The sequence below is a fragment of the Lepidochelys olivacea genome, assembly GCF_965140295.1.
Source record: "Lepidochelys olivacea isolate rLepOli2 genome assembly, chromosome: 2".
NCBI lineage: Eukaryota > Metazoa > Chordata > Testudines > Cheloniidae > Lepidochelys > Lepidochelys olivacea.
Window position 1 is genome coordinate 177,940,589 of NC_140412.1, and position 1,100,072 is coordinate 179,040,660.

General features: G+C 41.3%; 6 protein-coding genes and 2 long non-coding RNA genes across 16 annotated transcripts; 4 read left to right on the forward strand and 4 right to left on the reverse strand.

Moving 5' to 3' along the window:
- Nucleotides 1-310,505: 310,505 nt before the first annotated feature.
- SUGCT (succinyl-CoA:glutarate-CoA transferase) lies at nt 310,506-795,670 on the reverse strand. Of its 5 annotated transcripts, none has more exons than XM_084621188.1 (14): nt 795,305-795,670; nt 782,718-782,769; nt 782,549-782,622; nt 776,818-776,903; nt 776,289-776,339; nt 768,982-769,102; nt 734,837-734,928; nt 713,707-713,850; nt 689,943-690,038; nt 596,754-596,825; nt 586,407-586,504; nt 557,213-557,315; nt 376,339-376,402; nt 310,506-312,551 (listed from the first exon to the last, which is right to left on the reverse strand). In XM_084621188.1, the coding sequence occupies exons 1-14, from the start codon at nt 795,390-795,392 to the stop codon at nt 312,388-312,390; spliced, it is 1,305 nt and encodes a 434-aa protein (XP_084477314.1). In that variant the 5' UTR covers nt 795,393-795,670; the 3' UTR covers nt 310,506-312,387. The 5 variants fall into 5 exon arrangements, with proteins under 5 accessions (XP_084477314.1, XP_084477316.1, XP_084477313.1 ...); XM_084621190.1 differs by lacking the exon at nt 795,305-795,670 and adding an exon at nt 794,977-795,073; XM_084621187.1 differs by lacking the exon at nt 795,305-795,670 and adding an exon at nt 790,691-791,034.
- On the forward strand, nt 520,037-540,187 carry LOC311516843. Its single transcript, XR_014710511.1, has 3 exons — nt 520,037-520,218; nt 523,725-523,776; nt 540,091-540,187. It is a non-coding gene; the product is annotated as an uncharacterized lncRNA (long non-coding RNA).
- Nucleotides 795,671-795,807: 137 nt separating the features above from the next.
- Nucleotides 795,808-848,310, forward strand: MPLKIP (M-phase specific PLK1 interacting protein). 3 transcript variants are annotated; one of them, XR_014710509.1, is made up of 3 exons: nt 795,808-796,298; nt 847,227-847,367; nt 848,128-848,310. XR_014710509.1 is itself a non-coding variant. In XM_084621193.1 (2 exons), exons 1-2 carry the CDS (start codon nt 795,924-795,926, stop codon nt 801,495-801,497), a joined length of 579 nt encoding a protein of 192 aa, XP_084477319.1. In that variant the 5' UTR covers nt 795,808-795,923; the 3' UTR covers nt 801,498-803,947. The 3 variants fall into 3 exon arrangements, 1 of the variants encoding a protein (XP_084477319.1); XR_014710510.1 differs by having other exon boundaries at nt 847,227-847,627; nt 848,128-848,206; XM_084621193.1 differs by lacking the exons at nt 847,227-847,367; nt 848,128-848,310 and adding an exon at nt 801,294-803,947.
- On the forward strand, nt 816,938-824,037 carry LOC311516844. The gene is made up of 2 exons (XR_014710512.1): nt 816,938-817,876; nt 822,257-824,037. It is a non-coding gene; the product is annotated as an uncharacterized lncRNA (long non-coding RNA).
- Nucleotides 836,604-892,270, reverse strand: CDK13 (cyclin dependent kinase 13). 2 transcript variants are annotated; one of them, XM_084621184.1, is made up of 15 exons: nt 890,945-892,270; nt 878,801-879,421; nt 874,205-874,375; nt 872,836-872,975; nt 871,452-871,622; nt 855,881-855,925; nt 853,694-853,883; nt 851,718-851,774; nt 848,122-848,223; nt 847,932-848,009; nt 845,113-845,229; nt 844,151-844,282; nt 843,272-843,477; nt 839,374-839,919; nt 836,604-838,015 (listed from the first exon to the last, which is right to left on the reverse strand). In XM_084621184.1, the coding sequence occupies exons 1-15, from the start codon at nt 892,132-892,134 to the stop codon at nt 837,168-837,170; spliced, it is 4,614 nt and encodes a 1,537-aa protein (XP_084477310.1). In that variant the 5' UTR covers nt 892,135-892,270; the 3' UTR covers nt 836,604-837,167. The 2 variants fall into 2 exon arrangements, with proteins under 2 accessions (XP_084477310.1, XP_084477311.1); XM_084621185.1 differs by lacking the exon at nt 855,881-855,925 and having other exon boundaries at nt 836,605-838,015.
- A 34,599-nt stretch (nt 892,271-926,869) lies between these two features.
- On the reverse strand, nt 926,870-978,016 carry RALA (RAS like proto-oncogene A). The gene is made up of 5 exons (XM_084621192.1): nt 977,784-978,016; nt 939,236-939,386; nt 937,399-937,607; nt 932,240-932,414; nt 926,870-928,798 (listed from the first exon to the last, which is right to left on the reverse strand). Exons 2-5 carry the CDS (start codon nt 939,347-939,349, stop codon nt 928,676-928,678), a joined length of 621 nt encoding a protein of 206 aa, XP_084477318.1. The 5' UTR covers nt 939,350-939,386; nt 977,784-978,016; the 3' UTR covers nt 926,870-928,675.
- A 13,809-nt stretch (nt 978,017-991,825) lies between these two features.
- Nucleotides 991,826-1,021,486, forward strand: LOC311516839 (mediator of RNA polymerase II transcription subunit 1-like). Its single transcript, XM_084621186.1, has 17 exons — nt 991,826-991,971; nt 993,933-994,036; nt 995,499-995,583; nt 996,014-996,068; nt 996,632-996,764; nt 998,113-998,141; nt 1,000,375-1,000,446; nt 1,000,522-1,000,596; nt 1,008,127-1,008,197; nt 1,009,132-1,009,197; nt 1,009,997-1,010,102; nt 1,011,379-1,011,503; nt 1,012,008-1,012,120; nt 1,015,689-1,015,884; nt 1,016,256-1,016,351; nt 1,016,863-1,016,971; nt 1,020,567-1,021,486. Exons 1-17 carry the CDS (start codon nt 991,953-991,955, stop codon nt 1,020,808-1,020,810), a joined length of 1,698 nt encoding a protein of 565 aa, XP_084477312.1. The 5' UTR covers nt 991,826-991,952; the 3' UTR covers nt 1,020,811-1,021,486.
- A 3,478-nt stretch (nt 1,021,487-1,024,964) lies between these two features.
- YAE1 (YAE1 maturation factor of ABCE1) lies at nt 1,024,965-1,033,798 on the reverse strand. Of its 2 annotated transcripts, none has more exons than XM_084621023.1 (4): nt 1,033,668-1,033,798; nt 1,030,760-1,031,047; nt 1,027,948-1,028,069; nt 1,024,965-1,025,576 (listed from the first exon to the last, which is right to left on the reverse strand). In XM_084621023.1, exons 2-4 carry the CDS (start codon nt 1,030,946-1,030,948, stop codon nt 1,025,138-1,025,140), a joined length of 750 nt encoding a protein of 249 aa, XP_084477149.1. In that variant the 5' UTR covers nt 1,030,949-1,031,047; nt 1,033,668-1,033,798; the 3' UTR covers nt 1,024,965-1,025,137. The 2 variants fall into 2 exon arrangements, with proteins under 2 accessions (XP_084477149.1, XP_084477150.1); XM_084621024.1 differs by lacking the exon at nt 1,033,668-1,033,798 and adding an exon at nt 1,033,339-1,033,362.
- Nucleotides 1,033,799-1,100,072: the final 66,274 nt, after the last annotated feature.

Consider the following 1,100,072-nt stretch of genomic DNA (forward strand, 5'->3'; position numbering starts at 1 on the left):
TGCATATTAATGGCTTTTTTCTAGAACTCTGAACTAATAAATAGGTCCTCCTCCCCTAGCTTCTGAGAGGCCCCCCTTACTGGAATAACATTGCTTCCCAAAGCATGAAATAGAAGTAAAATTCCCATTAGAACTCACTGAGACACAATATTTAGAGATCATGACAAGTCTCCTCCTTCTAGAAGATCAAAGGAAAAAAGGAAGGCATAGGTATATGTTCCAATACAAAGCTTTCTAGGCAACATTTCACCTTTTACATTTCAGTCAGGGGTGCTGGAACAATTTGTGTAGTGGGGGTTCTGAGAACCATTGAACTAAACTGTGAACCCTGTATATGAAGGAAACCACTTCAAGCTAGGGGATGCGGCAGCATCCCTAGTTCTAGCACCTATGATTTCAGCTGCCTCCACCAAATAAGGAGAATTCATCTGAATTACTTTTTCTATTCCAGGGATCTCAAACTCAAATCACCACGAGGGCCACATGAGGACTAGCACATTGGCCTGAGAATCACATCACTGACACTCCTCCCCTGCTGCCCCGGCCCTGCCCCCACCCCACCCCTTCCATGAGGCCCTGCCCCTGCCCCACTTCTTTCCACACTTTCCCCGCCCCCATTCCAAACCCTTCCCCAAAGTCCCCACCCCAACTCCGCTCCCACCCTGCCCCTATTCCAACCCCTTCCCCAAATCCCCGCCCCTGCCTTGCCTCTTCTCCACCTCCTCCCCTGAGCATGTGGCTCTCCGCTCCTCCCCCATCCCTCCTGGAAAGCGCTAAGTGCTGCCAAACAGCTGTTTGGCAGCAGGGAGTGCCTGGAGGTAGGCAGAAGAGTGGGGACACGGCGTGCTGGGGGAGGGTGAGAGGGAGTGGGGGGGAGGGGAGGTTGGCAGCCCACAGGAAATAACTCCGGGGAGGCGGCGGAGGGCACGGGGAGCTTGGCAGGCCTCATGAAATAACCCCGCAGGTCGCATGTTTGAGACCCCTGCTCTATTCTATGATATATTCAAAGATCATGCTGATGCTCATTAAATAAGTACTGAAAATCTTGTCCTTTAATAACCCTTTCAACTGATATAGCTACTTTCATCCAAAGATACCAAATCAGTTGCAGGCAACCTGCGGCCCATGGGCCACATGCAGCCCGTCAGAGTAATCCGTTGGCAGGCTGCGAGACAGTTTGTTTACATTGACCGTCTGCAGCCACGGCTGCCCGCAGCTCCCAGTGGCCACGGTTCACCATTCCCGGCCAATGAGAGCTGCAGAAAGTGGTGTCCAGCACGTCACTGTGGCCTGCGCTGCTTCCTGAAGCTCCCATTGGCCGGGAACAGCGAACTGTAGCCACTGGGTGCTGCAGGCAGCCGTGCCTGCCGACGGTCAATGTAAACGAAGTGTCTCACGATCCACCAGCGGATTACCCTGACGGGCGGCATGTGTCCCGCGGGCTGCAGGTTGCCCACCAAATACTTTACAAATGCAAGTACTATCCTTCCAATTTTACAGCTGGACAAACTGAGGCACAGAGACCTCAAAGCAAAAATTTTCAGGAGTGTTCCTTTATTTTGTGTATCTCAAGGCTTGGATACCTATCTGGTGCCAATTTTTGCAGAAGTGATGAGGAGTCATGATTCTTATTAGTGGTAAATAACTTGCACAAAGTCATGCAGTGAGTCATTGGTACAAAAGATTCTTCTTCGAATAAATGCAGATGTGTATTCCACTTAGGTGTGTGTACGCGCAGCGTGCCAGAGCTGAATATTTTGCCTAGCAGTACCAATAATGGGAAGGTCAGAAACAGTGTACCGCCAACTCTGTTTCCAGTCTCCAGGCATCCATTGAACCTGATACCAATGAGGGAGCTACTGGTACTGGCTGTGTCCACATCGTCAGCATACCAGATAGCCACAGACCTCCTCTGCCTTTCAGTCCTGACCTCACCATTGCTCCAGGACTTTTCCAGGGTTGCTCCATTTACAGCCCCTCTAACGGGGAAGCTACTGAACCCTCATACCTGTCGGCATCGCATCCCCTTCTAGTAGTGGGGGGAAGAGTCAGTATTAGGGACTGAGGTCAGAGCTGCAAGCCTCACTCCATATGAATGTGCTGGAGCTTCAGGCCATCCACAATGCATGCCATGTCTTCTAGGACTGCAACAGGACACTCACTGGTTCACATACTCACTGACAATACCACCACAATGTGTGGTGTGTACTCTGTACTATGTGAACAAACAAGGGGGAGCACACTCCAGGTTGCTCTGCCTAGAAGTGATCTATCTGTGGCAGTTTTGCTTTGAGGAGGACACTACTCTGATAGCTGTCCATTTACCTAGGATGCAAAATCATCTCATGGACCACCTCACCAGATAGTTTTGTCTGAGTGATGAGTGGTCCCTGAAGATGAGTGTCCTCTGAGTCGTCTTGACAGTGTGTGGCATTCTTGCAATTGACCTGTTTGCCACAAAGGGAAACACCTTTTCTCCTCTAAGGGGACACTCAGTCCAGGCTCCCACTCCAAGATCTTTCACAGCAGCTGGCAATTGACTCTCCTGTATGCCTTTCTCCCAATCCCGATCATTCTTCAAGTCATCCTCAAGCTCAAGGCGGATTGAGACAAGCTTATCCTCATAGCCCCAGCATGGCCAAGACAGTGCTAGTTCTCCAACCTTCTACCACTAACAATTCAGCCTCCCCTCTCACTTCCTCCCCATCCTGACCTGCTCACTCAGAACCACAGCCACATTCACCATCCCATGCTCAACTCCCTGCACCTCATGGACTGGCTGATGCATGGTTGAATGAAGAAGAAGAGCCGCGTTCAGCAGCTGTCCAACAAGTCCTACTCAACAGTAGGAAGTCCTCTATCAGAATGGCGTATTTAGTGAAATGGAAGAGGTTTTCACTATGGCCTGTGGGTTCGAACTGACACAGACTGCTATTCAGGATATCTTGGAGTACCTGCTACACCTTCAGAAATCTGGACTTGTGCTCAGTTCACTAAGATTGCATCTGGCCACAATATCAGCGTTTCATCCTCCTATTCAGGTAAAAATCAGTCTTTGCCAGTGCTATGGTGATGAGATTTCTAAAAGGGCACCTCTATTTATACCCTCCAGTTTAAGAACTGGTCCCCTTGAGGGACCTAAACTCTGTTTTGTCGGGCCTTGATTTGAGCCCCAAGTGTCCTGTCCACTGCCCTTATTAGGTCAGAAAACCACTTTCCTCATTGCCATTACATCTGCAAGGAGGGTATGTGAGGGCTTGTCTTCACTACTGGGGAGACCGATGCTGCTGCAAATGATGCAGCGGGACTTGATTTAGAAGTCTAGTGAAGACCCGCTAAATCAACAGCAGAGCGCTCTCCAGTCAACTCCAGTACACTCCTTCTTTGAGAAGAGTAAGGGAAGTCAACCAGAGAGCATCTCCCTTCGACGCAGCACAGTGAATACACCGCGGCAAGTCAATCTAAGCTGCATTGACTCCAGCTACGTTATTCATGTAGCTGGAGTAACATAACGTAGGTTGACTTACCCTGGTAGTGAAGACAAGGCCTTATTTGTAGGCTCTGATGATGAGGCCTCCTTACACACAGTTCTCCAAAAACAAAGTAACTTTATGTCCACATCCAAAAAGGTCTCTCAGTTTCATGTGAACTAGGCAGTGTATTTACCTATGTTATTCCCTAAGCCACCTTCATCCCCAGAGGAACAGTGCCTCCATATTTTGGATGTCAGGCGATGTCTAGCCTTTTATCTGGACTGAACTGTTTCGTGCTTCGCCTGTTTATGTCACATGCAGACCGCATGAAGGGGCAAGCACTGGGCAAGTCTCTGCACAGACCATCTCTGGATGGATAACAGCCTGTATCAAGACTGCATATGAGATAGCTTTGGCTACGTCTCCTCCAGATACAAGATCATTCGACAAGAGCGCAAGAAATGCCAATAGTGTTCTTCAGTGACATTTCCACATTAGACCTTTGCAGGGTGGCCTCGTGTTAATCCATCCATCCATTTACAGACCATTACACTAGTGCCACATCTTCCAGAGTGGATGCAGGTCTCAGAAGGGGGAGTCCTGTGATCCCTATTTTGATAGACTGCAAGTCCCCCCACTTTGTTCCTGCCTGGAGTACTGCTTGTGAGTCACCTAAGTGGGATACATGTCTGCATCTACTTGAAGAAGAAGAAACAGTTACTTATTGTAAATGTAGTTCTTTGAAATGTGATGCAGATGTGTATTCCACGATCCACCCTCTGTCCCCTCTGTATCAGAGTCTGCTCCATGGATGTTAGGTGCAAAGGATCGAAGGGGGGTTGGGACAGCACTACCTCATATAGCCAGGGGAGGGGCCACAGCCACCCCTCTACAGGTACTGCTAGGCAAAATCTCCATGTCTGGCACACTGGGTGTGCACACATTTAAGTGGAATACACATCTGCATCACATCTTGAAGAACCACACTTGCAGTAATTAACCATTTCATCCAGGTCTCCCAACTGCCAGAACCTTGCTCTAACCATTAGACATTAGACCTCTTCTTTATGGATTGAAAACAGAAAATTATTGCTATAAAAAGTAACAAAAAGTATCCTTTTTCACAGATGGAGGATTCTGGTTATTTGTTAACAAATCTATTTACGTAAATGTGCCGAAGTAATAGTGAGATAGAATTTAAGATAAGCATTCCAGAACATCATAGATGGCGGGTATAATAGGCCAGTGGAGACTAAGCCTCCACAGCGCAGCCACTGCAGACCCAATGCTGGACACCTGGGCCTCTTTCTGTCCCTGCTCCACCCCTTTCCCAAGGTCCCCACCACCGCCTGGCTGAATCCCTCCCCTCCTCCACTCCACCCCGACTCTCCGGAGGTCCCCGCTGATTGCCGCATCTCTCCTCTCCTCCCCTCCCCCACAAGGCCCTCTCTGCCCACCACTTACCTCGTTCCTGTGGGCAGGGCTCACAGGAGAGGGAGGAAGAGAGGAGGGACGTGGTGCGTAGCAGAAGAGGGCCACGCAGGGACAAGGCCTGGGGCGGAGGACTGTGGGCAGAAGAGGTGGGACAGGAAGCTAGCCGCCCCCAGGGGAAGCTTCACCCACTGCCTATGCAGAAGATATTATTTAGGAATGGCATGGGCAGCATGGTGTTTTATGCACTGTATTGCCTTTGTATCAGTAATGATCTGTATAGGGAGTGATCTGTAATTATGCAATTACAACTGTCAAACTCATGTGAACACACAAGGTTTGAATAAACACGATACAATCATGCTCTACACAACAAAAACAGAACACCACTGCATTAAAATAGGTCTGCAGGGTTGAGGGTGACATATATACTCCATAGGAAATGGTCCCGGAAATGACACTGCTTTTTCTCCCTGCAAATTGCAATCCAATATCCTAGTCATTTCACATAAGGATTAGTGATAAGTGAACGTCAAAAGGCTTGGAATTCAAGTTTAATCTAGAAAAAACATCCCAAAGATTTGTATACTTATCAGGAGTTAATTTGCACATCCTGATTCCGCAACATTCAGCAAAAATCTCACAGGTATCAGTTCTTTTAGGAGGTTTCTGGCGATTCTGCTTCTAGCTGTGATTGGATATACCTGTCTACATTTTCAAAAGTGACTAGTAATTTTGAGTGCCGAATATGAGACACCTTGGAGGATTTGCAGAGGGTAAAATACTCAGAACTTTCTGAAAATTAGCCCCCTCCAGGATGTTTTGAATTGGGCACCTGAACACTGAACCCCCAGAAATCACAAGTGCCTTTAGAAAATGTAGGCCACTTTCTCATAGTATTTTGGAACTTTAAGGTTTTTGTCTTAGACTAAAAGTGGAATTTAAAAAAAAATACACATACAACACAGCATCTTAAAAAAAAGATTTGGTTCAAGTAATGAATAATGGTTCAGTTGGGGTAGGAAATTTCTTATTTTCTCCAAACTTGGTCACTCATCCCTAATAAAGATGGATTTGGAAGGGCAACAGGAGATAATTTCAAATGTTTAAAAAAAGTTAATATTTTTCATGTTGTGAAACACCAAGTGATGTGCAAACCTAAAAAACAATTAATTTTAAATGGCATTTATTCTGCAAGACAACGAGATAGGAAAGAATAAGATATCTATCTCACAGCTACTAGTAAAAGAGGGAAAGTTCTGAAAAATCCTCATCTATCACAACGAACTGAGGAGCATATTGTAAACTCCTTGCTCACACTGGTGACAAGTTTCTCACCCAGGTTGTCTCATTCAGTCCAATAGGATTAGTCAGATGAGTAACTGCTCACCAGTATAAGTGAGGTATTCACAGACTGGCAATTAATTTTTTTAGGATCAGACCTCCAGTGGGTGTAAAATAGGCATAACTCCATTGACTTCATGGGAACACCAGTTTATAGCAGCTGAGGATCTGGACCAAAGCTGTTCCCCGTATTGTAGGGAGGGTTCATTAGCCATTGCTAGGTGCCAATACAAAAAGTGAATGAATTTTGATTGAATTTTGACACCAGAATAATGTATTTCAATATTACTTTGAGAAAGAAGGCTGGATTTTTCCCCCCACTTGTTACTGAGAAACCACTACAGATACAGTTTTAGGGAAGGAATATTAATCAGGGCGTAGTCAACTGATGTCATGATTATCATGAGAGATGGGGTCTGGTAAAATAGTTAATTGGAGCTCATTGTGGAACTGAGGCAGGATCTGGAGTCTCACTGCAATCATTTCAAGTCCATTTGTGCATATGCACGTGAAACTTCTGATGACTGAGTTTCTTTGGGACGCGTCCCTTTCATCAGTATAAGACACTGTGCAGAAATCAATTAAAGCGCATTGTGTAGGTCACCAGAGATAAAATTCTGGCATATAAACCCCTCTAGGCTCTCTTAAAAAATCTGGGACCAGTACTCCATTTGCCTATTAGGTTCATGTCAGGCTTTCCTTCCGACGTAAACATCCTCTGTGGTGTGCTTACTAAGCCAATAAAAAAAAAATCCAGCTTTCTTGCATGATCATTGGGAGCATTGAGCATGGGGCTGTTGGAAAGGAGGGGGGAAAAAACTGAGGGTATGAAGAGAGTGTGAGGGAGGTGTGGCCAAACAAGAACAACATCAAATTTACCAGATGGTGGCAGAAGCAGAGTGACGAGGGAGGAGAATAGGAAAAAATATTCCCCAAAGCGGCTCTCCTGAAGATCTCATATTGTTGCTAAGAAGAGAACTGCAAAGTTCCAGGAGATGTTTACTCCAGTACTCATGCTGTTCCTGCCAGCAGAAATGTGTGTGTGTTTGTGCACACATACGGTGCACATCTTTTGGTATAGCTGCAGGTGTTATGCAAATAACGATAACCATGTAAGAGATTTTAAAGAAACACTGTTACATCTGCAATACCGTCTTCCCTTCCAAAGAAATGTTAAAATGAGAAAGCAAAAAACATTATCTTACTGACAAGAACACTAAAGATGCTTCTAAAACCAGCAATTTATTTATACTGTATTTTGTTTGTACACAGCAGCTGGGTTGCAGGACTGTCATGTGGCAGTGACTGCTAACTTCAGAATTTTACAATTTTTCTAAAAAAACAAAAATTCAAACTTTTTAATTTAAAATCCAAGGAGAAAGACTTTTTTTTTTATTGGCCCCTGTACAACTTAGCTGCTGCTCACTGTTCTTAAAATCACTGGCTCCATTGTCAGTGATAATAAGGCCGGGGGAGAGACCCCAGGAGGTAAACCACACATTTATTTGGTCTTTAAGCTTTATTAGTCTGTTGGCTGCTATGTGATCTTTGTGAAACTCAGAGATGCAAAGTGTGGTTTGTTTATGAAAGCTACTGCCAGTGGCTGAGATTAGGCTTTTCCCAATGGCACCCCAGGGAATTGGGACACTTCATGTAGTCAAGTGTCTGTCCACTTGTCCTGCAATTCTCTGACTATTTTTATGCTCAGCCTCAAGGCTTGTTTTCTTAATCTGGATTCAATGTAGCACAGCTGTGGTACTGAGCGGGTTGCCAGATATGTTTAAGGCAGCATGTTGAACCCCAGTGCAGAATGGCCACAAGTTGGTCGAACCTCGTTGTACACAGAAGAGTATGCCAGGTAACCACAAGACAAACTTTTGGCTATTGCAGGGATAATCCTCTGAGGAAAAGATGCTTGTTGTGGGACTATCCTGTCCGCTCTATGGTCTTAAGTTAATTACTTACTTGGTTTAGTCAGTGAGACTGCAGAACTTTGAACGGAGTCCTGTTGACATAGTAATGCATCTATAACCTTTCCCTCCTTCCCAGTGTTGCTATCTCGGCCAGACTGCAATGAATGCACTGCTTGTAGCTAAACAGCACAAGAGTGATCAGATGGATTTCAGAGCTGCCAGCATTCACGCTTGGCTTGCAAACACGGACACAGCCTATAGGATGTTGCCTATATCTCGGGGAGAAAAAATTACACATATCAGATACTCCTGGCTGTGCCATAGATATTATGTGTAACCTTGGACAAGTCATTTAATTCCTGAGTGATTGTGGACAAGTCACTCAATTTCTCTGTGCCCCAGTTTCCTCCTCAGTAAAATAGGGATGTTATTACTTACCAACTTCACTGGGATATCGTGAGGCTTAATCCAGTAATGCTGGTAAGATCTGAGATCCTCAAATAGTAGGCTTTAGAGAGAAGGAAAGTCCTGCAGTTAAAGTCACAGAAGTCACCTCTTGCTTTTAGTCACTAATAGCTTTCTGAAACTGTTACCCCTTTTCTACATTTTGTAGGCCTCATCTCTGCCTGAAGGAGATTTTTTTTTAAAGTTTGATCCAGTACAGATAATACATTGTGAAGTACAAGGAAAGTGAGAGGAAAAATTCCACGTGAGAAAATTCTTGCAATGTCTTGTGACAGCCCTAGCTCCAGGAATGCTATAGAAAGAGAGTAGAAATTTGGCATGGAGTGGACACAGCCTTATACAAAAAGTACTGTGGTCAGTGACATTTCATTTTGATTTCACCTAATTATGCAGTGCAATTGGTATGATTTTAAGCCCTTTTCAGCAATATTTTGAGTCCAGGTAATCTGTGATTCATGCACAGGTAACTTAGCAGCACTGTGAAAAATGCAGTCAAGAGACAGGGTAAAGGAGGCAGGAGTTAGGAATTATTTTATGTACCAATATGGTGCCTTGAGAGCATCTCTTTTTCACTAGTCAGCGTCTCAATTCCAACTCCACGCTGCAGAAACGTACCCGCCCCCTGAGAAGAACAACTGTTGAGATGTCAGGTGTGTTTGTTTGGGGCCATCCCTAATTAAAACTGATTTCTTCTAACCTTTGTAAAAATGCAGGAAAGAATGAAACAACAAAAATGGCCAAATAATTGTATATAAAAGTGCTCTCACACGCATGTAATCTGAAAATAGAACAGTCCAACAGATACAGCAAAAATGTGTAAGGTCAGTTTTGAATAAAAAACAAAATTGCGAAGTTGAGACTGCTCAGCGACTGGTATGGTTTCATGATTGCTTCAACATCCGACAGTATTTTATAGTCAATGTGTTGTAACGAAAAGTTCAAATATCTATATAGTGCACTTTTAACAAAGGCTAGGCCTGCCAAATTTTGGATAATGATCCACATTCCAAACAATCCATAGTTTAGAAGCTCTGAGACTGAGCCTTTTTTACTTCTTGAGAAAGACAAGAGCCAATCAGAAAACTACAGTAGTTCAAAATCCTGATCTGGATACTGAAAATGCTACAAAGTTATTTGGTACTCACATGTAGTAACTTTTCGGTATGAGAACATACTTATGGATATTACATTAAGGCAAAACAGAAAGCTCTCAATTCCACAGACGTTAATAATCATACAAAATAATAGACTGTCGTGTGTATACTAGTCACATGATACAGTATTTTCCATTGGGACCTCCATCACAGGAAGAACAAGTGCAAATGAAATATTGTAAGAAGGAACACATGGAAACTGAAGAACAATAATTTCTAAAGCCAGAAAGATGAAAGCCAATTATATTAACCAACATTGCTAGTTAGTTATTCCCCTTTTCCCCACATAAAATACTAATTGGTAAACCAATGAAATGTCAATATGGGAAAAACTTATTTGAATCCCATCACCTAAAAGGATATAAGGCTGGATTCAGAAGGAAGCCTAAGATAGCTTAAGTAAGCCTAAAGATTGTTCCAGCTCTTCCACATGTTGAACTTCACCAACCTACATTCCCTTGGAAATTTACTGAGATGTATCTTAAACCCTCCCACACACCATCTCTGAATGTGGCCCATAGTCCCTACATATTGTGATACAGGAGGGCCAGGGAGCAGTGGTACAGTGTTAGAGGGGAAATATATAAGCCCTTGGCTAATTAAGGCGTGGTTTCCTGTAGACTAGGGAGGGTTGCTACAGACTAATTGGAGCACCTGTTGTCAATTAAGGCCCTGTCAGGAACCTAATAAACCCACCTGCTTCAGGCAGTCAGAGGAGGAGGAGAGAGAGGACTGGAACTTGGAGGTGTATTTTGAAAAACCAGAGAACCGAAGTTGGGGAGACCCTGCCCCAGCAGGGGAGGGAGACTCCCTTCCCCAGCGTCTAAGGACCAAAGGTACCCCATCCAAGGGGGAAGAGGGTAAGAACCCACAGGGGTTGAGAGGGGTTGGGGCTCAGAGTGAGGAGCAAACCCAGACCCCTCCCCTGCTTTCCTCCTCTACCACCTTCCTGGGCCACTAGAGGGGCCCTCAATGCCCCAAGAGCAGGGATAAGGGGTGGCATCATAGCCCCTCACCAAGAAAAGCGCAGGACCCACCATACTAATATCAGCCATCTTGTCACACATGGTGTTAGCAGTGGGATTTCTGCACGGTGAACATAATCCAGGGTGGGTCATGACCACCCTGCCCCAAGATGGAGGACATGGTCAAAGCACTGGTGCAAGCCACTGCTGCCCAGCAGGAGGCTACCCAGGTCCAGGCAGCTGCCCAACAGGAGGCCACGTGGCTGCAGCAAGAGACCAATCACCTGCTGATGACCCAGGCCACCCAAGATTGGGCCATGCTGCAGGAACTAGTGAACCAGGCAAAGGCCCTTACAGAGATGAGAAGCGGGTATGGCGGGACGCGGACCATATGGGCCAGCTACTGTTTACAGAAAATGACCTAGGAGGATGATGTGGAAGTGTACCTCCTGGCCTTTGAGAGAACAGCCCTGTGGGAGGCCTGGTCAGGCATCCTCACCCCATTTTTGTGCGGGGGGGGGCAGAAGGCCTACTATGATATGACTGCAGAGGAGGCGGCAGATTACCCCCGACTGAAGGCGGAGATCCTGGCCAAGGCAGGGTAATGACGGCCTTGCGAGCCCAGAGGTTCCATGAACGGCAGTCGTATTGCGAACCCAGGAAGTGGGCAGGCACAAGCCCACCCACTTCTAAAGGCCCCTTCCCCCAGCCTAGCGGGAGGGACCACTGGACCCATGAATAGCAGTATTGCGAGGACAAGACACTGCGGTCACAAATGTTTGACCTAATCCACCTAGCCCAGAAGTGGTTACGCCCAGAGGCTCTCAGCTCAGAGAAAATGATAGAGCTCCTGGTGCTGGACTGCTATACGAGGGGACTACCCTCAGGCCTCTAAGCTTGGGTAGGCCAGAATGACCCCTCCACCTATGATGAACTGGTTACCCTTGTAGAGAGACAACTGGCAGCCCGTGAACTGTTTGAAATCCCGGGAGGTGAAACACAGCGTTCCAGGAAACCAGCCCTGACCCCGAGACCCTGGATAATCGAGAACTCCGGGAAAGCCATAGCTGGAAGAACAGGCACCAAGGAGAGGCCTGAGGCCCAAAGGGACCTGGAGGTCTGGGGGAGCAGGTCAGAGGACCCAAGACAGAGGGCAACCGCTGGGATAAGATATCGCTGTTATGAGTGTGAGAAGTTGGAGCATATGACAGCCCAGTGCCCCAACAGGGAGGAGCCCATGGGACCAATGTGGCCTAATCAGCCTGGTGGAGGGCGCGACAGCCCCACATGAGTATACCAGGCCAGTGAAGATGAACGGCATCCAGACCATAGCTTTGGTGGAGTCTGGGAGTGCTGTCACATTGGTCTCAGGGAAGTTAGTGGGACAAGACCAGCTGAGCCGGGCCAAGAGCACCAGAGTGACATGTGTTGATGGCACAGTAAATGTTTACCCCACAATTCCAATATGGATAGAGATCCAGGGAAACACTATCAAGATGACTGCAGGGGTGGTCTCCAAGCTCCCCTACCCGGTCTTAATTGGCAGGGACTTTTCTGGGTTCAAGAGCTTACTCCACCCAACCCCCCATCAAGTTAGGGGAGGGAAGTAAACCCAGAGCAGAGTTCGAGGCGCCCATGGATAGCCCTACCACAATTTTTGCTGGGTTTTCTCCAGAGTTATTTTCACCCCCTGGGAAGTCCCGGAAATCTAGATGGGAAAGGAGGGCAGATAAAAAATTAGGAACCAGGATTTTGGTGGAAAACCAGAGAGCTGCCTTGGTTGGGAGGAGGCCCTGTCAGGGAAACTGCAAGGTAATACGGACCAGCAAAGACTCAGAGATGGCTCCCAGCACAGGCAGAAGCACCCCAAGAGAAGGAGGGGAGCCCAATCCAATGGAATCAGGTCAGATTGGTCCCACACGTGAGTGTTTTGGGCAGGACCAAGCCGATGACTCACTATATGCAAACGTGAGGGAGGAGGTAGTAGAGGTAAATGGCATGCCAGTAGAAGGGAAAACCAAAGGCTCAGGGTCATACTATGGAATCAAATAGGAACTTTTGTACCGGGTAATGCCAATATGAGGGGAAGTAGTAGAACAGCTCTTGGTGCCCCGGAAGCACACAAGGGCCATATTACAGTTAGCTCACAGTCATCTGTTTGGGGGACATTTAGGAGCAGACAAGACCCTGGATAGAGTCCTAAGGAGGTTCTACTGGCTGGGGGTACAGGCAGAAGTCCAGCGCTATTGCACCTCCTGCCCAGAGTTCCAGCTGCATAGCCCCCGACCTCAGTTAAGGGTCCCATTGGTACCCTTGCATATAACTGAAGTTCCTTTTGAAAGGGTAACAATGGATCTAGTGGGCCCATTAGAAAGAATGGCCCAGGGACACTGAAGCATATTCGTCATCCTGGACTACACTACCCAGTACCCCAAAGTCATTCCTTTAAGAAACCCCATGTCCAAGCTGATCGCAAAAGAACTGGTGCAGTTTTTTGCTAGGGTAGGCATCCCTAAGGATCCCTAAGGTCTATCATCCCCAACAGATGGTCTAGTTGAGCGATTTAACCGCACTCTCAAGAGCATGACCCGAAAGGTGGTGGCCCAAGATGGAAAAGACTGGTATACCCTCCTACCATACCTGATGTTTGCAATATGAGAAGTTCCCCAAGCAGCTACTGGATTCTCCCCCTTTGAGCTACTGTATGGATGCCACCCACATGGCATATTAGACATCGAGGAGGAATGGGAGGAACAACCCAATCTGGGGACAAATGTCATTCCACACATGGCCGAGATGAAAGAACGAATAGCCCAAGTGACCCCCATAGTACCAGAGCATTTGGAGAAAGCACAAGAGGCCCAACGAACCTACTATAATTGTTGGGCAAAAACAAGGAAATTTCAACCAGGAGAACGGGTGCTGGTGGTGGTACCAACAACAGACAGCAAGCTCCTGGCCAGTTGGCATGGACCCTATGAGATTGTAGAAGCTGTTGGGGAGGTGAATTATAAGGTGAAGCAGCCAGACCCCCGAAGGCCAGAGCAGATATACTACATCAACTTACTGAAACCCTGGCTCGATCAGGAGATGTGCCTGACTGTCCTGCCAGCTCCATCCCAGCCAGATGGCCCACAAGGGCCGGTAAAGATATCCCCCAAATTAGCCGCAGAACAGTGACCAGAGGTTGTTGAAATGATCCAGTGGAACCAAGACGTGTTCTCCACACAACCAGGCCGTACAATGCTGATCCAACACCACATAATCACCAGTCCCGGAGCAAGGGTGACAATAAAACCATATCACCTACCAGAGGCAAAAAGAGAAGAAATTAGGCAAGAAGTGAGGAAGATGCTGGAACTTGGGGTGATTAAGGAATCACACAGCCAGTGATCCAGCCCTATTGTCTTGGTCCCCAAGCCTGATGGCAGCCTAAGGTTTTGTAATGACTTCTGGAAGTTAAACAAGGTATCCCCATTCGATGCCTACCCTATACCACGTATTGATGAGCTGGTGGATCAGTTAGGCAAGGCCTGATACTTGACCACCTTGGACTTGACAAAAGGCTACTGGCAGATCCCCCTGGCTGAGGATGCCAAGGAAAAAACCACTTTCTCTATACCTGATGGCCTCTTCCAATATACCGTCCTCCCTTTTGGGCTCCATGGGGCCCCCACGACATTCCAATGATTGATGGACAGATTACTTTGACCCCATGCAAAATATGCTGCCGCCTATTTAGATGATGTGGTAATCCATAGCCCGGACTGGGAATCGCACCTGGGGAAAGTGGAAACAGTACTAGATGCTCTTAGACAGGCTGGCCTCACCGCTAACCCATCCAAATGTGCAAAAGGGTTAGCCGAAGCCAGATATCTTGGGTATGTAGTCAGAAGGGGACTGGTGAAGCCCCAGTGGAACAAAGTGAAGGCAATACAGGAATGGCCCCACCTGATCCGCAAGAAGCAAGTCAGAGCATTCTTAGGGATAGTAGGGTACTATCGCCAGTTCATCCCTCACTTCACCACAATGGCAGTACCTCTGACAGACCTGATAAGAGCTCGGGGCCCAGAGATAGTTAAGTGGAGCGAGGCGGCAGAAAAAGCTTTCACAGACCTAAGGATGGCCCTCTGCAGCCATCCAGTGCTCATAGCCCCAGATTTCAAAAAGGACTTGATCCTACAAACAGATGCCTTGGAGGTAGGACTTGGAGCTGTGCTTTCACAGATGGTGGGGATGAGGAGCACCCGATCCTTTACCTTAGCCGAAAGCTCCTGCCCAGGGAGCAATGGTACACCATAGTGGAAAAGGAATGCCTAGCAGTTAAATGGGCCATGGAGATTCTATGGTAGTACCTGCTTGGGCAGCAGTTACACCCTTGTGACAGACCATGCCTACTTCAATGGATGTACACTAACAAGGAGAGGAATGCATGAGTGATTAGATGCTTCCTATCCCAACAACCTTTCCACTTCTGGATACAGCATAGAGCTGGAAGCCAACACGGCAACGCAGACAGCCTGTTACGACAACACTGTCTCTCGTTGCAAGTAGCCCAACCCTATGGTGTTGGGCGGTGGGGGGATATGTAATACAGGAGGGCCAGGAGGTACAGTGTTAGAGGGGAAATATATAAGCCCTAGGCTAATTAAGGCGTGGTTTCCTGTAGACTAGGGAGGGTTGCTACAGGTTAATTGGAGCACCTGTTGTCAATTAAGGCCCTGTCAGGAACCGAATAAAACCCCCTGCTTCAGGCAGTCAGAGGAGGAGGAGGAAGAAGGAGAGAGGACTGGAACTTGGAGATGTGTTTTGAAAAACCAGAGAACCAAAGTTGGGGAGACTCTGCCCCAGCAGGGGAGGGAGACTCCCTTCCTTAGCGTCTAAGGACCGAAGGTACCCCACCCAAGGAGGAAGAGGGTAAGAACCCACAGAGGTTGAGAGGGGTTGGGGCTCAGAGTGAGGAGCAAACCCAGACTCCTCCCCTGCTTCCCTCCTCTACTACCTTCCCGGGCCACTAGCGGGGCCCTCGGTGCCCCAAGAGCAGGGGCAAGGGATGGCATCTTAGCCCCCCGTCAAGAAAAGCGCAGGACCCAACATACTAACATCGACCATCTTGTCACAATATGTGAGGGACCAAATTCTTACCTGGCATCTTTAAATGCATACTTCCATACAGAGGACCAATACATTCCAGAAAGGAGTACATCTCCTGAACTTCAGAGATGTGATCCTACTCAGACGAGGACAACACAATGAATACTCATACTTTTATGTTATCTGCAACTCAGGAGTGCAGGGACAAAAAGAGACATGGAAAATGAGTGTGAAAAAACCCATTGGGAAGCTCCTGCTCACACTTTTACAGCAATGGACTTAGTGCTAATGTCATGACATTAAGATCTACTCACTGCCGTTGGAGCAGCCTGGAGAGGGACAAAAGGAAAAGAGAATCTCATCTCTCTCTTATGACAGACATAACACAAGCAATAAAAATTAACAGATGATTTTGAGCCTTTTGTTTACATTAGTATTTATGATTCTTTTGGTGATATTTTTCCACCTAATACCATGCATTAACCTTTAGTTCCTCATTGCTCTCTAATGTTCATCAACCTTCATTTAACAAACCAGAGAGATCTAAGTTTCAGCTGTATTTTTTTTTTTTTAGGATGGGTTTGCCCTCTTTTTTTTGGATCATTTCTCTTTGAACTGGTTTTAAGTGTGGTTATAATCTGAAAATATCATTCTGTAAAAATGCCAGTGTCAGTTTTCATGTTTATTGTCTCAATGATTTCCAGATCAAATTTGCTCAGTTTACAAGCAAAATTTTGTTGTTGTTGTTGTTTTAATATTTACCAGGGCTATATACTCAGCCTGGGTACTGAAAGCCAAACTGGCTCATATCTCATCCTCATCTCCAATAAAAAGATTCTGCAACTGGAATTTAGTTAACAATTCTGTTTATGATGTGTGAGACAGTATAGAATCCAGCTTGCTTTTCCATAACTGCATTGGCTGTCTAGCGCTAAAAGGAGAAAAAAATGAAAATCTTGTTTTTGTGAGTAAGATACACATATAAAATTGGTCATACACACAGAGAACAGAGATGTTGACTAAGAACATGCCATTTTCACACAGTCACTTTTCTGACCATAACCACACTTTAAACTCTGGGAATGGTTTTATTTTTCTCTCCTGTGGCACACCAGATGTGATACATGTTAATTTTTTTTTAACAGGACCCAACTTAAGGCCACATGACAAAAACCTGACACCATAATCCTTAAATTTATATGCCTGATATTTTGAAAGTCCTGTGTCAGAGTCAAAATCCTAGTAAATCAAACTCCTCACACTAAAAATCTCCGTTCATCTGAGGTTAAATGGGACAAAATGTCTCCATGAAGTACTCTTATGAACAACAGAAGGTTCTAAGATGTAATTGTGAAAAGTCTCTTAGGTCTCCAGCTGTAGTTGCCCACCACAACATACTAGAGATGGCTGATATAGTGATTTGCTTCTATGAACTCTCAGCTGCCTCATTGTTGGGTCTGCATGTGTCACACATTTCACTTCAGTCTTTGGTTCAAAGACTGGTGGCTACCTCCCTTTGAAGGTGCTGTGCAATATGGGATGTCATAGAAGGAGGCAGTGAATTATGTGATACTTCAAAAGGGAGGATACCACCTGCCTATAGCAAAGAATCCAAGAAAGTGGGAGGAAGAAACCAGTAAGCGGGACAAACTGCAGAAGACCTCTGTGTCTGTTACATTAAAAGACAAAGACTCCTTTAAAGACTCCATTTCTTTTTTACCTAGCCAGGAGATGACAGGCAGGCATCACAAGCATCCTTGGTCAATTGCATATGACAGCTCTTATTTTTCAAAGGTAATAATCCAGGAATCAAATTTTATAATACACCTTTGAGGCATGAAATGGAAGTCAAACCATCCAGATTTTGCAATTGTTACTTGGCACGTTGCATATGTGTAATTAAAAATCTTGTAATGGAAATCGCTGCCATAATTTGCAAGCTTTCTTTAATCCAGCTATAGTATATGCAGCACCTGCAGGCACCTGTTCTATTCTCATAATACAACACGTCTGAAGATGATGGGAACTTAGAAAGGAATGCCAGCTTGAAAACTTGGCTGGTGCTTGGCTCTTTTGTTTACGTATCTAGACATCCCCTGACCAAGAAATATCCCATGGACCAATGAGTTTTCTTTTGGAACAGAGTCCTGGCCAAGTGGCACTAAAGTATTTTATCACAAAAATAAATTTAAACAAAAACAATTTAATTATATACATGGCCTTTAGATACTGAGTATACTGTATATACTGAGTTGCAACAACAGCAATATAATGAAGTAGCATGAGATTTATTAATGAATTAAGAAACCTGCTTTTTGCCAAAGCAAGTGTAAAACTTCCTTAAATATTTTGAAACCGCAGACTTGAAATGATCGATTATTAACAGACAGCTGCAAGTGTTCTTGTGAAACTCATCCTAAAGGTGTTATGTTTGGACTGAGCTAATTGCTGTTTGTCGGGTTCCAACTGTGAGGACCCAAAATGTTACTTTCTAGTTTTCATGTTCCCAATCACATTCCCTTGGCCCAATTTTTCTTCTCCCTATTACTCAGGCAGCTTCCCTAGAAGAGGAAAGCAGACACTCTCCCTCAAAAGTAATTGTGTTCTTCAACTTTCCAAAGTGGGAGAAATCCACAGAGCAATGTCTCTCTGAACAGGAGAAACCGTTCGTTCCCTGTGCATTGAAAACAGAGACTCTTTAACCCATTCCAGAGGAGAAAGTATATTGCCATGAATCCTGGATTTGCTGTACTGACCATAAAGCATTTGAATAGCTTGTCATTTCATTGGAGGAAAAAAATTACCAGTTGCCTATAGAAAGGAACAAACACATATATGTTCATGTTTTTCATAGTGTTTGTTGATCTTCAACACGTAGTGAAATACTCAGTGAGGGCTAATTCAGAACTAGCTAAAGTCAATGGGAGCCCTTCAATTGACTTCAGTGGGCATTGACTCAGATGCCTAATTACCCTAGTTTTTGGGGTTTTTTTTTACTTTTTGGATAAGGGCAACAACACATATGTTGTACTTTGTAGAGCACCTTTCACTGTAGAATTTCAGATGCTTTACAACTAACTACTGGAGCTGAGTTAACAATTGATTTTGGGGTTTGGTGGCCAAACCAAAAAAATCCCCTCCTCTCCCCACCCATTCTGTTTGTTTTGAACTAAAACCAATTTGTTTTCAGTTTTTATTTCTGGAATGAAAAACCAAAAAAAAAAACCTCCATTGGATTCGATTACAATTGACATTTTTCAAATGGAATGTTGATTCAAAATGACATTTAAAAACAAAATAGTTTGTTCAGAAATAAAATGCCAACTTTCAAAAAAAAAAGTTTCCTCATTTTTTATTTGGCCAAACCTATGTGCTGAATTCTACCCCAATTCACTAAAAGTTTTGCTTGCCCTCAAACTGCATTTTTCAGTGAATTTACTATTTGCCACACACACACACACACACACACAATCGGCAGATCTATTAACTGCTAATTCTGTTAATCCCCAGGAATGTGTCAAATGTTGTTTTTAACTTCATTTTTCAGGTTGGTAAACTGATGCACATGGTAAAGTGATTTGACAATGTTTAAACAACGAAAGGCAGGACCAGAATCGGAACTCTCATGTTAGGCCCCTGTTCAAGAAAAAAAAAATCACTTATCTCTGACTGCAGCCCCTTTACTTCTGCAGTGATGCCAGCCTCACTACCTTATTTGGTCCCATCTCCAACTCTTATTTCAGTAGGGTTTTTTCCATGCTGCCTCAGGGATGGAACAATTTCTCAACCTTAGTGTGTTAGGACTGATTTGAATTAGAATATGGTAGGGCCTAAAATTCACTTCTTCAATAAGACTTACAAACAGCTAACCAAGTCATTCAATGACAAGTCAACCTTGTTCACCTCAACATTTTATAGGAGTGGGTAAATGGAAAACTAAGCATACTGTAAAGTTTACACCTTCTTTGAATCTCCTGTTTTTTAGGGGATATCTATCTTTTTTACCACACCATACACATCGCTAGCACTTAAGCAAAACTGGTAACAAACTTGATATTAATAGCTTCAGAGGTTACATACAATCTTTAACCTCCCATTTCAGGAAAGGTAACTTTGAAAGTGGTATTGGTTCAGCTTCTATTTTATACGTATTATCTGGATTTAATTCCTATCATTCTGAGTTAAAATGTGGGTAAAGCATGAAAACAATACTGTTTTCTATGGTTGTCAGTCCCCTCATGGTAATGGTTATGGGTAAAACCATAGAATCATAGAACCGCAGGGTTAGAAGGGACCACAAGGATCGTCTAAGCTAACCCCCTGCCAAGATGCAGGATTTGTTATGTCTAAATCCTCCAAGACAAATGGCTACCTAACTTCTTTTTGAAAACCTCCAGGGAAGGAGCTTCCTTGACTTCCCTAGGCAGTTTGTTCCATTGTTCTACTGTTCTTACAGTGAGGAAGTTTTTCCTGAGATTTAATCTAAATCTGCCATGATGCAGTTTGAACCCATTGATTTGTCCTGCCCTCTGTGGCAGGAGAGAACAACTTTTCTCCATCTTTTTTATGGAAACCTTTCAAGTATTTGAAGATTGCTATTATGTCCTCCATTAATCTCCTCTTTTCCAAACTAATCATATCCAGTACCTTTAGCCTTTGCTCATATGGCTTGCATTCCATCTTCCATGGTCTCTTCACTCAGATTTGGACCTTGCCACTGTCACCCAGAAGTTTGCCCTGCCAGCTATATTGCTTCAGATTTTGGTTATCCTTGAAGGAGCGTCTCAAGGTTTGAGCAGGCTGAGAAAGCAGCAGCTCACCTCCTGAGTGAGTTGGGTGGCTATGAGCACCCCTTATTTTTCTGATCTACTTTTTGACAGTTACGCTTTTGCTTCTATACTCAAGGTTTTGGTTGCAATTTCTGAAACCCTGAATTGTCTGGGATCCTGTTACACGAGAGATTACCTTTCTCCTCATATCTCACTTTGCCAGCTCAGATCTGCTGGGTTGCTCTTGCTGATGTTCCCTTGAGTTTCCTCATCTTGGACTCGAACCACAGTATTCTCAGATGAGGACTTGTGCCCTAGTTGCCTGTGAAACTGGCTATATCTGGCTATGCACCAAAGCTCAAATTTGATTAGCACCAGAGCACAAGACAAGGTGTTTATACAGGCCTTTAGGTAAGCAGCATGGAAGTCCAACAGTTAAATAATTAAAATTGATAGCCTCTAATAGAGACTGTTTTATGTTTGTTTTAATTGTTGTAACTGTGCCCAGACCTTACTGCAATGTATACCACATGAAAATAAACTTCTGACTCTCCATTCATCCGCTCAAACTAGGAGACAACGCTCCCACCGCATTTTAAGTGAAGGGTATGATGTGTAGCAGAATGGCTGGCAATTGTTACTCCCTATTGTAGAACATATTGTTTAAATTATGTAAATACTCCCAGCAGGTGTGGCAATGTGAGCCTAATAATGACAGGATAAATAAAACTTTAAAAAATATATACCAAGAAGTCAACTACTACGAATGTTAGAGTTTCCCTAACTGAAAAATGGTTGGGGGAGGAGGGGCTTTCTTTAACCACCAGACTGTCAAAGTTTGAGGGCACTAATGGAAATTGTGTATTAAGTTATCATTGCATGTTTCTTCGACGGTAATTGGTATACCCCCTGAAGCGAGGTCTGCAATCCTTGCATTCTTCAATTATGATGCTTTACATCTCTTTGTTTGAACTAGGGGCATGTGAATTCATCATGCTTGTTTTTGAAAATGCTCAGACATTGCTTGCTGAAATAAAATATTATTAGTTTCTTGTCCTGATCAGGAGAATGTATAAAAAATAGGATCATGGAGACAGGCCCGAGAGAGAGAAAGGCAAACAGAATGGCAAATGAAGAAGAGTGGGTAGCATGTAAAAGAAATACAGAGAGACTGTAAAATCAGAGCAGAGAAGGAAAGAGGGAACAATTATTTTGTGATATTAAAAGCAAGGAGTCTCTGCTGTTCTCGTTTAAACGAAACATAATGGAACTAATTATTCGTTTCACAATTTATTCATGTAATTACTCTGACAGTAGTGCATGCTGCCCATGTATGTTCTTTTCACAGCCATTATTATGGGCCCTTCTGGCCTTAACTGTGTGAAGCCTCATACTAACACAAGTTTAAAAGAAATTGCTGTACCTGACTGATGTTCATTTCGGGCAAATCTATACTCTCCATCGTATTTACAAAGAACAGGACCTGTGAGCATGTGGCTTTATCCTAAGGGCCACCTCCCTCTCACTCTAACATGGGAGGAGTTGAGCGAATTGTCAGTGGTTTCTCGTGTTTCTTCTTCATGCATCACAGTTAGCATACTGTGACCAAAAAGTTGGGGGCACAGGGTGGTTTGCTTGAGAGATTTGCACACTATGAAAGCTATAGTAGCAGAAGCACTACTCCACTTTGGTGAAAGGGAGAGGTCTGGCTTAGAAGTAGGAGCAAATATCAAGAGGATATAGACAGATGTGAGAGGGCAGCCTTAACATCAGTCCATGGTGCCATCATCATTAGGAACCCCCCCAGGGCAATAATGCTGTTTGCAGGATAGCCCATAGCAGTGCTGTGAACAATTAATGGCAAATATCTCAACAGTAATTTGACTGCGACAGAAAAGTAGTGTGGTTGGGTTCACCTTACCATGGCCATGTTCTAGTACATAAACAGAAGACACCACATAGGTCAAGTCGTGACACCCACAAAACAACAGTAAGGGGCAAGAAGACAACTAGCAAGAAGAGCCTGTATGGTGGATCTTCAGGTCAGGTGGTGCTGAAGCAGCATGGAGGGACCGGATTGATAGATCCAGGGCTGGCTCCAGGCACCAGCTTTCCAAGCAGGTGCTTGGGCGGCATTCAGAATGGGACAGCAGTCCGTGTCCTGTGGCGGCAGCTCTGCCGCTCTTCCAGGCGTGGCGGCAATTCGGGGTGGCAAAATTGGTAGAGCCGCCCCTGGATAGATTACAAGAATTCAGCTTTAAAGTGAATGTGAAGCAATAGCACAAGGTACGACGATGTAACGGAAGCGTCTCTTGCGATCATGTTATCTGTGATCATCTTCTCCATGCATTTGGAAATTCAGTAGTTAAACAGATTCTAACAACACTGGAAGTGGCCTATATGCTGTCATTTTTATGTGATCCAGCCATAAGGGAAACTGTGACCATAAACTCGTTTCACATATGAATCAGCAAAGATTTAAAAAAAAAAAAACTGATGCTTCTAACTAAAAGTTTGAAAGAAAAAGTGAAAAATTGTCCTATTTTCTAGATTGAATACTGACTAAAAAGGTATATTTTATTAAACCTCTGGATTTAGAAGTCCAAGATTTCATCTACTGGGGTTTTTCTTTGTGTTTGTGTGTGTGTTTCATATACAGTATACTGTGTTTTGTTCATTGTTGCAGATTTTACCCATGTGTAATTAGAAAAAAATTCAATACACAGACTATGTACAAAACTCCACAGTCCATGCTCCCTTTCCTCTCCCTATCTCCCCCATCATTTCATCCAACAATTAGTTTTAACTTACAAAGGGCCATTATATGGTTAAGTTTTCATATGAATCAACACAGATGAATGCAATAGAGTACATTGACATAACCATGTAAAAAAGACTGTATGGACCAACATTTGAAATGAAAAAGCAATATTTTCTTGTCCTGGGTAAAGACTAAAATTTGTAACGGACATAAAAGGTGATTTTTTTTTAAAGACTTATTTTCTTTGCCCTGGTCCCAGTTATTACTGCTGTATTTGAGACTCCACAGACACTGCATTTCTTCTACTGGCTGGACATTTCTGAAATAGTACCACTATCAGGTAGATCAGATTGTTGGCAAAAGCTTTGGCACCACAGAGACTCAACAAATAAATTTCATCACACTGACCCTGTACTAAACAGCAACTTTATGTGGATAACCTCATGGGAATGGAAGTTGAGAAAGAGCTATTTCAAGGCCTCCAATAACTTAATCTCTGGCCAGTTCACAATGCAAAGCCATTTCTGCTTCCTTTGCTCTCAGTGCTAGAGTGTTTCTGGAATACTGTAATCCTGAGACGGTGGGGAGGGTGACATGGGGGGGGGGTAGGGTTTGAGAGAGGAGGAGGAGATCCCACTCTAATTATGCGCTACTTTAAAAAAAAAAAAAGGCAGGAGCCAACGTTTTTTTCATCTTGGAAATTCTCACAGCCTCAGTTACGTGAGTGCAAAAAGTAACTTTTATTTGAAGAACCAACACTCACTTCTTTGTTAAGAAAACGTAAGGCACCACCCAGCAGACTTGAAGGCTCCTATATTATCAGCTAACTATTTCCTGGGTATATGTTCACCCTTTCCATGCAGCTTGCCTACTTTTTTAATCAAGGAAGAATATAAAATGTGGGGCAAACAAATTCTGTAAAGCAGTTGAAGTATCTGTGATTTGCTACAGTTACTTTTTTTAAGTAATGGAAATTTCAGAAGTGTCCAGCTTTGCAGAAGCAAAACTGGAAAGAGTCCAAGGGGAGCCCTAGTACAACACTATATGTTCTTTCCAAGGTAAAGGGATTCTGCTTAGCATTGCTTGCCATCATTTCAGAATGAGCCAGAAGAGACAGGGACAGTGTGTGTGGTTGAAAGAAACTGCCAGAGTGGGAAAGGGTTTGTATTAGTGAGAGTGTTAATGAATCACTAATGAACTATTTATGCATGGAATATTTAACCAGTTTCTCAAGATTTATTATAACTTCAAATCTATTTTTCCATTACTGGATTTTTTTCACCAGAAATGTCACAGCATACTACTGCACTAGTCTACTACACTGCAGTTTAGAACAGTGTTTTCAACTGTGCTGAACTATTACTGTAGAAAACTGTAGCCATTTGTTTAAGGCTGTCTCTGAATTCCCCATATATAACTCTCAATATGTATGTGTCGTGGAATTCAGGCAATCCAATTTCCAGTCCGCTCCAGAGAAGTAGTTCATGTTGCTATCTCTGATCCCAAAGGGCTTGTTTTCTTGGTCCCAAAAGCGCAGGCACCAGTTTCTTCAAAGCCTACTATGCAATAGAGATGGGATCAAATCAACCCCCAGAACTGAGCCATCCCTGAACTTCTGTGAAATTCAAATCTGGATCAGATTATTGTGGGGGAAGCCAGGGGCCTCCCTGCCAGAAGAGCTTGGTCTGAATGCTCCAGTCTGCTCAACATTTTAGATCCAAATCTGACTTTGGGGGTTGGTTTCGTCTCTGTCCCTAAAACACACAGGGACAGACTGTGCCTGACCTTAGCATGGGGGTGCAAAGTGTTTTTCCCGTCCCTTACTTGTACTCCCTGTGCAATGGCTCGGCCTGACAGCAGACAGAAACTGCTCTTTATGGAGTCCTGGGAGATGCTAGTCGTTTCAAACAGTGCTGGGAGTTTGGGGCAGGAGGAGATAAGCAGGGCCAGGATTCTGACCACAGAGCTGGTTGACCATACAAGATGAAGCAGGCCGCATGGTCCAAAAGGCTGGTGCAACATGCCTGTTACCTGTGCATCAAGGAGTTATAATGCCTCCTAGAGCATTACCCCCCGCCCCACCCCAGCAAACATGGGTCAATGCCTAAAGAACACAATCTGTCCCATTCTGTATAATGCAACAACTTCAGACACGCTCATATGCATGTGCCTTATTATTCCTAGGCAGGCTAAGAATAAACAGACCATAAATTATCAATGAAACACTGAAATATTCTTCTTTGTTGTCTTCAATTTTCCTTCTGTATGCAGAGAACTCAGGCCTCATCCAGCAACAAGAAGTTTTGCAAAGCTATTGTGGTCTCACAGTTACAGAGCAACATTAATACTAATATAATAAACAGGAGGTGCTTTAGGTTTTTTTCAGTTATGCTGGTTGAGAGTTGTTTTTTTTTAATAAAGGAAAAAGAAAAATGAAGACATCCCCCTTCTCGCCTGCTTCTTTGACCATAAATCTTCAGCACAAACATTTTATTCCTTTTTAAATACAATGCATCTTTTCATGAGGCAGCTCTTGGAAGCTAGCCTTACTGCATGTTACTGTATATATCAAGGTAGAGTAGTTTACAGTGTATGCTAGTTTCAGTGGGATTGGGAGGGGAGATGAAGTAGTCTTATGAGAGGAAGCTTTATTAACTCGAGGTTTAGTCTATGGATTTCACAGATTTTACTGGCTTCAGCTAGCCATGGCAATTCTATTTCATCGTGCCTGAGTTTTAAACACGACTTTGCATTTCATTTCACCTTGTCCTTGAGAAAGACAGGTGTCCATGGATAGTGTATCCGGACACTAAACCAGATACCCAGTCCAAATTCAGGAACGACAAAAGGCTACTGTGATGGAATAAATGCTTCCTTCTCGGGCCAAAATTTACAGTTTCACCTTCTTTGTCTTCCAGTTCATTGCCCTGGTAAGGTGTCTAGCAGCCGACAAACAGAGCCTAAAATTTAAGACGTCTGCAAAGGTCAAGTTAGCTTTACTTGCACGTTTAGTGAAAGGAGAGCCTAGGCATCTTGCCTTGGTTGAGTAAAGTAACACAGCAAAACAAAAGAGAAAGTTTAAGAATTTATCTTCTGGAAGTCTTTTGCATCCTTAACAATGCCTTTGTATTTCAGGGCTTTTCAGCTGGCCTTGTCACACTGGAAAGATCTCTGCACAGTCAAGAAAATCCTCCACACAGTTTGATCTCAGAAGACCCTGAGATATGATAAGGTTGCAAATCCAAAGCTTTAAAGAAACAGTGACAATGAAAGGGCAAAAACCAAAACAAGTAAAAGGGCAGGGAGTGGGGTTACAAAAGGAACAACAGGATAAGTTTACAATGTATCGCTTTTTTAATATGAGGATAAACATTCCTTTGCCAGCTTGATTTTCAAGTTTACCTCTTTAGCACTAATACTTTCCCCCACTTCACCAAAGAAACCAAATTCAATTTTCTTTCTGCCTTTGGCTTCCCATGCTTGTGACTTTCCCCCCCAAATTGTTTACTCATTTACTCTATTTTTCAGTAAAATGTCAGCAAACAATTGTCATTTGCTATCTGTAAAAGATAAGTATAGGTGGAAAGGGGAATAGAGAAATCTAACACCTCCCTGCAAATACTACTGTACTATCTGCAACAGAAATTTATCTGTGGGTAACCTGACCTTCTAAATACACCCAACAGTATTCTGAAGAGTGAATGCCAGACCCAACACTTGGGTAGGGTAGCAATGGGTCCCTCTTTTAAAAGACACAGGTAGTCTGGAGAGTCTGACCCGACTTTCTAATGTCATCCAAAGGGACTCTATCCATTGATTTCAATGGGAGCTGGATCACATGCTAGGGAAGTTGTAATGCGTCCTGCTTTTGAATGTCAGGTATGGTTTACTCCTTTCTAACCATGCACTTTTGCATTTTTCAGCTGGCACATCACGCATGCAGTAAAATGATCAGTTTGGAGGAACTGAATCACACTAGGTCATTCCAAATTTGAAAAAACAATAAAGTATCAACAAAACTGTAGTTAGAAACCCGTAGTTTTGAGATTAATGTGGTATTTAACACCACAAACAAACAGGAAAATAAAGAACAAATCCCACTTATTCAAAATCTGGGGAAAAGAGCCAAAAATACTGGAAAGTCATCAGTGTCATGTGCAAAATACCTAATTGCTGTAATTTTACAATGTGTGCTCACATTGTATGTGACTGTTCTGGCAGATCACCTGATATTGGCTTTTTTCACTTAATGATCAGACATTTTTATGAAAAATTGGGGGAGGGAGTCTTTACAACTAGAGCTGGGCAAAATTTTCTGGAGGAAACATTTTTTCACTGAAAAATGCATCTTCAGATTGATCAAAAAAATCCAAAAACCTCAAAACATTTCAACATTTTCAAAATGAACTGATTCAATTTTTTTTGTTTCAAAATAACTTTTCACTTTGATTTTTGCTTAAAATTTATTTTTTCCAAAAAACTAAAAACCCTAAAAAAATGAAGCATTTTGTTTCAGGCAAGAACAAAACATTGATTAGATCCAAAATGAAATGCTGGTCTTTTATGTTTCATCAAAAATTTTAAAAATTTGCATTTGTTTATTTGTTTTGGGTCGACCCAAAACTATTTTTTTCCAAGTGTTTGGTTCAGCCACCAAACTGAAAAACGAGTCATTCATACAGCTCTATTTACAATCCGAGTGCAGAGTCTCCCCACTTTTACTCATGAAGAAAGTCCCAGTGGCACGTTAATTGAATCTTATAAAACCATAGAAATATAGGGTTGGAAGGGACCTTCAGAGGCACTGAGGCAGGACCACATATACCTAGACCATTCCTGGCAGGTATTTGTCTAAGCTGTTCTTTAAGAACTCTAGTAGTGGCGATTCCACAACCTCCCTTCGTAACCTATTCCCTCATGAGGAAGGGTTTCAGGTGGACCCTAACAAAATTCGGTATTATCCAAAAATAACGGATATCTACCCAGGACCACATCTTGCTCACCTTATTCACATGAATAGTCTCTCTGAAGTCAACTATTTGTCTGAGTAAAGCAAGCATGATTTATCCCATGCGAGCTTATTTTTCACTAACATAAACCATTTAAATTTTTAATTAATTCATATAAACAACACCCTCAAACATAAAATACCATGAAACAGAATTTTACCACGTTTCTCTGTACTTGTAAGCAGTATGCTCGAAAGAACACTCACACATTGCCACACTATCTTCGCTGTCATTCTGTCAACCTCTCACAACTTAACCTTTACTTACATAAGATGACCACCAAGGAACCCTACAACACTACTGTGAGTATTCTTCCTTTGATTGGTTTCAGAGTAACAGCCGTGTTAGTCTGTATTCGCAAAAAGAAAAGGAGTACTTGTGGCACCTTAGAGACTAACCAATTTATTTGAGCATGAGCTTTCGTGAGCTTTTGGGAGGGGGGTGGGGGGGTGAGAGAACCTGGATTTGTGCAGGAAATGGCCCAACTTGATTGTCATGCACATTGTGTGGAGAGTTGTCACTTTGGATGGGCTATCACCAGCAGGAGAGTGAATTTGTGTGGGGGGGTGGAGGGCGAGAAAACCTGGATTTGTGCTGGAAATGGCCCAACTTGATGATCACTTTAGATAAGCTATTACCAGCAGGACAGTGGGGTGGGAGGAGGTATTGTTTCATATTCTCTGTGTGTATATAAAGTCTGCTGCCGTTTCCACGGTATGCATCCGATGAAGTGAGCTGTAGCTCATGAAAGCTCATGCTCAAATAAATTGGTTAGTCTCTAAGGTGCCACAAGTACTCCTTTTCTTCTTCCTTTGATTGTGTCCTAACATATCTTTTGCATGAGATGTACAATTAGGGTCTTAACCTAAACAGTTGTAGATCTTTTTGCAAAAACAATTATGGTGGCCTAATGTCTTGGTTAAATTCCAATTTTGACATTTACATGCTTCCCATGTAAATTCTACACCCTCAGTTGAGTGCAGAACTTTCGTTTTTGTCTGAAATGGTTGGGTGGTGTTGCCATGTATTGTTTAATGGATGCTGTGTTCCACCTCAGATGTGAGTGAATTCAGCGGTTTTGAATGATTACTGTACAATATGTACATTTTGTAAGGTACTGTAGCAACTTTTGGGATGAAAGCTGCTGTACGAATTTAAGTTATTGTTCCAGGGGTTAAATAGAGTGAAGGCATACTAATTTAGACACACAGATTTGAAAAGATTTCCAGTTAATCTTAGGCAATATATAATTTTTAACTTAAGACATGAACGGCCATCATATTAAAGTTGGCATTGCCAACCCAAATGTTCAAAAAATCATGAATCACAACATCCAAATTAATTTCTAAAGACAATGTTTTGCAATATTGAATCGCTCCACCAATTACTCCAGGAACCTTACACTATATACATTTATATGTCTATTTTTTCACCACTACATAGGGTCAGATTGACCTTACTTTAAAGATAATTCCAGACAATACCATGCAGTACATAGGAATGAGCCATACATGTGACAGGAAATTCTGAAAGGTCCCATCTGAAAGGAACTTCCTCTGCAGAGGTTCTCCCCCCTCAGAGAAAACAGAGTTCAACCCACAGATTCTTCAGCTATTCTCCGGACAGTGGCCTGGTAACTCTTCAGTTCCTCGGGGGACCATCTCACCTCCAATGGGGCCAAGCTGCCATGGACTTCCCCCCGATTGTTACAGCAGATACCTCCCTCTGGGGTGGAGGATTCCACATCAAGGAGAGGGAAAATACTAACATTAATACTGTGTTACTGTCTTTGTTGGTTTTAATTTAAGTGGGGAATGACAATGGGATTAATGAAGGGTTGGGGGTGAGAGAAACAATACACAGAAAATGCCTACCCCTCAGATTCTCCTTTTCCACCCCATCTTATTCCCTCTCCACATATGGATCCCCAACACCGAGGAGTAGCTAGTGTAGGGAAAGGGATGGGAATGATGCTGCAAGGTTGCTGCATTCTCTCCCCTTTAACGTTCCCAGAGGGCATCTGCCAAATTTTTAATCCTCTTTTGTCTGAAGAGTAGAAGAGATCATATGGAGCTAAATTGGTGTTCCCGTTTTTTAATATTTTTATTTATGTTCTGTAACTAAAAAATAGCTTGTGGAAATCCCAGTTATGTGTTTCTTTCTTGACAGTTAAAGAAAAAATGTATTCAGAGAATCAGCAAATCCTCTATCAACAAACACTCTACCCAAGCTGCACAAGTCAAAAGAAAAGTAATATGGAACCATGCTTACACAGGGTGACCAGATGCCCTGGATTACTCAAGGCAGTGCTGGAATTAGGCCCACCGTCTGTCCCTATTTAGAAGGAAATATAGAGCCTGCTCCCATTTCCCTCAGGGTGAATGAGAAGTTTTCTATTGATTTCAACGGGAGATTCAGGGTACTCAGCGTTTTTGAAAATCAGGCCTCTTTATTAGGTGCTTTAATATATGGACTTTGAAGCCTAACTTTGGCACCCATTTTTCAAAAAAATCTTGGGCCTGTCTTTGTATGAAAATGTTAAGTTCTGTCCTCTAAGACCTATAATATCTGCAGTGCTACTGTGAACATTCTCTCTCACACACATACACACACACAGACCCGCTGCAGAAATCCTTAAGTGCAGAATTCCTGAAAGTCTACCACTATCAGATAAGCAGCCACATTAGTCTGTATTCGCAAAAAGAAAAGGAGTACTTGTGGCACCTTAGAGACTAACCAATTTATTTGAGCACAAGTTTTCGTGAGCTCGATCCCAGGGACAGAGGGGTCTTGAATAACAACAAGTAGCTACCACATTGCAATCAGGGAGAGATGATGGTTCTATACTGAAAGCCAGAAAGCCGGCCTAGCAAAGCAGCAGCAGTAATTTAGGACTTTGAAATACCAGATGATTTAGGGCTACAGTCAGGTCTAAAAGTACTACCATTATTGCAAGGGACATAAGCAGCTCTTAGTGCCTCCTGCTTCCTTTCAAGCTCTTTTATTCGTCATCTGTGTAACTAGCACTGGACCCAAAAATATAATGGGTTAAATACTTATACTGTTTCCCAACTCCAACATTATTTTAGGAAGTATTCTTTTAAAAAAAGATTATTGCTGTTCATTTGCAAGTTAAAAAACACACAGTATGCTAGGATATTTGTTAATCTGGAACTCTGGCAATATTTCATATTATTGCCAAAATATAAAAATCTGATGTATGTATTTCAATGCTGTGATGAGGGTTCTGATGTAAAATCCATTGCAAACAATAGAAGTAAGTCCTTATTGGTAACAGTGTAAATATTTTATTGCAAGGGCTTGATAAGAGTGATCTCATATAGCAATAGATCCAGCACAGGTTTGAGAGAACAGCGTCAACAACCTAGCAGTAACGTTGTATTGCTATAGAAAGTTGTCACTGAGATATGACAATAATCATTTGTGGATGGAAGTGATGCTGTAATATATCTGTGGTATTTAGTGATTCACTGTATGAGCATTTTCCCAATTCTATTTTAGAAAAATGTGGAGATGGCTCAAAGAATGCCAGATCTCCATTATTTTTTAGACACACAGATTTGAAAAGATTTCCAGTTAATCTTAGGCAATATATAATTTTTAACTTAAGACATGAACGGCCATCATATTAAAGTTGGCATTGCCAACCCAAATGTTCAAAAAATCATGAATCACAACATCCAAATTAATTTCTAAAGACAATGTTTTGCAATATTGAATCGCTCCACCAATTACTCCAGGAACCTTACACTATATACATTTATATGTCTATTTTTTCACCACTACCTAACCCCTATTTTTTTCTTCTGTCCCCCCAGTTCTCTCCTTCTCCCCCTCCCTATTCATGAATGGTTTCTCCTATTTTATTACTGTTACCCCCACCCTAAAAGGTTATGCTTATGGGGTACTGTCTGGTTTTGCAGTTTTGACCAGTTGTGAAATTGCATAATTCCATAATTCTGCTGGAGATCCTGTAAAGCATGAGGTGTCTAGAAACAGATACAAGCTGTAAGTCATTTACCTTTTGTACTTTTAATTGTCTATTTATTTAAGAAAATCAATAAAAATTAAAGGGTAAAAGTCTGTCAATGATGCAATAAGCCACAGTGAAAAAAATGTCATATGAAAAAAATACTATTGTACCTCCATATCGCCCAGCCCTGTGATTTTGCCACATCTTACAAGCTCAAATCTGCTGGCTATTGCAAAGCAAATGTCCTCTAACTATCCATTAATCCACACAGGGTGACACACCATAATACTCCAATGTACCACCTGAAGATGGTGTTATCTCTGCAAATAGAATCTACAGAGTTACCCACCCCTTGCTTATGATGCCATCTAGTATTGCAAAAAGTAAAGACTTATTTGGTGGTACTTCTAGGAATGTCACAACAAATGCTGTTAGACTATGTTTTTTACATAGGTCTTTCCCATAGTTGCAAGACTGATGGGCATGGGGTTGTATTTGTCCTTGGAAGGAGTTAATTTTTTATATCAGTAACACAATACAGTATGATCTTCCTGTGACGTTGCAGCCCATAATGCTTCATGGGAATTTGCTTATGAATGTATATATGACATAACTGGAATATGTTTTATGCTACACATGCCATGTAACATACTTCTGTAAAGGTTATGATCTACTGAATACATTCCTCCTATTTGGAATCATGTATCATTTTTGTATTCAAAGTTATGAATGTTGGTCATGTATTTGTTTAATTTTAAATAGCCTCAGTGAAGCAGTTGGCCAGCTTCCTGAGAAAAGACCATCCTCAATAACTGCCCAATCAAGAAAACCTTAAGCCAACAATGAACTTGGAGATGCCAATCCACATCTGAGCTTTCCCAGGAATGTGGCTTGGCTGGTAAGGAACTCAGTCATGCATGGACATGTGACTTGCCCAGGTGACTCCAAAACTCCATCTTGTAGCTGGGATTCTACACGGTGGGAGGGAGGAGTGTCCACCAACAAGAGAAAGTCTATTTAAATCCCTCGGAGACCCCTCCATTTCGTCTTCAGCTGGCTCAAGAGATAGCCTCTCCACCCCAAAGAATACCTGAAAGAAACTGTGTCATAACCATAAGGGTAGCCTAAAATTCCTCCTTACCTATAAGGGGTTAAGAAGCTCAAATAACCTGGTTGGCACCTGACCAAAGGAACCAATGGGGACAAAAGATACTTTCAAATCTGGGGGCGGGGGAGAGGGTTTGTTTTGGGTTCTTTGTTTCTGTGGCCGTTCTCTCCTGGGACTGAGAGGGTCCAGACAGAAATCCATCTTCTCCCACCCATCCTAATCCAAGTCTCCAATATAGCAACCAGTATAGGTATGCCAGGCAAGGCGGATTAGTTCATCTTTTGTTTTGCTGGTGAATTTCCCCTGTGCTAAGAGGGAGGTTCATTCCTGTTTTCTGTAACTTTAAGGTTTTGCCCAGAGGGGAATCCTCTGTGTTTTGAATCTGAATACCCTGTAAAGTATTTTCCATCCTGATTTTACAGAGATGATTTTTACCTTTCTTTTTTCTTTTTCTTTTTTTTTTAATAAAAATCTTTCTTTTAAGAACCTGACTGATTTTTCCATTGTTCCAATTCCCAGGGGGTTGGGTCTTTAATCATTTTGTAACCAATTGGTTAGGATATTATTCTCAAGCCTCCCAAGGAAAGGGGGTGTAAGGGCTTGGGGGGACTGCTGGGGGAAGAGGAACTCCAAGTGGTCCTTTTCCCTGGTTCTTTGTTAAATCACTTGATGGTGGCAGCATACAGCATACCTCAGTTCAAGGACAAATAGAGATTTGTGTCTTGGGGAAGTTTTTAACCTAAACTGGTAGAAATAAGCTTGGGGGTCTTTCATGCAGGTCTCCACAACTGTACCCTAAAGTTCAGAGCGGGGAGGGAACCCTGACAAACTGGAACAAAGAATAGTAACCACAGTGATTGCTGGACCCAGGCTAGAAGGTGACTAGTCTGTAAAAGGAAGTTTACTGGAACACCTCTGAGGGTGAGGTTTTTATCTGTATTCAGTTTTATTACTCTATTAGGCATAGACTTGCATGTTCTATTTTATTTTGGTTGGTAATTCACTTTGTTCTGTCTGTTATTACTTGGAACCACTTAAATCCTACTCTTTGTATTTAATAAAATCACTTTTTACTTATTAATTATCCCAGAGTATGTATTAATACCTGGGATGGGGGGGGGCAAACAGCTGTGCATATCTCTCTATCAGTGGTATAGAAGGGCGAACAATTTATGAGTTTACCCTGCATAAGCTTTATACAGGGTAAAACAGATTTATTTGGGTTTGGACCACATTGTGAGTTGTGCATCTGAGTGTTAGAGACAGGAACACTTCTTAAGCTGTTTTTAGTTAAGCCTGCAGCTTTTGGGGGACATGGTTCAGACCTGGGTCTGTGTTTGCAGTGGGCAAGCATGTCTGGCTCAAAGAAGGCAAGTTTCTGGAGTCCCAAGCTAGCAGGGAAAACGGGTTAGAAATAGTCTCAGCACATCAGTTGGCAGTTCCCAAGGGGTTTTCTGTGATCCAACCCGTCACACTTCCATCTCTGAAATCAAGGAGGCTACTTGCAAAGAGTGAAGACTACTTGAATAAGTCAAGGTTGCAAGGTCAAGCCTTTAACTTGTACTCAATGGAACTATTCCAGAACACACTTACTTGTGTGAATATTCCTTACTCCTATGAGTTGTCATAGTATTCAGTGAGATTATTTTCATCAGTAAGAACAACTCATGTGAGCACGGGCTTCAGAATTAGGTCTAATATCTGCATTTCAATTCTGCATATATTCAGAGGCTTGAAATGAAAGCATTTTATAAATAAGTGAATAAATAATACATTAAATAAACATAGCAGTATCAAAAGTGGATAGTTAGTGGTGAAACTAGTCAAATATCTACTCCCGCTTTTGGCAGCCTGATACTTCCCGGCATATCTACCTGTGTTACAAGAGGTATCCTGAATTTCTTGCCAATTTGCTCTAACCATCTCCACTTGTAAAAAGAATTTAAATAGTCCTGGTTGCCCCCTGCCGCTGCTGAAAATATTACATCAGAAAATGTCTACTCTGACTTTTTGTTTACACGGTTCTGCAGACTGAAACATTGGAGAATTCAGTGCAGGGAACAATCCTGTGTTGGCAGAAAAATTGACAAGATGACCTAATAGGTCTTTTCCATCTCTAATTTCCATGATTCTACTATTCCTAGAGGGGAAAATAACTTGTCAGCAAAGTTATTATAGAAGAAAATATAACAGTAAAAATAGCTACAGAAAATAGCCTACCATTTCCTCGCTCTAACATATGAATGCAGTTATTCATGTGACAGTTCCTTGTTCCTAACAAGTGAGAAAAGCATGATCCAAGATTCAATACAGTGGTCAACTGGAAAACCCTCTTGAACTGTCAAAGGCTCAGAAATCCTGAATGGCAGTGGAAAATGAGCAAGGAAGTTAATAAGTAACTCAGAATATATGAAAAATGTAAGTGGAGTCTCTCTATTCATTTATTGAACTTATACAGTAGAGTTTGGGAACCTGTCTAAAAACTGTTAATTTTTTAGAAATATGAATTTAAGAAAAAAGAAATATAAAACCCCCTGTTGCTTTTTCTAGCCAAAACCTTGTTAGAATGATATATCATCAAGTGTTGTCACCAATTCTTGCCTAAGCATAGGTTAGGGACTTCTAGCTGTCAGCACTGGTATCTCAATCACTTCCTCAGGCACCAAATTCACAGGATAGAAAAAAAATATGAATGGTAGGAAGATCCTTCAAAAAATGGCCCAATTCAGGCAAGCATTTAAGCATATGAAGGGCCCCACTGAAGTGTGCTTTAACTACCTTCCAGAATCAGTATCTAAGTTAAATGAGTGAATTTGAAACTTGCATCCCACGAGAATCTCTCACCAAAAGACTGAGAGTTACACTCATCATTTGATCCTGTTCCTTAATTAATCTGGCAACCTACTGTGCGCTTTGTTTGCAAAAATGAAAACAGGGGAGAATCTGTTGATAATTAGTAAATGATCTCACCTAAACTTTAGTTATATTAATAGAGCATTGACAATTCCACAAATTCCTCATCAGATTAATTCCTGTGTAACACTAACAATCAGCACTGTTCTTCTGATCTGACTGGCTCAAGATACTACTTTAACACGTTCCATTCTTGGACAGCCACAGCCCACTTGGCTGAAAAAAGGCCATGTGACCTACAGCAGTTTTGGAACTTGACCCCGTGACCAAAATTAAAGAAGCCTTTAGCCAACCAAACTAAGATCCAGATCTCTCCTGAGGTCTGACCTAAGCAGCTGAGGCCCACACTGAACAACAACAACAACAAAATCCTTGGAATTTAATTTACTGGGGAAATTACAACAATCCTTTGGATTGAAAAGGTGCCTTCAGTAAAATGCATTTTTAGACATTATATCCCATATTCTTAGTCAGTCTTCCAACTTGCAGTGGAGGAGAAGGTGAATATTATCTATTATAAATCTCAGCTTCAGTCAATTAATGTTCTCTAAGCACATACAAAATACCCCAAAAAAAAGTATATGTATATTTAACTGTGGTGGAATCATGAGATTTTACATTGGTAGGCTTACAAAGGCCTGCCACACAAGTTGTTGTCTGAGGTGAAGTGAATATTCATAGCCATTTCTCAGCATTTAAAAAAACTTCCTTATGGTTTCTAGCATCCTGAATACATGTAAATGATAGAGAAATATGCCATTGTCAGCTAACAACAAGATTCATATTTCATGTGTTTTTATTGGAGGGCTATATTTCATGGCTACAGTAGTCTATCTGTGTATATCCCATTACTGAGGAAATACCAGAAACAGTATATCAAAGATGAAACAACCACGGGTGACTTATAAAAATATAGCCTTTATTGCACAACAAAAATCATAGAGCTGTAATAAATTCCATATATACAACAGGCATGCGTTTTTAGTTAGATATGATTATAATAGCGAGGAGGTAAAATTATATATATTCAGACTAACATATAAATGCTTAGGATCATATCTGGCTTTCCGAACCATCAACACAACTCATATTTACTTCAGTAGAATTGCAAGCATATCCCCAAAGGACATATACTGTGTTATTTGTCCAATATTCTTTAAAGTTTCAGAGGAGTCATTATGGACTGTTGTATAAATTAATATTCTGGTACATATAAAAACATTCATGTGGTTTGGGTATAGAGAAAATATCCTAATGATTGTAGGTATAAAATGTGAATAAAATAATTACTACAAATGTAAGTCTCACTCTGAAAAGTTGATTATCTTGGCTATTCCATTTTAAAACAAAAATATGTTTCCAACACCTAATCACTAATCAGAACAATCACTTCCTGAATCCCATTATTTAAATCAAAGTCATATTTGTTGTATTGCATGCAAGATGCCAAGATTAAAACAAATACAAAACCCCACCAATAATATGATCTGTAACGTCATGGAAAACTAAGTTATTGTTTTTAACTTTAAAATATGTAAATGATTTTTTACAGCTGAATTATAAACACCTGAAAATAGGATTTCGTAATGGATGTGTGTATACAAGTAGGGACCGATGTTCTAGTTCAGAAAAATAAGTACCAAGCCAAACTTCAGCTCAAATGTTGAACTGGATCAAACTTAACCCACTTCCCTGAAGATGGTTCATGGATCAATGGAAACAGATCAACCCCATAAACAGTGATCCCTGTGAGGAGTCTTGATGGGATGAAGAGAGTGGTCCTCCCCTGAAGATCTGGAAGAGGGCTAGCTACACTTTTGAAGACATTGGGATGGGAGTAAAGTTAAAGGCCCTGTTGTGGCCTGAAGAAAGCGTGCAATTAAGAGGAGTGAAAAGCATGCATTCTGGAGGAAAATGGCTTATGGGAAACGTATTTTGCAGAGAAACATGTTCCAAGTGGGAAACAGTTGTACAGTCTATTGGGGAGAAAGGGGTTTGTGTGGAGGGAAGGGAATTTCCTGGACTAGTGGTAACCTAAGTCTTCTCTGATGTATGCCACACTACAGTGAGTTTGTGGTTGATTTAGAAGTCCTAGTTATTAGTAAAAGAGTCAAGGAATGTTTTTAATCTGTGATATTTATCCTGACAGCGTTCCCATAACTTGTTCCTGCTCCCATTGAAGTCAATGGCAAAACTCCAATGGATTTTAATGATGCAGGATCAGCTCCACTAAGCTCCAGCCTCTCATGAAAAATGAGAGAATCATGGCATGAGGCAATGAAGCCCCTTTTCCTTCCTGTAACAATTTTTTTTATAAAAAAACTAGAACCATGGAGTAAAATATTCCATCATAAGACATCGTCTCCCTACACTGCTTTCAATATCTGCCAATTAGGAAACACAAGATCGTATAGAAAAAGGAAAAACATATTTAAATAGGTTTTTAAAGGAAGAAGTGGAGTCCAGTAATTTAGGGAAGCCCCTAGTAAAGTACACTCCAGTTCAGATATGAGTAATGGGACTTTTGTAACTTACATTCACCACATGTGAGTTATAGAATTTAGCTTCACCGAAGGGAATTAAATATTAACCATTGCCCACCAGTGAGCATTCCAGATATATATTTAAAAATATATTCACCTCAGCAGAACCGCATATGGAGTGTTGGTTATTTAGTTAGATCAGTTCATGGAGAGACCACATTTGATCTCCACTGGCCACTGCTGATAAAAGCAAATCATTAAGAATAGTTTTGCCGTTGCACTGGAGCAGGAATATTTTTCTGCTGGCGCAGAGGGTTGCTTTCCAGACAAAAATCAACCTAAATTGATTCCTGAACCTCTGGCCAAAGACCAAGGATTCAAGTACATTGTACGGAGGAATCTCCAGTGCATCTTCTTAAAGTGATACTTGAAGGACTAACAAAATAATGATTCAATATTTCTACACTGACTGAAAACAATGATCCTCTCACCTATTAAAGAAAAATACAACAGGATCTTCCACATAGGTCTCCAGGTCCATGGCATGCCATGGCAACATGTGTGGCCTCACGAGCTAATAGCTAACAAAGAATGCAGAGCCAGAATATTCCTCCTTAGCATGCATGTGGGGTCGAAGGAGGGACTCAATCAGCACCACACCACCGTCTCGCCCACCTTGGTACTCACAGAGGGCTCTCCACATACCTGAGTACCTACACATATGAAGGGAAAGGATGGAGGCAAGTCCAGGGGCACACACGTTGTCCCCCCACAGCCACAAGCAGTAAATCTGCCATAAATTAATCATGCCTGAAACTGCATTTCACTTCAGTGCTGAGACCCCTTTGTGCTAGGGAACTCCAGCCGCAGCAAGGCAGACCCTAGCAACATAGCTATATTATTATTTCTTCAGACAGGTAATATGAAATAGGTGGCCACCCTATGCTCTGGCGATTTCAATATGGGACACCCTACAAAGATGTCAGGGTGCGTGTTTGGTAAATCCATCCCTTTAAAATGAACTCTGCTCCACATTGTCTTCTGGAAACACCCCCTTCTGTCTGCAGCCACACAACATTCCCAAACCACTGGCCTAGTTAGATCAGTGATTTTAATATATTAAAGATGGATTCCTAACAAATGTTCTTATTGTTTCCTAATTATTTGCAGTGGATTTCAAACCAGCAATGGCACAATTAAAAAGAAAATGAAAACTTCTGTAACCCTTAGAGAAAACGACTTCCATTCTATGTATCACATCTCATGTTCATTTGAAACTCCAGCTGCATGAGACGGCTGTATATTTTTCCCTTCTTAGAATAATTTCGTTTAAAAAAGAAAGTTATGTTTGGAGGGGCCAGAATAAGTTATGAAAGAAGGTGTCAAAAAAAGAAAAGCACAGGAAAAAATTTTGTATAAGAACCAGCAGGTAAAGGCCACCTTAATCTGAGGAAGATGACTTATATTAGTATAACAAATGTTAATCACTGCATAATAAGGATTGATTGGTATCAATGCTGGTGAATCAGGGCATCAGCTTATATGGAATGCTGTCCCATCAGCTTATATGGAATGCTGTCCTTTCTAATGTAGTGCAAAGAGCCAGCAGGTCATATGACCTAAACCATGTACAAATTAAACCCATATAGTTTGCAACAATGAAAAAAACTGAGAAAATAGTCCAAATTGGATGGAGGGGGAAAAGGTATTAAGGGAGGGTGAAAGAGGGGGAGAAGGAGGAAGAGAGTCTACCCATTGAGGAGGAGGAGGAGAAGGAATGGCGTCCACCCACTGAGGAGCCAACAGTACATACACAAAATCAAACAACTATGATGCTGCCATTCAAATGGGGCCAGGTTTGCCATTCACCAATGAGAGGGAAGCTTGAGAGAGCCCCTGAGAGTCCCATCTTTAATTCCAGATGTAACTTAAAAAAAATATCATACATGCCTCTTGTTTCTGCTGTGTGAGCTCAACTCCCTGTTGGGTTATTGGATTCACTCGGTCCCTGTTATCACTGCTGCCAACCTAAAACTTCCTTTCATGTCCCCTGCTTCCTGCCCCTAGCATCCTTGATGATTTTCCTGTTCCGTTTCCCTTGCTTTCTCCTCTCAAGTATCCTTCCATCTCCATTTCGGCCTCTCCTCTCCATGCTGCTGGACAGGTTTTCCCTTAGTGCGCCAGTGACTTTTGGGTGCAGAGAAGACTGCTGGCAGACTCTTGGCTATCCCACAGATTGTCCAAAGTGCTGGTGATGGTTTCATTGTTAAAGATGATGGATTTTCTTAATTCACAGGTGGGAGTAATTCCCGTGATCTACAAGCTTTGTTTTGCACTGATTGCAATGTTCCATGTATGACATCTAATACAGAAATAACATGGATAACTAAAAAATAACACGGATGTGTTAAAACTAAAGGTTCAAACTTGAACCCAAAATTTAGCTGAAAGGAAAATGGGGGAGAGGGGGGTTGAGAGGAGGGAAGGCATCTGAGTTCTTGATAGGCCTGTTTTATTTGGAGGGAAATTTTGTTCTACACCAACCAATTGACCTGGGGACTGCAGATAAAACAGACTGAAGCATGAGCTAAAGTTCCTGGATGTGATTCTTAATTCACTTACAGCAAAATAACACCACTGCAGTTGATATAGGTACTGGGCCCAATAGTCCAATAATGTAAGACTGAGGAACAAATCGCATGTGCGGGATTTTCAAAAAACACTCAGTAGTGGGCTAACTGCTTCTATTTATTTCAATGGAATTCAGTCACAGCAGAGACAGACCAGTGCTGAATGTTTTCAAAATCCCACCCTGTAAGTACAGAATGTTCAGTGTGGATGAGTTAACAACCTGTGCTCCCTAAGGCACTAGTAGAGGGAAACTTACCTTGGTCAATCTTTTCTGTACAGATGTAGCAGCAAAAATGACCTGCAGGTTAGATTAAATGCAAATGTTTGTTTATTGTTGTGGGATTGTACGTAACATGGCTAGGGGAGAGACATGCCTGAAGTAAACCCTGAGAAGTTTTGTGAGCTTCAGAGGATGATTTGAAACAATGTGCCAGACAGAAATAATTTTAAAGTTAAGTGGGTGTCCCACAAAATCTCTAGAGCAATGGTGGGGAACCTGCGGCTGGTGGGCCACATGCAGCCCATCAGGGTAATCCACTGGCAGGCCTCCAGACAGTTTATTTACAATTGTATGGCTGCCCACAGCTCCCAGTGGCCGCGATTCACTGTTCCTGGCCAATGGGAGTTGCGGGAAGTGGCAGACAGCATATCCCTGTGGCCCACACCACTTCGCGCAGCTCCCATTGGCCGGGAACGGCAAACCGTGGCCACTGGGAGCTGTGGGTAGCTGTACAAATGTAAACAAACTGTCTGGCAACTCACCAGCGGATTATCCTGATGGGCTGCATGCAGCCCACAGGCTGGAGGTTGCCCACCACTGCTCTACGGGGAGATGTATGAAAGAACTTTGGTCATGCCAGATCTCAGCCTTTGGAAGCTCTGCCCTGAGAAGGGGTCCTTTATCTGCTGATCACCTATTACATGAAGAAAAGATCAGAGGCTCAAGCCAGATAAAGGACTAAGTCTCAGATTCATGGGTGTGCATGTTCTGAGCCAAGTGGTTAATGACTTGTAATCACAGAAAAACCTCTTTATGGGGTTTGAAGGACTGACTCCTAACAAAGCCCTTGTTGGAGTTGGGCGGTGATCTCTGGTAAGCTTATTAGCATGTGTGTAGGTTCTTTTATTGTTTTAATATGTTTTCTCCATAATGCTTTCCTCTTAAGAATAAATGTGCTTGCTTAGGGAAAGCTGGGTGTTCCCTTATAACTGTGGGAATTACACTGTTCCTAGCCTCTGAGACAAAAAGCAAAGCAAGCTGCATAGGCAGTTTGAATTGCTGGGGAATTCACAGTGTAGGCAGGGAACCGTGCAGCCTGGAAATACCCCCGTCAGGAGGGAGTCAGACACGTGTCTCCACCCAAGAGAAGTGATGGCTGGGGAACCAGAAACCTGAGAGCAGATGCCCTAGAGAGAGAATATAGGTGCAGTTGCCATGAACTGTGATGGTAGCCATAAAAGTCATTCAATTCAGCTAACTGAGCTCTGAACTTTAAGAAGGTGAGGCTCTTCAAACACTTCAAAGCCTTTGAACCTTGCCAGTTTTGTTCCAGACTTTAAGCCTGTCGAGTTTACAGACTTCAAGACCCGTTTAGAAAGTTATAAACTGCAAGGCAACACAGTTCTTAAGTTTGAACTGATCACAGTAAGTAGCCACCAGAGTTAACCAATAATCAGTGTTAAATCACCAACCTTCCAAAAATACCCAAAGATCTTCAATGAGAATAAATAAAATACACAATGTTTGAAGACACTTTTTAAAAGTAGAAGTTGTCTTCAAACGTTCAAAAATCAGTCTCTCTAAAACACCTTGTCTGATTGACCTTAAACTTTTCATAAACATTTTCCCCTTTCAGGAAATGAAACTTGCAAATTTTCATATGAAATGGATTTTTTTGAGGAAGTTAGGAATGGCAAAAAATAGAGTTTCTGGAGCTGCAAACATTGCTCCACAAAAATATAATGATAGGAACTTAAAAGGAATACAGAACTTATTCATGATAGTGCCAAGTTCTTGTCATGGAAGAAATAAAGTGTAAAGTTATTTTAATTGTCTTCTGTTGCACTTGCACTGAAATGTTTACTTTAGATATGATAGCATAGATAAGAATGCGAGAAACAAGCTGACCACTACTGCAGACTACTGCTCCATCTTTGGGGACTATACTCTTTGGCTTGCTGCTATTTCCTCTTCCCATTTTTATAGGCAGGTCAAGTGCCAGGTTGCATTCAGGAGCAGAAAGACTATGAGAGGCTGAAATTTGAAAACAGGAGCTGGAGCTGGATTCTATGCTGTTTTCAAGCCTGGAAGCAGATTTTTATGAATCCAGGACTGTGAATGTGATAGCTTGTGGCAGGCCTGTTTCAATTCCACAACAGGATCTCTTTTTAACAATAGTATATTTTATTCAATGCTATGCTGTATTAAAATAACTTCTTGAAATGTTTTCTTTTTTTTGCCTTTTCTGATGATTGTTCTGTTACAAACATAATTTAAACCAGCCATAGTCTCCCCAGCAACAGTTCTATCCCCAGATGAGCAGTATTTATACACACTGACTGTAAAGAATAATTTATTTGATCGTTTAGCCTCTTTTTCTGTTAATCAATTGTATTCAAGTGGCTTATGAATCCATTCAAAACTATTCACTAGTGGTGAAATCATTCATATATTTTAGTGAGTCTCAAGTGTTATATTGGCCCACTGGCACAGGAGTGAATTCCATTCTGAATAATTTGATAAGCTGTAGATTGTTTGCAAGCAGTTTGTTGCAGGTGTTTCCTCGTATTCCCTGTCTGTCTGTTGCATCCACCTGTTGTCTCTTGTCTTGGACTTCAAGTTCTTTGGGGGCAGGGACCATCTTTTTCTATGTGTTTGTACCATGCCTAGCACAATACAGTTTTGGTCCAGGATCTCCTAGGCCCCACCTCAAATAAAATAAAATAATTAGTATTCTAAATTTGAGCTGTGTTGGGTAGTTATGACTGAACATATAAGGAACATGGTATTCTGTTTCCCAATTGAACAAAGGTAACTTTTTGAAACAGATTTTTTATTATTAGCAGTTCTGAAATTTGCTCCCTCCCTCCAAATATTCTGTGGGAAAACTCATTTGCTAGAACATATGTAGACAGTGAATTTAAAAGAGGTGAAGGTAGTGACATTTCTGAGTGAATGCTTGCAGAAAATGTATAGATATTTGTCCAACTCTGGCACTGTTGAAACACCCTTTTCCCTCAGCTTCCTAGAGTTCAATGCCATTAATAAACTAGAGCTGAGGTAAACCATTTATCCACTTTAGAGAAAACTTAGCCCCAAGCTTGCTTTGAGACAGGGAGATAAGATAAAAAGGGAGCTTTCATTAAGCACCGAAACAAAGCCTGTTCATTCCCCGCCCGCCACCCCTCATGTATTATGTAGATTAGTGGAGAATGACAGGTAGGGATGTCAGGAATTGAGAGACATGATTTTTACACAACAAATACCTGACAGCACTACGCACAGGCAAATCTTTTGCCATTAATGATTTATTTAACAAGTGTACTCTCATCTGCTGTTAACGTTAACAAAGAAGTTGTGGAAGACACCGCTCTTATAAACACGACAGTTTAGGTTGCATGCTACAAATCACACAGACGCAGCCCAGAGGGAACAGGGCAAAGATGTTTTAAGCCACCTTTGCACACTCCCAATTCTGGGCAAGTAGGGAGTCAAAGCAACCAAACAGCCAAACTCCCATTGACTCCAGTGAGGCCAGTATTTCAACCAGGAGCCTTATTTTTCCCCATGGAGGATATGAGTCTCTCTCACTGATTTATGCTCTCTATCAAGAAAAAAAAGACCACAGATCTTTTAAAATTCTCCTGTCCCAAAGGAGATTTCCCACCTTACAAGTTTAACTCCTTTGAATAACACTGAGATCCTGTCTTAAAAAAAAAAAAAACAAAAAAACAGAAAAACTCTGAAGAATTTCATGAACTGATTATATCTGTTCATTGGGATGGTACAAGCAGATGCAGTTCCACTGAAATTAACAAAGCTGCACCTGTTGACACTGGAATTTAATTTGGCTTATGGTATCTGGCTACCATTTGCTGATTACAGCAATCGGCAATGAGGGCATGAATCGCCTCCCATATGCAGCCTTGACAATGGAAAGAAAATATTACATACTGTACAGTGCTGAATGTGAGTGTGATTTCCAGCTGAGAGACACTCAGCACAACTTCTACTGAGTCAGCCAGTAGGAAGTTTCCCTTCAGTCAGCTTGGCTGGGAGTTACAGGGCTTCCTGTTGAAGTTTCTGCTATTGTAACATTCAAGCCACTGTCTCCAAAGGCTATATCAGGGAGAGACTCTGGCCACCTCTCAGCCATTGTGACTTCTTTCCCAGACACATCAATATCGCCTCTAGTCCTTACTCACACAAAACAGTTTAATATTCTAAGTAAGGGACCACAAACATTATACCCCTGTGGTACAGTCTTTCTAGTTTGTTTTGGAATGAAAAATTGTTTCCCTAGGTCTGCAGTCTAAACATTCTCCTGTCTGTGAAGCAAATGGGTTCAACACTCTAGTCACAGGGAACAGGTTCTCTGTTGGGTAATACAGCTCAGAGAGAATACCTTTAAATATTATGCATTCTGAGAACATTATAAGTACTTCACATGAAATATAATGAAATGTACAGAAGCCGCTGTTTTATTAAAAAGCCATCAAATGGATTTGCTCGTGCTACTAGAAAGCTTTTTTGCAAGTAAAAATGGATTTGATAGATGGAGCAGAACCTACACCAAAGCACCTGCCCTCAGACAGCATGGCCCGACTTCTGTCTCAGCAGCAGATGTGCATTTTGACACAGTATTACAGAGAAGAATCGTCTCCTTTGGGCTGACCTGCTTCCTCTGGAGGAATGGGGGGAGAGGAGGAGAAAGTTAATTGTATCACTGTCCAGCCATTCCAGTTTGTTCACCTCATCCTTTGTGCACATGCAAGTTTATATGAGAGAGCCCAATGGCTCAGACCAGGTAAGAACACAGGATGATGGTAGCTAATCTCATTGAATACGATTGTTTCTCTCACTTTGCACAACATCCTCTCCTTGTGAGGATGTTAATCATCACTACTTATTGTTTCACCTTTCTTGGGTGCTTCTGAGACATCATATATAGAGCCATGATTAACAAGATTACCAAAAAAAACCCCACTAGGCTTGGGCAATTAAGACTTAGGCCTGGTCTACATTACACAGATAGGTTGATGCAATGCAGGTTATGCTGACCTAAGGCTTGTCTACACTACCAGCCAGATCGATGGGCAGCAATCGATCCAGTGGGGGGTTGATTTATCGTGTCTAGTTTAGACACGATAAATCAACCGCCGATCGCTCTAGCATTGACTCCGATTCTTGCGATTCTACCTCAATGAGAAGCGCAAGAGGAATCGACGGGAGAGTGTCTCATATTAACACAATGCAGTGAAGACACTGCTGTAAGCAGATCTAAGTATGTCGACTTCAGGTACGTTATTCACGTAGCTGAAGTTGTGTAACTTAGATCGATCCCCTCCCCCTGCCCCCCATAGTGTAGACCAGCCCCTAGTTGTGGATGTGTCTAAATTTAAATTTTACTCCCGCTGATGTAACTGCCCTGCCATGCCGAATTAACACCACCAACTCCCTGAGCGGTGTAGAGTCAGGGTCAATATAGTTAGGTCAATGCAGTGTCAGTGTAGACACTGCGTTACTTACATCAACTGTTACTGGTCTCCAAGAGCTGTCCCACAATGCTCCACCCTGACTGCTCTGGTCACCCTTGTGAACTCTGCTGTCCAGTGGACAGGAAGCTGTCCCTCCCCTTTAAAGCACTATGAATTTTTGAAATTCCCTTTCCTGGTTGCCTGGCTTGGCAAGCACACCTAGCAGTTCTCAATTGTTGAGTGCAACTGCCCAGCCTACCATGCCAACTACACGCTGCAGACACCCTCCTGCCTGTAGTTCTCGGGAGATGGTGGAGCTACTGGGTCTGTGGGGAGAAGAGGCTGTGCAGGTACAGGTCTAATCCAGCCATAGAAAGGTGGCCATCTGTGAGCAGATTACTCAGGGCCTGGAGGAGAAGGATTACAGCAGGAACCAGCAGCAGTGCTACGTGAAATTTAAGGAGCTGCAGCAGGCATGCCAGAAGGTAAACAAAGCCAGCAATCAATCTGATGCGGAGCTGCAGACCTGCTACTTTTAAAAGAGCTGCATGCCATTCTCGGAGGAGACACCATCACTCCCAAGAGCCCTGTGGATACCTCAGAGGAGCCTGAGTCACAGGCCTCAGTCATGAGGAGGAGAAGATATATGAGGAAGAGGAGTAGAACTATGGGGGACACAGGACAGGGGGAATCCAGCTGTGCAGTAAGCCAGGACATAGTTCTGATTCTGCTGCAGTCCAGCCAGCCAAGCACGGGCGAGCCTGATGCAGGGAAAGGTGTTGGATCATATTCAAGAAGTTCTGTATTAAAATCACAAATGAGTTTGATTCCCCATAGTTTAAATTCCAGGGTATTACTAATTAAGAGGTCTCTTGGGTTTTGGTACTGTTTCTCTCCCTCTGTGTGTGAAACGTGCAAGCTGCTAATTGTGTTAGTACATTCTAAGACAGAGTCTGTTCTCAAAGCAATTCTTTGTAACAACAACTACTCACACAGAGAGAGACTCAAAGCAATACTCTGTAATAACAGAAACAACACCCAGAGACTCCTCGCCCTTTTGTTGTATTCATCTCGCTTTGTTAACAATTGTGATTAAAATAGAGATAGAGGATGTATGTGGATGGATGCTTGGTGTGGATAATAACTGAATGATCAGGGAGGTGCCAGCCTAAGAATCCAGTGTCTATCGGCTGAAGAAGGCATCAAGTGGAAATAACCAGAGGACCCCCAGAGGGCAGACTGGAATCCACCCAACAGCCTCAAGAATGGGAGAACCAAAGAACAAGATAACATCTGGCAGCACGGAGCCATCAGGAATGTGCCATCTGCTCATTGATTCAGCAACAGCATGATGAAGCAATTCCCACAGATTGGCATAGGAATAAATTCCTATAAAAATGGACTCTAGAAAGTGAGAACTTTGGGGTCTGATTCTGCAAACCAACTTCCAGGAGCATCAGATGAGCATCTGACAAGGCGCTGCTCCCTCCTCATGTCCAGGCTACCTGGCCAGTGGCTTGGCATGAGCAACTCTGAGGCTGGTGACTATGATAACAACCTTGCAGAACCTGTGTGTGTGTGTATGAATGGATGCGTGAATAAATATGAAATTGAATAGCATGTTATAGCTATAACTAACTGCTTATTATGATTCTTTCTGTATTCACAATAAATGTGGCATTTTGCCTTTTCCCCTTTAAGAAGATCCTGCTGGTTTTTATTTTATTGATATAACATTTTGGTGGAGAATTGCAAAAGGGGAAATATTGGTAAGTTATTGTAAATATTGGTGTGCACACCGCCAGCTCTATTGAGCTAGGCATTTCTATTAGGTTAACCAGACCTGCTGGCCTCCGGGAAGCTAGCAGGGGAAAGCAGGTTAACCAGACCTGCTGGCCTCCGGGAAGGTAGCAGGGGAAAGCATATAGATTAAGCTACAATTACTAAACCTAAGTCCTATTGTTCACGGAGGTATCAGGGCAGCAAGAAGGCCTAAGGGCCAGGCTAAGCTACTCGCTAGAATAAAGAGTAGCAGGTTCAGAGAATCTAGGCTGTGTCACTCACTGACCTGTGCCAGGTGTGACGAGGAAATTTGATAAGCTATGATTTCAGAATCTAGGCTGTGTCACTTGCTAAGTAATACCAGGAGTGACAAAGAGATTGAAATATCTGTGTTAAGATGTTTAAAAGAAAACAGGGTAAGCCAGTACCAGAGGGAGGAATGGAGTCAGAAGGAACTCCAACCTCACCTTTTGTTAAAAAAATTACAGCTTTTAAACAAATCCTTCAAAAATTTGGGCACAATCCTTGGATTAAACAAGCCCTAGCTGATGTCTGCACTATTTCGGACCTAGAGGATAGATTGGCTCAGTATATCCTCAAAAACAAACCTTTTAGTGCTGCCAAAAGAGATGCAGCAGCAATTTGGTTGTTGTGGGAGGCATGTAAGGATTCTTACCTCCACTTGTCTTCATGTAAAGAGGAAAAGGCACAAACAGAAAAGGGAGCAGACAATTGGAAGGTGCTGGCTACAAATACCCAAAGTCAGCTGAAAATAGTGAAAGAGGCACTCCAGGAATGCAAAAAGAGAGAAAGATTCCTGGAAGACCAAGCTAAAGCCTCTGAGAAAACTGAAAGAGAGAATTATGTGCTCCGAGGTATGGTAAAGAAATTAACCTTGAAGCAGGGCAGAGCACCTGCAAATCATAGTCATTGTGAATCACTATTTAAGAGTCTGAGACAAAAATTGGGCTTTACCTCTAAACAGGTAGCAGCCATTACAGCAGGTGAAGGGGGAGAAGGTCTATGTAGGGCATCCCCAGACTTAACTACAAAGAGAAAAGAGAGTGAAAAAGTTAACTCTGCAGAGGCTGGAGGGAATTAAGCAGTTAAACATTGTGAAAATGTTAAAAAGGGAAAGTGTTAGAGAAAGAGCATTCTTGGTTTCTTTGCAACCATTCTGAAGGAAAAATGGGCCCTTTTCCAAAGGAATTGTCTGTAAATTAGCCAGGCAAAAATAAACTATCTGATTAAAATCATTTGACTGGACAATTTAGTCAAATTTGCTAAAAGAACATAAGGGTGTTCTATTGGAACTTAACTGCCTCAAATGTATAAAGGGAATGTAAGATGTAAAAAACAGAGCAGTGTGGAAGGGATGTTAAGGAAAAGAAAACGTGTATGTATCTATCTCTGTGTGTGTGTAAATATGTAAAGTTCTATGGACCAATTAGTTTTGGTTTTGTTTTAAATAATGCCACTAAAAATCCATTTGACTCTTTAATTCAAAGTTGCAAAACTGACAGACCTTTTTGCTAGACACAGGTAATTAGAGTTGTTTGGCTTTGGGATTTGGCATTTAACCCTTAAAAGGTAACTCAATACTTTACAAAATTTAAAATGTTTTTAAGTTGTGCTGTAGCAGGGCAGTCAAAATCAGGAGAATAGAAAAAAAATTCTGGATTCTTTTTGTTTGGTTGGTTTTTGTTTGTTTGTTTTTGTAACAAAATAGCAGATGAGAGCTGTAGTAAAAAATAAATAAATGAGAAATTAAAAAAAGACAGTGCCCCTCTGAAGCAACAGGAGGGGTGAGGTGCACAAAACAAAAAGATACAATGTTAGAAACACTGAGTGTTAAAATGGCTCTGAGTAATCAGACTGTCACTTTGATAAAGGTACATGAAAACTCTGTAAGCAAAAAAAAAAAAAAAAAAGAAATAGTTACACCTTATGTAAAAATGGATATGGATAATGTTATAGAAGTTAAACTATGGAAGGAATGTGCATTTGCCCCAGAACATGTGCAAGCTATATTGTAGAAGGGGCAAAAGAAATGCAAACATACCATGTTACTTAATTAAAATGCTATTAGGGCTCCAAAGGCAGCCACAATAGGTTGGGTTTTCTTTTTCAGATTGCTGTGTGTTTTGGAAGCAGAAGTTTAAAAAGTGATCAAAACTCTGGTGAAAGTTGATTGTGTTCCTTTTAAGATAGAGTCTCTGAGCTGCTGATGGTTTTAAATCCAAAAGCAAGAAGCGTCTGTGAAAATGCAAATGACCTAAATGATAAAGGAAGGAAAGAACTAGCAGCACAAATAAAGGACACACCTGGTCAGCAAACAAATTTGTCTAAATAAAAGGCATGGGACAACAAGAGAATTTTAATAAATTTAATGATAATAAGTACCCCTGTAACAATGTATAGTGTGCATGATTTTTGGAAAAATCCTTTAAGGTTGTATGGTAATGATGCTTCTCAGTTATTACCGGTAAATAAACTTAAAGCTTAACACAGCAGGAAAAACATTATAAACTTGGTCTGCTGTATAAGAAGGAAAACTGAGGTACCCCACCTCATGGATTTAATGACTAAACAGTGGGATAATTTCCCCATAACCCGTAAAAGATAGAAGCCACTGAAAACTGGCCTGCCTATAGAACAAAAACAGGAGTATATGGGGGTAATTCCTCTCTTTTGCCTGCAATCAGCAAGGGTATTTGTAAAAGAAATATTTTAAGCAATAATCTGCCACCCCAAAAAGGGGTATAAACATGTTCTTTTGTCTTTCAGAAAATCAGGAAAAGCTGATGCCAGCTGAAGAGCAACCCAATACCATGAATCTACTGTCACAATAGAAATTGTGTACTTGTGGCACCTTAGAGACTAACCAATTTATTTGAGCATAAGCTTTCGTGAGCTACAGCTCACTTCATCGGATGCATACTGTGGAAAATGTAGAAGATCTTTTTATACACACAAAGCATGAAAAAATACATCCCCCCACCCCACTCTCCTGCTGGTAATAGCTTATCTAAAGGTTTCAGAGTAACAGCCGTGTTAGTCTGTATTCGCAAAAAGAAAAGGAGTACTTGTGGCACCTTAGGGACTAACCAATTTATTTGAGCATAAACTTTCGCGAGCTACAGGTCACTTCATCGGATGCATACTGTGGAAAGTTTAGAAGATCTTATTCTATACACACAAAGCATGAAAAAATACCTCCTCCCACCCCACTCTCCTGCTGGTAATAGCTTATCTAAAGTGATCACTCTCCTTACAATGTGTATGATAATCAAGTTGGGCCATTTCCAGCACAAATCCAGGGTTTAAGAAGAACGTCTGGGGTGGGGGGGGGAGGAAAAAACAAGGGGAAATAGGTTACCTTGCATAATGACTTAGCCACTCCCAGTCTCTATTCAAGCCTAAGTTAATTGTATCCAATTTGCAAATGAATTCCAATTCAGCAGTCTCTCGCTGGAGTCTGGATTTGAAGTTTTTTTGTTGTAATATCGCAACTCTCATGTCTGTAATCACGTGACCAGAGAGATTGAAGTGTTCTCCGACTGGTTTATGAATGTTATAATTCTTGACATCTGATTTGTGTCCATTTATTCTTTTACGTAGAGACTGTCCAGTTTGCCCAATGTATATGGCAGAGGGGCATTGCTGGCACATGATGGCATATATCACATTGGTGGATGTGCAGGTGAACAAGTCTCTGATAGTGTGGCTGATGTTATTAGGCCCTGTGATGGTGTCCCCTGAATAGATATGTGGGCACAGTTGGCAACGGGCTTTGTTGCAAGGATAGGTTCCTGGGTTAGTGGTTCTGTTGTGTGGTATGTGGTTGCTGGTGAGTATTTGCTTCAGGTTGGGGGGCTGTCTGTAAGCAAGGACTGGCCTGTCTCTCAAGATTTGTGAGAGTGTTGGGTCATCCTTCAGGATAGGTTGTAGATCCCTAATAATGTGTTGGAGGGGTTTTAGTTGGGGGCTGAAGGTGACGGCTAGTAGCGTTCTGTTATTTTCTTTGTTAGGCCTGTCCTGTAGTAGGTGACTTCTGGGAACTCTTCTGGCTCTATCAATCTGTTTCTTCACTTCCACAGGTCGGTATTGTAGTTGTAAGAATGCTTGATAGAGATCTTTGTAGAGATCTACAGACTAGGGACCGAATGGCTAGGCAGCAGTTCTGCGAAAAAGGACCTGGGGTGACAGTGGACGAGAAGCTGGATATGAGTCAGCAGCGTGCCCTTGTTGCCAAGAAGGCCAATGGCATTTTGGGATGTATAAGTAGGGGCATAGCGAGCAGATCGAGGGACGTGATCGTCCCCCTCTATTCGACATTGGTGAGGCCTCATCTGGAGTACTGTGTCCAGTTTTGAGCCCCACACTACAAGAAGGATGTGGATAAATTGGAGAGAGTCCAGCGAAGGGCAACAGAAATGATTAGGGGTCTGGAACACATGACTTATGAGGAGAGGCTGAGGGAACTGGGATTGTTTAGTCTGCAGAAGAGAAGAATGAGGGGGGATTTGATAGCTGTTTTCAGCTACCTGAGAGGTGGTTCCAGAGAGGATGGTTCTAGATTATTCTCAGTGGTAGAAGAGGACAGGACAAGGAGTAATGGTCTCAAGTTGCAGTGGGGGAGGTTTAGGTTGGATATTAGGAAAAACTTTTTCACTAGGAGGGTGGTGAAACACTGGAATGCGTTACCTAGGGAGGTGGTAGAATCTCCTTCCTTAGAAGTTTTTAAGGTCAAGCTTGACAAAGCCCTGGCTGGGATGATTTAATTGGGGATTGGTCCTGCTTTGAGCAGGGGGTTGGACTAGATGACCTCCTGAGGTCCCTTCCAACCCTGATATTCTACGATTCTATGATTCTTGTAGGTGTTTGTCTCTATCTGAGGGGTTGGAGCAAATGCGGTTGTATCGCAGAGCTTGGCTGTAGACAATGGATCGTGTGGTGTGGTCAGGGTGAAAGCTGGAGGCACGTAGGTAGGAATAGCGGTCAGTAGGTTTCCCGTATAGGGTGGTGTTTATGTGACCATCGTTTATTAGCACTGTAGTGTCCAGGAAGTGGATCTCTTGTGTGGACTGGACCAGGCTGAGGTTAATGGTGGGATGGAAATTGTTGAAATCATGGTGGAATTCCTCAAGGGCTTCTTTTCCAGGGGTCCAGATGATGAAGATGTCATCAATATAGCGCAAGTAGAGTAGGGGCGTTAGGGGACGAGAGCTGAGGAAGCGTTGTTCTAAGTCAGCCATAAAAATGTTGGCATACTGTGGGGCCATGCGGGTACCCATAGCAGTGCCGCTGATTTGAAGGTATACATTGTCCCCAAATGTAAAATAATTATGGGTAAGGACAAAGTCACAAAGTTCAGCCACCAGGTTAGCCGTGACATTATCGGGGATAGTGTTCTTGATGGCTTGTAGTCCATCTTTGTGTGGAATGTTGGTGTAGAGGGCTTCTACATCCTTAGTAGCCAGGATGGTGTTATCAGGAAGATCACCGATGGATTGTAGTTTCCTTGGGAAGTCAGTGGTGTCTCGAAGGTAGCTGCGAGTGCTGGTAGCGTAGGGCCTGAGGAGGGAGTCTACATACCACACAGACTATGCTGACAGCTTGTGCCACACGCTCTCAAAGAAACTGCGGAACCACCTGATCAACATCCTCTACAGCAAACAGGGAAAGATAAAGAATGAGCTCTCAAAAATGGATACTCTCATAAAAAAGCAACCTTCCACACAAACTTCCTCGTGGCTGGACTTTACTACAACTAGACAAGCCATTTACAACACACACTTTGCTTCTCTTATGAAAGAAAAAGGACACTAAACTTTCTAAACTACTACATGCCACAAGGGGCCACAGCAATGGTTACCTCAACCCACCCAGCAATATTGTTAACCTATCCAACTATACTCTTAGGCCAGCAGAAGCAGCTGTCCTATCTCGGGGCCTCTCCTTCTGCCCCTCCACCCCCACGAACATGATACAGTTCTGTGGTGACCTAGAATCCTATTTTCGACGTCTCCGACTCAAGGAATATTTCCAACATACCTCTGAACAACATACTAATCCACAGAGACCTTCCTACCAACACTACAAAAAGAAGGATTCTAGGTTTACTCCTCCTGAAGGTCGAGACAGCAGACTGGACTTCTACATAGAGTGCTTCCGCCGATGTGCCTGGGCTGAAATTGTGGAAAAGCAGCATCACTCGCCCCATAACCTCAGCCGTGCAGAACACAATGCAATTCACAGCCTCAGAAACAACTCTGACATCATAATCAAAAAGGCTGACAAAGGAGGTGCTGTTGTCATCATGAATAGGTCGGAATATGAACAGGAGGCTGCTCGGCAGCTCTCCAACACCACTTTCTACAAGCCATTACTCTCTGATCCCACTGAGAGTTACCAAAAGAAACTACAGCATTTGATCAAGAAACTCCCTAAAAAAGCACAAGATCAAATCCGCACAGACACACCCCTGGAACCCCGACCTGGGATATTCTATCTACTACCCAAGATCCATAAACCTGGAAATCCTGGGCGCCCTATCATCTCAGGCATTGGCACCCTGACAGCAGGATTGTCTGGCTATGTCGACTCCCTCCTCAGGCCCTACGCTACCAGCACTCCCAGCTACCTTCGAGACACCACTGACTTCCCAAGGAAACTACAATCCATCGGTGATCTTCCTGATAACACCATCCTGGCTACTAAGGATGTAGAAGCCCTCTACACCAACATTCCACACAAAGATGGACTACAAGCCATCAAGAACACTATCCCCGATAATGTCACGGCTAACCTGGTGGCTGAACTTTGTGACTTTGTCCTTACCCATAATTATTTTACATTTGGGGACAATGTATACCTTCAAATCAGCGGCACTGCTATGGGTACCCGCATGGCCCCACAGTATGCCAACATTTTTATGGCTGACTTAGAACAACGCTTCCTCAGCTCTCATCCCCTAATGCCCCTACTCTACTTGCGCTATATTGATGACATCTTCATCATCTGGACCCCTGGAAAAGAAGCCCTTGAGGAATTCCACCATGATTTCAACAATTTCCATCCCACCATCAACCTCAGCCTGGTCCAGTCCACACAAGAGATCCACTTCCTGGACACTACAGTGCTAATAAACGATGGTCACATAAACACCACCCTATACGGGAAACCTACTGACCGCTATTCCTACCTACGTGCCTCCAGCTTTCACCCTGACCACACCACACGATCGTTGTCTACAGCCAAGCTCTGCGAAACAACCGCATTTGCTCCAACCCCTCAGACAGAGACAAACAGCTACAAAATCTCTATCAAGCATTCTTACAACTACAATACCCACCTGTGGAAGTGAAGAAACAGATTGATAGAGCCAGAAGAGTTCCCAGAAGTCACCTACTACAGGACAGGCCTAACAAAGAAAATAACAGAACGCTACTAGCCGTCACCTTCAGCCCCCAACTAAAACCCCTCCAACACATTATTAGGGATCTACAACCTATCCTGAAGGATGACCCAACACTCTCACAAATCTTGAGAGACAGGCCAGTCCTTGCCTACAGACAGCCCCCCAACCTGAAGCAAATACTCACCAGCAACGACATACCACACAACAGAACCACTAACCCAGGATCCTATCCTTGCAACAAAGCCCGTTGCCAACTGTGCCCACATATCTATTCAGGGGACACCATCACAGGGCCTAATAACATCAGCCACACTATCAGAGGCTTGTTCACCTGCACATCCACCAATGTGATATATGCCATCATGTGCCAGCAATGCCCCTCTGCCATATACATTGGGCAAACTGGACAGTCTCTACGTAAAAGAATAAATGGACACAAATCAAATGTCAAGAATTATAACATTCATAAACCGGTCGGAGAACACTTCAATCTCTCTGGTCACGCGATTACAGACATGAAAGTTGCGATATTACAACAAAAAAACTTCAAATCCAGACTCCAGCGAAAGACTGCTGAATTGGAATTCATTTGCAAATTGGATACAATTAACTTAGGCTTGAATAGAGACTGGGAGTGGCTAAGTCATTCTGCAAGGTAACCTATTTCCCCTTGTTTTTTTCCTACCCCCCCCCCCGTCACCGCCCAGACGTTCTTCTTAAACCCTGGATTTGTGCTGGAATTGGCTCACCTTGATTATCGTACACATTGTAAGGAGAGTGATCACTTCAGATAAGCTATTACCAGCAGGAGAGTGGGGTGGGAGGAGGTATTTTTTCATGCTTTGTGTCTATAAAAAGATCTTCTACACTTTCCACAGTATGCATCCGGTGAAGTGAGCTGTAGCTCACGAAAGCTTATGCTCAAATAAATTGGTTAGTCTCTAAGGTGCCACAAGTACTCCTTTTCTTTTTGCGAATACAGACTAACACGGCTGTTACTCTGAAACCTGACAATAGAAGTTGTGTTTTATGTTCTATGTTTTGTCTTGTCTTGTTGCTAGCACTGTTATGTGTTTAAAAAAAAATTACTGCAGACCTGCAGGTAATTAAAAATAAATTAAGCTCTCTGTCCCAGCTACAGGACAGCCTGATGCAAAAACAAGTACATGCCAATGTAGACTTGGTCCAAATTGGTCTCGGTAACCTAAAAGCCCGATGGAATCTTTGGCAATGGCTTAATACTACCACATGGCTTATGCATAAGAAAAAATTTAGAAATAGGAAACTACTCAGCCATAGCTATGGGATGCACTGAAATGCAGATACTTGCTTGCCCTAGCTACTTTGGAACATGAAATATTCTGGGTCATATTGGGAAATATTAAGGGATTGATGCATTTGTTAAAACAAAGAAAGAGATCATTGTTTGACACTTATCAATATGAATGCATGCAATACGTTTTCAGTATTGTAAAACCAGACTTGCTAATGGGAGAAATTTTTGTCAAAATTGCACATCAACAGTCCCTGGAGGCAAAGGTATTGAAGGTTCACCCACTCCCCATATTACACATGGGATCCGTCTGGCTATTCTGGACCTCGAGCCAGTGGGCTGGAGAGGGAGGGAAACTACTGGACACTAGAGGTTGTATCGAATGGACTCCTCAAAAGTGGGTGTGCCTCACCTTGCCTGTTGCCCCAGAACCTTGTAGTAAAGAAACATCACTAGGATCATGTATGTGGGATGAATTGGAATCACAAACTCAAATTGCCTCACAGTACCTTCTCTTGAATAGGCTACATAGATTATAAATCTTAGTGTCAAAAGGGGGATTATGTTGGATCATATTAAAGAAGTTCTGTATTAAAATCACAAATGAGTTTGATTCCCCATAGTTTAAATTCCAGGGTATTACTAATTAAGAGGTCTCTTGGGTTTTGGTACTGTTTCTCTCCCTCTATGTGTGAAACGTGCAAGCTGCTAATTGTGTTAGTACATTCTAAGACAGAGTCTGTTCTCAAAGCAATTCTTTGTAACAACAGCTACTCACACAGAGAGAGACTCAAAGCAATACTCTGTAATAACAGAAACAACACCCAGAGACTCCTCGCCCTTTTGTTGTATTCATCTCGCTTTGTTAACAATTGTGATTAAAATAGAGATAGAGGATGTATGTGGATGGATGCTTGGTGTGGATAATAACTGAATGATCAGGGAGGTGCCAGCCTAAGAATCCAGTGTCTATCGGCTGAAGAAGGCATCAAGTGGAAATAACCAGAGGACCCCCAGAGGGCAGACTGGAATCCACCCAACAGCCTCAAGAATGGGAGAACCAAAGAACAAGATAACATCTGGCAGCACGGAGCCATCAGGAATGTGCCATCTGCTCATTGATTCAGCAACAGCATGATGAAGCAATTCCCACAGATTGGCATAGGAATAAATTCCTATAAAAATGGACTCTAGAAAGTGAGAACTTTGGGGTCTGATTCTGCAAACCAACTTCCAGGAGCATCAGATGAGCATCTGACAAGGCGCTGCTCCCTCCTCATGTCCAGGCTACCTGGCCAGTGGCTTGGCATGAGCAACTCTGAGGCTGGTAACTATGATAACAACCTTGCAGAACCTGTGTGTGTGTGTGTATGAATGAATGTGTGAATAAATATGAAATTGAATAGCATGTTATAGCTATAACTAACTGCTTATTATGATTCTTTCTGTATTCACAATAAATGTGGCATTTTGCCTTTTCCCCTTTAATAAGATCCTGCTGGTTTTTATTTTATTGGTATAACTAAGGAACCTCTGGTAAGTATGCAGTTTGCTTTGAAATTACAGGGATGGAACCCCCAAAGGGGGTAGAGTTGCTATCTGCTTTACATTCCCCTTTGGAGTTAGGCAGAGGGGACCATGCAGAGCAGATTATGTGCACCGGGATGTCCCACAAATCCTCTGTAGAGATCTCGATGAGACTTCCATAGAGGTACTCTGCAATCCTCTGCTGAAGGTTTCTGGGGATGGCTGTCTTATTTCTTCAACCGCAGTAGGACACTCTCCCATGCCGTTCAGTGATAACTTCAGCAGTACACATTTCAGTACACAGGCTAGCCGCATATGGGCCCTCAGGAGTGACATATCAGCTAAAGTCATCACTGCCTATGGAAGATGTTGCCAGAATTCAGTTTCATTGCCCTGTACAAATATATTCATGCCTGTGAGCTATTCCACCCTCTATTCCCTCCCCATCCCGCTGAGGGCCATACTCATCATGGCTGGTGCTGTGACTGGAACCATACTGTATCAATCCCAAGGAGAAGTGAGATTGTAGTGCTTACAACTTTTGGGGCTTACAGGGCGTGAATTCAGTATTCTAAGCTTTCATTTCTGTTGTGAATACACTGACAACGATACTGTCTGTCTTGTGTCTGCAGCTGCTGCCATTGTGGCATTCTGGGTCTCCCCCTCCACACCCGCAGAACACCTGAGCCAGATAAGGAGGAGAAAGAAGAGGACTCGGAAGGACATGTTCCAGGATATGCTGCAAACCTGTGCTGCATCAGAGAACAAGACCAGGGCCTGGAAGATAACCTTTGCAGACAGCATGGAGAAGGAAAGAGCGGAGAGGAGAAAGGCCTGGGAGTACAAGCAGGAAAAGGAGAGGGAGATGCACCAAGACACAATGCAGCTTCTCAGGCAGCAAACACAGATGCTGCAGACTCTGGTTGACCTGCAGGTTCAACAATCCCGTGCTTGCCTCCCTCTGCAGCCCATTGAGAACTCAATGTTGGGACCTCTACTCCCCCCCAACATCCCACATGGCAGCTGGGGTCACTGCACTATCCCTACCACCCTGTTGGGGACACTGGGGCATGGCCACTAGGTAACTCGAGGGGATGGAAGACCACGAGTGTCAATGAAGCCCCCTTGCACTAGGCCCAGGTGTCCTTCCCCCCTCCCCCTCCCAGCCTGGAGGCACTCGCAGCAGTTATGTGCACTAGGCCCAAGTGTCCTTGGCCCCACCGCCTGGAGGCCCTCGCAGCAGTTATGCTGAGGATCTGCAACAATATGTTGCAGAGTCAGACTGCCTGAAACTAAACAAGGCCAAACAGGGCAGATATAAAAAAACAATGCTGAATAAAGTAGCTTTATGTATACTTTAACAAATGATACAAAAAACAAGGGAACTAGCTGGTAACTAAATTGGCTGGCTATATGGATACTTTGGGCAGCTTGCTATTAAATAAGTATGCTAAAAAAATGTATAAAAGCCTGTGTAACTTCCTGCTCTGTGCACAGGATTTGAGATTCTAATCTCCCTGTACCTTTTTGAAGCTTCAAATAAACTTTTCTGCTTCTCCACCCCGTTCTGATTATTAAGTAAAGCACACCAGGTAACGAACCCCTGCTGTTGTTTTGCCTCTTGGCACTGGGTACCGGCAACAACCCCACCCCAGAGAACATTAAAGACATCTACAGCTGCACATACTGAGCTGTGAAAGACAGAGTTAGTGTATGCATAGCTAAAATGGAAATGACTATTCTTTTCCCTTCATAAGTTCTGTTCCTTTAACTTATTAAGTTTTATTAAGTTTGAAATGTTTTTTATTTGCCTGGTTCATGTTATAGAACACAATTCTATTGTTTGGAACATAATTCATCTTTATTAGTTCACAACAGATGCTGGCTGGTGATGAGCAGGTCTTACAGAGATCAATTTCCTGTTGCTGCACTCTGTCAGAGAACTCATAACATCATTCACAAACAATATTAATAGATGCATTGAAAATGTTAGATTCCTACATACACAGCATTCACTACAAGAATCATACTGGGCTGCAAAAGATCAAGGCCAGGCACAGCACACAACAGAAACACACCCTACTCTGGCCTTTCAAAGCCCCTCTGAGCCATATAGCTCCATGCTGAGCTCCTCTACTAGCCCTTGTCTCTGACTGTTCAAATTCAGCAGCGAGTTGTTCCACCTCCACCCTCTGTCCTGGCAGAAACTTCCCCCCCCTTGCTTCACAGATGTTATGCAGGACACAGCAGGCAGCTATAGCCATTGGGATATTCTTTGCCCTGAGGTCCAATCTCATAAACAAACAATGCTAGTGTCCCTTCACATTGCCAAAAGCACATTCAACTGTCAATCTGCACCCGCTGAGCCTGTTGAAGCGCTCCTCGGTGCTGTCAAGGTGGCAAGTGTACAGCTTCATGAGACCTGGGAGACCCAGCCTACCCCTTGCTCCCACGATCACTACTGGCATTTCAATATTCCCCTCAGAAATTTGCTGGTCTGGAAAGAAGGTCCCTGCTTGCCCCTTTCTGAATAGTCCTGTATTCTTAAAGATGCACACATCACGCATTTTCTCTGACCAGCCTGCACTGATGTCTGTAAAGCGTCCCTGGTGAATCACCAGCACTTGCCTCACCATAGAAAAGTAGCCCTTTCTGTTGATATACTCTGTGCCCAGGTGGTCAGGAGCTAAAATAGGGATATATGTGCCAGCTATTATCCCCCAACAGTTCGGGAAGCCCATTGCTGCAAAACCATCCACTATGTCCTACACATTGCCCAGAGTCACAGTCCTGTGTAGCAGGAGGCGATTAATGGCCCCGCACACTTGCATGACACCCCTCCAGTGGATTTCCCAACTCCAAATTGATTCCCAACTGACTGGGAGCAATGTGACATTGAAAGTTTCCACAGTGCAATCATCACTCACTTCTCAACTGTCAGCGTGACTCTCACTCTGGTGTCCCTACATAGGAGGGCTGGGACGGGTCAGCACACAGATCCAGGAATGTGGCCCTTACATATCCAAAAGTTCCAGTCACTGCTCCTCATCCTAAACCCGCACTATGATGTGACTATGGGAGGGAGAATACTCCCCTGCATGACCTGTTTCAGCCCCAGGAGGCATTGCAAAAACGTCCCAAAACAGCCTGCGCTGGATGGTGGCGAGTAGCACAGTGGGATATCTACTCATGGTGCACTGCACTCTGCATCGATACAAGTGCTCCTGGTGAGGACATGCACCGCTGACGCAAGAAGGGTAGTTAGTGTACACACACACAAGGGATGTAATAACTGTGACAGCTGTATGCCAGCGTAATTTAGGTCCACATAATTTGTAGTGTAAACATGGACTTACACACTTTCCCATCTCCCTGCATGAACAATATGAAGGCACAGACTGAACCCCACAGAACCACTTGAACCCTAATAGTCAAGTGGAAACCATTTTTTATGGGGTAGTTAATTCAAGATCTACCCTTTCTAGTCCCAGACTCCTATGAATTTCAGTCTGCTTAGTTCTCAAACAAACATATAAAAAAACCAAAATACAAGACCTAGAACAATCCCATCACCTAAGTGAAAGTCTTGATAATATACTGGCACATGAAGGGTTACTCTACAAAATGTCTTTTTTGCTTTGAACAAGTAACAGCCAGAAAGTGAAATCAAGATCTTGCACAGTAACTGTAAAATTATACCTAACTTGTTTTGAATGTGGGTAGTAATGTGTTCAGAAAAACTTGCTCTTTATCATATTTTATTGGGAGGTTATCCAGTATTTGCTCCATTGTGAACATATCAGAGCCCTGACATTGCTCAGAAGGACAGTTAAATAAATGACTCTACCAGTCAAGCCACTGAACAATTGTATCCCTGCCAGCTCACTTCTGGATCCCCTGCACCAATGGATTGTGGCGACAGCAGTTATGTCAACAGTAAAATCAAGAAGCTGAGAGTATTTATGCCAGCTCTCAAAATTGCTTATTTGTCCGTCCTATGGCTGTCACTTCTGTTCACTATGATCATTACCACGTTTGCAGAGAGTGAATTCGCAATAACACACACAGATGCTGTGAAAACATGAGAGAAGTTAAACTGTCCCTGAGAGATCATCTTCCTCCTTTGCTTCCAAGTATGTGCTTCTCAAATTGTTCTGGGACTAGATGAGGAGTCTTTTTTCATAGGATCACGCTTAAGCGATAAATAGTGAAAAATGAACCTACAAAACAATCCACCATGTGCAAATGCTTTAATCTCATCTGTAATGCTCTGCTGTCTGACAACAGCATAAAAATAACATAGGTTGATTTGTGCCCTTCATAGGGTGCCTGGGTGTATTCTTTTTCATGAGAATATTTGGATAATAAAAGCCATTTGGTGCATTCTGGTGCTTTTCCAAAGGCAAGGCATTGCTATCCAAACTGACCTTTATTTACCTGGGACAAAAGTAATCCCTGATGGGGATGCTTTTGCAGTATTCTCAAGATAAACTGTACTCGAGGCAAGGAACACCCAACCCACTGTTCATCTTTGAACACTTCAGCACCACAAGATACCACACAAAAGAGCAACCACAATCTAGTTCATGGGCCATATCCTCAACTGATACAAACTGGGAGGGATCCACTGAACTCACTGGAGCTATGATGATTCACACCAGCTGAGGAAGTGGCTCTATGTCTCTATGGTAAGTTTCTTGGGGCAGGGATAATCTTTTGTTCTATGTTTGTATAATGCCTAGCACAATGGGGCTCTTAGTCTAGGATTCCTCCTAGGCACTACAGCAATACAAATTCATAATATTGACTCTGAGGTTTTACAAGTGAATCACCACCTTGCAAGAAGAGAATTAGATCATTTTCATGATTTTATCACTCAGTGGACCCTTTGGAAGTCGAATTTTGTTATGGGTGAATTTCTCTCCCATACTACAATAGCAGCTCAGCCTTCTTGCGATGTATTGAAAACTGTGTGAAAATTACAAGCTATCACTTTAAGTTCTAAGGGGTTTCCTGATCCTGCTTACAGGCTAGGGGGCTCTGAGGGAAGCATGTGATCTGGCTTCTCTTCTCTTCTCAGCAGTCAGTCTGCAAAAGGGCCAGTCTTGAGCAAGATGAGTTGTGCCACTCTGCCTTTGGTAGCAGTCTGCACAGGGCTGGATTACCCAATAGGCAGACTAAGCAAGTGCTTAGGGCACCAGCAAAGCAGGGGGCACAGAAAAAAATGAGATTTTTTTGTGAAAAAATTGATATTTGATATTTTTAAAAAAAGCATTGAAGTAGTCATCATGGGAAAAATCAGAACTTTCTTAGACTTCCTTAGACTCCACTACACACACTTCTCCCGTTTTTCTGTTCTTGTTGTTACTTATCCCCACCTAAACCAGGGGGATGTCCTACTAATGTAAAATGCAAGGAAATCAGATCCTGTCATGTATTACAATACATTTGTTTTATTATTGATATATTCTTCTGAGTTATACGTACTTGATTCATTTTCTTTCTTATATATATATTATATACACAAAAATAGTGTACATTGTGTAATTTCGCGTAGCTACTTACTATGCTATAATTGATACACTTGAAGCTCATATGAAGAGGAGAGGTGAAGTGTACAAAGAAGTATCAAGTAGATTTTCTTTTCTAAACGATATGGACTTATCTGACGAACAATATTCACAAGGTTCCCAAAAGCTAGATGACTCGTACCCTATTGACCTGAACATGAATCTCTGTGGAGAAGTATGGCAATTCCACTGTTATATGCACGCAAAGTTTAATGAAACAGGAAAAATGAAATTCAGTCACATTGATCTTCATGACACAATACAATGACACAAGACGGAATACAATGTGCATTTCCAAATGTAGAGATCGCACTACATATTTTTCTAACATTGATGATTACTAACTGCTCCGCAGAATGCTCTTTTTCTCCGCTGAAAAGAATAAAAAATCCCTCAGAGAACAATAATGTGTCGGGACCGACTTGATTCACTTTCCCTATTGTGTATGGAAGCGGACATGCTTCGTCGAGTCAGCTTCGATTAACTTAACCAGAATTTTGCAATCAGAAAATCTAGAAAGAAGCTATTTTAATTTCAGCATACGTGTAAGTTTTGTGTCATTTCGAAAAATAAAATTTTATTTTACGGTATAGTATTGTTTTTATTTTGAAATACATAATGGGGGGCACCACAATCTTTTCGGTCCTTAGGGCCTCTAAAGGTCTTAATCCAGCCCTGGGTCTGCATGCTATGTCCCTCTGGATTTAGTGGTTGTGCATTAAATTTTTGGAGTCTAAGACACAAAGTAGTGTTATGCTGCAACCTTTCAGGAAGAGTGCTTATGCTTTGTTTCTAACTCTTTGGCTATAGTTATACTGCATGCTTCTTTCAACTGTGTGTACAGCATGTACTCAGGTAGCCCGTGTTGCACTGCTACGTAAAGCCATGCTAACAGGGAGCTACAGTTTAGGCGAGTACAGTACAGTCATGCCCAAAGGGTGTGGGTATGTCCCTGACCACACAGCTCTCTACTTGCACAAGCCATGCCTCCCCATCTACTCTACTATTTTAGCTGGGTAGCCTCTTGCTGCCTCCCAGCTACTGGAGCCTTTCCCCATGCCAGAGAATGACTCCAGCATTGGGGAGGCAACAGGGAAAGGCTCTGCCAGCTCCCCGCTGCTAGAGCTTTTTCCCGCCAGAGGGAAAGATTCTGGCAGCTCCCTGCTCCGGGAGCCTTTCCCCGCCGCTGGTAAGGTCCCTGGCAGCAGGGAAAAGGTTCCAGCAGCAGGAAAAGACTGAGCCTTTCTCTGCTGCCTCCCCCCTGACAAAGCCTTTCACTCTCCACTCTCCTCTGTGGAGGCAGCCTGCTTTTCACTGTGGCGTTTAGCTACATTCCGCTGAAAGAGGTGTGTAGTGTAGAAGTAGTCTGTGTGTGTATGCTGTGAACACACCATCTTCCTACTGCCACGCCCAACTCACCGCTGACTTCTAAAAGCGTTGGAACGGTGTTACCCTCATTACTGTGTTGCTCCAAAAGGGCTTGATATCATTAAAAAAAAAATCTACTGTGTTCATGTAACCAATTCATGGAGGAAACTGCTCCACAGCGAGACCCTAAAGGAGCTGGGAAAGAAAAGAGGGAGATTCAATACAATGCTGTGATGTCTTTCCAGTTGCACCCCACATTATCATTTGAATAAATACCAGTCAGATCCAGCTTGAAACTACTGTAGCTCTGTTATCAGAGGTGTCATATCAAAATTGAAACATTCTACAGGAAACTGTCAACTCAGATAAATCTTCCAATGGGAACCAAACAAGACAGCTCATTTTGCCTCCTTTACCGCAGTGGCATAATCCTGTAGGTGTTGTCTGTGACACGGGCAGAGGGATTCAGAAAGTTCTTGGGCCACTGGTGCTCTTTCTGCCTGTGGGCTTCCAGTGCTAAAAGGCCAGACCCTGTAAGGTGCTGGGAAGGGGGAGGGGGCTCTTGGAATCTGATATTAGGTCCTTAGAACCCTGCTAACTACTGCTTAGAGATAGTGTCAGGTCCAACTCCTTAACTCCAATCAGAAGTTAAAATGGTTGGAATGTGTCTCTTGGATGCAGAGAGAACTAAGAGTTAGGAAAGAGAAGGTAAGCAGGGAAACCCAAGGAACAGCTTTAGTTACAGAAAATGCTTAGGCTGAAGTTTATTTTATGTTATTTCAGCTACCAATAGAGCTATGAAAAATTTGGCCATGTCCTAGACTTCAGCTGAGCAGCAAAGAGAACAGGTTACAGGGCAGGAGAGTGCAAATGGCGTAAAGCTCACCTCAGTGCACTACTGATCCAGGGCTGCTATGCACAACGCTAGTTCCCAAGCTTAAGGTGGACTAGGCAAGGTAGCTGCTAATAGTCCTGAAGATTGGCACAGGGGTTTCCCAAGACCCATTCCCTTTCCTCTAGCCACACCCTCAGGGAAAGTCACTTTCCATGTTGTCCACAATTCTGGAGGATCCTTGCACTGCAGTGATCCTGCCTGGGCCTGGTATATACACTGGCTTTACAGGTAGAATTTGTTAGCAGTGTGGCACAAAGCAGTCACCTGCCCCACAAAAGGATCAGGTTCCTCTTTTAAAAAAATAAAATTAAAAAGAGCTCCAATTGTGCAGCTGATGAGGCTATTAGAGAAGTTCTAATATAATGTACTGATGTGTATTGGCTCAGCCTGATGTTTGCATACCACCAAAACAATGGTCATGCTTCTTGGAGCACAAGGACTGCTCATTTCAGTTAATTTCATACATTTCTCATGCAGTCTAGGTAGGCTGGAGTGAAATTGAGAAGAGAAGAGTGTCTATGCATGCATCAATGACTGTTAGACAGGAGGACAATCTGTTTTATGTTTGGAGTAAAGCAGAATTGTGTCTAGAACCTAATTAAAAATCTAAGCACCGGGTTTATTAAAAGATTAATTCAAGCTACTCCATCAAGATACAGTGCAACCACTCCGAAACTGAAATATAAATAATTCTGAAGCCCGTTACATTATTCTCATAGAATTGCATAATAAATTGCATCATACTGTATCTATTTTGTTCCCTTACGCTATGCTATGTTGACAGCTGAGCTGCGGTAAATGTTCCAAAGAACCCAGTGGCAGTGGAAAAAAGGAGTGTGTCCAGAAGTCACAGGAAGGATTTTGAAATCTAAAAGTTATTGAAAAGGTAGAAAGGAATGTGAAATTTTTAGGGATCTCAAAGTTTGGGGATGTTTGGATCTGAGGTTTTGGTTCAGCCTCATTAGTAGCTTTGGATAGAAAAACAAAAAACACAAAATTTTCCTGTGAGAAAGTTTGAGCAAAAATCTTTGTTTGAAATGTGTCGATCACACAATTTTGGTTTTCCTGTGGCAAGTTTTGTACTGATTTCAAACAAAAACCTTTTGTTCTTAATTGACATTTCAACTTAAAATGTAATTTGATTTCAGTTTCTTTAAACCAAAAAAACTAAACAAAATGAAAAATGTTATTATGAAATTTCCTGCAGAAAACACACAATATATTGTCTAAATATACATTTGCTTTAAAAAAATGTTGGTGTTAATGAAACCATATTTCTGGTGGGACAACTTTCTGCACAAATAATTTTGACCAGCTCTATCAATTACAGAGATTGGGGTAAGGCAGAGTTCTGATCTTGGTCCCAATTTTCCCCAAATACATGCTTGCTGGACTTCAGGGCTTTGATGCAGACACATTGCTATTGGCTATTTTTAGATATCTGTAGTTTGGCAAATCTTACTTAAATGATAATAGAGTCTAAAGTTTAATTAAAGATAGGGGGGGAAAAAGAACCCTGCCTATATCTAAATTGCTGTAGAAAAAACACCTTCAGATCTTGAAGGTCTAAAAGAATTTTCTCAGAATATCATCAAAATGACTCAAAGGAGTTCTATATCAATGCGTATGGTCCTAGGCCTAGGGATTAGGTGTTGCACTGATCAGTGTTGCAAAACCTATGATTTAGACAGCTAAATCCCATTTTCAAAAGTGATGTGGACACTCAGGGCCTGGATCCATTGAAATCCATAGGAGTTAGACTCCTAAGACTAGATCCTCAAAGGTATTTAGGCATCTAAATCCTACTGACTTTCAAAGAGTCTTAGGTGCCTAGCTGCCTAAGACAAAGAGACTTAAGTGCCTAAGTCTCTTTGAAAGTCAATAGGATTTAGACTCCTAAGGCTAGATCCTCAAAGACCCTTAGGCACCTAAGTCACTTCTGAAAATGTGTCTTAGACCATCCAATGCTGAGGAGCAATGCCTAAATACCTTTAAAATCTGGGCCTTAGAGTTTTCCACCCTGCTATAATCAGATATTTCTAAGGTACCTATCATCATGATGCCTAAGTACCAGTAAATTTATTAGACCAAATTCATCCCTGTTTTAACTCTGTTAAAGTCTATGGAGTTCTGCTAGAGATAAACTTTGGACACTGTGTAACAGATACATATAAACTATATAATCAGGAGAGAAAACTGAATGAACAGGATTTATAAAGTCATTTGGATTATGTCAGTGATCTGACTGGCTGACGGGGATTCTACCCAGAGTAATTATCTCCTAATGAATGCACACTCAGGGACTATATGTACTATGAGACAGAGGGAATGTGTTTTTCCCCAAAAGATCTTTGTTCCCAAACAAGAAATCCCTTAAGTATTCCCCAAAAGAGGACTTGAGGAATTATATGTGACCCACACGCTTTGGAGGTGAAAGGCAACACACACCACTGTGTCACCTGGAATCCTGACACTCTTGCCATTTGCACTTAATCAGCATCGGTCCTGATAAATTATTTACCCTGGAGGAATGCAACAGGACGCCAGTTTGTCTGTGCATACTCTCTTATATTCTACTAGACTAAATAAGCAGTGCTGAGGGTTGAGAAAAGAGCCCTGATTACTGTCAATGGTACCCTTTTTACACTCAATTGGCTCTGCTGTATGCACTGCACCCTGCCTACTGTGACACAATACATGTTTCGATGCACCCTTGACATGAGTTTCCTTAAAAGAGAAGTTCAGTGTAGTGTTCTGCATCAGAGTACATTAGACACAATAGGGCTTAGAAACAATAAACTATTGTGTAGGAGGTTGATAGAGAAATGATATCTTAGGCGTAAGATACTATTATTTATGCTATTTAGCATCAAGAGGAAAACAAGATCAGAGATACCATAGCTAATATCAACTTTGTTAACCATATTTTAAGGGCCTGGTTTAAAGCCACAAAAGCCAGTGTTCATGGTAAAATTCCACAATATTATATAATACATTATCCTTAAATCACTGTTGTGTCTAAACTAGCTACTGTGCTAAAAAGGTCTGAGAACAGTGCACAAGGTTCCATATCCTTCAGTACTTGCTAGGTAAAAGAGTGGGGAATCAGTGCTGGAGTCTCTGTATGGAGCCTCAACCTAACTTTGAATTGCTTGCTTTTGTAGATAAGTGGGTGGGTCACACCTTTAAAAATATGATTTCATTTCTGGAGACCTTCCAACCTGGAGGTACCTTGGAGTGTATCTGATTTGAATAGATTTGACAGGAGATCAGATACCACAGTAATGGAAATGGAAAAAATGAAAAAGTAAAGTACACTTAGATAGTGTCACTCACTGAGCCATAAGGAAAGGGAGTGAGCAAATTCTAGGTTTTGTGATTCAAGGTTTCCTTTGTTTGTTTAAGATTTTCATTGGCTTTACACAAGCCCCAGAGAGCCATTTATAGGACAGAATAATCTTTCCTTCTTATGGCACTAGTGTTCCAGAAAGGTGGAAATACCATGAAAAGACCACATCTGACCCTGGTCATTGTTGCTAGAAGTGAAAATACTCACGAAAGCTACCCACAACTAAAAACACTGGTTATTTTGGTTTCCCTGGAATTCCAATGTTCAGCCTTTACCTCAGGCCTGTTAGGAGCAGAAGCCTACCAAAGATCTAATAGAGTGCAGGCTAGTTAAAGAAATGGAAATATCAATGATATGCTGGAGAGGGGTCTTTGAGGGTACAAGAATCTTAAAATTTTGCAACCAAACTAAAGGGAGCATTAGAGTGCTCTGGCGAATTCAAGCCCACAACCAAGATACTGCTAACTAATCCATGGGGCTAATAAAAGCAGCATTTTTTTTTTGCCTTTAAAATATACCAGATTACAAAAAATGGATCGCAAATGCATTTAACACAGGATTGTTTCCCTGGTACTTGGTTATCAGAGCACTTTTTTCTTTAAATGGACAAAGAAATCCAAAGGTTCCTTACTCCTCTTCACTGTGAGCCAGCATACAGGCTTATCACAGGCTAACACCTGGTTTACACTTAAAATTTAGGTTGACATGGCTACAGTGCTCAAGGGTGTGAAAAATCCACCCTCTGAGGTTAGCTATGCCAACCTAACCCCTGGTGCAGACACAGCTGGGGTGTCTGAAGAGTGCTTCCATCATCTTAGCTATGATGCTATAGCACCAATAAAATAGACATGGCATGAAAGGACAATTTTTGTGGAAGCCCCTTTTTAAAATATTGGTAGCACATCACTGGAGTGGTTAAGGACTGGGATAGGGAGAGAAGATCTGATTGCACTGTGGAAAGGAAATGAGATGAATGGGAGAACAAACAGAGATGAGGTCAGCTAAGTCTCTGTCTTTCCCAGGGCTCTGAATTTAGCAGGCTGGATCCCCTTGTTTAGCTGGGCTGGGCTCAGCGTAAGACTCGAGTGGGGAAGAAAAGATAGCTCTAAGTCACCTCTCTGTTCCCCCAATTCTGGAACAGACTCGAGGCTGAACTGTGCCCAGCCTGTTCAGACATCCCTCCTACACTTGGGTGAAGGAAGCATAGAGTATGTATCTGGCTATACTGGATTTATGACATCTAGGGATCCCCTAACACTAGCAGAATTCCTGGCTGCCCTTGTAGTTCCCCAGAGTAATGCAAAGAAGGCAGAACAAGGGACCAGAATCTCTCCCCATATTTTTGAGCAGGCTTATGAAGCAATTTTGCTCTCCTCACTCTGCCTCGTGTGTACACAGACTCCTGTACACTGCTCTCACCACAATACACAAGGACATCCTCAGCATTAGGGTAGAATTGGTGAGCTGATTGTCTGGGACATTCCTCAAATTCATTACACTCATTTTATACAAATAATATGGAAGGGTGGTGACCAGGACCCCACCAGCCTCCTGCTGGGGGGTCTGTGTAGAGTTACCAATATCTAAAAGAGTTTTGCAAAGGACACTTATCCAAATAAATTGAGGGCGTACAGGCTACTAGGCCCCTAAGCCACAGCAGGATTTTGTATGTGTTCTGGTGTATTTTTGCCTACATACCATGTTTTACAAATAACTAGCTATCACAACATGCCTCTGAACGAGGCCTGTAGTATTATCCCCCATTTACAGATAGGTTAAAAAAGAGAGTAGGATTAAGTGACGCTAAAACCACATAGGGAGCCTGTGTCAGAGACAGGATTAAACTGTGGAAGTCTCCTGGTTCCAAATCAATGCTTAGTCCACTACACCATGATGCCTCTCACATCTAACTCCTCTTCTTGTGATCAAAGACCGTGCTGGCTGTCCAGCAGAGGAGCCTGCTCAGGTGCAGGCAGTTATCTGGGAAGGAGTTAATGAAGGCTTTCATCCCATCAGGCTCAATTTAGAGGATACTGCTCCCCACAACCACATACTGGTTTCAGGCCTTTTCCAAAATGGAGGAACTTGTGTCTTGAACCCAAATTAGCAATGAACATTCAGCTCTAGCGAGCAGTTGATTTTTAGGGCTACTTTCTACAAAGAAAACTAACTTTTGCAATAAAGGAGGAAGCTGAAACTAGCCCTGATTTTACTAGGACCCCAAAACTTGGGGCAGCTTGTGACAGTGACCTTCACAGGCCTCCAAGGCTACCTCTGCCATGGTTTATCTGAAATGAATCCCTGAGCATATAAAGAAATGTTCACTAATCAAAGCCCTTTCATGCTCTAATCAACTCCACTAGCTCCCATTTGTCCATCACATCAAATTTAATCTTCTTGTCTCTACATTCCAAGCCCTACATAACTCTCTCCTTTCCTATTTTCTTAACTTGCGTCTTGTCTGTACTTGAATTACCCCTGCTTCAGTCTCTGATGCCACTGTTCTTGTGCCAACCTATCCTACTGTGGATAAGGAAAGCTGTGATTTGCCTTGGTGGAGCTTACCTCAATTTCAAGCTGGGGAAAGTTTTACCAGTGCAAATCATGACTTCCCTTGTCTATATTAGGGGACTGCACCTGGGAACCTACCCTGACAGGTGAAATTAGCACTAAATCCAAATGCAGACAAGGTCCTTGTTTCTTACGTTGTTCCAGCATAATTCAATTCTGCCAAGGATGCCAGACTTGCAGCCCCTTTTTCCATTTCTTTCACAAATGTGTCTATATTTATCAGCTTATTGCCCCTCTGCAAGGAGAGCCCTCATACCTCTGACTGACAAACCACTATCTTCTCCTCATTAAAATCACTCCTACAATCTCCCTTCCAGAGTGCCCAATATAAATGAGTCAAGAATATTAACCAACTTTATCTTCTTTATTTTTAAAACATGTTTTTATAATAACTCATAAATTGAAACACTATGATGTGCATATGCCAAACTGAGTATCCAAATGAATATATTGCTGTAACCTCCTATCCTCGCACAATATTCATCGTGTCAAATCTAAAATTTGAATGATAAATTCTTTAGGGCAGGGACCATTTCTCTCTTTGTCTTCTGTGAAACACCTTGCAAACCACTGGGTGCTCAAAAATTATAATATATAAGTGGAAGTTTATATGTATAGCTTAGTTACCTGTGTATTATAGTTTTCATATATATATATATACACACACACACACACATACCTTTTAAAACAAAGGATGCTGATGTATAGCTTAGTGCTGGGATGTGTGTGAATATATGCAACCTTTGTTTGTAGTACCATAACTACTAACAAAGAGGTTCCTTTGGAATGCATTTGAGGCCCACATTTGTCACAATTTACCATGTACAAGTTCCTGTTGAAACTTCAGATATATTCCAAAACCAAAAACTTTGTTTCAAAACTAGTTACAGTTGCTAAGTGACAACAACATACTTACCTATTGCGTTATTATTTACAAAATACAAACACATAAAAGTAAGGAAACCAAAAGCTAAGGATTTCATAAATCTTACACTTCCTCCAGGATAATCATAAATACACTGTCCTCATCAAGATGACACAGATTTAATCACAAGACAAAAAACATTAACTCTGATTTTTATGGATTACTTTTTCTATCTTGATTTTAGTACCTAAATATTTTCTTTTAAGGGATATTGCTTGGAATGATCAGTTAGTATCAATTGACAGTGAAATATTTTGGTAAAGTATTTATAATTGTGGTTTCTTGATAATAACTGTCTATATTCAGTTTAAATGGGTTAATTCTGAGGCACGCAAAGACAGATTCAAAGAAAGACGTTTAAAACAGAGTGAATGTACACACACACACAATCTAAAGTTTTTAAATCATATGATCTTAATAAGCCAAATAGATACAGTATATTTTATAAATGCAGACTAGTAGGTTGAAAAGTAGGAATAGCATTCCATCAGAATATCAAGTATAAAACTGGTTAAAAATAACAAAGATTTTTCATGAAAATTTTTAGTTTCACAAGGTTATCTGAAATTTTTCAGGAATGATTTTTTAAAGGTTTTCATAGTTTTATTGCACCTACTCCCCCACTGTCCCTTAATTTTAATCATTTCCCACCCCTTTCCTGCATTTTATTTTTCTTATTTTCATTTTGCCACTTGGGGGGAAAAAAGGAGGAAGAGTAAAACACAACAAAATTTTGGTTTTTAGTCAAACAGAAAATATTTAAAAGAAAACATTTTCATAAACATTTTTGTTCTTAAAAAAGCTATTTTGACAAAAAATTAATTCCATAAACTTCTGACAGTTTTAATCAAGTTGAAAAAGCATTTAACTCAAGGTAAAATAATAATAATAATTGGTGGCTAGTCTCCTACTAAAAGCACAGTTTTTAGTGGCCATTACGTTAAGACTACCATGCCGTTGACCCATAGGGGAATCTCCTAGGAACCACAGATTTTGGGGGAAGAACCCTTTTCTTCATAGGAGTGAACCTTCCCCAGCTCCCCAATGGAACGGAAACTCTGGAGTTTCCACTCCATTATGCAGATTATTTGTGCAAAGAGCGAGAACGGTGCACCAAAGTTGAAGTGATATTTTTACTTCCTTTCATATTGTGGATTCTCTCGCTCTCTTTTTAGAGATAGCAGAGAACACTAATATATAGTGTGGTGATGCACATCTCACTCACTCCCGACTGGGGTATTTCCAGGTTGCACAGTTCCCTGCCTACAGTGTGCATTCACCAGTAAGTAAGACTGCCTACGCAGATCTGCTTTACTTTATTCCTCAGAGGCTATCCCTAAGCAAGCAGATTTATTCTTAAGGTGAAAGCATTATAGAAAAAAAACATTAAAAGAACCTCCATGCATGCTAATAAGCTTACCAGAGATCACCCCCAATTTCAACAAGGGCTAAAATAGGAGTTAGTCCTTCACACCCAAAGAAGAGGTTTTTCTGTGGTTACAAGTTCTTAACTGCCTTGGCTCAGAACAAGCACACCCCTGAACCTGAGTGTCAGTCCTTTATCCTGCTTGGGCCTCTCATCTTGTCCTCACGTAACAGATGATCAATGGACAAAGGTCCCATCTTTGGGATGGAACTTCAAAAGGCTGAGTTCTTGCATAACTAGAGGGAATTATTTGCATATACCTCCCCCTAAAGATTTTGTGGGAAACCCACTTAACTTTAAAGTTCATTCTGTCTGGTATATTTTTTCATATATCCCTTTGAAGCTCATAACACTGGTCATGTCTCTCCCCTAGAGATGTTACATATAATCCCACAATAACACAAACATTTTCATTTTTAATACAATGAACTCTTAAAATATGTAAAGTTAATTCAATAAGGTTTATACAGGGTACTGCAAGAAAATGCTATATCTATCTCAGCCAGAACATACGTTTTGGTGTTATGTCATCTGTATTTCTTTGTACTTGTTAAGAAAAGTGTATTTTGTAAACCACAAAACTTTCATCTTCCCGCACTTCTTCTTTACATTAAAAATATACTAAATTAAAACATCAGAATAAAGGTTTTTGTGTTACAGTGTAAGATCAGTTATGTGCTTAATTGTTGATTACCTTACTTTTAGGTGTTTGACCCTTGTAAATAATTATATGAAAGGTGAGTATATATACAGGTATCAGAGCAACCCTGTGTGTTGTTTTGAAACTAAGGCTGTTTTTTCCTTTTGGAATATATTCAAATTTACACAGGAACCTGTTACCTATGAAGATGTGACAGCTTTTAGGGCCTCTAATCTGACCCCATGATATCCTTGGTAAGATACTGTGTCACTTAAAAGTAAGGCTGCATGTTGGTCCACAAAGAACTTACCACTGGTCTGCAGGCTGGTCACATGGCGCTGGCTCTCCTTGTTTCCAGCTATGAGAAATAGAACAGATGGGAGATAGAGAAACTGAAATGAAGAATAAAAAAACTATTGGACTAAAGACAGCTGTAAAACCCATTAAAATACTCTCCTAATGTGACTTTTCCATGTAAACAATTTCTGTAGTTGTCATAGGGATGTTATGTGATTGTGAATGGGTGGGGTGGGCCGCATGATCTCAAACAGGAAGGAAGCTGGTCCATGACAAAATATCTCTATTAGAAACCCTTGATCTGAAGTCTGGGATGTTATAAGTCTGCACCAAAATAGAAACACTAAAGTGATACAGAGACGGACAGACTACAGGCCACCAGATAGGAAAAAATACGATATCTTAATGTGAGGCCCCACATGCAGGAAAGAAGATCTGGACAATGTAACAAAGAGAGAGAGGAGAGAGAGACTAGAAATATATACACAATGTTATGACCAAAAGCAATATTACCAACCAGAATGTTGTAGTGTAAATTTACCTTTGTACCAAAGATAAACCCAGAAGAATGTTAATTACCTGCAGCATACCACATATCTACCCATGTACCTGTCTATGTGCTTACACATATCAGTATAATGTTCTGTGAACCTGCTCCAAAGTTCCACTGCCCGGAGTGGGTTTCACACAGCATTACAGAATCAGATCCTCTCTCTTTTAACTGTTCCAATTACCTACCTGTCTACAAACTATATTAATAAAAACAGACTGTGTAAGAATGCATTCCCTATTCTTTAGTCCGTTTTTTGCACACCATCCTGTACTCTTTGTTAATATCTTTTTTAAAAATTGCTATTAAATTAAATAACCTCATCATTTAACTTATTAGTAACTGGACTGTACCATAAAATCTATTGTTGTTGATAGAAAATAATGTTTTTCTGCTGTTGCTACTAAAATTTCATGGTCAATATATAACAGAAGGTGCTAATGTCATACTTCATCTGATTGTACATTGGCAGCCTCCCAAACGCGTACCTTATCTAGGTGCTTGCACATTCCTAATCACCATAATATTTGTGGGTGCCTCCCAAAATTCAAGCAGCATTAATAGGTGCCTCTCCACCATCTCTGCAGGAGGGTATGCTGTTTAGAGTAGCTTCTCCTCTCATCCCCAGCCCCATTCCTCCAAACCTAGTGTATTTCACTCCCCACAGAGTTGCAAAGGAGGTCCATGGATGGGAAAGAATGATATTATGATGATATCTCCTCCTCTGTGCCTTCCCAGCGAGACTGGGTCACCTTCAGTTACAGAAATAGAGGGCCAAATTTAAATATTCATATGAGGGGAAAAGGCCAGATTCTGGTATCTCACTGGTGTAAAGTCCCTTGAAGTCAATGAAGTTATATCAGTGTATGTCCAGTAAGAGACTGTAACCTGGCTCAGTGTCTCAGTTGGATCTATCCTGTTTAGCACTGCACACCCTTTGTGAGAAAGTGTTTGGTCTCTGAGAAGTTTAGTAAAATTTACAACTTTCACCATGAGAGACAAGGTGGGTGAGGTAACATCTTTTTATTGGACCAACTTTTGTTGGTGAGAGACAAGCTTTCCAGCTTACACAGAGCTCTTCTTCAGAAGCGGTGTGAAAGCTCGTGTCTCTTACCAACAGAAATTGGTCCTGGGACCAACACAAATACAACAAACACTGCACACAGTTTTCACCAAGACATGCAAACCATGAGTGAATCTTTGAACTGATATTTTGCTCATATTCTGGCAGCTGCCATCCATAATTGCGAATAGAATTTCATTAGCAACATTTCACAATGCCACCCTCATGAACAAATAAAGATAATCCAGATGCTCTGGATTTATTTTGCCTTAGAGATGGAGATTCTCAAAATTACACACAAAGATGGACTACAAGCCGTCAAGAACACTATCCCCGATAATGTCACAGCTCACCTGGTGGCTGAACTTTGTGACTTTGTCCTTACCCATAACTATTTTACATTTGGGGAAAATGTATACTTTCAAATCAGCGGCACTGCTATGGGTACCCGCATGGCCCCACAGTATGCCAACATTTTTATGGCTGACTTAGAACTACGCTTCCTCAGCTCTCGTCCCCTAATACCACTACTCTACTTGCGCTCTATTGATGACATCTTCATCATCTGGACCCATGGAAAAGAAGCCCTTGAGGAATTCCACAATGATTTCAACAATTTCCATCCCACCATCAACCTCAGCCTGGTCCAGTCCACACAAGAGATCCACTTCCTGGACACTACAGTGCTAATAAAACGATGGTCACATAAACACCACCCTATACCGGAAACCTACTGACCGCTATTCCTACCTACATGCCTCCAGCTTTCACCCTGACCACACCACACGATCCATTGTCTACAGCCAAGCTCTGCGATACAACTGCACTTGCTCCAACCCCTCAGACAGAGACAAACACCTACAAGGTCTCTATCAAGCATTCTTAAAACTACAATACCCACCCGCGGAAGTGAAGAAACTGATTGATAGAGACAGAAGAGTTCCCAGAAGTCATCTACTACAGGACAGGCCTAACAAAGAAAATAACAGAACGCCACTAGCCGTCACCTTCAGCCCCCAACTAAAACCCCTCCAATGCATTATTAAGGATCTGCAACCTGTCCTGAAGGATGATCCAACACTCTCACAAATCTTGAGACAGGCCAGTCCTTGCCTACAGACAGCCCCCCAACCTGAAGCAAATACTCACCAGCAACCACATACCACACAACAGAACCACTAACCCAGGATCCTATCCTTGCAACAAAGCCCGTTGCCAACTGTGCCCACATATCTATTCAGGGGACACCATCACAGGGCCTAATAACATCAGCCACACTATCAGAGGCTCGTTCACCTGCACATCCACCAATGTGATATATGCCATCATGTGCCAGCAATGCCCCTCTGCCATGTACATTGGGCAAACTGGACAGTCTCTACGTAAAAGGATAAATGGACACAAATCAGATGTCAAGAATTGTAACATTCATAAACCAGTCGGAGAACACTTCAGTCTCTCTGGTCACACGATTACAGACATGAAAGTTGCAATATTACAACAAAAAAACTTCAAATCCAGACTCCAGCGAGAGACTGCTGAATTGGAATTCATTTGCAAATTGGATACAATTAACTTAGGCTTGAATAGAGACTGGGAGTGGCTAAGTCATTATGCAAGGTAACCTATTTCCCCTTGTTTTTTTCCTACCCCCCCTCCCCCGATGTTCTTGTTAAACCCTGGATTTGTGCTGGAAATGGCCCACCTTGATTATCATACGCATTGTAAGTAGAGTGATCACTTTAGATAAGCTATTACCAGCAGGAGAGTGGGGTGGGGGGAGGTATTTTTTCATGCTTTGTGTGTATAAAAAGATCTTCTACACTTTCCACAGTATGCATCCAATGAAGTGAGCTGTAGCTCACGAAAGCTTATGCTCAGATAAATTGGTTAGTCTCTAAGGTGCCACTAGTACTCCTTTTCTTTTATTGTAAGGAGAGTGATCACTTTACATAAGCTATTACCAACAGGAGAGTGGGGTGGAAAGAGAGAAAACCTTTTGTAGTGATAATCACCCATTTTTTCATGGTTTGTGTGTATAAAAACGTCTTCTGTACTTTTCACATTATGCATCCGACGAAGTGAGCTGTAGCTCACGAAAGCTTATGCTCAAATAAATTGGTTAGTCTCTAAGGTGCCACAAGTACTCCTTTTCTTTATTCAAATTTGTTCAACATATTTGCAATTTTTTTAACTCTGTGAATGAAGTGATAACCATTTTCTGCCATAGTTGATAACTATAATGTGAACAGTGTTTGTTAGTTGTGACTAGTTAAATTCATTACATTGTTGTCAGTTTGCTACCAGGAGGAATGCAAAGACATTTTCATCACTGGTACTCTCGCATGCTTCTTCAGATATTCATGACAGATAAACATGATCTTCCTAAAAATGGCAAGAAGCAAACTCAAAGGATGGCCAAATAAAATTAATGAAAGCATTCAACCAAAAATTCACTGATTTTTTTCTCTAATATTCACACAACTCAATTGATTAGCGAATGCTTGTATACTGCTTAGAAGATGAAAAATACTACACTAAGGTAGAGATGGACATAAACCAAAGCCTGGAAAAGAACAACCTAAAACTCTAGAAAGCCTAAATTTTTCTGCCTAGGCCCATCTCTGATATAAACAACACATTTTACCCACACAAACAGTTTCATGAACACAAGAGAGAATTCAGAATTTGGACCATAAAGTCCTGTTTTTCATGTAATGGACAACTGTAATTTGAGAATTTGCATTATTGGATAAGTAAAAGCAGAAAGAAGGATGCTTCCAATCTTCTGAAATGTGCTTTTATGATTTTTTTTAAACAATATAGGTTTTTGTTGTCTTCATATCCATAAATCTTAAGCAAAACAAACCAATAATACACATTTCCAAGATACTTTCAGCTTGTGAATTAATCTTGGATGGCTAGTTTTATTTTGAAGACAACTTTTACTTTTAGATAATGTTCATGTTTTACTTCGCCCACTGGCAATACATTTTATGCAAGCCTCAGAGGTGAACAACAGGCCACATTGAGAGGTGAGTCTAAAACAGTCTAAAAAAGTTTAGAGAGCTGAAATTGGTTTAAGTTACACTTTCATCCTGTCCTCTCAAACACATATGTTATGCCAAATGGCTTGCCTTAATGAGACACTCAGACTCACAAGGCCAAATGCAAAGATAATTTGCAAATCAGATCCCCTTACACTAGTTTTGACTCCTTTAAGGAAAGACTCCCATTGACTTGTGTCTCCTTGGCACACAAGCTACACCAACATGCTCTACCTTAAATGCTGGGAAACTAATGAAAGTAACCCTAAGGGAATCTGAGTATAAAACCAATCTACTTTTCACAGGACCGTCCATGGGCGAAGCAGACCACTCAGACGCTACATGTTTCAGGATTGGAGCCACTGATATTATGGAAGTGGTTCTAATATAAAAGGTAAATACCATTTTTAGGCTGCCTAGAAAGAAGTATTATTTTCTATATTATATCCCTTGCCAAGAGATATTCAGTTTATTACATATATGCACTATGTGGTATTTGTGTTTTATTTAGAATGTGGAGGTTTTTCTTCCCTTTATTTCTCCATTTGATGTTTCAGTGGGTGAAGGAATTTTTTTATATCTTAGGTTTTTTTAGTTTTTCCACTTCCTGTTTAGTTTTAGAGCTTAGTTGATTTATGGTTATGTTTTTATTGTTTGTCTGTGTAGTTTGGTTGAGGTGAAGATGTCTTTTTTTTATTGGTTCATTTAATTGGTTGTTCCTATAGTAACCTTTCCCCCGCTCTCAGGTCTGAAGGATGCTTTGAGGCTTTTCTCTGGTGGTCTGCTAATCTTCATCAGACTGCAACAATTCTTTATGCCTTTCTCCCCTCCCCAGGTTTGCATGTCTTAGCTTCTTAACCCTTTGCTGCTCACATGGACTTAGCTGGACTTCTGCACTGTCATTCTTCAATGGACATTCAGGGGAAAGAAATAGAACATCAGGATGTATAACGTGCATATGGAAAACAGACACGCAGAGGATGCTCTTAGTACAGACATGTTTATTATTTAGCATATAGTTATATAGCATAACAATTACAAACTGACATTCACTTGAACACGTTCTGACATTTTCTGCTGTACAGGAGGGCAATAGTACACATGTACATACTGTTGCCAACATTAAATTCTGTAAAATGAATTAAGTAAATGATTATTTAGCCTCAGCTAAGCTTTGAAGGGCAAACACTCTTTTCTTAATTATGCATGATGGATCTACTTCCTATATTCAGTTCTCTTTACATGTTAGAACTCCAGTTTATGAGTTTGCTGATCTCTCTGGGAGTTTTACCCACTTTGAAAGAGGAGAAAATTGGAGTTGAGATCGATAGATGTAGGAGGGAAGAAAATGTATAGTAAGTTTTAAGAGTCTTTTAGATACCTGCTGATCAGTGGACCAAGTACAAGCTTCATATGGCACAAAGACTCGAGTGTGCTTTGTCTCAGAAAGATATGTATCATATAAGTGAATTTTTTGTATGTGTACAGTTTGTATTTAATAATATTTTTTCTGGAAATCTGAAAATTTAGCTCCACATCAACAATGGACAACCAACAATGTTGTGTGAGTGGCATAAGCCTATTTTCTTAACAAGTAACCTTTAACCCAAAGTGCAGCTCTAACTCCTCCTAGCACAGTTGTAATAATATTTACAAAGACACAGTAAAATGTCAGGAGCTTGGTTGCTGGGTTTTGAGTTTTTGTTGGTTTTTTTTTTTTTTTTTTAGGAGGAGGAGAAGATGGCAAGGGTTGTGGACTAGGGAAGCGATGATTAGGGTGAACATAAGTAGTTAATAAACTTGGACTTACTACTCTAATAACAGTTTGCTTCCTGATAGACAGAGAGGCTTTTGTTTGCCAACATGATCTGCATCTGTATGTGACCATGGCTATCTGAATGTTCAGAAGAGAAAATAAGTGAAAATCTTTCATTTTTGGCACAAAAAAATACATTATGTATCTAATCCTGAAGTAAAAATCCCTGCAACAGATGGTCTTTTTATTCAATATCCAATATAACTTGCAATACCTCATCAGAGTTCAAAGGAAGATGGCATTATTCAGTTCCCTCCCGCCCCCCACCTTTTGGCACATCTATCTTGTTTTAATCTCACAATTATATTTGTCCCATCACAAAATTAACATCCTCCCCTTACTTTAGCTATGTGTATTTACCTAGTGATGGGGAAAGAGGTCTTCTTCATGGTTGAGGAAGACTGCACAAAAAGCACAAATTCTGCTGACTTGTAGGAACTCTAATATATTACGTAGAATTGCAAGCTGACATCGTGGAAAAGACAAAAGATGAAATACCGGGGCACTGAAGGGAAAACAAAGAAGGAAATGTAGTATATGTTCTGGGCAGTGCACTGAAAAGAGCCAAATTAAGTTCATCCACTTTCACTTTTAGAGCTCATTTTCGAATAATGTCCTTATTATGCTAGTCTACTCATGAATTATAAATTTCATAACAGGAAGAATCAAAGATGTACTAACAAGAATCTGGAGCTTCCCCATCTGCTGGTGGAAGAGAAGTAAAGAAGCAAGTGTGTCAGTCAGTATGCATCTACTAAGGTCCAAGGTCACAGAGATCAAATTATCTCATTGCTCAGTGTCTCCTGTAGAGTCCTTCCTGCACTGCCTGATTGGTGGACTGTATGCAGAGAGGGTGGGGAGTGACTTTCTTTTCTAGAACAAAACAAGCCATTCACCCCACCCCAACTTTCCACTCATCGAAAGCAAACTGGGTTAACAACCTAACTTGTTAGCTCCTATAGAAACAATTTATGTGCATAAGATGGTATATGCAATGACGGAAATACCGTATGGTGATGGGAACTTGTAAGTAAGGAGTTCTGCTAAGTCTATGTAGTGGATACCTCACACACACAGAAGAATGACACTTTTGTGTCATTTATTTCAATAAGAAAAATTCGGACTTACATCAGAACATCTGACTTGTTATGTAGGTTCTTGGTTAGCATTCTCTCATGCATAACATTACCATGAGCTGAATATATTGGTTCAATTTTGCCTTCCAGGTACACCTGTGCAGCCCCATTGACTTCATAAGAGAAAGCAAGCCAAGGGAGAATGACTGTATGTTTGTATGTGCATGCATGTACTATGCTTAAACTAGGCAAATTGAGATGCCAAAATGTAAAGCTCTGGCTGACAATAGTAGAGCACGATACAGAATGCAGCCAAATAGCTTTTCTCCTGACTACAGGATATGTCCCAGCGTGCAGGTAAAGAAGTTAAAAAAACCAGGAATAATTAGAATGAGTGGGGAAAACAGGACGGCTGTGCTCACAGAGAATGAAATTATCCCTTGCCACATTCAACACCATTCCAGAGGTATCCAAAATTCCAAAGGTACCCCTTCAGTGTCACCTTCATTTGCTCTCAAAAGTAAAATTGCCTGTTAATGGGTCAAATACTGCCAAAAATTGTACCAAGATAACTTCACAGGCAACTTTGAGCCTTTTGCCAAGGAAAATCTATCAGAGTTGAGAGGAGGATAGCATTCTGATATTTTAGAAGGCTTCTGGAATTGACAATTATTTTTCTTTGCATAATAATCACAGTGACACTCTTCCCATCCAATCTTATTTTTCCTACAGAGCTCTAAGATGGGGCCAGTTCTTTAGTCAAGAGAGGCTACAAGATTAATCCTACAAATACTACCACTCATTTCCCCATAGTCAAAAAAGGGTACTGTTACATCTTGTATCTAACTGATCGTTGGACTAGAACTGGATATTTAGACATTTCAGAAAGAATTTAGTACACTTCAGTTAAAGTATAACACACTGACCACACACACACATGCAATTTCCTTCCCACTCCCTTACATTTCTTTCTAGCTCTCATAGGAAACAAACTAAAATACATACCACACAGACACAAGATAAACAAAAGTCAAGTCCACAAGACTAAGCCACCAGGACACTGGTTAAAATATTTTCCCATGCAACAAAAGGAAAGCAGGCATTTGTCTATATATCTGCTTTCATCCCCCAAAGCTTTAAAAGTTAATTCATAGTTTCATAACTACAACAAAGTAACTATGTAGAGATTAAAATCGGGGCCTCTTTTTATTTGGATATCAACAGCATGAATCCCACCCAGTCTTTCTAAAAATGGCTTTGGCTGACTCTCTGAAATGCTTCCTCAAGTTCCTCTCCAGCCAAATAAGCAGCGGTCTGGAAAGGATTCATCCATTTAGCAGACACAGAAGAGCCTCATCTTGGATCTATAAAACGAGTCTTTAAATTCCACTGTAATGACTCCACAGATATAAATAGAACAGATACTATTTGTGGCATCCCAGCTGGCTTTTTAGACAAGGTGCACCCATCTTCAAACAGTGGTTTCATGTAGTGAGTAGGAACAATGGCAGGTGCCTGGATAGGATAATTTGTGGAGTCCAAAAAGGCGCATTTCAGAATGTTTTTAGTATGTGAATATACCTACAAAGAACTTTTCTATATAGAGTACTTGTTGTTCAGAAACTGCCTTTGTATCTTGAAAGGTGCTATGTTTCCAATGAATACTTTCAATGAAGATGGACTTGGTGCTAAGTAAAGCTCTGATGTACAGTAAAACTCATTGAAGTTCTTGAATAAACAAAAAATAATAATAGCTCTGCATCTTTAAATTGAACTCTTCACTACTAACTTTTTTTTAAAGTGTTATGCCTTCTCCTGATGAAGACTACCTTGAAAACATATGTTGTTTGCTAGGGGGGAACACTGCTTATTTTTTTACTTAAAATTACAAATGTTTGTGGTCTCTCCTACATCAAGGGCTGAGCATTGAGGATGCATTCTGTAAGTAAAATGGCCATAATTTTGCAGGTGGGTTCAGCAGTTCCATGCAGGGTGCAACAACTTATTGCATGAGGCCTGCCACAGGTTCTCTTCTATCTAACCTGCCTGCCTGCGAGTTGCCTCTTCTGCGGAACAGCCAAAGATCTCTGGCCACCAGGAAGAGCATGAGAGGCAGCGAGGGCTAGCGGACTACGGGTAGGATGGATATCAAAGGGCTCCTTCAGCATAACCTGACTCTCTTGGCCAGATTTGCAAAGATATTTAGACTCCTAGCAGGATTTTCAAAATAATCTAGGCACCTAACAACATTTTGATGTGAGACTGTGATGATTAATTGGGAGAGACTGTGATATCTCTACTCATGAATTGTAGAAAACTCCATGTGAGGTCCTACTGAAATCAGTGGAACTCTCTGTGGAAAGAGGTACTACCAAACGTAGTAAAGGTGCCATAATGCGGCATTAATCTTTGCCTGGTATTATGTAGACAGTATGAAAACCCACAGAACCCTTCAGTTGCTTTTGGACAATTGTATCTAGCAAAACATTTTGCTATGTTGCCAACTATACACAAATCAAGGCACAAGCAGGTGAGCTGGGGAGAGAAGTGACTAATGACACACACAGAATGAGTCCCCATAGTTTGGGTTGTACACCAAGCAATCATCCTCACTAGCCCTCCCTAGTCTCTCCTGACTCACTGGCCTATGGTGTGAAGATAGACAAGAGACACTTACATTTTGGGGATGAGTGGAGGGGTATGGCAAAAAACTGGCTCTCAGGCCTGTGCATAAAAATGCTAAGGGCTCTCTGGGAGGAAAATACAGCTGGTTTTACAATGCACAGGCATCTTTCAGCAACCTACAAAACTGGCAATCCTCGGATGTGATCAAGAAATTTAATGAGGTTTCAGAATGTCATATTAATAGGGCTAAATCAGAGATTCCAATATCTGTCAGTGACGTTATCTTACTAATTTCTCACCCTTGAAATATAAATGGGTTCTGAAGAACATGACTTATCTGAGCATTAAGCTGAACAGGGGTTTAAATAATGTAATTAAGGATAATATGGATCCAGTTGTGTTAAATATGCTGGAAAACTTCAGACACGGGAATACATTCAGTGTTAATCTCTGGGGAAGGGAGTAGCATGATAAAGATGACAACAGAGCCGCAATTTAACTTTGTCCATGCAGATGCTCCCTGCAGACACTGCAGAGGAATATTTTTCTGAAGTAGCAAGTCCCAATTCATTTGGAAGCATGTAACTCCAAATCTAATTAAAATTAAAATTATATCCAGCTTTGTGAAAATAGAGGGATAAACCTGCTAAATGTAAAATGGTGTCAAATTGCATTCAGTCTCACACAAGTTAATAAGTTATGGATTCCTGACACCAATCCTAATGCCCTGGGTGCCAATGGACAGCCAATGCACTGACTCAGTCAATCACAAATCATATCTACCATAATGCCCTCAATAACAGACAGATGAATATAACCTGTTGAAAAACTGACAACGAACAATGGGGTAACATGACATTTTTGTTACGCTGGTAAGCAAAATCTTACGTATTAAGAATGTCTCAAAACTCACTTAGGAGAAGTAGACTGAGGATATTAAAGGTTTCAGGACATATTAAGGTTTGAAGATATAGTCAAAGCAGATAGTGTTTCCTTAATGGATCTGAAAAAAATGAGACTTGTCTGTCAAATGCTTGGTAACACTTGCTATTAAGAGAAATCTTGCAAGAATTGTTGGGCCTTACCATGAGAAAAATTACCTGCTGGAGAACCAGCAAGATTTTTAGAGAAAATCAAATACAACCACCAGCAAGCATACTCACCTTAAATCAGTTTTATCACAAATTGATGGGTCTTTTCCTACTTCCACAAGGGATAGTAAGAGAATAGGGCCCCGAAACAGACAACTCCTATAGATTGCCAAAAGCAGTTCAAGGTGAAGGACGCTGGGGAAAATATACTGATAAGCAATAGACAAACTCTGGAAAGGGAATTATATAAATATGAAAGAGGAACAGGCTAAAATTACAAAATAATTCCAACCACCAGAATGCTTAACCCTTTAGTTACATAATTTGAGGATAACAGATTCTAATTTACACAAAAAACTGAGTTGAAGTGTAACACGTATGTTTTTAAGTCATGATAATGTGACTTTGAGGAGAAAACAATCAAAGCTATAAAATAGTGCCCTCGATTCAGGTATATAGATAGATAGATATAGCCTCACTTCAGTCCCTGGAAAAATCACGGAGCAGGTCCTCAAGGAATCAATTCTGAAGCACTTAGAGGAAAGGAAAGTGATCAGGAACAGTCAGCATGGATTCACCAAGGGCAAGTCATGCCTGACTAATCTAATTGCCTTCTATGACAAGATAACTGGTTCTGTGGATGAAGGGAAAGCAGTGGACTTGTTGTTCCTTGACTTTAGCAAAGCTTTTGACACGATCTCCCACAGTATTCTTGCCAGCAAGTTAAAGAATTATGGGCTGGATGAATGGACTATCAGGTGGATAGAAAGTTGGCTAGATTGTCGGGCTCAACGGGTAGTGATCAATGGCTCCATGTCTAGTTGGCAGCCGGTATCAAGTGGAGCGCCCCAAGGGTCGGTCCTGGGGCCGGTTTTGTTCAATATCTTCATAAATGATCTGGAGGATGGTGTGGATTGCACCCTCAGCAAGTTTGTAGATGACACTAAACTGGGAGGAGAGGTAGATACGCTGGAGGGTAGGGATAGGATACAGAGGGACCTAGACAAATTGGAGGATTGGGACAAAAGAAATCTGATGAGGTTCAACAAGGACAAGTGCAGAGTCCTGCACTTAGAACGGAAGAATCCAATGCACCGCTACAGACTAGGGACTGAATGGCTCGGCAGCAGTTCTGCAGAAAAGGACCTAGGGGTGACAATGGACGATATGAGCTGGATATGAGTCAACAGTGTGCCCTTGTTGCCAAGAAGGCCAATGGCATTTTGGGATGTATAAGTAGGGGCATTGCCAGCAGATCGAGGGACGTGATCGTTCCCCTCTATTCGACATTGGTGAGGCCTCATCTGGAGTACTGTGTCCAGTTTTGGGCCCCACACTACAAGAAGGATGTGGAAAAATGGGAAAGAGTCCAGCGGAGGGCAACAAAAATGATTAGGGGAGTGGAACACATGACTTATGAGGAGAGGCTGAGGGAACTGGGGATGTTTAGTCTAGGGAAGAGAAGAATGAGGGGGGATTTGATAGCTGCTTTCAACTACCTGAAAGGGGGTTCCAAAGAGGATGGATCTAGACTGTTCTCAGTGGTAGCAGATGACAGAACAAGGAGTAATGGTCTCAAGTTGCAGTGGGGGAGATTTAGGTTGGATATTAGGAAAAACTTTTTCACTAGGAGGGTGGTGAAACACTGGAATGCGTTACCTAGGGAGGTGGTAGAATCTCCTTCCTTAGAAGTTTTTAAGGTCAGGCTTGACAAAGCCCTGGCTGGGATGATTTAATTGGGGATTGGTCCTGCTTTGAGCAGGGGGTTGGACTAGATGACCTCCTGAGGTACCTTCAAACCCTGATATTCTATGATTCTATTCTATACCATGGGTCTGATCCTGCACCATTGAAGCCTATGGGAGCAGAATCAAAATGGGCATAAAAAATACCATGATTGAATGAGGGATTTGCATGTTTGTTCATTTCTTAATTACACACAGTACTTAACTGTTTTTGCTGAAAGACTAAAAAAGCCCCAAATAACCATAAAATCTCTGGTCAAAGACCAAGACTGAAAGTTTCATTCCAAATAGAATTTGTTTGTGAAAATTATGAGTAATTCAACCTTCATTTTAAACTATGGAACCACTGCCACCATACTATTGTAGTTGTACTGTGCTAAGCTAGAGTAATTGGTTTATATGTAGAGCTGGGTGGGTAACTCATTTTTCAGTTTGCTGGTTGCTCTGAAAAAAATTTGAAAAGATTCAGCTTGTGTTCAACCAAATCCAAAAATTGCAAAACCTTTTGGCAAAACAATCCATTTCAGGTCAAACAAAACAGGACTTGTTTGACCCAATGTGGATTTTTTTCTGGCACTGCTGGATTCCCTTATAACCGTTAGGCCAGCGGTTAGAACACTCACCCAGGATGTGGCACACCAGTTCCCCTTTCTACCTGATGTGGAAAAGGGATTTGAACTTGGTCTCCAACATTTCAGGGACTGCCATAGCCACGGGGATGTTCTAGGGCAGGTCTCACTCAATTTCTCCTTTTGAAACTGTTCACACTCTGTAAAAATAATTCAACAGTCATTGGAGTGGAGAGCATGGACGTTCCCTGTGAAAGGGGTAGGTGTGGGCTGAGGGATATAACGGGGAGCACTGGGGAGCTATTGAGACTCAGGGTTTGAGGAGGGCAGCTGGATAGGGTAATCCCAATAATTTCTACTGCCATTCCAATGGCAGCTGGTGCCTGGGGCCCTGTGCTTCCACTCCCTCCACCTTGGCAGCTCGCACCCTATATGCCCCCTTCCAGGTGCCAGAGTCCTGTCCTGTCTCCAATCCCAGTATCTGAGGCACATGCTTTTGCCCATCCCCTGGGCTGGGTGTCTCTGCCACGACTTGCAGTGGCTGGAAGGCAGGACTGGGCTGGGCTAGGGATCTGCTCCCCAGCACCACTCCAATCTCCAGTCCCTCCTCGAGGTCCCACTCTCGGCTCCAAAGTATATGGTGAGGGCAGAAAACATTGGGAGGGAAGAAACACAGATCCTGCTCCCAGATATTTCACTGAGCTCCCCCCTGCTGGTTCCGCCACCCCTGTCTGGAGCAAAGACAGGGACTAGGTGAGTGCCCTAACCGTCAGGCTACAGAGTCACTCATTCTTTCCCTGACCCAATGACTATTCATTGTCATTCAAAGTACCAACTCATAGTCAAGTCCTTCAAAAAAATTGGCTGAAACTATTTGGTGAATTCTTGTCAAATTCATAAAAAATTTTGGGTGGATTGAAACTGCATTTTTCGTCACACAAAAATAATCCCAGCTCTATTTATATGTACTGTGATAAATCAGAAAATGAAAGATCTCCATCTCACTAAATTATGCTAGATAAACATAGCTAGGTCAAAAGACATAATGGGGGGGGAAGTGAGGGGAGGGAAATAACCAGACTAGTTTTGATAACACTAGAGTTAAAAAAAATAAAATGAAAATATACCATTCCCTAAAAGAACTATTTAAATATAATTTACAAGGCCTTTGCATAATTTCCAGAAAATCTTTCACAACAAATATGTGGTTTTACATTGTAAAGGGCCCTTTGTTTTATGAAATAAAAGTTATTGATAGAAATCAGCTATACCATTAGTACAATTTACCTAGGATTATAATGTAGCTAACTAACACAGACATTATTCTTCGCTATTAATGAGAGAGTAGCAGGTTTCCTTTCATCTGGTATTTAAACTATAGTGTATATGCTGTACAGCATATCACAGTGCTAGGAAAGAAAAACATTCCCTAGCAATTTTTCTAGAGAACAATAGGAGATTGTAAAATTAATGTTGGTGTTGGGATTATTGGAAATTCTATCTTCCCCTTACTTCTGAGATGGAGTGGGAAAGTTTCAGTGTCGTCATGAGGTTACCAGAAATGGGTGCAATGAACTTGGTTGAACTTGTCTTCAGCGGGTGACTGCTGCCTTGTGGTCATTACTTGGGAATGGCTCTGGATTACTTTCTTATTTTTATTGGCTCTAATGTAACAGACACCTTCTTCAGTTGGTTGAAAATAATGCTGCTTCTTTAGTTCTAACAGCAGCAGCCTAGGGCTGGAATGTTCTAAAGAAACCCAAGCTTTTGTAAAATGATGTCATATGCCAACTGTGCCAGGCAAATGTGTAGTAATAGCTAAAGCATTCTATAATTAAAACAAGTCCTTGTTAAAAGAGACTGACAGTGATCAAAGCTCTTTTGTCTGTTGGTAGATGTGAAAGAGTTTTGCTTACATTGAAGGTGTTGTGGTTTCTCTCTGTCTCCATCTTAAGTGACAACAGAGTATATCCTCAAGAATCCCAATCTGCAAAGAAAGCAATAAAAAAGTGCAGCAAAACAAATACTGCAAAATGGCTTTTAATTGGAAGGAAGTGATATACTCAAATTCAGCCTAGTGCAATGGTTTCACCCACCTTTGTAATGCATGTAGCTCAGTATCTAATTATCTGTTGAATGTTTGGAAGTCATACTTCGCAGTGGTTTTGTCAAATCATGCTAAGGGAAACAGCTTGGTCCTGGTCACTTAACTTATAATATGTGATCTTTAACTGTCCAGTTGTGTTCATTCAAAATATTGTTTTATCAGTAAGCCTGCACTTCTGAAACATTTCATGCAGTAGCTGTGAACAAATCTTTGTCAGCAAAGTCTTTTATTCATTGAAATACTGGTAACATACAGCAGTGGTTCTCAACCAGGGGTATGCATACCTCTGAGGGTATGCAAAGGTCTCGCAGGGGGTACATCAACTCATCTAGATATTTGCCTAGTTTTACAACAGGCTACATAAAAAGCACTAGCAAAGTCAGTACAAACTAAATTTCCGATAGACAACTTGTTTATACTGCTCTATACACTATACAGTGAAATGTAAGTACAATATTTATATTCCAATTGATGTATTTTATAATTGTATGGTAAAAATACAATGAGAAAGTAAGCAATTTTTCAGTAATAGTGTACTGTGACACTTGTACTTTTACGTCTGATTTTATAAGCAAGTAGTTTTTAAGTGAGGTGAAACTTGGGGTACACAAGACAAATCAGACTCCCAAAAAGGGTACAGTAGTCTGGAAAGGTTGAGAGCCACTGACTTATAGCACGCTTTGGGCCTGGAGATGATCATCTGCCCTGTGTACAGAATTGCCCTGGAGTGCCATGGCACAGATACAGAATTAGACCATGTCTAGTGGCTTCCTATGTAATTATGCAAAATTACCCTTCTCACCTGTCCTTACCTTTCTTGATTTCATCCTGTAAAAGCATTTAATTTTGTAGAAAGACAAAAATACCATAAGTCTGTTCTAACAATATTTCTAGCCCAATCTGAAAGAGAAAGTATTTTAGATCTTGAAAGAAAGCCTGCTCTCATGAGTTTTCCATTCTAACACGTAGGCCAAAGAGATGAGTTAATAATACAGGTGCTTCTCTGAGCCTAAATATTTAACTGACCTGAATCTCCAAACCTTAGGGGCACTGATTTCAAGCTTCTTGAAATTCGTGCATTCTTGAGTCAAAGTGTCACAACAGTAACTGCAACTGGATGGTAGGGAGGCAGCTGATGCAGAGACAATGGCATATGATCGTTGAAAAACTACAGTAGAGGCCAAATACAGCTCAGCATAACAGCCAAATAAAAAGAGAACCACAGGCTGAAAATTCGGTGTTCAGGCCTAAACCAAATACTTGTCACCCTTGAAATGTGGTGCTCCAACAGAGAGACTTACATGACTAGAAGCCTATTTCTTAAATGGGGTTTATTGGTACTTCAAAAATACATATGTACTAAAATAGGCTTGAGCATGTAAGGGCACACATATGTGAGTAGTTCCATTAACTTCAGTACTGATGAATAAACTACAGAAATAAAGTTAACCGTAATACACAACACAATGCTGTTTCAGATCCAGGCTCCATAGGTTGGGCTCCATCTCTAATACTTGTCTTTGATTTTACACTACACTTAACACTATTATATCTGAGCCTCTTACAAGCTTTCATTTAATTTTTTAAAACAATATTACATATTGAGTTTTATTCCCTCTCCCTCCCATAGCATTTTTGTTTGTTTGGTTTGGTTTGGGTTTTGCAGGAAAGCTAAATAAAATATTTACAACGTTTTCCACCATCATTTCAAATGATGTCCCCTCAAATTTCAATCCTGTCTCCTCAAGGGCGAGCAAAAAAAAAAAAAAAAAAAAAGAGATTCATGTAATGAGAACAAGAATTTCCCTGTTGGGAACCTCTGATATTGAATTACTTGTGTGTCATCTGCAGACTGTAAATCATTCAAGTTAAAAACCCCAAGACAGATTTTTAGGCTTCTCTCATTTTCCTCTTCCCTGACCTTTCTGCACTGTATATCCTTTCACACTACACTTGGCCCATGATCACTTAACCAATTCCTTCTCCATTCTAGATGATGTCTTCTTTTGATGGGCATGCTAATCTGACACATAAACCTAAGCTAAAAGTATTGTGTCAATAACTCTGAAATGCAATCATGAGAGATTATGTTTATCCTTCACTCCTCTGGTCTGTGTGTTACTTTGAAAAACAAAAACCAACCCAATTAATAGAGACAAGATTTAGCCCTCATGAAAGAGGCTGTTTAAGTTTTTATTAGCACATAACATATTACTCCAGATGTTTCATGGTCTCTAATTTGATTTACACCAGGAATGAATTTGACCCAGTGTCTATAAGTAATTTCACCATAAATTTAGACTTAGTGGTCTCTAGCTTCCTGGCTCTTTTCTACATAGGTTTTCATAGTATGTCTACTCTCTGGGTATGTCTACACTACGGAATAAGGTCGAATTTATAGAAGTCGGTTTTTTAGAAATCGGTTTTATATATTCGAGTGTGTGTGTCCCCACAGAAAATGCTCTAAGTGCATTAACTCGGCGGAGTGCTTCCACAGTACCGAGGCTAAAGAGTCGACTTCCGGAGCATTGCACTGTGGGTAGCGATCCCACAGTTCCCGCAGTCGCCACTGCCCATTGGAATTCTGGGTTGAGATCCCAATGACTGGTGGGGCTAAAACATTGTTGCGGGTGGTTCTGGGTACATATCGTCAGGCCCCCGTTCCCTCCCTCCCTCCCTCCCTCCGTGAAAGCAAGGGCAGACAATCGTTTCGCGCCTTTTTTCCTGAGTTACCTGTGCAGACGCCATACCACGGCAAGCATGGAGCCCGCTCAGGTAACCGTCACCGTATGTCTCCTGGGTGCTGGCAGATGCAGCACGGTACAATACGACTGGTAGCCGTCATCGTCATGTCCGAGGTGCTCCTGGCCACGTCGGCTGGGAGCTCCTGGGCAGACATGGGCGCAGGGACTAAATTTGGAGTGACTTGACCAGGTAATTCTCTTTAGTCCTGCAGTCAAGTCCTATTGAACCGTCTTATGGTGAGCAGGCAGGCAATACAGATTGCTAGCAGTCGTACTGTACCATCTTCTGCCGGGCAGGCAAGAGATGACGATGGCTAGCAGTCGTATTGTACCATCTTCTGCCGGGCAGGCAAGAGATGTGGATGGCATGCAGTCCTTCTGCACTGTCTGCTGCCAGCCAAAGATGTAAAAGATAGATGGAGTGGATCAAAACAAGAAATAGACCAGATTTGTTTTGTACTCATTTGCCTCCTCCCCCATCTAGGGGACTCATTCCTCTAGGTCACACTGCAGTCACTCACAGAGAAGGTGAAGCGAGGTAAATCTAGCCATGTATCAATCAGAGGCCAGGCTAACCTCCTTGTTCCAATAAGAACAATAACTTAGGTGCACCATTTCTTATTGGAACCCTCCGTGAAGTCCTGCCTGAAATACTCCTTGATGTAAAGCCACCCCTTTGTTGATTTTAGCTCCCTGAAGCCAACCCTGTAAGCCGTGCCATCAGTCGCCCCTCCCTCCGTCAGAGCAACGGCAGACAATCATTCCGCGCCTTTTTTCTGTGCGGGTTCCATGGCGGGACGCCATACCAAGGCAAGCATGGAGGCCGCTCAGCTCACTTTGGCAATTAGGAGCACATTAAACACCACACACATTATCCAGCAGTATATGCAGCACCAGAACCTGGCAAAGCGATACCAGGCGAGGAGGAGACGTCAGCGCGGTCACGTGAGTGATCAGGACATGGACACAGATTTCTCTGAAAGCATGGGCCCTGCCAATGCATGCATCATGGTGCTAATGGGGCAGGTTCATGCTGTGGAACGCCGATTCTGGGCTCGGGAAACAAGCACAGACTGGTAGGACCGCATAGTGTTGCAGGTCTGGGACAATTCCCAGTGGCTGCGAAACTTTCGCATGCGTAAGGGCACTTTCATGAAACTTTGTGACTTGCTTTCCCCTGCCCTGAAGTGCATGAATACCAAGATGAGAGCAGCCCTCACAGTCGAGAAGCGAGTGGCGATATCCCTGTGGAAGCTTGCAACACCAGACAGCTACCGGTCAGTTGGGAATCAATTTGGAGTGGGCAAATCTACTGTTGGGGCTGCTGTGATGCAAGTAGCCCATGCAATCAAAGATCGGCTGATATCAAAGGTAGTGAACCTGGGAAATGTGCAGGTCATAGTGGATGGCTTTGCTGCAATGGGATTCCCTAACTGTGGTGGGGCCATAGACGGAACCCATATCCCTATCTTGGCACCGGAGCACCAAGCCGCCGAGTACATAAACCGCAAGGGGTACTTTTCAATAGTGCTGCAAGCTCTGGTGAATCACAAGGGACGTTTCACCAACATCAACGTGGGATGGCCGGGAAAGGTACATGACGCTCGCATCTTCAGGAACTCTGGTCTGTTTCAAAAGCTGCAGGAAGGGACTTTATTCCCAGACCAGAAAATAACTGTTGGGGATGTTGAAATGCCTATATGTATCCTTGGGGACCCAGCCTACCCCTTAATGCCATGGCTCATGAAGCCGTACACAGGCAGCCTGAACAGTAGTCAGGAGCTATTCAACTACAGGCTGAGCAAGTACAGAATGGTGGTAGAATGTGCATTTGGACGTTTAAAGGCGCGCTGGCGCAGTTTACTGACTCGCTTAGACCTCAGCGAAACCAATATTCCCACTGTTATTACTGCTTGCTGTGTGCTCCACAATATCTGTGAGAGTAAGGGGGAGACGTTTATGGTGGGGTGGGAGGTTGAGGCAAATTGCCTGGCTGCTGGTTACGCGCAGCCAGACACCAAGGCGGTTAGAAGAGCACAGGAGGGCGTGGTACGCATCAGAGAAGCCTTGAAAACCAGTTTCATGACTGGCCAGGCTATGGTGTGAAAGTTATGTTTGTTTCTCCTTGATGAAACCCCCTGCCCCTTGGTTCACTCTACTTCCCTGTAAGCTAACCACCCTGCCCTCCTCCCTTCGATCACCGCTTGCAGAGGCAATAAAGTCATTGTTGCTTCACATTCATGCATTCATCACACAAATAGGGGGATGACTACCAAGGTAGCCCAGGACGGGTGGTGGAGGAGGGAAAGAAAATGCCACACAGCATTTTAAAAGTTTACAACTTTAAAATTTATTGAATGCCAGCCTTCTTTTTTTTGGGCAATCCTCTGTGGCGGAGTGGCTGGCTGGCCGGTGGCCCCCCCACCGCATTCTTGGGCGTCTGGGTGTGAAGGCTATGGAACTTGGGGAGGAGAGCGGTTGGTTACACAGGGGATGTAGTGGCAGTCTGTGCTTCAGCTGCCTTTGCTGCAGCTCAACCATACACTGGAGCATACTGGTTTGGTTCTCCAGCAGCCTCAGCATTGAATCCTGCCTCCTCTCATCACGCTGCCGCCACATTTGAGCTTCAGCCCTCTCTTCAGCCTGCCACTTATTCTCTTCAGCCCGCCACCTCTCCTCCCAGTCATTTTGTGCTTTCCTCTGACATTATTTGCCTCCAAGCATTCGTCTATGCTCTGTCAGTGTGGGAGGACAGCATGAGCTCGGAGAACATTTCATCTCGAGTGCGTTTTTTTTTCTTTCTAATCTTCACTAGCCTCTGGGAAGGAGAAGATCCTGTGATCATTGAAACACATGCAGCTGGTGGAGAAAAAAAAGGGACAGCAGTATTTAAAAAGACACATTTTATAAAACAGTGGCTACACTCTTTCAGGGTAAACCTTGCTGTTAACATTACATACATAGCACATGTGCTTTCATTACAAGGTCTCACTTTGCCTCCCCCCACCGCGTGGCTACCCCCTCAACCCTCCCCCCTCCCTGTGGTTAACAGCGGGGAACATTTCTGTTTAGCCACAGGCAAACAGCCCAGCAGGAATGGGCTCCTCTGAGTGTCCCCTGAAGAAAAGCACTCTATTTCAACCAGGTGACCATGAATTATATCTCACTCTCCTGAGGATAACACAGAGAGATAAAGAACGGATGTTGTTTGAATGCCAGCAAACATACACTGCAATGCTTTGTTGTACAATGATTCCCGAGTACGTGTTACTGGCCTGGAGTGGTAAAGTGTCCTACCATGAAGGACGCAATAAGGCTGCCCTACCCAGAAACCTTTTGCAAAGGCTTTGGGAGTATATCCAGGAGAGCCGCGAATGCCAGGGCAAAGCAACCCTTTCACATGCTTGCTTTTAAACCATGTATAGTATTTTAAAAGGTACACTCACCGGAGGTCCCTTCTCCGCCTGCCGGGTCCAGGAGGCAGCCTTGGGTGGGTTCGGGGGGTACTGGCTCCAGGTCTAGGGTGAGAAACAGTTCCTGGCTGTCGGGAAAACCGGTTTCTCCGCTTGCTTGCTGTGAGCTATCTACAACCTCATCATCATCATCATCTTCTTCTTCTTCGTCCCCAAAACCTGCTTCTGTATTGCCTCCATCTCCATTGAAGGAGTCAAACAACACAGCTGGGGTAGTGGTGGCTGAACCCCCTAAAATGGCATGCAGCTCATCATAGAAGCGGCATGTTTGGGGCTCTGACTCAGAGCGGCTGTTCGCCTCTCTGGTTTTCTGGTAGGCTTGCCTCAGCTCCTTCAGTTTCATGCGGCACTGCTTCGGGTCCCTGTTATGGCCTCTCTCCTTCATGCCCTGGGAGATTTTGACAAAGGTTTTGGCATTTCGAAAACTGGAACGGAGTTCTGATAGCACAGATTCCTCTCCCCATACAGTGATCAGATCCCGTATCTCCCGTTCGGTCCATGCTGGAGCTCTTTTGCGATTCTGGGACTCCATCATGGTCACCTCTGCTGATGAGCTCTGCATGGTCACCTGCAGCTTGCCATGCTGGCCAAACAGGAAATGAGATTCAAAAGTTCGCGGTTCTTTTCCTGTCTACCTGGCCAGTGCATCTGAGTTGAGAGTGCTGTCCAGAGCGGTCAAAATGGAGCACTCTCCAGAGCACAAAATGGAGCTCCCGGAGGCCAATACCGTCGAATTGTGTCCACAGTACCCCAAATTTGAGCCGGCAAGGCCGACTTAAGCGCTAATCCACTTGTCAGGGGTGGAGTAAGGAAATCGATTTTAAGAGCCCTTTAAGTTGAAATAAAGGGCTTCATCGTGTGGACGGGTGCAGGTTTACATCGATTTAATGCTGCTAAATTCGACCTAAAGTCCTAGTGTAGACCAGGGCTCTGTATCTATCTTAAAATGGGGTTTATGTTTTTTTTCTGAATAGCCCTTCAGAATTGCATGTCTATCCAAGAAATGTTTAACATTATCCAACTCATGCCTTCTCTTTGGGATTCAATAATGTAATTTATTCAGGTTTGGATTTTTGTTGGCCAACCGTATTTATATGCAACTTATTTTGAGTGTCTCAATCATTGCCTTACACCAACCCTTCCAATATGGGACCTTTCCCTTCCCTTTTATAAAGTTGGGAATGGAACAAAACCAGAATTAAATCAGAATATACTGGATGTGGGCACTTTAGTAATGTACAAGTCATGTCCCACAGCATATGTAATGGAGGTTGCAGAGTCTACCAATTAGCCCAGGTACACGACTTCTATTGACACTCCAGCATTTTTGCCACCCTGCTGACCAAAACTGCTATGATGGTACAATGGCAAGTTGATGTAATAAAATATTTTTAAAATGTTTCTGGGAAATGACTTCCATACTTATGAATATACTCCATAAATAAGAGTTAACCTCATTAGCCAACACAATGAATTCCCAGCAAAGTTGCATTTGGTGCCTGACTAGAAAAACAATCCAAGTTTAAGCGGCGGAATAGTCCCACTATTGTGGGGAACTTTCCTGGCTTCTGCACCACCCCGGTGAAGTGGGCTAGCGAAAGGATCTGAGTCCTCGCTCCTACTTCCTTTACCCAGTGGCCTCCCTGCCCTTGAGGACTCCCCTTCCACTCTCCTGTCTGGCAGAGTCCTTGTAACCCCAACAAGGCTGGGCCCAGGATTCCTGGGGGCTTGAAACACAACCCAGCTGTGTTACCATTACATACAAGTTAAAGCAAATGCAAGTTATTTAATCAACAATTAATTTTAAAAAGAGTAAGGAAAAATGGGAAAGGTTAAAGGAAACACATCACCCTGCTCTGTGGCAGGGAACATCACAAACAGTGTCTCTGGAAGGTCAGGGCAGTTCACAGTCTGTTCCTTGTAAGTCCCAGGCCTTCTTCTCAGGCCCTGGCTGTGCTGCAGGGATGCTGTGGGTTGGCCACTTGCTCTGGTGGTGACCACACGCTCTCAGGCTCTAAGTGGTAGGACCCTTCCTCCCAGTGTCGCCCCCGCCCTGTCGGGGTTACGATCCAAGCCTGGCCTGCAGAGCCTCCTGGCTGAGGCGTCTCCCTGGGCTGGGCCCACTGCCCAGGGTCCCCCCTCGCTCTCCCCAGCTGCTCACCGCACCCAGCTCCGGACTGCTCCAGCCCCAGCTCCACCACTCTGTCTCTGCACTGCTGCTGCTCTGCCTCCAGCTCCCTGGGCTAATTCTCTGGCCCCTCTGGCTCTGGTTGCTGCAGCTCTGCTCCCAGGACAGGTCTGCTCTGCAGGCTGCTTCTGTGACTCTGCTCCCAGCACTGACCTGCTTCCTGGGTTGCTTTTCTGGTCCCTCTGGATCTGGCCCAGCTCTGCTCCCCAGCTCAGCTTGGACCCCTACTTTCTCCTTAGCTCGGCCCCAGTCTGTCTGATCCAAGCAATTCCAGCTCACACGGAGGACGGGACCTCCATGGCCTCCTGACTCCCTGATTAGCCTGCTCACCCTGTCATTCAGGCTGACCTGGAGCATTGGCCTCTCCCCATTGTTCCTGGGGGCTGTCAGTCTCAGGCTCCTGATTCCTCATCGACCCTTCCCCCTTTTTAGTACTGGGAGCTAGCAACTAAAACACCCCCGCTGAATGTTAGTAAGGGGCAAGAGTCCTCTTACACAAGCATTATCAAGAATGAATGTAATTCACTATAGATTAAAAACACTTTAGGCTGATGTTTTAAACATTAACAACTTTGGGAAGCCATTCGTGTTTGTTAAATGTTAAGTTTTGGGTCAAATTAGTACCTTAAAACTCTAGTCAATTATTTGCATTATAATTACTAAGGTTTTGTCTACACACAGTTTTTAAACTGAAATAACTATTTTGCTAAGACGTGCATGGTTTTAAAAAAAAGCAACGCAATAGTTATACCAGTACAATACACTTTATGAGCATAGAGTCATAGATTTCAAAGCCAGAAGGGACCATTATGATCATATAGCCTGATCTGCTATATAACACAGGCCATAGACCAGTGGTGGGCAACCTGCAGCCCGCACGCAGCCTGTCAGGGTAATCCACTGGCAGGCCCCAAGACAGTTTGTTTAAATTGTCCGTCCGCGGGCATGGCCGCCCGCAGCTCCGAGTGGCCGCGGTTCACCATTCTTGGCCACTGGGAGCTGCGGGAAGCGGCACGGGCCACAGGGATGTGCTGGCCACTGCTTCCCACCGCTCCCATTGTTCGGGAACGGCAAACCACAGCCACTGGGAGCTGCGGGTGGCCATGCCTGCGGATGGTCAATGTAAACAAACTGTCTTGGGGCCTGCCAGTGGATTACCCTGATGGGCCACATGAGGTTGTCCACCACTGCCACAGAGCTTGCTCAAATAATTACTTTTGAACTAAAGCATTTCTTTTTTTAAAAGAAATCCTTCTTGATTTAAAGATTGCCAATTATGGAGAATTTACCACAACCTTTGGCAAATTGTTCCAATGGTTAATTACCCTCACTGCTAAAAATTTACACCTTATTTTCAGTCTGAATTTGTCTAGCTTCAACTTCCAGCCACTGGACCTTGCTATAGCTTTTTCTGCTAGATTGAAGAGACAGTCATCACATATTTGCTCCCCATGTAAGTACTAATGGACTGTGGTCAAGTCACCCCTTAACCTTCTCTTTGTTTAGTTAAATAGATTGAGCTACTTGAGTCTATCACTATAAGGCATGTTCTCTAATCCCTTAATCATTCTCATAGCTCTTCTCTGATCCTTTGCAATTTATCAAAATCCTCCTTTTATCAGTATCCCACCAGTGGTCAGACCAGGGCTATATACCGAGGAAAAATAACCTCACTACTCCTACTTGAGATTCCCCTGTTTATGCATCCAGTGATTACAATAGCCCTTTTGCCACAGGGTCACACAGGATCTCATGTTCAGCTGATTCCTTAATTGCCTTATACTGGTATAACCTATTCCCCTTCCTGGATGGGAAAAAGCTATGTTGGTTATTGCACTGTTATAGTAGTAACAGTAGGACCCAGCAGTGGCAAGCATCAGGAAGTGACCTGAATGAAGTTGACTGTCGTGCAAGCAGTGTGATCTTGCTGGGGAAGCTGCTACAAAGATCTGTTTATTTGATCATCCTGGGAGATGTGTCTGTGGCAGTTGCTTCTCTGTTCAGTGCTAAATCAGGGAACATTATATTTATGTACCTAATTCTCATGTAGACTGGCCACCGGTATTTTAACCACTGTGTTGTCTAATCCTGCTCAGAGCAGATCAGACAATAGGCAGGGACCATCTTTTTGTTCTGTGTTTGTACGTAACAATGGCACCCTGTTCCATAATGAGGGCTACTAGGTGCTGTTGCAGAAGAAATAATAAATAGTAAAAAAATAATAGGTTGACTGAAGCACTCGCAGCCATTAGTGCTTCGCAGACTTAGCACACTTAGGGCTTGTCTACACTACCCGGTGGATTGACGGGCAGCGATCGATCCAGTGGGGGTCGATTTATCACATCTAGACTAGGTGTGATAAACCGACATCCGAGCGCGCTCCCGTCGACCCCAGGACTCCACCAGGGCGAGAGGCGCAGGTGGAGTCGACGGGAGAGCGTCAGCCGTCGACTTGCCGCAGTGAAGACACCGCGGTAAGTAGATCTAAGTACGTTGACTTCAGCTACATTATTCACGTAGCTGAAGCTGCGTAACTGAGATCGATCCCCCTCTGCCCCCTCAGTGTAGACCAGGCCTTACATGTACTACCACCAGTGGAAAGGAATTTGTGGCAGCAAATGTTGGACATTTTAGGAAACTAAATATAATGTAGACATGCTGATAAAGCCTGCCACCCTACTATACTGTCTTCCTTTTAAAGAATGGCTTTGTCAGGTTCCATTTTTATTGTCCATCAATGGCCTCCAGATCATTTCTTCAGTTCACAAATAGATAGATGAAGAACAAGGAGGAGTTTGGAAGAGATTATATGTGAAAAGTCATGAAGAACTGGAAAAATACCAGAGGATTTAAAAACACAACTTGGTATCACATTTTGAAATGGGAAAGCAGAGCAATCCTGACAAGAACTATTAATTTATGATAACATATGTCATGTATTGAAAACTGTTAAAATTGCAATGACTACTTTAAATTCTCAGGGGGTTTCCTGGTCCTAGTTGCAGGCTAGGGGGCTCTGTAGGGAAGCATGTGAGCTGGGTCTTCAGCAGGCAATCTGTAGAATGTCACCCTAGAACAATGTCTTGTGCCATTCTGCCTTCGGGAGCAGCCTGTTTTCTCTTTGGTCTGTGTGTGTTATTCTTAATTTTAAGGAATAAAGTAGTGTTACATTGCAATCTTCCAGACATTTTTATCGGGCTTCGCTGTGTGTATGCTGTGAACATATAGAATCATAGAATATCAGGGTTGGAAGGGACCCCAGAAGGTCATCTAGTCCAACCCCCTGCTCGAAGCAGGACCAATTCCCAGTTAAATCATCCCAGCCAGGGCTTTGTCAAGCCTGACCTTAAAAACCTCTAAGGAAGGAGATTCTACCACCTCCCTAGGTAACGCATTCCAGTGTTTCACCACCCTCATAGTGAAAAAGTTTTTCCTAATATCCAATCTAAACCTCCCCCACTGCAACTTGAGACCATTACTCCTCATTCTGTCATCTGCTACCATTGAGAACAGTCTAGAGCCATCCTCTTTGGAACCTCCTTTCAGGTAGTTGAAAGCAGCTATCAAATCCCCCCTCATTCTTCTCTTCTGCAGACTAAACAATCGAAGCTCCCTCAGCCTCTCCTCATAAGTCATGTGTTCTAGACCCCTAATCATTTTTGTTGCCCTTCACTGGACTCTCTCCAATTTTTCCACATCCTTCTTGTAGTGTGGGGCCCAAAACTGGACACAGTACTCCAGATGAGGCCTCACCAATGTCGAATAGAGGGGAACGATCACGTCCCTCGATCTGCTCGCTATGCCCCTACTTATACATCCCAAAATGCCATTGGCCTTCTTGGCAACAAGGGCACACTGCTGACTTATATCCAGTTTCTCATCCACTGTCACCCCTAGGTCCTTTTCCCTAGAACTGCTGCCTAGCCATTGGCCCAATCCTCCAATTTGTCTAGGTCCTTCTGTATCCTATCCCTGCCCTCCAGCGTATCTACCACTCCTCCCAGTTTAGTATCATCCGCAAATTTGCTGAGAGTGCAATCTACACCATCCTCCAGATCATTTATGAAGATATTGAACAAAACCGGCCCCAGGACCGACCCCTGGGGCACTCCACTGGACACCGGCTGCCAACTAGACATGGAGCCATTGATCACTACCCGTTGAGCCCGACAATCTAGCCAGCTTTCTACCCACCTTATAGTGCATTCATCCAGCCCATACTTCCTTAACTTGCTGACAAGAATACTGTGGGAGACCGTGTCAAAAGCTTTGCTAAAGTCAAGGAACAACAAGTCCACTGCTTTCCCTTCATCCACAGAACCAGTAATCTCACCATAAAAGGCGATTAGATTAGTCAGGCATGACCTTCCCTTGGTGAATCCATGCTGGCTGTTCCTGATCACTTTCCTCTCATGCAAGTGCTTCAGGATTGATTCTTTGAGGACCTGCTCCATGATTTTTCCAGAGACTGAGGTGAGGCTGACTGGCCTGTAGTTCCCAGGATCCTCCTTCTTCCCTTTTTTAAAGATTGGCACTACATTAGCCTTTTTCCAGTCATCCGGGACTTCCCCCGTTCGCCACGAGTTTTCAAAGATAATGGCCAATGGCTCTGCAATCACAGCTGCCAATTCCTTCAGCACTCTCGGATGCAACTCGTCCGGCCCCATGGACTTGTGCACGTCCAGTTTTTCTAAATAGTCCCTAACCACCTCTATCTCCACAGAGGGCTGGCCATCTCTTCCCCATTTTGTGATGCCCAGCGCAGTAGTCTGGCAGCTGACCTTGTTCGTGAAGACAGAGGCAAAAAAAGCATTGAGTACATTAGCTTTTTCCACATCCTCTGTCACTAGGTTGCCTCCCTCATTCAGTAAGGGGCCCACACTTTCCTTGGCTTTCTTCTTGTTGCCAACATACCTGAAGAAACCCTTCTTGTTACTCTTGACATCTCTTGCTAGCTGCAGCTCCAGGTGCGATATCATCCACAGCTAAACATTTTGTGGGGAAAATAATCCAAAACGTTATGGCAACTCCCATTGTCTACTAAAAACAGTACTCAACCGTTCAAGAAAAACAAAAATGATTTGCTTTGTAGCTGTAGGACCAAAATTCTATCATTATGGAACTGATGGAATGTTCATAGCTCAGAGATTTTAACTACAGGTTGAACAAAATTATGTTAGAAACTACAGGAGGGTGCTTGAGTATTTGCTTTGGACAAGGTATTGTCTATCGGGGTGGTCCTCAGTGCAGGCTTTGCTGTCCCTTCGAACATTCACAGCCAAAGCTTTAAAAAAAGTGAGAAAACATAGTTAGCTCACCAGAGTCCCTATCCAAAACAAAGCTTTAATTGAAAAGGAAGGGTAATTGTGTCTTGTCAATTTTACTGGACTAGATTATATGTTTTCATGTAAATTAACTTGCTCTTTTAGCTGACACTTGCTCAAAAAATTAAGGTAATAAACTATGCAACATTCATTCTGCATGCAACTCATCCAGAATTCATGACTTGGAACAATGAATGCAGAATGAGGAACTTGGAACGCAAAAATATAGAATGTACAACATGGTATTACTCATAACCTGGCAAAGAGGTCTCACAGAAAGCAAATACAGTTGGCATTCTTCGTAATTACAAGTGACACAACATTCTCACACAGCTCCACATTTTGGAAATGCACATAAATCAATATGGAATGTTTTTGTTCGTGATCTATAACTAGAATCCCTGACAGTTTTCCAAGTGCCGTGATATGTACTGAATATGCTGTAGGCTGGTGGCAAGTTGTGCTGAGAGATACACAAATACACCTGGCATCCCATTAAAAAATTATTAAAGGCCCTTTACATATTACCGCCCAGTCACTGTTGCATGAGGAACTGACATATTAATGAGGTATCAAACACATTTTACCTTAATTATTTTAGTGCAAGTATCATCATAGTACTTTCAAATGGGGTCTGTGGAGTAACATCATTATAAAACTAGAACAACAGTCAGAAAAAAATCAGGCCCATATTTTTTTCCATTGGGCCCCAATTCTATATTGCCTTTCACCTTTTGTACCCATTTACATCAGTGCAAATTAAGAGCAACATGGAGCACTATCAAATCAGAATGCTGGCTCATTCCCCTCTTCCCACAGCATTGTGTGTGGAATTATGCATGTTCTATGAAATTGGGCCCCATAAGCAAGACAGGTGGGTCAACATCTACTTTTAGCTGGTTTGAGGATCCTACTGGGGCTTAGACACGAGATAGGTGTCCAGATGCCTGCGTGAGGCAGCAGTGTGCATGTCCAGAGGCAGAAACTTAGGCACCTAGAGAACTTCAATGGTGGAAATGTAGGCATCAAGGGGATTTTAGGTGTCTACAAGGTTGGGGAAGAGGAGGCAATGGCAGCCTCCCTTATAACTTTGGGGTAGTGGTTAGGGATGTGGGGGAGCCTGGATCTGTTTCCTCCCACTGTCTGATGAGTAGAAGGGATTTGAACAGGGGTTTCACACCTCTCAGGGCATGTCTACACTTGCCTCCGGAGAAATCGATCCAGCGGGGGTCAATTTATCGCGTCTAGTGAAGATGTGATAAATCGACCACTGCGTGCTCTCCTGTTGACTCCAGTACTCCACCGGAGTGAGAAGCACAGGCGGAGTTGACAGGGGAGCATCAGCAGTCAACCTACTGCAGTTAATACACCACGGTAAGTAGATCTAAGTACATCAAATTCAGCTACGTTATTCACGTAGCGGACGTTGCGTAACTTAGATCGATCTCTCCCCCGCCCCCAGTGTAGACCAGGCCTCAGTGAGTGCCACAACCACTGAATTATAGGCTATTCTGATGCAAGGCTCTCTCTGTCTCTCCTGTTGAAGTTGTTCTACTTGGATTCAATACGTAGTGGACCAGAGTGTGAGTGACTCTATAGTCCAGTAGTTAGAGCACTTATCTGAGAGGTGGCAAATCCACGTTTAATTCCCTTTTCCACATCAGGCAAAGGGAGGAACTCCCACATATAACCCAAAGGTTATAAGGGAATCTTCTCTTACCACGTCCCCCTAGCCATTGTGTGCGGAGTTAGGTGTGCACTACCACTGTTCTTGCACGAAACAGCTTAGGCACCTGACCCCAAGAGAGGGCTCTCTGCTGTGGATTGCAAGGATCAATAGGCACTGAAACTCCCTGGGAGGCTTAGCACATCATCTGACTTTGCTATTGGCTAGCTTAGGCAGCTCCCTGCCTAGTGTTCTGTCTTTTGTGTGGCCCATTCTCAGATGCCTCTGTCCCCATGCATTGTATAGGGAGCCTAGGCACCTAACCAAGGGTTTGGGGATTCCCGCTGGTGGCTAGGACCTAAAAGTTAGGCACTGCAACACCTAGCAATGCAACGCCTAAGCCCCTTTGGGGATCTGGCCCTAGGGTAAATAAGGAAATATACTTCTTTACTCTAAGTTTTTCCATTAAGCGAAACCCAGATCCTTCTAAATCAAGCAACCATAACTCTGTGTGTGCATGCACGGTGGGAGCAGGGCATGGGGAGAAGAGAGAGGCCCGGGAAGGGCTTTCTTTTTCCAATTTAACTGAACAGCATCCCTCTGTAACCAGAAAATGACACATAAGTCTCAAGTTATTCAGCGGGTAAGTCCACTTTCACAGGAAGGCCTCAAAGTACAACCAAAGGCTCTACAGTCAATGGAACTAATGTGCTTAAAAGTTAAGTATGTGCTTAAGTACTTTGCTGGATAGGGGCCAGAATCAGGACCACAGATAGTCCTGTAAATGTCACTGGATTAATGGACAAAAGTAACAATAAGACAGAAGACTATATGAGGTTCACAAATATAGACAGAGTGTAACAAACTTAAAACAGAAAAAGTATAAATTAAAAGACTATCATACATTTTCAGATAAATAAGACATTTTCCAACTGTGTAAGGAACATAATGTGACTGGGGACAAGAGGACCTCTGACAGAGAGACGAAGGTAATTTATTGACTGAAAAGACAGAGATTGCTAAAAAAGATAAATTAATTCTTTGTCTTATTGTTTCAAAAAAAAGGGATAAGATGACAGAACCAGGCAGACATTTCCCAGGAGAGGAAGGAGAAGACACACAAAGAAATTATGATTACCCTAAAACAGGTGATCAAGAAATTAGAGCATCTGAACTTGTTACTGACAAGACTCTAGGGCCTAAGAGAGAATGATCCCTGCTCTCAGCATTCTGAAGGCAAATGGCAAGAGAGACCTTTACCGGATATATTCATTTAAAACTTCCTCCAAAGCACTGGGAATATCGATGACCTTGAGTAAAGTAAATGGAACTCCTAGAGTATTTATTTAGGATGTAAGGAAGATGTAAAACTCCACAGACCTATCAGCAGTAAGCAAGCTACTAGAAACACTTTCTCACTATGCTCAGGGGCACAACAGGGGAGTACAGTGTTTCTTGTAGACAAGGTAATTACTGGAAAACAAGAAGGCAAGAATGATTGGATTTAGGAAACAGCTGTACCTGATTTACATGGGGCCTGTCAAGGCTTTGTTTTGAATGCATACTAAAGTTCTACGGGAGGTACAGTGAATTATCAATAAAAAGGTTTCTTGAAAAAAGAAAACAGGCAGGAGTGAGAAGGCAGCTTATGAAAAATATAGAAGTTTGTTAACAGATGTTCTCAAACCAGAAGCTTAATTTATGTAATGAGGATTTCTTTATTTACAGTATCATTCCCCAGTCCACACCTTCTTCCAGAACTCCCCAAGCCATATTTCTTTCAGCTTTCTCTGCTTGCTCCTCAGAAACATAGGAATTTCCAAACTGGATGAGACTAATAGTCCATATAGCCCAGTATCCTGTCTCCAGGCAGCTAGTGGGCAGTCCTAGCTGATCCACAGGCAGCTAAAACAAAACCTATAGTAAGTGGTAATGAGATAACCTGCTACCAAGGAAAATTTCCTCCTGCCCCCAAATAATTAGAGGTTGGCTTGTGCCCCAAGCAGAAGGGTTTATATCCCTTCCAGAGATCTTATACATGTATTTATTTGCTATTTACCATACCTCTGGATATTCTTGTTATCCCAGTGGTCCCTGAACTGTGGTGCATGGAGGAATGTTCAGGAGGACGCATGGCAGGGCCTAGGCCAGCCCATTCGGAAGGTTGGGGAGGGAATGCCACCCAATGCAGCTCTGACCCTGCCGGCTGGCCCCTGCTCCACCCCAGCTCTGCCTCTAGACCTAGCTTCTTCACTGTCGCCACTTAAGCCCCCAACTCCACCTTCAGCCCAAGCTCCTCTGCTGTGCCGTAATAGAGGGATGTGTGGACAGATTCCATTGTTGGTAAAGGAGGGGGTGTGACAGGGAAAGTTTAGGCACCACTATGTTCTCCATCTAAATGTCCAATATTTTTTTTTAATCTTACTAAACTCTTGGCCTCGATGACATCTTGTAACAATGAATTGCACAGGATGCTTGTACATTGTATGAAAAGAAATATTTCCATTTGTTGGTTTTAAATTTGCCCACTTTAAATTTACTTTGTTTGTCACTGTGTTTTTGTGTTATGACACAGGGAAAATAGAAGTTGCTGATCTTCTTTCTCTATTACAGCAGTGCAAATAACAGATTTTTTGGTTTGGCGGCCATTCTAGAAATCCTGAAATGTTTTGATTTCAGTTGATCCAAAACAATATTTTTTCTAGTTTTTTGGCAAATTGAAAAGTCAGGAAAAAATTGGTTTGAGGTTGAACAAAACATTATTATTTCAGACATCTTTAACTGTTTTTGTAAGTAAAAGCAAAGGAAATTTGGAAGTGAAGGGCTAAATTCACAAGGGGACTTAGGTCCCCCTCATAATAACCAAGGAGGTGATTCAGGTGTTAATAGCCCAGTGGTTACAGAGCTCATCTGAGAGCTATGAGATGTGTGTTCAAGTCCCTGCCCCAGACTAGGAATTTGAACCTGAGTCTCGCACATCCCTGGTGAGTGGGGTATTAAGTATAGGGGAGGGTCAGAAACACCACCACTGCCATTTTCTGAATGGTGGCCGGGGCCCAAACCATTTGACAAAATAGACATAATTTCACAAAATATTTCAGTCAACCCAGATCTGTATTTTTCAGCAAAAAAGAAATCCCGCTCTTAATGTGCCTAGTTCTGGTCTCTATATCACCCATTATTCTGTATGCTTTTAACATATTGCCTCATTCATCTCCTCTCTAAGGCAGTCAGTAGAGCTGGCTGGAAAACAAGAAATTAATGAAAAATGTACAGAGTTCAGAATTTAAAATTTGCCAGTTACACCCACGAATAGCCAATAATTTAGTGTACACAATTAAATATTCATGGGGGGGGGAGGGAAGAGAGACAGACTATAGCCCAGTAGTGAGGCACTCACATGGGATGTGGGAGAGTTAGGTGCACGCCTGATTTGGAGCAGGGACTGTAACCTGAGTTGTTCACACTCCAAGTGATTGGGCTATTTCTGAGGTCTTCCCCAACACACAGCAAAATTCCATTTTGGACCCGAGACGCCTTCCTGATTAAAATTTAGTCAAAAATTATATGATTCCAGACCAAAAAAAGTATTTGTTTTAATGAATCAGAGTTTTCCAACTAAAAACGTTTTCTTGAAAAGTTCCGGACTATAGTAGTTGGTCCAAATCTTGTCACACTCTCCGCACATGAATCTTTCCCCATGTTCTTAGTCATTCTTGTTGCTTGTTTTTCAGTCCCCATTATTTCTGCTAATTTCTTTTTTGAAATGGGTAGACTGAACACAGTATATACACATGAAGGTGTAACACTTATTTATATAATGTCATTATAACTTCTGTAATTTTGTGCAACCCATAATTTATACATCATAATGTATTGTTGCTTTTTTACTGATGCTACACATTGAGCTGAGGTCTTCTTTGATTACCCTCAATGATGCTCATGTCATTTTCCTGAGTCAATAAAATTAAATTAGAACCTAGTAAGGTGTATGAGTAGTTCAAACTATTACCTCCAGTGTTCATTACTTTTCATTTGTTGACACTGAACTTTATCTGCCATAGTGTTGTCCATTCACCTAACATGATTAAATCCCTCTGAAGAGCCTCACAATCTTCTCCAGTCTTGAATAATGCACATAATTTAGTGTCAACTGCAAATTCTGCTATCCCACCGCTCCCCCCATCTCCATTAATATATATTAGGGGTATCACACGATTAAAAAAATTAATCACAATTAATCACACTATTAAACAATAATAGAATACCATTTATTTAAATATTTTGGATGTTTTCTACATTTTCAAATATATTGATTTTAATTACAACACAGAACATAAAGTGTACAGTGCTCACTTTATATTTATTTTTATTACAAGTATTTGCACTGTAAAAAATCAAATACACCTAATACAAGTACTGTAGTAAAATTTCTTTATCATGAAAGTCGAACTTACAAATGTAGAATTATGTACAAAAAAACCTGCATTCAAAAATAAAACAATGTAAAATGTTAGAGCCAGCAAGTCCACTCAGTCATACTTCTTGTTCAGCCAATCGCTCAGACAAACATTTTCAGGAGATAAATGCTGCCCGCTTCTTGTTTACAACGTCACCTGAAAGTGAGAACAGTCATTCTCATGGCCCTGTTGTACCCGACATAGCAAGATATTTACATGCCAGATGAGCTAAAGATTCATATGTCCCTTCATGCTTCAACCGCCATTCCAGGGGACATGCGTCCATGCTGATGATGGGTTCTGCTCAATAACAGTCCAAAGCAGAGTGAACCGACACATGTTCATTTTCATTATCTGAGTCAGATGCCACCAGCAGAAGGTTGATTTTCTTTTCTGGTGCTTTGGGTTCTGTAGTTTCCACATCAGAGTGTTGCCCTTTTAAGACTTCTGAAAGCATGTTCCACACCTCGTCCTTCTCAGATTTTGGAAGGCACTTCAGATTCTTAAACCTTGGGTCGATTGCTGTAGCTATCTTTAAAAATCTCACATTGGTACCTTCTTTGTGTTTTGTCAAATCTGCAGTAAAAGTGTTCTTAAAATGAACATGTGCTGAGTCATCATCCGAGACTGCTATAACATGAAATATATGGCAGAATGCAGGTAAAACAGACCAGGGGACATACAATTCTCTCCCAAGGAGTTCAATCACAAATGTAACTAACACTATTTTTTTAACGAGTGTCATCAGCATGGAAGCATGCCCTCTGGAATAGTGGCCGAAGCATGAAGGGGCATACAAACATTTAGCATATTTGGCACGTAAATACCTTGCAATGCCAGCTACAAAAGTGCCATGCAAATGCCTGTTCTCACTTTCTGGTGGCACTGTAAATAAGAAGAGGGCAGCATTATCTCCTGTAAATGTAAACAAACCTGTTTGTCTTAGCAATTGGCTGAACACGAAGTAGGACTGAGTGGACTTGTAGGCTCAGTTATGTAACCAAAACAACTACATTTGTAAGTTGCACTTTCACGACAAAGAGATTACATTACAGTAGTTGTATGAGGTGAATTGAAAAATACTATTTCTTTTGTTTATCATTTTTCTGTGCAAACATTATAATCAAAAATATACACTGATTTCAATTACAACACAGAATACAATATATATATATGAAAATGTAGAAAAACATCCAAAATATTTAACAAATTTCAATTGGTATTCTATTGTTTAACAGTGCGATTAAAACTGTGATTAATCACTACTAATTTTTTTGAGTTAATCGAATGAGTTAACTGCGATTAATCGACAGCCCTAATATAGATAATCTCACCGGTCCTAAAGGCACCCCACCCTGGATGATATTTTGTTTCTCACATCATAACTACTTAGTTTCTTCAGTAACTTCTTGTTAGTGATTTGTCAAAGGCCTTATGAAAGCCCAAATGCTCTTACTGTAGTAGGTGTCCTAAAGGGACAAATATTGCAAATCCTTATTCAGGCAATCCTGCAATTGATTTCAGTGGGCTTGATCCAATGTCCATTAAAATCAATGGGAGTCTTTCCATTGACTTCACGAGGCACTGGGTCAGGCCTTTAGTAAGGGCTGCATGATTCATTCCAAATGCCTTACTATGGGAGGTCAGCATTGTACACACAGGCCACATAGCCACCCTCACATAACTCTAACTTTTTGATAAACCTAATTAGAAAAAAATAGATATGACTGATTTGCTTTACTGAAATATGCCTTACCTATCTGTAAAATGAGATACTACTGCCCTGCCTACTTCACAAGGATGTTTTGACACTTACTAAATTAATATTTACATAACTCTTTGGCACTCCCTCAAATGCCCACATAAAAATGTTATTCCCATGTCACAGTTCAGGAAGCAGTAACACACTTCAATCTACAAACAGTAAATTCTTGAGACTGAGGTGTTGGCAGTGGCGTGCTCCTACTAGGAATGGGTGAACCACTTCAGATAAAAGATCTTACTAAAACCACATTGCATCTGAAGATTTATTTTGCTAATCCATAAAGTGGCTAGCTTTCTCTCTCAATTATAAAAAAGCCATATATTTCTACAGCCTGGAAATAACTTTAAATTCAAAAGTTTAACTGGGTTAGTTTTGGGGGTGAAATGGTGATACTTTCCGTTTTATGCCAGCAGACTGGAAAGGCAATAGGACGGCTTGATTTCTCTGTCACACAGTAGAATGTAAAATCTACATAGAAGCTAAAGTGTCAGTTAATTTAGAATCCTAACCTGAAGCATGCAAGGCCAGAATGAGAAAGCCAGACAACCCATGCAACACTAAGATTCCTTTAGACCAGCATTTAAAAAAGCAAAGTGTATGCTCAATGAGTGTCTGAAAGAGTTCCAGACCATGAAGGTTCAGGGGACACAGACTAAAAAGGATATTGCTGTCCAAGAAACTAGCACATTTGAGATTACTTCTCCTGCGTACTGTATACATGCCAATAAGAAAGCTATTTCTGCAGCAGAAAACCCACATTACCAACAAAAAAAAGTGTAAGAAAGATTTTAAACATGACAAAGCTAAAACACCCTATTAATTCAACCATTTCAGGAAAATAATTCCAGGTCCGAATAGGAAACAGCAATCCCCTACCCAGGCCCTAAAGTAATGGCATAATATGTATGGGAAACTGTAAAATACTTAGCCAGACACTCTAGAAATTACCTGGAGGAAGGAGAAACCCTTCAGCCAGAAGTAATCAGGTTAAAAAAATACAGAAGACTGAGAGAAATGGTACTGGATGAACATACGGAAACATATCCACGATAGACTGGAAGACTCAGACCACCAAATCCGATGGCTGAGGAGAATAGGCCATTCATACATCTCAGTAAAACCTAGCTGTTAACTTAAACCTCAAATTAATTATAAAAAGAAAGAAAATTACTTACCACCCTTATAATGAAATCCACAAAACTTTAGTGCAGTCACCTGAAAAAGAGAAAGCGGTAAATAATCTTTAGCTAGCTGTAAAAGTCTACATCTGAAGAGTAGATTGCAAGCTTCATTCTTGATGCAAAATAAAGTAATCCTTATTTGATTAGCCATGGCCTTGAATCCTTTAGTGTTCCTGTTTCTAGCACCAATAATATAAAATAGCACACAGGCAGGCTTATTTTTAAAAGTATGTTGGAGATTTTACGTTAGAATCTTTGGACAATCTGCTACTCAGCTCTATTAAGTCTGAAATGTGAAACTCCGGTCAGCTGGCAAAACTTAGCTGTTTTGTGTGACATGGTGATGGCTAGGAATACCACAAGTAAATGGTACAGAGTTTGACTTCCTTATGTATTGGGCTATTTTGAGTATGTGCTCTAGTGACTGACCCTAGAGCGCTCCTGCACTATGTCACAAACCTTCAACTCCACTCATGTCCCATAGATATTGGAGGCCAGAGGTACGACCACGCATGAGCTGCTTACCATCTCACAGGACCCTCACTCATTCACTGAGGGACTGATTTGGTAAACGCGGTGTACCCTCAATTCCAAATGAAGTCTGGGGTTTGAAAGCACTGGGCACATCATAGAATTAAGCCCATAAAGCCTACAGTTCAAATCCATGCAGGTTTTGACATTCACTTCACTGGGAACAGCACAGATCCCTTCAGCACCGCTTAACCCTGTCTAATATTGGTCGTCATTGAAGTATCCTGGCCATGCCAAAACCAAGTAGCCCTGGAAATCACAGAATATTAGAAATTCTACCTTTTTAAAGTTTATCCTAACCTTTGAGATGTTTTACTGAACATCTGGAAGGGCCTAATTCAAAGACCATTCAAGTAAATGGCACTACTCCCATTTACTTCCATGAGGTTCAGACAAGGCCCTTACGAAGGCAGAAAATCAAGAGGTACTCTACCTACCAAGGTCCAGTTTAGCTTTGGTTAACTTGGACCTGTTCCTTCTTCCATTTAATTAATGTCAGAACTTCCATCAACTTGAATGGGACTAGGATCAGACCCCTGATTTGCATGGCCCTTTCTGAAGCTTTACAGGCAATGTAATTCGATACAGTCCTCAATATTTTATTACAATTCTGCTTTTCAAGTTTGATCTACAGTATATTGTGCTAATAATTTCCAACTCTTATTTACCTTTCAAGACGAAAACCAATCAAAATTAAAAATATATTTTTCCAAACTGCTTTTGTTGTTATATCAAGTGCAATAATTCAAATGGGTTCAAACTGTTGGAGATGGATGAAAGTAAGCATTTGCCCAGGGACAGTAAACTTATGATGAATTCAACACACTCCCTCTTATTCCTGTTTCAGATTAGTGCAAAGATGACCTGTGGAATTAAATTTTCTTTTCTTTTAATCAGACACTTTTTTTAAAGAAGGAAAAGTTACTACATAATTAAGTCCATGGTTGTGTCCTTCTGACTTCTCTATTTAGCTGCCAGCTAGTGGGATTTACATATTCTTGAATAAAGGCCAAAAAAAAAAAAGTGATTGAGTAAAACCACTTATATGCAGATCTGCTAAAGAGCCCTGTGAAAAGCTTTTATTAAGCAAGATTAAAATTGCTCATTATCCTAAAATAACTTCAGCCCATGTGATGTTGTTTAAAAAAATACTGTAGTCGATATGACATTTTTGGAATTTCAAAAGGTAATTAGACACTCATTCTTGCAATAAAAAAACAAAAGCCCTGCTATTGTGAATATTATCGAGGAACTATAGAATGATCTCCCCTTCAATCTGAGATCAACTAGAAAACTAAGTTCATGTAACAACATGTAGGGAGATGTTGTTTTAATAGGCCAGTTGGAGAGCTACATAAAGTAATTCCTTATCATAACCCACATGGGAGGATGAATGAAGAATCAGAAAAAAGTAAGGGATTTTGTTCAGTTTGTGAAATAGTCAAATTATAAATTTTAACTTCAAAAGAAAAGACTGGCTTTCCCCAGCACTCACCAGAGGGATATGAAGAGAATACATTTGGAGAGTAGATTGGGATTTCATTCCCAGGCCTAAGAGTAAAAAGAAAAGGAGTACTTGTGGCACCTTAGAGACTAACCAATTTATTTGAGCATGAGCTTTCGTGAGCTACAGCTCACTTCATCGGATGCATACCATGGAAACTGCAGCAGACTTTATATATACACAGAGAATATGAAACAATACCTCCTCCCACCCGGTATTGGAGGTATTGTTTCATATTCTCTGTGTATATATAAAGTCTGCTGCAGTTTCCACGGTATGCATCCGATGAAGTGAGCTGTAGCTCACGAAAGCTCATGCTCAAATAAATTGGTTAGTCTCTAAGGTGCCACAAGTACTCCTTTTCTTTTTGCGAATACAGACTAACACGGCTGTTACTCTGAGGCCTAAGAGTGACATTGTCCAAACAGCAGATGAATCTTACACTATGCCACCTAAAAAGATCTAATAGCAGCATTAAAAAGTAAAGGTACAACAGTGCTGAACTGATAGGACTGCATCTGCTATTCTGATATCCTGTTCCTGCCTCCCCCTCTTGCCTTACTCACCCAAGTAGTTCTCCTGAGTTCAGTAGTTTTTCCCCTGTGTCTCAGTATACAATAATGAACTTCAGATAAGACCAAAGAAAAAAGCCCAACACTGAAAACCTTAACTCTTTTCCACAACCAGGCCAAACTACATTGGAAGTTTTGAAGTGTATTTTTAACAGTTTTCCCTTTTTAAAAAAAAAAATTCTGCCCTTTCGACTTCCAGCCTACCCAAAAATCACCAAGAAGCCTATTTGTAAAATTATCAGACAAATTCTGCACACAAAAATCCAGGAAGTTTGGATACATATTTGAACTTCTGGATATTTGGGCCTTAATGCTTGCAAAGACTTTGTAGGTGCTTAATTTAATGCACTGTAAATAGTCCAATCGACTTCAAAGAAACTATTCACAATGGTAGAGATAAACATCTGCATAAATCCTTGCAAGAGTGGGACCTTAGATTCTAAATTCTTTGGGACAGGGACTACACATCACCCATGTGAGCAAGTGTTTAAAGATTCATTGACAGATCCACAGGGCTGGCCATTCGGTGGGCAAAGTGGCTTGAGCAGGGAGGGTGCCACAAAGGTTGCTCCCTGAACCTGAGGATTGTTCTAAATTGCACCAGCTGCAACAGTCTCAGAGAGTCAATTCCAGTAGCCAAGTGCTGAGCACTCCGGATAAGTCCCATTTTCCCCTATTCCGTGGGCCGTAAGTGTGACGAGGGCTTGGAGCCAGTATAGCCAGCTCCGCACCACTGGAGGATTCCTCTGGAACAGCCAGGGGAATTCTCAGCTAGCCACTTCAGCTGGCCCTGAATCACAATCAAAGCAGCACAAAATAAATTGATGGGGTTAAGCCAGTAATCTTTTAACCCAACCTGATTATCTGATCTCAAAGATCTAAACAGCACACTACCTGCCCTGAAAGAGCTGAGTCGGGGTTATGACGACAGCACATGTAGAAAGGATGAATCAATAGTTAAGCAAATTTTAAGCAAAAATGTAGCAAACAAGGCCAAGTGTGCCTATTAAAAACTACTCGGAAGAGCAATGGACTTTGTGTGCTATGCTGGAGGACATTAAATAGATTTTTTTTAAGTTTATATTGGAAGACAGAGCATGTAGCAATAAGGTCAAGGCAGATGTACACCAGGTAGCCCTTGGCTAGGGCTGTATGCAGTGCATACACTATGAACAGACACAAGTATCTCCGTTGCCAAGTAAAACTCCACATCTGTGCCTTTTTCTTAGCGTGTTTGTTTTACTTCAGCCTTGGTACAGTTTGCACAAGAACATCTAGGCAAACTTATATGATATTTCCATTGCTATCACTTGTACATTATTAAAACTCTTCTCTGCTCCAGGGAATAAATCCTCATAAATATCATTCTTTTCAATAGGTTTGCTCTGCCAAGACAGAGGAAGCAACATTATAACATATAGCATTATAATTTGCAATTCTTCAAAACACAACTAGCCAAGAACTTTGTCAGACCTCCTTCAACGCATTTTTTAGGCCAGATCTTCAGCTGGAGTAAAATTACATCACTTCAGTGAAGTCAGTGGAGCTGCACCAATTTATACCAGTTGAGGATCTAGCCCAGTATATACAATAGTTGTGTATACTGAAATTCTCTTCCAAGTTTAAACAACCAGTCAATTGTTAGAGACCAACATGAAGGCAGAGCAACGACTGTCCAGAGAAACATAAATACCAGAGGCCAAGGGGGGGGGGAAAGGTTCATATTACAACAGACAGGAAGTGACATAATGTTCTTTAACTTCTGAAAGACTAAAAATATCCTACACTAAATGATGTGGTATGCTGGGGTAGGCATCTCCTAAAAAACACACATGTAAAAAACCACTCAATATTTCCAAGCATTTCAAGGTGGGAGGCATAGAAAGCCAATCATTGTTTGGAAAACAGTGTAGCATTTGTGATACCTAAACTAACTTTGTTTTCATGCAGCTAGGGCAGCAATCCAAATCTACTGAACTGTGACCACAAACCTATGATTACAACACATCTAAGAGATTATGTCAGAACACAAGTCTATTTTTGCATAAAGTATGTCCAGTATCTAAGGGAACATAATTATCCTTTGTATTTAGTAAGCTAGTATCATTTTATGGGTTACTAGACGCCTACAGGTATCTCAGACAAGAATGCAATGGTCCCATTCACGTCAGACAATCTACTGCACCTTCACAACAATCACATTTTCTGACTGAGTTCATACCAGGAACAAACTGAGTAAGATAATGGATTCTTTCAGACTCTCCAATCCTTACATCATTCCCAAAGCAAGGCCTTTCTGATGTACAATGTTCTAAACTTCTGACTTTCAAACCTGGTTTTTGTTTTCCCCTTTAACATTGAAGTTCCCAACTTTCTAACATTTTAGTCTAGTAATGTTATTTTAAACTAAGACTGAGTTTTTTAATAAGTGGTAGCTTACAATTAGTTAGCTGCCTACATCTGAATTCAGGGGCCTAAGACACCTGATTTTGAAAAGTGTTAAGCACCCAACAGCTCCCACTGACTTCAGACTCAGAACTTTTGAAAATCTGGCCTTTTAAGACAACTAAGTATGAGTTTGGGATCCTAACGTTTTGGGAGCTCCCACTTTACAAAATTTTGATCTAGTTAAAATCCTTAACTATCTTGTGATGTTTTTTCTTTGGGGATTTTCTTAGTATCCAAAGAGAGCTTTTCCCCCCACATCTCTACATAAACACTGATGTGAGAGCACCAAACAGAGATGAACTCTCTATAGTGTGTTTCAGGGAGTGCAAGCCGGGAGTGCAACACCAGCAGTTTATAAATGGCACAGATTCCCTACAGAGTTTGTAATAGTGCATTAGGCCATGGCTCAAAACATACAGAAACCCTGGAAAGTCTCCCATTGAATTCAATGGACTTTGGATCAGGCCCCAAATGAACATTCTACATTGGAGCTCTATCTTACAGATCACTTGTCCTATGCCAGATCCGCCCTCTCTTTCCTGTTCTTCAAAGCTCTTTTTAAACCCAACCTACCCACCCCATATGCCAGTCACATGTGACCCTCTTATATATGTCAGGTCTCAATAAGGTTTGAATGTCATGGGAGCTGTAACATCAGAACCCCAGAGGATTGAGTGAATGGAGCAAAACCAGTAGACTCAAGTTCCCAGCTATGGGATAATACAGCTCAAGAGCAGATGCGGCCATGGGACAATGTAAGAGCGTGTTGGGATGCTTTAATGAGCCTACACACATTGGGCATGGTTTGTCAAAATGCAGGACATTTGATAGTTATGAACTTCAGCACAGAGCACTTTGTCCTTTCAAATGGAAACCACCTCCACCCTTTCTGCTTGCAGACAGAGATCATAAACACAGGCTTGGCACTGGCTGGAAGAGCATGTAAACTTGATATGATGGGACAGAACAATGTAAAACTGTATGGAAGCCAGAGATCCTATATCCTAGTACCATACTGATCACAATGGAAATAATGCAATTAAAGCTGTGTCTCAAAAATGTATTACTCCCTCACTAATCCAGCAAGCTGACTTTCCACTTGCCCTCTCCAAGTTATAATGAGTTGCCACCCTCTTGTTACTAGAATTCATGGAGCAATAAAGCTGGACAAGAAATACATTACAAAGGCATGCACTCTGTGCTCCCGCCAAATATTTACAGGCTGCTTAACACTGCAAACCAAAACTTAGTGAAAACATGCAAAAAATAAGAGGGAAGAAGAGATGTGATTACAGGGGAAAGAAAGAGGAATGGAAGGTGAATGGAGAAATGAAAGGATGAAGAGGATTTCAAACAGCAAGGAGATGTGGGAAAAGAAGCAATGGTGGAAGTGAACTGAGAAGCAGGGGAAATAGAAGCTAGAAAAGGAAAAAAAAAAAGAAGGCAGGGAAAGGGAAGGAATGCTTTTTCTAGTCTCATTGTCCTCTAAAGATGGATACATATTGAAGGGGACCAACCTAATGCTGCACCATCTCCAGAGCTTCTTGCAAGATCCCAGGCTACCAAGAAGTTGGAACCTTTCCAACCCACAGGCCTCTAAAGAAAGAGCAGTGTATTTCATGTGTCTAAATCTGACTTTTATGGAGAAAAGGGACAGTCTTACAAGTTAATTCCTCCTGAGTCTAACTTTTCCCATATAAACATTTGATAAATGCACCAGACTCAAAGATTACTGTTGATGCAGGCTGTGTGATAAGATGTGCAGAGGATACCCAGATTCTTGATACGATGGGTAAAATCTTGACTTCACTGCCAAGTCAATGGGAGTTTTCACCCTATGTCTCAACTAGTCTTCTACCCTCATTCAAAGCTAGAGTATTACTCTCATTTGCTATTAATTATTTTACCACTGAATATCTGACCTTTTCTTACATAGTTGATAATGGGCTCAAAATTGTAATGATGTCCGTTTCCTTAGTACCTGTGGCTAGTTTGTATTATTCCCCAAATTCCTTGCTATTCACCGAGTAGGCACATTTGTCACTAGTAACATGATGCTATTTTATAACCTGGAGGAATAGAAAAAGACAAAAGAAACTAAACCCAGAAAACAAGACTTATATGGGTTGTGGTAAGTGTTCTATTGCATTGTCCACTGGATGCCTTGCTAATATTGTCCTCCATGCTTGAGATCTGATCCAAAGCCCAATTAATTCAATGGAATGACTTCCATTAACTGTGCTCTTCCTACCACCTTTATGCCTACCTGCTGACTGCCTGGCAATTCTTTCCTGTTACCATGTTGAATTAACTGTATTGTGTAAATTAAATTATGTCACATGCAGACTCATAATGGATGAGAAACTTGGCACCCTGGAAAGCATGCTTCTCTCTCCTGCAGTTCTGGAGGATGCCTACCTGTGCCATAAAGGCAGGATTTGCAATTCAATTATCTGTTTATATGACTGGGATTTTAAAATTTACATGTGGAAATTAAACTAAGGACTCTTCCAATACATACTTGATGTATAGCTCATTTTCTTGCCAAAATTAAGGTACATTAGACACAGGAATTAGAGATCAAAACTGATGACTAGTCACAAATTCAAAAGAAGATAAAGTACTATTCCTAAGTCTTTATGTAAAATGTAAATAATGACAATTTTCTAATTGTTTCATGAATCCAGCCTGGTGATTCTAGGAATTGTAAGTCTTTCAAAAAGAAGGACTTGTGCAACAAATTCAACACCACTCCTGGCTGCTCAGCTAGGATCATATGGTTGGAATAGTTAGAAGTGAATTTATTTGATTATCTAGTCTGTCTCCCTGCCAGAGCAGGATATAACCCTCGATGAAGGTCATATTAGATATTCTGTTGATGATACACCCAATCTTAGCCAAAAGACCTAGAACATTGGCGTCTTCCTACATCCTGTGAAGGTCCCAGTTCATGCCTTGGCTATAGTTATGTGTTTGACACACCAGCAAGTTCAACCACTGGATGATGGACTCCACTAATTGTTTAACTCCATACTAATATGTGGCCACTGGTCGGCAGACAAAAAGGAGGAGGATGTGATGGAATCCCATGGGCAGCATTCTAAACTGAGTGAGATAGTGAGAGTTACATCAGTTATGCCAGTATTCTCTTGAGCTTTGTTTCAGAAGTGATTTTTGTAGTGGTTGTAAAGAACACAGATACGAACTGACTGGCTTTAGGCTAACCACAGCCTATAGCCCTTATGGCTCTTGCTGCTGATCTCACTCTAGAGTATGCAGAGTACACTGCTCTGGAAATGCTGCAGGCAGGGGTTCCCCCACTCCCTCTTTACAATAAGGAAATACAGCTGATAAAAGTTAGCTCAGTTTTGGCTAGGTAATACATATTAATCCCATGGCTTGCAAGTAGTGATCTCACTAGAAAACACAACAATAATTTATCCCTGAGCGTGCAGCCAAAACTGCACATGTTCTTACTAAATGTTCTTTGGAACAAGAAGAAAAATGTAAAAGATAAAATGATTATGGCCTTTCATTGTCATAAAGTAAAAAAATACATTTGAGTTTTTTTAAAGAAACAATGGTATTTTAAAAGGCTTGTGCTGTCATTGCTGAACCGGAAGGTCAAAAGTTTGCTTCTTCTCTGAGCATTTTCTCAGACTCCTATCGAACTGAGAGACTCAGACAGCAAGTGTTGCTGGGTTGCATGAGACATCAATTAAATGTTTAACCAAGACAAAGCTCTTCTTTTGGACCCAATGGCTCTTTTGCAAGATGTGTAAGAGTGTGAACAAGGAGGATGAAATCCTGGTGCCATTGATTTCACCAGAGATAGGATTTCATCCCAAGCATCCTTAGCAAATCCCTCCCCTTCCCCCAGTATAAATAATAACTTCTTCCTCCCTCTGTCTTGGACCAGCTCCCCAAAGACTGTGGTTCAAAATGCACCAGAGAAAACTGAACTAGCCAGTGAGAACCAACTCTGCCATGCTTACTCAGGTGGAATAATTACTTACTGGGATGCTCGCAGTGTAAGATAAGGGTCTACTCAAGAAGTAAGGTGCCACTGAGAGGTGCGGGGCAGAACCTAGCCATAAATAATTAATACTTATTATTTGTACCACAATAACACTGTACCATAATAAGTCGCAAGTCTGATCAGGGTCTCATTGTGCAGGCACTGTACATACATGTAGTAAGAAATAGTTCCTGCCCTAGAGAAGGTATAGTCAAAACAAACAAGACAAAGGGTGCGAGCAAGTGTTATTATCCCCATGTTACAAGTTGGAAACTCAGGCAGAGAGAGTTTAAGGCCTGAATGCACAGGAATTAGTAACTTGTAGGCACCTAGAAAAGCACCATGAGCCACAAAGCCTAGTTAGGCACCTAAGCTCCTATACAATGAATGGGGGAAAAGAGGCAACTCACAAAAGCCAGCATGCAAGGCAAAGAGCTACCTAAGCTATCCAATGGGAGATGCCAATGAGAGGAGTGTGCACTAAACCCAGTCTGTCCCAGAGATAGTCCCGTAAGTCTGGGCTGGGGGGAGGCACCTATTGCTACGTGGGATTCTCAACTGCAAACCTCCTATTGACAGTAGGCGCCTACAGGGTTAGCGAGGACAAGGAGAACTTCCATCACAACTTTTAGCCCAGTGGCTAAGGTACTCACCTGGGATGTGGGAGGGATTTGAACAGTGATCTGCTACCCCCTAAATGAGCACTCTAGCCATTGAACTAGGTGATATTCTGATGTGGGCCTCCCTCAGTCTGACCTGTTGAAGCAGCTGCACTCTGGATAAATAAATAGGCACTGGAGCAGGAGGAGCCATTGGACACAATCTTTGGTCACCCACCTCCCTAAGTGCTCTAACCACCAGCCCACAGAGTTATTCTCGTGCTTGTGCTCTCACACACTGTTTGACGTTTGTGACCGAGCAAGTGCACACACAGAAGCATGAGGATGTCTGGATCAGGCCCCGCACATGACTGAGGCGGACAAACACCCTTCTTCCGAATTGCTGGGGCTTAAATCAAAGATAGGTACCAGGACACCCAGAGGGAGATAGTAGTGTGCATTCCTAGAGACAGAAATGTAAGTGTTGAGGGAACTTTTACTGCCAAAACTCAGGTAAGTTTAGGCACCTAGACAGCTTAGCTGGAGTTGTGTATGTTGCAGTGGTCTCAAAACTGGGACCTTGGCACCTGAAACAGGGCACCTAACTCCTTTTATGCATTTAGGCCTATGTGACACACAGTAAGTCTGTGGCAGAAATGGGAATTTGAACTTTGTTCCAAGTCCAGTGCAGTAACCACAAGACCATCCTTCCTCAAATATACCCATCTATCAATCTAAGTCTTTCTAAGCATTCCAACTTCTTTTCAATTAACTAGTCATTCCTAACAACATTCATATCTGGAATTTTGATCTGTGTCTCTTACATTCTGAATCAATTCACTTAAGAGCATACAGTGCCCAACATCCTTCTCATGGGCAAATTTGTTCAAATTAATAGTGAAATACTTCAAAAGAGTCATGTCCTAAGATTTATTTATTTTTTTTACCATGAGCATGGAATACATTCTCTCAATTCTTACAATGGCCCCTTTTCCTTTCAGTCTGTTTACTGGGGTACATGTATATTTAAAATAGTGTCTTTATGTGTTTTTGATTTAAAGAAACAGTATGTACAGTAAGACAACACAATCACATTAACTGATCAGTTGGGTCCGAGGTATATTTTTCATTCTGTAGACAAATGAGAATGCTGTTAAAAAGAATGAGCATTCAGGTTTACCTAGCAAAAACGAAAGATTCCCTCCCCTCCGTGTATCACAAGGTATCCATTAAGCCCTTACCTGAGGTGATGTGCAAGGATGAAAGAGAATGTAGTTGGGAGTTCTGCATGATACAGGGTGAAGGGTGCACACAGCAGCATGGTGCACAACACTGCATTGATAGTATATCTCCTTCCTTGCTCACTTGAAGCCTGGCCATCCCTTCAATTTGTGGTGGGTATAGATAGGCTTGAAGTGAGCGAGGATATAGACTGTTAGCAGTAACAAGTACTGTCCTGCAGAAGCTCAGCTGTACAAAGTATGCCTGCTCAGATGGGCAACAACATACATGTGCTAAAGTGTCTCACCGAGAGCAAGCCGGGTTTTTCACACCAGTTTGTCTCTTATGCTGGGTATGTAGTTGGCAAAGCATTGATACCCTTATAATACCAGCTGTTTCCAATCAGGGCAGGACTGAACCATAAACTTCTTGCAGAAGAACAGACAGAAGTTAGACTTCACTGTATCTGATTTACTATGACTTAAATAGTATTTATGCTAGTCAGCGTTAAGCACTGGAATAGAAGTAGGAGTCAGGGGAATGTTGCCAGAATATCCATGCATGAAGAAGATGTGTTAAATTAACAATGATGGAATTGTCTTTTTACCAATAATACTATTTATTCACTGAGGTCTGCTCTTACAGTACCAAATGGCAATTCTTAAAGTCAGAAAAGAGATTTTATACCCCCCCAACCACTGAGTTACATTTAAACCCCCACCCTTCCCACACACCTACCTTAAAAAAAAAGCTAAAACTCAATCATATGTTCAAAGAAGAAACTGAAGTTTGCATGTATTAAAATACACAATCATACAAGTAAATACAAAATTTAAATACAGAACCTGACAATTATTTACAAATACTGTAAGCAAAAGAATTACAATAAAACAGTTCCAAAGATATTTTAAAATCCACTATAATTTTTTCCTAATCAATTATTCTTCAATTTTATTGATGTAAATCCTCTGCATAATTAATTTCATTTACCAAGCTGCGTGAAATTCAGACACAGTTTCAAACTCCCAAAGATCTGTGTGGGCCTGGATCCACGCTTTGGGCAATCACAATACATTAACAATAATAAGCTTAATTTCTACAGCAACTTCCACCTGAAGATCTCAAAGGGCTACACAGACAGTAATTAAGCCCCACAATATCCCTATTAGAGAAGCATTATCAACCTCATTTTTCAGATGGGAAACTAAGGAAGGTTGATTAACCTATCCAAGGTCATACAGGAAGTCTGTTGAAGATCCAAGAAACAAAATGCAGACAATCCAACTCCTAGGCCAGAGCTTCGACCACAAAACTGTCTCTCCTTTCTCTATTAAAGTTTTATATAGGGCTAAACTTCACCACACAGAAATGAAGGCAGATGTCAGAAGCAGATAATATTTTACAGGTTCAATACTGAAAAAGCTATGAAATGTGGTGCTTGCTATCAGAATTGTCTTGTGGTTTCTGTACTGGTACTCAGGAGAAACAGGTTAAATTCCCAGCTTGGCAACAGATTTCCTGAGAGACCCCAGGCAACTCACAATCTTTCTATGCCTCAGTATCTCATCTGTAAATTGGACACAGTAAGAATACCCTATCACACCTAATGATGTATTTTCAAACTGTGAATAAATAAAAAACAAATCTTTCAGGACTGTTGAGAGGAAAATATCATGAATGATTGTGAGGAATTGACATATTACAGAGATGGGTCTATATAAGCAGCACATATGTAGATTCACCCACTGACATCAATGGGTCTGTTTACAGTAGTAAGCAACTGAACACAATAGCGTGTGCAGGATGAGGTCCTAAGTTATCTCTGGAGTTCTTTTTGTTAGTGTGGACTAAATTCCTCCAATCATATATCAAGCTTTTCGTCCTCTAACAGAGTTCAGCTATTGGCAATGCCTCAAGTTCTTTAATCAGTTATACTTCATAAACACTAGAACTTAAAGCCAACTCAGATGCTCACTGCAATTTGAAAAATGTTTGCATTGTCATCAGTGTTCTTGTGCCCATCTATGTCAGATATGAATCAGTAATTAGGGCATTAATGAATGTTTATGTTATAATGCAACTGTTACATATTTTCAGTTAACAATAAATTAATCTGAATTCACCAGACATTGCAATTTCCCCACCACACTCCCACTATAAAGGAAAAACTGGACTCACTAAAATATTGATAACCATGCAAGAATGTGCAAAGCAGAGCTACTGTATCCTAGTAGCTGCTATAAAGCCTTGGATAAAACTATGGCAAAGTCCATGGAACTCCTGTCTTATATATCAAGTTACGTATCATTTCCTGATTGCATTAAATCACACAGAGTACTAGATCTCACAGATTTATTACTGGTATTAAAAATGGTATATGCTGTTCACTATATATGGCTTGATCTCAAACTCTGCGGCCTGCCGTTTTGATTCTTCTATTAAACTTTCCATTGGGCAATGTTCCCTAGAAATTTGCTCAAATTTGTACATTTGAAATCTTCAGAAGGACTTCAAGATTTTGAGAACAAAGCCAAAATTTTCAGATTTATGTCTAAAGCTAAGCTCCTAATTCCATACTTAGGTGCTTGAATAGGGTTGCCAACCCTCCTGGTTTCACCAGCAGTCTCCTGGAATCAGGCCCTATCCCCCAGAGGGTATTAAAGCCAATTCGGGAGATTTTAGGCAGGTAGAAGTCCAGCGGCACAGCAGAGCTAAGGCAGGGTCCCTGCCTGTCCTGGTCCCGTGCTGATTCCAGAAGCAACCGGCGCATACCTACGGCCCCTGGCGGGGGAGGGCAGAGGGTCTCCACATGCTACCTCTGCCCCGAGCGGGGATTCCACAGCTCCCATTGACTGGGAGCTGCGGACAATGGGAGCTGCAGGGGCGGTGCCTGTGGGCAGGGGCAGTGCGCAGAGACCCCTGGCCCCCCCATGTAGGAACCGCTGCTAGAGGGATGTGTCAGTCACTTTCCGGAGCCGCCCAAGGTAAGCACCATCCCCCTAATGCCCTCCTGCACCCAAACTCCCTCCCAGAGCTTGCACCCCGTCCTGCACCCTAACCCCTGCCCCAGGCCCAGCCCAGAGCCCCCTCCCACACTCCAAACCCCTCAGCCCCACCCGCCAGGCTAGAGCCCCCTCCCACACGCTAACCCCCTGCCCCAGACCAGAGCCTGGACCCAAACTCCCTCCCAGATCCTGACCCCTCACCCCCTCCTGCACCCAAACTCCCTCTCAGAGGCCTCCCTCCCAAGCCAGACTCCCTCCCAGAGCTCGCACCACCTCCTACACCCCAACCCCCGCCCCAGGCTCAGCCCAGAGCCCTCTCCCACACTCCAAACCCCTCAGCCCCACCCCCCAATTGCAGCGCCTGCACCCCCTTCCGCACCCCAGTGAAAGTGAGTGAGGGTGGGGGAGAGCGAGTGAATGAGGGAGGGAGTGGGGCTGGAGTGAGCAGGGGTTGGACCTTGGAGAAGGGGCAGGGTAGGGGCATGGCCTGGGGAAAGGGTCGGGGCAATGGTATTTGGGTTTTTGTGATTAGACAGTTGGCAACACTATGCTTGAGGCTGAGATTCTCAAAGGATTCTAATGGAGTTAAGGTACCAAAATCCCATTGGAATTCATTGAGAGTTGGACCTAACTTTTAGGCTCCTTTCAATGGTGGGGGATGAACAACTGCATATCCTCCTAGAAGAGAGAGTACTATAGGGACAGAAACTGCTGCTATCGGGCAACTTGCATGAGGCTATTAATATCATTGAAATACCCATAAACAGAACCCGCCAGAAAATCCAAATATAGATCCTGACTAACTAGATATTCTAGTGTAGACCTTGGCACCCTTTCAAAGTACCACTGATGCCAATGAGATTCTGCAGCAGCACAGGCATCTGCACTAGTGCGTCCATTTGCATGACCATAGCCTATTTTTCATTTTTTTTCTATTATAAGGGATCGCTATAAACAGGTGTGCTACTGTTCTGTTAATCTAGTCATATAAGGTAACTCAGGTCAAACAGCAGCAGGAAGGCATGAACTACCCTGTCATGCCCCATGCCATTAACACCTCTCTTACTTTTCAAAAATATTTTATGCCATGGAAAAGGACATTCATAGCTAACCTGTCATTTCTTGAGGAGAAATTTGTTTAAACTTTCTTCATAGAAGAAAATTGTTCCCCTTCTCCCCCCCCCCCAAATGATCTAGGTTAGTCTGTATTCCAGGAATTAAACAGAGAACATTCTGGGAAATAAGGCAGATTCTTATGTACTTCAGGACAGTAGTTATTCGAGGCCACATAAATTCCAGACTTGGAAAAAGATGGATGGCAAAAACTGGGAGAGTGGCAATACACCTTGTTTCTGCCAAATAATGTTTTATTCCTCTATTAAGGAATATGAATTGACCACAGAGAACAGGAATGGCAAACGAGGTAAAAGGAGTTAATGACTGATGGAGGAGGAAGGATTTTGAAGAACAAGCAATAGTTGTTGCCTGTCCCACAGTTAAGAGTATCTGCCCTCCAATTGTTGTGACCGCAGGATGCATAGTCTTAGAATCTTACTTGACCCAGTTCTGTTCCTGGATGCCCAGATGGCACAGTCACTGGAAATGCTTTTGCTCCCCCTTCCCCCATTTTCAGCTAGTACGGGCAGCATGCCCTTTCCTCTAAAATGTGAATTTAGCTACAGTAATTTCATACTCTCATCAGCTCCAGGCTAGACTAATGCCACACACTGTTACCTGGGTGTGTCTGGGAAAAACAACTGGAAACAAAAGTGTTAAAAAACAGCTACCTACTTTCTGGCTAGGGCAGACTAATGACAGCACATTGTTCCTATGCTCTGCAATCAATGCTAATTGTTATTCTAATTCCAAATTGATTTTGAGGTCCTGAAATTTACCTATGAAAATCCACCACATGTTTAACTCGAGCTATTTCAAATACCACCCACCTCTCTCTCTTCTCCCCACAATGTCAACTGAATTTGGTGGGGCAGTTTTATCAAATAGATCAGTTTTGAACTCACAGGGTCTGGATGTACTCAAGACAGACTCCTCACCTTTGGAATCTACGCCCATTGAACATCAGGCTGAGCCACTTTTAAGACATGAAACGAGAGACACCTCTTTGAGCAGGCCTGCTCCCTCCTAATATCTAAATGATAGAGTCACTATAGCTCGTTCTCCAAAAAGCCCAACAGGAATTTAATGCCTCTTAGGAACACAGCTGTCAAAGTGGAAAGGAAGGAAATTTCTATCCTTTTTAATTAAGAAATACAACCCTTTTCCATTATGCAGTAAACCACCAATATATCAGAGTGATGGGTGCCTTCTTAATAATCTGTGATACATAATAGCCAGAGAACATATAACAACAGATTATAGAATATTATCTTGCAACGTCAGTCCTAGAACAGTCCTAGCTGAGAGCAAATCTTAGCAGCTAATGGCTCAATAAGAATAAAGGAAAGAGGGAATCCTACTTTAGTATGCTGGCCCAACGGAATGTATTCTGAGTGTACACCATTTGCCAGCATGTACTAATATACAATGGGTTGGGTTTCAGCATTACTTCTCTGAATTTTCCTTCCTTGTTAAGGATTTCAGTCAAATCCAGATGCTACTTACAAACTAGTTCTTCAGGATTTAATTCTTATTTGAGTTAGTCATTTAAATGAGGCTTGGAGACCAGTGCAGTTTGTAGTTCCAATTTACGGGCACATTATGGAGATTTAGGAGCCATTCGAACTAATGGCAAAATTTTTTTTTCTTAAATTTAAAATTATAGCAGAATCTTGGAAAATCTGTTTTCTTGTTAAAGGGAAAAGAGAAAGGGAAAAACTGGTTTACAAGGCAATGAAATAAAAAACCAAACAGGGTGAAAGAAGAGAAAATTCTATTTTCCAAGATTGCTAGAAGTCTGTTTTAAAGCTAAGTTGTAACAGGAAGGAAGCTTTGATTTCAAACAGTGCTTTAAATGTAAAGATCCATTCCAAATGCTATTACCGAGCAGATCCTATTGTGATGATAATGATATGTTGCGTGGGAAGTAGTGGTTTTACTTGGACCCAAAGTGAAAGAACTATTCCATGATTGATGTACCATATGAGGGTCAAACCGCAAAATCACTAACTCATTCACTGTCCAACTTAGTGGAATTGGGTTACTTAAGTATTTAAGATTTCCAAGCTTTTTTGGAGGGAAAAGGGGGCTTAATGGTGAGAATATTTCACAAATTAAATACATTTTCTCCGGAGGGACTTCCACTAGCATTTGATTTACTTTCTTCTGGTGGCTAACAGTTCCACTAATCCTTCTTAAAGGCCACCACACCACAGTAGAGTTATGGGTGAAGATGACCACCCAAGACACAGTGGTTCAGAATAGTCTCAAGATACTGCACAGCAAAGGAATGTAGAAGACAGCCAATAAGTAAATTCAGAATGATCAGTCACTGATCCTTGTGTTTCACAATTTAGGAATGAGGAGAAATGGTTAGTAATTATTGGCCTAAGCTCTGGTTTTAAAAAGTTTCTGGGAGTATTAATTATCAACTGATTTTTCCTCTAGTTATGTATTCTCTTTTCTCATTTATTCTTTCCCAGATAAGGACATTAAAGGCAGATGAACTCAAGCCCTTAATTGATTGTGTTAATCTATGGTATTAGAATTTGAGCATTCACTGCTAGAGTTAATGGGAGCTCTGCCAGTGATTTCAACTGATGCAGGATCAGGCCTTTAGGCCCCAATTCAACAGTCCATCCCTATTCAGTAAATCACTTAAGCACAAGCAATAAAATCAATGGGACTTAAATACTTCAATATTTTGCTGAATAGGAATAGATAAAGTTAATATTTAAATTCCTTGTTCAGCTGGGGCCTAGTGCACAAAAGACTGTCCCAAAAGACATGCATCATTTATATATACAAATAGCATCCAGAGTACATTGCTTCACTAATGGGATGCCCTTATAAATTTCTGATAAACCGTCAATAACATCCTTTCCTCTACCCCACTAATCATAGGTGAAAATGTAGAACGTGAGAAAGAATGGTGCCACCCACCCCACACCATTTCTATACGGATGTCATCTTTACCAAACAACTGCAGAGTCACAGTATAAAGGAAATACTCAAAGTGGGAAACCTAGAGCAAAGGTAAAACACTTTGAAAGAAAACTCAGCTACTCATCATAAGGAGGAATGCTTGCTGAGTGAATTAAGTGTTGCCTGCTCAATAGACTTGAAGTTAGCTCTTAAGTAAAGTGACATTTTCTTTCTCCATAGTTCTGAGAAGTCCCCAAGAATAACATCCTCTGCTATTCAGGTCTGCATCTGTTTTGAACTTTACCATTAATTCCAGTTTTAAACAAAACAAAGCAGTTCAAACTCATAACAAATCTACATGAAAATAAAAGAGCAAAAATTATTTGAAAAACTAAAAGGTATCTTCTCTTTGATTTTATTTCTTTATGTGAATAGAACAAACTTTATAGTAGTGTGATTGTTATTTTGAATATAAGGAAAGAAAACTACCTGATCGAGGGTTGCTGTTTTTTCTTTAAATCCATCAGCAATTTGTTTTGAATTTGACAAGTCTGAAAAATGATTAATAGCTTAGATGTGTTTCAACTGGTCTATTTCATTTCACTTCTCCCATGCCACTACCTATTTAAAATGAAACATGCTATATTAATCAATGACAGGTTTGGTTATTACTGTTAACATTTTGAGGGTTTTTTTTCCTTGTGTAATTCAATTCACATTTGGTAGAAAATTTCTCTCACAGTTAGATCATATGGTGTTTAAAATCCATTCAATTTTTACAGCTGTTAATGTTTTTCCACAATCAGCATGCTACGTATATGCCAATCTGAGGGAAATATACAGAGATGATCTACAGAGATCCTTAAAAGTGAGCATACAAGATTTTAAACCCTGTATTTTAAAATAATTACCATTTCTAATTTCTCCTACGAAAGTAATTTGGTAACAGCTTTCTTGGTTTGCCTCGTCAATGATCGAATGAACCCTGACCAAATTCATGCAAGTGTGTTTGCCAAACACCACAAAATCAGGCCCCGTCCCTCCTCAAATAATAATCACACAAGGGGTTTTTTTCCGTGGGACTAAATGGTTCATTGGTCTCTAACACTTGGTTCTCTGCCACTGTGGAATTGAATTAAATCTGCCCCAGGTCACAAATAATTGAGTTAGACAGTGTCCTCTCTTGTAGATTGTTAATGGATAGTAGACCACAGAAGAAAACTTCTGCACTACTCACTACCAACAGCCTTTGTTCACAGGAAACCTTAAGTTGGCCACACAATGGAGAAAGAAGGTTCATAGTCATTGGAATTTGATTCTACTTTGGTGGAGATGTGACAGCAACATAATACATCTCATGCAACCACCACGTGTGCTGTTAAATACTACTACTGTATTTCAGTTTGCAGACAACATTTAGATACTTTTATTTTTTTTAAGATTCCTCCTAAAAAATAAGTTAGCATTAATTTCATCAGTACCCCAGAGTTCTGGCTAAGTGGTAGAAAAGACGTAGGGATATTTGGAATTCAACTTCACATAGAAAATCCTAAATTATAACCCAACATGCCAAACCCACGGGGAAAAAATGCAGAAATTGGGCTTGTTTTTGGCTTGTAGCTTTTTTTTTGATTGGCTCCTGACAAGCAGGGATGGGGGGAGAAAGTCAGGGGTGCACAGTGGGCCCACCACAGTCCCAGACTGCACGTTGGGGGGATCTAGTCACATAGAGTGCTGGTGTTCTTAGGGATTGGCTTGTTTTGGCCTTGTTTTGAAATGGGATTAGATTGATTTTTGGCTTATTGTGAAAGTTGGGGTGCTTATTTACTGCGTGAAAGTTGGCAACTGTGGTTATAACAATAATATTTATCACCCACACTTTCAAAGCATCAAATGGTATCATGTTAATAAAACCTGCTCTCTGCTTTGAAATTTAAACCCTATAACCCATTTAATTTAAGTCAATGGCAGTTTTGTCTGGAAAATGAGACAGATCTTATGGGTATGTCTTAAAATCAGGAAATCCAGATTTAAGGCTAAATTTCTTTTCTTAAACTGACCCCCGTGATGGCTATATAGTCATTGAGGTTTTGAGTGGTGAATAATCTTATATCTCATTTGTAGGACCCTACCAAATTTTGGTCAATTTTACAGTCCTAGGATTTAAAAAATAGTAAATTTCATTATTTCAGCTATTTCAATTTGGATTTTCACAGTGTTGTAATTGTAGGGGTCCTGATCCAAAAAGGAGCTGGGGGCGGGGGGGAGGGTAACAAGGTTATTGTAGAGGGGGTTGTAGTATTGCTACCCTTCTTCTGTGCTGCTGCTGACGGCGGCGCTGCCTTCAGAGCTGGGCAGCTGGAGAGTGGCAGCTGCTGGCCGGGAGTCCAGCTCTGAAGGCAGAGCCATCACCAGCAGCAGTGCAGAAGGAAGGCTGGCAGGGTATGGTGTGGCCACCCTTACTTCTGTGTTGCTGCCTGCAGAGCTGGGCCCTCAGTCAGCAGCCGCCATTCTCTGGCCACCCAGCTCCACAGGCATCAGTGCAGAAGTAAGGATGGCCATACCACAACTCCCCTAAAATAACCTTGCAACTCTCCTGCAACTCCCTTTTGGGTCAGGACCCCCAATTTGAGAAATGTTGGTCTCCCCCATGTATAGCATAGGGTAAAATCACACAAAAGACCAAATTTCACAAGGAGAGACCAGATTTCATGATCTGTGACATGTTTTTCATGGCCGTGAATTTGTTAGGGCCCTATTCATTTGGTCTCTGACAGGCAAGCTTTGATTCAGATGATTACCCAAAAGTTTGGATGTGTAGCTGAATCTTATCCAGATCCTTTAAATCTTTTGGGTTTACAAAAATGGGTCTTTTATGAAAAAGAATTTTTGTCACGTTTCCACTATTTCTAGCATCCTATTAGATTGGACATGCCATGAAAACAGCCATTGTGAGGAGTGTTTAATAACTTGCAGTTCAGAGCAGGAATTGCGAAGTAATGAGAAAATGAAAAATGCTCAACCCCTAGAAAACTTTGGTTCAAATTTTGGATCAGAGCGTGGTGTTTTTCTTTCCTATTTGTTTTATCTCAGCCAGGTGATCACCTTTTTCTGTCGGCAGGATCTGGACAAAGAAGGGTTGATAAAGGCTTCATTTCACCCTTTCTCCTGATTTCTATAACTCTGACAACTTTAAGCCCAACACTTAGGGTAAAATCCTGGCCCCACCCTGGCAATATTTCCATTGACTTCAGTAGTGCTTACATTTTGTACTTGGATTTTACCAGTGAGTTTCTACTTCTTTAAAAAAAAAAAGGAGTAATTTTGTGATGTGAGATGATCTATTAGCACAAAGTCCATTGGAAATTGGGTGTTACAGATGGTCAGTAAGGATTAAACCCTTTAAATCTCATTAGCCTAGACAATTCGGACTTCCTTGAACAAGATTAGAGTTAGGAGGTTCATGAGAGAATGAGTTCACATCTCTAGCAACATGAGGGATGGTCACAGCCAAGACAAGCAAGAAAGAACAAACAAGCTCCCACATTTCCTAGCCCATAAGAAGCCTTCATCGCAGTATCACCTGACATATTGAAAATGTAGACAGGGACTGCTTGCCTCCCACAGTGAGCAAATTGCTCAAATGGGGCCGGTCCATAGCCCTGAACTCCTCCATTCTCCTACCCTATACATTTTTACACACACACACACCCAAAGCCAGTTTCACTGTGGGAAGAAATCTGCTCCATGCTAAAGGATGGAGAAAAAGGCAAATGTGTGGAGCAAAGTCTTCATGTGCATGCTGAGCAGCAGCAGGATAGATGCTGCTCTGTTCCTTTTATGCCACATAAAAAGGCCTTGAAAGCTTCATTTCAGGCTGGGATCAAATTCCCCCAGTGGCACCTTCTAGAACCTATTCAAAAGCCCTGGTGTAGGGGCTGTGCCAGGGTGGAAGGAGTGGTAGGAGCAGGTCCACAGCACACACCACTGTGGATATTCTGGGTAGCACTGCAGCCCATGTGGCAGACTCACCAGACTGCCCTAAGCTTAGATAGGCACCCAGGCCTGCCTCAGTTACAGTAGTGGCTACTCCATCCCCTGGGACAGCCCAGGATTAGGAGGGTGCAAAGGTGACTTATAGCCTACTTAGCTGCACTGTCTCAGTCCTATTTAGATGCCATGGATCTATCAATAAGCATTCCCTGGTTAGAAAAGGAGACTACCACCAACACATCAACAAGGGATGGCTATTCTGTTTATCCTAAAATTATACTTAGCAAACCTACTGAGGTCCTTGGTAGCCCTCAATTTTAATTTCCCCATGGCTAATCTCTATGACAGGATTCCAGGCCTCAAGATAATTCAGAAAACACTAACTTGACTAAGAGTTAAACAATGAGATCTACTCTCCTCCATCCTTTTCAGCATTGTACTGTTCTGCAAAGAAAGGGCAGGTGTTGGGATTGAGGATATTTATTTCAGCTTTTGCTGATATAACCTTCCTGAGTGATTCATGTATGTAGTGGTAGGGGAAAATGTCCTCTTCATTTCCCCATGTGGATGGCTTAGAAGTTACACTTCTTCTTTTCATTAAGGGCAATAGATGGAGTGATACCTCATGCCCTTTCCAAAGATATGGGCTCTGCAACCACATGCCTCATCTCATCAACATCTGTGGAAGTTGTCTCTTTCCAAACTAGATACAAATGCCCAACCAAAATGTTTTACAATATATGTATCTCTAGTTTGTAACACTCCCACTGCCACAAAGTGCTAGATATTTAATATAGAAAGTGAGCTGTAGCTCACGAAAGCTTATGCTCAAATAAATTGGTTAGTCTCTAAGGTGCCACAAGTACTCCTTTTCTTTTTGCAAATACAGACTAACATGGCTGCTACTCTGAAACCTGTCAATATAAAAACTCTGAGCCTTAGTCTTTCTTCACACAAATTTTACACAAGTGCAATCTCATGTATATCTAGGGCCCTACCAAATTCATGGTCCATTTTGGTCAATTTTATGGCCAGAGTGTTTTTTAATTGGTCAATTTCACAATTTCTGATATTTACATCTGAAATTTCACAGTGTTGTAACCGTTAGGGGTCCCTACCTAAAAGGGGATCGGGGGGAGGGGAGGGGCGGATGTCACAAAGCTGTTGTAGGTAGGGGACTAGGATTGCCATCATTACTTCTGTGCTGCCTTCATAGTCCCTGATTCAACCTGGCCAAGTGAGGAGACTGGGAACATTTCAAAGTGCCCAACCATCTGCTTTCACTTGTTTGCCATATTTGGGATAACAGAGGCTGGGCTGTAGGTGACTGAGAAAGTTCCCCAAGACATCCCCCTCCCAGAAAGCAGTAAAAGTTGTGACAATATTTCCAAAGAGGAACTTGAAAGATCGTTAATAGGATGGCTGTGCCAGGTCAGGTTCTGCACATACAGGAAGGGATCCCAGGGACTGGGCCCGTGGTGTGGAGGCAGCCACACAGCCCTCCACTCAGTCCCCTTCTCCTCTCATTCGGCTTGAAAGTTGCGGCCAGCAAGGGGGTGGGAAGGAGTCCTCTAGTGTGGCTAGGCAAACTTACCATGCATCTAGTTGATTTGATTATTCTAAGACAATAAACCACATTAAGACGGAGTTAAGTTTGAGAGTACATATCAGTAATTTAAAGGTAAAAACATTACAGCGATGTCTTACTTAGAATCATAGAATCATAGAATATCAGGGTTGGAAGGGACCCCAGAAGGTCATCTAGTCCAACCCCCTGCTTGAAGCAGGACCAATTCCCAGTTAAATCATCCCAGCCAGGGCTTTGTCAAGCCTGACCTTAAAAACCTCTAAGGAAGGAGATTCTACCACCTCCCTAGGTAACGCATTCCAGTGTTTCACCACCCTCTTAGTGAAAAAGTTTTTCCTAATATCCAATCTAAACCTCCCCCACTGCAACTTGAGACCATTACTCCTCGTTCTGTCATCTGCTACCATTGAGAACAGTCTAGAGCCATCCTCTTTGGAACCCCCTTTCAGGTAGTTGAAAGCAGCTATCAAATCCCCCCTCATTCTTCTTTTCTGCAGGCTAAACAATCCCAGCTCCCTCAGCCTCTCCTCATAAGTCATGTGTTCCAGACCCCTAATCATTTTTGTTGCCCTTCGCTGGATTCTCTCCAATTTATCCACATCCTTCTTGTAGTGTGGGGCCCAAAACTGGACACAGTACTCCAGATATGGCCTCACCAATGTCGAATAGAGGGGGACGATCACGCCCCTCGATCTGCTCGCTATGCCCCTACTTATACATCCCAAAATGCCATTGGCCTTCTTGGCAACAAGGGCACACTGCTGACTCATATCCAGCTTCTCGTCCACTGTCACCCCTAGGTCCTTTTCCGCAGAACTGCTGCCTAGCCATTCGGTCCCTAGTCTGTAGCTGTGCATTGGGTTCTTCCGTCCTAAGTGCAGGACCCTGCACTTATCCTTATTGAACCTCATCAGATTTCTTTTGGCCCAATCCTCCAATTTGTCTAGGTCCTTCTGTATCCTATCCCTCCCCTCCAGCGTATCTACCACTCCTCCCAGTTTAGTATCATCCGCAAATTTGCTGAGAGTGCAATCCACACCATCCTCCAGATCATTTATGAAGATATTGAACAAAACCGGCCCCAGGACCGACCCCTGGGGCACTCCACTGGACACCGGCTGCCAACTAGACATGGAGCCATTGATCACTACCAGTTGAGCCCGACAATCTAGCCAGCTTTCTACCCACCTTATAGTGCATTCATCCAGCCCATACTTCCTTAACTTGCTGACAAGAATACTGTGGGAGACCGTGTCAAAAGCTTTGCTAAAGACAAGAAACAATACATCCACTGCTTTCCCTTCATCCACAGAACCAGTAATCTCATCATAAAAGGCGATTAGATTAGTCAGGCATGACCTTCCCTTGGTGAATCCATGCTGGCTGTTCCTGATCACTTTCCTCTCATGCAAGTGTTTCAGGATTGATTCTTTGAGGACCTGCTCCATGATTTTTCCAGGGACTGAGGTGAGGCTGACTGGCCTGTAGTTCCCAGGATCCTCCTTCTTCCCTTTTTTAAAGATTGGCACTACATTAGCCTTTTTCCAGTCATCCGGGACTTCCCCGGTTCGCCACGAGTTTTTAAAGATAATGGCCAATGGCTCTGCAATCACAGCCGCCAATTCCTTCAGCACTCTCGGATGCAACTCGTCCGGCCCCATGGACTTGTGCACATCCAGCTTTTCTAAATAGTCCCTAACCACCTCTATCTCCACAGAGGGCTGGCCATCTCTTCCCCATTTTGTGATGCCCAGCGCAGCAGTCTGGGAGCTGACCTTGTTAGTGAAAACAGAGGCAAAAAAAGCATTGAGTACATTAGCTTTTTCCACATCCTCTGTCACTAGGTTGCCTCCCTCATTCAGTAGTACTTCTGATGATTGATTTGGGATAAACCCAGGAAACTGGGAGATAGGTTTAGATTTAAATCCAAAACACTGTCTTTCATTGCAACTGCAGATCCCTTTAAGCCCATTAGATCCACGACAATAGAAGAGTTTAGATCAGACCCCCAGTTCTTAGAAACTTCAGCACATCAGCTCACTCAGAGCTCAGGATCCCCCTTATGTGAAAAATGTAAACCCAAAATGGTACCTCCATCCCGTATTTCTGATGATAGAACATTCATTAAATATCACTGGATAGTATCAGATGTGATCAATACAAGCTGTGAGTTCTGGGTAGTAGAATTTGCACCAAAATACAGAAAAATAATGGGTCCTTAATCCCTGGTAAGTAAAAATATACTACTATTGGATTTTAATAACTATGTTTATATGTGGCAAATAGAGACAACTCAGACATGCAAACACACACACTTATTTTTAAGCCTGGATCACATGTACCTAAATCCTCTCTCTGTCTAGCGAAATATAAGCTACTACTTTCTTCCTCCTCTAGCAGAAAGAAGATTACCTCAATCTACAAGAACCCAAATTTTAACTAGGTGCAGAATTGCTTTTAAGAATTTAATTTGGACTTTTTCCTCCAAAGGTCAGTTTTCCCTGGGGTTTCCAGATTCCTGGGAAGTGTGTGTTTACCTGTTTTAATATGATACAGGTATGGAAGAAAAGTATCTTGCTTATCTAGTTTTAGGGATGCTCACATACCTTTTTAATATAATTTCTAGATTTCTCTAGTTGGAGATAATACAAAACAAAATAAAAACCTCACATACTTCTTGTGGGCTTTCCAATCTTTCAGAAATGAAGGGTATAAAAAAAAAAGTCAGCCCATGGTGGAAATGTAAATCCTGTTACCCTACCCGCCACAGGATTTTCAGAGATCCATGACCTGATATAAATCTCAAAAAATACCAGAAAGGTCAAATAAAAATGGGTTGACACTCCTCTCATTCGCTCTAGTGTAAATCACAAGGGACTCTTGTGAAGTCAGAGTTACCCTGGTATAAAACTAGTATGAGAGGAGAACCAGGACTGAATGGACCAGACGCTCTGCACTGAACAGGGGAGGGGGCATCAGGGAGCAGGCTGTGGCTCCCTGATTTAGAGGATCAGCCCCAGCACAATGCCACTTAGAGCTGCTGCCAGGCAGCACTAAATGATGCCAGTGGTTTAGGGTCCTTTGGATTTGTGGAGCAGAGCTCAGATCCTCCCTGTCTTTAATGCACACATTATAACCTTCTCTATGCTGATGGAGAAGAAAGGAAGGAAGCAGGTGCAGAGCTCAGAGCCAGTATGTTCGCGCCAGCAGGGAGTTCTATGACAGAGGAACTCTCTGCTGGACCTTTGCAGCCACTTTCCAACTCCTTTGGTCCTCCCTGAGTACTGCAAAGGGGTCAGACCTCAATAAAGAGCCCAACTTGACTTTATTCTCTCAAAACAAACAGCACTATATACTCTTAAAAATCAAAAGAATTCTGCTTCTAACTTCTATGGACTTGATTCTGAGCCAAGGAATAAATGGAAAATGTTCCCATTGACTTCAATGGGCTTTGGATCAGGCTCCATGCTGAATAATTCTGTAGAAATTTGTATTGTGAAGCTTACAACCCTAAAACTGTTTGTTCGTTTTACCAACGTGTTTACAACTCATAAAAGTCAGTACTTTAAAAAAGTAAGTGCTTAGCCAATTAACCTCAAATAACCTGAGTAAGAGTCAGAAAAAACAGCAGAGTCACTGCAGTAAATAGCCTGAACTAGTTATAGAGTACACAACAGAATGTAAAATGAATGGCCTTTGGCATCTGACTTCCAAAGTCACTTCACGTGGAAAAAAAGAAAAAGGAAACAAGAACTGCTGGGCTCAGCTGGGCCTGAGTCAGTGTTTCTCTGCTACCTTGCCTGGGCATCTTTCCGTACTCCATGGAGACCTAGCAACCGCTCTGAATCATCCTAGTACCCCCCAGAGACTATTAGATGAAGAAATAATTAACCCTTAAACTCCTGTTAGCCAGATGAGTGGTAATCTTGCAATAATTTTTATCCTTTCGCATACATCCAGCACCTTCTAGAACAGTGATGGGCTGGCTACCTGCTTCCTGCGGGCCACACACGGCCTGTCAGAGTACTCTGCTGGCGGACTGCAAGACAATTTGTTTACATTGACCATCTGCGGGCACGGCCGCCCGCAGCTCCCAGTGGCTGCGATTCACCATTCCCAGCCAATGGGAGCTGCGGGAAGCAACGCAGGCTGCGGGGACATGCTAGCCGCCACTTCCCACAGCTCCCATTGGCTGGAATGGCAAACCACAGCCACTGGGAGCTGTGGGCGGCTGTGCCTGCGGATAGTCAATGTAAACAAACAGTCTCGCGGCCCGCAAGCAGATTATTCTGATGGGCCACAGGTTGCCTACCACTGTTCTAGAACTATGAAAAAAACTTGTGTACACCCAGACAACTAGGATCATTGTTAGGGTTCAAGCAACCTAAGCTACCCACATCAACATCCACAAAGTGCCAGAAATGACACTCCCTTTCTATAACATAAATACAAATAAATAATACCACCTAGCTCTTAGATACCTATTTTCATCAGTAATATTTTACAAAGAAGGTCAGTAGCATCCCTGTTATACAGATGAGGAAACTGAGGCTCTGAGCAACGAAGCAACTTGCACCAGGTCACCCAGCAGACTAGTGACCAAACTGGGAATAAAATCCAGGGCAGAACTTGCACTGACATTTGAAATGAAAATCCCCTCTGCATGATTGCAATATCAGGAACAGAGTAACTGGCAGAGGAGTGACATTGATCATTCTAGCAGTTAAGCCTCTGAGTCTGCTCAGAGGGAACTAGATGTTTCCAGAAGCCTGAGATGCCTCAGACTGAGCTGCGCCAGTTAATAAAAGTGCTGAGACTTCTCCCTGACAAACCTGACTCCTGAGCACTTCGCTCAGCATTACAGAGCAGAACTTCTATGTGTCAAAAATCCCACAGATATAGGTGCCCCATGAAGATCCTGCCAAGTGGAGCCCAGATCCAGAAACCCTCTCACAGCACAGAGTGGATGCTGCTTTTAAATGCAGCACAGGGAACTGGTTATCATTACAATAACCCTGGAGACTGAGGTCTGCTTAGAACAGGTATATTTCTCCTACATTACACAGGAAACTGCACTTGGGTCTCAGTCTACAGTGTAACTTTGGTTTCTCTATCTCTATCCCAAAGTATAGGAGAGTTTTTCAGATAGGATTTTCAGGGATGTACGAGCCAATGTTTACACAGTGCTCCACTGATCACAGCTTGAGTCTTCTGTTTTGGAACATTGATTTTTACATTTCCCAGACTCATATGATCAGGTGTCCACGACTGCAGTTAGCTCACCTAAATTGCACCCGACTCCTCTTTGTGGAGCAGGCAACTGTGGTTTGCTGACTAAGCTGTTCACTGTTTTTAAATCTGCTTTTGTGAAGGAAAGTGCAGTTCCATAGTTTAGCCTTAAATTGTCATGGATGTCAAGGAAAGGCTCTTTGTTAAAGATCCTCCTTGAATGCAAACTAAACCACCAAACTGCAGCCCTTTCACCAAAAAAAAAACATGATAGAAATAGAATTGAGTTCAGGGAACTACAGTGCTTCACACAGCACTCTCAAGCTAGCTATTTTGCTTTTGCTGTTTACGTATTTATTTATTCATATTGGATTCAGTGCTTATTTATAAATGGAGTAACGAGACTGGAGGCAGCTGCCCTCTGCTTAACCCATGTGCACTGCAGACATGAGCAATGCAGGCTTCCCACACGGCTTTGTTGCTGCATCTCAAGCGTTGAAAGATACAAAGCCTGTGGTATGAAACCAAGCTTCCTTTCAACTTCAGTACCAATCCATTTCTGTTCTGAGATTCCCCAGGGGTATCAGCCTGAGTTCAGGGTGATGATGCCATTCATGCCCACTTAGTGCCTTCTCTTAATAAATAATGTGACATCATTTCTGAGAATTACAGTCTCAGAGAGATGGTGCCTTCAGAATGCTCATTTCTGAGAATTACAGTCTCAGAGAGATGGTGCCTTCAGAATGCTTTGACAAGGTGACAGTAAGGGTGATTAAAAAACCTAAGAGGCAAGATTTTCAAAAAGGGGTGTCTATGGGTTCCTATATGCTGTCTGAATCTGAAATCTTCTCACATCAAACATTGCTTTGGGCATGAACAAGGCTCCAACATGGCTATTTATCCTTTGTGTGTCCTCCACACTAAGTCAAATAAGATCTCTCTCTCTCTAAGTACAGATCAACTGAAGGATTCTTTTGGTCTCTCCCTCTTGCATGGTCCTCCAGCTGCCCAATGGCACACCTTCCATGGTGCACAAACTGACTTCATTCTTAACATAAGTTCCAGACAGTTTCCATCTGACAAGGAACTTATTGAACTTTGACAAATTTTGGCATTTGCTACAAATTCATTCCGTTTAATACCTAGTATTTTTCTAAGGCATTTCAGATTCGGAAGTTTTTGTTCCTCCATGTATATACAGGCACCTAAATAAGTGACCTGATTCAGTGGTAGCTAAGGTTTGCTTAGTATTTTTGAAAGTTGTTCCACTTATTTTATGGGGCTTTAAGAACTTAACTTTAGACACTTAAGTTTGAAATGTTTGACCAAAACATTTAGGGAGAGATTTTCAACAAACACAAAGAGCAATTAGGCACCCAACTCCCGTTGAAAGATGATAGCCAGTAATTGAGCCAAGAAGAGAAACAATGAGTCCTGACCCCTAGTCCCATATCTAACCACTACATGACACTTCCTCCCATCCGATAACCACCCCAAACATACAAATAAATCTATTAACAGTCAGGCACTCAGATAGCACAGAATACACTCTGAGGAGAAAGTCCAGGGTACACACCTTAACATGCTTAAAACTGCCTTCACTAAACAAGGACACTCCACCAAGGAAGTAGATCACATCATAGAATGGGTAACCCAAATACTCCCCGAGAGAACATGCTTCACTATGGGGGGGGAAAAACACTCTGACCACACTTCAGTAATTGTCACCTCCACCCAACACTGGAATCCATACAGTGTATTAAACAATTACAAGTCAAATTCAATTGGGACCACATTCTGAAAGAAAGCTTCCCAAACCCTGTCTTTGGGCTTCAAACAACCCTCAGCCTCACCAAGCTCATCATCAGAAGCAAGCTCCCCACAGAGCAGGACATAGGCACTGACTTCCCCTCTGCCTGGTGGGTGCTCGACCCCCAGCACCATCCCTGGCCATCTTACAACATATGTGTTAACTACTTATGCTAAACAATCTATTCCACTTTCTGTTTAGTTGGGCCACTCTGATTACCTTTCCCAGACCTGAAGAGCTCTGTGTAGCTCAAAAACATGCGTCTCTCACCAACAGAAGTTGGTCCAATAAAAAATTACCTTACCCACCTTGTCTTCTTTACATCTAATAGTTTAAAGCAGTAGTGAGCAAAGAAAATCAATGCTCAATTTAGGCCCTTAAATGCATGGGGAAGTGGGTGTAGCTACCATCTAACCAGCATCTCGTCTCTAAAGCTTAGATTTATGCTTTTTTCCTCCTCCCGCTTCCTTACCATTGAAGCCAATGGACCTGTTCATGTGGTTGAAATTACTTGAGGGCTTATGTGCTTTTCTGGATCAGGGTCTAATTCGTGATGCCACAAGAATGGTCAATGACATGAGTATAGCTTCTGATTAGTTAACAAGTCTATCCACATTCCTGTCCTCACCTTTTCAAAACATACCCCCCTACAGTCTAATAAACAAGAGCACCAAAATTGTTTGGCTGCTTTCAATATATAAAAGGAAAGATTGGACCTTATTGGTAAGGTGTCAAAACATGGGAATTTATTTAAAAACTTGACTTACATTATGCTACTTTTGGAAGTGTCTAGCTAGTATTTCAGTGTATTAATATAATAATAGCACTTACCACTTACTGAACATTTGTGCTGTTTTTGCTTTGTATTAGCACTGTATTTAAATAATCCACTAGAATACCAGCTTGAAAGACCAGCTACATTGCTTGTAAAACAAACATAAATTACAAAATCAAATTCAAATCAATCAAACCTACACATACCATTGTTGTAGGTGTTTATAGAGCAAGTTTGGTCATCACCATTTTGGAAAAAACAAAACCAAACCACACCTTCAGATACAAATCCTAGTATAGATAAATCCTGGGAGGGTAAGTATTAGCTCACAAATTTTAACTAACATCTTTTAAAACCCTAGTGTAGGCCAGACAAGTTGAACCCTATAGTTCCCTCTCAGGTGCACCTTGACCAGCCAAAGCTGTTAAAATACAACTTGACTGGTCTATACCATGGTGTTAAAGCATTTTAATACATTTTAAAATTACTACTTTTCATCCTAGTCTACACAAGATTACATGGGGTTATATGGCACAAGACAGGTTGTAACTATAGCACACAGTCAAACTTACATAAAAGCCCATATATTGGAAGGCTAATGTGACAAGCACAAATCTATACACCTTCCCTGTAAACTATCTTGAATGTATTCGGGATTTTGTAACTAACTGCTGCTAGAATTCGGTGTCTCTATGAATGTGAGATTCATCTCTTTTGTTTTAATCCCAAAAATGGACACTATATTCTAGTATAAAGCATATTAAAGGAGCTTGGCAGGTTCTTTGAACTTAAAATTATTGTATTTTTCTTTATGCAGGATTTTAAACTTGATCTGGAAGAGTGGTAGCCATTTTGCTACTTTCTTCCGACATCTCCTACTCCCCAATACTGAATGCATGGTCGCGACTGTGTGTTTGGAACAATTTGTAACTTCTGGCTACATTAGCCTTTGTGTTCCGTAGGAAAAAGGTGTATTCTTTAATACAAGTTAAACATATTATTCCTAGTGAAGACAAGGCCCTACAGATTTTAGCTTGAGGTTAACACTTTTCTTTTAAGACTAGTCTGAAGAGTCCTTCAAACATTTGTGCTTTACTCCAGGACTTTGAATGGAAAAGTATAAAGCATGAACATTTGTAGCCTAGAACTGACATGTCCAGAGTAGCTTTTATGAATGTGTTAACTGCCTCAAGTTAACTGGCAGTCAATGAACTGAAAGTAAAAAAAAGTAATGTAGACAATCCCTGGTTGTCCAGACTAATAATGAAACTACTTGGAATGACTACTGATTTTTTGTTGTGTTTTGCTGTGTTATAGGCATGTTGGTCCCAGGATATGAAAGAGACAAGGTAGATGAGATAATATTTTTTATTGGACCAACTTCTGTTGGCGGAAGAGACCACAGTGGAACTCAAAAGCTTGTCTTTTTCACCAACGGAAGTTGGTCCAATAAGAGATTGTTATTGGGTTACCTTGCATTTTGGTTTCGTTGACTGTGAAGGACAGATCTGTGGATGGGTAAATTCATGAGAGGGATAACTTGGCTGGGAACCAAAGGACTGAAAGTGAGAAATTTGACACACATTTAATTTGGAAACAGCTCCCAAAGTGAGATTCAAAGGAGAAAGGAAAGAGATGAGAAATAAATGAATTCTTAGACAAAGCTCTTTTAGCGTACAGTTAAAGCTGTAGAGAGAGATCAGTATATCAAGAAAAATGAAAATTACTTGAACCTAGTAGTTATTAAAAGTACAACTGTTTAAAAGCCAGGAAATACTAGTTTAAGGGTAAAGCTTTCATAAAGTAAACAATGGAAAGTCTGGAAATTCAGACTGTCATAACTGGCAAGCACAGTGAGTGACTACATGGGGGATGAAGCTAACTCATTATTACTGGTAAGGACACTTGGGAAGAAAAGAGACTTGGCTAACAAGTGTCACATCTTTGGCAGTCAGCTAGTTGAGCGTGGTGAAATTTTCCGGTTAAACCCTTCCACAAGATTGCAAAAATGGTGCCCATGAGGACATTACCAGGGAGAAGTGTAAGAGGGAGATGTAAAGAAGGTCTTTCATTCTGATTTGGACTGAGCTTCGGAGTGATTCTTTAAATGAAACTATGAACAATAAGCCACTTTGCTTGTTTCTTAACTACTACTTTAAAAAAGGAAAACCATGAAGTATCAGGAAGATTTGAAGGTAAAGCAGATCAGTTATACTGACCCAGCACTATAAACCATTAATTCAAGATTACCATCAGAATATGGAACTGTTTTCTGAAATGTCATCAGTCAATAAGTTAATGGCATTGATCTATTCATTACTACTGGAAACTCTCTCTACTCCGTCAGTGGAAAGTTACATAATAGTTAATCTGTATTTGGCTAGGACAGATTTTTTAAAAAAATCTTGACTTCTGAGTTATGACAGAATATGAGTGGAAACTGAGTGAACACTACACAGAATCAATGAACTGAATGACAAAATAGTCTAAATGAGCAAAGGAGACTTTTTTTGGACACAAAACCAAAATAGAGGTGGTCAAGGTATTGGTCCCAATTTAACCAGATCATCAAAACTTCAAAGGGAATTATTTGGAAGAGAGGACTTTTTTTCCCTCATTGTTATCTTAGGCAAACTATCTCACCCTCTAAGGTACTTAAATGGCCCCATTACCACAGTATCTAAGGCCCCAGATAATCTTTAATGTATACCGGAAGCTGGAGTGTTTTTTGTCAAATCTCAACTCAGTATCAACCAGTTCCTACAATAGTTTCTGAAGTCTCCGTTTAAAATTACCTTTACACACACACAAAGTTAGCCACATTTTACTACTAATGCATTATTTAAACAGCACCAAGTACCTGTGAATCTGTGTTCTGACATTGATATGATTTAGGTGTGGCATTACGGGCAGCTAACTATTTAAAATATAAAATCTTTCCAATGAGAAGATAAGTGATCATGATCAGCTCTAGCACCTGTTTTTCACTGGCTTTTGTGCCATTTTCCTAGCCAAGTTCACTAGGGCACAAAGAGGTCATGCAACTCACAGAAGGTCACACAGCAAGTCAGCCACTGTTAGAACAGAGGGATCTCTTGCCTTTTGTCTTTGCTCTAATCAGTCTGCTTCATGTTCCTTTTGGGATGACTACAGTCGGGTTGAAGGAGTGTGAGTCACACTGTGATCCCTACTGCATAGTGATTCACAGTGTGAGTCTGCTATACAAAGAAGTCTTTGATTAAGGATTTTTTGTTCGGTGCGGGGGGGGGGAGGGAGGAGTTAAATAATTTCCTGCTACTGCATATATTTTTCTAAAGACAAAAAAAAAAACAGAGATAAAGTTTAAAACTAGATGCAAATAAATATTTCATTTCAACATTTATGTTTAGAACAGACTGAGGTATGAAGAACTACAGAGTAACAAACTAGGGCTCTGACCCTGCAAGCTGCTTTATGTCAGCAGATCCCTGTGCCCATATGGAGGACCTATAGTATGGGATCAGGTACGGCACTTTTCAAAACAGATGGGGCCAGATACTTCCCCACAGCCACATGCGGCGGTTATCAGTGGGATTTACACTGGAAGTTGAGGATAGTAGATATGCCCCTTGAGATAAGCTGTTATAAGTGTGACAGAGCATTTAGTCAATATTCATTTTTTTAAATGGATTGTGACTATTAGAGCCACACTGAAATGAGCTCCACTGCCACAGCTGAATCTCTTAATTGACAGCAGCATGTACCACAAATTCCACATTAGGGCATTAAGAAGTGGCTGCTAGCATGAGAAGCCCGTGCAACACCTGTCAGCCCTTTGGACATACAACGAGCATGATTTTCAAATGTATTTCACACACACACACACACACACACACACAGCTACGGAATTTGCCTTTACTGCAGTACTTGCTCTAATTAGAATAGGAAGTACTGAACCACAGTAAATGTGATTACTGTAAATAGTAAATATATAAGGACAGTGACAACCAACTCTACACAGTGGTATCACTTCAAAAGTTGGGCAAATCCATCGAACAGTTACCATACATTGCAATTGTTTTACTGTGTAGGAGATCAGTTATATGAAAGTTGTACCATACAGGGCACTCTTCGTATTCTATTGTTAATACATTGTTTTCAGATTTCACAGTTTAGAAGTACATAGTCCAACATGTAATAATGGCAGAAAAGTTTATTAAAAATGAAAAAGAGACTGTTGTTAGTCACATATTGAATAGTTATCTTCAAAGGGCCACAAAGTCTGGGAGTTTGAAGTCTGTTGTTTTTTGTATAGCTAATAAACTAATTATATTTAAATAATCCTTATGGTTGGCCCAAATGATGGGCCAACACCTCCATTTTACAGATCTCCTTCTGAGAGTATAAACCTACCATCCTTTAATACTTTTATTTAAAAAGAGAACAGGTCATGCTGGTGAGGGAGTGGCATTATATGGGAAAGAAAGCGTAGAATCAAATGAAGTAAAAAACCATAAATGAATCAAACTGTACCATAGAATCTCTATGGATAGAAATTCCATGCTCTAAGAATACAGTGGTAGGGATATATTACCAACCACCTGACCAGGACAGTGATAGTGACTGTGAAACGCTCAGGGAGATTAGAGAGGGTATTAAAATAACAAATCAATAATAATAATGGGGGATTTCAATTATCCCCAGATTGACTGGCTACATGTCACCTCAGGATGGGATGCAGAGATAAAGTTTCTTGACACCTTAAATGACTGCTTAGTGGAGCAGTTGGTCCTGGAATCCACCAGAGGAGAGACAATTCTTGATTTAGTTCTAAGTGGAGCACAGGATCTGGACCAAGAGGTGAATATAGCTGGACCGCTTGGTAATAGTGACCATAATATAATTAAATTTAATATCCCTATGGCAGGAAAAACACCACAGCAGCCCAACACTGTAGCATTTAATTTCAGAAAGGGGAACTACACAAAAATGAGGAGGTTAGTAAAACAGAAATTAAAGGGTACAGAGCCAAAAGTGAAATCTCTGCAAGCTGTGTGGAAATTTTTTAAAGACACCATAATAGAGGCTCAACTTAAATGTATACCTCAAATTAAAAAACATAGTAAGAGAACCAAAAAAGAGCCACCGTGGCTAAATAAAGTAAAAGAAGCAGTGAGAGACAAAAGGCATTCTTTAAAAAGTGGAAGTTAAATCCAAGTGAGGAAAATAGAAAGGAGCATAAACTCTGGCAAATGAAGTGTAAAAATACAATTAGGAATGCCAAAAAAGAATCTGAAGAACAGTTAGCCAAAGACTCAAAAAGTAATAGCAATTTTTTTTTAAGTACATCAGATGCAGGAAGCCTGCTAAACAACCAGTGGGGATACTGAACAATCAAGGTGCTAAAGGAGCACTCAATGATAAGGCCATCGCGGAGAAACTAAAAGAATTCTTTGCATTGGTGTTCACAGCTGAGGATGTGAGGGCAATTCCCAAACCTAAGCCATTCTTTTTCAGTGACAGATCTGAGGAACTGTCCCAGATTGAGGTATCATTAGAGGAGGTTTTGGAACAAATTGATAAATTAAACAGCAATAAGTCACCAAGAAGAGTTCTGAAGGAACTCAAATGTGAAATTGCAGAACTACTAACTATAGTCTGGAACCTATCATTTAAATCAGCTTTTGTACTAGATGACTGGAGGATTGCTAATGTGACGCCAATTTTTTAAAAAGGGCTCCAGAGGTGATCCCGGCAATTACAGGCCTGTAAGCCTGACTTCAGTACCAGGCAAACTGGTTGAAACTATAATAAAAACAATATTGTCAGACATACAGATGTACATAATTTGTTGAGGAAGAGTCAATATGGTTTTTGTAAAGGGAAATTATGCCTTCCCAATCTACTAGAATTCTTTGAGGGGGGTCAACAAGCATGTGGACCAAGGGGATCCAGTGGACATAGTGTACTTAGATTTTCAGAAAGCCTTTGACAAGTTCCTTCACCAAAGGCTTTTACACAAAGTAAGCTGCCACGGGATAAGAGGGAAGGTGCTCTCATGGATGGGTAACTGGTTAAAAGATAGGAAACAAAGGGTAGGTATAAACGGTTAGTTTTCAGAATGGAGAGACGTAAATAGTGGTGTCCCCCAGGGGTCTGTTCTGGGACCAGTCCTATTCAACATATTCATAAATGATCTGGAAAAAGGGGTAAACAATGAGGTGGCAAAATTTGCAGATGACACAAAATTACTAAAGATAGTTAAGTCCAAAACAGACTGCGAAGAGCTACAAAAGGATCTCTCAAAACTGTGTGACTGGGCAACAAAATGTCAGATGAAATTCAGTGTTGATAAATGCAAAGTAATGCACATTGGAAAGCATAATCCCAACTATACATATAAAATGATGGGGTCTAAATTAGACTCAACTATACATATAAAATGATGGGGTCTAAATAAGCTGTTACCACTCAAGAAAGATCTTGGAGTCATTATGGATAGTTCTCTGAAAACATCCACTCAATGTGCAGCCGCAGTCAAAAAAGCGAACAGAATGCTGGGAATAATTAAGAAAGGGATAGATAATAGGACAGAAAATATTATGTTGCCTCTATATAAATCCATGGTACGCCCACATCTTGATTACTGTGGGTAGATGTGGTCTCCCCATCTCAAAAAAGATATAGTGGAATTGGAAAAGGTTAAGAAAAGGACAACAAAAATGATTAGGGGGATGGAACGGCTTCCGTATGAGGAGAGATTAATAAGACTGGGACTTTTCAGCTTGGAAAAGAGATGGCAAAGGGGAGACATGATTGAGGTGTATAAAATTATAACTGATGTAGAGAAAGTAGATAAGGAAGTGTTGTTTACCCCTTCTCAGAACACAAGAACTAGGGGTCACCAAATGAAATGCATAGGCAGCAGGTTTAAAACAAATAAAAGGAAGTATTTCGTCACACAACACACAGTCAACCTGTGGAGCTCCTTACCAGAGGATGTTGTGAAGGCCAAGACCATAACAGGGTTCAAAAAAGAACTAGATAAATTAATGGAGGATATGTCCATCAATGGCTATTACCCAGGATGGGCAGGGATGGTGTCCTTAGGCTCTGTTTGCCAGAAGCTGGCAATGAGTGACAGGGGATGGATCATTTGATGATTACCTGTTCTGTTCATTCCCTCTGGGGCACCTGGCACTGGCCACTGTCGGAAGACAGGATACTGGGCTAGATGGACCCTTGGTCTGACCCAATTTGACCATTTTTATGTTCTAATCAGGTGCCCAAACCAGAAAGACTTGAGAGAGAGAGAGAGAGCAGGCAAGCTACATACCACGGCTATCATGGTATTATGGCATTTCTGATGCGCATTTCTCACAGAGACCTGATACAAGCCACTCAATCTACCAAAGCATAAAAGCAGAATGCAATGAATGACTAATGCAGGATAATAAAAATGTTGCAGGAGTCATTTCTTCAGTGTAATGAACTTTCTACAGTTTCATAATTAATGATTTCTGATGTAAATAAATTTCAGCAATAAGAGTATGGAGTCCCCAAATATGTACGTGCAAAGTAGATAAGTTTGGGTTTAAATTAAGTGACATCCCTCAAAATGAACGACATGGCCTGACCTGTAAAGTACAAAGTATAACAAGTAATTCATTTTTAGAGGGGTGATGCCCATTACAACTAAAGAGCACTGGAAATATGATTGTAGTGAATTCAGGAGATTTCCATTCCATATTCCTGGATGAAGGAGGACCAGATATAGCCAGATAAATTGCAGGCAAAAAAATACACCAACAAAGGTTTCAAGATTTGCTTACCTCTATTTCCCCTTATAAAGTCTCTTTTTTAAAATGCTTTTGCATTGGATTCCTTCTAAAATTTTCACCCGTATCCCTTGTACTATTAAAAGGAAAGTTGACAGCTTTACTTCCAAGTGCCAGATTTGTTTAAAGAAAGGGTTGTTGCCAATGCTGACATTAAAAAAAAAGAAAGAAATAATGTCACTCTGCTGGCTATATTTTGGGTACGTCTTCACTGCAGAGTTAAGTTGGGCTCATATTTGGATGTTTCCCCAACTCCCCTCCTGTCCACTCACATACACACCAAATACAGGTGAGATGGTGTTTTAAACCCAGGCTACCTAGCCTGGCTGTGTGTATAGGCTAGAGCTCAAGTCCACTTTCACTCGGGCTAGTGACTCACCCACTTTGCAGTGAGGATGCAGGTTGAGTCACTTGAGTGCTGATAGTCCTCCAGTGCCTTCCCACAATTCCCCCTATGTGCTCAAAAGGGAAGACAAGTTCTCCAGAATTCACTAGGAAAGAATCACGAAAGCTTAGTAAAGTACTGTTAAAGCTAATAGTGAATGAAGGTGAATAACTAAGTGCAGTGTTTTAAAATAACATTTTGATATAGCATTAGGCTACTGTTCATATGTCCTAGTTTGTTATTTTTAAAACAAAAGCTTAAATAAGCTTTTAATCATGACCACAGGTAATGCCACACCCATCAGAATAAAAAGAGTCCCCCATCAGTCATTTATTACTCAACACTTTATTGTACTTTGAACCACATGTAATCTTTATTTTCACACATTCCCTTACTTAAGGATTAAACCTAATAGTTAGAATTTAGGAACAGCATTAATTCACATGGAAAAATGCCATTAATCATGGGCTGTTATGTTTTCTTCATAATAAATTTAAATATAAATGTAAAATGACTCTTTCAGGATCACTTCCAAATTGCAGTCAGACATACCCACAGAGCATACATTACACCCTCTTAGGTGGCTGAACTTAGGAGTTGACCTTGAAGCAATTTGTGGTATGTCTACACAGCAAAGAAAATCCCATGACTGACCCATGCCAGCTGACTCAGTCTCACAGCACTCAGGCTGTGGGACTGTCTCATTGCTGTGTAGCCTTCTGGGCCTGGGTTGGAGCCCAGGCATGGCCCTGTGAAGTGGAAGGGTCTCAGAGCCCAGGCTCCAGCCCAAGCCCAGAAGTCTACACAGCAATGAAACAGCCCTGCAGCCCGTCCCCCGTGAGCCGAAGTCAGCTGTCACAGGCCAGCCACAGGTGTCTAGTTGCTCTGTAGACATACCTGTAGAGATTTTTGAGTAAGTGTATTGAGTCTTTAAAGAAACGAAGCTCCACCTACCAGAAGGAGCTAAAGCCAATAAAAGTCTACTTTGAGGAACCAGTTTTGCATCCTTTGTAAAATTGTTAAGGGAGTAAAAAGTCATGGTTAGGCAGATGGTGAAGCTTCAGGGGTATCGTTATCCTAGAAATACCCAAAGGTCCCTCAAAGGTACTAAATAGCTTGAGAGTGTGTAAGGGTGACCCATATGTCCACAGTTCTTACAGAACCTGTTCGAGGAGTAAATTTATAAACATGTAGATTTCTGAAGGTAAATACTAGGAAGCCAAAGAGACAACTGAGACGCTTAGTTTTAGTCTCTTAAGTTTAGCCTAAGACTTGAGAAATCACTAAACTAACTATAAGGCAAACTGGGGGACAGCCCATAAAATAAATACAATAGTAACAATTGTTAGATGTTTTGGATCATTGCAGTAGAACAGCATAATATATTTTTAAAAGGCTGATAGAGCTAACATGATTACCATCCAGTCTCCCCTTCAGTTCACTGCACTTGGAACAGGATACTCTCCTTGTTATATTTCAGTTTAACAGTCAGGAAAAATCTACATGCACTTCATGAGCAGTGTCAAACTTATGATGACATAGGAATTCATCCATTAGTTTCAACTTCCTCTCAAATGGAGAAACTGAAGAGCTAGGATATTTTTGCTGAATCTTCTTCCTTAGTGACTCTATTACACATAGGTTTTAGATTAATTTGTTGAGGGAAGATTAAGGCCCGAGTTCTGCAGATCCTTACTTACATACATGCTTCACTTTAAGCACATAAGTAAATACTGTATGTGCAGGACTGGGGGTTTACCCAGCAACACTGTACTCTAATCTCAAACTACCACTTTAAAAAAAAAATCAACACTTTCTAGATCTCTGCAGTCAACCAGCATAAGAAGGATTTGTTTTTTAAGACTATGCACATTTCTCCAGTTCTGTTCAAGCTGGTAGCATAATTATGTTCTGCTGTACTCAATGATTAAGACGCCTTCTGTACAAGATTCCCCCTGTGTCCAGATAAAAAAAAAATTATGATGAATTTAACTTACAAATTACTATGGACAATTGAAATGTCATCTGGCACAACATGAAACTAACCCCCTATCCTCTGCCTCATCTAGACAAAATCCTGACTGAACTAGGAGCGTGGGGGGGACACAGTCTAGTGGCATGAGCCCTGAGTGAAGGCAGGGCTCTAATGCAGTCTCTGATTCTGACCTCCTCTGTGACCTTCATCAAGCCAATCACAGCTTTTCTACGTTTTTTCCCCCTTGATCTGTAAAATGGGGATAACAAATATATTCCCACCTAACTGGGGCGATGGTGATGATTCATATTTGTAAAGAGCTCAAGAAGTACTAAAATTAGAGCTGGTTAAGAATGGAAGCTTTTACCTCTATGGGAAGTCAACTTCTCTCTCTCACTCACTTTTTGTTTTCCGTTTTTTAAAAAGTCTAATTTTCCACAAATCATTCTTTCATTAAAAATCCAGTTTTCCATCAAATGCAGTTTTCACCAAGCCCTATGTAAGCTTCACTAGAAGCACACAAGACATTCTAGAAACCGACAAAATCCTCAAAAGCTGAGGGTCTAGCTTATTAGTGTTCTCCCTTCCCACCCCATTCCAAGTAAATTACCCAAATAAGTATGCATGGACCCCAGCACAAGCAGTTCTACGTGATAGACTTAAAATCTTCCTTTTCCCTATCCCCTGCCTTAGTTAAATGTGATTCAATCAACTCTGAAAAACAACTTAAAATGGCACCTTACTCAGCAGATCTGTTCCATGTCTGTTCTCTGGGTCTGCTGACATATCTACTGATGTCGGTGACTGTAAAAGGGGATACCTGTCCTGTAGCACCCCCAGTTGGCCACGTATGCCTCTGCCTCAGTTCCCCCTCCTCTCGGGGCTCCTTAAGACCACCACACAGGTTAAAAGTATTCTTGCCAGCAAGTGATAAAAGTATGGGCTGGATGAATGGACTATAAGGTGGATAGAAAGCTGGCTAGATCACGGGTAATGATCAACGGCTCCATGTCTAGTTGGAAGCTGGTATCAAGTGGAGTGCCCCAAGGGTCAGTCCTGGGGCTGATTTTGTTCAATATCTTCATTAATGATCTGGAGGATGGAGTGGATTGCACCCTCAGCAAGTTTGCAGATGACACTACACTGGGAGGAGTGGGGATAGGATACAGAGGGACCTAGACAAATTAGAGGATTGGGCCAAAAAAAATCTGATGAGGTTCAACAAGGACAAGTGCAGAGTCCTGCACTTAGGACGGAAGAATCCCATGCACTGCTACAGACTAAGGACCAAGTGGCTAGGCAGCAGTTCTGCAGAAAAGGACCTAGGGGTTACAGTGGACAAGAAGCTGGATATGAGTCAACGGTGTTCCTTTGTTGCCAAGAAGGCTAACGGCATTTTGGGCTGTATAAGTAGGAGCATTACCAGCAGATCGATGGACATGATCATTCCACTCTATTCAGCATTGGTGAGGCCTCAGCTGGAGTACTGTGTCCAGTACTGGGCCCCACACTACAAGAAGGATGTGGAAAAATTGAAGAGACCAGCGGAGGGCAACAAAAATTATTAGCTTTCAGAGTAGCAGCCGTGTTAGTCTGTATTCGCAAAAAGAAAAGGAGTACTTGTGGCACCTTAGAGACTAACAAATTTATTTGAGCATAAGCTTTCGTGAGCTACGTATATAAATCTCCCCACTGTATTTTCCACTGAATGCATCCGATGAAGTGAGCTGTAGCTCACAAAAGCTTATGCTCAAATAAATTTGTTAGTCTCTAAGGTGCCACAAGTACTCCTTTTCTTTTATTGAAAAATTATTAGGGGGCTGGAGCAAATGATTTATGAGGAGAGGCTGAGGGAACTGGGATTATTTAGTCTGCCGAAGAGAAGAATGAGGGGGGATTTGATAGCTGCTTTCAACTACCTGAAAGGGGGTTCCAAAGAGGATGGATCTAGACTGTTGTCAGTGATAGCAGATGACAGAACAATGAGTAATGGTCTCAGGTTGCAGTGGGGAAGGTTTAGGTTGGATATTAGGAAAAAACTTTTTCACTAGGAGGGTGGTGAAGCATTGGAACGGATTACCTGTAGAGGCGGTAGAATCTCCTTCCTTTGAGGTTTTTAAAGTCAGGGTTGACAAAGCCCTAGCTGGGATGATGTAGTTGGGGATTGGTCCTGCTTTGAGCAGGGAGTTGGACTAGATGACATCCTGAGGTCCCTTCCAATCCTGATATTCTATGAAAAGGTATCAGACAAAATTTCCCTGCTGGGGTTCTATTTTATTAAGCCAAATAACCTTGAAATACAGTTTGTGATGTCCAGACTCACAATAAAGTCTCCCTGGCTCATAGTCTCTCCCTTCAGGTTCAGTGTTACTCAGCATTCCTCCTCAGGGCTTGTGTTTCTAAACACGCTCAGCAGCTCTCTACTGAGTCCCTTCCCTCTCCCTGTGTTGAGAGAGGTCCATACGTAGCAGCCCTTCCCTTGCTACTGTGTCCTCTTTTATAGAGACCAGGTGTCTTTCCTTAAGTCCAATTAAACAGCAGGTAATCAGTCACAGGTGCCTCTGGACCCCACTCTCTCCAAAAGTGGCCAGTGACAAGCTAAGCTCATACTGCTTTTTCCTCCTATAAGCTATACACAGCAAATACAACAAAGAGAATGGACTAGGTTCAGTTTCTTCATGTGCATCAACTGTTCTCCAAGTTTCAGTCAACTACAGCTGTGCAACTGAAGGCAGTGGAGATGCCCAGATGTGAGTGAGTGCCTAATTCAGCCTGTAGAACCTCTATTACTGGTGCCTATGTATGATAAGGAAGGAATCCAGCACCACTCTGGGACCCTTGGCTAAGTTTTCAGGGCTGGTCATTAGAAAAAAGCACAATTTTATTTGGGAACTGAGAACATTTCATCTAAATGTGACTAGAAAACAAATGTGGAACCCTCCAATGCCATTTTTACTGTCATTTTACAGAGTAGCATCACACAAAGTTTGGTTTCAGAGTAGCAGCCGTGTTAGTCTGTATCCGCAAAAAGAAAAGGAGTACTTGTGGCACCTTAGAGACTAACAAATTTATTTGAGCATAAGCTTTCTCAGCTAATCAACTCACTGACCTCCCCACCCAAATCCCAAGAACAGCACTGTTTATAATGATACAATCACAGCAAACAGGTCAATTATGTTTTGGGCAAAAGAAGTTTTGTGTGCACACTCAAAAATATAAAACCTGGGTCAGTACTCAACCCATGTATTCTTCTTGCTGTCTGAACACAGGGAGAGGATGGGGACTTGCTACATCTTTTGCATCTGTTTTCATTAGAGTTCTGCTTATTTTACATTCATCATTAGTGGTCTGAACCAGGCAGTGGCTGGACTGGTTAGGCTTAGTGATTGTTGTTATTTTTATTATAGGGGAGTCTGGTAGCACCTCTTAGTATTAAGGTTGCCTGATACTTCACTTAAGACCCTGTTTTCAGTTGCCTATAACTTTATCAACTTTAACCATTCAGCATGAAATTTTCCAAACCACATGTCTACCTCAGACTGAATTTTTCAGGAAAATTTCAGCTAAAACGTGTCTGTCATTTCAGAAAAAGAAGCTAGGGAAAATGTTGTTTGGCCTACGTTAAAAAACTCTGGTGACCTTTTCTTTGACTAGCTTTACCATAAAATCTCAGAGTTGGAAGGGACCTCAGGAGGTCATGTAGTCCAACCTCCTGCTCAAAGGGGGATGAATCCCCAATTTTTACTCCAGATCCTTAAATGGCCCCCTCAAGGATTGAACTCACAACCCTCAATTTAGCAAGCCAATGCTCAAACCACTGAGCTATCCCTCCTCCCAGAAACTTCAAACTTGACAGTTGGATGTCAGGGATGTGCCTGTAGTGGTCCCTGTGAAAATCCATTGAACTTTGGCTAAGTTATATGCCTTGAAAAAAGTTACAGTCCATGAGTTTAGTAGAGACTTTAGATTTTAGCAGCTAAAAACCTCTGAAGAGTCTATCTTCACTGAGCATACTCCAGCCTGGGGCTGAGCAGGATTTTGCCTGAAATTGCTGCTCTTGGCTGCTGTGGGCAGTGCTGGTTCCAGGTCCACACACCCAAACTAAAAGTAGGGAGCCTGTCTCTCCTATGCTCACACACAAAGGCCTCCTCTTTCACCCCTCTGAGCCCAGGAAGACTGGAGGGGGAAGCAGCCTGATTTGAATAAAGAGGGGACAAGAGCTAGACCTCAGTGAGGAAGAAACTGGGACAAAAATTGGATGAGGAGATCCAGTGGAGGGAGATTGGGTTTGGAAGTCAGTGGGCACAAGAAATGCAAGTTGGAGGTGAGTGGGGTGACTGGAGGCTATGGGGAGAAAGATCAGATAAGGAGCTGGGGATTTGGGACTGGCGGAACAACAGGACTGGGAGTGGTGTGGGGAATCTGAAGGGGTGAGACTAGGACCTACATGCAAGGAGACAAGGACAAGTATCCTGGGAGTGGAGACTGGAACTGGATGGATGAAGAGCCAGTCTCACCATTCCTCTGCTGTCAGCAAATATCTGTGAACCCCACTAGTAAAGTGTGTCATCCCCCTCTCATACTGATCCACACGGAGGATGACAACCTACAACTGCTATCAGTTACTCTGATAATTCAAGTGGCAGAGGTCTGTGTGGTGGCTACCCACCAAAGGCAGGTTGGGGAGGCATTGTGCTAGGCACTGTACAAACATAATAAATGACAGCTCCTGTCCTAAAGATGTAATGTGCAATCAAGTAAAAGCATACAGTCCTATCCAGTGTAAGTATTTTAAAGTGTTAGTAAGGCCAGGAAAGATAGATGGGGAATAAGATTTAGGAGTCTCCTGGTTTCCTTCTCTGGGCTTAATCCATTAGGTGGTATAGCTTTTCAGGTTGGTACCCTCCACACACACACACTCAACTAAAGTGAATTTTTGAGCAAAAAGGCCTTTACATTTTTTATTAACATCTTTTGCCCCAAATTTCATAAAATTATTTAAGTCTCAAACATAGGCAAATCTTGATGAAACATTTCCCAGTTCTAGTAAAAGTAATTTTACATTGGGCAAATATATATTGTACATTTTGTATGGGACGAAGTGGCATTGGTGTTTGGCTAAACCAAAAACAGCAATATCAGCCAGTTGTTACTACTGCCAGTTCCAGAGTTGTGCCAGACCAGCTAAACAGCAGTTGCTTGTCTGTCTTCCTTCTTTCACCTGGGTGAGTATGAAGGAAGGGATCCATTTTTTTTCCTTACTGCTTTTTCTATCCAGAGTCATTATAAACAAAATTATATATCATCTGTGACTAAAACTCAGTTTCCACCTTGACAAGTATGCTAACACCCAGCATTATTTCACTGGAATGACCAATGTTTCTATTAGAAGTCTAGCCATCAATAAAAGCAATTTACTGTACACTGGAAAGGCCAGTATTTCTCATGTACTCCCATTTAAGATGCCAAATATTTTGTTAATTAAAAAAAACACACAACTTATTTTGGGTGGGCCTAATTCTGTTTCCATGAAAAAGTTCCCTGTCAAAGTACACCCACTGCAGGCACATCCCCTGTGACACTCCAATTGACTTCAGTGGGAACAGAATTAAGCCAAAGCTGAATACTTTTGAAAATCCTGTCCTTAGTGCATACCATGCTTACTCTGCCTGTCTCACCTCACTGAAAAGTCCTTTCTCTGCCACACACTACACTGTGTGTCGCAATCAGAGTGACTCATTCAGTGAAGCACAAAGATACTTTCACCAGTTAGGGCAGCAATACACTAAAAGGAAAGACACCTTTTTTGGTAGTGGTAGGGGAAATGAGGAGGGATCATGGATGAGTGACACAGCAAGGCTATGAGAACAATGACCTAACCTTGTCCCCACAACCAAACCAGGTGACCCCGTATGATTCAAGCAATGGAAGGTAAATTCCCCACATCTCAGGAATACTCAGATTGAAACATCAACCTTAATTACTATCCTCATTATTTTCTGGGGTTGCATAATTTTTAATCTTGTTTGCAAATCTGAGGGCTTGGGCACACCTGTCATATCCTAGGGAGATCTACTCTGTAGTCCTGAGCAGGATTCTGGAACAATCCATGTAGAGAGAGCCCATAAAGTCTCCATCTCTGATTGGGACATTCCATACAAATTGATATAAGGAAAAAGCTTCTGGTAGCTTGAAGCTCAACAACATTTGTATTGTGTTTGGTTGCCAGCAACTACTCCAATGCAGTGTAAAAGTGAGTAAAAGAAAAATGCTCGCTTATGTATTCTCTGGCAGAACGAAACACAATTTCCTAAATTGAGATCATGTGCAAAAAAAGAATTAACAGCAGATGACAGAACTAACAAAACACCAAAGTAGCTAAAAACTCACTAGCACAATTGTGATTGACCTTTTTAAACAGACAAGAACAGGAAAATTAATATAACCAGGAAGGGAATGCAGGAGTGAAAGGGGACTTATAAAACAGTTAAAAACATTTGGTGAAAATTAGAGATGGGCCTTAACCAAAGTGCTTGATCCAAATACCCCCACATTTTGGCAGACATTCAAAATCTTGCATTGGATCTGAATTCTACAAGCATGCTTTTTAGTATGGGCCTACAGCCAAACCCTGGATCCAAAATTGTAGGAGTTTGAAAATATCCCTGGATCCATGTGCATCTTCTGCCTGTATCTGATGAAAATCTCTCATTAAGATGTTCATTGAAAGACAACTGTACTAACCAGATGTCTATTTTCAGCAGTTCAACCTCCAAAACAGTTCTAGTCTATGTTACTCTAGTGGAAGTAGCGTGAGTTTGACCTGTGCATAACCCGGCCAACTCTGATGTCTTTGTACAACGCACAGAAGCAGGTTTTATTGAAAGCTTCTCCTTCCAACACTTCAGTCCCTCCTACACAGTTCAAGTGACTTGTTAACTTACATATCCAGCCTGAAGCAGTCCCTCTGGCTTCATAATAAAGTCTTTCAAATGAAGAAAATGTACATAAAAATGGACACAGCAGTTCCCAGTTCACTTACTCAACTTCACACTGTCTGCTGGCACAAGGACCCTTGGAAGTCAGCTCAGTTTCCTGTGGCAGTTTCCAGTGCTGGATAGATGTTAGCCACTCACTGCGCGCTCACACCAGCTACCTTTGCTCCCCCTATGGCCAACTAACTGTACCACAATGTTTACAGCTTATTCTCAGCTCCCTGGCAGCTCCTTTATGCAGCTCCCACAAGGAATATCACTTTGGAATCCCTTTACTTGCTATGTGCCTCTATCAGAATCAAACACACTTTCACTTACGCTTAATGGTGACATGTAAATAAAATATATATTTAAATAACAGTAAAAGAGCTGTGCTGATTGCCTCAAAAATCTAGTATAAGTGGAGTTGAGAAAGCCCATCAGCATTCTGCTCCTGACTTACGTCCTGTGCAGCATGACTCTATGAAAGTAAATCAAGTTGTGGATTGCCATTTCCACTGACAACTGCAGCCCGCTTTCAGCTAGCGACATTGGCTTAAAATAACTGGGGTTCTGGAATATACTCTTTTGGAGCAGAGGTACTATTAATAATTTCTAATTAATATTATACAGATCTCTAATAAAAAGCTACATTACATATAACGATGGGTTGGCTAGTGTATACAGACAATGTATACCTCTGCACCCCTAGTGAATGGAATCAGTATTGCCCAAATATGTTTCATACATCCTATAGAGCTAGCAGCTAATGGAGAATCTAATTTAATTCCAGTGGTAGATGCCTACTCTTCTGGAGCAGATGATCAGAGTTCAATTGCCATGGAGTTCTGAGTTGCCATGTTGTACAGCATAGAAATAACCATCCAACCCCAGAGGTCCATGGATTTGTTACAATAATATTAGTGTTGTACATTTTGCAAAGTGTTCATTTCTTTATATGATATTCTATACAAAATATTTAACTTTTTTCAGTTCCCTTTTCTCATACTTCTAGGAATAAAAAGAAGAGGAATTCCCTTAACCTTTCTAGAGAGAGGAGCAGTGGTGAGCTGGAGCCAGTTCGCACCGGTTCGCTAGAACCGGTTCTAAAAGGGCTTCTAAATTTAACAACCGGACAAAAGTGGCGCCTTAGGCACCGACTCCGTGGACTCTGAGTGTGAAGCAAGCGGCGGCTTCACACTCAGGCCCAGGGAGGCAGAGGCGGAGCCGGAGCGGAGGTGAGCTGGGGCAGGGGGGGCGCGAGGAGGGCCGCCTGCGCCGCAGCAGGTAACCCGGGCGGGGGGGGTGTGTGCGCGCGGGGAACCACTCCCCATCCCAGCTCACCTCCGCCTCACTGGGCCTGAGCGCGAAGCCATCGCTTGCTTCTCAGCCCTCCCAGGCTTCCCGCACAAACAGCTGATTCGCAGGAAGCTGGGGGAGGGGGCGAAGAAGCAGAGCGGGGCGGCACATTCAGGGGAGGAGGCGGAGCGGAGGTGAGGTGAGCTGGGGCCAGGCGCGGGGCAGGGAGCTGCCGGTGGGTGCTCTGCACCCACCAAATTTTCCCCATGGGTGCTCCAGCCCTGGAGCACCCACGGAGTCGTCGCCTAAGGCGCCACTTTTGATGTGATCAGTGAGGGCAGCGGCCGCTCCCCCGCTCCTAGGAGCCCGAGGGACCTGCTGGGTGCTTCCTGGGAGCTGCCCAAGGTAAGCACCGCCGGGACTTCCCATCTTGCCCCCTGGCAGGTCCCTCTGGCTCTTAGAGACAGGATGGGCACCCACTACGGTGGCCCGTGAGACCCTCCTGCCCAGTTCTGGGGCCAGTCAGGGGACAGGGGAGGCGGGTAGATGGGGCAGGGGTCCGGGGGGGGCATCAAAGAACACGGGGGGTTGGATGGGGCAGGAGTCCCTGGGGGGGTGGGGGTGGGCCACGACCCCCTCGTGAGGTGAGGAGGGAACCGGTTGTTAAGATTTTGGCAGCTCATCACTGGAGAGGAGGGTTCAAATTCACCTTTGGTGTGATTCCATTTCAGCAAGAATCTGGCGCTTTTATAATGCTTTTTAGTAATCAGAATGTAGTACACCCCTTTTCAGCAGCCAGGAAGAGAGCTCCTTTATTGAGAGAGGGGAGATGTCAAGAAGCCTCTGTCATAGGGTGTTCTGGAAAATGAAGGACAAGCCTAAGGCCTTCAGCACAGGAAAAGAAAAAGAAAATGACCTGAGGAGTGCAGCAAAGGAGCCTACAACATATTACCTAACCTCTTAAATGTTCCCCTCAAAGTAGGTGCTTAATTAATGGTTTTGGTTTAACATTTAGCCTTGGTTAGATCATTAAAGTTGGCATGAAGAGTTTATCTTCCTTTACTCCAATACCCAAAACCTTTGTTTACCTTGTTGGGGGTTGAAGGAGAAACTAGGCCTGTAAGAAACACTGCCAAGGTTAAAGTGTACCAGTCCAAACTCAGTCCAAACAAGAAGGGTGATAAAACCACAAAAAAAAAAATTATATATTTTTGCATTCAACTAATGTATTTATTAAGAAAAAAAGGGGTTTTGTAGATTTTTTTTTATTCCATTCAGAGTAATTTGGGGGGGAAATGTTTTATGAAAACACTAGCAGTAAAGCCAGAATATTTTTTGCCTCTCTGATGAGAATTTTTCTCATGATTCACTATGCAGAATCTGATTCCAAATTATTCCTTTTTTATGTTTAGACATTTTCTTATGTAAGCCAGAATTAATACATTCAAAGCATGGGAAATGTGTTGTACTCATATTTTATTGCATTTATTTTTTCACATATAACATGTCATCTTTAACTCTCAAGGATTTTAAAATAGCCCAAAAAAATCCCCAAATGCAAATAAAGAAAAATACTAAAAGTAGAAAGAAAAACAATATGTGCGCGTTCCCAAAATATTTGAATAATTCAGTACTGATACTTGTTTCTCCCTTCTATTCACTACTTAGGGTACTATTTTCATATTATTCAAATAGCTCTATTACTAATAATAAATAATAATACTTAGCACTTATTTTCAAGGCACTAACCTTAATTAATCAGTCCTCACAAAACCCTGGTAAATGAGATAAATTAGTGTTAGTCTCATTTTAAAAGATGGGGAAATTGAAGCAAAGACACTTTCCCAAGGCCATAGATTGAGTTAGGGAGTAGTCAGGATTGGCATTTAGGATTTCCTGGATCCTATCCTAAAACTCACTCCATTAGATAGATTACATGAGTTCAGAAAGTTGGTGGATCATTTTCCTTTAATGCACAAAAATTAAATGCCTAATTATCATGAGTCTTTGCCCAGAGGTAAACTGATCATCATATTTGTGATAGCATTTTCTAGCAAAAGTAGTGTGCTTTCTGAGAACAATCATGAATTCACCTCGGGCATGCATTTACCCTTTTTGTTGCAAAACCAGCTTTTCACTGTGACCTGGCAGCACGCTAACAAAACTACCAGCACTCTACAAAAAATAAAACAAATGAAAAGTTACACGGTTTGGGTTTTTCTCTTTACTGCAGGTGTTTATTGGGTGACAGAGTAAGTGTGGCACAACCAAACAAAGAAGTGAACTAAAGAAGCAGACTAAACTCAACCTCTTCTTTCAGATTCCTCCTTAAGACTTACTTCTGACACGATGCTTACAGAACACTGCCAGCTGATAAGAGCTAGACAGGTGGTGACTTATATTGCATTGACAATTAGTCTACATGAAATGTGCTCATGTTATTGTTACATCATCCTCTATCTCCCCGAGTCCTACCTGTTTGTAAAACGAGGTTGAAACATTTTGTTATTAATCTAAATAGTAAACTATTTGGGGTAGGGACTGCCTCTTTACTATATGTTTGCACAGCACCTAGCACAATGGTGCCCTGATTCTAGATTTGGGCCTCTGGTGATACCGTAAAATAAATAATCATCATCTAATGCTGGCCCACTCAACATCTAACTGTGGTATTGTGAGTGAGGACAGTCAACAGAAAACTCCTTATCCACATTCTGAAAGATATCTACACTTCATTGTTAGCCTGAACAAAACTTAACTATTCATTCTCTGCACAGCTTTGTCCCTACCATGCTTCTTGGACTTTGGATTGCATCCATCTGCCCTTCTCATTTATGGCATTGGCACTGAGCCTGACTTTGAGAGGTGAGAGAAGATGATGGATGAAAAATCTTTCCAGAGTATGGACCTGATTCAACAGAGCACTCAAGCACATGCTTATGTAGTTTGCTGAACTGGGAACTAGAGTGCTGATTTTGAAGACTAGTGGATGGAGATGATGCTGCGGCTTCCATTTTTGTATCTGCGTCTTCCCCATTTCTGAAGCTGTTAGCAAACGTGAACCAAGATTTTCAAAAGTTACTAATGGTTCTGGATGACCAACATGAGACATTTTGAGTGGGTCTGTCTTTTAAAAGGCAGGTACTCAACACTTTCTAAAAGTCAGGCCTCTAAGATGTCTCAGGTTAGGCAGCCAAAATCACTAGACACTTTTGAAAGTTTTGGCCATGATGCTTTTTGGTTCCTGTTTCTCTTCTTGCCGATGCATATTTCTATTTTGTGAGATTGTTCTCTTATTGTTACTTTACATTTCTTTCCTCTACAACCTTTTAATAAAAACAAAACAAAAAACTAGATATGAACCGAAATTCTATTTATGCTCTTACACCGCCCTCACCACCATAGTCAGCTGAGCACCTTCCAGAAGTATATTAGACAATCTGACTAGCATCTGTCACATTTAATTCTCTCTTTCTCCTGCTGGAATTTGGAAGCTGGAACTTTCCTTCAAGCCTCTTCAATTTTGATGGTTCCGATGAAATTGAACTGGGATCTAAACAACATGTTGTTGTAATCTGAATCAAAACCTGACAAATGAGTTTGCAAAATTAAGACCCCTACAGTTTGCCCCTTTCAGAGGTGGAACACCACCTTTTATTTGAGCCCCCACGAATTCTGTTGCGTCTGATAAAATATAATATAGAACCCACTTACCATAACTCTGGTTCGGCAATACTGAAACCTAACTGATGAGGTTTTATGAACCAAAACTAGAGATAGGCCTAAGCAATCTTCAGATCCTAAGTTCTCCGTAGTGTATGATGTTTGCCCCAGGGTTTTAGTTCAACTCAATACAAATAGAGGACTCAACAATGAAGATCAGATCCAAATGTTCAGGGATGGTAAACTGAGGGGTTCTAATTTGGGGGCATCACATTAATTAAAACCAGAGACTGTCCACACTATCCCCATCAGGCACTGTTTTTATCACAGGAAGAACAAATTTTCTATGAGGAAAATCCTATCCTGTTCTTAAAACTATTGTTCTCTTTTCCATTCATATAGTACATTAAATCTCAACTGTTAACTGTTACAAATAAGTGATCTGTCATTGCCACTTCAATTTTACTTTCTTTTTCATCTCTATGTGTCTCCTAGCAATAAACTAAAGCATGCAATGGCAAAAGAAGCATTAACTCCTTTCAGAAACACCAATAGGAGTTTTCCATATATTCCCTGAATAATTATCCATCATCTCTCTTCACCATAAAGCCTCCCAGCCCCTAAATCTGAACATATCAACCTCTCTGAGCCCTGGGGCCTGGGATACCAATCCTGCTTCCAAACCTCCATTTCCCTTATGCATTAAACCATGATGGTTGTTATTACTGGCCCTAATGCAATTGCACTTATCCATCCTCATTCCATTTATTACAAGACTAAGATAGGTGAAGACAAGCAAGACATCAATACACAGCTACAACTCACTCCAAACTTCAAGAATGAAGTCATTCTTCTTCAGAGCTATTTTTAGTGGGGTTCCTCTCCAGTCAAAGGCAAAGAATGTTATCCAAAAAATAGCTCTACTAATGCTTCACTGGTCACTTCTTGATGCAGAAAGACCTTTGATGTCTCAGAACCCCACAATACAAGACTATAAAAAGTCCTGAGCTCCTTTTCATTCATTTATGGTTAGGTTTTTTTCTTCTTTGGGAGGAGAGACAAGGATCTTACAGAGAGGCACTCTCTTCCATGCTTGTTCCCTCAAATCAAGGCAGTTTAATGAAACAGTAACCTTTGACAAATCTGCTGTTTCCAGCAATTAATGACCAGTGTGTTAATTAATGTCCTGAGGCAAAGTTAATGTAGCATTTCCAAAACAAAAAACACAGCCCATATCCAAAAATATTTTAACAGCTTTGTATTATTTCTCTTAACAAGGACAGATTCTCCAGTCCAAATCAGTGGACTGCAAAGTGCCTATACCGGGAAAAGAAATCGGCTTCATTAAACCAGAAAATAATAATACATTGGTTGTGCTTTTTTTCCTGACCCAAAACATGGCAAGTCCACAGTGCATTCAGGAAACATCAAATAAAATTAAAGAAAAATAAAAGCATCTTCTCTTCCTTTTCAATGAAAACTCCAGTCAATCAGGGAGGTCTTTCCTGACATGCTTTTTCCCTGCCCCAATTAATCAGGAAAATGTCATTTATTAACTACTGAAAACAGCCCAAATAAGCAAGCTTTTTTTCTTGCACATCATAACAGCATAGAATTTGGTTTTTTGCACAAAAAAAAAAATGTTCAAGGTATCAACCTTCAAGCACTTTACCAAGTAATAAGTTGCCTTAATTGCTGTAAAGTCCATGTACTGGCAACTGGAGTAGCCATTATGTATTCAGAAATAGCTTACATTCATATTTGGAAATTAGCTCCTCTTTTATCATTCTGCTCAACCAACAGAGAGAAGCCAAGGGACCTCTTCTCACAGAAATGGCAGCACATCAGGAGCAGTGTCTACCTCTACATTTCATGTCCTACTGGTGCTACAAACAGTGAAGCTCCACCAGTGGAAGAACTAGTGTAGAAGGTCACCATAGAGAGGTACAAATACCCTGCCACATGCAGATTGTACTTGTTTACCTATCTCATGACTGGATTAATTAGCTAATAATAAGGAGTAACACTTACATCAGGCTTTATATTTTTTTCAAGCCTATACCAACTTTGACCGCCCTTGGGAGATCCTGACTTACTAGCCCAGGCAACAGAAAATCCACTAGTAGAAGTTTTACAGTGGAGCAAGTATGTAGTGCAGACACATTTCCTGGCGTGAAGCCGTTTTCCCTCATCCAGGGAGCCTACTGTTGAGCAGCACTGCACCTGAAGTGAGTTGCTCTGGCTGAGAAACAGCTATAGTTATGGTGGATAGGGGAAACATGTTGATTCATTACTTCCTGTAGGCAGCCTCCACCTGCAAAGGTCCAACAGAGTCCACAGATGAGATTGAAGTCGTCTTCCCCAAATGAAAATTCTGACCTCTCCCAGGAGAGTCCCTCTTCTCTCCCAAATTATAATATATTGTCATTTGCACTGCTCTGCGTCAGCAAAAGGGAATCTGGCCCAATATTTAATAGTCACAACAACTCTGTGAGGAAAGCAAAAGCTAATGTTGATGTATAGTCAATGGGTGCAGTGCTCAGGTGTGTAATCAGGCAAAACTGCCATTGACTTCTGCCTCACATAGATGGAAACCACTAAAATATAAAGATACTCAAGGGACATCGGATGTTCTTCTACTCTCCATGAGGCTATCAGTCAAAGTTGAAAGCATCCTGATCTGGCTCCTTCATGTGGCATGCAGACACTAGTACAGAGTCAGACTTGCCAGTTAGAATGACTGGAGGAGAACAGCTCATAGGGAGATTTCTGCAGAAGTGAGAAAGGCTGAACTTTCATGCTACAACAGTTTGTTTCATGACTATTCAGGAAGAGGTGGGCTAGAGCTGGCAACTCTAGACACTAAAACAGTGTGAAGAGCACATTCCCTACACTAAGTGGTGAAGTATTAAGCAAAAGACATTACCTTAGGTATGAAACTCTCTTCATTAATCAGGCTAATTTAGCCTCAAACCTACCATCAGCCAAACATACTAACAGTGGGAATTTATAAATGTCTGCATTCAATAAAATAGTAAAACGTCTTAAAATAATTCACCATCCATGTTAAACCACAGAAAATATACTCAAAGAAGCATCATGCTTAAAAAACTTTACACATTTTTTTTATTGTATAAACTAAATTAACAGTTAATAGCAGCAATGATGCACTTAAGCAAAAAAGAAATTGTGGCTGTAGTGATATCTTTGTACATAACTGTGAACTTAGCCACTTCCTGGTGGTTAAGTGGTCACTTTCCCACATGCATGATGTGTGCTGTTAGAATGTTAACACCACAGAAAGTAATCGACAGATCATGTATTCGGTTAAATCTACTTGACACTGCTGCGGATGGTGCTACATAGGAAAGGAAAGTTGCAAGGACTCTCTCCCCCCCGCACCTTCTCTTCCAGAGAATTGTAAATCATTGTGAAGTTTTGAATGCTGGCTTTATAGTGAATTTAACCCCACTAGGATATCTACACATGGGTACTGTCTATGCATCTGGGAAGAGGGAATATTGCTGTCTTCCTAGAAGACATGAACCTTTGGGCCTGTTAATGTTCCTTTGATTCAGTCCAGATTGCCGTTGACGGGCTCCAGTCACTTAACACTTATTATGTCCCTATAACAGGTAATCGATTTTGTTTTAGAATTCTTATACATTATACTTATGAGTTGCACAGTGAGATTGTGGTCATAGGAGATCTTAAAATTCATCATCCTCAGAAATGAAAGATTCAGTTGTTCTTCAGCCACTTGTGGCCCTGGAGAGGTTTACAGTTTACAGTCTAACTTAGGCAAATATGATGCATGAGGTTCAGCTGCAGCAGGGCGCGGGGTTTATGCCTAACATTATATCTACAGTACTAGACTCTTAATAGATATGTCTGAAGTTTGAAAAGACAACTTAAAATTTAATTTGGTCTTCGACCTGTGTAGATTAGAGGATGCAGCTTCCTGGTAAATTTCCTGTCAGGGGAACTAAGGAATGGGTTTGGAACCTGAACATGGATCACTCACCCAGAAGAACTTTGCATTTCTACTATCCCATATGGCCTCCAAATGGCATTTTAAACTATGTTTTGATGACTAGACAAACTAATAAATAATAGTTTACTTTTATATAGTACATCTCATCCAAAGGTCTTTACAAACTGTTTCACAAACCAATAAAGCTGGCTGGATAATGAAAACATTTATTTGTGAATAATTTTATTTGGCAGTTGACAGAATGATTTTGCCAGGCTCTTCACAAAAATGGTTATATAACCAGCCCTACAAATCAGATGGCCCAAACCAAAATCTTGGATCTGAACACCCTGTCCCCCAACCATGAACTTGGAGAGTGATTAAGAACAGAACAGAGGTCTATAACTGAATTTCACCAATAGCCCCCTTCTTCATAGAATGCTGAACCAACCCCCACCCCTCAACTTGGGGATTCTTGATATTTTGCTGTCTGAATGAGTATTTTAGGACTATCTTTATTAGGGATTCCACCATTAAAATGCTGCCACCTTAAGTGGTGGGATGTGACAGCTGTTCAACAGCACACAACATCACCACAACGTAGTTACAGAAAAATTACTACTGCTAGGAGTTAAAAAAGAAAAGTAAAAAGAAAAAGAAAAAAGATGTTGTAGTTTTTTAAAATAAAATTAAATAAAGGAGAGACATAATATGAAAGAGTATTATACCAATATACTGGAAGTGTGTGACGTAAGCATGAGCACTGAACAACTACACACTGTCTGGGTTCCTCCTTATTCAAAGACAACATACTTTCTAGCTTGACTTTTTAATGCCCCTTGGTCAGGGTCTCACTTTATTATTGTTTGCTAAGGGTGTACAGCAAGCACTTAACTTTCAGTGCAGGGAGAGAAAAAAGTCCTGTTTCACTTTCTGATGTTGTCACCATCTCCTGTTTGTTTATTATCCTGCTGCAGGGGCGAGGGAAAGAATAATATAGCATGAGTGTGTATGCTTATACCTGTGTGACTTATCTGTCAGGAATGAACAATATCTCATACAAAGTCAGTTGTCTATTGTGGTTGCGATGTTGTTTGAGTCATGAGGTAAACGTCTGGATAATGATTCTAGCCCAGTCTATACATCGTTGAAAGGAAGAAAACCCCATTCAACTAAAAAGATATGCTGAAAATGCACGTATATTTATAAGTATACCTGCCTTTACCTGTCCACCCACACAGCTACCTGTCTCAGGAAAGGAGATGAGTAATATTTGCTCCCTCTTGGCGATCTGTTCTATGTTGTGGAATGATTCAGAGACAGAGAAAAATGTGGAGGAATGACTTCTACAGAAAAGTGAAAAACAAATACAAATAATAGTAAAATGCTTTTGAATGGACACATTCTTGGTCTGAAGTAGCAAGGCATGTTCTCCTTTTCCCTCTTCAAAGATTTTTCTGTCACAATCATTATGCAACTCCAGGGACCTGCTATGAAGCTCTACATCACCAGTTTGAATCTGTACTGATCAACAGAGTCACAAAGCAATGACTATCTGGTGGGCTTTTTTCCATTCCAGATGGACAGTTATCTACAACCACAAAATGATGCAACAGTCAGACCCCTTCTCCTTTCACATTGCCAAACAAATAATTATAGTAATTGTGGTGTTACTACAGGAAGCCAGAGGCTCAGCTGCAGCCTCCACCTGGTGAAAAAGATAAGTGCATAGGTCATCAGCAGGGTTTGAACATGGGGCTAGAGAGCTCTACTGCCTAAGCAAAAAGGAATAGCAACATGAACTGGTAGCAGGAATAGAGCAGCCAATGGAGGGGAACAGGGCAGTGTTTTTCAATGTGCTACATAAGCACTTTGCTGAAGTCAGTGGGTAGCAGCTGATTTAAATGTAATGGGGCAGAAGTGAGTTCAACATTTGTTGTAGAAAGCAAATAAACCTAGAGCCTATATACCTTTGTGTGGCTTCTGCTTCGATTTTGTTGGCTTATATGGAGCCACTTTTTATAAGTCACCATAAATCTGCTCCTCCTTGCTCCTATAGGGCCAGATGCTGACACTCTTATTCACATTAAGCACTACCTCACTCCTCAACAATTCACACTGAAATGGATGAACTCCTTGAGGAGTAAGGTACTACTCAGTGTGAGAAAGAGTGGCCCATGCACATTACAGTTCTACTTCTTACATGCTCCATTTATCAAAAGTATTTCTACAGTGCCCATCATCCGAAGGCCCACATTCAGGAAGCCATCCCTAGTCAGAAAGGTTGCTTAAGCACATGCTTACAGCTAAGCATATACTTCAGCACTTTCCTGAACCAGGGCCTAAATGTTGTTCTGTGTCCTTTGCTTTCCTAAAGGTGCTGAGTTCACTAGCACTACTACAGATACTTCAGTTGCTTAATGTGGGTTTCTGTAGTTATTTTAGACAACTCAGTTATGCACTATGGGTATGTTGACTCTGTAGCTAGAAGGTGTAATTTCCAGCTTGAGGAGACAGATGGTGCTAGCTCTGGTTGAGCTAGCATGCTAAAAATAGAAATGTAGCTTTAATAGTGCAAGTGGCAGTAGTGGCTAGGTACCCATTTCCATACCCATGGTTTGGGATGGGATCATACTTGCGGTGGCTAGCCCCTCCCACTGGTGAGCTTCTCTTCTATTTTTAGCATACTAGCTCGATCAGGGCTAATGTTGATATCAAGGTTCTTTCCCCACTCTGAACTCTAGGGTACAGATGTGGGGACCTGCATGAAAACCTCCTAAGTTTACTTTTACCAGCTTAGGTTGAAACTTCCCCAAGGTACAAACTATTTTACCCTTTGCCCTTGGACTTCCACTGCCACCACCAAACTTTATCTGGGTTCCTGAGAAAACGTTGTTTGGAAACGTCTTTCCTCCCAAAATCCTCCCAACCTTTGCACCCCACTTCCTGGGGAAGGTTTGGTAAAAATCCTCACCAATTTGCATAGGTGACCACAGACCCAAACCCTTGGATCTTAGAACAATGAAAAAGCATTCAGTTTCCTTACAAGAAGACTTTTAATAGAAGAAACAGTAAAAAGAATCACCTCTGTAAAATCAGGATGGTAAATACCTTACAGGGTAATCAGATTCAAAACATAGAGAATCCCTCTAGGCAAAACCTTACGTTACAAAAAAAGACAGACAGGAATATTCATTTTATTCAGCACAGCTATTTTCTCAGCCATTTAAAGAAATCATAATCTAACACATACCTAGCCAGATTACTTACTAAGTTTTAAGACTCCATTCCTGTTCTGTCCCCAGCAAAAGCATCACACAGACAGACACAGACCCTCTGTTTTTCTCCCTCCTCCCAGCTTTTGAAAGTATCTTGTCTCCTCTTTGGTCATTTTGGTCAGGTGCCAGCAAGGTTACCTTTAGCTTCTTAACCCTTTACAGGTGAAAGGATTTTTCCTCTCGCCAGGAGGGATTTTAAAGGTGATTACCCTTCCCTTTATATTTACGACAGTTGATATGTCTTCTCAAGCTGGAAATTACACCTTCCAGCTCCAAGGTAGACATACCTATGGTTAACTTTTCAAACTTGGTTATCTATACTTCAGGATCAGATTGCATATGTAGGCACTTAAAGTGGCCTGATTTTCAGAAGTGCTAAGAACCTGCAGAACCCTCTGAAGTAAAAAACTCATTAAAGTCTGTGGGTGCTGAGGACATCTGAAAAAGAAGCCATTTATTCAGATGCCTATGTATGGATTTAGATGCCTAAATTTAGGCACTAAGTTTGAAAAGTTTGTCTCAGCATTTCAAAAGAAAACAGGACTTGGTGCAAGTTCTAATTTATCTCTTTTAAAATACAGTAAAATAACACCATGTCCCTCCTCAGACATGAATCTGATTATCAGCAGCAGGTCTTTTCAGTAAGAGGCGCTGTAATTAATGGGAAAATCCTGCTCTTTTTAAAATGATCTTTCCTTAAATATCCAACTAAATATATACCACTTTCATTTTCTATTCCTCTTTTTTCCCCCCTCTCCTTAAAAATCCTTAAAATCTTGGTAAAATATATTTTTCTGTTTAAAGTAACAATCTGTAGCTTCTCCATTTTTAGTCTTTATGCAAAATTCCTTGCAGGGCTTATTATACACATATGCATACAGATGTTTCAGTCATGAAGTAAAGCTTGTGTGTGTGTGTGCTCAGACGTGTTTAATGTCTTGCAAATTGCAGCTTCTGTTTATAATAAACACCAAAATAGAAAATATGGCAACTGTTGGAGGCCAGTTCCTTTAGAAATATGAAGTCATGTTTGAGAAGGTACATCTTCTGTCTCATTTTATGTCCTGAAATATGGGGCATCCTCCTGTCTCATTTAACCTCAAAAAGCCTACATTAGACATGAGGTCATCTCTTCTCAGGTCTGAACACTTACATTTTTGCATGCATTTAGTTTTTTTCTTATTACCCCCTATTATCGTGATGAAACCCACTGAAGGATATGAACAGCACTGCAAAATTCAAACAGATTGCTTTAATCTAAATAATTTTGGCATCTAAGTGTCTGCAGCATGATAATCTCAGTAGGAACAAGAGATTCCCAATCATGTGAAGTTGAGTATGAGAGAAAGATAAAAGCACTCTCGCTCTCTCTCACGTACTCACACATCCACCCACTTATTTTCTGGGTGATTGGTTTGTTTTCCACAGGAAGGGTGCCCGCTGATCTCATGTCTGATATCTGAAGGAAAAGAAATAAAAAGCTGTCAGCAGTTTAGCTACATAAGGACTAGATCATGTGAGTTGCTGAGTGTGTGCAACTTGAAGAGTTGATGACACTCAGCACCTCACTAGAATAATTTTTTCTGTGTTCCAGCCATTGGATTGTTGTGCTGTATTCATTCCCCAAACACCCCACTGTCATGAGTACATAAGAATGGCCAGACTCTGTCAGACCAATAGTCCAGCTAGCCCCGTAGCCTGTCTTCTGACAGTGGCCAGTGCCTAATGCTTCAGAGGGAACGAACAGGGCAATTTCAAGTGGTCATCCCGTCACCCAGCCCCAGCTTCTGGCAGTTGGATGTTTAATGATATCCAGAGCATGGGGCTGTGTCCCTGACCATCCTGGCTAATAACCACTGGTCAACTTATCTAATTCTCTTTTGAACACAGTTATACTTTTGGTCTTCACAATATCCCTTGGCAATGAGCTGCACAAATTGAGTGTGCACTGTATGAAGAAATGCTTCCTTTTGTTTGTTTTAAACCTGCTGCCTATTATCATCATCAGGTGTCCCTGAGTGAAATTCTGACAGCAGCTGAAACAGTACAGTGCTCAGATAAAGAAAAGAGCAACCCATGCCAGTGATTTTCTTCAACATACCATCAGAAAGACATATATGAGGTAAACAGTGAAAATGTGGGCCTTCTGATACTGTCATTAGGGCTAGCTTGTCCAAGAGTGCATTTCAGTCCCACCATTCAGGGTGTGATCTGCAATAGTGCACCCACAATGAAGTAGAATTAGCTTCAGAAGTACCCAGTGTCTCAGGAAATAAGGAACCCGCCCTACCCACTCTCACATGAGTCAGCATCGGCAACTTTTGTGCCAGCAATTGCACACCAGTGAATCCTTCCTTGCCTCTCAGCAACAAACTGTAATGCCCCATCCAATCTGTGCACGTTTGCCCTCCGTGTTATTGACACTTAGCAGCTCCCTCTACTCAAACAATGACCTAGGTAACCAAAAATAAACATAGTAGAAGCTGAAAGTCCACGTTTGCTGCGGTGGGATAAATCCTGCCACGCCCCACACACGGTGAGAACACAAGGTATGCAGTGGCACTGCCAGAGTGCCAATGTACGGGGCCAGGGGAGGAAAAGCAGGGTGTAATTTCAGAGAGGACCCTCTGCACCACAGTGTTCTACATCAGACATGCTCTCTTTCAGGGAAGTAAAGAGAGAAAACATGGTTGGGAGCAGGCCAGAGCAAGGGCTGGAATCAAATGAGTACCTGGTTTGTGATTATACAGATCCACTAGCCAAAACCATTACGTGGGCAGGTGTGAGAGGCATAGCAGCCATGGCTGCTACTATAGTCAATAGGAGACATGCTGCCACGGAGCTAGGTGAGGAGGCACAGGACCTATGTATGGATGGCTCTGCCCTTCTGGGATCTACCAGATTTGGGGGGTCGGTCCTATGGGTTAACTAAGGGAAGGCAACCCATCCCCAACAGAAGGGGGAAAAAACACATTAGCTCCGTTTCTCAGAAATACTGTGCAAAAGCTAAAGTCTTAACAGCATCTCTAACTCATGTAATTTTGATTCCACCTACAAGCATCAGTGGCATAATGTTCACAAGCATCACAAGATGATGTAGTCACCCCAGACTTGAAAAAACAAAACACGTATGTGATAAATAACAAAAATTAGTTCAGATAAAAATTAGTTAAGATAAGAATTGCAATACCAGAACACATCATCTTATGATGCTTGTGAACATTATGCCACTGATGCTTGTAGGTGGAATCAAAATTACATGAGTTAGACATTAGCATGACAGTAATTATGCTGAGAAATTAGATACACTTGAAGAATTGCAATACCAGAACCTGCAAATGATCTAGCTAGTCTGGTATCCTCTCTCAGCCAGCGGCTTCACTGGATTGTTCAGAGGAAGACATAAAACTCATAACATACCTAGTTGTGATATATTGTGCCATACGGAGAGAGTTCTTCCTGTCCCCAGCTGGTGATCAGCTTATGCCCTGAGGCATGAATATTGATAGCTCTTGTAATTTTATCGTAGCTAATGTAAATGCAGATACTGTTCTTATTTATATTATATACATCAAAGATTCTCAAAAGTTTTTTTTATATAGTGTGGCCCACATCTTAATACAGACAAATTATGGGCATCTCCTCTCGTGTTCAGGATTGCACAGATCACCTTACCTCCCACATAACATCGGTGTGGCAGCTACTACAATTGTCTTATGTGGATAATAAACAATAGAGAAGAATTTACGTGTTATAAAACTGAATTTCAACAAGGAGGAAGAGCCACCACCGGGTGTCCAGCCACTTCTCTACAGCCTACCAGCAAGTGTTCCACAGATTGCTGCTGGTCCACCAGGCACAGTTTACGAATCATTTACTGAAACTTAGTGAAGGCAAGATAGTGCTAAGATTAATAGTACTTTACTCTGCATGTAGTTTAATGAGACTACTCACAGAGTAAGGTACACCTAAGCATGAGAAAGGGGAGCAGAGTCTGGCCCTAAGTTATTTGCTTCATTAATATCCTTTGCTGAGAGTTTCACCGTTTAATTATACATTTGGTAAACAAGTATTTCTTTAAAATTGAATGGCTGCTTGTTCTTGTATTTGGGGAAATGGGATATAGGAACACCCAGTTTGCATTCCTTCCTCATTTATGTTTTTAATTCAGCTTTGGGAGCTGGAGAAATATGCAGGAGGAATGAAGTGAATATGGCCCACCACTTGATAATTGTAGATGTCTCACCCATGATCAGAACTATAATATGGGGAAAAAAACTGAACAGAAATAATAATAATTACTTTGCACTAAAGTAGCACCTTTCATCTGAAGTTGTCAAACCAATGAACAAATATTAATTAATAAAGGCTCGTGCGGCCCAATGAGATACAAGTGTTTTACAGTAAGGCTTAGATTTATATACAAACTACAAAGAGCAAAACTAATCTGATTTCAATCACTTTCCTGTATTTCTTCATTTGTCTGTGTTAGGGTTTTCTATAGTGTCCACCACCATAGTAGCTAAGCACATGAATATACATTTCTTAGAGCTAACCCCAAATCCCACATATGTCTCCAGACATGAAATAAAAAATATATGCATTATTTGTTTCAATGTGTCTATAAAATGGTAATGCTGTTAATTCCCTTGGAATACAGCAGGTGATAAATGCTGCATTCCAATACAATTATCACCTCTTCCTACTTCATTGTTCATCCACAGCAAACAAGTAGAGAAAAAAAGGTGAACTGAGGTTATAGGAGAAGAATGCAGTTAGGAATCCCAGTGGAGGATCTTACAGCTGAGGGTCATGAAGAGATCTTGAGCCAAAATCAGAAGTGATGTCTAGGATGATATTAATTTAGAACTCCTTTACACTAACTTAGACCCTCTTCTGCTCATTTTACATCTGATGTATCTACATGTAAAGGGGTCTAAAACTGGTCTGATTTACATGAGGATGAGCCTGAAGAAGATATAAGAAGGTGTAAGTTAAGGCATGTGCAAGTTAAAGGGACAAACTCTATTTTCTTCTGGTTCCTTAATGTATACATTAGACCAACTTAGACTCCTTTATACCTGGGTTGAATAAGGGTATGTCTACACTGGCCCAAGGCCAGACTAAGTAGGGCTCGCAGGGCTCAGGCTACAGGGCTGTTTAATTGCAGTGTAGACATTTGGGCTCAGGCTGGAGGCCAGCCCCTGAGACCCTCCCACCTTGCAGGGTCCCAAATCCCAGGCTCCAGCCCAAGCCTGAATGTCTACACCACAATTGAACAACTCTGTTCCAGCTGACATGGGACAGCAGCGGATGTTTAGTTGCAATGTAGACATATCCTAAGAGTACGAATGTCAAGGGGAGTCTACACAGGCCCAATATTACACATCACTTTTAAATGTGGGCCCTTGTTCCTAAATCCTGGCATACATTCACATTTTCAAAAAAAAAAAAAAAAAAAAAAGAAATGCATAGAGTTTATGGCCAGAAACATAGATCCATTTAGTCTAACGTTTTCACATTGTTTTTGTTTTTACGTTATTACAAATTGTTTAACCTGTTTTGTTTTGTTTTAATGACTAGGTAGCAATTTCTCTTGTTTATGTCGCATCTACACTGAAGATATCCTACAGTGATTTATGATGTAGTGCATGCTGGTAATACAGAAACCACTTAGACAAATGCTCAGCAATAGCTCACATACCGTCTTAGACATTACTAATATTTTACTGAATGGAGGAGTGTTGGGCCATGACAATTTGTTATCCAATTTTCCTTTCAAGGATTCTTCAAGATCTTTAATTTCCATCTTAAGTGTCAAGAAAAATGGACAGAATTACCTTGGTATGTAAGAATAATTCTCTCCATTGCAGGAAGTACTAGGTAAAAATTATATAGTTTTGTTAATCAAAAGGCATGATTAAGTTATCATAATTGTCCCTTCTGTCCTTAAAAATCTATCAGCATCTCTGACTCTTCAACTGCTGTAACTGAAGGGTCAGCACTGGGTATGAGACCAAACACTGTGTTGGTCTAGAACCCATGTTATTCTTGCCCAGAGGATAGAGTGCCACAGTAACTCAAAATATCATGCTACAATAAATCCGCTGAATAAAATGCAGTTATGCAGGACATTTTAGTTCTGTTTCCAGCCAACTCTAAACCTCCAACTTGAACAAAGAGAGAGTACTGTGTGGTAACGTGCCATATATGCCGGATGAAATCTACATTCCCATGTCATCCTTATTTTAGACAGGTCATAGCAGCCTGTAGTCTGCTAGCTGCATTTGAGATGTCACACTTTCCTTTCACTTTCATCTTCGACATCCAGCAACAGCAGCAGCTGCCACAACACTGTGTGTATATACAGTAGTGTGCTGTATTTCAAATGCTGGCTTGGATGGATGCCCTACACCCCCTGGAAGCATCTGCATTTGAATTTAAAGGGGTGGGTGAATGACAGCAAGGCTGAGTTCTTCTTCTGACAAGGCTTTGGCAGATCATTGGCTGTCATCAAACCTATTGCGTTTCTTGTTCCCTGCCAGAAAGTCCACCTACATGCCTGATGGCAATTAGTCCTTTGTAGGTGCTAATGAATAAAAGCAGCATGCATACTTTACAAGATTAAAAAGAATATCCCAATCCATATATTAACTCCATATATAAACCCACACACGCATACACGTAACCCCCCTCTCCTCATCCACATGCCAGTGTCACCCACACCCAAACTCGTGCTTAGAAAAATGAAAGCAGTACACACTGATGATCCAACTCCATAGAAGTAGGATTTTTTTCATGAATCATTACCTGTTTTTCCATAACCCATACACTGCAAAAGTATTACTTTATGAATGATGAAGGCAGCCTATATTTGGGACAATCAAATGGGTTCAGATAAAATAAGGCCCCGCATCCTTCCCTGCAAACTTGTACTTTTCAGACATTTCATTTAGCTTTTCCTCCCCTACACTACTTTTCATGTTTGCATGCTTCTGAGCTTCCTGGTTTAAGTCAAGATCAGAAGAGCAGGTATCAAAATAGAGTGGGGGAATATGTTCCTAAGCAGAGCTGGTCAAAACATTTTCAACAAAACAATTTTTTGTCAAAAAAGGCAGTTTCATCAAAAATGTGTTGATTTGGTGAAGTCTGACAGGACATTTTTGAAAAGATTATTTTAAACAATATCATTTTCAATTCATTTTGTCTTGACTTTTATATTATATTAAATATTCTGATTACATTACATTTATGCAACATTTAATATTGTAATATAAATGTCAAAGAAGAATGAATCAAAATGATATTATCAAGACATTTTGATAGTCCTCAATTGAAATTTTGGGGGAATATTTTGAAATATCGGCTGTTTGTTCTGAATTTGAATGAAAAAAATAATAAAATATCAGCATTTCTCATGGAACGGAAATTCTGGTTGCGGAGCAGTTCTATTTCTATAATATGTGTGCAAATCCTACTCTGATCCAGACAATCTTCTCACATGACATGGCCAAATTTTGCAGACCTAAAAGATCTTGATAAGCATGAAAAATTCTGGGTGCTGCTGTAAACAAAACATCTAAATGTGTATGGTTCATTCATCACTAAATTTTACCAGCTCTTATGAAATAATAATTGTTTGACATATTAATCTGACAGAGCAGGGGAATTCCATTTTGGTTTAGTGAACACCATGTGGAATTTTCAACCTCCATTTTGAAAGTAACCTACAGGCTACGTCTTCACGGCATGTTACGTGGGATGATCGGCATCTGGGTCTGGGCACCCATCCCTACTGCAAAGCCCTACCCACATTACAGTTGTATCCTCATTGTTGCTCCACTCACCTATATATCTGGGGGTATATCCTATGATTCTTTGTGCTGAGATGCTCTAGCATTCCTTCCCTGTCAATTGTGGAAGAACTTGGTCTGTCCTTCAGGGGGAATTGCGGGAAGGGCATTCACGTACTAATAGCGCTTGAGTGAGTTAGCCTGTATTCTCACTGCAAAGTAGGGTGGCTTCTAGCCAGAATTAAAGCAGAGCATGAGCCCTAACCCAGCTACACCCCCCAGCCAGGTAAACTAGACCATGCTTAAAGCATCTCCAAACTCAGGTCAGAAGTTTTTCTGTATAGAGTTGCAACTAAAACCCAGGAAGGGCCCAGGCTGACTGCAGTGTAGACATACCCTCAGTTTGAGCATTCAGTTTGTACCTAATAGAGATGCTATGTCTGGGGAGGTGTGACAGAGCAATCAAGGGCCATAAACATTGAATGTCTCTACCCTAATGAAATAATGGGTTTGCTATGTGCAGGGCTATTGACTTTGAACAGCTCTCTGCCCAGAAACCAAGGTGGGTGGAGGTTTGGAATCTGGAAATTCCCCCAATGGAAGAGAAGGGGCAGAAAAGAGACAGAGTCCATTTTAAAAGAGGAATGTTCTTTAAGCCGGGGAGACAGGCACTGCCAGAAGCAAACTCCAGAGAGAGTGGCGAAACAATAGCCCCATTGCCTTCGCACCTTCTTTGTCCCCCTTTGGGATATCTAGTCCCCCAGCACGTGCTAACAAGGAAGCAATCCCTTTGATAAGGAGGGTCCACAGAGTGAGTTTCTGCCTGGCCCCTGGATGGGAAGCAAAGGGGAAATCCTGTATTTAGAAACATTTCCATCTATACTATACTCCATGTGCTTATTACAGATGAGCTCAAGCCAATTTTTGGACCTGAACACCCCAATCTTAGGGTGTGTTAGAAATCTGAACACTAATCCAATTTTTTTTATATGGCCCTTATATTTATTATAAGCCAGCACAAAATCCCTGATTTGAACACCCCAAAAGTCTGAGGATTTCAGAATTAGGATCTGGACTTTGGGCCAACACAACCCTCCCATGACGTTGATAATTAAACGTTCTTATTTCCATTTTACGGATGGGAAATGTTTGGCAGAAAAGTAAAACAGCTAAACCTGGGCTGTACAATGAGCCCGTGGCAGAGACAGGATAGGAACTCGGGAGCTCCAGGTGTACAACTCTAGGGATTTTCAGAAGTGCTCACAGCAGCTTCTTATCACACCCTTGTCTTAAGACACAATTTATTATACAAACACACGCACACAACTAAATGATTCCCTTGACCAAAGCAGGCTGCAAGGCCCAAAGGCCTTTCCCTTTCTCTCTCTCAGACCCAGGAAGAGGACATGTCGTTTCCTTCAATTCCCTTCTGAGTCGCATGACATGTAGGCAGACCTTAGTCCTTTCCTAACTCTTTCACCCTGACACACCACCACACCCGTCTCTCAAGAGTGGGTCCAAAATACACTTCATCCAACAAGTCTGCCCCTTCTGGGGAAAAGAAATCCTCATTCATGTGTGTCACACTGGATCTGTGGTGCACAGTGAAAGTACAGGGCTGCAGAGCAGCTTTTGGCTGAGAGGTTGATCTTCTTAAATTGTAATAATTTCAGAGGAGCGTGGTTAGTAACCAAAGTAAAAAGCACCTCAGGTAGGCAACATCTCAAGGCCTCGACCACCCATTTTATCGCTAAGCACTCATTTTCAATTACTGAACAGTCTCTCTCTGGGAAGGAGCTTTCTACTGAGGTAACACCAGTATCCCTATCACCTAGCTCCTGAGAGGAACAGCCCCAACTCCCTGCTCAGAAGCATCTGTCTGCAGGACAAACTCTTTTGTAAAGTGCAAACACCATAGTGCTGGCTCACTGCAGAGGGTAAGCTTGATCTCCCAAAAGCATCTGCACAAGCTAGGGCCTTCCAATGAGCCTTCCAGGGTGCATTATTGTGCAGGTCAGCTAAGTGAGCAGTTATCATGGAAAACTGCAGCACAAAGCAACAATATCCCACTAATCCCAGGAAAGATTTGACTTGCCATTTCATAGAGGCGGCCCGAGATTCTAACAGGGCATTCTGTGTACTCACCAATGGTTTGATCTGCTCAGTTCCTAGGCTGAACCCAAAATATTTAGTGTCTCCAAAGTCAGTCCAACACACATCCAGATAGCTGTTAGTCCACTGCCCTAAGGGACTGTAGTACTTCTTCAATAACTTTCAAGATGTTTTGATTAAGTAGTTGAATAGATCACCATGTCACCAAGGTAGGATACACCATATGCTTAGTGAGGTAAAAGCCCCTTATCTATCAACTGCTGAAAGGCGGCAAGGGCTCCGTGGAGACCAAACGGAAGGCTCTGAATTCGGTACAATACAAACAGAGTGGCAAATGCTGTTACCCCTGCTCCCAGAACCCAGGAAGATATTTGCCAATAGCCCTTGGTGAGGTCCAGGTTGGTTATGTATGTAGCCCTTCATAGTCTACTTGTCCACCTGGGGCATGGGATAGGCTTTGAACTTCTACACCACATTCACCATCCTGAAGTCAATACAGAACAGGATACTTTTATCTGGCTTTGAGGCCAGCATAGTCAGGTTGTACCATTTACTCTGGGACTCCTCTATTACCCCTGACAGGATCATACTTTCCACTTCCCTCTTCACTGTGTCCCTCATCCTCTTAGGTATTCAGAATCAGCCCTTCTGAACAGGGCTCCCACGCTTAAGGTTGATACGGTGTTCCTTTGGGATGGTGGTGAAGAAGTCTTCAAAATCATTGATCCGCTCCTAGTCTTGCTTTTCTTCCATATGGGTCAAGCCCTGGTTTTAAGGCTTGTGGCCCTAAAATCAGGTCTTGTGTCATCCACAGCACAATAATGCAGCCTGGGACTCCCCTGCCAAGTAATGGGCCATTTTGATAGCTTACTCAGAGCCATGGATGGGCAGCTGCCACCCATTCTAAGGTTTCAGGGTCATCCTCTGGCCCCATCTAAGTGAGAAATCCTTATCCACCCAGGGATGGTGGAGGTGTCACACCAACTTATGAGTCCATCCTGATCCATTAGTTGGAAAAGAAATTGCTGCTGCCTTTCCTGTTTCTATTGGAACTGCCGTTGCTGCAGTTGTAGCTGTTGTTGCTGCTGGTAGTGTCGTCCCACCCCCCCCCAGACATTTCAATAGTGCTTCCAGATCCATTTCTGTCTTCAGGCTGTTGCACCTGTCCACTTTCTCCTCCATAGGTAAGGAGGTAGGCTCTCTCACCAGCGCAGGAAAGAACCAAGGCCATGTCCAATTTGTGTCAGGCCTTTGCCTCATGGCACAATTTGTTAGGCAAACATATAAAAACTCATTAAATAATACTAAGCAAAGCAGGCTGCAGTCCCCGGCGGCCTTTCCCTTTACCTCTCTCAGCCCCCAAAAAGAAGACATGCTCCTTCCTTCCGTCTCCTGCTGAATCACGTGACAGGCAGGCAACCCTTATTTTCCTGGCTGTTTCATTCTGCCAGAAATTCCAGTTGAGAACATGTGTGAAATAGGGACCACAATATTTGCCTACCCACTTCAACAAGAAAGGGAGGGGAATTGTGTGAAGTAATTAATAATTGTAAGGATTAATTCATTAATAATTGAAAAACATTCGGAACACATAAATAGCTTGATACATGCTGGATATTACATCTCGAATGGGATTATGACAGAGTTGTGTGACATTTTGTAACAAACCCCAAACTTAGCCCAAGTTTGCCAAGTGTTGCCAAAAATGTGGTACTAAGGCCTGGTCTACACTATGGTGGGGGGGATCGATCTAAGATACGCAACTTCAGCTACGAGAATAGTGTAGCTGAAGTTGACGTATCTTAGATCGACTTAGAATCACATACTTCGCGTCCTCGTGGCGCGGGATCAATGGCCACCGCTCCCCCGTCGACTCCGCTTCTGCCTTTCACCCTGGTGGAGTTCTGGAGTCAACGGCAGAGCGATCAGGGATTGATTCATCGTGTCTACACTAGATGCGATAAATCAATCCCCGATAGATCGATCACTACCCGCTGATCCAGTGGGTAGAGTAGACGTGGCCTGAGTTTCAGGTACCCGGGAAGGATTTATAGCTTCAGAGGGAAACTTTACATACCAGGCAAGGGCTGGAGAGTTTTGCTTTGAGTTATTTTTGATTCCTTTAAACCTAAAAATCAAAGTGAAACTCAGTGAATGAGAAACAAAACCCACGAAAAACCCCAAGTTTGCCAAAATGTCTTAGAACTGACACCAAATTGCTTTGTATGGCTCTAATCATGATATCAGACAAAGAATAAAAATTCTCTTTATGCAAATATCCATAGTGTAAAAAATTAAATAGAATGGTCAAAGGAAGAAAAATAAGAACATAAGAATGGCCCTACTGGGTCAGACCAAAGGTCCATCTAGCCCAGTATCCTGTCTTCCGACAGTGGTCAGTGCCAGGTGCCCCAGAGGGAATGAACAGAACAGGTAATCATCAAGTGATCCATGCCCTATGGAATGTGTGTGTGTGTGCGCGCGAGTGTGTGTGAGAGAGAGAGAGAGAGAAATTAGACCAAGTAAAGAGAGACTGTGTGGACAGGCCTAGTCTCTATTCCTGCTCTTCCACTGACCTGCTGTGTGACTGAACAAGCCACTCCACCTCCACTTCCCCTCTCATCCTTTGTCTGAGCTGTCTGTTCATATTTTGCATACTCTTTGGGGCAGGGAAAGTCATTGGTATATATTTACACTATAACACAATGAAGCCTTCATCTTATCTGAGGTAATACAAATAATAAGTCTAAATCTGGATTTTTAACTCCAAATGTTGGGGCAGTGCAGATCTGGAATTTTTCATCAGTCTGTCATTTGGGCCTCTTTTTGCCACGCAGATTTTCAACCAGGTCTAATTTTTGCCATAAGAAAAATGTGAAAATACACAGGATTTAAGATGTTCAGAGCCATATGCATGTAGTCTTACCTCACAGCAGGTTGTAATTCTTAGCAGCGCTATGGATTTGAATGGCCCTGGTACTTTAGTTGTCCCCTCTTCTGCCATGCCAACCATCCTTGGGAAGCCAGATGGCTCTCTACAATTAGGGAACACCAGGGTTCTGAACTCTGTTTTATAAAGCTTTTGAGCATTCCTGAGACTCTCATTCTTGCAATTCCATTGATTTTAAGAAAGACCAAATTATCAAAGTTATAGGTTAAATCCTAGTATTTACAGCACTCCTATGGAAACCAAACTTTTAAAAGGCATATGACTCCATACTCTAGGAAGAGTTCAGTCATGGCTAATGTTTCATAAATATTCTTCTTTCAGAATCCCTTAGCTATAAAAGGCCACATTTTTAATCTTCTGATTTTCTTGGGTAGTAAAAGTTTTCTATTTTCTCTCTGGCTGAATAGCTGGTGAGGAGGAAAGATAAAAATAAATCAAAGGCAAAGAATAACATTAAAGTAATATTTCAGGAAAATGATTTCTTTCAATGTATTTTTAATTTTTACAGCATTCAAAATAACTTCACTTACAGTAACCACTCAAATGGAATGACTCACCTACATGTCCACATGCTTTCTTTAAAAAAAAACAGAACAATCTTTTTTTTAAGTGATCAAAACAACATGTTGCTGGAACAGATGCCTTATTTTAGCAAAGTGCCACATTTCTCTAATATTTAAAATGATGTTTCAATTTTAAACAAGACATGAGTAATAGCCAGTTGTACTGGGGGTGATGTCTGAATTTTTATCCAGCATCAGTGACATTACTGTGAACCACTTTTGATAACCACTGTTTGCTTAGGATTGATGACTATATTGTATTTCCTGCCTTCTTGTCCCGATGAAAAGAATGGTAGGTTACTAGTTTTGCCTGAAGGTGCTCACCTGTTCAAAGCAATGGGGCAAGGTTAAAAATCTTGGGCTAACATGGACTTTCTAGTGATTCACTTGTTATTCCCATGTCTCATTTTTACAATCTCCGCCTTATTCTCTCTGTTGTCGGGCCCCAAGAAACACCGCCTACACGAGTAGCTGTAGGAAGGCAAACCCCTGTGAAATGTTCACTGTTGTTCTCCCTTGCTTTGCTTTTCTATTTTTCGAGCAGCAGCATGTCTGTTTCTGAAAGATCTTGTACATTCTCACAGCTAATGAGAGGAGACCCTCATAAAGTTTGGTTTTGCTAAGATAAGGACTCCAGAGTCTGATGTTTATCCGAGCTTTGTGAGGATTGAAAAATAGGCTGGAAATCTTAGGCTGTTTCACTATATTTTTGTTACTTCTCTGTATCCAGTGAGTCCAGAAATATTACAATAGCAGCCCTCTTTATGGTACATTTACACTTCTGTTTAAGGGCCGGATTCATGCATCCAACTCAGCTGCATTTGTCACAAGACATGGGAAGAACTGAGACTGAGAGTCAAGCGGGTTTACACCACTTTTGCAGCACCATAATTCTGGGGCCAGATGGTCTGGTTCAGTCATTGGCTTAAATTAGAGCAGCCTCAATGCTCAGGCTTTCCATAGATCACGTTAGCCACAGCCGTAAACATAGCAATGGCCCCTATTCTGACAGTGACACAAAGGTGTTGGTGTAGAATCTGTATGTCACCTGGGGATTCCGTCAGTGCAGAAGAAAATCTCAGGTCCTCCAACTTTATGGCTCCTTTCTTGCAGTGAAGTGGTGAAAACAGGCCATAGCCCAGCAGAGAAGTGGGGCTCCGCTACAATCCACAATCATCAGTCCAAGCAGCTCAGTCCATCCGCTCAGTCTGGCTCTGTTGGCTCTTGTTCTTCTATAAACAGGTTTGTAATTTCAATAATTCTCACCCTCACTCACCCCAAGCGTAAGTGAAATGCAGTGCATCCCCTCTTGTCTAGTAAGTCTGCTCATCATGAGATATGGAAAATACCTTCATCATGAGATGACACAGGAAATCCTTACAGACCTTTGATATAGCACCTAGAATTTAGATCTTTGTAGAAGTCTGTTGCGGGATAGGTACACCCCGTCACGGGGATCAGGTTACATACGGAGCGAAGAAGGGAAAAAGAACCGCATAGCAGTTTGTCATGTCCTATGTTTGTGACCCTGACTACAAACATGGTAGTACATCCTAGTGGCCGGAGTCAATAAACGGGCCTTTCACTCAGGGCAGCGTGACCCAATGGCCAGAGTCAGTCAGAGGCCCTTTCTCTCAGGGCAGCGTGGGATCATTAAAATTTGATTTACTAGCACACCTCAATATTTGAGCTATTGTATTATTAGGGCCTCACTTTGCCCTCATTTACATCCATGTGAATCAGGAATAACTCCACAGAAACCAATGAAGTTACACTAACAAGAAGAAAATAAGGCCTTTGCTGTTTTAGCAAATTACCTCTTCCTGGCCAAAATTTTCCTTTTTATTTTTTAGAGATGGGTTTGAATTAGAAAAGCAGACACCACATCCCGCAAGATTGTGGTATGTCTGAATGTGGACCAGAATCCAAACTTCGTGGCAAAAGTCAGGCTTTATAATGGCCCAAATTGCAACACTAAATCCAGACACTAGGGAAATTTAGATTTAGACTTAATCCACAGATGAACTCTGTGACACAGCTCATCTGAAACAGTTAGTACATTACTGTTTCTTAATTCAAAAAAGTTAAGATCCTTGAAGGAGCATATGCTCAGCTCAAAAAAGAGCTTGTCAATACACAAGTCTTCATCGTAGTCGAGAACATAATTTTCTCCATGATAAGGTGTTTATATTAACTTTATTTTCATTATTATCTTTAATACAAATATCAGCATGGAGACTTTATTTGACAACAGATGAGTCATTACCATCAGAGAGCTGTGTCATCCTGGGATCTGCAGCTTATCTCCTTGTTTGGCCTCATTACCTAACCATTTTACCTAGAAACATAAACCTGCCCAGAAGGTAGGAAAACCCCATAGTAACAAGAAATGATGAGCAAAGGGAATTACATCCCCTGTGTTGTTAAAATAAGACACAGTCACTGAAGTGTGCTCTCTGAAATGACACAAAGGGGTTTTCTCCACAGTAAAAATCACAGAGGTATAAATGACATGCATGTCAGGATTAATTTTTCTGTCTCAGAGACAGGAAATAAACTACACCCTCTAAATCATGAGAATTATTATGATAAAGTATCAGAAGCTGCTTCCTGTTTATCTCAAGTAGCAGCAATAGTCACAATAGAATTTTTGCCCTGGTAGTGTATTGGATTATTTTCCACCTGTTCAAGTCGTAAGAAAGAAAAAATATGCAACTTTGGGGAATTTACAGCATGCTTTGTGTCATAGAATTCTGTAGCCTGCTTTATGCAAGAGGTCAGACTAGATAACTACAATGGACCTGTGTGGCCTTAAAATCTCTGACTCCATAAAATGTAGTTTTTAAATAAAATTTTCCTTGAAAAAAAATGCTGCGATTAGGGGGCAAAGCATTTCACAAAACTCAGAAGAAATCTGAAAAATACAAAATCTTAAATAAAAAATTCTAGACGTTTCATAAAAAAAGCCTATTCTATTCTGCTGTTCTTACTCAATACCAAGTCAGACAAAACTCTCATTGATGTAATGGGAAGGTTTTAGCTTTAAATGTGTGTGTATATATATAAAACTTACATACGTACGTACGTGTGTGTGTGTGTGTGTGTGTGTGTGTATAGATTATATATATAAAGTGTTGTGTGTCAGTTCATTCCTGGCAACGAATAATTCTCTACTCCTACAAGGTGTGGCTAAAGGAATCCCTTGGCTTCTTACTAACATGGACAGCATGTCTAGACTTCACTCCAGTCACACTCAATCATATACATCCAAACGTCACTGATCAGTCATCTATAAACACACACTGTAGGAGGAAATTCTAGGAGAAAACACATCTATATAAAGAGTTTCCTCTTAATCTTTGTTTAATTAATTTAATAAAGTTTAATCTTAATCTTTATGTAAGATTCTTACGCTTACATTAATGACATGTACTCTCAACCCCTATCTACATTTTAATGATGATTTTCTGACTGGTAATTATTATAGTATTCTTGTATCTCTTCTTATTTGCACCAGTGCCAATCTGGCATAATCTCACTGAAGTCAACAGAATTATTGTAGAAACTCTGTTGGAGCTTGGATCCAAAACCCATTGAAATCACAGGAATTAATTCCAATGGACTTTGGATCAGGTCATAACAAAGTAGAGTCCTGAACTGTATCTATTCAGTCGGTATCCCCAGTTGACCATGCTTTGGGTATGGTTACCTGTGATTGTGTGTCACTGAATAAAATAAGAGAGGACAGTAACGGTGCCATTTTGGGGAAAGTTTTTCACTTTCACTCCCCTCTCAGGAGTCTCAACCAACTTCCACCAGCAACTGTGTCCAGGTATTTTTTCTTCTCCCTGCCCTGGTAGTCATTCAGTAGCGCCACTCTTCCAGTTGTAACCCTCTTATTCAGGCTCCCACAGCAGCTTCCACTGCTGGCTTTTTTGCTACAGCTCTCCTTTCAGACACCAGCAGCAGCGGACTACCTAGATCTTCTCCCAGAATTCCGCTTTTTTAATCCCCCAGCAGCTCACCTCCTGGTCATGTGAATCCCTATCCTATGACTTTATTCATTCCACCTGGCTCCAAACAGTGTTGTTTGTCCTTAACTTTCATAAAACTTAAATTCGTCCCAAATATTCTTAAAATACATTTCACAAGTAGAAGCTGAAGTACCAAAAGTGCAGTTTAGTGAGAAGCGTACACACACAAACACACTTGACTTCATTTCCAGCAACTGCCATATGGATGTAGGGTCCAATTTTCAGCATTTGAACTCTTGGCAAACATATTTTAGAGAGGTTTCAGAGTAGCAGCCATGTTATTCTGTATCCGCAAAAAGAAAAGGAGGACTTGTGGCACCTTAGAGACTAACAAATTTATTTGAGCATAAGCTTTCATGAGCTACAGCATCCGATGAAGTGAGCTGTAGCTCACGAAAGCTTATGCTCAAATAAATTTGTTAGTCTCTAAGGTGCCACAAGTCCTCCTTATATTTTAGAGAAAAACTCAATGTGTGAAAATCCTGGCTCCATTTAAAACAATGGCAACACCTCCACCCCACTGACTTCAAAGAGGCCTGGATTTTACCCAGTATCCATAAAAACCCTGGAAACAAGAAGAAATGAAATAAGTGGTATCGTTCCTCTAAAACAAACATTATCAATTGCTTTTTTCAGTTGCACCAGGCTGTTTGTCTGTTTTCTTACACTATAGACTACATCCAAATTTTTTAAAATCAAGACTGGATGTTTTCCTAAAAAATATGCTCTAGAAATCATTTTGGGGAAGTTCTATGGTCTATGTTATACAGGAGGTTAGACTAGATGATAACAATGGTCACTTCTGGCCTTGGAATCTATCCATCTATAATGGGACTGAAACTGATTTTTAGTATTATTATTATTATTCCCTTGTTCGAACTGTCTTCTTCTAACGATAGTAACGCAGTTCAAGAAAGCATTTCTGGTTATCAGCACAGCTCTGCACAAATTGACAATTTCAGTTGGAAGGGGTTTATGTAAACTTTTTCTTGGGGCTTGATGAGAGGTAGGATTAGCCACAACATTTGAATCTCGATAAAGGTATGGATTTCAAACTTTTCCCACAAATAAGGTGTTCAGATACTGGGGTTTGGTTGAGTTCAATCTACATTTCTTTTCTAGCCCTGAGATTTGCTACAAGTTTCAGAACTTGAAACTCAAAGCAAAATTCAGCTGAAGTCACCTCATTTCACCTATTTTCTAGCCCAAGTCCTTTGAAACTGAGAGCTTTTTACATCATGAATACTTATCAGTCGTTATCACACAGTGGTGCCTGAGCTGCTGCATTTCCTATTCAGAAATATTGTAATATCACAGAGTATCATGTCCTGGTAAGTAGCTGAGCTTCTAAATGGTGGTCACAGTATATAAATCATTCCATGTTCATATGAAAGTCTGAAACCTAAGGCTGGTCAAAAATTGTCCATCAAAACTATTTTTAAGAGAAATCTTGGTTTTTGACTAAATGAATTTTTTTTCACAAAAGGCGTCTGCTTCCCATGGAATTTTTTTGATTTTTCATCAAAAACCAAACTCAAATATTTTAGCCAAACACAGACACACTTCAGTTTGGACATCTTGCCACAGTGTCTCACGGGAGTTGGAGTTTAGTTTCCTCATGTCCCAGTTCTTCCCCCTGGTCCAGGTTCCCCAGCCAGACTACATCTGTCACGGTGAACCTGACTATTCTCAGCCATCCCAGTTACAAGACCCATGAGGCACCACAGCAGCATTTCCAAATCAAAGTATTTCCGTTTTTGGCCAAAATATTTTGGTTTTTGATTTTTCATTGAGATGTCAAATTTTTGTGTGGAAAAAAGCCCATTTTCTGAAAATCTTTCTATTAATATGGATTAATTTTGGTTTTATAGGGAGCCACAAAGCCATGCAAGTTTAGTGCAGCTTTGACAATGAAACCTCTGCACAGCTCCTCTTGTACTGAAGTTCAACTGCAGCTCAAAGCTGGGGTGTACTTATGAAATTGTTGCTTTCTGGTCTCCTTATTAATGGCCATGTATTTTTCTATTACTTCGAAGTGGCTTTCCTGAAGCAGAGGCCATTCATCCTTTAATACACGGGAAACAGTTTAAGTTGTAATCAGTTACATTTTGAAACTAAACTGTGAGCGTGTATCCCCTTAGCATGAAACAGGATAAAGCTAATGTTGGCACCAACAATTTATCTGTGCTGGATGTTACTTTCAGGCTTAATCTGATAGGCCTCCCTACCAGCAGAACTATTGTCAACCTCCCCACCCCTCAGCCCCCTTGTTTTTACTTCCTTGTCATTCTGAATAAACTACTTATTTCTGTTGCCCCTACATGTGCTTTCTTGGTGCTGCTTCATCCTGCCTGCTCTAATCAAGTCCAATATTCTGTGTCCACCAGAGAAAGGTTCAAAGCGCCTCTGTAATCCACCTGATTAATTTGTAAAATACTATAACATTGGGAGGGAGGAAATGATGCTATCAGATGATCAGCTATAATCCAAACAATTTAGCTTTTAATTTATCCGTGCTTTTGATTATTTTTCGAAGGGTGGGAAACCCTGGTAAATCTGGTGCAGATTCTCATTGAACTGAATCCAATGGATTTTATTAGAAATCATTCCAAGACACCACATGCAGTCACTCAAAGAAAAAAAAACACTCATTTTGTTTGACTTTTTTTCCTCTTGTTGTTCCATTTTCCAAAAAAATGTTAAAGGCCCGAATCTGACCTTCCGACCTTGAGAAACAGAGAAGGTGTTCAAGCAGGGATACCTGGCCAGTCACACTATTAAAACAAAAACAACCACTGCCTTATTTAACAAAACAATCCAAAACCTGAAAATAGTAGAGGCCTCTTATTTTTTTTTAAGACCTTAACAGCATATTTTGTGGTTCCCTCTTGAATAATTCTCCTTATTCAGAAAAACACTGTATTAACCTTCATAATTTATTTGTGGCTTCACTAAACACGCACATACTTACTGCATGGCCATTAAGCTTGGAAATAAACTTCTTATTGATGGGAGAACCTTAAAAAGTTCAGTTTGGCTCAGATAATCCTCTAAACATTTGAATGCTTATTCAAAACATCTCAACTTTTTGAGACTCTCTCACAAGTACAATTTTGCTGACAGTCCCTTTTCCCTGTTACATGGTTCTTTCATTCTACAGCACTCTCCACAAAGGACCAAGTTCCCTTCCTCCATGTTATGGCGATGTGTTACCTTGGGCATTTGTTCAATGACACTACACTACAGCATACATATGCAATGCTCTATCAGTATGAATTTCTGGAATAAAATCCCTGTTGTTCAACGTTCCTAGAGCAAAGCACTTTGTTCAGCTGTGTTGTGCTATCGCTCTCTCCCAGCTCCTGCCCAGAACATACATTGTGACTGCAAACGTGACGACTCTCCCACTTTACACCTGTTTCCACATTTTGTCCCCTGACCTAGAGAGTCAGTAGTATTTTGTGATTACTGCTATGGGCTGGCTACAAATTGTGCACACAGCTAGTATCCTAAAACATCATATTATTTCTGTTACTCTGTCCTCCCCCCCAAACAACCTGCTTGCTCATTTCACTTGTCCTGTTATGCCTTCTTGCCTTTTAGGCTATATGCCCTTTGGGGCAGGGATTGTCACATGTTCGTACTGTGCCCAACAGAGCAGGGCTCTGACCTTGTTCAGACCTCTAAGTGCTACCACAGTCTAAATGAATAGCAATAATTTTACAAACTGATTTTGTATGTCTGAAAACTATATTCTTGCTTGTAAAGGGAATGAACTCCCAGATGCCCAGGAAGCCCGCCTTGCTATACCAACTAAGTACTTGAGGCCAGCATGTATTTTACAAATTCCCTCTTCTGGATAATCAATATACAACTGCAATTTGTTTCAGACTTCAAGTATTTATTGCACCGAAAGTAAATTTGATGAAGGAAGTTTAAAATTTATTCCCATGTGTTCAAAGAATGGTTGAACCCACAAATCATGTTGCTACCTTTCAGGAAATTGTTACATCCCAGCATAGGGATATGTCTGATTAAAAGATCTGAGACCAGCTTGTGAAGGAAACAGCCATGCCATGCTTATTTGAAAATTACTGTTTGAACCAGAACTAACTTTACAGAAAGCTACAGTTACTGCTAGCCAAATCGAGTCTGCTATGGCAGAGGCTAAAATAGTTGCTCGGTGAAGGGGCTACAAACCTTGTCCAAGCAGTTAATTGATTAATAATATGATCTCTAAACTGGCATAAGAGTGGTAGCAAGGTGATGGTAAACAGAGCACATTCGACACAGCTAGGAAGTAGTGTGCCATCTCAGCACCTTCTGATACTTCAAAGTCAGGCTTTCACAGTGGATCTGTGCTGCATATTGCCAACTATATGGCATAATGAAACCATGCGCTACTGGCAGTTACTACATCAAATTACACATGGAGATAGGGCCAGATTAAGACATTGGCACAATATGCCTGTGCCTACAAGCTACAGCTCTTAGAGTGTGTGATTACAGCAGGTCAGCTTTCATTAACAATAAAAAAAAACCCTACTTGCTAGCCTTCAGTGATTTCAAAGAAAAGCTTGACAACCTGACCCAAGCCTAACAAATGCAGGGAGTCTGCAGGCAACCCAAAACAATAGTGCTGAGAAGCATGAACTGTCTACGCATATCAATGGGGTGTTAACTCCAAGACCAGCTGCTCTGGGAAGCCCTACCAACACCACCCCAACGACTCTGTGTGTGCGGCAGAAGAGCGGTCCTGCAGGTCCCACCCACTCACCCGTACAGATGCACCCTTGCTAATGGGATATGTACTAGGAAGCCACTGCTGCCAGCTTTGTTTGATTCAGTGAGGACGGACCCTTGGATGCTGCACCTGTTGTTTCCAAAGAGCGAGGGGATCCTCCTACTTTGCTATGCCTAGTTGGGAGAAAGAGGTCCTATTCCATTTGCCTTGCATCTCTTGGAGTGAAAGAATGCCTCCCTGCCACAATCAATCATGCTGCAGAGTATGCAGCGGGCATAGTGCTCTCCCAGCTGTAAAAGAATGGTTACATGTGCATCACAGACACTAACTGGGTCAAGGAAAGATGCTTTGGTATTGAAAATGAAGCCCTTGATTCAGCTTAGGCCACTGTAAAATGGCTCACTTACTTTTAGGGACTATTTATCTGAGGATTGAACTCCAGCCAGTGCCAACACTCTCTATGAAGGAACTCAGACAAGATGGAATACACACTGTACAATGCTTAGCCCACTTGATGACTTTCATATATGATATTAAATACCAGCCAGGAGCAAAAATACTCCTGCAGATTGCTTGTTAACAATGGCAAATTAGACAACTGATACCCACCTGGCAGAGAATATTAAATAAATTTGGTGTTAACCAGTCACTATAGTAGTGTCTACTGAGCAGCTCAAAGCAGTTTATTAAATATATTCAGAAAGCATGACAGTATCTAACTAAAGGAGTATCAAAACAATGCAGACCCTTCTTTTACATTTGTGAAGAGTTAGCTCCACATAGCAGATATGTAATAGGCAACACTTGCTCTCTAATTGTTCCTACCGAGTTCCAAAGCCAGATGTCTTCAACTTGTTCGCAAAACACATCAGAGAGTTGTCTGAACCAAAACTGGTTGCTCAGAGATAGACTCAGATTGAGAGTGCATGAAATCCTGTGACTTGCCAGAGGCATCAGAGGGCTGGCATTATGCTACTGCGTGTAATCAATCATCTCAGCCAGTGGCCAGAAATAATCTTTTCATTCTATATTACTTCTACAACTGTGCTGCGCCAGAACACGCTAATGCATTGCCACATCCCTGCGACTTGCCTGAAGTATAAACTCTGTTCCTGGGTAAAAGCTCCTGGAGTAAAGTAGACCGTTTTGTGTTGTTATTCTCTTCTAATTAATAGACCTGGTCGGAAAAATGATAAGGGGGATGCAAAAAAATCACATAGAAAAAATTTCCATTTTTCAGTGCAAAATGTTTTTGATTAAAAGGTGCTTGAAAAGTGGGGGGAAATATTCTCAATACTAAACGTTTTTTCCTATTTTCCGTCAGAAAAAAATTACTCAAAAATGTTCTGACAAGTTCTACTATTTAAAGTGAGTAAAATCTACAGCTATCTTTCACATTGTTTCTATCACGCTGATCATCATGTTGTCTCCCATCCAGTTAAATATAATAGGTAGCATCTAGCAACCTCCATGAAACTTGGAGGGAGGAGGAAAGACTTCAGAGGAGATACCAGGAAGTTAGTCTATGTGCACGTGTATAGAATGCGAACTGCAGTTGCATCATCTCTGTAAATAGTTCTCTTAATAAAAGGCCAGTTTGGTTTTACAAGTATGGAGTCCTTTCATGTCATGATCCAGCATGCGGTACAGGAAACATGCCCTCTATTTTAAAGTTCACAAATCCCTGTTTTTTATTCTGTGCTCCTGTCACAAGGGGGCACTGATTCTGAATGAAGCTTCCCTGTATTACTGTGATATAAATATTAAATATAATAAAATGGAAATGTACAGTTGTTACGGAGAGCTAGAAACACATGTACAGAACATGTAACAGGACAGGGCCAAAGAATTTTAACAGGGTTTCACCGGCTTTTAATCTCGGCAGAATGTTGCCCAGAGTTTCTGCAACGAACACCTCACAGTCGAACTCTCATTTAACAATGAACACTCCCACTGGCAAAGGTAAAGACAGAAAGACTTCAATGAGTCTGTTCTGATCACTGTCTTTCCTGTTTCTAGTGCAACAAGGGTCGTGAGCAAAGCAGCCTAACCAAGCTCGGAATACTAAAACGTTTATTTATTTACAAAGGATATCTTCCTTCCTCTGGTTTTCCCCTCTCCTCCCTTCTTCACCCCCGCAGTCTAACCTTGTCCTGTCTGGTACGTGGGTATGTTATTTATCTTGAAAACATAACAATTAGAAGTTAACATTCACCAACTGTGACTTATCTGACAGCTCAACACTCCGTTTCAAGTTGTTCACCGTTGGAACTTGATTTCCACCAAGCCTTGCGTCACACTGGCAGATTGCCAGGCCACAGGCTACTTCATCTTTTAAAAATGGAAATTTGTTGAATTTCCTGAGCTTTTGCCTCTTTCTTGTACATACATATATATAATTAGAGGAATCTGCCAAACAGCGCAACAAGGATCAAAGATTCTTAGTTCAACAAAGCCGTCTTCTCTTTTGCCTTTTCAGCATGAAACAGTATTGGTCTGTACACAATAGAGATTGGATAAGTTACTAAAATCCTTTTTCACAAAGCATCTGGTGTGGTTCCCCCCTACCTCCCACCCCCAATAAAGAATCAAACAAAAATCTTCCTATATGTTTCAGGTACTGGTAACTTCAGTCTAGAGGCATCATCATTCTTTGTCCTTTAATTAGACTTTTATGACACATAGAGCACCAGCCCAGATGCACCATAGGATTGTTTTATTTAAAGGGCCAATGTGTCTATGGATTTTTTTTCTTTCCCTTTTTAGACACTGGAATGGACCAGGAACTTTGAGACACATTCCAGATACTGAACTATAACAAAATACAAGTATCAGAGTAACAGCCGTGTTAGTCTGTATTCGCAAAAAGAAAAGGAGTACTTGTGGCACCTTAGAGACTAACCAATTTATTTGAGCACAAGCTTTCATGAGCTACAGCTCACTTCATCGTATGCATACTGTGGAAAATACAGCAGATGTTTTTATACACAGAGACTATGAAAAAATGGGTGTTTATCGCTACAAAAGGTTTTCTCTCCCCCCACCCCACTCTCCTGCTGGTAATAGCTTATCTAAAGTGATCACTCTCCTTACAATGTGTATGATAATCAAGGACAGCCATTTCCAGCAGCTCACAAAAGCTAATGCTCAAATAAATTGGTTAGTCTCTAAGGTGCCACAAGTACTCCTTTTCTTTTTGAAAATACAAGTAGCATCATTATGTTTCAGGTCATAGATATTCCTTTATGGCAGAATTTGTCCACAACAGGGTGTTCCTTAACAGAGCTATTTCAACAGTTTACTCTGCCACACATCCACTCATATTGGTGGCTATTTCAGGAACAGTAGAAACTTCTTGATCCCTGTATACATTGGTTCAATTATCATGAGCCAAATCCTGTCTCCAGGGTCCAATTATGCCTCCAAGTTCTGCATGCCAAAGGTAAATAGATAACTTTCCTTCTCTGTTTCTTGTTCCCATCTCCCATTCCTCTGTCAGATTATATCACAACCAGAAGATGCTGGAACCTGCATCTTGCTGTTACCTCAGACATTCCCCACCGTCACAAGTTAGAATTCTTCAGAACAGCATGTGTCCGTCACACTTAATACTGACTGCAAGATTAATTAGCTGCACCCTTGCATCATGTTGCTGCCTTGCACTGCTCCAGCAGTGCAAAGTAACCTGAAAATGAAGGAATTATCAGGTACCCAGATGTACCATTTTCCAGATGCCTTGCACTGCTGGCAAGGTTCTGGTTTAGTAGAATCCTCCAGTGACATAGGCTCAGCATAGCCAAATCAACCCCTTCAGAGTCTCCACTAGAGGGGACATGTCAGAGGAGTGGCATACCTGCATCTGAGTGACAGTGAGCTTCTGGGACTTCTCCTTAGGCAATACGCATATTAGAGTAGCCCGGAGGACATTACAAATTGTACCAGGGACTGGCCCAAGTATTGGGAGAGGGGTGGACATACAATTGGTATAAAGCCACCTTTACTGTCCCCTTTGCACGCTGCACCAAGTTGCCCAGCTGGACCTGAGAAACAAGCCTAATGTTTTTACAGTTTGCTATTTATGTGGCTACAGGATTTTCAGTTGTATGTTTCTATATCGGTCAAATGCTCAGGTCCTCACCAGCCTGAGTAACTGGGCAGGGACTGAGCTCACACATGAAGAAGAATCCTTCCTCCTAGGACATATAGTGGCTGTAAAACCACTCAGTGCAGGCTACGTCAACCCCTGTGCCCTCATGGCAGGCAAGGCTGAGGATTTGCTCAACAACAGATGTTCTGGCCCCACTCCTACTCCACCCACTTCCTGCCTGCTGCTATGAAGGGAGCAGCATGTTCCACCTAAAGACAGAGCAAAATTTGCCCATGTCCATAATTTGATTTTGCTGTTCTTTTCACTGAAATAATATCCTCCAAGATGCCTCCCCTTTCTAGCCCTGACTGCAGTGATCCTACCATTCCCCCCCCACCCCCCCATATTACTCAGCTATCAGTAATAAAGGGCCAAACCCCGAGTCACTTTCTTACTCAGCCCTTATTTAGGCAAAGAAGGATTGAGTAAAACCTCAGTCAAAATCTTAGGATATAGCCCATTATGATTAACCATGTCAAAAGTACCAGTCATCAAAGACAGAGACCAGTCATATGTACCAACCCCATCCTGTCTCTCCATTACAGGAAACCAACACAGACGTTCTGAACTACCACCCTCTACTGGCACCCTTGAAAGCAGGCAGATTTTTACACTGTTAACTAACAGCAGATTAAAGAATAAATAGATGGCTGGAAATGAGGCACTTAATTTCTTGGGTCAAAAATTTGGGGAAAACATTTAGAAATTTTTGAAATATCCTGTTTCAATGGTTTTTAAATGAAAAAAAACCTATTTATTGGTTCAAAATAACTTCCATTCAAAATTTAAGCTAATTATAGTTGAAAGATTTTTTTTAAGGTCAAAAAAGCCCAATTTTTTAAAATGAAACATTTTGATTGACCCAAACTTTTTTTTCCTGAGTTTAAGATTTTGGCTTTTTGTTCCGATTCACAATGGGCATTTTTTTAATCTAAATTTTTCCCAGCACAGCTCTTAATTATTACGAACAAAGTATTGCTGATAGTGTGCTCGTCTATTACAATTTTCTGCCAAAGATTATGATGATGATCAGCATTATAAAATGACGATGATGATTTGTGCAGTACTATAGTGGAGCAACAGAAAGAGTCATGCTTTGTATACAAGTGGTTGCAGGTGCAAATCTCATGTAATCTGTCCAAGACTGGATACCTTAGTGCAGGATGTGCTGTAGTCAAACACAAGTTATTGGGATCAACACAAGAGTATCTGGATTAAATTCTATCTATTTTAGAGTTATATACTGCTGTTCCTCACAGTATATCTGAGCACCTTCCACATAAAATCAATAACAATATTGCAGCCTCTGGCACATCTCCCTTTATGGGATCAGAACTTTGCTTGGGGTACACTGGGATTCTTGGGGGCAGGGGGTTAGGAGGGGTTTGGAAATGGGGACAACTTTTTGTTTCAGAAGGTGGAGGAAGTAACCGGGGGCAGCCATTTTAAACTCGATTCTGACTAATCGGGAGGAATTGGTTGTAAATTTGAAGGTTGAAAGCAACTTGAGTGACAGTGATCATGAAATAATACAAAATGGAGAACTGGTCTGAACAAGATGAAATTCATTCATTCATTCAATCAACAAGATGAGATTCATTAAAAACAGTTGCAAGTACTGCACTTAGGATGGAAAAAAATCAAAGGCACAACTACAAAATGGGGAATAACTGGTTAGGTAGTAGTAGTGCTGAAAAAGATCTGAGGATTATAGTAGATCACACATTGAATGAGGGTCCACAATATGATGCAATTGCAAAAAACAAAGCAAAAAAAAACAGGCTAATATCATTCTGGGGTGTATTAACATGAGCATTGTACATACGACACAAGAAGTAACTGTCCCATTCTACTCAGCACTGGTGAGGTCTCATTTAGAGTACTGTGTTCTGTTCTGGGCACCATACTTTAAGAAAGGTGTGAAAAAAATTGGAGAGAGTCCAGAGGAGAACAACAAAAATAATAAAAGAGTTTAGAAAACCTGACCTATGAGGAAAGGTTAAAAAAACTGGGCATGTTTAGTCTTGAGAAAAGAAGCCTGAGGAGGGCCCTGAGAATATTCTGCTAATATGTTAGCTGTTATAAAGGGGATGGTAATCAATTGTTCTCCATCTCCACTGAAGTAGAACAAGAGGCAATCAGCTTAATCTGCAGCAAGGGAGATTTAGGGTTGATATCAGGAAAAAGTTTTTTAATTTAGGAGAGGGTTGTAGAACCCCCGTCATTGGAGGTTTTTAGGAACAGGTTGGACAAACCTCTATCAAGGATAGTCTAGGTATAGGTGGACCTGCCTCAGTGCAGGGAGGCTGCACTAGATGACCTCTTCCAGCCTTACATTTCTATGATAAATTGTGAGCATCACTTAGCGTGAAAAGGCTTTCTCAAAATGGAGGGCTTTGCAGTGTTTCCTAAAGATGGTCAGACTCTGGGTTCATCTGATCTTCTCTGGAATACAGTTCCAAAGCCTATCCCCTCAACAGAGAGTGCTTTGTCACCACCTCTCGCATGCTCTGTCTTGGGCTTTGTGATCAACATTGTCCCAGAGGAGTGCAGCTGCCATGGTGGTTCATAGCTTGAAATTCGGCCTTTGGTGTATCTGGGGCTCGATCCATTACTTGCTTTGAAAATTAGGACCAAGGCCTTAAACACCATTGGAAGCTGACCTGTAGCAAGCAGAGGGACTTGAGCACAGGCATGATGTGCTTGTGGCATCCTAAGCCATGGAGAAGGTTGGCAACCAATAAGTTTGTACCATCTGGAGCCTGTGTATCGTGTTCACATTAAGCTTCAGATACAATGATTTACAATAATCCAGACTGGAGGTAAAAAATGTGTGGATACTGTGGCCAGGTTTTCATCCATGATGAAGGGACAAAGTTTCCTAGCAAGCTGGAGCTGAAAAAAATGCATTTTTGATGACCAGCATCATTTGATGTTCACATTCAGCTTGAGTCAGCTGCTCTTCCTCCAAAACTAATCTCCTGTAGATGTTCTGAAATGCTATGACCTATGGTACACAGGTGGTCGGAAGAGATGATCTAATGATCTATTCCGAACATAAAATCTATGAATTAATTACTGTATTTTTCTTATGTTAGTGCCTAAAAGCCTCAACTGAGATAGGGCTCCATTGTGCTAGGTGCTGTACAAATACATAGTACAAGACAGCTCATGTTCCAGATGCTTACAGTTTAAATTAGAAAATCAGACAAAAGGAGAGCCATGCCCAAAGTCACCTGGCAGCTCAGTGGGATAGACTCTAAGTCACCTGACTCCTAGTCCAGTGCCCTACCCCTGAGACCAGCTGCCTCACAAAGATCCCAAATCATTTTACATAGGTAAGTAAATATTAACAACCCCATTTTGCAGACTCCAAAACCTGACAGTATTTCAGTTTTCAAAAACTATTTTCTGTAAAAATGTTTGGGTTTTGGTTTTGGGATTTTTGAAATTAGAATATTTTGACCAGAAATTTCCACAAAAATAATTGGTTTGGCATTTCAAGAAGCTCTAAACAGAATTAATCACTGATGTTCCTTTAATCAAATCAAAGCTCTACTTGCTGATTTGTTTCCTTGGTGTTCACAGATTTTAAGAGCAGAAAAGACCACACTGAAAACCGGATCTGTCCTTCTGCATAACACAGGCCATAGAAACCTACCCAGAAAATTCTGCATCAAGTCCACAGCTTCTGTTTGACTAATAGAATTTTCACCAGGTCTGTAGAAAATTAGGCAGGAGTTGTTATGGTCTCTCATGTCAATGAACACTCAAAGCCAAACAGGTAAACTGGAAGCAATGAATTCCTGTGTGGTACTTCTGGTTCTCACACTTACCTTTCCGGTAGCATCTGGCAAGTCACTGAACCTTTTAAACTCAGTTTCCCTGTCTGCCATATAGGGCTAACACTACTTATCATACAGAGATGTTATGAGGATTCGATTAATTAATGTTTGGAAAAAGTGTTGATTTTAAGAATATTGTGTGAAACATCCTCACTCATGAATTTTACAGATTTCAAAAATCAGGAGTGAGACATGACAAAGATGAGATCTTAAAATCAATACATTTAGCATTCTTTTTATTTTGACTTCTGCTTTTTGAGCATTAGGGTTCATGTTTTCAAACTTTCTCTATTAGAAACTTCCTTTTTAAAAAATGGAAACTGAGGTTCTCATATACTCACATGACTCCAGGAGTTGGGGCTTTAAACAAATCAAGTATCATGAGACATGTTAAAAATCAGAAGAATGGGCAACACTACTGTAAAGGCAAAAGACCTATAGCAGGGGGTCACCAAAATGTAATCATCTCCCACAACAAACTTACAATTACATTTTCTGATAACTCCTCACTCTATACATAGCAATGTGGAGGAAGCAAAAGCAATCTGTCTTTGACATTACAAGGCTTCCAACAGTGAATGTTTTGCTTGTCAATAAGATAACACAAGACAACTGAATACCTTTCTTTTTTCTCCTTTCTATATGGTTAAGAAAAAAAGGGGGGAGGACTTTCTGGACATCAGTATTTCTCACATTACCATAGCAGGTTTGAGAGCCAGTATAATTGTTATGTCTAGTAATGCCTTTTGGATGGCTTTCTGGCTCTCCTTTATTTCCTATTAATTTGGCACAAATTACACATGATATTTTGGATGAGACAGGAATCCAGACAGTCATTACATTTATAAAGCAAAGTAAATAACTTTATGGTCAGCCTGTGGTGTTAGCCCACCCCCAAAGTGGCCCTAAATCAAGGTCATCCATGGGCAATGGGTGAGGCTTCTTGACCTGAGCTGAGAATGAGACGGGAATGGAAGAGTCAGAGTGAAGACACAACCACAGTGAACACAGGATACGTCATGGATTTTGTTATGTAATGAGAAACTAAGCAATACACATATTTATTCCAAGAAAGGACACAGACTAGGAACAAGAGCATAATATCAACAAAACCTAACAAGGGTAATCTCTACAAGGGCTATAACCATGAACAATATATATGCTTTTTTTCCCTCTCTTTCTTCCCCTGCTCCACTCCTATCACATAATGACTACATTTTATCAAGTTGTCATGGAGGGACAGAAGAATTCTTAATCCCTCATGTAAATTATGGTTATAGTTATGCTTAGACATGAGCCAAAACCAAAATCCTGCATCTATACCACCTCAAATTCATAGGTGTTCGAAGTTTGGAGCACTCTTTCTGAATGTCACATCCAGCCTCTAACTCTATAATGGGCCCAACCAAAATCCTGCACCTTGGGGTAAATTCAGAGCTGGACCCCATTTATGATTATTATTAAAGGAAACATGTCTTTGAGCAAAAGAAAAATTTACCATCACAGAAATCCCAAAAGACGGTGGTGTGATATCAAACACCTTTGCAGGGACAGAACAAACCTGCACAGCACAGAAATGGGCTGGATTGGAATGGAAGATTGATAGCAGTTGGACCAACTGTCAGTTTAAGTACCTATTCAGTTTTCTGGTTTCCTTCACCGGGCCCACCTGACAAGCAATTATCCTGCCTTGTCAATTCCTTTGCCCAACCCTCAATAATAATCTTCACCATTTGCTTTTTCACTTCTCTTTTCTTTTTAAACACCATTATGATCACTTCAAAAGTTTAAACTTCCAGGTTTCAGAGTAGCAGCCGTGTTAGTCTGTATTCGCAAAAAAAAAAAAAAAAAGGAGTACTTGTGGCACCTTAGAGACTAACCAATTTATTTGAACTTCCAGTCCTGCAAACATTTTTGCCCACAGTTAACTTTAACACAATATTGAGATTGGATTTCTGAGCCCACATCTTCAAAAATTTGGGGCACTCATATCCAATATTGTGCCCAAAGATTAAAAGGGATCAATGTCAACACTCAGAGTCCCAGTCCAGTTTAACCCACAGTTTTCTCCTTCAGCAAAAGAACTGGTTTTGGAACTAGTGTGTAAGGGTGGGTCAATGTCATATATGTTTAATCTGAAACATTGTGATAGTCTGTACCCTTTTATTCACCCCTTTTACAAGGCTATGATAAATACTGTACAAAGTATGCCTTTTGAGGTATCATCTGAAAACTTATAATTTGCTGATCATTATTGTCCTGGTAAAATGTGTGGCATTACTGTATGTAAAACTATAAGATTCTACTATAGGAAATTAATGAGATATGTTCCAAGTTTAGAAAAGCAGGCATGGACCAGTTACTGAAAGACAAATGACAAACTGACATCTCAGCTGGATGTCAACATAATCAAATGGACTATCACCTGGTTAATTGGCAATTCTTCAGCAGGAAAAAGGGTATAAGCGAGAAATCTACATTTTCCCCCAAAAAACTGTCTCCTGAATTTCAGCTGGAGATTATTTTCAAAGTAAAAGAACTATAAGAAATTGGAACAGATGTCCCAAAATGCTCCTCCCTTTCTCTCTGCTCACGGCATCAACAACATCTGAAGGACAAGAAAAGTAACACTGAACTGGGAGAGGGGTCCTGGCTGAAGGGAATCCAGCCAGTAAGACTGCTGGAGCATGTGGTGAGAGAAACCTTTGCTTTGAATTCATTTAGCTTGATAAATTAGGTTCTAGTGGTGTTTTACTTTTATTTTCTTGTAACTAATTCTTACTTTTATGCCTCATTACTTGTAATCACTTAAATCTATCTTTCTGTAGTTAATAAACTTGCTTTATTGTTTTATCTAAACCAATGTGTTTGGATTTAAGTGTTTGGAAGAGTCAATTTGAGATAACAGGATTTGTGCATATCATTTTCTATTAATGAAATGATGGACTTTATATAAACTTATATTGTCCAGGAGGGTGCTGGGCAGTACAAGACACACATTTCTGGGGGGAGACTGGGACTGGGATTTTGCTGGTGTCACCATGCAGTGTAATTCATGGAGTGGCTGGCCATAGCACTCATACTGTATAGCTGGGAGTGATTTACATGCTGGAGGCTGTGAGAGAGCAGACCAGGAGTGGTAGCTTACATAATGAAGCAGTGTAAAAGACACCCCACATTGGAGAATTGAGGGGACTCAGCTGTTCAGTTGTCCAGAGTGTACCCTGGATAATGTCACAAATGTATTTCTTCAATTCCAAATATCAAATTGTTCTTTTAACAGTAGGAGTGCAATTGTACTGATTAAATATTTGTCAAGAACTCAACAATGCAAGGGATTCTAAGGTTCAAAATAGTATAGCACTGCTTAAATGGTTCTTCATGAAGCACACATAGGAAGAAGATTTTTGCTTTTAAGCCCAAACTGAAAGCCTTACTCAGATTGTTATAGGAAGTCAATAGGGCAACCTGTGTGATTAACTGCTTAGTTACTGTGAATAAGAAGTTCACAGTCTGGTCCTAAATTTGCAGTTTACTCCTGACCAAAACTCATCCTTTGGGTAACAATAATCAACCCCTTTTCTTTCAAATGTCAAACCACAACATTTGTTTTTATGTTTCTGTTAGGGAAAAAAGGATAATCTAAGTTTTATAAAATTCACAAGAGAAAACCCCAAGACCATTTGGAGAACTCTTCTTAGTTTTAAATGAAAAGAGAAGAGCTTCAAGTTGTTCCCCTGTTTTTGTATGCTAGTATTTATGACAAACATTTAGGAGTCTAATGTACTCTGGGATACCTTGAGACCTGATCTTGCAAACATGTCCATAGCTTGATTGATGCAAGAACTCCTACTAACTTCATTGGGACTATTTGCAGGAATAAAGTTACTTATGTACTTGAGTGTTGGCAGGACCTGGGCAGAATTATCTCACACTTCAATAAAGATTGTGGCTCTAAAAACTTGACCTAATAAAGGCTCTGAGAGCCATAACTATGTTCTTCCTGTCCACATCTTTTCACTATGTGTAAACCTTTCACTGAGTTATTCAGCATAGTAGAAGCCTGGATTACCTTGCATTATGTCTGAAATAAGCGTGAGCAGGTGGATGGGGAGGACTCCACCCTCTCTACTCACTGGCCAGTGCAGCAGGCCAGTGGCCTGGCAGCATGTCATAATATGCTAAGCCTATAAACCAGCAGCAAATTACTACTTCCTGGAGCAAGGAGGATGCAGGGGAGAAATTGTGACTCAAGTGTGTGTCTCTGAGTCACAATTAATCTTGCAGTTACTCTTAGGGTGGTACGAGTTTTGCATCACCCTGTTAGTCAGGGCTGTACTTAAAGTAAAAATCTAGCCCTTAGGATATGAAGCATGACTTCCTCTAGACACTCCACTGTCTTCCCTTGTGTGGAGGAGAATTGGGGCTTTGCTGTTTGTATCATTTTACACTTAATAAGTTTTCCCCTAACATAAAGCATGCCTCCTTGACTGGGTGTCAGATCACAGCAGCAGTTTTACAGTTGTTTAAACCTTTTTAACGTGAATGTAATGCTTGCGAAAGATACCAAATTGATAGTCTTGGAGGAGGAAACACTCTGTTTACATCTGGTCAGAAAACTTTTTTTTTTTTTTGGCTTTTGCCCCAAATTTTCAAAGGGGTTCAACCAGCTCTGTATATATTTATCCACAGAGCAGGTTAACCTTGGACAATGTTTCCTCTCTTATTTGGAGGGGCCACTTCCAGCAGCAGAGATTGGGCCCACTCCCAGTTTCAATGCCCATTCAGTTCTTGGCCTCTCTGTTGAGACTGCCACCATGTGGTAGATTTTTTCTCTCTCGCTATCAAGATAATTTTATTACGGCTCCCATCCTCACAGCACCTGAACACTTCACACAATTTTTATTGAAGTGTGAGATAGGAGAGTATTATCACCATGTATGGAGAACTTTCATATGGTAGGGTGACCAGATGTCCCGATTTTATAGGGACAGTCCCAATATTTGGGGCTGTGTCTTATATAGGCGATTACCTCCCACCCCCGTCCCAATTTTTCACACTTCCCGTCTGGTCACGCTATCCTAAGATCATGCAAAGTCTGTAGCAGACCTGGAGACAGAACCAAGAAAACCTGAGTTCTAGTCCAGTGCTTTAACCAAAAGAGTGCCTTTCCTCTGTTCAAGCTGGACACCTGTTCACTGGACTAAGACCAAACAGCTATCAGATGGTTACAACCTTTTATTGTCACTACAAACCTGAGCTGGATTTGAACCAGCATCTAAGAGGTGAAAAAGCTTTATAGCCCATTACCAGTCCCCTGAGCCATCCATTCCACTAACAAATTGTTAACCAATGTAAATATGAACTAGTAATGCCAGCAATATCAAAATCAGGAAATCCCCATATGCTCAAAATTATTTAGATTTAACATTGAACTCATACGGCAGGGGCATGTTTTTTTTCCTAGGAAACATTAGAAATCAATATTAAGGATGTGAGCTTAGTTTAAATGTCAGCTGAAAAACAGCTGTTACTAAAAGATATAATCCATGAGCCAAAAAAGTGAGGCTGGGAGGAAGTTGAAATGAGAGCTGTTTAGTTCTTTAACGCTCCTGTGTGAGGATAAAAGGGTGAGATGCCCGGAATCTTCTTTGGCATGAGGCTGCTCAAGCAATTCTGGAAGTTTCTGTTTAGCAGAATATGATCTCCCCATATGGCAGATCTGAGTGGTGAAAGAGGTCCAACCATATGCAGGAGTGATGTAACAGGGCGAAGAGGTCAGGCACCTGTGACTTTGCAGCCACAGTAAGTTCTTCAGAAGCTGCTTTTTGACTTAGCAGAGCAGAGTTTTCCATCACATATGTGTAAAACATTTAATCCATGATAGGTTTCTTGGCTCTTTCAGACTAATTGTGTGTGTGTGTGTGTGTGTGTGTGCATGCACGCTCAGACATCTCAAAAAACCAAAACATTATGCTTCTGAAATACATTTATTTTCCTGTTTCAGCATTCACCACACATTCCTTTGCAGTGCAAGACTCATCTTATATTTGGGTCTTTTTGTTATGTGCGTGCGTATTACCTAGAACAATGGGGTCTTGATCTATTACTGGGGCCCCTAGGCACTGCCACAATTCAAATAATAATGCCACAGTTTACTTGTCACTCAAAAACCATATAAAACCCTTTCCACTCATGGGCACGCAATAAAATAATGCTCACCATTTCTCAAATTCAGCTATGTGAGTTTTCCCATGATGATTAGAATCCTCAGATAACCTTTTCAAGCCATAATGAGTCACAGTTTTAAAAAGAACCATTCAAAAATCCCATGGTGCAGTGTGAGCCTATCTATCTTTTAACAATTGCAACCCAATGTTCAGCATGTAGACTGCAAGCCAGGGGTATCAACACCATCAGCATTGTACCACAAATGAGCGTGCAGAAAATTAATGTCGCTGCATTCAAAATTGATTCTTATATAGTAATAATTTATTTTCTTTGTTATGGTCTCTGTTGGCTGCAGTATTCTAGAAATGTTTCCATAAAACTATGCAGCTACAATTCTATGAAACAATAAGGACCAAGGGCCCGATCTGACATCTAATGAAGTCCGGGGGAGTCTTTCCATCTACTTCAATAGGCATCAAATCAGATCCCTAATGCTACTCCTTGCATCTCTGAATGTGGGCCCCAGATGCAGCTGACATAACACAGTTCCACTATGTTTAGGAAAGGTGACAGGCTATAAGGACTCTATGCAGGTATGCGGGGTTTGATGTCAGTGCATTACAGAGCTCTGCTGTTATGCCAGTCCCACCAGCCATTGCCATGCAGACAGTGAAAGTGCAGCAGTTGCAGAAGCTAATACAGCTTTCAGGATTGTAGTAGCAGACACAAAATGACTCTACTGCAGCTCCATGGAGAGGAGATGGGAAAGAATTCTCAGGAATCGGGTCCATACAAGCAAATATATTAAAACACTTCAGGAATGATAGCATACCAAAGAAAAGGATAGTCCTTTTTCCAAAGCACCTTCCATAGATAATGTGCCAGCCCAAGAATCCCAGTTCCACGCAAGTGATCAAGAACCAGAGGGCCAAGATCATACCACAGACTAACCTTTCTGTAACATAACCTACATCCGCATTTCAAACGTATGTTGACCCACAGCTTTTGTGTTCATATGCACAGCTGAATTTGCTTACACTCCATAGATGCTGGGCTTGTATGTCTTATTATTTATTATTTTCAGATTCTCTCCAAGCACAGTTGCCATCGCAAAGGGCTCTCGATTTCTTTACCTTGCTATCCCTTTTATAAAAATTAACTGTTTGTATTTTTTCTCAAGTGACTAGTTCTGCAGCCCTTTGGAAATCTGATGGTCACGCATTCCACAACCAGCCAGCCAAAGCACTAAAAAGAGGGACAGGATCCGTTCCAACCCCAAACGCTCCCTCCAGCCAGAGAAGGTGCTAAAAACCCCGCCTGACATTGCTTATGCCATCGCATCATGGGCTTGAACCAAACTGAATCCATTAGTAACTTCTTCACAGGAACATGTGTCTTCCGAAATGGAACCTGGCATCTGAAAGTCAGTGTTAAATGAGACCCTGTTTCTCTTTTTTATTCCTTCCCAGAGATACCAGCCACACGCAATCTGAGTTATATCAGAATACATGAAAAATAGTGCAAGTGTTGAACGTAAAAAAGTTAAAACATGCTAAGCTCAACCTTTTAAATCATTCAAGTCTTTCCTCTTTACGGCCTGACTGAGGTATAGCTGGTTTCTGTTCTCTGTAGGAAAGTTGGCTGTTATGTCATAGGCCTTTCACACAGGGTTGAGTCAGACGCCTTCCCATCATTTCAGTTGCTGTGTGCGAATGGCGTCCCCACAATCGTCACAGGAAATTTTCTTCATCAACGACCTTTCATCTGCCATCACTGTGACATCTGATATGTTCACGTGACCTAGATCAAGGCCTCTGTACAAAGCTGTCTCACACAGAGAAGCTGTCAGCACTGCTACAGGTCATGTCCAAAGCTACTCATCCTGCCCACGCATATTGGGGCAGGGGTGGGAACTAGTAGGAAGAAACGGTCATCATCATTAACCACTTCAGGGAGAATGAGCAACAAATGAAGTTTCCCACTTCAAACCACATGCTACCCACACCTGCACTGCATCACTTGTACTGAATGGGAATTTTCTGAAAAGCCGACATTAAGCGAGAACAAAAAGAAAGTGTTTTGTAATCAGCCAACAACAGTCACAGCAGTACTAAGGAAAATACCTTCCTTGCCCTGTATTTAGGTGAGTCAGTCGATTTTGTGGCACAGCATGTATGACCAGCACTGAACCACATAAGTCTTCCTTTACGAGAAGAGTCTGGAGTAGCAGCACAGTTCAGAGCATAGGCAGTTCACTGGCATTTGACATTGTTTGTGACAACACCCACAAGAAATCACAAGTGGATACTATCAAGGATTACTATTTGTGTATTAATGAGTCACAATATGCCAGATTCATAAGAGCCAGATGTCACAGCTGACCCAGACAAGGCACTCAGACAGATCCCACGCGTTTCATGTGTCAGCCTTATATCCATTCATAAAACAGCTCCCTCCCAAAATATAAGTCTTGGGAAAATTTAAGATCATTGTGCAATTCTGAGTCTAGCTTCAATCAATTTCCTATTTCTCCTGCCTTCTCCTTTTTAAATCTGTGCTAGTTACATTGTGGTTAAAAGGAAGGAGGGGCAGGAAGTGGTGTCCATCACGGAAAAGGACAAAGGAACTGAAAAATATGGGTACGCAGACTTGGAAAAAACAACATTATTTTTTGCTTTTCTAAACGTTGCAGCTACAGAAACAATCTCCCGAATGAAGTCAGACAGATGTTTTTTTCTTATTTTTTTTCCCCTTTGGATGGAGTGACTTTCTCAAGAGCACAGCTGAAAAACCTTTGGAAGAAAAAAACACACACACACAGTCTCAGGCGTTGGAGGTGTCTGGAGCTGAGGATTACAGAAGTTCAAATTGGCTCCCCCTGTCAAAATTACAGCTGCACAAAAGATGGTACAGTGTATCAGCCCAGGGCTCAAAAGGACTTTTTCCGGTTCTCAAGAACTATGCAGGTCTTGAGAAAATGCAGCTGTGCAGCAATCAGACAGAATATGTTGGCTGGATTAGGTTCCACCCTTCCCTTTAAAATGGTTCATTAAGGATGCCAACCTGTTAAGGGGCGTGATTAGAAAATACCCCCCCGTGTGTGATTTGTCATTTCAGGGTGATTTATATCAGGACACGGCCTTTGTGACTTTTTATTATATATAGGGTTTTTGTTTTCACACTTCCCTCTTGAGATTTGAAATGTATACTTCTTCCAGCAAGACAGAACTCACACTCCCTTGCCCTCTCTCTCTCTTTTTCCAGTATATTATCATTGTCCACCGCGCAGATGAAGTGAGCAGAGTAAAATGTATGTATAATGTCACTGAGGTTCTGTTTTAACTATACCAATAAGTTTCAAGGCTATTGTGCTATTCAAATCTACCCTGCCCTGGCAACCCTGTTAATCTCAAACTGCAGCACTTGTCAGGTGACACTGCAGAGGGATTTCTTTAACAAGTCGCACCACACCACCGTTTTGTGGGTGGGTGTGAGTGTCTGTTAGCCTAAGGTTCAGTGTATCACATTTGGATGCAGCAACATCCATCAGCTGAATGTGGGTGGAGCAGTACAGTTGCTTGCACAGTGCACAGATATTCTCAGCGTGTTTTGCAAGAAACTTTTGCTTACATATTTTAAATGCTTTATTTCCCATTCCTCCATCTACTTTATTTAATACATGAAGAAGAGTTCTCTAATGATAAAAGAAGGAATGGAAGTCAGGTACATAGATCTATTCCCAACTCCTATGCCTATTCACAGAATAACCTTGAGCAAGTATCTTGGACTCTCTCTGCCTCAGTTTACCCAATCTATAAAATGAGCATAATACCATCTACTTCACACAGATGCTGTAGGACTTAATATTTCAGCTGTAAACCATGCTGTGCTCCTCAGATAGAAGGTGCTCTATATGTGCAAAGGTATACTTTGGTAAGGGAGACAACATCATCATTCATTTAAAATTCACATTCTTGATCCCAGAATAAATGATTGCATTACCCTAAGAGTATGAAGATACCCTTCATTCCTCACATCTAGACCCTGGGTACAAATTTACTCGGTCTGATTCCCTTCTTACTTGCACTGGTTTGACACTAGTGTAACTCTCTCAGCTTCAGAGAGGTTACCCTTGACTTACACTGGTATGAGTTGAGAATCAGGTCCATTGAATTTTTCCTTGATAACATATCTAAAACCCCCTCTTTCTGTCTAAATTTCCACTAATCCTTGCCTTTATCTCTTGCCCTTGCCAATGCCATCTCTTGCATTGACTGCTACTACTGCCTCCTCTCCCCTCCTTCCACTCCCGTGTATCAAGAATTCTGCTAAAATCACCTTCCTCCTCTCTTCCAATCCTTCCACTGGCTCCTCTCATCTTCCATATCAAGTTTAGTTTTCCCATCCTCACATTAAAGTATCTGCTCCTGCTTGTAACTCAGCTCTCCTTCCTTTATGTATTCTCCCTCTCGCTGCCCATACCCCCTCAAGTTAACACCTTTTTGGTAATTTAGGCCATTCTTGCCATGCCTTCTTTCCTGCTACCTGGTATACTTGGAACAGCTTCCCATCTGCTTGTGCAGTAAATGACCACCCTTTCCCCACTGAGATCCCTCTTCTGTGACATATTGACGTAAAGGAACACTTGTGTAAAGGTGTGTGTCTATCCATACAGAGACAAATCTGCACTGCTTTGAGATGAGGCCATCTTCCGGAAAACGCATGCAGTATTTAAACTGTATTGCCTGTATAATTTAGACTCTGATTCAGTTCCCATTAACTTTATGGCTGTTGATTTTGGCCCTTAAACTGTGAGCTCCTTGAGGAAGGGACTAAGCTTATGACTATGTCTTCCTTTATATGTTGTACTCTACTGAACCCAGTGACGTGTTCAAAATGGATGGGTGTACCATGAGAGGTTTCTGCTTTCCTCTGAGCTAAAACCTGTGAACTGGATAGTACTAGACACCAGAAACTAGACTATCCCACTACCCCCATTCATGGGACTCTTCCCTTTATTCTTTGTTTGGTATCTTTCCAAATTACATCATCAGCTTGTCAGAACAGAGATCAAGGCAAGCAACCAACATGATCTTGTAAACTGCCACACACCTCAGACACCTTATAAGTAATAAACGACATTAATCAATATGCATTTTCATTATGGCAATCCAGTGTAACAACTCTGTTACCTGTCCAAATATATTGCATGTATCATTAAAATTTGTCTGCTTCGATAGCATGATTGAAAGGAATGCGCAGAGCCATGGACATCTGCCACTGACATGGTCTATGGCAGAGGTGGGCAAACGACGGCCCGCGGGACCGTCCTGCCTGGCCCTTGAGCTCCCGGCCAGGGAGGCTAGCCCCCGGCACCTCCCCTGCTGTCCCACTTCCCCCGCAGCTTCAGCTCGCTGTGCCTCCAGCGCTCTGGGTGGCTGGGCTGCGAGCTCCTACCGGGCAGCACGGCTGCCAGTCCTGCTGCTCTGAGTGGCATGGTAAAGGGGCGGAGAGATGGAAGGTTGGCTAAGGGGCAGGGAGTCCAGGGAGGCAGTCAGGGGACAAGGAGCAGGGGACAGCTGGATAGGCGTGGGAGTCCAAGGGGGCCTATCAGGGGGTGGACGTGTGGATAGGGGTCGGAGCAGTCAGGTGCTAGGGAGCAGGGGGGGTTAGGGTCCCGGAGGGGGCAGTTATGGGGGTGTGTCCCGGGAGGGGGCAGTCAGGGGACAAGAAGCAGGGGCGGGTTGGATGAGTAGAGGGTTTTGAGGGGGGGCAGTCAGGTGGCGGGAAGCGGGAGGGGGCGAACAGGAGACGGGGGCAGGGTGTCGGGGAGGCACACCCTTCCCTACCCAGCCCTTCATACAGTTTCAAAACCCCGATGTGGCCCTCAGGCCAAAAAGTTTGCCCATCCGTGGTCTATGGCCTTTGGCAAGTTAATTCATTTATTTGCCTCTGTTTCCCCATTTGTAAAGTATGGATGATAATATTTACCTAGCTCACAATGGCAATTCGTCCTATCACCCAACCTTTGTCTTTCTTGGCTATGTGTATCTACGTGAATGTACTCTGCCTGGCACACTAGGACCCCAATCTCAGCTGGTATTACTACAGTACAAAAAATCCCCACAATAATGATGTTGTAAGGGTTAATTAATATTTGTCCAGTGCAGTGAGTATGGAAAACACTGTGTAAGTGTCAAGGTGCTTCTTTGTTGTGGTAGCGGTGGCTTTTCTGTTTATTTTTACTGTTTGTTTGGTTGTGGGGAGTTTTTTGTTTTGTTTTGTTTTTTTGATTGTTCAAACTTTTCAAGTCAGGGACATATTATGGACAGAAAAAGTACTAAAAGGTGATGAATAAATCATTCAGTATGAATTCCTCACTTAGATCCAGTTATTATTACTGGAGGCTACTGCAGGCAATTAAATGTATTCTAAAACATTTAAAGTCTCTTTCAGATTATATATTTGGTTTAGATTTTAAAGCATTCCCAGTTTCATGCCATACATTTTTATCATGTGGCCAAATAGTTAACTATTGTATATATTGCATGTACACTACATTGTACATGAAGTACTTTTGATCAAGTATCTTGGTAAGATATTGCATGTGCCATATATTTTTCTCCAAATGATTATCCTTAATAGCAAAACTTTAGTGGAAACACTCAGAGATGAGGGAGATTTTCCACTCACACTAACTCATTTCAAAGCCTACTGGAAACAGAGGTTGACAATCTTCCATATCATTTTTCCTTATTGTTTTCAAAGAGGCAGAGAATTAAAATGAAATTGAAGGATTAATAGCACTGGCTAGGCCCAGACATAGTGCTTGCCAATTTTTTCTTTACGTCTTTTGTGTGAATCTGATCCTCAGGAAAATGAAGGGCTGATCCCATTGGCTAGAACCAGCATAGTGTAAGCAGACACTCTGCTAGCTTCTGCAAGCAGCTCTGCCAATGTACTTCAATCCCAGCCTGTAACACCCTGTCCTGGTTCAGAGCTGCTCTCTCCCCCAGAGCAGACACTAACCATTGTTCCCAATTCCTAATAGCTTTGCAGATTGATAAGTGTCCGTTTAGAATCAGGAAGAGAGCTTGGATCAAACTCTTTTCAATTAGGTGATGAAAACTCTAGAGGCCAAATTGTCGCTTTGCTCTTAGGAGCTGTGCTAGCAGGGGTATTCAGAGGTAATCAGCCTGCCTAAGATAGATACAGGGAGTAAATGGGCTGGGTGCAGGCTGAACAGGATTCCTTACAGCAGAAAGATATAGGGCCAGAGCACCCATGTCCACCATCTGGGCCAGTCATTTAAACCAGAGCAGAGTGAATATAAAAGGTTCCCAGATCAGAATGGTAGCTTTTTACACTAATTTTGCACCGGTATAAATGACGAGACATGGTGCAGGACAAGGGGGACTTGGGAGCACAATGCGTGCCTGCTTTTCCCCTGAATCTGCCGTTGGGTACCACCAGGTACACATGGATGAGTGCCCCCTCCCCTTTGTGCTCAGGTAGTGCTAATGGCAGCATCCTACCTAGGTTCTGAATGGGTGCCCTCTGGTCTCTCATAGCGCTGGTTCGGACTAAGCCTCACATCTGAACCCAGATCTCCAGAATTGAAAGTCTAGTGCTTTAGCATGGCAGAAGCCTCTGATCAGAGTGTATCTTCAACGTATTTTTGCAGTGACCACCAGATTCTCACTGAAGATCAGAGACTCATTTCACATTACAGAGTTGAAAAACAATATTAAAATCACATGGCAATAATGTTCTTCTCTTCTGTAATACTTTGGGGGGCATTCTGCGCCAAAACAATTAAAAATTCTGTATGTAATATTTTAAAATTCTGCAAATGTTGTCAAAATAACACTACATAATCATGCCAGTTTCAATTATTTTGATAATTTATTTCAAAATACCTGTCAGCAAGTATGTCTGTAACAATACAGACACACACAAAATTTCCCCAGGAGTAGAGAGTTAAAGAAACCTCTGTGACAACCCAGTTCCTCTTTCCCTGCCCCCCTCTCCCCCGAAGAGCCCACCCCAGGGACCAGACACCCATAACTGCTCCCCCACAGAGCCCACCTATGCCCCCCCAGCCAGTACATCTGAATCCCCTCCTCCCCAGAGCCCAACAGCAGCCCCCCTCAGCCCAGATACCCACGCACACCCCAGAGCCCAGCTTGCCAGATTGCCATTACAGTACATGTAGGGCTGGTCCTGGATAACTGGGCAGGATTCCTGCATTTCAATAAAGTTGTCGTTCCTTTCCCAAGCCAGCATTAAATGTATTACGTTTCAGCAAATAAGTCTTGAACTAATGCTGGGTTCAGCTTCTAAAGCAGACTAGTACAGATTAGATGCGAGTGTGGAGAGTATCATCAGCACTTAGCAAATAATAAACAACAACAACATGGGCCAGGAATGAAGTGGCATGTGAGCTCAGTATAAACTTTTCAGATTCTTTACTCAGTTTCCAGTGCCTTTATAAGAAGCCTAAAACACCCAAGATTCACAATGCAATTACTCTATGTGAGTTTTTCCTCCAACTCCCATGTCATATAAAAGCATCAAACCCCTCAGCTTTCATAAACAAAAAAGTAAGATTTGCTCAGAAGTTCCTATAGTATGTAGATCATGCACCTCTTCCCTTTAAAACTTAGAACATAAGAACGGCTATACCGGGTCACACCAAAGGTCCATCTAGCGCAGTATCCTGTCTTCTGACAGTGGCCAATGCTAGGTGCCCCAGAGGGAATAAATAGAACAAGTAATCATCAAGTGATCCATCCTGTCACCCCTGGCAAACAGAGGTTAGAGACACCATCCCTGCCCACCCTGGCTAAAAGCCATTGATGGACCTATCCTCCATGAACTCATCTAGTTCTTTTTTGAACCCTGTTATAGTCTTGGCCTTCACAACATCCTCTGGCAAGGAGCTCTACAGGTCGACTATGTGTTGTGTGAAAAAATACTTCCTTTTGTTTGTTTTAAACCTGCTGCCCATTAATTGCATTTGGGGACCGCTCGTTCTTGTGTTATGAGACAGAATAACAACACTTCCTTATTTACTTTCTCCACACCAGTCATGATTTTATAGACCTCTATCATATCCCTCCTTAGTCGTCTCTTTCCCAAGCCAAAAATTCCCAGTCTTATTAATCTCTCCTCATATGGAAGCCATTCCATACCCCTAATCATTTTTGGTGCCCTTTTCTGAACCTTTTCCAATTCCAATATATCTTTTTTGAGATGGGCGACCACCTCTGCACGCAGTATTCAAGATGTGGGCATACCATGGATTTATATAGAAGCAATATGATATTTTCTGTCTTATTATCTATCCCTTTCTTAATGATTAGCAACATTCAGTTTGCTTTTTTGACTGCCACTGAGTGGATGTTTTCAGAGAACTATCCACAATGACTCCAAGATCTCTTTCTTGAGTGGTAACAGCTAATTTAGACCCCAACATTTTATATATATAGTTGGGATTATGTTTTCCAGTGTGTATTACTTTGCATTTATCAACATTGAATTTCATCTGCCATTTTGTTGCCCAGTCACCCCGTTTTGAGAGATCCTTTTGTAGCTCTTCACAGTCTGCCTGGGACTTAACTATCTTGAGTAGTTTTGTATCATCTGCAAATTTTGCCACCTCACTGTTTACCCCTTTTTCCAGATCATTTATGAAGTTATTGATTAGGACTGGGTCTAGTACAGACCCTTGGGGGACACCACTACTTACCTCTCTCCATTTTGAAACTGACCATTTACTCCTACCTTTTGTTTCCTATCTTTTAACCAGTTACCAATCCATAAGAGGACCTTCTCTGTTATCCCATGACAGCTTACTTTGCTTAAGAGCCTTTGGTGAGGGACCCTGTCAAAGTCTTTCTGAAAATCTAAGTACATTATATCCACTGAATCCCCTTTGTCCATGTGTTGCTGACCCCCTCAAAGAAATCTTGTAGATTGGTGACACATGATTTCCCTTTAAAAAAACCCAACAAATTACGTTCATCTATGTGTATGACAATATTGTTCTTTACTATAGTTTCACCAGTTTGCCCAGTACTGAAGTCAGGCTTACTGGCCTGGAATTGCCGGGATCACCCCTTGAGCCCTTTTTAAAAACTGGCGTCACATTAGCTATCCTCCAGATATTTGGCATAAAAGCTGATTTAAATGATAAATTCCAGACTACAGTTAGTAGTTCTCCAATTTCTCATCTGAGTTCCTTCAGAACTCTTAGGTGAATACCATCTGGTGTTGGTGACTTATTACTGTTTAGTTTTTCAATTTGTTCCAAAACCTCCTCTAATGACTCCTTTATCTGGGACAGTTCCTCAGATTTGTCACCTAAAAAGAATGGCTCAGGTTTGGGAATCTCCCTCACATCCTCAGCCGTGAAGACTGATGCAAAGAATTCGTTTAGTTTCTCCACAATGGCCTTATTGTCCTTGAGTGCTCCTTTAGCATTTCTATCATCTTGTGGCCCCGCTGGTTGTCTAGCAAGCTTCCTGATTCTGATGTACTTAAAAAAACAATTGCTATTACTTTTTGAGTCTTTGGCTAACTGTCCTTCACATTCTTTTCTGGCCTTCCTAATTATATTTTTATACTTCATTTGCCAGTGTTTATGCTCCTTTCTCTTTTTCTCACTAGGATTTAACTTCCACTTTTTAAAGGATGCCTTTTTTTGCCTCTCATTGCTTCTTTAACTTTGTTGTTTAGCCACGGTGGCACTTTCTTGGTTCTCTTACAATGTTTTTTTTAATTTGGGGTATATATTTAAGTTGAGCCTCTATTATGGTGTATTTAAAAAGTTTTCATGCAGCTTGCAGGGATTTCACTTTTGTCTCCGTACCTTTTCATTTCTGTTTAATTAACTTCCTCATTTTTGTGTAGTCCCCCTTTCTGGCTGGCATTGTACACAAGACTGTCTGCCATTTCTGCCACCCAGTGGACAAGCAGCACCCTTAATGCTAAATCACAGTTCAAGGATGCTAACCTCTGTGACACTAAGATTGTCAGTACCACAGTAAAGTAGGTTCAAAAGACCAACTTATTAATAACTTTTTTCCTATATAGGAACAAGCACTTTATGATAAGTTCTCTTTGTCACATTGAGCATCTGTAAGCAGTAAGATAAAGAATAGCCCATTTCCACGATTACATTCAATGGGAAGAAAGGAAATGCAGTTATAAAAAACAAGTAATCCCATTCATAATGAATTAGACATTTATGTGGGTAATGAGAAGAGCCACGGTTAATTAGATAAGATTTTTAAAACAATTAATAAGGAATTATAGTAGTACCACCAATACTCAAGGTTGCCAGACCATTCCCATTAAAAGACCTTATTTTCAGTTGACTGCAGTTGTATAAAACTTTAACCATTGACATTAAATGTGGTAGGGTCCTCTAGAAAATACGTGTGATCATGTAATTAAAGACTGTATCATAACGCACAGGGGACTGAATTAAGATTGCACAGGCAACGTTATGTCTGGCTTGACTTTGCAAATTTCACATTTCTATAAACACATGTGCACATGCATGCCCTCGGGTATAAGCTAATCATTTCCGGGGGGAGGTGGGGAAAGGAGAGAGGTAGAAATAAACTTCTTGTATGTGTAAGTTATTCTTTGATTGTTCCTTACAGAGTTCCTCATTCCTTCTTCTGAAACACATGGCGGAGACAGCATATTGGACTAGATGAACCCCTGGTGTGATCTAGTATGGTAAGTCAAGTGTTCCCAAAAATGTCATAATTCAAGATGGTTGAAGCCACCAGACAATTCATGTGGCCAAAATACCCAGGCTAGCTGGAGGCTTTAAATACTCTCTGCACTTAGCACCTGCATAGGATCAAGCAGGCACTGTATGTCTCAGGCTATCCAGAGTAGCTGAGCTATATGAAGGCAGCCCTGATTTTTATTTTTTTATAAAAAAGGACATGGTGAAGAATATGGCTGCTGCTTTGAACATGCTACTGTGTTTCATCTCGAGTCTCTATCACCAAGAACTCATGTTGAATGGTGTGTAAATGAAAAGGTCAATGTATTCAGGAATGCAATCATCAGACTGATGCACAGGAAGGTTCAAGTAATCTTCCTTTATTCAGGTTTTGTTGATTTGTATTAGACCAGCTCCAGTCCCTCTCAGTTAAATAACTGAGTTATCAGTGCTTGAAACATAAGTTTTATAATAGAGACACTGAGAGGGACTGGAGCTGGTCTAATACAAATCAACAAAACCTGAATAAAGGAAGATTACTTGAACCTTCCTGTGCATCAGTCTGATGATTGCATTCCTGAATACATTGACCTTTTCATTTACACACCATTCAACATGAGTTCTTGGTGATAGAGACTCGAGATGAAACACAGTAGCATGTTCAAAGCAGCAGCCATATTCTTCACCATGTCCTTTTTTATAAAAAATAAAAATCAGGGCTGCCTTCATATAGCTCAGCTACTCTGGATAGCCTGAGACATACAGTGCCTGCTTGATCCTATGAGATATTTTCATTTGGACTATCCCTGGCAATACAAGAGCACAAACCACAAACGAAAAGAAGGGTATGTAAATATTCAATTTGCACGCACAGAAACTTAATACATCAGTATGCTTCCATCCTCTTCCATCGCCATAGTATAAATTAAAGGCTTTGATTCATCTAAGAAATCTGGCAAAGGATTAACTATAACTACAATTACTTAGATACACAGTTGAACTTTACATGGCTGTGATTGTCTATCAGATATGTAATTTGTTTTAAAATACACCTCTACCCCGATATATCGTGGTCCTCGGGAGCCACAAAATCTTACCGCATTGAAACCGCGTTATATTGAACTTGCTTTGGCCTTGTGCATTTCCGTTATTAACAGTCACTTCCCGTCCCCTGCCTGACCCCTCAGAACCCCCAACCCATCCAACACCCCCACTCCTTGTCCCCTGCCTACCCCCTCCAGAGACACCACCACCCCAACCACCCCTCCCAAGACCCCACCTCCATTTAAGCCCCCCTACTCCTTGTCCTCTGACCGCCCCCTCCAGAGACCCCCCCATCCCTAATCACCCCCAGGACCCCACCCTCTACCCAACCCCCCTACCCCCTGACTGCCCCGACCCCTATCCACACCCCCGCTCCCTGACAGACTGCCCGGGACTCCCATGCCCTATCCAACACCCCCATTCCCCATCCCCTGACCACCCCACCCCCAGAACCTCTGAACCATCCAACCCCCGCTACTCCCTGTCCCCTGACCACTCCTGAGACCCTCTGCCCCTTATCCGACCCCTTGGCCCCGGCACCCTTAACACGCTGCTCAGAGCAGCATGTCGAAGGCAGACAGGCTGATGCACTGATCCGCCGGAGCGCGCAGCCCCACCCCCCAGAGTGCTGCTTTACCGTGTTATATCCGAATTCATGTTATATCGGGGTAGAGGTGTATATCTGAACACTTATCTACAACATAGACTTTAATGATTCCAAAGGAGGATGGTAGACAGTCTTGTAGACAAAGGACCAAGAAACCTGGTTTCAGTTCCTGACTTAACCACAAGCTTAATTTGTAACCTTGGGCAAGTCATTTTAATTTACCCCATACCTAAGCTCTCTATTAGCAAAGTGGGTATAATACTTCCCTACACACAGTATCGTCAGGAAGATACAATCCATTAATGGTGGTGAGGCACACAGAGGTGATCAGGACTAAATAATTACCTAGATAGGTAGGAGATAGCTTATGGAATCCCAGTACAAATTCCTAAAGTAAATGTAATGCTTGTGGAAAATGCTGCTTTGACAGACTTGGACACCATAGTCCTCTAGCCATTCCCAGAACCAGTTCAAGCCAGAAGCAACAGTAGTACAAGCTTACAAGCATGTTTCAACCGTGATCTGGAACAACCACACCTCACGTAAGGGAAATATAAAAATAAGCCACAGTAACTAAGATTGGTTTAGACACATGGAATGGATGAAAGGGGTGGGAGTTGAGGAAAGTGCTGAAGAGAAGTCAAAATAAAATAAAAGCAATTTTGTTTATATGTTAATCATCTTGTCTATTTAGGCCCCAATCTACAAAAATCTAGGTAGGTGATTGTCCTTACACATAGGAGTAGTCCCACAGACTGCAGTGGAGCTTCATATGAATGAAGCTAAGCTTTAACGTAAATATTTGCAGGATTGGGACCTGAGACAAAGTTCTTCTGCACAGGAGCCGTGTGTTCCTAATTGTTGTACAGTATCTAGCACAATGGAGCACTCTCGGAATATAAATAATAAAAGCAATAGCTTTTAATGACAGGAAACTAATTATAGGGCATTCTCAGTGGAGAACCCTTAATTCTAGATGCCTTCCCCCCATTATTATTTGTATTATGGTAGCACCTAGCAGCCCCCAATCATTGATCAGGTCCCCATTGTGCTAGACACTGTACCAACACAAGGAGATGAACTCACCCGCCCCCCCACCCAGTTTTATTAACATTTCAGATTCTCTGCAACAATGCTCTGGAAATTCAGCTTTCTCTAAGCAGGGTTGGTTTGATTAGGAAATGTCCTTTATTTTTTCTTTCACATTTTATTCATTGAGATTATTGTGATATGTATGTTTTTTTAAATAAATGTGGTAAAGAATCCTTGATATTGTATTTTCACGCAGAGCAACTATATGGTAGGGGCAATTTGTAAATCAGAGGGAGAGATAGGAGACAAAAACAGAAAGACATTAGGTAAAAGGACAGGAGGGAGAAAAAGGTGGATAGGACAAGATGAGAGAAGAAGGAAGAAAGAGTGGGGAAGAAAGCTGTGCACTAATCTTTTCAAAATTGAAATGGTCTCTTTATGGCCTATTGAAAATACAGGTCCTAGAAAAGTTTTAGGGTTCACTGCTGCCTAGACCTCATTCACTTTTCTTAAATATTTAAAATACTCTTTGACCAAAAGATATAGTCACCAAAGTTTTCAGGCTGTTTTTAACCAAAATTTAAAAAAAAAACCCACCCTTGAAAAACTTTTAGGGGATTTTTTTTTCTGGTGTTTTGTACTCTTCTGCCCAATCCCACCTCACCTCTCCAAGTTTTTACAACTAAAGAAGAGGAATGGAATAAATATCCCAATGTTTTCATTTCATTTTATCAAAAATAAAATCAGTGACCATTCTAAAATAAGACCAATTTTTTGTTTCTTTCCATGGAAAACAATTTCCAACCAATCCAAAGTGGCCCACCTATCGCCTAGTCCCTGCTATATTTTACAAATTAAAAGCAAGATTCTTAGTTTAAAGTTTTCCATACAATACGATGGAGGAGGCCATGTTCTAACTACATAGTCTCCCCTCAAGATCAAAGAACAAGCACTCCCAGATTTGTAATAGATAACCCCCACAACACCCCTTGTCTCAAAAAAACTCCATTTTTGTTTTATTTTCTGTCTCCCCTTTTGCTCCAATTTGAGAGAGAGCAGGCTCAACAAAAGCTGTGTATCCTCTCCTCAAGTTTGCCATTATTCCCTTTTTTATTCATTTGGTTTTAAAACATACCTGGTTCTAGTTACACTCTGCACCCGGAGCAGTGTCTGTTTGCAAAACAAATTAAAAATGGAGGACACCCCATTTATGGTATAAGCCCCTCCCATGAGAATGTTAATTAGAGGGCAGAAATAATAGTATCATGATTAAGGCACTGGGCTGTGAATCAGGAGAGGTGATATTCTGTGGACTTCCTCCGTTGCCACAGGCAAGCACTTGGGGCCAGATTTTTAAAGGTGTTTCAATTAGAGCTAGGCACATTAATACATTTAAAAATCTAGCCCTTTGCTCTGAAAATCAAGAGTTCTCACAACTCCAGTTAAATGGGAGTTGTGAGGGGGTAATGACCCTTCAAGATCAGATTATGCCTCAGTGACCTTGCTGTAAAATGGAGTTAATAAATTTTCTACACCCCACAGGGAGTTGCAAGAATACATTTATTTTGTTTGAGAGGTGGTCAGACACTCCAGACATGGGAGTTATATAAAAACCCACACAGATAGGATGGAGCCAGGGCAGTATACAGCTCTGGCTCTGAAAGCCACCAATCTCGTTTAGATGTGGGAAAGCTAGAGAGACACAAGCTGTTCAGAGTAATTTCTCCTCTTGTATATATTTCCTGTATATTTAGTCTACTTCATTCTCCTGTTTGTTATATTTTACTTTTTTTCCAGTTGCACCCTGCAATCATACACACCAATACAAATCACAAACACTGTACGTGGCAAGCAAAATATGGACACAGAACTGCTTTTTTGTATCTTCTTCATACCGTCACCACATGACACTATGATAAGAATTTACTTTAGTTCTTAATCCATGTTTTCTACTAACCGAAATGCATGCAATTTGGGATTCTGTAAACACAGACTTTTAATACCACTCCTTTTAGTATTCATGATAACAGGGAAACTTGTATTATCATAAGTACATCAAAACAGTAGTTAAGGTCAACACAGTGATCAAAAATAACATCTCCGTAGCAGTACCCTCTGTATTATATTTGCTATCAAGCTGCCTCCTGCAAAGTGCTGAGTACTTTGGTCCTGGTCCCTCAAAACACTTAAGTACATGCTTAACTTTAAGCAGGAATAATACTTTTGATATCTATGGGACATAATTTATACTTAAAGTTTAGAACCTGCTTAAGAGCTTTAGTGGATCAGGGCCAGAGCGCTCAGCACCTTGTGGGATCAAGCCTTTTGTGAATGGTGAGGGATGTACAGAAATGGTAAGAGTAGTATAGAGTTGCATAGTGTGCTGTTGTTACTGAGAAGCTCTATCAAAACACACAATGTAACAGATTTTAACTGGCTGTAATACCTGTGTATATTATAGCAGATCCCTTCCCATGCAATACAAAATACAAAGATTTGCTTTTGTCAGCTCACTGTGAGTGGTTTTCTTTGCATACATTTCACTTTAGCTCTCAATGTGCTGAAGCTCCAATTTGGCAAGGGATTTTCAATACAGTTAAAATAAAGTCAATTTTGCAGATCCTCTCCCCTTGATATTGGTTTACACTTTTACCAGGCCTCACAAAATATTGCTTATAACAGCTGTAGGCAGAATGGCAGTGGTGGGAAGCCAGGAGTAATTCATATGAAAAAATTCCTAAAATTCAGAGTTGTGTAACGTTGTTTCACATTTCTTTGGCTCTGGTAGAAAAAGATTTTCCACTGACCACAGTAGCTGAAGAGAAGGGAGTAACATTTTCCTGGGAGGTGTAAAATGAGGTGTGAACTATTGGGAAATGCATCTCCAAATATTAATTCTGAAGACATTCACTATGGAATCAAGCAATGTATAATACAATGGAACCATGGCTAGATTAATCCAGGGGGTAATATGGGTAGATATTTTAGGGTAAAGTTTCCAAAGAGTGTCACCCTTGGAGCAATTTGTGTCTGTATTTTGTATTGATAATTAAATGGTGGGCACAAATCTGAGTAACTATTTCCAACAACCTCCCTGAGGACGAAAATCAAAAAGTCAGAGATGCAAATACTTATATGCGCCCTTTGATTCATAACCCTTTCTGTTTGTTTTTTTAATTTATATAGTCCCCTCTCCCACCACATACACCTGTTTCCTTTTACATGGTGGGTGGGAATGTTGTCTTCAGCATCGTAGGCTGTCTTGCTGGCTGATGTCTGTTTCAGAGCTCTCAGCTAGCTATATATGCCACATATGGGTGGGGGGGGTGATTATATACATGATAATCCACAAAACAGTATGGTAAACAGCATTTATCAAACACCTTTGACTGCTTCATCTGCTCTCTACCTACTAGTACACCTCCCGCGGCACTTACTCTTACATTCTAAATCCTTGAACAGCTTTCAATAGCCACTATTTTAAAAAGAAACACACACACACAGCCTGCCAGAGAGGTGGTCTCTCCTTCTCTTCTGGGCATGCTGCCAACACATCTGAGCTGGCATTGGTGGAGGACTGATTTGTTTGAGGGTGGGATTTCTTTCTGGTGGGAGATGAGGTGAAGGTTTTAAGCTGTATTGGTCACATAGAATCATAGAATCATAGAATATCATGGTTGGAAGGGACCCCAGAAGGTCATCTAGTCCAACCCCCTGCTTGAAGCAGGACCAATTCCCAGTTAAATCATCCCAGCCAGGGCTTTGTCAAGCCTGACCTTAAAAACCTCTAAGGAAGGAGATTCTACCACCTCCCTAGGTAACGCATTCCATTGTTTCACCACCCTCTTAGTGAAAAAGTTTTTCCTAATATCCAATCTAAACCTCCCCCACTGCAACTTGAGACCATTACTCCTCGTTCTGTCATCTGCTACCATTAAGAACAGTCTAGAGCCATCCTCTTTGGAACCCCCTTTCAGGTAGTTGAAAGCAGCTATCAAATCCCCCCTCATTCTTCTCTTCTGCAGGCTAAACAATCCCAGCTCCCTCAGCCTCTCCTCATAAGTCATGTGTTCCAGACCCCTAATCATTTTTGTTGCCCTTCGCTGGACTCTCTCCAATTTATCCACATCCTTCTTGTAGTGTGGGGCCCAAAACTGGACACAGTACTCCAGATGAGGCCTCACCAATGTCGAATAGAGGGGAACGATCACGTCCCTCGATCTGCTCGCTATGCCCCTACTTATACATCCCAAAATGCCATTGGCCTTCTTGGCAACAAGGGCACACTGCTGACTCATATCCAGCTTCTCGTCCACTGTCACCCCTAGGTCCTTTTCCGCAGAACCGCTGCCTAGCCATTCGGTCCCTAGTCTGTAGCTGTGCATTGGGTTCTTCCGTCCTAAGTGCAGGACCCTGCACTTATCCTTATTGAACCTCAACAGATTTCTTTTGGCCCAATCCTCCAATTTGTCTAGGTCCTTCTGTATCCTATCCCTCCCCTCCAGCGTATCTACCACTCCTCCCAGTTTAGTATCATCCGCAAATTTGCTGTGAGTGCAATCCACACCATCCTCCAGATCATTTATGAAGATATTGAACAAAACCGGCCCCAGGACCGACCCTTGGGGCACTCCACTTGATACTGGCTGCCAACTAGACATGGAGCCATTGATCACTACCCGTTGAACCAGTAATTACATAACTGGTAATTAAGGCCCCATTTCAGCAAAGCACTTAAGTGCATGCTTCGTGTTAAGCCTTAAAGGCAGTAGGATGTAAGAACACATTCAAAGTTAAGCACCCCATTCCTGAACTGGGATTGATTTATGAACAAGCTTACAGTTAAGCATGTGCTTAAGTGCTTTGCTGAACTGGGCTCTAAGGCCCAGTATGCGCCTAATTTGTAAGTAAGTATGTGAGCAGTCCCAAATGCTTAAAGTTAGGCACATGCTTAAGTAACTTACTGAATCAGGCTCTAAATGACGTGTTTGTAAGGTGGGAGGATAGAGCAGCTCTGCTTCTTGGAGTGAATCATGGGGTTGCTTGTGATGACAGAGGCCAGGGCTCAGCAGCTCCAGGGCTCATCTCCAATTTATGTCTTATTTTAGTAAAAGCTCATGCTTTAGGGTTTCAGCCAACCACATGCAGAGGTCAGGATGGGATTTCCCACCCCATGCCCCAAGGTTTCTCACGGTGTGTGTTCACCTCCTTCCTCTGAAGCATCATGGATGCCCACAGCTGGAGATGGGACACTGGATGGGAAGGTCCAGAGCTCTGAGGTGACATTGAGCATTTTCTCTCCCTCGGATTCTTGGCTGGTTGGGTCTTGCTCTCATGCTTAGAGTCTGACTGGTCACCATATGTGGGGTCAGGAAGGAATTTTTCCCCAGGTCAGATTGGCAGTGACCCTGAGTCGGGGCAGGGGGTGAGGGGCTTGCCTTCCTCTGCAGGGGGTAGGTGCAGGTCACTTGCTGGGATTGTCTAGGTGTATCTCACTTATTTCCCTGCCATCCAAAGGGCCTCAGGCACTGGTGCACCTCGGTCCTTCCTATTCTCTGCCTGTGACACGTAATAGTTTTCATCTCCTGAGAGTTGTAATACTTTGGTCTAATTTTGCTTGTTAGGTTTAGTGTGTGGGTGCTGGTGGCCTGTGATATACAGGAGGTTAGACTAGATATCTTGTGGTCGCTTCTGGCCTTAAACTCTATGACTCTATGTCATAGCTCCTATGTTATAGTGATATATGTCAAGAGCTCCCACTGCTTTGAATGAGCACCTTTTGGTATAGAGTTGCTGTTAGTCTAAAATGCATTCCACTTTGCTCACCGGGGAGTATAAACCAGTCATCTCCAGTAGAAAAATCTCACGTTATGATCGGGAAAACATCAGAAAGGACTCGTCATAACATTGATTAATTTAATTTTAGAAAATGTTATGTAAGGATTGAAGATTATTAGAGGAATAAAATATTCATTCTTCATCTTCTTGAACTGAAAAGTCACCCTGGAATTGCAGGTTTCTGATGTTGGTGAGGAGGCACATTTCTTCCCCCCTCTTCCATGCAATTGATGTGGTGGTCTTGCAAACAGAGTCAGAGGAAGAGGATAATAATTAAAGGCAAACAGCAGTAGTAGCATTAGGGCACCAAAAGAAGGAATAGCTACTGTCTAATGAGTGTGTAATTGTGGCTGCAGTAAGATGCGAGTTGGGAATGTGCTATGCAGTTGGGTGAGGGGGGCTTTCCTGTTGATGTAGGGCACCTAGAAAAGAGGGAAACTCGCAAATGAAAGAATAAGCAGGGCAAAGAAAAAGGACTTGAAAAACTGAAACAGGGAGAGAGAGGGGATAGAATTCTTGAATGCAAAATAGGTGCAAAGTGAGAGACAGGAGAGAAAGGACGGGAACCTGGAGCAAAGGGAGGGAGTTCTAGGTTTTGAGGCATGGTGGGAGTGAGAGAGAAGCAGGAAGCTTCTGTGTAATGTAAGGGAGATTTTCTAAGGTACAAAGAGAAGTTAGGCATTCAACTCCCATTCGGAGTTAACTTCTAAAGACTTTTTAACAAAAAAACACATCAAAAATACCTCTGGTTTCCTCACCTCACAATAAGAAGGAATCTATCATGTGCATTTTCTCTCCTGAGCCCTGTTACTGGAGATGAATGCTGCAGCCCTCACCACTCGTTCCATTACTCTGGAGAAAGGAGAAAAGATGTGATTTATCAGAACATTCTGACTAACGAAGAGCTGTAAGGTGCATAAACGAAACATGCTTACTCTGGGGGTTGCATAAAACACAGATGAGAAGTCTGGGGGCAGAATTTTTCATTTGGGGGTGGTCTGACTAAGAATGTGACTAAGATTTAAAAAGGAGAAAGTATAGTAAGCAGAAAAGCACCCCAGTGTCTCTGCAAACAACTTGCACAAGTATAATTTTTAGAAAGGCAAGTGACTAATACACACATCACTAAGTGTGTTGCGTGACATAGATTTTCAGGTCATCTTCTTGTGTGTAGGCTCATGCACGGAAAATCTATATGAAAACTACAAAGGTAACCAAGGCTGCAGGAGCAGGGAGGCTATAAAAGTTTGGTAGGGCTAGAATGTGAGGGAGTGATAATGATATAACTTTTAATCAGGGGGTGTGAGAAATTGCTGCACTAGCGAGCCAATAAGTTCCTACACCTATGAAAGGACAGCAAACTCCAAAAACGTGTGGAGGTACTACGGCTCCTGAAATCATGGCAGAGTTCTGGAAGATCGTGTACAAGGTGGTTATGCCTCCACCTCAGGGTGGTATGCAGGGTTTGTGAACATGAAGAAATGGTTTGCAATGAGCAACTGGGTCATGGTGGCCTTCCACCTGTGCAATGATGTGGTCTATGTATAAACCAGGCTATGGATGCACCATGTGTCCAATCATGTTTGACATCTGATAGAGCGTGAGAGTGCGTGCTACAATGAATCTTACACACTGAGGCTTGTATAAACCTAACTCTCAGAAGGATGAAGAATAGCAGCTTCAGGGCATAAACTGATCATCAACTGTCAATAAGAAAACATTTATCCTGGTGGAGTTTTATACAAATAATATAAATAAGTACATTAGAAACATGGGGAGAGAATGGTATTTTTCTATGGCATTAGCCATATGAGACTAGATGGTCTATTCAGCTACTGCAGAAGGACAAATACTAGGTTTTCATGCTACAGAACTGTCTACAATATTATCTAAAATGCTAAGGCTGCATCCTGAGCTTTAAACTACTGGACTGCATGAGATGTACAAGTTTCTCTACTGAAAATAGCAGATATTGATGAAGAACAAATAGAGAGATATGTGGGACCTGGACTTGATTTTGATGGGACATGTAGCTTCTCAGCCCAGTAAAGAAATCCGGTATCAGAACATTTGCTGACATGACCATGAAGAGCAAATTGAAGACCAGCAGGGGAGAGACAATCACAGCAGTGATCAGTCCTGCAACTGTTTCCACAGAGTCTAGTCCTTAGCAAGATGCAGAGATGATGTTTCAATGGCAATTGTTCTTAGTCATCCAACTGGACCTGTGCCTATGTCCCTCTTCCATGCTGACTGAACAATGAGAAGAACTGACAAAGCTGAATTAGAGCACCAGCTGGTATATCAAACTAAAAGATCCATGAGCTAAGAGCATGCAACAAAGAAACCACAGTGAATATCACAGATGCTATGGATTTCATCCAGATGGTGGCAGGAGACAAATGCCATGCATTCAATTAATTGGTTTCTGAGTATTTCAGGCAGGTCCTAAAAGGATATATCAAAGCTAATTCTGTAATCCCAGGGCTTGTCTTCATTACTGAGCTATATCAACACTGCTGCGATTGATGCAGCAGTATCGATTTTAGTGGGTCTGGTGAAGACGTGATAAGTCGACAGGAGAGAACTTTCCAGTCGATATAATTAAGTCACCACAACAAGAGGCGGAAGCTATGTTGACAGGAGAACATCTTCCACCAACATACATAGCATAGTGTAGACACTGTGTTAAGTCAATGTAAGTTACGTCACTCAGGAGGGTGGGTTTTTTACACCCCTGAGTGACATAACTTACATCGACTTAAGAGGTAGTATAGAGAGGCCTAGATATGACAGATATGACAACAGTAACACTCTGAAAACTGAAGAAAGACAGTGCTGCACAGGATATAAAGTTGGATGCAAGAAATACCTGACGATTGATGGATGCCTTGTGCCTACATGGAAGAAGTTTCTAAATATGGCATCCAACAGTCACTTGTTCTGTGAAAATATGGTTCAAATACACCAAGAGTGTAACAGTACACCGAACACAAAACTTCTTGCTTTTCCAATGGTGAATTAGCAAAGTCCATCACCAGTAGAGGTGTTCAAGAAGCCCAAGATTTGTACAATATTCAAGAGGAAGCGGACACAAGGATGCTTCTGCATGCTATATGTGCTAATATGGTTTTTGGATCTCTTGGTATCAAAGGAACCATAGTAATTAGATCACCTGATGCAGATGTTCTGGCCCTTGCTGTTCACTACCTTCCAAAACTGCAACACATCGAAAATATGTGGATTGATACCAGTACAACTGACAAGCATCGCTTCATACCTAAGCATGCAATTTGTGATGCACTCATTCACTCCTGACTTCTGTAACATATTGCCTGCTGTACATGCTGTGATGCTATGTATAACAAAGGTGACTCCTTGTATCATTGTTGCTACCACTGTTATATAATTGCAACAAATCTTGCACGAAGTATGTCATGTAAGGTGTCAATGGAAAAGTTATAATTTGCTAAGTATAATTATCCTGTTTATATGCATGTATCATCTTTGTATCTGAAGTTATGAATATTGATTATGTACTTGTATCATAGAAATGTGTTGTATTCCTAGGTGACACCCCCCAGGATAGAATTTACATTAGCGCTAGACAGCTACGTGTTGATGGCCTATCAAGGACACTCCACTCTCACAATGGGCCATTGAAGAAATTCATCCTGTCTAGATAGCTCTTCCTGCGGATGCCTCAGACAGCAAGGAGCCCATGGGCACCCCCCGTGATTCAGCCAAATATGTAAGTGCATGTGATATTCTCATGTGACCCTGGACTCCATCTTGGACTGGTAAATTTCCACACACAGGAGCTGTGGCCTTTGTTTGGGACAGTAAATTTCCATGCACATGGCAAAGGATATAAAAGACCCCTGAAATATCTCCATTTTCCTCTTTCCTGCTCTAATTCTCTGAACTGTGGATTTACAACAAAAAGGAGCATCTTGAACTGTGGACTGAGGACCCTTCAATCTTTTCAAGTTTCTAGAGAGACTTTACAAGCCAGCAGTCTATTCCATCACAGCTACAAACCTGATATAAGGACTGTGCAATCATTTGTATGTATATGATCTATTAACCATTTAAAACTCATTTTTTTTAAATTATTAAATCTTTAGTTAGTTTACTAAGGATTGGCTGACAGTGTAATAGTTGGGTAAGATCTGAGAATCATATTGACCTGGAGATACATGTCTGATCTTTGGGATTAGAAAGAACCTTACATATGGTGAAATGGGTTTTCAATAACCTCTCACTATATTAGACTTGGTTGTTTGGATGAGAGCCAAGGGCTGGAATGCCTAAAGGGGACTGTGTTTGGCTTCTGGTTAACTGGTTGGGTACCACATAAGCTCTTTTTTTTACTGGCTTGGTGAATCTAATTATAGGGTAGATCACCAGCTTTGGGGATTGTCTGCCCTATTTCTTGCAGTCTGCCCTGAGTGTTGCACTATCAGTGTGGTCCATCCTAGGCACCGAGTCACACACGCATTAATAGACTGTGGCTCTCTGTCATCCATATTTGGTATGGGGGGGGGGAGAAATCTGTGTTTAATGTTGTCGAAAGAAAGGAATCTTACTGCTTCAGAGATCTTGCTGAATTGGGAGAGAGTGATGGACAAGCCACAATTTCTGCAGCAAGGAAGTTGGTAGCAGTGCTCTATGACCACAACATGAAAGTAAAAGCAATGGACAGAGACCGGAATTGCTTGTGCCTCAGTCTACCCATCAAAAAGGATAAGTCACTGGCCAAACTCCCACTATGTGATGATAATTTTGAAGAGTGTGTCAAAAAATCATCTTGTTAAACAACGATTTGGATATCTTCACACATAGATAAACCAGATATTGGATCACATTGCAACATTGCATTGCATCACATTGCATTGTGGATGGAAAAATGTGGATGATGCCTATATTTTTCACGGGCTCCACTGCATCTGAGCTTTTAAAAGACCTTTTTTGTGCTTGTACCAGTAGGGTTTGCTGCACAATCAACCATGTCTGTAGTCAGAACAATCATCCCTGCACAGAACTGTGTGCGTATCAAGACAATGAAGGCTCTAGTAACCCACACACTCTCCACAGAGATCATAATGATGAACATGATGATAATGAAGTTGACTAGAAATGTCACCAAATTTCAATGATACCTGTACAAATTTATTATGACATTTTTGTTTTACCCTTTAGATTGTTGTTGTGATGCTTTGAGGTTACAAAGAAATCCAGTTTTACATCTTGAAATAATACACAGAGTCATTAAACTAACAGAAATGAATGAAAATATTTCAAAGTGGTCATTTTAATGTGTTGATGGTGTCATTGCTTAGTCCCGTTTCTATGGTAATGGCACCACTTGACATGTCCACATCATACCTCATCCTGAAGTAGACATAATAAGCTGTCAAATGATGTATGATGCACATGCATGTAGAGAGAGTACATTAAGTCAACCATATCAGCAGTGTCTGCCGCTCACCTATTTGGGGTAGTTTTTTATTCTATTGATGTTTCTGTTTATTGGGGCAGATGGGTGGTGTTTATGGTAAATACCAATCTAGTTGTAGTGGAAAAGCTTTCTCAAAGAGGAAAAAGAAAAGGAGTACTTGTGGCACCTTAGAGACTAATCAATGTATTTGAGCATGAGCTTTCGTGAGCTACAGCTCACTTCATCGGATGCATTCAGTGGAAAATACAGTGAGCAGATTTATATACACTCAGAACATGAAAAAATGGATGTTATCTTAATAATAGCTCATCTTAAGTGATCACTCTCCTTACAGTGTGTATGGTAACACCCATTTTTTCATGTTCTCTGTGTATATAAATCTCCCCACTGTATTTTCCACTGAATGCATCCGATGAAGTGAGCTGTAGCTCACGAAAGCTCATGCTCAAATAAATTGGTTAGTCTCTAAGGTGCCACAAGTCCTCCTTTTCTTTTTACAGACTAACACGGCTGCTACTCTGAAACCTGTCAAAGAGGAAAGCCTTGCAGTATTTCCTAAAGGCCAGCAAATGGGATTTTTCACTCTGGAGGATAATACTACTTCCTTTCCCTTACACTTTATCTCTCTTGTCCATTTAGATCATAAGCTCTTTGGAACTAGGACTATCTCTTACTATGTTTATATATAACTCCTAGCACAATGAGCCCCAGTCTTATTTGGGACTTCTAGGCACTACTCTAAATACCAATAAACAATAACTTTCTAAATGCTATACACATGCAAATTATTATGAAGGCCAGTCATCAACAGAGCTGGAAATAGGACTCAGGATCTTCTAGCTTCCATCCTTGTGCTGAATTCACTGACCCATGTAACTTCTGGGGAGAGGAGCATCCCCTTCTATGGCAGTATGACTTTTGGAGCAAGAGGAGGAGTTGTTTTTTTCTATTCTTTTAACCTCCAGATGGAGAAAAGTATTTTGATGAAACTCAATTTTTTAAAAAAATTGTAAAATTGCTCCCATTTTATGGAGAAAGATGGGTGAGGTAATATATTTTATTGGATCAACTTCTGTTGGTGAGAGAGACAAGCTTTCAAGTCATACAGACCTGAAAAAGAGCTGTGTGTGGCTTGAAAGCTTGTCTAGCTCACCAACAGAGATTTTTTCTAATATCCTGGGTCCGACATGGCTACAACTATGCTCCAATTTTATGGACATTTTGGGCCATATGAAAGCCATTGAATTGAATAGGAATATTTCCCTTAATTTTAATGGGCTTTGAATCAGGCTGATTATGAACTCAAAACCAGGCAAAAGTTTAGTGGAAATTAATCTTCCCAACTCTCACCCAACTCTGTTTATTTGGGTGCTGAACTGAGAGTGACACAGGTGTGGAAGGAAAAGGAGAGAGGCTCTAAGGAACAATGGGAGAGAACAGGAAGCAACCTCTTTTAATTTTTGACATTCAGAACAGCCTGAGAAACATTCTTGTATTAAATAAATCCTATCCTCACTTACACCCATGCAACGGAGGGCAGCATTTGGCTGCAAGCCAAGTGTGTTTCTTAACTATTTTTAGTGCCATATGCTATATGAGTGCCATATGTTAGTATTTCTTAACTATATGTAGCTATTTCCAATTCCATATAAAGTTAAAGGAGAGAGCTCTCCTGATCCCTGCTTCAACATCTCCGTAGACCCCCTCTCTCCTTTCCTCTTCCTTCTCTGCTCCTCCAACTATATTTGGTTTCCTTCATCACACTTCCCACTATTTTGTAAAAAATGAATATTATTTTGTATTTGTAACTCGACTCCCATTCAACATCTGTTTGTGTTAGCCGCCTCCCCCCCCCCCCCCGCACTGCATGGTATTCCATTTCACAGCTGCTGTAATGATAATACGCTGCTGTGATAAGAACAGGAGCTAGATGGAACATGCAGTAAGTGTGCCACCAATCCTCTGACCTGTCTACCCTACATCTGCTCTTTCTCTCCTCCCCAGCTCTCTGGACCACCTCTGAATCTCTGGCTTCCTTCCTCTACTTCAGAATTCTGCTGGAATCAGTTGCGTCCTGTCATGGCTAGTTCAGCAGGTATTTTCCTCCCTCACACCCCTACCACCTCATCTTCTGTCCTAATTATTTTTTCCCTTTTAGTTTCTTTACTCTTCTTCTTGAGGTGCCAACATTCCATCTCTTCCCACCTCAAAAAAAAACAAAACAAAAAACCCCCCAAAAACTTTGGGGCAGCCAGACTTTGGTATCCAAACAGTATGATTTAGTTAGTTTTTTATTTGAATCCCAGCTAGCTACCATGCATAGCTCAGCTTAAACAGCACATTTCTAATCTACTTTACAATTTTAACACCAGATTGTGGCCTGGCACTACACAGAGGTATGAAGGGAAGTAAGACTTTGTCTACACTATGGAGACTACCCTGGTGTAGTCAGTCAGTGCAGCTATGCCAACATAACCTTGAAATGTAGACAGAGCTACACTGCAGAAGGGGTTTTTCCATCAGTATAGGAACACCACCTTCCTGAACAAAGTTAGCTACATTGACAGAAGCATTCTTCTGTTGACTTAGCTGTGCCTACGCTATGAGTGAGACTGACATAGCTGTGTTGGTCAGGGAAGTGTTTTTTTCACACTCCTGACTGACATAGTTGTGTTGACCTAACTTTTAGGTGTGCACCAGGGCTAAGACACACCCTTGTCTCCAATCCTCTAGGGGTGCTCCCAATATCTCTACTGCAGATGCAGGAGCGAGTGCAAAACAAAGGTTGTGTGACTAGTACTTCCTTTCCATATGCAGATGGGTGGGGAAGAGGTGCAGGGAATGGGCAGAACCTGGACTCTACCTTCTCAACACACCCAACCGTGCAATTGAACTCTGATGTGTGGGTAGTAAGCTGCTACTGAAAAGGGCCAGAAGCAATTTACTTCTCCCTGGGAGCAAAGAAGGGATTGTGACTCCTGTGTCTCCTTTCATTGGTCTGTGCCTCGTGACACACTACAGTATCACAGCGGTAGAAGAAAAGAGGAAGTCGCATACTCTGGCAAGTTATATAGCTTAATTTTTTTTTTAAGATTCTTAATAAAACATGGTAAAATACAAATTATTTTGACACTAGCACCAGAAACCCAACTGAGAAGAGTGCTCCCAATAACTCACAACCCCAAATTTCTACTTAGTTAAGCAAGGTGATCCACTACCTCTTCCCTTTACCAGAAAAACAGGAAATCAAACCCTTGTCACTCTGAAAATTCCCATCCATAGCACAACACGAGGTTAGTTGTTACCGAAGATAACAATGAATGACAAGCATTTCTAAGAAGCAAGATTCATTCAGGGCGAAGTTTGCCCCTGTACAGAGTGTCACGCAAGGCTTTTCCCACAGTTAAGTTCCTCTTACGACAAAAGGGCTAAGTAGAACACAATTGTTGCATAGATAGGGGCTGCACATAGGGGTGAATTTCACCTGTTCTACCTGTGTCCATAACTGGCTTCTAAATGTTGGCATAGTCCCTTCAATTCCTCATTCTCACTGAAAGTCTTCTAGCAGAAGCATGCGCAGCCAGAGCAATATTGTCTTTCCAGCATCTCAGTATGACTCTTTGCTGCCTTTAGTCCAACTATCAACCAAGCCTTGCTTCAGGCAGCTAGGTACCTCAGCACTAGAAAAGGTCTTTATCAGCAATAATCCTGGGGTGATCAAAATATTGGAATCAAAATGGTTACGTACACCCTTCAATTTTTTTATCCCAAACTTTTATAATAAAGCATCTCCCCACACTATCCCCATCTAACTGTGACATTCACCACAATTTAGCAGGCTTAACCCCAATTTGTGCCTCTTGCAAAATGACTAGTAAATTTTGTGTATTATTTTGAAATATTATAATTTAAGATTTCCATCCTTTATGGCTTTATAATTATAATCCAACAGTGCCATCCACTGCTTCTCCAAATAATATTTACTTACAGTTTCTTACCAAAATGGTCTTAAATAAGAAATGACAGATTAATTGAGCTGTTTGAAATATACAAAAACATATGAATATGAATTCTGATGTGGACACCATCTAATTTTTTTAAGTGCCAAAATTATAATCTGGCATCTTTCATAACAGGCTACCAAACTGAACTGTCAAACAACATTTTTCATAGCTATAAATAAAGTCACAGTTCTTCACAGTTAGCCAAACCCCACTCCTTATTCAGAAGTATAAAGCTCAGAAATTTATCTCCATGAAATCAATCCAACAGAATAGTAATTCCCTTTTGACTTAACCCTTCCCTACACATAATAACCCAATGTACTGTAATGGGAAACTGATTCTGTGAGATGGTGAGCTTTTCCTATGAGTTCCTTCCAATCCCATTGACTTCAATGGAAAATGATGGTCAACATCCCAGATAACTGGGACCTTAAAACTGATTCCACATCTATGCTGTGGATTTTAGGATCTCCAAATATACTAGATCACTAAATACTGATTTTATGATCTGTTGGAGAAAAGAGCAAATAAACTCCTAGAACACAGAGCCACCTAAACTTCTTTCCAGCTCCACCCTTGGCATTGCATTACACTGGGTATCCATAAAGATTTAGCATGCATTCAGTCAAAAGCAGTTGGGTTTTGGTATTTTATTGATTCTGGAATCTTTACACCTTCATGCTCAATTTCATCATCTCTCTCTATATATATATTTATATATATATATATGAATGAATACCTTTTATCCTTAAGGGATGAAGAAAGAGAGAAGATTTTCCACAGCAATAACTGGCCATCACCCACCTTATCTCCAAAGAAATACTGAATCTGTGATGAGAAGTTAATCTGATCAGGCAGGAATTCCAATAATCTCCAAACTCTTACATTTAGGGAACTTCATCTATGTCTTTAGTAACATAGTGGACTGTAAGATTATAGTTGTCTTTATCCCAGGTAAGCCCTTTAGCTCAGGTACCCTCTATTTATTTTATATCCATACATTTTACATTTTTATGAACCCAAAGATATTTTCAAGTAGAAAACATAGTAAGATGGAAAAAACCTCGTTTAATTCATTCATTTATTTATTTATGTTGTTATTAGTGGAGGTGAACCAGTCACCAAAGCATTTAATGGCAAAACCTCATAATTCAACTAGCTTATTTTAGATCCTGAGAATATAATATACCAAAATTCTTCATAAGTTTCAGAGCAAAGATGTCATTGGGATTGGAAATCAGGAGACATGATTTTGATTCCTGAATCAACCTGGTGTTCTTGGGTAAGTCACTCAGGCCAACATCTCCAAACCTGGGTGGCTAAACTGAGGCTCCTAACTAAAAGTAGCCTGAATTTCAGAGGTAATGAGCTCCAACTGCCTTCAATGGGAGCTGTACATGCTCATCTTCTCTAAAATTTTAGGCACCAAAATTTGACAATGTTGTCTTAAAACATATTGGGACTGACTTATTTGTGTCTAGAATGTGGAGAAAAATACAGCAGCTGCCATTAAAAAGGCAGCAGATACACACTGCTAGCAGACTGAAGTATCTGAAACACCACATATCAGATCCTCAGTCCTATTAAGTCTGTTTCATGCCACTCTGGCAGCCCAAAGCAGACTTAAACCTGGCTTAAATGTTCATATAACAGAGGGCTAGGCAACAGCAGCTGATCCAGCACTCTGATTGCCGCAACTTCAGTTACTTGCCCGCACATACCTGAATTATGGGCACTGTGCCAAACTGATAGTTAGAAGATAGGCTGGAGAGACTTAAAAACTAAATTAGAAGGCACAAAGGTACAGGAAGGACATGTGAAGAGGGTGGAGGAAAGAGGAGAGTGATAGACAGATGGACGGACAGATTGTCAGACAAACAATCAGACTCTCTCTTTTCCCCTCTACTCCCTCCCCTGCTCAGGAGCCTCAGAGTCCCAGGACACTATGAAAGTTGCTGCGCAATCTATAAAGATGGTGGGAGTGAACTTTGTAAATAAATCACTGAGTGTTTTACCTAGAGAAGGTCTCTGAATAGTTTGTCTGGAAAGAAGCAGGAATAGCAGTTGCCACAGCCCAGTTGAAGATTCCCGTTGAGGGGGAATCCCTAATTAGTAGCACAGGGTTGCCGCAGAGCTCCGACAGTGCAGATAAAAACAGTGATGTGGACCAAGCTCTCCTGTGCTCCAGCAACCCTACGGTACCACTGGCAGCTGGAATAACATACAGCTGCCTTGACATTAGGACATTCCAAATTTGGATCTGAATTTTAGGGTCTTTTCTAATTTTGATAGGCATCCTGTCTCACTGAGAGAGAAAGATGTCCTGCAAAAAAAAAAAATTCTACCCCAGAACCAAAAGGCTTGAGGTCTCATGTGAACAGCATTATATGTAGGCCCATTATATGATTAATTAATGCCAATTTTATAGAAGGGAGATCAAACAGCTTCTAAAAATTAATATGAGATTGAATTTTCAAAATTAGTTAATACATAGACTGCTGCAGCCCACTGAATAAGAGCGTACAGATGTAGGAACTCATCTGGGGAACACCTTTGTAATATAACTCAGTTGACTATTAAATTGCCCATCTATAGCCATTCCATAGCTAATTTTAGTTTGTTATGTTCACATTGTATATGCTTGTAAGATCTGCATGGACTCATGCAGAGTTTACAAACTTGTAAATCAATGGTCTTAATTTTATCTATATAAGGACTTGTTTGGGAATATAGTATACATCCTTGAGATGGAGCGTTTCCTCTATACTTATTGATATTGAGAGCTATCAACTCTACATGATATATTTGTTTTTGTATTTTTAGACTAGTCCATTACCATATTTCCTAACATCATGCCACACATTGTCCACAATTTTAATTTTTCCTCGATACCAGAAATGATATAGGATTTCTAGACATGCGTGGAACTGACTGCAAAGTAATTAAGCGACAGTTTCTATTACAACAAAAGTGATCATGGTTATTCCAGTCTTGCCTCTGTCAATACCACCCACAACAGCAAATGTATCTAACCCTTGAATCATTAATAGCACATGCAAGAACTACCAACATCTATCTGGCTGCTATTTAGTGCCGGAACCCAGGCATATAGAGTGTTGTATATTCTGTCATCATGAATAAGCATTACAGTAAGATGCTCTATTTATAGGTCAAGTAAATGAAAAAGAAAGTTACAAAACCTTCAGTGCCAGTAAAGTCTAAAGCTGCCTGACCTTGTGCTATTCATGGCCACAATTTCATCATAAGCAGTTAAAAAAAATAGTAACTTTGACTGACTATATGTATCAGTTTTGTTTATGTGAAACTAAAAAGAAGAATTATAATAGACTGTATAATGTCTTATTTGACGCTGTGTTGCATACTTTGAGTGAAAACAGTAACTAACACAACATGGGCAAGCTGAATGCAGGGTTTATAACTGAGGAAACAGTTTCAGAACAAAAAGTTCTTTTTTCAATTGTTTCATGTTCTAGATTTGCAGTGTGAAAATTGAAATATTTGCAAAAGTTTGGAGAGTGTAAGATTTTGAGCTAGTTATTTCCCAAACTTTCAGAAAACTAAATTCCAAACCTCTTTATAGAAATCTTTCCCTAATCAGAAAGCCAAGCTGTAGAAGGACCCTTTCTTCTCACTGTCGATAGTCTAGCCCTGAAGAGACCCTTCCCACCACACCAACCACACAGATCGTCATGCTTCTAAGATGACCTGTGACAAAAAAAGTGGAAAAAACTAAAGCATTAGTGGCAGAAAACAAGCGCTGATATGGATGGACTTGGACACAAAGGGCCAGAACCTCAGGTGGTGTAAATTGGTGTGGCACTGTTGAAGTCAGTGGAGCTGTTATGCCAGTTTACACCAGCTAAAGATTGGACTCCAAAGACTTATGTCAATGCCATGAGGGAGGCAAAGAGAGCTTTCCTCACTTCTGCACAGAGGCAGCAAAATCATGCCTCCCAGAACTTTTCTAGAGCATAAAATTGTTTTGTAAACCCAGTCCTCTACTTAATCCCTACACGCAGCACCTTCTGCTGCAAGGAATTATCAAATTACTTCACAGACAACAGTGCTCAAGTCTGAGATAGTCTGAGGTAGTCTTATAACTATCTCATAGTCTCATAACCAAGAACAAGATGAGAGAGCAAGAGCAGACTGATAGGAAAGTCAATTGTGTGTGTGGAGATTTGATGGGCTGGGGTCAAAATACTAATGACATGCCAAATCCTGCTCGGTCTACTGACGTGAATAGTCCTCTTGACTTCACTGGGACTACTTGTATGAGAACCCCCACTGTTTGTATGTACAGCTCAACAAAAGTTACCCATTGTACATTAACAACTAGATCCAGTCAGCAAGTGATCAGTGGATAGGGACTGGATGAATCAGAATGAGAGGAAACTAGATATCAGTGAAAAACAGATAAAAGAAAAGCAGTGAGCATTTTTTGAAAAAAAATGTCCTAAGTGTAGATTTCATTCTTCTCTTTGTGTGTGAGAGTTTCACGCAAGATTTCCCTGCACTTCAGTGGCAGAGCAGATCTTATGCTCTGGGTTTTTTCTCTCATTGATTCCACTATCAGCCAGTCATAATTAAAAATGAAATACTAAGGCCTACATTGCGATTTTCACCCATGTATTCAGTAGAAGGAGTGAAGAGAGGCTGTGCTCTGACAGCAAATTCTAGAGCCCATAAGCCTGATTCTGATCTCAGGTATGCTGGTGTAAATCCAGACCAGTAACATGACTTACATCTATCAGCACTATGAGTACAGACTTCCTGAGTGAGCACTTCACAAGGGCAGAGAAGGATAACCCTGCTGGCAATGAGACACTACAGGCTGAAGGTGAAAACACCACCTGTTCATCCTAACATCCTACTACACTGATTTCTGTTGTTCCAAAATTCAAACAGGCACAGATCTTGGGCTACGTCACCAGGGCAAAGTGGCCCTAAAAGCAGTGTAGCCCTCAATGGCAGGGTCAGCCCAATATAGGATGATCCTCTGGTGGCATAGAACTGATGTTGCATCTCCTACCCACTCCATGGCTTACGTAGAAGGTGTGGTCACGGAAAGGGTTCCTACACCCTGCTGATCCCCAGTTTCCATAATGGCTTCTAGGCATCATAGGCAGCCAGTACAAGTTAACACAGGTTGAAAGTTGCTTTATTTATCCTGGGCTGGGGATCAGCCTAGTAGGCAGTCAGCCCAAGATAAGGGAAGCACAGAGGTGGCTTAAAGACCTCTTTGTCCTCTCCAAGTTGCACTGTGTCTCTTCAGCCACAGAATTGGGTTCATAAATGGTAAACTTCTAGTGAGCTAGAACCTTCTGCTTGAGGTGAGATTTTGATATGGTTCTCAGTGCCATCCATCTTGATTATAGTGAGCAGTCCCAAATTTTGACAGAGCTTTTGCACATTCTGGAAGCTAGCCCTGCAAAACAGTAATCATCTTGAAGTCTCTTCAGAGTCAATATAATGCCCTCATGTGATTACACTGAGTTACATGGTCAGGATGACACACATTTTGACAACATGCTATTGTGATTCAAGTATCATGGAGCAATGAGTTTGCCCAGAAGGATAGTCTTTTAAAAGTGACCTTCTTAGGTTTACGGTTGTTGGTGCTGGGGGAAGTCTTTTTTTTTTTTTTTGCATTACTAGAGCTTTTAATTTTGCACAGATTTACATGCTGCCCCAACATATTTTCCAGTATTATAGCTCTCACTGAGGATCAAGTGTAAGCTATACAACAAGCTACTGTATGTGTGTCTGGAAACTACAGACAGCATGTTCTCATTCCACACCTGTGAAACTGGGTGACTCTGAATCTATTTTCTTTTCCTGGTCACTCTTTGAGCAGTATTCTTTAAACTTGAGACACTAAGCAATGTTATTGCTGTCAGAGGGACTATTTTTTATATGTTATAAATGTGCAGCCTTCTGGAGTTTGGCTAATGGAAAAGAAAGGCTGCGTCTCTTAGCTATCTTTGGACAGTGCTTCAAGAACTACAGAATCATTATACCATGCCAAATTTTATCTTTTTGAAGAGTGATGCAGTGATTTCTTACATTTGACTGTCTTATGGAGAGGCATTTGGTATGGCTGAATAGCATATTCTGGCTCTCTCTAATGAAGGGCATACATCTGACCCTATATACTTAAATTTTGACAGATCTCTTTTGAAAAAAATAGTCAACAAATGGGAGAATATGATTAATTTCAAATGAAATATTATCTGCTAAACATCTTAGCCAAGAGGAAGTCACTGTCATAATTTACTACTAGTAACTTGACTAGAAGCAGAATTTACATTTGATGCATGCAGTTGTAAAAACCATAAATATTGGTTGGATTGCACATTTAATAGGAGCGAAGGAAAGTCTAAACTTGACCAGGACCTCCTCGTTTATTAATTTCAGGGCAGGAATTTGTTGTATCTAGTGTTAAAGTGTGAATTTTTAAAAGGAGGGATAGAACTGAACTTGGGAGTTAAAGAAAAGGCTAGATGGATTGACAGTTAGCCTTTCACTTCGAAGACCCTTAGCCTGCTTAACTTTCTCATGTGTGTAGTCCCATTGTCTTCAATGGTATTCTTTTTGGGAATAAAGTTAAGTTCATGTGTAAGTTTTGCAGGATCGAGTCTTGTGTCACTTGTTTGACTCTGGGTAAGACTTGTAATTATTGAAAGTATTTAATGACTGTTCAATTACATTATGGGAACTAATTGTCTCAGGGTGGGATTTCGAAAGGCACCTAAGTGATTTATGCTCCTAGGTGCTTTTGAAAATCCAACACGCAGTGTAGTTCTTTCTGGATATTGGGTAAATAAAATCCCACCAGTGGTGAAATATGAAATATTGAGTAGGTTTGCATTTTTCTTCCTTTATCCCCCTCCTTCCCAAAAAAAAGAAAGTGAAGACAAACCCAACAGGGAAGAAATATTCACTTTGACACACAGAAAAGGCTCTTTTATTGAGAAATGTATAGAAATGTATATAGGGACACAAATGTGCACAGGAACACAAATGTGCACATATATGCCCAGCTAGCTAAGGTAGATCCATACTTAAGGTGGCATGTAGAGTACAGACACTGCACACCGGGCTAGCACAGGTATAAATAGTGGTGTAGATAGTGAGGCACTGCTCAGATGAGTAGAGTGCCCATCTGCCTCAACCCCCATAGGGTATATACTCTATATGGCTTTCTACATGCCCAGACAGTGTCTCCCATCTCTACATGGCTATTTCAGCAGTGTAGTGTCCCACACCCTCCCCACTGCTGAAGCCTTTCCCCATCACAGAGAAAACAAGAGGTTTACATTTTCCACACCACAGCCTTTCCCCACTGCTCCCTCCTACCCCCGCCAGAGCCTTTCACTGCCGCATATAGCAACACACCCCAGTGATTGTGGACACAGCCTGCCTTTCACTACATGTACCGTACATGCTGCCACAAGTTTAGGCAACTATAGACAAGGTCTTACAACCAGGGACCAGATAGTCAGGTGGCATTAATCAGTGTGGCTCTATTGTCCCAGTCCTCTACCCTCTGAAAAAGTGGTGTTTTAAAACAATGTATTCCTCCAACAAAAGCCTTTGGGAATTTTACCCAAGTTTCCAGATCTTTTCAGGTTTTACCTATCAATGTCTGGTAACTGAAATCATTATGGAGTGGTGGCAGCCACTCCATAGTTAAAAGTGCAAGAATTTCCACAGAAAGCTCAGCTTTGGCCACTGCGAAGACATTCCACCAAAACGGGGTTTCCCCTTGACAGGGACTGCACGGTTGCTGCATTCACAGAAGGTTGACATTTTTAACCAACAGAGCCCATCTTGGTATTTTTGCTTGGGGTACAAAACAATTATTTGTTGCCTGCCTACAAATGAGACCAATTTCTGCCCAGGATTATCACACCACTATGCAGAGGGTCTGCCTTTGATTTTTGCAGAGGGTTAGGAGAATGATTCCCTGGGATACATGCCATCAATAGTTTGTGGGGGGAAGGTCCTTAGGTTCCCCCTGCCAGTTTACTGCTGCATCTAAAGAAGTGGGTTTTTACCCACGAAAGCTTATGTCCAAATAAATTTGTTAGTCTTTAAGGTGCCAACAAACTCCTCGTTGTTTTTGCTGCAGAAGTGGATCCCATACTGCTTTCAGTCTTAGCAAGAAGTTTACATTTTCAAAGCAATCATTGCAAAGAAAGGGATAGAGATTTACCTCTTTTTTTCAAATGAAAGCTGTGATTCTTGTTTATTGGGCCCAAAGGCCAGCATCTGATCTCTGGTTCTTCAGTGCCAATATCCCGTTATGGTTACAGTGCTAGATGAACCTTTGACCCCTCTCATCTCTCTGAGTGCACCCCCTCAGATTTTAGGCCCCATGTCCTTAAACCCCCCCCCCTTTTTTTTTTTTTTGGAATGGGGCGGGAAATCTTGTGATTCTCCCACTAGATCAGGTCCCAGTCTATGGCACTGTATGTACCATCTGTGATTGTTCCAAAGGCCTGACTGGTTTTGGCACCTGTGGTTCTTCCCTTTGGGAGCTTGTGACCGGGTGGTTAATACAAGTGACCATACAGCCTTCTCAAACCAAGTTACTGTTTAATCGTAACAGCAAGAACAAAGCATAACATATACGGTTTTAATGCAAAAAATGGCTACATACGTGGCTATCTTACTCTAAGCCCCACCGCTGTGCAGTGGACCAGGCAGGTTTGGCTTCTTCAGCTCTTCCAGCAGACTGTCTCTGTGTCAGTCTGTTCTCCATGAACAGCCCCCTGACAACTGCCTCCCTTCTGTCTAGAGTAACCTTTTAAACTGTTTATTATCATTTTGATCTCATGGGCTTGGCAAAACAAGACTTGTAGCTGTGTCTGGAGAACAGGAATAGCATCAGACATTGGCTCTTAATGATCCTCACTGTCTTTATGAGGAGGTTGCTTATCTGGAGCTATTGTGTTGCTCTCCTGCTAATTTCATAACAGCCCTGCTAGTAAACTAAATTAACATATGCATACAGTAAACATTCCAATAACCCACGAACGTGATACAGTAACTATCCCAGATCACATACAGTATTCATAAATTATTACAGATCAGCCCCACATCCATCACACCCCCAGTACACATTTGAGATATCGCCTAATGCTTTTCTCAGCACTTTTTGTTCATTGATTTAAAGGAGGCTATTCCTGTGCTTAAGTGAATCAGGACCAGAGTGCACCTAGCAGTTTTAAACCCACAGTGCTTTACTGGTAATAGCTGACAAGGGCTGAACAAAACCTAGCGAGTTCGGTGCATGCAAATTCTGAGAACCAGGCTCTGCGTAGTCTATTCTCAGGAGCTAACAGTTGGCTAATCCACCGGAGGTATAGTTTGGGTGTGTGGGTTCTACAGACTAATTCTACTGACTAAAACTACAATTAGGGCAAAATTGTACCTGGACTGTGTGGCTCAATGGGGGAGAAAAGGGTTCCAAGGGGCTGGGTACAAAGACAGCCCTAATGCACTGGAAGGTCCATAGCTGCTTATAGCTAGCTGATCCTACGGTGACCAGACAGCAAGTGTGAAAAGTTCAGCATGGGGTGGAGGTCAATAGGCGCCTATATAAGACAAAGCCCCAAATATTGGGACTGTCCCTATAAAATCGGGACATCTGGTCACCCTAGCTGATCCTAACTTTTCCAAAGTGGAGAGAGAGATAGGAAGGGGGCAATACCACAGTAGTAAACCAGACTGCAGGACCACACAGGCAAAGAGAGAATCATGCCCTTCATCTATTCCCAGGGAGGTGCAGTGTTTCTTCTCCTCTTATGCACCCCAGAGCTCTGCCTCCTTCAGATAGGATGCCTCTGCACACCAACCCCAATATTAGTGTGTGCCTTAAAGGGCATAATAGAATCTTTAAATTATCCCTTCTGGCATATATATATATATATATATACACACACACACACAAACTCCTACCGTACCTTTCTCTTCTGTTGCAGCCACCACTAGTATCGTTGGTTGTGCAATTCAAGAAGTAGGCTGCAGCATTCTGTGCCCTCTTCAATCCCTTCATGTTTGGCTTGTAAACTTCTCCGTGAACTAGACCCAGCTAATGAACTCTCTATAGAATTTCATTTTACATGCCTATATATACTATAGAGTATGACAATAGTGTCTACTTTCAGCAGGGTCTCTCTTCCTATTATACGACCAATTATATTTTTTATCATTTGTCCCTGTACACAATCATAAATGGAAAAGTATTATAGGTATAAACCAAGACATAATGCCCCCATGCATCACTACATGGTCAAGATTTTCAAAAGTGGCAGGTGATTTTGGAGTGCCTCTGTTTTTTGTGTCCATTTGGGACATCTTAAAGGCACCCAACTTTCTGACAGTTCTGAGCACTCAGGTTGTGTCCTCAAGGTCCCTGTAAGGTGTCTCCATGTGGGCGTCAAAAAAATGAGGTATCCAAAATCACGAATCACTTTTTAAAATCCTGGTCATTTTTGTCTCTTTACTTTCCTGGCTATGAATAATGTTACGGTCTGTATTGATATAACCATGCTAATTGCAATGATATTACACACAAAGCAAACAAGCACCAATCAGCTCATAAGCTCTGACATCTAAAAAAATGCAAGGAGCTTCCTTCTGATTCTGGCTCAAACATGGGAGCTCAGGAGAGACTCCAGGAGGAGAACTAGCAGCCAGTATTAATATTTCCAAGACATTGTTATCCTTTCATATTATATAAAAGGCATTATGTAAAAGTTCTCATTAGGGGTAGTTGCTTTTGCAGTTTTTCCACCTTAATCATTCCAGCTGAAATGTGTTCAGCATGGTATCTTGCATTTGTAGCCAGAGCTATTTCAACAGTGAAATAAATCCATCCTTGATATAAATCTACTGACTTTAGAGGAGATGAACCAAGGATTAAGTTGGACTACTGTGTTTTATTTCCAAGTGAGAGGTGGGTTCTAACTCAGCATAAGGTGTGTAGTTTGATGGAATGAGCAATGGCCCCAACCCAAGCAAAATACCTACGTGCATGCTTAACTTAAGCATGTGAATATGCCCATTGAAGTCAAAATGAACTTAATCATGTACTTAAGTTCTTTGCTGGATAAGAGCCTATATAAAAACAAAATAAATAATAACACATGTGGCTGTGGTTATGTGTCCACAATGACTATGTTTTCAAAGTCTAAAGCAGTGACTACCCATGCAGAGGTGATTGATAAATCTTGAAATTTTTAGTGTTGGCAAAATTAAAATTATTAATTTTTCAGAAATGTGTACCTAGATTCTGTATGGCTGTACAAGGGAAACAGAAAGTGCAGGGGCCAGGCGCAAAGACAGCTCTGTTGTTCTGGGAGATTAATGGCTGTTTATGGCTAGCTGATGTTAACCTTTTCAACTAGCTGAGCTAAAAACATGCATGCATCTGTTATGCCCATAAACCTCCTCATATGTGTGCACAGAATAAGTAACTGTATGTGCAGACTGGTGCATATGAACACCTAATTTGCACACACAAATGCACATTTTTGCAGGTGGATCTATTGAGCTGAGATTTGAAAAGGTGTTTCTATGGATTCATCCCAAAATGCACTGTGGTTATAGAATTAAGATTAACTGTTAGCTGCAGAAATACTTAAGCATTCTACTACTGTTATCTAACAGAGAGAGGTAAATAAGCTGCAGTCATTCTGGCACCTACAGAACTAGAAAAGAACAATATAAATAGTTTTCTAAACTGAAAAGGTCAAAAGAATTTCTGTTTTCTGTATGAAGTGTTACTACTGCTAATGGAAAGCAAACTAAAACATTGACCGTGCCACAGAAAGGCGTACTGTCCTTTTCAATGATATTCAATATGTTAATTAAAGGGCTCTAGCTTTGAAGTTCTAATGTGAAATTGAGGGCCATGTTATTCAGGTTGGTGTGGCATGCATAATGCCTTTTGGAGTTCCCTAGCAAGTAGAGGGAGCACACTGGCTGTGCTATATATTAAGGGGAGCAGCGTACACTACCATGCATAACCTGGCAGCTACAGTGGCTGGCGCATGGGGAGAAAAGCCCCGTCTTTCCCTCAGTACATTTCTTTTAGGTTGGCCAACAAACCACAGAGTAGTATCAGGGAGCAGTCCCAATGTTCATAAGGGGGCAAAGATGATTCAAAACATATTTTCAATAGGATACTAGACTTTCCCAGTGTACCGAGGAGTGCATGGGAATCTGAGTCCGCTACCAGGAATGGCAGGTGTGTCTATAACGGTGCTGGTATACTTTAAAGGCAGGAGCCGCTTTATTTTACACTCTCCTGTTAGTCACTTTTCTACAAGGCTTGCACCACTGATGTAGTGCCTTAGCCAGACTAACCCCTTGACACATTCCTGGCCCTTTGTATTTTTGGCAAGCCTCACTCCCTTTTCACACTATCCCATTGACCTTCTGATCCAGATTTATTCAAGGTAGGTAATTTCAACACTTGCATGGATTTTCAAATATTGCAACTTACTCCTCACTTGCACACATCTTCAGTTTAAACCACCATTTGCATCACCAGTAAATGTAGGCCTCAAAAGCTGCCATGGACTTGGGTGCTTACATTTTGTAATGCACAACCAGAAACACTCTGAACCTGATTTCTAGAGGTGCTAGGCACCCACAGCTCTGAAGTCTTCAGTTTGAGTTGTAAGTGTTCAGCACCTCTGAAAATCCAGGTCAAGGTGTCTCAAATTGGGCAACCAAACACCGAGGAACCCAAAATTAGTGGCCTCTATTGAACATTTTGTCCTGAGCTCTCTTACTGAATATATGGCCCATCCTCCTCAAAGGTCAAGGCACTGAAAAATCACACAATGATAAAACTCAAATGAAAAGTCAAAAATGGCATTTTCATAGGATTAGGCTCCTAAATCCCACTGAAATGGGAGTTGGGCACCTAACTAATTCCCTTCATTTCATTTGAAAATCCCAGCCCTATTCTACAAAAAGATTAAATCAAAGCAGAGGATTGTTACAGATATGACAATATTCTGGACAAACTTAATAAGGTTTAACTTAATTTAATAAAGTTTAAGTATATTAGGAGTTTATTGTATTAAACATGCAAATGTTTATGTTGTATTATTGAGGGGCTGTATGTATTTTTCCTGAGAGAGAGAGAACACAGCCCTCCATGAACTAAGAACAGTGGGAGAGTGGTTAGGCAAATTCACTCAGATTGTACCACCTTCAGAGAGCTAACACCACCTGGAGCAAGGCTCACATATATTGGTTTGGACTGGATTCTCCAGGAATCAACAAACAAAGAAAGACATTTTGGTTAAATAATCTGGGTTAAAACTAATTCACGGCCTTCTTTCTGATCTAGCAAATGGACAGGAGCTCTGGTCCAAGAGGAGGCTCCAATCCTTAGGAAAGGGTTGGAAGGTCTTTGGCCTACCATGGCCCAGTAAGACTTGGATGCTTGTTTTGGGCTGAAGCTGTGATGACCATAGGAAAATCCCTGGGTAGGGTTTGAAGGACTGTTCACTGGCCGGAGCCCTAGTTGTAGTGCAGGCGTGATCTGTGGTAAGCTTATTAGCATATGTGTATGTTTTTTATTGTGTTAAAATGTTTTCTCGGAAATACTTTCACCTTACAAATAAATGTGCTTGCCTATAAATGGTTGTGTGGTAATTTAACTGTGGTGATTGCACTGTGTACCATCTCTGAGCAGAAAAGTTAAACAGGCCTGTTTAGGCAGTCCGTCTTGTGCTGGAGATATCACAGCTTAGTCTGGGAATGCCCCAGTCAGGAAGGAGAGACACACGTCTCCACCCAGGAGAGGTGACAGCTGATGAGGCTGCAGCCAAGAGTGGGTGCCCATGCTGGACCATAGAGAGGGAATAGAGGTACAATTGCCCTGAACTGTAACAATGATATGCTGAAACCAACACTGCTCTGTCTTGAACGCCTTAAAACATAAAGGTCTGATAGCACAGAGTTAACACAGTGTTTAAAAGATCTGGGCAAAGAAACAAGATTTACAAAAAATATCACTCTAGAGGCACTGAGGTTTTCCTTAATCTTATAAAATTAACATTTCTGGTCACGCTGGTTTAACATAATAGGAAGGACTGTTCTGCAAGCGAACTTATCCACTACCATTTAAGCATCTGATAATACATTTGCTACCATTATTGACATTTCCATCTTATCCCTTTCTTTTCTCACTAAGCAGCAGCTGTCATAGCTGTCTGTATTTTACAGTCTAAAATGCTAGGAAAACCCACTCCGCCTTTTGCCCGTGGTTGTGTTCACATAGGTGTGTGGACCTGCATCTTTGTGGATTCTTCCATCTAACACTTACTTACTCAATCCAGCCAAGTGGGGAATGTGAAAACATAAATGAGTTTGCTTGCTTTTAGAAAGCATACAACCAAGAGATGTGTAATCAAAGAATAGCTGTAAACAGTCTTCATAAATATATATGATTATATATCAAAGTTCACAGGCAAGTTTGAACAGTGCAATGTCAGGAGGCACAGAACCAAAACTAATATTTCACAACTTTTTTCCCTAATTATTTTAGTTTTTATTATTTTAAAAAGTCTGCTTTCTGTTCTGAAGGAAAGTTTCACGCTCCACCACCATCCCCTGCTCTTGAAGGCACCATATTATGGAAAGGAATTAAGAAACAAAAAAAATGAAAATATTTTCTGACATAAACCAAGAAAAAAAAGGTAGAATAACTGCTAAAATTCCATATTTCCACATCTGCTTTCAATTATACTTATGTCAAGTCATTTTATTATTTGACAAATCCAATCCAAGGAATTAGGCTTTTGTCGGATGCCTTGAAATGTCATTAAATGTTCATACACAAATACACACTCACTCTCTCTCACACACAGAGAGATAAATTCACTTTTTCCACTCGGGATAAATGTCACTGTTAGTCGTGGGGATGCCAGAATGACCAAAAAGTTACCAGCTTTCAGAGTGACAAGCATCTGGGCTCCTATCAGTATTGCCCTTTCACATAAGGCCAAAAGGAGGCTGAGGTCTTCGTTTCTCCAGAGCAATTGGCAAGGGACTTAGTGTGTGTGTGGGGAGGCAGGGAGGGAACAGGAGGAGAAGGAAATGGAAGAATGACTACCGCCCAGATCAGACTGGGGAGAAAAAAAATGCATCCGTTTACAAGTTATAATTTTGTCAATAGTCCAAATCTGGTTTTAAATTAAATATTAGTAATAAACCCAGAGAGAAGAGATTTCCAAAACGCATGACAAAGGAAGCGCTAGGAGAATATGTCTTTTCAACAACTCAGCAGATGTCTCTCTTTCCTTCCCCGTTATCACAGCCCATCCATTTCACAGGCATACTATATGCTGTTAAGATTTAGTGCTTTCAGAATGTTATTATGTACTGGCTTCACAGGGAAACTCCACAATCCCTTCATTTCTTATGTACTAACCTGGTTAATGCTTGGCAACAAAAAGTACATCAAGTATAAGAAATTGTCTAATTTTTGGAGAGTGGATGCTCAGAACTTTCTGAAAATGAGACCACCTGAACGTGTCTTAAATGGGACAGTCCAAACCATGAGGCACTTTAGAAAATATTCACCGCAGTCTCTAATTTATGGTGGCTCAGAAAGTGGAACAATTTTTCCTTTTTGAAATCTAGAATTCTGCTACTCAGCTTGGCTCTAATCCCTCATGACAATAGCTCAGGAAATCAAAATGCTGTGTTGTGGTTGTCTGTTTTTCTTCAGAATATGCAATCTCAGTGAGAGGTTTTGAGGCATCATGCTACTGTAGCAGCCATGAATGTTATGGCTTATGATAATTTTTACCTACTGCATGAGAAGAACTTCATTATTATTGCTGGTCATACGTAGCCCAGGCCAGATATAATACTGGTCCTAAAAAAGATCCCTAGTTTGTGTGTCTGTCCTTCATAGACTTTGCTGCACCCTCCCATTCCACTGGTCCCTGTGGCAGGCTGAGGCAATATGGCCAGCCCTTTGCAAAATTAGGTTCCTTACACTAGTCAAACAGGCAATCAATTTTCTTTGATTTCTTATCCATTTAGATTGCAGTCTACTCTGTCCACCTTCCATTTATGGGCTGGAAACTTTATTGTACCTAATCCATTCACCTTCCCAATAATGGTTAGAGACCCGTGTCTTCCAAAAACAGAACAGAGATCCATATTACTCCATCCACTCTACATGGACTAGCTACAGACATCAGAGTACCCCACATACCTAAGTGCGAGTTTTACTTTTGCCCATCTTTCCATTCTACATCTACTGCTTGTGAATTATAACATTCTATTAACTTGAGCAATATATTTCCCACAAGATCAGTATTATAACACACAAAGGTGTGGTGCCACAGAAAGGTTTTAATGGCATGATTGTACCACATATGCTATAATTATGTTTACCACAAGCAGCATCATAAACACCACTTATCATTTCATCCTGCAATATATCACATAGATATCACAATCGTATATGTGGGGTTTTATACATATACATATATAGCAACTACCAAACCATTGGCCTAATATCATTCAGATTTCACCAGTAGTAATGTTTTAGAGACCCCACATTTTGTACCTCTCCACTCCGCCAGTTGAAAGTGGCTTGCTTTTGAGACAAATCTGGGAATTTCCCTATTTGTTTTGTTATTGGCCACATCATAGCTAAGATTAACAACTAATGAAAGAAGCAACAGGAATATCAAGCAAAATTAATTAATCAAGGATAAATTATATTAATATTCATTTATCTTTCCAGTAGGAATGAGTATACTACTGTAGACGTCTGGTCTAAGGTTTTTAAAAAATGACTAGTGATTTTGGTTGCCTCTATTTTTAAGACTGCAAAAACTGGCATGTTTTCATTGTGTTAAGCAACCCCCACCTCCGAAAACCAGGCCTATTAAGGTGTCTTAAATTTAGCACCCAAAAATTGAGGTACCCCAAATTGCTAATTACTTTGAAAATCTTGATTCTGAACCTTTGACTACAACTTGAGTTGAACCTGAACTGAAGCTCTGAGGTCTCTTGAAAGATTGAGAGAAGTTCAATTAACTTTTTAAAAATGAGATTTCAGGATTGTGGTTCATATTATTTCGCATTTCAAAGCTCCATTGAGGACAGGAAATGTTGAAACAATGTAACATAAGATGTACTGGTCATATTCCTAAACCAACCAGAAGCAAAATGTATCAGGAAAAACCTCAGGAGTCACCCTGTTGCCATTAAAGTTCCAGCCCAAGCTTTGCTGAATCAAAATATATGAATAGTTCTGACAAGCTTTTTCATTTTGCAGCAGGGAAGGGGAGAGTTATCTGAACTTTTTCAGGTTCTTCCAACACTAATTTTAATCTTTTCTCAAAAGAATGTATTCACTAGACCGGGGTGGGCAAACTTTTTGGCCTAAGGGCCATATCTGGGTATGGAAATTGTATGGCGGGCCATGAATGCTCACAAAATTGGGGTTCAGATGCAGAAGGGAGTGAGGGCTCTGGCTGGGAGCTCTGAGGTGGGGCCAGAAATTAGGAGTTCAGGGTGCAGGAGGGGGCTCCGGGCTGGGGTAAGGTGTTGAGGTGCAAGGGGGTGACAGCTCCGGCTGGGGGTGCAGGCTCTGTGGTGGGACTGCGGATGAGGGGCTTGGGGTGCAGGAGAGTTCTCCAGGCTGGGATCAAGGGATTCAGAGGGTGGGAGGGGGATCAGGGCTGGGGAAGGGGGTTGGGAGTGGGGGGGGGGCTCAGGGGTGCAGGCTCTGGGTGGCGCTTACCTCAAGCAGTTCCCAGAAGCAGCGGCATGTCCCCCCTCAGGATCCTATGTGGAGGCATGGCCAGGCGGCTCTGTGCGCTGCCCCATCCACAGGGCACCATCCCTGCAGCTCCCATTGGCCACAGTTCCCAGCCAATGGGAGCTGCAGGGGTGGCATTTGGGGTAGGGGCAGCGTGTGGAACCCCCTGGCTGTCCCTAAACATAGGAGCAGGGGTTTGAGGGCTGGATTAAATAGGCTGGAAGGCTGTAGTTTGCCCACCCCTGAACTAGACCATGAACTCTTCAGGGTAGAGACATCTTGTGTGTGGATAGCACATTGTGTATGCTAACTGAATACAAATAAATAATTACAATTATAATCTAATAATAGAGTTGCAAACTGAGTCAGAAATAGAGGCCCAGGCATCACTGTCTTAGACACAAAGAACAGTTGGAAACTGTTTCCAATAGCTGAGGTATTTGTGTATTGCATAAGACCTTCTCTGGTTTCAGACACTGTTGTTTTTAGCTGGAGGAAAGGAGAAGGATAATGATTTCTAATGGCCTAATGTACTCTCACTGAGAGTACTCATGTCATTTTTCTGTGGTGATACTATCCAAGCAAAGAAGGACTAATCCAGGTTAAAAACAGGCACAGGAACAGGTTTTGTATGTTTCCGTTCCAAGGTTCTCATTTGCCTGTGCATGAACGGACAAAGAAGAAACATCTAAACTAACTTTAAAAAGGGGGAGTTTCTATGTGCCTGTGGATCTTCTCATTTCATAAACAGGGAGGAGTCGTGGTCTGTTAGTGTCTGTTGGGCAGTATGGCATCAAAAGTGGTTTGGGGACCATGTTAATCGAAACTTTAAAAAAACGTTTCTGTTTGTGGGTTGCAATCCAGTGATAATAAAGATGGGACTCACTGAATGACTGAGAAAATGACAAATTAAATGGTGATTTGGTCAGCCCTCTCACAGCTCCGTTGGAATGTAATAATGAGGAAGAGCGCTTTTACAGTGACAACCCATGCCTCAATCTCCATGCAAAATAGCCATTGCATAACTAGAATGAATGGAGAATTAAATCACAATAAGCATTTGTTGTAAAGCCTTTTAAGCTCTTGGTAGAATCTCTTTATGCAACATCATATTCAGCTGGGAGTGTTTGCAAAGCACAATGTTTTTAATTTTCCCTTTATGCAGCAGAGATTTTTTAATCTTTCCCCCCGGTTTAAAAAAAAAAATCTTTGAAATTTCATAAAGCTAAAGTAAAGTTTAACTTTAAAGATCTGGCTGTTGTTGAGCACAGAGAGCCAGACCCTCAGCTGGTGTAAAGTGGCATAACTCCATTGCAGGTATTGAAATCAAAGCTGTGACACTGATTTATTCCAGCTGAGGCATGGGCCTACTAGTTTTCTCAGCCACTCCTGACTTCAGTAGACAGCAGTTCAGTGTAACATACACATTGTGGCAGACAAGTAGCAGCAGTGCATTCCATTTGAAAAGATCAAGCACGAGGTCGCCGGTAGCAGCCCTTCCTTAATTCTTAGCTGTTTATAGCCAAAACAACAGTGCCTAGCACAATAGGATCCTGGTCCATAACCAGGCTCCTAGGTGCTACAGTAATACAAATAATAAATAGTAATAGTTGTGGTGGCCCAGAGGAAGATATTTGTGTGGAATTGGAGAGAGGGTTGCCTTCATGAGCAGGGCTGTTGTTAGAGATAGACTACATAAGTGTTTGCCTAGGGTACCACATCTTTTTAGGAGGTAGCTCCTGCCTAGCCACATCCCTATCAGCTGGGATAAATTCAGAGGATCTGACCTTTTAAGTTTATCCCACAGCACCAGTTGGCCTAGCTCAAGTTACCTAAATGTCTAGCTCCAACCTTGTTCATGAGCGAACTGTGAAATGAAAATGCACCAGAAGAGAAATGTTGAAGAACCATCAATAAAACAAAACGTTTCCAAGAGGAAATAATAAACTTCACTGCAGGGCAGTTTGGATAACTAGAACTGTAGAGTGTGAGCAACTTGCGTTTATGATAGGCATGTCTCAATATATTTTTGTAAGATGCACACTCCTCAAAGAAATGTGATTCCCATTTTGAAATACTATTTTGCAGCTATGTTTTCTGTATAAAGATGACTTGGCGAACTAGTGGTCACTCTGTTTAAGTCAATTGAGTTACACAAGGGATGATTCTGGTTTTTTGCACTTAAATAAAATAAGTCATCTGACAAAAGGCAGAACCAGATACTGCTGGTGGTATGTATATGCGATATAATATTTTCTGAGATAATCCACCTCAATTACTTCCTTGGAATAATGACATCTGTATGCTCTGGAATCTTGCTTGTCATTACAAAACTGTAACAAGCATTTAGGGAGACACTGTTCTTTAGTATGGTTTTGGCCAGATTCTCCTGTCATTTATATTCCTTAAATAGTATGGCCTCTATTCAGGAAAGCACTTACACACATTCTTAAGTTCATAGCATTCTGGCCTATCTATACTATGCTCTTCTGCGACCTCCATCTATGTTGTATCTAAACACCGCTCAATCTTTTAATGTGTTTAACCCCACTGCACCTGTGTGAGGAAGGGAAGTACTATTATCCCATTTAACAAAGGGTAACTAAGGCACAGCAAATTTAAGGGCTTGTCTACACTTAAAATGCTACAGTGGCACAGCTGTGCCCTTGCAGCTGCAACGCTGTAGTGCTTCAGCGTAGACGCTACCAACACCGACTAGGGGAGGATTCTCTCATCGCTGTAGTTAATACACCTCCCCGAGAGGTGGTAGCTAGGTCGACGGAAGAATTCTAGAACTGTCTACATGGGGACTTAGGTTGACTTAACTATGCTGCTCAGAGGTGTCCATACCCATTCTCCATACCCCTAACTGACATAGTTAAACTGACCTAATTTTCTAGTGTAGACCAGGCCTAAGTGGTTTGACAAGGTCACACAGGAAGTTTACGGCAGAGCAGGAAATGGAACCCTCATCTCTTCTCCCAAGCTAGTGCCCTAACCACCAGATTACTCTTCTTCTCATTGTTTTCAGTGAAACTTCAGCATATGTCTGGGGGCTTGTCTACACAGTAGGGTAATGTGCTCTACGGGGGTGTAATTTCTAAAGTGCTCTATCATGGGTCCATGTAGACCCTGATTGTGTACTGCTAGTGAGCTTTACCGTAACACTCTTTCAAACAGTACTACATTAAAGTGTACCAGGAAGGTCAGCTCAGACCAATCAATGCACAGCACATTAACGCGCTGTAGACCTCACTCCCCCATAGAGCCCATTACCCGCTGTGTAGAAAAGCCTGAGTGAAATCCTAACTAGGGATGCTATCCTGAATCAGGCACGAGTAGAAGAATATAATAATTTAAAGTGCAGTGCGAGTCTAAAAAGCCAGTGTAAAACAGTACCATTGCGGATCTGCTCCTTGTGTGTATGTAGACACATCTGCTGACTTCAGTGACAAAAGATAAATGTATACAGCTTTATACTCCTGTTAGCCCTGCAGAGCAAACACAGTTAAGACAGAGTGAGCTGGATTCTATTCCTTTTTGTGCTTCATAAATATATTTTTTTCTATGTTTTATCTATAGGGTCATTCGGTTACATCTGAACAAAGCTATTTCATGTAATGGAGTTTAACTGGGGGCCTGATTTTGGACAGCATATAAATTATTACTAGTAATGATGTGCAGTTTGATGTTCAGAGTCCAGATTATGTTTCCAGGGTAAGGAGTTAAGAGTTTTTCATTTAGGGTTTGGTCTAGAGCTGGACTCAACCTTTGAAATTTAAATCTGGATCCAAATATCAAAAATGTTTTGGGGAGCTCAGATCCAGGACTTTGGTTCAGTCACATCTTTAGTGCACATGAACCTGAAATTAAAATGAAACAACAGGGTCTGCAACCATCTGTATCAAACCTACCAGAAATATTACTAGAAAATCATTAGAAATTAAATCAGCGGGTTATGCCTGGCTCTGGTTATATTACTAAATGGGCGTCCATATGCATGCTGAATTTGTGACACAATAATACAGTGACGGAAGGCATTTTATAATCATAGATGTTAAGGCTGGAGGGGGACCACAAGAAGTCATCAAGTCCAGCCCCGCTCTAAGGAAGGACCAAGTAAACCTAGACCATGCTTGACAGGGGTTTGCCCAAACTGTTCTTAAAAACCTCCAGCAATGGGGATTCTACAACCTCCTTTGTAAGCCTATTTCAAAACGTAACTACCCTTATAGTTAGCAAAAAAAAACCCCAAAAAACGAGGAGTACCGGGTCACAAGCTCCCAAAAGGGAAGAACCACAGGTGCCAAAACCAGTCAGGCCTCTGGAGCAATCATAGATGGTACATACAGTGCCATAGACTGCGACCTGATCTAGTGGGAGAATCATAAGATTCCCCCCCCACCACCACCACCATCAAAAAAAAAAAAACAACCAAAATAGGTAAGGACATGGGGCCTAAAATCTGAGAGGGTGGACCCAGAAAGACAAGAAGGGTCAAAGGTTCATCTAGCACTGTAACCATAACAGGGTATTGGTTAAGAACTGAAGAATCAGAGATCAGATGCTGGCCTTTGGGCCCAGTAAACAAGAATCACAGCTTTCATTTGAAAAAAAGAGGTAAATCTCTATCCCTTTCTTTGCAATGATTGCCTTGAAAATGTAAACTTCTTGCTAAGACTGAAAGCATATGGGATCCACTTCTGCAGCAAAAATGACGAGGAGTCTGGTGGCACCTAAGAGACTAACAAATTTATTTGGGCATAAGCTTTTGTGGGCTAGAACCCACTTCATCGGATGCATGCAGTGGAAAAATACAGTAGGAAGATATATATGTATATACACAGAGAACATGAAAAAATGGGTGTTGCCATACCCTGTAACGAGACCAATTAATTAAGGTGGGCTATTATCAGCAGGAGAAAAAAAACCTTTTGTAGTGATAATCAGGATGGCCCATTTCAAATAGTTGACAACAAGGTGTGAGTAACTGGGGGGGGGAGGGAATTAGCATGAATTTTGTGAATTATATTCCTGTCCTCTATAGGGCTTGCAAACCCCCTCAGCTGGTGTTATCTGCAAATTTTATAAGCCTAAACGCCACTCCATTACCCAAGTCATTAATGAAAATTGTTGATCCAGTGTCTTTTCAGGTATTGAAGGTAGGCTGGCCAGTCTATAATTCCCTGGGTCCTCTTTGTAAAGACAGATACTATGTTTGCCCTTCTCCAGTCCCGTAGGACCTCATCCATCCTCCTCGAGTTCTCAAAGGTCATTGCTAATGGTTCCGAGCTTGCTTCAGCTAATTCCTTAAGTGCCCTAAGATGAATTGCGTTGGGCCCTGCCAACCTGAATACATCTAACTTATCTAAATATTCTTTAATCTGTTCTTTCCCTATTTTGGCCTGTATTTCTTCTAAATCTTTCTGTTAGTATTAATTATAGATGGATGCATAGATGGATTTCACATTAATTACCACAGCAACAGCTCATGATGGCACCAATAAAATTATGAATTAGGTTATAGTTACACTTGTGTATGTCCAGAATAAGTCAGTTCACTGAAACCAGCAGAGTTTCTCCAATTTACAGGGTGTGTAACTGAAATCATATCTGGCCCTCTACAACTTCACGTCAGGATCAAACACAGGAAAAGCAGAACTGTGAGGACCATACCTGAAATGATACCAAACTGAATACGAAATAGATCATCTAAGTCACTGTAGTTAGTTGTTTTGTGTTAATGCTCCCGTCTCTCAGTTTCACCCTTCTATGAAAGTTCCTCATTTAATGCATACCTCTGATGCTGTTTCAGTGCATTAGGCAGATACCATCACAATGTTCTAACTTCCTGCCTCAGATTCAAACATTTTTAAGTGACCTTGTACAGGATTAACATTCCCTGTGCTAACAGCATGCCAACATTCCACTAACCTGAAAATCTGGAGTGTGCCAACTCAAATAAAGCCACCCAATATGAAAATAGCAGATATGCATCAGGGAAAAGGGAAAAAGAGACATTATCTTTCACTCTCGATCTCCCCCTGCCACCTGCACTGCTATTAAGTGCATACCAAACTAGTTAATGTGTTTAAACTCAAGAGGCATCTAGAATTCTCAGCCTGCCAACAACCAACAGCAGAAGCCACCCAGAAAACATCATAATAAAACAAACTTTAAATGAAGATTTTCATACTGAAGTAAACTTTAAAGAGAACGCATTTTGTAAATGCACTTGGCCAGTCATTTCCTGTGTTGCCTTTGCTAATATTTCAAATCCCCCTCCTTGATCCATTGTGAATTTATAACCCGGTGCACATGCTGTCATACTCTGTTGCCATGGCGAGAAATATGATGTCATGACTACAGCAGCATTATGAAATCATCAGAGGATCAAATAGGACGAGAAAATGGAATAAAGTAGAGCAATCCTTTTTGGAAAATAAATGCATGTAGCAATAGGTTGTCTTGGTATATACTAGAAGATTTTCTATCGCTTTTGTTTCCTATGCCAATTAAATGGTACAACTGTAAGAGACAGAACAGTGGAGGAACGTGTATGTAACAGGGCTAGCATTTTTGTTAAACAGGGCTATCCTACAGTATGGAATTAGACAATGGTAAAGGCATTTAATACACAAAATTCCTACCCAATAGAAAAGGGTTGCCAGTTCCAGAACCAGGGGACCATTTATGGTATATGTATTGTGACACTAACATACAGTACAAGTATAAGAGAAATTACTTGTACGTACTGGGTGGAGGGGCTAAATTAGTTTGTTTTCTGTTTGTTTCCAGGAATAGGGTAGAAAGAGAGCCCACAACATGGAATTTGACTCAAATGAGAAAGGTAAAGATATAATGCAATAGGCTGTCTGCTTAGCAACATGAGTTGCTATGAACACATCCCTGTGATACCCCACTTTGTCTGAACAGGCTCTCCATTGAATACTGTCCAGTTCAAGGTCTCTGTCCTGATATTCAAAGCCCTCCTTGGGGTTAGCACTAGCTACCTAAAAATCTCTCACCCTCCAAGACCATGACCTCCCGTGGCAGCTACATTCCACCAAAGCAACAAAACTGTTGACCAATAGGGAGAGACTTTTGAATGTGGGAGACAGAACTTTCACAGGAGTTGGACCTAGACTATGGGACTATGTGAAGAGAGGTAAGAATGACCACAGACCTCACCCCTTTCAGAACTAAATGTAAAACTCATTTCTCCAAGTTAGCTTTCCCTCAGTATGTTTTTACCCACACACACACAAACACAGCCATTTGCTCACACCCAAACATAACTCCCCCCAACTAACCAATCAATCAACCTATTTCATCTAGAGGCTGGGAAGCAGAGAGATTTAAAAGAAAATCTATTTATAAATACTTGGGAAGTACTCAGTTACCAGAGCAATGCAGGCCACATAAGTACCTAACTAGGTCGATCAAACATAACCATTACAGAAAAGTTGTATGAAACGTTATACAAGTGAAATGAGTTAAGGATGGAGTAACAGCCTTAACACCCAGTCTCCTGGCTTTTCGTGGTGTGCGTCACACCCTTAATGTTATTTCAACATTGTGTTTTGTCCTTTAAATTTAATGTACGGTAGGTGTTTTGTATTTAATTTCCTTGCTATTTTTCCCCCTAAAGGAAAAAGAATGGAAGAGATTCATGGAAGGTTATAAAACACACATTGTGTACTCAAGAGACTGGAACAGCTCTTTTGGAGCCATTTCGTTCTCCTGGGAAAATAAGTAATTAGGTAGTTTTTTAACATGTGTATTATGTACTGAATTACATGTATTTATACATTTCTCAAAGGAGTATTGCTTACACAATAGCCTGGAGCAACTCTTTTGGAGCCATTTGGGTCTATCATGTAATTATGTACTTAAGACCCATTTATAGTAAATTTTGCTGTGCCTACATAGTAGCTGACTCCCCCCTCCCCCCTCATCGTTTTAGGTGAATTTCAATATTTGTGAAGGGTGCCACACTGACAGCCCTGGAGTCTAAAGTCTTCTATTTATTCACAGAAAAAGAACAGCATGGGTAGCAAAGGCGCAGGCTTCCTTACATTGCCTCTCCAAACATGCCTTATTTCTGACTTCAAACAGCGACTACCGAAAGGAAGATTGGATGCTGTGCTCACTGAGAACTCAGCCTTCCTGCCAACAAGTACACAAATGGGATGGCAGGTTTGGAGATGGGGACCATAATCTGCTTGGAACAGGACTAAGACCAAAATGTCTTTTTGCTTAGGCTGTGAAGTAGCAGCCATTTGCTAATCGGCAAACTAATTCAGCTCATTTTCTTTCTTTCATCCAGGAAAAGCACCAGGGCCACATTTTAAAAGGTATTTAGAAACTTAAAGCTGCAGATAGGAATTTTGAAATGGAGAGTTAGGCACCTAGGTGCTTTTGAGAATCCCACAGGTGCCCAGATACTCAAAGGTGTTTTAGGGCTCCTAACTTCCAATGTAAATTAGGAATCTAAATATCTTTGAGGCTCTGGGCCTAGGTGCCTACCTTCATCTTTAGGTGTCTAAATACATTTGGAAAACTGACTATTATACGAAAAAAGAAAAGGAGTACTAGTGGCACCTTAGAGACTAATCAATGTATTTGAGCATGAGCTTTCGTGAGCTACAGCTCACTTCATCGGAACATCTGATGAAGTGAGCTGTAGCCCATGAAAGCTTATGCTCAAATAAATTGGTTAGTCTCTAAGGTGCCACAAGTACTGCTTTTCTTTTTGCGAATACAGACTAACACGGCTGCTAATCTGAAACCTGACTATTATAGGAACTTCCTTCCTGGAAAAAAAGCCATTTTTCATTATATAAACAACAAAAATATTCTAAAATACTTCAGTCTCTTTATATACATAATGCACATGCCTGAACATTCTGGTGTCAAGATAGCCTGGAGACAAGTGTACTAGAAATGCATAGGCACATATGCTTAAAATGTATACAGCCCATCAAAGCAACTATGAGTTAGACTGAAACTAGCTGTGATCAAGAAGTGGTGCAGCTGCTCCTGAGCAGAACAGAGAAGGCACGGTGACTCCTGGTTCCCCTTCTCCTCACTCGGGTTTGTGGGGGATAACAGGAAGTAATCTGCTACTGGTGTAGGTTGCATTGTGCCAGTAACAGGCTCTCCATGCTGGCTGAGCTGTGCTGGCCAGCACATTGGAGAGGGAGGGTCATAGAGTCAAGCCTCCACCCATTTCTTGTCCATCAGTGCTGTTCTGGGAAGGCTGTTCTCCTGCTCATGCTGTGCCCCACAATGTGGTAAGCCCACGAAGGGGAGTGTGGGCAGGTCACCTACCCGCCTTCTTAGAATATTTTCTCCTACCTTGATAGACTAATTCAAGTTGCATGTTAAGCAATCAAAGGTTAGGAAATGATAATGGTTGTAGACAAAGCTTTAAGTTGGTTCCCCCCTCACCTTTATTATGAGATAGTCTTTAATTACATGCCCACATGCCATTTCTCAAACAATACATAGTTAAGGAAGCCACACACACACACATGCATCAAGTTGTGCACGTTGCCACCTTAGCAGAAAATAGTGTAAAATGTATTGCACATGCACAGAGTGCAATTTTCAGTGAGTAATAACCTATGCAAAGGCAATTTTCACCAAAGTACACCATGCCACTTTTCCTCCACGAGTGCCAATTTCTGTGCCAATTTCAGCTTCCTCTCCCCAGCTGTTTCAGCAGTACAGCCGCAGCTGTTCAAAAACAAATTTGTGGGGTTTATTTATTTTTTTTTTAGTTAGGGCGGGGAGAGGAGTGTATAATTTCCCTCACTGTATAATCCAAAATGGCTGAACCATTTTGCTCAGACCTGCCAAAAATTTCACCATGAAATAAAGAGAGCAAGCCTGAATAATCTTAGCTCAGTTGGTGAAAGGTTCAGAAAACAACAAGCAACTGAAAAGAGCGGGTTAGCATGGAAATACTTTTGCAACTTTAACTGCAATGGCTGCTGTTTCTCTAGAGAGGGAGCATGATGCAAGGAACTGGACACCAGATAGCCAAATTAGGAGAACTATTCTCAGCTGTGCCACTGATTTACTGTGGGGCCTTGAGCAAGTCATTTAACCCTCTATGTCTCAGTTTCCCATATGTAAAATGGGGATGATAATGCTAGTCTACCTACAATGCAAAACAAAATGCTTAGGTATTGACATAAGATGTAGAGGTCACAAGGGTTTTTAGCAATAGCATAAAGCTACTCAAAAAGGGAAAAATTCCCTCATTCAGTCCCTTCCCTTTTTGGAGATGCTACTGGATTCTCCAGGCAGGAAAGCTTTTTAAGCTACAAACTAAAAGCCTGATCCTGTGACCTTTTCTCACATGAGTAACCCTTAGTAACACAAGTGGCCCCAGTGACATCAGTGGCCTTCTTGGCATCAGCTGAGGATTATTCATGAGACTAATGTTAGCAGGATATGTCCCAAGACTATTAAGGTGCATGGTTAAAATCTCTGCAATTGAAAAATGGCAATTTTGTTTTTAGCAGGACAAGGTGCTTTACAAGAACAGGATGCAACCAGGAATGGTGTGACACCTCCCTCACCCTCACTGCTCATACACAAGAAATAGATTTGCTTGTTTGTGTTCAAGAAAATCTCCCTTAGTGCAGGCCAAGACTGACCCTCGAGAGATCAGTAGGTAAGAGGACCACTGAGCAACACTCTGTGACCCAAGGACCTCTTCATGCAATTGGCAGAGGGCACAGGGATATAGAGAGGTACCAGTATCTTCTGGGTTCACCAACTAGGGATCATGTAAGGTGTCTACTGAAAGCCTGAGTCATGCTGGTCATCCTAACCATTGCAAGATGTACAGAGAATATGTGAGGAATCATAGAATCATAGAATATCAGGGTTGGAAGGGACCCCAGAAGGTCATCTAGTCCAACCCCCTGCTTGAAGCAGGACCAATTCCCAGTTAAATCATCCCAGCCAGGGCTTTGTCAAGCCTGACCTTAAAAACCTCTAAGGAAGGAGATTCTACCACCTCCCTAGGTAACGCATTCCAGTGTTTCACCACCCTCTTAGTGAAAAAGTTTTTCCTAATATCCAATCTAAACCTCCCCCACTGCAACTTGAGACCATTACTCCTCGTTCTGTCATCTGCTACCATTGAGAACAGTCTAGAGCCATCCTCTTTGGAACCCCCTTTCAGGTAGTTGAAAGCAGCTATCAAATCCCCCCTCATTCTTCTCTTCTGCAGGCTAAACAATCCCAGCTCCCTCAGCCTCTCCTCATAAGTCATGTGTTCCAGACCCCTAATCATTTTTGTTGCCCTTCGCTGGACTCTCTCCAATTTATCCACATCCTTCTTGTAGTGTGGGGCCCAAAACTGGACACAGTACTCCAGATGAGGCCTCACCAATGTCGAATAGAGGGGAACGATCACGTCCCTCGATCTGCTCGCTATGCCCCTACTTATACATCCCAAAATGCCATTGGCCTTCTTGGCAACAAGGGCACACTGCTGACTCATATCCAGCTTCTCGTCCACTGTCACCCCTAGGTCCTTTTCCGCAGAACCGCTGCCTAGCCATTCGGTCCCTAGTCTGTAGCTGTGCATTGGGTTCTTCCGTCCTAAGTGCAGGACCCTGCACTTATCCTTATTGAACCTCATCAGATTTCTTTTGGCCCAATCCTCCAATTTGTCTAGGTCCTTCTGTATCCTATCCCTCCCCTCCAGCATATCTACCACTCCTCCCAGTTTAGTATCATCCGCAAATTTGCTGAGAGTGCAATCCACACCATCCTCCAGATCATTTATGAAGATATTGAACAAAACCGGCCCCAGGACCGACCCTTGGGGCACTCCACTTGATACCGGCTGCCAACTAGACATGGAGCCATTGATCACTACCCGTTGAGCCCGACAATCTAGCCAGCTTTCTACCCACCTTATAGTGCATTCATCCAGCCCATACTTCTTTAACTTGCTGACAAGAATACTGTAGGAGACCGTGTCAAAAGCTTTGCTAAAGTCAAGAAACAATACATCCACTGCTTTCCCTTCATCCACAGAACCAGTAATCTCATCATAAAAGGCGATTAGATTAGTCAGGCATGACCTTCCCTTGGTGAATCCATGCTGGCTGTTCCTGATCACTTTCCTCTCATGCAAGTGCTTCAGGATTGATTCTTTGAGGACCTGCTCCATGATTTTTCTAGGGACTGAGGTGAGGCTGACTGGCCTGTAGTTCCCAGGATCCTCCTTCTTCCCTTTTTTAAAGATTGGCACTACATTAGCCTTTTTCCAGTCATCCGGGACTTCCCCGGTTCGCCACGAGTTTTCAAAGATAATGGCCAATGGCTCTGCAATCACAGCCGCCAATTCCTTCAGCACTCTCGGATGCAACTCGTCCAGCCCCATGGACTTGTGCACGTCCAGCTTTTCTAAATAGTCCCTAACCACCTCTATCTCCACAGAGGGCTGGCTATCTCTTCCCCATTTTGTGATGCCCAGCGCAGCAGTCTGGGAGCTGACCTTGTTAGTGAAAACAGAGGCAAAAAAAGCATTGAGTACATTAGCTTTTTCCACATCCTCTGTCACTAGGTTGCCTCCCTCATTCAGTAAGGGGCCCACACTTTCCTTGGCTTTCTTCTTGTTGCCAACATACCTGAAGAAACCCTTCTTGTTACTCTTGACATCTCTTGCTAGCTGCAGCTCCAGGTGCGATTTGGCCCTCCTGATATCATTCCTACATGCCTGAGCAATATTTTTATACTCTTCCCTGGTCATATGTCCAACCTTCCACTTCTTGTAAGCTTCTTTTTTATGTTTAAGATCCGCTAGGATTTCACCATTAAGCCAAGCTGGTCGCCTGCCATATTTACTATTCTTTCGACTCATTGGGATGGTTTGTCCCTGTAACCTCAACAGGGATTCCTTGAAATACAGCCAGCTCTCCTGGACTCCTTTCCCCTTCAAGTTAGTCCCCCAGGGGATCCTGGCCATCCGTTCCCTGAGGGAGTTGAAGTCTGCTTTCCTGAAGTCCAGGGTCCGTATCCTGCTGCTTACCTTTCTTCCCTGTGTCAGGATCCTGAACCCAACCAACTCATGGTCACTGCCTCCCAGATTCCCATCCACTTTTGCTTCCCCCACTAATTCTACCCGGTTTGTGAGCAGCAGGTCAAGAAAAGCGCCCCCCCTAGTTGGCTCCTCTAGCACTTGCACCAGGAAATTGTCCCCTACGCTTTCCAAAAACTTCCTGGATTGTCTATGCACCGCTGTATTGCTCTCCCAGCAGATATCAGGAAAATTAAAGTCACCCATGAGAATCAGGGCATGCGATCTAGTAGCTTCCGTGAGCTGCCGGAAGAAAGCCTCATCTACCTCATCCCCCTGGTCCGGTGGTCTATAGCAGACTCCCACCACTACATCACTCTTGTTGCACACACTTCTAAACTTAATCCAGAGACACTCAGGTTTTTCTGCAGTTTCGTACCGGAGCTCTGAGCAGTCATACTGCTCCCTTACATACAGGAGTTAGGTATATAAACTAAAAATTATATTCTCTAGGTCTGTTGTTAAAAGCAGGTCACTCAAAGGTAGATCTTGAGATGAAGTTCTCCAGACAGCGGGTAGGACACACTTATCTCCATGGTGGCGTATGCCACACAATAGGAGTCTATTAGCATACTAAGTCAAATGCTAATGAATAGATAGTGGATACTTCACAAGGAAATTAACAGGAAGAGATGAACAGCAGGGGATAGGGAAACCCTATTTTCAGGTGAACGTCAAAAGTCTGTTTTGGTGTATTTAGGAGCACAGAGACACCTTCCATCTGTGAGGACAAGTCACCAAATGGGATAATCTTATGAGAAAGCACCTCAGCCAAACTCTTTGAAAATGCTGAAGGAAAGGATGTGAGGCAAGCTATCTTGTAGTAAACAGGGGAATGGCTTGTGAGTTAAGTTTAGACTCTAGAAAGCATATTATAATTTTATTTTATATATAACCATTTGTTTCCAATATTCTCACACTGTATCACTACTCTTTAACAATACACTTATTCTTCTTTTCACTGTGTAGTTCTGTGTGTTACATAGGTGCCGACTCCATGGATGCTCTGGGGCTGGAGCACCCACAGAAAAAAAAATAGTGGGTGCTCAGTACCCTCCAGCCACAGCTGTTTGGTGGAGCCCCCGATCAGCTGTTTGGTGGCACCCCTGATCAGCTAATCAGGGGCGCCGCCAAACAGCTGATTGGAGATGCCGCCAAACAGCTGTTTGGCAGCTCAGGGAGGGTCTTGGGGGAGGGCAGAGACCAGAGAGTGGGGGCCCTGGGGAGGGAGCAGAGTGGGGGCAGGAAGAGGCACAGCAAGGGTGGGGTCTTGGATGAGGGAGTGGAGGTTCAGGAGAGGGGATTGAGTGGTGGCAGGAAGAGGCAGAGCAAAGGTGAGGCCTTGGGGGATGGGACGGAGTTGGGGTGGGACCTCAGGGCAGAGCGGGGCATGAAGCAGCCCCGGGGGAAAATAAAAGTCCATGCCAATGGTGTGTTTAGTAAAGTGGTGACTCTCAGCTGAATCTTACAAGCTGGTGTGTACTATTTCCTTTGGAGTAGAGGATCTGAGAGTTCTGTGAGTGTTCAGTGGAACAGGACTGAGCACTCCAAAGGGAAGCTCGGAGGACTCAGGGATTGCTGTGTGCCTATCCCTAACCGGTACAAAGAGAGCGAGGCCTGAAAGGCAATGTTTGTGTTGCACAGACAAGAATTCCTCATGATAAGAGCAGGGGGCGCCTCACAACCCTGAGACCCATGGGAAATGTCATACACTGGCAGAAGCTGTTTTCAGAGCTGAAAGTGGCTCATTTTTCAGTCATCTGCCTTTGTTTTGCAAACAGAGAAATTCCAAGAAATTTCAGACTCGAGGCCTGATTCATCAACGTCTGTGGGGTTACACAGAGCTCATTTTGGCTCTCTGTCTTCTCCTACTACCACTGCCATCTCTGGGAAGAATTCTACCAGCACTGCTATTGGCTGATGGAACTTGTGGATTTTTGGTGCCCCACTGCGACTTCAAAGGCTGGCATAGTACTGTCCTGGTTTTCCGTCTGCTTCACTCTCAAACCACAGTCAAGCTATAGTGTCTCTGTTCTGCTCTCTGCTGTGTGTGTGCCAAAATAAAATCAGTCAAATAAAATAAAATCACCCGGCAACGAGCAGCACGCTGTTTGTCTCACTCTAACTGATTGTGACAGACTGAGCCGGCACTAGGCATAAATAGACCGAGCAATTCTGAAGGGCCCCGAGCAGCTCAAGGGGGCCTCCTATTAATTATTAGTATGTGTTGTGTGGGGGAGGGGCCAAAAATATTCCTGCTTGGGGCCCCCAATGAGCTAGCACCGGCACTGGTGACAGCAGTGCAATGAAAACAAAGCAGCCGCGGCACACCACACGCACAGCGTCACTGCTCTACAGTAACTGAACCATCCCTGAGCCCGGCCGGTGGGTGCCCTCTGCCTCCCGCCCCCAGTTCTTCAAAACCCTGTGGCATTGACTCAGGCACTCTCTTAATTGCGTCCTCCCCCTCCTCAGCAGTTGCCCTGAAGCTAGTGTCAAGGCCGGCGTCCTAGGAGTGCCAGAAGAAAAGAGTAGCTGCCCACACAGTACATTTCTTAAGTATTTGATAAGTATTCAAGTCCTTCGAAGCATTCCATAGACATTAGCCTTTACAGAACACATGATAAGCATATGTATGGGCTGAATTACGTCATGACACGCTGCAGATGGCATCATGTCTTCTCCTTAATGTTTCTTTCTCCTGCAGTAATGCCTAAGGACCCAGTCAGGTATCAGGGCCATGCTGTAGCAGGCACTGTACAAACAATAAACACAAGGCCAGCCCCCACCCCAGAGATCCATACACTCTAGGTTTCTGACCATATGGAACAGGTGAACAGCTGGCAAACAAAAGGGTGGAGGGTAAGGTAACAGCAGAGAGAGGTGAGGTGAGGTGAGGTGAGGTGAGCATAAGCTAGAAGGTAGAGCACCGCATAATGACTATGGCTAAGATTTTGTCAGGGATATTTTTAGTAAAAGTCACGGACAGGTCACGGGCATTAATGAAAAAATCATGGAAGCCTGTGACCTGTCCCTGACTTTTACTAAAAATATTCCTGACAAAATGGGGAGCCCAGCCGCGGGGTCCCCACACCACCTGCAGAGGTTGGGCAGCTGCAGGGGCTGCTCTGAGCTCTGGGGACCCCCACTATCTGTGGGGGCTCGAAGCTCCAGTGTCCCCCAGCTTGGGGGAACCCCTGCCAATTGCAGCCACCAGGAGCTTAGAAGGACTCTTGGCACCTGTGGCGACTTTGGAACTCCAGGGGCCCCGCCGCCAGCAGCAGCTCAGAGCTCCGGGGTACCCCTGCCACCTGCAGTGGCTGGGAGCTGCGGGGGGCCCCCCACTGCCCAAGGCAGCCAGGAGCTACAGCCCCACTGCCTGCAGTGGCAGGGAGTTCCAGGGGGCCCCACCGCCCGTGTCAGCTGGGAGCTGTGGAGAGCCCCCGCTGCCTGCATCCACCAGGAGCTGCGGGGAACCCCCATCACCTGCGTCCACCAGGAGCTGCGGGGGCCCATGATGCCTGTGGCAGCCAGGCACTCTGGGTGTGCCCCTGCTGCCCGCAGCATCTGGGAACTCCATGTGACCCCGGCACCTGCAGCCACAGAGCGTGGCGGGGGGACCCTGCAGCTCCCTCCCAACAGGGAGGAATTCAGGGAGGTTGCTGGAAGTCACAGTTTCTGTGACTTCTGCAACCTCTGTGAAAAAATCATAGCCTTAATAATGACATACAGCCACAGTCTACGATCCAGTTTTTCTTTACTCCTTTTTAATCCCTCCATCCACCCTCCTACCCAGTCCTTACTATCCCTCCCCTTTTGTGATTTGCATCCATATTGATATGTTCACGGCATACAAACAGAAACGTTAGACAAAAACATAAATATTCTTGCTGTAGAGTTGCAATGAAATAGTATTTTATTTCTTAGAATTCAGTATGATAACACATAAGAACCCTAAAACAGAGAGAGACAAAGCAGGCTGCAAATACACACACACATAAGCATAAATCACCTCTTTCTCTTTAGAAAATAGTCCCAGATTTTCATTACAAAATCTGGGCTCTCTAAAGCGTAGCTTGCTACAAACTCATTCTTTTTCCCAAATAAACCAAAAACCATGTTAAAATGGAGTTAGTGGTATCATGCAGTCATAAGACAATTGTGATTAAGGCATTTTAGTGTCTGGTGTCCCAAATTAAAAGAAACACATTTTTAAAGACTCATTAGGATCATTTCCCCCTCATGGTATTATTAAAGTGCAGAGTTAAGGTCGGTTGGGTGCATCAATTATGCATTTCTTACCCTAACATGTCTGGATTTCTTTTAAATGTAACCTTAACTCTGAATTTCCTGATAATTACAAAATCCCTGTAATGTGTTTTACCCTTGTGTTACTCATACGTAGTGTGAGCCTTAACACTCCGTCGTAAGGTTGTGGTTCTTTTTCTCCTGTTAATTTCCTCAGTTTTTTAAGATTATTAAAAATTTCATACACAGACACTAAACAAGAAATCCAAAGCAAATGCTGCTACATCATATTGCTAATGATTTGATAATAGGTAGTTTTTAACCACGAATCAGTTTATTTTAACTCTTAAGGCCGGATTCACCAGTCCACCCAAGAAGTACAAGGCAACCAGATTGCACTAGTTGGGTAAACTGGATTTACCGTTTACATTGCCAGAGCAGTGCAAAATCACCAGAGTGTATTTATTAATCTGGTTCGTTAATTTGCCATTGATGTAGTGGTTTAAAGGACTGTGTTAATGAGACCAGCGCTATATGAAGGCAGGCAGGGAGAGCCCATCCTTGAGTCCCAATGCCACTGTGCTTCAAGGGCACTGCCAGTATTCGTTTCTTAGCTCCATTACCACTGCTGCCTCAAATGTGCATGGGAGCCAAATCAGCAGTGCCATAGGAGCCTTCCAAGCACTGAAGCCCAAGTTAGTATGCAACCACACAACTTACAAAGAACAATGACGATGGGACAAGCAATCTACTAATGAAAACTCTTGACCCACATGCCCAGTCTTCCTCATATCATTGTCATTACAATCAGCAGAATTGTTGCATGCAAATTAGCTGTAGAGAAGGAGTGACAATTGGTTAAATTACTTCTGATGTCACAACGGCTCCACTTGAGTTATCTTCCCTGATCACCTGAGCCTGCTGTAGCCTATAATAATTCAATACAACAATCATTAATAACTAAGCTTAATTGACACCTAATTTCTTCAATTATATCCTATGAATGAGTTTCCAATTAATTTTAACTACATGGAAAGTTTGAAAGGACTCAGATGATAGATTTCTTAAAGCACTCCGTTTAGAACATTTTAGCTCAAACTAATTAAGAGATAAGAGTCGTAAATTGTGGGAGGCTACAGTGTATTTTTCACACATAACAAAGAGGTTGAATCCCTGATTTAAGTGCAAAAAAAAAAAAGAACTTGACCTCAGCTACGGAGTTGTGATCAACAGCACCCTTAAAAACTCCCACAAGAAAAAGCTCCCCTTCCATCCACACACTCAGCTCATATTTTTCGTCACAACTTAAGCACCCCACAGGGATAAATTAAACCATTTTGGGGCTCTTTTAAAAATACTGAGAAATGTCACAGCATCCATTTCTGCAGTGGTGTTGTAGTCACGTTGGTCAAAGGATATTGGAGAGACAAGGTAGGTGAGGAAATATCTTTTATTCTATCATCCTCTGTTGATAAAGAGACAAGCTTTCAAGCTTACACAGAGTTCTTCTTCAGCCATGTACAGTTCTCCTGTGCTCTTCCTGCAGCTCCCTGCACCAACTGAATTCTCTTCCTGGTGACTCCTTGTGAAATGTTTCGTGAAGGCTTAGCAACCATATAGATTACAATATATATAGATATAGATATAGAAGCACTGAGGCATGCCCTGGGCATGACATTAAACTGCATCCTCCACTGCCTTGTGGATACTTCTTGGTTGAAGAAAGGGTAAGGGATCTAACTCTGACCGAAATGGTGCTCACGCTGAAGCAATAGGCAGTTAGCAGCTCTATCTAGGCTGCTGTCTGGTAGAAGCTACAAACTCTGTGTCACTGAACATTTAGACTCTCTCGGGCCTTCAGATTCTGGCTCAAAGGTCTAAAGGGCTTGGGGGGGACAACAGGACTATGGCAGCCTTTGCTCCTCCAGAACTTTGCTTACGTGTATGCACTGAAGGTCTTGGCAAGATGGTCGCAGTGATCCAAGAGAGGCATAAGGGCCCTGGGACAGCTACCAAGATTTCCAAGCAGCCATGTTTATGGATGTCCTGCTTGCCTTGTGTGAGGGTGGTCTTAGAGAAGGGGAGTCAAATACACCGATTCATTGTTTAGCTCAACTGTTTTTATAAACAGAATTGCTTGCTGGACTATTCGGACTTTGACCTCTGGATACAACTTTGATCTGAATTCGGATTTGAGGAAAATGGCTGTGTTGAGTAACAAGCTTCCATGTTTCAAAATAGATATTGCAGTTCTTTCGGAAATTTGGCTCTCAGACATAGACTTCATAAGGGAGAAGGACTACACCATTTACTGGCATGGCAAACCTGAAGGAGTAAGGAGAAAGTATGGTGTACTTACGTCATGAACTTACGTCATCGTTTGAAGCTTTGATTGCAGTGTCCATACAGATCATGATACTTTGAGTTAGTCTACAGAAGGGATTCATCAATCACATCAGTGTCGATGCTCCAACTCTGCAGTCTAATAATGAGGAGAAGGATACCTCTTACCAACAGCTGGAAGAACTGATCAGCAGGATTCCATGGAAGGAACCCATGCTAGTACTTGGAGATTTCAATGCGAAAGCTGGGTCCACTGCTGAGATCTGGCCTGGGATTCTGGGTAGGCCTGGCATTGGATGTATGAATGACAATGGTCAGAGAGTTTTCGAGCTCTGTGCCAGTAAAGGCGTATCAGTGGCCATCACCTTCTTTGCTGGTAACATCAGAAGAAGAACATTGTATAGACACCTAAGGTCCAAGCACTGGCATCAGCTGGACTTGGTACTGACAAGACGTACATATTTGAAATATATCTTGGGTACACGATCCTTCCAAAGTACTTCCAGGAGGTGTGCTCAAGAATTTTAGCTGGGTCTCTGCGACAGCATCCAACAGGCGGCTGATGCAGGTGACAGTAGACAGTTGTATGAGGGTATTAGAAAGGCCATTGGACTGATAAAGAACAAGACAGCTCCTCTGAAAGTTCTGGATGGCAATATCATAACTGATAAAGGGAAGCAACTGGAGAGGTGGAGTAAGCGCTATGGAATGATACTGAGGGGAGTCTGTAATAAATTAGCGTGTGCTAGCCAAATTTATTGGGTTTGAAGTTATAACTTCAAATGGATGCCAGACCTACACTAGCGGAACTTGAACAAAGCATCAGAAAGATTCCTAACAAAAAGTATCAGGATCTGACTGTTTACGTGCTGAAATCTACAAATGTGCAAACAAAGACTTGCTGCAAAGATTGCACGAGGTATTGCTACTCTGTTGGAAGGAAGAAACTGTTCTGTAAGATTTTAAGAATGCTCTTTTAATCCAACTCTACAGAAACAAAGGAGACAGAAGTGGTTGTAATAACCACAGAGGAATATATCTTCTTAACATAGTGGGAAAATTTTTAAGCTGTATTCTTTTACCTAGATTTCAAACTTTAGCTGAGAGAAACTATCCTGAGAGCCAGTGTGGCTTCCGTTCAGGAAGATCTACCATAGACATGCTCTTCTCTGTAAGACAACTGCAGGAAAAGTGCAGAGACATGTATACTCCATTGTACATGCCTTTTAATAGATTGAACAAAAGCTTTTGACATGGTTAGTCGGTCAGGGCTTTACATTTTTCTGAAGAAGCTTGGTTGTCTACATATATTGCTAAATCTTGTGAAATCCTTACACGATGGCATGAAGACAACTGTAATGTATGAAAACCAAGAGTCTGATTAATTTAACATCAATAATGGAGTGAAGCAGGGTTGCGTACTGGCTCCTACATTGTTTAATATTTTCTTCTCATTCCTACTTCAACATGCGTTCTGTGATGTTCAAGGTGGTGTCTATCTTAGCATTAGACATGATGGAGGTTTACTTAACATTGCAAGGTTCAGAGCTAAGATGAAAGTGGAGGAGATCATCATAGGGGACCTGTTGTTTGCAGATGATGCAGCCCTTGTGGCTCACAGTGTTGATGCTCTACAACATCTTATTACCAAGTTCTCTGATTCATGCAAAATCTTTGGGCTACCAATAAGCTTGAAGAAGACTTATCATGCACCAAGGCTCTTCAGAACCAGTTCCAGATATCACCTTAGATGGTATTCAGCTGGATGTTGTTGACCAATTTTACTACCTTGGTGCTACTGTTACCAGCTATGTAGATCTTGATACTGAGCTCATTAGTAGAATCAGCAAAGCAGCCAGGAATTTTGGTCTTCTGCAAGACAGAGCCTGGAACAATAACAAATTATCAACTAAAGTGAAAATCCATATTTAAGAGGTGAGTTTTATCCACTCTTCTATATATGACTATATGACTCAGAAACATGAACAACTTATGCAAAACATCCTAAAAAACTAAACAGCTTCATATCAGTTGCTTGTGTAAAAGTCTTTGAATAAGATGGCAAGACAGAGTGACAAATGTCAAAGTGACATGTCAAACGAACGCCAGATTACAGGAGCCTGAAGGGTGTGCTGTATTCTGAAGCTCGCGAAGGGTCTAGAAAGAACGGCAGACCGCTGAGCAGATTTGGGGATGCTTGCAAAGATAATTTAGTGTACTTTGGAATCTCTGTGGATGATTGGGAAAGGAGTGCAGAATACCACTCTGGTTAGTGGAGTCAGGTTGCAGATGGAGCGAGGCATGGGGGACTGGATCAAGCTTTGTGATGAGTGGTGTCAGAGGAGGACAGAATCTGCTGCTCAGATTCAGAGCATTGCTAGTGTGTAGCTGTGCCCTACCTGTGGACGGGACTGTGACTCACACATCGGCCTTAGCAGCCATCAGAGAACTCATTGGCGCATACACCATGCTCTGTAAAGAGCAATGGTGCTATTGATAGAAATGTTTAAGGGATGGGTATTTCAAAAGTGTCTTGGGGAAATTTTAGAAAAAAATGTACAGCTTTCAAAAAGTATGAGTTGTCCCCAAATCCTAACATTGCATTAAAATCATTACATTTTTTTAAGTAATACATCATAGCTTCTTTTTGTTTTCCTTGTGACTTTTGAGCCTTAAGGGTGTTCTCAGTTCATGTTTTCAAGATTTTCTTCTCAATCCTTAGTGATAGAAATTTACATTTTTATAGAGCTGGTCAGAAAATTCCATGGAAAATTTCAACTTCTCGTGGAAAAAATAAAAAACAACAACAAATTTTTGGCCCCAAACTGAAAAATGTTCAAGAAACTGTTGCAAACAGGAAAAAAAAATCAGGTAAAAAACTGGGGGAAAAAAAAAAAGATTTTTCAGCCAAAAAGTTTCAATTTGGGTTTTGTTTCGTTTTTTGAATTTCCAATTAAAAGTTGAAAAATAAGGAGAAAAGGAGACACTCTGTGTAGTATTTTCATTTAGTCAACCCTCCCAATTTTCCATCAAAAAAGTTTCCATGGAAAATTTTCAGGCAGCCTTCTTTTTTTTTCTTTTTTTTGGAAAGAAGGCTGAGATTCACTTTCAATTTTCTTATTTCAGCTGTGGGGGCTTCAGAAAACAGCCAATAACATCATGAGACTTGCAATAAAATTGTGCAAGCTGCAAAACTATTTTCACCTAACATTTATTAAAAATCAGCTTGCATAGCAAGTGTAACTACATACGAGGGTGAAATAGTTTTATGTTTATAAATTCTCTAGAGTGGGAAAAATGGGTTCTAATAAAAATGGTTTAACTTGTCTATTTTAGGGTTTTGTATTGTCATGCATCTGAGATCTTTCCCATTAATTAACTTGAAAGCAAGAGTGCAGGGGAATTCATGCGTTTTCAGCTCTTCTGTGTCTGGTTAAAGCAGGAGTAGGCAAACTACAGCCCAGGGGCTGCATCCGGCCCTTTAGATGTTTTAATCTGGCCCTTGAGCTCCCAACAGGGAGTGGGGTCCGAGACTTGGCCCTGCTCCGCAAGCACCGGGGCTCCGCACAGCTCCCGGAAGCAGCGGCATGTCCCCACTCCTGCTCCTATGCGTAGGGGCAGCCAGAGGGCTCTGCACGCTGCCTCTGCCCCAAGTGCCATCCCCGGAACTCCCATTGGCCAGGAACTGTGAGCATTCATGGCCCGCCATATAATTTCCGTAACCAGATGTGGCCCTTAGGCCAAAAAGTTTGCCCATGCCTGTATTAAAGGAAGAGGTGCTGGTGGTGGGGGTTGTTTTGGGAGCAGTCGTAAATGGCATTCTTGTTGTGGTAGAAAAGCTCTACCAAAGAGGAAGTTTTCAGTGGGTTTCCTGAAGGTGATTGTACTCTGGTTCAGCCGAATCTCCTCTGGAAATTGGTTCCACCATGACCAAAAATGCCTCATCTCCAGCTCTCCCACACTTCTCTCCCCGGAAATAAACCATGATGCAACATTTAGAACCTGGTTGTAGAATATATCACTTTTGCATTGACTGGATCCAGATCTCCAATGGACTGGTAACGTACAAGCTTCTCCCTGCTAGTTCTGACAATGCACCTAAAAATGCACCTGCAACAAGTCAACTATTATAGTCTTGGGACTCTCCTGTGAGATTATTAAGATTTGAATCCAAGTCTCCAGAAATATGGGGCTGTGCATTATTCCTTTGAAATACGTAACCTCAATACAGTATGGCAGTCAGGTGTGTTAGGCTAGTACTTTGACATGGTCAGATTTTGTACAGAGATTTTCTAAATCCATAAAGAAAAGGAGTACTTGTAGCACCTTAGAGACTAACCAATTTATTTGAGCATAAGCTTTTGTGAGCTACAGCTCACTTCATCGGATGCGTACTGTGGAAAGTACAGAAGACGTTTTTATACACACAAACCATGAAAAAATGGGTGATTATCACTACAAAAGGTTTTCTCTTCCCCCACCCCACTCTCCTGCTGGTAATAGCTTATGTAAAGTGATCACTCTCCTTACAATGTGTATGATAATCAAGGTGGGCCATTTCCAGCACAAATCCAGGTTTTCTCCTTCCCCAAAAATCCCCACCCCCCAAAAAACACTCTCCTGTTGGTAATAGCTTATCTAAAGTGATGACTTTCCTTACAATGTGTATGATAATCAAGATGGGCCATTTCCAGCAAAAATCCAGGGTTTAACAAGAACGTCTGGGGGGGAGCGGGGTAGGAAAAAACAACGGGAAGTAGGTTACCTTGCATTATGACTTAGCAACTCCCAGTCTCTATTCAAGCCAAAGTTAATTGTATCCAATTTGCAAATGAATTCCAATTCAGCAGTCTCTCGCTGGAGTCTGGATTTGAAGTTTTTCTGTTGTAACATCGCAACTTTCATGTCTGTAATCGCGTGACCAGAGAGATTGAAGTGTTCTCCGACTGGTTTATGAATGTTATAATTCTTGACATCTGATTTGTGTCCATTTATTCTTTTACGAAGAGACTGTCCAGTTTGCCCAATGTACATGGCAGAGGGGCATTGCTGGCATATGATGGCATATATCACATTGGTGGATGTGCAGGTGAACGAGCCTCTGATAGTGTGGCTGATGTTATTAGGCCCTGTGATGGTGTCCCCTGAATAGATAAGTGGGCAAAGTTGGCAACGGGCTTTGTTGCAAGGATAGGTTCCTGGGTGAGTGGTTCTGTTGTGTGGTATGTGGTTGCTGGTGAATATTCGCTTCAGGCTGGGGGGCTGTCTGTAGGCAAGGACTGGCCTGTCTCCCAAGATTTGTGAGAGTGTTGGGTCATCCTTCAGGATAGGTTGTAGATCTTTGATAATGCGTTGGAGGGGTTTTAGTTGGGGGCTGAAGGTGACGGCTAGTGGCATTCTGTTATTTTCTTTGTTAGGCCTGTCCTGTAGTAGGTGACTTCTGGGAACTCTTCTGGCTCTATCAATCTGTTTCTTCACTTCTGCAGGTGGGTATTGTAGTTGTAAGAATGCTTGATAGAGATCTTGTAGGTTTTTATTTCTGTCTGAGGGGTTGGAGCAAATGTGGTTGTATCGCAGAGCTTGGCTGTAGACAATGGATCGTGTGGTGTGGTCAGGGTGAAAGTTGGAGGCACGTAGGTAGGAATAGCGGTCAGTAGGTTTCCGGTATAGGGTGGTGTTTATGAGACCATCGTTTATTAGCACTGTAGTGTCCAGGAAGTGGATCTCTTGTGTGGACTGGACGAGGCTGAGGTTGATGTTGGGATGGAAATTGTTGAAATCATGGTGGAATTCCTCAAGGGCTTCTTTTCCATGGGTCCAGATGATGAAGATGTCATCAATATAGCGCAAGTCGAGTAGGGGCATTAGAGGACGAGAGCTGAGGAAGCATTGTTCTAAGTCAGCCATAAAAATGTTGGCATACTGTGGGGCCATGCAGGTACCCATAGCAGTGCCGCTGATTTGAAGGTATACATTGTCCCCAAATGTAAAATAGTTATGGGTAAGGACAAAGTCACAAAGTTCAGCCACCAGGTGAGCCGTGACATTATCGGGGATAGTGTTCTTGACGGCTTGTAGTCCATCTTTGTGTGGAATGTTGGTGTAGAGGGCTTCTACATCCATAGTGGCCAGGATGGTGTTATCAGGAAGATCACCAATGGATTGTAGTTTCCTCAGGAAGTCAGTGGTGTCTCGAAGGTAGCGGGGAGTGCTGGTAACATAGGGCCTGAGGAGGAAGTCTACAGAGCCAGACAATCCTGCTGTCAGAGTGCCAATGCCTGAAATGATGGGTCGCCCAGGATTTCCAGGTTTATGGATCTTGGATAGTAGATAGAATATCCCAGGTCGGGGTTCCAGGGGTGTGTCTGTGCAGATTTGATCTTGTGCTTTTTCAGGGAGTTTCTTGAACAAATGCTGTAGTTTCTTTTGGTAACTCTCAGTGGGATCAGAGAGTAATGGCTTGTAGAAAGTGGTGTTGGAGAGCTGCCAAGCAGCCTCTTGTTCATATTCTGACCTATTCATGATGACAACAGCACCTCCTTAGTCAGCCTTTTTGATTATGACTTCAGAGTTGTTTCTGAGGCATGGATGGCATTGTGTTCTGCACGGCTGAGGTTGTGGGGCAAGTGGTGCTGCTTTTCCACAATTTCAGCCCGTGCACGTTGGCAGAAGCACTCTATGTAGAAGTCCAGTCTGCTGTCTCGAGCTTCAGGAGGAGTCCACCTAGAATCCTTCTTTTTGTAGTGTTGGTAGGGAGGTCTCTGTGGATTAGTATGTTGTTCAGAGGTGTGTTGGAAATATTCCTTGAGTTGGAGATGTCGAAAATAGGATTCTAGGTCACCACAGAACTGTATCATGTTCGTGGGGGTGGAGGGGCAGAAGGAAAGGCCCCGAGATAGGACAGCTGCTTCTGCTGGGCTAAGAGTATAGTTGGATAGGTTAACAATATTGCTGGGTGGGTTGAGGGAACCATTGCTGTGGCCCCTTGTGGCATGTAGTAGTTTAGAAAGTTTAGTGTCCTTTTTCTTTTGTAGAGAAGCAAAGTGTGTGTTGTAAATGGCTTGTCCAGTTTTAGTAAAGTCCAGCCACGATGAAGTTTGTGTGGAAGGTTGGTTATTTATGAGAGTATCCATTTTTGAGAGCTCATTCTTTATCTTTACCTGTTTGCTGTAGAGGATGTTGATCAGGTGGTATCGCAGTTTCTTTGAGAGTGTGTGGCACAAGCTGTCAGCATAGTCTGTGTGGTATGTAGATTGTAATGGATTTTTTACCTTCAGTCCTTTTGGTATGATGTCCATCTGTTTGCATTTGGAAAGGAAGATGATGTCTGTCTGTATCTACAAGTTTTTTCATGCATTTGATAGATTTCCACTCCATACAGCTAAATGCAGTGCCTTGCATAATGACAGGTTTCAGAGTAACAGCCGTGTTAGTCTGTATTTGCAAAAAGAAAAGGAGGACTTGTGGCACCTTAGAGACTAACCAATTTATTTGAGCATAAGCTTTCGTGAGCTACAGCTCACTTCTTCGGATGCATACTGTGGAAAGTACAGAAGTTGTTTTTATACACACAAACCATGAAAACATGAAAACAGATTGATAGAGCCAGAAGAGTACCCAGAAGTCACCTACTACAGGACAGGCCTAACAAAGAAAATAACAGAACGCCACTAGCCGTCACCTTCAGCCCCCAACTAAAACCCCTCCAACGCATTATCAAAGATCTACAACCTATCCTGAAGGATGACCCAACACTCTCACAAATCTTGGGAGACAGGCCAGTCCTTGCCTACAGACAGCCCCCCAACCTGAAGCGAATACTCACCAGCAACCACATACCACACAACAGAACCACTCACCCAGGAACCTATCCTTGCAACAAAGCCCGTTGCCAACTGTGCCCACATATCTATTCAGGGGACACCATCACAGGGCCTAATAACATCAGCCACACTATCAGAGGCTCGTTCACCTGCACATCCACCAATGTGATATATGCCATCATGTGCCAGCAATGCCCCTCTGCCATGTACATTGGGCAAACTGGACAGTCTCTACGTAAAAGAATAAATGGACACAAATCAGATGTCAAGAATTATAACATTCATAAACCAGTCGGAAAACACTTCAATCTCTCTGGTCACGCGATTACAGACAAGAAAGTTGCGATGTTACAACAGAAAAACTTCAAATCCAGACTCCAGCGAGAGACTGCTGAATTGGAATTCATTTGCAAATTGGATACAATTAACTTTGGCTTGAATAGAGACTGGGAGTGGCTAAGTCATTATGCAAGGTAACCTATTTCCCGTTGTTTTTTCCTACCCCGCTTCCCCCTCAGACGTTCTTGTTAAACCCTGGATTTGTGCTGGAAATGGCCCACCTTGATTATCATACACATTGTAAGGAGAGTCATCACTTTAGATAAGCTATTACCAACAGGAGAGTGTTTTTTGGGGGGGTGGGGATTTTCCGGGAAGGAGAAAACCTGGCTTTGTGCTGGAAATGGCCCACCTTGATTATCATACACATTGTAAGGAGAGTGATCACTTTACATAAGCTATTACCAGCAGGAGAGTGGGGTGGGAGGAGAGAAAACTTTTTGTAGTGATAATCACCCATTTTTTCATGGTTTGTGTGTATAAAAACGTCTTCTGTACTTTCCACAGTACGCATCCGATGAAGTGAGCTGTAGCTCACAAAAGCTTATGCTCAAATAAATTGGTTAGTCTCTAAGGTGCCACAAGTACTCCTTTTCTTTTTGCAAATACAGACTAACACGGCTGTTACTCTGAAACCTGTCTAAATCCATAGGAGCAGAAATAAACTTTTTTGCCATGTTATTTATGTTGCCATGTTAACATCTTTTATTTTTAAGAGGAGATCTGGTGAGGCAACTATGTGCCCTAAAACGATAAATATGCATTCAGCCACAATGGTCCATGCCTTTCAAATAAATGTCAAACAACTGATAACCTTTTATAAAATAATATTCTTCCTCCTTTTCTCAGAAGAAAGGTTACCAATGAGCACTCCAAAGGCAGGAAGAGAGAAGGAGGTGCAGAGGGATTCCTGAGATGGGTGAACTAATGTAATCGTACATAGATTTCTGAAGTGATTTGATCAGTATCAGTTACAGCAGACTACATGGCTCAGAGGAATGGGTAATGGGTAAGCAGGGCTGTTGGTTTACAAAGGTGCTTTGAGAAGAAAAGTTGTGGGTCATGGAAGCACTCTAGCAAATATGTCACATGCATTATAGCATACTCCATATAACTCTTCTTTCCTCATTTTCATGGAAATATCTAAGATTTGCTTGTGCTATGATAGTGATGGATAGATTTGAGCACAGTAGTTGCATGCCAAGCAATTTCTATAATCCAACCTAATGCTCCATTTTTATAGACCTATTTATACCTTGAAGGGGAAGGAGAAAGATGATTATTTTCATTAGTGCCTGACGGCTGCATTGTATTAGGTGCTGTGCTAACACACAGTAAGAGTATCCCTATTCTGAAGAGCTTAGAATCTAAACACAGAAGAGAGTCAAAGAAAATATTAGGACTACTAGTGGCACCTTAGAGACTAACCAATTTATTTGGGCATGAGCTTTCGTGAGCTACAGCTCACTTCATCGGATGCATACCGTGGAAAATACAGTGAGGAGATTTATATACACACAGAACATGAAAAAATGGGTGTTATCGTACACATTGTAAGGAGAGTGATCACTTAAGGTGAGCTATTACCAGCAGGAGAGTGGGGAGGGGGGAGAAAACCTTTTGTAGTGATAATCGAGGTGGGCCATTGCCAGCAGTTAACAGGAACGTCTGAGGAGCAGTCAGGGGTAGAGAGGGGGGAAATAAACGTGGGGAAATAGTATGACTTTGTGTAACGACACATCTTCTCCCAGTCTCTAGTCAAGCCTAAGTTAATTGTATCCAGTTTGCAAATTAATTCCAATTCAGCAGTTTCTCGTTGGAGTCTGTTTTTGAAGTTCTTTTATTGAAGAATTGCTACTTTTAGGTCTGTAATCACATGACCAGAGAGACTGAAGTGTTCTCCGACTGGTTTATGCATGTTATAATTCTTGACATCTGATTTGTGTCCATTTATTCTTTTACGTAGAGACTGTCCAGTTTGCCCAATGTACATGGCAGAGGGGCATTGCTGGCACATGCTGGCATATATCACATTGGTAGATGTGCAGGTGAACGAGCCTCTGATAGGTTTCAGAGTAACAGCCGTGTTAGTCTGTATTCGCAAAAAGAAAAGGAGTACTTGTGGCACCTTAGAGACTAACCAAGGTTTTCTCTCCCTCCACCCCACTCTCCTGCTGGTAGTCTCTGATAGTGTGGCTGATGTGATTAGGCCCTCCCAGCCCAGGAGCTGCTCTGGGGACAGAGAGCTGGGGGGAGATCAGCGAGTTATCTCAAGTGCCTGTACACAAATGCAAGAAGCCTGGGAAACAAGCAGGGAGAAGTGGAAGTCCTGGCACAGTCAAGGAATTATGTTGTGATTGGAATAACAGAGACTTGGTGGGATAACTCACATGACTGGAGTACTGTCATGGATGGATATAAACTGTTCAGGAAGGACAGGCAGGGCAGAAAAGGTGGGGGAGTTGCACTGTATGTAAGGGAGCAGTATGACTGCTCAGAGCTCAATATGAAACTGCAGAAAAACCTGAGAGTCTCTGGATTAAGTTTAGAAGCGTGAACAAAAAGGGTGATGTCGTGGTGGGAGTCTGCTATAGACCACCGGACCAGGGGGATGAGGTGGACGAGGCTTTCTTCCGGCAACTCACGGAAGTTACTAGATCGCAGGCCCTGGTTCTCATGGGAGACTTCAATCACCCTGATATCTGCTGGGAGAGAAATACAGCGGTGCACAGACAATCCAGGAAGTTTTTGGAAAGTGCAGGGGACAATTTCCTGGTGCAAGTGCTGGAGGAACCAACTAGGGGCAGAGCTCTTCTTGACCTGCTGCTCACAAACCAGGAAGAATTAGTAGGGGAAGCTAAATTGGATGGGAACCTGGGAGGCAGTGACCATGAGATGGTCGAGTTCAGGATCCCGACACAGGGAAGAAAGGAGAGCAGCAGAATACGGACGCTGGACTTTAGAAAAGCAGACTTTGACTCCCTCAGGGAACTGATGGGCAGGATCCCCTGGCAGAATAACATGAGGGGGAAAGGAGTCCAGGAGAGCTGGCTGTATTTTAGAGGATCGTTATTGAGGTTACAGAGACGAACCATCCCGATGTGTAGAAAGAATAGTAAATATGGCAGGCGACCAGCTTGGCTTAACAGTGAAATCCTTGCTGATCTTAAACACAAAAAAGAAGTTTATAAGAAGTGAAAGATTGGACAAATGACCAGGGAAGAGTATAAAAATATTGTTCGGGCATGCAGGAGTGAAATCAGGAAGACCAAATCACACCTGGAGTTGCAGCTAGCAAGAGATGTTAAGAGTAACAAGAAGGGTTTCTTCAGGTATGTTAGCAACAAGAAGAAAGTCAAGGAAAGTGTGAGCCCCTTACTGAATGAGGGAGGCAACGTAGTGACAGAGGACGTGGAAAAAGCTAATGTACTCAATGCTTTTTTTGCCTCTGTCTTCACAAACAAGGTCAGCTCCCAGACTACTGCACTAGGCAGCACAGCATGGGGAGGAGGTGACCAGCCCTCTGTGGAAAAAGAAGTGGTTCAGGACTATTTAGAAAAGCTGGACGAGCACAAGTCCATGGGGCCGGATGCACTGCATCCGAGAGTGCTAAAGGAGTTGGCGGATGTGATTGCAGAGCCATTGGCCATTATCTTTGAAAACTCATGGCGATCAGGGGAAGTCCCGGACTACTGGAAAAAGGCTAATGTAGTGCCCATCTTTAAAAAAGGGAAGAAGGAGGATCCTGGGAACTACAGGCCAGTCAGCCTCACCTCAGTCCCTGGAAAAATCATGGAGCAGGTCCTCAAGGAATCAATTCTGAAGCACTTAGAGGAGAGGAAAGTGATCAGGAACAGTCAGCATGGATTCACCAAGGGCAAGTCATGCCTGACTAATCTAATTGCCGTCTATGATGAGATAACTGGCTCTGTGGATGAGGGGAAAGCAGTGGATGTGTTGTTCCTTGACTTTAGCAAAGCTTTTGACACGGTCTCCCACAGTATTCTTGCCAGCAAGTTAAAGAACTATGGGCTGGATGAATGGACTATAAGGTGGATAGAAAGTTGGCTAGATTGTCAGGCTCAACGGGTAGTGATCAATGGCTCCATGTCTAGTTGGCAGCCGGTATCAAGTGGAGTGCCCCAAGGGGTGGTCCTCGGGCTGGTTTTGTTCAATATCTTCATAAATGATCTGGAGGATGGTGTGGCTTGCACCCTCAGCAAGTTTGCAGATGACACTAAACTGGGAGGAGAGGTAGATACGCTGGAGGGTAGGGATAGGATACAGAGGGCCCTAGACAAGTTAGAGAATTGGGCCAAAAGAAATCTGATGAGGTTCAACAAAGACAAGTGCAGAGTCCTGCACTTAGGATGGAAGAATCCAATGCACCGCTACAGACTAGGGACCGAATGGCTAGGCAGCAGTTCTGCAGAAAAGGACCTAGGGGTTACAGTGGACGAGAAGCTGGATATGAGTCAACAGTGTGCTGTTGTTGCCAAGAAGACCAATGGCATTTTGGGATGTATAAGTAGGGGCATTGCCAGCGGATCGAGGGACGTGATTGTTCCCCTCTATTCGACATTGGTGAGGCCTCATCTGGAGTACTGTGTCCAGTTTTGGGCCCCACACTACAAGAAGGATGTGGAAAAATTGGAAAGAGTCCAGCGGAGGGCAACAGAAATGATTAGGGGACTGGAACACATGACTTATGAGGAGAGGCTGAGGGAACTGGGATTGTTTAGTCTGCAGAAGAGAAGAATGAAGGGGGATTTGATAGCTGCTTTCAACTACCTGAAAGGGGGTTCCAAAGAGGATGGATCTGTTCTCAGTGGTAGCTGATGACAGAACAAGGAGTAATAGTCTCAAGTTGCAGTGGGGGCGGTTTAGGTTGGATATTAGGAAAAACTTTTTCACTAGGAGGGTGGTGAAACACTGGAATGCGTTACCTAGGAAGGTGGTGGAATTTCCTTCCTTAGAAGTTTTTAAGGTCAGGTTTGACAAAGCCCTGGTTGGGATGATTTAGTTGGGGATTGGTCCTGCTTTGAGCAGGGGGTTGGACTAGATGACCTCCTGAGGTCCCTTCTAACCCTGATATTCTATGATTCCCCGCCACAGGCCCAGGGCAGCCTGCACCCCAAACCCTTCATCCCCGGCCATACCCCAGAGACTGCACCCCCAGCTGGAGCCCTCACACCCCTGCACCCTCACACACCTTTACCCCAGCCCTGAGCCCCCTCCCACACTCTGAACCCCTCGGCCTCAATTCCACCACATGAATTTTGTTATGTGCACCAATATGGAGGTGATGTGTGACATATTGGTATACATAACAAAATTCATTCTGCACAGGTGTGGGAAATATTAGCGGGAACTCTGATCATCACCCTTGACAAAGTAAAGCTGTCACTGAGGGCTGACACCTCTCATGGAGGGTGCACTGATCTGCACCTTGAAACAGGCTAAAATGTTGCTGCTGATCTCCAGTTCTCTTTTAGCCTCCCATGCAGCTCCGGGGTTAACCTGGCATCATTCAAGGCTCACATTTGTTTACGAAAGAATCGCACACTTCATTGCTTATGTAGGCCAAACTGCACCCCCAGCCAGGCCCTCGCTCTCACTAGAGCCACCCACCACAAAATCAGTCCCCCGAGTGCCCATTTTCTGCTGCAGCCACAGGATGTTTTTTGATGTCCTAACCCCAAGTCTAAGAACACTGTCTCACTCCTGTATCCAGAGTCATTCTGCCCCCCTGCCACAAGCCTCTGTGAGGTCGCTGCCTCCCCTGTGTACCCTGCGTGACCAAATGGCACTCCGGGGGCCTGGCTTTTCTGATTTCCACCAGAATCAACAGGGCTCTGCCCTTTTGTGCCTAGAACATTCTGTGAAATTTTGGAATTGATCCGATGCAGTTTTCAAAAGTTATTGCATTCCAGTCAGACAAACAGAAATGCCATTGTGTAGAGCGCATCACAAGCACCCTCTCATATGCAAGAGTCACAAGTTTTCAAGACCCATGGATATATTTTTAAAAAACGTTCGAATCATGGAATGTATGACTCCCATGACAAAAAATGCAGCCTTGATAATGGGATTACGGCACCTTTCCATCTGGTTCAAATCCAGACTAGGTTGCTAGTGGTTGCAAGTCATGACCATCTGACATCTGCTTGGTGTCCTGTGGGTAAGGAATTTTTGGTCTCAGTCCTATTCCTTGAGGGCAAGTGTCCAGCTCACAATTGGTACTCCCGGTTGGTACATACAGAGTTTTCACGTCCAAGTCTGCCAATCCTAGACCTTTCTCAAGCATTGAACTATCTAAAAGTATTTGTTTTAATTTTTATTTATGTATCACTCATAATTTATGAAGTTAGGCTTTTAGGCCCAGATTTTTAAAGATATTTGGGCATTGTGCCGCACAGTGTTGCCATATCTAACTGATTTAGGGGCCTAAATCTCATTTGCAAAAGAGATTTAGATACTTTAGGAGCCTAAATCCCACTGGCTCTCAATGAAATATTAGCTTATACGTGCCTAAATTCCTTTCACAAATGAGATTTAAACTCCTATATCAGTTATGCATTGCAACTCTGATCACCACAACACCTAAATACCTTAAAAATCTGGGCCTTCCTCTTTTAGGGATGTCTCTCTCTGTGTTCATTTCATAATGAATCCAATAATGAATAGAACAAAGAGAACAGATATAGTTAGTATTAAGTCTGTCCAAATGAGTTCCTGAGCAGTGGTAGAAGGGATAAATGCACTGGCTCTGCTACAGATCAGCAGATTCATTTAAGCAGCCTCAGTGCTATTGAAACTCAGAGTGCTCCTTGCTTTTAGGGAATACCACAAATACGACTATAATTATAATTAGGCAAAAGGTAAAGTTGTCCATATTTTTAATGGCAACCATTGCACTGTCAGAGGTCCCATTACTAGCTGTGCTTGGTTGTACCTTCCTGCAAATCCCCTGTTGATCTCTATCACACCACCACTTGCAGGCTGTGATGGCTTATGCTTTTGGAAAAAAGCTTTGATGATTATTCTAAAGATCATTCCAATACTGTACTATAGCATAACACAAAGGGGCACATTTTTAAAGGAGTCTCAACTTGCAATTTACAGGTATACTTTAAATTCCAAAATTAATTCTGAGTGTAAATGCTAGCATTCAGTGTGCACAGTCAGGTACTTAGATAGGCGGGCTAGCATCTGCACTGTTAATTAGACCCCAATTTTGCATATACTTAAATCTCATTGACTTCAATAAAACTTAAGCACATGTTTAAGTGCCTTGTAAAATTAAGGCCTTAATTATAGACTCAACACTTCATTCACAGAGCTTGAGTCCAAGTTTATAAATCGGGCACCAAGGATTGTAGCTATATACATAATATATAGTCTAAGATTTTTTTTTTCTTGAACTAGGCAGCTGAAAGTAAACAGTAAGGTGTTTTGAAAGTATGTTACCTCTACATGAGGGTTTCTTACAATTAAACTCAGCTAGCCAAATTATTTTAAAATTTCCTAAAAGATCATTACCATAAATCCTTTTAGGAGCAGGACTGACATAAGCACTTACACATCATATCAGCAAAGCAGAGCATAAATCTTTTGAGTCCTGAAAAGGTTCTTTGGCTGTGATATTTTTTTTCCTACAGAGTAACAGTGTAATCTTCAAGCAAACAGAAAGAATGAAGGAGAGATTAAGTGAAGGGCAGATTTATTTTTCACCCATGTAAATGCATTCACCTCCTGGAACAAACATCAAGTTATTCCTTCCCATTCCAGAGTCTTCCTGTTATTATAGCTTCTGGAAGGAAAATCCATCTGAAAAGACAATACTTTTAAAATATGTTTTATAGATATATACATATTTATTTGTACATGTAGCCCCAGATGCCCTCCTTTATTGTGAATTACGTTTACACTTGGCTTGGATATTAGGGATATTTTAAAAGCAGGTAGAGAGATAATTGTTTGTTCTAAATAGGAATGGGAGAATTGGTCCCAGAAAAAAAATGACTCAGCACCACATCCCATACATCAAAGGATACCAAATTTGAAAAACTTTGGATACATAAAATACCTCAAGTAGACTTTGACCTTTGTTGAAATGCAGTTTCAGCTGGTCTTTAAATCTCTGGTAAATTGGTTTCTGTCTACAAATCCCACAGGTTCTAGGGCTTCTCCTAGCAAGGGCTCAGACAATTATTCTCTGACTGGGCACCCAAGATTAGTCGTGAACACTTTTGAAAATTGGAGCCTAAATGTCAAGTACACCAAATTTATTTAATTAATGGCTAATTGTAGCTGAAAACAAGTCATGTTATTACCTAACTTTAGTCATACACAATATTTTATGGACTTAGGCGCCAATTCCCCAAAGGGGCCTGGTCTGTATAGACCTTTGCACTTGTTGGAGAAACCATTGAAGACAGATCTGCCATTTACTGCATAAATGACAAAGTAAATCAGAGCTTAAATAGATATTTTCAGCACTTCAGTGACGCAAATAGATATATTAGTTAACTGTAGTCTGTGGCATGATATGCGATTAAAAAGAAGAAATAAAATAGAGCAGTGCGTCATGTAAGTACGGGCAAGAAGTGCCGAGCTCTGACCTTCCAAGCAGATTCTATTGATGTGGTTTTCTAAGATTCTCAATAACGATATTATCCAGTACAAGTAGCAAACAACAAAAAGGACTGAGTCAAAATTTGAGGGAGAGAGAGAGAGAGAAGAAATTATGAAGATTTTGGATTGTTAAAGGGTGAGGGGAGATTAAAACATCATCCCTAAAAACTGAACATTTTAAGGTCCTGATTTTGAAAACTCAATGGGAACTCATGTGGGTGCAATCAAAGAATCATAGGAATGTAGAACCAGAAGGTACCTCAAGAGTCATTTAGTGCAGACCTCTGCACTGAGACAGGACCAGGTTTATCTAGACCAACCTTGATAGATGTTTGTCTAACCCAGAATGGGCAAACATCTGGGTATGGAAATTGTATGGCGGCCGTGATGCTCATGAAATTGGGGTTCGGGTGCAGGAGGGTGTGAGGACTCTGGCTGGGGGTGCGGGCTCTGGGGTGGGGCCAGAAATGAGGAGTTGAGGATGCACGAGGGGGTTCTGGGCTGGGGCAAGGTGTTGGAGTGCGGCGGGGGGGGGGGAGAGTGAGGGCTTCAGCTGGGGATGCAGGCTCTGGGATGGGGCTAGGGATGAGGGGTTTGGGGTGCAGGAGAGTGGTCCAGGCTAGGATCAAGGGATTTGGAGGGCAGGAGGGGATCAGGGCTGGAGCCGCACCAGAGCTGAGCAGATTGGGTCCATTACCTCCCATGTGTTATAGATGACACACCTGTTGAAACACCCCAGAATGATATTACCATTTTTTGCAACCGCATCACAGTGTTGGCTCATATTCAATTTTTGATCCACTATAACCCCCAGGTCTTTTTCAGCGGTACTACTCTCTAGACAGTTATTCCCTATTTTGTAGTTGTGCATTTGATTTTTCCTTCCTAAGTGGACTCGTCTTCATTGAATTTCATCTTGCTGATTTCAGGCCAATTCTCCAATCTGTCAAGGTCGTATTGAATTATAATACTGCCCTCCAAAGTGCTTGCAACCCCTTAAAGCTTGATGTCATCAGTAAATTTTATAAGACTACTCTCCACTCCATTATCCAAGTCATTAATGAAAATGTTTAGTAGTATTGGGCTGACCCCTGCAGGACCTCAATAGAAATGTCCTCCCAGTTTGACAATGAACCATTGATAACTACACTTTCACTACAGTCTTTCAACCAGTTGAGCATCCACCTTACAGTAATTTCATCTAAACCATATTTCCTCAATTTGCTTCGGAGAATGTCATGTAGGAATGTGTCAAAAGCCTTACTAAAATCCAGCTATATTATATACTTCTGCACTATCCACTATAGCAAGAACCCTGTCAAAGAAGGAAATTAGGTTGATTTAACATGAGTTATTCTTGAGTAATCCATGTTGGATATTACTAATCACCCTATTATTCTCTAGGTGCTTTGAAATTGATCATTTAGTAATGGTGCACAATGAATTGAAGGATAGAATTGATTGCATAAGTCAAAAAGTCTTCTATAAAGATTATCAATATTAATATTATTTGAACACAAATAAGACAAAAGGAAGAAGTAATGAGATCATCCATGCTTCAGTATTGAACTTAAAAAAATAAAGAAAGAATCACATTTGGAGCTAGATCTAAAGAATCATTGGCCTCATCTTTTTCCCATAAGGAATTAAGTTTTGCCTCAAGGAATTTCTTTTCATCATTCCAATCCACAAATACATATTCAGTATCTTCAAACTGTACCTAAAATTCATCATGAAAATTTAGTACAGTAAATGCTCCAAACACATTCATAAATCCTCTTTTAACAACTCAACCCTCTTTCTTCTACCCTGTGCAGCATGAATAATATCAGGAAACATACGGACTCTTTGTCTATTTTAATCCACAGGTTTCCTCCTCCCCCCTTATTTACCAAGACCCATTTTTATTACCTTGAACAGGTAAAAGCTGTGATTAAGGAACAGTAACTATCATGTTCTTCTAAACTTTTAGTGGTTTTCCCAAGGTAAAGAGTGGCAACTGAAAAAAACCCTGGAAACTGAAAAGCTTTTTGAAGATTCATATCTGATATTTAAAAGTTCTGATCCCTTGGATATTCTGCTATTAGTTCCCATGATAAAACCTACATAGAATCTATACTCAAACAAAACTCCTGTTTACTCCATGGAACTTTGAAGACTGGAACATTTTGGTTTAGTTCTGTGTGAAAGATTTGGCTGGATATCTTCCAATAACTTTTCTAAGGGCACAGAATTTGTACCTTTCGTACTTTTAGTTGATTCTCAGTGATCTCTAATTTTCTAACTATGAAAAGCATTTTCTTTAATAAGACTGGATGTTATTAGCTTTAACAGTTATAGCACCAAATTCTTCTAGGTTATACCCATGCAGTCCCCGTGAAGAGGATGTTCTTATAGCCACTGTGTGGGAGGAGTGAGGACAGTGGAAGAGTGAAGGGGAAATCAGAGTAGGGTATGGGAAGGTGCAGAAACCATGAGGAAAGCACACTTAAACAACCAGGCAGCCAGCTTTAGACATCCAGGGAGAAGTTCACATCCTCTGCACAAACAGCAACTAAAGGAGCTGTGCATGGATGGAATTTCATTCATAACTCAAAGAGTGTAAAAAGAAAAGGAGTACTTGTGGCACCTTAGAGACTAACAAATTTATTTGAGCATAAACTTTTGTGAGCTACAGCTCACTTCATCGGATGCATTCAAAGAGTGTAGGGCATCCACAGCCCCTCTCCTCAGCCACTGCTTCGGCCTCTGGACTGGACCTCTGTTACCCTCAAGCCCCATATCTGGGTCCATGATTCCATGGTGTGCATATATCCACTAGCAGTCTGCCTATTTGTTTACAGCCCCATATGCAGCTCTGCACATTGCTGGAGGACCTCCACTCCACCGCATGGGCTCTCCACAGCCTGTCCTCCTGTGCAGGGAAACACAGAATTAGTGCTGCAGTTCAGGCTTTAAGTTCCCACCAAGGGGGTAGGAAGCAGAATTTCGTTCTTAGAGACTACTGGTTTGAAGAGACAACCCTGGTTAAATTCCCAATTGCTTGTGCTTTGATTTGGCAAAGGTGTTGCTATAGAAAACAAATGTCTTGCTTTTGTATAAAAAAGCTAATTCCCGGAATGACTGCTGCCAGAGGGACAGAGCAAACAAAAAGGGAGAGGTCAAGGGTAACCTTGCCCAATCAAGCTGGCACACACCCCGGGAGTTGTTCAGCATTCCTTGGCGATCACTATAAGAAAGTGGGATTGCAACTTTGTCATTGCAGGGCTAGATCCTCAGCTGGTGAAGCGCCATTGAAATCAATGGGAGTTTGGCACCTAGGTGCTTTTGAAAAATCTCACTAGGCATGCATCTGTCTCTTCAGAGGCCCAACTACCGTTACAAGTCTGCTCCGTGTACTTAGCCCGTCTTTAGATGGGAAATAACAGGGCTGTGTACTAATGTGGTCTGCAGGAGTCTCCCCTTGACCATGTGGTGTCAGCAGAATTGTATCATGGCTCCAGTAGGCCCACATTTTCATTCATAAACACTTAGCTGTGGCTAGGGAAGAGGACAGCTAGTGGCCCTCACATAGTTGTGGGTCCACATGCTGGTTCCCCAAACTCTCCCAGTTTCACTGTGGGAGTGGAGTGCCATACATACAAAGGAGATGGTGGGAGCATACATTTATCCCACAGCAACCACAAAATGCTAAGGGGGAGAATGAGCTGTGAGTGAACCATATGAAATAGTTGCTACTTACTCCCCTGGGCTCCAGCAGGAAGATCTAAACTACAGCACAGGGCTGGAATGGTTAAACCGCATTCTTCTCAGAGTCCCCATTACGAGAAAAAACCCTCATTTTCAGCCAGTTGAAAATCCACTATTCTACAAAAGTGCATTTACCTGCAGGAAACAGAGCTTTTCTAAAGTGGCTTACTTTGGACAGATCACAAGAACGATAACCACAAAATATGCTTTCTGTAGGCCTTCCAAATTATCACAAAAAAATTATTGACAACAAAAAAATTTGAAAAAAATGTTAAGTCACATGGGTAAACGTGAAGGGGGTTTAAGGATGTGGAATTTGGTCTAACTACAAAAATGACAAATTCCACTTATTTAAAGATAGAACAAATTAATAAGAAGCAATACAAGAAATCTGATACCTTCTCAAGGGAAAAGACCAAATGTACAACAAGTAGAGTGCCTCGAAAACTCAGAAACCTTGTTTTGTTTATTAGTAATGCATTATTATCAAATATTTGCATTACTGTAATGCCTAACCAAAATAGGAGTCTGATTGATTTAGGCACCATACAAACACATAGAAAGAGATAGATCTTGCCCCAAAAATTACAGTCTAAATAGACAAGACAGATAAAGCGTGGAAGGGGAAATAGAGACACAGAGAGGTGATTTGCCCAACGTCACTCAGCAGGTCAGTGGGAGAGGCCAGAACAAAATAGATCTCTTGAGCTCCAGTACAGTGCCCTATCCCCTGGACCACAGCCAGGGCATGGGCAGTCAGGCCTAGTAAGTGAAGCCAGAGTCAGGTCTAGTAGGTAGGGCCAGAGCCACAGGTCTAGGCTGGAGTCAGAGGCCAAGAACCAGAGAAAGGCAAATGAGCAACGTCTATTGTATCAGCCAGCTGGGGATCCACCTAGCTAGCTGCACAGACAAATTCCTAGTGTTTCCTCAAGACTTAAGCAGTGTGCTTGGACCAATCGGAGACCCTGAAAGCACTGCCAATCAGGCCGTCTATAGGCAGCACAGTGGTCTGCCAGAACTGGCAGGTAGCGGTGTGGGTGTGGTAGTCACCCAGGGATCAGCAGACCCAGCTTCTGGACCATGGATCCTCACACAAACTACCTCCAAATAATGTCTAGGCACTTGTTTTAGCAATGATATGAATCAGCCTACCTGTTAGTGAGCCATAAACCATCCAAACTTGATAGAAAGTGATCCAAATGAAGCTACTCATTACAGAACTTCAACAAAGCAACGTGCTATTTATCAACACCTGGGTTAAAATAAATCAAAGGGAACTGTCATTTATCTTAGCCAATGTGACCTACTGGACTAAGCGTGTGGCTAGTAGCCAGGAAGAACTCTTGAGCTCTAGTCCGGCTCTGCCCCACTGCATGACTGTTGAGAAGCCATGTAGAAGGCATTGAACTCCTATAATTCCCCTTGATTTCAATGTCATTTTTATTAGGCACCCGAACATGTCTTAGGATCAGGCCATTAACCCCTCTGTAACTTTCTTTTTCCACCAGTAAAATGGGGATGAGTATTTGCCAACCTCTATGAGGTACTGTGAACATTAATTGCTTTAGTTGTTTGCACAATGTTTTGGAGACGTGATCTTTCTCCCATGGACATCAATGGGAATTTTGCATTGATTTTAATGGAAGTGGGACCAGAATATTTTTTCTAAATAACTATATAATTTGTAACTGCCAATATATTTAATGTGTTTTACTTTTTTTTCAGCTTGAGAACTGATTATGAAGAGATTGCAAAATTCTTCAATGTATTCATTTTTTGTAATTATTTTTAAACTCCTGAGCAAGTCACTCTGTGTCTGCAGAACATTTACAATTTGTAGTGTGTTGCTTAGTATCTGAAGTCAAATGGTACCATTTCTCTTCTCTGATTGGATGAAATCAGTAACTAACCAACAGTACAAACGGCAAACTTGACAATACCATATACAGTATGAAATTTCTTTTTAGCAAATATCTGCATGTTCAAGCTTACTGCTCACTAGTATTCCTGCTTCTAAAGTTCAAGCACATCCAGGTTCCAAGAAATTAATATGAAAATTACAGATATAGTCAAATGGAAAATTCCTTTCAAATTTACAAAAAAAAATCCACTGTTAGCTCTATTGTTAACTATTATGTAATGGGACAAATTCCAGAAGAGCAGAAGTTGACTCAATCCATCTGAAGTTAATGAGGTAACGTATTGGTCATATCCTTCTACTCTGGACAGACAGAGTGAAAACTTCAACACACGACTCCAATTTTTGATAACAAAAGCAATTAAGGTCTGATCCAGAACCTTTGGAAGACAATGGCAAGATTTCCATGCACTTCAATGGGCACTGGCTCAGGCCCTTAATTTGGATTTTTTGGAGTGTGAGGTGTGCAGGTCAGAATATAACATCACCAGCTTGTTTTCAAAGGTCAACGTCTCTATCCCACTCCTCTAGGGAAGCTTTGTAAGAAACCGATCAGGGCAAATAATTCCAGAATGGGGACCTGACTCTTCACGCAAAACCCCAGATGAAGCCAATCTTTTATTTTTCAAGATTCAACGAGTTTAGCTTTTGTTTTCATTTCAATTTTGGCAGAGCTCTACACTGCTGGGTTGTGGCTGAAGGCAGAAGTATCTCCACTTGGTTCAACCCCCATCTCCCTGCCTACACCTCCATCCCTGTTCTCAGCAACACAGGACACCATGAGTACATGACAGCATCATGTTGAATACAGATTTAATTTCAAACTTTTGGTCTTGATATTTGAAGCCCTCCACTGGATTAACCCAGGCTCTCTCTATAGGGCAGTGACCATCCACAAGAGCTGTGTTTGTGTATGTTCCCTTTCACCTACAAGGGCCACTCTTAAGAGTGCAGAAGACAGAACTTTCTCAGCACCTTGATTCTCCTGACATCCTTTCTTGTATCTTAGCCATAAGACCACCCTTTCTTGTGTCCTCATTCTAATGCAATAAGCAGCTCTTCTGGGAGTATACACTGCAGATAATTCCCCTAGACCCTGATGTCACCATCCCAATCTGAAAATGAGTTTAACATTTTTCACTGCTTTAAAAAAAAAAGACATTTTGAACTTTTTGCAATCGTTGCAGAAAGGCCAAACTCCAAATGCTTGCTAGTTGAATGTCAAAAGAAAGCACTATGTGCAACTCTGTTTATACCCAAATAATCTGTGGAAGTCTTTCACAATGAAGTGACTGTAACCCTTTGGGAAAGTTTCACTCAGTTTCGGTAAATGGAAGGTTTGGAATCTGTGGTTTCTGACATTTGATTTATGAGTAAAATAGAATGTCTCCATGCTGGGAAACAATTTAACATTGGAAGGCATCATTGCTTATGTAACAACCTTATTTTAAAATCAACAAAATGCCCCCACAACAGAGACAATGGGTTCAATCTATGTAGAGAGCTATGGTCTCCATTATCAAAGTATCTGAGCACCTCACAATTTATCCTTACAACAACCCCTTTACACACAGGGAATTGAGACAGAGAAACTCTGGGTAGGGCTACCCTGCAGTCAGAGGTATGACTGCAGCACATATAGACCACAGGGTGATCAGACAGCAAATGTGAAAAATCAGGACAGGGGGTGGGGGGTAATAGGAGCCTATATAAGGAAAAGACCCAAAAATCGGGACTGTCCCTATAAAATCGGGACGTCTGGTTACCCTATATAGACATAATCAAGCTAGCTTTGATCTAGCTTGCTCAAATAACAATAGCAGTGAAGCCACAATGATATGGGTTGTAAAAACCCACCTGGGATCCTAGCTATGTACTTGAGTGGCTACCCTGTCCTGAAGTCCATGCTTCCATGAGGTCACTGCTATTGATACTTGAGCTAGCTCTCCCAAAACTAGCTCAGGTATGGCTATGGGTGCTGCTGTCACACCTCTGATAGCAGTGTACACAGACCCTACGTGACGTGCCCAAGAACATACAGAAAGAGCAGGGCAAAGAATTTAACCTTCGTCTTTGAAAACCCAAGCTAGCTCCACAGCCACTGGAACAGCCTTCTTCCCATGGGATGGGTTCTCAACTGGCGTAGATCGGTGTAACTCCATCAAAATCAAGGGATCTATGCTGATTTACACCATCTGAGGATCTGGCCTTTATCACTTGTAATAAGTTTTCATCTCCTTTTATTTGAATGAGTCAGGCTCCTGGCCCCCTTTCCCTATTCAGGCTGCGAAGAACAGCCATTGATTTCACCAGTAGTTACTTGTATTCTGCAGTAGGAGGTAGGCAAAGCAGTGGGCAACCGAATTCCAACCTGTAATATTTTAGGTCAGTCAAGTAATGAACGCTTTGAAATCACATGATGCTTACTTTTGACAGTGTTTAATGAACATGCACCTTTCCCTTTCATACCCAATGTATTCAAATGTATAGTACACAACACAAAAGAGCAGCCATCCCAAGCTCTGGGCACCCTTGAAAAACTCTTAAAAATACATCTAATAAAATACACTGACTCCAACATTTATCCATCAACACCACTAACCAAACAGTAATATAATGCAACAGAACTTGAACAAACATTGCTAACAAACCACCACCAGAATTCCCTTCCAACCTCTCCCCAACCTCACCCCACTCCCAAATCCCTATAAGTCAGAGAGTAGAGATGAACAAATATAGGCTGTTCCCAACCATGAGGAACCAAACAAAAGCCTGAATTTTGTGTTTTACACGCACACACATACACCCCCTACATGTTGCCAGCTCTCCAATTTTAACACAAAGCTCTGAATATTTGGTGTTTTTCTTAAATCCCCAACTCCTGGAATCAAGTCATCACATGAGAATTGGAGCTTTCATTTAAAAAACAAAACAAAACAAAAAGTCTCTCAATCCACCCAAATTTCTTGTTCTTGTCCTTGTGGAGAAAAACTGGAAAATGTGATTGAACTGGAAAATGTGTACCCTAAAGGCTCAGAAACTGGAAGGCAAAGAAAAAAACCCCAAAATGTTTTATTTCATAAATATCTCATAATTTTAAAGCTACTCATGATTATGTTAGGCCTGCCTCAGGATATTTGAATACTTGGTGCTGGGAGTACTGAGCACACTTCAGAATTTGGTATGCTGCTCACAACAAATAGCAGACTACCCCCCATTCCCAGGAAATATTTGTTAGCAGAGTCTTCTCATGAGGTCTCATATTAATATTACCAGTAGTTCATTACCTCCACAAAATATTTATACAGCATTTATTAGGACTTGCTTTATTTTAAAAATTTAGGAACACTATCTGCAAAAGCATATCTTTTCCACTGACATTTAAAAAGATATAGCTCAACATAAAGTAGTTTTGAACTTCATCCAGTTTTTACCTCTTTAAAAAAAGAATGAGAGAGAGAGAGAGAGAGATGCTTTTAAGGTTTCCGGATGAGGGTGTAGTACAACATTAAAGTCTTTCCCCTGGGAAGTTAAAGCAACGATGGTCTGTGTTCCTGGAATGTCTCTGATTACTGCATAAACTTCCCCAGACAGAAAACATGTTAATAGTTTGACTATAAGCAAATTACCAAATTTGGCTTAATCAAAAGCTACAAAAAATGCATGATGTTGACTTAGGGCCTGTTTCGAAAAGTCAATAGGAGTCCTTCCATTGCCTTCAAAGGGCATTAGATCACGCTCTTAATTTCACAGCACTTACAGCACAGAATAGAAATGTGGCATTCTCTAATGCCTTTCAAACTCAAGGAGAACCAAAGTGTTTTATCAGCTAGAGGGTAGTTTAGAAAACAGAAAGTTTCTATAACTGAAGAAGATTTAATTGGAAATGTACAAGAGCAGCTGAAGGTGCAAAGGAACTAGAGCAGTCAGAGAAGTAGGAGGAGAACTAGGAAAGAAAAAGACCACAAAATCCTACAAGAGGGCAGACTGTGAAGGAGAAATGGTATCACAGGCAACAGACAGGTTAAGGAGCACACTGGAGTAAAAACCCTGGGACTTGGATAGGAAGAAGGCACTAGAAGTCTAGGTGACAAACATTTCCTTGGAATGGCATGGGCAAAAGCCAGACTGGAGGGGATCTAGGGGGGAATTAGAGGAAAGGAATTCAATGCAATAATTTTAAAAGGTTTGTTCAAAGAGCTTAGAATTGAAAGGAGAAGGAAGATAAGGCAGTAGCTGGACAGACAAGAGGTGTTGAGGTCAGCTTTTTGATATCGGGGGATAGAGATTTTGTGATACCAAGAAGGAGGAACAAGTGAGAATAAGAATAAGGAAGATTAGTAGCTAGAAGAGGATTGGCGTTAAGGGGACAGAGATAGAAAGTAAGGGCTGGATTTTCAAGAGTTCAGCACCCATATTTGAGAGTAGACTTTTCAAGAGCTCTTGGCTCTTATCTAGGAATTAAAATAAGAGGTCAGATTTGCAACACAGCTTGGCACATTAGCTATGAAAATCTGTGCCTAGGAAAGACAACTCAGAAGGAGAGACTGAAAGATTAAAGTATGTTGGGAGGGAAGGGGTGAAGGAAGCTCAAACTGGATTTTATCAACTCCCCTGTATTACTATTTGCTACACATGCTTGTCACAACATGTGGTATACTTCATCCAGTGCACTCAATGCCCCAATAACAACTATGTGGGTGAAACTAGACAATCACTATGGTCTCTAATGAACTCACAGAAAAATGATAAAAGACAAAAACAACACATTACCTGTGGGTGAACACTTTTCACAAAGTGATTACTTTATATCTGACCTCTCACTACTCATCACCGAAGGAAACCTGAACAACACCTTCAAAAGATGAGCCTGGGAGCTTAAATTCAGAACTTTTCTAGATACTAAAGCTCATGGACTGAAAAGGGACACTGAATGTATGGCTCATTACAATATATAATACATTTAAATCCCCTCCACACCAGCTTCCTCCTCTCTCTATGACTAGTGAGGTATTAATGAGCAACTTCACCTTGAATGGTCCCTTAAAATGTGTGTTAACTATTTATGCTATATAATCTGTTCCATCTTGTTTCTAGCTGTGACACTCTGAGTACATTACCCAGACTTCAAGAAGAGCTCTGTGTAAGCTCGGAAGCTTGTCTCTTTCATCAACAGAAGTGGGTCCAATACAAGATATTACCTCACTCACTTTGTTTGCTATTAAATCAGATTCTAATAAATGCCTATCACAAAGCACATGATGCAGTACAAGGCAAAATATATATATTATTTTTTCTATTGTGGTCCTAGAAGATACTTTTAAGCAGCTTTACAATGAGCATCTACAAAATATTGATTGGTTTCAGAGTAACAGCCGTGTTAGTCTGTATTCGCAAAAAGAAAAGGAGTACTTGTGGCACCTTAGAGATTAACCAATTTATTTGAGCATAAGCAAATAAATAAAGCTGTAGCTCACGAAAGCTTATGCTCAAATAAATTGGTTAGTCTCTAAGGTGCCACAAGTACTCCTTTTCTTTTTTTGAAAATATTGATTGTAAGTCAGCTACATTAACAAACATCTGAACAATGTTTTAAAACAAAACAAAGCAAAAAAAAAAACATCTCAAAACCCTCTTAGCCCCTTCAAGAAAAGCACCCAACAACTTCAAGAAAAGCCTATGTAAATAGACAGGCTTGGTAACCAGCCCTGAATGTCCTCAAACCTAGTTTCTGTTGGACCAAAGGAGAAAACAAACTTCATGGGTGAGGTCCCATCCCAAGAATGCTTTGCATCTACCCCTCCCCTCCCAGCCAGCTAGGCAGTGCCCCCGGTTTGTCAGTGTCAGTAGACGGTCTTTCTAAAACTATTGCATGTCACCACTGAGTTCTGTGATAAAGGCCCTCTGGAGCCCAGCCTTCCCAAACAAGTCAAATCGATAGTTACTGATGGACTGAAATGACTCTGCTGTTATTCCTGTTGCTTCTCCTCCTTGAACTACAGCAAAGTCTTTATAGAGGTATTCAAAAAGGATCCCTCTCTGCCCAAACTTCTCTCTGAACAGACAGAGGGTCATACCTGCCTCTCTCAAATCTTTGAGGGGACACAGTGAGTCAGCAGAATTACTCAGCAGCATAAGTGGTCAGACAATGGGTTTTACTTCCATTGGGTAATATTTTTTATTTACTTTTCAGCAAAAAAAAATCTGAAACTGAAATTTTCCAGCTGAAAACTTCAATTCAGAAATGCCGATGTTTATGCCTCGTGTGACTTGTAGTTTAGGTGTCTCGTGATCCCATTTCTCCTTTGTTCGGATTACATTTCCCAAGATGCAACATGCTATCTACCTTTGATGAGCTGCAAATAGTCCTGTCTTACACTCTCTCTTCTCACTGTAGATCAGATCATCACAAGAGCCTTTTAAGGATGACAATCTAGCACACAACTCCTCAAACAATTTACACTATGCTTCTAATGTGTTTTTTGTTAATTGAAGGTTAACTGGCACTTTCTAATTCACTTTTATTCATAACCCTAGAGAATAAAGCAAAATAAAAATTAACAATTTGGACCCACCTCAACCGATGCCCCCCGCCCCTTAAAAGCTTGAAACAAGAAGAGCTCTTGTTGCAATAGTTTCATGGCTCCTTGGCCTATGTGATCCCAGGCACTTTCCTCACACATCTGACCCCAACACCAGTCAAAACAGACTTATATAATAATTGAATTGATTGGTTGTCAACTTTTAAAAGGTGACTACATCACCATTTACCAGTGTATTTTTTCTGACTGGTTAATAGCATGCAACCTCTATGTAGGGAGGATACTTGATCCTGCAGGAACTACATGGGGGGGAGGGAGGGAAGGGATCTATACCACCTAGTAACTGCACTGTTTAATATCACTCATATGAAATGTGAGCTACAGTTCCAGAATTCCTGAAGTTTGAAAGTACTTTACCTGTCCTCCATCTTTTGGCATATAAATACATTTTAATGCACTGCTGTAATGTCATGGAGGCTAGAGAATTCACTGCATCTTGTCATTGAGCTAATTTTAAAATAATAATCATGACCATTTTATTTGTGAAGCTATAGGCTCCCTTTCCTCCTTTGGTTGAACAAGCTGGGAATCTACATTGTATTAGGAGTGGGAGAGCTGCACAATGACTTAATGAGAACTCCCTCACATAAACACACTGCATGCTTTACCTTGCATTGCCTGGCTTACAGGAGATGAAGTGAGCACAGGGGTAACTCTGGCTGCTATTTTAGCCTTACCAGTCTTCATTAGCCTTTTGAGCCTGATCCTACTTCCATTAAGAGTCAAGGGCAAACTCACATGGATCTCAATGGAGCAGGAGCATCTTCTTTTTCAATACCTGAGGAACAAGAAGTGGACAAAATGTTTTGCACATAAGCCAGAAGTGGAGATGCTGACTTTTGCCCAGGTTACATGAAAAATTAGGAAAACATATTTTTCCTCAGTGTATTTTTGCTGATTTTATTCACCATTAGTGAAAAAGAAATGTTCACATCACCCAACATCAAGATACATCATGTTTTGTGCAAGTTCAAGTTTGCTCTAGCTACTGGACTTGAAGCTGGACTTAATTCAGGGAAATCCTATGGCCTTTGTTAGGTGGGAGGTCAGACTAGATGATCATAATGGTCCCTTCTGGAATCTATGAAGTTTCCATGTGATTTTGGCTCAAATAGGATTTGAACATAGGTTAGACATTAAGTAAGGATAACTGGGTCAGATTTGGTCCTCTTGGTCACTACTCACAAAAGGCCCAGGCCTGAAGGTCATACTTAGGCAAAACTCCCATTGCAACACTTACTTACTTCAGTGCTTAAATTAACAGCAGTCACACCTCACAGTAGTGAATAGCTGTATCTGAGCTAAGTTTCGGACTCATTACTAGGTAGGTCTGCCTGCTTTTCTGCAAAACAATCATGCAGAAGGTTAATCAGCTTAAAGCCAATACCATGGCAGCAGCAGGTTCCTTTCCAATGTAAGTGGGGAGAAATAAAAGCACTAGCAGCCTTGTCAGAAGAAGCTGTATACAATCATGACTAGCTACTTACCTATGTTCAAAATTGCAGGGATCTAGTTTTCTTAAACCTCAATTCCCATGTAATGATTGATTTCTACTTTTGCAGAACAAAGGAGAGCTGTTTAAAACTATGTATCCGTTGATTTCTACTCTGCATATATTTGAGAATTGCTTGGAAGAGTGCAGTGTATTTTCATAAATAATCTTTGTGTGTGTTTGGGGTCTTTTAAAAGAAAATGTTGCTACTCCAGTGACAGTGGGCAATATCAAGACAATTGTCTGATGGGACTTCAGACAGCATAAAACCCTGGGGCCAGATCCTGCAAGTGTGAGCTCAAGGGTTGTAGCAGCAGACCTCTGAGGTTTATGGGAGCTTTGTAGGCTCCTAGACTTCCAACTACTTAAAGACTTTTAGCCACATCAGGTTTTCTGGTCTTCCAACATGTAGATAGTTAGTTTCAGTCTATTTATTTACAGAACCTCCTGTGACTTCTCTCCCAATAAGCAGCAGTAACAGGATTAGCACTGTCCTTGTTGAACTGACTACTGCAAGTGAGGCAAATCATGCCTCAGGTTATCTCCTCTGAATGTCTGCTATCTGAATGTCAAAATATTGGTGGGGAAAACACTTAAAAGGGGAGCAAAGAGAAACTGTGTTGGCACATTGGAGCAAATACATTGAAGTTAATGGGCCAGATCCTAAGCTGGTGTAAATCAGCATTATACTGTTCATGTCAATGGAGCTACACCAATTTGCTCTAACTGAGAATCTAGCACCTAATTCTTTCCATAGCTTGGTACACCCCTGAAAAAAGATCCCTTAGAAAGCCTTGAACTAAACTGAGTGTGATTTTATGGTATCTTATTTATGTATTCAGTTCGTAGAAAAAGGAAAAAGAATGGGCCTCAATAAGTGGAAACAACACATTTATTTGTAAACATGATTTGATAGTGTGAAATAGTTTGCAGCAATAAACAAAACTCAGTTTAATACCAGATTATCCATTTTATCTGAAGCTCACTTCAAATCAGTGTTTCTCTCAGTAAACTAGCTGATCCTCTTGAACTAAAGGTGGATTACATGGTAATGCCTAGCAACCCTTTTCTCAGATCCTAGTTCTACCCCTACGGTCTCCCTGTTCGTTTGACTCTCAGTGCACACTTATTTCTATATTTATTTAGGAAGTTACTAGTCCAGAATCTCCTTATGCCTTTAACACATGAGCAGAGTGTTAGGTCTGGTGCCAGGAATGCAATACATGAAAAAAAACGATTAGGAGAAGATCTGAAAAGAAAGAACACAACAAAACAAGCAAGCAAATGAACCAAAAACACAGAGCTCCAAAAATGAGCAACCGCAATATGCATTTCAACTTGGTTACATGATAACTTTTTTTTTGTTCCCAGAAGGCAATATACAGTTGTGAAGTTCAAATGTAATACAGAGGATGCTGTTTGTTAAAGTGGAAAGAAAGTGACAGTCTAGTTATAATGCCAGGCCTGTTTCCGATATGTCGGGGAAAATATGGACATTATTTGCCGAATGTCAGTTTCGGTTACTTTTCTTTAGTTCTAGGAATAACAGGGCATTGCCTCACTCCACTGATGCACACAACAAAGCTGAGAACGTTCCCATGCAGAGTTTTCTTTAGTTGTAAATTATATGCTTGGATACTGAGGCATGGCATTTCTTCTGTGGCTGAAGAACTGCCAAATCAATTTGTATAGGAGAAGTGGCTTTTATTTAATCTCTTGCTTGGTATTTATTATGGGCCAGATTCTTTCACCCTAATTCATAATAGTAATACCTTACTCTCTGAGTAGATCTACTGAACTGAATTTGACCAAGGCCGGTAGAATCCGGCTCTGTTTTAACCATAGACATAGGCCTGAGCCAAAAATTTGGATTCAGATCTAAATTTTCCTCCTAGTAAAATGGAATTGAGGTCATGGCCATTTAAAGAGATGTGGAGCAGCACACAGAGCCATACCCAAACTTCCTCCAAACTTTGGCACATGGCGTACAGATATGTGGTTCTGGTTTGGCTCCACATCCAATTAAAAATACTGAGAGCCTCGTTGAATAAAATCACAAAAGACCAGTACCATTCATTCATGTTTTGACTTTCAACTGGGCTTCGAAAATGCTCTTTGTGTAACTGGAAAAATGCAACAGTCAAGGTTTATTTCTGCTACACACTCTGGGATTGCCATAGCAATACTATGTAATGTAAAGCAAATATTTACACAACTAAACATGGGAATAGAAGTCAGTTTTACAATAGGCACTTCAACGAGGTTTAAATTAGAGATTAACAAAGAGCTCATGTGCTCAGAATTCTGTTTAAAATCAATCACAGGGGCCATCAATTTGCTCACAACTTTGATTTCATGCTAAACTGTTTTAAAAAGTAGCTTATGTGCAAATGGAGATCACAGCATGCAAGTGTTTCAAGGATCTGCTTCTTTTCACAGACTCTGTCTTTCAGGGGACAACCATTTGGGCAAATATCATGATTAAGATAAGAATTACATTCCCCAGACAAAAATATAGGAAATGATTAGCCACATAGGATTCTGTAATCGGAACATTTACCCCCCCACACATTTCTTTCATACAGTAAATACCGGATTGCTTTAGTTATGTCAGTGTTAGATTCATTCCGAACACAAGGAAGAAAATTAAGAATTAAATTATGTCTCCTCCTTTGAATTTCCTTGGGAGACTTGCAGGGATCCAAGAGAAGAACAAGCAACATGAACTCAGCATGACAGATTAGAGTTAAAACTCTTCACTTGACTTCATGCTGAACAACTGCACCAGTCCTGAGAAGTTCCTCGATGGCATTATCCTCATACCCCAGTGCACTCTTCAGTACCTCCACCGTGTGCTGTCCAACAAGAGGGGGAGGCTTGGGCTTTGATGCACTGAATTCACTGTATCTGACAGCTGGTCCTGTAAAAGAATGGACATCAGGAGAAATTATCTGAATGACTGATAACACGTGCTAGTATTTAAGGCTACGTTGGACTACTTTGTGTTGGTTTATGTGATGGTTATCCAACAAATATTATATTTGAAAATAAGCTTACCTTTTAAAAATATATTTGTGTTTATCGAACAAATTCCACATTAAAAGAACACACCCGTAATCCAGTTGTATGTCATTCACATGAATGCAACATTAATTCACTCAGGGCTCAGTCCAGTTGCCCATGACTAAACTGAAAGGGAGTTTTTCCATTGATTTTAATGGGAGTTGGGAGAGGCTCCAAAACACTTGCACCTGAAGGTGCACCATTTGAAGGTAACTGGATGACTTTGGAAGTTGGCAATGGTATACCAGGGCCTTTCACTTCTACTCTCTGTTCAGTCATTACTCTGATGATTGGTTGGTGCCCACTGGGTAGCCAAATGGTGCTCTAAATTTACTTCCTCGTGGACAAATGCCCAAATAACAACTGGCACAATTATTGGCAGTCTCAGCACAGAGGCCAACACTGAATGGGCATGAAGAACAAATGACACTCTCCCTCTGAGGCCTGAATTGAGGCGTATTTGCAGGGAAATGTACAATGGCACTTCTAGCACTGTATCTGCTCTTTGGAGAAATGAAGGATGCTAAATTTCCAGACTGGCCAATCCAAAACTTTTCTTCACTACAAAATTCAACAATGATTTTTTGGATGATTTCCCAAAGGACATCCTCTGTTCACAATCGTATCCTGTATTATATCACCATAACAGCTGACAAGCTGCATCGTGCACAGTTACTTCTCTGTTATTCTGCATGTAACACTAATGCCTCCATTTAGATATGTAAAGAAAATCACATAGCAATTTATCACCCCAAACTCGGTCCTTTTGACTTAGTTCTGAAAGAAACATTTGAATGAGAAAGAGGAAAGACATAGTGAAACTTATTTATGAAAACGATTCCAAAACAATAATTGGACACTATTTTTCTGATGACTTTCCCTTCCCTTTTTTTGAACAGAAAGAACTCATTCTTAGGTGCACTGAGTGTGAAATCTTAAGGAAGTGTGAGGGGTAAGAAATTGGCATGAGGACACCTTTCTGCCAACTCTTAGGGCTGGCTGGGGTCTGAACCAGCCCCAGTATAAGGTATAGCAGTTACAGGGCTGCTCTAACTTGTGCTAAATGAACAGTTCCCTAAGCACTGCTCCACTCATCTGAGCTTGCCAGAGTATGGCATGCTTCAGTCCTCCTATCTTTCACTCCCAATATGCCCCATCCCTGCCTCTGCACTATTCCAACATGCCCCTAAATGGAGGAGGATGGAGTCAGGGTCATAAAGTCAACACACTGTAATAAATGCAGCTCTCATGCTTCTTTTTAATAAGCTCAACAGATTGAGCTCTTTAAGTATCTCATTGTAAGGCATTTTCTCCAGCCTCTCAAATAATTTTGGTGGCTCTTTTCTGCACCTTTCCAAAATGTCAACATACTTTTTAAAATGTGGACAGCAGAACTCTATGCAGAATTCTAGTATTGGTCTCACCAATACGGTATACAGAGGTAAAAATCAACTCCCTACTCTTACTCATTACTCCCCTATTTATACACCCAAGGATAACATTAATGCTTTTTGCCACAGCATCACACTGGGCACTAATGTTGAGTTGTTTATCCACTATAATCCCCAAATCCTTTCCAGAGTCACTGCTTTCCAGGATACAGTCACCCAACCATTGTGGGTGACCTGCGTTCCTTCTTCCTGGATGTATGATATTGCATTTGGTTGTATTAAAAGGCATTTTGTTTGAATGGACCCAACTTAGCACACTTTATGACTGGTCTGTGTTCATCATTATTTAACTCTCTCCAATCATTTTGTCATCGACAAATGTCGTCAGCAATTATTTTATATTTACTTCCAGATCATTGATAAAAACATTGAATTGCATCATGTATAGTCCTGATTCCTGTGGAACCCCACTAGAAACATCTGCATTCAGTGATGATTCCCCATTGACAACTAATTTTTGAGATCTCTTGGTTAGCCAGTTCTTAATCCATTTAATGTGTATTTTATTGATACCGCGTAGTGCTAATTTTTAATCAGACACCTTACATTATATTACTTCTATGCCTCTATCTTTATTAACCAAACTTGTAATCTCATTGAAGAATGAAATCAGATATGTTTGACAAGACCAAATTTTCATAAAACCATGTTGACTGGAATTAATTATACGCCTTTAATTCTATAACAATTGAATCCTGCATCAGCTTTTCCATTATTTTACCCAGGATTGATGTCAGACTAACTGGCCTGCCTTTTCTGACTCCTTATTTTACCAACTTCATCTAGTAATAAGCTGATACAGTTGTTGAGATTTTTTTGTTGTTCCTAATATACTTTAGAAAACTCCTTCTTCTTGTCCTAAATCTGCTAGCCATGAATTTTTCCTGGTGTCTTTAGCTTCCCGTATCAATTTTTTACATTTCATTACTTTTAGTATATATTGATTGTTTTCTGGTTCCTCTTTTCTCCATTTGTTATGGTGGCTAATTGCTGCCTTCATTTCTCCACTGAATCAGGATGGACTTTTATCCTCTTTCTTGACCGTGTAATTTTGGCTTTTGGGCCATCTAATGCAGTTGTCTTAAAGAACTCCCAATTTTAATTCTCATTTTTCTTTCTATATTTTTCTTCGAAGTCCATTTTGTGCATAAGTTTCCTCATCTTTGGGAGAGTAGCCCTTTGGAAGCACCAAGCATATATATTACTGAATGGGACTATCTTCTGTTTGCCTATATTAAATGTAAAATTACAGTCCAGTGATTAATTAATATTTAGCCATCATAATGAAGTTCAAATAGAATTGCCTCATGCTAGGAACAATACCTTTTGTATTAGAAAATGATCATCATAATTTTTAGAAAATCTTATGCTGGCTCAAACTCTAACCTGGCCTTATGGCATGTCGAAAGAGCATTCACAAGCAATCATGCTGATTTAAATGTCCAAATGTGGGATAGGAATGCCCGTTTTGGTTACACATTGCAAAACTAGGCTCTTAATTATGATAAACTGCACTAGGTGAAAGATATTTTACGGAAGAGAAGAGTGATTATATGTGTGGGCATGAAAGATAACCAGAAAGAACCCAAAGTGATATTAATCTAATGTGCTTGATCAGAGAGAAGAGTATATTGCATACCAATGTCTGCTTTTAATTTCTTACAGGTTCCAGATGTTAGACAAATGATCGATCCTAAAATAAATCTTTTGAGTTTCAGTAACTACATAATTGTTTGCATGCAAGTATACCCTTCTCCAAATCCAGCCCTAAGGCCTTTCTAGCCCCACATAAATCACGTATTTTTCCCTTCCATTTTATCAGCTCTCATCCATAAACACAGCAAATACAAAATGTTCTGATATGTATAGCAAGAATAACTACTTAAGATTCTAAGTATAGTTCTCCTCTGAAAAGTGATTGTAAAAATGACGTTGGGGTTCTATATTTATTGTCTCTCCATGACTTCCAGCAGGACATTTTGTACATTGTGTTTCTGGATCACAACTGACTAAAAAAAGGTAGAAAAAAATGTAACATTTATTCACTGACTTTCAGGGGAAATGTACTCAGTTGACAAGTAGCTAGACTTTTATCCTATCTTCCAGCCTTGCAAATTCCACTTGGAGCTGAAAGTCAACCAGAGTTCTTTCCTTCCTGTGCATCGTCACTAGTAATAAAAGTTCTACAAACAAATCTTTGCTGTCAATGACACCTGTTCAAAACCCAAAGCCAGCAAAGGGTGTGCAGAGATGTTGCTGAGTGGCCCTAAAATAAGAACATAATAAACTGTCTGACTGAATTTACTGAAGAAGAAATACCATCCGGCTCTGTTCTGTAGGGATAACAGAAGTGGCAAGCAGCACTGGTCAGGAATTTTCCAAAAAAACTGTTTTTAAACAGAACATGCCAATTCATCAAAACTGAAATGTTTCATGGAAACGTTTCAATTTTGACAAATGTTCACCGAAAGACAGACAAAGATTCCAACAGAACTTTTCCTACCATGCAGTTTCTGTCAGAAACCTGCCTAGTTTCCTACAGCTTGCCTGGTGGGCTGTTGGAGAACCTGGAGATTCCAGGGTCCGCAGGTCTGGAGAATACCCGCTAGGTGGACTGCCTTGAGGCTGGGGACCCCAGGACTTATAGGCTCCCGGTTGCAGAGCCAGGAGCCTAGATGCCTTGGCTCTAGCAGGGGTCTGCAGGACGTACTAAAGATCCTGAAAGCACTGAGAATCCAAGCCAGAGAGAGGAGTCAGGGCAACCTGGGGTCTTCACAGAAGTCGGGGCAGCTGATTGCATCATTTCAAAAGAAAATCAAACCAAAACTGTCTGATTTTTCTTAAATGAAACTATTTTGATATTGGAAATTTCAAAATGGCTAGTTTGATTCTAAAACAAAATCAAACCTTCCTTTAAATGTCAGAATTTCTCACAGATAGTAAATTCCAAATTTTGACCAGCAAAAATTATAAGTAGCAAAAAATTATTTCTCTCACTTACGCCAACAGTTCTGATTCTGAATAAACACATGGAGAAACATAGGAAGATACTAGTTTTACATTGCACTTTTACATAGCAGAAATGCCCTATGACTGCAAAATTCCTTCATGCACAAAAATCTGAAAAGACTCATAAGACTTACGTAGTTAACTGTCTTCTGTTTTCACTTCTGTTTTTTGTCTGTGTAAATACTGATGATATTTTAAAACTGTGGTAGTCTGCATTGACATCAGTGGGCTTTATATAAGAACCATAAAGAAAGAAAAGGAAATGGATACTGACTAGTGCTGTCAATTAATCACAGTTAACTCACGCAATTAACTAAAAAAAATTAATCGCGATTAATTGGACTTGTAACAATAGAATACCAACTGAAATTTATTAAATATTTTTGGATGTTTTTCTACATTTTCAATATTGATTTCAATTACAACACAGAATACAAAGTGCACAGTATTCACTTTATATAATTATTTTTTATTACAAATATATGTACTATAAAAATGATAAACAAAAGAAATAGTATTTTTCAGTTCACCTCATACGAGTACTTAAGTGCAATCTCTTATTGTGAAAATGTAACTTACAAATGCAGATTTTTTTTTGGTTACATAACTGCACTCAAAAACAAAACAGTGTAAAAATTTAAAGCCTACAGATCCACTCAGTCATACTTCTTGTTCAGCCAATCGCTAAGACAAACAAGTTTGTTTACATTGACGGGAGACACTGCTGCCTGCTTCTTATTCACAATGTCACCTGAAAGTGAGAACAGACATTCGCATGGCACTTTTGTATCCGGCATTGCAAGTTTTTGTCATCGGCGTTTACCTGCCACATATGCTAAACATTCATATGCCCCTTCATGCTTTGGCCACCATTCCAGAGGATATGCTTCCATGCTGATGATGCTTGTTAAAAAAAAATGCATCAATTACATTTGTGACTGTACTCCCTGGGGGGAGAACTGTATGTCTCCTGCTCTGTTTTACCCACATTCTGCATATATTTCATGTTATAGCAGTCTCGGATGATGACCCAGCACATGTTCATTTTAAGAACACTTTCATCGCAGATTTGACAAAAACGCAAAGAAGGTACCTATGTGAGATTTCTAAAAATAGCCTCAGCACTCAACCCGAGGTTTAGGAATCTGAAGTGCCGTCCAAAATCTGAGAGGCACGAGGTGTGGAGCATGATTTTAGAAGTCTTAATAGAATAACACTCTGATGTGGAAACTACAGAACCCAAACCACCAAAAAAGAAAATCAAACTTCTGCTGGTGGCATCTGACTCAGATGATGAAAATGAACATACGTCAGTCTGCACTGCTTTGGATTGTTATCAAGTAGAACCCATCATCAGCATGTCCTCTGGAATGGTGGTTGAAGCATGAAGGGACATATGAATCTTTAGTGCATCTGGCACATAAATATCTTGCAACGCCAGCTACAACCGGGCCATATGAATGCCTGTTCTCACTTTCAGGTGACATTATAAACAAGAAGCGGGCAGGATTATCTCCTGCAAATTGTAACCAACCTTGTTTGTTTGAGTGATTGGTTGACCAAGAAGTAGGACTGACTGGACTTGTAGGCTCTAAAGTTTTACATTGTTTTATTTTTGAACGCCTTTTTTGGTACATAATTCTACATTTGTAAATTTAATTTTCATGATAAAGAGACTGCACTACAGTACTTGTATGAGGTGAATTGAAAAATATTTTTTTTATTTTTACAGTGCAAATATTTGTAACCAAAAATAAATATAAAGTGAGCACTGTATACTTTGTATTCAGTTTTGTAATTGAAATTAATATATTTAAAAATGTAGTAAACATCAACAAATATTTAAACTAAATGGTATTCTATTGTTTAACAGCATGATTAATCACACAATTAATTTTTTTAATCGCTTGACAGCCCTAGTACTGACATTAAATAATATTGGTTGTTATTATTATTATTTCCATAGTGCCGAGGGGCCACAGTACATGCTAGGCACTGTAGAAACAGACACCAGAAAGACAGTAATCAGTTTGATGACAAAGGAGTTTAAAGGTATTCCTTAATCCCAGACACAATCTAGTCATCATACGAGATTTTTACAAAAACAATATTCTTTGGTGCAAAAACCCGTTACATTTATGAGCTATTCTTAAAAGTGGCTGCATGCCTGATTTCAAGAAATTGTATAAATGCATTTATTTTACATAAAAACAGGCAAATTATATACTTAAAAGTTTCATGTGATTCTGCAGATTACTCTAAAATAATTCAGGAAAACTGGTACCAAAGCAGAAATTCTAAAGCCAAACCAGATATAAGCAACACTAAATTGTAATATATACCAAGTTATAGCATTTTTAAGGATAAAAGGCGGCGCTTTCCTCTAATTTGTAAATAGGGACTTCTATTCTCTTTTGCTGTACAGTCAAATTGTAATCTAAGAATTTGTAAAAATCAGATGTTCAGTATAGAGAAAACCAATATATCTCAGTATCTTCTATAGAAAGTTACATTACAGACTAGGACTACACAAGAAAATTACACAGTAACCATAAAATATATGCATTCCTTGATCAGTTATTATTTGGTACATCATTAGTCATATGGCATTTCATTTTTATATTGTTCTAAATTTAGCTACATCCATTCACAGGGGCTACCTATGATCTATCATTAATGATTCCATGTTCTTTCCTCATGTAAAATTCCACTTGACTTCAGTGTCAGTTAAGAGTGGGTAAAGGCTGCAGAGTTAGGCCTTAGCAATCCTAGAACCCTAGTGGACATCATTGCCAACTCTTCAAAGAACTAGATTCCAGAAATCAGACCATCAAATGCTATACAAATGTTAATAAAACTCACCTCTGAGGTAATGATTACTACCCCTTGAGGCACAAACAGGTGAATTGCCTTGATCAAGGTTACACAGCTTCAATGGGTGCTGTGTTGGTGGGCTGCTGTGCCCAAATGCAGCAGTATGGACACACTGGATTGAGGTCCAAAAGGGAGCTGCAAGTAGAATACAGGAATTGTGACTCCCAGCCCCTTGCTCTAATCACTACACTACACCTCAGTGGACTAGTATTGTGTAATAAATGGACAAGACCACGTGAAGAAAAGAGTGAAGTAAAAAGAGTTGCTTAGATTAGACTTCCTTTTTTCTTTTAAATTAGGATTTAGGTGCCACATTTTCAGCCTCAAGTAAACACAAACTCACCATTTCTTTTACTACGTCTGAAATTCTACACTACAGCTACTTTATTTTGACTTCTTTGGCGCATTGCTAAGATATACGCTGAAGATACTGCTTAATCTTCAAGGCTTAATAATGCAACAATTAGTCAAGCTTTTATATCAGTTAAAATTACGATAGCTACAGTACTAAGCTGTCTCACAGTCCTCCCCAGTACTTGAACTCAACATCACCATAATAAATTCTATTTATTTGACGCCTATCTGCCATAGAATTCCAGGCGCCAAACAAAGCAATAAAGTTAAGACACATCAAACACATTAAAACATAAGATAAAAACAGATAAAACCACTGAAACATCATCATACCATAGAAAGGGCCTTAGAGAATTAAAATTAAGTGTCTATTCAAAAAAGGTTAAATATGTGGCACTCCTTGGAATTTGTCACAGGGCATTTCTGAGATGAAGGACTGCAGAAGCAAAGATAAGACCTGTCTAAGTCATAGTTTGAGCACCAAAAGCTCCATTTACCTGTATTAGTGCAAGCAACAAGAGATAAAATCCTTCGCCATTCTGAGCTGGTACACTATATAGGCTGCTGGATGCTCAGTAAGATAATTCTGACTCAATTTATTACTGGTATTAGAAGTGAAAGTTAGATCCTTGAAATCCCTTCAGAGATGCAGAGCAAAGTACATAGTACTTAATAAACAGAATCACCTTCATGTCTTTCCAATAAGTAACCATGCTGTAGCATTTTGCACCAGCCACAGGCACCGTATAAGAATTTTTCTGCAGCCCAGGATACAGCATATTGAAGTAGCCTCAATTGCACAAAGGCAAGCATAACTGAAAACCACAATGCCACAACACCAGACTACGAGCGAGAACTGTACAATAGCAAGCATAATGAATATTCAGCTCAGGTATCGGCTACAGTCTGACAATATTTTTGAAGATGGTAAAAATCAGCTTTGACTGCATTTCAATATCTAAAATCTGCCCATGATCAAGATATTATATATAACTGCCTTTGTTTAATATTGATGACCCAAACCTTACAGAAATATAAGAGAACTAAAGCCAAAACGGGCTTGAGGAACACTACACAAAATTCCATGACAGGACTGTAACACCATGACACTACACAGGAAAGCAGGCCTCTTCCGCAGAATCACCTTAATGTCAGGTTTTAGAACCTTGCACTAAGACAAGTAACTTCATAACTCAACAAATAACTCATGTTGGAAGGTGGGTCCCACTAACTCCAACCCAGGATGTAAGAGGAATCAGAGTGTTTTTGAAGCAAAGCAAATCAGTGCCTGGAACAGCCAAGCTTAGGAAAATATTTAGGTTGAGGTTTGTGATTATTTGTTATTATTTAACCGAGCAATAAGGACAAAGGCAAGAGAGGGCCAGATCTGGTCCACCAGGCCTTCTGTTTGACCCACCAACCTGTTCCATCCTGCTTCTTGCTAAGGGCTCCACTATAAGGATGGTCCCACTACCTGGCTCTGGCTCACCCTCGGCTCCAACCCCTGCACTGAATCCCTGCTGGTCCCAGCTGCACCACCCCCAAGTTGACCCATCTCTGAGTGCTTTCCCCTAGCCTCCACCCAAGCAGACACCTAGTAGCTTGGAGGACGCTCTGCAGCCATGGTGAGAAAAGGGCTGCGTGGCAGGGGAGCACAGGGGACAGAGCCACCAACAGCCCTGGCCAGCTGGAGCCAGGAAGTGAGGCCACCCTTATAATGGTGCCCCCAGCAGGGAGCAGGAAGGAACAGCTGACACCCAGCAGGCCAAACAGAAGGCCCTCACTGAAGGCAGCTCTAGCAATCCCTTGCCAGGTGGCCCCTTTCCTGCCCCGGGCCCCTACTACAGAGTGTCCTCTGAGCTGGCAGGTGCTGGCCTGAGGATGGGGAGGGGCGCTAAGATGTGGGTCAGAGCATGCTGATGATGATGATGCAGCTGGAACTGGACAGCAGAGCTCAGGAGCTGGAGTTGCCAGGAGCCTGAGGCAGAGCCAGAGCTGAGTAGAGGGGCCAACCTTGGTCAGAGCTGGAGCCAAGTAGCAGGGCTGTCCTTACAACAGACTCCAGCTGGGAGAAGGAGCCGGATTCAGGCAGGAGGCAGGGACAGGATGGACTCTGCGGGGAGTGACCTCCTGCTGCCCTGCGCCTCTCCCAGCTCCCCCACTGCTTCCCTCTTCCTCCCATCTCTCCTCCTCAAGCAACACTAAGGAGGCTCTTGTCTCCTGCAGCTACTCCCCTCCCTCTCACCACCTTCGGGACTGAAAATCCTGATTACCCAAATGTGCATGAGGGACACACTACTCATTCGGATAATCAGGATTTTCAATTAATTGGAATTCGGATAAACAGACTTTACCTGTACATAGCATGATGATAAACAGAAGGAAAACAAACTGAAGTGCATTTCCAAACATGTCCCTGATTGGCCTAGCAGTCTACATGCCATGCAAAAGTCAGCCAAAGTGCCATCTTTGGCACACGTGGCATTAATTGCCAATCCTTGCCAGCTAGGTGAAGAATTGGTGTGCTTTCGTTAAAGAGCAAGCACCTGGCAAGCCTTTTGGCCATGCAAGATTTGGACATTGCCTTATCTGGACACCCAGAAAATGTAATTGAATACCACTGAGCTAGAGTATCAGAATCTGCAGAAGAATCTACCAACTGCAACAACTTCCCCATTACTCTCCTTGCACACAGAGTGAGCACAGCATTTAAGACACTGACAAGGTCAGTCTCAGCTCTGTATCCACAACAAAAGCCCAGTGAAAACTGTCATCTATCTATATATGATTTCTGTCTACACGTCCCTCAACTTCACACTTAACCTTGACCAAACAAATTATTAACTTATAAACAAATAAGCTTATAATTTCCAAAACAACAAACTTGCAGGGTGAAACACTTTTCAGTAAATGAACCCGAATCATGCTTGCACCAGAAATTAAAATCCTCAAGATTAAGGACCCACAGGAAGTCCAATATCACAACTGGGATGAATTCATCAAACTGTTAAAAAAAATTCCCAAATCCTATGTAGTGGTCTCAACACCAAGAATTTCTGAAATTTTGGTTTAACATTTTATGCAAGGGACAGGTTTCAGTGGGCCTCATAAACACTGACCACTGTTGGAAATGTAACGCCTTTGGTGTCCCTGTATCAAGAATTTGGTATGAGGTGGGTCAAAGGACCAATTTCATATTGGATGCTAAATTGGAGCCCTCCACCCTAAGTTTTGTTCCTAGATATATTCCTGATACATGGAGGTTACCTGGTAACAAGACGATGTGGTTCCATCGTGGAGTTTTGGTTGTTAAAAAATTAATCCTGAAAAAAAGGAAAAGTCTCTCTCCACCAAACATTGACGACTGGCTCTGTGGTATGGCTGACCTCAGAGTTAATGAACGACTGGAATTCCACAGAAAGGGCATGCCCCAAAAATTCAAAATGGCAGATGTTTAAGAGGTCTATGATTAATGCAGATCCTGCAGATAGATATATCACTTCCACTCCCCGCCCTTTATCCTAACCCTCTTTACTTACATTATGTATTATGATGAATCTTGTACTTTGGTATATTTGTTGTATTTGAAAAAAAAATAAAAATGATAAATAAATAGGAATAGATGCTCAGTGCAAATAATTTGCCCATGTTGGGCACATTCTCCACACTCAGGAATGACTGCCAAACAAATGGATAGCCATATCATCCACTTTTCAGACATGAATGATAGATTAATTAAAAAATCTTGGTTGGGACAAGGTGGAAGACACTGGGCATTCAAAGTAGCTCAGAATACTGAAGACTCACCCAGACTAAGCTTGGGTGCCAGAACATGACTTTTTTTCATTCTCAGCTCTGGGCTTTTTTCTTTGTCGACCCTAGAGTTGAAACCCACTCTCTGACCAAATCCATCAAATCTTTACACTCACTGCCTTAAAATTCACTTATTCCAAAAGTCCTTCCCCTTTAGTCCTCTTCTTAGGCAAATGCTATCAAACTGGATCACTGAAAATCCCAAACCCCTGAACTGAGTGGATGTGAAATCTGGATGCAAATTTAGTGTCTTGCACCCATCTCTAATATCTACTGAGTATAGATCACTGGTCCCCAAACTGTGGGGCACACCTCCCTAGACAAACATTTGGGTGGTGGGGAGGGCATGCAATGGAGTCCAGGCCAGCCCACAGGGGGTGGGGAGGGAGTTCCACCCAGCGCCGCTCTGCCCCCAGCCCAGCTCCAACCCCAACTGCAGCTCCACTACACCCCGCCCCCTGCCCAACTGCAGCCCCAGCCACAGCTCCACTCTGCCCCCAGCCCAGCTCTGCCCTCATTCCCTCTCTGCCCCCTGCCCAGGTCCGCCTCTAGCCCCACCTGCTCCCCCATCCCCAGTTCTGCCTCTAGCTCTGCCTTCAGCCCAAGCTCCACTGCGGAGGAAACCTTGGCTGTGCAGTAACTGTCAGGCAGGGGGCACAGCCAGATAGTACTGGTAAGGTGGGGTATGACAGAAAAAGTTTGGGCACCACTGTTATAGATTGTTCAAATTGCAAAACCATAATTAACAACACAGTGGTACTTGAAAGAGACAAGTGAATCATGAGTTCTGATGCCTCTAGCATTGGTCATGGTCAGACACAGGACACAAGGTATCAGACTAGCTAATCAGATCATTTTTGGATGCCTCCATCACACAAATTTCAAGACATCCATAACACCACGACCAGACATGAAATACCAGCAGTTATATACAGTATGCATTGTGGTACCATCCATAAATAATACTGAACTGTTTCAAAAGTCATCAATTTATAAACACCTTCATGGTTTTTTTTTATTTTTCCTCCTTGATAAAGACCTTTTTGAATGAAATGTCAGGATTTTTGCCTGTTGTAGCAAATAAACATATTACAGTAAGTTATTAACTATGTTACTTGCTTTTGGTTCGAATATGTCAAAGTAATTTCCTGTGAAAGCCGGACTTTGGTATATTGATTTTATGTCAAAAATCTTTCAACAAATACCATACACACACACATTTTTAAAATATAATTTAATTGCAGAAGTGACACAGAAGCACTGTTAGTTTTTTTAAATTGTTCCTTACAAGTGACCTGCAAAGGAAAAACAAATCGGATTTTTGCCTTTTTTGAAGATGAGCTGGAAGTTTTGGGATTTTTGTCAAATAAAAAAAAAACCTTCTCCTTTTTGTTTAGATTAGAAATTATTATTTCGTTTATGATAACATCAAGGGATCCCATTGAGAAACTGAGACAGTTCCATAAAACATTTCAATGTTGAAGAAATAGCATTTTCTGACAGAAAAAAGTTTAGTCAATTTTTTCAATCAACTATAGTCTTCATCTGTATAGCAGCCAACAAATCCTGATCATTCCAAGTCTTCACTGTAAATGACAACCCGCCAACCTATCCAAATATGAGTTTCATGGAAATTCTTGGAACTGTATGTCCAAACAAGACAACTGAATCTGACTGAGCAGCGCTCACTCTTCCATACAGGGTGGATTATTTTAAAATCACCAAGTAGAAAGCCTCAATTTAAATGATCAATTTTAATTGACTTTCCCATTTGTACTTCAGTTATAAAGAAAGGTGCATTCCCATTGGTAGATATAACCTTTAAAATATGTTGATTTACAACTAAATAGAGCCTTAACACTAGGCTTGGTACATCTTTTTGCTTTTTTGCTGTTTCAGTGACTGAAGATGATGCTGATGACAGTATTACGCCTTGTGAACTAAAAAGGCCAATATGCAAGTGACAGTCCTTTCCGCATGAAGTGCATAGGTAGCTTAATGCCAAGGAAGAGATCACAATTTGTGCATGCTGAGTCTGCTGCTGTTTATGACTTGGCCTCTTTGCCTCAAGGTCCATACGGTGATTAATCTCAGACTGGGTAACTCCATTGTTGACTGTTGCTGGCCAGTGTGATCTATCTGTTGTTGTTAACTCCCAGCTGTCAATGTTGCACTCTTTCAATTTATGCTTCAGTGCGTCTGTGACGGGGCATTTGCCTCACACTGGCCTGTAAGGGGTGAATGTAGTCTTAGGGAGGCTGCACAGAAAGCAGCCAATAGAAGAGGGGTTGTGGGGAGCAGCCAATCAGGGCTGGACAGGCCCGTATAAGAAGAGCTGCAGAACAGAGCAGCTTCAGTTGCTCCCAGGATGGAGGACTGGCTGCCTTGCAGGAGGAAGAATCTTGGTGAGAGCAGTGCTGGGCAAGATCAGGGAATGAGAGAGAGCTCCTGGCTGGCTGCTAAGACTGGCATGCTGAGGTAAAGGTTGAAGAAGGTTCTAGAGCTGCAGGGAAGTGGCCCACAGAAAGGTACTGAGAGTTTGGAGGGTATGCATCATGTGGCTACCATCTACAGGGTCCCTGGGCTGGGACCCGGAGTAGTGTGGGGGGTCTGGGTTCCTCCCCCATCCCCACTGGCCACTGAGGAAGTGGCTGGACTGTCAGACTGTGTTACATTCCCCCAGAATGGGGGAGCACAAAGTGCAGCACAGCAGGAGGGCTGTGTCCTGAAGAGGACATCGTGGTCCTTGGAATGACACAGGTCCAGGAGCAGATGTGACATCACCAGAGGAAGGTGCACTGGCTAACATAGCTAATCCCCAGGACAGCCATTAGAAGGCACTGCAGTGGTGAGTCACACCCTGTCACAGTGTCCGTGAAGTATTTCTTCTGCACACCTTGTATGCAGTTGCCCACTTTAAGTTTGCCATACAGCAACTGCTTTGGCATTCTGGTGTTGTCCATTCTCAACACATGACCAGTTCAGCGTAACTGTGATGTGATAAGCATAGCTTCAATCCCTGTGGAGCAACTACATTCCAGAACCTCATTATTGGTAGCTTTATCCTGCCATTTGTTGCTCAGCATGGCATGCAGATGTTGTAAATGGAATTTATCTAGAGCTTAATGTGATGCCTGTAGTAGGTCCAGGTCTCATATGCATACAACAAGTTGAACAGGACAACTGCTTTAGACTTTTACCTTGGTTTGAAGCTTACTACCATTTTGCTGCCAGACTCTGCCTGATTCTCTGCCAAATGATGAACTCGTTTTGTTGATATGACTTATCAGCTCTATGTCTATGGTAATATCTATTGTCTATGGTAATATCATTTGACAATATAGCAGAATCTGCAACAGCATTCAGCTGTGTGTTGCTGATGGTGTCTCTTGGTTTTTTGTAGGTGTTGTGGGGCATGAGTGCCCTGTCCCATTTTGGGGTGGAGTAAGGGTTGCTATAGCCTCGCAGCCAAGTCTGTGTGACCACTCTGGGTCTCAGGGGTAGTGTGGTCTGATGGCCAAAGTCAACACGGCTGCCCTTCTTCCGGGGTGGGGTAGCTTTATGGCCGGAGTCAATATAGCCGCTTACTCTACTGGGGCTGTGTGGCCTAGCGGCCTGAGTCAATGGGATTGGTGAGGTGGGATGCTGCCCCAGGATCGGTGGGGGCCAGGGTAGAGGGACCTGGGCTCTTTACTCCACCAGGTCCCAAACCCAGGGCCATGGCGGTGGTGGGGTTGCCTGCCACCAGCTCAGCAGGGATCCTGCCAAAACATGCCAAGTTAGTCTCTGGTTCTATAACCGATTCCTTGCAAATTTTCCCTGGGTCACTTTCTACCCATTTCTCCGCGGTGTGCCACCTTGGGGTTCCCATGGTCAATCCTTCTTCTGGGGCACCCAGACTCAGGGGTTCATGGGTCATCACCATCCAGCTGGCCTCTGTGTCCTGAAGTGCCAGTGGTCCTTCTGCAGGGGCCTGCAGCGCACCTTCTTTCTCTCCAGCTGTCAGCCCTGAATGAGCTGGGCTGCTCCCTTTTATATCTGGTCTCCAGCCAAAGCATTCCCAGCAGGGCTGAGGGGGCATGGCCTCCTCTTCCCAGAGAGAGGAGTTAACCCCTGCAGTACCAGTGAGGGGCATGCACGCCCCATAACAGTAGGGATTCCCTGAAACAGGTTGATATATCCCCTCTGTCTTTTTTTCAGACTGTCACTCCATATCTTTCTGCAGACTCTGTGAATCTGTCTGTAATCAGTATCTCTTCTAGAGTATGTGCCTCTAGAGCACAGCCATCATCATAAAACAGCTCATGAATAATTGCCTCAAACACCTTCATGGAAGATCACAACTGGTTCTGACTAAAGTTTTTAGCAGATCAGAAATGTGTCCTGATACCGACATTTTGGTCTCTTGTAGCATCATTGGGCACTGATGCATAGCAGAGATTAAACAAGAGTGGATCAATTACACAGCCCTGCTTCCTACCATTAGCAATAGGAAATGGGTCAGACAGAACATCTATGCAGACTTGTCCAAACAGTCCATCATGAAATAGCCTCAGAATGTTGATGAATTTTTCTGGGCGATCAAAGTCACGTAATTGCCAAATCCCAGGTCTACTGACCATGTCAAATGCTTTAGCCAGGTCCATAAAGACAGTGCAAAGGTCCTGTTGCTGTTCTCTGTATTTATCCTGCATCTGATAGGCTACAAATATCATGTCTGCTGTTTCTCATGTTGGCCTAAAACTGCATTGCGATTCCAATAGCACATTATTAGCAATGTTATGTAGCAGATTAAAGAGTATTCTGGTCAGACCCTTTCCAGCAATGTAACAAGATACCACAATAGTTACCACAATTGGACTTTTCACCCTTCCTCATGTATATGGTGACGAAGGTGGTGTCTTTGAAGCCTTGCAGTACATCTTCAGAACTCCATATATTGAGGAGTCCATGCAGTCACTTTAGCAGGATCTTGTGTCCATACTTGAACATTTCTGCAGGAGTGTCAAAAGATCTGGAAGCCCTGCAGTTCTTTGTGACAATGGATGGGGCTGTGTCCATGTTGTTCCATGGGGGCTGATCCACTACTCTTATTAGTACCTCATCTGTGGTGTTGGACCTTGTGTTCAAAATATCACTGAAATGCTGTTGCCATGTCCAAAAACTTATCCTTTGTCAGTGATCAGGTTTAGGTGAATAGCACGCTTCAAAGACACTGTAGTGGTATGTGTAGGACCACACATGTCTCTCAAAGCAGCATAGAAGTCTTTGGACTTATGACAGTCATCATACCCCTGGATTTCATCTGTCTTGGCATTCCACCATTGATCCTGCATGTCTCTAAGCTTAGATTGGAGGTCATGACACAGTTTCCTGTATGTTACAACTATGTTTACTGGGACATAAGATATAAGAATTTGACAATGTTTTTTTTTATGTTTATGTTTTTTTAGTGAGTAACTGTTGAATTTCTGGATCATTCTCATCAAACCTATCTTGATTACATCATTTTGTGGTACCCAAGATGGTGAGAGCAGGTTGATATACAGAGCTGCAAAAAGTTGCCCACTCACTGTTTACATTAGCACTAGTAGACAAGTCAGGATATGCTTCTACGGGCACAAGTCAGGATATGCTTCTACAGGCACAAAGCTCTAAAGATTTGAGCAGGTTGCACAGCGGAGCCAAGAGGCCAGTGAAGAAGCTTGGCAACATGTGACCTCCAGAAGAAGGGGGAATGTCCGGGTTCCAGCAACGCGGACACAGGTAACTAACCGCTTTCATGTTCTCTCCACAGGTGCCATTGCGGAGAGTGGACCAGATGATATATCTGGGGGGAGAAAGCAGAAGGAGACTCTGGTTGGAGGTTTGAGATGCTGGTTGGAAGGCATGAGATGCGCTGTCCTGAGGTTGGGGGTTCCATGACCACCACTCCCAAGAGAAGGAGGCGGGTGGTGGTGGTCGGGGACTCTCTCCTCCGGGGGACTGAGTCATCTATCTGCCGCCCTGACTGGGAAAACCGAGAAGTCTGCTGCTTGCCAGGGGCTAAGATTTGCGATGTGATGGAGAGACTGCCGAGACTCATCAAGCCCTCGGATCGCTACCCCTTCCTGCTTCTCCACGTGGGCACCAATGATACTGCCAAGAATGACCTTGAGCGGATCACTGCGGACTACATGGCTCTGGGAAGAAGGATAAAGGAGTTTGAGGCACAAGTGGTGTTCTCGTCCATCCTAACCGTGGAAGGAAAAGGCCTGGGTAGGGACCGTCAAATCGTGGAAGTCAACGAATGGCTACACAGGTGGCGTCGGAGAGAAGGCTTTGGATTCTTTGACCATGGGATGGTGTTCCATGAAGGAGGAGTGCTGGGCAGAGATGGGCTCCACCTTACGAAGAGAGGGAAGAGCATCTTTGCGAGCAGGCTGGCTAACCTAGTGAGGAGGGCTTTAAACTAGGTTCACCGGGGGAAGGAGACCAAAGCCCTGAGGTAAGTGGGAAAGCGGGATACCGGGAGGAAGCACAGGCAGGAATATCTGTGAGGGGAGGGCTCCTGCCTCATATTAAGAATGAGGGGCAATCAGCAGGTTATCTCAAGTGCTTATATACAAATGCACAAAGCCTTGGAAACAAGCAGGGAGAACTGGAGGTCCTGGTGATGTCAAGGAATTATGACATGATTGGAATAACAGAGACTTGGTGGGATAACTCACATGACTGGAGTACTGTCATGGATGGTTATAAACTGTTCAGGAAGGGCAGAAAAGGTGGGGGAGTAGCACTGTATGTAAGGGAGCAGTATGACTGCTCAGAGCTCCAGTATGAAACTGCAGAAAAACCTGAGTGTCTCTGGATTAAGTTTAATAGTGTGAGCAACAAGAGTGATGTAGTGGTGGGAGTCTGCTATAGACCACCGGACCAGGGGGATGAGATGGATGAGGCTTTCTCCCGGCAACTCGCAGAAGCTACTAGATCGCATGCCCTGGTTCTCATGGGAGACTTCAATCACCCTGATATCTGCTGGAAGAGCAATACAGCGGTGCATAGACAATCCAGGAAGTTTTTGGAAAATGTAGGGGACAATTTCCTGGTGCAAGTGCTAGAGGAGCCAACTAGAGGGGGAGCTTTTCTTGACCTGCTGCTCACAAACCGGGAAGAATTAGTGGGGGAAGCAAAAGTGGATGGGAATCTGGGAGGCAGTGACCATGAGTTGGTTGGGTTCAGGACCCTGACACAGGGAAGAAAGGTAAGCAGCAGGATACGGACCCTGGACTTCAGGAAAGCAGACTTCGACTCCCTCAGGGAATGGATGGGTAGGATCCCCTGGGGGACTAACATGAAGGGGAAAGGAGTCCAGGAGAGCTGGCTGTATTTCAAGGAATCCCTGTTGAGGTTACAGGGACAAACCATCCTGATGTGTCAAAAGAATAGTAAATATGGCAGGCGACCAGCTTGGCTTAATGGTGAAATCCTAGCGGATCTTAAACATAAAAAAGAAGCTTACAAGAAGTGGAAGGTTGGACATATGACCAGGGAAGAGTATAAAAATATTGCTCGGGCATGTAGGAATGAAATCAGGAGGGCCAAATCACACCTGGAGCTGCAGCTAGCAAGAGATGTCTAGAGTAACAAGAAGGGTTTCTTCAGGTATGTTGGCAACAAGAGGAAAGCCAAGGAAAGTGTGGGCCCCTTACTGAATGAGGGAGGCAACCTAGTGACAGAGGATGTGGAAAAAGCTAATGTACTCAATGCTTTTTTTGCCTCTGTCTTCACTAACAAGGTCAGCTCCCAGACTGCTGCCCTGGGCATCACAGCATGGGGAGTAGATGGCCAGCCCTTTGTGGAGAAAGAGGTGGTTAGGGACTATTTAGAAAAGCTGGACGTGCACAAGTCCATGGGGCCGGACGCGTTGCATCCGAGAGTGCTGAAGGAATTGGCGGCTTGGATTGCAGAGCCATTGGCCATTATCTTTAAAAACTCGTGGCGAACCGGGGAAGTCCCGGATGACTGGAAAAAGGCTAATGTAGTGCCAATCTTTAAAGAAGGGAAGAAGGAGGATCCTGGGAACTACAGGCCAGTCAGCCTCACCTCAGTCCCCAGAAAAATCATGGAGCAGGTCCTCAAGGAATCAATTCTGAAGCACTTGCATGAGAGGAAAGTGATCAGGAACAGTCAGCATGGATTCACCAAGGGAAGGTCATGCCTGACTAATCTAATCGCCTTCTATGATGAGATTACTGGTTCTGTGGATGAAGGGAAAGCAGTGGATGTATTGTTTCTTGACTTTAGCAAAGCTTTTGAGACGGTCTCCCACAGTATTCTTGTCAGCAAGTTAAAGAAGTATGGGCTGGATGAATGCACTATAAGGTGGATTGAAAGTTGGCTAGATTGTCGGGCTCAACGGGTAGTGATCAACGGCTCCATGTCTAGTTGGCAACCGGTGTCACGTGGAGTGCCCCAGGGGTCGGTCCTAGGGTCGGTTTTGTTCAATATCTTCATAAATGATCTGGAGGATGGTGTGGATTGCACTCAGCAAATTTGTGGATGATACTAAACTAGGAGGAGTGGTAGATATGCTGGAGGGCAGGGATAGAATACAGAGGGACCTAGACAAATTGGAGGATTGGGCCAAAAGAAATCTGATGAGGTTCAATAAGGATAAGTGCAGGGTCCTGTACTTAGGACGGAAGAACCCAATGCACCGCTACAGACTAGGGACCGAATGGCTAGGCAGCAGTTCTGCAGAAAAGGACATAGGGGTGACAGTGGACGAGAAGCTGGATATGAGTCAGCAGTGTGCCCTTGTTGCCAAGAAGGCCAATGGCATTTTGGGATGTATAAGCAGGGGCATAGCAAGCAGATCGAGGGACGTGATCGTCCCCCTCTATTCGACATTGGTGAGGCCTCATCTGGAGTACTGTGTCCAGTTTTGGGCCCCACACTACAAGAAGGATGTGGATAAACTGGAGAGAGTCCAGCGAAGGGCAACAAAAATGATTAGGGGTCTGGAACACATGACTTATGAGGAGAGCTGAGGGAACTGGGATTGTTTAGTCTGCAGAAGAGAAGAATGAGGGGGGATTTGATAGCTGCTTTCAACTTACCTGAAAGGGGGTTCCAGAGAGGATGGTTCTAGACTATTCTTAGTGGTAGAAGAGGACAGGACAAGGAGTAATGGTCTCAAGTTGCAGTGGGGGAGGTTTAGGTTGGATATTAGGAAAAACTTTTTCACTGGGAGGGTGGTGAAACACTGGAATGCGTTACCTAGGGAGGTGGTAGAATCTCCTTCCTTAGAAGTTTTTAAGGTCAGGCTTGACAAAGCCCTGGCTGGGATGATTTAATTGGGGATTGATCCTGCTTTGAGCAGGGAGTTGGACTAGATGACCTCCTGAGGTCCCTTCCAACCCTGATATTCTACGATTCTATAAGCCAGCAGGGTCACAAAAGTAATGTTAAAACAGCTGTCCTCGTGTAGCTTCATCTTTTATTCACTTTAAGTTGAGCCACCTGACTGGTTTAGATGATGACTTGTGACACACTGGTCAAATTACTAATAACAGTTGGAAGTGAATCATGTAATGGTCTCTCCAGCAGTATGCCTGTGCATGGCTGCAGGGACTTGTACATTGTGTAGATCTTGCCAGCGGACGATGACGTAGTCGATAAGATGCCATTGTTTGGATATCCATGACGTTTTCTTTTTGTCTGGGAGGCAGAAAGAGGTATTTGTGATTGCTAATTGTTGTTTGATGTCCTCACTAAGTAGCGGACTTCCATTGCTCTTCTCTCCCCCAATCCCATGCTGTCCAATGGCATGGTGCCACATTACTGCATTACTTCCAACCCTTGCATTAAAGCCCCCCATGATAATTGCTTTAAGATTAAACTCGATAAGTTTATGGAGGAGATGGTATGATGGGATAACATGGTTTTGGTAATTAAATATTCATGGTAAATAGGCCTAATGGCCTGTGATGGGTTTTCAGATGGGGTAAGATCCAAGTTACCTGGGAAAGAATTTTCTGTAGTATCTGGCTGATGAATCTTGCCCATATGCTCAGGGTTTAGCTGATCGTCATATTTGGGGTCGGGAAGGAATTTTCCTCCAGGGCAGATTGGAAGGCCCTGGAGGTTTTTCGCCTTCCTCTGTAGCATGGGGCACGGGTCACTTGCTGGAGGATTCTCTGCTCCTTGAGGTCTTCAAACTACAATTTGAGGACTTCAATAGCACAGATATAGGTGTGAGGTCTTTTTTAGGAGTGGTGGGTGAAATTCTGTGGCCTGCATTGTGCAGGAGGTCAGACTAGATGATCATAATGGTCCCTTCTGACCTAAGTATCTATGAATCTATGATAATCAGTTTATCTGATGCTGATAGACATGAGTTTGTCTAAGTCACTACAGAATTTTTTTTCTCATATTTGGCATTTGTCTTGGCCAGAGTATAAGAACTGATGGTGGTTATGTACCACTTATGTTTCAATGGCAACTGTAGAACCATAAAATAGATGATCACCTATGCCTTTAGGTAGACTTTCAAGCTTGGAAACAATGGAGTTGTTAAGGCAGAGCCAACACCCAATGGTTGTGGCTCTGAAGATGGGTGATGCTGTCAGAAAAACATGTACCCTGCACCAATCTCAGTGAACTGCTCTTCACAGTGAGTCTGGTTTCACTGAATGTGGTAATGTCAGCCCTATACCCAGCGAGTTCTCTTGTAACAAATGCTGTGCCTCTCTCAGGTCAGCTGGTGCTAGGTTTGTCGCTTAAAATTCTAATATTCCACAAAGCTATTATAACTGGTGCTGTGAGCTGCCCACATGCAAATCTGCAACTACAACTGCCATCTTCATCATGCCTGTTGCTTCACCACTCACCCGTAACTGTAAGACTTTCCTCCATCATCAGAACACACGCATGAATTGATTTTAATGGTAATGGCTTGAGTCTCGCCATCCATGCTCTCTCACCTATTCACCTGTGCTCCAGTGGCATGCATTCACAAGACGATTGGCAGGTGTTAGGGTGTAGTCCAGGGGTGGGCAAACTTTTTGGCCCGAGGACCACATCAAGGTTGCAAAACTGTATGGAGGGCCAGGTAGGGAAGGCTGTGCCTCCCCAAACAGCCTGGACCCCTCCCCCATCCGCCCCCTCCCACTTCCCACCCCCTGACTGCCCCTCTCAGAACCCTTGACCCATCCAACCGCCCCAGTTCCTTGTCCCCTGACCGCCCCGTCCCAGTCCCCTGACTGCCCTGACCCCTATCCACACCTCCACCCCCCAACTGCCCCCCCAGGACCCCACCCCCATCCAACCCCCCAGCTCCCTGTGCCCTGACCGCCCCCTGCCCAAACCTCTACCCCATCCAACTGCTCCCTGTCCCTTGACTGCCCCCCAGGACCACCTGCCCCTTATCCAACCCGTCTCTGCCCCCTTACCACACTGCTCAGAGCAGCAGTAGCTCGCAGCCATGCCGCCACACTGCTCGGCAGGAGAGGTGGGCCAAAGTGCCGGTGGTGCAGTGCGCTGACACTGCAGGGGATGGGGGACAGCAGGGGAGGAAACGGGAGTGAGCCTCCCCAGCCAGGAGCTCAGGGGCCAGGCAGGATAGTCCCGTGGGCCTGATGTGAACCACAGGCCGTAGTTTGCCCACCTCTGGTGTAGTCTATGGCTGATGCGGAATCATTCCATGTGCTTTCTATAGTAGCAGACAACTGCTATGCCTATATCCACTTGCTCAGAGGTGGATTAGGGGTTTGTGGGGCCCTGGCCAGAGCAAGTGGGGGCCTCTCTACACACCTCCTGCCAGCTTGCCCTGCCCTGCGCCCCCTCCAGCCCAGTGGAGTGGGTCAGGGCGCAGGGTGCCCATTTTTCGAGGGAGTCCCCAATTGGTCAGGGCCCCTGGGCATGGGCCCCTTTGGCCCAGTGGCTAATCCGCCATGCGCTTGCTGCACCATTGTAGAACATAACACCCCTATTCAACATTGAAACCACTGAGGTCTTCACTACCAACCCAGCAGCTAGAGGCATGGGCTAGCGAACACTGGTGGGCCTGTTCACTACACCTCTAGGGCCCCATGCTGCTCTTTTTGTTACCTAGCAGGGGACCCTATCACTCTATAGATTTATTAAGAAATTATATAGCTTAATATTTTCAGAATCTTATTTATTGGACATTTTAGTATATGAGAGAATGGTGAAAGATGTATTGCTTATTTACTAGGTAATTAACTTTTTGCTCATAATTTATATCAAGCTGCATTAGGATGGTCACTGGAATTTACATAAAGACACAAAACAGCATATAAAATATTTATTAAACCAAACAATCTTAAATGTTTTGGATACATAAACTTCGCTTGTGAAAACATGATTGACATTTGGAACTAAATTGTAATTAGTTTAGGCCGTAACATATTGTCTATCGAATTCAGATTAAATTTTAAACAGCCTTATTTTTAAAAAGAAAAACATATTATAACTTAAATAAAAAAAAAAATTGGTTTAAATAAAAAATCCATTTTTTATTTTAAAAAAATCATTGATATTTTACCCACCCTGATTCCCACATATTTGCAGGAGAACCACACCATGTAGGTACCCTCCACAGCAAACGAGGAGTGGTCTGGATTTGATGTTTTGTTTTGAATTACTTGGGCTACTGCATATTACATTTTTAGTTATTTCTGGGTAAGGTGCTCAGACTCCTTTAGCACAGGCTGCTAAAAATTTTGGCTGAGATTTTGAAAAGTGGTTAGTGATTTTGGAAGTCTTTGTTTTTGCGTGGCCAACCTGAGATACATGAAAGGGGACTGATTTTCAGAAAGTGTTGAACGCCTACCCACTGAAAATCAATCTCCTTTAAGATGTCTCAAGTTGGGCACTGAAAAATTGAGACACCCAGAATCATTTGTCACTTGTAAATATCTGGGCCAAGGGTTTCTTTTTGTTAGCAGAAATACACAAGAGGTGATAAGGTCCTTTGAGCAAGCAAAATGAAAAAACACTCAAGCAGTCCTCTCAGACAGCTTGCATTCTCCTGCTACCTCCTATTCCAAACAATCTGTTTTATTTTCACTTTAAATTCTTAAAAGAAGACACAACATTTGGATCTGAGCTTTGGGAGTGTGGTAGGGAAAGGACATATTCCAGATTTGGCCCAAACTCCTATGAATTTATAACTGACAATTTGGTCAATACTGTCTCAGTCTGAAGGAGAGAATTGTTTTGACTTTCCGTTGCCTCCTGCCAGTCCCTGGCATGTGATATTCAGCTCATCTAGTTGAAAATATCAAAGCAATATGGGGTACAGAGAAACAGCCTTCAAACCAAGTAGCCTTCAGTTTGATTTGGGAGTGGGGTAGGGTTACCAACTTTGGTTGGACAAGTTCATCACATGACATTACCTTTAATTAAAGATTAATCTTTAATTCCTGGAGTGGAGAGGCAGGAGGGGGTGTGTGTGTGTGTGAGAGAGAGTTACGTATAGGCTGCTTCTATATCTAAGTTCTTGCGGCTTTCAACATTTGCCAGTCTCTCTTATGTCAGATAGGGATTTCCCCTGCAAAGAGTGAAAGAGTCAGAAATCATCTCTCCTCACCCACAAAAAACTAGTGGGAGATTAAGAAACAGAATTTAAGAGCCAGACACACCCATGAAGAGGAATGAGGCATAAGGTTAGGAAGCCGTCCAAAGCTCTTTTGCCTATCCCCGTATTACAACTAAAAGATGCTTTGCGCTCAAGAAGACAACTGAAAAGCTTGGGAGCCAAAATTAAAATCAGATTGAAACCAGCCACGCATAAGCAATATCCCATCTCAAATACGCACATATCAGTTTCATTAAAAATTCCCCTTCCTCTGTTTTTTTCCATCTCCTGATATTTCAGCCATTTCACTTACTCCCCTTTAACTGTGAAGCACAGTGCTTTTACTTATTTTTTAATTCTGAAGCTCTAATCTTAAGCAGCAGGTGCTGGTTTTTAATACAATTTTTCCGTCACTGAATGTCTGGAAGTATCAGCAGCACCTTCCTCCCACACACCCCATCACCTTTGATCCTTTGCCACTTGCACTTGTGGGTTTTCATTTTATGGTATTTCTTTTGCTCTCAAGAATCTGCTTTTTCATTGCAATCCCTTCAATCTACATCCCCCCCCCCACCACTTAACCTCATACAATTGGCAAATGCTTTCTCTTAAAAGTTCTAATAAATATTATTAAAGCCCTTAATGTCTCCTGCTTCAACACTAAAGGCCTAATTCTCATTTACACTAAGCTCTGGTCTACACTACAGGGTTAGGTCAAATTTATAATGAATGCGTCTATACAAGCAATCCTGTTCCGTCGACCTAAAGGGCTCTTAAAATCGACTTCTGTACTCCTCCCCGGAGAGGGGAGTAGCACTAAAATCAACCTTGCTGGGTTGAATTTGGGGTAGTGCAGATGCAAATCAATGTTGTTGGCCTCCCAGAGCTATCCCAGAGTGCTCCGATGTGACCGCTCTGGACAGCACTTTCAATTCTGATGCACTAACCAGGTACACAGGAAAAGCCCCGGGAACTTTTGAATTTCATTTCCTGTTTGGTCAGTGTGGCGAGCTCAGCAGCACAGGTGACCATGCAGTCCCAGAATCGCAAACGAACTCCAGCATGGAGCAAACGGGAGACACTGGATCTGATTGCTGTATGGGGAGAAGAATCTGTGCAGGCAGAACTCCGATCAAAAAGAAGAAATGCTAATATATATGCCAAAATCACACAGAGCATGATAGACAGAGGCTACAACAGGGACACACAGCAGTGCCGCATGAAAGTCAAAACTCAGGCAAGCCTACCAAAGATAAAGGAGGCAAATGGTCACAGGTCAGAGCACCATACATGCCGCTTCTGTGATCAGCTGGATGGCATTCTACCACTACCCCACCACTGTCCGTGGACACCTGCAAGGGGGGAGTCTCATGCAACACGGAGGAGGATTTTGTGCATGAGGAAGAGGAGGAGGAGAATGTGCAGCAGGCAAGCGGTGAATCCGTTCTCCCCGGCAACCAGGACCTTTTCATCACCCTGGAGCCAATATCCTCCCAAGGTGGGATATCCTCCCAAGGGCGGAGAAGGCAGCTCCGGTGAGTGCACATTTGTAACTACAGTACAGGGTTTAAAAGCAATTGTGTTTAATGTTTGATTTGCCCTGAAGACTTGGGATGCATTTGCAGCCAGTACAGCTACTGGAAAAGTCTGTTAACATGTCTGGGGATGGAGCGGGAATCCTCCAGGGACATCTCCATAAAGCTCTCCTGGAGGTACTCTGAAAGCCTTTGCAGAAGGTTTTTGGGGAGGGCTGCCTTATCTCGTCTTCCACGGTAGGACACTTTACCACACCAGGCCAGTAGCAAGTAGTCTGGAATCATTGAAGCACAAAGCATGGCAGCAAATGGTCCAGGGTTTTGGTCTCATTCAAGCAATATTCAGGCTGTATCTTTCTGTGTTAGCCTCAGGAGAGTGATATATTCATGGTCACCTGGTTGAAATAGGGGAATTTTTGTAAGGGAACAGTAAAAGGACCCCGTTCATGCTGGGCTGTTTGAGCTTGGCTAAAAGGGATCATCTCATAGCCAGGCAGCGAGGGGAGGTGTGAAGGGATCATCCCAAATAGCCATGCGTGGGGTGGGGGAAGGTGTGTGCTGCACATCCACCTGAAAACCACAGCCCCTCCTTTTAAATGGCAAACCCAAACGGCATTGCTTGCTTTGGGAAAGGAGGATGCTGCAATTTGAAAACATTCCCACCTGTTATGAAGGCATTAGAAGCCAAACCTGTGTACCCTTTGGCTTACCATGGCTGCCTGGAAACCGAATTCTGTAGCCCAGCTGTGTATGAGGTGTCATCATACCAGCAGGTGCCCAATATAAAAGGCAAAATGTGACCTTGTACCTAAAGCACATGTGCTGTCTGCTGTGAATTGCTTGATTGACCGTGAAAGAGTCTCCCGTTTGTTCTCAGAAATGTATCATCTTAAAATTTACTCTCCCTTTTTATCCCCCTGCAGGTATGAATGTTTCTATGCTCCCCCATCATCTCCGTCCCTAAGGTTATCACAGATTAGAAGGCGAAAAAAACGCACTTGTGATTACATGTTTTCCGAGCTCATGTAGTCCTCCTGCACTGATAGGGCACAACTGAATGCATGGAGGCATTCAGTGGCAGAGTCCAGGAAAGCATTAAGTGAGCGTGATGAGAAGAGGCAGGATGCAATGCTGAGGCTAATGGGGGAGCAAACGGACATGCTCAGGTGTCTGGCGGAGCTGCAGGAAACCCAACGAAAGCACAGACCGCCACTGGATCCACTGAATAACCGCAAGCCCTCCTCTCCAAGTTCCATACCCTCCTCACCCAGACACCCAAGAACGCATGGCGGGGTAGGATCCAGGCACCCAGCCACTCCACTCCAGAGGATGGCTCAAGCAACAGAAGGCTGTCATTCAAACAGTTCTGATTTGTAGCGTGGCTACAATAAGCAATGTGCCCTTGTCCTTCCCTTCTCCGCTCCTCCCCCACCCCACCCGGGCTACCTTATCAGTTATCTCCCTTTTCTTTAATTAATAAAGAAAGAATGCATGGTTTCAAAACAATAGTGACTTTATTTCCTTTGCCAGCTGTAATCGAAGGAGGGAGGGTGGTTGGCTTACAGGGAATTAAAATCAACAAAGGGGGCAGGTTTGCATCAAGGAGAAACACACACAACTGTTACACCATAGCATGGCCAGTCATGACACTGTTTTTCAAAGCCTCTCTGATGTGCAGTGCGTGTACCTGTGCTCTTCTAATTGCCCTGGTGTCTGGCTGTTCAAAATTGGGAGCCAGGGATTTGCCTCAACCTCCCACCCTGACATAAACGTCTCCCCCTTACTCTCACAGATATTATGGAGCACACAGCAAGCAGTAATAACAATGGAAATATTGGTTGCATTGAGGTCTAACCTAGTCAGCAAACAGCGCCAGCGAGCTTTTAAATGTCAAAAGGCACATTCTACCACCATTCTGCACTTGCTCTGCCTATAGCTGAATTGCTCCTTACTACTGTCCAGGCTGCCTGTGTATGGCTTCATGAGCCATGGAAGCAAGGGGTAGGCTGGGTCTCCAAGGATAACGATTGGCATTTCAACATCCCCAACAGTAATTTTCTGGTCTCGGAAGTAAGTCCCTTCTTGCAGCTGCTCAAATAACCAGGGGTTTTACTTGTGCATACAAAAACAGGAACCAAGATAACCCATCTGTTTTATGTCACACCTTTAGTTACTTCAGTACAAGTCTCACTTTGGATTAAATGTGTCCTCTTTCAATTTAATTTAAATCAGTAGAAAATCAATTTACATTAAATTGAAATAGGACATATTTAATCCAATGAGAGAGGGTCCACATGCAGTCTGCAAACTGAGATAACTAAAGGTGTGAATTAAAACTAATTTAATCATTTTGGTCCCAGTTTACATGTAAACAAGCCCTTAGTGCTATAATAAGTGAACTCTAACACTGGTTTGAGTAACAAATTAATTTTTGCCTGTAGGTTCCTCCCAAGCTCAGTTTTATTCAATGCATTAAAGTGACAAGTATTTACTATTGTCTAAATTATCTCCCTAGTCCTGTGCTTTAATTGGGTTTCCAACTTTTTTTTAAACTTACTAGTATCCTTACAGTATCCGATTACTATAGGAAAGCTTCTTTCTATTCTTTTGCACAAACATGCAAATTGGAACATAGTTCTTGCTCACAAAGAAACAACATGCTGCAGAAATGACTATATCCCTCTTTCCTAATAGCTCGACATTAATTTGACTGAGAACACAATATTCAGCCTAATAAAATATGGACCCATATTGTGAAGCAGTATATCACAAAGGCTTACACAACTTTCTGCTAACAACATTTTAATTGAGCTTCTCAGTCTTAACAAGGCAGCCCAATTTCAGGAAGCCATACCAACTGCTTTCTTAATTCACGAAGCGCAGAGCCTTTTTCTGCATTGGGAGCACGCAAAAGTGTTTAAAGCTAACTTAAAGACCTTTCATAGATTATTTCGATTCTCAGGCTGATTTCTAAGACAGCTGTTCTCTGCCTGATTCAATGTGCAGATTTTATTTTAACACACTCAATATTCCCTGGTTACTTGCCATATAACTGGATCTTACAGGTGTAGGGCATGTTTGTAATGCTTGTTCATCCACTTGCAGGGGGGAAAAATCATAAAATAAAATACTTTATGTCGTTTTCCTGGATTCTAATGTTTTCCCCCTAACTTTCAGATATTGTCTCAATTGAAGAATGCCAGGAATTACTTCACCTCTTATATATGTACCTGTTACAGATTATATTAATTTTAAAATTAATTTCAAAGACAGCTGTTATTTTTGCTTATAGTAATCCTTGATGGTATTCCTTTAAAAAAAATCTTAAAGAGGAAGAGGGACTGCTTTCTATGATATGGGAGCATTTAAATCTACTCTGTATATTTATCTATTACAGTTCTCCTTTTACAGCTTCATTCACACTTAATATAAAAAAACTTTTTAATAGGAGGAAAAAGGTGACCCTCTTCTGCTTTATTTCTTATGGGTGTTTCTACATGGCAAGCTGGATAAACACAGAGCACCCAATATAAATAGAAAAATAAAAATAGCTATACCAGCACAGACCACACGTAAACCTAGTCTTAGAGGTAGTATGCTCTAGTCACGGACAGGGAACTGGCCTGGGACTCAAAAGATCTGAGTTCTACTCCCGAATCTGCTGCTGACCTGCTCTGTGACCACGAGCAAGTCACTTCATCTCTCTGTGGTCCTGTTTCCCATCTTGCACTTTGTCCTTTCTGTTTAGATTGTAAGCTTTTGGGGGTAGGGACTTCCTATGTGTTTTTATAGTGTCTGACACAATGGGATCTGATACTTATTGGAGCACTTAGGCACATTATGTCAAACACATAAAAATAATAGTAGTATATCTCCCAAAGTGGCCAAACCTGCTTCAGAGGAATACAAACCATTTTCCCATTCCATATATGATCTGTTGTGTAATGCTCTCCTAGGAGGGGATTTTTTTTTCTGATCCCAGATAGTCTGTCTTGTCTCTTTAGGACCTGATGCTGCAATTGATAATGTGTGGGCAGACAGCCTTACAATCCATTATCACCTGCAGAATCATGACCTCAGACTGTATGCTCTTTGGGACAGGGCTGTTTCTCACTATTTTGTATAAAATGTACATTAATTTGTTTTTGTGGTGCCAACCACAGCGGGGTCCTTATTTTGTTTGGGGGGTTTTAAGTGCTACTGTAATACAAATACAATTAAATAAATAATAACAGTAAGGGATTATGGAACAGTTAGTGATGCCAACACTGATAAGGGTGAGTTTAGTTGTTTACTTCAAACACTGATTCATCCTTTTTGTAATGAAAGAAGACAACAGTGTCTCTTCTCCAAATGAGCAGCACAGAATATGTGATCAAAGAGTGAATTTGCAGAGGACTTTCAAGTAAATCTCTTAGTTTATGAGTTAAAGTAATGTAAAATGGACCTTTTAAGAAACTGTTCTGTTTGAGTATCGTATTTTCAGGGCCAACTAGCCAAAAAATGGCTGGTTACTAACCCATTAAACTTTTCATATTTTTAAAACTCATTGAAAATTTAGGGAACAGGCACATTACAAGAAATTAGGCTGTACTTAAGCGATGTTATTAAGATTACTGTATCTATTTTTTATATTTATAGTCAATAGGTTATACATAGCGTTACACTAGAAGCAACACAACCAATCATCTTCATTCCTCTTCGGGTAACTTACATACTGCAATTTTTGGTTGAAATGCTCAGCTCCAAATATCAGAAAGTATCAGTAGGGCTAAAGAGCAAGATTGGCTGTGGGAGAAAATGGAGGAGGCTGTGGAGAGACAGAGCTTGTCCTTCGACCCAAGACCGCCTCATATCCCTCTGCCCACCACCCAATCTTTCACTCTCTGTGTCCAAAAACCCCTGTCTCCTCATGCAAACCTACACTCTTTACCCTTATTCTCCCATGTCCCATTGCACACCAACCTACTGCCACCCAGCCTCACCAACACCCACAGTATCCCCTGCTGTTATACTTGCTCTCTGATATCGCCAAAGCCCTACTTCCTTCTCCCCCTCCCAATATCCAAACCCTGCCCTATCACCCCCAGGATAGCCTCCACCAACCAATATCTCCCATATCCCCTGCTCAGCATTCCTGCTGCCCCAGCCCTTACGCGTACCCCTGTCACCCACCACCCCTTGATTCCCGCCCTTACCCACAATGTCCAACAATCTCCCTTTCCACCCACCATCAACTTCTATGCCAACCTCCCACACCCCCCCTACCCAGCTCCTGAATACACAGCTAACACCCTCTGCTGCCCACACCTCCCCATTCCGACACCACTGCTCTGCTACACATTGTTTAAATAAGCCAACCAGTTTCACATTGCTCATTCAAAGCAATGTGTGAGACTGAGTGAAAGACTAGCATTTCTGGCCCAACTGAATCTTATTTTCTTCATTTTTATTTTCTGGCCTACTTAGGTCTTTGTGGCTTGGACCCATCTCTATTGTTAACTAAACAGACTGTACTTTACAGCATGTACTGTAACTGACATGTCTTAAACAGGCATGAGCAAACTCACCAAAGAATTAGTGACCCTTAAAAGCGTCAGGATCATCTGAATTCATGCTGCAAGATGAAATGCCAGCTGTATTTACAAAGGCATGTTTTTGTGTAGACATCTAAAGGCTGACCTCAAATAAAAGTAAAAACAGATTCAGATCAAGAAATCAAAAGAACAAGGGGAAAACAATGGATGCTTGGATTGAGACTGGGCTGCTTTTCACACCCTTCATTTTTGTTTATATTATTTTTTGCATTATTCACACAATAAATACTGTAATGAAATTCATTTATTCCAGACGGATGAAGCAACAATCTGTTGGTGGTACTGCAAGACTTTTTCCTGTACTGGGTTTGAGAAATAATATCTCCATCTCATCAGATTAATCTGATTGCTATTTGTTTCGATGTGACTCAGAGCAACAGTAAGACCCAACATCAGTATGCATTTTCTTAGCCCAGCAAATGTACTGATTTTCAATTAACTAGTGGTTACATCAGCTGCTTTTAAGTAAGGAGTCTTGGGGCCAGATCCACACCTGATGTAAACTGTCATAACCCCACTGAAGTCAGTAAAGCTCTGACAATTAACACCAGCTGAAGATCCATCTCCCTGAACTCTATTTCCAACAGCCAGTAACTCATTCTCCTTTACTTTAACTACCTTCATAAATTTTACCTTAAAGAGCAACTTTTTATAGTGTGTGCCTGAAATAAATAAATAAATAAATATATATATATAAAAATCCTACTTAAAGTGATCAAAAATGATAAAAAAGCAGATGTAAATTATATTATTTTAATACAAAAGATTTAGTCTCTAAGGTTTTCATCAAATTAAATGAAGGATCAAATTAGCCAGAAATGGAATGGAAAGCACTGAGATATATTAACACTTTTATATTCAGGTCTCAAGTTTATTTCTTGTGACTAATATAGTGTAAACTCTAATCTGAACTGGCACAAATATTGTGAGACTGTCACTCCCATGGGTCAACAGTTTCAAAATTGACTAGTGATTATGGGTGCCCTAACAGAGTCTGTTTTTCAGAGGGGGGGTGCTAAGAATTTCTGAAAATCAGAATGTCTCAAACTGAGCACCCAATACTGAGTGACCCCAAAACACTAGACACTTATTAACATGATGTCTTGGTATTTCCAAAAGAAATGCACTTGATATTCTACAGGAAAGGCAATATCTTGGTATTTGCATTCTGAATTGGCATCAACACAATGACGCTGTTTCAGGGAGATCCTGTAGTTGCAGGTAGAGGAGTATGTGAGACTGGTAGGAAAAGAAGAAAAAGAAAATGAGATACTGGAAAGACAGAAGGAAAGAAAGAATAGAGAGAAAGAAATAGCTCAGTAAAGTAGACTTTAGCAGTATTATTGTTGATGCTTGTTCATATCTGAATCCTGATTCAGAAATGTGAAAATGAACAGGACTATCATCCTATCTACTGTGCATATAAGATCATATGGACAGCTTCTCTGACTTCAGCTTGTGCATAGGGCTGTGAATATATTGCATTCAGCCTCTTTCCAAGATTCAGAAATCCTGAATTAAGTGAAAGAAGCAGAAGGGTCTGTGGTTTATGAGGAGATTGGCCTGCAAGATGTGATATCGCTCCTATGTGTAAATCAAATATTCTCTGTGATGTGTCCCTTATACCAACTCGCTGTCTAGAACTGCCAGAAACAACCTCAGAGAAACATAAATCATCATACATAAGAACAAGTAGTAGTAAAAGTTGGTGTTTGTTCTGGGATGAAATTAGTACAGTTTTTTTGGCCCAGTACTTCAAATATACTTAGTGAGCTTTTATATTCAGTTTTGGCACAAATTAACCCTATGTCGCCTCAATTTTAGAAGTTAGACACGACCATCTAACAACAATAAAACTAGGACTCACATGGGGTGTATAACAAAGCTTTAATGATAACAGAAGGGAAACTAAGAATTTCACAACCTTAACAGAGAGTATTTTTCTTTAGGCAAGGAAAAAGAGTGTGTCATGGGGCCTGCCCAGACTAGGAAAACAGATCCTACCTAAAAACGTGTTAGCCAACAAGTTTCAAAACACAGTTTTAAACACAACCTCTTTTCCTATCTAGACATGCCAATAGTTTGCTGACGGCTGATCCTGAGGAGCACTGAGATCAGCAAGTCCTACTGAAGACACGTCCTATTGAGAGTAAGATCCTGAAGGAGTAAAGAATTAATCTTTAAACTAGCAATAGTAAGCTATTACTATTAGATATTAGATATTAATGTTGCAAGCTAAAACAACAAAGGGACTGATCTAATCCTGTACATTGCAGTTAGGTCTTTGAACACCCACTGTTACATAGAATCTTCCTTTATGCAAGGACACATAAAACATAATACTATCGACTTCAACGCAAGCAGCTTGCAAGGGATTTGCTACAGGGATTTATTTGCAACAGGTAACTTTCATTGCAGGAACACAATGCTAGTCTTCTACAAAATACTTCCACTGCATTTTCTATCAGAGGGTCAGCAATAGGTCCTTCATGCCAGGATTTCCTAAAATTAATAAATCTACTGCCATAATCCTTGCTGCCTCTACTGACAAATTTAATAAACTACAGGATGCAAAACTCTGGAATATTATTGGGATTTCATTTTTTTTCCGTTTTGCTTGACCAGCTTTACAGAGTAGCACTTCTGAGACATGTTCAAGTGGTATAAACCTAATCCTTAGCAATTTCCTTTTTTCTCAAAAATCTTATGAATAGTGAAGGGTTTCAAATATCAGACAAGAGTTGCCTTTTTTGTGTATGTGTCATTCTCAAGGAAATGTACTTTGATGCACTTGAAAACTAACATTTACAAGAGATTTATAGAACACATTCCTAACTAAACCTCTTAAAGTAGAACAAGGAAAGGATCCCTTCAAGTCTGAAGTACAAGACAGGGCAGTGGGAGAGCAAGAGAAGGGGGGACTTAGAAAGCTTTATCGTTAACTTCAGTGCGGCAAGGATTTCTCCCATTGTTTTTATTCCCATTTCTGCCACAGATTTCCTGTGTCAACCTAAACAAATCACATATGGTCTGGTCAAGCAAGGTCAATAGGCCACTAGCATTTTCGGTTCTTAGTTCCCTTATTCTTAAAATGTTGGTGATGACACTCAGGTCTGGTCTACACTAGAAAGTTGTATTGGAAAAATTTATATTTTGTTTTCATAGCCTGGCGAAAGATCACACTTAGTTTTATGTCCGACCCACAAATCCCTCCATATCTGATGGCACAGTTATTCCCCTTTCAGATGCAACATTAGCCTCTGGCTGGTGTTGTTATATTGGCACAGTGTACCAGCGTAGATGCACATATACCTGTACTGATATAATCAGTCCTTTGCACTGTGGGATTGTTGCCAATGTTCCCTTCACTAGTGATCTGCCTGGTGAAAGCTTTGAACTCTACTGCCCAGGGGTCACAGCGACTGGAAGCCTGCCTCCCATTTAAAAAAAGACCACCCACTGGGTTCCTGATACCTTTCTCACAAGCACTGAAAGCATGGTTTCACCTCATCCTTATGCTATCGCATGGTAAAGGAGGTCCTTGATTTTCTAGGGATGTGGGGAGAGGAGAATGTGTAGGCGCAACTACACTATCATTTTTTATTATTCCAAAAGCAATAAAGGGATAAACAAAAACCTTTGCTCAAAAACTGAATTAAAGTGACAGAGAATTTTTTTTAAGTTTAGTTGTCTGAAAGGAGGTATTGAGAAGATCTACTATCCGTTCTTAAGCAGGCAGAAAAACGGCTCCAAAATTCCTTAAACACTGTCAAGCAAGCAACACTTAAAAAGCTGATCACACGGAGATGGTTTTCATTTTGTTGCACATCCAGATTCAAGATCAAATATTACACAAGCTCCAGAAAACTTAAGAAAATGCCCCAGGACACAGAGGAAACAATTAGTGTGTGTGTGTGTGTGTGTGTGTGTGTGTGTGTATGTGGGGGGCAGGGGGGATTGTGAGGAAAGAGAGATGGAGTATTCAGGGGAGGTCCTCATGTCCAAGCCAAATACAGTAGAACTAGTCAGTGATTCAGCACAAAAGTTCCTTGGCAGACCAGCGAGGAAAGGCAAGACTCCAGCTGAGCCACACAGAGAAACAAAAATGCGATGCTGCATCAAAAGGGCAGGACTTGAGTTTGCAACCTTTAGAAAGGGCTTCCTCAGTTTAGTTCTCGGCATTCTGAAAATAATCATCTTGTTAATTCATGGTTCCTTATCAGACGCTTCAAGCTGAAGTTGGTTGACTCCTCAGCATATTTTTTTTTCCCACCCAAACTGGTTTGTTACTGTAGGGTTGCTCATGCGGGCTGAGCACTTTGGAAAGAAAAAAGAAGCAGCAGAGCCCTTTTTTGTTTTGCATTTTTGGGGCAGAGAAAACCATGTTACTCAAATACCCACATATTGTCGGAGAGGGACTATTATGAGACCTAGGGATGAGGATGGAGAACAAGCTAAAATGTCACCCTTAGGGATTTTAGTGTATGTAGAAGAGAGGGTGGAAGACAGACTGGAGAGGTTCTCGAATGGAGCTGGATAAAATAGTATTTCAGACAGCAGCAGTAGATAGCCTGTTCAATGAGCTTGGAAGCAAAAGGGACAGAGGAGAGGGATGTGAGGTGGGTATTTTTTATGACGGGGGAGACCAAAATATGGATGGAGTGTGACAGGAGGGACCCTGAGGAATGTGAGAGGGTGAGGCAAATGGTAATGGAAGAGGTAAGAATGGGGGAAAAGAGAAATCAGGGACTAGCAGGGAATAGAGTTGTTGGGACAGATAAAGGGGGTAGAGGATGAAAGGCAGAAAGCCTCAGTTTCAGTGAAGGGGAAAAGGAGATGGAGACAGTGGCAGGGTGGAGCAGATTCTCAAAATCAGGCCCCTTTAAAGGTATCTCAAGTCAGGTATCCAAAAATCGCTTTAGAAAATCTTGCCTAGTTTATTTAAAATATATTATCAACCATTTGTAAACCTGAGGCAAACAGAAAAATGAAATTTATACAAACAATGGTATTTATGCAAAAATTTGTTTCTGCCATTAGATTTGCATTAGCTCTCATATCCCGCAAGTATTAAACTTTCAACTGGAAGCAAATGAGAACAATTCTCAGCCACCTCTTTATAAAAAGCCTTCAATCATTTGTAATGTTTTCTGACCAGTAAATAACAGTGCTGCTTCACTGAGCTATTTAACTCATATTACTTACAGCTGGGGACAAACGAGGAACAGTCATTTTCTAAATGTAAGGAGGCAAAAAAAAAACAAAACCCCAAACCCAAAAAAACACAATACCCGCATCCAAACCAAATTAGATTAGGATTTCTCCCCATTGGTTGGAGGAGATAAAAGATAACCTTTTCAACTTTTACTTTGCCTTGCACTGCATTTACATTTTCAAATGGAAGATTTTGAAAATGGAACTTTACAAGTGTTAATAGGTTTCAGTCCTATCTCCACTGCACTGAGACTAAATACAGATGGAACCACTGAAATGCCGCTGCAGTTAGAACTTCTGTGCTGACTTTTAAGATAGCACACAGGGGCACTTAAAAAAAAAGATCATATGGTGCCAAATTAGATAAACAGACTTATGAGAAGGAATCTCTGCAGGCGTTTGGGGTGGTGGAAAACCTCAAAATTCACCTCTTCCTGCACTTTCCAGCCATTTCCTTCCTTTCCCTTGGGCACTGAGCACCCTTCCAGTGGCAATATAGACCATAGGATGCAGTAATAATGGCACCTCCCCACACATGTTGGGCCTCAGACCAGTCATAAACTCATTGCCCATATTCATATCCCAAAGCCATTCCTTCTCAGACAGTGGTGTGGAGAGAGTCACCTCAGCAGCCTCCTCTTATAACTGATTGTATCTGAAACCCTAAATATTAGGTACTTCCTAGAAATAAAGAAAAGCAAACAGTCCCTGCTCCAAAGAGCTCACAATCTAAGGCTCTGTAAATAATTACACACACAAGTAATGAGGTCAGTGGGATTACTCATATGTGTAGACAAGTGTTTGCAGGTCCAGGGTCTAAATTCTGACCTGACACTGATGTCAGACAAAATTCTATTAAAGCAGAGCATATCCCTGTTGCCTCCCCAAAAGCAATGGAAACTTGTCAAATAAACAAACAGTACTGCTCTCTCCAGTAATAGCTGACACCCATACTGCAATGCTTGGAGTGTCAATACTGCCGGGAGGTTTTGGAAGGGGAGCGTGTGTATGTGTTAAGGGGAAGAACAGTAGTTCCATTGTATTCAGAACCTTCTGCCTTTACTTCGTTCTCTCAGTTTCAAACATACTGCTTTCTGATTTTTCATACTTTATATGATTATTTGCTGATTGATCATTTCTCTTAGTATTGTGCCCAGGGCCGGCTCTAGGTGTTTTGCCGCCCCAAGCAAAAAATGTGCTGCTCCAAGCGCCGAGAGCATTTTGGTGCTCTTTATCTCAAGACCTGACAACTCAATACAAAAAAAAAAAAAGGGGGGGGGAGGGTGGCCAGAATGCCGCCCAAGCGAAAAGAAAAACAACAACAGGGTGGCCAGAATGGCACCTGGAATTGTGCTGCCCCACACACGTGCTTGCTTTGCTAGTACCTAGTCTTCTCACCGATTTTGTGAGGAAAATTCTATTTTTCAAACCAGAAAGGGTGTACATGCAGAACGGTAAAACGTCCAAAATCCAGTGGTATCAAAGAAAGGCTAAATATTGTACTGTACAGAAAAGGCTAGATATCGTACTGTACAGGCTGCCTAAAACATTGCAGAAAGCATCTATAGCCCACTCAGAATAATACAATAAATAAAACAATAATACACTGCACATATCTCACACCTCTTACCTCCTAGATCATCGGATCATATTATAAGCAAAAATTAGCAAGGTATCTCAAAATATCAGGGTGTCAGAGTAGTAGTATTATCCCCATTTTAAATCTTGAACATCTAGAGGTTAAATGATTTTCCTAAGGGCATGAGAAGCCAGAAATACAACACAGATCTTCTGAGTAGGGTGATCAGCTTTTCAAAATGCAAAAAATGGGACACATGCAGGAGCCCCGCCCCCTTCTGTGGCCCTGCCCCCTGCTCCTCCTCTTCCCCCTGATGTCCCGCCCCATGGCCAGGCCAAAAGCTGGACCAGGCCAGTGGTAAGAGCCGCCCAGGGATCCTGGGTGCCCAAGAGCCCGAGGCACGCTGCCAAGGGTGGATGGAGGGTTCAGGGCTCCCTATACTGACCTAGGCTACCTGGGCAGCTCTTACTAATGCCCGACTCTGGCTTCTGGCCTGGGCGGGGCGGGGCCTCAGGGAGAAGAAGAGAAGCAGGGGCCAGGGCTTCATGGTTAGTGGGGGCTAAGGTCCACCTCAACCCCTCTCCGCCCCCCACTGGGAAGAAGTTGGCACCACCCCTGAGCCTCAGGCAGGCGCAGAGTGGTTCCACAGGCATTTCAGGACAAATGCTGTTTCGGAGTCATTCAGCCTGGGACCAGGACTTGAAATGTGCATTTCGGGACTGTCCCTCCCAATTAGGGACAGGTGGTCACCCTACTTCTGAGACCTGTCCTATTCTTTACTCAGGAGACCATCCTTCCTCATAACATGCAACGAAAGGGCACAGGAGGAGCCATCACTTTACTTAACACAAATAATTAGGGTGCCAAGGAATTATAGCTGCAATTTCAGTGTTGCACAACCAGCTAAAATTATAGTGAGATCCAGTGGTTTTGTATAGCTCCAGTCTCAGGGTATGAGCAATATATAAAAATTAAATGACAGCATATACTGTATACATATCCTCCGTTAATTGTGTATATCATGGTAATTTTGACTATCAGTAGAAAATTAATATCTCTCAGCTGTGGTGCTGGCTGTGGTTTTAGTTTGTTTTGCTTTTCCATTAAGGAACCTGGTATTTGTGGCTGACGTTTTTATTGCATTAATGGCCGGAAACAATGTGAGAAGAATGCAGACAGAAGTGGAAAGCATTAACAGAAACATTTAAAACTATTGCATGGACACTCTAATTATGATGGTGAGTAACAGACATGTAGCTGAAGAGGGCAGGTTCAATGAATGGTTCACGGGTAGTTCCATACATTTAGTTTGAGCTTCCACTTTCAAAAAGTGCAAATATCTCTTTCTGGAAGTTTACTGTTTGTAGCTTAAAAATGTACATAGACTATTTCCACTCAGTTTTGCAATCTACACTGTAATACCACAACAGCCTTTTCCTGTTAAGAAGGCTAAAATAATATGGGCCAGATCCTCAAATGGTGTAAACCTGTATACCTCCATTGCATAATCTAATTTTCAAAAGCACTAAGCACCCAAAAGCTCCCACGGATGTTTGTTGGATGCCTTAATAGCCAAAATTTAGCCTTCTATCTCTGCAAATTCTGGCTTGAGTTTTCTAGCCATTATGGTTATAATCTAAGGCACAATGAAAATTTAGGATCAACATGTCACATTCAATTTGTCAGCAAGATAAGTAGCACAATAAATACTCTAGTGATTGTGTTGATTCATTGCCACCCTTACTTCACTACAATCTACTATTTTTGATTTTTTCTTGAAGATGTGGCAGGATTTCTAGTTTGCCACAAAATACAGCAGTGGAGTGTAGCCACAGAATTTGTGAACAGCTTGCCAGAGTACCCACAACCTTGCCTCAGACAATGAGAGCCTCACGCAATAACCCTGAGAGTCAACAGGAGACTTTCCTTTGTCCTCAAAGGGCATTGCATGAAGCTATTGCTTTTTTGGTGGGTCACCATTCTAGAGCAGCTGATATTTTATGAGTATGGCAGACACTGGAGGTTTTTTAGGGTTTGGCGGGTAAGGGAGCATTGGTGGAGTAGGACTGTGGGTTTTTCAGAAGCAGAAGAAACTTTTAAAGTTGTTTTTGCAGTGATTAAATTTTAGACATATCAATCTTGACAGAACCCATTCAACTAAAACAGGAAAGCAAGTAAATATCAGGCAATAAGTCACACCTCTGACCCTACACCCATTTATGCAGGTGAGTAACTTTACACTCGTGAGTAGTCCCATTAAACTCAATGGGACTACTCACTTTGTGTAAAGTTACCCATGGGGCAGGAGTGCTTCCAGGATGAGGGCCTCAATTTGTACCAGAAAGTAAACATCTCCTCTGAGGTAGCTAACAGAGGGAGAATACATGGAGAAGCAAGAACAAAAAGACTTTTAAAAAATGAGGCATTATACAGAAAATAGATGAGTCATGAAGATGCAAAAGTGATTTATTAATACCAGAAACCTAGCCAATGAGGAGTGCAGAAGAATGAAATTAATGCTAGTACTTCAACAATGCTATCAAACTATTTGCTTTTGTGAACTTATCACAGGAATTATTTCCTTTCCTCCCATTTTGAACATTTATTATGCAATTAGACGTCACTTTAATAAACTGCATGCATGCCTCTGATAACTGTTTGCTCAAAATGCTTAGAACTTTTCAGTTTTTGTTTTAAAAAAGAAACACACTAGGAACTTCAAGTCCTGCCAATTTTTCCTCCCTGCCAAGTCCTATTAGCATAAATGAATGGTTTATTTTAAGAAATGCCTGATAAATTACTCTACACAATCAGTAATGAGGGCACTGTCAGCAAAGGAGAATCATTTCCAAAATTTACTTGGCACAAATGAGTGGTTGACTCTAGCTCACAACCATGTAAAATTGGCTCCAGCCCCTCTTTTATTCCATAAATCTGCCTGACCTCTTTGGGGGTGGGGGTGGGGGTAAATTATTCTATCGAAAGGGAAGTTGGGGCAAATATGCTTTTTTTCTGCATGGATATATGCACGTTTTTTTTAAAATGGATATATGCACGCTTCCTTTGTACAACTATTCCCATACCTGTATCTATTCAATAGCTTGAGATAGTCCTCCTAGGCCACTATAATAGGTGGCATATTAAATACACTCATCCCTGTGCTTTTAGGAGTCAAACCAGAAAGCTAAGAGTGATATACTACCTGGTAAATGAAGGCGTAAGCACTTCCAACTTGCTTTAGTTAGACTCCTAAAAATATTCCAGCAATTAAAGCCAATAATCTTTCAGCATTTCTTATAAAGATTCTCTAGTTATGGTCCTTAAATGATTTATTAGTCATTCTTGTGAAATTAGTTACATTATGGAAAACCTTTCAGATAATTATAGATGTTAAAAAGACTTACTAGATCATTTGTCCATCCCTCTATCAGTGCAAGATTATTTCCTATTTTTTTAATTTTATTTTTAGGGCTTTGTGCAGTCTACTTTTACAAGTCCCAAATGATGGGGCTTCCAACACTTTCCTTGGAAGACTATTTTACAATCTTATACATTTCTATTTAAATTTCTAAAAGATTTCTAACAAGGTCTGTGTAATGTTTGCTGCAACACTACATCAAAACCTTGTGTGTTTCTTAGTAGGAGACAAAAGTGTCTAATGCAATTCATGCCACTCATATTTTGTGTTTAATGTGAAAAATTCTTAATGTTTAGCCATACATTAAATATATGGTTAAACATTAAGATCCAGATACAGTGTCTAACACAATACAGTATGCAGGCAAGCAGTATAAAGTGCAGATGAAGAGAAAAGTCCCATACGCCTTGTGAAGTTACACAGTAAAAGGATATGCACCAACTGCTACCCCAGGGATAGGTTGTGAATCCCATCTTGCTTGTCAACACACAGCTGTGGTATTGTCAATTAGAATCCATACTACCTTTCTTTCAACAACAAGAAGAAAGGCCTAGAGAACTAAACAGACTGTCCTGAGCTCCAGGAGACTGTTACACAAATAGAATTCTGGAACTGAAGTGCCATGCTGACTGACAAATCCAGAATCCAAGCTCCCCCATCTGTATCTGGCAGTATCTGTAACTATTATTAAATTAGTGACTGTAGAAGAGAAAAGGGCCCCCACAAATTACACTGTATTTGCCATCCCGCCATTGCAAAGCTTTTGTTAAATGAAGCAACAGGGTCAAAGGCTGCCTCAGTGCTGGTACCCCTGCGACTGATAGAACTGCTCTCTTGCAAGGTTTCGGGGATGGTGTCATTTTTCTGTGCCTGGGATTTTTAGGCACATAAACGTGCTTGTCCAAGCAATGTATACATATTAAAATGTAGTCTGACTTTTAAGAAAAGCTCATCTCTGCATAAGTGTAGCAGTGTGAAAGAACAAGAAAAGCCCTATTCAGAGACTCTAATTCTCTCAAGCTTTTTCCTCTCCATATTAAGCAGATTCCAGGCAGCTGTCTAATGAAATGTTTCTTTCTCCAGAGTAGAGTTCTGAACATGAAACTTTTACTTAACCTGTTTGAAACATATACCACATTTTTGCCAGAAAGTGCACTGAGGACCAGCAAAGCAAATCTGCCAAGTCAGACACCTTCCTGGGAGCAGCCCGCATCTGATCTCTTGGGACTAGAGAAAAAACATTGTTTTTCATTTGTTTAGTTTATTCTGATATTCAGAGGTACACAGTAGATTTGAAATGTCTGTGGGGAGAATTTTTGATTTTCCGTATGTTTTGTGAGAGTCTATTTTAACTAGGTTAAGGGTGCATAGTTCATCTATGAATCAGAGCAAACTGTGAGCCCCAACTCAAGTACTAAAGCTCAGGGCTCCTATGAGTAGCTGTCTGATGACAGGCTCTGAAAGGGGAGGTTTTAGCTGCACAACACCTTAAAAACTCATCTTAATGTGCAGCTCTGCAATGGTTTTACCTGCCTGAGGGTCTTGCTCACCCAGAGTCTGATCTTTCTCCAAACCCATTGACTTCAGTGGGCTTTGGATCAGGTCCTACAGAGATGGGGCAGGATTTGTTATAATGTACCAAAGATGCAGATTTTCCAACAATTTTAAATTATTTATGCAGAGGAACATTCTGAGATTATTCTTTGCAAACACCATGAAAACTGAGTATAAGAGAAAGTATGGAAAAATAAGTCCCTGATAACAAGGCTACTATACAGACAACTTTGTGTCACTCAGTAACACTACATACTGGCCTCGCTCCTTAGGTCTGGCTGAGATGTTCATGGTGCTGACTGTTAACAGCTCCTAAAGCAAGAAAAAAAATCCCAGAAAGATAACTGCCCTTTCCCAGATATTTCTGCAGAAGTCTTTCCTGTAGGCCCTGGTGACTTGTTTCTATGACCTCCCAGTCCATCTAAAATTATATACCTCTTGTTGGCTGAAAGGGCCATCTGCCAAGCGAACGTAATTTCTTTACCACTGCTGGTCCTGGGTAGATCACGACAGTAGTGAGAGAAATAGAGTTTTGTTTCCAGGATTGATCTTGGATCAGATGCTTTCCCAGTCCAGACGGACACCACTCCCTCTGAGCACCAAAACTCCAGTATGCCTCCTCACTGGTGATAAACTACTGGTTTCATACACATCCAAGGGTGGTGGGCATTCAAATACAACAGATAAAAATAGTCCAATCAGAGGGGGGTGTAAATGAAGACCTTTTATATTTCTAGAATAAAGGAAGAATTAGAAGAAAGTTTGAAACTCTCAAACTTGAGAGGTAAAGAACATATCTTCTGATGTAAAATTAACCACTTTCCTGTTGACGAATTTGCACATATGTATGTCAGCCAGAAAGAACCTTTGGTGCTGCCCCAGTGCAATGATGGATTTCACGGGAATGTAATAATATAGATGTAATGTGTCTGTACTACAGATGTTAGAATTGAAGAGGATTAAAGAAAAAACCTTACTGAAAAGGTTGAGAATATAAAACTTTTTTTCAACTAAAAAATTATTAACAAGTGTTAGGGGTCAAATAGATCCATCTGTGGGAAAAAATGGTAATTTAAGAATACGTACCGTTTACTGAGAACTGAACCAAAAGTGTAAATAAGTTCTACTGTTTAACAGACTTTGAGGCTAAAGTATAGATGACCTTAATTCACACTGTATGTGATTTGGATCTCTCCCTAAAAATATATGGTAGGAATAGAAGAAAAAACCCATTGATAGGAATTGGATGTAGGTTTTTTATCATTTTTGTGCAGCATGCACACTAGCATAAAAAAATACTATTAATGCCATATCCCAAAGTTCATTGCATGGCAAGTGGTCACAAAAAAGTGTTAAGTACTCTTGTAAAATGTACATTATCTTAATGATTTGGCTTTTTTCCATTGGAAAGCTTTTCATTATTACGTAGATATGAATCAATATAGTTGTCTTTTTTTTTTATTGCTGACTAAATATTACTAGTGGGAGAGTATGGCTGGCAAGCAAACTGTATATCCATTATATCTTGAAGTTTAGGACAAATCTGCATTCTCTGCCAATGTGTTTCAATCATTATGTTTCAAAGTTGCACTATTTAGAAAAGATTGGAAATACGAGACTTGTGGAATAAGCCAGCATATAATCAAAACTCATAAGCATGCACAATATAATGTTCTTCCTCCCTTAAAATGATGGTTTAAATATCGTGACCACTGGATTTGGGGGGAGGAGGGGGGGAGGGAGAGCTGGGTACTGATTATGCTATGCAGATATAAATCTGGGTTTCATACAACAGGGTAGTATTAGTGCAGTATTAAGGCTGAGAAATTAAGTACTCAAAAATTGAGAAATTTCCAACTCAAACCGGTACTCGTCTTTTGTGTGAAGTCTTTAAAATATGGTCCCTCTTTCTATCACTATGTAAATATCAAACAATACCATATATAATGCAGTGTATATTATTTTATATGTATATGCATACTGTAATGTATGTACCACACTGTATGACTCAGTTAAGTTCATCACTGAATATTACTTCTCATTAACTTGTAGCCAATTTAAAAATTCAATCAGATGTACAAAACCATTGAAAACGTTGCCTTAAATCAGCCAAAAATTCTACTACAAAAAACATTTTTCTCATATATATATATATGTCTACTGAGGTTATTTTTTTACAATACAATTAGCCTGAATTTGAAACTTATTCACAACTTTCTCGGGCAACTTTCTCTTCAATAATGCAATCTTTAAAAGCCAGTAGCAGCACATGTAAGTTCCTTGATGCTATCTGGTAGTGAATATTTGAGACCCTGTTTGTAAATGAAGCTATGTCAAATTATATGACAAAACCCAATTCTAACTGGATTGATGAGGCCTAGTGGTCCAATTTCACAGCTCTCTTCATATGTCACATGCACTAACGCTCTCAAGCTGAAAGACCAAAAGAAAAAAGTAGACCCACCAGAAATAGGTTGAAGAACTAAGACACTGGACTGAGGCCTGGTCTATGCCTAAAACTTAGGTCAACCTAGCTACATTACTCAGGGCTGTGAAAAATGTCATGCCCTGTGTGACACAGTTAGCGCGACCTAACCCCCACTGTAGATGTGGGGGTTAGCAGAATTCTTCCTTTGACCGAGCTGCCACCTCTTGGGAGGGTGGATTTACTACAATGATTGGGGAAACCTTTCCATCGCTGTAGTAAGTATCTACGCAGCAGCTGTGCTGCTGTAGCACTTGTAGCATAGACATGTTCTACCACTGACATGCTATGTGACTTTGAGCAAGTGGTTTCATCTTTCTTTGCCTCAGTTACCCCATCTGTAGAAATAGGGATAATCATACTAATGTCTCTTTATAAAATGTTTTGCCTTCTATAGATGAAAAGTGCTATATCTGATATAAGAGCTAAGCATTATTATTGTAAGTATAAATGTAATCTTTTTATATAAAACTTATATTATATGATGAAATAAATGTTTGTAAAATAAAATATGTTTCGATTTTCTGAAATGCGCAGCTGTCACCATCATCCAATTATCTGCATTATATACACCAAGAGCACCTAATTCTCTTCTCACACCAGTGTCACCCTGAGATAATTCTCTTGACATCATTGGTATTACCCTTGATTTGAATTGGTGTAAGTGAGAAAGACTTATGCTCAGACTTTGTTAATATACTTTATGTGGCACTTTGACTTACTTCTGGGTGATCCTAGGGAAGAGAACAGCAGACTTTTAGAACTACTTAAAAACCTCTAATCACATTTCATGCCCTGTAACATCGCAACTGCCTGCAAATCATCCCCATTACATAAGAGACATAGGACATGTCTACACGAACACTTACTGCATGGCAACCTGAGTGTAAATCTATAGCGTCTGACATCCCGTGTGCTAGCTGTCCATGTGGACCCTGCTGCTATGCACTGAAAGCTCCCTAGTGACAAACTGATATAACAGGATAATTGACTGACTGTCATAATTTCTATTTCAGAGTAGCAGCTTTTTCTGTGAGGTAGCCTCTTTATATTCCCACTTATGAGATGGGCAGAGGTGAAAGTAAGCCGGTCTGGTCTGGTATGGCATACCGGTAAAAGCCGGTACACAGCCAACCGTACCAGCTGTGCCGCTGATGAGTGGGACCAAAAGGGGCAGCTTCCCTGGGCTGGCAATTTAAAAGGGCCTGGGGCTCCTGGCAGCGGCTGGAGCCCCTGGCCCTTTAATTCACCTCCAGAGCCCCAGGGCTCCCGGACGCTGCTACTGCTACCATGGGGCTCCAGCGGTGATTTAAAGGGCCCGGGGTTCCCCGCTGCCGCTACTGCAGCCAGAGCCCTTTAAATCATCGGCGGAGCACCGAGGTAGCAGTAGCTGGGAGCCCCATGCCCTTTAAATCGCTGCCAGAGCCCTGGGGTAGTGGCAGCAGCTGGGAGCCCCAGGGCTCCAGCGACAATTTAAAGACCCCAGGGCTCCGGCCCTTTAAATTACTGCTGGAGCCCCGGGGTAGCCTTAGCAATGGCCAGGAGCCCCGGGCCCTTTAAATCACTGCTGGGCCGCACTGAAGGGCTAGCTGGGGGAGTCTGGCCCCAGCCCAGCCCCTTCCACCTGAGGCCTCGCCCCTTCTGGTTGACCCCCCACCACCACCTTGCTCAGGACCCCGGCCACTCTGCATACCAGTAAGTCACTTAAGTTACTTTCACCCCTGGAGATGAGATTCTTAGGCCCTGATTCTGTAAACCTGTTGTAAGGGCCTGTGGAATGCATGGATGAGAGTGGCTTCCCCAAACCACTAGCAGGTCATAATGGGCATGAACTGATTTCAGCTTCTTACAGTTGCTCTGGATAAATTACAGGTGCCTATCTCAAGACACCCAACAGTACTGTGCTGCCTATGCTGCCATAGACAATAGCTGAAGACAACCACTAACAAACAAAACCGCTCCATACCTAGGGTGTGGTGGAGGATGGTGATGGGCTGAATGGATGACCAGTTCAGCAATAAAAATCTAGTAGTGTCAGAGCAGGAAATACAGTATAGCTTTCCTCTTCTAATTCCTGTGGGAGTGTCACAGGGCAACTCAGTATCTACGCAGTGTACTTCACTGCCTGGCCAGTTCATATGCTCACACAGTCACAAATACACACCAGGGTGTTACCCTTTCACCATGTGTGTATTTATTCTTTTTTTCTGATAAAGTATCATAAAATCATAGGACTGGAAGGGACCTCAAGAGTCATCTTGTCCAGTCCCCTACACTCAAGGCAGGACTAAGTATTATCTAGACCATCCCTGACAGCTGTTTGTCTAACCTTAAAAATCTCCAGTGATGGAGATTATACAACCTTCCTAGGCAATTTATTCCAGTGCTTAACCACCCTGACAGTTGGGAAGTTTTCTCTAATGTCCAACCTAAACCACCCTTGCTACAATTTAAGCTCACTGCTTCTTGTCCTCTCCTCAGAGGTTAAGGAGAACAATTTTTCTCCCTCCTCCTTGTAACAATCTTTTATGTACTTGAAAACTGTTATCATGCCCCTCTCGGTCTTCCGTTTTCCAGACTAAACAAACCCAATTTTTTCACTCTTCCTTCATAGGTCATGTTTTCTAGACCTTTCATCATTTTTGTTGCTCTTCTCTGGACTTTCTCCAGTTTGTCCACATCTTTCCTGAAATGTGGTGCCCAGAACTGGACACAATACTCCAGCTGAGGCCTAATCAGCACTATGTAGTGCGGAAGAATTATTTCTCGTGTCTTGCAATGTTTGCTTTTTTTGCAACAGTGCTACACTCTTGACTCATATTTAGCTTGTGATCCATTATGATCCCCAGATCCCTTTCTGCAGTACTCCTTCCCAAGATATCCCTCAAATTGTGCCAGCTTCTCGGAACTCTGAAGTTAGCTGTTTGCCAGCTCTCAGGCTCAGAACTCTTTGAAGGGGAAGGATTCCGATGAAAGTTTCAGGGATTCACCGCTAGATTCTCATGCTGTGATAAGGGACTCCCTAGGCATTAGTTACAATTTCTGTATTTGTTTTCCCTACCCTCCTTCTCAGTATTCCAGAAAGTACTTAAAAAGTAATGAAGTTCAGGACAGAATGGTGTCACCTGATTCTACACTATTGTCCATCCAAACTAGAGCTTCTCTCAATCTACCAATTCTTGATACATTTCCCTGTAGTCTGTGGAGTCTGGAATCAATGACTGAAATGCAGCGGGAGGAGAGAGGCAACTCAAAAGTCAAAGATTCTCTGATGATCGCATGCTTGCTGTCAGGAAATCCTAGCAAAAAGCAGGATTTGAGGAGCAGACCATTAAACTCCTGCTCTCAGGTTTGAAATAAAACAACTAATAAATCCTACAACAGGGTTTACAGGGACATTGATTTGTGGGCATAATCAAAGCCAGGAAGTAAAATTCCCTTTCAGGAATTAAACCACTAATCCTTGATTAGCTATCAAGGAAAGTAGCAGAGGTAAACATACTACCACCATTAAAATCCATGTCTCATCCTTAGCTTCTGTCTTCCCTGGAGTGGCTGGAAACAGAGAAATTGGAATACTTGCCAGAGCTGCCTCCCTTGTCAAAATTACTGAGCCCAAATATGACTCCTCTTGGGAAATTAGAGCCAGATTTTAAAAGACACGTATTTAAAGGTGAATGCACAGAATTGTGCACTGCTTTTATTCATATAAATACCTTGACTGTATGTGAAAAATAGGAATTGGTGCATGTACATGGCTAATGACTTGCTCTGTCATTAAGGAAAAGTCCAACAGAATTTAATAGAAAAGGATCCCCTTTCTATAGGTTTTTTAAAAATCTATTCTAAGTGATTTAAGAATTACATCCCTGCCATATAATTCTATGAGACAGTTCAAAAAAACACTGGGTAAAATTTTCAGATGTGCACAAGTGATTTATGAGTCAGTCTCATTTTCAAAAGAAATTTAGGCAATTATGAGTCTCAGTCTCACTGAAAGACAATGGGACTGAGGCTCTTAAGTGACCAGGGGACCAGGCCAACTGGGCACTTTTGAAAATTTAGTCTCTAAATCCCATACATTTGTACAGTACTTTCTTTTAAATCCTATTAAATTACTATAGAATCTTACAGATTTAATTCCTATTAATTTCTGTCAGACTTTTTCAAAAGGCTGTGCTCACACAACAGAAATATCCGCCTAGTGCGCACAGTTGTGGTCTTTATGCACAAATTAGGTCTGTCAATTGAAAATGGGTATTTGCACACATCCATCTTTGAAACTCTGTCACTTAATGTTTTTTTTTAAATCAGAAAGCCTCTACTGACAACTATTCTTGCCTTTATAGTTTCTTATACCATGTTTCTGAAAACAGCTGTTACCCTGCAGGAGATATTAAAATCTCATTCTGTTTTACAGGCTCCTTAGTCAGATTTAGTCTTTACATTAGTTCAAATACAGTGAAGTATTGAAGTAAGCCCTATTTATAGGGGAAACCAGCCACAAACTTTAGGTGAAAAAGACATAGGCCCTAAACTGTTTCAATTTTAAGGGATAAGTGGACACCAACTTGTGAAATGTAATGGGTCTTCATTCCCCTCAAATGACCTGAATTATCTGCTTTAAAATCAAGGGTAAATTGTTTTTACCATTGTTCTGCTTGACCTAGTTTTAAATATATTAAAAAACCACTATCCCATAGTCTAACAGATCTCTGTATTAAGAGAAACATTTTTTCTCATACAGGCCCTGATCCATGCCCAATGACTTGCAACCAACTTTGGATCAGGCTGTTACTTTTTTGTCTTGATTTTATCCCTTTGCACATTGTTATACTTCCTTTTACAAAGCTAAATAATTCCTCATTGTTTGCTGGTATTTAAATACTTTGAATATTCGTAGACAGTGGTGCTGGTGCCCAGCGTGACTGGTAGGGCTGCAAGCTGCCCCACACCTCCGCTCCCATATTCCCCTCCAATGCCCTATCTTCCTCTACAGGATGGTCATGTATTCAAAGTGGAAAAACTGGGATACTGTTCAGGGTATTACTTGGAAGCATTTGGTGAGGGATAAAAGAGGTTGGTAGGGAAGTAGGAGAAAAGAGGCCTGCACCTTTATCCCTCTCCCATTTCTTCCCCCTTTCAACATGAAAAACTAGAACCCTTTAACATAAAGAGTAGGGTGAGAGAAAACAGTATTTATCCCTCTGTCTTCTCTTCACTGTCTCTTCTAGCCCCAACCGCTCTCCCTTTATCCTAACTTTCATACTACCATCCCCCACTGCTATCTCTCACCAGTCCAAATCCCTCCACACCCTTGCTCCACATTGACTCCAACAACAACCACCTGTGCACTCCCTAAAAGCCCACAAAAAACCCCAAAAGAAATGACAGTTAAAAGTTATACAACGCAGAGCTTCCTATTCACAAAAAAGGAGAAGTGCTGACGACCCCAGGAATTCTGTTATGGGCCTTTCTATGTCGATCTAATGAATGTAGGAGGCACTCAGATATTACAATGGTAGGTGCTGTACAAAACTGGATGGATAGATGGATGGATGGGCGGACATAAGTACAAAACATTGGGTTTGGAGTTGATAGGTATGTGGGTAGAATGAATGTATACAAGTTGATCAAATCAAATAATCAAAATTCACTGGACCACACAAAGCAACCTAAAGCTTAGAAGCATGAGCACATGATCTATTCTTCTATTCATATTAGAAAAATACACATCTAAGGAAAAATAATCTGAAACACAAATATTTATGGGAAAGAAAAGTCCAGAAAATAGTGACATTGGCATAGACTTTGTGATGACACTGGAAAGCAAATTAAATGTGAGTTTGAAGTGCAACATGACAGCAACACAGGTCAATGAAATTTTTAACCATGCATGCAGAAGCATCTAATATCACCATGCTAGGCAACAATAGTCTTTCTTAACTCTGCTCTAATGGAACCACACCTGGGATTCAGTTTCAGGCACAACATTAATAGAAAAAAGCTGTGGGGAGTACAGGGAAGAACAGCTAAAATGATCGGAAGTTTTGACTGACTGACTAGGAAGAAGGATTTCAAAAGTTAAGTATGTATAACTTCGATAACCAACAAGAAGGGCATAAAGAAGTATGGACAAGTAATAGCTTCTCCACAGTTAAGGACAAAATCTGAGCTTAATTTATATACTTGATATTGCCCACCTCTTCCCTATTCAACCAATTTCTGCTAAATCCACAAACATGCCGGATTAACTCTCCTGTGGGCCCGAGGCTATTAGATTTTGTGGGGCCCCTGTACATAAACCTTTTTCCTAATTTAAAACAAAATGATCACCATTATGGCATTGACGCTATTAGTGCTATACTAAATGTGCCTTTTAATTAACATAAAGCCATTCTGTGGTTACATTTCAGTCTTAAAACATGTAGAATATAGTTAAGTTAATTCAAAATAGCTTACTTCTTACCTTAGCACAGCTGTTATATTAGTTTCGTGGGCGCGGGGGAGTTTGGGTGCAGGAGGGAGATCTGGGTTGGTGCAGAGTGTTGGGGTGCAAGAGAGGTTGAGGGGTGTGGGCTCTGGGAGGGAGTTTGGTGCAGGAGGGGATTCTGACCTGGGGCAAGGGGTTGGGGTGCAGGACAGGGTGCGGGACCTGGGAGGGAGTTTAGGTGCAGGAGGGGATTCTGACCTGGGCCAGGAGATTGGGGTGCAGGAGGGGGTGTGAGGTGCAGGCTCTGGCCAGGAGGTGCTTACCACAAGCAGCTCTGGCCAGCAGTGCAGCAGGGCTCAGGCAGGCTGCCTGCCTGCATGCCATGGCCCCACGCCACTCCCAGAATAAGCCAGTGCTGGCACATCTCTGAGAGTCCCTGGGAGGAGGGGGACAATGTGTCTCCATGAGCTGCCTGTGCCCGCAAGTGCCACCCCCACAGTTCTCATTGGCCAGTTCCTGGCCAAGGGGAGCTGTGGGGACGGTGCTGGGGGCAGCATGTGGAGTCACCTCCCACCCCCAGGGGCTGCAGAGATGTGCTAGCAGCCGGCCACTTCTGGGAGCAGTGTGGGGCCATGCCATGCAGGTAGCCTGCCTGAGCCCTGTTGCACTGGACTTTTAGCGGCCCGGAAATCGCGATCGACTGGCAGAGGCTCCAGGATCAACCAGTCGATTGTAATCAATGGGTTGGTAGCCACTGAATTGTATATAATTATGGATTTATTTTTGCAGGGCCCCCCTTAGCCCAAGGCCTTGGGCTGCAACCCCTAAAGCCCCTGCATTAATCCGGTCCTGTCCACAAATAAAGGAATGTTGTCTTCAGATATTGTGTAGGTCAGGTTAGGTGATGAAGAAGAATTTTTCTATCTGTCTAAGGTAGTTACATGACCCATCATTGCAGTATCTGAGTGCCTCACAATCTAATGAATTTATTCTCATAATATTTCTGTGAGGTAGGTCACTGCTATTATCCCCCAGATCGGGAACTGAGGCATAGAGAAGCAAAATGACTTGTGTACGGTCACACAGAAAGTCTGTGGTGCAGCAAGAACTGGATCCAGGTATGCCAAGTGCTATGCCAGTGCCCTAATCACTGGAACATCCTTCCTCACCACCTATTAAATGTGAGATGATGTAAGCAAGAGGTTCTTAAATTATGACCCCTTAAAAATAGAGAGGTACCTCATAGTCCAAAATGTCTTCTTGCTTTTTTTATTCTTTTCAAGATAAATGCAGAAAGACAAGAAATAACCTTAGTTTAGTGGACTTGTCCAGTCAAGATTAAATACAAAAAGGCAAAGAATAGTTATTAACATTTTAAATAATAACCTCAGAATGACCAACTGGATTCAATAGCCTTAAATTAGGGTGCCAAAAAGCTTTCATTCAAAAAAAAGTCTCTAAAATTATTCTATCCAGAGATAAACCTAAACAAATAAATCAATCACTACAGAGGCCTGTCAATCGAAAATATTAACACCAAAATGGAAAATTAATCAAGAGAAGCAGTACTGTCAATTAAGACACACACAAGAAATTGGTGGTTCTTCTAATGCTTTTTAGTCAGATTCCAACCTGAGAATAAAAAGTCAGAGAAAATTAAAATCAAGTTTATTTAGATTCATCTAGATGGCGTGAAGAACACTGTACTGCTTTGCTGCTGATTCCAACCTCTGCTAGTCCCTCTTATGCCTCTCCTGTGGACTTCCTAACATGCTCATTTTGCTGCTCAAATCTTTATATTGTACCTCCCCGTTATGTAATTTCTATATAGGAAAAACCTCTCTCTCCATTGATACTCTGTACTCCTATAACTTTTTGCAATTAAGTGTAAAATATATGTATGGAAGTGTGTATATATTGTGACAGGGTCAGGCCAGATGGCTATAGGAGAGTAATAGAAGGCAGATATATTAGCCCCAGGCTAAGTAGGTCCCTTTTCCCTGGGTAAGATAACAGGAAAGGTTCCAGAACAATCAGGAACCTTCTGGAGACAATTAAGACAGGCTGATTAGAACACCTGCAGCCAATCAAGAAGCTGCTAGAATCAATTAAGACAGGCTAATCAAGGCACCTGGGTTTTAAAAAGGAGCTCATTTCAGTTTGTGGTCTGCGTGTGAGGAGCTGGGAGCAAGAGGCACTAGGAGCTGAGAGTGAGAACGTGGACTGTTGGAGGACTGAGGTGTACAAGCATTATCAGACACCAGGAGGAAGGTCCTATGGTGAGGATAAAGAAGGTGTTGGGAGGAGGCCATGGGGAAGTAGCCCAGGGAGTTGTAGCTGTCACACAGCTGTTCCAGGAGGCACTCTAGACAGCTGCATTCCACAGGGCCCTGGGCTGGAACCTGGAGTAGAGGGCGGGCCCGGGTTCCCCCCAAACCTCCCAACTCCTGGTCAGACACAGGAGGAGTCAACCTGGACTGTGGGTTCAGAAAAATGGCCAAGCTGAGGGCTGCTATGAAGCTCCAAGGCAAGCAAATCCGCCAATAAGCGCAAGACCCACCAAAGTAGAGCAGGAACTTTGTCACAATATACACACACACACATTTTATATGAAATATAAAGATTTAATCAGTAAAATGAGCACTTTATATAAGTTACAAACACACATACACTTACACCAAAGGACTTAAAAAGCTCAATCTATCTTGCTTTTTGACAAGAAGAGTAAGAAGTGCTTTTGTTCATGGGGAGAAAACATTGCATACTAAAGAACTCTTTAATCCAGAGGAGAAAAGCATACAAAACCCAATTGCTGAAAGTTAAAGCAAGACAAATTCAAATTAGAAATAAGGCACACTTGGGGTATGTCTACAAAGCAAAAAACACCAAAAAACCAACAACCAAACATGCCAGTGAGTCTCAGAGCCTGATTCAACTGACTTTGGCTTGAACTATGGGGCCAAAAATACGTGTAGAAGTTCAAGTTCGGGCTGGAACCCAGGCTCTAAGGCCCTCCCCTCTCACTGGGTCTCAGAGCTCAGGCTCTAGCCCAAGTCCAAATGTCTACACACACCCCACAAGCCCAAGTCAATTGACCCAGGCTCTCAGACTGACTGCTGTAGGGTTTTGTTTTCTGCTGTGTAGATATTTAACAGTGAGAGGGATTAACCATTGGGCCAAACTACCAAGGGAAGTAGTGGATTCCCCATCTCTGTATATCTTCAAATCAAGACTGGATGCCTTATTGTAAGCTATGTGTTAGTCAAACACAAGTTATTGGGCCCAGTGCAGCGGGTAACTGGATGAAATTCTATACAAGAGGACAGACTAGATGATCTTATCGTCACTTCTGGACTTAACATCTATGAAAATATGCTCACTTTTAACAATTTAAATCCAGCCATTCACTCCACTCCTGGGATAGGGCTATGGAGGGCTCCTTTTGAAAATGGGGGAAGGGCTTGTTTGTTAGGAAGACGTGGTGGGAGCATGCAAGGGGACTCGTACAGTCATCCCAGTGTTCTAGGGATTAAGGAAAATTGTCTAAATGTTTAAAACATATTCTGACATTTAATTAAACTAAACTTTTGAATTGACAGTGGATTCCTTTTCTTATCCAATAATTATTAAAGATCATAAAGATATACTTGCAATTTATGGGCGCTGAAGTAATTTGGCTGTTTTACAATGCACCCGAGGCACACATATATATCTTTACAATCACACACCCTGTGCAGTGTGAGCACCTGGCTGTGCTTGGTCACAGAGGAAGGGGATAGGAAAATGCTTTCTGAGCTATTTGAACAGGCAGAGGTGAGGGACTATTTTGTGCAAAACAACAAAAATAGTGGTTTTTGTTCCTAAATAAAACTGAATTCCAGAGACACATATGACAGCTGCAATAAATGTTACCTCTGGTGAGAGGATAACCCTTTAGACAAAATGGTTGCCTAAATAATTCCGTTTCTTTTGTTTGATTCAGATGTATGACTGAGTGCAGAAAAGTGATATTTTTGTTTATTTGTATCATTGGAAAAGTTTCTAGTGTAAAACAAAGAAAGCCAGATAGTAACTCACTGAAGATGGAGAAAAAAATAAAGAAAATCTTTTCATCCTTAGAAATAAAACCACTGACTAAATAATATGCAGAGTTACACTCATTCACAGGTTTTATTTTACTCAGTACTGTATCATACAGAGTAGGTGGGAGTGCTCTCTTTTGTTTTAAGAAAATATCCTTCTGTCATTTTGACTTCAAAAGCAGAAAGAAACGTGCTATAAAATAACTGCTTTGACTGCCACATATGCATATAACCTAAAGAGAGACTTAAATAAAAACTCTAAGGTCTGCAAAGAGCAACTTCCAGCTGAGACAAGCTTAACACAAGGGCAGACTCACTATTGGCTCAGCTGACAGAACTGCTGTCTGCGGAACACAAAATTCCTAGTTCCAGTCCATGCCATAGTGATGCGTAGGATGCATGCACAGCCAATCTGGATTCAGGGAAAGGTGTGATGGCCCCCGAGGATGGAAGTCACAGCAATGGGTAAGACTAGAGTGACCAGATAGCAAGTGTAAAAAATCAGAAGATGCGGTGGGAGGTAATAGGTGCCTATATAAGAAAAAGCCCCCAAAATCAGGACTGTCCCTATAAAAATCGGGACATCTGGTCACCCTAGGTAAGAGGCAGTGTACTTCTTCTTCCCTAGTAAGTGGGGAAGCATTGATTAAGGTGCACAGGCCATTCTACCATTAGGGTGTGTGTGAGTGTGTGTGTGTGTGTGTGATCACTTTATAAAATGCTAAGAAGAAAACATGCTGGAGGAGTAAGGAGGTTTGCTATTTATTCTTCACTTTAACAGAAATGCCATCACATTCCAAATTAAATTTTTTTTAAAAAAGTCCTTTACTTTTCTGAATAATCCCCAAACTCAAAACATATTCCTTACCTTCCCCACTACCTCATTTCTGGTTTTGCAATCAGTACCAATCTACTGTTTATATATATACTTTTAAGATTTTTTTAAAGTATTTTGAGGATAGCCAAGTGAGATGACATACATCATTTCTGCAGAGTTCCTGCAATGGTACTGAATTCCTCAAAATTGAAATCAGCTCTGCAAATGTAAAAGACATAAACAGTCAGTGCTGATGACTAAAAAAGGTGAATGAGGTAACAGTAATGCTAGTGAAGCTGTTTGTCTCCAATGCGCCATAAATAGTGAAGTGAAATTAAAATTTTTCAATCAACGTTAGCTATGCACACGCGCACACACAAAAGCACACCAAGAATGTGTGATGAAAAGCAGACAGGATCAGAAGTCCAGGCAGGGGCTCTTGTAGAGAATTGCTGGGATGTTTTATTTTGTTGTTGTTCCTGTAGTGTGAGATCTCCTAGCTGCAGGAAACAATGTATTGTAGCACAGATTTCTTTAATTTCCTGCAAAATCCCTCAATGCAGGACAACACTTTTCAATGAACATGTATCTAGTCCTACTGAACCTTCCTCCCTTTCCCAACGCTAAAAGATTGAAAAGAAGACGGCATAGTTAACAACAGTCTGAGGTTTCTGGCAAGTTGATTCAATACAAGGAAATCCCATCGCAGTTTTCTTCCTTTATAATCATCCTGCCTTGTTTTCCTGGGCAAAATAAATAAGTCAAAAAAGCACTTGACACTTCAGTATCACCTTCCTTCTGAAGACAGCAAAGTGTTTTTCAAATGTTAATAAATTAAGACTCACAACAACACCCCCGTTAAGTATGTTATTATTTTGACCCAAAGTCATCTGTGGCATAAAAAAGAAGACAGTCCAGATTTCCTGACTCCCCATCCTGTCCCTTAACCAGATGGCCATTATTTTTCCGTAACTGTGATATAACAATTTGGTATCATGGAAGCACCTGTGATGTAACCAGTCCTAGATTATGACACCAATGAATGAATTGGACAGTAGGAACAGGCTGATTATGAACAAAAATATTCTTCTCTTCTTTTCACACAATATATTTGTAATCCACAATGACAAGAGAAGAAATACAGGAAAAAAGGGATAGTTCTACATAGAAGGTTGGCTAATCAGTGTAGATGCTCTGAACACAGCCCCAGATTCAAGTGGGAGGAGCTTTTGTCCTGTTTCATGGAAAAGATTAACCATAGGTAAGGTGACTTGGTTAGCCCACAGAGGCTGAGTCTGCACCAAAAAGGAATACTGCAATGAGTCAGGATCATTCCTTCAAACGCATATAAATGATCTCAAGACACTGAAGGAAGCCTGTGACAGAATGCATGATATAGGACTGTTTCCCTTCACTCTAACTCCACCCCACTCAAAACTAAGTTGCCACTGTTCAAAGTTTCAAACATATAGCATTACATCAGCAAACAGCATGTTTCAAGGCGCCCCTCCTCATATACTCTCACTTATCACATCCATGATATCTGCAAACACAATGGGGCTCAGTGTTGAACCTGTTGCAGGCCAGCGTCTACCGGAAATTCTCTACTGTAGCCCCATTTAGTTTGACTACAGTATTCACTTCATCATACATATCCTTCTGGCATGCTTCTCCGTTGCAAACTCCACCCAACTAATTCTCTTGGTACACAATTGCACATCTTCTCCAGATCCACAAAGACCACATCCAATTGCCAACTCTTTTCTGTGAATGTCTCTATGAGAATTTGTAGCACAAACATGGCAACAATTGTGATCCTTCCTGGCATGAATCCCTACTGACCTTTCCAAATTTCGACCATGCCACTTAGGCCCTATGACAAAGATGTTCAAGGCAAATAAAGACCACCTTAAAATAAATCTTGTTGGGAAAGTAGGGCTCATCAGCCTTGACAGGCAGCTCATCTAGGAGACCGAAAACTCCAATTTCAAACCAATGGTGTCAGGCTTGGACAGCTGACCTACCAAGCTCATCCAACAGATATGCTCATGAGTGTTTCTACCTTAAAAGGTTAATAAAGTGGACTGTATACATTTTTGTCTGTCCGGTTTAGGTTTTTGTTGTTGTTTTTTAACTATTTTAAAAAAATAGTGATAAAAGGCAAGTTTTTACAGGCCAACACTGTATCTTGGATAATGCAGATGTTGGGAAAGTTGTTATTTGGGCTTTCAAAGTCATATATGAAATATACCATAATTGGACAGATTTGGACAATAGTTCATGCTATAAAAAAAAAGGGGTTGGTGTATATTACACCCCATGTAGCCATTAAAAATACATTGCCCAGTGGCCCACACAAAGCAAGAGAAAATGCTGCTTTGGTGGCAAATGAATTGATGTTCTTCACCAGAAGAGTTTAGGATTAAATCAGATTCCAAGGCTTCCTCAACTTTGTTCACTAGTTTAATTTGGCTGCCCCAGTACCACCCAGTGAGATTTGGGTTTTCCCTTATAGCTAACCTCTCTCTTCCATTATTTTTCTGTCCTCAAAGGGTCTGTGGTGCTCTCCATTCAGAATGATCATTCATTTTCTTAAACGTATTTAACTCCCCTTCCAGATCTCTGTGTATCCATCCATCTCACTAGATTCGTATATGGCATCTATGGCTGTGGCATCTGAGTGCTGAATGAAGATGTTAATTAAGACCAGGTAAAAACAATCAACGTGCAAAGAACCATACATATTTTTATTCATCTTTTTAAAAATTCTCTTACATCCTTCTGCACAACCATCTTTCCAGTCAGAACAAATGAGCTTCCTTCTTCTATATCTAAGATATATATCTAAATCTATACAAGAAGATCTTAACAATACTTTTACTAATAGCAGTAGCATGTATGTACAAAGACGTCCTTAAATAAACAGTAATATTACCACCCGTCTAGAAGTAGAAAATACCAAACTATTAAGTTATATCTTGACTAAAAGCAATGTAAGTGAATACAAATATATTTCTACCAATTTACCTCCTCCACCACGAAAACCCATCAACACCTGATGTGTTGTTCTAAGTCTTAAATACCTAAAGAGCATGGGAAAACATAGAGAACTAATGCCTGCCATCTCTCATTGGCATACAGTATATCTCAACTGGGGACTACAACAAGAAGGAAACATTCAGAATCCTGACTTTAAATGGAAGAAAAACCAAATGTAGTAGCCCTATAAGCAATTTTCAAAAGATAATTAAAATCAAGAGATGGGCCTACATCAGGGGTTCTCAAATTGGGGACTGGGACCCCTCAGGGGATCACGAGGTTATTACATGGGGGGTTGAGAGCTGTCAGTCTTCACCCCAAACCCCACTTTGGCTCCAGCATTTATAATGGTGTTAAATATATTAAAAAGTGTTTTTAATGTATGGGGGGGGGCGGGGGGACGCACTCAGAGGCTTGGTATGTGAAAGGGGTTACCAGTACAAAAGTCTGAGAACCCCTGGCCTACATCAAAAAATTCAAAGGTGAAATCCTGGCTTCACTGAATTCAATGGCAAAATTCCTATTAACTTAATGGAGCCAAGATTTCGCCCCAATTGAAGACCCAGATCTGTATTTGAACTCACCCACAGTGTGGGGGTGTGTGGATAAGGGTGTTGGTTCAACCCAATATATGTGGTTCAACCCAATATAATAGAAAGACGGAGGCCAGCCACAAAGTTCAATGATAAAAATCTTCTAGTGTGAGTACTCACTTATTCCTAATAAGTGTATTGCTGCATTCGTAACTTTGCTTAGCAACACAAAAGACTATCAATCAAGAACTTCAGGTGTGATGTCTGCTTCACCCATTTCATTTAGTAAAAATTTGTCTAGATGTGGATCAGAGATAACACTCCAGTTTGGTCTAGGGCCGATAGCCTCCCCCCAATACTATTATGGATATATGTTTTTGCAATATAAGACTCATTGTCCAGCATCTATATTAAAAACTGTCTTAAGCAGCTTCAAGTAGAAACCACTCATACAATGGAGGTGGTCTCTATCTAACAGTTGAATATAATTGCACTGGAAACGTCTCAGAAACACTTTTTAATGGATATTGAGGATGGAGTTGCCTACTGGAGGTTGCTTTAGTGCAGTTTTCATTCTAAGCCAAAGATATATCTCTGACCTGAGTAATGGAGGATGCTCCTAAGTTCTACCACCAACAGTAATCAAGCTCTTAATGTCATTTCTAAGTTATGGGTAGAGCCATACAGTGTCATTATGTTTACTCTCATTCCCCTGCTCCATGCCAAGATAGGAAGTAATTCTGCTTTTCCTGCTCAACTGTCCAATGATCATTTCAGCCATCTGCTTTAATACAAAAAGCCCTTCATAGAAGCCCATCTAAATGGCAAACCATTAGAGAATAAGATGATTTATTTTAGTTTCACTGCACTGTCACGAGTTTTTAGTTTTAATAAAGTCAAAAAAAACCTAAGGATTTGGGAAGTGCTGTAGCTTACCTATGTGAAAACTTTCTTTCTTGCCAGTGCTTTCTATCTCTGCTGACAGACATTAGAACATTCCTTTCATCTCCTTTCTCTTCTTGCAGTTTAACTTCGCCCCTGAAGGACTATTTTCTTTCCCAAAGATAGATTATGTACTGCATGCAACATGAAAATTTACACACTTTTCCTGTTGCCATCTGCAAGGCTTTTCTACCTGTTTTTTTTTTTTAATTGAAACCAAAAACCTTGCTTGCCTTTTCATTTTAGACAGACAAAAGGGATTTAACTTTTTTCATGAAGAGTAAAATATTAAGAGGTACATTTTCATAAATGCTCATTTGAATTGTGGAAACATATCAGAGTATTTTCTCCCAAATTTCTCAATCCGGTGAGGTCCAAATGTGGGACACAATGTGTGACAAAGACCAAAAATGAAGCATACAAAAAATTATTCATGCAGGAAAACATAAAATGATATGGGGTTCATTCCTCTCAAAAAACTCTTTTCTGTAACCCAGTGTGACTCCAGGATGTGCAACTTAAGAAAAACTTTATGGGTCAAATTATTCCTACAGCTATGTGTGTGCAACTGAGCTGAAATTGATGGGAATTGGATGCATGTATCAGAGGCTGGTATTTGGCACTGAAAGTTTTTACATAAAGAGGTGACATTATAAAAATAAAGCTGAAAGATGCTCTTCATGGAGGGGGGAAAGGGAAATTTGTGAGAAAGGAAGGTGTAGGGAAGCAGCAAGATTTGAGTGTTCAGGATTGACCTAACTGTTCCTATTGAAATCAATAAGAGTTTACCATTTACCTCAGTGGAGGAAGACTTAGTCCAACTATGATAGCTTGTCCAGTCTCAATTAGGAAAAACATAAAGGGACTTTTTCCATCTCCTACAGATCTCAGAAACTCCTTGGTAAAGAAGTTAAGAACAGCTAACCAGACTTTTTCACTGCAGAGCCTGCTGTCAAGCAAAAGACCGTGCTTCAGGATGAGTGGCCCCTTTTTTGTTTTGTTTTTACAAAAAAAAGGCCTAAAAGCAGAGTTTACGCAATACTCAGAGTAAACCTAAATCAAAAAAATATTCATATAGGTGCTTTAATGATCATATTTCTAACAGTGGGGGTTTGCAAACACTATCAAATTCATGTTCATATTTTAGGAGAAGCAAACTACAAAATACATGAACTCGTCCCATACATACCCATTTCCCTGCTACTAGAACAAACATGAGCACAGGTGTCAACTGTCAGTCAAACATCCATTCACAAGACTGAAATGCCAGGACACATCACTTCATTTTTTTAAAAAGTTCTATTTAGAAAGAAAAATTAAATATTCCAACCTGGGACAGCTATCTTCCCTACTGTTGGATGATCCATTTCCATGATAAGTCCATTGTGCCGCACCTAAAAAAGCACATATGTAAACCACAAATACAATTAATTAGTAGACTCAAGAGGAAAATAGGCAACATCAATACTGTCACAAAAAGACATTATGAAAAATATTCATTCACTAAAATTTTCAATTACCTGCAGGCCAACATTGTCAAAATGAAGTACCTTAATGTTAGACACCTAAAACTTACTTATATATCTAAATAAATGCTTGAATAAGGTTTTTTGTGTCTAATGTTAAGTACTTCAGTTTGAAAATGTTGACCTTATTTTTTTTTCAGTTTAATCCCCATGTTGTAATATTACTGAGAATCACTAGAAGGCTTTACTGCAAATATTCTTACTGAATGCATAGGCATTTAGATCTTGGCTCCTGGTGTGCAGAGTTAAGTCCGAGTAGATGAGCTCCCACCATCTTTAGCTTTTAAACCCTTTGGAGAGTGATTGGTTCTTTTCTGTGTTTGTATAGCACCCATCACAATGGGGCCCTAAGCCTTTGGGTACTATCATAATATAATTATTTACTACTAATAATAAATAATAATAGGCAGGGAGTGGACAGGAAGTGGACAAAGCCTTGGCTCCGCCCTGACACTCACCCCTTCAAATATGCCAGACAGCAGGGCTAAATCTGCACCAAAGAATAGTAACCTGACATGATAAGCCATGGATTTGACAGGTGGCTCTGCATAGTCACAGATTCACTGGCACGCCCCTCAAACCACCCTCCATGCAGCTGTGGATGAAACCTCCAGTAAGCATGTTTTTAGCCAGTATAGACATTGAATGGTTTCACACGCCCTTGATTATTTTCTTCAGTTTTAAAGCAATTAATTTCAAATAAGGTATATAAATGTTCGAAAAGAGAGTAGTAAATAGCACCACATTTTTAAGCATTTACCTTACATAAAGATATTAAAGACCTAAGGGTAACATATATTCTCCTGTTTTTTCTGCCATTATTCAATTGCTCTTGAACTTGCTAGGGAACAAACTATACAGTGTTCTGCTATTATCCTTTAAGAGGGTAATTACACGTTTTTTGGTCTCTGTGTATGTTTTATATGGCATACATGACATATACTCTACCAAGGGTATATCTTCAGTGGACCTGTCATAAATCATAAACAGAATTTTTGTTTTTCCTTTTTATTTTTAATCAAGAAACAAATATCTAATTACCATTAACATAAAACGCTGATGGTTTTTCTAATTCCAAATCCAAGGTAGATGTGTATTTTTCCTCTAGATACCCATTTATATTTTTTCCATTGTTCTAACACTGGTATTTTAATGACATAATCAGAATTTTTAGAACCATTTATTTTGTTAAAGAAAGTCTAAATATAGATAAGCTCCTGCCAGCCAATTTTTAAATTTCTGATGTATTGACCAGTTTGGTAGTGGATTATCTGTTAGGGTGTGGACAAAGTTATGGGTCTCTAATTTTAATAGAGGGGATGACTAGGAAAATCTCACTGCTAAACAATTAGTGTCAAAAAGTTAGGCCATCTATTTCTCATTTTCTGAGGTTACTCTGTTTAGCTGGCAGTTGGAAGTGCAAAGCATATCTGATGGAAGACATCAGAGAAGGAAAGGCTGTTAGCTACCCAATAATATTCTTGAAAATTCAGCCTCTTTTCTTCTTACTCTTAATAAGGAAGATTTTCTTGATCCATGTTGATTTTGTTAATTCTTTTAAGTCCAAATGCAGGAAAGCAGGTAAGTACATGTTGAACTCAAAGCCAGGAGAACACGCATGTGCTTAAAGTTGAACACGTGCTTGGCTTTATTGAACTGAGGCCTAAATTAAATGTTTAGAAAGAACATTAGCAATCATAAAATAGCTATAAAACTCTATAAGAACTAGTCAGGGCTAAAGGATTTTTCTCCTCTTCATTGTCTCTAATTTCTTTTTTGGTTAACATAGACTGCTGCTTATGACACTTGGCAAATTCTTCTCTTTGTGGAATCATATGCCATATGCCCCTTTTTGTGCTTACGTTAAGTAATAAAAGCTTTTTTCTTTGGTATCAATCTATCTAATTTTTTCTCACTCACACAGGAGGTTTGTTTGAGATGTAGTCATGTTTCCCCCTCATTTTCGTAGTTGATACGGTGTTGATTTTATTATTATTATTTGTGTTCTTGTCAAACCTAGGCATCCCAGTCATGGTTGGGGGCTCCATTGGACTAGGTGCTGTGCAAACACAGAACAAAAAAACAGTTCCTGACCCAAAGAGTTTATAATTTAAGTATGAGAAAAAAGACAACAGATGGATAGATAGACTGACTTAGGGAGGAGTACAAGGAAACAATGAGATAACAACAGTGAGAGTAATTAATCACTGGAACAATGTATCAAGGGGCGTGGTCGGTTCTTCATCACTGACAATTTTCAAATCAAGATTGGATATTTTTGTAAAATAGATAGTCTAGGAATTACTTTAGGGAAGTTCTATGGTCTGTGTAATACTGGAAGTCAGACTAGATGACCACAAAGGTCCCTTCTGGCCTTGGAATCTATGAATATTGGTCAGTGTGACAGGCAGTGGTTTCAGCACACCAGCAACCTAACCATTGTCAAGTTTTTTGTAAGCTTCATGGCAAAGGAGAGCTTTAAGGAGGGAGCTCTTCCCAAGTGTCAGAGCGGCAACGTGGGAGAAAGCATGAAGTTGTTCGTTTGAAAATTTAACAAGTGCATGATGGAGGCTGACATCATAGGCCTATCGGAGGCAGGAGTCAACATCTCAATACTGAATGACAGATGGCAGTTAGGGTGAGGATAGGCCATGAAGGGCCTTACAAGTGAAGAAAAGTAGTTCACCTTTCATGTATGATAGAGAAGAAGGAACCAGGGGAGGAATGCAAAAAGAGGGATGACATGGTCAAAGTGATGGTTTAGGGAAATGATCTTTGCAGCAGCATTCTGAATGGATATCAGTGGAGCAAGGTTGTATTTGTAAAGACCAGAGAAAAAGATGTTTCAGAAATCAATATGCAAGATGATTATAGCCTGGATGAAAGTTTTAGGTGTGTGGATGGATAGGCAAGGCCATATCTTATGCAGAAAGAATATGCAAGATTTAGACATATCCAGGGTCCTAGAGAGAGGTTCGAGTGAAATATGGGCCTGAGTGAAATGCTGAATATCCAGGCAGAGATGTCAGCGAGACAGGCTGAGAGTTTTCCCTCTCGGAGTGATGGTTTGTCTAATATGCTGGAATCCTTATCACTCTTATATTTGCTTTCCAGAGTTACTAATCCTCACGCCCGTATATTTAGTTCCATCCTCTGTTTCTGTTTTTGGAGTGATGCAATGCTTATCAATTAGCCCCAAAACAATGGAATTGGCCAAAAAGTTGATTTTTTTCTCACAAAGAAATATTGGGGTTTCCAAAATAGAAAATAACAAGGAGAATGACTGAGTCTTCATGGTCTCTTCCCTACAAGCATCCTATCAGTTTTGAGGGTGATCCTTATGGACACATTGTCTCATGAAGTAACACCACCTATCCCCATACCATCCTAATGAAGGAGCTAATGTTTACTCTCATTATCCATCAGGGAAAAATAAATTATGGAGAAGGAACAAAGGGCCTAATACTTCACTACGTCACACCTTGCTGTGCTCATTTACATCTTCTGAAAATTAAATGCAATGCGGATGCAACTTGCTACCATTCTGATTTTGGAGAGTCTTACCCCCACTTTGTATTCACTTTGCATAGTTTAAGGCCATGGAAACCAGGCCCAGAAGATATAATTCGATGGGGTGCTGCCATCCTCAGGCATCTACTGAGTTAATATTACAGTAGAACCACAGAGTTACGAACACCTTGTGAATGGAGGTTGTTTGTAACTCTGAAATGTTCATAACTCTGAACAAAACGTTACGGTTGTTCTTTCAAAAGTTTACAACTGAACATTGACTTCATACAGCTTTGAAACTTTGCTATGGAGAAGAAAAATGCTGCTTTTAACTATCTTAATTTAAATGAAATGTACAAAAACAGTTTCCTTAATTTGTCAAATCTTTATTTATTAAACTTTACCTTTTTTCTTTTTATGAGTACTTTACGTTTAACACAGTACTGGATTTCATTTTTAAGTAATTTCTCTTGCTTCTTTTTTAGTGGTTCATCATCCATAAAAAAAATGCCAACACAAAAGCCCACAGATTTACATGTCCGATGAAGTGAGCTGTAGCTCAAGAAAGCTTATGCTCAAATAAATTGGTTAGTCTCTAAAGTGCCACAAGTACTCCTTTTCTTTATGTCCATTCAATAGCACTAAAAAAAATGCTCCAGCAAAACTTACCGGCACTAATCTTTACAATGATTAAGTACAAAAAAAAGTATCCAAACTTAACTTTCCTGCTTAAGTACAACAGGATAAACTATGTAGACTTGAAAAAATCTTTCATGGTATCTGTCTGAAGTTGCTAACAGGCTTTTTGACTGCCCAGGTGTGTAGCTCTTGAAGCATCATTAGATTTATCGGTGTAGCTTCAGGGTATTATTCAAGCCATTGAAGACAGGTAGCGAAGCACTCTACTGCTTGTATGTGTGGAATCTTCTTGATGTTCTCCCCCTCCTTGTCACCATCATTTTCAGTGTCACTGTCCGCTTATGCTGTTTCTCATACCAATTCAATTATCTCATGGTTGCCAAGAATAGGGTATCCATTCCCACATTTATCTGCGTTTAGCCATTCTTCCTGTTCTGCCATAGTGATATCCAAAAGCTGTCACTCTTCAGAAAAATGTACTTGATTAATTTCCATCTGATCATTATTTTCCAAATTACCTGGTTCAGTGTTATCAATACCAGGCCAAAGTGCATTCCATGAGTGTCTCAAAGACTCAGAGCCAATCTCACTCCAGGACTCAGCACACATGTAGACAGCATCTTTGACTGTCAGCTGTTTACGAAAATCTGTGCAAGATTCAAACTGCATTGATCCCAGTAATAATAGTCATAAGAGGTTTCGCTTGTATCAACGTTTCATGTTGTGCGTAATGCCTTGGTCCATTGGCCGAATGAGACTTGTGATGTTTGGAGGCAAAAACAAACACTGAATGCTTCCATCTTCCATCAAAAGCTTGTCAATGGCAGGATGAGATGGAGCATTATCCATCAGTAGCAGAGCTCGAATAGGTAAAGATTTTGATGTAAGGTAATCTTTCACAAGTGGAAAAAAGTGTTTAAAAAACCAGACAGAGAAAATGCCTTTAACCATTCAAGCTGTAATAATGGATAGGTAGAGCTGACGTAATGAGGTTTGCAAAGCAGTGAGGTTTTGCACTTTTGTGAATGAACCACAGTGAAAGATGGAGATCCCACTTGCATTAGCAATAGCCATCAATGTGACTTGATCTTTACTGGATTTGAAATTCTTCGCCTGTTTTTCTGAACTGTCTGCCAGAGTCTTCTCTGGAAGCAGGTGCAAGTACAGGCCTGTCTCGTTGCAGTTAAACACTTGGTCCTGGGTAAGTTCATGCTATTCAATAAATTATTTGAAAGTGTTTTTAAATTCACCAGTGGCATTCGAGTCAGCTGTCAGAGACTCTCCTTGCATCCCCAACTGCTGCATTCCATGCCAATTTTTGAACTGACAGAGCCACCCTATGCTTGCTTTAAAATGGTCCTCACCTTTGTCTGGATACATTTCTTGGAAGAGTAACTTTGCCTTTTCTGTAGCCATCACACCACTTATAGGAGCGCCTTTTGATCTCTCTTGCAAACCACAGGTGCATTGCCTTATCAAAAGTAGCAGTAGCAGCATCTTTGCATACAATACACCTGCTTTTTACTGCTCCACTGTCTTTGGCTTCTTTTACAAATTGCTTTATTTCTTCCTGGCTTTTGTGAATATCAGTGATTTTCCGATGTCATATTCTATTGCTATTTTGCTGATGCTAACACCAACATTGAGGTTTTTTTTAGTATTTCTAGCTTTGTGTCAATTGAAAGTGTGACACATTTGAGCTTCCCACTACTTGCCATTTTGCTTAGTCATACAATACAGTGCTTGAAATCATTTCAGAGGCCAGAGAGCTGCCCTCAAATGTGCTTTTACTGCAAGGCCAATAACATGTCACATTAAACTTCCCAAGAAGCCTCTAAATACAGGATAAGAACTAAGGGTGACATTTTCAAAGAAGCCAAAGAGGCTGATTCAGTTGAGGGGATGCTCTTCCATTACTACCCCTGTGCTCTTATTTACCCTACAGTCAGTGCCTTTCAGCTGAGGTAGGGAGAGCTCTCTGCAAAGATGGCACCTGGCCCTCAGGAACCTGGGAGCAATGCCTGGTTTGCAAGCAGCTCCCTGCTCTACTTCTGTGTCTTACCTTTGGGCTGAGCCGGGCGGGCCTGACCTGCACCCTGGGCACTACAAGTGCCAGCCCACAGCTGCCTTTCTCCAGGGCTTGCAGAGGCAGTGGCTGAGAGTCCGCCACCAGTGACCCTCCCTCCCCTGCCCCTTGTGCTCCCAGGGGTGCTGCCAAGACCCAGGAGCACAGCCATGGGCAAAGCTTGGGCCACATCAGTGGGCGTTCGGTGCAGGCTGTGGCTCTTTAAATCAGAGATGCTCCTTGAGAGCACAGCGTGCCGGCAGCAGCTTGGCTTCAGCAGCTCACGCTCCAGGACAGGCTCCAGCCACAAAAGCAGCAACTCACACCCCAACACTGGCAGCTTCCTTGCAGCATCAGCACTTCCAGCTGCGGTAGTTTCTTTCCTGGGCTTGGACTGAGCCATATAAGCTTGTCTCCATCCCAGCTGAAGGGGGGGTGAAAAGAGCGTCTGCGGCTTATAGGAAAGCAATGCAGATCCCAGCGCTGCTCCTGATCTGCCTGCTCAGGCTGCCTTGGGCTGGCAGTGGGGGGTTGGCATGCCCCACTGGGAGATGGCAGAGGGGTGATGAGCAAGGCAGCCCTGAGGCTGATCGTACACCTGGAGAAACAGTACACAGCGGGCTCAGATCCAGTTCAAAGAGAATGTTGTGAAAGCCCAGATGTGTCTACCTTTAAGATGCAATACAGTTAAAGTACAGTATTTACTTTCTTTGTCTCCACTGCTGCCTGATTGTTTACTTCTGGTTGCTTACTTCCAGTTCCAACTTAGGTGTGCAGTTGACCAGTCACTTCTCAACTCTGGTGTTCGTATCTTTGAGGTTCCACTGTATTTAATATTTTTTTGAATTTCTTCTTCATAGTTTGCTTGCCTGGATCTAAATGTTTTCATATTTTACTATACTAGATGTCAAGTTAGAGTCCTAACCAACTTTCATCTGACCTTTTGCAAATCAAGCTAGTATTAGGAGGAAATCCACTAAGATTATGACTTGGTCAATGACGGATTTTCTTGTGATCTTCTGGCCTTTAGCATCAGCCATTTTATCCCTCATTTTCATAGATTCAGAGATGCTAAGACCAAAAGGGACCACTATGATCACCAAGTCTGACCTCCTGGGTAACACAGGCCCTAGAACTTCCCCAAAATAATGCCTTTGAACTACAGTGTACCTTTAAAAAAAACACCTAATCTTGATTTTAAAATGACCAGTGATGGAGAATCCACCATGACCCTGGGTAAACTGTTCCAAAAGTTAATTACCCTCGCTGTTAATGATTTACACCTTATTTCCAATCTGAATTTCTCTAGATTCTCTGATTTCTCTAGATCACTGGATCATGTTATACCTTTGTCTACTAGACTGAAGAGCCCATTATCAAATACTTGTTCCCCATGTAGTCCTATCTAATGGAAATGTGGTAGTCTTAGAAATTAAAGTGTCATCCTCTCTTCTCTCACTATTAGCTGATGAGAAGAAAGCATGGTCTCAACATGTTTTTTCTTGTGTCATTCCTTATACCATTTGTCTTGTATCAAATGCAAGTCTTGTATTATTGCTTCTTTTGCCTTATGTTTAAAAACGATGACGGTTCTTTTTATTTTAATATGAGGTTTTAGGTAATTTGTATTGACCTATATAGTTAAGCCTCTCCCATTGACATGCAACAGTATTATTAAAAGCGAATGTGGCCTATTAATCAGTAAAGGCAAGCTTTGGACTTAGATAAAACATACAATAGATATTCAACAATTCTGCACATACACATTGACTTCAATGGAAGTTGGGGTTCCTGAGCATCTCTGAAAATCAAGCCAATTATCAATACAATTCCTGCATTTTTTGTATCATCCCATTTGGCTGAATACGTGTTTTCCTCCGTTCTTTACTTATATTAGTTTTATTTTGATATACACTCCTTATCATTGTACAACTCTGACGCTATGTCTGCATGAGGAGCAGGGTGTGTTCAGGGACTGTGGGTCTTGAACCTTGTTCCACAGAGCTCTTCAGAGCTAGCAAGCACTAACCTGCCACCCAGTAACAAGATAACTGTTGTCAGAATAGGAACTGAGCTCTGACAGAAGACCCCAGTCCTGGAATCTAATTGGCATAATGCTTGGCATCCTGATTGGTTCACAGCTTCTATATAAACCAAGCACAGGAACAGGAAGTTGTCCATGCAACTGGGTTCTCCCTGCTTTAGACTTCTTCCCCTGTGATGCCTGCTGCTGATCTCCTGGCAACCTGACCTTGCCTGCCTCTTTGCACCTGACTTCAGTTTGCCCTCTGGCTTGTCCCGGACTCTGACCTCCTGGTAACCTGACCCTGCCTGACTCCCGACCACTAGGTCAGACCACCCACATCCTGGTTGTGAAGGTTTGTGTTGACCACATAGGCCACAGGAGTGGTTCTGGAGTCAGAAGCATAGACCTGGCTCACCCTTTGGGAGCACCAGACACGCTTGAGTAGGTACCCACCTTCAGGTAGATAACCAAACCCTAAAGGCCCATGTCATCCAATAGACCTCGGAGAACCAATTTTTGCAGGACCATCATGCAGTTGCTTGCTGAAAACAAAGCTCATGCAGCTCTATTCCCCAATACCAATGCCATAGGGTTGCCAACCCTCCAGGATTGTCCCAGAGTCTCCAGGAATTAAAGATTATGTCATGTGATTAAATTTACAGGAATATGTCTAACCAAAATTGGCCAACACTACTGCTAGAATGGTTTGATGGCAATCCCCAGTGGTTCCAGGGTTTTATAAAACAGTACCGCCTCCTATTCATGATGCACCCACAGTCCTATAATACTGATTATGCAAAGGTGAGCCTGGTTATCAGCCGCTGTCCTGGGAAGCCTTAGACTGGGCCTCCCACTTCTTGGAGTGTGATAGCCCAGTAGTGTCAAACTAGGAGGTCTTCCTCCAAGGCATGTCAGTACTATTGGATAACCACATTAACCACAAACAGTGGAGGCTGCCAAGGCAGGGCACCGTAGCCTCCTATGCTGCACAGCTGCGATGCCTCGCAGCCAATACAAATTGGAACAAGGCAGCATAGAGGTACTGTGGGGCCTGCAAGAAGAAATTAAGGATGAATTAGCCCGAGTAGACTCACCCACAAGTCTGGATGCCCTCATGGATCTCAACATCCATATAGACAATCAGTTACTGGAATGAAGAGAGGAAAAAATGGGGGTCTTGCAACTCTCCAGTGCAGGTACCTTTTCACCGCTGCCTTTTGCTGAGCCATTGAAGGTGGGTGTGGGCCATCGACTGCTCACCACCAAAGAAAAGGAATGATGATTCCAGCACAGTTTCTGCTTCTATAGCAGTGAGTAGACACCCCTCCATTCCTGACTGCCCTGTTTCCAAGGAATCAGGAAAAAGAGCTCCCCCGCCCATTGGTCTTGACTGGAATGCACCCAGTTTTTCACCCAAGGGCTCCCCATTTGCAGGTGCCAGTCTAGTTGCACATACCTGGGGTACCCCTGCAAAATCCCATTTTACCAGCCCTCATGAACTCAGGCACATCTGACTGCTTCATCAATGCAGAGGCAGCCCAAATCCTGCGGATTCCCTGCAATCCAAGATCACTGTTAACCTTATAGAAAATATTAACAGTTCCTCCTTTTCTTCTGGTTCAGTAACAGAGGAAACAGCTCCACTGAAGGTCATGATTCAGGGCACAGAGAAATGTTACAATTTGGTGTGATCCATTCACCACACTTTTCCCTGATCCTCAGTATCTACTGGTTGGACCTCTACGGTCTGCTCATTTAGTGACAAACACAGAAAGTCTGTTTTCCATTGGATTTTTGTAGACTGCAATGCTGGCAACCAGGGCCTCCTGTCCCAGCATCCAAACCTCGAGAGGCTTAGATGGGGGCAGCTATCCAGGCAGAATCTTCCTTTGAAGCTACATCTGAACTCCTCTCAAAATACCAAGACTAGTCCGATGTTTTGGAAAAGAAGAATGTGGAAACTCTACCTCTGCACTGGGACCATGACTGCCCAAAAATACCCTTCTGATGAGTTTATGTTATGTCAGAACCTGAGCTGACAGCACTCTGAGAGTATCTCCAGAAGAATATGGCCCCGTGGTTTATCCGCAAGTTTATCTCCCTGGCTGGTGTACCAGTACTTTTTGTCAAGAAGAAACATAGCAGTCTCCAACTCTGTATTCATTATCATGCATTGAATCAGATAACTATCAGGAATCGTTACCTGCTACCCCTGATTCCCAAGTTACTGTATCGCATGAAGACTGCCCATATATTCACTAAGTTCGACCTACGGGGACTGTACAACCTCATGTGAATCAGGGAAGGGGACGAGTTGAAGACTGCCTTTTGAACCCACTGTGGCTACTGTGACTATCTTGTAATGCCCTTCAGATTGATCAACTCCCCAACCACTTTCCAACATTTTATAAATGATGTGTTCCAACACATATTGGACCAATATGTAGTCATCTATCTAGATAACATTGATTTTCTCTGACTACTCTGAACAGCATACAGCTCACCTCCTAGCTGTTCTGGAACACATCTATCTAGATAACATTGATTTTCTCGGACTACTCTGAACAGCATACAGCTCACCTCCTAGCTGTTCTGGAACGCTTATGGCAGCATGGCCTTTATGCCAAGCTCAAGAAATATGCCTTTGATGTGGCCTCCATGGAGTACTAGGGCTTTTTCTTATCCCCAGAAGGGGTCCAGATGGACCCATGGAAGGCCCAGGATGTCCAAGGCTCCCCACAGAGTACATGACCTGCAATGCGCCCTGGTAATTAGCCCATTTTTATCAACGATTTATCCTGAACTTTTCAAAACAAATTGAGCCCCTCACTGCTTTCCTCTGGAAAAATACCCAATTCCACTGGTCTCCTTAGGCCCAGCATTCATTCAGCTGAAACTTGTCTTTCCTACTGTGATGCTGTATGATTGAAATATGACCATATATATCAATGTTGAGATCACTGTTATACAATTGCAACAAATCTTGTACGAAGTATGTCATCTACGGTGTCAATGGAAAAGTTATGATTTGCTGAGTATGATTATCCTGTTTATAACCATGTATAATTTTTATCTGAAGTTATAAATATTGACTATGTACTGGCATCCTATATATGTAGTGTATTCCTGGGCAACAATCACCAGATAAAATCTACATTGAAGCCAGACAGCTTTGTGTTGATGACCCATCAAAGGCAATTGACTCTCACAATGGCCCACAGAAGAAACTCGTTCTTCCCAGATGGCTCTTCCTGCAGATACCTTTGCCAGAACATGGATAATAGCTGCTCCGGTGAGTCATCAAAGGAAGCAAGGGCATATGACTGCTCATGTGACCTTGGACTCCATCTTGCACCTGTAATTTTTTACAAATTAAGACAGAGAGCATTCCCCACATGGGAGAAGGTATAAAAGACCCTGAGAGCATCTCCATTGTGGCTCTTTCCTGCTCTGATCTCTGGACTATGGACTTACGCTAAAAGAAGCATTCTGATCAATGGACTGAGGACCTTCCTATCTCTTGGAAGTTATCGGAGACTTTACAAGCCAGTAGTCTGTAACATCACTGCTACAAACCTTATCCAAGAACAAGATCTCACTGCCACACAAACCGTCATATAGAAGCTGATGCCTCCAGTATAGCAATCAGGGCAGACCTCTCCGAGCAAGTTGGTCCCAAACAAGTGTTCACCAGTGCACTTATTATTCAAGGAAATTAACTCCCGCAAAATTAACCTATGAAATTCTTGATAAGGAACTCCTGGCGATAAAAATTGCCTTTGCAGAATATCAACACTACCAGGAAGGCGCTCACCACCCAGTCCAGGTATTCACTGACCATAAAAACCTGGAATTATCTACTTCGTGCAAAAGCCATAAACCAACAGCAGCGTCGGTGGGCCCTATTTTTCCTCACGATTCAATTTTATTATCACCGTGCCCCAGATAAAAAAAAAATGACATGGAGGATGCCCTGTCACGAAGACACAGTACCAGCCCATAAGGCCCTGTCCAGAAACCATCCCTCATTCTCAAGTTCCGTAATTTTCTCAGTTCAGTTCATCACCAGGATATACTCAGATTGATACGCTCTGCCTCAGGAATTCCACTTGATGAACAAGCTATTGTCCACAAGCAGCTGCATAACTCCCGGGAAGGGATCACATATGTAAGAGACCATATCTATGTTGCCCTGGACCCACAATAGTTGCAGTCCTGAAATTATGCCATGATTTTCCTCTAGCAGGACATTTGGAGCACTTCAAAATCCAAAAACTAATATCCCACTCCTTTTGGTGGCCCCAGATGCACCTGATGATGCAGTCATTCGTTGCCTCCGGCAGAGTTTGTACCCATGCCAAGATACCACACCACAAGCCCTGCAGTCTCTTCCAGTCTTTGGACACCTTATCTTGACTGTGGACGGTCATTGCTGTAGACTTTATTGTAGAATTACCAGAGTCCAACAATTTTGACAGTAATGGACCATTTCATTCCTTGCACAGGCCTGCCCTCTACTGATGAGACAGCCCAGCTATGGATTATCCATGAAGTCCACCTCTGGAATACATTATTTCCGATTGGGAGGGTCCAATACTCAGCATAATTCTGGTGGGAGGCCCGTCATCTGCTGGAAGTCCGCACATCTTTCCTCTGCTGACCATCCCCAGTCCAACAGCCAAATAGAAAAGGCCAACCAGATCCTTAAGCAATATCTGCACTGCTACATCACTTGCCCCCAGGATGATTGGTCTTAATGTCTCCCCTGCACATAATTTGCCTACAACAATGCAGACCATGTGCATACTGGACAAAGCCTCCCCTCGCCTTTTTTTATTTTTTTTTATTTTTTGCCTACTATGGGTACCATCCCTGATTCCACCTGCAATTACCCATGTCGTCTCCCAACCCGGCTGCCTCAGACCTGATACAGCAGATTCACTGGGCCAAGGAAGAAGTGAAGGAACACCTGGGAAAAGCAAGGGCAGACTACACATGGCATGAGGACCTGCATCAATAGCAAGGCCTCACCTACTCTGTGGCTTTCCACAGAGCATCTCCACACAGACAGACCTGCTCGCAAACTGCACTTTCAATTCCTTGGCCCTTTCAAGATTCTGCGACAGGTTAATTCAGTCACTTTTGAGCTACAACTCTCTGAAGGTGCACGCTGTGTTTTATGTATCATTTTTGAAACCCTGCACAGAAAACACTTTCCCTCACAGGACCTAGCCAAGTCCAGGACCATGAGGAATATGTGGGTCACGAAATTCTGGACTCTGAACAGAAATGTGGAAGGCTCTGGTACCTTCTTGACTGGGAGGGTCCTGAGGCAAACACACCTGGGAACCTGCGGAAAACATACACATCCCCCGCATTTGTACAAGCATTCCATACAAATCACCCCGAATAGCTTGGTAAGCACCAACCTGCCACACAGTGACCTGCTAACTGTCACCAGGATAAGGGCTGAACTCTGACAGAGGACCCCAGTCCTTGAATCTGATTGGCAGAATGCTGGGTGTCCTGATTGGTTCACTGCTTCTATGTAAACCAAGCACAGGAACAGGAAGTTGTCCATGCAACTGGGTTCTCCCTGCTTTGGACTACTTACCCTGAGATACTAGCTCCTACTGCCTGCTGCTGATCTCCTGATAACCTGACCCTGCCTGCCTCCTGACACCTGACCTCAGTTTACCCTCTGGCCTGTCCCAAATTCTGACCTCCTGGTAACCTGACCCTGCCTGACTCCCAACTCCTGCTCTGACCACTAGGTCTGACCACCCATGTCCCGGTCATGACAATGTGTGATTCCCAGCTCATGTAGATATACCCATGCTAGCTCTGCTTGAACTTGCACTAAAAATAGGAGTGTGGTCAGGGTAGCAGGGGTAGCAGCTCAAGTATGTACTTGGCAGATCTGGGTATGTTCAGTTCAGTGAAAGTACTTGTCACCGTTAATGTTAATAATATAGATCCTAAATTTGTTATCTCTCTTTTTAATTGCATTTTAAGTCTTAACTCTGTGTTCACTCAGTTAAAAAAATTAGTTGGCACATAGAGAGAAAGAGAATATAAGGAAGTTTAAGGGAAGTACCATTAATATTAAAATATTGTACAGCTACCATAACATAAGGTTAAAGTTAACATATATGCAAGAGAGTCATGGCATTCAAAATTAAGGTTCCTATAGGAACTTTCTCTCTGCTCTCTTCTGAGGTAGGGGTCTTTCACTACAAGATTGTAGTGCACATACAGTAATGCAGCGTGCCACAAGGACTTTCATAGGTCATCTCTGGGGAGCAAATAAAACATTTATGGTGCCATGGTATTGACTTTATATTTGTTGAGATACTTAGACAGACCCTCAATACCCATGGCATTTCCTATTTTAAGTACAGGAAATACTGAAAACAGCACAGTCAATAAAACTACTATCATGCAGTAAATGTCTCCAAGTTGGTTTGAAGGATCCACATTGATCCTCTTAGATCTTCAAAAGCTCTTGAGAATTTTTGATGCCCAAAGATGGCTTAAGTAATTCTTCAGGGAAAAAAAAACACAAAAAACAAAACCCCTTGGGGAATCAAATATCAAGTATTGAGAGATTTGTGAGAAAGAAACGAATAGTCAAGGGGTTACTAAGGATCAACAAGAATTTGTCAGAAACTATAAGTACCATGCGCATTTCTTGTTTCGACTTTGGTCCATCTCAATTAGCATGTAATTAGGAATATGATTATCTAAGCAAATGGAGCTTCTCTTTGGTTCATAAACAAACAGCAAGGTCCCAAATTCATCTTAGCTGATTTTTACTTGAGACACATAGCACCCAACTTCCAACAATCAACCACAGGAGGTATAGGAATCAGATAGACTGCAAAATGTAATACTAGAAAGAAATGCCCACATTTTTTTTGTTGTTTTTTAAAACAGTGTTCAATATGGAGTCATATGTGCTCTGATAGTACTGTTTTATAGTATCGTAAGTTTAACAGAAGGGATTATCAGTGCCACAAAGGAAATGATGTAACAGCCCACTTCATATCTCTGTAGCCACAATATAGCTGGTTGTGAGTAAACGTAATTATTACTTCTAGCTCCAAACCACAAGGAAGTAATATAATTGATTTTCCTGGATCTGCTAAATGAAGAACCACAACCAAAATTACCCAGGAAACAAGTAACAATGTATGGTGTGATCTGATACATCATAACGATATTGTGTGATACACTCTAAAAAACACTTCTCAAAAAAAAAAAAGAATAGGCTTTAACTGATTTGAAAACAACAGTTTTAAATGTCTCACCTTTCCATTTCATTGATTGGCCCGCTGGGTCTTGTAAAGGGTCAACAGGAACACATTATTTTTCGTATCTCTATCAAGTCCATCTTTTTGTCTATGCAGCAGTCCCAAACTTTTCAAATCTCTCTTTATACAGTTGTTCTTTTGTGCATCTAAACATTTTAATCCCCTGTCTTTAAATCTCCTTTATTTCCTTTTTGAAATAGTACCTATTTTTATGAGACTGCACATTTTTGTTAGCAGCTGGCTCACTTTATTAAGCTCTTTTGGAACTCTTGAACAAATGCAATCTCGTCCTTTTGCTTGTGTCTTGTTACTCTTTATCAGTTTGCTCTTATTTTGACACATCAATTTCTGATGATACCTCATCTTCACTAACTGAAAGGAGTAGGTATAGAGTAGGTATTTCCCTAACATCCTCTGTGACACAAACTGATGAAAAAATCATTGTTTCTCTGCAGCGTCCTTATTCTCCTTAATTGATCCATGTTAGTCCTATTACTTACTTCCCCTGTAGATTTCCTGTTTCTGATATACTTTTTATTTTCCTGGGGTAGGGCCTAGGGTTCCTTTGCTAATTGCTCTTTACAACCCCTCTTAGCCCTCCTAAAATTCCATCTCACATTATGCTTGCCATAGTTTATGCTTCTATTGACTTCACAGGGTTGAATTTTCACTTTCTGAAGGACACTTGTTTGGCTCAAAAAATCCCTAATGAACCTTGCCATATAACCATATTAGATTAATTCCTGCCTTCTGACTCCTCTTTCTTGTTTTGTTCCTTTGTTCTACTATAGAATGCTTAAACTTCCTCTCATGCCGAGTCTGAGGATTTTAGTTTCCTTATTTTTTATTTTAATCTTTTGACTGACTTCTTAATTTTGGGCACTCCCCTCACAGCATTTAACTTAATTATTTTGTTATCATTACTTTGACTTTCAGTGACGTTTAGCCACCATTGTGACTCAATATCAGTTATTTTAGACCAATTCCTATGTATTATTTAGGACTAAGTCAAGAATAGCCGCTCAATGTGTGTGCTCTAGAACTAACTATCCAAAGAAGCAATAATTTAATGTGATGATTTGAGAAACTATTTCCCTTAAACTTGTCCCACTGTGATATTTGACCAGCTGAAGGTAGCTGAAGTCACCCATTATTACTGCCATATTAGACTTAGTTGATTCTTTGATCTCGTTCAATATTTTGCACTCAATATCCGTTTCCTGACCAGACAGCCAGTAGTATAGCCCCTAAGCTACTCCCCCAGCTCTATGACCTAATCTGTCCTTCCTGTACACTTCATAGCCAGGCATTACAATATCCTATTGGTTTTTGTCTTTCCACTATTCTTCCGTAATGCCTATGCTGCCAATATCCTCTTTTCTTGCCAAGAATTCTAAATTTTTGTTTTTTGCTTTACACTTTTCGTGTTGGTATATGATCACCTGTAGGATTTGTCTGTGTGTGGGGAAAGTGTGTGGTGAGGAGGGGCAGACGTTGGCCATCTGCTTCTTTTTTATTTAACTCTTTAGTCTGACACCCTGTTAGCTTTCCAGAATTTCCCTCCTTCATTTTTGCTGTGATTTCTGTCCCATACTTTACTTAATACAAAGATGCCTTTTGTTACTGATCTCCCTACCAGAAGTCTTTGTGCCACCCGAGTGCTCCTCAACCTCTGTCAGCTTTCCCCAGCTCCTATCTTAAAAAATCCACAAAACCTTGTTAATTTTTTGCCAGAGTGCCAGCAGTTTGGTCCCACTTCATTTAAAGTGAAGCCCAACCCTTCTATACAGGTTCTCCCTTCACCACAATCCCCTCTTCTGGACATCACCTTTTCATCCATGAACTAAAGTTGCTGAAGTTCTCCCTGTGCTGTAAACCTCCATATTAGTCCAGAAGCATTTTAGAGGAATTTACCATCAAGATCAAGGACCCAAGAATTCTCCATGTTTCCTGGACCGCTCTCCTATACCTCCCTACTTTATTAGTCCTAAATATATACCTCAACTGCAACCATGAACTCCTCCCCAGTACTCAGAAGTTTATCTAGATGTCTCCTGAGGTCCACCACCTTTACACATGATAGGAAAGTCAGCGAGTAGTTCTCACAGTCGAGAGGTACCCAGTTATTAATATTTCTAGAGATTTAATTCCCTAATACTTCTTTCAAATTAAATTACTGTGGGAATATTTGATTAAGATAATATTTAAAATATTTTCTGGGTTAATTTTTATTTTTCCTTTGTACTCACTTCTACAAAATAAAAACCAATGAACAAAAGACCCCACACCAAACCGCATCACCAACACTAAAACACCAACATGACAAAACACTAAAAAGTCAGATTAAGTAATCAAAACAGTGCTAAACAATGAAAATCATTCATAACAGTTATAATAGAAACACCTTCACCATTGTCTACTGGGCAAACACATACTTATTCTTAGAGAAAAAGTCCCAAATTCCATTTATTCTCTCAGTAAATATGAGACAGCTGCTAAATACGTCTATATAAATCTCAGATGTTTTCATCAGATATACTGGAAAATAATGATAGTGAAAAGAGAAAGTGTTTTTACTCTAATAGCAGATGGCATACAAGCAAAGGGTCAGTTGTGGAATTCTTTCAGAGAAGCAAATATTTCAGAAGGTTTTCTTATGTCAAGCCATAATTTGTTATGACAAGCCATAATTAGTATCTGTGGGGAATTAGAGGGATTTGGAAAACAGGAATTCATAATTTAGGCCAAAATTTTCAAACCTGAATGGCTAACATTAGTCTCACAAATCCATACTTAGTCACCTACATAAAATGGCTTGATTTGTGAGTGCTCAGTGCTTCAGAAAATCAGGACACTCCTATTAAAGCACTTAAACTTAGCTACAGGTCAAGACTTTCAAAAGTAATTATTACAGAGAGTTTCTCATTATTCAGGATCCCAACTAGACACACCTTAAAAAGGCTTGATTTTTAGCAGGTGGATGCTCAGCACTTTTTGAAAATTTCCCCCTTTTGAAGTGTCTCCAGTTGGGCACCCAAAGACTGATGCACACAAAATCACTAGTCACTTTTGAAAATCTTGGCTTTGGGAGCCTAATTTTAGGCATCCAGAGTTGAAACTTTTTTTAAAAAAACGAACATCTTTGGCCAGCTTCTCTGTCCCAGTCTTCCCCTTTGGTAAGACTCTGGTGGTACAAAGGTGATGGAATCTGGCCCTGTATCCCCAGCTGGGAGTATCTAGCACAAGAGTTTCCACAACGGAGATAGAAATCCAGAGAGGTAAGTGAATGTTGGGTGAGGCAGAGACATGGCCAGAGTATGGTGTGCTTCAGCTATCCTTAACTGGCAGTCTCTTGGGGAAGGTTGCCAGCTGGCACAGGTTAAATCAAGTAAGTTGCTCTAACTTGAACCAGGGAAGGGCAAGGAGTCAGGGGCTGTAACTGGCTCCCTGGAGGACTCCCATATTATAGCACAGAGTGGAAACCTCGTATAGCTGAGAATCTGGCTTAATAAGATTAAAAATATTACATTTTTTTTTTACTTTTGTTATCAACACAACCTTGGAAACGAAAACTAAAATGTGATTTTAAAATCACATATGTGCTTCTCTGCTTGTAAATTCTATATTCATGGTAGTATTTATGCAAAGAGAATGGGTTTGTTGCCATCCTGGTACTTTCTGGCTCATGAGTGCCAGCCTGAGAAGAAGGATTGTTTGCTATCGAAGCACTGGACTGACAGTCAAAAGATTGGAGTTTTATTCCCAACTTCCTGTGTGGCTTTGGGCAAAATCATTGAGGACCAAATTAAGTCACTCCTACTCCATGTTAAGTAGTACTTTACACTGGCAAAAGTCCTACTGAAGACTGAAGTCAAGGGGACTATCGGGGAGTAAGGGACTACTCCAAGTAAGAGTAGAACCATCTGGTCTTTAATCTCTCTAGACCTCATTTTCCCTACCTATAAAACAGGGATAATGATACTTAACTACCTCACTGGGCTGTTGTGAGGCTTAATTTATTAACACACATAAAGTACATTGAGAGCCTTGGATGAAAGATGCTATGAAAGTAAGTAGTTATTACCGAGACAAACAGGAACAAATTCTTGTCCAACTGTTGTGTATGCCTCTTTCAGTCATAAGAACTAATAATTTACTGCCACTTCTGGTGGTATGATTCACAAGTTTCTCACATTCCATCACCTGATTGAAATCATTAAAAATATTACATTTAAAATTAAAAGCTTACTTTTACAGTTTGTGTATTTTAAAAGAGTCAACAAATCTAATATAAATGGTAAAAAACAAAAGCCAAGCAAAGAAATACATGCACGCAGATGAGCTGGAGTGGATGAATGTCAAAAATAGCACCATGAAAGGCTTTCATTTTATTTTATTTTCATTCAGATTTCATATTAAAGAAAAAATAATTTTCCAGATGTTTTCCTTGTGGAGACAGCCTTGGAAAAGTAAATGGATATAAATGTATTGCTAAGGCTGAAAGGACCCTAGGCTCCAATTGCAGGAGCCTTCACTCCTGCAGCAGGAGACTGGAAAGGAAGGAAGATAAAGAACCCTGCCACTACCACCACCACCACCCATCCTCTGTATGTGCAACGTGTCCGTTACATCTGGGGTGTAGCCCGATGTTTTATAATGCTACTCCTTCCCCAAATCTTCTAACCAGCCACGTGCTGGTCTAATAACGATGGAGATGAATTTATTATGGTTTTTGCGGCGAACAAGGGTTTTCTATAAATGAGATTTTTCTGAAGTATCTGCACCGTGGGATATGTCACGTGTTGTTGCGACTCTGAAGTGCAGACTTTAAGGTGCGCCTGGTCAGATACAATCTAGAATAACTGTTATAGCACAATATGCCTAATTTTCCAACCCTTACTCACAGTGAGTAGTCCCAGTTAGTAAGTGTTCCTCTAATAGCTGTTCTGTTAAAGAAATCATATGCATCTTCTTATACGCACATTTATGTTATGGAAAAATATATTTGTAAAAGAAAAACAAGTCTCAATAGTCAGTGAGCCTTGAATACTCATGAACTTACTGCCTGGGCTAACAGTAAGCAAAGGAACCATTAACAGCAGCATTGTACCATTCATGCTAATATTTCATTCTGTTTTTGAGGGTCCATGGGGGCCTCACCTGTTTCTCCATGAACAAAGTACATAATCAGTATAGGTTTTCCAATCTTACACACCACACTGAGTTTCCGAGAGCCTGACTTTAAGTACCCCATCCATCTTTCACCTGCTCTGTAACTGTTGTGGTTTATTTACATATCATTCATTGTTTTGTTAGAGCTGGTCTGTCAGCTCAAGGTACTCACCCCTCCCACAGCTATAAAGCTTGCTCACCCACAGAGGAATGCCACTTAACACTGGCACCTGCTTAGCATTGTAAAGTAAATCCAGATGGAACTGTCTCCCTGCAGACTGTAGTCCTGCTGTGGAGAGAAGAATTCTCTACCTTCCCCTCAGAAGCAGTTCATTCCTATAGAACCTTGAAGTGATCTTTACAGCCCTTTAGAAGATGATCTCTGTGCTCTTAGTTGGAACTGTAGGGTTTGGGCCTAAGTTATAGGCATCATGGAGATGACTGCAATATAAAAACACAGATAGATGAGCTAGACAAATTTTGTGTGGCTCAGCTTGAGTTGTTTGTCTTTTTCTCTGTACTCTGTCTCCTGTTCAACCATAGGAACCAACTGGAACGTTCATAAAACAGAATTTGGTGTGTTATGACCATTGTGGGGCCTGATTTGCACTGTACTTCACTGACACTGACATCAGGGTCAGCAAGTCTTAAGAAATAGGGGACTTCTGTCAATCTCATGTTAGGTTAAGACCCAGGAGTGAGAGTCCTGCAAGAAGTAGAATTAAGAAGCAAATAATTTCCCTTTATATATCAAAACCTTTCACTCCTATTCATTCTAGCAATGCAGTTCTTATCTGCAGAACTAGTTAAATTTGTAATACTATTTCCATTATAAACCTCTAATTTCCAGGGTTTTATTCCTTAACTATGAAATTTTGTTTCAAATTGCAGTAGGACATATGAATTCTAAGGACAACCAATGATTTTAGACCTATGAGCATATACATAAGAGGTGATTTTCTGTTTGACAAATATTTTGAGCTTTACAAATATTAACATTTTAAAAATATAATGGCTTTAAAAATATTAAATTGTATATATATAGTCAACAATCTGGACTAGATACCCTATGAGCACTTAATATCAACAGAAAAAGAAAAACAGATCTATTGTTACTATTGGCTATTTGACGGCTGAGTATGTAATATTAACGTTTTTTTGTTTGATAGATTTTTAAATACACCAGTTCACATTAACTTTTTAGTAGCTCCAAACTTTTCCTACTTCGAAGTCAATGGGGTTATGCTATTTACCTCAGTGAGACTCAGGATGATCAAATATGACCAAATAATCATTATTTTGACCATTTCAGTATAAACTAACCAAATAGGCAGCAATAATGTCATTGGCTGTTATAACACACATTTAATATTCGTTCCCAGGCCAAAAAGTCATTACATTGGAGAACATCTATCAATTACTTAGCAGAAAAAAACTTAAGAGAACACTGTTGTTTTCTCAAACCACCCAGATGATAGGAAGCCTGGAAATTCAAAGTTAATTATATATTTTAAAAACCGTTTGAAACATTCAAAAGTTTGGAAACGAACAATTCAGTTCCCCCCCACACCTTCCAAACTATGCATCCAGCTACAATTTTGTATGCATGATTCACCATGCTATGCTACACTTCTGCCATATAAGATACCTACTTTTTGTTCTACCCTTTAAGAGATCTATAGCACAGACTCACAACCACTGCATCTGGGGCTAAGACTCACAATATTACAACAGCTTACATTTGAACTCCCAAATACTTTTAGGAAATTGTTCTAAACAATTTTTCTAAACAGAGTTGGGCCAGTTTTTCCACAGAAATAATTTTTGTGCTGAAGAAATGGTAGCCTCCACTGCTCCATGTGGCACGCTCTCTCTCTTTCAGGGAAGGCCTACACTCAAAAGTTAAGTCAACCCAGCTACATTGTTGGGGGTGTGAAAAATCCACACCCCTGAGCAATGTAGCTAAGCAAACCTACTCCTGTGTAGACAAGTGCTGGGGTGATGGAAAGAATTCTTCTGTCGATTTAGCTACTGCTTCTCAGGGAGGTGGCTTAACTACGCCAATGGGAGAACTCCTCCCATCGCTATAGTGACTGTCTACTCTGAAGTGGTATGGCAGAGCAGCTGCAGCTGTGCTGCTGTAGTATTTCAAGTGTAGGCAATCCTTCTCTTTCTCTCTCATTCCCAGTGTACTTCCCTGCCTGCTGCTTCCCCATTCATGGCTTTCCATGTCAGGAGCATGCACAGTTTATAAGATCTACCTCTGGACCGTAATTTATATAGATACCACTACTAAAAACTTAATGATTTCACCAATAAACTCCCTCGAACAATGGCACCACTGCTCCCCAAGACCAACAGATTAAAACAAATTTGAAGTTTCTAAGACAAGTTGTACAGGAGTTATGATGGACCAAGGAAAGGCAGGAAATTATTACAGACCTCTTCATTTTTTGAACCCTCAAGCCTCCTGATGTCAATTTACATGAAAATTCTCACAGAATTCTTCTATGACATAAATTCACATATGCAAATTTTCTGATCAATCTGTTTGTTTTTGAAGTTAAGTGGGTGGTGATTAAATCGGATTTATAATGAAAGACTACCTTCAATCTTAACAATGGAGAAACTAGCCTCTCTCCCTAATACCACAGCTAGGCAAAACACTATGATCAGATAAAATAAACAGAATTGAGTATAATCTCTCCTACTGAAAGGATTTTTTTTACAGACCAATCTGACTTTAAGCAGAGGTTCGACATAACTGAAATTGCTATTTGTATGTAGCAATTTTGAGACATTTCAGAACTTTCATCGTTCAGTATAACTAGGTTTGGCAGAATTGGATTTTTATTTTTGTATAATTTTGATGAAAAACATCAATGTTTATTTTTAAGCTTTTTTAGATTTTTATTGATTTAACTTTTCACAGTTGCAGGAAATTATAGGGGACAATTATTTAATGAAGTAGATGTTGAGCATCAAAAAGATAAAGTTTTATAAACCGTTAAAACACAAATTGTCAATATCATGTCAAAATGTACAAATATCCTTAAATCAACAAAATCATATCTGTCTTTACTATTCATTTGCTAGTCCATTTATAACAAGTCTAATCCAAAGTCTAAATCACTGTGTTTTGACTCTAGTAGATTTTCAAATAGCATCTTTCCTACTTTGCTGATCTGTAAATTTCTATCATTACTGATGGAAATATATAACAATGTTTCACTACATCTGAGTTCACTTTAAGTAGATTCCACTGTAATAAATATCTAGTGCATTTGCCAGAAATGGTTTATCATGTCAAGTCATATGCACTTCTTTAAATATTTCCTTTCCATAATAGCTTTTCATTTTAAACACTGCTATATGGACAGAAAATGATGAAAGAGAATTGAACCATAAAAATTGTATAGAAATGAGATCTCATTTAAACCTGCCAAAGTAAGGGAAATTTAAAACACTGGCCCCTATCCTGCAAATGGTTTCAAAAAAGAAAACCTCTCCTCCACCGAAGGGAGCAATTTTCAGGGTTGAGGCATATGACTGAAATTTCATGAGCTCGACATGTTGTCACAAGGTACAGTAAATATCATCTCTAAACAATAAACTTAGGTACTAGCTTCTGATTCTGCAAAATGAATCTTCTGTGTGTATCCACAACCCACGTGAAGTTCCTTTAACTTCAGTGGGATTCCACGCAGACCACAATGGCTTGTGCAGATTACCACTTTTTGGTATCAGGGCTACCATACACAGACCCTACCATGTGAGTAAAGAATGAAATAGCATTAAATCTGAACGTTGTGGTGTCTGTAGATTAAATACATCCCATCAATATCATTTGAATCTGTGGATTTGTATTTTGTCCATTAATGAAGGCAGTCTATAAAGCTAATTTAGTTTATCAGATTGATTATCACATCTCAAATTTTAATAGGGAAATTTGAACATGAAAAAAATGTCACCCCAAAGGGGACGTCCTATAGAGCTTTGAGATGTGTAACTGTGTAACAAATATTCTACTATAATAAAAGTGTTCAAATATTAGAAATTGTAACTTTTAAGTGAACCATCACAAAAGACACTGACACAAGAGGAAATATATTTTAATTGTTTATTTTAATTAATGCACTGACTAATAAATATTAGCTACCGCTTAGAAAATAGTCTTAATATAAAATTTGCACTAACGCATTATAAAAGCTCAATATAAAATAGGTTCTAACCCCAATGCGTCCCTAATGCTATCGAACGATCAGGAGAGTAATTGCCTTACGTGACTATCCTGATGCTTCGTATTGTACATACTCTTGGATCATATAAAATGCTTCCAAAGAGTTATTGAATATTATATGATGTTACAGGGTCGGGCCAGATGGCTACAGGAGAGTAATAGAAGGCAGATATATTAGCCCCAGGTTAAGTAGGTCCCTTTTCCCTGGGTAAGGTAACAGGGAAGGTTCCAGAACAATCAGGAACCTTCTGGAGACAATTAAGACAGACAGGCTGATTACGACACCTGCAGCCAATCAAGAAGCTGCTAGAATCAATTAAGGCAGGCTAATCAGGGCACCTGGGTTTAAAAAGGAGATCACTTCAGTTTGTGGTGCGCATATGAGGAGCTGGGAGCAAGAGGCACTAGGAGCTGAGAGTGAGAATGCATACTGTTGGAGGATTGAGGAGTACAAACATTATCAGACACCAGGAGGAAGGTCCTATGGTGAGGATAAAGAAGGTGTTGGGAGGAGGCCATGGGGAAGTAGCCCAGGGAGTTGTAGCTGTCAGACAGCTGTTCCAGGAGACACTCTAGACAGACAGCTGCATTCCACAGGGCCCTGGGCTGGAAGTAGAGGGCAGGCCCGGGTTCCCCCCAAACCTCCCAACTCCTGGTCAGACACAGGAGGAGTTGACCTGGACTGTGGGTTCATGAAAATGGCCAAACTGAGGGCTGCTGTGAAGCTCCAAGGCGAGCAAATCCGCCAATAAGCGCAAGACCCACCAAGGTAGAGGAGGAACTTTGTCACAATGAGCTTATAAATGTCTGGTAAAACTGAAATGTCTTTTAGAATTTTTCTTCTCAAAGGCAAATCATTTTCAAAATTCAATTCAATTTCAGAACATACATATTTAGGTTGGGATTTTCAAAGGTGCCTAAGAGTGGTAGGGGCCAGATTTTAAAATATATTTAGGTGCCGGAAGCTGCAGATGGGCTCCTGGTGGGACTGTCGTTGGTGCTTTGTATTTACAAAAGCACTAGGGGAAATCCACTAGGCACCTATTCACATCTTCAGGGACCTAAATTCCTTTAAAAAACCTGTCCCTAGGTACCCAGATCCCACGTGGGGTGCCTAACTCCCTTAGTCACCTCTGAACATTCAGCCTTATTCAGTTCAGCAGTTTAGTTCCGTTAATACTGTCACTGCAGAGTTTTGGTGAAAGTAACATAGGACAAGACACCCTTTCCACACTCCAAACCTTGACAAATGAACCAAACACACTCCAAACCTGACCTAAATGAGCTCAATACCAAGATAATTGCATCATGAAATAAATATACTATCCCTATCAACAGGATACAAGAACTCTCAAAAATGTTCTGGTCTCCTGCAGGTTTATTCCAGATGGGTTTGAGCATTAAACCAAAGGGAAAAAAATGTAAAATTAAAAATGATTTATGGTCCACTACATGAAGGATGATTTAGCCAATAACTTGAAAAGTCATGAAGAATGGTAATAGTATCTTAATTGTTCCGAATTTTTCCAGAAGTTGTCAGGCTTCCTCTTCATTTACATTTTTGACTTACATCTAATTGAAAATATCAAACTATATGTTACTGTCAAGTGTTCAGATGACATTGTAATGTCACAAGGCTGAGTTTCTTTGCATTACAGTAAATTATTGTATATCTGCTTTGGTGGTTTTTTCATAGTCTCTTGTTTGATTTTTCTTTTCATTTCTTTTTCAAAGATCAAAGGAATGTAGAGCTCATGAGACGTGTTGACATGACTAACTGCAAAAGAAGGTCTTTTGTTTCTTAAAGAGGCCAATGGCTGCTGAGGCAAAACAAGAACCAACTGAAACTTTCACCCAAAAATCTCCTGGAGCCGAAACCATTTTGGGGATTTAGAAGCATTTAGTTCATATTTTGCTTTTTCATTTTCAGATGTCTGTGCACTGCTTGGTTTCATTGGGGATCAGAAAGAAAAGTACCAAAATAACAAGTGCAATGCAATTGATTAGGGACCAAAAGGACTGACTTATGAGGAAATAATAAAAAAAGTTGAATTGGTATGGCTTGGCTAAGCGACAGCTTGGGGAACAACTGTAGTTTACAAATACTTGAAGTGTGTCAACACCAAGGTTGCAGAGGAATTATTTAGTGTGCTGCATTGGCGTATAGCTAAAGTTAATGGGATGAAAACAAGAAAGGGAAAATGTAGGCTGACTATTAAAAACTTCCTGATGCTAAGACCAACTAGGCTTATTAGTTAAGTCTCCTAAGGGAAGTCATGGGAGCCCCAATGATTTCGATTTTTAGAACTAGAGTAGACAGAACACTATAAAATATACTATATGAAATAATCCCGAGCTGTCAGGAAATGGATTGGACAATCTAATAAATGGTTTCATCTCTAACTCCTAGAATCTATGATTATATGAAAGACCAATACCGCAGTCATTCCAATCAGGCTGAATCGAGATGCATCAAAAATCTTGCAGGAAAACCTCTTCTCATGAAATGCCTAGCCTAAGTTCCACACAAACAGGTTCAAATAAATTTTGGATAAGGATGGCTTTTGGGATGGTTATCAGAACCAACTGATATTCACCCAAACACCCATTGCTACTGTTTACCAGCATACATGGTAAATAACTGTGAATAGCATCCCTACATTGTCACTGTCAGGGGAAAGCTCCTTCTTCATGGTCATGTGTTCTCCGGTCTCCCTACTGAGACTGCCAATAAAATGCCAGCAAGTCACCAAAGTTGCAGGGCATTTTACAACATGGACTACATTTAATGCAGACCATCAGTGGTAATGACTTCCAGTTATTACTGATGTGGGCTGCATATGAATCAATGACCTAGAGACCCAGGCATCTAGGGAAAGAAGAGTTTTGTGGCTAAGGAAATGGACTGGGACCCAGGAAACCCAGCGTCAATTCTTGACTCCATCGTAGGTTTCCTGCATGATTTTGGGAAAGTAACTTAATTTCTAAGTGCCTCACTTTCTCATCTGTACAGTGGGGGAAACAATACTCCCCTACCAATCAAGAACATTGTGAGGATAAATTAATTAGTGTTTGTAAGGTTGTCAGACAAGGGGAGTAATAGGGTATATGTAAATAACTGGATATATGGAGGTGGTGGGCCTATTCTCTTCACAAATGCCTCAATTTTATCAGTATAAGTCATCTGACTTCAGTAGAGTTACTCTTGATTCTCAACAGTAGAGGTGAGAGGAGCCCCCTGAATAAAATTACACTATGCATAGGGCCCTTCATTTTCAGTTTTTATTTTATTTAGTTTTCCCTGGGAATTATTACTAGTGTTTATTACCACCACAACAAAAGCAGGTGAAAATTGGTGCAAAAAATAATTTTTCTGGGTAAATATTGGGGTTTATTTTGGTGTACGGAAAGACAGGGGAGAAAAGCATTCAGTAGATTAATGCTCTGAATTCCATTCATCAATGTGGTATGCTGCAGAACTAAAACAGAACTCGAAACACAATGCCACCTCTGAGTTTAAGAAAATAATACATCTCTAATCCCCAAATAAAATGTTTCATTTGAATAAACAGTTTACTGTTGTAGACTTAGAACTATTAGCCTATAAATATTTACATTTAATAATTGGACCACACCATTTGCAGTGCATACACTCAATTCATCCTTTTCTCCTGTGTTTTTTTTTTTTAACTTTCGAATACTTCCTAGTGTTCTGAAAGGTATTCTGATACAGATTTTTGTTTTCTTCCCATTTTAGTGTTTCAAATCTTTATACCGTTATCTGCTAACCGCCTGAAATGTATGTGGTCGGTATGAGATTCATCAGTACATTCAGATGCGCACGCACTTCAGAGCTTGTATGCGTGCCTGTTTGTTTGTATCTTCTAGACTAATACATAGCCTTACTTAAACGGGCAGCTTTGCATGTACACACAGACTAAAGTATTATTGTAATACATGTATCTCATGCAATGCATTGTATTTTCCTAATACAACAAGTTATTTTTTATATATTTGAATGATCCAAAAGTAGAATGAAAATCAGAAAAAAAATGACGAATACATTTTGTAAAACACAGAAATTTTTCTATGAAAATCGGTTTAAATGGAAAATAAAGGGGCTTAACTATCCAATAAAACTCCATATATTGCAGACGTTCGCCATCACTTTTCCCACATTTTCAGTGGCATAGATATTCCTTAGCAGCTTTTCTTTCTACAGACTGCAAAATATTCAAAGGTTTAAAAATAGCATGCAAAGGGTGGGGAAGGAAGGCAGTAATACCTTTCAGAAAAAGGAAATCCCAGTCTGAATGAAGGTTAAGTGAATAAGGTATAAAAGAACAGCTCTGACATATGTTAATCCAGTTTCCCCTTCTAGCACTGAGAAATAGCCCATCTTTAGTCAGGGCTTTCTTGGTTATAGGCAATTGACAGCTAGGGACTGTCTGACTTCTCCCTTAATCCATCAACATATACTGGGAAAGAAAAGAGCTGCCACAGAATGTGTCCAGCAAAAATCTGGAGCTTTTTCAGGAAGGGATCACGGAGGCAGCCCACTTATTTGTCTTGCATAAACTCCTCAATGCAGAAAAGAATATCAGAGGAGTAGGTTGTCATAAGGCTATGTCTTTTTTTAATTTGTTCAGGTATTTAAGGCAATTAAGCTTTGCTGTAACTTCATGCAGGTAAACCATGCTAAATTGAAAGATTAGTAGCTTTAAGTCACTTGGTACTAAGAGAAAATCTGGGTGGAAAAGCGCCACATATTTAAGCAATGTCTATGTATTTCTATACAAAGGTGAGAGACAGCCTTAACTTACTTTTACAGACTTTTAGATGGTGTTTTAGTGATTAAATTCATAGAATCATAGAAGGTTAGGGTTGGAAGGGACCTCAGGAGGTCATCTAGTCCAAACCCCAATTTTTGCCCCAGATCCCTAAATGGCCCCCTCAAGGATTGAACTTACAACCCTGGGTTTAGCAGGCCAATGCTCAAACCACTGAGCTATCCCTCCCCCTCAAATTGTACAGGCCTAATTTTGATAGCTGCTTCTGATCGGAGTAGGTGAGATTGAGCTGGTCTTCCTACTCCCAAACTATCATGCATTAACTGCTTCCAGGGTGGGTTAAAATGCCCTCTCTCATACAACCAAAGAATGAGGGTTGGCATCCTTAGCCAAACCTCTCCTACCAAATTCTTGATTCTACCCACTGCTAAATACTACACACACCCCCTCCTGAGGAGGAGGGGTAAGGATACAGGCGCGGGATATTTCCGTCTATGAAAAGTTAAGAATTTTCCTCCCCTAACAAGGTCTATCAGCCCTTCTTTTGGCCAGTGCTCAGGTTTACACCAGGAGCTGGCCTCTGGATGACTCTTACACTGAACAACACTGCACTGAACAACAGCCACAAGTTCCTGCAATATTGATGTTTATTGTCACTCTCTTATTTTATTTATTTATTTATTTGGTATGATCTCTTATCATTACTATCCCCCCACTTACCAGGCCTCCAGGCTGCTGTGAAGAAAGTGAAAAACCACTGGACACCTTGCCAGTCTTGATCAGAAGAAAAATGCCTGCCTGATCCCAAAGTGATCTAGCAGATCCACAGCAAATCTGGAAGCCAGATGGGAGGCGGGGGGAACTGTATCAGGCCACTGAGCTCAGGGGAGCCCCAAAACATCTGTAACTGGGGTGAAATGGGAAGGAGTGGGGCCCAGTGAAAATGATGCACAAGGTCCCACATTTTTCTTTCTGGGCCTGGTGACAGCTACACCACCTTTAGGACAGGGCAGCTGAGCAACATGAATGGTTGCAACATGTCTGAGAATATTTAACCAGATAAGGAGGGGATATTTGCTGGAGTCAGCTGGCTCCCTCATCTTCATGAACAGTCAAATCGGGGCTGGGGGAGGCAAAGACTCCATTCATGCATTTTGGATAGGAGGAGGGAACTGGGTGGTGGAGCACTCTGATGACTGAAGGTAGGCCTTTCCTTGGACCAAAATTCTGGGGCTGGTTATCCCCCTGCTAGACTGATCAAACCCCTTCTCCACCCTTCAAATACGGGGAGGGAGATTTCAAAAGAGAATGACACCAAAACATATTTTTTTGTTATTTCTTATTCTGTTAATCCTCTTCATATGTGGTGGCATCTAGAACTGTACTTTATAGGTTGTAGTTTCTGGAACTAAGTCATCTAAGTTCCTTGGCTACCGAATCAGACAAAAATAAGTCTTTAAAGTTCGATATTTGCTTAAGAGGTTACGGTAATCAAGCTGATATACCTTTAAGAAAAGGGGGATTATGGGTAGATAAAGAAACTGAAGAAGTGGAATGTGAACCGTGGAGTGTTATTCACAGTCTTCCTGTTGATCAAACAGCAAGACAACAGGTCCAATCCTGCTTCCATTGAGGTAAATGAGAGCAGGAGCAAGTCCAGGAATGTGTTGTGGTGTCTCAGTTCAGTCATGTTTTGCAGTTTAGTGTGTTAACAAAGAATATGAGATGGGCTTTTTTAGCTGTATTTTTAAAATTTGGAGTAATAAATAAAATAGATCAAAAGTTCCATTTCATTCAGTAGCAATCATTTAGACATGAGTTTTAAGTGAAGGGTTAAAATGTGGACTTGGGGTATGCAGAATATTTTTATCTCAAGTGCCAGGTCTTGACATTAGACTGGAGTGATTCCTTCAGATTGGTCTAAGCTAACCATGACCTGAGTGAAACAACTCAGCAGCCCAAATCCATTTTCCAAAGTACTTATACTTTTCTTTTTGCAGAAGCTGCTGAAATGGTCAGTGCTTACAACGAGTGTTAAGCACTGAAAAGAGTTATCCCGAAGTCTAATTAGATCAATATTAATTTTCCAGGGCTTTAAGCCACCCAGCTATTTCAGCTTGAAAAAATATAACTGCAGAATCATTTGATATTTTAAATGGAAAGAACACAAGAAAAATCCCAAATGAAACTCAAATCTACCAATTAATGAGGAGTGAGAAGCAGTCTGAAAGCATAAAGAAACTTTTTTTTCAATCGCTGGAAACTAGCCAGAAATGCAAACGTTTCATTTTTCAGAAGAAAAAAAACCATCATTTTTGATGGATTGTGATTTGGAGAACTGTTACCACTATATTTTGAAAATGTATACGTTTATATAGTGAAACACATCACACAATAATTCATCAGCCTCATGTTACTGCTCTGTACTTGTGATGACTTTAGAAGGCCTTTTTTCCTTTTTGTTAATTAAAGCCAAAACTTTCAAATGAATCTGAGAACAACACAAAAACCATATGTTAAAATTTGACACTTGTGCTCAAATTACAATATATAATTTTTCTCTTTAGCTTTGTACTTATCTGTTAAAAATGTTTCTCAAAAGCATCACAAGTATCAACAAAATATTCTAATACATAAAGGAGACAGGAGTCTAGAAATCAGCAATGAAAATGACATTAATGGATTTAGCAAGCAAAGGGAGAAAATCTCTAACGGAGGACGTGCAACCTCTCACAAAACATGATTTAAACACAAGCCATGTATCAAAAATTCAACAGCATAATCCATCCATTTAATTCAATTATAAAAATTAAGTACCAGTTAATAAATTTAGGTCAAATCCTCCCTTACTAAAGCCATACTCCCACATAAGACAATACATAAAGATTCCAGGATTTGGCCTCCTGCTTTTTTAGCAAAATCTTTTCTTGCTCCTTGAATAACATTCATGAATCCTGAAACACTCCACAGTCATGTCTGCCACCTGTATACACTGACACTTTTCTGGGAGAGTCTTTTTAGCCTGACTTGACATTTGGGTATGAAGCTCTCTCTGAACTCCCAGCACACATTCCAAATATCAGAGGAATTACACTCCAGGGGCAAAATCTTAGTTCCGTTGCAGTCAATAGCAAATTCGCACTGCGGTTGTCTATTAATTTTTATTGTCAGAAGGGGTCACAGTGCAATGAAGTTTGAGAACCCCTGCCCTAGTGTCTATGATTATGTGAAAAACCAATTTTGTAGTATTTCCAATCAGGCTGAATCAGGTTATATCAGAAATCTGACCTTACTGGGTCAGGTCAATCTTGTTTAAATTAAATATACTTATCAATAGTTGGGCTTTAGCATGGCTTCCTTGAGAAAGGCAGACATGGATTTTCTCTTGGGAACCAAGAAAATTCTTGGAAGCTTCTAGGGACTTCTTTTCACTTATACACATACACACAACTTTCTATAGATTGGTAATGTTCCAAATATGAAGCTTTATGCATAATATATTTACTGCTTAAAACAGGATTGGTAGAGATATGGGACTTAGTGACCATTCTGAGAGAAGGAAGTTGGCAGCTTGTCCCTTCAGCAATTTGAAGAGTAAACATTTCTGTATCATTCTGCAGCCCTGAAATGATGAGGTCAGCAGCTATTGGTGAAATACTCTGAGACACAAGAGGACCTGCAATATTGGCAGATGTCCTCCTGATTCCTGCTTGCTAGTGCCTGTTGTCACAGTTTTATGCACAAGCACACCAAGGTCATGGAGGAAGTTCGTGGCTATTCTAGAAATCTTTTCCTCTCAAAGGAAGAGTCACTAATGGCATTTTAAAAAAGCTGAAATAATTTGGACAATATACAAAAACATATTACTCTGAAATTTCTAGCACTGGAAGTATTCGAGAAACAAATTCAAAATCAGATCTTCCATTCTTGCTTTAGAACTGTGGGTTGTTTTTTTTTAAGACTCAAACCACACAGTTTTCATATTTGTTCCTTTATTTAGGCTAACCTCCCTGTGCAGCAGGAAAGATCATTCTAACACAGCTTTCCAAATTGCGCAAATGGAGAATCTACACACGAACCTTTACATGTTCCATTGGCATATCGCACTGTAAACTTGCCCATATTTCAGTTTGTTTAGGGAGGTTGTGTTAATGTGGGCTAATGTGTAACAGACAGTGTTAACTGTGTTTTAATTCTACGAATTCCTGCAAGGTTCTTTAAAGATAGAGAAGAGTTCTGGGGTGGCAGGGGGAAGAGGAGGCAGGAAGAAAGAAAGAAAGGCACATGGTTTTCATTTTCGGGGGGGAGGGAGGGAATCTGTTATGAAATTCACTTCGCTGCTGCAGGCAATACTGGAGATTAAATGGAAACTGGCTGAACCTTACCTTCAAGTTCATAAAGAACACTCACTCTATAAAGTTTCCTTATAGCACCTTTTTATATAATAAGATTTAAATTCTGTCAGCACGGAAAGCGGTTCATATGTTTTAAGATGTGTCTTACTTTCATGACTTCAGATGCCTTTCCTCCCAAAGGCAGAGATTCAGCTTTGAAGGAAGGTTTGTGTCTGAAGGATGCTGGAGGATTGCCCGAGGAGGAGGACGGTGCACCTTTCTGATGCCTCATGCTTCCAGCCATGGACGTGAAGAAATCTATGGCTGAAAGCATGAGGCATGACATCTTATTTATATCAACCCCAGTCTTCCCAGGCCTGAATATGCAAACAGGACTGAGCACAATCCTTATTATCATGAGTCAATGGGATACTCATGGCAATAAGCACTATACTTCGTAGCAACTGTTGGAAGGATTGGGCTTCATGATGGGTTTTCCAGTGTCATTTATATTTTTGAAAGTTTTTATTGGCATTTTATAGTGTGAACAAAAACAGTTTTAAGTGTAGTGGCCAAGAGTTCCCTTTCCACGAATCCACCTGACTCACCAGTAAGCTGCCTCTTCCCTTCTCTTCTTTCTGCACCCTCCCAACAACTCACTGAGAGCTCAGTCCTATATGTTGGTGAACACCCAGTGAAGTCAATGGGATTTGAGAGTGCTCAGCACCTCACAGGAGCATTGAGCATCATGCAGAATTGAGACCTACTTTTTAAAAAAATATAAAGACTACAGACACCCATATTAATTATTACTTTTTGGTTATGGTTATTATGGTAATGCCCAGGGACCAACCAAGATTAGGGCCCCATTATGCTAGGATTTGGTGGGCAAACTGTGGTCTGAGAGCTGGATCTGGCCTGCCAGCTGTTTTAAGCCAGCCCTCAAGCTTCCGCTGGGGAACCTGCCCCTTCACCTTCCCCACCCCAACCCCTGCCCCAGCCCAGGCACCCCCCCCCGACACACACACACTCTGAACTCCTCATTTCTGGCCCCACTCTGGAGCCCACATCCCCAGCCAGAGCCCTCACCGCATCCCGCACCCCAGCCCCAATTTCGTGAGCATTCATGGCCCGCCATACAATTTCTATACCCAGATGTGGCCCTCGGGCTAACAAGTTTGCCCACCCCTGTGCTAGACACTGGACAAATACAGTAGTAGACAGTCCATGCCCCCAGAGCTGCTGACAATGTAAACAGAAAAGAAAGCCACATGGCTTAATCCTACAAAAACTTCTCCATGTGAGCAACTTTACCAATGTGAGAGGTTCAGTGGGACTAAATTACTTCCACGTTCAACTGGGGCTGTGGCCTTGTTTTTAGAACAAATGCAAGAAATGAAGAGAATTACAGTAACTATTTCTTTTTTCTCACTAAAATCTTTTCTAAATAAAAACCATGCGGATTATGATGCATTCACAGATAAGGGTTAGTGAAAGCAACACCCAGCTGATGTGAGGATGCCAGCTGATGTGAGGATGAAAGGATCTTGGCATAGTAATGAAAAATGCTCTGCTACACCTCTAATAAAATTAATGAGGAGCCTGTGTAAGGAAGAACTTCACATTTTGTCTTTAAAAATCTCTTTTACTTCGTTTTACAAAGGCGTTGCGATTCAAATGAATATTTGGTAACAACAAATGAGTAACAATGCATCTGTTGGCTAAGATTTAAAAGCAGGACTGTGCACACCTATGGTCATTAAAGATTTTTTACAAGAATAAGGCTGTTACTCCCTGGACTAATTCCAATTTTGGCAATTACACTAAGCTGACCTAAACTTCCACCTGTCCTTCAACTGGATACAGAAGCTTGCGCTCAGGCTGCTTCCCAAGCTCTGGGACCTTCCCACCTCTTAGGGTCCTACAGCCCAGGCACCAGCCCAATCCGAAACGTCTACATCGCAATTAAACAGCGCCTTAGTCCAAGCCTGAGTCTGTTGGAATGGGCCAGCCATGAGTTTTTAATTGCAGTGTAGACATACCCTTAGTGTTGAGATAGTGTTTTGAACCAAAGGTAGCTGCCATTCAGTTGTGGGGAAAGTGATCCTTCACATAACAGCATATGATTCAGGGAAGCATCCCACTTCAGAACAGCACGTAAAGCACATTTTTCAAGTTAACCACAGACTTATGTCCAAGTGAAGTCAATGTAATGTAAGCATGTGCTTTAGGTGCTTTCTGAATAAGGACTGACTAAAGCACATGCATCTGTGCTTTGCTGAACTGGGATCTTAAAGAACTTTGGGATTTCTTAAGATGAAGAATTGTGCATAAATGTAAGGAATTGTTATTGTCATGTATTTTAATGAGCTCTTTCTGAAGATCTATGCACATCTTCACACAATTAGTGATTCTGTGTGTGGTTTTCAACAAATCTCAAAATTATTTGTTAGGACTACGCTAAAGCAATTTAAAGATTGCAAAGCACAGGCAAATTTGCACTGCCAAGCAAACAGTTAGGTCAATGCTTACTCCTTGTAAAAGTCAAAATATAAAATCAAAGGGCCTGGTTCTGATCTGATTCACACTACTGGAAATTGAGAATTACAACAATGGAGTTACAAACAATGTAAACCAGGTGAGAGTGAATTTGGAATCAGCCAGAAAGTGTTTTAACGATCCTTATAAACATTTTTTTAAACTTGGCAGTCAGAATTGTTTCCTTCAACTGCATCCTGGTATGCTACATCAATGAGGGGAATGGAAGTTACCAAAAAAAGGAAGAAATACATTTTACAAGTGTCATGTAAACTGTGATATTTATACTGCTTTCTAGCAGCAATCAGCAATGTGCAACTAATTTGCTGGATGCCAAAGATGCTCACGTTTGGCTAACACTTGTTGGCTGATTTTATTGCAAGCTGCATGTCATACCAGGAATCTGTTTGCTTTAAAACGACTGATGTGGGAAGGTGGGCAGTTTGCTTCCACAGATTGAACTAATGATGGCTCCTCTGAGCAACAACTTTCCCCTCTTTTCTAAACGTCTGTGTTCTGAGAGAGCCTAGCATTTGAACTGAGGGGGAAGAGTGAGATGATTTATCTCCTTTTAAAATATCTCAGTTCTCTAACTGATAAATTAACCAAAGTAAAAAACAGAAGAGGACGAAATCATACTCGCGATTCAAATTATTAAATACTAATTCTGATCTGAATAAGAACTGCACTTTGCCCTTCCAGCTGAGGATCTGAAAACTCTTTGCTTGACAGTATTAAGCCCCAAAACCTCATGTGATGTAGGTATTATCATTCCTATTTGATTTATGGGGAGAGCAAGGAACGGCAATATTAAGGGGCAAATTGAATCATAAATATGCTGCCCTAGCAGGAACCCTGGGAAGGAACTGTGCTACCAAGTGAGTCACAGTTCCTTCCCTGCTTCCCCCAGAGAAGAAAGCTCCCTGTAGTCCTCTCTTACTTCCCTCCCCATGCAGCCTTGACTCAGCTGATTGACACAGTGGAAGGAGGAGGGGTGAAGCTAAGGCTCCATCCACTCCCCATTCCAACTCCACCCCTACCATCTTGTGGGAAGGGAATACGGGGGATATAGCTGCTATTCCTGTCTCTTTCCCACTCTTACACCCCAGCACCTAGAATTGCAATGAGGGGAACAATAATGAGAGGAGGAGTTGTCTTGCTCCCCCGTGTGGATGCATAGGACAAGGTCATAATCCAGCCCAAAATGACATGCCAGAGGCCACACAGGAAGTCTGTAGCAGAAGCTGGAATAGAACAAAGGCCTCCTGCTGCACAGGCCTAAGCCTTCACCACAAGACCATCCTTCCTTCCTTGCCCTAATTCTGTGTGTTATTTTCAGGAACATGATAGATTCTAATCTACTCTGTGACCCCATTAGTGCTGCATGCCAGTCTCCCACCCATCTGCAACAGCCTGCCCTGCACTCCCGTAACCACTTCAGATGGCACTTTTTCAAGAAATGCTAATCAAAATGAAATCTCTCTCAATTAATTATCCCTCTAAACTTGCATTCCGATCCCCTTTCAGTAACTGAAAATTACTTACCCTTTGTTCTTCACAAAGCCTGGATTCGGTAATTTTAGCATTCGTTTTATCTGGACTGCTCCTAAATTTAATGTGGGAAGCTCTTTTTTCCCTTCTTCTGTTTTGCTAAAACAGGTTAAGTTAGAACCATCTCTTTTCAATCAGGTTTATATCAAGAATCGGAAAGATGAGTGGCTCAACTGTTTATTGATCTCATTATTACAGTGTGCATGTGGTTACTTCTGATACCTAACCCTGTGTCTTACATTATCACCTGATTGAAAAAATTATGATACAACATTTAAAATGAAGAGACCAAAAGGCTTCCTCTCCAAGTTTTTCCAGCTCAACATGCTCCAAAAATCTTTCCCAGTTCCCATTAGATACACAAGAGAGTGTTTGCACTTAAGATTAGGAATCAGCTCTTGACCTTCCAAACTTGTATTGTTCCCCGAAGAGTGCTCTCCTTCAAATTCCCCAAAAGGCCATGACCTGCTGTCTGCCTTCGGTCATTTAAAATTAAGACCTTCACGTTTTTTCATATAAATTCTAAAATGTTTTCTGAGAGTCATCAGTTCAGATTTAACCCTTTGCTGTATAGTATTTTTACACTATAAAAATTGTAGCAAGCAGCAGAGCGTGCCACATTTTCTATGGCCCTTCCCCTCCACAAAACAGTCTTTATGGCTGATCACCTTCTCCTCCATTTCTCCCTCTCTCTTATAGAATCACATTAATTACAGGTGGTAAAGAGCTATTCAATCACCGAGTCCATCTCTCTACATAGGCTGGCTTGTCTCCTACTATATTGTTCATATCCTAGTGTTCTCTCCACCTAGTTTTAAATGTTCCAAGTGATGGGACTATTCTGCAGACTGATAGGGTCACATTGTCAGGCTATTTTTTGATATTCTGGATCAATTTTCCTTTTCACAGTTTAAGGCCACTGCTTCTGGATTTACCCTCTTAAACACCCATGTTATCATTCCCCTGTAATGTCACCATTCACATATTTGTAGATGACTGTCACTTCCCCCCTCCAGGAGTGTGTGAAGGAATTGGAAAGGCGACTAGCTGGGCAACTATAGATGAGGCTAGGTGGGGAGAAGGAAGTGAAAAGGTGTTCAGATCAGAATCTGTGTGCCTAGCTCAGAGGGCAACTGCCAGAATTTTGTGTACACAGCCCCGCTGGGAACTGAAGAGGTGAGGAAACAGCTGAAGAGCTGGACAGAGAACTGCAGGAATGGACTGAGGAGTTCTGGAGAGCAGCAGCTGGAGATGCTGTTGGTCTGGGAGTTGCAGAAGCAGTTGGTGCAGAGGGAGCCGAGAAAGCTCGCGACCATCCTTGTCCACTCAGAGAGTAGCAGTATTACAGGAGTACTGCACTGAGAGTAACTGTGTGAAGTGGTGGGTCAGGGGAAAGGTTTACACCACACAATGCCCCTAGGAGTAAGTAGTAGTATCTCAATTTTTCAGATGGTGGAACTGGAACAGAGAATTGACTCCAGTACACCACAGGCTTTCATTTTCAGAACTGGGATTCAAAGTCAGAAGTGCTGTACTCAGATTATGACTCTTTCATAGGATTAAAAATATAAAGCATGGGACGTATTAATTAATGTTGAGTTTGTACTAACATATTTTGAATACAGCATATTTATTAATGTGCAACATATATTACTTAAGGGGACATTGCCAATCTGAACTTTTTGAAATTGACTAGCTTTTTAAAAAATATCATTTGTGACAGAGCATTCTTTAAACATTATGGGTGAAATCCTGGCCCCACTGAAGTCAAAGGCAAAACTCCCAAAGACTTCAGTGGGGCCAGAATTTCTCACAATGTCCTGAAATATTTTCTAAAATATTTTCTTCCATTTGTATAAGGATTTTTATCCTCACCTGGTTATAAGGATGTTTTTCAGTTACTTAGTTTGTCCCCTGCTAAGTGACCATACAGAAAAAATGTGGGAATAACTACATATATTTCAAATTGTCAAACAAACAAAGTAAACAACCTGCAAAAATAGAGAATTTTATCTGTTAACGTCTTTCAGTTATAGTGACCTTAGGTGCTACCTGCAACCACAGATGTCCAAGATGTTCAGACAGAAGTGTAATTTTCAAGTTGTGGATGATACTTTAATGTATAAGAACATTTTAAAAGATCAGTTTTAGCTTTAATACCTTGCAAAATAACATTAACATTAAGCGGGAGGAAATACCTACTGGGATATTACACTGTGATTTTAGTTAGGATCTAGGTTAGCAATAACTGTCCAAATAATTCACTTATCTATACAAATAGTCAGCTGGCACACAAGTGTTTGGCTTTCTATTTGCCAGTTAAGCAAAAAGCCATCAGAAGCTTCTTTCTAAGAAATAATAGGAATGTAGAAGAAAAGAGAAAGATCCACGAACACAGGTAAAATGAAAGATCTATTGTCTTTGCTTGCCTATGTGAAAGTTCACATAGTGAGAAGCATTTCTTTTCAGGTTTAAAGTGTAAATATTAATATTATGTTGCACATACTGTATATTGTATAAGGCCCTTCACCCAAGAATCTGAAATCACTCTACAAAAAAAAAAGCATAAATTAAATTAAATATCGGTTCTCTACGAGGTGAGTAGTTTTACAGCTGGTAAACTGAGACACAAAGAAGTTAATGGCCTGACTTTCCCATTGAAAGCATTGGGTGCTCAGCACATTTGAGTTTTGATCAGCACCTCTGAAAATCAGGCCATCAGTGATTTGTTCAATGTCTCGCAGTGAACCATAGGCAGAACTAGGAACAGAACTGATGGACTGAATTCTGATCTGTTACACCAGTGTAAAACCAGAGTAACTCAACTGACATTAACTGAGTCTGGATTTACACTAGAGTAATTAAGAATCTAGAGCCCTTTACCTCCTGACTCTCAAACTCCTGCCACAAACAACAAAACACAACCCTTCTGCGCAGTAGACTCACTGTGCCGATCTGTGCCATCTTACAACTGAAACCCTCAAATGTTTTTGTTGTTTCAGTATCCTCCCTTCATCTGCCCCATCATAGCTGCTGTCCAGCATGAGGCTGCTGGTAACTGTAATGAAGTGATGCTGCTGTGGACTTCCCTGCAGCTAGAGATTTTCCAGCACGGGGCAGGTGACTGCAATTTCCATCACATCAGGACAATTACTTTTAGGAATGGAAAGAACCTTCTCCCCCTCCCTCCTTTTCCTCTACCCCTCCCTCTGGTTAGTTTGCACGTTGCAATGCAGAAACGTTCAGATAATACTGTGACTGTGATTCTCAACATAACCGGTGCTACAGGAAATTGAACTGCAAGACTGCAAAGTATTTTTTAAAGGAAATGCTATTTGAAAAGCTAAACCTGGGAAACAGATCATGGAAAATCTTATGAATAAACTCTTGATTCTTTACCTCTTGAGCAGGGAGATGGTACTGTGGTCCCTGTAGAATAAGCTTTCAGAAACAGTCCTTAAACCATGTTAAAATGTAGGGTTTAATTTAATACCAGCAACACCCTCCCCTGCAAACAATGGAAACTGAGAAGTAGGAAAATTGAAACATGCAGTTAAACTGTGTGCACTGAAAATCTCCAGAATATCACAATGGTATTTATTCTTATGGCATTTTCAAATGGCATGGAAGGTTTTCATTTTCCTGAAGGATCTTCCTAAGCCAAAACTTGCTAGAGTAATAAATCATAACTGAAACCATTTCCATCAAGAATAAAAACCTACAAATGAACATAGTAACAGAAAAGGAATATAACACCAGGCATTCAAATGTTCCAATTATCAGTCTGTCAGCTACAACTGACCTGACTCAGTTCCTTCACTCTCATTTGAGACAGATGTGCGCTCATCCAATCCATACTTGAAATGCCGCAGTGACACTCATCACAAGATGATTAGAACAAGGATGGCTTGACTACTGGGATCTATTTCTAGCATTGCCACCGACTTGGCCTTGGACTAGTCCCTTGACCCTTCTGTGCTTTAACTTTTCTATCTATATAAGAAGTTGTGACAACACATGTCATAATGTGAGACATAATGGAGATCCTTTTATAAAAGGCACAATAATACTGTGAAGTAATATATTATTTTATGCTGGACAATAGAAGATTTTAATGTCTTCACACATACTGTTTTAATGAAAAAAACCAGTTACCATTTGTTTATACTGGAATTTTTTAACAGGTTTTACACAAATATTGAATTGCAAAACACCACAGCCATAAAAGAATGTAATGGTACCTATAGGCGAAGCCCATATCAATGGCTTCTCTGGGAAGTTAATTTATAGCACTGACATCTGGTTGTCACTGAGCTAGTTGCAGAGCTCACTCCAGCTTTGATGGATGTGGATTCACATCTCCACAAATCTTGTAGAACAGGTTACTACACAGTAGCTGACCTTACGCAATGTGTATGGGGATGTGCTCCCCATATTGAACAGCAGGAGACAAGCTGCTAACACTATTCTAAACTACATCCAAATGGAAGGAGCAGGGGAGCACACGGGAAATACCACCTTTGTATTTAAAACCAGTTGGTGGTCTCAGACCAGTTACTGGTGGACATGTGTCACTTCGGGAAAACCAACAGCACTACATAACTGGCACCATTGGTTATCTCAGCAGAGATTACAAGTATCACATGAACTGGAGATGTAACTATCCTTTCTATGAGGTGGTTCTTCTAGAACCGCATTGAGGCTCACTGATGGGGTAGCATTGGGAGGCTTGCCCTGCCACTAACTATATGCAATACTGTTATCATACAATCATAGGACTTTTCCAAAGCACTGCATTGTAAAAGATAAAAGATTTACATTTAAGAACAGTAAAATAAATTTAGCCTATGGGCAGATTCACCTGTCTGTCCTTTTGCCCAAGTACGTACAATGCTTCCTTAACTCAGAGGAGTACTGTGAGGCATAATTAAATTTGAAAAGTGATGTTAGAGCTTTGGATGGAGGGCAAGCACTGCTGTATATTACAACAAATATAAAAACAACAATGTATGCATGGCTCATTGCAAATTCATCTTGCTTAATTTTTCAATAAATGAAGAAGGAAAAGGTACAGACTATATATGGCCTAGATTTTCAAGCATAATTAATGAGCTTGGGTGAGCAAAATGAGACACCTTAAAGTGACCTGATTTTCTGAGGGAAGTTGCTCAGCATTTTCTGATAATCTGGCCCCTTTCAATTACCCTTCCCCCCCCAAAATAAGACTCTCAAAATCACTAGTCACATATGCAAATCTTGTAATACATACAAACACACAGCGTATGGTGCATTGGGAGCAGGAGAGGAAAATCAGGCCTTCAGACCCGGCTTGAGGTGTACCCTGATTGCTTGCTAAGGGTCAGGAGAAAATGTTTTCACCCAGGTACAACATCGCACAATTGGATGGTGTAATACGGTGACAGTGACGAGGGGAGGGTTCATTTGCCTCTAAAAAATCAAGCACTGGCCACTGCAACAAGGTTATTAGACTAGATGCACCACTGTTTTGATATGGTATAGCAACTCCTATGTTTCTAGACTGACTTTGCTTTGAAACCTGGAACGTCTGGGATGTGAGAGCGAACTAATTGCATAAGTCTAAGTAAGGCCAATACTGCTTTCTCCAGAAGAGCCTCCTATGACCACAGTGAAGATCTCAATTAATCCAAAGGTAGAGAGCAGGTAGGTAAATTAAAGGTAGACAGAGCCAAGCATTTAAAGTACTTGGCAGTAACAGCAGAGGTATATAGCAGGCATAGACTGAAATCAAATGGTGGCCCAGAATGACAGGACAAGGTAAATCTGTAAATGTTGTTGTTTGTAATACAAGCTGAGGAGGGAGGATAATGGATAGACCAAGCTCTGATGCCTGGAACATTTTTATCATCAAGAATTAAGTGATACTATCATTTTCCTTTGTGAAAATCTGAAAAAGTGCTATGGTTTCAAATGCTAGAGAATGTATCTGTTAATATAAACTCAAGAATTTAAGTGAATTCAGTGCTGGTTAAAGGTGCCAGATTGCCAGTCCTAGAAATACAAGTGCTCTGTTTATCTATGGAAAGGAAACCCACCCTGGATACATTGGCCAACTAACGCCCAGTGTCAAACCTCCTATTTCTGAGCAAGCTTATAGAGATGGTAACCAATGGCCAACTACAAGCTCATCTAATTGAAACTAGACAGTCTGAATTCAGTCCAGAAAATAGAACTGAAACTGCTCTGGTAACACTGACTATGAGGCCCTGTGGGTCTAGAACACAGGCCAGCAGAGCTACCAGGTAGTTGGCATTGCCAGGCTGCCACCCAACTCCAGCTACAACGAGCTTGTGCTCCACTTCCCATGACCCACTATGGACACAGACCAGGGGACGTTCCACGTCAAGGTCTGACAAACAGCAGCCCCCTGGCTCCTGATTGGCTCCCTGCCCTACAGAAACCGAAGGGACATGCCAGGAAGTGTCCAGGCAACAGATCCTGTAGCTGCCATGACTGTTCCTGCTCCGTGCGCCACAATTCCTGGCTTAAGCTCAGCTTGATTTTTACTTCACCTCCTGACTCTGACCCTTGTTATCAACCCTGGCCTGGAACCTGATTACAAACTCCTCAACTACTCTCAATCTCAGGTTTGCCCTAGCTCTGACCCTTGGCCCTGACTTCCCTTGTTGGGATCCTGACACTGATGGATGATCTCCTGTTGACAATGGATGAAGAGCAAGCATCCATTCTGATCCTCCTGAACCTTTCCGCAATAACCAACACTCTTCACCATGAAATACTGCTTACTTGCCTGAGAGAGGTGACAAGGGTCCAGGGTAATGTGCTAAAATGGTTTAAAACTTTCCTGGAAGGAAGCACCCAATGAGCAAGGTTAAGGTTTTGTCCTGGTTATTTTTGTCTGTGACTTTTACAAAAAATAACTGGGGATGGGAGAGAAAGGCAGGTGGATCAGGAATGACAGCTGGAGCCCTGTGTGGGAGAATGACAGCCCAAGTCCCACCATGGTGGCGGGGGAACTGACAGCCTGAGCCCCAACACCATGGGGGAAGGGGGATACAGCCCCAGCCTTGACCCAAGCCGCAGAGTGGGAATGCAAAACCCCAGCTTCTGCCCCGGTGTAATCTGCCACAGCCACGTGAGGTGGGGTGCACAGTCCTGGCTCTGGCTGCAGCAATGGGGCAGGGGCCCACAGCTCTGGCTCCAGCCATAGCGATGTGGGGAAGGAAGGCGGTGGCACACAGACCCAGCTCTGGCAACAGCCGTGGGGCAGAGGCCCACAGCCCCGTTTAATCTGCCGCTGCCACAGGATGGGGGCATGTAGCCCTGGCTCTGGCTGCAGCCACGGGGGAAAGCAGGGTGGCACACAGCTCCAGTCACAGCTGTGGGGCAGGGATGCACGACTCCTCCTCTGACTGGCTGTAGTTTCTGACAACTGAAGCCGAAGAAGTTACTGAGGTATGGTAAAGTCACAGAATCCATGGCTTCCATGACCTCCGTGACTAAATTGTATCCTTACCAATGAGTAATAATGGGAAATTGCACCTCCTCTATCAACCCCCTCACTTTTGGAGCTGTGACGCTGCCTAGAGTGGCTCACAAGCAAGCTCAGGGCAGACTGTTCAGAAGCAGGGCACAAACCCCAAACTGGTTGTGAGTTCTATAATTAGATTTCACCAACCCAAAAACAAGTGTGACCAACTAAAGCACTAAAACAGTCTTGCCATGGAGTCACAGATAGTCCCCTTGGGCATTCCAATCTATTTTAGCAACCAGGCAAGCTGGACTATGTAATAGATGGTCACTTTACACCATAAATCACAACAATATTCGGGTAACACCCAGTCCCAAAGGACCACTCACTAATCCAAGGGTCGGCAACCTTTCAGAAGTGATGTGCCGAGTCTTCATTTATTCACTTTAATTTAAGGTTTCGCGTGCCAGTAATACATTTTAACGTTCTTTAGAAGGTCTCTCTCTATAAGTCTATATATTATATAACTAACTATTGTCGTATGTAAAGTAAACGAGGTTTTCAAAATGTTTAAGAAGCTTCATTTAAAATTAAATTAAAATGCTGATCTTACGCTGCTGGCCCGCTCAGCCCGCTGCTGGTCTGGGGTTCTGTTCACCTAGGCCAGCAGCGGGCTGAGCGGGGCCTGCGGCCAGGACCCTGGTTGGCAAGGGGCCAGCAGTCAGGACCCCAGACTGGCAGCAGGCTGAGCGGGGCCGGCGGCCGGGACCCCAGACAGTCAGTGGGCTGAGCGGCTCAGCCCCATGCCACTCAGCCTGCTGCCGGTCTGGGGTTCAATCCGTTGACTCCTGCCAGCCAGGGTTCTGGCTGCCGGCCCTGCTCAGCCCGCTGCCAGTCTGGGGTCCCGGCCCTGTCCACACAGAATAGGTACCTACCTTCTCCCTGGTTCTAGCCATTCTCTTCCTGTCTCTCTGCACTGAGCTGAGGGTGGGAGTGCACTGAGCACAGGGCTGGGGTGAAGGAGCAGGCTGGGGGTTGGGGTGTAGGGTCTGGCCAGGAGCTAGAATGAGGGAGGGGGCTCAGGGTTGGGGTTTGGGTATAGAGTGTTGGGCAGCTCCCATTTGGTGTGAGGGGTACAGGAGCTCCTGTTTGGTGCTCAGTGTGAGGGTGGGAATGTGGGGGGTGCAAGAGTCAGGACATGGGGTGCGAGGGGGCTGGGTATGTATGGTGGGTACTGGAGTCAGGGCAGCGGGGTGCAGGAGTCAGGGCATAGGGTGTGGGGGGAGCTGGGTATGTGTGGGAGGTACTGGAGTCAGGGCTGGGGTCGTGGGGAGTGCAGGGGTCAGGGCAGAGGGCTGGGTGTTTGTGAGGGGGTGCAGGGGTCAGGGCAGAGGGCTGGGTGTGTGTGAGGGAGGTGCAGGGCTCAGGGCAGGGGGCTGGGATGTGTGTGTCGGGGTGTAAAGGTCAGGGCAGAGGGCTGGGATGTGTGTGGGGGGGTGTAAGGGTCAGGGCAGAGGGCTGGGAGTGCTCCCAGCCCCCTGTCCAGAGAGGCTCATGGCAGGGGGCTGGAGGCGATATGCTCTGATTCCCTTCCCCAAGGCCCCGTCCCCACCTTTTCTCCTCCTCCTCCCCGGAGCAGTGAGTGTGCTGAGGCTCTGCTTCTCCCGCTCCCTCACAATGGCCATCAGCTGATCGGCAGCAGGGAGGGAGAGGAGGAGGGGCAGGAACCCTGCATGGCTGGGGGAGGGTGGAGCTCGCCTGCCCTGCAGCAGCAGCCAGCAGGACCAAGCTTCTTCACCCTGCCCCGGGGTGGGGCAGAGAAGAGCGGGCCAGGGCAGGCAGGATTTTTAATGGCATGCTGCTGCCTGCCGGGGTCCCGGCCTGGGTTCAGCAGCGGGCTGAGCGGGGCTGGTGAATGGGACCCGGCAGGCAGCAGCGTGCAATTAAAAATCAGCTCACGTGCCATAGGTTGTCAACCCCTGCACTAATCCCACGTCAGCTGTACTCAGATCTCAAACCAAAGTCAACACATATAGCCAATTTTGGAATAAACTAACTGAAGACTTATTAACTAAGAAAAAAATAGAGTTATTTATAAGATTAAAACAAGAAACATACACACATAAATGAGTTCCAGTCTTAGATTTATAAAAGGTAATATAAACTTCCATAATAAGCAGCTCTATATGTCCTTTACGGCTAACCCATGGCAAGTAGCATGGGGATCTCTTGCTTAGGTTTAGGAATCTTTGTCCCTCTGAGTCCAGACAACATAAAGATCCTAGTTTCTCCTTGTCAAGGATTTCTATCCCCTTCATCCCAGAATCCAAGCTGATGGGATGAGTTCATGTGCAGACCTTCCCTTCCTGGAAAGAGTGAGGCATGCACTCAAAGGTCCCTGTCCTCTCTTGCCTTTTTCAACATCTACATGCAGCCATCAACTGAACTGGTCAGATGACAGGACAGCGCCAGCAATAAGCCTACAACACAAGGTTCTGCCTATTCCTCACCAAATACAACCACATCATTACCACCAAGATGGCCCAGTGCTTGGACACGATTAGCTCACTGAAGAAGAACGGCTGGCTGAAACTGAACCCAAGCAAGGCAGAGGTGATGTCTGTGGGAAGAGGAAAGTATTTTGAAGAATTTCCAACCTTGGTGAAGTATCCTTTGGTTGAAGATACAAATCCAGAAATGAAGGTTACTCATCTGTAACTCATCTCATCTCAAGGTTCTTCAAGATGGACTCTGCATATTCACACTCATGGGATGCTCCGGACCAGTGCAGCCTGAATGGTAGAGCTTTAACTAGCAGTAGTTGCTAGAGTTTTCATGCTCCTCCCTTGCCCCTCTCCTCAGAGAACTTTGAACATTCCAAGGCAAAGGGTATAGAAGGGGCATGGTGCTCCAGCTGCCTCAGTTCCTTCCCCTGTGACCCCAAACTCCTTGATCAATAGGATTCTGAGGTAATGGGGAAAGGTGGGCAGGGACCATGAATATGCAGAGTCCATCTCAAAGAACCTTGGTTACAGGTGAGTAACCTTCATTTCTCCTTCGAGGGTCCTCTGCACATTCCCATTCATGGAATAATTGATAATCAATAACCCAAGCAGCATGGTGGGAACAGGGAGTCCTAATTAAATAAGGACTGTAGAACTGCTTTTCCAAATTTTGCACTAGATCTATATTCTAAATCTAAGGAATAGTGTTTAAAGTAAATGTGTGATTAGAACTCCACGTTGCCACTCCAGATATTTCTATGAAGGGAACATGTCTAGAAAAAAACATAGACACTGCCTTTTGACTAAGTAGAATGTTTCCTAATAGTTTCAGGAAAGGACAGCCCTTTTGATTCATATGTGATGTTGATACACACTCTAACCCATCTACAGAGTGTTTGTACAGAAACAGCTTTTCCCTTATTTTTAATTTCATAAGCAATGAACTATTTATGGGATTGTCTAAATTGTTTGGTCCTGTCTAAATAAAAGACTAGAATCCTTCTAACATCCAGTGTCTGCAGCTTAGGCTCTCCACCGTAAGTATGAGGTTTACGAAAGAAAACCAGCAAAATTATAGACTGAATTACATGGAAGTCTGAAACCACTGTTGGTAAAAAATTTAGGGTGTATAAGAAGACTACCTTCTCTTTATGAAAAACTCTGAATGGTGGAATCAGACATCAACGCATGCACTTCACGTATACATCTCACAGATGTAATGGCTATCAAAAACAGTCTTAATAGACAAATAAAATAAATCACAGCCATCCAAAGGCTCAAAGGGAGATCTCATCAACTGCAAGAGCACTATATTCAAATCCCAAGGTGGGATAAGGTGTCTTATTACTATGCTATTAGTAAAAATTGATTTTCCCTCCACAGGTATACGGTATACAGATATGACCGAGAGATGAACCCTGAAGACGGTGAGAGATCTGTTTTTTTCAAAGACAGCAGATATTGTAAAATGTAAGTAACAGGTACTGTATATGGATCCATATCATACATAGAAATCCACAATAAAAACCTTTTCCATTTGTGACTGCAACATCACCTTGTAGATTCCTTTCTAAAATGTAGCAATACACCTGCACCTTCAACGGGCAACTCTTTTCTAAATTCCTACCTGGAGTCCTATCCCCCAGGCTATTAGATGGGAGAGACTGAAAATCTAGATCAGGGGTCGGCAACCTTTCAGAAGTGGTGTGCCGAGTCTTCATTTATTCACTCTAATTTAAGGCTTCGCATGCCAGTAATACATTTTAACATTTTTAGAAGGTCTCTTTCTATAAGTCTTTAATATATAACTAAACTATTGTTGTATGTAAAGTAAATAAGGTTTTTAAAATGTTTAAGAAGCTTCATTCAAAATTAAATTAAAATGTAGCGCCCCCACAGACCGGTAGCCAGCACCCGGGCAGTGTGAGTGCTGCAGAAAATCAGCTCGTGTGCCCCCTTTGGCACGTGTGCCATAGGTTGCCTACCCCTGATCTAGATGATAAATCATGCTGTGCTGCTGTGACAAGAAGTCTGGTACCAGATGTAGAGGTTCCATTAGACCTTTTGACTAAGTTCAGATACCATTGCTGCCTTGGCCATGCTGACACTATTAAAATTACCTTGGACTTGTCCTTTCTTATTTTGTTTAGGAGGGGAATTGGGGGAAATGCATACATCAGGCCAGAACCCCAACGAATTAGAAAGGCATCTGATATTGATTCTCTGTCCCTGCCTGCTCTCAAGCAAACATTTTGACACTTTTTGTTGTTGCTGTGCGGGGAGACTTTGGCAAACCAGTAAAGTGCCTGAAACCACTATGGCTTACTGCTAAAAGCAGCCAAGTCAGCAGGCTGTAAATTAGCCAAGACAGCAGGCTTAGCTTAACCAAGGCAGGAGGGCAGGGGGATTTTTGGGTGCCACAGAGAGGGCAGCTTGACCCTGCATACTTCCTGATAAGAATTGTGTTGAAGTTGCTGATACATTCATCTTAGAAGAGCAGGATGTGCCCCAGGAATGTCTATTGGGGCCTCAAGCCTGCAAACTCTGGAAAAACCCACATCTGATTAATCGATAATCAGAAGAAGCCTCTTGCTTGCCCATTGGAACTGCTTGCTTAACAAGTTTTCTTTAAGGGACATGTCATTCTATTACTTATGTATAGATAAGGGGGGAAAGTTTGAGGTAGTGGGACTCTTCAGGACTGAACTCTCCTTCTGGATGCATCTTGTGTTCCCCATTAGCAGACGGGCTGTCGCTGTGCCACTCGAGAGCCACACTCAGCTTTGGTCATTATCAAGGGTTGGGGGTGTTTTACTAACCTGTTGTGGACGTGTGTATAGGTGCTTGAGACTAAGTAAAGTTTAGCTTTAAGTGAAAGTGCCACTGCGTGTTGGAGGTCTCTCGTCCAAAGACGAGGACATGGTGTCACAGATGTGGTTGAAGCCAATACACCCAGCGGTGACCTGGAGCCGGTTCGCACCAGTTCGCGGGAAAACCAGTTCTAAAAGGGCTTCTAAATTTAACAACCAGCCAAAAGTGTGCCTTAGGCGCCGGCTCCGTGGGTGCTCTGGGGCTGGAGCATGCACGGGGAAAATTTAGTGGGTGCAGAGCACCCACCGGCAGCTCCCCGCCCCGGGCCCGGCCGCAGCTCACCTCCACTCCACCTCCTCCCCCTCTCCTGAACGCGCCGCCCCCACTCTGCTTCTCCACCCTCCCCTGGCTTCCTGCGAATCAGCTGTTCGCGCTGGAAGCCGGGGAGGGCTGAGAAGCAGGCGGCAGCTTTGCTCTCAGGTCCAAAGAGGTGGAGGCGGAGGTGAGCCTTGGGTGGGGGGGGGCGCGAGGAGGGCCGCCCACGTCGCAGCAGGTAACCTGGTGGGGGGGGAACCGCTCCCCGCCCACCGCTTGCTTCTCAGCCCCACCCCCCGGCTTCCTGCGTGTACAGCTGATTCATGGGAAGCGGCGGGGGCGGCACAGAGAAGCAGGGCGGGGTGGGGTGGCGCATTCAGGGGCGAAGGCGGTGCAGAGGTGAGCTGGGGCTGGGGGCGGGGAACTGCCAGTGGGGGTCTGCACCCACCAAATTTTCCACGTGGGTGCTCCAGCCCCGGAACACCCACGGAGTCGGTGCCTAAGGCGCCACTTTTGATGTGATCAGTGGGGGGAACAGCCGCTCCCCCTGCTCCACCTCTAGCTATGCTACCCCACCCCTAGGAGCCAGAGGGACCTGCCGGATGCTTCCTGGGAGTTGCCCCAGGTAAGCACCACTGGGACTCCCCACCTCACCCCCCGGCAGGTCCCTCTGGCTCTTAGGGGTGGGGTGGGCACCCACTACGGTTGCCCAGGAGACCCTCCTGCCCAGTTCTGGGGGCAGTCAGGGGACAGGGGAGGGGGTGGGATGGGGCAGGGGTTCGGGGGGGCGTCAAGGAACATGGGGGGTTGGATGGGGCAGGAGTCCCTGGGTGCGGGGGCGGGCCACAACTCCCTCATGGGGTGAGGAGAGAACCTGTTGTTAAAATTTTGACAGCTCATCACTGGATACACCTAGCAGCCACAGAAAAATCAATACTGTTTTTTGTGGAGATTTATGGACTACTTTATAAACCTGTCTTCTGGGAGAAAAGCCTTTACCATAGTCAAATCTAGTGTTGCCCCAATAAAGGGGATCCTCTGAGTTGGGATCACAACTGACTTCTCCCAGTTTACTTGTAATCCTAGATTGGCAAAAGGACAACATATTTGTTTTACATGCAATAGGATATCCTCAGTAGACAATGCTTTTATTAAACAATTTTTCGGGTATGGTTAAAACTTCCCTTGTCTTCTTATGTATGCTGCTACTACCATGATGGACATTTCATAAAAACTTTGGGTGCCGTAGACAATCCAAAAGAGAGGACCATGTACTGAAAATGGTCCTGCCCAACCACAAAATACAGGTATCTCTGATGACAAGGTCTAATTGACACATGGAAATAATCCAGAACTGAATGAGAAGGCATTAGAGAAGTTAGAGACAACATATGGAAACGATATTTTTTTACATGGGTGTTTAATTTTCTTAAATCCAATATAGAGCAAAGACCCCCATCTTTTTTTGAAATTATAAAATAATGGGAGTAAACCTTTCCCACTTTAACATTTTATCTGTGTATACCTTACATAAACATTCCCTTTCTAATCCTCACTTTTGCCTCATGAGGGACACTTACTGATCTGAGCCATTCATGCCTCCTCAAAGTGATGGCTGATGCTACTTCCTGAGCAGAAACATCTGAAGAGTCAAATGATGCTCTCAATTGGTGTTTGGGAACATTCTGTCCTTCCGTGATCAGAGCAGTCACAAATTGCTTATGTTCCTTTGGTAGTGTATTAAAAAAAATAACATCTTTCCCCCAGGATGGTACTGGTACCATAACTGCGTCATAGTTTGAAATACGCACAGCTAAAGGGGTGGAAAAATATTTGTGTGGTGTGTCCTGGATGGAAGCTGGAGGTATGTAGGTTAAGTATAGCAGTCAGTAGGTTTCTGGTATAGGGTGGTGTTTATGTGACCATCGCTTATTAGCACAGTAGTGTCCAGGAAATGGACCGCTTGTGTGGCTTGGTCTAGGCTGAGGTTGATGGTAGGATGGAAATTTTTGAAATCATGGTGGAATTCCTCAAGGGCTTCTTTTCCATGGGTCCAGATGATGAAGATGTCATCAATGTAGTATAAGTAGAGTAGGGGCGTTAGGGGACGAGAGCTGAGGAAGCGTTATTCTAAGTCAGCCATAAAAATGTTAGCATACTGTGGGGCCATGCGGGTACCCATAGCACCCAGAAAACACCCTCCTGGCCACTATGGATGTAGAAGCCCTCTACACCAACATTCCACACAAAGATGGACTACAAGCTATCAGAAACAGAATCCCTGATAATGTCATGGCAAACCTGGTGGCTGACCTTTGTGACTTTGTCCTCACCCACAACTTTTTCACATTTGGGGACAATACATGCCTTCAAGTCAGCGGCACTGCTATGTGTACCCCCATGGCCCCACAGCATGCTAACATTTTTATGGCTGACCACTATACTTACCTACATGCCTCCAGCTTCCATCCAGGACACACCACACGATCCATTGTCTACAGCCAAGCTCTAAGATACAACCACATTTGCTCCAATCCCTCAGACAGAGACAAACACCTACAAGATCTCTACCAAGCATTCTTAAAATTACAGTACCCACCTGCTGAAGTGAAAAAACAGATTGACAGAGCCAGAAGAGTACCCAGAAGTCACCTACTACAGGACAGGCCCAACAAAGAAAATAACAGAACACCACTAGCTGTCACCTTCAGCCCCCAACTAAAACCTCTCGAGCACATCATCAAGGATCTACAACCTATCCTGAAAAATGATCCCTCACTCTCACAGATCTTGGGAGACAGACCAGTCCTCGCTTACAGACAACCTCCCAACCTGAAGTAAAATATTCACCAGCAACCACACACCACACAACAAAAACACTAACCCAGGAACCTATCCTTGCAACAAAGCCCAATGCCAACTCTGTCCACATACTTATTCAAGTGACACCATCATAGGACCCAATCACATTAGCCACGCCATCAGGGGCTCGTTCACCTGCACATCTACCAATATGATATATGCCATCATGTGCCAGCAGTGCCCGTCTGCCATGTACATTGGCCAAACCAGACAGTCTCTATGCAAAAGAATAAATGGACACAAATCTGACATCAGGAATCATAACATTCAAAAACCAGTAGGAGAACATTTCAACCTCTGTGACCACTCAGTAAAAGATTTAAGGGTGGCAATTTTGCAACAGAAAAGCTTCAAAAACAGACTCCAGCGAGAAACTGCTGAGCTTGAATTAATATGCAAACTAGATACCATTAATTTGGGTTTGAATGGAGACTGGGAGTGGCTGGGTCATTACACATATTGAATCTATTTCTTTAAATTAAGTATCCTCACACCTTCTTGTCAACTATCTAAATGGGCCATCTTGATTATCACTACAAAAGTTTTTTCTCCTGCTGATAATAGCTTATCTTAACTAATTAGCCTCTCACAGTTTGTATGGTAACTTCCAACTTATCTGTATATATATATCTTACTATATGTTCCATTCTATGCATCCGATGAAGGGAGCTGTAGCTCATGAAAGCTTATGCTCTAATAAATTTGTTAGTCTCTAAGGTGCCACAAGTACTCCTGTCCTTTTTTCCTCCCAATGTCACCTAGTCTCTTCCCTTCTTTGTCAGATGGAGTAGAGTGTAGTGGGGCACATTTTGATGTTTGTAAAGTCACTTCTACCACTAAAGAATTTAGAGATGGATGGGTGTGGAACATGGCCATACCCTCTTGGGGAAATGGGTGCAATTTATCATCTTTCTTTGATAAGGGTTGAGGACATGAAGGATTATTCCAGATGGCTTTTGCTGGTTGGCTCAATACCTCCAATAATGGAAGCATAATCCTTTGTCTAGTTGCTGTTCCCAAAATATCAAACGTTGGGTGAGATGACTCCTCAACTGAAACTGAAGGAATATCTAGAGTGCTCACTGAGCAGTTCAATAACTCATGAAAAGCTGCAGAGTCTGGAACTGACTTAACCCCATCAGTTCTTCCTCTTCTAAAAAAAATTACTTCCATGTTATAGGAGACTTATCAGGGCTCACAGATTCTATCAGATCGGTGTCTGTCAGATTCGGAGTGTGAACTTGATCTACACACTCACTTGGAGAAGCTCCATTCCCATACATCAGGAATTGCTGATAAGGAGTCAGGGATGGCCAATAAGGCCAATGCATCCACAGTGCTATCTGCCAATCTGGCCAAAACCCCATATTCAGATCCGAATGCATATATCTTTGTTCACATGGATCCGAGTCATACAGGTGTCTTTGCTCATAATACTCCTTCCACAGATCCGGACTCCAAATCAAATTCTTTCTCTGATTTGAAATCACTCTCGCTTCCGATGGAACTAGAGACAAAAATACCCTTGGCTGAACAAGGGAAACTGGAGAAAAAAGTTATTTTCTGGGAATCCAGAAGGTGTCCTTGGAGTTGGAGGAAAAGCAGAATCCCCCAATCACTCTACATGTCCTTTCCCTTCTGAAGACAGCCATATTTGAAACGATTGGAGTATGATTTCTCCTTGCTCCAATAACATAACTGACACCACACCTGGTGGAGCTGAGGTCAGATCTGATCTATGAACCTGTGTCTGAACAATTATGTGCTGAGGTGCCGTACTATCAGTCACCGGTGTCGCAGCATGCCCTTGCTTCACTGGCTCATTTGGATCCGAGGGTAATGAATCCAAGGAAGATAATTTTGTCACCTTTCCACAAAGCAGAATATCAGTACTCAGTTCCTTAAATTATTTTGTATAACAGAATCCTTCACTCACAGATTGGCTCTCTTAAGAGAGCCTGACACTGTTGAGGGCTGACTACTGACAACTTCCTGGGTAGATAAATCATTATCTAGAGGATTGGCTAGACACAGAGGCTGACACCTCAGAGGTTTTACTCTGTTTCTGGTCCTGGTCACCAGACCTCTTACAGTCCAACAAAGATGGCTTCTCTTTTTTACCCACAGAACTGCCCTGGATCAATGACAGTCTACGGATCATCTCAGGAGCCTGTTCCCTGCCAATTCCATATGGCTTCTTTCTTTGTTCTTGAGGTAAACATAGAGAAAACTGAGCACTTGGAGGGTGAGTACCCTTCCCCTAATCATGACAGGCACAGAAAATATGTGTCAAATACTGGGAATAGTGCTGGACAAGATACACATCTTTTAAAACCAGGTTTCTTTTTTTGTTCCATTAAAACTAACTATATTATTACTAACTATAATACTAAACTATCTATAACTACAACTACTAACAATTATGATTTTAAACTATGTAACTAATCACAGAGCCAACAGGATTCTTGAGCTCCTCACAAAATGTTTAGCTGGTCATGGTTAGAAGAAACTGAAGGGAGAGGAGCACCATGCCCCTTTTATACCCTCACATTGACTATTTAATGATCTCTGAGGAGAGGGGTGAGGGAGGAGCGTGATCACTCTTACGACTACTGCTAGTTGAAGCTCTACTGTTCAGGCTGCACTGGTCTGGAACATCCCATGTATGGGAAAATGCGAAGTCCCACTTGAAGAACTGATCAGTTTGGTCTATAGTTTAGCACTCTTTGATTCTTCTCACACATTAAGTTTCACATAACAGTATCCACAATAATGTTATCATCTCTGGTTGGGTAGGAAACTCCATCCCATCCTGGCAGACAATGACCTTACGTCAGTTAGTCACACTTTCATCACTTTTTGACCAGACTACAGCAATGCAATATACTTGGGCATGAAGCCTTCAGCACTGAAGGATCTCCACCTGGTACCGTATGCTGCAGCATGTCTCCTCAGCAACAAAGACTACAGCGAGCACATCATCATACCTGTCCTCTGCTCCCTACACTGAGCTTCCCATAGAATTTTGAATCAGGTATAAGGTCTTGGTCCTTTTCTTCAAGGCACTCAATGATCTGGGCCTAGGGTATCTAAAAGGCCACCTAAAGGTCCAGGATGAAGACCATGGTCAACAACTTTGATCCTCTGGCACAATGGAACTCTCAACACAAGAGTAAAGCTCATCTGTGCAGGAGACAGGACTTCTTGGAAACTGGTCCAAGACTGGGGAATGCACTCCCCCAGGAACTCAGGGTCATCAAATCTTACCACTTTCTGCTCCAAGTGCAGATTCATTTCTTTGATATTGTCCTTTTTAACATGAATACATAGCACTACATTTATAAAATCCCCCAAACCTAAACCCTATCAAAACACTCCACTGCACATGGTTCTCCCCCTAAGGAGAGGAGGAGAGAACAAAGAATAAGTGACAGATGTTAGTCACATTGCTTACAGCACTGTAAGAAGGTGCTCAGATACTGTGGTAATGAGTGTGGAATAAGAGCCTACATAAAACAGAACAGAACACAAGGGGTAGCAGTTCTAGTTTCCCCATACTACAATGTGTCCTGTCTCACTTATGATAAATGAATCAAAATGCACTTTTTAAAAAAAATCTGCATTCCAGCTCTAGCTCAGGAAGATCCCAGAGATATTTCCTAGAAGGGAAGCATTGTGTGTTTGTCAGGTGGGTTTGGATCTCATGACCTGCACACCTGTGAACTCTTAACTTATTCTGCACAATCTCTTGCAAATGTTTATTTTTAGTTATTTGCAACTGTATCTTTATATCACCACCTAAAATCAAGAGTCAGGTAGCACATTAGTTTGTTCTTGTTTACAAAAAAATAGTAATGAAGGTGGCCCATACATAAATAAATATATGAGCTCCACAGTGTAAACTGCTAAATGATCAATTTGAAAATTTGCTGGCAAAGTCCAGAAAGCCTGGGATATCCTATATGGAATTTAGAGAGAGACAATGATACATGCAAAGCTTCATTAATGAATGTTAAAACTATTTTAGTAGAGTGGAATCAAAAGAGACATCCTTTAAGATCTTATAGCAACATTACACTACCCAAACATTAAATGTACACATGTTAATAGGGCTGATGTATTACATACAATATATTTGGACAGAGTTGTAAGCTAACATCATTTCTGGTGGACGTTTCCTTCTATCAGATCGCACTGGAAAGAGTTATGCACAAATCCCACCAGTATTATTAATATTAGGGGGGAGTTGGCAGGAGGGGTTTAAATATTCAATGTGTGTGTCTGTTGGGAGATCTTACACCACTACGGAATGTTTCAGGTGAACTTCCCAAATGCTTAAACTTAGCCCTCTTCTGCAGTATGCAAATATATCCTGCTCTGCTGGGTTGGATAGATGCCCTTCTTTGCTCACACTGTGGAGCCCGTATCTAACTAAAACTCTGATAATGGAAAAGGTGACTGCTACGAATAAAGGCCACATACTGGATTTTTACAACATCTGGAGACCCCTCCTGAGAACAATACCTGACAGAGGAGGCTATAGCGCAGAGTCTGGGCTACATGAACTTGTGTGGGAATTTGTGAAATGCTGGATAATATATTTTACAGAAACAGATGTAAGGATACTGACTGATTTAATTTGTCAGAGCTGTGCAAGTCCTTCAGGGGGTCTAGAAGCAGGTACGGGATGGGTTTATGTGAGGTTGTTTGTTTGCAGTTCTTTGCAAGGAATGAAATTATTTTAATTAGACACACTCTCTTGATCAACTACCATGCACCTCAGTTAGAGACAGAAAGAGTAAATACTCAGGATATATGGACTAAGAATACAGGGAGGTGAGACAGTACTTCAGTTGTTTTATCAAGAAGACTGAAATTCATGACCAATAAGAACATGTACAGCTATGAGTGCAGAGATTAGGGTAATAAAAACTCATGCTTCACCCCATGCCTCCCAACGGAAGGTATTGCACAACCAGCACATATATACACGCACAGGCATTCTTTTGTGATGGAAGGGAAGGGTGACCAGGAGAAAAAGGGGAGTGAAGAGGAAGTTTAAGCTGTTGCTGACATTAGCTGAAGGGAGGGAGAGTGAAAATGATTTGGGGAATAATTTACTTTGGAATAGGAACAAGGCTTGCAATATTAGGCTAAATGTACAGGATGTGTGAGAGAGGCTGCCCAGAGGACTGGACCATACACCACAGCAATGTACATGCACCTCAGAGGTTTTATTTAGCCCAGTGCAATGAGTGCCCAACCCTATACTCCACTGATGAAGAACGCCAGTGAATACATGCACCTGTGGTGTGAGTATAGCAGCAGAGCTCTGTGTAGCTCAAAAGCTTGTCTCTTTCACCAACAGAAGTTGTTCCAATGAAAGATAATACTTCACTCACCCCGTCTCGCTAATATCCTGGGACCAACATGGCTGCAACACTGCAAATAGCAACAGTAAAGGCAGAGTTACACTGTCCTTCCACCTGAAGGCCCAGCCAGGATCCTTTCCTAAAGCATTCCCAAATGTGACCTGTGCAGGCGTGAAGATAAGTACATAAAAGCTTAATAAAAAAAAATATTGTGTGGAAGTAGCAACAGCTGCTTACCACAGATGCTTCAGATAATAAAGTGAGTTAGCATGACAATAGATCAAATTAAAGTGATGTGATGTGTAATATATAAAATTAAAGTGATGGGAACCAACTAGAAAATTAAGCTCTCTCTCCCACTTACAAGTAAATGACTTTCCTGGCACAGATGAATACAATGGTTGATCACTTATATAAGAGTTAGAGATGGGCTGTGACATGGTGGTCACATCCCATAAAAAATACAGTGTTTTATACACCTTCCAATTTGCACCTTCTCAATTGTGACTCTCAAACTACAGTAATACTTTTCTTTTTCTTCTTTAAATAATTCTCACCCTGTTTAGGACTACACGACTGCTATCGTATAAAGACCTATATAATAAAACCTCTATTTGTTTGCATTAACAAACAAATTAAAAAGTATATTGGAATTGGAAAAGGTTCAGAAAAGGGCAACAAAAATTATTAGGGGTATGGAACAGCTTTCGTATGAGGAGAGATTAGTAAAACTGGACTTTTCAGCTTGGAAAAGAGACGACTAAGGGGGGCTATGATATAGGTCCATAAAATGATGACTGGTGTGGAGAAAATAAATAAGGAAGCACTATTTACTCCTTCTCATAACACAAGAACTAGGGATCACCAAATGAAATTAATAGGCAGCAGGTTTAAAACAAACAAAAGGAAGTATTTCTTCACACAATGCGCAGTCAACCTGTGGAACTCTTTGCCACAGGATGTTGTGAAGGCCAAGACTGTAACAGGGTTCAAAAAAGAACTAGACAAGTTCATGGAGGATACGTCCATCAATAGTTATTAGCCAGGATGGGCAGGGATGGTGTCCTAGCCTCTGTTTGCCAGAAGCTGGGAATGGGTGACAGGGGATGGATCACTTAATGCTTACCTGTTCTGTTCATTCCCTCTGAAGCACCTGGCATTGACCACTGTCAAAAGACAGGATATTGGGCTAAATGGACCTTTGATCTGACCCAGTATGCTCATTCTTACATTTAAATTACACATAAGAGCAGACAGCAAACCAACCTCTCCAGATATATAAAAATTTCAACAGTGGAAAAACCTATAACAAACAAGGAAAGGGGAAATTCAGTTCAAATAAGCACAGAAAAATTGGAATCCTCATCTGAGCTATCCAAACTTATGGAAGCCACAAGACCCAGCCACAGAAACGTCCTATTTACCCCTACATAATACTAAGCCTTGGGGCTGACAAAGCATTTGTTTACTTTTGTATCTTGGTAACATAGAACTCTACCCATCTTTGGCCCCCATCTATCCATATTGTCTCCAATCTCCACAATCCAAGTGGCTATAAACAATTTTTTCTGTCCAAAACATTATTCTTTAGAATGCTAACAGATTAATAAGAGATGAATGGATGCAGCTCAGCACCTTGTCTGATCAAATGTCACCTTTTGTGGTGTTTGGCAGTTCTCTTTTCCTTAAGGACACAAGAGGCGACCGTCTTGATCAGACAAGAGGCACCCATGTGCGCATGTTGGCACATAAACACAGACACTCGCAATTTTCAGTTATATAAGTTAGCCAAAAACTGGTTTATTTCCTTCTGGGAGAATGTGTAACTCAAGCCTTTCTGTGTTTGTGATGTTACATTTGGCTGAACACCATTAATTTGAATGATTGTACATGTTACATGTTGGGTGATTAAACATTTTCATGTCAAAGAGGGTGTCTCGTTAATGCTGTGTGGAGGGCTTCTTTCTTCCTGCTGAAACTTGATCTTGACTAACCCTTCAAATGAGTAAGGCGCACTTCGTATATGAACGTCTGGGCAAAGTGAGGATGTCTCATGTCTCACAGACTGCATCCAGTGAGTTATTAGCCTATTTATGGCTCAAGTGTGATTTCCCATCTGGTATTTATGGGAAAACGTGTTTTTGAAGAACTAACAGCATTCTTAGGTCAGAATGTAACTGCACAAGATTACCATTGCCCTCCAAAAGGTAACACAGTTATACAAATACTTGAGGAACTTAAAAAGGTGTGACTTAACTAAAAATGGGAGGTTTTAACACAACACTGCAGTTATTCACATAGGGCCTGATACGGAGCCCATGGTATTCTGTGGCCCTATTGTTTTCATATCACTAAGTGATAAGGGGGAGCAAGCCTGCCACACAGCAAAGACTATGGTCGGGGTAGCGGACCACTGTGTTTCATGTCACAGTTGAATAGATAAGTCAAGAAGATGGAATGGAGCCAATGGTTTATGGGTCTGATCCAAAGCCCGTTGAACTCAATGAAAAGAGAACTAAAAGGGGATCATTAGAGCTGACCACATAACAACAATTCCGAATTTATGTTTGTTCTGCATAGGAACAAAACAAAATCTTTTTGAATGCTTTTGTGAAAATGAAATTGTGTTCAAATGTCCATTTTTGGATCAAAACCTGAGCTTTTTCATTCAGTTTGGTGTTTGCCTGTATGTCTCTGTTGCCTGGTGGTTAGGACACTGGCTGGGGCAGACCTGAGAGCAAGTTCCTGCTTTGCCTGATTCAGAGCAATGTTTTTCATCCCAGATCACTATGAACCTGGCAGAGTAGACACTAGAACCTGGGTCACTCATATCCCTAGCCACCAGACTGTACAGTATAAGAGACATTCCTCCCCCACCTCCAAATGAAAACGTACTCAAAAGCAGTACATTCTGATAAGACAATAAAATATTCCAACACACTGTTATCTCCAACAGAAATAATTCTGCATGATGCGCCCTCTAAATATGAAAGGATGCTCAGAAATGATGTGTTGCTGACAGCAAGTTATCCTATAGCTAGAATTTACCCTAGCATTTTCTGCAGTAGTGAAGTCAGAACTGGGAGCAGAGTTATTCAAAACTGTGGGCAAAATTGTTACTAAACTCAAAACCAGTATTGGAGGCCTCAGTGCTAAATGGAATGCTACAATGCAAAATAGGGTATCCTAATTTCGGTGCCCCAATTTCAAAGTGGTGTATAATGTGGACTAGACAAGAAGAATGGTATAATATTTGGTTGAACTTCTCTAAAGAAGGTTCTAAACATGTTCTACATATGCAAAGAACTAACTAGTCTACACCTGCAACAGGATTCTTGCAGGAACCATATTACATAGAAAAAAATTATCACTGGTTTGCGATTCACTAAGCCACCCGGTTGATTCCCCTGAACCATTCTAAGTATCTTGAACAAAATTTACTGGCTGGCAGAGTCCCTTGCATCAAGACTGGCAGTGTTGATTTTGTATATGCTACACCACTGATACTGTAATTGTCTGAACTACTGAATTAATGAAAAAATAGAAGTTTGAAAATAAAAATCTTATATGCAAGAGATACTCTTGGCAAAACAATGAGGGCTCACATGAACAGCAGGGGTGAATGCTGATAGCCTGTTCTAATAAAATGATTTATAATACATATAAAAAGAGCACTGCATCAATAAAAAATAAGTTAGCTAAATAAGCAAAAGTCCCATGAAAACTGTGATGTGCACAGACAGACAATTTTATAATCCTGTGTAGAACTAACTATTGTGAAGTCTACTTTTGGCATGTTCTGAAAATCTTTATTGAGCTCTATGCTCAACTGTACCATAGGCAAATGTCTCAAACGTTTTCCTGAATGGAATCTTTAATTTTTCAGTTGTACCTATATATGTATGTGCAAGAAACCAGAATGGAAAAAAGAGAGACAGTGTTATAAAACAACAATCATAAAGACAGCCAAAGGGGAGTTATTCCACTGAGTTAATCAGCCAGGCTTTCATGCCAAGCTACACATGTTTCTGGTCTCTCCCAGTCACTCAACAGCAAGGGATCAAATATTATGGTTCTTTTTCATAGCTATCCCAAACAAGCAAAAGCATAAATCCAAATAAAAAAGGTAAAATAAAATTTAAAAATTGGAACTCTCAGGTTGTATGGTGACCATATGCATCAATTCTCAAAAACACAAAGCAAAATATTCATTTCCTTTTTCTGTTGGAATACTTTCGATTTCTGACATGAGGAACTGTTCCCAGTAAGTGGTAATTTACAGTGACTTTTTATTGCTTAATGTGGAAAATCCAGAGGGGTAAAATATGGGAGTGTAAAGATATTATTCCCAATAATTTGTACAGTTAATCCTAAAAATTTGAAAGGTCTGTTTTTTGGGGGGTTTTTTTACAATTAAACAAAGAATGCCATATGGAGTGTTGGGTGCAACATCACCACCACCACAGCTAATATATGAGAAAAAATAACCTCCTGCCTCATGGATGAGCCTTAGTAATTACGGCTTTCAGAGAACAGAAACAGTGTCTTTGTGATGGCACAAGGGAATGGGATGTTTTGTCACAGAAGGATTAAATCTTTATTAAAAACCAAAAGGCTGGGCCAATAAGATTTTTTTAAGAAAGCTTTTCCACTGAGATTCCCAAGCAACATCTTTTCCTTTCTTCCCTCAGACTTTGCGTAGAAGCGAAACTTTTCTTCTGCATGACAGCAGAGTTCTTGGAAAAACCATATAATTCTTCTTTCACTGGGAAATCTGTGTTTCCATCTGACTAGAGACATAAAGCAGATATAAGGAATTAAGTATTCATCCAACTACCCCAATCTTCCCTCCCCTCAGACTGACCTAAGTTTTTTGGGTACACCATTTGCCATTCAGTGCACATCTGAGGCTTCAGCTCCAACAACGAAGCCTATGCTAGATGTAGCTGGATTTTCAATCATTCGGTATGCTGAAAATGAATAAAAACAAGAAAAAAATTCTGTATGGAATGATGGAATATGTATTAAGGTAGTTCATGGCCTTCACCAAATGTCCCACTTACAATGAGTTTTAAAGAAAACTTGAATTTGGGTCTCAGCACCATGGAATAAAAACAGCTTATTTTTTCCCCTCCCGGTTGCCAAATATGAATAAAGCAGATATTATGTAAAAATCATATTTCAGCTCTACTGCTCTTCATGCTGACCCTTTAATGAATCTCTCTTTCAAAGAATATTTGTCCCAAATACTACATCACATATATCTGGTTTGTTTAGTAGTTTTGTTCTAAAACACTAACCTCAGGTTTGTTTGGTTTTCTTCTTTACATAATTATAACACTGATTTCACCCCAAATAATCCAGTTTAGTTTTTAATTTACTTAAATCAGACAATTTATCTCTCACATGTAAAAGACTGATCATATTTTATTTGGTGAAACGATCCATTTCATCTGGATCAGAAATCCCAGCAGAGGAGTGAGTGCATCTGTTGAAAAGAAATCATCTTCCTTCTATACTAGAAATCATTTATATTATCTGTCTGCACTGCCAATCTAAAGGTCTAAAATGATCACATGCTGCTTGCACCAGGTCTGCATAATGAGGACATTTTTTCATAATTAGGAAAGTTATCATTTAAGGTCAGTAAGCAGCTAATGAAAGGGGAGCTTTTTATTCCCTTTGCAAACTGTATGCCAGCACTGTGAACAAAAATAGATTACTTTTGTTACTTGATTTATTTCTCAAAAGGAGAGGACAGATGTCAAATATGCAAAGCATGTCGGTAAAGGGCTAGTTTCAGGCCCCATCAATTTTTCAACGAATACAGCGAAGGATTTTGGGGGCTTCCCTCCCTTCCCCCCTTTTTTTCCTATTTCTGAGCAGGCAAATGGGGTATTCCTCTGAGTAAGAGGCCCAACCCCAGTTGTCACATTGTCTACTTAACCCTGTAGCCCTATTTATTTTTAAAGAACTGATTCAAAGAAAACTTTTTTTGGTTTTGCTATGTTCTGATGTCATTTTACAGCTTTGTTTTATTGTTGTACTGCATTGGCTGACATCTTGTGCATGGTGCCAGCAGTCTAATTAAGAAGCAATCTTTTTTCACTTTCTTCTTTATAAAGAAAGAGCATTCAGAGCTTTTGGCCTCTTCCAGAAACCCACTACACTACAACAGTCCTTGCATTTTATACCTCTGATACATGAGAAAATACTTGCAACTGTATTGACCCTTCCAACAAACAAAAGGAGTGCAAAAGGTCTTATGTAACATTAGCAGCAATAGGAAGAGCAGTACTTTTTAGTGGGCCAAAAATTTATAATACACAATTCTTTTAGACAGAACATGTCCCTTTCTCATGTGATGACAAGACTTGTCAGAATTAGATACCATTTGACAATGTAAATTAGCAATTTTTAGAACAAGTCAAAAAACTAGATCTACTCACACTGCCAACTAGCTACCTATGTGGAGGAATAACTTCGTATTTCTTTTACTTCTGCTTTATTGAAGTTGAAGGTAGACTACAGTCTAGTGCATGAAAGACCTTTACAATTATTGCAAATGAGAGGCACTTAGGTTCTAAAAAGACACTGGCTGATTGCCAACATCTTGCTACTTGCCAATAACAGACATGGGACTCTAGTACTGTCACCACACCATATGATAATCCAGTTTAATGCCTGTGCTTAGCCCTATTCTAGGTGTGTGTCACTCCAGGAAGTATGAACTTCCAAGGTAAGGTCAGAAAGTGACCTGAGTTTGTCATTACTCTCACTGGTAACTATAATGTTTTACTTATACAGGATTATTTGCACTAAGCATGCTATATTTTATGTATTCTATGAAAGATCAACATGTCATGACCATTAATGATTAAGTACATTACTGTGCATCTCATAAAAAACCAAAAAGCGTCCACCATCTTTAAAAGCCTCTTAGAAGGACACGTTTGGGATCTGGGTGTATAAGAATTTCTTCATGTGTACCATGGTAGACAGTTTGAAGATGAAAAAATTGAGGAACTGCACTCTCTTTTGGGGGTGAAGAAAATGCTACACTCCCCTTATCAACTGTTTCCATGAAAGTAGGATAGCATGCTTTAATGGGTCTCTGAAAATCAACGAGGAGCATGTTTCCTAAGAGAGCCATCTCAGCCAGTTTTAATTTGAGACAATACTAACAACATACAGTGGAAAGTCCCAAAGCCCATTTGCCTCCTATTGTCCTGCATCAACTACAGTTTCATACATTTAAATTACAAAATAATCCAAAATATTTTACTTCTTTGGGGGCAAGGACCATCTTTTTGTTTGGTGTTTGTACAGAGCCTAGCACAATAAATAAATAATTACTACTACCACTACTACAGGATCACTGGGACAGATTTCTGCTCTGTCAAGAAGTTGATTAGATCTAGCTACAATACAACCTCATAATACACATATACACTTCTAAAAGGGGTCTCTATACAGCCCTGATGGTGACCAGTGAGGTCTTATATCAATTTAGAGACTACCATAAAAAAGAGGACCCTCCACCACGACTGCCAATCTAGTGGAGAACCACAAATGATAGAAGACCTAGTTCCTCTCTGTCCCAAAATCCACAAGACACTAGAACTTTCTAAGATAGCCAGACTATATCAAAGCTGGCCCCAGTGGATCTCCTTCCCCCTCTCTCCTCCAATATTATTAGGTAACCTAATCCCATTGTCTAAATCCAGAACTGGTGTTCATGGGTAAAACTCTATTGAAGTCACTGGTGTTGCACCCGCTTACATGAAGTCTGAATTTTTTCAGGTCAGCCACATCGAAGTAATAGATAATTTTCCATGAAGTCCTGGAGTGAAATCCTGGTTCCACTGAAATCAATGACACAACTCCCACTGACTTCAATAAAGCCAGGACTTCACCCTGGTATCCAGAATTTGCTGCACTTTCAATGAATAGTAGTGGGAGTGCTGAACCTATTATCTAATGTCTCCCACTCATGAGGCTCTAGAGGGCAGCAGCTTGTAGGCAACTACATCCCCACTGAATGAGTGTACTGTTCTGTTACAGAACATCCCAGATGGCAGGATGAATCAAACAGCAGAATGAACACCACACGGACCGAGAGAACTATCCTATTATATTTCAGTCTGAAGGACTATTGTAATCTTAGTTTACAACAAGCAAGAATATTTCCTTTTCTCCTTATGTTATTAATGCTGGACAGTAATAATGTTAAATGTTCAAACAGGCATGTTTTGCACAATCATACTTGCTTAGACAGGAATTGTCTAGAGTCTTGCATAAGTATATAGGAAAAAGAACAGGTTGGTCACTGTAGGCTGAAAAGGGGCAGGACAGTTGTGAACACAGTGCTGGAGACAGATTCCGTTTCATTTCTTGAATGCTGCAGTCCAGTCAGTGAGTGTCTGTATATAGCCTTACTATTGTCCGTAAATGCTGATTATCCTTATCTGAGGGCTGCTTCATGAGGAGTATGTGCTGCAACTTCCATCAATCAAAGGAAACAGTCAAGAGAGAGTCTGCACTTCAGCAACTATAGTGACTCTTAATCTGTTCCATACCAGGATCTGCCTCCTCCTTTCTCACTGGGATCTAGCCAGCTCATGTGGCAATATGGGAAAGGCAAAGTGACTGTGTACTGGAAGGGTCATAACCCTCAGCCGAGGAGAGGCTACTGCACTCAGAAAGGTCAAACTGCCACTGTTTTACAAAACCAGGACAATGCATTAAATAAAGTACATTTAAAAGTATCAAAATATTTTCATTATGCTAAAGGCATTTTCACTCAGTTAATGGGGAATTAGGTGGCACAATTAGGCTAACGTACTACTTCTCCATGGGCAGAGACCTGGGCTCAAGTCTGAACTCAGGAAAGAAGCAAAAACAAATGTTACGGTTTCATTCTATCCCTAGTAGATATGTATCTGTAACACAAAGCCATCATGTAGCTTGATACTATTTCATACCACTGTCAGCTTGTGCTCATAGATTTGACCCATGAGTTGCACAGAATAGGTGTTATAGAGGTTCACTGGTAGAGTTGCATGGGAAATTTGGCACAGAGACTGCCAACTCCATAACTGGCTCTGCTCAGCACTATCGTCAGCCCTTGTTTGTCATGAATGTGACATACCCCGTTTGGCCTTTTTAAAAATTTTTATTTTTTTTTTAAAGAGGGCAGTATTTTATAACCACCTATATTTTGTATTTATTAGGTGGCATTCTAACCTTTGTACCTGCACACAATCATGGAAATATAGCTTTGGAAGGGATCTCAAGAGGTCATCTACTCCAGATCCCCAGACCAAAAAAGCATTTGCCATTCAAGCCTCCATCTGATTTTTGCAAATGGCCCCTATTGTTTGGGGGTTTTTTTGTAATAACAGGAAGAACTGAAACCTCATATCCAAACACCTCCAAAACTCTGGAGTGTCTGAAACCAGGATCTAGATATAAATTTTGCAGCTTAAAGCCATTTCCAATTAACAAATTTTATGAATCACTGACAGTTTCTGCTCCGAAAAAACAGCCTATTACCTTTTGATGGTAGCACATGCCCTCAATATTTCAAGGTAAAGGTATTGGACAATATTTTAAACCTTTTTCCTATCTATGTTTTGTGAGTGCAATATCTTCTCTAAACATTTGGTCTGCATATGGAGCGACCTGAGAGTTAATACTGGCTAAAGTGCATCAGACAGGCCTTTAAGTAACACACACAGATGAAGGAGCCAAGGCAAGGACATAAGAAAACTTAAAAACCCTCCTTTTCTTTCTCCATATTCCTCTGGACAATCTGCAATTTCTGCCTATGTTAAGTTAATATTTAATTTAAGGTACACTGAATATTTTGCAGTTATTACATAAATAGAACTACTCCTGAACAATACTCTAAAAACCTTCTTACCTCCCCAGTCTAATCAGGTAAATGCAGCTAATTAATGCCAAGCCTTTCAAAAGTAACTAGTGTTTCAGGGTTCCTTCATTTTAAAAGGGCCTTATTTTCAGAGAATAGGTACTCAGCATTCACAGCAGTCAAGTTTCAGTTGAGGTACCAAGTGCTTACTATTAGTTCATTATCATTCATCATGCTTTATATTACATCATACACTCCTCATACATACTGCAATTTCCTATCCTTTTCTTCCATGTGGACTGTGATTTTTTAAAAACTTGGTAATCCCCAAGAGTTGTGTATGTATTCTGCATGAAGTAGCTAAAATTCAGGGCTGAAGGGGTTAGGAATGGAGCCAAGGTTGTTAGGGTTAGATTTTATCTATGGCATATGTGAAAAGAGGGCATTTATTAATTGCACACATATTTCCCCCTGAAAAAAGTACCCAAAACACCTGAGAACCAGCTAATAACAATGCACAAAGCTTCTGTAAGTGGCCTACATTTTTAATGAATAATTTTTTGGAGACTGCAGTGGCCAGATGATTGTCTTGCTCTGGGGAACAGGGCTGGATTACCCCGACCTTTGCTAACTTCCTAGCCATCTATGAATCCAATTCACAACTGCATTTCTTGTTTTTCAAAACTCTCCAAGAATTCACTCCACCCTATCTCTCTGACCTCATATTCACCTACTTCCCCACTCACTCACTCAGCTTCTCCAGTCTTGGCCTCCTCTCTATCTTCTCCCTATGGCCTTTCACAGTTGGGTATCTCTCTTTTGCTCCATCCATCTGGAATGCTCCCCTGAACCACTGAGTCACTTCCTCTTTAAATCTCACCTTAAAGCCTTCCTTTTCTCTTCAACTCATGACTGAAACATTTTGTGATTCTGTGCATTTAGGACATGATATAAATAACATTAATTGTATAACTGTCCATCAAGATTTGTAGTAAAGTACAACATACAAATATGGGATGTAAAAAGTCACAGGCAACTTTTGCAATCACATATCACATGATAAATGTGAGACTTAATCTTAAATAGTATCATAAATGCATATAGAGCATAGAAACTCACTGTCAAAGCTAAGTAGTTTTCTCTACCTTAGAAGATACTATGAAGACCACAAAAATTAGGGTTGGTTATTTTTTTTGGAGCGGGGAGGGGGATACAGAAAGATGCTTTTAAATTCAAAAAGGAGCTCTCAACACACACACACATATGTATATAAAGACTACCTTAGATTCAGTGGAATCTGCATTTAAAAACTTTATTGTATGTTTTGGTGGGGGGTGGGATTTTTTAAATTTGTAGTTAGCTGTCAAAGAACAAAATGCCATTTGTGTTTGGAAAGAATGTGTTACTTACAGAGAGTGACTCCTTAAGAAAGAAGCTTTCATCACAGGATATATTCTGTGGAAACATACAGCTTACCTTGTAGCCTGAGCTCGATTACTGCAACTTGATTCCTGTCTTGACACTCAGCTTTCAGCAAAAATTGCCTATTACTACCCGGCAAGCAAAAAACAACACCCAAGCCCTTCAAAAGAAATCTGCAACTATTTTTAATTCACATTGATTTAAAGAATTATAGGACAAAAGCCGAGAAGTATTATTTTCCAGTCACACCACATCATGCAAATACTTACTTTAAATGATGGATCGATGTTATCATGCATTTGGGGACTTTTTACAGATCACACATAACAATACCTAAACATTTAAAAAGCAACAATCATCATGGTATCAAGGTGTGATGTGTCAGTTTCTAATAACTGTCCCTTGAATACAGAAGATCAACTAGAGAAAATTCCCATCCGCATAAATATCAGCATTTTCTACTGGGAGGCATTGTTGACATAAATTATCTGAATTTCCATTTAACCTGGATACATGGAATTGCACTGAGTGCAGTTGCTGGAGTAAATTATGTAATTCTCATTTTAAGCCACCTGGTTTCCTGAATCTGAGAGCAATGAGCAGTGAGCAAAGTATATGGGTCAAACCTTGGTCTCTCTTGTACTCTTGCAAAAGTTATTGAGCCAAATTCTCTCCTGCCAAGATCTGGTTGGAGCTGGAGAGATGGGGCTAGAATCTGGAAGCCAGATTCTGCAAGCTCACCTACACCAGGTTGAGAAATGTATCAGAGGGGTAGTCATGTTAATCTGTATTCACAAAAACAATGAGGAGTCTGGTGGCACCTTAAAGATTTATTTGGGCATAAGCTTTCGTGGGTAAAAAACCCACTTCTTCAGATGCATGATGCAATTGCATCTGAAGAAGTGGGTTTTTTACCCACGAAAGCTTATGCCCAAATAAATCTGTTAGTCTTTAAGGTTAACAAATGGTGGAGCACAGCTACATTCCACCCTGACACACACCCTTCCTGCCTCCAAAATGAGACTGGGGATTGGCAGGTACTGGCAGATTCTGGCTGCTTTGAATTGCATGAGCACTGCAAAGGAGACAGTTTTGGGGGAAGAGAATCTGGTCATACTGGAGTCAGTTGTGTCTGCATGGATGGGTTTACTTGAGGCCAGCGGGTGGCCCTCACCGTATAGCGCAGGGGCAGGCAACCTATGGCACGCGTGCCAAAGGCAGCAAGCAAGCTGATTTTCAGCGGCACTCACACTGCCCGGGTCCTGGCCACCGGGATGGGGGGTTCTGCATTTTAATTTAATTTTAAATGAAGCTTCTTAAACATTTTAAAAACCTTATTTACTTTACATACAACAATAGTTTAGTTATATATTAAAGACCTCTAGAAAGAGACCTTCTAAAAACGTTAAAATGTATTACTGGCACGCGAAACCTTAAATTAGAGTGAATAAATGAAGACTCGGCACATCACTTCTGAAAGGTTGCCGACCCCTGGATAGCGAGAACATACACAAGAATGGATGTTTTTTGTAGTTTGTCCTGAGTAATTGTAAAAGCCACACACAATGTAGTTACTATTTGTACTATGTCATTGCACTATCATGAACTTATAGCTTCCATTCTGAGAACTATATGAAGCACCCTTTCCTCCCTTGCCTTTAAAAACAAGGTATTTATACCCTGTTAATAAACATCTGACATAGCCATTCTCCTTTTTTCTGTTCTTAAAACATTGTAACCCCAATCTATCGTTTCCCTAAAGCCATAAACACACCTCCAGGTTGTTGTTTAACAAAACAAAACGACTGGTGGAATCACAAGAAAAGTAAATGATTTCAACCTTTTTATTCACTTTACAAAATTTCCCCAACACGAACCTGAGACGGTGCAGGTGCATACAAAATACTTCTGTTCCGACAAGAGCAGTGTATCTTCATAACCAGTGCTTCACCTAATGATGTGTGAACTAAATGCTAACTGGAATAAAATGAACAAGATATAACAAAGTCCCAGATGAGCGGCATGTGTAGAAGAGGGACTAAGCCATGCGAGAATAAAGAAGTCACAAGGCTGGCGGTCCATGGGAAATCACCATTCCCATTTTTCCTTCAACTTCTAGTGTTACAGGAGCAGGGTTTGCACATAAGCGGAATTTCCCGTTCACAGAGATGCATTAGGGGGTGTGCATCTTAGGAAGGGCAATGGGCGGTCACCACACTGACTATTGTGACTACAGGCATTCTGCCTACAGAGAACACATATAGGCAGAATGCCTCCAGGAGCATTGAGATGTACATGCAAGAGCAGCAACTGTCAGACCCTTTTAAAGGGTACAGCTTGCCCGCCCCACAGAACCAGGCCACCAGCCTTTAGGGTGTCTAGTGCCACTGAAGGCCCCCCCCACTCCCCTATCCATTCAAGCTGGAGGAACAAACACTTGTGTAACTCCTCCAGCTTCAAAAATGGGGCAGAACTTGGCCCAGGAAATAAAAAGTACAGGATTCACAAGGGACTGGGCCCTGTATCTTCTCATCCCCTTTGGGCACCAGAATACAATCCTTAGCACTTATAAAGCATGGCTCCATACAGCTTGATCAGCTAACTAGCCCACACAGCACCCTTTGGGATTGCTACAATAGTTACTATTATTATCCCCATTTTACAGACAAGGAACTGATACAGAGAAGCAAGTGACTTGGACAAGACTACACCATAACAACGGCAGAGCTGGGACTAGAATTTAGGAAGTTTGGTTCCCAGACTTGTTTACACAGAGTACAGTAGCTACTTGGAAAAGTTGAATTATCCAGTGCAGTGTATCCAAAATTATGCAGATAGGGCCAGAACAAGCCTCACATTTGTAGCTTCATCAAATCTTAATGCCACGAAACCTGATTGTGTTGATTTTCTTTTGAAAAATATTTTTAAAAGCCACTTTATATTATAGAGTAGAATTGTCTGTTTCTGTCAATTATGTTTAAAAAAAAAGAAGCTAATCCAAATCCTTTTATGTAACAGTCACTTTGTGGATAGCTCTAGTCTATCTTAGAATATGCCATGCATTTACAGGGCACAGAAACCACAAGGATAAGAATGCCCATACTATGTCAGACTAAAGGTCTACCTAGCCCAATATCCTGTCTTCTGACAATGGCCAGTGCCAAGTGCTTCAGAGGGAATGAACAGTACAGGTAATCATGGAGTGATCCATCTCTTATCACCCATTCCCAGCTTCTGGCAAATAGCGGCTAGGGACACTATCCCTGCCTATTCTGGCTAATAGTCATTGATGGACCTATCCTCCATGAATTCATCTAGTTCTCTTTAGAACCCCGTTATATTTTTGACCTTCACAACATTCTCCGGCAAAGAGTTCCATGGGTTGACTGTTCTTTGTGTGAAGAAATACTTCTGAGATTTAAAGTTCCCAGGTATCTTTTTCCCCATGGCTTCAAGCTCCCTGTTTGAAGCTTCTGTAGCTGTCTCTGGATATTAAGTCTGTATCTTTACTCACTTCATGCTTCACCCAGCAAAGTAAAGTATCCCACTTACGGCATTCTGTATGAGTGACACCTGATGGTGCCAAGAATACATGCAAGAAACATGAAGAAATAGACCTCAGCCTATTATAGGCCACATAGGTGGTGGTACATTTTAATTTATATGCCCTTTCCTCTTACCCAGCTTGATGCTGACTCTCTAACCTGGTGGTTCATTTTCAGACAAAAACTGTTTGTGAAGTTCATTATTTTACTTATTGTGCAAGAAATAATTTAGATTTGCAATTAAAACGTTGAATGCATCCCAGGACTTGTGAAGTTGGTAACAACATTTCACTCTTGAGAAGCTGGGTTGTGACCTTTTAAGGGAACTTCAGCCAGAACTTTTACATCAAGTTAACACTACTGGGCAAAAAAACCCGAAGTAATTATTTTTGCAATAGCCATACAGTAATGTTTTCTCACTGAGTCACCCTAGAAACCTAAATTAATTTTCTGCATACTTGTTACTCTATGCCTTTGACTCTTAACTTTTTAAATCCATCTAAAAAATAACCAAAATCCTGGCAGACATGATACATTAACTCTTTGTTTTGCAAGATCCTCCACAACTTGCTTCAGAAATAAAAGTTTCTTGTTAAAGCTGAGATAAGGTGCAGTGGAAAGGGTGTGGGGAAGGGGGGAAGGGAGATGACATTTAAAAATGCTTTTTAAAACACCAGATGTTGCAGAACCAACAGAGTGGAACAATGTATTTGATTTATCAAAAGAAAATGGTTGTTTGTCTACATTTTTAAAAACTCATGGGATATTTTTAAGGCACTTAGTTGTGGTCTTTCTGTGTGTGAAGAACATAGCAAACGCCCTTATAGATTTGATATTTAAATGACATGCACGACAAGGGAATCGCTTGATGTGGTTCAGCATTTGCTCTTGTTACACTCTGTTCTGTCTATAAACATTCCAGCTGTGTGAATAATATAAAAACTATGTACAAGCCTTTTGCCATTCTTAGTGAATCTCTCTGGTGCATTTTTCAGTTCTATAAACTTGCCATGGACATATCACAAAGCAACAGTGAAAATGTACTATTGTATAGTTCCAATGGCAGATGTGGGCAGCTGATGAGAAGATTCTGCTTCCTAACCATACTAGCTTGTGCCTAGAATTTCAGCTTAAGAGAATTTAGCTGGAGGCCTGACAGTTATTTAAACTTTACCTCTCAGAGGTCTGAGGAGAATCATTTCTCATATTTTTGTCAATGGGAGAAAACCTCTTTCTCCACATATGCACGTGCATACACAGCCGTTCCCTCATATCAGTAAAGAAAATAATATATCCATTTAAAACCAATCCATTCTTGCAGGTTTTCAGAGCTGTGGCTGACATTTCATGGAAAACTAACAGATGTTTTGTTTGGAAACAATTCTGCTTACATATTATACCATTTCTATATTTCTGTAGGAGCATTCTGAAGTGGTTAGGAGACAAGAGTCAGGAATTCTGAGTTCTATGCCTGCTCTGACATTAACTCACTATGCACCCTTAAACATATATTTAATCTCTCTGTGCCTCAGTTTCCTCATCTGTAACTCATGGATAATAATAAATACTTAGCTATCCCAGGGGCATGTTGTGAATTTCAACTGTGAAATGTGACTATGCAAAAACTGCACCTTCTTACTCAACAGCTACTCATACATGAATTCATATGGACTAGGCACCACATGAGCCGTATTCTGAGGGTTTAATGGAGATGTAAGTGGTAGCATATGCTGTGCTTGTGTGGAGTAGTGAATTTCACCCCCTGAGGATATTGGCCACATGCGCTAACTTTAGTGGCAAAAATTAATTTTTCCTGATTTTGCTCCTATTAAGCGTACAGAACCAACATAGATAAGATAGTTAGATGAGGATTCCATTCCATCTTGTCCTCCTTCAACACATTTATTTATTATGTTTCAATCAGTCATCCCTATGCAACTACACTGGAACAAATGGGATTGCACGGCTATCAATGAGGACATAATCTGAAGGCAGTAGGAGACAATGAAATTTGAAGAAAATTGCATTGCAGCAGTGCAAATGAGGGTGTTAGCGGGACCTTTCTGACTAGTGACGGATCAGATGAAAAGAACCCAATTAGCTCTCAGAGCACAGGTTCAGTTATCAAGGAAACAACCCCACATACTTTTACTTCTAAAGTGAACACATTTGATTAGGAGTCGCTGAGGGAAGCAAACATGAAAGTTCCCAGTACCATTTTTACGATCACTTTTCAGAGTCCAACTGCACTTAACCATTTGTAAAATACTGGGAAATTCTGAGATCAAAGGGAATGCAGAAGGCATTATGATGCCCCTTCTTCGGTTTTTAGGCCATTTGCATGAAAACTATCTTAATTTCTTAAGAGATCATCTCCTGCCTATGCCCCCAAATGTTTGTGTTTGTAGCATAATCATTTCCATAGCAACTTATGAAAAATAAAAGGATTATGGAATAAGATGAGGATACAAGAAGGAGCTGGTGAAAGATTAAGAAACACAAGATGCTGGGGTTTTTTTAAACAAAAATCTCCTACCTTAATAATAACGAGGAAAAGAAAAGAAAGAGACACCATATGATGCATATACGAGTTGAATTTGTTTAAACTGAGGGGGCTGGTTTTCACTGGATGCCAGACTAGATAATGGATGCATTGGCCTGTGCTGGAGCTGCTCATGTGGCTATGCTCATGGATGCACTGTGCCACGTGGAACTTCCTCACCTGCAGAGGGAACAATCCTGCTGCACCATCCCCTTAAAAGGGTGCCCCATGGTCCCCCTTTGTACCCAGCCATTTCCACAGGCGGGTGTGGAGGGAAGTAGGGACACTATCTTCTCCTGTCACTTGTGGGGTGGCTCATGCCCTCGTGGATACCAGGAGTGAACTCCTGAGTGCTGAGACTGTAACTGCTTGGCCTCAGGTAAGCAGGTGGCTTTGGGTGCCACTCCCTGGCATACTCATACAGGTCTGATCAAGTTCTGATATTAAGGCTTTGATTCTCTGCTAAGAAAGAGCAGGGCATAGATGGTCTGTCATGGCATAGATGGTCTGTCATGCCCTCTTAATTCCAAGTCTCACTTATGCCCTGTTCCCCACATTCCACCTCCTTCCCCTCACACCAGGGCTTCCCCCACCATGCTCCAGCTCTTCAGCAGCTCTGCTGCTGGCAGCCTACTGAATCACAGAGGATAGAGTAGCTCGGTCAGGGGTCTCAAACTCAAATGACCAGTACATTGGCCCGAGGGCCGCATCACTGACCCCCGCCCCCTGTTGCCCCGGCCCCACCACCACTCCACCCCTTCCATGAGGCCCTGCCCCTGTCCCACCTCTTCCCACCCCTTCCCTGTCCCCATTCCAATCCCTTCCCCAAAAACCATCCCAACTCCACCCCCTCCCTGCCCCCAGGGGGTGCAGGAGGTGTGCAGGGTGCGGCAGGGGGCTCAGGGCAGGAGATTGCAGTGCAGGAGGGGTGCAGCAGGGGGTCAGGGTGCAGCAGGGGGCTCAGGGCAGGGGGTCCGGGTGCAGGAGGAGTGTGGGGTGCAGCAGGGGGCTCAGGGTGCAGGAGAGGTGTGGGGTGCAGCAGGGGGTCGGGGTGCAGGGTGCGGCAGGGGGCTCAGGGCAGGGGGTTGCGGTGCAGGAAGGGTGCGGGGTGCGGCAGAGGGTTTGGCTGCAGGAGGGGTTCGGGGGGCGGGCTCTGGCCTGGCGCGCATCGCAACTCCCATTGGCTGGGACCACCCCCCGCAACTCCCATTGGCTGGGAAAGGGGAACCGCGGCGAATGGGAGCTTCGGGGGAGGTACCTGAAGGCACAGCCAGGGCAACACACAGACCCCTGTGCCCCCCCTCACCAGGTCCCAGCCGCTTCTGGAGCAGTGCGGGGGCAGGACAGGCAGACGGGGAGCATGCCCTGCCCCCGGTGCACACCTGGCCGGGCCGGAGCCACTCTAGGTAAATGCTGGGGGGCTGCGGGAAGCTGGTGGGCTGCAGAAAATAACCCGCGTGTTTGAGACCCCTGAGCTAGGTCCTACGCTGCTTGCTTCTTTATCCAGGTGTAGGACACCAGAGAGAGCAGGAGAGGAGTGCCTACCAAAGCATGGCTTCTCGCCCACAAGCAGCCAGCCAGCCTAGCCCAGGAAAGGCTAAAAAAGAGGAGAAGCTGAGAATCAACCACCAGTTAATGGTCCCTGATCTGGCAACTGTCCCCTATATCTGCTGGATATAGCTAGAGCGCACCACACTCCAGCCATTTCTCTTTCTTCTCCCCAATACACTCCTTTGTGCCAGGGGCTGCAGGGAGTGGAACACAGGAGCTGGCAATGCCTGCTGGGGACACCTCCCCTCTCTCCCTCTCCATCCCCCACCACACACAGTGGGAATCCAGGACTGAGGACTTTTGCATGGCTCCATTCCATTCCCCGTTGCACTACCTGAGTGACACAAAGGAGCGTAAAGAGCAGAGAGACTGTGGCTCCCCTGATATTTTTGTTATCAAATGTTTGGCCCTCAGGATGAAGGGGTTGGACATCACTGAGTTAGATTAATGTTTGTTCTCTGAACCAAATCCTGTTCCAACTGAAGTCAATGGGAGTTTTGTTGTTAACTTTGGTGGGATCAGAATTTGCCTGCTAAGCACAAACATGTCAGGAATAACTGTATCACCCAATCTCTTATGTAATATTTAGCTATAGCTAGTACATGCCACAGATGACTTCTACAGTTCACGCTGGCAAATGCTGCCTGCTGGAAGGTGAATAACAAGAACCTTAATGCTGTGGGGTAGATAAGTCAGCTCAATGTCGTCACAGCAGTGCCTTTCTCAGCCACATTGGAGACAGAGAATTGGAAAAAGTCTGAGAAATTCTGCACTTTTGGGTTAGTGGAAATTGATTGACAAGGCTACGGAGACACCATGTATGTTTTCCTGGAAGAAGGGCGTTGGCTGCGTCACGTAAGCAGAGCCCTTATTGGCTGATCCATAAAGGAGCATTAGAATCAGCTATAGAAAACACCAAACTTGGGGACAGATGCAAGTCATTGTGATGGTATGTACCATAAGTGGGGAGGAAAGGACACAAGAAGTGGGAGAGAAGAACAGAAAGTGAGAGCCCTGGAAATTGGGTTCCTTCTGTAGCAGCAAGGGGCTTAAAATAACCACATGCCAGGCAGAGTCTGCCTTAAGAACTTTGCCTACTGGCAGCTGACTCTCAGGGAGATGAAACCAAGAAAACAATTGAACAAACAGGGTATTAAAAATAAAAGGGCAGGACTGGGTTGGGAGGCAGAGATCTGGGGAAATGGAGCTTTTTGCTCTTGTTAGCCTACCAGCATGACAATGTTGGGTCAGGAAACACAATGATTGCAAGCAAAGAGCTACTGGTTCTTTGGGTTCACCAAACATGTAGTTTTACTTCTTGAAGCCATTTTCAAAGTGATAGGAAATGGGAACTAGGTTGTGAAAAGTTCACCAAGGTACTGCGCATACATTTGCGTATTGTCACCACTAATGAATGTTGCTTCCTGTAGCAATATGAATTTGGAAAGGCCCATTCTTCCATCATTGTGCAAAGAGATTTATACAGAAAGCTCCTGTTAGCATATGCCAATCTGAAGGGAAAACAACACGCTAAGACTCTCAGGCCTGGCCTACACCTAAAAATGTTGCCGGCATAGCTATGTCAGTTAAGAGTGTGAGAAAACAAATCACACCCTGAACTGACACAGCTATGCCAGCAAAAGTTCTAATGCAGATGCAGTTATATATATATAGTCATTTTGATGGTGTAGCTTATTCAGTTCAGGGAATTGATATAAGCTATACCGACAAAAGAACTCTTTTGCCAGTATAAGCTGCATCTCCACTAAGAGGGCTTGTGGTTATAGCTGTATTAGCAGAAAATGCCTAGGAAATGCCTTAAGACATTCCACCAACAATGTTAATTAAAATGGGAAAAAGTCATTGGCAGTTTTGCCATGGGCATTAGCAGGGCCCAGAATTTCACTCAATAAACCCCACTAACAGTACCAACACCCAGCTCAATGCAGGTAGTTTGTCCCAGTTTTCCAGAAATCCACATGTGCAATAGCACATGCAAAAATATCCCATATTTGCATGGATGCATTTGCCCCAACTGTGATCACAAAGATGCCAAATGTGCATGCATTTTTGTGGCCTCCGCTCTAAATATCAGGCCCTTAATATTTGTACAACCCTTTGAAATTCCAGTAAGCGCTATGTAGGTGCTGTGTATTATTATTATATTGATTTACTTGATACAAGCCTAGAAAGATACCCAATGTATGTCCACTACTTCACAAAAAGGTAGTTTGTTGACTGAACTTTCGTTTAGTGAAATGGTGGAATGACCGTGATAAAATGAGTTTTGTGCTGTGATGTGGGTGATTTTCAAATGATTTCTCTTCCTAAAAGATCATGGATGTAAATATTATGCTTTTGAAGGTACCATATTGTGAAAGCACTGTGAGCTGATGGTTTCAATTTATCCACTAAAGAAAATATGGCACTATATTTGGTTTCCCTAACTAGTCTGACTAACAGAGCTAAGGGCTCTTGGTTTCTAATTCCTATTGTAATGTGGACACCTGTTTATTCTGTACTGGACAGAGGCCATTTCACTTAAGCCAAACAGATTACAGCCGGTAACAACTTTTGCTTACTACTGACTCAGGATGCAATCTTTGTTTCATAGATGTCAATATGAGTTTCACTAGTGGCTTTAACAGGAGTATGTTTGGGCCCTAGGATTACGTTTGTACCAGTCACCTAGAAGCTAGTGGTTCCATATCCCATCACAAATTACCCTAAGCCTTACAGTTCTTGCAAAGAAGATTTTAAACACAGTTAAATAAAACACAGACCTCTTCAAATGATATCCTTTGATTAATCACAGGAAAGGTGAGCTATGGTTAAAAAGAACTGTGCCGGTATCCTTGGAAATTTTAACACGGTATGCTGGCAAACCAAACATCATTGAACTTGTTTAAAATAAATAAATAAATAAATAAAGCCCCTAACATCAAACAGTCCTGTGCATTTATCTTCAGAGCAGTGTATTACAGGTGACCTCTATAGATTGGAAATAGGATTACATTAACAAACCTTTCAGTTTAAAGTGGTGGATGATGCGAGATGAAAGGGTGCTCTCCCTAACGTCTTGCAGTGCTACTGGCTCAGGTTTAAAGAAAGTATGCAACCAGGTATTTGTGTCACATTCTAATCTGTGATACTGACATGGATGTGAAAAGCAAAAGCCTTTGAAAACGATACTTTCATATGATGAAAAAAATCTGGAGAGCTCTGTGCAAAAGGGTGTGAGAAATGTGAAGGGGAGTAAAGATAAGGAGATAAAGGAAACCTTTACAATGAGCACTGCTGCATACTTATGCCATCAACAGTAACTCATGTCTGTAACTGTGTGGATTCAAATCAGATAAATTGATATTGAAGTTTGAGGTTTAAATTAAATACCAGTGCTCAGTGCCTTCTTGTTCCTGTAAGGGTTTTAAGAATGTAGTTGTGTTCACTCCAGGAAAGGCATGGAGTTACATGACTGCACTGTGTTTGCTGAACTAAATGATTACTTATTTGCAGGTTTCGAAAAAAAATTAAATTAAAGTATGCTTAACCCTGATATTCCCTCATGACCTGGCCATTTACCCCACTGCGTTTGCTTACATAGCCTTGTGTGTTAATATCACAGAACTCAATGAATTGAATCTCTTGTATTCAGATTTGTTTTTTTCCATCACTGGGAAATGAAGGATGTGTAACCCTGCATCCATCTTCTGGTTTATATTATGCTTATCATTATTATATAGTGCTCATCACCATCCCATCAGAGTGCCTTCCACATAGGATCAATAGCAACTGCAAAGCCCCAAATGAACATCATGGAATCTCTGGCACATCTCCCTTCTCAGGGTCAAAAAACTGCTTGGGGTAGGATTGTTTTGTTTTGAGTGGAGGAGGTGGTAGGGGGTTGGGAACAGAGATGGGTGATATAAATCTATTCCTAGACTAATTCTGCCCTTGATTACACTCAGTTAATCCTAATGAAGTGACTTTGGATTGACTTCAGTTTGGATGTATGTTGTAAATGACAGGAGAATTTGGATCCACCATGTTTCAGAAACTGATCTAGCATCATTGAAGTAAGCAGAGAATTTTGCCATTGGTTCCATTGGGAGAAAGACTGAAGCCTAAATTATGCAACAAAATATCTAAAGAAACCAAAATCAAATCCAGAATATCACATTGTTATTTAACCTTCTGTGCCTACAATAATAGGCACCAAAATGCAATAATTATATGGTCATGGAAACCATACTGTGCTATCAGTCTAATGGAACTATTTAAAATAAAGAGTCTAACACAGAATTATCCAGCTACCCTCGTTACCCTCTCTGCACAATACCTCACAGCACAGAATGGGTTAAACAAACGTCCAGAATCAACATCAGCTCTTTGCTGTTTACCAATTATATGAAAACCAGTTCTTAACAGTATTATACAATACCATTCAATATTTTTAGAGGCTTTGTAATGTCCCACGCTTCAGGTTCTACAGTAACTTGGCAGAAAGCCAGTCTCTGGTTCTCTTTAAAAAGAGATGGGACCCTGTGTTGCCTGATGCTTCCTTAATTCTTCATAGTTTGAGTTTCCCTGGCAAAGATTTCAAATCTGACCACAACAGTTAAGGAAAAAAAGCTTACATTCTACTATAAAATATACAAATCAGGAAATATAGACAACTAACAAAAACAGTTTCAGTACTACTTGATGAGAGGATATTTTTCCCCTCCAACATTCCAGTAATGTAAAACCACTGTATAGAAAATCATTTTTCAATTTCAGGAAACATCGTTACTGGCTGCCAAAAGTCGATCCATATAATAAGAACTATTTGCTAAAGCTGAACACCTGCAGTTTTATAGAAGGCCTCTCAGGACAGCTGTAACTAAGTATTCCAGTCTACAGCAGCCAATCACAACCTTAAACCTTTGTCTAAGAAACAATGCCTTTTGCTAGATGAGCTGTGTGTGTGTTTGTGAGTGTGCGTGTACAAGTGCATATACACACCCTTTCTGAAAATGACAGAAAGTGCCCAATAAGTGAAAGCCTAGGCTAGTGATGCAGGCTTAAAATAGTCCTAAGAATATGGTTGCTTGCTCTTAGAAGGTTCTTGGAATCACGCCAGAATGCTAAGAGTTCGCACCCTACCAAAAAGGCTGTCAGGCAAATATGTGTACATTACATGCATTTCCAATGCTAAATTAGGATGTAATTGTTTTAATAGTTCAGGTGAAAATGACCAGCATAAATTAAACACCTCCCCACAACATACACAAATCACATACCCCAAATCAACCTGCTCAACTAACTCTACTGGGTTCCACAAGTGAGAATCCTGTCAAGCCGAATCTTTAAAATTTGACTAGACTCTTTCCTTATTCCACAAGTGGGTGACTGCATTGGCACAGAAAAACAGTAGTAAGGGTCAGGTGCTACCACTCCTTCATACACAATCTGATAACGTGGTTTTATTTTTGGGTAACATTCAGTCCCAAGCATCTAAAAACCCATGCATGCTTATGCATTACCAACATGCTCCCAAGCCAGGGAGCACACACAAGACCACTTGGACATATGCATCAGCATGGGGTTGAGATAAGGAGAAGCAGTGAGAAGGACAGCTCCCTTTTCTCACCTTGGCAGGGGAGCAGTGACCCTTCTGCAGCTCACCACCCTCCTTGGCCAGCACGGTGAGAGTTCTCTCTTCAGTTTCAATCTACTTTCACCGTTGGTCATGAAGTATTTTGCATGCACAAAGTGCATGCACACTTGGTACACAGATGTTTAAAAATGTGGTCTTCATTGTTTTCTGAGTAACTGAGCCACAGAGAATCAATACTTTTAAACTTGCCAAGAAAGAGAGAGCTGTGTAGATAACTAATGGAGACACTTTTCTTAGATTTTGCTCTTTGGAGATGAGCTGAAATGACAGTTGCCACTTGAGGCATCTGATCTTAGACTCTCACCACCTGCATAGGACGAGGTCATGAGTAAAGAAAAGCTACAGTGCCGAGGGTTATTTCCACCCGCCCACAGGGTAAAAAAAGAAAACTAGCTTTGAAAATATGTTTCTGAGAGCATACAATTTTGCCAGCTGCGACAAGGCTGCATGTCACACTAAGGACATTTAGCATAAATTTCAGATAAACTGGAATTCTACCTGTAATAACACACTGTACAGAATTCCCTGCAAAGAGGAGGGTCTGGAAAAATCAGTTGAGAAAAGCACAGAGAATGAAGTTAGACTTAGACATACACACACAATGGTTTGCGAGTGGAAACAAAATGAAAAGAAACCCAAGGAGCTTGAACCACCAAATGGTTTTAACGGGTGTTTACAAAACCACAAATAGCATAAATTCCTGAATTAAAAACATAAATTCTCCACGATTTTACTTCTATGTAAACAAGACCAGTTCAGCTCTTATCTCATGTTAGTAGATTGAACATTGTGCAGATCTTACTAAGTTAAAGGCTGAAATAAATGTTAGCTGCACTGAAAAGAGTGTGGTCTATTCCTTGGTTGGCTGGAAACCTGAAACTTCAGACGCTTGCGGATCTCAACCAGCACTCCATGAGCCAAAGGGTCACTTGAGCCAATACACATCGTGTGGTTAATGGCAGCATTTGAAGCATGAAAACTGTTTCAAGGAAAGTTTCACTTGACTGAAGGCTGGCCTATCAGGATTTGCCCTGAGCTCAGCAATCAGCTGCAAATCGATAGTGCAGACAGGATAAACCAGATAAATTGTGACTTGCACCCAAAAACCTCATCCTAGTTTCCAACAGGGGTAGGCTCTCCACCAGTGGAAATCTTGTTTATACCATGAGCTTGTAGCACTTCAATTAAACTGGCAGCTGGCCATTGATGGCTGAAATTGGGGCAAATTCCCAGTACAGATAAGGCCTGATAAGCAGCTGAAGACTTGAAAAGAAACCGCACATACAATCGATTCTATTTTGTAGATATTTTTCTTTGCTATTTATTTCTCTAATGTTCAGCAACTATTCATAAGCTGAATAATGCTGCCGCTCTTCAAATGATGTAAGATCACATAGTCTAAGTTTCAAACTAATCACTTGGGATGAAATCTCGGCCTCACTGAAGTCAATTGCCATTTTTTTCAAGGGGACCGAGATTTCACCCTTGATATTTAGGAAAGGTTCAAATTCAGGCTACAGTGCTACTCCAGATAGGCACTGGTGTAACAAAGCACAGAATCTGGAATTCAACCTGAATTAAATAAATACGTCATTTATCATTTTACTGTATAAGTCAATAGTTTCTAGTGAGCTCTTTTTTTTATAAACTGTGTGTGTATGTACATATTCAGTCCACCCAACTCCCATATTGTTGTGCAGTGTGTGGTACATCTGTTAGCCACCACTCTGTGCTTCTGAGGTGGTTACACTTTTTTTTCTGAGAAAGGATCACAGAATTTAATAGAAATTTTATTACTGTATTATTATTATTAAACATTTATATTGCCTACAGGCCAACCAAAGGAGGGCTCCACTGTACTAGGCACAGTACAAACACACACAAAATGAGAGTCCTTGCCTGGAAGATTTAAAATAATCATCTCTATAGATTTTCTTTTTAACAATTACATCCTTGCTGTGGAATCCTATAGGCTGATTCCAAAAATCCACAAACCACCACCACTATAGAAAAGATATATTCTATTCTATTGGTTACCCCAGAATCGCACAGTTGTAAATTAACATAAATCACTGTCATTTATTAATTTTGTGTACGCTGTCCAATTATTTTCTCTCTGAAAAGAAATGAGCCACTCCTTGAGTCCAAGTGAAGTAAGAACTTGGTATGTTATTATATCAAACAAAATTAGAGAGAAATCTACTCACAAATGGCTCATTATTCCAGAGACACGTGTGTCTGAAAGGTTAGGTTTAAACAAATTGCTCTTAACTATGTACAAAAAACCACCTTTAATGAAACATTAAGTTCTATTTTTTAATCACACCAAAGACAGGAAATTCAGAGCTGATGTTCCCACAGCAACCTTAACTCTGTCCCACTGTGTATATTTATTACAAAAGAGTCTTTCTTTATATGATCACACAATATATGTGAATAGAAAGTGATAGAACAGCTACAATTTGAACAAATCAGGAGCACATTGTTAAGATTCACTATTGCAGTGAAGCATTTTGAACAGTTCTCCCCATGAGTAAGAGTTCTGAATGTTGTCAAGTGTACACATTCACCGCATGGTAGTATAGAATAACATCAGTTTCCTTCAATCAGTACTACTTATTCTCTCTGCCTGTGTCTGATCGCTAGTGCATATAAACATGTGTATGACTATTTGGAGATACATCTCTTACAAAATCTATCTAAAGGACAATGCACGGCCTATGTGATTTTCAAACCTTGAGAACTCTTTATTTCAAAGCACCTTTCTTCACACTAGGCCATAGCACAATTCTTCACTCGGGATTAAGATATTCAGCAAGGTATTCACGGGACTTCCATGACTTCAGTGGGACTACTTCTGTGTTTATAGTGTAAGTACTTTGCTGAGTTGGGGCCTAAGTACATGTGATGCGTGAGTTGAAAAACAAAGCAACTTTTGACTACTCCAAATGAAAAAATACATCCAGCTGAATTCTGTAACAAAAGAAAGGCTTTTCTACATCCTGAAAACTCAAAAGTTACCTAAGACATTTCATGAGCTATTTAGAAAATGAGTTGGGCTGAATCCTCAGGTACACAGAATCTATGCTCAGACAAACCTGGATTCTGGGGAGGAATGGAATAAAAGTGGCTTTGAGAGACTTTATACCTCCCAATGATGGGGACAGCTGGGAGCTATTTTGGTCCCTGGTGTAAGAGAGAGCAACCTCAGAGCCATTGTCCTAGTGGGAATTGCTGCTATTCAGCATGGTCTGGTCAGTCTCCCAAGCTCCAGCATCCCTCTAACATGGGGTGGAAAAGGCTGGAAGGGGATGAATACCTGCTGAGGATTCCTCAGCTGCCTAGTTCAAGAAGTTTTAAGTTCTTTTTATGCCTCCAAAATCATGTAAAGAAGACTTTGTGTGGGCCTGGCCTGGCCCCATATGTCTGGAGGACATGAAACTCAGCATAAGTTCCAACGTAATAGGTAATTTTCCTGAGAAAGTTCAACGGAAACAAATTGTTTAGAATAAAATTTTAACAGAAGTGCCCATCCTATGACATATACTATCTGTGAGGACTTAAAAGATGATCTCAAGGGGGAAGAAATATTTTGAAGGTATTGAGTTGAAGGATCTCAGCCCATAGCACGAGTGCTCAACAACTCACATGATGGTGCCCTGGTTTATAGAATAAACTAAGTGACCATTTCCTAGATAAAGGAAAAGAGAGATGCCTGGCAGAACCTCCTGCAGTGAACTATTTGGCTCCCTCTTATACTCAGTAGATTTTTACAGCCCATTGTGTAACAGCTTGTCACTAGAAAACACAGCCAGTAGTGCAGCGTAACATGAGTCGCTCAACGATACACATGCAAAAATGTGCTAATTTCAACTACCTTTAGTCATTTGGAACCACACAGTATATTTTTCTTGACCTAAATGTGGAACTCCCTTTGGCCCCGTGGGCATTCTATGCACAGCTTGAGGGCCCTTCATTTGTTTTTATTCTGATATTTCCATTTACTTCCACAATAAAATCCAATACAGACTGAAAAACTAGCCCCTGATATAAATATTTTAATTGATGTCTGTATTCCACCATAGATTATTAACTTGTAGCTGGTTTTGCCTACAGAGTTATTATTTGTTAAGCACTGTCAAAGCACTGTACAATACAAAAGGAAGGTGCAGTCCCTGCCCAGAGCAACTTACAAAAGGCAGACAATACAGTTCAGAGACATGGATGACCAGGGTTCCTCAGGCCAGATATGTCTGGAGAGAGAGAGAGCAGATCTGGGGTCTGATTCCACTAACTTCAATGGGCTTTGGATCAGGCTATTGTTACACAAGGGGGAAGAGGCTGTTCTAGGCGTAGAGGATGGTGTGAAGGCAAGAGTTCAAGGAAAGCAAGTAGTTAGGAGGGAGACATAAGCAGGAAAAAGGAGTGAGAGGAGGATGCTTAGGTACCCAAAAGGTAATCAGGACCTACTCATAAAGCGTCTATGTGTCATCCCTTTGCCTGTTTCATTTAAGATACATTTACATCTGAAATAAGGTATTTGTAAACTGAAGTGGACCAACAAGGCTTGCTTTAAAGTATTTTGATAGTCACAGAAAGTTGTGTGTGTGTGTTTCCTCTGTGGCGACAGTCATCAGTTTTCTGACTCCCTGAAGTGAATCCAATAGTAAGTCAAAATCTATGTAACACCACACAGAAAGGTAACAATCAACAACATTTACTATTAAAAAAACCCCACCACATTTAGGGCACAAACTATAGCAATTCAAGATAAGTGGAACAATTTACTAATACTCAAATCTGTTTTAGTATCCTTTTTGATTTTTACAATATGGAATGAGGTTATATTTAAAACGCAGAGTTGTTTTGTTCCTTCTTTTATGTTCTTACTAACGTGTCTGCCCTACATAGGCATTTTCTGTGTTCGTGTGCATCCTTTATAAGTAGTTGTGGCATAGTAGTTTCAAGCTGTATGTGCTTCAAGGTAGGGAGAGTGTCTTCATTTGTATTTGGCAAGAGGTGAGTATACTGCAGAATCCTACTGTCATCTAAAAACTAAGTCGCAGAATGTTTACTACATGGGACAAAATACAAGCACAGTAGAAGCCACTAACAAGTTCAGGCAAAAGTATATCCATGTTTTAGAGATATCAGAAATTTAGGGAGGTATTCAATGTGCCTATAGCTCGAAAAACTGAGGTCTTTACTCAATATTTACTTTAAGCCATTTACTTTATTTACTTTAAGCCAATATTTACTTTAAGCCAAAACTAAGTAAATACTGAGAATCAGGCCCATAAAGAATAAACTGAGTCCTTTATCTACATAACATCTTGCATTAAATCAGCCTCCTCACTGCAATCTCTAGGTTTCAATTCAATTTAATTCAATAAAAGTGTATTGGCATGACAAGCTCTACTAGTATTTCCAAAGTGTCAGAAAATGACAGACCCTCAGGTGCCTATTAGGGTTGATTCAACCTACCCAGGACAGGATCATAGACAGACTCATAAGCACTGGATCAGCTTGACACTGGGGGAATACATTTGTTGATCACTGTTTTTTTTCCTACCTGTCTGTTCTACTAACAAATGATTGGAATGATTTTTCAAAACATTAGGTAGATACATTCAGACTTTGAAGACTGAATTCCTTCTCAGAGGAAGGACAAGAAGATTTGCCTATAATGAAGTCTATTGATGAAACCAGATATATATTTCACTGAATGCCAAAATTTCTATTAAAATGGCTATTTACTATTAATTTATTCCTACTCACTTGTGATTGAATCATAAAACTCCAAGTAGGAACAGACAGACTAAATAGTAAATTGTAGCTTGCTCAACCTTACCTTTGGCCCACTGTAATGCATTCACCCTTTGGGCAATAAAATATTAACCACTTTACTCCTGGTAAAGGTTCTGACTTCCGTGGGCACTGGATCACATTTTAACGTCGCAGGAATATCGGGCACAAACATATATCCAAAAACTGTTCTGAGATACAAGGTATGTGTTGATATGAGAGGAAGAATTGTCCAGTGGTTAGAGCACTAGTTGGACACCAGGGTTCAAGTCCTTGCTCCTCTCTAGACTGCCTTAAGCAAATCATTTAGCCTCTCTGTACCTGTGTTCCCAATCTGCAAAATTGGGATAATAGCATTTCCCAACCTCACAGAGCAGTTGTGAAGATAAATACACCAATGATTGTGAGGTGCTTAAACACTATGACAATGGGGACATATGAATTTTTAGTCCACGATCCCTGTACCTAAGTGAATTCATAGTCACATGATTTAGAATGACATACTAAAGGGGCTGGGCTGAATGAAAATAGAACTCAAAAATAAATTTATTTTCTTGCGGGACTTTTTTTATATTTGAATAATTTTTAACAGAGTAACAAATGCTGTATACCATTGTTCCCTGAACCTCAAAGAAAATAATTAATCCTCTAATAAAAGTTAAAGTGGCTTAAATGTGGAATACTTTCCTGCTAAATATTTTTTGAGTATCCTTCCCAGTAATAAAATTTACTTTCTATAAAAGGAGATGTTTGGATGTCTACAGATGATTTGTAGAGGTTCATAAAACAATACATTGTGCTGCGATTGGATAATGAAAGCGCTGGCAGGGAAATTGGGAGGAAAAGGAAATATTCATCCTTGTTCTACATATTGCATCTATATAAAATCTACAAGCTGGTCCTGCTCTGTCACCTGTGTTTTATATGGATGAACTGGCATCACATCTCATCTGAAGTGGAAGGAGGAGAGGCTGGTTTTATTGAAAGGCAGTTAAGAAGGTATTCTCGTGATTTGGCTCAATAAAAAAACAGCAGGAAAGTAGCTTGAACCTATCATTACCTTGCATCAAGGACAGAGGAGGGAGGAGGAAGGAGGAGGAAGAGTAGGTTAACTCTATACCATCAGCTGAATTATCAAAAGTAGTAAATATATTAGAGTAGTGCTCCTAGGTTCCAGCTGGGATGGGTCCTGCTGTGTTGGGTGCTGTACAATTTCCACCTTGGAAAGCTTACAGACTAAAATACGGACAGATAAAGGGTCTATATCATGTGCCTTTACTGGCAGTCCACTGAGAAAGCCCATATCCCCTTAATGAGCAGTTTAAATGGAGATGACAAGTTGGAACCTGGCAGCTTGCTAACACAGCAGGGTTATGAGCTGATGAAAAGTACCATGGAATCTTTAAAGACCATTAGTAACCACCATCTTGGAGTTTTTTTTATCTCAACAGAAAAACAGTACCTCCAGCTATACAGTGTCCACTGACCCCACACCGGAGCATTGATTCAGCACTGACTCAGGGCAGGAGAATACTGTGTAAGGAATCTTCCAGAACCATTTTCTGCAGCTACTAGATGTTCCTTTGAACTCTTATGTGCAAGCCCCGACCCAGCTCAACCTTGTTTATCAAGGAAATTTAATGGAAAAGTGGCAAATGTGACATGGATGCATACTACTTAGTGTGCTGACTATGGAATCCAACGTTCTCACTGAACGAGAACTATCTGTTTGTTCTTTCTTCTGAGGACTGTACTACACATAATTCTAATGAAAACTGCAACAATATTCTGGAAAAGCATGCACCAAATCCCTCTAGAATTTATGATTTGGGGCCCATATTATAAACTGATCCGGCACGTCTGCCTGACTTACAAGCTATACTTCTGTTGTTTCTTTGTTTTGGTTTGGAGGTTGGGGGGGGAGGCGGGGGGGGTGGTTGGAATTGCTTTAAACCCTGTGCTAAGGTACAAAATATTCAGCATCTTACCTCTGGCTCAGACAGAGGAGAAATGAGAGTAAAGTCCACTCAAGGGCTTTTTTAAAAAAGGAAGAATTAAACAAGGAAGCTGGTGCTCTGATGTCAAATAAATCACTACGTCACAGTATTTGAAAACTATTTTCCGTAGTGGTCGGAACTAATGCAGTGTGTAAGTAAAGGGGGGAAAATATTGTAGTTCAAATAATAGAAAATGTGTTGAGCAAATGAAATCTACAGAAGAAAAGGAGAACGGACATGATGGAAAAATATGTTCATATACATATATTGAGTCTGAACAAATGTATAGAGCTGAAGGGAAGTCAGCTAATTATGTGTTAAGATTGGGAAGGGCATAACCAAATAAGGATTAAGACAAAAAAACAGTATTGTTTATATTCCACAGAGAGTTTGGTCCTATTATATTTTAACATCTGATATTTGTTATTAATATTATTATTGCAATATGAAAAAGTAAAACATACTTCAATTCTTTTTTTCTGAATCCATTTTTTAAATATTAAGAATAACATAACACACAAAATTGTTTAGTCAGGTCAGTAGTATCGCTTAAATGAAAATAAGGCAAATTGGATACTGGGATACATCCATGGAGAAAGAAAAAGCTTATCTTTTATTCTGTGAATCTATTAAGCCTCATGTAGAATGCTGGGCCAACAGTATTGTGTCCATTTTCACCAGCTAAGGATCTGGTCCGTTGTGTTTATCTGTAGCCACATTTTCATAGGGCAGCAATTATTGCCCTAGCAGAAGATTCTATGTATTGGGAACACTGGATAAGTGCAAGGAGCTGCCAAATTGTGAGTGGCACACCCAGGAGGAACTCTGGCTAAGTCCTCATGTAACATTGTACTGGTTCTGGTGTGTAGGCAGCCACTCCTGTGCCCTCTTTCAAGACTCTACCTGGCAGCTGGGTCATGCGAGTGCCATATGACAACAACCTGGAAGCAGCACCACTTCCTTTCAGAGAGAGCCCCAGCTTACCCCATCCCACTCTCCTTACATAGATAGCAGCTGTGTAGGTAGGCAGCAGCAACTGTGTAGCAGGCAGAGTAACAGGGAGCAACAGCTGTGATTCCCTAATGGGATGCTGATCCTCTGTGCAATCAAAATTCCAATTAAAGAATACCTGACTTGAGGAAACTACAACATAACAGTGCATGCAATTCAAGGAAATACTTAAGGTGACACACAATGACACAGTTACTCAAAATCCCGAGGAAAACGAAGAAAGTGAAAAGCAATAAACAGTTCTTACTGGAAATTGGGTCAGGTCTGCAATGTAAAAAATAAAGCACTGAAATTAAATAGGGAATTAGGGTGCAGCTTCTGCATGGTATATCATTCAAAGATTACTAAACAGATGGAATAAGTTGCCCAGTGAAATCATCAAAGTAAATGATACAGATGAGTGTAAAAGATAATTAGACATTTTATGGAAATTGGGGGTAGGGGCGAGGACTCAAGAATATAGTAAACACAAACCAGGCAAGTGGGGTTATACTAAACTTAAAGGAGAGGCTTCTTGTTCAAATGTGCTTTTCCTGGCCAGAAATTCCATTTGTCCATTACTGGTGATTAAGCTGAAACTAACTCCCTATAGTTTAAGAATCTATTGGTACACATTATAAGCACAATAATCATTACCCCTTAAGTTAAGATGATCCATAGCTGCACACAGAAAAACCACCACAACCATCAACCAACTGCATATCGTATGTCACTAAGAACAGAACCCCCAATATTCAGTTTCCAAAGCACTGGCTTCTCTAGCCACTAAGCCAGTAAAGGGAACCTCACCACATGGTAATATAGACATCCACTGCAATATTGATACCTAGGTCCAATGTATTCCATCTCATGACTGTAGTAGAAAAGTATAGACACCACACTCAAGCCAGTATATATTTCAAATACCTTGATTCTGTTCCCAGCTGCACAAAATATCTTGAATACAGACCAGCAATGGCTGAGCTCCCCAAGCAAGCGACCAAACAGAAAAATCCTTCCACTTGGCGAAATAAGTTGCCCTAGTAAAGGGCTTCCTGCTGCTAAGTAACACCTGTCCAACAGCATCAGAACAGTGTTCCTCCTCATCATCATTTAGCCACGTACCATCCACTCTATGAGATGTTGAGTGCTGAGCACTGGATGCAAAACTCAACCCTGTCAGTAGGTCAGGATGAAGAGTAAAAGATATGGGAGGCCAAACTGATAGACTGAAAAAGCTGGAGAACCAACACTGACTAAGCTAGAACAATGAGAATCAGTTTGGCATGATCCAGCTTTGACTTAAGAATGGCCTGTGGGTTGATTGGGATTGGAGGGAAGCCATACATCGGACTTGACTCCCAATTAAGGTGGAAGGCATTGGTTAAGCCTGGACTGAGACCCGCTTGACAGCAAAACTGATGACACTTCTTGTTGTCTCTTGTTGCAAAGAGATTGATAATTGGAATATCCCATTCTGCAAAGATGGACCTCAGCATACTGGACTTCAGAGACCTCTCATGATTCTGAGAGATATTCCTGCTGAGGTAATCTCCCAAGTGATTCTCGAGCAAGTGAGTGCCAAGTGAATCTCAGGCAAGTGAGTGGCTGTGGGGATGATGTTTTTCCTGGTGCAGAACTGCCACAACTTTATTGCCTCTGGATATAGCTGGTTGGAGAAGACTCCTCCCTGCTAGTTCACAAAATACATTGTAGTGGAACTGTTGGTGAGTACATGAACTGCCGTGTCCCTAATGTGATTCCTGACAGCATTGTAAATGGCACGGAGCTCGAGAACATTAATATGGAGGGAAACTTCCTGTTCCAACCACAAGCCCTGAATCTTCAATGCCCTTAGATACACTCCCCAACCTATTGACGGGACATCTGTACTATTGTCCTGGTTGGTGGGCAATGCACAAAGGGAAAACCTGGGCATACATTGCTCTTTGAACTGTCCACTCACTGAAAGAAGCCAAAATCTCCAGAGGCATTCGGGCAGACCTGTCCAACAAATGATGGGTGACAGACCAACTCCAACCACACCATGTTCCACCTCAAGCCCCGCCCTCCCTCCCCATCTATCCTGGAGCTGGCAGGCCCGCCACTGGCGGACAGGGCAGCCTAGGGTGGCAGTTAGGCTGGCTGTGGGGAGGGTCCAGCACTCGGGCTGGCCCATGGGGGAGGGGGCGAAAGAGGGTCTGGCGCTTGGGCCAGCCCAATTAGGCTGGCTGGGAGTCAGGCCAGCGGCTCGGCCTGGCACTGGGGCCGGCCCAGCACTGGGGGGTCTAGCTGGGGTGGGCGGCCTGGCACTGGGGGGGCTGTCCAACACACCTGGGGTGGACGGGCCGGGGCTCCTCTGGCCATGGGGGCGGAGGGGGTGGAGTGTAGCTCAGGGCTCCTCCAGTTGCAAGGGATGTGGGGGGCAGCTCAGGCATCCTCTGGCCATGGAGGTGGCGCCTCAGATCTGTGGGCTAGCCTCTCTGAAGTGGGGATACACCCGTTGCCAAATCAATGAAGTCATATCTGGACAGCAGCGCCTGCTGATTTGTAATATATGTCTGCAATGATGAAGACAAATTTTGCTCCCCATTAAATCCAGATTATTGGACTCTTTGTCCTTAGGTGTGGATTTATATCTCCTCAGTCATGCCCTGTCATTTACTGCTGTCATCACAAGAGAGTTAAGAGCTAGAAGAGATTAAAAACACTCAAACCCATCACGGGCATATAATACAACTTTTCAGAATGCTTAGCTGTAGGTGGAAATGAAGTTAGGATATTCCAAAGGGACTTGGAAGACTTCAAAAGGGTTTAATTTATCAGGAGACCCACTCTTCCTGGAGCTGAGGCCTGGAGGATATCCGGCCACTTATGCACTTCTACACAATCTCTGTCTGGATCCCCAAAGTGAAGCCTTATGCCTGAAAAAGTCCTGGAATGACTTAATGTGCTCAGGCACCAGAGAGAAAGAATCTGGTATTGCAGTCATCCAGAGAAGAAGAAGGGTGCAGGGCCAATGGAGGCTTCTATGGGGAGGCAGGTTCCTGCAGGAGAGGCTCAGTGTGGATTGGCTCAAGAAGAATGACCTCAAACTGGGCCTGTACTAAAAAAGGCTTGACATAACTTTTGGCAAGTCACTGAGCCCTGGTCTACACTAGGACTTTAGGTCGAATTTAGCAGCTTTAAATCAATGTAAACCTGCACCCGTCCACACGATGAAGCCCTTTATTTCGACTTAAAGGGCTCTTAAAATCAATTTCCTTACTCCACCCCTGACAAGTGGATTAGCGCTTAAATCGGCCTTGCAGGCTCGAATTTGGGGTACTGTGGACACAATTCGATGATATTGGCCTCTGGGAGCTATCCCAGAGTGCTCCATTGTGACCGTTCTGGACAGCACTCTCAACTCAGATGCACTGGCCAGGTAGACAGGAAAAGAACCGCGAACTTTTGAATCTCATTTCCTGTTTGGCCAGCGTGGCAAGCTGCAGGTGACCATGCAGAGCTCATCAGCAGAGGTGACCATGATGGAGTCCCAGAATCACAAAAGAGCTCCAGCATGGACCGAATGGGAGGTAAGGGATCTGATCGCTGTATGGGGAGAGGAATCCGTGCTATCAGAACTCCGTTCCAGTTTTCAAAATGCCAAAACCTTTGTCAAAATCTCCCAGGGCATGAAGGACAGAGGCCATAACATGGACCCGAAGCAGTGCCGCGTGAAACTTAAGGAGCTGAGGCAAGCCTACCAGAAAACCAGAGAGGCGAACGGCTGCTCCGGGTCAGAGCCCCAAACATGCCGCTTCTATGATGAGCTGCATGCCATTTTAGGGGGTTCAGCCACCACTACCCCAGCCGTGTTGTTTGACTCCTTCAATGGAGATGGAGGCAACACGGAAGCAGGTTTTGGGGACGAAGAAGATGATGATGAGGTTGTAGATAGCTCACAGCAAGCAAGCGGAGAAACCGGTTTTCCCGACAGCCAGGAACTGTTTCTCACCCTGGACCTGGAGCCAGTAACCCCTGAACCCACCCAAGGCTGCTTCCTGAACCCGGCAGGCGGAAAAGGGACCTCCGGTGAGTGTACCTTTTAAAATACTATACATGGTTTAAAAGCAAGCATGTGAAAGGATTACTTTGCCCTGGCATTCGCGGCTCTCCTGGATGTACTCCCAAAGCCTTTGCAAAAGGTTTCTGGGGAGGGCAGCCTTATTGCGTCCTTCATGGTAGGACACTTTACCACTCCAGGCCAGTAACATGTACTCAGGAATCATTGTACAACAAAGCATTGCAGTATATGTTTGCTGGCGTTCAAACAACATCCGTTCTTTATCTCTCTGTGTTATCCTCAGGAGAGTGAGGTATAATTCATGGTCACCTGGTTGAAATAGAGCGCTTTTCTTCAGGGGACAGTCAGAGGAGCCCGTTCCTGCTGGGCTGTTTGCCTGTGGCTAAACAGAAATGTTCCCCGCTGTTAGCCACGGGGAGGGGGGAGGGTTGAGGGGGTAGCCACGCGGTGGGGGGAAGCAAAATGCGACCTTGTAACGAAAGCACATGTGCTATGTATGTAAACAGCAAGGTTTACCCTGAAAGACTGTAGCCACTGTTTTATAAAATGTGTCTTTTTAAATACCGCTGTCCCTCTTTTTTTCTCCACCAGCTGCATGTGTTTCAATGATCACAGGATCTTCTCCTTCCCAGAGGCTAGTGAAGATTAGAAAGAAAAAAAACACACTCGAGATGAAATGTTCTCCGAGCTCATGCTGTCCTCCCACACTGACAGAGCACAGACGAATGCGTGGAGGCAAATAATGTCAGAGTGAAGGAAAGCACAAAATGACTGGGAGGAGAGGTGGCAGGCTGAAGAGAGTAAGTGGTGGGCTGAAGAGAGTAAAAGGCGGGCTGAAGACAGGGCTGAAGCTCAAATGTGGTGGCAGCGTGATGAGAGGAGGCAGGATTCAATGCTGAGGCTGCTGGAGGACCAAACCAGTATGCTCCAGTGTATGGTTGAGCTGCAGCAAAGGCAGCTGGAGCACAGACTGCCACTGCAGCCCCTGAGTAACCAACCGCCCTCCTCCCCAAGTTCCATAGCCTCCACACCCAGACGCCCAAGAACACGGTGGGGGGGCCATCGGCCAACCAGCCACTCCGCCACAGAGGATTGCCCCCAAAAAAGAAGGCTGGCATTCAATAAATTTTAAAGTTGTAAACTTTTAAAGTGCTGTGTGGCATTTTCCTTCCCTCCTCCACCACCCCTCCTGGGCTACGTTGGTAGTCATCCCCCTATTTGTGTGATGAATGAATAAAGAATGCATGAATGTGAAGCAACAATGACTTTATTGCCTCTGCAAGCGGTGATCGAAGAGAGGAGGGGAGGGTGGTTAGCTTACAGGGAAGTAGAGTGAACCAAGGGGCAGGGGGTTTCATCAAGGAGAAACAAACAGAACTTTCACACCGTAGCCTGGCCAGTCATGAAACTGGTTTTCAAAGCTTCTCTGATGCGTACCACGCCCTCCTGTGCTCTTCTAACTGCCCTGGAGTCTGGCTGCATGTAACCAGCAGCCAGGCGATTTGCCTCAACCTCCCACCCCGCCATAAACGTCTCCCCCTTACTCTCACAGATATTGTGGAGCACACAGCAAGCAGTAATAACAGTGGGAATATTGGTTTCGCTGAGGTCTAAGCGAGTCAGTAAACTGCGCCAGCGCGCCTTTAAACGTCCAAATGCACATTCTACCACCATTCTGCACTTGCTCAGCCTGTAGTTGAACAGCTCCTGACTACTGTCCAGGCTGCCTGTGTATGGCTTCATGAGCCATGGCATTAAGGGGTAGGCTGGGTCCCCAAGGACACATATAGGCATTTCAACATCCCCAACAGTTATTTTCTGGTCTGGGAATAAAGTCCCTTCCTGCAGCTTTTGAAACAGACCAGAGTTCCTGAAGATGCGAGCGTCATGTACCTTTCCCGGCCATCCCACATTGATGTTGGTGAAACATCCCTTGTGATCCACCAGAGCTTGCAGCACTATTGAAAAGTACCCCTTGAGGTTTATGTACTTGGCGGCTTGGTGCTCCGATGACAAGATAGGGATATGGGTTCCGTCTATGGCCCCACCACAGTTAGGGAATCCCATTGCAGCAAAGCCATCCACTATGACCTGCACATTTCCCAGGGTCACTACCCTTGATATCAGCAGATCTTTGATTGCGTGGACTACTTGCATCACAGCAGCAGATTTGCCCACTCCAAATTGATTCCCAACTGACCGGTAGCTGACTGGCATTGCAAGCTTCCACAGGGCTATCGCCACTCGCTTCTCAACTGTGAGGGCTGCTCTCATCTTGGCATTCATGCACTTCAGGGCAGGGGGAAGCAAGTCACAAAGTTCCATGAAAGTGCCCTTACGCACGCGAAAGTTTCGCAGTCACTGGGAATCGTCCCAGACCTGCAACACTATGCGGTCCCACCAGTCTGTGCTTGTTTCCCGAGCCCAGAATCGGCGTTCCATAGCATGAACCTGCCCCATTAGCACCATGATGCATGCACTGGCAGGGCCCATGCTTTCAGAGAAATCTGTGTCCATGTCCTGATCACTCACGTGACCGCGCTGACGTCGCCTCTTCGCCCAGTATCGCTTTGCCAAATTCTGGTGCTACATATACTGCTGGATAATGCGTGTGGTGTTTAATGTGCTCCTAATTGCCAAAGTGAGCTGAGCGGCGTCCATGCTTGCCTTGATATGGCGTCCGCACAGAAAAAAGGCGCGGAACGATTGTCTGCCGTTGCTCTGACGGAGGGCGGCGCGATTGACGACATGGCTTACAGGGTTGGCTTCAGGGAGCTAAAATCAACAAAGGGGGTGGCTTTACATCAAGGAGTATTTCAGGCAGGACTTCACGGAGGGTTCCAATAAGAAATGGTGCACCTAAGTTATTGTTCTTATTGGAACAAGGAGGTTAGCCTGGCCTCTGATTGATACATGGCTAGATTTACCTCGCTTCACCTTCTCTGTGAGTGACTGCAGTGTGACCTAGAGGAATGAGTCTCCTAGACAGGGGAGTGGGGGAAGCAAATGAGTACAAAACAAATCTGGTCTATTTCTTGTTTTGATCCACTCCATCTATCTTTTACATATTTGGCTGGCAGCAGACGGTGCAGAAGGACTGCATGCCATCCACATCTCATGGCTGCTCGGCAGAAGATGGTACAGTATGACTGCTAGCCATCCTCATCTCTTGCCTGCCCGGCAGAAGATGGTACAATATGACTGCTAGCCATCCTCATCTCTTGCCTGCCCGACAGAAGATGGTACAGTACGACTGCTAGCAATCCGTATCGCCTGCCTGCTCACCATAAGACGGTTCAATAGGACTGACTGCAGGACTAAAGAGAATGACCTGGTCAAGTCACTCCAAATTTAGTCCCTGCGCCCATGTCTGCCCAGGTGCTCCCAGCCAACGTGGCCAGGAGCACCTCGGACATAACGATGACGGCTACCAGTCGTATTGCACCGTCTGCTGCCAGAAGGCAATGGGCTGCTGCTACTGTGTACCAATGCAGTACCGCGTCTGCCAGCACCCAGGAGACATAGGGTGACGGTTACCTGAGCGGGCTCCATGCTTGCCGTGGTATGGCATCTGCACAGGTAACTCAGGAAAAAAGGCGCGAAACAATTGTCTGCCCTTGCTTTCACGGAGGGAGGGAGGGAAGGGGGGCCTGACGATACGTACCCAGAACCACCCGCAACAATGTTTTAGCCCCATCAGGCACTGGGATCTCAACCCAGAATTCCAATGGGCAGCGGAGACTGCGGGAACTGTGGGATTGCTACCCACAGTGCAACGCTCTGGAAGTCGACTCTAGCCTCAGTACTGTGGAAGCACTCCGCCGAGTTAATGCACTTAATGCACTTAGAGCATTTTCTGTGGGGACATACACACTCGAATATATAAAACCGATTTCTAAAAAACCGACTTCTATAAATTCAACCTTATTCCGTAGTGTAGACATACCCTTAAACTCTCAATGCTTCAGTGAAGGATATGAATGCCTATGCATCTTTACAAAGCATTTTGAGGTCCTTAGAAAAATAAAATCTCTACAGCGCATTACGTGCAAAATGTTATCTTCATGCTATATTATTCTTCATGTATTGTTATAGTCAGAAATTATATTTAGATGCTGATAATTTCATCATTTCTGGTACAAATTCAGTCACATGTGGCAAAGCACATACAGGACCTCATCCTGCAAATGCACATTAACAAATTATGTACATGCTTAACTTTACTAACATGCAAAGTCCCATTGACTTCAATGAGACTACTCTCATTAAAGTGGTAGCACATTTACAGGATTAGGGAATTAGTTTCTTTGATTGACATTCACCCCCACAAAGAGGATCTCTGCACAAGGCCTATGCACCATATTCCACTTAAACCCTCAAAAGAGGTCTTAATTTGGATTTCAATGAGGCAAAGGTCCTGTGGAAGCCTTCTGCAGGGGGTAAATTTCACCCTAATGTAACTATGTGTATGCTAAGTCTCCAGCTAAAAATTCAGGTCATTTTAAATTTTTCAATGTTAAAACTTTTATTTTCAATTGCTATTTTTTTAACCGATTGAACCCTCCTTTCTCTGGTAATATAGCAATGTGAATAATCCAAATTCAAGTACTTAATTCAACAACTGTAACCTCTTTTTCTGTCCTGAAAATTTCAATGAACAATAAAAAACCTCTCAAAATTCTCCCCTACTGAAAATTATTTGTGAGAAAATTCCTACATGAGATGTAAATCATTTGCTAGACATCCCTTGTGAGCATCTGGCACGTGAAATTTGAGATGTGGTTAATTTTGATTGGACTCCAAAGTCACATGGTTTTGTTTCTGTTCCCTAACTGAAAGGGTGCAATTCTTAGCGTCTAGCACAAATACTTACATTTGTGTGTTCAAATCTTACTTTTTAGGAACACTCTCCTAGGCCTAGATTGGGAGTAGGTCCTGGACAGTTACACAGAGGGTGAGCAAAAAGTTTCCCCCATTTACACAGCTGCTCACAATAATCTGACCCAGGGAACACAGGAACTACTTGCTTCTGCTTCCCACCCACTGGCCCTGGAGCTTGGAAGGGATGGGACAAGGCCCCCCCCACCATCTGCACCAGCCCATTGAGCAGGGCCAGCTAACACAAAGTCGCACACCACATCTCACCCTCCCATCCACATGTGCTAGCATTTACATGAAAGGCTCACTCTCCTCGAAGCATCACCTCTTTCAGTGCTCCTCCTCCGTAGTACAGGCCCACACCACCCCCTACATAGGGCGGTGCTTTAAAATCCCAAGTTTGTCCTTAATATTATGTTTGCTTAGAACTCTACAAACATTCCTACAAGTCACCTTGCTGAAAATGAACATTATGTGGGCAAGGGAATTTGGTGTTTTATTTAAATGAATATTTTTTTCACTGTCCCTGAATAGCAGCCTCCAAAATATCTGAGAGATTCTATTAGCAACATTGGAGACTTGCAGAAACGGATGCAGAAAATAGAATCCAGAAACTTCCATTTCAAATGCCTGCTCCATTTCATGTGAAACTGCCAGTACAATCGTTTAATCCCTCCAGCACTTCAGTGGAAAAATCACAGCATGCAGCTGGATGCAACATCCAAGGCCGCTCCTTCTTGTGTTTTTTCCATTTCTGGCAGCAGACTGTCATACATACAGCATCTGTCCATTTCTACAGACCATAGCTGTACATTCAATTGTACTAAAAGGGAAAAAGAAAAGGAAAAAAAAAGAAAGAGAAGTTCAAAGAGCCATGAAAAGCCAGGACTCCTAGAATGTTGCAGGTGTGGAACTCCAGATCACAGCTAGCTATCCATGCTGCAGAAAAGACTAAAATTAGTTGCAGAATTCTCATATCTGTCTACTTCTAGCGGAATGACACCTGAATTACAAGAGTTTGATTATGCTACCATCAAAGGTTCTATAAAAGTGATCCTCAATCTGGTCCATGACCCTGAGATTTGTGGGTAGGAGGGGGAGGAATAGCTATCCTTCAGGAAAAGGCATTATTATTATTAATACAGCAGCATTAACGTGGGTTAACCAGACACAAAATACTGTATTCAAGACATATATGTATGGATAAAGCATAATTTTCATGTGACAGGCACATTTTGTTCCAATAAATATCCAAATGTCATATAGTCCAGTCAAAAACCTCCTTTTGTGTATGGTGGAGCTTTGACACACTTGAGAATTATGGTCAGTAACTTGTAGGAAGTTATACAAAGAAAAACAAGTAGAGAAGAGGTCCTTAAAAACTTGTTAATTATTTTAGAAAATTAACCAAAATTTCCAGTTATTCTAGTAGCAACTAGAGAGGCTCCAATTAAAATATTATCCCCGTTGTCTGAGGCACTGGGCAAACACATAGCAAGAGACAGCCTTTGTGCTGAGGAGTTTGCAGTCTAAATAGATGAGACAGACAAAAGGGAGGGAGAAAGGAAATAGGATTATCCCATTTTACAAATAAGGAACTGAGACACAGAGAGAGTAAGAGACTTGCCCAAGGTCTGTGTATGTGGAAGTATGTGGCAGAGCTGGGAACTGAGCCCAGATCTTGGTCCAATACTGTAACCACATGACCATCCTCCCACCCTAATGTCCACAGCATTCATATTATTTCCTATAGCAACAAGAGGGAAATAACAAAGAAATTCTGCAGATGCTGAGGTAACTGTATTTATTTTATCTGAAGGAAAAGTGGCAACTATTTCAGTGCTACGACTCTTGTAAATGATGAGGAAGATAAAAATGGCAACCAAGTGCCACAAACACATGGATGTCTGACTGGTTATTGTGTAATGTGCCATGTTTTGGTGATGGTGCAAAGTTTAAAAAAATCAGACCCCACTATATCTTTAATACTAAAAATGTAACTGATGATTTACCAAACCCAGCTAAATGTAACTAACAGGAAAATAAAAACAATTAAGAGTTTTTCTCTAAAGATTTCACTTGCTGGTAGAACTTCCTATGGCTCTAAATTAGTAATCCAAGTTAGATCAAAACAACCTAAAGCTAATGCAATGACAGCCTCCTGTTTAGTGTCCATATACAGATCCAGCAGCAGTCTAAATCACATACCCACTTTTTGCAGAGAAATCAGATTATGCCTGTTACTTTCTGCTCAGAATTGTTGCCTGAATGTGTTTCTGTAAACCTAAAAACTTATCCCACTGCCTTACGATAATGAATAACAAATAATTCATTTTATTTATGTAGCGCCTATCTGCCAATGGCATTCTTGGCACTTCACATAAAAACAAACATACAGATTAAAGAGACAAAGAGTCACACATGATTAAAAACAGACAGCCAATTAAATGCAATTTAAAACAAACATGCAGCCATTGTGCCATGGTGAAGGACTTAAAAAGGTTTTAAAATGTGATTTAAAATTCCATGATTTTTCTTAAATCAAGAGGAAACACAGGGCTGCAGAAATTAAGACCCAACTACTACCCACTCTGCTGCTAGACTGGCTGAAGTAACCAGATACTCTTTGACCTTAGACAGATGTAGGAAACCTAAAGCTCAGAGAGGTAACCAGAAATCAGTCCATGAGGGAGTTGGAAACTGTATATCTATGCTGGGTAAAAATGGCACCTTCGCAGTCAACAGATCTGCACCTTGTGTATAGGCGGATCATACCAACTGACTTCAATAATGAACTAAGCTTGTACTATTTTTTTACTGCTGTTAGTTCAGCAGAGACAATACAGCTAAGGGTATGTCTTCTCTACAGAGTTAGCTTAGGTGACTGGCACCTTGGCCTGAACACCCGGTTCGCCTAGCTCAAAGCTCAGGTATGAACAGCTATGCTGCAAAGTCATACCCAAGTAACTGTGTCTTCACAGGTGCTGCCCTCACCCATGCATGTCACTCGGCCTTCTGGGGGCACTCCCAGGTTCTTTGTGCTCTGGGAAGATGAGCTGATCTGTGATTCTTTCCCAGTGAAGACCTACCCTAAGAGGGTGTGTGCTGGAGCTTTTCTTTATTATGCATCATTAGCAGACTTGGTTAACTAAGTGACAACTGACAAGCCAAATTCTGCCCTCAGTTTTGTACACTGTAAACAGTGGGGGTGCAGATGTGTAACTGAGGGCAAAATTTGAAGGCAATGGGGCTACACAGGGGCCTGGAGAATCCCTATCATTTGTGAAAATGTGAAAGAAGCAAAGATCCCAGATTGACAGTCAGGACCCACTTTCAGCTTAAAGGGCTGCCAGTGAGGAAAAAAAATAATCTTTTTACTTCTAAATGGAGCACATTTGAATACAATGTTGACTGGTCTTTAGCAATTCACTATGTTTTCTTCAACATGGAATCTTATCATTTCAAAATCAGCACTGGTTTTTCAGAGTCGTTATAAGAAAGTTAAGGGGTGCAGGATTCAGAAATGCATATCTATCATACATTTTTCATGGCGGTGAAAAAAAGAATCCACTGTACTGCCTGAAACCTAAAGGTCTGTAAAGAGGACATAAAGGATCACTATTCTCCAATTACTTAAATAACTACAAAATCCCATAAGTTAGCTAATTCACCAGTGCTAAGTGGAAAAAGAAAAGCTCATATTTTACTCAGAAATAACCCTGGGTGGTTACCTTGAGTAACCCAAGGTCTTCAGAGCACTATCTTTCCTGTGTTTGCAAAGCCAGTGAGTTTGTTTTAACTACTGAAAGTCAAACAAACCCGATGCTCAAGCCCAAGCAAAAGGTGAACCCTTATTTCTTTGACAAACTGGGAAATTCTTTTCAGTACCATGGTGTTTTGGGGCCTCCGCACTTCTTTGCATTTCCACTATACTCTCATTACTAAACTGTAAATGAAGGACAATACGTTCCTCTGAAAATAAACTTTCTAAACAGAGAAAAGGAAAACAAATTTAATCTGAAAAACAAAATCAATAATCCACAGAAAATAGGTTGGTAATGAAATAGGACAATTACTACTCTGTTTGCTCATTCCTACCAAGACTTGTACATAGCCAACACTTCAGTAAAAACTTCAAGAAGGAACTGGAGATTCACTTCTTGATAAGAAGTCCTGGTATTGCCATAGGTACCTGAAGTATAATAAAACAGTAATAAATAATATTTTATACTTCTATAATATCCTCCTTCCAAGACTCATGTTGTCAAACAACTGTAGTTGGATTTAAAAGGTGGCTGGATAATTTGATGAGCAATGACAATGGTGTGGGTCAAATTTCAAGGGAGATTGAGCGGGATCTCTTTTTGAGAATGCAAATATTTTCATGCATATTTTTAGAACTATCACCTGAACACAGAGATGCTGGATTCTATCATTTGTTCTATCATTCTATCTTTGTTCTCACCCACGTAGGTGAGAAACTGCACACTTGTTAGTCTCAGCGGAACAAATGGGACTTGTGTGTAAAAGCGAAGGAATCTTTCATATATATATATATATATATATATATATGCAGAAATGTACCTGTTCAGGTGTTTGCATATGCAAAGCTGCAATCACACAAAAGGAGAGTGAGTTTTGAATATCAGACCCTAAGAATTGTGCACACTAAAAAAAGAGTAGTCAAATATCACATGTCAGGGGGTCAGAGATGATCACAAAAGGGATCAAGAAGGGATTCCATCCTCTCACCTTCCCAAAAAACTATAGTAGTATATACCTGGCAAACTCCTGTGAAAGCAATTGTCACTTTCCTCTGGATCATGAGTTATGGGTCACTGGCAGAAGCAAGATATCAGACTCGATAGAATATTGGCACAATGTGGTGCAACAAACCATAGTTCTGATGAACTAACTCTGGCTCTCACTAACATTGGTGTAAAATGATTTACAACACCATTAAACTTACTGTGAGATCAGAATCAGGATGCTTATTTTCTTAAAAAGAACAAGTTTACTTTTTTACTTGCGGGGGGACATTATAGACCAATAAGAAGATTTAAATTAGGAAGCCCATACACGCTTCCTGGAGCAATCCCAAAGTATGTCTGGTGCGGGGAGCTTTTACTTCCTTTTTCTAGCCCTTTCCAGTCCCTGTGGATTAGGATGGGCAACGAACTATTTTGCTTTTTAATGGAGGGTATTGAACTGAAGAACTTAACCATAAAGACTTATTCTTTTCAACGAATAATTGTGCCCACTTAAGAGGTACCAAAGGGACACTGTGGGGAGGGTGGGAGGGAGAGCAGTAAAAAAAAAAAGGAGTGAAAGAGAAATATATCCCTTTTCTTTTCTGAAAATCACCAATGCTTCAGAGTTGTTGTACTGAGTCACCTCTTGGTAGCTAGACATTGTTGCCAAAAAGGGCTGCTCACTGAAGTCATTAAAAAGTGACTCTTTTGTAACCAAGCTTTGAATTATTTAGTCTGTCCCCCAACAGAAACAAATGAGCAAAGGGCAGTGGTTATTTAAAATAAATGAAGACAAAGAAAAAGATCAGCATAGGAGGATTGGGTCACTTGCCTCAGTCAGTATCTCATATCATGTCAGCTCATAATGGGAGGTAGGGATCCCCCACACACCCCACACCCAGCAACCTCTGTGAGGGAAACAGAGAAGAGAATGTAATTGTTTCCCTTCTCATTGTACTTGTTGTTAAATCATGATGCCAACCACATGCTGATTATCTCTTGTGTTACATAAAGTGCTCTCCTATGGTGCCAGTTGCCTGCCGTGTTGTCTGTATCCTGTTACATAAAGTGCTATCCTGTATTGCCATGTGCTGTGCCAAAGAGCCGTTCTCTGCTACCATGCTCCCTGTCTTCAAAGCTCAAATGCTCTTTGTTTCCCGGTCCGCCTCTGCCCACATCTTAGCAGCCGCCTAATGATTCAAACCAAACAAGGCAACTTCTCAAGAGTGATTTTTCAGTAATGCTGAGAAACGAGGAAGAACAGAAAATAATTATTGTTTGGTTGCAGGAGAGGTTGGGTGGCGGGGGGAAGGAGCTGTGAGAAAAGACTTAATAAAGGCAGAGCCATTGCATGGCCCTTATAATCTAGATAGAGATGATACTATCAGTTTTATATAATTTAAGGACCTTTCTGATAATAGCTATCCCAGCATTAAACAAAACCTGTTCGCAGAGCAGCCATTCTAGTTGATCCGGGTGCCTGCCATATCATCAAAATGACACAGGAGTGTTGATATGTTATGGGAATGAGAGCATCATTCAAGAAAGAACACATCTTGAAGCAGATTTCACCTGACTGTAGGCGAAGAGCCAATTCACACAGTACAGTACAATGGAAACTGCTCTTTTGGGTGACCTAGAGAGAATGAGACTGTTAAATCAGCTGCTCGGGCACTACTGTTTCTGGCAACTTAAAATGGCAAGTCAGATGAGTGTGTGCTAATCCATCTCATGCACACAAAGACAAAAGTTAGGCAAGTTGATTCCCAGTTGAGGAGGGGAAAATGGAGAAATCACATTATCAATTATTATCTTTGATGCAATATCAGCTTTCATTTTACAATATCTTCCAGAGCCCTCGCCCTCCTCAATAGGGCTTAGTGTGCACTGAGAGAGGACTGACCCCCTACAATGCTAGGTTGGGGGGTGGGGTTTACTTCTTGAATTAACGTGTTGGGGGGTATTTTGGCAAATCTTTCAATCTATAATTAAATGTGTCTTTAAAGTATTAAAACAGATTGTTTTTATTTTTAAAAAATTCACATCTGGATTGGAGTTTGTACGCCAAGTTTCAGCCTGACAGAGCTTCAAAGAGCTGCGATAACAAACCCAAAAATCAGGGGTGGAAATGGACATGCCAACTCAAACTTAACGACAGAGGTGATATTTTAAAATTCTGGGCCCCAGAAATCCTGGCCCCACTGAAGACGATGGCAAAACTCCCATACATATTAGTGGAGCCAGAATTTCACCCCTGGGGACAGATCCCCAGCTGGTGTTAATTGTCATCGAAGTCAGCATCCCCTGATATCTAATTAAGGAAATGCAGGGTGAAATCCTGGCTCCAATGAAGTCCATGAGAGTTTTATCGCTCTCTTCGGTGGGACCTGGATTTCACCGATAATCCACCTACCAGTGTAAATATCAGTGTCCTTGCAGTTATACATTTAGCTTAGAAGTCAAAAGAGGCTAAAAAAAACCACCTCTCAGTACCATCTTTTCACACCACCAGTCTTACGGCTTTTAGCAAGAGCTATTGCTGTTAATGAATCCTATAATCCTGAAACATGCATTCCCTACTCACCCAATAATTCCTACTGATATCAATAGAACCTTTAACTTGCACAGAAAATTTGAGCTTTGGTTGAAAGGAGGTATATTAAGGGTCAAACAGCATTTGTAAAAAAACCAAGACACTGTGTAACCTTGCATTTCCATGGTGAGTAGATGAGATGGACCAGCACAGAAATATTGCCATGAAGGCCCTGATCTAAAGCCAGGTGAAATCAATGGGAGACTTCAGCAAGCTTTGGATCGAGCCCAAACTGCTCAAATGTTTATATTTCACATACAACCCCTTACAATAATCCAAAGAAATATAAAGGGTTTGGAGCAGTTTGTCAGAAAAAAAAATTCCAATAATACATAGTAGCTTCATGGTGCATAAATACCATGCCAACAACTTTTTAAGTGGAACTAATATAACAAATCTGTCTTTTGCAGATAAGCTTTTTAGAACCAGTGAATCAGAGAAACTTAGGGCTGGAATGTACCTCAAGAAGTTATTAAGTCCAGACCCCTGCACTGTGGCAGGACCAAGTAAACCTGGACCTTATCTGACAGAGATTTGGCTAACCTATTTTTAAAAATTTCCAACGATGGGGATTCCACAACCTCCCTTAGAAGCCTATTTCAGAGCTTAACTATCCTCGTAGTTACCATTTTCCCACAATATCTAACCTAAACCTCCCAGGCTGCAGATTAATCCCAGTTCTTCTTGACCTACATATTATTGGCGAACAATTGATAACTGTCCTCTTTATAACAGCCCTTAACATAATTGAAGATTGTTATCAGGTCCCGCTCGGGCTTCTTTTCTCAAGACTAAACATGCCAAGTTATTTTAACCTCTCCTCATAGGTTAGGTTTTCAAAACCTTTTATTATTTACGGTGCTCTCCTCTGGACTCTTTTTAATTTGTCCACGTCTTTCCTAAAGTGTGGCAACCAGAACTGGACACAGTACTACAGCTGAGGACTCACCATCACCGAGTAGTGAGGGACAAATACCTCCTGTCTTATATATGACACTCCTGTTAATATACCCCAAAATGACATTAGCCTTTTTTGCAGCTACATCACATTGTTGTCTCTTGTTCAATTTGTGATCCACTATAACCCCCAGTTCCTTTTGAGCAGTACTACTGTCTAGCCAGTTATTTCCCATTTTGTAGTTGAGCATTTGATTTTTCCTTCCCAGGTGAAGTACTTTGCACTTGTCTTTATTGAATTCAGACCAACTCTCCAGTTTGTCCAAGTTGTTTTGAATTCTAATCCCGTTCGCCAAAATGCTTGGAAAATTACATTTCCTGTATGGAATACTGTGTCGTGGCATACTATAGATTCTTCATTCCTCTTTCAATCACATCCCATGAGTGAAAGGTAGAATGCAAAAGAATTCCTGAAATACTATCCCCAATAAACTACTACTAACCATTATAATTCAATGTGGGCATATAAACGGCACTTTAAAGAAAATTGAATTTGTTGAAAATTAAAGCTAACCCAATGTTACTTTGAACAATGGTCTGGGCTGATTGTTTTCAGATTTCCAGTATAAAATAGGCTTTTTGTTTTATATGTTATATACCCTCTGAGGAAAGGAGTTGTACCTCAAAACATATGGGCATTCAAAATTTTTATTTTTAAACACAATACACTATGTCTATAAAACTTTGCTTGGAAGCCAAGGAATTTATAAAAGGTGCATAACAGCAAAGCTTAGAAAAGACGATTGGAATAGAAGCCTTGGAATAAAGATGAAGAGTGCTCATACTAATTAAATGAATTAAATATGAAGAGCACTTCCAAATGAAAATTCCTTTACTTTGGAAAAATGTCTGTATTTTAATTTGCCATTTAATAGCTGTCTGTTAATTCTGAGCAAGTGTTAAAATGCTTGACAAGACAGACCATGTTTTTAAATGAATGTTTATACTGAGGAGTAGCCATATCACTTTAACAATCTGCTATATGGTGTTTCTATTTTATTTTACTACTGCAACATATTACACAAGGACCACAGAGACGATCAGTCCTACAAGGATTTTAAGAAATACTTTAACACAAAACTTTTTTAAAAAAGCACATGCTCTACTAAAACAGCAAGCGTATACACTTTTTGTTTTACACTACAGTACCATATGAAGAGAAAGGTTATTAAATATTCTCTGTTCTTATAGCATAAGCCATGAAAGAGTGTCCATTAGTAAAATGCAGTGCATGTCTTGGGTGTGTTTAAGCTTTGTGTCTGCAAAACGCTTGTGAAAGCCTGCTAATGCACACCCATGAGAATTAGGGTATTAATATTAGAGTATGACTCACTTAATTTTACATTTAAAAAAAAGTAAGTACACAGTTTTGTGTGGGTTTATGCAACATATCCTTCCAGCATGAAAAGTAGTTTCCAGTAAAAGATAAGAGCAAAGAAGTGGTGAAAGAGTACAGCTGTCTTTTCACTAATATTTCTAATACCTTTCTGTGTGAGTTAATTTTTTCAAAAACTTTAATGACTTCCTGATTGGTCACTTTCCCCACTGCCTTTAGCCCCAGAAGTTTTACTTCTCCCTCAGCAAGAGTTACTTGTGACTCAGTGACTGATTTTGCTCTCAATATAGCTTTTCATTAGAATTTGAGTTAAAAGTGCTGAAAGAACCACAAACTGCCGCTGAAACGTAAGCCTGACATATTGGCGGGGGGGGGGGACGACAGTTAATGTCACTTTCCCCTACAGTTCCCACACTCCCCCATTCTTTGACACAACTGACTCATTTCATCCCTTCAGAATGTCTCCCACATGCACACACTTAACATGCTGGGGTGGCAGGAATTGCTTCTGTCTGTTTCAGTGAAAATGCCCAAGCTGGGCAAAGCTGTGATGTACACAAAAAGGCCCAACCAATCAGAATGTGGCTACAAACCATCAGAATCCACAGCTGGATTCTGATTAACTATACATCCTCTTTTTGTATATGATTAGTTTCTGATGTTTCAGGTTTATTAAGCAAGTACTGTATGGCCACCATATTCCTGACCATAGTAGTTAAATACTAATACGTTCTAAGGGAGATGCGAAACCTTCAGGGTAAATTTTTTCTGTATTGATTCATTTTCCATGCACCACTTAGGTGCTGCAAGGGGAGAGGACACTGGTCCTCTGCTGGCATTTCAAATGCCACCCTTCTTGCAGTCCCTGAAGCAGGTGGAGGGGGTGTAGCTGGAGCGCAATGTTTTCTAGCAACACTCAGATTGTACAGATGGACAGACACTCAAAAGTCTATTTTCATGCACAAATATCTAGTGTGCGTATACAATGAAATTAATTGCACAAGCAGTTTGTGTGCACAATCCTACACACATTTTTACAAACGGCCTTGGACTTCTCCAGTTTTGAAAATCAGCCCCACAAGTAAAAACTAATACACTTGACAAATAGTAGTAGTATAGGAAATAAACTATATTTAAAACAGAATACAATGAACTATTTTTTCACTGCTCTTTAGGTTTACTTCCCTAGAGCTACAAAATGAGCTTCTAATGAGCTTTGGGTAATCACATAAATAGAAAACCTAATGTTGCAATGCTTGATAGTGATCTCAACTACTTCGATATGTTTTGTATTATGCCACAAAACAGTGGTTTGTTCATGAAATGGAACAAAATTTCATGTGTTACTTGTACTTTGGCCCTAGGCATGCATGTGTTGAAACCACAATCCCCAGTGCGTTTCAGAATATGTTTAGACAACCTGAGTTGCTCTGTGAAAGCCACCCAAAAAGAAAACCCCTATTCCATTAAAAACACAAATTACCAAAAACTAAATTTTTTAAGTGTCGCCTCCAGTACAGAAAGAAAGGTTTCCAATACACGACTTATTTTCCCTGTTAAAAAAAAAGTGGGGGGGGAGATGATGATGCATTCAGACACCATACAGGAAAGCTGTAAATTAGCTATAGGCTGATCCACTGCATACACATTATATTATATTGTCCAAAAGAAACAAAATATTCTCGGCCAAGACAGGAAATCTCTCCACTAAAATGTCTTTGCACGTGACTGTACTGATGTGTCCAAAACACAGAGATGGGTCTTTCCCTAAGGTACACAACAGGCACATTCTCTTTTTCCCTTGTGGGGAGGTAAAGACCAAAAGCCATAGGTGAAAGGTGCTAAAATCAAATAACTCTTTTCTTCTGTGTAAGTTATTTACAGATATTACATGTACCCTGGCATCACAGACATTAATGGTGTTATCCTCACAATACCCCAGCGAGGTAGAGAATAACTTTCTATAGATGAGGAACTGAGGCACAAAGAGACAAAGTCACTTGACCAGAGTCACCCAGAGAGTTTGTGGCAGTCGGGAATTGGACCCAAATCCCCTGAGTTCCAGTCTACTGTTTTAAATACAAGAACATCCTTCCCAACCAATATTAGCTTACCAGATGTTAACTAATAAATTTATACTACAACTTGCTAGCCTAAGATTTTATTTGCACCAGCAGGAGTTTAGGAGACAATTCTGCAGCCTGAGAACAACGTTTTCTGCAGAGATGGACCCAGAACTGGATGTGAGGTTCCCCCAAAAGTCTGTGATTGTTCAGGTCCACCTGTTCTTCACAATAACTTTATCTGAAACTAATTAATCTTGTATTCATTTATGAATTTCCATCAGTGAACAATAAAATCCAACAACACTTAACTGTTACCCCAAACAAAACAAGTACTAAAGAAATTACATTCTGTACAAATGCTTGGACTAATTTCTTTTGCCTGCACTCTGAGTGATTCCCTTTGGTGAAAATGCATTTCACAGTACAAACACCTTTTTGCACTGCTTACACGAGCATCAGTATGGGAATGACGAAAAATAATTCACATTTGATTTGAAATTCATTGAAAGAGACGGCACAATTGACAAACTATAATCTGATCATGAATGAAGATTTGGTGACCACACAAGCAACCAATAAAGCCGGAAGCAAAAGAGTTACTCTAGAAAAAAGTTCCTTCGCCCATAAAAAAAATAGTTCACTAGCCCTTCACAGAGTATTTTATTATGTTACATTAGCAACAAGGCATGATATTAATTAATTAATGAAAAAGAAGAAAAGTTACTATGAGAAGTTCTACTGCCAATGAGAAAGGTAAAAAGATAAAGAGGAAACAAATTGAAAATGTCACTTGGGCTTATATACATGGGGCCTGATTTTCATTTACATTAAGACTCCTTTTATACAGCTCTCTCTGTGTAAAAGGATCTGTCATGTAACTTATGCTGATTGCAAGGCCCTACACAGAGCCAGAGTGATGCCTTAGTGTAAATTAAAATCTGGCCTATGAAGTGAACACTACTCGAAGTCAGAATTTTTTTTACCATTTAGAAGATTAGTTGCACCCAGTATACAATATAATATATGAAAATATGAATAGTATAAAATATGAAATACACACTTGGTAAACACATTGGACCAAATTCAGATCTGATGTAATCATGCACAAGTGCAATTACTTCAAAAGGGACCAGTTGTGCAATACAGTATGACTTAACATGAGGCCACATGGCAGAATCTGACTCTAACTGAGCAGCTATGTTAATTTAAATGGGATTGAGTTGTAAAATATTATTGAATATGAGTAAGTGAGGTAGATTTGGGCCATCAATAATCTCCTGAAATAGCTATCAGGAGAGCCACCTCTGGCATTAAAGGAATAGAAAACCGCACCCCAAGAGAAGTAAAAAAGAAGGGATGTTGCAATTCTGAAATGCAACATCATAGCAAGACTGACCATCATCAACAAGACAAGAGAGAAAAGGGAAGTCCAATTATCCCATCCACCAATGTTTTCTTTCTGGAAACAGGAATGACTTAAAATCAAAATATAATACTGATTATAATACAAAATATGCTGTTATTACTTAGTTCTGCCATGAGTGCAGGGGCCTGGATTAGACAACCTCTTGAGATCCCTTCCACTCCTACGGTTCTTTGATTCTATGAAAACTAGAAATGGACTTTCTGACGCATTCACATCCAACACTAGATTCTGACAAATGTGTAGCACAGCAGTTCTTCCCTTGTGGTCTGCAGAGCACCCTTGGTCCCCAGAACACTTACAGGTGGCATGCAAAGTCCAGCTCCTCCTTCTAGTTTCTATTTGAGAGTCTACACACCCGTAGAATACTCTGAAAAAAGGTGAAGGCAGCAAAGCAGCCTCTAAAATGTTCTTGGCCGCTATCAACACACACTTCTGGACTAGATGGACCACATCTCTCTCTCCTGATATGGCAATTACTGTGCTCACATAAGAAGAAAATAAAAAGGTGCAGGCAGCATGGAGAAAGGAGAAGGAGCCAACAGCCAGGAGAGAGCCAGCTGAGTCAGGGAATGGAAGAAAAAGATTAATCAGCATGTGAAGAGAGAGGAAGACCAGGAAGTCATAGACAAAGGGAAGACCATACTGATCTCACATACTGTCCTGCTATTAACCACTGAAATGCTATTGCTTTCCTCTTGTGGTTAAAAATGACAGTTTTCTTTAACTCTTCAAATTACCTCTGCTCCACCTTCCATCAAGGATTATTAACTGTATACTTACCAATCAGAAGTGCTTTTGGGAAATATAAAAGGAAGTAGCTGTACAAATGATGGGATGCAGAGACAGAAAGAAGAAAGCAGCTACAATTTACTTTGGTTTTGATTGTTTGTTTTTTTTTACCAGGACTCCACATAGACTCCAGGATCATCTGCGGGTGACACAGATGTCTCATTAGTTGAAGACTGGTAGCCTGAACCAAAATGCCAAAGAGACTGAATCAAACAAGCCACAGGTCAGCAGCTCTGCTGGAAAAATATCTTCAAGACTGGAAGGAAAAATGAGGGGCAAGAAAAGCTATGTCAGACAAACGTATGGAATCTCCAGATGAGCCACATCCATGCCATTTGTTGCAGAATATTAGCCAACAAAAGCCTCCAACCAGCAACGCTACTGCAACATGAAGAAACAAATCTTTCTGCTGTGAAGGACAAGCTTCCATGGGTTTTATTCCCCTGTGCAGCTGAATAAATTAATGATCAACTCCCCAAAAACTCCCAAGAAAGTCTTTATTCTAACTTCACAGGCTTTGGAGGCATCTTATCTTATGATTCTTCAAATTGCAAAAGTAGGAAAACCTCATGATACTAGGGAGTAGTTAGTTCTGTCAGTAGCAAAGGAAATGATTTAAGTGATCTTTAGTGTCAAGATAAATAAGTGGCTGACTTAGTATTGTACCCCTGTCAAATAAAATAACAACAAGAGGAATCTGTGACATGGCTTAAAATGTGAAAGAACAACATTCTCAAATACCCTTTTGCAACTCAGCTTGGTAGATCAACTAAAGTGGCTTCCAATCCACTTCTCAGTTAATGTCAGATATATTTCTGTTGGCAAAGTACAAGAGAACCCAATATTTGCCACCTGGCCCAGGTCTGCAAAGGCTATTTTTCAAATCCTAGATGGATTCATGCAAGTGAGTGGCCTTGAGTGACTATGCTGTGCAGGGAGCATGACACATGAATATGTCCAAATGGGTGGGAAAACCCACCTCCTGCTCTCTTGCAATGAAGTTTGTTCATTTCAGGAGGGGAAACACTGATATAACCATTTGACAATTCCGAAATATAAGCCTTCCTGTCTGATCACTCATTTGTGTGGTCCCATGCTTTGAAGACCTTTCATGCCGTGTACAGCTGGCTTACTTATCAGATACTTTTGTCAATTTGAGTGTTGTGAGAATGTACAACGAAGAGGACAAGACTGAAGCCATGCTTTTAAAATTTGATCTTATGGACTCTGCAAGTAAATGAAGATAGTTTTGACATGTTTCCTGCCTTGGATGGATGCCAGTGAACACTTTCCATTTAAAATGAATACACATATTATTCAGGAAAATTTGACACTGCTGAAATAACTTCCCTGTGAATACCTCTCCAAAGACTAATACAGTGATGAGTAGATCAGATAGTCTTTCATTGCAGCAAGGAGTGCGATTTAAGGCTTGTCTTCAAAAGAAGTCAATCACCTCCGAGAGACACTAAAGACCTCATGCAACAACTAACCTCTGAAATAAAAGGCTGCAGCTACAGATAAATATCTAGCACTTATAGATCAAGCACTGAAATGTGTGATGCCTTTCATATCAACATACCTATGGGACAATGAATTTTCAGTGCTTGTGATATTCAAAATAATGTACAGATCTAAAACTTCAAGCTGGCAAAGATCTGTGACCACAGTCCATCCCACCATCACAGCACTATGTTCAAGAAAGCAACCCATTCATCACATTACAGGTATGCACACACAAATTGAGTACTAATATTTTTCCATGTAAGCAATTTCTATAGTTGCCACAGGGATGCTGCGTGTTCGCAAATGTGAGGGTAACTGGGAGGTTGGAAGAGACAATGAGCACCACCAAAAAAAAAAAAAAAAATTGAGAAGCCTGGTCTTACAAATATACCTGCCCGAAAATTTTATTCAGCTAAGACCTAAGTTACTGTAGTAACAATGAAACTGCTGTAACTTGAATCCTGTGTATGAGAGTATCCCGCTTGTAAAATGAGGTTAACATTAAAATACTAAATACCCAGTATTAACTTAGATTAAACTAAGATTCACATATTTGCGGATATGTGATGATTTTTTAGGAATTTGTATTCATGTATATTAACACTTTGCCTATGCTGAACCCAATCTCTAAATTCCCCACCCGCAGAGATCAGGTTAAAAAGGTAGTAGTGGCCGCAGCAGCGTCTTGAAATACTGTAATACTAAAGCCTATGAAAAACCTAGGAAAGAGGAATCCTAGGAAAAGCAATTTGATTTGTTATTTTGAAATGCACTGTATTGAATGAATGTTAGGATAATGGTTTAATTTGTAGAAATCTTGCTTGAAATCCAAGGTACCAAAAGGGTTTCTAGTTTTTTAATAGTAAAAGATAAAACAAAAATGATCTTTTCCCTTCACAATTGGCAGTAATAAAGTAAAATGTAGTCTACCACACTTAGGACCCCAAGTTCCTTATTTTGAAAGAACATAAGGGCAGGTTTTTTAATGTAATAAGACAGCCATCTGCAAAGTAATTTGCAAGATTTTATCTAAGCTGATTTTAAATTATGTTTAGCTTTTACATTGAAGACCAAGCCCCAAGAGGAAAAAAATGGAAGAAATTAATTTGTTACTACTCGTTACTTGTCTAGGGTGGTCTCAGAAATGACTCTTTCAATACATAAGCTGTGTTGTTCAGGCCACAATCATATCCATCTGGAACATGCAGGTAAGGGACATATGCTTAAAGTATTATTATCATGTACTGTCTGACATCACCAACAACGGACGGCCCTAAGTGTCATCACATATATGATAAATGGGAATTAATCAGGTCATGCTTTCCCAGAAGGAAGCCTTATACATTGCTCTTTCCAGCAGAGGGAGCATCACCACTGATATCTACTGTACAAGCTGCACCACAAAAAGCAATCCTCGCTGGAGTTGGAGCACTAGCTCAACAAACTAATACATCTTAATCCAGGTCACTGCACTGACATTCTGTCCTCTAATGCTCTATGTTCCTTTGTTGTGCAATTCCAGCTCACAATGAGGTTTCAGTCGACTTTCAGATCTCAGTCATACCAGCTTTGGAAAAGGAGGGAAGGAGGAAGGAAAACGAGGGGGTTTCACTTGGGGGACAGAATGTGGCTGCTCCCAGAAAGGGGAAACTTTAACCCACTTGTCTCTACTGAATGCTTTGATTGCCTATGCTGTATGCTAAATCCAACATATATATTCTCCAACAGAGATCAAATTTAAAAGGGTGGCGATGGCAGCAGCACTGAAGAGGTGTTCTTCAGCTAGTCCCTGGTTCTGTAAGCGGTTTTTGCTGTAAAAATGTATCTGGCTAAACACTTAAAAAAAACCCAAAAACACTGAGCAGGCATCAGCAGTATAATATTAAAGTCATCAGGCTGCAGCTAAGAAGTTGACCATGCCAAACTCTTTTGTATAAAAATAATCCTTAATGAGTTATTGACTCAGGTCAATGTCTGGATTCAGAACAACTTCATAGAACTATTAGAAGGAAAGGAATGGAATGGAATGTTCAATCTCTGATCAGATTCCGTAAAGTCAGAGGAAGGAAAAATGTCCTGAAAACTTTGATATCCGGTGGTGTGTCCCAGAACTATTTTAAAGGTGTATTTCAATTTTATCTAACGTGCATTGCTATGCCACAGTCACCACCGATGTCAAACACCACCACCACCCGAATTGTCTTTGAAAAGCTTAAAAGCACTAGGCTTGTGGAAAATAAAACACCTAAATGGTACTATGGTGGGTTACCTGAATGCAGTTCTTTCACTGAACACTCCTTTTAATTTCTGCATCTGCCTTGGCTTACTGGACTGAATGAGAGATGTTGTCCTTCGCAGGAGGAGTTCCAAGGCAGAGGCCAAATTATGTAATGTCAACAAAGGATGGCAAAAATATTAACAACCATAGTTGGACTGGACTTGAAAGACTAAAGATGGGCCAAAGCCATTGAATTGAACAGTCCACAGATTTTGAACAGTGCAAGGTTCAGAGATGTCCAGATTTGGGTGTTTCCTTTAGGCCTTTATGAAGATAGGGGCCATTTGCAAAACTCAGGTCAATATCTGGATTCAGAACAACTTCATAGTGTGAAAGTGTTTGGAGCCAGAGTTTTGGTTCAGGCCCCAACTCCATTGAAACAAGAAAGACTGTGCACTGTTTAATATGGTTACAGTGGAAATACACTTGCTTTATTGTATCATGTTTAAATAATTAAAGTCACTGTAAGTATCAGATCTTATGGGAGAGTATCCCACAGTGTAATACTTCTTGCCATTAGGAATTTTTACTTGACAGTCAGCCTAAATTCCTCCCTAATTATAATTCCCTAAACCACCCTAAACAATTTCTCTTGTTCCTTGATGTTTACATCCTTCAAATACTTGTGCTAAACACAGCTCCTCTTAATCATCATTTGGGCAAGCAAAGTGTAGCAGGATTTCTAAATACTGTCTCACAAGCGTTCTCAGGGCAAGCAAATACTGGCTAGGAGAGGGATACAACCTAAGCTTTGCAAGCAGATAGCCAGGGAAAGCTCCCTGTCTCCGAAAAGTTGGTTGCTGAACCTTTAGGAATAGACCAGTTGTAGAGTCTGAAGAGTCAGCTCCACCACCTAGAGAATAAGCAGGGAATTCATCCTCCTAAAGCAGCCATTTTCTGTCACCTGGCAGAGTGTAGGGTCATTTGCATGGCGGCTTAGTGAATCTACATTTCCACTTGGCTCCTTCCTCACTTCCTTCATCCTGCAATGGAACCATGGCCCCTTCGGGTCTTCATGGCTGGTAAACTGAAAGCGTTGTGGGGTCATCAAGGGAAGTTTAAAGCTGATTCACCTAGCAGTAACTTGAAATCCACCCAAACATGAAGGGAGCATGGCAAGAGCACTGTTTACTCATCAGCTCCTCCCATTACTTGACTCTACCATTACTTCCCTCCAGAGCATACCACACTCAGAGGCTTCCGTAGTGTCTGTAGGCCAGAAGAGAGAGTGCAGCAGAGCTGATGCTCTCATCCCACTGTGCACTGGAGCAATATCCGGCCATAATTTGCTATATTCTGCCTGCAAAGAAGAGGATAGAATGATGGCCAAAATGAGGGTTAATACGAATCTTTTAAACATGGGGGAGGGGAGTCAGGAAAAGACAAACATTTCTGGACTCTAGGATCATTTGAAAGTCTCGAGACCCCAATACCCAAATTAATTGTGTTTGTCTGTACATGCGTGCACACACCTTTTATGAGAGCTACATCAGTGATGATGAAAGCTGTCAGACTGGTAGCCCTCGAAAATGTTTCTTCTACCAACAGACCAGGTGTAGCACAGGCAACAGCAGTGCAAACTCCTCAAAATGCACAGCCAGAGCGATTCAGTCCTGTCCTGGAAAAAGCAGTTCTAAAGGTGAGATGGTACTCTACCCTACATGTTTTTTAATCATCAGGTCTTAAGTTTCTTTGCACTGCCAGTAGGTGGTTATTGTGGTGGTAACTTTTGTGATATGGACACTAACTCTCTAGAATTACAAAGAGATCATCATTTCATGTCACAATAGTCCCCCAGCATCCACCAGATAGCAACATATTAGACATGAACAAGGGGTGTCGATCTACTAGTGGGTGCCAACGTATTAGGCCTGAACAAAGGGCCGAGAAGAAAACCTGCTATCCCATTATCAATCCTCTGAACTATGAAGACCCCATTAAAAACAAGAAGTTAGAAAGAGGCTGTAAAAGTAGTGATTATTGTAATAGGTGAATAAATGGATTCTAGGATATTTTAAAAATCTCTCTCTCAGCACATAAGTCAGTATCTTATGAGGGGACTAATTGCTCATGTAGGGCTATATTGCAACAGTTATATACTGACCAACCTTGCACAAAGGGGAATGTGCCTGCTTAAGAGAGTGCAGTGCATACTCCTCTCTGAAGGAGAATACAGGATACACAGAGTCAGAAATTGTGGCGGGGCCACGCACAGGGTGTGGAAGGGACGAAGCTCCATGTACCCTCCCTTTCTCAGACACTTGTGCGGGTGCCAATCACAACTGGCCTATTGTACAGATGGGAAAAAAGACAAAACTGTTTTAAATACAAATCAACGGAATTTCTGCTGAAATGAGAAACAGATCAGATCTGCATGTTATACTCTGCATTAGGAATTGGTTTTCCTGAAACTAAAAGCTGGATGTTCTTAAAAACACATCATAACAAAATGACAGGAGAATAATGAGAAGTGAGAAATGAGGTAAACTCTTGCCAGATCAGTATCTCAAACCGGCTTAGTGAGTGCTCATTCTCTAACCCACATATGAATGAAAATACAGAGAAACTGCTGGGCTGAAATAGATCTCAGGAGAGGTTTATGCCTGATAAGATGATGTTTGGTCATTAGTGGATGCAGGAGAACGATTGTATGCACACGATAATATCATTTAACTATAAAGTTTAGTAGAGATACTGCCCTGTACATCTTCCTCTCAAGTACCAATTTGTCCTTCACAGAAAATAGTGAAGGGAATCATTTAAAATCTTTTAATTAAAGAAATAAAAGAGTTTTTTTCTTACTGAGTAATGAAACTTTGAGTGATGTAGCTTTATTTTGATTTGATCATTGCTCCAGTGAATGTGTAATTAATTGGTAAACTCTTTTAAATCATTGCAAAAGGTTTTCTGTTGATTGATTATTTTGGGGGTTTCAGTTGAATATCTTTATATTTGCAGCTGTCTTATATCATGGACACATTCTGTCTTCTGCTTCGTAAACTCTCTTAAGAGAACATTGTCAAAGTAAAATTATTATTTTGTACATGTGTACGCAAACACGTGTGTGACTTTACCTTGAACCATTTATGATGTTTGTTTACTTTTAGCAGTTTGGACTGTGAAACAAGACAGACCAGTTAGTTTCACTCACCAGTTAATTATTTTCACTTTATGGTTCTCATGCTCTGGCAAAAGAAGGTTGTTGTCTTTGGCTTTCCAATTTTGGAGGGGAATATTTACATTATTTTAAAGTACCAGTTTTAATTAACTTACTTTAAAATAATGTAAACAGCAGGTGGCTAAGAATAAGGACTCCTGGGGTAAAATCCTGTCCCCAGTGAAGTCAGTAAGATTTTCTGTTCCCAAATCTGCTGTGAGCAGGTTGCGTGATCTTGGACAAACTACTTAACCTTGTTAACATTTACACAGTGTTCACACTACCTTTGGTACAGACATGCAGGAAGACAAGTTCCTTGCTCCAATTAGTTTACAATATAAGGGATCTTTACAATATAAAATTTTCAAATGTTGAATATCCAACAGTGCTCATTGAGTTCAATGGGTGCTGATGAGTGCTCAGCACTTCTGATAACCTTGCCAATTATTTAGATACCTAACTATGGATTGAACAGCCAAACTTTAGCCTCCTGTTTTTGAAACTCATTGGCCCAATGAACAGCCTTCTCTAAGGCATATCAGCTAACAGAAGGGTTGTTTCCCCAGTCCCATGGTAACTTTAGTAGCTTACCTCCATATCACACCTGATCCAGAAATTTACTCCTGAAATCCTAGGAACCAGATTTTTCAAAGGAACTCAGCACTCAGGAGTTCTCAGTGTGAGCAGCTTGGTGAGCAGCACTCAGCCCCTAATCTCTGAGCTATGCTGATGGTAATACCCAAATACACCAGCCTTTTACAAATTAATTCAGAGGACCACCTACAGTACATTTGGAGGGAGGCATTGAAAAAATATTACACTGAAAGTGAAAACTATTTCTTACTTTTTTATTCTGCCGTAATTATTGTCCAGTTTTTGTAAACTCTCACAAACAGGCTATGTGAAACCTTTTGAGCATTCCCTTCTTTAATTGCTAGATACGACAGTGATCAGCTTGTACCTACCTCATAGGAAGGAGCTGAAACATTCCACTTTGGGATCCTGAATTTACCAATCTGATTGAGTGAAATAAGAAAAGTATTCTATGTTGACATTAATGTATTCTGCTTCCCCCTAGAAGATTTTCTGTGGGTTGATCTTATCAAGTTATCTCAGGAGGTAAAGTCCTAAACTCTCTTGAGGTTTATTAAATAAATAAATAACTATATATTATTATCATATTAACTTTATTCAGCAAAATGATGTAAAAACTCTAGGGATTACACAGATGCATGGAGGTTCTCACATAAAGCTCATATCAGATTTGTGGTAACAAAAATTAATTTCATATCTTGGACACTTACGGATTGACTCTACATCCTCCTTCTCATGGGAATGGTCTCCTTGAGCAAGGGCTACTCATGTAAGAATTTGCATGACTGCCCATATACAGTATGGTCATATAAATCTAACCCCAATATATATTTCACAAGAATACTAGTGGAAGTGAAGGCCAGGATGATTTTAGCATGCTTCCTAAACAAAAATAGGAATGAACCAGCAAGAAATAAAAATTACAAGAAGAAAAACTGAAAACAACAAGAGAGGGGATAGATAAGATTATCTATCTGAAAAGGCCACTTCAACACACTATCACCCGCTCATATTTCTCAGAAAGGGAGCACTGACCTATATTTGATAAGGCTAAATTATTTCCAGTTTCCACACTGGAAATTTTGGAGACTAATGCACTTTTATAAAATAGTTACAATCCTGAGATTAACTTCAGCACCAAAGCTGGCCAAGTCAGACCTCTAAAGGCTTTTAAGAACAGGCTTAACAGTGATTCTGTGCGAACAGCCCTAACCTTACCTGCTAATTTCCCTTCCACAGCAACCTCCTTCATGAAAATGTTTTACTCTACAACAGTGGTTCTCAAAGCCGGTCCGCCGCTTGTTCAGGGAAAACCCCTGGCACAGCAAACCGGTTTGTTTACCTGCCGTGTCCACAGGTTCAGCCAATTGCAGCTCCCACTGGCCGCGGTTCGCCGCTTGAGGCCAATGGGGGCTGAGGGAAGCGGCGTGGGCCAAGGGACATGCTGGCCGCCCTTCCCGCAGCCCCCATTGGCCTGGAGCAGTGAACCGCGGCCAGTGGGAGCCGCGATCGACCAAACCTGCGGACTTGGCAGGTAAACAAACCAGTCCAGCGCACCAGGGGCTTTCCCTAAACAAGCGGCGGACCGGCTTTGAGAACCACTGCTCAACAATTTACAGAAAATAGTCTGTCTTGCTTCTTACTATTCAACAGAAAATTCTAATGAAAACAACAGTAAGCTGGCAAAACAATATAGTTCACCACTATTAAAAGAAAATCAGCACTCAGGCTTTAATGGTTGGTAGGTATTATGGGCCGGATTCAACTTCAGGTATGTCAGTGGAAGTCTGGAGTAACTCTATTAACTTTAATGGAGTTATTCCAGCTTTGCATCAGTGTATCTGAGATCAGATTCTGACCCTCTACGTTTGAGAGATATATTAATTTAAAAATTATATTAATCTTTTTGTAATGCCCGTCACTATAGTATCTAATGACTCCTGAAGAACACTGGTTGTAACCAGTCCCCATTACAATTATTAAAAACAAATATTAAAGGCACAATGTTGGCCCAAAACTTAGGTTGTGTTGCATCTGTGAAGCACAACTGTTTTGGAATGTTTGGATGATGAGGTCTCTGCGATAGCCAGATGAGAAAGAGAAATTAGCCTTTTCAACTTTCTGGGATACATCTAAGAGGAATGAGAGGATCCCCTGTAGTACTACCTCATGACGAGAAATCTAGCAATATGAGCATGGAAGTTTGTATTTTATCCAAAGTTAAAAGAAGGTCATATGTCAAGTTCAATAGGCAATCTCTACTATGTGGTGATGTGAGGTCCTACTCAGAAGGTTCAAGGAAATTGACAGAAGACAGGCACTATAGAAGTTTGGTTGCCAACACCCTGTGATGGTCACTATTATAATAATCTTTGTACAAGTATGTCTTGTGAGGTATCATTTGAAAACTCATAACTCGCTGTTCAATATTGTTCTGATAAAATATGTGTGGCAACATTGTATGTAAAGTTATAAAATTCAATTGTATGGTGTTTCTTAGAGATATTCCAAATCTGGGGAGTGGCCAAACCAGTTCCTCGGAGACAAAAGACTAGCTAACGCCTCAGCCAAATGGGCCATCAACTGTTAAATGGCTATTCATTGGCAGGAAAAAGGACATGGGCAAAAAATCTTCATCTTCACAAGAAACAACTTGGAGCTGCTGTCCACACAGACTTTTTGTCTCCTGAAACTTAGCTGGTGATGCTTCTCGAAGAAGGGAAAGAAGTATAAGAAGAGATGAGAGATGCCCCCAAATCGTTCCTCCCTGCCTCTTTGCCCATGGCATCCTCAATACCTGAAGAACAAAGGAAGCAGCACTGGACTCAGGGAGGGATCCTGACTGAAAGAAGTTCAGCCATTAGGACTGCTGAAATGTGGTGAGAGAGACCTTGCTTTGCAACCATTCTAGTTTGTTAGGTTAGGCATTAGTTGCGTTTTACTTTTATTTTTCTTGTAAGCAATTCTGACTTATGCCTCATTACTTACATTCACTTAAAATCTATCCTTTTGTAGTTAACAAACTTGCTTTATTGTTTTATATAAACCAGTATGTTTGGTTTGAAGTGTTTGGGAGACTCCATCTGGGATAACAGGATTTATCCATATAATTTTCTATTAATAAAATGACAGACTTTATATAAGCTTGTATTGTCCAGGAGAGATCTGGGCAGTACAAGATGCACATTTCTAGGGAAAGTCTGGTACTGGGAGTTTGCTGGTGTCGTTCAGTAGTGTAATTCAAGAGTGGCTTGCTGTAGCACTTATACAATATAACTGGGAGCAACTTACATGCTGGCGGCTGTGTGCGAGCAGACCAGGAGTAGTTGCTCTCACAGCAAAGCAGTGTAAAAGGCACCCCAGGTTAGAGAGGTGCGGGGACACAACTGTTCATCAGTCCAGATTGTACCCTGGGTATGTCACACACCCCTCAACAATCTTGTCCAGAAAAGGGACATTTAAAAATGTGGAAAACGGGGAGGAGGTGTAGTTTGTGACGCGTCACTGGTGTTAAGTGTGCATTTCTTCAAAATTGGCTAGAGAATTGCACTCTTCAGGGTGGATGGAAGATTGCCTTCTCTGAAGGAGGCATTGATAATTTCAGTTACAATGAAGGCCGGAGAGTCTTTGTAAACTTTCATCAGACATGCTGGACCAGACCTTCCTCAGTGCTTCCAATGCTTTTTCTCTCTGTGACTGGCCCAAAGTCAGTCAAGGCAGGTGGGTCTGGGATGCTAGCTTTTTGATTCCGGTTCTTGTTTCCTTGGTCCTAGCAAGATACTCTATGTTTCTGATCATTTGACTGGCAAAATCAGAGGAGATAAAAGATGTGAAGGGAGGCATTCCAGGTTCATTGATCGGTTTCCATACAGAACTGTTTGACCCATTATGACTTAATAGCCTCAATTGTGGCTTTTTTAGTTTACTTATGAGTTCTAAATAAGGCATTGTAACTGATTACAAAATGGACTATGTATTTATTTGCAAATCATGATAACAAAGTAGCTAATTACAGCCTAGCCATCAAGTATATCCTAGACCCTCAGGCAAATGCTACATTCTTGACTGACTTCCACCATCTTTTTTTTAATTAAAAAAAACAAACAAACAAACAAACAAACAAACCAGGAACCAAATACAAAGAAACGCTAATGGTGCAACACAGACAAATGGCTGACCCTGAACCCTTAACTCACAATGCCCTGCTTTCTTTCCCCTAGTGGAATGAGCTAAGGAAGGAATTAATTTAACTATACATTTTCTGGCTTTTGTTGGTCAAAGTCTTAAGGTTACTTAAAATGGAGAATGATGGGTGGGGTATTATTTAATAGTTAATAATAATGGATTTTCCACTAAATGCAATGACCACAGCTAAACAGATTGACAAATCATGCTGTGTGGTAATCATTTCTTTTCCATCAGCTCATTTAAATTCATTTAACTACAACAGTCTGAAAACTTAGCTATGTATTCGTGTGCGTTATACACAGCACAGCATGCACAATTATTTGAACCACCAGAGATTTACTTTCAAGCCAGAAATAATGTTAGCTTTCTGATGCAGAAATAAGAGTTTCTCCAGTTGATGTGAATTATTTATTTTAATACAGGATACTAAATCTTTCTATAGGACATGGCAGTCATCAGTTGAGAGATTATGTACTGGAAAGGCCAAACTAATAATATTTATAAATATAACATAACATAACTAGCTTACGAATGAATAATGATTACACAAGACAAGTGCTCTGCATTCAGCCAAAGTGAAAACTAGAATCAACTGAATGAAATCCAACCACTCAGAGTTAATGCACAGGTTTTGACCAGCTTCTCTCATCTGACAAAATAAATAAGACACTCAAAGTCACTTCTGCAAAAAGAAAAGGAGTTCTTGTGACACCTTAGAGACTAACCAATTTATTTGAGCATAAGCTTATGCTCAAATAAATTGGTTGGCAGTATGCATCCGATGAAGTGAGCTGTAGCTCACGAAAGCTTATGCTCAAATAAATTGGTTAGTCTCTAAGGTGCCACAAGTACTGCTTTTATGAAGTGGAAAAAAAGTCACTTCTGAAACTCCTAGCCACTGACTCTACTTTTTCATAGATTCCAAAGCCAGAAGGGACCGCTGTGACCTCCTGTATAACACAAGCCATAGAACTTCCCCAAACTAATTCTTAAAGTATATCTTTTAAAAGAACATCCAATCTTTTTTTTAAATTAATCTATCTATGCTAAAAATACCCTTATATTTGAGCATTTGCTTCTCTCTAAGATTGTCATGCTTACAAAAAAGACTCAGCACATTTCATATTTACATGGAGTTCTTTGCTTGCACTCCCTGAGGCACATGCTTAACACAAGCTGTGAAGGACAGCAGACTCTTTCTCAAATTAGGACAACATCAGGGCTTGGATGTTTCTGCTTATTTTCCCTTAATCCAAGGAACCGACTTCCCTTCATAGATTAGGCTCTTTATGTCATTAGCTAAATCTCAATCACGCCTAAAGACTCACTTCTTTGGCACTGTATTTTCATATCCTGTTTGGTTTAATTTTTTACATTTTTTTTGTAAAGTACTACAAGATGTTTGCAAGAAGGGCTCTCAATAAATGGGAGTGTCTCCGATATATACTGCACAGAGCATAAATACACGCACTCATGTACCCACATATGCAAATTCATATGCACATACACACACATTCTACATTTCATGCAAATAACAGAGAAACATTTCTACTTGGAAAAATTACCAATCATACCATAAATAGCTGATGCAATTCCCAGCTATTTCTCTGTTGTAAAACCCCTAATCTTTCCAGATGGAAGTATGAGGGTCGGGAGGAGGGAGAAATGGGGGTCCTTTAAAGAAACCAGCTCCACAAACTCATAAACAGAGAAGATAAAAGTGTTTAATTCAACACAGAGACAGTATTTTCAAGTGAAAAAAGCATCCTGGCAAGAAAGAAGTCCCCAGTGCCTCAAACTCTCACAAGACAATAACCATCAGATCCTGAGCTACTTCTTATAAGCACAATTTCTTTATTGTTAGCAGCTGTTCATTGGTCAGCATTGCACAATTGGCCAGGTGCATTAAGAAGGGAGAGAATGAGGAGGGAGAGGGATTTTGCCTTCCTCTGAAGCATCAGATGGACTAATAATTTGCTCCAATACAGCAGTTATTGGCCTACATCCTTGGCTGCATTTGAATTGTTCAAAGGTGGCTTTAAGCCACCTGTATGCCACCCACAATCCTGGGCAATCTGTGCATGATCCTTAGAGCTGCTCTAATTTGTGTCCAGTTGTTTATGGCACCAAGCAACCATTCTGGAAGTTGGGGATCATTAAGATATAGGGACACACTTTCCTTCCAGCCACCTAAAACATTCCCTCATGCCTGGGAAGTCTTCATCGAGCCAGATCCAAAGGCTTTCCATCTGCTTTGGAAAGCTGGAATCTGGCTTCTTATGTTCAAAACTAATGTATCACACATATTGCTACTAATACTAAAATGGATAAATAAGTTATCTTAGGTTAAAAAACTGTTTTAAAGTTCATGATCAGATTTTTGGTGAATTTTATTTCCAAGTCTTTTGTGCACTATTTAACAGAAGATTACATGTGACAGCATCCAAGGAAAGGATGTTACCAAGGGTTAATAGAAAGCAAAAATACCAGATATTTCAATACTCACTCTCTCTGCAATATAATACAAAACCAATTAGAATTTAATTTTTTCCATGATGGTTGAAAAAGAAAAATGGGCCCTTTTTTACAATAATTTTGCCAATATATATGAATTTTCAAACAAAAATGCACCCTTTCTCACTGGGAGAGTCTTTGTCAGATGATCACTTCTGCCTCAAAAATCAAGATCTTTTTTATTTGAAAATAGCTGATTTGTTGAAATTATAAATAAACAAACATAAATGATGCAATATTAAGCACAAGTCTGTGAAATAAACTTTTGGAACATTTTGACACACAAGTCTATGAAATAAAAATGAAGTTGACACAGCTCTAGGGTTTGCTATACAAACCTTAGAACTGTCAGGGCCTGAATGTGGGAAATGAACTTTAAACCTTCCTTCTCCCTGTCAATTACACTTAATATTAATTTCTGTGGGAGTATTTTGTGTCAGAGATAATGCAGATGTATGTTTAGAATTCAATGAGTTGTTACATGAATGATATACTAACTAGACAACCATACTGATTTCATCACAAGAACTGTACTCATTGAGCCAGGCAGAGAAAGAATGAGATATCACATGGAGTGGGTATGGACAGAAGTCCCACCGTGGAGGTTTCCAAGAATGGAGCATTCAGATGACAATCTTCACTATATACATACATATTTTAGACCTGTTCTATTGCTTTGATCATTACTGCAAATATGGATGCATACATTAGGATTTAGCAGTTAACTGCTGTCCCAACCTATAAATGAGAGTACATAATTTATCATAATTTATAATCTATTAATAGATTTAAAAAGTCTGAATTAAAACCTGTCCCTTGAGGAACAATATATCAACGAAATATATCAATAAAACAGCCACCCTCTTCTTCTTCTCTCTTTCATCCCCCAAGTCAAACACATAAAGGACAAAATGTCTAAATAAACCTGTAATAGAAGGAGAATCTGGATGTTCTGATACTTTCTGATTTTTACTGGGACTTTGGACAATTTCCTCTTGTTTGAATTTCCCTGGTTGTATTTTGTTTCTAAATCCTCTTATGGGCATGTTTAAACAACAGACTCCCACTGCTATTACTGAATGATTAATGACCCTGTCTGTGTTCAAGAAATCCCAAATAGTGATTCACTAGTGATGATAACCAATAAAAAACTGCTAACAACAAGGAATTTGTACTTTTTAGAAGAAGATAAACATCTGATGGCTATTCTCCTGAGAACAATAAAAGCACTGGGGAGTATGTCCTTGTTGTAATATTTGTGTCCACTGAAAATGCTGGGCCAGATTCATCCCTGAATACAATGGAGTTACACCAGGAATTATTTTGGCCCATTGTCTCTAAGACAAATTAAACATTTGGCCAACATTTTCCAACCTGAAGGCCTAGAGTTAGGCTCCTGAGTTAATATTAAACAAAAATTTCCTGATTTTCAGAAGTATCAAGCACAAATCCCATGTAACTTACTGTTCAGCACTTCTGAAATAGAGACTACTTTTATTATAGGACCTAAATATGGATGTATTAGCCTAACTTTCGACATCCAGGTTTAAATATTTTGAATTTTATCTTTATTTCAGACACATTGCACCTGATTTTGATCTCACACTAGCTTTCCTGGCTCAGTCCCTCTCTGTGGACAGACGCCACTTGTGAGTGGATCCAACCACTGAATCCCATGGGCTTCTAAGCCTCCTGCGTCTGGATAATGACTGATCAGTGTTCCTAGCTCTGAGTCTCTCAGGCACACTCCCAGGTGAAGAGTGTGTATTTGACACCCTTCCTGGGCAGTGGGACCCGGCAGTCCAGCTGCCTAGACCCCAGAATCAGCGTCTCAGTCCCCTGAGACCCCTGTTGCTTATACATGCTCCCTCAGAGTTTCAGTTTGCTGTGGGAGCTCTGAGCTTCACGATTAACCCCTTCAGAGACAACACAGCAGGCAAAGAAGGAACACAGGCTTAGCAAAGGAATTTCCTAAGCACAGGAACTTTACTCATAAAGAGCACTAGAATGTCACAGACCTTTGGAAAACAAACAGTCCTGAACATAGCCCCTTCGCACCCCCGAGTCCGATTTCACCCCTTCTGTGAGTCCTGGGTTTGGTCAGTGTCCTTAGGGTAGGCAACCCTTCCTGACTTCTCTCTTCTCCTGCCCCTTCTTCTGACATGTGGCAATGGACCTTTCAAAGAGAGCATTACCACTGAAATATAGTCTCTGACATCTTTCAGCATATGCCATGTTGAGACACTCCAGCCCCTGTGCTCATCCAGGCTTCCATCTCAAGAGTTAATTGTTCTTGTGGATTGACCAGTAGTTGAGAGACAGAGTTGATGGCCCTAGATTGCTCTGTGCCAACTTCTCAGACTCAGTCATTCAACCAGGTGTCAAGCCCCTACTGCAGAATGGATGCTTTAAACCACAGTGGAGGTTGCAACACACACTCCAAAATGGAGGCTACAATACAAAGCTTGGAGCCCCTGAAATAAAACAGCCTTCACACATTGATGCAGACATGTCCCCCCAATTGGTCATAGGGTTCTCAGCATAGTTACCATTCTTATATCTGAAACCATACTATTTTGCCAGTCCTCCGCAAGAAAACATTTTTGAATTTAAAAAGAATACTTTTTGTACAAGCAGGTAGCCAGCCACAACCAAATATAGTATGTGAAGTACATATGGATGGCAGCTCAGCTCAACCTGTAAGCAAATCAAACATGCCTGTAAAGGGCTCTCCAACAGTCCAAGGAAGACAGACAACGCTTGTGGGGGATTCAATACCCAGAAAATCAAAAGAACTTTCTGCAAGGGACAGGCAACCAAGGCACAAGTCATCATTCTATGACTGGATAGGCTTCTGAAGTCAACAGGCAAGGACCCATTGGTTCATATCAACACTAATAACACCGCATCGCAGGATACACTGCAGATAGTAGATGACTTCAGGGAACTTTGAAGCATGCTGAAGAAGAAGAAGGTCCAAGCAATCTTCTCTGAAATCCTTCCTGTCCCATGATAAAAGGAAGACAGAAGGCAGAAGTGAATCACTGGCTAGGTAAGTGGTCTGGGTGGACAGTTTTGGTTTTGTGGACTGTGATACAGCACAGCCAGAGGGCAGCAGGAGAGGGTTAGAAGGGAGCCTTATTCCCTGTAGAGGGAAGAAAGTTTGCTATAAATTAATTAAAGCACCTGAAGCCAGTCATGTGATAAAAAAACCCTGCTTCAATCAGACAATGAGAGGAGTTGAAGCACAGTGGATTGGTGTTGGAGCAGAGAGCAGTTTGGAGGGCAGCAGAGGAGAGTTTGGAGAAGTGCTGCGGTGGGCTAAGAAGACCAAGACCCTAAGTAAAGGGACACCTGGTTTGTGCAGAGGGAGGGCAGGAAGCCCCACAAGCTGAAGGGCAGGAGAGGGAAGTAGCCCAGGGGAAGAAACCACTAGTTCTAGTGGTTTACTGCTATCCTTAGGGCCCCTGGGCTGGGACCTGGAGTAGAAGGCGGAGCCGGGTCCCTCCCTCTCCACTCCTCTCCTCTAGGACACTAATAGGGGAGTTAATACCCCAGTTCAGGGGCAAGAAATGGTGCCCTGAACCCCCACCCAAGAAGAGAAAGCGCGAAACCCATCATAGTAGTGCCGGCAATTTGCCACAGGACATTGGTTGAACTTTTATGGAGAGAGGAGGCTGCATACTTTGGATGGCCTTCACCTCTGCTAAAGGGGGGGCTAATCTTCTCGGAGATGGGCTGCCTACAATAGTCAGGAGGGGAAGGTAAAAAGAGGGAATAAATGAACATTCAGTTAGCAAATCGAGATGTTGAGAATAAAATGAATCAAGGAATCAAAGGACATGAAGAGAAGAAATTCTTGAATTGCCTATACACCAATCCTAAGAGCCTGGGTAACACACAAGAGGAATTTGAATTGCTCATTTATGAGCGTAAATGCAATATAGTTGGTATTACTGAATCTGACAGGATGATTTGCACAACTGGAATGTAAAAATTAATGATTATAACCTATTTAGGAAGAATCAAGCGGGGAAAAAGGGTCAGGGGAGTGGCACTCTATGTTAAAATTGGCATTACCTGATTCCAAATCACTGATAACTTGGAAGAAAATTATCTTTAATGCTTATGGATCAATGTACTAATAGATAAAGCACAAGATAGGGTATTAGTTGGTGTCTGCTGCAGACTACCAAAACACACAAGGGAACAGGATTATCTCTTCCTTACATACCTAAAATGTGCAGGAAAAACAAGCTGCATGGTTATAGGGGACTTCAATTTGAGTGACACATGCTGGAGGTCTCATACTGCCAGTACTAAAACATCCTTGGAATGTAACATTATAGATGACAATTTCCTAATTCAAGAAGTGTTACAGCCAACATGGGAAAATTAGACCTTGTCCTAAAAGATAAAGAGGAACTTATCACAGAACTAAAAATTAAAGGTAGCTTAGGTACAAGTGATCATGACTTGATCACATTTATAATGTGAAAGCATAATAAAGTCCAGACCCATAATATATATACTTGGTGCTTTAATAGGGCCAGTTTCACAAAGCTGAAAACAATTATGAGCCAATCAGCTGGGAGGAAAAATGTAATCAGAAAAATGTGAATGCTAATTGGGAGTCTTTTCAGAACACCTTGGGAACCATTTAAGATCACCCTACGAGGGTTCAAAAAGCCACAATCTCAGAATCAAGGAAGAAGGCAGTACTGCTTAAAAAACCAAGCTGATTTAGAGGGGAAGTGAAGGCAGCTGTAAAAAATAAAAAAATAATATGTAACAAATGGAAGAAAGGGAAGTTGATAGTAATAAATATAAATCAGAAGTTAGGAACTGTAGAAAATTGATAAGCGAAGCGAAGGGCACAAGGAGACATCTATGGCCAGCTGAGCAAAGAACAATGAGTTTTTTTAAATATATTAGGAATAAAAAGAATCCTGATAATGGTACTGGTCAATTACTAGATGAAAATAGAAGAATTATCAATAATAATGTAAAAAAGAGCAAATGCATTAAATGAACATTATTGTTCTGGATTTGGGGAAAAACAGATAATATAGTCTCGTAATACAATTATGATAACACTCTTTCCATTCCACTAATATCTCTGAAGGATGTTAAACAGAAGCTACTAAAGTCAGACATTTTCAAATCAGCAAGTCCAGATCACTTGCATACTAGAGTTTTACAAGCTGTCTGAGGAGCTTGCTGGATTATTAATTCTGAGTTTTAATAAGTCTTAGAACACTGGGGAAGTTTCAGATGACTAGATGAAAACTAATGTTGTGCCAATTTTTAAAGGGTGAACAGAATGACCTAGGTAATTATAGGCCTGTCAACCTGACACTCATCCAGGGCAAGATAATGGAGCAGCTGATATGGGATTCAATTAATAAAGAATGAAAGAAGGGTATTGTGATTAATCCAAATCAACATGTTGTGATGGGTTCCTGCCAGGGTGCCACCTGGAACTGGGGTACCACTGACCCCTCTCACTCACCAGCCTGGGCCCCCTCTCATACTGTGCTGCTGTGACAAGCTGCAGACCCACTCCTAATCCTACATACTTCCACCAGCATTCACACAGGTAGGGACACACCCAGCTGCAGTTACATGCAGGCTGACCAGCCACTGCATGAACCAACAATAGAGAGGCTACAGCCAAAATAACCACCAGCTTCCCAGCCTAGGACCCCAGAGCTATACCGTCCTGCCCTGGTCAAAACCCCGACCAGTATGAATTTATTATCCAATTTGCCTCCCCCTCAATGTGGAGAGGGAATGCAACAACCTTTGCTCCTTGAACTAAGATTTCCAAGCACTTCATTCAAACTCACAGGTTTAGATAAAGCAAAAGCATAAAACAAGTTTATTACCTATAGAAAGATAGATTTTAAGTGATTATAATTGTCTGTCATGGAGAGGGCAATGGAAAGAAGAATTCTGGGAATTTCAATCTGCGACCGAGCTCTTAGTGAAGTGATCAGACAGCCGAGCGGAGTCGCTGTTGAGAGCAGGCATAGTAAAATGCAATGGGCCAGGCATATAGCGAGGCTCGCTGACAATCGATGGGCTGCAGCTGTTACCGAGTGGTAAGCACGCGAACTGAAACGACCACTTGGCCAACCTCCAAAGAGATGGGAAGATTTTATCGTGAAAAGACACAGCCGCACATGGAGAAGGAAGGCCAAGATACGAGACGAATGAAAGACGTGTTGTGATCGGTGCAATCTATACAAGGGCTGAAGGACCGATCGATCAAGGTGAGAACAAACAGATCAAAGTAGGTTACCTAGTAAATAAACAAAAACACAAACTAACCTTAACATACTAGAAGGATAGGATTTGAATTAACAATCTCTCACCCTGACTTGCAGATTCTCAAGGCACAAGCTGCACTTGCTTTGCAGTTTGGGATCCCCACCCTTGTTCCAAGTACTTTTCATTAGGAGCTTCTCTCAGGTGTACAGTTGTGGGGCAGTGAAGCACAACCGATGATATCACTCCCTGCCTTATACAGCTTTAGCATATGGCAGGATCCCTTTGTTTCAAACTTGGTTCCCAGACCAGTTTGTGGAAAAATTCAGACATCCCAAAATGGAGTCCAGAGTCATGTGGCCTGGTCACATGCCCTTGTATACCTTGCCGAGTCACGACAGCCATTACTTTCAGGCTGTTTGGAGCATTCTCAGGAAAGCTTACTAGGTGGGGAATAAGCCTCTCATAAGGCCTATTGTTTTTCCTAATGGCTCATTACCTTGAATAGGCCCTTCACAGGTGGCTATCTAGACTGGAAGTATTTTGCCTAGTGGGAGTCACCCAGGTGTGACTATGTGTGAAATACAGATACATGGTTAATATTCATAATTTCAGATACAAAAGCGATACATGCCTATAAATAAGATAATCCTATTCAGCAAATCATAACTTTTCCAATGACACCTTACACGACCCATCTTGTACAAAATACATCATAATTATGTCATAATAATATCATAATCATACAACTAGGAAGAATTGATAAAATTGATAAAAGTGACCCCAAAATTGGGGGAGTGATAAATAATAAAGAGGACAGGTTACTGATTCAAAGCAATCCGGAACACTTGGTAAACTGGTTCAAACAAACAATATGCACTTTAATACGGCCAAATGAGAATGTCTACATCCAGGAATTATGAACGTAGGCCATACTTACAGTACGGCGGACTCTATTCTGGGAAGCAGTGACTCTGAAAAAGAATTGGGGAGTTGTGGTGGATAATCATCTGACCATGAGTTCCCAATGCAACGCTGTAGCCAAAAGAATTAATGTGATTGTGGAATGTATAAAGAGGAGAAACTCAAGTTAGGAGTAGAGTGGTTATTTTACCTCTGTATTTGGCACTGGTGTGACCGCTGCTGGAATACTGTGCCCAGTTCTGGTGTCAACAGTTCAAGAACGATATTGACAAAATGGAGAAGGATCAAACAAGAGCCATGAGAATGATTAACAGGTTAGAAAACATGCCTTGTAGTGACAGACGCAAGGATCTTGGTCTATTTAGTTTAAGAAAGAGAAGGTTAAGGGGTGACTTGATGACAGTCTATAAGTACCTGTATGGGGAACAAATATTATAATGGGCTCTTCAATCTAGCAGAAAAAGGTATAACACAATTCAGTGGCTGGAAACTGAAGCTAGACAAATTCAGACCATAAATAAGGTGTATTTTTTTAGTGGTGAGATTAACCAACCATTGAAACAATTTACCAAGGGTCATGGTGGATTCTGCATTATTGACAATTTTTAAATCAAATGTGGATGTTTTTCTAAAGATCTGCTCTTGGAATTATTTGGGGGAAGTCCTGTGGTCTGTGCTATACAGGAGCTCAGGCTAGATGATCACAATGGTCCCTCTGGCCTTATAATCTATGAAGCAGTAATTTATTTTGAATAATTATATGCAATGGAGAATGGACAGATCAGGGGATTATTAAGATGATAGCAATTATTTTCACCTATAGCCCATATCTATAATGACCAAAAGTTGCTATCATTTTATGGCTGTTTGATGACTTATGGTTTGGTGTTCTCAATCAATCTCCCAGTGGACAACTGTCCATGTTGCAAAACCACAACCACCACAATAGGTGCTAATTAGATCCCCTGATGGCAGTTTCATAGAGTGGCCAGGGACTGGATGTATTTAAGAAATGTCACGATTCAGGCACACTGGAGAACTTGAACTGCTGCTGCCTGTGTTGTACCTGTTTCATGGCTAAACCAATTGATTTTAATATCAGGAGTAGGCAATCTGGCACCTGATAGGTACACTAAGTTCACCTGAAGAAATGTTACATAGAGTATGTTCTAAAGTTCTATGCATATATCTATTCCCATATAGCCACACTGTGCATAGCCCCGGAGGTATACAAAGGAGGGAGAACTTCTAGAAGATTTCCTTTCTTCTTGGATCCTGTACATTGGTCCTGTCATCCTCTCAGAGGGCAGGGAGGAGTCTGGTTATGATTTTCCCCTTCCTGCTCTGGTCAGCAAAGTTATGAAAAGGAGTGGAAATATTTCCCCTGGATACCTGGGAGCTCCTTATAGCACAATGCTTGCCAGTGCTCTCCCAAAGTGAGGCTGTGGCTATTATCCACAAATACAGCCCATCATGTGTCTGAGTCCATTTAAGGAAGACCCTACTATTTGTTCTCTCCAATTCATGTCAAATAAAATCTCCATCCTGTGTTTGTCATGATGTTTCTACGGAAACAAACTGTGACACCACACAATGTTACTCATATGAAGCCTGTGCAGAGAAAGCACGACAAAGCAATACTGCTGTGGGGAAGAAACGTTAAAGGGGAATAGTGTATATTTATAGTCATCATCATGAAAATACACAAGAATTAATGACAAATGGAAGACCACTGAAATACCCTTTTAAAGTGAACAGGTTCAAAAACATTTTAACTATACTAAAGTAGTCTTTAAAACAGGATGTTATACTTAGGAATAATGTAATATGTTTGTCTTTCACAGACCAATTAATCACTGGATGGAGGAGTTAAGACCCAATCAAAACGTAAAGGTGTTTATGGCTGCAGCTGGTCATTAAATTATTTCTATAAAACTTAAACACTGGATTTTATTGTTTTTATTACAGATCTGTTCCTATAAAAAATACATTCAAACTTCCCTTTTTAGTGTTTGTGGTTTAGGCTCTTGTGCTTCTGTTAACCAAACTTTTCAAGTGAAACATGAATGTACCTCCCTACCTCCCAACCAAAACAAAGAAAAGAGCATGCCATTCTAGTACCAGCAGAACTGTGACAAACAGTAGGACTCAGAACTATAAGGAACAGGTTCACTCACACAGTTGTATGTGACACTGGCCTTTTCAATGTGTGGCAAAGGTCTTAAAGGAGGGACATGACCCAAGAGAAACAATAAAATTATGTGGGGCTCTTTTCTTTGATAATTGTACTTTAATCACTAAGAAATAAAGCAAAGATAGACCACAATAACGAAGATGCACCTAAGAAGGAGATGCTGAACAAGATTTTCCAGATTCTCTATCACCAGCAGGCTGGATGACTATAGTATAACGTGATTTTGAAGAAGCTGATCCAAGCTGTGGCATTAAAATTCAACTTCGTGTCCAGAGCTGTACCACTTCATGTGAACCTTCAGGAAACACCATGACTCCCGGAGGTTCTTGGGAGTGCAATCACTATCACTTCCTAGGAGGGTGCAGTGCGCATGCTTCTGCAGCAAGACAACTTTGCTCTCCATTTACAAACAGGTTGGACAAACACCTGACAGGGAGGGTCTAGATTTACTTGGTCCTGCCTCAGCACAGGGGGCTGGACTTAACGATTTCTCCAGGTCCCTTCCAGCCTATACTTCTATGATTCTGTGATTTCTTCCGACCATAGCTCTGCTTCCACTTTGTCCCTTTTTGGGAGGCAAGTTCCCATGGGCACACTAACCTTGAGCTGTTCTCGCATTCAAGGAAGTGCAAGGGCTGTAGTTAAGGCTCATCTCTCTGCAGGTGTAGAGAGAGAGAGAAGCACATTATGACCTCTTCAAATGATGCACTCTTGCAGTGCATATGTAGAAAGTTAGGGTGGGATTTTCAACAACACCTCTGGGATTTGGGAGAATAAATCCCATTGAAAGTCTGATAATATCTTCCTTAAAAGAAAACTACACATATACAGCTCAGCGCATCCATCAAAACGTCTATACTGTAAGAAAGATTTTCCTGATACTTATACACTGAAATCCAGCTGAAAACTTTTAATTAAATTTAACAATGTTAATATAATGACTAGTGTCAACCATTCTGCTCAAAAAAGTGATGTTCTTTTTCCACTCCACTGGAATGAGAGCCTCCTCACCAAAGACAGTGAAAACTATTTTTATCTTGTTTTACTACGGAACTGCCATAGCAAAAATGTAATCTTTAATGTAAAAACAAACAAACAAAAACCAAACAGCTAAGAGCCCCTTTGGTGTGAACTTTTGAGAATCACTTCCATTAAGATTTATATTTCATTCTTTTAATTTTCTAAGTGCTTTCATTTAACATTTCACTCAAGAAAGCCAGAAGAGTAAATTCAATTATATTTTAGAAATTACTTCAGTTCTTTGTGATTAAAGATTTCAAGCGTGTTATCTTTTTATCAGACAGATTACTGGAAGCCTAAAAATCTTTTATTTTAGTATTAAATCCTTAATTCCTTTCTTCAGCATCTGAGTACAATTTGCTTGCATTGTCACTGCTAAACATTTGGAAAATGATCCTTAAATATAATCCTTTTAGTAATAAACCTTTAGTTTCATTCACAGACAGATTTTAAGCAGGCAAAAAGCACATGAAAAGCAGAATAAGGAAATGAGAATAGCTCATGATGTGATAGTTTGAAGAAAATGTCATTGCTCAAGCCATCAGCTTTTCAGGATGGAGGCAGGCAGGAACATAACTTTAGAGAAAGGAAACCCAGTAAAATCTTCTCTTCTTTGCAAAAGGCATGTCTCTAGCCTTTTGGAAACACTCTTTGCAATATTGGGAAAAAGTTACATATTGTACACCTTATTACTTATGGGAAAAATAGACTGGATTAAGCCACACCTGGTTAAAGGGGGGAAAACAGTATTTTGAAATGTCTGCAGAGCTCATTAGTACCCTAATACCAAATGATTCAAAGCTATCTTTGGCTTTAATTCAAACTGTTGTCCTGAGCATTGCAACATGGCGACAATTCAAAAAGCTCTGCTGATGTTCTCCAGAAAATTTCAGTGTTTCATCAGTTACTGAAGTAACAAACCTACTAGATGGGTTCTTTTACACCAGAGTATTGGGGGTGGCGGGGGAGGGGGCAGCACAGGGGAATAAACATCAGAGCACAAAACCCATGGAAACAAATGCGAAAAAATAGAGTAGCCATCTCATTCCCTTCACTTTGCAAGTAGCAGTGGGTTGTTAAAAGAGTAGCTCCTTCATTTAAGGTTAGGCTTCAGCATTTGTATCATTGCACTAAGTTTTATTACAAATGTACTATTCTGACTTTATCTGCAAGGTGACAAAAATTTCAAAGAATATAGAACTCATGCTTGGCCAACCCCCCGGGCAGTGTCACGTCACGCACTAGCGAGGGCAGGATCTTGGTTGGTCAGAATTGTGGGAATTAGAAGGGTCTTTGTCAAACTAGTATATGGATTCCATTACAAATCAGCACAGCTACGCAACTGTTTATCCATTATAAAAGTATTTTAATACCAAAATGTTAGCACTGCCTTCCTCCCGCATATTCTGCCTTTGAGGGCCAGATCACAAACTGTGGCCAAGCCGCACTTGGCACAGAACACAGAGTGAGGGAAAAGTTTCAGAGTAACAGCCGTGTTAGTCTGTATTCGCAAAAAGAAAAGGAGTACTTGTGGCACCTTAGAGTGGTTAGTCTCTAAGGTGCCACAAGTACTCCTTTTCTTTTTAGTGAGGGAAAAGGTGGCTCCAAGTGTAACTTAGAAAAGTCTTAGCGTTTTTTCAGGTGGTTAAAATTTCTGCTGGCTGGGAATCACCCCCTCCAGTCTCTGCCCACACCTGTGGCTTCCCAAGAATACATTTTACACATAAAAGGGTGATGGTAAGTGGAGTGGCTGGTGTGGAACTGACTACATTGGCTTTATTATTATTTTTTCTATTTCACAAGTCTCCCTAGTTGGCCAGTTAGGGTAGCTCTCTGTCCCCTTCATGCCACCAAAGCAACACAGATGGGATGGAACAGGAAGCTAGGCCTTTGAGTCTTTTGAGATGGATTTTTTTTCCATTAACCTTCTTTCAGGACTTGATGCTAAGTACCCCTAAGCCTGCTGAATCTGAGTTGAGGTTGTCCAACATCTCTCTAAGTGAGGGTGGCACTAAAATATGTAGTATCACATGCTCTATGTAAGATCAAACATTTGTTTCTTTCACCAAACAGAAGTTGGTCTAATAAAAGATACTATCTCATCCTCCTTGTCTCTCTAATATCCTGAGACCAACATGGCTACAACAACACTCCAAACCACATATGGTGAGGGTAAGTCTAGGATATCTATTCTCATTGATAATAGATTATTTTTTCCCATTTCCTTTCAAACTGGTCTGAGTTCTGCACACACCTTATTAAAGGGAGTGACTACATCCTCAGTAAGAACCAACATTGCAAACAGCCTGCAGCCTGAGTGTAGAGGTTATCAAATTCAATGGAATTGCTCAGTGAAAAGCACTACACTTGGGAGTGTTTGCAGGAGCAAGTCTTAAATCAGGATTGAAACACAAGTTTCCTGAAAAAGAGATTAAAAATACAAAGGACTACAGTAGAGATTAGAACTACACAGGAGACTGAAAGATTGCATTTACTCTGGTACATTTAATACATATAATTTACCAATTTTGCAGCTCCACCTTCAGTAGCAACAGTGGAGGGCTGCAATATAGAAAGGACCTGGGCATGTTTACCACTATGTTGTCTAACCCTGTCTACACAGTGGCCTCCACCTATTACAAACACCAATTGAACTGCGAGGTTGGCAGTCATATTTTCCTAGTGTTGACAATGCCTAAGAAGCTGGACTATGTCACTCAGCATTTCCACAGTTTAAACTGTGGCTTTCAAGCAAACCACCTGGCATATGATATGGATCAAGACCATTAGTCATTTTCCCCATCCTAGAAAACCTTGACAATACTGCAAATTGTAATTAGAATCTGTATAAACAATGCCTTTGCAACTAGCTGGACAAAATTAAACTATGGGAGATAAGAAGTGAAAATGCATTAGTCTTGTAGGATCTTCAAAAGGCAGTTCACCAAGTGATTGCACCTAAATTACTGAACCATCTGGACTTCAGTAAATGCTATTTGTAACCCTATGCCACAGAATCATCAGTCATTTATCAAAACATGTTTGTTCAGCTCCAGCCTTCAGCATTGGTGGCTAGAGCACTTCACTGCTGTGCTGCAGTAAACCAGGAGTATTACTTCATGGGACTGATTGTTGCTGGGATTGACACAAACCAACAGCAAGACAACCAGCCTTTGGCATATAGAAAGCACTTCCAAGGAAGCAATTAGCTTTTTAGATGCCGCTGCTTGCACAAGAAGGGGAAACAGCTTTTGGGGAAAGGGACGGCAGCCCAGGGTAGGTTGTTTACAAATCAACAAAAAGAGATTGATAATTCCTGAGTTATTTCCATTTACAGCAAGGCAGAGGAAAGGGAGAAGTCTGTGCATGGATGGAAACGTTTTCATGTTGCATTAATAATTTCAGTAACTTCTCAGATAATATCTTAGAAATTTAATGGTTACAGTGTGGTCAGGAAATGAACAGTAATGAACGGTGTTGAATCATTTCATCTTTAAATACAGAAAGAACAAAGTCTAATAATTATCCACAGCAGCTTAAATCCTATAAAACGCAAACGGATTTGCCATTAGAGAGAGAATATATATATATACTAAGAAAACTTGTGGCCAAAATCTTAAAGAGTTAATTTGGGGAGGCTGGTATCAAAACCCCTGCTCTAAGCATTAGTTCAAGAGCTCTTGATTCAAGTATATGGTAGAAAAGCCAGTATGCTTTTATCAGATATCAATGTTTATAGAAACAATATAATACAGCATTTTGTTAAATGTATATTTTACACCAGATCAAACTGTAAATTGAAACATCTGTGTCCAAGTTAATCTCAGATATAACATAGAGATTATCTGAATTGCGTTTCCTTTTGTGACCTTTTTAGATGTGGCTTTTTTAAAGGGGGGAGGGATAATTTTCTTAAGCTTTTATTCCTATGCAACAATGCCAATGGTTCAACGTAACAGAAATATCTTTAAAATCACCCAGATGAATTGCCAATGACATTTAGTATTTTTCCAATATTGTTATACTGGGAGCTCTAAAAAAATAAACTATAGTCATTTAAATAGAGGCATGTAGCTCTAAGCAAGTTACAGGTCATTCATGACACATTCAATTAAAACTATTTTATGAGCAATACTCATATTCTGAAAAAAAACCCAAAAGGTAGATGGCTCATGAATTAAGCCATACTGCTTGGAAAATTAACTTTAAAAAATAGATAAACATAGCTTGGTTTCTATGCTTTTTAAAGAAGAGATTTTAAAACTCCTTTGTTCCAGTCTTCAGGATACAGAGGAAAGAAAATAGAAGTAAGGACTGAAGACTTTTTTTTATTATTATTATTTTTATTATTTATTGGATCAGATTATCTATAAATGAATTTCATGTTCTACTGAAACAATTGTTTCAATATAGAAATTTTAACCAAAAAAAAATGAAACAAAATTATTGTAGTACCTATTGTAAATTAGGCTGACTGGGAACAGCTGAATGTCTTAGGAGATTGACAATAGGGTATAGAAATTCAACTTTACAGGGCCACTTCACATCTATTGATGATCCTTAAATGGCTTATGACATATATGTTTAGTATTAGAATTGACTACTCTAGATACATTTACCATTCTAAGAACTATTCTAAGCCTCCAGAATAATGATTCTCAGACTTCTTACCATCAGGCCTCACTTTTAGGGTTAGACGCAGGCTTGCTGATGTTCCTTTGCATAAGACCTAACTGGTAGGATCTTATTCTCTATTTCAAAGTTAATGTCAGTTGGCTGGAATAGAGTATCTCTGTACTGGGATGTGACAGAGAACAAACCACATCTCTACAAAGTCAGCTGCTCAAGAAGAGATGAAGATCCCACTTCCCCAACTTGCAGCAGGTACTGAATCATTCTACAGTTTACAGCCATGTGCAGTATACAACCGACTATGTCCCACCTGCCAGCAGAGCTACTTTTGTATTATAACTCCATTAAAAATGTTACAATTGTTAGCGCTGTATACTGTACTTTACATCCCTTGCTCTTTAATAAAATGTCAAACTGAGTGAAATTTTTTTCTTATCTAATATTTATTTCACGAAATCTTAGCAAATGAAGGTTATTAATCATTGGAACAACTTCCTAAGGATCTCCATCACTGACAATTTTAAAATCAAAATTGCATGTTTTTTCTAAAAGAGATGTCCTAGATCAAACATGAATTAATTCAGGGAAGTCCTATGGCCTGTATTATGCAGGAGTTCAGAGCAGACGATTATAGTGGTCCAGTGGCTTTATAATCTATGAATCTATAAGTACTATAGGTGGCAAGCTGCTGTACTGTGTCAGTGTTGACAAAACAGCTTTAAAAAAGTAAATAGCTTAAGGAATCAATAGCATAAATAGATCAACTGGTATTTTGATGCTGATTGACTTTGGTAGAACAGTTCAGATCTGCACCCCATCTCCTCTCAGGGGTTTCCTCCTGGGAACACACCATTGCCAGAGGGGAGCAGTGTGCAACCTGTCACCTCCTCCCAAAGAGGACCTGGTGCCAGACAGAAAAAGAAAACCACCAGTGAGATCACCATGTTTTTTGCAGCTCTTGTTTGTGGGAGTGGGCTATCAGTATCTGCCCACCCCATCACCAGATACCCTTTGCATCTTTGGTGGGGATAGACAATCAGGCTCCCGAGTAGTGCTGGTAAGGGGGAAACAAAACTTTTTTTCTTCCATGAAAAATTTCGGTGAGAATTAACAAAAAATTCACATTTACATTTTTCAAAAAAATTTTAGATATTTTTGGCAGAAATTTTAAAAATGGGTTTTGGCTGAAATTTTTCAAATTTAGGATATTTGTTGAAAAATCAAAATTTCTGCAGAAAGCAGACACTTTCAATGAAAAATTTTGTTTGGTTGAAAAATCAATATTCCATCGAAAAACAGTTTTGATAGAAAAATGTTGACCAGCCCTATTCCCCAGGTCTCTGCATATCTAGCAGAGGCATCAAAGAAGTCTCCCACTGGTGGCCGGGGGAGAAGGGGAAGGAAATGGCCTCTGACAAGCTCCTGCTGAAGTTGTACTTCCTTATGTTTGTTTTAAATCTGCTACCTATTCATTTCATTGGGTGACTCCTGGTTTGCATTATATAAAGGGTAAACGACACTTCCTTATTCATTTTCTCCACACCAATCATGATTTTATCAGCCGCTATAATACTCCCCCTTAGTCATCTCTTTTCTAAACTGAACAGTCCCACTCTTTAATCTTTTCCTCATACGGAAGCCGTTCCATACCCATAATCATTTTTGTTGCCCTTCTCTCTATTGTTTCCAATTCTAATATATCTTTTATGAGACAGGGTGACCAGAACTGCATGCTGTATTCATTGTGTGGATGTACCATGGATTTGTATAATGGTGTCATGTCTTTATTGTCTTATTATCTATCCCTTTCCTAATGGTCCCTAACATTGTTATCTTTTTTGACTGCCGCTGCACACTGAGCAGACATTTTCAGAGAACTGTCCTCAATTACTCTAAGATCTCTTTTCCTGAGTGGTAACATCTAATTTAGAACCCATAATTTTGTATCAATAGATGGGATTTATGTATTCCAATGTGAATTACTTTGCACTTATCAACAATGAATTTCAGCTAACATTTTGTTGCCCAGTCACTAAGTTTTGTGAGATCCCTTTGTAACTCTTCGCCGACAACTTTGGACTTAATACAATATTACTCAAGATGGCTATCTGCAAACTTTTGCTCCCTCACTGTTTATCCTTTTTTTCCAGGCCATTTATGAATATGTTGAACAGCACTGGTCCCAGTACAGATCCTTGGGAGGTACGCTCTATTTATATCTCTCCACTGTGAAAAGTGACTATTTATTCCTACCCTTTCTTTCCTTTCTTTTAACCTGTTACTAATCCATAAGAGAACCTTCTCTCTTATCCCTTAACTACCTACCTTGCTTAAGAGACTTTGGTGAGGGACCTTGTCAAAGGCTTTTGAATGTCTAAGTACATTACATCCACTGGAACACCCTTGTCCACATGCTTGTTGACGCCCCCCATGCCCTCAAAGAATTCTAGTAGATTGGTGAGGCATGATTTCCCTTCACAAAAGCCATGTTGACTCTTCACCAACATATCATGTTCATGTATGTGTTTGATAATTCTGGTTTTTTACTGTAGTTTCAAACAATGTGTCTGGTAATGAAGTTGGGATAAGTGGCCTAATTGCAAGGCTCACTTCTGGAGCCTTTTTTAAAAAATTGGCATGTCCTCCTGTTCTAAGCATGCTGTACTATGGACCATAGACAGATCTGTTTACAAGAATCCTAGGAGCAATTTGATCAGAGATGATCCTGCCATTTATCCTTTTGATGCGTACCAGGAAACGAATATCATTATTATTGTATACTGAGAATTGATGGAAAGCATTTTGGACTTCAGTAAGGTTGTGATCACATCCCTGAAGTATCCTAGTTCATTTAAATGTGATCTTTCAATAACCAGGGAGTCAGGTTCAGAGATCCCAGGTTGTGATTGAATAGACAGCCCTGAGATGATAAATCCAGAGCGGAGCACAGTGGTGGTGAAAGGGCCACAGACATATCCAGGAAGTCTGAAAACCAGGGGTCCCTGGCCAGTGTTGTGCAATCACAGTCACTGTAGCCTGTCATGTCCATATGAGTTGGATGGTGCATGTTATCATGGGAATAGCAGAGCCCATGGCCATACCTGGGAGAAGGTGTTGATTTCCTTGGCTCAATGATCTCTCCTCCTGACATAGAAGTTGTTCATTTTGGTATTGGAACTGGATGCAAAGAGATCCCACATTGGTTTTCCAAAAGTCTGGACTGTGCAGTCGAACTCCCTCTGGTGGAAACATCACTTCTGCCGGCCTGCTGTGGCATTCAGTTTTCCTTTGGTATGCACGCTCTGACTGACAGAATGTTTGTCTTGGCCCACCTGAAGAAGGTCATGGTTTCTGCCTGTAATAAGCTTGGCTGCATGCCCCCCTATCTATGTATGCCATGGCAGTTGTGTTATCAGTGAATATAGAAGTGTGTGTCTGGATTTCAAGGCAGGGAAGAATGCATGAAGGGCCAAGTGAACTGCCCGCAGTTCCAAACAGTTTATGGTGTACTGGGATTCCGTTCACAACCACTGACCTATGTCATGTTGTATGAGCTCCCCATCCCTCACAGTATGGTGTCTCTCTGCAGTTCTGCCAACTGGATATTGTCTGTGAATCTTGTCGGTTGGAACCACCATCTGAGGGACCTTTTCACAGTGGAGGGAAGTCTTCCAGTGTGAGAACTAGAATTGTGAATGTGAGCAGGGAAGCTCAGCAGGTAGTACTGCAGACACCTGAGATGAAACTTTGCCCCTGAGACTAGGTATATGCATGAAACAAACATGCCTAGTAGGTGAAGTAAATCCTTCATAGGGGAGTGTGGACTGTGAAGGATCTTGTATGCTTGCTCCAGAATCAGTGAGTGACTGGCTCTGGAGAGGAAGGCCCTGTGGAGTGCGGTGTCCAGCCAAACCCCAGGTGTTCTGTTGTCTGTGTGGGGACAATCTGGCTTTCCTCCAGATTGATTATAAACCCATGTTGCTGAAGGGTGTGTGTTGTCAGTTGTGTGTCCCTGACTGTCTTCTGTGGGGAAGGGTCTCTTACCAGGATGTTGTCAAGAGAAGGGTATAGATGTTCCCCTTTTTTGACAAAGGGATGCCACTATAACCCCCAGAAACTTTGTGAATACCTTGGGAGCAGTGGCAATATCAAAAATAAAGGCTTTGTACAGCATATGCCAAGCGCCATATGCAAACCTCGGGAACCATCTGTGGCAGGAAGGATGGAAATATGGAGAAACACCTCCTTTAGATCCACAGAGGTTAGGAAATCCCCCTGGGTGATAGACACTATGGTGGAGTGAGCAGTCATCATTTTGAACCTGTGGAAGTGGATGAGCTTGTTGAGAGTCTTTAAATCCAGTAGCATCCTATCCACCCCAATTTCTTCAGAACCAGGAAAAGTATGGAATATAAGCCTGGTCTGGAACAGGCTCTCTCACCCCAATTTGGATAAGGTGATTGATTTGCCAGAATATAGCCTTCCTCTTGTGTGGCTTGAGGGAGAGGGGAGAAATCTAGAGTGGGGGATCCTTTTAAATTCTATGGCATAGTTTGGAAATGATGTCTCTCACCCATTTGTTTATAGTGGTGACAAACCAGGTGGGAACAAAAAGAGACAGGAGAGGCCTCCCCAGGAAATGTTGGCAGGAAGATGGTAGTCATTGATTGCTCTTAGGGGCATTCCTGGAGTAGAAGTTACCCCTTGGTTTATTGGACCTGACTTTACCCCTTCTACTCTTAAAGAATCTGTTGTCTCTCCTATCACATCTATATCAGGTTCCATAACCCTGAAAGGACTGTCTCGGGTGGAAAGATAGCTTAAAAACTCTCTTTAGAGTTTTGTGATCATTACCAGTGAAGAGAGACTTTTTGGTTTTGTCCTGTGCTTTGGAAGAAGCTTTTCCTATTGGCTCCCCAAAAAGTTTCTCTCTCAAGTTTGCTACCGAAACCTGTACTGTGAAAAAATCTGCCTTCCATGTCCGTAGCCATAGAAGTCTTTTAGCTACTATTTTGGATGCCATCAATCTGGGGAGAATCTGAAAGCATTGATCAAGGCATCTGAAACTAGAAGAGATATTAGGGAAATTGTCTTTAAAGAGGCCCCAAAGCCCCAACTCCCTTCACTCTATCTTTTCAGGGATGTCAGAGAGCAGGGGCTCAAGATAAGCCATACTGCTCTGGCAAAAAAAGTGGCTATTGCTGAAGTTCTGAGGGATGCTGAAGCCATTTCATAGCCCCTGCAGAGAGCTGGTTCCACCCTTCTGTCTAGAGATATCTTTGGGAAGGAAGTCCCCTTCAGTCAAGAAGATAGCGTTCTTGACATGATTGCATCCATTTCAGGTAAAGCAGACAAGAATGCTTTTGATTGGTGGATTTTATAGAAGGTTTTGGCTCTTTTGATCTGATGCTTTGCCTCCATTGGGCTTTCACATTGCATCTTTGTGGTCCTAAACTGGGCATTCAGGATGAGAATGTAAGGGTCAGGTTTAGAGCCAGGAGGAAAATATTGTTATGTGTTTTCTGACTCCTTGACCTCCTTCTCATTCCCCTTTTCATCCTTTACAGCCAAATGCCCAGGGGAGATACCCAAGAAAGTAACTGCCTTTCTCTGAATAGATTTGAAAAAACTGTGCAGGGAACAAGAGCTCCTGGGGATCTTTTTGGGTTTCCTCTGCCTGAGATGCTGAAAGTTTACCCTGATCCAAGGAGGAGTCTCTAGACTTACAGGAGCTGTTTGCTTTATGTCTGTGCTTGTGACCCTTACTCCACTTAGAGGGAGGACTACCAGGAGAGACAGACAGAAAGATTCAGAGTAATAAGAATCTGAGTGGGCACGCCTATGCTTGTGCTTTCTACTCTTATGTCTTTTGCAAGGTCTGATCAGATCATAGACAGAGGAAGAAGAGAAAGAGGGGAATAACTCTTCAGATAAGCTCTCTCTCCTGTGACTCCTTGGGAATCTGTCCTGGCACTTTTCGACCTTTTTTCCCCTGCTTTGGCTCTGGAAAGGAGGAGGGGGAAGTGGATGAGAATAACCTCTATGTAATTTTTTCCTGTGCCTCATTTTTTTCATTGGATGCCACTGTGGGGACTATAAAATGGCTGCCGAGGAGGCAGTGCCAGGAGTCTGGGGTAAAATGGTTACCTGTGGAACACGGGATCCTGGCTCCAAAATGTCCACCATGACCCTGATACAAAGGAAAGAGGGGCATTGGCGGGAAACTGTTGTCTCTGGACAGCTGGTGGTTCTCAGGACTCCCGAGAAATACAGGATTGTCCTGACCACAGCTTGCCCACTGGCAGGGAGGGGAGGTCCCCAGCAACTTGCACAGCTCCTGTTGTGGGGCTTTAGCTGGTGGAGAGAAGGTGGCCAGAGTCCCTGAGGTTTTCCCCTGCACCAGTTCTACTGACTGGAGTTCCCAAGGACCCCATGGTTCACCCTCCTGGGGTGGCACATCTAGCGATGGTGCCAGTCCATGTCAGTGGCCATGGATTGAATTCCCAATGTCCTAAGCGCCTGGTTCAGTGCCTTGCCTTTCTGAGCCTCTTGCTCATCTGCAGCTGCTCTGTCCTATTGGCGCAGGCCAGAGGCCTGCTTTTAACTGCAGTTGCACCAAGGTTGGGGGAGCAAAAGGAACAGATTTCCCCTTTGATACACTTGGCCAAGCCAACTGAGCACAGGGTACAGAACCTTCTCTTTTGCTTTTTCAGCCATCATCGGGGGCTTAATTTGGGGGAAGCGCTAGGTAATGGTCCCCACAATTACCCAGCATTCCATGAGGTAAATTTTAATGAGCCTTAAAAAGCCAGTAACCCCACACTAAAAAATGGAGAGCTGAGGGGGCGGAAAAGACCTAGGAAAAAATGAATCAGGTTATGGACCGTCTACGGAGGATCCAACTCTGAGCCTGCTATACCTTTGGAGGCAAAAAAAATTCTGAAGGGGCTCTGCACTGGGAGGAAAGTCAGCCTAACCAAACAAAAACATCTGACTCTGCCTACCCCAGAGTGGGGACTGAAGAACTCATCACTACTGAATTTATGGACCATCCCCTGCAGTGAGAATGTTTAGGAGGATGTTTATATCTTCAGTCTCTAAAGAGTTAAAGGAAAGCCACTGTTAACTGCTAAAAATCTATCTGAGATGGTGAAAATATTCTTAACACATTTTTGTTTATGACTGACAAGCTTTTTTTTCTGACTTCAAGAGAAAAAATGGCTAATGGGTTGTTTAAATGTTTCACTTTCCAGTCTGTACTACCCCATTACTAGGGCTCTATATTATAACTAATTCTACCAAGATTTGCAGTTTTTACCCAGCAGCCTTAGGGTTCTAAGAATAACTTATTATTTACGAGCATAGAGTACAAATGATTTAAACAGGGGCTTTCTGGGGGGGAAAAGTGGGGACAGTTCTCTTCACTTTTACCATCTTATTCTGTTTAATGAAGCCACCATCCATTCATCCATCTTAGGAAAGTGTAAGCACCCAAATAAAAAAAATTAATTGCTTGTCCTGGACTGAATCATTAACTCAGTTCCTCCCACATGCAGAAGAGAATCTTATGGGATACATAAAGTGCAGGAAATTATTAGGGGGAAGTTTTTTTTAAAAAAAACAGTGGGGATGTTTATAGTCTCCTCACTTTCATTTACTTCTTAAATACAGAACACAAGAGACTGAGTCCATGTCTTAATGGTGTTCCACAACTATCTATCCAGGTTCTTATATCGTACCCATCTCTAGTATCTTTATCAGCAACAAGATGCACCATGCTAAACTAGCTGCAGCTTTCACGTGATTTTCTGTCACCCTTAGTAGTGTTACTGAAGTTCTAGTCCAGCCTACAGATGTGAAAGGCACGTATCACTATGGGCAGGTTTGCATCTGACACAAACATGTCTAAAGAGAACGTTACTAATCTGAAAAGCAAGCAGCATGGTGCACAATTGATACCTTAGGAAAGAATTTCAGTATTTATCATTGAATATAGTTTTATTCTATGATATAATATATAGCTGCATAAAGGGATCTGAATGCTCCAGGGTTTGTGCGGGCAGAAAAGGATAAGAGGTAGTACAATGAAAACACTGACCTTCCTCCACCAGAGGGTAGGCAACTATCTAGCATAGGCCTAAAGTGAAGCATTGGACAGGGAAGGCACACAGCAAGGCACTCAGAGGATGCTCCACCTCAGCTCATCTCTTCATCAGAAGCAGCTTCTGCCAAGTGGGCTCTTTGGTGCCCCAACCACAACTTAAAGCCGCCATCCACATGCAGAATCTCTGGGGGAGTTCAACAACACAAGCACAGCTTTCTCTTCCTATCAGTCAATTTGCATGTTGCATCTCCCTGCAATACCACAGTACTCTAACTCCAAACAATATTTAGAATGAAGCAGAATCTAAGATTCCTTAAAGAAAAAACTTTCACCCAAAACTTGATCCCAGCTATTTTTGGAGATTCAGAAATAGTATGATGATTTTGTTTTCCACACCTCTGCATTTCTTGCTTCCACCCAGGACTAGAAATAGAAATCCCAGAATACCAGAAGAATGGCTGCTATGGCTCAATCAAAAGTAGGAAAGGTCAAAAACTTTACAAGAAAACCAATGTAAAACTGAGCTGGAAATTTCACAAAACTTAGCTAATACAAATACTTTGGATAGGGAGCCAAACTTTTAATCATAATAAAATATTAATACTTAAGACTTATTCTTTGGGACATGAACAATTATTAGAACATACCAAGGAAGAGGAAACCTGAAATACAATGCTTCTCAGTTTTGATGCTGGGTATGAATCTAATAAAACATAATTTTCAAATTATTTTTAGGGTGCGTTTTTTGTTTGTTTGGGGGAGTTTGGGGTATTTGGGTTTTTTTTTAATCCTTTGCACTGAGATGCAGATAATAGATTCTGGACATGCCCTTAAAATAATTCGATTACTTAGCAGTTGCAAAGCTGATATGCTTCCTGCTTTGCAAGGGCAGTTGCATGACCTGATTTTTAGGCAGGCCTTAACTAGGCCTCCATTTTTGTGCCTGCAGTTTTGAGCATTCTAACAGATACATGGGCAATTTGGGGCCTCTAGATAGCTATGTACTAGATGTGAACTACACCCAAAAGTAAAAAAATAAAATAATTAGAAGTCTTAAAACTGTGAGCCTTTATATTTGGTTGGTGGCTGACAGCCAATCACCTAGGAACCATTTTTAAAGAGACCATAGCCAGAAGATGGAAGTATTTTCCAGGCCGATGGCTCAGATTTGGAGGCCAGATAACAGAGGAACAGCAATGAGCTTCAGCACAAATATAAATAGAGACACACATATACACAAAAGCCCAGGAGAAAGGAAAAATACTCCCAAACCACACAATAGTAATGGGGGAAGGCAGTTTCCTGCAGTACTCCTCATTGTCAGGAAAGGCAGAACTCCCTTTGGCCACACACCAACATTATTGTTTTGTTGGTGGTGAGTTTGTTTGCATGTTATAATATTCCCAGCACTTCAGGTAGATCAGACCCACCTTCCCCCATTCACAGCCAAGTGGTGCACTAGTAAATCCCATGGACACTTCAATTTCAATGTTTGGTATTGAAGGCAGATGGAGCAGAAATGGAGTGTGGGTAACTGTGCTGTTGTCGAGGCAAGAGGCTCTTTTTTATTAACTCCCCTTCACTGCCTCCTCAACTCCCAGCAGTTGCAGAATACTCTGCCAGCACAAAGCCCTCCTTTGCCTTGTCTTCCACAGCAAAATGACCTTTCACCTGGATTGGCTGGCCAGCCACAGAGCACAGTCCCCAGGGCCTACTGGGGCTTGCACAGCTTGGAAGGCCCTATATGCTTTGCTGGATCAGACACTTAGCAGGCAGAGACACAACAACAGGCTGTCAGGGTAGGGGAAGAGAAGAGGATTACATAGTATTTATAGGGATAAGAAAAAAAAACACAAGAGAAATCATGTTTCATTACAAATATGCTACTCAGATTAGCCAAACTTTACATTCTTAACTCAACCAATTCCTTGTTGGACATTGTTTCATAAAACAGAGCACCCCTCCTTTATATTTCTCTATTTATGATACAAATGAGGATAAACTGGAACTTTAGAGGGGGGCGGAAAGAAATCTTAACCAATATGTGACCTTAGCAGATGTAATACAATCTGATTTCCACTACTTTAGCTTACGGATGCTTATGCAACTGCATAGCAGAGCAACTGAGAGACAAAACAATGGAAGTTTTAAAGCTTTATTTATTGCTGGTTCTCAAAACATTCAATCGCCATCATGCTTCAACTGCCAAATCTAAATTGGAGAGTTTAAAAAAAAGTGCTCTTCAGGGGAGCATTAGAGCTCTATAGAGAGGTGTTAGCTCAAAGAGATGGAGCATCTGGCCAGAGACCAACTTCCCTATGAGTCCAGACCGAGTGGACACATATGGATAGCTTTTAGAAAATCACAAATGGTAACAAGCACAGAAAACTCCCTCCCTTACATGTCCAGTCTCCTTGTTTGGCATGCACAATTACACTGTACTTGCTGCCATTAGCAGATTACAGTAAATTCCGCCAGACTCTAAACAATTTTCATATAATCTAATCACTTCCTTATTTATTCATGTTTATCTGCAATTTTTCCTCCTCTTTCAGCTGGATCACTATTTGATATTACAAAGCATTCCAACAGCAGTTTTGCTACTAATTAAGTGCTCAAACGAAGTACATTCATCCCTACTTCCTAAAACACAAGAAAATGTGGTAAATGTCACCCTAGAAGTTTAAGGCATGCTAGGATTAGTAAAATACAAAGTGAAAATCATTATTGCATAGGCTTTCTACACCCCACATCTACAAAGAGTGGAAAGCACACCATCTCACCGTTTAAAATATTTGTGCTTTTGCCTACTCTATAAATGGTCAGCTATTAGTTATAAATATATGCTGAAGTCTTAGTCCTCTCTAAAATAGCCCTGGTACAGACAATACATCTGTAAGTTTCATGAATTTTCTTGCTATAGTTCCATATCTGTTCATTACAAAATTATGCAGTGATATGTTTGGCATTACATGTCTAATGCAGCCATCCACATAAAGTCAGCTGTTACTGCTACTCAGAAATCATCAACACAAATATCTCATATAGATTTATTATTAAATGAATATTTTTCACCACTGGATTCTAGGATTTCTCAGCATTTCCATTATGAACCTTTATTTACAGGATTATGCCTTTAACTTGGCTTTAAAAAGTCACACTAGTTAAAACTTAGCATAGGAAGTAATAGAAATGAGCAAACATGAATGCTACTCCAGTTTCGTGCTCTACCATGGGCCTCGTCCATAAAATTGGACCAATATGTTGATAGAGTGATATTTTTCAATTAAGTTTTGAACAAAATATTTTTCACTTTCTGGATATTTAATAAAAAAGGAAATGCTATTTTCTTGCCAAAATTCACTATACTGAAAAGGGGCCTGCAAGAGGAGGATGAGGAGAAGGGGATAATGGTACCCTCAATAATCAGATGTTCTGACACATTTAGCATGAACCATGAGGTCCAGGGTTCTTTCCCCTCTACCACTGACTGTTCTTAATCATACTTGCTACTTATGTAGCACTTTACAAAATCATTGTGTTATGAAGTAACTAATGTTAACTTCATCCTACAGATGGGGAAAACTACAGGCTGGGTCTTGTGTTCACTAGGAACAAAGGTATGTTCTTAGCTCATGTTAGCTAACACGTAGTAACTAACCTGAGGCAAAATCCTGGTGAAGACAAGGCAGCTGTAGTATTAACACATATTAGCAAGATGAGGTAAACTCTGAGGTTTACCTTGACCTGCAAACAAATGTCAAAACTAGAAACTTGTCTTCCAGAATTAGAATCCATGTTTTCAGACTGCTAGGTCCATGCCTAATCTGTTAGATGTCAGTGTCACCCAGGCAAACTGGCGCAATAAAAAAAGGGCATGTACTATTAATCTGTCCATATTGCTAAGGAGAGATGGAAGAACAAAGACAATTATCAGATACAGAATAACAAAAAAGAATATATAGGGGTAGAAATTCCTCATTTATACTCAATCTAGTTAGGCACAACGGGGTAAGGATGGGCTGAAATCAACATTTCCAAGAAATTTCAGTTCCCTGATGTCAGTGAATAATACAACTTTGATGGACTGAAGAAGAAAAGCAGGAATGACAAAAAAAAGTAGTGGAAAGCAAAGTCAATGGGTAGCTAGGCCATGACTGAGAATTAGGGTTGCCAACTTTGGTTGGATGTATTCCTGGAGACTTCATCACATGACAATCCTGGAGGGCTGGCAACCCTACTGAGAATGAGATGTTCTCCTCCCTCTCTACTTCCTGTAAAAAGAGACTATTGCAAAAGATGGCATAGATAGTAGGTCTATACATTAGAGTGAAGTTCTAGGTTATAGTTAATTATCTTGCTACACTTGGAATCATTTAGCCATGCTGGTGAGGCAAAAAACAGAAGAAACAGGCAAACCCCCATGATGCAGTCTGACCATGAGAGATGAACAATGATTTGAACGTTTCCATCTGGGCAGGAGTCTCACTGCAGCATCATGTGATATACTAGCCAAATGCCAGTTTTCAGTGCCAATCCAACAGAAGACAGCCTTGTCAGCTGGTTTAGGCATTGGCTGACTTACGAAAGTGGACAATGTGAAGGGATAGACAGAAAATTGTAACAAATTCTGTCACATTCCACAGCCATTTAATCATGCTCCTCTTTCATTCACTCCAGGACAGGAGATGGAGAAGGTGGAATTCTTTATTGGATAACATTCCTGGCTCACCCTCATACCATCTGCACTTTCTTTACAAAATAATAAGGTGTAATGGAAAACTGAGTGAAAGTTGGTTATTTTTATTCCCAGGGGTTTGCTATAATTTTTTTTCACCCAGTATTTTGCATTCCTTGAATTTTGCTTTGAGTTTCAGGTTTGAGCAAACTCAAAAATGCAAAGCGAAAAACCCCCACTGAAACTGCCAAGTTTCGTGTTGAGACCATGTTAAATCACTGAAGCTTTGCATGGTTTCAAACTGAGAATCATCTGTCTGACCTAGTTTGCTTGGAAGTTGGCCCACATTTGCCTGAAACTATGCCCAAGTTCACCGAAAAATTCTCCCAGCCTTTGCCACATCAAGAAACTGAAGAAGACAGAAACCACTTTTAAAACTACAGACTTAAATCCAACACATTATAGAAGGTTACAGTGTAGCAAAGGAGATGGTTATCTACAGTCTTTAGATAATGGAGAATAAATAAAGCACTGTGATTTACTTTTATAATTCCTCTTGAAAGCTTCCTTCAAGGGGTATTATAATCTTGTCTTGATTTCATGTTAACAAATTTTTGAAAATTTGTTACAATTTTTCAATTTTACAGGAAAGTATTTTAAGTTAGAGAACTTGATTTGGATCAGACCCCTCTCTGATTTATCAGTGACATTAAAAAAGGCCTTTCCTTCCTTTCTATGTCCAGCCTACCCCACTGTGGATCAAAAGCCTCAGAGCAGATTCTGATGGCAACTTCATTTTTTGCAAGATGATCTTGTGTCTTGATAACTTCTCTACATTTGGGATCTATGTGTGAATCACATGAAAACGAGAGACTGCATTCAGAGGTGACAAAATGCTACTGATATGCTTTGTCCTCCTTTACTTCCTTAGGTTATCTTTTATCTGAACATGTCCATCTCTTTTAACCTTTCCAGATTAGACCTTTGCTAAACACTTCAGGCCTGATTTTTAAAGGTGCCGAACACTGGCAGCTTCCATTGACCTCAACTGTGGATTTGTATGCATTCTTCACCTTTGAAAATCTGAACATTCATCTTTTTTTTTTTTAAAGACTCCTTTAAACTCCAATATAATTATGTTTTTTTCAAAATGTACATCTTGGCTAAGTCTATACATGATATGGACATTTTACTGCCTAACCAAAATACCAGTCTCCTGGATTTCAAGGATATGCCTATAAAACCAGACACTATTGTATATCTGAGACTGATGGTAATTCTTCTCTCCTCCTGTCTACCCCACTCACTTAGTCCAAGCTCCAACTTACCCAGAAGATGAGAAGCTAAGCTTTATTTGACCTAGCACACCATGCACTCTGACCAGAAAGAGTCTTTTTGCTGTTATATAATTGTTACAATCATAATAATGCACTTGATTCTGATGAGCGGAATCTACTCACTGTATACAATGGTAAAACCCATTCCTATCACGGTCACACCCTGACCTAATACAACACAAGTTACTTGCCCCCACCCCCGAAAATTCACCTCTTTGGTTTTCACACTTTCTGGAATGTTTGGTAAACACCTCACCTTTGCATTGGGTTCTGTAACTGACAACATGTCAAAAATCTAGCCCTGATTCAGGAAAACTTAAATCCATCCCTATTCAGGAAAGCATTTAAGCACATGCTTAAAGTCACACTGAAGTTATGCACATGCCTAAGTGCTGTTGCTGAATAGGGATGCTTTCCTGAACAGGGGCCTATAACAGCACATTTATTTTAACAACTAGTGGCCTCTCACTTGTTAAAACACAACCATGAACAACAAGATAGTGGCTCTTTTTTGAAAGGTGATTTGTGCTGACAACACAGCAAGAGCAAGAGGAAAACAGAAGAGATTTATCATGAGGAATGTGCAGAAAAACGTGCAAGAATTGTAACAACTGCCAAAGATACTAGACAAAAACACTTCGGATAAATGCAATAAGGAATCAGAAGGCCTTGAGGTAATTATAACTTTCAATCCTTGGTGTGTGACCTACTTGTGAAAGGCTGTGAATGCAGTTAGTCCCCTAAGCATGGCATTGCAGAATCTGTGAACTCCCTACAAGCACCATATACACCTAGATCTATCATTATGATGATGGAAAGTGGGGGGGAGGGGCATGTGTTCAACTTTATAAAAAGTGTGAGCGTTAACAGGCCCTTCAAGAAAATGCAAGAAGCAGTGCAGGGAATGCACGCTCCAGGTGTGTTACATGCAAGCTCCCTGAACAGCAGCACGCAGGAGGCAGAAAGAGGCAGGATATGGGCATGTTGAGGGAGAGGCAGGGCCCAAGTATCCACCAAACCATGGGTCCACTTGTACTGATCCTCCTGGGTGTGCTTCCATAAGGGCTCAGAGAGCCTACTTCATTTACTGGGAAGAAGTAGCCGCTACAATGTGGCTCCCACTGTATATCAGCTTTGTATCCCATATAACTAGTTAAGCCAGGTGCAGGATCCTGGATTTGCCCAACTGCAAACTTACATAATAAAACCCCACTTCAAGTCGAGTGGAATAACTGTCCAGAATTGTTACAATGCACCACAACGTGCAACTTGCAATTGCTCCTATTCTGAACCACTCTGCTCAGAGCAAAGTTATGTTAAAAAACAAACATCATTACAAGAGGGTTCCACCACATTCCTTTGTCCAATTACATGCTGCCAATTTAGGTTTATGAGCTCTAGCATCTGAATAATAAGGAAAAACCCAACAAGAAAGGTTTCTTTTTTTTTTAAATATGTAATTTTTTCCTGTTTTTACACCAATTGACTTGCTCAGTCAGCTTGTTTTATTTTATAGCAATCATAGAATATCAGGGTTGGAAAGGACCTTAGGAAGTCATCTAGTCGAACCCCCTGCTCAAAGCAGGACCAATCCCCAATTTTTGCCCCCTAAATGGCCCCCTCAAGGATTGAACTCACAACTCTAGGTTTAGCAGGCCAATGATCAAACCACTGAGCTATCTCTCCTCCCAATCATCATGATCCACTGGGAATACACCTAAATATATATGGGTGCTACATGCACACACTATAGTAAAATTAGAATACATGTGTAAACTTCAGCTGTATTTACTTATTTGTTGTAAGCACCATCCCTAATGGAAAATAGACCATGTCTCCTTCTTAATGGGTTGATTAGGACCATATGTTTCACTGTGTCTTATGCGTTTGAGGACTTTGCAGATATTTTCAAAACCAAATTACTAACAGTTGACTAAACTTATTTCCCCAGTGAAAACTGTTGGCTACTAACTTAGTGAATCTGAACACACTTGTCCCTAAATATGCAGGTAATCACCATAGAGCCATATGTCTGAAGTGAAGGGGCAGAAGGGAGCGAGTTTCATATATGATGGTAATGTATTCTGTAGTCAGATGACTTTGTTTACCCAAGTAACCCAGTATTACATCACTTTTCCTACAGAGATAATTTAAAAAGTAATTTTTTTAAGAGACAGTTACTTAATGTGCAACTTGTCACCACCATCAGCTTCAGAATAATAAAATACATGTGGAAAATCCCTTGCAGCAAGCCTTCTGCAACACAGATTCTTCCCTAGTCTGTGTCAGAGGGTGTTTATGTCTCTGAAGGAAATGCTATCTCTTCTTCTTTCACACACCCACTCACTAAAGGCCATGCAGCAGAACACTTTTTTGTGATTCGTCTGCTGTATGCATGGCATCAAACTACTTGAATTAAGGAAAAATTACTGTTGTTTCTTAGGTAGGCTCTGTGCTTTTTTAAAAAAACAACAAAATACTTATATATAAATTAATAATAGTATTTATCTCTATAGCAATCTCCAACCTAGGATCATAAACTGCTTTGCACATACAGTGAATTAAAGTTTGCATCACACCTGCCATATAGGTAAATATGATTAACCATATTTTACAAATAAGAAAAATGAGACACAATGAGGTTAAATGACTTGCCAAAGGTCAGTCAGAAAATCTGTGGAAGAAGCAGGCTGTCAGAAACTGACAAGCGGATAGTCATGCCTAGTGGTTCATAGAATCATAGAATATCTGGGTTGGAAGGGACTTCAGGAGATCATCTAGTCCAACTCCCTGCTCAAAGTAGGACCAATCCCCAACTAAATCATCCTTCAACTAAATCATGGTTGAAGCAGCAGCAGTCAAACCTGGTGTTTGGAGCAGTGGCAGTCATGCCCAGTTGTTGGGCTGGGGACCAGAGCCAAGGGCAAAGCAGGAATCAGGAACCAAGAGCAGGCTTGGAACAAGGCAAAAGCATGTGCAGTCTGTCCCAATGAGGTTGCAACATTGAGCAGACTAGAGTGGCTGCTCTCATTGGGAGCCAATATCCCTGGCCTTTGGGTCACCAGTTAGACCTTTGCCTGTGAATGGGCTGAGTCCTGGTTGATTGACATGGAGCTCTCAGGTTTCAGGCTCCAGGATGACTCATCAGACTCAGCACCAATGATCAGGCTCAGGCTCAAATTAGGGGTGCAGGGGGTGTAGCAATAGCCCGTGGCTTGAAGTGGTTCCCATCATATTCAGGGTTTACAGTTTGATTCAATGGCTCTCAGCACCCCCGCTATACAAATTGTTCCAGCACCCCTGCATCAGGCTAAGAGATGACTCATTACACTGGCATTGAAACCCAAACTCCAGACCTCCTATCTACTGCTTGAACCACAGAATCTTCCTTCGACTGTTAAATGGGTCACTTTTTGTGCTCACTAATGGCCTGGTCTTGCAAGGGTCTGGGTAACTCCTGAGAGGAGCTGAGACCCCTCATGTCCCTTTAACTTCAATGGGAAGTAATGGTGCTTGGCCTCAGGCCCTAATGTAGAGACTGAACACATTTTCTAAAGCTATGGAAATTGCTCCCTAGCATAGTAAAGGTTTCCTAGCACAGCTCTGCCAATGCAGCTTATGATTCACCCACATAACTTCTACAACTAGTCCTGGGCTTCTTGTGTGCAGATATTGCCAACTGTGTTGAACAGGAAGCAGTAAAAGGGCCTGCTATACCCTCGGCTATACCAGTAAAACTCCAGTGAAGACAATAGAATTGCATCAACATAAAACCTGTGTAATGGAGAGAAGCATATATAGGAAATAAAGATTTAGCCATACATTGGGTGATTTTATCGTCACTTGGTAATTACAAACAAGTTGTCTAATGCCTACTTAGGGATCTTCAGCTACATCTTGAAAAAGTTATTTTCCAGTGTGCTTGAATATTGACAAACTCATATTTCTTTTCATCAGCAAAGACTCCTTCTTAAAACACCTGGCAAAACACAATGATGGGCCAGCAGCCGCATATGGGTTAAAAAAAGAGGATCCACTAGTACATTAACCTTTTCCAGTTTGCATCTGAAAATCCTAACATAACCTTTTATGGGACAGAACATTTTCAAGGCAGAATTCTTGAAACTAAAAGATGTTAAACAGATGTACTGTACACTCTTCCAGGTTTAAATCATGAAAAGTGCACTTGCAGTCTGTGTGTTGTAGCCCCGATTTTTTTAAAATAACGTTTGGATACTGCAAACAAAAAATATCTATATTATCCACTTTATGGGGGAGAGGGGACAACACATTTTAAAATGATTCTTTTTTTCTACCAATAGCTATTTAAGTTATGCATTTTAAAATAAGTCTTATAGTCAGAGAAACCTCTCTCTCTCTCTCTCCACGTGCTGCAGGTGCTGGCAACCTGATCCCAGATGTTTGTGCAAGGAACCATCCACTGTAGAAATAGGCAAGAATGGCAGCAGAAAGCAGAAATAAATAAAAACTGACCTCCTGACATTTCAGCTCACGTGTGCCTCTAAACTGTTTGAAATATTTATAATCCTTCCCCTCCACCCCTACGCCCACTGATGGCCTCAGTTTTCACCATTGTTTGTGTCCTGCCAAAGCCCAGGGCTCGGAATGTCTGTCTTGCTATACAGATGAGCTGCACTGCTTTGTCAATCATCACAAGCTTGTACCCTTTGAAACATACAACATTCCTTATGTATACTGTTTCTACAGACAGTGTCATATATTCCAGGCAACACTGCATGAATTAATTCAAAGGTGCATAAGCAGATTCTCATCACAACATATACTGCATGAAAACGCATAATTTCAAACAGTTCTGTAGTAATCAGCATGATATAACTGCTAGAACCCACACTGCATCATGGAGTCATTTCTTAGCATTGATGTATATAGAATATCATAGAATATCAGGGTTGGAAGGGACCTCAGGAGGTCATCTAGTCCAACCCCCTGCTCAAAGCAGGACCAATCCCCAATTTTTGCCCCAGAATATCTCATAACTGACATGATTGATATTATTATTAGTTATAAAGTGATGTAGAGGTATATGCCATTTTAAAAATAGTATGTAGGAAAACTCATTCCTTGTTCCAAAGAGTTTAAATCTACCTCAGCTGAATTCAGAACATGTGACCACAGTTTAGGCACCATGTTGAGATCTTAATGCATCTAGAGATTAACACCCAGCCATTGTCAACAGAAAGTTTCACTGAAAGAGCGGAATTGAAAAGAAGACACAGAAAAATGAAGCATGGGAAGTGGAAAAAGCATCCATAGAATCATAGAAGATTAGGGTTGGATGAGACCTCAGGAGGTCATCTAGTCCAACCCCCTGCTCAAAGCAGGACCAACACCAACTAAATCATCCCAGCCAGGGCTCTCTCAAGGCAGGCCTTAAAACCTCTAAGGATGGAGATTCCACCACTTCCCTAGGTAATCCATTCCAGTGCTTCACCACCCTCCTAGTGAAATAGTTTTTCCTAATATCCAACCTAGATCTCCTCCAATGCAACTTAAGACCATTGCTCCTTGTTCTGTTATCTGACACCACTGAGAACAGCCTAGCTCCATTCTCTTTAGAACCCCCCTTCAGGTAGTTGAAAGTTGCTATCAAATTCCCCCTCGTTCTTCTCTTCTGCAGACTAAATAATCCCAGTTCCCTCAGCCTCTCCTCATAAGTCATGTGCTCCAGCCCCCTAATCATTTTTGTTGCCCTCTGCTCGACTCTTTCCAATTTTTCCACATCCTTTCTGTAGTGGGGAGAGCCCAAAACTGGATGCAATACTCCAGATGTGGCCTCACCAGTGCCGAATAGAGGGGAATAATCACTTCCCTCAATCTGCTGGCAATGCTCCTACTTATACAGCCCAATATGCCATTAGCCTTCTTGGTAACAAGGGCACACAGTTGACTCATATCAAGCTTCTCGTCCTCTGTAATCACCAGGCCCTTTTCTGCGGAACTGCTGCTTAGCCACTCGGTCCCCAGTCTGTAGCAGTGCATGGGATTCTTCCATCCTAAGTGCAGGACTCTGCACTTGTCCTTGTTGAACCTCATCAGATTTATTTTGTCCCAATCCTCCAATATGTCTAGGTCACTCTGGACCCTGTCCCTACCCTCCATTATATCTACCTCCCCCAGCTTAGTGTCATCCGCAAACTTGCTGAGGGTGCAATCCATCCCATCAGCCATATCATTAATGAAGATGTTGAACAAAACCGGCACCAGGACTGACCACTGGGACATTCCGCTTGATACCAGTTGCCAATTAGACATCGAGCCATTGATCACCACCCATTGAGCCCAATGATCTAGTCAGCTTTCTATCCACTTTATAGTCCATTCATCCAATCCATACTTTTTTAACTTGCTGACAAGAATACTGTGGGATACCGTATCAAAACTTTGCTAAAGTCAAGATATATCATATCCACCACTTTCCCCATATCCACAGAGCCAGTTATCTCATCATAGAAGGCAATCAGGTTGATCAGGCATGACTTGCCCTTGGTGAATCCATGTGGATTGCTCCTGATCACCTTCCTCTCCTCCAAGTGCTTCAAAATGGATTCCTTGAGGGCCTGCTCCATGTTTTTTCCAGGGACTGAGGTGAGGCTGACAGGTCTGTAGTTCCCCAGATTCTCCTTCTTCCCTTTTTTAAAGATGGGCACTATATTTGCCTTTTTCCAATCGTCTGGGACCTCCCCCGATCGCCACGAGTTTTCAAAGATAATGGCCAATGGCTCTGCAATCACATCAGCCAACTCCCTCAGCACCCTCAGATGCATCAGATCCAGGCCCATGGACCTGTGCATGTCCAGCTTTTCTAAATAGTCCTTAACCCATTCTTTCACCACGGAGGGCTGCTCATCTCCTCCCCATACACTGTGCTGCCCAGCGTAGCAGTCTGGGCACTGACCTTGTCTGTGAAGACCGAGGCAAAAAAAGCACTGAGTACTTCAGGTTTTTCCACATCATCTTTCACTACATTGCCTCCCAAATTCAGTAAGTGTCCCACACTTCCCCTGACCACCTTCTTGTTGCTAACATACCTGTAGAAACCCTTCTTGTTACCCTTCACATCCCTTGCTAGCTGCAACCCTAATTGTGCTTTGGCATTCCTAATTACACCCTTGCATGCTCAAGCAATATATTTATACTCCTCCCTAGTCATCTGTCCAAGTTTCCACTTCTTGTAAGCTTCCTTTTTGTGTCCATATATGCCAAGGCACTATGATGATGGCTCCATTAAAAATACCATAATAATGATAATAGCAATTCTTATATAGTCAGAGATTACACAAATTAGATAAGGTAGATAGATGCAATGGGAAAGAAGATGTGAAGCAAAGGCTGGGAGAAGACAGCAAGGATTGTAGGGAGAGAGGCTTCAAGGGAGTACATAAGGAGAAAGGATGGAGGAAGAAATGAGAACAGAGTTGTAGGCACGGTAGAGTTGTGAAAAACCTTGAAGCAGAGGATATGGAATATGGCTTTAAGGCGGAAGGAAATAAGCCAATGACATTCCACTTACATAATATCACTTTCCTTTTCCATACACACTTCCTTTTGCTCTTAATGGAACAAAAAAACCTTATAAAATGGGCAAATCTTTTACACCTAGAGTACTACAAAATAACAAGAGTGTAAGTAATCCCATTGTAGTCAATGGAATTGGGACTTCTCGGGATAAGCACATGCTTAAGTGCTTTGAGGGATTGAGATCAGAGTGCTCAGCACCTTGCAGGTTCAAGACCTTGGAGCTGTTCCGTTTATGAAAACTAGGGCTGTTGATTAATGGTCATTAACTCATGCGATTAACTCAAAAAAATTAACTGTGATTAAAAAAATTAATCGTAATTAATCGCACTGTTAAACAATAGAATACCGATTGAAATTTATTAAATATTTTAGATGTTTTTCTACATTTTCAAATATATTGATTTCTATTACAACACAGAATACAAAGCATAAAGCGCTCATTTTATATTATTATTTTTATTACAAATATTTGCACAGTAAAAATGACAAACAAAAGAAATCATATTTTTCAATTCACCTCATACAATTACTGTATTGCAATCTCTTTATCATGAAAGTGTAACATACAAATGTAGATTTTTTTTTTTTGGTTACATAACTGCACTCAATTAAATGAGAGACTGAACTTCTTAGAGAAGAACTGTATGTCTCCTGTTCTGTTTTACCCACATTTTGCCATACATTTCATGTTCTAGCAGTCTCGGATGATGACCCGGCACATGTTTGTTTTAATAACACTTTCACAGCGGATTTGATAAAACACAAAGAAGGTACCAATTTCTAAAGATAGCTACAGCACTCGACCCAAGGTTTAAGAATCTGAAGTGCCTTCCAATATCTGAGAGGGACGAGGTGTGGAGAATGCTTTCACATGACTTAAAAGAGCCACATTCGAATGCAGAAACTACAGAACCTGAACCACCAAAAAAAGAAAATCAACCTTCTGCTTGTGGCATCTGACTCAGATAATGAAAATGAACATGTGTTGGTCCGCTCTGCTTTGGATCGTTATCGAGCAGAACCCGTCATCAGCATGGACGCATGTCCTTTGGAATGGTGGCTGAAGCATGAAGGAACATATGAATCTTTAGCACATCTGGCACGTAAATATCTTGCGATGTCAGCCAAAACAGTGCAATGCGAATGCCTGTTCTCACTTTCAGGTGACATTGTAAACAAGACGTGGGCAGCATTATCTCCTGAAAATTGTAACCAAACTTATTTGTCAGAGCGATTGGCTGAGGTAGGACTGAGTGGACTTATAGGTTCTAAAATTTTACATTGTTTTGCTTTTACAGTGCAATATTTGTAATCAAAAATAAATATAACACGAACACTGTACACATTGTATTTCGTGTTGTAATTGAAATCAATATATTTGAAAATGTAGAAAACATCCAAAAATATTTAAATAAATGGTATTATATTATTGTTTAACAGTATGATTAATCACAATTAATTTTTTTAATTGCACGATTAATCACGATAAATTTTTAATCGCTTGACAGCCCTAATGAAAACACAAAGTAATTGTACGCAGGTGGAGTTTCTAACATGTTCTGAACAAAACATACATAAATTGTATATTGCCATACTTACCTTTTTCTTGGCATTTGGCTCTGCTGGTAACTCAAAAACAAGAGAACATATACCAAAGTCTAAACTTTCTCCCCGCAAGATTGGCCGTTCCAAGAGTTTTCCCCGCAAGACCGCCTCTATCCCAGCTTCTAGTTTCCTCTGCCTCTTCTGTTCCAACCCCTTTTATACCCAGGTTGGAGTTAACAAGATGCATCTGCCACTGTGACTCAGATGTAATTTCCCTGCACTTTTTCAAACGACTCGACAAGCCCTCGATCCCTCTGCAAAGTCTGCCAGCCACTCTGTTACAGTAATAAAAGTATGAACCTTGTGAAGAAAGCAACTTAGCCCAAACCGTCTACAGCTCTTTGCCTATAAAATGGATATAAACTATATTTTTCTTCTCCTGCTGCTTACTGTTACTAAAATAGTTTAAACTTAATCTGAAGTGTCCAACCAGTTGAATTGTTACTAAAAATCTACTCCTTGCTAATTGGTATAGAAAAAGTTATATTAACTGCTGCTTTCTTTCTTTTACTACATATAAAAATTATTTGTTGGTCATTTTGATTATATTAAATGTAATAGATGGACATTAGACCCATCTTGACATAACAGTACAGTATACTTAGAATAAAAAAATTAAAGGTTCCTAAATATGTATTAGTTAAGTGGAGCCTGAATCTATCAAATAAATAATTGCAAATACTTTAAAACCATGTTATTTACCCCGCACACAATGATGGCCCAGTGATTAAGTGTGTATTCATACTCTTTTTAATACTAATACCTAGTTCTTATATAGTATTTTTCATAAGTTGATCTCAAAGCACTTCACAATCAAGTATATTACTATGTACATAATTAGTAATTATTTTACACAATTAAGTACACTTCTTTATTGATATTATCAATCGACCAGACCTGTAGCATAAATCTGTATTAAGAATTATATGTATGCATCATCTGTGTAGTAATATTACTAATACATATATTCTGAGCTATAAATTAACACAAATTTCCAAAACACTGAACTTCCTGTCTTGGTTCTCAGCTAATTTTAAAATGACTAAACACAACTTTGTAATGAAAAATAAAGTTGAGACATTGAACATAATAAGGTATTAAAAATCCGCAACAGTAACAGAATTTCATCTTGACTAATGCCATTGCTACATTCTCCTATCAGACAGATGGGGAAGACCTCGGTAAGCAGCACAAATAAATGCATATCTTGGCAGCAATGAAGAAAAGTTGATCTGTTGGAGGGACTTACATGACACACTCACCAAGTTGATTTTGGGACATATATATCAGCAAAATGCTCCTTTGGTTTGGCCACTACAGGTGCTTTTAGCTCAATGTAGATACATTTAGCATTTCATTTCCTTGACAAATGGCTGCAATAAGGCCAGCACCAGAAAAAAAAAGGGGTGGAGTTACCGCTTAGCTGAAATAACTGCCATATTGCAGCCCTCTCCTATGTGGAGCCACTAAATAGAGGGAAGAAGATGTGTGTTTTCCACACACAACAAACTAGCAAGAGATTTCAAGCAAAGGGGACATAGCGGCTTTGGGGGAAAATACAGCATTTCCTTTAAGTTAGCATGCTGAAATTTTAAAAGATAGACATTTCTCAGCATGAATAATGTCTAAAATATCTGTCAATCTCTATCATAACTGCAGAGATGATCACATCAGGTTACAACACATTTTCTATAAACCTTTGCATCTTTTCAGAGATAATAATGCAAATGTGGTCTTTTATTGACTCCAAACTCATACAGGCTGGGATGCTGTGGTTGCACCCTAAAGTGCTGAAATAGTTCTCAAATATCTTTCCAGTGATGAAGTAAATGAATACATTACAGGTTTAAATTCAATTTTTTTAGTTAATAAAATCCCAGACCTCTTATACAAATTGTGCAATATGTCTTATTATATGGATTCAGGTACAATACTTGACAAAAGTTTAGATAAACAGTATATTATACTTCCTTAAAAGAATGGATTTATCACATACTATCACATATTTAATTCTGTTGTCATCTATTGTAACCCTGCCCTGATCAGTAGTGACCAAAGCTATTACCATCAAAATTAATGAGAAAGAGTTGGTGGTCTCAGCTCAACCCCTAGTGACCAGGTTTACACTAACCACCTGCATAACTGGCAAATCTGATGGTGTCTCAGCAGAATGACATGGAGTAAACTGGCAGGGGACTGAATTATTCATCCAAGCCTAAAGCATGTCCTCCCAGGCTAGATTTGAAGCACTTTGGCAAAACAGTTTGGACAACATTGCATTGCTGCTTCCTGTGAGGTACCATAACTGTTCTGTTTAGGTTAAATAGGAGACTTTGGTTCCCAAGGCTACCAATCAGGCCTTTCACTGAATCATTCTACCTCTCAGTGTTATTGGGTTTTTTTTAAATGCCTAGATCACTTACACACACACACATATTTTACTATTTAATATTAAGAAGTATATAATCAATTATAGGCCCCATTTCATACTTAAGTACATGAGTAGTCCCATTGACTTTAATGGGACTACTTAGTTGCTTAAAGTCAGGAAGACGCTTAAATACCCTGCTGAGTTAGGCCATGGCACTGATTTTTGCCTTTAAGGGGCCAAATTGGTGGAAATTCATTGATTTCAATTAAGTTACACTTATTGCAGGATGAGTTCCTCCTCTGCTCCTAGTGAAGAAGTGAAGGCTCATGCCCACATGACTGGCATGCTCAAAATGAAGTTATTTAAAACAGCTGTGACACCTTTTCCAAATTTCCTGTATTGTGAAACGACAGCAGTGTCTGTTTCAACATTGTCTTCCAGTCAACTTGTAAAGAAATAAACCATCTCCAGATGCTCTTATTTGGTGTTTATTTTTCCATCAGTCGTCTATAATGAGAGAGAGAGAAAGCGTGTGCAGTGAGAGTGAGAGTGTTTGCGTTTAGTTCTACTACAACGAGAGAACTGACAGAACTGAAAAGAAGAAAAATTTTGTGACAGCAAATATTTCTCAAAGAACCAGCAATTTGCAGTTATTTTTGCAAAGTTTTGTCATATGGGATATATCCACACATTTACTTGATTTAAAAATTGCTTCTCATTTTTTCCTTTGATTTCATTTCAGTTATAATGGCTACATTTAGTTGATCACATTTTAATTTTTAAAATGGTGGGACAGCATATTTAGGGGATAAGGACATGAAGGATTGTTATATTGATTTCCAAGTATTTTAAACTTCCATAGAAGAGATGCTGAATGTCATACTGATTTGATTAGTATTAAGAATATTTATAAATGATGCTATTTCTAACAGACTAATTACTGGGTAGGTGGGAGCCTATCAAAAAAAAAGGCAGTTCTAGAAATCAGTCTTTAACTTAATGGCTAGATATATTATTGAGTGTCAAGTTACAGGACCAACACACTGCAAAAATTTAAGTGTATAGTCACATTAACGGTACCTAGGAAAAGGGCATGTAACAATGAAAAAGGAACAAGTCCTAATAATCAATAAGGGCTGGTCACAAATACAGAAGGTTCCTAGTATGGATTGCATGTTAATAAGGGTCAGTTTTGGGGGGCCCAAACTCCTGCAGAGGGATGGACAGGCACTGAGCCTGGGCCTTTGCATTGCAAGTTGGGTGTAATCATCAATGTTTTGCACAGCTTGCAGCATCCCTTGTCTAGTCCTTCAAATTTTGGGTGAGATAACAGTGAGGGGGGAAATTTAGCTTTTAGCCCCTTTTAGCTGGCTGAGGTGGCTAAGAGCTGGTCCCACTCCTTTTTTTTTTTCTTGATACCTGGCAACCAAATTGGGATCCACACTGTAATGTCTTCAACCCGGTAACTGTTGCAATCCTGCTTTGGACCTTCAGGAGTTAGGTTAAGTTAACAACATTACAGCCTCCATTTTTTGCCATGCTCATGTGTCTGTCTCTTTTTCCACTGTTGAGCTAGGGTCAAAACTCCTGAAATATCACCTTTGCATCTTCTCTCTCTCATGTTGCCCAAGAGTTCCCTTTCTAGTGCTATTACTGGTCGGTTTTTGTTTGCCATCCTCTTCCTAAGGCTATTTGTGAATTATGGGAATATCCCCTTTTATGGGCCATTACACATAGCACAGGTATGTATGAAACGACAAACACCTAGCAAAGTGTCCCCAGTGTGAGCTTCAGTGCACCTCTAGCACTGCCCTAAACATCGGAAACTCACCTGGGGCATCCCGAAGGACTCTTTAATCGCTGATCAAGTGTTTGGCTTTTTTAAATGAGATTCATATCTCTTTTGTGATTTTCAGGGCTCAGCTGAAAAACCCAGAAAAGGCAGCTGGACAGTAGAAACACACTATAGCCTTGTCCACACAGTTATTGTACTATTATTTGGGTTAGGGATGTGTTTTTTTTTTTAAAAAAAACAGAACAGGTAAAGCAGTACGTTCCCTAGCGTGGATGCAGCTATGCCTCTATAAAGATCCCTTATCGCCAGTATATCTTATTTTCCTAAATTTACAGGAATAAGCTATACCAGTATAAACACCATTATATCAGTATAATGCCATCCACATTAGGGGGTTGTAAAACTTTAATTACTCCAGTTTCAAACCGATTTAGTTAAAGGAGTACAAAAACTGTGTGCAGACCAGCCCTTTTTCCCAGAGAAGAAGCCCAGGCTATCTTCCTTCACAGGAAATTCCTGGACACAGTCTGACACTGAAATTAAGAAATTCAAAAACAAGTCAAAACTCAACTACAGTTACCTGAAATCATATATTGAAAATTGGCTTTGAGCGTCCAAAGCTTTTGCCTTTGATATCTGTGCAAACTCTTTCTATCCTAACTTCACTTAATTCAGTTTGGATACATGTCTACTTCATTGTGATATTCTGAAAATGAAAGATAGAGGTTCTTCTTTACCTAAAGATCAAAAACCTTCTTAGGCTGATAAGCAATGTACATATTACTTTCCACAACTTTTAGGGGAAAGAGTACACAACAAGTGAAGAAAAATACTCTCTTCAACTGAAACTGCTGAGGGAATTTAAGTTGGCAAAATATTAGTTCTCAAGCTCAAATTTGATCAGGACGCTACTACTATTATTATTAAAAACTGCCTCAGGATCTTTAGTAACCGAAAGTGCATGCAACTATGAATGTATAATACAAGCAAATGACTGCATCCGGCAGCACAGTGTCTACCACCATTAGGCAGCGGCACTGGTTCAGTACAGACTTTGTGGGAAGAATGCCACGTACAGAATCACCAGCACCAACTCCTCCAAGCACTTAGATATACCTTAGAAGACAGACCAAGGACAACCCCACTTACCTTGCAAAATGTGATGGGATTACAATGTAATAATTTAAGGATGTGTATTATTACGTATAATGAAACCCATATTCACCAAACTTTGATAAACTGAAATTCTTGGGGTAATTTCAGCTCAGTTACGACTCCAAATTTGCACTGTATCCAAGAATGAAAATGCCAGTCAGATTAACATGCTGTTAGGAACTTCAAAGAAATTACACACCAGCAAACACTGTTCCTTGAAAGCTCAATGGCATGGCCTTCAGTGCATTCCAAGATTACAGGACCTTAAGTACAGACTCTTTGAAACTGACTGGCATCACTTCACTGAGCTCCAGGATTAGTGAACCAGTGTGCAACCTCTCTAAAGAGAGAAACCAACCAAAGGGCTTTGAAAAAGCTGTGTCGTGAACTGCTAATGCTGGAGCATAGTGAAGAAAGACAACTGAAGTTTTGAAAAGGTCAGTGAGAAGCTTCTCACTAGGCTCCTGAACTGAGAACCCATAATGCAACTTTTTGAAAACGTCCTTGCAGGCTCCCTCTTTAATTTCAAAGCCAGTTCAGGAAATTTATGATCTTCATAAAATGGGAGTCTATAATAGAAGGGATTGCTCTTCATAACACATGTAGGCATATGTATTACTAACATACACGCGCACACACTTTTCAGTAACAGCATGCTGTGACACTTTTGTATTTTTATGTCTGACTTTGTAAGCAAGTAATTTTTAGTGAAGTTAAATTTGGGGTACACAAGACAAATCAGACTCCCAAAAAGGGTACAGTAGTCTGAAAAGGGGTACAGTAGCCACTGTCCTAGAGTGGGCAGGAACCATAATTTTGTCTCAAGGGGAGTTTTATAATTCTGAAATCTCTTTGGTTTCAGAACAGAAAAAACAAAAAATTCAAATTTTTCCACAAACATTCTGGAAAAAATTGCATTTTTGGTCAATCAACATGTTTCATTTTGACAAAATTAAAAGTGTTCATTTGGATTTCAACTGTTGATATCATACTTCCTAGTGTTAAAAATTGAAATGAAAAGTCATTTTGAAATGGAAATTGAAACATTTCATTTTGAAAATTGTCTAAATGGAATGTTTCAATCATATTGAAAGATGTGGGGCATTTTCTCCAATTTTCACTTCAAAACAATTTTTTTAAAGGCAACATGTTCTCACAAAATGCTTTGCTTTTTCTGGAAAAACATTCCATTGGAAAATTTCCAACCAGGTCCAATACTTAAAGAGATAAATGCAAAATTTAATTCCTCTCTTTCACTTGTCTACTAGAAATTACTTCCAGAAACACTGTATAACCTAAAGGCCTTCATGAACTGTTTTTCAGTCGCAGGAACCGTTTTATGTAACAAATTCTCTGCAGTATTATAGACAAGAATATAATTTCACTTGACTTGAATAACCCTTAGTGGACTGCAAAACTGTTTCAGTAAATATTAACCACTGAAGTGATTCAAAACATGGTCCTTAAAGTGCATCACTTTAAAAAAAAGAAACTAAACACATTAAAATACATTTTGTTTCTTGAGTTGCTTTTTGTGTTCATACCTTCAATTGTGGAAGCTTTTACCAGATGCTAGGAAATTTTTGCCAGGACGTGTTCAAATGAAATGATTTACAGAATATGATATAGTCTAGAGATTAATAAAACCCACCAATTTCACAGGCTTTCACAAATAATAAGATGAAAACATCAGATAATTTCCAACTATCAAATATTTCAATTCTTAACTTTCTGGTTTTGAGGCATATTCAGCAGAATGGTTAAAGGAACTGTATTAGTCTTCTGGGACATGAAAAATAAGGGTTCTGTAAAAATGTTAAATTAATTTTTATAGTGATGCAAAGTCAGGAAAAGGTTGTTAAGGGATGGCCTTCTGCCACAGGGTGGAGTTTTGTTTTGGTATCCTTTTAGAGCTTGCAGGTGTTTGGCATGAGCTGAAATCAGAGCCAGCTGTGATATTTCAACTCTGATATTTCCCTCCCAATACTTCTCAGAAGTGATGCATCAGGATGATGTCTTACACCTGATGTACTCAACTTGTGTGGTATGTCTGTAACTGTTCTGCTAAAAAATACCATTTCAGGACTTTCATTTTTATTTTCTGCTCACAGCATTGATATGATAAAATGTATCAAGGAGTGTGGTTTTAAACATTAGCTACCAAATTATTAAATTGTCCATAATGCAGCCATCTTATTCTTTTTTTAAATTTCTGCCAGCCATTTGGAAACAACAATGGCGTTGTACGATGACTGTAAAAGACAGAACACCTAATGAAAAATGTGAGAAGAATACTTTCATTCCCCTTACTTAATAGCCACAGATCTTTATGCTTTCATGGCCTATCTGCAGTATGGTGCATACCTGCTTTTGTTTTGTTTTATCTTTTGGAGGAATTTGAATTGTTTCTGTTAAAAAATACATATTCTCTTTTAAGTTTGTATTGTTTGAAAAACCTCAAACCACATTGTATTTCATAAAAAGAAAAGGAGGACTTGTGGCACCTTAGAGACTAACCAATTTATTAGAGCATAAGCTTTCGTGAGCTACAGCTCACTTCCTCAGATGCATATCGTGGAAACTGCAGCAGGCTTTATATATACACAGAGAATATGAAACAATACCTATTCCCACCCCACTGTCCTGCTGGTAATAGCTTATCTAAAGTGATTTCCAGCACAAATCCAGGTTTTCTCACCCTCCACCCCCCCACACAAATTCACTCTCCTGCTGGTGATAGCGTGAATTTGTGTGGGGGGGTGGAGGGTGAGAAAACCTGGATTTGTGCTGGAAATCACTTTAGATAAGCTATTACCAGCAGGACAGTGGGGTGGGAATAGGTATTGTTTCATATTCTCTGTGTATATATAAAGCCTGCTGCAGTTTCCACGATATGCATCTGAGGAAGTGAGCTGTAGCTCACGAAAGCTTATGCTCTAATAAATTGGTTAGTCTCTAAGGTGCCACAAGTCCTCCTTTTCTTTTTGCGAATACAGACTAACACGGCTGCTACTCTGAAACCTGTCATTGTATTTCATACACATGTTCCCAAGGGTATGCTAAATAGGACCGCACTGAGGTCATCCAGTAAATTTTTAAAACTTTTAAAGAATTCTTTTAATGTACTGTATGATCTTGGCCTGATTAAAAGAACATATTTTAAAAGAAGTCTGAATATAAAACGCTGCAAGCAGATAGCCTATACAGTGTCTTTATAGGACCTTCTATAAATACACTTTTCTCTCTTTCTCTCTCCCTCTCATTTCTTAAGGAAAGCAGTTGTCCCTCTAGCAGGTTAAGAATGTTTTCTTAACTACTGTATCAGTGTCCCTAAAAGAGCAAATGCCTGTCTCTCAACCCTTTTAAACTCTGTCTCCCTCCCCCTCAAAAAGACACTGATTAACTTAGCAGTGAGAATGCCTGCAGTATTCATTTTAACACTACAAATGAATAAAAGATTATAATCAGTTGGGAAAAGGTAGACAACATTTCATTCCATTCATGGAAAAAATGTATCACCTGGCAATCCAGCTTAGTCAAAAACTTCATTTTTTTGGCAGCTCAGTTTGAGTATGATTGAAGCTGTTAATGATGTTAACAAAAAGTCCCAGGGTCAGACAAGTTGTTGTTTCAATCTGAGTTTACAAAGGAAATTATATGGCCCCTTTTTGACCCCCATGGTTCCATGGTGGGTGAAAGATTCACACCTATAGTTGATTAAATTGTATCACCCTTTTAGACTTGCTTCCCTTTCCCTTCAGTCTTGCTTCCATTCCTCTTCAGTTTTACCCCATGTGCTTGGTCTTTGGCTGTTAAAGGCCTTGTGGTGCACTGTAAAGCATTCTGCAGCATTGCTTACAGCTGTGCTGGCATAATGCTTTGATGGTTGTTGACGTGCAATACATTGTGAAGCCTCAGTCACCAGTAGTGTGAGCCCACATCTTATGACTGCTGCTTTATATTATGAATGCCAAAAAACTGAAGATGATTAGGAAACAATGGGGATGAAAATTAATGAAATTGTTTCAAGACTTAATGTTGCTGAATATATATATTATATGATATTATATATATTATATATATTTTAGTACTATTTCTAGTAAAAGACAGCCAGGGGAAGAACCTTCATAGCATGTGGATTCCAAAGGTATCCGGGTCAGAGGTAAAGGAAAGTCTATCCACATCCAAAAGCCACTGGTTTGGATATTGCTTTTGGTTCTCTACGAGGCAAAGCTAGTGGAATTTTAAAATGTTAGCTGATTGTGGTAAATCCTTGAGTTTGAAATCCTACTGCCTTTGTCTACGTTTAGGGCTAAGTGGTGTTTAAAAATGTGTTTATTAACGCAAGTTAGCTAACGTCTCCTAAATACAGATTTTCCTAGTCTAGACAGATCTTGAGAGAAGATGAACGAAAAAGAATTCTTCCATTATTTCAGTGATCATGAAGTCCTTATACTGTATATCAATAAAAGTGGGACAAGCTTTACATATCTGATACTCTGACTATGATTATGGTATGGTCTTGTTGGGAAATGTCTTCTATTCCTGTTATAAATGGGATTTGGGAGTGTTGGGGATATTTGGGTTACAGAACCTGAGCGATTGGTGGATTTTCTGTTCTACCCAGTCCCAGTCCACTGTAGTACTTTTTGTTGTACAGGAAGTGAATTGACAAGATGGTCTATGAAAGGGTAAAGTTGTTGTTGAAGAGTGAGAATGTGTATAGCATATTGGTGGTTTATGCAGACACGTGAGTGCTGATGATGAAACCCAAGGACAGTGATTGGATGCACAGGTGAAAAATAGCATCCCAGAATAAAGGGATAGATGCAAATTCATTAACTTTTTCCTGAACTGGCCCTAAACTTCTGAGTCCAAGTCATTTTTGAGATACTGGATTGGGAAGGGCAATGGAGGACCCATCTACAGATGTCTGGAGTACTCGCCACAAAAATATAAAGTGCAATTACAAATGTAAACAAAATATCCAACACAAATGGAAGACTGAGCTTACTGCTCTCTGCACTGGTCCTTTCTCTTAGATTCACCTCTCAGAGAGATAATGATGTAGAAAATATATCTAAACCAGTGATGTGATGCTAATATTTCAACAAGGGATTCTACCACACATTTCTTCCCATAACTATACGATAAACCCTGAGTTCCAGGGAAAAGGGACTATTCACTTGTTTTCCCGTTTGAGCATAAGCATTTTCTCAGAACTATAATCAGGAAGTGAGCCAATGCCACTTACTAAACAAACCCATTAAGCCGCACTTCACTAGAAATGCTTACATTTTGTTCCCAAAAAGTGATGAGAACAGAGAGATAGTGCAATATTGAATTCAGAGAAGTGTGTGGAAGTAACACAATTTTTCAGGAAGTTCTATGAGGGAAGTTGGGAATAAGCATGCTCCTTAACAGAAAAACAATTTGAAAAAACCTGGCAATTGGTGCAATCTGGTCCATTTCAAAGGCAAAGGCATCATTATGTGTCTCATGGTAGAGATGATTTAACAGAATCCAGAGGGACAGCAAACTTTGTCAGAAGCAGGGAAACTACAACAGTCCTCCCTTCAATTTGGTATGCAGTTTTCAGCAGGGGCACTTTAGTGATACTTTCCCCCCTCACCTCCCTTTCAACACATCATCGTTTTAACCTCTAAAAAATCCTCTCTCTCATATCGTCATTGACTTTTTTAAATTTTGTGGCCCATTGAACAAAAAAGTGCAGGATCTCCTTTTCAGTATCACCCTACGTATAACTCCCCAAACCAACTAACCCCTGAGTAAAATAAAGCCTTCTGCAATGTAGTGTACAAAACCCAAGCTTAATCCCTGTGAAAATTATGAAGTGAGAAAGCTGGCCTGGTTATCCTCCACAGGCAAAGTCAGCATTGTGCTACCTCATTTCAAGGAATAACAGTGCATTAATCTACCAAAACTTCCACTCGTATGCAGCAGTAGCTTTATAAATGCAGGCCCTTGGTATACAATAAATGTGTTCCTTTATCACACATTCCTTTTCTGTTCTTTTATTCTGGCGCACAGTCTTGGTATATACTGGTGCACAGCAGACACTACATACAGAACAGATTCATTTATTTCAGTCATCAATTCTATTTTACAATTTTTAGTGATGCATTTTGATTCCTTGAACACTCTCATTCCTTTATCAGATATTTGATTCAGAGGATGTTCACTCTGCATACATTTGCACTCAAGTAGATGTATAGTCTTTATGGAATAGGTTTATTCCAACATCATAAATTCATTTAAATGAGATTCACTGAGTAGCAAAATAGGTGCAAAATATAGCCTCTTAACTTTGTCTGAGACAGCTGGTTGAGCTGGCGAGAGAACAATCAACCCAACAAGCTCCAATGGGAAAATCAGTGCAGTGCCCAGCTTTCATATGTTTATGGGCATAAGAAGGTAAAAACATTTTAACCAAATGTATGGTATCTGTTATGAATAAAGAAACATTTAACTTTGTGAAATACTAAAAACAAAAGACAAATTCCTCTTAGCTCTTGGGAGTTCCTAGCCAAGAAAAGGCTCAAAATATTTCTGCATCATATTTTCATTTAACTGTATTCAAAGTTTGATAATTTTATCAATATACTTTGTAGTTACACCTGCGATAAAGACTAGGATGATTGCTTGTGAGAGTGAAGAATTATTTTCCCGCACTGCAGTATTTGCATAGAAAAATGTTATGGATTCTTGCCCTCCTGTCCTCTGAAGAATCAGATATTGACCACTGAAGAGAGCAAGATACTGTACAAGACTTGATGTACCAATGGCCTGATGCAATATGGAAAAGGCTATATTTCCAAATGTGCAATCCATTTTAGGGTCATCAGTTAATGATTGTTGTAATCATACCATGTTACTAGCCTCATACTCAACACAAATGACTTGAATCACATTTTTATAGGTAGTTGAAAGCTGGTGTGGAGGAAAGCAATTGTTATTTGAATATTTGTAAAACATGTTACTAATGTATCACAAAGGCTCCGTGAGAACTGACCTGAGGATCCGAGAATACTTGCTGCATACTGTTGATTGGACCATATGGAACACCACTACCTTCAAAGAGTTCAAGCCATTTGGTGGTCATTTTTTCTGAAAACCTAGGAACAAACAAGGAGCATGTGGTTTAAACTCTCCGTTTCAGATTCCAAAGAATGCACAGCAACCCCACCCCCCTCACTGACTTCTTCCCAGGCAGTCAATAATACAACAAAAATGTGCTGCATGTGTTCCTTGGAAATGCAAAGACTACGCCTTAGGGCCAAGATCATGGTTAGACTGACTTATAATTCTATCTGATTGTCTGATGCAATCCAGCAATGATGCAAACCAAAATTATCAACATTTCCAAATATGGATCAATGGGTTTCTTGAGTCCTTAATTACAGTAATGTGCTTCACATTTTATTTATTTATTTAACAACAAAAGAATAGACATGATGTGGGTAAGAGTCCAATGTATGAAAGTGTCCTATTTTTGATCATAAAGATCACTGATTTAAAGCAGTACAATGTTTTTCCTCCGTTACATTTGAAACATATGTCAGACTTAACAAAACACAATTGTTGGTCAGATAACAACATCAACTACATATTTATTTGCTGTACGATTATATAATCTGTCCTCAGGACATCCGGTTGAGCATATGTGTGCTCTGCTTATCCTGTGTAATCCAAAATTCCAAGTCTTTTTATACCATTTGTAAAGCTTAGCTCATTTCCTTGAAAGCATTCAATTTTCAGCGAGTCGGAAGTCCTTCTCTCTACCGTATTTCCCTCTTGAGATATTTCCATAAGTGCAATTCTATTTCTTGTCTGCAAGGCAGAATTACCGGTGTCCAGGCAGCACAAATGGTCCTGAAGCAAAGGCAGTAACTAGCAAGTATAAGATGATATTTTCTATTGGTTTCTGGATTTCTGAAGCAGAAATGAACTGCCATGGATTCCACCTCCTAAATGTCCTGAAGATACATAACATGATAGTCTGCCAAGATATTGGACAGGTTTAAAACCACTGAGGGGGGACAATTGGCATACTAGATTCAAACACACAAAGGAACTGACATGTTGTATATTTCCTGTTAAGTTTTCCTGCATAACTGGCATTCTCTATTTCACCATTTCCAAGTTCCTGAAGTCTAATAATCAACAACATTAACAACATTAAATTTTAGTTCAAGAATGCACTTTTCCCAAACATCTCTGGATGTCTAATAAAAACGTTAAAACAAATATTAAACACAAAGGCAACAGAGACAACTATCAGAGTCAAAGAGACCCTATGGATAACTTGTACACACTATTTGTATTTTCATGTATAATCTGTAACTGGCTGCAAAGTATTTTGTGATACTTGGGACTGAAAATGCTAGGGAGATACGCTATGCTGCAATGTTCTGTATTGCATATTGTAAATTATATTGCACTGACTGCCTATCCTAGCTTCACTTACAGTTCTCTTTTCTGTACAGAAGGGGTTTTATCCAATTTTCATGAAGCAAATTTAAATTTAATTTATACTACAGGCAGTGATAATTATCCAACATTAAGATGAAATTCACCCTAGTGCACAAGGCATTTGCATTTCAAAGCATTGAGACAAAAGAGTTCTTCAAGATATTTTGTTCCTATGGGTACTTCATGCCAGGATCTGCATGGGCCCATTCTCATTTAATGGGAGATACTGTCAACAGTGTCCACACCTGCACCCTACACATCATCCTCATTCTCTGGTACAAGGATATATACGGAGGGATGGACCCACCACCACTCCAGTTCCTTCTCAACCATGAAGCCTTCTTGGGAAATCTAGGTTTGTTTTTGGGAAGTTCAGTCAATCTCATGGTTTGATAAATGGGCAGGACCATTGAGCTGTTTGAGACTTGTAGTATTTCCTTTTTTTCACAGGTGTGTAGATGCCAAGGTATTGAGCAAGTCTTTGGGGGGAGTAGAGGGACCCATCCAGGAACCACAGAAGAGTTTCAAGCCCTCAAAGGGAAAGTCCTCCACAGTTGTTTTGTATTTCCCAGGGAAGGCTGGAGGATTGCAGCCAAGATACTCAATGCATGGACTATAGTGGTAGCTACAGAGGGCAAAGCTATGACAGTGATGCTGAGTGAGGCCTGAAGAGAAGCCTTGACAATCTCCTGGCCTTCTGTGATGAGATCCTGAAACTGCTCCCTCTGGTCCTGTGGCAGATGTTGAGAAAACATGAAATAATTTGTAAAGTCATATTTTCCCATTGAGGCATAACAGCTGGCCACCATGAATTGCAGAGCAGCCGAAAAGTAGTTTTTGCTGCCAAGAAAGTCTATGCATTTAAGTTGCCTGTCAGAAGGGACTGATCAAGACCAATACTGTCTAGTTCTTACATTAATTGTACTGATGACCAAAGAGTTAGAGGTAGGATGGGAGAAAGGATACTCTGAACCCTTGGAAAGAATATAGTATTTTTTTATCAGTCTGCTTACAAGTGAGTGGTATGGTCACTGGTGTTTGCCACACCAAAGGGGCTAGGACTAACGGACACTGAAGGGCAAAGCAATTTTCCCCAGGGGGAAAGTATGTAAAATGTTCAGCAAACAATGTTGATCTCCTCCAACAGGACCCATAAGGATTTGAGGTCTGGAAACACCTTGAATCATCCCATAGGATGGTGGGGTGTGTGGGCAGGCATAACAGCCTCATCCGGTGAGGAACAGGATTTGTACAATGGTGGTGTCTCCTCCTCTGCGCCTAGCTCCTGCTGTTCTGGAGGTTCTTCCTGTGGAAGGTGGCCCACTGGCAGCAGCTGTTGTTCTTGACCGGACCTCTTGCATGAGAGCACACTGTATAACTGTTCTCATAGAGGTCCCACGGGTTCCAAAAAGCCTACTGTACTGGGCCATAAGGAACAGGGCAGGACCCCAGGGAGCCCTTTCCAGGGTTGATGGGCCAGTTGTCTGCTGGTGGTCTCTTCCTCAAGACACATCTCAAGGAAGGGAAGCTAGAAGAGAAAGATGGGGGAAACCTGTATGGACACATCTGAGTCAGACGAGGTATCCTCACCTGTGTCCAGTGGCAGAGCAAGAGGCATCAGTACCAGGGGTCACATCACTACTGGAAGCCTGGGAGGGACCAGTAACTGAACAGTTTCCAGTGGTCAAGTCTTTGTAGAAGGATGCAGTAGGATCAGAGGATAAGTCAGCTCCAGAGGGTAAGTTGATACTGGTGGGAAATCCCTCTTGGTACCCCTCAAGAGAGAATTCATGCTCTTCCAGATTTGGAGATCCTCCTGAGACAGGAACCTGGACGGGAGTGGAGAATCTGGATACTGTTGCGAGGTACTGGGGACGGTAAGGAACGGAGGTCCATATGCTCTTTACTGTGATCTGAGAAAGATGATACTGAGGACAATTACTTTAAGACCTTGGACTTGGAGGAATCCTTGTGTTTAAAATGCTCCAGTTCTGGTACTGATGCCGGTGCTGCATGAGGTTACTTGCCAGGAGGCATCTCGGTGTGTTGCATGTTGGGATCTTTTCTGGTGGCACTGTGAACTCAGTTCCAGAGGAGGTAGAAGCCTCAGTGATATCAATACCGGGATGTGAGAACTCCTTGTTTCTGATCAGGAGAGTGACTTTCTTCTTCTCTTGGTCTCTGTTTCTGGAGACCATGGTCTCTTCTTTTAGATGGTTGCAAAGAATCTGAGAGCCCCCATGGTCTTTGCTTAATGAAGTTGGGGCTGGTGCAGTACCAGCGCACTCTGAGCAGTGGAGGCTTGAGAATGAGGGGCCCAGACCCCATGGATCTCAGAGAATGCACCATCAGCAGCAGTTTCAATCTGTCCCCTTTCTGGATCTGCTTCTGAATTCACTTGCACTTAGAGAGGACATGGGTCTCTCCAAGACAGCCAAGGCAGTTGGATTGCCTGTTGCTGAAGGGGAAGAATCTGTGGCAGGTCTGGCAGGGTATGAATTCCAAGGTCTTGGGCATAACCCACCAGGAAAAGCTGGAGATGGAGAGGGCTGAATGGAATGTAGGCCCAAACAAACAAAAAAGGATGGGGGGAGCACAAAGTTGTGCTAAATTCAATAGAAAAATAACAGTAAAATGAAACTATAGCAAAGACATCAAAAATAAAAAAATAAGGAAGAAAAGTCAGCAAGCTGCGTAGCTAGCTAAAGGACACAATGACCCTCTGTCTCAAGCTGCAGGCAGCTGAGAAGGAACTGGAGCAGCAGCAACTCCACCCCTCCCTACATAGCTTTATACCAGAGCACAAGGATGTGTAGACAGCAGACCTGTGGATACGGCTGACAAAATCTCTGTTCAAGTGTGCACAGGTGCACGCACATCCTCACAAGGAGCACCTCTGGGGACAATAACTTAAAGAAGAATGCTAGTGCATAGGCCTTGTGTTGGCCTTCTGCAGAGGAGGAAATTTCACCTTTAGTGAATACGTTTAACAAAATCATAATGGTAGAAATGGAGAAGTAGTAATACAACTACTACTACTAATAATAAACAACAACAGAACTAATTTGTGGTCATGGGATAGAAATATTAAACCCATATCACATGGGCAGCTGAAACCACCTATTCTCAAGTACAACGTTTGATACAACTTTTTTATTCTTTTTTAATCCATTTTAATTATATATTTGATTAATATCAAAGTAACTTCCTGGCAAAGATTTGCTTAGGAACATAGGTGCAGGCATAATGAATCTGACTCTTAATCCATCCAGTTCAGTATCCCCTCTGACAATATCCAGAACCAAATGCTTTAGAGCAAGAAACCCCACAATAGAGAGATGTGGGAAATCTCTCCCCCCTTGATGGTCACATACTGGTCCCTAACAGAAATTGATTTAAGCTCTGATGTATGGGAAGAAGAAGAACTGGGAAGGCAAATGCTGCATTTGGAAGACTCAAAAACATCTGGCAACTCAAAAATATCTCTCTCAAGACAAAACTGAATGTGTACAAAGCAATTGTTATCGCCATCACAACATATAGTAGTGAGACATGGCAACTTACCAAGAAAGATATGCAAAAGCTGTATGCATTTCATCACAAATGTCTGAGACGAATATTGGGAATAAAATACAGAGAAAGGAAGATGAATGAAGAAGTCAGAAAAATTACTGGACAAGGTACTCTCTCACAAATAATCTACAAAAGAAGACACCAGTGGCTGGGACATGTGCTGAGAATGGAAAAACAATGCTTACGAAGTACTGCCCTTGAATGGAAGCCGAAAATGCAAGAAGAAAGAGAGGAAGACTGTGAATAACATGGAAATGAACAGTTCTGAATGATATCAAGCACGGCAACATGTAATGGGAAGATTTGGAGAGAAGGGCAGTTGACAGGCAAGGATGGCAAATGTGGGTAGCCCAATGTGCAGCAAAGCACAGGATGGACTGGTCTAAGGTACGGGTTTTATCTCCCTTCCAATATTCTTTTTTGTTTTAAACTATTCTAAACCTGCATATTCTTTTTTATCCACATAAATGTCCAATCTCTCTTTGAATCTTACTACGTTCTTGGCCTCAAAGACATCCTGTAGCACTGAGTTCTGCAGTCTAATTACACACTGTAGGTATTCACTGAACTTTCCACAATGATGCAGGTCCCTGACCTGAGCTGATAGAGTTAAATTAGAGCTGTGTAAAGTGTATGAGTAGTTCACAATTTCCCCTGTAATGGCATTACTTTGCCTTTATCAGCATTGTTTTGATTTGCCATTGTGCTGCCCATTCACCTAGTTTAAGTGTCTCTGAAGTTCCTCACAGTCCCTCTCTGGTCTTGAGTAACCTAAATAATGCGAGTCATCTGCAAATGTTGCTCCTTCCCTTTCCAGATCATTCATAAATATATTAAACAATACAAGATACAGTATGAAAGCTTGGTGCACCCTCCTGCTAACCTTTTGCAAAAATGAAAACTGATAGTTTAACACTACTCTTTGCTTTCTCTCACCTAACCAATTTCCAATCCATGACAATACATGCCCTGTCTTCTTCTGTCTACTTAGATTTTTTTTAGCAGCCTCTTGGGTGAGGAATCCTGTCAAAGGCTTTTTGAAAGCCTAAGTAAATTATGTCAAGCAGTTCCTCTGTACCCACTACTTTTTTGACACATTCAGATAATTATAATAGATTAGTGAGAATTACGGTTTCTTTACAGAAACTGTGCTAATTAGACCCTATCGTATTGTTGTCTTCAAGGTGTTTTATTATTCTATTTTTAATTACTGTTTCAATCAATTTACTTTGTACAAACGTAAGATTACTGGTCTGCAATCTCACAGATGACACCTAGAGCCTTTTTTAAATATACACAACATTTGCTACTTTCAATCCTCTAGTACAGCAGCTGTTTTTAATGAGTGTCCGTATATTTGCTAGTACTTTAGCCAATTCCCACTTAAGCACCTTTATAAGTCATGGCCTAATGCCTAATTGCACTTTAAATTAGCAGTTTTCCAGCGCTACTACTTCTGACACCTTAATCTCTGCTAGTGCCTCATCTTTATTATCAGGAAAAAGATCCATAGTGCCGATCTTCCTAATATCCTTTGTGGTGAAGATTGATGCAAAGAAATTTAGCTTCTCAGAAATGTCCCTATCTTCTTTAATTACTCCCATTAGCCTTTCGTGATCCAGGGGACCCAATGATTATTTCACAGGCTTCCAGCTTCTGATGCACTTCAGGAATTTCTTGCTAACAAAATGCATATAGATGTGCCCCACAGTAAAACACGGATGGTTATTGAATGAAAAGGATACTCTGAAATTGGAGTCCTTTCAACAAGAGTGTCAATTACTTAAGGCTACATAAACATTATTCTCCCATGGCAAGTCTGATTAATTTTCAAGACAAGTACATTCATCATCACTGGAGTTACACAAGTGATCTTGATTATTCTGTGAAGTAAATGCCTGTCAATTTCAAAACATACTCCCCGGGCTGCAGGTCCTCCAGCAGCAATGGGAGGAGGCCTTTAGAAGTTTTAGTATTTTTCTATGCTTTTTCCTGTCCGGCAACATAGGAGGACTTATTGAAATTTTGTGGAAAACAAAAGGGGCAGTCTTTTAAAAACACATAGCTTAAAAAAAGAAAATCCCATTTTGATCACGTTCTTGATCTTTTTATTTCTTTTTTGTGGGGGCTGGAGGGAAGTCCTAAAAGCATTAAATTCAATCAGTCAGAGATGTACCATCTCTACATTCCATCATCCCTAAAGGAAACATCCATCATTTTCACCTGCAGTTGAAGCTCTTGACCTAAACCTGATGTGGGATATCTTCCTATATCTGTGCTGAAAAGCAGTAAGAGCATATTTTTATTACACACACAGAGGCAAAACTGTTTAAAATAATGGTCTATATTCAGCCTACTGAAGCAAGAATATACAAGCTACTTTGTCCTCAGATTTCAGAGTGGTAGCCATGTTAGTCTGTATCAGCAAAAATAATGGGGAGTCCTTGTGGCACCTTAGAGACTACAAATTTATTTGGGCATAAGCTTTTGTGGGTTAGAACCCACTTCATCAGATGCTTGGAGTGAAAATACAGGAGCAGGTATAAATACGTGAAAGGATGGGGATTTCTTTACCAAGTGTGAGGTCAGTCTAATGAGATAAATCAATTAACAGCAGGATACCAAGTGAGGAAAAATAAGTGGTAAGAGAGTGGTCCATTACAGACAGTTGACAAGACGGTGTGAGTAACAATAGGGAGAAATTAGTATCGGGCAAATTAACTTAATTTCTTAATTTCTTGAATTGAGATGGTTGATGTTGAAAGTGCTGAATACTATACAATTTTGAGATAACAGAAAACTAATGCTTTCTCCATCAGGAGCCCAGGGCTGTGAAATTCTCTCCCCACAAAGGTACTTATGTGGCAATCTTCAGGATTATGTGCAAGATTTTTTTTTCCTTTGCACAGTTTTAAAAAAATACTTTTTCTCTTTGTTGTATGGTTTCGTATTGTTTGTTGGCGTCCCCGACTCTGTATAAACTCCAATTTATTAATATTTGCCAAATTACAGTTTTCATTTTTTGTTTTTTTGCTATTGGTTTTATTATTTGGGCACCCTAACTCTTTGAAAATGGGCACCAAAAAATTAAGCAATTATGATTTAATCTCTGTGGTTTCTAAGAGGAAAAAATGGCACTGATGAAACACAAATTACTCAAAACAATGGTCTTCATCAGTAATTAAAAGAGCCAGCGACACAGTAGACTATAACATTGTACTGAATAGTGCCGCAGTTCTGAAATGTGATTGTGAAGGTGAACCCATCCTTTGCACCTGAGCAGAGCCTCACTGACTTTAAATGGCACTTGGTGTGGATGTCAAGGGTTGCCTACACAACTCGGACCACAGGAATGGTGTCTAATTGTGTATTTAGAGAGAGGTTTTTTTAAAAATGCTTATTCTGCCTTCAGATATGCTCACGCTTCAGCTGAAATCAACAGGAGTCAGCGCCTATTAGTAAGGGTGTGAATGGGGATCAGAGCACAATCTGGCCATTAGGAATTATCTGTAAAGGTATTTTTGATCCATTACTGTCAATCATTTCCCTGTATTTGGACACTTCTGAAAAAAGTGGAATTTTTTTGTTTTATTTTATTATATATTAGGGCTGTGAAGCGATTAAAAAAATTAATCATGATTAATCACACTGTTAAACACAAAAGAATACGATTTATTTAAACATTTTTTGATGTTTTCTACATTTTAAAATATATTGATTTCAATTACAACTCAGAATACAAAATGTACAATGCTCACTTTATATTTATTTTTTATTACAAGCATTTGCACTGTAAAAAAAAAAACAAACGAAATAGTATCAGGGGCTAGCCGTGTTAGTCTGCATCCACAGAAACAACACAAAAAGGAGTACTTGTGGCACCTTAGAGACTAACCAATTTATTTGAGCATAAGCTTTCGTGAGCTACAGCTCACTTCATCGGATGCATACTGTGGAAAGTGTAGAAGATGTTTTTATACACACAAAGCATGAAAAAATACCTCCCCCCACCCCACTGTCCTGCTGGTAATAGCTTATCTAAAGTGACCACTCTCCTTACAATGTGTATGATAATCAAGCTGGGCCATTTCCAGCACAAATCCAGGGTTTAACAAGAACGTCTGAGGAGGGGGGGAGGGGGGAGGAAAAAACAAGGGGAAATAGGTTACTTTGCATAATGACTTAGCCACTCCCAGTCTCTATTCAAGCCTAAGTTAACTGTATCCAATTTGCAAATTAATTCCAATTCAACAGTTTCTCGCTGGAGTCTGGATTTGAAGTTTTTTTGTTGTAATATCGCAACTTTCATGTCTGTAATCGCGTGACCAGAGAGATTGAAGTGTTCTCCGACTGGTTTATGAATGTTATAATTCTTGACATCTGATTTGTGTCCATTTATTCTTTTACGTAGAAACTGTCCAGTTTGACCAATGTACATGGCAGAGGGTCATTGCTGGCACATGATGGCATATATCACATTGGTGGATGTGCAGGTGAATGAGCCTCTGATAGTGTGGCTGATGTTATTAGGCCCTGTGATGGTGTCCCCTGAATAGATATGTGGGCACAGTTGGCAACGGGCTTTGTTGCAAGGATAGGTTCCTGGGTTAGTGGTTCTGTTGTGTGGTATGTGGCTGCTGGTGAGTATTTGCTTCAGGTTGGGGGGCTGTCTGTAGGCAAGGACTGGCCTGTCTCCCAAGATTTGTGAGAGTGTTGGGTCATCCTTCGGGATAGGTTGTAGATCCTTAATAATGCGTTGGAGGGGTTTTAGTTGGGGGCTGAAGGTGACGGCTAGTGGCGTTCTGTTATTTTCTTTGTTAGGCCTGTCCTGTAGTAGGTGACTTCTGGGTACTCTTCTGGCTCTATCAATCTGTTTCTTCACTTCCGCAGGTGGGTATTGTAGTTGTAAGAATGCTTGCTAGAGATCTTGTAGGTGTTTGTCTCTGTCTGAGGGGTTGGAGCAAATGCGGTTGTATCGCAGAGCTTGGCTGTAGACGATGGATCATGTGGTCTGGTCAGGGTGAAAGCTGGAGGCATGTAGGTAGGAATAGCGGTCAGTAGGTTTCCGGTATAGGGTGGTGTTTATGTGACCATTGTTTATTAGCACAGGACAGGCCTAACAAAGAAAATAATAGAACACCCCTCGTCCCTCTCAGATTTTGGAAGACACTTCAGATTCTTAAACCTTGGGTCGAGTGCTGTAGCTATCTTTAGAAATCTCACATTAGTACCTTCTTTGCGTCTTTTCAAAACTGCAGTGAAAGTGTTTTTAAAACGAACAACATGTGCTGGGTTATTATGTGAAACTGCTATAACATAAAATATATGGCAGAATGCAGGTAAAACAGAGAAGGAGACATACAATTCACCACCCCCAAGGAGTTCAGTCCCAAATTATTTAACACATTATTTTTTTAACAGCATGGAAGCATAACCTCTGGAATGGTGGCCGAAGCACGAAGGGGCATAAAATGTGCAGCATATGTCGCATGTAAATACCTTGTAATGCTGGCTACAAAAGTGCAACGCGAACACCTGTTCTCACTTTCAGGTGACATTGTAAATAAGAAGCAGTCAGCTGTACCTCCTGTAAATGTAAACAAACTTGTTTCTCTTAGCAATTGGCTGAACAAGAAGTAGGACTGAGTGGACTTGTAGGCTCTAAAGTTTTACATTGTTTTGTTTTCAGAATGCAGTTATGTAAGAAAAAAATCTACATATGTAAGTTGTACTTTCATGATAAAGAGATTGCACGACAATACTTGTATGAGGTGAATTGAGAAATACTATTTCTTTTGTTTCTCATTTTACAGTGCAAATATTTGTAATAAGAACAATAATATAAAGTGAGCACTGGGCACTTGGATTGTGTTGTAATTGAAATCAATATATTTGAAAATGTAGAAAAACATCCAAAAATATTTAATAAATTTTCAATTGGTATTCTATCGTTTAACAATGTGATTAAAACTGCGATTAATCGCGATTAATTTTTTGAGTTAATCGTGTGAGTTAACTGCAATTAATTGACAGCTCTGTGTAGCAGGGTGCTGGTGCAAAAGCACCTAATTAGCCCCTGCTCAGCCAGCTCCAATCAAGAGAAACAGATTGGGGCTGGTGGAACAGGCCTGATGCCTGGCCTGGGGATTGGCCCCACCTGCGGGCCTGACAAGCCAGCAACTATAAGGGCTGGGAGCCAGTATAAAGGGAGTAGCCAGAAGGAAAGGTCAGGCTCCTGGCTGCCGGCTGACTGCTAGCCAAACAGGGAACTAAACCTGTAAGCCTTGTAAATAGCTCAACACTGGTGGTGGGAGAACTGTGTGTGTAAATAAAGCCATGGGTGCTGCATAACTGGAAGCCTCTCTGAGCATTACTGGGGCAGTCAGCAGACCTTAGAAGGAGGGGATGGCACTTCCGGGGCAGAGGACCTGTCACACCCTATTATATATATTTTCTTTTTACAAGAGACACCATCATATAACATTAGTCTGTGGTAAGGAACCTGGGATGCAGGCTCTTCTGAATCCCAGGTCATAACAACTAAAGGCTCAAGAAACAAAGAAAGAAAGACCTAGACCTCTTATTGCAGAACTTTGCAGGTCTTTACCTCACCAGAGCAGGATCCAGACTGCACTCTCTCTGGTAAGTTTTTTGGAAAAAGCTCCCAGCCCTCTCTGCATTTAATCACACACCAATTACAAAGTTTCTGCAGCCAGGATATTAAAGAAGTGCAGTATTACCTGCAGTGTTTAAAATTAAAGATATTTTAGATTAAAAAAAATCAAAATATCCTAGTAATCTTTATGGTTTAATGGTCTAAATATGCAGAAAAAAAATAATTCCTCAGTGCAAATAACCCAACTCTCACTGCAAAATTTCTTTGATATTTGATCGCCTGTAAGTTAAAAGCTAAAGCCTGATCCAGCAGCTTTCATGCACATGTGTACTCCCACTGAACTCCTGCATTTATGTAACCATAATTATACATTTACAAATTCAATAAATACACTGGAGTAAGAAAACCGTTGCTGCTTGCAACACTGCATCCCAAGTTTATAGCCTGGACAAAAATATTCACAGTTTAGCTGTGCAGTCAATTTCTAAAACTAAAGGTAGCTCAGCCTTATATCGGTACTAACATGCACCATGATTTTTCAATCATTCACTCTGCAAGCCAATGCACAAATATTGCTTGTTTCAATACTGTACAGGAAATGTCTAAAATTCAGACTAAAATTGATCAATCTGGATTATCAAACAAAAAGGATAACTCTCTTCCCCCCCCCCTCCCGTCAACGATGCAGTTTGTTCTTTTAAAACAAAATCTCTGCTTTCCATTTATTTCTACTGAAAGTCAAGAGGCAGCTTTTGACTGGCAAATCTCTAACCATTAAAAAGTCTGGATTTCCATCTCGGTTCTTGGGCAGGCAAGGGTCAGAAGAGCTGCAGAAACACACTCAGCCCCTAGAGGATGCAGGCTGGGGAAAGCTAGGAAATGCTCTGCTGCGCTCCTTTCTCAGTCAGTTAGGAAGCAACATCAATGCTCTGAAGAATATGTCCTCAACCTGGGGGTTGCAAACAGGTGTCTGAAAGTCACGACCACCCTGCATCTCCCATTCATTTCTTAAATGCATGAAAACATTTCCATTCCTATTAGGCTCTGTAAAAGCTTGCTTCTACTGTATCCAAATTTTGGGCCCACGCTAAATTACACTGATAACGCGCCTTTAAATACAAAACATATGTTTTTAACAATGGAGGGCAGAAGCAGAACGACCACCACAACAAGCTGGTTTCAAAGAGAGCCACATGAGCAAATCATAAATCTCCATCACATCTGTGAAAAATGCAGAGAGTACAACCACCCATCAATCATGTGCTTTATGACTACCCAAAAGCATTTGATACCATCCGATACGACCCTCTTTGGAGGACACTGGCAGACATGGGGAATCAAGCAAATTGAAATGGTCCTGGATTATACGAGAAGGGTGGAGAAACAGTGCTTGAAAGAGGGCTTACGGTAGGTTGCAAATGATGAGAGCACACGGTATTGTAGGTGAGCTACTTCAACCAACCTTGTAATTCCAAAAATGTTTTAAATGACCAATCAAGAAAGCCAGAGACAGTAGCATACAGCCTCTCTCTTTCTCCAGAGAAAGGAAGGAGATAGGAACCTGAGGAGATAGATAAGACTGAGAGCAAAGGGCACTTTGTCTTTCTGCTATGCACTGGCATTCACACAGTCATGTTCCAGCTAGTCTGCAAGCTATTTCCACAGAAGTCCAGAGCATAATGTCTACCAATGGTTGCCTGAGAGTTTTGTTAAGACTATCTTTCTTCTTCAATGCACTAAAGCTTTCTAAAAGCATGAACAAAACTACTGGACAGTTTGTTAACGTGGTTTCTAAATATTTTGTTTGTTTTTCATGGCTCCCATGTGCTATTATTTTTACATAAACAGTGCTAATAAATGCTATAATTCCCTGATCACATCTTTATTTAAAGTTGTATCCTCCTAAAGCATGACCCAGGAGAGAACCACAGTTGTTCTGATCCTACTGTTAGAAAGAAAGTGCAGTGTTTATAAACACCTGACACAGAGAAAACAAAGCACTGGAGGGGAAAAGAGGATTAGGAAACCATCCTCTCTACCCAAAACAAGCTTAGAAGCTGAGAAGACTGCACCACTGAGGCAGACACTTGAGTTTTCCAGATAGAGCTTCATGCTGTGTCATTTGGGTGACTGCTGAATGGATACGGTGTTGCATACAGTGTAGGAGTCTCTGACATTTACTATATAAACTATAAACAAATGTAAACCATTATCTCTAAGTGACATAAAATGCTGAATAAAGCCCATCAAAAGAAGGAAATTTCCAGTTACGGCTGAAAACACTTAATACCGGAAAAATAATTTTAGGCAAAACAGAATTTATGAGATGGGTTTCAGCCCCAATTTAGCCTTCTAGCATGCTTTTTTCATATGAATGGCTCAAACCATTAGCATTAGTTAATTGTAGATTTAAAATATAGAATTACTTAAGTGAAAAATGGATTTTTAAAACTCTTCATGGATCTTCTCTAACACTGCTTCCTTCCTATCTCATACACTCTTCTGTTCATCTTACAATGATCTCCTCTCTCTTTCCACAAAATAATCACTTTGGTGCAAGAGCCTTCTCCTCTGCAACTACTGCGATCCAGAATAGTGTTCCTGCATCTCTCTGCTCCATCAACCATGCATCTATTTTCCAATATGATCTGGAATCTTTTCTCCCCTGCCTAAAAATTCATAATTTCTCTCCCACTTCACCATTAATCATCTCTATAATTGCAGTTAACTCAGTAAAGAATTTTGGGACACAGCTTGAAACAACAGATCATTAGTCTGAGTGTACCGTAAATATGTCATTAGACTTTTCAAAATGACTACTAGAGTATCTATTCCAGGGGTCGGCAACCTTTCGGAAGTGGTGTGCCGAGTCTTTATGTATTCACTCTAATTTAAGGTTTCGCGTGCCAGTAATACATTTTAACATTTTTAGAAGGTCTCTTTCTATAAGTCTATAATATATAACTAAACTATTGTTGTATGTAAAGTAAATAAGGTTTTTAAAATGTTTAAGAGGCTTCATTTAAAATTAAATTAAAATGCAGAGCCCCCCGAACTGGTGGCCAGGACCCGGGCAGTGAGAGTGCCACTGAAAATCAGCTCGCATGCCCCCTTTGGCACGCATGCCATAGGTTGCATACCCCGATCTATTCCATAGTCTGTAAGAGTCTCTTGTGTTAGTGCCTAATTAGACCCTTCTCCTCTGAAGCCCTTAATGTCCAGGGGGGCAATGCAGTTGCTCTTGACATATGTGCAGATACAATTTGTGATGACAAGCCCATCTTAAAAGATTTTTTATTGTCTGTGGATTACGGAAATGATAATCAGACAAAGTTTGTCTATGACATAAATGTAAGCACCAATGGCCCATGCTGAAACTTTACAATATTGTCAATGTGAAAACCTCCCAACTTTATACCCAGTAAAACCTTTTGGAACAACTGATTGATTTCCTCCCCATTCTTAACATTCTAGTTCACCTTGCAAATTTACAAAATATGGAAACTACTAATTACTCTCTCATTTTTGCTCTTACCATTCAAAAAACAGCCTAATGGAGATCTCTGGCTATGTGTAGATCAGCCTTGTGACTCAAGAGTATGGTGCCAGGAAGTCTGCAGGCACCTAGTCTGTCTATCTCCCATCCAACACTTTTTGTGTTTGTTTCTTTAAAAGAGGATGGGGAGGTTGGCCTTCTGGTGACTCCAGCAAGGGGCAGTTGCAGTCCCAGGCACACATGGACTCCCTCGCTACTCATATGTGTTAGCACAGGCTAAAAAGAGGCAGTCTTTGGGAGTAGGAACCATTCTTGTTCTTTTTCCAACGGTTTGAAGACATTCACTATTCCTGGAGAAAAGAGGAAGGAGGTAGAACAGGCTGTGGTGGTGGTCATGTTTCTGAACATAGTCCCACAGTAGGGTTACGCTTCAGGTTGCTTCACAACAAGTTAGAGTGACCAGACAGCAAGTGTGAAAAATTGGAATGGGAGTTCAGGGTAATAGGAGCCTATATAAGAAAAAGACCCCAAAATGAGGACTGTCCCTATAAAATCAGGACATCTGGTCATCCCTACAACAAGTACTTAACCCAGGTCTTGAAGGGAATTATTGCAGAAGTGGAACCTGAGCATTGCCGAGGCTATTCTTGACAGAGAGCTATCTCAGTAATGTGTTGGTCCCCACTCCAGTCCAACGTGTACAACAGAAGTCAATGATGAAATAATGTCAGTCCTGGATCAGACTTAGGGTACTACTTCTCTGTTCTTTCTAAGGTCCAGGAGGATCAGAACCAAGGTGGAGGGGATGCAAATGGTTTATCCAAATACATTAGCAAACTCTGATTGGAGCTGGGGTGTATCATCCTGGTTCACATGCCCCACCAGCAGACCTCTAGGCACAGCCAGCAACATAAGCTCAATTGTGTCAGTCTCAAAATAGCAAGGCTGAGGAAGGAAGCTTAGCCCATTGAGAGGCAGCTTAGGGATGGAGACAGCACAAACAGGATTCCAACATGGAAAATGCACTGTCTCCAATAAGGCTGGAAAAGCAAAGGTCAGTTTATTAGAAGTAGGAGAAAGCTACTCAACTGGGTTTCCTATTCCTAGAATAATGCATGCTATGGCAAAAACTTTATGTCTGCCTTTGAAGTAACAACGATTATATCAAGGGAATGGCAAGTGCCCAGACTAACACCCTACTGGCAAGTGTCCCACTTCAAATTTGCACCTAAAATTCCCTCGAAAAGGGAAATGAAAACGATTTGCATCAAGAAAGAGAAACAGCAACACACTTAAAAAAAAATTGGAGCAGCATTCAGAGCTGTGAAACACGCAGCACCTATTCTGTATTCTTAAACACAGATGAAAAAATGGGAATTTAATGAATGCAAAAGCTGATACATTTTCTTTTCTTTTCCATATGTGAATATCAGCTATCATTACAATTTAACAACAGGACATGTTCAAACTACTTCTACTTGAAAGTTAAATGTATATTCACATAATTGCAAGAGCAGGACGTTCTGGGGGGAAATGTAGGCTGACAGACTGCATATCTTATTCCAAAGGTAGCTCTGTAAACAGCTTTATTGATTTTGAATTATGTTCAGTCAGGTGTGCTTTTTTCTATTCTGCCATATACATAATGAGGACATGTGGGAGGATTAATAGTCAAATGTGGCACTAACTAGAATCTTTCTTTTTTTGAGAGGAAACCATGGAGATTTTGATGTGATTGATTTTTTTCCCCTTTGACTGTCAGTTTTGTTGGTGATGCTGACAAATTCTGTTGCCTTTTTTCCCATCTTTGGGAAAAAAATCAAAATTGTCTGGAGGGGTCCATCTATTTATGATGGCACCCACCATCTGAATATCTGTATGGATAATGATGAGGAAAAGGAAGCTGGAACAGATGTCCTACTTCCTGAACATTTGTTTGGTTGGTTACAAAGAATCAGCAGCACCTGTTGTTATCTTTTCAGGACCTGGAGAATAAATTGACTATAGGGTCTGTCAGGGTTCCTTCCCCACTCTGAACTCTAGGGTACAGATGTGGGGACCTGCATGAAAAACCCCCTAAGCTTATTCTTACCAGCTTAGGTTAAAAACTTCCACAAGGTACAAACTTGCCTTGTCCTTTAACAATATGCTGCCACCATCAAGCTTTTTAAACAAAGAACAGGGAAAGAGCCCACTTGGAGATGTCTTTCCCCAAAATATCCCCCCAAGCCCTCACCCCCTTTCCTGGGGAAGGCTTGATAATAATCCTCACCAATTTGTACAGGTGAACACAGACACAAACCTTTGGATCTTAAGAACAATGAAAAAGCAATCAGGTTCTTAAAAGAAGAATTTTAATTAAAGAAAAGGTAAAAGAATCACCTCTGTAAAATCAGGATGGAAAATACTTTACCGATATACAGATTCAAAACACAGAGGATCCCCCTCTGGGCAAAACCTTAAAGTTACAGAAAACAGGAATAAACCTCCCTCTTAACACAGGGAAAATTCACATAAAATAAAAGATAAACTAATCCGCCTTGCCTGGCTTACCTACACTGGTTGCAATATTGGAGACTTGGATTAGGATGGGTTGGAGAAGATGGATTTCTGTCTGGCCTCTCTCAGTCCCAAGAGAGAACAAACACATAAACAGAGAGCACAAACAAAAGCCTTCCCCCCCTCCCAAGATTTGAAAGTATCTTGTTCCCTTATTGGTCCTTTGGGTCAGGTGCCAGCCAGGTTAGCTGAGCTTCTTAACCCTTTACAGGTAACAGGATGTTGCCTCTGGCCAGGAGGAATTTTATAGCACTGTACACAGAAAGGTGGTTACCCTTCCCTTTATATTTATGACAGGGTCCTAGTCAAGAAGAACACAGAGGAATATTCGTTTTCACCTTCCAAGACACTTAGATATCATGGCAATTGGAGCCTTAGGAAACGGGATTAAATAAACTTTGCCAGATCTTCAAAATTCCTCCCACAGGGAGCATCACTTCTGCCTTGCGCAGACTGAGTTTAGGTCCACATATCAGACCTTGTGGCCTCATTTCCCAAAACATAGGCATAGACTGGGACACAGTTGGGGTTAAGAATGATGCGGAAAGGCTGGTGCTATCAAAGAATGGATGTCCATGAACAAATATATTCCTCCCTGATACCAGTATGCTTGGGGTGTTACAGCTTCTAGCCCTTATCTCACTGGTGTCCAGGAAAAATGTTGGGTTCCTTGAGTTTTCTGATTAGGATTATTAGGCTTAGCAGCAGCCAAGTAAGACATCAGACTGCATAATTTCAATAAAGGTTGGGGTCTCGGTGTTGTCTTACATTTCTGCATCAGCCACATGTTCTTTTCTCTCCCATTTGCTTTCAATAATTAACCATATATGCTAAGTTTCAGCCATGAATGATATTCCTAAGGCCAATTTATGAACACCAACAATATGGGCTTAGAATAAAATAGTACCAGATCCTGAACAATAGCAGTATGGCTTCATAATAGCTAGCTTATGGACACGCAGGTTCCTTTAAGATGCTTCACATGATAATTGTTATAAAAACTGTGTATGTTTTATTCAACAACATCATAAACAGTCACGTAAAACATGCAGAAATTGTTAGTGTTTCCTTCTACTCTAAGGCAGCAGTATTTGGTGCACTGTCTTTTATCAAAATGTTCCAGAATTAGGTTCTTTTGAAAATGCTTAACATTGAAAACACAGGAGCTAGAAACATGCCCCCCTTTCCAAGCCTCTTTCTCCCTACTACTCAAGCCAAGAAAGAAGACTGCAACCCAAAGATAACTTTTCTGTGTATAGAAAAGAGAGGGTGGGGCTTAAGAGAAAATAAATGTAATTTATATTTGCAAACAGTACAGAAAGAAGCCATTTTGAAGTTTTGCAGCATACGTAACTCAAGAGTCACGGAAAAATTAGTCATACTTTTGTTGTTATTGTTGTTTTAAGGGCTTGTCACATGGGATTTAGTCCACACTACCTTGAGGTAGTTTGGTGTGAAAACTCCTGCATACACACTATGCAATTCCTCAGAGTGAACTAACTGCGCATTTACCGCAAACTCTGGAGTATCTGTCAAAGTGTATTAAGTTCAATGTGAATTGAGTTAGTATGGTCTACCATTCTGTGTGCATGCAATGTAGCTGCACACTACTTTGACAGTCCTCCAACTGCTATCCCACACAGCTTTTTGGGCATCTGTAACTGACCTGTCTGTTCACTTGTGTACCCTTCTCTGCTCTGTGGCCAAGTTGACCAGATGGCCCTCACCTACATGAAAGTTGGTGTGGTGTTACGACCGGCTCATTTGCACCCAGATTCCAATATATAGGCATTACAGTGATATTACTCCGGCAGCCTTTACAACATGCCTCAAGCAGCACTTGAAGTTGTGCCAAGAGCCTAGATCTCATTGCCATCCGGGGAGAAGTGTCAGAGCAGCAAGCTTTTGGGGCCAGCTACAGCAATAAAGATTGTTTGTGAACACTGCTAGTCAGATGTCTGAGAGGGGTCACAACTGGGACATCAACCAGTGCTGGATAAAGAGTAAACAGGTCAGGAGGACTTACATTAAAACCATGTGTCATAAATATAAAGGGAAGGCTAACCACCTTTAAATCCCTCCTAGTCAGGGGAAAAAACCCTTTCACCTGTAAAGGGTTAAGAAGCTAAAGATAACCTCACTGGCACCTGACCAAAATGACCAATGAGGAGACAAGATACTTTCAAAGCTGGAGGGGGGATAGGGGGGAACAAAGGGTTCTGTCTGTCTGAGTGTTGCCTTTGCCGGGACCAGAGCAGGAATGCAGGTCAGAACTCCTGTGAAGGGTTAATAAGTAATCTAGCTAGATATGCGTTTGATTCTGTTTTGTTTAAATGGCTGATAAAATAAGCTGTGCTGAACGGAATGTATATTCCTGTTTTTGTGTCTTTTTGTAACTTAAGGTTTTGCCTAGAGGGATTCTCTAGGTTTTGAATCTGATTATCCTGTAAGGTATTTACCATCCTGATTTTACAGAGGTGATTCTTTTACTTTTTCTTCAATTAAAATTCTTCTTTTAAGAACCTGATTGCTTTTTCATTGTTCTTAAGATCCAAGGGTTTGGGTCTGTGTTCACCTATGCAAATTGGTGAGGATTTTTTATCAAGCCTTCCCCAGGAAAGGGGGTGTAGGGTTTGGGAGGATTTGGGGGGGAAAGACATTTCCAAGCAGGCTCTTTCCCTATTATATATTTGTTAGACGCTTGGTGGTGGCAGCAATAAAGTCCAGGGCCAAAAGGTAAAATAGTTTGTACCTTGTGGAAGTTTTAACCTAAGCTAGTAAAAATAAACTTAGGGGGGGTTTCATGCAGGTCCCCACATCTGTACCCTAGAGTTCAGAGTGGGGAAGGAACCTTGACACCATGGATGCCAGGAAACAGTCTGACTGTGGAAATATAACCTATCCATTTTTTGAGGAGATGGTCAGGATTTTATGCAATTACACTACTGCTGAAACTTCCAGGGGAAGCAGAGAGGATTACTATCCAGCTCGCCCCCAGGTCTCGCCTGCTAACTCCTCCAACCCATATAAGCACCTCCAAGGTACGACCTTAACTGCAAAGCCAAACCAGGAAAAACAAGTCTCAATCCTTCACAATCTCCAAGGTACAAGTGCAAAACCAAACAGCATGTACTGCACACTCAAAACCCCCAATGTATCCCTCCTCGTGTACACACCACTTACCATCTCTGAGGTCCCCCCCAAGACTGCAAAGAATCTCAGGGAGAGGAAAGCAGAAATCATGTTAAAAAAGCACTATAATAACCCCTCTGGAACCTGAACAACCACCAGTTTTTTTTCTCTGTACTCCCCCAGGCATGGCACCTGCAGCAGTCCAGACACTCAAGGACAGGGCCTTCAGCAACAGCTGAGCAACTGGCTAACTGAGGGAGAAGAAACAGGGAACTTGTATGAAATATTCACAGATCTCATTGCAGACTCCCCAAAAAACTGAAAACAATGGAGAGCTGACGGTTGTATTTGAGGTTGGAAAGGAATAAAAGACAGGGAGCTATCCAGACAGAGCGATAAAGTGGCCAAATACAGCATGGCAATGTCCAGAGATAGCGTTGCCATGGCAAAAGATACACTGTAGAGAAAGACAAGGACATGCAAAGTCAACTCTTGTAGGTGACACAGGAGTAGAATACTCATCTGTAGTGCATGCTGCTAGCAGGCATACAGAAAATCCAGTGCCCTCAACCAGGACGCAGCCATGTTCTGCAGCCCATGGACAATACAGGGTAATGGGACATCAGCATATGTTCCCTGCTGCATTTCTGCAACCATGCTCCCAGATGTCATTGCCCTCCCCAGCCCAAACTCAGGGCAACAAGAACAACTTCAGCTGGGAGCCTAGATTTTTCAAGCCATCTAACAACGCTAACAAGTTTGAGCCCCAACACTCTACACCAGAATGCAGATGTAAGTTGTATACTCAACTGTGAATCGGAGCCCCCGCCCTGTCCCTGTATGGTTGTGTGCTGCCCTCCACTGCATTGGGTCACTTTAAAGCTACATTTCATTGCTGGTTTAATCAAAGGTTTATTTCTGGCTGCTACAGAACAGATGGAATTTTTAAATGTTTTTAATATTAAACAACATTCATGAGGAATCTGCAATGCATAGTACACAGAAAAATGGTAAATTTTGCCTACTTATATATAATAAAGAGTGCCACAATGGGCCATTTCTACCACCCATCAAAGAAACTGCAATGCCCACAATCCAACCCCCCGCCTCCCACCACCACCCCCTCAGGATAACAGCTGGACATGTAGCTGCACATTTTCAGGCCTGAGACACAAAGTAAGAGCAAGAGGCATCTCTAACAACAATGTCCTGGCTGTTTCCATTTTCTAATGGACATCTTGGTGGCTGCTCAAACCACTAAGCAATTCTCCCTTACTCTCATAAATATTGTGCAAAGTACAACACACTGCTATGATCTTAGGCAAGTTTTTTTTTCTGCAGCTTCCAGCCTGGCCAAAGGCACAAGTCACTATCATTCTGCAATGACTGAGGCGATAGCTAAACCGTTCCTTCATGCCTTTTTGTCCCAGTGCCCTGTGAATGGGGTAAGCTGGGTCTCCCAGGATAATCAGAGCAATCTCCACACTATTAACATACATAATAATCGTGTGGGCAAAGACTCCTTTATTCATGATGGTAAACAGAGCTGAGTTCCACAATCGCATCCTAGCATCATGGCCTCTTCCAGACCACGCTGCATTTACGTTTGTGAACCTGCCATGCTGGTAAGCCAGGCCATGGAGTATCATGGAGAAATACTCCTTTCTCTTTATAAACTCTGAGCCCTGGTGCGAGATGTAAATGATAGGTACATGGGTCCCATCAAGTAACCCAACATAGTTTGAGAACCCTTTTTCACCATCTCCTGAGCTCTACCAAGCTTTATAACCCAGTGCAACAGTACCTTATGCACGGCATCATACATGTGCATAACAGTGGCCCCAACAGTTGATCTGTCCCTGCTGAACTGGCTAGCTACAGACCAGTAACATTTGAAGGTGGCTTGCTTCTAGATGGCAATGGTGACCTGCTTCTCCAAGGGTACAGGACACCACCTCTTGGCATGTTGTCACTGCAGCTTCAGGGCTAGTTCAGCACAGAACTCCAAAAGGCTGCCTTTGCCCTCCTGAAATTCCATCACCAATTCTGATCATCCCAGATCTGCAGAAAGATGCTTTCCCACCAACTGATGATGGTCTCCTGAGCCCAGAAATGGTGCTGCACTGTGTGAAGCTGCTTTATGAACAGCTCATGAATAGAAGTTGCTTGGTTTCATCCTCTTCTTTCTCGTCCTTGTCCTCCTGCCTCTGTTGCTGCTGGAAAACTCATTGCTGCGGCCACATCATCTGCCTGGTGGTGTGGCGGGCAAAGTCCAAAACCAAAGCCATGGGGCTCCAAGAGCTCAAATAAAGCCCAAACAGCCTCTGGGTACTTGCAGTTGCCAGCACAGCAGAGCACTGTTGGGTCCATACTGGCTAACGATAATTCATAAATGGTGATAGCCCACCCAGAAAGAGAGGCAGCATGGGACAGAAGGAACAGAATCATGGGATTTTGTTTTGTTTTGAAGTGTTAGCATAATTGGGCTGAACTGCAGAATGGTCTTATAATGTGTGAATCTTTGTCACATAGGATGAGGGAGCAGCTTTATGGAAATATTCTATTGCATTCTCAAATTTGTATTTTCACACCTTGGTACCAGAGTGATTAGGAGTTTTTTAAATGGAGAGAAAGAGAGAAGACAGACACCAAATGTTTGAGAGCATTCGACTCTTTTCACTTGCAAATGACTGCAAGTATCCTAATGAACACCAGAAGTGTCGATCTCCTGAGTTACCTAGGTCAACAATTTGAACTGCTATATTTTTATTGTTTTATTTGAATGGAGTCCTGAGACTTAAACACAGACATTCAAAAAAGAGAGTTCTGCAAAATGTTAAGACACTTCCCAGGAAATTGTATTTGAAACTTTTCACCATTTCATTTGGCACAACTTCACACCCCTGGAATCTCACGCTTCCTCAAAATTTTGGAGCAATGTTTTATTTTGTTTCTTAATCTCTGAAACATGAAAACATTAAAAAAAAACACCCCACCTTCTGCTTAAAAAATTCCCTTGTGACAAGCATGCTGGATTTTCACTTGGAAAATCTCAACACTCTAAGCAAGGGGTGCAAGTTTGCTGTGCTCCATGACCAGTGCAAGACCATGCATGGTGACAAGTACTAGCAGCCTGATTCTGCAAACAACTACCACCAGCTACCTCACCCTCAAGATTCTATGGTTAAAAAAAAGCAGGGGGGAGGGGGAGAGAAGGGATGGGATGTTGCGCAGAATGGGTATGTCTTATCAGATGTGATCTTAAATGTGCTCTTCAACACACAAATGAGGCACTTCAATATGCACTTCTCTCCTAGGTGCTCCCCTCTTGTGACCAAGTGGGAATCTTTTAGCAAACCTCTCATTAATGGAGGATTATGTGCCTCTGTACTTCCTTCCTGCTCATTTCTTTTCCTCTTGCACTTTCATATGCAACATTCCACAGCTGCGGTGTCCAGGATTAAGACTGAGGTGACTAGAAGCTTAAAACTGTAGTGTTACAAAGCATGTGCTACTAGTGTACATTCCAGACCTAACTGTTCTGATTCTAAGTCTGTAATATTTTAAGTCTCCAGATGATGTGAATTTGTTTAGTGATTGCTATGGGAGCCCATATCATGATGAACTGATTTTCTTTTCACAAAGATTCTCTTTGGTTTGTTTGTTTTTTTAACACAAATGGAAGGCCTCTCTGGGTTGAAATTTTCCAGGACTCATGAACAAGACCTGTTTACTTAACTCTCCGAGTACCTACATTTCAAAAGCTTAACATATCAAACTTGGCCACTCTACAAATAACTATCCAATAACAAATAAATGCAAAGTTGCCATGGAGTGTGTATAGAAACACATGCCTACGACATCTGTTACAATCAGTGTTTCAACCCTGAATGCCAGATGACTTCACAACAACATCACATAACAAAGTACTATGGGAGGCATCTACACTCAAAGCTGTACTTGCACATAAATTACGTGGAAATTCAGCCTAAGACTACACCTACGCTATGACTTAGGGGTGCGGTTCCCCAGCCTGTGTACACATACTCACGGGAGCTCAGTGAGAGCTAGCGTGAGTATAAATAGTAGCATAGCCATTGTAGCACAGGCAACAGTGGCATAGCTTAGCGGTGAAAACCACAAACCTGCCCAACATCCCTAGCTCGTAATGTAGACAGAGCCTAAGTGATGCCTAATAGAAAAGAACATAAACTTTGGCGAGCAAGATGTAAAACCGTAACTGAGACAGCAATGAGATCATCTGATGAACTAATAAATAAGGATATAAAAATGATTAAGAAAAGACTTTCTGTAAGCAGATCACAAGTCGGAAACTTGCAGGAAAACCAATGGGTCTACTGCTTCACCTAGATGTAATGTGGGAAATAAAAGAGGATACGGGGATAGCACACAATATCGTTGCTTTCTTTGCGACCATCTTTACCACTAAGGGTGATGGGAAAATACCTGCATTTGAGTTACTCTATATTTACCAAATGTGAGAGATTGTCACAAAAAGAGGTAATCAAAAAAAAAAAAAAAAACCAAAGCAGATGAAACAACTTGAGAAATTAAATTGCAAAACATAAGGACCTTTTGGCATTCAACAAAGACCTCTGAAGGAATGAAACACCTATTAACAAAAAAGAAAGTTAATCACCACCAGCTGTTTTCCGTCCAGTAGATTGTCAACACAGATCTACCCTTCTTAGGAAGGCGCATGTGCCCTCAGTGCCAAGTCAAACACTGTAGATTCTAGAAGGCAATAATGGGGCTGCACACATGACCACTCATGGAACCAAACATTCATTATGAAGTTATATAAGAAGCCATACAGTCCCAACTCCACCTCAGCTCCTTTCCACTTAATCTGAATTCAATGGAAAAAGAGGAGATGTCAGGAAGACAGGTGGGTAGTATGAATTTATGCTAGGAATCTACTCAAAGAATAAGCATACCTTGAATGCTAGCCTTCTTTCTTCTTCAAGTATTGTGCCTATAGCATCTACATTCAAGAGCAGCTGCCAGCAACAACCCATTTAAGAAGCTGGTATGAGGATTAGCAACTAAACGAAGATGGCAGAACAGTACTCCCAAACAGAGCACCAGATCTAGCGACCAAAACAAGTTACTGATGCTGAGATTGAAGGTATGAACTGAACTTTAGGTTACTACCTTACATATCCTTGTGAAACTGTGATTCCAGCAGCTTTGGATGCACTAAAATTAAGTCCCAAGAAAGCAGTGGCTCACAAATAAGTGAGAAAAAATGAACTAGTCCATTTCAAAAACATATTAATGATAGACAGTGTGGTGACATCTTTGCTGTTTCTTTAAATCTTTACCAGGAAGCCAGGCAGAAGAGGGCTAAAGAAAGTTTTAGGTAGAAGTCCTGAAGTGAAGAAGAAAGACCGACAGACAGGTGGGCAAATTATTTTTAGGGATAATATTGTCTTCCTTATTCTAATTACATATCTTGTTCAGTGCTCATGGCTCTTTCTGTGATTCTTTACTACTGTCTCATGAAAGAATGTGCACGAACTGAAAATCTTTGCACTGGAGCTGATATGGCTGCCAGACGAACTTAAAAAAATCCTTGTGTTTTCAGATGATATGGCTGCCAGATGGACTTTGACAGTACTCCAGAATAATTCAGGATTGCTTTAGTGGTAACAAATAGTTCAAACTTAGAGAGGCTGTGGAAGTGAAAAGATGACAGTGCTCATTAGAACACAAGGAAAAATTTCTTCCACTTGGAGTCATAAGTCTCTTGCTCTGAAGGCTCCAAGTGAGATGTGTTAAACTTCCTGGGAAGAGCCCAAATGGGAACTTGACAACAAGCCATGAGCCAGTCCACTCAGAGTAGAAATATTGAATCTGTATCAAGAGCCTATAGAGCCGACATCACCCTAAATATCAGAGTATCATGACTTTCGCCTTGTGACAGGAGATGTGGCAGACCTAGGAATTCTGAGATCGAGAATCAGTGAACCAAGGGGAAACTACTAACATTGCATGAACTCTGTGCTGTATGAACTTCCTGATGACCAGTACTGGAGGGAAGTACTCTAGTCCAACAGAAGGACTACCAGAATCTGAGCCACGTCTCAAACACAATCAAAGAACCTCCATCTTCTCTTTTGTGGCAAAGAAGTCTAAGACATTTTCCCCACCTGTGAAAGACAAAATTACCATAGTTCCCTTGAGAAACTATTTATACTGAGCAGTGAATTTCTGGCTCAGATAACATGTCAAGATGTTGTTCATCCTCCTGGAAAATGGCAGAGTTGGACAGGATGATGCACTCACTGTTTGCAGAACCTGAAAACCCCCCATCAGCGTGGCTGAGAATGAGCTCCTCCCTGCCAGTTCATATAGCTACAGATGCATGGCTTAAGTATTGTCCAGGAAGATATGCATCAGCCTGTACCTCATTTAAGCAAAGAAAGCGTTACAAGATAGCTGAATTGCTCTCACCTATTTTTATATTAATACTATATTTATTAATTAATATATTATTTATTATAATTATACTTAATCCCTTCAGATTTACATCATGCCTGTATTGGGGGATGATCTAAGTGAGCCCCATCCATTATAACCATTACAATGACAGACAAAAGATAAAAGAGAATTGGAGGCATACTTGGGTAATTGTCTACCATATCAGAAATTCTTGACTGTTTCAGGGTGTGATCATCAGAGATTGCTGTGATTGATGTGTCATTCATACCCTACTGCATAGGTATCTCAACTTGAGTCTGGACAGTTAAGAATCACAAAAGGACTTGAACCAATCACTGAAGTAGGGATAAGTGTGAATATACAGACCTCTTAAGTGAGCTAAAAGTACAGCTAGGCAATTAGCAAAAATGCTTGGAGCTGCTTTGAGTCCAAAGGGGAGAACTCTGTATTGGCTGTGATCCTCACCATACAGAACCTATGGAATTTGTGCCATATCAACTTGATAGATATATAAAAAAAGATACTGTTTAAACTGAGAGCTCCAAACCAGCCTTATGGCTTTACAGCGGGGAATGCAGAATCTGAACCTTTGGCGACACATGCTTAATTTTCTTAAAGCTAGTGGGGGATGCAACCCTCATTTGTTTTTTGGGGGTGGAGCTGGAATAAAGGAATAATGGGAATAGCACACCTTCCTATGATATTGCAGAGGAACAGTAGAAGAAGGAAAGTTACTTTGTCTCTCAGTATTTTGGCAGGCGCGGGATACCTGAAAAAGGATGGGGAAGGAAGGGTCAGAAAGCTTCCACAGAACGCAAAATTAAATATTCTTTAGGATCCCATGAGTGCAAGGTAATTCCATTTCATTACAACTGAAAAAAAGCTAGTTGGTACCAAAACACACAGTAACCAGGTGAAGTGGAAAGGAGGTTCTTTAGTGCACAAGTAATCTGCTCTGTGGATAATAGATAATTATAGGGATTGATACATGCCCCAGCCTTAAAATATCAAAACATTGGTGGTGCCTTTTCTTGGATCATTGAAAGCTGAAAACTTAATGTCTCTGCTATTCACTCCAAAACGTCCTGAGAGTTGTTGAGGTTATCTGTGTGTTGGCTTAAACAGATAGGTAGCCCACATTCTTATCCAGAACAGGACACAAAGCATATAGCTGGTCCTGGAAGTCTTCCTCCTCCTATTTTTCATAATCACCATCCTTTTCATCTAAATAGAGGAGGACTCCACAGACATGAGATCTTAAACATCCAGAATGACCTTCAGGTCTTTTAGAAAAATCTGAAATAAAAGGCTGCAGGTCTTTCAGGAACTCTAAGAGAATTTTTCTTAGGAGGGTGACCCTTAGTTGTGGGTCCCACATAGACCAATGAGGTCAATGAGTGTGGTGTTCAAAAGCACAAGGTATAAGCCAAAGAGATGTCAAGAGAGGCAGAGGTTAACTTAATGCAGAAACAGTAGATTAAGATCTTCAAAGTAGATGATCCCTTGGAACTGAGAGCCCTCAGAACAAACTTCAAACTATGGGCCTGAAGGCAGCAAATTCAACACCAAGAGCCTTCTGTCCAAGAGTGACCCTTGTCCACAACCAACCAGAAGTGCAAGTGGAAAGCAATGCCTTCTTAAATGAGATCCAGGTTACTGAAGATATGCTGTGATTTTAATGTAAAGCTATTACTTAGCTGCTTGCTCACCGACTAGTCCGATACATGAAACACAACATTTTTAAGAGCAGTAAGTGTCTAAATAAATTACAAAAAGAAAATACTCCAAAAGATTAAAAGTAGTAACAAACTGGCAAATGATGAGACAATGTTTTTGTACATTACCATGTTGATTAATGCACTACAGTAATTTTTTCCAGTTTAATAAACTTACCTGGCTGATAATATTTCAATAAGCTCTTTCCTGTTCTGCACTCGGAGTTTGTTAGTTTTATATCTGGAATCTTTACTAATTTCAAGCAAATTCAGGATCTAAATGAAAACAAAAATACAGTGAATAAGAAACACGTTTAGCAGGTAAATGTAAAGACCACTTGTGCAGCCAAGCAAATTCATAGGGACATAAGGTAACTTGCTAAACACCCTCTCTGTTAGTAAACTTTTTAAAAATAAAACAGCAATGAGGAAAGAGAGAGGATACATTACCTACCCCAATGTCATCAGCAAGTTGGGAAAGACATGAGAAGAGAACTGGAATCCCAAATCCCAGTCCATCGCTCTTTCTATTAACAGTGTCTCTAGGCATTGACACGATACATTCTAGTACATTACAAAAATTGCAAGCAACTGTGGTCAGGGTGGGGAAACCAGTAGAGCAGGGATTGGCAACCTTTGGCACGCGGACCATCAGGGAAATCCGCTGACAGGCCGGGACGGTTGGTTTACCTGCAGCTTCCACAGATTCGGCCGATCACAGCTCCCACTGGCCGCGGTTTGCCGTTCCAGCCCAATGGGGGCAGCAGGAACGCTTGGCCCACGCCGCTTCCCGCAGCCCCCTTGGCCTGGAGCAGCGAACCGCGGCCAGTGGGACCTGCGATCGGCTGAACCTGCGGATGCTGCAGGTAAACAAACCGTCCCGGCCCACCAGTGGATTTCCCTGATGGGCCGTGTGCCAAAGATTGCCGATCCCTGCAGTGGAAACAGAGAAGACATATGCACATAGCACTGTAAAAAGAGTCAGTTCTGTGGGACCATGCTACACTGAGTTGTGTGTCACAGGATCACAGAGAAAGATATGCTGATTGTATTTGATAATTCTGGTAGACAGGGGAAATGCTATGTCTAAGTGGACTTTTTTCTATTTCAATGTTTTGTATTAAAACAACAGTAAAAAGCAAACATATTTTCCTCTGAGGTGTCATTTTTCTTCATTATTATTTAGTGAAGTACTAATGAAGAAAAAAGGTGGTGTCACCTCATAAAAAGGAAAAATACATCTTGTAAAAGTAACACCTAACTAACATCTTGGAAACTTAACGATAATGCACCGACAAAGTGGAATTAGACCGAAAAAGGACTTTTAAAAATGTGACAACAAAATCCTGGCAGTTTTATAGGAACATTAACAGGACAGAAGATGACCATATGGGTTATCAAGACTTACAACATCTGTATTAACCTCAGCATTCGTTTGGATAGACAATGAATAGATCGATGTTAGTTAATGGGTTGATTTGTGTTCCACAAGACAAAATCAAAACAACTCCTATATCATAATAAAGGGAAAGGGAGAATTCCTAAAAAGAAAAGGATAATATGAGTTTTCTCTGTCTTGCTTACAGAGAGAGAGAGAATGAATTCTAGTTTGCTGATCCTGGTTCCACTTGGCCATTGCAAGGTATCACCATCTAAACAAGATAAATATTTTCAAAGATGCCTCATATCTACCACCATAACAAAACTGACTCTTGGGTGGTGATGCTATCTCTAAATCTGACCTCTAACCTTTAATCTCTAATAATCTAGATTGCCAGTAACCAAACATCATTATCATTTGGTGACTGTTTAGTTGTGTGCTGTGAATCAGGTGTGGTCACAGTCCAACTCTGAGTGAATGACTGTTCATGTGAGTGATAAACACAAGTTCTAGCAGTTATCCTTGTATCTGCAATTCATCCTGTCTTTGGACATGTCTACACTTACTGGGGATCGACGCTGCTGCGATCGATGCAGCGCGGGTTGAATTAGCGGGTCTATTAACCACAGAGCGCTTTCTGGTCAACTCAAGAGGAGTAAGGTAAGTTGACGGGAGAGCGTCTCCCGTTGACACAGCACAGTGTAGACACCACAGTAATTCGACCTAAACTACATTGACTCCAGCTACCTTATTCAAGTAGGCCTTGTCTACACTACCACGGTAAGCAGACCTAAATTATGCTACTCCAGCTTCATGAATAACATAGCTTAGGTCAATTTACTGTAATGTATACACCACGCTGCATCAACAGGAGATGCTCTCCCTTCGACTTACCTTACTCTTCTCGTACCAGTGGAGTACCGGAGTCAACCAGAAAGCGCTCTGTGGTCGATTAAGCAAGTCTTCCCTAGACCCACTAAACTGACTCCTGCTGCATCGATCGCAGCAGCATTGATCCCCAGTAAGCGTAGACATGGCCATAGCTGGAGGAGCGTAACTTAAGCCGACTTACCCCAGTAGTGTAGACAAGGCTTTTGTGTGTCATCCTGCCATTGTTATTTTGTTTATTTCACTATGATCATTTTAAAGTTAGACTGTTTCCCTCACTCCCTAACTTCTCAAGCACACTTGCACTAGAACTGCCCTTCAAAATGCTTAAGAATGAACGTTTGGAGATTATACATTTGGGCTATTCTTTTCCAAAATGTGTGAATTTTTCTTTTGTTATATACATTGGCCCATTCTTGAAATGTGTTTTTGTTTTAGAATTCACATTTAGATCCAAGTAGCCCCACGTAAGAACACATTTTTTAAAAATTGTTGATCAATATGAAACATGTTGCTTCTGTGCTTGTGTGTAAAAAATAGAGAAGTTTCACAGAAAGTCTTCAGCAATTAATCAAATATCAAAAGATCTAGCTCAACAAATAATTTGTGGGTTTTCTCCTCCTTCTTCTTCTTTAAGATTACTTGTCCAAAAGCATATGGTTCAGGGAGAAAGTCTGTAATCATTTACCACTCTGGGCTGGCTGCTACATCTCTGTAGTGAATGTCTTCACAGGCAACAGCTTCCGTATGTTCCATATTTTTAGCACTGACCCTTCATAATAAGGCTCTTTGATACCCGTTCAAATATTTGAATTAATGTTCTCTGTATTTACTGAAGGTCCTTCTTGCAGCTTAAGTATTTTGAGCCTTCTGGCAATTAAAGTACTCTTAATTTATCACCTCTTCCCTTTCCCTACGGTTTTTAGTTCCACAAGTAACCTTCATCTTAAAGTGGGACAAACCTTTAAGAGTTTTAACAACATTACATCTGGTTCAAAACTAGGCATTCCTACTGAGCTTCTGGGCATCTTAACCGCTTCAGTCTGTCTCTATAATTATTCTTTAAGAGTAGCAATGTTAGTCTTTCTAAATAAGGATATGAAAACGATTTAGATGAAAAAGCAATGAGAACTGTTGCTCAAAACTTGAACCAACATTTCTTTCCCCTTCTGTTCAGAAAACTTTAATTTTTGAACATCTGTGGCAGTACAGTACTGTGGATATTTTGAAATGTCTTGCATAAATCTATTCTAATAGTATTTATATTTTTAGGGTGGGATATAAAACCAAGATCTGGAGCATATGTTACAATTGAAGTTCTCATGGCACTTTTCATAGAAGTAAGCCTGGTTTTATGGCTCAGTTGCAACAAGGTAATTTACATGACGTTTATCTAAATTCCCCTTACTGTTTAAGCTGGTTGAAGTCCTCTTTTTTAATTTTAATCTTCCTGCCTTAAACTGTTGTGTAGCTTTGCTGTGCACCATTAAACACCTGTCACGTATCAACTAGAAGTGGGTGGATTGATCCCTCTATTGCCCTTACCTATTTTATTATTAGATTTAAGTTGTTAGATTTAAGTAATATAGTATAACCGTGATTATTCAAAGGTCTCAGCAGACTCCAAAACCTTTGAGTAACTGGGATCTTGACTAATTATGGGACCTGCTTAGGTTTGAAGTCTGCAGGCTAGAAGCCTATGTTCAGGGTCTCCAGCGCCTCCTGACTCTGAACACAGATTTCAATGCCTCCTGAACCAGCTCCCCTATTAGAGAAAGCCATGACAACTTACTCAAGGATGGCCAGCAACACAGCACTTCAATGTATAATTCTTTAAAGACTGACATTTCATAAAGACAAAGTTCCCCCACTCTCTCGAGATGCAGAGAGGCACCCTCAAATGCAGCTCCCTTTTCTTGGACAATTAGACTGAGAGAAGTGGTACTGCTGTTGGTCACTAGAGCTGGACAACATTTTTCAGACAAATTATTCATCGAAAAATAAAGTTTAAGATCAACCAAAGTTATTAGTGAATTCTGGTTGAAATTGGTAAACAGTTTCAGATGAAAAAATGATTTTTTTTAACGGCAAAACATTTCATTTCAACACCTTTGAAATGACGCATATTGACTCATTTATTTTTTAAAAAGTAAAATGCTGGTTAAGCATAGCCAAACACAAAAAATGACTACTGAAAATGAACCATTTCAGGTTGACCCAAATCAAAAAAATTGGAGGGCGGGGGGGGCGGGGTGTGGTGGTGGAGATTTTTCAGTTCAGCTACCAAACTGAAAAATCAATTATTCACTCAGCTCTGTTGGTCACCCTAAACTCTGAAGAGCTGGCTTATTCAGTCATCCATCTTCCCCATGGGGCTTATACATTTTACAGTGATGAAGAGATTACAAAATCATAGAAACTTGTGTGCTGAAAACCTGTTGAGCTGGCCAACCCTGGGGAAGTTGGCCAGCTGTCTGCGACCAGGAGAACAAACCCAAGCAAGAGGAAGCAGGAACCTGGGCCAGGTTCAGCTACAGTTACATGGAATTCAAGGGAAATAAGACCCAGTTTTTAAGTATAAGGGGTTTTGGCTAAGTGAATTTCAGATAATTGTGACTGCTTTGCACTTCGAGATACTTAGATATGAGGCACTATAGAAGTGCAAATTATTAGTCCAATATAGTCAAAGCAGGAAAATAATGGAAGTCTTGTGATGAAGCCCGATCTAATGAGATTGCCAGCCCAAAAAGGTCTTCATAAGTCTTAGGATAAACATCCAAGCTTTTGGATTCACATTGAATCAATCAATTCAAATTGAACGTGTAGATGTTCACAAAGCACTAATTTAAAATTGACTAAATTGGTAATAAACTTTATGTTTGTGTGCTCCTTTATAGTAGGAATGTGGCAACTTTGTAAGCCTAATTTCTAACCCATTTAAACATCATAGGTTCAGAAGTTTGACTCCAACCCAGATGTTACTAGTTTTGCATTCTGCTTATAAAAGACTCAAAAAGGGCAATGAACAAGCAATGACAAAAACAGACTAAAAGAGGAGCCAAGAGAGTGAGCAAAGTGACAAACAAAAAGGAGACTGTAAATAAGCGGGAAGGAACACTAGCCAAAATAGGGAAAACCTTGCTAAAGGATACTTAGATAAATTAGATGTATTCAAGTCAGCTGGGCCTGAATGAAATTCACCCTAGGGCACTTGAGGGCAAAACAATCTCAGAACCATTAGTGATTATTTCCAAGAACTCATGGAGGATGGGTGAGATTCCAGAAGACTGAAGAAGGGCAAACATAATACCTATCTTTTAAAAGGAAACAAAGAGAACCCGGGGAATCTATCTATGAATTATAATCCACTCAGCCTAAATGCAATACCTGGAAAGATAATGGAACATATTATCAAACAATCAATCTGTAAGCATTTAGAGCAGTTGTGGGCAACCTGCAGCCCATCAGGGTAAGCTGATTGCAGGCCGCAAGACATTTGAGGACATTGACTGCACGCACGCACGGCCCCCCCGCAGCTCCCAGTGGCTGCGGTTCACCATTCCTGGGGGATCAACATCTGCAAAATGTCTTGTGGCCTGCAATCAGCTTGCCCTGATGGGCTGCATGCGGCCCGCAGGCTGCAGGTTGCCCACCACTGACTTAGAGGATAACAGGGTGATAAGTAATAGCCAACTTGGATTTGTCAAGAACAAATCATGCCAAACCAAGCTAATTTCTTTCTTTGACAGGGTTACTGTCCCAGTAGAACAGCAGATGTGATATACATTGATTTTAGTAAGGCTTTCGATATAGTCCCATGTGATTTTCTCACAAACAAACGAAGAAAATGTGGAATCCCCGCTACTGGAGGATTTTAAGAATAGGATAGACAAACAACTGTCATCAATGGTCTAGGTATACTTCGTCCTGCCTCAATATGGGGAATGGACTAGATGACTTCTGGAGGTCCCATCTAGCCCTACAATTCTATTATTCTAAAGGAGCAGAGGGGAGAAAAGAGAAAAATGATAATGAAAAACCAAACAGTCTCTATATCACATATAATCCACCATTTGTGCCAGCTAGATTTTAGTCATGTTCTTCTGTCTTTAACACTGTGCCATGGCACAAACTACTCTCTAGATAGAATAACTTTGCTTTCTTTTCTTTTTTTTCAAATTTATTCATTGGGGGTGGGAGGAACTGTGTTTAAAGACAGGTAATAAAAGGTTTGAGATCTCAAAAGTTAATCTAAGATTCTCCTGGGAACTTTCAATAGAAACAGGAGGTAGAAAATGGATGTATTTTTCTTAGGCCCAGATTCAGTGAGGTATATGAGCACATGCATAATGCATCCGATGAAGTGAGCTGTACCTCACAAAAGCTTATGCTCAAATAAATTGGTTAGTCTCTAAGGTGCCACAAGTACTCCTTTTCTTTTTGCGAATAAAGACTAACACGGCTGTTACTCTGAAACCTGTCATTATGCAAGGCACTGCATTTAGCCGTATGGAGTGGAAATCTATCAAATGCATGAAAAAACTTGTACAGATACAGACAGATATCATCTTCCTTTCCAAATGCATACAGATGGACATCGTACCAAAAGGACTGAAGGTAAAAAATCCATTACAATCTACATTCCCTACAGACTATGCTGACAGCTTGTGCCACACGCTCTCAGAGAAACTGTGGAACCACCTGATCAACATCCTCTACAGCAAACAGGGAAAGATAAAGAATGAGCTCTCAAAAATGGATACTCTCATAAAAAAACAACCTTCCACACAAACTTCCTCGTGGCTGGACTTTACTAAAACTAAACAAGCCATTTACAACAAACACTTTGCTTCTCTACAAAAGAAAAAGGACACTAAACTTTCTAAACTACTACATGCCACAAGGGGCTACAGCAATGGGTCCCTCAACCCACCCAGCAATATTGTCATCCTATCCAACTATACTCTTAGCCCAGCAGAAGCAGCTGTCCTATCTCGGGGCCTCTCCTTCTGTCCCTCCACCCCCATGAACATGATACAGTTCTGTGGTGACCTAGAATCCTATTTTCCACATCTCCGACTCAAGGAATATTTCCAACATACCTCTGAACAACATACTCATCCACAGAGACCTTCCTACCAACACCACAAAAAGAAAGATTCTAGGTGGACTCCTCCTGAAGGTCGAAACAGCAGACTGGACTTCTACATAGAGTGCTTCTGCCAACGTGCACGGGCTGAAATTGTGGAAAAGCAGCATCACTTGCCCCATAACCTCAGCCATGCAGAACACAATGCCATCCACAGCCTCAGAAACAACTCTGAAGTCATAATCAAAAAGGCTGACAAAGGAGGTGCTGTTGTCATCATGAATAGGTCGGAATATGAACAAGAGGCTGCTCGGCAGCTCTCCAACACCACTTTCTACAAGCCATTACCCTCTGATCCCACTGAGAGTTACCAAAAGAAACTACAGCATTTGCTCAAGAAACTCCCTGAAAAAGCACAAGATCAAATCCGCACAGACACACCCCTGGAACCCCGACCTGGGATATTCTATCTACTATCCAAGATCCATAAACCTGGAAATCCTGGGCGCCCTATCATCTCAGGCATTGGCACCCTGACAGCAGGATTGCCTGGTTATGTAGACTCCCTCCTCAGGCCCTATGCTACCAGCACTCCCAGCTACCTTCGAGACACCACGGACTTCCTGAGGAAACTACAATCCATCGGTGATCTTTCTGATAACACCATCCTGGCCACTATGGATGTAGAAGCCCTCTACACCAACATTCCACACAAAGATGGACTACAAGCCGTCAAGAACACTATCCCCGATAATGTCACGGCTAACCTGGTGGCTGAACTTTGTGACTTTGTCCTTGCCCATAACTATTTTACATTTGGGGACAATGTGTACCTTCAAATCAGCGGCACTGCTATGGGTACCCGCATGGCCCCACAGTATGCCAACATTTTTATGGCTGACTTAGAACAACGCTTCCTCAGCTCTCGTCCCCTAACGCCCCTACTCTACTTGCGCTATATTGATGACATCTTCATCATCTGGATCCATGGAAAAGAAGCCCTTGAGGAATTCCACCATGATTTCAACAATTTCCATCCCACCATCAACCTCAGCCTGGTCCAGTCCACACAAGAGATCCACTTCCTGGACACTACAGTGTTAATAAGCGATGTTAACATAAACACCACCCTATACTGGAAACCTACTGACCGCTATTCCTATTCCTCCAGCTTTCACCCTGACCACACCACATGATCCATTGTCTACAGCCAAGCTCTGCGATACAACCGCATTTGCTCCAACCCCTCAGACAGAGACAAACACCTACAAGATCTCTAGCAAGCATTCTTACAACTACAATACCCACCTGCGGAAGTGAAGAAACAGATTGATAGAGCCAGAAGAGTTCCCAGAAGTCACCTACTACAGGACAGGCCTAACAAAGAAAATAACAGAACGCCACTAGCCGTCACCTTCAGCCCCCAACTAAAACCCCTCCAACGCATTATTAAGGATCTACAACCTATCCTGAAGGATGACCCAACACTCTCACAAATCTTGGGAGACAGGCCAGTCCTTGCCTACTGACAGCCCCCCAACCTGAAGCAAATACTTACCAGCAACCACATACCACACAACAGAACCACTAACCCAGGAACCTATCCTTGCAACAAAGCCCGTTGCCAACTGTGCCCACATATCTATTCAGGGGACACCATCACAGGGCCTAATAACATCAGCCACACTATCAGAGGCTCGTTCACCTGCACATCCACCAATGTGATATATGCCATCATGTGCCAGCAATGACCCTCTGCCATGTACATTGGTCAAACTGGACAGCCTCTACGTAAAAGAATAAACGGACACAAATCAGATGTCAAGAATTATAACATTCATAAACCAGTCGGAGAACACTTCAATCTCTCTGGTAACGCAATTACAGACATGAAAGTTGCGATATTACAACAAAAAAACTTCAAATCCAGACTCCAGCGAGAGACTGCTGAACTGGAATTCATTTGCAAATTGGATACAATTAACTTAGGCTTGAATAGAGACTGGGAGTGGCTAAGTCATTATGCAAGGTAACCTATTTCCCCTTGTTTTTTCCTACCCCCCCCCACGCCTCAGACGTTCTTGTTAAACCCTGGATTTGTGCTGGAAATGGCCCACTTTGATTATCATACACATTGTAAGGAGAGTGGTCACTTTAGATAAGCTATTACCAGCAGGAGAGTGGGGTGGGGGGAGGTATTTTTTCATGCTTTGTGTGTATAAAAAGATCTTCTACACTTTCCACAGTATGCATCTGATGAAGTGAGCTGTAGCTCACGAAAGCTTATGCTCAAATAAATTGGTTAGTCTCTAAGGTGCCACAAGTACTCCTTTTCTTTTTGCGAATACAGACTAACACGGCTGTTACTCTGAAACATGCATAACTTTAAACACATGAGTAATCCCATTGAAGTCACATGCTTAAAGTTAGTTACAGAAATGCTGAACTGCCTTGCTGAACTGGGCCCACAGTCCTATAAAGGGTGACGATGCCCCTTTTTCAATATTTGTTGGCTTTCACACAAACTAAACTGTGTTCCAAAGGAATCTGCACTATACTATCAGTGGAATGTCTCAAGATTCCCCCATCTCTAGCTGAAAATCCCACCTGTAGCATGCTCATGGCTGTATTGAGCATGGATTGAATGACACAACTCGTCTGGTCTTTGTTGTTTACAGGGGCCCAAGTGTGTGACTCAGGGTGTGTCTACACTGGCACTTTACAGCACTGCAACTTTCTCGCTCAGGGGTGTGAAAAAACCAGCACTGGGAGTCACACTCCCAGTGCTGGTAGCTATTCTCCTCATGGAGGTGGTCTCCCAGCGCTATGCCGCAACTACCCAAGTCACGTTAAAGCGCTGCTGCTAGTGAAGACATGCCCTTATATGATGCTCACTACTCACAAGGCTAGGAGTATTTCTGATTAATTTAGACCCCTCCAAACCTTATGGCTTGGTTTTCAAATGCATGCAGCACCCACAACTCCCACGGACATCACCTGGAGCTATTGGGTCCTGAGCATCCCTGAAAATCATGCTATTAATCCACTGTAACCATGTTCAGAACATGCAACATTAAAAAATAGTTATTCCTATTTGCTTTTCTTTACAGAGCTGAAAGACTAACGTCGTGCAAATACCACACATTGTCAATCTTAAACATCATTACCTTGCACACGGTGACAAATTGCTGATCATTCCCAGCTCCCACCACCAGGTAGCCATCCTTAGTTTTGAAAGCCTACAAAAACAAACAGAGATGTCAAATGATGACTAAAATATACTGCATGAGACTATCTTTCAAGTTCTGACCCTGTAATGAATTTCCAAAGGTCTTTCTCAAGTGAACCATTATGTTCAGATTCAATTTATGGTTTTATAAAAGCAGTTCAAAGTGATCCATGGAGAAAAAAAATCAGTAATTTAAAGAAGGTCCTTTGATTTTTTCCCCGTTCTGGCAGGTCTTCTTTTAAAGGCTGACAATGCAAACAGATTTATTTTACCTGCTACTCCTCTCCTTCGTACAAAGATATGTAACTTGGCTATAAACCGTTTGAGTTACATCTATGATTTGTGAAAGTATGTGGAAAACCCTTTTTCACAATGGATATGACCTCTATGCAGAGGACTAGCACAAACTTGGGGCTTAAATGGTACATAGGCCTTCTGCTGGTTTAATGCACAGGGGCAAATTTCAGTATATGTTCTTAGGGAGCAATTTTCATATGCAACATTAAGGTCTGGTTTACACAGTTTTTATACCAGTATAAACTATTTTAGTTGGAGGGGTGATTTTTTTTAAACCAAATTAGTTAAATCAGTACAACCCTTAGTGCAGATCGAGTTATACAGGTGCCTTATCCTGGTATAGCTTATTCCCCTCCACACAGAGGAACCAGTTATAGTAGCATAAGGCTCTTTTATATCACTGTAACTGCATCCACTCTCCAGACTGTGTAGCACTTTAACTATAACAGTATAATTAAAGTGTTATAATTTTTGTGTGTAGACAAAGCCTAACCTGCTGACACACAAGTGACGGTAAGCTACATTTAGAACAACACTTGCTTAATGTCTCTATAAAATGCACTTCCTAGCAGAAAGAATTATACAGTTCAAAGCGAAAAGTATGAAAGCAATTTTCCAGTTGGATAATTAGCCACTTGACTGTAAGATTCTCACTTAGAAAATGAGGGCCAAATCCTATAGGCTTACTTGTTCGCAAGCATTCAAAACCCCTGTTGATTTGGCCCAAAACTAATAAAAATATACAGGCATGCAGAATATATATAACTGTTTTTACTGCATTTTCAGACTGAGACAGAGACAAGGAACACAGAGAAACTTTGGGAAGAAGAACATAGAAAATAATTATGCAAGGCTAAAGGGTTCCTTAACATTTATTATGTAAACATTTGTTTATGCCGATTTTAGTCTAAAAGAAACACTACAGCAGTTATCGAAGACTAACCTAGCAATATTTAACCACTTTTTTGCATACAAAAAAGTATAAATAATTAAGATTCTGACTTTTCTAGCAGTAATTGTGTCCAATACTACTGTCACTATAAAAAAAATTCTCTTCAGGAGACAGGATGAGTCTATTTCAGTCATGTCTTGGTCCAAATAGCAATATTTCTTCATTGATGCTATATACTCAAAAATTGGCCACATACACATTACACAAGTTAATGTTTAATTTCTGTGTGCTCTTTTGTGTGTATAGAACCCAGTCATTTTTATTTATATCATCACACACTATTTCTCTATTAATGCAAATTACAAATTCTTCTACGAACCTTCGTGCTTTGCAATTTCTAATCCTGAGGTCTCCACTGGTGCCACCATTATTACATACAGAATATGTACATACACATGGAAAGAACTTTTCTCATTAAAAAGGTACATATTGCATGAAAGGTGACACAACTGCTAGAAATACATATTCCAAAATATTCTCAAAATCAGCATTATGGCTTAAAACAAAGAATTTAGTACTAATTAGCAATTACCTCTGAGGCACATGCAATCTCTGTAAGAACTGCAGTCACATGACAAGCCACACAGCAGTATTAAACATGCATTCATACCCGTAAGCTGCCAAAATGGCGGAAGTCACTCAAAATGTAAGGGGTCTGGTCATTAGCATTTATGCTTCAGTGGCTTTGTGGTATGTGTGGGAAAACTGATCATTCTTAATTGCATTGTATATTTAAAAAGCAAAAACAACAGTCATGTCATCCTTACTCAACAAAAATAGTATCATCATAAATGCAGCAGTGTCTTTTTGCATGAAGCTTACTCAACTTCCTTCAGCAGCTATTTCTGAGCGTCCCATTACAAAATAGCTGATTATTTGCCAGTCATTGTTGCTGATAAAGCAGAAACTTTCAAATGTTATTAGCACAGCATTGATGCCAACATTTAAGAATGATAACAATGGTTTTATTCATCGCTCATAAATGTACACACACCGCAGGTTACCGCAGGTTACCGCCTGGTCACAGAAAGCTTTACTATCGTATTATACAAAGGAGATTCAGGGCGAAGTGCAAATAGACTTTAATGAGATTTTGTTTTGATAAACTGCTGTCCATCACATCGAATCATTTCAAATTAGTGCAATAAAAGGCATTTCATACAAGGCACACAAGGCAAAAGTCTTTTTTCCTCCCCTATTTTTGGAAGAGTGAAGGCTTCTGGTAGGATACCTGACAGCATGACACGAATTACATGCAAACTGCTATTCTAAGTGTCCTGAACTCTGGGGCATATAGTAGGTAAAGACAAAAAGCACAAAATTACTAAAATATAGACAAGAAAATTATTTCACAGCTTATTCATGGAAGCAATAGAGATGGAAGATGGGACATCCAAATGCATGGTTTCTCTGCACTGTCTGAGAGGCTTCTATGCAAACAATCTATCAGGAAGGAGATTGTATGTTCAGTGAAATAGTTACAGAGCACATTTCATCAACACACGTAAGTTAAAGGCCAAATCCTAAAAGTAATGTGCATGTATCCACAACTCCCATTGACTTAAATTACAGGTACTCATGCAAGCACTCAGCACCTTTCAGAATCTGACCCTAAAAGGTGGTTTATGCTAGAAATATTTACTATACCAAAAAATAAAATAAAATAAATAACCACATATAAACATGTAACACACTTTGTATCCATACACAAGATGTTTCAAATGGTTTACAAGCATGCTCCAAATGGCTACATAGACTATATGTTCAGGATTCAATACCAGTTCAGTCTGAACCATTTCTGACTGAATCATTGTAGTGACGGTGTGGGTGCAGACTTGCTGACGAGTTCTAGTCAGAACTAACCAGTCCTTCCACTACTGTCTTCCAGTGGCCTTTCAAAATGTATCAGTTACTTGTGAGGAATTTAACCAGAGAACATGTCTATCTATGGTATCTAAGTCTACTGTGTTTCTTGGCCCCTTCATACATTTCAACAAAATGATGTACAGCAACAGTCATAGATAAGGAAAATATCTTTACAAATGTTTCTTATCTGGTGTTGGTTTCTACAAACAAATCTGTTGGGCTTAAGGAACCAAAAGATATTAACTACTACTAGAGAGGGACAAGATGGTTGAATTAAAAGAAAAACGAAAGTATTCAATCAATACTTTAACTGCACCCAAAATACAGAGGTCAAAGTGGTTAGTTAGCTGTTGTGGTGGTGTTGGTGGTGCTGATTGTTTTCCTTCCTGTGAGCTCTGTAGTTCCTGCACACACACACACACACAAAAGTTTTGTTTGGATGGAGAAGTAGGGGTGTATTGTGAGAATGGGTGTGCCTTCATTGCTATTTCTAAGGCATTTCAAGACAATTTCTAGACCAAAACAGTTAGGGTAAGTTTAGATAAACATTTAATTTTTGCATGCTGTCCTGAACCAAACCACCAAAACTCTTGGGTGATTGACCATTATTAACTGTTACTTGTTTGTACCTTTCACTTTTTAAGACAGAGATACCTACATGATTGTACTGGGATTTTTTTTAACATTTTTATGAAATTATTAGTTACTATTACTAAATATAAAGTTCTTACAACGGAAAGCACTTAACTACATGCTTCAATCTGTCCCTATTCAGGACAATACTTAAGTACATATTTAAGTCCCATTGACTATAAATGACTGATGTAGATACAGTCACAGATGTAGGGGCATCTTAGTCCACTGATGGCCCTAAAAATCAGGAACAAAGCCTTAAAGTGACACTGAAAGCAGATTAGGAGACAGATGAAGGAAAGGAGGATGAGGAAGACATACGTTACTGCAGCCTATCCTGTTGCACCAGCTGGGTTCATAGCAGTGCTTCCACAGACAACACTGAGTACGGTAAATCAGGATAATCCAGTTTAGAGATGAGAAACACGTGCACCACTGTGGTCAAATCTTCATCAGAGATAGAAGGGGCAAGGTTCCTAGCAAGATGAAAGCGGAAGAAAGGTATTTTACAACCAATGCTATCTGGTTGTTTAGGGTTAGTAAGTCCAAACAAGACCATAAGGCTTCGCACTAAATAGACAAACAGGGAAAGACCCCCTCGATGGAAGGAGTGGACAGTATCCCAAATCCCAAACAGATCCTCAAAGGGTCTTCCCCTTCTGACCTACACTACTTGCCCAGGATAAATCTGAGCCAGCCAGTATTAATTATTTATTATTTGTATTACAGTTTGTATTGGGTATTACAGGCCCAAATTGAAATCCTGGCTTCATCGTGCTAGGTACTGTCTACATACATAGTAAGAGACAGTCCCTGCCTTAAACTATGGCTCCATTAAAGAGCTTGTAGCTGCGCCGCTGTAAGCTTTTGAGGGTAGCTGCTCTATGCTGACGGGAGAGAGCTCTCCCGTTGACTTAAATAATCCACCCCCAACGAGCTGTGGCAGCTATTTCAGCAGGAGAAACTCTCCCGCTGACATAGCTCTCCCCACACCGGCGCTTAGGTCAATGTAACTTATGTCACTTGGGGAGCTGGCTTATTCACACCCTAAGAGACATAAATTATACTGGCATAAGTGGTCGTGCAGACATAGCCTCAGTAAGAGGCAGTTGCTGTGTGCACGAATGCAGCATTTGACTGGTGTAAGTGCGTGTGCTCACAAATTTTGCAATTTTGGAGGCTCCTTTGAGAATCTGGTTTCTAGTGATTTGGATCATGGAAAAATTACCATTTTGCCTTTAATTTATCGCAGAAGCTGTCTCCAACTGCAGTTTTAAGTTCCCATTGCAGTATTTCAGCCAAAGAAGCGTAGGTCATTTACGGACTAGTACTCTCCAGTCATAGTGCCATGTAAAGGCTGCAATTAACAAGAAGATGATGTATTCAGAAGTTGGCTGATCTATGCGGGAGCATTTTTCAGCTGCCAGCCGAAAGGCTCTACAGTGTGTGTTCTTTTTCCTCTCTCCCCCCATCCAACTTCATTTCCAAAAGTTATTACAGAGCAGAAGTTTCTCAGTCTCACTTCAGACAATAACTGATCCAGAACTACGGTAGCCCTTCAAAATGGGGTAAACCTGCCACATCTTTTCCACACCTCTACACATTTCTTTGAATGAAAGTTTCAACTATACTTCAGCATCAAGGAGCTCCCTTCTTTCTCTTTTATGGAAAGGGCACCATTCTTGCTGCTAAGTGATACCTAATTACACTGTAACAAATGGGAATGAGACCAAGAAATCTGGTTAATGGTAGTTCTGAGCAGTATGTATAAATTATATGGACCACACAGTTTGAAACCATTTGCCTACATTGTGCTCTCTTCTAGTAAAAGCAAACAGCCAAAATAAAAAATGTAAATTTCACAGACTTGAGCAATGTATGCTGAATGCCCTCACTTAGCAGACTAAAACAGGGCATTCAGCATATAAACAAAGAACTTACCTTTTTCCTCTTTAGATTTCTTAAAATGCACCACTTGGTTCCCACTCCACTGCCATATCCCAGCACAAACTATTGTGTCAGATCACAGCTACCAGGATAGTTTCCTGGATTAAGCATAGCACTGAGAATAAGGAGGCCTTACTCGCTGAGAATCAGATCCAGTTGCTGTGTAGCCACTGGCAAGCCACTCAGGCCCACCTTTTTGTAAGAGTGCACCAATTTTATGGGCCTCAATCTTTGGGCGTCCAGCTTGATACACCTGTTTATCCAGAGTTAGTAACTACCACAATTCCAAGTGAAGTCCATGGGAACTGCAGGTGCTCAGAACCTGTGAAAATCAAGTCCTACATTTTTGCCTAAAGTATATTCTGCACAAACATCATCTTGTAAAATTAAAATCCTTGTAAATACTAGGTTTGGTTCGCCCTTTGCCCCAAGCTTCCCACCACCCTGCACCACTGTCACATTTGTCTCTATTTTTAGACATGCACAATTTAGAGAAAGAAACTTAAAATCAATCTATCCCTTTTTTGTAATGTAAACATCAGTAAAGTTTTAACAGTAGTAAAGATTACATGTGACATAACAGTTGGTGTACACAAGTGTCAATGTTTTATCCTATGAGGGTATGACTATAGATACTACAAAACTACTACACTCAGGTGGATGGATCACTTGTATTCAGAATGAAAGCACATTTACTAAGAACAAGAAGAAAAAAAGAGAGAGGAACCACTGATTTCAAGCTCTCAATCAAGTTGTCCAACCAAAGCCTCTTTTAATGTTCCTTTCTGTTTCTATCTCCAAAATGCACATGCAGTACTGCCAGCCCCAAACATTCAAAAATCATGAGTCAAGTCCACAAAAATATTCAGGAACTGGCTTACAAATTAAGAGATTTTATAAAACAAATACATTTGGGGTTCTTTTTACTTGACTTCTTGGGTTCTGAGTGTTTAGGATTTACCGGGTTCACATTTTGAAGCATGTCTCCACAACTATGAGTGTTATTTGTTTATTTAACTAAAGCTGAGATTCTCTGCTCCAGGAGCTTTAAGAAAAACAGTAAATATCATGAGCGTCACAATAACATCACAAGAGTTGGCGACACTGCACATGTCATAACCCGACATGTGTGAGTCAGACAGCTCAGATACAGACCTGAACTGCCTAAGATCTGAGGTTTTAGTTCAGGCCCATTTCTAGCAACAGCAGAGATTAAATGTGGTGCTACCAAGACAAATAATTTCAAAGAAAATGTGGAAGTAGAAAGTGAGACAATCCCATTGCCTTCTGTAATATGTGTCTTATGGGCAGTTTTCTTAGAGTTCAAAGTTTGCACACAAAAGAGTTGTAACATACTGTTTACTAAATTAATTTTCAATGCCCTAAATGATTTATCTCAGTCACTTCCTCAGTATTATAAACATGTCAGTTAGGAAAACTGCTCACTGAGGAGAATTTCATAAAGGTTACTTTATAATAGTATTATTGATGCAATGGAGATATGTTTTGGGCTGTATATCTGGTTTTAAGCTGTACAACCACTTTGGGGAGAAATCTGTTGGCTTTTTTTAAAATATTTCGTTCATCCAAAAAGAAAAATACAACAGCCCAACTATAAAATTAGATAGAGAAGCTCATGTTCATGCAGCAGATTTTCCCCTTTTCCCAATTCTAATGGAATATACTACTAAATTCACCAGCCACAGTAGAGCGCTGCCAGGTATAAACACTTTATGAAAGAACAGTGAACAGCTTAAAAGTGGGAAACCTGTTCAGTTTCACAATGATTTCTAAATTATTAACATGCCTAAATTAAAAATAAGCTCTTTGATATTGTAAACATGCACCAACTGTTTTCGATGGCCAAGAAATAAAACACTCTGCACAGGATCACATTCTCCATTGCCACATTAGTTTTCCATTAGCTTTTCAACAATGAATTTACACACACACACAGACACACATGCATATGCAAAGTAAATAAACTTTAATCACAGTATCGTGCTGGAGCCAATGTAATTAAGGTTATGTCAGCATTTCCATTTAAGCCTCTATTTACAGGAGGTTTATGGCATGGCCATAAAAATTCAGTTAGGTTGAAATTAAGCAAACAGGGTCTTATACAGTAAGCAATATTTAAGAAAAAAACGCACGCACGCACGCACGCACACACACAGCAGCCATTTGCTACTTATATGGGAATTAAAACAGAAGTTTACTGGTTTTACAGGGCACAGCTGAGCTATTTTTAAAATAATATTTTCCTCAATGTTTACAATAATCTCTCAAAAGCCTGAAACCAAACTCTGTTTCTTTACCTTTTTATCTCTCATACAATGGTTTTTTAGAACTTCTCATGATGTTTTGGCCTGATGACATTGCTCTTTTTGCTTTAAAAACAAAACAAAAACCAGTGAAACATTTATGTTGAAAAATAAAATACATACAAGAACCAATCCTGATTGGGGCCTCTAGGTTCTACTGCAATACAAATAATAATAAATAGTTCCTGGACCCTGTAAACAATTATAAGATATAAACCTGGTTGGTCAAAATTGGGGTTGTCTTAGTATCATTTGGAAGGCAATTCCCAAATTCTGCTCTTAAATACCCAAGTGTAAATCTGTAGACGCTTGACTGATTTGATCTGAAATTATACAGGTGTAACTGACAGCAAAGTTTGGCTCATTATTTTTGTCCCCCACCTCTGTTTCTTGGCTTTCTACAAGTGGGTTTGGAATTAAAAACTGACCTTTCGAATAGATTTTAATACTGAATACGATTCAAGCAACCCATGTTCTGCCAGCCAGACTGGCATTTCAAGGTGGAAACCAGATCCTAACACAAGCAATCCAAAACTCACAAAATAAGCCACAGCCAGTTCAATTACCTTTAAGGTCCTGCTTAAAACAGACCCTTTAGGAAGAGGTGCTGAGTGCTTTGTAGGCTTCTCTGCCAGTCGACCAATCAAGAACAGCAGCACATTAAGTGAGACTGCTGCATGAAGGCAGAGGAATCGGAATGATAACCAGGCTCCTCTCAATCTCGTTAAAAAAATGAGTAGGTCTTTTACATGAGACCCCACTTAAGTTCACACAGAATTTACATGAGTGTGTTTTCCAATCTGGCCTTTTCACAATCTGGTCTAGGAGATTTTTAAACTAAATAGTGCTGAAGATTGAAATCCTCCATTTAACTCAAAGACAGAATGAGGAAAGGCAGAGTCAGAAACACCCAAACCACCTTGCAAACGTGCCTCTGCCCTATTTTACAAATCTTTCAAATTGTAAGTCTCTCAAACAATAAATGATCTTACATACCATTCTGTAGACACAACATAGTGAGCAAAGGATGGATGTTCATAAAATTCAACCTTGACTCCAAATTTCCTTGATTTGTGGTTTTAAGTCAGACTCATTACCATTTATTGCATGTAGTTTGTTGTGGTTTAAAATACTACTTTATCTTTAACCAGGGATTTAAAAACGGCATTGGTCAGACATTCAGGATGCACACTATTAAATCCTGAACTTGTGCTGAAAAAGCACTGCCAGACCAAAGCCTCAGTGCTAGCGGGAAGGATCAATAATATCGAGTGAGCTGTCAAAGTAACATTTGTAAGATGAAAATTAATGATTTAGGCTGGAGTTTTCATATGGAGTTTCAGGGAATTAGATGCTTACCCCTATTGCATATCCATCCTAAACCATATTAAAATTGAGAATCCCATTTTTTTCCTACAGTATTTCATATTTATTGGTCTCTAGTACTTTAAGAAATATAGAATTTTAAAATATTATTGACTACCATCTTGCCTTCCCTCTCCCATATCCATTTCAAATCCAATATTATTTTAATGTCCAATAACTGGGGAATCACTGGAATTAGAAACCAAGGTATTATGCCCTCTGAAAGCTTAGAATGCCAACTGCAAATACTTAAAACATTTATCTTTAACTCCTGCACTTAAAGACCGAAATACCATTTTAAAATGAAGTGGGGAAAAATGTATATACACAAGAAAAAAATAGGCATTAACAAAGATTTTTCCATCCATAGAGCTCAAAGTGCTTTACAAATATAGTTAAGCAGTATTCGACCCATTTTACAGATGGGGAATTGAGGCATACAGACTGAGGCCTTGTCTACAGTAGAACAATCTTGCCAGTATAGTTATACCATTCTAGCTATGCCAGCAAAACACTGTAGCGAAGATGCAATTTTATCAGTATAAAAGTGTTTATACTGGGAATCAGCATAAGCTACAGCAGATAAGCAAAGTTATACTGGCATAACGTCATCTATAGCAGGGCTTTTACCAGCATAGCTATGTCAGTTAAAAAAAAAATCACATCCCCTAATTGACACAACTATGCCAGTAAAACTTTTTAAAGAGTAGACCAGGTCTAAGTATTTCCAAGGTCACACTGTAAATCAGGAGCACATCTCGAAAGAGTACCCAGATGTCTTTGTCTGTAGCTATCCATAGTTCTTTGACAAAACATATCTGGTTTTATATTCACTTCTGAGTGCAAGTCAAGTTGCTGTCCATCTATAATTTTAACCACTTCTTCAGAAAATCTTTTGATGCTGACAATCTCAGAAACTAACACTCTGTCTTTAATCTTCCTTATTGGGTAAGATTATTAAGACGATGGTAGACAGACAAGCGTGGAGCCAAACAGAAACCTCAGATTTTCTTGATCCCTTTCAGTTAGACTTTTGGGCTGAGTTTGACATGAAACTGCTCTTTTTCTCATTGGTTGATGATCTCATCCACGTAATGGACTAAGATCAGGTGTCTACAGTGATTCTTTTCAGATTCATCAGCAAACTTTGACACTGTTGACCACAAGGTTTTTGCGGAATCTCCTGTAGTCCCCAGCTTACAAGTGGTTCTGCTATTTTCCAAGAGATCTCATAGGTTGATTTGTGGAAATTGCTTGTCTTCACTGAGCAATTTCTTGTGCAGCGTATCGTAGGATTCAGTTTTTTCACCCATATGATCAACAGGTATGAGGCTATTTTGGGAGCAAGTGAGTTGATCTGGATTGTGATGCTATCTGTACACAGAAAACAAGCAGACCTGGATGAGCAGTCTATTTGCTTTCTCAATGCATGCTGAAATTAGGGCATGGATGACAGCAAAGTTAATCCAGATAAAACAGAAGTGATGGTACTGGGTTGCACGAATGATCTTCAGGGTCACAGGTAATTTCAGCTGCCATTTTTGAGGGTCTGGCCAACCCTTCATTGAAAAAGTTCAAAACTTGGAAATGTTACACCCTTCTGCTCCTGAAGTCAGGGGTGGGATCTGCAGAAGCCTGTAATTATCCGTTATATCCAGACTTCGACTCTGAAATACATTCCCTTTGTGACTTCTAGGTTAAATTATTGCAATGTAAGGCTACACCTGAAGATCAGTCAGAAGTTATAATTGGTAGAGAATGAAGATGCCTATCTGTTAGTTTTTATCAGACAGGGAATGTCTTAGACCACTTATTAACTTCTAGGAGAAATTCAAAGTGTTCATCTTGATCTATACAGTTACAAACAATTTGGGATCTGACAAGCTGAAAAACCTCTCCCTTTGTGAGCTGCCACAGAAAGTGCAGTTAGTAGGGGCACTTGAATTAACAATCCCCAGATTTAATCATGTTGGAGAGAGAGACGCTGGGCATTCTCAGTGGCATGATTTTGACTCAGGGAATCACTTCCTGACTGGTCCAACAGCGTCAGCATTTGTTGACATTTAGAGTACATAGACTACTACAGAGACATGTGGCTGGTTACACAAAGGCAGCTGGAAGACTAAAGGAGTTAGCTAGCAGAGTTCACCTGAGGAGGAAGACATGGAGATTGGGGGCAGGGGGGTTGTTTTTGTTTCCCTCTTTTAACTTGCAGATATTCTACAAAGAAGAACCCGCAATGGGAGGAAAACAGTACAGTGCCAACAATATTGCTAACTCTTCCTCTGCCTGCACCTGTGGGGCACCTTGCCAGACAGGCATCTGGACCCTGGAGACTTCTACTCAGATCTTGGTCTTCACTTGCTGGGAATACAGCCTGAATGTCCCTGCCAAAGAAAGCCAGGAAGGGGGAACCACCCACCCCGTGCGAGAGGTATCTGTGGAGTCCCTCAGGAAGCAGGTCAGAGAGCTGCAGGAAGAGGTGGTTCATCCGGGTAGCATCCGGGAGCATGAGGATTTCATCACCAGGACACACGTGAAAACATCTGGGACAGAGGATGCTAGCTAACTATAGATGACTATAGCAGCACCAGAGAGGAAGCAGAACTGGCCACTCAGGAGACTGGCTGTTCGCCACCTTAGGCAGCAGACAGTGCTCCACTCCCCATCCAGGTGCCTCATCATTTAAGGTCAATAAGTTCTATGCTGTACTGTTGACAGGAGGTGATAAGCAGACCCCAATGGCTGAGAAAGAGGAGCCACCTCCTCCTAAGGCTAAGAAGCTCATGTCCATTGCACCCCAGATGAGGAGATGAAGGGTAGTGGTGGCTGGGGACTCCCTTCTGGTGGGCAGGGAGGCATACAGCTGCCAACGTGACCTGATGTCCTGGGAGTTATGCTGCCTGCCTGGAGCCCGCATCCACGACATCATGAAAAGGTTGAGGCTCATCTGCCCCTCTGACCACTACTCTATGCCGCTCATCAATGTGAGCACTACTGAGCAGATCAGCAGTGACTACAAGGCTCTGAGAGCAAGGGTGAAGGAGTTGGGACTGCAGGTAGTGTTCTTGCCCCTTGTATCAGTAAGGCCAAAGGCAGGGAAAAGTGTACCCGGAGATAAATACATGGCTGTGCAGATGACCTCGCTGGATGGCTTTCTCAACCATGGGATGCTGTTCCAGGAAGGAGGACTGCTTGGAAGAGATGAGGTCCATCTCACCAAGAAGGGAAAGAGCGTCTTTGGATACCAACTTGCCAACCTAGTGAGGAGGGGCCTAAACTAGGTTCAAAGTGGGGCAGGTGACAAAAGCTCACAAATAAGCATGAAAAGGCAACCTTAACATAGGGCTAAAGGTTGGGGGATGGCAAATGGAAAATTAAATATGGACACAGGCATAACAACAGGGAAAACAGTGAGGAGGGGAGAATCTGCTCAACAGCTTAGATCTCTATACACAACAGCAAGGAGTCTGGGGCATAAATAGGAACAATTGGAAATATTAATATAAAAGCTAAATTATGATTTAACTGGCATCACTGAAACTTGGTGAGATAAATCTTATGACTCAAATATTGGTGTAGAGGGGTAATGGCTTATTCAGGAATTCTACAGTTCTATAGCAAAGAACAGCATTATCAGACACATGATTGGGGAAGAGGAAACATGGCTTTTGTAAAGGGAGATCACCAAACTTAGAATTCTTTGAGAGGGTCAAAAAATGGACATGGGTGATTCAATGGATATAGTGTACTTGGACTTTCAGAAAGCCTTTGACAAGGTCCCTTGACTGCCAAGAGTTACAAAGGGATCTCAGAAAATTGCGTGAGTGGGCAACAAAATAGCAGTTGAACTTCAACATTAATAAATGAACAGCAATGCACAATGGTAAATATAATCCCAACTATACATTCAAAATGATGGGATCTAAATTAACTGTTACCATTCAAGAAAGAGCTCTTGGAGTCACTGTGGACAGTTCTCTGAAAACATCTGCTCAATGTGCAGCAGCAGTCAAAAAAGCAAACAGAATGTTAGGAACCATTAGGAAAGGACAGATAATAAAACAGAAAATATCATAATGCCACTATATAAATCCATGGTACATCCACACCTTGAATACTGCATGCAGTTCTCGTTACCGTCTCACAAAAAAGAAAGATATATTAGAAAATAGGAAAAAAGTACAGAGAAGGGCAACAAAAATGAGTAGTGGTATGGAAAAGCTTCCATATGAGGAGAGATTAAAAAGACTGGGACTATTCAAGCTTGGAAACAAGACGACAAAGAGGGGATATAATAGAAGTCCATAAAATCATGAATGATGCGGAGAAAGTGAATAGGAAAGTGTTATTTACCCCTTCACATAACACAAGAACTGGGGCGGGGGGGTTCACCCAATGAAATTAATAGGCAGCAGGTTAAAAACAAAAACAAGGAAGTACTTCTACACACAATTCACAGTCAATCTGTGGAACTCATTGCCAGGGGACGTTGTGAAGGCCAAAAGGTATAACTGGGTTCAAACAAGAATTAAATAAATCCATGGTGGATAGGTCAACCAATGGCTATTAGCCTAGATGGTCAGGGATGCAACCCCATGCTCTGGGTGTCCCTAAGCCTCTGACTGTCAGAAGCTGGGACGGGATGACAGGGATCACTGGATAATTGCCCAGTTCTATTCATTCCCTCTGAAGCATTCTGTAACCAGCCACTGTCAGAAGACAGGATACTGGGCTAGTTGGACCATTAGTCTGAAACGCATGGACCATTGGTCTGAAAGGCAGGAAAAAAAGGGAGAAGGTGTTGCATTATACATCAAGAACATATATACCCAGTGATGAGCTGCCAAAATCTTAACAACCGGTTCCCTCCTCACCCCACGAGGGGTCGTGGCGCACCCCCCCCCCGGGACTCCTGCCCCATCCAACCCCCCACATTCCTTGACGTCCCCTCCCAGGACCCCTGCCCCATCCACCCCCCTTCCCCTGTCCCCTGACTGCCTCCAGAACCGGGCAGGAGGGTCTCGTGGGCCACCGTAGTGGGTACCTGCCCTGCCCCGCCCCTAAGAGCCAGAGGGACCTGCCAGGGGGCAAGGTGGGGAGTCCCGGCAGTGCTTACCTGGGGCAACTCCCAGGAAACATCCGGCAGGTCCCTCTGGCTCCTAGGGGTGGGGTATTGGCCACTCCCCCCACTGATCACATCAAAAGTGGCTCCTTAGGCACCAACTCCATGGGTGCTCCGGGGCTGGAGCACCCACAGGGAAAATTTGGTGGGTGCAGAGCACCCACCGGCAGCTCCCTACCCCGCTCCTGGCCCCAGCTCAGCTCAGCTCACCTCCGCTTCCTCCCCTGAACTTGCCCCCCCCACCCCCGGCTTGCCGCAAATTAACTGTTTGCGCAGGAAGCGTGGGAGGGCTGAGAAGCAGGCGGCGGCTTCACGCTCGGGCCCAGGAAGGCAGAGGTGAGCTAGGGCGGGATGCACGCCGTCCACTGCACGCCGTCCCCCTCCCCCTCCAGGTTACCTGCTGCAGTGCGGGTAGCCTTCCTTGCGCCGCCCCCCCCCCCCCCGCCCCAGCTCACCTCCACTCCACCTCCGCCTCCCTAGGCCTGAGCGCGAAGCCGCTGCCTGCTTCTCAGCCCTCCCAGGCTTCCCGCGCAAACAGCTGATTTGCAGGAAACCGGGGTGGGGAGGTGGAGAAACAGAGTGAGGCAGCACGTTCAGGGGAGGAGGAGGAGGCGGAGTGAAGGTGAGCTGGGGCCGGGCATGGAGCTGGGAGAGGAGCTGCAGGTGGGTGCTCTGCACCCACCGAATTTTCCCAGTGGGTGCTCCAGCCCCAGAGCACCCACGGAGTCGGTGCCTAAGGCGCCACTTTTGGCAGGTTGTTAAATTTAGAAACCCTTTTAGAACCGGTTGTCCCTCGTGTGAACCGGCTCCAGCTCACCACTGTATATACCTATTCTGAGGTTCAGAAGGAGGTTAGAGGCAGACCAGTTGGAAGTTTCTGGGGGAAGAGAAAAAGGAGGGGGAAACAGGGGCGACACCATGTTAGGGGTCTACTACAGACCACCTAACAAATCAGAAGGAAGAGGTGGATGAGGCATTTCTAGAACTAATAACAGAAATCCCCAAAACACAAGACCTAGTCATAGTGGGACTTTAACTACTCAGACATCTGTTGGAAAAGTAATACAGCAAAACACAACAAGCCAATAACTTCTTGGAATGTAGCAGGGGTAACTTTTAGTTTCAGAAGGTGGAGTAAGTAATCAGAGTTACAGTAATTGTAAACTTGATTCTGACTATCAGGGAAGAATTGGTTATGAATCTGAAGGTAGAAGGCAATTTGAGTGAAAGTGGTCATGAAATGATAGATTTCATGATTCTAAGGAAAAGGAAAGAGTGAAAGCAGCAGAATATGGACAACAGACTTCGAAAAATCAGACTTTAACAAACACAGAGAACTAGTAGGTAGGGTCCCAAGAGAAAAATAGCTAAAGGAAAAAGGTGTTCAGGAGAGCTGACAGTTTCTCAAAGAGACAAAATTACAGGAGCAAACTACTCCAATGTGAAGGAAAAATAGGAAGAATGGCAAAAGGCTACTATGCCTCCATCAAGAGCTCTTTAATGACATCAGAATCACAAAGGAATCCTATAAGAAGTGAAACCTGGACCAATTGCTAAGGACCAGTACAAAAGAATGGCACAAGTATTAGGGACAAAATCAGAAAGGATAAGGCAAAAAATGAGTTACAACTAGCAAGGGACATAAAAGGCAATAAGAAGTTCTGTAGATATCCTAAGAGAAAGAGAAAGACAGTGTAGGTCCACTACTTAGTGGAGAAGTTGAGCTAATAATGGATGACATCAAGAAGGCTGAATTGTTTAATGCCAATTTTGCTTCAGTCTTCAATAAAAAGGTTAACTTTGACCAGATGATTACACAGTTAATATTAACAACAAAGGGGAAGGAATATAAGCCAGAATATGGAAAGAACAGGCTAAAAAATATTTCGAGAAGTTAGATGTATTTAACTCAGCAGGTCCTGACAAAATTCTCTCTAGGGTACTTAAGGAACCTCAAAACCATTAGTAACTATTTTCATGAACTCAGAGAATGGGTGAGGTCCTGGAGTACCAAAGAAAGGCAAACATAATACCTATTTTTAAAAGGGGAACAAAGATGACCTAGGGAATTATAGACCAGCCCGCCTAACTTTGACATAGGGAAAGATACTGGAACAAAACAATTTGTAAGCAAGAGGAGGATAATACGCTGATAAGTAATAGCTAGCATAGATTTGTCAAGAACATATCATACCAGACCAACTTAATTTTCTTCTTTGACAGGATTACTAGCCTACTGGATGGCGGGAAGCTGTAGATGTGATATACCTTGAAGGCTTAGTAAGACTTTTTACACAGTCCCACCTGATGTTCTCATAAGTACACCAGGGAAATGTAGTCTAGATGAAGCTACTATGACAGATATGACAATTTCCTGCAATATCCTTGGAAGACCTTATTGAATTAAGTTTAAGTATCTCTGAGGTCCATTGTATTAATTAAAAGAATATTTTAGTATTATTGTGGGCAGGGACTGTATGTAACCTATAGTATAGTATATTTTAAGTGTTGCACATGTGAAAAGATGCCTGCTTGTCTGTCAAGGAAAGGGAATAGCCAGGTAAAAGCTTGGTCAGCAACCTGGTCAGGCAAACAACTTGGTCAGCAGTCCAATCAGGTCAACAACTTAATTAGCAAACTAATATTAGTGTTAGGCAGAAAAGTGTTCATACACTATATAATGAATAACTTTGTAACAATGTATTTAACGTGAGCACCTGAATGTGGCTGTGCACCTGAATTTAACCCTATGCTGTGCCCTGTTTCGGTAGACTGACAGCTTACTGAAACAGAAATGATATACTTCTTCAACACAAGAGTCTGTCTGTGAACCTGTGATTCTGAGTAGCAGGGAAAAGAACCCGTCAACTCAAGGGCAGAGATGTGACACAGGTGAGATCTGGGAGTTCAGAGGACTGTATTGAACAATGTGCTAGACAAGAATGAACTTTTGGAACAAAAAGTGTTAAGTAGTTTTTCTGGGGAATATCTAGAGGAGGTGAATGCAAATTTCCCACGTCCAGCTATGCAAAAACCCAGCCTGTAGAAGCTATGCCCCGAAAAAGGGGCCATTCTCTGCTGATCATTTGTTACATGAGGTCAATATCAAAGCCCCCAGATGAATACAGGAAAGACTGAACTATTCGTGATTGTTCTGAGACAGTTATGAACTTGTAAACACAGGGAAATGTGGGTTTTGAAGGACTGACACCTATCAGAACCAAAGACTGGAGTTGGGGTGACCTCGGGTAAGCTTTTAACATGAATGTATGTTTTTTTTTTTGTTTTTAGTACATTTTCTCTGTAATGCTTTCATCTTAGGAAAAAAAATGCTTACTTAGAAAAAGCTGTGTGGTAATTTGTAACTGCATGCAATTATGCTGTTGATAGCCTCTGGAAAGAAAGCAAAGCGCAGACACTGGGCTTCTAGGTGGTCTGGTTTACTGTGAATATCAAGGGTAGGCAGAGAATTGTGTAGCCTAGAAAAATCCTGGTCAGATGAGAGAGAGATGTGGGTTTCTAGCCAAAAGAGGCTGATAGCTGAAGAGCTGGGAGTCTAAGTGGCTGGTCTTAGCCAACCACAGCAATGGAGGGTGGGGATGGAATACAGGTGCAGTTACCCTGAAATTGTGACAAATACTATAAGGTGGGTGCATGACTGGTTAAATACCCATACTCAAAGAGCAGTTATCCATGGTTCTCTGTCAAAATGGGAGGATGTATCTAGTGGGGTCCAAGTTGTCCTGAATCCATTACTATTCAATATTTTCACTAATGACTTGGATAATGCAGTGAAGAGTATGTTTATAAAATCTGCAGATCTCACCAAGCTGGGAGGGCTTGGAGGACAAGATTAGAATTCAGAACAACCTTAAGAAAATGGAGTCTTCGTCTGAAACCAAAAAGATGAAATTCAATACAGACAAGTACTACACTTAGGAAGGAAAAATCAAATGCACAAATACAAAATGGGGAATAACTGGCTAAACAGTAGTATGGCTGAACAGGATCTTGGGGTTACAGTATATCACAAATTCAATATGAGTCAACAATGTGATGCAGCATATTAACAGAAGTGTTGTATTTAAGATACAGCAGGTAACTGTCTAACTCTAGTTCAGTGGTTCTCAACCAGGGGTCTTGGGTCCTGGTGGGCTGCGAGCAGGTTTCAGCGGGGCTGCCAAGCAGGGTCAGTATTAGACTCTCTAGGGCCCAGGGCATAAAGCCAAAGCCCCACTGTATGGGGCTGAAGCCTGGGGCCCTGAGCCCTGCCAACTGGGGCTGAAGCCGAAACCTGATCAATATAGCTTTGCAAGGGCCCCTGTAGCGTGGAACCCCCGGCAACTGCCCTGCTTGCCATCCCCTAATGCTGGCCCTGGCTTTTATATGCAGAAAAACAGTTGTTGTGACACAGGTGGGCCGTAGAGTTTTTATAGCATGTTGGGGCGAGGGAGGGGAGCTCCAAAAGAATAAGGTTGAGAACCCCTGCTCTAGTTGACACTGGTGAGGCCTCAGCTGGAATACTGTGTCCAGTTTTGAGCGCCACCCTTTAAAAAACGGTATGAACAAACTGGAGAGGGTCCGGAGGAGAACTACAAAAATGATAAAAGATTTCAAAAACCTGACCTATAAGGAAAGGTTTAAAAAAGGTTTAAAAGTTTCTCTTAAAAATAGAAAACTGAGGAGGGATCTGATAACCATCTTTAAATACGTTAAGGAATGTTATAAAAGAGGACAGTGATCAATTATTCTCCATATCGACTGAAGGTAGGACAAGTAGTAATCTGCTTAATCTGCAGCAAGTGAGATTTAGGTATCAGGAAAAACTAAGGAGAGTTAAGCTCTGGAATAGGTTGCCAAGGGACGTTGTGGAATCCCTGTCACTGGAAGTTTTTAAGAACAGGTTAGAGGGAGGTCTGGGTATACTTGGTCCCACCTCAGTGCAAGAGGCTGAACTAGATGATCTTTTGAGGTTCCTTCAAGCCCTACATTTCCATGATTCTAGGAATTTTCCCATTTACATGAGCAAAGAATTCAAAACAGTGATTTTTTTTAAGAAAGGAAAACCAAATGGCAAACTGCAGTTCCAGCTTACCAAATTAAGTACCACACCTAGGCCCATCAATATTAAGTATTATGACATTGGCAAAAGGCATTGCAGAATTACTGCATTCCTGTCACAGCCAATTACCACTGCCAAATCTTCAAAGTGCAAATAAGCATGAATGTATATGAATTGGTTTGGTTTAAAGCGAACACCCTTTTGTAAAAATTATATATATTTTAATGTAACCCTTCTGCCAGTCAGAGTTGGCAGCAACAAGGGCTAGGTTCAGTACCTAGGGGTTCCTTTTTAATAATACTACACAAAACTGGCTCAAGCCCCCACCCAGTGACAATTACACACCAGTCCTTTCCGCCTGCCACCCTGCTGGTCGTTTGCTGCGCCTATCCACTGGCCGCCCTGCCAGCCAATCGTTGATCCGCCAGGTTGTCTTCAGGTCCCACCACTTAACACAGTTCTCAGTGATTTCAGCTGTTAGTAAGGAGAGCCTCACTATTGATGCACACAGGGCAGTCTCTTGCATCAGAGAAACTGTCCCAAAGCAGGTCTAACGCTTAGACTGAGGTATCAGTGATTTCAGCTTTCTGGTATGTAACAAGACTCTCAATTGTGTCTAAATTAGCTCTTTTATTACACAGTGGAGAGAGGAAGGGTCAAATGGTGTCTAAAGCCCTTGAGAAGGGTCCACACCACCAGGTACGTACCTGTCCCCACCCTCACTCAACTCACTGGGCTTTGGAACCCATGTCCCCTGCCAAGTGAGTGCCATTTAGTTGAGAGTGAGTCCCTCAATCAGGGTATGCCAAGTACAGTTCTGCTGCCCTTGATTCACACAACAAGGATAACCACCCTTTATTACCCTAATAACAAGGAGACTGGGGATCCAACACCAGCCAAAAGTGACTATTTGGGCAAGCAAACCCATCATGCTGAGCACCTAGGCAGGGTGGATATGCCCATGCAAACAAGATCAGCTCCTGAAGTCCTCTTCCATAGCTCATCACTAGATCTCAGGGGAGAGCTCATTCAGACTCTGCTTACATTAATAATATACAATTATAAAAATAAGTACATATAAATATAGTAATTAAATTACAGGATACCAAAGAGATCCAGTCAAATAACTCAAATGTAAGTGACTGTTATCAACTACAAACATATATTGTAGCATAAACACGTTACACTCTACAAAACAAGAGAACAAATCTGTGTTAAGGATGATGACCCTAGTTAGTGAGTTATGATCCCAGCTATCATGGGGATCAGCCTGGCTACGGCCCAAATATGGTCCCAGCAAGTCTGCAGGGGCTGCTTGGCATCTGGCCTGTGTTCACTCACAGACACACACACACGCGCGCACCCCTTCTCTGTTTATCCATGGATGTCAAAGGCTTGGCCTTCTGGTGACCCGGTTGGCCTTCTGACCACACTCGGGTTGGCACCAAGTGGGCAGCAGCAGGCGCAACACACAAATCACAAAGACCCTCTCTTGTGTTGCCAGGGTAAAATGGGCTCTTGGCAGCAGCATTCTTGATCTCTTGCTGAGAGAGCATGAAGTGCTCCCCATTCACTATCCTCTGAAGTTGACTGAGGGGTGACCTTTTCACTATGTTAAACAGAAGTAATGTTGTTGGCCCTTGCCCAATGCAGAGATTGATTCTGACTGCCATGTTTGAGGATTGACAGAGATTTTTTTTCTGGTATTGGTGAAGTTAATAGTTTTTTAAACCTTCCCCCGGAGAACTGTGTAGGGACCATCTGATGGAAATCTGAAGCTGAAGAGTAATACCAGAAAGCCATACTTGAAGAGGAGTAATGAAGGGTGGAGGTGGTCGGTCATGCTAATTACAGATGAGTAGGTGACAGCTTTTTTAACAGTAGCATACAGGTAATTTCCCTTTTTGGCATACACTGGCTTCCATTGTTACAAAGCCTGAGCTATTTATTGTCCGCTAATAAAACTTTGCTTAGAAGTAAGGAGAGGCCATCAGAGTCAGTGCACATCAGCAAGAAAGTTACACTACTATTCTCCATCATATCAAATTCTGTATTAACAACCTGATTGAACCACAAATGCTATTTATACACACAATATATTTGTTGAGATGTCACCTGCCCTTTCTCTCTGAGATCCATTAAGATTAAAAAAAATCTAAGCTGCTACTAAAATCTGGCTTCAATTTCATCTCTGATTATGATTTCACACAGAAACGACCTGGGTATAGGAAGCAATTTCAGCAACTAGAACTGGCATGGAAGGAATTAAGAGCAATATAAATCCAATTGGTATAAGTAAGCAAGCCCAAATATCAACTGGACTAAAACCTTTGAAGACAAAAGATTCTGAGCCTTATGGAATACAGGCTTATCCCATTCTAACTCGCAAGGAAAGCCACACTGTTGAAAGGTACAAAAGTGGGTAGGAAAGATATTACAACACCTTCCCCACCTAACAAAGTTTAAGCATCAAGCAAAATCTGGTCAGTCTCCACAGAGGGTAACACAACAGTAATTGCTAGATTCCTAGAGTGATTTTCAACAGAACTTGTGTTCCTAAAGTCACTTAGGTGCCTCTGAAAATCCTATTCAGTAAGTCTGCCAAAGATAGCATTGGAATCAAGAATCATCAACATGGGAACCAAGAGTGGGGAAACCTAGGCATAGTCTGAGCTGGTATAATTATTGATCATGTTACACCTATTTTAACAGAACAAATTTCCATACAGTAAGATTGCCTAGCTCCTTTCCCTCAGTCACTTAAAAAGCAGAAGAGAAACTTGAGAGTTAGAAGAGCTATATTAAATGGGGGGAGGGGGAAGGATTATATAAGAGGGGATGTACACGGTGGCTAGCCCCCAAAGGGCTAGAGGCCTGGGGCCAAACAAGTCTACTTACTAGGCCCAGCTGAGCAAGGATCACCTGATTTCCCCTAATAGGGGCAGCAGAAGCTGCACAGAGGGATCCAGGATGCTCAGGGAGACCAGAGTGGAGCACAGAGGTTGCTGGGAGTGAGTAAGCTCTAGCAGAGAAAAGCAGGGACTTGGGCATGAGACTTCAGACAACAAAGGCCTGGGAGTGAACTGAGAAGAGGAACTTGAGAATTTTATTTTAAACGGTTTGCAAATAAAACCCAAACTTAAGAAGGGAGGGTATTGGAGCAAAAGCCTGTATGTGGAATTTCATAAGAGAAAACTGAAGTGGAAGCTGGCACAGTTCAGGGCAACTGCACCTGTATTCCCCCTCCGTGTTGCATAAGAGCACCCACTTATGGCTTCCGGCTCTTCAGCCATCACGTCTCTTGGACAGAGACCCGAATCTGTCTCCCTCCTGACCAGGGCTATTCTAGGCCACCTATACCGTGATGTCCCCAAAAAACCAGATCGCCTAAAAGACCAGTGTTTGCACTTTGCTTTCTATCCAAAGGTAATAAAACTTTGCTGTTACAAGTTACCAAAAAGCTTTCTAAGCAAGTACATTTATTTTTAAGGTGAATGCATTTTACTTTATTAAACATATTAAAAACAATATAAGAACCTACCCACATGCTAAAAAGCTTACCAGAGGTCACCCCAACTCCAGCCTCAGACTCTGGTATGTGTCAGTCCTTCAAAACCCTCAACTGGGTTTTCCCCTTGGATAAATAAATGTCTAAGATTCAGAATCAGAACAACCATGAATAGTTCAGTCTTTCCTTTACATAATGTGAGCCTTTGACCTTGGTCTCACGTAACAACTGATCAGCAAACATTGGGCCCTTTCTCAGGACGTAGCTTCAAAAGGCTGAGGTTTTGTATAACTGGAGGTGGGGAATTTGCAATCATCTCCCCCTAGATATTCTCCAAGAAACCTGCTTGACACCTTTCCTTCCTTCATTCTTGCCTGGCACATTGTTCAATATAGTCCATTGAAGCCCTGGGACCTCACATCTGTCACATCTCTGACCTTGAGCTTACATACACCATTATTTTAATACACTGGACCCAAAGGTACTTAAACTTAATACAGTAAGGTCTCCCAAGGATATTATAGGAAATGGCCATATCAGTCACAACGTCCACTTGGAGAGCCATCCTGAGGCCATGATGGCACAACTTAGTGCAGCACTAAGAACCATGGGATATGCCTGAAGATATCCTAGTGTCTAACCTGGGTTAGTGTCTAACCTGGGTACATGGGTATAACTCAAGTATGGTTTAGCAGCATTGGTTTAGGTAATCTGGGTTCCAGTACCCAGATGCCCAGACCCAGGTTAACTCTACAGTGAAGACATACCAAAGAGAGTTAACAGGCCCTTACCTGTCTCCATAATAATAAAGCAAACCAATCAACCTAGTGACTGGAAAAGAAATACCTCAGCAGGCAGACCCATCAGTGAAAGCAAAGAAGAAACCATTCTGATATGAATGGGAGAGCGTAGCAGATAAATAGAAGGAAATCCCTGGTCCTGGAATTTAGGATTAGATGAAGGAAAAGGAAAAGCCTGAATGGCACATATTCACTCAAGAAACACTTGAGAATTACCGGGGGTGGGGGAGTGAAATTGTGGCAAGAGAAGGCCTACTTTCCCAGGGCCCTTCACTCAAAGGGAAACACCCCTGGACTACCCCATCTACGCTTCATTGAGTGAGCTGCAGGAAAGCTTGGCTCCAAGGTGCAGAGGGAGCTGTGAAATTCCCAGCACAGCCATTCCTAATTCCAGCAATTCTTCATAGCAAAACCATCATGTATGAAAGGTGCTGTGGGCCATCCACAGCCCCCATGATTCACTCTACATACACATGTATAATGTAAAATCGTCCTCTCTCCTCTTTTTAAACTCATCCAGACGTTTCAATTTCATCTGTAAATCTCCTTTAATGACACATTCAGTCAGTCTGCAGAGTGAAAGATTTATTATTGAACACTTAGGCTCTCTCTGTCTCTTTGGCTAGAATTTTTCAGACTATGGGTCAGGGACCTTTCAGCTTCACTGCAACACCCACGGGACTAGTTTATCTGGAATCTGAGTTTCCCATACCTTCAACAACCTCTACTAAGATAATATCACCACTATTCATGAGGGAATTCAAACTACCATTCACAACTGGATAGGTCTCCATCTGTTACAGAGAAGCAGCATAAATCTTTGTAATATCAATGCTTTGCCTCATGATCTCTCTCCCTTTCCCAGTGCATCCTTCTCTTCCTCAGTTAAGATAAAAAGGTTGCCATTGACTTAGACACTTGGTTTTGTTTTGTTTTTTTAAAAAGCCAAAAACATAGCTGGGAAAATGGCAACCATCCTCTTCTCAAGACAGCCTCATATTTTCAAACATTAGATTTTATTGCTTCGCAGGTCAATTCAGGATTTTTGAGTGGTGAAGACCTTTCCCTGACTTGACCTGGGGACTAGCAGAGGCAAAGACATGTTGATCCCTTCCTTTGGTTTCCCTGCTCTAATGTCCTTTGGGTACAAGATGTTATTGCCAGTCCTCCTCTGCATTTTGCACTGACAATCTATTGTAGTGTTGGATGTAGCATTTCTGCTACCCTCATTAAAATTTCGAAGAACTGGGTGATTTTGAATAATGAAATTGAATTCTTTAAGCAAAGCGAGACAGAACTTCAGTTCATTACAGACATATCTAAGACACCTATGTTGCTTCCATCATCCAAAAATCAGCAGTAGCATCAGTTACTCAGTTTCACTAACATGTTGGGGGTGGGGAGGAGTGCCAGCAATTGTTTGCAGTATCAAGGCTCTTACAAAATGCTTAGAACTTCTGAACGCTCCTGAAGTCCAAGTATGACAGTGGGTACTCTTCACAATTTCCCGTTTTTATTATGACAAAATCTTGCATAGCACAGAACTTCAAGAGTAATTTTTTGAAAGTCCTATTTATTAGAGATGTGTTTCATTTCAGTTGGCAAGAAAACGTGAAGGAAACACTAAAATCATTCTAAAAAGTCTATTCACCAAACAAAGGCAAACATTAAAATAAAATTATTGCTCTGGCTTACACTCATATGAGCAATGAAACTCATAGTTCAGGATCAAACCTCCAATATCTACTCACAACAGGGTGCAGTTGTGTAAAATTAAGGTTGGCACTACATTGTCCCCAGATATTTGAGGTTTGGATCCTTAGTTATGAATTTCCTTGCTTGTATGATCTTAAGCCAGAGAAAAACCGTTGTATTTTAATCCTGCCTTTTGTGAAATTCTTTGGACTTTTAAGTGTTTACATACAACCATACAACATTGAGTATGGCACAAAGTAACACCAATTCCAGCTGTTTACCACACATACTATGATATCATTCTAGGTTGAATAATCAAAGTTTTCACATGGAATTACAATACAGAATCCACAGCAAGGAAGTGGTATTTAAAAAAAAAACATGTCACATGCTACATCAGAAAATACTGCATTAAAACTTTTATGACTAGAATTTAAAATGTGGTTTCCCTTGCTTATTTTAAGTTATTGGCAAATAGAGGGAGAGTGTAAATCTCTGAGAAAACTTTCCTCAGCATCATCCAATTTGTTTGGCTTTGCCATTTTATAAATACTGTAAGTTCTTAGGGGCAGAGAGTGTGGGCCAGGTCCTCAGCAGGTTTAAACCGGTTTCGCTCCACTGAAGTCAATGGTATCTTTTAAGTGTTTACATGGCTTAGCGCCACTGAATTTGCATATTAACACTTAAAAGATATCACTGACTTCAGTGGAGTGAAACCTGTTTACACCAGTTGAATATCTGGCCCCATGTCATCTTCTGTGTTTTCTACAGCACCAAACTCATTATTAGTACTTAAAAAATAACTAAAAATAAAATTAACAAATGTTAAACTAGGACATAATCCGATCAGCTATCGATGTTGAATATGTCAATCAACAGGGTTTTAGAATTACATTTGCGAGAGAGACTGGAAAAAAGCAAACTTTTCGGAGGGAAGCTGCATAAAACTTGATGAATTTTCTTTTTAAATTTTTGGCTGCAGGGGTGGGAGGTGTACAACAACTCCCTCCTTGATACGTGCCCAGTTTCACCTTCAGGGAACATTAATGGCCAAGAAGCAGACCTCTGAAAATAAAATTTTATGATGGAAATACTAACAAACCATTAACTACATGGCAGCTTTACCAGATAGAACTATACTATTTCTTCCTCTTTTTATTATACACATTAGATCTATTGAAGCTGTTCCCCATACTCTTTTGAACGCGTGTATGACGGATTGTATATTAGTTTCCTTATTCTTGGCAATGCCCTCTTGTCTTATGGATTTGGAACCAAACTGCCAGTGGTCTTCAACAGCATGTTCTCTCTCTCTCTCTCTTTGTCTTATAAGTACACCTATTAATAACTTGGGAGAAGCTTCTCATAGTTGAAAAACAGTTAAAGTGGCTTAGGGTCAGATCTAAGAAGGATTCTAGGTGGACGCCTCCTGAAGGTCGAAACATCAGACTGGACTTCTACATAGAGTGCTTCCGCCAACATGCACGGGCTGAAATTGTGGAAATGCAGCATCACTTGCCCCATAACCTCAGCCGTGCAGAACACAATGCCATCCACAGCCTCAGAAACAACTCTGAAGTCATAATCAAAAAGGCTGACAAAGGAGGTGCGGTTGTCATCATGAATAGGTCGGAATATGAACAAGAGGCTGCTCGGCAGCTCTCCAACACCACTTTCTACAAGCCATTACCCTCTGATCCCACTGAGGGTTACCAAAATGAACTACAGCATTTGCTCAAGAAACTCCCTGAAAAAGCACAAGAACAAATCTGCACTGACACACCCCTGGAACCCCGACCTGGGGTATTCTATCTGCTACTCAAGATCCATAAATCTGGAAATCCTGGGCGCCCCATCATCTCAGGCATTGGCACCCTGACAGCAGGATTGTCTGGCTATGTAGACTCCCTCCTCAGGCCCTACGCTACCAGCACTCCCAGCTGTCTTCGAGACACCACGGACTTCCTAAGGAAACTACAATCCATCGGTGATCTTCCTGAAAACACCCTCCTGGCCACTATGGATGTAGAAGCCCTCTACACCAACATTCCACACAAAGATGGACTACAAGCCATCAGGAACACTATCCCCGATAATGTCACGGCAAACCTGGTGGCTGAACTTTGTGACTTTGTCCTCACCCATAACTATTTTACATTTGGGGACCATGTATACCTTCAAATCAGCGGCACTGCCATGGGTACCCGCATGGCCCCACAGTATGCCAACATTTTTATAGCTGACTTAGAACAACGCTTCCTCAGCTCTCGTCTCCTAATGCACCTACTCTACTTGCGCTATATTGATGACATCTTCATCATCTGGACCCATGGAAAAGAAGCCCTTGAGGAATTCCACCACGATTTCAACAATTTCCATCCCACCATCAACCTCAGCTTGGACCAGTCCACACAAGAGATCCACTTCCCGGACACTACACTGCTAATAAGCGATGTTCACATAAACATCACCCTATACCGGAAACCTACTGACCACTATTCCTACCTACATGCCTCCAGCTTTCACCCAGACCACACCACATGATCCATCATCTACAGCCAAGCTCTACGATACAACCGCATTTGCTCCAACCCCTCAGACAGAGACAAACACCTACAAGATCTCTAGCAAGCATTCTTACAACTACAATACCCACCTGTGGAAGTGAAGAAACAGATTGACAGAGCCAGAAGAGTACCCAGAAGTCACCTACTACAGGACAGGCCCAACAAAGAAAATAACAGAACTCCACTAGCCGTCACCTTCAGCCCCCAACTAAAACTTCTCCAAAGCATTATCAAGATCTACAACCTATCCTGAAGGACGACCCATCACTCTCACAAATCTTGGGAGACAGGCTAGTCCTTGCCTACAGACTCCCCCCAACCTGAAGCAAATACTCACCAGCAACCACACACCACACAACAGAACCATTAACCCAGGAACCTATCCTTGCAACAAAGCCTGTTGTCAACTGTGCCCACATATCTATTCAGGGGACACCATCATAGGGCATAATCACATCAGCCACACTATCAGAGGCTCGTTCACCTGCACATCTACCAATGTGATCTATGCCAGCATGTGCCAGCAATGCCCCTCTGCCATGTACATTGGGCAAACTGGACAGTCTCTACGTAAAAGAATAAATGGACACAAATCAGATGTCAAGAATTATAACATGCATAAACCAGCCGGAGAACACTTCCATCTTTCTTCATTTGTGATCTAAAAGTGACTATTCTTCAACAAATAAACTTCGGAAACAGATTCCAACGAGAGACTCCTGAATTGGAATTAATTTGCAAATTGGATATAATTAACTTAGGCTTGAATAGAGACTGGGAGTGGTTGAGTCATTATACAAAGTAAAACTATTTCCCCTTGTTTATTCCCCCTCACTGTTCCTCAGACGTTCTTGTTAACTCCTGGAAACGGCCCACCTTTATTATCACTTCAAAAGGTTTTCTCTCCCCCTACCCCACTCTCCTGCTGGTAATAGCTCATCTGAAGGGATCACTCTCCTTACAATATGTACGATAAACACCCATTTTTTCATGGTCTGTGTGTATATAAATCTCCTCACTGTATTTTCCACTTTATGCACCCAATGAAGTGAGCTGTAGCTCACAAAAGCTTATGCTCAAATAAATTGGTTAGTCTCTAAGGTGCCACAAGTACTCCTTTTCTTTTAGGGTCAGATCTGATACCCATATTCACTGTGAGCAGCAGACTTAACTCCATGAATGGTCCTATGTGACTTAAAGGTATCACAATCTGGCCCTTAATTAAGATTATTTCTTTGTTTTGTAGCCAGATGAATGTTCAGGCCATATTGTTAGGATCATATATTTAGGTGGGTTTTATTGTATTTGAAACAGTCTTCATGGAAAAAACTGTTTTGTTAATCAGGATGATTTTGACACGCACTTATAAAAATTACATATTGTGGCTATTTCTTCCTTTCCAATACACATAAGAACATATATTCATTTTTGCTTGGCCTTTAGTATTTTATAAAGTGAATTTTGTGTTTATGAAAAGTGCCAAACAGCAGCCCTGGAATTGAAATCTTCTATGTCTACAAAGCAGATGTCAAATAAGCTGTAACACTGATAGCTTTCCCACACTACCACACCAATATGCCTCAGCCAACCCCAACCTGGAGGTATCATTTCTAGGATTGAGATGGCAGTTCAGTTCCCCTAAACCTTTGGCCAAGCTATTAAGACTACAAACAAGGGTGCCAACCGTGGTAATTATGTTTGTGATGTTATCACCTGACTGCTAAGAAGTGCTCTGAGACCACCAACTTTTTTCACCACCTGAGTTGCTGTCAGATAGTAATAACTCACCTAAGTCCATTTTCAAGAGGTGACCTAAGGACGATGAACATTCTATCACATTTCAGATTGTCTTTAGTGTAATCAAGTATTTTGTAAGATGTTAGAGTTCTCATTTAAAAGTCAATATTTTCCATTATTAGATTTCATTGTTATTTCAAGAACCCTCTTAAAATATATTAAACAAACAAAAGAGGGTTAAATAGAAGGCGGATCAGCCTCTCAGCAGTAAATTGTAGTCTAACACAGCCTCTCTCTTACTGAAACCCACTTCAGGATAAGCTTCGTTCAGTCATTATTCCTAACAGACATAACCTATGGTACATGTGGTAATTCAAAAAACTGGCAGGAAAGCCTAAAACTATTCTCTTTATTAAGATAAATGGGGCCATGAACACTTGGTGGTCAGAATGAAGAAAAATATCTAGGGAAAAAGTCAGAATTCAGAATTCTTTTAAAATCAGTTTCTGCTAATAAGCATTTTATATAAAGATATTACATCCTGTATAGCCTTCACCAGAACCTCTTAAATCATTATTTTTTAAAAAAATTACTGTCTTCTATTATAATTTTAAGATTGTGAGTACCAAGACGCTAAAAATACTTTGGGGGCAAAAAGGGGGTGGGGGGATTTCTGTTCTTTAGACTGTAAGACTTACAAGGCAGGTATTGTCTCTTTTCTATGTTTGACTGGGGCCTTTTGGCATTACCATAATTTAAATATTCACTACTAATAATACTAAAAATTAGGAGTCCTTGTGTCACCTTAGACACTAACACATTTATTTGGACATAAGCTTTTGTGGGCTAAAACGCACTTCATCAGATGCACGGAGTGAAAAATACAGTAAGCAGTACAAATATTACAGCACATGTATATTTATACATGTATTTTTCACTCCATGCATCTGAAGAAGTGGATTTTAGCCCACAAAAGCTTATGCCCAAATAAATTTGTTAGTCTCTGAAGTGCCACAAGGACGCCTCATTGTTTTTGCTGATACAGACTAACACGGCTACCACTCTGATACTAATACTGTTTAAGATACAGGGCCAGATTCTCAGTTGGTGAAAAACAGTGTTGGCCCGCTGAAACCAATAGAGGTATGCCAGTTTACACCATCTGAGAATCTCTCTCACAGTGCTTCTGTTCCATAGTTAACATAACAGAACAGACTAAAGCCTTGTCTACACTAGAAAGGCTTTGCCAATGAAAATCTAGCAAAAATCCTAATGGAGCGTTCTCTTATTAGTATAGCTTATACCAGTTCCCCAAATGAAATAAGCTATACCTGGAAGAAGTTTTTTGCCAGTGTAACTGTTTCTACAGTTTGGTTTTTAAGGACATAGCTATGTCACTTACGGCTGTAAATTTTCAAATTCTGATCCATCAAACTCCTATGTCAGCAAAACTTAAATATAGACTAGGCTGAGTCTGTGATGCGACTGTAAAGACCATATTTTCCAGATCCCTATGCAATATGACAGTTCTGGTGAGATGGAAAGGTTATTAAAAATTTCTCAACTCAAGTCACCTGTTTATCAATTGTAAGAAAATAGCACACAAGATGCATGGGACAATAGTCAGATGAACACGTTGTCTCATTTTCATCACATTGGGTAAATGGGAATTAGGTAGTGTCTTGTAAAAGATATTAAGATGTCTTGTTTGCATTAATTACAAGAACATTTGAGTCAACTGTTCCTGGCTTGTATTAATTTCATGATTCAAAATATCCTGACAACAACACATGTATATGTTTTTCATATTGGGACAGTTTTAATCTAAGTAAATTAAGAGCTGCAATGTGTGTTTCATCTTGCTGAATTTCATTACGCTGTGTTCCCGTATTATAATTACCCACCAGGATTCAGAAGGCTTATCATATCAGCCAGCAGTTTAAAAACAAAAAACACAGGCTTCATTAGGGTGCATTACACAGCTGGAATTCCTGGTCCTCTTTATTCACTAAGGGAGTGCAAGTGTAGTCTGGGGAAAACTCTGGTTTACACATTTGCACCAACCTTGGTGGAAAATATTCTGAGTGTTTTTTCCCTTCAACATGTGTCAGATATGGAAGGAGTGGGAATTGCTCAATACAAAAGTAAAATAAACTGTCTACAGCTGCACATAGCCAGTTTGTAATAAATACAAAAGGTCAGAAACTAGCAACTATCTGTGTGTGCAGATCTTTCCTATGAATATTTCCACTGGCTTCACATATGCTGCTTCCATGATTTCCCGTAATATGGTGGCTATGACATACTGTTACTAGGAAATTAGAACGGTGTATGTGGGAGGGGAACGTGCGGGGGGAAGGGCAGAAGTTTTTTTTCATGCTAGTTCGTGTATTCCTAGAGAAACTTCAATAGTAAAATTAAACCACAGAACCTCTCTGTTAAAATTCTAAATTAAACAAAAGCCAAGAAATGCAGAATTCAGCTTGAAACCCTTTCCTGAATGCACTGCCTTGTGCCTATCCATTCTGAAAACCATTCATTCACTCACTATGGGCCTGAGTTTGACTTCAGTGGGGCCTCAGAAAGTCTTAGGATGAGGCCCTATCAGAGCCTACCCACAAAACCTAGAGCTGCCACCCAGCCCAAGCCATTTATCATCCCCAGATTATTTTCAGACCAGCAAAATGTTATCAGGACATGACGTTGCGTGGTGATGTGATATTGTACAAAGGTCATGAAGTTGAATGACAACATGCATGTGTTTTTGGAAATGTCATTATACTACCTGGCCCCAGGATGTTGCTTACAACCACCATGCTGACACAAGTTGGCCTTCAGGAAAAATGTCAAATGGCAATAGACACGTATGGCTATGATAGTTAAGGGAATATTTCTTCAACTTATGAATTCCTTTTTGTTTTGTGAAACCCCCACGTTGTAGCAAAAACAGGGGCCTCAGGGAGTCATCAACGGCCGCTTAGTTCCACCCGGGTAGAACAACGGAGTTGCGATTGGCAGAACCACTGACTTTTACAGACTGTGTGCTCAACAATCCCATATGGGGTTGGAGCATGGAAAAATCACCAGCAGAAGAAGAGAAGCAGAGAAAGGTGTCAAAGACTGCTCTTGGAAGGGACATGCTCTTCTAAGCAAGGAGAACCATTACAAAACTGAAACAAAAGACATTCTGGAGGAGTTGGGGAGGAGAGTCTTTGCCTTCCCCCACAGGCACTGACCAAAGGACTTTCAGGAATTATGAGGACCAGTGGAGGGGAGTGGCGGGAAGAGGGAGATAGTGTTCAGGCATGTATTGTTCTACATAGATCTGTAACTCTCCTTTGCTGTCAAAGAGTAAAGTGTGTGCTTGCCCTGTGACCCCAAAGAGATGAACTGTAAACCAGTGTCCACAGAAGGGGGAAACTCTGGGGGAGCATGCACATGTGACTGGGGAGACTTGAAAAGTTCAGCTCTGGTTTTAGGGTGTCAGAAAGTTGCACGGCAGACTCCCACCTCCTAAGGAAGGGGACCAGAGCATGTGTTGGAGGCCTAGAGACAGAATCAGTGACTGGACCCTTCCCAGATCCAACTGGTTTCTATGCATATGGGATCCAAAGGCTGAGTTTGATTTACAGATTCCGGTGACTGTCTGTTAGGGGGACTCATCCAGGGCTGTAACAATGACATTTCAGCATTAGATCTAATCATTTCTCCTGGAGTCATCATCATTCACCAAGTATGATGAATGGCTCTTTTTCTTTGTTGTTTAAACTGAAATGTATTAGGAGGCAAAAGTACAGCAAGTTTGGGGGTGGGGGAATATAAAGGAAAACAAGAAAAGATATAGCTGTTCAGATTTAAATGAGAACTTGTTTGAAATCAATGCCATGTATGAGATTTGCTAGGAAATCTTTTAAACAAAAAGCTGAAATAGCTTCTATCTTCCAAGTAAACATTTTCTGTACTAATTGGTAAATATTCTTCCTTAAATTTTTTTTTATATATTTTGAACACTGCCTCGCGTTTTACTGCATCTCTCTTGTGTGTTGTAATGGCATAGAAGTTACCTGACAATAAATTCTACAAGTTAATCTATTTTCTGATGTCAGATGTTCTTAACATAACCTAATTCATTCAATTGCTTCAGATAAAATCAGAGTTTTGCATGCAGATTTTACTACACCATACAGTACATATTTTTAATAAATTGCACCATGATATACCGGATAAAGGTCCACACACAGTTTTGTTCAAGCTGACAGGTCCTATTTTATTTATTAGTGAAAAAACCTTGCATGGGACTTCCTAATTTTAGACAGAAGGGTTTTAATGTTGTCTGGCTTATCCACATCTTTACATTTTCTGCCAGGTCAGCAGCTAAAGGACTTGCACTTTTGTACAAAACCTAATAAAATTATGGAAAATGACAGCGAAGAGAAAATTAATGCATTTAAAATGTATTTTATAGTCTAGCACAGCCCAAAGGGAAAAAAGAAAATGGGAAAATGTATGTAACAAAAATGCAGGCCACAAGGAACAACAAGAAAAAGTATATTAAAAAAATGAATAAGTTACACAGACATACAGACCAGATACATGATTTGTGAACACAATCATTTCTTGGGCTGCAGCTTCCTGAACATAGCTGCCTCTGACCTATTGGAAAGTGGTTGAAGTCCAACCTGAGGTCTCAAGTGGAAAGACTGTGGTGTTCTCACCTCAGTCCCTAGAAGACAGTAGTCCTCATCACTAAAACCACATATAATTCAGAAAGTTGGCAGTCTTTGTTCAGGAGAGACCAGGTCTTAAGCTGCTTGGAAATTTGAACTTCCTCTCACCCTGAAGAGGGTGGGTTGTGTCAGATGAGGGTGAATCAACATGGAGAACTTTTACAGCTGGTCATATATATATATATTTTTAACTAAAAACTCCAAAATGGACTTGTGCTTTCAGCTCTACTTACTCTCCTTTCCACAATCATTTACCATAGCTATTAATAAACTGTATCTATAAATTTTTTTCTATTTGAGATGTTTTAGGCTAATAGACAAAAGCCAGATGCACTTGTAAAATGGTATTTTTACTAGAAAATGAAACACGTGTGTGACAGTAAGAGAGACCTATAGCTGGAAAATAAAGCTCATTGTTTCAATGGCTGGAAACAAGTTAAAACCAAGTGCTTGTTTCACTAGGTATTGGTGTTGGGGTTTATAATCTTGCTGTCAAAGTCACATTGTTACTCTTGGATAATTTTCTCCCCAAATTATACAGTTTACTTCCTATTTCTTGCTACATACACAGTGGAACAGTAAAAATCATCTGGTGCATATACTCATAAGTCGAAGTGGTCTGAAATTTTCTGACAATGTTTTTCTGTCCGAAAATGCCAATTGTTGACAGCAAAATGTTGATTTGGAAATATCTCGCCTTCAACAAAAAATATTTCAAAACAAAAAGTGTTTTGATAAGGTCAAAATGTTCCATTTTGCCTTTTTTGGAACATTGTTCTGATTTTACATTTGGAAAGACAGTTACCTTCTCTGTAACTGGTGTTCTTCGAGATGTGCTGCTCATGTCTATTCCACAATAGGCATGCGTGCTCGCCACGTGCACTGGTGCCAGAAGATTTTCCCCGAGCAGTAAGCGTGTGGGGGGGGAGCGCCCCCCGCAACCCCTGGAGTGGCGCCTGCCTGGCGCGGTATAAGGGGAGCTGCGCGCTCCCCCCACTCTCAGTTCCTTCTTGCCGGACAACTGTGATGGAGGGGAAGGAGGGTGGGATGTGGAATAGACATGAGCAACACATCTCGAAGAACACCAGTTACGGAAAAGGTAACTGTCTTTTCTTCTTCGAGTGACTGCTCATATGTATTCCACAATAGGTGATTCCAAGCTATATCTGTTGGAGGTGGGTAGGAATTCACAAGTTCCCAGGATGGAGCACAGCCCTGCCAAACCCGGCGTCATCCCTGGTTTGGGGGATGATCGTATAGTGTGAGGTGAACGTGTGAACTGAAGACCATGTGGAGGCCCTACAAATGTCCTGGATGGGGACGTGGGTCACGAAGGCAGCCGACGAGGCCTGCGCCCAAGTTGAGTGTGCCCTCACCATGGGTGACGGGGGGACACCCACTAGCTCATAACAGGAACAGATGCACAAAGTGATCCGATTAGAAAGCCGCTGAGTGGAAATCGGCTGGCCCCTCTTGCGATCAGCTGAGGCGATGAACAGTTGCGAGGACTTTCTGAACGGCTTGGTCTGCTCAAGATAGAAAGCAAGAGCCCGCCACACATCGAGCGTATGGAGATGACACTCCTCACTGGACACATGAGGCTTGGGGCAGAGGACCAGTAGAAAAATGTCCTGACCCATGTGGTAGGCAGAGACCACCTTCGGGAGGAACGTGGAGTGTGGGTGGAGCTGGACCTTGTCCTTATGAAAGACCGTGTACGGTGGCTCCGAGGTCAGGGCCCTGAGCTCTGAGACTCGCCTGGCCAATGTGATTGCAACCAGGAAGGCCACCTTCCACGAGAGGTGAGACCAGGAGCACGTGGCCAGTGGTTCAAACGGGGGCCCCGTGAGACGAGCCAACACCAGGTTTAGGTCCCACTGTGGGACCGGGGGTCTAGAATACAGAAAAGGACAGTCCATACCCTTAAGGAACCAGCCAGTCATACCATGGGAAAATACCGTGTGCCCTTGCACTGGTGGATGGTAGACCAATACTGCTTCCAGGTGCACTTTGACTGACGAGGGCGCCAGGCCCTGGCCCTCAGGTGGAGGAGGTAATCAAGGATAAGCTGGATCATGGCGGCCACAGAGGAGACACTCTGGTCCACCACCCACCTAGAAAACAGGGACCACTTCGCCAAATAAGCGTGGCAAGTCGAGGGCCATCTACTTTTGAGGAGGACGCGCTGAACCTGTTCTGAGCACGTCCTTTCCTCTCCACCTAACCACTGAACAGCCACACCGTGAGGTGAAGAGCTGCTAGGTTGGGATGGAGGAGGCAGCCCTGGTCCTGAGAGAGCAGGTCCGGGCGGAGCAGCAATGTCCACGGCGGAGCTATTGCAGACCCATGAGGGTCCCGTACCAATGCTGCCTGGGCCACGCTGGGGCAATCAGGGGGACCCAGCCTTGTCCGTCTTTATCTTCTCCAGGACCGTGCTGATTAGAGGGAACAGGCGAAAGACGAAGAGAAGCCAGCCTGACCAGGACAGGATAAAGGCATCGGAGAGAGCACCCCTCCCCAGCCCCCATCCCCTCCCAGAGCATTGCCGGTTCTGCCAAGTCGTGAATAGGTCCACCTGGGCAGTTCCCCACCTTCGGAAGAGCCGGTGAGCCACTCGTGTTGAGAGAAAAAGTCCCTGCTCAAGTGATCTGCCCTCTCGTTTCAGGCACCCAGTAGGTGGAAGGCCTTCAGGTGGATGTTGTGGGCTATACAGAAGTCACACAGCCTGAGGGCTTCCTGGCAGAGAGCAGAGGATCGGGCCCCGCCTTGCCTGTTGATATAGAACATTGAGACTGTGTTGTCTGTGAGGACCCTGACTACCTTGCCCTCCAGGTGCGAGCAGAAGGCCATACACGCCAGCCACACCGCCCTGAGCTCCTTGATGTTTATATGTAGGGTCAGGTCTTGAACTGACCACAGGCCTTGGGTCTGAAAGTTCCCCACATGGGCCCCCCAACCCAGGTCCGACGCATCGGACACCAGCTCCAATGACGGGGCCCTGTCCCTGAACGGGACCCCTTGAAGCATGTTGTTTGGGGTGGACCACCACTGTAGGGAGGTGATCACAGAGTCCAGCATGGTGAGGACCTTGTCCATCCTGTCCGTGGCCCGGGAGAACTTCGAGGCCAACCAGAACTGGAGGGGCCTCATCCTGAGTCTGGCATGACGGACCACGTACGTGCATGCCAACATCTGACCCAAGAGCTGCAGGCAAACCCTGGCTGATGTCACCAGGAACCTTGTGACCGAGTCGATGAAACCTTTCAGGGTCTCGAATCTGACTGGTGGGAGAGAGGCCCTGACCGACGCTGCGTCCAGAAGTGCCCCAATAAATTCTATGCATTGGACCGGGACTAACGTGGACTTGGTGTTGTTTACCAACAGGCCCAAGGCAGTGCACGTGGACAGGAGGAGCGCCATGTGATCCCTCACCTGGGACTGGGAGGTGCCCTTGACAAGCCAATCGTCCAGATAGGGAAATATCTGGACCCCCCTCCGTCTGAGGTAGGCTGCTACCAGCGACATGCATTTTGTAAACACCCTGGGGGCAGTGGAAAGACCAAATGGGAGGACCGTGAATTGGTAGTGGTTCTGTCCCACCACAAAATGGAGGAAGCGCCTGTGCCCCTCGAATATGTGGATGTGGAAGTACACGTCCTGTAGATCGAGGGCAGCGTACCAGTCCCCAGAATCCAGGGAGGGGATGATGGAGACCAGGGAAGCCATGAGGAACTTCAGTTTCACCATGTACTGGTTCCGACCTCGCAGGTCCAGGATGGGCCTGGGCCCCCCTTTGGCCTTCAGGATAAGGAAATAACGGGAGTAATACCCCTTGCCCATGAACTCCTCAGGCACTGCCTCTATCGCTTCTAGTCCTAGGAGCCGCTCCACCTCCTGCTCGAGCAGAACTTCATGCGAGGGGTCCCCCAAGAGGGACGGGGGCGGGGGGTGGTTGGGTGTGGAGGAAGTAAACTGACTTGTCAAGGGCACCTCCCGGTCGCAGGTGAGGGATCACATGGTGCTCCTCCCTGATGAGGACTGTTGGGGTGCCCCTGAGCGTCCTGTCAAAAGCTCCTTTTCCCTGCCTGCTTGCCCTTGGAGGACAGGCCGAGACTGCCTCTGAGAGCACCTCTTATGGTCCCACTGCTTCTTATGGGTGGCCTCATACTTTGGGAGGGCGGCCTCGGCGGGAGTCTGCTGCAGCTTGAACTTTGGTTTTGCCAAAGTCGGGACACAGAGGCTCAGAGTCTGCAGGTTGTGTGGAAATCTTTCATGCCATGCAGCCTTGTATCTGTTTCCGCCACAAACAGAGCTTTCCTGTCAAATGGGAGATCCTGAATGGAAGACTCCACCTTGCTGGACAGCCCAGAGAGCAGGAGCCATGACGCCTGTCTCCTGGTCACCGGGGAGGCCATGGATCGTGTGGCTGTGTCCGCAGCATCCGAGGCTGCCTGCAGGGACGCCCTAGTGACCGCTGCCCCTTCCTCCACTAGCGCCTTGAATTCCTTCCTATCGTGCTCCTGGAGGGAGTCCTCAAACCTCGGCAGGGAGCACTACAGATTGAATTTGTAACGGCGCAGGAGAGCCTGATGGTTTACCATTCATAACTGGAAGCTCAAAGATGAATAAACTTTCCTTCCAAAAGAGTCCAGTCTCTGAGAGTCTTTGTTCTTTGGGGTTGGGGCTGACTGGCCCTGCCATTCCCTGTAGTTGACCAACTCGACCACCAGGGAGTTGGGCGCCGGGAGGGTATACAAGTACTCATGTCCCTTAGTGGGTATAAAGTACTTGTGTTCTGCCTTCTTAGAGATGGGGGCCAACAAGGCCGGTGTTTGCCACAGGGCATTTGAAATCTTAGCCACCCCTTCATGGAGGGGCAAGGCCACCCTACCCGGTGCCGACGGGGACAGCACATTAAACAGGGAGTCTGAGGGCTCTTCCATCTCCTCTGCCCGGAGGTGGAGGCTTGCTGCCACCCTCTTTAAGAGTTCTTGATGGGCCCTGAAGTCCTCCTGCAGGGCGGAAGGGGGGGCGAGCAGGCCAGTGCAGTGCTCTGGGTGTTGGCCAGCACTGGAGAGTCCACCACCTGGTCGGACTCTGGGCACGGTGCTGACAATGTATGTCCCACCAATTCCTTTCTCAGGAGTCTGGAGAGGGAGGCAGATGGTGCTTCCGAAGCTCCAGGCACTGAGCGAGCTCCCACGGGGGGCTGCGCTGGAGGCCACGGTGCCCACTGGTACCATTGGGCCGGCCACGACGCTCGGTGCCACTGCACTTGCTGTGGCACCAGCAGGGCCGGCTGTTCGGGTTGGCTGGCCTGGCCCATCAAAGGACGGCTACAAGTGGAGGCGGGCTGGCATAAGATCTGCTGCTGTCTCTGGACCAGGAGGAGCAGCAGTGCCAGGATGTATGTCGGCCTTGGGACAGCAATCTCGACGTGGAGGACCAGTACTGACGGTAACAGCTGCTCCGCGAACGGCGTGAACAGGCGGACCCGTGATGGCAAGACACCGGCGATCGACTCCCGGGGCTGCGATGTCTTGGCGGAGACTTGGAGCGGGAGTCAGAGCAGGAATGGCGTCGACGACCATGCCATGACCGACCACGGTCCCCCCTCCGAGACGAGGACCGTTGGTGACACCTGCCACGGTCCCATCAATATTCACTCCTTGAGAACAGGCAGTACTGGGAGTCCCGGATGGACGGAACCCAGCCAGTCTGGTCGGCATCAAGGCGATCCACATGGACTCTGCCCTGAATGGTCGCTGGGCGTTGAATGGTGTCAAGAACATTCCCTCGACCGAGACCGGTACTGAGCCGGAGGCAACTACAGAGATCCCAGCAGCGGCTTGCCTCTGGAGCATGGGGCCGACATAATGTCCCGGGCCGCTTGGAGGGCTTCAGATGTGGACGGCATTTGGACATCCAGAGAGGCCTGTTCCAAAGGGGCCAAGCTACTCCACTCAACGTGAGTCGGAGGCCTGGGGCCTGGTAGAGTTCGAGGACTGCCCGACATGGGCCTAGCCTCTGTCCCAGACTTCCCTCGGTGTCGCTGCTGAAAGAGAGTGTCTTTCTGGCCCTCTTGGCGTGCCCCATGGACGGGGAGCGGTGCCGACTGGTTGATGGCACCGGAGGGTCACCACATACTGACGCCGCAGTGCTGGGTACCAGTTCTGAGCGGCGTGCCAGAGTCGGGGTCAGCACCAACTCCTTCAGGATGGCTCGGAGCCTAACGTCCCTTCCTCTTTTGGACTGAGGCTTAAACGACTTGCAAATCGTGCACCTTTTGCTGACATGGGTTTCTCCCAAACACTGCGAACAGTCTGCGTGCGGGTCACTTCTTGGCCTAGAATGCCTACAAGAGCCGCATGACTTAATGCCTGGGGCATGCCCTGGCCCGGGCTCACTGACTAACTAAACAGCTAACTAACTACAGGTACTAACACTGAACAAACAAACAGTTCTGGGGATGAGCTACAGCAAAGCTGAAGCAGAGCAGTTCCGATGCTCCTTCCCTGGTGGCAAGAAGGAACTGAGGGTGCGGGGAGCACGCAGCTCCCCTTATATCGCGCCAGGCAGAGGGCGCTCCCCGCCCTACGGGTACTGCTAGGGGAAAAACTTCCGGCACCAGTGCACGTGGCGAGCACGCACACCTATTGTGGAATACACATGAGCAATCACTCAAAGAAGAACAAGACTTTTCATTTAATTTGTTGTAACACATATCTATGATAGAATAGAATATAAAATGAAAAAATGTCAAAATAGGAAAATAATATTTCAGTTTTGTTCACACTAGATGTTTCAATCAACTCAAAATGGAATTTTTTGGCATTTGCGTTTGTGGGAAATTTATTTAGTTAGTCCCATTCTGGAACAGAAGAAATTTCAAAATTATGAAACTCCCATCTGGTACCCACACTGCATTATTCCTAAATGATTATCTCCTACCAGTCAATGCTGTTAAAACAACCTCTTATGCAAAATCCGAGTAAATGAGCTTTGGGCAAAAGACATAAAACGGTCTCCCACAACCTGGAAACTGCATGTGGAATAACTGTATATCTCCTGAAGATCCCCTACATGGCAGTTTAGACAAGTGGGTTGAACTGCTTGCAATTCACCTCCCTCTCTACTGGTCTACTCCTACCACAACACCAAGCCCTCCCTCCAGGCTGTTTCAGAGAAAGACATCATGAACAAGAGCTCTAAGGTGCACAGGGATTGTACCTTGTACAGCCTGCCCTCATTACACAGTGGAATCACAGCATCCCTGCAACATCCATCACCATTATAGCAATGGCCCTCAATCACTGTATGTTCAACCAGGATGCACAGCTACACTAGAGCAGAAGCCTGGCTCACACTTCATATAAAAGCTGATCTTTCCACTTTATTGCATTTTTTCCAAAGGGCAGGAGTTACCATTATTTCCCATTTGTTCTCTATAAAGACTCTGTCAAAAGTGCATTACTGTAGCATTGTCATGGAAACCCCAAAGGCAGTAACTTTATTTAGGAAATACATTTAAAGAAGTTTACAAAGCTCTTCTTGGATCAGTTCTGAGTAGAAATATCATTGTATACATTTTTCAGGAATAGCCATAACAGAGCTCACTGTTGACTAGAGTAGGCCATTACCAACCTTGTTCGCACAGCATGAAAACATCATTCTAATTAGGAGGATACCAGAACCAGCTTTACGCTATCACCACAACTGATGCAAAGCTGCTCTCCCATAATAGGTCAGACCAGTTCTGGTCCCTCGACAACTGGACCAACTATTTTCCTTTAACACAAAGGAATCTTAACAACATTGGAACTACCAGATCAGATCAGATCCAAAGCCCATCTAGTCCAATATCCTGTCTCCAACAGTGGCTTGCCCCAAATGCTTCAGAGGCAGACCTAAGAACCCTGCAGTGACAGATGTGGGATAATCTTCCCCCAATCCAGGTCTCCTCCGGGTCTCTCAGGCCACGACTATACTATGAGCTAAGGGTGTAATTCTCATGCTCACATACACATTTATCTTTATCAAATTTATCTTTTAGGGTGCTGGCTTTAGCCTTCCACGTATACAAATATAATCCCACTGTCTTCCTCTTCATAATGGCCCTCTCAAGCATCTTTCCCTTCTCCTGTCCCTCCATGTGCTCTTATCACCTCTTGATTACTCTCATTTTAATTAAATCTCCAATCCTATGATAGGATCAGCACAGGTACACCTTTTATCCATGACTTTCATGGGACTCCATGAAAACATACAGGCCTCCAAAGACCCTGCTGTAGGATAAAGGATCTTAAGTTGCAAGCTCCTTAAGGCAAAGAATTCATCTTTACCTGTACTGTAAAGTTCCAGGAAAATCTACAGCACCATATGGGAGGCGGTGTGTCTTGTGGACAGAACACTGGTCGGAGACCTGGTTTCTATTCCCAGCATTGCCATTGGCCTGCTGAGTGACCTTTAGCAAGCCACTATGCCTCTGTTTCTCTATTTGTAAAATGGGGATAATGATGCTGACCTCCTTTGTAAAGTGCTTTGAGATCAACTGATGAAAAGTGCTGTATAAGAGCTACGTATTACATTGCTACAGTAATAACAATAAATAAAAATTTATACTCACATATTCATGAGATTCCAGCACAGCTGTGGTCACCCCTGCATGAAATGGCCTCTGAATAAATCTTGTCAGTAGGAGCTAGATTTTTTTCCAACCTCAAATCCCTCCTGAATGAGACGAAATTGTGAAGGCCTTAAGAATAAGCCTGCCCACACATTAGCAGCAAACCAAATCCCTTTTCATTTCTCCTACCCTGGAAGAACCCAAGGGATTCTAGAATTCTTCATTGTTGTTCTTTAGGTTTCAGTGCCACTGAAAATAAGGGGAATCAGCATTCCTGTGCATGTATCCATCCTTAAAAAATGTGTGTGTTAAATAAGGTATTTTAAAAACAACATCATGAATAATGTTACACCATGCTGACTGCTGACTTTTTAAGTGAAGTGTCAGACTTCTGGTCAAACCCTTCAGCATGATGAACAGATACAGTGCAAGGCAAGTTTTTACCCTGCAGGGGGTTAAGCTGATGATGATCTAAAGAAAATGTTAACCACTTTACACCCCTGTATAAAAAACATTTGTTTCCAGACTGACAACCAAGGTATCAGCTAGAAGTCAAATGAAGCAGTCAAAATACTGAATGATGAAATGGAGCAAATTAAACCCTACCAGAACATTTAGTACAGAATCACAGTGTGAGATTCTATAAAGAATACACAAATACTGTTCCTTCACTATAAAATATTGTTTTATGCGTAGACCCCTACCAAATTCACAGTCCATTTTGGTCAATTTCATGATCATAGGATTTTTAAAATCATCCATTTCACGGTTTCAGATATTTAAATCTGAAATTTCACGGTGTTGTAACTATGGGGGTCCTGACCCAAAAGGGGGGCGGCCTTAGCGGGAGTCACAAGGTTATTATAGGGGGTCGCGGTATTGCTACCCTTACTTTTGTGCTGCTGACGATGGCAGTGCTGCCTTAAGAGATGGGTTTCCTGCATACCAGGGAGGTTTCCAGAGATGGGTCTGACCCTGCCCAAGGAGCAGCCCCTGCAGGGGAAGAGGAAGTCCCATCGCTCCCCAGCACAGCCAGGACTAGCATCTGGAGACCATCGCATGGTAAGAGTCCCCAGCCCTGCCCCTCCCCTACACTAGCCAGATTTCACAGGAGAGATCCGATTTCATGGACCTTGACACATTTTTCATGTCCTTGAATTTGGTAAGGCCCTATTTATAAGGTTAAAACTAAGCATGGGATTATATACTCTGGTTCAAAAAATCTAGTGAACTGCACTGTATAGCTTCTATACCATTTATGTTGTCCAAACCTTATTACTGTACACAAATAACTTACCTCTAAGGAACATCTACTGCATGTGAGAATGTGTGCTGCATAATAACAAATTACATTTATACAGCATTTTTCATCCCAAAGAAGCACAAACTGCTTTACAAATTTAAGCTTGCATGTGAACTACACACAGGGATCACACCTTCAACAATGGATATGCAGCCACCGCTGCAGTGAAATATTTCAACTATTTAACTAATCACAGAAATGCTATCCAACATTACTGACAGAAAGAGAAGAATATTGTATGGCAGGGGTCCCCAACGCGGTGCCCACAGGTGCAATGGCGCCTGCCAGAGCAGTTGTGTGCACCCACAGGACACCACGCCACCGAAATGCCACCGCCGAGCACGGCCGCCAGAGAACCGCCCGCCAAAATGCCACCGAGAAGCGTTACCGTTTCTCAGCAGCATTTCGGCGGTGGTGCTTCTTTCCGCTGCCGCTTCTCAGGGACATTTCGGCGGCGGGGTGTCCGGCGCCTGCCACAGTCTTCTGGGAATAGGAATGTGCTATTTCCACAGAAAGGTTGGGGTATGGCATCTAACTGAAATGCAAGAAGGTATATAGTTAGGCCACACAAATGACCCAGGACACTAGAGTTAGCTCCCCTACTCTTAAAAAAGTGCTGTAGTAGCTTTTTAAAAAGAAAAAGTGTTCAGGCTCATAATTTTCATCTCTCATGCGAAGGAATGCACCCCATCCTCAACATCACAATAACTCTCCAGCACTGTGCTGGCACCCTGATTGAATAACAGTGCAAAGGAAAGAGCACCATGCACTGAATCATCAACTCCACTCCCCCACCCTATAGCACCTCTGTGTTCTTCAGAGGTGTCTCATCCAAATAGTGTGGACTCAGTCTCACCCTAGTTAGATTGTGCGATCTGGCAGGTTCATAGCAAAAGGAGGTACAGCTGCATTACATGCTGTGCATTACATGTTGTGCATATTGTGTATTACACTCGGAAAACATTCGGATCCCTCTAATAAGATAACTAAAATGTCAGATGGAACCTAGTGTCATGAGAAGATGTTCATGTGAGAACAAGGATAGAAACTGTAGCCCATCATTTTCAAACTATGGTTAGACACCTAAACAAAGGTGGCCTGATTTTGACAGACTTTTAATACCCACACTCCCAGAGAAGTTCGTGGCAGCTGCAGGTGCTCAGCATCTCTGAAAATCAGGCAGTTTTATTAAGGTGCATAAATATGGTACTCACATCTGGAAAGGCAGGTTGTGTCATTCCTACAAACTGATCAGTTTGAGTAAATGGATAGAATTTGGACAAGTGAGAACATTTGGATAAGTGTTTCCCAAGAGAAAATGGTGGAGGAGCAGAGTGAATCTCAGGAAACTTGGGAGGGAAGCCCAGAAAGACATGGAAGGGGAAAGGAAAGACACAGAGTTCCAGCCAAGCACTAGTTAATGCTTTAAACATGTGCCTGGAACTGTATATATATATGCTAGCATAAGAGGGAAATGACCCAGAACAAATAAAATTGCAAAGCAAATGCTAACCATGTTTTTCTTCCCCACCTCACAGGAGAATATACAATTTATCCTACTACAGTTCTATTATTTACCTTCTCCATGCCCCATGCAATTTGGAAGTGAAATTGTTAAGTCTTAATGTCAAGATTTAAAGGAACTGTTTCATTTTGAGTTCAAATGCTTCAGTTTGGCAGTGGAACATCTGCTTCAAATGCTTCAAAGGATCCTGACATTTACTACAGTATGCCCAAAAAAATACAAGTAACCTTAGACCATTACTGTGTACATTGTAAAACTGAGCATTCTTTGTATTCTGTTTTCTTTCTACAGTGCTTGTCATCCAGGTGCAGAAACGACATGGAGTTCGGCAATAAGAACTTTATTTCATCAGTATAGTTGCAACACACCTTTTATTAGGCTGATAAAAATAACACTTGTTTCTTAGTATAAAGAAAGATGACTGAAATACGTATACAAATGGGGGTAAGGGGAATGTCCAGAAAATCATGTGGCAAAATCAAACAAAAGACTTCACTGTAGAGCACTTTTTCTTTGTCACTATAGGACTAAAGTTTAGTGTTGCAGTTATTTTCTGATGAATGACAACAAAAAAAAATTTATTATAAATCATCGTTTTTCCATGTGTTTTATGGAGGTTTCTTAGAACATGAATAAAATAATAGTTGTAGTAAGAAAGGAATTCTCTCTCACTGCACAGTATTGTTAATTTCTTTATATTTGGATTGAAAAAATGCTAACAGCCCCCAATAAATAAAAAGCTGTTGAAATATTTTTAAAATTGGAGCTTTTATACAACAAAAATGATCCAAAGGATCAAAGGAAAGCAAAGTCTATTCCTGCAAAATTTACTGAATATGCTTATATTAAGTAATGAAAACCATATTGTTAAATTCCTTGAAATTAGTGGATAACAAATGCAAAGCACAAATCACAACAATAGCTCAGACCAAACCATTTACTAATGTGGCAAACAAATGCAATATTAAAAGAACAGGGTACTTCTCAAATTTACACATTCTGAACCTACTGTATTGGTCTAGAGACTAACTAACAATATATGGGCTGTTCAGGTGTCATGCCGAAGTCACAGTGAAAAAAATACCTGGACTGAAAACCACTACCTATCTTTCAAGCTCTTTTCTTGTGTGTTAACAGGAAACCACAGGAAAACTCAAATAATCAGTGAACCTGGACATACATCATTTGGTGGAATATATTCATGCAAATATGGGAGTAAGTGAAAAAGCTGCTGAATGAAGCTGAATCATCTTTCCAGAGAACTTGTAAGCAGCACATAGTGAATATGATTTTGTTTTTCAAGAATATTTGCTACCTGGAAAGGCTAAAGAAGTTGAGTTTAGTGAGTTGATCTAACAGAAGTTCTGTATGCTAACAGCTCTATTATGGCAGCTTAACAGGTGTGTTCAGAGATAGCAAGGTGAAGCATGCCTCTTCATCTCCCCACTCAGCATAGCTACAGAAGGGCCAACCCTAATGCTGCTGCTGCCTATGCACTGACAAAGAGGGCGTCTTAGGTGCGCTGGGATCACCATATGGATGACATTCAAGAAAGGGCATACTATACCTGCTGTAAAGTGGTAGCAAGTATTGCCTGTCAAACTCCTACCAGAGCCCAAGGTAGCATTGTGCCTCTTTTCCTAGTGTCTCGACATTGAAGACACTTCCCCCAGCTCACAACAGCCACGATTTGGCCTTAAATTATAAGTGGAGTTAAATAAAAGGGAGCATTTAACAGCTTCCTCTGCTTAGGGGTTCACAGATTGGAGATCCCAAATTCTGTATTAGGAAATGGAGAGCAAACAGTGCCATAAGTGTTCTATTTTACTTCTACATGGAACATGGTGAACCAGAGAAATACACTAGTATTTTGGCAATCCATGCCACCAAAGGAAATACAGAGTTAAACAGTTGTCCTTTAGCGTATTGCTCAGCCATTCATTCAACCTATATAAACAAAGTAAAATGCTTAACCTAAAATAGCCTGATTTGTCCTAACAATTTTTTTAAATACAGAATTCAAGCAAAGCTATTTTACTCAAGGCAGAGACAAAATAGGCTTTGGCTTGCATAGGGAACACTATTGACTCTAACAAACTCCCAGGTTCTGCAGATTTTAAAAGAGAGGGTAGCATAAACGAGAATCTCTCTTAAATTAAAACCTCAGTAATGCTGAGCCCAGCTCAAGTCACGTTAAATTTGGGCAAGCAGATACAGTCATCTAGAAAGGGAGAGATAAAAATGAAATAGATAAGGCCTGTCACAATTTTTTCTATAGCATGAACTGGTATATTGTGATTATTGCAACAGAAATTCCAGTCTCCACTTGTGTCCAAGTTTCCTTTGCTTTTCTTACAATAACATAGTGTGTGTACAGGATTGTAGTGAAACCCCATATTTTATGTGATGACTCCTTTTCAAGATTTAGTCGAGAAAATGGTAACATATAGTAATGCCCAGAATTTCCCAAGTTTAGGCATTACATTTATTTTCCTCTCCTTATCACAAGACAATCTAGAAAGACTCTAGACAAACTGTCCAAGTGTGTGTCACTTAAGTACCAATTGACACCATCAAAGGCAGCAGTTCATGGGGCAGCAACACAAGCGATAGCATTGGTAGATGTACAAGGAATCTCTCTGACTCTTTGGATTGAAGCCAGTTTGTCTATGACTTTTACAATAACTGGATTATTTTTATGTTGATGAATATCATTTTAACATAGAAATAAAAAAAATGCTTCTGTATATCCATATTTGGAATATACCCACACAATCAAACACTTTCCAGATGATTTTCTATGGATAAGTATTTCTAAGATTCATTTGGTTGAACATTTCAAAACTAATTTACTGGTCTAGCAAATATAAATAAAATGTATCCATGTAAATCAAATACTAAACTCAAGTATAAAGTTATTATTAATTTAACAATAATACCTAGCTCTTAGTGCTTTTCATCCATAGATCTCAAAGATCTTTACAAAGGAAGTCAGTAACTTTATCCCTATTTTACAGATTGGGAAACTGAGGCACGGAGCCAATAAGTAGCTTGCCCAAGGTCACCCATCAGGTCAGTGGCAAAGCCAGGAATAAAATCCAGGTCTCTCAAGTCCCAGCCCAATGTTCTATCCGCTATGTCACACTGCCTCCTTATTAGAGGGTCGTGCTCTGACTGTAAAGTAACCTTTGTGGCTAAAAAAGTAACAAACTTTTTGACACCTAAAATAACATGCACATTTTGACTACAGAACACCTTGCAAAATTAAAACACCCCATTTATTCTATGTAGGAATATATGCTGGGCCAGGTAAAACCATTTGCCTATAGACCTGTCACCTGAATGAATTCCCTCCTGCAGTGACCAATATCTGAAGTGTCACAGAGAGCTGGGAAATTGCTTCCCAACTTCTGTCACAATCTACTATACCATGGGACTGAGATGTGAGTAAAATTTATACAAGATGCTATTATATTACAGCGGCATTATCTCAATAGCCTTCTGTCCACTTGTAGATTTAGAAATCTAGGAATGACATGACAAAAGCAGAACAACAATAGGCAAGCTTACATAGAATTTGTCTACACGGCGAGTTAGTGTGCACCAACTGGGATGTAAATTCTAGTTCACACCAACACGTGACATGTTAACTGTCTGTGTGGACCCTTCTGGTACTCATAAAAGTCCCTAATTTGTATTGACATAGCCCCATTTCAAATAGTACTATGTCAATTTACAATTGGGAATTTTTAGTGTCTGCCAGCAGGGTCCACACGGCCAATCAGTATGCCACATGTTGGTGTACACTAGAATTTACACGAGTGGTTGAGCATTAAAACATCACGTAGACCAGACCATCGTAACAGTTTAAATCAAATCTCCCATTGTCTGACATATGAAGTTTATAGTTTTCATAGCTATTATCCAGTCACATTACAGTATTACAAGTTACTCCCGAAAACCGAGGGATTCGAATGCCATAAGAGGACATTCTACAAAGGAGAATCTGCATTTCAATACGATTGGGAAAACTTTGAAAAATTATGGTCACACTCAAAATAAAATCCTTTTTCACGGGTTTCATACGCGTCTACTACTTATAAAGGTCAATTTCTATTACAGTATATTATAGTAAAAGAAGAATGCAAAATCTAAGGCCCTGATCCTCCAATAAGCTTGACACCCATACAGAGTTCACTGCAGGATGAGAGCCTAAAATGAGACCTACCCATGCAAGCGTTGGAGCTGTTCCTTAAGGATCTGAGAGCCCTCAACTCCCACTGATGTCAGTGGAGCAGAAGGCACCCAACACCAGCTTCTGCTTATTCAAAAGTAGAAGTTGCTCCTGCCACCAAAGGAAGACAAACAGCTGAAACAAAATTGGTTTGTCTCTAAAATAGAAAAAAAATAACTTCTGAACTGATGGAAAAACATATGGTCTACTACAAAGTTTGGACTAAATTTATCTTCTGAACATACCAAGTACTTATCTGTGACATAATTAGCAAAGCTACACGGGGTAACCTATTTGTATTCTCACTTGGACCCCAATTCTGCAAAAACTTATGAAAATGCTTAACTATAAGCACATGATAGTCCCATGGAAATCAAACTACTCATGTGTTTTAAGTATGCATATATGATTTGCAGGATTGGGGCCTTCTTTGCTTTTAAGAATCTTTTAAAAAATAATTTAAATTCATCACTACTGAAGTCTTTTTTTCTGTTTTAAGAAGATTATGGACTCCATCAGCATCTCATTATCCTAACTATTGTAGGAAACTTTACTATTTCTTAACAATAGAAGGCCCCGGTTTAAGATACCACTATAGCACATGCTAAAAATCCATCCCTAATGATTTCAATGGGACTCTAGCACATACTTAAACTTAAGCAAATACTTATATCTCCTGAATAGGGATACTTTCTTGAATCAGGCCTGATGTGCTCCCATTTTTCAAAGAATTTTCTAATTGGCAATTCAACCTTCTTTATACCATAGAGGGAATAATTCTTTTAGATTATTTTCCGTTGGAGCACATTCAATTCAGAATGCATGCACACACACCATATTTACATGTCAGCAGTGGCTTATGAGTGAAAAGCTCAGAATTTAATCTTCTGCATTCATACATGTTAATAAACTGAACACAAGTTTCTCAATTACTAATTTTCAGGACCACAGAGGCCAAAAAGGAAATACAGGCATCCAACAAAACTATTTTCAGCTCTTGGGAACACATATTCACCAAGGAAAATACTTTGAAAAATGTTCCAACAAACAGGTGCACAAATTAATTCAGATGGAGAAAAAAAGCGTATGCATGCATTACTCTCTATCAATGTTGTAGTTCAACTTCTTTTAGGACCCAAACATGCAAACTGTACATAGAATCTCTATGGATAGTAATTCCATGCTCTAATAACAAGAATATAGCAGTAGGGATCTATTACCTGACCAGGATGATGACAGTGACTGTGAAATGCTCAGATTAGATAGGCTATAAAAATAAAAAACTCAATAATAATGGGGGATTTCAACTATCCCCAAATTGAGTGGGTATGTGTCACCTCAGGATGGGATGCAGAGATAAAGTTTCTTAACACCTTAAATGACTGCTTCTTGGAGCAGCTAGTCCTGGAACCCACAAGAGGAGAGGCAATTCTTGATTTAGTCCTAAGTGGAGGACATGATCTGGTCCAAGAGGTGAATATAGCTGGACTGCTTGGTAATAGTGACCATAATATAATTAAATTTAACATCCTTGTGGTGGGGAAAACACCACAGCAGCCCAACACTGTAGCATTTCATTTCAGAAAGGAGAACTACACAAAAATGAGGATGTTAGTTAAATAGAAATTAAAAAGTACAGTGCAAAAAGGGAAATCCCTTTAAGCTGCATGAAAACTTTTTAAATACACCATAATAGAAGCTTAACTTAAATGTATACCCCAAATTAAAAAAAACATAGTAAGAGAACCAAAATGTATCACTGTGGCTAAACAACAAAGTAAAAGAAGCAATAAGAGGCATCCTTTAAAAAGTGGAAGTTAAATCCTAGTGAGGAAAATAGAAAGGAGACTAAACTCTGGCAAATGAAATGTAAAAATTTAATTAGGAACACCAAAAAAGAATTTGAAGAACAACTAACCAAAGACTCAGAAAGTAATACCAAAAAAAAAAATTAAGTCCATCAGAAGCACAAAGCCTACTAAACAACCAGGGGGCCACTGGATGATCAAGATACTAAAGGAGAACTCACGGACGATAAGACCATTGTGGAGAAACTAAATCGGTCTTCACAGCTGAGGATGTGAGGGAGATTCCCAAACCTGAGCCATTCTTTTAGGTGACAAATCTGAGGAACTGTCCCAGATTGAGGTGTCATTAGAGGTGGTTTTGGAACAAATTGATAAACTAAACATAATAAGTCACCAGGACTAGATGGTATTCACCGGAGAGTTCTGAAGGAACTCAAATGTGAAATTGCAAAACTACTAACTGTAGTCTATAACCTACCATTTAAATCAGCTTCTGTAACAAATGACTGGAGGATACCTAACATGACACCAATTTTTAAAAAGGGCTCCAGAGGTGATCCCGGCAATTATAAGCCAGTAAGCCTGACTTCTATACTGGCCAAACTGGTTGAAATGACAGTAAAGAACAAAACTATCAGACATCTAGATGAAAATAATTAGTTGGGAATGAGTCAACACTGTTTTTGTAAAGCCTCACCAATCTACTAGAATTCTCTGAAGGGTCAACAAGCATGTGGACGAGGGAGATCCAGTGAATACAATGTAGTTAGATTTTCAGAAAGCCTTTGACAAGGTCCCTCACCAAAGGCTCTTAAGCAAAGTAAGCTGTTATGGGATAAGAGGGAAGGTCCTATCATGGATTGGTAATTGGTTAAAAGATAGGAAACAAAGGGTAGGAATAATGGTCAGTTTCAGAATGGAGAGAGGTAAATAGTTGTGTCCCGCAGGGGTCTGTACTGGAACCAGTCCTATTCAATATATTCATAAATGATCTGGGAAAAGGGGTAAACAGTGAGGTGGCAAAATTTGTAGATGATACAAAACTACTCAAGATAGTTAAGTCCCAAGCAGACTGTGAAGAGCTACAAAAGGATCTCACAAAACTGGATGACTGGGCAACAAAATGGCAGATGAAATTCAATGTTGATAAATGCAAAGTAATGCACATTGGAAAACATAATCCCAACTATACATATAAAATGATGGGTTCTAAATTAGTTGTTACCACTCAAGAAAGAGATCTTGGCGTCATTGTGGATCGTTCTCTGAAAACGCCCACTCAATGTGCAGTGGCAGTCAAAAAAGCTAACAGAATGTTGGGAATTATTAGGAAAGGGATAGATAATAAAACAGAAAGTATCATATTGCCTCTATATAAATCCATGGTATGCCCACATCTTGAATACTGCGTGCAGATATGGTTGCCCCATCTCAAAAAAGATATATTGGAATTGGAAAAGGTTCAGAAAAGGGCAACAAAAATAATTGAGGTCTGAAACAGCTACCATATGAGGGGAGATTAATAAGTCGGACTTTTCAGCTTGGAAAAGAGATGACTAAGGGGGGATATGAAAGAGGTCTATAAAATGATGACTGGTGTGGAGAAAGTAAATCAGGAAGTGTTATATACTCCTTTTCATAACACAAGAACTAGGCATCACCAAATGAAATTATTAGGCAGCAGGTTTAAAACTAACGAAGGGAAGTATTTTTTCATACAACACACAGTCAACCTTGCCAGAGGATGTTGTGAAGGCCAGGACTATAACAGGGTTCAAAAAGGAACTTGATAAGTTCATGGAGGATAAATTCATCAATGACTATTGGCCAGGATGGGCAGGGATGGTGATCTTAACCTCTGTTTGCCAGAAGCTGGGAATGGGTGACAGGGGATTGATCACTTGATGATTACCTGTTCTGTTCATTCCCTCTGGGGCACCTGGCATTGGCCACTGTCGGAAGACAGGATACGGGGCTAGATGGACCTTTGGTTTGACCCAGAATTGCCATTCTTATGTTCTTAAACATTGTGTTACTTTCCCTGCATGTGCAATCTATTCAAGACAACGTATATCAATGTTTGTAGGATCAGACAGAACCTTAGAGTGCAAACTCTGGGCTTCAAATTTTATCTTTACAGACATTTGTGCTGTACTCATCATGGGTAGCATCTGAGCACGATACAATTATCTCATGAAAAATGGGAATGTATCTCATTTTGGGCAGGAAATCTACATTACTTAGGACCACATCAGCCTGGCTTGATGACAAACAATCCAGAAATGCACAATTTTAATTTTACTATACAATTACAGCTAAATAAAATCAAATTTGTGCTTGAAAATGGATATTAAATTTTATAAATCATTAACCAGTGACATACTGAAATATAACATTATTTTGTTGCTTTTTAAAGTAAAGTAATTTTTAACAGTGGTCAGTTCAATGCAAGACTCGCTTTCTTATTACAGCATATTAGACACTCGCTATCCATACATACAAATAGATAGTTTGCCTTACAACAGTGGTTTTCAACCTTTTTTTATTTGTGGACTCCTAAAAATATTTGAATGGAGCTGCGGACCCCTTTGGAAATCTTAGACACAGTCTGTGGACCTTCAGGAGTCAGCGGACCACAGGCTGAAAACCACTGCGCCTTACAACAGAGTCCTCTATCACTGCCTTAAAGAATTGCAATTAGTCCATTATAAACCACACTTTTAAGAAGTATACAATTCAGACATAAAGCCCCTACTCCACGCTGAACCTTGGCCTTCAAAAGTTTCAGCCCAAAACCAATTTTTTTTGTTTAATTTGGTTTAAATTAGTCTTTTTATGTTATAAAGGGTAAAAAAATAGGTTTATGGTTTTATTTTGGGCTCTTGTAACTTAAAACAGCTTTGATTTTTATCCCTTCCTGTTTGATTTACTTTCTTTTAAAAGAACAAACAAAAATTAAACTAAGGAATGAACAACAAAATAAAGCAATCCTTAACGTGGATGATTTGTGTTGGTTCAATCTCCATGCAATCTCAATGAAGTCAAATGGGTTGCACTGGATGTAAGTCAGCAAAGAATGTGTACTAAAAGCCTTTGTGTATTAGAACAGTTAAATAGTGATGATATTCAGATGTACAAAGACTGTTGACCATCTATAGCAATTATTTTTCCCTTAAGTGTCTAATATACCTTATTGTGCAGATTCACACTATGTTAAGTGTGCCTTCTACCCTATAAAGCTCTTGGACTCAGCTGTGATCTGCCATCTCAATGAAACTAAATAAGAGCTTGAACAGCAGTGAACACAATGGGGGGTTACCACCTCCCCAGGTTAGCCCATCAGTCTGTGAGGCTATGTCATCAATGACAAAAGAGGTATGTTTTTACCTCAGAATAACTAACATGCCTCAGCTATCCCACTGTAAAATCTTCATGGAGACAAGTCACCATAGCTTTACTGCAAGGTCAACCAAGGGTAAGGGTTAGCTGACTTTGCTTCACTACCTGGCAGTAAACACAAGTGCCTTGTTTCCGCTTAGGATTTTACAGCAAGATCACTATGAGGTGTTCGTTATCATGCTGTAAAAAAGCAACCATTTGTGTCAGTGAAGACAAAGCCTGCATGTATACATTGTAGGCAATGACCCAACAGCATGTAACTGATCTGTAGGAGTCTTTGTGGTATGTTCCGTGAATAAGTTGCAGGTTAAGTACCACTGAGATCACTGTGGCTCCTTCATCTGAAGAGCTAATGATTCCACTAGAAAAAGGAGGATTTCATGGAGAGCATCTCAAGTGTAATTTAAGTAAGTTTTTAAAAAAATATATACAATTTAATCCAACATTAAAGCCAATGTTATTTATTCAGACCTCTATCCTTAGGTATTAGAAGGGTTCAACAACTGTGCCTAACTTCAACTATTAAATCCAATCCTACATAGAGCGGTGTGTATAAAAGGCTATGGGTAGAGATTTTATAACAAATTCACAAAATCTTGTTGTATGCCACCTTGTGTTTGCATTTATACAGGGCTCAATCATACATTTCTTGGCAGAAGTCCCAGTGAAATCAGGGTTTTGTCTGAAGTAAGGAGTGCAGGATCAGGCCCACAGAATGTTCTACTTTTAGAATAACTTAAAACATCAGCCTATGAATCACCTCTTTCTTTATTTTGTGAAGAAATGAGCAGGCCCGCTGACATATACAGAAAATGCTCGTTTCCTCCTACAGAGAGCTTTTTGTGAATGGGGACCTAACACGAATGATTAGATTTTAACTTCTCCTTTTAGTTTTACTTTTGCAGCCAATAAACCTTGTGTAAGCACCTGTTTCCACAGGGATCTACTCAAAATAACAATTTTTGGACTCCCACACATTAGTAGAATGAGCCTGGCTATATGCAACATTTTTGGTGCCATATTATGTATCTTTCATATTTTCTTCAATAAGAATGTTTTGCTTTCTGCTAGGCTATACATCGGCATTTAAAGCCAACTAAGCTTCCCTTTGCAAGAACAACTTAGGACAAGCTAATGGCCATCTTTCTAAGAGATTAAAAGAGATCCTACCCATCTTTGACTTTATGATTGCTATTATGATAATCAGCAGCAGGAGAACAGCACTAATGCCATATGAACGTAAATATATTCTGCTTTCTTATGCTGTATAATTACAATATTTTGCTCTTGTGGTTTATTAAAGCCACTGTACTTATGCTCTTGTAATTCATATTGACCTACATTTCTCTCAATATATTTTTCTCTACATACATAAATATGAACATGAATAATTATTAATTAATAATTATCAAGCCAGTCAAAAACAAAAGCCAGGCCCATGGAGTTCCTAATGAACATTTAAAAAAAAAATCCTGCTGACCAGGGCTTTATTTCCTTACAAGTCCTTACAAAATAAATCAGAATTGCATAAAGAAAAGAAAAGGAAAAAGAAAGTAGGTTTATTTGCCCATAGCTTCCTGGAGAGGCCTCTGACACCTTTCAGGTCTCCCCAGTCAGTATGAAGGGAGATGGTTATATACCCTACCCTATTTCCCACCAGTATTGACCCAGCCCAGGACTACAATTATGCCTGCTAGGATGGACTAAATTTCCCAACAACCTTGGCTCTCCTGGATCTCAGGGAGAAACAGGGCTGGGAACTTCCCTGACCCAGCCTTGTCCCTCACTATGGAGGGGAAAGAAGAGTTCCAACCCATCCTCCACATAGAACTCTGGTCTCTGTCACTAAAAACAATCAGAAGCATGGATGTTCCCCAAACTGCCTACCGGAGACCACTTGCTTTCTTTCAGTGACAGCATCCCCTAGCTCAGAGGGCTTGTTCTTTTAACAGGATAGTGCTGGCCCAGGAGAGTTTCACCCTTAAAGGACCAGTACACCTGTTACAAATATGTAGACATCTATATCCCACTACTAAATCTTGCTTTTAGTGAACTCCAACGTTACAAGCAGAGAGCTAACAATGATTGCATCTGAAATAGAACAAAGAATTACATGACACAGAGCAGGAGAAAGTTTCTACTGGTTCCCTTTATTTTTCTTTTTATGCACAAATAACTAGCAATTTTAAATGAATTTTATGATAAATAATGTGCTTAGAGATGTCATTGTTTAATAAATTCTTTAAATAGAATATATCAAACTCTGATAAAGTGTCTATTTTATAATGTCATAATACTTGACTGGAATAATAAAGAGGCTTCCTGTCAAGTAGTATCTCTAGCCTGTTTTAGTTCTGCAGCCCACCCTGGAACTTGGGAAAATAATTTGTTGGTCATGTCTGAGCAAATATTTTAAGAGATGGCTACAACTAATATTCATAGTTCTCTTTTTACTTCTTATTCACACAGTTATGTTAAGTGTATTATCCATTTTGCATCCTTTAATCTTTGACATTGGAATAGGAATTGTGTCGTCATAAGTGAAATGACTGATGTAATGACAGATATCTTACATCTTTTACCCAGACCTGATATATAAAGTTTGTCCATTTTCCCTTCATTTGCTCCTTCCTGTACACCTGGGTCATATTCCCTTCATTAACAGAGAAAAAATGACTAGAACTGCTGACTTATAAATTCTTCCTATCCAACAAACAGAAGTGAAAGTGCCAAGTCCTTCAGTCTGATGACCTCTCCAGGGGTCAGCTAAGAAGATGGATAAACTCACTTCCACTCTTAAAATATTCCTTCCTTTCTACTTCACAATTAAAACAAAACAAAACAAAGATTTTTCTTTTTATAGCTCCAGAGACTACAGCTGCAGTCATAGCACAACCAAAATCCCCTTTTCATAAGGCCAATATTCATGACTCCTTTTAGCTTCCATTGGCTGCTTCAATTACTCCTTCAATCTATCCTCAAGACAAACGACAGACTAGTGCTCACTTTGTTTTTCATTTACATCAAATTACCCCATATCATCTGTCTTGCTATGATTACAACAGCCAAAGTTTCAAAGGAAGCCATAGCACCCATAGAAGACACAGCAATGCAATTTCCTATTACTGGGCTTATACATAATGGTGGAAATCATCAAGCAAACAGTCAAAAAAAAAAAGAAGCCATCTCAGCCTAATGGAAAGGTGGAAAAGTATCTGTTTATTTCCTCTAGATCACAGAATGCCACAGCCAGAAACAAATTTCATGTTACAAGCATGCTGTTCAGTGCCTTAAAGGGTTAAAGAGTCGTTAGACATAACTCAAGTTACTACTCTATGGAACAATCCTGGGACCTCCAGGTACTTAATTAGCATTCCATATAAATATCAGTATTCCTAAAAAGTCAGGACACACTGTAAAATACTCTCCTGATATTTGGACACACACACACACACACAAAATCATAACTGATCAGATAAGAAAATCAGGGTAGAACAAACAGAGTTAGTTAAATTAAACTGCCACTCTACTATCCAATGACATTACACTACATACAAGGTTTTAAATAATGCTTCTTCTACAGAAACAACTAGAACCAAAAAAAGATATTATTTTCATTCACATTAGTTCAATCAAATTAGTTTAACAGGATTGAAAAGCTCTGTCAAAATACAGGCTGACTCGTTTGAAGCCATAGAAACACGCCCTTTTTGCTGGTCAGAACAGCACCTAATTGTCTCTGTAGAAGAGTCAATACATAAACCTTTGTTTATAAAATAAGATCAGTGGATAGAATGGCACCATAATGGAACTACCAGAATCATCTCTATTCCCCCTCTGATTTCTTTCTCTGATAAAAGCTAACCGGACTAAGCTAAAACAATTAAAAACACACCCTTTTTGCACATCAAGACAAGGACCTAGGTTTTCAAGCCATTTAAATGTTGATGAAAATGTCAGTTTTTAACAACCATTGTCCCCACTTTCCAGCCTGGCCCCAGAAGATATGTTCTCCTTTTGCCTCTAAAGGCACTCAGCCAGCAAGCAATAGCCAGTCCACCAGCTGCGAATTCTGGTTTAGCAAACTGCCTGTAGTGTATCGGACCAACACTTGCAGAGTACTGTCACTCGAAAGCACCAGATTCACAAAAAAATTAACAATAAAATGATCTAAAACACTAATTCCGATCATCTTCATTATAACACCTAAGCAACAATATTTGAAGGAGACTAGTGTAATGAATGCAACATTTATCTAAATTTACATAAGCCTAAAGACCCAGAAGGGGAAAAATACCTTTACATACACACAGACACACCATATATATATATGAAATATATAATGTGTAGGAAGGCTCTGTGTTACAGAAGAAAAATACATGTCATGTGAAGCAAAATGATTATGGTAAGTATTGTTCCTGTAAATCAAATTAGCAAATTTAACATGATATGTTGGCAGGAAATTTACAGTACTCCTACTCCTGGACTGCTGTCCCATAAAATAAAACTATGATTTATCAAATACATCAAACCGACACGACTGAATTCATAACATCCCTCTCTTCAAATTGGATCCATGTCCTTAAGAATGATTTGCCCTTTACATGCATAACCACTACATGTCATGAACAACAAATTTTGCAACTGACACAAAAGTGCACTTACAAGGGTTTGAAAATGTATATTCTACAAAATATTATTTAAAAAACAGAGCTGTTAAAGAAACAGAATCTGAGTACAGGTTAAACTTGTTTAATAGGTTTCTACTGTTCTATAAAAATAGTCACTATGGCTCTGATGCAGCAAGGTAATTAAACATGTGCTTAAATGCCTTGATGAACTGAGATCTATAATTGCCTCCAGCTGTTTTTGCCAATTTTGCTGCAAGTAAAAAAGCAGTTTTTGCCAGTGAAAACATACTATAATGTGTGCATCACAGCACAAGTTATCTTGACTCCACCTTTCTGTGTTTCTCACTCAAATTCTGTAGGGCTTTATTTATACTCAAGTTTCCGTAGGGTCCCTGGTTTTATTTGAGGACTTTATAGAGACTAAAAGGGAAAAAAGAGAATTATGGATATACACTAAAATGAGGTTTTTGATATATTTTCCTTTTCTTTCTGTCTAATTGATACAGAAAACTTGCTGGAGACTGAAACTTGGCAAGGACACAAAGGGTCTAATTCTTCAAACACTTGATACTGAGCATACTGGTTATTGCCAGGATGTGATGGATGCAGTATAAGAAATAAACGAAAAGAACAGAAACAGAATTTTGATTTCTAAGGGGGTTTTCAAGGCAGTAAAATCTATATCAAGTGGTGCCTGCGAGATTAGACCCTTGGGTTTGACCCAACTCCTAATGAAGTCCCTGGCAAGAGTCTCAGTGACTTCAGTAGGAGATGGATCAGGCCCTTAGCTCTCCCAGGTGATTAGCATCTTTCTTGCATTGGGAAAATATAAGTTCAGAGGGTACTTGCTAAGAGTTAATTTTTTAATGGCTTTTAAACATAACAGGTAAGAAGGTAAAGCAAATCAAAGGAGCATTAAAAAGAAATCACCCTATTACCAAACATAGGACTAGAACAAAATCCTTGTAAAATAAGGCCATGTCTACACTACAGGTTACATCAGCATAATTTCTCCCGCCAACACAGCAACCACCGTTCTCGGAGGCTGGAGTAGTTAAGCAGATGAGAAAGCTCTCTACCACTGGCTTAGAATGGCTACATTAGAAAGCTTACAGCGGTGCAGCTGTGCTGCTATAAACTCTCTAGTGTAGCCATGCCCAAATCTCCGAGATCTGCCGAGTTTACTTTTTTTAAGCAGAACCTAAAGAAACTCCATTTCCTTTAATATCACAGGGCACAATCTTACTGCCTGATCTGACCGAGGACACAGCAGACAAAAGGGATGCTGCTCTCCAGCTATTACTGGGACAATTTGTATGAGGGAGATTATAGCAGTAGCAGTCAGGAGAGAGTCTCCAAGTTATAGCCTGTCATCCCATATGGGCCATTAGCATACAAGAATCATCAAGACAATCTATTGCTGGCAAAAGTAGTGTGCTAGTAATGGAGAAATGCAGAGGAAAGACATCATGGAACATAAAACTGATTAAAATGCCGAGAAACATAAACAAGAACTCATGAACCAAAAACACTGAGGATTCTGAAGTGAAATTATCTGGAAAAATACCCGAGGACCAGCAATCATGCTAGATCCACGGTTACATTAGCCTCCCTTCCTGCTTGTTTTCTCCTGACATAAGTTTTTAGAAAGGGAATTCTTACTCCTGTCATTCTGTCAGACAAAAACATTCCTTCATGCAGACTTCTGGAAGTCACTGGATTTTCCTTCTCTGCCTGCCTTTTCTCGGCACTTCAATATAAAATCGGAGCGCAAAATGGTTATGGTCTACATTCATCCCTGGAAATTCCACTGGTTTTAATTGTTACTCATGGATATACTTAGCTCTATATTTAGGCCTATGTGCAGTTTTACATGACAGTTCATTCTGTAAAGTATAGCCATGGTCCATGAATAAAATGACTTTTAATGGATGGATTTACATGCAGAGAAAAAGATACAGGCATTATCATTGCTCTACATAGAAAGTATGTCTACATTGCACACTTCTTATGGCAGCACTTAGAATACATACACTGCCACACCCCGTATGGGTAAAAATAGGAGTGTAGACAGTGAGGCACTGCTCAGGTAAGTAAAGGCATGCCTGAATCCTTAGGGCACTGGTGGGCAACCCGCAGCCATCTGGGTAATCTGATTGCAGGTCATGAGACATTTGGCTGACATTGACCATGCACAGGCACAGCCCCCTACAGCTCCCAATGGCCGCAGTTTGCCGTTCCTGGCCAATGGGAGCTGCTGGAAGTGGCGGGCAGCAGAGATGTGCTGACCACCGCTTCCTGCAGCTCCCATTGGCCGAGAACAGGGAACTGCGGCCACTGGGAGTTGTAGGGGGCTGTGCCTCTGCATGGTCAATGCAGCAAAATGTCCTGCAGCCCACAATCAGATTACCCTGATGGGCCTCATGTGGCCTTCGGGCTGCAGGTTGCCCACCACTGCCTTAGGGTATGTGACCCTGGGAGCCCTTTAACACCAACTAGCAGAAGGCCCACCACACCGTAATTCATATCCGGCCTGATGTACTCCTCACTACCCAACACACTGTTATCATAATATGTATCAAAAAGGTGGCATGTAAGTTATGTAAACTGGTGACACAGTGGTCCTGAAAATCACTGTGTGATGTACGTGTGGGTTGTGCTCGAAGAGTTATATATGTGTGCTGTAAATATGTTCTTAAAATGTGTTTGGGAGGCAGTGCATAAAACCAGACTGCCCTACGCAAAGGAATGTGGATTTTCCTGTCTGACCAGCTTGACTAAAGGCAAAAGACAGTGAAAGTACATTTACATAGAAGTTACACAAAGCAATCAAGTGAACAAGCAGTGGAGGAGACTGGGGGACAGAATCTGCACCACCAGATGCTTTTCTGGCCCTTGAGACAAAGCCAATGGGGAGCAAAAAGACATTAAATTATCTATCCCTTAAGAGACAAAAAAGGCCAAAGCTCTTGGAATCTGTGAAGGATGGATCCTTCAACCATGTGTGTTGAAGACTCTGGGATCTGACATGGGAGAGAAGTTGCATGAAACCAAGACTAATCTGTTAAGCTTTAGACACTAGAAAGCGTGTTTCATTTTGTTTCGTTTGTAATCATATCTTCCTCTTTTCTCTTGCTTATATCACTTAAATCTCTTCCTTAATAATAAACTTATTCTTGTTTTATTACAAAACCATCTCACTGCTGTGTATTAAAGTGAAGTGTGAGTCTTCAATGAACTTTACAGAGTAGTGTGTGTTCCGTCTCTTTGGAGGCAGGGAACTTAATTTTTGTGAGTGTCCAGTCTCTGGGGGAACTTGGGAACTAGGGTTCACTGACTGTCATCTGCAAGGCAATGTTTTTTTAGACTGGCAGAGTCTCAAATAGTTTGCTGGCCAGGCAGACAGGCTGGAGTGTCAGGGAGCTGACACAGCTTAGTCACAGCAAAACTCTCACTTATGGAGGCAGAGGGTAACACAGCAGTTTACAGTTCTGGGTGTCCTGAGCAGAACATTCCAGGGTATAGACTTTACACAGCTCCCTACACATCCAAACAGTGCCTTCCCCATCTGCACTGCTATTTTTGGCAGTGCAGTGTTCCACTGCCAGAGCCTTTTGCTGCAGGGAAAGGCTCTGGCAGTGGGGAACTGCTCCGGCAGAAAGAGGCAATGAGGAAAGACACCTGCTACTGGAGCCTTTTCCCACTGCAGGGAGCTGCCCGATCTTTTCCCCACCGCAGGGAAAAACTCCAGCGGTGGAGAGGCAACAGGGAAAGGCTCCACAAGTGGGAGGCAGTAGGAAAAGGCTCCAACAGCTCCCCTCTGCCAGACCCTTTCACTGACACATATTGGCACACACCAAAGTGTGAGTACAGCCTGCTTTTCACAGTGGCATGTAGCTACACCTACCCTGCACATCCCCACCAGTGGTGTGCAGTGTAGATGTAACTAAAGAATAAATAGACGAGTTTGTAACTAAAAGGCCCAGTCCTGTTCCCACTGAAATCATCAGAAAAGCTCCCACTGACCTCACTGAGAACAGAACTGGTCACAAAAGAGAAGGTAGAGAACACTAAGGGCCTTGATCTGCCCTTAGAAGCAGATGGGTATGGCTCCCACGGACTTCAAGTCAACAAGGGTCATTGGGATTTAAAGGCAGATTACAAACCCCACCTATGTGCCAGCCAGGAAGGGTGGGAACACATGCACTTGCAGTTACAGGAACCTCCACTTGCAAAATGAATGTAATACGAAAAACAAATTACAGATCGCTCTGTGGTAGTTTAACCTGTTCACCCATAACAACATGAACTCAGGTAGGTAAATGTGTTACTAATCTAACTCAAATATGACTTCATCATGCTTAAGCTTCAGACTGTATTCCACTCTCACAAGAATATTCTCCCACTGCCAACTCCCCTAGATGTAGATACATAAAAAAGGATAGAGTATGAGGTTCGTACCTAGTGTAACCTATGGACACACAATAAATAAAATTCTGGGTTTACATGCTAGTAAATTTATTTTTAAATGATTATTGGTTAACTTTGTTCCAACTGGGTTAAAAATTTCCATTGTTATATTAACTCTCAGTTCTCCCATAGGTAAATCAAGGGTGGAAACTAACTTAATTTTCCACTTGAAACCATGTTCTCCTAATAACTTTAGTGTTAACATTTCTGCTAAGACAATCACTGCTTTCCATTTTCCCCTCCAGCTATGACTGTTCACAGCCACAGTTTGTTAGAAGGACATGCTAAACTTCAAACTTTTATGAAAATGCCACAACTCTAATCCACAAACTAATCCAAATAAAGTTAGTATGCACCTGCTCCGAAACCTAATGCTTCTTCTATGTATTTGGTGAAGTTGTCCTGTTCTCTGTTAGTTATTAGTCTGAATCACATCCTGTTTGGTTGTGGGGGATTTTGTTTTGTTTTTTGGGGTTTTTTTAATTCAACTATGATACTCAAAAAATCTCAGGGTTTTTATTTCCAAAATTTTATAGCTAAACACGGTTCACTTCTCTGAATACCTCTGCAGATTTCTTTCTAAACAAACCCACACATAACACACACACCAGCCTTACTGCACAACTTAGACTTAAAACAAACATTTGTAATGCTGTTTTCCAACACAGAAACAAATCAACACTGTGAAGAAGTGTAGAGTTTATATTAACTCCAGAGAAAAAAAAGAAGTTCAATATATCTTCATTAAAAAGTAAGTGAAATATGAAAAAGCTAGTAAGGAACAGGAGGGGAAGTTCAACCTTTAGCTGAACTATTACAAATGGCAAAAATAAATTCAGAGGGAGGAGGGTAAGTGAAGGGGAGGATGTGAGAGCTGAGATCTTGCAGCATTTTTTGCAATAGTTCCATCAAGTTTGTTCGCTTCCAGATGACTTATAGTGAGTTTACAGACAAGGCAAGAACACCTGACAGAGGATATTACAAAGACATCCTCACTGTGAATCTGTCATCTCTTCAAGTCTTGCTTCCATCATTGAACTTGAAAGAAAACAGGAAGGACGTCAAAAAAACAACAAACCACCAAAAACAAGCTTTTTAAAAAACTCTGACTATTCAGACCATGACCAAAGAGAAACATCTTATTTGAAACACATTTTTCTGTATTCTATAATCTTTTTGTTAACGCATTGAGTTCCTCAACCTACGCTATTTTAACAAGCGTGTGCACACAAACACACACACACACACGCAAATAATTACTTTTTCTGTTTACTTAAAACAATTATGCAGGATTTCCTGAGAACATGATTTTCAAATTAGGGACAAACCAATCTGAAGATTCTTTGTTTCCTTTACCACAGGAAATGTAGTGGATTTGGTTTTAAACTCAATTTAAATATCAATTTAAAAACTGGGAGTTCTTATCTGTGACTGAGCCATGGCAATTAAAAAAGTTGGGGAAAGCAGTGTGCATAGCTGTTGAAAATATCTTTTAGAAACGTTACATTTAATGACTCTCCAGTGCATGTCTGGGATTTCTTTGTAATCTTCTTGAGCAATGTGTAATATTTTGGCAAGATCCCAAACCTGCTCAGTTAGCAGTAGTAAAGAAAAAGAAAGGCAATAAAGGGAATTTGTTGTCTTTTTTTATTATTAGTTTCAGAAAATTTAAACATAAAGAAAATCTTGATCTACATTAACTTCACCCTGTTGCTGCATTCCAGAAATTTAGCACAGATTTGCATCTGCTTCTTTCCATATCAGCCCTTACCTGGCCTAAACAATTATTGTGCATGTGCTGACCAGCTGCGAAAGAAATGGGGTGGGGAGAAGCTACAGAGCTTTGGATTTGGAAAAGCAGAAAGCTGAATTTCCTGGCTCACCCTGTGGCCCACTTAATGTCTTCAGTCAGATGACCAGCAGAGGCGAGTAAATTACACAGAAGCATATACTGAATGTCAAGTCGTAGATTATACCCATATCCAGTCTCTCTTTCTGATCATGATAGTCTTGATTTAAGAGAACTGCATTCTAGCTAGACAAATCTTAGTTTTTAATTCTCCCCATGGCTCATGTCAGTAGAAAGACAGATTTGTGTATGCAGCTAAGAGTCTGCATAAAAATGCTCCATTTTAATAAGTTGGTATTCTTCGTTTATGAATCTGACAATACAATACTGACTTCCTTTCATTTTTCCTTTCATTTTAACATATAACTGGGATATATTTTAATGTAGCTGTATAATTCGATAGAGCATCCAAACAGATATACAGTTAAATGAACAGCCTTTTTGGATTTAAAAAAAAAAAACAGATTTAGGTTCTTAAAAAGTAAAAGCTATGACAAATGAATAATTTGTCTAGATAGTGTAATGGGATGTACTTTTCCAGACACTGGAACTATTATTTTTTAACATTTGTTTATAAGGAATGTGTTTACAGAGATGTGTTCTTAAAGGGAGTATCAAACATAAGCTTCAGAGATGTTACAGGATTAGAGAAAACCATATGGTTTGTTTTTCATGTTTGCTCTAATTTTTGGTACATATATCATTAGGGGGGGAAATTATACTTTACAACTAGAATGGCTGAAAACAAATTCTTGACTTATTTCATCTTTTTAGGTTATTGTTTCCAGATTTGCTCTTCCTTTAATCCATTTTCCCATCCCATCTTCTGTTTGTTTGTGGCTAATGCTCATGGCTGGGGAACAACATTAAATGAAAGAGGGGGATACAGTACAAACCACAGCTGATCACGAAAGTCTTGCCCAAATGGCACACAGACTTTCCAGTCCCATCCTTTCCCCTGTAACACACACACTCTCTTTTTGTTTGATTGTTTGGAGGTCAGCATTTTCACCTGGTACAGTAAAAGCCCTGTCACATTCAATGTTATAATTTCAAATCTGATGCTTTCCAGCAATGGTAGATTTTGAATTCATCGGCTTGTACAGCAGCTGTCTGCAATATGGGTTGATCTACTGTCCTTGTCTTACACTTCAAAAAATTTTTTTAAAAACTGTGATAATCCCCCTAAGAGTGAAGCTGAAAAGCAGCATTACATTAACCCACATGTGGCAAGCACAGCATACCCTCTGCCTGTGCTAAGGATGCCATTATGTCATTAACTTAACTAATCATCAACTTCAGTCGGTTATATTGCACTCACTTTCACAGTGGTGTGGAGACACCCAGTCTGTGTTATTTTTATTATTATGACAACTGTTCTTACATATTTATTTTAAAACATCTGCATGACAAACAAATGGATTTAAACAAAAAATTGCTGAGATAGAGTGAATATGACACTTGCCACACATTGCTTATTTATCTACGTTTTTCTTGGGGGGATGATGGGGATCCTGAGAGGTTGGGATGCAAAACTGAACCTTCTGTTGCTAGAAGTACAGAAAACTATGGGAACAATCTGCTGTAGGTGGGGTCCAAACTCTGATTAATAATGTCCAGTCTTTTGACTTGCAATTGTACTGATTTTTTTGTTTGTTTTTAACAGTGCACAGCACACTAGATGGATGCTACATCAATACAAAAACAAATAAACGTAGTGTACATTGTAGCACATGGTAAATGCTTCTGTTGTGGCAACACAGTTGAATGAGAGAGCAAACACACACATTTCACTTAAAATTAGGGGATACATCTAAAACAGCCGAACAAAAAGATTCAGATTGCAGGTCTGACCTCAGTTCATCCAATCATAATAGGGTGTTATAGCTCATATATTCCTCTATTAATGATCTCAGAAGGCGCAGGACTTCACACGTCCAGAGGGATTCACAGTAGGATACCCAAGGACTATACAGAGAGTTTAAGGATGGAATAGTAATATCAGCTGCGAAATTAAATCATAGAATATCAGGGTTGGAAGGGACCTCAGGAGGTCACCTAGTCCAATCCCCTGCTCAAGGGAGGACTGATCCCCAACTAAATCATCCCAGCAAGGGCTTTGTCAAGCCTGACCTTAAAAACTTTTAGGGAAGGAGATTCCACCACCTCCCTAGGTAACGCATTCCAGTGTTTCACCACCCTCCCAGTGAAAAAATTTTTCCTAATATCCAACCTAAACCTCCCCCACTGCAACTTATGACCATTACTCCTTGTTCTGTCATCTGCTACCACTGAGAACAGTCTAGAGCCATCCTCTTCGGAACCCCCTTTCAGGTAGTTGAAAGCAGCTATCAAATCCCCCCTCATTCTTCTCTTCTGAAGACTAAACATCCCCAGTTCCCTCAGCCTCCCCTCATAGGTCATGTGTTCCAGTCCCCTAATCATTTTTGTTGCCCTCCGCTGGACTCTTTCCAATTTTTTCACATCCTTCTTGTAGTGTGGGGCCCAAAACTGGACACAGTACTCCAGATGAGACCTCACCAATGTCGAATAGAGGGGAACGATCACGTCCTTCGATCTGCTGGCAATGCCCCTACTTATACAGCCCAAAATGCCATTGGCCTTCTTGGCAACAATGGCACACTGTTGACTCATATCCAGCTTCTCTTCCACTGTAATCCCTAGGTCCTTTTCTGCAGAACTGCTGCCGAGCCATTCGGTCCCTAGTCTGTCGCGGTGCATTGGATTCTTCCGTCCTAAGTGCAGGACTCTGCACTTGTCCTTGTTGAACCTCATCAGATTTCTTTTGGCCCAATCCTCCAATTTGTCTAGGTCCCTCTGTATCCTATCCCTACCCTCCAGCGTATCTACCACTCCTCCCAGTTTCGTGTCAAATTGCTTGCTTCTGCACAGTAAATATGGACCCTTAATTGTTTCAGATGTTTGGATAGTTGAATTTCCCGACGAATTATTTTTTAATTATTTAAAAAAAGAAAAGGAGTACTAGTGGCACCTTAGAGACTAACCAGTTTATTTGAGCATAAGCTTTCGTGAGCTACAGCTAACTTCATCGGATGCATTCAGTGGAAAATACAGTGAGGAGATTTATATACACACAGAACATGAAAAAATGGGTGTTATCATATACACTGTAAGAAGAGTGATCACTTAAGATGAGCTATTACCAGCAGCAGGAGATTGGGTGGGGGGGGAGAAGAAAACCTTTTGTAGTGATAATCAGGGTGGGCCATTGCCAGCAGTTAACAGGAACATCTGAGGAGCAGTCGGGGGTCGGGGGGAATAAACATGGGGAAATAGTTTTACTTTGTGTGATGACACATCCACTCCCAGTCTCTATTCAAGCCTAAGTTAATTGTACCCAGTTTGCAAATTAATTCCAATTCAGCAGTCTCTCGTTCGAGTCTGTTTTTGAAGTCTTTTTGTTGTAATATTGTGACCTTTAGGTCTGTAATCGAGTGACCAGAGAGATTGAAGTGTTCTCCGACTGGTTTATAAATGTTATAATTCTTGACATCTGATTTGTGTCCATTTATTCTTTTACGGAAACCTATTGACCGTTATTCCTACCTACATGCCTCCAGCTTTCACCCAGACCACACCACATGATCCATCGTCTACAGCCAAGCTCTACGATACAACTGCATTTGCTCCAACCCCTCAGACAGAGACAAACACCTACAAGATCTCTAGCAAGCATTCTTACAACTACAATACCCACCTGCGGAAGTAAAGAAACAAATTAACAGAGCTAGAAGAGTACCCAGAAGTCACCTACTACAGGACAGGCCCAACAAAGATAATAACAGAAAGTCACTAGCCATCACCTTCAGCCCCCAACTAAAACCTCTCCAACGCATCATCAAGGATCTACAACCTATCCTGAAGGACGACCCATCACTCTCACAAATCTTGGGAGACAGGCTAGTCCTTGCCTACAGACAGCCCCCCAACCTGAAGCAAATACTCACCAGCAACCACACACCACACAACAGAACCATTAACCCAGGAACCTATCCTTGCAACAAAACCCGTTGCCAACTGTGCCCACATATCTATTCAGGGGACACCATCACAGGGCATAATCACATCAGCCACACTATCAGAGGCTCGTTCACCTGCACATCTACAATGTGATATATGCCAGCATGTGCCAGCAATGCCCCTCTGCCATGTACATTGGTCAAACTGGACAGTCTCTACGTAAAAGAATAAATGGACACAAATCAGATGTCAAGAATTATAACATTCATAAACCAGTCGGAGAACACATCAATCTCTCTGGTCACTCCATTTCAGACCTAAAGGTCACAATATTACAACAAAAAGACTTCAAAAACAGACTCCAACGAGAGACTGCTGAATTGGAATTAATTTGCAAACTGGATACAATTAACTTAGGCTTGAATAGAGACTGGGAGTGGATGTGTCATTACACAAAGTAAAACTATTTCCCCATGTTTATTCCCTCCCTTCACCCCCAACTGCTCCGCAGACGTTCCTGTTAACTGCTGGCAATGGCCCACCTTGATTATCACTACAAAAGGTTTTCTTCCTCCCCACCCCCCGCTCTCTTGCTGGTAATAGCTCATCTTAAGTGATCACTCTTCTTACAGTGTATATGATAACACCCATTTTTTCATGTTCTGTGTGTATATAAATCTCCTCACTGTATTTTCCACTGAATGCATCCGATGAAGTGAGCTGTAGCTCATGAAAGCTTATGCTCAAATAAACTGGTTAGTCTCTAAGGTGCCACTAGTACTCCTTTTCTTTTTGCGAATACAGACTAACACGGCTGCTACTCTGAAACCTTTTTAATTATTTAGTTTTGCTTTGGTATGAAAGTGCCGTATACCAATATTGTCTATTTCCCTTCCTTTACAGGCACAAACTATACTGGTATAACTGCAACCACAATAAAGAGAGTATACCACTTTAAGTATAGTGGTGTAATTAAAGTTGCAGAGTTTTTGTGTGCAGGTGAGCCCTTAATTTCCAGGTGCAAGATAAACGGATTTAAACTGATATAAATCCACATGAGTGTCTGCCCAGGTTTAAAATCACACCATAAATTAAACTGGTGGAATCTTGTATGTAGGATTAAGTTCTTAGAGACAACTGACCAGAAACTAAGTTGTGATGAATGTGTCTCAGCTCTATTTTTGTTCTTTTTATCATTAAAGTATGAAAAGTCCCTTTGAAACCACAGGTACAAGCTTCCTCCATGTCCCGGAGATACTCAAACCCCCACTCCATCCGCACCACCCTGACCTCTTCCTTCAAGCCCAGTCTCTTCCTGTCCCTGCTCCGCCCCAGGTCCCACCCCCACCCTTTCTCCCAAGCCCCTGCCCTGCCTCTTCCCACCCAGTTCCGCCCCCTCCCCAAGCACGACCTAGAACAGCTGATCACAGTGGTCTAAAGGCGCTGGGAGGGAGGGGGAGGAGTTGATCGGTGGGGCCGCTGGCGGACAGGAGGCACTAGGCGAGTGAGGGGGGAGCTGAGCACCTACGGTAGAAGACAAATTGAAAGACCCAAAAGTTATTATTTTTTAATACTCTCATGATTTTGAGGGACCTGACACATGATCTCTGAAAGCTTTGGGGTTGGCAGTACCAAAGTAGATAACTTGCACATCAAGATTTACTAACACATTTGTTGTTTAGTAGCTATTTTTCAAACAAATATCTGAACCTCATTTCACAATGTCATTAGTAAAGATAAGAGTCCATCACAGAGGTCATGGATTCCATGATTTTTTGGTGATTTCCATGACTTAAGTACCACCCCCCAGGCGGCAGGACTCGAGCCCCCTGCCCACCACCACCCTTCTGGGCAGCAGAGCTTGGGCGTCCATGAATTGTTGTTTATTGACCGCAACCTATGACATTTACAGAAAATGATCCTGACAAAATCTTAATCTTAGTCATTAGCAAGTCTTTCATTTTAAAGTTGTACTGATACCTCACGGAAAAGTTTGAAAAACATTCTTCAGGGACAGTTCTGCTTTTTATATATTTTATATATATTGTCTGCTTTCTCCCTTTCTCTTTTTTTATTACTGAAGAGTATTTTCCATAAAACCAAAACATTGCAGTTTCTTAGGAGAGCATGTGTCGCTACTTCTTATTCCTTATGAAATTCACCCCTGTGACACTCAAGACCTTATATTTTACTCAGGTTACACTGAGGTCTTGTTTTAAAGTCTTAAATGGGACTTGAGTGGTGAATTAAGCCTTTTAAAGCCTTTCTCCTAGGGAGTCAACTCCACCCCAAATTACATCCTAATTTTCCATCTGGGACATCATATGAACGTCCATGAGCTCCCTGGGACAGGTCCTGTCCTTTAATCATTTGTACATCACCTAGCACAATGGGGCCCTCATCCCCTCACTGAGGACTTTAGGCACTACAGCAATTCAAATATAATAATAATAATAAACAGCAGCAATTGATTGTATTATCACAAACAGATATTATGACTTCAAGTGCAGAACAATAAGCAAATATCCACACAGGACAGGGCCAAGAGGTCCCATTTGGTTTCTGACAAGCACAGAGTCTGACCCAGTAACCCCTTTATGCCAGATGGCAATGTCCTGATCCTGGTATGTACATTCTGGCTCACCAAAGAATGTCACATGAGGCCTTAAATGAAAGCCGGGGTCACAGTGCTCATTAATATCATTGTGTACTGTTTGTACAGGTACTATGCAAAGAGTTAGGTATATATACTGAAAATACGTTCTCAGTGTCTGCATGAAGGGGTGAGTCACCAAAAGAAGTGGGGAAAAAAAAGTTTGTCGTCAGATAAGATATATTTAATCACCTGTTTCTCTGTTGGGAGATTAAGCACTGTAAGCTAACACACTGGATGCACATTTGCATATGAAGTCAACGAAGAGATGTGAAGTTAACAGGGAAGAGGCATATAGGAAAAATAGGCCATGAGTGGTTATCCTGTCTCTCATTACTAACAATGAGCTTTGGAGAGTATAAGTTGAAAGCAAAGACGACAATTTCTTAAAGTAAACTGGCACAGTGTTTATATTCATGAAAACGGGATCTCAGCCAATTTTGGTTGAAATACTGCAGAGGACTTTGGGGGTGAGATAAACTTCTTTAGGCAGGAAGTTAAACTGATAGTTAAGTTTAGTCTCTAGAAAGCTTGTTATGATTTTGTTTTACATGTAGCCACTTGAACCTTTGATAACAAACTTATTCTGGTTTTCACTATAAATATATCTAAGTGCTGTGATATTAAGCAAGTTGCTGATCCTGCGTTGAATCATACAAACTCATGTGTACGCTGTTCGTCTTGGGAACAGCAAACCTGGTATTTCTGTGATTGTTCAGCAGATAAGGAACTGGACTCTACAGGGGAATCGTTCAAGGGGGCTTGGGGACTGGAGTATACCTATTGTTAACCTGCAAAGCAAAGTAAGGGCTGGCAGAGACCAGACTGTATGGGTGGCTAACAGGCTGGTGGTGTCAAGGAGCTGGCACCCAGTTAAGCACAAGCAAGACTCCCTCATGCTGGGGTGGAGAGTAACAAGGTGACTCATAGTCCTGGGTACCCTGAGAAAGGTCTCACAGAGTTATTACCGTAATAATTTCTTATTATTTGTATTAAAATAGTGCTTACAGGCTCCACTGTGTAAGGCACTGTACAAGTGGATCAATACAGTCCCTGCCCTGAAGAGCTTAGAATCTAAACAGACAAGATACACTAAGGTAAGAGAATGGAATTATTAGCCCCAATTAACAGATGGAAAACTAAGGCACAGAGAGAAACTAAAGTGACTTACCCAAGGTCACACAGTCCAGTGACTTACCCAAGGTCACACACAGTGTCTGGGATAGATATGGGATTTGAGACAATATCTCCTGAATTCTAGTCCAGTCCCTTAACCACAAAACCATCTCTTCCTCTCCCTTTAGTTCCCCTCCTTCTTAGCTCTCATAGATGTACAAGGTTTTGCCAAATCAGCATTTTCTGATGGAAAAATGTTCCATCAGTAAATTCAGGTTGACTGAAAGTGACATAATTTTTGTCAGTTTCACTGCTACACACCAGTGAATAGCAGTCATGAAACTGATTTCCAAAAACTCAAATCGCTGCAGAATGTAAATTCGGTTTCCTAACTAGATTCTCTCTCTCTCTCGTTTACACACACACACACACCATTATATACAGTGAATAAATGTCAATCTTTCATGATTCACATAGAAATGCTATTATAATTTTAATGGTCCCCCCCAAAACTTCATTTGACAAGGATATGAACTTAAACTGAGTTGTCTTTATATAAGAAAAGCACCAAATCAAATCCTATAATAATTTTAAAATACTACAATCTTATATTACAGAAAGAAACGGGGGTGTACAAAGAGAAAAATATAATTCATTATTATTTGTCTTCCAGTAGAGCTTAGAACAGAATCAAGCTCCACTGTGCTGGGCACTGTACAAAATTAAAAGGCAGCCCCCTTCCCCAAAGAACAAACGCAATTACTTGTATACTACAAAAAGAAAAGGATGTTTTGTTAAAATTATTATTCATGGCCAGAACCCTGTAATCACTATCATAACCACACAGCCCAAGGATAAATTTGACAAGGTCAGAAGAATTCTCTCTATCTGTATGAAACATTACCAGACAGGATGACTTTGGCATGCATATTTTATATTCCTTGTCTTGATGCTACATTTGAAAATGCATTATAACTCAGCTGATGCTTCTCTACCTAACACTATATCACCTTGTTGTTTGTTTATATTGTGGCTAATATACATCACAGAGGATTGTTACAATACAGAATCACACTGAACAACAACTCATTACAGAACCATTAAAATGGAGAGTCTATTAAAGGTTGAGTTTATGCCCATTTTTATTTATGATATACTTAAAAGGCCTGGTTTTTTTTAAGGAACCTAAGTTATGTTTTTTACCCAGACTGATTTTTAACCTCAGAAATACCATGAATATCAAGCCTGGTCTTTCATAATTTTGCTGGAAGACCTCTTGGGTGTCTCAGAAATGTGTAAGTCTCAAATATTCACTGAAGATGAATTTAACAAAAATATCCCAAACTTGCATTATGCTCTGGAGTCAATTTATTATAAACAAAATGGATTTTCTAATTTGACTAAAAAAATCCCATCCTCTCTCAGTCTCTTGACTCTTGGGGTGTCCTAATTTCACAGTTTTCCAGTCACGATAAAGTCTTCCAAGGTCGATAGAACCTGGATTTTTAATTTAAAAATAAAAGGCAGAAAAAAATAGCCTTTATGGTGACAAAAGTCTTTCAGGTCTTCTTTATACAGTTTAAAGAAGCAGAAGAGAGACAAACTGTTTCTTTCCCCTTTGCAGCTCACCTGTAAGATTCCTTAATGATCCCATTCTAATGCAAATATACCTATGGTGAAGTAAGACTACTATTATTTTACAATGATAAAACCTAGTTTTTATCTAGTGTTTTTCACTAGTAGCTCTCAAAGCAATTTACAAAGGAGGTCAGTATCATTATCCCCATTTTATAGATGGGAAATTGAGGCACAGAGCAGCGACATGACCTACCAAACACCACTCAGCTAGTGAAAGAGTGAAAGAGCCAGGAACAGAACCCAGGTCTCCCAATGCAGTATTATATTCATTAGGTAACACTGCCTCAACATATCTTATATCAGTGTAATCTGTGTATGTGAAAACACAAGAGGAGTTAACTCCCAAACAACTAAGGATTAGATTCAAATATAAGTTTTTTAAGGAATTTTTTTATTTTTAAAAATAAGGCTGTCTCCCTTCCCTAACAATTTTGTTGTTCCTTCTCAGGTCTTACAATACTAAGCTCTCTCCAATAGCAAGCTCTAAAATGTTAGGGCACATCGAAAACGTCTAGACTAGGAAAAGAGACTTAAAAAAAAAATCAAGTTAGCTAATCAATTGGAAACACCACCCACCACTGTGCCTAGATGCAGTTTCCCTTGACAATCATGTTAGTTGGTTGGGATTGACCCTATGCTGCCTCCTTGCAAAGGCATTAAAACTGCATCTAAAGTAACAGGGGCCAGATCCCCAGCTAAAGTAAAGTGTATTAGCTCCTCTGATCTCAACTGCTACAACAATTTACAGAAGGGGAGGCTCTAGCCCTAGGGGCTAGGTTGGAGTTTTAGCTCCTGTTGTAACTCAAACTCAAATTGCTTAACACTTTTGTAAGTGCTATATATACACCAATATAGTACAAGCTCCTAGCATGGATGCAAATTATAAGGCCTTTATATTGGTAGTGATTATTTCTGTCAATTTATGGAATTCTACATGCTTTTTCTAAATGGTAATGCATGCTACTTGTTTAAAAAACCACCCTTAAGAAGTACGAAGAGTTTAGAAAAGAATGGTAGATATTAATTACAGGATAATTGGGCCTTCTTGCATTGTTTGATAGTCACTATACAGATCAATATGCACTGTCTCTGTTTCTGCACTCAGCTGCCCACCAGTAAAATTAGAGGATATTCAGAATCCAGTTGGGTGCAGTTATATAACCGGTGAGCTCAAGCAACAGGGTAGTTACAGGTAAAAACATTAAAAGAAAAAAATTTATTAGACAAAAAAATATTACACACAGAGTAACAGGATGTTACTTTACAAAATGCCATATATACTGTATCACATTTATCTGAAAAAGCAGCTTATATTCTGATAATTTACTTCATTCAGCCTAAACAGCAGCTCGGAAATACATGCTGCAACATTACTAGATTACATGAATGACATCTAGTGGACAGACCTTTTCATAACTATTAAGAGCTTCTAAACAAACTTTTCAGTCTTCATGCTCAGAAAGCAAGCACCTGAACAACAGTTAAACTGAGGTCAGAGCAAATTTTCCTGTTATTATTATTATTTTAATTTTTTTTCCTTTCCCACAAACACAATATCACAATATCACGCAAACATCTACCATTCCTCTCTAGCCCTAAAATGGAGAGATATTGGCCACAGATCACAGTGTTACCAGCTCCTTACATTCTTATTATCAAAACTGAACATAATAAAAAAAATGTTTCCACAATTGTGTGTGTTCTTAGACTTTGAGATGCATCAGTTCATATTCATTTCAGTATCTCATCTTTATTTTATTCACTAGTGTTCTTCCAAGTTCTTTTCTCCTAGCGTTTGAGCAAGATTTGACTCTTAGGAAGACATGCTATGTTGTTGTTAGTTACTTGCAAGGCCCCGCACACGTTACCACTCAACAGAAGGCCAACAGGGCACTGGTGTCAAAAGAAGGGATAATATATCAGAACTCTCTCATTTCTCACTAGATACACATACCATAACAAAAAGAACTGATAAGGAACTTTAAGCCATTATAGGGCCCTGTTGAGCTGCACATGGAGGGGATGATCTGTGCATTAATTTGTTCCCCTCTACCTGCAAGCAGATGTGGGTCAGCCACATCTGCAGCAGTACTCACTACCCAGCATCCCATCCCCTAGTCACTGCAGGGATTCCTCCATGAGTCCAGAGGACCACGTAGGAAGGGCCAGGGTCAAAGGGATGTGCACCAGCCCATTCCACCAAAATCCGCCACAATTATGAGGAATCCAAAAGGAAGTCATTTTATGTATATATATCTATATCATGGAGCTGAGGAGAGCAACAGGGGGTGGAGGGGGCCATAAACCGCTGTGGTTGCACAGGGCCTGCATGCAGGCAGCCCTGTGCCTCTGGGAGAGCTCCAAGATCTTCAGATTTGGAAACCAAGCACATGGCCTTCTTCCATGGGTGTGTGCATGTGGGGGGGACACAATATAAACCCTGTCCTTCACCCTACTGATGGAACAATTTGGATGAAACCATGAATGACATACCACTTACAATATAAAAGGAGGCATTGCTCTGAGGGAGGGGCCAACCATCACCACTTGTAAGCAGGATGTGTAGGAGAGAGAGGGCAGGAGGCACTCTACACAGCTTGAAATGCTGAAAAACCTCAGACTCACAGAAGGGGTGAGATCAGACATGCAGAGGGGAAGACCCGGGGCTATGTTATTTTTCAAGGGTCTGTAACTCTCAAGTTTACTCCCACAGTAAAGTTTCTGTGGTCAAGAAATTCCTTTGTGTTCCTTGCTTACCTACCACATCGTCCCCAAAGGAGTTAAACTAGAAGCCCAGAAAGCCCACAACCTCAGGAGCACGCTGGGGGAGTATATGAAAGTGATTCAGAAGTTTGGGGAAGTCTGAAGCACTGATTTCAGAGTCTAGGGTGGTTGGACTGCAGAGTCCCATGTTCCAAGGAAGGGAATCAGACAAGAGGTTCTACCCCAGGGATGTGGCCTATAGACCAAGAGCTTATGGTTGCCAACTTTCTAATTCCAGAAAACTGAACACCCTTGCCCCGCCCACTGCCCTGCCCCTTTGTGAGGCCCCACCCCCACTCAGTCCATCCCCCCCTCCCTCCGTTGCTTGCTCTCCCCTACCCTCGCTCACATGCTCATTTTCACTGCAAGGCCCAAACAGGCATATTTATTGTTTTGACAGATGTATTATGCTAATTTCAGGTTTTATTTGTTACAGGACGCTAGAGCTGACAGCAAAATAGTCAAAAGGGTAATTTTTTTTAAAAATAAAATTTCACAAATGTTTTCATGATTCTTTCCCATTTTTTGTAACCAGCTCCATGATTTTTGTGTACTAAAGTTATTGTAATTTTTAGGGCTCTAAATTAATCACAGTTAACTTAAGCAATTAACTCAAAAAATTAATCATGATTAATCGCACTGTTCAACGATAGAATACCAATTGAAATTTATTAAATATTTGTGGATATTTTTCTACATTTTCAAATATATTGATTTCTATTAAAACACACAATACAAAGTGTACATATTATATTATTTTATTACAAATATTTGCATGGTAAAAATGATAAACAGAAGAAATAGTATTTTTCAATTCACCTCATATAAGTACTGTATTGCAATCTCTTTACTGTGAAAGTGTAACTTATAAATGTAAATTTTTTTTTGTTACTTAACTGCACTCAAAAACAAAACTGCACAACTTTAGAGCCTACAAGTCCACTCAGTCCTACTTCTTGTTCAGCCAATTGTTAAGACAAACAAGTTTGTTTGAGGAGATACTGCTGACTGCTTCTTATTTACTTCACCTGAAAGTGAGAATAGGCATTCGCACAGCACTTTTGTAGCCGGTGTTGCAAGGTATTTACATGCCAGATATGCTAAACATCCATATGCCCCTTAATGCTTCGGCCACCATTCCAGAGGACATGCTTCCATGCTGATAACGCTTGCTAAAAAAATAATGCATTAATTAAATTTGTGACTGAACTCCTTGGGGAGAATTGTATGCATTTTACCCACATTCTGCATATATTTCATGTTATCGCAGTCTCAGATGATGACCCAGCACATGTTCGTTTTAAGACACTTTCACAGCAGATTTGACAAAATGCAAAGAAGGTACCAATGTAAGATTTCTAAGGATAGATACAGCACTCAACCCAAGGTTTAGGAATCTGAAGTGCCTTCCAAAATCTGGGAGGGATGAGGTGTGGAGAATGCTTTCAGATGTGTTAAAAGAGCAACAGTCCGATGCGGAAACTACAGAACCCAAACCACCAAAAAAGAAAATCAACCTTCTGCTGGTGGCATCTGACTCAGATAATGAAAATGAACATGCGTCAGTCCGCTCTGCTTTGGATCATTATCAAGTAGAACCCGTCATCAGCATGGACGCATGTCCTTTGGAATGGTGGTTGAAGCATGAAGGGACATATGAATCTTTAGCACATCTAGCACGTAAATACCTTGCAATGCCAGCTACAACAGTGCCATGCGAACACCTGTTCTCACTTGCACATGACACTGTAAACAAGACGTGAGAAGCATTATCTCCTGCAAATTGTAACCAAACTTATTTGTATGAGCGATTGGCTGAGGTAGGACTGAGTGGACTTGTAGGTTCTAAAGTTTTACATTGTTTTATTTTTGAATGCAGTTATTTTTGTACATAATTCTACATTTATAAGTTCAAGTTTCATTATAAAGAGATTGCACTACAGTACTTGTATTAGGTGAATTGAAATATACTATTTCTTTTTTTACAGTGCAAATATTGTAATCAAAAATAAATATAAAGTGAGCACTGTACACTTTGTATTCTGTGTTGTAACTGAAATCAATATATTAGAAAGTGTAGAAAACATTCAAAAATACTTAAATAGATGGTATTCTACTGTTGTTTAACAGTGTGATTAATTGCGATTAATTTTTTTAATCGCTTGATAGTCTCAGTAATTTTATGTGTGGCATTAGGATCACACATTATCAGAGCTGCAATGGATCCATTAAAGGCCCACTCCTAAAGCCCAAATACAAATCCATACAGCACAACCACAAAAATGTACACCTGTCCAGATACCTATATACATAAATCTGTAGAAGCGGACTCCCACACATACATGCAGATACACACGTGTATTCATGTGTACACATCTAGCGTTCACTAACACATATACTTCCACTTTATTTATTATTGTTTAGTGCCTAGAGACCCCAACTAAGCTCAAGGCTCCAGGATGGTAGATGCTTGACATACACATATAAAGAGAGCAACAAAGAGTTTATTATGTAGCTAGACAAAGGTGGGGAGAAATGTATTACACATTGGCTCTTCTGCAATTATTAGTCAACAACATTCACTTTTTAAGAAATAATAGATTTCTTTTAGAGTTCCTGTCTCTTTTAAAAACTTGTTATGAAATGAATACACACATATTTTGTCATCAATTTTTTGTGTGCAAGCCAGCAAAAGGAATAAAAGTCAAAGAGTTAGACTGCAAATTTTATTCACACAGGTATATACACATGCGGTAATACAACATCTCCCTATACAAAGACACACAGTCTCTTACACACATACAACGCATGCATGCACACACTTGCCTACACAGAGACGCCCAGGAAGGAAGGGAGGAGGATGGGCTGGAGGGGGAAAGATGTGGGGGGAAGAGATCAAGGAAGAGAGCAAGGTGGGGTGAGAGGGGGCAGTGAAGGAGATAGGAAGGGCGGGGGACATGTGGCGTGGATGGGGATGCAGGGGGAGGCAGAAGGCTACAGGTGCATGAGGATGTGGGGGGTAGAGGGGTGTATAGGGACATAATTGGAGGGCAGCAGCGTATGGAGGTGAATGGGGTGCAGTGCTGGTCAGGGGTGAGGGACATGGGGTGGCGGCTCTGGGAGGTGGAAAGGATGGGTGGGAAAGCATTATAAGGGGTAGAGGGCTGGGATGAGTAGGTGTCAGGGGCAGGGTGGGATGCAGCCCCATTCTCAGCACTCAGAAATGGTGATACATACCTCCAACTCCTGGGTGCCAGAGACGGGGCCACAGACCGGGGTTCGCCGCAAGGCACACGCTGCAGCTCAAGCCCAGCTACAAGAGGCGCGCAAGGAGGAGAAGCAGGCCAGCAGCAGTGGCAGAGGAACGCACCACAACCCCTCCACAGCTGCCTGCTTGGTGCGCTAGTTCGTCCCCTGCCCTTCCCTGGCCAATGGGAGCTGTGCCTGCGGGCGGGGCAGCACCCAGAACCCCCCCTGGCCGCCCCTAAGCCTAGGAGCCGAACATGCCGACTGCTTCCTGGGAGCTGTGCAGCACAGCAGCCAGCAGAGAGCCTACCAGTCCCGCTACGCGACACCGCCAACCAGTTAATGGCCCAGTCAGCAGTGCTGACCGGAGCCACCAGGATCCCTTTTTGGACTGGGTCGAAAACCGGACACCTGGTCACCCTACCAGAGCTAAAAACAGTGACTAGACTTTACCCAGACTCAATTCACTTGGAAGCACATGGGACTCCTTGAAGGGGTCCAGTTGCAACAGATTGCCGTCAACAGAGGGGGGCACTAGGCCAGATTGGAACAACTTCTATACACATCATGGTGAGATTACTTCTCAAGAAGAGATGGGAGGTTGTTCTAGAACATCTAAACAAGCTTGTATAAGGACAACACAGAAACTTTGTGATCACCCCTCCTCCATCTCGAAGATAAAATTCTTTCTCTGGGAAGTTTCTGTAACTCTTAGATTCAGCTTTTGGGTATGGATCATTTACTTAACAGGGGGTTTAACTTTTACTAAAAATTGTTTGACCAATATGCGCTGACCACACCCTGCTGCAGGATGATCCCCTTCCTTCTCCCAGGGCTTTTTGCCTTTGAGCACTGATAACGATGCCTTCAATCAAAGCATGGATAAAAAAAATCTACCATTTTCCTGGGAGCAATCTTTTGTAGAATTAGGTGACTTCTTATACCACAGTTGGATTATCTTCCAGATCGTCTAATAGCAGACATGTACAGAAGAAGAACTTCTAGGATATTGACTTCAGTGGGGCCAGGATTTCAATTCTAGATACAGTATTAAGAGGGTCTCAATGAATATCTGAAATCCTCTTGTAGTCAAGGGTTAGTCTTTACACATGAATAATCAGGGTAAGGATCTGAATGTCTTGATGAAGGAATGACACAGAGCTATACAACTGGATACATCCAGAAGGACCCTTATTTCTATGCACAATTAGATCAAGTCTGCAAACGAGGTCCTTCTTGGTCATGCAGAGTCCAGGAGGATGTCTTATGCCTTTGTGTATTCTATCTTTCTGACCAGCCTCTAAGGAAGGGGATGGAAAAGGAATAAAAAGACCCTAGGACTCGCAGATCAAGACGACAAGCTAGGCAACTAAAGTAAGCAAAACCTGGGGACCTGAGCATTTACAGAACAAGAAGAGACACATATGTTGAGGATACCCAACCTGTTCATTAGGGACTGAAATCATTGTGGGGAAGAGACCACATTTTCCTAGAGGAACAAAGTTTGTACTCTGTCCATCTGAGCCTAAAATTTATTTTTAATGTGAAATGGGCAGCTCCTAGAGCAGTGAGGTTTTTTGTTGCCCAGAACAACATTTGACGAGGAATGAGGAACCGTTGGTCTCCAGTGGTAGTTTAAATAGCCTGCAACTGAGTAACTATCTGGGCTAGCACAAGGTTGCCTAAGAGAAGCCCAGTACAACTAACAGGACTTTTCTTGTGTTTCCTACCTCTAGAGTGCTTATATGTTGCTTTGACTCTAAGCAGGGCTATTTCCTCTGACAAATTCTATTCCATACCAGACCGAGTCACATCTTTTGTTAGAATAGTCCACTGAGGATCTGAAAAAGAGGTGCCCCTTAACAGAATGAATGTCCAGAACCACCAAAAGGAAGAAAAGTTTACCCAAAGAAGGAAACTTATCAGATTGTCTAAGTTCTGGTCTTTTCTGATTCTGACTCAAAGTAGTAAAAACTGTAGGGTCACAGGATGGAAGTGATCCCAGATAAGACGAGTTCAAAGCAGAATAGAAAACAGCTGCATATCTGCATTCTCTGGTGAAGCAAACAGTGCTGCGCAGTTTGAAATTTCTGAATGGTTGACATTACTTTGGTTGTCCTGCCTACAGAGAAAAGCCATGCCAAGTACAAAAAACATATCTCCAGATAAACAAAGTTCTAGGGCGGGATCTGACATAGATTTAGCGGTGTGTACCTTCTCAAGAGAACTGCCCCAACAAGCAAGTCAATGAAGTAGGGGATTACTTTGATCCCTGTTTCTTGTGGAGTGTGACTACAGTACAATTGACGTGAGTTTTGTAAGTTCTCTGAGTTGTAAGACATTACATAGCACAGAACTGGAGATGCAGTTGCCAAGGAAAATGTAGCAATGCTGTTGGTTAGATGGCTGGTATATGGTGACAGCTGCTTATTATGCTGATCATAACAGTCTCATTGTTATCTTTGTGCACCTTCCATCTGTTTGTTGTGTCCATCTATTATGTCTCAAAATATACTTAGATTGTGAGCTCTTTAGGGTAGGAATTCTTTTCTTTTTTGGGTATTTACAATGTCTAGAACAATGGAGCTCCAATTCCTAACTGGGGTCTGTGAGTGTTACTGCAATACAAATATTAATAATTTTAGTCTTGAAGAGTGATCAGAATGAACAAAGAAACAGCTTCCAGATCCATAAAGGGCAAGTAATTCTGTGAAGCAACAGACACAATAACTGACCAAACCTAAGGTATCTGGAACGTCCTGGGGCTGACACAATGGGTGGGACCATTCAGAGTGCTCTGAAAATTGATATAGATTGAAAAGGTCCTATGACTCTTCCATCTGAGGAAAATGATGTTACTGGTAGCATCATAAGGAACTGCTTGACTGCAACTATGTGGAGAGACAGATGAATGAACAATATGGAGTAAAGGGAAATTGGAGGAAATCTACATAGTAACTGCTTGTGAAAGTGGATCTTACACAACAGAGAATGCTCCTCTGGATTTAAAAGTGAAAGTGAGTTTACTAATTAAAAAAGGGTAGTGATCAACAGTTCAATGTCTAGTTGGCAGCCGATATCAAGCGGAGTGCCCCAGGGGTCTGTCCTGGGGCCAGTTTTGTTCAACATCTTCATTAATGAGCTGCATGATGGGATGGATTGCACCCTCAGCAAGTTCACAGATGACACTAAGCTGGGGGGAGAGGCAGATACACTGGAGGGTAGGGATAGGGGCCAGAGTGACCTAGACAAATTGGATGATTGGGCCAAAAGAAATCTGATGAGGTTCAACAAGGACAAATGCAGAGTCCTGCTCTTAGGACGAAAGAATCCCATGCACCGCTACAAGCTGGGGACTGACTAGCTAAGCGGCAGTTCTGCAGAAAAGGACCTGGGGATTTGGACGAGAAGCTGGATATGAGTCAACACTGTGCCCTTGTTGCCAAGAAGGCTAACGGCATATTGAGCTGCATTACTAGGAGCATTGCCAGCACATCGAGGGATTATTCCGCTCTATTTGGCACTGGTGAGGCCAAATCTGGAGTATCCAGATTTTGGGCCCACCACTACAGAAAAGATGTGGAAAAATTGGGTGCTTTATTAAGATCCTGGGTTACTCCTGGCTACTCTGGTAACAAGTGTGGTCGAGGGCACATTTCCATCTGAGATTGGCTAGAAGAGTGTGCCTTTTCTTTTTGGATACAGCCATTGCTACAATTAGATACTTCTTTGCCACTTTGACATTACATTACTGTAATGCTGATGCTACATCAGGAGGCTATATGACTGTCTCACATGCTGACCTACTTCCTTGTACTCCTGCATCGGTCTGTCTGTATCCATCTGTTGTCTCTTGTCTTATACTTAGATTGTAAGCTCTTTGGGACAAGCAGTGTCTTTTTATTTTCTGTCTGTACAGTGCCTAGCACTATGGGGTCCTGGTCCATAGCTAGAGTTTCTAGGTGCTATGGTAAAAAAGATAATAATAATAATGATGATGCTACATGGTGAAACCATTTGGAAACTGAAGCTTGTGCACAATGTAACTGCCTAAATATTGAAATTTGCTTCATTCAGGGAACACATCACATCAGTGCCCCAGAAACTGCACTGGTTGCCACTAAGGGTGTCAGGATAGAATTCAAGGTTTTGACTTTAACATATAAATGTGTCATCAGCTTACAAGAGTGGTGGGCAACCTGCAGCCCACGGGCCACATGCTGCCCATCAGGGTAATCTGATTGCGGGCCACGAGACATTTTGCTGACATTGACCATCCGCAGGCATGGCGCCCCGCAGCTTCCAGTGGCTCCCATTCCTGGCCAATGGGAGCTGCGGAAAGCAGCAGGCCACAGAGATGTGCTGGCTGCCACTTCCTGCAGCTCTCATTGGTCAGGAACAGTGAACTGTGGCCACTGGGAGCTGCGGGGGGCCGCGCCTGCACATGGTCAACGTCAGCAAAATGTCTTGCGGCCAGCAATCAGATTACCCTGATGAGCCGCAGGTTGCCCACCTTCCACAAAATATTATTGCAGTATGGATCAGTGGAGGTATTCAAATTGGAACCCCATCAGTTTAAATGCGAGAGGACTCATGGCAAAGCATTCCCCAGGAAGGGCCCTCGCATCTTTGGAATTCACTTCCTTCCTTGGTCCATTAAGCCTGCATTTTTTTAATCTTCCTGGTACACTGCAAAATACACCTCATTTCACAAGCTGTTAAAGTGGATCAAGGGGCAGCAAATGAAGGGTTTGATTCAAGATTATTATTTAGATTGTCTGCTGGCTTTATACTAATAATGGGGTGTTGGCAGTGCCATAAGGTTGGTCATTATCTTAATTTTTGTCGGCAATATTGTCACTGCAATAGCTGTGGAGAGATTAGGGTTCCAGATTAGCATTATAAAATCAGAATTTAAACACATATAACTGAGAGCCTTATTGGCACCTTGAGAGGGACTGTTAGCAGAAGAGGAGCTCAGACAGCCATTCCATAAAGATGCTGGTGGACAGCAAGCAAGCAAGACAGAGCTTAGATACTCAAATTGGTCTCAAAAGGGACAGAATAACTGAGGAACCTTAAGGCAACATGTGTTTGCCCTCAAACTGTGCACTTGTATTGGTCACTTGTTGTCTGTGCAAATTATGGAAGTAAAATCCCATCTAGACTGACCAATGTCCACTCAGAAAAAGTGGCAACGTTCTTGCCCTCTATTTTGTTATAGATCTGTGGCCCAATCTGGGAACTGGGACTTCAAAAGTGTAATAGCTCTTGCTATATAGCAGCTTATTTTTAATAGGACATTTAAAACAAACGAACAAAAACCCACAGAAAAAAAATAGTCCAGGAAGGGAGCAAATTTTGGATGTCACCCACTTTTCTACCTAGTTTATCATTAACGCAAGTTTTTTTATAAATAAAAAACATTGAAGGATCCTTTATTCACAACAAAAAATGTAAAATGTAAGCATAGCTTCATTAGATAAAAATTATTTTTGAACCTGAAGAAAAACTTTCAAAAATGATATGTATTGTTTTAAACATACAACTTGAAAAAAAAAATCCAGCTGATATTTCCTACCTCCCAACACCTTTGTTCTCTCTTCCTCTTTGGTAAATGAAAACTTAAACAAATTAAGTTAATCATTCAGAAGCCAAACATGGTTTCTTGTAAGGCTCTAAACAAAAACCTCTGGGTCAAATCACGTGAGGACTGAGCCCTTTATTTGCAGCTTTGAAGGTGACTGTGGTTTTAAAAACCTCTCACTGCCTGAACTATCTTGTCCTTAATCGAGACCATTTTGCCTTTTGAACTACAGGAGCATTTCCATCAACATCCAAATCTCATTAGTGGCTGAAGGGAGGTGTGAGAGTTAATGCTCTGAAATTTAACATAGCATGTCTTTCCTTTTCACCTCTATCTCCTATATTATCTCCATCAAGACCTACCAGATACTTCCCAATCAACTACTCCTAATGATAAAACATGCTTAGAAGATCAAAGCTAAGCCTCTCGCTCCTTTAGCTCCCAGGAACAATTTTGATATATGCAATGAGCACAGTTGTTAATAAGTGAATCATTCAGTTGTATTGAATTAAACTATGAAGAAATTTATAATAACCTTGTGTTTGAGAATTAGAATAGAAGAACATACATTATAACATAATATTGTCTATTCATATATTATACTTGGGAAGGGTTGTTTTTTTTAAAACACATTTGGGGTCAAATTATGGTCTGAGTTACAATTCAGCAGCCCTTCTGAATGAAGTAGGATTGCACAGGCATACTCAGAGTAAAATTTGGCTCTGTATATAGGAACAAATAAACCACTGACAAAGGATACCCTGGCCAAAATCATGAGATTTCATGTTAATGGAATAGGAATCAGGAGTACACTAGATACACACAGCTGAATGCATTCATCGAAGAAGCCCTAGAATACACAGGCATCATTTAATGCAAATACACTTCCTAATTACATGCACGTTCAAATTTTCTAATTAAACAGGACTTGCTTTGGTCAATACTGTGATGTGACTGTGGTCAGAATTCTATCATGCACAGAGATGCAGATGTTGTAAATTGCTTACATTTTGGCTTTTTAAAATCCTCAACATCTGTTGAAAGAGAGACTTCCAAGGTTTCCTAATGTGCCATGATTTAACAACATTTTTATAGTACTGTAACAAACTCCACATCACTTCAAACTTGTAATTTACTGCCTGTCTAAAGACATATATGCCAAATTAAAAAAAAAAGTCCATAGATTCATAGATTCATAGATATTTAGGTCAGAAGGGACCATTATGATCATCTAGTCTGACCTCCTGCACAATGCAGGCCACAGAATTTCACCCACCACTCCTACAAAAAAAACCCTCACACCTATATCTGTGCTATTGAAGTCCTCAAATCGTAGTTTAAAGACTTCAAGGAGCAGAGAATCCTCCAGCCAGTGACCCGTGCCCCATGCTACAGAGGAAGGCGAAAAACCTCCAGGGCTTCTGCCAATCTACCCTGCGGGAAAATTCCTTCCCGACCCCAAATATGGTGATCAGCTAAACCCTGAGCATATGGGCAAGTTTCATCAGCCAGATACTACAGAAAATTCTTTCCTGGGTAACTCGGATCTCACCCCATCTAATAGCCCATCACAGGTCATTGAGCCTATTTACCATGAATAATTAATTACCAAAACCATGTTATCCCATCATACCATCTCCTCCATAAACTTATCGAGTTTAATCTTAAAGCCAGATAGATCTTTTGCCCCCACTGCTTCCCTTGGAAGCCTATTACAAAACTTCATTCCTCTGATGGTTAAAAACCTTCGTCTAATTTCTAGTCTAAATTTCCTAGTGGCCAGTTTATATCCATTTGTTCTTGTGTCCACATTGGTACTTAGCTTAAATAATTCCTCTCCCTCTCTGGTATTTATCCCTCTGATATATTTAAGAGAGCAATCATATCTCCTCTCAATCTTCTTTTAGTTAGGCTAAACAAGCCAAGCTCCCTGAGTCTCCTTTCATAAGACAAGTTTTCCATTCCTCGCATCATCCTAGTAGCCCTTCTCTGTACCTGTTCCAGTTTGAATTCATCCTTCTTAAACATGGGAGACCAGAACTGCACACAGTATTCCAGATGAGGTCTCACCAGTGCCTTGTATAACGGTACTAAAACCTCCTTATCCCTACTGGAAATACCTCTCCTGATGCATCCCAAGACCGCAGTAGCTTTTTTCACAGCCATATCACATTGGCAGCTCATAGTCATCCTATGATCAACCAATACTCCAAGGTCCTTTTCCTCCTCCGTTACTTCTAATTGATGCGTCCCTAGCTTATAACTAAAATTCTTGTTATTAATCCCTAAATGCATGACCTTACACTTCTCACTATTAAATTTTATCCTATTACTATTACTCCAGTTTACAAGGTCATCCAGATCCTCCTGTAGGGTATTGCTGTCCTTCTCTAAATTGGCAATAACTCCCAGCTTTGTATCATCTGCAAACTTTATTAGCACACTCCCACTTTTTGTGCCAAGGTCAGTAATAAAAAGGTTAAATAAGATTGGTCCCAAAACCGATCCTTGAGGAACTCCACTGGTAACCTCCCTCCAGCCTGACAGTTCACCTTTCAGTAGGACCCGTTGTAGTCTCCCCTTTAACCAATTCCTTATCCACCTTTCAGTTTTCCTACTGATCCCCATCTTATCCAATTTAACTAATAATTCCCCATGTGGCACGGTATCAAATACCTTACTAAAATCTAGGTAAATTAGATCCACTGCGTTTCCTTTGTCTAAAAAATCTGTTACTTTCTCAAAGAAGGAGATCAGGTTGGTTTGGCACGAACTACCTTTTGTAAAACCATGTTGTATTTTGTCCCATTTACCACTGACTTCAATGTCCTTAACTACCTTCTCCTTCAAAATTTTTTCCAAGACCTTGCATACTACAGATGTCAAACTAACAGGCCTATAATTACCAGGATCACTTTTTTCCCTTTCTTAAAAATAGGAACTATGTTAGCAATTCTCCAATCATACGGTACAACCCCTGAGTTTACAGATTCATTAAAAATTCTTGCTAATGAGCTTGCAATTTCTTGTGCCAATTCCTTTAATATTCTTTAATATTTAATAAGGAAAATTATTTCCCAACAAGGAAAAAAAACAGATTTTCTTAGAAAAAAACAGATTTTCTGAAACAGAATGAAATTTTTGGAAATGGGCTTTTTATTACTTAACCAAGTTATATTTAATTAACTCAAAATGTTTGAAAAACAAGCATTTCTCTGGAAGGATTAACACTTCAAAACTTTGCACATTATTCTAGGAAGTGAAAGGCTGTATTTCTGATAGTTAAGACTGGGGACCAAAAATCCAGGTTCCGGCATTCTACTCCAAGCTCTGCTCTAATTACCTGTGTAATCTGGGTCACTTAACCTCCCTGTGTCTCGGTGTATCAATCTGTAAATAATATGCAATAAAATTTACCTCACAGCAGTGCTGAGAGGTATAATTAATTAATATTTCTAAAGCACTCTGCAATCCTTGAATAGAAGGAGCCATGTAAGTGCAAAGGAAAGTTCTACAAAGTAAAAATTCTCATGGTTACAACCACAGTTGTTCACTAATGGAAAGTTAGCAGATGATCCATCTAAAGCACTGGAAAACCACAGCACTCCCATCATAAATTACTAGCTCAAAAAATAGAGAACTCTAATTAGATTAAGATTTCTTGTAATATTAAAATATTATTTATAATTATACAGTTAATCCACAAGAACATTCCCCAAATACTTCTTAAAAATTGAAAGTAGACCAGAATATAACTCTTCCAGTAATATTTTAGACCAGATTTAAACAAAATCCATATTTATCCTATGATCATTGCATCCTAAATAGATTAACTCTGTGCTCATAAGTGAAGAGGGATAATAAAACTTCTCTTAGTCTTTATGCTCTGTAGTCATGTTTGTGTCTTTCTTTTGCAAGATCTCAGTTAGGTTTTGGCTGCGCAAAAGCAAGAGCAAAACTGGGTGAATGAATCCAAGTTCCATTTTATCCAAAGTATCCTACCTCAGGAGGGTAAAGAAAATGTTTTAGGTAGTCAGGTTTTGGTTTTACTTAAGTAAACCCAGTGTCATTTGGATCGGGTTTTTGTTTTTATACTGCGACCCCCTTTGACCCAAGTAGTTTGGGTTTTGCAGGTTTTTTTCCAGTCAGGTGGAGAAATTGATGATGAAGTCAGGTGTTTCTTTGATGAGATTCTTTTTATTTAAAAAGTATGTACAAATTCCTGTTTTCCTGAACACAAAAGAAATCAAATAACAAAAGACCGTTTCTTCGCTCATGGTTCCAAGCCCCTTTTCACCAGAACTCTACCCAAAAGCGCTCTCTCTTAGCTTTTCTCACGGCCATGCTCCCAGTGCTTGTTCAGGCTGGATCTTATGCTACCTTGTCTTTCAGCATCTCTGCTCTTACTACCTTTCCTCTCACAGACATACCACCTTCACAAAACAATAGCCAGCAAAAGCTCTCCACCCATCTGTGCCTTGCACATGCCTATGTTTTAGGCTCTGATATATGCCTGTCTTTGAGAATGGAATCCTCTTCTGTTTCAGCTACCTGGTTACCTAAAGGAGCTTACTGGCTTCTTACAACTATCCTAAATGAAGGGTGGTAGTTACACTCCCCAGTATCAATGAGGTTTAACCCAACCCATAGCAATATGAACTGGAGTTCAGAAGGGGTTGGATCAAAAGTTACGGGTTTGGCCAGCTCTATAAAAATACAGAAGGATGTACTAATGCTCTACTGATATATGGATAGGCTGATTTATCCATAAAAATTCTCTGTATTTCTATTTTATATTTTCCATTTGCAGTGGATGAGTGCAGGGAAAAGTCTTACCATTCAAGCCCACACAAGCACTCAGGGCATCTACAGTTACGCCTTAACCACAGAATTTGTTCCCAGAGCTGAAACAACAGATCCTTTTTATTAAATGTAAGTGCTGATCTTCACATTAGTACTGCCACCAAGATAAGTAAATGATCTGCTAGCAAATGGTTATTCTGTGATTACTGGCAGAGTTCTCAGCACTGGACAGATGCAATTCTTAGAAAGATCAGAGTGTGCTCATTTATGGAAATGGCATTGTGTTATTCCAAGTATCTTCAACCACTAGCAAAATACCAGCAGCTTCTGAACTCCCAATAAAAAAAATGCCACACATGGGCCCTTATTCCTCTTCCTCCACCCCCTCAAAACACACACAAGATATGAGTAGCTGTTAGCAAAGTCAGTGGAAGCTACCTAAATGTTGTGGGACCTTTGGACCACCCTAACCCCTTCATATCACTCATACAGAGATACAAGGAAAAGATACTGGCATTCAGTGGTGATAAAGTTTGGTTCAATAATTAGCACGCGATACAAATAATCTTTTTTTTCTTCTTATAAATAGCTGTGCTCAGTGCCTCTCTCAGGTGAAAAACAATCGAGTTTTAAAATCATACAATTTCAGCAAACACCTTTGATCTTTTTCAGTATCCTGTTACTAATCTACCCTACCACTGATGAAGAAATATGCAAAATCTAAAATGAACAACAAAGCCTTGTTCTAGCTGGACACTGATGCATTACAGAATACTGTAGGTCACAGCAAGAGTAAATCATTTCCCAATACCATATTATCCAAAACCACAGATTACAAGCACAGAATACGTCCTCTGTTATCTGCTTACCTGATAAGGAACAATACTGCCGTGAGCAGTACCCCACCGCTTTGCTTCCATTTTGCAATTAAGGTAATTAGCTGCTATATGGGTAAGACATGCAACCTGCAAGAAGAGGTAAAGGACAAATATTCAGGGAGACATCAACCTTTCCTGCCATTTTTTTTTTATTTTTTTTCAGTCTGTCAGACAACTGTCATCTTACTTTAATTCACATTTCATATAGATTCCATATATTCAATAGTATGACTTGTGTTAGTAAGTGCTACTCAATGAACAGGCAAAGTAACCAATGTCCATTAATTCCAATAAACAACACTTGGTGCTTCTATAGCATTTCAAAGTAATTTAAAAGCATGGGCAAACGAAGCATCACACAACCCTGTGAGGTCGGGCAGTATTATCATGACTATTTTACAGCATGATCAGCTGAGGCAAAGAAAGCTGCAATGACTTGCCCAAAGCCAGACAGGAAGCAGTGACAAAGCTGGAAATAAAACTCACATTTCCTGACTCTCATTCCTATGCTTAAGTCACAAAACTATCCTTCCCCTATCACAGGATTATCCTTTTCTCTTCCCCATCCTTCTTCTACTATACAGGCTAAGCCACAGAAGATATTTCAGGATTCTACCACTCACCACATGATCTGTAATATTAATTATGCAGCAAATCTCAATAAATCATTTGCCATCAGAAGATGAGGAGATTTATCAAGTTGTTACTCAAAGACAACTGTTGAAAAATATGGCATGCTAAATTTAGTATCCAGAGTCTGAGGGGGTGAATCTGAAAGTAATCTGTACTTTATAACAGCAAAAGTGTATTTTAGGGGGGAGGGAGGAGAAGGTTAACATCTATGATGTGGTCATGCCTGAAAATCAGAGGTTCTCTTGCAATTAATGGCAGATTTGCCACTAATTGGAAGAATGCAGGATGTGACTGTTAAGTTTGTAACTATATGTCTGCAAGCCAAACAATACATTAGAACATTACTTTCATCAAGGTAATGTGAAGGCTATGTAATTTCAGACTAACCTTTTCAAAAAATACTCTTTAAATTACTAATAATGAGCCATTTTAACAACAACGGTTTATTTTAGACAATAGAGCATAGTATTCTTTGGGCCAATTCTGATTTTCTTCAGATTTCTTCCCCGGATGTGTGCAAATTAACACTGTTTTCAAAATGGTTATAGATATTTTGAGTCTGTATTTCAATGACCATGAGCCCTCGGCAACTACCCATACAAATTACAGCTAAGAGAAGCAACAGGAAGGGTGTGTAAAGGGGTTGCAAATGAATTAGTATGGTCTGCACTAAAGCACATAGCTCATGATGATATTTACCTCAAGCTCCACCCAATATAACGTTATGCAATACCATGAATTATAGAGTGCCTGGAAGCAAGATGCCACGACTCTCTCCCCAATTACTTTTCTAGTTGTCTCTTTTCCCACACACCCTAAAAGGACAGCTAGTATCTGTCCTTTTATTTTTAAAGAGAGAAGCAACAGAATGGTGAAATTGCAGCCCAGGCGAGACACGCAGCCCTAATTCACTCATAAAGCAGCCCAGCAGAAAACACAGGGAAAATATAAACCAGCTGAGTGTTCAGTTACCTACCAAAAAGCTTTGGTCACCCACATAAATCCAACTACAAATACAATACAATTCTCTATACATTTTGTAAAAGACTGTGTTTTTATTATGCATGTGCTGTCCAGAAAGGATACCATAACTAGATTTCAGCTGCAACCCACATCATCTGACTGTGACCTCAACACATCTAAAAGGCAAACAAAACCTAGTCAGTATTTCAACAGGAGACAGACACCCTGCCTCCCATGGAAAACCTAGGTGATGCACAAATTGACACTGGTGATTCAGTAGGTGGTACTCCTCCCTCTGGTTCACAACTAATGTCCCAACAACATGTGAAGAAACACTGTGTTGTTACAGGTGTCTTTTGGATGAGACATAAAACCAATGTTCTGAGGACTTGTGAAAAGTAGGCATTTTAGCCCCAGTGTCTTGGACATTTTCCAATTTCCCTAGCAAAATTCCTTCTGCAATTGCAAATGATTATGGAATTCTTACCATATTCTTGTCCCAAAATGTTTTATTCTGTTATGGTACAAAGTTAGACTTTTGCAGTGTTTCACCCCGAGAGGTGTCTGCATTTCAGTCGTAGGTGAGATGTATAATACGGGCCACGACAATTAAGCTTGCAACCAAGACTTATTTTACACACAGACATTTAACTTTTCCCAGAACTAACATTTCCCTCTGGAAACTATCTTGTTGAATTCTAGGTAGCACATTGTGAGTTAAATCCTGGCCCTGCTGAAGTCATTAGGGATTCTGCCTTTGACTTTAATGGAGCCAGGATTTCAATTCCCCCCTCACCCGTAATATCAGTTTCATAAAACAAATATTTTTCAAGTTATTGGAAGTTACAAAAAAGAGAGAGAGAGAGAGTGCTTTTAAATTTTTTTATAGTGTCTTCCAATTTTTCCCATTGAATGCCAGTGAAAATGACGTATGGTCAGAAGCTAAAATAGGGAAAGAACGACTTAAAAATTACTTAGACAAGTTAGATGTCTTCAAGTCACCAGGACCTAATGAAATACCTCCTAGAATATTCAAGGAGCTGACTGAGGAGATATCTGAGCCTTAGCGATTATATTTGAAGAGTCATGGAAAACAAGAGAGATTCCAAAGGACCAGAAAAGGGCAAATATAGTGCCAAACTATAAAAAGGAATAAGGACAACCCAGGCAATTACAGACCAGTCAGCTTAACTTCAGTACCCAGAAAGATAATTATTAAGCAATCAATTTGGAAAATAACCAGAAGATAGTAAGGTGATAAGTAACAATCAGCATGGATTTGTCAATAATAAAAAATGTTAAACCAACCTAATAGCTTTATTTAACAGAGTAACAAGCCTTGTGGATCGGAGGGAAGCAGTATTGATGTGGAACACTTGACTTTAGTAAGGCTTTTGATACTGTCTTGCATGACCATCTCAAACAAACTAGGGAAATACAACCTAGATGGAGCTACTAGAAGACAGGTGCATAACTGGTTGAAAAACCATTCCCAGAGACTAGCTAACAGTGGTGCACAGTCAAGCTGGAAGGGCATAATGAGTGGTGTCCCACAGGGATCAGTTCTGGGCCCAGTTCTGTTCAATATCTTCATCAATGATTTAGATAATGACATAGAGAGTACACTTATAAAGTCTGTGGATGATACCAAGTTGGGAGAGGTTGCAAAAGCTTTGGAGGATAGGATTAAAATTCAAAATGATCTGGACAAACTGAGGAAATGGTCTGAAGTAAATAGAATGAAATTCAATATGGACAAGTGCAAAGTACTAAGTACTCCACTTAGCAGGGAACAATCAGTTGCACACATATAAAATAGGAAATGACTGCCTAGGAAAGAGTACGGCAGAAAGGGATCTGGGGGTCAGAGTGGATCACAAGCTAAATATGAGTCAACAGTGTAACACTGTTGCAAAAAAAGCAAACATTATTTTGGGATGTAGCAGGAGTGTTGTAAGCAAGACACGAGAAGGAATTCCTCCACTCTAGTCTGTGCTGATTATGCCTCAGCTGGAATACTGTGTCCAGTTCTGGGTGCCACATTTCAGGAAAGATGTGGACAAACTGAAGAAAGTCCAGAGAAGAGCAATAAAAATGATTAAAAGTCTAGAAAACATGGTCTATGAGGGAAGATTGAAAAAATTGGGTTTGTTTAGTCTGGAGAAGAGAAGACTGAGAGGGGACATGATAACAGTTTTCACGCACATAAAGGGTTGTTACAAGCAGGAAGGAGGTAAATTATTCTCATTAACCTCTGAGGATAGGACAAGAAGCAATGGGCTTACATTGCAGCAAGGGCAGTTTAGGTTGGACATTAGGAAAAACTTCCTAATGGTAGTCAAGGTAGTTCAGAACTGGAATAAATTACCTAGGGGGGTTGTGGAATCTCCATCATTGGAGATTAAGAGCAGGTTAGGGATGTCAGGGATGGTCTAGATAATACTTAGTCCTGCCATAAGTGCAGAGAACTGGACTAGAAGAACCTCTTGAGGGTCCCTTCCAGACCTGCAATTCTATGATGCTAACAGATTAATACAACTGTTCTAGCACTAGCAAATTCACACTCATTCATGTCCACAGGCACTTGTGCTCACTACAGTAGAGAAGAAAAAGAAATATAAAACACAAGAAGGATTATTGACAATCTTCCTCAGTACTGACTGGATCTCCACCAGCAAAGCTGCTGGGCAAAGACGTTTGTGTCAGCAACAACAGGCAACGAGTCCAAGGGGGAGGCAGGAACCCTGTGCAGCTTAGTAGAGCCTCAATGCACTTGGAGCTAGACCTTGCCCCCACACCAGCTGAGGCCCCGATTCAGCAAGGTACTTAAGCACATGCATATTTTTTAACACATGAATAATCCCACTGAACTCAAGCTACTTTTAGGGTTAAAGTTGCACAAATGCCCAAATACCTTGCTCAGTCGGGGCTTGAATTACTTGAGACTGGGATTTTCAAATGGGGCCTATGGGAGTTAGGTGCTCATCTCCCATTGACTTTCCGTATGAGTTGGGCACCTAACTCCCCGAGGCCCCTTTGAAAATCCTAGTTGAAAGTTTCATGATTATACAAATAACGTTGTCTTAGAACACATCCAATTTAGCTCTTCAGTGCTTTATGTCTTATGTAATAAATGTGAAGTGTTTAACTGCATCAGCTCATAGCCACTTTGCAACTTCAATCAAATATCTTTAACAAATTCATTAGACTTAAAAGCTACTCCTCTCTTAGAATCGTAGAAATGTGGGGCTGGAAAGGCCCTTGAGAGGCCATCAATTCCCACCCCTCATCCTGAGGCAGGATCAAGTACACCCAGACCATCCTTGACAGGTGTCAGGGCTGGCCTTAGGGGTGGGCCACCTGGATAACCGCCCAGGGGCGCCATGGTCAAGAGGGCGCCATGCGACAGCACAGAAGTGCTCACTGCTGGTATAAAGTCAGAAACTACTCCTGGCTGGCAGGGAAGTGCCATGGGGGGTGGGGGGTGCCCACTTCCTGCTTTTTTCTGTCTGCTTCATCCTGATGGAGAAATGGGGGTGGGGAGGGGCAAGTGGCAATACACAGATACTGCTTCCCCCCCTCCACATTCCTCCGCACCCCACTAGGGGGCTGTGAGAGAGGGAGCAAGGAGCAACACCAACCACTCCATGTGTCCAGGTCACTTTCCCCAGCTGGGCTATGCTGTGAGGCGAACATCAGGAGCCGCTGCTCTGCTGTCCTCCCCATACGCAGCCCAGGTGGGGAAAGTGACCGGGATGCAGGGAGTCTTGACATCGCTTCTCACTCCCCACCTCACAGCCCCCTAGGGGTGCATGGAGCAGCAGCCCTGGAGCACGCGAGCGAGCAGCAATGCCAGCTGCTCCATGCATCCACATCAGTTTCCCTATGTGGGCACAGGCAGGGAGTGCAGCAGTTGGGGTGCAAGGGCCACAGTGTAGGGATTAGGGCATAGGGGGTACTGGAGTAATAGTAATAGGATGAAATTTAATAGTGAAAAGTGCAAGGTGAGATTAGTTAGGGATTAATAACAAGAATTTATGTTATAAACTGGGGACGCATTACTTGGAAGTAACAGAGGAGGAGAAGGACCTCGGAGTATTGGTTGATCACAGGATGACTATGAGCCGCCAATGTGATATAGCCGTGAAAAACCTAATGCGGTCTTGGGATGCATCAGGCGAGGTATTTCCAGTGGAGATAAGGAGGTGTTAGTACCATTATACAAGGCACTGGTGAGACCTCATCTGGAATATTGTGTGCAGTTCTGGTCTCCCATGTTTAAGAAAGATGAATTTAAACTGGAACAGGTACAGAGAAGGGCTAATAGGATAATCTGAGGAATGGAAAACCTGTTTTATGAAAGGAGACTCAATGAGCTTGGCTTATTTAGCCTAACCAAAAGAAGGCTGAGAGGAGATATGATTGCTATCTATAAATATATCAGAGGGATAAATACCATGGAGGGAGAAGAATTATTTAAGCTCAGTACCAATGTGGACACAAGAACAAATGGATATAAACTGGCCATCAGGAAGTTTAGACTTGAAATTAGACGAAGGTTTCTAACCTTCAGAGGAGTGAAGTTCTGGAACAGCCTTCCAAGGGGTGCAGTGGGGGCAAAAGACATATCTGGCTTCAAGACAAAGTTTGATAAGTTTATGGAGGAGATGAGATGATGGGAGAGTCTAATTTGGTAATTAACTGATCTTCGACTACTAGCGGTAAGATATGCCCATTGGCCTGTGATGGGATGTTAGATAGGGTGGGATCTGAGTTACTACAGAGAATTCTTTCCTGGGTGTCTGGCTGGTGAGTCTTGCCCACATGCTCAGGGTTTAGCTGATCACCAAATTTGGGGTTGGGAAGGAATTTTACCCCAGGGTAGATTGGCAGAAGCCCTGCGGGTTTTTCACCTTCCTCTGCAGCGTGGGGCACAGGTCACTTGCTGGAGGATTCTCTGCAGCTTGAAGTCTTTAAACCATGATTTGAGGACTTCAATAGCTCAGACATAAGTTAGGGGTTTGTAACAGGAGTTGGTGGGTGAGATTCCATGGCCTGCGTTGTGCAGGTGGTCAGACTAGACGATCATAATGACCCCTTCTGCCCTTAAAGTCTATGATTCTATACAGTGTAGGGGTTAGGGCACAGGGGGTACAGTGTAGGGGTTAGAGGCACAGGAGGGGACAGAGCTTAGGGGTACAGGAGGGAAGTTCAGGGATTGGGGCAAAGGGGGTACAGTGCAGGAGTTGGGGTGAAGGAGGGGGGTGAAGGGGTTGGGGAACCTGGGGAGCTTTGGGGGCCAAGGGCAATGGGGGGCTGGGGTGCCAAAATACAAGTTTGCCCAGGGTGCCATTTTCACCTACAGCCGGCCCTCTAACCTGTTCTCAAAAGCCTTCAGTGATGGGGATTCCACAACCTCCCTTCAAAACCAATTCCAGAGCTTAACTCCCCTTATAGTCGAAAGTTTCTCCGACTATCTAATGTTAATCTCCATTGCTGCAGATTAAGCCCATTACCTCCTATCCTGCCTTTGGTGGACAAGGAGAACAACTGATCCCCATCCTCTTCATAACAGCCCCTAACATATTTGAAGATCGTTAGCAGGTCCCGATCCCCCATATTCTCCTTTTCTTAAGACTGAACATGCACATTTTTTTTAACCTTTCCTCATAGGTCAGGCCTTCCAACAGCTTGTGAAGCTGCGATGCTTTGCATGGTCCCCAGGCTGTCTGGCTTTTCTTCATCTCTCTCTCTCTCTCTTGCATACTTAACTATGACCAACAAGACATACTCACAAAGTCTTTCAGAATATACATGGCTAACATATGATTTATGTAAAGCACATAATTAGGCTGGAACAGTATACCCATTTATCTTGTTGATCAAAGTTAAGGCTGTTAATAAGTACATAAAGTGGATTTCCTCATCTATATTATTGTTAGCCAAATGATGAACTGTAAGCGTAATGGAATAATTATTTAAAATTACCTTAACTCTACATTTCCATACATTTTAACTTTCAGTTTTATGTGTTTTGTATAAACGCTATACTACTGTCATTACCTTTACCATATGTTGTTTAAGTATTTTGTGTACTTTATCTATTATCTATCTATCTTATTATTATTAAGTATTTTTGTTTAGTCTGTACTTAAAGCTATTTTCTTAAAACACTACAGGCCTGTTTTAATTTTAATAAGGAACAAACCCAGAAGAGCAACTTCTGTACCTGTAAACACTAAACTAGATGTAATTCAATGATAAAGTAATCACTGTATTCATTTGCCTGCACAGGCAGATGTACCTACTGTAAATGTATATTATCAAGTGTCTATACAGAGACTATTTTTTTTTAAACTCAGCGAAGGGAACACACACATTTACATTCCTTTGCCAAATTACTGATGATGGTCAAATCATATGTTTACTTTACATACCTACCTAAACCAGGAAAAAAAAAGAGCTACATTAAGGTTTGAAAAACTATATTCAGACAGAGACAATCAGACAGATGAGGAAACTGGATACCAAATGCCAGAAGGTAAGAGCAGACAGCGAAAAGAGACAGAGTTTCAAAAGATATTTTTTTAAGACAGCACATCAAACAAAATGTATTACAATGAGTTCACTGACTCAATCAATCATTTATGTGTAAGCTCAATAAGTGGGCAGGAAAAACAGAAAAATGTGATGAGTAAGCAGAAAGATGAAAAAACAACATTTTCAGTTAGACTGTTTCCTTTCTTATCCTTCCAAAGTAGTGTCTATTTTATTTTCATACTTCCTTATCAGGCTTTGATTCATATCCAAGTTAATTTTATTTCCTCTCTGCCTTTGGATTTGTTGGGGGAAAATGTAAGCTGCTTTATAGAAACTTTGATACAAGATACAAAAATCTATATAATGCCTTATAAGTTTTAAGGCACTTCCCTATGTGCAGCATAGATATCCTTTTACAACATACTGTGAAACCTGCTTATAGAATACTCAGTTTTTAATTTATAGCATTGTAGAACAAAAGCCCTGAATTGTTTCCTTGTGTTGCAGTGCAAAAATGCTAGTGACTCTGCTTATGCCTTTACTTTATTGCTCTGTGAAAAAGTATCTTCCTCTCACTTCCTGAAAGGCTACTAAAAACCGTCCAATTAAGGGCCTGACCCTCAGCCAGTGCAAATCAACATAGCTGCACTGAACTCAAAGGTGGTACACTGATTTACACCATCCAAAGATCTGATCATTAGTGTTTTATTGATCATCAGGGTGTTTTTCCCCACTACATGCTGCAATAATGGGCCTTGAACCCGGTAAGCTAACATACAGGCTTGATTCTTCTGGGGAGGGCGGTGTGAAGGAGGGAAAGTTCATTCCTTTCTCTTATCCCTTTTCTGAGTCTCAGTTGTGCTTAGTTGTGCAAAAAAAGATTCCTTTGGTCAGTACATTAAAAAAAAAAAATTCACCTAGAAGATCCTGAACCCACTTAAGTCAATGGGAGTTTTTGCCACTGAATTCAGTGAGAGCAGGAGGAAGACCTTTGAAAGTTTGCTTTCATTCCACTGCTTACAGGTACAGTACACCTGCTTAATACGGTCATATTACTTTAAAGGAGGAATGTATTCTTGCCTATTAGGCACATTTCTCATAATATGGATATCCAGTTCATGTTCACTTATCCACACTGCAAGACTGATAAATTTAAGCACTGAATTGCCTCCTGCAAATAAGAAATAGTCCCCACCACAGAGGCAGTCTTCTCAAGATGGTAAGCTCATTAACACTGATTAGACCATATCTAGATATAATAGCGTAAAGAATAAGGGGGCATTTTTCAAAAGGCACAAAAGGTAGTTAGCCCTCTTTAAAAGTCAAAGGGAGTTGGATGTCTAATTCTCATTTGTCCATTTAAAAACCCCCTCCCCCCCCCCAAACTTGTAGAAAATCTTTGAAGAAAATTTTCAACAAAAAAGTGACAAAATGTTGCAAGGTTTTTTTTATTATTATTGTTGTTTTGTTTTGGCTGTTTTTCAACCGCTCTAATAAAAATATAACTGACACTTCATAGAATCATAGAATACCAGGGTTGGAAGGGACCTCAGGAGGTCATCTAGTCCAATCCCCTGCTCAAAGCAGGACCAATCCCCAATATTTGCCCCAGATCCCAAATGGCCCCCTCAAGGATTGAACTCACAATCTTGGGTTTAGCAGGCCAATGCTCAAACCACTGAGCTACCACTTGTACAGGTAAGAGGAAATTTTACCTCTCGATCCATCTGGATACCAATAAATCTAGAAGACGCTACTGGGAATTCACAAGCCATAATGAAAACTATCCCAAAAGAAATAAAAGGGTTTGAGGCAGGTTGGAGGTGACTGAAAGCTGTTGCCACCTAATGACTGCTTGGCAACCTGTGTGAAATCAGTTAGTGGGCTCAGTCCAGTTCTTACTGAAAAGGAGCTTACATCATAAAAAGCACCCTCAAAATTGGCAGCACTGCCAGCTATCTCTGCAGAGATCAAGAGCTTTAGTGGTATGGAGACTGAGCTGGCCTCTCAACCCTTCAGACTGTCCTTCCAGAACATAGCATTGGGAAAACTGGAGGGGCAGGAGAATGGAAACTTGCAGTGCTGATACCTGTACAGTACCTGTTCTATGCATAAAGGATTTTGGTCTCAAGGGATATCCATTCCGCAGCTTGATAAAATAGAACTCAAAAAATTCATTCAGTCTCGTTGGGATCTTCAAATGAGATTAAGGGAATTAGGCAGTCCTATTGACAGTCCCATTTAAAACTAGACTGGACAAAGTATTAGAAAATGTGCTATACAGGGAACAAACTTCGACAGGGAAAGTAACTGGGGACCTAAAAGGTCTTTTTCATCTCTATCTTCTATGAGACAGTACTTAACTTTGTTTCCAAGAAAAGTTTAAAAAATTAAAATACAAAAGTTACAACTAAATAAAAAAATGTATATAGCCAAATACAGATTTCAACGTAAGGCTGTAAAAACAGCAACACCTCAAAGAAATGTAAAGTCAGAATTGATCTTCCTTTTATTTATTCAGTTGCGTCACCAAATGGAGGGGTCCACTCAGCACCTGATACATAAGCACGATATGATACGTCCAGGTTGGTCGTCAGTCCTAGCTTCAAACTCTTTTTGAAATCTGAAAGTTACATAAACCATAATTTTTTGTTACATAATTATATTATTGTGCTGATTTCTGGTTCCCTGTTTGACAAGACTGCTCAGTTTCATGAAATAAATCAGAACTGATTTCTTTCCAATGAGCTCTATCTAAAACTAAGGTAAATTCAATTTTACATGCTTTTTTTTTTTTTAAATGAAGATTAAGGAGCAACAGAGCCACCACTGGGTGGCTTAAATAAGTCACAGGTATGCACTCAATATCCTAAATAACATTTAAAAACCCTGCCTTAAGAGAACATTATTAAGGTTGCAAACTCAAGCACTGGAAAGTTAGGAAATGCCAGAACTAAGGTTGCCAGTGCAATCCTAAATTGGCCACCTTGTGCATAAGCATTATGATACAGTTTTAATTACACAGCCACATACTATTTTTTTCAACGGGATCGCTGTCTCATTCAGTGAATGGGTACTTACTCAATATTTCCTTTTATCCATCTCATTCAATATGCGGCCTCGGGCATCCCTGACTACCCCACCTCCGCATTTCTTGCCCTCCACCCCTTCAGCCCTTTCCTTCTCTGCTCCTATCTACCATACTACCCAGGAACCAGCTCCTGACTCCTCTCCCTGCCCTTCCCCCCCGCTCCCCCCCCATTTCCCCTTACCTACTCCTGTCTCCCTCTGATCCTCCCAAAAGGCAAATCCCTGACACCAGGCCGACCCTCCTGCCAAATTTCAAGTCCTTGCTCAAAAGCAATCAAACAGATGTAATCATTCTTTTCAGAAGGCGAAACAATGTATTTTTCGCTAGCCTCATTCCTGAAAACAGCTCAACCATTTTAGCTGAAATTGAAAGAAAGAAAAAGAAAAAGAAACGAAAGAATAAATAAATAAATAAATAATTGTTCCACCAGTGGCATGGAAAATTTCTGCCAAAACTGTTGAAGACTGGCAAAGCTATAAGCATCTGAAAACAGGGTCTTAAAATGGAAAGTGGTATGCAGCCTTAGTTATCTGTGGTGCTATCTGCTCCACCTACAATAATTTGTTCAAGATTGCTTCTGTTTAGGATAGAAAAGCCACCAGTAAAAATATCATCAACGTTCCTGCGTTCATTTTTATAGTTTCGCCAAATGCAAGTCAAATGTTTAACTCTGCATAAGAATTTTTTCTTGTTCAGTTTATATTCAAATAGCTATTTTACTGAATATAAAAAGTGTTTTCTTATCAGAAGTTGTTCTTGTCAACAGAACATGATTAGAACTTTTATGCTGGGTCTTATTTTCTATTCTTTGGACTGTTTTTAAAAGCAGCTTATTGTGTGCCACTGACAATTTAGAAAATAACGTGGGCTAAATTTTCAAAATGTGGATTCCATTTCTTTCACAAAAAGAAAAGGAGTACTTGTGGCACCTTAGAGACTAACCAATTTATCTGAGCATAAGCTTTCGTGAGCTACAGCTCACTTCATCAGATGCATACTGTGGAAAATACAGAAGATGTTCTTATACATACAAACCATGAAAAAATGGGTGTTTACCACTACAAAAGGTTTTCTCTCCCCCCACCTCACTCTCCTGCTGGTAATAGCTTATTTAAAGTGATCACTGTCCTTACAATGTGTATGTAAGGTACATACGGTACATAAGGTACAATGTGTAATGTAAGGTGGGCCATTTCCAGCACAAATCCAGGGTTTAACAAGAACGTCGGAGGAATGGGGGGGGGGACAAGGGGAAATTGGTTATCTTGCATAATGACTTAGTCACTCCCAGTCTCTATTCAAGCCTAAGTTAATTGTATCCAATTTGCAAACAAGTGCCACAAGTACTCCTTTTCTTTTTGCGAACACAGACTAACACGGCTGTTACTCTGAAATCTGTCATTTCTTTCACATGATACAGCTGTGTGTGCAAACACCTACAAGTATATTTCTAGAGCACTAACATGAGCACACAGGAGTGCCTGAATTTGACACTTTAACAGTTGAGCACACAGGTAACAGAATCTATTAATGCAAGACTCAGACAAAGAGATTCTGTTCACGAAAATTTTATCGTGTGCAAGCACTGGCGTTAAAACACATATTAATAGTAGTATCGCTCGCATTAAAGTATTGCCTGAAGGCTCCAGGCAGGGATTAGGGCCCCACTGTACTAGGTGCTGTGCCACACACATAATCAAGACAGACCCTGCCCAGATCTTACAAAGGTATTTTTCCATGCCAAGTTCCACACACACAAATGGAAACTGCGGTAGGGCCCCTTTCAGTTTTGGTCCTGTTTAGAAACAATGCCATTTACTGTATAAAATACACACTCCGGGTAAAATTTTCAAAAAAGTGCCAAAGTGATTTAGAAGCCTGCATCCTATTGACTGTCTAGGCTTTTTTAGGGCTTGTCTACACAACCAATACATGACAAGGTAGGGTGTAAATCTACTTCTCACTAGCCTGCTGAATGCTAACTGTCCATGTAGATTCTGCTGCTGTATACTAGAAGTTCCCTAGTTTTGATCTGCTCTGAAATAGAAGTAGATAGACATTCAGACTCGGGCTGGAGCCCAGGCTCTGGGACCCTCCTCTTGGCAGAGCGGGGGAACCAGCCCAAGTATCTACACCACAATTTTGCAGCCCAACAGCCCAGGCCCACAAGCTCAAGCCAGCTGAGACAGGCCAGCTGTGCAGATATACCCTAAGTCACTTCTGAAAATGGGAGTTAGGCTATTAAGTCACTTAGATGCTTTTGAAAACTTTAACCACTTTATTTTTTTAATCCTCGCACTTTTTATTACTGGTATTTGCACGAAAACAGTTCTTAAGAATTCATCTGCACCTGCTTATTATTCTCACCCTCTCCTTGAGAAGACTATCACACCTTTGCCACAACTAACAGTTCTGCCAGAGGTTTGTGCTTTCAGGTTAGGAAAAAGCAGCAGGAACAGAAGAACTCTTAGGTCTCTGTCCTATAAACGGCTATGCACCTCTTGCACGGTGCTGAGCGTACAAGGGTTGGGGCAGCGGGGTGCTAGAATTTCCCATCATTGCTGTCACAGCTGCTTCTCCACTGGCCATAGCAACCGTGTGTGTAGTTATTCATGCAGAGCTTCTGATGGCCATCAGTCTCTTAAATACGATATCATTCAGCCCAGGTCAGAGTATGTACACACACCACAGTGTTTAAAATGCTGGTAGCTGCCTGGGGCCTTGCCTACTTGAGGACTCCCACTGTTGCTTCCACCAGATGAGCTGGATGTTGTAGCAACAGTAGGAATTTTTTAGGGAAAATATCCTAATGTAGCCAATGCCATTAACATTGGTCGGAACTGGGGGTGTTCAGCATCCTCTTCAGAAATAAATGTCCTATTTGGAAACAATCATCCCTAGCAATAAAAAGCAAAGTTAGAAACCACTCGGACACTACAGTCATCTGATGACCAGATCTGTTCTGGAAGTGGAAATGGGCTGTGTTTGACTGTCAGATGTTAAAGGGGATCTTCCCATTAAAATATTGGCAATATATCAGTAATATGGGGCATCAGTCTTTAAAAGAAAGAGGTCATACTAAATAAAATAATTTTTAAAGAATTAAATTAGCATACACAGCAATGTATAAGTATATGGGGGTAGAAAGTTTACACATTTTAGTACGTTTCGGGTTGAATTGATAAGCAGCTATTTTTAGCAATGAAGAAAAAAGTGTTAAGTGAGTTGTATGAATCCATTACAGCCGGACTGCTGAAAAAACAGCAATTAACTCATGGGAAAGGTAGTGGGATTTTACAACACACTCATTCATTTTCAGCAGGACGCTTGTGAATTCCCACAAACTATCCCCCAGGAGTCCCTACTATAGCATTTACACTTCTAAAAGAATATTTATTAACACTACTGGTGCTCTCATAGGGCAGCACAGATAATGTTCAGCAAAACACAGAAAACTGTCAGCAAAATTAACTCCAGGGTGAGTGGTAACAAAATATGGGGTGAGTAGAAATCTACAGAATCCATAACCCTGATATTTTTGATATATATAACGTCTTTTGCAGCTTCCCTTTGCAAAGGGGTGTGTTTGATGATGTGATGGGACTTGTCCATAAATAAATGATAAATTTAACAGTAATAAGTCACCAGGACCAGATGCTATTCACCCCAGAGGTCTGAAGGAACTCAAACATGAAATTGCAGAACTACTGTGGTATGATCTGGAAAATGGGATAAACAGCAAGGTGGCAAAGTTTGCAGACAATACTAAATTACTCAAGATCCTGAACTCCACAGCAGACTATGAAGAGTTACAAAGGACCTCACTAAACCAGGTGCCTGGGCTACAAATGGCAGATGAAGTTCAATACTGGTAAGTGCAAAGTAATGCACACTGGAAAAAGTTATCCCAACTATACATAAAAAATTATGGGTTCTAAATTAGCTGTTATCATTCAATAAAGAGATCTTGGCCTCATCGTGGATAGTTCTCTGAAACATCTGCTCAATGTGCAGTGGCAGTCAAAAAAAGCTAAACAGAAAGTAAGGAACCATTAGAAAAAGGAATAGATAATAAAACAGAAAATATGATGATGAAATATAATTTCATGATACGTCCACACCTTGAATACTGCCTACAGTTCTGGTCTCTCCAACTCAAAAAAGATATATTAGAATTGAAAAATACAGAGAAGGGCAACAAAAATGATTGGGGTATGGAACAGCTTCCATATGAGGAGAGACAAAAAGACTGGGACTTTTCAGCTTAGAAAAGAAATAACTAAGGGGGGATATATTAGAGAGCTATAAAATCATGAACAGTGTGGAGAAAGTGAATAGGAAAGTGTTATATACCCCTTCACATAACATAAGAACCAGGGGTCACCCAATGAAATGAACAGGCAGCAGATTTAAAACACAACAGGAAGTACTTCTTCACACAGTGCACAGTCAACCTGTGGAACTCATTGCCAGGGGATGTTGTAAAGGCCAAAAGTATTACTGGGTTCAAAAAAGAATTAGATAAGTTCATGGAGGACAGGTCCATCAATGGCTTTTAGCCAAGATGGTCAGGAACGCAACCCCACGTTCTGGAAGCCCTAAACCCCTGACTGAAGGAAACTGGGACTAGACAACAGGGGATGCTCCCTTACTAATTGTCCTGTCCTGTTCATTCCCTCTAAATAAAGAATCTGGAACTAGCCACTGTTGGAAGACAGAATGCTGGGCTAGATGGACCATTGGTCTGACCCAGTATGGCCATTCCTATATTCTTATTTATGATCTTGTAACCTAAAATATCCATTTACTATAGCAAAACGAGTTTACAGAGATTAAGAAAATGTGCAATCAGAATTTCTACACAACAAGTGGTTATATCTACCCAGGAGCTTTGTTGTTCAATGAAATCAAATAGCTTTTCTGATAGCAGAGAGAACTGAACTTCATCAAACAGCAAAGGGTCATTTTATTTTACTAGTAATATTTCTTAGGTAAAGCTTACAAAAAGCACTTTTAGGAGAGAGGCCTGCTTTCAACTGCTTTGGCATAGGCTGCAGAAACACAAACTCCTGGTTCATATACCAGAAAAAGAGAGAGATAAAGACAGTCCTGCATTGTGTTATCTCAATGGAAGAACACTGAAGTAGTTGTAAAAAACCTTTGGAAATAGCCCATTAAGCTCTTTGGTGCTAATGCACTCTGGGAATGACATACAAAACAAACCTCTGCAGGTGAGTGAAATATTTGAAATAGCACACATTTTAAGAAAAAAGAAAAGGAGTACTTGTGGCACCTTAGAGACTAACCAATTTATTTGAGCATGAGCTTTCGTGAGCTACAGCTCACTTCATCGGATGCATATCGTGGAAACTGCAGCAGACTTTATATACACACAGAGAATATGAAACAATACCTCCTCTCACCCCACTGTCCTGCAGGCAATAGCTTATCTAAAGTGATCATCAAGTTGGGCCGTTTCCAGCACCTGGATTTGATGATCACTTTAGATAAGCTATTACCAGCAGGACAGTGGGGTGGGAGGAGGTATTGTTTCATATTCTCTGTGTGTATATAAAGTCTGCTGCAGTTTCCACGATATGCATCCGATGAAGTGAGCTGTAGCTCACGAAAGCTCATGCTCAAATAAATTGGTTAGTCTCTAAGGTGCCACAAGTACTCCTTTTCTTTTTGCGAATACAGACTAACACGGCTGTTACTCTGACACATTTTAAGAGTGCTAGATTACATCTTTGTCTCTGCAACATTAATGAGCACCCACCGTTCACTCATCCATTGTGCCTTCTTTGAACTCTTTATGTTGTCTTCAGCACAAACGGAGGTTCATCTATTAAGGTGTCAAAGTGTACAGCTCAAAAGAAAAATGTGGTCCAAAGTTCTGTTTGATTTGGGAAATAAATGGGTTTGTATTAACCATCTGGATGCCTGGAGCCAAGATATGGCATTTCTTGCTGGTGATTCATTTTGCATTTCTGGCTCGCCCCAAAATTTCTTGACTCTCAGCACTGGAAAATGAATGAACCCAAAAATATAACTGATTTTTTACTCTAAAGTTAAAAGACTTTTGATAAATTATTTTTAATTAATTAATGAATAATTTGAATAAATACAAAATGCAGGTATATGGTTCTCTACTTAATAATGATTTTCTTAGATAGATCCAGAACGGAGTTTCAGCTGAAGTTATTCAACAAGAAATGGAATGATACACAATTGTAGTCTAGTTTTAATCAGAGGAGTCCAATTTGGTTAATAATCCTTCAAAAACTTCAGGCTCTTTTATGACGAACTGCAACCTACACTTTAGTCTTTTTTTTGTACACATGTTTGATTTTGTTTTTAACCATGTAACACATTCTGATCATTGTTATTTATATAGTATTGTACTTTAACTGAATTTGTACCAAACAGCAGGTCTGTGAGGAGTTTATAATTTAACTGCTGTGCTGGAAACAATGCAATACAGAATAATACAAACGCAGAGTGGCATATGGTCACTATGTAATTACTTCATCAGATCAAAGTAATCAGAACATGAAGTTTCAGCATCATGTTTTTCTTTCGTCCCTCTTGAAATGACTCCTATGGGGCATATTCTAATCAGAGCAACATGGATGCTGCAGAACTACTATAATAACCACCATTCCAGTGCTGCCCCCATTCCATCAGCATCTCCAGTAGGACAAGCTTGTGGGGGTTATCAGACCTCCAGAAGTTCGGCATCACACACAATTCAGTTCTTTTACTCACTTACTGTAACTTAACCTTGTCACCTTCCTCCATCAACTTATAGTCTGTTCTCTTATTGTTTCTATAAATTACTACACCATACAGAGGACCTATGGGCCTTATTCAAAGCTCACTCCAGTCAATGGAAAGACCCATTGACCTCATGGAGTTTGGATCAGGGGAGCACTAAAAATCTGTTTATTGCCCTGTTGGTTACTCACACTTCTTCATTTCTTTTAATCTGTTAGCCTGAACTCTTACTTTCCAGTTTTGGAGGTTGCACTTTTTCTTCTAATCCATAAAGTGATTCTGATAATTGGTACATTGGTAACAAACCATAGTAAAACTTTCAGTTTCATATCCAGAGTCATGTCCATAATTCAAAGACCATCTAAATCAGGGGTCTCAAAGTCCTGGCATGCGGGCCATCTGTGGCCCGACAACCTCCACACTGTGGCCCGCAAAAACTTTTTTTAAAAGTTCTTTCATCCAGCCCTCATGGCTGCCGGCTGTGGGGGGGCAGAGGGGAGGGGAGGAGAGATTTACATGCCCCTCCCACCAATGTTGCTCCATACTGCTGCTCCTGGGACCCTCCCAGGGGTTGCACTCGGCAACGTGTCATTCACCTCAGGCAGCTCCACTCCCTGCAAGCTGTTCCCTATCCCTGCTGTTGCCAGCGGAGCCGCAGAGGAGAGACCCATGCAGCCATGCTGTCTGCCACAAGCGCCACCCCCCACCCCCCGCAGCTCCCATTGGCTGGGGGAGAGGGACAGAGATACCATCACTAGTTGCTGGGCAGAGTCAGCCATGGAGGCAGCATCACTAGTCACTGGGCAGAGTCAGCCAAGGTGGCATGAGGCCAACGGAGCGATGGAAAAGGGCTGGGAGGTGGAGTGAACACCATCTTCAGTGACATTATTGGCCCACTGGGAGGATTTGAGGACTGGCACTGGCCCTAAGGTAAACTGAATTTGAGACCCCGATCTAAATAGTAAACTCACTGTATTGACTGGAACTAATGCCTATCTTCATCGTCAAGCTCTCTCCTTTCCCTGTTCTAGCATATTCCTATGTTTTAATATGTTTCCTATACTTTTTAGAAAAGATGGGTTTCTCCTTCCCTCCTTTAGCTAGATAATAAATCTTCAGCTATCATTAGTACAACTAGTGAATCCATTCAATCCAAGGTCAAGGTGGAGCATAATCTACCAATGACTTTATGTATTACTAATGATTCGAAATAGCAGAAACCATACGTACTCTCTGAGGCCAAACTCAGCTCTTCTTTCACACACATTAATATTGCTCTTTCAAAAATCTGTATAGCTCAAGCAGAAGCATACAGTGCCAAATTCTGCTGCCTCTTATGCTGATAAACTCAGTGGAATGATTCAGAAGTTATACCCTTGTAACAAACAGTAGCATTTGACCCATATTTTTTAGAACAATTAAAATAACTTAGCATTCGTTTTTGCTACCTCGAAGACACGTAGTGAAAGAGAAAACACATTTCTCCATGTAGTGTGTGCACTACACTTTTTTATCATGTGCAAAAGACAGAGAGAATTTAGTGCTTTGGAACGCTGGTGCTAAATAGCCTTGGAAACAGACTCCCTTGTTCATCCACAGGCTAGATAAAACATGGATAACTGTGTAAGATTCCTATATCCTGCCCTACCAATGTGCCTCAACTCTCACCAGCAGTAACCACCTCTAGACAGGATAGGTTCATCCTCTATGTCTATTCAAACCATGATCTCTCCAATTAACACACAGACAACACAACATGGCCTAGTACAGAGGAAGGATTGCCTAGGAGTTATAGCAGTAAGCAATGAGTCAGGGGACCTGGATTTCATTCTTAATTCTGCCACTGATATATACCATGTGACCGGGGCACATCACAAACGTTCTGTGTCTCAATTTCCCTATTTGTAAAATGGGGATAATGTTTACCACTTTTGTTAAGTGCTTGGAGATAACAGAATGAAAGTTACTATTCAAACACAAAAGTATTATCATCATCAGTTTACGGTTATGGTTGTGGTTTGTGTCATACCTGAAGACCTGAACTGAGACAACTATATCATCTCACATAAACAACCATTAAACACTATCAATGTGGGCTGGATTCGAACTGGACACCTAAAAGGCAAAAGTTTCTAAAGCTCACTGCTAATCCCATAAGCTATCCTGCAATTTAAAACATATTTACCAATAAAGATATGAGTGAAGAAAACAATGTCTTCTAATTTGCTATATTTTTCTAGTCATTTAACAATTATGAGAATATATTGTGTATCTTTATAACAAATATAAACTGAAACTCAGTAATTAGAAGCAGAGAAGTGACTTGAGATAATCATACATTATAAACAATATTAACCACATTATCCTGTCTGTGGAATCTGAGACAATACATAATAAAAATTGTTAAATGTTAAAGAAGTAGAACACTTCTTACAGTATTTTAGTCCAAAAGAAACTAGCTCGCTACAGTATATTTTTATTTTTTTATTTTGTGTGTGTGTGTGCCTGGTTGCAATTAAATACAGGAAGGATATTAAAACTTCCAAGAGATTTTTTTTCAAGCCACAACAGAAGAATAAGTGCAGTTGCATAATTGGAACCAAATCCAAAACCCACTTCCTTCTTATTTACTAGCATCAGCTAAAGGACACTATTTAGATGCTGATGCTAAAAGGTCTGGAGTTGACAACTATAAATCATCTATGGGGAAATTTTTTTCAAAAGAATCTTATGCCAAGGGTTAAAAGTTTATAGCTGAGAGACCACAGAAAGTTAGTGCCCACTGCAAAAGTACATCCTAGCAGTCATCCTGTCTTTCTTTCTTCAATAAAGTCCTTGAATTTTGCTTTGTTGTAGGGAAAGAAATCTTCACCAGTTAATAATCAGCTACTACTCTGCTACAGCGTAATTTGGAGGAGAGACAGAACCGAGGAGGAGAGACAGGTCTCTTTTACAGGATGCTAGGTCACAATGACATTCTATTTTACAAGCAGACATTTGTCATCTATACATAGAAGAGCTAAAATTAGAAAATATGCTTCCTGATCATCATGCTATATATCAGGCTTTGGGTCTTTTTCATTGGCAGCTGAATTTCAGTTCAATGTTGCCTTGTTACCGGCACTGACAGATCTGTGCAGAAAGTTTAATATTAAGGTGATCTGGGAAAAAGAAGGCCTCTTCCATGGCTTTAAGATAAGCATAAGAATGGCATCTGAGGATAATGATGGAAGCTTAAATGTTAGAATGTACGGATTTGGGGGATAAAACAAACCAAATATTATTTTTCAGCACTTTCAAATTATTTCAGGTATTTAAATAGCTCTGATTCTTCATGTTCTTAGATAAAGATCCCACACATTTAATCTTGAGTACAGTGAATGAAAAAGAAGTCCTCTTACAGGCGTAGTGTAGCCCTGCCTCTGACTTCATACCCTTAATTGCTGTTTGTGTTGAATGGAAAGGTGGGTATTTTAAATAAGGCAAGGCTGAAGGAAGGAAGAAAAAGTATAAGCAGGCTGCAATGTTAGCTTGGTGCCAGAAAGTGTAGCAGTTGGACGCAAAAAGCTCTCCATAAAGGTCATAACAACTTTAGTAAGAGTGTCCTTCAAGAATGCATTTGGTTTGCCATCCAGGAGAAGCGATCGCTCCCTTCACACTAGAAGAATTAATAATTTTATTTGAGGTAATGTTGAAATAAGGAACGGTACAGAGTTCAAGCATAGGAGTTTCTGGTCGTCAGGGGATAAGGTACAGATTATCAAGGGGTGCAAAATGCGATTTAGGAACTGGTGGAGCAAGGATCACATAATAATCTGCAAATTCCCCGACTGGGGGAACAGTTTAACCGGTCAGAGTACAGACATCGAGATATGGGGTAAGTTATCCACACAACAGCTACTTTCGGTATGCTGGGTATAGTGAGTGAATACGGGGGTGGGGATGGGTCTACCCTCATTTGGTGGGGTTTAATGTTCAGCGGGCTTACGGTTCCAGTTCATACGGTCCGATGGGGAAGGCCTCTCAGTCTCTTTCCCACAGTGTGTGCACAGTGTCGTACCGGCTCACTCCTCCTGGTACTGTCGGTGGCCGGTGATGTGCTCGATATAGATGTCCCTGGACCATCGGATGGTGTCCGAGACCATGAGGCGCCGCATGAGTCGTGCGTAGCGTCTACCGATCCTGCAGGTCCGCAGCACACGCTCATTGCAGGGGTCCCAAGCGCCCAGGGCTCCGACAATCAGGGCGACCAGCTGCACCTCGTAGCCCTTCGCTCTCAGGGTGTCGGCCAGTGGGGCGTATTTTTCCAGTTTCCGAGCTTGAGCTTCTCGGAAGGCCGGGGTCCTGTTCTCGAAAGGGACCGTAATGTCGACGAGGATGATCTTTTTCTGGGTTTCGTTGGTGACAACCACGTCGGGTCGTAGCGGGCTGTCGGTACCGGAGATGGCGCAGTTCACGGCGACCTCCCCCAGGCTAGGTGAGATGGCTTTCACCAGGCGGTTCTGGATGGCATTGTGGCTCAGCTGCCAGGCTCTGGAGTGGGGCTTGCAGCTGCACAGGACATGGGGCAGGGTCTTGTTGGAGTAGCCGCACTTCCTGCAACGCTTGTCTCGGTTCCCGTGGCGGACGGCTCCGTTGAGCGGGACGCAGTTGAGCCGGGCGCGGTGGATGAACCGCCAGTCGGCGAAACGGGTGAAGCCGCCCCCGGTGAGGAAGTGGTTGCTGGCGTCCCACTTGCTGGTCAGTTCGAAGGCTTTTCCCTGGTCCGGCTTGCGCTTCAGGGCTTCTACGTACAGCGAGTGGGTGGCTGCCTTCAGGGTCCTTTCCAGCAGGCCCCTGGCGCTCGGGGTGACTATGGTGTTGCCCTCGGACCCGATCTGTGGCACCAGGACACCCAGCTCCTGGCGCTCCTCACACCACTCCCATACTAAACTCTAGCCTGAGTCAGGTTGGAACAAAATTTATCATTGTCAGTCTGTTTTGGGATTGCTAATTTAAGGCCAAATTCTGAAGCACTTACTCAGACAATATACACATCTGAACCCAACTGAGAGCTCTGCTGAGTAAGGACCTAAGGATTTGACCTTTATTCAGGATACAGATACAAGGAAACAAATGCTATCTTTGAAATTAACAACCTAAATTTTCTACACTGCAACTAAACAGCGCCTTAGCCTGAGCCTGGTTAGCCTGAGTCAGCTAGCATGGTCCAGCTGCAGGGTTTTAATTGCAGTGTAGACATACCCAGATTATATACTGACTCTGACATTCAGGGTGATCCTGTGCAAGTTACTTAGAGCTGAATGTTCAAAAGGAGTTAGGCTTCTAACTTCCATTCATTTCAATGGAAATTAGCACCCTAAATAGAAGGTAGTAGTCTAACTCCTTTTGAGCATTCAGCCCTTAGCTTCTCTGGAAGAAATAAACCCCAGTGCTAAGAGCACACTATACTAGGGTGATTTCATCAGCTGTGTTTTTTATCCATACATCACAGGGACATTAAAAACACTAATTAATCAAGCCTCAATGTGCTTTGAGATCCTCAGTAAAAGATGGTATTTACGTGGCAGACAGAAGTGCTGTAGTAATAATAGTCATCAATCAAAATAAATCAACCAGTACTATAGAAATATAAACTAGGAAATTTGTCTCTAGTATTGCTTTCAATGTCATTTGGCCCAATGCACAAAAACCAGTAAGAAAAGTAAATCTACATCAATAAGCTAAGTAAAACATTCTTTAAACCCGTACCTGAGATGACAATAGATTGCAGTCAATGTGAAGTCCCTTCCCAGTTTTATATCTTTGAAGCAGGCCGGCCATGATTGCTCCATACGTGTACAACCCTGTAGCAAGGTCTGTCATGGCTACTCCTGGCCTAATTGGACCACCATCCTAGCAGGAGCGAAAAAATGGGAACGGGGAAGAATTAATATTTTGTTATGGTAAATTCCATATAAGACATGGGTTAAAAAAAATTTTCATATTACGCATTACAGAAACATGCTAAGAAGCTAAAATACCTTCTGAGTGAATTAAGTTGAAAAGTCTGCCACTGAAAAATACATATTCTCACGAGTATCTACAGATAACCTGTTCCTAGCAATTCTGTAACTTTACAGTGCTCTCCCCTACAAACAGTGGTAAATTGTGAAAGAATTGTGCTATTCTACTCTTTATCAACACTATTGCTTTCATTCAATAGTTTCAAAATGTCTTTAAAAAATAATAAATTGTTAGAGGCAAAATTATTCCAAAGGAAAACACAATTTAATATACCTGGAAAACAAGGTACTGTAGGACTTGTCATACAGGTTGTCAGTGGCACAAGTAACTGAGGAGGACGGCAAATCGCCCCCCTATTAATTTTCTTGCTGTATCTTAAAACATTCATCACCGGTTTCCAGTAGAAAAGATTGTTTTATAAAAGGAAGACTTGAAATGCCAGTGGGGATTCACAAAGGTTTTATGAAATGAGACACAATTTGAGATTCACTTTTTAAGCATATTTAATCTTCAAACATAAAAAACATATATATCCAAAATGAAAAGCTTGTGATTCTGTTACTAAAATGTAAGAACACATAAGAGTCCCATACAGCTAATTAGTTAGGCCTACTAGTGTTTTGTATCTGCCCTTCAATACAAAAACACTTTTACCAATGTTTGCTTTCTCATCAGCTAACATATTACAAAATTACAACCAAACCAATCTGAAAAGTGCCAGAAAATGTCTAGTTAATGTTGAGCTGACTGGCTGGAAGTGCAGGTGGTTTAAAAATATTCAAAATTCTGAATCCAACTGTCCAGTCCTCCATGATTTTCCTGTCACATGCACTGTGATGCAATGAAGTGTAACAACTTCTCTTTGCAAATATGTATTTGGGACAAAAACCTGGATCTTCAATTGTAAATACTAAAAGAGAAGGAACAAAATCAGGATTAGGTTCCATCAGCCTTTTCTAACTGTTTAAGGTTCAGTGTTTGAGATCAGTCAATCTAACTAAGTAACAAAGATTTCATAGCTTCTCTGAATCATTTTTCAATTGTGTCCTAATTAATAACAAAGAACTAGAACCACACAAAACCACACAAATGCCAGACTTCCACTGAGAGTGAGACAGTAACGTCATCGGCCTGCAACCTTCAAATCCCTCTAAAATTTTCAATTGCTTTTGTAAATTTAGTGCTTCTCTATAGAGTTCCTTGCCCAAAATAAGTGCCATGTTTTGACCAAAGTTTTCCTTAGGTTCAATGCAAATTTCAATGCATTCATAGTAATTGGATCAATCTAGGTACTTCTGTGGACCCCATCACTGTATATCTGAATGTGACCCTAAAACTAATGAATTCATCCTCACAGCATCCATGTGAGCTAGGGAAGACCTATCTCCATTTTACAGATGGGAAACTAAGGCACAGACAGATAAAGTTTCCTGTCCAAGGTCATTCAGGCAAATTGTGGCAAACCCAGGAATTGAACCACGGTCTTTTGAGTATCAGTCCAGTGCCTTGACCATAAGGTTACCTAAAAGTGGAGAAATTCCTGAGCGTTCCATCCAATGTCATTAGGAAGCTGGGACTCAATCCTCTTTTTTTTAATCAACTAACCATAATGCTGATTATGGCTGAAGAATTTTTTTGATCTTCCACCGGGTGCTTCAGGATTGTGCTAGAAATTATTTCTTTCCCAACAAGGTTTATAGCGTCCTGAACACTCATATTTGAGGCATGAAATCGTGTCACACTGAAGTCAATGAAAACACTCCCACTGACTTCATCCGGGCCAGGATTTCACCCCAGAAGTTTAAGATGACTGCATGCAAGAAGTTCTCTCATTTTGCTGCGTTTTATTTTTGTTGTCTGAGCAAAAGGCAAAGAGATTTTCCAATATCCCAGACTACTCATAAACATCAGTTAGGGAATGAACAAGTCTACTAACAGAAAAGATGAGACAATCATTACTTCAGAAGCTATAGTACTTTTTGCTCTAAGAAAGTTAAAAGCTAAGGCTCAAATTCTGATGCCATTACTTGCATTGAATAGTTCCTTACTCCACAAGTGGTGGCACTGAAGTCAGTGAGACAACTCTTGGAGTAACGTACCCATCATCACGAGGAAGCGTTCATCAGAATTTGGCCCGAAATCAGTATGAAAAAGGTAGGTATGAAGGTTGCATATCATAAAAAAGAGCAGTGTTTTGTCAAACGGCACACAGACAAGACATCTTTAAGCAATTCTGGCTGACATTCAATAAAACTTGAATTTGTACAGTCACTTTAACTACTTCTCAATTTACATTGCTAAATCTAATTATTTTTTAGGACTACAAAAGAGTTATGATAATTCCGACTCTTTTAAAAGAACTTGGTTTCACTCAAGAAAATAAAAAGCTGTCCTTAAAGTCAAATAGTGTTTTCCTATTCTGTTTTTAGCAGAGTAAGTTGCGTATATAAATCCGATAACTAGCTATCTATGAGTCATTTAAAGGGGATTTTGTTTGTACCCAGTAAGGTAATACTGCACTGTCAAATGCACTAAGAAATCAATTTGGGGATAAAAAATTGCAGGAAATTAAGCTTCTATATATGACGGCAAGAACGGCTACTTTATTCATTATATTTTAAAATTCTCAAATGAAAAGTTAAAAAGACACAAAGTAGAAATTAAAGAAATCTTGAAAATCACCATTAAAAGTGCATGAACGACTAGTCTTCTGTTACTTTAGGCACAACCCCAAGCAGGGGCCTGTGGGAAAGTTACTGCTTACTTCTGTGTGTGTGGGTCCAACGGCCAGAAGCTGGGTAGAACTGAATCGGTGCAAAGGGATATTTATTTCCCTGTTCTATCATGTCGTCAAGATACTATCTACCCTAAACTGTTTCATAGTGAACATCAAACAAAACCTTTATCCTATATTTAGTGAAAGCCTTCAGTAGGTTAAGCAAAATGTATCCATCTTAAATCATAACCAAGAAGCTCGGTAGGGGCAGAGACAAAAAGGTCATAATTCTAAATTTCACCAGCTTGCAAATAAATGAGGCAACAACATTCTGAGATTGAAAACAATCTCCACTGGTTTAAAAAGACATCAATCTCAGCCTTGATGGAGAAAATTACAAATGCGAGATGATAACGACGGACGATTTCAGCAGATACTGTATCACATGAACTTCTCTCTTGGATCTTTGTACCAACATCTGCCTCACCAAGTACACCATCTTCCAGTTTTTGCTTAATAAGACTGTATCTTTTCCTCCTCAAGTAGATTTCCTTTGTCTGTGTACATGGTTAATGCACTATTCTTTATCTACGATTCACAAAGAGAAAAATTTTGTTGAACATTACTTAAGGTTGCTTTCATCAATAAATCAAACCATAAAAGAATTTGTATTTCCTAAATTAAGGATTAAAAAGGATAAAAGGGTTGCAAAATCAAGCACACTCAAGTTAGAAAATGCCAGGATGCCTTAGTTCGACCCGCTTGTGCATATGCATTATGATACAGCCTTTAATTACATGATCCTTCAAAAAAAAAAAAAAAGAGCACCCCTAGTTCATTCGGTGCACAGGAGGGACCTGCTCAGGGGAGCAGAGGTTGGGTAGTGAAGGAGTCCTTTCTTTATAGGACCCATCCCTCATTTGTTGCAGAAATTGGGAAGTTTGTAGTGAACAAGGCAGGGGAGCTAGCTAACAGGAGCAATTAAGTGATCCTTGGGGTGAGTTTGTTGTTTGTTAGCTTGTTGTTGTATGCTTGCTTGCTTGAAGTCTATAGTGCAGTCTGTTTTGGGGGCTGTGTACTGAGCAAAGCAGTCTGCTAAACTAGGCTGAGAGTTTACTAACAAGGCTCTAGCTTGCTACTCTTCAATCCCTAATCCCTTTAGGATACCATGAGAAGGGGGTGGGGCTAACTCACAGAGAACAGGAGTTTAAAAAGCCAGCTCAGAGGCAATCAGAGGAGCTAGTGAACAGGGGAGTTTTGCAAGGGAATTTAGAGAAGGCATGCAAGTGGCAGATACACCTAACAAACACACTCTAAACTTAAACTAATATCCCACTCTATCACCAAATAGAAAAAACCCTGCAACAGTTAAAATAATGCAGACAGATGTCCCACAACAGAGTGGGGGGCTATCCAGCTTATTGCACTAAATGCAGCATATACAATTACCTGCCTTATGGGCAGGTTGCATACATGTGCATATGTTGTAAGCAGTTCATGGCCCTCAGACACACAGATCAGGCTCTTGAGATGATAGTGGCTGAAATGGAAGACCTAAGGGAGACACAGAAGCACACAGAGGCGCTTTCAGGGACACAACAGGGCAGGCCCATCCCCAGTCTGACAGCCTCTGTGCTGCTGAGAAAGAAGAAAGTCTGAGGGAATGAAAGCATCAAGCTGGAGCAGACAGAAACAAACCCACTATTCAGATGAAGTCATGGTATCCTCTCATGCTGGGGATGCCCCTCTGAGGGAGGGAACCCCTGTTATTGGGAAGAAACAAGTAATAGTAATCAGAGATTCAATTATTAGAAATATAGATGGGTTTGCAATGACCGGGAAAACCGCCCGGTGAATTGCCTGCCCGGTGGGAAGATTTTCAGACTTCTCGAGACATCTAAATAGACTAATGTGCAGTGCTGGGGAAGAGCTGGTGGTCGTGATACATGTAGGTACCGGTGACACAGAGAAAGGTAGGAGAGAGGTCCTGGAGGCCAAATTTAGGCTGCTAGGTAACAGACTGAAGTCAAGGACCTCCCTGGTAGCATTCTCTGAAATGCTTCCTGTTCCACGCTCAGGGTCAGCTGGACAGGCAGAACTGTGGAGTCTCAATGTATGGATAAGACTATGGTGTTGGGAGGAGGAGTTTATTTATTTATTAGGAACTGGAGAATTAATAATTTATTTATTAGGAACTTGGGAACCTTTGGGAAGGGAGAAGCCTATACAGGAAGAATGGGCTCCTCTTAAACCAAAACAGAACCAGATTGCTGGCATGTAAAATGTAAAAAGTCATAGGGGAGTTATTAAACTAAGGGCTGGGAGAAAGCTGACGCATGAGGAGGAGCACATGGTTCAGATAAAGACATCTCTTGAGGGGAATTCATTAAAGGGGAAACTCCATTTTAGGGGTGGCCAAACTTACTGATCCTCCAAGCCACATACAATAATCTTCAGAAGTTCGAGAATCAGGCGCGGTAGCCGGGGCTCAGGGCTTCAGCAGGAGCGGGGCTGTGGGATGTGCCTGCTGCGGCTCAGGGCTTCAGCAGGAGTGAGGCTGTAGCCCTGAGCCCCAGCAGGCACACCCCACAGGGCTGAAGGCCCAAGACCCTCCCCTCCCCGCAGGACAGAAGTCCCTAACCCCACCACCATGCCGCAGGGCAGAAGCCCTGAGCTCCCCCCACCCCAGTCTGGTAGCTGGAGAATGTAGTGGGAATATGAGGGGGCTCCGTGTGCCACACTTTAACTGTAAAAGAGCCGCATGCAGCTCATGAGCCAGGGTTTAGCCACCCCTGCTCTGTATCCGAGGAGAGAGGACAGGACAGAAGTTGATAAAGCACCAGATAGGAACTGAACAGAAACAATCAAACGAAAAAGAGTCCCATTCAATTACATCACATGAAGGCAGACAAATAAATACAGAAATGACAAATTTTATAAGTGCTAGTATAAAAATGCTGTAAGTCTAAATATGCAGTGCTATTGTAGACATTTTGGTCCCAGGATATTAGAGAGATAGGTGAGGAAATATCTTTTATAAAGGTTAGTCCAATAAAAGATATTACCTCACCCACCTTGTCTCTCTAGAAGTCTAAATACTAAAATGGGTAAACTTGAGTGCGTGACATTAAATGATGATATTGATATAATATGCATCACAGAAACTTGGTGGAATGATGATAATCAATGGGACACGGTAATACTAGGGTATAAAAAATATACAGGTCACGCTCGTGGGGGAGTGGCACTATATGTGAAAGAAAGCATTGAGTCAAATATATACAAATCTTAAATGAATCCTCTATAGATAGAAATTCTACGAACAATAAGACTATAGCAATAGAAATATACTACTGACCACCTGACCAGGACAGTGATTGTGAAATGCTCAGGAAATTAGAGAGGTTACAAAAGCAGAAAGCCCAGTAATAATGGGGATTTCAACTATCCCCATAATGACTGGATACATTTCACCTCAGGATGAGATCCAGAGATAAAATTTCCAAACACTATAAACAACTGCTTATTGGAGCAGCTAGTCCTGGAACCCACAAGGGCAGAGGCAATTCTTGATTTAGTTCTAAGTGGAGCACAGCATCTGGTCCAAGATGTGAATACAGCTGAACCACCTGGCAATAGCAACCATAATGAAATTAACTTTAACATCCTTGCAGGGGAGAAAATACCAAGAAAACCCACCACATTAGCATTTAACTTCAAAAAGGGGAACAACAAACAACAACGACAACAAAAGGAGGAAGCTAGTTAAATGGAAATTAAAAGAAAGAGTCACAAGAGTGAAATGCCTGAAATCTGCATGGAAACTATTTATAAACACCATAATAGAGATTCAAACTAAATGTAATCAATCAATCAATCAATAAGAGGACCAAAAAATGCCACCACAGCTAAGCAGCAGAATAAAAGAAGCAATTAGAGGCAAAAAGGCATTCTTTAAAAATTGGAAGTCAAATGCCAGTGAGGAAAATAGAAAGGAACATGAACTCTGGCAAGTCATATGGAGAAGTATAATTAGGTAGGCCAAAAAAGAATTTCAAGAGCAACTAGCAAAAGGCACAAAAACTAACAGCAAAAAAAAAAAAAAGTTAAGTATATCAAAAACCGGAAGCCTGCCAAACAATCAGTGGGGCCACTGGACAATCAAGGTGCTAAAGGAGCACTCGGAAGAAAAGGCCATTGCAGAGAAACTAAATGAATTTTTTGCATTGATCTTCACTACAGAGGACATGAGAGAGATTCCCACACCTGAGTCACTCTTTTTAGGTGACAAATCTGAGGAACTGTCCCAGATTGAAGTGTCAGTAGAGGAGATTTGGAACAAATTGCTAAATTAAACAATAATAAGTCACCAGGACCATATGGTATTCACCCAAGAGTTCTGAAGGAACTCAAATATGAAACTGCAGAACTAACTGTGCAACCTATCGCTTAAATCAGCCTCTGTACCAGATGACTGGAGAATAGCTATTATGACACCAATTTTTAAGGCTCCATAAGTGAGTGTGGTAATTACATGCCAGTGAGCCGAACTTCAGTACCAGGCAAACTGGTCAAAATCATAGTAAAGAACAGAATTGTCACATAGATTAATACAATATCTTGGGGAAGAGTCAAAATGGCTTTTGTAAAGGGAAAACTGTCTCATCAATCTCTACGAATTCTTTGAGGAAGTCAATAATCATGTGAAAGCGGCAAAGAGTCCTGTGGCACCTTATAGGCTAACAGACGTATTGGAGCATAAGCTTTCGTGTGTGAATACCCACTTCGTCGGATGCATGTCGAGGAAATTTCCAGAGGTAGGTATAAATATGCAAGCAAGAATCTGGCTAGGGATAACGAGGTTATATCAATCAGGGAGAATGAGGCCCACTTCTAGCAGTTGAGGTGTGAACACCAAGGGCTTCTGCAGTTGGCTAGCCATTCACAGTCTTTGTTTAATCCTGAGCTGGTAGTGTCAAATTTGAAAATGAGCTGAACTCAGCAGTTTCTCTTTGAAGTCGGTCCTGACATTTTTTTGCTGCAGGATGGCTACCTTTAAATCTGCTATTGTGTGTCCAGCGAGGTTGAAGTGTTCTCCTACAGGTTCCTAATTAGGAATGGTAATATACAAAAACCTGTACTGGGACTTGTACTGTTCAACATATTCCTAAATGATCTGGTAAAAGGGGTAAACAGTCAGATGGCAAAGTTTGCAGACAACACTAAATTACTCAAGATAGTAAAGTCCAAAGCTGACTGGGAAGAGTTACAGAAGGATCTCTCTAAACTGGGTGCCTGTGTAACCAAATAGCAGATAAAATTCAATGTTGATAAGTTTAAAGTGATGCACACTGGAAAAAAATAATCAATACATACAAAATGATGGGTTCCAAATTAGCAGTTGTTATTCAAGAAGAGATCTTGGAACCATTGTGGACAGTTCTCTGAAACATCTGCTAATTATGAAGCAGAAGTGAAAAAATCCTAAACAAAAATGTTATGAACCATTTGCAGAGGGATAGATAATAAGACAGAAAATATCATAATGCCAGTACACAAAATTCCTGGTACACCTCTCCTTGAATACTGCATGAATTTCTGGCCACCCAATCTCAAAAAAGATATTAGAATTGGAAAAGGTACAGAAAGGGCAACAAAAATAATTAGGAGTATGGAACAGCTTCCATATGAGGAGAAAAGACTGGTCATCTTAGAAAAGAGAGGACTACGGTGGGGACATAATAGGGGTCTATAAAACCATGACAGGTGTGGAGAAAAAAAAATGTTATTTACCCCTTCACATAACACAAGAACCGAGGGGTCTCCCAATTAAATTAATAGGCAAGAGGTTTAAAACAAACAAAAGGAAGTACCTCTTCACTCAACAGACAGTCACCCCATGGCACTTGTTGCCAGGGGATGTTGTGAAGGCCAAGAGTACAACTAGTTTCAAAAAAGAATTAGATAAGTTCATGAAGGATAGCTATTAGCCAAGATGGTTAGGAATGCAACCCCCATGCTCTGGATATCCATAAACCTCTGACTGCCAGAAGCTGGGACTAGACAACAAAGGGGATGGATCACTTGACAACTGCCCTGTTCTGTTCATTTCCCCTGGTACTGGCCACTGTTGGAAGACAGGATACTGGGCTAGATGGACTGTTGGTCTGACCCAGTATGGCCATTCTTATGTTCTTATGACAGCAGAAAGAAAAAGAATAGTTTCAAGGCAAAGAAGCTGAATGCTGTCCTGAAGAACTGGATTCTATCCCTGCCTCTGCCACTTGAGTTCCTGTGTGATTCTGGGCAAGTCTCTTACACCAAACTTTTTGCAGGCAGTCACTTCTGCGTGTAATTAAAGGCTGTATTACAATGCATACACTCAAGAGGGTCAAATTAAGGTTGCATGGGCAACGTTTATTCTGGAATATCCTAACTTGAGAGTGCTTGACTTTTCCAGCTTTTTAATGCTTTCTAATTCTTAACTTTGTACTTCCTGATTTTTATGAGACCAACTATGACTAATCTGCAAGTTTTTTGTTCATAAATTTCTTTAGATTTTTATGTGCTATTTATATAACATTTACACTGTTGTTGTCTTCAGTGTATATTTTATTGCCATTGTTATCTTTGTGAAGCTCAATATTTCACCACACAAGTGCCATGTCAACCAATATACTGAAAATAATTAAAACTGTCTTCAAAACAAAAACTTCTTTGGAATTTCAGTTTTAGTGCAACTTTTAAATTACCTTTCTTCTAACTATATAACAGAAAACTGAGCAAGGACTCATTTTTCCCACCTTTTTTTAAAAAATGAATGTCAGTCTCCAATTCGTAACAAGCAGATAATATACATGAAAAGGAGCTGTAATTTTGTACCTTATTTTCATGCAACCCTTTTTGAGGAGAGTAACAAACACCTGCTCTTTGAAAAGAACCAGTATAACTTACCACATCGCAAACTCAAAGGAGCACAGCAGGCGCTCAGCTTCCATCTGCTTCCATTACAGTTCCTCCTGTGACCCTTCTTTGTAATAATGGGTCATCTGAGGTAAATCAGCTAGCCAAGGCAGCCATTGCAATAACAACCAGGACAATCGTGACTCTCTGCAAATATGCTAATGAACTGGACAAAGTGAACAATGAATGACCGATTATCTCTGATATCACAATGTTACTGTTCAGGCGGCAGCAGGGAGCATCAAACATGCACTGTGTGGGACAAAGAATCAGGTGTTCCAGTGTTCCCAAGTTTTCTACCAAAAAAAAAATCCAACAACATGCTAACAGAAAATTCATACTGGAAATCATTCCACACGCATTAATGAGTGGCCAAAATCTGGTTCAAATCCCCCCTGACGTTTACAAAAAAGGGTTATAAACAAAAGTTGAGACTCTGAGGTATAGACCCAGTAAAACAGAAAAATTTGACACCAACTTAATTATTGCCTCACTACTGCAAGACCATAATAAGATTGCAAAATAGGCCATCACCCCATGGTGTCAACATTGCTCCTGAAACCAACCACTGAATTCAAATTGTGGGTTTCCTTCCTTCTTAGCACAGAATCAAAGGCAGCATCTCCACAGTGAAGCATGTAACATACTGTACTCTCCATTACAAGGCTGATCTTGTCCCTCCTCTTCCATAACTTCAACTAAACAGTTCCTTGTCCCTTGAAACTTTTGTCTGCCAGCCAAGAAGTTTATGACAAGGTTTGGGGAGGCTCAAACAAGCAATTTTTGAGATATAAAGCATTATTAAAAGGTACATTTTCAAACTTAACTCTATCCTTAAATGGTTTTGATTTGGGGATATAAATTAAAGACGGAAAAGTCCAACTAGTACATCCTATGCCAGTATAAGATAATTCCATACAATTTAATTTTCTAGTTCTAAAATGTTTCCAACACTGTCTTTTGGTGAATACACCACAGTTTAAGAGATCTAGACCGTTAATAATCCATTTTTTTCTGATGTTAACATTAAAGTTTGGTTTACCTAATTTCATCCCCGTACTACAAGTTACATATTTTTATCAGCCTGAGTAATTCCCTTCCCTCTTCGGTGTTTACACCAAGCTTTTGTAGATTGTTGTAAGCTTTCACCCTATCCCCTTAAGCAGCTCTTATCCTATACTGTTTGTTTAATTTTGCCTACGCTGTCTGTTTAATTTTAATCTTTCCTCGTAAACTTGTCTATCTGTGACAGGATGCATAGTTATTACTAGTATATGAGGAGTTAATTTCAGCTTCCTTTTCCCTCCTCATAGCTTAGATCAGCTCTCTGAGTAAAATAAACTTCTATCCTACGGCTTTTGCCATTATAAACACATAATGAAAATATCCCCACAGCCCCAACCAACAAAAGTTTTAAGTGTAGACTTGCCCAGAGGGAGAATGCCTAAGGCTTTCCCATCCAGACTCTGAGGCTGGATTGATCCCTATGTTTAGGTGGTTGTTTATTTCTCTTTTTTGCTTATGTTAACTTGTTTTGATATGTATTTATAAAAGGTTCTTGCCTGCTGAAATGGACCTTCCTGTCTGTTACTGCTCAGCCATTCCACCAGTTTCCACTAACTCATTTTTTTGAGGCTGTTTTTTTCTAAATTCCCTTGTGAACATCTTTTTGGCACTCAGATGCCCACATTGAACACAGTTTTCTAGAATCCTATTCACCCGAGTCCGAACAGTGAATGATCTGCACCTTCCTGCGCCCTGACATACTGCTTCTTTGTGGTCAATCCAAATTTACATTGGCAATATAAGAATAATCAGTTCAAAAGAGAAATCATTCCATTAAATGACATGCTTAATAGAAGGCTTTAATTCCAGTAGTCTTTAAACGGCTTTGAACAGGCAAAGGATGGAAAATAAGTTGCCAAAGTTAATTGGAAACAATCATGGCTAGTTTTCAACTGTTCTGAGCAATATACCATGTGTAGCCTTTTGATGAGCTTGTGTTTTGTTTGTTTTTAATCTGAAGGATGATGGCCCCTCTGGTACTGTAGATCCCAATCACGCCTGACTCTCTTTAATTCAATAAAACAAAATGTTTCTTCAGTAACAAAGAATGCCTAGTGAATAGACACACCACTACAAAGATTCTCTTAATATCCAAATTGTATGTAATGATTCACTAAGGGAACTCTTATCTGAATTGGTTTTGAAATTACACTCAAATTATCGCCTTAATGAGTCAGAGAAAATTCCATCAAAGGAACATTCATCTGGCACTGCTGCATCTGGGTACATCAAGTTTTTTGTTCCCCAAATAAGAGACTTGAATGTTGTGAGTTTCTATTAATTATGTCTTTGAAGACAATAAATATGTCATCAGTGTAAACTAGGTCCTTTTAGCATGTTTTAAATTTATACAAAGAAAAATAGAATCTGGCCAGAGGTATCTACATTAAAGACAGAAAGACTTTGTGGTACAGCTTTAGACAAAACCAGACTCCATTCCATTGTTTGCTATATTTTATAAATACATAGTGAAAATACTACCCCAAGAGAAGTAAATCCAGAACTCCATAGTTAGCATCCTTCATTCCTAATACTGAGGTGGTCTAATGAAAGTGTGGGACCCCAAATTCCACCTGTGGTTCAGAATCTAAGCATGGCAATATGGTCCAAGGATAACATTTTATCCTTAATGCTGAATATCTTTGTTTCTGTGCAATCAGTGAGAGCCTTACCAATATTTCAATGTAGTTTTGTGTGCATTTGTGTATTTGTAATATAGTACAATTTAGCATCTTCAACAATTGGAGCTCAAATTTCCTGGAGACTATTTCAAAACACTCAGAATGAAGCACTACGTCATTTCAAAAGGTAGGCCTTTCTTACTGAAAACTTTCAGGATTTCTTCAAAAACAGATATACTCTGAGGATTCAAAGATTTTGAAATGATGTGCCCAATGTATAATCTCCTCTCTTTTTCAATTCCCTTCTCTTTCCATATCTTATTGTGCAGCCAAATATGATATTGTACTGTATCTTTGATGCATTACAAATTTGTATTACCTTTTTTCCTCCTTCAATACTTGTATCACTATTTCTTTAAGACGACGACAACTTTGGAAAAAAAGTGTGCATAAAATTTTACCTTAGACTTCTATCTCCCCAACTGCAGCCCCCTCACTCCCTCAAAATTATAATTTTACAAGAAATGTGAGTATATAGTGCAAAGGAATGTTACACAAGGGACAAAAAGCTTTAATTAAGGCTTAGGTTTTGCTCAAACTTCCCTGCTGTTTAAGCCATAGATTTCATGATCCAATAACAAGAAACAGTTCACTAACTAAAGCTGCTGTTCAGCGCACAGCAAAGTTCCAGATCATCTGTACTGGTAAAATCTTTTTATTCTGGGACATCAAGTCAGCAGCTAGATTGTTGGAGTGAATTAAAATGGACTATATGAGGTACATAAGGAAATCCCTGTGGGCTGAGTGGGAGTATAACTTTTGCTATTAATTACATACCTGCTTCAGAAAACATTCCAGAGTTCTGAATACAGCTTCTGAAATGTACTGTAGTATTAAAATGGCTTGGGTCAGAAACTGGAAGTGTGTGTTAATGCAGCTTTAAAACTCAAAAATTTTCAGGTGGTTGTAGAAGTTATGTGGATGTTCCTCAAATTAATTCTAATTTATGTACTCCTTCAGCAGAATAAAATCTCCAGTGGTGTCCCAGAGCACACTCAATAACCTGTTCACCAGAACTTTTGGTAAATTAGGATTCCACTGTATAGTCACACAGTGATTTTCTGTGGATATGATATTGCATAATACAGAGGCCCAGTCTCTCCTCATGTCTCACCCTCATTAGAATTTTTTTATAGCCAGAATACAAATATTTGTAGTTTATCCTGAGGCTGTTCCTCAGGGTAAACCACAAATGTTCACAGCCTGAAATAAATGTTTGGGGAGTGTCCAGACTGGCCGTTCTTTACAGAAGTATTAATTACAGTGAGTTATTTGGCAATCAATTAACTCAACATAAAAAAAACCATGGGTAAAAACACCTTAATCACTATCATTCAAGTGTCATTAAAGATACTATCCACCAGGGATTTTCACTCTTATTTCCTAACACAAGATGTTAGAAGAGTGAGAATCCTGTCAGAATGATAAACTTCAGAGAAGCAGAATTACAACCAGTAAGTCATTTTCTCTTCTGGGTTTATCACAGTCTCTGAATTTGCCAGAAAATGTTTTATTCTGATTCAAGTATTGTATATAAGCTACTATTTTGATTTTACTTTAGTCTGGCGCACCTGGCAGTTCCTTCCCTGAAGACTTTACATTCTAATGAAACAATACATAACCAAAAGAGAGAGGGGGAAAGAGAACACAAGAATTTTTTTTTAATTTTTTTTTTTTGCATTTACCCTACCCTATTACGTATTTTTAACACTGTAATATTTATCTATAGTACACACACAGCCGATAGTACTGTCACAACCTTATGGAACAAAGCAGGCCTCTGCACACCTACCCCCACACTGAATGAGACGGGTTTTGCCACTTTGTTTTTAATGTTGTTCAAAATTCCACATAACTCTATTACTTCTCCATAAACAGTGCCATTGGAACTTCGGGAGATTTATTTTAAAGAACAGCATACCATCAGTCGTAAATTTTCAGGCATGCGTGAAGTACAATTCTAAACCACTACTTTAAAACATAATTTCCCCATATGAAAATGGGGATAATGATATTGACATCCTTTTGAGATCTGCTGATGAAAAAGCTCTAGATAACAGCTAGGTATGATTATTTTTTATTATTATTATTATTAAACCAATTCAGAATGGATTTTCATTGCAACAGCTAAAAGGTACATCTATGGGGCTAAGAAATTCACCCCAAAGCACAAGGCCTATGCACCACTTAAGTCTTCAAAATAGGACTTAAGTAGCACTTAGGCACTGCGCTGGCCCTTTGCACATGAGAGAATGTGTGTTTGGGGAGCCCTTATGGAATAAAATATGAACCAAAAACTTTAGATGAAGAAAAATAAGAGCTAAAAGTTAGCATGTTTATTTTAATCAGGCAAGAGAATGACTGAGTCAGAATGAATTGTTAAAAGCCCGTGGTGAATACACAGAGCTGTTAGCAACAATGATTAAATGATTCTAATGATTACACTGCCTGAAGTACTGGTGAGGTGATGTGAACATCTGGGTTTCCAGTGTAGATCTTAACATAACCTTTTAATAAAATCCATCTTCATAATGGCCACTGAGGAATATTACTCCCATAATACAACTTGCATCCAATTATTCAGTGTAACACTTGTACATTCTGTCATTCACATATCATTGAAAAGTTTTATTCGAGTTCTATTTTGTTAAAGTTTAACCTTTTAAATATGTTTCCTTTAACTCAGTATTAACAACATTTGCCCCTTTGTAACAGTTATTACTTCCATGGAATTTAGCTGGCAAATTTTCAGCTCAGGAAGTTGTGTGCGCAACTTCTGCCATTGTAATGGAAGCAATGCTCTTCACTTCACAGGCACTGGATCAGAATGTAAGGAATGGTTACTTTCCCTACAGAAACTGTAGTTCTTTGAGATGTTGCATTCAGTGTAGATCCCACTGTAGGTGCGTATGCGCCTCACATGATTGGATTTTCTTTGAATAGCAGGGTCTCTCAAGGCCATGCATGCACCCTGTGCCTCCTCATACTCCCACACAAGGGCATTCCCTCATAATTCAAAGCCCATGGTGGCTGAAGACTCCAAAAAGGGGAACGGAGGGCAGGTTTGAGATCCACATCGACCATAACATCTTGAAGAAAAACAGTTACTGTATTTCTTTCTTCTTCAAGTACATGTTTGTGTGAACCTCCTGTAGGTAACTGGCAAGTAGTATCCCCTCTGAATGGTGGGAATGAGGAGTATAGCTGCATCAATCAAACAGTGATTGAAGCACTGTTCTCCTGAACTTGGCATCTGACCTGGCATCTAAGTCCAAGGGATAGTGCTTGACAAAAATCAGTGGGTTAGTCCACACCACTGCATTACAGATCTCTGATATTCCTGAAGTGGGGGGAGCCTGTTGCTCATGCTCTGGCAGAATGATGTTCAGTGGGACAGAAACACCAGTCAGATGATAACACATCAAGATACACCGTGCTATACATTTTGTTACTCTTTGCAAGGAAGTAGCTTGACTTTTAGAATCATAGAATCATAGAATATCAGGGTTGGAAGGGACCTCAGGAGGTCATCTAGTCCAAAGCAGGACCAATCCCCAATTAAATCATCCCAGCCAGGGCTTTGTCTGGCTATAGCTATAAACAGACAAGGCAACACACTGAATGGTTTGGCCCTGTCACTATAATAAAGCAAAGTCCTGGATATATTTAATGTGTGTAATTTCTTTTTTCCTTGTGCTGACTGTGTCTCTGGGGAAAAGGAAAGTCGGGCGATTTGACTGGTTCTGATGAAAATCAGAGACCTCTTTAGGAACGAACTTTGGGTGGGGCTGCAGCACTACTCTGTCTTTCAGGCTATAAATGCCTGAAGCTCACTCACTCTCCTTGCTGAAGTGATAGTCACTAAGAAGACTGACTTCCGAGGAAGGTGATGAAAAGAACATTTTGAGAGTGGTTCGAAGACAGGCTCCATGAGCCTCAGGAGCACTAAATTGGGAAGGTGTGCCTTTTCCAATTTCGAGTCAATCACAGTACCTATGAACTCTATCATCTTGAATGGTGTGAGTGACAATTTTTTGTAGTTCACTAGGCCCAGATGGGTGAATAAGACTAGCGTACATTCCAGCTTGCCACCATTTCCCACTACAATCTGCCCTCAACAGCCAAGTATGATGAATGCCCTGCCTTCTCAGGAGGGCTGCCACCACTGCTAGGCATTTCATAAAAACCCTTGGTGCCATGAAGAGTCCAAATGGCAGTACCTTATATTGGTAATGATTTGATCCCATCATGAATATCAAGTATTTCCTGTAGGCCAGGTGGATGACTATATGAAGATATATATATTGTAAGTCAAATGACACAAACCAGTCTTCAGCCTGCAGAGATGCAATGAGGGAGGCAAGCACTGAATCTGCGGTGGTGTATATATTTGTTTGGTCTTCGCAGGTCTAGGATAGGATGAAGATCTCCTTTCATCTTCAGGAAAAAAAAAATATGAGGAGTGGAAGCCTCTTCCCTGTACTCCTGAGGAACATCCTAGATGAAGTGACAAGGCCACTTCTTTTTGTAAGAGTTTCTTGTAAGAAGGGTTTCTGAAGAGATAGGGAAAGGGATTAGGCAGGAAGAAGGTTGTGGAAATGACTGGAACATCCATGGGCACTACATTCAAACCATCATTTGTTTGAGGAGATATCGGACCAAGCCTGATGGAAAGGGGCAAGGTAGCTACCAAAGACTGGCTCCCAACTGGATGACAGTCAAGCATGGATGACACAGGAAATAGATGATGTGTGTCTCCTTGAGCATGATGTCTCAATAATATCTTTGCTCCAGTTCCCATGCCAATGCTGTCCCCAGCGGGGATCTTGACAGTTTTGTTAAGGCATACCTTGGTCCCATAATTGGAGCAAGCTGAAGGTTGGTGCTGATGTCTTTACAAGTGCTGATGCCAGCAGTGTCAGCATACTTTGCACCACTCCTTTGGCACTGGATGTAGACACCTATCGTTAGAGGAGTGATGCCTCTTTTCCTCTCTCAGAGGCGGTGCCTTTCTATGCTCAGAGCCATCGCTGGTCTTCATTCAGCCCTTCCTCTTGGCATTGCCCCAAGATTGGGGTGGTGGTGCTGGCTCCAATGACACATGGTCAGTGCCAAGTGTTCTAGTTCTGGTACTGAAGTGGTTGCCAGCACTAGTGCTGAATGCCCTGGTGCCAGGGTGATCAGCATCAATGTGACCAGAAATCAATTTCAACTGTGTTTTCTTCCCTGACTTCCTTCTGCTGCTGGACCCTAACTAGACCAGCACCCTATGGGGTCATCCTCACAGACAACCCTTTTGGTTCCTTGGAGGTGCATGTCTCCTCTGGGTCTGATTTAGAATCCACGATATATCCACGTTTCACAGGGAGATATATTTCTGTTTAGATGGCTCTTTTAAGGAATCCAAATTTTAAAAATTAACAAAGGTATGATGGGTGAAGTATTTCTTCACAAACTAATCTAGAAGACAGGTTTCAGAGTAGCAGCTGTGTTAGTCTGTATTCGCAAAAAGAAAAGGGGGACTTCTGGCACCTTAGAGACGAACCAATTTATTTGAGCATGAGCTTTCGTGAGCTACATGAAGTGAGCTGTAGCTCACGAAAGCTCATGCTCAAATAAATTGGTTCGTCTCTAAGGTGCCACAAGTCCTCCTTTTCTTTTTAATCTAGAAGACGAGTTTGAACCTCCGAGAAAAATAGGAGGGTGGGACACTCGGTGGGTTCCATCTCACTGCCATGGGTGGTAAGAGGGAACTGAGGGACAGTTTCACCTGCTCTGTCCTTTACGCCCTCACACAGGAGCATGAGGTGACACGAGGTGCCTGAGCTGCCCCAATGAATACTGCTATTAAAAAAAATCCAATCTCACGGGCACGAGGCATATGTGCACCTGCAGTAGGATCCAGACTGAAACATACGAGAAGGAGAACCTCACATACAGGTGATCTGTTCCACATACTGTATATATTACATAACAAGAATGGAGCAACCAGATATGTTGTCACCATCATCGCCATTACATGAACTAAAACAGAATTAGTTTTCAGGGCGCCTTTCAGCATTTATTCCACCTCCTTGTTTCTTTTCAATTCTACCATCTGTTCCTTGCCAAACTAGCCCAATACAAGTCTTTGGGCAGCATGAGCTCTCCACTGCCTGTCTAATACAAGCTGTTTGTATTCGAGTGGCATCTAGAGGCCCCAACCAAGAACGAGGACTCACAGTGCAAGATGCTTTACATACACATAGTAAGACACACTCATGGCCCCAAAGAGCTTACAATTTAAATAGACATGACAGGCAAAGGTGGAGGAGAATAGGAATATTATCCCCATTTTACAGATGAGCAAATAAGGTAAAAGGGATTTTCCCACAATCACACAGGAAGTCTGTTGCATAAAAAGGAACTGAACCCAGGTTTCCTGAGCTGCAGTCCAATGCCTTAACCTCAAGGCAACCACTCCTCTCACCTGTTACTCTTCCCTCTCGCTTTCCCCAAAATGCCAAGTTTGTGCATTCACATTTGGATTTAGGATATTAGAGAGCAACCACATCTGAATAAATTGCTTATTAAATAGTGGAGGAAATAACTTTAAATAATGTCAACTTTCATATACAAGTGTCAAAAGTCATTTATGAAATCCACACACAAGCCAATACATTTTCAATTTAACTAAGAGTTTCTGCTGAAATCATGTCTATGAGACAACAGGCCCCCTCTCCCATATTCTTGTTAGTTGCTTTTTCTGCTACACCACTTTTCTTGTTGCCACTCCAGGTGCACCAAATCATTACAGGTTTACATGGCTTCATACCCCTGCTCTCTGGCCAACTTTCAAACAGACACTTCCTTTTCTGTATTTTCAGAGGCTTTTGGTCTTCATAGTTCTCATTTCGTGACTGACATCTCCAACTGGCTGTCAAACCCTTTCTTACTGAACATCTATTTTTAATTCTGAGCCTCTATTTCCAAGTCAATATCTTCTCAAATTTCACTTCTCCCTATGGCACGGAACTTACTTATAATTTATTATTGTAATTTTGAAAATGGTCATTTCATCCTTGTATTAATTCTGTACAGTCTATTGATTTTATTTAATAAGTACATACAAAATCCAGGCCTCTTAATGACTAGTACAGGCAAAATATATGGGGCATTCCCAGGTTCTTGATGGTTGGGTTATTCCTTTTATTACACTTCAGTGGTTAAGAGCACCTATGTTACCCAAATACCAGCCACCCCCCTCACTCGCTGAGAGAGTGGAGGAGAGCGCTCTTGAGATATGGCTGGAGAGCTGGGAATAGATACCTCTGGGACCTTAGCAAGCATGAGGAAGGGTGGTGCCCCATCTGCAACAACAGCCTCATGTGTAAGTAGAGCTTGGGCAGAGCTTGAGGGCCCTTAGTTCCCACCAATCACACTTGCACATTGCAAACTGGTAACTAGAAGGGTGGGGTTTTGCCTTCCTCTGAGCACACAGCAGATTTGGCTTGGGAGGGAGTATTACAATGCTGATACTTATTTGTCACAACCATAAAGCATGTGTCCAGTACAGGTTAACTGAGGTAGCAGAGAGGCATGGGCAGAAACCCCTGCTGTGCAGTGTAGGGAGAATTTCAATGTCACATGCAGAAAGAGGCATCCTTCACTTAAACCTTCATCCACTGCAGGAGGAAAACGTGTGGAAGGGGAAGGAAATCTGCAGCTTTCCTGGTCTTGATCCCCAGATTTTGCAGGAGAGGGTTAGAGGTGATGTCCCCTTCATGTCTCCTCTGCCTTTTACAGCCATTTGTTTGGGAACTGCTCTTCATTTATCCTGCCAGAGAGCTTGTGTAGGCAGGAGATGCCTGGCTGTTCCTTCCCTACTTCCGTTACGTTATAATTAATAAAAATCACACCCTTGCATAGGATATTTTATTCACCACTTAATCTGTGGTGACTAAGCCACTGACAATTTATTCACACTCATGCCGATTACTTGATCTTTCAGTGTTCCTTTTCACACATATTATGCATTTAAATACAAAGGGGACAGACACCTTAAAAATACTTTAGACAGATTAGTTAAATGCCTTCATTTTGTAATTCTGAATACGACATTTAAGGCCCTTAATTCTAGAATGCTCTTCTAGCTGTATACACTCCATATACACACCCACAAAGAACCAAGATCATTTTCTAGCTTGTTTCTAGAATCTATTATCTTATTATATGTTTATTCTAAATGCCAGGCTTTTGCCAATATTGTCCTGTTGTGGGAGAACACTCTGCTTCAAAAGACTTGCATTGCTGACTCATTCTTCCCTCTTAAATCAAAGCTTATATTTCATTTTTCCAGCTACCAGCTTCCTTAATTCTTTTTATTTCTACAGGCCATTTTATTAAGTACAGCACAAAACTTCAGTGCACCGGAAAAGCTCTTCACTAAATTTACAATAAAGTTAAGTACCTCCGGCCCTGTGATATGCATAAGACCAGAAACAGCCGCTGCAACAGAGTCATAACCTGCTCGCTGAAACGCTGGACCAGTCTGACCATAACCTAAAAACAGAAAGAACTATTTAAAATGCAATCCATTACACATACCAAGAAGATACAGTTTACTACTTTGGGAAGGAAAGAATGCATAAAGTAAAATTTCTCATCAGTTTCTACACATGTGTTGTCTAGGTTATGCAAACAAGAAACAAATACTGCAGTCTTATATTTACACATACTGCCCTTCTTTAGACTAAATGGTGGTTTCTATTCCAGGAGGTTAATAATGTGCTCACTGGGTCAATGTGTCTCTGGATGTCTTGACGGAAAGAATTTTAACTATATGGTGAAATCCTGGCCCCACTTAATTCAATGACAACGCTCCCATGCTATTCACTATGGGCCTAATTCTTCCATCCTTACTTCAAAGTGGTACTTTACTCCAACTGATGTCACTGAGTGACTCTCAGAATAAGATACTGTTTGATGTGATTAAGAGTGGCAAAACTGACCCCTTAGTAAGAAAACCTACCGTTTATTATCACAATGAGTTTTTGATGAAAAACAACAATTTTTCCTCAACTCTATAAATAATTATAAATCATTAGAGAACACTTCGGTATTACTTCTCTTTAGAAACAGCAGAGAAGACACACTGTGCTTTCCTCCTTGGCTCTACTTACCCCACAACTTCTCCTCTTAGCAACAGTTACAGTCCCTTTATAGTTCTATCCATAAAAAAATCACACAAACAAGCCCCAACCAACATCGTTATAGAGGTACAAAAACTGGGGGTAGACCAAAATGAATTTTCCCTTCCATAAATACAGAGGGAAGATCCCAGACTAATCTCTGTGGCAGCCTAAATTGCCACTGATGGCATTAGGACTTAGAATCATAGAATATCAGGGCTGGAAGAGACCTCAGGAGGTCATCTAGTCCAATCCCCTGCTCAAAGCGGGACCAATCCCCAACTAAATCATCCCAGCCAGGGCTTTGTCAAGCCTGACCTTAAAAATATCTAAGGAAGGAGATTCCACCACCTCCCTAGGTAATCCATTCCAGTGTTTCACCACCCTCCTAGTGAAAAAGTTTTCCCTAATATCCAACCTAAACCTCCCCCACTGCAACTTGAGACCATTACTCCTTGTTCTGTCATCTGCTACCACTGAGAACAGTCTAGATCCATCCTCTTTGGAACCCCCTTTCAGGTAGTTGAAAACAGCTATCAAATCCCCCCTCATTCTTCTCTTCCACAGACTTAAAAATCCCTGTTCCCTCAGCCTCTCCTCACAAGTCATGTGTTCCAGTCCCCTAATCATTTTTGTTGCCCTCCGCTGGACTCTTTCCAATTTTTCCACATCCTTCTTGTAGTGTGGGGCCCAAAACTGGACACAGTACTTCAGATGAGGCCTCACCAATGTTGAATAGAGGGGAACGATCACGTCCCTCGATCCACTGGCAATGCCCCTACATATACATCCCAAAATGCCATTGGCCTTTTTGGCAACAACGGCACACTGTTGACTCATATCCAGCTTCTCGTCCACTGTAACCCCTAGGTCCTTTCTGCAGAACTGCTGCTGAGCCATTCAGTCCCTAGTCTGTAGCGGTGCATGGGATTCTTCCATGCTAAGTGCAGGACTCTGCACTTGTACTTGTTGAACTTCTATAAGCTCCCTCACAACCAGCTTCTTCCAGATACATTAGCTCCTTTGCTGAGCTGCTGCTATGTCCTCTAGCCATAAAGAAGCAAGTCAGTAGCAGCGAAGCAGCCTGGTCTAGAGAATCACACTGGGGGTTCCTCTGTTCCAATTCCATCTCTAGCACCAATTCCATTTGTGGCCTTAATCAAGTCACAACCTTTCTATCTTAGTTTCCACATCAGTAAAACAGCATTAGATAACCTTTTCAAAGACCTACAAACATGCTAAAATTCATCAGAATGTACGCAAAATTCATTTCATTTGAATTGTGCCTTGAAAAAAAAATGTATTGTTTGTATCTATGCACAGATGCCTGCAAAAGCAGTTTTCCTGAAGCAGCAGACTAGCAGGACATAAAAAGTTGGGAAGCTCACTCTCTCTCTCAACCTCTCCCCTCAAAAAAAAAAAAAAAAAAAAAAGCCACCACTTTTATTTAAGAAAAATCATCATTTACTTTCTGGACATGAGGACACACAAATTTTCACAAATCAACCCAAAAATGCTCCAACAGGCTCCAACGATATGTGCTGTTATCTCCTGAACAGTAGCACCAAATCATTCCAATGTGTTTGGGTCCACTTCAAAAACAAAAGAAAAACACTCAAAACAACTCTAAGTGACTCGACAGTGAAACATACTGAAAATAAGTGAGAAATTATGAAGAACAAGAAGCACTGACCTCAGTTATTAACAGAGAACAGACATCTCAACGTGTCTATTCATACAAATGTTTTCACAAACAGGAAACATCTGAAAATTAAACATTTAGGATGTAGAAAAAAACAACCATAAAAACTCCTTACAATGCTATTCTGATGAGGACAACTACCCAACCCCTCAAATTACTCATTCTGTACTTTTAAAGGTGACCAGCAAAGTTTTTTTGAATTTTTCTAAGAGCCTTCATATGTTAGAATATATATATTTTGAAGTTCTCCCAATAATTTTTTTAAACCTATCATTTGATTTCAAAACATTGCTCATTATTATGTGCCAGGTGCAAGGTTAAAACCAGCTGGTGCAATGCAAAGTTGAACTAGTAGAAAGATATTATAATAAAAAAGGGATGTGAGTACAGAATTATATTTTGGACTTGGATTCTGAACTGGTAAAACCAGTATGAGGCCAAAATCCACTTTTGGTGGAGGTGGTTTGCCTAGTCACAGGAAATCTGGGGTTTGAAACCGCCTGGAAAAGAGGTGGCTATCCACCTTAAGAGTTAAGGGATGAATTGTAAGGTTAAAAGATCTAGTCGTCCCTCCCTAGACAGACATGAGACAAAAGGATACATGTTTTTGTGCAAGTTAACTGCACAGATCACAAACAAATGAGGATTTAGCCATGAGCCTGAACAAATGTGCATATGTCTGAGTTTGTGCCTATACAGGAAATTTTGTTTTTTAAAATGTGTAGGGCTGATTTTTCAAAGTCGGGGCACACATCTGAGCAGACCTCATAGCATATGCATGCAAGTAATAAATGTGTTGTGAATAAAAATAGATGTTTACCACGCACATAATCAGTTTGGCCTTGTGTTTGCACAAATACCCAATGCGCATTTCCACTCATAAATTCAACACACATACACATATGTATGCACGCAATTGCACGTGCTTATCTCTGAAAATAGGTTCCATGCTAATATTACATACAGTCTTGAATGGGCAAAGTTTAGACACGTTACATTTGTTCTAAGCATTTAACAAATCACTAAGTTTGTTTTTTATTTTGTCCATGTGTATTGTTTCGGGGGGTTTTGGGGGAGTAGGGAGAATTTTTTTAAAAATTAAATGTCATGATTTAGGGAATTCTCAGATTTACATAAATTTAAAAAATAATTGTCAGATGTGCAATTGCTGAAGGATTTATTTCTCTGCTGATTTTGCTTTAAAACCATGGGAGTCCTTAGAGTCCTGTCAAGTGGAATTTCTAAATAAATGGGGGAGGGATGTTCCACAATTCCAAATCTCCACCCCACAGGTTACAGCTATAGGGCCTGATCCTCTGAGGCACTGCACGTCCTCCATTCTCACTTCCCAAAGGAAGCTCAGCGCCTTTCAGGACACTGGCATTATAGGCCATATTTGTTTCATTCACACACTTCAAAGCAGTCAGTCACATCATCAACGTGGCGACAAGAAAGTAACACAGAGAAGCAGCAACCACTGCCAGTCTAGTCCCCAAGTACTGTCCCACAGTTGTCACTGTCAAAGCATTATTTAATATGATTTGTACAATACATACCAACTGTCTTACGCCGCACTGAACACAACCTCTGAACGCGCACTGGAGAACAGCTCGTATATTCAACACAGCCATTTATGTCAGTGCTGGCCACAATTTCCTCTCCCCAAGCTACAGCTGCCACTGTCCTGATTCATGCTGACAAGCCGTCCCCCATCCACTGAGGAGCCCTGTTACTAATTTATGGTCCTTCCTCTCTCAGGAGTAGGAAAAGAGACATGGTATGAAACAAGTATCGAAGAACAAGTTTACTAGTCTGCTGGCGTCAAATGCGGGCCGGCATCCATCTTGCACCATATGCAGAATGCTTAAAAAGTCTGGCACAGCTTAAATCCTGCCTCAGCTGGGGATAAACTAGATAACTTCTTGAAGTCCTTTCCAACCCTACACTTCTATGATTCTACATACACAGTGAACTCCATGGTATTACTCCAGCAATCCCAGCTCCCTGCAGATGTGATGTGCCAAACTCAGGTGGAGAAAGCCATAGATCTTTACTGGCTACAATTAGCACTCTGTTTTTCAGAAAGTCCTGCACAATTACGTTTATGCAGCAGGCAAAGCAGAGTATATGACTAAACTGCTTATCACATGCAACATTCCCATCATCTCCAGGACATGAACCCAGGTGAGAGAGGACACAGACAACCATCCATCTTTCTCTTTTGATTTATGCAAACAACTGCATGCAGTATGAGAGTGTTCAAACCCACATATGCCTACTGTACCATGCGCAGGATGCTGCTGTTCCTGGGTCTGATTTTCTTCAAGTTCTGAGGAGCCATTATGCTGAAAGTGACATATGATAGGAGGATGAGATGAAGATGAGGCTAATATGAAATAATAAAGCAGCTCACAGTCACAGTTGACAGTATTCCAGACATTACTAATACTAGAAGCTTAGGGGTGTGTACAGGACCAGTATTACATTACAGAGCAACAAGAGAGAATGCAGGTGTCAAAGAAAATTCCCCTAGCCAAACTGAAAGATAACAATTATGTCAGGATAAAACTAGTTCACTTCCCACTAGCTGGAGGAATTATTGCAGAAGCAACTGTATGAGACAGCCTTTGTCCAGGACTAGGTTTCAATCAGATGTAACAAAAGTGAATTTATATCAGAGAAAGTTTCACCTGTAGAATGCACGTTGACAGACACTAGGACTGACAGACACTAGGACTGAAAGAAAGTATTTCTTCTCCCAGATTTTTCCAACTGAGTTAGTACAGAGAATTCTTTCCCAGGTATCTGCCTGGTGGCTCTTGCCCACATGTTCAGGGTCTAACTGATCCCCGTATTTGGGGTCGGAAAGGAATTTTTCCCCGTTGGCAAAGGTGGTGGGGGGTTTTCACCTTCCTCAGCAGCATGGAGCACGGGACACTTGCAGGTATAAACTAGTGTAAATGGTAGAGTCTCTGTAACTTGAAGTCTTTAAACCATGATTTGAGGACTTCAGTAACTCAGCCAGAGGTTAGGGGTCTATTACAGGAGTGAGTGATGTTCTGTGGCCTGCAATGTGCAGGAAGTCAGACTAGATGATCACGGTGGTCCCTTCTGACCTTAAAGTCTAGGAGTTGGATCCCAGAACTCAATCAAAATACAGCAGCTCTTGACTGAAAAACCACACGTAAACTAATTCTGCCTAGCTGGGGTGGCATTCCTGCTCATATGAGATGGGGTCAACCAGTCAGGGACACAGGAGAAATCCCATCTGACCTATCTTAATGAAAGGTGCTCATCTTGAAACATCACAAGCGATAATAGGATAACAACATTTGCAAATATAAGAGCAAAAAAGTTTTGCAAAACAAATTACTATTAAGAGTCCACAGTCACAAAATGTTCTAACTATTGCCACACACGTCAAATCCCAAAACTGCTTGAGGACTTTTGTCACTCAAGACAGACTTTTTTTTTTTTTTAAACACAATTCTGTTAATGAAGTAAAGGAATCCTTGAGGGTATCCAAAAAGGTAAAATTATGCAAGACAAAATATTAGGAAGGGAAAAAATTAGGCTGAAAAAAAATCAAGAAACACTTCATAACGGTGAACGTTATTAGAACTACAGAGTAGCGTCACAGGTGAAGTTGTCAAAGGTCTGATGTTTGAGATATTTAGAAGTAACTACACAAGAAGCCAGAAAATACTTTCTACACTAGAGAACACTCCTGCACTGGTACGGTGAAGAAGTTGTGTATGTCTTTTCCATCTCTAGATTTATAATGCCACGTTAGCCATGAAATAGTTTTTCCTTTTGCACCAAATAAAAGTGCTATTTTTTGCTAGACTTATAACAGACTCACTCATTATAAATGTTAAGAAAGCTGACAAACCAAATGAAGATGTTTGCCCCCTAAAAAACCCCCATGTTTTCATCTGTGGATCTTGTACTGTTCCCGGATAGGTAGTGCAACCGTATTTAGAGACTCTTTGTTTCCTTATTTAAGGGTTCCCGATGGTAAGATGACAGAATTCCTTACAGATGTATAAAAAACAGTACTCTTTGCCTACGAGTTGTATGTAAGCACCAAGGGCAAACAGATACCAGTAAAGTAAAATGTTTTGCAGCACTGTCATTTAAAGGGACACCAACTTAAAAATCATGTCTGCTGAAGTTTATTCTCAACTTACTATTGTTACAAATAACATCTACAAATATGATAAAGCGATTACTGAAAACATACTTTCCATGATTTTTCACTTTTGTTTTGTTTCATGCCTTTCACAACTCTGTGTTTTGTCAAGTTTCACTGTTTCCCAAGCAGGGTCAGTCATTTAAACACTGTTTGAGCCTTTAAAAAAAAAAATGACTTGCTTTCAAATTGATGTCCCTTTAATTAATTGCCAGAGGAAACTCTAAATAGGACATTCCTCTAAAAATGAATGTTAGTATTTCTTATTGTCAGCCAAAATATTGTCCAAAATATTAATATGCTATACAAAACCAAAACCACCATTTCTGCACTTCTTCACACTCCACTAGCAAGATAAACTTTTATAAGATTAAATATAAAACACATTGTATTGGGGGGAGGGAGGAAGCAAAATGGAGACATGCTGTCAACAAAGACCAATTCCCTGTAGTTAGATTCCCACATGACAAATGACAGAACGTCAGTCTGTATAGGATATTCTGAGCAAAACACAGAAAATGTGTTCAACACAGGCATTTCTACAAATAGGAACTAAGTATCGTCACAAATTCAATCCAGATAGATGGATATCCCTACTGAATAACAAATTAATGAGAAACACCTTTAGACTTGTTCTACTGCCAAAAGAAAACATTCAATTAAATACAGCCTACATCTTTATTTAATAAAGATTAATGAAACAAGCAGAAGAACACAAGCAATTCTCTATTATGAGAAAAGCCAAAATGTAAGAGACACATTATATGAATCTTTGTAATGTCAGAGCGGCCAGATATGTTAGCAGAAAGAATAATTACTTTCGGAAAATGCCTGCCATGTGTTGGTCAAAAGAAAAGGAAGTACAGCTTCCTGGGTCGGCATGCTTAAAGCAGATCAGAACCGATATGAAAAAGGTGAAGCCAGAGCAAATTGTCAGGAGAGATGAAAGAGCAAAAAGTAAACCTGTGACAGCAAATATAAAACTCTGACTGACAATCTTGCAAATAAAACTCACTACATTTCATCTCCCAACTGATAATTCTGGATATGTATACAGTACATCCCCTATCTATATCCATCTGCCATTTGTAGTCTTAGATTGTAAACTCTTTGGGGCAGGGACTGTTGTTTTTTGTTCTGTGTTTGTACAGTGCTTAGCACAATGGGGCCCTAGTCCATGACTAGGGTTCCTAGTCACTACAGTAATACAAAAAAATAATATTAATACAGCAATTACTTTATTCCTTCTATACATGTTAACTGAAATGCTATAAGTCCCTGTTATAAATAGCACTCCTTTGTGTTATACATCTATATGTATAGATAAAATAATATGAGTAAACGGCATTCAAGAATACAATTATAATTTTACTGTGTTTTAGCTACCTAAAGGCTCAAGAGAGATTTTTCAAAGGGACATATGCCAGTTAAGCACTCAAAGTCCACGGACTTTTAACGGGCTTGAGGCACTCAGTGTCGTTAGGCTCCTTTGAAAACCCCAACCTCAGTTCTGGGCTTGAACCAAAGCCATTAAAGACAATAGGAATATTTCCATTGATTTCAATATGCTTTTAATCAGACCTTATAGCCTTCCAAATCATGAATTTTGGCTACTCAGCAGGCCTGCTATAATTGCAAAGAGATTTCTAGGACAACAGAAGAAGATTTTTTCCTGCATAGTCTAGGGTGCAATGATCTACAAGGATAAGAGAGCGTATGCTAATATTACCCTTTATACCTCAGTCAGTATGCATTTTAATCAGCTACATATTGAACCTCAGTCTGGGAAGCTGCTTGTATCTTGACTTGGAGTAGCTCTACTACATGACCTTAGAAAAATAGTGAGATTTAGCAGTCTGTCTTCTGAAAAAAATTATGATCTTAAAAATAAATACCTGGAAGAGATTAGGCTTAGTATTATCATGGATTTTTTTTTAAGATACATTGGAAATATTTTTTCCACTCATGGTTCTATAAATAAATAATTATTTTTTTTTTTAAATCTTCCAGTCACAGTCTCTTAAAACTAACAATCCACTCCTGGGTTAATCAAGGTGAATTCGATATACCACACACATTTGCCTTCACTTTGAAATTACTATTAAGGTAAGTAGAGGTAACTGTCACAAACATCTGGCTGATTTTGGGAATTGGCCAAATAGTCAATTGAGGGACTCTCTGCTTGGGGCCAATGGACCACCTTTGTTACTAGCTCAGTTTTCAGTGACAAGAATAAAGCACAGCTGCTAGGTGAGTTTCCTGTGGATCTGCAAACAAGCAACATGGTTGGAAGAAGGGTCCTGGGGAATCTTTTTGAGAGGTAGGGAATAGAATTACTGAGGTCACAACTATGGAGCCAGGAAACTCAGCTTAAGTATGGAACTAGGAAAGTCGTATTTCTATGAATTATTGGTAAATTAAATAACTACTTTTATTAATTGGGTCACACAAAAACAGTTTCAAAATTTAAACTCAGCACAATAGAACCTCAGATAGTGTAAATGGAAATAGCTCTGTTGACTTCAGTGTACACCAGCTGAGGATCTGCCCCAGTATGACCATGATGTTTCAGACTAGTGATGAATTGTTTGTGCCACACAATTATGGTGACAGGAGAGGGATCACTTGATGATTACTTGTTCTGTTCGTTCCTTCTGGGGCACCTGGCATTGGTCACTATTGGAAGACAGAATATTGGGCTGGATGGACCTTTGGTCTGACCCAGTATGGCCATTCTTATGTTCTTATGTGAATTTCCCCTCCAAAAACAATCATAAATATGCATCCCCTTGGAAAAATAAAATATTTTTTAATTGGAAAAGTGTATCATAAACCCAGAATGGCTGAAGGAATTTTCTTAAAACTCTCTAAACATGTTTCCCCAAACTTTCCAAAAAAGAAGATGCTAAAGCATGGAAAGTTTTAACCCCAAAGGGGAATTTTTCAGTAAGCTATGTGCAAATGCAAGAAAGGAGCTGTAAAGGCAACTGTTTTTACCACTTTAGGCTTTTGCTACTAGCAAATAACCTTACTGAAAATGTTAGTGTTTTACTATCTCTCTTTTTTTATACACACGTAAGATGGGTTATATAGCTTAACCCTGACACAGCTCAAAGGAGGAGCACACTACCTCACATTTTTGACCCATTGAACTCTAAACTAGATTTCATTTACAGTCACCAACTAAAATTAATTTTTCACCTGTTATGGTGAAGATATAAATCAATGTCTGAAGTTGCAATGAACTGCCGTAAGACCAGACACAAGTGCAAATCTGGAGTGTCTTCCCAGGATGTAAGAGCCAAGGAGAATTTTAGGGAGAGTTTAAAGATCAGTCGTAAATGTACACAATGAAGTGAACTTGTGTATGCCTGGTGTGAACAGCTGCCCTCATCATGCAATACTGAAGTATTGTTCATTTATTGCTTACAAAGGTGTGACAAGCACAGTGATATTAAAATGGTGCTTGCATCTTATTTATGAAAACATCCAACCTTAATAACGGATTGCTGAAACTCTCCAATTTTATGCAATTTTTCTATCACAAATTCAGTCAATGGACCTGCTAGCAAAATAAATCATATTTCACAGATCATGTGGCTATCGTTACATAATGGATAAACTTTGAATGGGTCTCAGCCTCAATAAGTTTATTAAACATGCTTAGTGTTAGCTTCAATTGTGCTGGGTTTAAACACTCCCTTATCCCATTTATTCATTTTCTACTCCTGTGGGAGTGCATCTAAAACAAGCAAAAATCTCAAGAGTATATGGGGGCACAAAGTAGAATATGACCCCCTGGTGTCCAGCTTTACCACCCAGCTTCACACCTCGGACTACTTAAAACAACACAAACTTTGCACAGTACAAATAAACTTCCCAAGCAGTGCATAAGCAGAACAAATCTTTGATGAACACTCTCTGTCGCAGATACAACTGTCATTCCACGTTCTCAACTGCTCCTTTTTCATAATGGTATTCTTAAAAATACCTATTTTATCCTCAGTCACATTCTCTGACTGGTACAATCTTGAAGAGTGAAGGCCTCTGATAAGATAATGCGCTCCATTAATTTTCACTAACTCCTCCCATGGTTTGAGTGAACAAATCCCATTTAACAAAAGACATGACAAGACTGGAAAAGAAAGAAAAAAAAGAAACTGGTGTTTGAAATCACTGCCAACTAATAAGGCCTTGATCTGACAAGGTTATGAATGACCTTGGGACAGATCCTCGGTTTCTGTGCATTGTCACAGCTTAATTGAAGTCAGTGGAGCTACAACTTACCCCAGCTGAGTATTTAGTTCTTTAATTCCCAATCCATGGCTTTTATTTTATTGGCGTTCTTACATTAAGAATGGTTAGGGATACCTCACAGAAGCCACTCAGGATATCATAAGGCTGTGACCTTAATTCTAAGGAAAAAGACACTGATCAAAGTTATCAGTGTTATAACTTTTTATTAAACGGGATTTCTTCATTCAAAGTACAATACTAATTTTCCCCAGAACAGTCTACAGTAATCCTTTTCTGCGATGTTTATAAACTTTCTACGATATGACTCAATTATTTTTGAAAATCCCATTAACAATAAGGAGCTGAATTCTGTCCTGCGGTAACCAGTTACACCACAGCTGAATGTGACCAGTTTCTCTGTTACCTCTCGATTAAATTTGCTGTATGAATGACATTTTCAAGCCAGTAAGTGTCCTGTAGCAGGAGCCTTGTACAATGCTTTTAAAATGTATCCTTAAAAGATATTATGAATTAGTACTTTCTTCAAACACAGGGTAGGGTTCACTGCAAAAACAATTACACTATGATTGGTGAATACAATGAAAAAAGTCAATGAATAAACACCCAAGCAAGGGTATTGAACATATTCACTTCGCATACTCTCTACCCTGTGCCTGGATTCTCCTCCTTATTTATAGGATATCTCAATCTGACCCATTTTAAATATAATGGAAAACAAAAAGCTATCAGAGTTACTACTCAGTCTGCAGCATATCCACAAACCTGTTCTTATTAAAACCTTATTTTGCAGCAAAACCCACAAATTTTAATGACAAAATTTTCTCCACACTGAGATATATAATGCTTTTAACGTTCAAACAAGGGGCAAAATGCCAGACACTTCCATCATTTTCACGTCCATAAATGATAAAGAGGTCTTTAGTGATCACTGTCTTTCTCCCGCACCCAAAACTTTTTTTTTTTTGGTACTAGAGAAATGTTTTATTTTACCACATTATTTTAAATACAGAGAATTAATGCAGACCATATGCACATTGGTTTACATTTTCAGGTCAAGATAAGCTTCATACAGCATTCCTACTAATTTAATATACTGCAGAAATATAGTACATGGACTTATCATGAACATTGCACCACAAATCCATTTTGATAACTCAGATTTATCAACAAAGCTGAAAAATTTGCTATTTAAAACTTAAAAGCTTCCCACCCCCACATTGTACAATTCTATCATGCAAGAGAGCATGAGTATCTTAGCCATATAAAATAAACCAGGAAGTTATCATGAGATCTTGTTCCCAGAAAACGAAGATTTCGTTTCTGGTCCCCTAAGGAACGGTAACAGGGATTCAAATGTTTGTTGATCTTTTCTTGAGTCATTTCTATAAGAAACTTCTAAAACCCAAGTACAATAAAAGCTGTTTCACAAAATTTATTGCAAGGCTTTTAAAGCTGCCTAAAATCTTCCAGCTTTATTTTTGTTAACATAAGTAGGCACCAGTCCAAGTAAAATAGCTACTGAAAAATAAACATTAAACCATCAGTAAGTGTCTCCATAATTGTACTGGTTGCTATGTTGTTCATATCCATAACTTCAGTGGTCTAATCTGGTTTCATTCACTGTAAACTACACCAATGTCAGATTTTACCACTCACAAGCATCTGTCTGCTATGGTATTCTTCATTAGGACTGGAGCCAGGAGCCTACAACTTCAGATTTTATATCAAATAGTGCTTGCTGCAGGTCACTGATATTTAGATGGAAGGTCAAGCTGTGACTGTGAAACCCTGAAAAACTAGCATCTTGTGTGTGTTTGAAAGTAAATATTGAATTTTAATGGAAGAAAGAGTCATGACATTCTCATTAAACTTTGTATATACTTTATACTCAACAAGGAATGAGAGTGCTGACAATGAGTTATATATCAAAGCTTCACAAATTCTGTGTTGTTTCTTATTCCTAAATTCATTTATACCTCTTTTGCTGTTCAGACTATGTGATAGATGAGGCTGAACAAGAACAGAAGGGGGGAAATGCCATTGCCTTCCCGGGACAGAATATTAAATGCAAGTTTAAAAGCTAGCTCAGTGGCTTAGGATAAAGATGTGCCCTGCATGCTGATGGCGTGTTATGCAGAAAGGCGTGTTATGCAGAGAGATGCAGAAAAGTCACTCTGCAGTTGAAGCCACTCAGCCAGAATCCATCCTGGGAGTTGTGCATGCGCATGCCAGACTGATTCACAGTTCTGCTGCCCATGACGAGGGTGCACGGTGCTCCCTGCTCTGCTTCCAGCCAGCTCTGCTCCTCCTCGCCTCCTTTTAGATAGTTTGCACGCACTGAGGCCATGGGAGGGAGCCAGGATTATGCACCCCAACAGGATTCTGGCCAGCCCCTATGCAGCAGTGCAAGTAGGATGTCACCTCCTTACACTAGCATACCATTGCAGAGACCAGACAGAGTTTGGCCTGTAATTGCTGGCACTTTGCATTACCAGCACATGTGAGAGACTCAAGTTCAGTTGCCAAAGATTTGTCACCATGCTGAACTTTACAGGAATGTCCTGGTCTGAGTAGATTGGTCTTGGATCCTGTAAAGCTAACTGTACCTTTGCAAGACCAAAATCAAAACACAAAACTCACCTAACATAAATTTACTTCAGACAGGAACTGCAAGTACTCCTTATGTACACCCTGAAAAAGCATCATAATACCATTAGTTCTGTTCCATGGGATAAATTCCCTTAAGGTTTGGTTTTACTCTGGAAAGAGACTCTGTAAAATTGACATTGTGGAGTTCCAGTTTACTGTGCTTCAATGACTTCCAATTCAAATGTGCTCAGTTTACAAACATCAAGATGCTTTTTCTTATTGCCAGTCCTGCATACACAACACAAAGTCAAGTTTGAGTCTTCCCACTTCTTCATTAGGTAGAACAACAAAGATTCTATTTCTACAAACTAAATTGCACCCTCATTTGCACCTGTACAATCCCACTGCTTTCACATTCTCCCCTTCAGTTTCTATTTGTACATGGTCTCTTTTTAGAGTATAAACACGCTGGTTTCAAATGAGAGATAAGGACGCTCAGACCTGTCCTATTACAATATGTAGAAAACCTGTACACCTTTCAGGTGTACAGATGAAGAAAGCATCTTCCTCGTGTTTAATTACAAAACACTCGCGGGAACTTTGTGTAAGACTACAGTACTGCCAACCTCACACATTCTTCAAATATGAGTCGTGGCCCCAAATTGTGATGATCATGATTTTAAAAAAAAGTGAGGTTTGATTATTTCCCTTCTGGTTTCTGAGCCTTTAGTTCACACGTGGGTCACGCTTTACCGCTTTTCTCCACACTTACAAGGGCTAGAAACTTTTTTTAAAATGAAAGCTGAAATTTTTACCCGCCCCTCAAAAATTGCATTTAGGAAAAACACCAAATATTATGGGATTAAAATCATGAGAGTTGGCAACATTGAAACTATTACATCTAGTAGTATGCACACAGTATTTTTCATAAAGATGCCTCAAGAGAAGGTGACAGCCTGCTTCCAGATGGATCATCCATGATATGAAACAGATGGGAAGGAAAATCTGCCTAAAGAGTAGAAGAGAAGGTCAAGATCCATGTGCAGCAGAAGGAACATCCAGGTTGTGTAGCTACTGTTTCAACTAGAAAACAATTAACACCACTGGTTGAGAATGAATTTAAAAAAAAAAATCATGCCTCCATCATTTTTTCCAATTAAGACAGTGACAATCTCTACAGAATACAATTGAGTTTTACCTTTAAGGCTTTTTGCTTTCTTTCCCATCATTTAATTGTGGTTACTTAAGTTAACAGTAAACTGATAAGGTAAAAATGTTTCACATAATTGGGGCTATTGGGTTGGGTTTTATTATTACTAATAATTTTACCGGGGGCGGAGGGGGGAATTATTACAGGGCCACCAGAGTCCCAGTTCTGACACTGTGGGCCAGCTCAACTTCCATCGAAGGAAAAAACAGTGATGCTAAATTGGGGTATATTTTCACAGTGTTTACTTAAAAACTGTATACAAGTCCTTCAACGGGGTGGCCACAGACTGCACACAGCCAACTTCCACTTACAGAGAAAGCACTACGGCCCTTTCTCTCTTGGACTCTGGGAATCTCTCCGCTTAAACACACTGTTCCCTTCTCCTCCCTGGAGTTTGCTTCTGGAAGCAGCGTGGAGCCAGGGCAGGTAGGAAGCCTGCCTTAGCCCCAGGCCACCACTGCCCCGCTGACCAGACTTTCAACAGCCGGAGCCACCAGGGTCCCTTTTTGACTGGCCATTCCAGTCGAAAACCAGACATCTGGCAACCCTATCCAGGCAGGTACATATTTGGAGTGGCTAGTCTGAGCCGCTGCCTGTATCACTCCAGCTACACTGCTATTTTTAGCGTTTTACTCACAGATAGCTAGCACAGGTACATCTATGCAAGCTGGGAATCATATTCCAGCTCAAAGTGCAGACACAGTCTTAGACATGCATAGCATTAGAACTTTTCACCATAAAAATATTATGTTTAATTTTAAAACAGAACTTCTGTTTAATTACTCAGAGCTAAATCGTAGCTTTGCCACTAGCCCAAAGCAAGGGCCAGCACCATGGGGCATTTCCCTAGGAGCAGACCAGAAGACAGTCTACATTTCTTGCAGTCACAATCAGTCTTCCAGTTTTCCCCATACTTTTACAGAGTGAGTTCCCAGGGCCACATCTATACCTAGTGCACCATATGTTCCGCAACTGCCCGGACACCTATGATGGCTGACACATTGTGTATGGGGAAGCCAAGACTCTGCCCATCCCCTGCCACCACATGCACAGGGGAGGACACACTGGCTCCATAATCACTGCTCCCCACCCCACACAGCTATTCCACAATACAGGCAGCCCACTCAGAGGAGCAAGGGGGTACTCTCCTATGCAGCCAAGCAAGTCGGGACATGATCTTGCCCTCAAAATAAAGAATTAGCAAAAAGGGTCCCTAGAAAGATTATGTAGCTAGACTTGCAATAAAAAGTCCTGACTTTACTATGTATTAGGAAATATTCCCGCCACTTCCTTATATTCTGTTTATTCAGACCTGGGTGAAATAGTGGTTATCATCATAATCCTGCATACACAGGACTTGTCTACACTCGAAAGTCATACCACTTCAGCTATATCAGTCTACTTAAAATAGTACAATCCCATAGCGTGAATGCAGTTATATTGGTACAAAGGTGATTTATACCAGTGTGTGGGAAGGGGAATAAACTATACTGGTATAAACTAACTTGTACTAGTGCAAATGCATCCACTATAACTATTCTGGTAAAAAATAAGATTGGCACCCCAAACCAAAACTGCACTTATGTCATGCCTTATTGAAATAAAAAATCCTCACCCACTCGAGTAGGCCCGCTGACATAATTTGAATACTCACGTCACTAAGGGCTACTCACATGAGTAAAGGTTTTCAGGGACATGCACTAAGAGACACTTCAAATTCTACTCCTTCCAAGTCTTTGTGCAATTAATTAAAATGTTGTTTATGAACAAAAGCAAAGTATGTACATGGGTCAGGATCACTTCAGTTTTCTACTTTGCATCTGCTGAACCCAGAAAGTAAAAATCAAGGATTTTGAAACTTATTTCCTGGAAGTAAATAAAAGAATTTGTCCCTTGGCCTTGATTTACACCAAACAATAACATGTAACCATAACTTATTTTGTCTAACTGCTTTATAACGGCTTTGTGAATATGGCCCTACATTTTTGGTCATGCTGAAGTGCAAATTAAAGTTTTATTGCCAGAAATTCTGAAATGCACAATAAGGTATTACTAGACTTTTCTCCTGAACAACAGGCGTTTGGAACAAATGCGTTGTCAAGATATACTCGATACCTGAATCAGTTTTTATTTCATAAATGGCCCATTTATTATCAGAAATAGCTTAATATTTTGGAAACAAACTGTGGCCCAATGTTCTCTGGTTTCTACTTAGTGTGAGCAGTACCATATATTTCTAAATCCACTGCTGCATGCCAAACAAGTTAGCCCTTAACTACAACAGGAACTGTGTTTATCTAGCTGTGCCAATGTACATTCCCACGTGTGGTTTCATTTAGAATTGTAAAGGAGCACTCCAATGCAGGGAAGAAAAGCAGCATGATGTGATTGAGTTAATTTCACTTTATTCCCACTACAGAACGTTTATTTAAAATTTAGAAGTAAAGTGTCTTCTGAACTTTTGAAAATACATGGTACACTATTCTTTGTTCTACATACACAAGTGATTTTTTTTTTGCTGATTGTTCTCTAAATAGGGCTGCAATTCCCCTTATAAACTGATGCTGCGTGCTACACTGAATTCTTGTGCATTGACAAGTGAATTTTTAAACTCTGTTTTTACCTAATGTGCATTCTATTTTTAAATTAGTCTCTCACATCTATACTAGACAGGTGTATAAGGCTTCCTGCCCATCCCCTTTAACTCAAGTGTGCTAGTAAAGCTTTTTAATATTTTGATCCCATAATGTACAAAGGAGCACAGGAATATGGTGACCAGATGTCCTGATTGTATAGGGACAGTCCCAATTTTTGGGGCTTTTTCTTATATAGGCACCTATGACCCCTCCACCCCCGTCCCGATTTTTCACACTTGCTATCTGATCACCCTGCACAGGAATGACGTTAGCCCATCAAGTCTGGTACTTCAGACAATAAATGGTCATCTATGGGCTCGACCCAAAGCCCAGTAGAAAGATTTCTTATAAATATTTGATCCTATCTAATGTAACTGTGCATGATCTCATTATCTATCTAAATGTCTAATCCTTTTTTTTTTTAATCCTACTGAACTTTTTCCCTTCAGTGACACACTGTGGCAGTGAGTTCCAACAGGTTAATTATGTGTTGTGAAAAAGAATATTTCCTTTCATCCGTTTCAAATGTATGGCCTTTCTGTTTCATGGAATGTCCCTGTGTTCTTCTGTTATGAAAACAGGTAAATAGGAGTACCCAATTTACCATTCTTTAGTGTATATACTTTTATTGCATCCCCAATTTTTTTTCTCCTCTCTACACTAAAACAGCCCCATCTTCCACACTCCCATGAAACTCTTCCATACTGCCATTCATTTTCATTACCCATCTCCAAAACCCTTCTATTTCTACTAGATGTACTGGGGTTTTTTTCATGGGGTGGCTAGAACTGATCATGTAGTCCAGATGAAGGTATACCATTGATTGATTTTATATATATTTATACATATAAATAAATGGTATACCTCATGTAATATATAATATGACATAATATCGTATACACTTCTTCATACATCCAAACATTAATTTGCTTTTTGGTTACTTCTACACACTGAACAGACGTTTTAATTAAGCCATTCGCATCCTAACGGAAGTTGCTACATTGGATTCAGGAAATATTGGGTGACAGTCTTTGGTCTATGTTATGCAAGAGGTCAGACTACACAACAATGTAGTGTAGTTGTTAAAATGCCTTCTGATGTTAAAAATCTATGAATAATTCTATAAATTGACCCCAGTCTTCTCTCTGTGCGGTAACAGTTAATTCAAAACCAAGCAATTTATATGAGTTCAAATTATTCCTTTCAATGTGCCTTACATTTGTCAACATTGGATTTCACCTGCCTCTGTGCTGTCCATTCACCTAGTTTTATGAGGTCCATCTGGAGTTTCTCATAGTCCTTTCTAGTCTTGACCAACCTAAATAACATTGAGTTATCTGAAAATTAAGCCACACACTCCTCATGTCATCAGACCATTACCAATACTGGTCCTAGAGTAACCTTTTGGCATGTTTAGATCATATATTCCCATTTGTTTTTCTGGACCTGTAATGAGTTTCTAATGCATAGTAGTATTTTATCTCTGACCTCACGGCTACTTATTTTCCTTAGTAGTCTCATGATAATCTTTGACAGTCCAAATGAATTATCTCATCCATTTCTTCTTTAACCACTATTTTACTGACACACTCAAAGAATTCTAATTGATTAGAGAGGCATGATTTTCCATCCCAAAAGCTGTGCTGATTTTCCCTATCACATCCATTGCATCTCAGTGTTTTATTTCTTTGGCTTTTGTTTCAACCAATTTACCTGGTCTTTACGAGTAAGTAAGGCTTCCTGGCCTGTAATCCCTAGGATCCGGTTTAATAGATAGATATATTTGCTCCCTCCACTTCATTCACCCTATCACATAAGCCCAAGGCCAATCAGCAAACTCCAAGGTCTACCACCTCTGGGAACTGTTCATTTTATTCTCTTAACCACATTGGAAAGCAGCAGCAAGTTGTGATGAATAAACACCACCACACCAGTACCTCCGTTAGGTACTAAGGTCTTCCTATTTAACCCACTGGGGCTTGAAGATGCTGCTAGGAAGGCCAAAAAAAAAACAAAACCACCACCTCCCTGGTCCTCTGTCAATTGGCCTGTGGGAGAAAAATTCCTTGCTGACCCCCTGAACAGGAGATCAGCTAGATCCACAGCATATGTCAGAGCAGATTCCCATTCCTAGTTCAGGTGGGCTTCTGGAATGGAGCCAAAAGAGGCTCCACATGGACTCTGTACTTGGCTAAATCCTGTGAGCTAGGGAATGCTGGCCAACCAGCACCCCTCTCCCCGAGCTGACCAATGGGTGCCAGAGACTTCCAGGGGGAAGAGCTACCTATGTTCCTTTGCAAGTGTCTCCCTCCCTCACTACTGGAACTATTTCCTTGTACCACTGGCCCCATCAATTTCCCCCACCCATTAATGTGAGTGGGTGGCATTTATGGTATGCAGTAGCATAAATGCTAGAGATTTTAATTTCATGTTCTGTGGCTTTAGGGCTTTTTTTGACTTATTTCCTCATGTTAAACTATAGAAAGAGGAATATTTTTCAAGGTCATCATGCTAGTTTTGCTACAATCCCAATCATGGGCATCTTCAAATTAACTTTTTTGTGGTCACATTTATTTAGTTGCTCAACTATAGTTGTTGCTTGAACCAACTTCAGTATTTGATTTAGGACTAAATCACAAGTAGGTTCCAGTCTTGTATGTTCCTTAACTAGCTGTTCCAAGAAATAATCACTGAAGGTGTCAAGGAATTACTTCTCTAAATGGTGCCCTGTAGTGAAAATTGGCTTGTTTATGTGTAGGTGGGTAAAGTCACCCATTATTATTGTATTAGATTCTGTTGCCTCTTAAATCTGCTTGTTGCTGCTGCCATCTAGTCTGGCCCCATAGTAAAGGGGCAAGAACTTTACAAAAGAGCTATGCAAGTGTGCACCAGCTACAGATCGGCCACAACCTGGTTACCTAGAAACAACAAGATCACCAGAAAAAAAAAAGCCTAGGAACTCCAGGTTATGTACTATTGCATAAACCAGCATCTTCTGATAAGGAGGAGACTATAAACTGGCTCTAACGTGAAGCAATTTCACATATGCCACCACAGTTAGTTAATGAACTGGAGGATTCTAAGAACACTTTGCCAGGTATTGCCCCAACCAGCCCAAAGCTTATTGTGGTTGTTTTTTCTGTTGTGAAAATATTAAAGACAAAACAGGACATTCATATGGAACAGTTGTAATTTATTAAAACACTACAAGATGTATTAGAACAGTGGTTCTCAACTGAGAGTCCGTGAGCCCTTTCAGAGGGCCGCGGAGCCCAGCGTCTGAAACCTGGTGCCCTGAGCCCCAGCGCTGAAGCCGACACCCCCACCCCTCCACCCCAACCGCGAGCAGCACGGGGCTGAAGCCAGCAGCCCATCCACCCCAATTGGGAGCAGCGCAGGGCTAAAGCCAGCAGAGACCCCTGCCCCAACCGAGGGCAGCACGGGGCTGAAGCCGGCGGGCCTTCCCCCTCACTCACCCCAGCCGGGAGCGGCACAGGGCTGAAGCCTGAGGGCCCCACTCCCCGCTGAAGCTGGGAGCTGCACTAGGAGCCCCCCTCACCCGCACCCTGAGCTACCCCCCTGCCCGTACACGGCCCCTAGCTACCCCCTGCCTGCACCCTGAGCGGTTTTGAAACCTTTTGAACCGAGTGCCCCCTTTGAGTTATATTTGTTGGTTGCATCCCCCCACAGCCCAGACAGGCTGGGTGGCCTCCTGAATAAGTCAGGGGGTGGAGGTGGCGCTCCCTCCCTGGACCTTGCTGTGCAGAGCTGACTCAAGCTCTGCCAGCCCTTGCCCCTGCAAAATAGAAGTAAAACTATGCCTATGCCCAAGGATCCCCCCGCCCAGCCAGAGCCCAACACTTCCCCCTCCCCCAGCCGGGCCCTGGAGTTTCTATACCATGTGGAGGGGGGTCTCAGCAAGAAAAAGGTTGAGAACCCCTGTCTTAGAATGTAACATGGTCTTTTGTTCTAGCGAAACAACATTTAGTGTTACAAACAGAATGGATTCATCTGAATTGTCAGTATCCATAGGTTGTATGAGATTTAGCAAGCATTGTTGGTGGAAAAATGGATGCCATATTTAGAAATCTAGAAGTCTTATAAAAATCTCTAGGTCAAGAACAAAAAGTTGTGGATATATCAGTTCCAGTGTGGCACCCACAAGATATTTACCTATCATCACCTTAAGCACTTTGCTTATAACCAGGAACGGATTTACCATGAAACAAAGTGTGCGGTGGCACGGGACCCCCAAAATGCAAGACAAATCTCATCTGACAACCCCCACCCCAAGCGCTGACTCCGCAGCTCCCACTGGCCAGGAACTGCGACCAATGGGAGCTGCAGGGGCGGGCCTGTGGGCAGCGGTGAGCGGAGACCCCCATCCCACCTCCACCTAGGAGCCACTGCTGGAGGGGTGTGTGTGCTGGTCGCTATGGGAGCCATGCCGCCCAAAGTAAGCACTGCCCCCCTGACCCTTTCCAACACCCCAAGCCCCTGCGCCGAGCCTGCACCCAAACTTCCTCCCAAAGCCTGCACCCCTCACCCCTCCTCCCACACCCCAACGCCCTGCTCTAATCAAGGTACCTCACTTTATTTTCATTTACTTCCCATTACTTATAATATCGGAGGAGGATGAAGAAAAAAAGAATGAAAAATTGGGGGGAGATAAACAGTCAGTTCTCAGACTGCAGAGAGGTAAGTAGTGGTGTCCCCCAGGGGTCTGTAGTGGGCCCAGTCCTATTCAGCACAGAATCATAAGATAAGAGAGAATGTTCTTTTTCTTGGCTGGGTCCCGAGAGGGGGGCCCTGAAAATGAAGCCACGCACAGGGCCCCACTAACTCTAAATCCACCACTGCTTATAAGTTAAAAGAAAAGGACTACTTGTGGCACATGAGAGACTAACAAATTTATTTCTGCATAAGCTTTTGTGAGCTACAGCTCACTTCATCGGATGCATGCAGTGGAAAATACAGTGGGGAGATTTTACATACACAGGGAACACGAAACAGTGGGTGTTACCATACACACTGTAACGAGAGTGATCAAGTAAGGTAAGCTATTACCAGCAGGAGACTTCCTGAGGAAACTACAATCCACAGGTGATCTTCCTGAAAACACCATCCTGGCCACTATGGATGTAGAAGCCCTCTACATCAACATTCCACACAAAGATGGACTACAAGCCGTCAGGAACACTATCCCCGATAATGTCACGGCAAACCTAGTGGCTGAACAATGTGACTTTGTCCTCACCCATAACTATTTCACATTTGGGGACAATGTATACCTTCAAATCAGCGGCACTGCTATGGGTACCCGCATGGCCCCACAGTATGCCAACATTTTTATGGCTGACTTAGAACAACGCTTCCTCAGCTCTCGTCCCCTAATGCCCTTACTCTACTTGCACTACATTGATGACATCTTCATCATCTGGACCCATAGAAACGAAGCCCTTGAGGAATTTCACCATGATTTCAACAATTTCCATCCCACCATCAACCTCAGCCTGGACCAGTCCACACAAGAGATCCACTTCCTGGACACTACGGTGCTAATAAGCGACGGTCACATAAACACCACCCTATACCGGAAACCTACTGACCGCTATACTTACCTACATGCCTCCTGCTTTCATCCAGACCACACCACATGATCCATTGTCTACAGCCAAGCTCTACGATACAACCGCATTTGCTCCAACCCCTCAAACAGAGACAAACACCTACAAGATCTCTAGCAAGCATTCTTACAACTACAATACCCACCTGCTGAGGTGAAGAAACAGATTGACAGAGCGAGAAGAGTACCCAGAAGTTACCTACTACATGACAGGCCCAACAAAGAAAATAACAGAACGCCACTAGCCCCCAAACTAAAACCTTTCCAACGCATCGTCAAGGATCTACAACCTATCTTGAAGGACGACCCATCACTCTCACAGATCTTGGGAGACAGGCCAGTCCTTGCTTACAGACAGCCCCCCAACCTGAAGCAAATACTCACCAGCAACCACACACCACACAACAGAACCACTAACCCAGGAACCTATCCTTGCAACAAAGCCCATTGCCAACTGTGTGTCCACATATCTAGTCAGGGGACACCATCACAGGGCCTAATCACATCAGCCACACTATCAGAGGCTCGTTCACTGGCACATCTACCAATGTGATATATGCCATCATGTGCCCGCAATGCCCATCTGCCATGTACATTGGCCAAATCGGACTGTCTCTACGTAAAAGAATAAATGGACACAAATCAGAGGTCAAGAATTATAACATTCAAAAACCAGTCGGAGAACACTTCAATCTCTCTGGTCACTCGATTACAGACCTAAAAGTGGCAATTCTTTGACAAAAAAACTTCAAAAACAGACTCCAATGAGAGACTGCTGAATTGGAATTAATTTGCAAACTGGACACCGTTACATTATGCTTGAATAAAGACTGGGAGTGGATGTGTCATTACACACAGTAAAACTATTTCCCCATGTTTATTTCCCTCTGGCTACTGTTTCTCACACGTTCTTCTCAACTGCTGGAAATGGCCCACCTTGATTAGAAAAACAAAAGTTTTTTTTTCTCTCCTGCTGGTAATAGCTCACTTTACCTGATCACTCTCGTTACAGTGTGTATGGTAATACCTATTGTTTCATGTTCTCTGTACATATAAAATCTCCCCACTGTATTTTCCACTGCATGCATCCAATGAAGTGAGCTGTAGCTCACAAAAGCTTATGCTCAAATAAATTTGTTAGTCTCAAAGGTGCCACAAGTACTCCTTTTCTTTTTGCGGATACAGACTAACACGACTGCTACTCTGAAACCTGCTTATAAGTTGTATCCCTTTCCCCCAATCTTTAATTTATTTTTATGTCTTTTCAGGCCACAACCTTGCCAACAACTATGCACATGAATAATTTTGATTATATGAACAGTGTCATACTCGCCAAGGGGACTATCATATATAACTGTGTGCAGGATCAGGGCCTTAAACTGTAAGCTGTTTCAGGCAGAGTGCATTTTCCTATATGTCTGCACAGTACTTAATACATCTTATCTACAACTAGAATACAAATAATTAACTAATAATAATAAATCCTAACTGTTACTATACTAGGATCTCCCAGAAGTATCAATAGAGCTATGGTCACTAAAGAAGGGGACACTTGAAAGAGCTCTCATACTTCCACTAGAACAGCAGAGAAACTACCTATACATGATGCAGTGAATGTATTTACCCCTTTTTTGAAAAAGGATAAAAAAAAGCAATTGGAAAACAGAAAATAAGGAAAGCTACAGTTCCAAATCACCTTTACATAAGAGAAAAAGCAAGTACAATTCAAACTAAAAATCTAAAATATAGAGAAAAACACTTTTTAAATTAATAGTCAGGTAATTATGGGAGGAATTAGTGTTATCATTCAAAGATCAAGCAAAAATCAAACTCAAAATCTCATAAAACACAAGCAGATTTTCCCCCATAGAGTTCTGAGTTAAAAAAAAAAATTAAAAAATCCCAGCATTTTGATTTGGAAGTAATCCTCAGCGGCGAGTGTTGTCCTTTTAAACACTGCCCCCTACTGTTCAGAAAGAGGTCCTAATTAACTTTCTCATAGTTATAACGAAGTGCTAAACAAGACCATACCAACAGCATCAAATGGCCACTCCTCTGTGACCAGCACATGCATGGTTTACTTTAACTGGCCAGTTTTCATAAACTTAAACCAATCTCAACCACAGAGCTGTCAGAATATATTAGATTTAGAACTAGTTTAAGATTACTCTAATTAGCGATGAAGCCAATTTGTGAGTGAGAACAGACAATCTGAGGGGCTCAAGAGTACTCAGAAAACAGCAGGAATGTTGGGAAATATCACAAAGATTCTAGCACCATGGCAACAGCCAGCACAATGCTACATAGATTCAATCAGACTTGTTTAGATAAGAAACTCAATTTACTAATCACAAGTTCCAAAATTCCAAAAAGGAGTTAGCATTTGGCTTACCTACGTGTAAACTCTTCACCCGTGCATGACTCTGGCTTTCTGATAAGCTACTTGTCTCATAAACTGTTAACAATTGCTACTTTAAGCACAGCAATCCAAAATTTAAAAAGAGTCAGTTCCAAAGTAATATTGCTTTTGTGTAAAAGACTGCATTAACCAAAGTCTAGATACAATACATCTTATTAGAGTTGCTCTTTCACTCTCCTGGCTTGTCAACAGTGTCACCTTGTGTGTTTTCTTCATGTTTCTACTGTCCTAGGGCTAAATAAGGTGACTTTTATGGTGACTACTACCGCCCTGGAATAATAATATAATCCATTGTTTTGAGGATAATTCTGGATACATTTTTAAACATTTAAGTTTTTTCACTAATCAATTTATTTACGATACGGGAAAAACAGCACTGCAGCCATTCACCGGGGACAAATGTTGATTAATATGTCCAATTGGTATGATTTTTAATAAAAATACTGCATAGCAGCAACCTACAGGAAATTCTGTAAAACTTGCACATAACTTCTGCTAAACCAACCACCATACATACATATTCATTTAACATATATAATTACATTACTAAGGGCCTGATTCAGCAAACACTCAGGCAACTTTATTCACATGGATAGTCCCATTGACTTCAAATCAGACTTGTTCAGATAACGTTAATGGGTCTATCCAAAAGGGTAAAGTTACATGTGAGCTTAAGCAATTGCAGATTTCAGACTTTAATGTAAAATTCGTTTTCTCACCACTAACTTTTTAGCAACACTTTTTATAAAAAAAGCTTTATGAGAAAGGAGGTAGTTGAGGAAGGTTCCAAATGTGTAGGTTTTTCAGTGCAACCATTAACTGACTGATTAATTATTACTCCACTGTTAACAAACAAAATGCAAACATGTTATAAAGATCCACAAAATAGTTCTTGTAATACCTGATCCAAAGCAGACTGAAGTCAACAGAGTCTTTCCATTGATTTCAATAGTCTTTAGATCAGGTCCTAAATTAGAGGTGGTGTTTGCAGCACCTATTATTAAGGTTTTCCAACTCTTCCTATTATAAGAGACTGTTTTCAGTTCCTTTTATAACTCTGCCAAACTTTAACGGTTTGGGCTGAAGTTTTCCATATTGGGTGTTTGCCTCCAGCAGAATTTTTTTGAAAAGCTTCTGTCAAAACGGTTCAACCACTTCCAAAAAAGAGGGGGGGGGGGAGGCAGGCATTTTGCCATGTAAAATACACACACACACACTTCCAACTGTTTTGTTGAGAAGTCTACCATACCAATTCTTTGTAACAGACTTGAATTGTGGCAAGGTGTGGAATCTCCAAAGATTCCAGCAGTATTGATCACACTCCATCCCCTCACAGCTCCTATATGAGACTGCCATCCCTACAGAGCAACTGAGCATGCTCTGGCCCAGGGCTACAGGCGCTCAAGCTAGACTCTCCTTGCAGTTGTTGCCCATGCTTGCTGTGGGTCAGGGTGGGGTCGAGCATCAGAATTAAGAGTAGGGACTCTGTCACTCCTGTGCTCTCAGTGACCTCGGCTTACTGGCACCAGGCAGTGTGGATGAGGAAGGAGCCTGACTCAAATGTAGTGACAATAAGAGGTGGATGAGGTGTGGGAATGAGCAGATTGGGACAGGAGCGGCGATGGAGCAGGACTGGGATTGGGAACCAAGGAAGGAAACAACAGGGAGAAAGACTAATAATGGTAAGAAGATGAGGGGTGGGGAGACTGGAACTGGCTGAGCAAGAGGACTAGGACTGGGGATGAGGTGCGGAGGAGATAGATCTGACAAGTGGCAGGGTGTAGAGGAAGAACTGAGGCTAGCTGGCAAAGAGTCTAGTACAAGAACCAGGGTGAGGGGACACTGAGATTAGAAAAGGAGCCCAGGGAGAGAGACTGGAACTGGGAACAAGTGTGGCGGGGAGAGTGGGAGGAGGAATGATGGCTAGAGAGACTGGAGGAGGATGAGAAGAGACTGACTGGATGAGGAGTTGTGAGGAGAGAACTGGGACTGACTGGGCAAGAAGACTGGAGGTTGCCACAAAAGGGACAGGAGCTGGAGGACTTCGTGAACAGTACCAGAAACACATCCGTGCACCAAGGAGGAACGACCAACTAATAACCTTGGCAGGCTATGGAATCAGAGCAGAATACAGACTGGCCCACTGTGGTTCTTTGCCCTCCACTGGTGGGCACAGGTTCCACCACAGAGTCAGGGCAGGATACAAGAGCAAGGAAGTGGATGGTATGAAACATGAATACGTACACATGTTTTCTGAGTGCAGCTCAGAGGCAGACCAGCTGGATGTCACTCGGCTGACTCAGGAGGCAGGTCGGAGGACAGCCAGAGGTGAGGGGGGCTTGTGGGGCGGGTGCCACATGACAAGTTCTGGAAGGCCATGGGTGAGGGGTGGGCAGGGAGCACCCTCCCACAAGAGTTGTGTACTTTTCCCTGCAGCTTCTGACTCTAGCACATTCCATTCTTGGCCCCACAAAGTTGCAGTACCTCAACCTCTTGCTGGCACTGGCCAAGATGGCCATCCATTACTCCAAGATAAGGTAAGCGAGGGGATCAGGAGAAAAGGCTGTCCTCACCTCCTGGAGCACACACCTGTTGGACAGCCCCATGTGTGGTCCACCCTAGTCCTTCTGATCAAAGTCCAGGAGGTGTCCAAGTCTGGTGGTACTAGCCAGGATCAACCTCCGACACACCAAGGAGGACTCTACCACCTGCATACAAAGATGGAAGCTGTGTAGTAGAGGTTCCGTGCAGAGGTCCCCGCCCCACAGCAGCCACTATGGACCTGGTCACTAAGACTAGCTTCCAGGTCCTGAGGAGATCCTGATAAAAGACCAGCAGGTGAGACCTCTTGGGTGGAGATAACAGAACTGCTGGTCTTGTTGGAGCTCTCAGCTTTGGCAGAAGACATGTGCTGGTCTACCTGCACTGTAAAGGAGACTCTGCAGGACCTGGAAGTGAAAGGCATGGACCTAGATACAGATCAGCCCCTGTCCACCCGCCCACAAGGGGAGGCTCAGGACACCAGCAGCGATCCAGTGTTGTCGTGGCCAGAAAAACTCCAGGATATTTTTCTGGACACTGACCAAATTTCTTGTGGGCAGGCTCAGGGTGAGAAACTATCTCAGAGGCTGGACAGGACCAGCTGGCTGAGCACCAGCACCTTCCCCAGAAGGGAAATGTATTCATCCTCACAGTCCCCTGTAAGGTAGGGCAGTGCTGTTATCTCCATCATACAGAGGGAGACCTGAGGCACCAACTTGCCCAAGTTCACAGGGCGTCTGGAGGCTGTAACATAACTCATGGTGTATCATATATCAATTATCCTTCATGTCAGAGTTGCAAACCAGAAAGCACATGGGGAATAATCTGCTATTTGGATCTCTGGTGTGGATGTTACATAATAAGTGAAATCCCAGCTTCTCTCCCATTTACACAAACACTGTTTTCATTGCATTTGTCTCAAACATTATCCAAGTTTGGTGGATTAAAGGGATAGGCTGCCTTTCTGTATTTTGGACCACCAAGTCTCCATTCAGTTGAAGAATAACTTACTTTTTGATCTTCCTCAACCCAGGCTCTTTCCAACTGTCCAGCATTTTATAAACACACAAATCTAGGAGACTAACATGTTCTCTCTCTCTCTCCATTTGAAACAGTTCTGAGCTCTCAGGGATCTAACAGAGATGCTTTGTCAGCAATATACAAGATCCTAAGGCCCCAGTTCTGCAATTTCCAGCACACAGGTGGACTCCAGTGCCCAATGCAGAGCCCTGTTGCCTGCAACTGGGCTCCACGTTCAACAAGTTGAAGCATCCACCCTTTACAGTTTAGTATGTCCGGGGGCATGACATCGTGCAGATGTGCAGACCAATGTTGGTCTTATGTTCTTACAATTTCTAAATTTTAATGTGGATTTAACACTAAGTCCTTGCACTAAATCTTCATTTTTTTAAGAGAAAAGGCATTGGCAAAATGATTACCTCACATGGCCTTAACCAGTTAAGGACACTTTCATTTCAGCTAAAATTGCTCAGAGCACCACCAACATCCTAGGATCCTTAAGAAAATTCATAGAAAATGTCCTCTTGCAGATGTGCGAACCAATGTTGTTCAGATCTTCATTACTCCAAAAACGATCGAGCTTGGAATGATTATAGTCCTCGTTGGAGGATGGCAAAACAATCCAAGTTTGAAACTAAAAAGCTAAGTCAAACAACACAGCATGCTATAGGCATGGAAACACACATTTTCTCACTCAAAGACAAAATATCAGAAACATCTTGGAACATGGGTCTCATTCAACATACTTGCACCTATCGGGGTGCAGACAACTAAACCAAAGACATGAGAGCAAAGATACAAGAAGGTCTGTTTACTATAGACAAAACCCTACCAAAAAGACATCCCCCTAAACAACTTTGATAGAAAGTCCTAAATAGAAGTGCCTTTTTTCCTAGTCTAGATAAGACCTTTGTCATATGTTTATATGCAGAGAGAAACCTGTTACAGCAGAGTAACATTTCCTTAGTTTTTGATTTCTACTTAAGTGTAATCAGTGGTCCAAGTGAATAGAGCAATATACTGAGAATAGTAGTTTTCATTCTGAGGTGCTTATTCTACAGCAGTCCAGTTACAAGCCAGACTGATGGTTTCTCTAACACAGCGGTTCTCAAACTGTGGGTCGGGACCCCAGAGTGGGTTGCGACACCATTTTAATGGGGTTGCCAGGGCTGGCATTAGACTTGCTGGCACTCTGGGCTAAAGCCAAAATCTGAGCCCCACCACTCAGGGCTGAAGCCCTCAAGCTTTAGTGCCCCCCAGGATGGCAGGGCTTGTGGTGGGGCTCGGGCTTCAGTATCCCTTCCCAGGGTTGTGTTATAATTTTTGTTGGCAGAAGGGGTCACGGTGCAATGAAGTTTGAGAAACCCTGCTCTAAAACATTAAACTGATCAATAGACATCACCAGCTTGAAGGTAAGAAATAAGAAGAGATACCCTTAAAGTGAACATATGCACAAGCATATTCTCCAGTTGTGAGTTTTCCCACTTTAAACTAATTTACATGAATCCAGTTCTAGTTGATCTCATGTGGCCTGCTCCCTTTCACTCCCTAGCCGTTTCCAAACTATCAAGGATCTTTCCCCTATCTCAGCTGTCAAACAACACAGAACAGTAAAAGTAATGTACAATTTACTAAGCAGTCCTAAGAGCACAAGCTTACACTCATCTCTAAAGGGAGAAGGCATGAGACAAAGAAAACATACTGGGATATCCTGATTTGAAATCTGTAACATATTGAATAAACATCTTGGTGTATCAGAATAATTCCCCACCACCCCCCCAAAAAATTTTTTTTCAAAATCTAAAATTGTAAGTCTGTTGTGAACAAAATACAGAAAAGGAACCAAGGGTGAAATCTGGGTTCTTCTGACTAGGAACTTTGCTACTGATTTCGGTGAGATCAGGATTTCATTCCACTGAGTAACAGTCAAACAGATTATTAATTTATTATTATTATTTTGGAAAAACCCATACTAGCAAAACACTGAATCAGGGACCTTTGATTCCAATACTTCTTGAACTTCAGTAGTATCTTCTTGGTTGGTGGTATTCTTATTGTGAGGCCTGAAATCAAAACTTTGAGACAGAAACCATGAAATAACATTAGCCCCGCCTTTGGAAGAGTGAAGTCTAAAAAGAGTACAGGATTCAACTTATTCCATAAAGAAAAAAGTTGCCAACCAATCAAGAAGTCATCAAATCAGGAGACAAAAGTTGAGGTCAGAATGCAACAAACAAGGAAAGCAAAATAGCTAGAGCACCACATATTGTGACGTGGTCAGTCATTCATGCACTAGACAGCCCAAACTTGCTTGGCCTTTAAAAATATCAAAATATTCAGATTAGAAGAATGGACTGCCTCCTTTAAGAATCCAATCGCTACTCCCTTCAGTTGCAAGGTACAGCACTTAGACCCCCCACAATTTATTCAACTTTTATATATCTTGTACATCACTGAGTTTGTTTTACTAGTGGCTTCAAAAAGTTTTAAACCACTGCACAGGCGATAAGTAGAAAAGATTAAGACAGTTACTGTGGCAGGAAAATAGTGTTGATCTAAGTAAAATATGCAGACTATTTAGAAAGTATCAGAGGTGACCTGTGCCTGCCGATAGTGGGGGGACAGTGCGGGCAGCCGGCTTTAGCAGTGTTACTGAGCATGCTCAGTCCGTGTGATCATGCAGACTACAAGCCAAGCAGCAAATAGGGGGTAGTGGGCGGGAGGGGAATGTGACCCTGCTTCCTTCCCACATCCGCCTTTCACCCTAAATGTCGCCTCTGGAAACTATGAATCTCATTTTCAGAGGAACTGAGAATTCCATAGAAGAGCTGATTAAAAAAATTTGTTATTTTCTCCAACGGAAAATTTTGATGAAAATGTGTATGTTCATTTTTGTCTAAATTTAACATGGAAAAAAAAATTTCAGCAGAAATACAAGTACTAAAAACTTTTATTTCTACTAAAATATATGGGGTGGTTTTTTTGGGGGGGGGGGGACATTCCGTTTTTTGACAAAAACTTTCCAAAGGAAGCTGTGAAAAAATTGAGTAATCAAAAAACCCAATTTCCTATTAAAAATGTTTCCACTGAAAATTTCCAACAAGCCTATCGTGCTGGGGTGACCACATTTGCAAAATCCAAAACCGGGGTACTGTTGTGGCGACACTGCTTCGGGTCATGAAGTAGTCAGACAGAAAGCTAAAGGTACACTTCTTTTTAAAAATGTGTGCGGGTATCAGCGCAGCCAGCTTCTGCATATTTCTTGGACTGGAGGGTTTTTTTTTCCCCAGTACCTTACGGTCTGAACTAGTTTATAATTAAACAGCGAATAGGTGTTGTTAACATTGACTTTGAGCAAAAGACCAGCACTGATTGTAGAGACTTTTATCTTCACTCCAAAGCCTGCTCTTCACCCCGATGCGCATTTCAGTTGTCTGTCTCAGTAAAACACAATGCCAATTCTACTCAGGGTAGCAATAATTCTTGAAAAAACATTTGGTAGTTAGAAAAAATCCAAGCGTTTTGAGCAATGACACAAAAAAGTGGGACAGTTCAGGTGTCCCAAAAGAGACATACTGGACATCGGAACATAAAACCAGAACTGAGATATATATAAAGTCACTTTGCATAGACTTCAATGGGAGACATGGATGCTCAGTGCCCCTAAAATTCAGGCCATAGATGAACATGCAGCATAATACGTCAAAAGGTCACTTCACCCCCCTCTGTACATTCGTGTAGATGCACTTTCTAAAATAAAATAACATACTGAATGTACACCATACACTATTTCCAAACATCTCTGTCTTTGCTATTTCAAAACCACATTTCTTTAAGCAGGGACCCTATATATGGTAAGTATGAAGTTGAAAAAGAGGTATTTGTTTCTAATTATATAAGTGTATATATGTGAAAAAAATTCTTCAGAGGTGAACAATTGATTTGTACAATCAGAAAACTCAAAAATGGCTAAACGTGTTTTCGTGATTTGTTTTCTTTCTGGATTGAGCCAAGTTGTTAAAAGTTCATTCTAAACAGTAAACTTGTTTAAATCAGGGATCTGCAACCTTTGGCACATTGCCCATCAGGGAAATCTGCTGGCAGGCCGGGACGGTTTGCTTACCTGCAGCGTCCGTAGGTTCAGCCAAGCGCAGCTCCCACTGGCTGCGGTTCACTGTTCCAGGCCAATGGGGGCTGCGGGAAGCGGCATGGGCCGAGGGATGCGACAGGTAAACAAACCGGCCCAGCCAGCCAGGGGATTTCCCTGACAGGCCACGAGCCAAAGGTTGCCAATCCCTGGTTTAAATTATAATTTATTTAAAATAGGAATTTAAGGCAGAAATCTCCTTTCTACAATAACTCTAAACATCAGAATATACATAGCAGATCTAAAGAACCTTTAGCTATCGAACGTTGATCTTACCATCTTAGGCCTGGTTTTTTAATGTAACACCTTTTAATATTGTACATTTTTTTAATTACACCTCAGGCCCTGATCCTGCGAACACTTACATGTGTTTAACTTTATGCATGTGAGCAGTCTCACTCAAACATGGAACTACTCACATAAATAAAGGTGAGCATATGCATAAATGTTTGCAGGATCAGGGCCTAGGATGGTATTTCTGCATTTTAAAAAATTAATACATCAAGAACTATATCCTAAGACAATTCCCTTTACAAACTCCAATTAATACTATAAAATCAGTATAAAGACTATAACTTGCCAAACTAAAGTCCAAGGTCAAATAGCAGTAGTAAGTGCCTCTCATCTCAACCCCAAACTCACGACAGAAGGCTGTGAAGAATATAAAACCTCATGGTTCCGGATTTAAACCAATTCCTAACTATTAGATATAACACTGAGAGCTTTATGTGGGACAGACTATTTTCCACTTCTGACTATTGTGGGGTTTCTTGCACCCTCCCTCTGGTACTGCCACGGCCGGAGACAGGATACCGGACTTGATGGAGTTCTGGTCCACTATAACAATGCCTATATTGAGCAAGTTATCGTAAAGCAGTTTGCATGGTTGCCGACTGCTATCTTCGCTACACCTGCTTTCTGGATACACAGAAAATGTCAGTCTCCAGAAATATCACTCCATTAATCTGAATGAGCATAAATGAACTAGGAAGGTTTGTATAAAATGGCATGTCTTCTGGTGCAGAATTTTGGGAAGAATAAATGAGCCTTATGAGCCTTTGCACAAGTCTGCAAAGTTAAAATACCTGTTATTGAACAGTACACAATGTGAGAAGCAATCTTGTTAATGTCTTCATACCCCAGGCCCATTTCAGCCAGTTTCCCAGGGACATAATTTTCCACAAAAACATCAGACACAGCTGCAAGCTGAAAGAAAAGACAAAGATGAGTCAGACTTCTTAATCAACTGCTGAAAGTTCAACAAGTTCCCCACATAACTTAATTTAAAATTTCAGTAAACAAGATAGTTCCTGGCTTTCCTACAGTACAGAAGTCACAAGGTAATTGTGACTGGCTTAAATAAATTTGTTATTCTGAACAAATGGCTTCTCTGCTCTGGTCAGTTACAAACGAGAAGTGTTGCGTGCCTAGAATGGATTCACTATAAACGACTGCTACGCTATTAAAATCTTGAATGCACCATATATGATGTTATATGGTGTAATCATGGCAATTGGCCAAGGGCTGTCTACATTTAATAGGACAAAACACCAACATTATATTTGTCTTTCCTAATTTTGGGAACAAGTAGGGAGAAGAGGAAGCACCCTTCATCTGCTGCTGTTTTCTTTCTGGCAGAAACTGATGCTTTTGGCAACTGTGTTTTTAATTTCCAAACTATCAGCTTCACATACAGTATCTTTTAATATATTTCATGGCCCTGGTGCTGTCTATTTTTTTTCTACACATAACTATCTGATGATGTTAGATTAAAACCCTAAAGGCAGTTTCAGGAATAGAATATCCAGCCCTGGAGCCTGACTTTCTGTCTCACAGCAGAAATGACAATGCTTATAAACAATGTGATAGGATGCAGCTGCTTTCTAAACCTAGAAAACTCCAGGTCAGTGGACTGTTTCTCAACATAGCAAACAAAAGACTACCACCGTTTTCTCAAGTGATTCTATTTCTTACGCTCTACAACTAAAGCTTTTGATCTGGATCTATTCTCCATATGCTTTTATAGTTGAGCCCAAGGGCTCTTACCAAGAAAGGCACGTTAAGGGTTAAAGATACAGAAATACTCTTATTATTTTCACCTGTTCAATGAGGGGAAAGGATTTAATATGAGAGAATACTCAAAGGCTAATCCTTGGTTATCAACATTTCCTTTATACTTTATATATTTCCACATAAAGAACCTTTGCATCAATTTAACTAAACCAGTATCCTAAAATTGATTATTGCCAACTTGTCTACACATCAATTTATCTTAAATCACTTTCATTTAATTGGTGTAACTTTCATGTGTGGATATAGGTTTAAAATTAGTTAAATACTTTTATATAGATTTAGCTTATGCATGTAAATTTACCAACATAAATTACACAATATAAACCAAGTTTAAATGAATAGATCAGCATCCACACTAAGTTGCACCAGTTGAATCAGAATTAAAAATAAAAAAAAAATCACACCTTTATATTTAAACCACTACAATTCTGTATATAGACCAGCCCTAAATCAGTCTGAATTCACACCTTTCATTTCCGTGTAAGTTTTTATGTAAACCAGCCCCCTGTTGCACAATATAGGAAATATCTATTTAGCTATTGTACCGTTATATAAATGGTCTGATCCAAAGCCTACTGAAATCAGTTGAAAGACTCCTAATGATTTTAATGGACTTCAAATCAGAGCCTAAATCATACCTTCATTCATCCCCACAAATGGGAAGTTATATCTGGACATATTTATAAATGGTTATGTCATGCGAACAAAGTTAATTATGAACCTCTGGAGAAATAGGCTTATACCTGAGAAGATGGTGGTGGTCATTTTAAGGAATGAGAAACAATCCACTGACACATACATATATACACATACATTAATTAAGCACAGGCTTTGTGCAAAAGTGAACTGTTTTAGATTATTTCAAGTCGACCAGAGTTCTACTTTCTGAACGCTATCATGTATCTGGCTGATTACTATGTACAGTACATTGGAACAGTTTCCATAAACTAGTGTCATCATATCAGCAATCACAACCATTATTGTTCTAGCATGTAGGCTGTTTTACTGTATCTAAGGCCAAAGAAAAAGCCAAGCCAGCAAACATTTAACCGAGTAGACAGAAACTGATTCTCATTCAGACAACAAGGCATGCAACTTATGAATGATTGGATTGGCTGCATGGAGGAGACACTAATAACATCCACAGATAGTCTATAAGTTCAACATAAGGTAAAAGTGCATTTTAAAGCCATGAATTATATTTAAAGGGGCAGTATCAAGAAAATCCAGGACTACAACGTGACTGGTTTAAAATTATTTAAAGCCTTTTGAGGAATCGTCTCTAGATTTTTAATAAATGTTGTTGAATTTTAATGGGGGAGGATTGATTGTTGTTTAATTCACCATTCCATTGCTGAGAAATGAATGCACATTATTTCATGGAAGCTACAAAAAGTGTGTGACTGGCATGGAAGGAGTCCTGTCTCTCACGGAGAACAAGGGTTCCACAGAGCTAATGCCACTGTCAGCACTAGCCTGGAAGATGGGAGAAGGTAGGACCATAGCCCTCCAACCTCTCTGCACAGGCTAGCAGAACCAATCAGGTAAGATGGGGAGCACACTAAACAGTCTTTAAGGGTGTCTTCGCTGCAGAATTAAAGCAGGCTCTAACTAGGTTGTTGCCCCAACCCCCTCTTATCCACACACACAAACATCTCACCAGAGTTTGGTTGTACTTCAGACACAAGCTAGCTGGCCCAGCGGAGGATACAGGCTAGAGCTCAGATACTACTTTCACTCAGGCTGGTAACTCGCCGATATTGTAGTGAGGACATAGGCTAACTCTTTCAATTGCTGATAGTCCTCCAGTGCTTTCCCGCAATTTCCTCCCCCTCTCAGCCCAAAGTACCCAGAAGGAGAGACAAGTTATCCCACAACACACCAGGAAAAAAATCAGAGCAAACTCAGTTCAACGCAGCACAAAGAACCATGGAAAAGTCTAGTGACACACACAGGGAATGCAGCATCAGTGAGGAAGCAATAACTCAGGTTTGGCTTTGCAATGTGGCTGCTCACACCTGGGCTAGACTAAGGCCAATCACCCAAGTTAACTCATCAGTGAAGACATCCTCTTAAGGAGCTGCACTAACTGTACTACTTGGGAGCTCTCTGAGGCTTGGTCTCTCCCTGATGCCTTGCTGGTTCGATTGCTGGATCACCCTAACCCCGACATAGGGCTGTGACTTAACATCGATCAAATTCCACCGTTCATGCCCCACTTTAGATCTCTGAATACAAAGTCTAGCTTTCTTATTTTGGTCTCCAATAATGAATGAGATCAAAAAGGCGCATGCACTGGAATTGTACTTAATACAGCTAGTACACTATTCTGTTCAACTTTATATCTCATTAAAAGGTGGTGGTATAAGTACAAAAATATAGATTGTTTCGGTTTCTCTCTCATAATTGCACTCATTATTTGGAAAACACCAATATTAAAAACATATACTATTTTATGAAAAGAAGAAAATTTGTAGAAAGTAGTATTAATATTGCCAGTTTATCCTTTTGGGATAACATTTAAAAGAATTCCATAAAGATAAGTTGTATCCACCGCAACTATCAATTTCTCTTCTCTGACATAGGCATGAATGTGTGGGATGGATCTGCTGACTTCAGAGAAGAGAAAAGGGCCTGCCCATTAATTTCCCATCAGAAAGTTCTCCCAAAACTATGGTAACTAATATAAATTTATGTAAGAACCACTACAAAATTATTTATAGTAAATGCACAAGAGGAATAAATCCTACAGACTTATCCTCTGACAGCAAGTTTTGATGAATTGGTAAGCAGGGCTGTAAAAAATATACTCAGACATATCAACACAAAAGGGTGATAGGACGTCAGATAAGTGGACTTGCTACTTTTAGAAGAGAGGAAATTACAGATAAGGTTAGATTTCTCTCTACTGAGCTGCATATCCACTTATCCATCACATACTTAGGAAGCAGCCAGCAGTGAAATATAGAAAATATTAGAAAGGGCAAACAGTGATATGAGCTAAGTAGACTAAGGAAGAGCAGCGTGAGTTACTGGGGCACCAAAGGGTGAAATAACCTTGTGACTAATTATGTGAGAGCAGATGTCTGGAAACCTATCTTCTATTGCTTTGTAAAAGGGATGAAAAATGGACCAGACTGCTGATTTACAGATTTCTCCTGCTGACTTGCAAGCCTCTTCTACCCAAGTTGTTTTGGCTGCATCTGTGGAATGCGCCTCAAGGTTCTCTGAGGCTACTAGGCTTTTGGATTTGCTCTTTAACACAGCTCTGGATGCATACAGTGAACATTTCTTTGTAAGCCTTGTTTCCTGTATCCAAGATGGAAGTTTAGGAAATAAGACCATTGATTTTCTGAAGCGTTCGGTACTCTGTATATAAAATTTTAGTAGCCACATAACCTCTAGCTAGAGCACACAACCACTTCTTTCTGGTGCCTGGGCTCAGGATGTAAGTTAAGGATAAATTATGTCCCAAGACCTGAACTTCTCATATTAATGAATTTCCTTATGGTATTTAACATGACTTTTTTCTGTATGGAAGTGGATAAGGCTCAGAACTCAGCATGGAGAGTGTGCCGGATGTATTGACCACTAAGATGACTACCAGTTATAAATCTGCCACTAAAGAAAAATGTATCCATTCATGCACACCCATTTGATCAAATCCAGCACTAGAAAGGTCCCATTTTATGGTCCCAATTTAGGTCCAACCATAATCTCACATGGATAAATCTGGAAGATTTTAGCACCATATAATCCAAAACCACCAACCTGTTAGCCCCACACCAGAAACTAAATCTAGTTCAGAACCAAAACACACCTCCTTAGCCCATCTCTACTGTTACTACAACACCACTGCTTTGGTTGCCATTGATTCAAGAAAAAAAAGTTACATTTATGACTGCATCTTCCATAAAGAATGGGGGCTATGGGAAATCAGAGTCAGCAAGGCCTGAATGCTTGATCTTTAAATCTGAGGTGAATGATTGTACAAATCCTAAATTTTCTTTGTAATTTCTTCTCTGTTAGGCTTTGATTTTCAGCTTTATTTTTTTGCGGGGGAAAATCAGCCTCCACTGGAATGATGGTCTCCTTCATTTCCACAACCACTCTGGTGTCAATTTCAGGCATCTAAACTGTTGGTTGCTTCTCCTTTTAGATCTTCTACAGTATCATGATTTGCCTATTAAAGCATCTGCTGTTGGAAGACTGTTTCCATTCAGACCTATTTACTTTATCTACAGCAGCACTGAGGGAAAAATCTAACTATTTTTTTGCTGCTGGTGAGAAACTATTTGCCTGTAGGGGCTTGTTTGGCTTCCTCAAACTACTGTTCCCAGGCCAAGAAAGTCAGGATGACTAAACAATGTTGTTGAAATACTCCTGAGGGAAAAACCTGGTTTGGGGAGCCTACTTAAAGTTGTCTGACTCAGAATGAAGAGGCTCCCTCCTTCAAGGGATGAAGAATCTACAGACAGGGAGGACACTAAAAAGGATGAGACCACATGTTTCCTGAGCATATGACCTTTTGTTTTTCAGTTTTTCTAAAACTCCCTATATTTTCTAGATATTTTGTAACCCTTGCCTGAGGAATAATCAATTAGTTTGGGGGGTAGAAGGACAGAAATGAGCCCTACCTGTCTTTTTCTTTCTAGCTTTTGGCCTTTCAGTAAAATCACTAGGGGAGGAGACCTCAGGAATGACCCATATTTTACCCTAAATACTCGCTGGGCAACAAAGTCTCTTGGGGTTTGCCTATATTAGGAAAGGCGGTTAAGGCGAGGTCCTGCCACAACCTGTGTCTACATGAAGGAAATTATTGTGGTTAGGTTGGGATTAGTTAGCGTATTTAGCTACCTAGCCCCAAGCTAATCTTGATAAACCTTAGAACAGGAAGAAACACCATCAAATGCAGCCCTGGAGAGAATCAGGAGAATGTACTGGACAGAGGAAGAAGTGCAGAGGTGGTAGGATGGGGTTCTCCAATCCCCTTCTCTGTTATGTGACTTGATAGATTCCCTGCACTGCCACTCCTTACTTGAAGAGTTTACCCTATTTCCTGGAATCTGTGCATTTCTTGGCAGGTTGCTGTAGCTACTATGGGGGCTAGTTCAGCTCTCTGCTATACCACAAACAGTTGATCTTCTGGATGCTCAATAGATTTTGGCTCAGTGCCATGCTGCCCATGTGTTTCTGCTGAGGTGTTAGGTGCTGATATTGTGGAGTGGCAGATGGTGGGAGGGAAGCTACTAAAATACACCAATTTTTTATGAAGCAAAATTGTATAATTTTTCCAAACCACCCATAGGAAACCTATGAAGTTAAGTAACAATCAATATTGCCTTGCAGTTCTATTCTAAAGTGTGTCTATGAAAATGACATTATAGGATTCTGGGTTTAAGGTCTCCAAATGATTTCCATATTAAGTGTGCTCACTTCTGCATAAGCAAAAAACACAAACTCAAATTGGAATCCACCATTTTACTCTTTTTTTCTTTGCTGTTCTGCTGCCCTTTGGTTCTGTAGGGTTAACAGGAGTAACAAGTAGCAAATCTTGTCTGTCACTAAATTAAACAGGTGAGACAGAAGTAAGGAATAGCTCTATTGAATATGATGTGCCATTTTTACATAGTTACATTTGAGAGTAAAACCACATTTTAATTTCTAAAATGAAAAACTGAGAGAGAGAGAGAGAGAGAGAGAGAGAGAGAGAGCGCGAGCGCAGAAATATGAAACCTGATCTGGCAAGTCAACAGACATTGAGGCAACTTTGCTATTCATAGGATCTGATCAACAGTAAACAAACAAAAAACATTTCAAATATTGGGGCCCAAGCCTGCTCCCACAGACTTCATTGGCCCTGTGAGCAAAGCAGACATATGCGAACATTTGCTATACAAATACAACAATGAAAATATAGATGAACAGATGGTTCACCATTCCTAATTCAGTGAAATACTCTTAAACATGAAGTCCATTTTTCCACATAAAAGCTTTACTCTCAGCACTATAAATGGAAGTGCAATTTCTCATTGCAGTGCACTGAAACAATGTGGGACTTCATCTGACTTCAAAGTGGATTTCACACTATCCAAACTCACTGTAACTGAGTTGCACGGTATATTGAGTCATGAAGATAAATGTTTAAGTGTATAAAAGAAAATCAGTGTATTGCTGTTTAACACAACGATACACATGACACACATTAACGATATTACCCTGTTTTTAATTATTAATCCACCATTATATTAATGTTTATTCTTTGCTATTATGCTGAAAACAATGTAAAATGCATGATTTACATTGTACTAGAACATACCTCTCTGATTATCTTTGCTCCTTTTGGATTTTTCATATTGACAGCTATACTCTGGAAACAAAAAATACAATATTGTTAGCTATGTGAAAGTCCCTGTGTCACTCACCCTGCCATCTTCTTCCAAATGTAACAAATTATACATCCTTAATGGTTCAAAATATTCATTCTGGTTCTTTAAAAGAACTATTCACTTCCATATTGCAATGTAATGCCAATTTTAATCTTACCACATTACATATAGTAAGGATAACACAAATGTAAACTACAGGATTTGGGGTTTGTACTCTGTAAAGCATGCTTAAGAAAAAACAGACCAATTCTTGCTTTGTTAGTTACTGGTTTCTCCCTAATTGTTACAGTTATCTAATTTGTCAAAAAAAATTGCTTCTGTTCAATACAATCCAGTCTCTAGTACTACTATAAATATTATCTAAAGAACTTAAAAGAAAAATGTTATAAAGTTTGTTCTGAGTTCCTTGTCACAGAAAAAAACCAATCCACAATGCACAATAGTGGCGTTTCTGTTTACCTTTTTATTTCGATTTACACTGAGAAAATAAACGCTTTCTGTTCCAACAAAAGGTGGCCCCCAGGCTCTTGTGTCATCACCAACTCCTGAAAATAAGAATGTCACATTTTTGTATCTGTCCAGTATTATACTGCACCAAATACACTGACAAATATGCAGAAATTGAACACTGTGTTCTTCTCCCAGTTTACCTTTAAAATGGCTTAAGCATTAGCTAGGACAGCCAAAACATCTCCTTTAATCACCATTGGTAGGCAATGGTTTAGTATCATACATATTTTAGATATTTTTTGTTATCTGTAAAGAAAAACTCCTAAACCTGATTAAGCAAAGCAGGCTTGTTTTTGCCACTGCTGTGCTATTTGAAAAATATTGTTATTGCATTCAAAGACAAAAAGTACAGAATAAGAAGGGATGATATGAATATAAAAACAACAGTTCACTTCAGAATGAATATTAACTGTTAACATGCTTGAAAATAAATAATTTGAATTGGACTGTGCTGCACTGAGTTGGCACTCCAGTACCTCCTTTAGGTTGACCTCTTGTCCTCCACACTCCCAATTTCATCAAAAATTAAGAACATCAATATCTAGTCTTTATGATTGTGAAGAAAACCTTCAAACTGTGAATGAAGAATAACCAGTGTTATGAGTTTGTAGACAGCCTGAAACAGCTCTCAAAAGAATGAACTGTCCTGCTTATCTGTAACTTAGATGTTCAATCACGATAATTTAAATGCCAACATTATTAACTATTTCACTGGTGACCAAAACATGTAAAAAAAAATAAAGAAAGGGACAATCATAATACAAAGACGTGTACAATCTACTGTGAGTGACATTTTACTTTGATGCCACAAGTGGGAGGTGCATGGAAGACTATCACCACTTTCTTTCCCAGCAGGGAGGAGTAGAAACCGGGGGGGGGCACTAAATCTTATCAAGGGGGGATGGGGCAATCCTGAAAAGCCCAGCAAGACATCCAACACCCCAAAAAGCCCAGATTCCCTCAGAGTTGCATGGGCTTGGTCTGCTCTGGTGGTGCATGTGAGACCGGGCAACTTCCTCTCTCATTCCAATGGCTGCTGCTCCTCCCTCTACCAGAGGATGTCTGCAGCCTCAGACAGGTATCACTGCACCCGTTATGCCTGGGTTCAATTTTGAAGCTTTTCTTCAATCATGAGGGCTAGAAATATATATTTTTAAATGAAAATTTAGATTCAGATGTAATCACATAACTCAGGGAGCCACAGCCCTAGGCACATGCCTACTGTGCTTAGACTTTAACCCCTCCCTGTCTATGAATGAATATGAATCCTATGGAAGGGGGAACCAAGCTTGAGTAACCCAGCAGAGCTCACAGCAGTGTATATTATTATTATTTCACATTTATTCTGCTGTAGCACTTAAAGGCAACAACCAGGTTGAACATCATTGTGCTAGGCATTGTACAAACATATAAAAAATTACAGTTCCCAAGATCTCCACATTTTGGCGTCTCAAATGGGAGCTTGGGAAAGTATCATTACACTTTTTTCCACACACACCCAGTTCAAGCCATGCCAGCAATACATTTCTACAGTACCTTCCTATAAGGATTTCAAAGTAGATTACTAACACCAATAATGGAGTATGTCTAATAACTGTGAAGTAGAGCTTTTGTCACAGGACAAGTTTATTTACCCACTTTACAGATCTGGGAAGCGGACACCGAGAGGTTAAGTGTCTCCTCCAAGATCTGAATTTGAAAGAGCTAAGAATAAAATTCAGGTCTCCCAAATCTTAGGTTTGTACTTTAACCACAAGACCCTGCTTCCTCCCTATACCCATTATACTTTGAATCATAGTTTTCAGTTTCACCTACTGGTATGGGACTGTGACCTTTCCAAAATTAAATAATTTAAAACCCTAGTGAACAAAGTTGCAGGAGCAAGTCTCTGAGAGGATGTTTTGTTGGCTGAAGTGGTGGAATCCTTTTCTTGGGTGTTCATTGTGGATAGATTTCCGATTTAAGTGTAATAAATGAGTGTGTGGTTTGACTTTAGTGGGTTTTTTTCAAATAATAAAAAGAGAAAAGATTTTTTTTAAATGGCCGGAAACTTATGTAAGGAAAAACACATGACATAATGTGCAGCTGCTATGACATATCTGCATGCCTCAAGTGCGTAGTGAGGCACAAGACTGGAGGCCAAATGTGGAAATACCTCTGAAACAACTGCACTCCCTGGAGTTTGTTATTCTACTTGTATAATTTTAAGAGGAGCTCAACTAAACAAATAAAATCTGCAAAATTTAAGAAATGTAGCTATTACACTAGGACAAAGCACTTGTTATTAGTATCTAAAACAACAAGGAAGTTCTTAAGAAAACTTCTTCAAATCTAAAAAATACCTGCATAGAGTGGGAAGAAAAATCAGTTGTAATAAAGTGCAATATACAAAAGTAGCAGCTTGCTGTGATCCTACAAGACAGAGATAAATTCAGGCCATAACTACCATGGTACCAAGCTCAGAGGGAGCCATAAAAAAATGCTAAAATATATTTTTTTTAATCTAAAAATTCACTCCTGAAGTCTGTTAACCTCTGACACTTCCAGAGCTAGAAGTGAATCTTCTGTAGGAAGCTGAGAATCTCTCTTTCCAGTGGAATAAAGATCCCATTTCTGTAACAATTTTATGCACAGAAAACCTTGACTGGTACAAAATTGAATTTACATTTAGGGGAAAGAGAAGGAAACATTTCTCTGGCAGGTTGTTTTTTAAGTCAGCTACTTGAAACTGCTCAGTGATTTGGAATATTAGAATCAGCCTCAGGAAAGATGAATCAGTGGGCAAAGATATCTTTTAATCAATGAATTCAAGTGCTTGTAATCCCCATTTCAAGACGTGTAACAACAACAAAAAGTGAAGAAAACAGTTACTGTAATCTAGACATTTTATTTTTTTTTAAATGAAGCTCTAGTCTCTTGTTTCTTGCCATACCAAACTATTCAATTCTATTTCAATATCTCTGACTTACGTGCCTAATTGTGGCCAACCTCAAGAGGCAAGTAATTTGCTCAGTATTCTACCTCTGTGCAACAAAATGTACTCCTGCTTAAGTTCACACAGAAAAGCTTTAGCTCAGGGCATATTAAACTACTGAAACATAATACAGTGATGGGAAAACACCTGCTTGTTCTCCTACTGGTATGGGATGTGTCCTATGGGTGTTTGCTCTGGTACAGTGCAAAATACACTTTAAAATTGACAATTTCCGACTAATGCAATATGAATCTACATCAGTGGTTCTCAACCCATGGGCCACTTGCGGCCCATGTGACATCCTCAGGGCCATACAGGTAGTATATATATTGTGTGGATGTGGTCCACATAAAACATAGACAGCTGCCACTGATCTATATCATTTCCTTGGTGGGATAAGGTATTCCTAATTTTATATGCTTACCTAATTTTCATTCAGGACACATATTTTAAAAGAGACAATGTTAACTCAAACATTGCCAAAACTGTAAATTTTTAAAAATTTTCATTAGAAATATTTCTAAACACAAGTTAATATTCCCCTTCAGCATTTGCAACCCAAACATTGCAGCACTAAGACCCTATCCAACCTGAAGCAAATTCAAAACAGTGGGCAAACAACATAAATAGTGTAAGCAATTGTTTTAAATCCTTCAGCTTTGATCATCTAGGCTTTTATTTGTGAAAGGGCATGCATTCCTCCCGCCTCCAACCTTGGCTACCCCAGGAATGGCTCCGACTTTCTTATTTTAGCGTCCACTCTATAATTTATTTAAGTCCCTGGAGAATTTTTTTTTGTAATGAGAGTCATAATCACTGTTCCCTCTAATTGTAAAATGTAAGAGAGGAAAGAAGCATTGGTGCATTCACCTTTCAGAAGTCAATAAAAGAGTCCTAATTTCATAGCTTCAACTTGGGGCCTAGTTGCATCAATTTATGCTAACAAGGCATTATGCAATGCCTTTTATTGCACCTCTAGTTTGGCGCCACCACTGTAACAATTCTGTGCCAGTCCTATAACCGATAACTAGCAACAATAGATCAGACTGTATCTCAAAATAAAGATTCTATTTTCATAGTATCAGGAACCTAATGTTAAAATTTTACACAAGCCCATAAATTTCTATTGCATTAATGGCAGTTACTCTTGGAAATCCTCTGTGTATTGATGGGAGAAAGGAGTCCAGAGTGACCAGTTAGAAACCTGGTGTTTCAATCAGTAACAGATGTCTGATTAATATGCCAGAGGCAAATGATTCACTAAATCCAGCTGTAAAAGCAGATGGTGTATTTTATTTCCAGGGGTCAAACAGAATGGGAGTGCTTCTGCAGCACTCCCAACCCTTGCCTAAGAAGCAAGTGATGAGACCAGGAAATCAATCAAAGGTCTTTCATGTGGTAATATAGAACAACTAATCTCAGGGCCATCAGTTTATGAGATCTAACTAGGTCACCACATAAAGTGTAATATGTTGCCATATATCAGTGATGCCATCAGTCCAGTTATACATCTCTAGTTACAAAATCTATTCTGGATTCAAAACAATTCCATTTAGCATGGTAGCTGGCACCAAATCTCCTGACTTTTGTACTAATTTTTACCTTTTTACTCTGTTTGTTTTAAAAAAGCTGCCTTATTCACAATTGGCTTTGCAGGTAGAGCAAAGCATGTGTTTTAACTGGTAGCCTGCAGCTATCCTCTGAAGCCACTAACAATACTTAAGGATCATACCGGTATAGAAAAAATTAGAAGTCACAATATTTCTAATCTTATAATGAATTATAAACCTCTTGGGGGAGGGACCATCTTGTCATTAAATGCATGTATAGCACCTAGCACAGTGAGGCTCTGCTCCTTGACTAGAGCCTCTAGATACTCCTATTATTAAAATAAATAATAAAAATAATAGATAATTTCTGGAAGGATTCTGTTTGTCGTGACATCATAGTTCAGACTGCAGCACTCTTTTCCTAACCCCTATTTTAAAAGCCTTTTCACATGATAAAGAAAACTCCCTAGGCCAAAAATACTTAGTCTGAGGCCGGAGGAGAATCTTTCTAAATAATTTAAAGGAAAACAATCCAAATTTCAAGTCACAGGTAATGTACATTTCATTTAGTAAAGTCTTTTGCTAAATTGACTAACATTCCTTTCTGAATTCATAACCCAAAAATTACTTGATCTTAGAACTTCAGACTTCTCATGCCCTTATCCTTCCTGAAAGACTTAAGGACACAAGCTACTTCTGAACAAAACTTATCTACACTTAACACTAACTTACAGTTTTTAGAGGAAACTGACTGGAGAAGCTCCAGTAACTAGACCAGCAAGTATGCCAGCAACTAGTTCTCCACCAGTGAGTCTTCAGGAAACTGGAAATAGAATGATGTCCACAGGGTCCCAAAAAAGAGTCATAACTTTAGGCTACCTAGTAATAGTTAAAAAATGAAAGTTTTCCAAGGGCCTAGCTAGACACACACCACCACTCAACCTCGCATTTTCTTTCTCCTCACTTCTGCAGGGGGGGAGTGGGCAATGGAATTGCATTTTACATGTTCAGCCCATACTGTGCTCTCAAAGCCCCAAATGGTACTATAAATCAAAGTGACCCCTTAAAACAGCACAGAGGGGAAAAAACTATTCAGAAGTAATAGACAACTAATTATTAAACTGATCCTCATTCTGATTATATTAAGATACCTTACCTGGTCTTTCCACTTTAATAACTTCTGCTCCTAGGTCTCCTAAATTCATTGTCGCAAAGGGTCCTGCAAGTACCCTGCAATATTAAAAAGCAGTGGGTTTTCGTAGTTGTTCTGCCAAAGCATTTGAATCTCAGAAAACTATTCTGAACTACAAACAACAAACACAAACCTTGTTAGATCAAGAATTTTCACACCTTCGAGCGGCTTCACATTATTAGCACCTGGTAAGAAAGAGAAAACAGTATTTTACGTGTGAGCCTCTTTTTTTAAGGAGACTAATGTTTCTCTGTGGAAGTCTGAAATATCTGCTGTATCACACTCTGCCTTGTTACCCACATTGCATAAAATAGGGATAACAGCAACTTCAGATTATAAAATCAGTTAATGTTTGTAAAGCATGATATAAATTATTGGTATCGTAGAGCCTATTTTAAACCCCTTAGAATACAGTATATTGTTTTGTTCGTTATTTTTAAATGTGCCTGTTACATACATAGACATTAAGCTGATAAATAGCAGCCTGTAGAAAGATCCAATAAACTCCTAACAGTCAGTGTCAAAAAGATATATGAATTAAAACTAATGGATAACAGACTGACATGAAGTAACAACTCCCCAGCTTCAGAGTGGTTTGACCTATGCTGACAATCAAAAGTAGGGTCAGCACTTACAACACACACAAAAATTGCGTCTTCACATTTTAAAAGGCACTTGAAAACTGAATCAGATGAGCATAAACCAAGAAAATATTTGTTTTGTCTGATAGCACTCATGATGGTAAATATATGCTCAAGAAATCTATCCACATATATTTTTCCTTCCTTCTCCCCCGTTCCCTCCCAACCATAACCATCGCTGAAAACTATATGAAGGATATTAAACGCCAAGTGGAGGTAACAGACTTGCAGTCTAAGTCACAGGTGTCCACAGATCTCCTGGGTGATCCTGCGCATGTCACTTAACTCCTCTGTAAAATGGGGGATAATAATATTTCACTACCTCATAGGGAGGTTGTGAGGTACATTAATTAATATCTGTGAGATGTTCAGATACTACAGTGATAAATGCCATAGCAATTTCAATAAATAAATAAAAAATAAAATCAGACCTCTGCTAAAACTAGACAGGTTACACAGCATTAGCCAGGAGGAACTCATCTTTACTCATGTAATTGTTCAAACAAGGGGAAAAGACATAAAGCATAAAGAAAAAGTGTATTGTAAGACTTTCTCTCTAGCCATCAGTTACAAAGCATGCACACAGAGTACTAGGACGGATTGGGAATTTAAGGCCCCTGCTCAAATATTTTAATTCATCACACTGCATTCAATGAAAAAATAGTGTCCTCTCCTGTTCTTCAATTGTAAAACATTTTCCCCAATTATTACAAATTTCTGCAGAAGGATTTGGGTGGTTTGTTTTGTGGTTGTTACTGTTGTTGTTGCCATGAGAAAGTGCAATATGCAGACTAGTAAGCATTTAAAAAAAAATCTGTCTAAATATTTGCCTCATAGTTGTTTTGCACATCATAAACCGTCCACAGGAAGTAAGGTACATATGTTTAGTACTGTTGTATTTCACTGTAAATACTGGAGAAGTTGAAAAATAGTTTACTAGTAATTATGCTGGATATCAATATAAAATACTTGGTGGTACAACCTCAATAAAGCCACCCATAGCTTGATGACACTTCATCAGCCCTCCATCCGTAAACTCACTTAGGCCCCAGATGAGCAAAGAATTTAACCATATGCTTAACTTTAAGCAAGTAAATTGTCCTATTTAGTTCATTAAGACTGACTGCTCTCATGCTTAATGGTAAGCATATGTTTAAGTGTGTTTTAAGTGCTGAATCAGGGCATTACAGGAGAACACAACTTTATAAGAACATCTGCAGATGACGAAAGGTCTGCCTTTCTCCAGCCCAACTCCCCTTTTCTTTCCATCCTCTCCAAAACTCGCAATCTCTTCACTATTCCACAGACCGTATGGAGCCTGATTCTCTCCCTTTCTCATACATACACTACCACAGGAACAGTAGTTTCCCAATTAAAGGCACTTCCAGCCTCAAAAAGTCCTGCAGCTGTGGTTGACAGGCCTTTAGGAGCCCCTCAGACTCTCTAAGGGAAGTCTCCAAAGTATTTAGATTTCACCTGTAAAATATGCATTTACACAAAGCCATAATTAACAAGAGGATGAGTCTCCATTATTTTCATATAATTCATATTATAGTATTAACTAGGAACTCCAATCAAGGACCATGGCCCCACTGGAGTAGGGGGCAGCATAGGAGAAAGTGCAGAGGTGTTTCTGGGAGAAGCGGTCTGTTGGGTAATAGATACAGGAAGTTGAATAGGGGTGTTGTCCCACTGACAAAGAAATAGAGGCGAAGGAAAGGTCCGTAGAAGGTAGATCAAAAGCTTGGTTCAGAAAGTTTCAGAAGCAATGCCAGCAAGTGAAACTACTCTTGCCTAATCATCTATGAATTTACATGAAGCCTCAGGTTTCAGAGTAGCAGCCGTGTTAGTCTGTATTCGCAAAAAGGAGTACTTGTGACACCTTAGAGACTAACCAATTTATTTGAGCATAAGCTTTCATGAGCTACAGCTCACTTCATTGAATGCATAAAAGTGGAAAATGCAGTGAGGATGTGTTTATACACACAGATCATGAAAAAATGGGTGTTTATCACTTCAAAAGGTTTTCTCTCCCCCCACCCCACTCTCCTGCTGGTAATAGCTTATCTAAAGTGATCACTCTCCTTACAATGTGTATGATAATCAAGGTGGGCCATTTCCAGCACAAATCCAGGGTTTAACAAGAACGTCTGAGGAAGCGGGGGGGGGGGGAGGAAAAAACAAGGGGAAATAGGTTACCTTGCATAATGACTTAGCCACTCCCAGTCTCTATTCAAGCCTAAGTTAATTGTATCCAAATTTCAAATGAATTCCAATTCAGCAGTCTCTCGCTGGAGTCTGGTTTTGAAGTTTTTCTGTTGTAATATCGCAACTTTCATGTCTGTAATCGCGTGACCAGAGAGATTGAAGTGTTCTCCACCTGATTTATGAATGTTATAATTCTTGACATCTGATTTGTGTCCATTTATTCTTTTACGTAGAGACTGTCCAGTTTGACCAATGTACATGGCAGAGGGGCATTGCTGGCACATGATGGCATATATCACATTGGTAGATGTGCCCATGAACGAGCCTCTGATAGTGTGGCTGATTTGATTAGGCCCTGTGATGGTGTCCCCTGAACAGATATGTGGGCACAACTGGCAACGGGCTTTGTTGCAAGGATAGGTTCCTCGGTTAGTGGTTCTGTTGTGTGGTATGTAGTTGCTGGTGAGTATTTGCTTCAGGTTGGGGTGCTGTCTGTAGGCAAGGACTAGCCTGTCTCCCAAGATTTGTGAGAGTGATGGATCGTCCTTCAGGATAGGTTGTAGATCCTTGATAATGCGTTGGAGGGGTTTTAGTTGGGGGCTGAAGGTGAAGGCTAGTGGCGTTCTGTTATTTCCTTTGTTGGGCCTGTCCTGTAGTAGGTGACTTCTGGGTACTCTTCTGGCTCTGTCAATCTGTTTCTTCACTTCAGCAGGTAGGTATTGTAGTTGTAAGAATGCTTGATAGAGATCTTGTAGGTGTTTGTCTCTGTCTGAGGGGTTGGAGCAAATGTGGTTGTATTGTAGAGCTTGGCTGTAGACAATGGATCATGTGGTGTGGTCTGGGTGAAAAATGGAGGCATGTAGGTAGAAATAGTGGTCAGTAGGTTTCCGGTATAGGGTGGTGTTTATGTGACCATCGCTTATTAGCACTGTAGTGTCCAGGAAGTGGATCTCTTGTGTGGACTGGTCCAAGCTGAGGTTGATGGTGGGATGGAAATTGTTGAAATCATGGTGGAATTCCTCAAGGGCTTCTTTTCCATGGGTCCAGATGATGAAGATGTCATCAATATAGCGCAAGTAGAGTAGGAGTATTAGGGGACGAGAGCTGAGGAAGCGTTGTTCTAAGTCAGCCATAAAAATGTTGGCATACTGTGGGGCCATGCGGGTACCCATAGCAGTGCCGCTGATTTGAAGGTATACATTGTCTCCAACTGTGAAACAGTTATGGGTGAGGACAAAGTCACAAAGTTCAGCCACCAGGTTTGCCGTGACATTATCGGGGATAGTGTTCCTGACGGCTTGTAGTCCATCTTTGTGTGGAATGTTGGTGTAGAGGGCTTCTACATCCATAGTGGCCAGGATGGTATATTCAGGAAGATCACCGATGGATTGTAGTTTCCTTAGGAAGTCAGTGGTGTCTCGAAGACAGCTGGGAATGCTGGTAGCATAGGGCCTGAGGAGGGAGTCTACATAGCCAGATAATCCTGCTGTCAGGGTGCCAATGCCTGAGATGATGGGGCGCCCAGGATTTCCAGGTTTATAGATCTTGGGTAGTAGATAGAATATCCCAGGTCGGGGTTCCAGGGGTGTGTCTGTGCGGATTTGATCTTGTGCTTTTTCTGGGAGTTCCTTGAACAAATGCTGTAGTTTCTTTTGGTAACTCTCAATGGGATCAGAGGGTAATGGCTTGTAGAAAGTGGTGTTGGAGAGCTGCCGAGCAGCCTCTTGTTCATATTCCAACCCATTCATCATGACAACTGCACCTCCTTTGTCAGCCTTTTTGATTATGATGTCAAAATTGTTTCTGAGGCTGTGGATGGCATTGTGTTCTGCACGGCTGAGGTTGTGGGGCAAGTGATGCTGCTTTTCCACAATTTCAGCCCGTGCACATCGGCGGAAGCACTCTATGTAGAAGTCCAGTCTGCTGTCTCGGCCTTCAGGAGGAGTCCACCTAGAATCCTTCTTTTTGTAGCGTTGGTAGGAAGGTCTCTGTGGATTAGTATGTTGTTCAGAGGAGTGTTGGAAATATTCCTTGAGTCGGAGACATCGAAAATAGGATTCTAGGTCACCACAGAACTGTATCATGTTCGTGGGGGTGGAGGGGCAGAAGGAGAGGCCCCGAGAAAGGACAGCTTCTTCTGCTGGGCTAAGAGTATAGTTGGATAGATTAACAATATTGCTGGGTAGGTTGAGGGAACCATTGATGTGGCCCCTTGTGCCATGTAGTAGTTTAGAAAGTTTAGTGTCCTTTTTCTTTTGTAGAGAAGCAAAGTGTGGGTTGTAAATGGCTTGTCTAGTTTTAGTAAAGTCCAGCCACGAGGAAGTTTGTGTGGAAGGTTGTTTTTTTATGAGAGTATCCAGTTTTGAGAGCTCATTCTTAATCTTTCCCTGTTTGCTGTACAGGATATTGACCAGGTGGTTCCGCAGTTTCTTTGAGAGTGTGTGGCACAAGCTGTCAGCATAGTCTGTGTGGTATGTAGATTGTAATGGATTTTTTACCTTCAGTCCTTTTGGTACGATGTCCACCTGTTTGCATTTGGAGAGGAAGATGATGTCCGTCTGTATCTGTACAAGTTTTTTCATGCAGTTGATGGATTTCCACTCCATATGGCTAAATGCAGTGCCTTGCATAATGACAGGTTTCAGAGTAGCAGCCGTGTTAGTCTGCCCTATTACGTGGGGCACAAGGGGAAATTCAGCCACGAGTTCCTGGAGTTCGAGTTCTGGCCAGACAGTGAGGTTCTGGGGCCCGCGGGGGAGGGGGTCAAAGCGCATTGGCTTCCTGGAGAAGGGGATGGGGGGTGGCACATGGCTGCAGGGCTCGGAGGGGCCAGGAGGGGGAGAGAAAACCTTTTGAAGTGATAATCACCCGTTTTTTCATGATCTGTGTGTATAAAAACATCCTCACTGCATTTTCCACTTTTATGCATCTGATGAAGTGAGCTGTAGCTCACGAAAGCTTATGCTCAAATAAATTGGTTAGTCTCTACGGTGCCACAAGTACTCCTTTTCTTTTCATGAAGCCTCAGTTTTGCTTTCTGATAGTAAGCCAACGAGCTGCAGACTGATTTTACATGATAGGCGTGATCCATGCCCACTTGATCACCAGAGAAATAACAGTTCTAATACACTAGTCATGTGAACACTGCAAAACCATTCCCTGAGTCCTACTATCCCAGTATCATCCCCCATCTTCATCCTCTCCTGTGCCAGTTATTGATTTCTTAAGTAAACCAAACAGTGCCAAGTTCACTTTTTATTGAATTAATCCTACAGCTCAACTACTGCAAGAATTCCTCTCTCTCAGATATAAAGCTATACCATACTTGCAGACTGTTTATTCCTATAATAAAGTGGACAAACATATCAACCTCCATTACAAGTAGCTCTTATTGAGAAAAAAACAAACAGGCACACTCAAACTTTGTAGACTCTGATGGCGTTTTAAACTGAAGTCTCCCGCACATTACACAGGCAGGATCATGTCAGGTGTGTTAGCTTATCTTATTACAACATTAACAAAAACAAACCCAGAAGTTATTTCATAGTAGAACAGATTTGTACTACTTTTAATCCTGAAGATCTTAGGGTTTTCTTTTACATTTTAAAACAGGGGCGGATATAGGAGAAAGGGGACAAAATGAAGCATTCTGTGGGCTTGATTCTTCTCTCACATCACTTTTACACCAGTGCTGCTCCACTGTCTTCAATTAAGTTACTTCTGATTTATATCTGGGCAAGTGAGGAGAATCAAGCCCTCCTCCCCACCAAATTGCAAAGTGGATATCCTCTCATTCATGCAGACTGCCTCCAGTGTCCAGATTCACTCCTTGTGTAAGTAGATGTAGCATCAATGCGCCCACTTGCACCAGCAATCAAGTTGGATCAATAGTGAAAATAGGGATAGCTCAGTGGTTTGAGCATTGGCCTGCTAAACCCAGGGTTGTGAGTTCAATCCTTGAGGGGGCCATTTAGGGATCTGGGTCAAAAATTGGGGATTGGTCCTGCTTCAAGCAGGGGGTTGGACTAGATGACCTCCTGAGGTCCCTTCCAACCTTGATATTCTATGATTCTATAAGCTACTGCTGCGGAGTGATCATTCTAGTTCAGCTGCTTATATTTGCATTTGGTATTTGAAACAGATTGGGAAATGAGCAAATCAATTCCACTTATTAAATGGCCACCAGAAGTTAGGGTTTTTTTTTTTATTATTAAAGATAAAAATAGAGCTTGCAGGAAAGGAGAGAGTGAATCCACTAGGAAATCCCCAAACAGTGAAAAGTTAAATAATGGGAAGCTCACAAAATGGGTTATTTGCCCATAAAATGCAAACAAACAAACAGCTTTAATGTCTGAACTAGAAAGTGCAACACATTCTCTATATATTGCTGTTAGTAGTCTGATAATTAGTTCTTCTTGGGCTCCAGACCCTCCCAAGATTCTCTCTTTATTTTTTGCAACCTGCACACATTCATTGACCACTCTGCAAAGTCTGCATTATAATCAGAACCTTTTGAGTTCTTCCTCAACCACTGTGGAAAATTATACCCCTAACTCCAGATGTACATTTTCATTTAGAAAAAATAAATCATTTGCAGTCAAGACAGTTATGGGATTGGTAATGCTGCAGCAAGAGTGTAAAGTCCAATTTCAGATAAACAATAAAAAACAAAATAAATTTCCTTAAAATGCTAGGGGACAAAGAAAACTATCTAAAAATCTATGTGAATTCAGTCTGCTATAGTTGCAAGATGTTATTATTAGTGTCATATATTCATGTCCTGCATGGACATTAAACTATTCCATCATATTTTTCCTAAGAGCAGAAGTTTCCCTTGGTATCTGCAGCCCTAGAGGTAGTTGCATTTCAGTGTTTGTGTGTGTGGCGCTCTCAGAACCTTTGAGGACATGAAAGATTTTATTATAGCACATCACACGTATAGCATAATTCTCAACCAAGCACATATTTATGTCGGATTGTCCCTTATCAGCCTGCTCTGTAAAACCTTGTGTTTTTCTAAACTAAGACCGCTGGGGCAGGAAACACGTTGATCGTTTGGGAAAGGTCTCTCACCTAATTACATAAATAACAGTATGAAGAGACGCTTGCTCTGAGATACTTTTAAGTAAAACTTCTCCTGGACTTTGATTCCTTTCCACAGCCCTGCGCACGTGTTACATGCTACACACGACCCATGGTGTCTATGCCAGATAAAACAAGTGGTTTATTAAATTAAGAGTTTAAAAGAAGTGGCTACCTGGCTGGAGAGAGCTTCCCTGCACCCCTCTGCTGCTGCTAGGTGAGGAGAGGCTTCGCAGAGGGCTGGGGCAGAGGGGAGAGGCAGAGCAGCCACTGCTGCTAGGGAGTGTGGGGCACAGACTCCTCCTGCGCCTGACACAGGAGCAACTCCTCCTTCCCAGCACAGCGCTCAGCATTGCTGCGGCTGCCAGCCCGAGCCGGGACAATCAGACGCCTCGAAGGCACGGTGGGCTAGGTACTGAGGTGCAGGACAGGCTCACCGCGACCGCTGTCAGAGCCGCAGGCACTCGAGGAAGAGGACTGGAGGAGGAGCGTCACTGTCCAATTTGACTCGGCCCCTCCCCACCTCCGCGTGTGTGAAAAAGGTCCCAGTCCTGTGTACTGCGCGGTCGCAGTGCTACACCACTTCCTGCCTACCCCTGCCCCACGGAAATTCTCCCACCCTTTTGTACTGCGCAAGCGTAGTTCTCACTGTCTCTCCCATTTTTTTCTCGGAGAGTGAAAATGTTCCCAGCTTTGCGTACTACGCAGGCGCGACGCTAAATGTCTCCTGGTCCTGTATCTGTGAATGCAAGCATAATCCCACCATTCCTTGTGGTAGTGGGAAGTTCAGGAGAGGGAGGATAGGGTTTAACCCTCTGGGGAAAACCCTCACCCTCAGTCATGGTCAGGGAGTTCTCAGACTTAGTTGCACTGTGGTTTATGGCTTTTGTCATAAATATAAAGGGAAGGGTAAACCCCTTTGAAATCCCTCCTGGCCAGGGGAAAGCTCCTCTCACCTGTAAAGGGTTAAGAAGCTAAAGGTAACCTCGCTGGCACCTGACCAAAATGACCAATGAGGAGACAAGATACTTTCAAAAGCTGGGAGGAGGGAGAGAAACAAAGGGTCTGTGTCTGTCTGTACGCTGGTTTCTGCCAGGGATAGACCAGGAATGGAGCCTTAGAACTTTTAGTAAGTAATCTAGCTAGGTAGGTATTAGATCATGATTTCTTTAAATGGCTGAGAAAAGAATTGTGCTGAATAGAATAACTATTTCTGTCTGTGTATCTTTTTTGTAACTTAAGGTTTTGCCTAGAGGGGTTCTCTATGTTTTTGAATCTAATTACCCTGTAAGATATCTACCATCCTGATTTTACAGGGGGGATTTCTTTATTTCTATTTACTTCTATTTTTTATTAAAAGTCTTCTTGTAAAAAACTGAATGCTTTTTCATTGTTCTCAGATCCAAGGGTTTGGGTCTGTGGTCACCTATGCAAATTGGTGAGGCTTTTTATATAAACCCAGAGTGCATAAATTTTTTTTCATATAAACCCAGAGTGCATAAATTTTGCCCCTGTGAAGTTTTATTCTGCCTGGTTGAGCAAATAGTTAGGGAGAATCCCTCTTGTACTAATTTACTTTGTGTAAAACTAGAGTTGGCATATTCATCCTATGCATTTGTAAAGCATCCAACATGAGGTTACCAGAGCATCCTTTAAAATATATAGCTCACAAATGTATTCTACTTTTCCCCCAGTAAGGAAGGAAATTCCTTACTGGCCTAGAAACTGATGATCATCCTCTGGGATATGTTGCCAGAGGATGATAAGAGGAGAGTTTCACCAGTTGCATTTAATCAGCCTGAATAAAGAGATGCGTCTTATTTTTTTCCAGAGAAAGTTTACCAAGTTTCAACTCTAGCATACCTTTGTTGAGCAACTTTCAGAGCTTCTTGTACAGCAGAGGCGGGCAAACTACGGCCCGCAGGACCATCCTGCCCAGCCCCTGAGCTCCTGGTCAGGAAGGCTAGCCCCTGGCCCCTCCACTGCTATTCCCTCTCCCTGGCAGCCTCGGCGCACCGCGCTGCCAGCACTCTGGGCAGCGGGGCTGCACGCTCATGCAGGGCAGCATGGCAGCGTGTCTGGCTCTGGCCAGGCGGCGTGGCTCCAGACATGCTGCTCTGAGCAGCATGGTAAAGGGGCCAGGGCCTGGGGGTTGGATATGGGGTAGAGGGTTCTGGGGGGTAGTCAGGGGACAGGGGGCGGTTGGATAGGGCAGAGATTATGGGGGAAGTGGGGGGGGAACGGGGGATTGGATAGGGGGTGGGATCCTGGGGGGCGGGGGCGGGGTCCCAGGAGGGGACAATCAGGGGACAAGGAGCAGGGGGGTTGGTTGGGTGGAGGGTTCTGATGGGGGCAGTCAGGGGTTGGGAAGTGGGAGGGGTCAGATAGAGAGTGGGGGTCAGGCCATTGGGGAGGCACAGCCTTCCCTACCTAGCCCTCCATACAGTTTCACACCCTGATGTGGCCCTCGGGCCAAAAAGTTTGCCCACCCCTGTTGTACAGGGTGGGAAACAAAGTTTGTTACTGTTATTTGTACTTTTATATGTTTGAGAGGCATTCAGGTACTACAGTGATTAAACCATATACGTTGGTAGACACAGAAATAGGTAAGTAAACCTATCACAGAACATATCTGCTGCTGATTCTCACAAATATTTTGTTGGAAATCAACAATTTGCGCTATTGTGGGGGAAATGAAGCAACAAAGCATTAGTTTAATACAATCTCAACTAGACTGTAAAGTTAGGACCTCTTTCACGTGGAGCACTGCCATAAAAATAAAGGGAAGGGTAACCACCTTTTTATCCCCAGTGCTATAAAATCCCTCCTGGCCAGAGGCAAAACCCTTTCACCTGTAAAGGGTTAAGAAGCTAAGATAACCTCGCTGGCACCTGACCAAAACGACCAATGAGGAGACAAGATACTTTCAAAGCTGGAGGGCGAAAACAAAGGGTCTGTCTGATGCTTTTGCTGGGAACAGATCAGGAATGCAGTCTCAGAAACTCCATTTACTTAGTAAGTAATCTAGCTAGAAATGTGTTAGATTTCCTTTTGTTTAATGGCTGGTAAAATAAGCTGTGCTGAATGGAATGTATAGTCCTGTTTTTGTCTCTTTTTGTAACTTAAGATTTTGCCTAGAGAGATTCTCTATGTTTTGAATCTGATTACCCTGTAAGGTATTTACCATCCTGATTTTACAGAGGTGATTCTTTTATCTTTTCTTTCATTAAAATTCTTCTTTTAAGAACCTGATTGGTTTTTTCATTGTTCTTAAGATCCAAGGGTTTGGGTGTGTTCACCTGTACAAATTGGTGAGGATTTTTATCAAGCCTTCCCCAGGAAAGGGGGTGTAGGGCTTGGGGGGGATATTTTGGGGGAAGACATCTCCAAGCGGGCTCTTTCCCCGTTCTTTGTTTAACACGCTTGGTGGTGGCAGCATAGGGTTCAAAAGGCAAAGTTTGTACCTTTGGGAAGTTTTTAACCTAAGGTGGTAAGAGTAAGCTTAGGGAGTCTTTCATCCAGGTCCCCACATCTGTACCCTAGAGTTCAGAGTGGGGGAAAAAATCATGACAAGCACAGTTTAAACTTCTTTGAGATAAACAGGTTATCTGTTACTTTTGTTTGGTTTGAAATGGTTTTCCGCAAGGTTGGTTTATAAAATGCAGCAATTGATGGCTTACATTTGTAATTTCTTTTTGCTTAGCTCTTTTAAAAATGCAAAAGATTAAATTAACTTCAACATTACAAATTTTAACACATAAATGATAGATAAAGTTATAGGCACTCATGCTGAAGCAGAAATGGGGCTATGCATTGGTCCACTCACACAGAGCGCAGCATTGAGGCCCAAGTTCTCAAAGCAATGCTAGAGTCTTGGAAGGTTTATATAAAGGGGCTACACTTCTCCATTAATTTAACCTACATTAAAGAGCCACCATAACACTGAAATGAAGTTATGTCTTGGATGGAGGTTAGACTAGATGACCCTTGCAGACGTGGTCCTGGCTAATCCTATGATTCTATGACATAGTTAAGCTGACCTAACCCCGAGTGTAAACCACAGTAGCTCAACAGAAGAATTCTTTGACCTAGCTACCCACTCTCCAGGGGGTGGATTGCCTACACAGATGGGAAAACTCTCCCTTCAATATAACTAGTGTCTACACGGAAGGGCTTCAACACTGCAGCTGTAGCATTTCAAGTGTACACAAACCCTGAATCTGCAGAGCCTGAAACAATAACTCTGATGTGGGAGCAGCCCCATTCAACTCAGTGTGGTAGTTCACACCTCAGATTCCCAGTGATAATTTAAATGTCAATGTTGTTAACTATTTCACTATCAAAGAATGTCTGAAAGGACAAGGAAAAATACTAGGGAGATTTGGTTGTATTGGGAAGACTATCACATTAAAAACAACAAGAAGCTGATCTATGCAGCCAAAAGGCCAGAGAGCAGCGTACCTGAGCCCCAGCAGGAGAAAGTAATCCTGAAGAGCCGGGGGCATTGAACTTCCATCAAGTGGAACCCAGCCTGAAGAAACCCACTAGGGCAGATGGGATCTTATTTTGAACCAGGTTTCAGAGTAGCAGCCGTGTTAGTCTGTATTCACAAAAAGAAAAGGAGTACTTGTGGCACCTTAGAAACTAATGCTCAAATAAACTGGTTAGTCTGTAAGGTGCCACAAGTACTCCTTTTCTTATTTTGAACCCGTGATTAAAGTAGATTGAAGCAGGAGCGGGTGAGCTCTCAGTGCGCCAGCCAAGGAGAAGCCGGAGCAGTGATGCCTACCCAAGTCAGGGAGCTCTCCTTCTGGTCCTTTTTTCTTCCTAAATCTGTCCAAAACAGGGGTTGATCTAAGTGCCTCTGCTGTTGACATGGATTCGAACTGATAAAACACAGCTGTTTGGGGTGTGTCGGGTAGGCCCAGCCCGGGAGGCTGCGTCAGCCACAGGGCACCGTCTGCTTTGGAGATGGGACTTCACCGTCCACGCGGAGCCAGCTGGGAGAACACGAGAGGCCTTCTCCTACGAGGAGAGCTTCACCTTCGGCGTCTTCAGCCAAACCTTGGCCACCCTGCTGCGGGGCACGGCTGGGTGCCTCTCCGCGCTGGCGGCGGCTGCGGCTGCCGCCTCCCCCGGGACCCCAGTGCCCAGACTGCCCGGAAAGCTAGCGCGGTGCACTCTGTCCCCCGCTTCCTTTCTGCCTCCCCGGAACCTCCGAACCCGGAACCTCCTGGCCGCGGCACAGGGCGCGTCGGGCCCCATCGAGCCGCGTCGCAGCAAGCCGCGCGCACGCGCACGCACGCACGCACGCGCCGTGTCTCTCTCCGGCGGTTAGGAGGGGCCGTTGCGCACTTTTCGTTCGTTTCCCGGCTCGGGGCTCTGAGGCCGCAGCGGGAGCCGGAGCCATGCACCGACAGAGCTTCCGCCCCCCCACACCCCCGTGCCCGGGCGGGGGGCCCTGGGGCGGCGGCTTTCGGAGCCCTCCCTCCGGCGGGGGCCCTATGCCGCCCTCCCCGCGGGGCTACGGGAGCCCCCACCACACGCCGCCCTACGGCCACCGGCCCTACTCGCCCCGAGGCCACCACTTCCACGGCGGCGGCGGCGGCGGGCGGTTCGGGAGCCCGTCCCCGGGGGGTCAGAGCCCGCGCAGGCCGCACAGTGCCAGCCCCAGGTACTCGGCTCCCTACGGCAGCATGTCCCCGGCCGCGGCCCAGCAGCGTCCGCCGCACCATCCGCAGCAATACAAGTCCTCGCCGCGGGGCTCCCAGAGATACTACCAGGTATGGGCGGGGGAGCTGCCCTGGCCATCGGGTGGGGCTGCTGTGTGCCTCGGTGCGTGGGCGCCGTGCGCGTGTGGGAAGGAGATTAATGGCTGGTTGAAACACGCAGCAGCCCCACCCCACCCCCCAACTTCCACCCCGCTTCTTAGGTTCCCTCACCAGATCCCAGGAAAGAGGGACTAGTGTAAAACAGAGTGAATCCACCCCCACCCTGTACTAGAGGGCGGAGAGAGACTGATTCACACAGCCAGCGCTTTCCACATTTTCTGAAAGGGAGTGAAACTGACTCAAAGCAGAATCCCCTTCCAGGCCCTTTGGGGCTGGGGAAGAGACAAGGATCCCAGGAATATTCTCTCCTCCCCCCCCCCCGTCCTGGCATTTGAGGGGGTGGGATAAGAAAGCACCATGCAAGCTCATCCCTCTCCTTCCTTATGTTACCTTTTCCCCCGGTCTCTCCATTTTACTAAGCTGTTTTTAGTTTGTTTTTTTAAGAGCTGAGATGAATTTGAACGTTTTTGTAACTTTGGCCGGGACCTCTTACTTGAGGAGTTGACATAACTGGGAGATGGGTACAGTCAAGCATGGGATGCTGTTAAAATGACTAAAAAAAATTGTTTTCAAACAGAGTTGAAAATATTTCCTAGTTACAAAAGGAAGTTTAAAAAGAAGTGAAATACTGTTTAAATAATGCTTTGTGGTTTTAAACTTCCAATTTTAAAGTGATGAATCACTGTGCTAATCTCTGAATTGTAGTTAGTTTCTGTGTGGGGCTAATAGTTAAAGTAACACCTGTGCGGGTGAAATATTTCTTAGCTAGCAATATCATAATTTTTGTAGTTCATAACATAAACTTTGTCATTTTTTAAAGAAAAAAAGGGGGGGGTACAGAACTAACTTTACCAGAATGCACATGCACTATAGAAATGCCATGGTCATAGTCCCAATAGCTGATATGTGTAGGTGTACAGAACGCTCCGCCAAACATTGATTTACTATTTTTTTAACAACATAATCAGGTAGAAAGTAAACAGTGTTAAAGCCACACAAAATACGGTTCCCAGTAACTACTGAAATTAGTATTGGTTTTCAACTCAGTTGGAAAACCTTTTTCTATTCCTACTAAAAGTTCCTGATAAGCTGTGAATGGGTCTTCATGCTAAATCACTCTGGTTTTGCCTTTTCGGAGTGGTTATTGGCATGGGACTGTGCTTACAGCATTGGACACTATGGATAGTTTGTTGAATTTCTGTAAAATTGTTCATCAGGTTATTTTGTTTACAATGTATTCTTTGTGGGAGTAAATGAATAGAATGTAGGAATTTGTAGTGGAGGAAGGGATTGAAATCTAACATGACTAAAAGGTCTGGAGGGGACAGTTAACAATTGTTCTTAAACTTCATGCTGGTAGATACTAAAAATATTTAGAAAAGTAACTACATGTAACTGTTCTTTAAGTTGCACAAGTACAGAGATCTAAATAGACATGGGAAAGAAGTTATATTGTGGCAAAGTGTAACTACCCATGACTAACCAATTTATTTGAGCATGAGCTTTCGTGAGCTACAGCTCACATCACGAAAGCTCATGCTCAAATAAATTGGTTAGTCTCTAAGGTGCCACAAGTACTCCTTTTCTTTTTGCGAATACAGTCTGATACCCATGACTGTGTCCCTACAACTTAGTCTCTAATAGATTAGACCCCGGCGTTCAGGAAAGAGCTATTTCATAATGACCCCGGGAAGAAAATGATGAGTACTGAGCAACTTGATTCCATTGTCTGTTCAAAAGTTTGTGTTACCATTGGAGAGAATAATATTCTCTCTCTCTCCCCTGTAAACCCATCATTGCTAATAGAGACACATCAAAACCTCTAAAGCTTGTTATACTACTGATACCCTCAAGTTTAGGGACCTAGAAAAAACATCTAAAAACATTTGTCTGGAAACAGAACTTAGAAAAGGCAATTCTTATTAACCGTATTGGTTAGATTTTTTTACTTAACACCAAATATTTGCACTTTTCAAGCACTAAAAATGAGGATAGTTGAATTTGCACCCTCAGTTACCATAATCTTTTTTTAAAAAGGACAAAAAAGCTTAAAGGGAAATAGTATTAAGTATAGATTTGTTATAATTATATTTTCAAAACAGTTTGAATAAATGCCGGTCCTTGTCTAATAATAGGACTTTCTCTTTACTTAGCTTTCACTTAGTTTTCTGCCATAAGTATTTCTACTTCCACTATCACCTTGTTATGCTAACTTGATTAACTGTTTAGACATACACCCGACCCTTGCTAGAATGCGGAATTTGGGATCCATGCGCCATACTACGTTAACGCGGGGACCACACTAAAAGGAATTGCAATTAAAGTAATTAAATTTGGGGTCCCTTGCCGCAACCGTGTTATGTACGCATTCACGCTATATAGATGTGCATTCTAGCGAGGGTCCGGTGTAGTAGTCACTAGTAAGACTTTTTAATACAAAGGCTCTATCTCCATCAGGGAACTGTCCCATTGCTGACAGGGGTGGTAACCCTGATTCCCCCATCAGTGGAGGCTGGAAAAATGTGGAGATGGGACAAAAAATTTCAGTATTATTACAGGAAGAGCATAATCTGGTAAAACAGTATCATATCATGCTTTCTATAAAGGGTTGAAAATCCTTGGCTCCTCTGAGCTGGCAGCTAAACCTTTTCAGCATTAACTGAGAGGAAATAGGGAAGGGAAGTGACTACTGCTATCTTTCTAGGCATTATTATCACATTTAAAATCATGGCATTAAACCGTGTCAGCTAGAGACAGTTTTCCTGTGTAGACAGAGCTGTAGGTTTTCTATTCAAAGGAGGATTGATGTGAGAATAGCTTCACTATATCATTAAGAGAAGTGTTCTGAAATTTGTCTCCCTTCCCCACACACTCTCAGTAATACAATAAAGAATTAACACTTATTTGTGTTTGGAGATGCTTGTCATGGTTAATATTTTAAGATATGAACTTCTAAATACATAGGGAGTTATTTCAGAATAGTGGTTTGTGATTAACAATGTGTGGAAGTTCCTCTTCCAGAATGAGTGCTTTATTTCACATTAGCTTACTTCAAAACGGCGTTCTTATTCCAAAACAACATCAACACATGGAGTTAACTATTCCTGCCTAACTCCTTCTAACTTCACACCCCACCTTATTCCAGATTGAGTTTCACATCTATATGAGCCTGTCAGAATTTTAAATACACTTCTCCAATGCAATCATCCCTTCAAACTATTTACTACAAATCCAAAGTCAGAGTTTTTGTGTTTGGATAAAGTAATTGTCTTCTGAATGCTGAGAATTATAAGCAGAATGTTACAAAAAGAATAAAGACTTTCTGGGTGTGGTGGTTGGGAGCAGTGTTATAACCACTAAATTAGATTACAACATTTTAGAGAAGTGAAGCATCTCTTTGATCAGTCTTCTGACGTCTAGCAGACACAGCTTTGCTTTTTAATATGCATGCTTAAATGAGTGTCTCTTAATGCCAGTCTTTGTTGCAGGTTTTTATTGGCTTGGTCCAGGGAATACTTGTAAATCTACTAATGTCTCATGGAAGGCTTTGTGAAATATAATTAACAGCTGTTATTTTGTTTATATATTCTTATTATTCTTATGACATGGGTACACTGATATGAAAATTGTGGCATCACTGTTATTCTACTTCTCTGCTGGTAGTCATTCTTCTGTTTGTGAGATCCTAGTCATAGCCACATAATTTAGTTGTGATGACATGTAGAAATAAGGAGTGGGGTGAAAAAAATCAGATGTTCTTCAAGGTGGCTTCTGCATATTCCCATTTGTGGGATGTACCTCCAGTGCCATCAAACTTCACGTGCCCTGTGGAAAAAATTACCTATTGTGGCCACCCCTTTGCAGCAACAGATTTTTAGAATTGAGATTTGGAGAGGATGGATGGTCCCCAACATCCTCCATTCTTCCTCCTCTGTGGCTAGGTGTAGGGACATCTCTGTATGGAAGGAAAACTTGTTGCTGTCTGTTATCTTTAGATACATAATTTCTGTGCCATTGTTTAGACCATCCCTAAGCAGTTTGTCGGGTTCCAAGTTTTTCCTGCCAAATTTGAGAGTTTAAAATCTTATCTGTTGCTCTGTGAAGGGCCTAGATATACACAAAAGGAAACTAACCTTACAGAGGAAAGCGTGAAATTAATAATACCCATGCTGTGAGATTCACAAAGTAAAATCTTTGTTATAGTTCTCTTAGGTTATGTACTTGCAACAGTAGTCAGTGAGAATAATTAAGTTGGTGTCCCTTCAATGTAAATTGTCTGTGCTTTGACAAAATTCAAGTCTCAAAAGCACCAACAGACAAATAATTAGTCTATTGTAAACAGTTTGCGCTGCATTTAATTAACAGATTTATGTAGTAACAATACCCACATTTGGTTATCTAAAGAAGGGAATCTTTTATGTTGAACTTGAAAAACAACTGGTTTAACCCAAATACCATATTCTTTACTGTAAGTGTTTTGGGTCAACTGTGTCTTTGTCTGCTTTGTACAGCACAGATTAAACCCTCAGCCCTTAAATACTTTGTGGTGTTTAGATTTTGCTGTTTGGAAATGGTTCTTTGTAAACTCTTTCCGACCTTTAATCTATTCTTAGTTTTGTTGCCTAGCTTTTAAATTAGACCTGTTTCAGAGCTATATAGTCTATTTAAAAATAGTCTCAGTTGTTTCTTTCTGCAGTTACATACCAGTATGAAGTGAACATTTACTTTAGACAAGCTTACTCTTGTATAATGGTACATCACTGTTCCCAAGAAAATATTGTGATGAACCTTGAGATACAAACTAAACTCCTGTGAGGAAGATACTCTATGGCAGTGGTAATTATCACTAGCAGATGGAATTTGAAAGGTCTGCTACATTAGAGGAAAACTTTTTTCGTTTTAATTAGTCTATTAAATGTTTCTTTACCTGATGGTTTTCTTCCAAAGGGATCACCCAGGACATCTACTCCATTTGGTACAGCGCATGGCAGAGGGAAAAGAGTGTCTAATGATGTGGAAAACTATTACAGACCTTCAATGCTTGAGGACCCATGGGCTGGCCTAGAGCCAGTTTCTGTTACAGACATAAACCAACAATACAGCAGTGAGCAAACAACATATACTGGTAAAAAAGGGAGGTATTTCAGTTAACATTTCTAAAAGCCAAATAACTCCATCTGTCAGGAAAACTTTGGGACAAAATCTTTACACCTACACAAAATGAACAATAATCAAGACCCTAGCTAATGCTTTTATTTGTACAAATGTCCACCCTTTTATCTGACTTCTTTTTACTGCATTGGATATTTTTATGTATGGGGGAGGGAAAAGTAGTGGAGGATAATATACATTTCTGGCTATATGGAAGTGCCTACCAGCTTTGAAGAACAAAGTGTTCTTTAATCACCAGCGATTGATTTGTGTCTGTTAAAACAGGTTTCCATATATTTACCTCTTCCATGCCAGATTGTTAACCTAACTTTTATTGTTAACTCCTTTAGGAAGTGGTATTTTTTTATGTTTCAACGTTTTTAGAATGAAGTGTGGAAATACAAAAAACAAAACCCTCTGTAAATCCTTGGTTTGTAATGTAAAAAAATTATTTTAGGACTTTTTTGTTAAGGTGTACTTGGCAAAGAAGTAATTAGTGAAATTAGTCATATTCTGTAAATATAATGCTTGTATTCTGTGGTTAAACTTTGATTTTGTGCACAATTTTTTGTTTGTTCTAGTGTAAAATAAGTGAAACATGAGTTTTAGCCATCTCAGGAAACAAATGTATTGTATTTGGAAAGTTTAATTTGTTAAACCAGCTCTTGAATGATAAACGTCTGTAATCATGTTTGGGTTGGGTTTTGGGGGGGGGTGGTTTTGTTTTGTTGTTTTGGTTGCATTTTAAAGTATTCCTATTTGGAAACAAAATAAGAAATTTATGGATTATAGCAAACATATGTCTTCTGGCAAGTAAAGATTAACCTGCACATAAACATTGGATAATTAAATGAATGCAAAGATGTCGTCTTGCTCTAATTTTTAGAATAGTGTAGATCTGGTGATGAATCAAACTCCGTTTGTATGATTAGATAATTGAGTTCAGTACATACCATAACACTTCACTCTTAAATTGTCCATTAGCATTTGGACTTGGATAAAGAAAGTCTCTTCTGACTTGGATAAAGAAACTAGATTAACATCTCTGCTTACAAGAGCCTTTTTACCATTTTTTGTCACCTGATGGGTAATGTGTCATAAGTTATATGAAAGCTTTGTTTAGGGCTTATCTACACATGGAGTTATCCCTGTGTGGATGCTCTTATTTCCAGAACAAATAGGGAATAAAACCATGTTTAGACAAGCCCTTACTATGACCGTGTTATGCTTGCAGTAATGTCTAAAAACTGTCAAAACGCCTGAGATGTTATGGTTGGAAATATCAATATTTGACCTTAGTTATGATGGATTTTAAATATAGATTATGGGTGAGAGCTTACTAAAGTAAAGAAAGCCTGAGGTCAATTTTAAATTGTGATACTAAGTTTGGGTGCTTCGTAACATTTCAGAAAAATGACTTTGGTAGTTGTAAGATTCACATACTCTGATTTTTAGGTGTGTGCACGCATTGCATCCATGGATGTCTGCTTAGGACACTACTCAATACACCTTGCTAAGTTGTAGCTCTCAAATAATCGGAGTTTTGCTTGTGTGAGGAATGTGAAATAGCCCTTAAATGTTTGCAGAATTCTTCCATACTGTCTACTTAATGTCAAGAATACGTAAACCCTCAGTCCAGAATCAAAATTGGTTTTGGTTAACCAGCTTATTGGTGATGTATCATTAGACTGTCCTTGTTTTTATCCACAGTGCATACCAGCAGTACTGAGATGACTTAAAAATAAACCATGGAAAGTTTTATAGAACTAAAAACAGTTAAATGTACTCATCGTGAAACGTGAAATATTAAGCTTTGCTTTTTTTATTTGACAGGGGCGGTAAAGCTCAAACAAAAAGGTTATGGGGTGCTTTACTGAGTCAGTTTTCTTTTACTGTTCCATACTTAATTCAGTGCAGTTTCTTTTTAATAAGATGCTTTATGCTCTTGGGAAACAGATTTGGTAGTATCTGATACTCTTCAGAGAGTCAAATTATAAATGTTCCCAGTTACAGATATGAGAAGAAACTGGGTTTGGGAAGGGAAAGGATTCGTAACAGAAGACACTGTAAGAGGTGGGACTTGGTTACAATAGCCCTACATCAGCTGTCATTGTACTGTGTAAAGATGCATTTCTTTCACTTTGGCTTTACAGTTCAGCCCAGCTCCCTCTGGATTTGGGTCTCAGACTTCAGAGAAGGTAGATGCTGTTCCAGAAAAAGAAATTTTCAGGAAAATATCTTCAAGTTTTGTTAAACTAATACAGGCCTTTAACAGTGCCATCTATTATGCTGCTGCTCCTGTGCATTTCAGCATTTGGCTGATATTTATGATAAAGTACATCAAACTGCCAGACTCCAATAATTCTAATTCAGCCAAGAATTAGCAAGGAATACAAATGTAAACATAATCTTTTGCTAAACTACTCAAACTCTATCACGCTCTTAAAATGTGAATAGTTTGGTCTTACTCTACAATAAACTGATCAGTGTTTCAAAATGTCATTATTAAATAGCTGTGACTAAAATGCATGAATTCTTGTTCGTAACTGTAAACATAATATACTTAAAGCCAGTTTTAAGCTTTGACTTATTTTCTGTAGCTTGAAAACACTTGTTTCACCACAGATTTTGCTGTTTTTCCATGCGGCAAACATTCTCCACCTGCTTCTAATGGAGCTGGAATATGTGATTTCCTTATTTGTTTATGAAGCTCGTGCATGATATCAGAATGGCTCTGAGAATAGTAGTTGATAGGGGAAGCCCAGGTGCATCGTCTCTTCGTGAGCGCTGTAAAAATGGCGCCTGTGTTTTGTTGAGGAGTGGGCTCTTCCTTTAAGGAAAAAATGAGGATATGGGGAATGTTTGTTCCCTAGGAGACTTCAGACATTTTAAGGTAAGTTATGTTTAGGTCTGTTTTGTTTTATGTTGAATTGATAAATTAATTATCTACCCTGCTGTGTTTGCTTTCAGTCCTTTGTTCATGGAGCTTTGCTGTTAACTCAGTTTTTCAAGTTTTGCATAACTCCAGAGTAGTGCAATTGCTTTTGACAAGCTCTGAAGCAAATATCTAATCAGACACATTGATATTCACTATTTCATTAAAGTTAAATTGTTATTGCTCTCACTAGCATATGGTACCGATCAGTGTTCCCTCTAATTTTTCCCACCCATGTGCGGAATAAATTTAGTTATGTGCACCAATATGGAGATGATGTGTGGCACATCACATTCATTTTGGTGCACATAACAAAATTTATGGGGCGGGGGTGGGGCTGAGGGCTGGGGCAGAGGGTGGAGGTGCAAGGGGTGAGGGCTCTGGCTGGGGGCGCTGGCTCTGCGGAGGGTGGGGATGAAGGGTTTGGGGTGCAGGAGGGTGCTCTGGGCTATGGTGGGAAGAGAGGACTCCCCCAGCACTCTCCCCGCAGCAGCACCTGGGCTGGGGAGAGAGGCACCTGTCCCCACCCTAGGAACTCTGGGGGTGCAGGATAGGTGCCCCAGCCCCAGCAGACCCGGGCAGCGCCTGGGTCCAAGCCACAGGGTGAGTTGGGAAAGGGGTGCCCCTCCTGCTGCATGTTGGTGGCTAGATGGGTTCCCTAAGTGCCTGCGCGGCACTAAATAGGCAACTGTGCAGCTGACAGGGAATTTAGGTACAGATCCCCAGCTGATTTAATTTATCACCTCCATTGAATGGAGTTATGACAACTTACATCAACTGAGGATCTGTCCCAAAGGGTGTTTATTACTTAGCTATTGTGAAAGTAATTCAGGTTTTGATTTTGTGAATAGTTTTTTGGGTTTTTTTTAGGATATTCTTCACTTGTCATTATTTTGGGTTACATTTTATTAATAAACTTGTTAAAGTAGAACCCAAAATGTTAAGCAATTTGCAGTGTTGAATTCATTTCATGTTCATTGTGGGATCATCAGAAAGAGTCTATTAATTTACTCTTCTCTCTGTCAAAGTTACTGTTTAACCATGGGTGAGTAATGAAATATATTAACTATATGATATAAGACAGTGGTGGGCAACCTGTGGCCAGGGACACGCTGGCCACCCCTTCCCGCAGCTCCCATTGGCCAGGAACAGCAAACCACGGCCACTGGGAGCTGCGGGCAGCAGTGCAAATGCAAACAAACTGTCTGGTGGCCTGCCAGCAGATTACCTTGACTGGCCACAGGTTCCCCGCCACTGATATAAGAGGTATTCAGTTTAGCACTTATTTAAAATGTTGACACTTTGCAAAGGGGGAAAATACATAGGCAGCAGAGTGAAGCACCAATCTGATTCTATTTTTTATTTTAATAAAGGATACCCTGTAGAAGGAAATGACAAGGAATATACAAAACTTCTTGTCAGTTATAATTTTGGGGGACACTTAAACACTCAACATGGCAATCTTAAGTTGTTTTCCCCCCTAATAATAGTCTTAAGGCCTTGATTCTGAAAAGGCTTCACATGTGTAAAGAAGTTAAGCACACACAGTTTAGACTCACTGTCCTCCAAAGGGATTACTTATAGGAGTTAATCATAAGCATATGTGTAATTCCCTGGGATCTAGGTTTAGAAGTTGTGCCACTCACCTGTGTTTAAACACAATTAGCTAGCTAGCTTTTTCTCTTATATTTCAATAGTTCTGAATTGAAATTCATGATCTTCAAAATGTTTTGTATTAAACAGGGCTGCCTAGAATCAAATTAAACTGACAATCTTTCTCCAAATGTATATTTAAGTCAGTCCTGTTCTGCTTTCTCCTAACTCCCTCTCATGCTGCCTTTGGGAGTGGAGGGGTCCACTGTATTATAAAGAATCATTTTTTGGATATTATGCCTTTTTTTTTTTGTTTATGTATAATTCTCACAAACTCAATTACTTTAGTTAAGGTAGGCCAGTTGAGTTTGTTTTCTTACAACATGACCACTAAGGCAAGGAAACCTTAAACTATAGCAACATTCATGCCCAATATCATTCTCCAGTCCGCTCCCAGAATAAAAATCAGCTTTTAAATCACCAACTTGCTTTCAATTTAGCAATATTCTTGCCCTCTGTGTACACAAAATCACCTGACCTTAATTTTTGCATGTAATTTTTGTTATGAATATACATTTCAGTAATATTTGCTTTTTTTTTTAACGTAAATGTGGAAGCAGAAGTCCAAGGGTTGGAAATGGGGTTGGGGCATCTTGATGCAGAATTAACTGTATTAAGCAAAACATCATATCTTGACCATATATTGTTATATCATTAACATTGTGGGCAAGAGAACTTGAACATCAGCTAGACTTCTCCACTAGAAGTATACAGTTTGGTGGGGGGGTTATTTTGGGCAGGAGGGTGGTGGTTAAAGCAGTTAATTGTTTCCCGAGTCCTGACTAAATCTACTCCTGAAATCTTTGGCCAATTTTCTTCCCCTGCAGTAGGTCCTAGGCAGGTGACTCCTGCATTGCCTGTCAGTGTTCATGCAATCTATAAGCACACATTTTATACTGATATAAATTGTTGGTAATTTTTGAAACTTTTGCACGAATATACAGATTTCTGCTGTTACAGTTCAGGGGTGAGATTTTCAAAACAACATGCATTGGCCTAACTCTGCTCCTAATAAAGTCAATAGAAATTTTACTGTATACTTTAATGGGAGCAGAATTTTGAAAATCTTGTCCCAGAAATTGAATTCTAGCTTTTTAGGGAGGGAGGAGGTAGTAATACAGGGATCACTAGCCAAAGGGGTTTTCACAAGGCTTGTAAAGCAGCCAGGAGAGTGGCTCATGTACTAAAACACTATGGAAGCATGCAGATTACCACAGAGGCATGGAGTTCTACGGACTTCCCACAGTCTGAGACAAGTTCTAGGAGCTGCTCCTTGCTGACAGTTCAACTGGTGAAGTAGTGAACTTTATAACTGACAGCTGTAAGGCTGTCCTTTTGGATCATGAATGTTTTCTCTGCTTCTCCTAAATTGAAACCATCAGATTTATATTATGGTCTCTTCAGCAAAAATAATGGATTGAGTATTTTATTTTACATTGAATAGTGGCATGCTAAAGTTAAAACCAGTTGTACACTGTAATATTTGCTGTATATGGAAAATGGCTATGACTACAACTTGAAGCAACAGCTTATATTTCCTTATTTTAGAATCTACAAGTCAATATTCAACTTTCAAGCACCAAAAATCCCGCTTAGAGTTCAAAAAGGTTAGACTATCCCTCCCCCCCCCCACTCCCAAAAGGGGTAACTTTTAAATGTTTCAGTTCCTCAGATTACCAGATTTACTTGTAACTGCAGAAAAATTATTCATAGATTCATAGATATTAAGGTCAGAAGGGACCATCATGATCATCCAGTCTGACCTCCTGCACAACGCAGGCCACACAATCTCACCCACCCACTCCTGCGGAAAACCTCTCACCTATGTCTGAGCTGTTGAAATCCTCAAATCATGGTTTAAAGACTTCAAGGAGCAGAGAATCCTCCAGCAAGTTTCCTGTGCCCCATGCTACAGAGGAAGGCGAAAAACCTCCAGGGCCTCTTCCAATCTGTCCTGGAGGAAAATTCCTTCCCGACCCCAAATATTGCCATCAGCTAAACCCTGAGCATGTGAGCAAGATTCACCAGCCAGACACCCAGGAAAGAATTTTCTGTGGTAACTCAGATCCCACCCCATCTAACAACCCATCGCAGGCCATTGGGCCTATTTACCATGAATATTTAAAGATCAGTTAAGTGCCAAAATCATGTTATCCCATCATACCATCTCCTCCATAAACTTAACGAGTCTAATCTTAAAGCCGGATAGTGTTGCAAGATAGGGAAGGATGAACTATCTTATTTATACACAAGAGGTTTAATTGCTGCCTTAAGTGCAAATTAACTCAGCTAAAGTGTGGTAGTGGCACCTTCGTATAATAGTACTTTTCCTGTTTAAAAATTTCAGCTTTGTTGTGTGCTGCTTATTCAAGCAAAGTTTCCATTTACTTCAGAACGAACTCATGTAATTCAGTAAAGAGTGCTGGATGGGCTCTTTTACCTGTAGAACATGTAACCTCCAAAAACAAATTATGTACTGAGTACTGTCAATGATAGAAACAGCGGCTGAGCTGGGATTCCATTCCAATATAAATTATTCTGAATTAGCATATTCCTTGGCTGCAGATATTGCTAGGCTTGTTCTTTATACATTACATTCACTAAGAAAGTAGGCAGTAATCTTGAGAGGCTCACTTTCAATTTAAGGCCTAAATCTAGACTCTGTAAAGGTTTTTTTAACAATAAAAATGTTTTCATGATTTGTATCCATATCTTTTAGGGGAGATATCCAGTCTTCATTTAAAGATTTCAAGTGATGTAGAAGCCACCGTCGCATCTGAAGGTGTTGCAGTCAGTTACCTTCGCTGTTAAAAATTTGCACCTTATTTCTAGCCTGAATTTGTCTAGCTTCAGATTTCAACCATTGGATCATGTTATACATTTTTCTGCTAGATGAAAGAGCCATCTACTATCAGAAACCTCCTCCCTGTGTAGGTACTTGTAGGGCATGGCTACACTGGAAACTTCAAAGCGCTGTCGCGGGAGCGCTTTGAAGTGCGAGTGTGGTCGCGCGCAAGCGCTGGGAGACGCTCTCTCCCAGCACTCTTGGTAATCCACCTCCCCGAGGGGATTAGCTCCGAGTGCTGGGAGTCTGGCTCCCAGCACTTGGAGCCTGTTTACACTAGCACTTTAGAGCACTCTGACTTGCTGTGCTCGGGAGTGATTTTTCACCCACCTGAGCCAGCAAGTTAGAGCGCTGTAAAACGTACGTGTAGACAAGCCCGTAGGTGGTGATCAAGTTTATCCCTTAACCTTCTTTTCAGTTACCTAAATAGAGGTTAAGTCTCACTGATGCATATTTTCCAGACCTCAAATCATACTTGGAGCTTTTTTTCCTAAACATCCTCCCATTTTTTAACATTTCTTTTGAGATGTGGACACCAGAACTAGACCCATTATTTCAGTAATGATCTCACCATTGCGGTATACTAATGCTAAGGTAAATGTCACCTCCATACTCCTATTTGACATTTCTCTGCTTATGTATCCAAGGATCATATTCACCCTCTTAGTCACAGCATCACACTGGTAACTCATGTTCAGTTTATTATCTATCATAACTCCTGAATCCTTTTCAGTGTCACTCCACTGCAGGATACTGGCTCCTGTTTTATGTGACATACATTCTTTGTTCCTAGATATGGCCTTGCATTTGGCTGTAATAAAACTCACCTTTACGGTTCTCCTATTTCACTGTTTTACCCATCTAGCTCTTAAGATGTTATTCATGATAGCAAAAGATGTTATTCAGGATAGCATTTAAAATAAACTAAGATTGATCAATATTCCATGGAACGTAAAGTTGCTAATGGAATGGGCCCTCCTCTTTTTGAGTCTTTAGCTACTGTTTCTCTGCTGTCTATACAGTTTTTGTCCTGGCAAGTAGCATTCATGATATTCATTCCTAAGCAGAGGGTTTGGAGCAATTAGTAGTTCTTTGATGCAAATTTCCTTTCATCAGTTCAGTGACAAGGTAGAGATCAAACCGATCCCAGAGTTCATTCTGTAAAAACAATGTATAAACAAGAACATCTGCTTACCCTCACTTTGTTCTCCCCTTCCTTCTGATAAAGAGAAGCTTTAAAATTCAGATTCAATTAGAATGAAAGTTCAACCTGAAAAAAAAAATTGTGTCAAAATATAATACAAGTGAAATCATCTAAGCCTCCAGAGCTAACTGACTACTTCATGCATTAAGGAAGCCTATAGTAGAGGTTTAACATGCTTGATGTGAAGGCCATTCAACTAGATGAATGGGCTGAAAAAAATCTGCCTCTTCAAGAACGAGTAACATAATTACATGATTCATTTCAGAGTAGCAGCCGTGTTAGTCTTTATTCGCAAAAAGAAAAGGAGTACTTGTGGCACCTTAGAGACTAACCAATTTATTTGAGCATAAGCTTTTGTGAGCTACAGTTCACTTCATCGGATGCATGAACTGAAGATCTGAACTGAAGAAGTGGGTTTTTTACCCACGAAAGCTTATGCCCAAATAAATCTGTTTAGTCTTTAAGGTGCCACCGGACTCCCTGTTGTTGTTGCAAATATTAACTGTATTAAGCAAAACAACATATCTTGACCATATATTGTTATATCATTAACATTGTGGGCAAGAGAAATTGAACATCAGCTAGACTTCTACACTAGAAGTATACAGTTTGGTGGGGGGTTTATTTTGGGCAGGAGGGTGGTGATGAAAGCACTTAAGTTTGTAAATTCATATAGGATCCAGTTTTTCCAGGGGACTTTTGTTACAGCACACAACCCCCTTAACCACAAGCAAGCACACTATTTCTGATTCCCTGTCTGGTCTACTTGACCTCCATGCTAGTAGGCTGTGACAGAAAATGAACTGCTCTCTCAGTTCTCCATTTGGAAGATTCTTATATGGCTCAAGTTCTTGCTGCTTAAGCCATACAGATTGGTCATCAGAGGCAAGGGAACTGGAGTAGATCAAGAGGGAAGAAGACTTTTCCACCACCAAGCTGTTAATTTGCTCTCTGGAGGCTACTCCAACCAAGTAGGGGTTGTGAGGTCCCCATTCCTTCATTAGCTTGCACTAAAGCATCTCCACAAAGCTGAGCTGGATGCAGAGTGTGCGTGTTCCATGCTGGCTCTCTTACTACCTGAAATATTTTGCCTTCCCTTGCATGGTCAAACCACACTGGTCTATTGCCAGAAGCCTTCAGCACCTGCCATGAAGGAGTAATTTACTCCTGGGTTCAGATGCATATATTTTTTTTTTCTTTAGTAGCACCAATTAGGTAAGCTGACTAGGGTCAAGAAATGTTAGTTTAGTTCTTCAGTTGATACTCGGAAAGCACCCCTTAAGCAAACCATCTACTAGAGGAGACATCTCAGGCATGTGGGCTACCAATGTCTTTGTTCCTCCGTGAATTACAGATTTAAGATCTTGTATGAGGTACTTCTCCCCTGTGAATGAGTGATGAACTATGGAATTTGTTCCCTAAGATGCAAAAGTAGAATCAATAATCTCAAAGCAATGATTTTTTGCCACCTTTAGCTAGCTAGTGCCAGAAGAATAATATCAAAGGTTCTCACAAATGAGGGGTAAATCCTGTGTAGCACTAGAAATAGTTTTTAATCTCTTACCCCTACATTCTTTAACTATAAATTCACTTTATGTATATAACCTTTTATCCAAAGGTAGCCAGAATGTTTTAATACTTTAAGCATCACACAGTCCTTTTCAGACTGGTCAATCCTATTCCACCATTTTACAGATGGGGAAGCAGAAAGGGTAGGGGCTAGATCCACAAAGATACTTAGGTGCCTAGCTGCCTCTTTAGGTACTTAAGTCCAACATTTAGGTGCCACTGACATTCTCAAAATCGCTGCTTAGCTGCCACCTAGCCGTGCAGATGCCTAAAGTCACCATAGTGCATACATTTCTGCCAGTAGGCAGGCACAAGTCTTCCTAAATCTCACAGGAAACGAACTGCTCAGAGCCCTAGCTCATGGTTAAGCCCCAGTGGCATTCTCAAACTAGGTATTCCCTTGTCTCTTATGGGCAGGATCCAATTTCAAAGGTATTCTCTGAGCATGCTTACAGGATTGGGTTCTGCACAAAAGATAGCTTTGGAATTCTGTGCGTGTCCATCCAGTAGCCTAGTGTTTAGGGCACTTACCTGGGATGTGGGAGACATTTTCAAATCCTTCCTCTGTCTGATCCCAGATCTCCACCTCCCAACTGAGCACACTAATGGATAGGCTTTTGGCATTGGTGAAACTTTTTTCCGCTTTCTCTAAATAATTGGGCCAGAGAGAGTGAGTGACTCTCTAGCCCAGTGGTTAGGGAACTCACCTGGGATGTGGTAGAGTTAGGTTCAAGTCCCTGCTTCAGTTGGGCAGGAGAGGGATTTGAAATTGCGCCTCCCACAAGACATGCACAAAATCCTCAATCTGTGGTCACCCAGCTGCAGTTTTTAAAGAGGCAGTTACATATCTAAGACCCACTGCAGTTAGACACCCTTGGCTGGTCTTTCCCTTCGCAGGTCCCAGAGCCTGGGCTCCAACCTGAGCCCAAATGTCTACACCACAGTTAAACAGTCTCGTAAGCTCAAGCTAGTTGGCAGGGGCCAGCCATGGGTTTTTAATTGCAAAGTAGACAATTTCTCTGACTCTAGCCTTTGTTCTAAGGTTTCCGTGCTATTCAGTGGCAGAAGTGGGAATAAGAGATGGAGTTATTGAATTGCAGTCCCATCCTCTAATTAATTACTAGACAGTGCTTCCTCACCAGTAAGGGGTGATTTCAGGGTTTGTTTGGTTTTTAATCTGTTAGCTTTTTTTAATACGTTTTTTCACAAAAATACCAGCTTTAACCTGTGATATCTGATTCTGAGCATCTACATAGCACCCTCCCTAACGTAATTGCTCATTAATTGTATCCTATAGCCTTGTCCAAGCCTGCATAGCTGCTGTCATTTAGCCTGGGGTAAGTGATCACCATTCCTGCTGCAAAGAGCTTATAGATGCCCTCAGGCAATCTTATCTTTTGCAAAATAAATCCTGTGGAGGTTTCTCACCTTGCTAGCATGCAGTTTAAAACCATTGAGAATCTTCTTGATTTCTTTACTAAAATGTGCAATACTTGTTGACATATATGTATCACTCATCATTTAGGAAATTTGGATAAAAATAAGCCTCTTGAAATACAGAGAGTAAAAACAACTATACCTATTGTGCTGGATAAATGGAATTTTGTTTCTTTTTAATAAAATTAAAATATTTAAAGTGAAATTCTGGCCCCACTAAACTCAACGATAAAACTCCCATTGTCTTTATTAGGGCCAGGATTTCACCCTTAGTACCCAATTTTAAAGTCTGTGCAGGAACTAAATATTACATTATTGTAATAAGACTTCTTTTGTTAATTTTGTATGCAGGACAGTGCAAAAGTTTAGGTTGCGCCATAACTTTCTCAAAAATAAGGACAGGAATACTTGTACTAGTGAATTATACTGCACCTGGAAATGATTTAGGCAGCAATCTCTTTAATTATTGTAGTTTCCACTGGAGGATTCCCAAGCAATTAGCACTGAATAAGCCCGTCATTATCAGTATTAGTCATTAATTTCAAGGGGCTTTTTTTCCTCTTTATAAGCAGTAGTTTTATAACTGAAGAAAGCTAAAGTGTAGCCAACCAATTGCTCTGTCTCATGGAAAAAATTGTTGCATTCCTATTTTCCATTAGCCTGAAAGAAAAGTCTGAGTGTTTTCTAATATATTCCATAGTCTTGAATGTTTATTTGGCATATATGAAAATGTTGCTAACATTCCAGCACTATAGTTTGATTACAGTTTAACCATTTTCTTGTCAGCGAAACCTTTCTAAAATAACTATTCTCTGTACTCCTTAGTTGCTCAGGTTAATATTTACTATACAATCTTAGGACATTTTTCTGTAGGAAAGCCTTTTTCTAAAGATAGACTGAAAACGTCAAATGTGATTTACAGTGGCCAAATTTACCATGAATTGTTGCATTAAAAGTTTTTAGCAGGATGTGTTGTTTTATACTGGAGCACACTTTTTCCCCCGATGTCATAACAATAAGGGTATACAGCTTAAGTTACAAAATGGATTCAAAATAAAAACAAAAAAGCATACAGTTTCTTCTTCCTGTGTCAAACCTTTTTCTTCTAGTTACCAGTCCTTTGATTTAAGTGATACATATATGGAAGTAATGTAAACAATGAATTGTTGCCACGTTACTCTGCAAGCCAATTAAAAGGAATTTACAATACATGTACATTAGCATTTTAGAAAATATTTAGGCCCACATTTTTAGAAGTGCACACAAGCAGTTGCATGTGCAAAATTGGATACAGAAAAAACTCTTATCCAGTGATATTAATTACATGCAAAAATCTAGTGTAAATTGCAAATCACCTGCATTCTGTTTTCATTATATAATGAACATAAAAATTGATAACAAGCACTAGATGTGTGCTATATTTAAGGTTATAACACCTTGCATGCATATTTTTTGTTTTGTTTTTAATTGCAGAGTTGTTTTGTTTTACACGTACACTTTTCAGTGTATATGGAGGGACAGATGCCCCTAACATGAGGTTCTAGTCTCAAGAGTAACTCTGTAAAAATTGTCCTCTCTTACTCAACAGACTTGCTCCATGTCTTTTTCAGTAATATCTACTTATTTTAGTAAGATAAACCTTTAGTACTTTTTATTCCTGTCAATACTACAGAATCACCAGAGCTATAGAAGAATTGGCTGGATTCCATACTGGCTTGGGGCATAATCAAGAGAATTGTTAAGTGAGAGTTGCAAGATTATAGTCTCACCCAATTGAGGTCAAAGGAATTTGTCAAGGCTGAAAGAAAGTAGAAGTTAACACTGGAGTTGCACAGGTGTAACAGAGGACAGAAATTGTTCTGCACCATTCATTATTGACCATAGTTAACAAGATGGAAAGGAAACAGCTTGACTTTCAGATCCCAGGTTGAGTTTGCAAGCCTTGCAGGGTTTCAGAGGGGAGGGCTGGATTTAAAAAAAAAAAAATCTTGTAAACTGAGCAAATTTTACATGAGTTATTGAGAAACAAACATGCAACCTCACAATGCAAGCTTTAGACCAGTTGTTTTCAGATTAAACTCTGTTATATGTGGCTTAAGCTCTTGAAAGAGTTTACAGATGTCAGCATACATTAACAACTTAAGTATTAGCCCTACCTTAGATTTTTTTTCTTTCCTTTAGGAAAAAAATTAATGTACTGTTAAGGTTGTTTGCTTAAAGTCACCTAAAGTCGGGAAGTGCAGAATTTAAGGTTCCAAAAACAACATGAACATAGCTATGTTGTATCTGTATTCTATTTTATGACTATTTTCCAGTTATGTATAATATTGTATGATGTAAAAAGATGTATATCATAAGGCATACAGTAGGTGTAATGAATCCAAGTTAAAGTTACTGTTGGAACCTTATTTCATTTTTTGCCTTTTACTGACTGCCTGCACGGCCTTAATGTTGCACTGAATTGGACTTTGTTTTTTCTCATTTAATGATGTATTTAAAGAGAAACTTCAAGAAAGAGAAATGCAAACCACCTGCTGTTGAAGCTCTCATTTAAAAACAAAAACCCTCCTAATTGTAAATACTAAAATTCCTAATTAAAGCTGTAATTCATGTCCGGAGGACTACTCACATGCTTATGTACCTAACTGATTTGGAGCCTAAAGGAATAATTTCTCTGAATGTGAGCACTGGATCTGTTTCTCTCCAGCCTATAGAATCCTACAGCATGACAGTAAAGCTCCAAGCAAACCAATGCTGCTCTATTGAATGAAATCGTGGGTTGATTTGAGTGACTTAAATAATCTCTTTGTCAGAATTAAAGCTTGGAGAGACAAGGTGGCAGAGGTAATATCTGAAAAATAGCTCTGTGTGAGCTTGAAACTTTGTTGCTTTCACCAACAGAAGTTGGTTAAATAAAATATCTCACCCGCCTTGTGTCTCTAATATCCTGGGACCAAGAAGAATTAAAACTTACTGTTTACGTTACTAATATTGGTTCTGCCTTGTTAAATTTCCCAGTTCCATTACAATATGCATTCTTCATCTGAAATTTCTCATGTATCTCATTGGCGGCGGCAGCAGCAAAGCCTTAATTATGTCAGTACTGATCTTACTTAAGAACTATAGGTTTTGCCATGGTAAACGAGCCTCAGTTTAAATGTTTTAACTGAATATTGCCGTGGGGTTTGAATGTTGTCAGTTCCTGCATCAAGTATATAATGACATCTTACAACTACAGGACCTCACTTAACTAACAGTAGAAAGAGTTTTTATTTTCTCTTTCCATATTTTTTCCTTTGCTAGCATGCACGTGGTATGCAGATGGAATAAGTGTCACACTTTAATCAACGTATGAATTATCTGATTTCTTCTATTGGGACTATAGCTAGAGTGGTTACTCATTACTTGTCATTGCAGGAATGGGTTGGCTTTGAATTTTCCTGCATATATTACAATGTTGGGCACACAAAAAAGTTGCATTTACAACTTTCCTCACTCGGTCACAGAACTCTCATTTGTGTCTCAGTACATATTGGTCCCCTTTGCAAAATGAAATGCCCCTTGGATACTTTAAATTGTATTCTCTAGCCCTAATGCAAACACACACATGCTTAAGTTTTTAAGCACACATAGTCTCACTGAAGCCAACTTTGGTACATATTAAAATGTGTGCAGGATCAAGGTCAAACTTGTCTTTTAAAAATCTAGAAGAATAATTAATAGTATGATTTTTCTCTCCTCCACCCCCTTAAAGCTAACAAGTTTTCAAGGGAAAAATCTAGCTGTCTCACCAAGAAATATTTTGCAGTTTTGCATTTTTCCCTCTGGTGATATTTCTCCCCATCAAAGAGTATGGTAAATTGCCCTTTTCCATGCTTCCATCAACATCAGAAGTGTGTGTCAACATAAATGGTAATGTTCCACCAGTTATCCATCCAGACTATCCCTTACTTCCCTGTCTGGATGTTTGTCAACTTTGTTGTTCTCTGTACTCAATTCCTTTTCATTCTTTTCCAGAAATACTTAGTAATAGAGCATGGTTATCCAGATCTTTCCTCAAAACTGCATCTCCCTTTTCCCTTTTATTACCATATGTAATTACTTATACAAACACTTTGGAAGCATACACTGATAGCTCATTGATGTAGTGGTATAAATAGTAGTTAATATAAGTTGCTAGTTAAAAATCCAGCTACATATTTAAAATAATTCCTTGTGGAAAAAGGCCATATGCTGCTTTACATTACAATCAGTAAAGCAAATCAATTATTCTATTTTGCCTCAGTCATTTTTATTGGTCTAGCAGGACAGCTTTCGTACTTGGTTTCCATTTTATACAACTCCAGACACTGCAGTGCTTTCATTCTCTTGGAGCAAAAGAATAGGATGCTTTCTCTCACACTCTCTTGAATGGCCTTTCCAGCCTCTCATAGTCACATTTAATGAAATCGACCTTATGATGGAGGCTGAGCTGTTAATGCAAAGAAATACAGTTTGCAAAGATTTTGTTTTCATGTTATCAAAAGGCATAAAATAATTTTAAGTGCAAATGTCATATAATTTTTAAAAAATAAAACCCCTTCCTACTTGCCTGTCCTCCTGTGGCTTTACTCCAGTGTCCTGTGCTGATCTATGACAGTTGTGATAATGCAAGCATAGTGTGTGCTTGGACATCTCAGGGAAGGAATCTGCAATCCACAACTACAAAATGGATCTAGAAAGAAAAAATAATAAAGGTAAGTTGTTTTTTACCCCCCAAAAAAAAAAAGTATGTGTGTCAAGTGTCATTCTTACCCTTGCTGCTACAGTATCACCAAATAACCTAAAAGCTCACTTTAAAAAAAAAATATTCAGAACCCCTTCATAGAGACAGACAATGTAATATATGTATAATAGGTTTCTGTTCAATTACCTTCATTGTTGCAGTTCTTAGTTTGTATTTATTGTTTTTATTTTTTGACATGCACTTTTGGGAATGTAGATCAGAACAATTCTCATGGTTGTTGTTTGCTTAACACTAGCAGAGTGTCAGAGACAAGTTCCCTACCACAACGAGCTTGCTAATCTTAATCAACCTCTAAACCATTTGCTTGCTTGTGGCCTAAATATAAGGGAAATTTCCCCCATGCAGGCAAGCTTATAAAAGAACTGGCTCTCACCAGGCTACCCAATTAAATGGCCAGTTGAGAAGAAAGTGCACCTAGCCAATGGAGAATCTGACTTAGAGGGGAGGGATAATTTTTTTTTTTTTTTGCACTTTCACTATGCCTTTAGCACCCTCTGATGAAGTGGGTGATAGCCCACAAAAGCTTATAGAATATCAGGGTTAGAAGGGACCTCAAGAGATCAAGTAGTCCAACCCCCTGCTCAAAGCAGGACCAATCCCCAATTTTTGCCCCAGATCCCTAAATGGCCCCCTCAAGGATTGAACCCTGGGTTTAGCAGGCCAATGCTCAAACCACTGAGCTAACCTTCCCCCCTTTATTTATTTATGTCCAAATAAATTTGTTAGTCTCTAAGGTGCCACAAGGATTCCTAGTTTTTTCTCTGGGTTTTGCTGTTTGAACACTATATGATCTAAATCAGGGTTTTTCAACTCATAGGGTTGCAGCCCAAAAGTAGATGACCAAAATGTGTCACAGGGGTCATGTGGGAGGCCTGGGAAGGGGGGGAACAGGATTCCGGTCTTGCTCCTGGTGGGCTATGAGGACCTGCGGGGGTCAGGTTCTTCCTACAGTGGAGGAGGAAGGCCTTGGCAAGGGGTGTTGCAGAGACCACTCTGCACTCACCCCACAGCAGCAGCTCCTGTGACCGAAGTCCCATGAGGCTGCCTAGGCTTGGCTCCCCACTCCAGGCATTGCAATCTGGTGCACTGGGTTCTAGCACTGCTCAGGTTTGGCCCACCTGCCCCCATGCTGAGTGAATGGTGGTGCAACCACAATGCTACTCAGAAATTTGGGTGAGTTGTGCTTTGACTCCAGAGGTCGCAGTGCCTGGAGTAGGGAGCGGAGTGCCCAGTCAGTCCTATGGGACACGAGCCTCCGAAGTTGCCGCTATGGTATGCATGGTGTACTTATTTAGTACATGCATTAATATAGATATAATCTATTGTGGGTAAGAAATATTTAGTAAGCCAGATGTTTGTTTTTTGTTTTGCAGTAAGCTATTTACTGGGTTGGGACAGGCCATCAAGGTTTACAAATGGATCCTGAGCCCCAAAAGGTTGAGAACTACTGTCTAAATGGTAATAGAATACCAGTAAAACCTAGATTGGAATGGAAAGAAGGCTGAACTAGTTAGACATCTTTCACTGTGAAAGAATTAAATACTAACTTTACAAAATAAAAAATAAATTCTGTTTAAATATTTTGTTTCTTTTGTGGGGGGTAAGACAAAATTTAAAGTTATTTACAATAATAAAAGTAAGTAATAAAAAGCAGCAGTTTCCCAGACCAGTGGTGTCTTTTTGTTTAACAATTAAGTTAATGGAATCATGTGTGCTTTAATTTAGTTTTGTAATTAGTAGGCTAGATCATGCTGCATATCATGTTCCAGTAGTAATGTAGATAGAACTTGATTTAGGTATGAAACCTAATCAGAATTAGTGGCCACTTCTCTGTCATGTGTAGCAAGAATTTCCTGTAGGATTGTATTCTGTCCATTTAGGCAATCGATTTTGTGCAGGCTGGAATCAGAGCTGCACAAGATTTGTCTTCCATAATGGTGGCACCTCTCTTCAGCTGTAGAAAAAAATATTACTAAATATTTCAAGACTTGCATTTTTTTATCATTGAGGGTGCAGAGTCAACTGCAAGTACTATATATACACCTGTTGCATCAGCTTTTGACGTAATTGAAAAGTCCTAACATCTTAACCATAAATAGTAGTTTGAGTAGATTAGATCTTAGAGCTGGATACTTCCTTTCACATGGTTTCTTTGCATGTTGGATCAGTTGAGTATACAATGAATCCAAATGGGGGGGGAACCAAAATGAGGAAAAATGTCATCTATAAAGACAAGGTTCAATCCTTAGTGGAGCTGAAGTTCAGCATATTCTGTGTATCTTAGATACTTGTGTGCCCGCATTACCATAGTATCTAAGCACCTAACAATCTTTTAATGTATTTATCCTCTCAACACTCCTGTTAAATAGGGAACTATTATCCCCATTTTACAGATGGGGAAATGAGGCCCTGAGAGACTAGAGCTCACATCCTCAAAAGGGATTTAGGCCTAAGTGACTTACCCAACATCGCACGGTCCATGACAGAGCAGGGGATTGAATGAAGGTCTCCCAAATCCCAGGCTAATGCCCTAACCACTGGATCATCCTTTCTTCTTCTACACGATAAATGTCTTCATGCCTGTCTGGTATAGGGAACAGAAATTGTTGAATGCCCAACACTTCAAAAGGAATAACATGATCAAAGTACAAAATAACGAGTTTAGTAATGCTGACTCACTCTGTGACCTGGAGCACGTCACTTTACAATATAATTTGGACACAGAAATATTACCACTCAAAATGTCAAGGTTATTGGCTTAGGAGAAGGAGTAGAGAACCAGCCTTTTTAGAATCACTGGGAAAAGACAATCCCCAGGGAAAAGACTAACATTTTGCCTCAGCTGTTAAAAATTAAGAACAAATTAATCAGTGCTGTACAGATGCTTCATCAGGAGAAATATAAGGAACATATGCAACTTCTCATCCCTGCATTCAGTCTCATGACACAGGCAAAGTAACCACTGGACCATCCTTCAGGTGCTAAACTCTGACTTAGGAAGCCTGTGTTCAGTTCTCTGCTTTGCTACAGACTGCATTGACCTTGAGTACCTCACAGTCTCCCTGCACCTCATTTCCTCAGCTGTAAAATGAAAGTACTTTTCTCTCGCTCTCTCTATGAATTATTGTGAAGGTGAACCGACTAAAGATTGTGAGGCATTCAGATACTTATGTGACCCTGATCACCACAGTACTTGAGAAAAATAGAGCATCTCCTGATTTGGTTGATGTCTTATCAGTCCCCTCGAGACAACAACTAAGACATTTGCAACCATCTTGTGATTCAGAAAGAAATACACTGTGCAAGAAAATCTGGAAAGTAACCAATGCCTCTGCCTAAAAGAAATGATCAGGGAGACCTGGAACTCAGAGCTTTTGACTTCGAAATTCTATACAGAAAACCAGATTTACAGGAAACCTTGTCTTTGGACCCTACTCCACTATGTGAACATTTTACCAGGATACTTAATTCTGCTGTTTTGCCTCCAAGTCTGTGACCTCCTGCCAGTAGTTTGAGACCAGATAACTTAGCAGTAGCACTTCTTGCTTAAGCAAGTTGGGTCTGTTAATCTGCAAACCAGTTTAAGGCCGAAATATTTTTCTCTCTCTTTTCCCTCTAAGCTCTACAGTTGAAATTAGAGGGGTACAGTCCACACCCTAAAGGGGTTAGGAAGGCATGAGAAGGTAATGTGGCTACCTTGTGTAGTAGTCTGCCACCACTCCACAGTATGCATTACCAAGGAGTAACAGCTAGACAGAAGAGAGAAGGATGTGGAGAAATTATGCTGTAAAAAGCATGTTCTCCTACAACATGGCATTAAAATAAATAAAGTCACCTTAAAAGTTACAAATGAAGAAGTCAGCATTAACTTGCCCATTTACATACCACCACAGGGTCACAGGTAGTTGCAGGAATCTAATGCAGCACAAAACAGCCCAACCACCTATGAGGCTGGTACTGGCAAGAGAGTGGAGTGAATGTTTAGCAAATAGATTTGGCTCATGAATGTCCACCCTGCTTTTCAGGCCATGTGATTTGTTCCTGTTCCAAACTACCTCTGGAATAAGTGGTACAATCATGTTCTCCTCATCCAAGTGTTCACAGCCCTAAGCATAATATTTAACTTGCTAAAATAGGGCATTGATCATTCTTGTGTCAGAAAGATCTGAGCGGTCTTTGCTTTTGTGCTGATATTTGGTCTGCTTGAAGGGGTTTTGATTTGGTTTGAGTAAAATTGATTCAGCCATTGTTGGATCTGAAAAAACTGAGAAAAATGTTTCTCACTATAAAATAAAATTAAAAGTTTTGCGTCTTTTGAACCTTCTTGCAGGAAAAACACCTGAGGTCTGAATGCTGAGGCTTTGACATTAAATCATCATCTCAGAGGTGCACAGCCTTATTCCTGAGGAAGTTCCTTTGATCCACCAACATCTGTACATTTGAAAGTCTGGTTCTGAGCATATACAGAAGATATGTTCATTAAGATCATTGTGTGACCCTAAGAAAGGCTGATCAAGATGTGCATACCCAGCACTGTTAGCTTCACAGTGAACTGTCTAGTCACCTGTGCCGGGGTTCTGGCAAGAGCTCCTGTTGAGATTGTATGGTATACTGAGGCTTAGCCAAGGACCTCAGCTAACACTGTGAGGCAAATTTGGACTTGGATAAGCTCCAGCTGCTCTGTAAGGTGCTGAGGAAAGGGAATCACTCCTGCATCTTTCAGCAGAACTGCCAGTAATGCTCTGCCAAGCTGTTTGGGGCTCTGCTCCGCTCCCACACAAGATAAATATACACTAGCTGTCTTATTCAGCCAGCATTTATGTTGTGTACAGTGAATAAGAGAAGGGAACTGGATTATGAAGTTTCCACACACTAGTTGCAGGTTTTTGGTAATCAAAAGATCTTTCTAAAAAAAAAAAAAAAAAAAAAAGCCTGAAAAGGGAGCTTCAGTCTCTAGGCTTTTGAAGCCTGCGGAAATTACATGCCAAAAAATAGAGTATTAATGCATATGCATCCTTAACTTTGTCCCCTGCATTATCGTTCAGCAAATTACATGATTACGTTCTGTCTCAAATATACAACTTTTCCTACAGTCTTGCATATGCAAGTGTACCACCTTGTACTATCACGTATTCCAAAGAGGCTGCACAATATACTGTTGGTGAAACAGAAAAGTAGGAGAAAAGGTGTCCTGCCATTTATAATGGTTTAAAATTATATTAACTTTCATTGACTGCAACACTCAGCAACATTTCAAGAAAATACTTCTTGGTATTATAAAAAGGACTTACTACATAACAATATTAGGTATTTCGCACCTATGAGGGAAAACAGATACTTATGGAAAAATTCAGTTCTTCATTTACTTAGAAATATATTGGTAAAATTTGAAACAGTAATATATAAGGACAAAATTATACAAAGAAATTCTCACTCATTGAAAAGACATTATATTAAAGAACGTGCATCTGGTACTTAGATAAAGTAATTAACTTTCTTAGGAAAGTTTGAGGATAGGTCACATGAAAACTACAGAGAAGTGATACTTACATAAGACTGTTAAACAAGAAAAACAAATGTTAATGCAATGGGGTACGTGTTTTTCTGTTGGATAAAAAAAACTCCAGCCACATACATTGAGGGACATCTGAAAAAGAACAAAATCCTCCTAACCATATGGTGATGGAGGGAAACCATTGCAATAGACCGTTGAGAGAAGAGAACTGATCAGTTAGGGCCTGATCCAAAGCCTGCTGAAGTCAAAGGATTGTCAAAGTCACATTGACTTTAATGGTGTGGGTTTTGAATTCAGTGACCATTGCCAAATGCTGAGCATCTTTGAAGATTTTACTCTAAGTCAATAGATGTATTGTACCATTATAACTGAGAAATTAGTGAAGAAAACATTACAAGATGCTACACTTGCACGTAAATCTGTTTTGAAATTTTTTATTTTTTTAGCATAGTGTGTGATCATGCAAAGACTATTGTAATGCATCAGCACAACAGGGCATGTGCAGACTTAGCCATTTCCTAGTTTTGGTGTGCTTAACTGCATCCCTAATGTTCTCAGTGTAACTTTTTGGATGGAATAATAAATGCTTAAATTGACCTGGTTTTTTTGCCTGTAATTTTAATTTTTAAAAGTGAGATCCATTATTCTGGCTATTCTGCCACTTCTATTGAATCTCTGAAGCCAGTACTAAGAGTTCCTGTTCCTCCTCCTGTCTTTAGAAATCAGTTCCCCTTGCTGGCACATTTACTACTCTGCCCGTGTAACTCCAGTGGAGGCTTCCAAAGAGATACAAGTCTGGAACTTGTGAGCATACACTAAATTGAAGATGTGGGGTAGGGATTTTAGTTTTGTTTTTTAAATCCATACTAACATTTCTTCTTTCCACAATGTAATTTCATGACCTCTAAGCAGCCAACAACAGAGCTAATAGGGTGGACGTGGCCAGAATAGCAGATCCTACTTGTAGTAGTAGAAAATGACATGTAAGAAAACTAATTTGACCTTTCCCCTTTACAGGATCCACTAGTGTGGACATTATATCTAGGAGATTGCCAGCAGAGTCCAAACATCCTCCAAAAATAGGTAGGGAATAAATGATGATGGTCCATAGTTGTAACAAAAGTGGAAGCTTGAAGCAGAACTCAGTGAAATCATCAGACTCAGAACAACTTCCTAGATAAAAAGAATGATGGGTACCGATGAGGGAGGACCACGAGAACTACAGTCTCCAAATATTACTCAATAGTCGGTGTAGCATAAGTGTTTTTGGGTTTACAAAGATCAGCCAGCCTCCTAGAGTATCTCTGTCTGAGTAACACTCTCCATACATGATTATAAGCCTCAGCCTATGGAGATCTGGATGACTGAGGAGCTTGATGAATGGACCTCCGTTTCAGACTCTGCAAGTATTGCTCCTGGAGAAATTCTGTGCTTAAAAAAATTAAAAATTCTGCACACTATTTTAAAATTCTGCATATTTTTTGTCAAAATAATGCAATATAATTTCAATTGGCAATTTATTTAAACCGTACAATACAGTGGATGGAGAATGGGAGTGGGGAGCAGTGGAGGAAATCACCAACCCCCTCTGTCTAATAGTAATGTAGCTAGTATTGACCCTTTACTTCTAATTATTAGTCAACAAATATATGCAGACATATGCTCAGTGTTACATCATAGACAACTGAAGAGCAAGTGAGGACTCAAACTCACAATTTATACTGGTTACTGACCATCTCCAAAAAGGTCACTAGTAAACAGTTCATAGAGCACAGCTTGATAGAAATTGTTTTCAGTCCAAAAATTTAGACCAGTTCTGATCCCTAAAGCACCATAAGTATTTATAAGGCCATACTGGCCTTCACAATAAAGGCTCCTTTACACCACTCTGGCAATGTAAAGGAGCCTTAAAATATCTACACCTGTTTTATACTCCTGGGGGAATTCACTAAGCAGGCAGGCTGCTACAGTCTCCTTTGCTGTGGGAGCAGAGCCTACCCCATGTCTACCTCTTCAGAAATACCCCAAAGCCCTGCTCCTCCATGCCGAGCGTGCTGCAATAGCGAGTGAGAGGGACAGAGTGTCTCTTTCTGTCTCTCACACACATGACTATCCCCCCTGGTGGTGATTTATGTCTCTACCGGCTGCTCTGGATGCGCAGACTGATCTGTTTGCACTGCTAGGGAGTGGGTGCATGACTGCTCTTGCAGCTTCCCATTGTTTCCCTGCCAGAAGTCCTTTTTCTGCAGGTAAGCAAAGAAATTTGCAGGGGCCATGAATTCTGCACATGCACAGTGACACAGAATTCTCCCAGGAGTAAATATGTATCTTCAACATAGGTGGTAATCTGCTGGACCAGAGCCTCAGGATGGAGAAATCAGGTTGACTAAACCCTTGTTCTGATGTTATCTTTTCCTGCCTCTTGACCACGAAGATGATATTAACAAACCATTGGGTCTCCCCATAGTAGAGAATCATCCTGACTTACATACTTGTGAATGTCAATGGTAGGGGAATAGGTTTCAGGCTCCAAATGGACACCAGTAAATTAAAAAAACTTCTCACTGAGTACTCAATCCCCTCCTGCTAAACAAGTTGGCTGGCAGGTTTCACCAAACTAGAACATAGGCTGTTAGGAGAGGATTATGATGGACTAAAAATTCAAAGTGATAGGTCATACTTGTCCTATTCTTTCCATACAGACTGGTATTATGATACTCTCATTGAACAATTTCAAAAGGGCACTGATGATTACTTAAAGGCCCTAGAAGGGGTGGGGGTTTTTTGTTGTTTTTTTATTGCTTCTTGACCATTTCCATAGTACCATAGATTCTGCTCCTCTTCTGAAAAATGTTTTCTGTAGAAAAGATGAGGATGCATCTGCTAGAGGCTTTTCCTTAAGACTATTCCTTTCTAATTGTGAAGGGACTTAATTATTGAGGATTGTAGAGAAAACCCTGGGACATTTCCTGTACCCTGAGAATTCAGTTTGGATTGTGGAATGAAAGTAGTACTGCTAATAGAAACGTGGGACCATGCAGATAAGTTCCTCCGAAGGTGCCAAATACTGAGTTAGGTGAAGGGGAGACTTTTAAAAACATTTCTTATATATTTATATTGAGCGTGGAGGTGAAACTTTCATTTATTTTCATTGGAAGAGGAAATTGTAGGGCAGGTTAGGTTTTAGTCTGGTGGAGAAGAACGGAAAGGTGGTCTGATAATCTTGTTGGATGTGAACAGAAAGATCATTCCTGGACCAGTTGGAGAGGAAAGGCAAAACTGGTCTACACTGCAATATTAGCTCAGTGTTAGTGGGACTTGAGTCAGCTGACCCTGGGTTACAGAATCCAGGGCTTGAGCATCTACACTGATTGTCAACCCTACATTAAGAATTTTCTAACCTGGGTTTGATCCTGGGGCTACAATGTCCACACAGCAGCACGCAGACCCGAGTCAAACCAGCTATGTCCCAGACTCCCTAACACCCTCTCATGTTGTAGCCGCTCCAGCCTTTTGACTGTAGTGAATTGCAGGAAAACTTGACTATCCACCCTGCACACCAGAGGAAGTTTGAACAGCCTGCCAACACAGCCTACCGAGCAGTCATTTTGGTATGTTCACTCTAACTACCAGAGACGGCAACATGGAGGAGGCACCATTTGAAGAACTTTTGTTGCTTGCGCTTTCACTCCTGTGTGGGGGAACAGGCAAAGCTTCATGAGATGCTGGTGGACATTTCAGCTGTGTTTTCTGACCCACCAAAAGGCACCTGACTGCGTTTATGATGGAGCAGGAGGAAAAGGAGGCAACAGCACCACAAGTACCCAGGCATGGCAGACTCAAACTGGCTGATGCTGCTCCTTACACTCACTCTAGCTGCTGATGCTCCCTATGTAGGCCAACGCTTTTTGGAGCAGGACAACAAGCACAGGTAGGCCCATAGCATCATGTGGATGACAAACAATGGGCACAGAACTTTGGCATGAAGAAAGCTACATTTCTGGAGCTTTGTGAGCAGCTTGTCCAGGCCCTCCAGTGCAAAGAGGTACAGGAAGGCACCCATGCTATTCCAGAAGTGGATTGCTATAGGCCTCTGGAAGCTGACTATCCAGACTGCTACAGGGCTTTGCCAACCAGTTTGGTATTGGGAAAGACACTGTGGGTAGAGTGTTGGAAGAGGTTTCTGAGGCAATCAGGCATGTGGTTTACCCAAAGTGGTGGGCATAATAGATATTCCTGAAGTAATGGCTGGCTGGCTTTGAGAGAATGGAGTTTCCAAACTGCATTAGGGCCATTGATGGGACTCGTGCCCACAGTTTACCCTCCTCAAGGAGCACATGAGTAAACCACAAAGGGTACTATCCATTGTTATGTGAGCCCTAATGGACCACAGAGGCTGATTTATGAACATCTGTATGGGCTGCATTGGAAATTTCATGTTGGAAGGGCTTTTTGCTGATTAGGAATCTACATTCATGGATAGGCTGGGACACTATTCCCACCAAATGACATTACCATCCCCACCATTATTCTAGGGGCCACTGCCTGCCCCCGTTTGCCTTGATATATGAACCTTAAGAAGCCCTGGCAAAAGGTTTAATACACTCTCAGTAGGTGTAGAATGGTTGTTGAAACGTTTTTGGCACATTGAAGTCCTGTTGGCAATGTCTACAGACCTGTTTGCATGCCAGGGTCAGCAATGCTGTGCACATTACTGCGCTCTTCACAAGCTTTGTGAGACTTTTCTTCTGTGGACCTGACAGTGAGGGGCCACTGAACCAGTAGACTCAGCCAGAAAGGGCCCTACCATTGCTGGAACTGGATGCACCCAGGCAATGGAAGTCAGGGATGTTCTGTGCTCCCTCATTATGGACTTGCTTGGCCCAATGGAAGGTGGGGCTCATTGATTTGGGGTGGAGGTTCAGTGCTTGGGGAGGGATAGGGGCTTGAGTGCCATGCCTTTATGTACTTATGAATGACATGACCACTTACAAAATAGGGGCAGGGGGTGACTGATCATCATGAATTGACTTCCTTATATGAATCCATATTGTGATTGAAGTGTGTGTGAGTCAATGTACCTAACTGTATGGAGGAATGGTGTTTGCTTATTAATTCCTAGATCTCCCTGATCATGTGGTTACCATTATCCTTTTAAATACACATTGAATGATGTCACACAGTGATAGCAATAAACTTTCTTGGGGACAAAAAAAGCTTTATTTATAAACGTCTTTTTAAAGTACAACGTTCCCCCATTGCCAGGCAGGCCAGCTGTCATTACTACACTAACATCAGTTACAGGGGACAAAAAATGATGCCGCAAAAGCCAGTACTCTTGCAGCCATTATTGAGATCAGCTGCTCAAACAGCTCTCTCTGCTGAGGTTTGGCCTCCTCCCTTAGCTGCCATTCCTGTTCCAGAAACTGCAAAGCAAGTGCCAGTCCTCAAGCCCCACAGCCAGCCTCCGCCTTTTCTTGAGCCATACGTCCCTCTATCTTTGGTACTGGACCTGATTGGTGGCCCCGGCCAGACCTCAACTATAGGCTGATCACGGAAACACTTCCTCTTGGAACAATCTGTAAAGCTACGCTGAGCCAGGCTTGTACTGACCTGTGGCGGTACAGCAGCCACTAGAGGTCGAGGGGCCTGGAATAGGACAAGACACAGAGTTGTTGGTTCAAATAGCCCAGTGCAGGAGCACAGAAAAAAATCCTGGTGGAACTTCAAGGACATCAAACGTTACTTTTCCAAACTGAACCTCAGTATGTTGTGAGAGGGATGCTTCAGACCACAGAAGCTTCTTGGACACAGCGTGGTTAATCGCAGCAACAGAGGTGCAGAGGCAATGGTAAGTTGTAAATTCAAAACTGTGGTTTTTGTTTTCTAAAAATTGCAGAACTACTTGTGCTGGGGATGGGAGGTGGGCAGTCAGTGGTCATGTTACAAAGGCTTTTCCAATCATTTCAGGCTTGTGGTGCCCGACTGGCAAAAGATGATGTTATTTCAACCTGCTAGTGAGAAAACTGCAGTGTATGCAGCCAGCGTATTCAAACGCATAGTGACTGAACAGTACATCTGGTGGAAAGGCCTGGATACCTACCAAAGTGGCCCTGGAACGTACACCCTTCCCCAAAATGTGACTACTTATCTGGAGTTCATGCTGCAGGAGGAGTTTGCATCTATCAGCATCTGGGATTGGGAGGAGTTTGCATCTATCAGCATCTGGGATTGGGTCAGACTTCATGCGGGAATCAACAGGATTTTGTGTTAGGTTCCACCTGGCTGAACCAGTTATGATTGCATGCAAACACATGTAACTCCACTCCTGGGCCTTTCCCCCTCACCCTGCATATTTCTGGACGCATTTTCAAACCCCAGCCGTATTTGAGACAAATTCTGTTGTAACCTGTCTGTAGACTGCCTGGACTACCTTTATCTGAAATGGACTAGATTTATGAATGGAACCTATTTCTACCTGCTTCTGCACGGTTCACTGTTTCCAGGTGGCTCATTACACTGCTGAGTGGTTACAGAGTGGCGAACTTACGGGAATGGCAGTGGAAGGGTAGTATTTTTAAGATGCAGGAGTGGCCTAGCAAAAATCTGCCTTTTCGCTTTCAAGGTATTTTTGCTGTTTGTATTTCCCTGTTGCCATTTGGAACTCCATGTTAGAGGAGGGTGGGGGATCATGCCCCTGGGATACAATCTGCTGTTAGTGGATACATGCTTCTAGCCAAGACTTCTAAGAACTTTTGCATTGGTTCATAGAATGGAAATCCATCCCATTACTGTATTAAATGGAGTCAGAAACTTACCAAGCTCTGGTGTAGCTTCTGACCTGTGTCCGCTGCAGGCTCCAAGGCGGGCTGTTCCTTGGCGGCAAGGCATCCAACAGCTCCTCCGAGTATGGCCCTAGGACATGCTGCTGTTCCTGTGGCAGAACCTCCCACAGGACCCTTTTCAGCAACAGTGTCACTTTGCTGGCTTCACTCTGGATTCTGAGGCCAGCAGGGCACCATCCCAGCTGACCAGCTCATCCTGCACCATTGGCTCTGTTCTCAGCAGTGCCCAGCACCTGGTGAAACACCTCATAAAGTGGGCACAATTGTGGTGAGTTGCCAACGGTGCGGTTCTGATCCCTGGTTTTCCTGTACTCACTCTTGAGCTGTTTAAGCCACTCCCTACACTGGTTACAAGTCTGACGTATTTCCCATGCTGCCAGCTTCTTCGCTATTTGCTGGTAATGCTTGATCATTCTAGCGTGCTTACTATGGTTCTACTGGCTTTCCACCAGAGAGCCATCAAAATCTGGCTGTGCTTCCATGATGGTGAAGCAACGGACTTTGCAAAAAAGGCTTGTCAGTCTCGTTGCAAATGCTGAAAGCTTTCTCATGGTGTGTTCGCAGCTGTCTGGTCAGAAGCCAATGGAAGGGTTAATGCTGGCTCACTCAGCTGCTGCAGTTCACCAACCAAGAGGGGTTGATTACATTTTCATTGGAGTCAATTGAGGATTCTTGGGATATAGAGGCCTAAGGAAGCTGGCCCATGGGATTCTGGGATACTTTTGACAAGCTCCCAGGACACGAGTCAAGCAGGACTGTTGATACTGCAACTCAATAGGCCTTGAACCCTGGATCCTGGCATGGCTTGGCCCCTCCAGCTCTACAGGGTCCTAGGTCAAGGCTGAGAGATTGTAGGTAGATAGAAGGGGAGGTTTAAGCTCAAGCTTGAGTCCAGGTTTACATTGTAATGTAACCATACCCTTAGAAGCTCATGGTTTGCTAGAGATGCTTCAAATGATGAGTGTATGGACAGCTGCAGGCACTATTCCTCATACATGAAAGCACATCAGTGTGGTTGCTGATGTGGTTCATATACAAATAGCATCTGTAACCCCACTTCGCTTGTTCATGATGGTTCTTTGAAAACTCCGATGCTTCAGTTAATAGGTAAAGTTACTTTGCCTTTGTTTCTTGTCAACTGATTTCATTCCTGTTATACTACTAACCTTTGTAACTCACTGAGTTCTCTGTACTGAAATCCGGAGTCTTATTGTCGCTTGCTTCTCTCCCCTATGCCTTGGTACAATTTCCATTCAGCAGTTGAAGAAACAGCCTAAATCTTTGACAGAAGACCCAGGTTTCCACAAAAGTTGGTAGCAACTATTTCCTGAAATCAGGTATTCGCACATTTCCTGCCTGTGTGCTGGCCTAGCTCGCATGTACATCGTGTGCCCCACTTCACCAGAGAAAGAATGTACTTCTTCTAAATACAGTGAACTATACTTAGTATTTATTTAGAAGGAAAATGAAACATAGGAAAGTCTACAGACTACCTTGCTACGCTGTAGAGATGGTCATGCTGTTGAAGTTTTTTACCCAGAGATTTTTCTTTAACAAGGACCTGTTGACACTGTCTACATTTGATCCATTTTTCAATTTCCTTGCATTGGTTCAGCTTCAGTTGTGTTAGCAACTTTGATAGAATAGTGGTGGACAGCTGCAAGGCTAAACCCTTAACACTGTAGCCGCAGCAGCAGCTGTCCTAGTGCTGGTAACAGCAATGGCACTAAAAATGTGAACAGTGGATATTTTTCATAAGTCATCCTAGTGTAGAAAGGACTATTGTTAGAAGTCATGCCAGATTTCTGCATTTCTCTCCAACCATGGTATGAAAATAATTCAGAAATTAAAAACAGCCTGGACTACTGATTTGGAGCTTTTATCACTTTTGGCCTATGCCTGGATCCTCCTTTTTAGTGGGCTAGAAAAAAAGCTCATCTGCACCTCTACTTGGACATCCCTAGTATTTTACTTAAAATACCTCACTGATCTACATATCCCACTTTCCAGGAGAGCAACTAACTGCTCAGGCAGCAGGTTCTCCAGTCACCTAATTCCCTGAAGAGATGTGCTCCTCTCCCATGTTCTTGCTTTGAAGTGTAAAATAATTTATCCCTTTGTTCTACAATAGAGTCCAACCCTCCATAATTCAAGACCTCTTCATGTCATTTGAACTTGGTTTGTTAAAAATCACACTGCAATCTTCTCATTTGGCCAGCTAACTAAAAAATTCCCCTTTTTACTAACCTGACCCCACTGACTCTTGATCTGTTTCACTATGTAAAATAACCTGATTTAAATTCATTTTTTAAAATTTATCTTTATTCTGGCAGTTGTGACACTTCACTTGGCTTTGAAGTTTTAGGTATCCTGTGAACAATGGGTTAGTGACATCAGCACTGCAGTACTAATATTCCATTCCCATGATCACAAATTATGAATGTTAGATACACAAATGGAGTATGGTGACTGCCTGGCTTACAGATTTTAATATACTGAACGTTATTGAAGGTGTGGGATTCCAAAATGAATGGCGAGTCAACCTACTCCCCATCATAAGAAAATGTAAAATAATTTTTGATAGGCCATTTGATATCCAAGGAGGGAAAACAAGGATAAAAAGGCTGAAGTTCTCATGGTATTTTATTTACAGGCTACTCAATACATCTTATATACAAATGGCTTAAAGAAATATCAACAATAAGTAAGCTGAAGTAACAGTTTCAGTATTTTAAATTTTGTTGCCCTAAAATAATTCCTATGATAAGAGTACTTAACCTTGTTCAGCAAAAATTAGTTTGAATTTAAGTCCAGCACTTAATTTTTAAATATGAAACAGTTTAGATCTGAATCAGTTTTCTGGCAATTTTTTTTTATGGAATGGCATACTTAACTGCAGAGAACACATTAATACTGCCTCAAACAATTATAAGCATTAACCAAGATTTTTCCACCGACATAATTCAATTCTGAGACTTTTCATCCTTTGCCCCGGGGGGGGGGGGGGTTATTTTTCTCTTAAATCTAAAAAAAAATTTAACAAGTTTGGCTGAAATTTATTTCCTCTACTGGAAATGAAACATGGGGCCAGATCCTGTAGTTTGGGACCTAATGGAGTTTTAGCCTGAACAACAATTGCATGGAAGTTACCTGTGCTAGTTTTAAAATTAGTTTTACAGCTTATTTATAAATCTCAGCAACTGATGGGCCTTTAATAACTTTCTTCAAACTGGCACAAACTCCTGATATAAATGTAGCAGGAACAGCAAACTCAAAGCATCAATAGTTTACATTAAAACTCCTTCCACCTCTGTTTAACGTTAAGCATCTGATGCTTAGGATGATAAAGGTAATAGTAATTAAATATGTATGGAATAGGTATGAAAAATATAAATATGCAATTTTTAAAATGTGTAAGTTTAATTTTGTAGCAATTACATTTGCATTTAAAGATCATTTTGTTACTTGGTAGGGGTTTGTTTGTGTTTTTGGTTCGTTTTTTGCTCTTTGTTCTACTCAGGATTGCTTTATCCTAGGATCATGAATTTGTTTTTATGTTGTCTCTCTCTCCTTTTCATTTGGCTGAAACGATGTAATATCCTATTAGTGCAAATTGTGATGCCTGTCATACTTGCATTATGTGTTTTTAATTTTTTTCTCCAGGTAATGTTGGAGACCACTTAATTCAAAATTAACTATTCAACGTTGACGTGGTAGGTCCAGAATCAAATACTTTACTTTAATCTGGATTGTAGAGAAAAACACTTTTTGATGTTTGGTCCAATTCTCTGCAGTACTTCTAGGAGGTGCAACACAGATGTAATCCCAAGGGGAAAGGGGGCAAAGTACCTTTAAGCTATTTTTTCACTTCCCATATTCTGTCCCATCTAGGGGCTGGCATGACCTCTGGGCACATCTTAGAGCAGCCACAGGGGTTACCTTCATTTTTTTGCAGCCTTCTGAGGGCTGAGTCATAGCCTGGAATTGATGGAGACATGACCTCCTTATCTGGGCTGCTTGTAAAGGGAGCGTCATAGGGCTCATACCCCAAAATTGTTCTGACCCTTGCAATGTGTTTGACCCTTGAAGGGTAGCAAAATGTCACAGAAGGGCTGGAAGTGGGAGAAATCTCTTGCCTGGGTTTTAAAAGAGGCAAAATTATTGTGGCTGAGTAATTCAGCTGAATTTCTGAAATATTTGAACAGTGTGGACCATTGGTTTTCAAATGCTAGGCCAGTATTAAACTAAAATTAGTAGAGAATCACTGTGCAATACATATACCAGCAATGGCATGTGAATGGACTTGCTAAATCTTAATGCATCTGTTGCCAATCAGCTTTGTATCCTTTTCTAATTGCTCTTTTATTCTTATTCAGTCAAGATTAAAGTCTAAAATTAGTCAGATGTTTGATATCAACCAATACATTCAACATGCCAAAGTTTCTAACTACATGGAACATCTTAATTGTCACAGTATTTCAGTTCATAAATCAAACTGCTCTATCGCTATTTATGCAGACAAGAGCGAGCGTCTTTTTACAGAAACGTAGGTGAAATAAGCATCGTTTGACTTGAAAGTTTACCTCTATGCAAGAAGCTGTAAGAGGTATGATTTCGTCCTCACATTTTATTGTTGAAAGTCAAAATCACTTATTCCCGATTTGTTCTTTATCATCTATTTTTCATTTGGACTTACCTGCTTCTTAGTGAAGTCTCACAAGGCTTTATTTTTGGAAGTGCAGTACACATTAATATTTGACCATGCATTTCTTGCCACAAAGGTTGTATGTGGTTGAAAGTCTTTGGCTAGATTTTTATTGTTGAGCCTGGCTTTTGTTTTATCTGAGCATACTTTTATAAAAATGGTAAGACATTATAGCTGAATACTGTCCAGTCATAAATGACAATTCTAACACTATTCTGCTTGCATTTATTCTCCCCTGCAAAAAATACTAAGATGTGTTTAACTCAAGAAAACTATTCAAACACAGTATCATTTCATATAAAGTGTTTAATTTCTTTTAAACACAGGCTATTCAGGTCACAAATATTTGTTTCCAGCTTAGCTGCTTTTATTTTCAGACAGTAGGATTCTCTAGTGTGGCTGATGAGAACTGGGATAACTATGAGATTTATAGGGAAGCCTAAAGAGATGAGACTCACCATGATACAACTGCAGATACTTGAACACTATTTAGCTACATTTTAATGTTCTTCACACCCTATGCTGCAGTAATTAGTCATAAATTAGAACCAGAATTTTAAATGAAATCGACAACTTTGGCTTCTAATCTGAAAATCCAAGAAGTCACTGACATGACTAAACTGGTAATAGTGTAGGTAGAAATTTTACCTTTTAAAAAGTAATTAAACACTGTTACATAATGTATCAATTTATCAACTGGATAATCAGTTGGAAAATTGTTTCCAATATGGGCTATTAAACATTCTTTTCAGTACATGGAAAATATAGCCATATCCCCTCTCTGCAGGAGAGAGAGACTGCTGTTCTCAGAGGAAAACATGCTGGAAAGTGTAACTAATATAAAACTGGAGTGGTGGTTTCTGGTAGCAATTTTAGCTACAGTAATTTTTGTTGTTGTTCAAAGACAGATTCAAATCGAGTATTACAATGATCCATGGAATAGCTGAATATAGAAGGGATTAATTGGCACAATCCCAGTTTCCAGAAAATTTGAACTGCATTAAATACTGGTCTTTAACCTCGGAGGCTTTCCATAATGCTTTTATATGTGGTAAAAAGAGGAGACAGTTCATGAGTTTTATGGGGAAAGCTGACACTGAAGAAAAAGACTGATCTCATTTAAAGTCTATTTTACCATCCAATAGCTCAGTATAAAGTAGACCTTATTTGGCAGAGGGCCTACAGAAGGGAATACAGCTTTTAGAAAAAAGTTGAGGGAAACCTACCTTTCTTTAATGTATTCACATTAACATTCTCTCAGTAAATTCAGTATGGGGAAGGTCATTTCAATTAACTTTGTATACCTACTAAACTGGCTTAGCGGACATAACTGGCAAATATGCCACTTTAAAATGCACTCTATCCAAGTTGCCTATAATTATCTGTGTTTTAATGTAGTGTATCTATAGTTAAGTATTAATCTTTGAATCAAGCTACAAAATAACTTTAAAGAAAGGGAATTTCCTTTATAAGAAAAATGTAGAGAATTTTTGCAGACCTTAAACTTACATGTTAAGGCACTTACCATTCAAGTAAAACAGTTTTTGTACAAACGTCTGGGAGATGAGGACACATTTTACTACACCATCTTTTTTTTTTTTTTAAAAAGGAAAAAAATAACATTGACCAAATATTTATAAAATTGTTGCATCAAGAGAAAGGTTGTGTTTTATTATCTGAAATGAGCACAAAGTACACCTTCCACAATAACACTGAAAGCAGTGCAAAGACTGACAGTGACCTTTGACTAAAGGTAGTTTTGTAAAAAGAAAAATACCAAATAAATCAGTGCCCTGCTTTGATTGTTGTAAAATTTTTTACATAAAAGTTGGTCCAAACTTACAAAAAAAAGCACAAATGTGCATAGTTCAGAAGATCTGAAAGAGTGCCATAAAAAGCTGATGTCCCTAAATTTAGCATCCACTTAAAACTGCCAAAATACAAAATAAAATTCATAACTAGAATTTGTGAACATGTACAATCAATTGATCTAGTTTCCAGACAGCATGAGTTTTAAGCAGTTTAAATTTTCCTACTGTATGCAAGACCCTTTTCCACATAAAAATAAAGCTGTTGAATTAACATTATTCAAGTCTGTTGGATTGCTGCTTTAAACTGCAGCTAGAAAAAAAAGTCTTTCCAGATAAAAACGATGTGCCTGAGGAAAAACAGATACTCAGTATGGTAATCCTCTGCCTCGCCCTCTGACTGTTGATGTGCTAATGTGTCCCCTGTATCCTTGGGAATATCCAGGTCCTTGGGCTGAAGAAGTCCAAGTTTGTCCATGTATGTGGCTAATGCCACTAGGGTTTTCTTGTAAATTACCTCCATAACTATAGTTGTGCATCTTTGTGGACAAAGAATGAGTACTTTCTGACCCTGTGGAAGTGTCACCACTGTTTCCCAGAACTGCAATAGGGCCATGGCTATATTCAAATCTATGGTCTTTATCTCCACTAAACAACAGGGGACCAGTGTTGAGGTAAATGTCTCCATAACCAGTTACTGAGCTGGGAAACGGTTCTGAAAAGGCAGGAGGCGGTAGTGCACCACCAGAGTGAGATGAAGCAGTACTGTAGTTATCCAAAGACTGAATATCTGAATTCCCAATGAAGCTTCTCCTTTCCAGTGCCCCAGATGATCCACTTCCTATTCCATCACTACCACCATAACGGGCAGAAGAGAAAGAAGATCCAAAGTTATCCTTGTAGTCAGATACATAGGAGTCTCTTGCCTGATAATCCACACTAGTTGTTACTGGTTCCTCAGCTGGCTGAACCTGATGCTGGGAAAGCAGTTGCAGCAGAGCAGCTTTCACCCCAGCATGAGGATCCGTTCCTGAAGAGCTAGAAATAGGCAAACGCTGGTTTTCTGTCCGATAATCTAGGTCGTCTTCTTCCGTGAGAGGCGGTGGTTCTGGTGGCTCAGGAGGACGCTGGTCTGGGGGCAAGATGCGAGGGCGTTCTTGTTCTGGTGTTAGGGTAAGAAGCCTCAGCTCAGGCTGTCTAATCAAATCATCTTGACCTAAATGGATCAAAAACAAGAGCCTTAGAACAAGATCTGAAATTACATTTGACAAATAATTACAATACCAGAAGGGGAAGAAAAAACACTTTGCAAAAATATCACAAAGGTTTGCTAATGCACTTCTTCACAAAAAATAAAGGTTAACCAACTAAAATTAAGTTTAAGAGCATCTGAGAAAAGGCATTTTAGAGAAGCAAAAAGACACTGCCCTCAAAGGTTTTTCAGAACAGAGTTCCAGGATCCTTCTGCAAGCACACCTGATCAGCTAACTTAAAGACGGGGGACGGTGAGGAGGAGGAGGAGAGGAATTGCACAGTATCCTTGAGGAGTTTGGTTGCAACAGATGTTATGCCAGAACAGGAGGAAAGTGCACCAGGGATGTGGACCAAAGCCCATACGGAGATGGGTTTTGGGAAAGGGACAGAAAGGCTGCTACAAATGGTAATGGTAGAGATGTTACATTCCTTCACAATATTCTTCTACAGAGCCGCCAATGCCATTTAGTAACAAGTAAACCAAAATGCACTGAGGCCATATGGCTGAAATACTAATCTCATGATATTCAACAGAAGAATTAAACTTTGAGAAGCTCCATGAGATAAACATTTCATGTGTGCACAGTATGAATATAAATCATACAGAATTTTAATGAAAATTTTAAGTTGACTATATTCATTTCACAAATGGAAAATTTGCACACACTGGTCAGGTAACTAAAGGAAGTAGGCATGGACAAATTTTGATGCTGTAGTTAATTAAACAAAAGGAGTTTACTTAAAGGGACTCTGTTAAAGTTGGTAAACCAATGATCTACAATTAACTAAAGGAGACCATCTATTTTTCCAGTCAAAACCAGTTATTCCTCACACTGAGAAATGCTGCCAAACTTTCCATCAGAAAAGCAAACAGGTGTATATGTATATTAGACAGTAAACATTCAGCAGAGGTTTTTGTTTTTTTTTTTTAAACTGTTTGTACAGCACCTAATACAATGAGACCCCAACTCTGACTGGGGTATCGAGGTGCTACCATAATAACACAAACAACAACACAGTGTCAGTATAACTGCATGTCTACCAACCTTAGAGTAAGCTGTATACGTACAGTATAATAAAATCAGTCACATTTAACGATGAAAGGTTTTTTTTTTTGTTTTTTTTTAAAAGATAGTGACAAAAAGGAAATGAAATTACTTCTCACGTCCTCATTGTCATTACTCCTGTGCATGTTTTGCTAATGGATATGGAGTAACCATGCATACACGGGGTACAAAGCATGTTGTTAGCTGTTTATCTCCAAGTCACTCTCTCTGGGGGTCAAGATATCTACTTATCAACATTAAAAACTGTAAGTACCTGCACATGAGTATAATGATTTGATCAGATGTGGGTAAACAGATGGTGGAGATTCCGTGTCCTCCTGGTTATCCGATGCAGGAGTGCGGGGCTCCGGAGGCTGCCTGAGTTGTAACGACATTTCATTTCCTGATCCATTCTCCTTCTCCTCTAGTACAAGATCTTTTTGCTTTGTTTGCTGAGTCTTTAATAACTGAGACAACAAAACAGCAAATGCACTCTGCACAGCTGCCTGGGCAGCATCAGTCTCAATTTTAGGCTGTGTCAGCTGAGCAGGTGGTAAAGCTGGCTGAGTGACTGCTGGCTGTTGTAAAGGCTCCTGTTCTGGTGGTGGTGGAGGCGGCTGTTGCTCTGGCTGGTTTTCACCTGCTGCCAAAATACCAGCAGGAATGTTTATTTTATCTAGTTGCTGCTGAGTCTCTGCGTTTATCTTAATATTCAACACTTCGGCAAAATGTGCCATACTAACACTTGATTTAGACTGTAGAAGATTTAGCAGGATTGCCACTTCATTCTGGTTTAACTGCTGTCCAGTGCTTGTTTTCACTAAAGACAAAAAGGAGTTTTAAAAGCGTTATTTAGAACTGTCGTATTTCAGAGGCTCCAAATCAAGCTTAATAGCCCATGGCTGATATTCTTGGCAAAGTACAGGTTTCTGACAATACAGAAATGGAATGCTTTTACAAATTAATTACATTTGGAAGAGTATTAATAGGAAATCAAATAGCATGATCCAATACAGAGAATATGACTTACAAAGGGCACACCCACACACTAAGACAGACGAGAAACATCATGTTTGAGCTCAATTTTCCACAATACAATGAAGCCAGGGTTTAAGGCCACCTGCCTTAGACAGCTGTAAGATTTCCAGTCACCACAAAGTCTCCTATCTTTGACATATTACATCCCTTTGCTTAAAAAGTGGCCAACTGCAAAACACATTTCCAGTCATACCCTGACCCTCCAGATGCTTAATTTGTATGCTGGGACACCTGCTAAGGTGACCAGACGAACTGACCCCGAAGCTCATGAGCTATCTGAAGGTAATGGCATAAGTGCAAAACTACTGAGAAGGACAAGTAAAGTGCTGAGTAAGATAGAAGACTGTTCTGTTGATTTCAGAGGTGTCGGGAGACAGCCACATGAGAGCAGGAGCATGGGTTTTAAGTCACTTAGTGCTAGCTTTAAAGAGCTGGAGAAAGTAGTCTAAGTTTAAAAGAACCCACAAAGGCACTTTATGGTGAGGCTTCTTATTTGTGTTACGAGACTTATGAACTTTAAACAGACAGAACAGATCAAGGGTACACTCAAATATGAAGCAGGAATGGAACAGGATCCCTTATTCAAGGTGTACCTACAGATTCATCATGAAAGAGAGCACATATACCTAGCAGCATGACTGGTAAGAGAAAAGAAACTGTTGTTAATTGGGAATGCCACAAAATTCTAATAATTAGAATTTCAATTCCAGATCTGCCAGTTGGTGAACACAATAAAAGCCTTGGAGAACATCTTATTTAATTATAATGGGGAAATTTCTTTCTTTATAGAAAAATGAAGCAAAGGCATCACGTCTTCCTATTTATACAAACAGTGCCTCTGTCAGGTTGATATCAAATATCCAATGTCAAAATTGAACTTTCACATGTGAAACTAGAAGGCTACCAATGTAATGTAACTTCTGGCAGCATCCAATGAATGCCTGGAAAGCTGGAATTTTTAAAACTTTCTGTCCTTGGCATTTGACTCATCACTGAAGTGGACACAGTTGTGAGCAGACAGTTGTTGCAAAATTAAATCAGCCTCCTTATTGATTTGCGCTGTGGTGCTACCAGCTAAAATGTAGTGAAGACAGTGGGAATTCAAAAACAATTAACTTATTTTTATTTGGCAATGCACAGAACTCTACTCTCTCAGACGCTTTGCACTGCATTCTCTTGATGTATTAATTAGCCACATAACAGACGTCAATCCTGCTGCAAATTACGTGACATCTGAAAATGGTCTGTTCAGGAACCAGGAACAGAAGATATTTCTCAGAATCCAAAACTGAAAATCCAGCAGACAATATGAATGGAGACAAAGAAAAGTGCAGCATCTTTCTACACACCCCAAAATTTTAGAAGTTATCCATATCATAGGGGAATTCAAATTCTTGGTGGAAATCATAAGTGAGCTCCACACACACTGTTAAGTTATAAAATGTAATGACAAGAGCTTCACATAAGAACCAGAACAGTAGCAAATAATCCAGGACAAATTATTTTTTACCCAAAATGAAAAATATTAGTGCTTTGTGCATTGTCATACGTGCAATGATTTAGTTCATTTAAATCTGGATAAAGCCTGCACTTGTTTGCCCCATGGCCTTGTGTATTTGATCATTCAGCATGGACACACTCCTGAATCTTAGAACATAAACACAGACATTTTCAATTTTATACAATACTGTGTCTACTCCACCACACACTAAAACCTTGCTTTCTCCACCCTGGAGAAGTATATTTTCTTCTATACTTACACGTGTGCCACGAATGACATGGGGCTGAATAATAATTTTTTGAATTCTTTGGTTAATTTGGTATTCGATATGTACTATTAATACTGTATTAGTAATGATTAATACAGTTAGTACTCTATGAGGTGACCAAGTGTTATAACAGCATAAAGAAAATAACTCCAACCACTGGGACTCTAATACATTTTGCTAATCTTCAGCATTGGATAAAATTTTTAGGGGATAAGCAGAGTTTAAAAGTCTTGCCAAGACTTGAGGCTACTGTTGCAAAAGAGTGGCAGAAATAGACTGCTGGATTACAATGAAAAACAGGATGATCAGGAGCAAGAGGTGGTAAACTATATGGGTCATGAGAACTATATCAGTACATCTCTGCAATATATACTTGGAGCTATGGTCTACTGTTGGAGAGTGGATTTGAGATTATTACTGTCCATACAGAATTTAAATGAATGCACTACACATTTGCTCTTTCAATTCTTGCAGCTCCCACTTTAGTGACACTATATTTTATACTCGCTTGCCGCATCATAAAGCTGTCTATATGTCAAACTCTTGTCTGTTCCTTTGTCAGCGGCCCTACACACACACAGTACAGAATCTGTATTTCAGAATGCAAGTTAAAAAACACCTTGCTTATAGTAAGGCCAGTAGTACCAACTCCTGCATAAGGAGACACCCCATTTGATTATGGTTATAAATTAACATTTTCTTTCTAGTAGCTTCTAAGCAGGTTTTTGTATCATTAAGCAAGACACTCTAGGCTTGGTTTTCTGCTTTAATGGGTGGGGCTGGGAGTACTGTAGAAGTAGCTCACTAATTCTCTTGTTATAAGAGCTCCCTCATCAGCTAGTATCTCAGTTCAGCGTTACCAGTTAGAAGAGATTTGCTAAAGCAGATACACTTGGGAGAGGGAAGATTATGTAACATGGAAGAGGAATCTATTTGTTGTGAAGATTATGTTTGACATGAAACCCTCTCCCTTCAATTTATGTCATGATCAGTGAGGTTGCTCTAGACTATGAAGAGCTGTACATTATGAGTTAGAGCACCTGCTTATGGGCAGGGTTATAAGAAACCTTGAGGTGGACAACAGACCCCCTCCCAACCACCCCGAAAATTAAAATTACTACCAGGCAGGTCAAGATATTTAAAAGCTTTGACATTGGTCAAGGTGAAAACTCATTATGTGAGTCATATTGGGAATGCCTGACTACTACTACTACTAAGGACAAGATAAATCTTTAGCATTTTTAAAATTTACACTATTTTGTTTCTCTTAAGAATTCTAAGAACTGAAAGTGCTGACATCTACATTTCTAGATGCATAGTGAGCAAGTAACAGACAATTTCAAAATGACAAAAAAGATTACTGACCAAGTGCTACACTAGAGTTGCCCTGAGTTGTGAGTTTGGAAGAAGTCTGCATGCTTTGTGGGGTGTTGGTTCTGCTATCATCCAGGCCTAAAGACAAATCCTTCCTTGGAATTTTAGCTGCTGTTGTGTCATCTGTCATTCCCATCTGCTTCTGCCGTCTACGTTTCTTACTCCACAGTTCATGACAATCTTGCCACAAAGGAAGGCTGTAAAGAAGTATGGTAAATATTCAGCATTATCTGTGTACAAAATATTAAAATAAATGCTCAATATACAACATAAGATCTGAAAAGGTGTCTCTGTGGGGATTCTTTGAATCCATACTCATAACAAGTGTGTAATGCAAGCATAATCTCAGAAGAGCTTCCTAGATGGAACTATTTATCAACTGGCTTCATCTCATAAACAAAATGAATATTTAGTTTCTCAACATGACAATGCTGTCTACTTGGATTGACAGAGTTTACAAAAAGGAAAGGTGCTCTAGTATAAGAACTCAGCAACGTGCAATCCTCTAAACAGTAATCCAGAATTTTTGCTTTAAAATAGGGGAATAAATGCTTTTTTTTTTTTTTTTTTTTAAACTCTTGTTGTTTGGAGACATTCATTCTTCTAAATACACTTGAAGGTCACTAACTCTAGGAAAGATGTACAAAATGTCTGACTAACAAATCAAACATGGAGCTAGGGAACAGTTCTCATTCATAGTACAGGAGCCACTCAACTTTGCAGTTCTCTTAATGAGACGGTTACTAATATCTGACACATTAGGTATTATGTTTGTACTACCTTTGTTTTCACCACTACACAATGAACATTAAATACACGCTCCCATTTTGTATCAGGTAAGCACTGACATTACCACAGGAAGTAACTTACTCTGGTGGAGGCATTTTAGCAGGTTCCACATCTCGCAGAAACTCACACTGAAGAGCCTGTTCAGCTGTGCAACGCTTGCTAGGGTCCAAAGCAAGCATATAATCAAACAGATCTAATGCAGCTGGTGGAATACTGGCAAGAAGGAGAGAAAAATGGGGGTAGGGGGGTGTCACATTTGTGTTATTTCAGATGCCACATCTTTGTGCTCTAAAACTTGTATTTTTTTAATTTTGTCAAGTAGCCTTTAATTGTATGATTTAAAACTTGGGCCTTATATTCATACATTTGTTTTAAAAGTTTTCCTTTTAACAAGGGTCTAATATTACTATACACTTTGGAATTTAGCACAGACATTTATACTTTTTAATTGGGCTACAGACAATAATTCTACTGCTTTAAAGTTACACAAGTAGGCTCCACTAATATAAACAGGATGATACATTTTCCTAAACCCCAAAATAGTTGAAGGAGTTTTTAAAATAATCTTACAGATGTTTTCCGTAACTTTCATGTTTGTTATTTGCACGAGACAACTCCAATGGCATTATTTTAGGATACATGGTTTAGAGAATTAGTCTTATATACTGAATTTATGACTAACAAGTCCCTAATGTTAGGCAATCACAGTTAAAAGTGACTAAGTACCCTGACCTGCTTTTAGCCATAGGGACAATGAGCAGGTGCATCCAGGGCCAAAGAGCAACCATTTCCAAAGTACAAAGCTGACAGGTGGCTGAAATATTTGGGTCAATTCCCCCTTCCTTGATACATATACACAGCTCCCATTAACTAACAACAATAATAGCTCGGCGTGTGTATCTAGGGAAGGATAGGAACTTGAGGTCACTTCTCTCTACATTTGACTGAACCCAGAAACAAATCTTTGAAAAATACTGAAATTCTTAAAGGACCTAAGAAAACTTAATGGAATACAGATGGTTAAATGAAGGCTCCATCCTTACAAAGCAAACTCTTCTCTCAATTTTCGACGATACTGCTTCTTTGGTTTCATGGTGTTGAAATAGGCTAACTTTATTACATCAGGCCAGACTGCAGGACAAGGACTCCCACAAATTCGGCTATACACCAAAAACAAAACAAACAAACAAAACAAAACCATCAATGTATGAGATCAAACACAACAAGGTGTGTAGTTGTAGTTTTATACTCACAGGCACTGTTAATACAAAGAAAACAAATTCTAGTCTCCATGGACATATTCACAGGCTGCCTGTAATCCATGGCTATGAGGTTTTTCAAGAGTTGGGGAGGAAGTGTAGGTAAATATCCACTCTTAAGAGGCCAAAGAATACACCACTAGAAAAACTGTTACCTCCCCCACACTTCTCCAGAGTAGAGGCTCTTTATAAACAATTACTGTGTTCTTGAAAATGATAGAAGACTCCACTTAGCATACTCAGATAGCATCCCATGAACCCTAATGCAAGGTCAGTTTCTTTCACAGATGGCTAGACAGGACAGAAATTTAAAGGGCAGGAGTGAATTTGGATGAGTTTAGATCTATTACGTTTCTCTCTTTTACTCTTGGTGTGGAAAGGAACTCTGACAAATGACTGGAGTAAACAACACTCCATTGCTGACTAAGAATTTAGTTATCTGCTAAAGAACAGCAAGGAGCCTTGTGAGGACCAAAGGTGGTGGCAGAGATTTGGTGTTTGATTTTTAAATTTAAGAAAAAGGACTGGGGGTTGAATTAAAAAAATTAAAACCATCTTTTGGCCAAAGGAAAGGGTCACTGAGCCAGCCCACCTCCCTACATGTGGTTGCACAAGTCTGTCCCTTCCACTGGCTTTGTCTAGCATAGGATTTAAAGATGGGGTGTTCCAATGTGTTAGCCACCACATTTTTCAAAAGTCTGTTGTGGACAAGACAGTGTAGACTTTAATACAAGCAAACCTGATGGAGTTAAAACCCAAGCTCTCCTCAGGCTTTAACTCAACAAATCTTAGCCCATGTTGAAGGCATTGGGCCTCGTCTACACTAGGCTTTTTCAAAAGTGTTAGTCAGAAGGTATTAGTAACATATTTTAACAGTACCCCTTTCACCCTAGTCTAGACAAGGCCACTAAGTGTGAAAAGTAGGGTTTATGTTTTGTGGGCCTTGCAGCCAGAAAGCTAAATTTGCATAAATCCTTAGTTGATGCTGCTTGTTTGTTTTCAACTTCCACAGCAAGTTTTTCCTATAAATAGGGTGGTCTTGGGCAGAAGAGCCTACCACCTTTTATGGCCCTTGGATTCCCAGAAGACTAGAAGTATTTTCTAGATAGCTAGAGACTTATCTATAGACCATATTTAGACCACTGTGCCGCCTTTGTGCCTATTTATACTATCTAAAGCATATTCTGAAAAAGAAGTTAAGACAATGCTACTTTTTCCTCTAGACTTTTTCCTGATCCAAGTCTATCTGTGGTCTTGAAATATTGAGGGAAAGACCACGGGGAGAAATTATCAACATTTTTTTTTTTTTTAGTCACCTATGTTGGTGGTAGAGGCATCGAATTAATTAGAAGTGGCTTGCAGGCTAAAAATTGACAATGATATGACTAAGAACTATTCCATTATAGGTGGTTTAGGTTCCAGTTAAAATGTGCTGGGAACAGTCATAATGTATTAAATTTTTAAATGTACAGCATCAATAAAGAGAAAAAATTAAGCTATGAACAATTAGTTGACAGTGTCCTTTTGATATCAGAATAAATTTTACAAATGACATCAACTCACTCTATACAAAACTATGTCCAGTTTGGTAAAGAAAGCCAGAACTGGAATTAAGTGCTACACTGCCATCTTGTGGTTAAAGCAAAAACAACAAACGTGTATTCACACAACATGAGTTTTGTTTTGAGAGTGTAAAATGACAACAGGGTGACCATCGCCATGTTTTGCTCCTTCTGAAGGGTTGTTACACTTTTACAGACCAACTTTCCTACATGTTACATATAGCATTTACAGCCCATGTAACTTACTGCTTTTCAGAATCAAATATTTGACCTCCTGTGAAAAGAGATCAGGGTAAAGGAGCAATTCACTGACTCATCCTCTTTTTCCTTTTGTAGGAAGAAGATTCCATACCACTGCCTAGGTTGATTATGATATTAGAAGCAGGAGCCAGCATTTGCCACCTGAATAGAGAAAAGAGGCTCTGACTCTACTAATTCAAACAGCTACTGCCTGAGAAGATCCACTGGGGTGGGAAGGTGAAGAAAGCCTTTACCTCCCCAAGATATCTGGTAACTCTTGAGGGAAAGCAGAGAAACACTCCTTCCTGTAGCAGACAGAAGCCAGTTGCAGACATGTGAGAGAATGAAGAAGCAGCATAGGACCAGCAGTATGAGAGAACCTAGCCTTGAGCAAAGCTTTCCCTTTAAAACAGTCATTCATTATTCTCCATGTTGGCCTTTTAACCTGCTGATGGGAGAATGGAGTAAGGAAGCTGCAGTCTCACCTGCTTAAAAGGGTGAGCATGTCAAATGCCTCGTTGTGAGATGGGTTTCAGTAAGGGGTAACTCCAGCTGCACTATAAAAAATCCTACCTACCACTGCATTGCTTATGCCATGGAAAGCTACTAAGCACTTCTCCAATTCTGAATAGTTTGTTTTACATCTCCCCAAAAGCTACCACCATTTTTATTCTGAGAAACAACTCTGACAACTTTTAAATGTTAATATTGTAACTCCATTATTTTTCATGAGCATTCAAAAAAAAAGTATTGTGTATGATTTTATAAAGCACCAACTACACTGTGGAATCTAAAAGTTACCTTATTAGTTCCAGCTGAGCAAGTTCCTGATTTGCTTGAAATATTGGTTTTTTAGTAAAAAGTTCGCCCAGGATACAGCTGTAAAATAAAGTTTTATATAATTCCATCAATATCATTTGATATAAATGTTATTTGAGATATATTTTGGTTCATGATTTACACTTAACACTTTTGTATTAAAACTTCTTACCCACAGCTCCAGACATCTATGGCTGGTGTGTATCTTTCCTCTCCAAGCAGAAGTTCAGGAGGCCGGTACCATAAAGTAATAACTTTGTTGGTATATGGTCGACTGAAAAAAAGAAGATAGAAAGATTCAACATTTCTCTTAAAATGAGATTGCAGTGAACTAATAAAAGCTTGATGTTTCACTACTATACTATTGTTTTAAGAATCTTCCAGTTTTTCATTCCCTTTACCAATACTGAGGCTGCTGCCACTATATATAAAGGTAAACATTGTCACCTATTTAAATCTACCAAAGGATAGTCTGAAACAGTATCTCAGAGATAAGTAAACATTCATGGGGCATTAAATATCAGGCTTCAGAATTATATACCTATACTGCTAACTATTTAGTTGCTAATCATTTTAGTGATAATACTTTAGTTAACATGTCCATCCACTGCTGTTAGGTGCAGTTACTGGCACAAGGAAGTTGGTTGCTGAAGTGATGAACAAAGACTTCAACAATGAAAAAAAAATTCAAGTCACCTCTGCCCCTGCCCACAAAGGAGAGAAGCATAGATGCAGCCCTTCCCTACTATCACAAGTTTCAACTGCCTCTTGGGTTTCAAAACTCCCAGATCTTCCCGGATTCCAACAGCCCCAACTTTACATTCGCAAGCTATCAAAACTTCCAGCTCCCACTGAAAGACAGCCGCAGTGTCTGGAGGCACTGTCACTACAAAAATCTACTTTAATTTTATCAGACTGAAAACTGAAAGTTTGGGGACAGAATAAAATAATGGAAAGTATCAAAACAGAACAGAGCTATTGCCAAATCTATTTCAGCAGAAGTCTCTATTTTTGTAGATCCTTAGGAGATGCAGTAGAATATCCAGTTTTCAGCAGCCCTTACCACAGAATACATGGTTGCTGATTGTTATCTTCTCTCACCCCACCCTCAATCACCAGTATGATTTTAGCCATTAATATTATGTAACTTGAGGTTTTGTAACATTTGACACAATTTGAAAACTGAGATTCCAATATTTTAGACAGTGGATAGCAATGTTTCAGTATTAACAGTTTTCAAGACAGCAGCCAGTACAACAGAAACTACCTAGCTCACCTTTCTCAGTATAGTTTTTGGATAGATGTGAGACAGTGCTTTTCAATTGTCCTCTTTAATAAAGCACTACTCTCTTAGTGACAACATTAGGTTTGAATGGCAAATGCACAGAGGTATAAAGTAATGTATTTGAATAACTTATCGGTGCTTAAATAAAAAGAAGTTACAAGCAATTTCTACCTTCCATAGCAGGTGAACATTCCACATTGCAACCACCACCACTGTGATGTTCAGTGCAACTGCCTAATCAACTAAACACACTGATCTACAATGTGGACTTCTGTATTTACTGAAGGGGGCGTAAAAGTGATAACCTTACACTAAAAAATCCCCCTCTGGTGGCCCCACAAGCATGCACACTTTCAACGAACACTACCGGAAACATTTTCAAAAGTGCCTAAATGGCTTAGGCTCTTAAGTCACTTTTGAAAATGGGACATCTTGTGGGAAATTTTACCCCACCCTCTACAGATCTGTCAGATTTATTCCAAAAGAGAGTATTCTTTTCGGAAGTATTTTATTTTTTTTGTTACCGAGTTTCTCTATCAATATTCAATTGCTAAAGACTTCTAGACAGTTTTACGTTCTTATGTAATATGTCACACCTTCTAGCTGGAAAGTGTTATACATTCAGAAGTTTTTTTTTTTTTTTTTTTTTTTTAAAGTTAGATGCACAATTGTGAGTGAAATTACCATAACTCTGAGAGGAAGTTGGGTAAATATGTACAAAAATGGCCAAAATTATTCATTCGCATGTAGAATTACCCACTTTGTACACTTAAGATCTATGCATGCATAAGTTAAGCACACAATTACAAGTGAATATTGCATATAGTTTATTTTTTAAAAAGCTTGCTTTCAGACTTTTCAAATTTTGATAAGTGAGATATACAATATATTTGAGTGATTCTAGCATTAAAGTCATACTTTAAGAAACTTCTGCTGCTGCTTCAAAGTCCCAAATCCTTCTAAATACTGTTTAATAAGATCAGTAAATCAACTGTCAAAAAATATAGTTCAGTTAGTAAAAATGTGGAAAAATTGCTACAGCACAATCCTCAACGTTCACTGAACCCTACTCTTACTGAAGAGAAGACGTACTCAATGAGAGACTGAATCAGGAATGAGATGCCAAGCAGCTAACAAGCTTCCAATTAGAAAAGGAATACCTTGTGGCACCTTAGAAACTAACCAATGTATTTGAGCATAAGCTTTCGTGAGCTACAGCTCACTTCATTGGTTAGTCTCTAAGGTGCCACAAGTACTCCTTTTCTTTTTGCAAATACAGACTAACACGGCTGTTACTCTGAAAGCTTCCAATTAGCCTTCCAAATTTAATATGCAGTTATGTTAAAAAAAACTAAAAAGTTTTAATACTGGTTATATTGAGAATATAAAGTAATAATGCTGCTTGTGTTTATACTAAAACCAGCTGTTTAGAATTAAAAAACAAATTTTGTAAGTGAATACATTTTTCACCACCCCCAAAGAACATTCTGAATTTTACCACAACTATGCATTTTAATTATTTGGTAAAAAGAGCTGTTAATGAGCTGTTATCTGTTAATGGCAGCCACAGTGTCACAGCTTAATGGAAGCTACACATAAAAGTTAAACAAGTGTGGCACACACTGAAAAGAACTCTGAGGTACAATTGCATCCATTCACTGTGTAGCAAATGTCTCCATTAAATCATTAAATTTCCCAGCAGGTGCTTAGTTATCCAAACCTGCAATTTTCCTTTAACATGCTAAATATGATAAATAAAATTATAAAAAAGGTATGTTCTTGAATTAGCATGGCTGGCTATTCAACATAAACCACTGGAACCAGGGGCACTGCCATTAAGAGCCAGCTTATTGTTCTGGCACCTACAGTAAACTAAATCTTTAACACTTAAAACACTATTGGGCCTCACTTTCAAAATCAAGCATGAACAAATCAAACTGTTTGCACAAATGGCCATCAGACATGCAACTGAGCTCCTATAGGTGCAATTATCCAATGCGCAAGTGGTATAATGCTTAAGTGTACACCTTCAATTTTGGAAACCAGATTCTGCATGTTACTATTCATACCAGAGAAAATTACTACGAGTAGGAGACATTAAAGTACAAACCTTTAAAAGATACTAAACCATATTACACTCAGCAGCAATTTTCTTAGATACAGGCATGGTGAAGCAATACAATTGTAACACCAGCATGAAATATTTTTAAAATTTCATCAGTCTTTGCATCTGCTCTCAAAAGTTTTAAATTAAACTCCCCTAATTAAAAGTGAGATATCGCAAAGAAAGAACTGTACTTAGATTTTAGCCATTTCTTTTGGAAATGTGAGCAGGAAGTCTATTTTACCCTTCCCAGGTGTGCCATGTTTAAAAATGTGATTTGACTTAAACTTCCCGCTACAGAAAAAAGCATCCCTAGCTCTGATAACCACAGAGATCTATGCTTTAAATATATATATTTAACAGCATGGAGTCATCTTACCTCTCCTCTGAGCTATACAGTCGAGCAAGCCCGAAGTCTGCAAGTTTAATCTGCCCCCTGGTGGAAAGAGTAAAGAATTTTTACTGATTAATCTATCTTTAAAAAAGGAAACAAAGACGACGCAGGGAATTATAGACCAGTCAGCCTAACTTCAACACCTAGAAAGATATTGGAACAAATTATTAAAGAATCAATTTGTAAGCACCTAAAAGTTAACAGGATAATAAATAACCACCAACATAGACTTGTCAAGAACAAATCATGCCAAACCAAGCCAATTTTCTCATTTGACAGGATTATTGGCTTAGTGGACTATGGGGAAGGAAGCAGTAGATATGTTTTATCTTAATTTTAGTACAACTTTTGACCATCCCACGTAACATTTTCATAAGCAAACTAGAGAAATGTGGTCTAGAAGAAATTATAAAAGGTGAGCACATACTGGTTGAAAACCCATACTTGAAGAGTAGTTATCAATGGTTCACTAAGTGGGAGAACATATGAAGTGGTACCCACAAGGATCTGTTCTGCATCCGGTACTAATCAATATTTTTGTTAATGACTTGGATAATGGAGTGGAGAGTATGCTTATAAAATCTGCTCACGATATCAAGCTTAGAGGGGTTGTAAACACTTTGGAGGACAGGATTAGAATTCAAAATGACCCTGACATTTTGGAGAATTAGTCTGCAATCAACAAGATCAAATTAAATAAATGTTCGAAGTACTAAACTTAGTAAGGAAAAATCAAGGCAGGCAGTAGTATTGTTGAAAACTATCTGGGGGTTATAGTGCATCATAACTTGAATATGAGTCAACAATGTGATGCAGATGTGAAAAAGGCTAAAATTCTGGAGTTTAATAATGCGTATTTTATGTAAGACACAGGAGGTAACTGATTCACTTTAATTGGCACTGGTGAGGCCTCAGTTGGAGTACTGTGTCCAGTTCTGGGTGCCACACTTTAAGAGAGATATGGATAAATTGGAGAGTCCAGAGGAGAGCAACAGAAATGACAAAAGGAGAATAACCTTTCTTCATTGGTCAGTTTAACTGGGTATGTTTAGTCTGGAGGAAAGAAGCCTGAAGTGACACCTGATAACAGGTCTTCAAATATGTTAACGATTGTTACAAAGAGGGCAGTAATCAACTGTTCTCTGTGTCCACTGAAAGAAAGACAAGACGTAATCAGCTTAATCTGCACAAAAGGAGATTTAGGAAAACTTTCTAACTGTAAGCAGAGTTAAGCATTGGAATAGGTTTCCAAGGGAGGTTGTGGAATCCCTGTCATTGAAACTTTTTAAGAACAGATTAGACAAATACCTGCCAGGGATGGTCTAGATCAGTGGTAGGCAACCAGCAGGCTGCATGTGGCCCAGCACGGTAATCTGACTGCGGGCCGCGAGACATTTTGTGGATGTTGACCGTCCACAGGGACATGCTATCTGCTGCTGTCCTGTAGCTCCCATTGGCCGGGAATGGCAAACTGCGGCCGCAGGGAGCTGAGAGGGCGATGCCTGCAGATGGTCAATGTCAGCAAAATGTCTTGCGGCCCACAATCAGATTACCCTGATGGGTCACAGGTTGCCTATCAATGGTCTAGATACACCTGGTCCTTTCTGCCTCAGCACAGGGGGATAGACTAGACGGCCTACAGGTCTCCTCCAGATCTATTTTATGATTAAACTCTGAAATTATATTTCTTAGCGCTGGCTGATGAACTTAAGTCCTGATCTTAGTGTTTCCACACAGGTAAAGTAATGTGTAAAACAGCAGGAACAGACCCTAAATTGAATGTTACGAGGTTCAAAGTTGAAACTAGTTTTAAAAGTAGCAATAAGCAACCTAAATAATGAAAGTCTATTATTCTAGTGATAGAAGAAAGTGACACAAATTGCTAGAATTAAGTCAAAGGTTTCTTGGTTAAGCTGTTATTTTATAACTTTGTGACCACTTCAAGTTGGTTATATCCATACCTATTATTTAATAGAATATTTGAACATTTAATATCTCTGTGTAGGAAGTTCTTCTTATGGCAGTAATCCAGTCCTTCCATCAACTGTCTCATAAATGACTTTATGTGATTTTCATTAAAATGAACCAAGCCAGATTCCAGGAGTCCCATCAAGTCATGGTCCATATATTCAAAGACCAGGTAAAATGCACCTAGAAAGAGGGGGGAAATTACAGATTTCATAATATTCCAAAATATCTTATTACTCTACTTTTAAACGTACAGCCTAGTATTCTTCACATACATTAGTGTTCATATTTTTGTAAAATCTGGATAATCTTGGAGATGCACCTTATTTCCAACTGCATAACTGTATTAAAATACAGCTAAAAAAATACGTCCCTATTATTTTTCCATGTAAACAATTGTAATTGTCAGAGATACAGTAAAAACAAAATGCTAATACAGTAGAACCTCAAAGTTCCGAACACCTCGGGAATAGAGGTTGTTCGTAACTCTGAAATGTTTGTAACTTTGAAGAAAAAGTTATGGTTCTTTCAGTTTACAACTGAACATTGACTTAATACAGCTTTGAAACTTTACTATGCAGAAGAAAAATGCTCCCCCCCTTTTTTTTTTTTAAAAGTAGTTTAACACAGTACTGTATTGTATTTGCTTTTTTTTTTTTTTTTTTGGTCTCTGCTGCTGCCTGATTGCATACTTCCAGTTCCAAAAGAGGAGCGTGGTTGCCCGCTCAGTTCGTAACTCTGGTGGTTCATAACTCTGAGGTTCTACTGTACAGAGGATATCTGGATAGAGTTACACTGGCTTCTCCTTCACAAAATACCAATTTTATGCAAAATGGCTTAGCTGGATTAGTATTTCTTCACATGAACCTTGTGAAAACCTTGTAAAAAGTTACATCTAGGGGACAGGCAAGCTAACACTGTGTATTTCTCCGTTGTTATCCTCTGATTTATTTTTAAGCTTGCACTGTGGAATTGTGTCAGGAATGAGCCTACTATTCAGACTGGCAGTGCCTATAAACACAGATCAGAACAAGTCAGAAGAGGAAGCCCGCAAGTCAGCAGCAGCTCTGCAGAGGTCCAGATTTCACATCAGAAGTTAGTTCCCTCACACCTCTAGTGTGGCAAAATCTGGCCCTATCTCATACTGAAAAGTAAAACATCATTCCACAAGTGATTCCATTAAAATCAACGGGACAACTTGTGAATCTGGTTCTTAATACTGAGGAATGCTGAATACGTAGCTTGAAGTGTTAAGGTCAGAAAACAGCATGAATCTCTCTCTAGAACCTATTTCCTTTCCCCCTTCTCTGCCTTGACTCCTACTCAGAGAAGTTCATGGGCTCTCCATAGTGACATTGAGCCCTCCTTGACCAGTGAGAGGGTTGTAATGAAGAAATTATATCCTACAAGTCTCCCTATCCTTGCAAAAGGCCCGCAAGAAAACAGGACCTTCAAGGCTCACCCCTTTATAAAATACTAATATCTACACCAGACAAGAAGTCCCAACAGCCTAGGCTCACTATATAATAATGGTCTCACTTTAGAAGCTAATGAAAGTCTGTAGTTCAGCAACGGGCACTCAATACGCCACATTTAAATAAGGTTAATACCCAAAAGGCGTAACTTGGAGAAAAGTGAAGGGCCCTGACCAGCAAACAGAAGCTTAGTCAGTGTCCTTTCCTTAGCATTTAAGCAGACAAAAAGAGATTACTCCTACTCTAAAGAAAATAATGTGTTAAGAAACTTGAGATCAAATTAGACGAGTGACCCTTTTGGGTACTTCACATGGCTCTCCTGGCATTTGTGGCTTTTTATTAAGCTCCCTTCTTTCTGCCCAATTTCAGGCAGAGGAAGCTGAGTGCTGATTATAGGATAGCCCCTCAACCCCCATGTTGTCACACATCTATGGAGGGCAAGGGAAGTGCTGAGCAAATGGACCAGAGATTACATGATCTTGTCACATCAAGAAGATGGGAGGAAGGTAGGAAGGGAAAGACAGTGTTAAAAGGGAGCTGCAGACAGCCACAGGTCTTCTGACATTGTGTTGCAACATTTGCATAATGTTGAGGTTCCCACACAATGGTATGTAGAGAGCTAGCTGGTTACAAGCTGCTAGCTCCTCATTTCCAAAAGCTAGACTTCATTTAAAACACAGATAAAAATGTTAAAATTTTCCTTACTTGCCATGTAACCAATTGTTGTAGTTGCCACAGGGATATTGTGACCTTAAATAAGAAGGAAGGTGGTACATGAAACACTTAAAATGCAGACCACCCAAAACTTGAACCCACCCTCCACCCCCAACAAAATGCACCGTCATAATGTAAAAACGACAGGATCAGACTAAAATTTCATGATCTAGTGACTTTTTCTAACCACATTTGATGAAATGGTTCATGAACTCTGCAAAGCCAAATACCACTAATCTTGGGAAAATATTTTGTATTCCTGAGTGTATGGAGGATACTAATGCTGGTACCCCATCATATGAATGCCTACTTCCCTTCCTTGCATAAAAGAAGACTACAAGCCCATCACATATGCAGTTAAAAAGCACAAGATCTCATCTCTAAACATATAGTAAAATGAATAACAGGAGCTATCACTGTGAACTTATCCAGTCAGGACTAGTGCCTTTTAAAAATCGAAGCAAAAGAACTACACAAAACTCACATTTCTTTCCCCTTCCTTTCACAAAAGTTAATAAAATGGAAAGACCAGAAGTCCATGTGCTTGCTCCCGCAAAAGAGCTCAGAAGAGGCCCTATTATACAGGGGATCAAGCACCTGGACTGACCCTCGTTTTGGGTGATTTTGCTTTCACTACACTGTTCAAACAACACACCACAATAGATGATATCATCTCAGAAGGATGACAATTATTGTGGGAGCACTGAGAAATAAAACAACAGCATATGAATTAGATATGGACTTGGTGGGTGCTTTAAAATTGTTTTTAACACTCTCCCAATTAAATACACCAGATTCTCACTCCAATTTTTATAATGAATGTAAGATGGGAACAGCAAATATAGTAAAATTCCAATTTTACTCTTCTGACTGTGCTAGTGCAAATCAAAATGGAATGTAACATCAGATTTATGCTTTACAAAATACAACTAAATATCAAATACAGTGTTGTATGCAGATTTAACAGCGTTTCAACTGTCAAGCTGATCTGACTTTCTTTTTCTTGCCTACATGGGAACTGCCAGAACTAGATTACTATGCAATTATATACTGTTGTATTCATAGGATGAGTGACACGCAATTTCATATTGCCATAATCATAAATAGGTTATTACAAATTTGATTTTCAGTATTACTCAAACTGATTTTAGTTTGCTACTGCAAGAAGCATTGGACCAATCCAAATGAAGTGTTTTGTTTGATTCGGTCATAAAAACAAATGTAGGATTATTTTCATGAGGTGGGTGTCATCTCATGGTGAGAGAAAAGTTATTTATGCTACCTGATCATGTCATATTGTGTGGAGGGACAAAGCAGGGAGCCTGCCATCTGCCCTGCTTCTTACCCTTGCATACGCATCAGGGGATGGGCCTGATATTCAAGGCAGTAATTGGGATGGGGAGGAAGGAAGGAGAGAATGAGAACACAAAAGAGGCCTGTAGATGGACAGCAGCCTGTTCACTGCACAACCACCAGTTTCTCCCCATAACCCACAAGACTTGGTAGCTCAGTTCATAGAAGCACCAGGCTTTAAGCATAACCTAGACAAATCCCACATAATTCCCATTCTTATGGGGAACACCAAATGGCAACTATTTTCCCTTTCAAGTTAGGGACCAAGAATTTCAAGAACTGTGGGGTTACATTATTCTTCAAAATAACCCATTCCTCCACACCAGCTTTCCCCATTAGCCACATTTCATAATACAGTGCAATGGCAGCACAAAGTCCCACTACACTAAATTTCATGAAATCCAAATAAGTAATTTGGAGTAACCAGTTTATTTGATTTATACATTGCTCATCTTAGTGCCTGCTACGTTAAGGATCTGAACTGCTTCCTAAGTACCTATGGGGAGGGAGGCAACCAATAGTCTGGAAGAGAGTATTCACAGAGCGATGTCTTTGCCCAATTTCCTTCACTAATACCATGCAGCTCATCTCCGTTCCTTCTGAGATAAGCTTCCTCAACATCACTGGGTGTTGATGGAGAAGCAGCTGGATAGTGGTAATAATGCTCAGTTTTGAACATGGGATAAGAGACAGCAACTGAATCTATTAAGGAGGTACATGATATAAAGGAGACTTGGGTAGACAGAAACCATCCTTGTCTTATTCGTTTTATTAGCATCTGGGGAACTCGTTTTTTAGACCCTGGGTATGCCTACACTTTAATAAAACACCTGCAGCTGGCCCATGTCAGCTGATAGGCTCATGGAGCTGGGCTTTAGAGCTATAAAAGTGCAGTGTTTGGGAGGAGGGTCCCACAGCCCGAACTCCAGCCCCAGCCATCATGTCTACACTGTCATTTTATAGCCCCACAGCCCAAGCCCTCTGACACGGGCCAGCTGTGGGTGTTTTACTGCAGTATAGACATACCTAGTATTTTTCAAGAGATGCTGATCTGAGACTTTAAAAGGAGATCTCACTTTCTGGCTCTTTTATAATTAGAGCACCTGTTTTTTATTTCCATTTTAGGGGCTCTGTCAGTGGTAAAAAGCAAAAGTTCCTATTACCAGATCACCAACTGAGCTGGAATATGATGCTTTAAGGTGTGTATGCAAGATGGATGTGACTATAAAAATATCACTAGAGTGGTTTGTAGTGTAGGAAGGATCCACCTGGGAGCTGAAAAACCTGGCAAGATGTCCTCCAGGGATCTTCAAGACAGACACATTTACTCCTATTTTTTTTCTCTTTTTTCTTTCTTTCTTTTTTTTTTTTAAAAACACTGGGGTAACTGACTTGGGAGGTCTGACATAAGCTGGACACCAAACCATGCATTTTTGCCAGAGTATGGAAGACTGTGTTCCCATTCATTGGTGGAAGTAGTGCTTAGAAAGTCTGAACAATTGAGAGTACTAAGCCAGTATGAAATAGTATTTTATGAGGAAAAAATGGGGATTACTCAGATCTAATCAGACACACAGATTAGATCTCCTGAGTGAATGGTGTGGAGAGACCAGAGTCTATTAGTAACATTTTCTAACAAACTAAATTAGAGAAAAACCTGTAAACATCTCTCGATAAAGTGATTTTCCTGTAAGCCCCTGGAACCAGTTTGCTGAAGTACAAAACGAGCTTTTGATAGCAATAGCCTCTTCTGCAAGTGCAGAGAGAATATTTTCTTCATTTCAGTTTGTTCAATTCATGCAGTTCAATGACTAATTCCTTCAAAACTAAGAAACCAACTGGAAGTTGAACAAGCCAGAAAGATTTTAATTCACAGATTAGAAAAGGAAAACAAGCTAAGTGGGAGAGGATAGGATGTATTCGTTCTAAAATCTGGAAAAAAAGCAGTTCAATTCACTAACTACAGATACTTTATTTAATAAATCAGTTAGTTTAAAACGTAAAATATGGTTTGATGAACTTTTGCATAAGCATTCTCCCCCCCTCCCCCCTTCAAGGTAGTTTTACTGAATTTTTAAAAATGTAAATGCTTTTTTGTGCATTTTTAATTTAATTTGAATTTCCATCCACATAGACCTTGACACAAATCACAAGTAAAAAGTTAATCTAGTAAATAAGAATGCATCATTCACCATTTCTAACAATAACAATGTTAAAAATCAGAATCTGAATAAAGGTAAATTAAGTCACATGATTGCTTAAATAAATGTGTATAGCTACAGCATCTCCTCCTGGCTGGCAAAAAGAAGCATCAAATTTAGTGTGAAGTCTATGCGGAATTGTAAATCAATGTTGTAAATCAAGAACCAATTTATAACTAAAAAGTACAAATGATTTAGATTAAGGTTTATTTCTTGGTGATTTAAATCATCACTAAAATCAGTGACTTAAATCAATCCACCCTTGTTGCAGCTGTGAGGGCTCAGCGCTGCTGCAAATCAGACACCAGGATCTCAAGTCAGGCACCCAGAAATGAGGAACACACAATTCATGACTGCGTATGACAAGTTTAGTTTCAGAAACTTGCCCAGAATCACACAGGAACTCTGGGACAGAGGCAGAGATAGAATCCAATAATCCAGGGCAGGATTCAACTGCTTTAACCATGACACCTCCTTTCTTTTCCTGTGCTACCCTCCCTCTTTCACTTCAGATCTTCCAACTTCTGCAACAAATGAAGCAGATAATCTCCTTCATTATACAACCCTGTATAATGCAGGTCTATGCTGTGCACCGAATGAGGTAGGGGTCCCGTGGAATAAACAGTATGTGATCATGTAATTAAAAACTATCAAAATGCACAGGCACAAGGGAGCTGAATTAAGGTTGCACAGACAAACTTAATTCTGGCATTTCGTAACTATGGAGCGCTTAACTTTGCAACCTTACTGTCCTTTTAAGGTTATTTGTGTGTGCGTAATTCCAGTTTCTAAAAAACAAAACTGAAAAAAACCACCAAATCCCACAGGAATTCCATGCTCTGGCATCATAGTCACCCACATTGATCACCAGCAGGGTTGGAGTCTTTAGATCAGCTGCACAGACCTCTACTACTTGAGCAAATGGAGTAAATGGGAGGATGGCAACTTGGTACTGTTATGTGGACCAGCACTACAGGTGGATGAGAGAGAAACTTTGCCCGAGAGTTTCACAGATATTTGCTGACAGCACAGGAATGGTAAGTCAGAGATCTTGGATTCCAGTCCAGGCTCTGGAGGGGAGCATTCTCCAGTAGGCATAGACTCTTCTGCCTGTTCCCCTCAAGCGACTCCAACACTGTCCCCTCCAACCAGTCCCTTTCCCACCCAAGCTCCTTGTCTCTTCTCCGATCCAGTGCCAGTAACCACTCCTTAGGCTTCTCATCAGTTTCAGTCTTGTTGCCCAGCCAGACCTAGTTTCCCTCCACCCCCACCCGGTGCCACATCTGATGCCTACATCCCCCAACTTAGCCTCCAATCACTTGCCCTCTCCTACTACCCATGATCCCCACCCCCACTGGCTCCCAGTCTCAATCTTCTCATCAAGTTTTAGTGCCCCTCCCCCAATCCAACTCAGTAGCCCAATCTCTTTGCCCAGACAGTGCCAGTTCTCTCCCCCCACGCCCAGCTCCTCATCAGATCTGTCTCCCCACCTCCATTTCCTCCTTTCCCTCAGGTTCCTCATACAATGCTAAGCTCTCACATTGCAACAGATGAGAGTAATGTTTTCTTCTATCTCCAGTTGGCTAGGAGACTCCCTCCCATCCTGGTGGATGAAGACCTGGCCTAATTTATTTATGCCTTTGTCACCCCCAACCAGATTACAACAATGTGACATACTGTGCAAGAAACCTTCAGCACCTGGGACGCTCCAACAAGTACAAAATGCCACAGCGCATCTCCTCAGCTACCATGAGCACATCACACCTGTTCTCCCTCTCTACACTGGCTTCCCATATAACTCTGAATCAAAATCAAGGACTTGGTCCTTATCTTCAAAGCATTGTCCAGAATACTTAAAAGACCAGCCCCAGAGAACCTAAAACTCTAGATCAAAGGCCATCATCGAAAATTTTACTCCTCTGGCACAATGGAACTCTCAACAATAAAAGTAAATCTTGTTTGTGTGGGAAACAGAATGTTCTCGAGGGGCGGTCCAACAACATGTAACAGAAGTGTAGTTAATGCTGCTTAATGCACTACTGAAAAGGCACTTGTACATTACAGTAACTCCTCACTTAATGCTGTAGTTATGTTATTGAAAAATGCAACTTTAAGCAAAATGATATTAAGCTAATCCAATTTCCTCATAAGAATTAATGTAAAAAGGGGGGTGGGAGGTGGGTGTTTAGGTTCCAGGGAAATTTTTCTCACCAAAAAAATCTCTCTCTCTCTCTATATATATATACATACACACACACACACACACGAGTATATGTTTTAAACAATGTAATACTGTACTCAACAATGATGACTGTGAAGCATGGTTGAGATGGTGGAATCAGAGGGTGAAAGAGGGTCGATTGTCCAGCTGCTCCTCTTGTTGTTCTTTCCGAAGTGCCGGGGGATGCTCAACCCCCTGCTATGCCCCAAGCCAGCCTCCATTCCACCCCTTCCCCAAGGCCCCACCCCTGCTCTGCTCATCTCCTCTCCCCCAGCCTCCTGAACTCCACAAAACAGCTAATTGCTGCAGGCGGGAGGCACAGGTTGGAAGGGGGGAGGCTGCACACCTCCCACCCCAGTAATCAGCTGTTTTGTGGTATTCAGGGGGGGGGAAGGCAAGGGAGAGGCTGCCCACCGCATCCTCGCTCCTCCCCCCTCTCCTCCAGAATGCCATGAAACAGCTGATTGCTGCAGGAAGGAAGTGCAGGGAAGGAGGGGGGAGTTGCTGATCCACAGGGCCTCCAGCGGGAAGGAGGTGCTGGAGGGGAGCTGATAGGGGGGCTGCTGGACCACTCTGGTTCCAAGCCTCCACAGCCAAACAATGTTATAAGCAAAAATCGCGCAACTTTAAAGAAGTATATTCTCTAATAGATCAGTGACGTAACGACGAAACAATGTTAACCGGGACAATGTTAAGTGAGCAGTTATTGTACGGTGCTGAACATGGTATAAAACCTGTACAGAACAGAAACCAAACTAAGTTCTCCAACCCTAAATTTTCCTCCCAGACCCAGTCACCTCCCAGTCCCCTCACAGCTCCCAGTCCCCTTGCTTAGCCAATATCAGTCTCCCCGAGCACCCTAGGTGCCAGTTGTCATCCCCTGTTCATCATAATCTACTCCCTCTTGTCCCTTCTGCATTTGAATCGAGCAGTTTTCTCCCCCATGATGCCTCGTCCCATCAGGGGAGTCATTAAAAGCACAGGAGAGAGTATCCCAGCTCTCAGTTGAGGTGGCCAGATTTTGCAAGGTACACAGCTGCAACTGCAAAGAAAGAGCTGTTCAGCCCTGGGAATTTAGCTGCTAAAATCTTAAGAAGCCTCTGTTGAGCATGTGCAAACAGATTTTTCAGAGGCTTATCACTTGGCCACATTTGGGCAGATTTTCATTGGAAGGGTAAAAGGCACAACCCTGCCGAGTCCTTGCTCCAAAACATGAGCTGTTCAAAGGAAGTCTGCCAAAATTTAATATGGGCAAAACTATGTATTTTCTCCTAGCCTCATTCTTGGGAATAGGTAAACCATTTTGGCTGGAATTAAAAAAAAAATTAAAATTAAAATTAAAAATTAAAAAATTAAAAAAAAAATCAATCCAAGGCAGACATCCAGCATGGAAAATTGCATCCCAACTGGTTAAAGCCTGACCAAATTATAGGCAACTGAAAACAAGAGTCTTATAATGGGAAGAGTGGGGCAACCTAAATAGTAGGTGGTGCTATCCTCATGTTTCTAAGTCCCTTTGCATTATTTCTCTGCCCTTGGTGCTCACAATGCTTTCTAAATTAATACTTTAAGTTTAGTTGGTCCTTCCAAATCTTTAATAAAATTAAAGCTAGATCTATTCCCAATATTTGTAGTACCTTTCTAGGCATCTTCTCCCAATTTGATATTTTACCATTTATTATTTTGCTTTGTTTATGGTCCTTCAGCCAATGTTCAGTCCATGTAACAGCGAACATTTACAAACCTAGTTGTAAAATCAATTCAGATAAGATTTCATGACATTAAAAACTGTACTCAATACAAACATATCACATATTTAGTTTCCCTTTCACTCACTCATTTTGAAATTCTGCCTAAAAGAATTGAGTTTGCTTGATAATTTCTTCATAAATTGGTGTTGCTTATTACTTATATTTCTGTAATCCTCTAAATTGTTAGCATTTTCTTCTTAACATTTGTTCCTTTTTTTAAAAACAGAAATAGTTAGACTTTTGGGATAGTAATGGTCAGAATTTTGTTTAACACTAGCACTCCATTGCTTTTCTCCAGTTGTCCATAGCCTCTATGGTAGTCAAAGACTTTTCAGAAATACTGATTTGTACCAGATTAGAAAGTCTTCCTATTAGGGAAGATGGCATTTGGGAGCCTTCATGTTTAATCTCAATAACTCTCTCTGACTGTTCATCTACAAGAACACTGGTGACACATTTGGAGAGATATCTCTGGAAACATGGAGACTTGCTCCCTGGAATAAGGTGTCAGCTATCAATTTTCTTTGGCTAGTCAGGTTTAAATTCCTTGCTCTGATATGACTTCCCCATTTTTATTGGCCAGATTGGTCATCTTCCTACGAGGAAGAGATTTTATATAAAGTAAAAGCTTTGGTATCCAGCATGTTGGAGGAATGGGAGTTGCCAATAAGTAAAAAATTCTGTTTAACTAAGAGGGAGAGAGTTTGGGTGTGGGTGGGAGCTCAGGGCTGGCGGTTGGGGTGCAGGAGGGAGTACGAGGCGTGGACTCTGGGCTGGAGTTTGGGTGCGGGAGGGGGCTCAGAGCAGGGGGCCAGGGCACGGGAGAGGGTGTGGGGTGCCAGATCTCTAGCTAGGTGGCTCTGCGCGCTTTCTCCACCCCACCCCAAGTGCTGGCTCCATAGCTCCCATTGGCTGGGAACCACGGCCAATGGGAGCTGCGGGGACAACACCTGCGGGTGGGGGAAGCACGCAGAGGTGTCTAGCTGCGCCTCCGCCTAGGAGCAGCAGGGACATGTCGCCACTTGTGGGGAGCCGCCTGAGGTGAACAGCGCCTAGATCTGGCGCCCTGCATCCTCCCACACGCTCCGAACCCCTCGTGGTCATTCCTCCAATTAGGAGCAGCAGGGACATGTTACCACTTCCAGGGAATCACACTGAACCAGGTAGGGAGCCTGCCAGCCCGCGCCAACCAAACTATAAACTGAACTTTCAATGAAGATCAACAATGCTGGTTAAAAGAGCTTTCCGATTGGTAAAGTGAAGGATAACACTGCTTTTACTGTATATGTTTAATCTCAATAGGCCTCTACGCCGGTTCATCTACAGGAACACAACAGGAGGCTCCTCAATTAGGGCTGGGGAACATAATGTTGGAGAGCCTACTGTTGTGTTCTTGTAGATCCCATATGAGAAAGCAAAGGGGAGAGATGTTTTTTATTACCTGAACAGATCCATAACTCTTGTATCTGCTCTATGCTAGCCCATTCCCCCTACCAGTACTACGGGAAGCACTAAATAGCCAATATAATGACCAGACTGCGAAAAAACGCTTTTCCTCGTGACCCTTCGAACACCATGCCTTCACTAAGTTCTGCAGTTCCTAACAGACTTCATATTAGCCCTGGGAAGCCTGGGTAACGTTACTTACAATGGGAACAGAGAGACAGCTCTGCAGTGAAGTATTCTCTGATGATTGCATGACTGCTGTCAGAGAATTCTCACAAGCTTTCAGAAAGACTACAGAACTGCCTGATAGCTGGAAGAAAGTAACCAGTCATACAACAAGTTCATAGGGACTTTGTTCTGTGAGTCAAAAATCAGAACTGAGAGGTAAAAACCTTCTCAGAAGTATAGTCAGTGACTACCTTGCCAAAGTAGCAGCAGCAATAAGCCCAGTACCACCATGAAGCCAATATGCTTCAGGTTAGCCTAGTTTCTAAATGGAGTTTCCAGAAGCAAGGAATCTGTCAGTCAGATTTGCTTCCTAATCAAAATCTCTCAAACCAGGATTCACTCTCTTTTTGGGATATCATTGTGTTGCTCAACTATTTAATCTTAATTCCTCTTGCAGTTTAAGTGGTTTAGCTGTAAAATCAGCACGTCTTCTGGTTTCTAATGCCCAGCAAGATCATCAGAAGTGACTTCTGAAAGCTAATAAACTTTGGATAAGGAAAAATCTAAAGGCTACAAATTTTCCTAATTTAAGCAGACAGTAATCCTATAGCACTGCAGATTAGCAAGAACCAAGAACATATACCCCCTCCTGTCTCAAAATGCACATTGGCAAATAGAGGTTTAACACTTGGTATGGACACTTTTTCTAATAGCTGAAGGCTTCGGAAAACCATTCCGATACCATCAGTTTTGAACTGAATCCCATGAAAAATGCAGGCTTAATTGTTGTTACATTTGGGCTGTGATAATCAAGCAATAATTTGTGTTTCATTGCAGTTGAATTAAGGAAATTTAGTAAAGACCACACTAACTCCCTCCACTGTGTTCAGCAGAAAATGAAAGTAAGCATATGCACCAAGAAGACCAGTATGATAGCTAGGTTAGCCATTTGAAAGTCAGCTATTTAATTAAAGGGTCTTTGTATTCTCAACAGCCCATCTCTTGGAGAACACAGAGATTGTTCAAAACTCTACTGTATGCCGTAAGTAGAAAAAATTGGTTTGAAAATTAGGAGTGGCTGCCCTAGCTGGGGAGAAAGGGCACGTGCTTGAAGAGTTTGCAGAGTGAAAATGACTAGGGCTGACTGACCAGGGGATGTCAGAATATGCAAGAGCTTTTTAGGCCTACTCTACACCTAAACTTTAGGTCAACTTAGCTATATCGCTACGGGGTTTGAAAAATTCACACCCCTGAGACAGACAGTTAAGCCAATCTCAGTTAATGGAAGAATTCTTCTTTCAACCTAGTTACTGCCTCTCAAGGGGGTGCTATAGCAAGTGTCTACACTATAGCAGTATACCTATAATGCAACTGTACCACATAGAGCTTGTAGAGTAGACGTACCCTTTAGACACATAAGATCTCTATTTTCTCTGTAACCAAAGCTATGGGCTGGTCCACCTCGCTACACCACTCAGTGGTGTGAAAAATTCTTCTGTTAATCTAGCCTCCATCTCTGTGAGGTAGATTACCTACACCAATGGGAGAACCCCTCCCATCAGCACAGGTAATTTCACACAGATATCCCCAAAGACAAGAAAAACCCATAACCTCTAAAGAGAGGTAATGAAGGGTAAATTGTTTCTGGAATGCACCTCCCTCTCTCAAGCTGTGGCTACACTACACTACACAGCTTTTAGCTACATGGCCGTGTGGACGTGTGTGTGTGGGAGGGGCTTTTTTAAGCACCTCTGAACAACAAAAGTTTTGTCCTTCAATTGGCAGTGGAGACATGCCCTCAGAGTCAGTCAAGGGACATGAGCAGAGATTTATACTTTCAGCCAGCCATACTGCCATCAGGCTGCAGCAGGCAAACACAAAGAGAAGCCAAAAAAACAAAGATGAGAGCTGGTCATGGTGTCTGTCACAAGGGCCCACACAGTCAATGTGAAGTATTTTCAGCTTTATATTTGTGACCTGCTTTATTTAGATAACAGGATGTGTTTTATAGGTGGGGCAGTAACAACCCGTATATTAAGATTGCCTAATATTTTCCATTACACATTTGAATTTTTTTAAGAGCTCTAGTAACTCAATGATTTGCAACAGCACTTGGAATTTTGGCAAGGGGGCAGCCCTGGGGTAAGTGAGGTGCCTTTTGCTGTTCCCATGAAAATCCATTTGGATTTGGCCCACTTAAAAGATCTGAAATGATCCTGTTCCATCTGTGTTTTGCACAGTACAACTTGCTGAAAGCCTACTATTAAAATTCTTTAACATTCCATTAGCAACGCACATGCATCAACTCACTATTTTCTTTCAGCATGCCACATAGACCTGTAACTCCTGACAAGACACACAAAATGTATCCTCCTATTTCTCCTCCCTATATCTGAACACTCAATTGCCGGGGTGGGGAGAGGAGTGTGACCTGGGCTGGGAACCAGGAAGCAATGAGTTTTAGATTTCTTCTAAATTGCTGTTAATAATTTGGTGCCCTTCACAATCATTATTGAGCAAGGCCTCATGCTCCACTGTCAGGTCACACAAGGAGGAAACAGAACTCTGATCTTTGATATAGCTGACGCAACTCTCACCCACTTCAGCATACAGCCTTTCAGAAAGAATCAGCCAAATCTATGTTCTTGGCTATGCTGTCTAAAATGGGGCTACTCATACATATGCAATCTTTAAATGTCAAGTAGGTGGAGTTAATTTTTGATCTAAAGAGACAGATGAATACATATATAAAAATAATTCTTATATTCCCATCAAAACAGAATTACCTATTCTTAAAAACAAAGATTCAGTTTTACCAAGAAGTGGTCTATAGTTTGGCATTTTCACTAGTTTGACACACTAACACATTCAAAACCAAACCTGCAAACTAAAACCAGAGGGTATAACAGCATCCGAAAACATCTGCATGTGCCTCACTCTTTTACATGTTAGTTTTAAGCATTAGGTTATTCTTTTTAATTTTTTTTTTAAATCAAACTTTAACCCAAAGCATTTTTAGAAGATCAAGATAGTAAGTCTATTACTGGAAAAGCAAATTCAACTGTCTCTTCACTGCAGGGACTTCTATGCTGTATATCTTGAACAGGATACATAATTTAAAGTAATTCTTAACAATGGTTATTTTTTAATTTAAGAATCCAAGTTTAAAATCAGTTTTCACAGTACACTATCACAAACTGTAAGAATGTACTTGTTCTAGCTCCATGCTCAGTCAGGACTGTGATTTGGTTACAACTTCTCACCAATAAAGTTCATCTCATAAACTATAATCCATGGGGAAATAGAGCGAAGCAGTAACCCAAAAAGCAAATTTCTGACTGCAACCTCTTCTCTCACAGCCTGCAACAGTAAGAGAGTCTTGTATACCCTTTTGCCAATACTGTCTGTTTATGAAAAGGTGGTTGTCAGACTAATTCTGCTCAAGCTACTTCACAGAAATGCAGTATTGGAAAACTGTCCAAATTCACATTAGTATTTTAACAGATGAACAGTTCTCTTTGTTATAAATACCAAATACAAACTGGAATCAGTACCACAAATACAAGCTCAGCCCAAAAAAAGGATTAATTTGATAGTACCAAAACATGTGCTAGGCACTTTACAGAAAGAAACCGTCTCTGTCCTAAAGAGCTTACGATCTAATTTTAGATGCGGCACACGTGAGTGACAGAAGAGAGAAGAAAAAGATGCTTTCAGCAATAAGACGGTCACAATAGTGCAAGGCACAGTAGGCTGAATGATCACCCAAACACCTGTTTTCATGAGCTAAGTAGGGATCAGTCTGATTAACAACTGAATAGAAAAAAAACCATGGAAAATCTAAGTTACCTGCTAAAAATGGCATGTGTCCGGGGCACGCCCTTCACTACCACAGACACGACTGAACCCTGGTGGAAGTATTCTCTTTTGGGTGACACACAAAAAACAGTGTCTTGGGTTATTACTGCCCCTAGAGGGCTTCTCGCAAGAGTAGGGATTTTAACCTTGGCACCGTAACCAAATTCATGCTACTACTTTCTGTCTAAACAAAATGTTACTCGATGTGTCAACTGGATGTATAACATATTCATCTTTTCCTATCTTATCTGTTATGCAATGCTGCTGCACTGTACTAAACAACTTCCACACTCCTTTCAAAGGAGACTGCATTTTGATGATGGATGAAATGACTATATGTTCACTGATTTAGATTTTAGAGGCCCCTGGGATTCTTTGATATTCAAGAACTATATAAAAAGGGAACTTTTCTTATGACCAATTTCTTCTCTGGGTTCAGGAGTCTACTGGCACAGAACAGAAAAGTAGCTCCTCCTCTATAGATTCCTAACTAATCAACAGAGATGAGTCTACGCCAGTGGAATCTAGGACAGCAAAGAATTGGTGGTAAGAAAATTCTCCTTTATGGGGCCTGGCTCAATTAGCACAGAACAGACTGGATCTATTTAACATTCCCCATTAAGACTTAGGGAGAAGAAAACAATTTCATAGGTACCCAAATCAGTGTGGATAAAAATCAATGATTTCTTTTATTCAAATCAAATTTTTTGATACAATGCTTTTTGAGGAAAATCTAAAGATAAAGATATATTATATAGCTCAAAGATATCTCATCATGGAATAAGGATTGTAAATTCTAATTCTATAATATGAGACAATATATTCATGTAATGTTTAAGAAAAGTTTTGTAAATGAGTTCCAGTACTTCATGGATTAGGGACCCAGTCTTATGGGGTTCCCACAGGCTTCAGTATAGATTATTTAGGTTAATCTTTCTATCTACCCAATGGGACTCAGTGCTCAGTCTAGAAGATACCATCAGAGATGCTTAGTTTTGCAGTTCTCAGACTGTGGATGTGTGTCTCCAGAGGTAACATGCTTGTTAACAAAATAAATATATAGAGGTGAGAAATAACAGACCTCAATTCTATTGTTCCTCTGCAAATCTGTGTATACAGAGTCAATCCCTTACCTCTCTCTAAAAGTGCAAAGTTTCAAAAAGTTCAATGAATAGAAGATTGTTGGGGTGGAATAGGAGAAGAAGTCTGGAGATAAATGTGAGAAGGGAGGGACATATGCTTGTTTTGTTAAAATATTATATGTTTGCTGTTGAAGAAAAAAATCCAGAATACTTAACGTTGTTGTTTTAGTTAAATAAAACAATTTAAATGTCTGTCTGGTGATGTTCTCCTCCTAATACAGCATGGAAAGAAAATCTTCCAAATATTAATGATTAACCTGTTGAATTGGAGATAGTTCACCTCCCAATGTCTTCATAAATATCTGCTTCAGTTACCTTTGGTAAATGAAATAACCAAACAAGCATTCATTTTCTGATATAACTGTAAAACTAATCTGAAAAATTTTCAAAATAAATCACTCTTTAAAAATGTATAATCTTTTAATCACTTCTAAAAATGAAACCTACATTTATCTCTGAGTTGTGAAGAATATCTATTAAGATTATAACAAGAATGCACTTTTCTACAGAAAACCATGATTAAATCGAGTCTTCCTGACAAATGATTTAAATCAAATCCACTCTGACCCAAATTTCCTAAAATGACATTTTCTCAGCCAAAAATTTTAAACAGAAAGACACCTATTGCTTGGAGACCCAAACAAGCCAGGGATTACTGGCTTGAGAACAGTCTGGTAGATTACTGCATGAAAGATAGCTCCAAAAATGGAATGACCAGCTCTATTGTCAGATTTACACTCGCGAAAAGCACAACAGCCCTGTTCAAATTTCCCTACCTTAGCCTTACTGCTCTCTGCTTTGAAAGTTGCTGTAGCTCAAGAAAAGCGAACAGAGAATATAAAAGTTTGTAGGCCTCTGACATTCAAGAACAAATCCATCTATCTTACTAATAAATCCATCTGTCCTTTGGCCTTCAAAGAAGGCCAATTTATACATCATTTTGCCCTTTTGCTTCCTTCTGTCATCTGCACTCATATCAATTCCAAAAAATGAAATCACAAGCCAAAAATAACCTAGGCCGGTAAGGAAAAAGTTTTCCCTAATGGAATGAGGATGCAGTATTCCAGTGAGGCAGGAGGAAACAAGGAGAGCAGAGTGGAATCTAAACTGGACTCCAAAGTGACAGCTTCCCATTGTCTGTCTTGTCAATCTACATATAACAAGCATCTTCACATCTGCTCCAATAGTGTAAAATAAAGTTACATTTATTCTGTTCTGAGACAGTTTATAATACTCCAAAAAGCAATGGTATTTCTGTGTTTGTTAAATAAAGGGCTTGTACAGAGAACAAGTAACGTTGCTGAAAGGTTACTATCTATAAAGGCAGTTTTTAAGTAAAAGCTCCACTTGCAGATACTGAATTAATATTTGCTTTAAGAATGGGACTGCAGAGAAGTAGTTGCCCTGTGCGTGTGTACATACCTTTGTCCTTCTTGAAGTCCAAAGCATCCTCCTTATCTGTCACTATTTCCTTCATGTTGATAATGCTTTGGTGGTTAAGCTGTCGAAGAATCTTAATCTCCCGAATAGCTGTAATTGGAAAACCTTCCTTTTCATTATCCAGACGTACTTTCTTTAGTGCCACCATTTCTCCTAAGAGAAGGTTTAAATATTAAAAACATGAAGGACAGCACTCAAACAAATGAATTTCAGATTTTTCTGTCACTCAATATATCTTTTGAATTACAATATTTAAAAAAAGATGTCAATCATTCATGTTCCCGTATGTGCACCTGCACTAAAAAAAAAAAAAAAAAAAAGTAAATTCAGGTCCATGTTAAGAAAAACACTCACAGCTCAGACACCAAATCTTTTGCAGAAGTGAAACTATAAGACAACTTTCTCACAACTACTAAATAGCCTTCTTCCTTCTTTCTCATCTGCAATCTGATCTGCCTCCTTGGGTTTCCAATCACTACGCCTACACACAAGAGCGAGAGTCAACAGCATCTCTACATTTAAAGGCCTACGTATGCTGCAGACTTCATATTACAGGACACCTGAGGTCGGGAAATGAAGGGAGGTTCTTTCTTGCATCTTTTTTCCTTATGATAAGCAATACATCTAGCACATTTGTAATGTAGCAAAGAATACTAATATAAAGTGAGATGATCAAGCAAACAAGAAAATAAAATATACATCAGGAAACTTAATCTCAAAATACTGCTTATTGTAAGGTGCTGACCAAAATGTTCTTTGATACCCCATTGTTGGTGTTCTGAGAAAGCCATAAAATAAACAGATATTGCAAAACTTGTAACTGCCTATTTCAGCTTTTAATTAAACTATTACACCATAAATGAGAATTATCTGACATACTATAGGAAAAGCAACCTTAGAGATCACATTTCAGGGTGTCATTGTACAGGAGGCCTTCCCCCTTTATATTATTTCAGGTAGTAGCTATGAAGGTGCAAGGAGGAGAAACTGCGAAGTTCCAGAATATACCCTTTGTTCAACAGCTTCTTTCATCAACAGTTCCTACAAGCATTACTGCTGTGCCTCTCTCTTTTACCATCTTCAAGGCACGAAAGCTGAAGTAGGAAATTGGCCAAAAATACCTACAACCTATGCTTCTAGCAATAACCTGCAGTTACATGATGTTAAGCAGCATAGGGAAACTACTACTACTACTACTACTACGGAGAACTACCAGGATCAAAACCCAACACAATTCTGAAGAATTTTCCAAGATGAGAAGGGCAGAAAAGCATAAGCATTTTACAAAATATACCAAATTAAATCTATGTAATCATGTAATTCTGTAGTTAACAGCACTCATTCATTATATATTTTTAGATCTTACCTGTATCCTTATCCCTGGCTTTGTAAACTTGCCCATAAGTGCCTTCTCCAATAATGCCAATTATATCAAATTTATCCACGCAGCGTTTCCCCCAGTCAATGTCTTTTTCCTTTGTTTCACCATGGCGTGGTCCACATATTCTATTAAATAAAAATTAGCTCTAAGAATACATCCATAAAAATGTTCAGAAATAAGTTATCTGTAAAAAGCAACCTTTTTCATATTACTAACTTCTTGGAAAAAGATCCATAAGAACTGAATGAATTCAACTTTCAACATTTATGTTCTTTTAATTCCTCTCAGCTTGGACAAAGAAAACAGAAGAGTTAGTTTCAGTTTCATTTGCAGTCTCTTTCCATTCCATTGCTTTGCATATCTCCTGCCCTAGCACAAAACTGCATTATTCTCACTGAAAACACCACAAAGGAATAAGTTTGTTTAAAAATGGGCTCCACTGAAATTTATAAAAAAAGCAAAATTATTTTGTCTCAGGAAAGAGACATTTTGAGACATATTTTATTTAACAGTTTCTGCATCTGTCCATCCAAAACAATACACACCCACTTCACTAATCTATTAAAAGATGCCTACGCAATGGTTAGTACATTTAACTATCAGAGAAGATATCTCATTCAATATCTACCTTCTTCAAAGTGTTACGGATGAAGCAACCTCATTGGGAAAGGATGAATGGGGGCAAAGAAAGGAACAGCATCTAGACTTACATATTAATCACTTTCTGGACAGTTTACACAACAATGAATTTCAAGGGAAAGTTTTTAATGTGGTGCTTTAAGGGAGGGTATACAACCAAGAGGATATAAAACCAAGGAACAGTCTTAAACATGGGTTGAGTGGGCACTTTCAGTTCTGCATCTAAAGAGGACCTTCACGATTACTCACCAACAAACCTATCCCAAACCACTTCTTTTTGTCTGCAGTTTCTGCTCATTTGGCCCCTCATCATTACTGCACACAGCAGGACAGAAGGATGGTATAAATAAGGGAATAGGGTTCAGAGAAACTTAGTGCAAATGAGGCAAATAGGAAAATGGTGAGCAGGAGTACAAAATTTCATCTTCTCAAATGGTGCCAGTGCACTTAGGGACCGCCTTGCCTCTCTAGAAGACTCTCAGAAATAAAACATTCTGAGTCATTTAATGCTTGAAAAATAGGCTTAAATAGCACAAAGTGGCAGTAAATCGACATATGCTGATTCAAGATTTGCTGCAGGCATTAACCTATTTCCAGTATTTATAAAAAGCCAGGGAAATTATATATATTTCAAATCTTTATATTTTGAAGAAACTTGTATATCATTTTCTCTTACATGCAGTTACTGGGTTTTTTTAAAAAGTAGTAAACATACTTAGGCCTCCTTTTGCTGTGTGACTGAACTGCTGGTTTCTTTTCTTCAGGACTTTTGGATAAATCATCTCCTCCAGGCAACTCTGGTGGAAGTGGCAAGTCTGCAAGCAGATGGCGGAGTTTCTTCTCCACTTCCTTTTTAACTGCCTTCACTGAAAGATTCCCTCGCAAACTATAAAGATAAACAGAAAACAACTAAAATGGACTAAAATTCTTTTCCGTTTCATGGCTGGAAACCTAATGGGGGTGAGATCTCAGTAGAATTCACTACAAGTGACTATTTCATATAGTCTGCTTTTGCAGCAGTCTCTGCTTTTACAGCCCATAGGACATTTGATTATGTTTTACATGTGGCTACTGAACAGTGTGATCTAAGAATTACAGATCTGAGAACTAAGATCAAGAATATTTTTAGTTATTTCCTGGTGAATGTTAAAGTTAGTCATGACAATGTGCATTAGTGGCCAGGACAGGTAGTCAGGAAACCTGGATTAAGTCTCTACCACACACTTCACTTGTGAGCTCATGCAATTCAATTAGCCTGACCCTTTTACTATTTTCCCATCTGTGAAGAGAGGATAATACTTATTCATCTTACAACAGTGTTTTGAAAGACACAGAAGAGCAAAATCTCTTTTCTTCTTTTAATTCCATTAAAAAAAATCTTAGGCACAAGAAGCATATGAGCACATACATGGAGGAAGGGAGTCTAACTCCTTGTCCCACATTGCCTCACACATCTTGTTGCTCCATATGACTGTCACCGTTTGGCTCTCTGCTATTCACTAGCTTAAAAAATAAAGCTCTCAAAAATACAGTACTATGATGACTTTTTCCCACCCTCACAGTGGAACTTTTCAGATACTATAATATTATTTCATTGGCGAAACTGGTCTATAAATAATTATTCTGACATTGATTTAATACACATCTTGAGGCCTCACCATTCTTCAAAGTTTTCAAACTGCACTGATAGCAGTTTGAAGCCAAAATTGGTCTAAAATAATATGAATAGTCTAATATAGAACTTTCAATCATATTCCCTGTCATCCACTTATGTCTTTTCATACTTCCCCTGAGTTCCTTCTGCTCCTTTGCTTCATTTGCTTCTAAATCTAGAGGGATGTAATACTTATCCTGAGAACGTTACTGGACCAAAATAGTCTGTTTGCCCATCCCCATCAGTCCCATAGTAGTTTGAATCAGACACTTTTCTAAAAACAGCAATTTTGAAATTAAGTGCACTGCCTTATTTTATGGAAAGTGAGAACAGAACACTGGAAAGAAGGTTTCTAGCCAGCAGAGGCATCAGGCTCTGGAATTGCCTCCCCAATAACAGTAGTGCAGATAAAAAACCTAACTGGTTTTAAAACGGAGCTTGGTAAGTTCATGAAATTGATTATATGACGTGGTCGCTTGCAACAGCAGGAGGCTGGACTTTACAACCCAGGAGGTTCCTTCCCTTCCCATGTACTTACAAATATTATATAATGTTTATGTACGTTCCACCCAAAAATAAGCTACTTGTATAATTTAATTCTAACATTGCTGCAGAGTATTAGTTACTATTTGAGCCATCAGAATACCAACTTTTTAAGAGATCATATGGCTATCTGAATGTGTTACAAGTAGATAGTGGGTAACATCTCATATTACTGTAAATGGAAGACTAAGACATATTAGACAGCGTTTTGTATATAGTCAATTTGTATATAGTCAATTTCCAGTTTGTCTTTCCCACAACAGGGAAGAGAACATGTTTAAACTGAAAAATGTTATTATAAAAGCCACAACTTTGCTAAAGGGAGCCAAAGCTTTTCTCAAAAAACAAAAACTTTTGATTTTGAATTGACAGTGTCCTTTAAAATATTTGGACTTAGAAATATTTCCTCTTAGACTATTAGAAGTGCAAGTCAGGGTATTTTTTCTTTGAGTTTCAATAAGATCTCCAACCATCTTGTTACAATGTGATATAATCATTTTCAGATTGGTAATGTAGTCCAAACCGTACAATATTTGCCTATCTACTAGAATGTTATTAATTTACAAAGATAAAATAAATTGGTAGAACTAATTTCTAAAACCCAGTTTCCAATATATTGTGTACACATGGCCCTCCCTAATTTTCAAATTGGTAACAACTATTTCTGAATAAAAATATAATCTGAAGTTAAACTGGCTAGGATAAATTACAATGCATATTAAGCATTCTATTTCAGGCAGAAGCTGTTCATCAGGAACAGGATCAGGAAGCAATTTATTTTTTCACAGCCTAATAAATAAATGCTGCTCAACAGTCCAAGCCCTTTAAGGGTTAATTTTTTGCCATTCTCTCTGCTCTAAACCAGATAATTTACAGTAGATATTTGTGACCAGAGTCTTGTTCTCATAAAAACAAAAAGGCAGTTTTGCCACTATCTTCAAAGGGAGTATGATTGAGCCGTGCATGCATTCCTATGTTCACTAGACAAATCCACCGTTTTTGGAGGAATGGACTGAATTCTGCTGGCACTTCTGAGGAAAAGCAGCGATTTCTTTCCTACAACACAGGAAGTTTGTCAGATACTTCAATTGTATTTCTTTGACAATCTTTGTACTTTAACACATTACACCCTGTGTTTTTTATATTTATCCAGCAATTTAATAAAGAGAAACATTTAAGTCTGAATTCCTAGCAACTTTTATTTACAGGTAAGACACATGGGCTGCTACTACACAGTTTAAAATGACAAAGGAAAGCAGGCCAAACAAGTGTAAACACTGTAATCTTTCAAACTTAGCAATGCTACATAAATTTTGTGCTTCTCTCCAGTGCAGGGGTGGGCAAACTTTTTGGCCTGACGGCCACATCTGGGTGGGGAAATTGTATGCAGGGCCATGAATGTAGGGCTGGGGCAGGGGATTGGGGTGCAGGAGGGGTGTGGGGTGCAGGAGGGGCTCAGGGCAGGGTGTGGGGTGCAGGAAGGGTTCAGGGAACCAGGCTCCAGCCCAGCTTACTTCAAGTGGCTCCGGGGTGGCAACAGCACGCAGAGGGCTCCCTGACTGCCCTGGCCCCACACTGCTCCCAGAAGTGGCCAGCATGTCCGGCAATGGCTCCCAGAGGTGAGGTGGGGCAGGCGGCTCTGCCGCACGCTGCCCTCGCCATGGGTACCACCCTCAAAGCTCCCATTGGCCACGGTTCCCCGTTCCTGGCCAACGTGAGCTGCAGGGGACATGCCTGCAGGCAAGGGCAACACACGGAGCCCTCTGACTACCCTCCCCCAGGGGCATGCTGCCAGCTGCTTCCGGGAGCAGTGCGGGGCAAGGGCAGGCCCCGCTGTGCCACGGGGCTGGCAATCCTGTGGCCCGGGTTGCAAGCCCTGACAGGCCTTAAACCACTAGAGCAGGGAGGGCAAAGCAGTGTCTTTGCACAGTTGCATGAAATCTTGAAATCATGTTGTCACTGCAGCTTCAACGCTGGGAATATTAAGACGGATGCCTTCACATGCTGACTTTTTTTTTTTTCGGCACTAATTTCTTAAAATCTTCATTTATAAGCTAAGGGCCAGCTGAAAACCCTAACGTTTTAATCACATAGCCTATGAAAGTGTGGTATTGGTAACAGGCTCTCTAGACTTAATATTGCCCAGAAATCAGAGGAAAAGTGCAACAAGCTACAATTTAACAATTTTCTAATGCTGATAAGGTTTCTATCTCGGAGCTAAAAAAAAGTCTAATATGGTCCAAGTTCCATAACGTTTTTAGGACCTAAAAATACTTCACTATGGACATAAAATATTGTCCTAGTTCATATTCACTTCAAAGATGAACTGCTAGGTGCTTTACTTGCTAAAACCAGTGCTCATTACCATTGCAAGTGCTTACAATGTTGCTAACCCCTTAAAGCAGGCGTCTCAAACTCCCAGCCCACGGGCCACCTGCGGCCTGCGAACCTCCCCAGTGTGGCCCACAGGACTCCAGCAGTTTTGGGACCGGGTCTCTCCCTTGGCCCCCCAGGGGCCCCGGCAGTGCAGTGGAGCTGAGTGGCGTCTGCCTGTTCACTCCAGGGCTGCCAGCCCCTCCCTGCAGCCCCAGAGCAGGGCGGGGCTCTGCCTCCATGTGCTGCCCCCCACCCCTAGCGCTCCTGCAGCCAGTAAGAAGTTCTGGGGGCGGTGCTTGGGGGCAGCAGCACACAGAGGCCCCCCAACCTGCCTCACCTTAGATCCCAGGTAAGCGCCGCACCCTTGAACCCCCCTCCCAGAGCCTGCACTCCCCTCCCGCCCCCAAACTCCCTCCCAGAACCTGCACCCCCCTCCCCACACACCCCCAGCCCCCAAACTTCCTCCCAGAGAAGGGCAGCCAGCATGTCCCTTGGCCCGCGCTGCTTCCCACAGCCCCCACTGGCGCGGAGCGGCGAACCGCAGCCAGTGGGAGCCGCGATCGGCGGAACCTGTGGACGCAGCAGGTAAACAAACCGGTCCGGCCCGCCAGGGGCTTTCCATGAACAAGCGGTGGACTGGCTTTGAGAACCACTGGCCTAAAGTGGAGCTTTGATCAGACCTATGCAATTGTGCAGGTTTTTATTTCTTTAAAAATATACATGAATGTATATACTCACCTGTCAGTATCTGTATCTTCAGGCAGCATGGGAGGGAAAGGCAAGGGTGGCAGCGTGGAGGTTAGTAGTGCAACATTTCTATCTTTCTCCTTGGCTCCTACATTTGGTGTATGTGGTTTGTTTTTCTCTTTTACAGTGACTGGTTGCTGCTTCACGGCAGCCGATTTATTCTCTTTTACTGCTACTACTGCTGCTGCTGCTGCTTTCTGTTTAGCCACTTTGTCTACAATCAAGTTATTTTCCACCTTTGTCTCCTGAACAGAGACCTTTGCTTTTGCTTTGTCATTTTTCAAAGTTGAACCACTTGTAGGAGAAGATGTATGCTCAGTTTTTATTTTCTTCAGATCTTTCACATTGTTTGTTTGAGGTGCACTCACACCAGTGTCAGTGTTTCCCTTAGTAGGCGTAGAGGTGTTTGAAATTTTTGCATTGGCTTTGGCTGCCTCTGCAGCTCTTGCTTTTTTGTTCTTGTTCAACTCAGCAGCCAGGCTACTTTTCAGAGTCAGTGTGCTAGGAGAAATACTCGAGTGACGACTTCTGGACCTAGATAATCTGTGTCTGCTGCGAGACCTTGAGCGTCTTGATGAGTAAGGGCTTCTGCTTCGGGATTTTGCTGATCTCCTGCTTCAAAATAGTAAAGATTTGGTCAATTTAGGTTTAAAAATAAAGAATGTCTTTTATATAACCTGCCTTCCTTATTACTAGAATAGCTTTTGCAAGCACCATCATTGCCATTACTATGTTTAAAGGGTGAACATGCATCTAAATAAAACCCATATGGAAAGACTTTCAGAAACAATAAGAACTGTATCCCTGAATACAATATCAATGGCACAGACATAACCACACAGGACCTCAGACTATATTATGAATCTTTTTTAGCAGAGCTCCTTTGTAAAAAGTCATTGGGAAATCACAAAAATATAAACACAGAAAAGACATTCGCAAAAAGAAAAGGAGTACTTTTCTTTTTGCGAATACAGACTAACACGGCTGCTACTCTGAAACTTGTCAGAAAAGACATTGCATGCCTTCTGATCAGCTGTTCATTTCCTCCCTCAGTGTCAGAGCTGTTCTTTGCTTGTTGATAGAAATAACTTGATACTAAACAACACATACAACTATTTTAAAAAAACTACATAAATATGAGGATAAAAAATTGCTTTGTTGACAGTTAGGAAAAAAGTTATGGAACTACAGCAACGATAATTCTGCAATTTTGTACCTCTTGTTAATGTTTCTAGTACATATTTAGCAAACTGAAATATTAAGTTATACACCTAAAGAAGAAAAAGAGGAAGAGAAAGCAGTATTTATGAAGATGAAGTAATATTGCTGTAGGAACCTCAATTTGTGAATTTGCTGCCTTATAAAAATGTCTGGTATAACTATTGTTGCAGTAACTTTTTATCATTACCTTGTATTTGAGAAATACTACTGAATACATAGTTAGAAACTATTGTGATGAGCTGCGCACAAAGAAGCAGACTGAAAGACAGCAATCAACTTTCATTTCTGAGGACATAATGATATAAGCATAATGCTGTATTAATGCATTTTTGTAAGACAGTCTATACTTTTTTTTTTAGACAGATAATTCTCCCTGCATATCCCCTACAACTCAGCATAAGCATGTGTAATAACTCACAAGCTGTCACGCTACAGTATGTTATTTATTTACATTGCAGAAAAAGAAGAGCAGCAGGGGAGAAGAAAATAATGTCACTAATCTGGATTTCTGCACATGTGCAGAGAACAGAACAGGACACACATTTGCAAGTGCCCAGGAGGGAAAAATATCCAAGAGAGAGAATGTTGGTAGTTACAGAGAAAGCTCAGCAATTGTTTGAAGCCACTGAGAAAGATACCAGTTCACATACATTTTTACTTTACTCATTCAATAGATTCCATAGTTCGACTTGCCTAGTAGTTTTGATTTAGTTTTTTGTTGCAAACTACTAGAGACAAATTGCCAATTTAAACACAGGTGTTAAAAAATGGCTGCTATGAGTAACAAATAAATAAAGTACCCTAACCTATTACTAGTCCATGAAAATTTATGAAAGTGTTTCTTCATCCACTTTATTCCACTATGCATATCTGTCTCCAAATATATTCACCATATCCACAATTGTTCTAACTTCAGTTTAGTGGAACTATACTGTAATTCTATTTTTCTTGACTAGATCATTCCTGAAGAAAATGTTATTTCAGTGAGTCCATTTATCTGGGTTAAAAAAAAATATGCTAGAATAGTAAGGATCAGAGTTCTCAGTGTGCTGTACACTTCAGCTCATAACAAATATAACCAGACAACATGTAAGAACTGGCAGCTAAAACAAGGAAAACAAATATCATGAATGTTCTTGGAATGTTTCATGTGTTTGAAAAGTACCAGCTAATTTGATTCTGACTGTACAGAATATATTTTATTTATATACATATACATATATGTGCTTCAGATAAGTTGATCTTGTGTTATATAGTATTAAAATAGAGAAGATGCTATTACATATGTATTGGCTAATTTCCAAAAGAGAAACATGAATCTTGTATGAGAAAAGTAGGGTTTTTCAACCCTTGCTATTGAAATATCAAGATTTCACTGATATAAACAGGTTGATAGCACGTTTAGATTAAGTAGGACTTCTGCGATATGCTATAAACTAAAACTGAAACTAGTGGCTATATGGAGCTATATTTCATTAGATATGTCAGAACAATTTAACAGTTCAAAACACAGCAAATCAACCAAAATCTTTTCCCCAAGATACTTCTCAGAAACTAGGTATATTTAACATAATTCACTTCTGTGCCAGACAGAAGGTTTGGTTTTACAGAACCCTCTGGCAGAATGAGAAGAGGTCAGAAAGGAAGAAAACGGGGGGGGGGGGGGCAAGGGGAGAGGAGGAAATCACTGTACTCTACAGCATTTCCAATTGACACTGAAATAATTATGTAAAATGCACTTTTTCAGATAAGTGTGTTGCAGCTCTGGCACATAAAAAATTTAAGGAAAATACTTCTAACTAACTTTTAATGGAAGCAGTGGTTTAGTGAACTAAACACAGTGCTTGGAGTCTGGAGACTTGGGTTCTTTTCCTTACTCTATAATTTAGTTGCTGACCTTGGGAAAGTCACTTACATTTCTGTGCCTTAGGAGAATGTTTTCTACTTTTAATAAAAGGCAAGACAGAACCAAAATGGACAGCAAAATATTTTGATATACTGAACTGGTGGTTTCTCCCCCCCGGTATTATGTATGCCTGTAAGTTTTTGTTGTATCCCCCCCCACACACACACTTTTTCCTGCTTGTTTTTGACCTTGGAAATGTAAGTGTCAAGTCTTGCATTCTCCAGTTTTCCTGGAGTACTTCTAGAAACTTGCCTACACTAGAATGAAAGATGGTTTCATTGGTGCTAATCAAAAACAGTTTTTAAACAGTCTGACTAAAATACTCTTCCTCTTTCAAATACTTAACTTCTATCTACTCTTTTGGCTGGTAATTTCATCATTTCCTTAGTTTACTAGCCATAACAAACTAACAGCCTAGACTGGATCTGAATGCCTAACAAAAGAAAAATAGACAAGTAGGAAAGGAAAAATACCCCAAAGGAAAGAAAGAGGGCACAAGCACAATTTTTTCCCTTTACAGGTTACCTTTCAGGAACAACACTCTGCCCTCAGATTAGTGTACAGAACTCCATTTTCCCAACTGAGGGAAGAATTTGTCTCAAGCATATACCAACTGGTTTTAACATTATTCAGAGGCTACACCTTAGCTTAAAGAAAGATCACGTCACAAAGTTATAAAACATATGATGTCCAGATAACGTGTTTCTTTTAAAAGAATCTTTCTGGTAAATATCAGTTGTGTACTCTAAATGTTAGTGGACACCAGGACAAGCACCTGACTTCTTAACAGTGCTTATATCAGAAGTCTGCTCAGTTCTTCAAAGACTACTGCCACTTATATATTGCCCCATCTTACACATATTTGCCCTGGATGGTTTGTGTTTAGTCATAAATTTCTACATTTATTTTTTATTTTACCTAAGGAACTATATTTTAAATATCTGTTGCATTAAATATTGAAGAATTTAAAAAGCATCTTTGGCCCAGTCTGGGGAGAGTAGAGGCAGTACAAGACTTAAGTACCACATCCTGTCCTCCTCAACTGAATGGAGTTGCCATAATGCTAGATTTTTAAGAGGGAACTGTGAATGGAAAACAATTTTAAAAAATCCTAGCTTTATATCCATCAGTCTGTTTCAATTTTCCATGATTATGCCCAGTAGCTGACATTGTTTGGTGTTTGTCCACACACACAGGCACCTTTGTCATATTTACTTATTAATTGTTCCACAGATGCACCCAACAAAGGGCACGCTGCATTGCTACAGCACAGCAGCACTTCACACCTAATTTTTAGCATTTATATAGCACTATACTTTTCAAAACACTACAAAAATTCATACAACACTTTCTGAAGTAGACAAGGACCACAAATACTATTTTATAGATGGAGAGAAACAGACAAACGAGATAGGAGTTCTTGACACCTGACTACATGTTTTTCTGGAGCCAGCTGCAGAAGAACATACTAGGAGTGAAACTAGGGTATATTGGTTTCTCTCTGAAAGAGGTTAAATATATAGTACTGCTGCTAAACACAAAGAGAAAGCAGAAAAAGGGAAAGACACAAAACATAGCATAAATGACAAGAGCGAAAGGAACAGCAGCAAAGGGCTTTCTCCAAAACCACCAAATCCAGCATGGTTTTGGGTAATGCTGTCACAGATTAGCAAATAGGGTAAAGCACTGTATTTTTAAGCATGATTTAACAACTTTTGCTTAACTTCTTAAATTTTTCAAAACAGACTGGTTGTCACTTTATCTCTGCTTAACTACTGAAAAACTTTCACAACAAGCTACTATTTTGGACACTGGATTTTGTCAGATGCATGCCACAAAACTACCACGAAACTGATCTTCAAGGGTTCTGTTATACCTTCAGTGTTAATTATACAAGTTGCATCAACACCTAGTGTATTTAAGAATGCAAAAAGTTAATGTAACATTTGAATAATCAAGAACACTGAAGTCAGAAAACTCCATAAGTTAGTTTATAATGCAACATTAATTGCTACATTGTATAAAATATTTTAAAGGTATGGAATGAAAAAAAAACAGCAACACATTATGCAGAAATAACCTCGTGTATGTACCGAGTGAGAATTTTATAGCTGGAATCTTAAGTTTGTGAATTTCTTGATTGGAATACTTGAGTTCTTTGTTGCATCACACTTTCCCATCCCCACCCCCTTTTATTAAAAAGAGGATTAAGTACTTTAGAGGCATATCACCATTGTTAACACAGACTAGTAGCATGTCAGAAAAACAAAAATTTAAAAACTCATAAGCAAAAAATGCTAGCTTTCACTGTTCATAACCTTTTAAAACACTTACAAGATTTTGTTTAAACCTTTATGGTTTTTCCTTTTAATTAGACATTCAAGAGAAAGCCAAGTTTGAAGTGTTGACTTTCAGCTGTTTGAATTACGCAAGAGCAAACATTTTAAATCAGAACTTCATCAGGATTTTTTCCCCCAATATTTGCAGAGTTCAAAAACAGCTGAACTGATTTTTCCCAATTCCTTAATAAAATATTCATCTTTAGGCCAAGATGTAATACCTCAGAGATCATCACAAGAATATGTTTGAGAAAGTTATCAGTAACTGAAACAAGGGGAGCAGGTTAAAATGGAATCTACAGCTCAACCCTAGCAAATAGCATACAAGCACCATGGTCTTCCAGTGTATGTAATTATCTGTCCTTTTAAAAATATTTGAAAAGGTAGATCTATAAATGTAATCAATTGACTTTTACCTTAAGTCTCCCAAGATACTATATACCCATATCATCACTCAGTAATTTGAACCGTCAGTGACAGGACATTCTGGTTAATTATAATTTTAGCCTAAATTCTCTCTGTGCATTAATAAGCAAATTTAAGATTAATTCTCCTTGCCTATGATAGGACAAATTTTCTCTCATGTGATACACGATTAATCATGTTTTTCCTTTAGTCCAGTTTTTAGTTCAATGTCTACATTCGCATTGCATCAGCTATACAAAAAAATAGCTGTTTAGTACTGCTATTTGAGTAAGTGCCACATGTCTTAATTTTATTCAGATATTCAAATTCTATTCCTTCAATATTTTGAAGTTATTAGCAAGTCTAAAAAAAATCAGGAATGTTGGCTAACTTTGAAATTTCGTAATTTTATTTTTTTCCTTAATTTAATTTTATAACTAATGTGTCCTCACTAGAGAGCCCTTGCTTATGGAATTATTTACCAGCAGAGATTAGACTGACCTCAGGCCTGTTTTCAGAATGCTTTGCAAAATTAACTGCTTTGCAAAAATCCGTCCCATAATAAGCAAAGATAAGGAAAAAGAACAAAAAAAGAGAGCCACTGAACAAATGAGAGGTAAAAACCTAAGTCCATTACAAGTAACGATGTAAATCTTAAATATGGAATTCAGAACTCACACCACAATGACAGAGGTCCTTAATATACATCAGATAGATATAAATTAGGTAAAAGAACAAACATTCAGAACTTTTAAAAGCTCTTCCATTCCCTATCTTAAAAAAATTGTAGTTTTAAATTTTAAGTTTTTTGAGGAAAGCTCAGTTCTAAAGAGAACTTTAATATCAAGTATTATTTTTAGAATACCCCATCCTTCAAACAGAAAAACATCTAGGCTAAAAAAAAAATCACATTCCTTTAATTTTGTCTATAGCCAGTACAACACCAAAGGTCTGGTGCAATCACCTGTATGTAATATTCCCAATATAAACATCCATTTATTTTAATTGTATGAAATATTCAAACACATTAGTACCTGTACCTAAGTGTGAAATAAAATAATTATACACATATTAGATTATGTGAGTTGAAAGTGTGATCACACAGTTTACAATGACCTGGATTACCTGAGCGAAGTCATGGGAAGCTATTTGATCTGGTCTTACAATTCCATGCTTTGTAAAACACATCAGAATCAGTTACTAGAGAAAGTTTAAATACTCTAATACAGATATGAAAAGTTTGTCACAATATGGTTTTGTTAATATAACATATTTTTGTACTACACTGTTCAAAATTCAATCTAGTTGCTACAGAAATACCTTATATCCTCATTCTTCTATTATCTTAAATATGCAATCAGTTCCTACAGAATAACTCTGTTAATATAGACAAAAGAAAAACATAAGCAACACTACCAATTATTTCAAGTAATATCTTAATAGCTGATGTTCATTTGTCTCCCACCCCAGCAAAGACACACTAAAACTGATCTCATTCAGACCAAGAACAACAGGTCTTGAAAAATCAATTCACCTAGTCATTGGCAATGAGTTGAAAGTTTTCACTGGCAAGTGATGGAGCTTAAACAGCATCTGTAGAATTTAAGGTTTTTAATGAAAACTAAATTTCTAGCCCTTATGGTTGCAAAGATGAAGTTCCAGGTGTGAACCATAGGTAAACTGATCCAATGTCTGTGGATGCTCAGAGCTCACCTGCAAGCAGCAACAGGTTGAAAGTGACAAGATACTAGTCAATTTCACAATTGCAATTCAGAACTCTGTGAGCAGACAAGTATCATGTCAGTTTCACACTGCTGCTGCATATTTAAGTTATACCCTAGTGAAGTCATTGGAGCTGTTGTGTCCCTGGTCCTCATAAGTTTCTTCTCCATCCCCAATATTTTATATAAAGCTTTTGGCTGGGAAGTTCAGTCATCTAGCTGAAAAAGTACGTAATCCTTTTTCCAAGCCTTGAAGACAAAATACCTAAAGCACTGTAAAAGTTTATTCACATTATCTTCATTTTCACTGTCCCTAGATACCAAAATTGCTACAGTCAGACAGCAATGTAGCGTTACTGCAAGCACATTCTTTGCAGTTCTAGGGCATTACCATTAGGAAACAGACTAGAAGCCAGAGAAAGGTGAGCTTACTATCATAACACCATTACACCTAGACACGAGATCAGAATGAAGACTTTATACCAGCGGTTCTCAAACTGAGTATCAGGACCCCAAAGCGGGTCACGACCCTGTTTTAATGGGGTCGCCACAGCTGGTGTTAGAAGTGCTGGGGGCCAAAGCCGAACCCTCAGGCTTTGGCGGGGCTCAGGCTTTGGTTTCAGCCCTGGACAGTGGAGCTCAGGTTATAGGCCCCTCACCCAGGGCAGCAGGCCCACTCTCAGGCTTCAGTTGCCCTCCTAGGGTCATGTAATAATTTTTGTTGTCAGAAGGGGGTCACAGTACAATGAAATTTGAGAACCACTGCTTTATATCGTACAGGTCAAGAACGTACATGCCCTAAGAAGCTGATGCCCTCATGAAAGCATTACACTTGTCCATGCAACTATGGCCCAAGCTATGCAGCAAACCCTTCCAACTTATGTGGCAAAGCATCATTCATTTGTGCACCAGACTAAGAAATGCACAACATTAACTGATTCAAGATTCATATTATAAGCTTCAATTTTATTTACATAATTCCAAAAATGCCCCATAAAATGAAAATATATAAACTAGTGCATAATATTTATATTGGGGCAGATGAAAACCACCCAGAATTTTCTGATATGCCCACACCAGGGATACCTTCAAAACAGTGAAATTTCTCTTCATACCTTTTCCCATAAAGCAAGTTGGACACTGAACAGACTATATATCCAGACTCCCAGAGATTTGTGAGTGGGATGGACTGGTAACTGATATACATATTCAAGGTATACTCTCAAAAGTAACAATGCACTGGAGTGGATCGATCTTAATTTCTATCTTTCAAGGTGATTTGGGTGGTTAACTCCCATAGTCCCCTTTGAAAAGCCCGGCCCCAAATAATAGCTGTTTTAGAAACATCTCAATGAGACAGCTCTTAAAACCTCCCTATCAATACTGTGGCCTGTTCTGCCACTGGCTGGCCCAACTGCTCCAGCAACCAACTTAAGAAGCCTCGTATCCCCTTGGCCAAGACCGTAAAACTTTTAGACTCTGTCTACACAAGGAATATGCAATTTTAAACTGATTTAGTTACACTGGTACAAAAGTTTATATGGACACTTATTTTGGTTTAAACCAGACTTATTTTCATTTAGCTGATTAGGTATCAGTTTAAATTAAATTGAAATAAGCCACTCCAACTAAAATAAAGATGTGTACACAGGGGCTTAAACAAAGTTAAAATGGTTCAATTTTCTTGTTTAGATAAGACCCAAACTGAAACCTCTATTCCATGTGTGAGAAAAGGCCTTCCCAGGTTGGCCATTATTAATCCTCAATATGAAAGATAGATTTAAGAACAGAAGCATGGAAAATACACTATATTCTGCCCCAGCAACAGGCAAACAAAATGATGTTTAGAGCAGCATTTTGAATGCATATAAATGGGGCAAAATAGGATATATCAAGGCCAGAGAGGAGCAATAGCTAAGACATGAGTAATGGAGGCCTGAATGTGAGTTTTAGTAATGATGACAAAAAGGAAAAGCCAGATATTACAGATGCTGCGCAGGGAGAAATTGAAAGATTTAGACATGCCCTATATGCGACATTTTAGAGAGGGATGAATTGAAGACAAAGTTCAAGCTACAGACCTATTGTGTGTTAAAGGCAAAGAACCCCCAGTACGGAAAATTAATACTTTTGGGGAGGTTTAGTTAAAACAGGAGCTGATGGAAAAGCAAGCAGGTGCTGAGGATGACTCAAGTATACCCAAGAACTTCTGTGGCCCTTTATCATCATAGCATCTGAGCACTGCACAAGCATTAATGAATTTATCTTCACATCCACTTTGGAAGTATCATCCCCATTTTACAGACAAGAAACAGTCAAAAAGAGCATATATGACCAAGCCATGGTCAACTGCAGAACATGGAATTTAACCCAGATCTCCTAGGTCCGACCCTAATCAGAAGGCTATCCTTTCCTCCCTCAATGTCTCTATAAATGCAGTCTCCCATTGGCTTCCCCAACTCCTCCAGCAAGTCAGAAAGATGACATCTGTTAGGGAAATTAGTAAATACAGAAGTATCTCTGTATATAGTAAGAGATTGGACAGAAATCACAGATTAACTGGAGAAAAAGTCAGAGAAATTCTGGAAAACAAGCCATCAGATTTGCAATTCAGACATTTATATTAGATATTTTTTTTAATTTAAGGGATAGAAACTCTCATACTTCAAACCAAAAGCCCACTTTGTTCTGTAATTGTCCACTACAAGGTTTCATGCACCTTCCTCTAAAGCGTTTCTTACTGGCAACTGTTTGGTTTTTTTTAAAAACAAAACACTGGAGGGGATGAACTACTAATTGTATCAAATATGGCAACTCCTTAGGTAAAACCCCGTGGCATACTATGGCAATTCATGACAGGAATATTGTCAAAGAATTCCACTCAGTGCACACATCAGCTTGTAACTCAGCAATTCTTAATTCAATCAATATTTCCTAAATCCAATTGTTTTCTTAAATCATGACCATTTTAAAAAACGTTTCTTTAACCAATTATAACACTCTTAAATGACAACTACTTTTCATCTGAATGATTGTTCTTGTTCAGATTATAAATACTTTTTCCTGTTTTGAAATGTTCTGAAGTTTACTAAGATGTTTCACAATTGCAACTTCAAATACATCTTATTTTTAAAAAACATCTTTCTTTTATCTCCCAACATAATACAGGATACAAATTGTGTTACTCAACCACTTCAAAATTTAGTGCCCATCCAGAAAGTGGATTTTACTGACAAGCCTCAGTAGAATGGCAGGATGGCTCAGAGAACATGCACCATTTTCAATGAGTGCTGGTCAAAGCGTTAACTGACACGGAACCATCAGAGGAAGCATGAAATTGTTTTTCATGGAGTCGACGGAATTCTTGTCAATGGAGTGGTAAAACTTAAAAATATAAATATTTTTAGAACCTGAATAACTTTATTTATCTTACAGTTGTTACAAACTGGTGCATAAAGTATTGATCCAAGACCATCACAAGATTCTTTTATTACAAATATAGTTCTTTTTTTGGAAATATGCACAGGCCAAACACATAGCCCTCACAAAAATCCAGTTAATTAAAAACAAGTTGTTAATAAATACAAATCCAAAAGGTAGATAACTCTACTTGACAATACTCAGCCATTACTGAAGGCATTTTTTTCTGCATCACAAAAACCAAAAAACTTAGCCATCAAGTTAGCATATACATTAAGCAGAGTAAGACCCTGACCCTGCCAAAATACACACATGTAACTTTTTGCACTACAAGTGCCCAGTGATGTCAGTGGAACTACTTGCAGTGCATGCAGTTAAACACAATAGTAAATCTTTGCAGGATAAGGACCTAAGCATCATTTTTTTAAAAAAAATAAGCACTTAGTGAAATATGCATAATTCCTTTGCAGCATTTAATATTGCCTCTTTTTCTACTAAAACAATTGGCTTGCACTAATAAATTACACAAGTACAAACACTAAATGACCCATACTTTATTCAATTTAATTTTTAACTAACTCAGTGCTAAAAGAAGAACTAAGCTATAAAAGAATTTAACATTTATCTATCTCTGGGGTTAGATAGGAACAGGATGCTTATGAGGGAAATCTGCTGATTACAACATTTAACAGACCCCAGAGTTCTCACCCACAGTGGTGGATGGTGATTTCCCACTCCAGATAACATTATAATGGGAAGTTTATAACCATGCCCCCCCACACATGGGAGATTTTACCTTTACAATCGCTCTTCTCTACAAGAGAAAAAGGAGTAGAAGTGACAGGTCCACTTTATTACATTATGGTCTCTTCCCTGCTCCGGGGGCAAGGCAGGAGGGTGATTTTAGTATATCATAGTCTCTTCCCCGCCTTCTCCCCAATAGGATGGGAGAAGACAAAGCCACGGATTTTTTTTCTATATTAGATATAAATCTCCCCGTTTCCCCACCCAAGTTATTCAGGCCAAAGCATCCCTCACGCCCCTAGGATACAACCCCCCTCCCGCCCCCATCACTCTTCTCTGTAGACATACACACAGCATCATACCTCCAACATCAACTCACCTGACAGTGGGGCTGTAGGGGCTCCGGGAGCGGCGCCAGCTGCTGCCGTAGGGGCTGGGCGACACATCCCCACCGCGTTCGTACGAGCTGTGCCGGCTGTAGCTAGGGGATCGGCGGCGGCTGTAGGGGCTGAGGGGGGAGCGCCCGCCGATGGGGCTGGGCGATTTGCGGCTCCTCTGGCTCTGGGAGGCCCTGTGCGACGGGGGGCTGTCGTCCCGGCCGGGGCTAGGGGACGAACGTTGCCGCCTGTAGGCCCTAGGCTCGGCCTTATCCTCCCGATAAGCCTTCGGCGGGTCCTTGTAGGCCGAGGGCGGCTCCTTGGCCGCTTTAGTCCGGCTCTTGTGCGCTTTGCCCTCCCGCTCCTTCCTGCCAGTGCCGGGGGAGGCGGCCGGGCCCTTCCTGCGGCCGTCGCTGCCGCCGCCACTGCTGCTCTTGGGGCCCTCCCGGTCCTGGCCCCCGGTCTGATTGTGGCGGCTGCGGGACTTGGAGGAGGAAGAGGAGGCCTCGGCTCCCCCCCTGGCCACCGCCGCCCCCTCCTGCTGCTTCTCCTCCCCCCGCCTGCGGTGCTCCCGGTGCCGCTCTCTGGAGCGGCCGCTGCTGCCGCGATGTTCCCGGCGCGGCCGGCTGCTCCGCTCCGACTCCCCCCGGGGCCGCTGGCTCCCTCCGCCGGAGGAGGAGGCCGGGCTTCCCCCGCCGCTCCCCGCCCCGCTTGGTCCGGCCGCTCCGCTTCCCACCAGCCCCTCGGACTGAGAGCTCACGTCGTCGTACTCCTCCACCAGAGTGCTCAGCCCCCCGCTACCGCGCCGCTTCTCCGGCTCCTGGGCGCCGCCCCCTGCGCCTCCCCCGCGGCCCCGACGCCGCTTGTGCCGGGACCCCGAGCGCCGCTTGCCCCGGGGCCGCTTCCGCTCCCCCCCGTCCCCGCAGCAGGAGGAGGCGCTGGTGGCCGCCAGGAACAGCAGAGACTGCGGCGGCAGCGGCGGCTGCAGGAGCGGCGGCTGCAGGAGCGGAAACAGCAGCGGGTGAGGAGCCGGCGGCGGCGGAGCGGGAGGCTGCGGCTGGGCCGCGAAGCGCTTCCGTCTCCGGTGATGCAGCCGCTTCTTGTCCGCCGGCGCCTCCACCGCTGCCGAGCCGCCCCAGCCCCGGCTTCCCCCGCTCCCTCCAGCTGGCGCCGCGTCCGAGGTGCTCGGCATCGAGATCACTCAAGGCCGAGGACTAGGACGCGGCCTACGAACCCGCTGCCGCCGCCTTCAGGGCGCTGCCGGCGCCATGGAGACACCGCGCCGCGCACAGACAGACCCCGGCCCCGCCGCCCGCCTCACAGACCGCGCCGCCCGCCCGGCCGCGCCTCACATCGGGCCGCGCGACCCCCGCGCTCGGGCCGCCCCGCAGCAGCGGGGGGTGGGGCTGGGGGGGGGTCTCAGTCACCAACGAGCCCGGAGGCTCGTGGGCCCGGCCTCCCACTGTCCCCGCAACACGGAAGAGTCTCACGGCGGCCTCCTCACTCCATCCCGGCCCGCGCCTCCTCCTCCTCCGGCGGCGGCTCGCCTCTCTCGGCCGCTCCGGCGGCGCCTGCGGGCCGCGCTGCCCCCCCACCCCCGGCTCCTCCTTGAGTCCGAGGGTCAATGTCGCGCCGTAGGTGTCCCAGCCACGCGCACTCCCGGCGGCTCGATCCCGCTGCCTCCGTCGCTCGCAGCCGGGCAGCGATCGAGAGGCCTCCGCGCTGTGCGACTGACACACACACACACACACACACAGGGGACACGGCGCACACTGCGCACGCGCGTATCGCCCAGGGAGGGCGGGGTGCTCACGAGCGCAAGCCTTCTGCCCGCCGCCGGCCGGGAGACGATCGATACCACGCGAGAGACTCCCCTGAACGTCACGACCGGAAGATTTCACGCGTGACTTCCGGCCGGGTGGAGAGCCCAATCCGCTTCTGCGCCGACGGCGCGGGGAAGGGTTTTAGCAGCTTCCGCTTTGAGAGGTGAAAGGTTATCCGAGAGTTTCCGGGCGGGGGCGCGGCGTCGTCGCTGCTGGTCCCGAGGAGGATTCGCCCTGGAGGGAAAGCGGCTCCTCCTCCCGCCGTGGTTCTGGCTGCAGGCCCGGGCCTGTGGCGCCCATCCCGGGCGGCAGACGGCGGCGGCGCTGGGTACGGGGCAGGCCCTCGCGCCGCGTGCGGCGTTGTCCACCCTGCGTGTTTGAACGGCCGCGGGGGGCGGTTCGGGGTAACGCAATGCGGGTCGCTGGCCGCGGGTCACGTTCTCGAGCCCGGAGCCTCGTGCGCGCCCACGCGGCTCGAAAGCTGAGGCCGTGAGACAAGCCGCCAAGTGCCCGAGCGTAGCCAGCACTGTAATCCCTGGCCCAGGCCCGCGGGCTCCATTTGCACAAGAGCCGCCTCCTACACGTTTCCCTGCTCACTCAGCCGATGGTAAAAAAAAAAGCGGGGGAGAAATCCGGCACCTGGTGCGTTGTGTTTTAAGTCAGTGGGACTGGGACAGGGCCATGCGTTCTCATTACCATAAGCAGGGAGATGACGCCACTTAACAGAGGCATTAAATTATCTGTATTAACAATGTCTGTCCTTAAATTTTCAATATAAACACAGGTTTCAGAGTAGCAGCCGTGTTAGTCTGTATCCACAAAAAGAAAAGGAGTACTTGTGACCTTAAGAGACTAACAAATTCATACGAGCATAAGCTTTCGTGAGCTACAGCTCACTTCATCGGATGCAGTGGAAAATACAGTGGGGAGATTTTATATACACAGAGAACACGAAACAATTGGTGTTACCAAGCACACTGTAAGGAGAGTGATCAGGTAAGGTGAGCTATTACCAGCAGGAGAGGAAAAAAAACCTTTTGTAGTGATCATCAAGATGGGCCAGTTCCAGCAGTTGACAAGAAAGTGTGAGGAACAGTAGGGCGGGGGCAGGGGAGAATAAACATGGGGAAATAATTTTACTTTGTGTAATGACACATCCACTCCCAGTCTTTATTCAAGCCGAACGTAATGGTGTCCAGTTTGCAAATTATTTCCAATTCAGCAGTCTCTCGTTGGAGTCTGTTTTTGAAGTTTTTTTGTTGAAGAATTGCTACTTTTAGGTCTGTAATCGAGTGACCAGAGAGATTGAAGTGTTCTCCGACTGGTTTTTGAATGTTATAATTCTTGACCTCTGATTTGTGTCCATTTATTCTTTTACGTAGAGACTGTCTGGTTTGACCAATGGCAGAGGGGCATTGCTGGCACATGATGGTCTCTGATAGTGTGGCTGATGTGATTATGCCCTATGATGGTATCTATTCAGGGGACATGTGGACAGTTGGCAATGGGCTTTGTTGCAAGGATAGGTTCCTGGGTTAGTGTTTTTGTTGTGTGGTGCATGGTTGTTGGGGAGTATTTGCTTCAGGTTCGGGGGCTGTCTGTATGCAAGGACTGGCCTGTCTCCCAAGATCTGTGAGAGTGCAACCTGAAGCAAATACTCACCAGCAACCACACACCAAAAACACTATCCCAGGAACCTATCCTTGCAACAAAGCCCATTGCCAACTGTGTCCCCTGAATAGATACCATCACAGGGCCTAATCACATCAGCCACACTATCAAAGGCTCGTTCACCTGTACATCTACCAATGTGATATATGCTATCATGTGCCAGCAATGCCCCTCTACCATGTACATTGGCCAAACTGGACAATCTCTACGTAAAAGAATAAATGGACACAAATCAGATGTCAAGAATTATAACGTTCAAAAGCCAGTCGGAGAACACTTCCATCTCTCTGGTCACTCGATTACAGACCTAAAAGTGGCAATTCTTCAACAAAAAAATTTCAAAAACAGACTCCAACGAGAGACTGCTGAATTGGAATTAATTTGCAAACTGGACACCGTTACATTAGGTTTGAATAAAGACTGGGAGTGGATGTGTCCTTACACAAAGTAGAATTACTTCCCCATGTTTATTACCCCCACCCCCGCCCTACTGTTCCTCACGTGTTCTTGTCAACTGCTGGAAATGGCCCACCTTGATTATCACTACAAAAGGTTTTTTTTCCTCTCCTGCTGGTAATAGCTCACCTTACCTGATCACTCTCCTTACAGTGTGTATGGTAACACTCAATGTTTCATGTTCTGTGTATATAAAATCTCCCCACTGTATTTTCCGCTGAATGCATCCCATGAAGTGAGCTGTAGCTCATGAAAGCTTATGCTCAAATAAATTTGTTCGTCTCGAAGGTGCCACAAGTCCTCCTTTTCTTTTAATATAAACAGAAGTGCCTTAGGTTTTTTCCAGTTCTGGTGACTATCATGATTGTTGCAAGTATTTGGTGATTGTCTTAAGCACCAGTTGTTCAGGTCCTGTGTATCTTAGTGTTCTTTAGAGTAGATTTGTTTAACCTTTGTGTTGCAGTAGAAAAATATTGAAAACTTAAGTCCTAAAGGCATAAAAACCAGAAAATAAGTAGAATTAGGTATTATTTTTAAAACTCTTTGGTTTAAAATCATATCTTAAATCTGGGGTCTGCCTCATGATTTTGGAACACTTGGGCATTGCAACCTTGACTTCTAAAATAGATATTGATGGTGCTACAGTGTTTCGTATGAAATCAAAGCTGTGGTGGTGTATACATGCAAGCAACAAAGTTTAAAAAGTATGTTTGGGGGAAGATATAGGTCAAGCATTTCCCTTCAGCTCTTAATAGCTGGCAGCCTTAAGTGTCCTAGTAGTTTTATAAAAAGAAAAGGAGTACTTGTGGCACCTTAGAGACTAACCAACCTACTTGAGCACAAGCTTTCGTGAGCCGTGTCCGATGAGGTGAGCTGTGGCTCACGAAAGCTTGTGCTCAAGTAGGTTGGTTAGTCTCTAAGGTGCCACAAGTACTCCTTTTCTTTTTGCGAATACAGACTAACACGGCTGTTACTCTGAAACTAGTAGTTTTATGTATGCAGTGTTTTTGTAGCTGTGTTGGTCCCAAGATATTAGAGAGACAAGATGGGTGAGAGACAGATTGTTAAGCTTAATAAGGAGGTAGCACACATGGAATAGACCATTCAAGGCAAAGTGGGCAGTTAATATCTCTGCAGTCATATGACAAAGGAGGTTTGTGTATTGTAATGAGCATAATCCACTAGAGATTTTACAGTGGTGCAGCTGTGCCTTTGTAAGCTCTTTAATATAGCCACTCTAAACCAATGGGGGAGAGTTCTCCTGTCAGTTTAACTACTTCAGCCCCCATGAGCATCAGTAGCTATGCTGGCAGAAGAAACTCTCACACTGACACAGTGCTGTCCACACCGGCGCTTGTTTCGGTGTGTCTTATATCTCTTGGGGGGTGATTTTCACCCTTTTGAATGACACAGGTTATGCCAACATAAGCTGTAGTGGTCATTCAAGAGCATAGTGATTGTCTTGTTACCCACATAGTTGTTACTGGGGTATTTAGTGCACTGGACGAGGTACACCACACGTGGTGAAAGGTGTGTTGTGGGGTGTGTTCCTCATTGTAGCAGTGGAGATATGGCTTCAGGTTTTGCATCTGTTGTTCTGGCATTGGCTGATGCCACTTTGACTTGGTGTGTCCTGGTTTGTAGGGATCTTGCTTCTGATGATGAGCTTGGCAAGGCTGGGGGGTTGTTTGGAGGCCAGAAGTGGGGATTGCAGAAACATGTTTTGTTTTGTTTTTTGCCTTTCTAGAAGTGGTCCCTATTGAGTATGGATTGTACTTGTTTGATGATAGCCCGTATGGGTTCCAGTGTGGGGTGGATGGTGACGACTAAAGGTGGGGGGGAGTAGTTTTTCCCCTGCGTTGAAGCGGAGTATTTGGGGGACCCATTCCATGAATCAATGTGCTGCTCTGATGGAGTATCCTGGTGTAGTGAAGGCGGTTCTAAGTGTGTTAAGGTATGTCTCCTGGATTTTTTCCTCCGAGCATATTCTGTGGTATTTGAATGCCTGGTTGCAAAACACTAGGAAATCTGTTGGTCTGGTGTGATTACTGAATCTGTGAAAATGAGTGTTTAGTGATCAATGGGTTTTATTAATACACATACCAAAATATAAGAATCATTACAATACAGAAAGTAGATAAAGGGAGGGGAAGGGAAACAACATCTATCCTCAGGGTCCATGTTAATCGTAGACCTCTAAAAGGTCAGCTTAATTGTTTTCAGTTTTTCAGGCATTCCCTTTCTGCATAATGCCAGTCATTTATTAGCTGCAAGGTCAGCTGTATCACTGAGCCAGGCATGAATACTTGGTGGGGAACAACTTTTCCATTTTTGCAGGATTTTTTTTTATTTTTATTTTTTTTTAAGCAACCAAAGCTGCACATTGAAACCACGCTGCTTTGTTATCAGGTAATCTTTCATGTATCAGGAATATATCCAAGAGTGAACATTAAGTGGGAGGGCTCCAAATTAATATCAAATATTAAATTGGTCTTTTGAGTCACTTCATATCAGAAATTCTTGATACCAGGGCAACCCAAAACATATGAGGTAATGTAGGACTGAAGAAGTTAAGTTTCCAACAGCAGTCAGCCTTTATTTGCCCATTACCATTACCCAATGTGGGGGCCAGTATATTCGAAAAAGTGTCTTTTGGTGAATAAGCCATACTCTCTAACTCATAGTTGCTTTTTAAACATTAGATACAATTGTATTCCATTAGGTTGGAGATGGTTGTGTATCCAAATCTCTATTCCAAGGAAGTCATACATTATCAATCTTTGGCAGATTTTTATGGACCAGAAAATTGTAAAAGGATACCGATAGCTGAGTAAATCCAGGACATTTTCCTCCAAAGTAATAAAGGTTCTGGCGTTCCCAGTGCATTTGGTCCAACGACATTCATAAGTAAATGCCTTTTACCTGAAGATATTTCCATGCTCTGGAGCAGGAAAAGCCAAATTGTGGCGGAAGATCTACAGATGGTTTAAGTTGTAGGTTAGGTGCACAACCGTCATAATTCCTCTCCATTCAATCTGTTCACATCAAGGTTCTTCCACCACTTTTAAGGATTGGATTATTCCATAGGGCCCCCTTGATGTGGAAGAATGGAGGGAAGCAGAATTCCACACGCAAGTTTGACCAAGCTTGTGTCACAGCTGTTAGTGTGGGTGTTCTGGAGCCATCAAATCTATAATAATTTGATCCTACAATGCCTGAAACGGGGAGAGGGTGTACCAATTCTTGGTAAATCGAACCCACAAAATGCCTGGTTTAACAAAAAAGAGATCTAATTTTCCAAGTTGGGAAAATGAAATCCTCCCAGAGATAGGGGGACCTATAATTTGTTCAGAGCCTGTCTAGGTTTCTTACCTGTACCCCAAATGGAAATTCTGGAAAATATTAGTGAATTTTTAAAAAAAAAATAGAGGAATAGAAATAGGGAGATGCCTCAGGACAAACAAAATTCTGGGAGGGACATTCATTAATTTTACCTCAAACTGAGGATTAACAAACTCCATCTCCCCGCATCGTTAGCCACTTGGGCAATAATTGGTTATTTACAGGTTTCTTGTGTATAGTTGTCTATAGGGTTCAATTGTTGAAGCTGACCGTTAAGTTCTGGAAGTTGATGTTGCGTGGGAGTGTTCTAGAGGGAGTTTGATGGATGAGGGAGATGGGTGGGTGGTTGAAGTTGTGATGGATGTCTATGAAGGGGTTTAGGTCATCTGTCCAGAGGATGAAAATATCACCAACGTACCTCAGGTATATCGTTGGTTTCCTGGTGCATTTGTCCAGAAATTCTTCTTTGAGGTGGCCCATGAAGATGCTGGCATATTGGGGAGCCATTCTAGTACCCATGGCTGTTCCCAGGGTTTGGGTAAAGTGTTTGTTGTTGAATGTAAAGTAGTTATAGATGAGGATTAAATAATGAGGTTGGCAATGTGTTTGGGGCAGGTATCTGTCCACTATAATCTGGTAGATATTTGAGACAGGCAGCGATGCCATCATAGCAAGGGATGTTGATGTATGTAGGAAGGTGACATCCATAGTGGCAAGAATAGTGTTCTAAGGGAGGCTGTTAATGTTGTGACGTTTCCGGAAGAAGTCAGTTGTTTCCTGGAGAAAACTGGCTCTTTGTGTGGTGAGTGCTATGATCAGATATGATACTTGGGTTTACCTTGTTTACCTTGGGAAGCATGTAGAAGGACCCTGCAGTGCATTCATGGGGACTGTGGTTGTAGAGTTTCTCTAGGCTTTGTTGGGGGAAGGATTTGATATCCTGAAATTCTTGGGTGAATTGTAGTGCAAGGTCTTTTGACTTCTTTGTAGTAGGTGGTGTCGGAGAGTTGGCTGTTGGACTCATTGATGTAATCATCATGGTTGAACATTTGGTAACTTTTCCTAATGTCAGAACTGTTACACTGGGAAAGAAATAACAACATAAACTGAAAAATGATTACGAAAATGCTTGTTACATGTAATAGCAGTTTTATAACTGATGGAACTGAAAATGTTGAGCAGAAACATTTTTGTTAATACAAAAACAGGCACAGCTATTGATATTATTAAAATACATTTGCAAACATGCTCAGAAGCAGAAAGATATAACACAAAAAGGTGATTTTTGCAGAAGTCTGATGCACGCGAGACAAATTGTAACATCTGAAAGGTATGACCGTAGAACAAACCAACAATGGAAGGCTAGCAAATGTAATGAACTTATAGCACCAGCAACTAGATCAAATAGCATTTAAAGTTAAAATGATTAAAAACCCATTAGAGAAGAGCTGTTCAGACTAGATTTCAAACTTTATTATGGAATAAAATTTCCTTGAGATTATGAGCACAGATGCTTAGAAAGATCTTCCATCCTGAAACAAGAGAGCAATAGTTCTGCTGTAACTTGCAGCGAAGTCATATCAGGCTTGACCCTTGTGCACTTTTAAAGCAAATAGTTTTTTGAACAGTGGTTCCCAAACTTTTGAGGGTTGCACCTCCTACCCCTTTGTCCATGCCCGCCTGTCCGCAACCCCCCTTCCCCCCGGATCCAGGGCCAGAAGCAGGGCCATGGCTCGGGGGTGGGGGCACAGACAGGGGTAAGGGGCCAAGGCCGGCGCTGCAGCTGGGAATGGGTCTGGGTCCAGGGATGGAGCCACAGCAACGGGGGCCAACAGCTGGGAGCAGCTCTGTTCTGGCCCCGCACCCAGCCTCGGCCACAGGCCAGGAATGGAGCTGCAGCCTGGGAGTGGGGCTAGGAGCAGAGCCTCAGCCAGGCCCCTTGCCTAGTGCGGTGCCGTGCTGAGGCCGGGGTCAGGGGCAGAGCTGGAGCAGAACTGGGGGCGGAGTGGTCTGCCCCTTCTTCCTGTCCCCTGAGGGGGGCTGACCCCACCTGCCCCCCCTGCCATCCACCCACCCAAACCTTCCTCCACATGCCCCTGGCGGGGGCACACCCCACAGTTTGGGGACATCTGTTTTAGAAGATGGCAACTAATAACTCAACTATTTTAAACTCCGGAAAGAAGTGTGCAGCACTTACTAGACAGGATTTGATAAGATAGAATAGTAGTAAGAGGATAAAGAGTCAGTGTGGAAATCTGAAAATTAAGTGGATAATAAACTTGTGATGCTGAAAATTCAGATGACAAAAGATGTTTAAAAAATAGGCCCAGAATGTTGACCTATACTTTTTTGAAGGTCCAAGGGTGTCAGTGAATCATGAAACTTCAGTTGATAGGTAAATAATCATAATGAAGTAAATATCAAATGAAAAGTCACAGGAGGTTATAACAATTTAGGCACTGTAAAGACTGGTTTTTTTTTAATCAAAGAAATTAAGTTTTGAGTATGTATCTAACAGTGACAAGTTCTTAGACTTCACAGAATCACAACAGTTGGAGATGGAAGAGATATTGTATTATAACAACTTTTCCAGTTGCCACCCCAAAAAGTTTGCAGTCACTTGCAAGTTACTTGTTTTTCTTTTAAGGATGGGGCAGGATCTAATTATGTATTCAAAAAGTTGCAAGGTTACTGCAATGAAGCATTGTTCCTGTTGTGAACATATCAATCCTCTGTGAGTACTGTTCTTCATAATCAAAAAAGTCACTGAAAGTTTGTTTAAACACTAAACTACAAATCCATTTTTATTTTCTGCAGTGACTAAAGAAAGATAGAAATAAAAAGCACACGGTCAAGTAGAACAAGACACTTGAAGTGTCAGGTTCAATGAGGCAAAAGTTACATTACACAATAGCTTAAGAAAAAAAGATGAAAAACTTGATTTGGTAAGGATTTCTCTACCTCTCTGTAGTGGTTTCCAAGTATTGAACATATCAATGGAATGGACCACACAAGTTTTTTCATAATATTTTTCTTGCTTTTGGTGTACTGTTTCCAGGGCCAGAAGGGAGAAATTCATGGGCTAAATCCCTGTAGTTCCTCTAAGAAGAATCTTTTTTTTTTTTTTTTGGCAAGAATTTAGCATTAGGGTGGGATAATTTTAAATTCTGTGCTGCTTGCTGACAAGCGAGGGGTAAAACAGTTTTTCCACAGACATAGGGTGCAATTCTGCCATTCAAGGTAAACCTTAATTGCTGGTGCACAGTTGATTTTACTAAAATGAAAACCAGTTATGGACAAGTTTTGTTTTTCATTCACAGTAGGGGAAATTGGGCACCATTAGGATTATCGGTGTCTCACTACCTTGCTATTGTTCACTTTTAAATAAACCTCACACAGGCAGCGCTGTTCTCTCGCCTGCTGCCCTCCTTACTGATTCACTGGGCTCTGTTTGCTCTGCAAACCAACCCAAATAGTCCTTTGTCATTGTCAAGATTTCATAACACAATATCAAGTAAAGCCAAACAAGCATTCTCACACCCACCCACCCGAAAGGAAGGATTTTTGTATTAGGGAGGCCATTTCTTGGTGCTGTGAAGTTATGGAATACAGTAAGATACACAACCATAGATGTGACACCTCCTATAGGAAAGAAGTGTGTTCCCCCCCCCTTTTAAAAATTGGGGATGTGTTTATTAAGTTTTAACAGATTTTTCAAATCCTTGCCCTGTAAATAACAGAGACAAAACAATAACTATTACAATAGTGAGCTTTTGTTTAGAGAAGCTTTACACAGTAATATAAACAGCAGATCTCTTTATTTTAGAGTGCATTACATATTCCAGAGTGGACATCATTCTGTTACCCAAAGCATGCTGTTTCTGCTGGTTTTCTTAAATTGACTGAAATCTCTAGTTACACACATTTAACAAATCAGGCATGTCTGTCAAACAATATTCAAAAAAATTGGACAGGTATGATGGTTGGTTTTGCATGGGAATGTACTTTGATTGAATATTGAAAAAATGGTAAACCAATATGTAGAGTATTTTTGTCCTCTGTCTATGTTGCTCAACACATAGTTGTTACATTAATTTTTCCACAATCTCACCTTTTTCCTAACCATCCTGAGTTGCACTATTTTTCTTTTTCTAATGAGAGGCTCTTAGTAGCCTACCAGCTACTAGCAGATAAGAGATTAATTCTTCATTTCATTGTGCATAGCCATTTCCACTATGAAGCCCCAGGAGGATTACCAAAGAATCATTTGGCAATAACAATCCAATAATTTGTAATATTTGGTTATAGACTGTATCAGAGTACTCTGACTAGACACACCCACTGAAGTCTCTTTCACCACAATTTCTCCAACACTTTCCCCGTTCATATTTTAACTTAACTGGTGTGAGGTACCACTGAAATAATCTTACAGATATTTTCTTTTATCGTGCTATAGTCTGAGTTTACTATGCCTCTTTTTCCAGATCAAATCCCATTACTCTCAGATAATGTCTGTCCAGATCCTTTCCCAGTGTGTCCTATGAACTTTTTTTTTGGGGTGGGGGGGCTAGGAAAGTTGTCTGCAAAAGTTGATAATTAAAGAAACAAAAAACAGAACTTGACCAGCTGGCATCGCTTACATTGAAGTTCACTTTTCTGTATAAAACAACTTTCCTAGAAAGTTGAGAAAAGTAATGCCTAACTTGATAGTAATGATTCATAGAGTGGGCAAGTTAAAGTTAGAAAAGCTTCTTCACTGAATAAATGACCAGCCCCATGTAGGCCATGTTTCTCCTAATATCTTAACCCAAATCATGAACCAGAGAGTTTAAGATGTGAATTATTTGCAATGGGTATCACTGGTGAGGCAAAAGAACTTATGTTAAGTTCTATCCCAAACCTATAGAGCAGCTTTTGCTAAAAGATGTGTACATACTTCTGGAGGGCATGATTTTTTATTAGCCCCTAATAGCCTAGCAATATTTATACTGCCATAATTATTTTGTTCAATAAAGCTTGTGTTTTGCTGGGTAAACTGCTCCAATGCATTACTGCTTTGAGATGGTTGGCTTGATACAACATTTGGAACAGCTAGTCCATCCTGCTTAATAGGGGTGTACAAAGTATCTGCACTCACTCTAGGTCTTTCCTTATTCCACATACATTTTAACACCATCCTCTGTGTTTCTGCTAGAGTTTTATCTGGGACAATCACAGAAAGATTTAGAAACAAGAAAGATATCCTTGACAAAATATTTTTGACAGAGACTATTCTTCCTAACCAAGAAATTTGCATACTTTCTCCACCATGGCAGTTTTTTATTTGATGAAGTAGGAGTTTACATCTAATTTCATAGCATTCTTCTAGGTTGAGAATTGAGTTCTCAGGTATCGTACAGACTGTGCTTCCCATTTGTACCCACATGTTTTCTAGAGGAAAGACTTTTCAGAGTCTTGCACATTTATAGCTAGGGTTTCAGATTTGACCTCATTTAGTTTGAATCCAGAGGCTTTCCCAAAGTCCTGTATTTCTTTATATACTAATATTAGGGAAATGTTTGAGTTAGATAAAAATATTACCTCATCAGTATACCTTCCTGGTTTATTTAATCTCCCAAGAGCTGCTAGTTCCCTACAGAACCCAATCAAAACAAGTCCTATGAATTCTTGATGATCATGCATTTAACATACTTCTCACAAATAAGTAAAGAGTGATTTCCTGCTTTATATTATTAAGGTAAAAAATCTATCCCTGCATCAGCAGTGATCTTTCCTAATGGGCCTGTTAACCCAAAAAAAGGGTAAGACAGGGTGATTCCAAGTGGAGCTTTTGGGTGCTAACACAAAAACAATGAAATTCTTTTGTCTTTGCCATGATCATGTTTGAACTTAGGTGATAGGTACATTGACATGGGAGAAAGCAAAATGATAAAGTGTGCAGATGACACAAAAGTTTGCGGAATGGTAAATAATGAAGACAACAGAGGTCACTGATACAGAGCAACCTGAATCGCTTGATGAACTGGGTTCAAGCAAACAATATGCGTTTTAATATGGCTAAATATAAATGTAGACATCTAGGAACACAGAATGTAGGCCCTACTTCTAGGATGAGGGACTCTATCCTGGGAAGCCGAGACTCTGGAAAAGATTTGAGGGACCACAGTAGCTATTCAGCTGAACATGAGCTCCCAGTGTGAGGCTGTGGCCAAAAAAGGTGTCATTCTGGGATGCATAAACACAAGACTCTCAAGTAGGAGTAAAAAGGTTATTTTACTTCTGGAGTTGACACTGGTGCAACCACTGCTAGAACACTGCATCCAGGTCTGGTGTTCACTATTCAAGCATATTGTTTAATTGGAGACAGTTCAGAGAAGAGCCATGAGAAGGATTAACAGATTAGAAAATGTGCCTTACTGACTCAAGGAGCTCAATCAATTTAGCTTCACAAAGAAAAGGTTAAGGGGTGACTTGATCACAGTCTATAAGTACCTGCATGGGGAACAAATATTTAATAATGGGTTCTTCAGTCTAGCACAGAAAGGTAGAACAGTCCAGTGGCTGGAAGTTGAAGCTAGACAAATTCTGACTGGAAATAAGGCATAAGTTTTTAATAGGGTAATTAGCCCTTGGGACAATTTATCACGAGTTGTGATGGAGTCTCCCTCAATTACCTTTTTTTGCTAAAATATATGCTCAGAATTATTTTGGGGAAATTCTATGACCTTCGTTAGATAGGTCAGACTAGATGATCACAATGGTCCCTTCTGGCCTTAGAATCTGTGAATCTCTGACTGTGACTACATACAACTTATAACTAACTTTTCCATTTTTCCCTTTAGATTGCCTTTCATAACTTTTCTCATCTGGGGCTGTCACTTTGAAAGCAGTGATATGCAGAGGTGCAGTCCATTAATTTCACCTTTTCCCTTTTTCTGTGATCCAGCAATCTCATTCTTCCCCATTGCTCAGTCAGCATATTAAGTTGCAGTGCACATGGTCTCATTTGCATTTTTTCCCAGATTCAAGCAAACCAACAAAAAGGCCAATATACAAGCAAACACATTCAACCAGAAGATGAAAAGTCTCTGTTTTCTAAGTAACATTGGATCTGATTCATCCTTGCACTAGTGCAGAGACTAAGGGTGATGGTGGCTTTCACTTCCTATATTCTGGTGCTACTGAGAACTAGTGAAGTCCCCAGCACATATTCAATCAGCTTTAACTTGCAGCTTAGCTGTAATGGCCTCTGAGGACTTTGCAGCAGCTAGCAAATATGTGGCGTGTAAGAACACTGGCGACACATCCTTCCACTCAAGGCCTACCCCTGGCATTTCTCCTAGGTGCAGGGGTAGAGCTGGGTCTGTGCATGGTGGAAGAGGCCCTCTCTATGCCAGGGGGTTTATAGCTGTTTTGTAGCTGCTTGGGACCAGTTATGACAACAGATATTGTCAGGCCCATTATGCCTGACAATGTTGTTTATAATAATGCTGAAAACCACTTGAGAGTTTGGCAAAAATAAACAGTATTAGTTTTTTAAAAAGTTTAGTATTCCCCTGATCCAGTTTAAAATTAATTATTGCCTGGAAAAATTGGACACATGATGTGATGAGAGGAAAACAGAAATGCAGGAATAAATTACACAAACAGAAGAGCTATAGGAAGCTAGAACCTTCTTAAAAATAAGTCTGGGACCAGACAGATTTTCTACTGGTTTCTACCAAAATCCTTGTAAATTATAATCACAAATGGATGGCAATTGTATAACTACTAAGGTCCCAGTTCAGGAAAGTGTCCTTCAGAACAGCACTAAATCACATGTTTAACTTTAAGTTTCAATGGGAATTAAGCACTTGCTTAAGTGAAGCATATCTGCTGCTTTCTTTCAGACAGTTTCTCATCTGTGTGTTCTCTTATTTTTCCTCCAAGCTTGCCTAGCACTACTTTCAGCATCTTTAATTAAATCTCAATCTTTCTTCCTCTACCACCCCACTTTTCTGTTCTAGTTTTTCTGTCCTCCTCTGTGTCATCATCTTCTCTCCTGGCTTCAGCTACCACCTCTATGCTGCTGATTCCCAAATCACAGAATCATAATATTGTAGGGCTGGAGGATACTTTGAGAGGTCATCTAGTCCAGGCCCCTGAATTGAGGCAAGACCTAAACTAACCCTGACGGGTGTTAATCTAACATCTTCTTGAAAACCTCCAATGATGGGGATCCACAACCTCCCTTGAAAAACCTATTCCAGTGCTTAACTATCTTTATAGTTAGAAAGTTTTTCCTAATATATAATCTAAATCTCACTTGCTGCGGATTTTGCCCACTACTTCTTGTCCTTCCTTCAATGGACATGGAGAATGATTGATACCCATCCTCTTTATAACAGCCCTTAACCTATTTGAATAATGTTATCAGGTTCCCCCCCTCAGTCTTCTTTTCTCAAGACTAGACATGCCCAGTTTTTTGTTGTTTTTTTTTAACCTTTCCTCATAGGTAATGTTTTCCAAAGCTTATCATTTTTGTAGCTCTCCTCTGAATTCCCCTCAATTTGTTCACATCTTTGCTGACCTGGACACAGTACTCCAGCTGAGACCTCACCTGTACCAAGTAGTGTGGGATAATTACCCCAGGTCTTACAGATGAGACTTCTGCTAATATAGAATGGTAGTGTTTTCACAAATGCATCACACTGTTGGCTCATATTCAATATGTCATCCACTATTCTTTTCAGCAGTACTACTGCCTAGCCAGTTATTCCCCATTTTGTAGTAGTACATTTGATTTTTCCTTCCTAAGTGACATGCTTTGCACTTGTCTTTATTGAATTTCACCTTATTGATTTCAGACCAATTTGTCAAGGTGATTTTAAAGTATAATCTTGTCCTCCAAAGCTATTACAGCCCCTCCCAGCTTGGTGTCATCAGCATACTTTCTACTCTATTATCCAAGTCATTAATAAAAATGACGACTAGTATCAGACCCAGACAGACCTCTGTGGGACCCCCCACTAGATACATCCCTCCCATTTTGGTAAAAAGTCATTGATAACTACTCTTTTAGTATAGTCTTGCACCCACTTTATAATTTTATCTGAACCACGTTTCCCGAGTTTATGAGAATGTCATGTGGGAGTGTGTCAAAAGCCTTACTAAAATCAAGATGTATCCCATATACAGCTTTCCCCTTTTCCACTAGATCAGTAACCCAGTCAGAAAAGGAAATTGGACTGATTTGGTATGATTTGTTCTTGACAAATCCATGTTGGCTATTATTTATAAGTCTGTTATCCTTTAGGAGCTTACAAATTGATTTAATAATTTGTTCCAGTACCTTCTACTTCTCTGCAGTCAGCTGCTTCATTTAATCTCTAGCTGCCTCTGGCATTTCTATTTGCAAGTCCAGCCCCCCTTTCAAACAAGGTCTCTAAAACTGAACTTTTATTTTCCCCCTCCTAATCTAAATTCCCACTAAACTGTGCCACCACACAGCAGGCTATAAAGGGTAATGCAGGTGTGCAGCCACAGGGGCCTGGAGAGGAGAGAGGTAGGGGGTGGACGAGGAGGGGAGCAAGTTGGAGCGTGCAGGGCTGCCACGGACTTCTCCCCCGGCCCCAGAACTGCTGCCAGCAGGGAGAGGGCCGTGGCCAGAGAACTCCCCCTGGGGAGTTCTCTGGCCCTAGGGCAGCTGAACCCCAAACCCCTCATCCCCAGCATCACGCCAGAACCTGCACCCCCAACCAGAGCCCTCATCCCCCTGCACCCCAAGTCCAACCCTCTACCCTAGCCCTGAGCCTCCTCCCGCACCCCAAACCCCCAGCATGAGCCCTCACCCCCCCAACCCTCTGCCCCAGCCCTGAGCCCCCTTCCATACTCCGAATTCTCAGCACCAGCCCCGCCGCACATTACCTCCATAGTGGTGCACATAACAAAATTAATTCCACACATGGATATAAAAAAATTAGAGGGAACATTGCTCCTAATCCCTATATCCTTGACTCACTATAACCCTCTCCTGACAGTCTTTCCTATCTAATGTCTATTCACTAACCTGTGTGCCTTTCCGATCTGAAATTGGTGTGAAAAACCACACTACTAGAGTCACCTTTCTCTCCCACTGCGCCAGCCACCTCAATTACTTGAATCCCTCTATTGGCTTCCTGTCTTTACTATACCAAACTAAAGAGTTCTATTCTCCTTTTCAAGCCCCAACCACAATCACACACACTTCTCAAATTTTATTGACCAGGACCATCTCCACACCACAAACTCTTCCTAAGCCACATGCCTTACCTTTTCCCCTCATTTCTCCCTTCTCTGATTCACACATCTTATTTTATCTTGCTGTACGACAGTCCTTTTCTAAGCACCCGTTTTCCTCCTTCAGATGCATCTTTAAGACACACCTCTGCAGGAAACCCCTCCTTTCTTTCTTCCACTCATCATTAATAATCTCCTGTAAAAGGATGACAGGATCGTCTTGCTGCCCCACCCCGTTTGTGGGTGTTGGAATCCTGCCGGAACTGGAGCTTCATCACGGTTTACTCCTTGATGCAGGTGTGCAAGCAATTGCAAGCAATTCCACTGTTCCTGGGGAGGCGGCTTGACCTGAGTCAAGACACTTACCCTAAGTGCTTCCATTACTTCTTCTAGATAATAGGAATAATTTCACTGTATTGATTGGCAACAAAAATGATTAGGGGTTTGGAGTGGGTCCCATAGGAGGAGAGAGTAAAGAGGGTAGGACTTTTCAGCTTGGAAAAGAGAAGACTAAGGGGGGATATGATAGAGGTATATAAAATCATGAGTGGTGTGGAGAAAGTGAATAAGGAAAAGTTATTTACTTATTTCCATAATGTAAGAACTAGGGGTCATCAAATGAAATTAATGGGTAGCAGGTTTAAAACAAATAAAAGGAAGTTCTTCACTCAGCACACAGTCAACCTGTGGAACTCCTTGCCTGAGGAGGTTGTGAAGGCTAGGACTATAACAGAGTTTAAAAAGAGAACTGAATAAATTCATGGATGTTAAATCCATTAATGGCTTTTAGCCAGGATGGGTAAGGAATGGTATCCCTAGCCTCTGTTTGTCAGAGTGGAGATGGATGGCAGGAGAGAGATCACTTGATCATTACCTGTTAGGTTCACTCCCTCTGGGGCACCTGGCATTGGCCACTGGCAGTAGACAAGATACTGGGCTGGATGGACCTTTGATGTGACCCAGTATGGCCATTCTTATGTTCACTTACCTTTGTAAATCATTTTGAGAGCTACAGCTGAAAATCTATTTAATGTGTATGAAAAGTTATGATGACATGCAATAGGTAGTGTTTTATAATAGTGGGAAGGATTTTAGTCATCTATTGACAAAATGGTTCTCAGAAGCTCCATCATAAGTTGTTCAAAGAATTTAAGACATCCTCTTAATACTACATTTCTGTTCCCAAGATGCACATTTGCACTCTTAGGCAGGGTATTACGACCTCATGTTTATGGTATGTTATTTACTGGACTTAAATGAAAATCTTATCTAAAACTTCACAATTTTTAGTTTGGGGGAGGAAAAACCAGGAGAGGGGAATTTGGCAACAATGGTAATATTTATTCTACATACAAGGATGACAGCGGTATGGTAAACTAGACAGCTAAAAGGATTAGTAATAGAACCTTGAACACCGTAATTGCTTGGCAGTAATTGAAAATGGTTACCATCTGATCACTGTTTGGTCTCCTTTCCCAGTTTAACATACAAGAATGTAAAAATTGCCATAACAGATCAAACACTGGTTCCTCTGGTTCAGCAGCCTGTCACCACCAGTAATCAGATGATGTGGGGAAAAAACCCATAACAGATGATAATGGGATAACCTATACATAGACGTTTCTCCCGCCTCCAGTCTTTTGCTTTGAAGTAGAATGGTTAATATCAGTTATTTTTGGTCTGGTGCCAAACCACCATAAATATTCTTATCCATTACCAATGTCTAGTCCTTTGGTTTCTGCTAAGCTCTCATTGTTTAAAATATTGTGTTGCAGGGAGCTTTCACAAGTAGAGATTGTGACATGCTGTACCTTTAAGTAGCACCCTGTAACCCCCATATTCATTATTCATGTATAGTTGTGATAGTTCATACAAAGCTTGCCATGTAAGATATCAGATGAAAGGTCATAATCTGCTGAAACTCATTGTTCTGTCAAACTATGTATATTGGTAGTGTGTATGAAGCTATGCGAGTTTGCTATATGGTTATTGAAATATGCTGCGAGTTTGGGAGTTGCCCACTGCTAATTCTCCAGTGACAACAAAGGAGAATTATGAAACAACATTATGGTGGCTGTTAAATGACCATTAATCAGCAAAGAAGCTGTAAATAAGGGATTTACAAGAGTTGTGCAAGCATGACAATGGGGATTGCTTAACTGAGTCAGCAAGGCCCACCAGGCCATGTCTGGGCTAGTATTTTCCAGACAGACTATAAAATAAGGGACCGTGGCATCATGTGAGCACCTCTCTGAAGTCAACAAGAATGCTGGGAAGACAGACTTGAACTGAGGAGACTGTTCCCAGGCTGAGACAGAAAGTCAGCCTGTGTATTAAGGACTGTAACCTACCTACAACATCCAGTGGGGTGAGAAAAACTGGGGTGAGAAAAACTGCTTAATCCAGATACTGCTTAGACGAAGGCTACATCTATACTACAAAGTCATAAGGTTGACTTATGGCCACCGTATTAACTGCCTCTGTGGCTGATGTCCACACTGCCCTCCTTCTGTTAGTAGTGTGCACCATCCCCAGGAGCACTTCCAAGTGACTGAAGGGGGGCAGTCTGGGGGACTGAGAACTAGGGCTTGCAGCTCCCTGCAGCTCCTCACTGGGGCTTCTCGCCTCTGATGGGGAGGTCCATCCAGCTGCCCTGCTCCCACATGGGAGCAGGGAGCCCAGGCACAGCCCAAGCTGGTTTGGAATGGAGACTGGGCAGCTGCCCAGGAGCCAGCATTTTTGTCAATTTTATGGCTCCTGTAGAGTCACGAAATTGACACAAATGACAGCCAATCACAGATGTAAGGACACTGCATCATCCTAACTACACCAACGTAAGTCCTATGCCCCAGGTGGTTTTATTATGGCAGCATAGCAGGGGTGTTACGTTGGCAGGAGGAGCATTTTAGTGTGCAAACCTCCACTGTTTTAACAAAAGCTGACTTCTGTTGACAAAACAGTGTAGTATAGACAAGGCCTAATAAGGTTTAGTATTTAGACTGAGTGCTTTTTTTATTTTCTTGAGTAAGCATCTCTGACCTTTATGTCTACCACAAATAAACACTAACTACAAAAAGATAAAACATTAAAGTAAACTAAAATCTATCAACTGAGTTTAACATATTTGGGAAATCTGCTGAGGTTACAAAGGCTGGTGGCATGCCCACTTTCCTTTGCTGAAGTGGCAAACTAATTAGTAAGTTTCCATGTTCAAGAGAAGGTCTTGAGCAGTGTCAGATGCTATTTCTGGGCTGGAAGACTTGGGAGATTTGCAGGTGTTTCCCTATGTACAGTTCATTAGGGGCTTGAGGAGTCTTCATGCAACTTAACTGGGTGTGCCCTGCATCCTGGTGGCTGAGTGATAGCAGCTGGAGGGGTTTGCTGCTTATCACTGGCAAAGCATTGTGGAGAGACAATCCAGGTTGGAAAGTTAAGGGGGCACAGCTGTCCCACAGTTCCAGGTTGCACCCTGCTGGTCCCATCACAGTGATGCATAGTAAAGAGCCAAAAAAAATCTTAAATTTGAAATTTGTTGTAATATCATTGAATAGTCTCTTGTTCTAGAATTATGAGAGAGGGGGAACAAGAGCTCCTGATGTTTTTTTCTAAGTTAATTATTGCATCTATGTTTAAGTTAGCATATATTTCTATCATGTCACCGCTGATTTGTCTCTTCACGTTGTATAGTCCAATTTTTTTTAATTTCCTCTCACAGGGTAGTCTTTCCATGCCCCAATTTTTTTTGATGCGCTTCCTCAGACCACATCACAAAACAAGCATCTGTTCGGCTGTCCCTGAAGAAAGGCAAACAACTGTGTGAATAGGGAGACACAACAACCCTTACAGCCCTCAGAATATTCCCTCAAAGGCCCATGGATAAGGGAAGCTTGCACGGCCCCTGGTTAGGCTGAGCCTGCGCCTGCTCTTTAGAGAGGATTTTATTTATGTCTCTCAAGAGGGATAGCTCAGTGGTTTGAGTGTTGGCCTGCTAAACCATGGTTGTGAGTTCAGTCCTTGAGGGGACCACTTAGGGATCTGGGGCAAAAATTGAGGATTGGTCCTGCTTTGAGCAGGGGGTTGGACTAGCTGACCTTCTGAGGTCCCTTCCAACCATGATATTCTATGATCTATATCAGGATGACATATTTCATGGGTTCCAAGCTCAGGTGTTGTTCAAGGGTATTGATGTAGGTGCGTGGAGTCGGAGATGTACCTTCCTCTGCATGGTCTTGGGGAAGGGAAAACTTAATGGAACTCTCCACTAACACCTTTGAGCTGCCACCATGGGCATGCAGTTGCTGAAGACAATGCACATTCTCTGGCAACTGAGAGTGTCGAGATTGACTCACCCAAGCATTCTGCAGCCAAGTGAGGCAACAGCAGGCAGCTTGCAACTTCAGGTAAAGCCATGCTTTGATGTTAATTCTATGCCACTGCCACTTAGTGTGAAAAGTACAGTTACTAATTTTAAACTATGGCATTCTCTATAAAAATATCCAAAAACTGCTTTACTGAAAAATTTCTCTAGAGGTCAGTAGAGCAACAACAATGAAGCTATGAAATTAAACCTACATAAGAAAGTTCTAAAAGCCCAGTTCATTGTCCATGCACCTTTATCAAAAGTGATTTGTTCTTGGAATTAACAGTTCTGTTTTAATCTGATGCTGAAACATCCATCAGTATGTTTGACCCTCCCTGGGAATGAATCTGAAGATTTCTTTACAATTTATCTTTACCTTCAGAGAGGTCAATTAAGGGACTGTATTGGATCTCAGAAGTTATAGGGCCTGATTTTTCACCCAGATCTCTAGTGGAAGGCAAGAGGAGCAACAGCTGTACCTCAGACTTCATGCTTGCTCTTTGACAAGTTGCTCTACAGGGGGGGCAAACTGAGGCACTAAGTGAAGTGGGATAAAGGGCCTACATTTTGAAACATGGTAAGTGAGTTTTGGGTGTCCAAGTTGAGCTGCTTCATAGGGGCCTGATTTTCAGAAGATGGCCCCATTTAAGTTGCTTCAAACCCTGGGCACTTTTGAAAACTGGCAAAAGATTCTTTCACATGGGGCCACCAGCTCACACAAAGGTGACCACCACACAAGCCTACAAATCAACATTGGAGTAGAACAACTTATTCATATGTAACCTGACCAAATATTTTTATTTAAAAACAAATTAGGAAAAAAATGTAAACTAAACAGAGTAGGCAAACATTACAGCAGAAACCCCTTTTGGACTTCAGGCACCATTTATCAAAACTAGGGCCCAAATTAAGCCTGAGGATTCAGAAGCAAGTGCAACTCCAGTGAAAGTTTGAGCCACATTCAGTAAGGATGACAAGCAGCTGTAAGTAGTGTGAGATCTAGTGTATTGTCAATGTGCAAAACTAAAGCAATTTATGCACCAATTGAGTAGAAGTGTGTATGCATGGGTTCATGAGAAAAAAGCAACTGCAGGGAGTGTAAGATAGTCATCCTTACTTTCTCCTTTACCTGTATCTGCCCCAATGTTCCTGGGAACAAATTAAGTTCTGGCATAAATTTACATAGGAGTCACATACATGCCAAGGCTCAATTTAATCCCCACAGCATACTAGATCAGTAAAAGGTACACATTTTACAAACCTAGTGAGAATGCACCTTTGGTGAAGGCTACATTACTTTGCCATTCATGCTCATTTTCTGACCAACTTTCACTGGGTGTCATTTACACCAACATCACTTAACAGTCAAGTTCCAATCTTACATTTACCTGTGTAAATCCCAGATCCTTCCTCAGCAGGGTCAGTTTGGATTTACACCAGTTCATCTGAGACAAGAGTGTGGCCGTTGGCTCTATTTTTATTCAGATATACAACTGAATGATTGAGTGGTGTCCTCCTGTGCTTAGGACAGGGGCTCATGATGATTAGACTCCCAGGGTCTCCAGAAACTAGGTGTCTGACCTGAGGCAATTTAACCTCCCTCACACACACACAAAAAACAAACCCTCTGAACCTCAGTTTATTCATCTGCAGAATGGGGTCAAATCCTTACCTTCATCACAGTGTTTTGAAACTTAGTATTCGTAAACTTCGTCATGTAAGAAAGGCTGTAGAATTCATCCATAAAGAATTTCCTGTTCACAGAACTTTCAGCACTCTTCACCAAAGTATTTCTTCCTCGTCCATATTTTTGGGGATCTCCTCTTCATGGGGGGCTGGGATAAGTTATCAGTCGTTCCTCTACTATTGCCGGCTGCCTCTGTGTATGCTTGAAAGCTTGTCTCTGTCACCAACAGAAGCTGGTCCAACAGCAGCAGCAAAAAGATAATTACACTTCACCTACCTTCTCTCAGGGAAGTCACCTGCAGTCCCCCCAAACAGCTGAACTCATCCTCCTCCCATTCCAATAAGGACAAAAGATAAGCTTTACAGATTAAAGATAAGGTTAAAGCTGTAGAACAATAGCAGAATCAACCTAGTCCTACTCTCTAGGACAAGAATCAAGTTAGTTTTTCCTTGACATGTAAGAAACTTCAATCCTTAACTTTTCCTTTTCCCACTGGCTCAAACAAACAATGCATAGTAGGTTCTTTAGCTGTCTCTCTCAAAAGTAGTAGGCATTCACAATGATAATGTAGGTTTCCCTGTTCTTACAATCGACAGCCTTTCACAAACGCTGGAAAATTTCTTGCTCTGTAGTTATTGTTTCCCATTTATCTGCATGCTTTTTTCCCCAGTTGTAAAGAACCTGAAAGATAAAACTGCTGTAATAGCAGGTCTTGGAAGGTCAGGTGTATGCCATCTGCAATCAGCAGTGTTTAACTGCAGCCTCTTAATGTTCTTGGCTTAAAGTTGTGGCTGCCCCAGTACAAAGTGGTTTCTTGTTTTGGATCCAAAATAAAAATTCAGAAAAAATGCACTTGAAGAATAATTTTTCTCCTTCTTAACCATTACAGTCTTTGAGCCTGTGCTCATATTGAACTAGGGTATGTGTGTCAAATTTCCTTTTCCTTCTCAAAAAGAAGAGTCAACCTTTGGTTTGACACAGCCCATGATGCATGCAAAGATTCTACAAGGAATCATTTAGCCCCAGTGAAAGGATTTCTGATAGATTGTGACTAAAGGAGAAAGTCACGTCAGAGGTAAACAGAGGAGACAGAAAAGAATGTTCCCCTGGTTGTTACTAGTGTACTAACAAAGTTGGATCCACCTTAACTGGGAAAACAATTGTAAATATTTTGTATAGGCATTGTCTCAAAGCATCTCAAGTCTGTTCTCTCTCATTTGTTTTCGCAAAAAGAAAAGGAGTACTTGTGGCACCTTAGAGACTAACCAATTTATTTGAGCATGAGCTTTCGTGAGCTACAGCTCACTTCATCGGATGCATACTGTGGAAACTACAGCAGATATTATATACACACACAGAGATCATGAAACAATACCTGCTCCCACCCCACTGTCCTGCTGGTAATAGCTTATCTAAAAGTGATCATCAAGTTGGGCCATTTCCAGCACAAATCCAGGTTCTCTCACTCTCCGCCCCACTGTCCTGCTGGTAATAGCTTATCTAAAGTGATCATCAAGTTGGGCCATTTCCAGCACAAATCCAGGTTCTCACTCTCCGCCCCCCCCCCCCCCACACACACACACACTCTCCTGCTGGTAATAGCCCATCCAAAGTGACCACTCTATTCACAATGCTATTACCAGCAGGAGAGAGAGTTTGTGTGTGTGGTTTTTGGAGGGGGAGTGAGGGAGTGAGAACCTGGATTTCTGTAGGAAATGGCCCACCTTGATTATCATACACATTGTGAAGAGAGTGGTCACTTTGGATGGGCTATTACCAGCAGGAGAGTGAGTGTGTGTGTGTGGGGGGGGGGGGGCGGAGAGTGAGAAAACCTGGATTTGTGCTGGAAATGGCCCAACTTGATGATCACTTTAGATAAGCTATTACCAGCAGGACAGTGGGGTGGGAGTAGGTATTGTTTCATTATCTCTGTGTGTATATATAATGTCTGCTGCAGTTTCCACGGTATGCATCCGATGAAGTGAGCTGTAGCTCACGAAAGCTCATGCTCAAATAAATTAGTTAGTCTCTAAGGTGCCACAAGTACTCCTTTTCTTTTTGCGAATACAGACTAACACGGCTGTTACTCTGAAACCTGTTTATTGTTTTGCGTTCCTGACCTCTCCCCACATTGACACGGGTTTCCTTTTTGACTAGGAAGCTAGGCTTGTAGCCTACAGTCATTGCAACAGTCTCATACAGCCACACGCTTCTGATCTAAAATGACAGAGTAAATCCAGAATGAGTCAGTGGAGTTATGCTGGTGTAACTGAGAACAGCATCTGGCCCATGAACTTGAAACATCCTAGGTTGGTATGGACAGTAAACTTCAAGTGAAAGATCTACTCCGTTGTAACGGTATAAATCCAGAGTTACTCCACTGACTGTACTGGAGTTACATCTCTGTAAACCTGGGTGAACAGTATCTGATTCTGTAGTGCCGGATTTACATTTATGTGATCAACTTTGCATTCACCATACATTTCACTCAGATAAAAGCTCGGAACTGGACCTTATACCCCGTCCATCTGATATATCCCAAACCACGGTATCCAAGTTCCATATCCAAAATGGAACGTATCTTAAAGAATTTTGCAGCAGTTTCAAGTGCCTGGCATTGTTACGGAAGAAAATAATTGATACCAGCAAACATGAAAAGCTAACTAGACCCTGCAGCCAATCGATCCCCGGCCACAAGAGCTGCTGCTTCAATAGGTGCGTGTCAAGGTGTGAGCAGTCCTTGCACGTTTGTGGCGCACTGTGGCTGTGCCCACCTTAACTTCCCCAGTCAGGGCAGCAAGGGGTTCACTTTTATTAGCAAGGAGAAGCCAACATACACTAACAAATGGCATGTACCTTTCAATAGGGTTTCACAACAGGAGCAAACAAAAACCATTCATAAGGTCCTCACTTTAGAGCCTTGAGTCAGATCCCAAAACTAACAATTCCAAGTCTCTAGTTAGGGCAGCCTCCCTACAGCCTGAGAGGAGGAAACCACCACCACCCATTGCAGCCTACATAGCTTCTACTCCCCCTTGTCTTGTTCAGCATCCTCTTCCTGTTTATATAGCACAGCACAGGGCCTTCTGATTATACACTTGGCTGTTCTAGCTATATAGGCTTATCCCTTAAGGGAGTAATATGCTCCTTTCACAACGTCCAAAGGAAGAGGGGAGGAATGAAGGAAGCTAATAGGCAGAGAGCAAATCTAACTGTTTTCGTACTCTTTGCCCCTGCCACCCCATTTGTTTTTCTTGTTTTTGTTTTTAAATTGTAACTGGTAAATGATTGAGCAAAATAGGGTTAATCTAATTCAGTTGTGATAGGATTACATATTTTTGCATGGGAAGGGAGATTAAATTCACAAGGTTCAAGGATTTAACATCAAAATAAACTGTGTTTAAGGTAAATCAAAAGCAGCTCTACAAATCAACATTTTATTCTACAACCCATAGTCATGGGAGTACTCGCATGACAAAGGGCTGCAGTATGGTCTTTAATTTGTAAATAAAATTGGTAGTGAGCATTTGTTTCAAGCAGGTTCTTGAGCTTTTTCACAGTATGGACCGCAGTTTAATAAAGAGATTGTCCATGAGACAACCACCACCCTCCTTTCAGCCAGGATTACATAATAGCCCAGTGACAACTAACATTTAATTGGAAAAGTCCTACTAGGAAAGTAATGATATTTTGAGCTGTTTTTAATGCTATTTAACAGCTAAAAACAAAATACAAAAAGGAGCCCGTATTACGTGACTAACCAGGTCACCAGCACAGTGCTCCTTAAACCACCAGTGGTTCACTGACCACAATTTAAGAACCACTGGTTTAGATAATTGACTATGGGTGCTGTTGCATGAAAATTGGCATAATGATACTTACCTTCCTTTGTAAAGTTTTGAGATCCAATGAAGGCGAGCTAAGTATTATTGGTTTAAATATGCACACACACACACCCCCCCATGGAAGCTGTTGCAGTCATTTTTGTTGTCCGTTTATTTCAATAAATGCAAACCAGCTTTGCAGTGAGCAGCGAAGTGGCATGTGAATCCCCCCCACCCCCAAACCTACATAACATTATTAGGTGCCATGAAATTCTATTAAGGCTTGCTGAGGGTAGGGTGACCAGACAGCGAGTGTGAAAAATCAGGATGGGGTGGGGGGCAATAGGCACCTATATAAGACGAAGCCCCAAATATAGGGATCGTCCCTATAAAATCAGGACATCTGGTCCCCCTAGCTGAGGGCTCCTGGCACCCTTTACTACTGACTGCTTCCTCAAGTCAGTCTTGAGCAAAGGAGCCCTTCTGAAACTCTCAGTAATTATGCAGCCCACAGCCAACTGCTATCAAAGAAGGGCTTCGTTCTTTTTAATTGCTGTATTTGAGATGTCCAGTAACCATTTCAACAGCCATTCTAGCAGTGATGAGATAGAATGGGAGGATGCCTGTTCTGGGATCCTTGTTTGGGTTGACCAAGATCCTTTAGTGAGTCAGTCCAATAGAAGGGATTGCAGGATTCTCCACTCTACACACAGAAATTCTCTCAATAAGTTCTTAGTTTCATAAGCAAAAGAAAAGCAAAAATCCTATCAAAACACATCAGCCAAGTTCTACTCAACAAAAAAATTAACCAATTATTTTGGAGCTCTATTTAGCTGGGGCTAAAGACGATACCACTTTCTTCCTGGCTCAGCAATTGACCAGCTGTGGGACCTTGGGCAAGTCACTTCACAACTTTGTCTCAAGTTTTCCAAGTCAATTATCCTCCCACATCAGTAAAATAGGGATAATGATGCCCACATCCTTTGTCAAGTGCATTGAGTTCTGCTAGCTACTTAAGTGCCAGGTAATTATTATTATTATTCAGGGTCATGTACACTGACTGCAGTTTATATTCTACATCCTGAGAGCAAGAACGCAACTAAATACAGTACCATAAGTGGGGCAGGTTTAAGCAGAGGGAAGGGAAGAGCGGTGAAGAAAAACCCTTACAACAGAATTAAAGATTTTCTTAAAAAAAATAAAAATGTTTTTAGCCATTACATTTGCAAATACATTGTTTCAGTTATGAACCATTACTGTGCCATCTTTCTGACAAAAGTTTTAGGAAGATTTTTTTTGGGGGGGGGGAGGGAGGAGGGAGAAGGATCAGGGCCTTAAGTAGTGAGTCTGCGTTCAGTTTCTGACTATAACCGAGTAACTCTAACACTATCAGTCACTGAGCACAAGCTTCAATTTTGGGGTATCGTATCCAATATGAGAATTCGAATAGGCACTAGTTTGGCTAACCTGGGAACCTGTTGATAGTTGAACAACCTTTACTGAAATTTACTGTTCACAGAGCTGTGCTTCCAATTCCCAAGCTGTAGAATAAGGCTCACATTACAGAAGTCAGCCTTTTCACTACATTTTGTTTCACTGGTTTGGGGATTTGAAATTTCATTTTAGGGAGCAAACGTACAGCAAATTTTAGAACATTAAAAATTTGCTATACAAATCCAAGTTTACAAACAAAATGTTTGACATTTGGAAATATGAAGGGCATATTGTAAGTAACTGGTGGTTGGTAGTTTGGGCAATCTGTTTTGTAAAGGGTTTCAGAGCTTCATGTAAAAAACACCATGTAAGAGGGAAATACAATCGGTTAGTATCCAATCACAGAACGGGCAATGCCACCCTCTCCCCTTGATTCTGGGTTGGCCCTTTAAGTTTCTTGGCCCTTCATGCCTAGAACCAAGTTATTGCTAGGCATCCCTGCTTCCAGCTTGATTAAGGAAGCAGAGAAATGACCCCCCCCCCCAACAGATTTCCCTGTTCTGTGCCCAGCATGATGGGGGCCAGGGGGAGAACAATGCACTATCACAAGGCTTCTACAATGCCTGGCCAGAATATTGGGGGGGGGGGGGGAGAAGAGATGAGACATGAAATGCTTCTGGGCTTCCGCAATCAGGGGTAGGAAGGAGAGTACACAACTTGATCATCATACACATTGTATGAAGTGAGCTGTAGCTCACGAAAGCTTATGCTCTAATAAATTGGTTAGTCTCTAAGGTGCCACAAGTACTCCTTTTCTTTTTGCGAATACAGACTAACACGGCTGTTACTCTGAAACCTGTCATTGTAAGGAGAGTGATCACTTTAGATAAGCTATTACCAGCAGGAGAGTGGGGGGGGGGGGGAAGAAAACCTTTTGTAGGGGTAAACACCCATTTTTTCATGCTTTGTGTGTATAAAAAGATCTACACTTTCCACAGTATGCATCCGATGAAGTGAGCTATAGCTCATGAAAGCTTATGCTCAAATAAATTGGTTAGTCTCTAAGGTGCCACAAGTACTCCTTTTCTTTTTTCCTCTCAAGTGGTGTTTCCCCTACAGGGAAGGGGAAGCAGCAGGGACACAAACCTTCAAAGTGAGATTGAGTGTTTTTCTCGGAGGCCCAGATAGTCAAATTCCTTCACAGCCCTTATTTATCCTGTCAACTGGACAGAGGGGGATTTTGAGAGTGAGAAGAGGGAGGAAATTGCTTGTTGTGTGTGAGCACATATACATGTGACTCATCTTTTAGATTGTAAACTCCTCCAGGTAGGGACTAGTTTGTTTATGCAGTGCCTAGCACAATAGGATCCCACAGCATCGAGTGCTGGTCACTGTTAACAGAATACTGGAGCAGGGTGTGGTAATACCAGTGTTCTCTTGCTCTAACCACTATTCATAGTAATGATGGTGTTTATAGGAAAAGGCTAGTATCCTGAGGTATCACTATGGTGAACTGTGATGTTTGGATCGCTACTCGAGAATACTGCAGTACTATATTATTGTAATGGCAGACTACTCTCCCTCCCTTCAGGATTGAGCAGATTAGGCAAATTGCACTACAGTTACTCCCCTTTTATACATTTGTGCCACTAAATATTTTCAAGCAACAGCCATTGTCCAAATATTTTGGAGAGACAGAACAGTAACTGAATTTACCAGTTGAGTAACGCATAACATTGTCACAGCTGTAAGCAGCTTAGTTTTACTCTTTCCAAAGTAACAGACACTAGGCAACAATTAGTTTGAGGCAGCTCTGGTTTGTTTCTGTAATCCTGATCACCCAAAGACTTGCTTCAGGGTTGTATATATGCTGGCTAGTAATGGTCAGCAGATGGCAGGTTGCTTGCTGCAGAAACCCTCCTATGAACAATTTCAGGCTGCCACAGCTGCTCAGCAGCTATGAAAATAAGCCCCTTTGCTTTTACTGCATCCACTACTTTGAAGTGATGCACTATGCCATGAAGCTCTTGTGAATTATCCATGCTGCCAAAGAAACAGGGGAGACCAACAGTAGTAAGATGCCAAAGAGCAAAGAAATCATTTAAGGCAGTATTTTGAAGGGTGCACTGTGTTGTCTTCCCATTCTGGCCCGCTCAGTTTTTTGGTGGGAGGTATTAAGGGGGAATAAAGAAAAAAATCACATGTCCTGAGATTCTCTTGCCAGAAGTATAAGCCTTACTTGAACACTCAGTATCAATATCTACAGCGTGCAACTGAAGGGAATAAAGGCTAAGGTGTCTAATTACACACCAAAAGCATTTAAAATTTATAAAACTGGGATAAGGGTGTGTCAAATAAAGGGAAGGGTAACCACCTTTCTGTCCCCAGTGCTATAAAATCCCTCCTGGCCAGAGGCAAAACCTTTTCATCTGTAAAGAGTTAAGAAGCTAAGATAACCTCCCTGGCACCTGACCAATGAGCAGACAAGATACTTTCAAAGCTGGGGAGGAATAAAGGGCGTCTGTCTGTCTGTGATACTTTTGCCAGGAACAGATCAGGAATGCAGCTCAGAACTCCTGTAAAAAGTTAAGTAAAGTAATCTAGCTAGAAATGCGTTAGATTTCTTTTGTTTAATGGCTGGTAAAATAGCTGGGCTAAATGGAATGTATATTCCTGTTTGTGTGTCTTTGTAACTTAAAGGTTTTGCCTAGAGGGATTCTCTATGTTTTGAATCCGATTACCCTGTAATGTATTTACCATCCTGATTTTTACAAAGGTGATTCTTTTACTTTTTCTGTAATTAAAAGTCTTTTAATAACCCGATTGATTTTTCATTCTTAAGATCAAAGGGTTGGGGTCTGTGTTCATCTGTACAAATTGGTGAGGATTTTTATCAAGCCTTCCCCAGGAAAGGGGGTGTAGGACTTGGGGGGATATTTTGGAGGGAAGGAGTCTCCAAGTGGGCTCCTTCCCTGTTCTTTAACACGCTTGGTGGAGGCAGCATAGGGTTCAAGGACAAGGCAAAATTTGTACCTTGAGGAAGTTTTTAACCTAAGATGGTTAAGAATAAGCTTAGGGGGTCTTTCATACAGGTCCCCACATCTGTACCCTAGAGTTCAGAGTGGGGAAGGAACCTTGACAGGGTGCTTAAGACAAATACATTAATCTGAGATCATACTGAGGAAGTTGCTGCCACACCTATATATAGTCAGAGCTTAATTCAATGACAGCATTACTTCATATCAGAGAAGCAGTGTGGTCCAGGGGATAGTTTCATCGTTATTATATCACCTTGCACTGATAAGCGCTGTTCATTCTGAACTACAGGCCTACCTTTGAAAGGTGATCTCCATTTTTACATCCATAAATAGTAGCTGCTATGTTATGCTGGCAAACAGTAGCATACAAATACTAGCAAAAGACATACACAGCGCTACTAAAATGGCAACTAGGTTCACACTGAAAAAAGCAGCAAGTCAGACCCTAAAATACAGCATCATGGCAAAGCAGCCATCTCTGCTTTGGATGGGAGTAGTATCCAATTAGTATATTGAGCAACTGTGGGAGAGAAGGGTGTAAAATTTTTGATCAAGGACACTGTGGCAAATCCATGCACTTACAAAAAGTGACATTGGATCATGTGTTCCCAGAGCTGACAGGACCTCAGTTATTAATGGTCATGTAGGAGACACACACAAGGTGTACAAGTGCTTACAAAAGATGAAAGGCTGAGCACATTTTGTCATGGTCTGGAACTGATGGCTTCCATGCAAGTGTTTCAGACTTGAAGCTTAGAATACAAAGCCATACCAATCCAGATTTCATACATTTATAATTTAAATTCAAATAACCCTATGAAGTTAGAGGGAAAACATTTAAGGCAATTATGTTATGAGGCAGCATGATGTATTGTCAGAATGAGAAGCAGGAGTACCATTCACAACTCTGCAACTGGCTTACTGAACCAGCTACATAGCCTCCGTTTCCCAATCTGAAAAGCAACAGTACTTACCTGGCTTTGTAAAACACAGACCCACACATGGCAGAACCTAAACACACTACATATTAAATACTTGACAAAGAAATAATTTAGAAATATTTGAATGCAGTGGCTTACTGGAAACAGTACTTAGAGCTGGCCAGACTCAATTCCATATCATGACAACTTTCAACATTTCTAGAGTATTCTGTTCTGCATTAGAACAAACCACCCCTTTCAAGCATTTCCACAAAATGAAATGGTTTCAAGATGGACAGGTTTCTCTCTAAGTGAGATTCCAGCCCGAACCTCAAACCTTCCCAACAAAAAATTTAGACAGAAACAGGTACGTCGCCGTGAAACGTTTAGACTTTCATTAAACAGCATTTTCACACACAAAAATTTAACTGGGAGTGCTCACCAGCCCTGGTACTTAAAATTGAGGAAAATCTCATTGAGGTCAAAGATTAGCTTGTCCTCAAGGTTAGCCACTGTGGTTCCTATCTCTTTGTTCAGCATGAGCCACAAATGCATACCTCCCATAAAAATGCATGAATAGAAAGGTTAGTTTTGCAAACTTCAGGAAATTGCTTCATGAGTCAATTCTGGAAAAAGCTATAGCTAACCTACTGTAGTAACAGCAAAACAATTTGGCCAGTTCAACGCCGTGTTAACGGTCTGAATATAAGTGCATGATTTTTGCATGTGACTATCTGGTTTGGCTAGAAGCAAAAAAGCCCCAAACCTATGTTCAGTTTGATACTGCAGCGTTTTGAGTTCTGACTAGATTGTTAAATTCTGTTGGGGGAGGAAAAGGATGAAATTGTAGGGGTGCCAAGCCATGTGAATCGATGATTGGAACCTGATAACATCTGTGTCAGTCTAAACAAACCTGATTGCTATAATCTCTAGCACTCCAGCTTGGTGTATCCCAGAAGTTTGTTTGCAGGGGCCTCAATCCTCCAGAGGAAACCGAAAATTGCAAATAAGTGTTTTTCACAAGATAATTTCCCTGGTGGGACTTTCCCTCTGCCCCTCAACTGGGTTCAGGAATTTACTTTCTGAATTTTAAGTGGTGGTCACTAAAATCTGATTTCTTGCCTCAGTTTTGGTAGCTGTCCAGAGACTTCAAGGGCTGTGGACGAAGTAAAACGCTTTTTAAAAAAGTGCATTGTATCAGCTGACAATGCTGCAGCTCATATTTTGTATGGCGAAAAGGTGATTTACAGACAGGGCGGATCTTATGGAGGAGGGAGTTCAAGCTATAAGTACCTACCTCACTGGTGCTCCTGATCTAACACTTCAGTCTTTTCAAGTTTGAGTCTTCCAGCTTCTTGTGCTTCCATTGACTAATATTGGACAGACTAGCACTTACAAAGCAGTTTTCCCTCCCCTCCCATTGAGGATCAAATACCTATATCATTTGCTAGCCAATCACACAGTGGTATCTGAGATTAGCCAGCAAAGAGGGACTAAGTAAAGTTCAGACAGAGTTTGATGGGTCTTTTGCTTTAAGAATTCTCAAATGCAATAGGACGGTTATGGCTTTCCACTAAGATTGCTGTGATGGTACATATAACAATACAGCTGTACAGGTTGCATATTTGCTGCTTTGTTAAGACCTGTGCTCAAAAAACAATGCGGGTTATTCTTAAATCACAATTTTCAACATAGTGGGGAGTCATTGTGGGACTGGTGTCCCAAAAAGAATCCCAGAACTTTTGGCTGACTCAAATATATTGGTAGCGAAGATTTGATTCCAAGGCTTGCTTCTATAGTTTAATTAGCTCAAGGTATGAATACAGGGCTTTATTACAGCATAATGCCAACTTGTTATTTCTGAGATGTTAATTCTGCATATGACCCTGCTGTTAATGACTTCTGAATGAGGGGAAGAGCTTCTTACAAGAAACTGATCTAAAATGGTCTTTGGAAGTGATGGATATTTGTATTTTAGTTATGCCCATTGACAAGATTTGTACACTTAATGGGCTCTGCCTCAACACACCATCCACAGGTGTTGTAGAAAAGTGGCCAGGGATTGTCAAAAGCACTGAAGTCAGATACTTTCAAGCCTCGTCAGTTATCACAAGCTGTAGTATATCCCTGTGCATGGAGCAGATGTTACCCAACAATAGATGGCATGAGGACTAGTAGCGTGTTAGCATGAAAGTACTGAAGCTTAACTCAGCAAGATTAGAATGCATTAATGATTAGTATTAAGCCAGAGTTATTAGAATACAGGATTGCTTCTTAAGTCAGTAGATGGAGGATTACATACTAGTCGCAATGGAGTACTGAATAGGAATGAAATGGAAGGGACCATAGACGTTTAAAAGCCAATGGACAATTGACTTTAACACCCTTTGCACTTCTGTAGTGTCTTCCAGCAGACAAGGTCACAGTACTTCATGAAAATCTTCAGTTACACACCACTCTTGAAACAGGCACAGAGAGGTTAAGCAACTTGAAGGAAAGACTCTGGCAAAGCCAGGAAAAGGACCCAGATCCTCCTGTGCTTTAGCCATAAGCCTATACTCCCTTGATTTTAATGAAAAAAGAATTCAACTTCAGGAAGCTTTATGAAATATTGACAATTCCAACATACATTGTTTACTCAGATCTCTAGTGTAGAACATCCTGTTTTTTTGGTGTCATTTGTACAGCGTTACTTTAGAGCAAGTTTACGTTCTCTTGCTACTTGGCATTCCTTTGCTGACACCAGGAGGGGTAAACTGGTATTACACAAAATGCAGCACCTATTATTCAGCTCTGTTCTCCAGCCTTTTCAAATGTACATTACTCAGACTGACTAGCGTAGCATTAAGATGAATTCAGTTTGGTTTACATATGGTAGAAAAAACTTCTAGAATACTCAGTTATGAGCGGTGGAGTCAGTGGCCATATTATGAGCGGTGGAGTCAGTGGCCATATTATGAGCGGTGGAGTCAGTGGCCATATTATGAGCGGTGGAGTCAGTGGCCATATTATGAGCGGTGGAGTCAGTGGCCATATTATGAGCGGTGGAGTCAGTGGCCATATTAGAAACAACTTGGTTTTTATTTTTTTCCATCAATTAACATTGCACAAGTACTTAAAAAATGGAAGTTTATTTGTCTTTCAATGGCTCAAATAGCAAATAAAAAGAATTGGGTAAGGCATCAGCCTAAGACAAGTGACATTTCCCGTGTCCATTAGCTTCATTACACCTCAGTTCCCAGTACACATTTCTCAAAGCAAAGTCAGTGTTAGTGGTTAGACTCCCTGGTTAAATAGACTGAAAACAAGTACACAGTAAAGATGAAGACTGGCCTACTTGACTAGAGTTACATGAGTAACTTTAATTCTGCACATGGTAGTCTACTAAGTGTACATACAAAATTCCTTATGGATAAATACTTAACATGACAAATGTAATTTTTAAAGAGCTGAGTCCCTACAGCATCTATTTGTTAGCGTGTAAAGTACACATTTGTTACTTAGTTTGCTTGAATGCATTTTTGACTGTCAGTTATAGGTTTACACATGTATAAGAGTAGTAGTTTGTGGAATCAATCTACCCCTTCCTACTCAGATCCTGGCTTATTTTTAGCCAGAAGATACTGAACACTAACCGAGGGCTAGTATTCTTTTGTTTGCTGATACAGGTGAGGCAACCCATTTTATGTGGAGAATCTGGACACAGCTAGTAAGTGTTTCTGTCCTACGAAGCATATTTGATAACATTAACTAGAAAAGGCTGCTACAATGCTCCCCATTCTGAACAAACTAGACTATACAGTACAAAACTTCCCAGTAGCTTCCAAACCACCACATCATGTTCCCATAGCTTAGTATCACGAGGACAAAAGAACAAGTTACTGAGGACACACCAGAATTTCCCAAACACCCTAATGCAAAACACATTAGCTCTACTGAATGAGCTCCACTCTGCCCAACTCAGGGAGTTAAAAATCCAGATACCTACAAACATTAACTTGCAAAATGGTAGTTCCAAAGTGCCAGCATGTTAAGTGATAAGTGCCCATTTCAGGCTTAACTGCCATACAATCTTGTAACCTCAACCGTACATGTAGATTCCAACCCCTTAATTTTAAACTACCATATTGTTTACTAAATCACAGGTGACAATATGCTCTGGGCTATTCAAAATATCCAGAGTATGGCACACATTAAGATCAGCTACTGCTAGCAGACAGCTAGTTAGCAAGACCGTTCACACAACTGCACTCCACACTAAAGGATATTCTCCCACACTGATGCCCAGGGATGCATCAGTTTCGATGCATCAAGATGAAAATATAGCCTTAACTACGCAATCTGCTATTTCTAGGTTTTGAAATTAAGGCATATTCAAATGTTTCCATTTAAAAACTTACACCGCTTTAAATTAATCTGATAATGCAGATCCACAATGGAATGACTCAATATAACTGTATGCAGATACACTGCCTGAATCATTTTCTCTTCTATAATTTGCATAACTCATCATGGCAAAACAGCTGTATACCAGTTTGTCTGGTATTATGTTCACAATTGTAATTTGCAAGGCAGTAGAAGACGAGACAAAGTTGAAGATTTAGTGATACAAAATTTATGCTTTACAAGAAACCACAGAAAGTAATACTTCCTTCTGTTTACTGTTAAAGACTGCCTATGAAATACTACATTCAGAAGAACAATGATGGTAGGCAATTATGAAATGGGTTGAACTTTGCTTCTCTTGAAGCCACATTACATTTTTTTCAATGAATTTAACTCAGTGCTGTTCCAATTCATGCTTTTAGTGATGTATTACTATTTCCAAAATGTTAAATTTCAGTCATTTAAGCCTTTGATGGCATGCTTATAAATTACAATTATTAGCATGGTCAAGGAAGGAAAGGAGTTGGGCCTTTGATTATAAAATACAACATCTTTCTCTGATCCTCTTAGCTAGGCTTTTCCTTTTCTTCTTTCCATTCTTCTCTTTGCTGTCTTCCATCTTTCTGGCTCTAATTTCTCTCATTAAATCAAAAAATACCTAAAAAGAAAATAGTTTACATGTCAATGCACTTATAACATGAACACATGCTAATTTAGGTAACTTTACATATATATGATCTACTTGAGATCATGTGTCTGGATCAAAGTCAGTATGTCTAGGTAAAAGGGACAAATCAGCCCTAAGCAAATCCTGCAAGAATTATCTTACTCTTTCTAGCCAAAAAAGCTGCATATCCTTTGAAGACAAGAGGAAGTGAGGCTAGCTGCCCCCTACCATTACTGAGCTGCATGTGCTCCTGGGATGCTTATGAGCTCCATAAGAGCTGAACTTCCAGCCTGAAGCATAACTCTGCCGTACCATGCCCCCATGCATGAGATTTCAAGTTTTTTTTCCATTTCCTACTAATCAGATGGAAGAAAAAATCCTTTGCAGTTCATAATACCACAGATGGTAAAGAAGCAGAATTTTCAAAATATCGTATTAGAGACTTAAATGTTTAGTATTGGTTTTCCAGGGCCCATCCATATTTTAGTCTAAAAATGCAATTAGAGTTCTGTTGAGGATTGGATATACCCATATTATGAAGGGCCCAGTATGGTTCCTTGAGATTAGAGTTATAAGAAACCACCAGTCTAGAAACAACTTCATTATCCAATGCAAACTGATAAGTTATCAAGCCTCAAGTAAATGGTCTTTAAAATAATTAAGCCTTAATTTACAGCTCAAAAGCAAGTCTTTTGGAAGGCGAATGGAATAGCATGCTGGAGAAATGAGATCTCTACACGTTTGGCTAAGAATGCAATTCTTCAAGAGCCCACTGTCAATTCAGGCTTTTGTAAGACTGCTTCAAGACGACTGAAATGAACAATGCGAAGCACAAAGGGGCACTGAATTGGTCAGCTTCCAGGTGCTACAAGAACATTCTCACCTTTGCAAGTTGACTTCAATAGGCATGAGAGCAACGGACTGCCCAATTCTATGCAGTTTTCCTTTTGGCAACAAGTTCTCTATTTTCAATAGAGATCCGCCTTTTCTGGCAGTCCACAGAGCATTATGACAGCCATACTGTAGGAGAGTCGGGTGATCTCTTCTGAAGTGGTGCACAGAGTGAGCTAGAAAACCAGAGTTCTGTATATCCCACTACAGTACTCTTGTTCTATAGTTATGTTCTACACAGAACTACATTTAAGAAATTAGGTTTCAGAGTAGCAGCTGTTAGTCTGTATCCACAAAAAGAAAAGGACTTGTGGCACCTTAGAAACTAACAAATTTGAGCATAAGCTTTCGTGAGCTACAGCTCACTTCATCAGTTGCATCCAATGAAGTGAGCTGTAGCTCACGAAAGCTTATGCTCAAATAAATTGGTTAGTCTAAGGTGCCTCAAGTACTCCTTTTATTTAAGAAATTAGTATGTGATCCAGGTGATGATTAAAAACTTAATGAGCAGGACTGTTACCAGTGTTACACTTAAGGTGTTTGAGGAAAGAATATCAAGGTTTCGTTGACAAAAGTGAGCACAACTATATACTATATGAAATTTTCATTAAGAAATAGATAAAATGGCCTTTACTTCTAACTTTGGCTTGAATTACTCATGTATCTAAAAAGAAAAAAAAAGTACTTGTGGCACCTTAAAGACCAACCAATTTGAGCATAAGCTTTCATGAGCTACAGCTCACTTCATCAGATGCATAAAACATGTATCTAAATCTGTGCTATGAGAGTTTGACGTAATCCTCAACTTGCTTAAGTAAATGATACAGTATTTAGCTGCCTAGGATACTTAACCTACTTCTGAAAATGCATTTAAGAGTGAAGAGCCTTCCTGGCACATTGTATAGCTTTCCCAGTGCATCTAAATTCTGGACTACAGCACTCAGCTTTGGGATGATGAGAAAACCTTGTGTCAGATACCAAGCTATTCCTCCGATTTGTCCACTGCAAGGGATTTTGTAATTTAAGATACCATTTTGTGGTCTGGTTGCCATTTCACACTAGGTCTGAAAATCTTCACAAACTTGTAAGGGCCATGGTTTAAGTGCTTATAGAGCTGGAGATAGTTCCCTTTATGGCAGATCATGTGTTGAACTCGAGAGAGCTGGAGTGATAAAGTAAAATTAGTTGTGTCATTAAAGGATGCACAGGGAGATTGTGTCTGAATTGGCAATTTTGTAAGGCAGTTGGTATCAATCTATCAGCAATTCCATGCACCAAGAACTAGTACATGCCAATTTCTGTTCTACTGAAGTGTGACCTGATTGTGTTTTGCTGCATGTAAGTGAACTGCACTTAGCCACTGACCCGAAGACACTAAACTACCATTTGAAAAACTGTTGCAGAACCAGTTGCTCTAGTTAAAAGTTAAGGGGAAAAACTTGATGGTAGACAAAACAATTATTCCAAAACAGTCCACTTTCCATGCTAGGCCATCAATTTGCAACTGGTGACCTGACTTCTGACATCTTAGATATGATGATTTCCACTGGGGATTTTTCAACAGCGTGATCAGATTTTGTATGTAGGTCACCAGAGAGGAGAAGTTAGCACATTAATCTAAGCTACTCAATCCCTTTCTCAATGCATTTGCTTTCCACAAGGCAAAATACTGTTGGCAACCCAATACTCTGAATTTCAAAAAAAGTTACTGAAATGTAGAGTGCAAGACATTAATTCTGAACATGAAATTTAACCAGTTTTACTTTTGGAGGCCAGATTCAAGCATTGTCCCCATCTCATTGCTTTTGTCTCACAATAAATGGTGACTACATCTTTTCTGGCCCATTTCTGAACCAGGCTGCTTCTCTGTATCCCTTGACCCTCATGCTGCAGTTCTCAGTACATTCTGAGCGGTGAGCCATTCATTCTCTCTCGTCCATGCCCAGATATAGTCTGGGACTGAGGGAGATAAAAATCCTTCCCCTATAAAGCCATTCAGAATATCAATGAACAGTCCAGCCAGCGTTCTTCCCTTCCTAGAAGCTACCAGTCTTCTGTTCACATTCAAAATTTAGGAAAATATTGAAAAACAAAAATGTCTAGGCCAAGATTGACTCATTACCAATCCCTTGAGACAGCCTGACTGTTGCCTCCTCAACTACCCCTTCAAAATCTAGCCACGATTGTTAAACCATTTAGTGAACTGGTGGTCTGTTCAGTTCCAAACTGTAGAGAAAGTAAGAATCCAGAGTGCATGGAAACTCTGCTATCCACACTTGAGGATGCCCCTTTAGAACATGGCTGAAGCACACTGAAGGGGCAATGCTGGCAAGCTTAATAGTTCCATCATCATTGTTGTACCTGTTCAGTGGTTAAAGGAGATACAGATCTCTACAGCAATTGGTCCAGGATTATTCACAAGAATAAAATTTAGCTTTTCATGACACACGAAAGTAGATATGGAAAGCAGTATCCATGAAAGATGATTCAGGGCTTTTACAGAACCTTGATTTTTAATATTTTGCACTTAAAGGTCATTACCTTGTCAACATTAGCTCGCGTTTTAGCAGAAGTTTCCACATAGTTAACGTTCCACTGATCAGCTCTGTTCTTGGCTTCCTCTACAGAAACTTGCCTTTTATCTTCCAAATCTGATTTATTACCAACCAGCAGAAAGGGAACATTCTCATCTTCTTTTACTCTTAAAATTTGCTCCCTGAAGGAGGAGGAAAGGAAGAACATTAAAATCTACAGAGGTATTATTCCCAGGAAAGTCCACAAAAGGGGAACATTTTTATTTTTAGCTTGTTACAGTGAATGCTCATTTACTCCTTTTAGAAAGTTGAGGGTGTGCAGTGTGCAACTAAATCATTGTTCACTCAAACTATGACCCACTATAATCTTTTCAGCAGTACTAACCACCTAGCCAGTTATTCCCCATTTGAGTAGTTAGGCATTTGATTTTTCCTTCCCATGTGTAGTACTTCGCACTTGTCCTTACTGAATTTCATCTTGTTAATTGCAGACCAAATCTTCAATTTGTCAAGGTGGTTTTGAATTCTGATCCTGTTCTCCGAAGTGCTTGGAATCCCTCCCAGCTTGGTTTCATCCACAAGTGTTCTCCACTCCACTGTCCAAATTAATGAAAGTATTTAATAGTATCTGACCCAGGACAAACCCCCACAGGACCTCACTAGATCTGCCTTCCCAGTTTGACAGAGAGCCCCTGATAACTCTGAACAAAGATCTTTCAATCAGTTCTGCACCCCCCCTCCTTATAGTAGTTTCATCATGTACTCGAGCTGTTTAAAGAGTTAACCTACAAGACACTCCATGCCAACATCCTGCTCAAATCCTCTCTGAAAGCGGACAGTTCTAAACAATAAGTTTCCAGAAGACATACAAACATGAGTTTAAAAAAAAAAAGTGAAATTCAACTATGCCTCAAAGCAAAGACATATTATGCATGTTAGATAAATTGATGGATATTCCCTTTAATAACTAAGGCATACCAGTTGCTACAATAGATTCCACTCAATTGAGTGAAGAAAAAAGCAGAAGAGAACCTGCTAGCAACCACTAAAAAGCCCACATGTATAGCCCAAGTGTATACAGCTTCTACAAAAAGGAATTGAACTAGTAAGCTAACATTATGGGGAAACTGCCCTGTTAGAACTCTGTGCCCTAACCAACCACAGTTTTACAGAAAAGGCAATCAAGTTTCCAAACTTCCTGTCACAATGTCCTTCCTTTGTGTTCTGCTCAACAGCATTCCCTCAGATTGATCACCAATGCCTAGGAGCTCAGATATAGACTGCTCCCAAACACAGCATGGTAGTATTCTTTTAGCATAAATATTAAAATGTGAAACCTGCTCTAGAGATTTCTTCCAATAGACAAAAAATAGGCTTACAGATGAGCTGAAAAGGATTAAGTTCTCTACCCTGCAACCCCTCCCCTCCATGCCCAAACTAAATATCAAATACCAGGGGCTGTTTTTGGTTTCTGCTGCATGTTTCAGATGTATATATTGCCAATTCACTTTAGCTGAAAGTGTACTGTTTGAATCTTTAATAAACATTCTTTGTCTGAAGTTAGTCTAACATTTATTTAGCATGACTAAGACTGTTTTGATGACAGTTTCTTCCTCTGTATAGCTCAACATATTTCATTTCACTAGTTCTAGTCAATTTTGCAAAGCAGACAAGATCTGAAATTCTAATTTGATAAGGCATTTAAAACCATTCATGCCTCCTTTATACATCAAAAGCAGCAAGGGACAAACCCATATCCCCTCCTCTTCCAGGCCACCTTTAAAAGTTTTCCTTAACACAGACTGATTTCCAGTACTAAGTTTGTTTTGACCCATGAAGACACGTTTAGTAGGCACCTACTGTATAACTGTTACCTTGTTCCTCATCTGTCGTCTTATACTCAGACTGGAAGCTGAGCCAGATACCATTTTTAATCTGTATAGTGCCTAGCACACTGCAGCCTTAGTCCAGGGATGGGCACAACCTTCCCTACCCGGCCCTCCATAGAAACAGCCTGGCCCCCGCCCCCTATTTGCCCCCCCAAGCCCTCCCCATCGGACCGCCTCTGTTCCCTGACTGCCCACCAGGAACCTCTGCCCTTTATCCAAACCCCATGATCCCCACCCCCTTACCACGCCGCTCTGAGCGGCAGGAGCTCGGAGCCAGCCACACCACTGCGCTGCCCAGCAGGAGGGGGCGGACCAGAACACTAGTGGCATGGCAAGCGGAGGCTGTGGGGGATGAGGGGACAACAGGGGAGGGGTTGGGGGCTAGCCTCCCTGACTGGGAGCTCAGGGCCGGGCAGGACAGTCCTGCAGCCCAGATGTGGTTCACAGGCAGTGGTTTGCCCACCTCTGCCCTAGGCACTACCACAGCACACACAGGCAACCTCGTTCTGCTGCTCCCTCGGGCGCTTCAGACACTTTTCACAACATTAAAATGATTTAAAGAGGTTTTTGACCTTTGACTTGCCAGTTAAACTGAGCACCTATAAGTTACTAGTGCCTATTTAATACTAAAATCATCATTTCACTATACTACTAATGATGTAACCCATCACCCATACTTAGTATTTTTCCTATTGTGCAGCATGTCTGAGAGCATTCTTAAATTGCTACTATATGTTTCATATGGTAGATAAGTCATTTTTATTGATTTTGCTTCTACAACACTTCTAAAATAAGTTACTTTCAAAAGATGAGTTGCCTTATCCAGCTCTGTAGCTGGGTTCTGGAAAATTTAGTGTCAGATTAATTAAAAGAAGGGACTCTTATTCTAAATACGGATGCAACAAGTTCTTGTTTCATTAGACCAAGCTGATGTAGTTCTAGAGCAGAGGTTCTCAAACTGTGGTCTGTGGACCACCAGTGTTCCTCAAGCTCCATTCAGGTGGTCTGTGGATCGTTCTCTCTAAGGTGCATGTGTCGGTGGCCACACACGAGAGAATGAGGGGCAACCCACCTAATTAGTGGAGCCATGCCGGCATGGGTCCACTAATTAGGTGCCTGGATCCTGGAGAAGATGCACATGTAAGGTGAGGTGGTGGCCTTAGGTGGAATAGGAGGTAGGTGGGAGGGGACAGTGGGGTGAGAATTTGGGACATGCAGAGCTGTGGTGGCCAGAGAAAAAGGCAACTTTTCCCAACCCCAGCTCGGAGGCTGCCGTGCTGGGGGACAGAGGGCACATCCATTGCATTAGAAAGGTAAGACTACTGGTATTAAAATAGGAATTATGGGCTTATTTGTAGAACGGAAAAAAAAAAAGTTTGTCTAGTGCTTTTATCCAAAGTACTTTACAAGCGTTAGTTAATGGTACAAACATTTGGAAAAATCATGAAGTGGTCCACCGAGACCCTCAGCAATTTTCAAGTGGTTCATGGGAAAAAGGTTTGAGAACCTGTTTTAGAGCAAGTAGTAGAGAACTTGTTTCTGCAGCTACTGCTGAAGCCTAATGCTATCTGCATATATTACAAGACTCAGTTTTTCTGTCTGCATGGGGTTTTGGGGAGGGGGGGGGAGTGAATCCCTTCTGACAGAGTAACTTACTATTTGTAATATGTTGCTGCAACTGCCTTGAAGTTGTAATGTAATCTGCCATATTCTGAACTGAAGAAAGTTACTTGCTCTTTAAAATTGCTTCAGCTTAGACATTCCTCAGGCAGCTTATTCACATCCTTTCAGACTGAATGGATGGGGATATATGCACAACTGAAGAGGAAGGTATTTTCTTGACTTTAGGGCACAATTTTAATATTTAGCATCTTAATTACTGTTTTAGCAATAGTATCATACCATCCACTTGCAATGCTCTTTAGTTTCATACTCAACCCACAACTCCTATTCAGATCATTCCCCCTCACTTGAAGAGGATGCTTCAAGAGATTGACTGCTTGTGCCTTGCACTTCTGCCCTTACCAGTTTGGAACCTTGTGGGCTGTCTCCCCACAAGACTTACTTTTGTTTTCTCTTGGAAGAGTAGTTTCCCCTGGAATTTTGACAAATAGCTATAAAGAGCTGTTTACTCCTTTTCACAGCATAGCCTTGCTAGATTGCACTGGGGAAGTTTGTTTTGTTTAGTTTGAGGAAGCTGGTTAAATGGAATGCTTACTTAGTGGTTTTTGATGGCACTTTATTTCCAGGAACAGAAGGTAAATGTTTAACTCAACTGTTGATCCCTTGCAGCTCCAAACATTGGGGCCCAGGAACAAACAAGATTGCATCAACAACTATACTTCAGTACCTTCTACTTATTTATAACTACTCAAATACTTTTACTATTAAGTAATCTCATTATCCTTAGAGCATTCTCTCTACTGATGTCCATGGTTGGATGATCAGTAACCACCCTCACAAAGTCATTGCGAAGTGCTGTGTGATGTTGCCAACACAGTAACTACTGTTAGAGCCAATAGTACCAACTCAGTATGGAAAACTTGTTAGCCAGAGCCCACGAATTTGGAGAATAAATCCTGCCACATGCTGCTCTCCAGGATACTTATTTTTCATACAGAAACTGAGTATGTGACCTTTTGCACAACATATATTCTAGCATATAGCAGCCAGATGTGCAATCACTGGCCTCTGTTCACTCCTATTGGTACTTGACAGGTTAAACAGGGAAGAGAACCAAAAAAGAACATGGTAGAGAACTACAATGGGTAGAACAAGCAGAGAGCAAACTAACAGCCCTGGGACAAATGCAGTTTGGGATCCAAACTGCACAGTAGCTGTGCAACCTACAAGACAGTCTGGCGCTTACTATTTATTGGTAACCATGGTCAGGCCCATCAGTTTGGATAGTAGTGCATCTGTTTATGAGTCAATTCAAGTGCCCAAAAGCCACTGAATTACATAGGCAGGCAGTCTTTTGAACCTTGCTACGTACCTGCTCTGACAGTAGTACTAAAGCTTTGTTTCATAGCATCTTAAAGACATTGGGCCAAAAATACCTGATCAGCAGAGGAACACACACACACGGCTGCTGTAAGTCTTGAGATGTCAGACAATACACAAGGGTGCAGTCTATGCAAACTCTCATAGATATGACAGCAAAAAAGACAGACTACAATAAAAGTTATTGTAAAAGAGGAATCTGACAGGTGATCAAGACCTTATTTTATGAGCTCACTAAAATATACATAAATGTGTAATTTCCCCATCAGTTTACCTGAAGTCTGCTGTAGCTGCAAAAGATTCCAGCTCTGTGATAGAGAAGACACACAGAAATCCCTCTCCACTTCGGAAGTAGTTGTCTCTAATTGCAGCATAGTCCTCCTGGCCTGCTGTATCTAATATGTCTATTTGGACTTCTTCCCCATCCAGAACTACCTTTTTTCTGTAGCTGTCTGCTTTGGTAGGTTCATAGTCTTCCACAAACTAAAAACAAAGGAACAGTATAGGATAAAGCCATATTAATATTCCCAAATAAGTGTCTAAAATAAACATCGCCATCTGGATTTTTAATGTAAAAACTAGATGAAGTAAGTTTTTCTGGGTCAGTAACAACTTCATAACTCATTTATTCAGGCCATAAGAGTACCTACATTATGGTCATATGAAAACTTGACAAAATTAAGTCAAGCCCATCTCATGCCAGCAAAATAAGATGCTCTTGTGAGGTGTATGGGCAGAGGTTTTCACTTCCTGCTATTACCCAAAAATAAAAATTCACACAATTTAGGGCATCTTGTCTCAGTTTCTGTAGTATTCTAGAGCATCAGCATTACACTTTTGTTGTCTTGGGTAATGTCAGAATGTCAAGCTGATTTTGAATGGAGTTGGAATATTGTTTATTTCTTGCAAGTACTCTAAAGTCACTTAAGGCTATGTCTACACTGTAGACTCCTTATGGTGGCATTTAGAATACATACATTGCAATTCCCTTTAGCACGTATATAAAAAGCAATACAGACCATGAGGCACTCCTTAGGCAAACACATGCCTGAATCTTTGGGGTATGTACCCTACATGGCTTTCTATATGCTCTAGCAGGGCCTCCCCCATCTACAGGGCTATTTTTAGCAGTATCGTTTCCCCCTGCCACCCAAGCCTTTCCCCAACAGTTGTAGCTACACACCGCACTGTGGATGCGGCTGGCTTTTCATTGCTGAGCATAGCTATGCATACCCTACACACTGCCACCAGTAGGGCACTTCTATAGTGCGCCCCCAGACTACTTTGCAAATCCATGGTAGTATTTTGCCTTGACAAGTGGTAAGAGAGAACAGGAATCCTATTTCTAATCTCTTTCAAAGAAGAGGTTGAGGAGCATCCCCTAACAGGGTGCAGATCCCTTCTGAACCAAATCTCCTTGATGAAGGTTGTCTAGAGCCTTGAGCGGATACAAAATCTGCATCCACAGATATCCGCAGATTTGCAGGGTTCTAAGGAGGTCATTAGAACATACAATAGTTGTTTATATAAAGAGTTTGGGAAGGATTACTGAAGACAGGGGAAAAAAAGCACACTAACTTAGTTTTTGTGCTGTTGCAGAAGCTAGAGTTACTCATTCAAAAAATGCCCTCAAGTATGATCAAGAACTTGTATGTGCAGAAATTGTTAAAGCTGTAATAGTCAAAAGGAACTTAAAGCCTCAGTTTTGGTAATGGGAGAACCAAAGCTTTTTGAAGTTTAAACACTTGAATACAGCTCGAACAACATTAGTGACTGCAAGGCTCAAATATGGTAGGGAATACTACTCCATGAGCTCTAACAGGGCGAATTGACAAGTGATCTGAAAAACTACTGACTTATGCTTTGACTAGATTTATAATCTCAAAATGGGAAGTGAGTTCAAGAAATCCTAAACATTTTTATGTTCAACTTAATGGGTAATTCATAGAATAAAGCTTTCAATTCTTCAAGCTAGTTTATTTGGACTCTTCAAAAACTAGTTTTAAATGATCATATCAATAAGCTTAATGCTATTCAACAGCCATTTCATCACTTATTTCTGAAAATGAAGTAGGATGCAAGACATTTTTATTGTAAAGTTAGATTCTTACCTCATCATACATGAACTGCAGTGTTAAAGCAGATTTTCCTACACCACCACTTCCCACCATGATTACTTTGTGTAAAGCCAAAGAATTCTGACCTTTGGGCTTATTTGCAGCCATTTTTGGATTGCAGCTATGTGACAGACGTAAACAGAATCTAGAAGGGGAAATAAAGTACTTCCATTAGTTAATGCTTGTGTACTGTTTAAACAGATAAGTTTCTTGAATACATATGTCCCTGAAACTAGTTTCAGTTGTTATCCTTAGTTTTCTTTTAGTGATTGTAAGGTATGTGCTGCATGTCTATAGGGTTCCTACTATTTTCACAACAATGATGGAGATTATCTGTTTAAAAAAACCAACCAACAAGGAAAGCTCTCTCCCATGGAACAGTGCAAACTAGCCAAAAAAGTTAGAGATCAATCACCTGCTGTGGAGTACAGCATGTTTTCTTGAATGCGGTTAAGAGTCATTTGTGTGGTCAAACTAGCAATACGTTTAAGCAAGATTTCTCTGACAAAAACTAACTCAATATCACACAAGAAAACAAGCTGTACTATACCAGCAAAGGAAGTGAGAACTCCTAGTAAATTAAGAGTGCAGTTAGCGTAGTCTTTGGATGTAAAATGAAAAACCCAGATCTGAACACAAGTTAACCCCTTACCATCAAATGGCATAGTTGTGGCAAAAAGTGGAAGAGCTTAAAGTATATTTTAGTTTAGAACCAAATCAATTTGCAGCCTTATGATGCAAAATGCTATTACTGTGCATTCAAGTACTACATTAGGGCCCAACTGTTTACAGCAAGTAAACTCACATATTATAGGAAGTCAGCAAAGGGTCATTCAAACTCCAGTAGATCTTTGTGCTCCTTTAGTTCGGTCCCTTCCTGATCGTTTAGGTGAGCGAGTACCATCCTGGCCCCCTGTTCAAGGGGGACTGGACAGTTCCCTTTAGAGTCAGCCAGTGCACTCCTAAAACAAGAGGGGGTCTACTATATAGAAGTGAGGTGTTCCCATCCTTCTAAAATATTAATGTTTTGATTCCCTCACGCTCCTTTGCTCCTTGGATTAAAATACCAAGTTGCAAACTCATCTTCAGATAGTGCAGGCTTGGGGGGAGGCAGCAGCGCCACTAGAACCCAGAGTGTAGAAAATTGTGTCTGCTGCTGGTGCATATGTATTCTCTGCTCTAGATGCAGAGATGGAGTGCTGTGCTAGGAGGGCGGCACAAGAGACAACAGGCAGGCGAAAAGGTGAGATGGAACAAAGCAGCAGGAGCTGTAGGGAGAGAGGAGGAGGAGGAGGAGCCTCTATGTACCTCTCTAGCATCTCCAGGAGCCTGAACTGATTAACACCAGCTTCTCAGGGAGCTTCCTATTTCCTACCTCTTCCCTGAGCCCACTTGAGGGGAACAGGCAGTCAACTGAAGTAGTAGGAGCCAGTTAGGCCCTTAAGACACTGATATCTTCCCTCACTCAGGCCCTGCCACCAGCCTGCTTATGTGTCCTTCAATTGAGTGTGGAAAGCCACTATAGCTAGCATAGAACAGCTGTCATGAGTGAAAGAAGGAAACACCCCTCTGGGGCAGCATTCAGAAAAAGAAAGCAAAGGAAGCTTTCTATCTAAGCAGGAAGGAGCTCTGAGATATATAGGCATGTTCACGGTGAGCCTTCTGGCCCCAGTGAGGATGATATTGGTGAGGAGATGCCCGATCTTCCTATTAATGGGTTACCAGTTAGTCAGAGTGTAGGTGACCTGGCAGCTACTACAGCATACATATCTCCATCTCAAATGGATGTAACCATGCACATTCCTGAAGTGTAGACCAGAGAAGAGTGGTGGAGGCGCAAGGAACATCTGCTGATGAGTTTAGTTCCTTAAGTTTAGATGATCCAGAACTATGGACCCACTTGAGCAGTAGCTTGGGGGACTTCCTTGTACTGCATAGGCCACAGCAAATGACAAACTTCATGTTCCCCAAAGACAATGAAAATAGAAGTTTGCATCCAACACATTACTGGTGTGAAATCCCCAATGGTGACAAAGTAGAGAGGCCATGGCTTATGTACTCAAACACCCAGAATGCTGCCCACTGCTTTTGTTGCAAACTCTTCCAGTCAAGTGTTCCAGCCACATTGGGTTCTACAGGAACACAGGCATAGAAAAAAAAATCTGTCTAGAAGTCTGGCATGCCATGAGAGGGCAGCAAATCACCAGAGAGCATTCCATAGGTGTAAAGAGCATGAGATGAGACTTAGGTTAAAGGCCACCATAGATGATCAGCATCAAGAGAAAATTGCATCAGTCTCCCTTTACTGGCAAAATGTTCTGAAAAGGCTCATTGCCATTGTGAGAATGCTTGCCACCCAAAACCGTATCAGCTGAATGTCCCAAACAATGGAACTTCCTTAAAATTGTGGAGCTGATGGTTAAGTTTGATGCTGTACCCCAGGAGCATCTAAGAAGAGTCACCACCCAAAAACTGTACACACCCCACTACCTTGGAAAAAATTCCAAATGAGATCACACAGTTACTGGCAACAAAAGTCAAACAGAAGATTGTGGCAAATCTGAAGTCAAGATATTATTCTTATTCTTGACTGCACACCTGACATCAGCTATACAGAACAAATGACTATGTTGCGTTTTGTAACAGAACCTAGTGAAAATGTCCCTGCAATAGTGACTATCAGAGCATTTTCTAGAATTTATTGACACTGATACTACAGGAGCTGATATGACAAATGTGCTTCTTAAAAAGCTGGAAGATACGAAAATGATAGCCGACATGAGAGGTCAGGGCTACGATAATGGTGTCAACATGAGAGGAAAGAACAGAGTAGTGCAGACACAGATCAGAGGGTTAAACCCTCGAGTTTTTTTGTCCCATGCAGTTCTCATTCATTGAACTTGGTGGTCAGTGATGCAGCATCAGCTTCTAATGTGGCTGAATTTTTTTAATTTAATTCAAAGCATGTATTTTTCTCTGCATCAACTCATTGATAGCAAATTTTGAAGCAACATCTGCTAACATCCTTTCTGACACCGAAACCAGATTGCCACATGATGGGAAAGTTGAGTGGAGGCGATAAAGCCTATCAAACACCAAATTGGGAAGATAGATGATGCCATAGTTACCATTATGGAGGATAATGCTATGACAGGAACTGTTTGTGGGAGAACAGTGGCAGAGGGAAATGGAATCACCAGAAACACACAGAACTTCAAATTTCTGTGTTGCTTGATGTTGTGGTATGACACACTGTTTGAAATAAATTTTGTAAGCAAGAGACTCTAAGGTGTTGACCTTGATATATCTGGAGCAATGGAACAACTGGACAAAGCAAAGTCATACCTACAGTCTTACCGGTCAGATGAGGGATTTCAAAACATTCTGAAGAGTGTACAGAAGTTGGCCGAGGAACTTCACACTGAAGCGGTTTTCCCACCCATTCAAGAATATAAGAGTCACCGAAGATGACGACATTTTGATTATGAGGCACAGGATAATCCCATAAGAGACCCAAAACAACAATTCAAAGTTGAATTCTTTAACCAGGTGCTAGATTGTGCAATCCAGACAGTTCAAGAATGTTTCATACAGCTCAAGGAACACAGCAGTATATTTGGGATGTTGTATGATATTCCAAAACTCTTCACTATACCCGAAGACCTACACCAGCAAGGCAGGGCACATGACTACATGCACGATATTGATGTGAGTGATTCAGGTGATCAACTGAAAGCCCTTTCAAGATACATTTCAGCAGGATCAACTCCAAAGGCTGTTCTGGAATATATGTGCACAAAGATGATGACCACCCTCTTTCCAAATGCTTGTGTTGCTCTGTGCATACTTCTAACACTTCCTGTAACTGTTGCCAGTGGAGAATGCAGCTTCTCCAAGCTGAAGTTAATAAAACACATCTACGCTCCACAATGACACAGGAGAGGCTGGTTGGTCTTGCAATGATCTCAGAAGAGCATGAGCTGGCCCAGACTGGGCCTTCAGCAGGAAGCAGTTCAAATCTTTGCAAACAAGAAGGTACGGAAAGCACCACTTTGATTATTCAAACAGATAAAAATGCCAGTGTTTACTATGCAGACAAGAAAAGTTAACTTTCAAACGCCTGAACAGCAAATCTAAGTGTTGCCTTGTTCAAAAATTTTAAGTATTTTAAGTTGTTCGTTCTCCTTTATTGGGGTAGGTAGCAGAGCAGTACCATGGGAGGAGAACAGGAAGAAGGCAGAATTGAGACCTTTCAAAGTTTTGGCCCAAGCAAGGGGGCATCATTTGAGCTCCCTGCCTCAGGTGCCAAAATGTTGTGGGCCAGCCCTGCTAATATCCAACAGCTATAGAGTGACAATATTTCTGTTTTTTACCAAGTCAATTTTGGATGAAGACGTGTATACATTTAAAGCCTGATAAAGTATAAAAGACACTTATGTCAGCATAAACTCTGTCACTCAGGGCTGTGAATAAACCACTGTCGTCCCCCCCATGCCACAGTTACACCAACGTAAGTGTTTGTGTGCACAGCGCTATGTCAGCAGGAGAATTTCTCCAGTGGACATAGCTTCTGCCATTTGCGGAAGCAGGTTTTTATGCCAATGGGAGAGCTCTCCCATAGGCAGAGTCATCACCAGACAGGGTGCAGCTGCGCTGCTGCAGTGCTGTATGGGTAGACATGGTCTTACAGCAAATAAGACTGGACACTTCATGCTAATCTTTAAGAAAAAAGATCTTTCCTACAGAGACTGGGTGAGTAGTTCAGCTGAATTCAATGGGACTGACACGCACCTGTTTCTGCAGGCCATAATTAATGCCAATACCTAGGAATTTCTGATTGACTTGGTTACACTTACATTTTATAGCGCTCTAACTTGCTGGCTCAGAGGTGTGGAGGTGGATTACCAGGAGCGATGGGAGACCTCTCTACCACACTCACACTTCAAAGCGCTGCCGCAGGAGCGCTCCCGCGACAGCGCTTTGAAGTTTCCAGTGTAGCCATGCCCTTAGACTACGGTGTCTTTGAAGGCAACTGCAATATTTTAAAGAGACAGTCAACTAGGAAATTCACATTTGTCCAAAAGAACCACCACTTTAAGAGTACTATACCTGGAAGTAAGAGAAATTGTTAGTTTCAAATTACTTTGTGATAGCACTTTGTCTGTAATCATTGTTTCCTCTATAATCTATTGTTTAAAGGCCATAAGGATTTTTCTGCTTGCATATAAATTTTAAAGTATTTTCAATTAAAAGAGTGTCAGAAGCTTTTTTTGTAGTCAAGTCATTTTCAAAAGCCTTGACAGTGTCCCTAAAAGCATAACAGCTTGAATCAAGGAAATAGGTGCGAACTTAAATCAGATTGGCTAACCAGTTAGCACCATGGTCTTTGAGTCACCACGTCATCCTAGTTATTGCAGCAGATTTCAAGTACCAGTGAATTGCATTCCTACAAATGGATGAGATGAAGATTAACTTAGATACAAATTTTGCTATATAGAGTTTAAGTCTTATCAGAGATCATTTAAGTTTGTCATATACAATTACAATATAGTATTGTTTGCTATGGGAAGAGTTCCCAGGTCAGTATTCAGTTTTTGTATTAAGGTCTTAATTAAATTAGTAATCCAGAAGACAGCTCAACTAACTAAACTAGCATGTGCTGAACACCTAAAAGGACTAAGGGAGGAGTTAAACAGGAAATTAAGAGTCAGCTTTGAAAAATGCAAGCTAGACCGTGGAAACACATTCTGGAACAAACATCCCATGAGACAAAGCTGAAAAGCACCAATATTAGAAGAAACCTGAGAAACCACAGCAAATTATGGGGCTAAGTCATTATGCAAGGTAGCCTGTGTCCTCTTGTTTTTTCCTACCCCCCCCCCAGATGTTCTGGTTTAACTTGGATTTAAACTTGGAGAGTGGTCAGTTTGGATGAGCTATTACCAGCAAGAGAGTGAGTTTGTGTGTGTATGGGGGTGAGGGGGATGTGAGAAAACCTGGATTTGTGCAGGAAATAGCCCAACTTGATTGTCATGCACATTGTGTGGAGAGTTGTCACTTTGGATGGGCTATCACCAGCAGGAGAGTGAATGTGTGTGGGGGGGTGGAGGGTGAGAAAACCTGGATTTGTGCTGGAAATGGCCCACCTGATGATCACTTTAGATAAGCTATTACCAGCAGGACAGTGGGGTGGGAGGAGGTATTGTTTCATATTCTCTGTGTATATATAAAGTCTGCTGCAGTTTCCACGGTATGCATCCAATGAAGTGAGCTGTAGCTCACGAAAGCTTATGCTCAAATAAATTGGTTAGTCTCTAAGGTGCCACAAGTACTCCTTTTCTTTTTGAGAAAGAAAAGGGTTATCTACATAAGCCATAGTAAAGAGGTCTGTCCCAAGTTGATCTGGTGCAGTGGGTAGTTTTTCAATGTTGGATTCAGGTCACTTTTAGCTATTATCCACACTAACTGAAGGCTTATACACTGTACACAAGCCTGATTGATGAGGGCTGAGCATACAAAGCCATAATCATTATGAGTTACACTTGATTTCATTCTACAGCAGAGAAGAGTTCATGTGCAGCTCCTGATGGAAAACAGACCTCTGAGGGGGATAATGCAGTTGCTGACTGTGTCCACTTCCCCACCCACTCCATTAATAAAAACCCAGTAAGATTTTTAAAAGCTTCATTTTGAAGCATTTAGAGTTGCTACACTGCTCACCCCTACCCCACACCTGATAAGCTTACAAAAGCAACTAAATTAAGGCAAGGACATAGCTTACCAGCACAGCCATACAACGTAGGCTCTGATGCATTGTCTACCTGAGGGAAATCTGCCTTCCCTCACCCTCTTCTGCAGAGCCCTTTACCATATTTTTCTCACACTGCTAGGTGTGGATCTCTGTAGTAACTGGCTGTGTTTGGATAGAAAAAAAATCTAGTAAGTGCATATATGCAGGAAAGGTGAAACGTAGTAATACTTATGGTCGTGATGTGTGGTACTGGGAAGGTGTGCGTTTGTGGCCGGAAAAGTAGAACTCAACTGGCTTAACTTAGTTTCCTTTTGTGGAAGTAGGTATCCTGTGTAGCAACCATTACTGCTTCAAAAGTGTTTATTGTAGTACCATGTCACAATGCCCACTGTGTGTAAAGGCACAATGTCATCTCCTTATTCCCTACAGGTTCTCAGATCCTACCTCCTCATTCTGTTCCATGTACCTCAATACCAGGAAAATGACAGGCCAGAGTTCAGAAAACAATGAAAAGGGTATTGTCGAAACCACAGGTTCCCAAACTTGGTTAGCAGCTTGTTCAGGGTAAGTCCCTGGTGGGCCGTGAGACGCTTTGTTTACCTTTATTTAATGGTGTTAAATATATTTAAAAGTGTTTTTAATTTATAAAGGAGGGGTTGCACTCAGAGGCTTGCTATGTGAAAGGGGTCATCAGTACTGAAGTTTGAGAACCATTGACAATATGCCGTAAGTCTTCAGAAAATAACTCTTGGGAGTTATTGGGTAGAAACAAGGGTCTGATGGGGACTATAAAGAGACTATCGGATTACATAGTGTTTAAAGCTTTATTAGAACCTATTCCTATAGTGCTTAAATGAATTAGTTACAGAAAAATTTACAGACTATAAAATGCATATTTGCTTCTTCCTTGATGCATGCCTGACTCTTGCACTGAAATTTTCAAGAGGCAGAAGCTCCAAAAAATGCCTCCCAGTTTATCAGAAAAAGTCCTCCCACTCAGCATGGTGTGTTCCAATTTAGGTTCAACAAGTCCATGAGGAGAAAATGTTGGGTAAGTTAAGCTTTTTTGAAACATGAAGCACGCTTGTTCGTTTCAGAGTCTTCTCATTTGTAGGAATAAATTCCTTGTATTAGACTAGAGTAAGTACGACAAAAGTTTCAGAAAGTAACAGCAAAATAGAACTAGCTATAAAACATGGGCATCTGACACACGGAGATAAATTACAATGCGAACTTACATTCAAGATTTCTGGTAGGATTTTTTTCACATGACTTGTCAGTTATTTCTTTCCTCTGAGGTCTCTCAATGCCCTATACCTGCTGAGCTTTGTCTTAGTCCTCTCCCTTTTGGACTTTCATAGGAAATTAGGCACACCCATTCCTTACAAGGGCCTCATTCCTTTCTCTACTAGCTGAAAAATGTAAACAAAGGAAACATGACCACGAGCAACCCCTTTGTTCATGGCAGGGATGTCATTTTTTCCTTGGTGGAGTAAGCTCCCCATCTTATTGAAATAAAGAAAATTTCTAGAACAAGTTGAGAACTCTGTTAGCTAGTTTGGGATAATAAATGTATTCTGGATTCAAGTTTAACAGGAATCACTTTCAAGTTGTTATACTTGTGCTTCTCATGCTTGCACCTCAGAACTCCCCTCCTGTGTGCTTACGAACACAGTAAAACCTCAGTTTGATGACCCTGTCCTACTTAACCCAATACCTAATCTTATTTTGGCTCCTTGAAAGCTAGTGGGGGGGAGGGTTAGTAGTACAAAAGCATGGGGTTAGAAATTGAGGTATTCATGTTTGTGACATATGAATAATGATGTCAGATTCTCCAGTGAGAAGGAGTTATATGATCACTGCATAGTTTAGAAGTAGCCAGAAATTATGAAAATTCCTTTGCTGTGACTGTCTGGCAGCGAACCTAGACACAGTTTGCCATCTTCAGACTCTGTAGTTGAGAAAACATGGTTGTGGAAATCTGAACCCTGCAGATAAAGTTCAGGAAATCACAAAGGCAGTTATGGGATCAGTAACTGCAGAATGTTGTGGATGAGAATTACATTTTTAGTACAAGATTTTAATTTTCAGCCACTAACACATTCAGGTGGCTTGTAAGTGCATAAAGAGGAATCTCAAATCTTTAACACAGTATACTGAAGATATAGAATTTGCTAAATTAACAGGGCTGGCGACCTGAGGATACTTCTAATTTATATGACATTGAGAGAAATGGAAATCATTCAAACATCTAAATTAAAGAAGCTCTTCAGGGAGTTGCCAGTTTGCTTCTCATATGTCCCAATGAGCTGTAAAGTTTCTGATGTCCTGCTATCCTATTCAGACTAATGATACCCAAAATGATCCAGGAACTTGTGGTGGTATCAGAGTTAGAATGAAAGTTTATAACAGCAAAGGAAAAAAACTTCATATACACTGACTGCCACAGACTGTATAGGATAGGTTTTCTAACAGAATAAAAAAATTTGCTTTGGGATAACACCTAAACATGAAAGTCAAAAATTACCCAGGCCATTTATTCACTGCAGGAGTTAATTACTACACTGCTACAGAACGCAGTTCTTTAACCAGCTCTGCTTCACAATTACCCGAGTTTCTGGTAAACTGCCTATTGTTGGCCAACCAATGTGAGGTCTTAATTCCATAAAGTTGAGTGTAATGTGTTAGCTTGAATGCTGCATCTAGCCACATGGAACATTTCAGGGAATGTTCTAGGCCCGAACAGGTAGAACCCTATTAGTTTGGTGATAAAGCCAAAAAAGAGGGAAATTGGGAACATTAAGTCCCTTGAATCTAGTTACAGTCAACAGCTTCAACCACATTGTAATGAGAATGGGGGACACTGAGGTTTTGAGAGATGGGGGAATGGAAGGAGCCTCTGGGAAGTGGCATGAGCTCAGCCTACAGAAGCAACTGATATAAAGGTGCTTTATGACTGGTTTAGCTCATTTCCCTTCCTGCACAGTAGTAAGCTACATTGGTATAGCTTTATACTGACAACTGTGTCCACTTTGGGCAGTTGTACCAGTATAGTTAAAGCCTACAGAACCCAAGCATTTTTAGACATTCTGATTTAAGCCGCTCAATTTTGGAGGCATGATTTTTGAATACTTAGGGTTGATAGCTATACCAACTAGTACTAGTTTAGTTAAACTGGTGAGAATCTGTGTGGAACCTTTTGGTTTAGCTTAATCCTGGTCCTAATTAATTTAAAATAACCCTAAATAAGCCATTTAAACCACAATAAGTATCCACATAGGGATTTGCAGTATTTTAGATGGTCTAAATTCACAGTTAAAAAAGCCGCATCCTTCCATACAGAGAAAGGCTATACAAATCCCAGGTGCATACGGTCATGTGTCTTGTCATCTTATCAAAAGACTTCAAGAGTCATGCTCAGCCCAAGATCTTCTGCATCATCCTTCTTTGCGATTTAAGTCGGCTTCCACTGCACAGGATAATCAATGCATGGGTGACAGTTCACAAGCTCCTACAGGTGCCTGCAGCTCTACTGTTCTTTAAAGTTCAGAACTCAACTCCTCACTATCACTGAGGCATTAACAGAGACAAGGCAAGTGTCCATTCTACCTGGATGTTTCCTAGTAATGCAGCTGGTTGAGTACCTTTAAACGTCAACTCCTTTGGGGAGCCAAGAGTTAGAATTAAGCAGCAACTTCCTAAATGAAAGGAGGTGTATTTTTCCAAGATACTGAACAAAGTCATGGTTAAACAAAGAATCTTGACACTACAAGAGAAGATTTCTGAGAAATATTTCATTAAGCTACTTCCTCAGTCCCATCTAAAACAGCAGAAAAATTACTGACTGTTCAAACTTTCATAGAATGGACATTAAGGTTCTAAAACTGGAGACTTAAGTGTTCAACTTAAGAGTGCAGAAAAGGGTGCAAGTAAGTTGTTAGTTTACTTATAAGCTATTCATGCAAGAGTTAGCAATGCCCCTCTGTTAGTAACTGTTAAAGCTGTGAACAAAACAGGTATTTCCTAGTTAACAATTGCTTCAGATGTTAAATTTATAGTAATTACAGTAGATATGGTTCCAAGTTCTTCCATTGTTGATAGGCTAACATCATATACTTAACCTTTGCCCTCCCATTGCTTTATGAACTTTCTTGTACATATAACAAGGTGGGTTTTCCGGTCATGTAAAGGATATTTCAGGCATCTAGGCCTTTGCAGACCAGGCTTACTATATTTTGTGCATTTGAAGTTGATCCCAAACCACCACCACCACATTTTGGACTGAAGTTCCAAATTCTGTACCTTTCAGATATTTAAATTTAGCCTGTACATGCTTGTGATTTGATGTCAAGCTTACATCTGATCATTTCAGATTTGTCACCACAGCATCTCAAAAGCTTTAGCAGTTTTTTCATTATATTTTATCTTACAGTAAATATAAAAAGTATCACCCCAATGGACGGTAAAGCTAATTGTTTTATCACAACCTTGTCAAGGTGCCCCACAAAATGCCAAAAAATATAATACGGTGATTTCATAGTGGAGCCATGCAGTGATCAGAACAAAACCTAAAGGTTGTCTGCCCTATTCCTCACAGTCTGCCCTAAGAGTAGCATTCTCAATATGGCCCATCCAGGCACTGCGGTTACAGTTAGATATTAGGAATTTTTTTAAAACTGTAATGATAGTTGAGCACCAGAATAGGCTTCGAAAGGAGGTTGTGGAATCCCCTTCATTGGACGATTTTTAAGACCAGATTGTACAAACACCTGTCAACAATGGTCTAGAGTTACTTAGAGGAGTCCAATGGCATCTTAAAGACTAACAGATTTATTTGGGCATAAGCTTTCGTGGGTAAAAAACCACTTCTTCAGTCTTTCAGGTGACATTGTGTGGATACAGACTAACGGTGTGGATTGCACCCTCAGCAAGTTTCTGGATGACACTAAACTGGGAGGAGTGGTAGATACGCTGGAGGGTAGGGATAGGATACAGAGGGACCTAGACAAATTGGAGGATTGGGCCAAAAGAAATCTGATGAGGTTCAACAAGGACAAGTGCAGAGTCCTGCACTTAGGATGGAAGAATCCAATGCACCGCTACAGGCTAGGGACCGAATGGCTAGGCAGCAGTTCTGCAGAGAAGGACCTAGGGGTGACAGTGGACGAGAAGCTGGATATGAGTCAACAGTGTGCCCTTGTTGCCAAGAAGGCCAATGGCATTTTGGGGTGTATAAGCAGGGGCATTGCCAGCAGATCGAGGGACTGATCGTTCCCCTCTATTCGACAGTGGTGAGGCCTCATCTGGAGTACTGTGTCCAGTTTTGGGCCCCACACTACAAGAAGGATGTGAAAAAATTGGAGAGTCCAGCGAAGGGCAACAAAAATGATTAGGGGACTGGAACACATGAGTTATGAGGAGAGGCTGAGGGAACTGGGATTGTTTAGTCTACAGAAGAGAAGAATGAGGGGGGATTTGATAGCTGCTTTTAACTACTTGAAAGGTGGATCCAAAGAGGATGGATCTAGACTATTCTCAGTGATAGCAGATGACAGGACAAGGAGTAATGGTCTCAAGTTGCAGTGGGGGAGGTTTAGATTGGATATTAGGAAAAACTTTCACTAGGAGGGTGGTGAAACACTAGAATGCGTTACCTACGGAGGTGGTGGAATCTCCTTCCTTAGAAGTTTTTTAAGGCCTGCCTTGACAAAGCCCTGGCTGGGATGATTTAGTTGGGGATTGGTCCTGCTTTTGAGCAGGGGGTTGGACTAGATGACCTCCAGAGGTCCCTTCCAACTCTGTTATTCTATGATTCTATGAAATGTGAAGAGATGGACTGAGATGACAAGGAACGGGCGCCATATCCTAGGAGTCCTAAAAGTAAAGGACTGGTTACATACAGTGAAACTATAGGAAAACAGTGTAAATTAGCACTAGCTGAATACTCAAGCTGATTTCTAACCAGTTTTCCTAGTACTCCATGGCATATTTGCAAGACTTTGTACAACCAAGTTGGTAAGAACTAAAATGGAAAAGGTCAAACAGGATAGCACTAAGGTTACTTCCAAGAGCAAGCTTACTTTAGCAGCCCAGGCAACTTTAAAAACAAAAAATCCACAGGTATCTTCAGACATGACAGTTTACATGTTACTAACTTGTGTCTAGATCTGTGTGCACAAAAGATAAGTATACTAATTAAAGAACATTGGCTGTGTCCTAGCTTCCCCCATGTAAATTCATCTTAGGAAGTGGCAGTGCCAAATTCAACATATACTAATTTTCTTAAGGCATTTGAAGATTACTAGTAAAATGGTGGGCAAGTCTATGCTTGTTTTAAGGCCACAAAGATCTACAAATTTACAAGCAAAATCACCTTGGAAAGATCCATCGTGAAGAACTCTGAAAATATGAGAGGCATCATAATGTTCAGAACAGTTCTCTACATAAACCATAACCAATTCTTAGACAAGCATGCTCAATATAAAGTAGTTCATATATGTTATGTTGTCACAGATCCACAGGATCTGTGCTATGCCCTACCTTTTAAACAGACCCCTGATCCCCCTTCAGCGTGCCAGACCCTACAAAGTGTCCCACTATTCTCTAAACAGTAGGCCACATGGCCACACTGCTGCCCCAAGACTGAGCATCTGGGATCCAGCATTCCTCTTTCACACCATGAGCTCTGACTAGTAAGTCCAACAGAAAAACTCTTGTTCAGGGACATTTTGCCCTTTTCAGAGATCAATGCACCTATCTGTCATGACACCAGACAGCCTTTTGAAAACAGATTAGGGTTTTTTGTGCGTTTGTTTTTCAAAGTAAACTGGAACACAGTACTGGGAAGTTTTTAGGTTAGTATAAAGAAGCAAAGGGTAAGACCGAGCCAGGGCTCTCCATGGAACCATTTTAGTTTCCTCTCTGGTTCTGTCCCTGTGTATCTCAGTCCCAGATAAAAGAAAAGGAGTACTTGTGGCACCTTAGAGACTAAAATTTGAGCATAAGTTTTTGTGAGCTACAGCTCACTTCATCGGATGCATTCAGTGGAAAATCCCCATTATATTTTCCACTGAATGCATCCGATGAAGTGAGCTGTAGCTCACCAAAGCTTATGCTCTAATAAATTTGTTAGTCTAAGGTGCCACAAGTACTCCTTTTCTATTCACGAATACAGACTAACACGGCTGCTACTCTGAAACCAGTCCCAGATAAGCGGTCATGTCTGTCAATGTCAGCTCTTAGCCTGTCACTTCTTGGTCCATTGTTCTCTTCCTGCTGACCCATGCTGACTTCATAGTTTTCTATTTTTAGGTGTTAAATATTCATGGGGTTCATGTCTTTCTAGATTCTCCATTAATATAGGTCAGTGTCAGCCAGTCCTCAATGACCCATTTACACCCCCCCAGACAGTTGTGACATAGCCACCTCATGTCTCCTGTTCTGCACTGAGAGAGCAACTTAACCCTTTCGCATCCACTGGGTATCAATCCCTAATCAAGTCACTACCATGCATGAAAACAACAGAAAATTCCCACTTCACATAGGAAGAGTAACAGTGACATGAACACAGCCAGAAGTGTCAGTTCAAGAACAGTTGCATATATACCACCTGTATTTGATGTTTGATCAAGGACAGCACAAAAAGCAGTCTATTTTGTGACTAAACTAGGGCTGTCAGATGATTAAAAAAATTAAGCATGATTAATAAAATTGCAATTAATAGTGCAATCATGCTGTTAAATAGACCACCATTTATTTAAATATTTTTGGGTTTTTTCCACATTTTCAAATAAATGGATTTCAGTTATGCAGAATACAAAGTATACAATGCTCACTTTATATTTTATTACAAATATTTGCACTGTAAAAATGATAAAGCAAATAGCATTTCAATTCACCTCATAAAAGTACTGTAGTGCAATTTCTTTATCATGAAAGTGCAACTTACAAATGTAGTTGTTACACCTAACTGCACTCAAAAATTAAACAATGTAAAACAAGTCCACTCAGTTCTACTTCTTGTTCAGCCAATTGAACAGAGAAACAAGTTGGTTTACATTTATAGGAGATAATGCTGCCCACTTAATTACAATTTCACCTGAAAGTGAAAACAGGTGTTCACATGGCACTATTGTAGTGGCATGGCAAGATATTTACATGCCAGATGCACTAAAGATTCATATGCCTCTTTTCAGCCATGTTCCAGAGGACATGCTTCCATGCTGATGACACTTGTTAAAATGTTAATTAACTTCTTGACAATTCTCTCCCAAGGAGTTCAGTATGTTTCCTGCTTTGCTTTACCCGCATTTTGCCATATAATTTCATATTATAGCAGCCTCAGGTGATGACCTAGCACATGTTCATTCTAAGAACACTTACATTGGTATCTTCTTTGTATTTGTCAAATTTGCAATGTTAAATTTCTAAAGATCGCTACAGCACTCTACTCAAGATTTAAGAATATGAAGTGCCTTCCAAAAAATCTAAGGGTGAGGTGTGGAGCATGCTTTCAGAAGTCTTAGAGCAGCACTCTGATGCAGAAGCTACAGAACCCAAACCACCAAAAAAGAAAGTCGACCTTTTGCTGGTGGCATCTGCATCAGATGATGAAAACACGCTGCTTTGGATAGTTATCAAGCAGAACCTGTCATCAGCATGGATGCATGTCCTCTGGAATGGTGGTTGGAGCATCAAGGAACAAATGAATCTTTAGCTCATCTGGTATGTAAATGTCTTGTGATGCTGGCTACAACAGTGCCATGCAAAGGCCTGTTCTTGCTTTCAGATGACATTGTAAACAAGAAGCAGGCAGCATTATCTTCTGCAAATGGTAACCAAATTTGTTTGAGTGATTGGCTGAACAAGAAGTAGATTGGACTTGTAGGCACTAAAGTTACTTTTTTTTTTAAATGCAGGTTTTTGTACATCTACATTTGTAAGTTCAACTTTCATGATAAAGAGATTGTACTACAGTATTTGTATTAGGTGAACTGCAAAAATAATTTACAGTGCAAATAATAAAAATATGAAGTGAGCACTGTACACTTTGTATTCTGTGTTGTACTTGAAATTGATATATTTGAAAATGTAGAGAAACATCCCAAAATATTGACTAAATTTCAATCGGTATTCTATTGTTTAACAGCATGATTAAGTTAATTGCTTGAGTTAACTGCAATCAACAGCCCTAGAACACACACACACACACAAATCAACACACACATGGAAATCTGATCTTGCATTCTGGAAGTACAGTCATGTGGCCATGAAGTTAATCCTGCCTAGATGCAGGAGGAAAGACCAAGAAGGGGACCATATAAATACGTGCCTCATGTGTTTTCCTGGAAGAATACTTAAACTAGATCTCAAGACATGCATGTTTGTTGCCCAAGCTTTGCTCCCCACTTATTTGAATGGCAGGAAGAGAGGCATGTGAAAGTATCTGATTACTTTCATAGTGTCATGAAACTACTGTAGTTTTATTCCACATTCCTATACATACAAAAGCTATGTCATATTGACAATCAAACTCCTTCTGAAGACTCCCAGTTGCTTTAACACTATTACTGTTTAGTTTTCCAAAGTAATACTCTGGAACATTAACAGTTATATACTAAGAATGTCCCAAAATCAGGAACAATGTGAATTACTGACCACCACAAATATTAATGCCAATATTTGTACTTTGCTTGAATGAAAAAGTTTAACCCCATCAGGCTGAATTTCACCTTACTAGATAAAATGAAAGTTTGTTTGTAAGTTCTAAGACCATAAAGGACCACTGATCTGCCCAGAATGCCTGTATAACACAGGCCAAATAACGTCTATCAGGTGAAGTTATCCATGAAATTTGTACAAGTTCCATCATGTGATAGCTAAACAAATCAAGAACTTGTTCTATTCAGGCAAAGGCCAGAACACAGAAATGGAAGTTACACACCTAACACAAGTCTACAATATGCCAAAAACCTTGGTGAATTCAGTAGTGTTTAGCCAATCTACAGTACAGTGTTTGGTTCTGGCATTTACAATGGCATTGCTTGGCTATTTTTACATATACACAACATAGCATGTCACAATGAAAACCAATTCTAATGTTATTAGAAGAGAGTGAATAATTTGCTACAACTTCGAGTTATTTTGCTTAGTTAGCAATCCATATGGTATTAGGACAAAACCGTCAGAACACATGACCCTCACTTTCAGGATATTTGTACAGACTATGAAATTAAGCATCAGATTAATTAATAGAAATTGTGGCAAGTGACCAATGCTACTGTGGTGGGTCCCGTGCTTTTCCTTAGCATGGTGGATCAGGGTGCTGCCCCTTGCCCCTATTCTTGGGCATTGTGGGTTCTGCTTGTGCCCCAGTGGGGGGAGGAAGAAGAGTGGGGAAAGGACCTGCCCCCTCCTCTGGGTTCCAGCCCCTGCAGCTTTGCAGGCTGCTCACCCTCTTTCTGCTTGGGCAGGGTTTCCCTTCCCCTGGTTAACAGTATTCCTTCAACTCTAGTCAACTGTCCTTCCTCTCCCTTGTCTGACTGAAGCAGGGGGGTTGTTAGGTCTTGGGCAGGGCCTTAATTGGCTCCAGGTGCTCTAATTACCCTGTACTAACCCTCTCCTTAGTCCACAGAGAATAAGACTCTGATCTTCCTAGGGCTTATATACCTCCCATCACTCTCCTGCTGCCCTCTGGCCCCACTAGATCACAAAATAGAGAGGTCATTTAGTCCAGCCCCCTGCACTGAGAATCAGGTATACTTACAGTTTAACTCAGGGGTGGGCAAACTTTTTGGCCCAAGGGCCACATTGGGGTGCAAAACTGTATGGAGGGCCAGGTAGGGAAGGCTGTGCCTCCCCAAAGAGCCTGGACCCTGCCCCCATCCACCCTCCCCGCTTCCTGCCCCCCTCAGACTCCCCCCCCCCCCACCCCCATGCTCCTTGTCTCCTGACTGCTCCCTCCCAGGGCCTCTGCCCCTAACTCCCCAGCACTCCACCCCCATCTAACCTCCCCCCGCACAGAACCTCTGCCCTATCCAACCACCCGTTCCCCATCCCCTGACCATCCGCTCCCAGGACCCCCCACCCCTAACTGGATAGGGGGTGGGGTCCTGAGGAGGGCAACCATCCCCGGCCCCCTTACCAGCCCCCAGAACCCTCTGCCCCTTATCTCACTCCACCCCCCCCCTTACCATGCTGCTCAGAGCAGCACGTCTGGGAGCTGTGCCGGAGCAAGACATGCTGCTTAGAGCGCTGCCCGCACAGTAGCATAGCTGTGGGGCGGGGGGACAGTAGGGAAGGGGCCAGGGGCTAGCCTCCCAGGCCAGGAGCTCAGGGGCTGGACAGGATGGTCCCATTGGCCGGATGTAGCCTGCGGGCTGTAGTTTGCCCACCTCTGGTCTAACCTGTTCTTAAACACTTTCAGTGATGGGGATTCCACAACTTCTCTTGGAAGTCTGCTCCAGTGCATAACTATTCTTAGAGAGTGAGAGTTTTTGCTATTAAGTAAACAATCTCTTGCTGCAGATTTAGCAGATTACTGCTTGTCCTACCTTCAGCAGACATGGAGAACAATTGATTTGTGAATGTAATTCTCAATTTCTCAAGGTTCAGATTAAACACTTTCAAATTAATGGTTTTTGGGTAGATGCCAAATCTATTTCTGTTCACAGCTCCAAATATGATGGGTCTCAATCATAACTGGGTGCTCCTGTAAACAGTACTCCAAAAAGCAAACATCTATTTTAGTGGCTACAGAGATTGATAAAAGGGGCCGGAAACAAGTACTCTTGAAAATGCCAACACTTTTGCATGGAAGGTTGTAGTGCAGGAAATGCTGGCATGTGGGACAGGGCTCCTGTTACCCAATCCATGATGCCACCAAATTAATGTTCTATGAATGTTATGTTGCGAAGTGTTACAGCTGGCCTACATGTCTGCTAGTTATTGAATGTGTAGAGTACAATATACATGGCATTCATCTTGAATCCAGTGTAGAGTTCTACTGGATTGTGTTTCCAGAGATGGCTAATTTTAGCAAATATCCAGCAACAGTAACTGAATTTCACTAGTGAATTCTCACTTGAGAGAACAGGTTACTCTATTAAAGAAAAAAAATCAAAGACTTTACCATCCAATTACAAGCAAAAAAAAAAAAGAGTGACTACCTCACGATACTAGTGTAAACTCATAGTACTTATTCAGCCTTAATATGTATTTGTTTAGGAACTCTCCCTCTACTATTTTACACAAGTCAGTGGCAAACTGCTTTTCCTGAAATTCTAGATATTGATTTTTTCATTCACGACCAACAGGATTTCATTATGAGGGCTTTACTGAGTGCACAGGTTGCTTCTCATGGGGAGTGCAGACACACCAAGACTTACAATTAACCTTTGAATACTTGGCTCAAGAGCACAAGCAGTCACATAATGTTACAGCATACAACTACGGATGTAAGAGGAAATCAGAACACAGACTAATCTCTCCCCTCCTGAATTTTTAGTGTTTCCCAAAGGGCTAAACTAAAACCTTTTCAAACTAGATTTGAAGTTAACCTACAGTTTCTTGGTAATGAAAATTACCCATCCAAATAGATGTAAAAGCTATATGTCATTGATTCAAATTCTACTGTGAGGCCTAAGCAAGGTTCAAGATAAATTTGGCAGTGATAGGATACCATGTAATAGCTAATTTACTAGCTATGGCCCTAAGACATGCTGGGGGTGGAATCAAAAGTATTAGATCTGAAATCTGTCCTAGAAGGAAGCTGTAGATTAATAGTCCAAGGGTAGTTTATATATTAGTGTCCGGAACACTATATTAGGTGGTTTTGCTCTTTTCCCTGACAGAAATAAAGATAGGAAAGTTGGTTTTCCTCTCAGTACTATAGCAGAGCTTTCCAAATGTAATTGGAAATACATTGGAAATTGCATATTACACTAAAGATGAGGGGAGAATTCAATTTAAAAAAGTCTGACACCATCTTCCTACAGGAATTTTAAGAAGTAAAAGCACTACAATATCTGCATTTAAAGAATCACTTACATTTTAAACCAAAGAGATATTTATTAACTGAAACAGAACCTGAAACCTGCAACACATTATCAATAATTTAAGAATGATCTGCTAGAACTTACAACTTAAACTGTCTAAAGATGTTTTGTCCAATAATTAAGGTTACTTAAGAACAGGGTGCCAAAGCCTGCAAGATACATTTAGAAGAACAAAAGAACAGCCGTACTGGGTCATATCATTAGTCCAGCTAGCCCAGTATCTGACAGTGGACAGATACTTCAGAGGGAATGAACAGAACTGGGCAATTATTGAGTGATCCTTCCCCCTTCATCCTGACCCAGTTTCTGCCAGTCAGAGGCTTAGAGACACCCAAAGCATGGGGTTGCATCCTTGACAAACTTGGCTAATAGCCATTGATGGACCTATCATCCTGAACTTTAACCCAGTAGTACTTTTGGCCTTCACAACATCCCCTGGCAACGAGTTCCACAGGTTGACTGTACACTGTGTGAAGTAGTACTTCCTTTTGTTTTAAACCTGTTACCCAATTAATATCTGACCCTGTGGTTCTTGTGTACTGTGAAGGGGCAAATAACACTTCCCTATTTACTTTCTCCACACTGTTCATTATTTTATAGATCTCTCTCATATCCCCCTTTAGTCATCTCTTTCCTAAGAGAAATGGTGCCAGTCTTTCTAATCTCCCCTGATACGGAAGCTGTTTTGTATCCCTAATAAATTTGTATTGCCCTTCTTAGCACCTTTTCTAGTTCTAATATTTTTCAGATGGGATGACCAGAACTGCCCATAGTTCAAAATGTGGGAATAATATGGATTAATATAGTGGTACTGATATTTTCTGTATTATCTATCCCTTTCCTAATGGTTCCTAACATTGATCTTTTTTTGACTGCTGCTGCACACTGAGCAGATGTTTTCAGGGAACTATCCATGAGGACTCCAAGATCTCTCGAGTGAGAACAGCTAATTTAGACCCCCATCATTTTATATATAAAAAGTAGATAACTTTCTCCCCACATGCATAACTTAGCACTTAACACTGTCATCTGCTGTTTTGTCACTAGCCACAGGGAGATCCCTTTGTAACTCTTTGCACTCTGTTTTAGATTAACTCTCTAGAGTAAAAAGAAAAAAGGAGTACTTGTGGCACCTTAGAGACTAACAAATTTATTTGAGCATAAGCTTTTGTGAGCTACATCTAGAGTAATTTAGTATTCTCTGCAACTTTGCCACCTCATGATTCACCCCTTTTCCCATATCAGGTCAGGAACCAGTACAGATCCTTGGGGGATCCTGCTATTTACTACTTTCCATTGTGAAGACCGATCATTTAATTCCTGTCTTTTGTTTCCCATCTTAACCAGTTACTGGTCCAGGAGAGGATCTTCCCTCTTATCCATGACTGCCTACTTTGCTTAAGAGCCTTTGATGAGGGACCTTGTTTAAATGGAGCTTTCTGAAAGCCCAAGTACACTATATCAACTGGATCACCCTTGTCCACACACTTGACCCCCCCCACCCCAAATTCTAATGTATTGGTGAAACATTTTCCTTCACAAAAGGTATGTTGACTCTTCTCCAGCATACATGTAGCTGATGATTGGAAACTATGGAAAAGAACAAAATTATTTTGGTACTGAAGTTAGGCTTACAGATCTGCAATTTTTGCCCCTGAACCTTTTATTGAAAAAAATCGGCACCACACTGGAGAACAACTGATCTGGTACAGAGGTGGATTTAAGCAATACAATGGGTACCACAGTTAGTTCTGCAATTTCATTTGAGTTCCTTCAGAACTCTTGGGTGAATGCAGTCTGCTCCATGAATTATAGTTTATCATTTTTTTCCAAAACTTCCTCTACTGACCTCAATTTGCAACAGTTCCTCACATCTGTCACCTAAAAAGAATGGCTTGAGTATGGGGGGGGGATCTCCCCTATATCCTCTGCAGAGGAGACAAATGCAAGGAAATAATTTGGTTTCTCTGCAATGGCCTCATCTTCCTTGACTGCTCTATTAGCACCTTGATTGTCCAAGGGCTCCACTGCCTGTTTGGCAGACTTCTTACATCTGATGTAAAAAAAATGTGTTGTGTCCTTAGCTAGCTGCTCCTCAAATTCTCTCTTGGCCTGCCTTATTACACTTTTACATGACTTTTCTCACTAGCATATGACTTCCAGTTTTTAAAGGATGCTTTTTTGCCTCTGCCTCTTAATCTGTTTAGCTCTGGCATCATTTGGTCCTTTTTTAAAAAATTTGGGGTATACAATTAGTTTGAGCCTGCAACCCGCTTGGAGAGGAGTGAATTCTTTGAGAAAGGACCACATTTTAAGAGTGAAGGTTAAACCAATAGCAGACATGGTACCCTAGACTAGCATCTCAAACTTTGCCGTTATAGTTAATACTAGAAAATGCCCCCATTTTGTTCTGCCCAAAAATATAACAATGAGTTAAGCAGCATTTTTATAAGAGCATTTCTACTCTGAAAATTCCTTAAATGCCACCCTCTTACACAAGTCCGTCCTTTAGTCATCTACTTAACTGAAATGTTTTCACTGTTTTAATCCTGCTACTGCTACATAGCCAACGCTACATAGCCAACTCTACCAAAATGCAAGTAGAATTCTATTCCTTCTCATGCAACAGATTTACTAGACGCCCACCATTACACCTGTACAATCCTCATACTTTTCGTGGGGTTTCAGACACATAACATAGGAGCCATAGGATCTGCAGAACCTTTTGCATTGGTGCTGGAGGAGAAGGAGTAAACATGACAAGACAGGTTTTCCATTTCTCAGATCATCGTAGTAGCCCTTCTCTGTACCTGTTCCAGTTTGAATTCATCCTTCTTAAACATGGGAGACCAGAACAGCACACAGTATTCCAGATGAGGTCTCACCAGTGCCTTGTATAATGGTACTAACACCTCATCTCCACTGGAAATACCTCGCCCAAGACCGCATTAGCTTTTTTCACGGCCACATCACATTGGCTGCTCATACTCATCCTGTGATCAACCAATACTCTGAGATAGTTGTCCTCCTCTATTACTTCCAACGGATGTGTCCCCAGCTTATAACAAAATTTTATTAATCCCTAAATGTGTGATCTTGCACTTTTTACTATTAAATTTCAACCTATTACTCCAGTTTACAAGGTCATCCAGATTTTCCTGTACAATATCCTGGTCCTCCTCTGTATTGGCAATGCCTCCCAGCTTCATATCATTTGCAAACTTTATTAGCACACTCCCAATTTTTGTGCCAAGGTCAGTAATAGAAAGAATAAGATTGGTCCCAAAACTGATCCCTGAGGAACTCCACTGGTAACTTCCCTCCAGCCTGACAGTTAACCTTTCAGTATGACCCATTGTAGTCTCCCCTTTAACCAGTTCCTTATCACCTTTCAATTTTCATATTGATCCCCATCTTTTCCAATTTAACTAATAATTCCCTATGTGGCACCATATCAAATGCCTTACTGAAATAGAGGTAAATTAGATCCACTGCATTTCCTTTGTCTAAAAAAATCTGTTAACTTCTCAAAGAAGGAGATCAGGTTAGTTTGGAATGATCTACCTTTTGTAAAACCATGTTGTATTTTGTCCCATTTACCATTGACCTCAATGTCCTTAACTACTTTTGCCTTCAAAATTTTTTTCCAAGACCTTGCATACTACAGATGTCAAATGAACAGGCCTTTAGTTACCTGGATCACTTTTTTCCTTTGTTAAAAATAGGAACTATGTTAGCAATTCTCCAGTCATATGGTACAACCCCTGAGTTCACAGATTCATGAAATTGCAAGTCCATTAGCAAGAATTTTTAATGTGCCAGTTCCTTTAATATTCTTGAATGAAGATTACCTGGGCCCCCAATTTAGTCCCATTAAGCTGTTAGAGTTTGGCTTATATCCTTATTCCCTTTCATTATCCTGCAATTATCCCTAAACTCCTCATTAAAGACAGAGGCAAAATATTTGTTTAGATATCGGGCCATGCCTAGATTATCCTTAACATCCACTCAATCCTCCATGTTTAGTGGTCCCACCTTTGTTTTCTTCTTATTTGACTATAGAACCTTTTACTATTTGTTTTAATTCCCTTTGCAAGGACCAACTCTACATGGTTTTTGGCCTCTCACTTTATCCCTACATTTTCTGACCTCAATAAGGTAGCTTTTCTTGCTGATCCCTCCCATCTTCCAGTCCTTGTAAGCTGTCTTTTTTCTTAATTACCTCTGAGATGCTTGCTCATCCAGCTTGGTCTACAACTCCTGCCTATGAATTTTTCCCCCTTTCTTGGGATGCAGGCTTCTAATAGTTTCTGCAACTTTGACTTGAAGTAATTCCAGGCCTCCTCCGCCTTTAGATCCACAAGTTCTTCAGTCCAATCCACTTCCCTATCTAATTTCCTTCATTTTTTGAAGCTAGTCCTTTTGAAATCAAAAACCCTGGTCACAAATCTGTTTTTGTTTATCCTTCCATTTAGTTTGAACTGAATTACATCATGATCACTTGAGTCAAGGCTGTCCCCTACAACCAGGTCTTCTATGAGGTCTTCACTACTCCCCAGAAATCTAAAATGGCATCCCCTCCTGTTGGTTCTGCAACTACTTGGTGAAGGGATCCATGAGCTATTGCATCCAGCAAAAACTGAGCCCTACTATTGTTACTAGCACTTGTCGTCCAGTCTATAACTGGGAAGTTAAAGCCTCCCATGATCACACAATTCCCATTAATGTTTTTAATGAAGCAAATACTATCCATATCCAAATCAGATCCTGGTGGTCTATAGCATACCCCAAGCACTATTCCAGGGGAGGCTCTAGCAGCTTTCTTCCCCAATGTGATTTTTGCCCAGACAGACTATCTTATCCATTCCATCACTTCTTATTTCTTTAGTCTACCTCATCAATATACAATGCTACTCCACCACCTTTGCCTTTATTTCTGTCTTTCCTAAACAGCACATACCCTTCAATACCTGTACTCCAGTCATGACTACTATTCCACCATGTTTCTGTTATCCCTATATCATCTGATTTCACTTCCTACACCAGGAAGTCTAGTTCCTCCATTTTGTTACCTAGGCTCCTCGCATTGGTATACAAACATCTTAATTTTTGCTGTTTGGCTTCGCTCACATTCTTTACCCGATTAGGCCCAGACATTCTACTGCCAGTATCACCTATTAGACTGGTATCTACACTACCCTTCCTCATGTCCATTCACCTACCCACGGCTGTATCCTTTACTTTGTTTTCTTCCCTCTCAATGTTAAAATCTGGCATGGAGATTGCCTGGACATCTCCCAACCATCTCCCCCAAATTTCTAGTTTAAAGCTCTCTTAATCAGTTGTGCCAGCCTCCATCCTAGAAGTCTATTTCCCTCCCTACTCAGGTAAGGTCTATCCCGAGAGAACTGTCCTCTGTCCATGAATGCCTCCCAGTGGCCATACATCCCAAAGCCTTCCTTATAGCACCACTGCCTGAGCCATCTGTTGATCATCATAATCTTGTCACACCTTTGTTGTCCTTCTCCACGAACAGGCAGAATCCCACTGAAGATCATCTGAGCCTTGATAGACAGCACACCCTTCTGTTCTCTGGATCAGCTCTGGTTACAGGCCTGTCTATTCTTCTCAGTAAGGAGTCCCCAATCATGTAGACCTGCCTTTTCCTGGTGATGGTGCGATTCTCCGGTCTATCCCCTGTCCCCTCTGGCTCCAAGTCCTCTTGATTCTTATTCTCTTGCAATCCTCTTCAACCCATCCTGTATCCTCCTGGGGCTCATATTTGGTGTTATTTCCATTGACTCCTTTCTATAGAACTAGCTGCTCTTCTCTTCTTCCTTGCCCTCCCACCTTCAGTGACCACCTGCTGTGGCCCTTCTTCATTTTCCAACTCCGCAAATCTGTTCCTGAGCTCTATTTCTCCTTCACTGGCCCATCTTTTCCTCTGCCTGGTTCTCTTAGTCACATGCTTCCACTGTCCATTTCCCTCACCCAGCAGTCTCCCCTCAGAGTTTTTTGGTCCTGCTTCTATCTGCAAGTCTGAGCTTTTCCCTTCAGGCTTCTCATGTCTTCGCTCCATCATCTGCTCAAACCCCCTTCTATTACTCAACCAAAATTTCCACCTGCATCTCCAGTCCTCAGATCTTTTCTTCCATCAGCTCTATCTGGTGGCACTTCATGCAGACAAAGCTCTTCAGGTACCTCCTCCAGGATCATGTACATACCACAGCTTCCACATCCAGTCATCTTCATTGTCTTCCACTGCTTGGGTCACTACCACTGCTGCCTCTGGATCTGTCAGCCTTCCCACCTAAATCCTGTTAGTTCAGGAAACACAAACCAAACCACCACCCCCCACACCGAAAAAACCCCAACGAGCACCAAAACACTGCAAGAACACTACACACTCCCTTCACTAGCCTAGCTGTTCCTCTGCCTGGTTCTCCTAGTCTTCCCCCAAACTCCCCTTGCAAACTCCCCCGTTTATAGCTGTTTGCTGACTCCTGTGCAGCTGCAGGTGCTGCTGCTGCTGACTGGCTGACTTCCTTTATAGGACCCCTAATCAGAGAAGCCCTGCTCCCTAGTCAGGGCTCAGCTTCTCTCCCAGTCCACTGCCCCTACCAGCCTCTACAAATGTTTTCTCCAGCAGAACTCCCACTCAAACTCCCTTCACCAAACTGAAGCCAACTGTGCACAATATGCTCCTGAGCTCGCAGCTAGCTCCAAAAACTGAGTGCTTTTGTTAAGGTATCCTCCCCCAACCCCAGGTTTTGAATGCAAGACCTATCAACTTGTCCTAGTTTTGGACCAGAGAAAAAAGCATAAATGAGTACCTTTACTTTCATATACTAGGTCAGAAATTAGGTGCTGTCTCGCTCCACAAAAACTTTTGGTCTGTTTCTGAAGCATATTAAGACAGTATATTAAAGTGATCTAATACTTTTGCTACAAATACTTAGAGGCAACAAAGCAAACAGGATCCTCCACAGGACAGACAACACTAAGGATCAGCCAACTTAGGTACCAGTACATGTATGCTACTGTACAGCCACAGACAGATGAGATCAAGAAGCAATCATGTTTACGCTCAAACTGTAATCTACACCGATGGGACTGTAAATACTATAAATATTTAAGGCACCTGTGTGACATTATTGTCATAATCTGGGACTGTCTAGATCATTGTTGCAACCAAGGTCCTGTAGTGGCACCAAATCTTATATAAGGGGGTCAAATGAGGTGTTTAAGACAAGGTTATGGTTTGCTGATTATGATTATGCTGTCCATGTGTATCATTTTTGTAGTTGAAGTTATGAATATTGGCTCTATACTGTCTGTATTTCAAGCTTACGCTATGCTTCTGGGGGACACCCCAGACAAGTTGGTGTCAGCTCTGCCTAGCCTGCTTGATGGCCCATTAAGGACCATCAGCTATACAACTGACCCACTGAGACAGCAGACACGCCTTGTGACTCAGCAAGGTATGCAGGGATATGCCTAGGGACAGAACTCTGAGGTTTTTCCATGCCATGTGGTGGACAACTTGTCTTTGAAACAAAGAAAGAAAGACCACATGGCAAGAGAATATAAAAAGCTGCTGCAGCTCCTCCATCTGGTCTTCAATCCTGCTTCTTACCTCTGGAGGAACTTTGCTACACTGAAGCATTGAACAAAGGACTGATGACCATCCCAGCTGTGGATGTACTCCAGAGACTTTGAGCCTGCAGTTTATTCTGTCACTGCTACAAGCCTGAACCAAGAACTTTACCATTACTTATGTAATTGATTCCATTTAACTGATTCTCACTCCCATCTTTTTCCTTTTATGAATAAACCTTTAGATTTTAAATTCTAAAGGATTGGCAACAGTGATTTGTATATTGACCTGGGTCTGGGACTTGGTCCTTTGGGATCGAGAGAACCCTTTTTATTTTACTGGGGTATTGGTTTTCATAACCATTTGTCCCCATAACGAGTGGCACTGGTGGTGATACTGGGAAACTGGAGTGTCTAAGGGAATTGCTTGTGTGACTTGTGGTTAGCCAGTGGGGTAAAACCAAAGTCTTCTCTGTTTGGCTGGGCTGGTTTGCCTTGGTGTGCATAGAAACCCTAGCCTTGGGCTGTAACTGCACTGCTTTAAGCAATTTGTCCTGAATTGGCATGCTCAGTTGGGTCCCGCCAGAACCAGCATCATTACAACCTGTCACGAAGCAGTGGTTGTGCAAGCACTCAAGAACTCTATAGTTAAAACCAAACCTTTTTACAGTTTGTAATCTATAATTGAATCAAGTTCCTCCCATGTGTGTTGCCTCCTTTTGCTAGGATGACAGAGTGAGACAGGGTCCTGACACTTATCTCTACTTGGTAATGCACTCCATTAACTTCCAGTAAGACAAAAGAATGCTAGGTTTTACATGTCTGACACTCAACTCTGATATTTGGCTAAAGCTATCAATTTCCTCAAACAGGAAGTTGATGGACAAAATACAACTGAAAAACTAAATCAATTTTTCAGCCACTTCTTGCAATCAACATTTAACTTGCACTTGTAGCTTAGTTGAAAAAACAAAAAACCAAACCTTTAAAATGTCAGAGCTTGTCCGAGTTTGAGTGTCAGTTGTCATCTTTGGTTAGATTCAGTTCTAGAGCTGTTAGTGGAGGAGAAAGTTTTAAAGCATATTTTCAGCACCTGTAGATCCCAGAAGCTTCATATGTATTTACAAGGTTCTTACATGCTTGGGCAAATTATCTTAATTTTCCATGTGACTAGACTAACATCGGGGAAAAATTTTAGTCTCTTCCCTTTCTGACGACAGTTTAGTCTTATTTGAGGCCTGGAAAGAATCAGTTCACTCACTCAGTTTCATTGTTCGAGTTACCATACTATGCTGTCATGTATGTAGTTCTCATCTAATTCAAGGGTCATGAGATTTAAATTTTTCTGTAGATGTGCCTGCTAAAAGTTTTGGTTTTAATTTAAAGGACAAGTACTACAAGGCATTTTACCAACCGGATACAAGTTTACATGTCGAGGAAGAAACCAATTTGATATTACAAAATCTCCCAACAGTTATATGTTTTTCCCTTTCCTTGATTATGATAAGGATGAAGAGTACTGATAGTGTTGGTCCTAGGACAGAGTCAAACTGTTGTCATAGTTAAACAACATTAACATTTAGCATTAAGATGAAAACTGGGTTACTTAGCAGCAAGTTTCCAAATAAGATTGCCCATCAAAACATGAAGTTAATTTAGAAACTTAGGCCCAGATAATGCAATGACAACATCTACCTGGGCAGATGCCATTACAAGATAAAAGCTGAAGTTGCTAGGAAAAAAACAAAAACAAAACTGAATTTTAAAACCTGTTTTCCACAAAGTTACTAGCATCTTACCTTGCTATACTTGTGTTGTAACATCAGCTGACTGTGTTTTGAGTAAAGAGGAAGGAATAAGCCTCTAGTTTAATAGTTTTGGAATAAGTTTAAAATGCTTTTTAAAATCTAGTCTTTTTCAGACAAGTCTATTCAGCTATTCCACTGTTATGCTGTAGTGAATATAAAACGAGTACTGAGACAAGCCAACTGAAGAGGAAGGAAAATCCGCATTGGTACAACTTCCTTATCCCCACCCATTTATATTTATACACACTGGAGTTTTAGTATTTAACAGGAAAAGGACAATCAAGAAATAGCACTCTAAGGTGGAAGTCCCCACAGCATTTAGATGTCACTATCATATTCAATAAATCAATATTTTACATTTCCTCTTGTTCTTACGCTGCACAATATTCATTAGGAAAATACTCTTTCTAGCCCTCACTAACATGACCCCTTTTAGAGGGCAAATTTCTTCAACAGGAAAAAACCATTTGGCCCAACATGACTGTTCTTCAGAAACTCTAAATCCTACTTTATCATAGAGCTCAGTCCTCTTCAGAAGTGCATGTACATGCCTTATACGCTCCACTTCAGTTTTCTTCCGAATCTCTGTGACAGGTTCAGTCACAGAAACCCCCTTGGGACTGTCACCTGACATGCTGAAATTACATCTGAGCCCATTTTCTCTGCCAGCTTGGGACTCCAGAACCTTGCCTTGTTGAGCCAGACATGCTAGCCTGCTGCAACACAGACCCAGTTCTGGTCCACGCCCCCAAAGCTGCAGACTGTAAGTGACCTGCTGAGCAGTTTTTGGTTATCTCCAACATCCAGCTCCCAATTCGATCCAAACCCCAAATAAATCGGTTTTACACTGTATAAAGCTTATACAGGGTAAACAAATTGTTCGCCCTCCATAACACTAATAGAGAGATATGCACAGCTGTTTGCTTCCCCAGGTATCAATCACTTACTCTGGGTTCAATAAACAAGTGATTTTATTAAGAAAAAAGTACAATTTAAGTGGTTTCAAGTCATAACAGACAGAACAAAATAAGTTACCAAGCAAAACAAAAACACAAACAAGTCTAAGCTTAATACATTAAGAAACTGTTTACAGGTATATTGCACCCTCAGAGATGGTCCAATAAGCTTCTTTCACAGACTAGACACCTTCCTAGTCTGGATCCAATCCTTTCCTCTGGTACAGTCCTTGGCTTAGTTCCAGCTCAGGTGGTAACTAGAGGTTCTCTCATGACTGAGAACCACCTTTGTTCTGTTCCACACCCTTTTATAGCTTCTCTCTCTGGGTCCCCACCCCTCCTTCTAAATGGAAAAGTAAGAGATTTAAGATGGATTTCAGCTTCATGTGACATGTGTTAAGGATCCAAAAGCTATATTGGGCGAACCGCTCCAAGGCCATGAGGGAGATCCTAGATGGGCCCTCACCCTACTGCACGATCCCATCTGAACGTCTCTGCAGCTTCTTCAAGGATGTATTCGACTGCATAGCCTGGAGTGACACACAGCGCCCAGAGGGCCTCTGCCCCCTGCCCTGCATCGAGGAAACAGGTGTTCTGGAAACTGACTGTACACCCAAGGAAGTAATGGCCAGATTCTCAAAAACAAACAGCTCCTTGGAAATACGGCCTACAGCTTCCCGAAAAAGCAAGATCCCAGCTGCCTGGTCCTCGCCATGCTCTTCAATCAGTGCAAGCGATTCTGCCGCACTCCCAGCTCCTGGAAGAAGGCCATGATGGTACTGGCATACAAGAAGGGAGAGTGGGATGACCCCAGCAACTAGAGGCCCATCTCCCTCTGCTCCATGATGTACAAGCTCTACGCCAGCTGCCTGGTGTCAAGGATCACAGAGTGGTTGGTGAGCAGGGGAGCTATCAGCTCCATCCAGAAAGGCTTCATGTCCTGCGAGGGCTGCTATGAACACAACTTCATACTCCAAACCACCATCAAAACGGCCAGAAGGGAGCAGAGGCAGTGCGCAATAGCGTGGCTTGACCCAGTTAATGCCTTTGGGTCCATGCCTCACCACCACATCTTTGCCACGCTCCAGGAGTTTGGGATGCCAGAGAACTTCCTTCATGTGGTCTGAGAAGTGTACGAGGGATGCAGCACCACCATTTGCTCGGTCGAAGGGGAGACTGCCGAGATCCCGATCCGGAGAGGAGTTAAGCAGGGCTGTTCCCCCGCCCCATCATCTTTAACCTCACCATGGAGCCGTTGCTGTGAGCGATCTTCAATTGCACAGATGGCTTCTACCTCCACGGTGAGAGGGTGAATGTCCTGGCCGCGGATGACTCAGAGAGCCTCCAACATATTCTAGATGCCACCAGTCGAGCTGCCAACTGGATGGGGCTCCGTTTCAATGCAAAGAAGTGTGCAACTCTCCACACTGATGGCAGCAAAAGAGACTCTGTGCAGACAACGGGGTTCCAGATCTAGGGCGAGCCAGTCATCCCGCTGGCAGAGGAGCAGGCATACCAGCACCTTGGCAGCCAACGGGTTTCCGTGTCTGGCAGACACCAGAGGACACCATCCAGGAGATCTTGCAGGACGCCGCCAAAATTGACACCTCCTTGCTAGCACCGTGGCAGAAGATAAATGCCCTGAACATCTTCCTGATCCCCTGAATCTCATTCATCCTCAGGGGATCTGCTGTGGCAAAGGTACCCCTCAACAAGGCAGACAAGATTGTCCAGCAGCTGGTGAAGAAGTGGCTGTTCCTTCCCCAGAGAGCCAGCAAAGAGCTGGTCTACATCGCCCACAGGCATGGCAGTGCCAACGTCCCCCACATGGGCGACCTGTGTGACAGTGCAGTAAACACCCATGCCTTCCGCCTGCTGACGTGTCCAGACGCCATGGTAAGGAACATCGCCGCAAACGCCCTCCATGACGTGACAAAGAAGTGGATTGGCAGAGCCCCCTCCAACCAAGACATCGCCACCTTCTTGAGTGGTTCCCTGGATGGAGAATTCGGACAGGAAAGATGTGACATCGCTTCACTGTGGTCCCGCACTCGCAATGCCACACATCGCCTGGGGAAGCGCATCGGCTGCCACTGGGAGTGATGCGAGGAGCACCAGGAGCTGGGAGTCCTGGTGCCGCAGATCAGGTCTGACAACACCACCATCGTCACACTGAGCACCAGGGGCATGCTGGAGAGGACCCTGAAGGCAGCCATCCACTCACTGTACTGGAAACCCTGAAGTGTAAACTGGACCAGGGTAAAGCCTTGGAACTGACCAGCAAGTGGGACGCCAGCAACCACTTCCTCACCGGGGGTGACTTCACCTGTTTCGCTGACTGGCAGTTCATCCACCGTGCCCGGCTCAACTGCGTCCCGCTCAACAGAGCCGTCTGCCACGGAAACCGAGACAAGCATTGCAGGAAGTGCTGCTACTCCAACAAGGCCCTGCCCCACGTCCTGTGCAGCTGCAAGCCCCACTCCAGAGCCTAGCAGCTGCACCACAATGCCATCCAGAATCGCCTGGTGAAAGCCATCACACTGCGCCTCAGGGTGGTCACCCTGAACTGCGCCATCCCTGGTACTGACAGCCAGTTGCAACCTGACGTGGTAGTCACCGACATGGCCCAGAAAAAGATCATCCTCGTCAACATCACGGTCTCCATTGAGAACAGGATCCCAGCCTTCCGTGAAGCCCGAGCTCATAAGCTGGAAAAATATGCCCCCCGGCCGACACCCTGAAAGCGAAGGGCTACGAGGTACAGATGGATGCCCTGATCATCGGAGCCCCGGGCCTTGGCACCCCTGCAATGAGCATGTGCTGCGGACCTGTGGGATCAGTCGACGCTACGCACGGCTCATGCGGCGCCTCATGGTCTCGGACACCACCTGATGGTCCGGGGACATCTACATCGAACACATCACCAGCCACTGACAGTACCAGGTGGTGAGCTGGAATGACATTGTGCATCAACTATGAGAAAGGGACCAAGAGACTTTTTCCATTGGACCATATCAACTGGAACCATAAACTCACTGAACATTAAATCTCAAACGAGGGCAATTTCATCCTCATGCTCATCATTGTATCCACTCATACTCCACACCTGAACATAGCCATTATATGAACATACCCCCCCATATCTCAATGTCTGTACTTTGACCTGTTAACCTTTTACCCCCAATCGGGGATATTGCAAATTATGTATTCCTTTCACCACCCAATCCTAAACTGAATTTTGCACCCTTTGACAATCTGTACCTTATTCCCTGACAACCAGAAACTTCTATGCTTAAACTCTGTACAGTTTTTTTATTTTAAGATCTTAATAAAATTATTAAATCTGACCTCCAATGTGCTCTCATTTTGATAGCCTTGAGAAACAAATGACAGACAAAGTGATTAAGGGCCAGATTCTGCCAGCCTTGGTTTGTATAGTACCTCAGGCCACTATAAACTTCTACTAGCATAGCTTTGTCAGTCTGAAGTGTGATTTGCAACAGAAAGTTGTGCCAGCAAAGTGCCCTAGTGTAAACCAAGTTATACCAGCAAGACTGTTTTTCTCAGTACAGCATTTCTTGGAGAATGAAATATATTGGTAGAGGCACAGCTTTTGGGGTATAATCTGCATTTGCAACTATAAGCACTTTGTCAGTATAGGACACTGGTATAGCTATACTGGCAAAGCCTCCCAAGCATAGGTAGACCTGCCAGTCAAGTTACTACTACATCCGTGCAATTTAGAATAAAACAGATTATCTTGTTAATAGTATTTATACTACATTTTAAACCCTATGTGCCATTTTACACCCTCCATTTGCAACCACACCTATAAGGCCACTACCAGCAACCTTCATAATACCATTACTGTCACAAGTTTTATTTAAAAGATAAATAGAAACCCAATTTCTAGGACTGTTCAGGGAGAAAGATCTTCTGTGAATTCCACTGGTATTAATCCAATATATATCAGAAAGTAAAAAACAAGGAGTACTTGGGGCACCTAAGAGACTAACATTTATTTGGGCATAAACTTTCGTGGGCTAAAATCCACTTCATCGGATGCATGCAGTTGAAAATACAGTAGGTAGATATATACACACAATCCATCAAGGTGAGCTATTATCAGCAAGAGAAAAAAATCTTTTGTAGTGATAATCACGATGGCTCATTTCAAACAGTTGACAAGAAGGTGTGAGTAACAGTAGGGAAAAAATTAGCATGGGGAAATAGTTTTTACTTTGTGTAATGACCAATCCACTCCCACTCTTTATTCAAGCCTAATTTAATGGTGCCCAATTTTCAGATTAATTCCAATTCTGCAGTTTCGCATTGGAGTCTGTTTTTGAAGTTGTTTCACTGGAGAATTGAGAACTTTCTACTGTATTTTCCACTGCATCTGATGAAGTGGGGTTTTTTTTTGCTGATACAGACTAACAGCTACCACTCTAAAACCTGGATAAAGAGTGTTTTTGTTAACTATAAAATAGTTGGATCAAACACACTGGAAGTCAAATAATGTTTGCAGAGTGCTATGCAACCAACCCTCTTTACTACATCTTATGCCACAAAAGGGTGATGCTGATTTCTTACATTCCACCCTTCCCTTCCCCTCCCACCCAACTTCATTTTTGAGATTTTCCTTCACAACACCTGCTTCTGCTGTTACTCTGAGCTTTCGCAAGACTCCGCAGTACAAAACTGACTTGATTGTTGTCAGTTTCACTGCTGCCACAGGGATTTGAGAAACTGAAAACAAATGAGTCTCTGATCAGTTCACTTTTGTGGCTTGTGGAATCTCAGAAGCATTGGTAAAAGGCATAGGAGCCAGCTGTCTGCAGACCCAGAGAGACACTGCTCCCCAGGCTAAACATTTAAATGAAAATTTAGACTGCAGCCAATAGCACTTGCTTATGAGACTTTCCTACGTGCCAAGAGTAGATTTTCACCAAGCCCCCAAGAACCAGAGTAATCATGAAATAGCTATTTTCTTTGCTAGAATAATCCAGAAGATATGAGATTTTTGGGGAAGCTATCAATTTACATTTAGAAAATTTGCCACAATATTATACAAGTTTACTTTGTTCTTGTTAATATATTGTCATTGAAACCTATATATTTTTGTGCCTATCACTTCCTCTCCATTAGAATTCGGAGGTTGCTGAGAAAGAATGCTGCCAGTTTCCAAAAAGGGCCTCAAAGCAACTTTTAGCACACATGACAGCATAACATGCTAATCCTCAATTTATTAGTTTGCCATGCCTCAGTTTCTAACAGCCCTTTGCACCAGCAGTAATTTCTCACATGTTAGATATAAAATGTAACATGTTTAAAGACAAATCAATCACATACATGAAAATGTAATGCTCGCCATGTCTTGTAAGTTATTTTAGTCAGTTGAGGGGGCATTTTCATGTTTTAAAGAATATATTCAGGGATGTTGGAGTGCAGTACACCTAGCAGAAGACCAAGGAGAGATTAAAAAAACAAACTGTTCTTATGGTAGTGAACAAATACTTAAGCAAGATTTGGGCTGTAGCCATCTCCAATCTCTTCTAACACCCAATTGCTCCTATCTTGCCTTTCCTCAATAGATTTTATCCAGCATTACTTTCTCCCCTCTCCCCATTTTGTGAAGGGTCTGTTTGTAAATATGTTCCCATGAAGAGGTCTTTCCTCTTGTTCCCAGAGAGTTTATGCATGGTGACACCATATGAGATGGCCAGATGTGTTTGTGGTTTCTATCATTCTCTCCCCAATACTGCTTCAGTTGGTGAAACTGGACATGTGGATGATAAACAATCCATTGTGAAGGAAAAACAACGCAACAACATTGGTTCTTTTATTAAAGAGATAGTTAACTAGGGCATTCTAATCAGTTATTTGTGGACATTGTTGAAACATGTCTAATTCTTAAGACGTACATTAGTACACCATGAAACTGCATCCTTTCCCTCAATTAGGCAGAGCCCAAGCTGACTGAAAGCAAGGTCAAATGAGTCCACAAGAGAATAATTCACTATTCTGTCTTCCATAATCCAGTTATTTCACTCTACCACAGGCTCAGTTTGCCAGGTTTTATTTTTTAGGAGTGGAGGAAGCCATTATTATTATTTTGTCCCTATAAAAATGGGGGACAGAAAACAGAAGCCCCAACACTGATAATACACATTTCTAAAGTAATCTAAATGGTGGAAACTGTTACCTTTAACACGTAGGGTCACAAGAGTGAAATATAAAGGAAAATCTACATTAAACTTCCAGAAGGAAGTCCTCAGGAGTCACTCAATATTTCCTCATTCTATTCCAACTACTAAGACTTTTGCAGAAGTTTAATATAAATTTGTTGAGGTGCCTCCTGTTCAGTGAATGAAATGGGGAAGGGGAGAGAAATCTACCTCTCTTTTAAACTACTAGTCTAATGATAGCCCTTGTGAAAAACTAGTATCTGCATTTCTTTCAACTATCATCTTCCTCCTGAAATTAAACAATTCACTGTTCTGGATAAACCCCTCTTTGCATTTCAACCTTGATTAACCCCACACAGCCCAATTTAAAATCTTAGATGGGAAATGTTGCTGTGGAAACAGAGCTAGAAATATTAACAGTACATTTGGCTGATAGATTGATATGCTTGTACAAAAAGCCAGATGTGAACATTTCTACTGATGTTGAGCACTGTATAAAGACGACTGTTGGAGGGGCTGTATATTACCCAACCCTCTTGTGAGGGCATCACCTGCTGTAATCATTTTCCTGACTGAAAAGAAATTCTGAGATAGGACATGAAATTTTGAGATAGTTCCAACTCAGAATTTCTCAACACATGAATTTTGACCTTCAGTTCCTACCAATACATTTCAATGATACTGCTACACATGCATATTCTTGTATTCAAGCCAGAATATTATAGTAAAAGAAGCAGTGCTCAGAATCAGAGTTGGTTAATGTACATCAAACCTCCAACACTTAGCACACATGATCACTACAGACAAACGTATGCCTGACCAGTATATCATGGAATACAAGTCTATCGGAATTGGATTTCTGAAGGGATTCAAATAGAATAAAAATCTCAGTATTTTTGGCTGAATATACGCAAATAAATTCTCAAATACATGCAAGGATATATAAATACAAGACTGATTCATTAGCCTAATCAAGCAAATGGAAATGTAAAGTTTTAAGAATTTAGGAAACGCAATATACATACTTCGTATTCCTTCCTATGGTTTTAGATATGCAGAACATTATAGTTAAAGATCAATGAGATTAAGACTAATACAACATGGACTACCACACAAAAGAACCACTGGCCATTAAGTTTTTACAGTAAACCATTCTTAAATGCAGCCTAAGATGGTGATAGGTTTCAGAGTAACAGCTGTGTTAGTCTGTATTCACAAAAAGAAAAGGAGTACTTGTGGCACCTTAGAGACTAACCAATTTATTTGAGCATAAAAAGCTTATGCTCACATAAATTGGTTAGTCTCTAAGGTGCCACAAATACTCCTTTTCTTTTTAAGATGGTGATGAACACAACACCCTAGAATTCAGTTGCTCTGACAGATCTCGGTCAGTTTTTGAAGGCGAGACTAGCTATCAGAAGACACACACACACCGAAGTACACTTAGAACAAAAAAAAGCATTCCTACATGGATAAAATAGCTCTCTCCATTGTTCGAGCGGAGGTGTGGCCCGCTCTTTGAACACTAGAACAATAAAATTTGAGTAACCCAGGTGGCTAATCTACAAACACAAGCTTGGCTTAAAGCCATTTTTAAAACGGAGTGAATCAATCAAACCCGAACTATTAAAGCGTTACAGCAAAGACCCCTGATTTCAGGCAACTCATTTCCAGCTTCATGCGAGTACACGCACACGCCAAACTAACAAGATCAAGGGCAGGAGTTTCTGGGACGAGGTCCCCACCCATTCCCGCAGCGGACGGCCCAGCACGTTCACGCCAAGGCTGGCCAGGGAGCGCCCAGCTCCGGACAGCAAATGAGAGACGGCCGGCGGGAATGAATGAGCCTTCCCGGCAGGGGCAGCCCCAGCGTCGGACACTGCCGCAACGGGACCGGCCGGGAAGCCACCCCGGGAGGGGCAGGGCGCCGGGAGGCTTTTAACCTTCAGGGGACGGGAATTTCAGGTCGCGCCCCGCGGGAGGCACCGACCCACCCAGCCCCATTGACACAAGCGGGCTGGGACCGGGAGGAACCGCCTAAGGCGCCGCAGCCAGAGTCTCCGGGGAGGGGCCGTGCGGGGTGAAGCCCCGGAGCGAGTCACCCGGGGCCACCGAGCCCCTCTCCGGGGTGTGTGTGCGCGCGCGCGCGGGGTGGGGGGCGGCCACCGGCCCCTCCGCCCGGACTCACCTGCCCGGCTGTGGCGGCGGCTCTGCTGAGCGAGTCTCGCGCCCACCCCCGACTCCTCCTCCTCCGGCCGCCGCGCCCAGAAACGGCTTCGCGCTGGGCTGAGGGGGGCGGGGAAGCGTCCGCCCAGCTCCGGAGAGACTCTGGCTCCGCGCAGGGGCTGCGACCAGCACCCGCCACACAGAGCTGCTTCCGGCAGCCGGCCGGGCCCGGGTGGAACCTGCTTCCGGGTAGGGGTGGAGCCACGCAGGCAGGGACTTCCGGCGGAAGCGGGGCAACAGTACTTCGTACTATAAGGGAAGCTGTGAGGCCGCGGCCTCTCTAATAGGCTGGGACGGAGGGGCGGGACTATGGGAGGGGCGGGGCTTGAGTGGGGACTCGGAACGAAAGGGGAGGAGCTAATTCTGCGTGGCGGGGGCGGGGTTTGGGAGGAGCTGGGAAGAAGGGAGCGTACCCAGGGTAAGGGGAACGAGGGGCGGGGCGCGTGCTCACACGCTGGCCCCATATGCTGGACTGTGGGCCGAGGGAGAAGCGTGGGAGGAAATCCCAAATCTCCCTTCCTCGTCCCCTCCCCCCCGCAAAAAATGTTTCCAGCCTTTTAATAAATTCTTGCAAAGAAAACTGTCCCAGTTAAGTGCTGCCTTCCTGGATCCGCAGACGGACTGCCGAACTAGCTCGCCACAATTTGTGGGCTGCCCCCATTCAGCTCAATGAAGCGTTAACTCTGGAATATAATGGTGTCCTGTTGTAATGTTACTGTTATTAATTCATTCTCCCCTGATCTGTTCAACAGCATATACAAACTACAGTGGGGGAGCATCAGCAAAGCTCCACACTTCCTGCCCACCCCAATCTAACTTCCAACTTCTGAATCTTTTAAATTGCACAAAAGGGTTTTCTGCCCCAAACTCTCCACGATGTGGTGGGAGTGCACCCTACTGCTAAGTATAATTTGAGCCCCAAATTTCATGATTTTGTGTGTGTTTTTAAATTATTTTTATCTCAATTTTATTAAAATTGTCAGGTTTCAGACTATATCACAAATTAATTAGAGACAAATAATAAATATAACATCTGTGAAGTAATAATTGGCATGTATTATATAATAGTACAGGTATTAACGCCTGATCAACACACAGGACTTTTAAAGTGATTGTGCAGTTATTAGAAAATAGCCCTAAACAAAAGAAAATAAAAGGCAATAATAAAAGGTGGGAGGAAGAAGGAAATCCCCAGGTATGCAGACAGGGGACTTCTTACTGTGAGAATATGGACATGTAGGGCACACTCAGTGTTATCTTTAATTGTTGATTGGAACTTGGCTTAAGAAGCAGTTAAAAAAATCCAAGTTAGGTTGATAGATGAGAAGAGATAGTAAGAATGCAAAAAGTACAATATCGAGGGGAAAAAAAAAAACTGGGAAAACCATGCATTCCAAGCTCCCAATCCAATCATCAAAGTATTTCCTGCAGGTACTCAGGAAGTCTGCACAGATGTTAATTAGCAGTAACACAGTTTTGGATTAGAACATAACAGCCTGATTTTCGGTCTGCCCTTAACCGAGCCTCCCTTTTACACATGGCAATAACTTGGACAATTGCATACAAAACAAGAACAACAGGGATCTAGCATCAGTTTATCACAGAAAGAGAGGCAGTGTCTTCTTGAGGCTAGACCCAGGCCATTTAGGGATTTTTAGACGCCAAAACCAGCTTAGTGGGTTTATTTCTGAGTTTTGCAAAATGAGATTTCATATCAGAGTTGTATTGTATTTCTTAATGAAAAACTTGTAAATACTAGATATAGCATGAGACATCAGCCATCTTGATCAGATGTAGTAGGGTGCATGATATCAGCAATCTTCTGGTTCCATTAGTGGATCACTTTCTTAACTGCAAGCATGTAAACTTCCTTTATGTGTACGTACTTCCATATCTGAGAAGCTGGAGGTTACATCATCTGTGAATATTAGTAACTAACTCTCTTGATTTCTTTGTATATTACACATTCAAAGTTAAATTAGATTTCTCTTAGAGTGAGTACTAGTGGATTTTTTTTAAGATACCCACCTGACTCTGATGATCAGCCAGAAATCCTACTAGGGTCAGAACAGGCTTTTCAGGCTAGAGAGTTAATCAAGACTACCATGGTCTGTCTATAAACTTCTGTTTAGAACAGAGGTGGGCAAACTATGGCCTGTGGGCCACATCCAGCCTGCTGGACCATCCTGCCCAGCCCCTGAGCTCCTGGCCCAGGAGGCTGTTCCCACCCCCCGCAGCCACGCCGCCACGCGGCTCAATGCTCTGGGCAACGGGGCTGCAGAGCCCAGCCTGACCCCGTGCTCTGTGCTGCACGGCGCAGCTGCCTGTCCTGGTGCAGGTGTGCTGCCAGCCATGGGTGCTCCAGGCAGCGCGGTAAGGGGGCAGGGAGCGGAGGAGGGGTTGGATAGAGGGCAGGGGAGTTCGGGGGGTAGTCAGGGGTGTGGATAGGGGTCAGGGCTGTCAGAGGGCAGGGAACAGGGGTTGAATGGGGGCAGGGGTCCCAGAGGGCACTCAGGAAGGAGAGGAGGGGTTGGATAGGGCAGCGGGGGGCGGTCAGGGGACAGGGAGCAGGGGGGTGGGGGGCAGTCAGGAAGGAGAGGGAGTGTTGAATGGGGTGGTGGTGGGCACTTAGGGGCAGGGGGCAGTTAGGGGCGAGGGGTCCGGGGGCAGTCAGGGAGAAGGGGTGATTGGATGGGGCGGCAGGGAGCAGTTGGGGCGAGTGGTCTGGGGGTGGTCAGGAGAACGAGATTGTGGGGGGGCAGGGATCCCCGGGCGGCCATAAGGGAAAAGGGGGGGTTGGATGGGGAAGGAGTCCCAGAGGAGCTGTCAGGGGGCAAGAAGAGGGGTGCTTGGATAGGGGGCAGGGCCAGGCCATGCCTGGCTGTTTGGGGAGGCACAGCCTCTCCTAACCGGCCCTCCATACAATTTCAGAAACCCAATGCGGCCCTCAGGCCAAAAAGCTTGCCCACCCCGGGTTTAGAAGGTAAGGGTCATATCTGAGAAGACCACAGTTTTAAACCAAAACCCGTGAAATCTTTCATTAGATTGTCATAAGATGTTGAGAACAGAAGTGTGTTTGGAGTGGGTTTTGACATCTGGTGGGGGTGGGGTGTATGTGTGTTAGTGACTGGAAGAAACAGTTTGGGGCACGTGTCATTAATTTTAAAAAGATTATTATTTTTAGTGAGGGTAAGAAAGACCAGAGATTTCCTCAAGGGAAGGAGAAGCACAGGAAAGATATTCAAAAGACTGAATTTAGCTACAGTGAGAAGGTAAGAAGGAAGGGGTAGTCAGAAGTTGAGATGGTTCTATATTTTGTGGTCACTCAGTGCCCAATCAGAGCAGAATGATTTACAGTAGCCAAGCAAAACACAGAGATAATAGGAAAAGACCACATTTCAGTGTTACAACAATATCTCAGGGGAGCTCCTTGTTAACTCCTTCATAACCATATCTTGTACTAATAAACCCTTGATTTAAACATAAATTTGTTTCAAAATTAAGAACAGCACAATTTAGTCCCATTATGTAAACACTAAACCCTGTTATATTTTTGAAAGTGAGTCCCTGTCTCTATGTTTGGCTTATCAAACTGTAACACTTCAGTAGTCTAGTCAGTTCAGGACATCACTGGTAATTAGAGCTGGCTGAAAATTTTTGAACACTGTTTCAACAATGGATGCAGAGGATGGTGATGCGGGGGGGGGGGGAGATTTGTGCAAAAATAATGAGGCGGGATGTGCAAAAAAACTTTAAAAAAATATTTTGACCAGCTGTAGAGCTGGTTGAACATTTTATAATCATTTAACGCTGATCTCTGTTCTCACTTTTCTCCACAATGTCAAATCCTAGGCATTTAGCCAGTGTTTGGTCAATCTTTCCCTGGGATGTAACTTCTTTGGCATCCCTGTTTATTATGAGCTAATTTTTGCATCTCCCATAGAGCTTTAGAAAATGTGTGGTACAATATCACAACATGGGAACAGTCCAATGAAGTCATTCTAATAAAATGCTCAATCCTATGAGCATGTTCATCCATACAAACTGACCTATTTTTGACCCTGCAAAACTAAATCACAGAAATCTGATAACCTGGGGCTAAATATCACCAAATCTATGGAAAGCAGAGGAAAACAGATGCAAAACATTCTGCATGTTTCACCCTGGGGAGAAATTCATACATTATCTGCTTCTTAGGAGTGGGAATAGTAGCAGCATGGAAGGAATAGGAGTATGACCTTGTATATGGACACAGCCGAGGGATAGCAGGGGATCCCAAGCCTGCAGATCTTGGAGCATCTGTATAGAATGTGTCCTCTTTGATAATGCCAGCCACCCACCTCAGCAGGTGGGAAACTTGATGGCACTGGCTTCCTTTGGGACAGCCCCAGCTGAACAAGGGAGAAGAACACCAGATGAGGGAATGCAGGGTGTCCCTTCCTTTCAGAGTCTCTAGCCACTCATTCACTAGCTTAGGGAGCTGGTTGGTCCCTTGCCCTCCTTTTTCATTAATTTAAACCCTAGCAGAGGCCATCTAAAGTCTCTTCTGGCTCTGTTTCAGCAGCTTTATCCTTCTTGCCTTGAACTGATAGCCTCAGAGATGTGTTCTACAGATACTGTGAGTGACCGATCACCTATTTTGGGGTGAGAGACAACTTTTTTCATCCCAGGGGGTCAAACTGGCAAAGGCCTAAAGAAGTTTTTCATTTTCCTCGCCAGATCCTGGAGGTGCAGTTTAAGTTAAATAGGAATAGGATTTAATAATTAATGATAGTACTCGGTAAGGATGTTAGTTCATTGCGGCTTGTGGCCAGTTTCTAGTGTGGTTAAAAGGCTAAAAGGAATGGTTCCCAGAAGTAAAAGACCTGGGATTTCACTGATGGACCTCAGGGGGTAGGGGAAGATCTTGTGGTCTTTGTGGGCTGAGGTCCCCACTTTAGTATGCTATGTCCCCCTTGAGTGGCGCGTAGGACTCAGAATAGTGAGCTGAGTCCTAGTGGTAGGCTGAAGAGAATCTGCCCTGAGTTATATGGTGGGAGCCCTGTAACCCCTGAACTAGAACCACTTAACATGCTTGGGAGATAAGAGTATGGTAACAGGGTGGGCAGCGCCCCTCCTCTGTGTTAAGTTTAATAACGTTGCAGTGTGCCACTTAAAATGCATCCCTGTATTTGTCCTCTTTGCCATTGTGTCTCTATCAATATAGCCATGGTCTTCTCACATGGAACTGTGACTGAATCAGTGCTGTGCTGTTGTTGGTTCTCTGTTCTGCAGCTTTGCACTACCCTCCTGTAATGAGGCTGGGAGAAGCTGTGAATCAAATGTTTATGCTGCCTAGAGTGACTGCCCCCTAGCTTCACCATCTCCTTCCAGTCAGCCATGCACCCTGAAATCCCATGGAGCTCCAAATGTCCATTGTGGTAGTGAAGGGGCTGCTAATAGTAATGCCGGGCTGAGAGTCAGCATGGTGTGCTGCAACTGTTCTCCGTCTTTTGTGTTTCCTTACCCCTCTTAACGGGTAATCATCCTCATTCACTTCCCACTGTACAGAAGGAAGGGACCTCTCCCACTGAAGTCAATGGAAATCCCATTTAAATCAGTGGAAGTCTTTTAATTGATTGTAGTGAGAATTGGATCACGTCTTAAAAAGCAACTATCTTCCCATTAAATAAATATCTATGATTTTATTGACTCTTTTGCCTGTTAGATATAGTCATAGTTCTGCCAGCTGTCAATCATTTGAGATGACATATGTCATTTTTGTCCTGCAGCCCAAACTAAAAAGTTTTATATTTCATGGTAACAAAACCTATTTCACAATATCTTTTTCCCCTTTCTGATTTAAAACTGAATATTTTTGAAAAGTGGGAAATGTGAGCACAGCTAACTTGCCATCTGGTCACACATTAGCAGTGATTGTACTTCTGTGGTTCATTAAACATTCGGATGCATGCAAAACACAAGATAAGAGTTTACTGCAGTTCTTAAACATAGACAGAATCTTAAAGGAAAACATGGAGCTTCCATATTTCCCATTGAATTCAGCATCCAGTTCTAACACTACAACTCCACTTTAATCTAGATTTATATATCAATTAATCTCCTGTATGCTTTTACAAAACAAACTTCTTTACTTATGTAACAAATATATTTTTTCACTATTTATGTTTGTTTAATTTTTGCATTTCACTCAGTTTATAAAATGAAAATAGATTAGTCAATTTTATGTTTGCTTAGAGTCATTTAATAATCAATTTCACTTTCAGGTTCTCATGCAAACATGGGGTTGCAAAGGCTTCAGTGGAACACTTACTGGGTTGTTTGTTTCTTAAATTGTTCCATTGGGATTTTTTTAAAAAAATGTCATGGGAATATTTCTCTTGGTGTTAGGTTTTGTAAGAAGTTATTTCTATAAAACCAAGATCCTGATTCTCCCCTACCTTGCATCTGTGTAATTATTTACACCTGTGATAGGGGAGTGTAAAAATAAGCTTTCTAACCTAAGATCAACAGAAATATTTCTGTGAAAGTCTATTCAATTCTCTGGACCAGTTTAAAACACAAGGTGCAAGGCAGTGAGAATCAGGTCCTGCCTGTCTTTACAGCTGTGAACTAGGATTTCTAGGCATGTGGCAATTGTCTTGTTTTTGTCTACCAGCATATGTACTAGCACATATGTGTGTATACAAAACATGCATGGAAATGTTTAGTGTGTAGCTAACCACAGATTTATACAATTTTATATTTGTCAGGTCTGATGTTGCGTAATAATTTAAGTAGTAAGAATGCTACACTGAGAACTTCAGTTGTTTTAAATAATTTGATGCTATGCAGTATAAAGATCATGCCATAGTGCCTGTGATAAACCCTGCTGTATGAAATCCAAAGCAGCAAAAGCTTTTCTCTTTCAATTTATCTTTGTATTATAATACACAGTATATATACACACACAAAATATATATAGTTTAAGACTGTAATTTTAGCCCAGGGTTGTGGTGACATACATGAATGAGCCACTCTCATCGGAAAATGCAGTCTGTGCAGCTTTACCATGCAAGAAATGCCAATTTTCCCTGTAAGATTTCTATAAATCCATGAGGGTTGAATATTGCACTATTTATCTAGGGAGCAAAAATAGAAAGAGGATAGAGCTACTGACTGCTTTGGAGAGCAACCTCCTATTCCAGCAGAAAATGTATATGTTGGGAATCTTCTGTGTCTGTGGGTGGGCAGGCATTTCCATTGGAAGGCATTGTTGAACTACAATCACTATGGGGGTGGTAGTATTTCCTAGGCATGAATTGCTTTTCCTCTTTTAAGACTGGTGCACAATTATATTAAGTTTAACGTGCCTTTTATATTTAAAGTAATAAGTGTGTAGGAGGGGGTTTGCTTGCAGATTAATTGACACCTTAAGAAACAGTATTGAAGGAAATAAACCACTAATCTCAAGGACTGTGTGTTCTGGAGCAGTCTTACCCAATGAAAAATGTAAATGGCTAGAAAGTTTCAACTTCCTCTGTCCAATATTATGCATGAATAATAATAAATCAAAATATGTATTGTCTAGCTATGAACATTTTAATATTTCTAAACAGTGTAACAGTGAGAGAAGCAACATGGCCTAGTGGATAATGCACTACAATGGAACTCAAGTGACCTCATTTCTGTTGTCTGGCTTGGATGTGGGATCTTGACAAGACACTTTGGCCCAGAACCTCAGAGGTCTTTAGGTGGCTAACTCCCGTTGAAATCAGTAGGAGTTTGATACCTAAATACCTTTGAGGATCTTGGCCTTCGCCTCTCTGGGTTCCTGTTTCCCTTCCCTCCCTTTCTCTGATTTATCTATTTATAGTGTAAGCCCTTTAGGGCAGGGGTGGTCTCTTACACTTTTGCACAGCACCAGGCACAACGGGATCTGGATATCAATCAGTTGGGGTGCTACTGAAATGCAAACAAATAATAAAAATTAGATATGTTCAGGATGCAAAATTCAGGTCCAGATTGTGAACACCCCAAATCTATGGGGTGGTATTACTGTAATAAATTTCAGGGTAATGAGATAAATTGCATTTATCATCTGCACTCGGCCCAATAATCTCTCTCTGCTGTATAACTTCTAGCATTCCAAAACTTCAGGTATACTTAAAATAAAACCCATTTTTCTTGTCCCAAAATGTTTTCTTCTTTGAATGTATAGAGCTCAGAAGCCTCTGAGATGCAATGTCAAATACTTGGTTCAGGAGTACTGGCAAGTTTGAAGCTATATGTTTCATGAATCATCAGGGCTACGAGGGGTAGTTTCTTCTCACTGGATGTAATCCTCTACTTTCAATGGGATATAGCACTTGACAGGCTGTGAGAAATCAGAACAGAGAAATTACAACATTATTATGACTATAAAAGCTATTTGAGAAAATGTTATGAGTTTCTGGAAAGACATTAGGTAATAGTTACTTTGTAAGTTTATAGCACATAGAGATGATGTGATAATGAGGTATGGTATAAAGATTTTACTGGTACTGGTTTCGAGTGACCTACATAGCTCACTCATGGCTCCATCACGCCTCAATAATATGTCCATCCCAAAACTATACCAATAAAACTTTTATATGCATCACATACAGTTTCTCTTTTTCTCTGCATATAGAGAGAAAGAGAGAGAGGATCCTAGTCAAGTTCAACCAGAACATTTAAGCCTGAAGACTCCTTTCCAACCCACTATTGGCCCAACAGTAGCTTAAGTCCACAGGCTTAAAGTCCTCTGTCCTTTCAGCTGTCCCTTTTCTACCATGATAATACCATAAAAATATGGTCAATAAAATAAATACATGTTTCTGCTCTTAAATTTGTATGAATTTTCTTGCTATTTCTTGCTTCTTTCATTTCTATAGCTGTATTTTCTTTTTTCTCTATTCCGTTTTTTCCTCTTCTGCATTTTCATGTTTTTGCTCAATCACTAATTATTTTACATCCTTTCCCTTTGTGTTAGCCCATTCTTTTTCACCAGCTACTTCTTTCTTCCTTCATGTTTTCCTCACCTTATCTCTATTCTAATGTGGCCTAGTGGATTGAGTACTGGATTTAATCTTAGAAAAGCTAGGTTCAGGACCTTCCTCTACTGCTAGATGACCTCAAGCAAGTCATTTTCCTGTCCGGTGCCTCTATTTTCCCATCTGTAAAATGGGGATAATGGTACAGACCTCTTTGAAAGCTACAGATGAAAAGCACCGTGTAAGAGCTAGGTATTATTATGCTGTGAGGTCTTGCCACCCTACCTCCTTGCCTCTGTCCCCCAAGTGATCTCTATCCCTCCTACCGATAGCCCTGTCTGAATTTCCATCTCAGTTCTCCCTCGATCTCCCATTTATTTTCTCTCCCAGATGTACCATTTTCAATTTGGACCTAAAACATATCCTTGTAATTTTAATTCTGCTCCGTTCTGCACTACCATGCTAATCTGAGCCTGATTGCGTGCCCATTTCATTCAACTGGAGCTAATCCATGGACTTCAGTGGGTGTTGGATCAGGCCATTTGTGAGTAGTTCCATTGGTTTCAACTGAATAAGGTACTACTCAACATGAATAAAAGCGGCAGAATCTGGCCCTTAATTATTAAAATTCTGTAGTAAAGATTAGAAGGACTGGAGATGGCGGATGAGCAAGAAAGTAGTTCCTGTACCAGTAATCAGTCATTCCTGTGGCCCCTAAGACCTTGCCAAAGAAAACTCTCTCTCTCTCTCTCTCTCTCTCTCTGTGTATATCTATATCTATATCTATCTATCTATCTCAGGGTCTGTGTTCCCCTTCCACATGGGAGAGGTGATCCAAGCAATGAATATTCGGGGACAGCAATGCTGCCATCACGCAGGATAGTTTGACACCTCCCAATTATTCCCAGATTGAAAAATAGGTCTATTAGATAAACTAGTGTAATTTCATTTTTACATTCATGATCATTTGCCACAAAGCTATTTTTGTCCCATGTCTGCCTAGAAAACCTTAGCCTTCCAACAGATGGGATTCTGTGATAATGATAGGTGAGAGAAAAGGAAGCAGCCAAAGCTTAGCAGTGTTACGTGGCTCACACTGTAGACTTTGAGTGCTAAGAGTCTGATTTTATAAGTTGTGAAGTGAAATTGAATCAGGCTATATAGTTCTAGTGAAGTGAAATACAGGCATTGAGATTTTGATATTGGGGGGGGGAGTCCTTTCTCATGTACAAAATACTTATTACTGTAATTGTAGATAAGAGGTAGTGAGTAAATGAAGGATAAAAAGCTACAGTGTAGTGTTGATGACCTTTAGCCATAACGGTCTAGGCAGTGACCTTATTCTTGAAAGCTAAGCAGGGTTGAGTTTGGATAGTGCTAAAATGGAAGACTGGCCATGCTATGTTAGGAAATGGTGGTGGTTGTTCAGTAGTTTTGGTGGATATTGACCAATGCTCCAGCAAGATGCAAGAGGGCATTATTCTGTCTTTTGGATGAGATTTAAAACTAGGTTCTAACCATTTCTGATTATTTTATGTTCCATGACACTTTTTGAAAGAACAGGGTGTTAACCCTTATGTCCTGGCCAAATATCAGTTCAGGCAATCATATTTTGTATACCTAAATATCTACTGTAGTTTCAAATGTACACAGTGGCTTTTACCCATTGTCCTAAATTATTTGTGTAAAGTACTGTGAGCTGTTATGCAGCTGTTGTATTCCAATCCACCACCATCCAACTGAGGACTTTCATTTAGAAAGCGCTTTTTTCCTCTCTTGGGAAAAGAACTGAGAAAGTATTTGAACAAGTCTGATAAGAAATGTTACCGATTTATTGTTTATGTGTAAGTTTCATATGCAAAGTTTCTATATTGGGCATATTATTAATATAAAAACAATCCACTAATGTTACATTTAAAAAAATCAAAATCTCAGAACCTTTTCCAAATTGCTCTTATTAAAAATATTGTTTAGTGTGAACAAGAGGCCAAATTTTGCCCCTATTGTACTGTCACAAATCTGGAGTAACTTCACTGAAGCCAATAGTTATTTTGGATTCATGATGGTGTATTGATTGAGAATGTGTATTGATCCTTTTGCAGAAAACAAGAACAAGGGGACATTCAATGAAACGGGAAAACTAATACATTCAAACCTGATAAAAGAAAGTACTTTTTCACTGGATGCACAAATATCCTGTGAACCTCATTGTCCCAAGATATCATCGAGGCCAGGAGCTTAGCAGGATTTGGAAAAGTATAACAAGACTAACCAGAGTAATAACCTTGTCTCTTTCATAAACTGGGATCAACATGGCTACAACAACACAGCAACCAGAGTAATAATAGTAATTACTAATTTATAAAAGAGCTCTGGAAGAGATATAAACCCACAAGCGTTGGGGCATAAACCAACCTCTAACTATTCAGATTTAGGAGGATACTTTCCCTGAGGGGAGGTTATTCCACAACTACTCACTGCAAGGTTTCTTCATCAGACGCTGCTGGTACCTACCACAGTCACAGACAGGCTGCTAGACTAGATGGGGGGCCTACTGCTCTGAGCTGGTATGGCAATTCCAATCATTTCATGTATCAAGAATAGAGTTTGGCCTGCTGCCTTTAATTTTTTTAACAACACAGTTTAATTATTTCATTTCTGTAATTCTACAACTGGCTTCTTTTTAATTATTTAACATTTCTAACTCTGCTCTTGAGTACGATAACTTGATACGAAAGCTCTGTACATGTCTGAACAATACCTTGATGTGAGGTGCTTTCAATCAATATATAAGCTCCCCTTACTGATGTGTAGTGATAGCGCACATTATTATTTTTATGTAGCCAAACAGAGAAGCACTGTTCCGAGACAAGCAACATCCCTACAAAGGGCTGGTGACAAAACATCCATATTCAGGCAGCAAAAAATATAATATCTAAATAAAGTGATGAAAATTCAAGCCCAGTAGAAAAGATCCTTTTATCCTCTTTTACAAAAATGTCTAAAGTGAATTTTAAGCTTATGAACAGTGCTAGATTGAGAGCACTGGAGGTTTAAATCTCTATTCTCGGAGCAGCTGCTACCAGAGAAGGCAAGCAGCACAAACCTTCTCACTATATTTTGGAGGCATTCTCTTCTGTAGGGTGAGAGGGCAATTCATTCTGCATGCTCATTCAAGGCCTGATCAAATCTCATCAAAGTCAATGGAAAAACTCTCTAACTTCAGTGGGCTTTGGATCAGGCTCAGGAGCCTTGGCCTCTCTGATGAAAATTATCACTGAAGTACTCGGTACTGCTAATTGTTGTGGTGTATTATGTGACGTACATCTATGTTCAGTAAAATTAGCTTGAGATTTCAACTCATTTCACTCAGACCATCAAACGGGTCTTGGCTAGTAGGAAGCCTATTTTTCAGTAAGAAATACAAACAAATCTGAGCCAAAGAATGATTCTCTGGAATTGCTGAAAACATATTGGCCTAAATTTTCAAAAAGATGTCCTATTAAAGCTGGCAATTATATTGGAAGTCACTTCAAAAAATTTCAAACTGTAGCTCTTCAGAGTTTAAGACTAAAGTATACCGAATAAGAATACAGAAACATTTGGGTAGCTGGGCATTCACTTAATTACATCTTCAGCATAACTGAGCACCTCATTTTGCAAACTGTGACTTAAGCATGTAACTTCATCCTGCTGCATGCTTAAAATACATTTGTTTTATTCTGTGGTTCTGGCACCTGTCCTGGTATTTGTGGGATAAGGCCTTGATTTTCAAAGGTTTGTCCCACTTCCCACAAGACTGTTAGGCCCTGATCATAGGCATAGTTTGACTTCTATATTTGGGGGCGGGAGGGCCGTTCCAGTCAGGCCAAAGAAGCTGCACGGGGGAAATTCCAAGCCTGCCTGATGCCTGCAGTTGCGGGGAGGGGGGGGCAATGCCCCCCTGCCACCCTTACACTAGGCCCATGGCCTGATCCTGCAAACGCTTACTTCATAATTTTGAGTTATCCTACTGAAGTCAATGGGACTGTTCACATCCTACTCATGCACTTAAGTGTTTGTGGGACCAGTACCTTTATATGTTATGAGTCTGACTTCACAGCATGTGTGGTGATAATGGTGTGAAGGCATTGTTTAAAAAGAACAAAGGTAAATAGTACCATACATCTAAACAATACCATATGATGTAGACAAGACACATTCAGGCAGTACTGCATTCCTTCCAGTGTTGGGCTGCCCCTTCAGAGCAAAGACTCCATAACTCCTCTGTTTAGGGACCAAGTTTAAGGACAGTACTTGAGATTAAGCCTGGTGATGGGGGACGACTGCCCATCCCTTGCGCTCTATGTGGGAGTGGTGCGGGTCCTTGAGGCTCACAGAGGAAGTATGAAGAGAAATAGTGGAAGCTGGCCTGGGGAACAGCTGTTGGGCCCCAAATCCAAGGGCAGTGGGACACCATGCAAATGGCATGGAGGGTTACATCCTTTATTCCAGCTCCTAGACTGGAAGGGCAGCTCTGGTGTGGGAGCATAACTGCTTTATTATGAATTCCTCCCCCGTGTGTTTATTTATTCTTCCTCTTGGGGCACAAAAGGATGGGAGACAGTATTTTCCCCGGGGGGAACTGAAATCAGAGGGGTATTTAAATTTACAGGGAGGGGTTGGAAAATGATTGAACTGGCAACACTGGGAAGGAGTGTAGGGAAATCCGTGATGGGGAGCGAGGAGGGGTGTCGCTGGGTGTGTTGCGATCTCTGTTACCTCGGGGGTGGAACAAAATAGGAAGGATGAGCTTTTGCTTTGTCTCCTCTCCTCAGGCTGGGCTAAGGAGCGGGCATTTTGCTGTCGCTGAGCTTCCGGTTCCCCCTTCTGAGGGATAGAGGCGGTAGGGGATTTTGCCGTGCGCTAGGCTCTCCCTCGGGAAGGGGCGGGGATAGGGTTTTACTGTGTGTGAGTGAGGCATTTAAAAATCTGCCCCGTTCAGCTTGTCGGCCCGCCCGGAGAGAGCAGCAGCAGCCCCCGCCTTGGGGCGGGGGAAGTCCCTGCTCAGGCTGAGGGCTGCGCTGGGTGTGGGGGAGACTCACGGGCTCCTCACGTGCCCTCTGCGGCTCCGGCTCATTAGGAAGCATTTCCCGTGAATGGGTGACAGCTGCTGCTGCAAGTATCTGGGGGAGCGAGGACCCAGCCCCGCAAACAGCCTGGAGATGCAGAGGGTGCTGGGGACGCAGCTTCTCCCCAGTCGAGGAGCGAGCAGGAGTCCCTCCGCTCCTGGCCCCAGCCAGGTTCCTGAGGCAGGGTCCCAGGGTGCTGCTGGGAAATGAGCGTGGCCCGGGGGCGTGCTGGCCCTGAGAGGAAAGCACAGCGGGGCTGGGGCTCTGCTCGCCCCTGAGGTTTGCCCAGGCTGGGGGTTTTACGCGGAGCGGAGTAGACTGGGAAGATGTGGTTGCCTTGTTTACCCGCAAACCGCTTCCACATGTTCGGTACTTGGGATCGGAGGTCTTGCTTTCCCCCAGCCTCTCGGAGCTGCTGGTGTGTCACCAAACCACACCCCCTCCAGTCCGTGCCGTTTGTATTCTGAGGGTGCATTGCACGCCCTGCCCCAAATCCCTCCCCCGTGGGTAGTCACTGAATGCAGTGGGGGCAGGCAGCTGTGCGCAACTCGGAAAGCGGCGTGTAAACAGTCCCTCTGATGTGAGGGGTGCACACACAACCTCCCTTCTAATCCCCACCTGTGAGCTGGGGGAGGGAGAGGCATTTCCTCCCCTCTGATACTATTCTAGAAAGCTTGCCCAATGTGGTTATGAGCTCCAGCAATTAGGGTGATATTTCCCCTCTCCGGCTGTTGGGGGTGACTTTCTCTCTTGGGTGAGAAGAACATTCCTTTTGTGTTTGGAATGCTCCTCCTTGCTCCAAGTGACATTTATTGTCAGGATAGTTCCTGGATCTTTCTACCTGAGCTCTGTTTCCCACCACTGATCCCCATCCAGTGCCACAGAGGGGGAACCGGTTTGAATACTTCCTATACCCATCCCATAATCTTCTGGTGGAGCTAACTAATGCTTAAGTGATCAGAGTGTGGGGTCAGGTATCAGCTGTCAGTGGGTGCAGCTGCTCTTGCCCCACTTCCCCCTCCCCCCCTGCCCCTCTCAGATCCTCCTGTTGTTTGGAGGGCCCTGGTGGCCTGCTCTCCAGAGAGGAGTCATTGACCCCACCATTGCTACCATCGTTGGGTCTCTCCTGGCTAGTTGGCTGGCTGCTGGTTGTGTCCTGGAGGAGGAAGGGGAGCTGCAGGACAAAGTAGAGGGGGGTACTGTTACTGGACTGAGTGACTGTATCGTCTCTGCTCCTGTGGTGGTGGTCGCTGTTTTGTTGTGGAGTGGGGAGCGGCCTGTTCAAGAGGTGCAGCACTGCGCTGGCTTGGCTGCCTGGGTCCTGATTCCAGTGTGGTTCTTGCTCCTGTTCCTCTTCCCCTGTCACTGCTGGCCTCGGGGTGGTCCTGTTTCCTTTTTACACTGACAGCTCCTCGGAGGTGGTTTTTGTTTTCCCTTCTCCCTGTCCATCAGGGGCTGCCTTTCTCCCTCTGCTCTCGCCCCTTGTGCCAGGGATCAAGACGGGTCTGCCCCCTGTTTGCCCATCTCAGTAGGCTAATTAAGCCTTAAGTCTTCAATGAGCCCCCTGTTGGCATGTGGTTCTGTCCACATGGAGCTCAGGACAGGGTCAAGGCCTCAATGTTTGTAATGTCAGTGTGCAAAGGGAACACACACTGCCAAATTATTCATGGGTCCAGCAAGTCACTTTAATATATGGCAGACTTGTCTATGCTTTTTTATTTGGAGTCTACATTTGCCTGCACAAAACCCCTGAAAGATGTAGAAAAACAAAACTAACACAAAGAACTGCACCCTGAGAAATTTTAACACTGCCTATTGTGACTAAATTCTTGTACACAAAATTCAAATCCATCTTTCCTCTGCTTCCTTACTTGAAGTGCAACATCTATGAACTTATCTATACAGTTTAAGTAGAATGGGTATAATGAATAAACTTTCTTTTTACTGATAAAGTAACTTGTAAAATACAATATTGCATGTGTTAGAAAATTTCAAAATATTTTGCAGATTCTGTGAAACTTATTTCAACAAATGCTTTAATGGACAAGCTGCATCTAAAATATGCACAAAAACCATGGATTGAAACTCTGAAACTTGTACGTCTTTGCATGGTAAGAAGTATCAGCAAGTTTGTTGGCAGCTGGATAAGATGAGGGTGTTTGACTAAAGGGCAAATAACAGAAATGTCTCTAACTAATCTGAAATTTTTCTTGGACTTTTTTTTTTTATTATTATTATTTTTTTCAGGTGAAGCTTTTTCATGGAGCTTTCTTACACCTATGAAAGCCTGACTTCTGTTTATTTTACAGCAATTGACATGGATACTTTAAAACAGTGCAGGGCGTTGCTTTTCATTAACTCTTTTGGGCCAAATGCAGGCCTCATTAGGTAATCTTAGCAACTTTCATAATATTTCTTAGGGGCTTGAGGTCTTCACTCAGTTTTTGACTTCAGCGGGAGTTGGCCTCCGTAAAGAATGAATGAGCCCTAAGGTTGTGACCCCACAACTCTTAGACACCTCCTTAACTCTACGCAATGTGAATAGTCCCAGTTAATCATTGCCGGATTGGGACCTACGTAAGGAGCTCAGGATTGGCCATTCGTGTGGGACTGCGGGTCAGCTGGGAGGCTTCTACTTAGATTATTTTTTATAATTTTAACTTTTAAGGTACCAGTGGTTTTGGTTCTCCATGTTGGTTACTGAATTTAAGTGTCTCCTTGTATAAATAATGGTGGCTCCAGTACAGTCATGAATACTGCCTAGAAGTAGCAAATCACATTTGTGTCCATGTCCTCCTTCTACCCTCGTTATTAATATTTAACTAAAATATCCTCTTAACAAAAATGAGAACATAATTTTGCTGATTGATTTTGGAGGTTTCTAGATAGTGCCTGCCAGCAAGGAGGCTTGGAGATCCTAATTTCTAATTAACGTCACATTTTCAAATATAACTTGGCCCCTGATCCTGTAAATGCTTACCAAAAGAAGTCCTTACTTAGTGCTCATTCATTTTTTTTACTCAGACACACTCTTCCTGAAGCCAAGAACTCAAAAACTTCTGGATTGGCCCCTAGGAAGCCTGGTGAAAGTAGCTCAGATTATCAGAAAAGGCCTGCATTTGGCCCAAAGAGTTTATGGATAGCAGGCCTTGTGCTATTTTAAGTACTTAGACTGTTAGCTTTTTGTTCTCTGTTTGTACGGCACCGAGTAAAGTGGGGTCCTGCTCCACAGCTTGGGTTTGTAGGTGCTATGGTAATACAAATAATTAAAAAAGGCTTTGTCAATTGCTACAGTATTAGGGTGTCAATCCATTTAGTTCAAAGGGATTACTCTCGAGCGGAGTATTATTATTACTCATGTGCATAAAGTACTCGTGTGTAAGAGTTTGCAGAATCAGAGCCGTGGTGAACTGCTTTCACCTTCATGTGAAATTATAAAATTCTTTTTGGCGTGAAATAGCTGCTGCTTTTATTTTGGATTGGGTTTGAATCTTTCTAATTCATACACAGAATCCAGTTTCTTTTTGACTGGTGATGTTTGGAATGATCCTTTTTCCTCCCCTATTGTGCTAGGATAAACCACCTCGAGGTTCCATTTGTGTTACCCCACATCATCCTTTACTCTCTTGCTTGGAGAAGATACAGAGGACTTTAAATGGTAACAAGATACAAGAAAATTCATAATCCATTGTTGAACATTCCATGAAATTGCCCGTATCGGGGTCGGGGGGGGGAAGGTAGGAGGACAGAGCAGTGTGGTTGGGCACTACCGCGATATGAATAGAGGTTTCCAATCAGGATTAAGATTCTATTGTGCTAGGAACTGTATAAAGACAGAGGGTAGATTCAATCCCAAAGACATTACAGATTAATATTTAGGTTGAAGTTGGGTTAAAACAATTCTAAAACCCTGATCTTGAGAATTAACTCCTTCCAATAAATCATTCTTCAAGCATTGGTTAATGTTTATTATTAATGAAAAATGTTATCTCTTGTATTATATACACTAGTTAAATCATACTTTCTGAAGCCAAAAATTGCCATTTTTCCTAAAATTAAAATCTGATTAAATAATTTCCCCTTTTCAGCTAAATCTTTGTCTACTGTGATGAACAGATTGGAATTTTTATCCAAACAAAGGGGGTAAGTTTGTTTATGCATTAAGTGTAAATGAAACAGAACTGCCTCAAATCCAGTGAGAATTACCATATGGATGACTTAAAATTTTTTTTGAACTTTCTTGACTTGACATTCTAATGGGCTGTGTTATGTGGAAGAAAAAGAGGATATGTAACTGTCCCCTCTTAATAGGGTGACCATACAGAAAGCGTGAAAAATCAGGACAAGGGGTATGGGGGGGGTAATATGTGCCTATATAAGGAAAAGCCTCAAATATCAAGACTGTCCCTATAAAATCAGGACATCTGGTCACCCTACCTCTTAATGAGTTATTTGTGGCATTCTTAGAAGTGGTTGTTCTGGTGGGGTTGAGGAAGTCATGCAAAGACTAAGGTAAATATTTGCTGATAATAATGCAAATCACAGAAGAGAAGATCATAAGTATATTCTCTGGTTGGGTAGTTATCAGATGCTAAGCCAAGGAACAGCTATTTTAGAGCAGTGAACATTTCCAAATAAAATAAACTAGCCTTCTTTCTTCACACAACAAAACTTCCAGGTATACAATGCTTTTTCCTTTTCTCTAGGTTGAAATCTCACATAAGCCCCAATGGGACAGTTTGCTATTTAACATCAGACATGTTCTATATAGAAGTTCAGTTGGAGAAAGATGGAAAGGTGATAGATGTAAAATTGGCTCACCCTGGAGAAGCTCCTGTGGTAAAGTTGATCTGTTTTCTTTTTTTTTTCTTTTCTTTTTTTCAAATCATGCTCCTTGTGTAACAAAACATAATCTTGTTTTTATGGCTCTTTTTTCTGCAAGTGACTCATAATGGGATCCTTGTAACTGGCTGGAAAAACACCAACTAAGATACTTCTCTGCTACCGAACAAACTTCCATTAGACTGTTACACTAGCTGGCATAAATATACCTGTATACCTAAATGTATTGATAATGTGAGTCTAGTTCCTAGAAGACACGAGTCCACATAGCAATTGATACTTCTTGGAATCCTTTTTAGCATTCTAAATGACAGTGATTCAACAGGTAGGCAGCCGGTTGAGCTATTCTCCTAGTTAGATAATGGTTTTTTGTACTGCATTTTACATCTTCACAGTACTATAATGTGTTGGAGGGAGCTCTTGTGAGTTTTGTTAAAATTCTACCACCAAGCATAAGGGAAGAGTAGGGTGACTTCTCTGTTTCTTTCTTCCTCTTTAAATATTGTCACATCCAGAACTTCCACCAGGTATCTATCCCTTCTTAAAGCCCTACAAAAGTTGAACACTTATGTTCAACATACTAAATATATTCCTCAAGTGCTAAGAATTCCAGTAAAGTGCAGTTTAATTATTGTTAAAACAACGAGGAGTCCTTGTGGCACCTTAGAGACTAACAAATTTATTTGAGCATAAGCTTTCATGGGCTAGAGCCCACTATGAGAGAGGATTTCTCAGCCATCTTCAATACACGTGCACACATTCCTGCTAATGGGGATTATTACAGGGGAATCTTCTGGGAGCCCCTTGTTAAAATATTGATAGAACATCACTGTGTGTGTGTGTGTGTGTATATTAGGTGAAACAACCTGGTAGGTAAAGTGTGGAGAACCTTGCGCTGCCGCTGTCAGTGCTGTTGTTCTGTAGCTAAACGGAAGTGTGGAGGACTTTAGGGCTGTCAGCCCCAAAATCTGAAAAGAATACAAATTAACTCAAAATAAACGGGAACAAATGTGCCTAGTGAGGAAAATCGGTCATTTATATTGAGTTATCTTATTAAGAATGGAAGTACATATTCAGAAAACTGCAGCACAATAGATGCCAATAAAAATGCATTTTAGAAATAGAATTTATCTTGGGTAGTTGTCAGTCACACAGCCACTCTTTTCCTAGTATTCTCATATTAAGATTCTAGCATAACTAACTATATAATATGATTTTGATTTCTTGGAGGAAATTTTGTTGAGTAAAATAATGAAGAATAATGTTACCAGTAAAATGTTTACAGAGGTATTTCATAAAGGGTGCTAGGAAAGTCTCTGACCTTTTCATTTATTTTTTTCTCTAGGTTTGTGATGATCTAGTACAGCTTCTAAGGTATAGACTTGCTTAGAATTCCTTGGCTGATTGGAAGGGAACTATTGAATAGTCCTGAACCTATTCTGAAAATAATTTCTGAAACATTTAAGTTAGCAATGTATTTTAAAGGAAATAGTACAAGAATTTTCTCTTCTAAACATCCTAATATCTGTAAGCTACATATTGCTGAAAACTTCATTTTTTTAAAATAATTTTGTATTTTTAAGTATGAAACCAGAAAGTGTTTTAATTTCTTCCTTCTTCTTATCAATGTCCACGTTTAAACATATCTATATTAAAAATATAAAAAAATCAGCTTTAATGCTTCATATTAGAGGGGTTTTTTTGTTTTTAATTCTTTATAGCCTGTAAAATAAAGGGAAGGAAATACCTTTTGCCTGCAGTTTGTATGCTCACTTCTGGAGTAACTGCTTGTGTAAGCAGATGCGACTCCATTAAATTCAACAACGTGTATTGGCTTTTTCTATCACCTGAACACACACAATATGTGTATTTATCTTATAAGGACTGCAGGGCTACATAACACAGTTTAAACCCTTGTTTATCAAAAAGAGTGGACAATACATACAAAATTGTACAAATTATGGTTTTGGCTAGTAATGAAACACATGGATTCTTAAAATTATTTTCCAAATATTATTGCTACATAGATTAGCTTTTGTTGTATTCAGACACTGAACTGACACTCCCTAGATTTTTTCTTTTTCTTTTTCTTCAGTTCTTCATCAATCTTCTACTGTGGCAGTGCAAATAAATCAGAATAATCTGTTCTGTTTCTTTTTCATAATGTAAAAGGGAGAAAGGGTCTTCACATTTCCACTAGTGATATTTCTAGAGGATGTTGTGCAATGGATTTAAAAATTCTTACTGCCAAATATTTCTTGACCTGTTTAAACATTTCCTGTTCCGAAAGTGACCTTCATTTTAAAGGCCAGATGAAAAGCTCATTCGATTTTAAAATCTACTTTAAAAAACAAATTTGGTCAACTGCTCTTTCCAATGAGTATATTTCAGTGAGTGTGGTATCTCACATAAGTGTGTGTGTGTTTTTTTTTTTACTGGAATAAAAAGGACAAGGATGGGTGAGAAATGGAAGACAGAGGATACTTCTGCCCTTCTAGCTGAGGGCCTGCATTGCACATTGGTGGTCATAAACATTATTTGTCTCAAACTGAACGATTAACATTTTTAATTTCATACATATATCTAGTTGAGTTCAGAACTTTCTTTTTCTCTCTCTCTCTCACTCATTCACCTTTGGTAATAGTACCTTTATAAAGTGCATCAAATGTTTTGCTCCCAAATTATGATCTTAAAAGATGTGTAGTTACAATATGTAGTAATAAGGGGGAAAGTACATTAAACCACCCCGCTAGAGTATACCATTCAATCTAACTCCATCTCAGATATTCATTTACTTTATGGTCTTTAATTGGCAAATGGTGGACCCTATTGTAAATGTTATAAAAATGGAGAAGTATTATTACATCTTTTACATTTGTGGGCCTCAAAACACTGGTGAAATAAGATTAATAAATGTGCCTGTGAAGTACGGAAGTATTGCTATCTCCATGTTTTAGATGGGAAAACTGAGGCAGAGATAAATTAAATGGTTTGCTTAAGTTTCTGGTTGGAGAAAGAATTTGGTCTGGTGGTGAAGTCAGGAGATTGAGTCATATTCCTGGCCCTAACGCTAACTTGTTGTGTATCCTCGAGTAAATTGAGACTCAACTTGCCCGATCCCATTTACCTCTGTGATTCAATTTACTCATCCAGACTGTTTAAAAATTTGTCTATTTCACAGGGGTGTTATGAGATTTAGTGTGACTAGAAAACCTGGAGATGTTTTGATGAAATAACTATCTGTGGGGTTCATTATATTATGGGGGAGTGTTAGTGCACAACTAACTGTATTGAAACGTCAAGAAGTGCTGTTTCTAGCTGATAGATACGTATACCATGCGTGTTGATTGCTTTCATTGATGCATACTTAAGTAATGTCAGATTTAATTGCATTGCTTTGTGCCTTAGTCAAGACTTCACGTTTCCTGATATATTCTTAAAAAAAATAAATTCTTAACAACGTTGTGAGATGCCAAATACTATAACCAGGTTAACATCACTGTTTCTATGCACCATATGAAATATTTCCACCTCACTGTATAAAGCTGTATGGTGTGTTTCATTCATCCTTGGTATTTTGGCTGTAATAATTGTTCTTTATTGTTAGGATGAAGAATTATGATGCCTTTGGAAAGATTCTAGAAGGCCTGTTAAATCTGTATCAGATTCCAGGAAATAGGTTGTATCTCTTAAATACAATTATCATTTATTTGTCAATTATTTAATTTTTAATAATCCGTATTCTCTTTTCTAGTGACATGAAAGCTAAGGTATATCTCGCCTTGCAATCTTTGGAAAAAGATCTATATTCAATGTCCCTTCTGTACAGGTAATCTTAAGTACATAATGCCTTTGGTTCATATTTTTTTGCAATATGAAATTATTAAATTGGTATAATAGAATTGCTCACAGCTGTATACATGGATATTGGGTTTTCTCCCAATGGGAAGCTAGAAATCTTTGCCCTGGTGTCACCTGCTCTTGGTGCAGTCTTTCTAGGGGTCCCAGCTTTCTCCTACTGGTCCCCTTCAATTCACCTATAATTAGACCAGTCCATACATTTTATAACCTAAACTGAGTCTACCAACCCTTAACATCCAGGTTCCCAGGTCTTCCAGTCTTCTTTTGTCTCCTTGTCTGTTTCTTAGAGGCAGCCTGGCATGGTGCTGTTGCCCCTCTGCTATCCCAGGCCTTTCTGCCTCCCTTCTCCTGTCACAGAACCATTGAAGATTAGGATTGGAAGAGACCTCAAGAGGTCTAGTCCAACCCCCTGCTCAAAGCAGGACCAACCCCAACTAAATCATCCCAGGCAGGGCTTTGTCAAGCTGGGCCTTAAAAATATCTAAGGAACAAACTCATACACCCCTCCTCTGCCCCTACCCCCTGCATGCAATTTCCCCACCCAGATGTGGCCATCGGGCCAAAAAGTTTGCCCACCCCTACTGTAAGACATGAATCTTATTCACCAATGGGCAGATTTGTCCTCCGCCAACCATGTGTCCTAGATAATAAGCTTCCCGTTTTCCTATCAAGCATTTAGCAGGGTTAGCCATTAACTTAGCTTCCCTCAGGGATTGGAGAACGGAGGCTACCTTATTCAGATGGGAATCCCAATTCTTGCTATAAATGACTGTCATTCAAGTACATCAAATGTTGAAAAGTAGCTGCTGCCCCATGTAACCTGGAGGGTATTGTCCTAAAATGAAATAGGCTGAACAGCATAGAAAAAGCTGTCCTCTCCTGAGAGTCTGGCCTTAAGGGGTTCTGCTAGTACTCCTTCATCAAATCCAGAGTGGTAATATACTAGGCTTCTCCCAACCAGTATAAGAGTTCATCTACCCATGGCATGAGGTAGGCATCAGATTCTGGAACTGCATTCCCCTCTCTGAAGTCTATACAGAAATGCAGTGAGCTGACTGGCTTTAGAATCAGCACAATAGGACTCCTCCAGTCACTTTGGGATTCCTCTATTACCCCAAGTTCTAAAATGGTCCTGAACTCTTTCTTGATGATTCCCCTCAATTTGTTGGGGACTGGTCAGAGCCCTTTCTGTATTACTTTAACAAGTTCTATATTAATGTGATGGTGGGCCATGGATGTCTTTGTGGGGTGGTGCTGAGAATACTTTTGGAAAAGCGGCCACCAGTTGGAATGCCTGTTCCTTTTGCTTCAGGTTTAGGTTCTCCCTGAGGGGCACTGAGCTTTCTTTTAGGCAGTCATTAATTTAGGATACCAATTCTGGTTCCTCAGCATGATGAACAGGTTTTCCCTGGCTCTCCAGGGCTTCATCAAATTTACATGGTAAACTTGTTCCTTTTTTTTTTTTTCCTTTTCCCTGGTGGTTTGACTAAATGGTCCGCAGTTCCTACCTTCTTTACCACCTCATAAGGACCTTGCCACTTGGCCATTAGCTTTGATTCAGAGCTTGGAAGAAGTAGTAGAACTATGTCGCCCATCTGGGAGGCATGCATTCGTGCCCCTTTCTTATAATGTTGTTGTTCCTACGCTTCTCTGCGGTTTTCTCTAGCCTATGCCCCCATAGCCTCCAGTCTGTCCCATAACTTTAAGACGGGGTTGGCAACCTTTCAGAAGTGATGTGCTGAGTCTTCATTTATTCACTCTAATTCAAGGTTTTGCATGCCAGTAATACATTTTAACGTTTTTAGAAGGTCCCTTTCTATAAGTCTATAATATATAACTAAACTATTGTTGTTGTGTGTAAAGTAAATAAGGTTTTAAAAATGTTTAAGAAGCTTCATTTAAAATTAAATTAAAATGCAGAGCCCCCCAGACCTGTGGCCAGGACCCAGGCAGCGTGAGTGCCACTGAAAATCAGCTCACATGCCGCAGGTTGCCTACCCCTGCTTTAAGACATAATTGTACTATGTGTTCAGCTCTTGGAACCTGGATTTTCCATGTTTCCCATACCGGGTCTCGTATGCCTCTTGCCCAGACAGCAGTTTGCATGGTGATGCTTGAGATATTTCCCTGATGGTGGAGAATAGGGTCAAGAGTAGTCAGTCCCAATGTCGAGTGCCTGGATAATGAATTTATTGAGCATTCTCCTGAGCATCTGATTAAATCTCTCCTCTAGGCCATCCGTCTGCAGATGGTACACAGATGAGCATAATGCTTTGACTTTCAGTAGTTCCCAGCCCTCTCTCATCAGCCAGGATGTGAAATTTGTTCCCTGGTCTGTCAGGATCTCTTTGGGAATCTCTTCCCGTGTGAAGACCTTCAACAACTCATTAGTGATAGTCTTGCCATTCGTATACTGGAGCGGCATGGCATAGTCCACAATAACAAGTATATGTTGGTGTCCAAAGTGGCCCTTCTGTAGGGCATCTATAAGCAGAGCTAGTGCTAGGCATAAGTAGATTAAGCAATTGCTTAGGGCCCCGAGCATCTTAAGGGGGCCCGCTGAACTTGCGTGTTTTAGTATTGTATGTGTTGGGGGGGGGCAAACATATTCCTGCTTAGGGTCCCCAATAGGCTAGCAGGGGCTCTGCCTATAAGATCAATTCCTACTCATTCAAATGAGATCTCCACCAAAGGAAGGGATACTAGTAGAGCCTGCTGGACTCAGTTTGTGGCCACTAATTAGCATTTGGGGTATGATGCACAGAAATTCTTGACTTCTTTAAGGACCCCTGGCCAAGAGTATCAGTCCAGGATCCTAGAATGTGTCTTGTCCTTTCCAGGATGCTCTGCACACGCAGTTGTGTGTGTGTGTGTGCTGAATTTAGACACTTGCAATGATATACCTGGGGTATTAGTAGTTGCGTCCATATCTCCTGCAGTTGCGTAGACCAGGACAAGCAATACAACAAGTCTGCCTGACAGGCAAAATAGGGGTATTCCTGTGTCCTCGGGGGATCCACCCTTTCATAGTCTTATCACTGCTACTTGTTGTCCATAGCAGTAACAGGTTATCAAGTCTGTCCTTTGTCTTCCAGCAGCTGGGAGGAAGCATCCTTCTTCCAACTTTCACTGGGCCTTTGTTCCTGTGTAGGCTGGGGATGAGAGGCTGGTGGGATGCCTAAAATGGTGGGCCTGTTATCTCAGGGAAATCTTACCCACAGACCCTGATAGGGCTGCCTGTAACCTATCCTGTCCAGAAACCAGTCAGCTGCCTGTGTTCTCCTGGGGCTTACCCAATAAGGACATCCTGACTTGTTCATAGTTCTGGGCACTGCATCGTCAAGTACCCGGTATGCTGCCGGGGCATCCCCAATGAGGCGTGGAGCAAGCCGATTGCCCACGGGGCTGGAGGCGATTGAGAGGCCGTGGCCACCCTTTCAGAAGTTACCCAGAATGACTCTGGGCCATCGTTGGTTAACATTTTGGAAAGTGTCTAGATTGGAATGGCTCCCTGAAGTATGGGAGACACATTTCCTCTACGGGCGGAGTAGCAGCAGCTGGTGCTAGTTCTGCCATCTGTTGCTACAACTGTTGCTGGTGTGGTGCCATCTGTTTGAACCGTTGCTGCGTCTGCTGCTGTTGTCCTTGTGAGTCGGCCAGCCGTTGCTGGAGCTGATTTACCTCCATAGCTTGTGTGAATATAGATATATAACTACTCCTCTTTTTTTTTTTTTTTTTTTTTAAAGCTTCCTTTTTCTGCCGGGACAGTTGAGATCAATCCCCAATTCTGGTACCACATTGTCGACTGCCCTTGGTGCAGTCTCTCTAAGGGTTCAAGGTTTCTCTTAACTGGTCCCCTTCAATTTGCCTCCCATTAGATCTGTCCATAAATTAATCTAAATTGAGTCTGTCAGCCCTTAAACTCTAGGCTTGCAGTTGTCTCTTGTCTCCTTTGCCCAGTTTCTTAGAGGCAGCCTGGTGTAAGACTGTTGTCCCTCTGCTATCTCAGAACTTTCTGCCTCCTTTTTCCTCTCTGTTCTTGTGAAGCACTGGAATGGGTTACCTTGCGGGGAGGTGGAATCTCCTTCCTTAGAAGTTTTCAAGGTCAGGCTTGACAAAGCCCTGGCTGGGATGATTTAGTTGGGGATTGGCGCTGCTTTGAGCAGGGGGTTGGACTACTAGATGACCTCCCGAGGTCCCTTCCAACCTCGATATTCTATGATTCTTTTATAGCTGGGCTTGTTTTTCACCTGTGGGTTCATGCCTTGGCTATAAACAGGGAAGACTCTTCTCCCGTCTGCCTATGCACGGTATGGGGTTTGTAAAATATATTACAAATAGGCATTCTGAAATGAAGACAGACATATGGCCAGATTCTCAGCTGGTTTAAGCTCCATTGATTTTGAAAACAAAGTGATTTATGCCAGCTTAATATGTTGCTCGGTGTTTAGTGAAATGGGGTTACAAATTTATTCATATTAAAATTGCACTGTATCTCACAGATAGGTACCCTTACAGTCCAAATGCATAACTTGTCTGTTTGTCCAGTTCTTAGACTTGCATGTCTGAGAGACAAGGTGGGTGAGGTAATATCTTTTATTGGACCAACTTGATTAAATTGGTCCAATAAAAGAGATTACCTCATCTACCTGGTCTCTCTAATATCCTTGGACCAACAAAGCTCCAACACCACTGCACGTCTAAGACAGACTTGGCTATGCCATGAACTATAATCTTCCTTATCATTGTGCTTGGTAAACTGTCCCCTCCTATAGGTGTAGTTCCCAGTTTGGGGCCAGCAGAAGGGCTTTTTCTTTTTTGGTGGGGGTCACCTGGCTGTAGTGTCTGAATTTTGGGGGCAGGGTGCAAGGAGGTGTCCTAAGTAAAAATGCCTTAAGTGTGAGTGTGTCTGTGGGAATCGGGAGTTGTGGTTATAAGTTTCAAGATTGTGGAAGCTTTAACCTATCTTTCCCTATGTCTAAACTTCCACTGTGACTAAACTAAGCTAGAGAAAGGAAAATAAGCTAGAGCAGTAGTTCTCAACCAGGGGTATGTTTACCCCTGTGGCTACTTAAAGGTCTTCTGGGGGTACTCAACTCCTCTAGATCAATGTTTCTCGACCTGGGGCTTGCAGCCCCAAGGGTGGTCATGGGATAGGTTTAGGGAGGTCACAAATGCAGGGCTGGCATGAGGAGGTGACAAGCAGGGCAACTGCCCAGGGCCCCATGCCACAGAGACCCCCTGCGAAGCTAAGTTACATGCTTCAGCCTCAGGTGGCAGGGCTTCAGCTTCACTGCCAGGTGGCAGGGCTTGGGCTCCAGGCCTTATGCTTCAGGTAAGGCTCACATGTGAACTACAGGCTCAAGTATCATACTGAAATGTAAGTACAATATTTATATTCCAATTACTTTTTCATTTTTACCATACAATTATAAAATAAATCAAGTCATTTTTCAGGAATAGTGTGCTGTGTAGCTTTTGGGGGCCTCACAGTCTATCTAAGCTCTAGCAATGAGATTGGAGGTGGCTAAGGAAAAACTTGCCACCAGACCAGTTTACACCCTCGAAATTTGTTGAACAAATTCCCCCTTTTCCAGAAGCATGTGTGTGCATGGCAGACGGGGATAGAGAAGGTGGTGCCTATGACACTAAGCACCCCTGTAGTCACACCCTATACACTATCGTAATAATCTTTGTACAAAATATGCCTTGAAGGGTATCATTTGAAAACTAATAACTCACAGGGCAATAATATCATGGCAAAATATATGTAGCAACATTATATGTATAGTTATGAAATCCACCTGTACATAGGTGCCGACTTCCCCAGTTCCTGGGGGGTGCTCAAGCCCCACTCTGCCCCAGGTCCTGCTCCCTACCCCCCGCCACCTCCTGAATGCTGCTGAACAGCTGATTGTGGAAGGCAGGAGGCGCTGGGAGGGAGGTGGAGGAGCTGATCCGTGGGGCTGCTCGTAGGTGTGGCGCACCCATGGAGTCGGCACTTATGTCCCTATATGATGTTCTTAGCACGTGTTCAAAACCACACAGCCCTGCCTAGGCAGAAGTTGTTAAATAGGTCTATCCTATATCAAAGGAATGTGTGTTTACTTCAATTTACATATAAGTAATAAACAGGGTCCTCCAGAAAGCATGGGGAGTAGATGGCAGGAGACGAAGCAAATTTGCATTTTAGTTTAAGTTTTAGATGCATATTTTCACTTTTATTTGCTGGTAACTATTTCTAACTTTATCTCTTACACTTGAATTCACTTAAAATCCTATCTTCTTTTGTTAAACACGTCTCATTTTTTTAAATACAAACCAATCCAGTGCTGTGTTTAAACTGAACTGTTCAGTAATCCGAGTTAAAGTGGCAGATTGGTTTCTCCTGTAAAGAGTTGATAGTCAACATTCTTAATACCTAAACTGCCCAAGAGAGGGCTGGATGGTGCAGAAGACACGTTTTTGGGTAAATTCAGTACTGGAAGTGTGTTGGGGTCACCCTGCAAGTAGTAACCAAGGCTGCTGGAAGCCAGAGTGTGACTGGTATGTTGCTGACAGGCCGCTGGACCAGAGCTGCAGCTATACTCAGTCACTCAGGGTGTGACCTGCATACTAGCAGGCTGTTTGTGAGCAGCCCAGGTTGGGAGCTACAAGAGCAAAGCATCGTGAGGCACCCAAGATTTCAGGGCAGGTGGTGATACGACCCCTCATTGGTCTGGATTGCACCCCAGAATGTGACTCAGCCTCCTTTCTGGGAACCCTGAAAATTGAAAAGACTGTTCTGGAGACTTGTCTACTTGACTTGCTTCATCAAACAAGGTCCTGCTGTAACGTGAGAACATACAGTTAGACTATTTTTGCATAGTGTTTCCTTATTAAGAACATTCATTTCTTTTTGAGCTAACATGCTATGTCCTCACTAGTCACCAATCTGTCAGCAAATATCCTGAGCAGTTAACTATGAATTGATGAGTAAGCTATTTGTATGGCTGGGTAGATCTTTCAGCCTGTTACCATTTTGCAGCTCATTATTAAATACTTGCACTGTACATGAGTTGAAGTGTGAGTCTTACTTGAGTACCGGTTTATCCAAGTCACTTATACTTCCTCCCACCTTGCCCTTGCAGTACTGTGTCTGTCATTCCAGTACTTTCATCACCCCCTCCCCCACCTCTTTAGAGCCAGGGGTGTACAAAACCAAAACATGGGTAGGCTTGCTGCATATTTAAAATTTGACAAAGGAGCAGAGTGAGCCCCAGCTGAAGCTGGAAATACAAGTGTTAAGACCATGCATGATGCCACTAAGAGACATAGGGCAGTGGTGAGTTGACTGAGAGAATTTCTGAAAACTGCCATAGAACTGCACAAAACCTAAAGCCAAGGCAATCAAAAGAGAAGAGAGAATATTTAATGGAGTGAAATGGCTTTATATTGATTTAAATAGCACTGTCTCTCTAGAACCACTGATCTGTGTGTATTTTGTAAAAAAAATTAGAACACAAGATGTAAACAGAGTTACGGAAGTACTTCATGGAAAAGCAGGACACCTTGTGCCAAGAACTGGAGGTAATTTTTTTGTTTAGATTTAAAAAAACAAACCCCAACTTGAGTAAACAGTGTGCCCACAGCAAAGATCCTTCAGTACTGAGCTGCATCATTAGCTATATTTATTATTTGTTTTGGAGTAATGCTTAATGGGGGTTCTATATTCCTGGGCACTGTACATTTACAGTAATGAAAAGATGCTCTGGGGACCATATAGCTAGCATATTCCAGCAGCCTGATAACATACCAGCTTAAAAACAGTGCTGCTAATTTTCTGATGTCATGTGGGGAATTTTGGGAGTAACTATGAGACTCACCATAGTTGCAACAGTGATACTGTTGCTTGCCTAAAAAGGGGACTAACTCGAATTGATGGGTTTTAGCACCTTGTTCTAGATCGTCATAGATTGTAGTCAACAGGGGCCTTGGGCTTTAACTGTCAGAATTCAGACATTTGCATAAAATGTATTGTGAATACACGTTTTTGCTATGCTGAGCTATTGCTCAGCTCCATATGAAAGTCCCTTGTCTATGTATTATTACTTTCTTTCCTCCCCCAAGCAGATGAGTCAATATTTAAGAAACTTTATTTGTGTATTCTAGTTGGATGTTCGTTCCAAATTCTAACATTTAAATATTCGTATTAAGAAGAGAGATTAAAATATTGCTAAATTCAATTGCTAAATTTTCAAGGCTGAATATGAGGCTCTGTAACAATTGAAGTATAATAGACCTTTCAAAATATTAAATTGATTCTATACATTTCTCACTGAGATTTTAGCAGTAAAATATAATTCAACACTATAATGACTTGAACATTACTTACAAATGTAAGTTTTTGAGGGTGTATTTTTACATTTGCACCCAGTTCTCTCAAGGATTTTTTTTTTTAACTGCCAGCTCAAAATTGATGATGTTTTGTAGTAAGCAACTGTAATTTTTAATTCTACTTCAGGGACCCCTATGAGCATTGAATATTATCTATCTCCCTATCAAGTTCTGGAAGAAGAGCTGAATCCTGGTAACAATTTAAAATAGCTTATTTTTTTTAACTGGACTTTAGTTGTTACAGTTGTAGTCTGAAAAGAATCAAGTATAGTTAAAGGGTGAACTCGCGAAGTGAATACTAGTGAAGTAACTATCTTTCTACAATATGAGTTCCCTTTTGACCAGAAGATTGCTAAATGGAATTGGAAACAATTTAGGGCATAGATTCTACTTCTTGTAAAAGTTTCACTACATCCAAGTTCATATGTAAAAAGGTTCCTTGTAAGTTGAACAATTATAGAAATACCATTCTAGGCGTTGGTTCTTCATGATTGGCACTAAGGTGGGAACAAATTAACTTGTAAACTACTTGTTTAGCAGAGTCCAGAAAGATGCATATAGTTTGCGGCAAACGGAGCCCTGTGATGCACTTATTTCGTGCAGGGACATGATCATTCAGGAAACTGGAGACTTTGCCACTTCTAGGTTGCTGGTACTAATAAAGACGAGCATGGGAGCAACCAAAAGTCATTCAGTAACCTGTGTGAAATGGAACTGGTGGTCTTTTGGTCCTTAGCGAAGAGATGTTCATGTCACAAAAGAGCATCAGCTATGATGGTCAAACTGGCATCTTTGGCAATCTGGGTTAAGGCAATCTTTGGCTAGGTGATGGAGATCTTGCGTTGTAGCTGTCTAGGTTGTGCCTGCACAATAGATGACCTGAAATACACCAGGCCTTCTAGTCTGGCATCTTTCACCAGCACTAAGTTCATCTATATTTTCATAAGGGAAAAAAATGCACTGACTCATATCTGTCTTCTCTCTTCCTTCAGGCTCCCAAGTATGTGGAATAAAAGTATTTGTAACTGTTGGAAGTTCAAACACAACACACAAACTTCCCATTTCTCCGTTAATTGTGGATTCTCAGACAGGAGATGGGTGAGATTCAAAGGCACGATTGACATTTCTGAACATAAAAATGGACTTTCAGATCATTGACATTAAACCCTCACATCATTTGTATTGATCCTGTGATCATATAATAGAGATGCAAACCCATTATTAGACAAGAGCAACACTACTGTATTGACGGCATTATCCGTCTTTGGAGTACTCTGCATAATCAGATGACTGTTTTCCCAAAAGAGTTTAAAATTATGTCCAAGTTCATATTAACTGTATGAATTCCATGGAATCACAGATCTTAAGATCAGAAAGGATCAATGAGATGATTTTGTCTGACCTCCTTTACAACATAGACCAAAGAACTTCATCCAGTAACTCCTGCATCAAGCCCCTAACTTTAGATTTATTTAGGGTATATAAATTAAGTGTATTGTAATTAAATTGTGTAATATTTTAAACTGTTTGCATGACCATTCCTAGGACAGGTTTCAGAGTAGCAGCTGTGTTAGTCTGTATTCGCAAAAAGAAAAGGCGTACTTGTGGCACCTTAGAGACTAACCAATTTATTTGAGCATAAGCTTTCGTGAGCATAAGCTTTTCGTGAGCTTACAGCTCACTTCATTGGATGCATTCAGTGGAAAATACAGTGGGGAGATTTATATACACCCCTCACTGTTCCTAGACTTCTTGTCAACTGCTGGAAATGGCCCACCTTGATTATCATTACAAAAGGTTCCTTCTCCCCCCCACGCGCGCTCTCCTGCTGGTAATAGCTCATCTTAAGTGATCACTCTCGTTAGAGTGTGTATGGTAACACCCATTGTTTCATGTTCTCTATGTATATAAATCTCCCCACTGTATTTTCCACTGAATGCATCCTTTGAAGTGAGCTGTAGCTCACGAAAGCTTATGCTCAGATAAATTTGTTAGTCTCTAAGGTGCCACAAGTACTCCTTTTCTTATTCCTAGAACAGCATCATTTAATCTGACTGTCTGAACAGGTAATACAAGGGGTAGGCTTGAGGGGAAACTCCCCTCACCCCCTACTGAAAATGAACCACAGAGCACCAATTTAAAGCAAGAATCCTTGTATACTGCTCTGCCTGGTTTTTTTGGCTCACCTTCCTTCTCTGTCAATCTTCATATAGACTTTGCTTTATGACATCTAGTCTATACTTGCATTTTCCAGAGGGAGATTTTTCTTGAGGTGGAAAGAGTATCATCTATACCATTTTACCCGGACACTAAGAATCCTTGTCACAACAGTGTCTTCTTTAACAAGCTTGCCTTTCTACCCTTTCTTTCCCAGCAACCCTGCTTTTTTACCACTGACTGATGAACTCAGCATGGATTTGTCCGCTTGCTTTTTCTTGACGTTTCATCAGCCTTTTCCTATGTCCTCATCCAATATTCAAGAGATACAGAAGTTTACAGGCATGTTTAATTATCTGTAAGATTAAATATTTTTGAGTATTCTACATAGCTTTTCCTTTTTACCTCCCTCATGCTAATTTTGCAGGAGATGTCCAGATTTTCTACCTTCTCTGTGAAAGGAATACTAATCAGAGAATTTTCTATCAGCTCAGATGTGATTATCACATTAATAATGTGATAATCCATGTAAATGTGACCTGACATTGGATGAAAATATGCAGAGGGCCAAGTATAGAAATGACAATATAAGGAGGATGGATAGCCTTGCGAGTAAGGCATTGGACTGGGACATGAGAAATCAGGATTTAATATGAAGCTATGATAGACTTCCTGTGTGATCATGGTCAAGTTTCTGTGCCTCAATTCCCAGTCTGTAAAATGGGGGTATATACGTCCCTATGTTCTTTATGATGACTCTGTAAAAATGGAATGAACATTTTCCATGTCTCATGAATAATTACAAATTAATCCAGAAATACTAATTTAAAAATTATCTGGCTTTAGGAGTTCTGATTGATGGACTGAAGCTAGCTTCTCTTCATGCATTGATTGTTCAATTTACCCTTAATGATGAGTACAAGGAAGATCTGTCCATGAATAATTCTTGCTTCTTTGTGGTATGTATGTTCTGACTTTTGATACATGCAAGTCATTTTGCTCTTATTCTTTGTCTGCATTTATGTGGCTAAGTAAACACTTTTGGTCTGTCAGTAAGCAATGCCAATATTCAGGAATCCTGACACAACTGAATGTCCATCAGGGAGTATATTATTCCAGTTTTTTTTACCTCGGTCAACCTGCTTACTTTAAACAATTTAAGGCAATTTAACACCTTCATAAAGGTGACAAAGGAGACACTATTTTGTGTATAATAACTGGAGTCATGTCAATTGTATGTAGTGATGGTGGTGATAAAGCATTTAGCCTAACTAAGTTTATCTCCCACTTTCCTTCTAATTTCTTCAAAAGCAGAATTTGTCAGTGACTAGTCTCAAATCTGAGATCCTCCAGTATATCCAAGATGCTTCCCAGCTAGATTTTCATTTTAAAATAGATCCTGTCACTCCATTTTAAATCTGATTAAAAATAGAATTCCCTACTGCACAACCATAAAAGTAGTGAATTTACGATTTGTTATAGTCTTTATTACGATGAATGGGAGAAAGAAGAGTGTAAAATATTAGTCACCCCTTCAGTTAATTTGATTATACATAAATTTAACTGATTTCTTTTTGAAATGTTTTTTTCTGAGTTTTGTTTTTTGGTACATAGTGGTTAAAATAATAGTTTCAGAGGTTTCAGAGTGGTAGCCGTGTTAGTCTGTGTCAGCAAAAACAACAAGGACTCCTTGTGGCACCTAGTTTGTATTATGTTAGCTCCTAGACTGAGTCTGTTTTGCATATTTACAAACTACTTGAAAATAACCTTAAACATAAATGATAAAGACTGCCCAGATTTAGTACTGGTGTAAGATGTTGGCAGGACAGCCCTGGTAGATGAAAGCCTCTTTATCTACGGACCTGTGGCAGGGATAATTTCCCACATCATCCGCTTTGCTAGCATGCCTTAATTCTGAAAGGGGGAGAAGAGGGCACTTCCTCTACAGATAACGGGTATCTACATGGCCCATGTAGTTCTTGGTCGCCGCAATATGGCGGTTGTGCAGGGCAATGGTGGGTGAGTTTACAATGTGATAGCTGCAACCGAGATCCACCAAAGACCTCCTCTTTAGAGGCCACTACATATCTATTAGATGGAAATAACTTTAATCTCTACAGAGCTGTGCTGGATATGGGTGAGAGACTCTGTCGCTTATTAGCAATGCCCTAAGGCATCCAGTTTCCTACCAAGTGCTTATGTTGCACCTTCAAGAATGAAGACTTTCTTTCTAGAAAAATAAGCTTATTAAATTAAGTGCTGACCTTTTTGGAGCTTACACAGGGAGGGTCTTCCTCTCTCTCTCTCTGGACACAGGGTAAAAGGTTCTACACCTGACCCTGCTCAATTGCTCCTTAATATGAACTCAGTTAAGTGCACTGACCTGCTCTTAAAGCAGCAGCTCCCATTTGACCAAGACAGAAACAGTAAGGTTATGTCTACACAGCAAATGAAGGTGTGATTGTAGTTTGGGTAATAATAGTGAAGACAAGGCAGCATGGACTTCAGTGTCAAATAACAACCCAAGTAGGTGTTTAGGGTCTCCAGAGGGCTTGTGCTAAGGTGGGCTAAGATGCCGCATCTTCACTACCACTGTTACTTATGCTAGTGTGGATTTTCTTTTGCTTGCTACAATCATACTTTATTTGCTACACAAATATGCTCTAAAATTACATTAAAACAAATATTACATCTAAATAAACTTCCAAATACGTTTTGGAACATAAAATGGCTTCAACAATTATTCCAGAGTCTTTACACTAAAAAGGTCATATCACCTTTTTCCCCTCAAATGAGTCACTAGATGGGTTTGAACCCACACCCTTTATATCGGCCCATGAACTTCTTCTAGTTTGGCTATAGGAGCAATTCAGTGGCAGAAACAAGTTATTTGGTAGTTGGACTACCCCAAGGTGGTAGATGCAATACATGATCTGCCAGTCAGTTACACGATTGTTTGAGAGACAGTATGGAACACTGGCATGACTGGGGCCCTAGTGGAGGCCAGCTATGGTCACTCAGTTAGGGTGAAGTGCAAAGAATGGGGCAGACAATCCGCATAAAGCTGGTGGATATTCCAATACTTAGATTTACCAAGCCAGCATAAAACAGCTTCTTTATTACCTTCCTGGTAACTCAGAAGTCCAAACAACACAGTTCCCTTAAAGTGATCCAGCCTCAGGTTTCCCTCCAGGTACCCATGTCAAATATGATGATCATTTCTGTAAATCTTATTTCATCATATAAAAGAAAAGGTTCTACCAATGCCAAAGGATCGGACACATGACCTCCCAAGTTATTGAATATTCTAGATCTTACCCAAATACACACTACAGCCACTTCTTACTAACTAAATTAAACTTTTATTAAAAAACAAGAGAGAGTATGGTTAAAAGATCAATATACATACAGACATGAGTTCAATTCATTTAGATGCAGATTCATAGCAGAGATGATGAGCTTTGTAGTTGCAAAGAGTTCTTTTAGAAATAGTTCATAGGTTATTGTCCAATGTCCAAGTATCATATTCAGGACGTACCAGCATAACTGGGACCTGAGTCTTCCCCTGATGAAGCCTAAGCAGATTTGAGATGACAGAATCGGGACCCAAGGATCTTTTATACAATTTCATGTCTTTTGACAAGTTGGAGTTCAAAAGGTAATTAGCATGACTTTGAGGGAGGTCCATCACCGGTACTTGGCTATAGAATTAACATAAGGCAATTTGTTTGTTCCTCCACCATTCACAGATTATTTGCTATACATTTCAAAAAGAGATGAATACAGAGCTGTCCTGTGTTTACAATTCATTTAAATGCTAGGATTTTCTTTTGATCTCTGAATTATCAGAATACAGCGTAGATAGGGACTGTTGATTCCATTGTCGGCCCTACTCATACATACGTAAATACACAAAAACACAAACATCTCCCCACATGTCTTTTGAGGGTTATTTATTTTGCAGGATCTTTCACCCTTTCTAGCCATGCATCAGAACTGGTTATCAGGATTCCTGACTCTGGGGAAAGTGTGCTAAAGAGATAGCACAGCTAAGCACATTCCTTCTGAAAGGCAGTATGGGAAAGTGAATGAGATTAGGGTCTGTCAGGTGAGAGCACTCTGTTCATGGCTCGGCCTGAAATGTCCTCTCTTTCTGTTATTTTACCTGTATAATGACTGACTGATACTAGGTTCTCCTAAATTAAAGGTAAAAGGCTGTTAATTTCTCTCTGACTTTCACTACCCTTATAAGAACAACTGAGACTAGAACTCATGGTCTCTTGGCGTGAAGCTCAGTGCAGATTATCCTGTGTTAAAAGGTATTTTACAGGAGAGGGGCTTGGTCTCAGTTGACTCAGTTTCTGAGTGATATTTTCCAGGTGCAACCAGGGATTTCAGATTTGACAAATGTGTGCCCCACAAAAGACTTTTTTGGTACCATATCCATTGTAACATTCTGGTATCAGGACTAGCCATCTTGTCTTTCCAAGTTTCCATTCCTCACAAAAATAAGTTTTTCTTCGTCAGTCTCTTCCAGATTGCCCGAAGCACAGTTATTTCATAAATAAGGGCACAGAGAAATCAGGTATAACAGGAGCCCTTGTCAGTAAAATTCCATTTACCCATCCAAAGTGTGTGCCTGCTATAATTGAGATCCTTCGGCATCAAGTGACATATAACACTCTTATTGGCAGCTGTGTCTCTGAGAACACTACAAACGAAGGTAAATTGTATGTTACAAAGTACAGCGTGTTTCTCTGTAATAGTCTACTGATTGGTTTTGTATTTGTAAGTTGGACGTCCCCACCACAGCAGGTGCATTTTCCAAATCCACTGCTATTTACAAATTGTTTGAAATGACTGAACTTTTTATCAGCATTCTTAATTTTTGTGTAGGGCTCTGTAGGTTAATTATTTTCAAGTAGCACACCCATGTTTGACCCAATATTTAGTTTCCAGAGGCACAAACTGAACTGCAGAGTGACCATAATTAGATTCGGAGATGTCAGTGTTTTGAAGGGCTAATGTATAATTCACTTAAATGGGGCTAAGCTTAAATAAACCAAGTTATTAAATAAAGTTACTGCCTTACAGATTGCTCAGAGCTGCTTTATTTTGAAGTGTCTCCACAAAAGGACACTAGCTTTTCCATCTCATTCCAGCATCCTATGGGAGAGAGTTTAGCCTGTGGTAAGTGTGGACTATTCAACACTGCTATTTCTTTGTATCAAGTTTACAAATATCTTTGTTTTGTCAGGACATGGGTTTCAATTGTAAATGTGCACAGTGTACTGTGAATCTCAAAAATCTTCCTAAGCTTCACTCTTCTGCGTGCTTATGTATATAAATAAACTGGAAATGCTTTGTTAAGGTTGCCCACCTCAAAACAAAGAGTCAGGAAATGTAAAAGAATTAAGGCCCTGGTTCTGGAATGCATTGAACATGGGTAGACAGACTCCCATACCTCCATGGAGCTCCACTGAAATAAGTGAGATTGGGGCTTATAGTTCCTACAGCAATAGTATTTGAGCTATATGAGCACATTCTGTTTATTATGGTAAATATAACCATTAATATTAAATGTTACGTGTCTTAATTTCCATACTTGGATCAAAGGGAAATGTTCAGGGGTTGTAAATAATATTGCTAGACCTTTGTCAACGCACACAATTTTGAAATGTCCATATTTTTTCCTATTCAGTGGTAGCTGATGTCTTGAGCTCCAGACAAATCAGATGCAGTCTTCATACAAATCCTCAAGATGTAACTCTAAATTGCTGCAATGACTTTATCACAAGAGTCATGGAGCGGTAAGTGTTCTACTCTAAAATGTTTGGGACCGTATAAATTGTCTATTAATTGTAATAATTTTTATGCATATTCAGAAAAAATGTAAAAACTACCATCCCTATGATCAAATGAACTTGTTGTCTTTTTGCATTTACTAAAGTATATTTTTAGTTCTCAAAGAAAGGTCACTTTTTTCTTTGCATATCGTATTTATTCATTTACCCAATTTGAGTTAGTGATATGTTCATTTACGCTAGCAGTTCTTGTGTCTGCAACTAAGACTTCTTTACAGTAGGAAGTGGAAAAAACATTTTGCAAGTTAGACATTTGTTTTTATCCTCTTGAAAGGGGCCCAGTGCTAAGCTGTAGATACATCTGCTTAGTCACACAACAGGTACAGCAGAAGTAGTTGCAGTGCAAGTTTTCCCATGCTGTCTTAGCATCATGTGCCTCCTGTTTTCCAGAGGGCACCACCTCTGTGGAGTGAGCAGTTCATTTTCCATGTCTATTCAATTCTTCCCTTCTCTACTGAGATGAAGGGTCTAAATTGTGTGGGGCTGCTATGGAATGAACATGCATACACTAAGTGGACTGAGACCACTAATTCATTTCATGTAGGTCAGTAAACAGCTGTCCAATTAATTGGCTGTAAGTTGGATGTAGGCTGGACTTGAACCATGAATTTAAGCAACAAGATATGGAAAATTGCTGCTGCAGCTAGAGCATTGTACATTTGGGCTCCTGCTATTGCTAATTCTGGTTCAGCTGAACTAGTAGTAGAGAAGGTAGAAACCCACTTTTTTGTAAAAACGGCCCTAATGTGGATAAGAAGTAAGGACTGAGGCTCTCTATTCTTTTAAAACTTCATACAACACATGAGAATGATCTTAAAATCTATAGTTTTCTAATTGTAAGGTGAATGCTGTCAACTTAAGCGCTCATTAAAAGTAAAACCGTAAATCCCAAACTTGGAACTACCTAAGAGTATGTCTACACTATGAAATTAGGTCGATATTATAGAAGTCGATTTTTAGAAATCGATTTTATACAGTTGATTGCGTATGTCCACTCTAAGCGCATTAAGTTGGTGGAGCGTGTCCTCACTACTGTGGCTAGCATCGACTTACGGAGCGGTGCACTGTGCGTAGCTTTCCCACAGTCTCCGCTGCCCATTAGAATTCTGGGGTAAGCTCCCAATGCCTGCTGGGGCAAAAACATTGTCGCGGGTGGTTTTGGGTACGTGTCGTCAGTCGCCCCTGCCTCCGTGAAAGCAATGGCAGCCTTTTTTTTCGTGCCGACGCTATACTGCTTTCAGCAGATGGTGTAGTAGGACTGCTAACTGTTGTCATCCACCTCTTCCCCTGCAACTCTGCTCTGCCGCTATTGTCTCTATAGCAAATTTCTCCATGCTGTCTGTCATGGGCTCCCGGACACATGTGATCTTCCTTGGGAAATGTGCGCGGTGCTAAACCGTCATCGTCCACCGCTTCCGCTGCAACTCTGCTCTCATGAATCCACCTCGCAGGTCCTCTCGTTGTTCTCTATAAATATCTATTCTCGTGGCATCTGTTGTCAGCCACTGCTTCTGCTGCAACTCTGCTCTCCTGCAGACTCCATACCATGGCAAGCATGGAGCCTGCTCAGATCACTGCGGCAGTTATGAGCATTGTAAACACCTCACGCATTATCCTACAGTATGTGCAGAACCAGAATTTGCAAAAGCGGGCGAGGAGGTGACAGCAGCACGGTGACGAGAGTGATGAGGACACGGACGCAGACTTCTCTCAAAGTATGGGCCCCGGCAATTTGGACATCCTGGTGGCAAAGGGGTAGGCTCATGCTGTGGAACGCCAATTCTGGACCCGTGAAACAAGCACAGACTGGTGGGACCACATAGTGTTGCAGGTCTGGGATGATTCCCAGTGGCTGTGAAACTTTCGCATGCGTTAAGGGCACCTTCATGGAACTTTGTGACTTGCTTTCCCCTGCCCTGAAGCACAGGAATACCAAGATGAGAACAGCCCTCACAGTTCAGAAGAAAGTGGCGATAACCCTGTGGAACCTTGCAATGCCAGACAGCTACCAGTCAGTCAGGAATCAATTTGGAATGGACAAATCTACTGTGGGGGGGGATCCAAGTAGCCAACGCAATCACTGAGCTGCTGCTATTAAGGGTAGTGACTCTGGAAAATGTGCAGGTCATAGTGGATGGCTTTGCTGCAATGGGGTTCCCTAACTGTGGTGGGGCGATAGACGGAACGCATATCCCTATCTTGGGACTGGACCACCTTGGCAGCCAGTACGTAAACCGCAAGGGGTACTTTTCAATGGTGCTGCAAGCACTGGTGGATCACCAGGGACGTTTTACCGACATCAACGTGGGATGGCTGGGAAAGGTACATGACGCTCACATCTTCAGGAACTCTGGTCTGTTTGAACAGCTGACCAGACCAGAAAATAACTGTTGGGGATGTTGAAATGCCTATAGTTATCCTTGGGGACCCAGCCTACCCCTTAATGCCATGGCTCATGAAGCCGTATGCAGGCACCCTGGCCAGTAGTAAGGAGCTGTTCAACTATAGGCTGAGCAAAGTGCAGAATGGTGGTAGAATGTGCATTTGGACATTTAAAAGCACGCTGGTGCAGTTTACTGACTCGGGAATATTGGTTTTGCTGAGGTCTTACCATTGTTATTGCTGCTTGCTGTGTGCTCCGCAATATCTGAGAGTAAGGGGGAGACGTTTATGGCGGGGTGGGAGGTTGAGGCAAATCGCCTGGCCACTGATTACATGCAGCCAGACACCAGGGTGATTAGAAGAGCACAGCAGGGTGCGCTGCGCATCAGAGAAGCTTTGAAAACCAGTTTCATGACTGGCCATGCTACGGTGTGACAGTTCTGTTTTTCTCCTTGATGAAAACCCACCCCCTTGGTTCACTCTACTTCCCTGTAAGGCAACCGCCCTCCCCGCTTTGTTCACCGCTTGCAGAGGCAATAAAGTCATTGTTTCAAAATCATGCATTCTTTATTTAATTCATCACACAAATAGGGGGATATCTGCCAAGGTAGCCTGGGGGGGGTGGGAGAGGAGGGAAGCGCACGGGGTGGGGTAGGGGAGGAAGGAAGGACAAGACCACACTGCACTTCAAAACTTACTAAATGCCAGCCTTTTGTTGCTTGAGCAGTCCTCTGGGATGGAGTGATTGGGTGCCCAAAGGGGACCCCCCCCCCACCATGCCCGCGTTCTTGGGCATCTGTGTAAGGAGACTATGAAACTTGGGGAGGAGGGCGGGCGGTTACACAGAGGCTGCAGCAGCGGTCTGTGCTCCTGCTGCCTTTCTTGCAGCTCCACCAGATGCTGGAACATATCAGTTTGATTCCCCCAGTAGCCTCAGCATTGCATCCTGCCACCTCATCTTGCTTGTCCCTCCTGTCCTGGTGTTCATTTTCTGCTTTCCTGGACTCTGCCATTGTTGTCCTCCATGCATTCTTTCAGTGTGGGAGGACTGCATGAGCTCAGGGAACATTTCATCACGAGTGTGTGTTTTTTTTTTTGTTTTTTTTAAACAGTGGCTGAGACTGAGTGAATAATGTTCTCGACTCCTTTTTCCCCTCAGTTGTATGTCTGTCCCTCTCGTCATGAGAGCTATTTTCAAGAATGCTGTCACAATGAAAGTTGATGGTGAAATACAAAATATGGACGTTATCTCTGAGCAAAATCCTGAAGTGACCTGCAAGCAAACTGCATCTTCTAACAGTACTGGAGCAAATCTTTCTGGAGCCAGCATGCTAAATTCTGGCATGGAGGCAAGCAGCTCCACGGCCAGTACCGAGTGTGCGATTTGTGATATATCAGTATAACTAAAGCAAATACTCATCTGATGTTTACTGTGGTTCCATGTCACTTTTTTGTAGTGTCTTGAGACAATATCTATTGATAGATCAAACAGTAGAGGAGAATTTGGCAAGATCAATACTTCTGTCTGGCAGGATTCCTCTTAAAATTAAATCTTTTCAACCCTGCAGATTGCTAAATGCAAAACAAGTTAAAATAGTTTAATGTAAATGCAAACTTTGAAAAGTGAAATGATCACTACTGTAGCAACCTTACTTTAACCCATAATGCATATATGGGCATGTATTATTTAGGTGGCTGTTTCTTAAATATTTGTAGGTGTACATATAATATAACAGGCAATGTAGCCAAGTTATATTGCTGTAACCTTAAGATTGTTTGTTTGGTTTTTTTTTCTTTGTGCGGTTCCATTTATTAAACCATGATGTTGCATTTACATTTTTTTAAAATGTAATGGAAAAATTTGTAAGAAAGGTAGAAGGGGAAAGGAACTATTGTTTGAAACAGTCTGCGCGTAAGCTATTTTGTGCACAAGTGCAATTTGATGCAAATGAGTTTTGACTTCTTTGCACCATCCCCCATGTTAAATTCACTCAAAAGTGGAACTGTGCAGTAAATGAAAAGCTCCCCCCCCCCTCCCCCCCGGTATTGGTTTAATGTCCTCTTTCTGCAAAAAGAGTTCTCGATAATAGGGAGTTTAGGTCATACAGTTGTACAATAAAATAATTTTGCAAATAAATGGCTATAACTTTTTAGTTTTAAATTCTGCCCAATGACTTGTCTTCATGGAGGATTAGCCTGATATTAGGCTTGAAAACTTAAAATTCAGTTGTTGGAGTGCAAAAATGTTATAGCAGAATTGTGGGGTTTTTTTTGTTAACTGCTCTCAAATCTACTGAATGTAGGTGATAAGCAAACCATCCAAATTTTTGTTTTTGGCCTTTGACTAATCATACTTTCAACCAGATGAAAACTTATGTAGTGGCAACTTAACAGGTATAGATAGTGAGAAGTCCTACTCAGCATTCTTGTCTTGTAGGTGCTAGAATTGATTTATATGGTGAGAAATGTGCGTAAGACAGTACTGAACAAATGAATACTGACGTACTAAACAAACCCAGACTTCATGCCCAGAAGAATTTGCAGTCTGCTTAAACAAGAACAATAGAAAGTGACAACTGCAGTGTGTTAGGATAAATAAGGAGACAGCCATAAGAAATGTGGCGGGTTATAGGAGTAGTGTGTAGAAAATTGTAGCTGATATGCCTGTGACACACAGACCCCTTGGCAAAGGGTCTCCTGTTCAACTAGTCTCAGACCAGACAAACTTACTACACCAAATATACTGCTTCTAGGGTATTTGTCCATAAAAAGTAAAATCTCTATTGAAAGCATGCAACTTATCAATGCTGAGTACAGTTATATTTATTGCTTAAATATTACATAACTGGAAACAGCTGAAGGAGCAGAAAAGCATTCTTTGAAGCCTGAAAGAGTGTGATCAATCATGTCTCAGTAGATAAGGCAGAGGATGGAGAACAGATATTGTAACTGAATAAGAACCATTTTAGTGGAGGGGCAAGGCCAAGTCCGATTTCAGGGAAACTGATATGCCAAGCAGTAGGAGCATAACACACCTTTTGAAGTTTAAAGAGGAAAAAGGGTGGCAATTGCATTTTAAAAAAAAATCTCATGGCACACAGTTTTTAAAAAAAATTGAATTACATATTAAAATAAGTTAACAAGGCCTACACCAAGGCTAAAAGTTCCATCCACAAGCAACTCTGGTCCTGTAATAAGGTTATTATCTAGCTTCCATTCTGGCTTTCCCCTAAGATGTAGAATAAACTTTCATTTTTGTTACCTGGTATATTTAATGCCTTAAGGATTTGCAACTCTTGTGCAGATTACCTGTCCATCTAATCCAGTCTCTTATCTGCCACAGAAGGTGATAATGTTGGTGTTTCAGATGAAGATGAGAACCCTAGATATGGCAAAAAATTTAGTATTCCTCCAATACCCAAAATAAAGATGAGATAGAGGGAAAATAATTCTCACCAACACAAGCAAAACCCACTTCACTCATTTGGCACAGCAGGTACTATTGCCCATATGTTGAATTAGGGGTCAGATGCTGCTATGCATAACCACATCAAAAGGCACAGTGAGTCTCCACAGCTTCAACCCCATCACTTCCCAAGCAAGCCACAAAATCCCCACCCCTCTATCTCTGCAGAGAGCTGTATTCTGGCTCTGCACTTCAGACAGTAGTTGCACTGCATTTTGAGTACCTCACAGCTACAGCAGAACTGGCCTACATCCTCTATTGTATGTAGTCAAATGTACAGTGCCAAAGCTGGCTGGCAATTTTTTTTAAACCCTTAACAATCAGATGCATTACCACAAGTGGCAAAAATCATCCAAGATTTTCCAACTATATAATTGATTTCCAGTGACTCCAACAGATTTTAAAATGATATTCAAGACAAATGCAGTCTTGCTTAGATCCTCTTGCCTTTGGTAGTTTAAGGAGCTTTCTTGGAAAGTTACACATATGGCAGGCACTGGTTTAGGAAGGAATATGCTCCAGTACACTACAGTTCTACTTTAAATAGAAAAACTGAAGTGAATTGCCCAGTCTTAATAGTTACAGCTTGGTTAAAACAGTGGTGAGGGAAGAGCCTTTTGTGTTTTAACCACCTGCTTCAGATGAAGTTTTGTCCTTGGTACTGCAATCAGTTTCAGTGAAGTGATGCTCTGAAAGCAGAGCTAACTACACCAGAGATTTGTGATACACAATTTGATGTAATGCAAGGCTTTGTTCTATTTTGACCAAATTAAATTGGCAAAACATCACTCAGATATTTAAACAGAAAGGAGCACATACTGCTTATTTCTGTATGTGCAGTTCCCACTTGTTTGAAGGAGTTCTCCACCCAGACTACCTTCTAAACCAGAGGGGGGCAAACTATGGCCCGCAGGCCCCATCCGGCCCACAGGACCCTTCCCTCTGGCCCCCGAGCTCCTGCCAGAGAGCAGGGTCAGGACAGGCTTGTGGAGGAGCCAGGCCAACACGCCAGCAGCGCAGTGAGCAGGGTGGAGCCTAGCCCCTGGCCCCTCCCCTTCTGCTCCCCTCCCAGGCACAGCTCCCCCAGTGGCTGTAGCTGCAGCTATGCTGCCCAGGCAGTCAGCACAGCTATAGCACCACAGACCTGGTGCTCCAGGGCAGCACAGTCAGGGGACAGGGAGCAGGGGGAGTTCCCAGGGATGGGGGAGGAGAGCGAGGAGCATTAGGGGTTGCAGGGAGGCAGTCAAGGGGCCTGGGCCCTGCTGCTGGGGACAGGGGCAGAGCAAGCCAGGGCCCCCCCTCCACCACCATGAGAATGCTTGGCCCCTGTCCCCAGCAGCTAAGCTCAGACATGGAGCAAGCCCTGTTCGACTGCCAGGGGGAGTAGCCAAATGAGCAGAGGAAACACACAGGGAAAGGACTGAGTCCCCCTTTCCGCCACCCCACAGGTAACATGAGCAGGGAGGGTTGGATGGGGGCAGGGAGACTCTAGGGGGGGCAGTCAGGGGGTGGGGAGCAAGGGGGATTGGATAGGGGACGGGTATCCCAGGGGGATGGTCAGGGGGCAGAGAGCATGGGTGTTTGGATAGGATGCAGGAGTCCCTGGGAGCAGTCGGGTGAGGAGCAGGGAGGGCTGGATGGGGGTTCCTGAAGGCTGAATGGGGGCAGGGTCCAGGCCACGCCACACTGTTTGGGGCAGCATAGCCTCCCCCGACAGCCATCCCTACCTGGCCACCATACAATTTTTGTACCCTAGGGCCAAAACGTTTGCCCACCCCTGTTCTAAACCAAATAGCAATGTTTACTTTCATTTTTGGTCCTCTAGGAGCAATTGTTTTCTAGGGATAAGACTAAAGAATCATTCAGCTCCTTTTCTGAAAGAGAATATTAAAAAGGGCAAGTTAAATAAATTAAGAGGAAAATGTTAGACTTCCAGACAGAGTAGCAGACACATTAGTGCCCACTACAGCATTATTAAGACAGCTGCGCATTTGTGTATATGAAGTATTCTCCACCTCTGCAAGTTAAATCTAGGTATGAAAGTAACATTATTATTATTTTTTTTGCCAACAACTGAGGTATAACAGAATATGATGAGAGCAAGGGTTGGTTTATTAGATTTTAAAGGGAAACATTAGAATCAGATCACTACATTCCCATGAAATTAAATGACTAGTATGACCATCACCCTTTGAGCCACAAATAAAATACAAGCCTGTCAAGTTGGTTCTTAGAATTGGCTTCCATTTGGCACAAGAGAAAAGTTAGCTTTCCAGTTGTTGGACATGCTGTAATATGTCCAGTGACAAGCCTAGCTGCTCTCCTAAGCAGGCGGTCTCTTCTTTAAGCCAAGCGAGGGTTGGCCTTTCAGAATGTGTGTGTTCTTTTGTCCTCTTCCAACTGTCAGACTGCAAGGAGTCGGCCCCACCATTACTCCTGCAAGAGTTTTCACTCAACTCAGACTCATTTTCACAGAGTCTTCCAGTTTCAGTTGCATCAAATTCATTCTCCACTGGAATTGTATGACTAAGGTCCATGTCCTGTACAGAATCCAATAACTCTCCAAGGTGGGGCTGTGCACTGATAGAAGTCATATACTTAAGCACACATTTTTCATACTTGCCAACTTCAGCCAGGAGGTTATTTATTTTACTCAGCAAAGCAGAAATTTGTCCATTAAGGTGACACCAAGACAAGAGTGCACTGAAAAGAAAAACAAAACAGATGGAAATAAAAGTGATTCTGTACACCTTCAGTGAGTTGCATGTTTGCTTGAGGTTGGGTGAAAAGGTGACCAAAGTTAAAAAGTAATTCCATTTTTGTATGGTTTCAGAGTAACAGCCGTGTTAGTCTGTATTTGCAAAAAGAAAAGGAGTACTTGTGGCACCTTAGAGACTAACCAATTTATTTGAGCATAAGCTTTCGTGAGCTACAGCTCACTTCATCGGATACATACTGTGGAAAGTGTAGAAGATCTTTTTATAGACACACAAAGCATGAAAAAATACCTCCTCCCACCCCACTCTCCTGCTAACAATAGCTTATCTAAAGTGATCACTCTCCTTACATGATAATTAAGGTGGGCCATTTCCAGCACAAATCCAGGGTTTAACAAGAACGCCTGAGGAGGGTGGCGGGGGGGGGTAGGAAAAAACAAGGGGAAATAGGTTACCTTGTATAATGACTTAGCCACTCCCAGTCTCTATTCAAGCCTAAGTTGATTGTATCAAATTTGCAAATGAATTCCAATTCAACAGTTTCTCGCTGGAGTCTGGATTTGAAGTTTTTTTGTTGTAATATCACAACTTTCATGTCTGTAATCGTGTGACCAGAGAGATTGAAGTGTTCTCCAACTGGTTTATGAATGTTATAATTCTTGACATCTGATTTGTGTCCATTTATTCTTTTACATAGAGACTGTCCAGTTTGACCAATGTACATGGCAGAGGGGCATTGCTGGCACATGATGGCATATATCACATTGGTGGATGTGCAGGTGAACGAGCCTCTGATAGCGTGGCTGATGTTATTAGGCCCTGTGATGGTGTCCCCAGACAAATCCAGACACCAGCAAGAAACTGTTGAATTGGAATTCATTTGCAAATTTTATACAATTAACTTAGGCTTGAATAGAGACTGGGAGTGGCTAAGTCATTATGCAAGGTAACCTATTTCCCCTTGTTTTTTCCTACCCCCCACCACCCTCCTCAGACATTCTTGTTAAACCCTGGATTTGTGCTGGAAATGGCCCACCTTGATTATCATACACATTGTAAGGAGAGTGGTCACTTTAGATAAGCTATTACCAGCAGGAGAGTGGGGTTGTGGGGGGGGGGAGAGGGGTGAGAAAACCTGGATTTGTGCTGGAAATGGCCCAACTTGATGATCACTTTAGATAAGCTATTACCAGCAGGACAGTGGGGTGGGAGGAGGTATTGTTTCATGATCTCTGTGTGTATATAATGTCTGCTGCAGTTTCCACGGTATGCATCCGCTGAAGTGATCTGTAGCTCACGAAAGCTCATGCGCAAATAAATTGGTTAGTCTCTAAGGTGCCACAAGTACTCCTTTTCTTTTTGCGAATACAGACTAACACGGCTGTTACTCTGAAACCTGTCACTTTAGATAAGCTATTAGCAGCAGGAGAGTGATGGGAAGAGGTATTTTTTCATGCTTTGTGTGTATATAAAAAGATCTTCTACACTTTCCACAGTATGCATCCGATGAAGTGAGCTGTAGCTCACGAAAGCTTATGCTCAAATAAATTGGTTAGTCTTTAAGGTGCCACAAGTACTCCTTTTCTTTTTCCATTTTTGTATGTACATTTCATGCATGTGTGTTTCAGGAAGGTTCAACAGGAAAAGCTGAATATTCAGCCAAAAGTGTAGATTCAGATAACTCACTGAACCACTAAGATCCTGTTAATTTCAAGTGAGGAATGGGAGGAGGGCTAAGAATTACCACACTACATTTTTGGTTCTGAAGAACAATTGTAATAGCAACAGCCACTATCACATAGTTGTGTAGTTCCTACTACACTACTATGTATAGATGGTTGCATTGGGTTACGTACTCTTCCGTCCAAGGGCAGAACTGTGCTCCACAAGGATGCCTCAGCTAACAGAGCCAAGGGTAAGAAATGCTGAGGCAGAGTTCTCAGTGACAGGACCATGGCCCATACCTGAGAAAGTCAGACTGACCTCTAGAATGACTGTTCTGATTAAAATGCAAGACCAACTTTTTTGCTAAAGCCTTTACAGGTAACAGCATCTTTCTCACAGCCAGTTTTCAGTTAGCGCTACCTAAAGAATTATACCTGGTACTCATAGCATAGCATAGCATTTTAGGAATATTTTACATAATATAATCTGAAGTATGAAGTGATTAAGTAAAATTTTCCAAAGCACCTAGATGACTTGGGAGTCTAAATTGAATTTACTTTCAGTTTTTAAAATGGGATTTTAGCTCCAAAGTCACTTTTGAAAGTATTATCCTAAGTCTTCTCAGCAGTTGACAAACAGTAGATCCAGATTTTCATATAAACACACCACAGTCTCAAAGCTTCAACATTTACCTAAGGATCCCTTTGAGTTGGCCACAGGTCATCATCAACTCAGCACCCTGTTTGTAACCCCGATTGAAACCCTGCTGAAGTGAAAGCTCTTTCCCAGCCTCAACACCATCTCTGTAACCTTCCTGTAAGCAAGACGAAAGGTTACTGATATCAGTAATCCAGCTACAAGCAGAGATTATTTTACAAGAAATTATATACAAGAGCTCAAATCTATACAAACATTCAGGTTCTTGGAATGTGTCTTTCTAATTTAGCTAGATGCATGCAAAACTTGTATACTGTACTGTCCAGCAGAAATGAGAGAATCACAAAACTAGAAGAACAAAACAAACTTTTCTTGGTGTTTTATAAACATGATCATTTTGACTCCCTTTTTCAGAACTATATACAGTAAGGTCAAAATAATTGACTGTACTATAAAAATGTTTCTTTAGTCTACACACATAGTAACATGGATTAGAACAGCAATTCTTGTCCTCTTCCATACTGCAACCTCAAGTTTCAACAGCAAAAAAGTTTCAGGATCCCTTTTACCATCTTGCCACAAAAAAGGAATGGTTGTCACCACCCCCAGGCTGTGAAGCTATGAATGAAAACATAGAACTTGCTCTCAGAGATGTACTATTTTCTGCTCAAGGAAATTGGAGATGATGGAATTTCAACTATGAAAATATCAGATGTGGTAATACAAGGAGCTAGCATCAGGAGTATCTTGAAACAGCAGAATAAAGTTTCCTTGAAGTAGCCAAAATCCAGATGCCTTTTTCAAAGAACAATGCTCTGTCTAGGCCAGTGGTTTTCAACCTTTTTTCTTTTGCAGATCCCTAAAAAATTTCAAATGGAGGTGCTGAGCCCTTTGGAAATCTTAGACATAGTCTGCAGACAACCACAGGTTGAAAACCATTGCTCTAGTCCCATAGCAGTACCCTCCCTAATCTATGGCCCCGACCATAGCTTTCCCCCCAACCCGTTACTTTGATCAGATGTTGATCACCCAAGAGTAGAAGTTTAATGTTCCCGGCACCATGACTCATAGTGATGCTATATTTATTAAGAGTTTATCCAATGCCCATTAAAGTAAATGGCATGAGATCAAATCCTAAGGGTCTAATACAATACCAGCTGAAGTTGGAGTTTTGCCCTTCGTCTGACCCTGCAGGATTTTAAGATTTCTTTGTTAAAATGAGCCTTTATAAAAATTAATTTTTCACTGTTATTTTCAGTTCTATAGAAAGACAAATTAGAGGAATTACTACATATTGGTTACTATAGGGCTACAACGAACTGCTGATTTTTAATCTGGACCTGCCATTGATTTAAGTGGTGATTTCCACTATTTAAAAAAATGCTAAGATATGGCTCATACATCTTCATTTGCCTTGTTTAATTATATCACTCATAATTTACAAACACAGATCTCCTATCATGATACACCTGCTCTGAGTCTGAACTTTGTTTTGGTTAAATTCCATCTCTCTCTCTCCAGCCAGACAAACCAGATACCTGATAACATATGGCATTTATAGAATCATAGAGCTGGAAGGGACCTCGAGAGGTCATCTAGTCCAGTCCCCTGCACTTGTGTCAGGACTAATTATCTAGACCACTGGTTCTCAAAGCTGGTCCGCCCCGGCGGGCCGGACTGGTTTGTTTACCTGCCACATCCGCAGGTTTGTTTACCTGCCACATCCGCAGGTTCAGCTGATCGCGGCTTCAGGCCAATGGGGGTTGTGAGAAGTAGCACAGGCCAAGGGAGGTGCTGGCTACCCTTCCCGCAGCCCCCATTGGCCTGGAGCAGCGAACCGCGGCCAGTGGGAGCAGTGATCGGCTGAACCTGAGGACGTGGCAGGTAAACAAACTGGTCCAGCCCACCAGGGGCTTTCCCTGACCAAGCGGTGGACCGACTTTGAGAACCACTGATCTAGACCATTAGTGACAGGTGTTTGTCTAACCTGCTCTTAAAAATCTCCAATAATGGAGATTCCACAACCTCCCTAGGCAATTTAGTCCAGTTCTTAACAACCCTGGCAGGAAGTTTTTCCTAATGTCCAACCTAAACCTCCCTTGCTGCAATTTAAGCCTATTGCTTCTTATCCTATCCTCAGAGGTTAAGAAAAACAATTTTTCTTCCTCCTCCTGGTAACAATCTTTTTTCATACTTGAATATATATATGTTCAATGTACTATGCAAACTCATTAATACTCATAACACACTTGGGAGATAGAAACATATTATTCCCTCATTTTACAGCTGGAGCAAATGTACTCAAGGCCAAAGAGCAGGCCAGTGGCAGAACTGAGATTAGAATTCAGAAGATTCTTCCTGCCAGCCTGACCTCCCACTTTTGTCTTTTCCAAGGGAAACTGTGGCCAGGGACCATTTTGCTATCACTGTGATCTCCATCAATCAGGTGAACAGTTGCATAACTAAATTTGCATATTTTTGCCTCTGATGATCTAACCTCCTATTGAGGTTCAGGAATTTATACAAAGAACACCCATGAGTAGTTGGGGGAGTTACAAACATAAATATAGTATGCACCAAGAGCAGATTAGATATACAGAATTTTGGCTACAATTTCTCAGTTTGCAGGCACTCTCCCCCTAGAAGAATCTCAAGTGTGTTCTGGTTGGTAACATTTCCTTAATAACTCGCTCAGTTTTTAGTTTCATATGGAACAAATTGATCTACAATAACTTTTAAATAGCCATCCTCCATTTTCCCTTAAATCACTCATGCAGGTATCAATTTATATATGAAAGAAAATGGCCAAAAGGCTACTAAAAATAAAGTAACGGTTATAAAAAATACTTTGACTCTTTTCTCCATGGTGCTCTTCCATTCTTTCTGCACTAGATGCAGTTCATCAGCATCTTCATCAAACACATCCTCACTGGGCCGGCTGACTGCAGCTTTCACCCACGACATCGTAGTAGTAACAAGGATTCCAGTACATGTGGTAAAAGTGTGAGAATCTGAGCAGTTCTTCCTCCCAGGCATCAAGTTAAAACCACAGGCAGCATGTACAAGTTTTGAGGAAAAGTAACTGAAGAACCAGAAGGTCCTAGAACCTGGATGCACTTTACTATCACAGTACACCTGTAGAGATAAACAAATCAGCCTGTCAAAGAAAAGCCACCTTATAAGGTCATAATTTCAGCCATCTCTTAATTTCTTTGTTTCCAATAACAGTAACACACCTATAGAGATCAAACTTACCATCCCTATTTTAGCATCTTTTATGCCTCGATTAGAAAGATTTCTTTATATTTTGAGTAAAAGGATTAGCTGTTTCCAGCTGAAGTTTATTAAAGATTAAAAGACTAAGTGGGTTGTTTTAACTTTTGTACTGAATAAAGCACAGAGAGGCTAAAATGACTTGGCTGGATCTGTGCAATCCAGAAAATGCAGCCACTTGAAAATGGCTTAAGAGAATTACAGCAAAGTCTGTTTTATGGATTCCACTTCCAATATGCAGTCTTCATCGTAAGCAACAACTTCCAAAGTTTTTAGTATTATTTTGTTCAATCTTTAGGGAGGGGAGATGCTCTAGTAGTTAAAAGACAAGACTGGGGATCCAAGAATCCTGGCTCCTGTTCAAAGTCACACACATCACCAAACTGAGTCACTTAATGTATTTATACCTCAGTTTCCCCATCTGGAAAACATGGATAATACACATATTGCCATCTCACAGAATTGTTATCAGGCTTAAGGTATTCATGTCTGTAAAGCGCTTTGCAATCACAGAATGGAAGGCGCTATGTAAGTACCAAATATTATAGTTTAATTAAACCACCATCACTAAATGACCTGTTTTTATTGGTCCCTTAAGTACTTTCACAGCAGTCCCCAGAATTGGAAAAGCTAATAAAAAAAGGTGCAGGGGCAGAAGCAAAGAAAGAGCATGTAAACAGGAAGAAAAGAGGTCCAATAGGTCAGAGATCAATTGACTTGAACCGAAAAGAAAGAGAGGATCACTGGCTGAAATTTAGAAGACTGCTCCATAGACTGGCCCCCTGGATAACGGGACAACACAAGGAAAGCCTGAGGACAGAAATAGTAATTCCACTCCAATGCCCTATCTATTACGCCACCCTGCTTCTTCTGGGACAAAGCAATAAAGCAGACTGGAGGGACTGATGAGAGATGTATACAATACAGATATGTCTGTTCACTTGCATTCCTCTGTTACTGATAAGAGAGGTGTGGTGGTACACATTTTCATATACAAAAAGAAAAGGAGTCCTTGTGGCACCTTAGAGACTAACAAATTTATTTGAGCATAAGCTTTCGTGAGCTTGCATCAGATGCATTCAGTGGAAAATACAGTGGGGAGATTTATATACACAGAGAACATGAAACAATGGGTGTTACCATACACACTGTAACCAGAGTGATCACTTAAGGTGAGCTATCACCAGCGGGGGGGGAACGGGACGACGACGACACCCCTTTTGTAGTGACAATCAAGGTGGGCCATTTCCAGCAGTTGACAAGAACATCTGAGGGACGGTGGGAGTGGGATAAACACGGGGAAATAGTTTTACTTTGTGTAATGACCCATCCACTCCCTCTCCTGCTGGTAATAGCACATCTTAAGTGATCACTCTCGTTACAGTGTGTATGGTAATACCCATTGTTTCATGTTCTCTATGTATATAAATCTCCCCACTGTATTTTCCACTGAATGCATCTGATGAAGTGAGCTGTAGCTCACAAAAGCTTATGCTCAAATAAATTGGTTAGTCTCTAAGGTGCCACAAGTCCTCCTTTTCTTTTTGCGAATACAGACTAACACGGTGCCTACTCTGAAACCTGTCATTTTCATATACAGGCACCCATGTTATCTTCAATCCGCTCCCATTCCCAAAAGTCACACTTTTCCCACTCCCTTCCCCTATTATCACAATGCTTTCCTAGTAAACACTTTGAGACAAAGAGCACAATATGCAAGGAGAAAATAGTTTCTGTTGTCCTGTGTGCTTCACTCAATTCCTTTCCCCACACCAGGGCCACAGGAAGAGAGATAAAATGCCTTCCTAACCCCAAGCATTTAAAAATTATGAATGAGACCTCTAAATAAAATATTCACAATCCAGCTGTCTTAAAAATAATATATTTTGGGTTCACTTTATTTGCCTTTTGATGCTGGAGCCTTCAGAGTTTGCATTTTCAAGTCGTCCCTCCCCCTTCCTCCCCAACCATGCGGATTAGATTTTTTTTTAAGTGAAAGCCGAGACCCTTGGCTAACAGCACGATTACAGCCGCTGGGGATCAAGAAATATGACGTCATAACTAAATACTTGGGATGAGAGTTGGCAATCCTGAGGACCATCATCAAACCAAACCGGTCAAAAATCCCCCCAGACAAAAGTAAATTCACTCACATGAGATGAAAACAAAGCAAACAAACAAAACACTCCCCAGGACAGATATTTTAGTTATGTTTGTATTTCTCGTCTACTTCCCACACGTTATCCAGGGGGCCATCGTACATTGTGCCACACGTCGGCATTTTTACTTCTGGGGGCTCCTAATTCTGTAGTTGAAGACGACTTCCCCCTCCCAGTTTGTGCCTGATCATTTCACAGAGACAAATTCAACCTCAGTCACACACACACACGCAGAGCCTCCTCTTTCAGGCGGGGGAACTGAGATTTCTCTCCCTCCAGCGCCGACTCGCTCAACCTGCTACCCCCACACGGTCATCCCTTACCAGGAGGGCAGACTCTTCTGCCAGGGCTAGCAGCCCGCCTTGCTCGCAGGCCCCGGTGGAGAACAGAGCGCGGCCATTTTGTCTAAGGGCACGCTCCCTTCACACCCGCTGGAAGCAACGGGGGGAACAGCAGCCATCTTTGCTAAGGGCGGCCTCACCGCCACCCTCCGCGGCAGAGGATGCAGGGCAACGGGCGGCCATCTTAACAGACCGGGCTTCACACCCACTTGAGGCAATTGGGGGGAGGGGGGGGGAGAGGAGAGCGGAGTTGGCGGCCATCTTTAATAAGGGCAAAAATCGTTCCTGGGCAGCCGCAGCTCGAAAATCGCGGCCCTGGCGTCGCCTTCTCGTCAGGAGGCGGGGCTGGGGCGGGGGCGGGGGCGGGCCTTGGGGCAGCCCCCGGGTTCTACGGCCAGCTTGGCACGCTTGTGCCCGGTGGCCGGGCTGGGAGCGCCTCAGACCCTTGCGGGGAGGTAACCGTGGCAACAGGGATTAAATCCCGGCCAGAGAGGACGCGCCCCGGGGAGCGGAGCTGGGGCAGCAGCTGCAGCTCACCTCACCCCACCCCCGCCCCTCCCTGTCATGAGACAGACTTAAAAATAATAAGAGTTGAAGACAGATAAAGGAGTGACTAAAACATGCGTTCTTTTGCTTTGTCTTTTGAGCCTTAAAGGTGCACGTGGATCACGCTTTCAAATGTGCTCCATTACCAGGAAGTGCAAAATGCAAAAAAAAAAAAAAAAAAGTTGAGATTCTCATCTAATCACTTGACTCCAGGAGGTGGGTCTCTAAGAAACACCAATATTGTGCTAGGGTTGTCGCCTGTCTGGGTTTTACCTGCACAGTCCACTTTTTGGCTTTTGTGTCGGGGTGCCCAGGTGCCTGGTTTTCAACAGGACACCAAAATCCTGGTTACGGGGTGTGGGGGAAGGCGCCGGACCATTAACCTTTGCTGGCCCCTGCTCAGCTGGAGCTGCCTCCTACCTGAGGCGGGGCCTCAGGAGTCTGGTTACCAGCAATTAGAAAAGTGGCACTCCTACCTGAGATTCATGCTAAAATTCTCAAGAGCTGGCAACACTGCGTGTGACCTGCCTCTGGAAACCAACCTTGTTGCGGGTTTTTTTTGCCATTGCCATTGCCATTGCCAGTCCCCAAGGACCACCTGATGCCACAAGTGGATCATGGGGCCAACAGCTTGACTCACAGGGACTGTGTGATGATTCGTGGTGCCCTTGAGCTGTCAATATGGATTGTGTAGTGCCTAGAACCACTATGGAGACAATACTAATGTGTCTGATGCTCCGATGTGAACATCATAGAGGGAACTGGGGATAGAACAGAGTCACTTTATACCCTTAGCTGTGTCTGTGAAATGCATGATGCCACAGAACTATCTAGGAAAAACCACTCTCCAGATATGTAAAAACAAGACCTCAACATCCCAAAACCAAAAACCAACTAACTCCCCAAGCTCCCATGATCATACTGTGACAATGAGGGCCCAGACACCACAAGGGGAGAACAGGGGATTTGAACCCTAAAGAATAAGTAGTTGAATTAACTGATTATATAAAATGTTATTGTACTATAAAAGTATATTGACTCAGGTCTTTTATGAAAGCTTGTAATGTTCTGAACTTGATGGTCATTATGAGATATGTCTACAGACCGTGGTAATATATTTATGTATTTGTGTAGATATACAACTTTGCTCATAACTTGTTCTGCAACATTCAGATCCACGTCACACCAGGGCAGTTAGGCAGGGAGGGGCTGCCTCCCCAACCCAAGGCAACTAGCTCTAAGCACCTAGTATTTTACAACCCTGGGAAGGACCAATGATGGGCCATTAGAGTTAATGGGAAAATGTTGAAACATTCTGGCTAGAATTTCCCCTATCTGAATAACCATGAATCATCATAGTCAGAGAAAGAGAGGGGAAAAAAGGAGAAATCCTTTTAAAAAAGAAGGGGTTTGAACTGAAGACTATCCAGAAACTGAGGCCTGGTGTACACGACACAGGTCAACGTGAGGCAGGTTACATTGACCCAATTATGTCAATGTATGCACTACAGCCTTGTCCCTCAGATGTAAGTGCCCTACTACACCAACATTATAACTCCATCTCCATGAGAGCCATAAGGCTTATGTCTCAGCAGAGCTAGTGGAAAATCACAGGTGACAAGACAGTGCTTGGAGTTACATAGGCGAGTCATATGTCCATGCATGACTCCACTTAGACAGAGTAGGAAACCATTACCTGTACCCTAGACAGAATGTTCACAAGACAGTCCATTCAGTGTAGATGGGCATCTTCCACTGTGAGTTAAGTGTCATTTTGATGAGCCACTTAATCTGAATAGTCCCTCCAAGATGTGCTGGCTAATTACCTTGTGGACGTTACCCCAGGAGCAAGCATTTGAAATCCAGGTATAGAGCCAATACTCATAACTTCAAATACAAAAATGATACATTTATACAAATAGCAGAATTATATTCAGCGAGTCATAACCTTTCCACAGACACCTTACTTGACAACCTTTGTACAAGATTTGTTGCAAATATATAACAGTGGTTGCAACAATGACCTATATGGTCATATTTTAATCAGATAATGTCACCCAAGGGCACAAAGGATTTGCCAGACAGGATCAGTCCATCAGATTAGATATGCTGCTTCTCATACTGGCTTAAACCATACATGATGCTCTAGATAAGCCACGGCTTCTCATCAACAACTAACTTCCTCCCTTTCACTCATTAATATCCATCTTTCTTTAGTTCATCCACCCAATTCTACAAAACAGGAGACAAATAGTTAGTTCTGGCTCCTATTTTCAAAAGAAATACAAACAATTCAATTACACCACTCTTGTGAGTAAAGGTTACAGGATTAGAGCTCAAGTGAAAGAAGCAGGCAAAGGTTGAGTGTTTTTACACTTGGTATTTGGGCTGCTCTGGGGGTTGATGCAGCCCCTGGCATAAATTAGAATAGACAAGGGCTCCCTATTGTCTGCTTTGCAGTTCAGGACAGCCCAGACTCTCACTACAAAAACTTTTATTGCAATCCTCTATTGCCCCTGGGACATCACTTGTGCTAAGGCTTATGATGGAACCATGGTAGGGCCACTTACGGTGACTCTGTGCTGTACATGTGCTGGGGAAATTCTACTCTAACTGTGATATGTTGTTGTAGCAGTGTATGGGGCTGAGGTAGGGGATGGACTTAAGTGATGGTTGAGTTCAGTGCAGGGACAATGATAGCTAAGGTAAAGAAGAATAGAACCAGATGAGTAAATAAGCCGCTGTTGAGCAATGTGAAGTGTGGAGAACCTCAAGGTATAATATAATCAACAGTGTTACTGCAAGGGTTTGGGCACACCAGTCCTTCCTAGATGTTTGGTGGTTTGGTGGCTTTCTGTGTACCGTGAGTTTAGAGACAAGGGATGTAGACTCATCAGGCTCTAAAGGCTCTTGAGTAACAGATCATTACTGTTCTAAAGCTGCCAGAAACCAAACGGTGCAATGACCCTAGGCACAATGACTTTAAGTTACAATAAAGAATCAATCCAAGAGTTCCTAAACCCTTCCCCTATGGGCAATATGGTACAAGGATATAAAGGTAACCGTGTCTCACTATATACATCCTCCAGTCTGCAGGCCATTGCCCTATATCCTCCTGCCAATAATGAGATGTGGGTGCCCAGCTCTCATGTTGCCTGCTCCGCAGCCTTCCCTCTACAGGTAGTTTCCATGTTGCTGCCTCCAGCCTGCTACTCCTGCTCACATGCAGCCTACGGGTACACTACAGATGCTATGGCGACACAGCTACAGTGCTACAGTAGCACCATTGTGTAGACACGTGCTACAGTGACCAAAAGTTTTTTTTCCATTGGTGTAGTTAACCCACCCCCCTCAAGAGGCGGTAACTAGGCTGATGGAAGAATTAGGGTGACCAGATGTCCTTATTTTATAGGGACAATCCTGATATTCAGGGCTTTGTCTTATATCTGGTCTATAAGCAGCTTAGGTTGCCTTAACTATGTCCCTGCACGGTGTAGCTAGGTAGATCTAAATTTTAGGTGTAGAGGCCAGGCCTATGGTTCCCTCCTGAGCCTGGTCCCTCTCTGACCTCAGTATATTATTTATTTTTCTTGTACACTGGTGATTATGGAGCGTTCTACTAGCTTGATGTTGAGCTAGGTCATTCAGTGACCTCCACTGTCTAGATCCTTTCCCTCCAGCCCAATCAGGGAGGATGGAAGATACCCAGTAGGGAGCCAGCAGGGTTAATTTGAATGCCATAGACTTAATGTGATTTTAAATATTGCATCTCCTAGCACAGGAGGCAACACCTGAAATTAACCAACAAAAGAGTTAAAACTGAACCCCTAGATAGGGTGACCAGACACCAAATGTGAAAAATCGGGACGGGGGTGGGGGGTAACAGGAGCCTATATAAGAAAAAGACCCAAAAATCAGGACTGTCCCTATAAAATCGGGACACCTGGTCACCCTATCCCTAGTGATGATTATGGTATGTCATGGCAACATGTATATTACCTAGCTCTTTCATAGCACCTTCTATTCAGAAATCTCAACGTACTGGACAAGCATTAACAAACCAAGTCACACAACACTCCTGTGAGGAAGGTAAAGGATACTGTACTTAGGAAACATTTCACCTCCCTTTGGGACTATTTCCCTTGCTTAACAGCACCCAGCACCACTGCACAACAGGTTAGGACAAAATATCCCACTGAAAGTGGAGGAAGAATATAGAGAAGTGGAATTTAGCTATCAGAGCTGGAATTTTGCCGGGATACCAGGGCTAACACCCTAACTTTTGCAACTTTTGACATTAAACTATGGCCTTGATTTACTCAAAGGGAGCAATGTTACTTCTGAATCACCAGAAGTATTTGTTTCCTCACCTACACTAAGCTTTTTCCCGCCCACATGCTGACCCATTTGTTTTGTGAGATCCATAGTACAAGACTAAAGCTGCAGGTTGTATATCCCCCCGCCCCCTTATTCCCTATTATTAAACAACATCTAAACTAGTTTGTCCTTGAACTTTGCCACAATTTTCTGCCATCTCCACCCCAACACTCCCAATCATTTAAAAAGAAGGGGAAGTTATTCTTTCCCTTCTCCTTGTATTACAAAAGAAAGTGACATTTGCCAGTCTATTTTAAACAAAGGTGTAGAACAACCTTGTTATTCTTCCTTCTTGCAGAATCATAACCACTTTAGGACCTACTATTGAATATTCCACAGACAACAGAGAGGTTTGGCTTTTGCTGAATTCTAAGTGGGAATGGATAAGCATGAAAATAAAATATTTTCCACCCCACCCCCCCTATTTCCCCCAGATTTGCTTTGAGCTTCCCAAGGGAAACCAGCCTCACAGCTTGAAAAACTCTACTCTGAACTGTGTGTTCAACATAGCAGCTGATACAGTTTATTAATACTGACTTACTTTGTCTCATCCAGTCAATTGCCTTGATTTGCTTCTAAAATAATTGGGTTTTGTTCAGCCCATAGATACTTTTCATGTTCAGTCTGGAATTTATATTAACGTATATTATATTATTAAATACACACCTCCTGATATTCCTAACTGTTTACAGGGATAAAAACTGAAATCTTATTACAATGAGAGCTATTCATCATGAAATTACAATGCATGAATAGGAAAATATTACAGCAATAAGGAGAAGATATACATTGCAATATGATAAATACTAACATCTTAGTTGTTTACTTGTAGCTATTGTGTGGCTATAGTTTTAATACTGGCAATGCCTCTTGCTATTCCTCAAGTCCCCAAAACACTGAAAAGACCATATATCTGTGGCTTACAGATATCCCTCAGTTTGGAGCTACTGTCTCTGTCTCTTTACTTATGTTTCTTGACACGTAGAGCTGGCTTGCTGTGTTTGCACAATCATTGATCTGGATGTGCAAATAATGATTGTAAATGTAATTGATCTGAGGAAAATGCTTTATTCCTGTAGTGAATTTCCCTGAAGAATCATATATTTAGTCAAATCACACTGCCTTTACATCACAAAACTTGCTGTGTTTCACAGGAGAGAAATGGCAGCTTTTTTCCTTTGGCTTTTTAGAAGACAAGTTACTCTCTCTTTTTAATTCTTTGTATAAACTCAGGCAAATGTTGAGAGAGACCACAAGAATAGCAATTGTATAATGCTGATGCACTTGACTGAACTGCATGTAACTGGGCTAAAAAGTATAAAAGATAAACCGTGGAATATACTGATTTCATTTCTAGCTATATCCATTAAAACAGTTCTAAGTATCAGAGGGGTAGTCGCGTTAGTCTGTATCCACAAAACCAACTGTTTTTAAAACAGTTCTGAGAGTGGTAGTGGACAGTTCCCGAAAGAACTAGTTAGAATATGACATTACCACTCTTCTGGATTCCACTCTCAGTCCTGTAAGGTACTGAGGTGCTCAGCCCTTCACAACTGTCATTGATGTCAATATGAGTTGAAGGAGCACCCCTCTTTACAGGATCAGGATCCAGCTAAGCAAAAAACAATCATGCCACAGTGCATGGCCTGAAGATTACTGGCTAGCTAGGAAGAGTTTAACCCATAGTTATTCATGCCTTTGGTCCTTTGCATTTTTTCACAGGAATTATATATGTACAGCTACATCCAGTCATCTGTGTATATTTAGCCAGTTGCATTTTCCCAGAGGTCAAAACAAAACCAGTTCTATCTACAGTACACAAGAACTTTTCTGGTGTAATTATTATGGGCCAGAGTCTGTCACCTTCATTCACTCTGAGACGTACCTTATTACACAAGTAGAAATTGATTTCAGTGGCTCTACTCATGGAGTAAAGCAGGGGTGGCGAATCTGTGGCTCCGGAGCCACATGCGGCTCTTCAGAAGTTAATACGTGGCTCCTTGTAAAGGCACCGACTCCGGTGCTGGTGCTACAAGTGCCAACTTTCCAACTTGTCAGGGGGTGCTCACTGCTCAACTCCTGGCTCTTTGATAGGCACTGCCCCGACTTCACCCCTTCCCGCCCCCTCCCCTGAGCCTGCTGTGCCCTTGCTCCTCCCCTCTCCCCACCCCAGAGCCTCCTGCACACCACGAAACAAGTGCAGGGAGGGAGGGGGAGGCGCTGATTGGTGGGGCTGCCGGTGGGTGAGAGGCGCTGGGAGAGCGGGTGTCGGGGAGTGGATGGGGGGCTGCTGACATATTACTGTGGCTCCTTGGCAATGTACATTGGTAAAGTCTGGCTCCTTCTCAGGCTCAGGTTGGCCACACCTGGAGTAAGGTATCACTCAGCAGGAGGTACAGCAAGGGTACAGAATCTGAACTTTTGTTATGACCCCTTTTAGACAGGACCAGATTTTCAGCAGCTCAGTAGTCTCTAGTTCTTTAAGAATTTTCAAACTGTGGTGATCATATGTTAGGGCCCAAACTTTTGGTGATCATATTACATACTATTGGCCTGATCTTGCCTTCCTTTGCTCATCCAAAATTTCCAATGACTGCAGGGGAGGCTTGGGGAAATCAGGCTTGGCCTCTCACACTTTCAATAGCAACAACTCTTCAGAAAAGTGGGATAGTCTTTAGTTTTGCATGAAATCAAGTACGTGCAAATCAAGTACGTGCCTTTGAGGGGCTGGGTAGAGATTTTATAATTACTTAGTGCATTAGCTACCTCACTTATTCATCACTCAACTGCTGTATGAGGAATGAGGTAATTGTATATTATCAAATGAAAACATACTTACCATCCCATAATTATATGGGACTAAATTCAGAGGGGAGGTGTTTGGTGCTAGAAGTTATTGGTTAGTGGGTCTAATGGAAACTAATTTGGGGCAACTTACACACTGAGAGGCTGCAAGGAGTAAGGATAAATTCTGTGGCCTGTGTTGTGCAGGAGGTCAGACTAGATGATCATAATGGTCCCTTCTGACCTAAATATCTATGAATCTATGAATTTACACTTTCATACACCCTTGTTAGTTGCTTTTACTGCTACTTCCCATATATGCGTCACTTCTGAATTTGCCTCAGATAGGTATTGCTCTGTAATATCTTTAGCTGCACATTACAAAAGAGGTGAAAAATGGTGTTTGCAATGGGAACTGAGTTGTAACCTTAATGATGTAGAGATTCCAAACTGATGGCACTATTGGGTAAAACTATCACAATGTCACGTGCCTGTGGATTAGTGTCCATATTTATATGTATTATTTAGATGAACTATCAGGTATGATTGACAGTCAGTTCTGACTGGGAACTTTAGCAAAAATGCATAAGTGAAATTTCCTAGAGGTGTTTTAGGGTGGTTCTAAATAGCCTGACTAACTTAATTCTCTCTGTTTAAGAGCTGTCATATTCTACTCAGGAGCATCTTTTTTTCAGGATTTTTAGCAGAAACATTTCCAATTTAATAAAAAGACTGATTTAATAATTTTAGCTAAGCAAAACCCAGAGCTTCTCAGAAAACCTGTTTAGCACATGTGAAATTGCTACCATTTTTTTTTCTAATGGCATGAGAACAAGCAGTTTATAAATACTTTAGTGATATGCTGAGGACTGCATTTTATCCTCATGGAATGCTATGTCAAAAGAAAATTCTCAGAATATATTAAGGCAGTGATACAGTATAATTTATGGTTTCTTGAAAACCTGAAATAGTTACCCATCTCTCACACCCACATCCACTCATTTGGGAATGTCTGCTTTTCTGAATTACCACCTCTAAACATCACCGATTTTCAATTCTCAAAGGATGACACCTAAAGTTTGTATGTCAAACAATAAGTATATGCCTGTGTGTTTGTGTTTTATAGGTATGTATTTTTACTCTGCTATCTTTGTGCCTCTTATAGAGACTCCAAAAAGATCAGGGGCATATTTCAAATTCACATCAATAAGGACTCCAGGCTCTGTTATAAGGTTTTCATTCAACTCCATCCCTTAGAATCTTGTAAGTAATCTCTTGGATATCCTACAGGCTCTCTTTCATAAAGCTTTTAACACAGAGTTGAGCAGGTTGCGTGTCTGAAGTTGCCTGATTGAAATGCCAATATTCTACTCTCTATGCTCTGAAATTTACTATCACAATAAAACAGACACCTTCCCCTGCATACCAAACTGAGCTGGCTAGGAAGAACAACCACTGAAACCCCGCATTGATTTCATGGATCTGGTTTAATTGATAGCAGCACTCAATTCTTTCTACTGTCTTATTCCATTCATTGTCTCCCTCTCCTGGCAGTTCAGACTGGACTCACTATACAGCAAATCTGATACCGAATTGCTGCAATTCTCCACCCTGCAAAGAAAGGAGTCAAATTATTGTTGGATGATAAATAACTAATCTCTTTATTTTTCCCTCCAATTCTTTTTGGTATTATTTACACTTCCCTCCCCCCCACACATAATTGCCTCTAATGAGGGACAGTATGATGCATTGCTTGAGACAACGGGGGCTAAATGCTGTGACCCAAGAGGTCCCTAGCAGTCCTAGGTTCCTGTGATGGTGTGGATTGATGGCATGCATTTCCCTTCCTGAACCCCAAATCATTGGGGCTAGAACTGGTAGAATACTGTAAAAATATTTTTTAATAACTTATTAAATGATTGATGGGGGGGGATCACAATTTATTTGAATATTAGTCAACCACCTACAATGCTGTTCAAGTAATTTTAAAAAGCGTGTGACTAATTATTCAGTTACTGAAGGCACAAAAATTTGTTGACAATGTTATTTGTAAATATTATCCAACCAGCTCTAATCAGGAACTTGACGGGGATGCCAGAGGAGATGTGGACCTGCTGGTTTGAGCAGAGGTGCTGAGGCAGCAACTACAGGGGAGAGAAATATATACCATACTCCATATGATGAACTGGTATCTGTGTCGATAAACTCCTCTGCACACAGCTGCAGGCCAAAACGGGGTGTACTCTGTGTGTGTGTGGCAGAGGTGAGGGGCAGCATAGGAGATTGAGAAAGGTTGGGGCAGTAGTGCTGCTGAACCCACATCCCACTGTAGAAATTAAGAGTACAGAAGCAGTTGGCTTGAAAAGAAATGGTACTTGTGAGAGGGGCAATAATAGAACTTTGCTACTGCTGTACACACAAGATGGTGACTTCGGGGGGGGGCGGGGGCGGGAGAAGTAGGATACATACAGGGGGGAAAATTAACATTTCCTAAGTTGTAAGCACTTTTTTGCAGTTCTAATGTTCTTGTAATGTGGTACTGATTATACACAAGAATGTTAATGTATTCATGGCACAAATCCAGTTTGAATCATGTGTTTGACCCTTATTATAGTAGTGTCTACAGGGCCCCAACTGAGATCAGAGCCCTGTGGTCGCAGACATCGTGTGTAGGGATGAGGAAGGAATGCCTTTTTCCTGTGTTTGTTGTGCTAAGTGCTGTTCAAGTCCTGGTCCATGTCCGGCACTCCTAGTCACTAGAGTAACACAAAGAAACAAAAACAATAATAATACTAATAAACTCTTTGATCATCATCTAAAATAGTTACTTTGTTCAGAGCTAAAAATAGCTCTTAATTTTACTTGTTAATAAAACAATGAAAGCTAGACCCCTCCTCCAGGGGGGTTCCAGGGCAGGGGTCATATCACCAGAATGGAGCATACCAGCATACAGGCATCACTTGGGTTGGGAGCCAGCAAGGGTATATATCAGGAACTGCCAGACAAACAAAAAAGGTCTATTAGTTATGTGCTGGATGCCACTTTCCCCCCCTCAGTCAGCATTCAAACCCATAACTCTAAAATTGCTGGATCTTTTTCTAAGCATTTGCGAGCACCCCTGTTAAGAGGAATACAGATCATGTGTAAGACTATCTACACGTTATAAAGCCCTTGGTAAGAATTTGGTAATATGGCATTCACTAGCATGCTGTACACCAAGTTACTAAATTATATAGCAGCATATATTACTCATTCATTAAATATAAATAAATAATTTAAAAATTATCCTTAATTTATAGTGCTACTGAAATTACATCCCATCCCTCTGAATACACATGGGGAACTTTCTGTCTAATTTCTTCATTCCAAATTCCTCATTACAGTCAGCAGTATTAAAAGAAAATTGGAGAATAGTGGATAAATCATTATGTATTTATTATTTTGTCAGGAAAAAAGAAAGAGACTCTTTGTCACGAGACTGAAACAATTCTAGGTAGACTGCACTTTGTCTCTTGGATCTTCCTGGTCTGCCATTTGTAAGAAGAGGCAATGTTTATTTCCCTTTTCATCCAGCTGGCTCTGATAGCAAATTTGTGAGGAATCAGGGACATGGCTTTGCCTCTTGCCCATCCCCCTTGCAGTGCTAGCCAAGTGCAGTCCTTGGATGAAATCCTGATCCTACTGAAGTCAATGGCAAAATGTCTACTGACATCAATGGGGCAGATTTTCAACCTTTGTGCTCAAGTGCGAGGCACAATCTAGCCATTAGTATTTAACTGCAGGGCATTTTTTGTGTAGGAATGGTTTTTAAAATGTTCAAAAAAGTATTACATGTCTAGTGGTTCAGGCCAAATGGATGACAATAGATTTTAGATTATTCATGAAGAAAAGTGAACTTCCTTGGTGTCCTGGAGGCTTGGTCTGTCCAGCAGGGGTTGCCCCCATTTGCCCAGTGGGGGGTTGATGCATCCTGTCATCAAGATTCCCTGCTAAGTCAAGTGATCACGATCACCAACTCTAGATCCCTGGGTGGGCAGAGCACACTGTCAGTGTATAGACTCTGAGCCTCCTGGCTGGGGCAAACAATAGCAGTTTGGGGGCTCTAACCCCCCGGATGAAGCAGAGCAAACAAACAGTCTATATCAAGAGTCCCCAGCAGCCATGCCTAGTGGCAAGTGCAGGGGGTTGGCGTTGGGGAAGCTGGGCCCACCCTCCTATACCAGGTTCTGACGCAGGGCCCTATGAAGCTGGTACACTTCCTAGGAAGGGTTCAAGCCTTGGCTCCTAAACATGTTCCCTGGGTCACTTCTACCATAAAGCCCATGTCGGGCATCTCCTCAGCTGGCAGCCCCTCAGTGGCCCCACCAGTCTCCATGGTTGCCTGTCCCTTCACAGCCTCAGCAATCTGGAGAGTCGACGGTTCCTCTGACAGTCCTCCGACTGAGCTGTGCTGAAGGGGTGCTGAAACAAATTTTATAGTGGAGGTGCTAAGAGCCATTGACCCAAACCCTGTATATAATGGAAACCACTTCAAGCGAGGGGGGTCTCCAGCACCCCAAACACCCGTAGTTCCAGCACCTATGCTGGGCTGTCTCCTTTTATCTGTCCCCTCGACCTGGAGCATGCACAGCAGGGGCAAGGAGGGGGCTTGGTCTTTTGGGCCCACAGAGATTGGTCAGCTTCCGGTTGGGCCAATGTGGGGTTGATATACCCAATGGCATGTATAATAATTTCACATCAGCCTAATTAATTTATATCAGATATTCGCTTTGGGTCTGGTAACGTGGCTTGATTCTTCCTCAGCAGGATACAAGTTATTTATATTCTGTAGGGAGAAAAAAAGTGAGCCTAAATAAGAGTTAGGTATTAATTAGAGAGTTTATGGTAGTGTTCAACCTACAGAATATATGGTAGAATTCACCCTGAACTGAATCTTTATGGCTGAATATCATGTCTGTTATGAGACAGCATGAGACGTGGTGACACAACCTTAAGTATAATGTTACGTACTCCCTTTTTATATTAATCTTTTTCTCTATAACTTAAAGCTAAGAACATGAACTTTTAAAAGTTAATATAACAAGGTTTCATTTATTGGTAGGATACAAATGTACACACCATGGTGAGGTAAAATAAAAAGTGCAACAAATGTATTGAATGAAATTTAAGACTTATGCTGCAAAACAAAGAGTTTCATAAAGTGTTTTTTTGGGGGAAGGAGGAAGTAGTTAGATTGTGAAAATTAATCACACTGTGTACAGTGTCACATTTGCAGTGAGTGATGTTTTGCCAAATAATTCTTCTGTTGCTTTGTTTGCATACATAGTAGATTGATAATGAATCAGTGTTTGAGATTTTTGGCTCACATCTCATTTGTGTTTACCCCTGCTAGATGGTCTTCATTTGTCATTGTATTTCTCAGAAGGTTCCTTGATTGCTGAGGTTTGAGCATGCAGATTATGATGATGTATTATAAACCAAACGAGCAAAGTGAAATATTAAACATCAAAGGTGAACTATTAAACACAGAAAAGGAGAAGCAATTGCTTATGGTACTATAAGGAAAGTATAACTGGAAATAATGGGAGTAGGGAAAGGCTTGAACTAAACTTTTCCAAAGTTTGACGGGGTTAGGATCCAGGGCTTTGGTTCAGCCCATTTTAAAGATAGACGGCCAAACCAAAATTTGTATCTGTAAACTTTCCCAGATTCAGGAGTGCTAAAATCTAGGGTTTTAAATTAAGGAAAAAGAAAATGTAGGGTGGGTCTCAAGAAAACTTCCTAAGAATGAGACCAATCTTCACATCCAAGGAAATTGGTAGAAATATCATTGCTTGAGACATTTACAACGAGAATGGCCAAAGTACTTATGATTATTGTATTATAAGGAGCACTGTCAGGGAAATGGAACCACTGAGGCATGCATAACACATTGAATATGGTGCTCTGTTCCTACCTAGTGGGGACTGGGCCACATACTGAAGTTGATGAGCGCGGAACAGTCTTAGCTAACGGAACTGAATTTTTTAGCCTAGGCAGGAGAGGCTTATGCTTTAGCTCCAGAGTTCCCAGGTTCAATGCCCACTGCTGGTGACCCACAGACATAATGTAGAAAATTGGCTCCCCATGGAGAACTGAACCCTGGTTTCCTACAGTACAGGTGGGGATACTGACCATTATGGCACTGATTAGCTAGACTCCTGATCTCTTGCCCTTTTTTGCTTTTTTTCTTCTTGAAGCCAGTGTTTGGAATCAGTAAAGTCAGACATTGGTTGTGCCATCACTGAAAAATCCTTTAGAATTTTAAATAATGAAATAGTCTTAGCAATCTTTAACTACTATGATCTGACTCTTATTCATAGAATCACATCATATGGCCTTTAGGGTTTAGGGAGATTGCCTTTACAACAGATATGCCAAATGCTTGGGAAAGAATTCAAGTGCAGGATATCTTGCCCTGGGGTATCCCTGATATGGTCCTTATACCAACATGTGAGCCAGCTAATATCCATACCTGTCCTGTTTCTATTTGTCTTGCATGATTTGGTTAGTGGGAGTGATCTAACCAAGGACCAAAAAAACCCAGAAAACAAAACCCCCAAAAGCCTGAAATAAAACTGGAGGCAAAAATATTAACTTGCTCAGGAAGCTCCTCCCACTGTTTGTATGTTATCAGGCAGCCCATTTAGGTTAGACTGTGAAACAGAAAAGCCTTGAAGCAAGGCCTTAGAAGGATTAAAAAATAGAATGGGGAATATAGTCTTTCTAAAAGCAAAGAAAAATACAGAAGAGGTTAAATTACTTCAGGGAATCTAGGTAATATCTGATGAGAAAGAATGGGAGGTGGCATTCATTGTTTGGTACGGGCTTTGGAAGCAGAATTGAAACTCCATGGCAAATCTGTTCTCAGTTCACCAAGATAAATCTGGAGTGACCTTACTGAAATGATGAACAGAGTTGCTCCATATTGAAAGCAAGGAATAGGAGCAGAATCTGGCCCACTTGCCAATGATAGCAAGAAGGGCTGGGTTCAATCTGCCTAAAGGTCATATCCTAAAAATAAATCTAACTATGCCTTGAGCCCCCACCCAGAGCTGTACTCCTAATTCTAGATCCAGGGAGTTAAAATATAACCTGCATGGTCATATTTCTCGGTTGCTTTTCTCCACTCACAAGCACTCAGAAGTCCTTTGGACTCAAGGATCCACGAGTATTTTATGGGGGCGGGAGTGGAGAGCAGGGAGAAAAAACAGGAGAAACATGATAAACCATATAAATATTTACATTAACACAATGAGCAAAACCCAGTCAGTGTATCAGGAGTATGATCAATACCACAGAATACTGATCTTGACAGTGAGGGAGTCTTTACTGTACATTAATAAGATCTGAGTCTGGTTTTTGTCAACCTTGGTTAAAATGGCTCTTTTCTATTTAAGCCGTCTTACTTGTACTGAAATTTTCAAAGTGCTGAGCCCAGTGGCATGATGATAGGTTAAAGAACCCTGCTTAGTGTAGACATGAAAAAGAACTTCGGCTCGCCCCTGTGTTTTAATCCATACCTCTAACATTTTAGTGTGTCTACACCATTTCTTGATTTCCTGTTGACACCCTTGCTTTGATACTTTCAGGTTCTTAATTCGGGTGGGTGCAGAACAGGGAATGTTCTTATTTTGCATTCCATAAATCTGATTCTCTTTTCTCTGTTAAACAAATTTTACTTCAATGGAGTCACTCTCAAAGCATGTTAGCGTGAGAGGATAATCAGGCTCCAGCTTTTACAAGTCCACAGCAATTGAAATCTACTGTTTCCACAGGGCAGTGGCAGCCAGAAGTTACAGCATACCTTACCCCATTGCACATATTTATTTTTTTAACATTTGTGCAGGATAAAAGCAGTCACCATTGGCTCTAGGCTGTAATTTTCCCAATAGCCATGCACACAAAGCACTGTATTTTAATACCCATGCATCCTTATATGGAATAACAAATAGTAAGTAAGCCCTTTTAGGTGTTAGACCCTACTTTCTTGTAAAGCTCTTTCTCACCAACATGCAGTTCTGATGAGGTTAGCTTCAGGGAGACTTGGGAAATCAGTTATATGGCTTTAAATAAAGAGGGGAAAATGAGTGTGAACTCAATGCTCTGATTGTCTCATTAGTACAATCATAATATGCACTGTCACAAATAATTGCACCCCCTGAATGGGCAAGGAAATATATTCTTTCCAAAAATCCTCTTTAGCTTGCAGAACTGTCTTCTGGCCTGTAGGTGTCAGTCAGATTATGGAAAAACAAAATTAATTCACATGAAATAAATATTTCTGCAGAACAATGCTGTCCGTGGAGAAGGGCTCGGGATGAATAAACGTGGCCCTGCTGTATGAATGCCTATGGTGAAGAGAGGTTTCAGAGTAGCAGCCGTGTTAGTCTGTATCCGCAAGTCTCCTTTACTACATTTCATCTCCAGGAAAGGGATATTGTGGATTCTGGGAATTAAGCATGTTTTTTCCCCAGTAGTCTTGTCCTGAAGGCCATTGGTTTGATCTTGCCTGGCCTGATCCTGGTCTTTTTTCCAGTCTCCCATCTACCCTTCTCTCACTCAAGAACAGAAGTGACTGAAAATATTAGCAGAATAGCATGTTCCTGCTCCCCTTGCAGGACCACTGTGGAAGTCATGTGGCCACAGGATAAAGCCATGATGAGCACCATAGAAATAAAACATCTAAACAACTGTGAGGGCATCAACTAATAATCCTCAGCCTTTCATTGTCCCAGGAAAACAATTAGGACACAGAGTTCACAAGAATCTAAAGTACAGATATAGTATCATTCATCCTGGAGGTTCTGAACATACCTGATAGACTGCTTATATAATGAATCCTTAATCCAGCATTGATGGACAACCATCTCTGTGGTAGAGCATGCCAGGCATTCTGTCCTTGCAGCTACACTACAGTTTAGGAGGCGTTTCAAAGTGAGTTTGAGGGCAGCAGGATTGGAACTACATCAATTGGAATTTGTCTTGGACATGCATGAAAAGAGTGAACAATTTAGGAGCAACTTTGTAAATACCATTCAGAACTCCTTTAATAACATGCTTGAAAAAAAATGGGGAATGACTTTTTGAGTATAGAGGAAATGCTTTATTCCACACTGAGCAATGCAGAGAGGGACTTTTTTGGTTAAATTAAGAGGAATAAATAAGCTAGCTCTGTTATTTAATTAGCATGATTATTTTCCTAATGGGAAAATATATTTAAGGATTCTTGGAGATCTATGGATTTTTGAGCTCTACAGTATTATTATCCCTAGCTATATGGACTAGCTAAAAAGCCTAATGACTACATTTGAAAAAGTAAATAAAAGTTTACTGTGTATTGCAATTTATTTTTTAAATTGAGTTTCAGTGGCTTGAGCTAGATGGGTGTGTTCTGGGCCAAATATTTTTAAAAAAATCTTGGCATTTAAAAAGGCACAACTTGATTTTGAAATTCATGCTTTGTAATATTCCTCCTTGATGCCTTCACTATAGAATGAACTCCTTCACAGTGTGTCATTTAACCCTTTGTTAACTACACCACATATTAATCTATCCTATTGTGCATTTGTAGAATAGCCTAGAATACTCTTCGTTCTAGAATTTACCCAGATGCTAATATATATCTTGTTTACACCCAGACCTTACACACTCCCTTAGGAGGAATTGGAGAAGGCCAGATGTAGCTGGTGGTGCTATCTTGTTTCAATCTGTTTGGTGAACAATCCAACAAGACAGCAGTGCCCGCATCTTGTGCCCTGTCATGCAAGATGTAGAGGGCCTTGAATTTCCACTGAATTCAATGGGAGTTGTGGGGCAGTTAGGGCCTTTTAGAGTAAGGGATTATTTTACCAAGCAGAGGAACCAAAAATTTAATTTTTTTAAATGCAAAGTTTGGTTCTGGGCCCAGTAAAACTGCCTGGTCATGCTGACATATGGTGAATCTCAGTTCAGGAGTGAACTTGAGCCCCAGATCATCTATGGCGAAACACAATGAGGAGGTAGTGTGCTCAGGCTGGAGGAGAGGAATACTTCCCTTTGTTATGCAGTGATCTCTTCTGGCCAACCCAGGAATCACATTCTGCTTTCTATAGCCAGAAAAATGGGTTCAGACTTAACATCTCTCAGGATCAGATGCATAATAGTCAATCCAATTGAAGTAATTGGAAACATTCCCATTGACTTCAATGGGCTTTGGATAAAACACATAGTAAGCAGGAAGCTTATTGAGACTCTCCCCTGTCTCAAGTTAAAGTTAGATTCTGTATAGGATAGAACAGCAAGAGAACACCAAACTTGCATCAGTTTGAAAGGAAATTGACCCCCCAAAAATCAATTATTTCAAAATAATGGTATTAACCCTAGATAGTAATACCAAATGGATTCAAAACAATGTAGGTATAGTGCCATCCTCATATAAATCCATGGTATACCTCCATCTTGAATACTTCATGCAGATGTGGTTGCCCTATCTCAAAAAAGATATTGGAATTGGAAAAGATTCAGAAAAGGGCAACAAAAATGATTAGGGGTATGGAACGGCTTCCGTATGAAGAGAGATTAATAAGACTGGGACTTTTCAGCTTGGAAAAGAGACACCTAAGGGGGATAGAACAGAGGTCTATAAAATCAAGACTGGTGTGCAGAAAGTATTATTTACTCCTTCTCATAACACAAGAACTAAGGGTCACCAAATGAAATTAATAGGCAGCAGGTTTAAAAACAAAGAAAAGGAAGTATTTTTTCCCACACAACACACAGTCAACCTGTGGAACTCCTTACCAGAGGATGTTGTGAAGGCCAAGACTATAGCAGGGTTCAAAAAAGAACTAGATAAGTTCATGGATATGTCTCCCAATGGCTATTAGCCAGGATGGGCAGGGATGGTGTCCTTAGCCTCTGTTTGCCAGAAGCTGGGAATGGGCGGTTGCCTGTTCTGTTCATTCCCTCTGGTGCATCTGGCATTGGCCACTGCCAGAAGACAGGAGACCAAGCTAGATGGACCTTTGGTCTGACCCAGTATGGCCGTTCTTATGGTCTCATTTAGATATCAGATTGTAAGAAAAGGGAAAGCCTCACTGACGTGTACTCTAGAAACTGAAACCCACAGAATCCTTAGAAGTTTATGTGCGTTCTCCCCCCACATCTAAGCATTTCTCTTGCTCTTGCAGATAATTAGTTTTCCTTCTTTTGGCTAGCTTACTATGTATCTGATACAAGGCTTGATCTTTCTTGGGCTGTGAAACTTACTGTAGCAATTCACAGAAAGATATCATGAAGACTTCCTGGCACAGACAAAGTTTTTTCCCCCAGTGTATAGAGCAGGAGTTTTAGACTCTTCATCGTAAAAAGCCAGCAGAGCAGGGACCCTACTGAGCAATCCTTACTCAAAGGTAGGCTAGGGTTATTTAGATGAGCAAAAACTGAAGAATTGGGCCCCGAGGTTTTCCTTTAACAAAAGGAAAAAACTCCATCACTGCTGAAATTCAAGCTCAAAAGCACCTGTCATTTGGGAAAAACTGAAGTGGCCCCATGAGTTCAAGTGACTAATTAGGAGCTGCTTTACCAATGTCTTGTGTCAGATGAAAAAACCTGAGGCTTACTGATAAGTGCCAGTGGCAGAAAACTATCTTGTAAGAAAAAGCTTAGTAAGGTTTCTTTGTGACCAGTAATAATTTCTCACTGTGTGGAGAGAAGAAAAAAGAAAAGAAAAAAAAAACAAATCCTCAAAGGCATTTCAAGCCACCTGTAACTTCGAGGTTTGTTTTTTAAATTTATTAATAAAATGCTGCTTGGAGTAAGGATTGTGAGTTGCAACATCTGGCTCACGCTTTGACGCTTTATATTTTTATCTAACATTTCTGTGAGCAGCAAGATATCTGTTTGGTCTTTGTCAAATTTTTTATTTAAGGCTTTTCTATGGCTTGATGATGCCCCCATTCTTCTAAGGACTATTCCTAGAGACAGAATTTCAGAGCTTGCTGTTTAGATGGGCTGTATTTTACTAACCCAGAACAATCATCAGTGTTGGTTAGCTGAAAAATTCAGTAGTACACAGAGGTCTCTGCTCTGCAGAACATAATATGACAAGGTTATTTTATTCAGAGCCCTTTTCTGGCTCCTGTTGGCGAGCTATCGTACAAGTTTCTCGGTATAAATTAATGTGGATAAAAATGTGGAGCGTAACTGATCTCCAGCAATAGGGATGGACAGAGATTATATTTTTTAAATTATTTAGAGCTTGCCTGTGCCTGTGGTTTTAAATTATTGATAGCAGTGATAGCAACTGTCAATGAGACAAAGCTTGCACTGAAAGCAGAGGCAGCAGCAAGCTACGTATGTTGGGAACTGGTTCAGTGCAGCCCTTCCAATTCTTTTTAGGAAAGAAAAGTGTCATTGTTCCTTCACCGTAGTCATCTCAAATAGAGATGATGATGGAGAAGTCTTCCACTATAGTTGCTCATTACAAAATGGCTTTAGCATACTGGATGCAACAAGCGCGTTCTAACAGACTGGCTATCAGGGATGTCAAACTCTTGTCAGTAGTGCCCAGTAAGTGATCGAATAACTGATATCATTTTAACCTGCCCACTTATAGAAATCAAATGCCCTCCAGCAGAGAAAGCAGTAGTGCAGCAGAATTGCTCTCTCCATGTTGTACTATGCTTTCTGCAGCTTGATCTAGGGCACTGCCTACAAGGCAAAGATATTAGTTTCCTCCAAAAGTCCTGGAATAGCAAATGATTTAGCAGGAGGGACTCACATCTCAGTTTGTATAGCAGCAGGAATAAGCACTGCAGATCATCTGTCTCCTTTATTAGTGCCTCTGACCTGGGCTGCTATATCCTCCCGAATCTGTTCCTGCAACTGATGGCTTCTAATCAAGTTCAGTTACTTTAGCTACACAGAAGGATATGCCTATCTCTAAATATGTTGGCATAGGATCTTATCTGGATCTCTCATTTTCCCTTTGGAAATTGGAGATCCCAGAGGAATTATACAGTCCTTGGAAAGGTCATGAAAGAAAAAGGTAATAGATCATCAGTGTTTGGATCTGGGGTTTTGCTGGTCCCCTTCCTATTACAAGGAGAAGAGATTCCTTGTGAGAAAAGGAGAGTGAACTGTTGCTGCACAATAGATTTACTTGCTGAATGGAAAAAAAAGAGTTGTGTGAAATGCAAAATTACATCCTGTACTAGGCTGGGGATCAGGTGCTGTACTGGAGAAAGACAAGTGCTGTATTAATAAGGGGAAAATGATAGACAAATAAATTGCAGTGGGGGGGGGTGGGAAGAGAGAGAAAGAAAAAAAAATCCACACTTTTTCATATGTTGAAGGGAACCAGAAGTCTTTCCTTGTGCTATGGTTTAGGAAATAAAAAAATCTTTAATTATCTACAAATATTAATTGTGAGGAGGACAGATTTGCTGTCTTTTAAAACCCATCATTCTCCAGGCTGCATGTGGAGATGAAAAAAGTGCAATATATTAAAAAAAAAAAATCCATTCTTGCCTCATCTCCTCACATAGCTCAGATGGCTCATACGCTCACCACCCTTTATGTGACTGCAGAGACCTCCACATCAGATGACTGTGCAGCAGGTTGGTGGTGGTCTGTCATTTTCACTACTCTTCAGAGATTGCTGTAACTGTAGGCTTAGTCCTGCTCTCATTGAAGTCAAAGACCCCTGTTGACTTCATGGACGCAGGATCAGATTCTTCTTTTTGATTCCACCAGTCTCCCTGGGTAGAATTGGTGGTAGAATATTGAAACTAGACTCTTGTTTAAAGATTGAGCTATTTATGGGAGGACTACCCTTTCATTCCCCACTGCTGTAAGTCAGTTGGTAGTAATGGACTATGCAACGAAATGGGGCTCAACTGTGAGTTTGCAGAAAGTGCCCCTTAATTTACTGCTTGATCATTAATCAGCAGCACCACAACAGCGAGCAAAGCATGATAACAGCACTAGTAGGGAATCATCATTGATGATGCCATGATGCAAGAAAAGTGCATGCTAGTAATGTATCATATATCAATATTTGGATGCTAGTGAAACAGCACTATTGCTATATCATACAGGCAAAGGAAACATTTCAAAACTGCAAAAAAAATTGATTATTTAGCTAAACTGGTCCTATGTTTCACCTTTTTAGAATAACCTGTATTAAAATACATAAAACTTGTAATCAGCATTACTTTATGCAATATCATTTACTGGGGCAGAGTTTGCAAGCCATTCTGTGGGATTGCCCTTCCTGACAGGGAGTGAATAGTGTACTTGTGTGGGGGCTACATGTTAGAGTGGATGGAGTAATGGAATGCATACACAAGAGATGGACACCTCTTGTGCATGTATTCCATTACTCCATCCACTCTAACATGTAGTGATGGGGCCAATGGATCTGAGGGCTCTATGGATTCAAGATACTTATGTCCTTGTGTGTCTGAGCACCTCAATCTTTAACATGTTTATGCTCACAGCTCCCCTTTGCGAGACAGGGAAGTACTACTAAAGCCCCAGTTGGGGAATGAGTCACAGGAGGATGAACTGACTTGCCTCAGGTCATACAGGAAGGATGGGGGGGAAAGCAAGGAATTGAACTTAAGTCTCTCACATACCAGCTTAGTGTCCTAACCACTGGACACTCCTTCCTCTCTATTGACCAATTGATCTCACCTAAAACCCTGTGGAGGTGGGCTGGTTGGAACACAACTGCAGAGATTTCTGTCTCCCCTGACTGCTGCAGAGGTACCCCAGACCAAGACTATTTACTCAGACTTGGCTCAGGAAACAAGATCTGGGTCACCGTTACGGTAACATTGCTTTCTATTCATACTGGTGTAAGGTGCTATCATGAAGATAATGCATGTTTTCTCAGATATGTTGCATGGCCATGTAAATGCTTCTTTCCTGACTAAATAAGAACAGTAGACAGCAAAAAGTCTAAAAGGTTGCTGTGCAAGACCATTACGTACACTAAATTTTTTAAAAAGTCACAACTGTGAACACCAGATGGCACTGAAAGACTTTGGATTAGGCACGTTGCTAAATCAAGAACTCAGATTATGAAGAATGAGGGGAACTTGCTGAGCTCTATATTTCCATGTGCTAAAAAGGGCTATAATTAGATACACAGATATTATAAGCTTTTAGTCTTTCATCTGGCAGCATTAGATATTAACGCTATTATACCAGGTTAAATAAGTGGATAGTTAATTGCACGCGGACTTGTGGGTCACAATGTGTGAAATTCATCCCGGTATAGAGGACCCACATGAAGCCCTTTGTGCTACTTAAGACCCTGTTAAGGATTTAAGTAAGTAGTGCCATAGGGTTTCATAGCAGCCTCTGCACTGGAGTGGATTTCACTGGTAACCCATTGAAGGGCATTGTGTGATGGGGAAACCAAAGAAACAATATGAGGGTAACAAAAGTTAATATTTTAAACTGTAATTGCCGGATAGGTTATTTCTCCCCCCCATCCCCCCAACAGTTGTTTGGAGACAACAGGAAGAGGAAATAAGAGCTAGAGAAGGAAAAAAAAAAAGAGTGCCAATTATTTTGCAGGGAAGGATTCCAAAGCTTGAGTCCTATGCCTGGCTACACTTTAAACACCCTTTCTTTACTATAAATCAAATAAATGGTCTGAATTGTTTATTAGTGAACCTACACTAGGATTTGGCCCAAAAGGAGAATCCTGGATTGTCTCTAACTCAAGTCCTGAACCGGCTCTCATTGTAAACCATCACAAATTTCCCATTAAGTTCATTTGTGTAAATTTAAGAGGTTTATATCTTACTAAGCCCTGGTCTACACTATGAGTTTAGGTCGAATTTAGCAACATTAGATCGACTTAACCCTGCACCTGTCCACACAACGAAGCTATTTTTGTCGACTTAATGGGCTCTTAAAATAGATTTCTGTACTCCACCCCAACAAGGGGATTAGCGCTGAAATTGACATCGCCTGGTCAAATTTGAGTTAGTGTGGATGCAATTCGATGGTATTGGCCCCTGGGAGCTATCCTACAGTGCTCCATTGTGACCACTCTGGACAGCACTCTGAACTTGGATGCACTGGCCAGGTAGACAGGAAAAGCCCCGCGAACTTTTGAATTTCATTTCCTGTTTGGCCAGTGTGGCAAGCTGATCAGCACAGGTGACCATGCAGATCTCATCAGCAGAGGTGACCATGGAGTCCCAGAATCGCAAAAGAGCTCCAGCATGGATCTGATAGCTGTATAGGGAGATGAATCCGTGCTATCAGAACTCTGTTCCAAATGACAAAATATTTGGAAAAAAAAACAAAAAACAAACAAACAAAACTCCAAGGGCATGAAGGACAGAGGCTATCACAGCGATCCGCAGCAGTGCGGTGTGAAACTTAAGGAGCTCAGGCAAGCCTACCAAAAAACCCAAGAGGCAAACGCCCGCTTGGGGTCAGAGCCCCAGACATGCCGCTTCTGTGATGAACTGCATACAATTCTAAGGGGTGCCCCTACCACTGCCCCACCCCTGTACATGGACTCCTGCAACAGGGGAGTCTCATGCAACAGGGGTGAGGATTTTGGGGAGGAGGAAGATAGCGTACACCAGGCAAGCAGAGAAACCGTTCTCCTTGACAGCCTGGAACTGTTTATCACCCTGGATCCAATACCCTCCCAATCCGGGCTCCTGAACCTTGAAGGCAGAGCAGGCACCTCTGATGAGTGTACCTTTGTAAATACAATACACGGTTTAAAAGCAAGTGTGTTTAATGATTACTTTGTCCTAATGACTTGGGATGCATTCGCGGCCCAGCTACTGGAAAAGTCTGTTAATATGTCTGGGGATGGGGTGGAAATCCTCCAGGGACATCTCAATGAAGCTGTCCTGCAGGTACTCCCAAAGCCTTTGCAAAAGGTTTCTGGGAAGGGCAGCCTTATTGTGTCCTCCATAGTAGGACACTTTACCACAGCAAGCCAGTAGCACGTAGTCTGGAATCACTGCATAAGAAAGCATGGCAGCGTGTGGTCCCAGTGTTTGCTGGCATTCAAGAAACACCTGTTCTTTATCTCTGTTATCCGCAGGAGAGATATATGATTCTTGGTCAGCTGGTTGAAATAGGGGAATTTTATTCAGGGGACATTCAGAGGTGGCCGTTCCTGCTGGGCTGTTTGCCTGTGGCTGAAAAGAAATCATCCCCACTGTTAGCCACACAATGGGGGGAGGGGTAAAGCCATCATCCCAGAGAGTTGTGTGTGGGCAGGGTTAGTGCTGCACGTTAACCCGAAAACATCAGCCCCTCCTTTTAAATGGCCAAATTCCCTTTTTCCTCCCACAGCTGCTAATGTTTCAACGCTGCGACTAGCATCTCCGTTCCAGAGGCTAGCATAGATAAGAAGGCGGAAAAATAAAAAAAGCACTTGCGCTGAAATGTCCTCTGAGCTCATGCAGTCCTCCCACACTGAAAGAGCCCAGCAGAATGCGTGGAGACAGACAATGGCAGAGTCCAAGAAAGCACAAAATGAATGCGAGGACAGGAGGGATGCCCGAAAGCATAGATGGCTGGAGCGACAGGAGAGGTGATGGCAGCATGATGAAAGGAGGTAGGATGCCATGCTGAGGCTACTGGAGGATCAAACTGATATGCTCTGGTATATGGTTGAGGTGCAGGAAAGGCACAGACTACCACTGCAGCCCCTGTGTAACCAACCGCCCTCTTCCCCAAGTTCCATAGCCTCCTCACCCAGACCCCCAAGAACGCAGCCCCCCCCACCCCGAGCACCCAACCACTCCACCCCAGAGGACTGCCCAAGTAACAGAAGGCTGGAATTCAATAAGTTTTGAAGTGCAGTGTGGCCTTGTCCTTCCCTCCTCCCCCACCCCTTCTAGGGTACCTTGGCAGTTATCCCCGTATTTGTGTGACGAATTAATAAAGAATGCATGATTTTGAAACAATGACTTTATTGCCTCTGCAAGCGGTGATCGAAGTGGGGAGGGGAGGGCGGCTGGCTTACAGGGAAGTAGAGTGAACCAAGGGGGTGGGTTTTCATCAAGGAGAAAAACAGAACTGTCACACTGTAGCCTGGTCAGCCATGAAACTGGTTTTCAAAGCTTTGCTGATGCGCAGTGTGCCCTGCTGTGCTCTTCTAACTGCCCTGGCTGCACGTAATCAGCAGCCAGACAATTTGCCTCAGTTTCCCACCCCACCATAAATGTCTCCTCCTTACACTCACAGATATTGTGGAGCACACAGCAAACATTGTTTTGTAATAACAATGGGAATATTGGTTTCGCTGAGGTCTAACCGAGTCAGTAAACTGCACCAGCGAGCTTTTAAATGTCCAAAGGCACATTCTACCACCATTCTGCACTTGCTCAAACCTATAGTTGAACAGTTCCTTACTACTGGCCAGGGTGCCAGTGTATGGCTTCATGAGCCATGTCATTAAGGGGTAGGCTGGGTCCCCAAGGATAACTATAGGCATTGCAACATCCCCAACAGTTATTTTCTGATCTGGAAAGTAAGTCCCTTGCTGCAGCTGTTCATACAGACCAGAGTTCCTGAAGATGCGAGTGTCATGTATCTTTCCTGGCCATTCCACGTTGATGTCGGTGAAACGTCCCTTGTGATCCACCAGTGCTTGCAGCACCGTTGAAAAGTACCCCTTGCGGTTTACGTACTGGCTGCCAAGGTTGTCCAGTCCCAAGATAGGGATATACGTTTTGTCTATGGCCCCACCATAGTTAGGGAACCCCATTGCAGCAAAGCCATCCACTATGACCTGCACATTTCTCAGAGTCACTACCCTTGATAGCAGCAGCTCAGTGACTGCGTTGGCTACTTGGATCACAGCAGCCCCCACAGTAGATTTTCCTACTCCAAATTGATTCCTGACTGACCGGTAGCTGTCTGGCGTTGCAAGCTTCCAGAGGTCTATCCCCACCTGCTTCTGAACTGTGAGGGCTGTTCTCATCTTGGTATTCTTGCGCTTCAGGGCAGGGGGAAGCAAGTCACAAAGTTCCATGAAAGTGCCCTTATGCATGCGAAAGTTTAGCAGCCATTGGGAATCATCCCAGACCTGCAACACTGTGCGGTCCCACCAGTCTGTGCTCATTTCACAGGCCCAGAATCGGCATTCCATGGCATGAGCCTGCCCCATTGCCACCAGGATGGGCAAATTGCTGGGGCCCGTGCTTTGAGAGAAGTCTGTGCCCATGTCTTCATCACTCTCGTCACTGTGCTGCCATCGCCTCCTCGCCTGCTTTTGCGGGTTCTGGTTCTGCAGCATAAGGTGTTTACAATGCTCATAACTGCCGCGGTGATCCGAGCAGGCTCCTTGCTTGCTGTGGTATGGCGTGTGCAGCAGAGCAGAGTGGCAGCGTAAGCGGTTGTTGACCTAGTGCACCATCTGCTGCCAGGACACAACAGCTGAGCGGGCTGCATGCTTGCCGTGTTATGGTGAGACAAGAGCAGCCGAGCAGAGTTGCAGCGGAAGTGGCCCTGCGAGACCACCAAGAGAGCAGAGTGGCAGCAGAAGCGGTGGTTTGATGACGACGGTTAGCAGTCCTACTGCACTGTCTGCTGAAACAGTATGGCGACCACACAGAAAAAAGGGGGAAAACAATTGTCTGCCATTGCTTTCGTGGTGGGAGGGGCGACTGACGACATGTACCCAAAACCACCCGTGACAATTTTTTTGCCCCATCAGGCATTGGGAGCTTAACTCAGAATTCCAATGGGTGGTGGAGACTGCGGGAACTGTGGGATAGCTACTGACAGTGCAACACTCCAAAAGTCGACACTAGCCTCGGTACTGTGGATGCACTCCACCGACTTAATGCGCTTAGTGGAGACACACAATCAACTGTATAAAATCGCTTTCTAAAAATCGACTTCTATAAATTCGACCTAATTTTGTAGTGTAGACATACCCCAAGACATTTTTTCTCTGGGCTAAAATTTAGCATATAAAATCTCAGACTAACAGTTTAGGACAACTATAGGTGTATAGGCTTGTGTGGCTGCCCCTCACTGTCAGTCTGAGGGTGGCCACGCCTCTTCGCTGTCATGCGCCTGTAATGGCAGTCTGTTTGGTTGGGGAGGGGGATTAGTAGTCTCTAGGGCTCAAAGCCACAGGCAGGGTAGAGCAGTGAACAGTGCAGGTGCCCTGGTCCTTAGGCAGTCAAATACACCAGGCCTCAGGCAGGGGCAAGCATCAAGTGGTTAAGGGGCCCACCCAAGGGGTGAGCACCAGCCACCGTCTAGGGCACCAGCAGGGGTTGAGCTCCCAGCAAGTACAAGCCTCCTGACCTAAGAGGCAGAGTACTGCCACCCCACGGGTGGGGTGGCATGGGAGATGTGGGCCTGCCCAGCTGCACAGCATTCCAGCCGAGAGCAGAGTGGTCTGCTACTGGATCAGCAGTCTCCGGCAGCACCACAGCCAGATGGTAGTCTGGTTTCCCAGGCTGCTTTCTACACTCCCCGTCAGGTGTACCTGCATCCAAGGGTCATCTTCTGTCTCCCCGGGGTACACTGCGAGTGGCAGTCCCAGCAACTCCTCAGCATCAGGCATGTCTGGCCGTACAGGTAACTCGGGGTCCTCCTCAGGGCAGAAGAAGTCTTCTGTGGGCTCCTGCATCCACAGCCAGGAGAATGCATCCATCTCCTTTAGCAGCTGCCTCCCAACTGAGCAACAGGGCCCACCTTTTATACTTCCTGTTCCACCCCTCTGCTTCTGGTGTGGAGAGCATGGGCTTCATGGTTCTCCCCATCAGAGGGTGTTGGGCCACCCCTCACTATCAATCTCTGAGGGTGGCCACACCTCTTTGCTATACCAACTTTTTCAAATGTAGATGCTGGCAGTTAGAGATCCACTGCCATGTTAATATGCCTTTAAAAGAAGAAAAGAATTTAGATTATCTAAATTCAGGTACCCACATTCAAAAATGTTGGCCACAGTTTTAAAAGAAAGTGTAATGATTGAAACACACCCCCCATCAGCTTTTTGTCATCATTTTATTGTAAGTTACAAGAATGAAAAAAGGAGGCTATATTAAAAATGGTTAACATCCTGAGGGCAGCCAGAAATGTAGCAGATACCACAGCAAACTTAGTAAAGAAAGGAAGTGACAATGAAAGGACTCGGGACTTGTGTTTCAAGTTTATAGCTCAGAAATGTACCTTCATCCAATCAATAGACCAATTTACCAAAAGTAGTACTTAATCCTCCATTTCCCCTTTCTGCAGAGTCAGAAGTGTAAAATACAAAGCCAATGGTGATAAAATACTATGTGAAAACTCTGAAGCCAAATTTGCAAACTTTGAAGATTGAAGTTTTCAAACTTTGTTTCAATTTTTGGAAATGATGTTGCAAAATTATGAACTTCCACTATTTTTGCTCAAACCAGAACCAATTCTAAGTGAAAACAGGCCAGATTCGCTCACATTTTAAATTATTTTAAACCAAAACCCACAACATTTTGAAATTTCCATTCTAGAAACTTACAATTCAAAATTCCTTTCAGCTGAAAATTCATTCACACAGAAAAAACAGAAGTTTGAATTTTGCTTCTTTAAATATGGCCACTATGCAGAAATTTCACAACTAAAAATGCCTCCCCGATATAGCCTCCTCCTAATTGTCTGAACCTATAATGAAATGAACATTTTCACAAAACAGCATGTAATGGGTTATATTATTGGGTGGAAATTAATGTATATATTGTTTATTAAATTAGTCCAAATTGTCACTGGTAGATATCATTATGAATCATGGAAATGTGTGTTTTCACTATAGTCCTAGTTTGCAATTACCGAATGCTTGAAGTCAAAGAGTAGTATTAATCATAATTAATTTCCTTTAATCACTATCAGGTTCCTATGTCAGAACACTAAACAAAATGATGATCCTAAATGTAGACTATCAAAAGCTGTTACACGCATCTAGTTAATTTTGTTATTTCTGTAGCTTTGTAGCTACGTCGGTTTACATTACTCACATTTTTCAGTTTCAAGTACAATATATGATCTCCCTTTTTCGGTTGTCTATTTACTTGCTTGTGACTTCTCCCTACTCTAACAACATACCAGCCCCTATAGGAGCGTTATACAGCACTCTTATGCTTGAGGTGTGGGTACTGTACCAGTGTTTCCAATTGTGTTAGAAGAAAAACTCTCAGAGTTTAAGTGGTTTGATAAGATGCTGTCACAAGAAGGGCATTAGTTGTCTTTCTGGTTTATATTTGTGTGCACACATGTATGTGCAAATGTGATTGGGGACTACCCTGCAGACTCAGGACCAGATTCTACTCTGTGCTGAGATCTGCTCCACACAAGAAACCTGTTATGGTGGATGCTCTGTTGCTTGTGTGTGCCAAGCATATTGGTTTTACCAGGGGCTCCTTCATTCCTCTATTCTTCCCCCACACGCTCCTTGTGGGCTACCCTCCTATTCCTCCCCCCAGCATTTCATGGACTCCCTGCAACTCCCTCCCCCAGAGCCAGGGGCTCTGTGCACCCTCCATTTCTGCCCCGCCTCTCATCTTCACTGGCCCCAGTTCCCCTCTCCATCTCCAGTCTATGCCCCTCCTTTATTCCCTCTCTCCCACCACACACACTTCCCTGAGAGTCCCTGCTTCCCCTCCACGCACCCAATTCCTCTCCTCTGGGTCCCTGCTTCCCTCATCATCACCACTCCCAACTGCCCCCTATTCCCTTGCTGGTCCCTGCTTTGCCTCCCTCCAGCATTGCCAAGATAACATCTCCCTACTCCTCTCCAGCTCTCCCAGCCTCCACTTGCCTTCAGTCATCTCAAGGTCCCTTCTTTCCTCACCTCTCCATCTCCTGTTCCTCCCACTCCAGGTCCTTACATTGTCCCCCTCCCCCCCATCACTGCTTCCCCATCCCTCTAGTCCGATGCTTCCCCCTCTCTCTGGTCTCGACTTTCCCCCCAACATTCTCTTATTTTTGTTAGAGTCCAAGCTACAGTTTCCCCATGCAGCAGGCTAAGCTGCTGCCTCTAGTCTGTGTAGGGAGCAGAAGAGATTCTTCTGTCTAGAGCACCAGGCAGTCTGTGGCCCGATTTTCCTTTCAAACAGGCTTTTCTAGCATTCTGATTTGCACCAAATTCAATAGGGCACATGTGGGCACAACCAAGAACACACTGCAATTTTGGAATTGATCGGATGTGGCTTTCAAAAGTTATTGCATTACAGAGAAGCAGAGAAGTGACATTGAGCTGAGTATTAGACTGTGCTTCAGATAGACCATGGAGCCAGTCTAAGTTTATAGAACAGCTGTCCGGTACTAAGAACTTTTGGTCAATAGCAGCACTGGGGAGATTTGTGCTAGCAACCTACTTGGGTGAGCGGCTCTATCATCAGTCTCTGGAGCCACCCAATCTTCAGGTTAATCAAGGTCATGCTTTCTTGAACTCTAGACTAAATCTTGAGCAAGTTGTTGGCATTATTTTTCACGCCAGCTCTTGGTAATTTTTTGGAATTTACTTCAAATTTTTTAAAGCAATTATTTTTGGTATCTATTTTACTCATTATGCAGCGTTTTTGTATTCCTGTCCCCGAGAAGGTTAATTTATTTGTTTTTAGATGGGAGCAGAGAAAGCATGATTGTACTTATGCAGGAAAAAGGCACTAATGAATGTACCATAAATTAGATTAAGTGTTTAAAAATTTTATAAGATAGAGACTAAATCATCCCCAGAGATTAAATGCATGTACATCTGCAATGGACAGCTGGGCACTGATATACCAGCTATACCACCCTCTTGCCAATTTTCATCATGAGGGAGTCAGGATAAGACATTAAACGTGTATACTGGTATCATGTAAGTTTAAAAAAAATTGCATAGAGCAAGTGTGCACCACCACCACCGGTATTTTTGCCAACCTTCTCCTAACGCTTATATTTGAAACCAGAGAAATCCCATAGTCCACACAGCTTAGCTCTGATCTACTGTGCAGCCTAGTCCTTGAGTGGGACCCTGTATTTACAGCTTGCTTTATTACATAAAGGGCACGGAGTGCTCATTCTGTTGACTCTGAAGGAGGATGTTGGGCACACCCATCGACTGGAGCAAGCTCCGTGATGGTCTTTGGATCCAAGAATCTGCTGCTGGCCAGGAACTGGAGTCAGGAAGTGCTAAAATTAAAGAAATCTAATTTCAAAACAGAACAAAAAAAATGAAATTTCAAATTCTCATGGGATTGGAATTCTAAAGTCTTGTTTTGAAAGAGTCATTTGAGGCTTCCCGAACTGCCAAGAAAGCCCGGGCTTCCAGCTTAAGACAGTCCATCTGGTGAACTGCCTTGGAGCCAAGGACCCTGGAAGCCCTAGGAATCCATTCTGCTGTAAAGCCACAAGCCTGGGAGCTTAGGAGCCAGGAACCCCGTCACCCCTACCAGGTGGGCTGCTGAGGAGGTGGGAGGGTGACATGGCAGTCAGCCCTGGCAGATGGGGTTCTATCAGAAGCCTGCCTTGTTTCCACTGGGATTGTCAGTGAAATCAAACAGTGCCACAACACATTTTGATTAATCAGCATTTTTCAATGGGAAAAAACATTGGCAGAGCTGGTTGGAAATGTTCTAATCAGCACCTTTCAACATAACAATACAAAGCAGCAGTTTCCAAACTATTCCCTTCAGTGAAGTCCTTACAGACTCAATCCTCCAAGCACTTACTGTCATGTATAGTGCTTACTACTGTGAGTGATCCCAATGAACTCAACTAACTTCAACTTTTAAAATAAAATATAAAGTCAGTGGGATGTAGCTACATTCAATGGATGAATCCCTTGGGTCTAGCTGAGTTCTTCCTGGCTCAGGATCGGATGGGCATCTAAGGCACCTAATCTTGGGGTCGGCCAAAGGCCAGTCCATCCCCAGGACATTCTGCAGCAGCCTCAGTGCTGCTGTAACTTGCAACTGCCCTCAATAGAGGGATAATTCCCATGACTGGAATATTAGTCTATTAGGATAGAGCTTGTTCAGGAAGGACAGCCAGGGGAAAAAGGGAGAAGTTGTTGCCTTGTATATTAAAGATTATGCATCAAGGTTGAGATGGAAGTGGGAGGCAGACCTGTTGAAAGTCTCTGGGTAAGCATAACAAGGGGTAGAAAACAAGGGTGCTGGAAAGGTACAAGTCTACTATAGGCCACTTCATCAGAAAGAAGGGGCGAATGAAGCTTTTTTAAAAACTAACAAAAAGTTACCCAAAAACACAGGACATTGTGGTGATGTGGCCGGGGGGGAGGGAGGGGCTTTTGGGACGGGACGGGACGGACGACTTCAACTACCCAGACATCTGTTGGGAAAATAATTCAGCTGGACACAGATTATCCAGCTAGTTCTTGGAATTCATTGGAGACAAGTTTTTATCTCAGAAGATGGAAAATGACTGGAGGAGAAGCGGTTCCAGAAATGATTGACAAAAAGGGAGGAACTGGTTGAGACTTTAAAGGTGGAAGACAGCTTGGTGAAAGTGATCATGAAATGATGAGTTCATGATGCTAAGGCAGCAGTTCTCAAACTTCATTGCACCGCAACCCTGCCTGACAACAAAAATTACTACATGACACTGGGGGGGGGGAGGCATGAGGGGGGACAGACCGTAGCCTGAGCCCACCCAAGCCCCACCACCCCAGATGGGGAGAGCCAAAGCTTAAGTCCCATCACCCCCATGCAGGGAGGGGGATCAAAGCCAAAGCTCAAGGGCTTGGGGCCCAGGCAGGAGGCCTATAATCTGAGCCCCTCTTCCCAGGGCTGAGGTCCAGGCTTTGACTTTGACCCCAGGTGGTGGGGTTCAGGCTTTGGCTTCAGCCCTAGGAAGTCTAACACCAGCCCTGGTGACCCCATTAAAATGGGGTCACGACCCACTTTGGGGTCCCAATCCACAGTTTGAGAAACCCTGTTTTAAGGAAAACAGCAGGAAGGAAAACAGCAGAATCAGGACAACGGACTTCAAAAAGACAGACTTTATCAAACTCAGAATTGATAGGTAAGATCCCATGGGAAGCAAGTCCAAAGAAAGACAACAGAAAATGCAGCAATAGCTCAAGTGTTATACGCCTTTATTTCAGTTTTCACCAAAAAGTTAGCAGAGACAGGACAACTAACATAGTGAACATCAGTGTAAATGAGGTAGGATCTGAGGCTAAAATAGGGAAAGAACAAGTTAGATGTCTTAGAGTTGGCAGGGTCTGATGAAATCCATCCTAGAATACTTAGGGAACTAGCTGACAAGATCTGAGTCATTAGTTATTATCTTTGAGCACCTAGAGGACAAGAGATCCTAGGGGATTGAAGAGGTACTATATTTACCCTATCTATAAACGGGGGAATAAGGACAATCCAGGGAATTATAGACCTTAACTGTGGTATCCAGAAAGATAATGAAGCAAATCAATTTGTAAACACCTAGAACAGGCTTCTCAAACTTCATTGCACTGCAACCCCCTTCTGACAACAAAAATTACTACATGACCCCAGGAGTACTGTCTGAAGCCTGAGCCCACTTGAGCTCTTCTGCTCTGGGGGTGCTAAAGTGGAAGACCAAGGGTTTTAGTCCTAGGCAGGGGCCTATAACCTGAGACCCACTGCCCAGGGCTAAAACCCTGAGGCTTGGGCCCCTAGCAAGTCTAAGCCAGCCCTGGTGACCCCATGAAAAATGGGTCCTGACCCAGTTTGAGAACTGCTGACCTAGAAGATAAGGGGATATGTAACAGTCAATATGGAATTGTCAGGAACAAATCATGTTAAACCAACCCAATATCCTTCTTTGACGGGTAACAAGCCTGTGGATAGGAGGAAAACAGATGTGATACAATCTCCACTTTAGTAAGGCTTTTGATACAGTCTCACATGACCTTCTCATAAGCAAACTAAGGCAATATAGCCGAAACAAGCCTACTATAAAGGTAGGTGCACAACTGGTTGGAAAAACCTACTCAGTAGTTATCAATGGTTCACAAAGAAGCTGAAAGGACATATAGAGTGGGGTCCCATAGGAATCTGTCCTGGGTCTGGTTCTGTTCAATATCTTCATAAGCCATTTGGACAATGGCTTAGAGAGTATAATTATAAAGTTTGCAGACAATACCAAGTTGGGAGGGATTGCAAGCACTTTCGAGGACAGGATTAGAATTCAAAGTGATCTTGACAAACTAGAGAAATGGTCTGAAGTAAACAGGATGAAATTCAATAAGGACAATTGCAAAGTACTCCATTTAGGAAGGAATAATTGATTGTACAATACGAAATGGCTGCAAAAGAGGAGTACGGCAGAAAGGGATCAGGGGTTATAGAGGCTAAACTAAATATGTCAGCAATGTAAAACTGTTGCAAAAAAGTGAACATCATTCTGGGATGTATTAGCAGGAGTGTTGTGAGCAAGATATGAGAAGTAATTCTTCTACTCTACTCAGCACTGATAAGGCCTCAACTGAAGTACTGTGTCGAGTTCGGAGCACCATGTTTGGGAAAGATGGACAATTGGACAGTCCAGAGGAGAGCAACAAAAATGATTCAAGGTCTAGGAAACATGAACTATGAGGAAAGATTGAGAAAAAAACTGGGTTTGTTTAGTCTGGAGAAGAGAAGACTGAGAGGGGACATGAGAGCAATCTTGAAGTACGTAAGGGGTTGTTGTAAAGGACAGTGATAAACTGTTCTCCTTAACCACTGATGACAGGAGTAATAGTAATGGGTTTAAATTGCAGCAAGAGAGATTTACGTTGGACATTAGGAAAAAAGTTCCTAACTGTTATAGTAGTTAGGTACTAGAATGAGTTACCAAGGGAGGTTGTGGAATCTCAGTCATTGGAAGTTTTTAAGAACAGGTTAGACAAACATGGAACAAGGTGGTCTAGATAGTATAGTGAAGGAGACTGGACTAGATGACCTATCAAGGACCTTCCAGTCGGACATGTCTAGGATTTTTATGATTACTGCAGCCAGGGATTACAAGACTACAGCAGCTCTGTGGCCATGACCTTCTCAGTCCCTTTGTGAGGAGGGATTTCAAAAGCATCAAAGCCAATTAAAAGTTACCACAGAGAGGACAACGTTAGGATTCTTGTTAATAAGTTCGGCACTTAACAGGTATGTTTACCTGATCTGGCCCTATATGAAAGTTGTTATGCGACACAGGAATTTGTATGTTGCACCTTCAATAATAGGTTTACAAGAAAATCTACACCAAGTCCTTTTTGTATGACTCTGCAATTCTTTCCTCCCCACTACTGGCTTCCATGGTTCTGTTCACATTGCCACCCTACCATCACATCTGTTTTTCAAGGAAACACTGCTTGACCTAGGACCAATGTTCACTTCAGCAGATGGCCATAGGTGTAGCCAAAGCAGATTTTGGCTTTCTGCCTTTACCTTACAGTTTCACTATGCTGATATTGTAATGGAACTAAAGTTAAAATAATCATGGTCATCAATAGAAATTCCAGTAAATGTTTAAGAAAGATGCATTTCATTATGTAGTGCATTCTCCAATAACTCTCTCCCCTGCCCCACCCCACCGGCTATTTGTGGCCCAGCCTTACAAAGCAATTGGACCAAATTTATCTCAGCTGCAACTCTACTGATGTCATTGGAGTTACACAGGGGATTAATTTAGCCCATTGATACCAAAGGAGCTACTGGGATGCAAGTCAAGTTGCATGGATATCAATCAGAATTTGGGCATTAGTTCATAAGTTAAGATGAACATACTGGTATCATCCAGGGATATCAGTGTGAAGCAGAGAAAGTCATCCTAAAGACTAGTGATGACATTTGATTTTCACCTTAACAGGTGGTGTTCACAGTACTTTTTAGAAAAATGCAACTATTTGCAGATTTTATTTATCTCCCACAAATATTTCAGCAATTTTTGTGGGGAATGTTTGCAACGGGATGAAATATGCTACAGCAGTGCCTCCTGCTGGCTGTCCTGGGAATTAGCTCCTGGTGCACTGTCATCTAGTGGTATCTCGCCGCTGTCTTTTCTATCATCAGGACCCATGTTGCTCTTAGGACCACAGGGTCCTCTTCTGGACACAGCCCTCTAGCTGTACCCCATTCAGTTCTCTTCTCCTACTTCTGGGAGCAGGGCAGCAGTCCTCTGTCCAGCCACTTGCCCCAGTTGCTGGCTGAAGTCCAGGGTCTAGCCACCTGTATCAGCAGCAACTGGGGCCAAAGGGTGGGGGGAGGGAGGAGAAGAGAGACACCAGCAGTTATGTATTACGTCCCCTCCAATCCCCACCATCTGTTTCCAAAAGGCCACTTTCCCCACAGCCCTAACACCTTCTCTGCCCTTCTATCAGGGCCAGTCTGGCCAGGAGCTCACTCATGCTCCCCTGATCTGCCCAACACTGCTCTGACCATGATGCGGTCACTTCTCCCTCCTTCAGAGCAGCCAGTCCTCCCTCCATCCTCAAACATCAGGGAGTGACCAAAGCTGTTCTGTTCAGCAGCCATTCTTATATGGCCCAGCCTGGCTCTGATTGGCTGTCTCTCTAATCCTTCTCTCAATTGGCTGTCTCTACAAGCCCTTTCCTAATTGGCTGCCTCCTGCACAGCTTCCCCAGGGCTGCTTTAACCCCTCTTCTGATAGCATGGGGCAGACACCCCACCACATGTACTTGTGACATGCTCCTGAATATGTGTTTGTTGGTACAAAATGGGGCCTAAATTATCAGAAAGATATTCTTTTCAACAGTGGAAATGGTTTTATTTATTTATTTTTTAAAGTTGTTTTTTTTTTTTTTTTTTTACACACAAGAAAAGGTAGAACTTTGAGTTTATACATTTGGATATCAGCATTCTAAATGTGACTATGCTGGTAAACCGTGAATATTAAGCAACAAATATAGAACTCCACTTTCATTTACTCATGTAACAGTGAGCATTGCAACTTTTCCTATCATCAGATTGTGCAAAGTAAGGGGAAAAAGTATTGATTGAAAGAGAAATGCCACGTTCCAACACCAAAGTTTTGGCAGCAAAGCAAGTCAATAACACCAGGTGGCATCTATTACTACTTAATCTGTCCAAGTACACTGCATGATGGTTCAATTGATGTCATGTTGATTCTATTGTCATACTGCATATTGGGGGATTGCAATACTGACAGTGAGTCTCACTAACTGGCACTATGCCAGTAATATTTTCCTTGAGCAAGTGGTGCATTATTGTGTACAGAAAGCTACAGAAATTCTGTTGGCAGTGGGTAGTTTTGAAGCTAAGAACTCCTAAGTTCATTGAAGTCTTTCAACTGGTCTGGAACAGCCAAAGCATCACTTAAACTTGAGTTGTTTAACTTCTCCTCTAGTAATCATTGTCCCCTCCTGTTATAATACAGGTAGACTGCTGTGATTCTATTAGTTGTTCTCTCTGGAATTTCACTGTGAATGATTGCTGGAACAAGCAGAGTTTGTTGGGGAATAGTGAGGAGGGCTGAGCTGCTCAGTGTGGCTTCTTGTGCTACTTGATTTCCAATTAGCTTGGGTAGATCTAACACTTCTCTCTCCTTTTCTGAGAGAAGGCAAACTAGTCCAGCTCAGATATTCATCCAGTCCCAGCTGCAATGGTGAGAATACTTTTCTTTTTAGCAGTTGGAATTCAAGCACAACTGAGGCGTCTAGTGGTAGCCTCAACTAAGTGTTCCTGTTCAGTTTACTCTGTGATTTAGATTTCCATAGAGCTATAGAAACTAGAGATGGAAGATACATGCTAGACTATCCTGTCCGTTCCCCAGGATTTCCCCCTTCAGCATATTTGTGCTACTTTGGTAAATGTAATTCAGGGAATCTCTACTAATAAGCTAGTCACTCAACTCTCTAATTTTCCTTGCTCTTCTCTCTCTCTTTCCAAATCTGACCTCACCACTCAACTGAACTGCTCTTGTTAGGGGTCACCAAGATCTTCCTCAGGGGCAAATCCCAGAGCCTTTTGTCTGGTCTCACCCTCTAATTTTTTGGCTCCTTTCAACAATTGCTCACTCACCTTTCCTAAACAGTTTCCTTTTCTTAGGCTTTCAGGTTTCTGGGCTCTTCTCATTTTCCCCTCGTGCTATTTCTAAGTTCTCCCTCACTGTCTGCTCTACCTCTCTCCTGCTTCTTGTTTGTGTCCCTGATGACTCTCACCTTGGTTTCCTCTTCTCCCTAGATGTCCTATTCATAGGTGATGCCATTGACCAGGGTGCATTCTATCCTCCAGCTACTTCAATTATGTTCTACTCCTTTAAATAACTTCCTTACAATGAGCAGCTTTTGGATCATTGCTGAACATCTCACATGCTTATCCCAATAGTCATGTTCTCAATTTGTGTAGTTAAATTTTTTTTTTGGGGGGAAAGGCAGCATACTTGGACCTGCAGCCTGTGACTTTTAGCACTCTCGTCATGAGGCAGTGCAGCTGGCTGGGAACATGGGCATGGAGAAAGCAGGCACAAACCAAAGCAGAGAAAACTACCTGCAGCCTTGCTTATGTGCATATAGTTCCTCTACTTCAGAGTAGGTGCACAGGGAGTAGGACAGGAGTTTTCAATTATCCTAATGAGTCTTTGATCTTAGATAGTAACATGCTTCTATATGATTATTAGAGCTAGTGGACAAACATTGCACAAAGAGATTGAAGTTTTCAAAATTTTCAAATTTTCATGAAATATTTTGAAAGTTAAAAATTCAGGACCCCCCCACCCCCATGTTTTGATACTCCCTTATTCCCTGTTCACTTTTTTCCATTTTTTGTAAATTAAGAGCTTTAAATAATCATTCAGCTGGCTGAAATCTTTCATTTAATGGATCCTTTCATTGAAAGGTGATTCTGTCTCTTTAATGGCTGTACCCTCTCACTAAATACAGAGCTCAGTGCCTGAAATCTCCCTTCTCCCTCCACAAACACCACTTCCTGTACCAGCAGTGTGTTCCACTGGGACAAAGAACCTGTCAAACAATGGAGGGAGGCTCATGTGAGAGAGACAATTTGCACTAGAGCTGGACCTGTCCTATGTAAATCACTTGAGAGATAAGAATGACCACAGACCTCATCACTTTCAGAGCAAAATCCAAAATTCATCTCCCCAGTTTAGCTTTCCCTCAGTAAGTTTTATATATACACACATAAAAACAAAATCGATAAACTACTCATGCTATTTATCCTATAGGATGAGAAGCAAGAGGAAAAGTGATTGATATTGTTATTTCTGTTTTTAAATATTCGCTAGGAGCTCAGGTACAATGGTGATATAAAGCCATATAAATAGGAAGATAGATAGCTCTATATTGTTTGTATGATCTAGGGAGAGAGGTAGAGTAGGCAGACAGAGAAATTATGTAGTGGGTGCTATTTGTACTAGCCAAGGTTAAGGATTTAATTCCCCTACACAATGATATAGTCTTACTGAAACATTCAACTTTGGGGTCAAAGTTTTCCATGCTTAGCCTCTACTCAAAAGTCACTAGCTATATATTTGTCCATGAATATATAGGGGAGAGAAGGAAAAGTGTTGCCAACTCTCACCATCTTATCACAAAATTTGTGATACCTGGTGTTTTTCTTAAAACCTCAGCTTCTGGAATCAGGTCATTACCTGCAAAGTTCATCTTTCATTTTAAACAACCAAGTTCCAAGTCCTCATGTTTGTGGAGGGAAAAAAAAGCTTCAAAATGCAAACCCTACACGCGTTACCACCACAAGAGCCTACTTATTTTTTAAGAGATCACATTATTTTAAAGCTAATCTTATGATGTTGAATGTTTCAAGCTAGCAATGCTAGGAAGGTCTGAGCCAAAGCCCTGAAACCATTTTTGCATGATCCACACACAAAAAAATTGTTCCCATGATAAAATTCTAACTACACATTTTCAACAGCTCTACAGCAAAAATGGCTGAATTTTTAAACTGTTGCAGGGATACACTCCTCTTTTAGGAACGAAAGAGACTATTTCTCAAAGAGATTAAAAGCAGCTGGGGAAAAAAAAAGTCACATCTGAGCTTGCTTAGAAGACATCTACTAAGTTTTTTAGTCAAGCATCAGTGCACATGCCTGCCCCATAGCACTCCCTACCTCCATTTTCTGTTTCTCCAAGGGGTTCACATAGTTCAGCCCCACGCCCCCAGTTCAGTCACCCTGCGTTCAGTCACCTTTCACAATAACAAGGGTCCAAAGAAAATCAGAAGTACTTTTCTTGCCACACCTCTTCAGCCCACTTTTCAGGCTTAGTTCTCAGTTTCTTCTGGGTTACATTTACATTTTGGGGATAGAGCTTGAATTCCTGGGCTCCTTTTTTTGGGGTCCTCTAGCACAGAGACAGACACCTCCAACAGGCTACCTTACAATTTGTCTGGCTATAGAGCTTTGAAATAGAGACCTGAATCCCAAGCTCCTTTCCTGGACTCCTCTCACAGTCTCCTTCAAACCCTTCTACAAAGACTCCCCTGACTCACTAGGATTCCTTTCTCAGCCTTTTTAAAGGAATCACCCAGCTGATCAGGACTGGCTTGGGGTCCAAGTAGTAGCTAATCCAGCACAGGCTTGGCTGAGTTCAACTACCCTTACAGGGCCAGCCAGCCTCTGACACAAACTTTTTTGTGGTGGTAGGTTATTAATAATAACCAGATAAGGTTGAACTCGCAAACAATGATGTTTTTTGTACTTGTATGAAACAGCATGAAAATAAAAATTAAAAAGCCTCACCCCTTTTGGGATATCACTGCATAGTCTCTCTGCCAAACGTAAAAGGCATAGGGACTGTTATTGAGACAGTTTGCCTCAGAGACAGTGTATGAGTTTCATTGACAGTGATACAGCAAAATGTGCCCACAACACCTGCTTTAGCCTCATGGACGTAAGAAATCCATGCAATCAACAATTTTAGAGACTCACTGCAAGTCGGCATTCTACAATATGCTGCAAAGCCTCAACTTTCATTTATAAATAAATATTGTTTCTATATTTTTCCAGTGGGCAATTACAGGCATCATGGATCACAAAGGAAACAGATGTGGTGCTGCCCTATTAACTTAGCTTTGCAGAAAACTGTCTCCAGCTAAACATCAGTGGCTGTCAACTTACCCCCTACTCCAACTTATTACCCCAAATAGGGTATGAACCTTAAAGGCTAGGTGGTATCATTTAGATGCTAACATTATTAAGTACAAACAATTTTTGTCTTGGGCAAAAAACCACACAGAAGGCAATTAACTTCATTATTATGACTGTAACCCTTCTGCCCGTGAGAGTTGGCAGCAACAAGGGCCGGGTTCAATATCTAGGGGATCCATTCCAATAACACAATGCAAACCGGCTCGAGCCCCCACCCAGTGACCTGGGACAAATATATACCACCCCCGCTGGGCGCCTCCAAGAGACAATACTTCCCCTCTCGCAAGCACATAGTCCGAGTGTAGCAAAAAGCCTTTTAATAACAGAGAGAAACAATATGGCATTATGTTGGGGAAACACCACCAACAGGATTCATAACACAACCCATGAGCAAAAAAACCCACCCCAAGCAAATTGGGGCATGTCCTTTCCCTTTGGTTCTTGAGTCCAGCAACCCCAAATCACCCAAAGTCCCAAAAGTCCAATGACCCAAAAGTCTCTGTCCCTGGTCAGGGCAGCCCCAGAGTTCAAAAGTTTATCTGCGGAGCTTTACCTCCCAACCTGGGTGGAAATGGGATGGGGGTAAGAGGCACCTTAAATGATCCGAAGCTGACCGCCCCACAGCTCCATAGGCCTTCGCTCCGCTCCGCCAGCCGCCCCACGAACTCCTCCACCAGCCGGTCCACAAACTGCTCCGCGTCCCACCAGCAGCTCCTGCCGTCCTACGAACTGCTCCACCAGCCTGTCCACAAGGCACTCCAGCCATCCCGCAAACTGCTCCACAATATATCTTCAGGCTCCCCCACTACTTAACACAATGCTCAGTGATTTCAGCTCTTAGGTGAATTCAGCTTGTAGGAGGGGATCCTCAGTGTTGCTACACCATTAGCCCAAAGTGAGCTCAGCAGCCTGTAACTAGACTCCTAATGGAATCAAAATTAGCTCTGATATTCTACAGTAGAGAGAAAAGGAAGTGCAATTAGCATGTAAGGCCCTTACCAATGGGGCATTCCACCAAGTATTAATACTTGTCCCCAGCCTCTCTCAATTCACAGAGTTTTAAAACTCATGACCCTTGCCTAGCAAGTGCTACTTAGTTGATGGTGAGTCCCTCCATCATAACAAAAGGCCAAGTACAGTTCCAAGCACAGTTCCCATAATCAGGGTAATAACAATTTATTCTTCCTGCCCCAATAACAGAGACACTGGGGATCCCACAGCAGCCAAAGTGACCATTTGGGCAGCTATGGCCTTATTCTAGGCGGGGTGGGTGTGCCTATGCAAATGAGATCAGCCCCTGAAGTTCTTTTCCACAACTTGCCACACCTCACCACCAGATGTCAGGGTGGAGCTCACCCTGACACTGCTTACATGACATTTAGACTGCAGTTAAAACCACGAAGTGAGGAAATACAAAAGATAAGCTTCCAAGAGCAACAGCTATTTGGCTGCATTTTGCGTATTATATATAGGGCCAGATTCTGAACTCAGTAACATGGATGTCAAAGTAACTCCATTGACATCACTTGCATTGCTCCAGAAATTCACTGGTGTTACTGAGATCAGAAAATGGCCAGTGTTTCTATTCCTGTTTTTTTTCTGGCTAAATGTGTGTATAAACGTATATTGAATTGTCTAATAGAGGCCACGCTTATTACATGACAGACTGTTAGAAGAGACCACTCCAGAGTATCCACCATACAGTGTGAAAAAAGAGCCCTCTACTATAATAGAGCCTTACTGTCAATCTCTGGCCAGCGGCTGGTAAAACAAACTATTCACAGTATTGAAACTGTTGACTGGGATAAAAATACTGCAGCTTTGCTGAAAACGGAAAATGAAACAGAAGATGAAAAAAGCTGAGATTGAAAATGAATATTCTTCAAATGGATGATTCAGTGTATTTCATGAAGTGTTATTCTGGGAACCCATGTAGTATTTAAATGTTCTTGTTCTCCCGAAGAAACAAAATGTGGAAATTTTGGGACTAGTTAATGAAATTAGAGACATCTTGCTTAAAGTGCTCATAGAATCTACTCTGGAACAGTTCTTATTCCTAGGGGATTTCTCACAAACAAGTATGAATAAAAGAATAATGCTGGATTTGCTTCAGGGTTCGGCTGACAGAACCCAATGTGATGGCCCCTGGAGGTAGCAAGTCTATCTAATTTATTTACATGGCTCCTATCAACATGGTATCTCAGCATACCTTTGAAATAAGGGTACAGTGACATGCTACTTCCAAGCCCTATTTTACCAAAGGCCCAGAGCCGTTCAAAGTAGCCCCTTAAGTGGGTGTGGCTGGCCAGGAAGGGGCTGGGAGTATGACTCTGGAATGACTCAGCAGTCAGTACATCTCCAAGTGAAATTTAAATTTGCTCCCTGATGGAAGAACCCCCAGGATAGAGTGTCATTTCTTCCACCTAGCCTCCCCCAGAAAGTGAATCCCTCCTCCAGCTTGGTACTATTTTGTGGGTAGTAGGCCAGGTGGGTCTAGGCCCAACCAAAACTAAAGGCCTGCCCCTTCAACTAAGGGAAGGAACCACTAGGTCCAGGCCACAAGTGAATATGTGGGACAATGAAGGCGAAAATGGGAACAGGATAGGGTTGTCAATCCTCCAGGATTGTCCTGGAGACTTCAGGAATTAAAGATTAATCTTTAATTAAAGATTATGCCATGTGATGAAAGGAGATTATGCCATGTGATGTAAGGAGTCAAGATGTGGGGAAGAGTGCAGCCAGAAGTAAGAGGTTCTGGAAGTGCCAAAAGAAGGACAGCAACATGACACTCCACATAGATATGTGCTAGGGTCTCCTTCTCACTGCAGAAGGGACAGGTGTCAGGGGAGTTTGGGAACCATGCCAAGTATGCACCCACGCTCACAGCTCCTTGAAGGAGTAGCCAACTAATATTCCTACTGGGCCATGGAACCAGGGTAGAGTACAGACTGGCCCACTCCTCCAGCTTGTTGTGAATGTGTATGTGTGTGAACATGAATCAAACCTATTCAGTTCTGCACTGCAGTCGGTGTAATGAATTTTAATTTCAGTAATTTAATTTTAGCTTCTCTACTTGTGGATTGCAATTTTGTGAACCTATACATACTGTTTTTAAAACTAGATATTTTATAGATATTTTAAAACTAATCCAAGTATGGCATCAAGCATGTATTATTTAAACTTTAATTGACTTTCTTTTTTATTTTTTTGTACAATTGTGCTACTTTTTTTTCTGATTCCCTGAGTGATTTCTTAAAGTAAGTTTCACCATATTACTATTAGGTTGCAAAATGCATACAATAAAAATACAGGCTATGTAACGTGACCAGGTTAACATTATTCTTGGAACGCTAACTTTTCTAATTCCTGAGTTTTTGCAGCATTGATTTTGCATTAATATAGAGAGTTTATGGGTGTGGGTGTGGGTATATGCACATATACACTCACATGCATACATGAATCTTTTAAAATTAATCTTCTGTAAGACTTTTTTTATGAAACCAGGTGGTTATTTATTAACAACCAGAAAAGAATGAACTCTCAAGGTATGCAGTTTCCTGGGACTATATTAAATTGCATGAAGATAAAAATTATGTATATATTCTTGTATTAATGATCATATATGATTATTAATACAAGGAAAAGTTCTTAAAACTGTTAGCTAATAAGAGTAAGTTCCTCAAGGCATCCCTAGAATTAATTATTTTTGTCAATTATTTAGTAAGTGCTTAATTTGCTACTGAAGTGGTAGAAAATTACATGGTTGCTTCTAAATTATTAAACAATATTTTGGTGGAATTGACAAAGTAAATAGCAAGATATTGACTGGAGTCATCATGCCACAGATAAATTCTTTTAGTTTTTCTATTTATCTTTTTATGTGAAATTGAAGAGAAGAAAAATGTCATTAACTGTTATGAACTGTCTGTGCAAACTGTGACTGGAATGTTTCAGAGTAACAGCCATGTTAGTCTGTATTCGCAAAAAGAAAAGGTGTACTTTATGCTCAAATAAATTGGTTAGTCTCTAAGGTGCCACAAGTACTCCTTTTCTTTTTGTGATTGGAATGCATATTGAAAATTCACCTTCCTTTAGATTATGCTATAGAAAAGCCTATAATATAGTCATTCTAAGAAAGCATTTAGAAACTTGATTATAGCACACATCAATTTTCTAGCGTCTACAAGGTTTTTGCTCTTCTGCTGGCTTCATGGTCTATGTCAGGCCTTTTGAAAACATTTTCTTCAGCTTTAATAGCATTCTAATAAAATGGAACCTAGATTTCGAAGTCCACGCCAATTTAGTGACTTTTGTAGGTTTATTCATCAGGCATATTTGATTATTTTTACACATTCCAAGTGGTCCAGCAGAATACTATATGTGTCATAGATTCAAACCCAGATGTCCAAGTAGCCCAAGGGCTGGGTACATGACGAAGGCTAGTTTCTTGGCATCAGGTTGTGTGTGGAAGGCAGGGGAGAATTTGACAATGCTCATATAGGTTCTTATAGTGTCTGATCAAGAAGGGAGATGTATCCTGTTCTTCTAGGCCATTGCAGTCTGAGCTGACTTGTCAAGGAAAGGGACAGTCCTGCTGAAGGTTTACTGTTGTGCTCTGGAAGGCTTGAGAGACTCTTGATATGTGAGAGAAAAATCTGGGGAAAACTTTGTCCTCAGTCATGGTTTGGAGAACATTCCATGTCTCCAAACACGTGTATGGAGCACACTTACAGATATATATATATCCTTACCTATACTCAGGAACAACAGGGAGCCAGACCAGAAATCCTAAAAATATTTAGGCCTTCTAACCACCGTTTGCAGCGGGGTGAATTTTACCCGAGAGTGAATTAAATCTCAATAACAAGAATATAAGCCAACTATTTTAAGAACAATGGGATTACTTGCATGCTTAAAAGTACACATGTTCCTCAGTGTTTGCTGAACTCGGCCTCAGGAAGGTCTTTGATAACATTACAATAAATGGGAGCAACAAGCTAGTAAAGTAGAGCATAGGTAAGGACAATCAATAATAATCCTATTTAAACAAGTCTTACTAATAACTAACTATTCAGGAAGGGCAATTGTAAAATACAGCTGTATCCAGAAAGAAAAATTGGAAAGGATAACTACATTCATCCAAAACAAATAATACCTACATTAAGATATGAACATGCAATACATAATACAGTAACTCCTCACTTAACGTTGTAGTTATGTTCCTGAAAAATGAGACTTTAAGCGAAATGATGTTAAGCGAATCCAATTTCCCCATAAGAATTAATGTAAATGGCTCACTACTATAAGCTTTCATGAGCTACAGCTCACTTCATTGGATGCATTCAGTGGAAAATACAGTGGGGAGATTTATATACACACAGAACATGAAAAAATGAAAGCCGTCAGGAACAGTATCCCTGATAATGTCATGGCAAACCTGGTGGCTGAACTTTGTGACTTTGTCCTCACCCATAACTATTTCACATTTGGGGACAATGTATACCTTCAAATCAGCAGCACTGCTATGGGTACCCACATGGCTCCACAGTATGCCAACATTTTTATGGCTGACTTAGAACAACGCTTCCTCAGTTCGGTCAGCTCTAGTCCCCTAATGCCCCTACTCTACTTGTGCTACATTGATGACATCTTCATCATCTGAATCCATGGAAAAGAAGCCCTTGAGGAATTCCACCATGATTTCAACATTTTCCATCCCAACATCAACCTCAGCCTGGACCAGTCCACGAAAGAGATCCACTTCCTGGACACTACGGTGCTAATAAGCGATGGTCACATAAACACCACCCTATACCGGAAACTTACTGACCGCTATTCCTACCTACATGCCTCCAGCTTTCACCCAGACCACACCACACGATCCATCGTCTACAGCCAAGCTCTACGATACAACCACATTTGCTCCAACCCCTCAGACAGAGACAAACACCTATAAGATCTCTATCAAGCATTCTTACAACTACAGTACCCACCTGCTGAAGTGAAGAAACAAATTGACAGAGCCAGAAGAGTACGCAGAAGTCACCTACTACAGGACAGGCCCAACAAAGATAATAACAGAACGCCACTAGCCGTCACCTTCAGCCCCCAACTAAAACCTCTCCAAAGCATCATCAAGGATCTACAACCTATCCTGAAGGATGACCCATCACTCTCACAAATCTTGGGAGACAGGCCAGTCCTTGCCTACAGACAGCCCCCGAACCTGAAGCAAATACTCACCAGCAACCACACACCACACAACAGAACCACTAACCCAGGAACCTATCGTTGCAACAAAGCCTGTTGCCAACTGTGTCCACATATCTATTCAGGGGACACCATCATAGGGCCTAATCACATCAGCCACACTATCAGAGGCTCGTTCACCTGCACATCTACCAATGTGATCTATGCCATCATGTGCCAGCAATGCCCCTCTGCCATGTACATTGGTCAAACTGGACAGTCTCTACGTAAAAGAATAAATGGACACAAATCAGATGTCAAGAATTATAACATTCATAAATCAGTCGGAGAACACTTCAATCTCTCTGATCACGCGATTACAGACATGAAAGTTGCGATATTACAACAGAAAAACTTCAAAACCAGACTCCAGCGAGAGACTGCTGAATTGGAATTCATTTGAAATTTGGATACAATTAACTTAGGCTTGAATAAAGACTGGGAGTGGATGTGTCATTACACAAAGTAAAACTATTTCCCCATGTTTATTTCCCCCACCTCCCACTGCTCCTTGGACGTTCTTGTTAACTGCTGGAAATGGCCCACCTTGATTATCACTACAAAAGGTTTTCTCCCCCCCGCTCTCCTGCTGGTAATAGCTCATCTTAAGTGATCACTCTCCTTACAGTGTGTATGATAACACCCATTTTTTCATGTTCTGTGTGTATATAAATCTCCTCACTGTATTTTCCACTGAATGCATCCGATGAAGTGAGCTGTAGCTCACAAAAGCTTATGCTCAAATAAACTGGTTAGTCTCTAAGGTGCCACTAGTACTCCTTTTCTTTTTTTAAATGAGGATTACTGTATCAAAATTCAATTGGGGACATTTACAGGACTCTATATATTATTAATAAAAGAACAAATCCAATCTATTATATTTTTAGAGTCATATTATTTCATTTATATAGTCATTTATTGCATGATGTATGTATGGTTAGTGTGTAAAATTATGTGTGTGTGCTAGAAATATCTTACTAAAATATGTTCCGAGCAAGCAATCTAAGTGGAGTGGATAAACAAATTTGTCATAGACAAAGAAATGTTGTTTTGCCTATTTGCCTGTGTTGCCAGTGTAACTTGAGGTCAGAGACAATTGAAGTACATTTACATCTAAGGTAAACAAAATGATCAAGCCAATTGAAAAAGCAAATTGACCAAAGGATGAGACAGCATGGCGGCTACACTCCAGCAAGGGAGAGGAACTTTCTCTGGCTTTACCTTTCAAAGAATACATTTTAAAGGTTTACTGGTCTGTAAAACGAAGGGGAGAGAACCCCTTGTTTATCCATCACCTAGGGAACACAGGGGACAGCACCATCTGATTCTGTGAACGTTGGATCTCTGGCCTGGAAGGCTGGAGATGCTGAAACTTGATGTAAGTGAGAAAACTGCTTAGGCAAAGATTGTTACTGGCTGAAATTAAGTTTTAGGCACTAGAAAGTGGGTTTTGTCTTATTTTCTTTGTAACCATACTGGTCTCTTTTTTGCTTGGTTAATATCACTTAAATCTCTGTTCTTTGTTAATAAACTTATTCTTAGTATTACTATAAACCATCTCAGTGCTGCTATATTGAATTAAAGTGTGAGTCCTCAGTTAAACCAACAGGTCAGTGTGTGCTCTGTCTCTTGGGAGCCAGCAAACTTAATAATTTCTGTGAGTGTCCAGTGAGGGGGACTGGACACAGCACAAAGACGTCTTTGGGGAACTCGGGAACTGATTGTCACCTGCTAGGCAAGGTTAAGACTTATAGAGTCTCAAGGAGTTTGCTGGCAAAGCAGGGAGAATTTTCTGGTGTGACAGGGAGCTGACACACAGTTTAAGCTACAGCAAATCTCTCGCTTGCTGAGGCAGAGGGGTTACATTTCTGAATGTCCTGAGGAGAGTGTCAAATTTATATAGTTTAATAAAATGTTAATTTCTTTCATGTCACTGAAATTTGAGTTAAGTATATGTATTAATATAAACTGGCCAATGTAAAAATACATCTATATTTACAGAGGGGTGGGGGGCGGAAACACAACTATGTCACAGATTAGGGGGAAAATGCTGTCCTACTCTATTCCCTTTGAGGTTGTGGAGGTTCCTTCCTGATGGTGGTAAAACAAAAGTAGTTCTCAGAATTGCCAACGCCAAGCAGTCAAACATCATGAGATGTTTGCTCCCCCCACAAAACCATGAGATTGACTTAGAAATTGAGATTTAAACAAATATTTTGCAGTCTTTTTACTTGCCTTCTGTTTTTGAACATCTTTAGGGTTCATTTTTCTCTGCAAGGGTGAGGGCTAGAAACTTCCTTTCATTAAACAAAAACAACAACAAAAAAGGTGAGTCTCATGCCATGACTCCAGGAACTAGGGCTTTAAGATAATCACATAATATCATGAGACTTGTGAAAAAACCTGAGGATTGACAACATTGAATTCCACTGCACAGGAAGAAAGGATGGTGTTAATCCCTGCAGATGGTCTGCATCCCCTATGTAGTAGGTTGTAGTGTACAAAGATGCCCTGCATCCATGCATGCTGGTGGTGTTCGGGTCTGGGGAAGCCACTAAGGGACTTCATCATCACATCTAATCAGAGGAGGTGAAGTCTTCTCCCTCTGACCCAGGTGGAGACCTGTGCACACACTTTGGTTACTTGTGCCATACACTGGAGACAGGATTTTGTCCAAAGTGCCAGTGTATTATTGTTACTAATAAACAGATATTATTTACATAAATAGGCCTATAGTGCCTCTCCCTCCCGTAACTTTTGGCTGGCAGTGAGGGGGAGGGAGAGTAGGTAACAAAGCAAACAGAGAAGAATCTGAGACTGCTTGGGCAGCAGCACGTAACCAGCATTGCCCATCACGCTGCTGGATGTTGATCAGCTGTTCAGCTGATAGTGTCCTTAGGCTGGAAGAAGCTGCAACTGGAGCGTCCTATGAGTAGGCGCCACTACATCCCTGCTGGACATCCAGGAACCTGCAGTCTCTAGCATGCAGTGAGCTCAGTTCCTTCCTTATCTGATCCCTGCCAGTTCTGAGAGTCTACAGGAGGGAACTGGTTGGGACATGAGGGAGCAGCAGCTTCTTCTTCCTTCTCCCCCACTCAGGGGACAAGCACAATGGAAGGAGAATAGCTCAGGGGCTGACTAGAACACAGACAAGGGCGGGTTAGCTGTGGGAGAGAAGAGAAAGGTACAGGGATAGGAGAGGGACAGGCACAAGCGGGCACACAGGTATGGAGAAATAGGGACAAAAGGGATAGCTATGTGGTGTTTAGCACAAAGGGGGGCAGGTATAGGAAGGACAGGCACAAGGGGAATTTTGGGAAAGGGAAAAGAAAATAGAGGGGAAGAGACTAAGATGAGGGCAATTTGGTGAAGGGAGAATGAGGGGGCTTGGAAATGAGAGTGAGGAGTTCTTGGAGAAGAGAGATTGGGTTTTGGGGAAGGTGATTTAGAGAGGAGATATTGGGGGAAATAGGCAAGCATGAGAAGATTTCACATGCAGGAAAGTCAGGAGGGGAAAGGGAGAGACTAGGACTAGGTGCATGGAAACTCAGCAGGCTGTCTGAAGAGTGCTGCAGTATTGGGCTGGAGCCAATCAAAGAGAGCATTGTAGGAAGAGAAGCAGGAGAAGACCAAACTAATTAATACTCCTGGGGGAATCCTGCACCAAAAAATTAAAAATTCTGCACACAATATTTTAAAATTCTGCCTATTTTATTTGTCAAAATAACACAATATAATCACAGCAGTTTCAATTATTTTGGTAATTTATTTCAAAATTCCTGTCAGCAAGTATATCTGTAACAATACAGACAACAAAAAAGATTCAGGAAATGTTTTTTTGACAGATAGATTCCTTACTAGGCATATAAATACAGAGCTCTGAATAATTCATTTATACTACAGTACAGAACCATATTTCCTGCCCCCCTCTGAAGCAGTGCAGAGGCTTGGGGGAGTCAGAGGTAACAGAGGAGCAGAGGGAGCAGGAAGGAGCCTGGGAGTGAACCTGGAGAGTTGTTGGGTGTGGGTGGGAGAAGTATAGAACAGTTTTTTTGGGGGGCGGGGGTTAGGGAGCCTCCCCTTGCAGCCCTGACTGATCTTTAGACTCTCCCATTCAGTCAGGCACATCTGCCCCTGTCCCCATGTGTCCCTGTACTCCCATATATCCTTGTTTCCTCTCCCCTGTCCCCATATATCCATCCCCACTCAGACACCCACTACCCCATCACCACGTGTCCCTTCACCCCACTCAGCCATCCCCCATATATCCCTTTGCACCCCCTCCCCATCTGTCCTTGTGCCCCTTCAGCCAGCCCCCTCCCCCTTCCCCGTACCCCCTCCCCCCGCCCCCAGTGCCTCTATGCCCTCACTCAGCCCACCCTCCTTCCTCCATGTGGCCCTGCACCCCTCCCCCATGTCTCTGTGCCCGCATTCAGCCACCCTCTTCCCCCATGTGGCGCTTCACCGCCCTCCCTCTGTCCCTATATGGCCCAGTACCTCCACTCCCATTGAGCCCTTACCCCCGTCTATCCTTCCCCAATAGCCCTGAGGAACCCCGGTCTGTGACCCCCACACTGTCTGTCCCCCCCATACTCCTTGTCTCCTGACCTGACCCCACAGGCATGGCGCTGCCAGTCAGGCAACCTCTTCTTTTCCTTATTGGCAGCTGGGGCAGGAGCAGCTGCTCTGTTCTAGTGCCACAGCAGCCCCTGGTGGGCAAAAGGTGGAACTGCAGGAAACTTTCCGGCAGAAGTTATTTTCTGCAGGAAAAAAAAAGACGTGCAGCACATTAATTATGCACATGAGCAGGGGCACTGAATTCCCTTAGGAGTAAATTAGGTGCATAGGATCCTATTTTTTTAAGGGGGTTGAGGAGAAAGGGACTTGTATGGGAACCATTTGGTCTTCTGTTGCTGAAGGGAAATGTCTCTTCCCTCTTCCAACTCTCTGGCCAAAATGACTCCACTGATAATGCAGGCATCTTACATGTAGCAAAAGTGTGATAACTGGGGTACTTTAGTGTATGACTCATGTAACTACAAAGACGTTATTTTCGTGCACATTGTATCTGCTATGTGAGTTCAGTGGTAAGTAAATGTATGGAAAATATAACTAGTGTAACTACAGCACAGATAACATACTGTACAAGGTCGGCAACTCAAACTATTGAAACTTGCAAAACCTCATGCTCCACAGGGCTGATCCGCCATAGCAATATCCTTATATTGGGCTGAATGAACTGCAAAGATGAAGAAGACATGGTGTTAAAACTGCCATAGGATATTTGCCTCCAAGGAATTTTTCACCTATATAACGCCTTGCATGCAATGAGCTCAAACTACTTTAGGACCTGCTTCTGCTCGCGGAAATCAGTAAGAGCAGGATTCTGACCTACTGAATGGAGGCACAGAGTGACTGAGTTTCTTATCTAAGGTTCTATAGTGAGAATGTGGCTGAGGTGGGTGTAGAACTCAAAGGTCCCTACACCCAATTGACTGCTCTAAGTGCATTATGAGATTCGAATCTGAGCTTTGGTATTAAGACCTAGCGCCATGCAATGAACACACAAGTCAACATTCATCATAGCCCTACCAAATGAGATTTTGCTCTTTTGCTGCTTTGAGCTTCTTCTCAAGATGGATGTCATTCTGTTTATCTCCAGGGGTTCACATCAAGAAAGAATGAAGACTAAGGGCAAGTTAGTGTGTGGCAAGACTGGGTTTGAATCTACAATACATCAGCTTGCTGTGCACTAATGCCCTGCGTGGTCACTGCTACGGACAGCCTCACTCCAGGACTTCCACTGCACTGTATCTTTGACCACATGGAACGTTAGTGCATGGCAAACTATTGCATTGTAGATTCACACCCTAGCTTGCCATGCAATAATTCACTGCGTAGACAAGTCCTAATTCAATTGAAGGTAGAATTCTCTCATCTTGACTAGATAGCTACCAGTTTTACTGTGGCTTGCAAACATTGCTAACACTATGGTCATTGTCCTGTGGGGAAAGGGCCAACTCCCAGTGATTTAGGTTAAATGTCAGAGTTAAGGTTCAAATATTTGTCTCTGGGGATCACTAAGTCAGTTATTTCACTACAGTACCAGAGTAAAAGGAAATCCTCTGTATCATCCTCCATCATTAACAACTATTTCTAAGATAGTCTGCTAGGAGAAGACTTTTTTTCACACTGATCCAGTGGATCACGCTGACAAGTTTGATTGAAGATATAGCATACCTGACCTGATGAGGGATGATGATGTTAGCCAAGTCCTTACCCACAAAAAAACTTACCAGACTGGTTGATCATGCTAGGGACCATCATCTTGACTGGCCCAGTGTGTGTGAAATATGATATCTTCAAAATTTGAGTCAGAATACAGCTGAAGATGTCCATGAATAGAACGTTCTGTGGTGGTATATAGGATATTACTAAACATATGAAGCAGGTAGATAAAGTTGCTTGTGGTGCTCCCTCAAAAGTTCTATAAAATGGCATCCATGCCCTTGACTGTCTAGAAAGAGGTGATCACTTTAGTCTTATCAATAAGTGCAGTCTTAAGTCCTATTGCCCAAAGCTTAAACTTCAGGAGTCACCATTAAAAAGCCAGCATTTACCAACAGCTATCACATCATGATGTTGGCGATACTGCAGTTATTCCCTATTAAGTATAGGGGCCAAGATTTTCAAAAGTGACTAGTGATTTGGGCCGGGGGGGGGTGCGCGGGTGGGGGCGGAAAGAGTGTTCAATTTTTGGGTGCCCAACTCGAGACACCTTCATGGTCCCCGATTTACATAGATTGGGTGCTCAGCTGTATTAGAGTAGATTAAATTGTTGCAGCATGTTGGACGTGACTGACATATCTTCCAGTGACTTGATTCACTTGCCTCCATTGTCATGCTGCTTGTACATATTAGGCTCACTTTGGAACAAAGGTCCCCAGTGGTTCCTAAAGCAGAAATGCAGCACCTAGTCCATGCTTGTAGCATTCTCTACAGCAAGTGAAAACAGAAGAGCTAGCTGGTGATCACTCTCCTTGTTTTTGAAAACCCAACACCGGCACAGCAATTTTACGTTTATTATTACAGGCTTCAGAAGTATCGTCTGCATCTCAGTTTACTCCCCCGTAAGAGGATTCTAATCAAGTCACAGTGGGTGACAAGGATAAGCTTCTTCACTGCTCTGACACGAGGCCTAAATCTGCTGTCCAATAGTCAGCTGTTGTAACTGATGACTTTCTCTACGAGAAAAGTCTGTCCACCAAGAGGTTAGCTTCACCTTGGTGATTCTATACCAGATAAATAAATAAAAATATCTAATGTCATGACCCTTCTGTTCCACACATTCAGCATGTTTTGCCACTATAAGCAGCCATAGTTCAGGCCCAGAATATATAAACACAGAGATTAAAATGCCCTTTTGTCCTAGAGTTTGGCACCTTGCAAGGAGGGGATGTGCACTGGCTGAACTGTGATAGGAAGTCAACACAAAGGCCACCTGCACAGTCCATTGTCTGAATTGTATTGTTATTGCAGATATCAGAAGAGGCCTAGAAACAGTGAATAGATAGCACAGTCAATCACATGCATTTGTCTCTTGCAAAGTTTTTGTAGAAGAGACTGGTAGGTGAGGGGTGGGGTATAGAGTGTTACTGTATATATGGCAAACAAATTACATTGTCATTAATATTGCAAGCCTTTTTTTGCAGCAGAAAAAAAAATCTCTGCTTTATTTTAAGGTTTTTAGTATGGTTTATTCTGAGATTTAGAAAACACAGGAGAGTCAGGCCTTCCAGACAAATGCATTTACCTTGACAGAATGCATTTGCAATAGCTTTACAACAATGGCCTAGAGAATACTCACAATTCACATTGGACTTCATGTTTTTTTGTTTTTTTTTTAGTGCTTAGAAAATGGACCAGGTTCGCGGGCCTAATTCACAGCTACCACACCTACTCTTTCTGCGCAGAGAGCGAAGAGAATGAATGGGTCAATCACCTGACATATTTCCATCCAATTTCAAGGGTAGAATGTGTTCATTTTCTGACTAATGGCATGTCATTTTGCAGAAGCCTTTGGTCGTGAATTAATCCTGGAATCAAAACAGATTTTCCGGGGAGCAATCTTCCATCAAGTATTGATTTTTTTACACTCATGGAGTCTGTACTCCCTAATTTAACCTGACAATGATTCTGCACAATGGGCTGAGAGCACCTTGGCAACTCACAGAAGGAACTTTTACTGTCTTTTCTTTCTGCAAAGTGGGGGTGATTGAGGGGGGAGAAAAGGGAAGAAAATGGCATAGTCAGTCACTAGGGGGGCATTTACTGTTTGATGTTTTATTTCTGATTATTTGGAATGGGCAAAGAGATGCCGTCTAACTTTAGAAGTAATGTACGCTGGCAATGTCTCTGAAAGAACACATGACTTTGTGAAATCCTGTTTATAGCAACATTTTTTTTCCAAAAGGCCAATAATGTACAAGTATAATGGCATATCTAGTAACAGCCATTGTTTTCATGTGATGACATTTTACTCTCCAATAAATAAATAAAAACAATAAAAATGCCTCCTTTACCAAAAGAGGTTTTTGTCTTTGGGCTCAAAAGTCTAACTTCTAAGACTTATGCTTTTTTTAGCATCTCCTAAAGGATCAACACCTTTGTGTCTACTTCTCCACGTGTTGTGTATTATACATCTGTTCTATCTATTTATGCTGTAAATATAACAAAGAGGAAAGATGAAATGTCTATCCGTTGTGAAACAATAAAAAGAACAGAATAAAAAAAGGCAGAGATCATTTGTGGGCAGGAAGATTGATGGGACTAGGTGTGAAGAAGATGCCATCAGAGCCAGGTCCTTAATAGAAACGCAAGGAAGTTTTTCTTTTTTGAAAGGTACCACTGCAAAAGCAAAATAATGCAGTATAATCATTACACCCAGGTTAAAGCTCCTTTCTCATAGAGGAGATACAATACATATATTTAAAAGAGACTAGGCAAGCTGTCAATCCTGTTGCTTATTCTGAGCTGAAATGGAAGAGGTTTGAGGCATTGAGACAACTATCTTCACAGAAAAATAACAATGTCTCTCTGCTGATGATTTCTTCATTAGAAATGGCATGTTACTGGGAACATTGCTATATGCCCTAAAGAATAATACTCCCCCCAGCCCTGTCTGCCATTTTGGAGGTGCACAAAGTTCTGAGACCCTGTTTCTGCAAACAAACAAACAAATAAAAGAAGATTTCCAGCAAGATACTTTTCAGTTTTACAAGGAAGAAAAGGAATAAAACAGCCCTTCTGGGCCTAATGGCAAAAACCGACCTAGAAAAGCACATCAGTCTTTTCCTCACTCCAGCCATCACACACAAACAATAATAAATACAGGATAGCTTTGTTTCTAGAGTGCATCATATGATCTAAAAATTGTAGACCTCCTCTTTGCAGTTTTCTGGGTGCTGTAACTCTAGCACTGCCCATGTTAAATCAAAGAGAGGGGGAAAAAAGACACAAAAGAGAAAAATGACAGGGAATAACTTAAAAGAATACTATGGAATCTGATTCTGCAGGCTCAGGTCAATAAGTACAGCAGCAAAGTGCTTTACAACTCTATTTGATAACTTCAGCCATGCAATTAAGTGGCTTTTGAGGTATTTGTGTTTCACTTCAAACAGTTAGAGCAGGAAGATGCTAAAATACGTATCCATGTTTGACTTTATTAATTTGTAAAAAAACCCACGTAAGTCACATGGATGTTAGAAGGCAAAAGGTATGTCTTCACTGCGGAGTTAACTTCAGTTATCTGCACTTGAATAACTCCTCTTGAGTTATCTTAGCTAGCGTGTGAGCGGCCACATTGCGAAATCACAGTCAAGTTGTGTCCACGCTGGCACTGCACTCACTTGTGTGTGGTGCTAAGACTCCTGGGGGCACATCCCATGGTTTTTAGAGGTGCAGTGAGCTGAGTCACCTGAGGAATTCTTTCCAGGTGAATTGTGGGAGAACTTGTCTGTCTTTTCTGGGCACATGGGGGGAATTATGGGAAGGCACTGGAGGACTAGTGGCCGTGTGAGGGAGCTGGCTTGTATCCACTCAGTAGAGTGGAACTGTTAGCAGCTGATGAGTGCTCACTCAAGCTTTAGCTTATATCCCTGCTGGGCCAGAGAACTCAAAGAACCACTACAATGGAGTTAAGGGTCTTTATGTGTGGTTGGGACTTGAGTTAGAGGCAACACTTCACTTATAACTCAAGTTAACTTTGCAGCAAAGACAAGTCCTTTGTTAGTAAATAGTTGTAAAAGCATTTTGAGATTCTTGGATGAAAGTTATTTTCAAAGTATAAAGTATTGCAGGTGGTGGCCATCCAGATCCATGATTACTTTCTGTGACGTTTCTTTCTCGCCTGTGTCCAATCTAAAGTCCTGATCCAGCAAATCACTTGCTTGGCTTTAAGCACACAAATAATTCCATTGACTACAATTGGAATATTCACATGCATAGAGTTAAGCATGTACTTTGCTAGAAAAGGGCTTAAGTTCCTAACAACCACATTTCAGGGCAGATGATTCTAGAGGTCCAGACACCAAACACATATAGTATCATTGCCAATCATGACACAAAACTTAAAGTTAAAGGGGTAATGTAATGAGGCAGGCTCCTCTCCCACCCTGGAGTTCCTCACAAACAGTCTTGGATGCTTTTTGGTTGGTTATCACCTCTTAGAGTGATATTTTATTTACTAACTTCACCAAACCAACATCGTGTTCCTGTGCAGTCAGTCTATTTACAGCTTTTCCTGATCCTCAACTCTTTCTCATCACCCTGAGTCATTTCTTCCTCTGGACTCTGCTAGCCTTCCACACATTGCACCTGCTTCCTGGGCTTTTAACTAGACTCCCATGTAGGGGGTATAAATAGCTCCTTTGCTCATCAACTCCCAGTTTGCTTAAACAACGAAGTACTCTCCTCCATCAGGTCTTTCCTGGTGGAGATAATTAATGCTTAAGTGATCAGAGTGCTGGGCCAGCTACTGGCTCTCAGCACTCTGTCACAGGTACCCAGGTGCAAGAGGTCCAAATTCAGCTTCACTAACAATCTTAAAAACAAGTTGGTGTTAGTTACTTCAGAACACTAGCAATGTTTTTGTATTTCCCCATGATACTATTTTTGGAATTCTTTGGAGAGCCCAATATAAGTGTGTTCTGGCTTCAACTAAAATATTAGGGTGGAGCGCTTTTGTGTGAAAAGTTTTGAGTGACACAATATGTTTAAATGGTTACAAACGTTTATAAAAGTACTTCTAGGCATAAAGGTGAGAACTAAAATCATACAGTGGAACAGCTTAAGACAGCTTTCTTATTGTTAAAGACCTCTTTGCTTCCCTCAGTTTTTTTCTACTTTCATTTCATTTTCCAAAGACAGTTTGAAAGAGGGCTGCTTCTCTCTTTCCTTGTTTTATGAAAGTGCTTCTGTACATTAGCAAAGTACTTTAATAACATATGCTTTATAAAAGTCAAAATGATCACTGTCAGAAAGATGAGTCAAACTGCTTTCAGTCTTTGAATGGGATCAAAAGTCAAATTTATCTCAGGTCTGAGTTTCTTTCAAATGAGAATGCCTTCTAGCCGTTAAGTGGTTAAAATGCTAACTGGTTAATAGACTTACACCTTGTCTACACACAAATGTTGTACTGATTTACCTAAATCCCCCATCCCCCATCCTTTCCATTGTCACTTAAATCAGTCCAAGAATGCCTTATATTTAACTGATTCCTCACCAACTTACGCAAAATTGAAATAAGGCACTCTAAAACCTATTCAAGAGTGTTCAAGGTGTGTGTGGCCGGGGGATGGGGGTGGGGTGGGTGGGAAGAGGGTTGTGCTGATGTAACTAAAATTACTTGCTAAACCAATTTAATTTTGTATGACGACAAAGCCTAAGTGTGCCAGGTTAGTCCCATGCCAATTGGAGTTGAAGCCATGCCTATTTTGCTTTTGTATTTGGAATGAGAACTAAGGTTAGATACCAAACCAGTTAGAAAATGAAGTTAACGAAAGAACTGAACTGGTTCATGACTGAATTTAGTTTTCAATAGTGAACAAATACATAATAATAATAAAATAATAATACCCAGAGAAAAAAATTGTAATTTACTACCTGCCTTTTACTACATCCACCTGGATTAAGACTAGTTATAAAAGGCTCAATCCATAGCCCATTTCCGTTGTCTTCAATAGCTTTGGATCATGGCTTAAAAAAGGTAAACCTCCATTTTCAGAACCTGTGCTCACTCTCTGTTATTATTGATTCATATGATGGTGCTTCCTAGAAAACTCAGTCAGAATAGGGGCTCCATTGTGCTAGCCCTGTTGGGCTGCCAAAGGCTGGCAGTGCTGCTCAGAATCCGCACAGCGTTACGTGTTGTGGCCCATAGCCTGACATGTCCTCCACAGCAGAGTTTGCGGATGAAACCTTGAAGAACAATCTAAGCTCCCCTTATATAACACTTGTATCTGAGGGAATTCTCCCCGATTTGCACTGGAGCTCAATGGAGCTTTAAATACTGCCAGTGTAAAAGGGCTATAGTTAAGAGGAGTATCCCTCCCACAGGAGAAGGGAAACGACTTTCCCAAGTGTAGGCCTGGCTTGACATAAGTAATTTGCATCACGTCTTAGTGGGTGTAATTGGGAAGGTGAATGGAAGGTTAAGTTGTAAGTAGGGGCTTGACAAACAGTCTGCTGGAGTCAGGAAGTCTGTGTTAGTTAAGATAAGCAGCAACACTAATGCTAGGGACTATGGATAAGATAAACCTGGAATGTAAAGATCAGGTTCCACATGAACAGCACACTGACTGTGCATGCTGTACAGGGATTGGTTCCTGGGAAGTAACCAGGCCAATCCAAAAATGTGTGATGTAATATATAGCAAATGCAATGTCATGTGTAAATGTATATAAAGGAAGCGGTTTACTGTGTAACTGTGGATGTGAGGTACACCCTATGCCCATCCCCTACTCTTGAGTCTGATCAACTCAGCATAGCTTTGCCGTATTCCAAATAAAGGAACCCGAGAAATGAAATCCAGAATCAAACTGTGTGTTTTGGATCCCAGGGAACTGGATGAAGTGTTCTCCTAGAACTGGACAAGGTGCTCTGGATAAGAGAAGTGAAAAAGGTCTTGGCGGGAATCCCAATACCAAGGTCAGACAGCAGGTATTGGCAGAGCTGAGATTACAACTCCCAACTGCAAGCCCTATCTACCCCACACCACACTGTCTTCCCCACAGTTGATGTGAGAAAGAAATAATAATTCATAGCCCATCATATCATCAGTAGCTTGGAGATTCTAGAGCAAAACTGTCATTATCCTTTGGAGTCAAGATTAATGGAATAAATATATTTCCTGTTAAGCAGAATTGCTGACTCTGCAACTTCCTTAGTCTCCTGCTTTACGGTTTGGATAGTAGGAGGTGTTATGTGAGTAGTGTGACTATATACTCTGAGATCTGAAAGTGGAGATATATACATGTAAGATATAGATAGGAGGGGTGAAATTCTGGCTCAGCTGAAGTCAATGGCAAAACTTCCATTGATTTCAGTGGGGCATGGATTTCACTCTAGGTTTCTCCCACCACCACAAAGGGTCTTCATGACTGGAGAAAAATCCCTGCATCTATTAAGTTGATTGGATGAAGTGTGCATGGGGTGGTAACCAGATTGACCAGGTAGCATCAGTATCTAAAAATACATTCTTTCACCTCCACCTTGCTTGGAAATTTCACTCTTTCCTCCTGGATGAGAATCTGGCCATGCTTTTGTCATCTTCAGGCTGGATTTCTATAATTCTCTGTATCTGAAGCCGAATGTGATGACGATGCACAGGTTCCGGCTGGTACAGAATGAACTTTCTTCATGCTCTAGGCTCCCCCCCTCCATGAGCACATCAGGCTCATGCTCAGGTGCCTCCACTGGCTCTCAGCCATTTTAAGATACAAATTTGAAAGCTAAGTCCTAATCTTCAAAGAAATGAATGGATCAAGCCCCAGTTACATTAAAAACCACATTTTGATCTCTGAACCACCATGACAGCTGCACTCCTCTGGGACAATACTGATCTTAGAGCCAAGGGAAAAGCACATGAGAGCTGGGGATACAGTGTTCTGTTAAAGGGATCCAGCTATGGAATGAACTTCCAGAGGGGATCAGGTGAATCTAGAATCTGACCACCTCTAGAAAACTCTGCAAAATCTTCCTCTTCCACTGCAGCAAGAATAACATGACGTTGGCACCCTCATCTTCCCAATGCCACACCAAAAAACCTGAAACAAACAATATAATCAGCAAATAAAATAGAATACCACCAAGCAGAATTTCTTCCCTTAAATGTAAGAGCCAGACACTCCATGAAGCCCACCGGGGACTTTGCTATTGCTATAGATTTTAAACAGACATGCTCAGATAGTGATTCCAAAGCCACATAAGTTAAAACCAGAGAAAGACACTCTAATTCCAGACTTAGAGTTCATATTGGAGTTCTAGTGGTATAATTATAGAGATGTAATTATGTTGGCATTATTCTGCTGGTAAATTTCCCTTTGTAAATAAGCTTGTATATTGAGTATGTGACAAAGTTCCTCCTCTACCTTGATGGGTATTGCGCTTATTGGCGGATTTTCTCGCCTTGGAGCTTCACAGCAGCCCTCAGTTCGGCCGTTTTCATGAACCCACAGTCTAGGTCAACTCCTCTTGTGTCTGACCAGGAGTTGGGAGGTTTGGGGGGAACCTGGGCCTGCTCTCTCCTCCGGGTTCCAGCCCAGGGCCCTGTGGAATGCAGCTGTTTAGAGTGCCTCCTGGAACAGCTGTGCAACAGCAACAACTCCCTGGGCTACTTCCCCATGGCCTCCTCCCAACACCTTCTTTATCCTCACCATAGGACCTTCCTCCTGGTGTCTGATAATGCGTGTACTCCTCAGTCCTCCAACAGTACACATTCTCACTCTCAGCTCCTAGCGCCTCTTGCTCCCAGCTCCTTACATGCGCACCACAAACTGAAGTGAGCTCCTTTTTAAACCCAGGTGCCCCGATTAGCCTGCCTTAATTGAGTCTAGCAGCTTCTTGATTGGCTGTAGGTGTTCTAATCAGCCTGTCATCTTAATTGTCTCCAGAAGGTTCCTGATTGTTCTGGAACCTTCCCTGTTACCTTACCCAGGGAAAAGGGACCTACTTAACCTGGGGCTAATATATCTGCCTTCTATTACTCTCCTATAGCCATCTGGCCCGACCCTGTCACAAGTAATATCTTATGTTGTGAACTGCCCCAATGGGAGAGTGAGGTACTACTCAGTGCGAGTAAGGGTGGTAGAACTTGGCCTAGAAATGCCAACACTGTATATTACATTATTTTGGAAGTGAGAACTTGCCTGACCTGTAGGGAAAGAATGGGATGGACAGCAGGAGATAGTAATGAGGCAGAAGGAGGGAAATGAATAATTTATTTAAACTCCTGTTTTGATTGTTTAAGTCTCTCTTCCAGCACCTGGACAATCCCTTATTCTTTGTTTCTTGATATTTTACTTTCCTCTTACTTGTCTGTTTTAGCTGAAGGGAGTGAGAAGACAGCATCTTTGTTGCTGGCAAACAGCTTGAAAATTATGACTTGAGCCAATCAGAAAAGAGGGATCATAGTAGCCAGTGAAACTAAAGAGATCTGTATATTTATAGAGTTACCATACACCCAGGTTTTCACAGACATGTGTCTACCTCCCTTGGAATGCAGACCCAAAGGTATATTATGAAATCCACCTCCTCCCTCAATGTGGAGGAAGGTATGCACCACTTCATACCCCACCACAGCCCCGGTTTAAAGGGGTAGCAAACTGAACAAAGCAGATTACTAAGCAAATGGAACCAATCATGCAAACTAAGCTAGTTTCAGTAAAGAAATTGATTACAAATAGTATTTCTCACCCTAGATATTGTTACAGGCAGATTACAGAAAGTCTTGAAAGGCAGCTGCACTGGTCTTCCTCTTGAGACCTCAGGCGTTATTACTCACAAGATAAACGCCCTTCCAGCTTGGGTTCAACCCTTCTCCCCTCTGTTCAGTTTTTGCTTCCAGGTCTTTTTCAGTGTCTCTTTGGAGGAGGACAGAAGAGAACCCTGATGATGTCACTCCCCTGCCTTATGTAGCTCTTGTGTAAGGTGGGAACCCTTTGTCTTCTAGTTAAAAATCACTGGTATTCCAAAAGGGGAGGAGGAGTATCCAGCACCAGGTGACTCAGACCCATGTCTCTGCATGGCTGTGGCAGCCATTGCTCGTAGGCTGTCTCCACCGTCCACAGAAAGACTAAGCTCTTTCACAGTCCATTGTTTCTGCTAATGGCCCATTAGCCCTGTCTGGCTTTTCCACTGTTGTATCTGAAGGGCTGGTTGGGGTTGACACCCAAAGTAACACATTTGAAATATAGATACATAGTTAATATTCCTAACTTCAGACACAGAAATGATACAGGTGTACAAATTGGATAATCACATTCAGTAAATCATAACCTTTCTATTGATATCTTACACGAGCCATCTTGCATAAAGTACATCTTAGTTATGCTTATTCATATTATAAGCATATTTTCATAAGTAATATGGAATGGAATGTCTCACACTGATTATGCAAATGAGACAAACAGCCTATCAGAAGGCATTTTATAACAGAGCAACAATCGTACTGTGCTGAATCAGTAACTGAACAACGTCTGTAGCCTTAGACTGACTGGGACAATTACTTGTTGGGATACTTTTTTGATAGCTTCTTGACTTATTTCTATGTAGTTTATAATGAAGGCCAACTGACAAATCAAATACTATGATGAAATCCTGGCCCCACTCACGTCAATGGGAAAACTCCCATTGACTTCAGTGGGCCAGGATTTCACCCTATTGGCTAATATTGACAAAATTCAGCCATTTCAAACATTACTCTTGCCACACCTTCAATTGTGTTATACCCCATGTTCTGCCCTATTGCTATGCTACACTCCCAGCTCTGACATACCTGTCACACATCTGACTCTGACCTATCTTTAGGGCTATTGAATATAACATACCTCCTGTTTCCTAGTCAGAGATTGCAAGGGAGAGCTTGTAAAATTGGGTCTTTTCTCAGCTATCCATTTATTTGCTGCAACACAATAAAATAAATAAATAATAAATAAATAAATAAATAACAACAACAATAATAATTCATAATTAATAAAATACTTCCCAGGACAAATGCTGGACACCAGACTCCTAGAGAATTGTCAGCACTGAGAAATGTTATTTTCAAATATGCAGACATCTATGTTGGTTATAAATGCCAGCACCATTTTAACATCCATAGAACTCGCTAATGTTAATGATGAGAGTGGATCATACTGTAAGTGTATTGGAAATGGCAGCATTCAGTTACCTGTAAATGTTAAAACATGGTCTCCTAAGAGCTGACAAAGAGGATCAGCAGATGCATGTTTTAGTTTGTCGGACATTCAGCCCCTGAAGACCTGTTCCAGCTTGCTTTGTGCTCATCTGAACCTTTTGTTCATGGTTCCAAGAGGCCAGATTTGGCTTGAGACTTTAACGACTTTTGTCCCGGGGAAGGAGAGCGAGGAAACAATAAAAGCCTCAAGATGATCTAAAAGGAAGAGAGACATTTGCTGGCATCACAGGTGGTGGTTGCTGTCTGAGTGTATTTGTAGGAACCTGCAGTGATTCCATATTGTCTTTATTGGTTGGAGCTCAGGAAAATTATTTGAAAGGGTGTCAGAGAAAATAGTAGGGTAATATGCCCTTATGGAAAAGTCCTGTAGAATTTAATGCAGATGAAACTAGAGAGCTCTATAGATGTGTTACCGGCTTCCACAGAACGTACTATGAAAACTTAATATAATTTAATAGGAAATGAGAAGCTTTTCATAGATGTTTATAGACCCTATAGATTTCTATCACAAAGATATATTTCTCTATTAAATTCTGTAGAATGGCTTAAAAAAGTTTTGTTTTCTTTGGCAAGGGTCACTTGCTAAAATATAAATACAAATTGAATTTGAATCCTTTGGAGGCTATATAACCTTCCAAGCACACATTTGGCTGACAGTATGCAACATGGTAGAGTTCTAAGAGTTAAATAAAGTAATTTATGTACCCCTTATGTAAATAGCTCTATTTTATTAGATGTATTGTATTGGGCAGTGGAAAATAACTGCAGTATAGATTGCATCAAGTAATTTCTAATAGTGACAGGCTATCTTGACAGGA

What these genes read in the sequence shown, in the direction of transcription:
- YAE1 (XM_084621023.1), bottom strand. Translation starts at nt 1,030,948, where the DNA reads ATGCCTGGGAGGAAGAACTGCTCAGATTCTCACACTTTTACCACATGT. An exon ending in CCATGGAGAAAAGAGTCAAA is followed by an intron (nt 1,028,070 to 1,030,759) that starts GTATTTTTTATA and finishes TCTTGCTTACAG; the next exon opens with GAAGGTTACAGAGATGGTGT. An exon ending in CAACTCAAAGGGATCCTTAG is followed by an intron (nt 1,025,577 to 1,027,947) that starts GTAAATGTTGAA and finishes TTTTCTTTTCAG; the next exon opens with TGCACTCTTGTCTTGGTGTC.
- LOC311516839 (XM_084621186.1), top strand. An exon ending in GATTCTCAGACAGGAGATGG is followed by an intron (nt 1,010,103 to 1,011,378) that starts GTGAGATTCAAA and finishes TTTCTTTCCCAG; the next exon opens with CAACCCTGCTTTTTTACCAC. An exon ending in ATAATTCTTGCTTCTTTGTG is followed by an intron (nt 1,012,121 to 1,015,688) that starts GTATGTATGTTC and finishes TTTCTTCGTCAG; the next exon opens with TCTCTTCCAGATTGCCCGAA.
- RALA (XM_084621192.1), bottom strand. Translation starts at nt 939,349, where the DNA reads ATGGCTGCAAATAAGCCCAAAGGTCAGAATTCTTTGGCTTTACACAAA. An exon ending in TGCAGTTCATGTATGATGAG is followed by an intron (nt 937,608 to 939,235) that starts GTAAGAATCTAA and finishes CTTTGTTTTTAG; the next exon opens with TTTGTGGAAGACTATGAACC. An exon ending in CGCGAGCTAATGTTGACAAG is followed by an intron (nt 928,799 to 932,239) that starts GTAATGACCTTT and finishes TTTTCTTTTTAG; the next exon opens with GTATTTTTTGATTTAATGAG.
- CDK13 (XM_084621184.1), bottom strand. Translation starts at nt 892,134, where the DNA reads ATGCCGAGCACCTCGGACGCGGCGCCAGCTGGAGGGAGCGGGGGAAGC. An exon ending in CCCTACAGCCCCACTGTCAG is followed by an intron (nt 879,422 to 890,944) that starts GTGAGTTGATGT and finishes ATTTTGAAGCAG; the next exon opens with GAGATCAGCAAAATCCCGAA. An exon ending in TTGAGAGAAGAGTTTGCTTT is followed by an intron (nt 844,283 to 845,112) that starts GTAAGGATGGAG and finishes CCTTCTTGCCAG; the next exon opens with TATTCCACCAGCTGCATTAG.
- MPLKIP (XM_084621193.1), top strand. Translation starts at nt 795,924, where the DNA reads ATGCACCGACAGAGCTTCCGCCCCCCCACACCCCCGTGCCCGGGCGGG. An exon ending in GCTCCCAGAGATACTACCAG is followed by an intron (nt 796,299 to 801,293) that starts GTATGGGCGGGG and finishes TTTCTTCCAAAG; the next exon opens with GGATCACCCAGGACATCTAC.
- SUGCT (XM_084621187.1), bottom strand. Translation starts at nt 790,868, where the DNA reads ATGCTGAGCGCTGTGCTGGGAAGGAGGAGTTGCTCCTGTGTCAGGCGC. An exon ending in TATTAAAGTGGAAAGACCAG is followed by an intron (nt 776,904 to 782,548) that starts GTAAGGTATCTT and finishes TCTTATTTTCAG; the next exon opens with GAGTTGGTGATGACACAAGA. An exon ending in AGGGAAGATAGCTGTCCCAG is followed by an intron (nt 312,552 to 376,338) that starts GTTGGAATATTT and finishes ATTCTTTTACAG; the next exon opens with GACCAGCTGTCAGATACAGT.